This window comes from Mastigoproctus giganteus, chromosome 7 (assembly GCF_048544385.1).
Source record: "Mastigoproctus giganteus isolate SK-2022 chromosome 7, ASM4854438v1, whole genome shotgun sequence".
Lineage (NCBI taxonomy): Eukaryota > Metazoa > Arthropoda > Arachnida > Uropygi > Thelyphonidae > Mastigoproctus > Mastigoproctus giganteus.
This window is the reverse complement of record NC_143581.1, coordinates 41991725-43145157: the sequence shown is the minus strand read 5'-3', so window position 1 is coordinate 43145157 and position 1153433 is coordinate 41991725. Positions and strand designations below refer to the sequence as shown.

The 1153433-nt window shown below is 37.6% G+C and overlaps 6 protein-coding genes across 10 annotated transcripts in view; 2 read left to right on the top strand and 4 right to left on the bottom strand.

Annotated features, from left to right (window-relative positions):
- Positions 1–173342, bottom strand: part of LOC150082851 (protein BANP-like) — a 175395-nt gene extending 2053 nt beyond the window's left edge. Inside the window, exons 1-10 of the mRNA XM_090378299.1 lie at positions 173264–173342; positions 161330–161403; positions 155057–155358; positions 140607–140782; positions 115315–115358; positions 103666–103740; positions 87145–87220; positions 59579–59742; positions 49447–49582; positions 30233–30473 (exon numbers count right to left, since the gene is read on the bottom strand). Coding sequence (XP_090234425.1) covers positions 30233–30473; positions 49447–49582; positions 59579–59742; positions 87145–87220; positions 103666–103740; positions 115315–115358; positions 140607–140782; positions 155057–155358; positions 161330–161396 — 1281 coding nt within the window. The 5' untranslated portion in view covers positions 161397–161403; positions 173264–173342. The remainder of the gene's footprint in view (positions 1–30232; positions 30474–49446; positions 49583–59578; positions 59743–87144; positions 87221–103665; positions 103741–115314; positions 115359–140606; positions 140783–155056; positions 155359–161329; positions 161404–173263) is intronic.
- A 345-nt stretch (positions 173343–173687) lies between these two features.
- Positions 173688–255432, top strand: Fam92 (CBY1 interacting BAR domain containing protein Fam92). The gene is made up of 8 exons (XM_090378298.1): positions 173688–173737; positions 181786–182026; positions 197047–197115; positions 201795–201896; positions 235531–235641; positions 235861–235965; positions 241972–242085; positions 255072–255432. The coding sequence occupies exons 1-8, from the start codon at positions 173721–173723 to the stop codon at positions 255390–255392; spliced, it is 1080 nt and encodes a 359-aa protein (XP_090234424.1). The 5' UTR covers positions 173688–173720; the 3' UTR covers positions 255393–255432.
- Positions 255433–261377: 5945 nt separating this feature from the next.
- On the bottom strand, positions 261378–455845 carry LOC150082849 (sodium-coupled neutral amino acid transporter 7-like). Of its 2 annotated transcripts, none has more exons than XM_090376871.1 (9): positions 455789–455845; positions 372879–373000; positions 356161–356359; positions 337861–337996; positions 322467–322559; positions 305160–305217; positions 286560–286822; positions 280788–280987; positions 261378–261600 (listed from the first exon to the last, which is right to left on the bottom strand). In XM_090376871.1, exons 1-9 carry the CDS (start codon positions 455835–455837, stop codon positions 261422–261424), a joined length of 1299 nt encoding a protein of 432 aa, XP_090232997.1. In that variant the 5' UTR covers positions 455838–455845; the 3' UTR covers positions 261378–261421. The 2 variants fall into 2 exon arrangements, with proteins under 2 accessions (XP_090232997.1, XP_090232996.1); XM_090376870.1 differs by lacking the exon at positions 455789–455845 and adding an exon at positions 388006–388566.
- A 34485-nt stretch (positions 455846–490330) lies between these two features.
- On the bottom strand, positions 490331–563193 carry LOC150082848 (aurora kinase C-like). Its single transcript, XM_090378296.1, has 9 exons — positions 563125–563193; positions 552983–553015; positions 541633–541715; positions 522523–522634; positions 520544–520623; positions 518706–518844; positions 503690–503838; positions 492936–493167; positions 490331–490522 (listed from the first exon to the last, which is right to left on the bottom strand). The coding sequence occupies exons 2-9, from the start codon at positions 553007–553009 to the stop codon at positions 490331–490333; spliced, it is 1014 nt and encodes a 337-aa protein (XP_090234422.1). The 5' UTR covers positions 553010–553015; positions 563125–563193.
- A 15076-nt stretch (positions 563194–578269) lies between these two features.
- Positions 578270–641145, top strand: SmB (small ribonucleoprotein particle protein SmB). Its single transcript, XM_090376869.1, has 5 exons — positions 578270–578374; positions 610576–610839; positions 628226–628331; positions 634358–634741; positions 640962–641145. Exons 1-5 carry the CDS (start codon positions 578372–578374, stop codon positions 641006–641008), a joined length of 804 nt encoding a protein of 267 aa, XP_090232995.1. The 5' UTR covers positions 578270–578371; the 3' UTR covers positions 641009–641145.
- Positions 641146–649839: 8694 nt separating this feature from the next.
- SPoCk (secretory pathway calcium atpase) lies at positions 649840–1111165 on the bottom strand. Of its 4 annotated transcripts, none has more exons than XM_090376865.1 (24): positions 1110735–1111165; positions 970406–970612; positions 951636–951725; positions 942038–942073; positions 939298–939359; positions 907119–907227; positions 873919–874068; positions 856775–856843; positions 844161–844303; positions 835701–835825; positions 806425–806522; positions 783061–783156; positions 765736–765825; positions 759279–759383; positions 748993–749146; positions 729539–729709; positions 723083–723231; positions 709330–709496; positions 701020–701088; positions 669929–670045; positions 665128–665275; positions 657932–658027; positions 653210–653351; positions 649840–650198 (listed from the first exon to the last, which is right to left on the bottom strand). In XM_090376865.1, the coding sequence occupies exons 1-24, from the start codon at positions 1110816–1110818 to the stop codon at positions 650074–650076; spliced, it is 2802 nt and encodes a 933-aa protein (XP_090232991.1). In that variant the 5' UTR covers positions 1110819–1111165; the 3' UTR covers positions 649840–650073. The 4 variants fall into 4 exon arrangements, with proteins under 4 accessions (XP_090232991.1, XP_090232994.1, XP_090232992.1 ...); XM_090376868.1 differs by lacking the exon at positions 1110735–1111165 and adding an exon at positions 996911–996982; XM_090376866.1 differs by lacking the exon at positions 1110735–1111165 and adding an exon at positions 982180–982286.
- Between the last annotated feature and the right edge of the window lie 42268 nt (positions 1111166–1153433).

The following is a 1153433-nucleotide window of genomic DNA, read 5'->3' as shown; positions in this document are numbered from 1 at the left end:
CTTTCTAGTGATACCTCTAAGCAGTAACCTAAATAAGAAATTTATACATAAGATGAACAAATATACATTTCCATAAACACACAAATTCATTGTTTCTGATTAAATCAAAATACTTGTTAAGATTTGATGTGTTTTTTCTTCATTAATAAATTATTGGAAAGAAAATTTTTCTTAGTACTTCAAATAATGGATGTGGGAAAATGCACATTATATATATATATATATACAATGTCAAGCTGACTTGGCCATTTGCTACTCTAGTTTAACTCTTTTTACTTCAGAAGTCATTTGTTTTCTGTTTTTGTGGGAAATTATAAAATCAAAAGTGAGTGCTTCTTTAAGCAAGAGATGGCAAGAGTCAACTAAATGAGCTTTTTAACTCCATGGAAAGTTTTCCAAAAGAAATTAGTGAGGTTAGTGAGTCAGCCAACAATCCAACTACAGCAGACTCTCAATTTTTCGGGATAGATGGTAAAAAAAAAATTCCCGGATAATCGATTTCCTGGTTAATCCAAAAAGATAGTAAGTGCCCGACATATGTAAGAGATACATTCCAGGCCTTATTATGTAAGTCGAGTTTTATATAACTGGCAAGTGATTAATAAAATATTGCTACTATATCCCTGATATGCCAAAATTACAAAAAACCACATAATATCCATCATTTTCAGAAGAATGAAGAAAAATTGTTATATATTTTTAATTAGTTCAATTAAAAACACTTTATCTAGGGACAGTGATGAAGTAGCTTGAGTGGCAGATAAGAAAAGAAAACATAAAAGGAAGATAAAAGCATGTTATTGTACTATAAAAACTGATATGTATTTGGTAGCCTTGGTTATTATAGTTGACTTCATTGGTGCTGATCACTTCATCACTTCTCATATGTTGTCTTTCTACTTTATTGTGTTCACCGTTGCCACTGACAAATCTGAATTCCGCACGATACTTGTTAATGTTTGGCCATTTTCATACGTCCTTATTATTTTAATTTTTTGATCCAACTCGATCACTTTCCTTTTCTTGATAGATTTACTAGTACCGCTGTCACTTATTCTCTTAGTTGGCACCATGATAACAGTCAAAATTAAATTTTCTGGAAAGAACTTCACAGGGTTAAGGCAAAAACTCACCATTATCACCCGACACGAGCTCACATTTCTGGTGGTCACTGCCATAAAACAATTTGCACTTTCTGGATTACTGGGCTTTTCTGTTAGCGCAATTCATTATAAACGGGTAGAAAACTCGATCTTATTGCATTTGCGATAATACCGATAGGTGGAATTCTGTGGGTTTTTAAGTTATGTAACTGGCAAGTTATGTCCCCATCATTGAAATCTTCAGTCATATAAAAAAATATAAATAATGTAATGTAAGTCCTAAGCTACGTAAGTCGGCAACTTACTGTATTGAAAATTGTTCAGCAACCTATGTAAAAAGTATGACAATACATAAAAAATGAAAAAAAAAAAAAAAAAAAAACTTACCACGCACTACTTGCGTGTCCAATACGATGCTTCCCTTTATTTTTTATGATGTCGATTTTAAATCTAATAGCTTCCCTTTATTTTTTCTAAACAAAAAAAAAAAAAAAGTTAATGTAAAAAAAAAATTCCTACATCCCTGACATAATGAAACAAAATTTGCCCTTTTGCGGTGTAACCGAACACAACAATCGATGACGCAATAAAACAAACAAAACATTTGGTCTCTCTTTTTTTTTTTTTGAGCGGTGGGTGTGAAGACAGTGGGGGGTTGCAAGATAATAGGTACACTAATCTCCCAATGACGACTTCTTATGCCGCTTCTTGTCGCCTATTTACAATCTGTAAAACATCTGTTTATACCTTTATATTTATTACCTGAATTTTATATAAGATTTCTGGTTGATTTTTTTTAAATTTGGAGTCTTGAAGTGTCCTAGTTCATCGAGAGTCTGCTGTATATGACATTTTTTGCATTTTAGGTCTCACTGGTTTTTTGTACTGATGATTAAAGGATGATTTAAGGTATTCTTGTTTTTTGAGGTGGTCTCCAGGGTTTCCCCTATATACTGCAGTAGCATTTGAAAAGCAAATTTGTCAAAGCCGGAAAGTGGGAATAAGTGTTGGTGTGTGTTATGTTGAGTGCCGGCGCCTGGCAACTTTGCAGCCAGAGGGCAGTGAACACCTGGTCCGCTGCCCCCTGACTCCCATCCCATGGCACGCGGAGGCATGCCAGGGACCGCAAACAGGTAAAGACTCTTAGTGGGATAACAAGAAAACTTGTTATCCCAATAAATAATGAAAAATGAAAAGGAAGAAACATAGCATGAGAAGTAGGGGTAAGGAAATGGATGGGAAAGAAAAGGAAAGGAAAACAAGGGGATGAAAGAAATAGGTATCCCCAGAAGAGGGAGACAGCAAGTGATTAAAGATTAAAAGATACTAGTGGACAAAGCTTACACAGTTCAGCAAGGTCACACAGCCAAATTAAAAGTAAAACTAATATACACATTATTTACAAAGCCAACAATTTAACATTTCTCTCAACTGGAGAAGAATAGACAAATCACTATTTACAGCAATAAATAAATACCAAATTTGGTTATCAAAACTACAATCACTTTTGGAGATTAATTTAATTTAACCCTTGTAGGAAAGGTACTTTCACTCCTGCATTTATGTGAAGAAATCAGAACACTCATAATTAGTAAATAAATTTGATGAATTTGAGGTATTGCTCAAAACATCAAAGGCAGATATTGTTGGGATATCAGAGACGTGGTGTCACACAGATATAAGGGATGCAGAACTGCAATTTGGGGAGTACAATGTCTACAGAAAGGATAGACAGGATAGGAAGGGGGGAGGGGTTATGCTATTAGTTAAGAAACACATAAAAACCAAGGAAGTGAAGCCAGTCGACATCGCTGGACAGTGCAGTGTTGAGTCAGTTTGGTGTGACATAAGCATTAGGAGATCAAAATTGAGAGTAGGAATGTGCTATAGGCCTAATGACTCTGATGAGTATAATAAGGAACTGTACAGGGAAATAGAGTGGGCCAGTAAATCAGAGAGTCTTATAATGGGAGATTTTAATTTCCCAGATATCGACTGGAATTTGTGGGTTGGTCACTCACACACTAGCAAGGCTTTTGTGGATTTATTAGATGATTATTTTCTACATAAGCATCTTCGGGAGGCAACTAGAGGGAGTAATACTCTTGATCTGATTATCAGTGGTGATTCTTCATGCATTAAGAATCTGCAGATAGAGGAACCACTAGGTGGCAGTGATCACAGTGTGCTGAAGAGGGATTTACTCAAAGAGGTAACTACCATCAGGGGTAAAGGGAAGGGTTATTGCTTTTGTAAAAGCGACTATGATGGTCTGAGACAGTATTTAAATTCTATACAGTGGGACCAACTGATGATGTTACCAACAGCAAATTCAAAATGGGAAGCATTCAAAGAACTTATCTTGGAAGCTACTAGGCTTTACATACCAACTAAGAAATATTGTTCAAGGTTTAGGCCTAAATGGATGTCAGATGAACTAATGAGACATATGGCAGAGAAGAAAAATTCATGGGATACATATAAATTAACACGTGTCACAGAAGCCTATGATAGATATAAGTTAGATCAGTCCAAGTTGCAAAGGAGGTTAGACAGGCGAAGGCAGATTACGAGAAATCTTTGGCAAGGGATGCAAAGAGAAACAGCAAAGAGTTCTTTACTTATGTAAACTCTAGAAGGAAGGGGATGAATCAGATTGGTCCACTTGATATTGATGGGTCAACTGTTGATGATCCTGCTCAGGTAGCTAACAAACTAAATGAATATTTTGCATCGACATTCACACATGAGGAGTTATTCAGCAAGGGGAATGCCAGAGGTATATTCAACTCCAGCAGTAAGCTACAGAATCTTGAAATAACTGGGAGAAAAGTGGAGGAGAAACTGTTGAAGATAAACACAAGAAAGGCACCCGGGGTGGATGGGATCTATCCAGTTATATTAAAGGAGGCAGCAAAGGAAGTAAGCAAACCCTTAGCCATAATTATGAGAGCTTCCTTGGACTCAGGGGAGGTACCCATAGACTGGAAATGTGCAAATTTGACCCCAATTCACAAAGGAGGATCAAAGGCTGACACAAGTAATTATAGACCTGTGAGCTTAACTTCTGTTCCAGGAAAATTAATGGAGGCACTGGTTAAAGAAGCACTGCAGGATCATTTAGACAAGACTTCAGTTATAGCTCAGACACAGCATGGTTTTGTTAAGGGGAAGTCTTGCCTGACCAACTTGATTGGATACTATGATGCAGTCCCAAAAGAACTGGATGCAGGGAATAACTTTGATATTATATACTTGGATCTTAGAAAGGCTTTTGATACTGTTGCACATGGAAGACTGCTACACAAATTGGAGCAGTGTGACACTGGAGGCAAATTGCTGCTATGGATAAAGGGGTGGTTGAGGGGGAGAAGACAGAGAGTGGTAATCAATGGACACTGCTCATCGTGGACTAATGTTATTAGTGGAGTTCCTAAGGGCTCAGTGTTGGGTCCATTATTGTTTTCTGTATTTATAAATGATATTGATGATGGTATATCAAGCTTAATGTCCAAGTTTGCAGACGATACAAAGGTTGGCAGGGTTGTCAAGGACACTACTGACACTATGCTGCTGCAACAGGATCTGGAAAGGTTGAGCAGATGGGCTGAGAGGTGGCAAATGAAGTTTAACATTGACAAATGTAAAGTACTACACATGGGAAACAGCAACCCCAGAGCAACGTATCAACTCTGTGGTACTACACTGACAGTGGTAAAGAATGAAAGGGACTTGGGGGTGGTTGTGCAGGCAGATATGAAGTTTTCTGAGCAGTGCAGACGGGCTGCAAGAGTAGCTCATGGAGTATTATCAATGATATACAGGAATTTTTCCAGGAGGGATAAGGAGGTGATTATTCCATTGTATAAGGCAATGGTCAGGCCACACCTAGAGTACTGTATACAGGTCTGGAGGCCTCATTTCAAGAAGGATGTAGAGCTGCTGGAACGAGTACAGAGAAGGGCAACAAGATTAGTGAATGGAACAAAGGGGTGCTCTTACGAAGAAAGGCTTAAGTTTTGCAAATTACAGTGTCTGGAGACTAGGCACCAGCGAGGTGATCTAATAGAGGTGTATAAAGCCTTGAATGGTTTAAGCATGCTCAATGCTGATGGGATTCTTCCTCTAGCTCAGAAAAATCACCTGAGAGGGCATAAATTCAAATTGAGGAAAGACAGATGTAGGATAGACGTGCGGAAATTTGCCTTTAGCCAGTGGGTGGTTGGTTGGTGGAACAGACTTCCATCCCTTGTGGTGGAGGTTGATAGCCTAAATAAGTTTAAGGCTCAGCTGGACAGGTATTTTGAACGAACAGAGGGGTGAAGTGGAAGTGGGTTTTTTATTTTTTTTTTTGGCTGATGCTGCATAAGCTTGCTTTCTTGCATCAAATGCCTCTACTAATGCTAATGCTAAAAAAAGACAGTAAAGAAAACTCTAACATCCTACAACGAAGCAATAATGATGAAATCAGCTTTAGCATGTAAACTCCATCCATTTTAGAGGATACACTTTCATTAACCCTATCAAATAGGTTAATCAACACACATACACCTAAAAGAGAACAAACATACAGCATGTATCCTTTCCATGCTTAAATCGGCAAGTTTCACAAACTGTCCAACAAAACAACAATAAAAAAAAACAAATCAGGGACCAAGGATTGTAAGGACCAATACATAAAAAATGAAAAAAAAAAAAAAAAAAAAAAACTTACCACGCACTACTTGCGTGTCCAATAATCAACTCAAGACCAAAACAGAAAAAACATTTATTACTCACACTAAGCTAGATACAGAGACCTAAGGATCTTGTCTCATCCACAAATGCCATACCTACAGTTTGGACAAACCAATCATCAGTTCCCACAATACTTCTGTGAGCCAATGTCGCATACATGGAAGAGAAATCCAACCACGTACAAACCAAGTCTCGTATAGAGTGGCAAGTATCAGCAGTGCAAACCAAGTTCAATAAACATAATACTCAATAACATATCACTATTAAAAACAATAAAACCAATCATCTGTCTGATTCAGTTCTAATATTTTTAAGACCATAGTTTAATGTTTTGCAATACAGCAAAATACATTTAATACTCTTTAATAAATACATTTAATAATCTTTCCAAGTTTTATTCCAGAATCATTAATCTGGACAGAAACATGGACCCTTAATTTCGGTCCAAAGATTATTTACAACTATGTACAATGCTCCATTCATGAAACAACCAGCTCATATCCAATCATTGTCTACTATTAATCTTAGAATCCAAATACATACTAATAGAGTAATAGTGGCATAGTTTTTAGGATTAGGTGCCACATGTGGTTTCCCACATCTGCGCCGTATGTACTCAGTGATGGAATGCAGAACTACTGCATAAGCCAGAAAAAAAAATGTAGTGCTGGTTTATGCAGAATTGTGTTATGTTCTGTTGTTGTGTCTCTGGCTACTTGGCTGCAGGGTTGCTAGTGGAACCCTACGTTGCCCCCCACCACCACCACTGGGAGGTGAGCCAGGCTGCCTTCATACTCTAACTGATTTCCACTAGGGTCGCCTCAGCTTTCTGGACGGAGATAAAGGGGGGGGGAAGAGAGTGGGGATGATAGTACAAGTGGTGCAGTCAAAGTAGGTAAAAGGAGGAGGATGAGGAAAGAAGGCATTCTCCAGCGGAAAGATGAGGTGGGAAGGGAGAAGTAGGAATCACCCCTGGTCTGGGAGCCCACCGAAGGCCAGGGAAAGGAAGACAACTTGCAGAACAATGGAGATCTGCAAAGTTAGGTAGGTGCAATGGGAAGTGTCTGAGTTTTATTGCTATCAGTTCACTGCCACCATTCCAATGAGGAAGATGTCCAGTTGGGTGTTCATTCAGTTCTGATAGTGACTGGTGACGAGGGAACAGCAGGTACGAGAAGAGATCATAGCGGTTTCAGGAATGTCTGGTCTGGGTGTCTATATTGTGGAATCACATGTGGAGAGATGATACCAATGCCTTTTGAAGACTGCTGAGGCATATCTGCTAAAAGCTAAAAAGGTTTCTTTTGATTTTAACAGGTTGCTTTCCAGACTAAGTGTGGTTAAATTTATATCCAGTAACAGTTGATTACGTAGATCCAGGTAGATGTTACACAAGTGCATTGTGTGGTTCCAGTTCTCCACAAACACAATGAGTATCGTTTACAAGCCCAAAGTCCTGAAGTCGCTTTTTGAATGACCCATGTGCTATCAGAAGAACGGTAGTGTGTAAATTAGCATTAGTAGAGGCATTTGATGCAAGAAAGCAAGCTTATGCAGCATCAGCCAAAAAAAAAAAAAAAAAAAAAAAACACCCCACTTCCACTTCACCCCTCTGTTCGTTCGAAATACCTGTCCAGCTGAGCCTTAAATTTATTTAGGCTATCAACTTCCATGACAAGGGATGGAAGTCTGTTCCACCAACCAACTACCCGCTGGCTAAAGGCAAATTTCCGCACGTCTATCCTACATCTGCCTTTTCTCAATTTGAATTTATGCCCTCTCAGGTGATTATTCTGAGCAAGAGGCAGTATCCCATCAGCATTGAGCATGCTCAAACCATTCAAGGCTTTATACACCTCTATCAGATCACCTCGCTGGTGACTAGTCTCCAGACACTGTAATTTGCAAAATTTAAGCCTTTCTTCATAACAGCACCCCTTTGTTCCATTCACTAATCTTGTTGCCCTTCTCAGTACTCGTTCCAGCAGCTCTACATCCTTCTTGAAATGAGGCTTCCAGACCTGTATACAGTACTCTAGGTGTGGCCTGACCATTGCCTTATACAAGGGAATAATCACCTCCTTATCCCTGCTAGAAAAATCCCTGTATATCATTGACAAGACACCATGAGCTACTCTTGCAGACTGTTTGCACTGCTCAGAAACCTTCATATTAGCCTGCACAATTACCCCCAGGTCCTTTTCATTCTCTACCACTGTCAGTGTAGTATCACACAATTGACACGTTACTCTGGGGTTACTGCTTCCCATATGCAGTACTTTACATTTGTCAATGTTAAACTTCAGTTACCACCTCTAACTCAGCCGATCTGCTCAGCTTTTCTAGATCCTGTTGCAGCAGCAGCAGCAGCATACTGCCACTAGTGTCATCAACAACCCTGCCAACCTTCATATTGTCTACAAACTTGGACATTAAGCCTGATATACCATCATCAATATCATTAATAAATACAGAAAACAATAATGGACCCAACACTGAACCCTGAGGGACTCCACTAATAACATTATTCCATGATGAGCAGTGTCCATTGATTACCACTCTCTGTCTTCTCCCACTCAACCATCCCTTTATCCAAAGCAACAATTTGCCTCCAATGCCACACTGCTCCAATTTGTGCAGCAGTCTTCCATGTGCAACAGTATAAAAAGCCTTTCTAAGCAGGGTGGATTTAGCACTTGAGAGGCCCCAGGTGCAATTCAATTTTGAGGCCCCCCTCTAAATATTTTCGGTACTACTACAGAGTGCATTCTACGCGCATGTTTTTACTATAGCACGCGCTCTAGATTTGGTGTTGCGGTTTTAATCATTTTGGTTGCGCAATTCTTGCATACATATTTTAACTAAAGTTTAAATGAAAAAATGGCACAACTAAGCATTAATGATAATACGTATTCTACTTCAGATTCACTTAGTTCGCATAGATATTTTATATAATATGTAGGGATATTCGCATAAGAGTTTAATAACTTCTCATATTAAATTATAGTTTTATTCAGTAACGGTAATAATGATGAGTGTAAAAATTAAAAATGAAACAATTTTATTTTTTTTTGAGACCTGAGATTTGAGGCCCCCTCTATTTAAGAGGCCCCAGGCGTGCGCCTGTGCGGAAATCTGCCACTGTTTCTAAGATCCAAATATATGATATCAAAGTTATTCCCTGCACACAGTTCCTTTATGACCACATCATAGTATCCAATCAAATTGGTCAGACAAGACTTCCCCTTAACAAAACCATGCAGTGTTCTAGCTATAACTGAAGCCTTGTCTAGATGATCCTGCAGCGTTTCTTTAACCAGTGCCTCCATTAATTTCCCTGGAGCAGAAGTTAAACTAACAGGTTTATAATTACTTGTGCCACCCTTTGATCCTCTTTTATGAATTGGGGTCACATTTGCACATCTCCAGTCCATGGGTACTACCCCTGAGTCCAAGGAAGCTCTCATAATTATGGCTAAGGGTTTGCTTCCTTCCTTTGCTCTCTCCTTTAATATAACTGGATAGATCCCATCCACCCCAGGTGCCTTTCTTATGTTTATCTTCAACAATTTCTCTTCCCCTTTGCTGTCAGTTATTATAAAATCATCTAGCTCACTGCCAGAGTTTAACTCACCTCTGGCATTCCCCTCCCTGAATAACTCCTCATGTGTGAATGTAGATGCAGAATATTCATTTAGTTTGTTAGCTACCTGAGCAGGATCATCAACAGTTGAACCATCAATATCCAGTGGACCAATCTGATTTATTCCCTTCCTTCTAGAGTTTACATAAGTAAAGAACTGTTTGCTAATTTTCTTTGCATCCTTTGCCACAGATTTCTTGTAATCTGCCTTTTCCTGCCTAACCTCCTTTATGACTTGGTTACAGACCAGCTTATATCTATCATAGGCTTCTGTGTCACCCATTAATTTATATGTATCCCATGCATTTTTCTTCTATGTCACATGTCTATTTAGTTCATGTGACATCCATTTAGGCCTAAACCTTGAGCAATATTTCTTAGTTGGTATGAAACGCTAGTAACTTCCAAGATTAATTCTTTGAATGCTTCCCACTTTGAATTTGCTGTTGGTAACATCATCAGTTGGTCCCACCGTATAGAATTTTGTCTCAGACCTGCCTTTACGAAAGCAAAAACACTTCCCTTTACCCATGATGGTAGTTTCCTCTTTGAATAAATCCCACTTCAGCACATTGTAATCACTGCTACCTAGTGGTTCCTTTATTTGTAGATTCTTAATGCATGAGGAATCACTACTGATAATCATATCAAGAGTATTACTCCTTCTAATTGCCTTCCGAACATGCTGCTGTAGAAAACAATCATCCAATAAATCCACAAAAGCCTTGCTAGTGTGTGAGTGACCAACCCACAAATTCCAGTCAATATCGGTGAAATTAAAATCCCTCATTATAAGACACTCTGATTTACTGGCCCACTCTATTTCCCCGTACAGCCGTTTATTATACTCATTAGAGTCATTAGGCCTATAACACACTCCTACTGTCAATTTTGATTTCCCAGTGCTTATGTCACAACAAACTGGCTCGATACTGCACTGTCCAGCCATGTTGATTGGCTGTACTTCCTTGGATTTTATGTGTTTCATAACTAATAGCATAGCCACTCCTACCTTCCTATCTTTCTTGTATACATTGTACTCCCCAAATTCCATTTCTGCATTCCTTCATGTGACATCCATCTACATTCACACATGTTTCCAATATCCCAACAATATCTGCCTTTGATGTTTTGACCAACGCCTCAAATTCATCTAATTTATTTATCAAACTCCTAGCATTAGTGTACACACAAGTATACATGCACCTGTTCCTATTTTTAGCTACCCTAACACTGCCCATGTGTTTACTTGTACTGCAATGAGTCTCAGCAGTCTGAAATCCCCTGCATCTTGTTTTTCCAGGCTGCTTCTCATTCCAATAGAAGCAGTGCAAGAATCACTTTCCCTCTGCCAGCGGCTACTATTAATCTATTAGTCCATGTATTCCCCCAAGCTAGTTTCCCGACCCACCTAACAATGCCCCGATAGCATCAGCAAATATTCTTGCACCCTTTCTATTTAAGTGTATTCCATCCCTGTAGAAGCAGTCTCTCCTGTTAACAAGCACAGACCAGGCCTAGAAAAATTCTACCCCTTGAGCCTTGCACAATCTCTCTCTCTCTCTCTCCAGGGCTGGAGAGAGAGAGAGAGAGAGATATGATATGATATGATATCATATCATATCCAGACACGATATACATCATATATCGTGTCTGGGCAGAACTGCAGACTCTTTCAAATCCGACCCTAATTTACGGCTTTTTTTCAATAGTGACCTGTACTTGTTAAGTAATTCCATCGGTCTCCTACTCTTAATATCATTAGTGCCAATGTGTACAACAATATCACCTTTTTTGTCCTTAAAAGATGATATCTGCTCTACAACTTCATCAACCTTTGCCCCTGGCAGACATACCATGGTCCTGTTCCACCTATCTTTTTGCACAATATGTTCCCCATTTTTCTGACAATAGAGTCACTGACAACTACTAGTTCCTGTGGGAAAATACCTGGATACTGCAGGTACTGAAAAATTACCTCGTATTGTACTGGTATCCTACAACAGAGAACCTGCAGAGCCATGGTTGAAACTGTTCTGCAGGCCTTAGACACAGCCAAAAGAAAAAAGTGCTGTGCCTGCAAAAAGTAGTTTCTAACTGAGCAAATGATTAACTCTGTAGTCCCAGGCACCAGAGTATAGCAAGTTATTGGTAAAAATAAACAAGTATAATACAATTTGAGAGTAGCGGGCTTAAGGCCAAAGACATTTTTGGTGATTCTCATAATTTTACCTGTCAACACCTTGATCTTATGTAATACATATTTAGCATGATTAACAAAATTAAAGCAGTCATCCAACATAATTCCTAAATATTTATAAGTATGAGTAATTTTAATTGCTTCACTATGAAACTTAATATTGGGGGGGGGGGGGTCGATTTAAATTTAACTAGCCTTTTAACAACATCTGATTAGTTTCAGGGATTGAAATTTAAAGGGTGATATCACATCACAAGGTATTAGCATAATTTATGCATACAGATAGCAGCCATCATAATTCTTAGCAGCAGACTGCTGGCATTACTTCAGCAAATTCACGGGTTCTCCTTATGACAGAGAAATTGTTTAGAATTTTGAACAAAGGGGAGACAAAATTTTTATTTTTAAGTAAGGCAAGGTGCTGCATTAAGAGTATAATATTTCACAGAGTGGGAAGCAAAATAAAATTTTACTTCTAAAGTAACGCACTACAATCATAATGTTTTGCACAACAGTTAACTGCAACTGTACTGTGCTTTGGCTTTGTTCTGCAAGAATTTGAGTTGTGGGCTTCTCCTTTTGCAAATTTCAGTAACCTAACCTTATTATAACAACAAAGTATGAAACGAGGATAAATTGAAGCTTAATTTGTAAACAACAGACTATAATCTCATGCAAGCATAATGTCTATAAGACTCACACTTGTGCATAGGGCAACACAGTAGCACTCTCCAAACTAAGAATGCACTGGTCCCAAAGGAGGTGATTATTGTCGGTGTTCTATTGTCAAGAAAATATGTTGTGCAAGAAGGATAGGTGAAATAGGACAAGGGTATGTCAGCCAGGGGCAAAAGTATATGATGTTCTAGAGCAGATATCATTTTTAAGGGCCCAAAAGGTGATATCGTTGTACACATTGGCACTAGAGATATTAAGAGTAGAAAATCTGAGGATTTATTTAACAAGTACAGGGCAACATTGGGAAAAAAGTCACAAGTTAGGATTAAATTTGAACGTGTCTGCAGTTCTGCCTACACACCATTGGAAGGAACATGTTGAGAGCCTTGTCAATAAATTCACCCCTGGAGAGAATGTGCAAGACTCATAGGGTGGAATTTTTCTCAGATTGGTCTGTGTTTGTTAACAGTAGAGATTGTTTCTACAGGGATGGGACACACTTAAATAGAAGGGGTGCAAGAATATTTGCTGATGCTATTGAGGCAGTAATAAGTGGATCAGAAAACAGCTAACTTAGAGGGATACATAAACTAATAGCTTAACTAGAGCTACAGGGAAAGGTGAAAGTGATTCTTGCATTGCTACTATTTGGTACATACAGCAGCCTAGAAAGTGTCCGGGATTTCAGGCCCTGCTGTGGGTCATCATGGAACAAATTAATACATGGGCTGTGTTAGGGTAACTAAGAGTACGAACATGTGCATGTATACTTGCAAGTACACTAATGCTAGGAGCACTGTAAATAAATTTGACGAATTTGAATATGGGGAGTACAATGTATACAGGAAGGACAGTTCTCCTTCCTGTATACATTGTACTCTTATTAGTTAAAATAGAGAAATTAGTTAAAATACAGTGGGCTAGCAAATCAGAATGTTTCATAATGGGGGATTTTAACTTTCCAGATGTTGACTGGAATTTGCGGATTGGTCACATCTTTTTGTGGATTGCTTGGATGACTGTTTTCTACAGCAGCATGCTAGAGGATCAACAAGAGGAAGCAATACTCTTGATCTGGTTATCAGCAGTGATTCTTCATGTATTAAGAATCTGCAGGTAAAAGACCTTCTGGGTGGCAGCTATCAACAGTATACTAATGTGGAATTTAATGAAAGACAACTACTGTTAAGGGTTGGTTGATTTGGTTTTTAATGGCACATTGGCAGCTAAGGCCATAATGCGCAAAGTCAAATTTAAAGAGATACTGAACATTTTGGTAGCCTAGGCTGCCACGTCAAGCAATTAACCATTATGTAAAAAAAGGTCTACGAAGGGTAAAGGGTAAAGGGAAAGGCTTTTGCTTTCAAAAGGGAGACTATAGGGTCTCAGATAGTTTTAAAATAATGTGCAGTGGGACCAACTGATAACGTTACTAACAGCAAATTCTAAATGGGAAGCTTTTCATACCAACGAAGAAATACTGTTCAAAGCTTTGACCTAAATGGATGTCAGATGAACTATTGAGACGTGGCGTAGAAGCAAAGTGTATGGGATGCATATAAATTATCTGGTAATATAGAAGCCTATGACAGAAATAAATTTGTCTGTAATCCAGTCATAAAGGAGGTTATGCAGGCTAAGGCAGATTATGAGAAATCTCTGGCAAAGAATGCAAAGAAAAGCAACAAAGACTTCTTTAATTATATTAATAGTAGAAGGGATTCAATCACATTGGGCCTGATGTCAATAGGTTAAATTTTGATAACTCTCCTCAGGTTTGCTGACAAATTGAATAGGTATTTTGCATCTACAATCACACATAAGGAATTCTTTAGGGAAGGGGATGTCAGAAGTTTATCAAACTCTAATGAGGAGCTAAATGACTTTGTGATAACTAAAAGGAAAGTAGAGGAGAAATTGTTGAAGATGGACATAAAAAGGCGGTAAAACTCCAGAACTCGGTTCCGCTTTGAAAATCATGTCGAGAAGAAGAGGGGGAAGGCAGTGACGTACGGTTCATAACTCCGCCCACTCACTGCATTCCCCCCTCTTCTTCTCAATGACTGCATGTGGCAAATGTCATGCAATATAACAGTATGGCAAAGCTGAAAAACAACGAAATTAACAGCAATACGACAATTTTTTTTGGAGCAGCAACTAAAATAATTATACATAAAAATAATACAGTAATCTTTTTTTCAAAACGAAAAAAACTAATGAGACACAGTAAACGACCAATTTTCACTAAATAGCCTAACCATTTTTCACTAAACACAAATGAAAGTCGATGAAAAACATGACTCCCATTATAATTTTTTTTTCGTCCAACGACTGGTTTTTGTTTGAATTCCTCCCAAAGTTGCGTAAAAAGGTAACCTAAAATCCTAACCATTTTTCACTAAACACAAATGAAAGTCAATGAAAAATGACACACATTGTAAATTATTTTTAGTCCAACGACCGATTTTCGCTTGAATCCCTCCCAAAGTCGCATAAAAACCTAACCTAAAAACATAACCATTTTTCTAAACACAAATGAAAGTCGATTAAAAACATTTTAAATGACGCCTGCTATAATTGTTTCTCATCCAACGACCAATTTTAGCTTGAATCCCTGCCGAAGTCATAAAAACCTAACCTTTTTTCACTAAACAGAAACGAAAGTCAATTAACACATGCAATGAACAATAAAACTGCTCTTTGCATAACCACAAAACAGCAACAGAATTTTTTTTTGCAAAATACTAGGTTAATATGCAACATTCTCGCTCCCTTGGGACTGAACAAAGGCAAAAAAAAAAAAAAAAAAACCCACAAGACACAAAAAGAACATAAGAAATAAAAAAAATGTGACGGCAACACACGGCAGCAAAAAACAAAGAAACAGTTTACCTGAAGGATGGAACGGGATAACGACAGAGGAACTCAGGACCACGTGGAAAGTAACATTAACACCAGCAAATGAACAGCAGAGCACCGAACAGAACAGAAACCAGCATTCAAATGAAAGTACAGTATATGCAACGAATTTCGCATTCAGTGCTCCAGTGATGTCATGTCACGCGACGTCCGCCTGAAATGAAGAGGGGGATGCAGTTAGCGGGTGGAGTCACACCCTGTCAATCACTTCTTTCCCCTGTTCTGACAGCCAATTACAAAGGTGCATCGTATATTGGAGTATAGCGAAAAAGGGACCTGGGGTGGATGGAATCTATCCAATTATATTAAAGGAAGTAAGCAAACCCATAGCAATAATTACGAGAGCATTCTTGGATTCAGAGGAGGTACCTATGAACTGCTGGAGATGTGTGAATGTATCCCCAATTCATAAAGGGGGATCAAAAGGCGACACGAATAATTACAGACCTGTTAGCTTAACCTCTGTTCCAGAGAAACTAATGGAATCTCTGGTTAAAGAAGTAATGTAGGAGATGGAGAGGCATGCAATTATACTGCAACTACAGTATGGATTTGTTAAGGGGTGGTCTTGTCCAGCCAATCTGATAAGTTACTATGATTAAAGGAACTGGACGCAAAAAATAATTTTGACATCATAAATTTGGATTTCAGGAAGGCTTTTGATACTGTTGCACATAAAAGATTGCTGTAAAAACTGGAGAAATGTGACATCAAGGCCTGTTTACTTCTATGGATAAAGGAATGGGTAAATGGAAGAAGACAGAAAGTGGTTGTCAATAGGCACTGCTCTTTGTGGATTAATGTTATTAGTGGAGTTCCCCAGGGTTCAGTGCTAGGTTCATTGTTGTTTCCAATATTTATAAATGATATTGATGAAGGTATATCAGGCTTAATGTCTAAGTTTGTATATGATACAAAGGTTGGCAGGGTGGTTAACGACAGTCATCAGGATGAGCTACTGCAACAAGGCCTAGGAAAATTGGATCAATGGGCTGAGAAACGGCAGTTGAAGTTTAATATTGACAAATGAAAGATAATGCAGATGGGTAGTAGTAACTCCAGAGTAACTTATTAACTGTGTGGTATTACACTCAGGGTAGTGGAGGGTAATTGTGCATAAAATTCTCTGAGCAGTGTAGACATGCTACCAGGATAGCTCATGGGGTTTTGCCAATGATATACAGAAAATTTGTTAGCAGGGATAAGGAGGTGATTATTCCTTTGTTTAAGGTCATGGTTAGGCTGCATCCTGAGTACTGTACACAGGTCTGGAGGCCTCACTTTAGGAAGAATGTAGATCTGCTGGAAGGGATGCAGAAAAGGGCAACCAGACTGGTGAAGGGAACAAAAGTGTGCTCTTACCTAGAGAGGCTTCAGTTCTGCAAATTGCAGCGTCTCAAGACTAGACATCAGATTGAGGAGTTTAAAGCCTAGAATGGATTGAGTAAGGTGAATGTTAATGGCATTCTTCCACTTGCTGAGACCACACACACACACACACACACACACACACACACACACACACACACACACACAGGGACATAAATTCAAGTTGAGGAAGTTAGGTTGCTGGACAGATGTGCAGAAGTTTGATTTCAGCCAGTAGGTGGTTGATTGTTGGAATAGGCTTCCATTTATTCCAACAATCAAGTAGTTGGGGAAGTGGATGGTTTGAATAAATTCAAGGAAGAACTAGACAAATTCTTGGAGGATACTGATGCTATATTGATTGATTTTTTGAACCATTTGCCATTAGTTCTACTACTACTACTACAATCAAGTGCTGTTGCACCTCAATTTTTTTACTTTTTCAGTATTCACTTCTCGATTGTGGCAGAACCTAACTTAATACAACAGTTAGGCTATGTGTATTTATGTTAGCTAAGGTTAAGGTGCGGTTATGTCGCAGAAATTGACCACACTACCAAACAGTAACAAAATAAAAATTTTATTTTATGTCCATGTAATATGTCTCTTTTCTTTGGTTTGCTCAGACACAACTTTTGGGGCATTAGTCAATTGAGAGGTCTGCTAGAAGTTATGGAAAATGTTTTCACATCTTATGGATAATAGTTCAGCTGCTTAGAAATCACACTGCATGAGACTTTTTCAGTAGTCAAACATATTAAATAAAGGTAGGATGCCAGAAAAATTTGTTTCTTAGCAGTCTCAAGAAAGCAGAGCATATTTTGTTTACTATTTATTGCAATGGCCAATTTCCATAACATAACTGCATCCAATAGTATTGTTGTATTAAGCTTGGCTTACATAAATTTGCAAAAGAAGAAGGCTGCAATCTATAAATGGATGCCAATGAAAGTATGAAAAGTGACCAAAACACTAATTCCTTCTAAATATTCACTGATTTAATCACATGCAAGTAATAGATGAACACTAAAACATACTGAAGCACATCACATATGCATATTGTCATCCCAGGCATACATAATCACTAGCGAAAATCAATGAGAGCTAAAATGAGACAAACATCATGGAATCTGGAATTAGATTTTCAGCTAATAGACCAATCACAGCAATTTCTTGGGAATGTTTTCCGTGGCATTAAAAAGATTCTTTAATTTAATAATTTAATAATACAGTGTAATTTTGTCACATGTGCATAATCTTTTTATTATATTACTAGTGAAATAATTTTAATTATTTGACATAGCTGTCATACACTAAGTCACAGACAATCTAGTTAAATGTGTTCTGAGCAAAACCTATGCATATAAGAATATATATTATACATCTAGCAGTTTATAATTCTAGTAATGATATTTTAAAATTATTTTGTTCATTAAAAATTGATAAAAATATATATCTAAAATATTTTATTTAATATTTTGTAAAGTCACATGAAGAAACATGTCCATTCATCACAAGGTTGTTAAAAACATGATAATTTAAGGAAGCCGTACGTTTCCTGCTTCAGTTTTAGGTTTACTGCTGTACTATGGATGTCAAAATGATGCCAATCATCATAATACAGTATTAAAATAAACTTTTTAAAAATGTTGTTTATGTAATTTAATAATAATTATTATTAATATCAACAACATATTATTAATATCTGACCCTGCCAGATAGCCAATAAGAAGTACTTTGATTACCAACATTATGAACTTCTAGATACAAAGCAACTGCAACTTGGAAGAATGGTGAAAAGAAAACATGCCTATTTGCTATGTACTCTGCAACTTCCAGCAAACAATCACAGTTTTCATTTCATTTATGCCAAGCTTCTGTTGATGCATCATGGCATAGTTTACCAATGTGCCATAAAACATCAAATTATAATCATCAGCATCACTGATGCTGAAATTTCCACTTCAGAAATTGGAAACACCTCTTTGAAGGGTTTTTTTTGATGAAATTTGTCCACTGTGGAGGAAAGATTTTCTTCCTTTTTTTTTTTTTTTTTTTTTTTTTTCTGATGTATTTTGACCCTACAGTGAGATTTGGTGTGAGTTCTGAGAGCACTAGCCAACAAAAAATATTTTTTGTCATACCTCCACAATGAAAATATGTGATTCTGGAGGAAATAAATGTGCCGATTCCAAAAATCACCATAAAAAGTCTCTATCACATCTACATCAAAAAATCTACCAACGTTTAATGTTAAAATAAAGGGATATATACGTATAATTCAAGTTCCTAATACAAGTGTACAAAATATTATATGTTCTCTATAACTCATTTAACTTCGTAAAAATTATCATAAATCATAGCAAAATAGTTTTATTTCAATAATATATAATTAGCATACCTGTATCCTTAAAAATGTTTGCTACTAATGGATTTTCTCTTGTATTCCTGCTTACTCTCCCTTACAAGGAACCAGCAGTAATCCCCCATCATTACATGATCACAGCGACCTTGGTGTTGCTTTTTCATCATGGAAATATCTTGATGAAACTGCTTCCCTTGCTCATTACTCACGTCTCCCAGATTTTCGGGGAAAAATTCAAGATGGGAATGAAGAAAATTAATTTTCAACAACATTCGACAGCCCATGGTTTTGGAGCACTCCAGTAAATTAGATACCAACATTTTATAGTTTTCTTCTCTTCTATTACCCAAAAAACCATGTACTACTGCCTTAAATGATTGCCAAGATGCCAATTAAACCTCCTTTAACTGGGTTTCAAACACCTAGACTTTCAGGAGTTTCCAGATTTGGGGGTCCTATGAAAATTCCTTTTTTTAAGTTTGGCATATGTTAAAGGAGGTGTTAGGAAACACACTTCTCAAGTATGCAAATCCATTACCTTCTTTATCTAGTCCCTTCATGAAATTTTACATCAATCCAAGTTTCATGTGCAGAGATGGAAAAAGAACCTTGTTTGATTGCACTAAAGGAATATATTTTACATTACATTGTCCTGGTATGAACTCGTCCTGCTTGTCTCAATGTTGCACAACATAATGTTCTTCTGTTGTATGGCTGTCCCACAAACACAGAAAGCAAAATTTTGTGACCCCCCCCCCCTGCAAACCAATAACCTTAAGATCACTGCATATGTTCCAACCATAATCCTGGTATTTTATAGCATGTAGAACCTTAGACATGCTTTCATGATTTTCTTTAAGTCCAACTGAATGAAACACAGGAACTAATGGAAATTTGTAAACTTATTTTTGAGACATCTATGAATAAACACCATTCATCTGACTTATGCATGACACCTAGTTCTTTCAGAAGTCCAATAATGTATTTGCAAAAACACATACTGTCCTCCGCAGCAAATTATTTTGAAAATTTTTCATGTCTTTTTCAAAACACTGAAATCTTTGTTCCTGATGCAAGTATATTTCACTGCTGTAACCTAGAACCTAACAGTTCAGTCTCGAACCAAATCATTCAACTCATCTTGTTTGATTAAATGTACCTCACTACCTGAACTTACTAGCTGATAGTTGACTTCTTGTGAAGTGGTGGCTTCCAGGGAATCCTCAACTTGAACTTGATCATTATTACCTTCCCCACTACTGTTTGGAGGATAGATTTACAACCCTCAGAACATGTCACGATCAGTTAATTCTTGGAAAACCTTGGCAGAGTCTACAAAAATCCTCACTAAAAATGCTAAGTGTGCTCTCTTCAAATTGTAAATTGTTGCATTGAAATTTTAACCTAAGAACAACAGGGAGAAGTCTGATTGTTTATCACAAGAAAACTGATGCCAGAATCGATTGCTAAAATTAAGATAATTAGCTTATATCTCTTAAAATAAATCAGTATGTCATATATTACTGGCTGGATTATGCGAAATTGTCATATTTTGTAAAACATAACTCCTTCTATATTTAATAACTGTGACATGATGTGAAACTATGATGGTGATTTATGAAATCTACAAATAAAAATTGGTTAAAAACAGCATTTAAGTTCTTGGAGGTAAAAACCGTGTTGTCTAGAGTAATTAGAGCTAATTTCTACGCTAAAAAAGGATTAATTATAGGACCCTGTAGTGGGTCACTCATCCAGATAAACTACGACGAATTTAATAGACACTGCGATTTACTGGTGTTCATGAATGCTTTATGTAATTTCTTCCATGATCATTTCCCTCACATTGCTTGGTAAGTAAAAGGATATCAGAGAAGACCATGTGTTTTTTAATGTATAGTAACAAATAATCAGAGATAATTTCAGTCAAAAATTGCAGCAATCCATTGATGAATTGCTCTGCCTGAGGTTATTGATATAAATAAGAGAATGACTGCTCTGGAACAATTCTTTTTCTTTATTTAACAGGAAATAAAAAAATCAGATTTTTTAAAAATAATATAAATAAATCATAAATAATTCATAATAATATAAATAAATTTTTAATAACGTAATTGTTTAGTGATAAATTTTTTAGTATATTATTAAATATACTGTGATTGAAGTATGAATTAAGAGGCAAATGCATCAACCATATCAACATGAATTTCTATAGTTTGAAGGATTTAGCAACCTACCAGTGGGTTTCTTTGCCTGGCAGTTAGTTAGTTATTTACAAAGAAAGGCATGCTAGTTTTGTAATAAAAAATTTAAATACTGTCTGTAAGGTGGGACATCAGCAAAGCAGCAAAAAAATACATCATAGCACTTGGCAATCCACCAGTAGGTTTTGCCCTGTCTGCAGAACTTGACAAGTGGTGACCCATAAGTGGGTTGCCATGGCATGATTATGCCAAGAAGAAAAAAATATCTGTTATGTTCATATTTTGCAGATAACTAAAGGCAAAGCTGCTAGATAAAAATATTTGGATTACTGCTGATTTCAATGTTGTGCAAAGATATACTGTATTTCCAAAGTTATTGATGGAATTGTGAAGACTAATAAGCCCTCAAACTGAATTTCGTTGCATTTGAAGAAAAGGCAAATGTTTCTCAAATTTTTAAAAATGCTCTTTCTATGCTTTGGTCAGATGGAATTAAGCAGGATCATGTCCTGCTGTTCCTAACTGGCACAGCTTCTTACATGAAGAAAGCAGCAAGAGCATGTATAAATGTATAAAATTCTTTCTCCTTCATTGCTTCTCATGATTTCTTTAGTGCATGAACTCCCCACAGTTGTAGATGAAGTATGTGTAATTCATTTCCTGATGTTGACCTACTGATGTTTTTTTTTTTTTTTTTTTTATGTGAACCCCAAACACGAGAGGTATTAGAACCTATAGTACTTAGTACCATGCTTGGGTTTGAGGTTAAGACGACGAAAGAAGATATTTGTTGACATTGGACTTGAACTTCTGTAGATTGTAATTTTCAGGAAATACGTATGAAGGAAGGTTGTTCCAGAAAACGGCAGTTGAATGAATAAATGAGGAAGATGAAAAGTTGGTTCTGTGGGTTTGAAGTTGGACAGTAAATGGATGTTGGCTAGTGGCGGCACGTGTTTGGACTGTTTTGAAAGAGAGAGCGGAAATTATAGAAGCCAATTCAGAAGAACAGTGCCCATGGAAGTATCTGTAGAAGAGGCATGCAGCAGAAACAGTGCGTCTATGAGAAAGCGAGTGGAGAGACTCTGTTAGAGATGAATCATTAATTAACCTAACTGCACTCTTCTGAATGGAATCAAGAAGCCTGAGAGAGGTTTTGGGGGCACCACCCCAGATGTCGGAACAATATTCCATGGCAGGGCGGATTTGCGATTTATACAGAGTGAGCAGCTGTTTGGAAGAAAAGTAACACCGAGAGCGAAAGAGAAAACCAAGTTTTTTAGATGCAGAGGAAGCAATATTTGTAATGTGCTTGTGCCAAGAGAGATTAGAAGTAAGGGTAATCCCCAAAAGAGATATATCATTTTGCCTAGAAATTGGAGTGTCACTAAAGATAAGCATAGGAGCAGAAGAATCCTTTTTGCGAGATATAAGACAAGACTCAGTTTTAGAAGGGTTGAAATCAACTAAGTTGTCTTTGCCCCACTGGAGAATTAACTGAAGATCGGCATTTAAGGAATTGGTAGCAGATTTTCGAGAAGTTGAAGCTGATTGAACAGGGCAAGGTTTCTTAAAATGGAAAGTGGAATGCAATGTGCTATCATCGGCAAAACTATGGATAGGATTTCCAGTCAATGGAAGAAGGTCATTAATATACAAGAGGAAAAGAGTGGGGGAAAGAACTGAACCTTGGGGGACACCGGCATTAGTGGAGAAGTTAGAAGACAGAGAGCCATCTACCATCACCCTCAGTGAGCGATCAGAGAGAAAACCGGATAACCAATTACTAAAAACAGTTGGCAAACCATAAGATGGAAGCTTGTTTAGAAGACCTTTATGCCAACCACGATCGAAAGCCTTTGAGATGTCAAGAGCAACTACTTGTGTTTCACCGAACCTTTCCATTGAATTAGTCCATAAATGGGTAACATAAGCCAGAACATCACCAGTGGATCGACACTGATGGAATCCATACTGGCAATTGTTGATCAGACGGAAGGTTTCTAGGTAGTTTAAGAGTTGGTGGTTAATTGATTTCTCCATTACTTTAGAAAGAGTAGAAGTAATTGCAATGGGACGATAATTGGATGGGAGGGATTTGTCACCCTTTTTAGGAACTGGCTGGATATGAGCAAATTTCCAAGCAGAAGGAAAAACACCTTTGGAATAAGAAAGTGAAAAAAGGCGGCAAAGAATAGGAGTAAGTTCAGGAGCACAGGTTTTGAGAACAAGTGGAGAAATACCATCAGGATCTGGAGCTTTCTTAGCATCAAGATTCATCAAAATCCTATAACAAGTCCAATAACAAGATTTTTGTGAAACTGTTCCATCATGTCTTCAGACACTCCAGGAGCTGCAGTACCTCCTCAAACCATTCTCAATAAGTGGAAGACATGGATCTCTACTGCATTTTACTATACAAAAAATTTGATAAAATTTTGTTAAAAAGTTTGACAAGGCGTTGTAAAAATTTGAATGTAGAGAGTGAAAAGAAGATCTCCAATATGCATTATAAAAGAAGGAATCAACTGCAATCATTTCTCATTTGTTTATTTGCTCATTTTTCAAACTTAGCAAATGTCATCATATTACTCTAGAAAAGAGATGAGACCTTGGTGAAATCTTTGCAAGTAGTTAACTGATATTGTGATTGAAATTATGTTCCAGGTGATAAGTCATGCTATTTATGAAAAATGTGAGACTTTCTTCTAATCAAGAATAGAGAAGAAAAATAGCCAAGGTTACTGAAGGCTATTCTGTTGAAATTGGTGGGGATCGCACAAATGCATAATATTTTAAGTATGCTCCAGTTACCTCAGTTGAAGAATACAGAATATTCCTTCTCATGAAACATGTTTTCTGATAGAAGAAGTAGTTTCAGTTTTGAAAATTTTAAGAAAATTCTTGTTATTATTATGTATAAATAATAACAATTATCTAATACAGGAATTTTGCTAGTAGGAAAAAGGAGGTGATTATCCCTTTGTTTAAGGCAACAGGTCTGGAGGCCTCATTTTGGGAAGGATGTAGAGTTGCTTGAATGAGTACAGAGAAGGACAACAAGATTGGTGAGGGGAACGAAGGGGTGGTCTTACCAAGAAAAGCTTATGTTCTGCAAATTGAAGCATCTGGAGACTAGGCACCTGCAAGGTGATCTGATTGAGGTGTATAAGGCCTTGAACGGGTTGTGCAGGCTCGATTCTGATGGGATTCTTCCTCTTGCTCAGATTACAAACCTGAGGGGGCATAAATTCAAATCGAGGAAAGACAGTTATAGAATAGATGTGTACGGAAATTTGCCTTTAGCCAGCGGGTTGTTGATTGCTGGAACAAACGTCCATCTGTCATTGTGGAAGTGATAGCTTAAATAAATTCAAAGAGGAACTGGACAAATGTTTAGAAGGAATGAATGTGTGAAATGGGGTTTTTTTTTTTTTTGACTGATGCTACATAAGCCTCTACTAATGCTAATGCTAATTAAAGTCTGCTCTTATAGTATATTGTGCATAAATTGAAATTTTCCAGTATTAACAAGATTGATTTTCCCATTTTCCTAAACATAGTCAAAAAATGGATGAATCTAGAAAAACCATTGAAGAATCAGCAATTTTAATTTTTGGACTGGTCATTCACCAAAGCGTACCATCAAGTGCACAATTTTACTTCAGAGCCATAAAAAGTTTTCACTGTGCTCCAATGGCATTAAGAAATTTGTCAGGTCATGGAATTGTTTATTTGCTATTTATGAACAAGCTTAGTGATTCAGTGATAATAAGCAATAGATTATTCAATTTCTGAGTTTCAGTTTGTACATGAAGCATTACACCAGTGATCTCCAAACCTTTTTTGGTTGTGCACCCTTATTTTACTTAAAAGGACTAGTGCGCAGCCCGGAATAAAAAATTAAATATATAAGTTTAATATTTTATTTATTTATAAATCATTTACATGGAAGGCATTATATCTAAAATCACATATAAAAGATCACAAATAAAAAAAAACAAAAACAAAATTAAACTGAAGTTCAAGCACAAAATGATATGAAATCATTAAAGTAACAAGTGTAGTAAATGTAATGGTATACTATTTGTTTTATTTATAAATAATTTACATGGTATGCATTATATCTAGAATCACATATATAAAATCGCGTATAATTTGAAAATATCACGATCTAATTCGATACAAAATAAAATGAAATCAAAGTACAAAGTGGTATAAATCAAATCAACAGTATGTTTTAGCGGGAACAATGTGCTTGAATATTTTTCATTATTGCTGTGTATCTTGGTTTCATATTTTGGGGACACAGCTACCCAAAGATGCATTATATCTAATTATTATTAATATTCCGAGTTAAGTTTATTTTTAAACATGGTTTAAATAATAGTCATTGCAGAGAAAGTCACCTTACATAGGTACGCTGATCCAAATGGAAGGATTGCATTGCTCGCTTTGCTTACCAAATCACCCCATGGATCATCTCGTGCACGCCACTTTGGACACCACTGCATTACACCAAGGTAACAATTTGCTAACCAGGTTTGCTGTTTAGTGAATGTTAATAAAAGTTTTGATTTTTGTTTTTAAACAATACGAACACAGCAACTTTTTTTTATTGCCTCCAAGGAAATTAAGTTTCTCAGAGGACTGTAGTAATTCAAAATGCATATACAGGTAAAGAGTGTATTGCCACAAATGCCTGATATTGGGATTTCATGAAGTTACTGTATACAACTTTTTGCATTTTTTTAATTAATTTATTTCTGGTAGCAAAATATCCTATAGACAGTAATTTAGAAGGAGAAAGGCAAAAAGTTTTATTGTACTAATGAAAGGTAAAGGCACATTTCTGTCACTGTGTATGGACAAGTGATAATTATTTTCCCTTCAAAACATGTATATTTTGATAGGGGAATAATTAATTTTATTTTAATTGTACTGTAAAATATGTGTTGTGCAAATTTACTATGCTTTTCCATGTAACATGCATTATCTTCCTTAAAAAAAAGTTGCATTTGTGTACTGCTATGTACAGTATATTAAGTTTCAGTATAGAAATGCAGTATTTTTTTTAATGTCTATAATATGATCACCTGAAACCTGAAAAAATTCCAAGAACCAGCAAGGATCTGGTTCCGAGTTTGCCAGATTTGGGAGGTTCAACTGTATTAGATATACTTAGAAATCCAGTAACAGAAATGTTTTATCCTTCCTTTTTTTTTTTTTTTTTTTTTCAGTTATCCTTTTTATATTTAATTTGACATTTTATATTCATAACAACTTCATTAAAGTTGATGGATTAGTTGGCTTTTTTTTTTTTTTTTTGATTTGGTAGTTGTTGGCGCATCGGCTTCTGTGGCCATATTGCACCTCCCAAGGTTTTTGCAGTACTTTGATCCAAGCCCGAGGCGGGAATCGAACCCGCGACCTTTGGATTAGTCGGCTGAAAATTTAAACAATTCTACTATGAGAAATTGTCCTGAGCAATAGAATAATCTAATTTATTAGTCATTGAAACTAACACTGGAAATGTCCGACACTACCATTAACTCATTATTAGTTGTGTACGTGTGGGTCATTTTAACCATAATTTTGTTTTTCCATTTACTGTTTCACTCTGACTTCTCTTGAAAGTCATTCTTTGATGCCTGTTTAGTATTATGCTGTGAAATCATTTCTCTATAAAAATTGCCTCAATACAGAAGCATGTTAGAGATAAAAATCTGACAATCTCAAAAGTTTACTTTTCAAGAACTCAAAATATAAACCTAAAAACATAAATCCTATAAAATTCTATGAACTTTTTAAAAATCTGATGGAGAAGTAAATAAATTTTTGGCTTTTAAAAGGTCGATGGCAATGTTGACTTGTTTAAAAAATATATGAGGTGTGGAAATACACTTCCCAGACTAGTGTTGTTGCAATCATGTTTGACGAGTCTGAAAATAAACGGAAGTGGAAGTGTAGTTCAAATTCTTCCAACAGATGGTTGTACAGAGACTGTGTTCAGTAGGTTGACAGGTAGCAAGTGACAACCAGTTTCATTGGTAGTATTAATGTTCCATGTCATGATTTTGCAATGGAGCAACAAACAAATACGAAATATTGCTTTAAAATGGGAAAATCTGCTACAGAAATGTATGAAATGTTAAAAACTGTCTGTGGTGATGAAACATTAAGTCGCACCAGTGTGTATGAATCGTATACGTGATTCAAAGACAGACGTAAGGATGTTCACAATGACCAAAGAAGTGGGCATCCCTCAACCTCTCAAAATGAGGACAGAGTTGCAAAAGTTCAGGAAATTGTGGCAAGAGATTGTCGTTTCGCCCTCATATGATATCAATCTGATATGGCTGATGGGTTGATATGAGTAAGGAGATGATTTGTCAAATTCTGCCTGAAGATTTAAGGAAAAGAAAAGTCTGTGCAAAATTTGTGGTACACAGCCTTGTGGATGAGTAGAAGCAATGAGGAGTGTCATCATGTAAAGATTTCATCCACATTTGTTAAGACAATCCTAATTTCCTTGACTGTATTGGTCACTGGAGATGATTGTCGGGTGTTTCTGTATGACCCATAGATGAAGCATCAGAGCATATGGCAGACTTCCAAATCATCACCAAGGCCCAAAAAGTTTAGTTTACAGAAGTCTAGGATCACGATGATGCTGATCATGTTTTTTGACAAACAGGGAATTTAATTTGTACCCTTTTCAGGTACAAATTCACAAGGAATTTGTACCTGAAGGGGGAGAAAGCAATGCTGCATTCTACATACAGGTGCTTCAAAGACTATTGAACTATATTTCCTGGGTCAGGCCACAATTTCAAGAGAAAGGCAGTTGTTCTTGTTGCACAACAATGCCCTGCCCATTCCACACTTGTGAAGACATTTCTAATGAAACACGGTATCATACAGATCAACCATCTACCCTACTCTCCCGAAATAGCACTAATGGAGTTCTTCCTCTTTCCCAAGGTGAAAACTACCGTTAAAGGAGAGAGATTTGAGGGTGTTGAGGACATTAAGAAAAATGTAACCATCAAAACTGAACACCATCTCTCTGGATGCCTTCAGTGAATCTTTTTAGAAACTTTTAAAATGGTGTAATAAATGGATTCAATCAAGTGGTGACCACTTTGAATAAAAATAGAACTATTTCTGAGCTCCTTAACTCTTGCAGTCTTTTTCACTAGTCTGGGAACTTTATTGCCACATCTCGTATATATATCGTATTTCCCCACGTATAAGACGCACCTTAATTTTGGGGCCTGAAATTTGAAAAAAAAAAAAAAAAAGTATTACAAAGTTATTGAACTCAAGTTTTATTCATCATAAAATTCATACAACTCATCACTGTCAAAACTCCCATCCATTAGTTTGTCCTCATCTGTGTCTGATGACGAATCACTGTCTTCATATATTGCCTTGTCCTCAGTTCCATCTATGGCATTTGAAATGCCACACTTCTTAAATGACTTGACAACGATCTCAATCTTGATATAATCCCAGGATCTTTTCACCCAGGTACAAACTTCTCCTATAGTTGGTTTCTTCACTCTTCCTGCTGGTGTCAAATTGCCTCCAGAAGACTTTATCCATTGGTTCCATTTGTCTCTCATGTCAGCTTTGAAGGGTTTGTTAATGCTGACATCAAGTGGTTGGAGCTGGGATGTCAAGCCTCCAGGTATGACGGCAAGTTTTGTTTTTTTGCTCTGCAGCAATCTTCTTTATATTTTTTATGTGTGCCCTGAACTGATCAAGCACCAATAGGGCAGGTTTGCGTAAGAGCCCACCTGGTCTCCTGTCTCCTGCTCCAAACTTTTTCAAGCCAGATCTTCATCCCATCCCGATCCATCCAACCCTTGTCATGAATGTGGACAATCACTCCTCGAGGAATGTCTTCTTTTGCGTTTGAAAATCAGCATAGGAGGCAGCTTGGTTCCGTAGGCACAACAAGCTAGAACAACTGTATAATGGCTCTTTTCATGTCCATTTGTCTTCACAGTTACAGTTTTCACCCCCTTCTTATCAACAGTTCTGTTACTTGGGACATCAAATTGAAGGGGGACTTTGTCCATATTTTCAATCTGTCCCAACTCAAACTGATGTGTCTTCCGACATTGAATGACAAAACGATGAAATTCAAGGACCTTCTGCTCATAGCTTTCAGGCATCTTTTGGGCAAGTCTGGTGCGTGTACGCATGCTTAGTCCATTCCGTTTCATGAACCTGAAGCACCAATTGTGTTCTCCTTTGAAATCAGTAACTTCTTTTTCATCAGCAATTCTTCTTGCCTCATGCTGAACCATCTTTGTGGACACAGAAATTCCAATTGCCCTTTGCTCCTCAATCTATATCTTTAATTCCCTCTCTAAACCAGGCCATTTTGCTGACTTGCCTCTCATGGCCTTCTTCTTCCCGTAGCCAGTCTCGGATTGTTTTCTAAGTTGGAGGAGGACCAAACTTACATTCAGCAGCACGATTTCCATTCACTTTTACAAACTGGATCACTTTTAACTTGAATTCAGCACTGTACGAAAATCTTTTCTGAGCCATTTCTGGGCAGAATGTGGCAAAGCATAACCTAATATACCGGTAACAAGTGCAAAACAATGAGCGCAAAGACAACAAGTGCGAAAAAGCGGGAAATGCAAGTAAAAAAAATCTACAACCACTGTATAAGATGCACCCAGTTTTTAGATCCCAAATTTTTCGAAAAAATGTGCATCTTATACATGGGGAAATACGGTAATAAATTGTAAATATTATGGTATTAATTCATGTCTTCTTAACCCTAAGCAGGTACCTTTAATTCAAGTTTGGGATTTCCCATTCAGTGAAAAGTTGACGTAAAATTTTATATGATTTTTTAGTGCATGTTAAAGGTTGGCATATACACCAGAATACAAAGTATGTATCCTTTATGAAAATCCTAGAATTATTCATATTTACAAAAAAAACAGTTCAATATATTATAGTAATACCATTCCAGACAAGATTAGTTACCTGTGGCTCTCCTGTTAGATTTTGCAATGGAAGTGATAGTGAGGATCCCTCACCAATGCTGTGAATGGCTACTGGTATTGAATGATTTAGACCTATATCAGGATCAATATTCAGTTCTCCTGTCTCAGACACTGGAATGTGCAGTTCTTTATGAGAGTGACCACTGAGACTGGTGACTGGAGAGGAAGGCTGGGAATCCTGATCCTCCGTTACTAGTTGAAAGTAAGTAGTTGGTGTTAATCTAAGAAAAATATGTGATAAAAATATTAATAGACATTTGTAAACTTACTAATTGAATTAATAAATAACAATGGAAACAGAAATCAATTTAATATATATAATTATCCTTTGTTTATAATGATTACTCATAAAGTAAAAAAATTATATACTTTTAATCATATGAGTAAAGTATCATAAGTGTAAATAGCTTTAAAATAAAAAGAATCAAATTTTTTAACAGTCAGTTTTTCTTATCTTTTTGATACTGATATTTTGATATATTTAGCACTATTGTTGATAACTTTTTTATATCTTACTCAGTAAGTGATGATATGAATATTTTATATAGTCCAAATTCAGAAACAGAACTTATATAAGTGTGCTTTCTAAGTGTTTTCTCTCCAATTGTGAACATTAAATTTCAGTAACTGTTCTCAAATGTAATGTTCTTTTACTATTAAGTGCTTTCATTTTGTCATCATGGAAAGGTTTCACGTATTTAACACTTAAGTTTAGTCTTCATTTATAAGTAATGCTGGTCCTCAGTATTAGTTTGCCCTACAACTTAGTAACCTGACACTTTTTAGTTTATAAGGTACTTGTCTATTATCCTCCCATTAGGGTACGGTAGTTAGCATTAGCATTAGTAGAGGCATTTGATGCAAGAAAGCAAGCTTATGCAGCATCAGCCAAAAAAAAAAAAAAAAAAAAAAACCACTTCCACTTCACCCCTCTGTTTGTTCAAAATACCTGTCCAGCTGAGCCTTAAACTTATTTAGGCTATCAACCTCCACCACAAGGGATGGAAGTCTGTTCCACCAACCAACCACCCGCTGGCTAAAGGCAAATTTTCGCACGTCTATCCTACATCTGTCTTTCCTCAATTTGAATTTATGCCCTCTCAGGTGATTTTTCTGAGCTAGAGGAAGAATCCCATCAGCATTGAGCATGCTTAAACCATTCAAGGCTTTATACACCTCTATCAGATCACCTCGCTGGTGCCTAGTCTCCAGACACTGTAATTTGCAAAACTTAAGCCTTTCTTCATAAGAGCACCCCTTTGTTCCATTCACTAATCTTGTTGCCCTTCTCTGTACTCGTTCCAGCAGCTCTACATCCTTCTTGAAATGAGGCCTCCAGACCTGTATACAGTACTCTAGGTGTGGCCTGACCATCGCCTTATACAATGGAATAATCACCTCCTTATCCCTGCTGGAAAAATTCCTGTATATCATTGACAATACTCCATGAGCTACTCTTGCAGCCCGTCTGCACTGCTCAGAGAACTTCATATCTGCCTGCACAACCACCCCCAAGTCCCTTTCATTCTCTACCACTGTCAGTGTTGTACCACAGAGTTGATACGTTGCTCTGGGGTTGCTGTTTCCCATGTGTAGTACTTTACATTTGTCAATGTTAAACTTCATTTGTCACCTCTCAGCCCATCTGCTCAACCTTTCCAGATCCTGTTGCAGCAGCATAGTGTCAGTAGTGTCCTTGACAACCCTGCCAACCTTTGTATCGTCTGCAAACTTGGACATTAAGCTCGATATACCATCATCAATATCATTTATAAATACAGAAAACAATAATGGACCCAACACTGAGCCCTGAGGGACTCCACTAATAACATCAGTCCACGATGAGCAGTGTCCATTGATTACCACTCTCTGTCTTCTCCCCCTCAACCACCCCTTTATCCATAGCAGCAATTTGCCTCCAATGTCACACTGCTCCAATTTGTGTAGCAGTCTTCCATGTGCAACAGTATCAAAAGCCTTTCTAAGATCTAAGTATATAATATCAAAGTTATTCCCTGCATCCAGTTCTTTTGTGACTGCATCATAGTATCCAATCAAGTTGGTCAGGCAAGACTTCCCCTTAACAAAACCATGCTGTGTCTGAGCTATAACTGAAGTCTAAATTTAGTTAGTTAGTTAGTTATCTTCGTGCCATGTATATTTATTTGTGTTTATATTTATATACAGTCGGACCTCTCTTTAACAAACTTCCATATAGCGAAATTTTCTATGTAGCAAACTTTTTTGATTTCCCCTTGGTCATTACATTGAAAATAGTTTCTGTATAACAAAGAAAATTTCCATATAATGAACTGATTTCCAGGGACCCAGGTATGCATTGTTTGCACCTCTGGCCTTTAGGCAATAAAGCTGATGCTGTAGAAAGCATGAATTAAGAACTAAAAGGATTAAGCATTCATCCCTTTAGCTTTTAATAGCTAAAGGCTTTAATTCCAAGAATAAAGAGCTAAAACATTTTACAATTTAATGGTGCCTGTAAAACCCTGCAGGAGGAAACCGGCCAACCATCGTGTGGGATAGAAAAAGATGGAAAAGTTTGGGAGAGGCCCAACAGTGGGTCAGCAATGGCTAAAAAGAAGTAAAATCTATACAACTTATACACTACTATGCTGAGAAGTCCCACTGGTCAGCTGTCCACAGTCATTGGCAAAGATTAAGGCATATTCTCGATGCAGGAACTGGCTCTGGTCAACCTATTTTCTACTGTAAGCATCCTATTAGAGAATTAGAAGAAAGTGATTTTCCTTTATCTCTGAAATTCATCTGTTGTTTAGAAGAAATGAGTCATCCACACTTTCACTAAATTTCACTTGTCTCTGTTTACATGGTAACTACAAGTGATCCCTAATTTCAGCTTTGTTTTAACTGCTGTGCAAGTAACCTTACAGTGTCTAAGAGAAAATCCTTGAGCGTAGTGTGAAAAAGTGGAAGTGCTTAATAGCGTAGATCACAGGGTTAAAAAAACAAGAAATTGCTTTAAAATTTGATGTCCCTGCCACTACTGGCAGGGACATCAATTATAGATTTGTGGATGTGCATATCGGAGTTGGCAAAAATGTGGAGTAAAGATGTGGCGGAAACAAAGATTAAGAATTGTTTCGCAAAAAGCTTGCTAAAATGCTAATTAACAGAGATGAGAGGGATGAACTACTAGAAGACATTGATCAATCTTGGGAAGAGTTCCAAGCGAGGTTTGATCAGTGGAGAAATTGTTCCTGACGAATTTTTAGGAGTTGATAATGATGTCATAGTAGCTGAATATCTGAGTGAGTCCAACATTTTGGAGCGTATTTAAAGAACTAGTGAAAATATCGACAATGAATTGGATGAAAATGAGGGCAATATTATTAGCCATATGGTGCAAGGAAGCCTGAGGCTTATGCTGTACCAGCCAAAAAAAATTCCCAAGCTACCCTGAGAGAGAGAGAGAGAGAGAGAGAGAGAGAGAGAGAGAGAGAGAGAGAGAGAAATCACCAAGAAAGAGAAGAATGATGATATTAAACTTTCCAAACAAATGTTGGCAGTATTTGAAACTTTGCATCGAAGCCTTCAGTGGGAAGAAAATGTAGCAGAAAATATATCTGAGTGTTTAAAGTTTAAACAAATGCGAACATTTTTATGAATGGTGTACAGTAGAATCAAGCATACAACAAAAAAAAACAAATATTTTACTACATAATTCTTAAGTGTCCTAATAAATTGTGGGCATCATGTAAGTAGTCATTTCTTAATATGTATGTATTAATAAATTGTTTTAAAATGTTAGAAAATTTATTCATTCCAACTTTTTTCCCATCTTATACTATATTTCTGAATTTACAGCATTTTTTATTGTTGAAAAGGTCAAATTTATTTATAACGAAATTTCTGTATAATGAATTTTTTCAAGGGAATGATCGATTTTGTTATATAGAGGTCCGACTGTATATGTATATTTACCTTCTGTAGTCCATACACACAGTTTAAGTTTAAAAGTTTCATTTTGAGAGTGGTGGCATCATAACTACTGGTGGGATGATAACAAACAAGTATAATTTATTATCCTACCCCCTATTTCTGAACCCTAAAAACATTCACTTCTGGATTATTCTTGGTGTCTGTTTGCAGTAACATAGCCCAGACGAATATTAGTAACCATTATAAACAATCAAAGAAATCTGCACAAATATATAATTTAAACATAAGCATTTTTTCAACTCATTTCTAATAAAGAGAACAATATTGAGAAATCTTATAGCCACCAACTGCACAGAACAAAAAAAAAATTAAAAATTAGAAATATATTAACATATAATAAAATAATTGAAGAGTATAGATTATAGTGGGCGATGATAAAACAAAATAAATATATGACAGGTTTGAAGATTAGTCGGTCTGTCTTCTTAAGCAAAAACTCAGGTTGTGGATATGTATAAAGGCTCCAAAAATAAACATAACCACAGAGCACATGTCAGCATATGCATGTTGCAGCCAGAGGCATTAAGAGCTAGCAGGGGACTGCTTCCCTCTCCATTCCTCTTTTATAAAGTTCTCAAGATCCAGGCATCCCCGCACAATATCTAAGCCAGTGACAACTGAGCTAGCTGCTCCTCACCCCTGATGACAGCTAAAATAATATGTTTGGCAGCATAAAAATGCAAGTCTTTCTCAACAATTAGTCTTCAAGACAAGGAAAATTGCTATGATTTAGAGCTGAAGATGTTGCAGGACAAATGTATATCCTTTGTGGCAATTTACAGTTGAAGATAGTTGGCCTAATTTTAAATTAAGGGCAACCAACCACTTTTTCTGGTACAGTGATGTGTTGGGTTTAAGATCCTGACTACCTGGATCAGGTCATTGTTGCATCTGCCAACAGTGTTGTTGTTGTTGGAGTGGGGTTTATTGGCACGTGGGCTACTATAGCCAAACTGTACCTGTTTTTATTGTTTTTAGATAAGTAAAAATCTCATAAATTACATCATCTCCAAGTATATGAGTTAACTGTAGAGGTTTTCGTAAGTTAAGCAGCAATCCGAGACATGCAATTCTAGTCGAATGGTAATGTGCACACTCAATCAGAATATGCTTAATGGCAAGCAGGGAACTGCAGTGTAAGCAAAGAGGGGGATCCTCTTCTAGAAGTAAAAAGAGGTGTGTTAGAAGCATGTAGCCAATTTGCACTCTCGCAAGCATAACCTCTTCATGCCCATTCAATCAGAAACTGGATCTGCACGGCTGTGGATTCTGATTTATTTCAAGAAGCTTGTTACCTGTCTGGGTATGCCATATTTCAGACTACATATTAGTACATATCCATTGCATGATTGGTTTGTAATCAGAATAAAGAACTGGGATGGAATCAAAGCAAGCGGGGTGTTTTGGTGCTTTGTCTGCATGCTCATTTCCCAGTATTCCTACCTGGCTGAGTATCCAGTAAAACTCAACACCCAGTTTATTTTCACTGAGGTGACATAACTAAGATCTGATCTGTCAGAAGCGGATGGAAATTTTGTGATTTTTTCTGTAGGGCAAACACTACATTTAAAGAGTCTGTATACATTATGACTTGTGAATTTCAAAGATCATTAAGGTTAGATCTGTTTTTGAGTTGTCTGTGCATGTACAAAGTGTCTATGCATTGGCCAGGGCGTGAACTGCATGTAACTGTCTAAGACTGGTTCAATAGGGAGTGTTTTCCCACTAACAAAAGTAGTTATCACAAAGAGGTATATACATTCCCATGGTTGTTGTACTGCATTTGCGGCTTGAGAGATATTTCCAAGACTGATATTCCAGTGTAGTGTTAGCTCTTGTAAGCGGATACCGGCAGATTTGTTTCATTAGGTTTATTTCTATATATGTTTACCCAGTGAGGTTCAAAGAGATATGGCCAGATGTGATGAGGAGGGAGGCTACATAATTTGGCTGCATAGTTAAGAAACAATACTTTTCTCCTAAGATGTAGGGGAAGTTCATTGGCATCTATATACAAGCTTTGCACTAGGGGACATCTTAAAAGCATCTAAGGCAAACCTGAGAGCACTATGCTGGACTGGACTGAGCCAAGCCAATGTGGACTTACATGCAGAATCATAAACTGGGGCTCTGTATTCTAAATGGGATCTTATTAAGGTTCGATATAAGTGTAGCAGTGTGAAATGATCAGCTCCCCGTGTCATACAAGAAATAACTTTAAGTATATTCATCTTTTTCTTATGGGTTTAGGTAATTAAGTATATAATATCAGTGTAGATACCAGGGCAGCGAACTGTAATTTTTTTCGTTCTGGTTTTCGCTCCGGTTCAATAAAAACGCAAAATTTCGGTTCAGTTCCGGTTTTGCTCCTTCAGCCACCACTTAACCAGTTCGAACTGGTTTTTTTCGCTCCGAGCATAAAATATTATAATCCTTCTGAAAATTTTTTATTATGTATACCTTTTTTAATTACATTAAATTAAAATTCAATTTAATTATAAAATAAAACTTGTGATATTAAAGAAATAATAATCAAAATACAAGATCAATTATTTAAATGTAAATATTAAGCATTTATTTTAGTTAGTTGCAAGTCACTGTTACACATAATTAGTAAAACTTTCTCCATTTCCACTTGAGTAAAATTGAATTGTTATTTAGGTACACTTTTAAAATAATAGATGAATTTTTTCGCGATGTACTGGTTTTTAATAATTACACCAACATATATCTTTTATACTTATATTATGCAACAAAACTTTATGTACATTATAAAACAGTTCCAATATTTTGTCACAAACTGCTGAATAATCAACGTTAAAATAAGTGACAAAATTAATTTTTAAAACATGAGTTACAGGTCATTACTACAGGCAACCATAATTGCTTCTTATTAGCAGAATATCTTCCAGCTTGGTTTCACTCAGGCTATCCCTGTTATTTCACAAGTTAAACTGTAATCCTGAAAATGCCCTCTCTACACTAACTTGCGTGGCTGGAGTCCCTAAAATAACTATAGCTATTTCATAGAGCTGTGAATATTTACAACGGTTTTCTTCCCAAAATTCCAAAACACCTTTTTTTCTTTCTACTCTTTTCGCCCCTTCGAAACAAGACAAAATCTTTTCAATATCAATATCGGCTGAATTAGAACGCTCTCTAATATCTTTCTCCTTTTCTTTGAGAAAATTTTCCATGTCATCAAATTCTTCTGAAATTACCTCTTCTCCCGACTTTCTAATATTTTGTCTTGTTTTTTCACATTTTAAATTTTCCACCATTTCCCAAACAATCTTTAAATGCTGCACAGCCTTTGCCTTTTGTTGACAATCCAATAATATTTGATATCGTGGATCGAGATAAACTGCGCTTATGATGCTCTCATTTTCCATTATTAATTTTTATCTTACATGCAAATTTTCTATTAAAACGGAAACACATGGATTTGTTATATTTTTCAATTTATGTTTAGTTTCCACCCAAATACCATAAAAATAACTTAGAGTTAGCTGTTCTGTTTGTAATTTCAAGGTAACTTCCTTCAAAGGTTTTAAAGCTTCCAAAATACATTCAACTTTAGCCCACTGATCATAAGAAAAATAGTGATTCAAATCATTCTGAGATAATTCATTACAAAAATGTTTGTACTCTAACAGTGTCTCCAGCATTACATATGTGCTGTTCCATCTTGTTGTACAATCCAATACAGGTTTCTTTAAAATGCTTTTGTATAATTTGGAGGCTAAATTTGGAATTCGTAGTTTTCGGACAAGTTCCCAACAATCACTAAAAAAATTTTCCTAATTCAGCGTTCTTAACTGCGTCTTGGATTGCCAATTGAAGTACATGTGCTGCACACTTTATTCCAACAATTCTAAAGGAAAGGCTGTTTTCCTCAAAGAAAGAGATTTCATCAAGGTAATCTTTTTCGCTGGTAGCTTCAATATCGCATTCATCATCGTTGCCTAGCAAATTAACAAAATTAATCATGTTTGATATTTTCTCCAAGCTGATTTTTTTCTAAAACTTGGTGAACTACATTTTTTATATACATTCCTGTATGTCTTTCTTTCAGTTCTTTCATACTTAAAGTAAAAAGGTGTATTTTACCCTGTTTTACAAATTGAGCATTTATTCCAAGGACTGATCGGCTTAATCTAGTGGCAATATCTACTTTTAATGAAATCATTCTCTTTCCCATTTCAGTCCGCATTAGTGAGACAATCTTAGAGGACATCTCCGGCAAAATCGGTTTAATATTCCCTGCATTGATCGAAAAATTTTTACCAATTGCTGCAATAATAGGATTAATAATTTTTTGGAATCCTGAGAATTCCATTAACTCAAATGCGCAGCCGTTAATAGTAATGAGCTCTACACAAGCGTCAACAATCGTTTGCTTATCTAATTTTACTTTAAGATACTCTGACGTAACGAATTTTTTTATAGTCTGCTGAGGTTTATTTTGAACTTTTATATCAATTTCTTCCATCTTCTTCATCCTCTTCTTTTGTACCATATCGAATTCTTCTTTAGGATGCCGTTTCAAGTGCCTCTCTAAATTGGCGGCATGATCTCCAACCATGATAAAGTTGCACACTTTGCATTTGCTTTTATTATCCAGCTTTTCGAATACGAAGAATTCTCTACATGGATTTACTCTATCTCGTCCCATACTATAACGTAAGGAATAGAAATTATATTATAATTTTAAAATGATAAATAAATGAATAAATAAAATTAATATTAAAAGACTAGAAATGAGTCGAAATAATTCTAACAGTTTAGTAAAAAATGTTAAAATAAGCATGATGCGATATAAAATTCTTAAGTTATAGTACAGTGCATTCCGGTTATTTGGGCCACCGATTAATCGGGCCAGCCGTTTATTTGGGGCAAATCTTAAAAAACAGAAACCAATCGAGAAAATAGCCAGGGTTTACTTTGCTTAATTGGGACAAAATGCCGTTTAATCGGGGCAGGAGACTGCAGCACTAGAGATTACCCTGCGATTGTCTCCAACAGTACCACGTAGTTCGGTCGAAATTCTGGGTCACAACCATAAAACAATAAAAACAATTAGCAGTCACCTGCTTATTGGGCTTTTCTGTTAGTGAAATCTATGATAAACGGACAGTAAACTCGATCTTACTGAATTTGCGATAATACCGACAGCTGGAATTCTGTAAGTTATTATGGTGAAATGTGTTTTACACTTCCATGAAATCTTCAATCATATAAAAAAAATTAATTTTCAGATCTTCTCTTCATTCCTATTTTTAAAGCTTTGTAACTCGTTACTCCGTTTTCACTTGCGCGTATCATGTTACTTGCAATTTGTGTGTGCCGTGTTCTTTGTTATTGATTGCTATCTTTTTACTGTTTTAAATTTTAACCCACCACTCAAAAAAAAAATGTCACTAAACAGAAATGTCAACTAGTTAGTATGTACATATTACAGTACATATTAATTATTCCGATTACCATGTATATTCTTCTGATTTTCACGTATCATTTAATTTTTTAATTGGTAAGGTAATAAAGGGTAAATTTGTGCTTAATATATCTTTGCTTTTATAGCCTGTGGATAATATTCTTCCTATTTTCGCTAATTAGAATCGCTGTTTAATAGAATTAAAATTCAATTCACAAACGTGATCACAATGACCGGCGCTTACTGCACATCGTATAGTGAACGGTACTTTACTACGTTGAGTTCGTCGTAACGTGATTTGATTGTACAGTGAACCAACTATAAAAAAAGGAGGAGTACATTGTATTTTTAACTATTTAAGTGAAACTTCGGATAATTGGGGCAGCCACTTAATCGGGCCAAAATGCACTAGTCCCGATGTGTCCCAAATAACCGGAATGGACTGTACTAGTAAAACGTTGTATTTTCTAATCCACTATGCTTTTTGCAATCGGATTGAATTGCTGATAGACTGATTTTAAAGGTAAAATGCTTAGTAAAGAAGCATTAACTTTAAATTCATAAATTGTGCAATAAAATGCAAGAACATTATTTAAATAATACCTCTAATTTGAAGATAAATGGGTTACGAGGTTATTTGTCTGATAAAGGACAAGTTTGAAAGTCGTGAAACTTCTGGTTTGAATTTAAGACGAACGTATATACACACACTTTATATAATAGATTTACAGATCGACACTTCATCTTAAAAATCCAATTTATAAAAAAACTGAAAACTTCATGGAACGATGAACAGTGTCCGTCAAAACAATTTAACTTATATCCATATCTATATCTGATGCAAATTATACTAATACGAAAAAATACACAGGTAACAAAAGTTCTTTTGTATATACATCTACATCAATACCCTGCTATTATTATCCCATATGGTTCACGTTAATATGGAGTTCTTTGGTCTTGTCAGTAAAAAGCACAGATTATGATCGAAAAAATATAGAAAATAGCGATGAAGAGTAAAAATACAGCAGGAAATGCTAAATGAATTAACATAAAAAAACTTATGCTGTAACCAGTGGAAGATCATTAAAAATAGATTGAACAAAATCAACCAATTCATTACTTGCTTAAATATCATTCCACGAAGTACGGTCAGACAATATCGAATACAGTTCATTAGACGACCTTACTACAATTCGATATAATCAGGTTACTCATATTTTTAATCTTAATAGTGTTTTCCATTGCAACTAAATGAATAATGCATTGAGATATCCGAACGATCGATTACCATAAATGTAGTAAAATGTATTACATTTTTAATGCCATTAATTACCCAAGTCGATTGCTAGTGTTTATATTATGCCCGTGGAACCGTTGCTATGAATCCCTAATTTTAGTTAAATTTCTAAAAATATGTTATTCAATATATATTTTCAAAATTCAAAGCGTTACATAACAGAAATGATACTCTAACTTAATTCCAGTATAAGTTATTCGAGCAAAAATCTTATTTCTATTTCACAAAAATCTTTTTTAATTTAAAATGATATTATATGTTGCAAAACGCCAACAAGGTATCAAATTAATATTGAAAAAACATGAAGGAATCACAAATTGAATGAATATTGGGAAACTTAAAAAATTTGTTGGCATAAAATACTCATTTCCGCTTTTATTGATAAACTGCTCCCGGATGAATTCCTTGACCACCATGTTTTTAAACAGAAACACCATAAAACAAAACATACTTAAACATAGTAACTGAATTATATATCTTCACTAATTTACATCTTAGCAAAATATGAAATTAAACAAAGGGCAATTTGTATCTTGTGATCGGTTGTATCCTATATTGCGAACTGCAGGATTTCAGGAAAAAAAAAAACGGTTAAAAATTGGTTATTCGCAGATTTTACATGTAAACAATAAATAATTATTGCTTATGGCTTTCCACGAAGTCACGCCTTCTCGCATAGATCACAAAGTTTTACACCTATTCTTTTCCTTATAATACATACCTTTTCAAAAGCAATAATCTGCATCAACTGACAACTGAATATACTTAAACACAGGGCGATCTTTCTTCTAAAGGGAGCAATGTTAGACTGATTGATGCTATTCTATGCATGGATGAAGCAGGTCATGGGAAAAAATTTTCTTACCCCAACTAGGTAATCAGGAACTTCTCAAACATAGCTAACCAAGGAATAAGAGAAGGGTGAGGGTTCTAAAGACTTCATGGAAAATCCAAGTTGAGATTCTTAAAATATTTTTACCAAGAAAATATTCCATCTCTGAGAAAGGATACAATTAGCAGCTCTCGATGGCTCTGAGAGGCGTGTAGGATAAATGATTGAACTTCTTTCTTTCTTTCTTCCCTCGTAAACGCCACCCATAGAGTCAACCATTATTATCGCAACAACGCATCTGCTCGGAAAACCCTTTGCCCCTTTAAGGTTCTTGCAGGTTTTGAAAGGCGATTTCTTCAGCAATGAGAATTCTCCAACATGTATGTGAACCGACAATCAGAACGGAATAAATAACAGTTTTCGGTTTCGATTCAGGTTCAAGAATTATAATTTTTCGGTACAGGTTTAGTTTTCACTCCGGCAAAAATAACGGTTATATTCAGTTTCGGTTCGATGCCCTGGTAGATACACCATAGTTTATCCCATATTTATGGGTAAACTATGGTGTATCTACACTGATATTATATAGTTAACTACCTACACCCATAAGATAATTACCTAAACCCATGCCTTGTGTATTTCATCTTCTAATACATTATTATTTATACACCATTTGGCATCTCTCATATTGTGGAAATAACTTTGCAACTGTGATGGCATGTTGCATTACCAGGGTACCTGCCCACTCACTGATGATGAAGCCAACTAGCTTCGAAATGATCATCTGGGTGGCGGTATCCAATGAAAATAAATAAAAGTAGTCTTCTCTACTAGAGAAGCATTATTTATTTGAAGTAGTGCAATACCAGCTATCTTGTTGTGAAGGCACCCACAATATGATATACAATTAAAACGATGCCTTTTACACTACAGACGTAGTTCAAATTTATGGGTAAACTATGGTGTATCTACACCAATATTATATAATTCATCTTTTTCATACACTGAGTTCATATTTGCATAATATGCTTCTGGAAGGAAAGTTGTGTCAATTACTAGGCCCAAGAACTGGATATTGTTGCTAAGTGGTATTGGTTGGATTCTTAACCTTAACTCAGGATCTGGATGGAGTTGACGGTTTTCACAAAAGTGGATAACAGTTGATTTCGTTGCAGAGAGATGATAGTCATTGTGAGGTGCCCACGACTCTATTTTGTTTACTGAAAGCTGCAGTTGTCACTCAATGGAGCATATATTTTGTGAGTGGCAGTATATTGTAAGGTCATCAGCATATTGATAGGTGTCAACATTAGTTGAAATAGTCTCAGTTGCAGAAAAAAGAGGTGTTCAACGTCTCTTCTTACTGCAACAGAGTGCAATAAGTGCAACTCTCTTGCAGTTAGGCTAAACTGCAAAGTTTAGCCTAATTGCAAAGAGCATTGCACTAAGAACTAATCCCTGTGGGACCTCTTCTTCTTGGAAAACTGTTCAGGATAGTGAATTGCAGTAACGCACTTGAAAAGTTCTGTTTTGGAGAAAGCTCTATGTGATTACTGGTAGTTGACCTCGGAGTCCTGTCACATACAGAGATTTTGAGGAATGCCATAGCACCAGTTGTTATCAAAAGCTTTTCAATGTCCAGGCAGGCCATGACAAGGTGTTCTTTTCTGATAAAAGCATTCTATATGTTGGATTTTGCCTTGAATAGCAAGGCAACTGTCAAAGATACTGGCTAACAGTTTCATGAATCTGAATGATCCTTTCCAAGTTTAGGAAAGGCTAAAACTATTGAGTGGTGCCAAGAGTGACAGTAGTAGCCTTCTAAGAATATTCAGTTGAAATATGTCAGCAATGAATTCAGAGCTTTCTTGTTTAGGTGTTTAAACATGTAATAGTATATCCCATCAGGCCCTGGTGCACTATTTGCTGACCTATTTAGGGAGCTCTCTAGTTCAAGTATCATAAAAGGTCAGTTGTATGAAAGAGATGCTGTTGCATTGAAATTCAGCTTATACTTTTCTACCTTAGCTTTTTCTTGTTTAAAGGTTTAAAAGCCACATCATCATATGCTGATGTGGCTGAGATTTGAGAAAAGCATTCTGTTAGAGTATTTGCAATTTGCACTGGAGAGAAAACATCTTTACCTTTCCAACTTAGAATAGGAGAGTTGATGCTGAGAGGGATTTACCTACCATTCAGTTTTTGATTTTGTTCCAGAATTTTTCTGCTGTTTGTATTTTTTGTAATAGTGGAAGCAAGTCGGATCAAAGAGTCCTTTTTTGCCTGTTTCTGCACGTAATGTGCCTTAGCTTTAAGTTTCTTAAAACTAATCAGGTTGTCAGTTGTTGGGAACTTGTGAAACAGATTCCATACTTTATTTTGTTCTCTTTTAATATAATGGCATGCATTGTTCCACCACATATTGGCATGTCTCAGAGGACCAACTGAGGTTTGGGGTAGAGCACAGGTTGCAGCTGTTATTATCTGTTATAATGTGGTCAGTAACATCATCAATAAGCTGGCTTTTGATGATTTGATCATCAAAGGAAATTGCATCAGCAAGCATATTTGAATTTGCCTTGTAGAATTTCCATTTTATGCAGTTGGCTATGGGTGAGGTTCTTTTGTTTGCAATTTCAAAATAATTGGGTAATAGTCACTGATTACTTAAAACTAACCACTAAATAATTGGGAAGAGTTTTGGGGAACATATTAGCATTAGTACTAGCTGAGGCATATGATGCAAGAAAGCAAGCTTATAGAGCATCAGCCAAAAAAAAAAAAAAAAAACTTCCCATTTCACCCATCTGGTCACTCCAAATGTTTGTCTAGTTCAGCCAGATGGAAGTCAATCTTGAGTCAGTCAGCTGAGGCAGTCTTGTATTCTTCCACCCTGTCTTTTAAATGATTTTTTGCCTTGCCTATGTTTGGATATGTTAGTGTGGTATGCTGGCCCATACAAAGACTTCCATATATAAAAGGCCTATGTATATTGCATAGTTCACCTCATACTATTATTTGTAGACAGTGTGATCACAGTAACTTGAAATTGAGAAGGGGAGAGAAGTTAAGAATAGCATTACTGCTAATCTAGTAAGGGACTCCCCTACTAGATAAGTAATCACACATTTTCTACAGCAAAATTGATAGTCTAGAAGCTGTTATTGCCAACTGCTTTCATAATTATCAGATGTGATATGTACAGATTCATGGCCATAAGTTGCATTCTGTATCATGAATGCTTCTGCTCCTAAAAATATCCAATTTAGTTAAAAAGAAATAAAAATATTTTATTTTTTTAAATTAAAACCTTCCATATCTGTATTTACATGAATACATTTAATGGTGGCAAATGATGCAAGAAAACAAGCTTATAAAGTATCAGCCAAAAAAAAAAGATAGAAAATCCTATTTCCCTTATCCATTCTCTCCAATAGTTTGTCCAGTTCTTCCTTGAATTTATTCAAGCTATCAACTTCCTCCACAACTTCAGAGAGAAGTTTGTTTCAGCAATCAACCACCTATTGGCTAAATGCAAAATTCCGCACATCTATTCTGCAACCATCCTTCCTCAATTTGAATTTATGTCCCCTCGTGTGTGTGTGTAGTCTGAACAAGAGAAAGAATCCATCAGCATTGAGCTTGCTCAATCCATGCAAGGCCTTAAACACCTCAATCAGATTACCTAGCAAGCGCCTAGTCTCCAGACACTGCAATTTGCAGAACTGAAGCCTTTCTTGGTAAAAGCACCCCTTTGTTCCCCTCACCAATCTCACTGCCCTTCTCTGTACCTGCTCTAGCAGCTCAATATCCTTCCTAAAATGAGGCCTCCAGACCTGTATGCAGTTCTCAAGGTGTGACCTGATCATTTCCTTATACAATGGAATCAACTCAACTTACAATAATCAACTCCTTATTCCTGCTAGAAAAATTCCTGTATATTACACATAAAACCCCCATGGGCTGTCCTGACTGCATTGCCTAGAGAACTTCATATCTGACTGCAGAATAATCCCCTAGGACTTTTTTGTATATCACTACCCTAAGTATAGTACAACACAGTTGGTACATTAAAATTGGGACTACTGCTACCCATACAAAGTATGTTGCATTTGTCAATGTTAAACCTCAATTGCCATTTCTGAGCCCAACTGCCTAATTTTTCTAGATCTTGTTGCAGTAGCATTCCATCATTACTGTCATTAACCCACCTTTGTATCATCTTCAAAATTAGTTATTAAGCCTGATATACCTTCATCAGTATCATTAATAAATATAGAAAACAAGAACAGGACCAGCACCGAACACTTGGGGAAGAGATCAATGAAAACATTAGTCCATTAAAAGAAGTGTCTATTGATAACAACTCTGTCTTCTCCTACTCAACCATCCCTTTATCCATAGCAGTAACTTGCCCTTAATGCTGCACAGCTCCAATTTGTACAGCAGTCTATTATGTGTAAAAGTATCAAAAGCTTTCCAGCAATCCAAGTATATGACATCAGAATTATTTTTTGCATCCAGTTCCTTTGTTATTGGATCATAGTATCCAATCAAATTGGTCAGACAAGGTCTCCCCTTAACAAACTCATGCTGTGACTGAAGTATAACTGCACTCTTGTCTAGATGGTCCTCCATTTCTTCTTTAACCAGTGACTCCATTATTTTCCCCTGGAACAGAAGTTAAGCTAACAGGTCTGTAATTACTCATGTCACTGTTTGATCACCCTTTGGGGATACATTTGCACATCTTCAGTCCAGAGGGACTTCCTCTGAATCTAAAGATGCTCTCATAATTATGTCTAAGGGTTTGCTTACTGCTTTTGATGCCTTGCTCACAATATTTGGATAGATCCTATCCAATCCTGGTGCCTTTCTTATTCACAATATCATTTGTAATTTTTATTTAGGTTAAACTGATATATTTTAAGCATAGGTGGACTTTGAAAATAATTTGTTATGAAATTTTTCATCAGCTGATTTTGCTCGATTGACATTTACAAAGCATTATTAAATTAAGTCAGCCAGGAGTTGAAATATTTTTCTTATAGTGAAATTTCATTAAAATGGTATTTGTTGTAATATTTTCTCTAATTACTTTAGCTGCTGATTTAACAAGTGTTTCGACTTCCAGTATTAAAACAACTAAGGGTGAAATACAGCAAAAGTAGTAATTTTTAATCTCTGAGAAGCAGCAGCAGCTGGTACAATGAGTTGTAATAGCTGCTAAGTTGTATGATGAGTTGTCTCTACCCATCACATATTTTAATTCAAAATTCTTTCTTAACAAATAAGTATATATAGGAAGAAAGAATAATAGGTAAAATATGCACTTAAAAACAATAAGGGACCCAAAACCAACCCCTGTGGTACCCCACTCATAACTAGTCCATGACAAGCAGTGTCTGTTTATAACTACTCTTTGTCTCCTACTACCACCATCCCTTTATCCATAGTTAGTAACTTACCCCTAATCACACCGTTCCAATTTATACAACAATCGTCTGTGTGGAATACTGCCAAAGGCTTCACTGAAATCTAAGTATATGATGTTAAAATTATTTTCTGCATCCAGTTTCTTCATGAAAATCTCATAGTAGCTAATTAGGTTTGTCAGGCGTGATCTTCCTTTAACAAACCCATGCTGTGGCTGCTTTATAACTCCACTCCTATCAAGATTAGCTTGATAGGAGTGTAGCTATTAAATTACTTCTTTAGGTACTGAATCCAATTTTTCCTGGCACAGAAATCAAACTTACAGGTTTGTAGTTACCCACTTCATCCTTTGATACCTCTGTAAATTAGGAGTATGTAAATTTACGCAACTATAATTTTTAGGAACTTACCCTAAATCCAAAGATACTTTTAGTATTATAGCTACCTCTTTTGCTGTTTCCTTTAATATAACTGGATAGATTCCATCAGCCTTGGGTGTTTTACATATTGAAAGATATTTTAATTACTTCATTTTGTAAAAATGAAATGTAAACACTATTGGCAAAGTAGTAGAGGACCAAAAAAAAAAAGACAAAAAATGTGTTGGTATATAAATAATGACACGACATAACAAAAACAAAAATTTATGATTATATATATTGTTTCTTATATGTATTTTGTGTGCTGAATTCAACTGTATCATTAGTTTTTCTCTAGCGTAAAACCAGAGGGGAAAAAAATGAAAATCAAATGAATTATGAGAAAAAACAATTTTGGTTGCAACTGAGGGTTTATATTTTTGTGACATTGATATGCATTACATAAATGCATAACAATAATATCACACATAAGACCTGTGATATTTGTATAATAAGTATCTCTTATAATTTTTTTTTTTTTTTTTTTTTTTTTTTTGTGGTTTGCTGTGACTACCAAATGAAAGTGTAAGTTATTTCCAGATTGTTCTGCAGAAAATTCCCATTTTCATCTGGTAATTTGTTCATGTCTGTGGCTATTTTATATAAGTTCAAAGCACATGAAGCATAACATCACTGGTGGAATCAAGTTTTACAGTGCATATGGAGCTTAATTTGGAATGGCTATAGGTGATCAAGATAAGCTATAAAGCACCTCATGTCTGTTGTGTAGTTACAAGTAAACATTACAGGAATGATTTCATGGTAGTTGGAAGTGTAAGCCTTTTGCTATACCCTGAATATAGAGAAAGCTCAGAAGTCTATTGAAGTAAATAACCACATTTTCACTTATCAGCAAGAACTGGATGACAGAGTGAGTGAGGTAGATTGGTCAAACCAAATCTGATCATAGCTTCTGACATCTCATTTATTAGTCATATCTGTAATGCAAATGTTTGGTCTTGACCATCATGAAATAGGGTTCATACATAAAATTATTGTTACCACCGATTAAACAGATTAAAAATAAAATAAAACATTGAATAAATGTATAAAACAGAAAGTATAAAACTCATAAAATAGTAAAAATACAATCAGTTAATGATTGATAAAATATACAGGTTAAAAGCATTAAAAATACACCAATGAGAAACTTTCAAAGTAAGGTGCTTCTTCATCAGCTTGATATGTATGGCACACTAAAGGTATAAATAGCAGATGATCACATGACAATAAAAGACAGCATTCCAGTTGCAAAACAGCAACTGGAATGTTGCTACTTTGCATTGTCATGCAAACTCTGGCAGTAATTGAATGTGTCGAATGGGCACACCACTGAAAATGCAGTTCCATATGGCCAACTATAAAATGTACTTGCATCAGAAAAGAAATAAAACAGTCCTTGAGTTGTACTATAAGTAGAATGCAAGCAGCAGAAGTGAAACATGTTTATACAAATCTATTTCATGGTACTCATTTATCTTTGAAAAATGTGTACTTGCCAAAAGAGGAAAAACTACATTATCACTGTGGTTATAAGGTGCAGTGATAGTGTAAGTAAAGTGCTAATTACAGTGAAAGATTTACATATTTATATATAGTTAACTTGTTATTACCACACAGTTTCCCATTGTTTAATGTTATAAATTGATGGTATATTAAATAATGCTCATTATAGCAGACTTTGCATTACAGACTGTTGTCATAATAATGACAACAGTCCGTAACGATTTTAACTGCATTTAATTTACTATCATTTGATTTTTTAGATAAACTGTGATTAAACAATTTTTCTTACCTGTCACGAAAAGCTTTAACAGTAAGTGGCATACCCTTCTGCTTTCTCCTAAATGCTGTTCTACATTTTGAATCAAGATTCTGTTTAATTCGATGCCAGTCCTTTTCTGTAATTCCAAATTTATATATCAGATGGCCTGGGAACAATAATAATAAAAAAAAAAAAATCCACTGTGAAATATGGATTTTGAAAGGTATAGACATAGGAATTATTAATATTCTTTCAATGTGAATATTTCTGACAAAATTTTCCCAAATTTCCACTAAAGCTTGTAGGAATGCAGTTAAAGCTGTAAAACCATTTGCAACCAAATGTCAGGTATAAGGTTTGCATAAATTTGGAATTACATTTTTTTGTTAACTGCACACTTATAAGATTCTTTCGCAAACCGCACTTGTATGCTTGCTAAGAAAGAACTGATGCTCATGTCTAGACCTTTAAGGAATCTCTCTCTATGATTCATAGAATGATAAAATGCTTAAAATTACAGTTACGAAAATAACTGCAAGAAAACGTCAAGATTTGCATAGATTCAAATTTTTGCTATAGTTCATTCATTGTATACTGGACATGATTCCCTAGTCAAATGCACTTTCTTGCTATGAAAAACTATGGCTGAATATTTGTTTGAGCTTTTGGTGACCTTTTGATGGGGCTTCTGTAATGACTTAGCCAATTTCCAGACCCGTGGCATTATATTTCCCTGTGGGTAATCCATTTTGCCTTCTGCAACTGGCAAATAGATATTTACATGTGCAATTTATATACCCATTATATATGAAAATTATGTCCGGTTAAGCTAGCCATTTAAAGTACAGTTTGGATCTTAGCGACATAAAATGCCTTTATCTCCCCTCTATCTACAAAGAAATATTAGAAAACAAAAAAACCATGAAATAAATAAGAAAAAAGAACCATTGCTTAATCAGACCATGATTATATACCAAAAGATAGTAAATTCCTGCCACAACTCATAACTATTATTGCAAGATTTTAATTTCTAGTTCCGATTATCACAGATTTCTCTCCTTTTCTATACAGAAAAGGAGAGAAATCTTTGAATTAAAATATTTGAAATCTTTAACATGTTTGACATGAAATCACAGCATATTTTCACATTTTATTATGTCAAAATATACTGCAATTTCACTTGCATTGCCAAACATCGCTTCATTCAATTCCAATGAGCACTTTACTGAGATTAAAAAGTAACTCTCCACTATCTATCAGTTTTCGAGAAAATACAGCTTGCAGGGATAAGTGAATTCACTGCATGACTCATGCAATCCAAGAAGCACTAACTCAATAGCACTACCTTGCTATTGAGTAGAGGTTCCCAAACTTTTATAACTTACACCCCCTATAAAATATTTCATAAATTTTATGCCCCCTTCCAGAACAGGTGCAAATAAACAGATCTGAGATAAAACTTAGCGACAAATATCCATACTTTCATACTGACCTTTAAAGCACTTGGCTGCTCAACTCAATCCTGGCACCCATGCTCCAACGGGGGGACGTCTTTGTGTTATCCAGCATCAGACAACACAAAGACATCCTCCACAGCAGAGATCCTTGGTTTCTACAGGAAGTAGCTACAGTTGATGACTTGACTGTTAGGGAAAGGACAGGTAGAATAGGACTGGGGATACATCTGCCAGGAGCTAAAGTAATTGACTTACAGAAGCAAACATCTTTTAAGGCCACAAAAGGTGATATTGTTGTACACGTTGGCACTAATGATTTTGAGAGAAAGAGATCTGAGGATTCAATTAACAAGTACAGAGAAATGCTGAGAAAAAGTCATGAGTTAGGATTGAAACTGAAAGTGTCTGCAATCTTGCTCAAAAACAATGGAGGGAGTAGAGGACAAGAGCCTTGTCAATAATTTCAGCCCTGGAAACACTGTGCAAAGCTCATGGGGTAGAATTTTTCTCAGCATTGTCAGTGCTTGATAATAGAAGAGACCATTTCTACAGGGATGGGAAACACTTAAATAGCATTTGTGCAAGAATATTTGCTGATACCATTAAGGCAGTATTGGGTGAGTTGGAAAACTACTAGCTTGGAGAATACACAGATCTAACAGATTTACAATAGCTGCAGGCAGAAGTAAAGGTGATTCTTGCACTCTTCTATAAGAACATGCAAATTCATGGGCTATGTTAGGGTTACTAACAGTAAAAACAGTTGCAGGTATACTTGTATGAACACTAATGCTAGAAGCATAAATAAATTTGATGAATTTGAAGTACTGTTCAAATCATTAAATGCAAACGTTGTGAGGATATCAGAGGCATGGTCAGTGTCACTCAGATAATAAGGGATTTAGAATTTGAATATGAAGAGTACAGTGTGTACAAAAAGGACGGCGTCTCCGCAGCCAGGTAGGCAGGAGCAGCAGTGCGAAGCACATGCTTCTTGATCAGACCGGGGTTCAAGCCCGTGATGCACCAAATACAGAGGACGCGGAAAGGTCAGGGAATGACCACCGCATATCCCCGGAGCAATATGGCCTTAGTTGCTAATGCTCCTTAAAACCAAGTAACATAACAAACAGAAAAGACAGGCAGGGGAAGGTTATGCTCTTAGTTAAGAAGCACATAAAATCTAAGGCAGTGCATCTGGTGGACATGGGTGGCCAGTGTAATGGTGAGTTAGTTTAGTGTGACATAAGCACTAGGAAAACAAAAATGAGGTTAGAAGTGTGTTACAGGTCTAATGAATGTGATGAATACATAACGAAAAACTGTACAGACATATAGAATGGGGCAAAAAACCAGAATGTATTATAATGGCAGACTAACTTTCCACATACTGACTGGATGTCGTGGGTTTGTCACTCACATAGTAGCAAGACTTTTGTTGATTTATTGAATGATTGTTTTCTGCACCAGCATGGTAAAGAGACAACACAAGAAAGTAAAACCCTTGATCTGATTATCAGCAGTGACCTTTATGCATTCAGAATCTGCATATAAACACCCAACCAGGTTGCAGTAATCACAATGTATTGATGTGGGATTTACTTAAATATGTAACTACTGTCAAAGGCAATAAAAAGGGTTTTTGCTTTCATAAAGCAGTTATGGCAGTCTCAAACAGTTTTTAAATTCTATGCAGTGAGACAACAATAAATTCTAATTGGTAAACATTCAGATATATTATCATAAAAGCTATTAGGGTTTTTAAATTAAGAGATACTATTCAAGGTATAGACCTCAATGGATGTCAAATGAAATGATGAGACTCATGGCAGAGAAGAAAAATGCATGGGGTGAATATAAATTATCAGGTGATACAGATGTCTACAGTAGATATAAACTAGTCTGCAATCAATAAACAAAAGAGGTTAGGCAAGCTAAAGAAAATTATGAGAGAAAAGCAGAAAAGAACTTCTTTAGTTAAATAGTAGAAGAAAGGAACCGAATCACATTGGTCCACTAGATATGAATGGATTAACTGTTGATGATCTTGCTCAGGTTGCAGAAAAACTGAATGAGCATTCTGCATATACATTCACACATCAGGAATTTTTAGGGATGAGGATCACAGAAGTGAGTGAAATTCTGGCAGGGAGCTGAATAACTTTGTGATAACTGAGAGGAAAATGGAGAAAAAAAATTGTTGAAGCTAAACAAAAAAGGTACCTTGGGTAGATGAGATCTATCTAGTTATATCAAAGGAGGCAGCAAAAGAGGTAGCAAAACCTTTATCCACGATTATGAGAATCTCCCTAGATTCAGGGAAGTCCCTATGGACTCAAGATATGCAAACGTATTTCCATTTCACAAAGGGGGATAGAAAGGAGACAAGGGTAATTACAGATGTGTTAGCCTGACTTCTGTTCCAGTGAAAATATTGAAGTCACTGGTTAAAGAAGTAATGCAGGACTATCTAGATAGGAATGCAGTTATATTGCAGTCACAGCATGGATTTTTAAGGAGAGATCTTGTTACTGTGTCGTAGTATCCAATCTGACTGGATACTACGACACAGTAACAAAGGAACTGGATGCAAAGAATAATTTTGACATCGTATTTTGGTCCTTGAGGCTGTCACAGATATTCTCTCAGATATGTCAAGCTGGGTTTGCTACTTGGGAGTCTAAAACAATGATGGAACTGATATTCAAGTGACACTTGAGTCAAGTGAATCTAATTTCGGTGCACTCCATCGGTCTGTGACAGCCAAATCTTCTGTTTGCAACCTTAAAAACGGTTGGTTAGATCTACCTACACTCCAGGATGGTTCCTGTGATGAATAGGATTTGTAAAATGGATCATTTTTTTGTGAAATGCAATAAAATTAATGGTCTGTTACTGGATCTGGCAATATGGTCTAAGGATACTTAGTAATTTATATTAATTAATACTTAGTAATTTATAATAATATTTATAATATTTAATAACAATTAATAATTAAATAATAATTTTTATAATAATTATTATTATCCTTTATTTCCTAATAAAGGATATATATATATAGCATGACAAAAATGGCAGGAGTGTATGGGTAAGCATATTATTGTCTGTTAGAATCAATAGTGTGTCACACTGGGTGACACACACACACATATATATATATATATATATGTAAAGTTGATCATACCACTGGGTATTATATATGCCTTAGAAATGTTATACCCATATTGCTATGGTCATGTCCAGTTTTTTAAACTTATTTTTAAGCTTAATTTTGACTTCCTTAACATATATTTTAACTTTCGATCATATTTTGCTTAATTTAATGTACATTATCAGTTACTGATGTACAATTTATTCAGCATAAATATCATCAAAATCATATCAGGAAAATCATATAAAAGTGTTTCAAACTATCATTTATTAAAATAAGCACGGAGTGCATAAGTGCTTCAATTCATACATTTGGTCATTTTTCTCGCAGAGACAAATTTGTTGTGGTTTGTTTGGTTTTTAGGAGCATTAGCAACTAAGGCCATATTGCTCCGGGATATGCGGTGGTGCTCATATCCGGGATATGAGCAGCAGTGCGTAGCACACGCTTCTTGATTAGACCGGGGTTCGAGCCCGTCACCACCAAATATGGAGGATGCGGAAAGGTCAGGGAATGACCACCGCATATCCCGGTGGTCATTCTAATGCTCCTAAAAACCAAATAACAATAACAAAACAAACATAACTAACAAAGCTACGGAGGCACCTAGAGAGACAAAGTAAGCATATATGTTACGATGTTATTTGTATAAACCACTTTACTATCTATTGGACCAAGAGACCCTCTATGCCAAAATATAGCAAAATCAGTCCCTTCCAAATGTTTAAAATATTTTTATTAATCATAATATATATATATATTACTACACTTAAATAAGCTGTTATTCAAAGCTTTTATAATTAGGACTATGTAATGCTGGTATGAGGTGCAAGAAACAGATAGTGAAGGTAGTAGTTTGAATAATTACTTATTATATACTGATGAGTGTTGGTCCCTGTTGAGGTGCATATCAGTGTGCAAATACAGTAATTAATTTTATACTTTTTTGTTTGATTATTCAATTATTTGGCTTATTTAGTAAGCACAGATTTCTGTTTTTACATATTGCCTTAATACCACCATTTTTGACACTTTATTACTACTAGCTGATGATATTTTGAATATTATAGACTTGTTCATGCTCCAGCATAACCACTGGATCAGAAGAGTTTAGATTAATCATTTTGATAATAAATACAATCATTAACTATATTTAGCAGTCACATGAGTATCTCTGCATCCTCATGCTTGATCACTTGGTTACATTGAGCCAATTTAAGATCAAAATACAATTTGCTACATTTGCATTCAAATATGCACATCGATTATATAATGTTTAATTTTAATAATAGCATTAGGGATCAAAAATAGAATATTTTTGCCTTTACACATATTTTGCACATTAGATAATAGTTAAAAGTTTAACAAAGGGTTCTAATAGAGTTACATTTAATAGCTACATAAATAAGAAACTTTTGGAAATGTAAATCATATATTTCTTTGGCGGATAAAGTATACTCCTCAGCGTCAGGAATTCATGTACTTTATGAATTGGAATATACCAATCAACTAAATTGCAAATGTCCAGACACTAATAAATAATTTTACAGCAAGTTTGATGGCATTAAACATCCACTGGTGTTAGCATTAACATTAGTAGAGGCATACAATGCAAGAAAGCAAGCTTATGCAGCATCAGCCAAAAAAAAAAAAAAAAAAAAACACATGCTCCCATTTCACCCCTCCGTTTGTTCCATATATCTGTCCAGCTCAGCCTTAAATTTATTTAGGCTATCAACTTCCATAACAAAAGATGGAAGTCTGTTCCAACAATCAACTACCTGCTGACTGAAGGCAAACTTCACACATCTATCCTACAACTGTGTTTCCTCAATTTGAATTTATGCCCTCTCAGATGATTATTCTGAGCAAGAGGAAGAATCCCATCAGCATTGAGCATGCTCAAACCATTCAAGGCTTTATACCTCTATCAGATCACCTCGCAGGTGCCTACTCTCCAGACACTGTAATCTACAAAACGTAAGCCTTTCTTGGTAAGAACAACCCTTCATTCCATTCACTATCTTGTTGCTCTTCTCTGTACTCATTCCAACAGCTCTACAATCCTTCTTAAAATGAGGCCTCCAGACCTGTATACAGTACTCAAGGTGTGGCCTGACCATTGCCTTATACAAGGGAATAATCACCTCCTTATACCTGCTAGAAAAATTCCTGTATATCATTGACAAGACACCATGAGCTACACTTGCAGACCGTCTGGCTCAAAAACCTTCATATCTGCACAATTATCCCCAGGTGCTTTTCATTCTCTACCACTGTCAGTGTAGTACCACAGAGTTGATATGTTACTCTGGGGTTACTGCTTCCCATATGTAGTACTTCACATTTGTCAATGTTAAATTTCATTTGCCACCTCTCAGCCCATCAGCTCAACTTTTCTAGATCCTGTTGCAGTAGCATACTGTCATTAACAACCCTGCCTAATTTCATATCTGCAAACTTGAACATTAAGCCTGATATATCATCATCAATATCATTTATAAATACAGAAAACAATGGACCCAACACTGAACGCTGAGGGAATCCACTAATAACATTAGTCCATGAAGAGCAGTGTCCATTGATTACTACTCTCTGTCTTCTCCCACTCAACCATCCCTTTATCCGTAGCAGCAATTTGCCTCCAATGCCACACTGCTACAATTTGTGCAGCAGTCTTCCATGTGCAACAGTATCAAAAGCCTTTCTAAGATCCAAATATATGATATCAAAGTTATTAGCATTAGCATTAGTTATTCCCTGCATCCAGTTCCTCTGTGACCACATCATAGTATCCAATAAAATTGGTCAGATAAGACTTCCCCTTAACAAAACTATGCTGTGTCCGAGCTATAACTAAAGCCTAGATGATCCTGCAGTGCTTCTTTAACCAGTGCCTCCATTAATTTACCTGGAACAGAAGTTAAACTAACAGGTCTATAATTACTTGTGTCGCCTTTTGATCCTCCTTTGTGAATTGGGGTCACATTTGCACATCTCCAGTCTGTGGGTACTCCCCTGAGTCCAAGGAAGTTCTCATAATTGTGGCCAAGGGTTTGCTTACTTCCTTTGCTGTCTCCTTTAATATAACTGGATAGATCCCATCCACCCCAGGTGCCTTTCTTATGTTTATCTTCAACAATTTCTCCTCCACTTTCCTCTCAGTTATTACAAAATCATTGAACTCACTGCCAGAGTTCAATTCACCTCTGGGATTCCCCTCACTGAATAACTCCTCATGTGTGAATGTAGATGCAAAATACTCATTTAGTTTGTTAGCAACCTGAGCAGGATCATCAACAGTTGAACCATCGATATCCAGTGGACCAATCTGATTCATCCCTTTCCTTCTAGAGTTTACATAGATAAAGAACTCTTTGCTGCTTTTCTTAGCATCCTTTGCCAAAGAATTCTCATAATCTGCCTTTGCCTGCCTAATCTCCTTTGTGACTTAATCACAGACTAGCTTATATCTATTATAGGCTTTCCATGTCACCCATTAATTTATATGTATCCCATGCATTTTTCTTCTCTGCCACATGTCTCATTAGTTCAACTGACATCCATTTATGCCTAAACCTTGAACAATATTTCTTAGTTGGTGTGAAAAGCCTAGTAGCTTCATAAAACACATACCCAAGATTAATTCAAAGAATTAATCTTGGATATGTGTTTTATGGGTATGTATGTACCAAAGTTGGATAATAAGCTTGTGTCTAGAATCAGCCTTGGGCAATTTAGCTTGATAACTAGCCAATTTTAATATCTGATATTCAATACCCAAGACCAGTTGTCAACCAAGCTCCTCTCCAATGCACACATATTACTATTTGGTTTGTTTCACAAAAAATTTCATAACTGGTTCATTCTTTTTTAAGGCAGTTTGAGCGCATGGTCCCAAAATATATATATTTCTAAGAGTGAACATTATTATGATCTTCTCTGGCATCATGTGATTATTGCCCTTCCAAAGGGAGAGAATGTTTGAACATAACTATTTTTATGTAGGATATAACTCTTTCTTACATTGCTTGACTATACAGTTGCTTTAGTATTAACGCTATTACTATTGGTAAAGACCAAAAGATATAAGGAAACTAGGCTTTTGCTGAATGAGTAAAAGAAATAAAACCGCCTATACAACCTTTATCTTTCATATCATACTATTACTGTTGCTGGAAAATACCAATTCAGCTGCCCCTCAAATTTCATCAGATTGTCAACTTCAATCACCCAGGATGACAGTTCATTCCAGTGGTAAACACCATACTGACCAAATATGAATTTTTTTAGGTTCAGTTTATCAGTTCCCCTAATATTTTGTACAATGATTATTTTAATTCCATTTCGATTGAAAATTCTACCATCATTAAACTGCCCCCCCCCCAGGTGCCTTATATACCTCAATCAGGCATTCGTTCCCCCAAGATGCCCACTTTCCAATCTCTGTAATTCATACATTTATAGTCTGTCCTTTTTTGGAAATACCATTGTTATTCTTACTAAATGAATCACCTGTGTTCCGATCCACCATGTCTTTTACCTCTAGATGCAAAGTTATAGTGAATCATTAAAAACACACACACATGCTGTTTGCCTTGCCTAGCATCTGTTTACACTGCATGTTTACCCTTTTGTTGACTTATATAAAAACATTAAAGTCTCTTTCTTTATTTAAAATCTTCAGCTCCACTCCCCCTGGTGTATAAGTTATTCTTGGGTTTATTACTTTCCAAAGGTAGAACTTATTTTGGAAAATAATAACCCTTTGCACATGTCAAATCATACATATTGGAAATATGCTGCCATTTCTCTGACCATCCATGTAGCTAGTCCAGATCATTCTGAAGAAGCTCTATCTGACTTTCCCTACCCTCCTGACCTTCACATCACCTGAAAATTGTTCTGGACTATATATAACATTTGAGGTGGCCAAGCATTCCACCACTGCTTTGACAGCCTTTTCACACCTTAATCCTTATAACTTCTGGTTAAGGGTTTCAATATTCTGTTTCAATATTCTATTTCTGGCTGACCTGAAGGAAAACACACATGGAGCACTGTAAAAATTTCTTATGGCATGCTTCTTGAAACAGTTGACCATTCATGATAGCTATTTGTTATTCATATGACTATCACATTGAGCAATTTTATCTCTGCATTCTGCAACTTCAAGTACTGTACCACAACAACAAATAAAATATACTGTGTCAGTTGCATGCAGCATCAAATCCACCCTGGTGTCATTTGGATGGCAACAGAATGTATTCAGTGAACTTTTTTTGTGCTTTTCATTTACACATGGTCCAGACCACTGTCTACTTTAAATTTCATCACTGGGTGATTCATGGTTTACAACCCATAGGCAGCTAAAATGATGCACTTTACCTGTAACCACCCTGTACACACACACACACACACACACACACACACACACACACACACACACACACACACACACACACACCAGTTAAAAAAAGTTAATGTCACAGAGTAAAAACTTGATGAAACTGAAATAAAAAATAAAATAAAATAAATATACAATAATACATACAACGTATTCCATATATCTTTAAAGGATCAAGTTGTTTTTTTCCATGCTTTCCTGTACCAGAAATATTAGAACATGCTTGAGTTTCACGATCAAAAAGATAATCAAGAAGTGTTAATGCCATCTTTTCAGGAGTTGTACATGACTCATTTATAACATCCAAGTCCCTAAACACATCAAAAAAAAAAAAAAAAAAAGAAGGTGCTATATTAAAAGATAATCAAGTAGCATTAAGTAGTATTTAACATGACATCTTTAAATTCAAATTTTTGGTAACTCAGAGTCAAATAGTAATATACAAATGCAGTATTTCCATTTTGTGTACTCAATATTATTAAACTATTTGAATTCCAGTTGACATGCTGAAGTTCAAAAGCAGACCATGTTGACTGAAAAAATACATACTGTTTATGTATACCATAAACATTCACTAATCTGGTCACTGGGAAGGATGAGCAGATTAGTGACAAGAGCAAATTGATGTACATATGGAGAATGGTTTAGAAGGTGTGAACTGCAAAGTTTGACAACTAGACATCTAACGGGAGATCTAATTGAAGGTGTATGATGCACTGAAGAGATTAACCAAAATGAATGAGGAAGGTCTACTCTCCGAAGCCATAAACAGGGGACACAAATATAAAATCTCGGGGAATAACATAAGATTGGATCTCATGAAGTTTGCCTGCAGGTGGTTGAATATTGCAGTAAACTGCTTCCCAATGAGGTAGAGGCAATGAGTCTAAGTTTAAAGAACTGTATGATTACCTTGTGGGAATAATATGAATATTCTGGTTTGTTGATATTTTTTTTATTATTATTTTTATTTATTTATTTTTGGCTGATGCAAATGAAGTTCGCTTTCTTGCATCAATTTCCCTTAATAATACTACTAAAATACTAAAAAAAACTGTTCTGGCTGCACAGAGAATGCTCAGTCATTTCCCAATATAGTTTCTGAATAATTGCATGGTGTGTTGAGCCATGTGTGATAGCACATTACCATGTGACAAAATAGCATAATTAGTCAAATACAGAGGTCTTTTGTTTTTGATGGCATGTCATAGACCAAATATGAGGATTTGGGTGCAGTTTTATAAGTTTGCTGTTTCACCTGTTCACGAAATGATGGCAATTCTCTGCGAGTCAAACAACAGCACAAAACTGACCTTCCCAGTGTTTTTAAATTCTTGAATTTCATTGGCCATAGCGATACTGATGTTTTCACTACATGCTGCATTTCTCTCTCTCTCAAAACTGCGAGGAAAACAAAAATATGAGAGTAGGCATACTTTAGCGTGTAAATAAGCGAGATAACAAGAGAAAGCAATACTCATGATCTAATTATCAGCAGGCAGTAATTCTTTGTGCAGTAGAAATCTCCTAATGCATAATGAGTCACAATAGTCTTGGATTTTAAAATTTTAGGAGTTGATGTTAACAACTACAAATTCTATATGGGAATTGCTAACAGAAGTAACCATAGAAGCTACTAAGTTTTATACCAAGAGATCTTAATCTTAATTATTATACTTCTTATGTAGCTGTTCCTTTTTCTCCTGCCGAATTATCTTCTGCCATTGCCAGAATTAAATCTAATCAGTGTCCTGGTGAAGATTTTACCTAACTAGTTGTGTAACACATAACTAGTAGTGCAATGGAATAGTAGGTTTAATTGCAATAAATAAGTAACTGAATGGTTCTAATTACATGTTAGGCATGTATTTTTTGTTTTTAGCTAAAAAAAGTTTACTTTTTAGTAAGGATATAACTAATTTAAAACTGCGATTGTAACAGTATAGCATAACATTATCTTGATAGTGTAATACATATCACTGCTATTTGTTTGTTATTTGGTTTTTAAGAGAATTAGCAACTAAGGCCATATTGCTCTGGGGATATGCGGTGGTCATTCTCTGACCTTTCCGCATCCTCCGTATTTGGTGGGCACAGGCTCGAACCCCGGTCTAATCAAGAAGCATGTGCTACGCACTGCTGCTCCTGCCCACCTGGCTAAGGAGGCACCCATATTACAGCATTTAGGAATCTATTAGCTTAGTGTAGTATTGACAATTAATCAATTAACTTGATTAATTTTCATTATTGATCAATTAAATTGTATTTAAAAGGAAATCATGCCCCAGACTAGAGCAGCAAAGCAAAGTAGAGGAAATGCTGTGGCTCAGTGAAGAACCAAAGGGGACAATTCTTCTATGAATGACAGCCTAACAAAATGTGCAACTTGTGCAATGTTTGCCAATCTTTCTGGAACAGGACACGGTACAGCCAAGGGGTATGTCTTTGTATGCATTCAGTACAGAGTGTGTGTGTGTGAAGAAATTAGGCACCAACTCAGCATTCCATGGGCATTTATGAGAGTTTGAAGAGTAGAGCAGATTCCTTCAAAGGAATAAGAATGGGGGCCTATCACTTTCTCAACTGTCCAACTTAATGCCAGAGCTCACACTTGTGCATCAGGCAACACAGCAGCAGTAATCTCCAAAGAAGAATGCACTAGTCCCATAGGAGGTGGTTATTGTCAGTGACTCTACTGTCAGGGAAACAGGAAATATGCTGTGCAAGAAGGACAGGTGGAATAGAACTAAGGTATATCTTACAGGGGCAAATACAGATGACATTGTAGAGCAAATATCTTTTAAGGGCCCAAAAGGTGATACTGTTGTACATGTTGGCACTAATGATATTAAGATAGGAGATCAGAGGACTTACTTAACAAGTACAGGGAAAAGGTCATGAGTTAGGATTGAATTTGAAAGTGTCTGCAATTCTGCCCACACACAATAGGAATAGGAAGGAGTGCACGTTAAGAGCCTTGTTAATCAATTCAACCCTGGAGAGAATGTGCAAGGCTCATAAGGTAGAATTTTCCCAGCATGGTTTGTGCTTGTTAACAGGAGAGGCTGTTTTTACAGGGATGGGATACAGTTAAATACAAGGGGTGCTGATGCTACTGAGACAGTGATAGGTGGGCGGGAAAACTACTAGCTTGGGAGGATTCACAGACTAATAGATTAACTAGAGCTACACGCAGAGATGAAGGAGGTAGTTGTGGTTCTCTTTCCATAATATTATTACATTATATTTTATTTTCAGATTCAATCAATTTTTGAAAAGAATGGTTAAACTTTGTTGACATATGCCTAGTAAGAATTTAAAACATGTCTTCAATTGTTAGTGAAGTACTTGCTGTTCAAAGCAATTTGCAACAGAAGCAATAAAATGGGATTTTTGAAACAGAAGATTTATACTATCTTATTCATCTTCAGTAAATTTTAATTCCTTTATTTCATATTGATGTTATCTTTTTTTACTATTTGTTTTGTAATGAAAAACAAACCATATGGGTTTGTTTTTCTGGGTTGTCAGGGCTTTCACTAACTGTGCCAGGTTTCACTGATCACTGCCAATAAACATCAAAATGGTTGTCTTGGTGATGATGCATAATTCAAATAAACAGCAACCATTTGCTTTAAAACATTGAAGCAATCAGCTACTTTCCTTTGGGAGCAGCATTTTTCATTTGAAATGCAAGTGTAGGATTGAGATAATTTGTGATAATATGCAGAGGTGTAACTAGGGTATGGAAAGGGTGGCCTCAGCCACAGGTACTGATTCATCTTAGGCACCAAATGGAGTTAAAGATGAAGAATAACTGGAGGTATAATTTATCGATGTTGAAGACATCTTTAGTGGAGTTAGTTGAATTTTTGTGTTAAGAAAAAAAAAAGGTTGGAATAATGTAACATATAATAATGTTACATCATATAATATTCCACTACATTATTATATGGTGTAACATATAATAATGTTATGCTATATGATATTCTCCAAATGAATCAAATTTCAACACAGAAGAAGTCCACATGCACATATATTATTATGGTTAAACAAGTCACCTAACTGTTTAATTATAAATACTTGGTATACATTCTGTAATGGTATAAAAGTGTATAATTTGATAGTATGAACCAGAGCTATAAAATTACATTAGATTAACAATAGATACTCGGCCCAAACCACCATATTTCTTTTCTAAAGTATTGCCTTCAAAACAACATCATTCCGAAGTTTTCCAGGGTTAATTTAAATCATAAAATTTCGGGCGTTAAGCAACTAGCACTTGACACATTGCATAATATAGTTAAGCTTGCCTTAAGATCTCAGTATTCTGATAAAAAAAAATACCTTTCACAAGTTAGGAAACTTTGCGACAAATTAAAAAAATTATCTGCATCCTAACGATTGGTCTGAATTGAAAACCTCCATAAATTTGCAATGTGGAGCCCTGCCCTCAGAAATAAAAAACAGACACGTTAACATATTGAATAGTTTTATCGGGAGAGTCAAGACACATTCATACGAGTTCTAATACATTGTTGTGAGCTTGCGACCAAATGCATATGAGTTGTGTGACGACCCCCCCACCACATACGCACAACAGTCAACTGCAGAATACTTCAGCTAGTTCGCGAACACCCCCTCGCCCTACATTCAATGAACCGACATATCAACAGGTTACAAATCTTTCCTCGTATACGCTATTGCAGGACCAGATTTCACTTTTATCCAAAGGGTTAAATTAAAATTTACCACCTCAAAAACTACCTAAAAAACAGTGTGTAATTGATATTGAATTTGGACTTCGCAATGTTCCACAAAAATATTTATTTATTCAACAAGTTAACCAGGTGCTGAATAACATAAAAGAAACACGACTGCCTAAATTGAATATATATTACAGTTTAGCTGTACGTGAACTTTGGGAAAATAAAGACATTATTATTCAGAGAACTGACAAAGGAGATACAGTGGTAATACTCAATAAACGTGATTATATTAATAAGTTAGTGTCAGTTGTATCAGATACCTCCACTTATCTTGAAGTAGACCCGGCACTATTTACCAATTTAGTCAACCAATACAATAAAATGTTAACCATGTATCGAAAAAATGACTACATTACTATGGCTCAGTTAAAGGAATTGAAGGCCAGAACCTACAATATCCCTGCACTTTTCTGTCAGGTAAAATTACATAAGACTGGCTTTCCTATTTGGCCTATTGTTTCCTACAGAAACTTGGCATTTTCATCCTTGGCCACATGTATATAGCATTATAAAACCCTTTAGACAGGCAATACAATTTGGGATTAAGAACTACAATACACTATTTAATAACCTTAAGGACTGTAGACTTGGCAGTAATGATAATTTATTCTCACTAGATGTTACCTTGTTATATACGAATGTAAACGCTGAATACACATTAGATATTCTTTGGGATATGTTAAATAATAACTCGATACCGATTAATTATACGAAGCTTCTTATTAAGGGAATTTTTCACTTAATTAAACTCTTAGTTGAAGCCAACTATAGCACCTTTCGAGACAAAGTATACAAACAAATTTTTGGTTTGCCAATAGGATTAAGCCTCAGTGGCCTAATATCAGAGATCTACCGATATATATGTGAATGTACAGCGTTTACATATGAATGTAAATGCTGAATACACATTAGATATTCTTTGGGATATGTTAAATAATAACTCGATACCGATTAATTATACGAAGCTTCCTATTAAGGAAATTTTTCACTTAATTAAACTCTTAGTTGAAGCCAACAATATCACTTCGAGACAAAGTATACAAACAAATTTTTGGTTTGCCAACGGGATTAAGCCTCAGTGGCCTAATATCGGAGATCTACAACTCAACGATTGAATGTATACACTTGACACCTTTTCTACCCCATATCACATACTATGGGAGGTATTTAGACGATGTTCTAGTCGTTACCGATAGTAGCACTATCCAAGACATTTTACATTCATTTAATAATATTCATTCTAGACTCAAATTTACATTGGAGAGTGAGAATACGGATACTAAGTCATTAAATTTTCTAAATTTCACGCTTACTTGGGACGGAAATAAAATCCAATTTAACATCTATCGTAAACCTACAAACACCGGTATGATTCTACATTATAACAGCTATCACCCATTCACCTACAAAAGATCGATTATCTTTAATCAATTTCTCAATGCACATAAATAAATATGCAACGACAGAATCTGCTTTGGGCTCAGAAATACAAATATTAACCAGCAGATTCTTAAACGGGGTTACCCACTTGCTACAATAGACAGAATTAGGGTACAAGCTAAGGATAGAATACAAAAAATACACCAATCAACAATAGTAATATCAAAAAATACTTTATTTCTGTCCTATATGTTGAACGGTGGCACATACAACTTAACAGATTCTTTAAAGATAACGAATTTAAAATCGTAGCCAGGCCAATACGGAAATTACACACTATACTAAACAATCGCTCAGTCCTTTCCTCATTTGCAACACAAATAAATGACCTAGTATACAACATTTCTTGTGGTGATTGCGACTCGTCTTATCAGGGTTCTACGCAGCTTCCTCTGAATTTTCGTGTTAATCAACATGCAGCCTCAGTACGTGAGGCTGCGTGCTGCTTCTCATTCAGCAGCATCAGAACTAGCCTTTCATGCCGTTAATGAAAAACATACTTTTTTATTTAACAAGGCCAAAATACTTAGAGTCCAATGTAATTATACAAGACTATTAATTGCAGAAACCAATGAAATAAAATTGCACGAGAATTCTGTTAATGTTCGTCGGCCATCGTGGTCCTACAGGCACATGTGCGAAGACAAATAATCTCTATATTCATCTTTTAAGGGCACAAAAGGTGATATAGTTGTACACGTTGGCACTAATGATATTAGGAGTATGAGACCGGCAGAATTACTTAATAAGTACAGGTCACTGTTGAACAAAAGCCGAGAATTAGGGTTGAATTTGAAAGTGTCTGCAATTCTGCCCAGACACGATAGAAGGGAGTATATGATGAGAGCCTTGTCGATCAATTCGGCCCTGGAAAGAATGTGCAAGGCTCAAGGGGTAGAATTTTTTTCAGCCTGGACTGTACTTGTTAACAGGAGAGACTGCTTCTATAGGGATGGGATACACTTAAATAGGAAGGGTGCAAGAATATTTGCTGATGCTATCAGGCAGTGTTAGGTGGGTCGGAAAACTGCTAGCTTGGGGGGATACAAGGACTAATAGTTTAACAGTAGCCGTAGGCAGAGGTGAAGGTGATTCTTGCACAACTTCTATTAGAATAAGTAGTGACCTGGAGCGTGGGGTGTTGGGGGTTTCAGGGATGGATGGCAGTCATCCTGAAATAGGTGGGTATATGGGATGCATTAGGGTAACTAAGAATAGGAGTAGGAGCATGTATACCAATGCTAGAAGTATAGTAAATAAATTTGATGAATTTGAAGTGTTGGTCAAGACATCAAAGGCGGATATTGTTGGGATAGCAGAGACATTGTGTCACACAGATATAAGGAATGCTGAACTGGAATTTGGGGAGTACAATGTGTACAGAAAGGATAGACAGGATAGAAAGGGAGGAGGTGTTATGCTGTTAATTAAGAAAAACATAAAATCAAAAGAAGTGCATCCAGTTGATATAGATGAACAGTGCACTGTTGAGTCAGTTTAGCGTGACATAAGCACTGCGAAAGCAAAAATAAGAGTAGGAGTGTGTTATAGGCCTAATGACTCGAATGAGTACAATGAATAATTGTACAGAGAAATAGTGGGCTAGTAAATTGGAATGTCTTATAATGGGGGATTTTAACTTCCCAGATATTGACTGGAACTTGTGGTCACTCACACACTAGTCAGGCTTTTGTGGATATATTGGATGATTGTTTTCTGCAGCAGCATGTTCGAGAGGCAACCAGAGAAAGTAATACTCTTGATCTGGTTATCAGCAGTGATCATTCGTGTATTAAGAATTTGCAGATAAAGGAACCACTAGGTGGCAGTGATCACAGTGTACTGATGTGGGATTTACTTAAAGATTTAATTACCATCAGGGGTAAAGGAAAGGGTTTTTGCTTCCGTAAAGGTGAGTACAGTGGTCTCCGACAGTTTTTAAATTCTGTACAGTGGGATAAACTGACGATGTTACCAACAGTAAATTCTAAGTGGGAAGCATTCAAGGAATTAATCGTGGAAGCTACTAAAAGTTTCATACCTATTAAGAAATATTGTTCGAGGTTTAGGCCTAAATGGTTATCTAATGAACTAATGAGACTCGTTTTTTTTTTTTTTTTTTGATTTGGTAGTTGTTGGCGCATCGGCTTCTGTGGCCATATTGCACCTCCCATGGTTTTTGCAGTACTTTGATCCAGCCCGAGGCGGGAATCGAACCCGCGACCTTTGGGTTGCCGGGCAGGTACTTTACCCACTCGGCTAGCCCGGTCGGCAATGAGACTCGTAATAGAGAAGAAAAATGCATGGGATGCATATAAATTATCAAGCGACTCAGAAGCCTATGGCAGATATAAGCTAGTCTGTAATCAGGTGACAAAGGAGGTTAGGCAGGCGAAGGCAGATTATGAGAAATCCTTGGCAAAAGATGCAAAGAAAAACAGCAAGGATTTCTTTACTTATATAAACTCTAAAAGGAAGGGGATGAATCTGATTGATCCACTTGACATCGATGGTTCGACTGTTGATGATCCTGCTCAGATAGCAAACAAACTGAATGAGTATTTTGCATCTACATTCACACATGAGGAATTAAGGTTTGAAAATGGCAGAAGGTTATCAAATTGTAGCAGGATATTTAATGATTTTGTAATAACTGAAAGCAAAGTGGAGGAGAAATTGTTGAAGTTAAACATAAGAAAAGCACCTGGGGTGGATGGGATCTATCCAGTTATATTAAAGGAGGTGGCAAAGCAACTAAGCAAACCCTTAGCCATAATTATGAGAGCATCATTGGACTCAGGGAAGGTTCCCACGGACTGGAGATGTGCAAATGTATCCCCAATTCACAAAGGGGGATCGAAGGGTGACACGAGTAATTACAGACCAGTTAGTTTAACTTCTGTTCCCGGTAAAATAATGGAGTCACTGGTTAAAGATGCATTGCAGGATCATCTAGACAAGACTGCAGCAATAATTCAGACACAGCATGGGTTTGTTAAGGGAAAGTCTTGTCTGACAAATTTGATAGGATATTATGATGTGGTTACAAAGGAACTGGATGCAAAAAATAATTTTGATATCATATATTTGGATTTCAGGAAAGCTTTTGACACTGTTGCGCATGGAAGACTATTGTACAAATTGGAGCAGAATGGTATTAAGGGTAAGTTGCTACAATGGATAAAAGGATGGTTAAGTGGGAGAAGACAGAGGATGGTAATCAATGGGTGCTGCTCTTCTTGCACTAATGTTATTAGTGGAGTCCCACAGGGTTCGGTGTTAGGTCCACTGTTGTTTTGTATATTTATCAATGATATTGATGAAGGTATATCAGGCTTAATGTCGAAGTTTGCAGATGATACAAAGGTTGGCAGGGTTGTTAATGACAGTAATGGCAGTGTGCTACTGCAACAGGATCTAGATAATTTTGGGAGATGGGCTAAGCAGTGGCAACTGAAGTTTAACCTTGACAAATGCAAAGTACTGCATATGGGTAGAAGTAACCCCAGAGAAACGTACCAACTGTGTGGTACTACACTTAAGGTGGTAGAAAATGAAAAAGACCTGGGAGTAATTGTGCAGTCAGATATGAAGTTTTCTGAGCAATGCAGACAGGCTGCCAGGGCAGGTCATAGGGTTTTGTCAATGATATATAGGAATTTTGCTAGCAGGGAAAAGGAGGTGATTATCCCTCTGTATAAGGCAATGGTCAGGCCACGCCTTGAGTACTGCGTACAGGTCTGGAGGCCTCATTTTAGGAAGGATGTAGATTTGCTTGAGCTTGTACAGAGAAGGGCAACAAGATGTTGTAGGAAATGGAGGGATCCTCTTACCAAGTGAAGCTTAAATTCCTCAAATTGCAGTGGCTGGAGACTAGGCACCTGCGCGGTGATCTGATTGAGGTATATAAGGCCTTGAATGGGTTGAGCACGCTGAATTCTGATGGGATCCTTCCACTTGTTCAGATTACAAACCTAAGAGGGCATAAATTCAAATTAAGAAAAGACAGATGTAGAATAGATGTGCGGAAATTTGCCTTTAGCCAGCGGGTGGTTAATTGCTGGAACAAACTTCCATCTGTCATTGTGGAAGTTGATAGGTTGAATAAATTTAAGGAGGAACTGGACAGGCATTTGAAGGGAATGGTGTGTTTTTTTTTTTTTTTTTTTGGCTGATGCTGCATAAGCACATACACTTGCTTTCTTGCATCACATGCCACTGCTACTACTACTACTACTATTTAAGTTCCATGCTCACCCCCATTCGGTAATTTTCATTCCTGTAATCACAACATATGGTCGAAAAGCATGGTCAGCCTCCGGAAGGAAAATCGTTATGCATTTTTTTCGTTAAATTAATTTTTTACTTAATTTTTAATTATTGTTAATTATTTCTTACTATAATGTAAGACTTTCGATTTTTTTAAAAATTGTTTTTGTTTTAATTTCTGGAGAGTATCATACAGAAGTGTTTTACATATCACGTTGAGGTAAACTGCTGTTATTCTTTTACAGAAGTGTATAATATAAGAGACTTATAGTGTGAGTTCCATCGTTATGGAAAAAAAATTTCCTATTGAAAGTATATATGAAAAAGTAAATGATCCAGTGTGTCAAATAACTCGCCACTTGCTAATAAAACCCTGCAAAAATAAAGTACCTTTTGACATGTGTGATTTTAGTTGAAGAAGTTAGTATGATAAGAGCAAAATTGTTACTGATTATTATGCAGATAGAAATTAAAGATATGTGTCTATAGCAGATAACAGGAATTCATGAACTCTCAGTCAGAGGTATGAACATATATTTTATAGGAGATTTATGCCAATTACCTCCTGTGTGTGTGTGACAGCTATATATAAACCTTTAAAGAATTTGTTGGTCGGTCTGATATTATGGCGCTCATTACAGTTTCATGTACTTGGACAAGTTGTATGACAGTCTGATAGTACATTCTCGGCTTACTTATGAAAATAGGTAATGGAGAAGCATTAACTTCTGAAGAACTTAAAATTATTGAATCGAGATTTGTTCCTAAAGAAGATGCATGTTATGTTCTCATGGTATTTGGTTTTTTTCTAGAGAATAATGATGTTAATGACTATAACAATTATGTTTTTTCTCAGGAAGGAATGCACAAAGTTGTTCCTCAGGATGTGTATCAAGGATATAATTCTGAAGAACAATTGAGGAGTATGAGAAATAAAATTCATAAAATGACAATGACCAAAACAGTGGATCCTCCATATATGCTTTCATTGTTTAAGGGAAAACCATATATGATTACCACAAATATAGATGTTGTAGATGGAATGGTAAATGGTGTGACTGGAACATCAGAGTATATCAAGTACAAAGGAGATGAAACTGTCAAACGAGTATGGATGAAATTGCCAAGAACAAAATAGGGCATAATCTTCAATCATAACATAAACAAAATATGAAAGATAAATCTATACCCAATGGTAATGGATAAATTATTAAAAAATTAAAAAAAAACTATATTTTTATTTATTACAACAATCAGTGTCACAATCTAAAAACATTTTCAATGCCTGCCAGATTACTTACCTGATACATAATTATTGTTATTTTATTTTTAAAATATGACAGTTGTTACTAAAATCAATTATTATAAAATCTGTTGCTTTTACATAAAAAATATAATTTTATGGACAATAACTTAATAATTTTAAATTATAATTATAATTTAATTACACCTATGAAAAAAAGGCATATTTCTGATATTGTAGGAATTTTGCCAATAGGAGTCAAAATTCTCAGTTATGCTTCTTCTCATTATTGTAATTTGTTTTACAATAATGAGATTTATGCATTCTGTAGCAAACATGGCTTGCTTTCTGTTACATGTATAACTGAGATTTTGCCAGGCTATGTAACTGCTGTTAAAGGAAGACCTGCAACTAGGTGGAAGGATGAGATCAGTGAACTTTTGGGCGTGACATTTTGTGATACAGCTCATATAGCACATGATTTATGCAGTTGGAGGAATTTGTTGGTGGCCACAACCGCTCCTCAAGGAACTATGTGATTGGAAGAAGATGTACAAAATACTAGCTACCTACCTCATAGAAATGTTTAACTCATATACACGGGCATCTAAATGCACAACTATTGATCTCTCATTCCAAATACAGTAGACTCTCAATTTTCCAGGATAGATGGTAAAAAAAAAGTTCCTGGATAATCGATTTCCCGGTTAATCCAAAAATACAGCAAGTCCCCGACATACGTAAGAGATACGTTCCAGGACTTCTTATGTAAGTTGAGTTTTACGTAACTAACTCGGAAATGACTAATAAAATATTGCTACTATATTCTTGATATGCCAAAATTACAAAAACCACATAATATGCTCAGAAGAATGAAGAAAAATAGTTATATATTTTTAATTAGTTCAATTAAAAACTTTATCTGGGGACAGCAGTGAAGTAGCCAGAGTGGCACATAAGAAAAGAAAACATAAAAGGATGAAAAAAAACGCATGTTATTGTACTGTAAAAACTGATTTTTATTTCGTAGCCTTGGTTATTATAGTTAACTTCCTTGCTGTCGATCGCTTCACCACTTCTCGTATTCTGTCTTTCTACTTTATTATTGTGTTCATCACTGACAAATCTGAATTCCGTGCGATACTTGTTAATGTTTGCCTTTTTCATACATTTTTATTATTTTAATTTTCTAATCGTAAACGATTGCTTTCCTTTTCTTGGTAGATTTACTAGTAGTGCTGTCACTTATTCTCTTAGTCGGCACCATGATAACAGTGAAAATTAAATTTTCTGAAAAGAACTTCACAGGGTTAAGGTGAAAACTCACTATTATCACCCCAAGCGAGCTCACATTTCTGGTGGTCACTGCTATAAAACAATAAAAACAATTTGCACTTTCCGGGTTACTGGGCTTTTCTGTTAGCACAATCTATTATAAACGGGTAGTAAACTCGATCTTATTGCATTTGCAATAATACCGATAGCTGGAATTCTATGGGTTTTTAAGTTATTATGGTGAAACATGTTCCTCTTCAGTCATATAAAAAAATATAAATCACATAACATAAGTCCGAAGCTACATAAGTCGGGGACTTACTGTATCGAAAAATGTCCGGCAACCTACATAAAAAGTATGGTGATAGATAAAAAACAAAAAAACGTACCATGCACTACTCGTGTGTCCAAAACGCGAGTAGTGCGCATTGGACATGCATTTATTTTTTATGATGTCGATTTTAAATCTAATAGCTACCCTCTATTTTTTACAATGTCGCATATGATTTAGTCACCAAGATTATTTGGTTCATTAGAGATTTAACAGATGCACCATTTTCAAACTTTTGAATAATTTCAAGTTTTTGTTTAATTGAAAGCACAACCTTGCATTTGCCCATCATTTTTGCGATTTCAAACAAAGAAAAAAAAAAAAAAAAATTCCAACATCCCTGACATAAATAATGAAACAAAATTTGTCCTTTAGCGGTGCGACGGAACACAACAATCGACGCAACGCACTTAAAAAACTAAACATTTGGTCTCGTTTTTTTTTTTTTTTTTTGAGTTGCAGGTGTGAAAACAGCGGGGATTGCAAGATAATCTCCCAATGACAACTTATAACGCCACTTCTTGTCGCCTATTTATGACTTGCAAAACATCTGTTTATACTTATTCTAGTTATTACTTGAATTTTATGATTTCTTGTTGATTTTTTTTTTTTATTTGGAGTCGAAGTGTCCCAGTTAATCCGATCACGGTAAATCGAGAGTCTGCTGTATTGAATACATTTTTTGAATGGAATTGTGTAATTTACTCAGTAGTTTGCCTGCATATTTTTCAAATTCATCTTATTCAGCTTTAATGTTTTTATATTTTTCAATGGTTTTATAAACATTTTCATTATGTTTTAATATTGAATGACTGCTAATATTTTCAACAACATTTTTTTACTTTAAAAATGCATTTTTACTTTTAATTTTAAACAAGTGAAGATAGAAAAAAATTTGAAGGAAGTGACCATTACCTTGTATTGAAAAAATTAAAAATGATAATTAGTGCCAAAAATTAGCAGTATAAAAAATTAAAACAATCAAAAATGAAAAAGTTCTAATATCTTCCAACAACCATTAACCTGGTCAGGAATAAGTATGAAAATTTATATTTTGTATATACACCTAATTCTGTTTTTGCACGAACTTTTTTTACACGAATTTGATTTAACACGAATTCAAAATAAATATTTCAATCTCTTTTTACACGAGTCATTTTGATTTAACACGATTTCTATGAATTTTTTTTGCCTAAATTCTAAGAATTTTTTTTTTATTTGTGGCATATTAGTATCATTTCTATATTACACGCACCAATAGATTAGTGTGATTATCAGCTATTTATTAGTGTGATGGATTAGCTAGTGTGTGCGTTTTGAAATGCGTGCTTTTGGTTACCAATGTGTATGTCTAGGTATCTATGAATCATCAACGTTTTTATTGTATTTGGTGCACATCTACGGTATTCGTGCATTGTATCTTCGAAAGATATTTAGTAATAAGCTCTATTTCAAAGTGAAAGAATCTTTAGTGAAATTTGTGCACATATAAATTTATTAATTTTGCCTATAGTCAATAAATTGTAAGTTTACAAATTTTTCATACTTTTTTTATTAACTATAACTGAGATATTTTTCGGTAGCCCTTATATAATGTCGAATAATTCGCCTATTACCAAAATGAAAAGGAAAGCGAGTTCTTTGGAACTTAAAATTCAAATTTTAGATCGTCTTGCAACTGGACAAGGGGCTACGTCTGTAGGAAAGCATTTTGGTGTACATGAAGCTACCGTAAGAACTATTAAGAAAAATGAAGCTGCAATTAGGAAGTCGGTATGTTCTGGAACAAAAGTAAGTGTTAATTCATCATCATATACAAGAGATATTGTCAAGGAAAAAATGGAAAAGGCTCTGGTAATATGGATAGAAGATCAGTCACAAAAAAAGAGTACCAGTAGATGGAAATGCCATCAAGCAAACAGCACTAAGAATTTACAGACAGATTAAAGAAAAGAAGCCAAGCACTTCATCTCAAACAAAAAACAGAAAGTTAAACAGAAAGTATGAATTTTCTGTGAGTACAGGTTGGATGATAGGGTTTCTTAAAAGGAATGCTCTTCCCAATATAAAAATTAAAGGTGAAACTGCATCTGCAGATGAACCGGCCACTAGTATTCCCGCAGGAACTTGCAAAAATTATTGAAGACGGAGGATACACTCCTGATCAAGTGTGGAATGCAGATGAAACTGGTTTCTTCTGGAAACGAATGCCGAACAGAACGTATGTAGCCAAATCGCAGAAAACTGCTGGTGGTTTTAAGGTAGCTAAGGATCGTGTGACCTTGTTATTTTCCTCCAACGCTTCAGGAGATCGTATGTTGAAACCACTGCTGGTAAATCGAGCCCTAAACCCACGTTCAATGAAAGGTGTAGATATCAATAAACTGCCTGTTCACTGGATGTCAAACAAGAAGACCTGGGTGACAACTGCTATCTTTACAGAATGGTTCAACAAATGTTTCATCCCAGAAGTCAGATGTTATATGAATTTGAAAGGTCTCGAATTTAAAGTTCTTCTGATTTCTTGACAATGCACCCGGCCATCCTGTCTTGGAACACCCAAACATACAAATTTTATTTCTGCCACCTAATACTACATCTTTGATACAACCGCTAGACTAAGGTATAATTGCGACAATTAAAACATACTACGTAAAACGAACATTCCAACACGTTTTGGACAAACTGAATGATGAAACACTAACAGTCATTAATGTGTGGAAGAAATTCTCAATTATGGATTGTATCAATCAAGTTGGATTAGCGCTAACTGAATTAAAACCAGCAACTTTAAATGCGTGTTGGAAAGCGGTTTGGCCACAATGTGTAAAAAGCAAAGATCCCATCATCCCTAATACGACCGAATTTCCCAACATCATTACAATGGCACACAAAATTGGTGGAGAAGGATTCGATGATCTATCGTTTGAAGATATTGATGAATTGTTAACCGACAAAGCCCTAAGCGAAGATGAAATATTAGAGGTTGTCCTTGGGACTCCTTATCCCACAGAACGTAGTGATAATGAAGGAAATGATTCTGTTCTAAATGCAGATTTAATAAAAGAAGGTCTGGAACTGGCCAGAAAATTAGGTAATCATTTTGTCAAACATGACCCTAATGAAGAACGCGCTGGGAAGTTTCAACGTGAACTGAAGTTGTTGACAGCCTCTTACAGAGAATTATATAACGGCCTAACCAAAACACGAACACAACGATTAATAACTGAATTCGTTCGTAAAAACCGGTGAAACGTCAGCACCAGAGGAGACTCGTGCTGATTTTTCTCAAGAGATCACAGATAGAATTTCATAATAGAGGAAGAAGACCATGTCCACAACATTTCTAGTGATATTCCAGTCGTACGCAAATGTATGCGCCGTTTATTATCAGAAAGTGAAAATGAATAAAATCTTGTTATGTGTAAAACAGATTTTTTTTGTTCATGAAGAATTTTTTTCATTTCATATGCATACAAATTTACTTTAATACATTTTCATTACATATTATTACATGTGTATTTTGTTGAAATAAAATAATAAGCTTAAAAAGAATATTTTTATGTGTTTTTTTTTAATTATTTTTACTGATTTTTTTAGATCCGGAACCAATCGTCTTTCCTTCCATAAATACAATGTCTTTTTTTACACGAATTTTTTTTACACGTATTTTTCAGGAACGTATCTATCGTGTAAAAACAGAATTAGGTGTATATGTGTGGGAGAACATATGTAATTTCTACATATGAAATTGTGCAAAAATTCCAAATGATTTTCAAATTCTGAATGTAATGATGAAGCCATAATTTTACTGTGTTCTTGTGAAAAAGACAGTGAAAAACTGTTAGGAGGGTGAGTAGGAGAAGGTATAAAAAAAATGGTGTCTCTATAATAAATCGAGGAATACTATATCATTTTGCATATTCCACAGACATGCACACCTGACAGAGTTCATTAAGTAGAGGTGAAGAAAGAAATTATGCAGGAATTTACAGAACTGTTTTAAAAATTCAGAATTTAGTAGTCAAACCAAAATTTTAATGTTTTTTGTGAAAAAGACTGCAAAAACTGTTAGAATGGTAAGCAGGAGAAGGAGTCAAAAAATGGAGGTTCCAACATAAATCTGAGAAGTTCATAACTACGTATATTATATGAAGTGTGGCAGTAAAGTTTCTGGGCTGGTTCTGTTGCTGTCATGTTCAATGAGTTTGAAAATAAATGGAATTGGTATGTTGTAGTCCAAACTTTCTCCAACAGATAGAGGTTGCAGGTAATAACAAATTTCATTAATAGTGTTAACATTCTGTGTCACAATTTTGCAATGGAGCAACGAACAAATATCAAATTGTACTTTAAACTGGAAAATTCTGCAACAGAAACATATGAAACGTTAAAAACTGTTTATTAGAGAAAAGGCCTTGAACATTGGGGTTAAAACATACTAAAATAATATTGCTTCCACTGGCAACTGATAAAAAATAAAAGGCTTATTGAAAAAAAATATATAATTAAAAATTAAAAACAGACTGGATTAAAAATAAAATAAAACAAATTAATTTAAAAAATTAAAATACAAAGTTAATACAAAGATCAAAAACATTAGCTTGATTTTATGTTTTTAATCTAATTTTGTATTTTAATGTTTTTAATTAATTTGTTTTAGTTTATTTTTAAACAAGTTTTATTTTTAATCCAGTCTATTTTTAACTTTTAGTTATATATTTTTGTTTCAATAAACCTTTTATTTTTATCTGTTGAGGCAATATTATTTTAATATAAAACTGGTGATGAAACACTAATTTATATCAGTGTGTTTGAATGGTATAAGCAGTTCAAAGACAGATGTGAGGATGTTTGCAATGACTCAAAAATTAATGTCTGTCAACCTCTCAAAATGAGGTTGTGTACCAAAAGTTCAGGAAATTGTGGCAAGAGATTGTCTGATGAGTTGGTTATGAATAAGGAGATGATTTGTCAAATTCTGCATGAAGATTTAGGAAAAAGGAAGGTTTGTGCCACACAGTCTCATGGATGAGCAGAAGCAACGAGGAGTGTCTCACGTGAAGACTTCATCCAGATTTGTCAAGACAATCCTAATTTCCCTAACCCTTCCCTATCTCTTCCATCATGCAGTATGATTGATGACTTTTGAGGTTGTGATGAACGTCGTGGCGAGATCCAATATTCCTTACATTTCGAGGCTACAGCTCTAAAATGGTGTTTGCAGGCTGGCCACTAGATAGTACACTGGACCGAACCTATTGGTAACTCTCTAGGAGGCTTCCGGATCAGCTAGTGTATAATCCTGCTACCTCTACTCTGCCAGATAGTGACTGGAGGGAGTCCGAGTAGCGTGTATGCGGGGAGCATTGTCGAGGCCACGTTATGTCAAGGATCTGGGTATATTCTTACCATGTGTACGCCATATCCAAAAATTTCATTACTTCATACAGCATGTCCCACCCACTTTTTCTTACTATTGAATACACTATGAATTGTCAAACTAATAGAGCAAGCTTATCTGCGAAAAGATCTAAACCTCCCAAGCACTTCCTAATTCATTTCACAAATATACGTGGTCTCAATTCTAATCTCAACGATGTCCATTTCCACTTGCAGTCTGCCAAATCCCATGTACTTTTTCTGACAGAATCTCAGTTATCGGTTGATTCAACTACTACTCATCTCAGATGCCCAAATTATTCGTTGTATGATTCCTTTCGCCTCAAAGGAGGTACTTGTGCATATGTCCGTTCTGATATTCCCTGTCAGAGACTTGACAATTTGGAATCTCCTCTCTTTGATCTTCTCTGGCACTAAATCTCTCTACCTCATTGTGTCAAATTCATCTGTTGTCTCTACCATTCTCCTAACTCCACTAATCACTTGGAGCTCTTTGACTTCCTCTCTTTGCAACTTGACTTTCTCCAGTCCAACTTTCCTAACAGTGAGGTAATTTTCCTTGGTGATTTTAATGTTCACAACTCCAGCTGGCTTCTGTTTTCTAGTCACACCGATCCAGCAGGTCGAGATGCTGAGGTTTTGCAATTACTAATGACCTAGCACAGATTGTTCATTTATCTACAAGAATACTGGACAATCCTATTCATACAGCCAATACGCTTGATCTTTTTCTCACAAACAACCCTTCCACGTACACGGTCGAAGTGAGAGGTCCTTTAGGCACTTCAGATCACAACTTAGTGATTGTCTCTTCTCCAACGGAACTTTTATCTCATGGATATTCCCAACCTCGTGTTGTTTGGCATTACAAGAATGCAAAATAGGATGACCTGCGATACTTCTTTTCTTCTTTTCCATGGTCGGATTACTGTTTAAAAACTTCTGATGTCAACGTTTGCTCAGATCGTGTCAGTGAAATTATTCTTGCAGGAATGGAATCCTATATCCCACACTCCACTTTAAAATCTCGTCCTTTATCTAAACCTTGGTTTTCCAATAAATGTGCTAAGGCTGTTCAAGAGAAGAACGTTGCATATCGTAATTGGCTTGTTTATAATTCTTCAGTTTCATTTTCTGCCTACACCAAAGCTCGCAACAATTGCAAGGCAGTTATTAATCAGTCCAAACTAGAGTTTGAACAGGCTGAGAGTAGAAAACTTGGTTCTTGCCCTAATGGTAGCTGAGCATTCTGGTCTCTTGCCAAAGCTATTGGCAGCAACGTTTGCCCATCTCTGCTCCCACCTCTGTCCAAACCAGATGGTTCTGTTGTCACTTCAGCCAAGGATAAAGCTGACCTGCTAGCATCCCATTTTTCTTCCAACTCATGTATTAATGATCTTGGTAAAACACCTCCCACCATTCCCAATACGCTCCATTCAATGCCTCCTGTGGTCTTCCGTCAAAAGGATATCAGAAGGATTTTGATGAATCTTGATGCTAAGAAAGCTCCAGGTCCTGATGGTATTTCTCCACTTGTTCTCAAAACCTGTGCTCCTGAACCTACTCCTATTCTTTGCCGCTTTTTTCACTTTCTTATTCTAAAGGTGTTTTTCCTTCTGCTTGGAAATTTGCTCATATCCAGCCAGTTCCTAAAAAGGGTGACAAATCCCTCCCATCCAATTATCGTCCCATTGCAATTACTTCTACTCTTTCTAAAGTAATGGGGAAATCAATTAACCGCCAACTCTTAAACTACCTAGAAACCTTCCATCTGATCAACGATCACCAGTATGGATTCCGTCAATGTCAATCCACTGGTGATATTCTGGCTTATGTTACCCATTTATGGACTAATTCAATGGAAAGGTTTGGTGAAACACAAGGAGTTGCTCTTGACATCTCAAAGGATTTTGATCGTGTTTGGCATACAGGTCTTCTAAACAAGCTTCCATCTTATAGTTTGCCAACTGTTTTTAGTAATTGGTTATCCAGTTTTCTCTCTTATCGCTCACTGAGGGTGATGGTAGATGGCTGTTGTTTTGGTTTGGTTTTTTTTTTTTAGGAGCATTAGCAACTAAGGCCATATTGCTCCAGGATATGCGGTGGTCATTCCTTAACCTTTCCGCATCCTCCGTATTTGGTGGTGACGGGCTCGAACCCCGGTCTAATCAAGAAGCGTGTGCTACGCACTGCTGCTCCTTCCCACCTGGCTACGGAGGCGCTGGTAGATGGCTCTCTGTCTTCTAACTTCTCCACTAATGCCGGTGTCCCCCAGGTTCAGTTCTTTCCCCCACTCTTTTCCTCTTGTATATTAATGACCTTCTTCCATTGACTGGAAATCCTATCCATAGGTTTGCCGATGATAGCACAATGCATTCCACTTTCCATTTTGAGAAACCTTGTCCTGCTCAATCAGCTTCAACTTCCCGAAAATCTGCTACCAATTCCTTAAATGCCGATCTTCATGTAATTGTCTAGTGGGGCAAAGACAACTTAGTTGATTTCAACCCTTCTAAAACTCAGTCTTGTCTTATATCTCGCAAAAAGGATTCTTCTGCTCCTATGCTTTTCTTTAGTGACACTACGATTTCTAGGCAAAATGATATACAGTGAAACTTCCCTTTAATGGACAGCCATGGGGAACGAAAATGTGTCCGTTAGAGAGAAGTGTCCGCTAACAAGAAGTCTGAGGGAGAAAAAAAAAAGAAAGAAAGAAAAATCGTTAAACGTTTAGTGTAAAATTAAATTAAAACATATACAGATTTTAACAATATTTTTGTAAATAATATACAATTACATACACAAGAGATAAAGAAAAATTGTTAAACGTTTAATGTAAAATTAAATTAAATTATATACAGATTTTGCACAATATTTTTGTAAATAATATACATACAATTGTGCTATGCATATTATGACTTTATCTTAAGAAAAATACATACAGTAATCACTTATTTTCTTCTGCACCTTCTTCTGGCTGATAATTTTGTTTTCAACATTTGTTTGGAGTGAAGAAACCATCGAAAGTCCTTCAGTATCTTCTTCAGCGGCGAAAAACATTTTTAAACGATTGATTTGTATGAGCGCTTCTTCTATTTTCATCGGTGGTTCGCCATTAATATGTTCTTCGACAGAATGACCTCCTTCCATTTCTTCATCCTCATGAGGAACTTCTTGAAAAATATCGATGATAATGTCGTTGATATCTAGAGCACCATCTTCTGTAGTGAGGTTCGAGTCTATATCTTTGTAGCCAGGGTCACTTGTAGCGGAAGTATCGTACATTATCAATAGATGTTGAAGTTCTTGTTCTTCTTGGTGCTCCACATTGCTGTTCACAACTTCAATTTTTCCGTTTGAGAAGCCAGACTTTACAAAACAGTTCACGACAGTTTGTTTTCTAATTGCATTTACTGAAGAGGAAATCCATTGAATCGCATCTAGGATGCTGAGTTTATTTGCGAAGTCACTCGCACATGTTACATCATTCATGTTTGCAATGAGATGTCTTAAAACACGTTTTCTGTAGGGAAGTTTAAAACTTTTTATTATCCCTTGATCCAAGGGCTGACACTCTGGAGATGTGTTTGGTGGCAGAAAAACGATTTGAATGTTGGACAATTCAATGTGCGGGTGAGATGCAGCATTATCCATGAAAAGAATAATTTTTCTGTTTTGACAAATCATGTTTTGGTTAAAGTGACTTATCCATTTGCTCATGATATCTCGTGTCATCCACGCTTTTTTATTAGACTTCCAGTCAACATTCAAAAGATTCAACTTTATGCCCTTGAAACAACGAGGATTTTGTGGTTTTCCTATAACAAGAGGTTGTTCAAAGTCTCCCAGCATATTTGTACACAATAGTACAGTCAAGCGTTCCTTAGAAATTTTTCCGCACTGGCACTTTTCGTTTTTTAGACTCGTTTTTTCAGGAAGAGCTTTAAAAAACAACCCTGGTTCGTCACAGTTGTAAATATCCTTAGCTTCAAAATCACGACACGAATCTTCCAATTTGATGGTCCACTCTGTTACAATCCCAGTATCAACAGATCCACCTTCACCACTTACGGTTTTCCAAGAAATTTTATGCCGAGTTTTGAACTTGTGAACCTGATCATTTCTGTGTTGCCAAAATTGGTTGAGCAGTTCATTTTTTTCCCTTTAGGATGTCGCTTACCTGCGTCTTCCCGATTTTGAATTTTGCAGCGAGATTGCGAACACTATTTTTTTGCCGATCATACGCATTAATGAGTTCGACTTTATCTTTTAAAGTTAAATGTTTACGAGAAGACATTGTGCACTTCACACGACACTGAACAAAACTGAAAACTGAAACTGAAAAGACGAAAGGCCGACCAAATCCCCCACCTGCACACACCGAATTCATCAGAAGTTTTACATGTGCCTTAAAATTCTTGAAAAAGGGTTTAGAACCGTGACGTAAACCTTGATAAAATTCAGAGAATCGGAAATAGAAAATAAACACACGACTGAGGCAATACGTGGAAGAAAAGTTCCTAGAAAAAAAGGACCGTGAGCTTGCCCGCTGTCCGTTATGGGGAGATCAAATTAAATGCTAATCTAAACGAAACAGTGCAGATTGCCTGTCCACGTCCGTTACAGAGAATGTCTGCTAGACAGAAGCTGCAAACACGTTAAAACCAATAGAGGTGAGTTGGGGAATTTGAAAATGTCCGTTGTAGACAGATGTCCGTTAACGAGAGGTGTCCATTAGGAGAAGTTTCACTGTATCTCTTTTGGGGATTACCCTGACTTCTAATCTCTCTTGGCACAAGCACATTACAAATATTGCTTCCTCTGCATCTAAAAAACTTGGTTTTCTCTTTCGCTCTCGGTGTTACTTTTCTTCCAAACAGCTGCTCACTCTGTATAAATCGCAAATCCGCCCTGCCATGGAATATTGTTCCCACATCTGGGGTGGTGCCCCCAAAACCTCTCTCAGGCTTCTTGACTTGATTCCATTCAGAGGAGGGCAGTTAGGTTAATTAATGATTCATCTCTAACAGTCTCTCCACTCGCTTTCTCATAGACATACTGTTTCTGCTGCATGCCTCTTCTACAGATACTTCCATGGGCACTGTTCTTCTGAATTGGCTTCTATAATTCCTGCTCTCTCTTTCAAAACAGTCCGAACACGTGCCGCCACCAGCCAACATCCATTTATTGTCCAACTTCAAACCCACAGAACCAACTTTTCATCTTCCTCATTTATTCATTCAACTGCCGTTTTCTGGAACAACCTTCCTTCATACGTATTTCCTGAAAATTACAATCTACAGAAGTTGAAGTCCAATGTAAACAAATATCTTCTTTAGTCTTCTCAACCTCCAACCCAAGCACGGTACTAAGTACTATAGGTTCTAATACCTCTCGTGTTTGGGGTTCACATAAAAAAAAAAAAAAAATTTCCTTGACTGTATTGTCAATGGAGTGTTGGGTGTTTCAGTATGACCCAGGGACGAAACATCAGAGTATACAGCGGACTTCAAAATTATCACCAAGGCCCAAAAAATTCAGTTTACAGAAGTCCAGGATCAAGACAATATTGATCATGTTTTTTGACACACAGGGTGTGATCCACATGTAATTTGTATCTGAAGGAAAGAGAGTCAATGCTGTGTTCTATGTGCAGGTGCTTCAAAGACAACTGAAGCACATTTCCTGGAGAAAAACAGCTGGTTCTTGTTGCACGATAATGCTCTCACCCATTCCACAGTTGTTGTGAAGACGTTTCTGATGAAATATGGCATTGCACAGATCAACCATTCATCCTACTTTTCCAATCTAGAATCACCGGATTTCTTCCTCTTTCTTAAGGCCAAAATTGCCCTCAAAGGAAAGAGATTTTAGAATGTTGAGGACAGAAAGAAAAACATAACTGCTGAACTGAAAGTCATATCTTTGGACTAGGGATTGTCTTTTTCCCGAATTTCGATAATCCCGGGATCCGGGGATAAAAATGTTCTTTTCCTGGGATCCCGGGTGGAATTAAAACTGAAAATTTCACAGCATTTTATTTATTTATATATATATATATAAACTACAAATTGAAACGAATTCAAAACTTATTTTTCAGAAACTTAACATGTTCTTTTTAAACCTTGACAGACTAGTGACTACATTGTTAAACAAAAATTTATTTCACTTTAGTTTATTTTGAAACTGATTTGGCAATTGACATGTAATACGAACGTAAGAAACACAGGCAATTTACACTTTTATCACTGAGTCTAGTTCTAAGTTTGGTTATAAATAGTCCTGCAGCCGAAAAGGACCTTTCAGCTTCTACACGTGTTGGTGGTATGGATTCGAGAACGTCCATTAATTTTAATACATTAGTTGTTTTTTTCACCAGTTGCCTCAAAGGTTTCGAACTCCTTGGATATATTCTTTGCAAGTGATTGACCTTCAGCTTCATGTTGAGGATCTTTAGAAACACATTCAGTTTGTTTTTTGATTTGACGCGCCAATTTCTCACAAAGCGTCTGCTGTCTTTCACTCTCACTGTCACACTCTTTCTCGGACTCGGAATGTGACAAATCAGATTGCGATGATTCAGAAGAGGAAAACCCAAGACGAGTTATTCTGTAACCAACAAGGCTGACTTGCTTGGAAATGGTTGCAACTCGGTTTCTACTATTTTTCTATTTCTTTTATAATACGTTTTTCCAGTTTTTATGTACTTCAATAATCCAACCAAAGCTTTTTGCCTTCTCTCGTTTATCCTTAAAATTAGTGCTTCCTGAACTTTTCTCGAAAAGATAGAATTTTGCTCAGAAAGTTTTTGTATGATGAAAGAAAAACTTCCTCTGCAGTAATAAGTGTCGCATCATGACTGCAAAGGTTTTGTGATCCGATTTTGACGGGTTTCAACGCACGCACAAGGTCATTAAGAGCTGTATACTCTGCTTAACGTATTGGATTTTTAATGTTATAGTCAATCATTGTTTTTTCAATTTGTGATTTTAACTGTAAGAATCGTTCTAACATGGCTACCGAACTGTTCCATCTAGTTTTAGACTCTAGTACTAGGCTTAAATTTTCTTGCTTGAATGAAGATTTAATATAATTCTGAAGAGTATCATTTTTCAAGGGAGATTTTCGAACCATTTGCACAATCGTTTTAACTTTATTAATGATATTAACTATGTTTAATGCACCAGAGAATAGGTCATCTCTGAAATCACATTTTTGTTCCTTATCAGGATTGTTTTAGAAGCTTAGATTTGAATCGTAATTTTCCGTTTCATCCTCTTCTAAATCTTCCTCGCTGTCTTCAGTTGTTTCTATCTCAATTACATCTTCCGAATCATTCCGTTTCTTGTATAGAATGTCGCATATTGCAAGGTGTATATCGTGGGCATAGCAAAGCTGATGTTCACAATCTATCAACTGTCCGAATTTCACCATAACACTCGCCCCATCCGTTACACACGCAACTATATGATGCTCTATTGATAATTTAAACTCCAATAACTTCTGTTTTACTTCTTCAACCATTTCTTCGGCGTTTATGCTATCATTAATAGCAATAATTCCTAGATTCCAAAATTTGTCTTTATCTTGATGAACATTGATATTTAAATAACGTTTGTTTTTAAGTGACGAATATTCGTCTAGAGAAAGGCTGAATCTCTTACCATTTTTTAATGATTGTCCAATTTCTTTTATTATATTTTCTTTCATAATATTATACTGCTTATACACTATTTGCATAACATGATTGGGATTTTTAGGAAGAAGCAAACCTTTTTCACTGAATGCTTGCTGAATAAATTCACTTTTACATATGGCACTGATAGGAAATTCATCTTCAGCTACAAGCTTTGCAATGATTTCTTCTTTTGTGTCTTTCTTTAAAAAACTAAACAATGCTGGCTGAGAATGAACACTTTTTAAATATTTCAAAGAGCTTTCTACAGATTCATCCCCTGCAGAACGTTTGAGGTTACAATCATTTGCCGATGTAGGCTTCTCAATAGAATGTTTAGTTTTTAAATGCTGAAGCAAGCCACATGTACAAAAACCTCTACATTTCAGTACTGCACACAATGACTACACTTTGCTTCTTCATTATTATTACATTTAATGAAGTACTGCCAGACGAATGTTTTTGATCTCTCCGTCGTCACAAAATATTAAAACAATAAAATATATGTATAAAGCGGCTTAACTGCAAGAGGATCTTTCTAGGACAAATGACATGTATAATCGAGAAGAGTTGAGAAATGACGAAGATGACATTACAGATATGTAAGAAAGTGCTGGCCTTTCGCTTTCTGCTTTTTATATATATATATTGCAAATGTAATGTATGAAAATAAATATTTTTCTAAATGAAAATAATACACATCTTTATTGCTGACGATATCTCATATTATGAAGAAACTATTTATCTTGCCAGCGCACGATAATTGATCGTGTATATATATATAATGTGTGTGTAAGACTGTTAGTATTGATTATTAAAGTTAGTAATTCAGACCAGGAAATCCCAGGATAAATCCCACAGCAAGAATCAACAGCGATCCCGGGATTCTGAAATCCTGGGAAACAATCCCTACTTTGGACTCCTTTTTTGACTCTTTACAGAAACTTTTAGAGTACATAATAAGTGCATTCAAACTGGTGGTGATTACTTTGAATAAAAATAAAACAGTTTTTGAGCTCTTTCACTTTGTGTTCTTTTTATTGCACCATTCTGGGAACTTTAGTGCCACACATCATATCCAGTAGGTGTATAAGTCACTGTGGAAGTGCAAATATTAGTCCTTCTGGATTAACAGCTATCTACTCCTTTGTTCCATTTTCTGTTAGATCTCTAGCCCTAGTTACAGTAAAACCTGTTTCCTCTAATACTTGCTTGATGCCATCATCCTTTTTGCACATATTTAATTAGATTATATATAAAAAGTAATTAGGAAAACATTGGAAACTAAAGCAGCAAATAACTTACTGTTGAGTAATATGACATCTTACTCTTAATTCTGTATCACTGATATCTCCAAGCCATGATCCATTTGGGTAGTCACCTAATAAAGGGAAGGTATAGAAAAAAAAGAAAATATAAACTATATATATAAGTGCATGCGCACACGCACGCGCACACACACACACACACACACACACACACACACACACACACACACACACACACACACACACACTCACTCACTCACTCACTCACTCACTCCATTAGAATATAAAATATGAGGGCATGTTAGATGGTAAGGCATCTACAAATCCTTTCTGTGTTTATTAATTAATTATACAGAATACAAAGTGAATATGGATATCTGTTGCAAAGAAATCTTAGTTGAGTGACAGTAGCAAGGGTTTGCATGATATCTTCATTAGTTGCCAATTTCAATATCCAACACATTTCATGATGGTTATCTGAGATAGGGAGCTGGACTATGTAGTGAAGCTTGTTAGTTTGTTATTTGGTTTTTAGGAGCATTAGCAACTAAGGCCATATTGCTCCGGGATATGCAGTGGTCATTCCCTGACCTTTCCGCATCCTCCGTATTTGGTGGTGACGGGCTCGAACCCCGATCTAATCAAGAAGCGTGTGCTACGCACTGCTGCTCCTTCCCACCTGGCTACAGAGGTGCCTATGCAGTGAAGCTAAAATCTCCCATCATTACTGCTTGAACCACTACTGGATTAACATGGCTGTGCATGTACAAGGGGGTGGGGGGTGGGTTCAAAAAAGATTTGTATTCACCCAGGGGTAGTTGTGATAGAAAGATGAAAATATTTTGTTTGTTACCTTGATATCTCTATAGCAAACACACACACTTTGGTTACAATCTGACAATTGATTTTTTTTTTCCCCCCTTTGCAGTGCTGAATGAAGTGTCGCAATGGATAAAGTGGAATTCATTTTAGTGGTTTGATTCCTCTTTCTGCAGGGAAAACACCCAAAACAATCTGGGAAGAAATGGTAACTGTTTATGAAGAAGAATGCCCGGGTTATATGTTATTGCAAATTGATATAAACAATTTAAATGTGGAAGAACCTCAGTGTGTGTGATGAAGAAATCCAAGGACACCCAGAAACTGCCATAACAGAAGAGACCATTGCAAAAATTGAAACATTAATCCTGAAAGATCGCTGTATTAGTGCCAAAGAACTAGCTGCAGAGTACCAAATTAGTGTAGGATCTGTGGAGTGTGTGTGTGTGTGTGTGTTTAGTGGTGCATAAGTTGCACTGGCTATAGTGCACTTATCCATAGGGATGTGTTAGAAATAATTCATTGAAGCCACTTTAATTTCCTTTTGGAAAACTATTCAGAATCGATGATATATTCCATTTTGTTTTCAGAAAGAAGAAAAGTTCATTATTTTCCTGATCACCAATAATATGCTCTAGTGATAATGGTTCTTGTAGATTAGTCAGAGAAAGCAGGACTGACTTTCTGTCCTGGTGATAGTGAGGACAGTCAATAAGAATATGTTTGACTGTTAGATGTGCTGAGCAGTATGGACACTGAGGAGGATCATCACCTACGAGCAGATGGACGTGGGTCAGATGAGTACATCCTTTCTTGCCCATGTAAGTACCACTTCTTCTCTTCTAGTTGTCTGAATGCTTGAGTGTCAAAATTTTGGTTCCTGTTTCAACTGGAAAAGTTTATTATTAGCCTGGGTGTGCCATAGCTCTTTAAACTGTTCAAGTCTGTGGAAAACATCATCCATTAACAGTTACATATGAGTAAAGTATCTGCTAGATGGAATCCCGGCATTCTGACGCCTTATCAGATTTGCACATGAAATAATGAAACAATGTGCATATAAAATGTTGATGTTCCAGAAAAAGCAAGAGGAGTTTTTTCACGGCTAGTCACCATGGACAAAACTTGGATCCATCACTATGATTCTGAATCTAAACAAATGTCAAAACAATGGAAACATGCAGAATCATCCCCCCCCCCCCCCCCGCAAAAGGCAAAGTTGCAAACAAGTGCTCGCAAGGTGATGCTGTCAGTTTTTTAGGATCAGCATGGTAATGCTAACAGATTACCTTCAAAAGGGCTGTACTGTGATGGGAAAGTATAACAAACACTTCCTAGTTCATTACACAAATATACACGGTCTCAATTCTAATCTCAACGATGTTCATTTCCACTTGCAGTCTGCCAAACCCCATGTACTTTTTCTGACAGAATCTCAGTTATCGGTTGATTCAACCACTACTCATCTCAGTTGCCCAAATTATTTGCTATATGATTCCTTTCGCCTCAAAGGTGGTACTCGTGCATATGTCCATTCCAATATTTCCCGTCAGAGACTTGGTAATTTGGAATCTCCTCTTTTCGATCTTCTCTGGATTAAAATCTCTCTACCTCATTCTGTCAAATTCATCTGTTGTCTCTACTGTTCTCTCAACTCCGCTAATCACTTGGAGCTCTTTGACTTCCTCTCTTTGCAACTTGACTTTCTCCAGTCCAACTTTCGTAACAATGAGGTAATTTTTCTTGGTGATTTTAATGTTCACAACTCCAGCTGGCTTCCATTTTCTAGTCACACCGACCTAGCTGGTTGAGATGCTGAGGCTTTTGCAATTACTAAGGACCTTGCACAGATTGTTCATTTACCTACAAGAATACCGGACAATCCTAACCATACAGCCAACACGCTTGATCTTTTTTCTCACAAACAACCCTTCTACGTACACGGTCAAGTGAGTGGTCCTTTAAGCACCTCAGATCACAACTTAGTGATCGTCTCTTCTCCAATGGAGCCTTTATCTCATGACTATTTCTAACCTCGTACTGTTTGGCATTACAAGAATGTAAAATGGGATTACCTGCGAGATTTCTTTTCTTCTTTTCCTTGGTCAGATTACTGTTTTAAAACTTCTGATGTCAACATTTGCTCAGATCGTGTCAGTGAAATTATTCTTGTAGGAATGGAAACCTTTGTTCCACACTCCACTTTAAAATCTTGTCCTTTATCTAAACCTTGATTTTCCGATAAATGTGCTAAGGCTGTTCAAGAGAAGAACGTTGCATATCGTAATTGGCTTGTTTCCAAATCTTCAGATTCATTTTCTGCCTATACCAAAGCTTGCAACAATTGTAAAGCAGTTATTAATCAGTCCAAACTAGATTTTGAATAGGCTAAGAGTAGAAAACTTGTTTCTTGCCCTAACGGTAGCCGAGCATTCTGGTCTCTTGCCAAAGATATTGGCCGCAACTTTTGCACAACTCTGCTCCCACCTCTGTCAAAACTAGTTGGTTCTGTTGTCACTTCAGATAAGGATAAAGCTGACCTGCTAGCATCCCATTTTTCTTCCAACTCATGTATTAATGATCTTGGTAAAACACCTCCCACTATTCCCAACACGCTCCATTCAATGCCTCCTGTGGTCTTCCTTCAAAAGAATGTCAGAAGGATTTTGATGAATCTTGATGCTAAGAAAGCTCCAGGTCCTGATGGTATTTCTCCAATTGTTCTCAAAACCTGTGCTCCTGAACTTACTCCTGTTCTTCGCTGCCTTTTTTCACTTTCTTATTCCAAATGTGTTTTTCCTTCTGCTTGGAAAGTGGCTCATATCCAGCCAGTTCCTAAAAAGGGTGACAAATCCCTCCCATCCAATTATCGTCCCATTGCAATTACTTCTATTCTTTCTAAAGTAATGGGGAAATCAATTAACCGCCAACTCTTAAACTACCTAGAAACCTTCCATCTGATCAACGATCACCAGTATGGATTCCGTCAATGTCAATCCACTGGTGATATTCTGGCTTATGTTACCCATTTATGGACTAATTCAATGGAAAGGTTTGGTGAAACACAAGGAGTTGCTCTTGACATCTCAAAGGATTTTGATCGTGTTTGGCATACAGGTCTTCTAAACAAGCTTCCATCTTATGGTTTGCCAACTGTTTTTAGTAATTGGTTATCCAGTTTTCTCTCTTATCGCTCACTGAGGGTGATGGTAGATGGCTCTCTGTCTTCTAACTTCTCCACTAATGCCGGTGTCCCCCGGGTTCAGTTCTTTCCCCCACTCTTTTCCTCTTGTTCAGTTCTTTCCCCCACTCTTTTCCTCTTGTTCAGTTCTTTCCCCCACTCTTTCCAATTCTCCAGTGAGGCAAAGATGTACAGTGAAACTTCCCTTTAATGGACAGCCATGGGGAACGATGGCTGTCCGTCAGTGTTGGTGATATTCTAGCTCATGTTATCCATTTATGAACAAATTCAATGGAAAAGTTTGGGGAAACACAAGCAGTTGCTCTTGATATCTTAAAAGCTTTCGATTGTGTTTAGCATAATGGTCTCCTAAACAAGCTTCCATCTTATGGTTTGCCAACTGTTTTTTGTAATTGGTTATCCAGTTCTCTCTCTGATCACTCACTGAGGTTTGTTTTTGGTTTTTTTTTTTAGGAGCATTAGCAACTGAGGATATATTGCTCCGGGATTTTGCGATGGTCATTCCCTGACCTTTCTGCATTCTCCGTATTTGGTGGTGACGGGCTCGAACCCCGGTCTAATCAGGACGCGTGTGCTACGCACTGCTGCTCCTGCCCACCTGGCTACAGAGGCGCCACTCACTGAGGTATATGGCTCTCCGTCTTCTGACTTTTCCACTAATGCTGGCATCCCCCCAAGGTTCAGTTCTTTCCTCCACTCTTTTCCTCTTGTATATTAATGACTTTCTTCCACTGACTGGAAATCCTATCCATAGTTTTGGCGATGATAGCACATTGCATTCCACTTCCCATTTTGAGAAACCTTGCTCTGCTTAATCAGCTTAAACTTCTCGAATATCCGCTCCCAATTCCTTAAATGCTGATCTTCAGGTAATTCTCCAGTGAGGCAAAGACAACTTAGTTGATTTCAATTTTTCTAAAACTCAGTCTTGTCTTATATCTCGCAAAATAGATTCTTCTGCTCCCATGCTTATCTTTGGTGACACTCCAATTCTAGGCAAAATGATATATCTCTTTTGGGTGTTACCCTGGATATTTCAACTTTTCAGTGTCACTATCCACAAACCAGTCCTGTATTACCCCTGCTGTTTCTACAATACTGCCAGCATTGATAGCACATAACTGACTTCTAATCTCTCTCTCTTTCTCTCTCTCTTTTTTTTTTTTTTTTTTTTTGGTAGTTTTTGGCGCATCGGCTTCTGTGGCCATAATGCACTTCCCAAGGTTTTTGCAGTACTTTGATCCAAGCCCGAGGCGGGATTCGAACCCGTGACATTTGGGTTGCCAGGTAGGCACTTTACCCACCCGGCTAACCCGGTCGGCCTAATCTCTCTTGGCACAAGCACATTACAAATTCCTCTCCATCAAAAAAACTTGGTTTACTCTTTCGCTCTCGGTGTTGCTTTTCTTCCAAACAGCTGTTCACTCTGTACAAATCGCAAATCTGCCCTACCATGGAATATTGTTCCCACATCTGGGGTGGTGTCCCCAAAACCTCTCTCAGGCTTATAGATTCCATTCAGAAGAGGGCAGTTAGGTTAATTAATGACTCGTCTCTAACAGAGTCTCTCCACTCTCTGTCTCATAGACGTACTGTTTCTGCTGCATGCCTTTTCTACAGATACTTCCATGGGCACTGTTCTCCTGAATTGGCTTCTATAATTCCCGCTCTCTCTTTTAAAACAGTCCGAACACGTGCCGCCAGCAGCCAACATCCATTTACTGTCCAACTTCAAAGCTGCCAGGGCTGGTTCAAGAAAGCCATTTTGCTTGCATCCCAAATTGGTGCTCTAATTCAATAGGGGATGTTCAATAGGGTTAAGGTTTAGGCTCTAAGCCTGGATATTTCAACTTTTCAGTGTCCCTATCCACAAACCAGTCCTGTATTACCCCTGCTCTTTCTTCCTATAGAAAAAAATATATACTGCCAGCATTGATAGCACATAATTGTCCAAAATGTCCAAACTGGTCATGGACTTTGCCATTTCAACTACCAAAGTACCAAATGCAAACCAACTTAAAAAGTTCCATACTATCAGACTGCTTCCACCAATCTTTGTTATTGTTATTTGGTTTTTAGGAGCATTGGCAACTAAGGCCATATTGCTCCCGGATATGCGGTGGTCATTCCCTGACCTTCCGCATCCTCCGTATTTGGTGGTGACAGGCTCGAGCCCCGGTCTAATCAAGATGCTACGCACTGCTGCTCCTTCCCACCTGGCTACGGAGGCGCCACCAATCTTTGTGGCAAAGATGATACATGAAAGGAAGGGAAATACTTTTCAAGCAATTCTGCATGTAAACATGTCTAGAATGAAACAGCGTGTAATGAAATTTGTCACTCCATAGCACCTTCTCTCACTGTTCTCGAGTCCATGAGTATTGGAAATGGCACTGCTCAAAATGCCATTTCACAATTGGGACCATGATGATGGGCTTATGCACAGCTGCATAGGATTAAACTCAAGAGCATGGATATTCTGGTGGCCTTTTGGATCTGTTCCATGATGTATGAGGTGCAAGCTGCCCTCTTTATGGTTTGATAAACAAGTTCCTGGAGCTTGTGAGCCCATCCAAACCTTTTCTCACTGGGGCATCACCTATAGCCTTCCTTCTTTCAATAACATCTGCCACAGTAGATTTTGGGAGATTCAGATGAGTTGCAATTGTGCACTCAGAAAGGCTGCTGATGTGGTATCCAACTTCCAAACCTATGTTGAAAGTCCAAGTTCTGATCCATTACCCACACTGGCTTCTAATGTACTGCTACTGCATAGGTCAGTGTTTCTCAATCTTTTCATTGCTGAGGCATGCTTTTTAAAGACACAAAAATTTTGTGGCACACTACTATACTCATATATTCATAAACGGGAAGTTATTTCTGTTAGGTATATTTAATAATACACTTATTATTTATTTTAAATGCTTTTAATATCTCTTTTTTGAACATAGATGAATTACATGAAATTTAAAAGAAATTTGTTGTAAGAATAGGTGAACTAAGAATCAAAACGCAACGTCACATTGACTGCTGTTAGCTTCAATGTAAATAAACTAATTGTTTGTTTTAATTAATTTTTATTATAAAACTTGGATTTATTAATTTTTTTATTTGCATTTTCTGCGGCACACTTGAGGCATTAGGTAGACCGACAGGTATGGCTAAGCTGACGTGTATATGAAACTTCTTGCACAATAAAACTATTGGTATCCTGCTTGGCAGGGCTGAATAAATACGCATGACCAACCAATTGAAGTTGTACTGTAGGATTATTTCAAAACAAGATGTACCCTTCTGATGTAATTTTAACAGATAAACATTGAATGAACTTGAATTTTTTTTTGAATATTGTCTTCATTAAAAAAAAAAAAAAAAAAAAAAAAAAAAAAACACTACAATTTTTCCCAGCCAAAAAAGAAAAATGGCTTATGAAGCTGAATACTATGAAAGCAAGCTATATATTTTATGTGCAAGTTCACTGAAGTTATAAGTTGTACATTACATCTTGTACAAATTGACAAAGTAATCCTCCTGTCTGTTATCACATTGAAATATTTCGGTGTGCAACTTGGCAGAGGACTGAATTTTGTATCCCATATTAATCATGTATCAGAAAAAATAACACAATTGAGAGGCACGGATTCAAGAATCATTAGAGTGAAATGAGGAATTAAGGGGGAAGCATTGAGGCTGCTATATAATTGCATTTTTCTCTGGATAGTGACCTATGATGTCCTAGCGTGGTTATCGTGGTTACTCCACAAAACAATATTAGGAAATTGTTTTCAATCTGATGATGATGCTTTTCAAAGTGATGTACAGTTTCAACTGAAGCCCTGCAGTGCCAATTGGCTTACACTTAGTATACAAAACCACATGTTTTCAATCGTGGCAGGGACATCTGTATAAGATACTTGGAATTGTAATTAATTTGTTAAATGATTTCCACTTAAAGAAAAAGATAGTTTAAGACAAAATAATGACCACGCAGCAAGAACACTGGGGGTAAGTCACTGAAAAGGTCAGTGACAGAGATTCTCAACTGGTATTAGAGAGGTACCATATCAGAGGAAAGAATGGTTTGCACCAAATCTCCAGTGTAAATCTTTACTAATTGAATGAACTTAGTATCTCAGAAAGGTCCAATTGCTATTGTGGAACTAAGGAAACATCAGAGTATGTCTTTTATTAGTGCCAAGTATATGAGGATCCCCGTTATGAATTTGTCCAGAGTGCTTCTTAGATGGGGCACTTAGGCAAATGGGTAGGCAACAGCTGGTTAAAACACGTGAGAACTTTACGGATACAAAAATTTGCACTGGAAGTGTTTCACAGAAGGCATGTGCTCTTAAATTATGAGATCAAAGCATCAACTTGATCAATTTCAATGGATGGTATTGGTGGTTTGCTTGCTCTATACTAAGGATGGTCATTAAACATTATTATTCACATATTTAGATTTGTTCACATGTGGTTCATGCATAGTGAAGTACCACCACATTTAGGTGATTAATAGAGTCTTAAAGTACCATATATGAATTAGACTAAATGGGGATGATAGCATAAAGGCTTAATTTCCGGTACCACCACATTTCAATTGGTATGTTTGCAGAAAAGCGCTGGCTTAAAACTTTCCTGCAAATAGTTCAAATGGAATTTTCTTTGGGGGGGAGATTTTAACATTCCCATATCCAGCCGTAGTTGATAGATTCATCAGATTTGGACCTTATAACATCTGCCTCTGATGTCACTGTAATGGAAAAGGAAATGCAGAGTAGTAGCTCACAGATTCTGCATACCATGTGAATATCCAGCATTTTATCCCATACTCATAACATCTAATGAGAACAAAGAGTAAGTAAACACCTCTACTTGTGCCCTTTTGTTAACTGTATTCTGTGTTTGGTGACATTACCTTTGCTACAGCTCTATGCACGTCAAAGCAGTTCACATGAAGGACTGCTGGGAGTGAGTGCAGGAGTTCTATTTATCAGATACAAGAGAATTAAAGCAGGTGTGAGTCTCTCCTCTACAATGTGCTGATGGATGTCTGAGTGGTGATTAGCATTAGTAGAGACATATGTTTGGTGACATTACCTTTGCTACAGCTCTATGCATGCCAAAGCAGTACACATGAAATGGACCAGTGTGAGTGAGAGGAGTTCTATTTATCAGATAAAAGAGAATTAAAGCAGGCGTGAGTCTCTCCTCTACAATGTGCTGATGGATGTTTGAGTAGTGATTACCATTAGTAGGGACATATGATGCAAGAAAGCAAGCTTCTGCAGCATAAGCCAAAAAAAAAAAAAAAACTGTCCCATTTCATCCACCCATTCGCTCCAAAAGTTTGACTAGTTCAGCCTTGAATTTATTTAAGCTGTCAACTTCCACAAAGGCAGATAGAACTTCTACCAACAATCAACTACCCGCTGGCTAAGACAAATTTGCACACATCCATTCTACAACTGTCTTTCCTCAATTTGAATTTATGCACCCTCAGGTGCATAATCTGAGCAAGCGGAAGAATTCCATCAGCACTGAGCTCACTTATACCATTCAAGGCCTTATACATCTCAATTCTCAATCAGATCACCTCTCAGGTGCCTAGTCACAAGGCACTGCAATTTGTAAAGCTTAAGCCTTTCTTGGAATGAGAAACTCTTTGTTACATTCAACAATCTTGTTGCCATCCTCTGTACTCATTCCAGCAGCTTTACATCTTTTCTAAATTGACACTTCCAGATCTGTATGCAGTACTCAAGGTGTAGACTGACCATTGCCATATGCAAGGGGATAATCACCTCCTGATACCTGCTAGCAAAATTCCTGTATATCACTGACAAGACTCCATGAGCTACTCTTGCAGCTTGTCTGCACTGCCCAGAAAACTGCATATCTGACTGCAAAATTATCCCCAGATCTTCTACATTCTTCGCTTCCCTTGAGTGCAGTACCGCCCAATTGGTATGTTACTCTGGAGTTACTGCTACCGATATGAAGTACTTTGCATTTGTCAAGGTTAAACTTCAGTTGCCACCTCTCAGTCCATCTGCTCAACTTTTCTAGATCCTGTTGCAGTAGCATACTGTCATTATTGTCATCAACAACCCTGCCTAACTTCATATAATCTGCAAACTTGGACGTTAAGCCTGACATACCTTCATCAGTATCACTGATAAATACAGAAAACAACAACAATGGGGCCAACACCAAATGGTGGGGAACTCCACTAATAATATTAGTTCACAAAGAGCAGTGTCCATTGATTACCACTCTCTGTCTTCTTCCACTCAACCATCCCTTTATCCATAGCAGCAACTTGCCCTTAATGCCATACTGCTCCAATTCGTACAGTAGTCTTCCATGTGCAATAGTATCAAAAGCTTTCCTAAAATCCAAGTACAGTGGAACTTCTCTATTACGAACTTCTATTTAACGAATTTCTCTATATTACGAATTGTTTCGCGAAACATTGCACCTTGAAACAAAATTACATGTAAAATTAACCCCATATAGCGAAGTGTTAGTCTCTATATAACGAATTTTTAAAAAAATTAGTAAAAGCATTTTTGAAGATTTTTAAGCATTTACTGCTAAACAGCCACTCCTTCCGAAATTGCGCATTAGCATCTGGAATTAAATAATCATCCTTTTACCGAACATATAACTGAGGTCCATAGGAGGGTCTTTATTTCATTTTTGTTACAGTTATTAAATCAAATGGGTTTTCTTAAAAGGGGTCGTAAACTTTACAATAAATAGGGTAGATTTGTAAATTGATGTTGGCTCAGGGGAAAACGAAATTCACTGCGGTAAACTTTAGCATGATGCGGCGGCAATACATAGAATGCTACCATAGTCGGTTTTTAGTAATGCCTACTGCGTGACATTCGCTTCTCACCTCAACTGTACCACATGACCTTCCTCTCAATCATTATATATGTCCGTTCTCATCTAACTGGACTCCCAATAGATGGTTCTTATTAATTTTTTTTTTTTTAATTTCGTTCGTCATCAATCACATAGGCTATATGTGATTGATGTATTTTTTAATTGTATAATTGTATACAATTATACAATTAAAAATACAAAAATAATTGTATTTTTTATTTTTTTTCTGAAAAGTAACATACATTAACCATAAATTTTCTTTCGTGTATATATGAATGAAAGCAGAATAAAAGAAATTCACAGTTGCATATTTCTTCAAAGTGATGATAGGAAAGGTCATGTGATACTGTTGAATTGGCAAGCGAACGTCATTGAGTAGGCGGTACTAACAATTCACTACATGGCCAGCGCAGTGAAGTTGGTGATGTATGTATCGGCAGGAGTGGCCGAAGAGTAATTTTTACAATTGCAGAAACATTGTCGAAGAGAAAGTGTTTAAAGTATTAACGATAAAGCAAAGATTGTTATGATATTGACCAGGGTTTTAAGAAAAAAGATGTTGCGGAGAAATGTGGCATACCTGTAAGCAGTTTATCTACGATTTTAAAAAATCGAGAATCAATTTTAAATGCAATTGAAGGAGGAGCAGACAAGAAACGAATTAAGTTGTGTATATACAAAGACGTTGATAAAGCTGTTCTAAAATGGGTGCAAATGATACATGAAAAGAATATACCAATATCGGGCATAATATTTAAGCAACAAGCTCTGAAATTTGCACAGTTACATTTTTGTTACAGAAAAAAGGGACTGTGCAAATACAAAATTTAATGCGAGCACTGGGAAGCTAGATAAATTTAAGAAGTGCCACTGAATTGTGGAGAAAGTGTTAATGTAAGCGAAGAAGATTGCAACAGTTAGAAGAACAATACCTTAAAGAAGATTTTGGAAGAATGAGCGTAAAGATGTTTTTAATGCTGACGAAATGGGTTTATTCTTTAATGTTTACCGAACATTTGCTTCTAAAGATGATAAATGTTTTGGCAAAAAACAAAGCAAAGAAAGAATCACTGTGCTAGTTGGAGCAAATATGACAGGAAGTGAAAAATTAAGGATTTTAATCATCGGAATATCAAAAAACCCAAGATGTTTTAGAGGCACAAAATCTTTGGAAGTTGACTACACCTAATAAAAAAGCATGGATGACAAGTGATATTTTTGAAGAATGGATATTAAAACTAGACAAGCGTATAACAAAAAAATTAAAAAGGAAAATCATGTTGGTAACTGACAACTGTCCGGCACATCCTGCCAAACTTAAAAGTGCGAAGTTGTTGTTTTTACCACCAAACAATGGACCAAGGCATTATTAAAAATTTTAAATTTCTTTATCGAAAGAGAATAATAATGAAGATTGTCAATGCATCATCAAAAAATAGAAACTTGGAGGTTACAATAACCTTAGAGATTGCATCTCTGAACTGGAAAAAGTTTGGACAAACGATGTCACTGAATACACTATTCAAAATTGTTTTTCAAAAGCAGGATTTGCATTGAATACAGAAGTCGAACAATGACTGGATGCACAAGATGAACCGCCCCTTTCACAACTGAAAAACTTTTGGACATTATTAGAATTGTCCGGAAACATCGAAAATGAAATAACACTGGATAGTTATGTTTATGTAGATCACAGCAGAACATCCAAATGAAGATGAAATACTGCTGAACAGTGTTAGGCACAACTATGATCATGAAGAAATTAACGATGACGCTGAAGACGCATCAGAACAACCTGTTGAAAAGCCAACTCGCGAAGAAATGATTAACACTTTTAAAACGGTTCGTATGGGTCTACATTTTGTGAAAATGTTCCTGATAATGTTTTTAATGCTCTGAACAAATGTGAGGTTTTCTTTGAGAATCAGACAATTTTTTAATTCTACTGTGCAAATGAAAATTACAGATTTTTTTAAATTTGTGATACTTACCGGCGAAAATCATGTAAACATGATTTAAATAAGTATGTTTTTGAAATAAAATACATTAAAAATAAATGTAGATTCGTTTCATTTCTAATTAGATAACAATTTCTAATAAAAAATATATTCTCTGTACAACGAAATTTCTCTATAATGAATTTTTTCGCTGGATTTATCGAATTCGTTATAGGGAAGTTCGACTGTATGATATCAAAATTATTTTTTGCATCCAGTTCCTTTGTGACCACATCATAGTATACAATCAAACTGGTCAGACAAGACTTCACCTTAACAAGCCCACGTTGTGTCTGAACTCTAACTGTGGTCTTGTCTAGATGATGCTGGACTGCATATTTCAAAAGTGAGTCCATTATTTATCCCAGGACAGAAGTTAAACTAACAGGTCTGTAATAACTTGTGTCACCCCTTCATCCCCTTCTTTTGTGAATTGTGGGATACATTTGCTCATCTCCAGTCCATGGGTTTCTCCCCTGAATCCAAGGATGCTCTCATAATAATGGTTAGGGTTTGCTTACTTCCTTTGCTGCCTCCTATAAGATAACTGGATAGATCCCATCCATCCCAGGTGCCTTTCTTATGTTTAACTTCGACAATTTCTCCTCCACTTTGCTCTCAGTTATTACAAATCATTTAGCTCCTTGGTAGAGTTTGATAATCTTCTGGCCTGCACTTCCCTAAAGAATTCCTCATGTGTGAATGTAGATGCAAAATACTCATTCAGTTTGTCAGCTACCTGAGCATGATCATCAACAGTCAAACCATCGATATCAAGTGGACCAATCTGATTCATCCTCTTCCTTCTAGAGTTTACAGTAGTAAACAAGTCTTTGCTGTACCTCTTTGCATCCTTTACCAAAGGTTTCTCAAAATCTGCTTTCACTTGCCTGACCTTCTTTGTGCCTCGATTACAAACTAGCTTATATCTACCATAGGCTTCTGTGTCTCCTGATAATTTATATGCATCCCATGCACTTTCTTTCTCTGCCACAATTCTCATTAGTTCATCTGACATCCATTTAGGCCTAAACCTTGAACAGTATTTCTTAATCGGTACGAAAACCCTAGTAGCTTCCAAGATTAATTCTCTGAATGCTTCCCATTTAGAATTTGCTGTTGTAACACCATCAGTTGGTCCCACTGTATAGAATTTAAAAACTGTCTGAATTACATGAAATTTAAAAGAAATTTGTTGTAAGAATAGATGTAGTGATGTCACCTTTACAAAAGCAAAACCCCTTTCCTTTACCCCTGATGTAGTACATCTTTGAGTTACATCTTGTTACACTGTCATCACTGCCATGGTTCCTTTATCTGCAGTTTCTTAATGCATGAATAATCACTGCTGATAATTAGAACAGGAGTATTGCTCCCTCGGTTGCCTCCCGAACATGCTGCTGTAAAAAAACAATCATCCAATAAATCCACAAAAGCCTTGCTAGTGTGCAAGTGACCAATCTACAAGTTCCAGTCAATATGTGGGAAGTTAAAATCCCCCATTATTAGACAATGATTTATTGTCCTACTCTATTTCTCTGTACAGTTGTTCATTGTACTCATTAGGCCTATAACACATTTCTACTTTCAATTTTGCTTTCCTAGTGCTTTTATCACACCAAACTGACTCAACATTGCACTGTCCAGCCACGTCAACTGGATGCACTTCCTTAGATTTTATGTTTCTTAACTAACAGCATAACCCCACGTTCCTTTCTATCCTTTCTGTACACATTGTACTCCCCAAATTCCAATTCTGCATTCCTTATATCTCTGTGACACCATGTCTCTGATATCCCAAAAAAATATCTGCCTTTGATGCCTTGAACAGCACTTCAAATTCATCAATTTACTATATTCTTAGCATTGGTGTACATGCAAGTATACATGCACCTGTTCTTACTCTTAGTTACGCTAATACAGCCCATGCATTTATTTGTTCCATGATGACTCCCAGCAGTCTTTGAAATTCTCAGCACCTGCTTTCCAGGCTGCTGCTCATTCCAGTAGAAGCAGTGCAAGAATCAATGACATGAATCAAGAATCAATCAAGTGATGATAGTCACTTTGAACAATTTTTACAGAAATCTGAATATCACAAAAGGTATCCTATCTTTCTTCATGTATTCTAACTACGTGTGAAATGCAATTTGTGCCACTAACACAAAAATGATACATTTGAGAACCATGTTTGGCAGATATTTTAAACTCAGATATACTCTCTGATGCTCTCCCCGAAAATAATTAATATAAATATATCTAAATAAAAATACAACTAGTCCTCTGTTTACAGCAGGGATGCATTTTTAGAAGGTATGACTGAAATCCAAACATATTTCCATTGAAATAATTGGTAGAGAGAAAGAATTATCGTGAGATGCTATTTGTCTATAATTTGACATACTTTCAGCTTATTTTTGCCAGAGCTGGCAAAAATAAACTAAAAGTATGGAGGTGTGGATGGCAAAGTGTAACAGTTTGGAGGTGTATATGGCAAAATGCCAGAAACCAAGAGATTCTGAGTTTTTCCCACCCTTTATATTTGTTTAGATGTGGGACCTGTCAGTGAAATTTTGCCATGGGCCATTCTACTTTTAGCTATGACACTCTCTGTGCCAGTATTCAGTTGATTATGGTACAATAGCAGCAGTAATCTTTAAATTTAGCAATCATATCTTGGTCCATCAGCTGTAATTATAAAATCACTCGGTGAAAAAAACACACAAACATTATCAACTGAATCTTCCAAATTAACTGCAACTATATATCCATGTATTATCCTGGATGAGTATGGCTTTGTAAAGAAATATTTAATAAACATGTAATTAATCAATTTTGAAATTAAGCCATTGTCATCCATGATTTTTATCTTTGATTAACACTCATAATAATTTCTCCACTGTCCACAATTAGATAGATCCTTTCCTTTCATAATTTTGGAAGCCACATAATGGTGCCACATTACAGAATTTTTTTTTAAAATTCTTGTTTATACTGAAAATGAATCATAATCATAGTCATTTATAGTGAATTAATTACTCAAATTGCATCCATCAGGCATTCCCCTACATCCAACTGTTTTAGCACTTTTAACTTCATTAAAGATATTGCTAAAGATATTTCTTTCTGTGATTTTTTTCACTAGAATTATATGAGAATGTAACTGTATCTGCTGGCCTTTTTCGTCACATACTTGCAGGGTTTCAAGTGATTTGGATCAATTTATATACTAATAATGCATAACATAATGAGAGAGAATTAGTACACAATTACTCTGTATTTTGTACTACCTGGCAGCACAACAAACTGATATATTGTCACACTGCATAGATAACAGTAATTCTGACACACCTTCAATTTTAATGATGTCATTATAGTAGAAACTTGCAACTCATAAAACATTTATGCCATTTTTTGAAAAACAATGTAATAAAAATGTCATGAAGAGAGGACTAACTGTATTTTAATATATGAATAGGTTAAAGATTTTATATCAAAATATACTATTAATACAAACACAGCTCATTTTCCAAATACATAATTTTTGGTTGTTCCCAGAGATACGCCTTAATATTATAACACAAAGTTTAGTGAATAAAAGATAATAATAATTATACTCTATAATGAAGAATGTTTTAAGATTACATACCTTCTGAGTTTAATGGGATAAGGTGCATACTAGCACTACTATTAACACCTTGTGGGGTATCACTACAAGCATTTCCTATAAAAGAAACTGCTATGAACTCCCAAATTTCAATACAACTGATTTAAGCAATGAAAGAAACTCACCGTAAATCTTTATATTTTTGAAATAATTTATCTGTTTCTTATTTATTTTCTTATTACACTGAAAATGAATCACCATCACAGTGGTTCACGATGAATTAAGTCATCAACTTACATCTACGTCCTCATCTATCCCACATTTATGTCCTATGTACATGTGCATATACTCCACTTGTGCATGCAGCACCGGCCACAAGCATGTTCAACCAGTTTTGTTGAACAGAGTCCTCTCAAATGGTCCAAATAATAATATCATCATCCGCATCTTTTATGTATTTCTATCAATGAGCCTACCACCATCTTAATGTCTAGTTACTTATATATTCGTCAATTCAAGAGTGCTTGCACAAGTCAGCTTGAAAATTGCTAGAAGTAGAGCGTATACTTCATTCTCAATGTGTATGCTTCATTTTATATCGAACATAGGACTTTATTTAAAAATATATTTTTTGCACAGGACCCCAGGGTCTGCAAGTAATTCTTGAACCACAAATTTTGGGGCCCGCCCTGTGTGCATGTACATATCCTTTTGGCAAACTTCTAATATATACAATTCCAACTTTTTTGTAATGAAAAGTTAATTAAAGAAAAGTTGGAATGGTATATTATCAGAAATTAATTTTTTAACCTAATAAACTATATCTGTTCATCCTAAAAATCTTGTACTAAACCCCACTATAAAATGAGGTTCCCCTTAAAAACTTAAATGTGGTTGTGCAATTTTGTGTTAAATTTAACATAAAAAAGTTCTTTGTGCATAATCATAACTAAAGATTTCATTTATATCCAAGCTAAGGATTATCTGAATGAGTGCCTATTTGAACTCGTTCCTTAAATAACATATTTCTAGACATTGCTTTCAGTTGGTTGGCTGTTTGTTCTGGAGTTTCTTGCTGCACTGGCTATTTTGATCATAATGTACTGATTCTGTGACATTAGATGTGATCATTATTGTATATCATATCTGTATAAGTTTGCATTTTCATGAGGAAATTTCTTTGTTGAAATAGTTTAAAAACCCCCCAATAACTGAAGTCTTTAATGAGCTAGACTAAAGCTAAGGGGAATAGATCATGCAGAAAATACAGAAAACAGTTGCAATAATAAATACGAAATAAATGAGAAATATAAGCTTAAGAAACTTCATACCTTAAAATTTATTAGCTATGCACTTTATCATAATACATGATATAACCTGAGCTGCCACAAAGGAATGAATTTATCCTATTTCTCTTAAAATTTATAGAACATCTAGTCCTTCAAATCATTTCAAATATTCTTTCCCTGATATATCAAAAGATGCAAGAAAAAATAAAAAGATAAAAATCTGGTCACTTCTTTATGAACTTTTCCTTTGTTACAAGGATATTCAGATCCCAAGGATCGTTGTCTTTCAGAACTAATACTTACTAATATGTGCTGAAAAAATGCTGCAAGTTAGGTCAGAATTTGTACGTGTCTGCGATTCTGCCCAGACAAGATTGGAGGGATTATGTTCTGAAAGCCTTATGGATTAACCCAACACTTGAGGGAATCAGCAAGGCTCTGGGGGAAATTTTTATCTGTGTGGCCAAACACATATAAAAATTAGCATTTTTTAGCATTAGCATTAGTAGAGGCATTTGATGCAAGAAAGCAAGCTTATGCAGCATCAGCCAAAAAAAAAAAATAAAGTAAAATAAATAAATAAAAAATAATCACTTCCACTTCACCCCTCTGTTCTTTCGAAATACCTGTCCAGCTGAGCCTTCAACTTATTTAGGGTATGAACTTCTACGACAAGGGATGGAAGTCTGTTCCACCTACCAACCGCCCGCTGGCTAAAGGCAAATTTCCGCACATCTATCCTACATCTGTCTTTCCTCAATTTGAATTTATTACGAAATAAATTGCCCTCTCAGGTGATTATTCTGAGCAAGAGGAAGAATCCCATCAGCATTGAGCATGCTCAAACCATTCAAGGCTTTGTACACCTCTATCAGATCACCTCGCTGGTGCCTAGTTTCCAGACACTGTAATTCGCAAAACTTAAGCCTTTCTTCGTAAGAGCACCCCTTTGTTCCATTCACTAATCTTGTTGCCTTTCTCTGTACTCGTTCCAGCAGCTCTACATCCTTCTTGAAATGAGGCCTCCAGGCCTGTATACAGTACTCTAGGTGTGGCCTGACCATTGCCTTATACAAGGGAATGATCACCTCCTTATCCCTGCTAGAAAAATTCCTATATATCATTGACAATACACCATGAGCTACTCTTGCAGCCCGTCTGCACTGCTCAGAGAACTTCATATCTGCCTGCACAACCACCCCCAGGTCCCTTTCATTCTCTACCACTGTCAGTGTAGTACCACAGATTTGATACGTTGCTCTGGGGTTGCTGTTTCCCATATGTAGTACTTTACATTTGTCAATGTTAAACTTCATTTGCCACCTCTCAGCCCATCTGCTCAACCTTTCCAGATCCTGTTGCAGCAGCATAGTGTCAGTAGTGTCCTTGACAACCCTGCCAACCTTCGTATCGTCTGCAAACTTGGACATTAAGCTTGATATACCACCATCAATAACATTTATAAATACAGAAAACAATAAAGGACCCAATACTGAACCCTGAGGGACTCCACTAATAACATTAGTCCATGTTGAGCAGTGTCCATTGATTACCACTCTCTGTCTTCTCCCCCAATTTGTGCAGCAGTCTTCCATGTGCAACAGTATCAAAAGCCTTTCTAAGATCCAAGTATATAATATCAAAGTTATTCCCTGCATCCAGTTCTTTTGTGACTGCATCATAGTATCCAATCAAATTGGTCAGGCAAGACTTCCCCTTAACAAAACCATGCTGTGTCCGAGCTATAACTGAAGTCTTGTCTAGATGATCCTGCAGTGCTTCTTTAACCGGTGCCTCCATTAATTTTCCGGGAACAGAAGTTAAACTCACAGGTCTATAATTACTTGTGTCAGCCTTTGATCCTCCCTTGTGAATTGGGGTGACATTTGCACATCTCCAGTCCATGGGTACCTCCCCTGAGTCCACGGAAGCTCTCATAATTATGGCTAAGGGTTTGCTTACTTCCTTTGCTGCCTCCTTTAATATAACTGGATAGATCCCATCCACCCCAGGTGCCTTTCTTGTGTTTATCTTCAACAATTTCTCCTCCACTTTACTCTCAGTTATTACAAGATTCTCTAGCTTACTGCTAGAGTTGAATACACCTCTGGCATTCCCCTCGCTGAATAACTCTTCATGTGTGAATGTCGATGCAAAATATTCATTTAGTTTGTTAGCTACCCGAGCAGGGTCATCAACAGTTGACCCATCGATATCACGTGGACCAATCTGATTCATCCTCTTCCTTCTAGAGTTTACATAAGTAAAGAACTCTTTGCTGTTTTTCTTCGCATCCCTTGCCAAGGATCTCTCGTAATCTGCCTTCGCCTGCCTAACCTCCTTTGTAACTTGGTTACAGATCAACTTGTATCTATCATAGGCTTCTGTGTCATGTGATAATTTGTATGTATCCCATGCATTTTTCTTCTCTGCCATATGCCTCATTAGTTCATCTGACATCCATTTAGGCCTAAACCTTGAACAATATTTCTTAGTTGGTATGTAAAGCCTAGTAGCTTCCAAGATAAGTTCTTTGAATGCTTCCCATTTTGAATTTGCTGTTGGTAACATAATCAGTTGATCCCACTGTATAGAATTTAAATACTGTCTCAGTCCATCGTAGTTGCCTTTACGAAAGCAATACCCCTTCCCTTTAACCCTAATGGTAGTTACCTCTTTGAGTAACTCCCACTTCAGAACACTGTGATCACTGCCACCTAGTGGTTCATTTATCTGCAGATTCTTAATGCATGAAGAATCACTACTGATAATCAAATCAAGAGTATTACTCCCTCCCGAACATGCTGATGTAGAAAACAATCATCCAATAAATTCACAAAAGCCTTGCTAGTGTGTGAGTGACCAGCCCCCAAATTCCAGTCAATATCTGGGAAATTAAAATCCCCCATTATAAGACTCTCTGATTTACTGGCCCACTCTATTTCTCTGTACTGTTTCTTATTATACTCATCAGAGTCATTAGGCCTATAGCACACTCCTACTCTCAATTTTGATCTCCCAATGCTTATGTCACACCAAACTGACTCGACACTGCACTGTCCAGCGATGTCGACTGGCTTCACTTCCTTGGATTTTAAGTGTTTCTTAACTAATAGCATAACCCCTCCTAAAAATGCTAGGTAGAAGGAATCTATTTTGTAGAGATGGTATTTGTTTAAACAAAGGTGGTGCAAAGGTTTTTGCTAGTATCATTGAGGTTCAGAGAATCTGCTAGTTAGAAAGGGGGTGGGGTAATATAGACGTATTTATCTGATGATGTTGGTCGAGGTAATGTTTGAATACATCTCATCAACCACATCTGCCACAACAACCAATTTTGTTAAGTTTTTCTGAGGGTGGTAACATTTTGAATGAGGAGAAAGATAAAACTAGGAAAACAAGCCTGAATAACTTCAAGAAGTGTGTCAGTATAGCAAATTGTAGAACATTTAGTCTTAACTGTGTCCAAGTTAATGTCAGAATTGTTGTCAATAAAATGAGCAAATCCAAACTCCTGGCATAACAGAGCTAACAAAAACATAATATCACCCAAAAATTGGGCATAACGAGTTCCACTGTGGTGTGTATAATGTGCTTAGGAATGAGCAGCAATATAGAAATGGTGATGGGACCATGCTTCTTATCAAAGGCACAAAAAGAGATTTTGCTCAGTCAGAAGTTACACCTGTCGGCACACAATCTGGGTGGTTCCTTAGTTGGAAGTAAAGGTGTGTTAGTTGGAAGCAAATGTGGGAATAATCTAAAGGCTAGATGACTACATAGTATATACACTGAAAGGGCAGAATTCATGGAGTACCTGGTTCCTGGGCAGAGCGACGCTGTCATCCCTCTCGCTAGTGGACGAACCCACCGCTTGGCAGGTATATAGGTACACTGCATCACTGTATTCATGTAGACAGTAATTCAATATCAGTATGGATAAATGTCATGGGTTAACCGACTTTGAAAGATAAATATGTGACCCATGCATCGGGCACCCATGATAATGGGTGCCTAATGCATGGGTCACTATCGCAGAGGTGGTGCAGAAATTGCACTATCCCCGTTTGACAGTATCAAGAGTGTATCTGGAATATGCCCTTTCCAGAATAACATCTCATGGTGGACAGCACTGTGGGCAGAGAAAGGTGGTGGATGAACGTGGCCATCAATGTCTGTCTTGCATTGTTTCAGCTGACCAGAGAGCGACAGTGGCACAAATCACAACCAACTTCAGCTAGGGAGGTGCCACAAACATCTCCACCAAGACCATCAGGGATCATTAGCTGCAATAGGTTATGGGAGCCACTAACCCATCAGAGCCCCATTACTAACACCACAATGCAGGATTCTACGCCTCAACTAGGTGAAAGAACATCAGCACTGTACCTTGATTGATTAGAAACGGGTCTGGTCTCCTGGTCCGTGATCCTGTTTCCAGTTATTTCGATTGGACGGGAGGGTGCACATCTGGTGGAAACCGCACGAAGCTATGCACCCTTCATGTCAACAAGAAACTATTTGGGCAGGTGGACGGTCGGTAATGGTCTGGAGCATGTTCAACTGGCACACATTGCGACCTCTGAATGGTGCATCCTTGCAGACGATCTGCATCCTTCACGGTCATTGTGCACCCACAGGGCGATGGACTCTTCCAGCAGGACAATGCACCTCTTCACAGAGTCATGATGACTAGAACATGGTTCAAAGAGCATTCCACAGATTTTACCACCAGAATGGCCTCCCTGTTCACCAGACATGAACCCTGAGGAGCATCTTTGGGGAATGCTGTGGAAAGATCCATTCGAGCTTTGGATTCTCCATCCAGGAATGCAATGAAATTACGGACAGTGGTGCAGCAAGCATAGATGGAAATACCTGTGGAACACTTTCGTGAACTAGTGGACTCAATGCCTTGCTGTGTGACTGCCCTTATCCGGATGAAAGGTGGGTCTATCCATTGAGTTTGAGTTTGATTTTGAGTTTATTGGCGCAAAAACAACTATGGTCATACTGCACCAAGAAACGATTAAAATAACAATAAAGATAAATTCTGGTAACCTTTAAAAAGGTTACCCCGTCAAATTGTTATTTATATATGTGGGTATATATTAATAGCTTTTAAAAATTTAAAAACTGCCGACACATGGTCGTTGTCTGATAAAATCTGACTGAGTGTATAAGGCACAGTCAGATGAGTAAAAGCGGTAGTCTATCCATTACTAAGTAGGTATCCCATGATTTCTGTTCACTCAGTGTAGTGTATAGTGTTAATTATAATGGAGCTCCGGGAGTTTTCCCCAACTCCGTGTCAGGCAATGTGATGAATACAAAACTCTGTAAAGGCCAGATTTATGTAGGTTAGTGAGTGTTCGTATAGTATTAGTGCGGGTTGTGTTGTTCATCCGGCCTCTTAGCTCATGGCCCTGTGTTTTCACACAAAAGCCTCTAGTTTACCGTCCAATGCTATGAGGAAGCAGGCAGTTGGGAGTATGAAAGCTACAGACAGGGAGAGTCCAGTAAAAAAAAAAAGTGAAGGTAAGAAGGTGCTAGTGGGGAGACAGGAAGTGGGAAGAGGTAAAAGTGGCAGGAAAATATAGGGGGGCAGTAGTGAGAGTGCCTGCCTCAGTGATGGTGGGCACCTTCACTACTGCCCCCTAGTGGATGGGCATCCTGAACTGGGGATACCCTTCTGTCCCCCTTTCAGGGGAACAGAAGGTGGATCTGCTCAGGGCATGAGAGTTGACAGATGGCAGCAGTGGGGTTACCCACCAAGTGAAAGGAGATAGGGGAAGTGAGAGAGAAACCAACCCAGGTGGTAGGAGTGAATGTTCATAGGGAAAAGATCACTATGTTAGAGCGGTTGTTTGGTGGTCGTTCCCACAATGGCCAGAGGTTAAGCCCAACTTACCAGTGTCTGTATCATACCACACTGACTAAGTAGCATCTAGTTCCTTTGTTACTGCATCATAGTATCCAATCAGATTAGTCAGACAAGTAAAAAAAAAAAAAAAAGTAAAGTGCAGCCATTATCAACCCACTGCAGGATGGAAGCCTCCTCAACAATTCATGCTGAGGGAATTGGACCATAATCTGCCACGCTGGTCCAGTTCGGGTTGGCAGATCAACCGTATTCAGCAGTCAGGGGCTTGAACCCCGGTCTACTCAAAGAGCGTGTGCTACTGCACTCCCACTCCTGCCCACTCGGCTACGGAGGCCTAAGATTGCCTCTTAACAAATCCATGCTGTGATTGCACTAAAACTGTATTCCTGTCAAAATGCCCCTGAATTACTTCTTTAACCAGAGACTCCATTTCCTTGGAACAGAAGTTAAGCTAAGAGGTCTATAATTACTCATGTTACTCCTTTGTGAATTGGAGATACATTTGCATCTCCAGTCCATAGGGACCTCTCCAGAATTAAAAGATATTCTCATAATAATGGCTAAGGGGTTGCTTACCTCTTTTGCTGCTTCCCTTAATATAATTAGATAGAACCCATCCACCCTAGGCACCTTTTTTATGTTAAGCTTCAATAATTTCTCTTCCCCTTTCCTCTCCATTATCACAAAATCATTTAGCTCTCATTAGATTTTGACAAACTTCTGGAATTCCTCTCCTTAAAAACTCTTCATGTGTGAATGTAGATGCAAAATACCTATTCAGTCTGTTATCAACCTGAACAGGATCATTAACATTTAAACCATCAACATAAAGTGGACCAATGTAATTCAATCCCTTCCTTCTAATGTTTAAGTAAAGTCGTTGTCGCTGTTTTTTTGGCATTCTTTGCTAGAGACTTATCGCAATCTGCTGTAGCTTGCCTAACGTCCTTCGTGACTTGATTACAAAGTAGTTTATACCTACCATAGACTCCTGTGTCATCTGATAATTTATATTCATCCCATGCACTTTTCTTCTCTGTCACATGTCTGAATAGTTCATCTGACATCCATTTATGTCTAAGACTTGAACAGTATTTCTTCATTGGTATGAAAAGCCTAGTAGTTTCTATGATTACTTCTCTGAATGCTTCCTATTTAGAATTTGCTGTCGGGAACATCATCAGATAGTCCATCCCACTGTATAGAATTTAAAAGCTGTCTGAGACTACTGTAGTCTCCCTTAAGAAAGCAAAAGCCCTTACCTTTACGCTTGACAGTAACTGTCTTTATGTAAATCCCACATCAGCACACCATGTTTGATGCCACACAGAGCATATTTTACCTGCAGTTTCTTAATGCATGAAGAATCGTTGCTGATAACCATATCAAGAGTATTGCCTCTTCATGTTGCTTCTCTAAAATGCTTCTGTAAAAAAAAGTCATCCAATAAACTGAAAAACGATTTGCTAGTGTGTGAGTGACCAACCCACCAGTTCCAATTCAATATGTGGAAATTTAAAATCTCCCACCAGTTCCAATTCGATGTGTGGAAAGTTAAAATTTGCCATTATAAGACAGCTACATTTATTCATAGTCAATAGGCTTATAACACACTCCTACTCTTATTTTTGTTTTCCCAGTGTTCATGTCACACCAAACTGACTCAACATTGCACTGGCCATCCATGTTAATTGGATGCACTGCTGTTGTTGTTGTTGTTGTTGTTGTTTTGGTTTTTAGGAGCATTAGCAACTAAGGCCATATTGCTCCAGGGATATGCGGTGGTCATTCCCTGACCTTTCCGCATCCTCGTATTTGGTGGTGACGGGCTCGAACCCCGGTCTAATCAAGAAGCATGTGATACGCACTGCTGCTCCTTCCCACCTGGCTACGGAGGCGCCTGGATGCACTGCCTCAGATTTAATATGCTTCTTAACTAAGAGCATAACCCCCCCCCCCCTGCTGTCCTTTCTAAACACATTTTACTGCCCATATTCAAATTCTGCTTACCTTATGTCTGAGTCAAACCATGTCTCTATTATCCCCTCACTGTCTGCATTTAATGACTTAATCAGTATTTCAAATTCATTAAATTTATTTACTATGCTCCTAGCATTAGTGTGCTAGGAGCATAATAAATAAATTTTACATAATACACGTACCTGTTCTTACTCTTTGTTATCCTAACACAGCACATGTATTTGCTTGTTTCATGATCATCCACAGCAGGGCCAAAATTCCCTCAATACTTTGCTTTTCAGATTGCTGCATGTTCCAACAAAAGCAGTGCAAGAATCACTTTCACCTCTGCCTGTGGCTCTAGTTAAAATAAGAGTAGGAGTGTGTTATAAGCCTATTGACTGTGAATAAATGCAGCTGTCTTATAATGGTAAATTTTAACTTTCCAAACATTGGATTAAGAAGGATATTAAATCTAAGGCAAGTGCATCCAACTGACATGGATGGCCAGTGCAAAGTTGTGTCAGTTTGGTGTGACATAAACACTGAAAACAAAAATAAGAGTAGGAGTGTGTTATAAACCTATTGAGTGAATAAATGAGACTGTCTTATATTAGTCCGTGTATCCCCCCAAGTTATCACTTTTCTAACCCACCTTACAATGCTCAATAGCATCAATGAATATTCTTGCACTCCATCTATTTAAGTATATCCCATCCCTATAAAAACAGTCTGTCCTCTTAACAAGCACAGACCACACTGAGAAACAAGAATGCATAATATACCATTAAGAAAATATAGCAAGAGGAGGATGCTGAGATGGATGAATACAGAGCTGGCCAGTCTAATAGATCAAAAAAAAAAAAAAAATAGCATGGGAAAGTTACAGAGTGAGGAAAAATACCAAATCCTACAACAGCTCAAGATGATCTCAAAATTATCACATATAAGTTGAGAGAGGCCAGGGCTGAGTATGAGAAAACATGGCTAAAGGAACAAAGAATTTTTTCATGTTTGTGAATACAAAGAAGAAAATTAATCAGATTGGACTCGTGTACTGGGTGTGGAAAAGTCTTAGATAATCCAGCTGATGTTGCTGATGAATTGAACAGGTACTTCACATTGGTCTTTAATGGTGAAGGACCCTTTATGCCAAGGAGAGGCTGTGCGAGCGTGTTTGAGACATATGAAATTAGAAATTTCAAAATCATATGTGACTGTTTATTAGAAAATTTGATGACATATACTCAGTAATTTTGCGGGAAGCGGCCAGAGAGTACTGATCCATTGAAAATAATAATGAGGACATCATTGGACTCAGGAAAGATTCTCTTAGAATGAAGATGTGCAAATACATTGAAGCAGTTCTAAAAGAAAAGTTAGTAACAACAGACTGGTTAGTCTGACTTCAGTGGTAAGGAAATTCTTGGAGGCAATGATTAGGAGTGCAATACAGGAACATTTAGGACAATCAGGTTAACTGCAGCACCATCCTCTCAGAACATACAGACCAGGCAACTGTAAAACTAAAACTGAACAACTTCCAACAAATGGACAGACTATTTCCTAACTCTGCACTTCAACTAATTAATCAACTCAGAACTCATTGTCATAAGTTTGTTTCTAACAAATCCTATAGAAAAGAGATAGTGAAATTGATTAAAAAGCACTGAAAGCTTCAACACTCCAAAAAATACCAGAGGAGCATTTCCTTAATATTGTCTGCAAATACAGCTCAGGACTGCATGCCAAAGTTTCTCCATTTGTAATTCTTCTATTTCTATAGAATCTGCAAATTTAGGGGACAATTTTGACATAGTTTATATGAATATTAGCAAGGCATCTGACTCAGTCCCTCACAAGAGGTTAATGTAGAAGCTGAAATATACTGCGATTACTGGAAAAATTCTAAGATGGATTGCAGGGTGGCTGCAGGACAGAAGGCAGAGGGTTGTGATTAATGGATATTCTTCAGATTGGTGTAACTGCAATGGGGTCATGCAAGGATCAGTTTTTGGACCACTGTTGTTTCTGATTTTTATAAAACACATCTACGAAGGGATAGAGGGCATGATATCAAAATTTGTAGACAATGTAAATATTGGGAGAGCCATTAATGATCAGTGCTAAGCAGCACTCATTTAGGATGGCTTGAACAGTCTTCAAGAATGGTCAGAAAAGTGTTGGCTAAGTTTTAATGCAGCCAAGTATATCTTTGCTTAAGGTCAGTATGAGATTTAAGAGAAGAGTTTCCCTTCCCCCTCCTTTCCTCTCCTCTCCCTGAAGCAACACAAGTGAGTGATGGGAGAAAGCCTATCAATTCACCCAGGGGGTAAGTGAAAGCTTCCTATGCTAGAAGGTGTGAAGCCTGACCTCTCATTTTCTGAAATTTAAAGGTACTCCCTCGGAAAAGGTTTGTGGAATGATTTTGGCACATTTTTAAAACTCCTCCAGATGTTGACTAGGTTATAAAATTATGATTAATTCATAAAATGAGACTTGACTAGAACTTGCTGGTAAATTATTTTTACTAGTTAAAAATAATTCATTTCTACTTGCCTGTCTGTGTAGAAGGAGGAAGACCTACTATAATTGTTCCATTTCTGAAATTAATGAGAAATATATTATTTAAAACATACAAATAGATTGTGCTTTAAAACAGCAAGTAATGTAATTAGCATGAATAAGATTAAAATACCACTATTTTTTTCATATTTTTTGTGCTTATGCTATGTAATTTACACAAATACCATATATTTAACTAAACCTATTTTATGTTCATTGAAGGGCATATCAATGCAGGATATTGATCTTTTATAAGCTATTCTTCTACCTGTCAGAGGTAAAAATAGCAAGTAATTGAAACCTAGTTTGTTATTGTTACATATTTAGGTAACAATAACAAATAAAATAAACAAAAACAAGAGGGAAAAAAATACTCAAATTTCATATTACATCAAAGCACATGTGTCACGCAAAGGAGAGCAAAATAAAATACATTATAAACAGAAAAATTCAAGAAGGCAGTTTCAATATAAAGTAACCACATGCTTGAAAAAGTAGTAGTACAAAATTAAGATACACTTCTTAAATGCGGCTGTAATATTTCTTTATATTAAGGTAAACTTCTCTTATTCTTTTACAAATATTTGTTTCATACGTGCATATGATTCTGATAACATCATTTTATACAATATTAGTGGATACAAAAAATTATTTTCACTTCCTCTTTTTATTTTCTTCTCCCTTAATTTTTTTCCTTCTATTTTAACTTAATATTGATTGCACTAATGATCTATGAGAAGACAAAGTTCTTATAGACGTAAAATAGGCACAGGAAACTAGTGAAAAAATAATCATATTTGCCATACTTTTGATAAAACTGATCAGAATCATTATTGCATTAATGTTTCATGAATTGGAAGGCTGATAGTTCAGAAGACCTGTACATCCACTTGATATAGCAAATTTGGATGATGATGATTACATTACATAAATTTGTAATGCAATGCATAAAACATTTGTGCAATAAAAATTCTTATCAATTTATGTTCAAAATAATGAATGTCGATTTTTTTGATCATAGTACGAGAACTGTTTCATTAAAAAATTCGTTGAATATAAATATTACAATTTTTTGAAAATTCACGATTTAATCAAAATAATTTGAAAGCACATTAAAAAACTCATTGGAAATTCTTTTTTAATTGAAAAAAAAAAAAAAAAAAAAACAGCTCTTTTTTTCACCAAAATCATACTGAGGAAACTATAAAATTTTTTTAGGTGCCTCCGTAGCCAGGTGGGCAGGAGCAGCAGTGCATAGCACACGCTTCTTGATTAGACTGGGGTTCGAGCCTGTGCCCACCAAATACGGAGGATGCGGAAAGGTCAGGGAATGACCACCGCATATCCCCGGAGCAATATGGCCTTAGTTGCTAATGCTCCTAAAAGCCAAATAACAAACAACAAAACAATAATAAAATTTTTGTGCCTGTTCAATAAACTTCTTTTGTACAGAATAATTTATTTATAACACAGTGTTACTGCAAACTGGCTATGAAGTCTATTTCCAGATGGAATGTCTCATCCAGAAATAGGATTTATAACCAAATTTGTAAGAAGCTAACACGATAAAACTAAAAATATGGATATGTGTAATATCTATATGAATTTGTATCTATAATCTGTTTAATGTTATTCTGGTAAATAGATGAGCGAAAATTTGCCTTGAGTGGGTAGTTGATTGGTGGAACAGACTTCCATCTTTTGTTGTGGAAGTTGATAGCCTAAATAAATTGAAGGCTGAGCTGGACAGGCATTTGGAACGAATAGAGGGGTGAAATGGAGGGGTTTTTTTTTTTTTTGACTAAGCTTGCTTTCTTGCATTGTATGCCTCTACTAATGCTAAATAGTCTCTCTCTAGGCAATGCCTTTTAAAGCTCATGTCATAAAAATTTGTGAACATCAAATAGTATAAAAAAAGCTTTTTTTAATAATATGCAATATAAATTCTTTATTTTTACTTTAAATATATACAAATAAAAAGTAAATACATTAATAAACATAAACTAAAATTCTTAAATGATGGATCAGTAATCAAACTGCATTTATAATGAGTGATAGCGAACAGAATAACAGTAAAAATATTCTCTGGATAGATTTTCACTCCATGTTCTTGCTTGGTAAACTTTTGTGAACAGAACTTGGGATGCTTCTCATCCCAAATGCAGCAAATCATGCAGCATATCACTTATGCCACTGACACTCATCACTTCCCACAGCAACAGGGATCATGTGCAGAATGAAGAAGACATAAAACGCTATAAGTTTCATGTCTCTGGTGAAACTGAAATACTAAATTTTGCAATTAGTAGAATTAATTTTCTCTTTTTATTGCTATGATGATGTGGAGCTATCATGAACGGGACATGATATTGTCAAGGGAAATGCCTTTGTGTGTGCTCGATGTAAGGAGTGTGAGGAAATCAGGTGCCAACTCAGCGTTGTTATGGGCCTTGATGAGAGTGTGAAGAACAGTGTAGATGTGCTCAAAGGATTTAAATCAAGAGGCCCAACAAGCTCTCAGCTGCCAACATCAAAGACAGAGCTTAAACTTAAGCATCAGGCAACACAGAAGCAATCCCCAAGGCAGAATGTGCTTGTCCCACACAGAGGTGTATTGCTAAAAAAAAGATAGTTCCAGATCGCTCGTTCTCCAGAAGACTATATGATAATGCCACATCGATTGTACGGTAACTGAATCAGACTTCAGACTCATGGTTCATAGAACAACCAGTTCTAGCATTCAGCTCATGGCGAATCAAAATGCAGCATTTGCACACATCACAGTATATCTCATCTGTTGGATCTCTCTATCTAACACATTGTACTTTAGTAAGAAGCGTTCAAGTTTCATTGTGAAATTTATATTTTTGTTTTTAAATAAATTTTCAAAGAAATCTATTAATTTTAAAGATTACTATTAATATATATTTTTAGTAGCAATGGTTAAAATAGATATTTCTCCCTCCCCTTTGATTATGCCATTGTTTCATAATATTAATTGTAGAAATTTAATGATTTTCTATTATGACATTTAGAAAAAAGTACCGGAACTTTGCTCTGGTGCATTCCGACCCGAATACACAAGTGATCCCACAGGAACTAGTTGTTTTTGGTGACTCTATTTTCAGGAAAATGGGGAATATACAGTGCAAAAAGGATAGGTGGAACAGGACCAGGGTATGCCTGCCCGGTGAAAAAGTTGATGACGTTATAGAGCAAATATCATCTTTTAAGGGCACAAAAGGTGATACTGTTGTACACTTTGGCACTAATGATATCAAGAGTAAAAGATTTGCAGTTTTACTTAAAAAGTACAGGTCAACGTTGAAAAAAAGCTGCGAGTTAGGGGTGAATTTGAAAGTGTCAGAAATTCTGCCCAGACACGATAGGAGGGAGCGATATGATCAGAGAATTGTCAATTAATTCGGTCCTGGAGGGATTGTGCAAAGGCTCATGGGGTACAATTTTTCTCAGTCTGGTCTGTGCTTGTAAACAGGAGAGACTGCTTCTACAGGGATGGGATAAACTTAAATAGAAAAAGTGCAACAATATTTTTTGATGCTATCGAGGCAGTATTAGATGGGTCGGAAAACTACTAGCTTGGGAGGACACACAGACTATTAGATTAACGTTAGTTGCTGGCATAGGTGAAAGTGATTCTTGTACTGATTCTATTGGAATGAGCAACAGCGTGGAAAACAAGGTGCAAGGGATTTCAGAGACTGCTGGGAATCATCACACAACAAGTAAATACATGGGCTGTGTAAGGGTAGCTAAGATCAAGAACAGGTGCATGTATAATTGCGTATACACCAATGCTAGGAGTTTAGTAAATAAATTTGTGAATTTGAGGTGTTGGTCAAAACATCAAAGGCAGATATTATTGGGATATCAGAGAAGTGGTGTCACATAGATATAAAGAATGCAGAATTGGAATTAGGGGAGTACAATGTGTACAGAAAGGATAGATAGGATAGGAGGGGATGGGCAGTTGTGCTATCAGTTAAGAAGCACAAAATCTAAGGAAGTGCACCCAGTTGACATGAGCGGACAGGGCAGTGTTGAGCCAGTTTGGTGTGACATAAGCACTGGGAAAAAAAATTGAGAGTAGGAGTATTTTATAGGCCTAAAGACTCTGATGAGTATAATGAACAACTGTACAGAGAAATAAAGTGGGGGATTTTAATTTCCCAGAAATTGACTGAAACTTGTGGGTTGGTCACTCACACATTAGCAGGTATTTTGTGAATTAATTGGACAATTGTTTTCTACAGCAGCATGTTTGGGAGGCAACCAGAGGGAGTAATACTCTTGATCTGAATATCAGTAATAGTTCTTCATGCATTAAAGGAAACACTATGTGGCAGTGATCACAGTATGCTGATGTGTGATTTACTCAGAGGTAACAACCACCAGGGGTAAAGGGAAGGGTTTTTACTTTCGTAAGGGTGACTACGGTGGTCTGAGACAGTTTTTAAATTCTAAACAGTGAGACTAACTGATGATGTTACAAACAGCAAATTCTAAATGGGAAGCATTCAAATAATTAATCTTGGAAGCTACTAGGCTTTTCATACCAACTAAGAAATACTGTTCAAGGTTTAGGCCTAAATGGATGTCAGATGAACTAATGAGACATGTGGCAGAGAAGAAAAATACATGGGATACACATAAATTAATAGGTGGTACAGAAGCCTATGGTAGATATAAGCTGGTCTGTAATAAAGTCACAAAGGAGGGTAGGCAGGCAAAGGCAGATTACGAGAAATCTCTGGCAAAGGATGCAAAGAAAAACAGCACATGGAAGACTGCTGTACAAATTTGAGCAGTGTCGCATTAAGGGCAAGCTGCTGCTATGGATAAATGGATGGTTGAGTGGGAGAAGACAGAGAGTGGTAATCAATGGGCACTACTCTTGTGGACTAATATTATTAGTGGAGTCCCCCAGAGTTCAGCGTTGGTCCATTATTTTCTCTATTCATTAATGAAGGTATATCAGTCTTAATAGCTAAGTTTGCAGATGATAAGAAGGTCGGCAGGGTTGTTAATGACACTAATGACAGTATGCTACTGCAACAGGATCTAGAAAAGTTGAGCAGATGGGATGAGAGGTGGCAACTGAAATTTAACATTGACAAATGTAAAGTACTATATATGGGTAGCAGTAACCCCAGAGTATCATATCAACTGTGTGGTACTACACTCAGTAGTACCACACAGTTGATAGTAGGGTAGTAGAGAATGAAAAGGACCTGGGGGTAATTGTGCAGTTTGATATGAAGTTTTCTGAGCAGTGCAGATAGTCTGCAAGAGTAGCTCATGGTGTCTTGACAGTGATATACAGGAATATTTCTAGCAGGGATTATCCCCTTGTATAAGGCAACGGTCAGACCACACCTTGAGTACTGTATACAGGTCTGGAGGCCTCATTTTAGGAAAAATGTAGAGCTGCTGAAAAGAGTACAGAGAATGGCAACAAGATGTTTGTTTGTTTGTTGTTTGGTTTTTAGGAGCATTAGCAACTAAGGCCATATTCCTGCGGGAATATGCAGTGGTCATTCCCTAACTTTTCCACATCCTCTGTATTTGGTGGCGACGGGCTCAAACCCTGGTCTAATAAAGAAGTGCATGCTATGCACTGTTGCTCCTTCCCACCTGGCTACGGAGGCGCTATGGCAACAAGATTAGTGAATGGAAAATGTAGAGCTGCTGAAAGAGCTGGTGGAACAAAGGGTTGCTATTATCAAGAAAGGCTTAAGTTTTGCAAATTACAGTGTCTGGAGACTAGGCACCTGCAAGGTGATCTGATTGAGGAGTATACAGCCTTGAATGGTTTGAGCGAGCTCAATGCTGATGAGATTCTTCCTCTTGCCCAGATTAATCGCCTGAGGGGACATAAATTCAAATTGAGGAAAGACAGTAGAATAGATGTGTAGAAATTTGCCTTTAGCCAGCGGATGGTTGATTGCTGGAACTTCCATCTGTTGTTGTAGAAATTAACAGCTTAAATAAATTGAAGGCAGAACTAGACAAACAGAACTAGACAAACAGAAAAAGGAGCGAATGGATGGGTGAAATGGGAAGTTTTTTTTTTTGGCTGATGCTGTATAAGCTTGTTTTCTTGCATCATATGCCTCTACTAATGTTAATGCTATTAGAGAAGGTGGTACGTGTGTGCTGCTGCTTACTTTAAAAATTTTAAAGTTTAAAACAAAATAAACAAACAAATAAATAAAATATTCTTATTTAAAAGTTTTAGGAAAGTAATTAGAGTAGGAAAATTACAAAAATACAATTTAAGTGTTTATAAATAATTAAATACTGTAACTGTGAACATACAACTTATACTTAAAATAGACATAACACTAATGATTAGAAAAAATTCTTCATTTAGAGAAATTCACATGTGGAAACATTATAAGGTGATATATGAAAATAAGAACTCACAATAACTGCAACATAAATTAAAAAAGAATAATAATAAACGAAGGCATTGTTTAAGTATATCTTATATTGTATTAGTATTAGCAATGGCCACATGGTGCAAGGAAGCCTATGGCTTATGCTGCATCAGCAAAAAAAAAAAAAATAAAAAAATAAATAAAATAACAATAATAAAAAGAAAATTTTAAAAAATAATAAAAATTAATAAGAGAAAAGGAAATAGACAATCCATGTGTTTCCCCTCCTCCCGTAGGTAATAACCCAACTGACTTTTGAATTTCCCCACACTGTCAGCCTCTACCACCCATGTAGATAATTTATTCCAGTAATTTATAACTCACTGGCTAAAATAAAACTTCCTGCAATCCAATCTAAGCATTTGCCACCCTTAACTTGAAATTATGGCAACCACAGAATCATTTATAACCGTGAAAATTTCATCCTCATTCATTTTACTTATGCCTCTCAGAGCCTTAAACACCTCAATCAAGTCTTCTCTAAGATACCTAGTTTCCAAGCTCTGCAATTCACATATTCGAAGTCTTTCCTCATATGAACGTCCTTTTGGCGATCTCACCAGGCGAGTTACCCGTCTTTGGGTCCTTTCAAGAAGCACAATGTCTTTCTTTAGGTGTAATCTCCATACTTGAACACAGTATTCCCAGTGTGGTCTAACAATAGCCTTATATAATGGTATTATGATGTCCTTATCTCAACTAGCAATTGTTTGATAAATCATCGATAGAACACCATGGGCCTTCCTTGCAACCTGTCTGCAATGCTCAGAGAACTTCATGTCTGACCATATAGTAACACCCAAGTCCCTTTCCTCCACTATCGGCTTTAGTTCAACTCCACCAAGTGCATAAGTTATTTTGGGGTTACTGTTCCCCAGGTGTAATTTTTTTTTTTTTTTTAAGTGAACCCCAAACACGAGAGGTATTAGAACCTATAGTACTTAGTACTGTGCTTGGGTTGGAGGTTGAGAAGACGAAAGAAGATATTTGTTGACATTGGACTTGAACTTCTGTAGATTGTAATTTTCAGGAAATGGCAGTTGAATGAATAAATGAGGAAGATGAAAAGTTTGTTCTATGGGTTTGAAGTTGGACAGTAAATGGATGTTCACTGGTGGCAGCGTGTGTTCGGACTGTTTTGAAAGAGAGAGCGGGAATTATAGAAGCCAATTCAGAAGAACAGTGCCCATGGAAATATCTGTAGAAGAGGCATGCAGCAGAAACAGTATGTCTATGAGAAAGTGAATGGAGAGACTCTGTTAGAGATGATTCATTAATTAGCCTAACTGTCCTCTTCTGAATGGAATCAAGAAGCCTGAGAGAGGTTTTGGGGGCACTACCCCAGATGTGGGAACAATATTCCATGGTAGGGCGGATTTGCGATTAATACAGAGTGAGCAGCTCTTTGGAAGAAAAGTAACGCCGAGAGTGAAAGAGAAAACCAAGTTTTTTAGATGCAGAAGAAGCAATATTTGTAATATGCTTGTGCCAAGAGAGATTAGAAGTCAGGGTAATCCCCAAAAGAGATATATCATTTTGCCTAGAAATCGGGATGTCACTAAAGATAAGCATAGGAGCAGAAGAATCCTTTTTGCGAGATATAAGACAAGACTGAGTTTTAGAAGGGTTGAAATCAACTAAGTTGTCTTTGCCCCACTGGAGAATTACCTGAAGATCGGCATTTAAGGAATTGGTAGCAGATTTTCGAGAAGTTGAAGCTGATTGAGCAGGACAAGGTTTCTCAAAATGGAAAGTTGAATACAATGTGCTATCATCGGCAAAACTATGGATAGGATTTCCAGTCAATGGAAGAAGGTCATTAATATACAAGAGGAAAAGAGTGTGGGAAAGAACTGAACCTTGGGGGACACCGGCATTAGTGGAGAAGTTAGAAGACAGAGAGCCATCTACCATCACCCTCAGCGAGCGATAAGAGAGAAAACTGGATAACCAATTACTAAAAACAGTTGGCAAACCATAAGATGGAAGCTTGTTTAGAAGACCTGTATGCCAAACACGATCAAAAGCCTTTGAGATGTCAAGAGCAACTACTTGTGTTTCACCATACCTTTCCATTGAATTAGTCCATAAATGGGTAACATAAGCCAGAATATCACAAGTGGATCGACACTGACGGAATCCATACTGGCGATCGTTGATCAGACGGAAGGTTTCTAGGTAGTTTAAGAGTTGGCGGTTAATTGATTTCTCCATTACTTTAGAAAGAGTAGAAGTAATTGCAATGGGACGATAATTGGATGGGAGGGATTTGTCACCCTTTTTAGGAACTGGCTGGATATGAGCAAATTTCCAAGCAGAAGGAAAAACACCTTTGGAATAAGAAAGTGAAAAAAGCGGCAAAGAATAGGAGTAAGTTCAGGAGCACAGGTTTTGAGAACAAGTGGAGAAATACCATCAGGACCTGGAGCTTTCTTAGCATCAAGATTCATCAAAATCCTTCTGATATCCTTTTGACGGAAGACCACAGGAGGCATTGAATGGAGCGTATTGGGAATGGTGGGAGGTGTTTTACCAAGATCATTAATACATGAGCTGGAAGAAAAATGGGATGCTAGCAGGTCAGCTTGATCCTTGGCTGAAGTGACAACAGAACCATCTGGTTTGGACAGAGGTGGGAGCAGAGATGGGCAAAAGTTGCAGCCAATAGCTTTGGCAAGAGACCAGAATGCTCGACTACTGTTAGGGCAAGAAGCAAGTTTTCTACTCTTAGCCTGTTCAAACTCTAGTTTGGACTGATTAATAACTGCTTTACAATTGTTGCGAGCTTTGGTGTAGGCAGAAAATGAAACTGAAGAATTAGAAACAAGCCAATTACGATATGCATCATTCTTCTCTTGAACAGCCTTAGCACATTTATTGGAAAACCAAGGTTTACATAAAGGACGAGATTTTAAAGTGGAGTGTGGGATAAAGGATTCCATTCCTGCAAGAATAATTTCACTGACACGATCTGAGCAAATGTTGACATCAGAAGTTTTGAAACAGTAATCCGGCCAAGGAAAAGAAGAAAAGAAGTCTCGCAGGTCATCCCATTTTGCATTCTTGTAATGCCAAACAACACGAGGTTGGGAACAGCCATGAGATAAAGGTTCCGTTGGAGAAGAGACAATCACTGAGTTGTGATCTGAAGTGCCTAAAGGACCTCTCACTTCGACCGTGTACGTTGAAGGGTTTTTTGCGAGAGAAAGATCAAGCGTATTGGCTCTATGATTATTATTGTCAGGTATTCTTGTAGGTAAATGATTGATTGATTGATTGGTTTGGTTTTTTATGGCGCATTGGCAGGTAGGTAAATGAACAATTTGTGCTAGGTCATTAGTAATTGCAAAAGCCTCAGCATCTTGACCTGCTGGGTCGGTGTGACTAGAAAACGGAAGCCAGCTGGAGTTGTGAACATTAAAATCACCAAGGAAAATTACCTCACTGTTAGGAAAGTTGGACTGGAGAAAGTCAAGTTGCAAAGAGAGGAAGTCAAAGAGCTCCAAGTGATTAGTGGAGTTAGGAGAACGGTAGAGACAACAGATGAATTTGACACAATGAGGTAGAGAGATTTAGTGCCAGAGAAGATCAAAGAGAGGAGATTCCAAATTGTCAAGTCTCTGACAGGGAATATCAGAACGGACATATGCACATGTAACTCCTTTGAGGTCAAAGGAATCATACAGCGAATAATTTGGGCATCTGAGATGAGTAGTAGTTGAATCAACCGATAACTGAGATTCTGTCAGAAAAAGTACATGGGGTTTGGCAGACTGCAAGTGGAAATGAACATCGTTGAGATTAGAATTGAGACCACGTATATTTGTGAAATGAATTAGGAAGTGCTTGGGAGGTTTAGATCTTTTCGCAGATAAGCTTGCTCTATTAGTTTGACAATTCATAGTGTATTCAATAGTAAGAAAAAGTGGGTGGGACATGCTGTATGAAGTAATGAAATTTTTGGATATGGCGTACACATGGTAAGAATATACCCAGATCCTTGACATAACGTGGCCTCGACAATGCTCCCAGCATACACGCTACTCGGACTCCCTCCAGTCACTATCTGGCAGAGTAGAGGTAGCAGGATTATACACTAGCTGATCCGGAAGCCTCCTAGAGAGTTACCAATAGGTTCGGTCCAGTGTACTATCTAGTGGCCGGCCTGCAAACACCATTTTAGAGCTGTAGCCTCGAAATGTAAGGAATATTGGATCTCGCCACGACGTTCATCACAACCTCAAAAGTCATCAATCATACTGCATGATGGAAGAGATAGGGAAGGGTTAGGGAAATTAGGATTGTCTTGACAAATCTGGATGAAGTCTTCACGTGAGACACTCCTCGTTGCTTCTGCTCATCCATGAGACTGTGTGGCACAAACCTTCCTTTTTCCTAAATCTTCATGCAGAATTTGACAAATCATTGCAGAATTTGACAATCATGATATTCATGACAAATCATCTCCTTATTCTTGCCACGACGTTCATCATAACCTCAAAAGTCATCAATCATACTGCATGATGGAAGAGATAGGGAAGGGTTGACCGGAACTTAGCTCTAGAGACTAAACATGGGTTCCACCACTTCAAGCCTCCAATAAGCAAAGTGGTGGTATTTCACCGGTTGATGAGAGTCATCTACCACCTAGTACTGCCTGGTAACATAGAGGGGCGGCATCCCTCCATGTGGTTTTGGCGCCACACCTTGACCCCTGCTTACGTTGGTTCACACCTGGGTGGTCACCCACTATGTACTTGTGCATGGAGGTTATACCCAGGATTCTTAACAGTCCCACCATCGTGAAGGTGCAAGCAGAGGATTTGGCTGTCACAGACCGTCCGGACTTCGCCGAAATTGGGTCCACTTGACTTGAATGTCACCCGAATATCAGTTCCATCAGCATTTTAGACTCCCAGGTAGCAAGTACAGCTTGTCTGGCATATCTTAGAGAATGTCTGTGACAACCTCAAGGACCATAATACTTATACTTATACTTTGCTGGATTAAAGCATAGCTGCCATTTTTCTGACCATCCTGAAGTCTGTCTAGGTCACTTTGGAGAAGTTCTGCTTGATGGTGATCATTAACTACTCTACCAATCTTTACATTATCTGCAAATTTAGACATCACGCCCTCTTTTCCTTCATTGATGTCATTTATGAAAATCAAAAACAACAGTGGACCTAATACTGATCCTTGGGGAACCCCACTTCTTACATCAACCCAATCTGAGAGATAACCATTTATCATAGCTCTCTGCCTCCTGCCCTGAAGCCATCCAACTATCCATCTAAGGATTTTCCTTGCGACTGAAACCTGTTCCAGCTTATAAAGTAACCGCCATGTGGGACTGAGTGAAATGCTTTGCTGAAATCCAAATAAACTACGTCACTATTATTCCCTAAGTCCAGCTCTTGAGTGATCCTGTCAAAATAGATAACCAGATTAGTTAAACATGATTTTCCCTTTACAAAACCATGCTGAGTATCTTTCAGAATTCCATTTCTATCTAAATGATCCTGAATTCCACCTTTGATTATTGTCTCCAGGATTTTCCCTACTACTGAAGTTAGACTGACCGGTCAGTAATTTTCCATTTAACTCTTAGAACCCCCCCTTATGTATTAGAGATACCTTGGAGCTTTTCCAATCCAACAGAATTACTCCTAAGTCCAGTGATGCTTTCATAATTAGCCTCAATGGTTCAATGCATTCATTTGCTACCTCCCTTAAGATTATAGGGTATATGCCATCAACCCCAGGAACCTTACTGGCCTGTAGGCTCAAAAGTTTTTTCATTAAATAAACATGTGAAATTTCAACATTAATTACATTTTTTTTCAACTTTCCTCCCAAAATTTTTCACTGACACAAAGGGTTTTTCTTCTGTAAATACTGATGCAAAGTAACTGTTGAGTTCATCTGCACCTTCAGCTGGGGTATCTAATACTATCCCACGTCCATTACACTACTCTATTGGTCCAATCTGGTTTGTCCTTCTCTTCTTTGCATTTATATATGTGAAGAATTCCTTACCCTCATTCTTCACTCTCTCTCTCTTTGCCAGCAATTTCTCAAAATCTACCTTTGCTAGCCTAACCTTTTCTACGGCACTATTACAGATCAATTTGTAGCTGTTAGGGGCTTCAGTACTTTTTATTGCTATCTAACTTTTCCATGCCTTCTTTTTCTGCTCAAGTAATCTGGCAACTTCCTTATTCATTCAACTTGGAGTCTTCCTCATGGATCCTTCCTTGTCTTCCTTGTGAAGACCTTCACAATGAGTTACCATTGTGACCATTATATTGCACTACCTCGAATAAGTAACACTTCACCATAGGATACCAGCACCCAAATGGCACTGTTTTGGAGCTTACTCGCTCCTCATCAGTGGGTGGGCAGTTACACTGGTGCAATGATGACAACACAGTTGTGAAGTATAACTACACAATATGAGAGATGCCTGATGGGGTAAAGTAATTTAAATTACAATGCAATTTTAGGGCTATAGGCCTCAGGTTGCAAAAGAAGTTAACTTACGTACAAGTTAGTGTAATTACATCATTTCTGCATGAAGCCAACTACTAAGTAGTCATATTGTGGAGTTATACTTCACGACTGGGTTGTCATCTGTTATCGTTGCAACACCAGGATACCTGCCCACCTACCGATGAGGAGACAATAAGCTCTAAAACAGTGCCATGTGGGTGGTGGTATCCTCCGAGAATAAATAACAATAGTCTTCTCCATAACAACAGTGAAGGTATATTCACAATATGAGATATACTTAAATGATGCCAATTTTTAACTACTTAATAGTTGGCTGCATGCAGAAATGATGTAGTTACACTAACTTGTACTTAACTGTTAATTTCTTTCACAACCTGAGGCTATAGCCCTAAAATTGCATTGCAAAACTTGATTGTCACGATACATCCTTAAATAACATCAGCAAGATTACAGCTCACAAATGTGTTACTATAGGAGCATGGCTATTATCCTCCACATGTGCACGGAGACTAGAAATGACAGGAGCATGCCAGGCAGAACCATTCATCCCATCCAAGAATTATGGTTTCAAGGCAGGGATGAATACAGACTCCTCTATCTCTATTGATGGTATTATGTTCTGAAGAACAAATCCCAAGCTCTCAAGCCATTTCTAGTTCCAATACCTATGTGAATGATCAATGATGACGGCACTGACTGGAGAAATTTGGTGGTTCTCCTCCCAGAAGTGTTCAGCCACAGCAGATTCCCCATAGACTGCGATCTTTATTGTGCTGATATGTAATCATTTTATTGCTTTTAGCTCTACAATTGTCAGTGTATTTTATTTTTACAACAAAATTTTATCCTGTCTTATTTTATTATTATTCTATTTTAATTTCTGTTAATAAAGTTTCAGCCATACACGGTTGGTGTATTCCATTGCAGTTATTATGAATCAGAACTTTCCTAATTCCCAGAAGCCTATTTGAAGAATTGAAAATAAGAATTTTCAGCCCATTAGATAACAAAACAAAAGAAAGAGAAGAGAAAAGAAAAGCTCCTGCCCTCACAATTGTATTATTTTAAAGCAAAAAAGATTTGTATTAAACAAAGAAAAAAATTTCAATATAAAGGTTTCATAATTTCCCATTTTATAAACATTTTAAGATAGGATGGATTTCCACTCCAAACTTACACTCATATCATGTTGGGTGGTAAGAACATATTAAATTGTGTCATTTGGCCAAATTAAGCCCACATTCCATTCATTAAACTCCCCCGTCATGATACGAAAGTGAAAGAAACATTGTGACTCAAAAGAAACAGAAAAAGGCTGTTGAAAGCATCAACTCTCAACTTGCTTTGGTAATGAAATCAGGCAAATTTGTATTAGCAAACCAGCAGATTTCTCATTATGGGTGGGAAGTATCACTAAATTTCAGAATTTATAAATGAATCACCCCACAACAACATACAACTTTAATTCGAGAGGTAATAAGCATCCAAAGAGAAATGTTTTCATCAGCTGTTTCACTGGTGGTCAAGCACGTGCAATGTGTTGCAGATAGAAGTGATGGTTGTCAGGCCTGATGTAACCACGTGGGTAAGCACAATAGTGCACACATTTGAATGGACCATGGTTCAAGCTCACATGACTATTAAATGATAAAGTAAATGACTGTCTCCATTGAAATGATTAATCAAAATGATTAATTGAAAATGCTTTGACCTAGTGGTCATGCAGGAGCACAAACAGAGCATTTTTTTTAGACCCAATGAAGCTGAATGGTCAAGTTTAAAGGTGCAGTAATGCACATTTGAGTGAAACATAGTTTAAGCCTACATGACTACTAAATACAGTTAATGATTGTATTCATTGACAAAAATAATTAATTCTTGTCTCTTCTGACTTACTAGTCATATCAGAGTATAAACAGAATGTTTAATGTACTAAAACAGTTTTCTATCAGTCATTTTTGTGTCAGTTTATTTATCTGTGCTAATGGTAGTTGTCCATCTAGTAGCACAAACTGAAACTGTGCAATTGTTAAAAAATGAATCAGTGCCTGAATTCATTTTTCGATAATTCATTCATTTTTCAATTTGCAACTGTAGATGCTGAAGTTGTAATAGTGGACAAAAAAAAAGGCTGACTCCAGTGTGACAAGAATGAATCACTTCCACTTCACACTCATGAGTCAAACATTTTATGATTACCCAACTCTTCATGAGTGGGTGCATCCCAAAGCACCTAGGATTGACATCACAGACAAGAACATCATATATAGTGACAGATGGGGTAGTCCCGACAGTTCATCAGTACGAGGCCCATGCAATAGGGTAAGAGATGAAGTTTGAACAGGGAATGATTTGTAGCACCAGGAAGGGAAGTGCAGCCAGCATCTCAGCACCTGCAGGCATTGTCAGCTGTTTGAGGGCCATTGTAGTGAAGATGTGACAAGAATGGTCCGAAACGGGTCACACAACCACCCAATATGCCCAGGACAGGGAGAACATTACTGGTTGACAGTCAAGGTGAACAGTAGTCGGCTGTCCAGGACAACAGATGATGAGCCCTCAATTAAAGACAGACTACAACCAAGCACAAGATCCAGCAGATGATCTTGCAGATAGGCCTACAGAGTAGACAACCTGCTCATGTACCCATGCTAACTGACCGTCATCAATAACTCGATCTGCAGTAGGGCATGGGAACCACATTCCTGAACAATGAATGACTGGAAAAGAGCCACTTGGTCTGATGAATCAAAGTTCCAGCTCCATCATGCCAGTGGATGGATGCATATTCAACAGCAAGCAGGTGAACAGCTGCAACCAGACTGCACAGTTGGACAAAAACAAGCCAGCAGCAGTAGTATCATAGTTGGGAGACGTTTTCATGGGCACCATCGGGTTCCCTCATCCCCATTGAACACACCCTCACTGCCAGATTTTACCTTGACATTGTTTTGGACCAAGCTTTGCCAAGTTTTGTGAGATGCAGTGGAATACCACTTTTGCCAGTTCACCCCAGAGCCTTGTTCCGTTGCTGAACTCTGGGATGTCCTTCTGTCCAGCTAGTCTAGGATACCTGAGGGCACCTAATGTAGTCGATTCCAAGTGCATACAAGCAGTTATAAAGATGAAGGATGGCCGAACACACTATTCGGGAGGTAGTCAATAATGTTTAGCTCATGAGTGTATATTTGTTTTGGTATACCTTCTGTTGTCAGTCTGTTAGTATCAGCATTGGCATGATGCAAGGAAGTAAAGTTTATATACAGGCACTAACCAAGAAAAAAAAAAATTTAATCACCTCATTTGCACATTCCTGCAAATAATTCTTCTAAACCTTCTTTAAATTTATTCACACTATTCACTTCCACAACACTAGGCGATAAAGTCCATTCACAATCAATTATCTTTGGCTGAATGCAAATTTCGGTACAACTATTCTGCAATCATCATTTGCAATTTAACTTAATGTCTCATTGTGTGTCATCTGAGAAAGAATAACAATCTCATCATCATTTAGTTTACTTTACGCTTTTAAATCTTTATACACTTCAGTTAGTTTGCCACACAGATGCCTAGTTTCCAGAGATTGCAACTTTCAGAACTCCAGTCTTTCTTGACAAGAATGTCCTTTTGTATCCACAACTAATCTTGGACTCAGGGAGGTACCCATGGACTGGAGATGTGCAAATGTGACTGCAATTCACAAAGAGGGATCAAAGGGCGACACAAGTAATTATAGACCTATTAGTTTAACTTTTGTTCCAGGAAAATTAATGGAGGCAGTGGTTAAAGAAGCACTGCAGGATCATCTAAGCAAGACTTCAGTTATAGCTCAGACACAGTATGGTTTTGTAGCCAAGTGGGCAGGAGCGGGAGTGCAGTAGCACATGCTCTTTGAGTAGACCGGGGTTCAAGCCCCTGACTGCTGAATACGGTCAATCTGCCAACCCGCACTGGACCAGCGTGGCAGATTACTGTCCATTTCCCTCAGCATGAATTGTTGAGGAGGCTTCCAACCTGCAGTGGGTTGATAATGGCTGCACTTTACTTTACTTTAACTTTACTTGCCTGACCGATTTGATTGGATACTATGATGTCGTCACAAAGGAACTGGATGCAGGGAATAATTTCGATATCATATATTTGGATCTTAGAAAGGCTTTTGATATTGTTGCACATGGAAAACTGCTGCCCAAATTGGAGCAGTGTGGCATTTGAGGCAAATTGCTGCTATGGATAAAGGGATGGTTGAGTGGGAGAAGACAGAGAGTGGTAATCAATGGACACTGCTCATCGTGGACTAATGTTATTAGTGGAGTCCCTCAGGGTTCAGTGTTGGGTTCATTATTGTTTTCTGTATTTATTAATGATATTGATGATGGTATATGAAGCTTAATGTCCAAGTTTGCAGACGATACGAAGGTTGGCAGGGTTGTTAAGGACTTTTTTTTTTTTTTTGATTTGGTAGTTGTTGGCGCATCGGCTTCTGTGGCCATATTGCACCTCCCAAGGGTTTTTGCAGTACTTTGATCCAAGCCCGAGGCGGGAATCGAACCCGCGACCTTTGGGTTGCCGGGCAGGTACTTTACCCACTCGGCTAGCCCGGTCGGCTGTTGTTGTTAAGGACACTACTGACACTATGCTGCTGCAACAGGATCTAGAAAGTTGAGCAGATGGGCTGAGAGGTGGCAAATGAAGTTTAACATTGACAAATGTAAAGTACTACATATGGGAAGAAGTAACCCCCAGATAACATATCAACTCTGTGGTCCTTTCATTCTCTACCACTGACAGTGGTAGAGAATGAAAAGGACCTGGTGGTAATTGTGCAGGCAGATATGAAGTTTTCTGAGCAGTACAGAAGGTCTGCAAGAGTAGCTCATGGTGTCTTGTCAATGATATACAGGAATTTTTCTAGCAGGGATAAGGGGGTGATTATCCCCTTATATAAGGCAATGGTCAGGCCACACCTTGAGTACTGTATACATGGAGGCCTCATTTTAAGAAGGATGTAGAGCTGTTGGAATGAGTACAGAGAAGGGCAACAAGATTAGTGAATGGAACGAAGGGTTGTTCTTCCGAAGAAAGGCTTCAGTTTTGCAGATTGCAGTGTCTGGAGACTAGGCACCTGCAAGGTGATCTGATTGAGGTGTATAAAGCCTTGAATGGTTTGAGCATGTTCAATGCTGATGGGATTCTTCCTCTTGCTCAGAATAATCACCTGAGAGGGCACAAATTCAAACTGAGGAAATACAGTTGTAGGATAGATGTGCGGAAGTTCGCCTTTAGCCAGCGTGTAGTTGGTTGGTGGAACAGACTTCCATCTTTTGTTGTGGAAGTTGGTAGCCTAAATAAATTTAAGGTTGAGCTGGACAGGTATTTGGAATGAATGGAGGGGTAGAAATGGGAGCGATTTTTTTTTTTTTGACTGATGCTGCATAAGCTTGCTTTCTTGTATCGTATGCCTCTACTAATGCTAATGCTCTTCTCTGCACCCTTTCTAACAAATCTATGTTCTCCTAAAATGAGGTTTCCAAATCTATATGCAGTATTCAAGATGTGGCCTAACTGCAGTCTTATACAATGGGATAATCACTTATTTGTCCCTGCTGGCAAAGTTTCTGTATGTAGCTGATAGAACCACATAAGTTGTTCTAGCAGCCTATTTGCATTGTCCAGAGAAAATTTCATGTTGAACTGTACAATTACCCATAGGTCTTTTCTAGGATTTCCACTACCCAAATGCATTTACTGATATTACCTTGCATCTATCAATGTTAACCTTTAGTTGTCATGCTTCAGTCCATCTACTTATTTTATTTAGATCTCCTTGAAGTAGCATACTCCAACTACTGTTATCAATTACTGTGCCCACCTTTGTATCATCAGCAAACTGGACATCAGAAATGAAATACATAAATCAAAATCATTACTAAATATCGAAAATAGTAAGAGGCACAACATCAACCATGGTACCTTTGTTCTCTGAGACCTCTTGTTAATACATGAATAAAACATATGTAATATTTTTCATTTTATATGGAATGCTTTTATTAAATCAGTACAATTACTGACTCAAAATAAGTACAATAAATAGAAGTTTCAAAATAATACATATAGCTAATGAGGCTGGATTTAACAGGAAGCAGTGGAGAAATTGCAGCATAACCCTGAAACCTTAAGGGTCCTAGTGAAACAAAAATGTTCGGGCAATTAAATCAGGGCCTGGAAAAATTTGTGCCAGGACCCTTGGGATTTATTCCAGCATTGAGCTAGGAATATATGTGAAAAATAACTGATAAATCATCTGACTCAAAATAAGTAAAACATAAAAAAATAAATCCACATCCATACAAAGAAAAGATTCAAAATAATACAAGTTAGCAAGGCTGTATTTAACAGGAAGTAGCAGAACAGAGCAATTGTGCCAGGGACCTGAATTCTCGAGGGTCCCAGTGAAATGAAAATGTTCAGGCAAATAAATATATCTTTTGCTATTATAAATGCACGCCAGAGTCTCAAATCTGAATTTCATCTATTCCTTGCCTTCAGTTCTGTTTATTTTATATTTTTAATCAGTACCCATGCTCGTTATACTTCCCATACTGGGCTGTTACCTGCTATTTATGCAAAAATGGCATACATTACCAAAATCTTTAAAAAATTTTGGTAATATACATGCTAACAAAAATTAATAATGAAAACTCTTAACATATTAATTTGCTTATTTATAAATTATTATTAGTATTCCACATAGTTCAAAAAAAGGCTTTTTCTGTACCAGACAAAAAAATAAATATATACACTCAGTTATCAGTGAATTATGATCACCTACCTAATAATGTGTTGGGCCACCATTTGCAATGGATAACAGCTGCTATTTGTCTAGGCACTAACGCCACTAGATGTATGAAGATGTACATAGGGATCTGCGGCCATGCTGCCTGCAAGGCTTTCTACAGTGTCGGAATAGATGATGAATGCATGTCTACACGCCTTACTTCCCATTCTAAAACATTCCACAAGTGTTCAATTGGATTGAGGTCAATCAAGATGGGTGATATCTTCACTGTGCTCCTAGAACCACTCGTGTACAGTGTGGGTCCAATGACATGGCACATTATCATCTTGGATGATCCCATTTCTGTCCAGGAAAAAATGCAACATGGCAGGGTGCACACAGTCACCTAAGAGTTGCCGGTAGACCTCACCACTGAAACAGTCCATATGCACCAGGGGTCTTAGTTCTCTTGTCAACAAAACATGCCCCATATTAAGCAACCACCACCACCTGCTGGATAGTGGGCACCATGTACGATGGGTCTTGCACTCATGATGCTCTTGCTTGTGCCACACATGAAGGCATGTTGCACCAGGTACTGGGACTTGTCTGACCAGTACACTCATTTCCAGTCCTCCATGTCCAACAAGCATGTTGACACCCCAGCACACCTTCAACGATGATTCAACAGGAGGAGAGGGTGTTTCTTGGGCCATCTTCTGTGGACTCCCATACACCTGAGTGTGTGGTGCATTGTCATTTTGAATATTGTTCTTGCATTCCCCACACTGTATTGCAATGCTCAGTGACCTGCCATTTGGCCCATACAACATGCTGCACCCTTGCTCAACACAAGCATCCATTTTGCCTAATCCTTTAGAGTTCTGTCAGCAGGCAGTGGTTTGACCCATTTGACACCATTCTTTGTACACCTTAACCATTGTGGACCATAAGCAACCAATAAGATGTGCCATTTCAGATATGGAAGCATCCAACACAAGAGCTCCCACTATGCTCTTTTGAAACTCTATAATATCTTTACTACTTCCCATTACTACTACTTTATCACTTTGACTTGCATGATCAGATGCAAATTACCACTGCTTTATTGTACAAAGCTATTCAGCTTTTATACTGTGAAATATGTAACATAGGTCATTACAGATGAGGTGATCATAATTCAGTGATCACAGAGTATATACAGAGTGTATTATAAAATGTGGAACCCACTTCAGGGATGGATTTAGGACTTAAAAACAATAAAAAATTTTAATATAAACATAGGTCTCATTTCACTTTGTTTCTAAGTTACAGTCATTTTTTTTCCCTCACAATTCTTTCCAGAGTTAGCAGCACAGCTGGCCCCATTCAACTGTTTACAAACAATGCTCAATATTTCATAGAGGGCCTTGATATAGTCATATAAACAAGATCCCATAATGTTCTTTGGGTGATTTCAGTTAGTTATCCTGATGAGGGAGAACTACCTGACATTTGGAGCTTGTTATTAACATTCTGATACTGTGCATTTGCTGTGATAATGGAGGCACATTCAAATTGAGAGGTGGCAGATGTGCATCTCATGTATAGACTTACTAGATGCACTGGAGTCAAGGCAAGTCACTTCATGGGAGAAATAAGACCTTTCAGAGAATACATGAATGTCCTGCAGAAACTGATTCATTTAGAAAATGAGTTTCAGATGGTGGTAGATCATCAGCATCCGAACAGCAAATCTGACAGACATCTGCAACTTTCTGAGAGGCTTGTTTGTTTGTTATTTGGATTTTAGACTTTTTGAGAGGGCGAAGAGGTCTATGATGAAGTGTTTGCAGGCTTATATTCAGATGCATGGTGGTCATTTTGAACATTTCCTGTAAATATAAGCAGAACAAAAAAATGGCTGTAACTCGCAAACACGGCGAAATCAGACCTATGGTTGCATGAACTTTTTTTTATTGTTTTTAGGTCCTAAATCTATCCTTGAAGTGGGTCCCACATGTTCTGATACACCCATGTATATATTATATATACTTTATTCCTTATTTTATTTTTTCTATTACTACAGGGCGGCCACTGAAAGACTGAATGATATAAAACAAAAATAACTTTTACAAACACGTTTTTTTAATTTTTTATTATTTTATTTGGAAATATAATTAATGGATTTTTTTAAGTATTATGTGTGAAAAACAACATCCCTCAAATGACCACCATTTTCCTGCTCACAAATACAGGCTCTTTCCACAGCATTTTCCATGACCTTAAACGTCAGATTTCGGCTCGAATGTTCTTCTTAAGTTCTTGAATTGTTCAAGGTTTATTTACATAAACCTGTTCTTTCAAGTAGCCCCACAAAAAAGAAGTCTGGAGCTGTCAAATGAGGTGAACGCGGAGGCCAGACAAATTCAGCATTTTTTGAAATTATTTGTTCACCGAAAATTTCTCGCAGGAGGTCAATTGTCGTCCTGGAAGTGTGCGCAGTAGCTCCATCCTGTTGGAACCATACCTCCTGATTATCTTCGACCGCTGGGCGTAAAAAATTTATTTTCAAGCATTGTCCTATACAGGGCCCCGTTGATTCTTTCTGGCTGACCTTTCTCATTTTCAAAGAAATAGGGGCCGATAACTCTTTCAGCCATAACACTGCACCAAACAGTGTATTTTTGGGGATGCAATTGATGTTGATGTAATTCCCTGGGATTCCCAGTACCCCAAAATCTGCAGTTTTGTTTGTTGATGTACCTGTTTAAATAAAAATGGGCCTCATCACTCATTATCAAGTTGTTCAAAAAGTTTTTGTTATCTCTGGCTAGGTGTTGAAATCAAATGGCGTACTGCAGAGTATCTTGGGGTAGTAAAGCTTGGACCATTTGGATCTTGTATGGAAACATTTTTAAATCCAGTTTCAGAATCTTCTGAAGTGATGTTCTGGCGATGCCTAGTTGAGCAGAGCGACGACGGGTAGAGGCAGATGGATCCTCAAGGACACTCTGCCGTACAGCTTCCACCGCTGCATCAGTGCGCTTAGGACCTCTTCCCGGAAGATTGCCGACTGATCCAGTTCTTTCAAACCGGGTGATTAGGTTCCGAATCATGTTCCGAATTTGCTCTCTTAGTGGTTAATACCATAACCTTTTCTGTGGTACTATTACAGATCAACTTGTATCTGTTGTGGGTGTTAGCACTTTTCATCTTTTCAATTACAGGCATACCTCGGTTAACGTTACCTCTGATAACGAAGCTTCGATATAACAAAGTCGGCAATTTCAAGCCCCATTTAACATAAAAAAATATTCCAGTTTAATCACCTGAAATCTAAACAAACTGAAGAAATTACGGAAACCTTTGGGGCTTCTCGTGGTTGGTTTGAGAAATTTAAAAAAACCGGCCAGGATTCATAGTGTAAAATTAACAGGAGAAGCTGCAAATAAGTTTCCAGAAAAAACTAAAGGAAATAATTGAACGTGAAAATTTTCCAAATTTGGTGTTCAATGTTGACGAAAGCGGTTTGTTCTGGAAACGGCTACCAACAAAAAGCTTCATTTCTATTGAAGAAAAATCAGCTGCTGGGTTCAAAGCAGCCAAAGACCGTTTAACATTACTCTTTGGATCAAATGCCTCTGGCGATTATAAATTAAAATTGTTATTAGTTTACCATTCAGAAAATCCGAGGGCGTTAAAAGGTAACATAAAAATGAATTTACCTGTAATATGGAAAGCAAACAGAAAAGCGTGGGTTACCAAGGAGTTATTTACTGATTGGTTTGTTAACCACTTTTGTCCTGAAGTAAAACGGTATTGTCAAAAAAAAACAACTTTGAAGAAAAAGCTCTTTTGTTGTTAGACAATGCTCCGGGACATCCTACTGATCATAACATGTTGGACACATGCATTCCTGTCAAAGTTGTGTTTCTTCCAGCAAACACAACTTCCCTGATTCAACCATTGGATCAGGGAGTAATAGCATCATTTAAAGCTTATAATCTGCGTTGAACATTAAGCAGTTTAACTGAACTACAGGATAAAGAGGAAATGACAGTTAAAACTTTTTGGAAAAACTAAACCATTAAAAACGCAATTGAAAGCATTGATAGTTCTTGGAAAGAAGTCACTAAGAAATGCTTAAATGGAGTTTGGCGCAAAATATGGCCAGAAGTTGTACTAGAAGAAGAAAATAACATCCAAGAAATTAGAAATGAAGTTATCCAGATGGCTCAATCAATAGGTTTCGAAAATGTCGATGAAGAGGATGTTAGAAATTTATTGAATGCAGAAGATTATGGTTTTTCAGTGGAAGATTTAGAAAACCTTGTTAGCAACGAAGACAAAGATAATGAAGACGAAGTTAAAGTTCCTGCCGAAAAAGTGTTAACAACCAAAGATTTAAAAAGGTGCTTAAATGACATTGAAAACGTTTTAAATTTTTTTAGTGAAAATGATCCTGATTTAGGAAGAAGTGTTATTGTTAAGCGATCAGTGTTAAATGCAATAACTCCGTATAGGCAATTGTTAAATGAAAGAGAAAAAAAAGCATAAGCAATCAATTTTAAAATGTGATTTCACTTTGTATGTAAGTTGACTGTTTATTTAATAAAACTTTTCTTTGTTCGAAAAAAAAGCTTTTCATTTTCTTTACGTAGGAACGTATCCCTATTCTGGCCATAGTATTTTTACCTCTGAAAACGAAGTTTCGCTTAACGAAGTAATTTCGTGGAACGCATCCTATTCGTTATTCGAGGTATGCCTGTATATAATAATGTGTCTAAATAAGAATATTTTATTATTTTAATATTAATTTCATTGGTACATAGCATGTATTTTATTATACTGGTGCCTGAAATTTGTTTAAACAAGCTATTCTAGCTTTCATCCTTCTAAGAAAACAATTCTGGAATGGCATTCCAGCACATTTATTCTCCAAATATAAATGTGCCCAGTGAAGCAAAGTATCAATTTCAAAACAATTTTATATAATTACTTATTCTATAAGACTAAAAGAACTTTTATGCAAATTAGTTCCTCAAATATTTATAATTTTTTTTAATGTGTATCATAATTTTTATTTATTTGTGATAAATAAAATTGAAGGCAAGCAGGTATAAACAGTTTGGAGAAAGAGATGCTTTACTGCATGAGTAGCAAACCAAAAAAAAATTTATTAAGGTTAAAAGAATAATTACTCTGATGAGCAAACAGTTATACATGAAGTTTGAATTTTAAGGTTGAGGTAAAAATATAAAACAACTCAAAAAGTGACTGTAATACAAGTATTACAGTCTGCCTTTCAGAAGATTTCCTTCTAGTGATTAACACACAAAAAAAAATTTTTTAACAAAAAACTCTGCAGTTCTTACATAGTCTGAATTCTTTCTAATCTGGTGCAGTGACATATCTATTTTCAAATTCTTTATTTATTTTAGTTCCTTAAGGAGTTACTAATAAAAATCAATTTTTATTAGTAATTCCATAATGAGTTAAAATAAATAACTTTTATTCAACACCATATAATAAAACAACACATTAGCTACCTGTTTTTTCCAGATGAATAAGTCAATCTACTGGTTAATCCCCCAACTTTTAACCTGCAAACTAAATTTTCAACCTTTTCTTCCAGACAGTGACAACGGAGATTAATTGTTTTAACTTTCTTTTCAATAGTATCCAGCCTCTGAAGAATTGCTTCCTGTAACATCTCCAGTATTTGCTAGCAATTAAAAATAACCATATATATTTCAATTATAATAAGTAATGACAAAATGGTAAACAAAATTATTCATATATACTAACAAGTAGAGAGAATTCTTAACAGGACGGCTGGTTATTAGAATGTAAGCAAAACTTCAAACAAACTCAGTCTATCATTTTTGAAATAATTTATTTTCATTTTTTTTAAGAAAAAAGCTATTTAATCCATAAATTCTATTCCCAGTAATAAGCTTTCTCATTTATGTTTATAACATTGTCATTTCATAAGAATTTCTTTTTTTATTTTTTTTAATAAAAAACTTGAAAAAAAAAAAAAAAAAAACCCTAAATGTTCACCATTAGATTTCATTCTATATAATAACAGATGCAATTCTGAGACTGAACTCATTCATCCACTCAATGCATGATATAATTTATTACTATACAGGTTAAAACAATCATTGAAATCTATTGCCACACTATTACTCAAATGGCTGAATTGAAACTGTCTTAAGTTAGACGAAAAAATGACCCTATCTCATTCAGTTACATAATTTCATAATTAAAAACTCATTACAGTGGATTCCGGTTATTTGGGATAGCTGTTTATTTGGGGCAAATCTTAAAATACAGAACCCAATCGAGAAAATAGCCAGAGTTTACTTCGCTTAGTTGGGACAACATGCTGTTTAATCGGGGCAGGAGACCGCAGCACTGGAGATTACCCTATGATTGTCTCCAGCCGTACCACGTGGTTCGATCGGATTTCTGGAGGTCACTACCATAAAACAATTAGCAGTCACCTGTTTATTGGGCTTTTCTGTTAGTGTAATCTATCATAAATGGATAGTAAACTCGATCTTATTGAATTTGTGATAATGCCAACAGTTGGAATTCTGTGGGTTATTATGGTGAAATGTGTTTACACTTCCATGGAATCTTCAATCATATAAAAAAAATTAATTTTCCGAATCTTCTCTTCATTCCTATTTTCTCACTTGTGCATATCGTGTTACTTGCAATTTGTGTGTGCCGTGTTCTTTGTTATTGATGGCTTATTTTTTTACTGTTTTAAATTTTAACCACCACCCACAAATGTCAGTGAACAGAAATGTCAACTAGTTAGTATGTACATATTAATTATTCCGATTATCACGTATCATTTAATTTTTTAATTGGTAAGATAATAAAGGGTAAATTTGTGCTTAATATATCTTTACTTTTATAGCCTGTGGATAATATTCCTTCTGTTTTTGCTAATTAGAATCACTGTTTAATAGAATTAAAATTCAATTCACAAACATGATCACAATGACCAGTGCTTACTACACATTGTATAGTGAATGGTACTTTACTATGGTGACTCCATCGTAATGTGATTTGATTGTATAGTGAACCAATTGTAAAGCGGTGGTCCATTGTATTTTTAACTTTTTTTTACGTGAAACTTCGGATAATTGGGGCAGCCACTTAATTGGGCCAAAATGCACTAGTCCCAAAGTGTCCCAAATAACCGGAATCGAATGTACTTTAATTTTAGCTACTATCAAATTTTGTTACTCACCAAGTTCTTTCAATTGATATATCTTTTTGTACATGCTAAACTTAAAGGCAAGACCATGGAAAATTATGTTCAAGAATCATTTTGATAATATATATATATAATAGTATTGATTAAGTACTAAAGTAAATACAATTCACTTGATCATTACGCAACACAACAGCAACCCTCAAGGCAGAATGTGCTGGTCCCACAGGAACTAGTAGTTGTTGGTGACTCTATTGTCAGGGAAACGGGGAACATGCTTTGTAAAAAGGATAGGTGGAACAGGACCAGGGTATGTCTGCCAGGGGCAAAGGTTGAAGCGTTGTAGAGCAGATATCATCTTTTAAGGGCACAAAAGGTGATATTGTTGTACACGTTGACACTAATAATATTAAGAGTAGGAGACCGGTGTAATTACTTAACAACTACAGGTCACTGTTGAAAAAAAGCCGTGAATTAGGATTGAATTTGAAAGTGTCTGCAGTTCTGGCCAGACACGATAGGAGGGAGTATATGATGACAGCCTTGTCGAGCAATTCGGCCCTGGAGAGAGAGAGATCGTGCAAGGCTCAAGGGGTAGAATTTTTCTAGGCCTGGTCTGTGCTTGTTAACAGGAGAGACTGCTTCTACGGGGATGGGATATACTTAAATAGAAAGGGTGCAAGAATATTTGCTGATGCTATCGAGGCAGTATTAGGTGGGTCGGAAAACTGCTAGCTTGGGGGATTCAAGGACTAATAGATTAACAGTAGCCACTGACAGAGGTGAAAGTGATACTTGCACTGCTTCTATTAGAATGAGCAGCAGCCTGAAAAAAAAAAAGATGCATGGTATTTCAGAGACTGCTGTGTGTCATTGTGGTATAAGTAAACACGTGGGTTGGGTTAGGGTAGCTAAGAATAGCAACAGGTGCATGTATACTTGCATATACACCAATGCTAGGAGTTTAGTAAACAAATTTGATGAATTTGAGGTATTGCTCAAAACATCAAAGGCAGATATTGTTGGGATATCAGAGACGTGGTCACATACACAGATATAAGGAATGCAGAACTGGAATTTGGGGAGTACAATGTGAACAGGAAGGATAGACATGATAGGAACGCAGAAGGGGTTATGCTACTAGTTAAGAAACACATAAAATCCAAGGAAGTGAAGCCAGTCAACATCGCTGGACAGTGCAATGTCGAGTCAGTTTGGTGGACATAAGCATTGGGAGATCAAAATTGAGAGTAGGAGTGTGTTATAGGCCTAATGACTCTGGTTAGTATAATAAGAAAGTGTACAGGGAAATAGAGTGAGCCAGTAAATCAGAGAGTCTTATAATGGAAGATTTTAATTTCCCAGATATTGACTGGAATTTGGGGGTTCACTCACACACTAGCAAGGCTTTTGTGGATTTTTTGGATGATTGTTTTCTACATCAGCATGTTTGGGAGGCAACTAGAGGGAGTAATACTCTTGATCGGATTATCAGTAGTGATTCTTCATGTATTAAGAATCTGCAGATAAAGGAACCACTAGGTGGCAGTGATCACAGTGTGCTGAAGTGGGATTTACTCAAAGAGGTAACTACCTTCATGGGTAAAGGGAAGTGTTTTTGCTTTCGTAAAGGCAACTACGGTGGTCTGAGACAGTATTTAAATTCTATACGGTGGGACCAACTGATGATGTTACCAACTCCAAATTCAAAATGGGAAGCATTCAAAGAACTTATCTTGGAAGCTACTAGGCTTTACATACCAACTAAGAAATATTGCTCAAGGTTTAGGCCTAAATGCATGTCAGATAAACTAATGAGATATATGGTAGAGAAGAAAAATGTATGGGATACATAAAAATCAATGGGTGACATGGAAGCCTATGATAGATATAAGCTGGTGTGTAACTAAGTCACAAAGGAGATTAGGCAGGCAAAGCCAAATTATGAGAATTTTTTGGCAAAGGATGCTAAGAAAAGCAGCAAAGAGTTCTTTCCCTACGTAAACTCTAGAAGGAAAGTGATGAATCAGATTGGTCCACTGGATATTGATGGTTCAACTGTTTATGATCCTGCTCAGGTGGCTAACAAAACTAAATGAGTATTTTGCTTCTACATTCACACATGAGGAGTTATTCAGGAAGGGGAATGCCATAGATGGAGTAAACACTGGCAGTGAGCTAGATGATCTTGTAATAATTGAGAGTAAAGTGGAGGAGAAATTGTTGAAGATAAATACAAGAAAGGCACCTGGGGTGGATGAGATCTATCCAGTTATATTAAAGGAGGCAGCAAAAGAAGTAAGCAATCTGTTAGCCATAATTATGAGAGCTTCCATGGACTCAGGGGAGGTACCCATGGACTGGAGATGTGCAAATGTGACCCCAATTCACAAAGGAGAATCAAAGGGCAACACAAATAATTATAGACCTGTTAGTTTAACTTCGATTCCAGGAAAATTAATGGAGGCACTGGTTAAAGAAATGCTGCAGGATCATTTAGGCAAGACTTCATTTATAGCTCAGACACAGCATGGTTTTATTAAGGGAAAGTCTTGCCTGACCAATTTGATTGGATACTATGATGTGGTCAGAAAGGAGCTGGATGCAGGGAATAACTTTGATATATATTTGGATCTTAGAAAGGCTGTTGATACTGTTGCACATGGAAGACTGCTGCACAAATTGGAGAAGTGTGACATTTGAGGCAAATTGCTGCTATGGATAAAAGGATGGTTGAGTGGGAGAAGACAGAGAGTGGTAATCAATGGACACTGCTCATCGTGGACTAATGTTATTAGTGGAGTCCCTCAGGGTTCAGTATTGGGTCCATTGTTGTTTCCTGTATTTATAAATGATATTGATGATGGTATATCAGGCTTAATGTCCAGGTTTGCAGATGATATGAAGTTAGGCAGGGTTGTTAATGACACTAATGACAGAAAGCTGCTGCAACAGGATCTAGAAAAGTTGAGCAGATGGGCTAAGAGGTGGCAATTGAAGTTTAACATTGACAAATTTAAAGTACTACATATGGGAAGCTGTTGTTGTTGTTATTTGGTTTTTAGGAGCATTAGCAACTAAGGCCATATTGCTCCGGGGATATGCGATGGTCATTCCCTGACCTTTCCGCATTATCCGTATTTGGTGGTCACGGGCTCAAACCCCGGGCTAATCAAGAAGTGTGTGCTATGGAATCACCATATGGAAAGCAGGAACCCCAGAGTAACATATCAACTCTGTGGTTCTACAGTGACAGTGGTAGAGAATGAAAAGGACCTGGGGGTAATTGTGCAGGCAGATATGAAGTTTTCTGAGCAGTGCAGATGGTCTGCAAGAGTAGCTCATGGTGTCTTGTCAATGATATACCGGAATTTTTCTAGCAGGGATAAGGAGGTGATTAACCCCTTGTATAAGGCAATAGTCAGTCCACACCTTGAGTACTGTATACAGGTCTGAAGGCCTCATTTTAAGAAGGATGTAGAGCTGTTGGAACGAGTAGAGAGAAGGGCAACAAGAATAGTGAATGGAACAAAGCATTGCTCTTACGAAGAAAGGCTTAAGCTTTGCAAATTACAGTGTCTGGAGACTAGGCACCTGTCAGGTGATCTGATTGAGGTGTATGAAGCCTTGAATGGTTTTGAGCATGCTCAATACTGATGGGATTCTTCCTCTTGATCAGAATAATCATTTGAGAGGGCATAAATTCAAATTGAGGAAAGACAGATGCAGGACAGATGTGCGGAAGTTTGCCTTTAGCCAGCAGGGTAGTTGGTTGGTGGAACAGACTTCCATCCTTTGTGTGGTAGTTGATAGCCTAAATAAATTTAAGTCTGAGCTGGGCAGGTATTTGGAACAAACGGAGGGGTGAAATGGGAGCGTTTTTTTTTTTTTTTTTTGGCTGATGCTGCATAAGCTTATTAGCAAGCTTATACAGCATCAGACAAAAAAAAAAAAAAAAAAAAAAAACCCCACCCCATTTCACCTATCCATTCACTCCAAATGGTTGTAGACCAGTTCTTCCTCAAATTTATTTAAGTTATCAACTTCCACAACATCAGTAAAAAGACTTCTTTAACCAGTGATTTGTTCCAGCATTCAGCTACCCACTGGCAAATTTCCTCACTACTATTCATCTATTCTATAATTGTCCTTCCTCAATTTAGGTTTATAATCTGAGCAAGAGGAAGAATCCCATCAGCACTGAGCCTGCTCAAACCAATCAAGGCCTTATACACCTCAATCAGATCGCCTCGCAGGTGCTTAGTCTTCAAATGTTGCAATCTGCAAAACTTAAGCCTTACTTGGTAAGAACACCCCTTTGTTCCCCTCACCAATCTCGTTGCCCTTCTCTGTACTTGTTCTGGCAATCCACATCTTCCCTAAAATGAGGAGACAAGACATGCATGCATGCAGTACTCAAGGTGTGGGCTGACCATTGCCTTATACAAAAGGATCATCGCTTCCTTATCACTGCTAGAAAAATTCTAGTATATCATTGACAAGACCCCATGAGCTCCTCTGGCAGCCTGTCTGCACTGCTTACAAAACTTCATATCTGACTGTGCAATTACCCCCAGGTCTTTTTCATTCTCCACTACCCTGAGTGTATTACCACACGGTATGTTACTCTGGGATTACTGCTACCTATATGCAGTACTTTGCATTTGTAAATGATAAACTTCAGCTGCTAATTCACAGCCCATCTCCCCAACTTTTCTAGATCCTGTTGCAGTAACAAACTGCCATTATGTAATTAACAAACAGCAGTTTCCACTGATTATCATTCTCTGTCGTCTCACACTCAACCATCCTTTTATCCATTGTAACAAGCTACCCTTATTGCCATATAGTGCTCTAATTTATACAGTAGTTTTCTATGTGCAACAGTATCAAAAGTTTTCCTGAAATACATGTATATGATATCACTGGATGCAATTATTTTTTGCATCCAGTTCCTTTTTGACTAGATCACAGTATCCAATCATATTAGTCAAACAAGATTCCCCTTAATAAACCCATGCTTTTTCTGAATTATTATTGCAGTCTTGTCAAGATGATCCTGCAATGCTTCTTTAACCAGTGACTCTATTATTTTCCCCAGAACGGAAGCTAAACTAACAGGTCTGTAATTACTCCTGTCACCCTTTGATTCCAATTTGTGAATTGGGGTTACATTTGCACATCTCCAGTGCATTGGGACCTTCCCCGAGTCCAAGCAAACTCTCATAATTATGGTTAAGAGTTTGCTTACTTCTGTTGCCGTCTCCTTTAATATAACTAGATAGATTCCATCCACCCCATTAATTTCAATAATTTCTTCTCCACTATACTTTCAGTTTTTACCAAATTATTTAGCTCACTGTTTGTGTTTAAAAAGCTTTTGTCCTCTATTTCCCTACAGAATTCCTCATGTGTGAACGTAGATGCAAAATACTCATTCAATTTATCAGCTATCTGAGCAGGATCGTCAACAGTCAAACCATCAATATCAAGTGGACCAATCCGATTCATTCCCCTCCTTCTAGAGTTTACATAAGTAAATACATGTTTGCTGTTTTGATTTGCATCCCTTGCCAAAGATTCCTTTTAATCTGCCTTCAATTGCCTAACCTCCTGTGCAACTTGACTACCGACTAATTTATATCTACCATAGGGTTCTGTATTGCCAGATAATTTTTATGCATCCCATGCATTTTTCTTTGGTGTCTCGAGTCTCATTAGTTCATCTGCCATCCATTTGTGCCTAAATCTATACTGTAATGTTGAACAGCATTTCTTAGGTCATATGAAAAGCCTAGTAGCTTTCAAGATTACTTCTTTGAATGATTCTAATTTAGAATCTGCTGTTGGTAACATCATCAGTGGGTCTCAGAGTATAGAATTTAAAAACTGTATGAGACCACCACTGTCACCTTTATGAAAGCAAAACCCCCTTCCCTTTACCCCTGATCGTAGTTTCATCTTTAAGTAAATCCCACATCAGTACACTGTGATCACTGCCACCTAGTGGCAGTGACCCTGGCATGCCCTGTACACCCTGGAGCACCTCCTCGTGGCTAGGGACAGGAGGCAGGGGGCAGTGAACAAACTCGTTTTATGCCCCATGCCTGCAAAGATGCCAGGAGTTGGCAAACAACACTCAACAGAACAAACACACCACTCTACCCACACTGCCGGCATTGGCACATGCCTCATACACTACAGTGGCAAATGGGAGAACCCCCACTGACCACCATGAAATATAAACACATTTTTATTTTGTCCTTTCTGTACACATTGTACTCCCCAAATTCAAATTCTGCATTCTTTATATCTGTGTGGTACCACATCTCTGATATCACAACAATATCTGCCTTTGATGTCTTGACCAGCACTTTATTCATTATATTTATTTACTATACATATACATATGTGATAATGCCAATATTTAATTCCAATTAAAGAGTGAAAGAGTCATTATTGCGCCTGCATCCAAGTTATTAGATGCTTCCACTTCAAATAATTGTTGTGAAATACCTTGTATGCATTTACTAAAATTAATAGTTAAATTGAGGGAAAACTTCTATTCCATAACAGTTTTCCTCAAAATTTCAGGCATCCCTGAACTTGAATGCAGGCTTCACAGCTTAATATGATATAGACTTTTGAGAACAATTTCAAATTTCTGCAGTGGTCTAAAACAGTTTTATAGCTTTGGCTTATTTTTGGTTCTGAGGTCTGGAATGGCTAACATGGAACACTGTTTTCACATCTGGTATAGTTTTCCTAAAACTTCTCTTAAATTCCCATACTCTATTCAAAAGAGGGCAGTCAAGTTAATTAATGATTCCTCAATCGACTCTCTATCACCAAGACCTTCAGTTTCAGCAATGTAGCTTTTCCTATAGATATTTCCACGGACACTGTTCTTCTAAATCAGCATCTATAATTCCATATCTATCTTCCAAACCAGTCTGAACATGTGCCTGAACTAGTCAACATTCAATTACAATTCAACTAAAAATCCACTGAAACAACTTTTTCTCTTCATCATTTTCCCTTCTACTTCTGTTGTTTGGAACAACCTTCATTTGTATTTACTGAAAATTACAATACAAAGAAATTCAATACCAATATAAGTGTCTTTTTCCTTCTCAACCTTTAAAACAAAACTAGAATATTAGGTTCTAATACCTAGTAATTGGGGTCACCATTAAAAAAAAAAAAGTTTGAATTGTCAGAAGAAGCTAATGGGGCATCTGTACCATTAAAGATACGAATTTTCAAGTGGTGCAAACAATTTCCTGAAGGAAGAGACATTCACAAAGATTCTTGATTCAGCAAACTGACAATAATGAAAACTGTTGAAAATGTGTGAGCACTTGTTTATACCAGTTATTTCAGTTTTTTTGCAATTACCTGCACTGAAGTAGCACCTTTATTTCTTAATTATGTTGCAAAAACAACAATTACCTGAAATGGTGGTTGCTGAAATGGAATAGACATGACTAGAGAATCCACACTGAATGAAACCATAACTTCATTTTTGGCAATATACAAATCCGAACGATCTCGATCATCAAGGATTTTAAACAGCTTATCATCTATTATGCCTGGATTTTAGGGTGTACTATATGTATTTGTGTCTTTTGCCTAGAGGATTCCTAAGGGTTCCCTCATATTGCACTACTATGTCACTGTAATGATTAGCATCTCGGCTTAGCTTAACCAGATGTGTGTCATGTCATGTTGCTAGTGTTGTGTCTGACCACTTTATAGCCAGGAATTTGTCATCACCTGGATTGGTAGCTTTCTGATTCTCATTCCAGATGTGAGATGCCAGGCCAGGTATGTCCTTAATCTTGCCCTCAGTCCACCTACTGGAATGGAAGGAAGGCCAGGTATATCCTTAATCTTGCTCTCAGTCCACCTACTGGAATGGAAGGAAGGCCAGCTTAGAAAGAAAGGGAAAAAAGATGTTTTATGTGTAAACGTATTTGACGACACCTACTAAATTTCGAACAGCTAGAACCGAAATCACGAACAATGTAATTTATGCTAACACCTGCTGCTTACTCTACCGAATCAACGTTTAGAAGAGGTTAGGCCAATAGCCTAATTACCCATTTGATTGTAGCAATTTGCAGAATAGTATGATTGCAACAATACAGGTATTTATACTATTACTGTTGGATCATGTTACTCTCTCATGTTCTGTCGCAAATTACACATGCAGTGCTATGAGATCTGCAAGAAACGATGTGCATAATACGCTATCGAAACTATGACTTGGCTCAGGATCTCAACGAGTACAAGCGCGAGATGGTAACGCACATCCCATTTTGCAATGAGGAAACAGAGATACTGTCAGAGATGAAATATGTCAAGATCTATGATGACAATGAAGAGCTCATACTAGATTGTAAATTGTATGAATTGGACTTCGACATTCGCAAAATGATTGAAATATGTAAGACGATGTGTCAAGACAAGAACGACGTTTACCCCTACAAAGCATGCAGTAATGACCTGCATAGCCTTGTAACATGACTGTGAGAAGAAGACCCATTTCAAAAATTTTACAATTTTTGCAGTCACAGCACAATTGCAAAGAAATGCGAAAACTTGATGACCAACGAGGACTTCTGCAACTTCAATGAAAATGGCCAATGACAAGCAAAAGATTCTATTCATACACATAATTTGGAGTATGTTATCTCCCAGTTGTGAACCAATTCAAATATTCTTGACCGGCCCAGCTGGTTGCAGAAAAACATTTATGATTTGCCTCTTGATGGAAATATACAACCGCTTCAGTAATACAGATGGGTACTGTAATGCCTGCATTACATGCGCTTAAGGCTGAAGCGCATGTAATGTAATGGTCTTGGATGTGCTCAGAGCTGGCATAAACCAGCTCTGAGCACATCCAAGATCACAACCCTCAAAATATCCATTTCTCTAGTTACCAAAAGGTTTCTGTGAGAGGTGGCAATGGTTAGTCCAAAGCCACCTAAGTGGTATGCCCCGAATCATAAATGTTTTTCTGCAACCAGCTGGTTTATGCCAGCTCTGTGCACATCCAAGATCAACTCTCAGGATCCTTTGCTTTAAATGCTTTACTTTACTTTAAATTTTGCAAGGTATCCATTTCTCTGGTTGCCAAAACGTTTCTACCATGGGTGGCAATGGTTGGTCCAATGCCACCTAAGTGGTATGCCCAAAATCAAAAACGTTTTTCTGCCACCAGCTGGTTTATGCCAGCTCTGAGCACATCAAAGATCACCTCCCATGATCCTTTGCACGATCTCCTCTCCCAACTCCATTTTTCTTTGTTATGAAACAGAGAAATTTCCACGTCATAAAATTGTGACAAACTGATTTTACTTTTCCAAAATTTAGTGCCACCAAAGATATTTACACATAAAAAAAAAAAAAAAAAAAAAAAAAAAAAAAAAAAAATGGTTTTAAAAGTTGAAATGGGAATAATACAAACAGGTGGGTCCTGGGGTTTATAGTGCAAATAAGTAGGAGATTGAACATGAAGTAGTTGGGTAGAAAGTTTGAGGCACACCCCAAAGAACATCATACATGCCTGGAACTGTATGTTAGCTGGGCACCTACTTCTAGTGAAGAGACAGATGGGAAGAGGGTAGTACCAGCCCAAACACCTATCCAGGTAGATGGAGGATTAACCCATCCTTATTAAGTATATTGAGGGGAATGGAGTAGTACCAATGCATTTCATATTGTGAGTGTAGTGTGTGTTCTGTATTGTATGCATGTGTGTTCTGGCATGGATTCAGGTATACTCACATAACCAAAGAACTTGTGGCCAGACAAGGATGCATAGAGATGGGTAGAGGATAGAACAGGGGAAATATCTCCATGGAAGTGGGTAGAGCATGAAATGCAATGATATCCCACATCCAAGTACAGGTGTCGATGACAGAGGAGGAGGGCCATGGTGATGGAAGCCTCCTCAACAATTTATGTTGAGGGAAATGGACCATAATCTGCCATGCTGGTCCAGTGCGGATTGGCAGATCGACCATATTTAGCAGCCAGGAGCTTGAACCCTGGTCTACTCAAAGAGTGTGTGCCACTGCACTCCTGCTATGACCACTCAGCTACAGAGGACTACTCAATCTAACTGTTACATAGGACTGGACCTGGTAGCCAGATGTCACACTGGCTTCACAGTTGAAGTTAAGTAGTGCTCTGTCCTGCTGAAAATAAAACTGACTGCAACTAAACATGATTCCAACATAATGCAGCAACTGAAAATATCATTTAGCATTCATTATTCTTTCCGGGACTATTATCCACAAAATAGTTTCCATGCATTACTGCACCACACTGTTTCTCTCTCTCTCTTTCATGCTAGTTTGGTCACATGCTTTAACAGTGACACCCTGTGCAAAGTGCACTAGCAGTTTACATATCCATCCAGGTGGAAAACTGTCTAATCACTTAACACAGTATTATCTGCTAGGTTTATTTTGGAATAAAACCATTCACAAAACTGATGTTGTAATCCGTTCATACCTACGCAATTATTATAGAAAATGTACGAATTCACTACTCGCGTGGTTTTCTATAATTGCAAAATAATAGCTGCTTTTAACTCAGTTTTTTTATGGTGACTTCAGAAATGTTATTTTTTTCCTATCACATACCGTTTTTCATAAATCACTTAAATTGACTTCATGAGTTATGTTATTGAATGTATTAAGTTAGGAGTAAATGTTTGTGTAATCCTCAAGCAAAGACAAGATATTACAGAATTTGTAAAAAATGTGTATTGTGCTTATTTTGGAGTGAAACTCAGTGACCAAGATAAACAATGGGCTCCACATAAAGTTTGCCATTTGTGTTCAAGCATTGAGATTGTAGAAAAATGGCAAAAGGAAAGCTATGCCATTTGCAAGTCCCATGATTCAGAGGGAGCCTACAAACCACTGTGATGACTGTTACATTTGCTAGTTAATGTACAGGGATACAAGGCAAAGAGTAAGAAGGGCATCATATATCCTAATATTCCATCTGCCATTAGACCATTCCCACATGGAGATAGCCTGGTGATTCCATGTCCTCCACTTATATTGGAGAATGTTCTATCCTCTACACATCTGTAGCAGCAGAGAGTGCTGAAAATAAAGCTTCTGAAGTCTACATGCCCAGAGGCATTGATCCAGCCCTCAACTGTTTTCACAGTATGAATTCAATAATTTGGTGAGAGATTTAAATTTACCAAAGGAATCTGCAGAACTCTTTGGTTCTAGACTTAAGTCAAAAAATCTTCTAGCACAATGGGATGTTTTTCTCACAGTACTGACACAGAGAACAAGAAATAGTCCCCTACTTTTCTGAGAACAATTCTATGGTTTTTTGCAGTAATATAAATGACTTAATGAACTATTTATGAATTAGTTACATCCTACACAGTGGAGACTTTTTATTGTCTCATCAAAGAGGAGTCTATAAGGCATGTGTTGCCACAACGGAAATAAATATGGGTCAATTCCAGTAGCTCACTCTATGCATTTGAAAGAAACATATGAGAACTTGAAGGAGTTGTTGACAAATGTTAAGTATGAAGAACATGGTTGGTTGGCCTGTGCTGATTAAAGTGACAGGCATATTACTTGTGCAACAATCTGGCTACACAAAAATGCCTTACTTTTTTACAAGTGGGACAGTTTGGCAAAGAGTAAGCATTGGGACATCAAGATTTGGCCAAAGAGGAGCAGTCTGTTGCTTAGATCAAAGAACACAGTTCATAAACCACTGGTAGACCCCCAAAACTCCTCCTTGCACATGAAACTGGTTTTATGAAATAGTTTATGAAAGTTTTACCTCAGGAATGTCCCAAGAGAAGCTAAAACAAGGTATTTTCGTTGGACCTCAAATTCACAAACTGACGAGGGACCAAGATTTTGTGGGAACTATGAATAAAAGAGAAAAACAGGCAAGGATTAACTTTAGGTCTGTTTTTGAGAACTTCTTAGGGAACAAGGATCCAGTTTACAAGAATATAGTTGAAAATATGCTGGAAAATTTCAAGAAGCGGACTGCAACATGCATGTCAAGGTACATTTTTTTACACTTTCACATCGACTACGTCCCAGAAAATCTAGGAAGTGTTAGTGAAGAACAGGGTGTGAGGTTTCACCAAGACATTAAAGACATGGAGATGAGGTACCAGGGGAGATGGAAAGTCAACGTGTTGGCTGACTATTGCTGGATGCTGAAGAGGGATTGTGAAATAGAAGGATCTACAAGAAAATCAAAGAAATGAAATCTGACCCGTCACAGATCAGTTTTTAAAATGAGAGGAGTGTTTAGTGGACTTTTTACCACACTGTCCTTTTTAAGTGTTTTCAATATGTATTAAATATAAAAGTCTGGTAAAAGTAGCATTTTGACAATATAAAAGATTAGAAATCTTATAATACCGTATTGGTGGACTAATAATAGAATAGCAATTGCTTAAAAAACTGTACTCACCTTGAATAAATCTGCAGTGGTATATTGAGAAGAGGTAGTTAGTATTTAGGTTGAATTATTAGCTAAGAAACTAAGGGGGGAAATGAAGAAAAACAGAATTTAAAATAAGCGCAAGGAGGTAGAAGTGTACACATCCGATCCTTGGTTGTCATTGAAGAGGGAAGAAGTAATTTGAAAGCTTGAATAAAATAATACGATGAGGCCAATAGTCATTACGAAGGAAAATAAATTTGAACAGTTTTAAATAATGTTTAATGTTGCTAATCATTATAATACCTTTAAGTTCTCTCCTTCTATTGTGGAAGAATCAATTTTTCTCCGTTTAGGTTTTAGTTTATCATCAAACGATGGATTATCAAGCTCATCAGACCTTGGAGTTGCTAACTTCAGCAGAGCTTTATTACTTGTATTACACTTGTTTGTAAATTGAGCCACAATATAGTTTCCGTCTACTGTTAGTACTTCCACTGGTTGATCACCATAAATATTATTTGAACCAAGAATTCCACATGGCTGGCGAACAACTAAGACTTCTGTTGGGACCAGAACATCAGATGGAGCGGTAAGAACATTACTTCCTGCATAAATATGGAAAACAAATGAATAACTTTGAAAACTATGTAAGTAAAACAATTTTAAAATTGTTTTAAAATAAAAGCGCTTAAAAGCTTCAATAATGGGAAAGTTATCAAGATATTACTAATAACAGTAGAATATATGTTCCTTTACTCAACAAGGCTTAAAAATTCAAGAAGTTATTAAAAAATATATAAAAAATAAAATAATGACATCATCAAAACTGAAAGAGTTGCTAAGACTTAACTTATACCATGACATAACTTATGCCATGAACTTTGAATACAGTTATGTGGAACTTCAAGCCATGCAGCATCAATGAATTTTAAAGCACCTTCTATATTGAAGGCTTGCCAATATTACTGCACACTCATCTGTTCATGGTCTGTCTTGTCAATTAGATCAGCCAGAATGCACTTTAAATACTGAGCCTTAAAAGATTTAATCACATGTTGGTCCATAGGCTAGAGTATTGAGGTTGTATTTGCGAGGAAAAAATATATATATATATTGATATTGGAACAGATGTCAACAATACTGGGTGGAATGGCTTGTGGCATTATCAAGAATGAGTAAGATGTTGAACGGAATTCCTTCTGCCTTGCAATACACATCCAATTCTGGTTGTAACTGAGATCCAAGATAACAGCAGCCATCAAACCTTTTAGGGTTTGAATACCAGTAGACAGGACAGTATCAAAACCTAGTGACCTTTAAGGGCACTAGGGTTTTGATAGTGGTAAATAAACACAGGTTTCAGTTTAGGACCCTTCATATTAGAACCAAACAGAAGTGTTCGCCGATCTTTCACAGACTTAAAGCCAAAAGTCTTTTCAGCAATGGAAATATAAGTGCGATCAGGTATTCCCCTCCCCGATATAAACCTGGTTCGTCGAGGTTATGGTCAAGGCCATAAGGGTAATAATAAAAACAAAATAATTAAAAATAAGCACAAAAGAAAAAAAAATATATATATGCACTTCCAATAGACAATCTTCATCAAAACAAAATGAGAAAATGGCATGCTATCGCGCTAGCTTCTCGTGGCCCTTTCCGTAAATTTAGATGTCGTGCATTATTTTAAATTCACGTAATTTAAACATGCATAAAGTAAGAAGTCAGTACATAGACTTCAGTTGAAAGTCTAACATAATAAAAGTATGTGTGTGTGTGTGTGTCTTCACTATTATTAATTAGTGCCAGTATTGTCAAAATGATGCAAGGAAGCAAATTATATCTAAAGTGATGAAATATACACCATATACAATTTCTAATTCCAAGAAATTCATAGCCCTTTGGAATATGCAGTGCAGCCTCCAAGTGAATTCCACTACTAAAAATTAAAAATATTAAATTCTAAAACAATAATATTTACAAATAATTTTAAAATTAACAATAATTTTATTTAAAGAAACTGCTTCCTTTCTGTTTTGTGAAAAACAGAATAAATAAAAAATAATTCTTTGCTTATGTTAACACTAAAAGGAAAGAGGTGAACAACATTGGCCAGTAGACATGACTACAGATGATCCCAAACAGATTGCTGACAAACTGAATAAACATATTGCATCTACATTCATACATGAAAATTTTTTTAGGAATGAGAATGCCAGAATTATATCCAGTTATAACTAGTAGCTAAATTATTTTGTGATAACAGAGAAGAAATTGGAAGAGAAATCGGTTAAGCTAAAAGTAAATAAGGCATCTGGGGCTGATAGAATCTATCTGATTATATTAAAAGTAGCAGCAAAAAAAGAGGTAAACAAACCTTTGGTAATAACTATGACAGCATCCTTGCATTCAAGGGAAGTCCCTAAGATTGGAGATATGCAATGTCTCTCCCATTCGCAAAGGATGATCAAAGGGTGAAGTGAGTAATCAGAGACCTAAGATTGACTTCTGTTCCAGGGAAAATAATGGAATAGATGACTAAAGACTATTGCATGATTATCTATACAGGAATGTCTAAAATCATAGCACGGACTTGCACAGCAAGGTGAGATCTTGCCTGACCAATCTGATTAGCCACTATGATGCAGTAACAAAGAAACTGGATGCAAAAATAATTCAGCATCATATACTTAGATTTCAGTAATGCCTTTGACACTGCTTCACATGAAAGACTGCTGTACAAATTGGAGCAGTGTTGCATTGGGGGAAAGTTATTGTCATGGATAAGGGGATGGTTGAGTGGCAAAAGACAGCAGGTGATTACATATGGGCAATGCTCTTCTTGGATTAATGTTATTAGTGGAATTTCTTTGGGTTCAGTGCAGGGTCCCCTTACTGTTTTTCAATATTTATTAATGATAAAGGCATATCAAGCTTATTGTCTTATGTTTGCAGATACAAAGGTTGGCAGGGTAGTCAAGGATAGGAATAAAGGGCTACTACTGAAACAAGATCAAGAAAAATCAGAAAGATGAGCTGAAAAGTGGCAACTGAGGTTTAATATTGATAAAGAAAGGTACTGCATATTGGAAACAGTAATCCTAAAATAACCTGCCAGTTGGGTGGTACCTCATTTAAAGTGGTGGAAAATGAATGAGACCAAGGGTAACTAAATAGGCTGACATGAAATTTTCTGAACAGTACAGCAGAGAGGTTGCTAGGACAGCTCATGGAGTTCTGTCAATGATATACAGGGATTTTGCCAGCAGGTGATTCCATTGTATAAGGTAATGATTAAGCCACATCTTGAGTACCACATACAAGTCTGGAAGCCTTATTTTAAGAAGACTGTGAATTTGTTAGAATGAGTGCAGAGAAGAGAGTGAGATCAGTCAAGGACAGAAAAGGAGTGAGATTAGTCAAGGACAAAAAATCTTACAATGAAAGACTTCATTTCTGCAAATTGCAGTACTTAGAAATTAGGCACCTGCAAGGAGACCTAAACTGAAGTGTTTAGGGTATTAAAAGGATTGAGCACACTAAATACTGATAGCATCCTTACTCTTTCTCAGACAATACATAAGAATACATACTTAAATTTGAAAAGGATGGTTGCAGGGTAGATGTGCAAAAATTTGCTTTCAGCCAGAGGGTGATTGATCATTGGAACAAAAAATTACCTGGTGTGGCAAAGTGGGTAGTTTAAATAGATTTAAAGAAGAATTAGGCAAATTACCAGAGGGGATAGCCATATGAGACTGGTAAGTTCCCCCCACCTTTGACTGATGTACCAGCTTGCTTTCTCACATCATTTGCCATTACTAATACAAATACAGTGAAATTTCTATAGAACAGACACCACTGGGTCAGAAGAAAGTGTCCACTATACAGAGGTGTTTGCTATGCAGAGGCTGATGTATCCAGTTTCAATAATTCAGAAAAATGAAATTTACTATTAATAGTTGCGTATTCATTCTTTATTAATTATCATTGTACATGCTTATCAACTAACTTTTAATAATGAAACTAAAATTACTGTAACACAGAGCAAAAACGGATACAAAAATACATTTTGACAAGTTTAATAATGGGAAATATACATATATTAGATTAGATACATGCAAACAAAAAGCTTTCGATTGTTTTGTCAACCTTCCTCAGTTAAACTGACAGTTAAGAATGAAGCATGAGGACGTGTATTGCCAATGTACGTGAAGTGCATAATTAACTGTTGGTTGTTGAAGCCTGTGGCTGTAATGCGTGCGGACGTTGCCAGCGTTTGTCAATAGTCAGGATTGCTGTTTCGATGATAGGGTGGACTTGACATCCACTGTTCCTGTTGACTGAGGTATTGGAGCATTTGATGTTCAACGATTCCAACCAGGCGTGTCGGTGATAGTGGCGGGACTTATCCACAATCACGACATCGCGATGTGGGTCAATGTCGTGGTGGGTTGCCCAAACATGTTCAGCAATAGCTGAGTGCTCCACATCCGCTAAGCGGATTGCTCTTTTGTGTTCGGAAAAGCGTTTTTCGAGCCGTCTCCCAGTTTCCCCCGATGTAGCAGCTAGTGCAGTCACGGCAAGAGATGCGGTAGACCAATCCGCTTTGTAGTAAGGTGGGGACAGGTGTTTTTACCTTAGAGATGAGGGATCCAGAATGAATCCAGAGCGCACAGCCTCTTTAATCATAACTTTTAATAAATAACACAAATTTTAGTAAACATGTAGCTTCTAGAAAACAATTTACATTCATTTTTATTAAAAATTATTATAAATTGCTTTGTTCAGAGTACATAGTTCTTTTTACAAATTCATTTTCTTATGGATAATTAGATCACTTACTAGTCTTAGTCGATATTCATTGTTTTAGCTAGTATAGAATTCTTTTAATGGATGGCATCCAGCCTTTCCGCTACCTTTAATGGGTCAAAATTCCTCTCTTTGTTGGCACATTCTCCTATATATACATGTATATATGCCCCTCATGTGTAGTCTGAGCAAGAAGAAGAATTCCATCAGCACTGAGCTTACTCAATCCATTCAAAGCCTTAAACACCTCAATACAGATGTTGCAGGAACCTAGTCTTCAGATGCTGCAATTTGCAGTATCACAGATTCAAAAAACACAGTTCTAAAGATGCAGCCCTTAATTTTGCTACTTGGAAAAGTTGTGCAATCAGTCACAATTTTCCACAAGATGTGTTTCCAACAAATGGAACTATGCATCACTTATCTCTTCTGTCTCACAAGCAAGCATCCCCTAGACAATGAAGAGAAGTCATTCCCAGGAGGAATGCATGCCTGCACAACACAAAAAAGGAAGTTATAAAGAAGCAGAGTCCACTCTCAAAGCTAGCCACAAGGCTCCATAATCACACCCTTTCATCTATAATCATTAGCTAAGTTTTTTAAGTTTATGTTTTCTCATTCTATGATAATTTTATATTTAATGTAAATGGTGCATGTGTAATATTTTTATGAGTTGCCCAAGAATATTTCTGATCTAAAATATCAAACCAAAATAAAACTATTCTGTTTCCTTACATCTAGTTTGCACTTACAATTTATTTAGTAAAATGTAAGTTCAAATATTTTTTAGCTAGTCTACACCCCTAAACATTGTGTATCATCTATTCTAATTTTCAATGGCTTATGTCATACCTTATACATGGCCATATACAAGGGGATAATCACCTCCTTATCCCTGCTAGGAAAGTTTCTGATTATCATTGATTTTCCACAAGATGTATTTCCAACAAATGGAACCATGCATCACTTATTTCTTCTTCCTCACAAGCAAGCATCCCCTAGACAATGAAGAGAAGTCGTTCCAAGGAGGAGTTCATGCCTGCACAACACAAAAAGGAAGAAGTTCCCCATGAGCTGTCCTGGCAACATGTCTGCACTGCTCAGAGAATTTCATGTCTGACTGCACAATTATCCCTAGGTCATTTTCATTCTCCACTACCGAGTGTAGTACCACACAGTTGATAAGTTACTGCTACTCATATGCAGTACCTTGAATTTGTCAATGTTAAAATTCAACTGCCATTTCTCAGCCCATAAACACAATTTTCCTAGAACTTGTTGCAGAAGCTCACCCTGATGACTGCTGTTAACCACCCTGCCAACGTTTGTATCATCTACAAACCAGTGTTCAAATATAATATGTATAAGCTATTTATATTTGGCAGTTATTTCAATTGCTCAACTATAAGTTATGCAGGTTTTGCTTCAAAAATCTAACAAACTACCAAGCATGAAAATTCTGACCCTACATTTACCATGATATGGTGGTATAGAATAATATTTTCCATATACGACAGTTTTTTGAAGCACAACCTGATGAAATAAGAGCAGTTTTCCAGTCTCTTTGATGAATGGGGCAGAAACATTACCAAAACACCACAGAAAATACTGTTTTAAGTAATTTTATTGTTAACAATTTAGCTTTAATACTATCAGATTATATGTGAAAAGTGCCAGCAACAAAAAATTAAATGTTACTTTAGTATAGCATAGTATTACTGAGCTTAAAATTAATTAATTACTAACTTAGACACATACTCTACTCACCTTCAATAACATGATTTTCTGGTACATGAATAGTAGTTAAGTGCTCATTTGAAGACACATCTGACATTCTGAAACTGATATAAATAAATTGATTAATAATAACAACACTAATAGAATTTTTTATGCTACAGAGTGGGCGTATCAAGTAGAAATAAAGTACACATGAAAAAATTCCCTTTTGACAAAATTCTGCACAAATTATGGCTAGTTTCATGGTAGCATACACTGCCATCAAGGAGTCACCATCACCAAGAATATGCTTCTAAAAGGTTGTGATTCAATTTGAGAAGCCATCTGAAATTGCATGTCTAGAATTCTGGAAAAATGAAAGAAATAAAATAAAATGACATAGTCAATCACTTCATTTTCCTTCAATTTAATATAAAATCCATTTACCATAGCTGAGTTGAATTTATCAACTGGTGAGTAAAACTTCTCAGAAGTTATTGATATATGATCTATTTAACGGCTAGATCCAAGGCAGTGAGGAATTTCCAAATATTTACAAAAAATTATACACTATTGAACTTAGAGGGCGAAGCCACATTTCGTACACAGTACTAAGCAAACTAAGTTTGCAGCTTAGTAGACCTATCTCACATTGTGGAGGCACTCTGTTAGAGCTTCCTTGGTATTGCACTACTATTCAAAATAAAAGCACTGTTCTAATGGAGAAGTGCTGTTTTACTAAAACTGATTACCACTACTACCCACACTCTAGTTTCAATCCTATTTGGAATTTCAGTGGTGGGCAGGTAGGCAATGTAAGGCCCATATGCTTTTCCCTCCAAGTATAGTAGTGTTATATAGCACTCATAGCATAAGCTTTGGCCATAAACTCAAGCAGCAAACACTTTAAATAAAACAGCAATATACTTCTCCATTAGAGCAGTGCATTTTACTTACAGTAGTGCAATTATCATGTAAGTAATTTCAGCTACCCCCATCTCTCCCATCTTCAGTTGTATAATATATAGCACACATTTAGCTATTTTTATTATAATTTTATTATGAATGAACTTTTTTAATATGTTGTAATTATAAAAGTATTCATGTACATTTGTTAATGGGTGCACACAGGGTGATAGGGTGATTCAAGAAGATATAGCATAACTTTAGGGGCTGGTTTCTGAGGTAATTTTGAGTAACAAAATTTTTGTGAATGTGGATCTGATTCTGAATAATTATGGAAAAGTATTCATGTACATTTGTTAATGGGTGCACACAGGGTGATTCAAGAAGATATAGCATAACTTTAGGGGCTGGTTTCTGAGGTAATTTTGAGTAACAAAATTTGTGTGAATGTGGATCTGATTCTGAATAATTATGGAGTTAGGTAATGTTTCCAAATTCCTAGCAACTCAAATCACGCTCATAATTCCTAAATTTGCACGACCTCCAATAAACATATCCTGATGAAATGTGCAAATCAGTGTTACATTGTTACTTTAAAGATGCCTTTTACAAGTGCTGAATATAGTGCATGTTTATGAATTTTGAGATGAAAGCAATGTTGCTGAATACCATTAACATTTTCTGACCTGCAAAGTTCCAATCGACAAGTTATTATCTGAGTTTATCAAACATTGTGAGATACAGGCTCACTTCCAGCTTTCACATCCCACAGATGCTGTTCAATAAGATGTGGTTGAAGAGAACATCATCGAGGCAGTATAGTGTGGTCCTCATGCTAGTATGTGAAGGATAGCCATGTGTCTCAGTATTTACCAATCAAGAGTACGGAGAACATTGTTTAAAGAAGGCATGTATTCATATCTTGTGCAGTGTGTTCAACACCTAACACTTGGAGAGCCTGAGAAATTAACCTCTGTGCCAATCAATGACTTTTCTACAACAGCATGTTAGAGAAACAAGAGAGAGAGAGAGAGAGCAATACTCTTGACCTGATTATCAGCAGTGATTCTTCATGCAGTATGAATCTGCAAATAAAAAAGTCCACTAAGTAGAAGTCATTACAGCACACTGTGGAATTTACTTAAAGAAGTAACTACCATCAAGGGTAAAGAAAAGGATGGATTTTTGCTTTTGGAAAGGAGACAATAGTTTCACTGATTTTTGAAATCTATACAGTGGGACCAACTAATGATGTTACCAACATTTTCTAAATGGGAAGCAATCAAGGAAATAATTGTAGAAGCTACTAGGCTTTTCATAGCAATTAAGAAATGCTGTTTGGGGCTTAGACCTCAAAGATGAACCAATGCGACACATGGCAAAGAAGAAAAATGCATGGATTGAATACAAATTATCATGTGCTACAGAAAGCCTATGGTAGATATAAACCAGTCGACAATCAAGTCACAAAGGAGGTTAGGCAAGCCAAGGCAGATTGCGAAAAATCTTTGGCAAAGAATGCAAAGGAAAACAACAAAAACTTCTTTACTTATGTAAACACTAGAAGGGGATGAATCACATTGGTCCACTTGACACTGATGGTTCAACTTTTGATGATCCTGCTCAGTTGGTGAAAAACTGAATAAGTATTTTGCGCTTACATACGCATGAAGAATAATTTTGGGAAGTGAATGCTAGATTTTAGTGAATGTTAGTGAATGCTTAGAGTTTATCAAACTCTAACAGGGAGCTAAATGATTTTGTAATAACTGAGAGCAAAGTGGAAGAGAAATTGTTGAAGTTAAACATAAGAAAGGCACTTGGGGTAGATGGGATCCATCCAATTATATTAAGGGAGACAGCAAAGGAGGTAAGCAAAACCCCTACCTATAATTATGAGAGCATCTTTGGATTCAGGGCAAATCCCTGCAGGCATCTAAATGCATCCCTAATTCACAAAGGGGAATCAGAGGATAACAAGTAATTACAGACTTGTTAGCTTAACTTCTGTTCCAGGGAAAATAATGGAGTCACTGGTTAAAGAAGTAATGCAGGACCATCTAGACAGGACTGTAATTACAGTGTATACTTCACAAACAGCTTGGGTTTGATAAGGGGAAGAAATCTTGGCTCGCCAATTTGAGTAGATACTGCAATGCAGTCACAAAGGAACTGAGTGTAAAAATTAATTTTCATATTATATACAAAGGGTACTAGGAAAGTTTTGCAATACAGCTTTGTTTATTTAATTTTTTCAAAGTAATTTCCTCTACATTCAATACACCTCTCCATCCTCCGAAACCAGTTCTGCCAAGTTTCACTAGGGAGTAAAGCACACTCGTTGTCCCAAGCCCGTAGAAGGTCCTCATTACTGGAAAACCGCCTCCCTTTTAGCTTCATTTTCACATGCGGGAACAGTGCAAAGTCGCAGGGAGCAAGGTCTGGACTGTAGGGAGGGTGCTCGAGAAAGTTTCAGTCCTGTCGTGGTCAAATATTCAGTGCAGGCTTTGGCGCGGTGAGCTGCAGCATTATCGTGATGGAGGTACCAGGTGTCCGTTCTTGACTTTGGCCGCAGGTTCTTCATAGATCCAATGACTTTAGGCAGGCATTGTTCAGTATACCACTTAGCTGTGACTGTCTTCTGCGTGTCCAAAACGACACGTTCCACAATTCCACTCGATTTGAAAAATACAGCTATCATTTTCTTCTTTACAGATCGGGATTTTCTGACAATTACGGGTGTGTCGTCATCATCAAAGACCCAAACTTTGTTTTGAGCCTTGGTCGGCAGATCGTAATAGTACAGCCAAGTTTCGTCACCTGTCACGATGTTGTTCACATACCGAGATTGTCCCTTATCAAACTTTTTTAACATCTCCCGGCACCAAGTCACACGTTGTGTCATCTGCTCTTCAGTCAGTTGATGCGGCACCCAGAGAGAACAAAGTTTCTTCACGTGCAAATGATCTTGCAGAATTGAACGAATTGCTGGTGCATTTAGGCCCAAAGTATCCTCTATCTGTTGGTAGGTCACTCGCCTGTTTTCGTCAAGCATTTTCCTCACAGCAGTAACGTTTTCCTCCGTAACTGACGTTCGTGGCCTTCCCGGCCTCTCCGAATCCTCCAGAGTGAAATTTCCCCTTTGGAATTCTCTATACCACCTGAATATCGTTGTACGATGTGGACAATCATCATCTAGTGCAAGAGTCATTTCTTCTAAGCACTGGTCTATGGTTAAACCACGCACGAAATTATACCGCAAAACTGTCCTTATCTCATTTCTTGACCACGATGCCATCGCAAGCACTTTACACTCTCACTACTAATGAATAACTGAGCCCATCGACTTGGCGCGGCGGCTACTATGCACGTATGAACATGTCTCAACATGCAGCTTCCTGTGATTCATTGTTGCGTCATATTGCAAAACTTTCCTAGTACCCTTTGTACTGTGCTTGCATTTTAGGAAATGCGTCTGATACTGTTGCACATAAAAGACTGCTGCACAAATTGGAATAGTGGCATTAAGGGAAAGTTACTGCTACGCATAAAGGGATCTTTGAGTAGGAGAAGACAAAGAATGGTTATCAATGACACTGCTCTTGGTAGATTAATGTTATTAGTGGAGTTACCCCAAGGTTTAGGGATGGACCCATTGTTGTTCTCTATACTTATTAACGATATTGATTAAGCATATCAGGCTTATTGTCCAAGTTTGCAGATGATCCTAAGGTTGGCAGGGTGGTCAATGATAGTAATGATGGTATGCTACTACAACAGGATCTGATAAAGTTAGGCAGATGAGCTGAGAAATAGCAATTTAATTTTAACTTTGACAAATGCAAAGTACAAGGAGGTGATCATTTAATTCACGGACCAGTGCAAATCTTATCTTAATTTTTATCATCTGAATCTTCTGTGGATTTCTCCTTTTCAAAATACACTCCCTTGAACTTTACACACTTTCACCACCATCATTACCCACGCATTAAATGCTTCTTACAAACCATTTTTTTGAAAGACTGTGAAGTGCTTCCATTGTGGCTCTGCGAGCATCATTGTAGGATGCAAAATGCTTCCCTTTCAGAGCTTTCTTCAGAAGTGGCAATAGGAAGAAATCACACGGGGCTAAGTTTGGTAAATAAGGGGGATGTGGCAGAACCTTGGCACTTATATCAGTGATCACTGGCTGTACATTACTAGCCATATGGGGCCTGGCACTGTCTTGATGGAGAAACCACTTCACACCGGAAAGTTCTTGACATTTCTCACAAATAGCGCAGCGAAGTTTGACTCCCAGAACCTGAGAGTATGCTTCCTTATTCATAGTTGTTCCATAAGGCACAAAATGTGCAACAAGAATGCCTTTCATGTCAAAAAACACAAGAACCATTTGTTTATCAGCCAAACGAGAAGCTTGAAATTTCTTAGATCTTGGTGAATCAGAATGCTTCCACTCACTCAACTGTTGTTTTGTCTCTGGATCGTAGTGAAAAATCCAAGTTTCGTCACTATTCAATTTAAGAAGTCTTGTGCCATTTAAAAAAGGCTGTCCTACCAATTTAATTACAGACTGAGAAAGAATGATTGCAGAATAGATGCACAGAATTTGCCTTTAGTCAGCCAGTGGTTGATTGCTGGAACAAACTTTTGTGTGTCATTCTGGATACCATATGCTTCATTCATCTCTTTCCGATGCATTTAAACCCTGTCTGACACAATAACAAATCACTATTCAATCTGTATGACCGACGATGCTTCAAAACGATCATCAATGACATGTGGTGAAAAAACTCTCTACACGCAACACAAGCTCGATAACTACTGGCATGCGCACACAGTCTGCTCAGTAGTGATCGGGGAGAGTGCCTCTTGCAGCAGTTATGGAAGGTTTCGGTGGTAAACATCAAATCTTGCAGTAGTCCATGAATTAAATGATCACCCTTCATATTATATATGGGTAGCAATAACCCCAGAGTAATGCACTGGCTGTGTGATACTAAACTCAGGGTAATGGAAAATGACTTGGAAGTGATTGTGCAGTCCGATATGAAGTTCTCTGAGCAGTGCAGCTCATGGAGTTTTGTCAATGATATCCTTGAATTTCGCCAGAAGGGACAGTGTTCTACCCAGAAAATTTTTCCAGCATGGTGGCATTACGAAGTAGCCAGGTGGGGGGGAGTGTAATATTTTGCAATATCATAAAATTTTCTGTTATTTATAAATGTGACTTAAGCGATCCAAAGCAAAAATTAATTGCATAATAATTAGCATTACATGCTCATGTCACATTGATCTTGATCACATAGTATGTTCGAATTAATATTGATTGTGATCACTGAGTAGTACTATATGGTACCACGAGAATTGCTTAAATTTTAGGTGGGGGGGTCAGTTAAATTCACCAGGCGGTGCAGGGAGAACACTGAGGGATAAGGAGGTGATTATCCTATTGTATAGGGTGATGGTCAGGCCACATCTTGAGTACTGCCTACAGGTCTGGAAGCCTCATTTTAGGAAGGATGTAGAGCTGCTGAAAGGAGCACAGAGAAGAGCAACAAGATTGGCGAGGGGCACAAGGGGGTGCTGTTACCACGAAAGGTTTCAGTTCTGCAGATTACAGCATCTGGATACTAGGCACCTGTGAGGTGATCTGATTTAGGTGTTTAAGGCCTTGAATGGAGTGAGTAAGCTCCATACTGATGGGATTCTTCCACTTTCTCAGATTATGCATGTGAGAGGGCATAAATTCAAACTGAGAAAGAATGATTGCAGAACAGATGTGCAGAATTTGCCTTTAGTCAGCCAGTGGTTGATTGCCGGAACAAACTTTCGTGTGTCATTGTGGAAGTGGATAGCTTAAATAAATTCAAGAAAGAACTAGACAAACTATTGGGGGGAATGGACAGGCGACATGGCAAGGCTTTTTTTTTGGCTGATGCTGTATAAGCTTACATCATTTGCAAGCTAATGCCAATAGTAAGACTCCAGATACATATTGAATTGTATTTCATTATAAATGACTTAAAACACCAGTGTTTTGAGGCCTAAAAATCTACATATAATTAACATATCCTAACTATAACTGGCAGATAGTGAAATATCTAGTTTGTTAGGATGATATCTATGGCAGTACTCTGAATCTGACAAAACAAAAGACCATTAAATACAGTGGCGCCACCCAATGGATATTAACCCCGGGGGCTCACATCTGGTGAGTATGGGCTTGGCACACCCAGGGTCCTGAGCTGGATATCATTATTCTTCTCTTTCTTGGTGATTCCCTTCTACTTTTGACTCTCTCTCTCTCTCTCAGGGTTACTTGGGAACTTTTTTTTTTCCTGGTGCTGCATAAGCCTCAGGCTTCCTTGCATCATATGGATATTAATAATAAGCCCATATTTAAGTCTTTTATTTTGGGAAATTTAAGCTGCAGCTATTGCTAACTTTGCCTAGGTGCTCTGGCTTCACTGGGCAATACTGGTGGCAGCAGTACTATTGACTACTTCATCCATGCAAAGTTGAAATTGTTTACCATGCTTGAATTTATTTGCTGCACCGAGATCCTCCATTTTTTACATCAGGTCTGAATGTTAATGAGGATATGTTATCTGTTTTTTTTTTTTTTTTTTTTTTTTTTAGGAGCATTAGCAACTAAGGCCATATTGCTCCGGGGATATGCGGTGGTCATTCCCTGAGCTTTCCGCATCCTCCGTATTTGGTGGTCACAGGTTCGAATCCCGGTCTAATCAAGAAGCGTGTGCTACGCATTGCTGCTCCTGCCTACAGGGGTGCCCTGAGGATATGTATGTTCCCCCTCACAATGAGGGAGCACATACATATCCTATTATGAAGTCTATTTTTACGCATAACAATGATAGCTGTCATGGCATCTACAATACATTAACTGCTGAATCATTCCAAGAGCACAACTAACTTCTCTTCACCCCTATTTCTCTTTTTCCATTTTGTTTCTTTTTTAGCTCTCTCGTCTTTCCTTTTCCAGTGTTGAGTATGATGTGCTGTGTTTTTACAATCCCTGGTTACACTTGTATTTTAATGGCATTGAGTTGTTTTAAGTTGACAAAGAGACACACAGCTCCTGTATTAGTGTATAGTTTTGTGAACTTCGTTGATTTGCATTGTGCTGTACACATTTACTTTCTCTGCCAGAGGGAAATTTTGTTTAATAGACTCTCCTCTTAAAGAGAAGATCCCACAGGCTTACTGAAGTGTCACTTCTTTTCTATAACATTTCATGAGATTCTGTAGTAGTGAAAAGTGAAACAGAAGGCCCTAATTTCAAATTAATTTTGATGCAAATTCATTACTCAGTAAAATTACTCATTTTAAAATGCGAGGAAATACAAAATACATTAGTAGTAGTAGTAGTGGCATGTGATGCAAGAAAGCAAATGTATGAGCTTATGCAGCATCAGCCAAAAAAAAAAAAAAAAAAATCACACCATTCCCTCCAAATGCCTGTCCAATTCCTCCTTAAATTTATTCAACCTATCAACTTCCACAACAACAGATGGAAGTTTGTTCCAGCAATTAACCACCCGCTGGCTAAAGGCAAATTTCCGCACATCTATTCTACATCTGTCTTTTCTTAATTTGAATTTATGCCCTCTTAGGTTCGTAATCTGAACAAGTGGAAGGATCCCATCAGAATTCAGCGTGCTCAACCCATTCAAGGCCTTATATACCTCAATCAGATCACCGCACAGGTGCCTAGTCTCCAGCCACTGCAATTTGCAGAACTTAAGCCTCTCTTGGTAAGAGGATCCCTTCATTCCCCTCACCAATCTTGTTGCCCACACGCTCAAGTAAATCTACATCTTTCCTAAAATGAGGCCTCCAGACCTGTACGCAGTACTCAAGGCGTGGCCTGACAATTGTCTTATACAGAGGGATAATCACCTTTTCCCTGCTAGAAAAATTCCTATATATCATTGACAAAACCCCATGACCTGCCCTGGCAGCCTGTCTGCATTGCTCAGAGAACTTCATATCTGACTGCACAATTACTCCCAGGTCTTTTTCATTTTCTACCACCTTTAAGTGTAGTACCACACAGTTGGTACGTTTCTCTGGGTTACTTCTACCCATATGCAGTACTTTGCATTTGTCAAGGTTAAACTTCAGTTGCCACTTCTTAGCCCATCTGCCCAAATTATCTAGATCCTGTTGCAGTAGCACACTGCCATTACTGTCATTAACAACCCTGCCAACCTTTGTATCATCTGCAAACTTCGACATTAAGCCTGATATACCTTCATCAATATCATTGATAAATATACAAAACAACAGTGGACCTAACACCGAACCCTGTGGGACTCCACTAATAACATTAGTCCAAGAAGAGCAGCACCCATTGATTACCACCCTCTGTCTTCTCGCACTTAACCATTGTAGCAACTTACCCTTAATACCATTCTGCTCCAATTTGTACAATAGTCTTCCATGCGCAACAGTGTCAAAAGCTTTCCTGAAATCCAAATATATGATATCAAAATTATTTTTTGCATCCAGTTCCTTTGTAACCACATCATAATATCCTATCAAATTTGTCAGACAAGACTTTCCCTTAACAAACCCATGTTGTGTCTGAATTATTGCTGCAGTCTTGTCTAGATGATCCTGCAATGCATCTTTAACCAGCGACTCCATTATTTTACCCGGAACAGAAGTTAAACTAACTGGTCTGTAATTACTCCTGTCACCCTTCGATCCCCCTTTGTGAATTGGGGATACATTTGCACATCTCTAGTCCGTGGGAACCTCCCCTGAGTCCAAGGATGCTCTCATAATTATGGCTAAGGGTTTGCTTAGTTGCTTTGCTGCCTCCTTTAATATAACTGGATAGATCCCATCCACCCCAGGTGCTTTTCTTACGTTTAACTTCAACAATCTCTTCCACTTTGCTCTCAGTTATTACAAGATCATTAAGCACCCTGCTACAATTTGATAACCTTCTGCCATTTTCAAACCTTAATAATTCCTCACATGTGAATGTAGATGCAAAATACTCATTCAGTTTGTTTGCTATCTGAGCAGGATCATCAACAGTCGAACCATCGATGTCAAGTGGACCAATCAGATTCATCCCCTTCCTTTTAGAGTTTATATAAGTAAAGAAATCCTTGCTGTTTTTCTTAGCATCTATTGCCAAGGATTTCTTGTAATCTGCCTTCGCCTGCCGAACCTCCTTTGTGACCTGATTACAGATTAACTTATATCTGCCATAGGCTTCTGAGTCGCTTGATAATTTATATGCATTTTTCTTCTCTGTTACGAGTCTCATTAGTTCATTTGACAACCATTTAGGCCTAAACCTTGAACAATATTTCTTAATAGGTATGAAACTTTTAGTAGCTTCCACGATTGATGCAAACCAATTCAGAATGACTGCAGTTTATTCATTCATTACTATATCTAGACGAGTTGCCAAACAAGTTGTGACAAGGTGCAACAAGCTATCACATCACAATTACAAAATATAAAGTTATTCCAGAATATACTGATCATACCTTGTAGTAGTAGTGGCATGTGATGCAAGAAAGCAAGTGTATGAGCTTATGCAGCATCAGCCAAAAAATAAAAAACCACACAACCATTTTCTCCAAATGCCTGCCCAGTTCCTCCTTAAATTTATTTAACCTATCAACTTCCTTGTATACACACCTATGAGAGTCCTTTTAAACCTATTTGAATAGGGTCTCAAATTCTTAATCACAAAGTTTTGGAAAAAACTTATCTTGAAAATTACTGATTTACAATTAGGTACAAAGGATGGTTTTAGAGTGAAAAGAACCTAAAATAATGTAGAAGTGCCTACATCCGGGTTTGGGTTATCCATTAGGCACTCTCAAAAACCACTAGGAGATTAGTATTACCAAATGATGAAAGAAAGTTTATACAATGCGAGCAAAAAAAAAAAAAAAAAAAAGACTGTTTCCTCTAATAATTTGTGTAATTCCTCCTTAAATATATTGGAGTGTTAACACTACCTATGAAGCTCCCAAGGGCATACTAAAAATTTTAGGCCTAAATCTTATATGCTGATTCAAAATTGAGAAACTAACTGAATTACTTCATAATGCCATTTTATTATAATAATATATCTACAAATGTTGAAAACTTGTTTTATATCTTGGGACCAATACATTTTATATGGCAAATATTTCTCTCTCTCTATCCTGCTGGTCTGATTTGTTTCCATGGTCTCTAAGGAGTTTAATGTTTATCTTGACCCAGTCCAACGTATACAAATGAGAAGAACTGTACTGGATGTAGCAGGGCAAGAGATATTAGTACAGTGTAGTTAAATTGCACGTATTCTAGGCTAGTTTAGATGTATATTCCTCATCCTGAAAACAGCTGGGAATATTTCCATTCGGAATTCATCATCTAGGCTGCTGCAGAAAAACGTTGGTGATGGTAGCCCGCGCCTATGCACTGAGTTTGTCAAGGGTAGTACCAAAATTGCACTGCGCGGAATACAGGCAGTATTTTTGAGCCACAGCATGGTTTTGGGAATGTATGTTATAGAAGGGAAATCATAAAACTTAACCAAGATTTAAGCCAAGAATAATGATCTTCGTCGTCATATCTATGATACTTTGGTAACCAACTTGGCAACTACTAAGCTACTCACTGCCCCATCAGTCTCTTCATTAAAAAGAAAAAAAAAAAAAAACATTCATCCACTTTTATTTCTTGTCCTGTATACTTTACAAACATTTCTACAACTCTGAAATGTACACAGCTAATTGTTATATACCGAAAATGGTAAAAACAAAATTAAATAAAACGAAATCAAAAATATAAACGTATTGTCTTTCAGTAATGCTTCAGTTCACAAAATCCTTTTTTTCTTTCGGTCAACAATGGCTACAGCCTGTAAAATCAAACAGGAAATACATAGCCTGGCACGAATACAACATCACCTAACATTTAATTATTTGGTTTTCATAAACATTACAACATTTATTCCTGAAGACACAAAACACGCTCTTTTCTCATTGCCAACCACACTAACCGCCTGAAAATTGAAAATTGAACGAAATCACGTACCTTCCCGATATCGCGATAATGGCGTCCCTTCTCGTCCTTACGAGAAACGTGGCTGTTGTGTTTATTACTTGTACCCTTTTTTGACTCTCATAAAGGATATTCATAGTCCGTTATAGCCGTTTTCTTTTACTATTTATACAGCTGAAATAATTCATATAAAAGTTTATTTTATATGAATTATTCTTAAAACAACATGCTAAATAAGCAATGCATTTTTTTAAAAATTATAGTTGTTTATATACAAAATTTATTCTTTCCTAATAGGTGGCACAATTGAGCTGGTTAAAAAAAAAAAAAAAAAAAAATTAGCGATATTGCTGTGTTAGAGATATTTTTTATAAGAAATTGGATTTAATTTGAAAGTGAAGCAATGTTGTGCATCATTCTATACATTTATAGGTAGTTGCCCAGAAATACTGTAAAGATAAATGTAATATATTCACCCGATTGAAGAACAATGGATGTGAGGGCAAGGTATGACTATAAGGCGGGTATTACAAATTCCAAAATAAACAGAACAAATAAAACGAACAAGAATTTAATATATGGTATACAAAATAAGTGTAGTCGGTAATTCTTTTAGATACGAAGTCCCATTATTATATCTAGTTCATTCTGTTACATTGCGTTCTGAGTTCACCTTTAATTCAGGCTTAATTTGTTTTCCAGGAAAATATGGGAAATGGGACACCAATCGAACTACAACATTGAAAATCGAATAGTAGTATGCCCGGGTTTATAAAATGAGGACTTTTAAAAAAACAAGACTTTTTAATTCACCTCGTATATTAGAGATAACATGAAAATGTGTCGTCTTTTCCTGCTGCAGCGTACATGACAGGAATTGGAATCTGGATATTTTGCTCCTGACTAACTGCGCCCATGTTGAGTGTTTGTGACTTTCAGGAAAAAAAAACTTTGAAAATTTCTCTATTAGATGTTGCCTGAACGGTAATTCTAAATCTTTCAATAAAGTTATTTCGAAGTAAAGTTGTAAAAATAATTCTCACACCCTGCATTAACCTTTTTCCATTAGCTGGAATCCAGCCCAGCAAGGGTAATCCTAGGACTCGAGGTCTAAAGCAGTGTTCCTGAGAATCATTAAAATTCATCATGTAGCAGTAAAATAAATTCCAAGATATTTTGATAATTGGGGTGGGCTATAGCCCCTACCTGGGGCCACCCATGCAGCCCGTAGTTTTGCTAGTGATAGTACATTTTATTCCAGTTTGGCAAATACATCTTTTCACAAACAGCCATAATTTCTCAAATATTCACTACGACTTCCTTAAATTCTGATCTTTGGGAGATGAAAGCTTAGCATTAATATAAGCAATACGGCGAAAGGACACTGAAAAAAAAAAAAACACTAACCTGTTTGTTACCCCATAGACACTGATCCAACAGACTGAATTTCCTCAAACTGTCAGCCTTGATCACCTGTGAATGCATAATGTTCAAATGATTAACAGCTCACTGGCTAAAGGGAAATGTCTTACACTCCAGTTCATAATTCTTCCTCTTAGTTTGAATTTATGCCTCCTGATTCTAACAGTATTTAATATTGTGAACATTTCCCTTTTGTTCATTTTATTGTTCACTTTCAGAGCTATTATAAATTTCAAAGATCCTGTCAAATGTACCTAAATTACTAAGCCTGAACACCACATATTTGAATTCTTATGGGCATCACTTTGCCAGTCTTATGAGTGCATTGCCCACTTTTGAACCATTTCAAGATTCACAAAAGTCTTCTGTTTTTTATTTTGTAGACATGGTTTTACTTGAATCCATTAATGAAAGTATGCTTTCAGTTGCCTTATACGGTGGAATTATAAACTCCCTATCTCTAAAAGCAATTATCAAAATAGCTTATGACTAGGAACCCTCCTTTCCACCTGTCATTGTAATCACCAAATACCTTTCATCCTCTACTATTTTTATTCAAACCCACTCAGTTTGAATAAAAAATAGTAGGTTTGTTATTTTTGGGATATTTCCCAGGTTAATTGTAATTTACTTAGAGAATATATTTCTCTAAGTAAATAATATTATTGAAAATTTGTTTCAATCTTAAACCACAGTTCTATTTTATTTCTTGCAGAAAACTGACTGCAGATCCTGTATTTATTTTCAACAACAGGTTTCTAGACAAGATCACATCTTTACTGGACATCAATGGCAGTCACAGGTAGGGATTACAGCTCCCCCTCATTAAAATAATGCAGATTTTTTTTACTGCAGCTTGATTAAAGCTTAATGATTCCATGAACACTGCTTTAGCCTCCCCCCCTCCCTTAGAAAATCCTAGGACCACCACTGCTGGGGATAAGCCCGACTTCTAACCTTTCCTGTCATTAGCATATACTAATACAACAACATTTACAGTATTGAGAAGGAGAGACTATTAAAGTAGTCTAATGCAGATTATTTTATTTCCATTGCTGTCTAGAAACAAGATGGCTGCCACCCAAATTATAAACACTTTCTGTTCAGAATGCACATGTTGACAGTCTTATTCAAGCCAACACAGTATTTTTTAAATGATACAGTTCTGTTCTTTTATAATAATCGTTTCAGAATCACTTTGTGAAAAAAATAAAATCATTTAAATGAAAAATTAAATGCCAATTTAGGTATTAAGGCATTGTTAGATGATGTACATATACATCCTTTCACTGAAATTTTATTCAGCAGCAATAGCAAAGTCAAGTGCCTTTTTTCTTATCTCTCGGCACCACAACCCCTATTTTCAGCTGTAAGCATCTATCTGTATTGATGCAAACAGTTGAGGAGTGGGTTTTTTTTTTTTATTATTATTGTGACAGCAACAAGGGCACAACAGGAAAAAAAACAGGCCATGGCCAATATTAAAAATTATAAAAAGTGTATTTGAAAACAGCTGTGAGTTCGAATTTAATAAAGTAGAGTACAATAGTAATTGCATGAAAAAGCTATTAAGCTAAACTATAACAATGTTCTTATTGGCATAGATAGAATCAAAGATGAAGGCATCAAAATATATTTTGCAGCAGTGATGAAAAGGGATATTAATTTTGTGAGGTAAGAACATGGCTAAAAGATGAGACAGGATATAATATGGTGAAAGAAAAAAAATAAATAACAGCAATTGAAGGAAAAGAAGAGTGGGAAGGAGAAAGTAAAGAAGAAAGAGTTATGGTGAGGAAGTCAAAAATTAGTTTTATGCTCCAGGATAGATAAATTTTAAAAAATTGGTGTTGCAGACATTTGTTTGAAAGCTTTGTTAAACATTAAAATTTTTTATTATGTTTAAAAATCGTGTTCTATTTGATTTGAACTTTCTGTATTCAATTTTGTTTGGAATTTAAACATTTTCATAAAGTTTTCTCTTTCTTTTCATCATATATGTGTATCACAGTCCTCAGTGATTATTTTATGAACTAAGACTTTAAAATATTTATATATCATTATATTCTGTAATTCGGACTACTCCTTTCCCCTGGTCAGTCCTAATTACTGAGGTTATGTTAAGGGAACCAACATACCCTAGACTGTCCATGCATTCTAATATTTTTTATGCCATTTATTATCATATTTATTAAAATTTCAGTATGTATAACCTCCATTCCTCTTTAAATTTGTGGGTGCTGGACAATATCTAGCTTCAAATTTGGATTCAGCTCATCAAAATCCATGAGATGTACTATATTTTGAGAGCTAAAAAATCCTGAGCTTAAAATTTGTTGTCCAGTATTATTCTAAGGTATTATGACAGTTATTTTTATTATGATTTGCTATCTTGGAACAGGATGGCCACAATTCAGGTTTCAGCACCATCCAACCATTTAAAACTCTTGCATCTTTCTCAAACAAATTCCTCACTTTAATGGACTTCAGAAATAGTTTGGCCACTGGTTTGGGCATTTCACCTGCTGATGTAACTATCTCAGTCAATGGTTTATAAAAACTTAAAATATTTCCACAATAAAGCAGGGAGCCAGAATTTTTTTTCATCATTACTTTTCTTCAGCCTGCTGAGCATGACAGCCATCAGTAGGAGTCGTCTTAAACTCCAGCAAGGGTACCCTAGAGCTCTTTCAACTGAATAAACTTTAGTTGGTGTTTTTTATTACCACTATATTACAGCAAAATTTCAAGCTCTTCTACTCCACACAATAAGTGCAGCAAATCACAGTATCATATTTAATTTTTTTTTTCTTTCATAGCAATTTTTCATAACATTCTAGCAACTTTGGTGACTGTAGGTATTTCAAGTTTAATTACTTTACCCCCTCCCTCATCCATTAAAGCAATATTTTACTATATATAGGAGAGAGACCTAAAATTTTCTGACAGAGAGATTTTGTGTTACCATCTTGAAAAAATATTGAAATAACCTCCTTTACTTGCCACGTTGAGGAATTGAAAAGTGGGTTCTTTACAAAATAAGGATTTATCCTCTGTATGACAAATAAAAAATTTATTAAATTTAGACTAACTGCAGTACTTCATTCGTGTTGCTACAGTGGATAAAAGGATGGTTGAATGGGAGAAGACAGAGGGTTGTAATTAATGGGTGCTGCTCTTTGTGGACTAATGTTATTAGTGGAGTCCCACAGGGTTCAATGTTGGGTCCTCTGTTGTTTTGTATATTTATCAATGATATTGATGAAGGTATGTCAGGCTTAGTGTCGAAGTTTGCAGATGATACAAAGGTTGGCAGGGTTGTTAATGATAGTAATGGCAGTGTGCTACTGCAACAGGATCTAGATAATTTGGGGAGATGGGCTAAGAAGTGGAAACTGAAGTTTAACCTTGACAAATGCAAAGTACTGCATATGGGTAGAAGTAACCCCAGAGAAACGTACTAACTGTGTGGTACTTAGGGCCAATATTATTCTTATATTGGCCCGAAATTACCTGGGAATAATTGTGCAGTCAGATATGAAGTTCTCTGAGCAATGCAGACAGGCTGCCAGGGCAGGTCATGGGGTTTGTCAATGATATATAGGAATTTTGCTAGCAGGGAAAAGGAGGTGATTGTCCCTCTGTATAAGGCAATGGTCAGGCCACACCTTGAGTACTGCGTACAGGTCTGGAGGCCTCATTTTAGGAAGGATGTAGATTTGCTTGAGCATGTACACAGAAGGGCAACAAGATTGGTGAGGGGATCTTCTTACCAAGAGAGGCTTAAGTTCTACAAATTGCAATGTCTGGAGACTAGGCACCTGCACGGTGATATGATTGAGGTGTATAAGGCCTTGAATGGGTTGAGCACGCTGAATTCTGTTGGGATCCTTCCACTTGTTTTCTGATTACGAACCTAAGGGGGCATAAATTCAAATTAAGAAAAGACAGATATAGAATAGATGTGCGGAAATTTGCTTTTAGCCAGCGGGTGGATAATTGCTGGAACAAACTTCCATCTGTTGTTGTGGAAGTTGATAGGTTAAATAAATTTAAGGAGGAACTGGACAGGCATATGGAGGGAATGGTGTGATTTTTTTTTTTTTTTTTTTTGGCTGATGCTGCATAAGCTCATACACTTGCTTTCTTGCCACGACTACTACTACTACTACTTCAGATTACAGTAATAAATAGTTTGGAACCAACTTTGATTCCAAAATGATGGGTGGTTAATTAACAAGCACTAATTAACTGCTTTAAAAATTATGTACTTAGACATGTAAGCTAACTACAAAATTTGATGTCAGATGAGCTGGATTCCTTCTTGGGTGCTGGATGACAAAGAATATCCCTTCAACCTTCATATTAAAGCAGGCTCCTTTAGTTTTACTTAGAACTTGTGATAATTACTTCACAATATGTAAGATATAAAATGTCAGTATCATTTGGCATAAATTGTGCATGAATGTACATGTTTTTCTATACCCATATTTAACATTTTGTTTCAATGAAAGATGACTTAACAAGAATTTTCTCAAACTTTTTAATGTTTTCTGAATGCATTTAATAAGATAAATCAACTCAAAATTACTTCTTGTTTAACTGCTTGATCACAATTGACTGATCGATACCCCTGTTTTAATCTTTGTGATACAAATAATTAGTTTCTTTTATCATAAATGAAGTCACCTGTGCTATTTCATTTGCTATATCAGTGAAAACGTAATGCATAAATAGATGGCATTATAATATAAATATTTGATGACCTGTGAAATATATATATACAGGGTGATTCACTACCAGTGCGACAAACTTGCAGGAGGTGTAGGGGGCACAAAGACGAATCGGAATCACATAGCATTGCAAGGTCCGAAATGTCTTCATCATGCGGTAGAGGACGTTGAACAGGACGTCGCGTGAACAGCGATCCCGCTGGAAGTCAGCATTTGCGAACCGTTTCTGTTGAAGAAACCAAGTAGCAAAAGTCCTCCGGAGTGGATAATCCACAGGCTCCAATGATTGGATGTTGCAGATGGTATGAACTCATTTCGTTTGTTGACAGTATCCTCCGTACAGTGGATTGGGAAATACCCAATCGTTGGCCTATCGCTTGAGTACTCATACTCGGATTACCTTCTGCAAGACGTAGAACATTCTCCTCATTGTCTGGCATCCTCTTCGTTCGCTTTCAATTCATGGTACCTCTTGTGAAACAACCAGTCTCACATAACCTTCTGTGTGCATGTGCGAAAATCATATGATGAGGAGCACGCCTGTGCGGGAAACGTTCCTGGTACAAGCGCAGAGCGGCGTGCACGTTAGAGTCCGTAGTTCCATATGCCAGGTGCATGTTGGCCAGTTCAACGTTTGAATACTCGTCCATCCTACTGCCTCGGGAACCGGTTTGCAAATGCTGACTTCCAGCGGGATCACTGTTCACGCGACCTTCCGTTCAACGTCCTCTACCGCATGACGAAGGCATTTCGGACCCTGCAATGCTATGTGATTCTGATTCATCTTTGTACCCCCTACACCTCCTGCAAGTTTGTCGCACTGTTAGTGAATCACCCTGTATAAAGTGAAAAAAAAAGAAACAAGAGAGTGATAGAAGGAGGACAGGTCACAAAAAAAAATATATATATAATAAGAGATAAATAATTACAAAATTGACAAAAAAAATTATATATATTTTTTATTATTTATTTGATATATATATACACACACACACACAGTAGAGCATCAGTTATCCGGAATAATTGATGTCAGATCTCTTCCGGAAAATTTTCCAGTAAGATTAAATAAATTTAATATAATTATTTAATTAAATAAGATTAAATCAAAAAATATATATAAACTAATTTCGGAAAACAGAAACATTCATCCAGGCATTTTTATGATTTTTATACAAAACAGGAAAATTAGAAAGGTTTTTAATGCTCTTGGTTTTTTCGACTTACTAGTAACAAGCATGGACAATCTGTGCATCCCATTTGCACACGTAGAAACTGTAACGTGCTCTTTTCTCATCTTAAAACCTTGTGCAGGCATTTCTCTTTTAGTGACTAGGGTTTTTCTTGGTAATGTTTTCCATAATAAGCACATCTCATGAACATTATAAATGTTTTTTTTCTCGCAATTTGCTTAACTGAAGCGAACTTAATTTTAAAGGATTCCGCTGCCGATTTGTATAAAGTTTCTTGCCTTGTATATCTAGTTCAGGTATACTGTGTCTCAGTTTAAAAATTTTCAGCCAACCTGTGCTTGCCTTGAAATCTTCATTACCTCTTAATTTTTTATTAAAATCCAATGCTTTTCACACAACATTGGGCCAGACACTGGTTCGCCTAAACTTTGCTTCTGAAGAAATCAAAAAAAATAAAGTGCACTCTCTAAAGTGGCATTTTCAGGTTTTGACATTGTCTTTTTCCTGCTAGATCTTCCTTCACTGTCCATAATCAATACAAATTCTGTTATAGCATTAGAATTTTTCTTGATGTCATAAATTGCTGAAGTTTCTGCATTAAACTCTTTGGAGAGATTTCTAAATTTTCACCTTTTCTAATTCTATTAATAATTTCATTTTTTGTTGCAATGTTAAAACTACACATTTTCTTTTCATTCACATTTTACCATAAATAATTGAGAAAAATAATAAATCGTACAGTTTTGGGCCAATATTATTCTTACCGAATCTGTAGCTAAACTAATCTAAAATTCACTCATGGTTTCTGAGAAAACCCAGTAATTTCTGTGATATTTTTCTAAAGCACATTTCTGAAAGTCACATAGAATTCTAGAGGTCACAACCATAAAACAATTTGCAGTTTTCGGTTTATTGGGCTTTTTATTTGTACAATCTGTTATAAGTGGGTAGTAAACTCGCTCTTTCACTTATAGTAATCAAAAGTCAATTTGCAAACATGATCACTATAACCAACGCTTACTGTACTACTGTTAATAAAAAAAAATAAGAAAAATAAGATCAGCCTTTCAAATTATTCTGTGTAACCGACATTCTACTGTATATCAAAAATGTAGGATAGCTGTATTACAAGCTTTATTTCAATAATTAAAAAAAAATATATATATAAAGTTTATTCTGTTTCTTATACATTTTTACCTCTTTCTTCCAGTGAACTTCAAGCAAATTTTATTCAGGATAGAATTGAATGTGTAGAAAAGCACTTTGCTGAACTTTGCATTCGGTTTGGTGCTTACACAAGGAAAATTGCACGCTTGAGAGATAAGGGAGATGAATTATCGCAAGCTGTTCTTAACTCTGCAGTAAAGGAAAATTTGAATCAATCTCTTAGGTTAGCTCTTAATCAGCTTGCCGATTATCTTTCTGGAGTACAAGATTACAGGGATGCACAGGTAATTTAAAAATCATGCTTTAAGTTTTAATATTTTTTTATAAAATTTTTTTAATTTAAAAAAAATTAAAAACTGTTAAATTTCAATTTTAAAAGAAGTTTATACTTAGTTGACTTTATAGGAATGGACTGTTCTGTGATGCTAGTGAAGGCTCAGTTGGGAATGGCTGATTAAGATTGTAGTTTGCACACATGGCAATCAGTTTTTGAGTGTCTGTGAGGAAGAACGAGTTGGCATCAAGACCTTTCTGACTTCAAATGATAACAGTTAGCATGGTTGTTAAGTGCTCCCATTCTGCTGTGTCATGAGTCTGCCATGACTAGTTCAGTAGTGGTCCACCAACCAGCCAAAGGTCAAATTTCAAAGAGCCATCATCATCATCAGCCATTTTCGATCCACTGCAGGATGAAGGCCTCTCCAGCAACTTTCCAGTTCCTTCTGTTTTGAGCACTGGCTATCCATTTACTACCCATAAACTCATGAATTTCATCTGTCCATCTCCGCCTTTGTCTTCCAGGTTTTCTTCTAGCTCCTCTTGGATACCATTCTGTTATTTTCTTAGTCCATGTGTCATCATGTCTTCGAGCTGTGTCCTGCCCAAGACCATTTTAGTTCTTTAGTTTTGATAAGAATGTCCTTTACTTGAGTTGCTGCCTAATCCATGTGTTTCTCTTCTTATCTAACAGTCTGATTCCCAGTATAATTCGTTCCATTTTTCGCTGTGTAGTTCTCAGCTTCTCTTCCATTCTTTTGGTGAGTGCCCAAGTTTCACTTCCATAAGTCATGGTGGGGTATACATTGGTTCATTATTTTACGTTTCAGACAAACTAGGATATTGCTCTTCAGTATGTGACTATATTTCCTGAATGCTATCCTTCCAAAATTTATTCTTCTCTTGACTTCCAGCCATTTATCATTATTACAGCTAATAACTTGTCCCAGATAAGTATATGACTCCACCTTTTCAATTACTGCTCCTTCAATCATTATTTCCCTTTCTGTGGCATACTTGTTCATCATTACTTTTGTTTTAGCCATATTCATCTTTAGTCCAAAATCCTTACTAACTGTGCATAACTGATTAAGATTTTCCTCTAATTCTTTGGGATCGTGGCTTATGACCACAATGTCATCTGCAAATCGTAAATGGTTTAGGTACTCTCCGTTCACATTGACTCCTTTCTGCGACCAGTCTAATCTTCTGAAAGCTTCCTCAAGGGCAGCAGTAAACAGCTTCGGGGATATTGTGTCTCCTTGTACGAACTCCTTTCTCAATTTTAAATTTCCTACTGTCTTTGTCTAGTCTAATAAAGGAGGTTGCACTCTCATATATTTTCTTCAAAATCATAATATATTGGGTATCTGTGCCTTGTCTTTGCAGTGCCCGAAACATTGCCTTATGCTGTATGGAGTCAAATGCTTTTTCATAATCCACAAATGCCAGGCATAATGGTGTTTTATATTCATTTTCTTTCTCCATTAGCTGTGATATTACATGAAGGTGATCCATAGTTGAGAATCCTGTCCTAAAGCCAGCTTGCTCTTTCGGTTGATTTGCATCAAGTATTCTTTCTAATCTGTTAGTAATGACCCTTGTGAACAACTTGTAGATGTGGGGTAACAAGCTAATTGGTCTATAATTTCCAATTTCTGATTTAGCTCCTTTCTTATGCAGCAAAACTATGATTGCATTATTCCACTGCTTAGGTGTCACACCTTTTCTAATGCACTTTGTGAAGAGCCTTGCCAGCTTTTGTGTTATGTCTCTTCCTCCCAATTTTAACAACTCTACAGTGAATTCATCTTCCCTCGGCACTTTCTGATTCTTCATTTCTTCAATGCATGTTCTACCTCATCAGGAAGAATATCGGGTATGTCGTATGTGTTGCTACTTTGCAATCCATCTTCCCCACTGTTGTCATCATTCCCCTGCTCCTTGTATAATTCTCTATAGTAGTCTTCTGCTATTTGAATTATGCCTTCTCTGCTGTTTATAAGTACACCATCGCTATTCTTCAGTTTCAGTATCATTTGTCTTTCTGTATTACTGCTCATGGCTGCTGATTTAAATCCTTTGTTTTCCCTTAATGCTTGTTCTACTTTTCTTGTGTTAAATCTTCTTATGTCCTCTCTGAGTCTCTTCCTAATGGCTTTACATAACTCAGTATACTCAATTTTCTCCCTGTCAGTGTTTTTCTTGCTTTTCATTTGTCGTCTTCGGTTCATCATGACAAGTGTTTCTTAACTAATTTTTTCTTCTTTGGATTTCTTTTTCCCTATAGATTTCTTGGGCTTTATCGCTTTCAGAAAGTTGTAATATTCCTCGTCGATATCTTGGTTCTGAGCAGTCTGGAGAAGCTCAAACTTGTTCTTAAGTTCCAGTACATACTGCTTTTTCTCCTCTTCTGTTATCTCAAAGACCTTTGTATTATTTACTCAAGTCAGTTTTTTTCCTTTCCTCCCCTACATCTATATCAAACGTACATCTTACCATTCTGTGATCACTTCCAACATTTACCTTATTCAGGACGGTAACATCATTCACAATATATCTTCTGTTAGTGAGGATGTAGTTAATCCATTTGGACTCTTTCCATGTCCACTTTCTGTTCACCCTTTTCTTGAAAAAAGTGTTCATTACTGACAGTCCTTGAGATTCTGCAAATTCCACAAGTCTGTCACCTCTTTCATTTCTTTCACCAATTCCAAAATTTCCTACAGTTCCCCTCTCTGCACTCTTTTGTCTTTTTCCAACCTTAGCATTGAAGTCCCCCATAATAATAGTGTGGTGGGTTTTCTGCTCATCAAGAAGACGCAATTTCGGTGTACATTTCTTCAACCTCTTCATCATCATGGCTCGATGTTGGTGCATAAATCATTGTAACCTTTAGCTTGTACCTCTTAGAAATCTTGAGTATTAGTCTTGACACCCTTGGTGATGTACTTTTGAATTCCAAAATGTTGTTTTTAAAATCTTTATAGACCAGAAACACAACTCCACCTTCACTCCTTTCACTGTTTCCATTGGTGTACAGCAGATTTCCACTTGATAAACTTATAAGTGATTCATTTCTTCTTCTTGTTTCAGCCAAACCGATGATATTCCAATTCACATTTTCTAATTCCTTTTCCAGCTCTAATATCCTGTCATCACTGATGAGTGATCTTACGTTATAACAGGCCAAGTTCAGTTTCCGTGCATGGCAGCCTGGTCGTACCTCGAGATCAGGGTGGAAGCACTCTCTGCTTCCACCCTGATCCTCTCGCTGCTTTAAGAGGGAGAGTGAAAGTCTGCTGCGGACTGAGGGCCATTTGTTTTGTCGTGCTGTCATATGCTGGAGGGTTCGGTCTTTTCCTCTTCACGCTGACCAGGCGTCTTGAAGAGAACCACTCTACACGTTCGTTGCCACCTAAGTGACGTAACAGGGCTTACCATCGAGAAGGTGTGCATGAGTGGATTTTAGGGAGGCAGGCCAACCAGACTTCTTCTAAATCTTCCGTAATATAGAGATAATGGATCCATCAGTGTTTTAGGCTGAGTGTCTGATAACACACAGGATACCTGTTCCCCTCTAAGCCCCGAAGTTTATACTTAGTTGACTTTATAGGAATGGATTGTTCTGTGATGCTAGTGAAGGCTCAGTTGGGAATGGCTGATTAAGATTGTAGTTTGCATACATGGCAATCAGTTTTTGAGTGTCTGTGAGGAAGAACGAGTTGGCGTCAAGACCTTTCTGTCTTCGAATGATAACAGTTAGCATGGTTGTTAAGTGCTCCCATTCTGCTGTGTCATGAGTCTGCCATGACTAGTTCAATGGTGGTCCACCAACCAGCCAAAGGTCAAATTTCAAAGAGCCACATGTAGTCAACCCATGATGAGCATTGTGTGTCTCATCTTGTAACACAGCAGTAATGCAGCACATTGGCCCAACTAACCACCCAGTACAGCATGGGAATAGCAAGACCAATATCCACATGGACTATGCACTGGACGTTAGTTTATATAGGCTATGGCAGTCGATGGGCATCATGGGTACCCATGCTCACAGCAAGACATAAGAAATTGCACCTTGCATGGGTGCAATTTCAGTTCAAAGAATAGTTGAACATTACCACCCTCTTTACTATTACTGATCTGCAAACCTAAGTTTGCATTTAAATTACAAACTATTATTTAAAGTATTTTAATCTTATTCCAAAACTTATTTCTCAGATACTAAATCCACAGCATTTCAGTAAATTACCCAGTTTTGCTTTATTTTTGGACAAGCAGTATTTCCCAAAATACTTATTTCAGTATTATTAGTGGTAAGCAGTGTGCAAGGAAGCAAGCTTATACAGCATCAGCCAGAAAAACACTTCCTGTATCACCTGTCCATCCCCTCTATAATTTTTTTAGTTCTTCCTTAAATTTATTTAAACCACCCACTTTCACAACACCAGATGTAATTCAACTGCCCGCTATCTGAAAGAAAATTTCTTCACATCTATTCTGCAACAATCCTTCTTCAAGTTAAAAATATGCCCCCTAGTGTGTGTTGTCTGAGCAAGAGTTGTTGTTATTTGGTTTTTAGGAGCATTAGCAACTAAGGCCATATGGCTCCGAGGATATGTGGTGGTCATTCCTCTGACCTTTCCACATCCTTTGTATTTGGTGGTCACTGGCTCGAACCCCAGTCTAATCAAGAAGCGTGTGCTATGCACTGCTGCTCCTGCCCACCTGGCTACGGAGGCACCCTGAGCAAGAGTAAGAATGCCATTAGCACTGAGCTTACTCAATCCCTTCAAAGCGTTAAACGGCCCCGAGTGCCAAGCGATATTTTATGCGATATGTAGAGTGCTCTTTCTCAGCCGATTAATTATATTTATTTTCCAGTGTCTCTATTCTTCCTGTTTTTCATATGTGATTCTTTACTTAAAAGCTTTGAAGTAGAATACAGAAAGGAAATACGCCATTCTTTCCTTGTATATATATTTATATAATCCTTACTAACCTAACTAACTTTCTAAACTGCTTGGTCACTGGTGGCACTGCTTCTGCCTCCACGTGGCAGGACTGGTAACCTGGGAGAAGAAAACCACTCTCCCAGGGCAAAAAGGAGCAAAGATGGACATAAATAGACATGCCACTTACAGATCTCATGATCCAGATCTCTCAGACAGAGATGACTTAAATGCATGTAATGCAAAATGGCAGAAAAAAGAAGGAACAGAAACCACTGCTCCTCTTTTTCTGATACTGCATTCCTTAACTGATGATCCTTTGAGTAAGCTCTCCCCATTCTTAATACAGAAATGTCTTGAAAATGTGGCGGGCCCCTCCAAAAATGGTTCAGAGATTAAAATCTGGAGACCTAGTGGAGATGAGTGAGAATAAGCACTCGGAAAGACTATTAAAAACATCGACTTTTGGTGGAATTCCCACAAAGGGTACCCTGCATGCCGCCCTAAACTCTTCTAAAGGGGTAATGGCTGAGTGGGATCTCCTTAATGTATCTGAGGAGGAGATCGTTCAGGAATTAGGTGATCAAAATGTAATAAATGCCAAAAGGATATTCATTAAGAAAGATGTAAGTGATTGGTGTTTTAAATGTAAGCTTTCTTACATTTAAAACACCAATTTTAATAACAACTGTTAAAGCTGGATATTTAAGGTGAAAAATTCGACCTTATATTCCAAACCCAGTCCGGTGTTTTAAATGCCAAAAATTTGGTCACTCGCAAGCAGTCTGCCGGGGTGTAACCACCTGTGCCTCCTGTAGTTTGAAAGAGCATGTTCACACAGACTGCACCACTGAAATGCAATACTGCCCAAACTGTAAGAGAAATCATTCAGCATTTCCAAAGGAGTGTATCCAGTGGCAGACAGAAAAGAATATACAAAAGTACAAAGTGGAACACAAGGTGCCATACCAAGAAGCAAAAAGACATTTTTCAATTTCTAATAAATTGCCATCTTATTCTTCAGTTGTAAAAAAGCAATGATCCATAACAGTACAAACAGATTGTTCAGTTCCACCAAGCATCTCAATTTCTGATTGGGTAAGGTTGGTCCTCTCTATACTAAAAGAACAGCTTACCCAACAGCAATCAACTCATTCGGTAAATACACCATTGACAATACCGCCAGATAAAAATGCCGTACAACAGCCAGTTAATCAAACAAGCTCTGAAAGAAATAATCAGAAATCGAGTACTTGATACCATGGACATAGATAGAAATTCACACTGAGATGAACCACTTCTTGAAATTCATGCAGAAGAGGAGGAGGACATGGACGTAACTAGACCAAATTTCCCAAAAAGGGAAAAAGCAAGACTAGACAGGTGCAAACAAACCACATCTCATAAGCAAGCAGACATAACCGATAATCCTCAATAATGTGTAGAATTATTCAATGGAATTGTTGCGGACTCCGAGCTAACTTAGATGATGTTTATGACTTAATTACCGAATATAAGCGTGCTGTTCTTTGTCTACAGGAAACAAACCTGACCCCTAAAATATCTATGAGCATAATAAAACATCATATAATGCTTAGAAAGGATAGGAACGACTCTAATACAGCACATGGAGGTGTAGCATTGCTAGTAAACTCCAGAACTCAGGGGAGGTACCCATAGACTGGAGATGTGCAAATGTAACCCCAATTCACAAAGTAGGATCAAAAGCTGACACAAGTAATTATAGACCTGTTAGTTTAACTTCTGTTCCAGGTAAATTAATGGAGGCACTGGTTAAAGAAGCACTGCAGGATCATCTAGACAAGAATTCAGTTATAGCTCAGACGCAGCATGGTTTTGTTAAGGGCAGGTCTTGCCTGACCAATTTGATTGGATACTATGATGTAGTCACAAAAGAACTGGATGCAGGGAATAACTTTGATATTATATATTTGGATCTTAGAAAGGCTTTTGATACTGTTGCACATGGAAGACTGCTGCACAAATTGGAGCAGTGTGGCATTGGAGGCAAATTGCTGCTATGGATAAGGGGATGGTTGAGTGGCAGAAGACAGAGAGTGGTAATCAATGGACACTGCTCAACGTGGACTAATGTTATTAGTGGAGTTCCTCAGGGTTCAGTGTTGGGTCCGTTGTTGTTTTCGGTGTTTATGAATGATATTGATGATGGGATATCAAGTTTAATGTCCAAGTTTGCAGATGATACAAAGGTTGGCAGGGTTGTTAAGGACACTACTGACGCTATGCTGCTGCAACAGGATCTGGAAAGGTTGAACAGATGGGCTGAGAGGTGGCAAATGAAGTTTAACATTGACAAATGTAAAGTACTACATATGGGAAACAGTAACCCCAGAGCAACGTATCAACTCTGCGGTACTACACTGACAGTGGTGGAGAATGAAAAGGACCTGGGGGTAATTGTGCAGGCAGATATGAAGTTCTCTGAGCAGTGCAGACGAGCTGCAAGAATAGCTCATGGTGTCTTGTCAATGATATACAGGAATTTTTCTAGCAGGGATAAGGAGGTGATTATTCCCTTGTATAAGGCAATGGTTAGGCCACATCTTGAGTACTGTATTCAGGTCTGGAGGCCTCATTTCAAGAAGGATGTAGAGCTGCTGGAACGGGTACAGAGAAGGGCAACAAGATTAGTGAATGGAACAAAGGGTTGCTCTTACGAAGAAAGGCTTAAGTTTTGCAAATTACAGAGTCTGGAGACTAGGCAACGGCGAGGTGATCTGATAGAGGTGTATAAGGCTTTGAATGGTTTGAGCATGCTCAATGCCAATGGCATTCATCTTGCTCAGAATAATCACCTCAGAGGGCATAAATTTAAATTGAGGAAGGACGGATGTCAGATAGATGTGCGGAAATTTGCCTTTGGCCAGCGGGTAGTTGGTTGGTGGAACCGACTTCCATCACTTGTTGTTGAAGTTGGTAGCCTAAACAAATTTAAAGCTCAACTGGACAGGTATTTCGAACGAACGGAGGGGTGAAATGGGAGTGGTGTGTGTGTTTTTTTTTTTTTTTGGCTGATGCTGAATAAGCTTGCTTTCTTGCATCATATGCCTCTACTAATGCTAATGCTAATGCTAAAACTCCTCTCAGACCTGTCCGACTGTAAACAACTTTAGAAGCAATCGCTGCTAGAGTTGTGGTTCAGATAGCGGTAACAGTTGTTTCTTTATACCTTTTGCCCAATTATTCATACACTTTAGCAGATTTGGATGATTTAATTACCCAGCTGCCATCATCTTTCTGGATCTTGGGTGACTGGAATGGGCTTATGGGGTTCCTCGCACCTTGATAAGAGAGGTCAGTTAATTGAAAAATTTTTTGAAAGCCACAACTTAACATTATTAAACAATGGGACTCACATGTACATGCATCTTTTCTCAAGGTCAACTTCTGCAATTGATCTTTCAATATGCTTGCCAAACCTCTTTCTGCTTATTGATTGGATGGTCACTGATAACCTTTGTAATAGTGACCACTTCCAGTAATATGCACACTGTCAACTAACTCTCCTCGTCAAACTGAAATAAAAACCATTTGGAAATTCGACAAACCTAACTGGAAGAAATATCAAAAACTGGCACATCTAGATATTCAGACCATTGAGCCTCTTACCATTGACTCTGCTGTAACTTATATAACTCAGCAAATAATAGCAGTTGCTGAAACCGGTATGCTCGGATCATCCATGAAAACCCACTCACACCCAAAAATATGGTGGAATGAAGCCTGTAGCAATACCAAAAAAGAGAATAGATACTGGTACAGAACAGTGATCACAATGTACTGATGTGGGAATTACTTAAAGATGTAACTACCATCAATGCTAAAGGAAAGGGCTTTTGCTTTCGTAAAGGTGACTACAGAGGTCTCAGACAGTTTTTAAATTCTGCACAGTGGGATCAACTGATGATGTTATCAATGTTGAATTCTAAATGGGAAGCCCTCAGGGACTTAATTTTGGAGGCTACTAGGCTTTTCATTCCAACTAAGAAATACTGTTCAAGGTGTCAGATGAATTAATGAGGCTTGTGGCAGAGAACAAGAATTTGTGGGACTCACATGTACATGCAAAGGAAGTATCAGGTGACACAGAAGCCTATGGCAGGTATAAACTAGTCTGTAATGAACTCACAAAGGAGGTTATGCAGGTGAAGGCAGATTACGAGAAATCTTTGGCAAAGGATGCAAAGAGTTCTTTACTTATGTAAACTCTAGAAGGAAAGGGATGAATCAGATTGGACCACTTAATATAGATGGATTGACTATTGATGATCATGCTCAGGTAGCTGATAAACTGAATGAGTATTTTGCATCTACATTCACACGAGGAGTTATTCAATGAGGGGCAGTGCCAGAAGTTTATCAACTGGTAACAGGGAGCTAAGTGATTTTGTAATAACTGAGAGCAAAGTGGAGGAGAAATTGTTGAAGTTAAACATAAGGAAGGTAGCAGGGGTGGATGGGATCTATCCAGTTATATTAAAAGAAGTAAGCAAACTCTTAGCCATAATTATGAGAGCTTCCTTGGACTCAGGGGAGGTCCCCATGGACTGGAGATGTGCAAATGGAGGTGTATCACCAATTCACAAAGGGGGTTCAAAAGGTGGCACAAGTAACTACAGACCTGTTAGTTTAACTTGTGTTCTAAGGAAAATAATGGACTCACTGGTTAAAGAAGCATTGCAGAATCATCTAGACAAGATTGCAGTAATAATTAAGACAGCATGGGTTTGTTAAGGGGAGGTGGGGTCTGACCAATTTGATTGGATGCTATGATGTGGTCACAAAGGAACTGAATGCCAAAAATAATTTTGATATTATATACTTGGATTTCAGGAAAGCTTTTGATACTGTTGCACATGGAAGACTGCTGTACAAATTGGAGTGGTATGCATTAAGGGTAAGTTGCTACAATGGATAAAGGGATGGTTGAGTGGGGGACGACAGAGGGTGGTAATCAATGGACACTGCTCTTGTTGGACAAATGTTATTAGTGGAGTTCCTCAGGGTTCAGTGTCGGGCCCATTGTTTTGTATATTTATCAGTGATATTGATGAAGGTATATCAGGTTTAATGTCCAAGTTGATGATACAAAGGTTGGCAGGGTTGTTAACGACATTAAAGACAGCATGCTACTCCAACTGGATCTAGATAAGTTGGGAAAATGGGCTGAGAAGTAGCAACTGAAGTTTAACATTGACAAATGCAAATTACTGCATATGGGTAGCAATAACCGAAGAGAAACGTACCAACTGTGTGGTACTACACTCAGGGAAGTGGAAAGTGAAAAAGACCTAGGGGTAATTGTGCAGTCAAATATGAAGTTTGTTGAGCAGTGCAGACAGGCTGCCAGGGCAGGTCATGGAGTCTTGTCAATCATATATAGGAATTTTGCTATCAGGGACAGGGAAGTAATTATCCCGTTATTCAAGGCAACGGTCAGGTCACACCTAGAGTATTGTGTACAGATCTAGAGGACTCATTTTAGGAAGGATGTACAGTTGCTAGAACGAGTACAAAGAAGGGCAACAAGATTGGTGAGGGGAACAAAAGGGTGCTCTTACCAAAAAAGGCTTAAGTTCTGCAAATTGTGGCGCCTGGAGAGTAGGCACCTGCGAGATGATCTGATTGAGGTGTATAAGGCCTTGAATAGGTTGAGCAAGCTGAATGCTGATGGGATTCTTCCTCCTTCTCAAACTAAGAACCTGAGGGGGCACAGTTTCAAATTGAGGAAAGATAGTTGTAGAATAGATATGTGGAAATTTGCCTTTAGCGAGTGGGTAGTTGATTGGTGGAACAGGCTTCCATCTTTTGTTGTGGAAGCTAATAGTCTAAATAAATTTAAGGCTGAGCTGGACAGGCATTTGGAACAAATGGAAGGGTGAAATGGGAGATGTTTTTTTTTGTTTGTTTATTTTGGCTGATGCTGCATAAGCTTGCTTTCTTGCATCGTATGCCTCTACTAATGCTAATTTAATTAAAATTACTCTGTTTTAACACATGAATATGTTTGCTGAAATTGCCACAAGTAGTGCATTTGCTAGTAACTACTCTTACCTGTATGCACACAAAAAAAAATGAAAATGAAACTTATAATTAATTAATTATTAACAAAAAAGAATAAAACAGAAAATTAGATAGCGTACCCTCACCACAGGATGTATCCCACAGAGTTACTTATTTGTTTGAATACAGGTAACTGTAGTTCCTGGCAAATATAATGCCTGCTATAGTTTCATCAGTACATTCACATGATGAAATAGGAAATAATTTTAACTTAATTATTTTGTAATAACACCAAATATGTTTCCTTTCTTTTTTTTTCTTATCTTTGATGTAATATAAGTGGATGTTATTGTTTTAGGAGAGGGATTAGAAGAGTGAGAAAATTACCAAAAGCATTTCATTAACTTAAAAAAAAAAAATTATTTTTGAAATTGCCACAATACTAATAATTATGATAAATACCTTATTTTTGTTTTGAAGCCCGATTTACCAAGAAAATACAATATCCAGAAACAATGCAGCATTATAAGCTTCTGAAGAGTGATATTTAAAACTCAAAATGCAAGGCTCAGTTCTGAAAATCAGCACTTAGATTATGAAATTAAGAAAGAAAAGCCACCAATGTTATAATTATAATATTTTAATATTACAGGAATAAGTGTTACATTGACTAGGAAAAAAATTCGACAAGAAATAAGAAATATTCAAAACTGGCTGCACGATAAGTATTTTAAAATAGAAGAGAGATATTTACCAGCATCCATCTCAGGCTGATGGGTTAATAGGCTATTGGTTAATATTAACCCTTTCAGCACTGAGTCTCCCACAGTGAATTTTCTGTTATACCTAAATGCTATCCAAATTGGACAAATGAAGTCAATGTGTGCAATCATCTCCAATTTTCAGTCATATTTTCTTGCTTCCATCTATTATAAACTGTGTTTAAAATTAATTGGAAACACAGATAAGAGGTGGCAGCACACACTAGGAAAAATTTGAATATCACATATGGGCTCATTGAAACATTATCTGTGCATATATTTCCCAGAGCCCATATGTGAAAAATGCAGATCTGTATACACTCATGAGCCAAAACGTTATGACCACCACTGTCTCCACGAGTGAACTCATCCCACAGCATCTAGGAGTGATATCACCAACAGCATATATGATGACAGCAAGGGTAGCACCAGTCAGTTTGTTAGTACAAAGCACATGCAGTGGGGAAGGACCTGATGGAGTTTGAACAGGAAATGATTTGTGGTACTGAGAATGCAGAGGCTGGCATCTCAGCAACTGCAGACATTGTTGGCTGTTCGAAGGCACCATAGTGAAGGTATGGTGTGAATGGTCCAAAGAGGGACACACAACCACCCTAGGATGAGGAGACCACCACTGGTCGACAGTTGAGGTGACAGTGGGTGGCATGTGCTGTCCGGGACAATAGATGACATAGTCTCTCAATTCGTGGAAGACTACAACCAGGGCATGCAGAGAAATGTTTCTGAGCACATCATACATTCAACGCTCTTGAGGATAAGCATATGGAATAGGTGACCTGTTCATGTGCCCATGTTGACTGACCATCATCAACACTTTTTCCTGCTACGGGCACAGGAGCACTGTTCCTGGACATTGGGTAACTGGAAAAGAGTTGCCTGGTCTGATGAACCAAGGTTCCAGCTCCATCAGCCAATGGATGAGTGTGTATTTGATGGCGAGCAGGTGAACAGCTGTAACAGACTGCATGGTTGGACAAACACTAGCTGGTGGTGGTTGTATCATGGTTTGGGAGATGTTTTGTGGACATCATTGGATCCCTCATCCCCATTGAACACGCCCTCACTGCCAGATCCTACCTTGATATCATTGTTTTGGACCAAATTTATTTGTTTTGCCCTACATAGTGACTTTGTATCCAGATGGCACCAGACTCTTTCATCAAGACAATCATCTCCCCTACCCCATAGTCTCAAACCATTCCTACACATTGTGTAGGAATGATTTGAGGATCATGTCCCAGCATTTTATGTGTTCCTGTGGCCACCAAATTCCCCCAACAATCAATTCCATCAACCATTTGTGTGATGTAGTGGAACACGTCATTCACCAGTACAAGCCAGCACATCGCTCCATTACTGAACACCAGGATGTCCTTCCATCCAGCTGGTCCAAGATACCTATGGGATGCCTTCCATGGTCTCATGGAGTCAATGTCATGCCACATGCAAATGACATATGCACGTGTTATCAAGGCGCCTCCATAGCCAGGTAGGCAGGAGCAGCACACGCTTCTTGATTAGACCGGAGTTTGAGCCCGTGACCACCAAATACGGAGGATGCGGAAAGTCAGGGATTGACCACTGCATATCCCTGGAGCAACATGGCCTTAGTTGCTAATGCTCCTAAAAACTAAATAACAAACAAAGGGGGATCAAAGGGTGACACGAGTAATTACAAACCAGTTAGTTTAACTTCTGTTCCAGGCAAAATAATGGAGTCACTGGACATGCACAACTCCACATACTGGAAGGCGGTACTGTAACTGGTGCACGCTACTGTACTGAGGTAATCCTTCCCCATGTGCGTCTGTTCCGAGGTGCCATTGCCCTGAGTTCATGTTTAATGATAATAACGCCACACCCCATCACACTGCAGCTGTTGATATGCTTTTGGAAAGTGAGGACATTGTTCGTATGGATTGGCTTGCCCGTTCTGTTGATCTAAATCCCATCGAACACATATGGGATGCTCTGGGGAGACGCCTAGTGGCACATTCACACCCACCAGAAAATGTTCACTAGCTGAAGATGGCGCTGACAGAGGAATGGAAGATGTTACCGCAAGAACTTATCAACAACATTGTTCTAAGTATGGACAGGCGGTGGAAACCCCTGCATCGATATTAGGGATGGCCATATCTCCTACTGTGGACCACCTCTTTCCTTTATTCCATGTTTGGCAGTGGTGCATCTGTATCACGGCAGCCAGTGCTATGTTGCCATTTTTGAATAAAATCCCTCTGTACCGTTTAGTTTCCGTTGTTGTGTTAGTGTTGTTTCCTTCATCATTTCTGTACCTCACGAGGTTCCTGTGATATGCTTTTCCTGTATACAGGCCACTCCTATGAGAAGCTACAGGTGAAAACCTGACTGGTCCTTAAATTTTGCACACCAGTGTAGTATCCAATCAAATTGGTCAGACGAGACTTCCCCTTAACAAATCCATGCTATGTCCTTAGCTAAATACAAAAGATATATGCCCAAAAAGTGATTAAAACTTTCAAATTATTTATTACAATTACTACTGTTCTTCTGCGTACTGGTTACGTGCTGCGATATTCGCACCCGAAACTCTGATACAATAGCCATATGAGTAGCGAGTTGTAACTTACAAAATCACTAGCTAAATTTAAAAAATAAGCTAATGTACTCTACTATGCCTATTTAATCTGTTTGATAAACACAAATTAATATGTTAATTAATCAAAAATACAATAAAATGTGTAAGAAAAGCTTATTGTTTGCAGGATAATATTATGCATATTATGATATGCATAATATTTTCTAAATATCACTTCTTTTCTTGATCTTTGAAAATATTAAAATGAAATGCATATTTGCCAGCTTAGTTAGCTGGAAGCTCCAGTCAAACAGATAATCATTTGACTTGCCAGTGTGCCCTTCTTTGGTTTTGTGAGAAATGAGACCACATTTTAGAAGACTTATTTTTTCAGTGAATGCATTGGCTTTCGTGCCGAGAATGGTAAAATGGTACCGTTTAACTATTTTTAGTGCAGTCTTTCACTAGGCCTATATCTGTATTCTTATGTTGCATGAAAAGTATGATTATTGAAATAAATTCTAGATACATACATGATTATTCTTTTAGTGGAAAAAATTTTATTTCTCCAAAGAGTTGAACATCATTTTTAATATAAGTTATTGTTTGTTTAATGTAAAATAAATTTTCAGATAGTTAAAATAATTCTTAAAACAGAAGATATAGATTTTTGTTTTTGTTGACAATAGGTACAGAGGCTAGAAGCTAAAGTAATACAAGAAATTGCAACATATGAAAACATATGCAAGCAAGCTAAGGTAAGTTTTATACAATAAACTATATATATATCAGATGCAAATTTTTCTAATAATTTAGACTAACTCACTTATTTTTTAAAATTGCATTATGGTGAGCAGCTATGTAGAATGGATGCAATTGAATCTAATCACTATTAGTTTTAGTATTTCCACAGAAATTAATTACTTTTCAATGGCAAGGTGGTTTAAAGACAAAAAAGCAAGGAAACCGTCAGAAATGGAAATAAGATATATATGTGCATAAAGACATAACAGTGATCCTACCCTTTTGTTCTCTTCCCCAGTCAATTTATTATTTTTTCATATTATGAAGGAATGTTTCTATTTGAGAAAGGGGATTGAGATTTTAAGTTATGCTTCTATGTGTGGATGTTCTTTATTATTTAAATCCTGATTCTTATGTTACATTCTGTTGTTTCTAATCTCAGTGGTTCCATAATTTTCCATAATATTCTTCATTTTTGTACTGCATTATCAAAAAAATAATTCCAAGTTTTTAAAATTACAGGAAACAAATAACATATGATGTGAAATTCTTAGGGTAAAATTTTGAATGAGTGTGATAACTAACACTCAATGTGGGTGTCTAAATTTGTATATATATGAAGATCAAAGTAATAAAAAGAAGAGTGGAAAAGAAAAAAAATATATAAGAAATAGGTAGTAGAGGAAACTCATCAACCGGTGCAATTCCACCACTTTGCTTATTGGCGGCTTCAGGTGGTGGAACCCATTTTAGTAAAATTACAGATTTTTCTAATATTGGAACTTATAGTAATCCGCTAAGGCTACCACGTAGCTGAGTGGTCAGGAGCACGAGTGCAATGGCATGTGTTCTTTGAGTGCACCAGTGTTCAAGCCCATGACTACTAAATACTATAAACGTTTGCATTGACTTTGGGTGAAGGAAACACCAAAATAAAACCAAGAGCTTCAGGCTTGGCCAGCAGGGTTGTAAAACTTTGGCTGGACATATCAACATGTAGGAACGACAAGTGTTCCATCCATGTTGCTGACCCCTAACTGGGACAAACAGTGCGGATAAATTTTTTCTTTTTTCTTTTTTTTTTTTTTTTTTTGGAACTTAGTAATCTGCCTGGTATTTTTTTTCTGTTTCTAACTGTTGTTCAAAATTTTGAATTTGAATTCTGTTAAATATTGTAAACAGATATTGGTTTCATTTATAAGCAGTTTCCTATTTTTGTATATTTGTATCAGTTACTTTAAAGTATATATTTTCAAAGTTAAAAGCAAATATTACTTTAAACTTTGAAAACATCTAACTTCATAAATGAGCATCAAGTTACAAACCTTTTTACCAGTCTCATGTTCACATGCACAATGGGTCAGAACAAGGATTACACATTTGCTTTTCTCAAACTGCTGATTTCATTTCAAAAAAGGCATCTCTAATCCACTTAGTGTACTCATAGCCTTTTGTTTTCTCACACCCTCCCATTCTCCATTAATCCCTACTTAATTTTATTTTTGAAAAGCTCATTCCATAATTCACCTTATTTCTGTTTAAAGCAACCTGGCTAAATTTCTTGATTTAAAAAGCTTATTTTATTTTTCTTTTTTCAGTCTCTTTCCCCTGCCACCTATTACTGCAAAGTTTCTATCACTATATGTGTGAGCATGCTCCAACCTGCCGACCGGGCTAGCCGAGTGGGTAAAGTACCTGCCCGGCAACCCAAAGGTCGCGGGTTCGATTCCTGCCTCGGGCTTGGATCAAAGTACTGCAAAAACCTTGGGAGGTGCAATATGGCCACAGAAGCCGATGCATCAACAACTACCAAATCAAAAAAAAAAAAAAAAAGCTCCAACCTATGCTCTGCTTTATTGTTCCCTTAGACACATATTTGTTCTGTTCATCTAAGTGCATTTCAGATTTTAGCATTAGCATTAGTAGAGGCATATGATGCAAGAAAGTAAGCTTATGCAGCATCAGCCAAAAAAAAAAAAAAAACTTCCAATTCACCCCTCCATTCGTTCGAAATACCTGCCCAACTGAGCCTTAAATTTATTTAGGCTATCAACTTCCACAACAAGGGATGGAAGTCTGTTCCACCAACCAACTACCCGCTGGCTAAAGGCAAATTTACTCACATCTATCCTACATCTGTCTTTCCTCAATTTGAATTTATGCCCTCTCAGGTGATTATTCTGAGCAAGAGGCAGTAAGGCAGTATCCCATCAGCATTGAGCATGCTCAAGCCAATCAAGGCTTTGTACACCTCTATCAGATCACTTCACCAGTGCCTAGTCTCCAGACACTGTAATTTGCAAAACTTAAGCCTTTCTTTGTAAGAGCAACCCTTCGTTCCATTCACTAACCTTGTTGCCCTTCTCTGTACTCGTTCCAGCAGCTCTACATCCTTCTTGAAATGAGGCCTCCAGACCTGTATACAGTACTCAAGGCGCGGCCTGACCATTGCCTTATACAAGGGAATAATCACCTCCTTATCCCTGCTAGAAAAATTCCTGTATATCATTGATAAGACACCATGAGCTACTCTTGCAGCCCATCTGCACTGCTCAGAGAACTTCATATCCGCCTGCACAATTACCCCCCAGGTCCTTTTCATTCTCTACTACTGTCAGTGTAGTACCACAGAATTGATACATTGCTCTGGGGTTGCTGTTTCCCATATGTAGTATTTTACATTTGTCAATGTTAAACTTCATTTGCCACCTCTCAGCCCATCTGCTCAACCTTTCCAGATCCTGTTGCAGCAGCATAGTGTCAGTAGTGTCCTTAACAACCCTGCCAACCTTCGTATCGTCTGCAAACTTGGACATTAAGCTTGATATACCATCATCAATGTTATTTATAAATACAGAAAACAATAATGGACCCAACACTGAGGTTCTGTGATTCCACAGAACCCTGAGGGATTCCACTAATAACATTAGTCCACGATGAGCAGTGTCCATTGATTACCACTCTCTGTCTTCTGCCACTCAACCATCCCTTCAGTCATAGCAGCAATTTGCCTCCAATGCCACATTGTTCAAATTTGTGCAGCAGTCTTCCATGTGCAAGAGTATCAAAAGTCTTTCTAAGATCCAATTATATAATATCAAATTTATTCCCTACATCCAGTTCCTTTGTGACTACATCATAGTATCCAATCAAATTGGTCAGGCAAGACTTTCCCTTAACAAAACCATGCTGTGTCCGAGCTATAACTGAAGTCTTGTCTAGATGATCCTGCAGTGCTTCTTTAACCAGCGCCTCCATTAATTTACCTGGAACAGAAGTTAAACTCACAGGTCTATAATTACTTGTGTCAGCCTTTGATCTTCCTTTGATTTTCTTCCTGTCTTGCCTATGTATCAGCTGGAAATAGTTATTCAAAGAATATCTAAACAACATTAATCAGACCATTCAGTTTAAACTCTATATTGAAGCCAGTAACAGCATGCCTTTCTTGAATATCCTACTTATTTTTGTTAACTAACAGGGAAGACAGGCTAAGTTTGTAGGTAGTGTAGGAAGCTGATGGATTCAAGTCAATATATAAACTTTGTCTGATCACAATTTATATATTGCAAGAAATTAAACAAGTATTATCAAAACTTTAACAAGTAGATGTGTGTGAAAAGTTTTGATAATGAAAGAGTATTATCAAAACTTTTACAAGTAGATGTGTGTGAAAATTTGTGATAATGAAAAAAAAAAATAGAAATGAAAAATATAAATTGTTTAATAGTGCTGATTTCATTGCTGATGAAATCAGCACTACTAAACGATTATTATTAAATAATGGGTACCCAAGGCATTTAATCAACAAGACCATAAAAAAATATTCAAATAACATAAACAATAACATATCACAGAATATGTCTTACAGAAAAGGGGTAGTGATTCCATACATAAAAGACATCGGCAAAAAACAAAACAAAAAAAATCTGTAAGAAGTATAGTCTTCAGGTGATCCTTAAGCTGATTAATAAGATGGGAAGTTTGTTCATAGATCCTCCACTACATTAAGATAGAAGGCATAATATATAAAAATAAGTGTGTAAATTTGGAAGGGTATACATAGGTGAGACAGAAAGAAGATTTGAAATGTGCACAAAAAACATGTGGTTGAAGGAAACACCAAAGAATCTGAATTGGCACAGCATACGTTGTACTCTCAGTGCACTCAGGCATATAGTAATAGAAACTTTGTGGTAATGTAGAAGGCGGAGACTGAAAAAAGAAAAATAAAAGCTTTTTACATCAAGAAATTTAATCAGGTTATTTTAAACAGAAATAAAGGAAGAAATATATAAGAGAATTATGGAATGGATTCTTCAGAAATGAATTTAAATAGGGATTAATGAAGTATGTGGGTGCACTAGAGAACAGTAGGCTGCAAGAATGTTCGGGCAGTTTGAGGAAAGAAAATTTGAACAAAAACCTGGTAAAGTGTTTATAATGTAGTTCTCATTTATTAAAATTATTTCTTGTGGTGAATGACATGTTTATTTCTTAATTATGTTTCTATTTACATATTTTGGTGACAATTTTACTTAAAAATCATAGTCTTATTCTGCTGTATCTTTTGAGAATCTTACAAAACTAGATATAATGTAATCACTATCACTACCCACTTGGAGAAAAAATGTGCATCACATTAAATTGGAAAAGTGCATTTTATTTTTTTTTATGTTTTGTTTTCCTATAGGAAGAACTAAAGTCCAATTTAGCTGCAAGAACACGAGAACTAAATAAAAAAAGGCAGTTAGAAAAGATTCGGGGAAAGCAGCCAACAAACTGGCAACAAATTGTATCCCTTTTTTTCTCATATATAATTTCCTTCATAAATAATCATATCATAATGCATCTATTCTAAAAAAAGTGTGATTAATTTTTTTTTTTTTAATTTACCTGATAGAACCCATATATTCTGACTCTTTGCCACTTCAACCAGGTTGTTGACAAACCTTTAAATTGCAATTCTTTTCAAAGATAGTCCAATCTGCAGCTTTCCTAATAAAAATTAGTCAACTAACTGATGATTAAAGGCATTAGCAGTGGCAAATGATGCAAGAAAGCAAGCTTATATGGAAGCAGCCAAAAAAAAAAAAAAAAGACACACACACACACACACACACACACACACACACACACACACACACACACACACCCCTACCATTTCACCTATTTATTCCCTCCAATAATTTGTCTAGTTCTTCCTTGAATTTATTTAAACCAACAACTTCCACAACAACAAATGAAAATTTGTTCCAACAATCAACCACTTGTTGGCTAAAGGCAAACTTCAGCACATCCATTCTGCAACTGTCCTTCCTCAATTTGAATTTATGCCCCATCGTGTGTGGTCTGAGCAAGAGGAAGAATCCCATCAGCATTGACCTTGCTCAAACCATTCAACACCTTAAACACCTCAATCAGGTCACCTTGCAGATGCCTAGTCTCCAGATGCTGCAATTTGCAGAACTGAAGCCTTTCTTGGTAAGTGTACCATTTTGTTCCCCTCACCAATCTCATTGCCCATCTCTATACTCGTTCCAGCAGCTCTACATCCTTTCTAAAATGTGGCCTCCAGATAATCAGCCTAAAGAAATGTGCGATTTGTGAAATGTTTGCAGACTTTCTGGAACACAAAATCTAAGGAAGTCAACCAGTTGACATAGATGGACAGTGCAATGTTGAGTCAGTTTGGTGTGACATAAACACTGGGAAAGCAAAAATGAGAGTTGGATTGTGTTATAAGCCTAATGACTCTAATGAGTACGATGAACAATTGTACAGAGAAATAGAGTGGGCCAGTAAATCAGAATGCCTTGAAATGGTGGATTTTAACTTCCCAAATATTGACTGGAATTTGTGGATTTTTCCCTCACATACTAGCAAGACTTTTGTGGATTTATTGTTTTCTGCAGCAGCAGCAGCATGTTCAAGAGGCAACCAGAGAGAGTAATACTCTTGATCTGGTTATCAGCAGTGATTATTTGTGCATTAAGAATCTGCAGATAAAGGAACCACTATGTGGCAGTGATCACAGTGTACTGAGGTGAGATTTACTCAAGGATGTAACCACCATTACGGGTAAAGGGAAGTGTTTTTGCTTTTGTATAGGTGATTACGGTGGTTTCAGATAGTTTTTAAATTCTATGCAGTAGGACCAACTGATGATGTTGCCAAAAGCAAACTTTAAATGGGAAGCATTCAATGAATTAATCTTGGAAGCTACTAGGCTTTTCATGCCAACTAAGAAATATTGTTCAAGGTTTAGGCCTAAATGAATGTCAGTTGAGTTAATGTGACTCATGTCAGAGAAGAAAAATGCATGGGATGCATATAAATTATCAGGTGATAACCGGTCAGTCTATAATCAAGTCACAAAGGAGTTTAGGCAAGCAAACGAGAAATCTTTGGCAAAGGATGCTAAGAAAAACAGCAAGGACTTCTTTACTTATATAAACTCTATAAGGAAGAGGTTGAATCAGATTGTTCCACTTGATATCGATGGATCAACTGGTGATGATCCTGCTCAGATAGCTGACAAACTGAATGGGTATTTTGCATCTACATTCACACATGAGGAATTCTTTAGGGAAGTGGAGGACAGAAGCTTATTAAACTCTAACAGGGAGCTTAATGATTTTGTAATAACTGAGAGCAAAGTGGAAGAGAAATTGTTGAAGTTAAACATAAGAAATGCACTTTGGGTGGATGGGATCTATCCAGTTATATTAAAGGAGGCTGCAGAGGAAATAAGCAAAACCTTAGCCTTAATTATGAGTACTTCCTTGGACTCAGGGGAAGTCTCCACAGACTGGAGATGTGCAAATGTATCCCCAATCAACAAAAGGGAATCAAAGGGTGACAGGAATAATTACAGACCTGTTAGTTTAATTTCTGTTCCAGGGAAAATAATGGAGTCACTGGTTAAAGAAGCATTGCAGGATCATCTAGAAAAGACTGCAGTAATAATTCAGACACAGCATGGGTTTGTTAAGGGAAAGTCTTGTCTGACAAATTTGATTGGATACTATGATGTGGTTACAAAGGAACTAATTCAAAAAACAATTTTGATATCATATACTTGGATTTCAGGAAAGCTTTTGCACATGGAAGACTACTGTACAAATTGGAGCAGTATGGTATTAAGGGCAAGTTGCTACAGTGGATAAAAGGATGGATGAGTGGGAGAAGACAGAGAGTGGTAATCATGGATGCTCTTCATGGACTAGGCACCTCCGTAGCTAGGTGGGAAGGAGCAGCAGTGCGTAGCACACGCTTCTTGATTAGACTGGGGTTCGAGCCCATCACCACCAAATACAGAGGATGCGGAAAGGTCAGGGAATGACCACCGCATATCCCGGAGCAATATGGCCTTAGTTGCCAATGTTCCTAAAAAAAAAAACCAAACCAAATCTTCATGGACTAATGTTATTAGTAGAGTCCCCCACGGTTCTGTGTTGGGCCCACTGTTGTTTCATATATTTATCAATGATATTGATGAGGGTATATCGGGCTTAATGTCCAAGTATGCAGATGATACAAAGGTTGGCACCGTTGTTAATGACAATAATGGTAGTGTGCTACTGCAACAGGATCTAGAAAAGTTGGGCAGATGGGCTGAGAAGTGACAACTGAAGTTTAACATTGACAAATGCAAAGTACTGCATATGGCTAGAAGTAACCCCAGAGAAATGTACCAACTGTGCAATACTAAACTTAGGGTGGTAAAAAATGAAAAAGTCCTGGGAGTAATTGTGCACTCAGATATGAAGTTTTCTGAGCAGTGCAGAGAGGCTGCCAGAGCATGCCATGGGGTATTGTCAATGATATACAGGAATTTTGCTAGTAGGGAAAAGGAGGTGATTATGTCTTTGTATAAGGCAATGGTCAAGCCACACCTTGAGCACTGCATACAGGTCTGGAGGTCTCATTTTAGGAAGGATGTAAAGTTGCTTGGATGGGTACAGAGAAGGGCAACAAGATTGGTAAGGGGAACGAAGGGGTTTTCTTAACAAGAAAGACTTAACTTCTGCAAATTGCAGTGTCTGGAGACTTAGCACCTGTGAGGTGATCTGATTGAGGTGTATAAGGCCTTGAATGGGTTGAGCAATAAAAACTTCCACTTAAAATAAAAACTTCCACTTCCACTTCTTCCACTTGCCCAAATTGCATACATGAGAGGGCATAAATTCAAATTCAGGAAAGACAGTTGTGGAATAGATGCGCAGAAATTTGCCTTTAGCCAGCAGATAGTTGATTGCTGGAACAAACTTCCATTTGTCATTGTGGAAGTTGATAGCTTAAATAAATTCAAGGAGTAACTGGGCAAACGTTTAGAGAAAATGGATGTGTGAATTTTTTTTTTTTTTTTTAGGCTAATGCTAACTAAGCTCATATGCTTGCTTTCTTGCATCTCAAGCCTCTACTACTACAACTACTACCACTATTACCTCCTCCTTATCCCTCTTAGCAAAAGCAAGCTTCCTGCATATCATTGATAAAACCCCATGAGCTGTGCTGGCACCTTTGTGCATTTCTCAGAGAACTTCATACGTGACTGCACAATTGTCTCCAAATCTTTTTCATTCTCCACTACTCTGAGTGTAGTACCACCCAGTTGTTGCATTATCTGGGTTACTGCTACCCATATGCAGTACCTTGCATTTGTCATTGTTAAACTTCAGTTGCTTAAAATGTTAATCTTCAGCCCATGTGCCTAATTTTTCTGGATTCTGTTGCAGTAGCATACTGTCATTAACAACCCTGTCAACCTCTGTATCATCTACATACTTGGACTTTAAGCCTGATATACTTTCATTAGTATCATTTGATAAATACAGAAAACAACAGTGGGCCCAACTGAACCATAGGGACTTCACTAATAATATTAGTCCACGAAAAGCAGTGTCCAGTGATTACCACTCTCTGTCTTCTCACACTCAACCATTCATTTATCCATAGCAGCAACTTGCCCTTAATGCATTAACTCTCCAATTTGTACAGCAGTCTTTTATGTGAAGCAGTATGAAAAGCGTTCCTGAAATCCAAGTATATGATATCAAAAATGTTTTTTGAATTAGTTCTTTTGTGACCATATCGTAGTATCCAATCAGATTGGTCACACAAGATTTTCCCTTAACAAACCCATGCTGTGTCTGAATTATAACTGCAGTCTTGTCTAGATGATCCTGCATTACTTCCTTAACCAGTGACTCCATTATTTTCCCTGGAACAGAAGTTCAGCTAACACGTCTCTAATTACTTGTGTCACCCTTTGATCCCCCCTATTTGTGAATTGGGGACACCTCAGTAACTCTAGGTTAGGGATATCCAAGAACTTATTCTTCAAAAGAACTGTGGGTATTATGAACAAGTATGATCTGGATATGGCTGTGGACAGTAAAGAGTTTAACAGAACTATCTGGAGCAACTTGGCTGCAGATAGTTCGGCGCCTCCGTAGCCAGCTGGGAAAGAGCAGCAATGCGTAGCACACACTTCTTGATTAGACCGGGGTTCGAGCCCGTCACCACCAAATACGGAGTATGCGGAAAGGTCAGGGAATGACCACTGCATATCCCGGAGCAATATGGCCTTAGTTGCTAATGCTCCTAAAATCAGATAACGAATAACAAGCAGATAGTTCCATGAAAGTTGGTTGACCGTTGGGTTCAAAGTAAGAGTTATGATTAAATAGTATGTATTCTTTTATTTGTTTACATGTTAATGTACAATCATTGTATCTTCATGTATTATCTGCTATTATACACTTTAACTGGGCGTATGCTTGTTGTGTATATTATATGTTAATCATAAATAAATTTGCACATCTCCACTTTCCTCTCAGTTATTACAAAATCATTTAGCATCCTTTTAGAGTTTGATAAACTTCTGGCATCCATTTCCCTCAAGAATTCCTCATGTGTGAATGTAAATGCAAAATAATTCAGTTTGTCAGCTATGTAAGAAGGATCATCATCATTCGAACTATCGATATCAACTGGACCTATCTGATTTCCCCTTCCTTCTAGAGTTCACATAAGTAAAGATGTCTTTGCTGCTTTTCTTTGCATCCTTTGCCAAATATTTCTCGGAATTTGCCTTTGCTTGCCTACCCTCTGTGACTTGTTACAGACTAACTAATATCTACCACTAGCATCTGTGTCGCCTGATAATTTATATGCATCCCATGCATTTTCTTCTGTGCCATGATTTGCATGACTGATACTCCAAGTTCCCATAACCTATTTGCTACAAAAGTGATAATGTGAATCATTTGTCTCAAGACTCCATTGTTCCCACTCTTTCAGTATCCTTGTCTTCTGTTAGAAATGACATCATAGTTGCTACAAAAGTGATCATGTGAATCATATGTCTCAAGATTCCATTGTTTCCACTCTTTCAGTATCCTTGTCTTCTGTTAGAAATGGCATCATATAGTGCCAATTCAAATTCATTTTTTATAGTTTTCTCTACATTAACATTTTAATATAAATTTATGTGTTATCCACGTTAAGGGAGGTAAAGTTCCCCGAAATATCTGGTTTTATTTATTAATGTTAATTTAATTAAATTTTCAAATTATTATGCTCGTTCAAGACTTTAAATATGGCCCTGTATAAGGTTTTAAAAGGAAAGTATGTTATTCTGAACAAACTTCATAAAGGGGGAAAAAAAACAACAGAATTTTCATCCTAAATTTCCTTATTTTGTTCAGTAGTCAAGTATGCAGTACCTCCAAAATTGAAAAATAAATACAGCAACAGCCCACATAGCACTGATAATTGATACCGAAACTGTTCTGTGTTGTGAGAAACCCTGCTGATTGAGCTATAATTATAATGGGTTTTAATTGAATGCATACCTGATAAACAGTCTATAAACAAATTATAATAAATGTATAAACAATTTGTGCTTGATAGCCAATAAAAAGGATTTGAAATAAAAAATATTGCAAAATTTTATTAATGAAAAGGCAACATCATGAAAGATGAGAAGAAAGCTTTATTGTTTATTTTGATATTTCAGTAATGAAGTCTGAAGTTGCCTCTTCTTTTTCTCGGTGTACAAGTCTTTGTAGCATTGAATCCCATCTTGTGTAAAATTTGCTATATCTTGATGCTACATTCAGCATTTGGATCTCCATTCATAATCGCCTTGCAGGCCATGTCACCCTCTCGAAAAACTTTCTCCAATTCTGTTGAAAATTCTTTTGGTGCCACTTCAGTGTTATCCACTTCAAAATTGTTTTCCTCTTCATATGTAGTGTGCTCGCCAATTTCAAGGAGAGTTGCATCATCTAAGTCATTTGCATGTGAGTCACTGCAGTCACATACATTGACAGTGTCCAAAGTTTTGAATCCCAAGTCTTTTCCGATTTTCACTGTCTTCGGCAATTGTCTAAACTTGCGATACAAAACTAGTGAAATCATTTGCCAAATCCAGCAAAACATGCTGCCAAACAGAATGCATGTTGTTGGCAGTGATTTCTAGCCAAGATGCAGATATATTTTCAATCGTATTTAAAGGGGTAAAAAATAAATTGTGAAATGAAAAGTTCGAAAAGCTATTGTGTCAGGATGGGATTAAGATTACTGAACACTGTTGCACATTGCTGCTGACTGCCTGAGGGGAGCTATTGGCACATGTGCATGTGAGATAATAGAGTTAGCCCCACAGCATATATTTATCGTACTTAGGCTATGACAACATAGCATATGTGTAGAGTACGTGTCTAGGCTATTGAATTAGTTTTAATATGTAGTAAATTTTCGACTTGAACTTATTTGAAAACTGTGTTATAGCGAAACCCGTGCTGTTTGAAGCCGTGCTAAGCGAGGTATTGTTGTACTAGTCAATAAAATAATTGTGCTATGTTGTCCAAACATACCTTGAACTTAAAAAAAATTAAAAACTAACAGAGATAAGTTACTTCTATTATTGAAAATGCATAATTCTTCCCAAGTTAAAAAAAAAAAATGCCATTACTGGCAGCTGTCATCATATCTCACAGTGTTGACCAGCAACAATACCGTTGCAAGGTTTATATGTGGACAGGTGGATTCAGTTAGGTGACATATAGATTTTAATTTTATTTCTGGATCCCTGTTTACTATTAATATTATTTTTTATGATGTGTATCGTATTTTTCATCATTAAAAATTTCAATTAGAAATATATATTTGTGACCACATTATATTCAAAATATATGCTTCTGAATGTTAGGGTGTGAAAAGTAGCCCTTCAGTTATGAAATTTTTTCATAACTGAAGGGCTACTTTAATAATCACATCTGTTTAAAATATGATATTTTAATTTTGTAATGTGATAGTATTATTAACTATGAAAGAATTAATGATAAATATTCATAAAATGACCTTCAATTTAAATAAGAATTTAAATTTAAGATAAACTGCAAAACCACATCTCTGCTTGCATTATAAATGCTATGTGCCTTCTGATTTTGCTAAACTTCTAAATCAACCAAATGTTTACTACTTTTTGTTCATCATTAAAATTGTAAGCTGAATTAAAGATCACTATTTGTTTATAGTTAGACTTAATTTTATAATTTCTTTAAAAAACTTACCTATGTTTACAGTGCAGATTTCAATAATTTTTAAAATTTTTATTTTAAATAGTGCATTACATGCATGATAACAACTTGCCAACCCATAATATAACTTACAGGTTTATAGCATTTAACAGCAATTTTTATTTGATTTTTATTTTACATATTTCTTTTATAGTTTTGTTCCTTAATTTTCATATTCAGGCTCAGGTTTAGTATACTTTGGCTTCTAAATAAAATATAAGTAGCTTGAAATCAATAAGGAGTTTTCATAGAGTTGTATAAACCAAGTTAAAGAAGCTACCAGAAGGAAGTTTTATTTTTTCCTTGAGTTATTTTCTACTTTATTTATTTTATTTTATTTTATTTAATTTATCTTTTTTTGCTCTGTAAGTTCATTTATATAAAATATGAGGTGATTAAAAAAGTCTTTGCAAATGATTTATTGAAGTAAAAATAAAACTATACATGGGATGTTTGTGTCTTGAGTATGAGGGGTTAATTTGGGGAGTCTGATAACATTACTTTTCAGCATAGTTCCCTTGGGAGCCAGTATGCTTTTGCCACTGATAATGCAGTATGTTGATTCCAGCTGCAAAGGAAATAGGTGAAAGACTGATTGTGCTAGATCTGATAAATATGGGGGGGGGGCAAAATTTCAAAGCCGCACTCATGCAGTTCAGTTTTGACATTGACAGACTTGTCAGCAAGTGCATTGGTCTGGGGGAACAAGACACCTTTGCTGAGGTTTCCTTGGCATTTGTCTTTGATGTTTTAATGCAAACACCTCACAATGTCTGCATAATATGCTCCTCTTACTGTCTGGCCTTTCTGAAAGTAATCCACTAGCAACACCATCAGCATCGCAAAAAACCAATGTCATCATCGTGCCAGCAGAAGGAATAGACTTGGCCTTCTGTGGAGGGGAGAAGAGCTGTGTTTCTGCTGTTTGGGCTGCTGCTTTGTCTCTGGCTGAAAGTGATGGACCCATATGTCATCCATCATGAACCTTCTAAGGAAATTGGCTGGATCTGCTTGAAAACAGTGCAAATGTTCTCTTGTGTGTTTTTGACCTGCAATGAATTACTTTGGAATCCATCAGTGCTGACACCTTTTTCATAGCGAGAACCTTTGTTATTATGTGGTACACACATTCATATGAGATTCCCAAGACTGGCAACATATCAAACTGTCACCCATCTATCATTCATCACCAGATCATGCACACTGTCAACAACTTCTGGAGTGACAGATGTTGCAGGTCTTCCACAGCATGGGTCATCTTCCATGCCCTCCCTCCCTCATTTAACTTCTACCATCCACTTCTTAACCATGGAATAGGAAGGGACTTCCTCCCTCACCATTGTAACCATATCCTCATGAGTTGCCTTTGGCATTAGTTCCTATTTTCCTAAATATTGGAAGACTGCACATGGTGACTGATTTTTTTCCCATCTTTTCTCATTCACCAGCTTTCTTGACTTCAGGACCTGTAATTAAAAAAGACAAAGACATTACTGAAACTCAAGAAACTTGATGGTTTACTATTTGAAGTGTTATACATTAAGTACAGAAATTTTTAATACTGTACCACTACCATTTCAGACTCGGGCCACAATCTTTTCAAACCCCACCCCTTGTATAACTCCCCTTAATATTATGTTATATACAAATGAAAGATTGACTATGTTTTCAATATAAGCATTAAAGCAATTAAACAGTTTGTCCCAACTTGACACAGGTTTCTGAATTCCACTATCATAGATGCTGTCATATTGCATGTTCTGGCCAGTGCTGTACAGCAGTTTTGGCACTATCATGAGTTTGGAAGTGCTAGCCAGCAAATCTCTTCTTCAGTAGATAGAGTCATCATCAGAGATAAAACTTGGGTTCATCATTTCATACCCAAGACAAATCAGCATAGCAGGGTATGGCAACATGTTTGAGTTGTCAATAAGTTCTGCACAATCCCTCAGTATTTCCTATAATATAAGTAGGTACATTGTGGTTATAAGCTTTTTTTTTTTGTTTAAAATTAGTGAATGGGCACCTACAAACTCATTGATATCACTTTCTCTGTTTCAATTTACGAATGATAAATGTGAAACCATTAAATATGATTATGGCCAATGCTCAATAATGGCTAATGCTCAACCCAAGGAGCCAACCTATTTAGCAGGATTGAAATTCAATTGCCATCTTTCAGATTGGAAATGTAACTGATATTGTCATTCTGAAGCAGCATAGCCTGGTCCCAATTATTGTTAACCATCCTACCTACCTTCAAATCATCAACAAACATTTTTCTGTATGCCCTAATCAGTATTATAATATTGAGAAAAATCAGAAACATGAGGGTCCCTACACTGAACCCAGAGGAACCCTAATTACTAAATTAGTCCAGTCTGAAGAATGCCCATCCTCTGTCTCCTTTCACTTAGCCAGCCCCTAAACCACTTGAGAATCTTCTTGGTAATTGCAGCACACACCTTTTTTTTTTTTGTACAGAAGCTTTTCATGTGAGAACTGAATCAGAAGCTCACTGAAATCTGCAATATCATAATTGTTCACTAAAATTGGTCACTACAATATACAGTATCGAAATTCCAGCATCTGAATACGTTATGATTTCATCACAGTAAATACCCATGTTTGTGGACTGCACTGTATGAGCATTCACTATGAAAGGAATAATTGCTTGGTGTTTCCCAACAAATTAAATATGTATTACAATCAAATCAAATTCATCTGTTTGATTTTAGGTCATGTACTATAATCCAATGTTACTTGTACAAGGGCCAGTCAAAAAGCCCTTCGTGAATGTTTATAAATAATATATTTTATTACAAAGTACAATTATAAACATTAAATATAGTCCCCCCCCTGCTTGTCAATAACAGTTTTTCATCATTGGAGAGGATGGGTAACTGTTATTGATAAGTAGGAAGAGACTATATTGAAGGTATATAACTGTATATCTATGCCAAACTTATTGATTGGCCTTCATATGAGTGACATTTTATTATAGAATATGACCTACTTTTTTAATTTGTTGAAATGAATAACATGGAGTATGTGTGTTTGTATATATATATATATATATGGGCATAACTTGTACAGAATGTGATCTTTCATGTCTTGCTTCAGTCACCACTGTTTCAGATAATTGTCTAAAACTGTGATGGAGGAAGGTAAAATAAAATTATTTTTGACTTTTTAATATATATACAACAGATAATGTCAAACCAGTTTTCACACTTGGGAAGATAAAACAAAATTGTTGACAGCTATTTAATGTATTTTTAATTCAATTATAGTCATTCCTCTGCCTCTTAACACTTGGTTAACCAAGCATCAACTGCTTTACTTACATTTAATTCACTCAGCTGATCCATTGTAATCATTTGCAAACTTATTTGTTCATTTCACTTTTTTTTTCTTTTTTTTTTTTTTTTCTTTTTTCTTGAGGAGCTGTTTTGATATGCCTCTTCTAGTATTCTTTTTAAAATTTATATTTTAAATTGTGACTGATTTTACACACAGTAATGATCACTAAGTTTAAGTAGAATGAACCCTATCAGCAGGGTTTCAACAGACCAGCTAATAAAATATTCTTGGAGGAAAGACTGCTTATGTAAGTAAAGAAAATTAATGTTTTTCAGCTTAATTTGGAAAAAGTTGTTGTTTACTTAAATTGCCATGCAAGTAAAGCATAACTTATAAGAGTGAACTAGATAGTATGAATCAGAGCTGTACTACTCAATATGTTCTACGTTGATAATAATATTAGTAAATAATAAGAGGAGTTTACCTCAATATAGTGCATAGAACACTTCCGTATGATACCCTCCAGAAATTAAAACGGAAAAACCGAAAAAATCGACAACTTACCGGTACATTAGAGTAAAATATAAATAATTAAATAATCAATTTAACACAATTCAAATCAGTTTAAAACAATTAAAAATAAAATTAACGCAATTAAAAGAATCTAAGAAAATATTCAAAACGATTTTCCTTCCTGAAGCTGACAACGCTTTTCGACCGTATGTCGTGATCACAGGAATGAAAATTACCGAATCGGGTTAAACCTGGTACTTCAATAGAGATTGTTTGTCTTCGCGCATGCGCGTAAAGGCCCACGCATCAGAGATCAAATATGGCCACCGAACATTAACAGAATTCTTGTGTAATTTAATTTCAACGGTTTCTGCAATTAATAGTCGCGTATAATTACGTTGAACGTTAAGTATTTTGGCTTCGTTAAATAAAAAAGTATGTTTTTCGTTAATGGCATGAAAGGCTAATTCTGACGCTGCTGAACGAGAAGCATGAACTGAGGCTTCATGTTGATTTACACGAATATTAAAAGAAAATCGGGTCGAACCCTGATAAGACGAGTCGCAATCACCGCAAGAAATGTTGTATACCAGATCATTAATTTGTGTTGCGAACGCTGAAAGAACCGAGCGATTGTTCAGTATAGTGTGTAACTTCCGTATTGGCCTAGCTACAATTTTAAATTCGGTATCTTTAAAGAATCTGTTAAGCTGTTTGTGCCACTGTTCAACATATGGGACAGAAATAAAGTATTTTTTGATATTACTATTGTTGATTGGTGTAGTATTTTGTATCCTATCCTTAGCTTGTACCCTAATTCGGTTTATTGTGGTAATGGAATAACCCCTGTTTAAGAATCTGCTAGTTAATATTTGTATTTCTGAGTCCAAAGCAGATTCCGTTGTTGAATATTTATAGGCATTAAGAAATTGATTAAAGATAATCGATCTTTTGTAGGTGAACGGGTGATAGCTGTTATAATGTAGAAGCATACCAGTGTTTGTAGGTTTTCGATAGATGTTAAATTGTATTTTATTCGAGTCCCGGGTAAGCGTGAAATTTAGAAAGTTTAATGACTTAGTATCCATATCCTCCCTTTCCAATGTAAATTTGAGTCTAGAATGAATATTATTAAACGAATGTAAAATGGCTTGGATAGTATTACTATCGGTAATAACTAGAACATCATCTAAATACCTCCCATAGTATGTGATACGGGTTCGAAAAGGTGTCAGATGTATCTGCTCAATCGTTGAGAGATAGATCTCTGACATTAAGCCACTCGGGCTCAAACCCATGCGTAATCCAAAAATTTGTTTGTATACTTTGTCTCGAAAGGTGATGTAGTTAGCCTCAACTAACAGTTTAATTAAGTGAAAAATTTCCTTAATAGGTAGCTTCGTATAATTAATCGGTGTCGAGTTTTTATTTAACATATCCCAAATAATATGTAATGTGTATTCAACGTTTACATTCGTATATAATGAGGTAACATCTAGTGAGAATAAATTGTCATTGTCGCCGAGTCTACAGTCTTTAAGTTTATTAAATAATGTGTCGTAGTTCTTAATCCCAAATTGTATTACCTGTCTAAAGGGTTTTATAATGTTATATACATGTGTGGCTAAGGATGAAAATGCCGAGTTCCTGTAGGAAACAATAGGTCGAATAGGAAACCCAGTCTTGTGTAATTTTACCTGACCGAAAAGTGCAGGAATATTGTATGTTCTGGACTTCAATTCCTTTAACTGAACCATAGTAATGTAATCGTTTTTTCAATACCTGGTTAACGTTTTATTGTATTGATTGACCAAATTGGTAAACAGTGTCGGGTCTACTTCACAATAAGTGGAGGTATCTGACACAACTGAATCTAACTTATTAATATAATCATGTTTATCTAGTATTACCACTGTATCTCCTTTATCTGCCCTCTGTATGTTGAATTGTGTTAAATTGATTATTTAATTATTTATATTTTACTCTAATGTACCGGTAAGTTGTCGATTTTTTCGTTTTAATTTCTGGAGGGTATCATACGGAAGTGTTCTACGCAGTATATTGAGGTAAACTCTTCTTATTATTTACTAATAAGAGTGAACTAGAATTCTTAGTAATATAAAGTTGAAATTTTGCCAATTTATTGTTCGTTTTCTATGTATCCACCAGCCAGAAAGATACATTTCTGCAACCAATGATACACTTCAGGAACCAGTTTTGTAGAATACTCCTGGTTGCCTTTGAAACCATGACTGAGTTGCAGAAATCATTGCGTTATCCTCATCATCAGGGCGCCTCCGTAGCCAGGTGGGAAGGAGCAGCAGCAGCAGTGCGTAGCACACGCTTCTTGATTAGACCGGGGTTCGAGCCCGTCACCACCAAATACGGTGGATGCGGAAAGGTCAGGGACTGACCACCGCATGTCCCGGAGCAATATGGCCTTAGTTGCTAATGCTCCTAAAAACCAAACAACAACAACAACAACAACCTCATCATCAGAAGAATTCTTGATGCACAAAAAGGACTTCAGGGATGGAAAGAGAAAGAAATATGGAGGGGGCAGTGTTGGGTAGATATAGTAGACATTGGTAGATATAGCAAAATTTCAGACCCATGTTGGCTTGCCATGCATGTGGCAGTGTGTGAATAATACAGCTCATCCTGATATGACATGCCATCTTATAATGTGCATTTCAAGTTACATGCATATTTAATTGACACCTTTAATTGACACCATTACATGCAGGAAAATTTTAAGTTATGCATGTGAAACCAACATACCGCTATGTTACACTCTTTCTCACTAATGTCATTTCAATTTATGGTTCTCCATTGAGCATACATTGCCTATTTTGATTTATTATATATTTTGTGTGTAAAAATTTATGTACAGGTCCTATATACGAGGTGCTACCTAAAAGTTCCCGAAATTTGAATGTTGTGTGGGAACTACATCTAGTATGGACTTGTGGTGCTAGGTAACACTGCATGCATCCTTTGTGAATCAGTGTAGCATTGGGCTGGATAGAGTCATTGAATATTTATGCGTAGTTCTTTGGTGGTGTGTTTCACATAGTTTGCGATGGCTGATGTGAGAGAGCAACATGCTTGCATCAAGTTTTGTTTCCTTCTTAACAATACAACAACAAAAACCCATATGAAGTTCAAACAAGCTTTTGGTGACAATGCTTTAGGCCAGATGCAGGCTTACTACTGGTTTAACCATTTTAAAAATGGTTGAATGTTGGTTGACAATAATTACTCTTGGCATCCATCATTGAGTACCACCCTGGAAAATGTCCCAAAAGTTCAGGCAGCGGCAATCCATGAAGACCACAGATGGACCATCCACGACATTTGTGGCATTGTGGGACTATCGTATGGCACATGTCAGCGGATTTTGTCAGACAAGTTGAACATGAGAAGGATTGCGGCCAAGTTTGTGCCATAGTTACTGAGTAAAGACCAAAAGCAGCATCACATAGAAGTTAGCAGAGATCTTCAAGAACGGGCAGGTGTGATCAAAACTTCCTTTCTACGGTCGTCACTGGTGACAACAATTGGGTATAATCCAGAAACCAAGCAACAATCATCCCAGTGGAAGAGTTTGCCCCGACTGAAGAAAGCCTGACAAGTGAAGAGCAATGTGAACTCCATGCTGATCTGTTTTTTGGACATTGACTGGTTTATCCATAAGGAATTCGTCCCTCCTGGCCAGACCCTCAATGCAAAGTTCTGCAATATTCTGAGGCAGTTAAGAGAAGCCATCAGGAGGAAACGTCCAGTGAAGTGGTGCATAAAGAACTGGGTCCTTCATCATGACAATGCACTGGCCCACACATCTCTCACTGTTGTGCAGTTTTTGGCATCCAGCAACATGACAATTGTCCCCACCTCCCCTTATTCCCCAGACTTAGCCTCCTGCGACTTCTTCCTCTTCCCAAGAATGAAAATCAAGCTGAAGGGTCGAAGATTTGACAGCATAGAGGATATCCAAACCAAATCGCAGGCTGTGCTGAACACTACGACGAAGAAGGACTTTCAGGATGCATTCAAACCATGGGAGAAGCACTGGGATTGGTGTTTATGCTGTCAAGGGGACTACTTCAAAGATGTCGGTGGCAAATAAGACCCAGAGTGAGTCTGATTTATTTTATAAATACATTTTGGGAACTTTTGGGTAGCACCTCGTATATGTATATTCTTACTACCCATACTGTAAATAATGAGTGCAAAAAAAAAAATTATTCTGTCAACCCTTCATTCATTCTTTAAATAAATTTGACCAGTACATGAAGATCCCCACTCCTCCAGTTGAAAAATTAGCCATTAAAAATGAAACAGTATTAGTTGTGTCTGTTTTATTTATAGCAGGATGAGCTGTGTTTTGGAAGCATCATCCTTGAGTAACTGCGACTTTGACCAACACACTCCTTGTCTTTTTTCCTTGGCAGCTGCAGGAAAATGTCACTCCAACAGAAGGTCGAATGATATGTTGTAGCAATGGCAAATGATGCAAGAAAGCAAGCTTATGTAGCATCAGCCAAAAAAAAAAAAAAAAAAAAAAAACATTTCACTCATCCGTAACCTCCAAGAATTTGTCTAGTTCCCCCTTGAATTTATTCAACTCATCCACTTCCACAACAACAGGTGTAAGCCTTTTCCAACAATCAACCACCTGCTGGCTGAAGGTAAACTTCCACACATCTGTCCTGCAAAATGTCCTGGTAATGCAAGTTCCTTTTAAAGATAATCAGGATCCCACTATGCTAATCCAGAAAATCAGCAACAACAGCTTTCTAGCTAATGTCCATCCTTGCCATCTTTGAGACTGATGACTGAGAATTTTTCTACTGTTTGGAATATTCTTTAGTTTCGTGGCTGAAATGATGAATTCAGACCTCATCTATAATCACCACTTGGGAAAAAGAAATTATTCTGGTCATTGTTTCAGATGGTCAAAAGCTACTTTGCATATTATGGAAAGGTGACAATAGTTGAGAGATCCATTGAAAAAAAGGCTTATGCATGTGCATGTGCAATTGGTGTTTCAAGATATTTTCCATGGCCAATACTGACAATAACTTCATGAAATAGTTTTCAGATTGTCTCAGGGTTTCATGGTAATTTCCTCCACTTTCTTCACATTCCCTACCTTGATAACAGTATTGGTTGGTATCCTAGAATTATTGAATTAATTCATCCATTTGAACTGCTTATACCACTGTGTGATAACACTATAGGATGAGCAGTCTTTCCTCTTATACGACACTGACCACTTTATGCATTGTTTTAAGTTTTTTCTTTGAAAAAACAGGAGCAGGTGATGGATCTGTACTCCACTTTTCCATGTTGACATTTCTTCCTGATGAAGGCTCAGTAATGATATGACAAAAAATTATAGAATTATTAAAATTTGCACTACTCCTGTATAGATTATGAATTATCTCACAAAGAAAGAAACATTTCTGTAATTATTTTTTTTTTTGGGGGGCGAATATGTATCTTTGTTGAACAACTCTCATATTAGACTTATTTTACAAATCAATAACAATTTTCTAATAAGCAATATATATCTATGCCACAGAAATACCATTAATCTTTTATTAAACTTCAGATGCACATTATATGGAAAATACTACTAAGTAGGTTTAATAAAGACACTTTACCATATGAGGTATTTAATTAGTTTATTGGAACAAGAGGACAATTATGATATGTTAAATGTCAAACTTTTCTTTGCATTTTTGAATTTGTGAACTATCAATATAATATAATGACCTTTTGCTATAATGACCATTTTTCATAACCCTGGGGAATTGCAATAAAGATATATATGCAGCATGTTATTTTAAAAGAATAAACATATTATTGAAATGATAACTATAAAAAAAAAAATTAGGAATAGGTAAGTTATTATTCTATTAAGTTTTGTAAGAGTTCATATAAAGGCATTAGCCATTTATAATTATCTGAATCTTTCCTGTAGTGTGACTGCCAATTATAAATGCTGTTCTCTGTATATGTATTAGAGTAGGTACACTACTGAATATGATTGGTTGGTTGATTTGGATTTTATTGGCGCATTAACTGAATACGATGAATGTTCTTGTGAAAAAGCAACAAAATATTCTTTGTATTTCGTTCCTGACTTCTGAAAAGGGCTATTATGAATGAAATGAGTATTTAAATCTGTCAATTTGATGTTTTCATCTTATGCTGAGAAGTTACTATAGTTGTTGGAGATGTTTAAGCAAATAAATTACTGTAAATTTCAGTTGGGGAAAGAAAGATTAATGGTTTAATAAAGACACTTTACAAAGTGAAGTATTTAATTGGTTTATTGGAATGAGAGAATTATTACAATAGACCTGAACACTCCCAACAAACTAATAAATTGGCTACCTTTTGGATTTCTGTGTTGAAATCTGTGTTTGTTCATGAATATTTGGTTTTGGATAAGTTTGTAACTCTACCATGAAAGACCGACCTGTGCTGCAGTGGATACCAAGCTATGCCACCAGAGAGACGCCATTGTACTACACAAACGTACAACTACCTCTGCAAAAGATTCCAGGCAGTGTCACTAGAATGACCCTGTTGTACCACACAAACCTACAACTACCTTGTGTTGTTTGTTTGGGTCATTTATGCAATGATGTGCATCCTCAAAAATTTCTTCTGTTATTGGACTATTTTCTAGGATTAATAGAAAAAGAAACATGCAAAGCTTCATTTGTTGCATCATTCAAGGTGACAAATCCAGCATGTTTGAAGCATTTGGTGATCACTTTTTTTGTCAATCTCATCCCATACTGAAATGCATAATTACATTGTCTGCAGCACATTGATTTTGCATTGTGTTTTGTTTTAGAGACACAGCCCAATTTTGTTCAGTAACATTCTTTGACAGTATTTCTTCAAAGCACTTGATTGCACCTTCATCAAGTGACTGAGCAACTGATGTCATATTAGGTGGTAGGTACTCCACAGTGATTGCATGTAGGCCATTCACTTAGCAATCAGGAGTGCAGTCATATACAGACAGCATAATTTTTCTCTTCTCTCTGAAATCTCTAATTCGCTCATCATAGATTCTTGATGACATCCAAGAGCCTTTTGATTTGCTCGATACATATTCGGCAACATATTCAAACCTTTAAAGCATTGAGCTTTTGGGCTTTCCCAGAAATTCAAAATAATTTCTCTGTACCACACATATTTACTGTTAGAATGATAATCCCTGATTTGCCCTCCCCTCTCCCCCAATTGCTACACTGTTGTTATGAGAGTTTTTGGTGTAAGGGCTGCCTAGGCCACCCCACAACTACATATCTCGCCTTTAAATGTAAATGTTTTATTTGGTGACAATTAAAAAAAAAAAAAAAAAGTCCAGTTTTGTCAGCATTGAAGATGTCATTCTTGTTGTATGTAAACAAGCATTTTTTAAATGATTCATCATCCATTTTTTTCATATCTTCAGTGTCAATGGCTGCACTTTTTGCCACATACTTTTTGAAACAGCTCATGATCAGTTAAATTTTTGGAACCATCCATTGGAAGACTTGAAATCTTCAAATTCATCCAAATCGCAACAGATTCATTCTTAAGTTTTTAAAAGATTTCTGTTTACAAGAACATTTTTCGCATGCATCGTCATTAGCCATTCCAAGCTAATGACGTACATTAACTTGGAATGTACATTTTCAGGATCTGGTTACTACATCTTTCATGTTATGGTTGTATGGTGAACACTACTTTTAAGAATGCCAAACTGTTTAGTGATGTTGGTCTTAGAATGCATGCCATTATCTACAGCTTGTGAAATCTTAATTTGTCTGTAGTTGCCATATCAATAAACGTTCGTATTGATAAACATAGTCTATACATACTGTATAATAAAATGAATTTCTATTGAAGTGAAGTTCGTTATGCCAACAAGTGTGAGAATTGCCACTTGTTGTAGAAAATCAGTGTAGAAAATTGCCACAGAGTGATTTCTCATGCCCTGCAAGCTCATCATTAGCTTCAGTAGTTTAGCATTTTTTCATTTTGAAATGCAAATACAGCAGACTCTCGATTTACCGGGATCGGATTAACTGGGAAGCGGATTAACAGGGATCGGATTAACCGGGATTAACAGAGAAGGGCAACAAGATTGGTGAGGGGAATGAAGGGATCCTCTTACCAAGAGAGGCTTAAGTACTGCAAATTGCAGTGGCTGGAGACTAGGCACCTGCGCGGTGATCTGATTGAGGTGTATAAGGCCTAGAATGGGTTGAGCACGCTTGTTCAGATTATGAACCTAAGGGGGCATAAATTCAAATTAAGGAAAGACAGATGTAGAATAGATTGTGTTCTAATATTCCCTGTCAGAGACTTGGCAATTTGGAATCTCCTCTCTTTGATCTTCTCTGGCTTAAAATCTCTCTACCTCATTGTGTCAAATTCATCTGTTGTGTCTACCGTTCTACCAACTCCAATAATCACTTGGAGCTCTTTCACTTCCTCTCTTTGCAAATTGACTTTCTCCAGTCCAACTTTCCTAACAGTGAGGTAATTTTCCTTGGTGATTTTAATGTTCACAACTCCAGCTGGCTTCTGTTTTCTAGTCACACCGACCCAGCTGGTCGAGATGCTGAGGCTTTCGCAATTACTAATGACCTTGCACAGATTGTTCATTTACCTACAAGAATACCGGACAATCCTAATCATACAGCCAATACGCTTGATCTTTTTCTCACAAACAACCCTTCTAAGTACACAGTCGAAGTGAGAGGTCCTTTAGGCACTTCAGATCACAAATTGGTGATTGTCTCTTCTCCAATGGAACCTTTATCTCATGGGTATTCCCAACCTCGTGTTGTTTGGTATTACAAGAATGCAAAATGGGATGACCTGCGAGACTTCTTTTCTTCTTTTCCTTGGTCGGATTACTGTTTCAAAACTTCTGATGTCAACATTTGCTCAGATTGTGTCAGTGAAATTATTCTTGCCGGAATGGAATCCTTTATCCCACACTCCACTTTAAAATCTCGTCCTTATCTAAACCTTGGTTTTCCAATAAGGAGGAAGTTAGGTTAATTAATGATTCATCTCTAACAGAGTCTCCACTTGCTTTCTCATAGATGTACTGTTTCTGCTGCATGCTTCTTCTACAGATACTTCCACGGGCACTGTTTTTCTGAATTGGCTTCTATAATTCCCACTCTCTCTTTAAAAACAGTCCGAACACGTGCCGCCACCAGCCAACATCCATTTACTGGCCAACTTCAAACTCGCAGAACCAACTTTTCATCTTCCTCGTTTATTCATTCAACTGCCGTTTTCTGGAACAACCTTCCTTCATACGTATTTCCTGAAAATTACAGTCTACAGAAGTTCAAGTCCAATGTCAACAAATATCTTCTTTCATCTTCTCAACCTCCAACCCAAGCACAGTACTAAGTACTATAGGTTCTAACACCTCTCGTGTTATGGTTTACGTAAAAAAAAAAATGAAAAAAAAGAACAATAAAAAAAAAAGAACAAGCATTAAGGGAAAACAAAGGATTTAAATCAGCAGCCATGAGCAGTAATACAGAAAGACAAATGATACTGAAACTGAAGAATAGCGATGGTGTACTTATAAACAGCAGAGAAGGCATAATTCAAATAGCAGAAGACTACTACAGAGAATTATACAAGGAGCGAGGGAATGATGCCAGCAGTGGGGAAGATGGATTGCAAATTAGCAACACATACGACATACCCGATTTTCTTCCTGATGAGGTAGAACATGCATTGAAGAAAATGAAGAATCAGAAAGCCCCGGGGGAAGATGAAGTTACTGTAGAGTTGTTAAAATTGGGAGGAAGAGACATAACATAAAAACTGACAAGTCTCTTAACAAAGTGCATTAGAAAAGGTGTGACGCCTAAGCAGTGGAATAATGCAATCATAGTTTTGCTGCATAAGAAAGGAGATAAATCAGAAATTGGAAATTATAGACTAGTTAGCTTGTTATTCCACATCTACAAGTTGTTCACAAGGATCATTACTAACAGATTAGAAAGAATACTTGATGAGAATCAACCGAAAGAGCAAGCTGGCTTTCGGACAGGATTCTCAACTATGGATCACCTTCATGTAATATCATAGCTAATGGAGAAAGCAAATAAATATAAAACACCATTATGCCTGGCATTTGTGGATTGTGAAAAGGCATTTGACTCCATACAGCATAAGGCAATGTTTCGGGCACTGGAAAGACAAGGCATAGATACCCCACATATTATGATTTTGAAGAAAATATATGAGAATGCTACCTCCATTATTAGACTAGACAAAGACAGTAGGAAATTTAAAATCAAGAAATCAGTTCGACAAGGAGACACAATATCTCCGAAGTTGTTTACTGCTGCCCTTGAGGAAGCTTTCAGAAGATTAGACTGGTCGCAGAAAGGAGTCAATGTGAACGGATAGTACCTAAACTATTTAAGATTTGCAGATGACATTGTGGTCATAAGCCACGATCCCAAAGAATTAGAGGAAAATCTTAATCAGTTATGCACAGTTAATAAGGATTTTGGACTAAAGATGAATATGGCTAAAGCAAAAGTAATGATGAGCAAGTATGCCACAGAAAGGGAAATAATGATTGAAGGAGCAGTGATTGAATAGGTGGAGTCATATATTTATCTGGGACAAGTTATTAGCAGTAATAAAGATAAATGGCTGGAAGTCAAGAGAAGAATAAATTTTGGATGGATAGCATTCAGGAAGTATAGTCACATGCCTCTTCTACAGATACTTTCATGGACACTGTTCTTCTGAATTGGCTTCTATAATTCCCACTCTCTCTTTCAAAACAATCCGAACACGTGCCGCCACCAGCCAACATCCATTTACTGTCCAACTTCAAACCCACAGAACCAACTTTTCATCTTCCTCATTTATTCATTCAACTGCTGTTTTCTGGAACAACCTTCCTTCATACGTATTTCCTGAAAATTACAATCTGCAGAAGTTAAAGTCCATTGTCAACAAATATCTTCTTTCGTCTTCTCAACCTCCAACCCAAGCACGGTACTAAGTACTATAGGTTCTTAAACCTCTCGTGTTTGGGGTTCACATAAAAAAAAAAAAAAAAAAAAACATTCTATAGAGCAATATTTCAGTTTGTCTGAAACGTTAAATAATGAACCAATGTATACTCTCCACCATGACTTATGGAAGTGAAACTTGGGCACTCACCAAAAGAATGGAAGAGAAGCTGAGAACTACACAGTGAAGAATGGAACGAATTATATTGGGAATCGGACTGTTAGATAAGAAGAGAAACACATGGATTAGGCAGCAAACTCAAGTAAAGGACATTCTTATCAAAACTAAAGAACTAAAATGGTCTTGGGCAGGACACACATAGCTCGAAGACATGATGACAGATGGACTAAGAAAATAACAGAATGGTACCCAAGAGGAGCTAGAAGAAAACCTGGAAGATAAAGGTGGAGATGGATAGATGAAATTCATGAGTTTGTGGGTAGTAAATGGATGGCCAGTGCTCAAAACAGAAGGAACTGGAAAGTTGGTGGAGAGGCCTTCATCCTGCCGTTGATTGAAAATGGCTGATGATGAAGTGACAAGATTCAACCACTAACAAGTGTTTAGAAAGTTGTTGTGTAAATCTCATCTCAAGGACATTTGATGTGATTGTGGCTGTGCAAAAGAAGGTTAGGTTAAAATATCAGCTGCAGAAATTTCTTCCAAATTGAAACTTGTGCCTATATCATGAACAGCTTAACCCAACAATGATTACATTCCAGTTTAGAACAAACAGGGTCACCTTATTTCTGGAAAACGTGTTTGGTTTTTTAAAATTCTGCTTGAAGTTCACCAATTCTTGTTCTTTTGATAATGGATTGCAGTACTTATTAAATGTGATTTTTATTTTTTAAAGAAAAATTTAAGTGTTTTTGTATGTTATTTTCAATTAAACAAAATTCCTTTTATGAGGGGCATTCAATAAATTATCTACCAACCTGTGAAAGAAATGAGATAGAGGCAAAAATCTTTTTTTATTTTTCATTGTAACTCCCCTGAACTTCAATACACTTGTTCCATTTTGTTGGAAATGGGGAAATACCACACCAATAAAAGTGTTTGTTCTGTCCATCAAAGAACACAGAAACAGCAGACTTCAGTCCATAATTAGTATCATCATCAAAGTGACATCTATGTACATTTTTTCTTGAGGTGTTGAAACAGGAAATAGTCATTGGGGGTGAGATCTGAGCTATAAGGTTGATGGGTAAATTCTGTAAAGTCACAGTCTCTCAAAGCAGCAGCAACAGCATGTGACCTGTGCACTGGTGCATTGTCCTGAAGAAGCAGCATACCTCTGGAAAGTTTCCCATTGCGTTTTTCCTTTATGATATCCCTTATGGATGGCACCTCCATATCCAGGTGAGCAGGAGCAGCAGTGCGTAGCACATGCTTCTTGATTAGACCGGGGTTCGAGCCCATTACCATCAAATACGGAGGATGCTGAAAGGTCATGGAGTGACCACCGCATATCCCCGGAGCAATATGGCCTTAGTTGCTAATGCTCCTAAAAACCAAACAACAACAACAACAACCCTTATGGATGCATATGACTCTTCAGTGACTGTCTAATTGTGTTCCAAGTAGTTTATATAAAAATTCCCTCAGCATCCAAAAAAATGGTGGCCATAATCTTGCCAGCTGAAGGTTGTGTCCGAAATTTTTTGGGTGGGTAAGAACCCTTGTGCTTCCATTGCATTGATTCTTGCTTGGTCTCAGGATCCCAGTGATGAACTCATGTTTCATCACCTGTAACAATTTTGGAGTTGAAAGTTTCAGGATCCCTTCCATAAAGCTCTAAATTTTCTTCACAGCACCATACTCTGAATTGCTTCTGCACAAGGGTCAGAAATCTGGGGACCCACCTTGCACTGACCTTAGTCATTCCCAAATATTCATGGAGGATGGTTATAACCGTTCCCTCAGATATGTCACATTCCCTAGAGATTTGGGACACCTTTAAATGTCTGTCATTCAGCACAAGGATTTCCACATTTCTAGAGTGGTTGCTGTCACAGGCTTTTCTGGACATGGATCTTCTCAATTGACATTCTATCCCACTTGCATTGTTTTGACCAGAATTTCACCTTGTACTCTGAAGGTTCACTGTTGCCATACGCAGCCACCATCCTTTCATGAATAGCCTTTCGCCCATTTCCTTCTTTGGTGAGAAACTTGATGACTGAATGATGCTCCAATTTCTACAGATCCTTAATTTGATACAGATGTCTTCCTTCTTTCTATTACAGCAGCACAACCTAAAAACATAGTGGGATCAAAATTAGTATGCAAGTATACTCATTTTGTAGTATTTCCCACAGTTATTGAAATATAACTGTGGGAAATACCTTAGGTAGATAATTTATTGAATGCCCCTCATAGTTGTTCCGAATATGAAAAAAAAAATAAAGTTTCAAAAAATATAAAATATAAAGATGAAACTAATTGTCACTTTCAGTACAGAAAATAGAAGCTTTTGCCTCATGTGCAAAAATTCAAACTTGTGCATGCACATATGTTTTGTCCAATAAATGAAGGAATAAACAGATAAATAATAATAAATATTCAAAACCAGAAATTTTCACATCAGTAATAATAACGGAGATAAAAACACATTTTGTACAACAATGAACATTAAAATTAAGAGTATCTCATTTCTGTATGTTAAAGCAAGAATTGTTTATTTACACTGTAAAAAAACTAGCACATTGAAGCATATGGCAAGAATAGTAAATGCACAAGGGCCTGACAGGTGCTTTTCACATATAATTCAGACTAAACAATAATTGTTCACTTCCCAAACTGCTGAAATAATATTTTCATTATATTTAGGAGGGTAGAAAATTTTTCGATTTTAATCATTAATTAATTAAATAAGTTGTTACTCAACCAATAATTTTTCAGGATATTTTTTGCATAATTTGAATGTGATTTAAAACATAATTGATAATTATGATGTATGAAAATAGGTCCAAATTTTTATATTTGATCTGTTTTTAAACTATTAGTATTAATAGTGACAAATGACACAAAAAAGCAAGCTTATGCAGCATCAGCCAAAAAAAGAAAAATTCCCATTTCACCTATCCATCCCCACCAATAGTGATCTAGTTCTTCCTTGAATTTATTCAAACTATCTACTTGCATAACAATGGATGGTACCTTTTTCCAGCAATCAACCACCCATTGGCTGAAGGTAAACTTCAGCACATCTATTCTGCAACCATTCTTCCTTGGTTTGAATTTATGTCCCCTCATGTGCATAGTCTGAGCAAGAGGAAGAATCCCAGCAGCATTGACTTTGCACAACCCATTCAAAGCCTTAAGCACTTCAATCAGATCACCTCACAGGTGCCCTGGCGCCTCCGTAGCCAGGTGGGAAGGAGCAGCAGCAGCAGTGCATAGCACACTCTTGATTAGACCGGGGTTTGAGCCCGTCACCACCAAATACGGAGGATGCGGAAAGGTCAGGGAATGACCACTGCATATTCCCGGAACAATATGGCCTTAGTTGCTAATGCTCCTAAAAAAAAAAAAAACCCACAGGTGCCTAGTCTCCAGATGCTGCAGTTTGCAGAATAAGTCTTTCATGGTAAGAGCATCTCCTTGTTGCCCTTCTCTGTACCTGTTCCAGCAGCTCTACATCTTTCCTAAAATGAGGCCTCCAGAGCTGTAGTCAAGGTCAAGATGTGACCTATCCACTGCCTTACAATGGTATAATCACCTCCTTATCCCTGCTAGCAAAATTCCTGTATATCATTGACAAAACCCTACTATCTCTCCTGATAGCCTGTCTGCACTACTCAGAGAAATTCATATCAGACTGCACTATTACCTCCAGGTCCCTTTCATTTTCCACCACCCTGACTGTAGTACCACACAGTTGATAAGTTACTCTGAAGTTACTGCTAACCATGCAGTACATTGCATTTCTCAATGTTAAACTTCAGTTGCCGTTTTTCACCCAATCTGCCTAAATTTCTGGATCTTGTTTCAGCAGCATACCTTTATTACTGTCATTAACCATCCCCAACCTATATATCATCTGCAAACTTAGACATTAAGCCTGATATACCCTCATCAATATCGTTAACAAATACAGAAAACAACAATTGACCCAACAACCTGTGGAACTCAGTTATTAAGATTAGTCCACAAAGACCAGTGTCCATTGATAACCACTTTCTGTCTTCTCCCATTTAACCATCCCTTTATACATAACAGTAACTTTCCCTTAATGCCACACTGCTGCAGTTTGTATAGGAATCTTTTGTGTGACAGTATCAAAAGCTTTCCTGAAATCCAAGTATATGATATCAAAATTATTTTTTGATTCCTGTTCCTTTGTCACAGCATCATAGTATTTAATCAGATTGATAGACAAGATCTCCCTCTTAACAAAACCAGGTGCCTCCGTTGCCAGGTGGGCAGGAGCAGTAGCGTGTAGCACACGCTTCTTGATTAGACCGGGGTTCGAGCCCATGCCCACCAAATATGGAGATTGCAGAAAGGTCAGGGGATGACCACCACATATCCCCATAGCAATATGGCCTTAGTTGCTAATGCTCCTAAAAACCAAACAACAACAACTTAACAAAACCATGCTGTGACTGAAGTATAATTGTCCTCCGGTCTAGATGGTCCTGCATTACTTTAACCAGGGACTCCATTATTTTTCCTGGAACAGAAGTTATGCTAACAGGTCTGTAATTACTCATATTGCCCTTTTACTCCCCTTTATGAATTGGTGATACATTTGCAAATCTCCAGTCCACAAAGACGTTCCCTGATTCCAAGAATGCTCTCATATTTATGCCTAAGAGTTTGCTGCTTCCCTTAATATAATTTTATAAGAGTCCATGCAGCCCAGGTGCTTCTTTTATGTTTAGTTTATATTTTTATGTTTATGTTTTTTTATATTTTATGTTTATTTTTACATAGTTTCAACAGCTTCTCTTCCACTTTCATCTCAGTTATTACAAAATCAAACAGCTGTGTGTTAGAGTTTGATAAACTTCTGACATCCCCTCCTTAAAGAATTCTTCATTTATCAATATAGATGCAGAATACATATTCAGTCTGCCAGCTACCTCAGCAGGATCATCAACAGTAAATTTCCCAGATATTGACTGGAACTTGTGGGTTGGTCACTTGCATACTATAACAAGGCTTTTGTGGATTTATTGGATGATTGTTTTCTACAACAGCATGTTCGAGAGGCAACTAGAGGGAGTAATACTCTTGATCTGATTATCAGTAGTGATTCTTATGCATTAAGAATCTGCAGATAAAGGAACCACTAGGTGGCCGTGATCACAGTGTGCTGAAGTGGGATTTACTCAAAGAGGTAACTACCATCATGGGTAAAGGGAAGGGTTTTTGCTTTCGTAAAAGTGACTACAGTTGTCTGAGACAGTATTTAAATTCTATATGGTGGGACCAACTGATGATGTTACCAACAGCAAACTCAAAATTGGAAGCAGTCAAAGAAATAATCTTGGAAGCTACTAGGCTTTTCATACCAACTAAGAAATATTGTTCAAGGTTTAGGCCTATTTGGATGTTAGATGAACTAATGAGACATATGGCAGAGAAGAAAAATGCATGCAATACATATAAATTAACAGGTGACACGGAAGCCCATGATAGATATAAGCTGGTCTGTAACCAAGGCACAAAGGAGTTTAGGCAGGCAATAGCAGATTACGAGAATTCTTTTCAAAGGATGGAAAGAAAAGCAGTAAAGAGTTGTTTACTTATGTAAACTCTAGAAGGAAGGGCATGAATCAGATTGGTCCACTTGATATCGATGGTTCAACTATTGATGATCTTGCTCAGGTAGCTAACAAACTAAATGAGTATTTTGCATCTACATTCACACATGAGGAGTTATTCAGGAAGGGAAATGCCAGAGGTGAATTAAACTCTGGCAGTGAGCTAGATGATTTTGTAATAACTGAGAGGAAAGTGGGGGAGAAATTGTTGAAGTTAACATAAGAAAGGTAGCTGGGGTGGATGGGATCTATCCAGTTCTATTAAAGGAGGCAGCAAATGAAGTAAGCAAACCCTTAGCCATAATTATGAGAGCTTCCTTGGACTCAGGGGAGGTACCCATGGACTGGAGAAGTGCAAATGTGACTCCAATTCACAAAGAAGGATCAAAGGGTGACACAAGTAATTACAGACCTGTTAGTTTGACTTCTGTTAAAGGGAAATTAATGGAGGCACTGGTTAAAGAAGCACTGCAGGATCATCAAGACAAGACTTCAGTTGTAGCTTGGACACAGCATGGATTTGTTAAGGGGAAGTCTTGTCTAACCAGTTTGATTGAATACTATGATGTGGTCACAAAGGAACTGGATGCAAAGAATAATTTTGATATCATATATTTGGATCTTAGAAACGCTTTTGATACTGTTGCACATGGAAGACTGCTGCACAAATTGGAGCAGTGTGGCATTGGAGGCAAATTGCTGCTATGGATAAATAGATGGTTGAGTGGGAGAAGACAGAGAGTGGTAATCAATGGACACTGCTCTTTGTGGACTAATGTTATTAGTGGAGTCCCACAGGGTTCAGTGTTGGGTCCATTGTTGGTTTCTGTATTTATTAATGATATTGATGATGGTATATCAGACTTAATGTCCGAGTTTTCAGATGATACAAAGGTTGGCAAGGTTGTTAATGATACTAATGACAGTACACTGTCAACACTGACAGTGTACTGTCAGTGTTGACAGTGTACACTGACAGTACAACAACTAATGACAACAGGATCTAGAAAAGTAGAGCAGATGTGCTGGGAGGTGGCAACTAAAGTTTAACATTGACAAATGTATAGTACTACATATGGGAAGTTGTAACCCCAGAATAACATATCAACTATGTGGTACTACACTGACAGTGGTAGAGAATGAAAAGGACCTGGGGGTAATTGTGCAGGCAGATATGAAGTTTTCTGAGCAGTGCAGATGGTCTGCAAGAGTAGCTCATGGTATCTTGTCAATGATATGCCAGAATTTTTCTAGTAGGGATAAGGAAGTGATTATCCCCTTGTATAAGGAAATGGTCAGGTCACACCTTGAGTACTGTATACAGGTCTGGAGGCCTCGTTTTAAGAGGGATGGAGAACTGCTGGTATGAGTACAGAGAAGGCCCACAAAATTAGTGAATGGAACAAAGGGTTGCTCATATGAAGAAAGGCTTAAGTTTTGCAAATTACAGCGTGTGGAAACTAGGCACCTGTGTTATTATTATTATTATTATTATTATTATTATTATTATTAGCTATATGGTGCAAGGAAGCCTGAGACTTATACTGCACCAGCCAAAAAAAAATTCCAGAGTTACCCTGAGAGAGAAGAGTGTCAAAAGTAGAAGGGAATCACCAAGAAAGAGAAGAATGATGATATCCAGCTCAGGACCCTGGGTGTGCCAAGCCCATACTCACCAGATGTGAGCCCCTGTGTTGTTATCTGATTGAGGTGTATAAAGCCTTGAATGGTTTCAGCATGCTCAATGCTGAGGGGATTCTACCTCTTGCTCAGAATAATCGCCTGAGAGAGCATAAATTCAAATTGAGGAAAGGCAGTTGTAGTTTAGATGTGTGGAAGTTTGCCTTTAGCCAGTGTATGGTTGATTGCTGGAACAAACTTCCATAGGTCATTTTAGAGGTTGATAGCTTGAATAGATTCAAGGCAGAACTAGACAATCATTTGGAGCGAGTGGAAGGGTCAAATATGAGAAGGTGTTTTTTTTTTTTTTTTTTTTGGCTATATAAGCTTGCTTTCTTGCATCATGTGCCTTTGCTAATGCTAGTTAAACCATCGACATCGAGTGGATAAATGTGATTCAACCCTTTCCTTCTATTGTTAACATAAGTAAAGAAGTCTGCTTTTCTTGGCATTCTTTCTCCTAATCTGCATTGCCTTACCTCCTTTGTAAATTGATTGCTAACTAGTTCATATCTACTGTAGACTTCTGTATCATCTTAAAATCAATATGCATCCCATACATTTTCTTCCCTGCCATGTGTCTCAATAATTCATGTGACATCCATTTCGGTGTAAGCTTAGAACAGTATTTCTTAGTTGGCATGAAAAGCCTAGTAGCTTCTATGATTATTTCCCTGAATGCTTCCCATTTAGAATTTGTATTTGATTGGTAACTTCATTAGTTAATCCTGTGTACAGAATTTAAAAACTGTCTGAGACCAATGTAATCTCCTTTACAAAAGGAGAAAACATACAATATCTATGTAGTGTGTGTGTGTGTAAGTCAATAACCATCTGTTCAAAATGGCCACAGCAATTTCCAAACATTTTGGAAAATGATACAGAATGTTTCTATGAATATTTTCTAGCATTTCAGCATTGATAGCTGCACGTGTCTGTCTCATTCTATCCTTTGGATGATGGAAGCTTGTAATTTATACAGAATAAATTTTCACCTTTATGTGACACCCCCAAAGAAAATTCATGAGAGTTAAATCAGGTAATCACAGTGTTCATGCCACTAATCCTCTTTGATCAATCCATTAAAAAAAATTTCTGTCCACCCAGTATTGAATGGTAAGTGAATAATGCAATAGTGTGCCATCTTGTATAAACCAGTCAGGTGCCTCTAGCCTGAGGCATTAGGCATATTAGGAATTTAGGTTGAGGCATTAACTCAATACCAAGCATATTTAACTAATCCTCTCCAGTTAACAACATGATTATTATGTATGGACAACAAAAATAAAAATATATTTTTTTATATAAAATCAGTTTATATTAATTCCAGACTTTATGCACAATCTGTATACAAATGAAAGTATGTTTCAGATGTTCAGGCATTATTCAATAGGAAAACTAGGAGCAACACTAAAGTTTTGGTAAAAAAAACTACTTACATTACTCACCATCCTCTCTAATAATTTATCTAATACTTTCTGAAATTTTTTCAAACTGTCTGCAGCATCAGGTGGAACTTTGTTCCAACGATCACTCCCTAGCTGAAAGCAAATTCCCATACATCTATCCTACAGCCATAATTTTTCAGCTTAAATTTGTGTCTCCTTATATGTGTCATCTGAGCACGAGTAAGGATGTCATCAGAATTTAGTTTATTCATTCCATTTAAGTCTTTAAATGGAATGAATAAAGGCTTTACTGGGCTCAGGCTTTACTGAGCAAGGAAACCTTACTGAAGTAATTCTTTCTTGAAGAACAAATTACTTCAGTGAGGTTTCCTTGCAGGTGACTAGTTTTTTGTGTCCCTGACTAATCCTGTTGCTCTTTCTGCACCCATTCCAACAGATATCTTTCCCAAAATGAGGCTTTGAGACTTGTATACAGTACTCAAGATGCAACCTGACCATTGTCTTGTACAATGGGATAGTCATCTCCTTATCTCTCTTGGAAAGATTTCTATATATTATTGATTATTGACGGAACACCATATGACGGAACAACGTCTGGCCATTCAGCAAACTTCATGTCAGACTACATTCATTCTTAGGTCTCTTTTGTTCTCCACCAGTTTGAGGGTGGAACTCCCTAATTATATGTTATTCTCGGATTACTGCTGTCCACATGCAGTATATCTTGCATTTATCAATGTTACACTTCAATTGTTACTTCTCAGCCTACCTGCATACTTTTTCTTAGGTTCTGTTGTAGTAATACACCTTGATTCTTGTCATTAACCCTGTCAACCTTTATATCATCTGGAAACTTAGACTCCAGTCTATAAGCTTGATATACCTTCATCAATATTATTAATAAATATTGAAAACATAAATAAGGGAGGTCCAGTACTGAATAATGAGGGACTCCACTAATAGCATTAGTCCAACAAGAACAGTGCTCATTTATAACCATCCTCTGTCTTTTACCACTCAACCATCCCTTTATCCCTAGCAGTAACCTGTCCCTAATGTTATCCTACTCCAGTTTGTACAGTCTTTAATATATAATGGTATCAAAAGCTTTACTGAAATCTAGGTATAGGATATCAGAATTATTTTTTGCATCATAGTAACCATTTAGATTTCTCATACAAGATCGTTCTTTAAGAAATGCATGCTGTGATTGCTGTATAGCTACATTCCTGTCAAGGTGACCCTGCATTATTTCTTTAACTGCTGACTCCATTATTTTCCTTGGAGCAGAAGTTGGGCTCACAGGTCTGTAATTACTCACTTTGCCCTTATAATAGGGGAGAGACATTTGCACTTCTCCAGTCTATAAGAACCTCCCCTTCACCAAGGATGTTCTCATAATGCTAAAGGTTTTTCCATCTCTTTTGTTACTTCTTTTAATATAATTGGATAAATTCCATCAGCTCCAAGTACCTTATTTATTTTTAGCTTTGACAATTTCCCTTCCACTTTCTTCTCACTTATCACAAAATTATTTAACACCTAGTTATAATTTGACATACATCTGGTATCTCCATACCTAAAATCTCATTTTAAGTTTTGTTATTTGAGAAGGAAAGGTGAGATTGACACCAGATTTTCAGCATAAGTTTTGCTTTTTCCTGTCAAATATATTAAAGTTCCATACACTTCTGATTTCATAATGCCCCTTCCCTTCACAGTTTCTTCCAAAAATCTATATATATATAAATGAAAGTATATTTCAGTGGTTAGCTTTTACAACCACAAGTAGGAAGGTTATGGGTTTGAACTCAGAGGACACAAATGATGCATGACTCCATGTGACTGGCACCAAAAATCAGTACCTTTAGTAATTTTACCCCAGGGGATCACATCTGGTGAGTATGGGCTTGGCACACCCAGGGTCCTGAGCTGGATATCATTATTCTTCTCTTTCTTGGTGATTCCCTTCTGCTTCGCTCGCTCTCTCTCTCTTCTCTCTCTCTGTGGGTAACTCAGAAAATAATAATTCAATATGTATACAGTCATGATTAATTTTTAATCTCTTCCAGTTAGTCCCAGGAAAGGTTGGAATCAAAGTTGATTCCATATCCCTTGCTCCCACAGAAATATTATTTGGAACAGCAGCTCCAAATAATACAGTTTTACGGATATTCCTGTTAGTATATTCTATTTATATATTATTATTACAAATGCAAAGTTATGTACAGTCATAATATGAATTCATGATCTAGTTAATTCTGGCATTTGTTATTCAAGAGTAACTTATTTTGTTCTAATAACACCCATTACGATTGAAGCATATGTAAACACATATTAAAATATATATTCATAGTGTTAGAAATGTGATTAGAAAACAATGACATTTCTTCTTATTGTAGGCTGAAAATGAACTTCATAGGGCCACTGCTGAAGCAACCCGAGCAACCAAACTTCTTGAAGAACAAATTGATGCTTTTGAAAAAAGGAAAATTTATGACCTAAAAGTATATAATGAAAAATATATTATATTTAGAGCAGGCCATGTATCAGTTTACCAAGAAATAATTTATATAGTATAAATCTTGAAATCAATCTCATGTTCATGTTACTTTGTTAATATTAACATTATGATATTCTTCAAACTGTTTTAATTTACTTCTTGGTAAATTTCATCTCTTCTTGATAAACTGATATGACATATTTAAAAAAGCTCCTAGAAATAGATATATCCCAAATATCTGAAACTAATATATGCCACATTCTTTGCCATACTTGTGATATGAAATGTTTGTTATATTAATTAATATAACATAAATAATGACAATAATATAGCATATATAATCACAATAATATAACATATACAGGGTGATTCAGGAGAAATAGTAAATATTTTGGGAGGTTTTAGTATTGATTATTCTGAGTAAACAATTTCACATAAACGTGTCCAATTCTCAATGGATACGGAGATGCAGCTGTTTGAAACTGGTGCACACAGCTCCCTGACTCAGATGTGACCAAGGAGCAGTTATAACCTGATGCTGTTTGGTGTTAGAAGTGTTGTTAAGAATGCCACACGTCTTCACACATGCTGAATATGCCGAAATGGTGTTTGTCTATGGTTTTTGTGGTGGAAGTGCTACTGCTGCTTGTAGAGGATACTGTCGACGGTTTCCTAACCGCAGAATACCAGATTCAAGAGCGTTTACTAGTGTTTACACCAAGCTGCATGAGACTAGCACAGTTCCCAGTGCTCATATTTCTTCTAAATGTGCAAATGAATAAAATGTGGATGAGATAGAACACATTCTCCAGTTGGTAGAACGTAATCTGACTATTAGCACTGGAAGAATTTCTATGCGTATTGGTGTTCCACAGATAAGAGTATGGCGAACATTAAGGCTTGTATCCATTTCACATACAGCGGGTGCAACACCTTCCACCAGGAGACGACGCCCAGCGATTGGAATTTTGTCGGTGGGTAAATACTAATCGCCAATTAATTCCATTAATACTCTTCAGGGATGGAGCTACTTTCACCCTTGACAGTATCAACAACACCTGTAACTCTCATAGGTGGGCAGACAAAAATCCACATGCTACTGTAGAAACAAATTTTCAACATTGCTTCCCTGTAAATGTGTGGTGTGGTAACATCGACAGTCAGTTGATTGGGCCTGTTGTGTTACAAAATCGTCTTGCATTGCTCATTTACCTAGAATTTCTGCAAAGCAAAACTCCACTACTATTGGAGGATGCTCCTTTGGCTACAAGGATTGGTATGTACTTTCAGTGTGACAGAGCTCCTGCACATTATACCCATCTGGTGATACAATATCTAAATTGAACTTTCCCTAAGCGATGGATCCGCCGTGATTGTACCGTTCATTGGCCACCAAGGTCTTCAGACGTCACTTCTGTAGTATACAAAGAAAAGGTGAATACAAGAGACAAATTGCTCGCTCGCATTTTGGATACTACTGCTCTCATAAAGGAACACCAAGACGACCTCAGAAGAACACATCATATTACCACAAGAGTTGCAAAGTGCATTGAGGTTGGCAGTGGGATTTTCGAACATTTATTGCGAACTGTAAAAAATTTGTCAATTATTTGTTTTTTATCTCATTCAAAAAGTCAATAAATACAAACAATAAGTCATTTATCGTTCTTTAATACCTCTCATAATGGCTTTGTGTGTGCCAGTTTCAAACAGCTTTATCTCCATATCCGTTGAGAATTGGACACATGTTTATAAAGGACTTTTTTGCTCAGAATAATCGATATTATAACCTCCCAAAATATTTTCTATTCCTCCTGAATCACCCTGCATAATCAATTTATTGTTTGGAATTGTGAATTCATAATGCTGCCTAAAAGGCAAAGTTTTTAGCTATCTTCATAGTTTTTGGGCACTTTCAAACCTCAGACTTTTGGTGTATACATTATAGAAATAATCTGTAAATGGCATATTGATTCATAAAAAATATATATTTCAATATACAGGAAGTTCTGCTTATTGTGATCACTTCGGGTTTACTTACAAAAATTAAAAATTGTTAACATTAAGTGGCTGATAACATTAAATGGAAGGAGTTCTTTTTATTGAAGTATAAAAAGTTGTTTATCATACCACTTAAATCTGTTAAAACTGCTCACTCTCACAACACCAGATGGAAGTTTGTTCCAAAAATCATAATAAGCTCTTTCAAATAAAACCAGATCCACAGCTATGGGCCTCTAGCTTCTGGGAAAACAGAAAGGAGGAAGTAATCCTAGCCAGAGCAAGAATTTGTCACAGTCACATTACTCATGTATTTCTCCTCACAGGCAATGATCCTCCACAGCGTACACACTGCAACTCTCAGCTCACAATGAAGCACATTCTTGTTGAATGCACCTTGTACTCGCATGCCTGGCAACTCTCATTCAGTTTTCTTTCCAATCTTAAAGAATTGTAGGGGCACACTTTTTTTCTCTGTACTATATATATATATATATATATATATATATATATAATTATTTAATTAATTTATATATATATTTTTACCACATATATATATATATATATATATATAATTATTTAATTAATTTATATATATATTTTTACCACCTACTGTTAATTTATTATTTCGGTAACTATATGTTACCCTTGGGCCTCTGACTGCGTATACAGGTCCAGGGATTTTGGGTTAGCTAGAATAGAGTGAGACAAACTGACAAATACACATAGTTAATTGCAACATGTTTAATATAAGGGTTCAACTTATGTACATCCATTACTGTAATTTCACAACTAATTGTCCAAAACAAATAAATTCCTCAGGGATGCACAGATACCAAAGTTTTTTTACTAAATCTCATTACTACGAAGAATAATTACAGTTCTTTTAAGACATCAGTTGGGTTTTATCCTTGCACCATACAAGTTAATCATGTCATTTGCAGATAGGAATACAGAATGCCTTATTATTTTGCCATTCTCTTCTTCCCAGGACTATATCTTGGCTAGGTATAATAATGATAAACATTACTTACAATTAATTGTCCCCTTCTCCAGGTTGGGCCAGCTCTTTGGTTTTAGGATGACTTTCCATTATAGTCTTGATTTTTGGGATTCCTTTGTTCTGTACTTCCTCAAAAAAAACTCACTGTCCAACTCGCCCCTTAAACGACCTACTTACTCTGTACAAGATCAATTTACTCTCTCTCTCTCATTTTCCGCCAAACAAATCCTTATATATCCCATTTGATCCTAAATTTTTCCCCCCTTTTATTTTAATATAATTCCTTCATCCTTGACCTTCTCCGTTTCTTCGTATACTTCTCCTGGCTCAGTCCTTTTCGCAGAATTCTGACCTGACCTTCTGTAGGTCGAAGTTCGCCATCCTTCTGAGAAATTTGCTTTGCCCTTAAGCACTTCCTAAACCATTAATACTTGATCCTGTTTTAATCATTTGTTGGCATGTTTAATTAAATGTTTACTAAAAAAATCTAATTTGTAAGAATATATTCCAATGTTAAATGTATATATTATTTTTTTTATTTATTTATTTTTTTTGTTACTAGTAAGCCAAAGCTAACAGAATCTTTGAAGCTCTGTCATATCATAGGTAACGATGCCAACCAGAATTTTTCTCCTTTCTCAAACGGATAAATTATATGATCGTCTCTGACTGTTTCCATAACAGTCATTATGAGTAACTTTTACATCTAATAGGTATGGCCTGAGCAGCCCTTGTGCCATAAATAGCAATAACAATCCAACAATCAGTTACTCTCTGTCTGAAAGGAAATTTTCTCACATCTATCCCTACAACCATTCTTTTTCAATTTATGTCCTTATTGTGTGTTGTCTGAAAAGGGTAAGGATCAACGTTAGTTTACTGAATCCATTTAAAGCCTTAAACACTGCAATTTGTAGAACTGAAATCTTTCATGCTGAGTATACTTCCCCTTTGTGTTCTTGACTAATCTTGTTAAATTTGACATGGAATTATACTAGACACAGCAAAAAAGCCTACTCAAAGCACATGGAACAGAGGTATTGCATGGTCTTGGAGATCACAGAGCGTTAACACCTTACAGTAGCTGTCACTTAATACAGCAGTATGTGGTAAGATTCTTTCTCCCAAACAGTATTTAACACTTTGAAATTTATGCATTACGTGAGAAAAATCCTAGCAGTTTATCAATTTTTAAAAATAAGCGATAAAGTTTATAAATTGGTTTCAAACAAATTCAAGGCATAAAATTATAGTTTGAACATTTTTCTGCTTATAGTTTCAGATTATTTTGATGCCTATGTTGAAATATAACTCTGCAACCATTATTACGAGGAGTGATCATTTAATTTGTAGACTGGTACAAGATTTTATGTTTACCGCGCAAACCTTCCATCACTGCTGCTAGAGGTGCTTTCCCTGATCACTACTGAGCAGACTCTGTGTGCATGCCAATACTTGTCGAGCCAGTGTTGCGTGAAGAGGCCTTTTTTTTACCCGTGTGTCACTGGTGATCATTTTGAAGCAAGTATCATGTTGGGCGAAGCATCTGGTATTGAGTGTCTTGGTAGGATGGCCATATTTAAATGGCACGAGTGATTCAGTGAAGGCTGTGAGTCTGTTGCAGATGACCCTAGACCAGGTCAGCCTTTCTCCTCAACAACTGAGCAAAGCGCAAAAGCTCAGGAAAGCTTGGATGAAGACAGGCGAGTTATACTTGCTTAATTAGCTGTAGAATGTCTATTTCATATGGTAGCGCTCACAATATTGTTAAGGATCACCTGAAAATGTTGCAAATCTGTGCCCGCTGGATTCCACACAGTTTGACTCCAGAACAAAAACAGCAAAGAGTAGACTTGTGCAAAGAAATGCTTGATTGTTTTGAAACACATAATCAAAACGTTTTAAATTGAATAGTGACATGATGAAACTTGGATTTTTCACTATGATCCAGAGACAAAACAATAATTGAGTGAGTGGAAGCATTCTAATTCACCAAGACTTAAGAAATTTTGAGTTTCTCGTTCGGCTGACAAACAAATGGTTCTTGTGTTTTTTGATATAAAAGGCATTCTTGTTACACATTTTGCGCCTCATGGAACAACTATGAATAAGGAATACTCTGAGGTTCTCAGAGTCAAACGTCATTCGCACGCCATTCTGAGAAAGGTCAAGAACTTTCTGGTGTGACATAGTGTCTCCATCAAGACAATACCAGTCCCCATATGGCTAATATTTTGGAGCCAGTGATCAGTGAGATAGGTGCCAAAGTTCTGCACATTCCTCTTACTTACTGAACTTAGCCCCATGTGATTTCTTCTGTTTCCATGTCTGAAGATCTCTCTGAAAGGCAAGCATTTCACATCCAACAACGATGCTCACATAGCCACAATGGATGCACTTCACATTCTTTCAAAAAATGGCTTGCAAGAAGCATTTAATGTGTGGATACAGTGGTGATGAAAGTGTGTAAAGTTCAAGGGAGAGTATTTCAAGAAGGAGAGAGAGAGATATTGGAACTGTTTGAAGCATTAGCAACTAAGGCCATATTGCTCCGGGATATGTGGTGGTTATTCCCTGACCTTTCCGCATCCTCCGTATTTGGTGGTGACGGGCTCGAACCCCGGTCTAAACAAGAAGCGTGTGCTATGCACTGCTGCTCCTTCCCACCTGGCTACGGAGGCGCCATTTCAAGAAGGAGAAATCCACAGAAGATTCAGATGATGACAAGATAAGATCTTTCACCAGTCTGTGAATTAAATGATCATCCCTCCTACATTGCTAAAAAAATATATTAAATTTTCCAATATGAATTAAATTGTTTAAATTTAATAATTTGCTGAATCACTATAGGAGCATTTTGTTTTTTTTTTTTTATGTGCAGTATGGCTAAATTTTTTGTTTACTACAATATACTGTATATTTTCTGCACAAATGTTTGTATAGTTTATTCAGAGATGAACATTTAAAATAGTTTTAACTCTTGAATTATTTTTTTTTATATTGCAGAAAATATTTTTAGAATTCATCAATATTGAAATGCTCTTCCATGCAAAAGCCTTGGAGTTATATACAAAAGCATATAGTTCTGTTGATGCCATTAATGAAGAGGATGATTTAGAGGTTTGATTGCTTTATTTAACATTTTAAGAATTTTAAAAGAAGCTTGCCTATCATGAACCATTGACTATAACGTTAGATCATTTACATTTGATAAAATTTCCCATAAATCAGTGATTGACAACTTTTTCGAATGCAGGTCAACATATGACACTGTTTACATGATGTTAATTATGGATGGCACTTCAAAATAGCTTCCAGTTTTTTTATTATTACAGTTGTACACACAATATTAAGTCTTATTTGAACATTAATTAAAACATTAACACAAATATGAAAATGAATCCTTGAATAATTCTTTACAAAACATGCACTGCATATCCACTTGTGTAACTGAGTTGCATGAAATGTTGAAAAATGTTTTATACTTGCATTGAGATATGCAAGTATAAAACTTCTGAGAAAGAACTCTTCACTGTGTGGCTGTAATATGAAAACAAAATTTTATAAAATAGCAAAGATAGCTGCTCTGAAGAGTTAACATTTATTATACTGCATCAGGTTTAGAATTTGGAAAGAGCTAGAGTGAGAAACCAAATACCAGTCTAATCTGTTAACAGTGGCAATAGCTCACTTTCCAACCAAAAGACTTGGCTTACACAAATATATAGTTAGACTGATCCCATTTCAATAACCATTTGATTCTTTTCTAAGTAGTAACCATTTTCCTGTTTGTGACAGTGAGTAGCAGTTTGCACTAATGTATCCAGAAGGAAAAAAGCAAGTCATGTATTTCAACTTCAAGCCAAAAAGGGAAAGGTTTGGAAAACTGGGCTGTATAGTATGACCACTGTTAATATATATTAAATTATTATTTAATTTTTTTACTCCAGTAGTGCCAAATTCTAACCTGATGCAGTATCGTAAGCATATGTTTCTATATTATTCATTTTTATTCTCAGCTGTTTATTTAAAATGACGCCCATGGAAAATTATTTTGTGTTTTTAGGTGTATTCTTATATATATACAGGGTGATGCATTCAAAATGTCATAAAAGTATGATGATGTTATATCACTACACCACTCATTTTTATTATTTGTTTTGTTACACATATGAAAAGAAATGTTGGGAGTTTACTGATACTACTTTACTACTAAATACGACCAATAGAGGATGCTGCTGTAACAGACATTTCAAAGTGGCTCCAACTACCACACAAATGAACAAAGTGTGTTCAATGGTATGCACAGTTTCAAAGTGTTACACATGTACAGCATGAATGCAAATGAGTTACGGTGTTTGCGAAGCTCTTTCATATTGAAACATCAAGAGGTGGTGTAAAATGTTTGAGGAACCCAACTCAAAGTGTGTTCAATGGTATGCACAGTTTCAAAGTGTTACACATGTACAGCATGAATGCAGATAAGTTACGGTGTTTGCGAAGCTCCTTCATATTGAAACATCAAGAGGTGGTGTCAAATGTTTGAGGAACTCTGTTGTAAGATCACATTGTGGAGGAAGACAGCACCATGAACCCCTGTACGGCCTATACTACAAGTTATCTTTGCAAGTCCCAGTAAGTCTTTCAAGACAAACTGGTGTGTCTTATACCACCTGCCAATGCATAGTGTGACGTCATCTGAAAATGTATCCGTATTGCATGCAGCATGTGCAGGCTCTACAACATCAAGATCATGTGTCCCGTTTAGCCTTCACAAATTTGTGTGTGAAAAGTTAGAGGCAGATGAACACTTTTTCAACAGATGGGTGTTTACAATAATTTTGGCCATGGATATAGTAGTAGTAGTAGTGGCATGTGATGCAAGAAAGCAAATGTATGAGCTTATGCAGCATCAACCAAAAAAAAAAAAAAAATCACACCATTCCCTCCAAATGCCTGTCCAGTTCCTCCTTAAATTTATTCAACCTATCAACTTCCACAACGACAGATGGAAGTTTGTTCCAGCAATTAACCACCCGCTGGCTAAAGGCAAATTTCCGCACATCTATTCTATATCTGTCTTTTCTTAATTTGAATTTTATGCCCCCTTAGGTTCTTAATCTGAACAAGTGGAAGGATTCCATCAGAATTCAGTGTGCTCAACCCATTCAAGGCCTTATATACCTCAATCAGATCACCGCGCAGGTGCCTAGTCTCCAGCCACTGCAATTTGCAGACCTTAAGCCTCTCTTGATAAGAGGATCCCTTCATTCCCCTCACCAATCTTGTTGCCCTTCTCTGTACACGCTCAAGTAAATCTACATCCTTCCTAAAATGAGGCCTCCAGACCTGTACGCAGTACTCAAGGCGTGGCCTGACCATTGCCTTATATAGAGGGATAATCACCTCCTTTTCCCTTCTAGCAAAATTCCTATATATCATTGACAAAACCCCATGACCTGCCCTGGCAGCCTGTCTGCATTACTCAGAAAACTTCATATCTGACTGCACAATTACTCCCAGGTCTTTTTCATTTTCTACCACCTTAAGTGTAGTACTACACAGTTGATACGTTTCTCTGGGGTTACTTCTACCCATATGCAGTACTTTGCATTTGTCAAGGTTAAACTTCAGTTGCCACTTCTTAGTGGCAACTGCCCAAATTATCTAGATCCTGTTGCAGTAGCACACTGCCATTACTGTCATTAACAACCCTGCCAACCTTTGTATCATCTGCAAACTTCGACACTAAGCCTGATATAGAAGAAGTAATATTTGTAATGTGCTTATGCAAAGAGAGATTAGAAGTCAGGTTAATCCCTAATAGAAATATATAATCTTGCCTAGTAATCAGAGTGTCATAGAAGATAAGCACAGGAGCAGAAGAACCCTTTTTGTGAGGGTTCAGTAAGACAGGTCAATATTAGAATTGAAATCAACTAAGTTATTATTTGCTACATTGGAGAATTACCTGGATATCAGCCTTTAAGGAACTGGTAGTAGATATTCAAGAAGTTGAAGCTGTTTGTGCAGGGAAAGGTTTCTCAAACTTCAAGGTGGAATACATTGTGCTGTCATCAACAAACTATAGATAGGATTTCTGGTCAGTGGAAAAAGGTTATTAATACACAAGCGGAAAAGAGCGAGAGAAAGAACTGAACTTTGGAAAGCACTGGCATTAGTGGAGAAGTTAGAAGACAGAGAGCCATTTACCACAGTGAGTGGTCACACAGAAAACTGGATACCCCAATTACAAAAAACAGTTGGCAAACCATAAGATGGAAGCTTATTTAGAAGACTTTATGCCAAACACGATCAAAAGCCTTTGAAATATCAAGAGCATCTGCTTGAGTTTCACCAAACTTTTCCATTGAATTTTTCCATCAATGGGCAACATAAGCCAGTATATCATGAGTGGATTGACATTGACAGAATCTATACTGGTGATCATTCGTTAGTTGGAAGGTTTCTAGATAGTTTAGGAGTTGATTTCTCCTTAATAGATTTCTCCATTACTTAGGAAAGAGTAACAGTAGGTGCAATGGGATGATAAATGGATGGAAGGGATTTATCACCCTTTTTAATATCTGACTGGATATGAACAAATTTCCAAGCAGAAGGCAAAGCACCTTTGGAATGACAAAGTGTAAAAAGCGACATTGAACAGGAGTAAGCTGAGGAGCACAAGTGTTGAGAGCAAGTGGAGAAATACCATCAGGTCCTGGTGTTTTCTTGGCATCAAAGCTGTTAAAAATTCTTCTGACAAAACATTTGATGGAAGACTACAGGATGCACTGAATGCAGTGTACTGGGAAGTAGTTTACCAAGATCATCAGTACACAAGTTGAAAGAAAAGTAGGATGCTAGCAGCTTTATGTTTAGCTGAGGTGGCAATAGAACCATCCGGTTTTGATAGAGGTAGAAACAGAGATGGATAAACGTTGTGACTAATAGCTTTGGCAAGCAACCAGAATGCTCAACTACCATTTGGACAAGAAACTATTTTTCTACTCTCAGCCTGTTCAAAATATAGTTTGGACTGATTAATAACTACTTTACAACTGTTGTGAGCTTTCTTGGAAGCGGAAAGTGAATCTGGAGATTTGGATGTAAGCCAGTGGCAGTATGCAGCATTCTTATCCTGAACAGCCTCAACACATTTATTGGAAAACCAAGGAAATTCCAAATTACAATAAATAAAGGATGAGATTTTAAGGTAGGGTGAGGAACAAAAGATTTCAACCCTACAAGAGTAATTTAACTGACACAATCCGAGCAATATTGACATCAGAAAATTTGAAACAATAATTCACCCAAGGAATAGAAGAAAAGAAATATCGCAGATCATCCCATTTTACATTCTTGTAATGCCAAACAAAAGGAGGTTGAGAATGTCCATGAAAGAAAGGCTCCATTGGAGAAGAGACAATCACCATTGCAAGAATGTAACCAACTCCTTTACGTAATGTACCCTCTTCAACAATGCCACCCACAAACATACACTCGCACTCCCTCCTGTCACTATCTGACAGAGTAGAGACAGCAAGATTATACACTTTAAAATTGGACAAATAGAAATCTGTCAATCATTATTTCTTTTTTCTTGACAGCCTGTATGGAAAAAATAAATTCATAGATGAAGTTTGAATGCAGTATTGTTAGCTTTAGACAGTTCATGCACGCTTCACATGTATTATTATGTAAGACTCATTAAGGTGTATATATATATCCACAACTAATGTTGTGGATATATATATATATACAGGGTTAGTCAAAATGTTGAACAACTTTGACAGTTTATTTGAAAGTAACTACATATTTTTCTGTAAAAAAAAAGCTATGAAATGAAAGCATAAATATCAAAGTTTTCAACAGTTACCTAACAGTCTTTCAATATGGGTCCTAAGTGTGACTCTGCACATGTCAATGTGGTAATCAAATTCATGCCACACTTCTCCAGCATATTATTTGCCAATCTGAGCGATAGCTGCAGAGATACGTCCTCTCAACTCTTGCAAAGTGGCAGGTAACAGGGGGGCACAAACACCAAATCTTTCACAAAAGATTTGGTGTTTATGAAAGACATAGTCCATTGGACTAAACCTATTGGTAACTCTCTAGGAGGCTTCTGTTTCAACTAGTGTATAATCTCACTGCCTTTACTCTGCCAGATAGTGACTAGAGGGAGTCAGAGTAGTGTGTATGCAGGGGTATTGTTGGGGCCACATTATGTCAAAGAGCTAGATGGGTATATTCTTATCATGCGTATGCATATCCAAAAGTAATTTGGAATCTCCTCTTTTTGATCTTCTTTGGCTTAAAATCTCTCTGCCCCATTCTGTCAAATTCATTTGTTGCCTCTGCTGTTCTCCGAAATCCACTACTCACTTGAAACTCTTTGACTTCCTCTCTTTGAAACTTTACTTTCTCTAGTCCAACTTTCTAACAGTGAGGTAATTTTCCTTTGCGATTTTAATGTTCATAACTCCTTTTGGCTTCCATTTTCTAGTCACACAAACCCAGCTGGTTAAGATGCTGAGGCTTTTGCAATTATGAATGACCTCGCAGATATTGTTCATTTACCTAGCAGAATACCAGACAATCCTAAACACACAGCAAACTCTCTTGATCTTTTTCTAACAAAACAACCCGTTGAGGTGATTGGTCCTCTAGGTACTTCAGATCACGACTTGGTTGATGGTCTCTTCTGCAGTGGAGCCTTTCTCTCTCAGCATTCTCAAATTCATGTTGTTTGGCATTACAAGAATGCAAAATGGGATGATCTGCAAGATTTCTTTTCCTTGATCAGAGTACTGTTTCAACCCTTCTGACGTCAACATTGCTCAGATCGTGAGCGAAATTATTCTTGTAGGGATGAAAACTTTTATTCCACACTCCAACCTAAAATCTCTTCCTTTATCTCTTCCTAAACCTTGATTTTCCAATAAATGTGCTAAGATAAGAACGTTGCATATTGCATTTGAGTTGCATCCAAATCTCCAGATTCATTTTCTGCTTCCAAGAAAGCTCACAACAGTTGCAAGCAACTAGAATGCACAGAACCGTCGAGCATTCTAGTTGCTTGCCAAAGCTATTTGTCCATCTCTGGTTCCACCTCTGTCAAAACTGGATGGTTCTGTTGCCACCTCAGCTGAAAATAAACCTGATGGCATCCCCTACTTTTCTTCCAACTGATGTACTGATGATCTTGGTAAATCACCTCCTACCATTCCCAGAACACTCCATTCAGTGCATCCTGTGGTTTTCCATCATTGGTTCTTGAGGTTGTCACGGACATTCTCTCAGATATGCCAGACAAGCTGTACTTGCTACTTGGGAGTCTAAAACGCTGATGGAACTGATATTCGGGTGACATTCATGTCAAGTGGACCCAATTTCGGCAAAGTCTGGACGGTCTGTGACAGCCAAATCCTCTGCTTGCACCTTCATGATGGTGGGACTGTTAGTAATCCTGGGTATAACCTCTGTGTACAATCACACTGCGGGTGACCACCCAGGTGTGAACCAATGTAAGCAGGGGTCGAAGTGTGGCATCCACACCACATGGAGTAATGCCGCCCCTCTGTGTTACTAAGCATTACTAGGTGGTAGATGACTCACATCAACCAGAGCAATACCACCACTTTGCTTACTAGAGGCTTGAAGTGGTGGAACCCATGTTTAGTCTCTAGAGCTAAGTTCCGGTCAACCCTTCCCCATCTCTTCCATCATGCAGTATGACTGATGACTTTTGAGGTTATGATGAACATAATGCCGAGATCCAATCTTCCTTACATTTCAAGGGTACAGTTCTAAAACGGTGTTCACAGGCCGGCCACTAGTTAGTACACCGGACCGAACCTATTAGTAACTCTTTAGGAAGCTTCCGGATCAGCTAGTGTATAATCTTGCTACCTCTACTCTGCCAGATAGTGACTGGAAGGAGTCCGAGTAGTGTGTATGCAGGGGGCATTGTTGAGGCCATGTTATGTCAAGGATCTGGGTATATTCCTACCATGTGTACACCATATCCATATGGAACCACCTTTTGCCCTAGAAGAACTACAACAGGCAGCACAACAAATAAGGAATAAAAAATGCCCAGGCCCAGACCTTCTGGAGCCGGAAATTATTAAAAAAGTAGTAGACATCTCTCCGCAGACTTTACTAAACCTCTTCAACACATGCCTGAAGACCGGAGTCTTTCCAACCGACTGGAAAATGGCCAACGTGAAATTAATTCTAAAAACCCTATGAAGTCACCCAAACAACCCGAATCATACCGGCCAATTGCCCTGCTTCCAGTTGCTAGTAAACTCCTTGAAAAGATGCTTCACAAACGACTCCTGCACCACTATGAAGCTGCAGATCTTGTGATGCCCACACAGTTTGGGTTCAAACCCGGAACCTCAACAGTGGATGCTCTCGACAGCCTCCTGAGTTTGGCTGCTGCCTGTGATAGGAAGTACTTCTTGGTTATTTCTCTCGATTTTGCTGGGGCGTTCGACACCATCTGGTGGCCGAGCGTCCTGGCTAGACTGCGGAAGGCAAAAACACCCATCAACCTATACAAAATAATGAAGTCATATTTATCCCAGAGAAAAATACAAGTAGTGACTCCATACAAGAAGCTGACCAGGCTTGTTTACAAGGGCTGCTCCCAGGGCTCGGTACTGGGACCGCTACTCTGGAGTATGGTATTGGATGAGTTTCTGGCCTTCGACCTGGGGGAAGTCCACTCACAGGCATTCGCAGATTACCTGATACTGACTGTTGCCACAGACAACCAACTTCAATTGGAAACCCAGGCAAATCGAGCAATTCAAATTCTACAAGACTGGATGAAGATCCATTTTCTTAAGATCTCACCGGGAAAAACCTCCTCAATGCTACTGAAAGGAACATTAAATCTCCATAGACCACCGCAAATTAAAGTAGAAAATAAAACTATCAAACTACTCAGTGAGATGAAATACCTAGGAGTCATACTGGATAGGAACTAATCTTTCAACCCACACTTGAAACATATCCGAGAGAAAATCAGGAGATATTCTGCCCTCATTGCAAGAATAACTAAAAGGGATTGGGACTCAAGAGGCACACCTTGGGACTATATTACAAAACGACATTTATACCAACCATAACTTACGTTACCCGTCTGGTTCCAGAAAGCAACTACTGCAGTTAACAGACGGACACTAGATTCCATTCAGCAGACAATACTCCTCTCTATTACACGGGCCTGCGGCACTGTGAGTACACATGCTCTGCAAGTTTTGGCAGGAGCACTCCCCCTTGACCTTGAGGTGGTGCGTTGGAGACATGGTCTCACATAATGTACAACTGTGAAAACTATGAGGATCTCTGCTGCCTCCTGACGACAAAACTGACTTATTTCCCTCGCGACAGGGAATCAAACCTGTTGGACTCGCAAGAGGAGTATAAGGAGTTGACAAAATTCGCCCAGAGACTGTTCACCTGAAGGAGGGCACTTATTGCTATCTACAGGGATCAAGAACAGGCACCACAACAAAACTAACCATCGTTCGACCCAACCAAACTGGCTCTCATCCAGATACAAGACTTTCCTTTGGGACTGAACTAGCATAATAAAGGACTCGCAGGACCCGACCCATCCCAAGGTAACGAAGGAACGCACTCAAGATTAATACCACGAACCTGACAAACCACAGATGGACTCCAAACACCGGACTGCACGGATGGGATTTATCCCACAAATGACCTTATAATTTGTCTGATCCCTGCTGGGATCAGACTGGGACAACCAGACAGATTGCACCTCTGCTGCCAAATGCTATTGGGCGATCTGAATAGCGTGCTCTAACCCTATTCACTTTTAATTACTAAACCCCTGGCAGGGAGGAGGAGAAGGAGGAGACTTTTTTTTTTTTCTTCCCTTCCCTGCTGTGTTTTTTTTTTTTTTTTTTCCCCTCCTTAGCCACACTCCTTTGCGTGGCCCTTTGCTTCCACTCCCTGGGTGGGAGGGGTAGGTGACTTCTGGGCTCATCCCCCCCCACTCGCCACCCTTCTCTTCCCTCTGGTAGGGCATGGGCCTGCTCCACTGATTTGAGGGTTATCTTCTCTATGGACCCCTTATTTCTGTCTTTCCCCCCAGCCTTCAGTCTCCCCACCCCTCTCTCTAACTTATAATTACTAGTATCTGAACCATTGTTAAATTGCTTTAGCCCTACACTCCAAAACTTAATAACATCTATTCGCATAAATAGTACTCCTTTTCGCTGACCCCTATCTATAACGTTTTTTTTTTATTATTATTATTTTATTTTTTTATTTTATTTTATTTATTTTATTTTTTATTTATTTTTATTTATTATTATTTTTTTTAAAGTCCTAGCCACTGAAATCTCAGGAAATTAAGTGGCAGGACCTGCCAGAGTAAATAACTATAATAGTGGTGCACCTGATCTGCCTCCACGAGGCAGAGTGTGGAGAACGTTGGGTCCCAGCGGCTAAATGACCAGAGGAACTACGGTATACGAGACTACACATGTACAAAATCCATACACTTTTAAACCTCTGGCATTGACAGTGTTCTGTTTCACACCCACAATGTACAGCACACGGAGATGGGGAAACCCCTGGTGAATCCACACCATACTGTAACGCAGCATTTCCCAAACTTTTTTAGTCATGGAACACTTTTCATCTCACAATATATTTAGGGAACACTTATGAAACACAAGTTTAACAGAAGCCAAAGAACTATTTGCTAATATTTTATTACATACGATGCACTATGCATCAGGAGCATCTTTATTTCCAACATATATAAAGCCGAAATTCAAATAACTGTCATCATACTTTCGTTTTGGTCTTTTATTAGTTGGCTCCTGTTTTTTCACTTCAGATTTTTGGGGAACAAAAGGCTGTGATTGTTCATTTTCACTTTGAAGTGTGACAGTATTGTGTTTGGTTTCATCGACTACAGTTGCAATACTACAAGTACTTGCTTTGTGTTTTAAATTTCCTTTTTACAACCACAAATCCGTCATTTATTTTAATAATAATATTTTGAAATACTGATTATCAAAAAATACTGAAATTATCAAAAAAAATTTATACAAGGAAGTGAGTTTAGTTGATATCGGTTTGCTTCCCTCCTCTCCTTCAACCTGTGTATTAAATCGCATATGAATGGTATATTAGACCACTACATTGCTACTTTTTCATAAATGGCATTACCTCTACGCATAGTTTTCTATGCAAAGCCTGCCAAAATAGTGTTCATCAGTTTATTTGATTATTAGTCTATTCCAGTATATTAATAACGGAAAAAAAATAATGTTAAAAATTATAATGATACAAAAGTGGTGTATGCTACAAATATGCAAAATTTATTTATTTTATTTTTTTAATTATTAATTACGAATTTTTGTGGAACACTTGTTTACATCTCACGGAACATTAGTGTTCTGCAGAACAACACATTTTGGGAAATGCTGCTGTAACGTATGGTCTTTTTAGTGGTCTTTCATGCATAGCAGATGGGCGAGAAGTTCCCCATATTTGGCAGTTTTGTGCATTTACAGCCCCACAGAGTGAAATGTGCCTCGTCAGACCACAAGATCATTTGAGCCCATGTATCATCAAGTTCCATACGAGTCAAAAATTGTAGAGCAAAGTCTATTTATTGTTGCTGATCACAAGACTTTAGTTCTTGCACTACGTGAATCTTGTATGGGAACCAGCGTAAAATTATTCAGAGCACTTTATGTACAGTAGACCAAGGAAGATTGAAGTCTCTTGGCACACCTCTGGCACTACTGACTGGTAGTGTTTGGCATTCTGACCTGGAGGCCATTGCAACCGCCACTTCATCCACTACCTCCATTCTGATGGTTGTCCCCTGCCTGGAATCACACCTAACTCCCTGGTCGCTTCAAATTTCTTTATTAGTTTTCGAAGCCCCACTGACGTCAAAGGTCCTTTATGCAAACCTTTAAGTTTCCGTTATTCACGCAGTGCTGCATTAGCGTTACTATTATTCTGATAGAACAGTTTACTAAAAGAGCACGTTCCTCTTTTGTAAGAGCTATAATGGTTATTGACAGTGGCGCTGGTCTTTCTGCTTTTATCTAACAGGATTTCGTTTGTGTAAGCAGCATGTCTTGAAGTAAATGACAAATTTTACATATGTGCAGTGCCGTTTTTTCCCCTGGTGGCAGAAATTTGAACTATATTTTTTTCTTCTTCTGCAAATCGCTTTCCCAAACTCTAAATGACATATCCACTGATTCTCACAGTGCTAACTCTAACCGTTTTCACACTAGGGTCTCCTGAATATGGAAACTTATTTTATAACCACCTGGTACATACCTCATGATATAGTTGAAGCTGTATTCTAATTAATGTATGCCAAAAAAAAGATTCATAGCAACTTCAGAGTGAGCAATAATTGCAGTTTTATTGGAACTTGTAAGCTTCTAGGAACAGTTTTTGTCATCAGTGTGTATGGCTTATGCATTTAAAATAGTGTTAACATTTACTAACGGCTTCTGTAACTGAGTGGTCAGGAGTGGAAGTGCAGTAACACACGCGCTGAATAGACTGGGGTTCAAGCCCCTGACTACTAAATACGGTCGATCTGCCAACCCGCACTGGACTAGCGTGGCAGATTATGGTCCATTTCCCTCAACATGAATCGTTGAGGAGGTTTCCATCCTGCAGTGGATTGATGATGGCTGCTACTTACCTTTTGACATTTACTATGGTGCAGGCCCCCAGCAACCACCAGATGTGTTTCAAACGATTGATAAAATCAACGTATCAACGAGTTATTGAAGAACCAGTTGCCACCTTTGTGTAAATGCTGTTTCCAGCTGATTAAGTGTCACTGAACAGTCTGGACAAGCTGCATTGTCTTTAAAGTTCATCCCAGATGTGCCCAGTGATGTTCAGGTCAGTGAGCAGGCAAGCTAGTTCTTATGGTTGATATTCTTATCTTCCAACATATTTTTGACTACCCATACCCTTTGGAATTGAGCAGTGTTGTCCATCAGGAGAAACTTTTCATCTACAGCACCAGCATGAGAGGAAGGACTGGGTTTCAGGATCTTACCTCTATACTTGCATGTAGCTAGGGTTCTGCTCCTGATGATCTAGCACTCTGCATTACCAGAGACTGATGCCATCCTATCCACTTCCACTGAATTAACTGCATTCTTGTATTTACACTGGGTTGTTCTGGGCTCCACTTTCATACCACTAAGACTCAATAAGAATCTTGCTGCAAGCTGTATCTGAACTCATCTGTGAAGAGCATATGCTAACATTGCCCATCAGTCCAATTACAATTTTTGAGTGCCATATTCTCTAAAGCACTTAATGTACAGTATTGTGTCCCTATTTTCAGATATGTAACTGCTGCACTTGTTATGCAAAATTGGCATAACAAATGCAGCAGTTACATGTATAAATATGATGATCAATTTTTTAACTTTTTTACGTCTAGAATCATTTTTTATTAGCTGAGGCCATCTCAATTTTGCAAGGTTTTGATGGTTAGGAAGTTTCCTTCCAGCTAGTCTCTCTCAAGGCACTAAGGAGTGATTGAAGAACTTGCGAGCAGAGTGAAAGTTCTCCTCATTGGAGTAGGGAATAGCCTAACTACTCATTCCTGAAAATTAAGCTGTGAACTAATATGATACTCTTATATCATGATTTTTCACATTTTATAAATTTGATGGTAGATACAGAATGCACAAAAGCTGAACTGTAAACTTCCAAAATTTTCTTTTAAAACTTAATAAATAATTTATTAATTTATTTTTTTATTTCTTTCAATTATATTGATACAAACTCTCTCCAGGATAGCAAAATACTAGTAAGATTTAATATTTCAAAATTGCAATTTCATAATAAAAATTACTGTAGATAAACTGAAAAGTATATATATTTAAAATTGTCAATTTTTTAGTTTATAATTGCTTACATTTAACGGTTAGTATTTTGTTGGTATACTATAATGATTCTGATATATTCGAGAGAATTTCAAGATTGGGAGAAAAAATATAAAATTAAAATTTTTTTTTTTTTTTGCTTAGTGTATTTTTTTTTTCTTTTAGGTATTTCGGAATTGCCTACGTACACCATCAGTATCGAGTAGGTTAGATACTGTACGGTCAGCAATGGTGTTATCTACTAGTCTAGGAGATTCAGCACATTCCATTTCTACACAGACTCCACCAACAAAAAAGGTTAATAATTATATTCACATTCCAAAAGTAAGAACTCTTTCATATCAGTGTAGCAATGATTATGAAATCACTCATAATTTTAGTGGAACAGATATCACAAAAGGAAAGGAAACAATACAAAAAGACATAGAAGAAAATGAAGTTACAGAAGATAAAGGTACACCTGTTAGTATATTCAGAAGGAAATGATTATTTCAAATTTTATTTCTTTTAATTTATAAATGTATATAGGTTGTGCATAAAGTAAATGAAATTCTCCCTCCTCTTCTACCCCTACATGGGACCTTTTTTTTAAGGATAATAATTTTATTTTGTTAAACCCATATCAGTTGGCTGCTTTTCAGCATGAATAAAGGAATTCTAATGATTTTTTTTTTTTTTTCTAGTATTAATAGCAACTATAAAATATATTTCTAATCTGTGATGTGAGTTATATAATGAAATTTGTAAAAATTATATTTTTAAATAAATAAAGAATTGTCAGTTTTGTAAAAGGTAAATTAAAAAGCCTGAGCCTTTACAGATATTATTTATGCTTTCAGAGAATGTTTAAACCAATCCTTGTAAAGTCAGGAATTTACAAGGGTTAATCCATAAGTAATGCTTCATGAACAACAAATTTTTTTGTAATTGAATTAGCATCATGAAATTTTATCTATTGCTAATATAGATATTAAGACATGAACTTGCTGAAGTAAAAGTTTCTGTCTATTATGGATCTGTGCAGGTATGAACAGTCAAACTGATGTCTGTTTCTGCCAGTGGTTGGCCATTCAGTTCCTCCTCAGGTCAGCAGAAAACAGAGCTTTTTGGATTTATGAAAAATTGAAGAAAGTTTACCAACAAGGCACTGTTGTTGGTAATGTTTATAGATGATGTTTGTAGATGGCTTGCGTGTTTTTAAGGAATTATTGACATATGTGACCAGCCAAGGAGTGAAGGATGGAAATTTGAGTATATTGAAGAAAACTAAGATTTTGGATGCAATTATGCAACCACTGTGTGTTCAAAAATAAGTGTATTAATCATTTTAGACACATTACATTATAGGAAATTATGCTGCAAATGAGTACCCGAACTGTTAACAAAAAAAAATAAAATTCTCTATGCAGGAGATCTGTCAAGACCTGCTGCAGGAGTGCAATAACTTTTAAGGAGATTTTTTAAAAGCCTGATAACAGGTGATGTGACATATATCTTCCATTATGAACCTTATTTTAAATGCCAGCCTATGGAATGGACATATATGGCCATCTTCAGTGAAAAGAGTTCCCTAGTCATCATGAAAAATGATGGCCACAGTATTTTGGGACAGAGAAGACACAGTTTTGGTTAATTTTTTAGAAAAAGGTTACTATAAATAAGGAAAGATATTGCAAAGCACTTGATAAACTTGTGAGGGCTATAAAACAAAAAAAGATGGCTCTAAGAGGAAACTAAATCACATCATACTATGAGCAATCAACTACCCAGCAGGTAGTTGAAGCAAGTGAGCAAGCAAGAAAGCAAGTGTATGAGCTTATGCAGCATCAGCCAAAAAAAAAAAAAAAAATCACACCATTCCCTCCAAATGCCTGTCCAGTTCCTCCTTAAATTTATTTAACCTATCAACTTCCACAACAACAGATGGAAGTTTGTTCCAGCAATTATCCACCTGCTGGCTAAAGGCAAATTTCCGCACATCTATTCTATATCTGTCTTTTCTTAATTTGAATTTATGCCCCCTTAGGTTCGTAATCTGAAAACAAGTGGAAGGATCCCATCAGAATTCAGTGTGCTCAATCCATTCAAGGCCTTATACACCTCAATCAGATCACCGCGCAGGTGCCTAGTCTCCAGCCACTGCAATTTGCAGAACTTAAGCCTCTCTTGATAAGAGGATCCCTTCATTCCCCTCACCAACCTTGTTACCCTTCTCTGTACACGCTCAAGCAAATCTACATCCTTCCTAAAATGAGGCCTCCAGACTTGTACGCAGTACTCAAGGCGTGGCCTGACCATTGCCTTATACAGAGGGACAATCACCTCCTTTTCCCTGCTAGCAAAATTCCTATATATCATTGACAATACCCCATGACCTGCCCTGGCAGCCTGTCTGCATTGCTCAGAAAACTTCATATCTGACTGCACAATTACTCCCAGGTCTTTTTCATTTTCTACCACCTTAAGTGTAGTATCACACAGTTGGTACGTTTCTCTGGGGTTACTTCTACCCATATGCAGCACTTTTCATTTGTCAAGGTTAAACTTCAGTTGCCACTTCTTAGCCCATCTGCCCAAATTATCTAGATCCTGTTGCAGTAGCACACTGCCATTAACAACCCTGCCAACCTTTGTATAATCTGAAAACTTCGACACTAAGCCTGATATACCTTCATCAATATCATTGATAAATATACAAAACAGCAGAGGACCCAACACCGAACCCTGTGGGACTCCACTAATAACATTAGTCCACGAAGAGCAGCACCCATTAATTACCACCTTCTGTCTTCTCCCACTCAACCAGGCGCCTCCATAGCCAGGTGGGAAGGAACAGCAGTGCGTAGCACACGCTTCTTGATTAGACCAGGGTTCGAGCCCCATCACCATCAAATACAGAGGATGCGGAAAGGTCAGGGAATGACCACCGCATATCCCAGAGCAATATGGCCTTAGTTGCTAATGCTCCTAAAAACTAAATAACAAAACCATCCTTTTATCCATTGTAGCAACTTACCCTTAATACTATTCTGCTCCAATTTGTACAATAGTCTTCCATGTTCAACAGTGTCAAAAGCTTACCTGAAATCCAAATATATGATATCAAAATTATGTTTTGCATCCAGTTCCTTTGTAACCACATCATATCAACTGCGGAAGTTGATAGCTTAAATAAATTTAAGGCTGAACTAGACAAACATTTGGAGTGACTAGGTGGGTGAAATGGGAAGGTTTTTTTTTTTTTTTTTTTTTTTGGCTGATGCTATATAAACTTGCTTTCTTGTATCATATGCCTCAACTAATGCTAATAATGCCAGGCCACACACTATGACCCAGATGAAAATATCACCTAGGGTGGAGAGTTTTGCGTCATCTTGCACATAGCTTGGACTTGGCTTCATATTTTTATAGAGCAAGCAGGCGTGTTTTATTATGTTTGGCTTCATATTATTTTTATTTTTTTTTTTTATGTTAATTTTTCGAGTGATGAGATGAAAAAGACAGTAAGAGGTTGGTTTCAGCAGCAAAGTCCATCCTTTTACCACAGTGTGTATGTGAGTTGGAAAGAATGATAGCAAAAATTTATTGATAAACAAGTTGGATACATAGAATAATGTGTTTGTTTAGTTAGTTTGTTTATTTCCTAGGAATTAAAAAAATTATTAAATATCTGTTATTTAATAAATTGATATAAATTTCAACTTTATATCTGTTGTCTTTATACTTTTAAGGTCAAAGAGGCATTACTTATGAATCACCTCCTTGTAAGATACAAAATACAGAAATACTCTTCTATAAGAATACTCTGAGAAAAAAATTGGCTCTAAAATAACAAGGACAGAGAAAGGTTGTTACTCAATTTTTGGGCAATAGCTGTTAGTATTAATATACATAAAAGCAAATTTATGCAAGGAAGCCAGGCTTATTTTACATAAGCTATCTAGTTCTACAAGATTATATGGTAATTTATTAGAACTGTTGATAATCCCTTCCTCAAAAGAGAATTTTCTAGTAGCCACTATGTTATTCTGTTTGCAGAAATTATATTTTAAGCACATGTTCTCTGATTTGTGCCACCTACAAAATAAAAGAGATATTCCTGTTATTTAATTTATTCAGACCTTTTGAAGTTTTAAATACCTTTATCAGGTCCCCATCAGGCCTCAAGATTTTGCAACACACACACACACACACACTTTCTGAGATGAGAGCTCCAAACTTGTATAGTATACAATACTCAGAATATGGCCTTACCAAGACTGTGTAATGGAATAATTATTCCTTTGTCCCTACCAAAAAAAAAATCATGTATATCATAACACTGCATGTTGTCTTGGCAGCTTGTCTGCACTAATGAGAGAAATTCCTATAAGATTGCACAATTACTTCTAGGTCCTTATGAATTATGAACTTCCTTAAGTTTTTTGCTTTCCATGTAATCCTTTTACTTGTAGCTTATACAAGCTTCTAGTTAAGTATAATATAATTCTAAATAAGATAGTTAAACTAATTTTTTAAGTAACAGATAAATTTCTTAAAAATAAATTTAACTAGATTATTTAGAAAGGCAGGATATGGTGACTAGAAGCTTGTTAAACTATAAGTAAAAGGATTAGGAGGTGAGTTACTTAAAAAACCAGAAGTTTAACTAACTTTGTTTTCTATCATTTAATCAGCCTTTTATCCACAGTAGTTTCTTTTCACTTGTGGCCTCATGTTAAAATTTATACAAAAGGCATATGGAACAGAATTAAAATCTCTAGTAAAGTCTAAATATACTATGTCAAAATTACTGTTGCTTTTTTTTTTTTTTTTTTTGATACCAAAAGAACTGGAGTAATATACCTGTGCTGTGTATTTCTTATATAATTCTATTTCTGTTCAGTTGATTCTGCAAGACAATCTTTACTGCAGATTCCATATTTTTCCTACTACAGTATGAAAAGTCAGCAGAAAAAATTACAGTGCTGTAAATTAAACTTACAGGTTTATTAATTTACAAAGAGTATTTACTCTTGGAATAACCATTGTAAATTGGAGAGATATTTGTACATCTTCAATCTGCTATACATCCCGTCAGTGCAGTCAAAATCAAATGCTTTAGTGTATTCAATTTCAATGAAAGAGATTTTTCTGCTTCCAGCCGGTGATATAGATGGATAGTATCACTTCTCAGGGTATGATGAACATCTTGGCTCAAATGAATGGTTAGTGTCTTGATCTGTCTTTTGCTCCTTTTAGCTGTGGAGCAGCAGTTGGCAACCAATTTATATGGCAGGTCACATCTTTCTTTTTGAATTTTTTTTTTGATGGGTCATGACAATTGATCGGTAATGAAAACTATATAGTGTAGATATGTAGAATGTAATTAATAAATAAAAAAAATCATTAAACACGGGACCATGTCATTTTAAAGTTTGGAATCTTTTTTTCAAATTCTATTTCTATGTTACCGATATAATTGTTCAAAAAGTTCAAGCCCTCTATGTATGTCTGCATATCTGGATGAGGAAAAACAATCCATACCTCACTAACCTGCCCCACCCCTCCTCAAAATACACACATATAAATGCACATGAAATGTATATTTATACGTTCATGAGTTCAGTATGAATTTCATATGTATATATGCATGAGTGAATGGTATGCAAGAATGAGTGGCTGCAGCAAACTGTCTTTGTAGCCAAGAGAGCTTCACAGTGCTCTAGCTTTCCTGGTAATCATTAGGCATCTCTCATTAAGCTGTTCAATCAGAGTTGAGGACTTCAGAATCTCATGGCTCCTTTGTTGGAAGCAAAGCTGCCAGGAGATTCTCCTTATTATTTGTTATTATTTTTGTCTTTTCTTTGTGGATGGCAGAATAACATAATGTTTGCATATCTGTTTAATTTTTATAAAATACCTCTGACAGGAAAACCAAAGAGTTCTGCAACATTTGGCTTTACTTATCTAAGTTTTTAATTAAAATTCTCTGAACTCTCCTTTCAGTGGAGTGCAACATGTTTAACTTACATATTGTTAATTTTTTTCCTTTTTACTGATGTATCCTTCAACTGTTTCATATTGGATTAAATTTTAAAATAATTGCATTATTTAAAAATAAAATCCTGACATAGTATTATTCAAAAATTTACATGTCTTATTCTTCATGTGCATAAAACCATGTAATCTGGTAATAATCTTTGTGTAATACATAGGCAGAATCATGAAAAGCTGCTGTTTAAATTAAAAAGAAAAACAAAAGACAAAGCACTTTCACACTTAATTTATTGTTTGATGATTTCTCATTATATGACAGTCAACCATGCTTCTAATACATTTGCAGTATGTGCAAGAGAAAATCAGCACTGAAAAAAACATGAAAGAAAATTCCGTTTTTCATCCATTTGATGAGTGAACTATATGATTTTAGAAATGAAAGAAAAAGTTAAGAATATTTCAGATGAGATTTCCACTGATGTGATCTGCATTCACTGAACTTCAAAATGTTTTACAAGAAGAAAGTTTATTAAATACTAACACAACTCAACTTGATCACTGGAACCTCCTGCAATATCATGCATAATTGCTTGCACAAAGACGGTACCAAAACAGAAAGCACCAAAACTTGTAATGATGCAGCCTAATATTAAAAGCAATCGAGTTTTCCAGGTTGCTACATCCTTTTTCATAACAGAAGTGACAAGACAAACACCTGAAAAGGTTATAGTATTAATAAGCAAAATGATGTTTGATATATATACTTATTACATGAAATAGAACCTTATAAATATGACAGCATTGGGACTTAGCCCCTTGCCAGATTTTTGAAACCTAATATTTTATGGAATTGCTAGTAGCAAAGTGTGAAGATCATCAACTACTGTAGAAAGGTTATGCAATACTTCAGTGGATTACAAAGCAGCATAGCAACAATAGTAATTATAACAATTTCCCACCATTAAAAAGTTTTTCAAATATCGAATTCTAAGCTTTAGTTAAATATAAAGTAAAATAAAAACTGATACAGTGATAGTAGTTGTAAATTACCATGTGAAACTCTGCCAGCTCCACAAAGAAATGTGATTTCTCATGTCAATAAAACTCATACTAAGATATAAATGGTTCACTGAGAAACTCCATGATGTCCATTTCTCATTGGGAAACATCCTTATGAATAATATAACTACTATCATTAAAAATTCAAACTGTACATGATATAAACTTGAAAAGAGAGTAGGTCCCCATAACTTTAGGATGTGATATTTAGAAAAGTAACAAGGTGAATGATACACAAGGCCTTGCAATTCAAAAATTTGTGCGCAACAAAGTTAGTTGTTGAGGTGATTTCTGGTATTGCATTCGAGTTACCTCAGCCTTAAGTTTAATGAAAGATATGCATCATGGAGTTTGCTTACGAAACCATTCATATCGATATCAATTTGAATTTGATTACATCATAGAAACACCCTTCTTCAGTAATATATAGTAAAGTAAATCAAGGTCATATTTCTGAATGATGGTACTCCACCAAAAAATGTTATTTTTTGGTGGAGTAACATCAGATCAACTTTTATCTATCATAGGCTTCTGTGTCACATGTTAATTTATGCATTTTTCTTCTCTGCCATATGTCTCATTAGTTCATCTGACATCCATTTAGGCCTGATCCTTGAACAATATTTCTTAGTTGGTATGTAAAGCCTAGTAGCTTCCAAGATAAGTTCTTTGAATGCCTCCCATTTTGAGTTTGCTGTTGGTAACATCATCAGTTGGTCCCACTGTATAGAATTTAAATACTGTCTCAGACCATCGTAGTCGCCTTTACAAATGCAATAACCCTTCCCTTTACCCCTGATGGTAGTTACCTCCTTGAGTAAATCCCACTTCTGCAGATTCTTAATGCATGAAGAATCACTACTGATAATCAAATCAAGAGTATTGCTCCCTCTAGTTGCCTCCCAAACATGCTGATTTAGAAAACAATCATCCAATAAATCCACAAAACCCTTGCTAGTGTGAAAAGGCAAAACTCCTTTATCAACACTTTAGCGAAACTGGTGATAGCACTGGCGGGATAAGTTTTTTTAGCTATAGCAAAGGCGCTGGTTTGAAAGATTTGTTTGAAATTTCTAATAAATATTACATTTAATATTAAATTGTTTCTTATTTTCATTTCGATGCCATATGCTTGCATTTCACTATGTACTGTCTATGTACATAGTCATATTATGAAGGTACATATAATACATACATAGACAAAAATTTAGACTAGTTTTTCTTATATATTTCATACTTTGGAACGGAACCCCTTTATTACTATGGGAGCCATAACTCAGTATTCGCGTTTTCGGCATTCACGGCATTTCTCAGGAACGTAACCCCCACGAATAGCAGAGGTTTACTGTATACTCATCAGAGTCATTAGGCCTATAGCACACTCCTACTCTTAATTTTGATCTCCCAATGCTTACGTCACACCAAACTGACTCTACACTGCACTGTCCAGCGATGTCGACTGGCTTCACTTCCTTGGATTTTATGTGTTTCTTAACTTCCTATCCTGTCTATCCTTTCTGTAGACGTTGTACTCCCCAAATTCCAGTTCTGCATTACTTATATCTGTGTGACACCACGTCTCTGATATCCCAACAATATCCGCCTTTGATGCTTTGAGCAATACCTCAAATTCATCAAATTTATTTACCAAACTCCTAGCATTGGTGTACACGCAAGTATACATGCACCTGTTCTTTTTCTTAGCTACCCTAACACAACCCATGTGTTTACTTGTACCCCAATGACTCCCAGCAGTCTCTGAAATATCCTGCATCTTATTTTCCAAGCTGCTGCTCATTCCAATAGAAGCAGTGAAAGAATCACTTTCACCTCTGCCAGTGGCTACTGTTAATCTATTAGTCCTTGTATCCCCCCAATCTAGCAGTTTTCTGACCCACCTAACACTGCCTCGATAGCATCAGCAAACATTCTTGCACCCTATCTATTTAAGTGTATCCCATCCCTGTAGAAGCAGTCTCTCCTGTTAACAAGTACAGACCAGGCTGAAAAAAAATTTTACCCCTTGAGCCTTGCACAATCTTTCCAGGGCCGAATTGATCGACAGGGCTTCCATCATATACTCCCTCCTATTGTGTCTGGGCAGAATTGCAGACACTTTCAAATTCAACCCTAATTCATGGCTTTTTTTCAACCGTGACCTGTACTTGTTAAATAATTCCGCCGGTCTCCTACTCTTAATATCATTAGTGCCAACGTGTACAGCTATATCACCATTTGTGCCCTTAAAAGATGATATCTGCTCTACAACGTCATCAACCTTTGCCCCTGTCAGACATACCCCGGTCCTGGTCCACCTATCCTTTTTACAAAGCATGTTTCCCGTTTCCCTGACAATAGAATCATCAACAACTACTAGTTCCTTTGGGACTAGCGCATTCTGCCTTGGGGGCTGCCGCTGTGTTGCGTGATGCCCAAGTGCAAGCTCTGCCGTTGGTGTGGGCAGCTGAGAGCTTGATGGGCCTCTCACTTTTAATCCTTTGAGGGCATCCATCCTGTCCTTCAAGCTCTCATATAGGCCTATAACAACGCTGAGTTGTCGCCTGATTTCCTTATACTCCTTGCATCGCACACATACAAAGACATCCCCCATGGCAGTATCATGTCCTGTACCTGACTGCTCCACAAGCATCAAGCAAATAGTGCATTTTAAAAGGCTGTGATTCAGAGGGCAACTGCCCCCCTCAGTTCTCCCCTGAGCCACAGCACTCCCATTAGCTTGAGCCTTTTGCTTTGCTGCTCTGGTCTGAGTCATGATTTCGATTTAATTTCAATAAAATTTCAATTTCAGTACAAAATTAAAACCCTAAACTTGTATCCCAACACAGTTATAATGCTATATTTATGTTTCAGTATCGAGTGTTATCTACGAAATCCCTTTATATAACTTCCGTATCAAGTTAAGTATTAATTATTTATTTTTGCTAATTATTTATGTTACGTAATCTAAGTCGTTATTGTATATAGTTAAAAGTACAATTTAACTGACAATGAAGTTCAACAAGATTAATAGATTTACTGATTAATTGACAATATTATATTATGTACTATACTATACTAAGCTTATGCTATCTAGTTCGAGATATTTTGTATCACGTAACAATGGCGGCAATTTACGAATGGTAAATCTACGGACACTTAAGTATCGATTAACTTCCAAATCTCGCTGTCTCAATTCAGAATAAACTAAGGATCCTGACTAGCTACTTACAGAAAATAATTTGATATAACAATTGGTTAATAAATCGGCTAAATATGGTTTAAAAAAAAACTCTCGTTCAACGGAGCTGCAACTTGTAACACGTGGATTTGATACCCTTACCGATACTAAGTAATACCTACAAAATCTCTGTCTAAGTTGAACTTTAAACTAGGTATCGTAACTAGGAATATAAAGCTACTCTAGAAAATAAGTTAATATGCCAATTTAAGCTAATAAAACAGAAAACAGAAAAAAAATCAGAAAAAAACTTCTCTGTTCCAGGAGCGGCATACAAAGACATCCCCCACGTCCGCACAGGCGACCCTCATTCTCAAACTCCCAAGTTTGAGAGTTTGTTTGGTATTGGGTATAGTTTGTTTGGTATTGGGAAACATGATGTTTTGACAAGTTTCTAATGATTTTATGTAATTTAAAATGTATATTTTAAATAACGACACAGCACTTGATGAAGGGCAGACTTGCTGAAACAGAGTGGCTTTGCTCCAATACCTGTAAGCACCAAACCACTATACATTTAATGTGACATTTCGGGCATATTACTGATACCCATCATCAGACCATGCTGCTGGCATACTCCATGAATGAAGAACATGTCAAATCTATACAGTGAACTGGATACTGAAGACTCTCGAGTAAGTTGAAACATGCCAACACCCCAGTCCTAAGAGTCATAAAACAGAAAGTAACACATCTAAAATGTGAAAACTCTAGCTTCTATATAAGATGGGGTCTCTGAGATAGAGATAGTGTTCCAAACTGATTTCCAGTTATCCTTAGTTAGTATCCAGTTGGAGCTGGATACTAACTAAGGATAGCTTTCAGCCGGATTTGATTCTTGATATACCAGAGCTCTTTTTAAGTCCACTCTCCTCTTAGTAAATTAGTTATGAAGCATTAAAATATGGGAACAGGCACTAGCTGCCTTTAATTGGTCAGTATGGTTTCAAACTAAGAACTCTTAATGGTAACATCTTAAAAAATTGAATGTTATTGTATGAAAGTGTGAAATAAGTGAAATAAATGTTTTTCTTTCCAGAAAGCATTGTCTCTAGATTAATCTCTCATCTAAGTTAGTTCTATTTCCTATACCATAATTTGGAAAATCTAGAATTGGAGTTTTGCTATTGATATTTCTGAATACTGCCAATATGGTTTGCTCTTGTGAATACTAGTTTCCTAATTAGAGAAAAGACCACAGTATGATGTAAAACAAAATGCATTGCAGAGGAAGATAACTTCTTTCCTTTGATGGGGATAACCGAAAATGTATTAGCAATACAATTCTAATTCCTTCCCCCCATGTTATCCTCTGTCTGAGCACAGATAATTGTCACAATAATAAATGGCAGTAGTGTAGCAAAAGATCATAAAAGATTTTATGATCCTTTGCTATGCAGCTGCTATCAGTGCCATTTGAGTGTTTATTTTTAACCTTCAATTCATTAATTAGTTTCCATTGTTTCAAAGTTGTTGAGACAATTCCCTTATTTACTAATAGCTAGGATACAGGGATTCAAATTATGCTGAGCTGAGCATAATACAGCAGACTCTCGATTAACCGGGACACTTAAAGACTCCAAATTAAAAAAAAAAAAAAAAAAAAAATCAACCAGAAATCAAAAAATTCAGGTAATAACTAGAATATTTATAAACAGATATTTTGCAAGTTGTAAATAAGTGACAAGCAGCATTATAAGTCGTCGTTGGGAGATTAGTGTACCTATTATCAGCAATCCCCGCTGTCTTCACTTCACTTCCACCGCTCAAAAAAGAAAAAAGAAAAAAGAAAGAAAAAAAAAAAGGACCAAATTTTTAGTTTGTTTTAGTGTGTTGCATCGATTGTTGTGTTCCATTGCAGCGCAAAAAGACAAATTTTGTTTCGTTTTTTATGTCAGAATTTTTTTTATAGTGTTTTTTTTTTGTTTAGAAATCGCGAAAATGATGGGTAAACGCAAAAGGAATCCCAGAAAAAATATCCCATTTTCTTGTTAAGATAGGTAAATGTTTGATTATAAATTGTATGATTTTGTATGTAACTCAATTACCGATTTTAAAACAGCTGGATAGGGGGAGGAAGCACCCTACCTCAGCTAAGACCCCCCCCCCTCAACGACACAAATCAATCAGAAAGAAAACACTCTCGCCTTCACCGAATCACAAAATTCGACTGTACAATCAATTTCAGAGTTTGCTAATTATAGACAATTCACAACATAGAACTGACAGTTGCAGCCTGGAGCTAACAATGAAGGCTTCATCTTTAGGGGAAAATAAACCCCAGGGGTTCATATCTGGTGAGTATGGGCTTGCCACACCCAGGGTCCTGAGCTGGATATCATCATTATTCTCTTTCTTGGTGATTCCCCTTTACTTCTGACTCTCTCTCTGTCTTGGGGTAATTCAGAAATTTTTTTTTTTTGGCTGGTGCAGCATAAGCCTCAGGCTTCCTTGCACCATATGGTTAATAATAATAATCATCATCAATAATGGTAAAATCAAATAAGATTAGCAATGACTTAGTTTAAAAATATTTTGAAGAGCTATATTCAAAGATGTAGCAAGAGATGAAGACTTCATCAAAATATAGGTAAACAGAAAATAATCATCATATACAATATTAGTAAAACAGTAAAAAGTTTAAATATATTAAGAATAGCTGACTCAAAAGAAATCAGTTAAGTAGTCAGCTGATGATAAGCTAACACTAGAGAACAATCTATGATCTCCAAAGGTACAATAATTTCATAGAGATTAACCGTAGTCCATAGGTGAGTTCTGTAACATTGTCCAACAGTCAGCTGATAGAAGAAGACTATTATGGCCTTTAACAGTACAGTAAGTTCATTGAGATATCCATAGTCCAAAGTTAAATTCAGTTGAATCAGAAAATTTAACAGTATACATTCTGAATATAAAGAATTAAATATGATAGTGCACAAAATTAATGTGCAATAGAGAATTGGTTGTGCAAGGTAACCTTTTTATAAAGATAATTCTGGTATGCATTGAAAATACTATACATGAAAAACAAAATATGGGTAAGGTGAGCAATAGAACAACAAATACAACAAAACTTAAGCAAAAATTGGATTTTGTCTGGGGGGGGGGGAAATCTGATATTATCACCAAGATAATATCTGATAGGTATGATAATATTGGTATGCATTGAAAATACTATACATAAAAAACAAAATATGGGTAAGGTGAGCAATAGAAAAACAAAACTTAAGTGAAAATTGGATTTTGTCTGGGGGAAAAAAAAAAAATCTGATATTATCACCAAGATATCTGTTAGAGTAGCTCTAGCAAGTGAGGATCACTAAATGTGAAAAAAACTAGATCACCAATATTTTCTAAGCTCAGAATCATCAGTCCAGGTGGCACATCTTTTTCACTGAGTCAGATCTGTTTGTTAATTTAGTTTTAAATATAAAAAGCTAAGTGATCAGAGCCAAAAAGACATTGTTCTCCAAACATAGCTACCATTTTTTTCAAACTACATTGATAAATAATTTGAAATCACATACATTTATGCATTCACTTTCTTTCCTGGTGACACTTTCTTTCCTGGTGACACTTTTAGCCTTTGAAGCTTGGGCTTATATGCATGTTACAGATGACACAATTATCGATAAGTCAACCTAAATTGCCAGTACCAGTTTAATGTAAATAACATCATCAAAAGCATGGATCTGCTATTTATTTAAAACTCAAGACACTGTTGTGACATCAGTTTTCAGACTTAATGGTCCATTAGACAAAGTGCATCTCTGCCTGGAGAGACCAAAGTATCCTCATGACAGAAATTGAATGACAAATTGTATACAATTTTCAAATTACTTCAATGTCTGTATTGAATATAATACCACAATATTTACTATTATATTAGAAAAGAAAGCAATTGTTACAAAATTGCTTTCTTGCACCTTTCTAATTGGAAAAACAACTGCTTAGGTAGGCATAAAAAATCAAATAAATAATCAACTTTGTTTTTCTCAATGGTGAAGTTGTCCCCCTCTCTCAGTTTAGTCTAAAAACATCATTTATATACTTCTGAAACAAGCTTTAAACAATTTTATGTGAATAAAAAATAAGTAAATAATAATAATGACAATAATAACAAGGAAGTGATCATCACATACAACTGTTGTGTTTTTGTTTTTTCTTCAAATATAATCAGCACATGTCAGAAATACAGTAGTAATGTTTTTAGACTAAACTGAACACAGGAGAAAAATGTAGTTGATTAGTTATTATATTTAATAACCACTCTTATACCACGTGAAATTAATAATATAGTTTATTAAGCTTAAGCACCAAACCACTATACATTTAATGTGACATTTCGGGCATCTTACTGATACCCATCATCAGACCATGCTGCTGGCATACTCCATGAATGAAGAACATGGCATGTATAGTATGCACATCAGGTTCTCGTAGCATCGGCAAGCAGGGGTATGTCATTAGAAAACAGGCCTTGAGCGTCTCGGTGCATCACTACATATTTCTAGTAATGACCAACAAACTGGTTTAAGTTAAACTTTATTAAAATAAATAAAGGGCCATATATACTCAGTGTACTTAGTATATTAAAATATTAAATTACTAAATATAAACTTAGTATATTAAACTTTATTAAAATAAATAAAGGGCCATATATACTCAGTGTACTTAGTATATAAATAAATAAAATACTAAAACAGATATAAAATAAAAATGTTGAAAGCATTAAAATACAAGCATTAAAAAAAATATATAAATATAAATAAAACGCAGTAAAATAAGCTTTCGGGGTGAGGTGTCCCTTCATCAGCTGCTCGGTGTACTGGTGCCTCCGTAGCCAGGTGGGCAGGAGCAGCAGTGCGTAGCACATGCTTCTTGATTAGACCGGGGTTCGAGCCCGTGAGCCACCAAATACGGAGGATGCGGAAAGGTCAGGGAATGACCACTGCATATCCCTGGAGCAATATGGCCTTAGTTGCTAATGCTCCTAAAAACCAAATAACAACAGCTCAGTGTACTTAGTATATACAGGGTTGTTAAAATTAAAGTATCCCTATGTAGAGGACTCTGTAGTGAGTTCTAAGGCTCGTACTGAAAGAAATTTGGGTAACAGGTACGATAAAGAATGTGCTCGCCATTTATTGGGGAAAAAAAATTAGTTACAAAATTTGTCACTGTATGACGCGTAACTATCTTTGTTACGATTATGCAAATAACTTTAATTTGCATAATCGTAAGTTATTGCCACAATGCCACTACTCAGCTGTGCTGTATAAAAGCAAAGCAGTCTCTTCAAAATCATACAGTAGATGTTTGCCTGCACTACAGCAGCAAGGCCAACAACTTTGCAGGAAAAGGCACTATTAGTGGAGCTGTACTATCAGAACAGCAACAATGCAGGTGCGGCTGTCAGAGAATTCCGGTGTCAGAAGTGCATAAGGCAAAATGAAAGTGCAAAATGATTACAAAATTTGAAGCGATAGGACATCTTGGTGTTGATCCAGGTAGAGGTCGAAAATGAGTGGACTCTCGTGTTGAAGATGTGGCTATGGCCGTCGTGGATTTATCAAGTCAATTGTGGTAGTGCAAGTGAGCCAGCCATATTCCACTGTAATGCTAGTAATGTGTCAAGTGTTGCGGTACTATCCTTACAAGATGCACATGCTACAGCAGCTAAAACATGGCGATGCAGATATTCGTTTCATATATGCACTTCAGTTTTTGGCACGAATGAGAGTGGATATCACTTGGCCATGGAACATCCTTTGGAGTGATGAATCCCACTTCTGCTTAAATGGACAAGTGAATATACACAACTGTTGCATTTGGGCAACAGAAAACCCTCGAGTTATCCAAGCGGTCCCGTTGCATTCTCCAAAAGTGACAGTGTGGTGTGGATTTACAGCCACATTCATGATTGGGCCATATTTTTTTGAACAGGTAACACCGACTAGACTCCGCACCTGTTCTGTCACTGGACAGCGATATTATAAAATGTTAGCAAATTTTGCAATACCAGAGCTGCAACAATGTGGGTGCCTTCAGGATACCATATTCATGCAAGATGGTGTGCCACCCACCCCACATCCGCCATTGTGTCTAAAGATTGCTAAGGCAACACTTTACAGATGAACAGGTCATCAGCCGTTGTTTCCAGACATCTTGGCCACCCCGATCACCGGACCTCATCCCATGCGACTTCTGGTTGTGGGGTTTTTTGAAGAACCAGATGTATCTGGAAGGATATCAAACTCTGGCAGATCTGAAAGACAGCATTAGATTAGACGTGCTGACTATTCCAGTTGACATGTTACATTCTGCTGTTCTTCGAATGGAAACTGTTGTTGACCAAAATGGAGGACATACTGAACAATTGTAGTGCTGTTCAAGTGATTTGTATTGCCACAGTGCCGTATAGTGAAATATTTTGTAACTAATTTTTTTTTTCCAATAAATGGTGAGCGCATTCTTTATTTTACCTGTTGTCCAAATTTCTCTTCAGTACAACCCTTAGAACTTGCTCCAAAGCCCTTACATAGAGATACTTTAATTTTAACAACCCTGTATATGTGTAGGGTAAATAAAACAACAGAAGACAACTGGGCATGATCGCAAATCACAACTCCCCTGCTGGCAATGCAGTATTATACGTGCATAAGGAACGCCAGTGCTCATGACACTAATATGGCAAACTCCATAATGGGGTGCATATGCATGCACTCCTCTATTACGATTCATAGTACTGTTACAGCTGACTGTGTGGAGTGTCTCAAGCCATGAGCACTGTTGGTTATCACTTGAATAGTCAATGGTTACAACATTTCATTGGGGATCAAGTATATCCTTCTCAACCCAATAATGTACAGTAGTAGCAGAGCGATCAAAGTTAGTGATGTGGAGAGCCACCTCATGCTCTGAAAGATGATCTTTTAACCTCCTGGCAGTCTCACCAACATAACACTCCCCACAATCCAGACATGTAATATGGTAAATGGAACCGCTCCGTAAAAGAGGAGGAATAGGTGTTTTCACTCTGGAAATAATGGAATACAATTCCCTAGTAGGAAATTGCATTCAGGCATCTTACCATATAAGGTAAGATGCCTGAATACAAGATGTCTCAATGTATATGGTAAGAGTGTAAAATTCTCTGGTAGGAAATTGCATTCCATTATTTCCAGAGTGAAAACACCTATTCATCCTCTTTTATGGAGCGGTTCCATTTACCGTATTACGTGTCCGGATTGCGGGATGTGTTATGTTGGTGAGACTGCCAGGAGGTTAATAGATCATGTAGTGACTCTCCGTATACTGCTAACTTTGAACGCTCTGCTGTTGCTGAATATTATTGGGTCAAGCAGCATAAACTTGATCCCCAACAAGACATTGTTACCATTGACTATTCACGTGATTACGCAAGTGCTCATGGCTTGAGGCATTCCACACAGTCAGCTGTACTAGTACTATGAATCATAATATGGGAGTACATACGCACCCCATTATGGAGTCTGTCATATTACAGTGCAATGAGTGCTAGCGTTCCTTACACACATAATACTGTGCTACAGGCACTGGAGTTGTGATTTGCAATCATGTCAGTCATCTTCTATTATTTTTCCCTATGCGTATATATACTCAGTACATCGTACACAGAGCAGCTGATGAAGGGACACCTCACCCCGAAAGCTTCTATTTTATTGCTTTTTAATTATATATATATATATATATATATATATATATTTTTAATGCTTGTATTTTAACACTTATTTTATATCTGTTTTAGTATTTTATTTATGTATATATCTTAGTATTTTTTCTTAGTTTTAGTATTTTATTTATGTGTATTTTAATAAAGTTTAACTTTTAGCATTAGTAGAGGCATTTGATGCAAGAAAGCAAGCTTATGCAGCATCAGCCAAAAAAAAAAAAAAAAAAAACCCACTTCCACTTCACCCCTCTGTTCGTTCAAAATACCTGTCCAGCTGAGCCTTAAACCTCTTTAGGCTATCAACCTCCACAACAAGGGATGGAAGTCTGTTCCACCAACCAACCACCCGCTGGCTAAAGGCAAATTTCCGCACGTCTATCCTACATCTGTCTTTCCTCAATTTGAATTTATGCCCTCTCAGGTGATTATTCTGAGCTAGAGGAAGAATCCCATCAGCATTGAGCATGCTCAAACCATTCAAGGCTTTATACACCTCTATCAGATCACCTCGCTAGTCTCCAGACACTGTAATTTGCAAAACTTAAGCCTTTCTTCTTAAGAGCACCCCTTTGTTCCATTCACTAATCTTGTTGCCCTTCTCTGTACTTGTTCCAGCAGCTCTACATACTTCTTGAAATGAGGCCCCCAGACCTGTATACAGTACTCTAGGTGTGGCCTGACCATTGCCTTATACAAGGGAATAATCACCTCCTTATCTCTGCTGGAAAAATTCCTGTATATCATTGACAATACTCCATGAGCTACTCTTGCAGCCCGTCTGCACTGCTCAGAGAACTTCGTATCTGCCTGCACAACCACCCCCAAGTCCCTTTCATTCTCTACCACTGTCAGTGTAGGATCACAGAGTTGATACGTTGCTCTGGGGTTGCTGTTTCCCATGTGTAGTACTTTACATTTGTCAATGTTAAACTTCATTTGCCACCTCTCAGCCCATCTGCTCAACCTTTCCAGATCCTGTTGCAGCAGCATAGTGTCAGTAGTGTCCTTGACAACCCTGCCAACCTTTGTATCGTCTGCAAACTTGGACATTAAGCTTGATATACCATCATCAATATCATTTATAAATACAGAAAACAATAATGGACCCAACACTGAGCCCTGAGGGACTCCACTAATAACATTAGTCCACGATGAGCAGTGTCCATTGATTACCACTCTCTGTCTTCTCCCCCTCAACCACCCCTTTATCCATAGCAGCAATTTGCCTCCAATGTCACACTGCTCCAATTTGTGTAGCAGTCTTCCATGTGCAACAGTATCAAAAGCCTTTCTAAGATCCAAGTATATAATATCAAAGTTATTCCCTGCATCCAGTTCTTTTGTGACTGCATCATAGTATCCAATCAAATTGGTCAGGCAAGACTTCCCCTTAACAAAACCATGCTGTGTCCGAGCTATAACTGAGGTCTTGTCTAAATGATCCTGCAGTGCTTCTTTAACCAGTGCCTCCATTAATTTTCCCGGAACAGAAGTTAAGCTCACAGGTCTATAATTACTTGTGTCAGCCTTTGATCCTCCTTTGTGAATTGGGGTCACATTTTCACATTTCCAGTCTATGGGTACCTCCCCTGAGTCCAAGGAAGCTCTCATAATTATGGCTAAGGGTTTGCTTACTTCCTTTGCTGCCTCCTTTAATATAACTGAATAGATCCCATCCACCCCAGGTGCCTTTCTTGTGTTTATCGTCAACAGTTTCTCCTCCACCTTACTCTCAGTTATTTCAAGATTCTGGAACTTACTGCTAGAGTTGAATACACCTCTGGCATTCCTCTCGCTGAATAACTCCTCATGTGTGAATGTCGATGCAAAATATTCATTTAGTTTGTTAGCAACCTGAGCAGGATCATCAACAGTTGACCCATCAATATCAAGTGGACCAATCTGATTCATCCCCTTCCTTCTAGAGTTTACATAAGTAAAGAACTCTTTGCTGTTTTTCTTTGCATTCCTTGCCAAGGATTTCTCGTAATCTGCCTTCGCCTGCCTAACCTCCTTTGTAACTTTGTTGCATATCAACTTGTATCTATCATAGGCTTCTGTGTCATGTGTTAATTTGTAAGTATCCCAAGCATTTTTCTTCTCTGCCATATGCCTCATTAGTTCATCTGACATCCATTTTGGCCTAAAATTCTAAACTTAAACCAGTTTATCAGTCATTATAGAAAAGATATCAGGCAACCTCTGTATAACACGATACTTCCACAAAATGGTTTCACTCTAACACAATTGATAAATTGTGGCAATCCTTGCACAACGTGGTACTTATATAACATGGTTATATAAGTACCTAACACAGGAGAATTTCGGTAAACCTTGCATAATGGTATTTTTGAGCTTTTGTGCTGGGGAAACACTGCTATTATGTTGGATGTAATTTTTCAACATTTCAAAAAGAGCTTCCACTCTTTTTGAATCTCCTTTGACTCGCTAGTCAAAAAAAATTGAGAAATCCCTGCATTTTATTTTGTTTGGAAATCCTCGCGTTACGTTCTGTGCTATTGAACTTGTGCTTGTTGAACTTGTGGAAAAATATAGATTTCAAAGTTTTATTACTATTGAATAGCACACCATGCCATCCAAAAGAATTAAGTCATCCAAACGTTGAAGTTATTTTCCTACCATCAGAGTTGTAGTAGGGTTAATACAACTTCTTTCATTCAGTTATTAGATCAAGGCGTTATATCCAACTTTAGAACTCATTACTTCAGAAAATTGTTACAATGGATTTTGGAAAAAAAAAATTGATTCAAAATCTATTGAAGTAATCGAAACATGGAAACATTTCTCAATTTTTTTTTTTTTTTTTTTTATGTGAACCCCAAACACGAGAGGTATTAGAACCTATAGTACTTAGTACCGTGCTGGGGTTGGAGGTTGAGAAGACGAAAGAAGATATTTGTTGACATTGGACTTGAACTTCTATAGATTGCAATTTTCAGGAAATATGTATGAAGGAAGGTTGTTCCAGAAATCGGCAGTTGAATGAATAAACGAGGAAGATGAAAAGTTGGTTCTGTGAGTTTGGAGTTGGACAGTAAATGGATGTTGGCTGGTGGCGGCATGTGTTCGGACTGTTTTGAAAGAGTGAGCGGGAATTAGAGAAGCCAATTCAGAAGAACAGTCCCCTTGGAAGTATCTGTAGAAGAGACATAAGCCAGAAACAGTACGTCTATGAGACAGCGAGTGGAGAGACTCTGTTAGAGATAAATCATTAATTAACCTAACTGCCCTCTTCTGAATGGAATCAAGAAGCCTGAGAGAGGTTTTGGAGGCACCACCCACATGTGGGAACAATATTCCATGGAAGGCAGATTTGCGATTTATACAGAGTGAGTAGCTGTTTGGAAGAAATGTAACGCTGAGAGCGAAAGAGAAAACCAAGTTTTTTAGATGCCGAGGAAGCAATATTTGTAATGTGCTTGTGCCAGGAGAGATTAGAAGTCAGGGTAATCCCTAAAAGAGATATATCATTTTGCCTAGAAATCAGAGTGTCACTAAAGATAAGAATAGGAGCAGAAGAATCCTTTTTGCGAGATATAAGACAAGACTTGAGTTTTAGAAGGGTTGAAATCAACTAAGTTGTCATTGCGCCACTGGAGAATTACCTGAAGATTGCCATTTAAGGAATTGGTAGCAGATTTTTGAGAAGTTGAAGCTTTTTGAGCAGGACAAGGATTCTCAAAATGGAAAGTGGAATGCAATGTGCTATCATCGGCAAAACTATAGATAGGATTTCCAGTCAATGGAAGAAGGTGATTAATATACAAGGGGGAAAGAACTGAACCTTGGGGTACACCAGTATTAGTGGAGAAGTTAGAAGACAGAGAGCCATCTACCATCACCCTCAGTGAGCGATCAGAGAGAAAACTGGATAACCAATTACTAAAAACAGTTGGCAAACCATAAGATGGAAGCTTGTTTAGAAGACCTTTAGGCCAAACACGATCAAAAGCCTTTGAGATGTCAAGAGCAACTACTTGTGTTTCACTGAATCTTTCAATTGAATTAGTCCCTAAATGGGTAACATAAGCCAGAATATCACCAGTGAATCGACACTGACGGAATCCATACTGGCGATCGTTGATCAGACGGAAGGTTTCTAGGTAGATTAAGAGTTGGTGGTTAATTGATTTCTCCATTACTTTAGAAAGAGTAGAAGTAATTGCAATGGGACGATAATTGGATGGGAGAGATTTGTCACCCTTTGTAGGAACTGGCTGGATATGAGCAAATTTGCAAGCAGAAGGAAAACCACCTTTGGAATAAGAAAGTGAAAAAAGGCGGCAAAAAATAGGAGTAAGTTCAGGAGCACAGGTTTTGAGAACAAGTGGAGAAATACCATCAGGACCTGGAGCTTTCTTAGCATCAAGATTCATCAAAATCCTTCTGATATCCTTTTGATGGAAGAGCACAGGAAGCATTGAATGGAGCGTGTTGGGAATGGTGGGTGGTGTTTTACCAAGATCATTAATACATGAGCTGGAAGAAAAATGGGATGCTAGCAGGTCAGCTTTATCCTTGGCTGAAGTGACAACAGAACCATCGGGTTTGGACAGAGGTAGGAGCAGAGATGGGCAAAAGCTGCAGCCAATAGCTTTAGCAAGCGACCAGAATGCTTGGCTACCATTAGGGCAAGAAGCAAGTTTTCTACTCTTAGCCTGTTCAAACTCTAGTTTGGACTGATTAATAACTGCTTTACAATTGTTGCGAGCTTTAGTGTAGGCAGAAAATGAAACTGAAGAATTAGAAACAAGCCTATTACAATACGCAACATTCTTCTCTTGAACAGCCTTAGCACATTTATTGGAAAACCAAGGCTTAGATAAAGGACAACATTTTAAAGTGGAGTGTGGGATAAAGGATTCCATTCCTGCAAGAATAATTTCACTGACACGATCTGAGCAAACGTTGACATCAGAAGTTTTGAAACAGTAATCCGACCAAGGAAAAGAAGACTCGCAGGTCATCCCATTTTGCATTCTTGTAATGCCAAACAGCACGAGGTTGGGAATAGCCATGAGATAACGGTTCCATTGGAGAAGAGACAGTCACCAAGTTGTGATCTGAAGTGCCTAAAGGACCTCTCACTTCGACTGTGTACTTAGAAGGGTTTTTTGTGAGAAAAGATCAAGCGTATTGGCTCTATGATTAGGATTGTCCGGTATTCTTGTAGGTAAATGAACAATCTGTGCTAGGTCATTAGTAATTGCAAAAGCCTGAGCATCTCGACCTGCTGGGTCGGTGTGACTAGAAAACGGAAGCCAGCTGGAGTTGTGAACATTAAAATCACCAAAGAAAATTACCTCACTGTTAGGAAAGTTGGACTGGAGAAAGTAAAGTTGCAAAGAGAGGAAGTCAAAGAGCTCCAAGTGATTAGTGGAGTTGGGAGAATGGTAGAGGCAACAGATGAATTTGACACAATGAGGTAGAGAGATTTTAAGCCAGAGAAGATCAAAGAGAGGAGATTCCAAATTGCCAAGTCTCTGACAGGGAATATCAGAACGGACATATGCACAAGTACCACCTTTGAGGCGAAAGGAATCATACAGCGAATAATTTGGGCATCTGAGATGAGCAGTAGTTGAATCAACCGATAACGTAGATTCTGTCAGAAAAAGTACATAGGGTTTGGTAGACTGCAAGTGGAAATAGACATCGTTGAGATTAGAATTGAGACCACGTATATTTGTGAAATGAATTAGGAAGTGCTTGGGAGGTTTAGATCTTTTCGCAGATAAACTTGCTCTATTAGTTCGACATTTCATGGTACATTCAATAGTAAGAAAAAGTGGGTGGGACATGCCATATGAAGCAATGAAATTCTTGGACATGGCGCACACGTGGCAAGGACACACCCAGATCCCTGACACAATGTGGCCTCGGCAACGCTCTCTGCACACCCACCACTAGGACTCCCTCCAGTCACTATCTGGCAGAGCAGAGGCAGCAAGATTATACACTAGCTGATCTGGAAGCCTCCCAGAGAGTTACCAATAGGTTCGATCCGGTGTACCAACCAGCAGCCGGCCTGTGAACACCCCTTCAGAGCTGCACCCCCGAAATGTAAGGAATACTAGACCTCACCACGACGCTCATCACAACCTCAAAAGTCATCAATCACACTGCATGATGGAAGAGATAGGGAACGGTTGACCGGAACTTAGCTCTAGAGACTAAACATGGGTTCCACCACTTCAAGCCTCCAATAAGCAAAGTGGTGGTATTTCACCGGTTGATGAGAGTCATCTACCACCTGTATCAGAATCATAGCTTTATCGCTGAAAGAAGTAAAACCGTTAATGTTAAATCCATGTGAAAAAATGTATGGCCAGAGTCAGTTCATTCAGGAAATATGGTTGAATAGCAGAAAACGGAATTGGTGCGATAGTAGAACTAGCTACATCGGTAGGAGTCGAAAGTTTTGATGATATGACTACTGAAGTCCTCGTGGGTAGAACAGTTGATAGAACTGCCCTCTTCCCCACACCAGGTGGAAAAGATCTGCGTTTGAACCCCGTTGATGATGATGGGAGGAATTTTTATGGGTCTTTTTCACAACGTGGCTGAGTTAGGCAGGCGAGGGTAGCATGGTTTTTTTCTCCTGGAATCTCGGCTTTTTCGTCCAATAAAACAGAAAATCGACCTCAGGACTCATGCAGTTTATAGACAATATACACAGAGCAACATGGCCTTAGTTGCCTATGCTCCTAAAAAAATTAAAAAAAGATATGATTACTGAAGATATTCAAGAATTAGATATAAAAAGAGGCTGGCAAAGGGGATTTGGTGGAAATGGCATCAGAGGTAAAACCAAATCAATTCAGAGGATGATAGCGCGGATGAAAATTCTAAACTTCCAAATTTTACACTAAAAAGCATACGGGAAGGTATAAAGTTAGCCGAGCAATTAAATTCTTATTTTTTTTAATGCTGATTTCTTGAATGAAAGGAGCCCAAAGTTCAAAAGGGAGCTTTAAAAATGCTTAGTGCCATACGATGAAATTCACAAAGATTTATCAAGCAAACAAATCCAGATTACTGATTTTTTAAAGAGATTAGAAGATACACAAAATCTAGAATGATGTATTTTTATTAGCTTTTGGAATGTAATCCCCTTTTTGTACTTTTTCTTAGTCCCGTATAACACTGTTTCACACAACACAGCATTTTACAGGAACCTAACTACCCTGTTATATGAGGGTTACCTGTACTTCTAGAAATAAGAGTCTGTCAGCAGCATGGTCTAATGATGGTTATCGGTAAGATGCTTGAAACATCACCTTAAATGTATAGTGGTTTGGGCATTAAGCTTAATAAATTATATTATTAATTTCACATGGTATAAGAGTGGTTATTAAATATAATAATTAATCTTCATGGAAAAACAACCACGTAATGTCTTTCCCTAGCTATAGTAGTTAATAAGGCAAAATTTTAATTTAGAAATCATAAAATCTAAATGGGGGAATACTTAGTACAATTTTAACATACATCAAATTTAAATTTCAGCCCAAATATGATAAAAAATGTCCATCTTTTTAACAAAAAAGGTCCAGGTGAACTTTTTTTTTTGTCATTACATATCATATAACATCCATACCGTACTCATGACTGGCTTAGCAATGTATTTGCCCTTCAAACAGTTATAATGTGAATATGAGGTAGCATTAACTCATATAGCCCATACCTCAACAACTTGAATCTGTTCTTAAAGCCAAAGAAGATATAGGAGCTGTAGTGTGAACATTAAAAGTGTATTTAGTCTAGTACAATTAAATTTTCAAAACTATTTTCTGTATAGGCAAATAAATAATCTAAAGTTCCTGAAGGACATGAATATTTCCTCTTCGAATAAAAGGATACTTACCAGGAAATACAAAAATATTAATAGATGCTACACAGCCCAATAGTTCTATTATTACTCCAATGCTTGGCGTGAAGATAGCAATGATTAAGGAACTGAAAAACCATGTAGTTGCTATTATCACTCTCCTTCGCTTTTGGCCATTCACAAAATCAATGGTTGTCATTCCCGTGAGCTCTGCATATAGTCCATCCACAGCACCCCTGTGAATGTAATAATTCATTTAATTTTTGTTTTAATATAATTCATTTAATTTAAGTTTTGTGAGCCTGATTGCTAATCAGGCTCACAAAAATCTCTCATATTTCTGAGAATGTTCTAAAGAACACTAAAATAATAGACCCATCCACTAAAATAATTATACATTTCAATTAAATATCATCTATTTCTCTAAAATATCCTAATTTTGTATGTATCTATAGGAGCTTATTAATTCAAGAAAAATAATTAATGGACAGTGCTTTTCATGGATTAATGTTTTTAGCGGAATCCCCAGGGTTCATTGCCAAGCCCATTGTTTTATATTATTTATTAATGTTATTGATGAAGGCATATCAGGCTCTAAGAGTGCAGATGATACAAATGTTGGCAGTTTGGTTAATGACAGTAATCAAATTATGTTACCACAACAAAATCTAGAAAAATTAGGCAGATAGTTGAGAAATGGCAATTGAAATTTAACATTGAAAAATGAAAGGTACTTTATATGGGTATCAGTAATTGCAAATTAATGTACCATTATGTGGTACCACATTCAGTGTAGTAGAAAATGAAAAAGATCTGGGAGTAATTGTTTACAGTCAGATGTGAAATTCTGAGCAGTGCAGACAGGCTGGCAGGGCAGCTCATGGAGTTTTGTCAATGATATACAAGAATTTTTCTAGCAGGGATAAGGAGGAAATGCAGCCTAAACCATTGTGCAAAGCAATGGTTTAGGCTGCATCTTGAGCACTGCATTCAGATCTGGAGGCCTCATTTTAGTCAGGATGTAGATTGCTGGAACAGATGCAGAGAAAGGCAACAAGGGTAAGGGAAACAAAAAGGTGCACTTAACAAGAAAGGTTTCAGTCCTGCAAATTGCAGCATTTAGAGACTAGCTAGGCACCAATGAGGTGATCTGATTGAGGTGTTTAAGGCTTTGAATGGATTGAGATTGAGCACAGTGCTGATGGCATTCTTCCTCCTTGCTTAGACTATACATGTGAAGGAGTATACATTCAAATTGAGGAAGGCTGGTTGCAGGATAGACGTGTGGAGGTTTGGCTTCAGCCAGCAGGTAGTTGATTGTTGGAACAAACTTCCATCTGATGTGAATGTTAGCAGTTTGAATAAATTTGAGGAAGAACTAGACAAATTATTAGAGTGGATGGACAGGTGATGGAGAAGGGATTTTTTTTTTGATTGATGTTGTATAAGCTTGTTTGCTTCCTTTCTTGCATCATTTGCCACTACTAATACTAGTATATCTGAATTTTCTTCAAAGTAAAAATATTCCTTACATTATCTAAACTTTCTGTCTGCTATTCACTCACTGTCTCGTGATGGAGGTAGTGGTTGAATAGCCTGTTCAACCTACCAGTACCTCAACGACCTGAAGGAAACTGAAGGAATAATAATCAAGCAGTGGCTCAGGCATTGCAATGATTGCATCATTTCAATTTATAGATTTGCCATCTACACCAGTCCTTGATTTCACAATCAGAATTAAATGATCTTATTAGACACCTAAATTTATTAGAAGTTTGGGCCAAGCCCTAGGTTCCACTTACATGGTAGAACCATTTAGAAAAGGTAACAAGATAACTTTGTTTTGTAAATGAGAAGCGACTTAATATTTTGCAATGTCAGCTGCTGAAAGGCTTGCTAAGCATATGGGCCTAAAATTTCAGGGCTGTTGCTTTTTCGAAAGCACCATGGCATTGTTAATAAAAGAATGTGGTGAATCTTTGGGTGCAGATGAAGAAGAAGTTGAGGCTTTCAGAAAATATCTTAATGACCTCATTAAAAATGAGGGCCTCATTTTATTATAGCTTTATAATGGGCTTTTTTATCATGCTGTTCCTGAAAATACCCAGGCTTACAAGCATGAAACAAGCACCCCTGGTCATAAGCTAAATAAGGAGCGAATTTCAGTTTTATTTTGTGCAAGTGCTGATGGCTTGGATCGGCATAAGCCTATGGTAGTTGGTAAGGCAAAAAAAACTCATGCTTTAAAGGATTTAATGAACCAGTTACAGGTGATATATTCCCACTCAAAAAATGCCTGGTTTAAATGGATATTTTCAGTGACTGGTTCTTTAATCATTTTATTCCTGATGTGCTGAAAATTCCTTCTCATGAAATAAAGGCTGTTTTACTGCTAGATAATGCACCCTAATGCTGAGAGGATAATTAGCAGGGATAGGAGAATTAAATGTGTTTTTCTGCCTCCTAATGCTACTTCACTGATACAGCCGATGGATCAGGGTGTAATCATTACATGTAAGAGGTTGTATAAAAAGTTTTTGGAAGAGGTGATGGTTGTTTTGAAAGAAACAGAAGATGCAGAAGAAGATACAAGAGGCACCAAGACACTGCAAAATTTACTGCAAAATTTACACGCATGCAACATCTGATCTGCTATCTTCGACTTAGCAGCTGTGTGGAAAGACATGAAGATTACTACCTTGGTCAATGCTTGGAAGAAGTTGTTGTATGACGTAGAACCTAAAATGGACTTTGAGGGAGCTGAGGCATCTAATTTTTGGGACACTCTTCTGGGAGCCGGCAACAAAAATGAAACTGAAAATGATGTGGAACAGTGGCTCGAAAATGATGGAGGTGATCTGCACTGTCAAATTTTTTCTGAGGTAGAGATTGTGGAAAATGTTCTTCATGGAGAACAAGAGGACGATGGTGATGACAAAGATGAAGAATCAATTGCACCTCATCCTAAATTGTCTGTTATAAGACAACATATGGATGACATCATACATTATATTGAATCATCATCAGACCCTGATGTGCTTCCTTATTATAAACATTTTAGAGAATTTCAATCTACAGTAATAAGGAAGCAGCACCAAGGTGTAAGGCAACTGAAGCTTGATGATTTCTTCAAGACCACCTCATCAACTAGACCTGTTTCACCAGAACCCTCTACCAGCAAGGAATTAACACCTCTCCCTCCATATGACAGTTGTTTCTGACTCTGAAAATTGTGATTCTTTCAATTAAGTTAATACTATACTAATAATGAATATTATTTATCTTTTTTAACGTTTTTTTGACTGTTTTTATTCAATGGAGTTTAAGAATTTTAAAGTATTTTTTCCCTCTGTAAAATCGATTTAAATGAAAAAAACTAATGTTCAAACAACTGTGTGAGCTTTAAGAAAAAATAAAATAATAAAATAAAAGTAGTGGAAACACTCCATTAGTTACATTGTATAGTTTTCGACGTGTTTAATTAAAATAAAGTTTGGTTCCTGTCGTAAATTTATTTTTATATTTTTAACAGATGTTTTAGTGGCGGGTATAAATTACTCAATGTACATTATAATAATATTTTATTCATACTTATACATTATAATAATATTTTAATATATCCTGTACATTGTAAGTTCGTTATTAATATGTTTTTAAAATACATTCGATTTAACAGAAGGGGTGTCGGCAACAGCAGACACCCCTTCCCCCCCAATTAGTCTGTTAAATCGAGTGCCTACTGTGTATATATATATATATATATATATATATGTGTGTGTGTGTGTGTGTGTGTGTGTGTGTGTGTGTGTATGCATATATACAGAGTCTAGTCACAATATTATGACAACCCCCCCCCCCAATGCAGACATCACACATGCCTAATGAATCATACGGCGCATGTGTCAAGTTCACACATCGCAAGCATATAAGGCTTGATGTTCAGCATCCATGAACACAGTAATGGAATCTGTTGTGGGGAAAGCACGCGACCTATCAGACCTGGAAAAGGCATGATGTCAGCTATCAAGCCAGGGGTGCCACCAGCATTTCCAAAACCGGACTTTGTGAAATGCTCAATTGCTGCAGTGGTGAAAGTGTATCAAGACTGGATGAATGGGACAGTTTTGACGATCTGACGTGCCAATTGTGGAGCCCCATGCCCCATTAATCCCAAAGGTGAACATTGGCTGAAACGGTTGGTCAGGACCGATCAGCATGCTACTGTTGCTCAACTGGCCATCCAAATTAACTGTGGGCCACCAGAAATGTCTCCAACATGACAGTCCAGAGAACCCTGTTGCACATTGGGCTCCAGAGCAGACGCTTGGTGACTGCACCCATGCTGATGGCCATTCATCGCAAACAACGCCATCAGTTTGCACAGCAATACCGACACTGGACCCTGCCCAAGTGGCAACGATGGCCTTCTCCGATGAGCCACGGTTTCTGCTCCACCGAGTGGATGGATGGTGGTGTATTAGGCGTTAAACCTCCGAGAACAGACACCTGGACACGATTGGCAGAAGGCAGGCTGGTGGGGGGGGTGGCGTTATGGTCTGGGGAATGTTTTCATGGCATGGCTTGGGTTTGCTGATACCTCTGGAGGGCACCCTGAATGCAAATGGTTACCTATCGATCGTCACTGATCAGGTACACCCATACATGTTGAACATGTTTCCTGGGGGCAATGATATCTATCAGCAAGACAGTGTATCATGCCATGTTGCCAGAATTGTCCGTGACTGGTTTGAGGAGCACGACGAAGACTTCAAGCTACTCCCTTGGCCACCGAATTCTGCGGATCTTAACCCAATTGAAACTCTATGGGTTCTTGATCGACACATCAGATGGATGGATCCTCCACCAAGGAACCTACAGGAACTCAGGGATGCACTGCAGTCTGCATGGTCACAGATACCCGCAGCAACCTTTTATGGACTTACTGAGTCCCTCCCACGGTGGCTGGCTGCGGTGTATGCTGCAAAAGGTGCATATTCTGGATACTAGGTAGGTGGTCATAATAATGTGACTGGACTGTGTATATATATATATGTGTGTGTATATATACACACTTACACACATAGAATCAGATCTAACAAGCAGAAATTTGAGTAGGAGTGCCACAAAATAAAATAAATTACTTAAGTGGTGCCATTATCAAAAAGTTTGAAAACCACTGATGTAGACAATAAAGACATTATCCAGCCCAATTATCCAGGAACAACGAGTTTAATATGGGTTAAGATGGCTGGTGTGGAGGTCACATAAGAACCAGGGCCATTTGCAAAATTTATTGTTTCTATAAATATTTATTATGTCAGCAGCAAGACCCTAAATTTATTATCCTTTATGGTTTTTAAACATATCCCAACTTATAAACAGTAGATTTTCCTAATACATCTATCTATTCAGAATGCTACATAAAAGTAATTATAAAAAATTAATTTATGTGAAGAATGAAGAATGCAATGAAGAATTTATGAAGAATGCAATATGTACGTTACTAACCTGTTAGGTGTACAGATATTTTGCAGACCATAAAAGGATGCTATCATATAATCTCATTTATTATAGAACTGCTATATAGCCAAAAAAGTAACTAAAATTATATAACTTTAGTTATTTTTGTTGCAACTTCACTCTGATGGACCAACCTCTGAGAACCATCAGAGCAAGGTCAAAATATATAGTTTTAGAATAAAAACTGCCCTTTAAGCAGCAAAGTATCTATTTATTTATTGTTATATCATGTGTAATGTAACCAGACCCTTTAACCAAATATTCATGAGTTTTTAAATCATTACTTACCTTCCACAAAGTGCCAAAGAAGGGTATGTGACAATCATTTTAATTATTAGTGCAGCTACACCTACAAGAACCACTGGATCCCTGGCATCATACATTATCATGATGTCTGATACAACATTTTCTCCAAATGTCAAGTAACCAAAAGTACCAATTGTACAGTACATAACCATAAGACATCCCATAGCTAGGCATGTGGATTTTGTAAAATTCATCAGTGTGCGGTTCTTCAAACATGAATATACAGGCACTACTACCTCATGACACTAAAATACAAAATAAAACAAAATCCTGTGTTGTAATTTAATATTCTGCCCATAATTTTAATCTAATATTTTAAGTTTAAAGATTTTAAAATTTTAAATAGCAGAATTTTAGAAATAAAATTCTACCAGTAATTTTATTTCTGTTCCTATACAGAAAATAGAAGAGTTTTAACTACTTTGTCATTGATTTCTGTGATTGCTTTGTAGTAGTCTGTTTTATGCAGCAATGCTTAGCTCTCAGTATTCTTATCCATAAAAGAAAAATTGGTAACTCTTGAAGGGAGAAGGAAAGGGGAAGAGAGAGAGCTGAGAATATTTCAGTTGTTTCAGACATCCAAAAAATATTGCATAGAAAAACTCTTCTTTAGATTTGCAGATTTATTTCCATTTTCTATGGATGGTAAAGGAACTGCTAATAAACCAGAACCTGACTTATCTCAAAGAGATACCATCGTTTAGGTCTTTTTTGACAGTTGCTCTTTGAATACACCAAACTTTAGATAATAAATTAATTTATGAGATTGATATTTAACTTCCAGGACTGAGAGCCATTTATAGAAACCATATGCTAGAATGAAAAAAGCTTTTAATATTTTTAAAAGTAAATATCATGACCAACTACATACTTGCAAATTGCTCATGGAGTGTTGGAAGTGTTTTTAAATGCATTTGAATTGATAACCATGAATTCCCTTGCTACATTTCTTTTTAATATCCTCTAGACCAGTTTCCCAACCTGTAGTCTACTAACTGTGATGTAAAATACTGGTATACCTATAACAACCTAATGTATACTACATATGCTAAGTGTGATTGCATATTGTATTTAAAAATAGTTATTAATATATTTTTATATAAAGATAATATATATATATATATATATTTTTTTTTTTTTTTTTGGCTTCTACTTTAAATATAAAAGTGGTCCTGTGTTTGAAAAGGTTGGGAAACACTGTTCTAGACATCAAATCATCATCTTTTTACCATGTTTAAAAGATGATGATTTGATATTGTTTCTACAGGGAGATGGGATACACTTAAATAGAAAGGGTGCAAGAATATTTGCTGATGCTGTCGAAGCAGTGTTAGGTGGGTCGGAAAACTGCTAGCTTGGGGGGGGGGGGGAGATTCACAGAGCAATAGATTAATAGTAGCCACAGGCAGAGGTGAAAGTGATTCTCGCACAGCTTCTATTGGAATGAGTAACAGCCTGGAAAGCGAGATGCTGGGGATTTCAAGGACTGCTGGGAGTCATCATGGAACAAGTAAATAAATGGGCTGTGTTAGGGTAACTAAGAGTAAGAATAGGTGCATGTATACTTCCACGTACACCAATGCTAGTAGTATAATAAATAAATTTGATGAATTTGAGGTGGTGGCCAAGACAACAAAGGCAGATATTGTTGGGATATCAGAGACGTGATGTCACACAGATATAAGGAATGCAGAATTGGAATTTGGAAAGTACAATGTGTATAGAAAGGGAGAAGGAATCATGCTGTTAGTTAAGAAACACATAAAATTAAAGGAAGTGCATCCAGTCAACATGGGTGGACAGTGCAGCGTTCAGTTAGTTTGGTGTGACATGAGCACCGGGAAAGCAGAATTGAGAGTAGGAGTGTGTTATAAGCCTAATGACTCTGATGAGTACAATGAACAGATGTACAGAGAAATAGAATGGGCCAGTAAATCAGATTGTCTTATGATGAGGGATTTTACTTCCCAAATATAAACTGGAACTTGTGGATTGGTCACTCACACACTAGCAACACTTTTGTGGATTTATTGGATGATTGTTTTGTATAGCAGCATGTTTGAGAGGCAACCAGCCTATCAAACAGTGATTATTCATGCATTAAGAATCTACAGTGATTATTCATGCATTAAGAATCTGCAGATAAAGGAACCACTAGGTGGCAGTGATCACAGTGTACTGATGTGGGATTTACTCAAGGATGTAACTACCATCAGGGGTAAAGGGAAGGGTTTTTGCTTTTGTAAAGGTGACTATGGTGGTCTCAGACAGTTTTTAAATTCTGTGCAGTAGGACCAACTGATGATGTTACCAACAGCAAATTCTAAATGGGAAGCATTCAAGGAATTAATCTTGGAAGCTACTAGACTTTTCTTGCCAACTAAGAAATACTGTTCAAGGTTTGGGCCTAAATGGATGTCAGATGAACTAATGGAGACTTGTAGCAGAGAAGAAAAATGCATAAGATGCATATAAATTGTCAGGTGATATAGAAGCCTATGGTAGATATAAGATAGTCTGTAATCAAGTCACAAATGAGGTTAGGCAAGCAAAGGCAGATTACGAGAAATCTTTAGCAAAGGATGCAAAGAAAAACAGTAAAGACTTCTTTACTTATATAAACTCTAGAAGGAAGGAGATGAATCAGATTGGTCCACTTGCCATCAATGGTTTTGATTGTTGATTCTGCTCAGGTAGCTGACAAACTGAATGAATATTTTGCATCTATATTCACATGTGAGGAATTCTATAGGGAAGTGAAAGCAGAAGCTTATCAAACTCTAACAGGACGTTAAATGATTTTGTAATAACTGAAATCAATGTGGAGGAGAAATTGTTGAAGTTAAACATAAGGAAGGCACCTGGGTGGAGAGAATCTTTCCAGTTATATTAAAGGAGGCAGCAAAGGAAGTAATCTGGTCATTAGCCATGACTATGAAGGCATCCTTGGACTCGAGGGAAGTCCCATGGACTGGAGATGTGCAAATGTATCCCCAATTCACAAAGGGGAATCAAAATGTGAAAAGAGTAATTACAGAACTGTCAGTTAACCTCTGTTCAGAAAAAATAATGGAGTCACTGGTTAAAGAACTGCAGAATTATCTAGACAAGACTGCAATTATAGTTCAGACACAGCATGGGTTTGTTAAGGAGAAGTCTTGTCTGACCAATCTGATTGGATACTATGATGTGGTCACAAAGCAACTAGATGCAAAAAATAATTTTGATATCATATACTTGAATTTTGGGAAAGCTTTTGATACTGTTGCAAATGGAAGACTACTGTACAATTTGGAGAAGTATGGCATTAAGGGGAATTTGCTGTTATGGATAAAGGGATGGTCGAGTGGGAGAAGATAAGAGAGTGGTAATCAATGGACACTGCCCTTCATGGATTAATGGTATTAGCGGAGTCCCTTGTGGGGTCTGTGTTGGGCTTGTTGTTTTCTATATTTATCAATGATATTGATGAATTATATCAGGTTAATGCTAAGTTTGCAGATGATATGAAGGTGGGTAGGGTTATTAATGACAGTAATGACAGTACGCTACTGTAACATGATCTAGAAAAGATGAGCTGAGAGATGGCAACTGAAGTTTAACTTTGACAAATACAAAGTACTGCATATGGGTAAGAGTAACTCCAGAGTAACATACCAACTGTGTGCTACTACACTCAGGGTAGTGGAGAATGAAAAAGGCCTGGGGATAATTGTGCAGTCATATGAAGTTTTATGAGCAATGCAGACAGGCTGAAAGAATATCTCATGGGGTCTTCCTATGCATCACTGACATATCTCATGTCAGTGATGCATAGGAATTTTGTTAGCAGGGATAAGAAGGTGATTATCCTTTTGTATAAAGCAGTTGTGAGGCCACGCATTGAGTACTGCATACATGTCTGGAGTCCTCATTTTAGGGAAGATTTAGAACTGCTGGAATGAGTACAGAGAAGTGCAAAGAGAATGGTGAGGGGAATAAAGGGTTGTCTCACCAAGAAAGGCTTAATTTCTACAAATTGCAGTGTCTGGAGACTAGGCACTTGTGAGGTGATCTGATTGAGGTGTATAAGGCCTTGAATGGTTTGAACAAGCTCAATGCTGATGGGGCTCCCCATCTTGCTCAAATTCTGCACCTGAGGAGACAAATTCAACTTGAGGAAAGACAGTTGTAGAATAGATGTGTGGAAATTTGCCTTATACTTTGGCTATCTTCTAGGTGACCATAATAAGTGGACACCACAATGTTTGTACTGCTTCTTCAAACAGATTACATGATTGGTTGAACGAAAGAAAAACATCAGTGTCATTTGTCATACTCATGAAATGCAGGAAGCCGAAAAAAACCATGATATTGATTTTTACTTTTGTAATGCGAATATAACTGTTAACTAAAGAAATTCTCTGTGAAAAATAAGCACAGGATTGTTTATCCTAACCTTGATTCAGAGTATACCATCTCACCCCAGTTGGAAGTATCTATAATACTCTGTGGGATTTGTTCTACGAGAGCAAACCAAATGAAAACAGACCTACTTCACTCAGAATTAAAGAGCTTGTTCAGAATTTGAATATTGATTGAAGTGATATCTTTCAGGACACAACTGCTCCTGTTCCACCTCGGACATACGTTTCTGCATCTTACGATGTACATTTTCTTCAGTGGGGGAAAAATGTCATACCACCTTGTAATATCAGGCAGTTGCACTCATCTCAAGCTACTCTGAACTCCCGTGCCTGTAAAATCTATACTGACAGATCGAAAACTGCAAGTACAGTAGGTGCTCTGCTGTTTTTCCTTCATTTACAGCTACATCCTCACTACCATTAGCCTGCAGCATCTTCACTGCTGAATTATATGCTATCAAATTAGCACTTGGTAAAATTATTGAGTTATCCATCTCACCTGCCATAATTTACACAGATTCCCTCAGTGCTGTGTCTGCCATAAGAAAGAACTTCTCATCTTCCCATCCAGTCTTGAAATACATTCATTCCCAGTTAATCTCCTGCAATGTGTCCAATCAGTCAATCAGTTTTTGCTGGATACCTGGTCATTCTGGCATTCCAGGAAATAAAAGTGCTTACTTTGCCGCTAAACATCCTCAACCCTCTCTCTCACAACACCCTCAAGTTCCTTACAGCGACTATAAGCCTATCATTCACAAAGCATGCTATGACAACTGGTCACAGATCTGGAAAAGTAACACCAACAATAAACTTTACCAGATAAAACAAGATCCAAAGCTGTGGCTCTCTAGCTTCCGACCAAACAGAAGAGAGGAAGTGGTATTGGCATGACTCAGAATTGGACACACTCATTGTACACATCTCTTCCTGCTATTGGGAGAAAATGCACCTCAGTGTTCATCCTGTCAGATGCAATTTACGGTCTGTCATTTTCTGGTTGATTGTCCCTTACATTCAACCATCCGCTCTAACACTTTCAAATCTCTCTCCATATTGAACATCTCTCATGATTTAATCACACTTCATAGGAAATGAAGCAAATGTAGAACTTTTGATGTTCCTAAAATATATTGACCTGTACATGAGCATATAATTTATCATCTATAAATATATGTTGCCTGTAAATAAACAGGAACAGACACAATTTGGCCTCGGTAGCCTTTGTGTCGTTAAGCTCTATACCAACAACAACAACAACAAATGACCTGTTTTTTGACATATATTTACTTATTCTGCACATAACTTTTTTACGATCTGTAATTTAAGTTTTTAAATTTTTCATATTGTAGCATTTAAATTTTTTTTTGTTTCAATAAGTGAAAGTAACATCAAGTTACTTCAAAACTGAGAAAATTGGGATCAGTTGTACTATGGAAACAATTCCTTCTTATATTGTGTCTTGATTGCACAAGTAGGAGTAGCCTCAGCCTTATGTTATAGAAGCACTTCATCATGAGTTGAAGGTATTGCTACACACTTAAAAAGCACTGTTGCAAAGGAGAAGTGCATTGCTATTTATTTAAAATGTGTGCCATTACCCATACCTAGGGTTTAAGCTCTTTTTATTTTCAAGCCTCATCAGTGGGGAAGAAAGCATAAATGAATGACCTGACAGCCAACATGATAAGAAATATAATTAAAGTGCATAGTGCAGTACGATGGCAATTCATGATGAAGTACCTCTACAAAATGACACGGCACCTCCTTATCCAGGTGGGCAGGAGCGGAGGTGTGTAGCACATACTTCTTGATTAGACCGGGGTTCGACCCGTGACCACCAAATACGGAGGATGTGAAAAGGTCAGGGAATGACCACCACATATCCCCGGAGCAATATGGCCTTAGTTGCTAATGCTCCTAAAAAACCAAATAACAAATAACAAAGAATCTGCAGATAAATGAACCACTAGGTGGCAGTGATCACAGTGTGTTTCAGTGGGATTTACTCAAGGAGGTAACTACCATCAGAGGTAAAGGGAAGGGTTTTTGTTTTCGTAAAGGCGACTATGATGGTCTGAGACAGTATTTAAATTCTGTACAGTGGGACCAACTGATGATGTTACCAACAGCAAAGGAACTAATCTTGGAAGCTACCAGGCTTTACATACCAACTAAGAAATATTGTTCAAGATTTAGGCCTAAATGGTTGTCAGATGAACTAATGAGACATGTGGCAGAGAAGAAAAATGCATGGAATACATACAAATTAATGGGCGACATGGAAGCCTATGATAGATATAAGTTGGTCTGTAACCAAGTCACAAAGAAGATTAGGCAGGCAAAGGCAGACTACGAAAAATCTTTGGCAAAGGATGCAAAGAAAAACAGAAAAGAGTTCTTTACCTATTTAAACTCAAGAAGGAAAGGGATGAATCAGATTGGTCCACTGGATATTGATGGTTCAACAGTTGAGGATCCTGCTCAGGTGGCTAACAATCTAAATGAGTATTTTGCATCTACATTCACGCATGAGGAGTTATTCAGGAAGGAGAATGACGTAGGTAAAGTAGACATTGGCAGTGAGCTAGATGATTTTGTAATAACTGAGAGGAAAGTGGAGGAGAGATTGTTGAGGATAAACATAAAAAAGGCACCTGGGGTGGATGGAATCTATCCAGTTATATTAAAGGAGGCAGCAAAGGAAGTAAGCAAACCCCTAGCCATAATTATGAGAGCTTCTTTGGACTCAGGGGAGGTACCCATAGACCGGAGATGTGCAAATGTAACCCCAATTCACAAAGGAGGATCAAAGGCTGACACAAGTAATTATAGACCTGTTAGTTTAACTTCTGTTCCAGGAAAATTAATGGAGGCACTGGTTAAAGAAGCACTGCAGGATCATCTAGACAAGAAGTCAGTTATAGCTCAGATGCAGCATGGTTTTGTTAAGGGCAGGTCTTGCCTGACCAATTTGATTGGATACTATGATGTAGTCACAAAAGAACTGGATGCAGGGAATAACTTTGATATTATATATTTGGATCTTAGAAAGGCTTTTGATACTGTTGCACATGGAAGACTGCTGCACAAATTGGAGCAGTGCGGCATTGGAGGCAAATTGCTGCTATGGATAAGGGGATGGTTGAGTGGCAGAAGACAGAGAGTGGTAATCAATGGACACTGCTCAATGTGGACTAATGTTATTAGTGGAGTTCCTCAGGGTTCAGTGTTGGGTCCGTTGTTGTTTTCGGTGTTTATGAATGATATTGATGATGGTATATCAAGTTTAATGTCCAAGTTTGCAGATGATACAAAGGTTGGCAGGGTTGTTAAGGACACTACTGACGCTATGCTGCTGCAACAGGATCTGGAAAAGTTGAACAGATGGGCTGAGAGGTGGCAAATGAAGTTTAACATTGACAAATGTAAAGTACTACATATGGGAAACAGTAACTCCAGAGCAACGTATCAACTCTGCGGTACTACACTGACAGTGGTGGAGAATGAAAAGGACCTGGGGGTAATTGTGCAGGCAGATATGAAGTTCTCTGAGCAGTGCAGATGGGCTGCAAGAGTAGCTCATGGTGTCTTGTCAATGATATACAGGAATTTTTCTAGCAGGGATAAGGAGGTGATTATTCCCTTGTATAAGGCAATGGTTAGGCCACATCTTGAGTACTGTATACAGGTCTGGAAGCCTCATTTCAAGAAGGATGTAGAGCTGCTGGAACGGGTATACAGAGAAGGGCAACAAGATTAGTGAATGGAACAAAGGGTTGCTCTTACGAAGAAAGGCTTAAGTTTTGCAAATTACAGAGTCTGGAGACTAGGCACCGGCGAGGTGATCTGATAGAGGTGTATAAGGCTTTGAATGGTTTGAGCATGCTCAATGCTAATGGGATTCTTCCTCTTGCTCATAATAATCACCTCAGAGGGCATAAATTCAAATTGAGGAAGGACGGATGTCGGATAGATGTGCGGAAATTTGCCTTTGGCCAGCGGGTGGTTGGTTGGTTGGTGGAACCGACTTCCATCATTTGTTGTTGAAGTTGATAGCCTAAACAAATTTAAGGCTCAACTGGACAGGTATTTCGAACGAACGGAGGGGTGAAATGGGAGTGGTGTGTTTTTTTTTTTTTTTTGGCTGATGCTGAATAAGCTTGCTTTCTTGCATCATATGCCTCTACTAATGGTAATACTAATGCTAACAACAAGAAAATGACACTCGTGTACTTAGTAGTAAATCCAGTTTGCCCAGTGCTACATTGAAACAGAAAATATGCCCTAAATTCATTTGCTATAAACCTTGATAAAAGTAAACAGATTCACTCTTCCATAATATATTTCATGAATTTGATTTTGTTCATCCCAGTTTTCACTTCTTTAAACTATTTTCAATTATTTTCATTTATTTATTTTTTTTGAAAACCACAGACACAAGAGGCATTAGAACCCAATAGTGCTTAGTACCATGCATGGGCTGAAGATTGAGAAGATGAAAGAAGATACTTGTTGATATTAGACATGAACTTCAGTAGACTGTAATTTTCAGGAAATATGTGTGAAGGTAGGTTGTTCCAGAAAACGGAAGTTGAATGAATAAATGAGGAAGGATAACAGTTGGTTCTCTGAGTTTGAAGTTGGACAGTAAAAGGATGTTGACTGATTGCAGTACCTGTCTGGAAGTGAGAGCAGGAATTATAGAAACCAATTTGGATGAAAAGTGCCCATGGAAGCATCTATAGAAAAGTCATATAGCAGAAACAGAATGTCTATGAGATAGAGTGGAGAGACTGTTAATTAGAGATGAGTCACTAATTAATCTAACTGGCCTCTTTTGAATGGAATTTAGAAGCCTGAGAAAGGTTTGGGGGGCACCACCCCAAATAATTTAAGAATAATTTCACTCACACGATCTGAGCAAACGTTGACATCAGAAGATTTAAAACAGTAATCCAACCAAGGAAAAGAAGAGAAGACATCTCGCAGATCATTCCATTTTGCATTCTTGTAATGCCAAACAGCATGAAGTTGAAAATGGCAAGAGATAAAGGTTCCATTGGAGAAGAGACCATCACTAAGTTGTGATCTGAGGTTCCTAGAGGACTTCTCATCTTGATCATCTACTTAGAAGGGTGGTTTATGAGAAAAAGATCAAGCATGGTTAAAGATTTTCTGGTATCCTGGTAGGTAAATGAACAGTCTGTGCGAAGTAATTAATAACTGCAAAAGCCTCAGCATCTCAATCAGCTGAGTTCATGTGACAAGAAAACAGAAAACATTAAAATCACCAAGGAAATTACCTAATTGCTAATAAAGTTGGCCTGGAGAAAGTAAAGTTTCAAAGAGAGGAATTCAAAAGGTTCCAAGTGATTAGTGGAGTTGGGAGAACAATAGAGGCAACATATGAATTTGACAGAATGTGGTAAAGAGATTTTAAGCCAAAGAAGATTGAAAAGTGGAGATTCCAAATGATTAAGTCTGTGACCGGGAATATCGGAATAGATAAATGTGGGAATACCTCTTTGATATGAAAGGAATCATACAGCGAATAATTCGAACAACTGAGAGGATCAGTGGTTGAATCAACCGATAACTGGGATTCTGTCAGAAAAAGTACATGGGGTTTCGCAGACTTGAAATGGAAATGGACATCATTGAGATTAGAACTGAGACCAGTATATCTGTGAAATGAATGAGGAAGAGTTTAGGAGGTTTATATCTTTTCGCAGATAAGTTTGTTCTATTAGTTTGAAATCCTATGGTGTATTCGGTAGTAAGAAAATGTGGGGAGCACATGCTGTAAGAAATAGTGAATTTTTGGATATGGCATACACATGGCAAGAATATACCCATTTCCTTGACATAATGTGGCCTTGACAATGCTACCCCTGCATAAACACTACTCGAGCTCTCTTCAGTCACTATCTGGCAGAGTAGAGGCAGTAAGATTATATACTAGTTGATCATCCGGAAGCCTCCTAGAGAGTTACCAATAGGTTCAGTCCAGTGGACTATATCTAGCGGTCGGCCTGCAAACACCATTTTAGAGCTGTACCCTCAAAATGTAAGAAAGATTGGATCTCGCCGTGATGTCCATCATAACCTCAAAAGAATCAATCACACTGCATGATAGAAGAAATGGGGAGGGGGGGTTGCCAGAGCTTTGCTGTGGAGACTAAACATGGGTTCCACCACTTCAAGTCTCCAATAAGCAAAGTGGTGGTATCGTACTGGTTGATGAGAGTCACCTACCACCTAGTAACACAGGCAGCATTCCTGCATGTTGTGTGGGGCCACACCTCAACCTCTGCTTACGTTGCTTTGCATCTTGGTGGTCACCTTTAGTATGCTAGGTGCCGTATTTCAGGACTTACACATGGGAGTTATATACCCAGGGTTAATAACAGTCGTACCATCGTGAAGGTGCAGGCAGATGATATAGCTTACACAGACTGACTGGACTTTGCTGAAATTAGGTCCACTTGACTTGAGTGTCACCTGAATATCAATTTCAACAGCATTGTAGACTCCCAGGTAGCAAGCTGAGCTTGGCATACCCAAGAGAATGTCTGCAACAGCCTCAAGGACCAATGCTATACATCTCCCTTTACTGAAACTGCTTGAACATCTATTTAGTAATCACTATTTATCAGTTGTTGAAAGGAATGCATTTGTTCCTTTTACTGTATTATATAGTGTTCCATGAGGTTCTCCTTTGTCAGTGTAATTTAGCATTAGCATTAGTAGAGGCATATGATGCAAGAAAGCAAGCTTATACAGCCATCAATTAAAAAAAAAAAAAAACTTCCTATTTCACCCATCCATTCGCTCTAAAAGTTTGTCCAGTTCTTCCTTGAATTTATTCAAGCTATCAACTGCCACAATGACAGATGGAAATTTGTTCCAGCAATCAACCACCAGCTGGCTAAAGGCAAATCTCCACACATCTATTCTACAACTGTCTTCCCTCAATTTGAATTTATGCCCTCTCAGGTGCGTAATCTGAGCGAGAGGAAGAATCCCATTAGCATTGCACTTGCTGAAACCATTCAAGAAATCATTCAATACTCCTCGTACACCCCAATCAGATCACCTCACAGGTGTCTAGTCTCCAGATGCTGCAATTTGCAGAACTTAAGCCTTTCTTGGTAAGAGCAACCCTTTGTTCCCCTCAACAATCTGGTTGCCCTTCTCTGTACTTATTCCAGCAGCTCTACATCCTCCCTAAAATGAGACATGTATGCAGTACTCAAGGTGTAGCCTAATCATTGCCTTATACAAAAGGATAATCACTTCCTTATTCCTGCTACCAAATTTCCTGTATATTATTGACTAGATCCCTTGAGCTGCTCTGGTATCCTGTCTGCACTGCTCACAAAACTTCACATCTGACTGCACAATTACCCCCAGGTCTTTTTCATTCTCCACTACCCTGAGTGTAGTACCGCACAGTTGATATGTTACTCTGAGGTTACTGCTACCCATATGCAGTACTTTGCATTTGTCAATGTTAAACTGCATTTGCCAACTCTCAGCCCATCAACCAACTGAACTTTTCTAGATCCTATTGCAGTAGTAATAGTATCATTAACAACCCTGCCAACCTTCATATCATCTGCAAACTTGGACATTAAACTCACATGCTGATCTCCTTCCAACTAATTGCCAAAATGTCCAAATCAAAGCTAGATACAGATATACTAAACTATTTGGACTTGTTGCCTGTAATAACAGATCCATTGCTACCAATATGGATAAATTTGTACCAGATGCCAACAATACCTACATCAATATCATTGATAAATATAGAAAACAAAAATGGGCCCAACACCGTACCCAGGGGCCTCCACTAATAACATTAGTCCACAAAGAGCAGTGTCCATTGATTACCACTCTCTGTTTTCTCCCACTCAACCATCGCTTTATCAATAGGGATTGATTAGCCTTTAATGCCATACTGCTCCAATTTGTACAGTAGTCTTTCATGTGCAACAATATCAAAAGCTTTCCTGAAATTCAAATATATTTAAAAATTATTTTTTACATCTAGTTGCTCTGTGACCACATCATACTATCCAATCAAATTGGTCAGACAAGACTTCCCCTTAACAAATCCATGCTGTGTCTAAACAGTATCTCCATTTGAAGTGTTACAACTATCACCATAAAACTGATAATATATTCCATATTTAAACCACAAAATTAACTAGTTTAAATGATAAGGGTTAAAATAGAAATAAAACATTTCGATGCAGTCTTGTCTAGATAATCCTGCAATGCTTCTTTAACCAGTGACTCCATTATTTTTTCCTGGAACAGGAGTTAAACTAACAGGTCTGTAATTACTTGTGTCACTCTTTGATCTTCCTTTGTGAATTGGGGAAATATTTGCACATCTCCATCTTGAGATTTGTGAAATCTTCACTTTATGAAAAAGTGATTTGCCATCCATATTTTAGTCTACTGACATCAAGTGTATCTACTAAGGTATAGATTCTCTTGAAGCTTTAAGAAGTCATTGATTCATCCTCGAGCAGCACTGAACCTTAATCATGTATCAGGTATCTCTTTTTCTTTGAAGTTTTTTCTCAAATTTAGATAAAAAATCTTACACACATCAGCCTATACAATATGAATGAGTTTCCGAAGGTGGCATAATTGTAAAATATTACAAACAGTATCTCCATTTGAAGTGTTACAACTATCACCATAAAACTGATAATATATTCCATATTTAAACCACAAAATTAACTAGTTTAAATTGCTAAGGATTCAAATAGAAATAAAACATTTTAATATTATTATTTTAATTTATTACTAGGGGCTCTGCCCCCTGCTCGATCCTGCTCACACACTTTTCTACATATGTAGAGGAATGACGGAGTAAGTGAACTATTTTCTACATAAAAGACACACCTCTCGAAACGCACTGATCGATATCTAATCAGGAAATGACCTATGTAATTATTTACCTGTGCATTTTTAGTGCGTGGAATTCTCAAGGTAAAATAAATATCACTATGTAATTATCTGCCTGTATGTACATAGGTCACTTAAGAAGAGGCCTGATAAAAATTCAGATCTTGGATACTACTCCACACTTCGACTAAAAGTCAGGAAGAAGGCAGTGATTGGCAGGCGCCATTCACTGTTTAGCCCCGCTCCTTTCCTCTAGGATGACATCCCTAGGGTGTTTATCCCCCACTTTCCACTGTTTTAAAATCAGGAACTCATTTTCCAATTTTAAAACAGCGGGAAGGGGGTAAAACACCCTACCTAAGCTAAGTACCCCCTCCTCAACGACACAAAACAATCAAAAACAAAATGCATTCACAATAATCACCCAATCACGGAACTCAACCGTACAATCGCTCCGTTCTACGACAATGCCCATTGCGTGGAGACAAGTGGTACCCAAATAATAGATTTTAGCCAAAGGCCTTTTGCTTCGGGTTCCATAATGCATGAGGAATATTGTTGCATCCAAAAGAGCAAGACTAAAATATTTAACTGAAATATTTACAAACTATACAAAAATTGAAAAGATTTACAAAATACTAAACTGTTTACAAATATACAAAAAAAAAAAAAAAAAAAAAAAGTTACAATAGAACATCAAATGTTAGACAGTGAAGCACATTCACGAGGTTGGTGAATGTTATGGAAGCAGTTGTCAATAATTAATTGCATTTGTATTGGTGTAGTTGCCTCGCCCTCTTCTCCCATTGGCTCGAATAAATATCACTAGAAGGAAAACTTTTTTAATGTATAGAGAGGTTATATAATAAAATAGAAATAAATAAACTATTTTAATGTTATTGATAATATTAAATTGACTTGATCTGCAGTACATCAACAAAAAAAGGTCGAAAAAACAATGTTATTTTGTTGTTGAAAAAAAACATAATCTCCAACAACACACAATACATGGCAACTGAAAGCAAAATCCCTGTATTATTATTATTAGCCATATTAGCATTAGCATTAGTAGAGGCATATGATGCAAGAAAGCAAGCTTATGCAGCATCAGCAAAAAAAAAAAAAAAAAAAAAAACACTTCCACCTCACCCCTCCGTTCGTTCGAAATACCTATCCAGCTGAGCCTTAAATTTATTTAGGCTATCAACTTCCACAACAATGAATGGATGGAAGTCTGTTCCACCAACCAACTACCCGCTGGCTAAAGGCAAATTTCCGCACATCTATCCTACATCTGTCTTTCCTCAATTTGAATTTAGGCCCTCTCAGGTGATTATTCTGAGCAAGAGGCAGTATCCCATCAGCATTGAGCATGCTCAAACCATTCAAGGCTTTGTACACCTCTATCAGATCACCTCGCCAGTGCCTAGTCTCCAGACACTGTAATTTGCAAAACTTAAGCCTTTCTTCGTAAAAGCAACCCTTCGTTCCGTTCACTAACCTTGTTGCCCTTCTCTGTACTCGTTCCAGCAGCTCTACATCCTTCTTGAAATGAGGCCTCCAGAGCTGTATACAGTACTCAAGGTGCCTTCACCATTGCCTTATACAAGGGAATAATCACCTCCCTATCCCTGCTAGAAACATTCCTGTATATCATTGAAAAGACACCATGAGCTACTCTTGCAGCTCGTCTGCACTGCTCAGAGAACTTCATATCTGCCTTCACAACCACCCCCAGGTCCCTTTCATTCTCTACCACTGTCAGTGTAGTACCACAGAGTTGATACGTTGCTCTGGGGTTGCTGTTTCCCATATGTAGTACTTTACATTTGTCAACGTTAAACTTCATTTGCCACCTCTCAGCCCATCTGCTCAACCTTTCCAGATCCTGTTGCAGCAGCATAGTGTCAGTAGTGTCCTTAACAACCCTGCCAACCTTTGTATCATCTGAAAACTTGGACATTAAGCTTGATATACCATCATCAATATTATTTATAAATACAGAAAACAATAATGGACCCAATGCTGAACCCTGAGGGACTCCACTAATAACATTAGTCCACGATGAGCAGTGTCCATTGATTACCACTCTCTGTCTTCTCCCCTCAACCACCCCTTTATCCATAGCAGCAATTTGCCTCCAATGTCACACTGCTCCAATTTGTGCAGTAGTCTTCCATGTGCAACAGTATCAAAAGCCTTTCTAAGATCCAAATATATAATATCAAATTTATTCCCTGCATCCAATTCTTTTGTGACTACATCATAGTAACCAATCAAATTGGTCAGGCAAGACTTTCCCTTAACAAAACCATGCTGTGTCTGAGCTATAACTGAATTCTTGTCAAGATGTTCCTGCAGTACTTCCATTAATTTTCCTGGAACAGAAGTTAAACTCACAGGTCTATAATTACTTGTGTCAGCCTTTGATCCCCTTTGTGAATTGGGGTTACATTTGCACATCTCCAGTCTGTGGGTACCTCCCCTGAGTCCAAGGAAGCTCTCATAACTATGGCTAATGTATTGCTTACTTCCTTTGCTGCCTCCTTTAATATAACTGGATAGATCCCATCCACCCCAGGTGCCTTTCTTGTATTTATCTTCAACAATTTCTCCTCCACTTTACTCTCAATTATTACAAGATCATCTAGCTCACTGCCAGTGTTTACTTCATCTATGGCATTCCCCTTCCTGAATAACTCCTCATGTGTGAATGTAGATGCAAATATTGATTTAGTTTGTTAGATACCTGAGCAGGATCATGAACAGTTGAACCATCAATAACAAGTGGACCAATCTGATTCATCCCATTCCTTCTAGAGTTTACATAAGTAAAGAATTCCTTGCTGTTTTTCTTTGCATCCCTTGCCAAAGATTTCTCGTAATCTGCCTTCGCCTGCCTAACCTCCTTTGTAACTTGGTTACAGATCAACTTATATCTATCATAGGCTTCTGTGTCACATGTTAATTTATATGTATCCCATGCATTTTTCTTCTCTGCCATATGTCTCATTAGTTCATCTGACATCCATTTAGGCCCGAACCTTGAACAATATTTCTTAGTTGGTATATAAAGCCTAGTAGCTTCCAAGATAAGTTCTTTGAATGCTGCCCATTTTGAGTTTGCTGTTGGCAACATCATCAGTTGGTCCTACTGTATAGAATTTAAATACTGTCTCAGACCATCGTAGTCACCTTTACGAAAGCAATAACCCTTCCTTTACCCCTGATGGTAGTTACCTCCTTGAGTAAATCCCACTTCAGCACACTGTGATCACTGCCACCTAGTGGTTCCTGTATCTGCAGATTCTTAATGCATGAAGAATCACTACTGGTAATCATATCAAGAGTATTGTTCCCTCTAGTTGCCTCCCAAACATGCTGATTTAGAAAACAATCATCCAATAAATCCACAAAAGCCTTGCTAGTGTGTGAGTGACCAACCTACAAATTCCAGTCAAATCCCCCATTATAAGACTCTCTGATTTACTGGCCTACTCTATTTCCCTGTACAGTTTCTTATTATACTCATCAGAGTCATTAGGCCTATAGCCCACTCCTACTCTCAATTTTGATCTCCCAATGCTTATGTCACACCAAACTGACTCGACATTGCACTGTCCAGCGATGTCGACTGGCTTCACTTCCTTGGATTTTATGTGTTTCTTAACTAATAGCATAACCCCTCCTCCGTTCCAATCCTGTCTGTAGACGTTGTACTCCCCAAATTCCAGTTCTGCATTACTTATATCTGTATGACACCAAGTCTCTGATATCCCAACAATATCTGCCTTTGATGCTTTGAGCAATACCTCAAATTCATCAAATTTATTTACCAAACTCCTAGCATTGGTGTACACGCAAGTATACATGCACCTGTTCTTTTTCTTAGCTACCCTAACACAACCCATGTGTTTACTTGTACCCCAATGACTCCCAGCAGTCTCTGAAATATCCTGCATCTTATTTTCCAGGCTGCTGCTCATTCCAATAGAAGCAGTGCAAGAATCACTTTCACCTCTACCAGTGGCTACTGTTAATCTATTAGTCCTTGTATCCCCCCAATCTAGCAGTTTTCCGACCCACCTAACACTGCCTCGATAGCATCAACAAACATTCTTGCACCCTTTCTATTTAAGTATATCCCATCCCTGTAGAAGCAATCTCTCCTGTTAACAAGTACAGACCAGTCTGAAAAAAATTCTACCCCTTGAGCCTTGCACAGTCTTTCCAGGGCCGAATTGATCGACAGGGCTCTCATCATATACTCCTTCCTATCGTGTCTGGGCGGAATTGCAGACACTTTCAAATTCAACCCTAATTCATGGCTTTTTTTCAACCGTGACCTGTAATTGTTAAGTAATTCCGCCAGTCTCCTACTCTTAATATCATTAATGCCGACGTGTACAACTATATCACCTTTTGTGCCCTTAAAAGATGATATCTGCTCTACAACATCATCAACCTTTGCCCCTGGCAGACATACCCTGGTCCTGTTCCACCTATCCATTTTACAAAGCATGTTTCCCTGACAATAGAGTCACCAACAACTACTAGTTCCTTTGGGACCAGCACATTCTGCCTTCGGGGTTGCCGCTGTGTTGCGTGATGCCCAAGTGCAAGCCCTGGTGTTGGTGTGGGCAGCTGAGAGCTTGATGGGCCCTCACTTTTAATCCTTTGAGGGTATCCACCCTGTCCTTCAAGCTCTCGTATAGGCCCATAACAACGCTGAGTTGTCGCCTGATTTCCTTACACTCTTTGCATCACGCAAAGGTGCAAGGAAGCCTGAGGCTTATGCTACACCAGCCAAAAAAAATTTCTGAGTTACCCTGAGAGAGAGAGAGAAAAAACAAAAGTCGAAAGTAGAAAGGAATTACCAAGAAAGAGAAGAATGATGATATCCAGTTCAGGACCCTGGGTGTGCCAAGCCCATACTCACCAGATGTAAATCCCTGGGATTATTTCATGGTTCATAACATAATGGTACACTGTTCAGACATATCTTGACTATAGCAACCAAAGCTGGTGAGAAATTTGAAGTATTACAATTGAGTCCAGTCTCCCCTGCTATATATTTATATTTTACACTGCTTTATATAAGATTTGTTTTATTTTTTATTTGTTTTTTTATTCCATTGGTTTATTTCCAAATTTGTTCAAATTTATTCAATTCACAGCAACACATAATTGTTCTTACAACACACTATATTTGATATTTAAAGATTATACAAATAATAATAATAATACAAACCTGATATGCAAGGCAAATGACAGGAATTACTACAAAAACATCTACAACAGAATCTGGCCTACAGAAAATGAAAAGTGTTTTAAGGCACTCTTTTTAAATATACTACAAACTAACCTTTATTTTACTTTTAAAATGTTAAAATTAAAATCTCATAAACTTTAGTATTAATACTAAAATGATAGAATAATGGCAGAAATACGTCTTTCAGATATTCTTCTAGTCCAGTGGTTTTCAACCTTTTTTTAATAACGGCGCCCCTAAGTAATTTATTTTATTTTGCGGCAGCCCTACTCAATTTTCTGTCTGTTAGATCCGATTCTTTCTCTGTTTATATCCGTGTGTATACATATATATATATATAAAATTTTAAAAATATGTTATATGATATTTATTACAATAATATAATTATAAAAATTACATTTCATAATACAAATTATATATATACAGTATATAATTTTATTCTTTATATAGAGGTACTAAGTAAACATCAATTATAGATCACCAAAAAATTAAAAAGAAACTGTACACCTTTTTATAATGAAATAAACATATAAATTAAAAAATAGTAATAAGTTTAAGTAACTTAAACCCAAATTTCGTGGCACCCCTGGAATGTTGTTGCTGCACCCCGGTTGAAAACCACTGTTCTAGTCCTTTAAATATGTAATAAGCTCTCTGACAGTATAAGGCTGGGTAGTTACTTCTTTCAACAATTGAAAGAAAAAAAATTCCCCATCCTTAAAGCTTTTAAGGTCTTAAGCACCAGTATCAGATCCCACCGTGCATGTGCCTAGTATCTATACTTGCATCTGACAAATTAACTAAAACTAGTTGTGTTGCCGTCCTTTGTACCCTTTCAAACAATTTTAAAATAGTATTGGTATTTGCAGATGTGCAAGAAAGCAAGCTTATAGAGTATCAGTCAAAAAAAAAAAAAAAAACTACCCCTCATCCATTCATACCCTCTAAGAATTTAACTAGTTCTCTGAATTTATTCAAACTACTCACTTCACAACAACAGATACAAGTTTGTCTCAACAATCAACCACCCACTGGCTGAAGGCAAACGTTCACACATCTATCCTGCAAAACCATCATTCCTCAATTTGAATTTTTGTCTCCTTGTGAGTGTAGTCTCAGCAGGAGGAAGAATGCCATCAACAATGAGCTTACTTGATCCATTTGAGGCCTTAAGTACCTCCTTGCAGGTACCTAATCTCTAGACCAGAGATTCTCAAAGTGGGTGCTGCAGCACCCTAGGATGCTGCTTACTCTTTATAGGGGTGCCGCAACGTCAAATTTAGCATCAGCTTACATTGTGGCCATTCCTACAAAAGGTCATTGATTTTCATGCAACTGTGTAAATTAGAAGTCATCATGAAATAGCGCCTCCGTAGCCAGGTGGGAAGGAGCCGCAGTGCGTAGCACACGCTTCTTGATTAGACCGGGGGTTCGAGCCCGTCACCACCAAATACGGAGGATGCGGAAAGGTCAAGGGAATGACCACCGCATATTCCCGGAGCAATATGGCCTTAGTTGCTAATGCTCCTAAAAACCAAACAACAACAACATCATGAAATAATTGCTGACCGCATCGCAGTGTTTATGTACATACACCTACATATATGGAACAGCCAAGCCGTCTATCACGTACACTGTATTTGAAACAGCACAGCGTCACTGCGAACGCTCATGCTCGCTTAGTGGATCTTAACTTGCATTCCTCCTTGGCCATATCAGTGTGCCTAGTTGTGCATATAGTTGAGCATGTTTTGCACGTTAAAGTTTTAGTTAATATTTTTATTTCAAATACTTTAAAATAATGGCCATGAAAAAACTTGGAGAAAAAATCAAGATAGTAATGAACATTTGAATCAAGAAATAGTGGAATACAACAGAGATACTTCAAAGAGCAGCAAAAAAACTGAAGTAAGCACAAGTTCAACTATAAAAAAGAAAAAAACTCATATGTATCAAGACAGTTACTTAGCCGACCGGGCTAGCCAGATGGGTAAAGTGCCTGCCTGGCAACCCAAAGGTTGCGGGTTTGAATTCTGCCTCGGGCTTGGATCAGAGTAAAAAATGCAAAAAACTTTGGGAGGTGCATTATGGTCACAGAAGCCAATGTGCCAACAACTAATAAAAAAAACCAAAAAAAAAACAGGTACTTAGAAATGGGGTTTACATGGTGTGGTGATAGTTTGCACCTAATCCTATGTGTATTGTTTATGGAGTAATATTAGCAAATGACCAAGCAAGTTATCGTGACATTTCACTACAAAACATAGTAACCTTTCTAATCAGATGCCAGATTACTTCAAAAGATTATTAAAATTGCAAGAAAAACAAAGTGATAGTTTTATAAAAAAAATTTAAAGTTGCTGAGCGAGCATAAGAAGCCAGTTATTTAGTGGCAGAAAGAAATGATACTATTGCAGAGAAACTAATTCTCCCCGCCTGTGCAGCAATTTGTAAAACAATGTTTGGGATAGAAGAAGAATTAAAGAAAATTCCTTTCTCTGATGATACGATTCGCAGACGTATTTGCAATAAGTCAGATAATATTGAAAAAATTGTTTCTTATAAAATTAAAAAATCTATATTTGCATTACAAGTAGATGAATCTACAGATATTGGAGGTAAAGCTCAACTACAGGCATTTGTTTGTATTATTCAAAATGATAAAATAATAGAACAATTTTTATGTTGCAAAGAATTAGAACAAACCACGACAGGTAAAGATGTTTTTAACGTTTTGAATGAATATTTAAAATCTATAGATGTATCATGGGAATCGTGTGGGAATATGCACAGATGGGGCACCATCCATGGTTGGGTCATTAAAGGATTTTCTATCACAAACCAAAAATGAAAATAAGAATATTATATCTACTCATTGTTTTTTTACATCGACAAGCTTTAATTACAAAAACAATAGGAGAGGATTTACTAACTGTCCTGAATGAAATAATTAAGATGGTTAATAATATTAAGAGCAGGCCTCTCAAATCACAGTTGTTTGCAAAACTGTGTGAAGAACTTGGATCTGCACATTTGAACCTTCTTCATGCTGATGTCAGATGGCTGTCCAAATGACGAGTATTGAGTCGTGTTTACGAATTAAAAGTAGAACTACTCACTTTTTTTGAACAAGAAAACAAGCATGAATTTTGTCAATTGTTGAAAAATGATTTTTGGTGTACAAAATTTGCTTATACAGGGTGATTCACTACCAGTGCGACAAACTTGCAGGAGGTGTAGGGGCACAAAGACGAATCGGAATCACATAGCATTGCAGGGTCCGAAATGCCTTCATGTGGTACAGGACATTGAATGGGAGGTCGCATGAACAGCGATCCCGCTGGAAGTCAGCATTTGCGAACCGGTTCCCGAGGCAGTAGGATGGACGAGTATTCAAATGTTGAACTGGCCGACATGCACCTCGCGTATGGAACTGCAGACTGTAATGGGCACACCGCTCTGCGCTTGTACCAGGAAAGTTTCCCGCACAGGCGTGCTCCTCATCATACGATTTTCGCACGTGTGCACAGAAGGTTACGTGAGACTGGTTGTTTCACGAGAGGTACCATGAATCGAGAGCGAACAATGAAGAGAATGTCCTACATCTTGCAGAAGGCAATCTGAATACGAGTATTCGAGCGATAGGCCAACGATTGGGTATTTCCCAATCCACTGTATGGAAGATACTGTCAACAAACAAAATGAGTTCATACCATCTGCAACGTGTCCAATCATTGGAGCCTGCGGATTATCCACTCCGGAGGACTTTTGCTACTTGGTTTCTTCAACAGAAATGGTTCGCAAATGCTGACTTCCAGCGGGATCGCTGTTCACGCGACCTCCCGTTCAACATCCTCTACCACATGACGAAGGCATTTCGGACCCTGCAATGCTATGTGATTCCGATTCATCTTTGTGCCCCCTACACCTCCTGCAAGTTTGTCGCACTGGTAGTGAATCACCCTGTATACAGGTATATTTGAACAATTGAATAATGTAAATTCCAGTATGCAAAGAGATGAAAATTTATTAAAATCTTCATAAAATTGCCACTTTTAAAGACGGTAAAATTTTGGAAAATTAACGAAGCCAACGTGGAAATGTTTTCAAAGACAGCTGCAACAAAAAATAAAAATATAAAGAAGTTAATTTCTGAACACTTAACATCACTAGAAGACCAGATTTGTCATTATTTTCCTGATGTATTTATCGACAGTTTTGACTGGATACGAAATCTGTTTGTTGAATTGACATCTAATAAAATGGAATTAAGCCTTAAAGAAGAAGAGGAATTAATATAAATTTGCAATGACCATACATTGCGATTAAAATACACTGAAATTTGACTCGAATCCTTTTGGATATTAATTAAGAAGGAATATCCCAACATAGGAGCCAGAGCACTTCAAGTTTTGGTACAATTTTCTACCTCGTACTTGTCTGAACTCAGGTTTTCTATGCTCGTTAATATCAAAACTAAGAAGAAGGATAGACTGAAGTCGGTTGAAAATGAAATGTAAGTTTGTTGAAAATATGCCCAGATATAAATGAACTATGTAAATCGCATCAAGCACATGATTCATATTAATTGTTTTATGTTTTTTTCTCTTTTTAAGAATATATTTTTATTGTAATAAGCATTTTTCCTAAAATTAATAAAATTTCAATATAATTTTGTATTGTTTTTTTTTTTTTTTAATTTTGAATTATTTTAGTTTCTGGATATAAATTAGAAAATGTACTTATTGTTCTAAAAACATTAAAATAAGTATGAAAAAACAAATCGCATATTATTTCTTTAATTTAGATTTTTTCATACAATTTATTATTCTTAGAGATATAGAAATTGTGCATAAAATGCAGTATGAGGCCAATTTTTAAATAAAAAAAAATTTTGTTTAAAAATCCTGTACCAAAAGCCAAATGTTTTTTTCATGCATTTTTCAAAAAAAAATTCCCTCATTGCCCTTCCACATGCACTTCCTTACGAAATATTCTTCCAGCACTCGTGCACCCGACACTGGGGGTGCCAGGAATTTTTCTTAATGGATTTAGGGTGTCTTCACCTTAAAAAGTTTGAGAACCACTGCTCTAGACACTGCAATTTGTGGAACTGAAGCCTTTCTTGGTAAGAGCACCCTTTTGTTCCCCTCAACAGTCTCGCCCTTCTCTGCACTCATTCCAACATATCTACATCCTTCCTAAAAGGAGGCCTCCAAACCTGTATACAGTACTCAAGATGCAGGGCTAACCATAGCCTTATACAAAGGGATAATCTGCTCATCCCTGCTAGTGATAATTGTGCAGTCAGTCCACTGACTGACTGCACAATTATCCCTAATTCTTTTTCATTTTACACTAAGCTGAATGTAGTACCACACATTTGGTATGTTAATCTAGGATTACTGCTACATATATGCAATGCCTTGCATTTGTCAATTTTAAATTTCAATTGCCATTTCTTAGCCCATCAGCCTGATTTTTTTAGATCTTTCTGCAGTAGCTTATATTGATTACTGTTATTAACCACCTTGCCAACCCTTTTATCATCTGAAAACTTAGAAATCAAGCATTATGTACTTCATATCATTAGTATCATTAATAAGTATTGAACACAACAATAGACCAGCACTGAACCCTTGGGGGATCCACTAATAACATTAGTCCACAACAAACAGTTGTAAACCATTGATAACCACTCTCAGTCTTCTCTCACTCAACCATACCTTTATCCATAACAGCAACTTTCCATTAACGCCATATTGCCCTGGTTTGTACAGCAATCTTTTATATGCAGCAGTAGCCTTTCCTGAAATCCAAGTATATGATATCAAAAGTATTTTTTTGCATCCAGTTCCTTTGTTACTGCATCAGAGTATCCAATCAGATTGGTCAGACAAGGTCATCCCTTAACAAATCCATGCTGTGACTGTAGTGTAATTGCATTCCTGTCTAGATGGTAATGCATTACTTCTTTAACCAGTGACCATTATTTTCCCTGGAAGACATTAAGTTAACAGGTCTGTAATTACTCATTCGCACATCTCCAGTCCCTTGAATCAAAGGATGCTCTCATAATTATGGCTAAAGTTTTGCTTACCTCCTTTGCTACCTCCCTTAATATAATTGGACAGATCCCATCCTCCCCAGGTGCATTTTTTAAGTTTAGCTTCAACAATTTCTCTTATACTTTCCTTTCAGTTATCACAAAATCATTTAGCTTCCTGTTGGAGTTTGATAAACTTCTGTCATACCTTTCCTAAAGAATTCCTCATGTGTGAATGTAAATGCAAAATACGTATTCATTTTTTCAACTTGAGCAGGGTCATCAACAATTAAACCATTGATACCATTGATTAATATAAGCATAGAGGCTTTGCTGCTGTTCTTTGCATTCTTTGTCGGAATCTTCTCATAATCTGCCTTAGCTTGCCTAACCTCCTTTGTGACTTGATTACAGACTGGTTTATATTTACTATAGGCCTCTGTATCACCTGATAATTTATATGCATCCCATGCATTTTTCTTTCTGCTATAAGTCTTATCAGTTCATCTGAAATCCATTTAGGTCTGAGCTTTGAGTATTTCTTAGTTGGTATGAAAAGCCTAGTAGCTTCTATGATTATTTCTCTGAATGCTTCCTATTCAGAATTCACTGTTGGTAACATCATCAGTTGGTCCCACTGCATAGAATTTAAAAAGTTCCTGAGACTACTGTAGTACCTTCTGAAAGCAAAAGCCTTTCCCTTTATCCTTGACAGTAGTTATGTCTTTAAGTAAATTCCGCTCAGTGGGACTTTTTATCTGTAGATTCTTAATTCATGAAGTATCACTGCTGATAACCAGATCAAGAGTACTACTTCCTCTTGTTGCCTCTCTAACATGTTGGTGTAGAAAAGTCTTCCAGTAAATCCATAAATCTTGCTTGTGTGTGTGTGTGTGTGTGTGTGTGTGTGTGTGTGTGTGTGTGTGTGTGTGTGTGTGTGTGTGTGTGTGTGAGTGAGTGAGTGAGTGAGTGATCAACCCATAAATTTCAGTCAACATCTGGAAAGTTAAAATTCCCCATTATAAGACATTCTAATTTACTGGCCATCTCTGTTTCTCTATAATACAGATCATTAACATTTTTTGTGATAAACTCATCACAAAATGTTAAATGTTCTTTATTTTGCTGCACCAGTTGTGTGGGAAATTTGCTATATTATATAGTGGCAATAGAAACTAATTCAAGAGCTCTTTAGGTTCTGAATAAATTTCACTCAGTTTCTGTTGCCACCATATAACAGAAAAATTTGAAGCTCATTTACTCCACACAACTGGTGCAGTAAAATAATGATAAATAAATATTACAATTTTATTTGTCATTATTAAGTTTTGCAATATTTAATGTTATATTTCATAGTATGTGTTGGTATTATCAAACCTCCAACATGCACTCATTAATGTACATTTATGATCTGATTTGCATGCTATGCAAGCTGAAAAACAGTATATTTCATGTGATAAAACCTTACACTTTCACTGCAGCATGACAGGCCTGTAAGCCTTTGCTTGATCACTTCACATCTTTTAACAGCAGTGTTTTACCAGGTAAAAGGCAAAGGTGATAGCAACTTCAATCCTAGCACATACACCATGCACACAGTGGTACACAAGATTGTGTCTCTTAAATCTTTTTGTCCAGCCATTAAGCCGACCGGGCTAGCCGGGTGAGTAAAGTGCCTGCCTGGCAACACAAAGGTCGCGGGTTCGAATCCCGCCTCGGGCTTGGATCAAAGTACTGCAAAAACCTTGGGAGGTGCATTATGGCCACAGAAGCTGATGCGCCAACAACTACCAAATAAAAATTTAAAAAATCAAAAAAAAAAAAAAAAAAAAAAAAAAAATCCAGCCATTAACAGCTTAAAATCATCTAGCTCCTTCTTTTAAGATAAATTTGCTGCCTTTGACTGAACCATGCTTTAATCCACTGGTATGTTCTATGCACATGCCTGCTTGAACCGTGTCAGCAACACCTCCTTGAGTTCTGGGTGTTATCCTTCACACACGTTTTCTCTTCCTACTTATTCCATTTTTGAACACAGTTTCAATTTTCACCCATTTTGACACTGTTGTGTTAAGTGCAGATTAGAAGAATGTTCAGTATCTGCACAATATCCACATGCTTCATGTGAGGATTGCAGTTCACTTCTTTTATGATTTTCTGTTTTTCAGCATTTGTAATTTACCTTGCTTCTTCTCCATTATGAAAACTGCACAGCTAAGTTGGCACAAACACTTCACAACACACTTCACACAGATCGCACAAAACCACATGGCACAATTCTGGAAACTAGATTAGAACAAACAGAGATGACAGGTCACATTCTCATCTTTCAGTGCATTCATTTGAAAAAGAAATCTTAGCACACCAGGCTTATTTCTTACAATTGCTGCCAGTTTCCAGGCAAGCAATAGCTGGCTGCTCAGCCCACCAGATGTTGGCGTGGCTGTCGAGAATCGCTGCCCATGGGCTTTAGCAAGAGGGCATTATTAACCTATAGACAACATGGATGGTTAAAATGAAATCCCATAACCTGGGGAAATTTAAGCATTCTAAGCAGGAATCATAAACATAGTAAACAGGATCTCTGTGTGGTGTCCTGAGATGAATTGTAATGAATTCAAATAAGTTTATGAGGAGATCACAACAGTGGAACAAGTTGCAGTAATTTCCATCACAAAGTTCATCCATATAAGATTCATCCTGTACAAGGGGCTTCCTGGTGATGACATGAATCATAGGACACAGTTCTGTGAATGGTTTCTGTAAAATGAACATTGTTTACTATTGTTTAGTGATGTAGCCTTGTTTTTTGTTAACAACACACATAACTTAGGCTACTGGGCCAATGAAAAACCAGTATGGGCCAAAGCATTGAATGTGATCTTCAAGTAATGGTATGGGCAGTCCTCATGCCTTTCCTTATGATATGGCATTACTGAAATATGTGGCTGTATTTTCAGTAGGACGTTGCACCACCACACTATGCACTCGGCATCCAGTGGTTCCTTGATGAAAAGTTTCTTAACAAATGGAACCATTGGACACTAAGGGCGATGGTTCTTTGATGAAACGTTTCCTAATAAATGGATTGGAATATGAGAGACAATCAGACGCCCACCATAATCACTGGAATTGATACTGCTCAATTTCTTCTGCAGACATTTGAAATATTTTGTATATCAGTTGCACATCAGTATATCTTGTATATACTGATATGTATATATGATCTTTTGTATATCAGTTTGCAATTATCCAAGAAAAATTGCAAAACTACAGCAAAAAAATCTTATCTGAATGTTCAGTGAAGAATGTTATTGATTATGAGAAGTAAATGGTAGAATGTGAACATGACCTGAACCAACACAAACTTTATTCGGCAAGTTATATTTTACCTGTGGTGAGCAACTTTTGAGACACCCTGTATACCAGTGGACTTAATTCTAAAAAAAAAAAGTGTATGAATATTTTTTTCCAGAATTTTAAAAAGTAAACAGAAAAAACAGTATTTACCGCCTTCATTTGGAAATCACAGTTATTTTTATTTTGAAATAATAATATATTTCAAAGATATGTCAAATTGACATATCTGTTTTTTAAAATAACTTAAAAACAAGACTAGAGTAAAAAATACATTTATTAAAAAACAAATGGGGAAAATTGTAAAATCTTCTAAGCCAGTAATTGCTATTAAATAAATCAACAAATACTGCTATGTAATATATAAGAAAATGAACTGCTAACCATATGGCTTAATATGTCGGAAAGATTAAATTAAATTAAAATAAAACGAACAGAAAGGCATGAAATTAAAAGAACTTAGAAGAAACTTAAAACTGTGAATTCCCTGGAAAAAAGTTCACCTTCCTCCCAAAGGTTTGTCATTATAAAAAAAAAAAAAAAAAAATTGGAATATACGAAAACCTGAAGGATTTCCTGATTCATCTACAATAAATAAAGAAATCCTTCACTTTGAGTCTCAGTGAACTGATGTAATTCTTCAAAGTCAGCAATTAAGTATAAAACTTTATATTAATATTTTGTTTTGAAGCCTTTTTTGCTTTAAAACAGTTTCAATCCATCTGGACATAGAATTACTAAGAGTAATTCTTCAGGTATAATGTAATGACCCTGAACCAAACCTGATGAGGCTTTGATCTGTTCCCTTTTATTGTTAGGATTTTAGTGGAGGAACAGTAACCTTCATCTGTGACCATGTGGTGGACATTCAATCAGATTTATAATATGGTCCATCAGATCCAGTCTGGTTCTGGCTTTGTGACAGGTTGCCTTCTGTGGCAGTTGAGTCAGCATGATACATCACTGTCTGCCACCCATCATTAACTGGAGGAATTTCACAAGTCCTCTTCAGTCAAGGCTAATTAGCTGATCTCAGCAGGTATTAGGGTGGCTAAGGTAAAGAAAGAAAGCCAATACAAGAACTTCTGGAAACGTTTACCGGTCGAAAGCATTTCCCTGTACCGCATTCTCCCTGCATTCTCAGTAAACAGATGGTGCACGTTATCGGTGCTGGCAGTAGAAGTCGATAATGATGTATTGTTTAGTTTTTCTTATTATTAAAAGTAGATTATCGAAGTTCATGAGTGAGCTGAAATTTACTTGTGGGTACACCCTCCAGACTTCCTCAGTCTTAGGGTGTTTATCCCCCCTTCCCGCTGTTTTAACCTGATAAGAAAACTACTTCTATTGACAGTGCATGTTATTGGTAGTGGCAGGAGAAGTCGTTTCCTTTCGGGTTAAACCAGTGGGGGGGGATAAACACCTTAAGACTGAGGCAGTCTGGAGGATGTACCTGTAAGTAAATTTCAGCCGTGAAGGCATTACACTCATGAAATCCAATAATCTGCTTTTAATAATGAGAAAAAACTAATCAATACATTGTTATCGACTTCTACTGCCATTAACAATAACATGCACCACCCGTTTACCGAGAATGCAGGGAGAAGTTGAGATACGGAAAAGTGTTTGACCGCTAAAAGTTTCCCAAAGTTTCCCGTGGTTCTCGTGTTGGCTTTCTTTACCTTCACCATTAGGGTTTTTCCTTTTGAGTTATTCCATGTTTTTTCAGCCCTCACAACATCCAAGTTGGCCTATGAATGCACACTTCTACAAAAAAATACACAATGCAGATATAAGTAGCAAGCTCTGTTGCTAATAATTTTTAATTTTTGAGGGAGAGTGGACACCACAGCAGTTTAATTGGCATGATACATCACCATCTGTTAGTCATTCGGAGAAGACTGGGTTCAATTCCAGTCAATGATGGGAATAATTTCTGAAGTCTTCTTTCATCGAAGCTATAGTTAGCTGATTTCAGGTGAAGGCAGTAAGGTCCCTTACCCCATGAGTTATTCCAGATTTTTCAGCCTACACTACATTCAAGGCAGCCTGTGAACACACACTTGTACTTACAATATACACTTGTAATAATTTTTGTGTATGGCAAAGTGCACCATCCTCCTGAAACTGTACATGCACCTTGTATACTAGTATATATAGATCACTGATTGATGATGGAAACTTCCATTCAAGAATCTGTTAAATTATTGCCATATATGGTGTTGTATAATTGCATGTTATTCACAGTGCATTAAATGCAAAAGCCTGGATGGCCTTTGCATTTATGTACTATCAACAACATGCAATCATCTGACACCATCCCATGACAATAAATAACTAGATGCTTCATTCTCTTGTGCATTCCAGTAACAAGTCTTTAGGTTGTTGACACACATATCTGATACCATCACTGCTGCATATGGAAATATGTCCTGTCACTTCACACACTTTTTCCCAATTATCTGTCATCCAAGACTTATGCTCCTTTGTCTGTCCACTTTAAATGTTGATGCCTTTGCTTTTGAGAACAGCCGTCTTTCCAGGTTTTCTTGCCTGTAAACCCATTTTGCATTTTTTTTTTCCCTAATTGTTCTGTCAGTAACATTTCTCCAAGCTTTTCTAAAATTCCCTTTATATTTTTAAAATTCTGCAATCTTACAGGGCAGTCAGCAATTTTTTCTTTTATTTCAAAGTTATTTTAGCCTTTTTCATTTCAGTATACTATTACTATTATGAGACTTTAATTTTTTGTTTGGCATTTAACAAACACCAGGTGAGCAGAACATTTATCTTTCTTCTAGGCAATTCCCACTCAGTAGTGTCTATGAGACACCAGTGATAGGTGTCTAATCTTGTCATAGAACTTGGTTTCGCCAGGTAAACACAAACAGCTTACAAAAATATAGACATTCAGATTGTGTCTGAAGATTGTGTCAAGCATCTTTGTTTCAGACATGTAACACAGATGAGTAAAATTTTTAAAAATATGATAAAATCTTTCATTATTTATCATTATTGGTTTCTCTCATTCATTTTAATCTGATATTTTTAATTCATTTTAGCAAATCATAATAGAACACTGCTTTCAATTCAGTAAAAATGCTAAAAATTAATTTTTCATAATTAAAACAAAAAAGGGTATCTCACAGACACCACAAGAGCACCTACATTATGTATCATATAAATGTAAACAATACATCATTGAGCACATGGACTGACATGGCACAAACAGGCAATAATCATGTGTTATGAGCAGCAATTCAAATGCATACATGAAATGGAACAAAATATTGCAAATTGACACATGTTGACCCAAAATCATGCATATTTAATTAAATAGCAATTATTATTATTATTTATTATTTTTTTTAATAACAGCTGTAAATATAAACCTCCTTAAACATAATATCAGATATCAAACATGAAACAAACCAAAAATCAGAATGTTTAAATTTGGAATAAAATATGAAGTGCCCATAGGTGAATCCGCTACTATATACAGGGGATTAAAAGAAAAAAAAGATCTGTGGTCTCTGCACAAGTGATGGTAACAGTTCAGGCATTAACAGGAATGGCTGTAAGTGCATTTGCTGTCTATAGGAAGCACCTATAAAACTCAAATAGCACCACCAGGATTTGTGCAAGGATATTAGGCATCCTAGGCAATTAGCCAAAGCTAGTGAAATTTTTCTGGTATTAGCTGTGTGTCTCTCTCTCCTCCACAATTTGAGAGAAGGGAGAAGAACAAAAATTAATGCACCAAAAATTTATATTGGGAATTAATATGAATAAAAATTATATATTCATAAATAAAGACTTAATGATATGTTATGTGAAATGATAATATAATAACGGCTGTGCATTATGATGTTCAGTTTGTTTTACACATTTTATTGGATATGTACAAGAAGAAATGTATGTTACTATTTTTCTTCTCTGCTTTCAGTTTAGAATGTGTAAAAAAGTCTTGAGGTTACTATCAGTTAGTAGCATCTGTTTTCATGTGTATTCTGAGTATATTGACCTCTCAACTCTTACATGTGTATTGAGATATATACCAGGCCTATGATGACTCCTAGGCTCCTAACCTATCTCCACCTAATGCCACTATGAAGGAATACAGAATCTCTGTAAAACGGGCCGACATAATATTAATGTATGAGTTAGTGTGTGTTGTTTGTGTTAGGCCACTTTACCACCAAGGAGCAGCTAGCACCTGGATAGCTGATTCCTGGTGCCCATCCATTGGCACGTGGAGCTGGGCCTGTACCAGTAGTCTGTGCTATATCACACAAAATCCAGCATTGACCGGTGGGTGTGGCATACCAGTGGATGCCAGAAATCCCATACTCAAGGTGCACAATCTTGAGAACAGGCAAAAAAAAAGAAGTTTACCAGTGTTAACTGTGTCTATGAATTAACTGTCTCCTTATGGTAAAAGCATGTATGTAAAACTGCTGAAATATATTAAAATTAGAACTGTTATAAACCAATTCTGTTAACTGAGGATCCTCATTTAAACTCATTATTTGCAACAGCTCAGTTTGTAACTCATCATACAAATCACAATCTACCAAAATATGCTTCCACGTTTCTTCTGCACCACATAAGTGTTTGTAATCATCTTCTAAACCTAACTGGAATAATTTATTTTAAAGCTCCATGACCAGTCAGAATAAAGGATGTAAACATAGATGGATAGAACCGCTTCAATCTATTTTTAGTTAACATAAATTTAACATCAGGGTTAAATAGCCTGGTAACTGAACCAGTAAGCTATTATTCCACCTATCATGCCAAATATCATATAATTCCTCTAAAAGCGTAGTTTTTTCTGTTTTTGTACTATTCTCTAATTGAGTTTGCACTCCCATAACTTTAATTTCTCTGCCTTTTTTGAGATGATACATACCAGCTCTAAAAATAATGTGTAAATCTAAAGGTAGAGCTCCATCAATAACTTGTAAAGCATTGGTGGATACAGCTCTACAAACTATTAATTGTTAACATAATTCTTTGAATGGTCTGTAACGTTTTCCAAAATTGTACAGTATCTACCCCCTATACCAACTACACAACTACAAAAAAACATTAGTTACAAAATTTGTCACTATATGGTGCTGTGGCAATACAAATAACTTGAACAGCACTACAATTGTTCACTGTGTCCTCCATTTTGGTCAGCAACAGTTCCCATTCCAAGAACAGCATTTTCTACGCAGAACGTAACATGTCAACTGGAATAGCCAGCACATGACATCTAATGCTGTCCTTCAGATCTTCCAGAGTTTGGCATCCTTCTCAAAATACTTGGTTCTTCAAAAAACCCCACAACTAGAAGTCGCATGGGGTGAGGTCCGGTGATCGGGGTGGCCAAGATGTCTGGAAACAACGGCTGATAACCCGTTCGTCTGTAAAGTGTTGCCTTAGCAATCTTTTGACACAACGGTGGATGTGGGGTGATGCACCATCTTGCATGCATATAGTATCCTGAAGGCATCCACGTTGTTGCAGCTCTGGTATTGCAAAATTTGCCAACATTTCATAATATCGCTGTCCAGTGGCGGAACAGGTGCAGGGTCCAGTCGGTGTTACCTTCAAAAAAATATGGCTCAATCATGAATGTGGCCATAAATCCACACCACACTGTCACTTTTGGAGAATGCAACAGGATCTCTTGGATAACTCGAGGGTTTTCTGTTGCCCAAATGCGACAGTTATGTGTATTCACTTGTCCATTTAAGCAGAAGTGGGCTTCATCACTCCAAAAGATGTTCCATGACCAAGTGATATCCACTGTCATTCACGCCAGAAATTGTTTGAAGTACAAATGAGAAATGAATATCTATTCATGAGAAACAGCTGGCTCACTTGCACTACCACATGGAGATTGACTTGATAAATCCACGACAGCCACAGTCACATCTTCACCATTAAATTCAGGGAATGAGAGGAGTCCACTCATTTTCAACCTCTGCCTGGTTGAACACCAAGATGTCCTATCGTGTCAAATTTTGCAACCATTTTTCAGTCAGCACAAATAGTCATAGGTTCACACCTTATGCGCTTCTGACACCGGAATTCTCTGATTGCCGCAGCTGCATTGTTGCTGTTCTGATAGTACAGCTTCAATAATAGCGCCTTTTCCTGCAACGTTGTTGGCATTGCTGCTGTAGTGTAGGCAAACATCTACTGTATGATTTTGATGAGACTGCTTTGCTTTTATACAGTACAGTAGAGCTGAGTAGTGGCACTGTGGCAATAACTTACGTTTATGCAAATAACATATGTTATTTGCATAATTGTAACTAAGATAGTTACGTGCCATATGGTGACAAATTTTGTAACTAATTTGTCTTTTTCCAATAGATGGCAAGCTCATTGTTTATTGTACCTGTTGTCCAAATTTCTCTTCAGTATGAGCCTTAGAACTTGCTCCAGAGCCCTCTACATAGGGATACTTTAATTTTAACAACCCTGTAGATTGAGTAGTTGGTAAAAAAAGTAATTGATATACATATATACAGTAGACTGTCGAAATAACGGCACACCAAATAACAGAACGTTCAAGCTAACGGCACATTGAGAACAGATGTTTACATACAGTGCACATCTTGCAGTGCCGAAAAAAGAAAACAAGTAACGTGATTACTGTATTTGTTTATGTTTGCCATTTTTAAAATGAATTCTGTACCGATATCACAAATTATACTGCTGTTTAACATTTTTAAATTAAAAACCACTCACTGTGGCTCCTAAAGTTAATAAACCTCATACAGAGAAGAAAAGAACAACAACATTAAAGCTTAGTGACAAACTTGATATAATCCAAACTATTACATTAGGGTCACCCAGAAAGTTAATTCATATACACGTGTGTATTGTGTCTGTAAATTGCATGTGTTCTCTGGTTGATTTGCCTGTTTTGCTGGACAAAAACCACTGTTTCTTGCGGGGAAAACCTTGCTATCTATGTCTGAGACTGACTAACTCAGCCATGGAGTGAAAAAGGCCTATAAAAGTGCCTCACTTCATCGACAGGATTCGAACCAGGGTTTTTCTGCCAGGTGTGGGGAGGAAAGTGACAATGCAAACTAAACTTGATATAATAAAGAAAATAGAACAGGGCATAGGTAGGAGTGTATTAATGACAGAATGTAACATTGGATCGTCAACATGTTTATGTTTTTTTATGTGCAGTTAATAAAACTGCAATCTTAATCTCTATTTTTTATTTAGTCTCATTATTTCTGCATTAAATATATTAAAAATAAAACTTTCTAGATAACGGAAAAATCGAAATAATGGCACCTTGAATCCCCGAAGGTGCCATTATTCCAAAAGTCTTCTGTATATATATAAATAGAATAATATTTCTTCAAAAAAAAAGTAACAGAGTTTTTTTATGATTTCTTTTTAAATTTTTATTTTTATTTTTTAATTCTAGTTTCATTTTTGTGGAAAGGGATCTGCTGGAGGTAGGCCATTTGTTCCTTTAACTGTACAGCTGATAACTGTGCTTATGGAGGAGAGAAAAATATATGTTCCCAGAAAGACAATAATTAATAATGTATACACCAAAGGTGGGCTTGCACATTATTAATTTCCAGAGAAATATCCATTCTCTTCAGAAGCATTAGTTATGTGAATATTGTTTTTATATTACAGTACATCCATCAAAGATAATTATGTCTGTGAAGCTCTATTTTGCTTTGATAATTCCACATATTTTCATTTCAGCTTTAATTTAATTTTAACAGATTTAATCATCATTAACTAAAAATTGCAAAAACTTAAAGAAAGGAAGAAAAAAGATTTTATATATTAATACATGGATAGACAGCATTTTCTTGCTGAGATATAAAATGAGTGTGAGTTCTTACTTAGTTTTAATTCTTCCTGGATGTATTTCTTTTGCATAGTATTCATATACTGTCAGGAGAATGGGATACAGCATCGCAAAAATGCCTAAATACCTAGAAATAAGAACAATGCAAATTATCTTATTACCAAGTGTCAGTTTACAATAATTTAAAATGGTTCACTGAATCATTTACTTAATACTAAAAAATGGAATGAAGGTATATATGCTAATTAATATACTTCCATAAATATGAACATTAAGCTTTCAAATAATGTTCATCATTATTTTTGAAACCTGTACATGGCCTTTTTAAAGTCCTTTCATGCAGTTGGAACATAATTTCCAACTGTATGAAAAATTTTAAAGAAACCAGATCCATGACAGAAAAACATAATCTGGCAGGTTTTTGGGAGTGTGAGTGAGATTTCAGAGATGTCTACAAAAGTCATTGAAGTTTGCAACTGTTAAACTAAGTATCCCACAGTCAAAACTGCATGAGTCTTTCAGGATTCAAGAACTTTGCATGTTACGGGATAAGGAATACTATGCAGGCTTACATTTCTATCAATAGTTCATATCAATATTAAAAATTCCCTGAATTTAATGGTGAGTTGATATTTTCTGATAGCTTATAAGCTATCCCATTACTGACAGAAATAGTAATATTATCTTGTCCAAATGTGAAAATTATGTCACATTTGGAGGGGAGAGAAGCAACATGACAGGCTCTCCTAAAATCAATCAGTTCTCATTAGGTCACACATACTGATTCTTTTATATTTTGAAGAAGCAAAACAGTGATGAACTGATTAAGTGTTAATTCAACTTTCTTTTGGTTAAAACAGTTTTAATCCACTAGCTTGGATTTCCCACAGTTCTAGACCACTTGGTCTGATTATTTATTAGCTTCCTTGTGAGATAAAAAAAGATCTTACCATTAAGATGATAAATATTGATTAAATTTAGGGTAATATGTGTTAAAAAGAAACAATACACACATTTTCAAAGTTCACTATAAATAAGTATAAGATCTATCACACAATTCTGAGCAGAATTTTGAGCTCCTAGAAATGGATAAGTTTTTTGAAAATTTTTACTATCTTTTTGATTAATTAACATATTAAATTGTTTTACACATAGTTTAAATAGTCTTAATCACATTCATTAGCTTATTTTTAAATTTAGCTAGTGATTTTGTAAGTTACTGCCTACTATTCGTACCACTATTGTATCGGTTTTTTGTTGCGAATATCGCAGCACATAGCGAGTAGTGCAGAGGAATAGTAGGGTTTTAATTTTGATAAATAAGTAGCTCAAAGGTTCTGATCACTTGTTGGGCATATATCTTTTAAGTGTTTAGCTAAGGAATTTTTACTTTTTAGCAAGGATATAACTAATTTAACATTGCAATCATCGCAGTATAATGTAATGTATATCTTGAACTTGATAGTGTAAGGTATAATGTAAAACTGGATAGCGTAATTCATATCACTGCATTTAGGAATCTGTTAGCTTAGTGTAGTATTGTCAATTAATTGACAATTAAATTGTATTTAAATAGAAATCATGTCCCAGACTAGAGTAGCAAAGCAATGGGCACAAATTAGTGGGAGTGCTGTGACTCAGGGGAGAACCAAAGGGGATGATTCTCCACTGCATCATAGCCTAAAAAAATGTGCAACTCGCGAAATGTTTGCAGTCCTTTCTGGAACAGGACATGATCCAGCCAAGGAGGATGTCTTTTTGTGTGCGCTAGGCACAGAAAGTGTGAAGAAATTAGGTGCCAACTCAGCATTCTGATGGACATTTTTGATAGTTTGAAGAATAGAGTAGAGTAGATGCCCTTGAAGGAAATAAAATGGGAGACCCATCAAGCTCTTAGCTGTCCAACTCAGTGCCACAGCTCACTCTTGTGCATCAGACAACATAGTAGCAATCTTCAAGTCCGAATGCGCTGGTCCCACAGGAACTAGTCATTGTCCGTGACTGTATTGTCAGGGAAACAGGAAATATGTTGTGCTAGAAGGATGGGTGGAATGATACTGTTGCACACAATGGCACTAATGATATTAGTGCCAACTAATAGTAGAAAATCTGTGGACATTCAGAGACGGTCGTGTTCAAAGCCGCTAAGTGGATTTTTCTTATTTATTGAATGGAATGAAGGTATATATGCTAATTTGAAATTATTGTTTTTCTAAAACTTTTAATTTAAATTTAGTAGTATAACATTATTTTGTGATTTTCTGATTAATTTAGTGTATTTATTCTTTACTCGGCCTTGTAATTGCATAAAAGTATCGGTAAGGGTTTCCACGTGTTTCAACTCCGCTACCGTTCGTAAATTTCCCGCCATTGTGATACGATAGTTATATACCGTACTAGATAGCGCTAGTTGAACTTCGTTAGCAGTTAAATTGTACGTTTAAATAAATACATATAACAACTTAGATTACAAACGTAATATAATTAATTATATTTAACATAATTAATAACATAACATAATTAATTATAATTAATTAATAAATTAATAGAATCATGACTCAGACCAGAGCAGCAAAGCAAAAGGCTCAAGCTAATGGAAGTGCTGTGGCTCAGAGCAGAACTGAGGGGGGCAGTTGTCCTCTGACTCACAGCCTTATAAAATGCACTGTTTGCTTGATGTTTGCAGAGCAATCGGGTACGGGACATGATACTGCCATGGGGGATGTCTTTGTGTGTGCGCGATGCAAGGAGTGTATCGATATCAGGCAACAACTCGGCGTTCTTGTGGGCCTATATGAGAGCTTGAAGGACAGGGTGGATGCCCTCGAAGAAACTAAATTGAGGGGCCCATCAAGCTCTCAGCTGCCCATATCAACGCCAGAGCTTGCACTTGGGCATCGCGTGACACAGAGGCAGCCCCCAAGGCAGAATGCGCTGGTCCCGAAGGAACTAGTAGTTGTTGGTGACTCTATTGTCAGGGAAACGGGGAACATGCTTTGTTAAAAAGATAGGTGAAACAGGACCAGGGTATGTCTGCCAGGGGTAAAGGTTGATGACGTTGTAGAGCAAATATCATCTTTTAAGGGCACAAAAGGTGATATAGTTGTACACGTTGGCACTAATAATATTAAGAGTAGGAGACCGGCAGAATTACTTAACAAGTACAGGTCACTGCTGAACAAAAGCCGAGAATTAGGGTTGAATTTGAAAGTGTCTGCAATTCTGCCCAGACACGATAGGAGGGAGTATATGATGAGAGCCTTGTCGATCAATTCGACCCTGGAAAGAATGTGCAAGGCTCAAGGGGTAGAATTTTTTTCAGCCTGGACTGTACTTGTTAACAGGAGAGATTGCTTCTACAGGGATGGGATACACTTAAATAGAAAGGGTGCAAGAATATTTGCTGATGCTATTGAGGCAGCGTTAGGTGGGTCGGAAAACTGCTAGCTTGGGGGGAGACAAAGACCAATAGATTGACAGTAGCCACTGGCAGAGGTGAAAGAGATTCTTGCACTGCTTCTATTAGAATGAGCAGAAGCCTGAAAAACAAGATGCATGGTATTTCAGAGACTGCTGGGAGCCATTGCGGTACAAGTAAACACATGGGTTGTGTTAGGGTAGCTAAGAATAGAAACAGGTGCAGGTATACTTGCGTGTACACCAATGCTAGGAGTTTAGTAAATAAATTTGATGAATTTGAGGTATTGCCCAAAACATCAAAGGCAGATATTGTTGGGATATCAGAGACGTGGTGTCACACAGATATAAGGGATGCAGAACTGCAATTTGGGGAGTACAACGTCTACAGAAAGGACAGACAGGATAGGAAGGAGGGAGGGGTTATGCTATTCGTTAAGGAACACATAAAACAAAGGAAGTGAAGCTAGTCGACATCGCTGGACAGTGCAGTGTTGAGTCAGTTTGGTGTGACATAAGCATTGGTAGATCAAAATTGAGAGTAGGAGTGTGCTTTAGGCCTAATGACTCTGATGAGTATAATAAGGAACTGTACAGGGAAATAGAGTGGGCCAGTAAATCAGAGAGTCTTATAATGGGAGATTTTAATTTCCCAGATATTGACTGGAAATTGGGGGCTGGCTACTCACGCACTAGCAGGGCTTTTGTGGATTTATTGGATGATTGTTTTCTACATCAGCATGTTCGGGAGGCAACTAGAGGGAGTAATACTCTTGATTTGATTATCAGCAGTGATTCTTCATGCATTAAGAATCTGCAGATAAATGAACCACTAGGTGGCAGTGATCACACTGTGCTGAAGTGGGATTTACTCAAAGAGGTAACTACCATTAGGGGTAAAGGGAAGGGTTATTGCTTGCGTAAAGGCGACTATGATGGACTGAGACAGTATTTAAATTCTATACAGTGGGACCAACTGATGATGTTACCAACATCAAATTCAAAATGGGAAGCATTCAAAGAACTTATCTTGGAAGCTACTAGGCTTTACATACCAACTAAGAAATATTGTTCAAGGTTTAGGCCAAAATGGATGTGAGATGAACTAATGAGGCATATGGCAAAGAAGAAAAATGCATGGGATACTTACAAATTTAACACATGACACAGAAGCCTATGATAGATACAAGTTGATATGCAACCAAGTTACAAAGGAGGTTAGGCAGGCGAAGGCAGATTACGAGAAATCCTTGGCAAGGGATGCAAAGAAAAACAGCAAAGAGTTCTTTACTTATGTAAACTCTAGAAGGAAGGGGATGAATCAGATTGGTCCACTTGATATTGATGGGTCAACTGTTGATGATCCTGCTCAGGTAGCTAACAAACTAAATGAATATTTTGCATCGACATTCACACATGAGGAGTTATTCAGCAAGGGGAATGCCAGAGGTGTATTCAACTCTAGCAGTAAGCTACAAAATCTTGAAATAACTGGGAGTAAAGTGGAGGAGAAACTGTTGAAGATAAACACAAGAAAGGCACCCGGGGTGGATGGGATCTATCCAGTTATATTAAAGGAGGCAGCAAAGGAAGTAAGCAAACCCTTAGCCATAATTATGAGAGCTTCCTTGGACTCAGGGGAGGTACCCATAGACTGGAAATGTGCAAATGTGACCCCAATTCACAAAGGAGGATCAAAGGCTGACACAAGTAATTATAGACCTGTGAGCTTAACTTCTGTTCCAGGAAAATTAATGGAGGCACTGGTTAAAGAAGCACTGCAGGATCATTTAGACAAGACTTCAGTTATAGCTCAGACACAGCATGGTTTTGTTAAGGGGAAGTCTTGCCTGACCAACTTGATTGGATACTATGATGCAGTCACAAAAGAACTGGATGCAGGGAATAACTTTGATATTATATACTTGGATCTTAGAAAGGCTTTTGATACTGTTGCACATCAAAAGTCTGGGTGCGAGCCTGGGTGCGAGGTTAGCCTGTGCAGACATTGCTCCTTAAAGCTCTTCAAACAGAGAAGTTTTTCCTGATTTATTTTCTGCTTTATTAGTTTAAATTGTCATATTAACTTATTTTCTAGAGTAGCTTTATATTCCTAGTTACGATACTTAGTTTAAAGTTTAACTTAGACATAGATTTCGTAGATATTACTTTGTATCGGTAACGGTATCAAATCCACGTGTCACAAATTGAACGAGAGGTCTTTTAACCAAATTTAGTCGATTTATTAACCAATTGTTATATCAAATTATCTTCTATAAGTAGATTATAGACCTTGTCAGGATCCTTAGTTTATTCTAAATTGAGATAGCGAGATTTCGAAGCTAATGAATACTTACGAGTCCATAGAAATACCGTTCGTGAATTCCCGCCATTTTTACACGATAGCATAAGCTTAGTGTAGTATACTGCATAATATAATATTGTCAATTAATCAGTAAATCTATTAATCTTGATAAACTTTATTGTCAATTAAATTGTATTTTTAACTCTATAAATATATATAACGACTTAATCGTAACAAATAATTAATACATAACTATAGTGGTACACGTGATACGGAAGTTGTATAAAGGGAACACTAGATACCGAAAAAAAAAATATATATATATATATATATATAACATAACTGTTTTGGGATATAACTTAAGGATTTAATTTTTGTTTTAAATTTTATTGAATTAAATTGGAATCATGACTCTGACCAGAGCAGCAAAGCAAAAGGCTCAAGCTAATGGGAGTGCTGTGGTTCAGGGGAGAACTGAGGGGGGCAGTTGCCCTCTGAATCACAGTCTATTAAAATGCACTGTTTGCTTGATGTTTGCGGAGCAGTCAGGTACGGGACATGATACTGCCAAGGGGGATGTCTTTGTGTGTGCACGATGTAAGGAGTGCAAGGAAATCAGGCGACAACTCAGCGTTGTTATGGGCCTTTATGAGACCTTGAAGGACAGGGTGGATGCCCTCGAAGAAAATAAATTGAGGGGCCCATCAAGCTCTCAGCTGCCCACATTAACGCTAGAGCTTGCACTTGGTCATCAGGCAACACAGGGGCAGCCCCCTAGGCAGAATGCGCTGGTCCCACAGGAACTAGTAGTTGTTGGTGACTCTATTGTCAGGGAAACGGGGAACATGCTTTGTAAAAAGGATAGGTGGAATAGGACCAGGGTATGTCTGCCAGGGGCAAAGGTTGATGACGTTGTAGAGCGGATATCATCTTTTAAGGGCACAAAAGGTGATATAGTTGTACACGTTGGCACTAATGATATTAAGAGTAGGAGACCGGCGGAATTACTTAGCAAGTACAGGTCACTGTTGAAAAAAAGCCGTGAATTAGGGTTGAACTTGAAAGTGTCTGCAATTCTGCCCAGACACGATAGGAGGGAGTATATGATGAGAGCCTTGTCGATCAATTCGGCCCTGGAGGGATTGTGCAAGGCTCAAGGGGTAGAATTTTTTTCAGCCTGGACTGTACTTGTTAACAGGAGAGATTGCTTCTACAGGGATGGGATACACTTAAATAGAAAGGGTGCAAGAATTTTTGCTGATGCTGTCGAGGCAGTGTTAGGTGGGTCGGAAAACTGCTAGTTGGGGGGGATACAAGGACTAATAGATTAACAGTAGCCACTGGCAGAGGTGGAAGTGATCCTTGCACTGCTTCTATTCAAATGAGCAGAAGTCTGAAAAACAAGATGCAGGATATTTCAGAGACTGCTGGTAGTCATTGCGTTACAAGTAAACACATGGGTTGTATTAGGGTAGCTAAGAATAGAAACAGGTGCATGTATACCTGCGTGTACACCAATGCTAGGAGTTTGGTAAACAAATTTGATGAATTTGAGGTATTGCTCAAAACATCAAAGGCAGATATTGTTGGGATATCAGAGACGTGGTGTCACACAGATATAAGTAATGCGGAACTGGAATTTGGGAAATACAATGTATATAGAAAGGATAGACAGAACAGGAGGGGAGGAGGGGTTATGCTATTAATTAAGAAACACATAAAGTCAAAGGAAGTGAAGCCAGTTGACATCGATGGACAGGGCAGTGTCGAGTCAGTTTGGTGTGACATAAGCATAGGGAGATCAAAATTGAGAGTAGGAGTGTGCTATAGGCCTAATGACTCTGATGAGTATAATAATATATTGTACAGGGAAATAGAGTGGGCCAGTAAATCAGAGAGTCTTATAATGGGGGATTTTAATTTCCCAGATATTGACTGGAATTTGTGCGTTGGTCACTCGCACACTAGCAAGGCTTTTGTGGATTTATTGGATGATTGTTTTCTACATCAGCATGTTCGTGAGGCAACAAGAGGGAGCAATACTCTTGATCTGATTATCAGTAGTGATTCTTCATGCATTAAGAACCTGCAGATAAATGAACCACTAGGTGGCAGTGATCACAGTGTGTTGAAGTGGGATTTACTCAAGGAGGTAACTACCATCAGAGGTAAAGGGAAGGGTTTTTGTTTTCGTAAAGGCGACTATGATGGTCTGAGACAGTATTTAAATTCTATACAGTGGGACCAACTGATGTTGTTACCAACAGCAAACTCAAAATGGGAAGCATTCAAGGAACTAATCTTGGAAGCTACCAGGCTTTACATACCAACTAAGAAATATTGTTCAAGGTTTAGGCCTAAATGGTTGTCAGATGGACTAATGAGACATGTGGCAGAGAAGAAAAATGCATGGGATACATACAAATTAATGGGTAACATGGAAGCCTATGATAGATATAAGTTGGTCTGTAACCAAGTCACAAAGGAGATTAGGCAGGCAAAGGCAGACTACGAAAAATCCTTGGCAAAGGATGCAAAGAAAAACAGAAAGGAGTTCTTTACATACTTGAACTCGAGAAGGAAAGGGATGAATCAGATTGGTCCACTGGATATTGATGGTTCAACAGTTGAGGATCCTGCTCAGGTGGCTAACAATCTAAACGAGTATTTTGCATCTACATTCATGCATGAGGAGTTATTCAGGAAGGAGAATGATGTAGGTAAAGTAAACATTGGCAGTGAGCTGGATGATTTTGTAATAACTGAGAGGAAAGTGGAGGAGAAATTGTTGAGGATAAACATAAAAAAGGCACCTGCGGTGGATGGGATCTATCCAGTTATATTAAAGGAGGCAGCAAAGGAAGTATGCAAACCCCTAGCCATAATTATGAGAGCTTCTTTGGACTCAGGGGAGGTACCCATAGACTGGAGATGTGCAAATGTAACCCCAATTCACAAAGGAGGATCAAAGGCTGACACAAGTAATTATAGACCTGTTAGTTTAACTTCTGTTCCAGGTAAATTAATGGAGGCATTCTCTGAGCAGTGCAGACGAGCTGCAAGAGTAGCTCATGGTGTCTTGTCAATGATATACAGGAATTTTTCTAGCAGGGATAAGGAGGTGATTATTCCCTTGTATAAGGCAATGGTTAGGCCACATCTTGAGTACTGTATACAGGTCTGGAGGCCTCATTTCAAGAAGGATGTAGAGCTGCTGGAACGGGTACAGAGAAGGGCAACAAGATTAGTAAATGGAACAAAGGGTTGCTCTTACGAAGAAAGGCTTAAGTTTTGCAAATTACAGAGTCTGGAGACTAGGCACCGGCGAGGTGATCTGATAGAGGTGTATAAGGCTTTGAATGGTTTGAGCATGCTCAATGCCAATGGGATTCTTCATCTTTCTCAGAATAATCACCTCAGAGGGCATAAATTCAAATTGAGGAAGGACGGATGTCGGATAGATGTGCGGAAATTTGCCTTTGGCCAGCGGGTGGTTGGTTGGTGGAACCGACTTCCATCACTTGTTGTTGAAGTTGATAGCCTAAACAAATTTAAAGCTCAACTGGACAGGTATTTCGAACGAACGGAGGGGTGAAATGGGAGAGGGTTTTTTTTTTTTTTTTTGGCTGATGCTGAATAAGCTTGCTTTCTTGCATCATATGCCTCTACTAATGCTAATGCTAATGCTAACATGGAAGACTGCTACACAAATTGGAGCAGTGTGACATTGGAGGCAAATTGCTGCTATGGATAAAGGGGTGTTTGAGGGGGAGAAGACAGAGAGTGGTAATCAATGGACACTGCTCATCGTGGACTAATGTTATTAGTGGAGTCCCTCAGGGCTCAGTGTTGGGTCCATTATTGTTTTCTGTATTTATAAATGATATTGATGATAGTATATCAAGCTTAATGTCCAAGTTTGCAGACGATACAAAGGTTGGCAGGGTTGTCAAGGACACTACTGACACTATGCTGCTGCAACAGGATCTGGAAAGGTTGAGCAGATGGGCTGAGAGGTGGCAAATGAAGTTTAACATTGACAAATGTAAAGTACTACACATGGGAAACAGCAACCCCAGAGCAACGTATCAACTCTGTGGTACTACACTGACAGTGGTAGAGAATGAAAGGGACTTGGGGGTGGTTGTGCAGGCAGATATGAAGTTCTCTGAGCAGTGCAGACGGGTTACAAGAGTAGCTCATGGTGTATTGTCAATGATATACAGGAATTTTTCCAGCAGGGATAAGGAGGTGATTATTCCATTGTATAAGGCAATGGTCAGGCCACACCTAGAGTACTGTATACAGGTCTGGAGGATGTAGGATGTAGAGAAGGATGTAGAGCTGCTGGAACGAGTACAGAGAAGGGCAACAAGATTAGTGAATGGAACAAAGGGGTACTCTTACGAAGAAAGGCTTAAGTTTTGCAAATTACAGTGTCTGGAGACTAGGCACCAGCGAGGTGATCTGATAGAGGTGTATAAAGCCTTGAATGGTTTAAGCATGCTCAATGCTGATGGGATTCTTACTCTAGCTCAGAAAAATCACCTGAGAGGGCATAAATTCAAATTGAGGAAAGACAGATGTAGGATAGACATGCGGAAATTTGCCTTTAGCCAGCAGGTGGTTGGTTGGTGGAACAGACTTCCATCCCTTGTGGTGGAGGTTGATAGCCTAAATAAGTTTAAGGCTCAGCTGGACAGGTATTTTGAACGAACAGAGGGGTGAAGTGGAAGTGGGTTTTTTTTTTTTTTTTTTTTTTCCTGGCTGATGCTGCATAAGCTTGCTTTCTTGCATCAAATGCCTCTACTAATGCTAATGCTAAAACCCACTTGGCCATTGTAAGAAACAGGAATAAATTAGAATTGATACAAAGGACAATACTTCTCACCATTACCAGAGCATGTCGCACAATGAACACACCTGCACTACAGTTGCTGGCTAGAGCTTTCCTGCTTTACCTGGAAGTAGCCAAAAGAGGCTTGTATTATAGACTTAAAAAAGGGCATACCCACAGAATTTCTGGGGATAGCCCTTGATACAGCCAGCACCTTCAATGTTGAAAGAAAAAGAATAGCCACAAAGCTCCATGAGCTATGGGAAACAAAATGGGAGCAGGAAACCAGAGGTCTAGTTACCAAAACTTTTCTGCCACAGGTGGCAATGGTCAGCCCAAAGCTGCCTAAGTGGTATGTCCCTGGACTTTTTACAACATTCATATTGACGGGTCACGGCTCCCTAAAGACAAAACTAACCTCCCTAGGGCTGACTGATGACCCAAATTGCACCTGTGGTGAGAGTGAAGACCGGGCACACATTCTATATGAATGTATAATTTATGACATCCCCAGAACACATCTAATAGCACAGATTGGCCCCCCTTCCAAGGGGAGAAGAACATCTATTCATTATAGAAGACGAAAATTATAAAGCCCTTACAACCTTCACACACAAAGTATTTGAAATGTGCAGAAATATCCAAAGAATGGGAATTCAGCTCCCCGGAAATTAAATAATAATCAATAGTTAAAATTGCCATGTCCAGACAATGACCTAATAACTGTCAGGACAGCAGTATTCTGAACTAAAATATGGAATTAAATGACAAGACCAGATTGACCTGGGTAGCCCCTAGGATTACCCTGCCATGTGTAGGAACCGGGGGCCCCCACACCAAATAAGTAACCATATTGGGGAGAGATGTACAGGTAGCGAGGGAAGCAAATTAGCTGAAAAATATCAGTAAGCTGGTAGCAAGGAGATGCAGATAGAATGAAAGACAGAATGAATAGGCTGGTTACTGAGTGAAAGAGTGAATTAGGAATTATGGTAAAAGGGAATAAATGTCAGTTTTGATGAAAGAAAGATGGACCCAGCACAAGGGAAAGAGAGTGAATGAGTGTTATGGTGAATGGGAATAAGCGGAGGAGCAATTGTAATTGGCTGAAAGAATACAAAGCTAATAATAACTTACACTACTTTATATATACTAAAAAACATTTACTAACAACACTATGACTGCATTCTCCCCTGGCCTGCAAAAAAATTGTGGCTAGGCCTGCACCACAACTGAAGAATAATAGTAAGTTGAAGTGCCCAGAGAATGCAGTGCAGAAAACAAGAGTTGAACAAATGAAATGAAAGCCAGAAGAATGAATAAGAGTGTAAATGTGTGAGAAAAAGAACACAAACCATAAATGTTAAAGTTAAGTTCACACTAACCGTAGTTTTAATCTTTTATATTCTTTCTTATTTAGCTTAATTATTAAGCATCAGTATTTAAATTACATTACACACCATTGCATCCCCCCCCTAGTGTGTGAGAAAGAGGTGAATGAGTGAGTGAAAAAAAAAAAAAAAAAAAAAGATATATATATATAACCTAACAGAAAAAAAAAATTATTATAAACTATAAAAAAAAAGTATAAAAATAGACTTTGCACTGCCAGCTAACATGTCCCAGGGCAGTTTGACCTTCCTACTGGATTTGACAAGACATGGGCCAGACAACCATCACCAATGAAGACACTGCAGCTTTGCTGCCAATATGGCATTTGGCAAACCAAGCTGGGTACTCTAACCCCATCCCCAGGCAGGGGAGGGAGGAGATGTGTCTATGTCTCCTCCCCTCCACTACCCCATACTTTGCCTGGTGGGGCTCGTCTCCACTGACCTCTTTGGGGATGCCTACTTTATCATCCCCATCCTTCTACTGTTTCCCCTCAATCTCCAGTCTCCCCCTCCCACACTAACTAAACTGACTGGGTACACCCCCTAACAATGCTACCAAATTCTAATCAGCGTCAAAAAAATTCAATCGCTTTCTCGTAAACCTCTTTCGGCCTTTCGAAATTCTAGTGTTCACCCCCCCCCCTTTTTTAGGCCTTGCCACTGAAATCCTCAGAAAATAGGTGGCAGGACCTGCCAAAGTACTTAAATAATCTATTGGGTGCCTGGCCTGCCTCCTCATGGCAAAGTGTGGGCAGCGGGGGTCCCAATAGGGGCCCAATGGCTAAATGGTCAGAGAAGCAACAGAACATAACACTACACAACAAACTACTCCCCACACACTTTTTAAATCTGTGGCCTCCACAGAGTTCTGTGTCACTTACAAAGAATACAATGCGAAGATAGGGGAAACCCCAGTGCCGTCACATAACTAACACACTTAACACTTTACTTTACTTATTTATTTCTCTTTAGTGGCAAATAACATAAATTATTGCAAAAATTACTACTTTATGTTGGTCATATAAGGGAACTGACTGGGACAGGCTTTTAGACTGGCAAGACTTATAATTGGTTGTGTGCAATTTCCAGTTGCTCTGTCTTAGAAGGAAGTAAGGAAAACTGGATGCTCTATTGTATGGTGGCTGAATTTGGTGTTTGCTGTTGGGAGGAAAAACCGTTAGTTGAGAACTGTCTAAAGAAAGAATAATCTTTGTGTAGAATTTTTTCCCTTTTTTTTGGCTGAATCAGCAAAAGCCTAAGTTTTTGCTTCTTATGGCCTATACTAAGAAATAGATTTACCACCTATTCTGCTTATGTCTAGGTGGTAAGAAAGATAAGGTAAATTAGGACTGGTCTAAAGATACTTCATCAGCTTATTTGCCACCCATTTAAAATCATTAATAATGTTAACTGCTATCCCACAGTGGCTCAATATAGCTCAGTCCTTTCCTCCCCACTAGTTTTTATGTATGTATACAAAGAATTCTAATAATTAATTGCAATTGTTATTCTATATTTTTGCTAAACAGGTTTCTCACGATATACTTTAACATGCCAAATCTTGTTATTTACAAACTAATTTATACTTATTGTATCATTTAAGATCTTCTGACAGTTTTAGTTATTCTCAGCATCTTTCTTTGCTACTAATTTCACATGTTCTTTGGTCATCCATTTTAGTCCTTGAACAATAATTTTTTAATGATATAAAAATGGCTGGAGCCTCTAGAATTGCTTACCTGAATATTTTCCATTTGGCATTTGTATTTGTCATACTCGTATTTGTAAATTAGTTCCATACCACAAAATTGAAATGATACTGACGCCACTGTAATTGAAACAATGAACCTCCTTTTTACTCTTGAGCATAGCCATTGCTTTGGCTAAAACTCATGTTAATAAACTATGATTAATGCTTGCTAGTTGTTCCTTTACATGGAGGCTTTCTTAAGTATAATGAATCTTCATAATAAATCAGGTCAAGAATATCATATTTCCTTGTGCTACCTCTAACATGTATTACTGAGATATAGCTAGTCCACAGAAATATACTGCTACTGGGTGAGTAACCAACCACATTTTCCCATTAATATTCAGGAAGGTAAAATCACTTTAATAAAAATTTGTTAAAATTATTTATAATATTGCTTTTAGTTTTCTCTTTCCTGCAGGAAAGAGAAAACTAAAAATCTAGGACACTACTGACACTATGCTGCTGCAACAGCATCTGGAAAGGTTGAGCAGATGGGCTGAGAGGTGGCAAATGAAGTTTAACATTGACAAATGTAAAGTACTATATATGGGAAACAGCAACCCCAGAGCAACATATCAACTCTATGGTACTACGCTGACAGTGGTAGAGAATGAAAAGGACCCGGGGGTAATTGTGCAGGCAGGTATGAAGTTCTCTGAGCAGTACAGACGGGCTACAAGAGTAGCTCATGGTGTCTTGTCAATGATATACAGGAATTTTTCTAGCAGGGATAAGGAGGTGATTATACCCTTGTATAAGGCAGTGGTCAGGCCACACCTAGAGTACTGTATACAGGTCTGGAGGCCTCATTTCAAGAAGGATGTAGAGCTGCTGGAACAAGTACAGAGAAGAGCAACAAGGTTAGTGAACGGAACGAAAGGTTACTCTTATGAAGAAAGGCTTAAGTTTTGCAAATTACAGTGTCTGGAGACTAGGCATCGGCGAGGTGATTGGCAGTATCCCATCAGCATGCTCAATGCTGATGGGATACTGCCTCTTGCTCAGAATAATCACCTGAGAGGGCATAAATTCAAATTGAGGAAAGACAGATGTAGGATAGATGTGTAGAAATTTGCCTTTAGCCAGCGGGTAGTTGGTTGGTGGAACAGACTTCCATCCCTTGTTGTGGAAGTTGATAGCCTAAATAAATTTAAGGCTCAGCTGGACAGGTATTTTGAACGAACGGAGGGGTGAAGTGGAAGGGTTTTTTTTTTTTTTTTTGGCTGATGCTGCATAAGCTTGCTTTCTTGCATCATATGCCTCTACTAATGCTAAACATCACAATCACAAACTAAACAATCACAAATGAACAGTCTTCAAACAAGTAGATAAATGCCATTGACAGTTTAGTGACTGTAATTTGAAAGTTATCCAATCCTTGGCAAGATAAAGAGCACAGAGATCAAAAAAAAAAAAAAAGAACTTGTAATTCAATCTTAGGATTGTTGCTAGGTTGACCTGTAAAATACTAGCCACCAGGCTGAATTTCTTCATCACCAAGAGCAGCCATGCAACCAAATCTGTCAGGCTTGTACACAAGAAACAATCTATATACCATGTATTCTACATTTAGAGATCTGATTTTAATTCATATACTTCATTTTTGTTACTGCTTGTATAAATCTGTAATCTGTACAGATTTCTTGCAGTAGTATTACTTTCGATAATTCCGCAAATTGGATATCAGTCCAGCAAAATTATAATTTCTTTAATCTTACTTACCCAGCATATTTCAGAAAATCTAACCTCTGGAAGTAGCACATAGGAAGTATTAGCACTATTCCTGTCGCAATAATTGTGTATCGTCGTTGTAGGAACCATTCTTGACAAAAAGTATCCCCAAGAGCAGAAAATAAAACTGTAAAAGAACACCTATTTTTTTACCTTATGCTAATTCCCAAAAAGTGTTTTTAAATTATTAAATAAAAAAGAGAATATTTTAAAATTCATTTAGTTAAAAATGCTATTTTTAACTCAATGAACTGAAGAGTGCTTTATTAAAACAATTACAACACTGCAAAAAAAAATTAATGAAGATGTCTTAATTTTATTATGAAGATAAACTAATAAATATATGACATATAAGTTTTATATATTTAAGATAAAGTAATCTTATACAGTAGAAAAATACCATAAAACACATTATGAATACTTATGCAGTGTTTCTAAATTACAGCAAAAAAATTTATAGTCTACATTCCAAAACAAGTAAAAAGTTTATATAAATGTGTACATCTGTTTGTATTTTATAAAATGGCTACAAAGTTATGAATGGTAAAAACTGTCCAACAATCCTGAGTTGTGCCCAGAAGAATAAATCTCTAAGCTGCCAAGGGATATTCCTTTAGGATAAAATTATCTGCTCTATAAAACAAAGCACTAGTAAAAAATAAATGCTCCTCTAGATACCATCCAAGATATTTAACTGAGGTAACATTTCAGGGAGACACTCCCATGACTCCTCACAACAAGAAAGTGATTTCTGCTTAGTCTATCTTCAGCGGCACATGTACTGTTATCTTCCTGTAAATTTCAAGTTTATAAACCCTATTCAAGACATCAGTTTCTCAAGAATAAAAGATAGCCAGGTCATCTGCATATACCACTGATTCTTCTTGTTTGAAATCCGTTTAAAGGAGTTCAACTAGAATTATATTCCATGCAAAGAGACCCCCAGGATGGAACATTGAGGACATCCCCATTGCATGGGTCTTACCTGATCCATATACTTGATTCTAACATGTACCTTTCTGTTGTTAAAATAGCTTCTAAATACAGAAAATAAATCCCTTGTACAAGTTGCAGTTCTCATGTGCTTAGAATCCACTCCCATCACAATATGTTGAAAGCACCTTTCAAGTCCACAAACAGGCCAAGTACCAACCCGCATACTCCTCAACATATTTTAGAACTCTATACATGGCACCCTCAGCCAATTTACCTTTCTTTAAACCAAATTGTTTTCCTGACAACATATTCCATTCTTTGTATCTATTCATAAGCCTTTCTATATGTAAGCTTTCATAAATTTTAATCATAATATGGAGAAGTGCAATAGGCCAATACAACCTGTATTGGCCTATTGTACTTCTCACCATAAGATCTATAAAACATGACTCTTTAAAACAGGAATGAATTGTATATATCTAATAAGATGTCAAGCTTCAATTTATAGAATCCTTTTATTATCTGTCATTCCAAGAGATCTAACCCTGTAGCTTATCATCCTTAACCCAGTTCCACAGTCCCAGAGAGCTCAGATGGAAGTCAGTCTCGTGCTCATCTGGAGCATCACACAGATTCTCACAATTAGTTTGTCCAGAACCTGTTTTTATTGTTCTGTTAATACTATTGACTTATAACTTTAAAAATTGTTCCAAGGCTCCCTGCATTCACGAGTACTCTTGCCAGGCCTTTTTCTTTGCCCAGTTAAGTGAGTGGACATAACACATTTCTTAACACCCTATAAAAGTCTGTATAGTCCTCGGCCAGATCACTCAATCCAGCCTCTTACACTCATGGAGTTTCTTTCTTACCTTTCTTACCCTTTCCTTTTATTGGTTAATTCTTCTAACCACCAAAATACAGACCTAACTACTGTAGCCCTCTTAAAAGTCTTGACTGGAAACACACAACAACACATTTTGCAATGCAGAGGAAAGGTTCAAATTGATCTGTTCCTTCTGCATCCATTCAACTAATTCAAATTTCCTATTTCTTATGAGTCTGTGGTCAAAACTGTCCCATCTGGCAAACTTTAAGACAGGTCTCACAGTTTTAAAGACTGAGGGTTCTCAGTTTTGAAACTGAGATCAATCTCAAAGTAGGTGATTTACAGTCACTAGTGTTTATTTTATTTTATTTTCTTTATTTTACTTATCATAGGCAATGATATGAATGTAAGATTGACATAATTCCCATGAACAGAGGAGTAGGCAGGATGATAGTCTGACACATTTTTCACATCTAGCCCAGAGGCAGATAGAGGACATCACATTGGAGTCTACCTCTATAATGATGTTATAAGATCAAAGAACTTTGCACATTTTTTCCAAATAACTAATGTATGGCTTAATTGGTTTGTCAAACTGGCAGTACAGAGCTGTAAAATAAATTATACCAAATGCAACTAAAATCTCACAGCAAATGGCATGTTCATTGCAGAAAGTCATTAACTTTGTAACCATCAAGTCACAGTTCCTTATAATAATTGTAGATTGGGGATTAACCAAATAACCTACAAGTGTATCCCTTTATTTGATTGTCTCATATATGTTCCTATATGAGGGCCACATCAATTCCATGCAATATGGCCTAAGCAGCCCTTGCACCAGAAAATACCACAACAACATCAATTCCATACTCCTCCATAATGTGATTCAGGTGAAGGCCATACCGTTAACATGTGCATTATTCTGCAAAACTTAATGTTGTTATTCATAGTAAATTTATTTCTTCATGAATTCAAGTGCTTTATATATTCTGAGCATCAAGTGCTACTCATTTTGCAATATAAGACAAACTGTCAACTCATTTCTAGATGGACAATTCCTTTGGAATCTTCAGTGATAAAATAGTGACCACAGGTATCCTACATTTATAGTATTTAGCTATATGACCATAACCCATGTACTAAAAGCACTGGGTTACAGTAAGTACTTCTCTGATCTTATGAACAGATCAATCCAAAAATACTCTATTAGCCTCTTAAAGTAATGACAAGTGGAACCTCTGACCTCAAGAATCCAATTACAGTTATCACTATTTTTAACTCTTTTTTTTTTACAGACAACTTAAATATTTCCATGTACTATATCTTAATCGAATAGTTTAAATCTTTTAAATTCGTAATGCACAGTTGATCAAGAAGCTCATCATTCTGCGTATCTTTATCTGTATCATAAATACAGATAAAGCACATTCAGGAATTGAGAAATAGTGTATTTTTAAATTTTTTAGACTTTAGAGAGATATACCTAGCAGTTACACAGTTTTAATGGAGACTTTAAAATTTGCACATCTCCAGTCCATGGAGACTTCCCCTGAGTCTAAGGATGGTCTCATAATTATGGCTTAGGGTTTGCTTACTTCCTTTTTCGCCTCCTTTAATATAACTGGATAGATCCCATCTGCCCCAGGTGCCTTTCTTATGTTTAACTTCAACAATTTCTCCTCTACTTTGCTCTCAGTTATTACAAAATCATTAAGCACACTGTTACAGTCTTATACTCTTCTGGCATTTTTCTTCCTTAATAACTCCTCATTTGTGAATGTAGATGCAAAATACTCATATCTTGATATCGACAGTCAAACTGTCGATATCAAGTGGAGCAATATGATTCACCCTCTTCCTTCTAGAGTTCATAAAAATAAAGAAGTCCTTGCTGTTTTTCTTAGCATCTTTTGTCAAAGCTTTCTTGTAATCTGCCTTCGCTTGCCTAACTTCCTTTGTGACTTGATCACAGATATGATGGCAGATATGATTATATCTGCCATTGGCTTCTGTGTCATCTGATAATTTATATGCATACCATGCATTTTTCTTCTCTGCCACGAGTCCCATTAGTTCATCTGACATCCATTTAGGCCTAAACTTCGAACAATATTTCTTAATCGGTATGGAAAGCCTAGTAGCTTCCATGATTAGTTCCTTGAATGCTTTCCACTTAGAATTTGCTATTGGTAACATGATCTTTCTACACAAATAATCACTGCTGATAACCAGATTAAGAGTAATACCCTCTCTGGTTGTCTCTTGAACATGCTGCTGCAGAAAACAATCATCCAATAAATCCACAAAAGTCTTGCTAGTGTGCAAGTAGCCAATCCACAAGTTTCACTCAATATCTGAGAAGTTAAAACCCCCATTATAACACAATCTTATTTACTGGCCCATTCTATATCTCTGTACAATTGTTCATTGTACTCATTAGAGTCATTAGGCCTATAACACACTCCTACTCTCATTTTTGCTTTTGCAGTGCTTATGTCACACCAAACTGACTCATCATTGCACTGTTCACTGGATGCACTTCCTTAGATTTTATGTTTTTCTTAATTAACAGTGTAACCCCTCCTCCCTTCCTATCCTTTCTGTACAATGTGTACAGAAAGGATAGAGATAGTCCCAAATTCCAATTCCGCATTGCTTATATCTGTGTGACACCATGTCTCTGATATCTCAACAATATCTGCCTTTGATGCCTTGACCAGCACTTCAAATTCATCTACTATACTTCTAGCATTGGTGTACATGCACGTATACATGCACCTATTCTTATTCTTAGTTACTCTAACACAGCCAATGTATTTATTTGTTTCATGATGACTCCCACCAGTCCCTGAAACCCCAGCACCCTGCCTTCCCTGGCCACTGCTCATTCTAATAGAAGCAGTGCAAGAATCACTTTCTCCTCTGCCTGTGGCTACTATTACCATTTTAGTCTGTGAATCCACAGACTAAAAGGTTAATAGTGTGATGACATCTTCACAGACTAAAAAGTCTGTGAAAATGTCAACCCAGTTGGTTCTGAAGCAACATTACTGGAGTATCTCAATTCATTGTCAGTGTTCACCCAGTTCACTTTAGAGTTAGAAGTAGATGGGTCCCTTCCATTCTTAGATGTCCTGGTAAAACGTGTGGGCCCACACTTGGAAACCTCAGTATACCATAAGCCAATGTGGTGCGGGCAGTTTGCCAACTACAGATCAGGCCATGCCCACTCCCTATTCTCCCGTGCTTAGAGCCATTCCAGCTCAGATGAAGCAGGGTGCACCGAGATTTCCAGAGTGAGAATAGACCTGGTGAATTGTGGCTATCCAGCCCACATATTAGACAAGTGCGTATTGCAAGCACAAGAGCTCACAATCCACACAAGACTCTCATCAACGCATGATAATATGCCTACCGCCTACATTCCCTACTATCCAGGCATGTTGGGCCAAATTTCAAAAATCCTCCAGGAATACAGCATAAAATTGCTGCAACTACCCGGTAAGAGCTTGCGTTCTCTGGTTTCTAATGTGAAGACTCCGGTCATCCCTCTTTTGAGTAGCGGTGCAGATTATGCATAATTATGCAGTAATTTGCAAATTATGCAAATTACTGCATAATTTGCAAAGATTATAGCAGCTGCTACATAGGGGAGAGCTCGACACTCCTTCAAGACTGCTTTGCAGAGCACGACAGGTCAATTCACCTTGATGAGACTGACCAATCCACAACTGCGGGACACTTCTGGTTGACCCACCATGACCTTAACCCCAAGTGCTATTACAAAGTGATTGACCAATCCTGACACTTTTGTCACCGCCTCTGGCTAGAGTCTCTTAACATATCATGCAATTCAAGAACTATGAACTGCTGCAAGGACACGAGGCTACACCCTATCTTGAAATTGGATAAACGCTAGCAGCAAATCCACACACGTCCATGCAACAACAGTGAGCAGCAATCTAGTAGTTGAATGTTTAATCTCATGACAGTGCACAACTCTGTATCTGTTAAATTTTGTCTCTAACGTCTTTATCCCATTAGAATTTTCTGATGAAGGGGCCCATTTAACCCTGAAAGCTTCACGCCATTTGTTATTAAAAGTTTTTCATTGGATTATACAGTAAAATATCACCTTATCGGAAAAGATATAGATTTTTAAAGACTTTGAGTTTTAATTAGTAAAGGCCTATACAGCCATATAATAGTGCCACCGCTGGAGAAAGACTTGGTGACCTACTCCAGTATTTCTCACCAGAAAACTAGCTCAAGAATAAATCAATAATGCTAGGAAAGGTCAGTGAAGTGAGGAGAAGAGGTCGACAAAGAACATGCTGGCTCAACGCCATCAAGAGCGACACTGGCATGAGCATGTAGGACTTGGAAGAAGCTGTTGAAGACTGGACAGCATGGAGGCAGATCGCCCATAGTCTCTGAAAATCAGCTGTGACTGAACGGATGAAAACAACTGCAAGGAAGCATTAGGTAAATTATAAGAAAAGGTGGAAAAATAAGGTAGTATTGTTTTTTTTTTTTGGCTGATACTATATAAGTTTACTTCCTTGCATCATTTGCTTCTATGAATACTAATACTATTTACAAATATACAATGTTAGTAACATTTTCTTTATATATAGGTATATAGGTTGCTTGAAACCTTAAAAGAGAACAACTTTCAAATAAGAATTCAAAATAAATCACATCAAATCAGATTTGAAACCACCTATTTTAAGAATACCTCTTTTGCCAGCCGAGAAACTCCCTATCCAAACCAGCCAGACCTCACAGAGGTAACACTGCTAGACTGGTTCTGGAAAAATCAGAAAAAATACAAGTAAAATTAATTCAAAGCATACTTGTATCTCTCAGACCTCATGGAGTTAGGGCTGCTAGACTGGTTCTAGGAAAAAAAAAAAATAAAAAAAATAAGAAAAATCAAAACACACTTTTATATTAAAGTGAACTGTTTGCCACCAAAAATCTGTCTGATCTGTCCCAGAATAGCCCTTGGAGAGAAATATGTTTGTCAATATCCCTAACATTATTCTTCGATATTCTTCCAACTTCCTGATTTCATCAATGAAACATGGATGTTAAATCTGGGCCAGAGCCTCTACGTAACAAAAAAAAAAAAAAGAAAAAAAGACTATTCACTGTTGAGTAATAACCTCTGAAAATGAATGAACTTAAAATCAAGTTATCAACAATAGCCTATTCAGATCTCAAATCTACCTCAATCTGGCTGCTCTTCCCTTGAATGAATCATTCAGTTAAAATCCCTTCTTACCTGTAGCAAACAGTACAGCAATATCTGTTCCTCACTCTTAATTTGGACCAAATTATATGGCATATTCTGCCTAGAAATGAAAGAATGAAACTATTCATTCCTATTGAAATTATAAGAATACCGACAAGTTCTCCCCAATCTCTCTCAGTTAATCAAACAGTTAAATACTGATTTTAACCTGCTTTCTCTGGATAAATAATATCTTGAAGGTATTATTAATAAAGTTCCTTATACTGATTTTAAATACTTTCCAACTGTTATTTTAACATAGAACATTTAATCTCTCCATTTTGCAGCTACACTCTAATTGAATTCTTCTGAAATGCTATCTTATACAAGATGTAACAATAAAGTTCCCAGACTGATGCTGTTGTGGTTACATTCAGTGAGTTTGAAAATAAATGGAAGTGGTATGTTGTAGTTTTAACTTCCTACAACAGATGGTAGTACAGAGATAGTCCAGTAGGCTGACAGGTTGCAAGTGACAGCTTCATTACTAGTGTTAACGTTCTGTGTCATGATTTTGCAATGGAGCAATAAACGAATATAAAAATTTGCCTTAAACAGGAAAAATATATAATAGAAACATACAAAATGTTAAAAACTGTATATGGTGACGTTAAATCATACCAGTGTATTTGAATGATATAAGTGGTTCAAAGATGGACGTGAGGATGTTCGCGATGACCCAAGAAGTGGGTCTCCATCAACTCCTCAAAATAAGGGAAGAGTTGCAAAAGTTCAGGAAATTGTGACAAGTGATCATCGTTTGACACTCAGAATGATGGCTGATATGTTGAATATGAATAATGTGGCAATTCTTCAAATTCTGCATGATTTAGGGAAAAGGAAAGCCTGTGCAAAATTTGTGTTACACGGCCTCACAGATGAGCAAAAGCAATGAAGAGTGTCACATGTGAAGACTCCATCTAGACTTTAAGACAGGTTATTTGGTTTTTTTTTTTTTTTAGGAACATTAGCAACTAAGGCCATATTACTCTGGGATATGCAGTGGTCATTCCCCGACCGTTCCGCATCCTCCATATTTGGGTGATGGGTCTAATCAAGAAGTGTGTGCTACGCACTGCTGCTCCTTCCCACCTGGCTACGGAGACGCCACATTTCAAGGCAGTCCTAACATCCTCATCTGTATTGTCACTGGAGATGAGTGTTGAGTGTTTCAGTACAACCCAGAGACAAAGCATCAGAACATGCAGTGGACTTCAAAATCATCACTAAAACCCAAACAGTTTCATTTACAGTAGTCCAGGATCAAGACAATGCTGATCATGTTTTTCAACAAATAGTATAATTCACAAGGAATTTGTATACCTGAAGGGGGTGGTAGAGAGAGAGAGAGAGAGAGAGTCAATGCTGTGTTTTATACAGGTGCTTCAAAGACCATTGAAGCACATTTCCCAAGTAAGGCCACAATTTCAAGAGAAAGATAGCTAGTTCTTCTTGCAGGGAAAGACCCCCACCCATTCTGCACTTGTTGTGAAGACATTTCTGATGAAAATGGCATTATACAAGTCAACCATCCACCCTACCCTCTGATCTAACACCAGCAGATTCCTTCCTCTTCTCCAAGTTGAAAATCGCCCTCAAAGGAAAGAAATTTCAGGATTATAAGGACAAAGAAAACCGTAACCGCCAAACAGAACATCATCTTTGGACACCTTCACCGACTCTTTTCAGAAACTTTTAGGATGGTGTCATAAGTGCATTCAGTCGGGTGGTGATTACTTTGAATAAAAATAAAACCATTTTTGAGCTCCTTCACTGTGTTTTGTTTTTTTTTTTATTGCACCAGTCTGGGAACTTTATTGCCACACCTCGTATATATATATATATATATCCATTTGATATGAAATTTCTAGTTATTTGAATTTTTACTTTTTTTAGTTTATTTACATTTTTTTATTTATTTTTTTATTTTATTTTATTTCACTACATGTTATCAATTTTTCAGATGTAATTTCCTCTGGCCTCTTGCTCTTCAACAATATTCTTCTCAGAAAGAAACTATTTTTTAATTTCCCTTTTCCTATAGGCCCTTGACATCACCATCAACAGATTTCAGTTCACAGGCATCTTTGGAAATGTAATCCTGCGAGCAGTGAGATTCTACAGTACTAAGATATTAAAATACAGAAGTAGAAACCAGTCTTCCTCAGAAGTAGAAACCAACAGGTCTGTCAAAAATTTTAAACTTTATTAATACATTTCCTGTTTTTAACATATAACATTATTTTTTGTACACTCTACTCAAATTTAGTGTAATCTAAAATCACAAATTTTAGATTATACCAGAACTGAAATTTAGGAAAAACACTTTGATTTGAACAGGAACATGTTTCAATCAAATCAAATAAAAGATAGACGATGTGTGGGTCTGATGTAAAATTCCTTTGTTGCTTCTCCTCTTTACCCATTAGAATCTACAGTTTTCAAGCTTTTCAACTGTTTCTTGAAGTAACAATTTTGGTCATCTATTCCTTTGTTAGCTACATTTACAATATGGAATGTACACTGAAAGGATAGAATTCATGGGATAGCTGGTTCCTGGGCAATGTGATGCTGTCACCCCTCTCGCTAGTGGATGAACCCACTACTTGGCAGGTATATAGGTACACTGCATCACTGCATTCACATAGACAGTAATTCGATGTCAGTATGGATAAATGTTGTGAGTTAACCAACTTTGAAAGAGGGATAATAGTGGGTACTGACACATGGGTCACTCTATTGCAGAGGCAGTACAGAAATTGCACTATCCCCATTCTACAGTATCAAGAGTGTATCAGGAATATGCCATTTCCAGAATAACATCTCATCGTGGGCAGAAAAAGATGGTGAATGAACGTGGCTGTTAACATCTGTCTCTCGTTATTCCAGCCAACTGAAGAGTAACAGTGGCACAACTCACCACCAACTTCAATAAGGGAGGTGCCAGAAACATCTCCACCAAGACCATCAGGCAATGATTAGCTGTAATAGGTTATGGGAGCCGCTGAGCTACCAGAGTCCCACAGGAACTGTTCAGGCAGATGGACGGTTGGTAATGGGCTGGGGTGTGTTCAACTGGCACATGTTGGGACCTCTGGTACGTCTAGATGCATCTCTCAATGGTCTAGATTATGTGTCCATCCTTGCAGACCATCTGCATACCTTCATGGTCATCGTGCACCCACAGGGAAATGGACTCTTCCAGCAGGACAATGTGCCTCCCCCACAGAGGTGACTAGAACATGGTTCAAAGGGCATTCTGCAGATTTTACCACCATGGAATGGCCTCCCCTCTCACCAAACATGAACTCTGTGGAGCATTTTTGGGATGCTGTGGAAAGGTCCATTCAAGCTTTGGATCCTCCACCTAGGAATGTGACGTAATTATGGACAGGGATGCTGCAAGCATGGATGGAAATAATTATTATTATTATTACCCACATGGTAGAAGGAAGCCTGAGGCTTATGCTGCACCAGCCAAAAAAATTTGAGTACTGAGAGAGACAGAGGGAATCACCAAAAAAGAGAATAATGATGATCCAGCTCAGGACCATGGGTGTGCCAAGCCCATACTCACCAGATGTGAGCCTCTGGAAGTTATTCGCTTTTTGCAAGCAAAAGGGTCTTCATCAAGTGACTGACATTCACCGTGAACTGGTTGCTGTGTATGGCGAAAAGGTAATGACAAAGAAGCAGGTGTGTTTTTGGTGCAATGAATTTAAAGCGGGCCGTGTTGACATTGAAGATCGACATCAGGCGGGCACCCCTTCATCGAGCAAGACAGAAGACAACATTTTGCGCATTAAGGGCGAGTGAAACTGTGTGAAATTGCACAAATAGTGAACGCGAGTAAGTCGACTTTTCGCGAAATTGTTCACGATGTTCTTGGCTTTCGAAAGGTGTGCTGCTTTTGGGTGTTCCGACAATTGTCAGAGGAGGACAAAGCAAAACGCATGGGGATGTGTCTGGAGAACCTGTTGCGATACAGTGACGAAGGAGAGGGTTTTCTCGCTCGCATAGTCACAGCAGACGAAACGTGGTTTCAACACTTTATCCCGGAGAGCAAACAAGACTCCATGACTTGGAAACATCCACAATCTCCTGTGCGCAAAAAAATTCAAAACTGTTCCAAGCGTCCGAAAAGTCATGGCCACAGTGTTTTGAGATCGCCAAGGCGTTCTGTTGGTGGATTTCTTGCCGTTGCACAGTAAAGCTGTGCAACCTTGGAAAAACTGAAAGCCAACATTCAACGCAAACGACCAGGACTCCTGACAAGCGGCGCAATTTTGTTGCACGACAACGCAACTCCACAACGCAACACTGCCCACACCACTCGTGAGTGATTATGCGTAATCGTTGGGAAACTCTGTCATATTTCCCCTGCAGGCCAGACAGCGCCTTCAGACTTCCATTTGTTTGGCCCTCTGAAAAAACACCTTTCAGGAAAGCATTTCACTACGGATGAGGAAGTTCATCAGGCGGTGCGATGTTGGTTACTGCGTGTGGGCACGGACTTCTTCAGCACTGGTATTGATAAACTGATCCATCGTTGGGACAAGCGCATCAATAAAACTGGAGACTTTGTGGGGTTGTTGTTGAAGGAGTGCATGTTCACTTATTTCTTGGTGTATAATTTGAACTTCGTATAGTAAAACATCATGTTACCTTACTTTTTGGAAACCCCTCGTATTACGTTTTAGCATGTGGACTGTGAATTGCACTTTTTTCCCGATCTCCCACCCTTTATTTTTATTTGTTTATTATTTTTTTTATTTATTTATTTTTCTCGTTCAAGGCCTATTCTACCTATTGTGAAAATCATAGCCTCGAATGGGGAAGCTCCTTTCGATCAAAACATCCTATGAACATTCTCCGTTAGCACTATGATCCGTTAGGTTTCGCCAGTTACCGAATATATTACAGGCAGGCCAAGTCCATCTTAATACATTTTCTCTCCCCCACCCTACTGGTTTGAATTTAAATAATTAATCTATTCAGAGCACTACTGCCCGTATAAAGCCACTTAATTTGATGTTGACTTGTCATATTAATTAATTTTACACAGATAAACTTGATCTGTATAGGTTCGGTGACCATATTTTCTTGGAGAAAATAAAGGACAAACCTGAAAAAATAAAGGGCAAATTTGAAATAGACATCTGGTTAGTATGGGCTTGGCACACCCAGTGTCCTGAGCTGGACATCATCATTCTTTTCTCTCTCTCTCTCTCTCTCTCTCTCTCTCTCTCTCTCTCTCTCTCTCTGAGGGTAACTCGGGAATTGTTTTTGGCTGGTGCAGCATAAGCCTCAGGCTTCCTTGCACCATATGGCTAATAATAATCGGGAGTTTTAATTCCCTTTCTATAAATTAAGGATAAAGCTACATCTTTATTCTTATTTTATAGAAACTTAATGTATAGCCCAGAAGTTCATAAAGTGTGGCCCGCGGCCGGTTTTATATCGAAATATATTGAGAAGTGTTGTTTTCTAATATGTCAGTTGTGCAATGCACAACTTACATATTAGAAAACAACACTTCTCAATATATCAATGATATCATAGCATTAACCAGATATACGGCCCACCCACAATTTCTGTCTTTGTATTTTCATTACTGGCCCGCTGACTAAGACAAAAAAATTTAAAAAAATAATGAAATATATATATATATATATATATATATATATATATATAAAATGTTGGTTTATAGATTAATATTACGTTTAGATGTATGTATTCTTTTGTATTTTAATCTTTCATTGCTACAGATAAAAATTTTCATCAATAATTTGTCATGAAAATTCATTATCATTAAGCATTAAACTTCTAAACCTAATATGTATAGGCAATGCGGAATTAAGATGACCTAAATAAGGCTAGCTTAATGACCAGAATTGTATGAACACTAATGCCTATATGTAAAAACCACCAATAATAGGTAACAATCAAAAATTGGAACAATTAGAAACGTATATATATAATAGGAGCAATATATGAAAATATTTTATAAAGTAATATAATATAATGCAATATTTTCCGGCAATATTATTATAGATTTATATAATATTGCAATATTATATAAATCTATAATAATATATTTTCGACCTTTACCAACATAGCTAATTTAAAATCCGATTAAATAGCAAGTTACCTATTTTTACTAAATCTATAATATTATATATATATATATATATATATATATATATATATATATATATATATTTTTTTTTTTTTTTTTATTATTATTATTATTATTTTTTTTTTTTTCGTATTTCTCAAGCCTGAATAGAGAGCGAGATTGGAATGTGCCTACTCTACTACGTTTTTCCATAGTGTAAATCATCGAACTTCTAATGTTTTCGCGTAATATTAAATAAATTTCCGTTTATACCTTTCATAGCTACTGTGGCCAGAGGTGTAAAAGGTGTAAGTTATTTTTTAGAATGTCTATTTCAATGTTACTATTTGCTGGCTTTTCAGCCGGTTTCAAGGTCCCTGTGAGGCCTTCCTTGGATAAGGAGAAGTCCGACAGCATTCTAGGACCCACCTTACTTTGCTCTAACTAGTTATCTATCCTCTGGATATCGTTTATCTTCTAAGGCACATGAGCACAGCTGAATTTTTGGTTTAGATCGTTATCACTGTTATTAACAGTTTGAAGGAAATACATTTCAATTCAGTCCATGAACGTGTAATTTACCGATCATAAATAAAATCCTTTTAGATATACAGTATTTTAATCCCTTTCAAATAGCTTCCGTTCAGAATGTATGTTCATCAACTTTTTTTTAAATAAAAATTAGCATCTCAAGATATAAGTACATGTAATTACTAATTTTCCTATTTTTACTCTGTTGGCCACCCCAGTGAATGTTTTTTCAACGAAAAACACTCAGCGAGAGAGAGAAATTAGTCTTCTGTAAAATTCTTGATTATTTCAGTTATGTAATTTAATATTAGTTATAGATGAAATTAACATTTTCATTATTTTTCATTCATTCAGTAATTGCTTGCTTACTAATATCAGGTTTTAAGATGTTGGTATCAAGATCATAGAGAGTTAATTTTGTTCTCCTTCCCTTATTTCTAAATGGACATTTAATGCAAAAGGGAATTTTGTGCCCCCATACAAATCAACCAGAGGAGGCTGTCCTTCTATGAACCAGAATCGCTGCTTCCCCGAGACATACCTTTTATTCAGAAATAAAAGATGCTAGCTTAAATTGTAAAAAAAAGAAAGAAAAAAGAATTAGGTGCGTTCTCATATATCTGTGAGAACGCGCCTAATTCCGTCCGCTCGCTCGCTCGCTCGTCCACAGGCTTGTAAAAACTCGACTCCAATAGACGGATTGTTATGAAATTTTATATTTGGGCCCTTCCAAATTTAATTAAAATCGGACCAATTGATATCCATCAATTATAATTTCCTATTCCATATATGCTGCTTCTCGCGTACGTAAGAGTACGTATATGGAGAGAAAAGAGACAAAAAAAAAAAAGGTGACAACCCTAGGTGGGGCCCGAAATGAGAATCCTGCCTAGGGCCCGATTTTTCCTTAGTCCGCCACTGATGCAAGATAATGAGAATATTGAGATTTCGTAACTTTTTTAACATGTCTAAGGTAAGAGAAGGAAAAATAGCTAAAGTTAGTTTTAAGTTTTAAATACCTTTTGTGGAGGTAATTTTTGCGACGAATTAAATACACAAGCTTGTTGACATCCAGTGAGGGCAGGTTGGCGGTAGTAAATTTGATGGAAACGAACTCACAAATTGCAGAATGGAGGATTAAGTACAGATAATCAATGTAATGATTAATCGATTCAAAATTTTGGATGGGAATCCAATCAACATTGTCCAGAAGCGGATTCAGTCAGGAAGTTCAGTCAGTTTGCCTAAAGCTAAAAAAAAAGTAACTGTCGGTGCAAGGGCCAGAAAGAGAAAAAAAAAAGACATCAGTGACAATGGGGAAGTGATCTGATCGGATGAAATTATCACCCTTAGAAATTGTGAAAAGTTGATTTGGCGGTGATTTGGATTATGTACGGTTTGGCGGACGGCAATTCTCTGGAGGCTCGTCGTTTGTATCACGAAAGGTTCCCAGAACGAAGATGTCCAGACAGGAAAACAACATGCGTGTGCTGATTCCAGGAGTGGCATGCACAACATCCAAAATCTCCTCTACGAGATGTAAAGGTCCCATGGTCACAAAGGCGGCGATGGATATCTTCAAACGTTTTCCTGTCTGGACATCTTCGTTCTGGGAACTTTTCGTGGTACAAACGACGAGCCTTCAGAGAACTGCCGTCCGCCAAACCGTACATAAAGTGCATATCCGCTTGCTCTTGATTTGAGTACATGGTCGGAATGGAAAACCACTAGATTCTGTCAGTACCTTGTGATGAAGGAAATCACCTGCGGGAGATAAGACATTCCGGTTAATAACTCGGGAACCAAGCATTTCCGGAACTATGTTGATATAAAATATTTTTATTGTCTACATATGAGGAACTCATTCCTGAAGTTATGCTGTGTATTTTTGAGACACTGTATATTCGGCCAATTCATGACATCACTGAAAGAAACCTGCTTAGGATGTAAGACGGGAGGAACTAGAATAAGTACTGTGCAATCAATCTGGATAGACTCTTTCACATTCAGAAGAATCAGCAACGGATGATTGATAGTATTTTTTAGTGAGGCTTAGGATTTTCGGTAGCCACACATTTGAAGGATGTGAAGAATGAGCTTGGAATGCTACTCGTACATCATGAACTGGAGAAAGGCTTTGTGATTTCCCAGTGGGTTTAGTATTAGACTGTAGCATAGAAAAGTTTGAAGGGTGTACAGGAAGAGGATGAGACTGAAGGTTGAATAATTTTTGGATTGGTCGCTGATCCATTGCTGGGAGTCCTGGAAAGAAGAATTTTACAGAGGTGTACTCAACTCAATTCTGTTCATCTGGGGTGAGACAGATGAGATTGTATAGGCAGGAGACCCATTAAAAATTGATACAGATTGAAGATTAGACGACGATTGGTATTGAATGGGATACATTGAAAATGTTGACAAGTACAAAGTATGTTGAGGGTCAAACGGCACCAGGAATTTCTCCCATCTCCGCGAAAATGTTGACAGTACACAAAAGCAAGGAAGCACTGAGGCAGATGTGAGAACCAGGGTTCTGGTGCGTACAAACATCAGGCAGAAAGTTGAGGCAACGCTGACATAGTTTTTACAGAGTGTACACTGAACTGCAGTAAATACATTATTAGAACAGCAAGCACAAACACAAACACAAGATGAAATGACAGATCTACAATCTTCAGTTATGGTAGGAATGGAAATAAGTTCTGGGTAAGTCGAAGTGTAAATGCTTAGAATCTTGACTGTACATTTGAAGTCGGTTTTCTACTTTGATAAGCAGTGGCGCATTTACGCATAGGGAAGAAAAAATCTTTATTGCAACATTAAGATAAAGTAGAACTACATACAATTTAAGTTACAACCTGTTGACCGCAGACCACGGGTAAAAACGTAAAAGGCGCTCCTAAGACCACGAATATTTTGGTGTGCAAAAATTTGGAAAGTTGTTCGTCGAAATACACTAAATTTTGTAGGTTTGGGCTCCCAAAAAACCACAACGACTTATGGCTCCAACTCGTCTAAACATACCAGTGATGATAGACTCCATCACATTAAATGAACGGTTTTATGTAGGAATCCGTAATTTTTTTTAACCGGAATTTCAAGGGGTTCCTGAATTTGTTGTAGCCGCTTACAAAGAATTCAAGACTAAATCTATACTCGTAGTTGAAGGTACTCGTAAAATCTACTTTCACGATGCTGCCATTAAGTCACTTGTGGACAGGTACACTGCAGAAGTGAATAGTAATGAAGAACTGTTTTTCAACCGTCCTTGAGTAATGGAACATTTTGGAATGGTAAGAAAATTGGTGGAACACCTAAATCTATATACTCTATTTCGCTCATTCAACTTTAAAGGGAAAAAAATTATTATTATCTTGGTGACTATAAACAAATACATTAAACTCTAAAATTCAGCACCCTTGGGGATTTGTGAGGAACGGTCAATAAGTATTTACCCCTACCTAGAAACATATCAGTTAAGGATTTGAAACTTAGTTGGCAATTTCATCTTTCTTTGAGTAGCTGCTCTCTAGAGCTGTCTGCGCAGTAGCATAGTGGTATTGCCACAGTCCTCCCGATACCACGCGGAAAATGCCCGGTTCGAATCCCGTCGATAACGCGAGGAACTTTTATGGGCTTTATTTTCACTCCGTGGCTGAGTTAATTGGTATCAGGCGTAGATAGCAAGGTAGTTCCCCTGGAACCTGGAGTTTTTCGTCCAGCAAAGCAGCAAATCGACCAGAGAACAGACGCAATTTACAGACACAATACACATGGGTAGATGAAATAACTTTCCGGGTGCCCCTAATAAATAGTTTTTTTTTTCTCTCTCTCTCTAGAGCTACCCATATTTTATGTTTGTGCAGGATAAGCTCCTTCAGGCCTTTTGAAAGAACTCTTCGCTTGAGCAGAAACCCGATTTCCACTTCATTAATTATTCTCTCATCAGTCTGAAATATCTTTTTCCTTAATGGTTTCTTCATTTTAGCGAGGAGGAAGAAGAATGAAGGTGAGAGGTCAGGAGAATAAAGTGTGTGCTGCAGATTTTCAAAGCCACGCCTGATTACAAAATCCACAGTGAAAGCAGTCTTGTGAGCAGGAACACTGTCGGCTAGAAGGTGAACAACTATGAATAGCTCCTAGCGTCTCTTCATCAACTTGATGGACTCTCTTAACTTCCTCACCCTCGTGGGTAGCACAGTTAGTAGAATCGCCGTCCTTCCCACACCAGGTGGAAACGACTGAGTCCCGTCAAAGACGTGAGGAATTTTTATGGGCCTTTTTCACAATGTAACTGAGCTATTTGATCTTAGGCGAGGAGGGCATGGTTTTTTCTCTCGGGTTTTTCGTCCAGCAAACAGGCAAATCGACCACAGAACACACGCAATTTACAGACATAATATATGTGGCTCAATATGATCTAAGTCGCTGATGCGATGTGACCAATGAAAACCACTAAAAAAAACTAGAGGGTTCTTTGAGTAATATCCTTAAATTTATTTCAAACATTTAGTCTCTTAAACTTTACTAAAAATAGTTTGTAAATTAATAACTTTTTATATTACAAGAAAAAATGCAACTTACGCCTGTCATACTGGTCCCCGATGATTACTAGAACAGCAACAGAAACTCCATAGCAGGTCATAGTTATTGTTACAGCAGAAAGTTGCTGAGCTCTCTTTCCACAGGTGGAGTAAAGAACATCGTGGTATGTAGTATCTCCATTGAGATCAGAACAGTACGCCAACACCAGCATCGTGGTAATCAGAAACGTCATCATCAACTACAAAATAATAGTCAGCATCACAGACTGCCTGAAAAAATATTTAAAATTTTTGCTTTATAATTTTCACAAGTTAAAAGTGAATTAAAGTTTTTCTACTTGGGCATGGGCTTCCGCAGGTAGGAACATGTGGAAGCTGTAAGGAATTCTTTCAATAGTTTGCATAGGTTATACAACTTTCATTAATACAGTAACTAGAAAATTATGTTTTCTCTCTTATCTTAGTTTCGTTTCGGATACTTTATATTTCTTTTGCATTTGTGTTTTACTTGTGTACCTGGCAGCAGAATCTTTCTTTTGGAATCCAACGCCTTGATCTCTGCAGCGCTGGAATGCTCTAGTTATGAAATGGCAATCATGGTACATAGGTTTCGTGGTACTTGGCCGTGATTTGAGTCTGGTAGACAGGGACTTCGAGAAGTGGGGGGAAGGAACAGGAGGAGGATGAGTACCTCACTTCTCGAAGCCCACATGTAGGCCCACTGTAGAAAAGGTGGGCTGTCCATAAGGCCGTTCGTCCCAGATGCCCATGCTGGCTCTCTACGTCCCTGTTGGCAGATGCCCGGAGAACGTTATTTACTAAAGTGTCGTCCAACTGTGAAGTTTGGTGGAGGTGCTGCCACTGTGTGGGGGTTGTTTCTCGTGGCTTGCAATGGAGTTGAACTGACGTTCAGGTGTCGCCCTACATAAGATACCATGTGGCTTGCATTTGAACCATCGGTCCTCGTTTCTATAACAATGAATGCCATGGCATGCGTAAGGTCCTGGGAAATTCCGTTCTTACTACACTGTTAGAGCGTTATGGTGAGGACTTTTTTCTGTTCCAGCATGCTTTTCTGTTGTGCCATGTCATACTGCACAGCTTGTAATGACTTGGCTTGAAGGCATGGACATGCAAAAGCTACATCGACCTGTAGATACCCCAGCCTCAAGCCCTTAATACCTTTGGTATGAAGTGGAATTCCAGTTTCAGAGCAGCCGACACGCCGGTAATGAGGAATCAATTGCCCGATGTGATGAAGGAAGAATGGATTCGAATTCTGCCTTCCTGTTATCTTAAATTGGTTCGGAATCTACTACCGAGGATCCAGTGTGTAATTAAGTCTGAAGGTAGGCCGATACGTTATTAAAATATTGTACCAATAAAAGGTTCTTTGAAACAGATACCCAGTCACCTTTAACAATATAATGTATCTCAAAATAAACCAAATCTACTTATAGATCCTCGTGGACTAAGTTAGCGAAATAAAATAATTGGGGGGAGGGGGGAGTAAAAATTTTCTCTTTTCTTAACTTGCATGCTACTGTTTCGTTTGCAGTCGTTTTTGAAGGGATACTTGATGGAATTGGTACCTAAATTTTCATGAATTTTTCCCATATTCTTAATGGCTTTTATGATGGGAGGTTACAAACCTCGGTGTTATAAGAAGATATGTTGTTGGGTGGTATAAATGAATTCAGAGCACAAAACGGCTCTTTTATGTTGTTGAGGGCCATTTTATAGTCTTTGTGTACACAAGACAATATGACAAATTAGGGGGAGAGGGATGCTCCATGTTTTCTTTTCTATTTGTATTGAGGATTTCCCCTTAACTGTAAATCCTACACACAGTTTTGCTGATGATAGTGCACAGTCTGCTTTTCCGGTTTGACAGGCTTTGCTCTGTACAAACACCCAAAGCGAACCCATACCTGGTGGTTCATTTTTATGTTTGTGCAGATCAGACTGCTCCATTCATATTTGTTTCATGAAGGTCAGGGAATGACCACCGCATATCCCCGGAGCAATATTGCCTTAGTTGCTAATGTTCCTAAAAACCAAATAACAACAACAACATATTTGTTTCATGGTGAAGTTAGCAAACAGTTATTTTCAAAATCTGAAAGAGAGACATGTCTCAGTCTTACAGCACGTGGGCCATGACACGACTGACAGAACGTTGTCGTCTCGAAGACGTTCGGTTTCAATAACGATGGACTGGTTGAGGTGAATATTTTGCACTAAGGCACATTCTTAATCCTGGGAATTCTGTGGTGGTTTCCCGTTAACTTCCTATATGTGCATATCCGTATCCGTGTGTGTTCAGGGTCGATTTGCCTGTTTGTAGAGAGGAAACCCCAGACTAATTTGCTAGGAAGAAACTTCGCATCACAACTTAAGATGGGTAACTCAAACCCATGTGAAAAGGCCGTCGGAAATTCCTCCCATCTAAGACAGGACTTGAACCCAGACCTTTCCAAACAATTTCCAGCCCTGGAAATTTACTTTTTTCCCCTTTTGGGGAAGCAAAAGCCTTGATTAATTTACAGGCTCGCATTTCCATTATAATAGTACATTTTAATCGTTCTGTATAATCGAATTTACAGTTAACAGTTTGAAGCTCTTAGATTTTTTTACACTGAATAACAGTGAAATATTTTTTAACAGAAATACACTGTATTGTGGACTTGGTGTGTTCTTCGAATGTGCTGCCCGTTTTTAACTTAATCCCCGTTCACAAGTTATTTCATATTTTGGTTTTCGAGTACACGTCACCAAAGAAGGTGAAAACCCAATGTGCTTGCGGGCTATTGATGGATATTGATTGGTGAGGCTCCTTACAAAACTAAAAAGCAAGTGAAAAAATAATTCACTATATTTCGAGGGTTTAGTGTCAAACAACGTTAACTACAAAATTGCATTTTCTTTTTGTGATAACTTTAGTTTTACTTTTTTTTCTCCTTCTTGGATTTTTCCGTTGTATCAACGGTTATCCTCGACCTAACTTTTTTCTTTTTTAATTTTGTTTCTCCACTCTTTTCTTTCCGTTTCTTCAATTTTTTCTTTTCCATAGCCGTCCTCACGCCTTCCATCCATGTGCTTCTAGGTCTTCCTCTTTCTTTCCTTCTAGAGGGTATCCATTCCATTGCTTTTTTTTTTTGGTAGTCTCTCTTACCCCATTGTCATAACATGTCCATACCATTCGAGTCTTTTCTGTTCTATTCTGTCTATGATGTTTTTTTGAACGTCCATTGCTTTTCTTATATCTTCGTTCCTGACTGTTTCCAATTTAAATCTTCGGGCTGATCTTCTCCAAAAATTTATCTCGACTTTATACAAATACCACTTTTCCAATTTTACTTTATGCACAATTTTACTTTATACAAATAACAACGCATATCATGTCATAGAACTGTATCTCTCTAGAACTTTACAAGTTAGCTTAGGCTGTAAATACATTTCCGGTAAACCAAGAAAACGTCAAATGACTTATCCTTTATTTGATTATGTTAATCAGTTCTGTTAAATTTACTTTACATGATGTTCTCTTCATTTATAAATACAGTACAGTATAGTATTGTGCTTGAGATAGTATGACGTTAGTTATTAACTTTATTACGCTGAATTATGGGCTAGTGCCATTGCAGTAGCAATATGTATACTAAGACCATAATGTAATATCTTACGTTAGATTACATTTATTATTATTAGCCATAAGGTGCAAGGAAGCCTGAAGTTTATGCTGCACCAGCCAAAAAAAATTCCGCGTTACCCTGAGAGAGAGAGAGAGAAGGGAATCACCAAGAAAGAGAAGAATGATGGTATCCAGCTCAGGACTCTGAGTTTGCCAAGCCCATACTCACCAGATGTGAGCCCCTGGGGTATTATGTATTAATATTGTCTTCACCACATCCGTCCGTCCGCATGTAACAACTCGACTCCCAGTTGACGGATTTTCATGAAATTGTATGTTTAGTTCTTTCAGAAAACTTTGTAGAGGCATCCTAAATTTCATTAAACTCGGACAAATAGAAATCCGGCAATTATTTTTTCTCCCCCCCCCCTTTCAATTAGTACGTAAAAAAGAAATTCCCCGATTAAATGTATTTTAGTGCAGCATTGTCAGCTTTAGACAGTCCATGCTCACTTCACATATACTGTACAGTATTGTGTAAGGCTTGTGAGCTTGGTGTTGCTTGTTGTTTTTTGTTATTGCAGGGTTGTAGGTGCATTGGCAACTTAGGCCACACTGTGCCGCAAATTGCGTGTTCTGTGGTCGAATTGTTTGCTGAAAAAAAAAAAAAAAAAAAGAATGAGTTTCCGGAAGGAAAAACCATACTACCCTCGCCCGAGATCGACTAATTCAGCCACGTTGTGAAAAAGACCCATAAAAATTCCCCGCGTCATTAACGGGATTCGAACTCAGGTCTTTTCCACCCAGTGTGGGGAGGAGGTATAGAGAGGGTATATGTGTATAGAGAAAAAGAGAGAAACAGAGTATATGGGAGGAAAATAATAAATATTATACAGTTGTAATTAAACTGAAAGGTTAAATTTAGAAAACGTATAACTATAAGGTTTAAGTGTTCTACAAGAAAAATGGAAACCATACTTCTTGTTTACTTAGATATATTAAAGGAATTATTATGGCTGCATACTTCCCACCTAACCTAAGCACGGTACTAAGTACTATAGGTTCTAATACCTCTCGTGTTTGGGGTTCACATAAAAAAAAAAAAAAAAAAATCAAACATACTACATTGAAGTTCTGACAAGGCAGTATAGAAAAAATCGAAGGAAGAGACCTAAATTGTGGAGGAGAGTTGGATGCTCCATCAAGACAATACTCCAGCCCACAACACGCACTATGTTCGCCAATTTCTGGCCAAAAAATAAATCCCTGAGTGTGAACATGCACCCTACTCGCCAGACCTAGCCCCTTGTGACTTTTTTTCTCTTCCCTAAACTGAAAAGAGGACCCATTTTCAGATCACTAAAGACATTCAGAAAAAAAAAAACGACCGAAGTGTTAAAGGGGGCTTACAGAAATGGCTTCTACGAATGTTTCTCAGCTTGGAATAAATGGAACAGTATGTGCAGCCCCAGGGCTTTAATGTACGCACTGCGTACGTGCCTAATTTAAAATATTTTTTAAAAAAATTCATTAAAGATTTCAATAAGCGTAACCAGTATTACGCTCTAAATCGTGCTATGCAATATCTGACAAATTTGGATCCAGTTCATGAAATGGACTGGACCAGGTATCCAAATTTCGGGATGAAAAAAAAAAAAAAAAAAAAAAAGGCAAAAGCTTAAAATTTGTTGCTCAACGATATCAGAACAACTAGGTTTGTAAAGAAAGGGGCCGACGACTCTTCTATGATTATTGGCCACCACGTGCTGAGCCAACGAATCTTGCAGTAACTTCTTTCACATGTCTTTTCTATCCGTCAACACAGAAACATACTGAACTAAGCCTTCGATAAGTGCTATGTTCAGGAAAATTCCCCACTTAATTTTGTTCATAAGAATATAAAAAAACCAGATTCTTGTGGATTATGCAACGATACCCTGAACTCTCTGGCACGTTTCCAACTAGCGCACTAAATACAAGCTGAAGGATAAACTTTTCCCTCAGAAGTCATATCATATTGATCAAGATTATAATGTAAAGTAAGCTACACAATTTAAATTGCAACGTTGAATCATTATAACAAAAGCAAAGAAAAATTAAATATTATTATAGCAGTGGCAAAGACTAATTTGTAACGAAGTGGAACTCTTTAGAAATTGGAAGTTAGTGATACCAACATAGAATAAATAAGGAGTTTTAATTTTCGCTTGTTTATTCCTTCTATCATCAGCTGGCATCTGTTCACGTTAGGTGAGTTGGTATTCCGATAAAAGTCACATGCCCACCATACCAGCGACTGCTGTCCTTGAAAACTTTATAATGGCGTCTGCCTGCCCGGCGCAAGGTGACCAGTTACTTTATCGTCCGGCTGGCATTAATGCCATTCACAATTCGATTTACATTTTATTTTCAACTGAAATAAAACCACGAGCATAATAAATCGATTGCATTTAAAATAGAGCATAGAATAAAGATGTCAGGTATGATATACTATATAGTATATTCGGTGTTGAATCCAGAGCGTTTTCACCGAGAGGGGGGGGGAATGTAAACTTCGGGGGTACATGTAGTATATGTTATATTTTTTATTATTATTTAATATTTGCAACATATGTATATATTACAAACAAATCTGTATATTTATATTTATGCATAATATGCATATACACTAGTGCTCAAAGAAAGTGCATCACCTAGGAATTTCACATTTCTAACCCTTTTTCGCGATGGCATATTACATTAATGAGTAACATCACGAATAGAAATATAAACAAAAGATATTTATTAATAGTTAAGGCAAAGCTAAGTAATATTAGACAGGTGCTCTCAAAATATTCCAAAATGAGCATTTGCAACCTTTATACAACAGTTTTGGTAAACCCGACAATTATGGCTGAAATGTTATCAGAAGCCCTCAGTTTGCTTCAGTTTATCATTTTAAATGGAAAGTAAAATGAAAAGTTCACCACGTGCAAACTAATATTTAGTTGTTTTTTTTTTAACTGCCTCTGGCCCTGATGACAGCAGCAACACCGTCTAGGCATTGACAAGATCAATTTTTAAAGATAATCAACTGATAGTTTGTGGTTCCAAACACGAATTATAGCTTCCTGAAGTTCACGAAGGGTCTTTGGTTTCTTTCTGGCAACTGCAGATTCCACTCGATGCCAACAGTTCTCTATACGATTCAGGTCCGAGCTGTTTCCTGGCCAGCTAACAGTTGTAATGGGCCGTTCTTCCAACCATTTTTTTCACCTGTAACAATTGTAAACACATTACTGTCGAACCTCTACAGCAGAAATGAAGCTAAACTACAGAAGTGCCTACTTGCACTTTTCGCCCGATGACAAGGAGCAGAGTCGTCCTGAAAGATGCAGTTATTTGGCAGGTTGAAATGGTCTCTAATGGTTGGCAGCAATTTGCCTTCCAATATAGCCAGGTATCCATTGGTATTTACGGAACCTTTTATAAACTGCAGGTGACTTACTCCGCGATACGAAATGCACCCCCATATCATTTGGCTGGTAGGATATTTCACTGTAGACACCATACAGTCTGGATGTTATTCTTCACCACGTCTACGGCGAATCATTTGTCTCCCATCAGAGCCATGCAGGTTGAATCTCTTCTCATCCGAGAAAATAACTGACTTCCACTGCTTGGGGTCCATTTGACATGCTCCTTACACCAAATTAATCGGACCTTTTTTATTTTTTGTGTGAGGAGGGGCTTCTTAGGACGACGGGCTACAAGTCCATTTTTGAAGAGGCGTCTTCTGACTGTTACTGCACTTGTTACCACTCCTGTATATTCTTCACATTCTCTTTTCAGCTCAGACGAAGAAGCTTTATGGTTTTTAAGGCATAAGTGCTTCAAAACGCTGTCCTGTTTTGGCGTAAAGACTCGTTTGCGTCCAGTTCCTTTTTTCCTATCAACAGAACCAGTATTCTTGAGTTTGAAAATAAATCTACTCACTGTTGACTGATTACAAGACACTCTAAAAGCAACATGACGGGAAGAACATCCTTCCTCATGTAAAGCAATAATAGCACTCTTTCTTCGTGGCATCAATTGCACGTACCTCTCCATCCTGACACAAGCAAAGAATGACCGCAACTCTTGCAGAGCGTGCTTATATATCTAAAAGTAACAGCTGATGCAATATTACATCACCTACGCGTGTTAATCTTTTATGATGCAATCTGTAAGAAATATTGCCATATAGTTACGTTATTCGGACGACAATTGCAATTTTAAGGGGTGATGCACTTTCTTTGAACACCAGTGTATATATGCATAAATATAAATATACAGATTATGCATATTTATGAATGTTATAATAAGAGAATATGAGAAAACAAAAGGAAATATTTGTTATTTAACATCTAAATACTAATAGTCAGTTCACAAAAACCACATTACTGACAATAATCACAGTTTGATCATATGAAAATCACCGATTAAAATTCGCAAAGAAATCATGCAAATTATAATCAAACATGCAAGTATTATAATAATCTTATTATTCTTTGCTTTTTCTTTGCGTGTGTATCAGTCATTTCATTTATTAGTTTTTCTGATAACTCATTCGGGCCCTCTAAGCTTATCTTCATGCAATCTTGCAATACAGATACATATAATAAAAAGGTTATTAAATGTATTGTTTATAGGCTGCAACCAAACAGTCTTGTTTTTGGTATACAAAGGAAGAATTAGCCAAAAGTAGACTCTTGCTGTGAAAAAAAAAAAAACAAAGAGGATGTGAAAACCATAAAGCGAAACTGCCGACGATTCAATTAGCGGCTGCAGTAGACTCTTCTCTTTGCCCAGACATTACCTTTTCCTGAAAGCCGGGGGACACTTTATAATTATAATAGCATCCGTCACTGAGGAACCAATTCAGGCGAACGTATTCGCGGCCTGTGATCTTGTTTGCCATATATAAACAAAGACCGTGGGGTCTTATATATAAAATCGGTAGAAATAAGTTAACTCCTGGTGATATCTTTAATACAATAATCTCAAATAATACTGAAACTCTGAACTGGACGCAAATTGCCAATCAAATATTTGAGAGACTTTTTCCCAATGATGATAGAACTCTTGATTCTGCCTCCTACTCTGAAGTTAGGAAAGAAAATGAGCAATATGATTCTCCCATTTCTACTATGGAAGAGCTTAAAAATGCAGTTTCTTCTATGAGTAATAACAAATGCCCAGGAACTGATCTATTGGAAACCATTTTCATAAAAAGATTCTTCTCTATTAGACCAAACCATCTTTTGAAACTCTTCAACAAGTGTCTTGTAACTGGAAATTTCCCTGTTATTTGGAACTCTGCTCTCATTAGAATAATCCCAAAACCAGGTAAACCGAGCCTTTTTTGATTTAAGATCACCAAGTGATCCTAAATCAAAAAGGCCTATAGCTTTATTATCCCACTTAGGCAAGTTACTAGAAAAGCTCATGACATACAGATGTAATCAACTTCTTTTGGAAAGTAATCTATCTTCCTCTCTTCAGTATGGATTTAAGCCTGGTTGTAGTTGTGAAGATGCGCTTTTTGAATTGAAAAAGTTAATTTAGCTCTACTTACAAATATGCACTGACAGTTTTTATTGATTTTGAAGGCGCCTTCGACAGTGTTTGGTGGGAGAGTGACTTACGGCGCCTTAGAAGCGCTCGTTGTTCTAGACATCTCTTCCTTTTGTTCAAAAGTTACTTTGCTGAACGTATTGTCTACATCCAAACCAAACATCGGTCGGTATCCAGAGCTGTTTCTCGAGGGTGTCCCCAGGGTTCCATTCTTGGTCCTCTTGTGTGGAACCTCGTCCTTGATGATTGGCTGTCTTCTCTCTCCAACACGACCGATGTGCAAATGATTGCCTTTGCCGACGATCTCTCCATCTTAGTACATGGTAACTCCAGGTCCCAATTGGAACAACGGGCTAACTCTGTACTCGATAACTTGCTGAATTGGACTCTGAAAAATAAATTAAGAGTGTCACCCTCTAAAACCAAGATGATGATATTTCACAGAAAACTAGACCATAATAGACCTCCGGTTGTCAAGTTTATTGGAGTATCTCTGCCACTTGTTATCACTCATAAGCATCTTGGTATTATTTTTAATGAAAAATTGTCATTCTTATTACATATCCAGAATCTTTCCAAAAAAGTGAAAACTTTTACGGCCATGTTATTCAAAATCTCTCGGCAGGACTAGGAATTATAAAAGGGAACTCTCAGAATTCTATACTACGTGTTTATTCCAATCGTTACATATGCAGCCAGCATATGGTTTCAGAACCAAACTTATTACAGTTCAAACCAAACTAGACAGTGTCCAACGGACCTTTTTGCTAGCTCTCCTGAGAACTTGTAGAACGGTTTCAACCTCATCTTTGCAAGCCATCGCAGGCTTATTAGGACTCTGGATCTGTATCTTACTTACAAAGGCTTTGTTTACTATATTCGCAAAGGATATCCTCTAACTTTTTCCGATTTGACCCATGATCCCACTGCCGATCCAAATAATGAAAGAGCGAAATGTTGGACTGAGCTTCATAAAAGATGGCAAGTGAGATGGAATTCCTCGACCAAAGGCGCAGTGACCAGATATTTTTTACCTGATATTAAATTCACAACCTCAAGAAGTAATCAGTTTTAGTTCTACCCAAGCCTTGTTACATCATGCATGCTAACTGGTCACGGTTCTTTGAACGCTCGTCTTCTTCAATTCAATCTAGCAACGTCAGATACCTGTTTCTGCGGCGCCTCCGAAGACTGGAGTCATGTCTTATTCTTCTAACCAGTTTACCAAGATTTAAGACAAACTTTGTGTAGTACAGTGCATAATTTATCTCCTGGAAATGAAAGATATCTTATTGCAAATCAAAATGCCTTCTCAGCTCTACAGGAATTTGTCACACAGGTTTTCAACAGACGACGCGGATTGCTGAGCTGAGTTCTATACTCAACAAAGCTATTTTTTTAATAATTATTATTATTTTAACATTTTATCTAATTAATTTATTATTATTTTTATTTTTTTTCTTTATTTATTTATTTTTCTTAATTTTATTTATTTATTTTTTGAAACGTAATAATATTTTGTCCACTAATTTTTTTTTTTTTTTTTTTTTTTCTAGCCCCTTAGAGGGCAGGATTCGCTGGTCTCCAGTTTATTGGAGATGAGATTTTAAACTGCTTGTACCCAGATTTGGGCTTTCTGGGTACGGGAACTCCTGACATCCATTGCTATTACACTTTCTGCAGCGGATGCGGGATTCTTTGTGGTATTCACCCGTTGAATTCACCCGTACATGATTATAGGAGACTGCTGCACCCATAAGACTTGCGCTTATTCTTATGGGTGCTTGAAATATTACATTTAGTTTAGTACATGTATAGTTGGGCCCGCCTCCTCGTGGCGTGGACGGGTACTGGGAAGCAGCCTTCCTAGTGATCGCTGCTTTCTGGTAGCAAAGCAGCCAGAAACAGCTAAACAACACACACACACTGCACTCATTTCTGGCCATTTTACAGAGTCTTGCATATCATCACAGAGAACCATGGCAGAGATAAACTAACGTTTAGGGGCCGCCTTGCGTAAGACACAACACATGTCCACACACACACATACAAGCAAAGATTTAGTCGTAAGTAGACCGTTTATGTGAAACATTGTCAAGAGATGGTGTGTTTTAAAATAAAGGGAACCTGAAAACCATAAAACGAAAATGCGGCCACGTGAAATAGTGGCTGTTAGTTACAATTTGTGCAGCCAGAAATATTGCCCATTTAATTATTTCGAAAATTTCGTGTCTTTTGAATTTTAGTGATTTATATTTGCCGTGTACCCCCTAACAAGTACCACACTTAGTTGAATGTGATTTTTCGTGTTGTGTTTATTCGACAAATTTATTGAATGCGTGTTTTATAAAATAAAAATTACTATTTTTCACCGGGGGGAGGATTTTATTCCACCGTAGATTAAACTCACCCGCGATTTCCCCCCCCCCTGGATTCAACACTGTATACTGTTTTTCCTCACATGTGGGTCGATTTAGGATCAGAAACTATGAAAAAAGTTCATATAAACATATCTGACTCCGAATAGTTACGGAGCTATGGCCATTTAAATTTTATATAATGGCTATTGACTTTTCAATATTTTACTTTTTAATATTTAAAACTCAATAGATAATAAATAATTTTAAAAAATATTTATTATTGTCTGTTATTTTTAATGAGAAATAAATAGAAGTAAGCAGACAGACGCATGCCTAGAAAAATGTTTATTCATATTAGGTACGTTTGCTTATTCTCATTTATTGTTTTATTTTTTGAGATTTTACCATTGAAAAAACTCCTGAGCTATTTTATAAAATTCAAACAGCCATAACTTCGTAACTGTCTGGAATGATGCATGTTTATATGAACTTTTTTCACTGTCTTCAGGTCCTGAATCTATCCTGAAACTATGGCCCACATGTTATGAAATGTTGTTGTTGTTTGGTTTTTAGGAGCATTAGGAACTAAGCCCATATTGCTCCGGGATATGCGGTGGTCATTCCCTGACCTCTCCGCATCCTTCACATTTGGTGGTGACGGGCTCGAACCCCGGTCTAATCAAGAAGCGTGTGCTAATGTTATGAAATACCCTGTATATTATTATTATTATTGGACATATGGTGAAGTAGTAGAAGGGAATCACCTAGAAAGAGAAGAATGATGATATCATGCTCCGGACCAATCTTGGAAGCTATCAGGCAAGGATTCTAGATAAATGTTTAACCCTGATCACAGTTATTATATCTAGACCCGACATTATTGGCAACGAAATTTGTTGTTTGATGTTTAGAGTTCGACATAGGAAATGGCATTCAGACTATTTCTTACGATTTCAGACTCCTGCAGCTTTCTTTTAGGTTCTGTGTGTTCTTACGAGAACAACCGCAAGTTTGGGCATATATGTAAGAGCAAAGCAAAAAAAAAAAAATTAGGAAGCATACTGTATACATGACATTCCGGTCCATCCCGGAATGTCACGTAAATATAATAATATTGCAATAATTTTTTTCCGGGGCGATCACACTAGGTCACAGGAGTTCAAAAGATAGAGCGAAAGAACGTCACAGTTATTTAGTAGCCTCGCCAGCTTGAACCATGGTCACCCCAGCGCGTGTAACTGTGTACCCTCGCTCTTGATCACTCGGCTACAGCTTGATTACAAATAAGATATTTTATTTGAGTATTCCATTTCGTAAAATTTTCCATTTCAACCTTGGAGTTGCCCTATCATAAAAAAGATAAGTACAGTATATACGAAAAAAAAAAATAAATAAATATATATTCATAAACAAAAACTACTGTATTACCAAATATGGTATATATCCTGAAAAGGAAAAGGGGTATCATAAATAACCACAAAGAAGAAGAAATAGAGTATACATTCGGTTATACACTCGCTCGCCAAAAAATCAGAAACCTTTATTCATTATCTAGTATATAGCACGTCCGAATTATAGCACGTACACGTCGTCGCATAGATTCCGACAGGTGTCTGAGGGAGTCTAGCTCCAGATTTCACCATTTTTCCATCAGAATATTTGTTAGCTGCTGTATTATGGTCGGTAGAGAAATGCGAAGCCAAATTTCCCTATCCAACATATCCCAGACTCAGTTGGATTCAGATCTGAGAATTAGGCTGCCAGGATAGATTTTGGAAATCTTAGGAGTGTTCCTCGAACCATTCAGATACAATTTTTGCACGGTGGATGGTTTCGTCATCTTGAAAAAATCCAATCAAATTACGGGCTGAAGTTGGTCCGATACGACAGAAAAATATTCATTGGAGTTAACAACCTTCTAGCGGTATGAGCAGACCCAGTCCGTACCAAAGGAACTCACCCATACAATGATACCACCTTCATCCACTTAAGTTTCAGACACCAGACAGTCTGGATGAACGGCTTTGTGAGTTTCACGTCAAACTTTGGTGCAAAAATCAAAACTCGCCTGATCACATGATCTTTCCACTGTTCTACAGACCAGTCATGGCGTTGACGGCACCATTCCAGTCGAATACTTAGTTTTTTACAGAAGTGAGTTTGTTATATCGAATCCCCCCCCCCGCATAGTTCAATTGGAGTCTGCGAGTAGCACAGTTATTTGTTATTGTTATTTGGTTTTTTAGGAACATTAGCAACTAAGGCCATATTGCTCCGGGATATGCGGTGGTCATTCCCTGACCTTTCCGCATCCTCCGTATTTGGTGGTGACAGGGGTCGAATCCCGGTCTAATCAAGAAGCGTGTGCTACACACTGCTGCTCCTTCCCACCTGGCTACGGAGGCGGCGAGTAGAACAGTGGTATCGTCACCGTCCTCCCCACACCAGGTGGAAAAGGCCCGGGTTCGAATCCCGTCGATGACGCGAGGAACTTTAATGGGCTTTTTTCACTTCATGGCTGAACTAGTCGGTCTCAGGCGTAGATATCAAGGTTTTTTCCCCAGAAACTGGGGTTTTTTCGTCCAGCAAAACAGGCAAGTCGACCAGAGAACGTACGCAATTTACAGACGTAATACATAAACGGGTAAAAATATGTAATCTACATAAAATATATAAAAATATGTAATTTACGTGGGACCCTAATATAATAATTTTATTTTTGAGTTCGGTTGGAAATGGAATTGAATTTTTCAGTCGTTTTCTGCACGCTGGACCTACAATTCTGACGCACAATTCTCTTTAAATTTCTGCAGTTTCGTTCTGGAAATACCGGCTTTCTGCCGCATTTCTTTCCTTTAGACCCGCATTCCCCTTTCATTTTTCATTCATTGTGTTTTGATGGTTGCTTGCGAAACACCAGTGGTTTCCTTTGTTTTCTCAATTGTGGCTCGTGCTAAACGTGCTCCAACAATAGCACCTTTCTGAAAATTGGAAAGATTACTTGTCTTCCCCATGATCGGATCGACTGAGAATACCCAGGAAAGCGTACAGTGTTTATCTGATAGCAAGAAACACGTGACGATTGAAACTGAACAATTCGGCGAGATTGCAAAATCTGGAATTTGGTAGTCGTGTGATATAAAAGCCATTTCTTTCTTTTAAAAAATCGAAAGATTCGACTGGAGTGGTGCCGCCAATGCCAAGACTGGACTATGGAACAGTGGAAAACGCGCATGTGGTTTTATGAGACAAGTTTCACACTTTTTTGCATCGATGGTAGGGTGAAAGCGTGGCGTGAATCTTAGAAGCCATGCATCCAGACAATCTCCTGTCTGTCACTCAAGCGGATTGAGATGATATCATGGTATGGGGTAAGTTCTGTTGGTACGGAATGAGTCCACTCATACTTAGCAGGTCGTGTTACTTCCAATGAGTATATTTCTGTCGTATCGAGCAGCTTCAACCCGCCATGCTTCATTTTTATATGGATTAGGTTAGATTGTTTCAAAATGACAACGAAACTATCCACTATGCAAAAATTATATTTGAATGGTTAGAAAAACATTCCTAAGATTTCCAACATCTACCCTGGTCGCCTAATTCTCCAGATCTGAATCTAGTTGCGAATGTCTGGGATATGCTGGAAAGGCAGTTCGGCTTAATGTCAGATGCTGTACTGTGCCCGGTAGAGCACAGTACAGCATCTGACATTAAGTGCTCGGTACTGTGCTCTACCGAGCACTTAATGTACTGTACTGTGCTCGGTAGAGCACAGTACAGCAGCAGAAATATCCTGGAAGAATGGTCAAATCTGGCGCTAGACACCCTCAGACACCTAGTGAAATCCATGCCACGAAGTGTGCAGGCCGTAATTCGGACATAAAGCATTTTCCCAACTAGATAATAAAGTTTCTGATTTTTGGCGAGTGAGTGTATGAATACAAAAACTGAGTTAATAGATTTTACCTCTAGCTACGTTATGAAAAAGCTTTTTTTCTAAATAAAAATTGAAATCCATTATTATTATTATTTAAAAAAAAAAAAAAAAAAAAAACTGTTTTTTCTCCTTTTGGAATTTTTTTCGTCCCGTAACGGGTACTGCTACCAAGTACATGGGATTGTTGGTTGTGTCCAGTTACTGTTATTATTACTGTTGGTCGAGGAACTCTCTTACTGTTCTACAGGTGTTCAAGATCGCGGCTTTCTGGATTTCCATGTAAGTATTCTCTGGCCACTATTGTATCCAGCTATCATCTTAAGGGGGACATGACGACCAGGTTTGTGAGTATTTTTTTTTTTTTTTTTTTTTTTTTAGAATGACCTGGGAACACTTATATGTATGGTTAAGGGGGGCATATGTCCCCTCTTCCCCTCACTGTGTACGCTGTTGTCGCTTGGAGGCCTATTGCTGCTAGGTTCTTATGAAGGCTCTTTGGCACCATGCCAGTGGTTGACACGATGATCAGGATGGTCAATATTTGTTCCATCTGCCACATATTATTATTATTATTAGCCATATGGTGCAAGGAAGCCTGAGGCTTGTGCTGCACCAGCCAAAAAAAAAAAAAAAAAAAATTCTGAATTACCCAGAGAGAGAGAAGTACAAGGGAATCACAAAGGAAAAGAAGAATGATGATATCCAGCTCAGAACCCTGGGTGTGCCAAGCCCATACTCACCAGATGTGAGCCCCTGGGGTAATTGACTTCCTCTCTTAGGTTGAGTACTTCCTGATTTTTAGGTTGCTGGAGTTGGGTACCACTATATCGATCAGGTAGGTAGCCATTTCCGTCTTGTCGATGAGGGTTATGTGTGGTCTGTTGTGTGCGATCGTCTTGTTCATTATTATGGCACGGTCCCAGTATAGTCTGTGAGTAGAGATCTCTAGTATGGCCTGAGTCTCGTACTTATAATACAGTAAAGTTTCTTTAATCAGCCGGTATTTTTGCAATAATTATTATTATTGGAATTTTGAACAGTTCAGAACTCCAGAAATTAACCATGATACTTAAATATGAAAGTTTCTAATGTTTCTGCCGCTGAACAGAAATAATCTACTGAATCGATAATATTAAGAATATCAGAAATTTGCATCAAAATGATATCAAGTTAGTTTTTTGATAAACTTTCATCTAAACTTGGAACAAAGTAATTATAATCGGAGAGCTTACTGCTTGTAGTAAAGTTGCCATGAAGACGCCTCCTGCTTTATTGTATGCATTTGGATAGTTGAGAATACCAGTACCGAGCGCTGTATTGAGAAGAAGAAATGCTGCCACTGGCCACCTGACCCCTGCAAAGAAGCCATAAACAAATAAATAAATATATATATATATATATATATATATATATATATATATATATATATATAATCAGCCTGGTTGCATGGAATCAGTTAGGTGAAATCAGTTAGTCATTCCCTGTGTGGAAAACTGGGTTTCCTGGTGAATTATCCTACAACCTCGAGAATTTCTTAAATTATTTGTGAGCCGGATTAAGAGAGTCACTGGACCCACATACAGCTCTTTTAGCCCCAATCCAAATCGTAAATGTCAAAGGAAGTGTTAGGAAATTATCATTTAACTTATTGCGTTCTACTTTTAAAACTAAATTATGACTCATAAAACAATATATTAAAGAAGAACATTTCTTGTAAAGAAAGAAATGTTTATAAATACATTTCTTGTATTTATTTGCTCGTGAATCTGAGTTTGAAGACACTCTAACCTTGAGCCGAATATCAGTCAAGGTAATATATGCACCATTTGAAACCTTGCCATTACCGAAAGAAACAATTGCTAATTTAGATCATTATGGCTTTAAATATGATAGAATTTCTAAATCTTTTTTTTTTTTTTTTTTTTTTTGCGTATAAGCCCCTTTCAATTAAAATGCATTTTGCTTAAATATGATATTACTGATCTAACTTGTGCACTTTTTCTTTTTTTGGAATAAATTTGCAAAGCTATTATTTTTCATAATAACTCTGTAATAAACACTAAATGTTCCATTATGCTGAGGATGGCACTTCGAACCTTTTGTGGACAGTTTAGTATGATTCTAATAGAAATTTTATTTTTCTGGGAACAGCGCGAGACTTGTGGTATCTTTGTGCAATTTCGCTATTCTGTTTAAAATATGCAGTTGCACTGAAGGAAATATAAATAATGCGGTCACTTTACATTTCGTAATGAATTTTTATATTATAAAAGCTTAATTGCGTACGTTTCTTCAAAAAGTAACAATATGTCATTCAAGAAGTTTGTGGGAAATGACGTTCGTATTCATTTGATGCTAATTACTTTTTAATAGGTTGCATGTTACTTGACACCGAGTAGTGCGATATTAGGACAGCAAAAAATACGTACTTTTAATTTTTTATATTTTATTAATTATGGAATCAAGAACTTCTGTAACTGGAGTGGAACTGAATTTTCTTGTGAACACTCCAAATGGGGTTGCCAACGTCCTCCTTTCGGTTATACTGTCCTCACTAACTAAAAAATATCTCATTTTTTTCTGTCTTAAAGTAATAAATTATATTATCTGTGCAACTGCTACTATACTTTTTTTTTAATTATTAAAGTAGTTTTAAGTTTTTTTTTTTTTTGTTGTTTTTTTTCATACTGTGTTGGTAGGTGTTTTTATTATTAAACCAGTAGGATAAGCCTCCTTTGCACTTTTTCGTGTCAAACGAGATCCTTCTCTAAAATTTTGAAAAGTTAGCGAAGGTCTCCTTACATAATATGAAAAGTTGGCAACCTTAGTGAGCTTTCAGTTGCTTCTTGAAAGAAAAGAGGTTAACCATTCTGAATTTCGGAAGGTATAGTCTACAGAGTAGTGTGTGTGTGTTATGGAGGTTTAATGGCGCATAAGCTGCTGAGGCTATAGTGCGCCTTACAGAGTAGTGATCCGCACTTTTGCTGCTTGTAGCACCCTTGAAAACCCTGTAATCACATCACGCCTAAGGAGTAATTTCTATTTTCATCACGCCCAAACCGCAATTTCTAGCGCCACCTGAAAGTGTCGTGTGGCATCTCGGCGCTACTATATAAAGAATGACTACTGAGAATTATTATTATATAAAGAATGTATTTTTATTTTATCTCTTTTCTTGATGAGTCGAAGAGAAAGATAACATGGTTCTTTAGTAAACATTCTGCGTCCTAAGGCAATATCACATCATGGCATCCATCGCTAATTTCGACTCTGCGCATGGTCTTAGATGCCAATGCGCCATAAAACAACAACAACAGCCATTGCTAATAAATAACATGGCAACGCGTAATGTTAAGAATAATATATGTACATAAGAATTTGGCTAGCAAGTACCGTTTTGGCCAGTTTTCAAACAATATATATCTGTCGAAAAAGCTGTGTAGAAGAGCAACAAGATTTAGTTGGGAATAAAGACAAACGTTCTATCCGCGATGAGATTTGTGAAGTGTATAACGCTTAAAGGGGTTAAGTAAAATAAATGTTGATTGCACCTTTACTCTTTCTGAAATGATGCAGATGAGGGAAGACATAAACTTAAGTTGAAAAGGCTGGTTGGAGAAGAGATGTGTGGAAATTTGCCTTCGGCGAGAGAGTAATTGACTGTTGGAATAAATTTCTGCTTGATGTTGTTGTAAGTGGGCAGTTTAAGTAAGATTTGGACAAAGTATTAGAAGGAATGAACAAATGAAATAGGTTATATGTGTATATATATATATATATATATATATATATATATATATATATATATATTTTTTTTTTATGTTGTTGTATAAACTTTATAGCGACTGTTTCATCGAAATCTTATATTCAGTTCAGAACAACTTAAAAGAAATGTCTAGATTGTTAGATAGCATTGCAGGGAATATTAACGCAGAAATGAAATGTAGGCAAATTTTAAGCGCATTAATGCGTTAGGCCGATCACAAGGAACATTTTGTTCCTTCTACATCCACGCGGTGTATCGAAGAAAAAAATAAAAGCCGTGCACCGCTCTGGCTGTTCACTTTAATAATGCTAAATTTGAAACTTTTATGTAACAGAATGCTCGTTAATAAATTATCTTATTTTTAATAATCAATACATGACATTGAAAGAGGGTGTTTATGGCACTTCCATCATGTCTACTACCCAGATAGTATGAATGCATCGTTTATTCAGAGTATACCGGTGCGGTGCTCCGATATACTCTTGTCCGTTCCGAGTCCTGCTAACGTTGACTATCTGCAATTGATAAATTCATCATTTAATAATATTATTTGTATCTCCGACTAACTCTCTCGTACTTGGGTTAGATTTGCAGTGTTATTTTGGTTCAATAAAGACTCGGATTGTTTTTTTAACAGAAAATGAGAGAGAGAGAGAGAGAGAGAGAGAGAGAGAGAGAGGATCCATTAGAGAAATTTTTTTCCCTAATAGACAAACTTCAATCACAAATAACAGATGACTGTTTATGTGTTCAGCCAGTACAATCTATGAGACAGAGGATGTTGTAAGGATGCAGAATAAAATTTAAAAAAAATGCAAAATCGTGATTCATGGTATAAGTATGGAGGCTACATATCCAATTCGAGATATTGGACTGTCCCGCATAATCTGGGACGTCTGGTCACTGTATATATGAGGCTTTTTATGTGAAGAATTAATTTTTTTTAGGCGCCATTGTTTGATGATTATTATTATTTTTAATTTATTTTACAACTTACTAGGTCTGCTGTTTTTGTGCCATATATAAATATTCCTCCCGCCCAGATAATAAATCCAGAGGAATGAGTAATTGTATAAATATCAGCACACCAAACATTTTAAAGCATTTCAGTGATGTACTTAAATACTTTTTACTTATTCTGTTGTGATGATAACTTAAAATATACAGGTTTATTTAAATATTTGACTACTTGGGCCCTCGCTTGCATTGTTTCCTACATTAATGCTATTCAGTATATCTAATGCATTTAAAGTGATTAGTTTTATTACTTTATGCATTATATTAATGCTTAATTAATAAAATGCAAAATGCTTAATACTATATTAAGCATTTTGCTACCACTTTTTTTTTTCTGTTAAAAAAAAGCGCTTTTAATATTATTTAAGCATTTCGACCTTACGCATTTTTATTAATATTATTTAAGTATTTGTCACTATGTACCTCTCAGGATGCTTATATATATTTAGCTATTTAACATATTTAAATATAACATATTTTTAATAACATATACAGGGTGTCTCAAAAATACACGGCATAACTTCAGGAATCAGTTCCTCATATGTAGACAATAAAAATATTTTATATCAACATATTTTCCGGAAATGCTTGGTTCCGAGTTTTGAAGGTCTGTCTATGACACTTAACTGTTCACATCACCTTATAGTAATTTTCAAAATGTCCACCTTCTGCCTGAATACAGGCCTCACATCTACGTCTCGTGGACTCGCGAAGACGATGCCAAATTCCTGGCATGTTTCGTATTGTCTCAGAACCTGCCACAATTCGATTGCGGAGAGTTTCCACATCAGCTACCGGAGTCGAATACACCAATGACTTTAAATGGCCCCACAAGAAGAAATCTAGTAGGTTTAAATCAGTGAGCGTGGAGGCCAGACAGTTGGTCCACCCCTCTACTTCAAGAATCGTAGACCTTGGTCGTCCTCTGTCGGCAGCACGAGGTGTAAAAAGTCCCATGTTCTCAAAGGCGGCGATGGATACCTTCAAACGTTTTCCTGTCTGGACATCTTCGTTCTGGGAACCTTTCGTGGTACAAACGACGAGCCTCCAGAGCATTGCCATTCACCAAACCGTACATAAAGTGCATATCCGCTTGCTCCTGATTTGAGTACATGGTCGGAATGGAAAACCACCAGATTCTGTCAGTACCTTGTGATGAAGGAAATAACCTGCGGGAGATAAGACATTCCGGTTAATAACTCGGGAACCAAGCATTTCTGGAACTATGTTGATATAAAATATTTTTATTGTCTACATATGAGGAACTCATTCCTGAAGTTATACCGTGTATTTTTGAGACACCCTGTATAAAAATGCATTGTTGCACAATTACAGCTTGGGTTGTGACTCCCATTTTTTTCGCTTAAAAATAACATCGGAGCTCCATTTACCACACAGAATTAGTAATGCGTTCTTTGGTAATAATAATCAACTGATTATTATTACCAAAGAACCGAAAATTAACAAAGGGTGGACGAGGGAAAATAGGAAAGTGAGAAATGCGTAGGTAATTCCTAATCCTTTTTTTTTTTTTTTATAACTCTCGAAGAGTTTGTAATATATTCTTTAATTCTCTAATGGAATTTTATTTATTACATGGTGCCTCCATGTCAGTATACTGGCTATCCCAGTGACTACCTTTCTGGAACCGTCCAGATCATATTCCCATCATCGATCGCACGAATTTTCAAATTTTTCATCAGTAAAACTAACTTGTGAATACGCACAATAACCGGATATTACGATTAAGCTCATTCGAAAGGGCATCATTGTGAGACTCATTGTGGGATTCCTCCCTTCCTTCCTTCCAGCCCTAGTAGACCGTTAAAACCTTCGAACAATTGTTATTTTATAATATTTTTATTTGTTTTAATTCACGACCTTTATTGTTTAACACGCACGCTCAGTTAAGAGCCGAAGTTCCAGTAAGTCTGAGACTTTAGCTCCCTGTTTACAGCAACCAGTTAAGCAAGTGTTTAATGAGACTGATTACCCATATTACTGATTACTCTTTTTTAAGTTCACCTTTGAAAATTGTTCACAGAATTTTATAAAATAGTACTGATAAACAGAAGTTCAGTAGCTAATAACAGTTATGCCATTATGGAAATACGAATATAATATTAGCAATCTGTTTTACTAGTAATTTGCATAATTTGCAAGTTAGTCCATAGGAATATATATGCGAATAATCTGACCTTCACCAAAATATAAAAAAAAAAAAATACAATAAGAAAGAACGTACATGGATAAAAATAAAATGAAAAAATAAAATTTAAATGAACTGAACCTTGTCTGTCCTGATAAGGTAAAGTTTCAACATGATAAAAAGAAAGGCGAGAGAGAGAGAGATCTTACGAAATATGTATCCAAAGCGGAAAACAATTAAGCAAACACATGAAGGACGAAGTTCGTCGACTCAAATGTGTTTACTCCTTTCCTCTGCGGCCTATAAAAAAAGCAAAAAAGAGGTAAAAAAAAAAAAAAATTGATGAAATTTAAAATGAACTAGATCATTTCAAATATTTAAAGTAAAGCGCTTTATTTTGAGAACTGTATAGGGTGATAACAAAGAGACTTTAGTTTGAATTGCTAGAAATTTATTGAACGTATTTCATTTCAAGGGAGACTGAATTCATACTGCATTTTCCATATGCGCATTTAATAGTACACTGCTCGACAAAATTAACAGAACAAAATGTGTTTCATGAATATTTTATTGTGATCAGTGTCGCTAAAGTCTAACATTTGATATAATAGGCATCCTAGCATGCAAATTCCGAGAATTCCATAGAAATCGATCTGCCACCTTAGTTCGATTTCTAAGGTGGTATAATGAAGTGATGTGGTCAAGTTGCGACCACATCACTTCATTCCCATTTTTTTTTTTTTTTTTTTTTTTTGGAGTGTTCATTGGGAGAGCCATATCTTCAGCACTCAGATGGCAAATCATCGTTGTTTAGATGATTTTTTGAGATGGTAGGCCATTGGATGACTTGTAGCCGGGCAGTTGCAGGTGGAGGTGGCACTATGGAAGCAGTTTCAGGAGACAGGAGCCATTACAAGAACCATTACTGTTAATGAGATAATCATCAGATGCATGGATTATTCCTGTGGACTGGAGAAGTGTCAGTTCTCTCCACTCCAAATGGTAGTACCTAGAGAAAGGCCAATTATAGACTGGTGAATTTGATTTCTCTGGTCGGTAACATTATGGAATCTGTTATTTAAAGACGCAGTACAGGATCAACTCCACAAGAATGGTATACTAAACGGACCTCTCCATGGTTTCGGAAAGTCTTGCCAATAAATTTGGTAAATTACTATGACGAGGTTCTTGGGAAAAAAAAAAAAAAAAACTTTGACATTATACACTATACATAGTAATCACTTTATTAGGTATGCCTACCCTATTCCTGAAATGGAGTGTTTCTTCAGTAACAGCATCACATGTTCGTACCATGTATAAAGCAAGTTGGCAGATATATAGAAATAACGTGTGCAATTCAGTGCGAGAATGGGTAATTTAAATGATTTTGAACGTGGCATAGTAATTGGCACCATTCGTGCCGGTTTCTGATTATCTTGGAAACTGCAACCTTTCTGAGGTTTTCCTGTACGACTATGTCTCAGTGAATCGAGATTGGTCCAATAAATAAATAATATCCAGCCAATGGTGGACGTTATTTGGTCATTGGACCAAGTAACGCAATCCCGTTGCTGGAAACAACTTCTTGATGAGAGAGGCTGACAAGACTTGTGCAGGGTAGAAAGAATATAGTGAGTCAACTAACAACCCAACACAACAGTGGTAACCAAAGAGGTATTTCAGAACGCACAACTCGTACTTTGTCGCCGATGAGATATCGTAACTGACGATTAAATCGGGTTCCGCTTCTTTCAGCAAAAAATAATGAAGTACAGGAATGCCAACGCAAAACAGCGGAGGATAAAAACCGTGCCTGTCTGACGAATCCCTGTTTCTGCTGTCTGATGAGAGGAGCCGAATATGGTGAAAGCGCCATGAGACCATAGACTAGGGTCGGCAATCTGCGGCTCTTTAACTTTTAGCCCACTTGAAGCACAATTTGAAATGGAGTTAGTGGACTTAAAAATAAAGGACATGTAGAGTGCAAGACTAAAATGCCTTAAAACTGAAATTGAGGATTTCGAGAGGTAAAAGGCTGTCCTTGCGCGATTCTACACAAATGGACGGTGATAGATGAGTTGAAAAAACAAGAGCAAATTGTATACGATGCGTGGAGTAGCTTACTAGACAGTTATATATATTTATTTATAATTTTTGGGTTTGGACTCCTCTCAGTTTTTGGTTCGACGAATTTCTGCGGGAAAATATTTTCGAACATGAACTATATTAAAAATAAATCAAGAAACCGTCTGAAAAATGCGAATCTCTCAGCATGTTTAAAGATGAAAATTACTGCATACTCGCCTGATGTTGCGAGACAGCAGCAAAAGTCAATTAATTCGTACCTAATTGGATGTTTGTTACGTTTTTTCAGTATTAATAAATAATATTTAAAAAAATATATATTTTTTTAATAAACCACCTTCCCACTCTATTCCATTTCTTAAAAAACTCTCCCACCCCTACCAGATTGAGCTGGGGTGCGGCTCTTCGGATTCTCTCTTTTTTTTTTAATTAGATCAAAAATCCTGGACTACATTTTGATCAATGCCAGATTTCGCTCATCACTCATGGACGTTCGTGCCATGAGGGGACCTGATTGCGGATCTGATCACTACCTCATCCGGGCTAAGGTGCAGCTCAAATTACGGCATGCAAAAAAATCATCTCGGTCAGCCAAGCTGGACTGGAGGCAGCTAATGAATGCTGCCAACAAACAGGCATATCAGATCGCCCTATCCAACCGCTTCGAGATGCTGGCTGTGCCCGAGGATATAAATGAAGAAGAAAAGCAGATCTCTGATGCCATCCTGGAATGTGCCAAGCCCCTATGTCCACCTGCCCGACGTCGAACGCAACCATGGATATCAGACGAGTGCCTCGACCTCGTGGACAAACGGAAACAGGCAAAGTTGGTCGACTTTGAACGGTACCGGCAGCTAAACCGAGAAGTCCGACAAAGAATGACAGCAGAAAGAGAAGCATACTGGAACCAAGTGGCAGACGATCTTGAAGTGGCGGCATCCAAAAACGAGTACCGCACTCTCTACCGCACCCTCAGATGTCTGAGTGGAAAGACCAAATTGACTAGTGACAACATCAAGAATGCTGATGGGACCTTCGTGCGATCACCATCCGAACGACTGCAACGGTGGAGTGAATTCTTCAAAGCTTTGTATAATCACGACCCACCTCAGGGACCGCCAGCAACAGCACTCTCGATCGACCCCCCTGAGGTCTCCATGGTCGATGTTGAGCCTACAGTAGAAGAAGTGAAAGCAGCCATACAATCCCTGAAGAATGGCAGGACACCAGGAGTGGACCAAGTCACCACAGAAGCGATCAAAGCCGGGGGAGATGTACTGCTTCGCCGACTACACTCACTCCTCAAAACCATCTGGTGCACTGAACAAATTCCGTTAACATGGAGGAAAGCCATTATCGTACCGATCCACAAGAAAGGTGATAACCGGGACTGCAAGAACTACCGTGGCATCAGCCTCCTTTCCATCATCGGAAAGGTCTTTATGAAGATCATCCAGTCAAGACTGCAAAAACATCGCGAGCAAACCAGTCGAGAAGAACAGGCAGGATTTAGACCCGGGCGAGGATGCTGTGATCAAATCTTTGCCATTCGTCAGCCGATGGAGGAGAGGATCCGGTGTGGACAGCGAACCGTCATTGTTTTCATTGACTTTAAGTCTGCTTTCGACTGTGTCCACCGGCCTGCCTTATGGAAACTACTAGAGGTTGAACATGTACCTCGAAAAGTCATCACACTCCTCCAAACTGCATACAACGGTTTAACCAGCCAGGTGCGCATCCAGAACGATTTATCTGAGGAATTTACCATCCAAACTGGAGTCCGCCAAGGGGATGTAGCCTCCCCGTTGCTTTTCAACATCGTGGTCGACGCCATTATGAGGCAAGCATTCAGAAACAGACAGGGCATACAATATGACAAGGATCACTATGTGACTGACCTGATGTTTGCTGATGATAGTGCTATCCTTGCCGGTAACGACGCTGAAGCCACGGACATCCTCTACGACATTGCCCGCATTGCCCGGCCATACGGTTTGAAGATCAATGCTGGTAAGACAAAGGCCCTGACAACAGATGGGTCGCAAGCCACCATCTATCTCGAAGGCGTCCAGATCGAGCAAGTGCAGGACTTTAAATACTTGGGTCGCTGGTCCAGGAGAAGAAAGTTGCATCCACCATGGAAATCCACAGCAGAATTGGACAGGCGGCCACTGCGTTCGCCTCGCTCAAATGGTGTCTGTGGAAGAGGACCAACATTTCCACAAAGACTAAAATCCGACTCTTCCGGACTTTGATCCTGCCCATTCTTCTTTACGGATCGGAAACATGGATTTGTCTCAAGTTAGATTTGAACAAACTTGAGGTATTCCAAATGCGATGCCTGCGGCAGATCTTGGGCATCTCACTTCGTGACCGCATCACTAATGATACCATCCACGCCAGATGCCAACAGCAACCAACCATTGCCGACCAAATCCAGAAGCAAAGGCTCAGATGATTTGGCCACGTATGTAGAATGGGCACGAACAGAATACCATCCACACTCCTTTGGAGACAACGACCCACCCAATGGATCATCCAACGGACCGCGCCTAGGAAAACGTGGGCCAAGCAAGTGGAAGATGACTTGAAGAGCCGATGTCTCGACCTTAACCAGGCCAGGACTGAAGCCATGGATCGTAAGGTATGGAAGAACATCACAGAGCAAGTCCGAAACCCTGCGGCACCTACAGCAGCATACTGGTTGCGTGGCCAACCGCCTCCCCCAGCTGCCAGCTAAGGACCAAAGAAGAAGAAGAAGATCAAAAATGGCTCTTTGCTCAAAAAAAGGTTGCCGACCCCTGCCATAGACCTGCCGACCCTGCCATGCCGTAGACCCATGTATTTCTTCCAAAAGTGGCTGGATCGAATCATATCATGTGGTGGACAGGGATTGTTGTATCGGAATTTTTTTAAATAAACATTTTTATGTCTTGTTGAGCAATAGTTAGGATGAATATTTGTTTTAAGCCAATCAGTTTATACCCATTTTACAAATTCCTCGGATTCGAGTGCTTGATTGGTTTCAGCATAGCACTTGACGCATGATATTGAGCCATCGCCCCCTCCCCCCCGGACGCCGAAATCTGGTATCGTGGCGCTTTTTAGTATTAGGCAATTGGCGTCTTTTTTTTTTTTTTTTTGTGAATGTACCTGCTGACAAAAAATCCTGGCTACGCCACTGTCAAAAGTATATAGAATAAATATGTAAATAAAACCAGAAATAGTAGCACTGACATAAATTGGGCTCCCAAAAGCAGGGGTTCCTGCAGTATTAAAAAAAAAAAAAAAAAATCTAATAACAATGATAATAATATCACAATAGTTAATGCAAAATGTTTTTTGAGGTGGAGGGGAGGAAACCCGGGCCTAAATACCATATAGTGAGATATACTCAGTGGAGGGATTCAACCGGTTCGGCAGAACCGATACCTAATTTTTTATTGAGTTCGGCGAACCGGTTGTTAAAATGACACTTGTGATCAGGGTTCTCTCTAAGGTGGGCCAATGTGGAAATCACAAATTTACATTCCTTACTCTTTTTTAACGTTCATCTACGCAACAGTGCATTCCGGGTGCCCGTAGTAATGTTCATTCCGTCCATAGGTGAAAAAAATTAGACGGAACTATGCTTGTAATATTTATTTATTCATTTCATAAAACTCATTATACCTTTGATGAAATACTACATTTATTCCCTCGCGTTTGTTACTTAAGTAAACAAACATAACGTAAAGAGAAAAAGTGCCAAACAACCAGGGGGTGACACGCTGTCATTTGTTTCAGCTTTGTGTTACGCCCTAAATTCACACGAGATATGAGTGCGTTGGTGTTCCCCGATCAATAAAAACAATAGGAAGCTAGGACACGACTAACCAATAGAAATATAGATTTCAAGGGTTATCTTATCGCCCATTTCGGAAGCTGTGGAAGAATGTTCTTCCATGTTGGTATCCTTATGCCAGTGTGCACGTGGTAATTAAGAAGTTTTTATCACAACTTTCCCGTGACAAACAGGTTTGTCGTACACATTATTCTATCATATTTAATCTGCATAGCCTGCCATTTATTAATTCAGCAAGAAATTTTCGTTTAGTATCGATAAAATGAAGAAAATGTACGTTCTGACTGATGTTTATCAATGGTATAAGCACAGTGCTTTGTTTATAAAAGTTTATGATATGACCACACGTGGACAGAACCAGTAAAAATATTCAAATATATAGGTACATATCCGCCCCTGCTCTATAATATATTAAAATAAAACATTTTTAATTTTTTTTGCTGTAGCCCTTAAAAGGATGAAAAGGCAACAGAGTTTGACAGATTTTTTCAATAAGAAACCAAAATCAGAATTTGTTGTATCAGAATTGGCCTTGAATGGTACAAAACACACAAGCATAACCACTCCAACTTGAAGAAAGCAGCACGTCAATTATTGAAATAAAAAACGATAACAACTCCAAAATTGAAAATAATCTTCCTGAATGCTGCTGGACAGTGCAACAATATAAAAATTTTAAAGAAAAATATGACGGACTGGTAATTTTTAACAAAAAGTTAGGTTGCGAGTATTGTGCAAAATATGACTTTATAAAAGAGAAAATTGTTCATGTGTCAAAAGAATGGAAATGTTTTCAGATTGAGGCATCGGGGAAAAATAAAGAGGTACAACAAGCTTCTCTAAGGAAAAAAATGAAAGAACATTTTTCATCAAAAGCTCATAATATTTGTAAAGATAACTTAAAACAATGTGAGCAGGATTCAATAACAAAAGTAATAGATACGATGAATGAAAAATATTTAATGCTCACTTGTAGAGTATTTAATACAGTTTACAGCCTGGCAAAAAGATGTAAACCGTTTTCAGACATAGAAGATGAGATAGAAGTGCAAATTAAAAATGGATTAGATATGGGAATAGGATCGTAAAACTGCTGTGAAAGTAGTTGATTTCATTGCAAAGGAAATTAAAAAAGAAATATTTAATAAAATTATTGAAAATATGTTTGATTATTGCCGAGGCTTCAACGATATCCTGCAAACCAGTTATTATACTTTTCTTAAAAGTTGAGGATTCAGTTACATCACCAACAATTTTCGTTGAACTAGTTGAATTGGAAAAACAAGTTGCAGAGACAATATGTTCTTCAGTTATGGAAAGTTTAAATAATGTTGGGATTACTAAGAACTACCTAGAAAAAAAATTTAATATGATTTTGCTCCGATGGTGCCAGCGTTATGCTTGGGAGAAAATCTGGAGTGAGCACTAGGATTGCACTATTTGTTTCCCAACATAATAATATGGCACTGTTTAAATCATTGCCTCCATCTTGTTTTAGATGATTCGATAAAGGAAATAAAGCAAGTAAATCATTTTAAAATATTTATTGATAAGATATATACTATTTTTCATCAATCCAATAAGAACCAAATTGAACTTTCCAAAATATCCGAACAACTTGGAATTGAAATTATAAAGATTGGTAGTTTTGGGACCAAGATGGGCTGCCTGTAGTTTAAGGTCAGCCCTAGCTGTGTGGCGCGCTTATCCAACGCTACATCACTATTTTTATTCAAATAAAAAGCACTTAGGTGTGGCTGCCCGTCTTGAAAATATATATTTTATAATGATTTGGCATTGATGATTGATATTTTAAACGAAATTTTTCTTTCAAATGCACTGCAAGCAAGAAATATAGACATAATAAAGGCTGAAAAACTCGTGATAAGATCCATCAAAGCACTTCAAATGCTTGGAAAGGAAAAGCGTCCATACGAAAAAAAAGTTGATGAATTAATTACTTCAGAAACCTTCAAAAATATAAAATTTGTAGAAAATCATCGATTTGTGGGGCTTCCTCGGGAAAGACTTTTAGAAAACATCGTAACGAATTTGAAAAAAAGACTAATGGATTGTGAACATTTAAAAGCAAGTTGTGGCCAATTTCAAGATAGGAATAAATTACAATTTCTCAATTTTTTGGAGCCAGATTACTGGAATATTGAAGAAGTACTAGTTCCATGGAAAGCAGCTGAAGAACAATTGCTCGTATTTAATGACATTTTTAAGTACCAAATTGATATTAATGATTATCGAGATTTCGTGGAAAACGTTTTAAAAAATTCCCATAATTAAGCAATTCCTGAAAGTATTCAAAGAGCTAAAAATATTGTCAGAACAATTGCTGCAAGTTCAGCAGAAGCGGAAAGGGGTTTTTCAAAGATGAACATAATATGTTCAGAGAAGAGAGTCGCCTAACTGTTTCTAATATATCAAACACAATTACCATTAGTCTAATCGGCCTACCTCTAAAGGAATGGGATCCTACTCCTACAGTGAAAAGATGGTTAAGGATAAATCACTTAGCCGATGATGCTCGGATAAAAACGAAGAAAATTGCAAGTGAGGACGCCAATCAAGAAACAATATGGAAATATCTTAAATAACAGTTTTATGTTTTTTGTCAGGTATTATTTAATCTTTTTTCATTAATATTTTAAAACTCTTTCTTATAACATAATCTAGTTTTGTGGACCTCTTTTATTGTTCTTATTTAAGTATTAACTGCATGAAATAATAAACTACCTTTCGGTATATAGTTTTTTTATACTTAGAACGGTCATTAGGGCAGCAAACCGGTTGCTAAATTATTTGAATTCCACCGCTGCATAATACTGTAGTTTCAAGCTCCAGATTCTCCTATATAAACAGCTTTTTTCTCAAACATTGGATCATACATTTTAGGAGGGGGGAAAACCCTCTGCTTTTTTCTTGGACAAATATCCTGCATGTTTGTTATATATTACCACTAGACATACGCTTACAGCAGTGCGATTTTTCGAACTTCCTTCTTCCAATTATTACTAAATTAATTTATAAATAAAGTAGGAAATATCTAAATAATAGCATTACTTAAAACATTTCTGAGTAATTAATTTATAGCAGCGAACACACTGAACTTTGGTTTATAAATTCTTTATTCTGGAAGTCAAAGCAGAATGTGAAATGAATTCTTCCATATTCAGCCATTCTCTTCGCGTAAATTTTTTGAAAATAAATCAATAAAACAAGTATGCAAGCCCAGAGGCGGGAGTGTTTTGGAATGCACTAGTTTCGCAACTTTGATAAGCGAGCAATATATTTCAAGTTCATCAATACTAAGGAACAGCTATAAGTATTGGGGAAGTTCCGCTTCTGCAACCCAGCTAAATGCTGGTCATAATTGTGAACACCAAATTAGACAATTAAGTTCATATGAAACTTAAGTTTAGAATCCCAGTGTGAAACAAGACAAGTATAATTTACAATTAATAAAGGAACAACTACAACTTTACTTGCCTGTAGGCTGAACAGTATTCCTCCTGCTGGATTTTTCCTCACTCAGCTCATCAGCAGTCCCGTTTACCAAAGGCCACCGTTCGCCTTTTTCTCCTTCTTCAAGAATCGCCGCATATTCCACTTCATTATCCCTCGTAATTCGTAAAGATCCCTGTTTTAATTTACCCGATAAGTCTGAAGAAAGCGAATGCCACGGAATGTGGCTAAGAAAGTTCAAGCTGTTTTGAACACTGTCGTGAGCGAATGAATTCGCCATGTTTTCAATCCAGCACATGAAACACTAAAGACATATGCACATACACACACTTTTCAGTCGACAACACTGAGTGACGCTTGTTACAGTCCAGTGTGTTTACTCACGTCGTAGACATCGGGTTATTACTTCGGCGAGTGACGATGTCTGCACTTTTACGCTCCTTGTCTATCGCCCCTGGGGTTGCCCTTGTCACTGCTTTTGCAATGTATAAGATATGCTTTCTTCGTACTTAAGACGGGCCTTAATAAATGTCTGAAAACCAGACAGGACCGGATCATTGTTTTGGTGGGCACACCGCACGATCTCCTCGCACTAACCCAGTGACCTTGGTCACGTGAACAAGTCTGACCTGGCGCGCGTCCTCGTTATTTGTAGGGTGAACTCTTTGAATCACTACTCATTGACCTGTTTTGTTTTTTATTAAGTTTTTTATAAACCTGAAAGTAACCCAGATATTGCAAAAATGAAAGAGTAATGAGTTTTTGCATTTAAAAAGAAAATAAAAAAATCTTTGCAAGACCTAAAAACGTCCATAATTTATCAGTTACATTGGATGCTCAATTCGTGGGCACCTTCCCTAATTCTATATTTGTAATGAAAAAAAAAAAAAAAAGTGAACGACTGAAACTTTGTTTCTTGCATGTTAAGTAACCTATGAGTCAGAAATTAATTGGCATTTGTAATTTATGCACTTCAGAGGTCGTGTTATGTCGTTTAAGAAAAATTATGTAATGAAACGTTCAGTTTGCTATATATAGTTTATAAAGAATTTGTTTTTTTAAAGTTAATCTCCCCCGTCCATTCACTGCATGTTATTCAGTCATAACTACATATTTGATTCAAGGATACTTGAATCAGATATGTAGTTATTATGGAATCCTCGGATTCAAGTGCTTCATTGGTTTTGGGATTGCACCTGACGCAGGATATTCAGCCCTTCTCCACCCCAACTGTTTTGTATCAGTCTTGCTGATATAAACCAACTGCATTTGCATATAATAAATAAATAAATTTTCTAATTATATTCCGGGATGACTACATAGAGTTAGAAGAGCTTAAGATATTTTTAAAGTCTACAAGAATAGTGCCTTATTTCATGGATTTCAATATGGGGCGTAAATCACTCTGTACTTCCAAACTGACTGCTCTGCTACAGTACACATAATTATCATTAACTTCGAGTCGAGTTATCCATTCCAAACAGTCGAATTATCCATCCCTGAGTTCGAATCAACGTACTGTATTTCGTCCATTCGAACTTCGGGCGTGGATAACATTGTACTTGGAACTGACCACTTGGATAACGTTCCCCTGCGCTTTACATCAGCACAGATCCCATTGTTATCAATTTTTGGTAGCAATTTTTAATGGTTTTTAGATTTCAACGTTGCATTCTTTTCTCATCAGTGTACCATCTCTGAATAGCTACTGATCCCATACTTCATATCTTGTTACAATCCTTGCTTTATCACTGATATTCAGTTATTTCTCACCTAAAATAAATAAAACTTAAGTAAGAATATAAAATTATGACCTTTCATTTCTATAGCAGCATTCGAAAAATATGTAGCCATTTTCCAATCACCATACTGTATCATTTGACTCTATGTACAGAAGATTCGTGATTATTCGAGGTAATTGTGAAATAAATTTACCCGAATAATCCGCAAAATGAAAGAAAAATCGTAAATATGATAAAAACGTAAATTTACTTACATATATATTCATATTTATAAAAATAAATGGCAGCGTGGAAAGATATGACATAAAATTTAATATGTACATATTATTTTTTGAAACAGAAAATTAATGAAGTTCGCTTTTGTCTTTGATTTGCCTTTCTGCGATATCAATTCTGAATTTCGAAGCATCATCTCAACGAGGGCGGCGTCTCCTTCCATGTAGTCTAGTAAGTTGACATTTTAGCACCTTTTTTTCATGTTTATTGATGGTTTGAAGTTTTGGTTCTACAGAAAAAAAACAATCCTTTTCCGTTTTAATATGATGGACACCCACACAGATGCAAATTAAAAATAATAATAAAAAATAAATAAATAACCCTCTGAGAATAATATTAAAATTAATCGTACAGTAGGAAACTTAAGAATTACTGAAATATGACTAGAGTGAGCTAACAGGTAGAAAGCAAATTTAAGGGTCCTGTCTATAGGAACATTAAAAATATAAACAAACAACACCTGTAAAGGATTCTACTTATTTCCTTTTGTATTATTATTATTATTAGCAGTAGTAGTAGTAGTAGTATATGATGCAAGAAAACAAGCCTAAAAAGCATCAGGCAAAAAAAAAAAAAAAAACCTTCCTACATCTCACCTGTTCATCCATCGCCTGTAATAATTTATCTTGTTCTTCCTTAAATTTATTCAAACTACCCACTTCTACTACAAGAGATGGAAGTTTGTTCCAACAATCAACTACCCACTGGTTAATCCGCCCGCTGGACAGCCGGCGGATTAACCAGTGGACTGTATTCTGATTCATTGAATAAACTGAAGATAAATCGATCCAACCTTGATTGAACAGATGTATTTGATTCATTATGACTTAGGTATCCTTGCTTCAGAACTATCATAACAGTAACATTGATTATATGTATATGTGGTTCTGTAAACAGAGCAGACCAAAACCTCTCATCATCATCTCAGTATTGCTATCATTATCATCATCAACAACAACTGTCATCGTTCCTCTATTCCACCGGTCGACGTATGAAGCCTCGCCACCATGCCCTGTCCGTGTACTTATCTCCGTCGTTGATTTTACTCCAGTTTCCTGCTCTTAATGACACCAGTCTTTATCATGTCCTGCCACCTTATTCTTGGTCTTCCCCTTGGTCTTTTGTCTTTTAATTGTAAATCAAACATTCTTCTTGGCAAATGCCTTTCGTTTATCCTCTTGACATGTCCAAACCATTTCAAACGGAACCTTTCAATACTATTCTGGAGTTTTTCAACCTGAAGTCTCTCCCTAATCACATCATTTCTAATTTTGTCGTGCCTTTTCGGCCATGCTCCTCACAAATCTCATTTCTGCCCCCTGCATTCTGCTTTCATCCTTTTTCCTCATAGTCCAAGTTTCAGAAGCATATGTCACAATGGTACGTAATAGGTCTGATATATAAAGTGACCAGACGTCCAAGATTTCAGTCGTTTGCCCCGCATTGCAAACTGTTCCAGAAAATGTCCCGGATTGGACATGTAGCCTCCATACTTAATGGCAAACATAATGCAAATCATTTGCATTATGTTTGCTGGGAACAAATGGTACAACGGAAAGAGTTTTTTCGGTAGTAAATAAGTTTTGGACGTCAACAAAAAAAAAAAAAAAAAAAAAAAAACTGAAAGAAGAATTAAGAAAAAATAAGTAAGAAAAATTCACTCAGCACGTAAAAATATATTTACTTATATTATTTAATTTTTTGTTTTTATTGTTAAAAGAAGTAAAAGAAGAGGTATGTAATTAAAATCATAGCCCCTCTTATAAGTGTTTTTTTTTTTTTTCTCTCTCTAATAACAACTATTTTTCTCAGTTTATGTCCTTCATGCTGTTCGTCATGTAGTGTAATACGAGGGGTACCTTTCCTGACTTAAAATACAATATTTTAAAATTTTTATTTGGTCTAAATTCAAAACATCGTTTTAAATTCAAAATGAAGACAGCTTCTTTACAAGAAAAATCACAATAAGTTAGCATTTATCCCATTTTACGAATATTAGCGGGTCTCGATCACACAAGAGGGTCCAACATGAGGGGTACCTGTGCTGAATTTCAGCCTTTCTGTAAAAAAAAAAAAAAATAAATAAAATAATAATAAATATATATATACGCATATAGGCTATATTTGTTTTTTGTTTTTTTTTTTTAAAGAAGTGTGATATTTTGCTTTATAAGTTTAGTTTAAAGAAGTATATGTATTTAATTTATATTTTGTATGTGAATTTTTTATAAATAAAAAAAAAATAATAATAATAAATGTGTGTATATTGTTTCTAGGTTGTAAAATCCCCCCCCCCCAATGTCCCGCATTGGAATACTAAGGATTTGGTCATTTTAGATATACCCTTCTTACACTTCAGTGGCATGTTTCTGTTCCAGATCAGATCTCTTGTCTGCCTATAGAAATTCCCGCCCGCTTGTATCCTACTTATTTCTTCGTCTATCACTCCAGTCTTTGTAATGGTGTTTCCTAGATACTTGAAGTTGTTAACCATTTTTAGCTCTTTCCCTACCATTGTAATGTATCCTTCAGGCTCGCCACTCCTCTTTAAAACCATTACTTCACTCTTCTCCTGACTGAAAATCAGTCCAGATTCATTGGCCATATCAGCCCACATATCAACTTGCCGTTGCACTTGTTCCCTGCTCTCTCCCCATATGCAGAGGTCATCTGCGAAGAGCATGACTTTCATCTGGTCTTATCCAAGTTGTTCCGCCACTCTACATGCACATCATTCATGACAGCTATAAATACGAGGGGTTTCCGAAACGTAAGGTAACACATTTTTTCCTTAATAATGGTGAAAGGGAACGAGATGTGTGTATATTGTTTCTAGGGAAAGATAGACCCGTTAATAACGTTCAAAAAGACCGCCAGTGCAGTGTTGCAGTACTGTTGCCTCACAGCAGATTCCAGTTGCAAAATGGCGGCTACCATGCGAGTGTGGTCCAAAACAGGTATTCGTGAAGTTATTCGCTTTTTGCAAGCAAAAGGGTCTTCACCAAGTGACTGACATTCACCATGAACTGGTTGCTGTGTATGGCGAAAAGGTGATGACAAAGAAGCAGGTGTGTTTTTTGGTGCAATGAATTTAAAGCGGGCCGTGTTGACATTGAAGGCCTTCATCGAGCAAGACAGAAGACAACATTTCGCGCATTAAGGGCATCGTTCTTTACAACAGGCGAGTGAAACTTTGTGAAATTGAACAAATAGTGAATGTGCGTAAGTCGACTGTTCACGATGTTCTTGGCTTTCGAAAGGTGTGCTGCCTCTGGGTACCCTGACAATTGTCAGAGGAGGACAAAGCAAAACGCATTAGGATGTGTCTGGGAACCTGTTGCGATACGGCGACGAAGGAGAGGATTTTCTCGATCGCATAGTCACAGCAGACGAAACGTGGGTTCATCACTTTACCCCGGAGAGCAAACAAGACTCCATGACCTGGAAACATCCACAATCTCCTGTGCGCAAAAAAATCAGAACTGTTCCCAGTGTCCGAAAAGTCATGGCCACAGTGTTCTGGGATCGCCAATGCGTTCTGTTGGTGGATTTCTTGTCGAAGGGAGGAACAATCAATGCATAGCTTTACTGTGTAACGTTGGAAAAACTGAAAGCCAACATTCGACGCAAACGACCAGGACTCCTGACAAGCGGTGTGATTTTGTTGCACGACAACGCAACTCCACACACTGTCCACACCACTCGTGAGTGGTTGCGCCGTAATTGTGGGAAACTCTGTCACATCCCCCCCCCTACAGCCCTGACTTAGCGCCTTCTGACTTCCATTTGTTCGGCCCTCTGAAAAAACACATTTCAGGAAAGCATTTCACCACAGATGAGGAAGTTCATCAGGCGGTGCGATGTTGGTCACTGCGTGTGGGCACGAACTTCTTCAGTACTGGTATTGATAAACTGATCCATCGTTGGGACAAGCGCATCAATAAAACTGGAGACTTTGTGGAGAAGTAGTGCGGTTCACTTATTTCTTGGTGTGTAATTTCAACTTCGTATTATTAAACATCATCGAGAGGAAATATGTGTTACCTTACTTTTCGGAAACCCCTCTTAGTAGTGGTGACAGGATGCCTGCTTGCCTCAAACATGATGTTATTTCGAAGCTCTCCGTCAACCCTCACTGTTCTTACTTTGCTCACTGTGTTGGTGTACATAGTCTCAATTCTCTTCACAAGATGTTCCTCTATCCACAAGTTTCTTAAAACCTCCCACACTTTCTTTCTCTTTACAGCATCAAACGCTTTCTTTATGTCCAAAAATACCATCCTTAATTCTGTATTGTGTTCATAACCTTTTTTCCATCAGTCGTCTGAAGCATAAAATTATATCCCCCGTCAATCTGCCAGGCCTAAAGCCATACTGTTCCTCAGCCACCCTACTTTCAATCGTTCCTCTTATCTTACGCTCTCTCGTACAACTTACTCACATGTGATGTCAGTGCGATGCCTCTATAATTGGAACACTTTTTCCTGTTCTCCTTCTTGAACAAGGGGATGATCAATCCTTCTTTCCAATCTTTCGGCACCTGTCTCTCATCCCAGATCTTGCGGAACCGTCTGTATGTCCACGTTATCCCTGCCTTGCCTGTAGCCTTCAGCATCTATCCGTTTATCTCATCTGTACCAGCAAATTGCTATCATACTATTATAACAATAACAATGATTAAAACCACATCTGCTCATTGTTATTGTTATGATAGTATGGACTAATTTACAGATCTTTTCCAAAGTTCGGGTTCCAGAGGCTTCGGTATGGTAAAGTGCTCATTTTGAGAAACTGGTGTTGTTGCAGACTTAAAATTTAGTATTCGGTGTTTTTTTTTTTTTTGTTTGTTTGTTGTTCTTAAAATTCAGAAACATTAGTCAACTAAAAGTAGCAGTCTCTGAGATGGAATGGCAAAAGGCATGACTTGGGTGTACTCTACAACTATGTCGTGAGATTAACACTGCATAAAATGCACAGTAAATGTGTGTAGTCAAATTTATGACATTCTGCTTTGCATGCGAAGTACACTGAGTGGACAGAAATCATGGGAATACAGTACCTACCTAGTAACGAGTAAGCCCACCTTTCGCCCGGATAAGGGCACTCACACGGCGAGACATTGAGTTCACTAGTTCACGAAAGCGTTCCACAGGTATTTCTATCCATGCTTGCTGCACCACTGTCCATAATTCCGTTGCATTCCTGTGTGGAGGATCCAAAGCTCGAACGGACCTTACCACAGCATCCCAAAGATGCTCCACAGGGTTCACGTTCGGTGAACGGGAAGGCCATTCCATGTTAGTAAAATCTGCAGAATGCTCTTTGAACCATGTTCTAGTCACCTCTGTGGGGAGGCGCATTGTCCTGCTGGAAAAGTCATTTCCATGTGGGTGCACGATGACCATGAAGGTATGCAGATGGTCTGCAAGATGCAAGAATGGACACGTAACCTGAACCATTGAGAGATGCGTCTAGACGTACCAGAGGTCCCAACGTGTGCCAGTTGAACATGCCCCAGACCATTACCGACCATCCACCTGTCTGAACAGTTCCTTATTGACATGACGGGTGCATAGCTTCGTGCGGTTCCCACCAGATGTGCCCCCTCCCATCCTCTCGAAATAACTCTCGAAAGACCCGGCCTCTCGAAAGACCCGTCTCCAATCATCCAATGTCCAGTGCCGATGTTCTTTCGCCCAGTTGAGACGTAGAGTCCTGTGCTGTATGGGTTTCTTCCACTAGCGAGAGGGATGACAGCTTCGCGTTGCCGAGTAACCAGGTATTCCATGAATTCTGTTCTTTCAATGTACAACATGTACAACATTGAAAGGACAGAATTTACAATTTGGATTAGATAAATCTTCTTTTTTTTTTTTTTTTTTCTAAGATTTAGTTCTAAATTTGCTTCCTATATGGCGCGATTAGGAAAGCACAGTGCATATGCCTGTGTGACACGATGATTACTCTGCCATATCGCCTGGATGAGTAATATTGTTTCTAGTGCTGTGTATTACCAGTACTGCCTTAGCAACAGTAAAGATAATTTATGACTTTTGATTGGATTTAATAGATCAGGACATGTCATGGACGATCGCATGAAGTTTAAGTCTGACGCTACCATCATGTTATAACAAACTTTATCCATGTTAAGAATCATTATGTATGCTAACAGAAGCGTAGCTACTACCCGCGGGGCTAGAATTAGCAAAGAATAAAGGTCCGCGAAGATGGGGCCCATGGGTCTGTCCCGATAAGGAAAAAACATGGGGATACATTAATTTTCAGTGTAATCATCTCCTTTATTACAATGACTGACAAGCTTTTTCAATTTTTAAGAGAACACAGCTTTGCTTTTTATAAAAGCACAAACAGATAGTGTACTGATATTCAGCTGTATGTAGGAGTCATGTAACATTTGGCTTTAAATAGCAAAATCAGAACTATCTTTTGATGTTTATTAGCTCTTATGCATAGATGAATTTAGGTGAACCAAGGAGGATATTCTTCAGATCATGTTGATTAATGTTCTGATTTATATTTAAAAAAAAAAAAAAAAAGTATATATTTGTAAAATTCCCTTGGTGAAGCAGATGTCCATTCAACCAATGATGCGGTTACGATTTTAGAAACCCCGCTTAAAAAAAAAATGCTTGAGCATTTTCAATTTCACATTGAGGACACTTCGTGCGACTATTTTATCAATTCATCAGTTATTACTTTTCCCATCTTTTATTCTTAAAATTGAGTTTTTCAAATTTTCATTTATGCTAATGATTGTTTAATACAGAATCCGTAAAATATGAGATATTCGTCATGCGATGCCAATTGATATTCATATTATCAAATAAATATTAAATGCAATATATTATCATAAAAGTTTGGAGTAATGCATAACGTCAACATAAGACATGTTTTTTACAGTGGTTCGATAACATCAGGCTATTCGTAATTTCTGAGTGATATGGAATTAGAAATATCTCTCTCTCTCTCTCTCTCTCTCTCTCTCTCTCTCTCTAAGGAGTGCCGACTAAATTAAATTTACTTAAATACAGCTTTAATTATATTTGGAAATTTTCAGAACGAACTCTGATATCGTGTCCAATACCACCTTTAAAGTACCCCAAGAACTATGTGTGTATATGAGGCAGAGAGGCAGAGAACGAGAGGGGGAAAGGGGAGAGAAGCAAGTTCCTGGAGCATGAGAGTGCATGTGTGTTGCATAAGAAGCAGAGAGGCCGAAGTCTCGCTACCCACTTAAACAGCACGTTTTCTTTTTCTTCTTGTTTTATGCTCATGACGGATCAAATAACTTTTTCATGTGACTATTAAGTATAATAAACACTGAATAAAGTCTGAAACTTCTGTCAGTGTTAATTTTAAGATATACCTTTTTGAGGTAGGAAGTTCATTTAAAAAAAAAAAAATTGGTTCATGGCGATTTATTTAATGAAAGATGAAATATTAACGATAAATACGTATATGAGTTCATGCGTGCAGAAATCTCAATAACGAATTCATGAAATTCCTATTTTACTTATTTTATGATATTATAATTCATTTTAACTAAATTAATTTATTTACAAATTAACTAAAAATAAATGAGTATGAAAGTAAAAATGAAAAAAAAAAAACATAATTTTGAAAATTCTGAATTTATTACCAAAACACGACACCCGTCATAATACTCTTCGATAAAACTCATTATTCATGCGAAAATATTCAGAACCTAGAATTACCGTTTCATCAACAGATGTGAGGGCGCACCGATATGTGCCGTGTTTAATTTTTTCGGATTTAACTCTAGTGCGATTTTTATTTTTATTTATTTTGTAGTTCTATAAGGAGTTTTATTCAAAACAGTGTCCATAAATCAGAGTTACGTAGCCTAAAATACGTAACCCCATACACATAGAAGTACATAAGTTTTCCTTCTCTGTATAAGGAGTTCTGATAATGTTAGTTGTGAGGCAGTAATCTGCTTGACTGCGTCATAACTGACATTATCAGACAACGGCGTCTGATAATGTTAGTTGTGACGACGGCGGAAAACAAAGTTCTCACCCCAGGGTAAAGAAGAATCGTGCACCAATCAAGATGCTATGTCCAGAGAAATTAGCTTCAAAGACTTGTATCAAAATGACATTATTGACCATTAACCTATCACTCGAAGAGACAAAAAGTAGGATAGATTTGATTGACTGCCTCTGGTCAATAAAATCTATCCTACTTTTTAGGCGCGTTCGCATATACGAGGGGGAATCAAAAGGTTCGTACCCGTACCTAGAAATAATAGCCCTAGAAAGGTGAAACTTCACAGGAACTTGAATCCTTTTCTATGTACTCTCCACGTATAGTAACACATTTCTCCCATCTATGGATCAGGTGTTCAATGCCTTGATAATAGAAGTCCGCACTTTTTGCCTGAAACCACGATTCCACTTCATTGTTGACTTCCTGAGACGAATCAAAGCGGCGTCCACCAATGCTTTAGTCTGAGAATCATACTGGTACATCCAGCATTCGTCATTTGTCAAAAAGTTCTCAACGTCTACACTACACAAATCCAACAGTTGGCGAGGACATCGCATTCGACATTGCTTCTGCAAAGGCGTCAGCAATCTTGGAACTCATCGTGCGGAGACCTTAGACATGTGTAGATGGTCATGTAAAATGTTGTGGGCAGACCCATAAATAATTCCCACTGCATTTGCGATTAAATGAATTGCCACACGTATGTCACTCAGCACCAGCTGCTCAACCTTTGCAACTGTCTCACTGTCTGTGGATGTTGATGGCCTTCCTTCTCTTGGCTCGTAAAAGATACTTGTACTGGAACTCCCGTTTCCACTTTTTTTACAGTGTCATAGGATGGACAATTCTGCCCATACACAGCTTTCATTTCTTCGTCAATTTCCTGAGCTTTCTTGCCCTGCAAATGCAGGAACTTGATCACTGCTCGATACTCCACTTTGTCAACCATAGTGTCCTTCCTCAGATTTCGGGTTCCACCTCTTGTGTACCTACCCGAATGAAATTTCACATGTTAGTTATTGAATATGACAAGGATCACTATGTGACTGACCTGATGTTTGCCAATGATAGTGCTATCTTTGCTGGTAACGACTCTGAAGCCACGGACATCCTCTACGACATTGCCCGGCCATACGGTTTGAAGATCAATGCTGATAAGACAAAGGCCCTGACAACAGATGGGTCGCAAGCCACCATCTATCTCGAAGGCGTCCAGATCGAGCAAGTGCAGGACTTTAAATACCTTGGGTCGCTGGTCCAGGAGCAGAAAGTTGCATCCACCATGGAAATCCACAGCAGAATTGGACAGGCGGCCGCTGCGTTCGCCTCGCTCAAATAGTGTCTGTGGAAGAGGACCAACATTTCCTCAAAGACTAAAATCCGACTCTTCCGGACTTTGATCCTGCCCATTCTCCTTTACGGATCAGAAACATGGATTTGTCTCAAGTTAGATTTAAACAAACTTGAGGTATTCCAAATGCGATGCCTGCGGCAGATTTTGGGCATCTCACTTCGTGACCACACCACTAATGATACCATCCGCACCAGATGCCAACAGCAACCAACCATTGCCGACCAAATCCAGAAGCAAAGGCTTAGATGGTTTGGCCACGTATGTAGAATGGGCACGAACAGAATACCATCCACACTCCTTTGGAGACAACGACCCACCCAATGGAGCATCCAACGGACCGCGCCTAGGAAAACGTGGGCCAAGCAAGTGGAAAATGACTTGAAGAGCCGACGTCTCGACCTTAACCAGGCCAGGACTGAGGCCATGGATCGTAAGGTATGGAAGAACATCACAGAGCAAGTCCGAAACCCTGCGGCACCTACAGCAGTATACTGGTTGCGTGGCCAACCGCCTCCCCCAGCTGCCAGCTAAGGACCAAGAAGAAAGAAGAAGAAGTTATTGAATACGTAGACAACTTATATTAAAAACATCATCTTCTTACTGTTTTATCTAGGTGCATATACGAGAGGGTGTCTTTGATACCCTCTCGTATATGCACCTAGCATCTAGCAACACTATATTGAGAGAGAGAGAGAGAGAGAGAGAGAGAGAGAGAGAGAGAGAGAGAGAGAGAGATAGGTAAAATAATAGTTCTAAATCTAGAAAGCTAATCTTACCTTTCAGTCAAATGTACGCAATTTATAAAGACATCAGTAGTGGAGTAGTGTTATGTATAATTTAAATTGCACAATAAAATACCGTACACATGTGACAATTTAGCAAATAATGTTACTTAGGGAAAAAAAACTGGTTAAAAAGAGTTATTGAATTAATATATTAATTTTTGATGTTATTGTATTAAATTATTTACATTGAAAACGTGGAACCGGTTCCCACCCGCCAACCGCAAAATTATTGAAGACTCAATCCGCATTGCGAGTAACCCGGGGGAAGTACTCGGTCCGATAAGAGCTGTAGACTGCTTACTCTCCAATTATAATTGGAACAGGAATGAATTCTAGTCTCCACAAGACATTGCGAACATCCTATGCATAACATTCGCTCGAGTATCAGCAGTAGCATCACTTAGTCCAACCTTGAAGAAAATCAAATCTCAAAAATGTAAAATTAATTTTCATAAGGATATCCCTTTTTCCTAAAACCAACTGTTTGAGTTATAATTGAGAAAATCCACAGGCAGAGTTTACGATTGTACAGTTTGTCCCGATGGAATTTTTAATTCGATGTTACAATATTTGAATGAGGTTCGGAAGACTTATTAATCTTCTCCAACCGTATTTTTTTTAATTTATTTATCCGAGTTTTTGAAAACCATTCAATAATTGTAGTTTTTGTAAAGCCTGGAAAAATATCTTTCGAATCTTCAGAATTATCGCTCTTCGGCTATTTTGGGAAAACTCTTGATAGAATGATTCATGACGACTTAACTTGGCTTTTAAAAACCAAAAATTTGCTAGCTGCCGATCGATTTTGTTTTTGCAAGCAGATCTTCCCCTGACCTTATAATAAAAGTAAAATCTAATATCCGTAATGTATCCATTAAAGGTTGTGGTGAGTTTTGATATAGAAAAAGCATTTGATACTACTTGGCGTTACGGAATCTTTCAAGATTTCATGAGCGGGACTTCGAGGCAACCTTCAACTTTTTGTTCAAAACTTTCAACATTGCTCCTTCCAAGTAAGCGGTGGAGATGGGGGTAACCCCTGGTGCCGTTTGACACCAAACACACTCTACACTGTAAATGATCTCTCGCAGCATTATATATAGGAAGAAAGGGCATTACAGGGATTGATACTAAGTCACACTTAATCAACTAACTAATAACGTTCCGAATTCAATGCAAACATACCAATTGCAGATGAGATGAACGTCATGTCGCTCTATATGGAAAGACAACTGCAAATCTCAATCAAAAGAGTCACTGCGTGAACAACTGTAATGGCTATCACATCTATCAAAACAAAAGCCATTAGTCACACATTTCTGCAAAACACATTATACACATTCGGACCATCAGATACGTTTACAGGACCGAAATCTCGTTTACAAGTAGTATGCGATTTATTGGACTAATTTTCATAAGGATATCCTTTTTATCATACCAGCGAAAAAAAAAAAAAAAGCTTCCGAGCACATCTGCCTTCATGGGTAGCACAAAAGACCTGGGTTCAAGTCCCGTCGATGATGGTAAGAATTTTTATGGACCTTTTTCACAACTTGGCTGAGTTAGTCGAGCTCAGACGAGGGTAGCATGGGTTTTCATCCCGGAAACTGATTTTTCGTCCAGCAAACAGAAAATCGATCTCAGAACATGCAATTTACAGACAATACAATATGGCCTTAGTCGATGACACTCTTAAAACCCTACAGCAACAACTAGCACATGTAAAGCAAATAGAATTAACTTCCTGGAAAAAAAAATTCTTCGAGCAGTATCTACCAAAATCGGGCGCTAACCTTCTCAATCTTTATCGATCCATAATCAAATCACGTCTGTACTTCGGCTTTGCCAGGAACTGTGCACTCTCGTGGCTTGAATCTATCTAGCACAACGCTTTCAGAATTGCTTAGCCTTTAGAACTTCCATAGCTCAAAGTCTGTATGTAGAAGCTCATGACCCACCATTACATCTTAGAAGGAAAATGTTGCTAGTAAACTGTTCAAAGTTTGGAGCCTGCCAACTCATCCTACTTCGAACATCAGTGGACAGTGCTATACAGAAATAAACTTCGTGCAATAAACCTGCAGATATTAGACTTCAGATTGAAATTTACAGATTTTTAAAACCTATCAAGATGTGAACTTGCCGGACCCTCCATGAACTACAATTTTAGTGAAATATGGTAATTATTTCAGCCAGTGAGAAAGATATTTCCTGACAAACCTAAACATACAAAAACTTCGCGCTGCCCCACCCAAGTTATGCACAGCATAATCAAATATACACTGATCACCAAAGTCAGACCAGGCAGTGCTATCATTACTGCTTTCACTGTTTTTCCCTCTCTCTACCAACAAATTTCTCTGTAGTATTTTTGCCATTTGTCAAGCTCTTAAGCACTTAAATTCTCAAACCAACACACAGAATGTCATCTGCTCTGACTCTTTAATTGCCATCAGCTCAGTGCAGAAAAAAAAAAAAAAAGTAAAGTACAGCCATTATCAACCCACTGCAGGATGGAAGCCTCCTCAACAATTCGTGTTGAGGGAAATGGACCATAATCTACCACGCTGGTCTAGTGCGGGTTGGCAGATCGACCGTATTCAGCAGTCAGGGGCTTGAACCCCAGTCTACTCAAAGAGCGTGTGCAATTTCACTCCCGCTCCTGACTACTCGGCTACGGAGGCCGTCCAGTGCAGAATGAAACCCTAATTACTAGCCTCTCTTGAAGTAAATGTGATCTAGGTATCGTTCCAGCTACAAGATAGACAACGTACTGTGATATTCTGCTGGATTGTAGACCACTCTGGAATATTATGGAAATAAAAATGCAGATCATGCGTGCATTTTTTCTCACTTTCTGGTGCCGGAAGGCTTTCTGGGCTTCCAACACCAGGAAGGAGGGGGGGGGGGGAGAGAGAGAGAGAGAGAGAGAGAGAGAGAGAGAGAGAAGTCATATTGGGCCACCCGAGAACGAACTTCTCAATGAATGTGTAATATGATAATATGACTATAAATTGCGTGTGTTCTCTATTTGACGTTCTGTTTTGTCGTACGAAAAACTCGAATTTCCAGAATGGAAAAAAAAAAAAAAAAAAAAATCCACTTTTCATGTTTGAGACCGACTAACTCGGCCACAGAGTGAAAAAATGCCCATAAAAGTTCCTCACGTCGTTCACGGGATTTGAATCGGACCTTTTCCAGCCGAACAAGGAAAGTAAGACGAGAAGTGGTTTTTGATAAAGCATACATCGGACGCACTCATATTGCTCATCTTTTCATTCTCAGAAGCGAAGGTCCTCCGGAGTGCACTCATTTCCATACTGTTCTTACAGTCCCTGGACATTTTTGTTTCTTAGAAGTTAACTTTTTGAGTCCTAAGATATTCTTCGGTGCTATACGCTCTCAACGTAATGGGAAATGAATGGGTATTAATAATAATCTCAACGTAATGGGTATCTTGGAAAATGACGCAAATCTAGATAAATTTTTCACCTTCCTAAGGAAGATAATTATATCTCTCGCTTCTAATTAATAATATAATGAAAGGCACAATGTGGTCATTGTAGCCCTTTTGCTAAAATAAATAAAAAACATTAATAACAACAACCAACAAACGTACTTTTTTTAGAGGGCGCAAGAGAAACAGAGAAGCTACGATTTCGTTTGATTATTATGTTTATCGGCAAAGGTTTCAGTAAGTAAGGTTTTTTTTTTTTTTTTACTTTTGCCTCACTTGTTAATATAATTAAGTTACTATGTTGGTTATTTGTTATTCTATTAATTAGTAGCTTATTATAAGAAATGGTTAATAGCAAATAATTTACAGTATTTATTTTATAATATGACTTAAGTTACGGTTGATCTTTTGGCAGGAGAAGCGCTTCGTTTGTTTGATGATACGAACACGAATAGTGAAAATAATTATAAGTATTATCCTTGAATGGTTTTTTCCCCTGTGATTCCCTGGAACACTGACTTGCATCCCCTTTCAGCAAATCTAAAGACTAACTTAATAGGACTAAAATCATTTGATAAATTTATTGTTTCTGTTGGTATTTATGGTATGAAGAATAAAAATGAGTGAAAACTAAGCAACATTAAACTAAGAGTTAATGCCTCCAAATAAAATGTGTATTTTTTTAAAATTAGTTGATGATTTAAACCTTAAGTTTTTAAATAAATAAAAAAAAAAGTTTACGTAGCCGAAACAATTAAGTTGGCTCAGGTGGGCCTATAAGGAAGACTACAGGGATAGTGGTCAGGTGCGCGGGTGCATAAGTACACGTGCCTTGAGTGACCGGGGTTCAAGCCCGTGACTACCGAATACGGTGCTGTTTCTTGTATTCTATCTACCTTGTGAACTCCTCTGACCGTTTGTCGTCCCGGAGTATAAACAGAAAATTTATTTATTTATTTATTACTACAAATAATACCTGTCACCCCTATTGGAAACAGCGATCTGCACAAAAGTTGGCTGCGTGCGTCATACGAGTTAGTTTTGTGCAAAACAACCTACATGATTACATTGTGATAGAAGTACTTAATAGCCGATTTATATTTATTTTAAAGTCCAAATTTAAGTTTTTAAGTGTGAGCATTAAACATACCGAGAGAGCTTTTATCCATTGGATATTTTTGCGTTCGTTATAAACTGACATGACCTTGTTTCTAGATGAAAAAGGTACAGTATCTGTTATATACGAAAAGAATTAAATTTAGTTTATGTTTTGAAAAGTTAATATTCAAGTTTATAATTATACCCAATATTCTTGTTCCTGTATAATATCAAATATTCTGCATAACTAGGGTTGATGGCGCCCCTTGAAAACTTTTGGAATTTTTGCATTTTTTTTAACCATAAGAAGGCGTCTCCCAAATTTTGCGCCCAGGGCACGTGCCCCACTTTTTTTTTTTTTTTTTTTTTATTTCTGCGTCCGAGGCATCTGGTTAGAAGTGCTTCCCTTTTTCTCATCTAATTGTATCGTATCAACCTACATTAAAGTGACCAAACGTCCCGAATTATGCGAGACAGTCCCGGATTTAAGTTGTTTGAATTATTAAGAAAATTTCACTCCGCGAAAAAATATATTTACTATATAGTTTGTAGTAACAACCGACAAACTGGTTTAAGTTAAAAACTTTATTAAAATAAATAAAGAGATATATACATAAATAAAATACTAATATATTTTACAGGCTGATGAAGGGACATTTCGCCCCGAAAGCTACTCTATTTTATTGCTTTTTATTATATATTTTACGCTTTTATGTATTTTATTGCTATCAACGCTTTTGTTTTATATAAAAGCTGTTTTAGTATTTTATTTATGTGTATGTCTCTTTATTTATTTTAAATAATGAGATACTAGAAGTTAATTAATTAATTTCTGTTGTTTGTATTGTTAAAAGAGGTACGTATTATTATTTCACAGAAACGCCTATATAATATAGGTATTTCTGTGAAATAAAACAAATGTATGCTGGGAGGAAATGTAAAATCGATGTCCCGCATTGGAATACCAAGGATCTGGTCCCTTTAAACTACATCATCAATTCTCTTAAGTCTTAGGCCCCTTCCAGCTTTGCACCATCTTCTGCCTCTGTTCACTTTTTTTTTCACCATTTTGCATTCCTCTATCGAATACGACCACTCAAAGACCAGTTTTTAATCAAAGTGCGATATAAATAAATAATACTGACCATCACAGGATACTGAGGTGAGGTACCATGATATTTCAATCTGATACATACCCGTAGGGCTTTGAATCTCCTATCACAGTTTGCTGTCAACGGATAGTTCGTGGTTCCAAACATGAATTATGGCTTCCTGAAGTTCACGAAGGATCTTTGGTCTCTTTCTGGCAACTGCAGATTCCACACGATGCCAACAGTTCTCTATAGGATTCAGGTCAGGGCTGTTTCTTGGCCAGTTAAGAGTTGTAATGGACCGTTCTTCCAACCATTTTTTCACCTTTAACAAATGTAAACATTACTGTTGAACCTCTAATGCCGAAATGAAGCTAAAGTAACTACAGAAGTGCCTACTTACACTTTTCGCTCGATGACAAGGAGCAGAGTCGTCCCAAAAGATGCAGTTAATAAATAAATCAATACAAATGTTAACCGTTTTTCGAAGCATCATAGCTTCGTAGTGTATATATAAACTACCTGACGTGTTTCATTCCTCATTTGGGTATCTTCAGTTGATAATTGAATTTCTCTGCGCTATCAACTTCAACTACTAATGAAAATAACTTATTCCAGCAGTTAACAATTCGCTGGCTAAACGAAAACTTCTTACAGGTTTTATAGAATAATTCTGGAATTGTTTATAACAGTGAAAATTTTGCCTTCGCTCATTTTACTGTCCTTCTTAGGCCTTATAGGTCTCAATCAGGTTCTTCCCTCTAAGGTGTTTAGTAACCAAGCTCTGTAGAACACATATTCGAAGTCTTTCTCTATATGGGTTCCCTTTTCCAGATCTTACCGAGCGGGTCGTTCATCTTTGGACCCTATCAAGAAGTTTTATGTCTTTTTATTTCTTTTTAAGTTTAATTCAAACTGAGACTGCCCACATTACACAACGTTCAGTAATGCTTAACACTATTTCTGTTATACACCTTCGTAGTGTGGTAACCCCGCAGCCCTCTTGGTTAGCACAGTTGGTAGGATGCAATATGGCCTTAGTCGCTGATGCTCCTAAAACCATATAACAACAACAACAACGTGACCCCACTATCAGCCTTAAAAAAAAATTGTTAGCACACTGAATATTGGATACACCGTTGGATGAAACAAATTGGAAGGAAACCATTCGTTAAACCATACCATGGGGAAAACAAATCTTGGCCAATAACGTTTACCTTATAGCCATGTTAATAACAAAAAGAAATAGATGTTCCAGATACGGTAGACTATCTTTTTTCCTTAATTCTCGGAAACTGTACTACATAAATTTCGAAGCATCATCTTGCCAAAAGTGGAATCGCCTTCTTGTTGAAGGTAGGCGAGTAGAGAACTCGCTAAATGTAAACAATATATACAAGGTGTCTCAAAAATATTGGTACAAACGTTTAGGGGAGGTAGGTAACATCTAAAGGAATGTGAATCGCATAGGAACCCATAACCGGAAACGTCACGGGAAGGTAGTAGCAGAGGCACAAGAAGCAGAAATGACACGAGACAGTAATTAGTGGCAAACATTTATTTGACATAATATTAACAATGGAGTACGAGATGGATGCATTTCATGATGTTACAACAGATGCTCGAAGGTTCCACCATGAGATGCAATGCATGCGTGACACCGACGCAGCATGGAATGGCGGACACGGTTGAACACACCTGGAGTTTCTTTGACAGTAGCAGCAGCGCAGACGAGTCTCGCCACGAGATCCATTTCCGTTTCCACAGGCGATTCATACACGATATATTTGAGGGCCCCCCCCCCACAGAAAGAAATCGAGGCTCGATAAATCAGGTGAGCGTGGGGGCCAGGCAACGGGTCCACCACGGCCAATCCATCGACGCCCAAAACGCATGTTCAAATGGTCACGAACACACCTTCCATAATGGGCAGGCGCCCCGTCATATTGAAACCAAATGTTGCGTCTCACATCTGCTGGAACATCGTCAAGTAACCCTGGTAGAACTTGTTCAAAAAAGATCCGGTATTTAGCGGAGTTCGTGCGGGATGGTAAAAGGTATGGGCCGACTTAAGCAGTCACCGACAATACCTGTCCACACATTTATTGCGAAGCGATGTTGTGCCGCCTCACCCAGAACCTCCACCCTGGTTTTTGCCTGGCCTCCATGTGACCTTTATCATCACCGGCCATGGATCCTTCCAACAAAAACCGACCGCCATGAGAATAGAGAATGATCCACGTGCCACTGCGGCGAAGAGGAGTCCTGGGGGCACCTCATGTATGAGTGCCCCAGCTACGACAACATTAGGCTTAAATTCCTCACTACAATACAGAGAAACCCTCGCAATCAAGAATTCACTCTTGCTACTCGAGGAAGATACCTATAAGGCATTAACCACCTACGCGCAGGAAACATTTGCACTTAGGCAAACTAAGATTGCAGAACTTAGAGCCCAAGAACTAAACCGGACCGGCGTGGGATAACTCTCCATCCCCTCCCCCGGAACAACGCAGACATAATCATGCAAACCCAAATAGGGTAGGATCTATTGCAGGCACCATCCAAGGTGCGGGATGCTGGCACTCCTCGGAGTGCAGGATTTAAAAGTCATCGCATACCCGAAATGGGCAGGATATACTGCTGGCATCGATCTAGGTGCGGGATTGCTGGCACTGACCACAGTGCGGGATCTACAGGCACTGTCCCATTGGCAGTTACACAGGAGCGCCTGTCCCCTGTGACTTTTAAACCACACCCTTTCCTATACTTCGGCTAAATTAGGGTGGATTTATTCTCCCCTGTCAACCCACCCAAATTCATTCTCCCTCTAATCCTCTCTTCTTCTATGCCCCTCTCTCTCTCTCTTTTTTTTTTTAATCTGTTACTTTATTTACTTATTTATTTTTTATTATTTTTATTTATTTATTTATTATTTTTATTTATTTATTTATTATTTTTTTTATTATTATTATTTTTTTTAATATATATATATATATATATATTTTTTTTTTTTTTTTTTTTAATTTTGGTCTCCATCAGGAAGCTCAGGCAACCCTGGCAGAGGCCAGCCAGAGTAAAATGGCAGCCTGGCTCACCTCCCAGTGATGGTGGCGGGCATGTGGGGTTCCCTTAGGGGCCCTGCGGCTAAGCAGCCAGAGACAGAACAACAGAACATAGCAGTACTCTGTCACACACCAGACACCACACTTTTTCTGGCTTTTACAGAGATTCTGCAAGTTCTTCACAAAGTACCAAGGTGCAGATGTGGGAAACCACCGGTGGCGCCTTCCACAAAACACTATGCCACTATGTGCCGCATGGGGGCACACACCGTGCGCCATAACTTACCATAACTTACAAGCAGAATAAAAATGACATCTCGATCTCTGTGAACGGGTCTAGCGTTGAAAAAGTGCACTCTCACCTGGACCTAGGTCTTAAGTGGGATGACAGACTCACCTTTGCTCAACACTTCGCCCATATGAAGACAAAAATATTCGCCGCTTTATGGGCTACTAGACAGGAATTGGTAGGAATTAGTGATCATCATCTAGCGACCAAGTACATTTTAATGTGTGTCCTGCCAATCGCAATGTATGCCTCGCAAATCTGGTCATCAGCTCCAGATTCACATTATAAGTCCGTCCTTGGGATTGAGTACTGGTTCTTGCGATGGCTTAACAGAGTTGCTGGCCACCCTTTTACTATCTCAAGGGCCATTCTCTACTCAAACCTTAACATCGTACCCTGGATGCAGCGGACAATTAACAGGAACATACACACTCTCGCACAAATGCTCACAGGCAGAGTGGATGCTCCAGTCCTGGATAATGTTCTAGTCAAACCGCGTGCCACTGCTAGACGTTGCGAGGAAGTAAATAATCCACTCCGTCCAGTCCTAAACAATCTTAGTAGCCTGCAAAGATTCTTCCCATCAAATACAGCGAAAATATTTAACTCACTACACATAGATGCTGAAAAACTGTGTGAGGATGCAACATACCGGAAAGAGATCTTCCAGAATTCGTACAGATTTACCGAAATATGAATCGGCTGCAAAGTACCAACGAATTGAGAGTAAAGGAGAAACTTTCTACTTTAAGAACAATAATAATTGTTGACCGGAAAAATACACCTTCTGTAACAGTTATGTAAATAGGTAAGTTATATGTGGAATTATTAGTGAATTGTAAATATATGAGCTGTATAATGTTTGTACACAATCATAAATGTGTAAATACTGTATGTATTAAACATAAAATGTGTACAAAATATTTTGGGACGAGACTACGTGTACAGTATATGTAACCAATTGCACGTAGTATCTCGTACCCTGATATGTACTTAGCACCCTCCTGGCACTTTGCCGTCCCGGGGTGGTTCCTTATGGAAATAAACAGATAATAATAATAATAATAATAATAATAGGTGCATATCTGCCAGCTCACAGTTCGTATATTGGTGCATGCTCTTCGTGCGGCGACTACTGCTTGAATGAGTAAACCAGAAATTTTTCCCCCTCGCGAACTGATGAACAGCGTCGTGTACCGACTTACGGTGACGTTTCCGGTTATGGGTTCACATTCCTTTAGAATGTGAATCGCATGTTACCTACCTCCCCTAAACGTTTGTACCAATATTTTTGAGACACCCTGTATAATCCATTACAGTACCTGTAATGGATTCTACATAACTCTTTTTTGTTATACAACTTTGCATACCGTTGAAACCCCCCAGTTAATTCGCAACCCGGTTAATCCACTCCCAAATAATCGAGAGAGTCTACCGTGTCGTCCAACCCATTTGCGACACCACATTGAATGAGCGGAAACAATGTGGTGTCGCAAATGTGGTGTCAACATTGAATGAGCGTAAACATCCTCGTCATGATGAGGGCCACTATGTAGCTGGGTATGCCTCGATCAGATCTTTTTTAATAACGTACAAATGTATAACCATTGGGTATTAAACGATTTTGGGTTGACAGATCTTGTCGAAACTCCTTGAAACTTTACTTTTCTCAAAATGTAGCCATAAGTTTATTGTCATCTAACTAATCATCTGAAAAGTTTGCATTACTAACAGTTGGAGTCGGTAGGAACACCGGCACTCGACAAACATGATTGGATAAATTCCGGACAGTTGTAAATCCTTTCGATGCATGAAATCGGCCACTCTAAAAAATACGATTAGTTGAATTTAGGACAGTCGTACTTTGAAGGTTCACCTCTTGTCATCTTTTGAATTAAGTTATAATACTATATCCTGTCTTGTTATAGTGCCAATATTCATGCTGTATTTTTAAATAAGGCACCTTCTATCATAGGCAAAACTTCTGATTTTGTCACCCCCCCCTTCCTGGAGATTTTGTACATACCCTCCTCGCTCTTTAATGACCATACTAAATGTGGCCATTAGGCCTCCTGATTCTACCTTCCCCCCCCCCTCTTGGCGGACCCAGAGGTAAGTTAGTTTCACTTTTCCTTTGGTTTTTTGCTATGTCCTCTAGCCGAAGGCTGTTCGGTATTGAGTTAAACTGGATAATAAATAAAGCAAAAATAAAAACATTAAAACTGATAGTGGATCCATTCCAAAAGAGGAGCAAGAGGCTAATAAAAAACATTAAACATTTCAGTAACATCTGAAATATAATTTAAAAAAAAACACAGAAAGTAGCACATTTGAATCTTTATATAGTAGGGCTACTAATATGAGCACGGGTTGGAAATTTTTTCTTATCGGCGGTGGGTCATTTTCGAAAACAAGAGTTTCGACTTTGAACGGGGATCTGTTATCAGCACAGTATATTCTTACAGAGGGAAACAGCAACCTAAATTCTCTTGTATTTTGCTCATGAACATAAATCGGGCAGTTTTCGACATTGTGAAAAACTGTGTGTCAATTAAAAAAAAAAAAAAAAAAAAATTCTTATGATCAGATTGTGCTATCAGTTGGTCTATGACCACAGACAGCGAACAGACAGTTGGAGAGGCCAGAAATCGGAAGATGCACGTTTCAATTTTTTATATATATATATATATATATATATATATATATATATATATATATATATATATATATACACACACACACACACACACACACACACACACACAGTAAATTCTCGCTAATCCGGATTAATTGGGGGGAGGTCATCTGGATTCAGCAATAATCGGATTAGTGAACCAAAAGATAGCCTTAAAAGAACAAAAACTTAGAACACAAAGAAATTGAAAATTTAATAAATATAATTAGCGCTGATAAAAATAAATAAAAAATAACTGTAGGGCTTTTATTTAAAAACTATAAAAAGACAATACATTTATCCATCGATAGATGGATAATTGTATTGTCTTTTTATACATTTATCAGGTGGCGCTGGCGTCGCATGCCAACGCCACATGATCGTTGCTGTGAATATCACTTAAATTCCAGCTTTTTCAATGACTGTCTATTTGATACACTGCTTTTATCACTTCCCACGTCAAATTATAAAGCAAATGTCTTTATAGATTATTTTTGTTTTTTTTATATCTGACACAGTCTCTGTTGGCCAATACCAAATTCTTCAGCAATTTTTTTTTCCCTGAACACCATTTAAGTTGTTCTATCACTGAGCTTGTTAATGATAGCTACGTGTTTTCTTTTTATTCTACTTTACAATTATTTAGAACCCATAATTATATAAAATATGCTAACTTATGTACATATAGACGTATAAAGAAGTGCGCAGATGAAGCGATATAAGCAATAACATCCATCCGATCAGAGTCAACAACGATAGTGAACAACACGCAAGACAATGTAATTTATGTTCCGTCTCTCTCTGCACAATCAGAGTGACTTATCTGCTTTCCAAAATCCCATGCGTCTTTCAAAGTACTCATCTGTGAACAGAATTTTTCATATTTCGATCTGGGTTATCCGACATCCGGATTAATTGTAACCGGATTAGCGAGGGTTTACTGTGTGTGTGTGTATATATATATATATATATATATATATATATATATATATAAGTAATAGGAACAATATATGAAAATATTTTATAAAGTAATATAATATAATGCAATATTTTCCCGATCGGATTAAAGCCATCTGTATTAGATTGAACCTTACATCCGTGGTAATATTTTATTATAGATTTAGTAAAATAGGTTAGGTTCCTGTAAAATGTCGTGTTGTGCGAAACCGTGTTATACGGGACTAAGAAAACATACAAAAATGGGGGGGGGGGGGTTACGTTCCAAAACCTAACAAAAATACACTATTTCGTTAACAAAATGTTAAAAAAAAAAAAACTAACAAAAATACATCATTCTAGATTTTGTGTATCTTCTGCTCTCTTTAAAAAAAAATCAGTAATCTGGGTTTGTTTTCTTTTGCTTGATAAATCTTTGTGAATTTCATCGTATGGAACTAAGCATTTTTGAAGCTCCGTTTTGAACTCTGGGCTCATTTCATTCACTCACTGAGCTTATTAGATAACCAAAAAATAAGATTCTAATTGCTCGGCTAACTTTATGCCTTTCTTCCCTTATGCTTTTTAGTGTAAAATTTGGAAGTTTAAAATTTTCATTTGCACTATCATCCTCTGAATTGATTTGGTTTTACTTCTGATGTCATTTCCACCAACTTCTCTTCGCCAACCTCTTTTTCTACCAGTAATTCTTGAACGTCTTCAGTAATCATATCTTTTTTTTAAATTTTTTTTTAGGAGCATAGGAGACTATTCTGTGTATGTTACTCTGTGTATATTGTCTATAAATTGCGTGTGTCCTGAGGTCGATTTTCTGTTTTGCTGGACGCGAGTTTGCGGGAGAAAAAACCATACTACTCTCGCCTGAGCCCGACTAACTCAGCCACGTTGTGAAAAAGACCCATAAATATTTCTCCCGTCATCGACGGGATTCGAACTCAGGTCTTTTCCACTCGGTATGGGGAGGAGGGCGATTCTACCAACTGTGCTACCCACGAGAGCTTGAGTAGTAATATCATCAAAACCTTCCCCTCCTACTGACGTAGCAAGTTCTACTATCGCACCGATTCCGTTTTCTGCCGGCTCGACCATATTTCCTGAATGAACTCACTCTGGCCATACATTTTTCCACAAGCATTTAACGGTGACGGTTTTACTTCTTTCAGCGATAAAACTGATTCGGATATAGTCCACAATTGAGAAATGTTTCCATGCCTCCATTACTTCAATAGATTCGGAATCAATTTTTTCCAAAATCCATTGTAACGATTTTCTGATGTAATCAGTTTTAAAGGTAGATATAATTTTAAAGGTGGATTAGATATTAAAAGAAGCAGCAAAATAGGTATGCAAACCTTTGGCCTTGATTATGAGAGCAACCTTTTGCAAATATCTCTCTTATTCACATTAAGAAGTGTGTGTGTGTGTTGGGGGGGGGGGCAGATCTGAGCGCCTTAATCTAATACTGAATGAAAGAAGTTGTATTAAGCTAGTACAACTGTGATAGTAAGAACATGACTTCAACGTTTGGATGACTTAAATCTTTTGGATGGCCTGGTTGTGCTATCCAATAGTAATAAAAAAAACTTTGAAATCTAGATTTTTCCACAAGTTCAACAAGTACAAGTTCAATAGCACAGAACGCAACACGGGGATTTCCCAACAAAATAAAATACAGGGATTTCTCAATTTTTTTTTCCGACTAGCAGGGATTCAAAAATATTAGAAATGTTTAAAAATTACATCCAACGTAAAAGTAGGGTTTTCCTTGCACAAAAGCTCAAAACTGCACTGTTATGCGATGTTTACCGAAATTCTCTAACCATGTTAGAGCGAAACCGTGTTATATAAGTTCCGTGTTGTGCAAGGATTGTCGCAATTTATCAGTCGTGTTAGAGCGAAACCATGTTGTAGAAGTACAGTGTTATACGGGGGTTGCCTATATATAGAGTTTTTTCCCACATTGGTTTCTTTGGCCATTATAAAAATTTCTTTAAGAGCTTTTTCTAAGAAAAAAAGACTTTTCGATGAGTCATCGTGATACAGGGTGATTCAGGAGGAATAGCAAATATTTTGGGAGGTTATAGTATCGATTATTCGGAATAAAAGAGTTCCTGTAAACATGTGTCCGATTCGCAATGGATACGGAGATACAGCTGTTTGAAACTGGCGCGCATAAAGCCATTAGGAGAGATATTAAAGACCGATAAATTACATTGTATTTATTGACTTTCTGAATGAAACAAGACACAAATAATTGACAATTTTTTTAAAGTTCACAATAAATGTTCGAAAATCCCACCGCCAACCTCAGTGCATCTCGCAACTCTTGTCGTAATATGACGTGTTCTTCTGAGGTCGTCTTGGCGTTCCTGTATGAGGGCAGCAGTATCCAAAATGCGAGCGAGCAATTCGTCTTTTGTATTCACCTTTTCTTTATATACTGTGCTTTTCATTCATCCCGACAAACAAAAATCTAACGGAGTGAGGTCTGGAGACCTTGGGGGCCAATGAACGGGACCACCGCGGCCGATCCATTGTTTCAGGGAAAGTTCGATTTAGATATTGTATCACCAGACCAGAATAATGTGCAGGAGCTCCGTCATGCTGAAAGTACATACCAATCCTTGTAGCCAAGGGAACATCCTCCAATAGTAGTGGAAGTTCGTTTTGCAGAAGTTCTAGGTAAATGGGCCCTGTAAGACGATTCCGTAACACAACAGGCCCAATCAACTGATTGTCGATGATACCGCACCACCCGTTTACAGAGAAGCGAAGTTGAAAATTTGTTTCTACAGTAGCATGACCACTTATGAGAGTTAACTGCATTGTTGATACCGTCACGGGTGAAAGTAGCTTCAACGCTGAATAGTATTAATGGAATTAATCGGCGATTAGTATTTACCCACCGACAAAATTCCAATCGCTGGGCGTCGTCTACTGGTTGAAGGTGTTGCACCCGCTGTATGTGAAATGGATACAAGCCGTAATGTTTGCCATACTCGTAGAAATGTGGAACACCGATACGCATAGAAATCCTTCGTGTGCTAATAGTAGGACTACATTCTACCGACTGAAGAATGTGTTCTGTTTCATCCATATTTTGTTCATTTGCACGTTCAGAAGAAATATGAGTGCTGGGAACTTTATCAGTCTCACGCAGTTTTGTGTAAACTATAAACGTTCTTGAATCCGGTATTCTTCGGTTAGGAAACCGTCGACGGTATTCTCTACAAGCAGCAGTAACACTTCCACCACAAAAACCGTAGACAAACACCATATTCAGCATGTGTGAAGATGTACGGCATTCTTAATAACACTTCTAACGCCAAACAGGGTCAGGTTATAACTGCTTCTTGGTCACATCTGATTCAGGGAGCTGGGTGACCCAATTTCAAACAGCTGTATCACCGTATCCATTGAGAATTGGAGACATGTTTATATGAACTTTTTTACTCAGAATAATCGATACTATAACCTCCCAAAATTAGCATTAGCATTAGTAGAGGCATTTGATGCAAGAAAGCAAGCTTATGCAGCATCAGCCAAAAAAAAAAAAAAAAAACCCCACTTCCACTTCACCCCTCTGTTCGTTCCAAATACCTGTCCAGCTGAGCCTTAAACTTATTTAGGCTATCAACCTCCACCACAAGGGATGGAAGTCTGTTCCACCAACCAACCACCCGCTGGCTAAAGGCAAATTTCCTCACGTCTATCCTACATCTGTCTTTCCTCAATTTGAATTTATGCCCTCTCAGGTGATTTTTCTGAGCTAGAGGAAGAATCCCATCAGCATTGAGCATGCTTAAACCATTCAAGGCTTTATACACCTCTATCAGATCACCTCGCTGGTGCCTAGTCTCCAGACACTGTAACTTGCAAAACTTAAGCCTTTCTTCGTAAGAGTACCCCTTTGTTCCATTCACTAATCTTGTTGCCCTTCTCTGTACTCGTTCCAGCAGCTCTACATCCTTCTTGAAATGAGGCCTCCAGACCTGTATACAGTACTCTAGGTGTGGCCTGACCATTGCCTTATACAATGGAATAATCACCTCCTTATCCCTGCTGGAAAAGTTCCTGTATATCATTGACAATACTCCATGAGCTACTCTTGCAGCCCGTCTGCACTGCTCAGAGAACTTCATATCTGCCTGCACAACCACCCCCAGGTCCCTTTCATTCTCTACCACTGTCAGTGTAGTACCACAGAGTTGATACGTTGCTCTGGGGTTGCTGTTTCCCATGTGTAGTACTTTACATTTGTCAATGTTAAACTTCATTTGCCACCTCTCAGCACATCTGCTCAACCTTTCCAGATCCTGTTGCAGCAGCATAGTGTCAGTAGTGTCCTTGACAACCCTGCCAACCTTTGTACCATCTGCAAACTTGGACATTAAGCTTGATATACCATCATCAATATCATTTATAAATACAGAAAACAATAATGGACCCAACACTGAGCCCTGAGGGACTCCACTAATAACATTAGTCCACGATGAGCAGTGTCCATTGATTACCACTCTCTGCCTTCTCCCCCTCAACCACCCCTTTATGCATAGCAGCAATTTGCCTCCAATGTCACACTGCTCCAATTTGTGTAGCAGTCTTCCATGTGCAACAGTATCAAAAGCCTTTCTAAGATCCAAGTATATAATATCAAAGTTATTCCCTGCATCCAGTTCTTTTGTGACTGCATCATAATATCCAATCAAGTTGGTCAGGCAAGACTTCCCCTTAACAAAACCATGCTGTGTCTGAGCTATAACTGAAGTCTTGTCTAAATGATCCTGCAGTGCTTCTTTAACCAGTGCCTCCATTAATTTTCCTGGAACAGAAGTTAAGCTCACAGGTCTATAATTACTTGTGTCAGCCTTTGATCCTCCTTTGTGAATTGGGGTCACATTTGCACATTTCCAGTCTATGGGTACCTCCCCTGAGTCCAAGGAAGCTCTCATAATTATGGCTAAGGGTTTGCTTACTTCCTTTGCTGCCTCCTTTAATATAACTGGATAGATCCCATCCATCCCGGGTGCCTTTCTTGTGTTTGTCTTCAACAGTTTCTCCTCCACTTTACTCCCAGTTATTTCAAGATTCTGTAGCTTACTGCTAGAGTTCAATACACCTCTGGCATTCCCCTTGCTGAATAACTCCTCATGTGTGAATGTCGATGCAAAATATTCATTTAGTTTGTTAGCTACCTGAGCAGGATCATCAACAGTTGACCCATCAATATCAAGTGGACCAATCTGATTCATCCCCTTCCTTCTAGAGTTAACATAAGTAAAGAACTCTTTGCTGTTTTTCTTTGCATCCCTTGCCAAGGATTTCTCGTAATCTGCCTTCGCCTGCCTAACCTCCTTTGTAACTTGTTTGCATATCAACTTGTATCTATCATAGGCTTCAGTGCCATGTGTTAATTTGTAAGTATCCCATGCATTTTTCTTCTCTGCCATATGCCTCATTAGTTCATCTGACATCCATTTTGGCCTAAACCTTGAACAATATTTCTTAGTTGGTATGTAAAGCCTAGTAGCTTCCAAGATAAGTTCTTTGAATGCTTCCCATTTTGAATTTGCTGTTGGTAACATCATCAGTTGGTCCCACTGTATAGAATTTAAATACTGTCTCAGTCCATCGTAGTCGCCTTTACGGAAGCAATAACCCTTCCCTTTACCCCTAATGGTAGTTACCTCTTTGAGTAAATCCCACTTCAGCACACTGTGATCACTGCCACCTAGTGGTTCGTTTATCTGCAGATTCTTAATGCATGAAGAATCACTGCTGATAATCAAATCAAGAGTATTACTCCCTCTAGTTGCCTCCCGAACATGCTGATGTAGAAAACAATCATCCAATAAATCCACAAAAGCCCTGCTAGTGTGTGAGTAACCAGCCTCCAAATTCCAGTCAATATCTGGGAAATTAAAATCTCCCATTATAAGACTCTCTGATTTACTGGCCCACTCTATTTCCCTGTACAGTTCCTTATTATACTCATCAGAGTCATTAGGCCTATAGCACACTCCTACTCTCAATTTTGATCTCCCAATGCTTATGTCACACCAAACTGACTCAACACTGCACTGTCCGGCGATGTCGACTGGCTATTGCTATTCCTCCTAAATCACCCTGTACACCTTAATATATTTTTTTTTTATTTAAAACTTATTGGTATTCCATGTTTTTTACAGGTAGCTGAGGCAACAAAAAATTAAATATATATTGGGAGCTCCGTCTTAAGAATGTTAACATTTGTTATAAATCCTATGTGATATGTATGAAGAGAAGGGGAGGGAAGAAGAAATAATAATTATTGGATTTCTGTTGGTCCGATTTGAACGGTTTTTTGAAATGCTTTTTTTGAAATGAACAAATTTTGAAATGCTCGACAAATCGTTTTAAATGAACCAAAGCTAAAATTTCGTGAAAATGTATACAATGAAACTCGAGTTATTACATGCGAAATTACGGACAAAGAAATAACAATTTGCCGGATTTCTATTAGTCTGATTTTAATGACATTTCGGGTGGCTCTACAAATTTTTCTAACATAGCCAAATATAAATTTTTTATGAGAATACATATTCTAGGAGTTGAATTATTACATGCAGACGGACGGGCAGGCAAATATAAGATTTGTCGAATTTTTAGGGCATTAGCATATGTGTATAATGCGCCTGTTGCCTTCACCATGTCCGTCCGTCTGTATGTAATAATTCGGCTTTTAGTGGATACATTTTCATGAAATTTTACAATTGATTCTTGAGCCATCTCAGTTGAGAAATCCGATAATTATTATTTTTTGTTCGTTTGTCCGCATGTAATAACTGGATTCTGATTGGATAGATTTTGATGAAATTTTATATTTCGGTCTTTTAGAACAATTTGTAGAACCTTCCCAAATTTTCGGCCATTATTAAAATCGGACAAATAGAAATCCGACAATTATTTATTTTTATTATTATTTTCATCCTGGCGGATGCATAGAATCGAAAAGTTTTCGGTTAGAGCATAAAGTCGTTGCTTTTTTGCTTTTTTTTTTTTTTTTTTTTTTTTTTTTAAGCTATAAATTCTGAATTAGTACCGGTGTATAGGGGAAACCCTGGATCCCGCCTAACAAACATTAATACTTGAATTAGTACCATTTGCTAATGCGTCTGAAATGTAACGCACTGCATACGTTAACTAACGTGTTGCTGTTTTATTGCATCGAACATACAGTTTAATTTACACATAACCCGTATGTCCACAGTATTACAAATAAATTTATAAATTTTATTCTGTGAAGAATTCGATTTTTCTGAGTTATCGGAACCAAATATACGAAACTCTTCGTCAGATATTTTCCACAAAGACATGGACTATTTAGTTGGACAACAAATCTGAACGATAGAATAAGATTTAATAAATGCATATTTTTAATCATTTTGATATTAAAATATACTCGATTTAAGCATGCTGATGTTAAAATATATCCATATTAAAATTTTTTAAACAATTTTAAAACTTTTCAGGTTCGCCTCTAACTAGTTCACGTCAAGCTGGTTAAAAAAAAAAAAAAAACGATATATAGAGCTGATTCATTTGTATTGAAAGGTTCAGAACGACAGAAGTACAATATGCAAATATGCAGCCTGTCCTTCAAGCACTCAAGCCATCTGTATTGCAAGGACATTCAGGTAACTTGGGTTATAATCATACATTGCTTACTTCACATTATGCTATTTATGCTAGAAAACAGGAGCCAGACTGTGAGCTTACAAAACTGACGATGAGATTAGTTAAAGGTGAGGAAAAGCACTGGCATCAAAATAATTTTGTTTTATTGTGCTATCAAATGACTAATAGCTAACAGATGACGTTTTTGTGTGCACTGTGGCAAATTGACATCAGACCAAGGAAAAGTATACACACAGAGGGTGGACAAAATAATGGAAACGCCTGACATTAAAGCAGTAGTTGTTTTTGTAATGGCTGTTTCATGTATTTAAGGAACATGCGGTGATGATTTCATTTTTTTTGTTTGTTTCTTATAGTTAGTTCTGTGAAGGAAATAAAATAAAAATTAAAGCTAAATGTTTATTTTAGAGGTGATATAAAAAGGTACACGAAGAAAATGACCGAACTGTGATTTCCAAAGAGGTCAAATTGCTGGTGCACACTTAGCAGAGGCATCGGTAATTAAAACTACTGATTTGTTTATGTATCCACAGAACTATCGAAACTATTATACAAAAAATTTGTATGTTAGGGTCATCTAGAAAGTCACTTCAACTACTCATTTACAGACACAATTGTGTATTGTGTCTGTAAATTGCGTGTGTTCTCCGGTCGATTTGCCTGTTTTGCTGGACGAAAAACCTCAGTTTTCCGTGGGAAAAACCTTGCTATCTACGCCAGAGACCGACTAACTCAGCCACGGTGTGAAAAAGCTGAAATTCTTCGCGTCATCGGCGTAATTCGAACCCGGGCCATTTCCACCCGGTGTGGAGAGGACGGTGACGTTACCACTGTGCTACCCGCGCAGACTTAACTCTATCGAAAGTAATGTCTACATTCATCAAGTATTTAAAAAACAAAATCTGATCGGACGAATTGTGGCAGAAAATTGAAGCTGACTGAAAGAGGCCGCCGGACACCGAAAAGGATTGTACTCTGTGAAGAGTACAATTCTTTTGAATGTTCGGCGGTCTCAGACTACTGTCCCAAAAATAATTGCAGAACTTAATGTTGAATCTCAACAATCCAGTTTCTAGCAAACAGTTCGGCGAGAACTTCATAAAGCTGATATTTATGGCTTTGCCGCTCATTACTGATGGTTAATGCTAAAAAGAGGACGCAACGGTGTAAGGAGCACAAAACTGGACACTCGATGATTGTGAACATGTCATATTTTCAGACAAGTCATCATTCCCGCTTCTTCCAACATCACGAGGAGTTTACGTTTGGCGAATGCTAAAGGCAGCGCATCATCCTGACTGTCTTATGCCAACCGTAAAACATGGAGAAGGAGGATCAACAATGGTTTGGGCAGCAGTATCTTGCTAATCTTTAGGTCCTCTCATCATCCAGAACGGGCTGATTACTGCCACTTGATATTTTAAGTGACCAGGTTCAGCACATGGTGCAAACGTTGTTTCCCACAAACGATGCCCTGTTTCAAGGTGATTATGCGCTAGTACACACGGCCAGATGTGTCCAGTCTGGTTTGAGGAGCATGAAACCGAGGTTAAGCATCTCCCATGGCCTGCACAATTACCAGACTTAAACTTTATTGAGCAAGTGTTGGGCATATTTGGAGAGGAGAGTGAGAAACAGATTTCCTGCACCTACATCACTCAAGGAGTTTGAAACGTTCCTCCATGAAGAATGGTCCAATATTCATTTTAAAACTGTTCAAGGTTTATTTGAGTCTATTCTACTTAGAATAAGCGGCATTAACAGCAAAGGTTGGCCCAACACCATATTAGTGCATACCTGTAACTCTCATTACAGGTGTTTCCATTATTTTGCCCACCCTTATACATTCTCAACCTACACTGCACTACAACTACGAGACAATTAATTGGTAGTACTAAGCTGGACAAACTTACATGCATTTACTATATTAACAATAGAAACACAAACTAAAGTAAAATTATTTTTAACGCGATGTAAAAGTGTTTTTCATCTTTAACTAACTCATCAGCTACCGCATAATATCCTTTACAGAAAATATTAAAAATGATATATATATAATTATAAAGCGAAAATATATATTCAGATATATAGTACACTAGGAATATAGTGCACTGCGTAGTCTCTAGAAATCATTGTATCGATTTTTTTTAATTCTGAAGGCATTTTTTCATCATGAAGACCCCCCCCCCCCACCATTGATTTGAATTATTAGCACGGAACCCAAACTCTGCGACCTAGAGAGCCATTCTAATCACGCAATCTTGGAGCCCAGTGTAATTAGACACTTCCATCTAGTGATTCAGATGTTGGTACTGAATAAGTTGGTAATACCGTATCTTTCTATATTATTGGTCGTATAATTTGCAATTTTAATAGGTTTTAAATTATTATCTATGATATGTAGGGACGTTGGTTTCTGTAATTGTTTGGGCACATCTCTTCTTAGTTTAGAGATAAATATCGTAATTAAGCTTAATAAAATATATTTTTTCCGAAATAAATAACAACGGGATAGTTTTGCCTAAGACTGGCCTTCAGTTGTTTAGAGGTCATTATGGAATTATTCTGCACTGAGATCTTCTTGCACTCTTCTCGGCGTCGCCTGCCCTAAAAACGTCTTATAGATTAAGACCATTCTTTCAGCGTTTTTCTTTTATGCTTTAATTATTTGATATTTGCATTCTAAGTAGATTGGCGATTTTTCTAAATGTGTTCAGAGCAGTGATTTTCGCAGTACTACAGGATGAGCACGTCGAAATCTGCATTATATTCTTAAAATTATGCAGATATCGGTGCTTTTACCCCATTCACGTGAAGGCAATTAATAATATGTAAGTTAATTTTTGGCCTTAATTGATAGTATCGATCCTACAGGAAATACTTTGGGCAGATTAAAGTTTCAAGTAGCTGATTTTTGTTACTTTCTTTCGAAGCAGTCGTCAACAACTCAGTCGAAGAGGCGTGTTGTCTGATCTAGCATTTCTGTTCATCTCAAAGACTTTCTACAAGGTTCAGGTCAGGATTCTGTGACAGCAAAACCAATTCTGCAACGCGAAACGCAAGGACAATACACCACAGTATATAGGACACGAACGGACTATGGCCAGCCAGTTCATTTTCTGAGGGCTTCTCAGCGATTTTTTTTTTTTTTTCTATTTATAAATGTGGTTTAGTGTAGTGATCTAAGGATTTTTAAAGTTGGAAAATGCAATATCCCCATGCATTACAGCCTTAAATTGCCAATGAGAATTGAATGTCAGTCGTATCGCCTCCATTTTGTTTTTGAGAAACGAACCAGCATTAAATTCTTCGTCTCATATACAGTACTGTCATTTTGTTTGTTGACTTAGCTATTCAAATTCAAATGAACTTTATTATTGTTTTAATTTACTCAGGCTCTAGGGCACAGCTGATCGTCCCACCCATCCATCACTGAAATACACTGGAATCCGGTCATTTGAGCAATTTTGACATTTAACTTGGCGGTGTGGTTCTTTAGTTCTTCAGTTGAGTGTGGATCGTTCGCAAATGCCCGTTCTTTAATAAGATCCCCACAAAAAATAAATAAATAAAACAAAATAAGGTCTGGTGATCTTGACAGCCAGAGTCGTTTAGAGATCGCGAGACCTTCGAACATACGAGGGGGTATCAAAAATTTCGTACCCTGACCTAGATAAAACATCAGTAGGAAGATGACGTTTTTAATTTAAGTTCTCTACATATTCAATATCTAGCATGTGAAATTTCATTCCCATAGGTGATCGTACACCAGAGGTGGAGCACGGAATCTGAGGAAGGACGCTATGGTTGACAAAGTGGAGTATCGAGCAGTAATCAAGTTCCTGCATTTGCAGGGCAAGAAAGCTCAGGAAATTGACGAAGAAATGAAAACTGTGTATGGGCAGAAAAGTGCCTTCCTATGATACTGTAAAAAAGTGGAAACGGGAGTTCCAATGCAAGTGTCTTTGACGAGCCAAGAGAAGGAAGGCCATCAACATCCACACACAGTGAGACGGTTGCAAAGGTTGAGTAGCTGGTGCTGAGTGACATACGTGTGACAATTAATTTCATCGCAAATGCAGTGGGAATTAGTTATAGGTCTGCCCGCAGCATTTTACATGACCAGCTGCACATGTCTAAGGTCTCCGCACGATCGGTTCCAAGATTGCTGATGCCTTTGCAGAAACTGTTGGATTTGTGTAATGCAGATGTTGAGAACTTTTTTGATCGGTTGGTGACAAATGACGAATGCTGGGTGTACCAGTATGACCCGTAGACTAAAGACATGTCAAAGCAGTGGAAGCATACCTTCTGATTCGTCTCAGGAAATCATCAACGAAGTGTAATCGTGGTTTCAGGCAAAAGGGTGCGGACTTCTGTGATCAAGGCATTAAAGAACGGATCCATTGATGGAAGAAATGTGTTACTATATATGGAGAGTACATAGATGTTGTTGTTATTGTTATTTTTGGCGCAAGGGCTGCTCAGGCCATATTGCGCCGTGGGGGTACATAGAAAAGGATTAAAGTTCCTGTGAAGTTTCACCTTTCTAGGGCTATTATTTCTAGTTAAGGGTACGAACTTTTTGATACTCCCACGTATATTTTGCTGTGTGTAATGCCACAGCACATGTCTGCAGTTGCGCTGCCCTTTTGGAAATACCGTTTCCAACATCTTTTGTAACGCATTATGACTTTAAACAAGTTTGGTTATATATAGGATGAAGCCCTAAGCCAAAGAAAGCGAAAAACGCCCATATGGTGTAATTATTGATTTATTGATAAATATTGGTGTAATTATTGATTTTTATCTTCAAAAAGGAAACGAGTACCCCGTCAAATAGTGAGATCCGCGCCCTGGCTTTATGCCAAAATTCGGCACTGAAATTTATATTCCCATTAATGTAATCAGAGACTTTTAAAACACTCAATATATTTAGAATAGTGTGCTAATAGCAAACTGCACTTTACTCGTATATGGAAACAATTAGGGATCCTGGTGTGATTCTCCAGTCGCTTCTGGCATTTGTTTCAACTGACAACATCAAGATATTTTAAGATTTCATTGCATTTTAGTACTTATTGCTCCAGTATTGTAATCAGAAGATGATGCTGAAAACTTTGTTTTCGCTCACTTCTTTTGCACACTAATTTGCGCCAGAGTGCACGGTCACCATAATAAGCTGGCAGTAACAGAAAGCAGAGCTGATATTACAATAGGAACACAAAACAGTATGCATTTATGTACTTAAACATGCGCAATATTTTTAAAATAAATGTATGATACTATATGACTTCCTTCCTTGCATCATTTTTTTAGGGGCGCTCGCATATATGCATACGTCTATTGGCTTCACCATGTCCGTCCGTCTTTCCGCATGTAACAACTCGATTACCAGTGGACGAAATTTTATATTCGGGCATTTTAAAAATATTTGTCGAAACATTCCAAATTTCATTAAAATCGGACCATTAGATATCAAAAAATTTATTTATTTATTTTATACAATTTGTATGGAAAAAGAAATTCATAAATAAAGATTTATTTATTTATTTATTTATATATTAAATGTAGTTTTAATGCAGTATTATTAGCTTTAGGCAGAACGCGCCTGAAATGTAACGCACTGCTTACGTTAACTGACTTGTTCAATACCATATGTAAAGAAGGGAAAAAAAAATGAAACGCATGTAACAGTAAAAAAAAGAAATCCGGAAACAATATATCACAAACACGGTGAAAAAAAAAAATAATAATAACAAATAAATAAAGTGTAACTCACAGCATTGGCAGAAAGAAGAATGATGAGATTTCATTGGATGTTGGTGTCATTACGTTAATCTGAATGGTGTGAAGACAAGTAGAGAGAAAAAAAAAAAAGACAAAACAGGAGGTGGGGAAAACAGTTTGTAAGATAAAATATTTCAGTGATGATAACACTTCGGCTAGCGTCCGATGTGTTGTTTATATATATTTCATGAGAGCAGGCTATAATGAGACCTGAATAGGTGGGTAGTGTATCTTGTGTACAAGCTGCCTTCTAAAGATTGAGAGGGCGCTCTACAGCGACTGGAAACGATCGCAATTCTTTTCAGCTTCGGTGAAACTAGTGAGTCTTTGCTAAATTTTTGTGGTTTTTGTCGTGACTTAAATATGATTCTACTTTACACTTTTTATCTCTCTGATCACAAATCAATACTTCAAACAAGTATTTCAGAAGATATACAGGGGTGGGCAAAATAATGGAAACTCTTGTAATAAGGGTTACAGGTACGCACTAATATGGAGTTGCATCATCCTTTGCTTTTAAAACAGCTAGCATTCTGTGTGGAATAGATTCAAATAAATCTCGAAGTGCGTTAAGAGGAATATTGAACCATTCTTCACGGAGGAACATTTCAAGTTCCTTGAGTGATGAAGGTGGAGGAAATCTGCTTCTCATTCTCCCCTCAAAATTTGCCCACAGTGGCCCAATGACGTTTAAATCTGATGATGGTGCAGGTCATTCAACCAGCCTTTTATAGTTTCAAATTATATCCCCTTGTCGTGTGAGAAAGAGTAACTACATCGTCAGCATTTAGTTTACTCGACCATTTCAAAGCCACAGAAATTAAGTTGGCACACCATTTTGTTTCCCCAAGTAATCTCGTTGCATCCGTTCCAACAGATCTGTGTCCTTCTTAAAATGTAGTTCCTAGTTTCCAGAAGCTGCAATTTACAGGACCACAGTCTTTTTTGATAAGAATATCCTTTTGTTTCCCCATTTCAAAGCCATAGAAATTTTAAGTTGGCACACAGATGCCTAGTTTTCAGAAGCTGCAATTTATAGGACCTCAGTCTTTTTGGTAAGAATATCCTTTATTTCCCCAAGTAATCTCGTTGCATCCTTTCCATCATTTCTGTGTCCTTCCTAAAATATAGTTCCAAAACCTATATTTAGTATTCACGATGTGTGGCCTAATCATTGCGTTATACAATGGAATAATCGCGTTTTTCTCCTTGCTGACCAAGTTCCTTTATGCCAGAATTCTCTAAGCTAAACAGTCTGTTTATAGTTCTCGGAAAACTTCATATCGGTCTGTACAAGTACCCCTAGTTTTTTCCATTTTAGGGAGAGCACTAAATTTGAATTTAATGCTGCTGTATTTTGCATTTATCGATTCCAAACCTCAATTCCATTTTTCAGCCCATGTAGATGTTATATAGATAGTTAAGTGGTACCATAGTAAGCTACTTCAACAAGATCAGTGTCATTAACCAATCTGTCCACCTTTGTATCAGTTTAAAAAAGGTTTTTGCTTTAGCGAATATCGCTCAAAGAAATTGTAAAATGCCTACATACAACTTCAGAATTGTGCTGGGCTTGAATATAAGTCCAGAATCTAAGATCGAGGTCATCAAAGAAAAGAACAGTGTTTGATTATGAATAAAGAAATCAAATTCATAGTGATGCAGAATAATTATTTAAAACATTATTTTCCGATTTTTTTTCGGATTTGTATACATCGTTAGTTTTAAAAATACGGATAATGCAAATCTTATCCAAGTGTAGACTAAAAGAGGGAAAAAAATGTTTAAGAACAGTTTGTCTTAACCATATAGAGCATGTATATCCAACTCTATATATATTATTAAAGTGATTGAACTTGAATTTGCGCAAACTATTATTTGCGTTAAACAAAGAGCCAGTAATAAGTTGACAGCACTCTCTAAGTACTATCTACAAAAAATTAATTCGTCAAAAGAAATAACTTTTTTAAGATATCACATAAAATATGTTCAAAAAAGTTAGGCAAGTTCTTTGATGTTTATTTGTATTTTTACATAAGATTTTGTAATCACCTGAATAATTTTAAGATATACAATCTCTTGAAAATAAAAATTTAAAAAAAATACAAATATTCGTTTAATTACGAGGGGTTGTCATTTAATTCGCGGACTTCTGGAAGATTTTATGTTTACCGCGCGAACTTTTCATAAGTGCCGCTACAGGCGCTTCCCTGATCGCTACTGAGCAGACTCTGTACGCATGCTAGTACTTGTCGAGCTAGCTTTGCGTGAAGAGTTTTTTTAGCCGCGTATCATGTCGGACATACCCGATATGTGATTCGTTATTGTGTCAGACGGGCTTAAATGCATCAGAAACAGTTAAAGAGATGAATGAAGCGTATGGTAATGAGTGTCTTGGTAGGATGGCGATATTCCGGTGTGAGGTGGTTTCTCTATCAAGACAATGCCAGGTTCCATACGACTAATATTGTGCAGGCAGTATTCCTTGCCATAGGAGACGAGGTTCTACAGCATCCCCTTATTCTTCGGACTTAGCCCCGTGTGATTTCTTTCTGTTTCCACACCTGAAGAAAGCTCTGAAAGGCAAGCGTTTCGCGTCTGACACAACGATGCTCGCAGAGCCACAGTTGAAGCAATTCGCAGTCTTTCGAAAAATGGCTTGCAAAAAGCATTTAATGCGTAGGTACGTATGACGGTGGCGTAAGTGTATAAAGTTCAAGGGAGAGCATTTTGAGAAGGAGAAATCCACAGAAGATGCAGATGATGACAGTTAAGATAAGATCTTGAACCAGTCCGCGAATTATATGATATGTATGAAAAGAAAAGAATTGATAATTTGCTGCTGGATTTTAATGAAATTTGGAAAGGCGTTTGACAAACAACAAAATTTATGAAAATTCATCCATTGAGAATCCAGGCATGGACATGCAGAAGGACAGATAAAGAAATAATAATTTCCATATTTCTATTGGTCCGATTTTAATGAAATTTGGAATACTTTGACAAATCTTTTCTAAAACAGCAAAATATAAAAATTTTTCAGAATCCATCCACTAGAAGCCAGATTATTACACGCGCTGAAAAAAACAAAACATGGAAACCGGTAGAACTTTTTGACCGGTTTATTCAAATCTGATATATTTCTTTACTAGTAGAGTATCAACATTAATAGTAGTGGCATGTGATGCAAGAAAGCAAGTGTATGAGCTTATGCAGCATCAGCAAAAAAAAAACAAAAAAAAAAAAAACAACACACCATTCCCTCCAAATGGCTGTCCAGTTCCTCCGTAAATTCATTCAACCTATCAACTTCCACAACGACAGATGGAAGTTTGTTCCAGTAATTAACCACCCGCTGGCTAAAGGCAAATTTCCTCACATCTATTCTACATCTGTCTTTTCTTAATTTGAATTTATGTCCCCTTAGGTTCGTAATCGGAACAAGTGGAAGGATCCCATCAGAATTCAGCGTGCTCAACCCATTCAAGGCCTTATACACCTCAATCAGATCACCGCGCAGGTGCCTAGTCTCCAGCCACTGCAATTTGCAGAACTTAAGCCTCTCTTGGTAAGAGGATCCCTTCATTCCCCTTACCAATCTTGTTGCCCTTCTCTGTACACGCTCAAGCAAATCTACATCCTTCCTAAAAATGAGGCCTCCAGACCTGCACGCAGTACTCAACGCGTGGCCTGACCATTGCCTTATACAGAGGGACAATCACCTCCTTTTCCCTGCTAGCGAAGTTCCTATATATCATTGACAAAACCCCCATGACCTTCTCTGGCAGCCTGTCTGCATTGATCAGAAAACTTCATATCTGACTGCACAATTACTCCCAGGTCTTTTTCATTTTCTACCACCTTAAGTGTAGTACCACACAGTTGGTACGTTTCTCTGGGGTAATAAATATATATAAATAATAATTATTTATATATATATTTATTATTTCCATATTAGGATTATTCGAAAAGACAAACTCCTCTACCCATGTGTATTATATCTGTAAATTGTGTTCTCTCGTCGGTTTTTCTATTTTTTGGACTTAAAAACCAGGATCCTGGGAGGAAAAAACTTTATCTCGCCTGAAACCGACTAAATTAACCCAGCGGGAAAAAGGCCCATAAAAGTTCTTTGAGTCATTGACGGGATTCGAACCTAGACTTTTTCCACAATTTTAGACACAAAATCATTAAAGGATAGGGAGGATTGGCTATAGGGATACTAGCTCGAACCTTTCAAGGTTAGATGAATCTGATCTTTGTTCGCTTTTTTTTTTTTTTTTTTTTTCGTGAATATGATAAATTATATATCCAAACAAAGAAAAAAAAAGTATGTAAAATGTTTTTAATACAAGTGATATAGATAAGTGGCAACAGTGTTGTTAGTATTAACACAACACAAACAACAATAACAACAGACCGGCCACTGACGGGGGTTGGCCGAGTCCTGGCACGAAGTATTTTCTTACTCTTGGCCCCTCTAAAACACTGTTTCTATGATTTCTCTTTAGTTTTTTTTTTTTTTTTTTTTCCCTATTGCCGAGGAATCAGGGTACTGAGTACAGCCCAAGTAGGAAAGGAAGTTGAGGGATTTTCAGTGGTAAAATGTTTGAATTTAACACGTATTGGCTAGTGCAAAAACATCATTTTAAGTAGTAAATTCACAAGGAACGCAAATTTTGAAAAACGGCATTTTTTTTTTTTTTTTCATCATGGTTATAACATCTCAAAATGTGAAATTTTTCACAACGTCATGAGCTTTCGAATAAACAACTCTCTGCAAACTTTGCTTGAGTTCCTTGTAAATTTACTGCGTATTAAAATTATATTTATTCAAAAGTGCATGACTGAACAATGCGTGGTGAAGGATTTCACAGTATGAGATGTTTTTATAATAATGATGCTGTTTTTGCAAACTTTGTGTTCTATGTGCTAATTTACTGTGTATTAAAATGAGGCTCTTGCTCTACCCAGTATCTGTTAGTAAATTCATACATAATTCATACACAGAAATTTATAAAGTTTAAAACGACAAGAAAATTTTAGAATTTTTTCGCATGTTTTTATTTATTTTCACTCTTTTTATGCTGTCCGTTTAGGGACGGCATAAAGAATGTAAAAAGTAAGATTTTAACCTTGCCGCTTGAGGCCAGTAGCTTACTGGTGCGCGACTTTCCGGCTTACATCCCATTTATCAGTGAGCGTTATCCAACCGGGAACAACTCACAAATGGTAATCTTCGTATCAGCCTCTGTATGGCTGGCATAACTGCAGTAACTGTACTAATCTTAAGATTAGTTCAACTGGTGACTGATGCCATCTAAAGATCGATACTGCTGAAACAGCAGTTTAACTAATAGCGTGAGTTGTTTATTCGGCAAAAACAAAAGAAAAAAAAAAATAGGTATATTGCATTTATAAGAGATTTATAATATATTGTATATATTATACTCCCAGCCTCTTTGGTGTCTTACAGTCTAGAAAACTTGTACCCACCGATTGGCTATAGAAGGATATAGACTTTTTATATAATTTTTATTTTAATTTAATCTTTTTTAGATTTAACTCTATTTACTACATAACTGATTTAAAGATATGAGGTACACTCCCAGAACTATGTTCAGGGTCCTAACTATAGGAACGGGTATTGTAATCCCGACTGCCCGAGCTTGTCTATTTCCCTCTTATTCCGCATTCATTTTAATTTCGTACTCTCCATATTTTTATTTCTCGTGAGCTATTAGTTTATCGAACGCAATATCGAGATGCTATTTTTCTGCTGTAACATACTCTTCTCGTCTACGCAAAGTTTAGCGACTGGTTACTGCTACTTTGTAAGTCTATTATTTTCCTTTCTATCCAGGGACGTCTTGCCTCATATATTTAATTCCGATTTCTCAACACATATTTTCGTAATTTACTGTCTCCGAATTTTGATAAACAGGGTCGTTATGGTATACAGCTCAGTGGTGTATTCGGGCCGGAACGCACCGGAACGACGTTTCGGTACTTTTTCTAAATGTCATAATAGAAAATCATTAAATTTATACACCTAATATTATGAAACAATGGCATAATCAAAGGGGAGGGGAAAATATCTATTTTACCCATTGCTATTAAAAATATATATTAATAGTAATCTTTAAAATTAATAGATTTCTTTAAAATTTTATTTAAAAACAAAAATATAAATTTCACAATGAAACTTGAACGTTTCTTACTAACGTACAATGTGTTAGATAAAGAGATCCAACAAATGAGATATACTGTGATGCATGCGAATGCTGCATTTTGATTTGCCATGGGCTGAATGCTAGAATTGGTTGTTCTATGAACCGTGAGTCTGATTCAGTTACTGTACAGTCGATGTGGCGTTATCATATAGTTTTCTGGAGAACGAGCGTTCCGGTACCATTTTTTTAGCAATACACCTCTGATACAGCTACTATAAATAGACATTCACTCAGCATCACAAACCCTTTGGCTTCCCACCTCTTCCGGCTTGATAATTTCCTCTGTCTGCATACCACCCCGGATTCAGTAAGTTATACGTGATTTTAACTTTCCCTTTTGATTTTTGCTTTCTGCTTCAGCCATGAAATATATGTATGCCATTCCCTTGCTTATCTCTACGTTTAGCCTAACTTTCGTTACCGCTAAATTCAAATTGCATTGACTCTACTAACACGTGCTAGCGTATATTTCATGTCAGAAACAGGGGCCCTACTTCTTGTTGTCTTTCCTGTGATTTCGATGGTTGACCCCTGACGAAGACGTTGAAATCGAGTTTTTCGACAATAAGTACTTCTTTTTATTTTCTTATATTTTTCCGTGTCTTCCGTAGTTCTTATTCTTATCCTTTCAATTAACTTATATAATTTTTTTATGAAAAGATATGATTCAGAAAAAAATCAAAAACATAATTTCATATTGTTCTTTTGGGATTTTCATTGAGATCATTAAAAATATAAATAAAATCATTTATGTAAGATCGAAGTGTCTGTGCATAAAAAAAAAAAAAAAAAAAACACAAGAGGACAACGCCACAGAAAAAAAAAATGTATAGCCGTCAGAGGTCACTGGTCTCTTGCATCACTTATTGCTGTTTGCATCAGCAGCTCTCCTCTTGAGAAACATGACTCTGCATTGCTTCAACCTAACTACTTTTAAGAATGAACAGAAAACATGTTTTTCAGATAAAATTTTGATGACGAAAATCACATTCCACGATGATCACTTTATAACGAAGTGTTTCTAGCTTACATTTAACTTTAATCGAACATATTCTCATAATTAGTAATTATCACGTTCTTAACACCAGAACAAACGTTTCAGAAACATTTCGTACACTATGCATTCCTGCAAGATTTGAAAATAACAAAATACGCAATCGTTTGTTGTGCAGTTTCTGCGAGGGCAAAAGTCAATTGTGTGGTGATTAATCTGGTCAAAAGTCTTCATTCTGCAGATCAAAAAGAATTGATGGTCATGTTTGTGTTTTACATTTTACTTGTGATTGAAAACTCCTAATGGTAGTGAATGATCTATCTACATAAAAGAATAATAACCATTTGAACCTGATATGAGATGTCGTAATAATGTCAGAGGTAGTCCACAAAATCCTTTTTTTTTGTTTTATTTATGGTCCTTTATTATTGTTATCAGTCAAATCATGCAAGTATATTTTAAATGAAAAGTTCGTTTGTGCCCTAACTACTGTAAACTATAAAATCCGGCACCAGGCAGCCGAGTTATATTTTGTTAATATATTTTGTAATAATCAATGAAAACACAACAAAATATGTTTTGTAATTAAAAAAAAAAATAAAATAAAATACTACAACTACAGTATATTCTAACACTTTACAACAAAAAAATGGCTTTTATGAGAATGTTTATCATGCAATTACATTGATGGTTAAATTATAATAGGATAATAACAATTCAGATTAATTTGCTTTAACATAACAATAAGAAAAATATATTTTGGTATAGTATACTTAATTTTGTTATATCTCTAACAATTTAAAATTACAAAAAATACAGAGTTTTTAAAATTAAAGTAGCCCTAAAACATGCCCTAAAACTCTGGGGCGAGTTTTAGGGCATGTATTGAAGAGAAATTTGGACAACAGGTACAATAAAGAATGCGCTCGCCATTTATTGGAAAAAAAAAAAAAATAGTTACAAAATTTGTAACTATATGGCGCTGTGGCAATACAAATCACTTGAACAGCGTTACAATTGTTCAATGTGTCCTCTGTTTTGGTCAACAACAGTTTCCATTTGAAGAACAGCATTTTCTACAGCAGAACGCAACATGTCAACTGGAATAGCCAGCACATGACGTCTAATGCTGTCCTTCAGATCTACCAGAGTTTGACATCCTTCCCGATACACCTGGTTCTTCAAAAAACCCCGCAACCAGAAGTCGCATGGGGTGAGGTCCGGTGATCGTATGGCCAAGATGTTGTTGTTGTTATTTGGTTTTTAGGAGCACTAGCAACTAAGGCCATATTGCTCCTGGGCGTCACGGGCTCGAACCCCTGTCTAATCAAGAAGCATATGCTACGCACTGCTGCTCCTGCCCACCTGGTTGCGGAGGCGCCAGCCAAAATGTCTTACAACGACTGATGACCTGTTGGTCTGTAAAGCATTGCCTTAGCAATCTTTGGACACAACGATAGATGTGGGGTGGCGCACCATCTTGCATGAATATGGTATCCTGAAGGCACCCACATTGTTGCCGCTCTTGTATTGCGAAATTTGCCAACATTTCATAATATTGCTGTCCAGTGACGGAACAGGTGCGGGATCCAGTCGGTGTTACCTGTTCAAAAAAATATGGCCCAATCATGAATGTGGCCGTAAATCCACACCACACACTTACACTTTTGGAGAATGCAATGGGACCTCTTGGATAACTTGATGCTTTTCTGTTGCCCAAATACGACAGTTGTGCGTATTCACTTGTCCATTTAAGCAGAAGTGGGCTTCATCACTCCAAAGGATGTTCCATGGCCAAGTGATATCCACTGTCATTCGCACCAGAAACTGAAGTGCGTTTGTGAAACGAATATCTGCATCACCATGCTTTAGCTGCTGTAGCATGTGCATCTTGTAAGGATAGTACCGCAACACCTGACGCATTACTAGCCTTACAGTGGAATACGGCATGTTCACGAGAAACAGCTGGCACACTTGCGCTACCACATGGAGATTGACTCGATAAATCCAAGACAGCCATAGCCACATCTTCAACACGAGAGAAGTCCACTCGTTTTCGACCTCTACCTGGTTGAACACCAAGATGTCTTTTCGCTTCAAATTTCGCAATCATTTTGCGGACAGCACAAACAGTCATAGGTCCACGTGGGCGTTATGCACTTCTGACGCCGGAATTCTCTGATAGCCGCAGCTGCATTGTTGCTGTTCTGATAGTACAGCTTCACAAATAGCGCCTTTTCCCTGCAACGTTGTTGACATTGCTGCTGTAGTGCAGGCAAACACCTACTGTATGATTTTGAAGAGACTGCTTTGCTTTTATACAGTACAGTAGAGCTGAGTAGTGGCGCTCTGGTAATAACTTACGATTATGCAAATAACGTAAGTTATTTGCATAATCGTAACTAAGATAGTTACGCGCCATACAGTGACAAATTTTGTAACTAATTTATTTTTTCCAATAATGGCGAGCGCATTCTTTATTGTACCTGTTGTCCAAATTTCTCTTCAATACAAGCCCTAAAACTCGCTCCAGAGCCCTCTACGTAGCGATACTTTAATTTTAACAGTGTAGTTTAAGAGTAACAAAATTCCAATTTCATTTTTAGGCACCGTTTTGTTGCACTATAAATAATCATTAATTAACCCTCGCATGTTGCTCCACTCTGCGTGGAAAAGGCATGAGTTTCGAACAATCAAAAGATGCCATGAAATTTTTTTGCTTTTTTCACAATGTAGCTCAATTAGTCCGCTTCAGGCGAGGATTTTATGATTTTTTGCAACATCCAGCAGTATTCAATCAACATACATTCATTCAGGAAACCTTGGTAGCGATTTTCCTTTGTCTTTATGAAATCATTCTTCTGCTCGTCACTCACCCTGCCAAGGTTTCTGGAGAGAAGTTTAAATGCCAATGCAAAAAACTAAGTTTGATTCAGCGACAGACGACATCCCATTTCTTTATATGCATGAGCCATTTGAAAGCCTGCCATGTTTTCAAAGCTGTCATCTTGCAGAAGCCCTCTGATTTGAGCCCCTGCAAAGATTAAACCAAATCTAATGAGAAGCGATGGCAAACATTCGTTGGACCCACTAATGGACCATACTGCACACTACTCATTTATGGCTCATATTTGCTTCTTTGAGGCTAGTCACGTTTGATGTAATGGTCTGAGGTAGAATGGCTGTCCCATAGGCATAGGAAACTATTTTAACCTTCCTTGAATCCCATCCACGTACCAACTAGGTAATCACAAATATTCCATTGTTGATTAAGTGCGCTATTGAATTGCTTTGAAGAAAGAGTACCTACTGTCACTTTGTTAATACGGGGCTCGTACCAGAAGAATTTCATCTGAGAGGCATCCCCAGTCTGTTAAATGTTATTAATCTAATTTATCAAGGGATTTGGATATCCACAAAAAAAAAAAAAAATATATATATATATATATATATAAAACAAGGTTAGTTTTTGCAATGAGAGCGATTATAACACTCACATGCCTATTCATCAAATCTACATGAATATAATTATTATTTATTTATTATTATTGTTTATGCATTCATATTTATGTACTTTTTTTTTTTTTTTTATGTAAACCCCAAACACGAGAGGTATTAGAACCTATAGTACTTAGTACCGTGCTTGGGTTGGAGGTTGAGAAGACGAAAGAAAGTATTTGTTGACATTGGACTTGAACTTCCCTAGACTGTAATTTTCACGAAATACATATGAAGGAAGGTTGTTCCAGAAAACGGCAGTTGAATTCGTCAGAATAAATAAACGAGGAAGATGAAAAGTTGGTTCTGTGAGTTTGAAGTTGGACAGTAAATGGATGTTGGCTGGTGGCGGCACGTGTTCGGACTGTTTTGAAAGACAGAGCGGGAATTATAGAAGCCAATTCAGAAGAACAGTGCCCATGGAAGTATCTGTAGAAAAGGCATGCAGCAGAAACAGTACGTCTATGAGACAGCGAATGGAGTGACTCTGTTAGAGATGAATCATTAATTAACCTAACTGTCCTCTTCTGAATGGAATCAAGAAGCCTGAGAGAGGTTTTGGTGGCACCACCCCAGATGTGGGAACAATATTCCATGACAGGGCGGATTTGCGATTTATACAGAGTGAGCAGCTGTTTGGAAGAAAAGTAATGCCGAGAGCGAAAGAGAAAACCAAATTTTTTAGATGCAGAGGAAGTAATATTTGTAATATGCTTGTGCCAAGAGAGATTAGAAGTCAGGGTAATCCCCAAAAGAGATATATCATTTTGTCTAGAAATTGGAGTGTCACTAAAGATAAGCATAGCAGCAGAAGAATCCTTTTTGCGAGTTATAAGACAAGACTGAGTTTTAGATGGGTTGAAATCAACTAAGTTGTCTTTGCCCCACTGGAGAATTACCTGAAGATCGGCATTTAAGGAATTGGTAGAAGATTTTCGAGAAGTTGAAGCTGATTGAGCAGGGCAAGATTTCTCAAAATGTAAAGTGGAATGCAATATGCTGTCATCGGCAAAATATGGATAGGATTTCCAGTCAATGGAAGAAGGTCATTAATGTACAAGAGATAAAGAGTGGGGGAAAGAGCTGCACCTTGGGGGATACTGGCATTATTGGAGAAGTTAGAAGACAGAGAGCCATCTACCATCACCCTCAGTGAGCGATCAGAGAGAAAACTGGATAACCAATTACTAAAAACAGTTGGCAAACCAAAAGGTGGAAGCCTGTTTAGAAGACATTTATGCCAAACACAATCGAAAGCCTTTGAGATGTCAAGAGCAACTACTCGTGTTTCACCGAACCCTTCCATTGAATTAGTCCATAAATGGGTAACATAAGCCAGAATATCACCAGTGGATCGACACTGACGGAATCCATACTGGCGATCGTTGATCAGACGGAAGGTTTCTAGGTAGTTTAAGAGTTGGCATTTAATTGATTTCTCCATTACTTTAGAGAGAATAGAAGTAATTGCAGTGGGACGATAATTGGATGGGAGGGATTTGTCACCCTTTTTAGGAACTGGCTGGATATGAGGAAATTTCCAAGCAGAAGGAAAAACATCTTTGGAATAAGAAAGGGAAAAAAGGCGGCAAAGAATAGGAGTAAGTTCAGGAGCACAGGTTTTGAGAACAAGTGAAGAAATACCATCAGGACCTGGAGCTTTCTTAGCATCAAGATTCGTCAAAATCCTTCTGACATCCTTTTGACGGAAGACCACAGGAGGCATTGAATGGAGCGTGTTGGCAATGGTGGAAGGTGTTTTACCAAGATCATTAATACAGGAGTTGGAAGAAAAATGGGATGCTAGCAGGTCAGCTTTATCCTTGGCTGAAGTGACAACAGAACCATCTGGTTTGGACAGAGGTGAGAACAGAGATGGGCAAAAGTTGCAGCCAATAGCTTTGACAAGAGACCAGAATGCTCGGCTACCATTAGGGAAAGAAGCAAGTTTTCTACTGTTAGCCTGTTCAAATTGTAGTTTGGATTGATTAATAACTGCTTTACAATTGTTGCGAGATTTGGTGTAGGCAGAAAATGAAACTGAAGAATTAGAAACAAGCCAATTACGATATGCAACATTCTTTTCTTCAACAGCCTTAGCACATATATTGCAAAACCAAGATTTAGATAAAGGACGAGATTTTAAACTGGAGTGTGGGATAAAGGATTCCATTCCTGCAAGAATAATTTCACTAACACGATCTGAGCAAACGTTGATATCAGATGTTTTGAAACAGTAATCAGACCAAGGGAAAGAAAAGAAATCTTGCAGGTCTGAAAAATTACCTCACTGTTAGGAAAGTTGGACTGGAGAAAGTCAAGTTGCAAAGAGAGGAAGTCAAAGAGCTCCAAATTATCAGTGGAGTTTGGAGAACAGTAGAGACAACAGATGAATTTGACACAATGGGGTAGAGAGATTTTAAGCCAGAGAAGATCAAAGAGAGGAGATTTCAAATTGCCAAGTCTCTGACAGGGAATATCAGAACGGACATATGCACAATTACCACCTTTGAGGCGAAAGGAATCATACAGCGAATAATTTGTGCATCTGAGGTGAGCAGTAGTTGAATCAACCGATAACTGAGATTCTGTCAGAAAAAGTACATGGAGTTTGGCAGACTGCAAGTGGAAATGGACATCGTTGAGATTAGAATTGAGACCACGTATATTTGTGAAATGAATTAGGAAGTGCTTGGGAGGTTTAGATCTTTTTGCAGATAAGCTTGCTCTATTAGTTTGACAATTCTTGGTGTATTCAATAGTAAGAAAAAGTGGGTGGGACATGCTGAATGAAATAATGAAATTTTTGGATATGGCGTACACATGGTAAGAATATACCCAGATCCTTGACATAACGTGGCCTCGGCAATGCTCCCCGCATACACACTACTCGGACTCCCTCCAGTCACTATCTGTCAGAGTAGAGGTAGCAAGATTATACACTAGCTGATCTGGAAGCCTCCTAGAGAGTTACCAATAGGTTCGGTCCGGTATACTAACTAGTGGCCGGCCTGCGAACACCGTTTTAGAGCTGTACCCTTGAAATGTAAGGAATATTGGATCTCGCCACGATGTTCATCATAACCTCAAAAGTCATCAATCATACTGCATGAGGGAAGAGATAGGGAAGGGCTGACCGGAACTTAGCTCTAGAGACTAAACATGGGTTCCACCACTTCAAGCCTCCAATAAGCAAAGTGGTGGTATTTCACCGGTTGATGAGAGTCATCTACCACCTAGTACTGCCTGGTAACATAGAGGGGCGGCATTCCTCCATGTGGTGTGGGCACCACACCTCGACCCCTGCTTACGTTGGTTCACACCTGGGTGGTCACCCACCATGTACTTGTGCATGGAAGTTATACCCAGGATTATTAATAGTCCCACCATCGTGAAGGTGCAAGCAGAGGATGTGGCTGTCACAGACTGTCCGGACTTTGCCGAAATTGGGTCCACTTGACTTGAATATCACCCGAATATCAGTTCCAGCAGCGTTTTAGACTCCCAGGTAGCAAGTACAGCTTGTCTGGCATATCTGAGAGAATGTCTGTGACAACCTCAAGGACCCTTGAGGAATTTAGTTAGAATAAATCTAATATCCTTGTTAATTCATAATTTAATTATTTATTATAAACTTGAAAGAGGCCTCTGTCTCCGGGGTTCATTCTAAGATAAATATATTCGATAATATATTTATCATATTGTATGTTTCCGGTGAGATCCAGTAAATTACTGAAACGAACATTCATCGTCGTGGCTCGAAAGTGTAAAAATCATCCCAACAAATTTTGCTCTGTGCGCACCTCTTTCCTAACTAAATCGCAGTGGCATACGATCATGATGGATATTCAGAAAATTTACCAGTTATATTTTGGCTGCCCTCTAGGTGACCAGAATAAGGCTCAATGTTATTTTTACCGCTTGATTGGTTGAACAAAAGGAAAAGGTTTATGTCGTTTATGCCCTATATCTATGATATAGATGGAGATAAAAGACCATGATGGTGATTGTTACTTCTGTAACGCAAATTTAACTGGAATCGCGAAGGAGAATAAGCACAAGGTTGTTTATCCGAACCTGGATTCAGCGATAAGACAAATCTCTCACGGCCGCCATCACATTATGGACCAGATTCTTTATAAGACGAAAGGGAATGCAATGAAAGCGAGTTGGCAGAGACCTAAGAACTTCAACCAATCCCGAGTACGGGGCCGACGAAAAGGCATCGGAGCCGGAGTTGTTTACCACGATTGAATGACGTCCTTTGAACTCTAGTCGTCTCCAAAGATAATGCCGAACTCCTAGTCTCGAGACTAAAGCAGAAACACTTGTTTTAAGAAGATTGTCTTTCTCTAGAAGAAGAAACTAATCTTTGGAGACATTTTTGCAGTAAACAGTCTACTCGGCTGCTGCTATGATACCAGTGGAGTTTCTAGGGAATTATGACAAGTACACATTACAATAGAATGGAGCCTCTTTATCAACTCCTTACAGTGAGGTTTGAAAGCTGTTCTCTTGCATAACGGGAACAAAAGTATCCATCACCGTTTCCCAATCTTTTCATCTAAAGGAGACATACTAGAACGTAAAGACTACCGGGGTAAGTCTCAGCCGAAATTCTTCTCGAGCGAGCCCCTTGTCGGCAGATTGACAGGATATACTGTTTTCGCTCTATACAGATCTGGTATTCCATCACACTGCAATTTTATTTTAATTAAACATGATTGTAAAAAGAACATCGACGTTATAGATTTTAAAAAAAATAATAAATTAGACAGTTGCATGTAGAAAATGGCAATCATGTAGATTTACAAATTTTGTAAATGAGAAATACACTATTGAGATTTCCGCGTGGTTTCCTAATTTTTCAACTATACAGGGTGATTCAGGAGGAATAGTAAATATTTTGGGAGGTTATATTATCGATTATTCTGAGTAAAAAAATTCATATAAACGTGTCCAATTCTGAATGGATACGGAGATACAGCTGTTTGAAACTGGCGCGCATAGCTCCCTGAATCAGATGTGACCAAGAAGCAGTTATAACCTACGCTGTTTGGTCTTAGAAATGTTGTTAAGAATGCCGCACATATTTACACATGCTCAATATGCCTATATGGTGTTTGTCTACGGTTTTAGTGGTGAAAGTGCTACTGCTGCTTGTAGAGAATACCGTCGACGGTTTCATAACCGCAGAATATCGGATTCAAGAGCGTTTACACCAAACTGCGTGAGACTGGTACAGTTCCCATATTTCTTCTGAACGTGCAAATGAACAAAATGTGGATGAAATAGAACACATTCTTCAGTCGGTAGAACGTAGTCCTACTATTAGCACACGAATTTCTACGCGTATCGGTGTTCCACCGACAAGAGTATGGCGAACATTAGGGCTTGTGAGGACACATGTGTATATGTAAGAGCGGCACGTAGAACGTTTGTTCAACTCCGCCTCTTATCTCTGTGAAGAACAGTATCACTACAAATGGACCAGGTGTATGTGACGTAGGTTTGTGTGTATTATGTGTGTTCTGTTGTGTCTGGCCGCTTGGCTACCCTGAAGCATCAGTCACCTGGACAGATGATTCTGGGTACTCGTCCACACCACGGGAAGGTGGGCCAGTCCCAGTAAAACACGTACCTCTCGAAAGAGACCCTGACCCACCTGGTGTTGTCAGCAGGTGGGCCAGTAACCTCTGGAGGCCCATTCCAGAGGGAAGAGAGGAGAGAAAAACAAAAAAAAAACTACCCGTGGTGCAGGTTGTAAAAAAATAATAATAAAATAAAAAAAAAATAATAAATATATAAAAATAGAATAAAAAAAAAACTAGTGGTGCGTGCAGGTAATATATTATAATAATAAAGTAATATATTTATATATGAAAAATAAAATAAAATAAAAATTGATACGTATGGCAAATTTAGCAAAAACAAAAAAAACCCGAAAAATTAAAATAAATAAATAATAAAATAAATAAATAATAATAATAAAATAAAATAAAAAAATAATAATAATAAAAATTAAAATAAAAAATATTAATAATAAAAATTAAAATAGATCTAAAAAAATAGAAAATAAAAAATTTGAATTTAGCCTTCCCCTTCACAAGTGTGAAATCTAGGCTGTAGAACTGTTTGCCTGGTTTTGGTTGGCATTAGCATACAATGTTTTTCGCGGAGTAAAAATGCCAGATGCAAAGGCCTGCAGGGAAGAGAGATTGTCTGGAGTCTGGATTAGTTGATCCACATGGTTTGGGGAGAAGTTCGGAATGTCTCTCCGAAGTTGATATCTGAGATCCTCGTACAAGTCACAGTCAAAAAGAATATGGTACCAGTTTTCCTTGGCTCCACAAAAGCATAGGTCGGTAGCGAGAAGCCCCAGTTGGTACAGCTTTTCATTCAGGGAGCTGTGGCCAGTCACCAAGAAGGATGTCTCAAGGCTGAGAGAAAACCAGGATCTTGCAGTTTTCGTCATTTCAAACTTTACCGCGGAGAGGAATCTTTTGGTTACTGTGTCTTGTGGCGACGTATTTCACCTGGTTTACCAGATGTTGACCAGTCCATTGTAACAACTTGTTTTTTCACGCTTGTCATCTGCAGTGAGATTAAGCTCAATATCCAGAATACAGGTTGGTATTTCCTTTCTGATTCTGAAGCAGAGCCCACGGAAGGTTGTAAACAAATCAAGCGGGAAAGTTCCCGCAATTACCTGAATAGCTGCCGTGGAGACAGTCCTGCCTATACGGTGGGTGGCCAGGATCATTCCTCTTTGAATGGAGTTCAGTTTGTTTCTCATTTTTATAATAGCTGCACGGTGGAACCACACACCGGCGGCATAAGTTACAATGGGTAGGAATACTGCTTTGTAGTATAGCGATAACGTTCTCTTCGACAAACTCCAATCACTTCGAGAGACTCTGAGGATGGAGCAGAAAAACTTTTAACTTTGGTGCTGAGGTGTTGGAGGTGTGGGAAGAAGCAGAGTTTGTGGTCTATATAGTAACCCCTAAGACCCTTGCTTGTGTAACTAAAGGCAATTGCACACCAGAGATCTTGATTTGCGGTGGTCTCCGCAGGTCAAGTTTCTTCTTGAAGATCATTTTGGATTTAGCTGGATTTATGTGGAGCTTGTTTAACCTGCTCCAGATGGAGAGATTGGACAAAACATGCTGAGCATTAGCTTCCAGAGCAGAGCGTGAGTTTCCAGCCACGATGATGGTGAGATCGTCCGCAAATGCTACAATTTTTGTGTTGTCAAAGGAGTTACCAAGCCAATTTTGGAGTACCATGTTCCAGACCAGGGGTCCCAGGATGAAGCCCTGCGGACAACCTCCGTAGACAGGCCTTGTGATCTGAAGAAATTTTGATTTTACTACTACGGAGCGCTCTGAAAAGTAGTTCTGGAACAGCTTGTATAAATTGGAAGGGCATCTGGCGGCACGGAGACGTTCAAGGGCACTTTCCCACCATACAGTGTCGAAGGCTCCTTCGAAGTCGACAAAATAGCTAATTCATATTTGGAGGTCGAGTTCTCCAGGTGCAGGACCAGATCAAATAGGTTCGCAGGAGCGGCCTGGTGTGAAGCCATACTGGGATGGGGAGATTAAATCCTGTGAAAGGAACAAAGTGGTAACATTAGTCGCTCTAATATTTTTCCAGTAGTGCAATAGGCCTGAAGGACCGTGGTTCAGTTGAAGGCTTATTTGGTTTTTTAATGAGCCGGAGCAACGCTCTTTCCAACACTTAGGGAACTGGCTGTCTCGTAGACACTTGTTAAACACAAGCAAAAAGGTGTGATGGTCTTAATTTGTAGAACCTGAGGATGAAGATATATTCAATAAGGTCCATGCCCGGACATTTCCTGGGATTGATTTCTTTCAGTACTGCATCCAGCATGGTAAAGGGGTCAGCTAAGGACTGAGAACAGTAATTAGCATTTTGTGGTAGAAAATCACCATGTTCAGGAAGATCTTCCAAGGGGTCATCAGTTGGGAAAAGATTGTCCAGAATGAGATTGACAGAGTCGTGCCAATTAGTTGATTCATTCGTTCCTACGACCACAGATGCCTGAGGTAAAAGTCTTCCCCCTTGTAATTTTGTAGAAGAGCCCCCCCAGGGATTTGCATTTTCACAGTCCTTGACAAAGTTGGTCCACGTTTCTTTTTTCCTATTTGCTTTGCTTTTGTGTACTGATTCTTTTTAGTGATGTAGTCATTATAGAGTCGGGCAACATCTGAAGGAGGCTATCCACGATGCTGCTGGTACTGTTTACGGGCAAGATGGACATCTTTACGCAGTTTGCTGAGTTCCACTGTCCACCAAGAGCAGGCCCTGGGAGTGACTTGTATCCATTTCACATACAGCGGGTGCAACACCTTCAACCAGGAGACGACGCCCAGCGATTGGAATTTTGTCGGTGGGTAAATACTAATCGCCGATTAATTCCATTAATACTGTTCAGGCTTTCCCTGACCAAGTTGCGGGATTCTCTCTTTTTATTTTTCTTTCTTTTTTTTTTTTTTTTCACGTTCTGCCCTGGGCTGGGACTCCCCAGATCAGGCCAGCTCCTCCTTCTCTCACTCTATATGTTTTTTTTTTTTTAAGTTAATTTAATTTTAATTTTTATTTTTTTGTGTTGTTCTAGCAATCCATCCTGGATTGGGGCTTCCCTGGGCAGGGGAAGTTCTCCTCCTTCCCTCTTTTCATCTTATACAAGCACATATTTCTTTCCTCTCTGGGAAACTCATTCCCCAGGGAGGAGGGCGTGCAGATAGTAAGGAAGGCCTTGCTCTACCACTGCTAGGGACGAGTACCTGGAGGAGGTCATCCAGGTGATCACTGCTTCCAGGTAGCCAAAAGGCCAAAACAACAACATCACACTACAGAACACACACATAAGCTCACAAACAGTTTTTCTTTCCTGTCACTTTCTCCCGTGCGGGATGAAAAACTTTTTTCTTTTTTTTTTCTCTCTCACCTTCCCTTTCATCTGTCTTCATCCAGCATGGGATATTCCTGTGCGGGATGAAATTTTTTTTTTGTTTTTACTGGCCTTACCTTGACAGAGTCAGTAAAAACTGAACAAATCAACGAGGCGGAGATGAACTTTTGTTCTAGGAGCCGCCCACACACACACACACACAAATACTGTTCAGCGATAAAGCTACTTTTACCCGTGACGGTATCAACAACACCTGTAACTCTTATAGGTGGTCAGACGAAAATCCACATGCCACTGTAGAAACAAAATTTTCAACATCGCTTCTCTGTAAACTCGTGGTGTGGTGATTTTCAATGAACTGATTATCATCGACAATCAGTTCATTGGGCCTGTTTTGTCATAAAATCGTCTTACAGGGGCCCATTTACCTAGAATTTCTGCAAAACGAACTTCCATTACTATTGGAGGATGTTCCCTTGGCTACAAGGATTGATATTTACTTTCAGCATGACGGACTCCTGCACATTATTCCGGTCTGGTGATACAATATCTAAATCGAACTTTCCCTGAACGATGAATCGACCGCGATGGTCCCGTTCATTGGCCATCAAGGTCTCCAGACCTCCCTCCGTTAGATTTTTGTTTGTGGGGATGGGTGGAAAGCTAGTATACAAAGAAAATGTGAATACAAGAGACGAATTGCTCGCTCGCATTTTGGATACTGCTGCCCTCATAAAGGAACGCCAAGACTACCTCAGAAGCACAACACGTCATGTTACCACAAGATTTGCAAAGTGCATTGAGGTTGGCGGTGGAATTTTCGAACATTTATTGCAAACTGTAAAAAAAATTGTCAATTATCTGTGTTTTGTATCATTCAAAAAGTCAATAAATACAAATAAGTCAAAATAAGTAATTTATCGTTCTTTAATACCTCTCATAATGGCTTTGTGCGCGAGAGTTTCAAACACCTATATCTCTGTATCCATCGAGAATTGAACACACACACATGTGTATAGGAACTTTTTTACTAAGAATAATCGATACTATAACCTCCCAAAATATTTACTATTTCTCCTGAATCACCCTGTGTGCAAAAATTCGTTAAGTAAAACTCTGTTATATAGAGGGGAAAAAAAACACTGTACAGTATATACCAAGTCCGCGATATACGAAGGGCTGTTCCAGAAGTGTGTCGGAAATGAGCTTTTCAAAACTTGGGATGCATTTTCCTATAGAAACTGTATTGTACTGTATTATTGATACAACTGTATTGTACTGTATTATTGGTACAACTGTATTGTACAATAATAAATATAAATTATTGATATTTACAGAAGTGCGTACAATAAATATAAACTTTGTTATAAAAAATTCTGTAACTCACATTGATTATTCAATCAAAGCATCGGTGGTGTGAGACCACCGATGTCTCACACCACCTCTGACCAAAATTGTATGGACCGCTGGGATAATCAGACGAAGCTCATAGCAAATAGCAACCTTTTTTTTTTTCCCCTCTCTTCCCACTTTCTCATATAACTTTACATATTAAGCTGTTGTTTAAATTTACTCATTGTCATATAATGAAACAACAACAACAAAAAAAAAAAAGAATTTGACCATTTTATTCTTTACTTGTTGATAGGTGAAGATTTCGCGTCACAGCTATAAAATTACTTAGCGTGCTAAGTAATTTTGTGAATAACATTAAAATTTTTGAATAATAATATTCAGAAGAATATTCAAAATAATTTAGAATAATATTCAAAACCAAATTTAAATGAGTTAAACAGTCAGTTTGTTTTACAATATGGAAAGGTATTTTGGGAAGTTGTAATCGATTTAAAACCGATGGGGGAATTTTTCCTGAAGAGCAAAGGACTGTGTTGCTGTTCACCAATTGGTGGCTTGGTGAATCCTTGCAGAAGTGAAATTACCGATGAAAGGTTCGCAGTCCTGTGGTTTTTCATGAACCATAAGCTTACAGTATGTAGATACTATAACCAATGCCCACACAGCTTTCATAAATTTGTAAAGACAGAAAAAAAAAAAAATCAAAGACTTAAACATAAATTTAAGCAGTGTTGTTTGTATGTAACTTGGTAAGCGTCCCTTTTTCTATTGCATAACAGGCATAAATTTGATTGCGCGAGGTCCAATTTGACTTCTCCTGTTGCACATCCTCCGACTTAAACTACAACAGTACGTGATGAAACGGGCTGGTAAATACTATATTTAATAATGTTTATATTAGGCTACAAACAAAAATGAAAATACATACTCATTCTCGTTTTTAATTTTTTGAACTTTTTATTTATTTTAACTCTCCCCTCCCCTTCCTTGATTAGGCGCCTTTGTGCAGCGCACAACCTGTACACACGCACTCGGCTGCCCTCTCTGGCACTTTATAATCCAGAATTCTTTGAAATCTGATCATGTTTTTTACAATCTGGAAATATGAAGAGAGCAATCCGGCATTCATATCAGTGATCGCATATGTGGACATCTCATTATTTATAAGATGTTTTCAGGACTATCTTGTCCTTTGTTTTATCCGTGTTTGAGGCTGGCAGGGTCTTAATCCTCACAACAGAATATAATGTTTGCCTTTGCAACCAGTTGTCCTAGTGTTTCACTACTTTCAAACAGAACCACCTGACAAAATGTTATCTGGCCATTTAATTAAAAGATGTGACTGTTTTGACAACCTGTTTCGGGACTAATTGGGCCCTTAGATAGCTGGTGATCTCTATTACCAACACACAGGCAAACAGTTATAAAGGAGTTGTTCGATGTGACCTGCCATGCGGAATCAGTTTTCAAAGTTATAATATAGCTAAAGCTACTTTTGTCTGAGTGCTGTCACAGGAGACCGCCTTCTATTAAATGAAAGACCACCGAGTCCTGTAAAAAGCTGTCATAGAAGTATCTTATTAAAAAACAAATGGCCAATTAACTTTCTCGTGAGGCCATTTGGTTGAAAGTAGTTCAATATTAGCTGCAACTGGTTACAAAGGCAAACTTTTTCTGCTATGAGAGTTAGGACCATTGTATTTTTTCTGCAGTTTAATATGCTGAAAGGACAAAATAGTCCTACAAACATTTTATAATTTATCTGAGGGCATATATGAGGGGGATATCAAAAAGTTTTTCTCTTGACCATGTTCCACGTGTCAAGGGAGGTTGAGATTTTGAACATATATTACTCTTTTTCTTTATAGTCATTACCCAAGTGACACACTTCTCCCATCTTTTACAGTACTTCCTTATGCCATTTTGTATAAGGTCTCACTTTGCTTTTGAAACCATGCTTCTGTCGCAGAAATTATCTCTTCGTTGCCAAAAAAAAAAAAAAAAAAATTGCTTTCCACGCAAAAGTGATTTCAGCTGCGGAAAGAGGAAGAAGTAAAAGGTGCCAAGTCAGAAGAATAACGCAGGTGTGGAAAGACAGGGAGTCTTAAATTCTGGGGAAGATCAGTGGTTGCGACAGCAATGTGGGCTGGTGCGTTGTCGTGAAGCAACAGCATGCCTTTTCTGAGTATTCCACTTTGCTTTTGCCACATGTACCATAATTGTTTCAGTAAGTTGCTGTAGTATTGTGTACTAATGATGGTGGTACCCTTCTTTCCCTGCAATTGGCCTTTTTGGGAATTGGTGTAATGGATGTTTCCATTGTTTTGAAATTGTTTTTTTTTTCCTGGGTCAAAGTGTATCCTCAATTCATCCATAGTCACCAGTCGTAAAAAAAAAAAAAAAAAAACAGGTCAAATTCGTTGTCACACATGGCGATCAATTCTGCAGAGCAGGCTGTCTTTTATTCCTTCTTCTTTCTGAAGACAAGTGAGCAAGCAAGGAATTCATCCTGCTGAGACCTTATTGAAATCCGTGCGTTATTATGCTCTATATTAATCCGTACCTTATCCCAGTCCCAGCAACTGTCTGTTTAACTGTTTCCGGCGGTCACCTGTTCAATTTTTGCCAAGAATTCAGCAGGGTGAGATGTGGATGGCCGCTCACTTCTTTCCTCATCATGGACACCCTCCCAGCCTCACTTGAACTGTCTCCATCAATGTTTTACAACGTCATACGATGGACAGATATCTCCATATATATATATAAAACACTTCGTGGATAGTCTTTGGCTGTTTGTCTTGCAAAACAGGTTTTTGAAAATGGATCGATATTCAATTTTATCCATGACGACACTCTATCACACATTCAGCTCTGTAACAAAAGAAACGTAAGATTTAGAGTAATGAAACTTCTGACATATATTACTAGGTAAACAGGCAACACAGTTAATAAAACATGCCGTTCATAGAATACACAGAAGGTCATGGTTAAAACATTTTGACATTCCCTCTTAGTTTTAGCTACGTTATACCTTAATTTCTCATTTTTAATGTTATCTCTCTTATTCGGTAAACTTGCAATGTAACAAGAACTGTTCTTGCAAATTACAGCTATGTGGCTAGTCATGCTGCTCTTGCATGAGCTGGTGACCAGTTTGATGCCACTTCAAAACAGCTAAGAGTAGAGAGAGAGAGAGAAAGAGAATATGCCAACGTTTTACCTTTGACTCGTTTTATCACCTCTGACAAATGCGCATTGGCAGCCTGCCAACTAAGCATAGACTCAACCACTGGGGCCAAAATGTGGAACTGGTAGGGCACAGTTCCACCTACGGTTAAACTTCAAAGTCGAAAACGATTTCGTGTTTTTATTCGTTTATTATTGAACTGATTATTAGAAATAGAGGATATGCGGGCCCTGTTGATAAAAATATTCATTGCATTGTTCTTCAAAAAATTTCATATAACTCTGTTGACTGTATATTTAGATTTGAAAAGCTGGGAGTGCTGCAGTTCCGCAGTACCTATCTGCGGAACTGCAGATAGGTACTGCCCCCGGTAGGTACATCTGGAAAAGCTATGCTTGATTAAATCTATTGTTGATCTCTTTCATTCGTGCACAAATAAAACTAAGGTTTTTTGCTGTCATTATAACTAGACATACAGCTCGTCAGGTGCACGACTAAAGAGTGGAGAAAAATAACAGACAGCTCAAGGTCACTCACTCACTTGGTTTCCTATTCTGTACTAACGCTTTGGAGGAGAAGGCCTAGTCAGTAACCTGGACCCGCCTGTTGTTTTTCTCTTTCTGCTATACTGCAATTATAATGGCAGCAAAAACGAAACTTGGCGATCTTTGTTATATACTCGTGAAATTGATTCAATTTTCCTCCAATACACTGATAAAATTAATACAATTAGTACATTAATAAAATTAATCATGTAAATTGATAAAGATTAACAATCAGCAATAATTCTCACATACCTCTACTCTACCAAGCATATAATGCAATTGACATTTAGCATTAACATTAGTTGAGGCATATGACGCAAGAAAGCAAGCTTATACAGCATCAGCCAGAAAAAAAAAAAAAACCTTCCCATTTCGCCCATCCGGTCACTCCAAATGTTTGTCTAGTTCAGCCTTAAATTTATTTAAGCTATCAACTTCCATAACATCAGATGGAAGTCTGTTCCTGCAATCAACTACCCGCTGGCTAAAGGCAAACTTCCGCACATCTATTCTACAAATGTCTCTCCTCAATTTGAATCTGTGCCCCCTCAGGTTCTTAGTCTGAGCAAGCGGAAGTAACCCGTCAGCATTGAGCCTGCTCAAACCATTCGATGGATTATACACCTCAATCAGATCACCCCGCAGGTGCCTAGTTTCCAGATGCTGCAACTTGCAGAACTTAAGCCTTTCGTTGTAAGCGCACCCCTTTGTTCCTCTCACCAATCTTGTAGCCCTTCTCTGTACTCGTTCTAGTAACTCTACATCCTTCCTAAAATGAGGCCTCCAGACCTTTACGCAGTATGGCCGCCGTATCCTAGTGGTCAGGCGCGTGGGTGCATAAGTACACGTGCCTTGAGTGACCGAAGTTCAAGCCCGTGACTGCTGAATACGGTGCTGTTTCTTGTATTCTGTCTATCTTGTGAACTCCTCTGACCGTTTGGTCGTCCCGGAGTATAAACAGAAAATTTATTTATTTATTTATTACTCAAGGTGTGGCCTGACCATTGCCTTATACAGAGGGATAATCACTTCCTTGTCTCTGCTAGCAAAATTCCTGTACAGTATATCATTGACAAAACTCCGTGACCTGCTCTGGCAGCCGGTCTGCGCTGCTCAGAAAACGTCATATCTGACTGCACAATTACCCCCAGGTCTTTTTCATTCTCCAACCTCCCTTAGTGTAGTACCAAACAGTTGGTACGTTTCTCTTGGGTTACTGCTACCCATATGCAGTACTTTGCATTTTTCAATGTTAAATTTCAGTGTTAAATTTGTAGTGACTTCGAACTACTAGCAAAACCATTTAGTCATCATAAATGCTTACTGATGTAAATAGGTTCTAGTTAGTGCTTCTCCATTGAAATGTGCTTCTGGAAACTGCTCGGGGACTGACAACCTTTGCGGTTTCATTTCATCAATAAATGGCACATATATCGATCGATAAAATAAATTAATTAACAAAACACCTAAAAATTACATTTATTTAAAAAATAACCCTATGACTTTTATATACACTGAGTGATCACTGAATTATGACCACCTACCTAATACTTCGTAGGTCCTCCTTTTGCCCTCAGTACAGCAGCTATCAGACGTGGCATCGATTCAACAAGATGTCGGAAGCGTTCGGGAGGTATGGCCAACCAAGCTGTGTGTAATGCGGTCAGCAATGCAGGTGATTGGTGTATCCAGACGCCCCATATGCCTTTCCATAGTGTCCCACAAGTGCTCTATGAGATTGATATCGGTGGAGTTCGGAGGCCAATCGATATGCTGGAAGTCAGAACTGTGTTCCTCAAACCATTCCCGCATAACAAGTGCCCGATAGCTCGGCGTATTGTCATCTTGGAAGACACCATCGTCATTCGGGAAAAAGTGTAACATAGCGGGGTGTACACAGTCAGCAAGCAGTTGACGATAGCGGAGATCACTGATACGTTGTTCTACATGCACCAGGGGTCCAAGTTCCTGTCAGTGAAACATGCCCCACACATACAACCACCTCCACCGGCCTGCACTTTTCATACCATGCATGATGGATGAAGAGCCTCATGTTGTTGACGCCAAATCCGTACACGACCATCCACGGTGTGGAGTAAATAACGTGCAGCACACCTTCTTCCAGTCTTCTAACGTCCAACTTGCATGCTCTTTGCACCAGGCGAGTCTTTTACGCCGATGAACCTTGGTTAGGAGAGGATGCCGTAGAGGTCGTCTGCTGGTATAGACCATACGTGCAAGCGTACGACGCATGGTCATGCCAGATTTTGTTCTGGGTTGGCCCATGTTGTATTGGGTAGTCAACTCTTCAACGGTGCTGCGCCTGTTCGCGTCGTCGGACCCGGCACTCACCTCTAACATGAACCTTTCGCTGACCTTTTCAGTTTTGCCGTCGAATCGTTATTTGACCATTTTGACGCCAGTCCTGGTACACTTTAAATACGTCGGCTCTCGAACACCCCACCAATTCAGCGGTTTGGGAAATCGAGGTACCAGCTCTTCGAGCACCCACAATCTGTTCTTTATCAAAGTCCGATAAATCCTTCCTTTTACCCATTACGCTCGGAATTTTACTACCTACTGAACCAGTGGCACCTTATCTATGGATCGTTATTTGACCATTTTTACGCCAGTCCTGGTACACTTTAAATACGTCGGCTCTCGAACACCCCACCAATTCAGCGGTTTGGGAAATCGAGGTACCAGCTCTTCGAGCACCCACAATCTGTTCTTTATCAAAGTCCGATAAATCCTTCCTTTTACCCATTACGCTCGGAATTTTACTACCTACTGAACCAGTGGCACCTTATCTATGGATCGTTATTTGACCATTTTGACGCCAGTCCTGGTACACTTTAAATACGTCGGCTCTCGAACACCCCACCAATTCAGCGGTTTGGGAAATCGAGGTACCAGCTCTTCGAGCACCCACAATCTGTTCTTTATCAAAGTCCGATAAATCCTTCCTTTTACCCATTACGCTCGGAATTTTACTACCTACTGAACCAGTGGCACTTTATCTATGGATCGTTATTTGACCATTTTGACGCCAGTCCTGGTACACTTTAAATACGTCGGCTCTCGAACACCCCACCAATTCAGCGGTTTGGGAAATCGAGGTACCAGCTCTTCGAGCACCCACAATCTGTTCTTTATCAAAGTCCGATAAATCCTTCCTTTTACCCATTACGCTCGGAATTTTACTACCTACTGAACCAATGACACCTTATCTATGCTAGGTGGGTCGACTAACTCTGTACTCTCGTACCTCACGTGGTCAACGGGTTGCATTCAGTTTTCATAGGGGTGGTCATAATTCAGTGATCACTCAGTGTATATAACCAAATATTTGGCTGCGAAGCTTATTTTTAATCCAAAGCTTGAGGCTTCTCCTTACCCCTACCCTAAAAGAGGCTACGGGGTAAGGAGAAGTCTCAAGTCTCAGTCACTACTAATATTTATTAAAACAAGAGTTGGAATGTTGCACTGCTTAGGAAGTTAAAAGATTCTTTCTTTCGGAATCGGAAATGAGCATTCTTGTTTCCTAGTAATGCGCGCGATTTTCATTCAAATTCCGGGATTGCGTGATTTTTACCGGAACTGAAATCGATGTTGTTTACTGCTCAGGGAAATTGAAAGGTAGTGGGTAATGAAGCACGTTCATTTAGCACCTTCTCTTCCCCATGACTGAAATCGCCTAACGAATTTCGTGCAGCTCGAGATTCTTTCAAAGTTTAGCGACCTTTACTAGTGAAGTAATCTTTTAGGTGAAGTATTGAGTATATGTTCTGCTAAATAAACTAAAGGCATGTAATTTCTGTCGTTCACGGTTTGGGAAAGTGAAAATTATTGAAGAAGCAATAAAAATCAGAAAACTCACCGTTGGTAAAAAATAAATTCACTTATTTTTTTCTTTTTCATACCTTAAAAAATGTGGCTTATTCAAGGGCTTGGAATATTCGGAAAAATATGCATTTAAAAATATCCTTATTCTGCATTTTAAAAACTGATTGATAAGTTAAGGCATTATTCATGATGCCTTTCACATTAATTTCCATGTATAAACATAAGTTGATCTTCGAATTGAAACCAGTATTTCTGTATCTACAAGTAAGTCGATAATTTGCAATGTATGGATTGTACTGAATAAATCGGAACAGTGATGATAAACCAGTATCCAAATTTGGCAGTTAGTCATTGTAACTATTTGTATTTGTATCCAAACAGTTAATGGACAATGCATTTATTGTTGAAGAGTACGGATTCGATCGCACAACATGCGTGACTACAGTGCTGTATGTTCATGTAATTTAATTTTAAAAGATAATATAGTTTCGTACAGATATTTTGGTAGTTATTTATTTCTGGTCGACCACTACAGGTAAACGCCGGAGTTAAATTTTTAAATGACTAGAAATAAAATTTTGGAAAGCTGGGAACGACAAAGAACGTTGTCAGTGCTGACAACGTTCTTTGTTGAATCGAAACTTGTGGCTAGTTCAACTTCATGTGACTACTAATTCTGTTAGTACTACAGTATCTAGTATCGGTGAAAAGTTTCCATTGATACTATTCGTTTTATCGCCTATGAGAGCTGACGGTCGAAAGTTGTTGCTTCCATCTAGTCCATCTTAACACATCGCCGGTTCAATAAATAATTCTTTCACAGTTTTAAGGACCTTGATTGTAATTATTTTATCCCTAATTGCTCATTAGAAACAAAGACACAAATGACATATTAAAAAAAAATTCAGAGACATTTCTAACCTTTCGCAATATTCTTTCCTCCTAATAAGGGGACTTTGGTGGACTTCATGATTTGAGTCTATGTCCACTTCGAGAACGCCAAACACATCCCTCGTTAATCTTCAAAGACAAAGCCACTTGACTGTAACATACTTTCACTCGAAACTAGAACAGGTCAACTTCAGCGACTTAGTAAACCTGGTTTTATGTCGTATCTTCTTATCTGTCACGGGTGATTACACTTCGATTCGTCATCGATCCTCTTGTTATTAAAATTTGGACTACGCGCTTATATTATTATTATTACAGTTATTAGTGAAACCCTCCGCTTCTCCAAATAAAACGTTTTCCTCTTTGAGAGGGCGCCTAGCAAAATGACACGATCCGCTGCTTTTTTTTTTTTTTTTTTTTTTTGAAGTAATAATTTGTACTATTGTAATGACGTAACTAGGATACGGTGAATGTGGTCCTGGCCTTCGGCGCCGATATACTGTAGATGGCAAATGGAGTTAAAGAAAGATTCAGTATAACTGAATTTGTAATTTATTTTAATTTATTCATCTAAATATAATTATTATTTAATATGGTTCTACTGTATTACAATAAATAACATAAAACTGTTTATGACATTTTTTTCATTATACACAATTTTAATAATCCTAAAAATTGTGGAAAGCTAAAAAAAAATTGGCCCGCATGTACCTCACATACATTTTATGTGGTCCGCCCTTTATAAAGGTTGCCCACCCCTGATTTAGAAGACTACTCATTCGAGCGAGTGAGACTACTCATTCGCAATACACGCGGACAGTGTATTGCCTATTAGTTGGCAAAGTGAATGTGAGAAATGATTCGCCGTTTTAAAAAGATAAATTAAAACATGTTTCTGCGTTGTTATACGATGAACTTTTGGTTATTCTTGAAGAAGAGATGAGTTAAAAAAAAATAACAAAAAAAAAAAACCGCTGGAATAGAAATGGATATTAAGATCTGTACATAGAGGTTCTGATTTGCTTCTAGAACTGTATTCAGAATCCTTATAAATGCACAATAAATAAATACATTTTCTGTTTATACTCCGGAACAACCAAACGGTCAGAGGAGTTCACAAGATACAAGAAATAACACCGTATTCAGCAGTCACGGGCTTGAACCGCGTGCTTGACAATTCGGCTATGTGCTTTAAGAATGTCTCCACGAAGTTTTGCTCACCGTGAACCTATCTACCCTTTTAGTGAACGCTCTGCCACTTTAATCAGGGATGCTTTACACCGAGAACAAAATTGTAAATAACATCGTCGTATCTTGCTGTAGGAAACAGTTATAGAGCTCTACAGCAAAGCCCGTCAGTTTGTCATTTGCTGAACAGTGTTTAATAAACACTGAGCAAACTGGCTTTAGGACAGGATTCTCAAACTATAGATCACCTTCACGTTATATCACAGCTAATGGACAAAGCAAATGAATATAAAACACCATTATGCCTGGCATTTGTGGATTATGAAAAGGCATTTGAAAAGGCATTTTCGAGCACTGGAAAGACAAGGCATAGATACCCCACATATGATTTTGAAGAAAATATATGAGAATGCTACCTCCTTTATTAGACTAGACAAAGACAGTGGGAAATTTAAAATCGACAAAGGAGTTCGACAAGGAGACTATCACCGAAGCCGTTTACTGCTGCCCTTGAGGAAGCTTTCAGAAGATTAGACTGGTCGCAGAAAGGAGTCAGTGTGAACGGAGAGTACCTAAACCATTTACGATTTGCAGATGACATTGTGGTCATAAGCCACGTTCCCAAAGAATTAGAGGAAAATCTTAATCAGTTATGCACAGTTAGTAAGGATTTTACTAAAGATGAATATAGCCAAAACAAAAGTAATGATGAACAAGTATGCCACAGAAAGGGAAATAATGATTGAAGGAGCAGTAATTGAAAACGTGGAGTCATATACTTATCTGGGACAAGTTATTAGCTGTGATAATGATAAATGGCTGGAAGTCAAGGGAAGAATAAATTTTGGATGGATAGCATTCAGGAAATATAGTCACATACTGAAGAGCAATATCCCAGTTTGTCTGAAGCGTAAAATAATGAACCAATGTAAACTCTCACCATGACTTATGGAAGTGAAACTTGGGCACTCACCAAAAGAATGGAAGAGAAGCTGAGAACTACGCAGCGAAGAATGGAACGAATTATATTGGGAATCAGACTGTTAGATAAGAGAGAAACACATGGATTAGGCAGCAAACTCAAGTAAAGGACATTCTTATCAAAACTAAAGAACTAAAATGGTCTTGGGCAGGACACATAGCTCGAAGACATGATGACAGATGGACTAAGAAAATAACAGAATGGTACCCAAGAGGAGCTAGAAGAAAATCTGGAAGACAAAGGCGGAGATGGATAGATGAAATTCATAAGTGGGTGGGTAGTAAATGGATCAAAACAGAAGTGCTCAAAATAAAAAGGAACTGTGAAGTTGCTGGAGAGGCCTTCATCCTGCAGCGGATTGAAAATGGCTGATGATGATGATGATGTTTAATAAAACCTCATCCGGGGTTTGCTTGTTTCGATGCCGTATAATTCCTTCATTCCATGACCATACATATTATTATTATTATTAGCCATATGATGTAAAGAAGCCTGAGGCTTATGCTGCACCAGCCAAAAAAAAATTCCCAAGTTATCCTGAGAGAGAGAGAGAAAGAGAGAGAGAGAGGAATCACCAAGAAAGAGAAGAGTGATGATATCCAACTGAAGACCCTGGGTTTGCCAAGCCCATACTCACCAGATGTGAGCCCCTATGGTGTGTCTTCGCCCCACTCTGACATGATTTTTAGTATTAGTATTAGTATTAGTAGAGGCATTTGATGCAAGAAAGCAAGCTTATGCAGCATCAGCCAAAAAAAAACAAAAAAAAACCCACTTCCACTTCACCCCTCTGTTCGTTCAAAATACCTGTCCAGCTGAGCCTTAAACTTATTTAGGCTATCAACCTCCACCACAAGGGATGGAAGTCTGTTCCACCAACCAACCACCCGCTGGCTAAAGGCAAATTTCCGCACGTCTTTCCTACATCTGTCTTTCCTCAATTTGAATTTATGCCCTCTCAGGTGATTTTTCTGAGCTAGAGGAAGAATCCCATCAGCATTGAGCATGCTTAAACCATTCAAGGCTTTATACACCTCTATCAGATCACCTCGCTGGTGCCTAGTCTCCAGACACTGTAATTTGCAAAACTTAAGCCTTTCTTCGTAAGAGCACCCCTTTGTTCCATTCACTAATCTTGTTGCCCTTCTCTGTACTCGTTCCAGCAGCTCTACATCCTTCTTGAAATGAGGCCTCCAGACCTGTATACAGTACTCTAGGTGTGGTCTGACCATTGCCTTATACAAGGGGATAATCACCTCCTTATCCCTGCTAGAAAAATTCCTATATATCATTGACAATACACCATGAGCTACTCTTGCAGCCCATCCGCACTGCTCAGAGAACTTCATATCTGCCTGCACAACCACCCCGAAGTCCCTTTCATTCTCTACCACTGTCAGTGTAGTACCACAGAGTTCATACGTTGCTGTTTCCCATATGTAGTACTTTACATTTGTCAATGTTAAACTTCATTTGCCACCTCTCAGCCCATCTGCTCAACCTTTCCAAATCCTGTTGCAGCAGCATAGTGTCAGTAGTGTCCTTGACAACCCTGCCAACCTTTGTATCGTCTGCAAACTTGGACATTAAGCTTGATATACCATCATCAATATCATTTATAAATACAGAAAACAATAATGGACCCAACACTGAGCCCTGAGGGACTCCACTAATAACATTAGTCCACGATGAGCAGTGTCCATTGATTACCACTCTCTGTCTTCTCCCCCTCAACCACCCCTTTATCCATAGCAGCAATTTGCCTCCAATGTCACACTGCTCCAATTTGTGTAGCAGTCTTCCATGTGCAACAGTATCAAAAGCCTTTCTAAGATCCAAGTATATAATATCAAAGTTATTCTCTGCATCCAGTTCTTTTGTGACTGCATCATAGTATCCAATCAAGTTGGTCAGGCAAGACCTGCCCTTAACAAAACCATGCTGCGTCTGAGCTATAACTGAATTCTTGTCTAGATGATCCTGCAGTGCTTCTTTAACCAGTGCCTCCATTAATTTACCTGGAACAGAAGTTAAACTAACATGTCTATAATTACTTGTGTCAGCCTTTGATCCTCCTTTGTGAATTGGAGTCACATTTGCACATTTCCAGTCTATGGGTACCTCCCATGAGTCCAAGGAAGCTCTCATAATTATGGCTAAGGGTTTGCTTACTTCCTTTGCTGCCTCCTTTAATATAACTGGATAGATCCCATCCACCCCTTGTGCCTTTCTTGTGTTTCTCTTCAACAGTTTCTCCTCCACTTTACTCCCAGTTATTTCAAGATTCTGTAGCTTACTGCTAGAGTTGAATACACCTCTGGCATTCCCCTTGCTGAATAACTCCTCATGTGTGAATGTCGATGCAAAATATTCATTTAGTTTGTTATCTACCTGAACAGGATCATCAACAGTTGACCCATCAATATCAAGTGGACCAATCTGATTCATCCCCTTCCTTCTAGAGTTTACATAAGTAAAGAACTCTTTGCTGTTTTTCTTTGCATCCCTTGCCAAGGATTTCTCGTAATCTGCCTTCGCCTGCCTAACTTCCTTTGTAACTTGGTTGCATATCAACTTGTATCTATCATAGGCTTCAGTGCCATGTGTTAATTTGTAAGTATCCCATGCATTTTTCTTCTCTGCCATATGCCTCATTAGTTCATCTGACATCCATTTAGGCCTAAACTTGAACAATATTTCTTAGTTGGTATGTAAAGCCTAGTAGCTTCCAAGATAAGTTCTTTGAACGCTTCCCATTTTGAATTTGCTGTTGGTAACATCATCAGTTGGTCCCACTGTATAGAATTTAAATACTGTCTCAGTCCATCGTAGTCGCCTTTACGGAAGCAATAACCCTTCCCTTTACCCCTAATGGTAGTTACCTCTTTGAGTAAATCCCACTTCAGCACATTGTGATCACTGCCACCTAGTGGTTCATTTATCTGCAGATTCTTAGTGCATGAAGAATCACTGCTGATAATCAAATCAAGAGTATTACTCCCTCTAGTTGCCTCCCGAACATGCTGATGTAGAAAACAATCATCCAATAAATCCACAAAAGCCCTGCTAGTGTGTGAGTAACCAGCCCCCAAATTCCAGTCAGTATCTGGGAAATTAAAATCTCCCATTATAAGACTCTCTGATTTACTGGCCCACTCTATTTCCCTGTACAGTTCCTTATTATACTCATCAGAGTCATTAGGCCTATAGCACACTCCTACTCTCAATTTTGATCTCCCAATGCTTATGTCACACCAAACTGACTCAACACTGCACTGTCCAGCGATGTCGAATGGCTTCACTTCCTTGGTTTTTATGTGTTTCTTAACTGATAGCATAACCCTTCCCCCCTTCCTATCCTGTCTATCCTTTCTGTAGACGTTGTACTCCCCAAATTGCAGTTCTGCATCCCTTATATCTGTGTGACACCACGTCTCTGATATCCCAACAATATCTGCCTTTGATGTTTTGAGCAATACCTCAAATTCATCAAATTTATTTACTAAACTCCTAGCATGGTGTACACGCAAGTATACCTGCACCTGTTTCTATTCTTAGCTACCCTAACACAACCCATGTGTTTACTTGTACCGCAATGGCTCCCAGCAGTCTTTGAAATACCATGCATCTTGTTTTTCAGGCTTCTGCTCATTCTAATAGAAGCAGTGCAAGAATCTCTTTCACCTCTGCCAGTGGCTACTGTCAATCTATTGGTCTTTGTCTCCCCCCAAGCTAGCAGTTTTCCGACCCACCTAACACTGCCTCGATAGCATCAGCAAATATTCTTGCACCCTTTCTATTTAAGTGTATCCCATCCCTGTAGAAGCAATCTCTCCTGTTAACAAGTACAGTCCAGGCTGAAAAAAATTCTACCCCTTGAGCCTTGCACAAAGGGTAGAATTTTTTTTTAACCGCAAAATCACACAAGTTACACGAATCACAAGCACTGAATGTTTTTGTGTTTAGTAGTCAGTCATGTGAGAAAATTTCATGAGGAGGTGCAAGTAGGTCAGTGAATAGAACTGTTTCTATTCACTTGACTCGCTTCGCTGTTGGAATGTAGTACAGTACCTACGATTCTAAAGCGTACATCTACATGGGCCAGTTAGTTACTAAACACTAGTAGCTTGCTCCAGCTCGAGCTCCTTGCTTATCCACTAAACCCGAGTAAACATTGCTTAATGCAGCCGTAATAGTGGCTAGTGAAAGTGTCATCGTTGATCATTTTGAGAGGGTTAATGCTGTGATGTGTGTGCAGAATATTGATGTGGAAAGAGATCTTTTGATTTTGTTGTTCTTGTGAATCATCTTTCCAGGACTCATCCTAAACATCGATTTCGTCTTTTCAGTTTGTTTTGTGATTTTCGGTTAACCATATTTAAAATATGTTTTCTGTTTGAATCTGTATATATCGCTCACGTTGGGGCACCATGGTCGTTTGCTGTCCAGTAGGATGAGTAGGCCATGGTAGAAATGCGAGTATTGGGAATTTCCACAGGACTGTTGTCTCCCTGAAGAAGTTGTCATTGTAGGCCTCCTAACCTCTCTTCGGCTAATTTTCTTCTTAGTGGGTTTCTATATTCGCCCATTAGGTTGGTGCAGTGGGGGAGGGGTTTGCTTGCACGATACCGTGCTTCTCCAGCTGAGAGCAGACCCTTGCTTGTTTATTCTGGCATTATATTTATTTACCATTTTTTTTTTTTATTAAGTACTTTGAATTTGGTTTTATTTATTTATTTATTTCCACTTGTAGGTTGACACCTATTCAGCATTATTGGTTGCAATTTATAGCACTATTTATATGTGTTACAGTAGTGTTTAATTTTGTACATCATTTAAAAACTATATGATCATTAACACTTCCTATTGGTAAATTTTTATGTCATGTTTGGCTATATCACTCTTAGAGCCAGTGTGCCTCAGAGTTGTACCACCTAGCACCTGCGCCGCAAATTTATAAATCTACGCTTGACCTCTCCAAATGTTTTCCTGTGTTGGCAAACCACAGGGAGAAAAATTTTATTGCTTGGCTTTTTAAAATCAAGAAATAAAACTTTCTGGCTTTCAAAAATAGGTTGAAGAAGTATCTGAAGTGGTTGAAGTAGTTAGGTGCCATGGTAGTTGTGATTATGGGTTCGATGCTCTCTCTATAATCAAAATAATCGAAGAAGTTCGATGATCTGTGCAAGACAGATTATGGGAATAAAAATATGTTTAAGTTTCATATTTCATTACACGAAAAATAACAAACAGGAGCATAAATTCTGTCTAAGCACTAATCGACTAGTCCGTGATGTTATCAACCTTTCCGTTTACTTAAGTAACGTTTGTATAATAATAATAATAATAATAATAATAAATTAAAATCAGAATCGCTCGCCATAATCTATCACTATAGGAGTCGTCCTGAATTCGCCGTTAACAAAATCAGGACATGCCTATCCGAAGGTCAGGGAGAAAGGCATGTTTGCATTCACCGGCTATGAGATCTAGTAGATGGTTGTTACTATTGCACTCTGTACAGAAACTTGTTGCGAATTATGACCTTGTGACTGCTGAACGACTGTCCGCTGATCAGTGGCCGTTACTGATATGAAATGCTCTGTAAGAACCAATTTGTGTGTTCAGTTGTTGCAACATAGTATCCACAAAAATATTAATGAAACTCTGAATAACGATGATGATAAAACTATGAAATCATTAAGTTCCTACGCCTAACACCACCTAATAATGATTACGTTTTAATTACTAGTGTTTTGTTAATATATATATATATATATATATATATATATATATATATATATATATATAAATTAACTGAACCTACTCCACTTCTCGTTTCTAGTGAAGCTATTGATTGTGTACCTCAACGAATTAGTGTCGCCAAAATGGTACCAAGTAAAATAGACAGGATCTGTATAGACAGGAAACAGTTATGAAGAAAGACTTCGAATATGTCGGTTGCAGAGTTTGGAAACTAGACACCTTAGAGGAGATTTGATTGAGGTGTTTAAGGCTCTGAGAGGCATCAGTAAAATGAATGAGGACGAAATTTTCAAGATTATAAATGATGCTAGAACTAAGGGACATAAATTCAAGTTACGGGGGGAGATGTTTAGATTGGACTGCAGGAAGTTTTATTTTAGCCAGCGAGTTATAAATTACTGGAATAAGTTGCCTACATGGGTGGTAGAGGCTGACAGTTTTGGGAAAATTCAAAGGTCATCTGGATAGTACCTTCGGGTGAGGGAAACGCATAGAATGATAGGTTTAATTTCCTTTTCTTTTATTAATTATTAGTTTGGTTTTTTATCATTGTTTTATTCGGTTTTTTTTTTTTTTTTGGCTGGTGCAGCATAAGCCATAGGCTTTCTTTCACCATGCGGCCATTACTAATACTAACAGACTATACACAGGATCATAAATAAGGAAAAATCACAAAAAGATCACAAATTTTTGTAATTTTTTTTCCAAGTTCCCAAGTTCATTGAATACCAGCGCAACAGGTAACAATGGGCAGGATATTGGAATGGTATATCTGGAAACCCTGGTGCTTCGTTGTTTTTGGAATCCCTTTCGATATAACTATGTCATAAACAGTTTTGGAAGGCTCCTCTTTAGTGTCCTGATGACACTGAAGGAGAGCTTCCTCATATCGGCTCGAATACCATTCATCAAGTGCACCCCCTCCTTTTAAATTGCCCTGACAATGGGATATGCATTTTTTGTGAGAGCGTACAGCTCGATCCCAGAAGTGCTTCCTAGCATCCTCGTACGTTTCTCCAGGCCCACAGCTAGTCCAATTACTCTACCCTGTAATAATAAATAATGCAGTCAGGGGTGGATCCAGGCATGGCTAATAGGGTTTCAGCCCTTGGCTCCGTCGACTCCAGGGGCCCCAAATGCCTAACATGTATTTTTTGTATTATTAGGGTATTATTTATTTAGTAATTAGCAAATTACATGCAATATTCCCAATTAAAATGTGCAAATATGTATAATCTGCGTGGTTAGAATATTCAAATAGAATTAGATGATAGTGTTAAAAATTAGTTTTAAAATTATAAACTGAATAAAATAATTAGATGATTGGATACATTAAAAAACAATAAAAGGCATTAAAATATAAGTAGAAAAATGAATAAAATTTTATTTATTTTTGAATAGATAATGATATACAGTGCTGTAGTCGTAAAATTAGCAGAAGGTGTGAATGTTATGCGGAGAGTGTACTATGCTCTTTTTTTTTGTTAGCGCAGTGGCTTCTGTGGTTATAATGCACCTCCCGAAGTTTTTTCATTTTACTCCGATCCAAGCCCGAGGCGGGATCCAAACCCGCGACCTTTAAGTTACCAGCCAGACACCTTACCCACCTGGCTAACCCGGTCGGCATACTATGCTCATTAATTGAATTCCATACGGTATATATATATATATATATGGTTTGTAAAATAAATAAAGTGTCTGTGAAAATGGAAATGAAAAGTACACACAGTGCCTGAACTAAGAGAAGTTTAAGGGATAGTCGAAAGTGGAAGTGAAGTAGTGGGTAAACAGGTGAAAGAATTTGAAAAACCTAGTACAAAAATGAACTGGGACTGAAGAAGCAAACAAAATAAAAAAATAATTGTACAAAAATAAAAATGAAAAATAATAAATAACAAAGAAATAAATAAGTAAATAACACTGTATTCAGATATGGGAGGGCAATTTTAGCAAGAGATCGAATCAGGGGATAGCAAATATGCAAAATCTGAATATAGTAGATGAAAATATGATACATAGCCAGGAAATATATGATACGAACGCTCCGTCTATCCTCAATCGTATCGCTATTTTCGCCTTCTTTTGATCATCTTTCTCTCCCCTTCCCCTCCCCAAGAATTTTACCATTCCTGTACCATTTGCTTGTTCACACTTTTTCGATCAAATTTCTGTGTTTTATATTTGAATTGTAATTTTCATGCACGTTAATTTAATTACCTTTCACCCCTTCTGCACTTCACATACATTCGTATTATATTTCACATTACACTTTTGTAAATTTGTATTTGTTTTAATTTATATTATTCACTTTATTTTTACACTGCGTGGGAACTACCTTGTCTACTAGTACTGTATTACGATAAAGACCGCATATTTGCTTCCCCCTTTTTCTAATACCACAGACAAGTTTGGAAACGCAGTGCCTGATACATGATCAGGAGTAGTCCCCTGATGTATTTCCTGGCTATGTACAGTATCTTATTTTCATATACTATATTCAGATTTTGCATATTTGCCATCCCCTGATTCGACCTCTTGCTAAAATTGCCCTCCCATATCTGAATACAGTTTTATTTATTTATTTCTTTGTTATTTATTATTTTTCATTTTTATTTTTGTACAATTTTTTTTTCTTTTGTATTTTGTTTGCTTCCTCAGTCCCAGTTCATTTTTGTACTATGTTTTTCAAATTTTTTCACCTGTTTAGCCACTACTTCACTTCCACTTTCGACTATCCCTTAAACTTCTCTTAGTTCAGACACCGTGTATACTTTTCATTTCCATTTTCAAAGACACTTTATTTATTTTACAAACCACACATTATTTATATCCTTTTGCTTCCTTTACTGCTGCACTGCGCATTTTGGAGCATTACACATACGAAAACTTTGTTATTTTCCTTTTTCTGCTTATTTTCCTTCTTAACAGTCTTATATTACTATTGTATATATATACACACACATACAGAGGCGGATTTAACGGCGGGCGCACCGGGCGCGCGCCCTGGGCCCCGACTTCTGAAGGGCCCACTCGAAACCCCAACAAATTAGTTGAACATATTAGTTCAAAACTCTGTGATTATTATTATGCTATTATTAATTATATTATACATATATTATATTCAAATTTTATTGGAAATAAAACATTAATAGTACATAATATTTTTTATTTATTTAAAAAAATGTTTAACATGTATTTTTATTTTCCCTGTCTCTCTTTTTTTAAGGGGCCCAATATTTTCTTCTGCGCCCGGGGCCTCAACCGACCTTAATCCGCTCCTGCACACATACGGCATATTTACTTACCTATACAGTACTGTATTTACAGCATATATATTAAAAATAAAACTATAAGTATTGCCCAAGAATGATATTCTAATAAATTTATTTTTTAATTTTCAGTAAATATTTTAATATTTGTGTTTTCAAGTCTTTCAAAAACCAGAAGGTATACGCTATTCACTTAAAAAAAAATCCAGAGGGTATACGGCGTATACCCTCCACTACAGCCCTGCACACACATACACACACACACACACACGCTGGCTGACAAAAAAAACTGCATCACCTTAACAAAAGTAACATTTGTAGTGAAACGTATAAGATATTGTTTGAATACAGTCATTTTGTTTGTTGCAAATCATAGCAAAGGTATTGCGTCAGATAACGCTTCTATTGTTGGCGCCTCCGTAGCCAGGTGGGAAGGAGCAGCAGTGCGTAGCACACGCTTCTTGATTAGACCGGGGTTCGAGCCCATCACCACCAAATACGGAGGATGCGGAAAGGTCAGGGAATGACCACCGCATACCCGGAGCAATATGGCCTTAGTTGCTAATGCTCCTAAAACCCAAAATAACATAACATAGCTTCTATTGCATCATACAATAATTGCAAGTTTCTATAATCATCAGCCTTTCTATAAATACGGCGTTGGAAGGGCATGTACACGCTCATTAGTATCCTGTTTTGCGGTGGTGTAACCATAGCTCCATATGTTCAGTTGACACCAAGAAACAAAATAAGTGTAGCTGTTGCTCTGTCCCAGGAAGGGCTTTCTACGCGTGCAATCGCTGATAAAATAGGCTGCCACCAGTCAACAGTACCCCGGGTGCTGAAATTAAAGCGTGAAAGCGGTGATGTGAAGAGAAGACCTGGATCAGGCCGTAAGAGAGTGACTACGCCTTCACAAGATAGATATTTGAAACTTCGTAGCTATTTAATCGCCATGCTAGTGCTCCTGAACTAAAACTGGACCTTGAGATGGACTCTGGTGTTGAAACAAGTGCACGAATCAAAGACGGCTTTCGGCACGTGGTCTGCATGTCTATCGGCCTAAGAAGAAGCCTTTGTTGACCCAACAAATGAGGATGAAGCGACTTGCTTGGGCTAAAACGCATGTTTCATGCGTTTTAATCCAAGAGCAATGGGACACCGTCATCTTTTCAGAAAAGATGACGGTGTCGAATCGAAATTCAACCTGCATGGCTCGGATGGGAAGCGATATGTCAGAAGACAAAATCGGAGGCATACCATCCTGGCTGCATATCACCGACTGTAAAGTTCTCCGCCGGTCAGATGGTCTGGGGATGCATAACAAGCAAAGGGGTGGGGCGAATTAAATTTATTAACGGAACGGTGAATGCAGACCTACACTGCTATCTTGGAGGAGTGCCTGAAATTGGGAAACCGTATATCCAGAAGTTGATTAACTCTATGCCAGATCGTTGCAAGGCTGTAATTGCAGCTCGAGGAGGAACAACAGATATTGAGGACTTATTTTGCTGATTTAAAGTACATAATATTATTACCTTAACTTGTCATTTCAGTTTGTACACGTAAATGCATTAAAATGTATGTTTGGTTGTCATGATTTCCATTTGCATGATTTCTTATATTTCCATTAATTACGTATTTTACCCTTTAGAAGATATTTATGGCAATTAGGTATATCAGGTGGAGTCTTTATTGGATTTCATTCACAGACACATATATCCCATCTAACATATGTATTTCGAACATTTCTGCAATCCACAATACAGCGAAAAACATTATTTGCAAAATTCACAAGTGATGCAGTATTTTTGTCTGCCACTGTGTATATATATATACACCGATGAGCCAAAACATTATGACCACCTACCTAATACACTGGTGTGCAAAACTTAAGGACCAACACTATTTCTTAAGGTTACAACACAAAATCTTAACTTAAGGTACTCTTTACTGATGAGAGTAGATTCAGTCTCAGCAGCGATTCTGGACACATCAGCTAATCTGGTGAGAGGTTGGCACACGGTATCATCCCACATACATCACGGAAAGGGATCGATATGGTGGTCGAGGCGTTCTTGTCTGGGGAGGCGTTATCTTGGATGGAACACAACTCCAGATACTGGAAGGCGGTACTGTAACCGGTGCACGCTACTGTACTGAGGTAATCCTTCCCCATGTGCGTCTGTTCCGAGCCCCGAGTTCGTGTTTATGGATGATAACGCCACACCCCATCACACTGCAGCTATTGATATGCTTTTGGAAAGTGAGGACATTGTTCGTATGGATTGGCCTGCCCGTTTCCGTCGATCTAAATCCCATCGAACACATATGGGACACTCTGAGGAGACGCCTAGCGGCACGTCCACACCCACCAGGAAATGTTCACCAGCTGAAGATGGCGCTGAAAGAGGAATGGACGATGTTACCGCAAGAACTTATCAACAACATTGTTCTAAGTATGGACAGGCGGTGCAAAGCCTGCACCCACATTAGGGGTGGCCATATCTCCTACTGAGGACCACCTCTTCCCTTTGTTCCATCTTTGGCAGTGATGCATCTGTATCATGGCAGCCATTTTTGAATAAAGTTCCTCTGTGCCGTTTTCTTTCCGTTGTTGTGTCGGTGTTGTTTCCTTCATCATTTCTGTACCTCACGAGGTTCCTTTGGTATGCTTTTCCCATATCCAGGCCACTCCTATGAGAAGCTACAAGTGAAAACCTGACTGGTCCTTAAATTTTGCACACCAGAATATCATGTTGGTCCTCCACGTACAGCCAAAACAGCTCATACCCGGCGAGGCATGTACGATACAAGATTTCTAAATGTATCTGGTACCAACACGTAACCAGCAGATCCTGTAAGGGCCGTGGTTGAGACGCCACAGATCGGAGTTGCTGTTCCAACGCAAACCACAGATGCTCGACGATTTTACTTCTGGGGAATTTGGAGGCCGGGCCAATACCTGGAAGTCTTCCTCATGTTCCTCGAGCCAGTCTCGAACAATCCAGGCGGTGTGGCATGGAGCTTTATCCTGTTGAAAGACGGCACCACCAGAGGGGAAGACCGTTGCCATGAAAGGGTGTACCTGGTCAGCAATGGTGTTTAGGTGTGTTTGTTTGGGTTGCCTGAGCGGAGCCCGGAGTTTCCCCCATTAGCCGCTTCATGTCTTCATGTTTATAGGACTTCTTTCTTCTTTCTAACCGGCAACTTAGCCAGTGGGGGCATAGACACGAGGTCTCCGTCCCCCCACTCCCCACCTCTGCCATGAGGAGGCGTGCCGGGTTCTACTATCATCTAGCTGAGTGTCCCTGACAGATTTAGGGGCACTCAATTTAGGGTGAAGTAAGGAAGGGTGATAGAAAGGTAACAAATCCAAGAGTATGACCGCCCTAAGAAGAAGTGATGAGAGTTTTAGTAAGGGAAAAATATCTCTCACTCAGGGTGGTGAGAGAGGGATGAAAGTTTGTTGTTTTCAGTCAGGGTCAAGGTTAGTTGTTATTTATCAAATCCGGTTTTCCTCTCTCGTAATGGCCTCTCTTCTCTTAAAGGCCTTAGTCGTGGTGTTGAATGCCTTGAAATTGTCCTCGCTTTTTGTGAGCTTTGCCTTGTCCATTGGTGGTGTTTTTTTTTTTTTTTGTTTTTTTTTATGTTCTTGAGTCAGGGTGGCACCTAGGCAAATGCCCATCTCCACCTTGAACACCTGCGACAGCACAAAACCTCTGTGAAACGGCCTGAAAAAAGTGTCAGACCTCTTCGAACTAGCGAGCAGCCAACACCTGGGCAGCTGTCGCCTTAATGCCCGTCCCAAGCTGGAGGAGCCAGGTCCGGGTCCATTATTCACTGTCAGTGTTCAGCGCACTAAAATCCCGCACCCGCCAGAGTGTGGACACCTCATCACACGAGTCCAGTTCAACCCCAAAAATCAGGAGCACTACCTACTGGAGGACGAGGGAACCTACAATGCCCTAACAAACTTTGCTCAGTGCCTCTTTGTAAGACGCCAGACTCTTCCTTTGCCGGAAAATCTAGGACAACTAGGATAAATACAACAACAATCACAACAAATGATGAACCAAGATAAAACTGGACTGTGCCTGAACTGCACTCTCCCAAATACTGACCGATGGAGGACACCGATTCCATTTGAGAACTGTTAACCTAACGCATTGACTACAATCGGACCTTCGGGAGTCCACCCTGACTGTGAATGAAGCCTATCCTACTGAATATCCACCAGTGGATGGACCTGGATCCCACGAGTAACTACTTAATAAAAGACCAAGCATGATCTGCACAAATGTCATACAGACCTGGACTGAAAACCTGGGCAGAGATATCTTCACTCCACTCCTGGGAATACCAAATGGGGCAGCCTTGACGCCTTGGCGCCCGACTGAAGCCACCCCACATGTATGCCCTGTTGGCGAATAGGCCAGCTCCCTTGCCTGGCCTACTTTCTACCCTTCCCTGGCGGGGGATGAGGGGACAACCCTGCTGTCACCTCCCCTTCTCGCCACCCCTTCTTTTCCTTCTGGTGGGGCATGGGCATGCCCCACTGTAAACTGGAGTTGTCTTCCCTATCGGCTCCATACTTCTATCTATCTCCCCCCCAGTCTTCAGTCTCCCTCCCCACTCTACCTGCACGCTAGTGAACGCCCCACACAATCTAAATTCCACAACTGAAAATCAATTTCGCCCAACATTTCTTTTGACCTCCTAGCACTTCCTCCTCAACGTGATCACATTTTTATTTATTTATTTTTTATTTATTTTTATTTATTTTATTTTATTTTATTTATTTATTATTTTTATTTTTTTATTTTATTTATTTATTTATTTTATTTATTTATTTTTTTTTATTTTTATTTTATTTTATTTATTTATTATTTTTATTTTTTTATTTTATTTATTTATTTATTTTATTTATTTATTTATTTTATTTATTTATTTTATTTTTATTTTTATTTTTATTTTATTTTTTTTTTTTAGGTCCTAGCCACTGAAATCTCAGGAAATTAGGTGGCAGGACCTGCCAGAGTGAACTATATTCAAGTGGATACCTGGTCTGCCTCCACGGGGCGAAAGTGGGGCAACGTCGGGCCTCAGTAGAGGTCTGGCGGCTAAATGACCAGATGAACACGACACTACACATATACAAAGTCCATACACTTTTAAATCTCTGGCTTTTCCAGTAAACTGGTTCACATACAATGTAACCTACGCGGAGATGGGGGAAACCCCTGGTGCCGCTTGACCCTAAACACACTTTACACTTTACACTTTACCCGCCAGAGTAGTGCAATACCGGCAGGTGCCAGCAGTCCCGCTCCCAGGTTGCCCATACCTGGGGGCCAGAAAAAAAATAAATAAATAAAATAAATAAATAAATAAAATAAAATAAAAATAATTAAAAAAATAATAATAACAAAAAACAAAAAAAAAATAAACAAATAATAATAAAAAAAATAATGATAAAAAATAGATAAAAAACTAGTGGAAAAATCACTATACAAAAGCTAATTACTTCTGAGAAAATAGTATAGTTAAGTTAAGACCATTTTGCTACCACCACTGAGGTAAATAAATGTGAACATTGTATATCAATTTTCTAACATATCAAATAGATTACATACATAAAACTTGCTCGTTTCTTAACAAAGCTGCTGTAAGTTCCCTCCTTCTGGTAAACACCAAGTAGAACTCTGGAGAACTCCAAAGCTTTTGGGATCATCAACCAAAAGGTATACATTGTTTTCATCTTGATTGGGTAGGTTGTATAGCAATGTAGCTCTAACACTGGTGTATTGTGTACAATGTAACAGCACATGCAACCATGTTTTGTCTTGTCCGCAAGTGCACAAAGGATCTGGCTCCAGCCCTCTTTCATATAACTTGGATCTAAGGGAACCATGCCCTGATAACAAGAATGAAGTAAACATTGTAGGGTAAAACCAATGAAACTCTGTTCCTTTAGCTGCAAATTCAACCCGCAGAATGAATTTTTTAGTAACTTCCCCAAATACACTTGCGTCCCATCTCTGTCATTCCTCCATAAATAAATTCCAACTCCTGGTTTTTTCCTGTTTAAAGTTAGCCGGATGAGAGACAATATCCAGACAACTCACTGAAATCCCCTTTTTTAATTTGTAAGCCATTTCTCGATATTGTATATAGAGGTCCAGAGGTATAATTCCTGCCAACACTTGCAGGGCGTTATTTGAAATTGTTCTGGGGGAATTTATGATGGTCAATAACATAGATCTCTGTAGTGATATTAATTTTCATTTTATCTTAACCTTAGACACAACCTGAAACCACACTACACATGCGTAAGCATTAATGGGAAGGAAAATTGTCTTATAAATAAATATAACACTTTTTTTACCTAAGCTCCACTCTTTACGGGAAAGCCGAATAATTGCCGCAGTAAATTTCTTAATTTTTTCCTTAAATTTATTTACGTGGACCTGGAAATCCAGCTTATCATCCAAAACGATACCCAAATAGTTAGTTTTGGAAACATAGGGTAATTGTGTGCCTTCCAATAATAGTTTAGGCGGTTGGTCGTAATCAAAATGTGATTTAAAAACTATAAAGTTGGTTTTATTTGCAGATATTTTCAAATTATTTAGTTTTGCCCAGTTTTGTAAGTCATCCAACACTGATTGAATTTTTTCCTCAAGGACCCTTCTGGAACGACCAGTTACTCTGACTACGATGTCATCGGCATAAGCCACTTTCATGTAACTTTCACTTTCCTTCTGCAGCCACTGGTCCAGAATCGCGTTCCAGAGGAGAGACCCCAGAACAGAACCCTGAGGGCATCCTCTGGACACGGAACTACTGTATGAAAGATGTTTGGCTTGAATCTTTATTGCTCTGTCCATGAAATATGATCGCAGTACTTGATAAATGTAGTTCTTACAGTGGGCCATCCTAAGGGACCCGAGGACACTCTCCCACCAAAGAGAGTCCAAAGCATCCTCAAAATCTACGAAAACCATCAATATGTACTTGCTTGGTGAGTCAGAAATATAATTTAAACTGTGATAATTGCATCCTCTGTCGAATGCCCCTTCTTAAAGCCATGCTGGCAATCCGAACAGATGTGATTTTCCATGAGCATATTAGTGGTTCTAGGGGACAAACGTCGCTCAAATAGTTTTCCCATGTTGGCCATGTAAACCCCAAACAAATCCCATGTCTATAAGACCTGGAATTTGTTTGGGGTTTACCCAGTTTATGGAGAATCTTCAATAATGCTTGTTTCCAAACTCTGGGGAAAGTTCCCTCCAGTAAAAACTTGTTGTACAGATTAAGTAATACATTTGGAAGGAATTCAAAATATTTGACTATGATTTGATTTTCTATTAAACCTTCTCCAAGGCACTTTTTCGAATTTAATTTTGAAATTGAATTGCAGCCCCTAACTCAATCATGTTGAAAAGCTCAATGTCAGTGGATCCCGTATATCTCTCATTCTTTAGATGAATTGCAGCCTGTTCAGGTGAATCCAGATCCGGAGAATTCAGAGGAAAAAGATTTCCAACAATCGATTCTACGGTTGATTTCCAGTCCATGGTTTCCTGGTTGTTATCAACAACAGTATTATGAACATCCCCACTAAGTAATTTATTTCTCATTAATTTATAAACCAGGCCCCAAGGCTCCGTATTATAGATCCTGGTAACAATGACAATCGTTCAGTATATGGTCAGCAGTTTCAGGCTCGCCGCAGTGACATTGTAGTGTCTCTGTTAGGCCCAGTTGGTATAGTTTGGCGTTTATACTGCCATGGGCCGTCATTAGGAAGGAGGCATATAGGCCTGGCGCTAGCAATAATTTTTCCTTCTTGATTAGCTCTTGCATGTTCGGGATGTATTGTCTTGTTGTTGCTCCCTTTTCCGTGGTTGTCCAGGTGTTTTGCCATTTCTCCCTCATCACATTCCTTATTCTTGCTATTGCCGTTTTCTTTTCAGCCTGCAGGTCAACAGTGATGTCATCAATAGGCATGGATATTCCTTTGTTTATTCTGTACTTCAAGTATCTGAATTGTACCTCTAGATTTGCTGGCATTTTCCCTAGTAGAGCTTGTAACGCCATTGTTGAAGTTGTTTGGCATGCCCTTGACATGGTTAAGAGTGCCAAGCTTTATGCCTGTTCCAAACGTTTGGTTGTTATCACCTTGTTTGCTCTATATCCCCATGCACCCGCTCCGTAATTAAGTATAGAAAGGAAAACACAGTTATAATATAACCTTAGCGTGTGGGGTTTTCGGCCCCATTCTCTTCTGGTTATTTGCTTGAGAGCCATCAGGAAGGTCTTGGTCTTCTCTTTTAAGTATTTTGTGTGTGTGGGAGGAAGCTGAGTGTTTCATCCATCATGACGCCAAGGTACTTGTATCTAGTTGTTTGTGTATATTTGATCCTTTGATCTTTGTACTTGATGAGTGGTGGGTGCCCTCTGTCGAGTTTTCCCTTGATCAGCATTTTGCGTCGCTTTTTTGTGGATACGTTCAATTTGTGTTTATCTGCCCATATGGCAAGCCCTTCTAGGATTTGGTTTGCATTATTTTCTCTCTCCCTCTTGGACTTGCCGGTCGTGACAATAGTGAGGTCATCTGCGTAAGCTATTAATGTTGTTGATTGGTAGGTCTTATGTAACCAGGTGTCGAAAACAAGGTTCCAACAGATTGGGTCCAAGACTGAGCCTTGTGGGCATCCCCTTGTGATTTTTCTTCTGATTTCTTGAACACCGCTCTAAACCATCACCTCCCGATTCTTTTGATTCACAGAAGTAATCAGAAAGCAAGGAGAAAAGCGGAGCAGAAATGGCGACTTCCCTGAATGTCCCGAGGGCACTCTGCCACCAGAGTGTGTCAAAGGCCCCACAAAGTCCACGAAGATGGCTAGGAGGTACTTGCTGTTAGTTATCTCTTGTGGCAATCAATTCTGAGATGGCTTCTTCTGTGCTGCGTTCGAGGGTTTGGCTGCAATGACCTTTTCCAGAACTTTGCTCATAACTGGGGGGGGGGAGCGCAATCTGACGGTATGAAATAGGATCTTGCTCAGATTTGTCGGGACGTGTCAGGATGATTTTGAGGTTTGCCACCTTCCAGGTCATGGGGAAGGTGCCAGAAAGGACACAAGAGTTTACATTTTGGATGGTGTAGGGGGCCACTTTCCACACCCTCTTCAGGACCTCCACCTCCAAGGCGTCATGCCCCTGGCATTTCCCATTCCTTGTAGTGGCTATGGCTTGGCCTGTGTCCTCCAATGTGAATGGCAGTTCATCTGGGGGTCCTTGATATGCTCTTTTTTGGTGTGGTGTGTCTTCATGTTCCAGGTCTTGATAGGTGATCGTGTTCAGGATCACATTGATGGTTTCTGCTCAGTCATTTGTGGAGGTATTTCCCTGGACGCCCATGGTAGCATATATTTCCTGTGAGGAGATCTTGCTGTTGAGCAGTTTATAGACTAGACCCCATGGGTCAGTTTTTCCTTCCGTTTGGATTAGCCTTTCCCAGGCTGCTTTTTTCTGTTGTTGCATGGTTTGATGGTTGCACATCTTACCTGTCTGTACCTGTCTTGCAAGTTATTGAGTTCGTCTTGTGGCCTAATTGGTACTCGTCGAGCTCTTCGATATTCCCTTCTTGTTGTCCTGCATTGTTGTTTCAATTAAGTGAGGGTCATCGTCCACCAAGGGACGTGATACTTTTTTCTTTTTCTCAGCTTCATTGATGCTTTGGTGATCTTGTCTTGTAATTCCAGTATGTGTTCTGTGTTTAGAATCTGTAGGGCAGCTACTTGTTCCTCTGTTAATTCCTCCTTTAGGGAGGTATCAAATTTCTCCCAGTTTACTGTTTTTTTTGAAATCTGTATTGCTCTGTGTGGTCTGTTCTTGTACACCTTGTCTGCTGAAGTACAGAGAAGGTTATAGCATTGTTGTCACTTGTTGAGATTGCCAATTGTACCTTCCAGTTTTGTACTTTCTCTCCCACAGCTGGGGTAGCTAAGGAGACAGTGTATGAAGTACCACGCAGCGTGACACAGGTTGGGGGATGTCCTTGCGCATTGAGTACCTGCAGTCTGTGTGTGAGAATAATTTCTTCTGTGGTCTGTCCCTTTTTCATCCGTTTGCGGACTGTTACAGAGGGTCGAGTTAGCGTTGACATCAGCCAGGATAAACATGCTTTTGTTCCTAAGCTTGTTAAGTGCTACCTCCAAGTAGTCAGCTTATGGCTGTATTGGATTAGCTGATTGTGAGCACTGGCAGTAGAGGGACATGACAAAGAGCTGGCCAAAACTGCCCTCCAGGCAGGCACAAGCAGCATGTGTTGTGCACAGTGAAGTAACTTTGGTTACTGTGATGGTGGGATCTGCTATGACAATGGCAGCCCAGATCCATCTTCTGGCATTGCCGCCATGTCCCATTGTTATTGGGTTTGATTGGATTAGACGATATGACAGGGGTATCTCCTTGACCAGGCCCTTGTGTGAGTATGGCTCTTGAATTGCTGCAATATGTATGGTTTGCTCTGATGGTTTTTGTTAGATCATTGGTGACAGCTATTGAGCGCTGGCAGTTTAACTGAAGAATTTTTAGGCTTTTGAGATTGCTTTGATTTCCTCTACTTGTGTTATACTTATTAATTGATGTGTTATTCATAATCGGTTTTTGATTTGATGAATTTAACTGCTTTGGTATATTCCGGACATTTGGGATCTTTAAAGTGATGGTTATTTCGTTTTCTTTTAGTGCAGCTAGGACAACTTGGTGGTTTTTCTTTGTTGGGACAATCCTGGGAGCCATGTCCCTCCTGTGCACAGTGGCCACATGTGCGGGATTCCTGAGTACTGTGCTACCTGATGACCATGTCCCAGGCAGTTAAAGCAACATGGGACTATTAGTCTTTAACCGCATGGGCTGTCCAGTCAATGTAGACCCTCTTAGCGTTTGTGAGTAGCTTTCTTTTTATTTCCCCATGTTACTTGGAGGATCCAGTAGAAAAGCGAGGTTTAATTTGCAGCGTGACTTCCTCCTCTGTGTATCCATGATCCTCTAGGTTTTTGTGGTACAGATCACTTTTTATTTGCTCATATTTTATATCTTTATGAATGTCATAGACAGCCACTGTGGGGCTAAGTTTTTTAGGGACCTCTGCTTGTAGACCTGCCTGGTGCAGCTTTGGGCATCCTTTGATCTCGTTTAACTCTTCCTTGTTAGGTGCCTCCATGATCACCCCATTCGCTCTTATTTTTCTGATGGTAGTGATTTACATGTAGTTTCATGTAGTGAGTCTCAGTACTGAGGCTAATTTAGTCTTAACTTCTTCTTTTATCTCCTCACTTGTTGCATTTCTTCCTTCCGTAGCTTTGATGATGATGACATGCTGTTTGCTTTGTCTTGGCAGGTTAATGTTAGGTCTTTGCAGCATTGTGTTTCTTTTGTATATATCAGTTATTTCGGCTGTTTCCATCTTTTTGGTTTAACTTCGGCAAGTGGTGTGCTTCCATCTCCTGTGGCAACTCCAGGAGGTTTTTTTTTTCTCTTTTTCCTCTGCTTCGTGTGTGTTGGGCAAATTGCTTAGGAGCTCTGTCAGTATATCTGTTCTTGCTTGCAGTTCAGTTTCCCATGCCTTCCAGCTCTCACTGTCCAACAGAAGAGCCGTGTTTAGGGTATCTTTCTCAGCCCATAGTGAGAGAACACTGCTTGCAGTACCATTTTGGATATGTTCATTCGTTTTGAGACATTTACACAGTACTATTTTTATGTTTTCGGTTGCATTTTGAATTTTGTTTCAGTCTGCAGTTTCATTTATGTTGACAGTATCTAGGAGTATGGCATCTTGTGTGTCTATAGTTTCCTGTCCGGTTTCTCTTGTTTGCAGGTCTTTTTTCCCTTGTTTGGCTGTGGAATCTTCCTCTTCAGGTTGTTGTTGGGTCATCGAATCTACTTAGTATTATTCTTGGGGTACTTTTCTGTCCATCTGTTGGAGTCATAGTTCCTGTTTCAGTGTCCCCCCTTTTCTGCTCAGGGTTGGATTGTGGGATATATGCATCTTTTTCTTTCTGTTGGGATTGTGTTTCTGCCCATTGCAACAAATCAGAATGGGCCCCTGTTCCAGTTAGGTGCTGTAGGGTGGATGGCGTGGAGTGTTTGCTTTCTTTTTATGGCTGTTTGCAGTTTCTTTATCATGTTTTTCTTTTCAACTAGCCTTGAGTTGATTTTTTCTGTCCAGAGTCGCTTCGTATATCAGTTTCTCCAACTGAGCCCACGTCCTTTGTACTTCGTTGAATGTTTTCTCAGTGATGTGTGCCCATTTTGAGGATTTCCAGCCGAGTGGCTTTCAAAGATTGTATAGTGTCTATAATCGATGAATCTAGTTGTTTGGTCATCTTCTTAGGTCAGATTTCTCTTGTTTGCAGGGTGTTATTAAATTATTACATTATATTAGGGTTACCTGTAATTTAATACATTAACCTATATTTGTGTCTGTAAATTGCGTGTGTTCTCTGGTCGATTTTCCTGTTTTTCTGGACGAAAATACCCGTTTCTGGGGGAAAAAACCTATCTATCTACGCCTGAGGCCGACTCTCAGCCATGGAGTAAAAAAACCCCACTAAAGTTCTTCGCATCATCAACGGGATTGGGACCCGGGCCTTTTCCTCATGGTGTCGATACCACTGTGCTACCCACGCAGACTGTAGGGAGTTGTTGGGATCTTCTGAAGAGTTCTGTTCATGGGGCATCCGTTCTGACATGAGGTCTGCAAGTTTTGCAGAGGGATCTTGTATTTCTGCCAGTGCTTCCTGTATGGCCTCTTGGGTTGTGGAGACCTCAAGGACTTCTGCCAGATGAATGTCTGGAGTGCAGACCACTTCTGGTCCCTGGTCACAATTGCTTCTGTTATTGTTCCTTTTGTTTTCATTTGCTGCCTTGCAGGCTTAGGAGCCTATAGGCAAGGGGGTCTCCACCGTGCTGGCTGGCCTCTTCTTCCAAGGCATATGTTGCATCATATTACTGGTGAGTTGTTTGGTTGTATAGTTAATGATGGTCTAATGTCAGTTTCGTTTTGTATTGTCATAGTTTCTAGTTAAGTTTAACACTCACCTTTCAGCTCACTGTGTCGTGAGGATCAAGTTAAGTTATGCTTATAATAATGCTGTAATGCTAAACTAAGTACAATTCAGTTCAATAGAAGAGGCAGTCCGCAACACTAAGGGGGTGAAAGAATTCCACAACCACCCAAAAGTGGAAAACACTTTTTTTTTTGTGAGACTTGAATATATTCAATCTCAGCCCCCCCCCCCCCACCAGCACTGCAGACTGCTGGGAAATTTTAAGCTGCCAAACTATAACAAACCACAATTCTAAAAGTTACAATAAAATCGTATATAGTGGGAGCTATAATTAAACATTTATCTAGAAGAGTAATACACTATTTGTGTATATTAACAATTGAGTATTGCAAGTATTCTACAATTCCTACTGCATTTTGGAACATAACATTTTTGTCTTATATGCCATTTCATCATTGCAATTGTCCAGTTTTCAGCAGGGCAGTGTTTATATTTCAGAGGTAAAAATAATAAATTTTATGAAACAAACAATGGAAATTTTTTTAAAGACTATAGAAATGTTGGCAAAATTTGACCTCATTATCTCACAGCATGTCAATAACATAACAGAATCTCAACCTGCTAAAAGGCATATACCTCATTACTTAGGCCATGCTTTTTGAAATGAAATATGTTTTAGCAAGTGGCATAAAATCAAAAATCAAGGAATTTGTAAAGAAAGAAAAATATTTTTCAGTACTTTTCGACTGCCCGCCAGATGCCAGTCACACTGAACAGATAGCATTTGTAGTAAGAATTGTAAATATTGACACTTCTGATGTTGCAGTTCGAGAATTATTTCTTGGGTTTTATTCAGTATCAGACACTACAGGGGAAGGTTTATGTAATTATCTTTTAAGTGAACTCTTAACAGATTATGAATTAGATATTCAAGATATGTGTGGACAAGGGTATGATAACGGGGCAAATATGCGTGGTAAGCATAGTGGCTTGCTGAACAAAATTAGGAATATAAATCCCAGAGTCTTTTTTCTACCTTGTGCATCTCATTCATTGAATTTAGTTGTAAATGATGCTGCCAAAGTAACATTTGAAAGAGTTAATTTTTTTAACATTGTTCAAGAATTGTACACGTTTTTACTGCATCTCCTTACAGATGGGATATACTAAATTGTAATATCACTAGATTGACACTGAAATCTGTAAGTGATACAAGATGGGAGAGTAGAATAAAAGCAGTGCGACCTCTCAGATTGCAATTAAATGAAGTCTTGAAAAGTTTAAATGACATAATAGATAATTCCAGAGGTTGCGTCTTTCAAGTTCATTTGCTCGGTCATTATATGAAACGATATTCTGTCAAAAATTGATGTAAGTAAAATGTTGCAGTGCCCTCAATCCAACATAAATGAATCTCTTAACGTGTTGAATGAGCTTTTTAAATTTCTAAGTGCAGCCAGATCTGATGAGGCATTTAATAAATATATTAGGGATGCAAAAGTTTTAGCTGCAGAAGTAAATGTAATGGCAGAATTTTAGTTGTAAGGAGTAGAACTAAAGTTTGCCATTTTGATTATGAAAGTGCCGATGAACAAATTATAAATCCAAAAGAATTGTTTAGAATACAATTTTATCTAACAATTGTTGATACAACCTTAAATTCCATTCAAGAATTAAATTAATGTAATAATGTATATAAATTTCTTTGTGAATTTGAGAAATGACTGAAGAGGAAATTAAAAAATCTTGTTTTGATTTATGTTTCCCTTCAAATTACGGTAATAAAGGAAGCACAAGTATTAAGGATATGATGGTCTCCAGCTGATAACATGTAGAATTCTGAGCAGTGGAATGGCAGACCCATTAAAAAACTTTACATATTTCACAAAAAATAACTTGTCATCATTTCCTAATGTTTATAGCTTTGTGAATTTTTCTGACATTAACAGTTAGTGTAGCATCAGGTGAAAGGAGTTTTTCGAAACTCAAACTTATAAAAAAATATTTAAGAACGTTAATGACTCAAGTAAGGTTTAATGATCTAGAACTTAGCTATAGAAAAGGAATTGTGTGAAAGTTTAGAATTGTCAGATCTATTGATGAATTGGCAAATAAGAAAGCAAGAAGAGTGCAGTTCTAACTTTATGGGTGCATTTCATTACTTCTGTTTGATATCTTGTACATTTTTGATTTGAATAAAATTAAAATAAATATATCAAATATTTTTATGGATTTTTTTTACCCCTGTCAACTATATGGAACTGTCATAAAAACATACTAGTAGGCTCCCATAGGTTTGGTTAGGTTATGAATCTACTGTGATCCGCATTGATAGGGGCAGCCAAATATCTCTAGCATGCAGGCGGCTAACAGTCCAAAACCGGCCCTGCTCACCAGTGCCCTCCCCTTGGACCTGGAAGTGATATGCAGTGGATTCCTCTACAGCCTTTCCCGAGACACACTGGATACCTGCCTAAATTTCACACTAAATGTAGCCAGCAACCCGAAAATAGAGAAAAGAAGACTAACTGTACATCTCCAGCAAACCTGACAAAATTCAACAAAAGGGAAAATAACGCAAAAAATTCCTCTCAACTGTCTCTGCCATATACCCAAAATACCCAAGCTGGCTTGGCTCTCCCCAGGATTGCTGGCCACACAACTCCTAACTGGCCATGGCACCATCAGATTCAAACTGATGACCTTTGGACTGAGCAACACTCCCCTCTGTCATTGTGGCTTAGTGGAAACATGGGAGCATTTAATGTACCACTGCAAGCTTTACAAAGATCTCTGATGCTGACTAATTACGGAATTACATTATATATCAGAGAATCAAGAGGAATGCTTACTGGAGGAGCACAGCTACAAAGCACTGACAAACTTTGCACAAGATCTTTTTGACAGAAGGCATACTCTTCTGTCCCCAAAGCCACAATAGCGATTCCCAGGCCCACAATAATAACTATATAAGTTGCACAGACAGTCACCATCAAGATAATCTACAAAGGGACTGCATCCGAATGGAACCTGTTAACTCAACCATAGGAATGGATAATTTGAGTAGTAATACTGTTATAAACAGAAACCATGGACAGGAAAAACACCAGCAACTAAAGACTTCGACCCAAACAAACTTAAGTAACCACGGACTGGACCAAACACCGGTATCCACAGACCTGTCCTGGTGCTAAGTGACAACTACAGACCAGACTCGACAAACTTGGATCCAACTAATGACCATGACTCCAGACAGAGACATAAGTAACCATGGACCGGACTAAATACCCACAACTACGGACTTGACTAAGGGACCTATCCTGCTGCCAAGTGACAACCACAGACAGGAATCTACACCTGGATTGGACAAACCCTGACCAAACCAAGGACCTGACCCAAGCAGACATGCAGCTGCCAGGCCATACGGCAAATGTAATGCACTGCACACATTAACTTTTTTTCCTGCTAAGGACTTCATTACTTTCTGCTAATGGTTCCTGTACTGTGGAACTATATGATATCTGGGTTGTGAGTAATTGAAGCCTAGAACATTCTTACTCCTATTTTCTCTAACGTGATGCAAAAAATAATCTAGTTTAAAAATTTGTCTCCCATGATTTTCTTTTCCACATACTCTGATAAATAAGGGGGCTAATTGAAGTCAACCATAACAAGACATTCACACTTGCTCACCCATTCCATCTGCATGTAAAGGATTTTGCCATACCCTTCTCAGGCTTCTGCTGTATAGCAGAAGCCTGAGAAGGGTATGGCAAAATTTTACCTTTGCATCCAGCTACTTCACACTACAAATTCCATTGCCCATATGCATAAGTTCTAAATTGGGGAAAGCCCTTGTTGTGCTCAAGTTGATTTTGATTTTAGTTTTCTAAATATGTTATACATACCATAGTAAAACTCATCATCCCCTGTTTCTGGATGACACCAGGTTTCTGTTAGCTCTATTATGTCAGTATCAGCTGACCTAACCAGGAGTTTGAATTCACTCGTTTATTGATGAAATTCCTGATGTTACTGTAGATACAGTTAAGTCTAAATGTCCATGTATAGTCTACTGCCCTGACACACCCATTGAAGTTATTTGGGCTAATGCTAGCATCTCTGTGTTACCCTCAGAACATGTTGCCACTATGTAGCAACAAACAAGACCTCTTGAGATATGTGTAAGCATTACTTTGACCCATATCAAATAAGTCTCTGTATTATCCCTATTCCCACCCCCCAACTAGCATTTTCCCTGAACCCTTAAGACTGGTTTTCAACCTTTTTTTAATAACAGCACCCCTAAGTAATTTATTTTATTTTGCGGCACCCCTACTCAATTTTCTGCCTGTTAGATCCGATATTCTCTCTCTCTCTCTCTGTGTGTGTGTGTGTGTATATATATATATATATATATATATATAAATAATATATAATATAATATTAAAAAAAGTTATATGATATTTATTACAATAATATAATTATAAAAATTACATTTCATAATACAAATTATATATATATACAAAGGGTACTAGGAAAGTTTTGCAATATGACGCAACAATGAATCACAGGAAGCTGCTTTTTGCTGCATGTTGAGACATGTTCATACGTGCATAGTAGCCGCCGCGCCAAGTCGATGGGCTCAGTTATTCATTAGTAGTGAGAGTGTAAAGTGCTTTCGATGGCATCCTGGTCACGAAATGAGATAAGGACAGTTTTGCGGTATAATTTCGTGCGTGGTTTAACCATAGACCAGTGCTTAGAAGAAATGACTCTTGCACTAGATGATGATTGTCCACATCGTACAACGATATTCAGGTAGTATAGAGAATTCCAAAGGGGAAATTTCACTCTGGAGGATTCTGAGAGGCCGGGAAGGCCACGAACGTCAGTTACGGAGGAAAACGTTACTGCTGTGAGGAAAATGCTTGACGAAAACAGGCGAGTGACCTACCAACAGATAGAGGATACTTTGGGCCTAAATGCACCAGCAATTCGTTCGATTCTGCAAGATCATTTGCACGTGAAGAAACTTTGTTCTCTCTGGGTGCCGCATCAGCTGACTGAAGAGCAGATGACACGACGTGTGACTTGGTGCCGGGAGATGTTAAAAAAGTTTGATAAGGGACAATCTCGGTATGTGAACAACATCGTGACAGGTGACGAGACTTGGCTGTACTATTACGATCTGCCGACCAAGGCTCAAAACAAAGTTTGGGTCTTTGATGATGACGACACACCCGTAATTGTCAGAAAATCCCGATCTGTAAAGAAGAAAATGATAGCTGTATTTTTCAAATCGAGTGGAATTGTGGAACGTGTCGTTTTGGACACGCAGAAGACAGTCACAGCTAAGTGGTATACTGAACAATGCCTGCCTAAAATCATTGGATCTATGAAGAACCTGTGGCCAAAGTCAAGAATGGACACCTGGTACCTCCATCACGAAAATGCTCCAGCTCACCGCGCCAAAGCCTGCACCGAATATTTGACCACGACAGGACTGAAACTTCTCGAGCACCCTCCCTACAGTCCAGACCTTGCTCCCTGCGACTTTGCACTGTTCCCGCATGTGAAAATGAAGCTAAAAGGGAGGCGGTTTTCCAGTGATGAGGACCTTCTACGGGCTTGGGACAACGAGTGTGCTTTACTCCCTAGTGAAACTTGGCAGAACTGGTTTAAAGATTGGTTTTGGAAGATGGAGAGGTGTATTGAATGTAGAGGAAATTACTTTGAAAAAATTAAATAAACAAAGCTGTATTGCAAAACTTTCCTAGTACCCTTTGTATATATACAGTATATAATTTTATTCTTTATACAGAGGTGATCACCACAAAATTAAAAAGATACTGTATACCTTTTTATAATGAAATAAACATATAAATTATAAAATAATAAGTTTAAGTAACTTAAACTTATTATTTTATGGGATTTTGTCAATGATATATAGGAATTTGCTAGCAGGGAAAAGGAGGTGATTATCCCTCTGTATAAGGCAATGGTCAGGCCACGCCTTGAGTACTGCGTACAGGTCTCATTTTAGAAGGATGTAGATTTACTTCAGCGTGTACAGAGAAGGGCAACAAGATTGGTGAGGGGAATGAAGGGATCCTCTTATCAAGAGAGGCTTAAGTTCTGCAAATTGCAGTGGCTGGAGACTAGGCACCTGCACGGTGATCTGATTGAGGTGTATAAGGCCTTGAATGGGTTCAGCATGCTGAATTCTGATGGGATCCTTCCACTCGTTCAGATACGAACCTAAGGGGGCATAAATTCAAATTAAGAAGGGACAGGTGTAGAATAGATGTGCGGAAATTTGCCTTTAGCCAGCGGGTGGTTAATTGCTGGAACAAACTTCCATCTGTAGTTGTGGAAGTTGATAGGTTGAATAAATTTAAGGAGGAACTGGACAGGCATTTGGAGGGAATGGTGTGATTTTTTTTTTTTTTTTTTTGGCTGATGCTGCATAAGCTCATACATTTGCTTTCTTGCATCACATGCCACTACTACTAAACCCAAATTACATGGCACCCCTGGAATGTTGTTGCTGCGCCCTGGTTGAAAACCACTGCCTTAAGATATCCTTAATGATGTTCACAAAAACCATTGAACTAAGACTCTTCAAATGTATTCTGTCTCTACAAATTCCTTCTATCTGTGGCCTAAGCTGATAAAAATTTTCCCTGAAATCCTTGCAGGTCCCTCAAATCTTGAGTTAATCCACAAAGCAATCAATTCTGACCTAACTCATGGCATTTTTTCAGCATGGTCTTATATTTATACAATAAATCACCAATTCACATGCATTTAACATCATTAACCATACATAAATAATAATGATCTCTTTACCCACCCGCCACCCAAAATCTGTTAGTGACACTAACTGTTGTTCCCTACATACACCCTCTAGTTCTGGTCTATCTGTCTATATCACAAAAAAGTTACCCATTTCTTCAACAATGGAATCACCCAATAAAACTAAATTCTCTTGAAGTAGAACAGTGTGCACTTGTCTATTCTCTTCTTGGGTTGAAATCAGAGATGCTACATTGTCATAGTAGAATAGTTTTCTCACTTTTTTGGAAGCTCTGGGGTTGTGTTCCATCAAAGGCTGGAGCAGTTTCTAAAGGTCTTTTCAGGTTGGTTGTAGTAAGTCGATCTAAGGCAAAGGGAGTAAGGGTTCTTTTTTCCCCTGTAAATTATTCCAGATTTTTCAGCCCACACAACATGCAAATCGACCAATGAACATACATTTGTATAGATATCATACACAGAGGTGTAATATGGCTTAAGTTACTGATGCACCCAAAAACTAACAATTTCTGATTCCACTACAGGGTTAAAGCATGAAATAATTTCAATGAAACAGAAACATGGGATAACAGCACTATTCTCTGTAATGTGTAATCATTTCATTATACTTGTGTGGTGCATCTTACTAAAAGGCAATTAACAATGTCTTTTAGTAAGACATAAGATTTCAAAAACCATATGTGCAAGATATAATCTGAAAAAGGTAACACATTTGCCATGTGTACTGTATGTAGATGTGATTTTTCAGTTTCAAGCAGCAGGAAATGCATTGTAATAATCAGACATCTGCAAAGATAAGCATAAGGACAGCATACACAAAAAGAAATGCAAAAAATAGATGCAGCATAAAAATGAATGTTCACCAAGAAGTCTCACTATACTTTAAACTAGATTAAAATTTTTATAATATATTAAATTCATAACTCAGTTTTAATATGATGAATTATGAAAAAATTGAACAGTACAATAAAAGGTAGGATATTTATTACTGTAAACTTCACATACAAAATTTTGCCTTTATTGACAAGTCACATTAAAAAAAACTTCAAAATACTGCCCTTCTAAAACCCACAGGACAACTCCTCACAACAAACATGCTTCCTACATTTAACATTTTGTGAAAATATGAGTTATTTCTTGTATAAATATTCTTAATTTCTAATTTGTGAAAACCATACCTCATTCTATCTTTATTTTTTTTTAAATTTAAGTGAAAAAAAAAAAAATCTGTATGCACTTCTTTTTGAATTATTTCTAAATCATGTTGCTGGACAAACTACCACATAATCATTCAGAGCTGTTTCTCATGCATTTAGTACATTCAAAGATGAGCACTAAGTTTGGCACAATCAATGACAGTACTCATTCCAAGGTAAATTTTTTTTACATAACACATATGAGATTAAGCATATTAACAAAATTTTATGCAGAATGTTATCACATGGGATAGCTTTTTTAACAATTCTGCTTACTATTACTGTTAAAGAATTATTATTACTGCTAGTAATATTACTATTACTAGTAATATTAATATTACTACTACTAACATTAATGCACATATTAATTCAAAAGGCATTAATATATGCTCATCTTTGTTACAATATTAGAGCATATATTGAAGTACTTCTTAACCTAAGTATTAGAATGAATGTCAAGTAAATGAAATGAGGTAATTTAATCTCGGGGGGGGGATTTAAATACTTCTGTACGAGCTGATACCAGACGTAGATGTAGCAGTAATAAACTTTAAATCAAGGAAACCAGTGATTATTAGATATAAGGCACAGTACATATGAATATAAAGAAATGAAAAATGAAATTCTAAAATTATAAACAAAAGGGCAAAGAACTTAGAAAGAACTTAATAAATTTTCCATCTCTAATCTGGCAATTCATTAAGATCGGGAGGGGATGAAATAACGAACAGTCTCTCTCTCGAGCAGCAGTAATAAAAGATACCATCATGAAAATAAATAAGAAAATCAAATGGCCATTCTTAGGCCTTGGGGTATTAACCTTCAAAGTAATGCAGAATAATATAGTAGAATGTATTTACCTATATATCTACATTGCCTACGAAACATGCATGCATGCCTTCTCAGTGACACTAGAAAAGAAAGTACACACATATCGGCTGACAGACATGTTGAGGAAAATGATACCCTACTAAATTATTTTCAGAGTGTTTAGAAGATATATACAAAAGCTGGAAGATAATGGATCAAATACATGGAGAATTTGTAACTGAAGATAAAACTTGGCAGTGAAATACAAAAGACCCAGAAAAAAAGAGAAAACATACAGTAAAAACAAAAATACTAGAATAAGAATCTCTGGAAGGAAAACAGTGAGAGAAAAGTGTGGGTGAAACAGCCGAGTGCATTTTTAGAATGACATAATACAAGAACAGAAAGGTAATCTTACATAAAAATCCGAGAATTGCAAATTCATTTGTCCTTATTTAAACTTATGCCATATTTTTTTATTATATTAACTAAAAACTTTTTATTCTTGTTTCAAGTAAAATGGATGTAATATAGTTCTTCCCATATTTTTAAGAACTGCTGCTTAAAAACTTGAAGTGAAAAAACAAATAAATAATACGAGAATACACATAATATGTGATGCATAACATAATGAATAAAGTTTGTTAGAACTTCCCTGAAGTTATTTCTCAAGAAGCCCATCATAAGGAAATGAAAAATTTAAAATTATTCCACTCCCCACAAGTGAAAGTTCTCTTCATTCATACTGTTCTGACTGAATGACGGACATATGTCTAAACAAACTGGGCTGTGTATTCATGCAAACACATTTAGGAAATAAATGAAAGGTCAAGTAAGTGCAGCCTTGCATTAAGATTCCCTATCTGGAAGATAAAAGATAAGTTTTTCTTATATGAGAATTTATATTTTTAACAACTCTTGATAAACAACTAAGAGTAACCATCAGCTGCACTGCACTGTCATAGGCTCTGCCTTCTGTCGATTACAATGAGTATGGCACAATTAACATTTATTTTAAACAGATAAAAATCAGCAGCAAAAACAAACCAACGTATTTGTATCTGATCACATCATATCATACCAGTCTGTGCTCTAGGTAGCTTCTGTTTTGAAAACCAGCAAAATATGAAAAATTATCAAGAAAAATCTTTTAATGTCTTCTGGCTATAAAACAATGTCAAGTTGTACTTATAAATAATAAGTTGTTAGAGAATACTAATTTTTTTTTTTATTCACTTCATATTTTACAGGATGTAACTGTTTTAAAAACGACATTCAGAACCAAGTGAATAAATGGTTATCTAGCGAAATATAGCCAAAAATATCTACTTCATTGTTTTGAAGATCACCTACATGTACACCATAAAATTAAAAAATATATTTACATAGCTAACAGACATTTTTAATGTACCAAATATACTTAAATATACTGATATTGCAAGTCTAAAAAAAAATTGAGATTATGTCCTAGTTACATCAGTATTTAGTAATGTTGAACATGTTGAATCAGCAGCAGTGGTGGGGGCGGTGATGGTGGCGGCAACAGCGGCGGTGGCGGCGGCGGCAGCAGCAGCAGCAACATTCTCTAAAATCCATGGATGATTTAAAACGCCTTCAAGGGTTAACCGTTCTATTGGTTTATACCGTAATAGCTAAATGAGAAGATAAAACATTGAACAAAGTAATTAAATATTATGAAGTTACTTATCAGAAATTAAAGCGAGTCTTGAAAAATTTCAACTTATATGGTATTCACTTAGACCAGATGTTCCCAAAGTGTGGGGAGCACTTGGTTTTTTTGGGGGAACATGTTTTTATGAAGCAGTTTTTTTAATGAAATATGGAAAAACCATCCCACTAATCCAGGTACGAAATGTATTTTATTTCAGTCTGAGATTAAATGTATTAATTTATAAAAGTATGTATGCTAATAGCTAAAGTTTATGTCAAATCTGTTTATTTGCACTTGTTCTGGAAGGTGGGGGAATTTTCCATGAAATTTAGGAAATATTTGAGGGAGCACAGGGCATAAAAGTTTGGGAACTTCTGACTTAGACACTTAAACCACATTACAGAATTGTTGGGGGGGGGGGGAGAATTGATGCAATTTCATAAATGTTCATACTCACCCACCCACAGTGCAGATAATAACCATTCCATATATTTTAGTAATACAAGCATTTTAGCTTGTAACATCTCGACTCCAAATAGTTGTATGCAAAATCATTTATATATCATGTTCAACATTCAAATATGACAATGTCCTATTCTGAGAGTGCTGCCACAATAGACTGTGGTAATAGAATGCACAATCATCTACTTTATACCACTTACACCTAACACCTTAGTAGAACACAATATAGTGGCAGTCCTGGGTTATTCCATAAAATATATTCCTCCAGTACAACTGGATGACAGATTGTCAGATAACGAACTCATTTTCACATAGAAATAATGTTATAAGTTAAAGTTAGGTTCATGTGCAAGAACCATATACACCAATTATTTTCATCTAAATAATCACTAAAATTGTATTAAACTGTTTATATCTTAGTCAACTGGTGTCAAAATATCTCAAGTATAGTACAGTACTATATTGTGATGTTGAACATGTTGAATCAGCAGCAGTGGTGGGGGCGATGATGGCAGCGGCAGCAGCAGCAGCTTACTGTGTTTACTCTTAGCCTGTTCAAAATCTAGTTTGTATTGATTAATAACTGCTGCTAATGTGGTTGTGAACTTTGGTTCAGGCAGAAAATGAACCTGCAAATTTGGATACAAGCCAATTGCAATATGCAACATTCTTATCTTGAACAGCCTTAGCACATTTATAAGAAAATCAAGATAAAGGACGAGATTTTAAGGTGGAATACAGGATTTCATCCCTACAAGAATAATTTTAACTCGTATGATCTGAGTAACATTGACATCAAAAGATTTAAAACAGTAATCTAACCAAGGAAAAGAAGAGATCTTGCAGATCGCCCTATTTTGCATTTGTATAATGCCTAACAACACGAGGTTGAGAATGGCCATGGGAGAAAGGCTCCAGTGGAGAGGAGACCATTGCCAAGTTGTGATCTCAGGCACCTAAAGGACCACTCACCTTGACCATGTACATATAGAAGGGTTGTTTGTGAGAAAAAGATCAAGTGTGTTGGCTGTGCAGTTAGGATTGTCTGGTATTCCGGTAGGTAAATGAACAATCTGTGCGCGGTCATTAGTAATTGTAAAAGCCTCAGCATCTCCGTGACTAGAAAATGGGAGACATTTTACTAAAATTCATAAAAAAGTACACAATATTTTGCAAAACATCTATATGTGGTGGAGCAAAATGCAAGTAATTTTTGAACTCAGTATACGCAAATGTCTAATGAATGCACAATTAGCTAGACCCCAAAGCCACTATAGACCCATGTAATCATTTAATTTGATATTTAACTCTGGGGCTCACGTCTGGTGAGTATGGGCTTGGCACACCCAGGATCCTGAGCTGGATGTCATCATTCTTCTCTTTCTTGGTGATTCCTCTCCTTCTCTCTCTCTCTCTCTTTCTCTCTCTCTCTCTCTCTCTCAGGGTAACTCGGGAATTTTTTTTTTTTTTTTTTTGGCTGGTGCAGCATAAGCCTCAGGCTTCCTTGTACCATGTGGCTAATAATAATAATCCTGTCCTCACATTTCAAATGTAATTTCACCAATATAATTTTCAAGAAAGCAATTACCAATAAAGAATTTTGATTTTGTCATCCATATTATCATTTTTTTTCCAGCAGTATTTTAATCATGTAATTTGTTTTTAAAGGTTAGAAACATGAAATCCTGATTATGGCAATTCTTTTAATGAAAAAATATGAATTAGAGAGTATCACTGATAATAAATATAATGTACAGCTGCTTAAGGTAAGCTGCAATGATGCAAGTAGGCAAAGTATCAACAAAAAAAAAAGTGACTAAATATTGTCATATTTTATAATTTGTATCTGTCTGCATAGATACTCTGCCCAGAAATCTTTGTGTGTGAGGTCAAGAACATTTAATTTTAGGTTTTTTTAAACAAGAACTTACTTTTCTAATTAGGTCTCTAGCACCATCAGACACATGCTTTGGAAAATGTAAATCCACTGATGCAATACGAGTATATGTCTTTTTAACATCGTCAGATTCAAATGGAGGGCTACCGACCAGAAACTCATAACAAAGCACTCCAAGACACCAAAGATCAACTTTTTCATCATAAACCTTATGTTCTATCATTTCAGGTGGAAGATAATCTAGTGTACCACACATAGTTGTTCTCCTAGAATTAAATATAAATACAGGATTATTACATATACATATGCATTTAACTTATTTTATTTTCATGATAAGAAATCTACAAAATTATCCTGAGCCTAAAGTAATACTGGATTCAGGTAGTCAGCTGGTACATAAATATTAAAAGCTAAAAACTTTACTCTTTGCACTAATTGCATTGGCCTGGGAAAATGAAATGGTTGTTTCTATTCTATCTGTCTGATTTTAATGAAATTTGGGCTGGCTTAAATAAATCTTTCTAAAAGAACTAAATATAAAATTTCATGAAAATCTGTCAACTGGGAATCAAGTTGTTATATGCAGACATGGTGAAGACAATAGGTGCTTATGCATATAAATATACAAACACACCTAATAAAAATCAGATATGCCCAATGATGTTGCTGATGGAGTAAATGGGTATGTTACAGTTGATGTACATATGAAAGGCTCAACAGAAGAAACTGGGCTAATGAAGCAGAACAATATGGAATTAGAAATTACAGAAGATTGCTTATTAGAAAAGGCCGGTGGAGTTGATGGCACATTTTCATTAATTTTGAGGGAGTTGGCTACAGTGTAACATAAGTTTAATTATGAGGGCTCCAGATTCCTTTGTCAATCTATAAAGGTAATTCTAAGAGCAAAGTAGGAAATTGTAGACCAGTCAGTCTGATTGCGGTCATAGGGAAAATCATGACTTAAGAATTAAATACATGGGAATACAGAGAGAAACAGTATTCCCAAGGATACAAAGAATGGTTTTGTAAAAGGGAAAATCTTGTTTAAAGTATCTAAAAATATTTCTTGACTAAATGTCTAAGAGTATGAAAAGGTTGTTTATGCAGCATGGGCAATGCACTTCCATCATTTCTACTACCTAGGTAGTATGCATGCATCGTTTAATTATGTTTAAAATAGTTAGCTATTTTGACAGTGTCACTCACGAGCTATATGCAGGAAATAATTTTACGTTGTTTATTTGAACTTTTGGAAAGCATTTGGCTTGTCCCTGCATAAGCTAGAACATTGAGACCATGGGTAAGATCCTTATGAATTACAAGATGGCTACAGAACAGGAGGCAAAAGGTTGTGCTTTACTGAATTTAGGTTAATTTCATCATGTAAAAATTTTCAAAAAAGTTGTTTGTCTGGACTTGTTAGCATTTTTTTATGAATTTGGGTATGCTGATTCTGAATATGACCTTAGTTTTTGTTTAGCATCAACAGCTTGCTCTGAAATGGCAGAAAAATAAATATGCAATAATATTGTATCAGATTTATTAACAATGTTTAACTCCTGTAGAGAATAGAGTACTAATCTTTGTTACAAGTAAACAAGCTAAAAAAAAGTCAACTTATAAGTAGAAACACTCCTCATGTTAATGAAAAAAAAAAATCCTGAAAAACAGGCATTTGAATTCACACCTTTTGTGGTCAGTGTGACAACCTAGAATCAAGAACCAGATATATATCTGGCTCTCTTCCCATGTTTGCCAACAATACTCAGATTTGGTCTGGGGGGGAAAAAATCCCAGGTAATGGAGCTTGACATTTTGCATCCTATTCTTCCATAATTTTCAACTTGTTAACTAGTTCTTTGTCATTTTCACTCTTAATATCACCAAGAAAGCCATTCACTATAACAATAAATGACTGCTTAGCAATTTTGCTCAATGTCAGTTATCTTCCAGCTCTTGTGAGACCAAGATCTCAACTTGTGAACCAATAAATATGCTGCCTTTCACTTTTGCATCAGACATTTTAGAAACATAGGTTGTATATGCTTGAAGGTGTCATCTTGTGGATCCAGTGTTCGGACAAACTGTTCAATCAGTCATAGCATGGCATGGGTGATGGAAGCAAGACTTTTTTTGGAACCAACAGATTGTTTACTACACTGTTTGTGCTAGGTTACAACACTATTCTGGCAGGTCCTCCTCCTCCTGTAATGCTGATCTACTACTCTGTAGTCTTAGAGGCAGAGAAAGTAAGATAATTTAGTGAAACCACCTTGCAAATCCAGAAGGAACCCCAACATCTTGAAGTCCCCCACAGATATCCCATTATACTGGTTATACTTGATCTTCTCTAACACATGCTTCACATTGCCATAGCTTTCTTCTTTAATATGAACAGAGTGCACAATAAGAATCAATGGGTGTACATTCCCATTGTGAAGCAATACATTTTAAAATTTTACTTCAAATGTCTATGAAAAGATATCAATCTTCTGGATTGTAACTGGTACCAATTTTTTTTTTTTTTTTTTTTTTTATAAAGACCATTCAAATCAAAACAGTAGAACAGGTTTTCTGCAACAGTGTAAAAACCATGTACAAGTGACTTGTCTTTTTATATATGTGGTAGGCTTGCAGTTGGGATCCAGCAGAATTCACTCTTTTAAATGAGATGTCAGAAGCTCTGCAGTGGATTTGATTAAATCCCCAAGTCTCTCATGAAGTCATCCAATTCTTGGTGATTAGGAAATTGTAGTGCTTTATATTATTGCTGACTAGGCAGTAATGTAAAGACTTCTCAGGTGTAATCTGAATTAGCCTGTTGATTAGATTCATCATCCAATTCTGAAGATTTTTTTCTGGAAATCTTCAGAATTGGATTTTGGAAATTGGCAAGGTCTTCATTTTGTGACATGGGAGAAAAAATGATAGTATGTTGGAATACACTACAGTTTTTTAATCCAAAGACCTTTTAAACTGATATATCCACCATACAAAAGTAGCAATCACCATAATGGTTTGCAAGCTCTCTCCATATTCAAGTTACAGCAAAACGTATACACTTAAGATTACCATGAAACCACCTCCTATAGTGGTTACCTGTAACTATCACAACAGAAATGAGGTGCCTATAACTTGTCTTGATCATGCATAGGCATTCCAAAGTAGGCTTCATATGCACTGCAAAACTTGATGCCACCACTGAGTTAAGCTGCACCAGCTTTGGACCTATATAATATTCACAAACATAGCAAAAAGAGTCTGGCAATAACTTTCACCTTCATTTGGTAGCCACAGCAAACTGCAAAAATCTTATATATAACACAGTATTGTACACACCTATGTTATACATATAAATGCTGCAAAACATAAACCTTCAATTTCTGTCAAAATACTTACACTAGAGAAAAACCAATTATGCTGTTTTATTCGGCACATATAATACATATAAGAAACAGTTAAATATAAACATGAACTTTTTTTTTTTTTCAGTTATTGAGGAGACTTCCATCCTGCAGTGAGTTGATAATGGCTGCAGTTTACCTTTTTTTTATTGTGCTTTAATTATTTTAATTAATATTCTTTCCTTTCTAAAAAGATAGTCTGTTTTGGGAAAGGGTATTTAGTTAACTGGAAATTTTTACCTTAGTTCCAATGGACTGTAATTTTTGCCTTATAAATGTGAAGTGCCTTGAATTAAGGAATTTCAGTATTTTTCTCAAACACAAACACGCATACATTTTCATATTTAAACTTCAGAGTACAGCAGACTCTTGACTTACCAGGACACTGACTCCAAATAATAATAATAATAATAATAAAAAAAAAAAAAAAAAAACAGAAATCATAAAATTCAAGTAATAACTAGAATCCCCACTCTTGCAACCCCCACTGTCTGCACACCCGCAGCTTAAAAACAAAAACAGAACCCAAATGTTTAATTTCTTTTAGTGCGTTGTGTCGATTGTTGTGTTCTGTCGCACCGCTAAAGGACAAATTTTGTTTCGTTATTTATGTCAGGGATGTCGGAATTTTTTTTTTCCCTTTGTTTTGTTTAGAAATTGGGAAAATGATGGGCAAACGCAAGAGCTGTGCTTTCAATTAAACAAAAACTTTAAATTATTCAAAAGTTTGAAACTGCATTCGTTAAATCTCTAATGAACCATTATAATGTCGGTGACAAAAAAACCGTACGCAACATCGTAAAAAATAGAGGGAAGCTACACTGGTTGTTGTTATTTGGTTTTTAGGAGCATTAGCAACTAAGGCCATATTGCTCCGGGATATGCGGTGGTCATTTCCTGACCTTTCCGCATCCTCCGTATTTGGTGGTGATGGACTCGAACCCCGGTCTAATCAAGAAACATGTGCTACGCACTGCTGCTCCTTCCCACCTGGCTACGGAGGCGCCGCTACACTGGTGTGCAAAATTTAAGGACCAGTCAGATTTTCACCTGTAGCTTCTCATAGGTGTGGCCTAGATATGGGAAAAGCATACCAAAGGAACCTCGTGAGGTACAGAAATGATCGAAGGAAACAATACCGACACAACAATGGAAACAAAACGGTACAGAGGGACTTTATTCAAAAATGGCAACATAGCACTGGCTGCCATGATACAGATGCATCACTGCCAAAGATAGAACAAAGGGAAGAGGTGGTCCTCAGTTGGAGATATGGCCACCCCTAATGTCGATGCAGGCTTTGCACTGCCTGTCCATACTTAGAACAATGTTGTTGATAAGTTCTTGCATTAACATCATCCATTCCTCTGTCAGCGCTATCTTCAGCTGGTGAACATTTTCTGGTGGGTGTGGACGTGCTGCTAGGCATCTCCCCAGAGCGTCCCCATATGTGTTCGATGGGATTTAGATTGGGGGGAAACGAGCAGACCAATCCATACAATGTCCTCACTTTCCAAAAGCATATTAACAGCTGCAGTGCGATGGGGTGTAGCGTTATCATCCAGAAACACAAACTCTGAGCAAATGGCACCTTGGAACAGACACACATGGGGAAGGATTGCCTCAGTACAGTAGCGTGCACTGGTTACAGTACCATCTTCCGGTATCTGGAGTTGTGTATGTCCATCCAAGATAACACCTCCCCAGATGAGAACACTTCGACTGTCATACCGATCCATTTCAGTGATGTTTGCGGAGTGATATTGTGTGCCAACCTCTCGCCAGATTAGCCAATGTCCAGAATCACTGCTGAGACTGAATCTACTCTCATCAGTAAAGAGTACCTTAAGTAAAGATTTTGTGGTTGTAATCTTTAGAAATAGTGTTGGTCCTTAAGTTTTGTACATCAGTATTAGATTTAAAATCAACACCGTAAAAAATAAATGTATGTCCAATGCGCACTACTCGCATATTGGACATGCGAGTAGTGCGTGGCAAGTTTTTTTATTTTTTATCTTCCGCCATACTTTTTACGTAGGTTGCTGAACATTTTTCAATACAGTAAGTCTCTGACTTATGTAGCTTTGGACTTGTGTTAAGTTATTTATATTTTTTTTATATGACTGAAGATTTCAGTGAAAGGGACACATTTCACCATAATAACGTAAAAATCCACAGAATTCCAGCTATCAGTATTATCACAAATGCAATAAGATCGAGTTTGCTACCCCTTTATAATAGATTGCGCTAACAGATTTGCCCAGTAACCTGGAAAGTGCAAATTGTTTTTATTGTCTTATGGCAGTTACCTCCAGAAATGTGCTTTAGTAAAATGTAAACTCATGTGGAGTGATAATAGTGCGTTTTTGCCTTAACCCTGTGAAGTTCTTTTCAGAAAATTTAATTTTGACTGTTATTATGGTGCCGACTAAGGGAATAAGTGAGAGCACCACTAATAAATCTACCAAGAAAAGGAAAGCGATCAATTTGGATTAGAAAATTAAAATAATAAGGATGTATGAAAATGGCCAAACATTAACAAGTATCGCGCAGAATTCCGATTTGTCAGTTGCAACAGTGAACACAATAATAAAGTAGAAAGATAATACGAGAAGGTGAAGTGATCGGCACCAATGAAGTTAACTATAATAACCAAGGCTACGAAATACGAATCAGTTTTTACAGTACAATAACGCATTTTTTAATTCCTTTTATGTTTTCTTTTCTTATGTGTCACTCTGGCTACTTCACCACTGTCCCCAGATAAAGTTTTTAATTGAACTAATTAAAAATATATAACTACTTTTCTTCATTCTTTTGAAGATTTTATGTGGTTTTTGTAATTTTGGCATATCAGGGATATAGTAGCAATATTTTATTAGTCATTTCCGAGTTAGTTATGTAAAACTCTACTTACATAAGAAGTCCTGGAACATACCTCTTACGTATGTTGGGGACTTACTGCATTTTTGTATTAACCGAGAAATCAATTATCTGGGAACTTTTTTTTACCATCTATCCCAGAAAATCGAGAGTCTACTGTATTTGGGTATTTACTCTGTGGTATGATAAGCTCTATATGCTGTTCTGATTTTGACAGAGGTTTTTATTTTTAAGATGAAATCAGCTTTGTATTTGTACAATGGCCTGTAAGATCATTTATAATATTTTTTGAAGTTACATTTCACTCTGTAATTCACAACTCCTCTTTTCTTTTGTGTATATTCCTTCTCCTCAATTCTTCCTTACCTTTAAAAATTTCATTGTAAAATCTAGATGTTCTATTTTGCTTACTTGTAGCTTTGTTTTCATTTATGCCATGTACAGTATATATAATTCTTTCATTTAATTTTTTTTGTCTTTTGGGAATTATATATCCTATATTTTTGTAATTTTAATTTCCAGTTTTTCCTTTATTGGAAGGAAATGGTTTATAGTCCCTTCTGCTACACATGAAATCCACTTATCTGAATACTACTTATTTGAAATCTTCATTATTCAAAACATTTTTGACACTTCCCCCTAATTTCACTCAGTGAAACTGACACATTTAATATTTAACTGTAAGAAACAAAACTCTTACATAAATATAACAAAATTATGATTCCACTTATATAAAACATCAAGAATTTATATAAATTACTGAAAGTAAAAATTTATCTATTACTCTGTAAATTTTTTTTTTTTTAGCAAAGTGTTATCTATCACATTGCATACAGGAATGGCATGGCTAATCTAGCCATGTCTACACATATCAAACTTCAGTTTTTTATGTCTAGTTCTTTAAGCTTGGATTTGGACCTTCACAAACAGGAATTTTCTCTATACAGTTCTGTAATAAACTCTTTGAACATTTTAACAGCAAGCCACAAAAAACAAGTAGAAACAGAGCATAAAAGCATTCACTGTAGGTCGTTTTTGTAATGATCTAAGTTATTTTTGACATATGAGGAAATAGTTTCACCATTAAATACTAATCTGAAGCAGATAGGAATTGGAAATGAAGAGGGGTGGGGAACATTATGATGAATATATATATATATATATCATGGAAACCAACAGCCAACAGTGTGTATAGTATAATATAGTATAATCTTGCTACCTCTACTCTGCCAGCTAGTGACTGGAGGGGGTCTGATAGTGTGTATGCGGGGAGCATTGTCGAGGCCACATTATGTCAAGGTTCTAGGTATATTCTTACCATATGTACGCCATATCCAAAAATTTCATTACTTCATACAGCATGTCCCACCCACTTTTTCTTACTATTGAATACACCATGAATTGTCAAGCTAATAGAGCAAGCTTATCTGCGAAAAGATCTAAACCTCCCAAGCACTTCCTAATTCATTTGACAAATATACGTGGTCTCAATTCTAATCTCAACGATGTCCATTTCCACTTGCAGTCTGCCAAACCCCATGTACTTTTCCTGACAGAATCTCAGTTATCGGTTGATTCAACTACTGCTCATCTCAGATGCCCAAATTATTCGCTGTATGATTCCTTTCAACCTCAAAGATGGTACTTGTGCATATGTCTGTTCCGATATTCCCTGTCAGAGACTTGGTAATTTGGAATCTCCTCTTTTCGATCTTCTCTGGCTTAAAATCTCTCTACCTCGTGTCAAATTCATCTGTTTTCTCTACCGTTCTACCGACTGCACTAATTACTTGGAGCTCTTTGACTTCCTCTCTTTGCAACTTGACTTTCTCCAGTCAAACTTTCCTAACAGTGAGGTAATTTTCCTTGGTGATTTTAATGTTCACAACTCCAGCTGGCTTCTGTTTTCTAGTCAACACTGACCCAGCTGGTTGAGATGCTGAGGCTTTTGCAATTACTAATGACCTTGCACAGATTGTTCATTTACCTACAAGAATACTGGCCAATCCTAATCATACAGCCAATACACTTGATCTTTTTCTCACAAACAACCCTTCTAAGTACACGGTCGAAGTGAGAGGTCCTTTAGGCACTTCAGATCACAACTTGGTGATTGTCTCTTCTCCAATGGAACCTTTATCTCACGGCTATTCCCAACCTTGTGTTGTTTGGCATTACAAGAATGCAAAATGGGATGACCTGCGAGACTTCTTTTCTTCTTTTCCTTGGCCGGATTACTGTTTCAAAACTTCTGATGTCAATGTTTGCTCAGATCGTGTCAGTGAAATTATTCTTGCAGGAATGGAATCCTTTATCCCACACTCCACTTTAAAATCTCGTCCTTCATCTAAACCTTGGTTTTCCAATAAATGTGCTAAGGCTGTTCAAGAGAAGAATGTTGTATATCGTAATTGGCTTGTTTCTAATTCTCCAGTTTCATTTTCTGCCTACACCAAAGTTCACAAAAATTGTAAAGCAGTTATTAATCAGTCCAAACTAGAGTTTGAACAGGCTAAGAGTAGAAAACTTGCTTCTGCTAGCCGAGCATTCTGGTTTCTTGCCAAAGCTTTTGCCCATCTCTGCTCCCACCTCTGTCAAAACCAGATGGTTCTGTTGTCACTTCAGCCAAGGATAAAGCTGACCTGCTAGCATCCCATTTTTCTTCCAACTCATGTATTAATGATCTTGGTAAAACACCTTTTTTCACTTTCTTATTCCAAAGATGTTTTTCCTTCTGCTTGGAAATTTGCTCATATCTAGCCAGTTCCTAAAAAGGGTGACAAACCCCTCCCATCCAGTTGTCCCATTGCAATTACTTCTACTCTTTCTAAAGTAATGGAGAAATCAATTAACCGCCAACTCTTAAACTACCTAGAGACCTTCCGTCTGATCAACGATCGCCAGTATGAATTCCGTCATTCGATCCACTGGTGATATTCTGGCTTGTGTTACCCATTTATGGACTAATTCAATGGAAAGGTGCGGTGATACACAAGTAGTTGCTCTTGACATCTCAAAGGCTTTCGATCGTGTTTGGCATAAAGGTCTTCTAAACAAGCTTCCATCTTATGGTTTGCCATCTGTTTTTAGTAATTGGTTATCCAGTTTTCTCTCTGATCGCTCACTGAGGGTGATGGTAGATAGCTCTATGTCTTCTAACTTCTCCACTAATACCGGTGTCCCCCCCAAGGTTCAGTTCTTTCCCCCACTCTTTTCCTCTTGTATATTAATGACCTTCTTCCATTGACTGGAAATCCTATCCATAGTTTTGCTGATGGTAGCACATTGCATTCCACTTTCCATTTTGAGAAACCTTGTCCTGCTCAATCAGCTTAAATTTCTCAAAAATCTGCTACCAATTCCTTAAACGGCAATCTTCAGGTAATTCTCTTGTGATGCAAAGACAACTTAGTTGATTTCAACCCTTCTAAAACTCAGTCTTGTCTTATATCTCGCAAAAAGGATTCTTCTGCTCCTATGCTTATCTTTAGTGACACTCCGATTTCTAGGCAAAATGATATATCTCTTTTGGGGATTACCCTGACTTCTAATCTCTCTTGGCACAAGCACATTACAAATATTGCTTCCTCTGCATCTAAAAAACTTGGTTTTCTCTTTCGCTCTCGGCATTACTTTTCTTCTAAACAGCTGCTCACTCTGTATAAATCGCACATCTGCCCTGCCATGGAATATTGTTCCCACATTTGGGGTGGTGCCCCCAAAACCTCTCTCAGGCTTCTTAATTCCATTCAGAAGAGGGCAGTTAGGTTAATTAATGATTCATCCCTAACAGTCTCTCCACTCGCTCTCCCATAGACATACTGTTTCTGCTGCATGCCTCTTCTACAGATACTTCCATGGGCACTGTTCTTCTGAATTGGCTTCTATAATTCCCGCTCTCTCTCTTCCAAAACAGTCCGAACACGAGTTGCCACCAGCCAACATCCATTTACTGTCCAACTTCAAACTCACAGAACCAACTTTTCATCTTCCTCGTTTATCCATTCAACTGTCATTTTCTGGAACAACCTTCCTTCATTCGTATTTCCTGAAAATTACAGTCTACAGAAGTTCAAGTCCAATGTCAACAAATATCTTCTTTCGTCTTCTCAACCTCCAACCCAAGCACGGTACTAAGTACTATAGGTTCTAATACCTCTCGTGTTTGGGGTTTAAATAAAAAAACTGAGAGAATCAGTATACATAACACATTTTTGGTGTTGGTGTGTTTGTATGTGATCCAAGGCTAGTTCAATTGTGTGCAGCTCAGATATTGTGCTGCACTATTCATTATTGAACCCCCTCCCATCCTTAATCATGACAGTTTGGCGTTTATTATGAAGGTTTTTTTTAGTGTTTATTTATTACAGTGGAAATAAACTTCCACTATATGAATGTACAAAGCTATTTACTTCTTTTATAGTAACTATGTACTATTATCAACTGCAGCTGGTGAATGTTTAAAGAAAAATAAAAACATTAACTCCATTTCTTTTACCTGGATGATGGAGCATGGACTGACCACCCAAAGTCTGCCATTTTTAATTCTCCATGTGAACCAAGCAATAAATTTTCAGGCTTTATGTCCCTATGAATAACTTTCTTTGCATGACAGTACTGCAAGGCATGGCAAAGTTCTTTGATATACTGAAAATAGAAATTACATATAATTTTTAATTCTCTAGATTATTTGTAAATCTACTGCATTTGGGTATTTACTCTACATTTTTTACATGCCTAAAAGATTTTACATATACTGATATTAGTTGCAAAATTGATGTGATATACCAGGGGTGGCCAACAAGTCGATCGCAGCTTTAATTTTGGTCGATCACGACAAATTTTAAATATATATAAAAAATAGATTAGTCAAAATCTAAATGTTATTATTATGTGTTTATTACAAATCCATTGAACCGTGCGACTACTGTTGTCGCCGCACAGCCACTAGACTTGTCCAGTGAAAATTCACGCAATTGCATTGTGGAGAGCATAGTGTATGTGTTGAATTCTTATTTAGCTTACTTAATATTAGTAACTGGACAGTACTTATATGCTAATTTAATACCCTTTGATTTAAAATGAATACTATGAAAAAGAGTAAAATGTATCATTTTCATCAAGAGTGGGAACTAGAATATTTTTTTGTAATAAAAGAAAAATGTTATTTGATTTGCAATGCTTCCGTGGCTATACCCAAAAGAGGAAATTTAGAAAGGCACTTCAACACACTCCATGGTAAATACCAATTGGATTTTCTGCTTAATAGTGACCTAAGAAAGAATAAATTAAAAGAACTTAAATCCAGATTATTCGCACAACAAAATTTCTTCACAACACCTAATTTACAATCTAAAGTAGTAACTGTAGCATCATTTAAAGTGAGTCATCTTGCAAAAAATGCAAACCATTTTCTGATGGTCAATTCATCAAAGACATTTTTAGAAATAAGATTCTCTTTGAAAATTTTAAGAAAAATGAAATTAAGAGTGCTCTTCAAGATCTGCAATTATCTCGAAATACTGTGATGCGATGCATCAAAAAAATGAGAGTGAACAAATTGCATGCTCATATTGCTAACTGTGTGTCATTTTCTTGACAACTGGATGAATCTACAGATGTCAGTGATACAGCTCAATCGCTCATTTTTATTTCTTATGGTTTTTGATAATTCTGCCACTAGAGAAGAACCGCTGGATATGGTTAAGTTAAAAGAAAGAACTAGTGGCCTTGATATATTTAACGCATTCAAAAATTTTATTGAAAAAATTAAATTACCACTATTTAAGCTCATATCAATAACAACAGATGGAGCTAAAGCAATGACGGGGCATCTTAACGGATTTATCGCATCGTGTCAAAAGGATGATGAATTCCCAGATTTTTTGAGTTAGCATTGTATCATCTGCCAACAAGTGTTAGCCAGCAAAAGGTTAAATACTAAAAGTATTATGGACATAGCTTTCAAAATCGTGAATTCCATCAGAGGACAATCTCTTCAAAGACTTTTCAAAATGCACCAGATCTGATATTACACACACAGATTTGAGGTGGCTGAGTCAGAGTAAGTTTCTCTACAGAGATTTCAAAATTTGCTGAATGAAATAAAACAAATTTGTTGATCAAAGGGGAGATGATTATCAGCAGCTACAAGATACAGAGTGGTTGTGTGATCTGGCTATTTTGGCAGATTTTACCAGTAAATTAAGTGACCTGAGTTTGGAATTACAAGGTATATTGGTGACATGATTCGTAGTATTTCTGCATATAAATATCAATTTTTAGCAATGGCTAAGGATCTCAAAGAGAAAAAATTTGATCATTTGCAAAAATATCCTGTTTTTGGATTTAGTAAGAATATGTTTCTGAAATTGAAAAAATTGTGGATGATTTTGAAACTAGATTTAGTGATTTTAAAACATTTGTTCAATATATTTCTTATCTATTTAATGTAAATTTCAGGGAAAAAAAAAAAAAAAAGCTGAGATTTTTTTACATGGAGAAAATATTACTTGAAAACGAAATTGTTACATTTCAAAACATTATCTTCCTAAAAGCCAGATCATCAGAAAAAGACTTTTGGAAATATGTTTTCCGAGAAAAGTACCCAAATGTAAAAAAATGCAGTGAACTTTTAAATTCTTTTTTTGGTTCCCCATATCTATGTAAATCGGCCTTTTCGTATTTGACACAAACAAATACGAAGAATTGCTCTACTCTCACGGACTTGCATACAGAAGATTTTTTACGGTTGGCCTTATCACAGTATATCCATGATTTTAAAAGCTTGGTAGATGACACGAAGACACACACTTCACATAATTTAAAAACGTATGAATTTAAAATAAGAATTTTGAATTGTATTTAATTTTAAAATTTATAAACATTTTTCAACATGTTGATTAACTTTTTTAACCATGCGCAATGCCTTTTCATAATCCACAAATGCCAGGCATAATGGCGTTTTATATTCATTTGTTTTCTTCATTAGCTGTGATATTACGTGAAGGTGATCCATAGTTGAGAATCCTGTCCTAAAGCCAGCTTGCTCTTTCGGTTGATTCTCATCAAGTATTCTTTCTAATCTGTTAGTAATGACCCTTGTGAACAACTTGTAGATATGGGATAACAAGCTAATTGGTCTATAATTTCCAATTTCTGATTTATCTCCTTTCTTATGCAGCAAAACTATGATTGCATTATTCCACTGCTTAGGCATCACACCTTTTCTAATGCACTTTGTGAAGAGCCTTGCCAGTTTTTGTGTTATGTCTCTTCCTCCCAATTTTAACAACTCTACAGTAACTTCATCTTCCCCCGGGGCTTTCCGATTCTTCATTTTCTTCAATGCATGTTCTACCTCATCAGGAAGAATATTGGGTATGTCGTATGTGTTGCTACTTTGCAATCCATGTTCCCCACTGCTGGTATCATTTCCTCGCTCCTTGTATAATTCTCTATAGTAGTCTTCTGCTATTTGAATTATGCCTTCTCTACTGTTTATAAGTACACCATTGCTATTCTTCAGTTTCAGTATCATTTGTCTTTCTGTATTATTGCTCATGGCTGCTGATTTAAATCCTTGGTTTTCCCTTAATGCTTGTTCTACTTTTCTTGTGTTAAATCTTCTTATGTCCTCTCTAAGTCTCTTTCTAATGGCTTTGCATAACTCAGTATACTCAATTTTCTCCCTGTCAGTGTTTTTCTTGCTCTTCATTTGTCTGTCGTCTTCGGTTCATCATGACAAGTGTTTCTTGACTAATTTTTTCTTTTTTGGATTTCTTTTTTCCTATAGGTTTCTTGGGCTTTATCACTTTCAGAAAGTTGTAATATTCCTCATTGATATCTTGGTCCTGAGCAGTCTGCAGAAGCTCAAACTTGTTCTTAAGTTCCAGTACATACTGCTTTTTCTCCTCCTCTGTTATCTCAAAGACCTTTGTACTATTTACTCGAGTCAGTTTTTTGCTTTCCTTTCCTACATCTATATCAAGTGTACATCTTACCATTCTGTGATCACTTCCAACATTTACCTTATTCAGGACGGTAACATCATTCACAATATATCTTCTGTTAGTGAGGATGAAGTCGATTTCATTAGTTGTTAATCCATTTGGACTCTTCCATGTCCACTTTCTGTTCACCCTTTTCTTGAAAAAAGTGTTCATTACTGACAGTCCTTGAGATTCTGCAAATTCCACAAGTCTTTCACCTCTTATTTCTTTCACCAATTCCAAAATTTCCTATAGTTCCTCTTTCTGTGCTGTTTTGCCTTTTTCCAACCTTAGCATTGAAGTCCTCCATAATAATAGTGTAGTGGGTTTTCTGCTCATCTAGAAGACTCTCAATTTCAACTTCTCATTTCTTCCACCTCTTCGTCATCATCATGACTCGATGTTGGTGCATAAATCATTATAATCTTTAGCTTGTACCTCTTAGAAATCTTGAATATTAGTCTTGACACCCTTGGTGATGTACTTTTGAATTCCAAAATGTTGTTTTTAAAATCTTTATGGACCAGAAATCCAACTCCACTTTCACTCCTTTCACTGTTTCCATTGGTGTACAGCAGATTTCCACTTGATAAACTTATAAGTGATTCATTTCTTCTTCTTCTTTCAGCCAAACCAATTCACATTTTCTAATTCCTTTTCCAGCTCTAATATCCTGTCTTCACCGATGAGTGATCGTACCCAGAGATTCTTAGCACCCTCTGCTTCCACTCTGATCCTCTCGCTGCCGTAAGAGGGAGAGTGAAAGCTGCTGGGGACTGAGGGCCATTTGTATTGTTGTGCTGTCATATGCTGGAGGGTTTGGTCTTTTCCTCTTCACGCTGACCAGGCATCTTGAAGAGAACCACTCTACATGTTCGTTGCCACCTAAGTGACATAACAGGGCTTACCATCGAGAAGGTGTGCATGAGTGGATTTTAGGGAGGCAGGCCAACCGGACTTCTCCTAAATCTTCTGTAATAGAGAGACATTGGATCCATCAGTGTTTTAGGCTGTGTGTCTGATAACACACAGGATACCTGTTCCCCTCTAAGCCCCTTTTAGGAATAAGGAAATGTAACTGAGGGGTTAGCTGGTCTGATGGTTATGACTACAACTGAAGATCTGCATGATGTATTCATCAAAATGATGCATGGGTTGAGTATTTGGGACTCTCAAGTGTCATTTTGTTAATTTAATCTAAATGTTACTTTACACCAGTATTTATTTAATGTAATTTTTATGTAACCTAATGCCATTATGGAAGTCATTGTTGTTATTGTTATTTTGGTTTTTAGGAGCATTAGCAACTAAGGCCATATTGCTCCAGGATATGCGGTGGTCATTCCCTGACCTTTCCGCATCCTCCGTATTTGGTGGTGACGGGCTCGAACCCCGGTCTAATCAAGAAGCGTGTGCTACGCACTGCTGCTCCTTCCCACCTGGCTACGGTGGCGCCGGAAGTCATTGTATTGTCTTATTAATGTCTTATGTCACTTGATGTTATTTCATTTAATTATGTCCTATTATCGCTTAAAGGCAATTTATTTATTTCTGTAATACATCTGCTTGTTATCACCTCTAAGTGTTAGCCCCTGGCCTTTTGGCCGTGAAGGGACATTGCAGCACGATCTAATCATGTAACTGTCACAATTGAAGGTGGTGCAATAAAAGATTCTCTCTCTCTATTCCAATTGAGAAATTGGTTGTAATGGATAGGACACCATCTGTGACTGGAAAAAAGACTTATTTTTGCTTATTACCAATGACATGAAAAACAAGCTGTAATGTGTGTGTACCATTGCTTGATACATCAAAAATGTGTGCTAAATCCATAAAAATGACTAAGATTGTTACAATTGTTGAAAAACTAATTAACTACATTAAATCAAAAGGACTTAACCATTGTCAATTTAAACAGTTTTTGAGTAACATGGATTCTGAGAATGGATCTCCTATACTACAACAGAAATATGCCAGTTGAGGCACAAAGTTAGAAATTGATATATTTCTGGGTATGAAGGGAAAGGCTTTTTGATAATGACAACTTACTGATAATGACTAGATGTGCGATTTTGCATTCTGTGTTGATTTCATTCAGTACTAAAACAAACTAAACAGCAGGCTGCAAGGAAAGAGCCAACTCATTAACCTTTTGCAGTCTGATGCACTGCGACATTGTAAAATTCCTTTTCCAGTCTGATGTAGAGTATAGTACACCAGTTAACATTTCCAATTATGAAATAATTTTTCTGGCTGTGTTGGCACAATTGTACTACCATCTATTTACATTTCATACAAACAATCTGAAAAGCTAAATCTGTGCTCGCATTCAATTGTTAAGCACAAGCAGCATTGCTTTCTTTTTTGTCCTCTTCCAGTCAGATGCCATGGTGGTCATGAATGTTGGTGTTTTCAATGATGAAATTTGTTTTCTGCTGTACTGACTAAATTATTGTACTGCCATTTATTTATACTTCTAAAGAATCTGAAAAACTATATCTATGTTTATATTCATTTATTAACAGTAGGCAGTTTTTTTTTCCTTCTTGAAGTCCAAATGTCTCAAGTGGCGCAACTGTTGGAATTTCCAATTAAAATTTGTTTCCCCAGTGTGTTTAAATTACTGTACCACCATAAATTTATACTTCATATTAACAATTTTAAAAAACTAAATCAATGTTAATATTCAATAGTTAACAGCAGGTGGTGTTTTTTTTTCTTCTCCACCTTGTCCTTCTAAAGTCCAATATGGAAACTGGCAGAACTGTCGGCTTTTCCAATCATAAAATTTGTTTTCCCGCTGTACTGCCATCCATTTTTTACTTCATATAAATAGTCTGAAAAACTAAATGTCTGAAAACTATGTAGAAGTCACAAAGTAACTTATACTCTGCATTAAGGAAATATTTAGACATGCCATCAAGGTCAAGTAAAGGTCTTTCTCATGGCAAAATTGAGAAATTCTTAGACTTTTCTAAAAAAAAATTGAGGAGTGGGGAGAAGAACCCATCTTACGTATAAGATATGTTTTTCAAACTGTATGGAAAAACCGGCAGATCCCATACTGGACACCAAGAATGGGATCTGCTGGCACCCTCTGTTGAAGATTCCAGATACTGTAGCCCTTTAGGGCAGCATTCCCCAAACATTTTTAGTCACGGAACACTTTATCTCACAATATATTTACGGAACACTTCCAAAACAAATGTTTAGCAGGAGCCAAAGAACTAATATTTTTTGCTAATATTTTATTACAGATGACGCACTGTGCATCAGGGGCATCTTCATTTCCAACACATGTAAAGCCGAAATTCATATAACTGTCATGCTTTCGTTTTGGTCTTTTATTAGTTGGTTCCTGTTTTTTTACTTCGGATTTTTGGGGAACAAAAGGCTGCAATTGTTCATCCTCACTTTGAAGTGTGACAATATTGTGTTCGTTTTCATCGACCACAGTTGTACTACTAGAAGTACTTGCTTCTCGTTTTAAAGTTTCTTTTTTCAACCACAAATCCATGGTCATTTATTTTAATAATATTTTGAAATACTGATAATTATCAAAACAAATTTAAACAGGAAGTGAGTTTAGTTATGATATCGATTCGCTTCCTCCTCTCCTTCAACTGTGTACTCCAGGCTAAATTGCATATGAATGGCATACTAGATCACCACATTGCTACTTTTTTCATAGGTGTCATTACCTCTATGCCTACTTCTTTATGCAAAAGCCTGCCAAAATAGCGTTCTGCGGTCTATTTGATTATTATCAGCAGTGATTCTTCATGCATTAAGAATCTGCAGATAAATGAACCACTAGGTGGCAGTGATCACAGTGTGCTGAAGTGGGATTTATTCAAAGAGGTAACTACCATTAGGGGTAAAGGGAAGGGTTATTGCTTCCGTAAAGGCGACTACGATGGACTGAGACAGTATTTAAATTCTATACAGTGGGACCAACTGATAATGTTACCAACAGCAAATTCAAAATGGGAAGCATTCAAAGAACTTATCTTGGAAGCTACTAGGCTTTACATACCAACTAAGAAATATTGTTCAAGGTTTAGGCCAAAATGGATGTCAGATGAACTAATGAGGCATATGGCAGAGAAGAAAAATGCATGGGATACTTACAAATTAACACATGACACAGAAGCCTACGATAGATACAAGTTGATATGCAACCAAGTTACAAAGGAGGTTAGGCAGGCGAAGGCAGATTACGAGAAATCCTTGGCAAGGGATGCAAAGAAAAACAGCAAAGAGTTCTTTACTTATGTAAACTCTAGAAGGAAGGGGATGAATCAGATTGGTCCACTTGATATTGATGGGTCAACTGTTGATGATCCTGCTCAGGTAGCTAACAAACTAAATGAATATTTTGCATCGACATTCACACATGAGGAGTTATTCAGCAAGGGGAATGCCAGAGGTGTATTCAACTCTAGCAGTAAGCTACAGAATCTTGAAATAACTGGGAGTAAAGTGGAGGAGAAACTGTTGAAGATAAACACAAGAAAGGCACCCGGGGTGGATGGGATCTATCCAGTTATATTAAAGGAGGCAGCAAAGGAAGTTAAGCAAACCCTTAGCCATAATTATGAGAGCTTCCTTGGACTCAGGGGAGGTACCCATAGACTGGAAATGTGCAAATGTGACCCCAATTCACAAAGGAGGATCAAAGGCTGACACAAGTAATTATAGACCTGTGAGCTTAACTTCTGTTCCAGGAAAATTAATGGAGGCACTGGTTAAAGAAGCACTGCAGGATCATTTAGACAAGACTTCAGTTATAGCTCAGACACAGCATGGTTTTGTTAAGGGGAAGTCTTGCCTGACCAACTTGATTGGATACTATGATGCAGTCACAAAAGAACTGGATGCAGGGAATAACTTTGATATTATATACTTGGATCTTAGAAAGGCTTTTGATACTGTTGCACATGGAAGACTGCTACACAAATTGGAGCAGTGTGACATTGGAGGCAAATTGCTGCTATGGATAAAGGGGTGGTTGAGGGGGAGAAGACAGAGAGTGGTAATCAATGGACACTGCTCATCGTGGACTAATGTTATTAGTGGAGTCCCTCAGGGCTCAGTGTTGGTTCCATTATTGTTTTATGTATTTATAAATGATATTGATGATGGTATATCAAGCTTAATGTCCAAGTTTGCAGACGATACAAAGGTTGGCAGGGTTGTCAAGGCCACTACTGACACTATGCTGCTGCAACAGGATCTGGAAAGGTTGAGCAGATGGGCTGAGAGGTGGCAAATGAAGTTTAACATTGACAAATGTAAAGTACTACACATGGGAAACAGCAACCCCAGAGCAACGTATCAACTCTGTGGTACTACACTGACAGTGGTAGAGAATGAAAGGGACTTGGGGGTGGTTGTGCAGGCAGATATGAAGTTCTCTGAGCAGTGCAGACGGGCTGCAAGAGTAGCTCATGGAGTATTGTCAATGATATACAGGAATTTTTCCAGCAGGGATAAGGAGGTGATTATTCCATTGTATAAGGCAATGGTCAGGCCACACCTAGAGTACTGTATACAGGTCTGGAGGCCTCATTTCAAGAAGGATGTAGAGCTGCTGGAACGAGTACAGAGAAGGGCAACAAGATTAGTGAATGGAACAAAAGGGTGCTCTTACGAAGAAAGGCTTAAGTTTTGCAAATTACAGTGTCTGGAGACTAGGCACCAGCGAGGTGATCTGATAGAGGTGTATAAAGCCTTGAATGGTTTAAGCATGCTCAATGCTGATGGGATTCTTCCTCTAGCTCAGAAAAATCACCTGAGAGGGCATAAATTCAAATTGAGGAAAGACAGATGTAGGATAGACGTGCGGAAATTTGCCTTTAGCCAGCGGGTGGTTGGTTGGTGGAACAGACTTCCATCCCTTGTGGTGGAGGTTGATAGCCTAACTAAGTTTAAGGCTCAGCTGGACAGGTATTTTGAACGAACAGAGGGGTGAAGTGGAAGTGGGTTTTTTTTTTTTTTTTTTTTTTTGGCTGGTGCTGCATAAGCTTGCTTTCTTGCATCAAATGCCTCTACTAATGCTAATTAATGTATGCTAGTATATTAATATCCGAAAAAAAAAAATTTTTAATTATAATGATACAAAAGTGGTGTATGCTATAAATATGCAAAATTTATTTTTTTTATTTTTTTAATTATTAATTACGATTTTTTACAACACACTTGTTCACATCTCACGGAACACTAGTGTTCTGTTGAACACAGTTTGGGAAATGCTGCTTTAGGGTTTCATCGCCTGTATACTAGTGGGTGAGACGGGTGCAGTTGACACCTGGATATAGATATGGGATGCCAAAATGGTGTTCTCGAATACAGGATACCCTCACCCTGTATTCTTACTCTCGTTCCCTGGACTGGGTGGACTCCCAGACTCATGGGTATTCCCCTCCTACCCCTTTACTAAAGCTGCTTTAACCCTACTATTCCCTCTTCCCTCATTCACTCCTCCCTGGTAAGTGCAGGCAAAGTCAGGGTTTGCAGAGCCAGAGAACTTAATCCCTACTACCTGGCCTGGCTTCCCATGCCCAGTACAGTAACCAGGGGCTGGTGGTTGTCCACAGGCCTCTAGGCTAAGAGGTCAGATGAACAACACAACCTTACACAACAATACACAAACCACATATACTCACACTATCTGGCCTTTACAGGGTATTGTACTCAACACAAGAGAACAACTGATTGTGGAGTTGAGAAACCACTGGTGCTGCTTGACTCTAAACACTATGTTCCATACTTTGTGACTAGGTTTAGGTTTCCCTGAATAAACTAACAGAGTTTTTTGGAGTTATTATCAACTGCACATGTCTACCCAGTTCGGCTTTAAGTCTGAGTCTTCCACAGTAGAGGCACTTAGACATCTGCTGCACTGTATGGCCAGCTCCAACAATAAATACTACCTAATCATCTCCATTGATTTTGCCAGAGTGTTCAATGCCATTTTGTGGCCGAGTGTCCTGGCAAGACTAAGGCAGGCCAACCTTCCCTGCAACTTGTATCTTACTATCAAGTCTTACCTTACCGACAGTATTAGTGTCGTGGCACCCTATGGTAGGGTAAACTGCTGTGTCTGCAGGGGTTCCATCCTGGGCCAATCCTGTGGAACATTGTTTTGGATGACTTCCTTGCCATGGATCTTGGTGACGTCCAAACCCAAGCTTTCGCAAACAACTTGATCTTGAAAATTGCTGCGGACAGTAGAGCACAGTTGGAGGTAAAAGCAAACCATGCCATCAAGATACTACAGGACTGGATCCTCTTACACTGCCTAAAAATCTCATTGACTAAGACATCCTCAATCTTACTGAAAGTCACCCTTGACCTGCGCAGGCCAACTCAATCCAAATAAAAGTGAACAACACCACAATTAAACTCCAAAGCCAGCTTAAGTACCTGGGGGTGAGATTAGATTGTAATCTTTCCTTCAAGCAGCATCTAACACATCTAAGGACAAAGATAAGGAAGTATTCTGCACTGTTAGCCTGTGTGGTCCGTTATGACCGGGGACTTAAACGTTGTGTACTCTCCTTATATTATAAAACAACATTCCTACCAGCTACAACATACGCCTCTGTAGTTTGGTATCACAAGGCATCAACTGCCGTAAATAGATGCATAATCAACTCAATCCATAGAACTATCCTGTTAACCATTACCAGAGTCTGCAGAACCACTAGCACTGTTGCCCTACAGGTCTTGGCCGGAGCCCTTCCCCTTGACATCATTATATAAGCAAATTATTACATAAAACCCTATTATATAGGCAAAGAAATGCCTTGCACCCATCTAGACTACACAGTGGATAACAGCACAACCCACAAGGCTGAAAAGAATAGGCTGCAGAAATACCTAAAACAAACTTGGCAAAACCGCTGGACAAACACAACAAAAGTATCACCAAAAAGTTCATCCCTGATGTAGACAGAGTATACCCCCATTCTCGCAACCTGGCTGCAACCCAGACTTTACATGACCTACCTCCTTATGGATCATGGGGCTTTCGATGCAAAGCTCACAGCATTGGGAATAGTGCACGCTGTACTTGCGGGGAACAAGAAAGCTGGGTGCGCATTATGTTTGAGTGTGTCCAATATGAAGAACTTAGATGCAGACTAATGACTAGAGTTCACTATCTACCGAGGGATCTTGGGTCACATAATTATATAGGTACGCAAGAGGAATACTTAGCCTTAACTGATTTTGCCCAGGGATTATTTACCAGGTGCCAGACACTAACCTCCATATACAGAAGACCTTAACAGAATGAGACAAACCAACGCTGCAAATAGCAGTGAGCCGACTATACAGACCTTGGACTGACTACAAAATGCACTGGAAAGAAACAAGTGACAACATATTGTCTGACCACAAGAGGCATAATTACCACCAGTGGAAGTGAAAAACACCTTTAAATAGCATGACATCAGAACAAAGGGACACTGACCCAAGACCTTGCAGCATAGACCCACTACATAATGACAAAAGGTAGTAAAGACTAGTAAACATCATGGAAGGGATAAATCCCCATAGTGACAGCCTTGATCAGCAAGACTTGATTATGACCCAAGATAATGACCAGGAAATAGGACAGACTATATGCAGTCTGGAAAGATGACATCCTAGATTTAACCCCCTATTAGTGTCCCACCTGGAGGAGACTCAATGGCCAGCTTTCTAACGGAGACTATATATGGTGGCACTCTCCTGCCAGGACAGCCCATTGCGACCGAAATCTGCATTCTTGAGCAGATCTTTCTTTCAAAAGTTCTGGGGAGGGAGTAGGAGAGGCTTGCCTCTCCTCCCCTCCTCAATTTTCTCATTCTGGTGGGGCATGGCCATGCCTCACTACCTGTGGGGGCCATTACTCTATCAGCCCCTTACTTCCAATTTCTGCCCCCAAACTTTTGTCTTCCACAGCGTTTAGCCCTACATGTAAAAAATTAAAAGAGAACATCAAAATTGTTGCCCACACCTATTTGACTTTCAAAACTCACTTTTACTGCACACCCACACATCGCACACTATTAATACTAACTTGTTAAGTATCACTTATTTCAACCGCGATTTTTTTCTCTTTTTTGGTCCACGGAAATCCTAGGAAAGTAAGTGGCAGGACCCGCCAGTCTCCCAGTGGCTGGTATTGGTAACGTCGGGTCTCACTAGGGGCCCGGCGGCTAACAGGCCGGACTAACAATGGGCACAACATGCTACATACCCCACACACTGAGATGGGAGAAATCCCATTTCCACGTATGTTCATCCTGTCAGACCCTCACAACATACCTAATAAGCTATGCGTTATTCAATGCTTATCAATGGAAAACTATTCCGATTTTAAATCTATCATTTACTTTGTGTTAAAATTAAAAAAACTATTTTTTATTGCACTTCATAGCGCGCTTCTTTGTACTAAGTAACTCTCCTTTTGGTGATAAAAAGGTTGCTAATTGGTTAATAATTCTATAAAGGTCATTTATAAATTTTGCGACAGGAAGTATTTCTTAACAAAGCTGGAGTTGTCCCGGCAAGGAGGTACTCAGAGAGCCAGTGTTGAGGTGGTTGTGATGGTGGTGGGAAGGTGCCTGCACGCAGTCTTGCATGGCCCTCACCTGCCAGTCACTTCTCCCCCAAGACTTTAATCGCTTCTCCAGGAAGTCAGAGTCACTTTTCCCATCCTTGTCATTCACAACAACTGGAAAGACTCAAATAGACAACGTTTTCATTAGTTCCTCAGTTTTAGGCCAAGCCGGGGTACTAGTAACTTTTTTCAGTTACCATAAAGCTCTCTATTTGCGATATTACACTAGCGACCATTTGTGACTACGGATCCCTCATCCTGAGTGCCCAGCACTCAGTAGTTAACCGATTTATTTAAATTGCCTCACCTGGAGTAATTTACATATTTAGCTAAAATCTAGATTTATGAAGAGGTAATTGCTGCTTTAGAGGCAGTTTACTCCAAAAATATAAGTAATATTGGATTTCACCATGATGCTCACCATAACCTTAACAGATAACTTGTACTGCATTACAGTAGAGATGAGATGTTGGAGCTTTGCTTCAAAAAGTCAAGCACAGTTTTTGCTATACAATCATAATATATTATTGTTTTTTTTATTTTTTTATTTTGGTTTTTTTTAGGAGCATTAGCAACTAAGGCCATATTGCTCCGGGATATGCGGTGGTCATTCCCTGACCTTTCCGCATCCTCCGTATTTGGTGGTGACAGGCTCGAACCCCGGTCTAATCAAGAAGCGTGTGCTACGCACTGCTGCTCCTTCCCACCTGGCTACGGAGGCGCCAATATATTATTGTGATATATATATAGACAAAAACAGTAATAATTCCAGAAAATCTAATGTAATATTTTATTATAACAATTATTAAACTAATACAGTCCAATAACTAAAAACAAAGAATTGTTCGAATCTCTATTAATCAAAGTGATGTGCCTTATAATCTCTTTCCTCATTCCCCTAAGCATTGCTTAATACAGTGGCATTTCACTTTTTTTGGCTAAGGGCCAAAGTTGGATGCCACTTACATTTCTTGATGTAGAATTTAATTTTTGTTATTAAGGTTTATATTTACAGTTTAACTTCTTTTTTTTTTTACATTAATAATTAAATATGAAATTCCAACAAATATTACATAACATTTTTATTATTATTATACAATGCTAATAACATCCTTGTTATATGATTACAATAATATTTGTTAATAAATAATGTACTAAGGAGTTACACAAAATGAAGCAGTATAGAAAGATTAAATATCACTAAGAATGGGTATTTTCAAAAAGTCAATCTGAACTATATTTTGTGACATGCTAATTTTAAATTCACTCTGGGGGATGGGGGGGCATAACACTTTGGGCTGACTACATGGCTGCACAATATGAAGAAATTGGTAGTAAGCAGCCTGCAGGTTGGATACCTAATATCACACCAGCTTGGCTATAGTTCTGTGTGATGTAGACACATCTATCCCTTTCTTACATTGATTCACTCCTAATAGTCAACTGTGGTATATTAGGCATTTCTAGTACCTTTAGAAGTGGAATAAACTCAGTTACTAACACACATACAACTGCAAAAAAGATGCAGTTATTGTGAAACATAAAACTGAAATTCTAGTGCTTGACTCATAAGTCAGACCTGAATACCATATGTAAATGTTTCAGATTCTCAATACTGACACCCTTAGATATCATCACAGAAAGAATGTCTATGACAATATTCAGGGATCAAATCTGAACTAATATCTTAATTACTGAAATTAATATTAATTTATTTTTTTTAAAAATTGCTTAATCTTAAAAAAGAATGAAATTATTTTGATATTTTTTGCTCCACTGGCTTTGTCGCAAATCTTAAAGATAAGATCAGTTTCTTATGTCAGTGTTATAGCAGCACTAAAACCATTAAAATTTTCATTTTTAATATTATACCAGCTTTTTAAAATAAATAAAAATATATAAACTCTTACCACAGCAGTTTTTCTATCATCAAAACATCCATCTTTTTTTAAAAGCTTATAAACTTCTCCTTTGGGTGCAAATTCAAGAATAAGATAAACTCTACTGTCATCATAAAAATACCCATACAGTCGTAATATATTATTGTGCCTAAAATTAAACAAAAACAGTAATAATTCAAGAAAATCTAATATAATATTTAATTATAAACAATCATTAAACTAGAAAAGTCCAATACCTAAAACAAAGAATTGTTCAAATTCTTTATTATCAATGAGACACTGGTATTAAAAAATGAATAAATAAAATTAAAACATGCATCATAATAAAATGAAATAACGAACGGCATATAAATAAGAAAAAAGAACTTTGGGATTAATGCTGTTGAAAACAATATAAATCACAAAGGTAAACACACACTGATAATAATAATAATGGACATATTCAAGAACTGGTATGGAATTTTTTAGTTTATGTGTAGTCCTTAAAATGTCAATGAGCAAATGTATTTTTTATGCATATTTTGCAATACAGAATTCAAAGAGGTTATATGAACTGTTAAAACAAGAAAAGATATGATTCAGAGGCAATCACAGCAGAAGTTTAGATTATTATTAACCCAGCATAGTGGTACAGGACCTGACAGAACCCTCTCAAAAATAACACTGCCACATTACTCTTTAATTAATGATTAAAAATCTGAAATTTTTTCTAGCTTCCTAATTATAGTCAAACTTTTACTCCAATAGGTCGGCAGAGATATTCCATTTGTATTCTTGATAGCATATGTTTTGCCAAAGATCCTGTAGGTTCTCGTACATTCCTTCACGTGAACTGCATGGGCCAGTGGTACAGATGGATACTTATTTCCATTATGGAGTAAAACTGCTTTCAAACTGACATTGGATGAATGAATGAAAAGCCTCCACTGCTCAGGGATGTGCTCCAGATGTTATGGACATTGTTACAATTAACCAAAGCACATTTCATGTACAGTTGAGGTATGAATAAATATGAGTTATAAATAAATAGATAAAATAGATGGAAAAGATGATTAAACCAATTACAGGTCTTGGTTTTTATATATCGTAGGTCATTAATCTACTATATATGAAAACTAAAGTTGATAAGAACTTTTTAATCACAAATCGAAGTTTTTGAACATATTTCCTACGAGAATCAGTTGAAATTATGTAAGGGAGGAAATTGATGCAGACCAGTGGTTTCCAAGCTAATTATATAGATTTCATCAAAGATGAAGGCATGAAATAAAAATGCAAGCTACTAGAAACCATATAAATTGTGTGATTACCTCAATACCTCATAAGATCATCACACAGTTTATAGGTCTTTAGTAGCTTGCATTTCCTCTTTTGATGAAATGCAAATAGTTGGCTTAAAATTAATGACTTAGTCCAGAAAAATTATTCTAAAAGCTAGTATTTGAATCTTTAAAGAGAAAATTCTAGAATGTCAATCTAGAAAAAGATTCTGCATGTACATCTAACAAAGTGCCTTAGAAAATTCCTCAGGTTTGCAATGGCACTTAAATCTTGGGCCAAAAGGGTGATGAGTGGTGTCACTTGTCACCCTTTTGGCATACGGCATCACAGAGAACTTTGTGGGGGGTATGCACACACTATAAAAGAAGTTATGTCAATTTAACTCTGACCACACATCAAATAATATTGTAAGACAGTCAACAAAATTATTTTATTAACCTCAAAGGAAACAAAATTTTAAATTAGAAGTAATTTATATAAAAAATCTCTTATAATTCACCAACAATAACTTCAACATCTATTCATATTTTAGATAAAATCCCAATGAATAAAGTTTATATATTTACCTTAGATGGGACTGGATTTCTATTTCTCTTTTGAGCTGATGTTCTACTCCATTTTTTTCCATTTGAGACTTATATAATACCTTTAATGGGAAAAGGAAAATTTACAAATACATTACAAATGAAATAGTAAGAACTATAACAACTAAAAATTTATGCAAAGGAAGTAAGAACATTTTGTACTGAAGATGCAGTCATAATTATGGGTAAGACAGAAAAGTATAAATGAAGAAAAATCAAAAAAAAAAAAAAATCTTGACGAAGGAAATTCTAAAATTGAAATGAATAATTTTAACTGTCAAATAACTGAAGGTACACTGGAAAGTTACAATTTGGAAAAACAGATTCTTCCGTAACAGCAGTGGTCACTTACTACTAGCACATTTTGGCTGATGCAACCAAAGTCATATCTATTTATCGTAACCACTTCTCCGGGGATTTTATTAAATGTATTGAGATCAGTTGAATTAGCTACAAATTGTATTTCCTATTTTGTAATGCTTAGTTTTTGACACATCAGCAACTTAGAACATATTGCACAATTGTGTATTATGTCTGTACAAGTGTGTATGTTCACAGGCATTCAGTGCATGCTGAAAAACCCAGAATAAGTAATGTTCTGTATTGAAAGTACACTTACAATTAATCAAAGGAAGCAAATATTATATCTTTCTGTGATGCAAATAGTTTGCAATGAAGCTATAAACCAAAATAAATAAATTCATAACATCCCTCTCAAAAATTTAGTACTTTTATCAATGCTCTTAAACAAAACTAAAATAAATATCATTTGTAAAAAAAATAGGCATATGAGGGTTGTTCAGTTAAATGCATTCAATGCATGGTGGTTGTGTGTTGGGGGGGGAGGGGACCAGACATATATGCTTTGTTTCATGTCTTATTATTTATTTATTATTTTTGCATGAATTTGAGATAACTAGTGTTTGTTCAAAACAGATTAGCATGTAATTCACATGATCTTGATTACTGCAAAGTTGCAAGTCAGTGGATTATATGGTTAGAAAGAGCAGAACTTGTAAATAGTATTATCGTATGAGCACCTATTATGCTACAAAAAAAAAAAAAAAAAGGATATATTGAGTAGGAGATGAATCTGGGTTCCACCATTTCAGCTGGAGTCTAAGCTTTCCAAGTATGTAAACATATCCTCATCCAAGAGAAGAAAAAATTTTTGTTGCAGTTTAACTCAAGTAAACTGCTTATTCCTCTTTGGTTCTGGGTAGGTATGTAGGTGGTGCAGTTGTCCTTTTTTAAATATATAAATTTTAAAATGTGCTGGCTCCATGAGCTGCAATCACATGGACTCAGGATAGCTAGGATTTCACTACATTTTGCTGTTATAATGATTGGCTGTTGTAAGGTTTAGCACATCAGCAACTTAGGCCACGTTATGCTACATATAATATGTCTGTAAATTGCATGTGTTCTATGGTCAGTTTGCTGGACAAAACACCCAAGTTTCCAGGGGGAAAAAACCACGCCATCCTCACCTGAGACTGACAACTCAGCCATGTTGTGAAAAAGACCCATAAAAATTCCTAATATCATTGACAGGATTCTGTTATAATTTGCACAAAAGAAACCTTAAAAAGAATGTTTTCAATCAACCATTCTTATGGTTGATTGAAAACAAATTATTCCTTGCTACAGAGGGAACTGTAAGATTATGATAATTGTCTTGAAAATTAAACAACCTCAAACTAGATTTTAAATGTGTTTTGTATGATATATTTCAAAGCATGCAAAATATCAAAATGACACGATGAGTCCAGATTAAGTAAAAGCTTCTCTTTTAGAACAGCAGCTAAGCCACTTATTTTTTAAAGTTAAAATATGCCAGTTGGTGACTCAAAAAGAATCTGTTGACTTTTTTTTTTTTGTTTTAAACCTAACTATAGAATTTTAAAGTAAAGTATAAATATGTCACAGAACATTTCCATTGTATTTATCTATCAACTTACCTTAAGTGCAACAAGAAATTTTGTTTTTTTTTCTCTAGCAAGATAAACATTACCAAATTTACCCTTTCCAAGTGGTCTGCCAATCTCAAAATCATGCAATGTCCACTTCTTCCTAGATATCATTGAAAAAAATTAAAAAAATAAATAAATTTCATTATTCCCAGAAATATAATACAGAAATAAAGTTTAAAAATCTATTACTATGCTGTTGTTGGTTTAGTTTTATTGGCGCATCAGCAACTAAGGCTATAATGCGCCAAAACCTTGTCATAAAAATGGTAAAAATCTTTCAGTGACCTAACGAATTAGGTCACTAAGTCAGGGTATAAAAGCCACGTATAAACTGTAAAGGACGAATATCAGTAAACAAGGTAAAAATAATAAATCTTAAAATAATAAGATTTTTTAAATATGATTAAAAAGGTTTACTGATTTCAGGAAACTAAAAATAGCAGACACATGGTCATTGTCGGATAAAATCTGACTGAGTGTATAAGGCTCAGTCAGATGGTTAAAAGCGATAAAACGAGCATTACTAAAGCTGGAACAGTCACATAAAATATGTTTAACGGATAAAATGGTGTCGCATTGCTCGCACATAGGAGGATCATCCGCCCTCAGCAGAAACGAATGTGTCAGATGACTGTGTCCTATGCGGAGTCGGGCAAGAACAACTTCCTCGCTCCGATTCCTGCGCAGACTGGACTGCCATGTTTGTATTAGAGGCTTTATTTGATATAATTTATTTGTTTTCTCTCTATGCCATAGTTCTTGCCATTGGGAATATATCTTTTGGTGTATTATTTGCCTGTAGTCTGTATAGGGGACTGACAGGCAACGATTGTTTGTGGGAGCTGCTGATTTGGCTGCAGTGTCAGCCAAATCATTTCCCTTTATCCCAATGTGGCTAGGAATCCAGCAGAAACGGATATCAAATTTGTATTTATGAAGAGAATATATCTTCTGCTGAACCCGAGAGAGAGAACTGGATGACAGTTGTGTCTCAAAGATAATAAAGCCTGTAATACACTCAAAGAATCAGAATATATTATTGACCTTTGGCATTGAGAAGTTCGAATGTGATCCAAGGCTAACTCTATAGCATACAGCTCTGCAGTGTATATGCTGGATTCGGGAAGAATCTGCTGAGATATTATAGTGTCCCGAAAGACAGCAGCAGATCCTACGCACGATTCAGACTTCGAGCCGTCTGTGTAGACGGGCAGGAAGTCGGAATACTCAGCTCGGTGTGCGGAAAAGAGCTGATGGTAGACAGATGATGAGGTCTCAGATTTTATCCATTTCTTAAGGGAGAAGTCGCACAATGGAGTATGAGCATGCCAGGGTGGAAGAGTCTCTTTTGGTGTTTGTGCAACTTTGTCTACCATGATGTTAAACTCTCTTAGTAGCTCTTGGACACGAATGCCAAAAGGTCGGTTGGCAGTCTGGCGGGTATTGTACAAGTTTTCCCGACGTGGCTCAAAAACGGATGTCCACGTAGGATGGTCTGGCAGGGATTTCAGCTTTAAAGCATATCTTAAAGACAACTGCTTATGTCGAAGGGATAACGGTGGTTCATTTGCTTCGACGTATAAGCTCTGGACAGGAGATGTTCGAAATGCTCCAGTAGCGAGACGGATAGCCTGATGGTGGACGGGATCCAACCATCGAAGGACACTGTCTCTAGCTGAGGAGTATACCTGGGCCCCCGTAGTCCAATTTGGATCGTACAAGTGCACGATAAATACGTAGTAGGGTGCACCTATCTGCTCCCCAACGCGTAGAGGAGAGAGAGCGAAGAATATTTAGTCCCTTCGTGCACTTTGTACGAAGTTGACGAATATGTTCAAGGAATGTCAACTTTTTGTCAAACACAAGTCCCAAGAATTTTGTGCTTGACACTACTGGAATAGCATTTTGTCCGAGCATTAATTCAGGTTCAGGATGAAGATTACGCTTACGACAAAAATGTACGCAAACGGTCTTCTCCGGCGAGAACCTGAAGCCATTAGCAAGCGCCCAGGAATTGAGTCGATCAACGGCTTTCTGCAGTTGTCTTTCAATAACCCTCATGTTGCATGACTGACAAAAAATGCTGAAGTCATCAACATAGAGGGCACTGTTTACAGTTGGAAGTTGTTCTGTGATGGAGTTTATTTTGATGGCGAAAAGCGTGACACTTAAAACTGATCCTTGTGGTACTCCCTCCTCTTGGCTAAAGGAACGAGAGAGTGAGGATCCCACACGAACTTGGAAAGACGATTGGCTAAAAAGTTTTGAATAAACACAGGAAGATGCCCTCTAAGGCCTAGGCTGTGCAAATCTTTTAATATGCCAAATCTCCAAGCTGTGTCATACGCTTTCTCCATGTCAAAGAACACCGACACCAAGTGTTCGCGTTTTAGGAAAGCATCCCGGACGGATGCTTCCAATCTAATAAGATGGTCCAAAGTGGACCGGTTTCTTCGGAAGCCGCACTGGATGCTGGAGAGAAGGTCATTTGATTCTAAATACCATATCAAACGAGAATTGACCATTCTCTCCAGGATTTTGCACAGACAGCTAGTCAGAGCAATAGGACGGTAATTGGTGGTGACTTTTGGATCCTTTCCTGGCTTAGGAAAGGCAAGAACGATTGCCTTTCGCCAGGAGTCCGGAAACTGCCCTTCAGTAAAGATTCTGTTATACAGAAGGAGCAGACAATCCATAGATTTTGGTGAAAGATGTTTAATCATTTCATAATGGATGCCATCTGGTCCAGCGGCACTTGCTTTGGAAAGAGCGAGGGCTCTTTTGAGTTCCTGAATAGTGAAATCCCCGTTGTAGGGATAGAGGCTCTTAGATTTAAAGCTAAGTGCCTGTTTTTCAATTTTATATTTCAAGACCAGGAACTCTGGGGAATACGAAGATGTTGCAGAGATGTTAGAGAATGTTTCCCCAAGACAGTTAGCTATTGCAGTTGGATCTGCAATAGCACATCCATTATAATCTAGGATTGAAGAAGGGTGGGATGTATATTTTCCCTTCATTTTCCGGATTTTATCCCAGACTACCTTAGAGTTGGTAGACTGGTTAATAGATGATGTAAAACGGATCCACGATTCCTTTTGACTCTGACGGCGGATATATCGTGCTTTGGCTCGTGCACGTTTAAAGGCTATAAGGTTGGTCGTGGTAGGATATCGGCGGAATATCCTCCATGCTTTGTTTTGAGCCTTTTTTGCTGCCGTGCATTGTGAATTCCACCAAGGTTTAGGAAATGGTGGAAACCGGGCAGATGTTTTTGGAACAGCATTCGCAGCTGCTTGGACAATATTTTCTGTGATGTACTTAACTGCATCATTGATAGACTCTTCACTGACTGTGCTAAGATCAAAATTTGCCTGATGTTGGAAGGCAGTCCAGTCAGCCTGATTAATCTTCCACCGTGGTAACCTAAAAGGAAGACATGGTCTCCCACTGTGTAACAAGGTTATCACGGGGAAGTGATCGCTTCCGTATGGATTCTCCTCCACTTCCCAAGTGAGTGAAGGGAGCAGAGAAGGGGAGCAGATAGAGAGATCAATGGCAGAAAAAGTACGGGTAGGCATGTGGAAGGTGTTTGTTCCAGTATTTAGAAGGGAAAGGTCATTGTCATTGAGCATACGCTCTATGAGTCGTCCCCTTCCGTTGATGTTAGCACTACCCCACAGGGTGTTATGTCCATTCATATCCCCGAGAAGTAAGAAAGGGGGAGGCAACTGCGTTAGAAGATCATCAAGGTCTTCCTGGGAGATGTCAGTCCCAGGTGGCAAATAGATAGAGCAGACAGTTAATAAAAATCCCACCGTAAGGCGAATTGCAACAGCTTCTATGCTAGTTGTAATTAGCAAGGGCTGCACTGGGGTCTGGTTACCCACAAGGATAGCCACTCCCCCATGTACAGAGCCATCCGCAATTCTATCCTTACGAAAAATGGTGGTGTTATGCATCGTGGGATCGTCATTTGCCTTTAGATATGTCTCCTGCAAGCAAAAGCAAACTGGCTTGTGCTTTTGCAGGAGGGCCTTGATGTCATCGATATTTTGCCGGAATCCACGACAATTCCATTGTAGGAATTTAGCCATTATTTTGGCTTGGTGGGTCCATCAGGCGGCTTCCGAGGTGCTGAGGGCTTACTTTTATCAGTCTTGGATTTATCTTTTTTGGGGAAGAATGGACGCTGTCCCGTGTCCATTTCTTCCTCCGCAAAGAGTTCCAAGACTGAATCTTCGGGTACCTCCTTCTGCTCAACATCCATCTTATCTTGGGTACTAGGGGGGACTTCCCCTTTCTTATTCTTTTCTTTCATAGTTACCTTTGTTACTTGTGGAGCGTTAGGAGGTACCGATATAGGAGTGGCAGCTGATTGGTCCTTCTGTGCAGGTTTTTGAGAACTTAGAAGATATCGCGCGATGGGAGTGAAAGACTCCTTTGGAGGAATGGTCATGTCCGTCTGAGTTCCGATGGAACATCTCCCTGCTACCTTCTGGGCGTAGGTAGGTTTCTTGATATTCAGGGGTTTGACCGATTTCCTTGCCTCCTGGTATGATATATTTAGCTCTGCCTTCAGCCGTTGAATTTCTTTTTCTTCTTTCCACCTCTGGCATGCTCGTGAATAGGCCGGGTGTTCGCCTTCACAGTTAATACAGGTGGGTTTGCGGCTGAACATGCTGTTGTTTCGTGGTCCTTTGCACCGCATCGAGCGCATGCAAGGACTCCACGGCAGGCCATTTGAGAATGTCCATACTTCTGGCATTTAAAACACCGTAAAGGGTTCGGAACGTATGAACGCACTGAACAGTTGATGTATCCAGCTTTAATCTCGTCAGGAGGTTTAGGAGAGTTAAAAGTCAGGATAACGCTCCTGGTTTTAACAATTTTTCCATCCCTTCGCGCAGTAATTCTCTTGACGGCAATGACTCCCTGTGGTTTTAATTCGGAGCAGATTTCCTCCTCGGTTACGTCGAGAAGGTCCCACTCCGAAATGACACCTCTCGATGAATTGAGTGTTCTGTGTGGTGTCACTGTTATAGGGATTCCTCCAATTGATGTTGTTCGGAGGAGATGTTCAGATTGCCTGTCATTTTTAGTTTCAATTAAAAGGTCTCCAGAACAGAGCCTCTTAACTGATTTGGGAGAACCTGCTAACCCATCTAACCCTTTTTGAATAAAAAAGGGCGACATTTTACCAATCGGTGTCTCATTGGTAGAATGCATGATTAAGAACCTTGGGACTGGCCCTGATGGTAATTCGGTTCGCTGCCTCTTTTTAGCAATAATGCTATCTGCTTCATTGTCTAAATTTTCAGATAGGAACCGGGTTGGGGCCCCTGAAGGAGTAAGTTTATCAAGATTCATAGAGATTTTTTATTTATTCAGTGCCCGGGCTCCCCACCCACCACGGAGCCCAAAGGGACGCCCACTACCCGGCATGCAATAAATGCGCTCGGGAGTGGGACGCCAGGGCTACCCAGACACTATACCCGCACCGCCGCCAGCCTGAATCCTGTCCCTCGGAACATGAGGGTAGGGGCGTGGCATTGACATGGTTGACCCTCGCAGGCGAGCCTACTAGCCGATTGATCCTAGCCAGGCCTTCCAGGACCACCCGTCTTGTCGAAGCAGGGGCCAAAGTGGTGTATTGAAGCTGGGCCCCTCAACCACCAGGATCCCCCTTTCCGAATTTCCACGGGTCACAGCGCACGGCAAACACGCCGGATTCCATTGATGTAAGCCTGGAACCTGGGCTGTGGGCGTTGGATCCCAGTGACGCTAGTCTGGAAGTCCAGCAGCGTCACTGGGAGGTCCCCTCACCACGTACAGGTGCCCACGTCGAGGGGCTATTACTATGCAAATACCATGGTAATAATCTGATTTACATGGCAGTTGTTGTTGTTATTTGATTTTTAAGAGCATTAGCAACTAAGGCCATATTGCTCTGGGGATATGCGGTGGTCATTCCCTGACCTTTCCGCATCCTCAGTATTTTATTATTATTATTAAATCCGTTTATTAATAGCAAGTGATTGCTTTTACCCCTTTTACACAGCCAACCTGCTAGAAGGGTGTACAAAAATGCAAGAGTGGCAATTTTTACAATGCAATATTTACAAATCATGTTTACAATATTTACAGAAGTGCGAATCATTTACAGTATTATTTACAGAATGTAATTATCGGCAACTTTAGAAGAGGAAATTATTCACAGTACCATTTAAAAGTAGATGTCCAACAGCTATTTTATATTTTGGTCATTCCTTCCTATTCAAGCTTCTTCTTCATACTTCTATAGTTCAAGCAAGCTGTAAGCTTCAGAGAGGCTCTTCACTCTGTACTGCTTGCCTTCACAGTATTTCACAGGATCTATTGCCAATGTATTGAAAAGGGGGACTGCGTTGTTCGGAAAGAAGTTCTTCAGCCAGCACAGGTTGGATAGTGTAGAATGCAATGGTAAGTAGGGATTGTCATTACTGTGTCCAGCACGTGGAGTAGCGATAACTCCGTGAAGACTGGGGGCGTCAATCACACCAGTTAGCATCTGAGACAGAAGAAGAATATTCCTGGATGCAATGTGAACTCTCCAGGGAGTGATATTTAAATTGGCATATAAAACAACCCTGGAGATGGTGAATGCGCTGCCCGTGACTGTTCATCCATCGCATTACCCAGTACTCGACTGCCAGGAATCTGTTTATGTATGAGGTCGGTGCAGAAGACCAGATTGGTTATGCATATAGTGCGATTGGTTGTAGGCACCGCTGGATGTATCCTCCGACTACATCGAAGTGGAGTAACCCCGTCAGCTCTTGTCAAATTGCCCACATCGCCGAAAAAGTCTTAGTTTTCATGGTCGAAAAATGGTTTTACATTTGGTGGTCACGGGTTCGAACCCTGGTCTAATCAAGAAGCATGTGCTACGCACTGCTGCTCCTGCCCACCTGGCTACGGAGGCGTCTTACATGGCAGACCAAGGATACTCCTGGTCTGCCTTGGGAAGTAAATAATAAGTGAGATATTGGTCTTATAAAATAATATTTTGTTTTGGTTATTTGGGCAAAAATGTACAAATTTGTAATAAACAAAGATGCTACTTACATGTGCTTTACCTAAATGTATTAAGATTTGCAACCCTCATGATGGCAGTTGTTTGTTCCAGATATTATAAAGTCTTGCAAGCAATAGTTAACTAGTTCACTTACAGTCTGGTAGAGAGGATAGTAATGAGCATATGAACTGTTGAAATGCCATAACAAAAATAAAAGTATATATGACTTGGTTTTTTTTATTTAATTTTTTGACAGATGCAGATAAAAGTACTTCCTTATATGATTTAGCCATTTGAATACTAATTAACACAACAATAAAAATAAACTTACCATATATTTCATTATATAAGTTGTCTTGTATTTTTTGCCTTAAAATTTTGCTGAACCACATATTCACAGTATAAGTCAACCCTCTCCCTTTTTACATTTTATTTCATCTTTTTCATCTCAGGTAATGGTATATTACTGTAAAACCTGCATTGAGAACCGTTGTAGTCCTTTTAATTGAATTACTTCAGTTCTTTTAAATTTTATAGTGTGATTTATAACATTACACAAACTGTAAAGAAAACACTATATAACTATGGGGGATTGATTCTGTAACCAAGCCATTCCTTTTTTGCCAGCTTAATACTGTACTGTGAATTGGTTTCTCTGTAAACAGTGCCTCAATACAGAAGCATGTTCACTATAAGAAATTAACAATCTCAAAAGTTCATTTTGTGAACTCTTGACGAATCTGTGGAATTTGTAGTTATTTCATTTTATTCTGACAAAGCAGATGAAAAAAATTATTGGGTTTTAAAAAAGGTGAGCAGCAGTGCATATATTTGTGTAAAAAAAAAATATATAAATATATATATATAATAAACTGCAAATATATTATTACTACTGCATGTGCCTTTAGTTCAAGCTTAGAATTTTATACCTGGAATACAAATTGATCTTAAAATTTTCCTTCCACATCATTCGATTAATTAGGTCATTATGTGTGTGTGTAGTAAGTTATTCAGCAGATACATCACTGTGCAGCCTTGTGCCTGTCCTGCCTGGCGGCACAAATTAAAATGATGCTAAGTTGAGTGATTTTAAGGTTTCTAAACAGAATGGGGAATTGAGTTCTAATTGGCACTGAATCTGACTGGCCACTGCTACTAGCCACTGATGTGGAGGAGGGCCAAGTAGTGACATCTTGTGGCAGCTGTCACTATATGCCCCAACCCACCCAAGTCTGACAGTTTTTTGACCCACCTAACACTGCCTTGAAAGCATCAGCAAATATTCTTGCACTCCTATTTAAGTGCATATCATCCCTGTAAAAACAGTATCCCCTGTTAACAAGCATAGACCATGCTGAGAAAAATTATATCCCACGAGCCTTACGCACACTCTCAGATCGGCCGGTGTGAGACTCATTAGTACCAAAGTATACAGCAATATCACCTTTTGTGCCCTCAAAAGATAACTGTTCTAAAATATCAAAATAGCATTAATTTTTGTTCCTGGCAGACATACCCTGGTCCACTTATTCCATTATAATTATTTGTTAAAATATCGAATGACCAATAAATCCTCACTATAAATGACGATTACCGGATAAGTTGAAAATAAAAGTTACCATTAATGTCCACCTCACAATACAATGAAACTTATTGATTCCAAGAAAGAACTTATTATATACTATCAGAGAATATTATTATTATTATTAGCTATATGGTGTAAGGAAGCCTGAGGCTTATGCTGCACCAGCCAAAAAAAAAAAAAAAAAAAAAAAAAAAAAAATTCCCAAGTTACCCTGAGAGAGTGTGTGTGAGAGAGAGAGAGAGAGAGAGAGAGAGAAAGGAATCACCAAGAAAGAGAAGAATGATGATATCTGGCTCAGGACCCTGGGTGTGCCAAGCCCATACTCACCAGATGTGGGCCCCCATATCTTAATTTTCCCTGCCAGACATAGGATGTGGTTGGCTCCCCTATTTGACCGACCACCAGAAAGAACTAGGACGGATTTATTCATATGATGAAATGCTATGATGTTTTAGCAAAGTAAACTTAGTTCAACAATGTTAATATCACAGATGGTAAAAATCAGGATCATAAGATGTTTTTTTTTTAAAATTATAATCAAGCCAATGAAGGCAAGCATCCATCCAGGATTTTTCTGAGGAGGGCAATAAGTCGAGGATTAGACCCACATCTTGACAGAAAAAAATTAAGTTTTTTTTCTGTTCTGCCATTTTGATCAAGTCTCTTGAGAGGAAGTAGTAAAACCTGACAGTGCCCATCCATATACCATTAGCCAACATATAGTAAAACCCTAAACTGCTTTCTTTATTTATTTTTTCCTAACTGAGAATGTAATAGTATAATTCCACTTTTCAGGATGGCTTTGAAATCATTTTGTGAAAGAAGTAAAACCATCCAAAAATAAAAAGTAAGTGCAAATGACAGCACTATGGCATTGTTAGACAATGCACTTGCACATCCTTCTGAATAAATTTTATCAAGAGACAGTGGCAATATTAAGTTCTTTTTCATCTTTCAATACCACAGTCCAAATGCAATGAATGGATCTGAGAATACACCAATAGCAAAAGTACCATACTGCCACATCTGCTACTATACTGCAAAAGTAACATAACTTTGCTGCATAACTGCAAAAGTACCATACTGCCACATTGACTGCAGAGAACCTTCAAGTTCTCTGCAGTCCATGAGCCAATCTCAGTTAGGGAGTCTGATGGCTATTATGATATAAAAAGGTTACAGAGCACATTAGAGAAAAATTAAAGAGCACAAAGGGGAGGAAGATTCAAAAATATTGCAAGGAGACCCAGAATTTATAATTTAACTCTATTGAACATTTGTATGTAAGGAAATAACTGGAGATAATTTGGTTTTCTTGACAATTCTAACAGCAAGCAGAACACAATAGGAGAAAAGATGGTGGTTAGTATTAAAACATAAGTGATATAAGTTAATGTAGGCTCCACCCAAGATTGTTCTTTGGGGTAGGGGCAGGGCACAAAAAACTCTTGGGACAATAAACAGACTCTTGCAAAGTTTCTCCTTATCATAAATAGGAAATGCTTTGCAACATTTCCAATTTGGCCAACAATTCATTGTTTTCTATCAATTGCAGTAATGGTTAAAAGTCAATTTTTGATAGCAAAATGAAAGAACACACCTTTGGAGTATAGAATGTTAGCTGGAAAATCAGATCACTGATCATTAAATTTTTCATTTTGACAGGATCTCTCAAACACCTGCTGCTAGCTAACTCCTCCAAAAGCAATTTGGAGTGAACAGTACTGTTCTTGGGGGGGAGTGAAACAGTGGGAGAGGATATCAAAACACAGAATGCTACAAAAAAACATACACTGGGTGAACTGAGGTATAGTGGAAGGCAACTATTAGTAAGGCAAATTATGCAAGGAAGCAAACTGATTTTTTTTTTTTTTTTTTTTTGCTGATATGGCATCAGCAAAAAAAAAAAAAAAAAAAACGAAACCTATAAAACCATCCACATCTAATATTGCCTCTAATAATTTGTATGCTCCTTCCTTAAATTTATTTAAACCATCCATCACTTCCATAGCACCAAACAGAAGGTTTTGCCAACAGTCACTCTCTGGCTGAAAGAAAATTTTCACATCCACCCACCCTACAACCATTCTTGAAAAAGGTTGGTTTTTTTTTTATTTGATATATAGATTAAATTTTAATTATTAAAAGTGGTATATTTATCGAAATTTTTGAGCAAGGACATACTTATGAAATAATCTTGGGGGAGGGGTATTACCTCTATTACTCATGACCATTTGTGAGCTGCTTCACAATACAAAGTGAACGTTGCTTTTATGTGCAAACTTAGGTTAGCCATTATAGAAAAACAGAATGATGCATTTGTGCTACCCGACAATAAACTTTAGTCGAACTTGATTATAACGAGTCAAGGGACCAACAAAATTTCCTCGTTATAACCATTACTCCCTATATCAGTGGAGTTAAATCTGCTTCCTATTTTTTTTAATTCTCAATAACTTGATAAAAAGATAGATTCAAAAAATAAAAGAAACATTGGAGAGAAAAAAATAATATTAGTATATACCTACATATTATTTGTATTAATATGCTTGTATTCAGTTTTCAATCGATCCAGCCAACCATTGTTACATACAAAATTGTAGAGTCCAAATTGTTTAGCAAATTTTTCTGCCAAAGCGTTCAAGATTGGACTGTCTATTGAAAATTCAGCACTTCTTTGTGTAGTGAACCATTGAAGCAATGCTTCATCAGCCTTTGTAACCTCCACTCTCTAAATTTTTTTTTTTTTTCAGTTGTTCTTTTCCAGTGCTGATATGTAAATATGTTTATTCTTCTACAATGTTGATATTGTTGAAGAGGACAAAGAAACCTTTTTACACACTTCATTTTTTGCACCACGTTCTAACTCACGAATAATTTCGACTTTTTTGCGAATCGAGAGAGACTTTCTTTTGTTAGTAGACATGTTTCCAAAGGAAGGGTTCGTTTCTAACGGACTTTGCTTTAAATACGGACTTTGCATACAAAGGTCTTAGAAGTCCCAAAATGCATACAAAGTTCTTAGAAGTTCCAAAAGAAATTTATGGTTCAGTGAATACAAGACAAGTTTGAAAACTATATACAATGATGGTACATAAAAAGACTATATACAATGATGGTACATAAAGATTATATACAATGATGGTACATAAAGATTATATACAATGATGGTACATAAAGACTATATACAATGATGATACATAAAAGACTATATACAATGATGGTACATAAATAAATACTGGGCTTCAGAGTCCAGTAGACTGATCAATACATCAGGTAAGAGTAATCCAAAGAAACAGTCTAGCATTTTACTGAACCTCAGGAGCAAGAATTCTTTTCCTCCATTTAAACAATTTCTCTGCATAGGTGGAGAAGGCAGTATAATATTCAGAACAGTTAATCAATCTTGGCAGTTCAGAGCAGTCAAATATATTTGTGAGAAGTTGAAAGTCCAGTCTTAAATCATTGTACAGGGGACAATGAAAGACGAATGCTCAACAGTTTCTTGAGCACCACAACTACAGAGAGGAGTGTTACTTAATCCTAGTGAGAACAATTTAAAGTTAAGACTTCCATGACCGGTATATAAAAACGTAATGTATAAACCAGGATTGAACCCGTCCATTTTCTTGTCGTAATCAACAACCTCGGGAAAAAACTTAAAGGTCGCCTTACCCGAAGTAGAGGTAGACAAGGTATTTTGCCACGCTCTACAACATTCATTTCTCATTCTTTTAATGTCTACATTTTCTTGCAAGTCAGTATTATATGTTATACCATTTACAATCGCAGGAACACTTTTTCTTCTACAATATAAAAGATAGCATAACATTACTTCATATTGGATTGGCAGTCGATGACTGAGGACCTGAAGAGCAGCTGTAGAGACAGTTCGACAAGCTCTGCTTACAGCAAGAAGAAAGAATCTTTGTGCTTGGGTAAGATTTTTTTTGAACAAGGGAGTTACCGATTCTGTATCCCCAGGCCCCAGCCACATAACACACAATTGGTATAAATATACAATAGTAGTATAATTTAATGGAAGATTTCTTTACACCAAAAGTACTCCTGGTAATCTTAATAATTTTATAGGTCATAGCTTTTATTTTCTGAAGTACATATTTTGCATGGTAATTAAAATAAATTCCTAAGTATTTATGCTGCCGAGTACTCCTAATCATTTCTCCATTCAACTTAATAACAGGTGGTCTATTCACATCAAGAGAGCCCTTCAGCAACATTTGTTTTGTTTTATTAGTCGAGATTTGAAGTTTATGTGTTTGACACAAGATATTCAAGTCCTCTAGAACTTCATTTGCTCTGCACTCTAGCTCCCGGTGGGAATTACCAAAAATCAGAATAGCAAGGTCGTCTGCGTAAGCTATCTGAAGGATGTTGTCTTGATCAACCGAGAGCCACCCATCAAGGACCATGTTCCAGCACACAGGGCCAAGAACAGAACCCTGAGGGCAGCCCTAGAAACAGATCTGGAGACAGAGCAGAATCCTGAGGAAACTGATGCTGCGAGAATCAAAGTAATTCAAAAGGAGATGGTAAATAGGAGCAGAGACCCCCGCCTCTCTGGACCTCGCCAGGACACTTGGCCACTTAACAGTGTCAAATGGCCCTTGGAAATCAACAAAGAGACCGAGAACATATTTAGAATTGGAATTTTGAACAGAACTCAAAACCTGACAAATAGCATCAACAGAAGACCTTCCACATGTAAAGCCAAATTGAAGTGGGGAACTTAGGTTTCTGTCTAAATAGTAATTTAGAAGACAAGAAACAGTTTTTCCAAGACTTTGCCAAGGATGGGCAGCAGTGCAATGGGCCTGTAAAAGGTCGGATCATTGGAGGGTTTGTCAAAGGACTTAAGCAGAAGTTTAAGTCTAGCCTGTTTCCAAGCCAGCGGGAATAATCCTGAAGACAGACAAGCATTTCAAAAGATTTAATATAATTAATGGACAATTTTTCCAAACTCTTAAGTACAGAAACTTCAAGGAGATCCTGTCCAGGACATTTACCATCCCTTAAGGTTGAGATAGCAGATATCCGTAAAAGGAGCTTTGGTTCGGGGGCCTTGGCAAGATAAATGATCTAATCTTGTAGTTTGGATGGTGTTTTCACAAGAGGCGGTGTCCTCGTGGAGCAAGCCGTCCAAGATAGCATTTATGGACAAACCATAAATCCAGGGTTTCGTTACCATTTACAATAATAGAAGAAAGAACATCGCCAGGATGAACCTTGTTAGTAACAAGTTTGTAGAGTAATCCCCACGGATCTTCATTTATGTTATGCTGAACAAACCTTGCCCAGGCAAGTTTCTTCTCTTGGAAAATGGTATTGAAATAACTCTTATTGGATTTATACAACTCACCAAGTCTGTCAATCTCATCTCTGAGCCTGTTAGCTCTCTGAAAATTACGAGCATTTTGTAAGTTTCTTCTGAGAATTGTGAGATTTGGGGGTTCAACCCTGAAACATTTTTCATTTTTTTCTTTTTTAGAGTGGACTCACAGACGGTGATTACAATCTCTTGAACCCTAGAAACCTGCATATCAGCAGGAAGCAAGCCAAGTTGGACGATTATTTCTTCTGAAATAAGCTCATGAACCTTTACATCAAAGATATTCCAATCAATGTGTTTTGTCTTAAACCGCGGGAAGTCACAACAGCACCTGATAACCCTAGGATTGTTGCTTAGACTGATCATAAAAGTGATGACATTGTGGTCGCTCAAGCACCGCAAAGTATGGCTAAGCCAGTTGGAAATACCATAACCAAGAGTAGAGTTTGAAAGGGTAATGTCAATATAAGACTGACCCAGAGAAGAAACAAAAGTAGGCAGACGGCCTGGGGTGTTCCACAGAGTGAGGTTATTGGACTGAATAAGCTCCTCCAAAAGCTCACCTTTAGAGTCTGTAGTAGGGCTATTCCAAAGCTGGGAGTGAGCATTAGCATCCATCATAAAAATGACGGGAAAACCAGATAAACGGATCAAAACATCTTCCATGTAATTTAGAAATGGTTCTATGGCCTGCCCAGCCTGACTACATTGAGCGTACAGAGAAACCACATAATTTTTTTCCAAAACAGACTTCCAAGCATGCACATGCGGCATGTGTGGTGCAAAGACTAGAAATTTTTGTTACAGTAATGAGGGGGTCAGCAACCACCAGGGCGGCCCAAACCCTGGTGGCATTACCCTGGTCACCGACCATAACAGGGTTTGAAGAAATAATGCGACAGCTGAGAGGGAGGCCCTTGACCACACCCTTATAAGAATACATTTCTTGTAACCCTAAAAGTTGAAATTTGTGTTGGACCATTAACTTAGAAAGATCACTTAAAACCGATAAAGATCGTTGACAATTTAACTGTAAAGTATATACACAAGACATTCCAGAGTTAGGTAAAGTCGGTCCGAATTTTTGTTGCCTCTTGGGCTTTCACAAATTCAGGGCACTTAACGTCCTTGAAGGAATGGTCCACATTCCTCTTCTTAAGCCGACAATTTGGGCAAACAACAGGTTCCTCCATTTTAGGAGGGTCTTGAATTTGATGACCCAGGTCATCGCAATGTCTGCAGGTTGGTTTGGTTTTTTTTTTTTTTTTTTAAGGAGCATTAGCAACTAAGGCCATATTGCTCCGGGATATGCAGTGGTCATTCCCTGACCTTTCCGCATCCTCCGTATTTGGTGGTGACGGGCTCGAACCTCGGTTTAATCAAGAAGCATGTGCTATGCACTGCTGCTCCTTCCCACCTTGCTACGGAGGCGCCCCTGTCTGCAGGTAAACTCTGGTGGCAGTTTTTAGCCGAGTGTCCGTAGCTAAGACATTTAAAACAGCGTGATGCTGTGAAAAAAATCATTCATACCATGGACAGACCATCCGACAAAAACCTTGCAATTTGAAGCCAAAAACACTTTCCTAATTTTATTTGGGATCTCAAGAACCCAATGTTGATTGTTTTTGTTCCGAGACCTGATTTTAAAACGAAGCTGAACAGACTCAAAATCTTCCTGGGAAATCCCATGATCCACAAGGTTTTTATTGAATAAGTCCTCCAGAAAATCAGAGTCATTGACATCTTTAGGTATGTCATATATTTTGACAGTTGGATTTAATTTTTTAAGGGAATCCACAGAAAATTAACTCCTTAAACTTAGGGCAGGATTTAAGTTTATTTAGATCCTTGCTGTTGTCAGTTTCGATTAGAACTCCCTTTTCTCTTATTTTTCTTATTGATTTAATCTTTAATTTTTTAAATTCATGTTTAAGACTTTTAGAAATTTCAGCTTTAACTTCCTCACTAGTTTTACAATTACTATCTGCATTTGCTTTAACTATGAGTACATTCTTTGTTTGAACATCCGGTAAGTTAACAATACTCTGAGATTGTTTTCCAGCACCTAAGGCAACCACACCCGCATAGGTGGGAGCCGAAACGGTTGGCAAGACATTTTGTTGTTTCCTCTCAACTTTAAGATCATTTAATTTTGTTCTCAACTTTCCAGTCTCTATAGTTAGATCTATCACTAATCTTTCCATATTGTTCCAATTTTTGGACATCTCAACAAACATAAGAGGTTTCACAATAGAGCCCTCTATAAAAACATCAAGCATGCTTCATGCTTTTAATCCAAAAAGATAGTCAAGAATAGCTGCACTACCAGTTTGTTCACAATCTTGAGAATCATTAAACGTATGAGTAGAATTTAAAGGTCCTTTTATAGGGGGAAATTTGTCTTCCAGTGTTTTTTCCATCATAGCTAGAGGTTCCTTGAAACTGGTGTCTGGAACTTCAGAGAAAGTCAATTCACCAGACAACTCAGCTATTGAAGCACTATAATCTGCCATTTTGGATGACAGAAATTTGTATGGGGGAGGGCCGTCAAAGCTTTCCAGGAACACGAAGCCGCCTTTTCCATTAGGCACTGTGCAAGGGCTTTGTGACTAACGCTGTATGTCACTTCACCCTACGGTGGGACGTCACTTTAAGAGACTTCACCTGAGGGGGGGGGGATTATCACTCCTCTCTGACCTTGACTGGGGCTGCAATTCAGTAGGCAGAAATCTGAACTGCTGAAAATGATGATCTTCCACTGCAGAACTTGCCTGGTTCGATTAAACTTACACACAATTTGAAAGCGTTAGAATAAACGGATCCAGGAGATACTCACCGTGGGAGAGGTAGAACCATTTGGCCATTGCACGGTAACATGTGAGAACCTTTAAACATCCTTATACTAGGAAAATCGAATGACAATCAGGAGCACTTAAAACAACCGCTTAATCGTGTCTGCGCCACCTACCGATCTTCAGTGAATACAAGACAATCTGTAAATAGAGTAATGCAACAAGCGGAATGCCAATGCACTATTGTATAGCCACTGTTCTCGAAAGGACAAGGTTGTAAACCAGCCACTAATCCGATGCAAGTGGTCACAAAAGCTAAGTCGCCCTTTTCATTTTTGTCTGTTCCAAGAATTGGGTTATTTCGACTACCTGAGCAATTAAGAATGTTTGCATAGTTAACAAAATTTGTAAGGTATAACCGTGTAGTATGCTCGTTATAACAGTGAGTGATTGTATGGGAATACAAGTAAATATAAAAATCATTATGACTTTTTGCTCATTACAGCTGTGATCTCGTTATTTCCATGCTCATTATAACCAAGTTCAACTGTATTAACAAATTATGATCATTTTATATGAAGGGCATAGCTATTCATTCTATACATATCATCGAGCAAATTAAGTTTTGTATTAAATGCATCAATCTCATATTGTGGAAGCACTCTACCACAAGTTGCTTTTGTATTGCACTACTCTAAATAAAAGTGGAGAAACATTGCTCTTTTATTTGAAGTGTGCCATTACCCACACACATTGATTTTAATCCTTTTTTTTTTTTTTTTTTTTGCAATCTCATCCCCAGTGAACAGCCAGGCAGAATGACCTAACGATGAGAAATATCCACAATATGTGAGATTAGTATTAATAATGGCCACATGGTGCAAGTAAGCCTATGGCTTAAGCTGCACCAGTCAAAAATAAATAAAATAATAAAATATAAATAAATAACATTAATAATAAAATAAAAAACAAATAAAATAAAATGATAAGAATAAAATGATAATAAGAAGGGGAAAAAATAATAATTAATAAATAAGAGAAAAGTAAATGGACAACCTAAGCGTTTCCCTCCTCCCGTAGCTAATTATCCAGCTGACCTCTGAATTTCCCCACACTGAGCCTCTACCACCCCCCATGTAGGCAACTTATTCCAGCAATTTAAAACTCGCTGGCTAAAATAAAACTTCCTGCAATCCAGTCTAAACATCTCCCCCCCCCCAACTTGAAATTATGGCTCCTTGTTCTAGAATAATTTATAACCGTGAAAATTTCGTCCTCATTCATTTTGCTTATGCCTCTCAGAGCCTTAAACACCTCAATCAAGTCTCCTCTAAGGTGCCAAGTCTCCAAGCTCTGCAACTCACATATTCAAAATCTTTCCTCATATGGATGCCCTTTTGCCAATCTCACCAGGCGAGTTACCGTTTCTGGAACCTTTCAAGAAGCACAATGTCTTTCTTTAGTTGCGGTCTCCATACCTGAACACAGTATTCCAAGTGTGGTCTAACAATAGCCTTATAATGCAAGAGTGCAAGTAAATAAAATGAAGTCAAAGGGGATTATGGCTAAAGCCTTATGATACATGAGCTATATAACATCATTGTACACCAAAGGCATAGTCTAATTCTGTATGTAGTGCTTAGTGCATTGATCTTGTATTGTAGAGGCACTCTGTCACGAGTTGCTACAATATAAGATCAATTGCGCTACAGTAAATAAAGCTCAAGTCTTCACTGTTCCTACCTGCCCACTGATGAGATCCTGGAAAGGATTAAAATATGGGTATAATAACACTCTAAATAAAACAACAATATCCTTCCCCACCAGTTCATTTTATTTAGAGTAGTGCAATACTAGAGCAACCATGGTGGAGCACCTCTACAATATAAGATCAATGCATTAAGGAGCAAACTTAGTTGCTCAATGCAACATACAGAATGAGGCTATACCCTTCATATACAATGACATTAAATAGCTCTCACAGCATAAGGCTTTAACCATAAACCCCTTTAACAACAAATTATGATCATTCATTTTTTTTGAACAGCCTTCATAAATGAGAAATTTGTACTCATTAAACCAACATTTCACAAAATGGGCAATGTAAATCAATATCTGAAATCCATTTTATATTGTAAACCAGGTTTAAGTGTCATACAATCTCGGTTTGCAATAGATAAAACCAAATAAAAGTATAAATGTGTTTGGGTCATTTACAAGTATGTACAAACAGAATATTTATGAGAGAAATGTACTGCTATCTGTAAACCATAAAGAATATTAACTATGCTATATATATATTTTTTAATATACTTACTTTTTTTCTTCTTTACTTCCCAAACTGTTGCTGACATTTATTACTTCATTTTTTTCCTTTAAAACAGACCTTACTCTGCTTTCCTATATAAAAAAATAGATATAACTGAAAATTTTGAAGTAGTAAAAACTGATATTTTTTAAAGAGTCCATACATGCACACATTCAAGATTTAGGAGTGATCAAATTGGGGATTATTTTTATTTTCAATAGCAACTAACATGAAATGAATTTTTATTATATATTTGTAATATTAAATTACATAGTTTAGAATACTAAACTAAACAAGTTACTTAACATATGCAGTGCATTAGTAAACAGTAATAATTCACGATTTATAACAAAATTAGTCAACCCATCAACATGAAAATTTGTTACACAGATTCCTAAAATATTCTGAGTAAGCACTGAAATTTCGAAATGGTTCAGAGCTCAGTCTCAAACTTATAGTAATATTTCTGTAGGCGCAACTGGGGAGGGAATGCTATGAAATTGTAATTGAACTTAGAATCATCCCAGGGGCCAACAGAACATAAGGTTAAAAATTTGGTGGCAATCTGTATTTTTGTAGATTGCCACCTCGATTAATGTGATAACATACTTTCATTTATGTCAATTTTTGTGGAGAAGGGTGAAAAATTCAAACAAGGGCTTTGAAATCATAACTGGACCTGAAATTTTTCCAAGGACCAACAGAACATAAGTTGAAAATTTGGCCTCGGCATGAATAATAGAATACATGAAATATACTTTCATTTTAGTGAATAAATAATTTCTGTGGTCAGGGGTATAATCTTAAAAGCTTTCCACGAACCAAAGAAACATACTGAAAATGTGATAAACATACTTCCATTAAAAGTTTGGTAATGTATGCAATGCATTACATTTCAGGTGCATTCTAATATTTTCCTTAAGATTAATTATTTTTTCTATGATTAAGCAATATAAAAAAGTAAATATAGTTATCTTATCAATTACTAAGATTATAACCTTATAGAACACTTAATATAAAAAGCAGTGCAGTGTATTCCTTCAATACACTTAAGCAGATTAAATAAAATTTCAAGTGGGTATTCATACTAGTTGCCTTTCTGTCATTACATAAATTTATATTAATAAAAATTAAAATACACCCTCCAAAAAAGGACCCGGACACATTGCTTTCATGTTTATTTCACTGCCACTGACTTCAATAGCAAGTCTGTCCCATTTTGGCTGCTTTGATATATTCCACCTTCTCGAGTAGGCCAACAAACAATAGATTGCAGTAGGTATAACCCCCTATTCCCCCTTCAGAACATACATACTGATATGGGTAAATACAAGGTGTGGCTATTAAATAACAAAATGTGCATGCAGCCACTACTTACCAAGCACTACCTGTGAAACAAAGGCATGGCAGATGACCTTAAACCTTTCCCTAGTTGTCTGCCAAGTCATTCTCCAACACACTTATTTACTTTGCAGTGAGACAGGTTACAGGTTTCTTTCTTTTAAGACAGACAAAAGTTTGCCAGAAAAATGACAGACAAAATAATCAAACAACGAATCAACCTCATATTTTCAATAAAACTAAATAGTATTAGTAACGGCCGCATGGTGCAAGAAAGCCTATGGCTTATGCTGCACCAGCCAAAAAAAAAAAAAAATCCGAACAAAACAATGATAAAAACAAAAAATAAATAAATAAATAACTAAATAATAATAATTAATAAATAAAAAAATAAAATAAAAAGGAAATTAAACCTATCATCCTATGCGCTTCCCTCACCCGAAAGTACTATCCAGATGACCTTTCAATTTCCCCAAACTGTCGGCCTCTACCACCCATGAAGGCAACTTATTCCAGTAATTTATAACTCGCTGGCTAAAATAAAACTTCCTGCAGTCCAATCTAAACATTTCCCCCCATAACTTGAATTTATGTCCCCTAGTTCTAGCATCATAAATAAAACACCAATTAAAAGTTATGAGTTGTTACATCAAGTTTAAGGAGAAGATACTATGTTGAGCTTATGTGTTTGAATGGCATAAAGGGTTTTTGGGAAGAGAGAGAGAGAGAAGAATGTGAAAGATGAATGACCAGGCCGTTCGGTGTCCATAAAAAGTGATGAAAATGTGAACAGAGTAAGGACACTGATTACAAGTGATCTTCCTTTAAGCATTAGAATGGTTGCATCGGAACTCAATATGGACAAAAAAACTTAGACAAATTTTCAGTTAAAATTTGTCTAACAGTTTTTTTGTCCATATTGAGTAACATGAGAAAAGTGTGTGCCAAGATGGTGCACAAAAAATTTTGAATGAAGATCAAAGAATGAGAACACTCCAAGTTTGTGAAGATGTTTCGGAAAAAGCTGAAGAAAATCCACACTTGCTGAATACTGTAATTACTCACAATGAAAGTTGTCTGTTCCAGTAAGACCCAGAAACTAAGGTCAGTAAATGCAATGGAAGGCAAAACAATCCCCAGGCTAAAAAAAAGCAAGAATGCCAAAATCAAAAATGAAAACCATGCTCCTTGTTTTCGACATTAAAGGAATTATTATGGCTGAATACATCCTACCAAATCAGGTTGTCAATAAAACATACTACATTGAAGTTCTGACAATGCTGTGTCAAAAAATTCAAAGGAAGAGACCTGAATGTGGAAGGATGGGTTGGATGCTCCATCAAGACAATGCTCCAGTACACAGTGCTCTCTCTGTTTGCCAATTTCTGACCAAAACAAAAATCTCTAATTGTGAACATGCACCCAAGACAATTTGAAGAGGATAACTTGTATGGTAAGAAATATTTCTTCTTTTTTTTTTTTTTATTGCAACAGCCTCATTAGTTAACAGTTATCATTTAATTAATATTTAATTTAATATTATTTAATTTAATTATATTATTTCATTTAATACCATGTGTGTATATAATGATATACAAGGTGTGTCAATAAACTTCCCAGACTGGTGCAATAAAAAAGAACACAAAGTGAAGAGTTAAAAAATGGCAGCGTTCTCCTCAGAAAACTTTGCCAGCCAGGTGGGGACGTGTAATACTTTGCAATACTATAAAATTCTGTTATTTATAAATGTGACAAGTAACCCAGAGCAAAAATTAATTGCATAATTTAACATTATATGCTCCTAATGATCTCGATTGCATAGTATGTTCGAATTCATTGAGATCAGTGAGCAGTACCATATGGTACTGCGAGAATCGCTTAAATTTACCGGGCGGTGCGCCCATTCAATAGTTCCTGGGGAGAACACCGAATGGGTTTAATTTTCATGAAAGTAATCACCACCTAACTGAATGCACTTATTTCACTGTTCTGAAAGTTTCTGAAATGAGTCAATGAAGGCATTCAAAGAGAGCATTCAGTTCAGTCCAGTAGTTGTTTTTGTTTGTATCCTGAACATCCTGAAATCTCTTTCCTTTGATGGCAGTTTTCATCTTGGGAAAGAGGAAGAAGTACACTGGTGTTAGACTGGGAAGTAGAGTGGATGTTTGATCTGTATAATGCCATGTTTTGTCAGAAATATCTTCACAATAAGTGGGGAATGGGTGGAGCCATTGTCATGCAACAAGAACCAGTTGTCTTTCTTTTGAAATAGCAGACTTACTCGGGGAAATGTGCTTCAATAGTCTTTGAAGCACCTGCAAGACTATTGAAGCACCTGCATGTAGAACACAGTATTGTCTCCCCCCCCCTTCAGATATACAAATTCCTTGGGAATCACATCCTCTGTTAAAAAACATTATCATCATCTTCTGGACCATGAACTTCTGTAAATGAAACTTTTTGTGCCTTAATGATGATTTTGAAGTTCACTGAATGCTCTGATGCTTTGTCTCTGGGTCATAAAACACCAAACACTCATCTCCAGTGACAATACAGTCAAGGAAATTAAGATTGTCTTGAAAAGTCTGGAGGAAGTCTTTGCTTTTCAAATGCCTAAGTGCTTTCAGAGGTAGCATCCCTGCAATCCTTGGCATTTGCATCTTTCCGACAGCTGCGACCTTAGTGGCAGCATGGTTTATTTATTTATTATTTTGTTTCATTGATCAATATATGAGGCATGGATGAGATGAGGAAATATTTCAGTCTATTGTTTCTACTTTCTAAGTTACAATTAGTATTGATTTATTGTTTGCTTGTGGAAGTTGTTTATTTTTGATCCACAGTGTTTTTGTGAGTGACATGGGCTATGAGAGTTAAATAAAAATAGTTTATATTTTATTATTTAACCCATCATCAATCATGTTAAGTGCTGAAAAGAAAGTGTCAACAGTATCTGAATGAATATCTAGCTTATGGTTTTACTGAAAGCCCATTCGACTCAAGACAGCCCATGTGTCTTATTAAAGAAGGTTTGTTTGTTTGTGAGCATTAGCAACTAAGGCCATATTGCTCCAGGGATATACGGTGGTCATTCCCTGACCACCGCATCCTCCGTATTTGGTGATCACGGGCTCGAACCCCGGTCTGAAATTACTCGTGTCACCCTTTGTGAAGTGGAGATACATTTGCACATCTCCAGTCCGTGGGAACCTCTCAAGTCCAAGGATGCTTATGCTCCCATATTATGGCTAAGGGTTTGTTTATTTCCTTTGCTGCCGCCTTTAATATAACTGGATGATCCCGTCCACCCCAGGTGCCTTTCTTATGTTTAACTTCAACAATTTCTCCTACACTTTGCTCTCAGTTATTACAAATTCATTTAGCTCCCTGCTAGAGTTTAATAAGCTTCTGTCCTCCACTTCCCTACAGAATTTCTCTTGTGTGAAATGAGTTTCAGGATTTCTCATGTGATTGTCCCCCCCTCATAAAATGTTACCCATTTGATTTTGTGATCAAAAATCTTAAAATTTTGTACTGACACAGAATTTAAGGGCACATTTCGAGTTATGTAAGTATTCAAATAATAAGTGAGCACACACATACCACTGTATATGGTAAAATAGTGTTATTTTTTATATAGGAACAGAGAAAATTCTTTGTAGAGGTGGATAGGATGTTGGTACTGTTTCCTTAATGGGTGGATGTCCACTTCTGCTGCCAACGCAATTGGCAAGAAGCCTTAGTTGTTGTTTTTCTTGGATTTGATCCTGCAATTACATCTTCTTGGTTTTGCTGGTTAATATGAGTAATTTCTGTTGAGCTCCCTGACTGCTGGTAGATGGCTGTTTGTTGAACTTTTTATCTTTTGGAGATTACCGGCAATGATCAGTCTCTAGGATGTGATGCTTGTGCTCATGTGTGGACAGTGTCTCTTCATCAGTTTCTGTTGTAGCCTACTTGTCCAGGTTGTTGTGCTGTAGCTCAGGGGATGACCATTGCACAGTATAGTTGATTTGCAAAGTGAATTTGTAATGTGAATGTGAAATTTGTATTGTTAATAATTGTATACTGTACTATACCATTTCTATAAGTATGGCAGATTTGCCAGATTTTTTTGGATAGGGGCCACTTTATTCAATAAATGAAAAAAAAATAGTCCCAAAAATCAGTTCACCAGCAGTGGAAAACAGAGGATCTGGCACATTTCCAAAGAGATAGAGCTGTTTTTATGCATTTAGCAGGCACTACAGCAGGGAAGACCTGCACCTGTCAAGTGTTTGAAGATCAGTGTCATTTAGGTCTTTAAGGAGTGAGAAAAAACACCTGATAAACATCCATAAACAGATGCAACAACTGCCAAAAATATAAGGTGTGCTGAAGCAAAGTGCTCAAGGAGATTGTTGAGTGTAACTGTTGGCAAAGCACCTTACAAAGGATGCACCACTACAGTAGGAGACAGTTACAGAAGCCACTGATCTCCAATATTAGCTAGAAAATAAATGACATAAGAAAGAAAAAGGATGAATGCAGGAGGACAATGAGATCCTTAGGTTGATATACAAGGTGTAATCAAAATAGTCGGGGGAACAACTATCTTGAAATTGCAGTGTTGTAGTCAGCTGTGACTTGTTGCAACATCTACAGTGGTAATCACAGATTGTGGAAAGTTCTTACATATCAAGATCAATGTGCTATTGCTAACCCATTCTTGTTTTCTTCCTTCATTACTGATAACAAGTCATGAGTGTATGGCTACAACCTGGAAACAAAGGCCCAAGTCCCACTGTCAATGGAAGACTGTCTTCTCTAAGACCCAAAAAAGCAAGATAATCTTGATCAAATGTGAAAGTCGTGCTTACTGTACTCATAGTATTCCAGGTCAGTGCACAAGGATGTACCACTACAGTAGGAGACCATCCAGAAGCCGCTGATCTCCAATATTAGCTAGAAAATAAAGCTCCAATGACATAAGGGAAAAAAAAAGATAAAAGCAGGAGGACAACGAGATCCTTAGGCCCTGTAAGATGATTTTGTACCACAACAAGCCCAATATACAAGGAGTAATCAAAATGGTTGGGGGGGAGGGAATTCATGCTTGCATCATGGCAATGTCCCTACACACGGTGCTTTCTATTCAAGAATTTCTTGCAGCACTCCTTTGCTGTGGTTTCCCCCATCAGGCATGTTTCCCAAAGTTGCAGAATTACTGGAATGGATGTATATAGTGTTAAGGAGACTACTTTGAAGGAAACCCATCCAAATTGCCAATAAGCTTAATCCATTCCCAAATATCAGTTTGGTCGCTGAACTTTGATTGCACCATATGTGCATAAATGTTTTTTCCCAAATTTTTAACATAACATATATAAATATATATACAGGGTGATTTATTATAACTTCCCAGAACAGTAAATATTCTGGGAAGTTATAATATTGATTATTCTGAGTAAAAAAATTCATATAAACATGTGTCCTATTCTCAATGGATACAGAGATACAGCTGTTTGAAGCTGGCATGTACAAAACCATTATGAGAGGTATTAAAGAACGATAAATGACTTATTGTTCGTATTTATTAACTTTTTGAATGATACAAAACACAAATAATTGACAAATTTTTTACAGTTCACAATAAATGTTCGAAAATCCCACTGCCAACCTCAATGCACTTTGCAACTCTTGTGGTAATTTGACGTGTTGTTCTTCTGAGGTCGTCTTGGCATTCCTTTATGAGGTCAGTAGTATCCTAAATGCGAGTGAGCAATTCGTCTCTTGTATTTACCTTTTCTTTGTATACTGTGCTTTTCATTCATTCCCACAAACAAAAATCTAACGGAGTGAGGTCTGGAGACCTTGGGGGGGGGGGGGCAATGAATGGGACCACCGCGGCCAATCCATCATTCAGGGAAAGTTCAATTTAGATTTTGTATCACCAGACAGGTATAATGTGCATGAGCTCTGTCATGCAGAAAGTACATATCAATCCTTGTAGCCAAGGGAACATCCTCCAATAGTAGTGAAAGTTCGTTTTGCAGAAATTCTAGGTAAATGGGCCCTGTAAGATGATTTTGTACCACAACAAGCCCAATTAACTGATTGTCGATGATACTGCACCACACATTTACAGAGAAGTTATGTTGAAAATTGTTTCTACACTGGCATGTGGATTTTCATCTGACCAACTATGAGCGTTACAGGTGTTGTTGATACTGTCATGGGTGAAAGCAGTTTCATCGCTGAACAGTATTAATGGAATTAATCAGTGATTAGCATTTACCCACTGACAAAATTCCAATCGCTGGGCATCATTTCCTGGTTAAAGGTGCTGCACTCAGTGTATGTGAAATGGATACAAGCCATGCTCACATAATGTTCACCATACTCTTGTTAGCATTAGCATTAGTAGAGGCATTTGATGCAAGAAAGCAAGCTTATGCAGCATCAGCCAAAAAAAAAAAAACCCACTTCCACTTCACCCCTCTGTTCGTTCAAAATACCTGTCCAGCTGAGCCTTAAACTTATTTAGGCTATCAACCTCCACCACAAGGGATGGAAGTCCGTTCCACCAACCAACCACCCGCTGGCTAAAGTCAAATTTCCGCACGTCTATCCTACATCTGTCTTTCCTCAATTTGAATTTATGCCCTCGCAGGTGATTTTTCTGAGCTAGAGGAAGAATCCCATCAGCATTGAGCATGCTTAAACCATTCAAGGCTTTATACACCTCTATCAGATCACCTCGCTGGTGCCTAGTCTCCAGACACTGTAATTTGCAAAACTTAAGCCTTTCTTCGTAAGAGCACCCCTTTGTTCTATTCACTAATCTTGTTGCCCTTCTCTGTACTCGTTCCAGCAGCTCTACATCCTTCTTGAAATGAGGCCTCCAGACCTGTATACAATACTCTAGGTGTGGCCTGACCTTCGCCTTATACAATGGAATAATCACCTCCTTATCCCTGCTGGAAAAATTCCTGTATATCATTGACAATACTCCATGAGCTACTCTTGCAGCCTGTCTGCACTGCTCAGAGAACTTCATATCTGCCTGCACAACCACCCCCAAGTCCCTTTCATTCTCTACCACTGTCAGTGTAGTACCACAGAGTTGATACGTTGCTCTGGGGTTGCTGTTTCCCATGTGTAGTACTTTACATTTGTCAATGTTAAACTTCATTTGCCACCTCTCAGCCCATCTGCTCAACCTTTCCAGATCCTGTTGCAGCAGCATAGTGTCAGTAGTGTCCTTGACAACCCTGCCAACCTTTGTATCGTCTGCAAACTTGGACATTAAGCTTGATATACCATCATCAATATCATTTATAAATACAGAAAACAATAATGGACCCAACACTGAGCCCTGAGGGACTCCACTAATAACATCAGTCCACGATGAGCAGTGTCCATTGATTACCACTCTTTGTCTTCTCCCCCTCAACCACCCCTTTATCCATAGCAGCAATTTGCCTCCACTGTCACACTGCTCCAATTTGTGTAGCAGTCTTCCATGTGCAACAGTATCAAAAGCCTTTCTAAGATCCAAGTATATAATATCAAAGTTATTCCCTGCATCCAGTTCTTTTGTGACTGCATCATAGTATCCAATCAAGTTGGTCAGGCAAGACTTCCCCTTAACAAAACCATGCTGTGTCTGAGCTATAACTGAAGTCTTGTCTAAATGATCCTGCAGTGCTTCTTTAACGAGTGCCTCCATTAATTTTCCTGGAACAGAAGTTAAGCTCACAGGTCTATAATTACTTGTGTCAGCCTTTGATCCTCCTTTGTGAATTGGGGTCACATTTGCACATTTCCAGTCTATGGGTACCTCCCCTGAGTCCAAGGAAGCTCTCATAATTATGGCTAAGGGTTTGCTTACTTCCTTTGCTGCCTCCTTTAATATAACTGGATAGATCCCATCCACCCCGGGTGCCTTTCTTGTGTTTATCTTCAACAGTTTCTCCTCCACTTTACTCCCAGTTATTTCAAGATTCTGTAGCTTACTGCTAGAGTTGAATACACCTCTGGCATTCCCCTCGCTGAATAACTCCTCATGTGTGAATGTCGATGCAAAATATTCATTTAGTTTGTTAGCTACCTGAGCAGGATCATCAACAGTTGACCCATCAATATCAAGTGGACCAATCTGATTCATCCCCTTCCTTCTAGAGTTTACATAAGTAAAGAACTCTTTGCTGTTTTTCTTTGCATCCCTTGCCAAGGATTTCTCGTAATCTGCCTTCGGCTGCCTAACCTCCTTTGTAACTTGGTTGCATATCAACTTGTATCTATCATAGGCTTCTGTGTCATGTGTTAATTTGTATGTATCCCATGCATTTTTCTTCTCTGCCATATGCCTCATTAGTTCATCTGACTTCCATTTTGGCCTAAACCTTGAACAATATTTCTTAGTTGGTATGTAAAGCCTAGTAGCTTCCAAGATAAGTTCTTTGAATGCTTCCCATTTTGAATTTGCTGTTGGTAACATCATCAGTTGGTCCCACTGTATAGAATTTAAATACTGTCTCAGTCCATCGTAGTCGCCTTTACGGAAGCAATAACCCTTCCCTTTACCCCTAATGGTAGTTACCTCTTTGAGTAAATCCCACTTCAGCACACTGTGATCACTGCCACCTAGTGGTTCATTTATCTGCAGATTCTTAATGCATGAAGAATCACTGCTGATAATCAAATCAAGAGTATTACTCCCTCTAGTTGCCTCCCTAGTTGTCTTGGAACATCGATACGCATAGAAATTCTTCTTGTGCTAATAGTAGGACTACGTTCTAATGACTGAAGAATGTGTTCTATTTCATCTACATTTTGTTCATTTGCACATTCAGAAGAAATATGAGCGCTGCGAACTGTACCAGTCTCATGCAGTTTGGTCTAAATGCTCTTGAATCTGGTATTCTGCAGTTAGGAAACTGTCGAAGGTATTCTCTACAAGCGACAGTAGCACTTCCACCACAAAAACGTAGACAAACACCATATCGGAATATTAAGCATGTGTGAAGATGTTGTTATTTGGTTTTTAGGAGCATTAGCAACTAAGGCCATATTGCTCCAGGGATATGCAGTGGTCATTCCCTGACCTTTCCGCATCCTCCGTATTTGGTGGTCATGGGCTCGAACCCCAGTCTAATCAAGAAGCGTGTGCTATGCACTGCTGCTCCTGCCCACCTGGCTATTCCCTGACCTTTCCGCATCCTCCGTATTTGGTGGTCATGGGCTCAAACCCCAGTCTAATCAAGAAGCGTGTGCTATGCACTGCTGCTCCTGCCCACCTGGCTATTCCCTGACCTTTCCGCATCCTCCGTATTTGGTGGTCATGGGCTCAAACCCCAGTCTAATCAAGAAGCGTGTGCTATGCACTGCTGCTCCTGCCCACCTGGCTATGGAGGCGCCTCTGTGTGAAGATGTGTGGCATTGTTAAGAACACTTCTAACACCAAACAGCATCAGGTTATAACTGCTTCTTGGTCATATCTGATTCAGGGAGCTGTGCGTGCCAGTTTCAAGCAGCTGTATCTCCGTATACATTGAGAATTGGACACGTTTATATGAACTTTTTTACTCAGAATAATTGATACTATAACCTCCCAAAATATTTACTGTCCCACCTGACTCACCCTGTATATAGTAATATGTTGAAAATGTATAAGAGAAGGTTTGTAGAGTTCGTTTGCATAAGCAGTGTCTCTGGTCCATAATACTAATTTGATTTCTTTCTTTCTTTTTTTACTTCAATTTAGTTCCCCTCATTGTTTGTTTATTTTATGTTATCGTAGTTATTATATATATATAATAACTACGCCTCATAGTTATTATAATATAAATATATAATAACTATGAGGCACTTTAATTTTTTCCATTGTAACTACACCTGACAGGTCAACACCCCTAATATATATATATAAATTGATTTTATCTGAATCAATAAAAAGCTTAAGAACATGGCTTAAGATCAAAATATAATTAACAATTTCAAAAATAAGTCTTCAAATTCTGCTATTTATACGTACCATTTTCCCTTTCAAATGCTTATTCATGTGTATCTGTAAGTATAAAAATTCAATATCATGTATAAGCTACATACATTAACAAGAAACATTAAAAATGTTATAGAATCTTATTTGGCATTTAAGACTATAATGTACGGGACATCCCAAACATATGGTAAAAATTTTAAAATGATTACAAATTTTTACAATGATACTCTATGAGAGTATAGAATTTTTTTTAAGGGATCAAAACTATTTCAGTCCAGATATCACCTGAAAGAGGGGAGAGCTGTTGTGCAAAGTTACACCACATTAAGATGGTGTAGAGATTACTTTAAAAAGGTGCATCACTCAATCATTTTCTGTTAATTTCCATGCTCTTTTCCTGACCAAGATGTGCTAATTAAACTGCATTACAAAAAATCTTCTGAGTGTGAAAACTGATTTTTGGAAGTTTCATTCAGAATGTTATTGTTGTTGTTATTTGGTTTTTAGGAGCATTAGCAACTAAGGCCATATTGCTCCGGGGATATGCAGTGGTCATTCCCTGACCTTTCTGCATCCTCCGTATTTGGTGGTCATGAGCTCAAACCCCAGTCTAATCAAGAAGTGTGTGCTACGCACTGCTGCTCCTGCCCACCTGGCTACAAAAGAGCCTATTCAGAATGATGTATGAGAGTTGAACCAGACTAATATTAACATCTGGATTATCCCATCTATTTAGAAGGCCTGGGGAAATGGACTGCTTCATAGCGCATCAAAGAAAGTGGGAGACTTAAAAATTCACTGCAGTTGTGCCTGCGACTGAAGAGCATATTAATGAACTGGCTACTTCATTGATGGACAGAACAGCAAGTGCTTGTGCAGTTTCACATCAATCATTTGTTTTAGATGTAGCAGTGGAACACTAGGGAATTTTACACTGGTATCCTTATAAAATCCAGCATATGCAGCAATTGCTATTAAAAAAGGAGATTTCCAATATGTAGCTTGTGAGCTACTTGTGGCTCAATGCTATGACACCCAGGGTCCTAGGCTGGATATCATCATTCTTCTCTTCCTTGGTGATTCCCTTCTATATTTCTCTCTCTCTCTCTCTCTCGGCTGGTGCAGCAAAAGCCTCAGGCTTCCTTGCACTATATGGCTAATGATAATAATATTGGCTTGTATGATCATAAAGCATTTCTTGACCTCTTATGTTCCCTACAGTTATTAAGAAAGGAAAGCATCTGTTGTTACTTTCAGTATAAATGAGTGGGTTGAAGTTTCTTTAGCCAGTGACTTCATTATTTTCCCTGGAACAGAAATTAAACTAACAGGTCTTAATTACTCATGTCACCCTTTGTGAAATGGGGATACATTTGCACATCTCTGGTTTGTGGAAACCTCCCAAGTCCAAGGATGCTCTCATAATTATGGCTAAGGGTTTGCTTACTTTCTTTGCTGCCTCCTTTAATATAACTGGATAGATTCCATCCACCCCAGGTGCCTTTATGTTTAACTTCAACAATTTCTCCTACACTTTGCTCATTTATTACAAAATCATTTAGCTCCCTACTAGAGTTTAATAAGCTTCTGTTCTCCACTTCCCTACGGAATTCCTATTGTGTAAAATAGTCTATGTAGATGCAAAATACTCATTCAGTTTGTCAGTTATCTGAGCAGGTTGTTGTTGTTATTTGGTTTTTAGGAGCATTAGCAACTAAGGCCATATTGCTCCAGGATATGCGGTGGTCATTCCCTGACCTTTCCGCATCCTCCATATTTGGTGGTGACGGGCTCGAACCGCTGTCTAATCAAGACGTGTGTGTGCTACGCACTGCTGCTCCTTCCCACCTGGCTGTTTTTCTTTGCATCCTTTGCTAAAAGATTTCTCGTAATCTGCCTTCGCTTGCCTAACCTCCTTTGTGGCTTGATTACAGACTAAATGATATCTACCACAGGCATCTTTGTTGCCTGATAATTTATATTTTGCATCCCATGCATTTTTCTTCTCTGCCACAAGTCTCATCAGTTCATCTGACATCCGTTTAGGCCTAAACCTTGAACAGTAAACTTGTTTCTGGAAGTTGTTAGACTAACCAGAATGGCAACAATCAGCTGGAAATTAAATGTCTCATACTAAGTGGCTTTTGGCACACCAGTTAAACAATACAGTGCATGAAAGGGAAGAAGCTTTGCGTATATTTCTGTGTGCATGTTTACCAGAACTTCAAAAATTCAGAATCAACGTTCCAGCACTTTTTGAATATTTCTCAGAGGGTAGATGACCTTGCAAGGATGAAAGGAAAATAGTCTAACTGTACTTAAAAAAAAAAAAAAAAAAAACCAGTAAGTGCCACATTTATGTTACATTAATAATTTCCAAACATCAATTTGTTTCTGTTTTTCACATTTCCTAGATTACAATACTTAAAAACATGAGCTATTAAAGATATGTTCCTCCCTCCAATGGTGACAGTGAAAGAATTACAGATTCTCAAACGTCACAACCAAACAATTACTGATACCAGCAATTCAGACTGCTTGTGCTGATCATTGCACATGTAATCTCAGTTTGTTTGTTTGTTATTTGGATTTTAGGAGCATTAGCAATTAAGGCCATATAGCTCCGGGAATATGCGGTGGTCATTCCCTGACATTTCTGCATCCTCCGTATTTGTTGGTGACGGGCTCAAACCCCAGTCTAATCAAGAAGTGTGTGTACTACGCACTGCTGCTCTTTCCCACCTGGCTACGGAGGTGCCATGTAATCTCAGCAATAAGCATGAAGGGGTATCAGTGTTTCATGTATTGAAGATAAGTAGAGCTACATGGTAATTCCTTGTAATTCTTTTCAGAAAAAGAATTCAAGAAGGGAGTAGGGTTATTTTTCCCCCCTGTGAAAGTAAAGAATGAGTTCTGGTGAGCAGTATAATACTTCACTCGAATAGGCTAAGCAATAATCAGGAGTGATCAACCTTTTCCTAGTGTGCCAAGTGAGTCCCTTCAAGTGAGTCCCTTCAAGTTGAAATGAAGCTTAGTTTTCGGCGATAAAAGTGAATTTAAACTGTATATTCATTTCTGAATTTTAAAGTTATTTTTTTTTTTTCACATCAGTAGGTGTGCCACTAACAAGAGCTGTGCATGGCATGGGTCTGCAGAGTTAGCCACCCATGTAATATACAGTCTGGTTTATGAGAGAGTGAGAGGGGAGAATTAATGCATGCACCTGATATACATTCAGAATATAAGCGGTACTGGGGAACCTTGTTCAATTTTTTTATAAAATTCCCTTACATCTTACGGTCTGAATGTAAAATACAGGAAAAAAGTGCATCTTATGATCCAGCAGGTACTGTGTATTTTATTTTAATTTTTACTTTGTAAGTGTATTTACCAATCTTATGTCATGCTTAGTTTCAAATTTTAACTGCATATACAGGATGGTGCAAAATAAGCTAAACAGTTTGTTTTCTCTGTAACTTTAGAACAAAATGTAATAAATGAACTATCTAAACGATGAATGAAACCTTTATTCTTGGAAATTTTTTACATCACATATGAAAAATAATATCAGCCAAATGACCACCCCCTTCTTGCTCGCAAACATGTGCTCTTCTCATGGCGTTTTCCATGGTATTTCTCAGAGTTTCAGGAGATATTGCAGCTATTTCATGCTGGATGTTCTCTTTTAGGGCCTCTATGGTTTAAGGGTTATTGGCATACACGTTATCCTTGAGATAGCCCCAAAGAAAAAAAGTCTAGGGCGGCCAAATCCGGTGAGCATCTCACATTATCATTTTTCGAAATAATGCGATTAGGAAAATGCTGCCTTAGGAGGTCCATTGTGGCTTGAGTGGTGTGAGCCATGGCGCCACCTTGTTGGAACCACATATTGTGGTCTTCTGGTAGCTATGGCATCAAACAATTTTCAACCATTCTCCTATAGCACTCTCTATTGATCGTTTTGTTCAGACAGTCAATGGAGATCGCTATAGGACAATGGCTGCATCATCATCTTCAAAGAAATAAGGTCCAATGATGCGTTCGGCTGTTACAGCACCCCAAACTGTTACCTTAGCTGGATACAGTGAGTTATTCTTGGGTTTGCACTGCACCAAAATTGACAGTTTTGTTTATTAACAAAGTCACTTAACTGAAAATGTGCTTCATCGCTCATCATCAAATTTGAAATAAAATTCTCATAATTTTTTACGAGGTTTATGAAGGCATGGGTGTAAATTCTCATCATTTTTTACAAGGTTTATGAAGGCATGGGTGTATTCCATACGGATTATTATTTGCTTGTCTTCGGGATGAAGGGCTAGGACTAATTGAATCTTGTACGGAAAGTGATGCAAGTCCTTTCGCAAAATTCGCTGCAGCGAGCGACGAGAGATCATCAATTGAGCAGAGCGTCTTCTGGTCGATGTTTGGGGTTGATCTGCAACACTCTCCCGTACACATCCAATGTTTTCCATTGATCGACCACTACGAGATCTTCCAGTGTGTCTGGCATCAGCAACAGTTCCCCTTTCTTCAAAATTTTGAACCGCAGTGTAAATTGTGTTCCTATTCGATGCCTTGCGAACGTTATAAAATTGTCTATATGCTCGTTGCATTAGAACTACTGACCAATTGCTTTCCAAGAACATTGTGACTATTTTGGTCCACTGAGCAATTGTGTACCTCTCCATATTTAAATTCTCCAAGGGTTACTTGTAAGATAAACACAAACCTAAAAAGAACTAAAAAAGTTATGATTTTTTTTTTAAAATGGTCAGCTTATTTTGCGCCACACTGTATATTATTTATTATTTTATACATTTTACTAGTTTGAACAAATCCCTTAAAACTTATGCATGGTCAATGCCTCAAAGAAGCTTTTGCATGTATAAAACTGTTTTAGAATTAAGACATCTTTGATTGTAATTTATGGCAGGGGAAGTTTGTTGGAAGGTAAATGCATTGTCTACTACTATTTGTGAACAAGATTATCAACTCATTGATAGAATTATATTGGCAAACTAATGCATTCACGAACATTATAAACAACTTTAGATTGCCATGTCTGCAAATAACATTCAATTTGTATTTGACATGAGGATGGACAGGGGGAGGATCATAGACTGCCTGTTCATTCCTGTGTGCCATTTTGAGGTTCTATTGTAGAGACAATATATTTAGCCTGCACTTTCTGTTAAAATATGTTGCCAAAAGAAAAGTAGCTCAGAGAATTGTGACAGTCTAAAATATAAAAATGAATCATTGTTAGTTGTGGAAAAGGTGGTACTGCCAAGAAACTCAATATTGAGTTCACAGTGAAGCAACTATGACACTTTTGGTTTTGATCTGCCACTGGTATATTCTGGGAAAAGATGTAAATTATTTTACTTTTTATCAATTTTTATTATGCTGTGCAATAAAACACTTTCAATATTAGATACGCTAAACAATAAAGTTGCAGAACAGAAATTCAGTTTTCTGTAGTTTTTAATACAACTATAAAAGTCAGAATCTAGCAAGGATAAGGTCCACAGATGTTAGATTTAGCTGGTCTAATTGTAGCAGCAAACAGAAGTGGATTTAGAATTGGCGCATGATGCAAGAAAGCGAGCTTATATAGCATCAGCCAAAAAAACACCTTATTTAACCCATCCACTCGCTCCAAATGTTTGACAAGTTCTGCCGTCTTGAATCTATTTAAGCTATCAACTTCTACGACAGATGGAAGTTTGTTAAAGCAATCAACCACCCGCTGGCTAAAGGCAAACTTCCGCACATCTATTCTATAACCGTCTTTCCTCAATTTGGATTTATGCCCTCTCAGGCGATTATTCCGAGCAAGAGGAAGAATCCCATCCGCATTGAGCATGCTCAATTCATTCAAGGCTTTATACACCTCAATCAGATCACCTCACAGGTGCCTAGTCTCCAGACACTGTAATTTGCAAAACTTAAGCCTTTCTTCGTAGGAGCAACCCTTTGTTCCATTCACTAATCTTGTTGCCCCTCTCTGTATTCGTTCCAACAGCTCTACATTCTTCTTAAAATGAGGCCTCCAGACCTTTATACAGTGCTCAAGGTGTGGCCTGACCATTGCCTTATACAAGGGGATAATCACCTCCTTATCCCTGCTAGAAAAATTCCTGTATATCATCGACAAGACACCATGAGCTACTCTTGCAGACCGTCTGCACTGCTCAGAAAACTTTATATCTGCCTGCACAATTACCCCCAGGTCCTTTTCATTCTCTATCATGGTCAGTGTGGTACGTACCACAGAGTTGATACTCTGGGATTACTGCTTCCCATATGTAGTACTTTACATTTGTCAAAGTTAAACTTCATTTGCCACCTCAGCCCATCTGCTCAACTTTTCTAGATCCTGTTGCAGCAGTGTACTGTCAGTGTCATTAACAACCCTGCCAACCTTTGTATCGTCTGCAAACTTCGACATCAAGCCTGATATACTATCATCAATATCATTTATAAATACAGAAAACAACAATGGAACCAACATTGAACCCTGAGGGACTCCACTAATAACATTAGTCCACGAAGAGCAGTGTCCATTTACCACTCTCTGTCTTCTCCCATTCAACCATCCCTTTATCCATAGCAGCAATTTGCCTCCAATGCCACACTGCTACAATTTGTGCAGTAGTCTTCCATGTGAAACAGTATCAAAGGCTTTTCTAAGATCCAAATATATGATATCAAAGTTATTCTTTGCATCCAGTTCCTTTGTGACTACATCATAGTATCCAATCAAATTAGTCAGACAAGACTTCCCCTTAACAAACCCATGCTGTGTCCGAGCTATAACTGAAGTCTTGTCTAGATGATCCTGCAATGCTTCTTTAACGATTGCCTCCATTAATTTCCCTGGAACAGACTTAGGGCCAGACAGCTAGGCAGTTAAGTGGAGCACATGCTTGAGGAGGATCCAAAGGTCTGAGTGAAGTGGCAACAGACAAGGTGAATGGTATAGGCAACAATGTTGCCATTTGCATTGTTGCAACTTGATCATTAATGTGACTCTGACAGCAACTGGTACCCCTCAAGGATACTTCTCACCCCAAGGAACATTTGGTCTACTGGTGCTCATAGTAAATGCTTTAAAAAAAAATTTAGAAAATTCAGTGGACATACCTCCCCCAACACATCAGGATGAACTAAGTACTCCAGTCCCTAAAACACAGTCAATGCCGTCACTACCTTGAAAGGTTTCTGACTGCTGTGCTACATTAATTACTCAGAGTTCTAGGAACAATTTTCATTCCTCAGATCAGTGATAGAAAACTAGGGCCACCACCCACAATGTTTCATACTGCTAACTGAAACTTGACATTAGTTATATCTTCAAGATAACTACTTCCAAGTGTAAAGTGAAAGGTTTAGCATTCATAAGGGTGACTATGGTGACCTCAGACAGTTTTTAAATTCCGTGTAGTGGAACCAGCTGCCAATGTTACTAAAGGAAAATTCTAAATGAGAAGCATTGAGGGAAGTAATCACAGACATTACTAGGCTTTTCATACCAACTGACAAATACTGTTAATGGCTTAGACCTAAAAGGATGACAGATGAAAAAATGAGACTTGTGGCAAAGAAAAATGCATGGAATGCATATAAATTATCAAGTAATACAGAAGCCTATGGTAGATATTAACCAGTCTGCAACTAAGTCACAAAGGACATTAGGCAAGGTAAGGCAGATTATGAAATGACAAAGAAAAGAAGCAGAGACTGCTTTACTTATGTTAATAGTAGAAGGTTTGTTTGTTTGTTTGTTATTTTTTTTTGGTTTTTAGGAGCATTAGCAACTAAGGCCATATTGCTCCGGGGATATGCGGTGGTCATTCTCGGACCTTTCCGTATCCTCCATATTTGGTGGTCACGGGCTCGAACCCCAGTCTAATCAAGAAGCGTGTGCTACGCACTGCTGCTCCTGCCCACCTGGCTACGGAAGTGCCAACAATAGAAGGAAGAGGTTGAATTACATTGGTCCACTTGATATTGATAGTTTAACTGTTGATGATCCTGCTCAGGATGCTGACAAACAATAGGTATTTTGCATTTACATTCACAAATCAGGAATTATTTAGGAAATGAGATGGCAGAAGTTTATCAAATTCTAATGGGGAGCTAAACGATTTTGTGATAACTCAGAGGAAAGTGGAAGAGACATTGTTTAAGCTGAACACAGAAAAGGCACCTGGAGTGAATGGGTTCTATACATTTATATTAATTAAGGGAGGCAGGAAATGAAGTAGACAAAATCTCAGCCACAATTATGAGAGTATCACTGGATTCTGTGGAGGTCCCTATGGCTTGGAGATGTGTGCATGTATCCCCCAATTCACAATCAAAAGATGACACGAGTAGCTACAGACCTGTTAGCTTAACTTGTTCCAGGAAAAATAACGGAATCACTAGTTAAAGAATAATGCAGAACCATATAGACAGGAGTGCAGCTATACTACACTCCTGTGTATATGGTTCCACAAAACACTGATGTACAAATTGATGCAGTGTGGTATTGAGGACAAATTGTTACTGCTATGGATAAAGGGTATATTGTAATATTGTTACTGCTATGGATAAAGGGTATATTGTAATATTGTTACTGCTATGGATAAAGAGTTTGTTTAGTGAGAGAGAGTGGTTATTGATGTATGCTGCTCCTCGTGGAATAATGTTACTAGTGGGGTCCTCCAGGGTTCAGGGCTCTGCTTGTTATTTTGTATGTTTACTAATGATATTTATGAAGGTATATCAATCTTAATGTCTAAGTTTGCAGATGATACAAAAGGTTGGCAGGGTGGTTAATCACAGTAATCAAGGTAAGCTGGAGGAGCCACAAGTTGTAGAAAATTAGGCAGTTGGCTGGGAAATGGCAGTTGAAGTTAAACATTGCCAAATGCAAGATACTGCATATGGATAGGAGTAGTCCCAAAATAATGTACAAACTGCATGGCACTCTCAGTGTAGTGAGAAATGAAAGAGACCTGGGGTATCTGACCTGCAGTCAGATATTAAGTTCTCTGTGCAGACAGGCTGCCAGGGCAGTTCACCGCATTTTATTTCAATGATATAAAGGAACTTTGCTAGCAGGAATAAGAAGGTGATTAACCAATTGTATAAGGCAATGGTTTGGCTGTATCTTGAGTACTGCATAGCAATGTGGAGGCCTGATTTTAGGAAGGAAGTAGATCTGCTGGAACAGATGGGGAGAAAAGAAACAAGATTGTTGAGGAGAAAAAAATAGTGGCCTTACCAAGAAAGATTTCGGTTGCAGCATCTGAAGATGAGGCACCTGCAAGGTGATCTGATTGAGGTGTTTAAGGCTTTGAATGGACTGAGCAAGCTCATTGTTGATGGAATTCTCCCTCTTGTTCAGACTACATGAGGAGGCATAAATTCAAATTGAGAAAGGATGGTTGCAGGATAAAAAGTGCAAAATTTTGTCATAAACCAGTGGGTAGCTATTTGTTGGAACATATTTCCATCTGCTGCGTAAGCAGGTACTTTCAATAAGTTGAAGGAAGAACACAGCCAAAGTACTGGAGGAGTTCCCAAGTTTTTTTTTTCCTTGGCTGATGCTTTATAATGAGCTTGCTTTCTTGCATCATTTACCACTAATAATATTAACCATTTGCCATTATATTATAAATAGAAAAGCGAATCCTTGTATTGAATAATAGGAAACGAGAGACCCCATAAAAGTTTTGCGAATTAAAATTGTTCGCTATACTCCAGAACATGGTGCACCTTCAGCCTGCCATGGTCTTGGGGTGTTTATTCCCTCCCCCCATCCCACTGTTTTAAAATTGGAAAACAAGTTCCCGATTTTAAACCAGCGGCAAGGTTGGGGTAAACACCCTAACGAACGCTAACCATAGCAGGCTTCTCGACGTGATTTTCAAAGGGGCACCGTGTTCTGTAGTTTTACCAAATTGTTGAATACAGGCTAATGCCAAACAGGAAGAGCCAAGTGATCGCATTATTTCGGTTTTTTTTTTTTTTTTTTACAGAACGTACACCATCGTACATTATTTGCATACATTTTAAAGTTTGAGATAATTATCTATAACATTTTAAACTGCATATAAATAACCGCATCACTAGAACCTTTCAAAAAATTTCCTTAATGGTCAAAAATGGTATGTACATACTTAATGGTCGAAAACCTCTTGAAGTTAGCCGTCCGCCTGCTTTAAATTACCACCAATGTTTTAAACCCCACCGTTTATGCTCTGTGTCAGTCAGAACACACACACAAAAAAAAAACACCAGCTACACAAGAAACTTACCGATTGACAAACAGAAAGCAATTCGCAAGAAAAAAACAAACAAATAATTGTTAATATACAAAAATTTAGAAAAATAAATACATTAAATTAGCTTTTAGACATGTTACCTCAAAAAATTCGTTTTAAAAATTACGCCACGATAGTAATATTAAGTTTTGGCTAGCTATTGGTCAAATTCACATACTCTCGGATAAGGACAGTCTCGATCTACATTTGTATATACAAAATTTTCAGCTGACTACAGAAATTTATTGTTAACGAATGATAAAAGTAAAGTGTAAAAATATCAAGAATTATACACTGAGTCGGCTTGGCACTAGTAACACCTATCTGATACCTCTTATGGTCAGCTTTTCCCTAACTACAACGAATGCACTTCTTGCCATGGACTCCTTCTTGCCAGGGAAAAGGAGGTGATTGTCCCTCTGTATAAGGCAATGGTCAGGCCACGCCTTGAGTACTGCGTACAGGTCTGGAGGCCTCATTTTAGGAAGGATGCAGATTTGCTTGAGCGTGTACAGAGAAGGGCAACAAGATTGGTGAGGGGAATGAAGGGATCCTCTTACAAAGAGAGGCTTAAGTTCTGCAAATTGCAGTTGCTGATTATAAGGCAAGGCCTTATAATTTGCAGTTGCAAATTATAAGGCCTTGAATGGGTTGAATACGCTGAATTCTGATGGGATCCTTCCACTTGTTCAGATTACGAACCTAAGGCGGCATAAATTCAAATTAAGAAAAGACAGATGTAGAATAGTTGTGCGGAAATTTGCATTTAGCCAGCGGGTGGTTATTTTCTGCAACAAACTTCCATCTGTCGTTGTGGAAATTGATAGGTTAAATAAATTTAAGGAGGAACTGGACAGGCATTTGTAGGGAATGGTGTGATTTTTTTTTTTTTTTGGCTGATGCTGCATAAGCTCATACACTTTCTTTCTTGCATCACATGCTATTACTACTGCTACTACTACTACTACTACTACTCTAGGAGGTGTTGCAGAGTGCCCTGTGGTAGTATTAACCAAGCGTTGTCCAATCAATATTTCCTCACATATCAGGTCTCCCTTTCTGTCCTCACATTGTTAGGAGAGAAAGGGAGGAGGGTTATGCTGTTAGTTAAGAAACATAAAATCTAAGGAAGTGCATCCAATTGAGGTTGGTTGACAATACAATGTCCAGTCTATTTGGCGTAACATAAGCACTGGGAAAGGAAAAATAGGAGTAGGTGTGTGTTATAGGCCAAATGAATCTGATGAGTATAATGAGCAATTGTGCAGAGAAATAGAGTGGGCCAGTATATCCGAGTGTCTTATAATGGGGGATTTTAATTTCCCAGAGATTGACTTGAATTTGTGGGTGGGTCACTCACACACTAGCAAGGCTTTTGTGGAATTATTCGATGATTGTTTTCTACAGCAACATGTTCGGGAGGCAACTAGAGGGAGTAATACTCTTGATCTGATTATCAGTAGTGATTCTTCATGCATCAAGGATCTACAGATAAAGGAACCACTAAGTGGCAGTGATCACAGTATGCTGAGGTGAGATTTACTCAAAGAGGTGACTACCATCAAGGGTAAAGGGAAGAGTTTTTGCTTTCGTAAAGGTGACTATGGTGGTCTGAGACAGTATTTAAATTCTATACGGTGGGACAAACTGATGATGTCACCAACAGCAAATTCAAAATGGGAAGCATTCAAAGAACTTATCTTGGAAGCTACTAGGCTTTTCATTCCAACAAAGAAAATTGTTCAAGATTTAGGCTTAAATGGATTTCAGATGAACTACTTAGACATGTGACAGAGGCAAAAAATGAATGGGATACATATAAATTAACATGTGGTACAGAAGCCTATGATAGATATAAGCTGGTCTGGAACTAAGTTACAAAGGAGGTTAGGCATTCGAAGGCAGATTACGAGAAATCTTTCGCAAAGGATGCAAAGAAAAACAGCAAAGAGTTCTTTACTTATGTAAACTCTAGAAGGAAGGGAATGAATCAGATTGGTCCACTGGATATCGATGGTTCAACTGTTGATGATCCTCCTGAGGTAGCTAACAAACTAAATGAATATTTTGCATCTACATTCACACATCAGGAGTTATTCAGGGAGGGCAATGACAGAGGTGTAATCAACTCTGGCAGTAAACTAGATAATCTTATAATAACTGAGAGTAAAGTGGAGGAGAAATTGTTGAAGATAAACATAAGAAAGGCACCTGTAGTGTATGGAATCTATCCAGTTATATTAAAGGAGGCGGCAAAGGAAGTAAGCAAACTCTTAGCCATAATTATGAGAGCTTCCCTGGACTCAGCGGTGGTACCCATGGACTGGAGATGTGCAAATGTCACCCTAATCCACAAAGAAGGATCAAAGGGAAACAGGTAATTACAAACCTGTTAGTTTAACTTCTGTTCCAGGGAAATTCATGTAGTCACTGCTTAAAGAAGCATTGCAGGATCATCTAGACAAGATTTCAGTTATAACTCGGACACAGCATGAGTTTGTTAAGAGGAAGTCTTGTCTGACTAATTTGATTGGATACTATGATGTAGTCACAAAGGAACTGGTTGCAAAGAATAACTTTGATATCATATATTTGGATCTTAGAAAGGCCTTTGATACTGTTGCACATGGAAGACTGCTGCACAAATTGGAGTAGTGTGGCATTCGAAGCAAATTGCTGCTATGGATAAAGGGGTGATTGAGAAGGAGAAGACAGAGATTTGTAATCAATGGACACTGCTCATCGTGGACTAAAATTATTAGTGGAGTCCCTCACGGTTCAGTGTTGGGTCCATTGTTGTTTTCTGTATTTATAAATGATATTTATGATGACATATAAGGCTTAATGTCCAAGTTTGCAGATGACATGATGGTTGGCAGGGTTGTTAATGACACTAAAGAGAGTACACTGCTGCACCAGGATTTGGAAATGTTGAGCAGATGGGCTGAGAGGTGGAAAATGAAGTTTAACATTGACAAATGTAAAGTGCTGCATATGGGAAGCAGTAATCCCAGAGTAACGTATCAACTCTGTGGTACCACACTGACAGTGGTTGAGAACGAAATGGACCTGGAGGTAATTATGCAGGCAGATATGAAGTGTTCTGATCAGTAGAAACGGTCTGCAAGAGTAACTCATGGTGTGTTGTCAATGATATACAGGAACGTTTTCTAGCAGGGATAAGGATGTGATTATCTCCTTGTATATGGCAATGGTCAGGTCACATCTTGAGTACTGTATATAGGTCTGGAGGCCTCATTTTAAGAAGGATGTACAGCTGTTGGAACAAGATTAGTGAATGGAACAAAAGTTTCCTCTTACGAAGAAAGGCTTAAGTTTTGCAAATTATAGTGTCTGGAGACCAGGCACCTGTGAGGTGATCTGATTGAGGTGTATAAAGCCTTGAATGGTTTCAGCCTGCTCAATGCTGATGGGATTCTTCCTCTTGCTCAGAATAATCGCCTGAGAGGGTATAAATTCAAATTGAGAAAGGACGGTTGTAGGCAGTGGTGAATTTTGCGGGCTCGCGAGAGCCCCTTGTTATTTTTTTTAAAATTTGCGAGCCCATTGTTGAGACGATCATTTATTTTACAAATGAAATCCTGGATGCAATTATTGAGAATCCACAGCGGAAACTACGGTTGGTCGAACGAGGCCCCATTCCCAGCATTTTAATGGCGCAATCGACCAAATATATATTTTAAAATTGCTTCATTTTTGATTTAATTACAGTGGGACCTCTGTTTAATGAACTTTTTATAGCGAATATTTTGATTCCCCTTAGGAATTACATTTAAAATAGTTTCCGTTGAACGAAGAAAATTTCCGTATAACGATGGATTAGGAGAGACAACTTTGTATGCATTGTTCTCACTTCTGGCCTTGAGGCAATTTAGGTAATTAGAAAGTGCGAATTAAGGGTGAAAGGAATTATCGTTCCACAATGTTAGTGGTGTCCGTAAAACCTATGCAGTCGCACTTGTCAATATGCTTTCCATATCTAGTCGGAAGGTTAAGAAGTTTCTCGACACGGATTATAGCTTCTGGCCAACCTGTGTTGTGGTTCCCCTTTACTCCGATAAACGGGCGTATGTTTTTCGGAGAAGTGAGTGATCCATGCCTTCCATTAAATTTCTCCTTTCTATGTTTTCCTACATTTTTCACTGTATTCAAAGAACTTGTGACGGTAGTAACGTAGAAGGGGGATTAAGGCAACTAAGATATTAAGTAAACTTTATTTTGATATTAAGATTAAGATTGATATTAAGAAATGTTGGCAGATTTTGAAACTTTGTCGAGCCTTTCACTGTGTAGAAAATGTTCAAAAATATAATGGCGTACAGGCAATAATTAAAAATAAAAAAAAAAAAAACTGTATTACCAATCTCCAAAAAACTAGCGCGAATTAAGGATGATTGCTAAAGAACTTTATGTGGTGTGGAAACTATAAAGATCGGTTGTGTGTTGGGCGACGATGAGCAACTTGTAACTTGCGGGCGGCAATTGTGGGTTTGGAAGAATCATCCGGCTTTGTGCAAACATTTTGAATCAGAAGTTAAATAACCCAGGATTATTAAATGGACTTTTAAATTTGGAATTTCTTAATCATTTAGCGCTAATTTATCGACATCCTGCAGGAGCTCCTTACCTTTCAGAAACTTTTCAAATCGCAGCATCACAATAGTAAAAGCATATAAATTAATTATTCAAACTATGAATGCTATTGCTAATTTGAAAAATTCTGAAGGAAATTATGAAGCTAAAATTGCGACCATGTTGAGGTGCAAACAATTTGAAGGAATCAAAATCGAAAGTAAAAAAAAATACCTCGTGACAGATTATTAAATGCATTGTTTTATCCTTAAAGGATAAGTTATTAATGCAACAGGGCGATTTTAAATTAAATAAAGAAAATAACGATACCATTGAAAGAAATTTTAAACATATGCTACTGGAAATCCTGGAATTTGAAAGAACTTTCGGTGAAAACCGAATAAGAAATTTAAGTTTTCTGATAAAATATGAAATAAAAATTAATGATTTTAGAGATTTTGTCGAAGACAATTTATCTTTAAAATCGGTTGAAATTTCCTTTTCAATTAATTAAGAAAGCCAGAAATATATTTGAAACCATTGCGATTAGCAGTGCTGAAGCTGAGTGAGCTTTCAGCGTAATGAATAATATTGTGTGTGTATAAATGAATGAATAATGTTGACAATTAAACACATTGCAGATTATGATGACCAAACATCTAAATGGAAAACCATTGCTTCAATTTGATCCGGATCGTTACGTCAAATCATCGCTCAGCTATTGAACAAAGCAGAAGATCGACAACAAATCTTAATAAAGAAGTATTGTACAAATTATATTTGTACACGGCAATTTTTAGAATAAATTTTTCTTGTAAATTAATTTTATCTTTCAAATTATTTTTATTATTTAAATTAATTAATCTTGTAAATAAATTTTTTTTCATGTAATCTGTAATTTTTTGTGTACTTTTTCTAGAAAGTTTTTTTTTTTTTTTTTTTTTTATGTAATATTTGTTTTTATATTGTGAAATGTTTTGTGATAGGTTTTATATTATTTGTGATATGGGAAATATTTCATCTTATTTTTTATTCGCAATATTAAAATTTTATCCTGAAAAATATGTATCCATTATATTTCCATAGTTGCACATAATAAAATTTAATAAAATTTGAGGAAAGACAGATGTAGGATAGACGTGCGGAAATTTGCCTTTAGCCAGCGGGTGGTTGGTTGGTGGAACAGACTTCCATCCCTTGTGGTGGAGGTTGATAGCCTAAATAAGTTTAAGGCTCAGCTGGACAGGTATTTTGAACGAAAAGAGGGGTGAAGTGGAAATGGTTTTTTTTTTTTTTTTTTTTTTTTTGGCTGATGCTGCATAAGCTTGCTTTCTTGCATCAAATGCCTCTACTAATGCTAATGCTAAAAAAATAATAAAAAAGTTGGGCGTGTGACGAGCACGGGCGGTAGGTGGTTTAGGCGAAACATCCTTCGCGTTTCTTTTAGGTATTTTGATTTGTATATATGATTACGAAATAAAAGAGCTTTTTTATTATAAATATTTTCTTGATCATTCACAGATTTTCATAATTTCTGGAAGACAAGATACAATGGATTTATGATAACTAAAGTAAGAGGTGTACTTGCGAGTGCAACGTATCTAAATATCTCTGTAAAATAGCACCGATTGATGTACCGATCTCGTATTTGAAGCGACATACGCAGCTGTTAGGGGAACCTAACAATGAAATTTAACGAAAATGCGAGACGTAAAAAGAAATTGTTGACAAATATTTGTATTGTTGTAATCATACTTACTGCAGTAGTAACTTCAGGAAGCATGATTGTGACGTCATGCTATTCAAAGATTCTAAAAAGTTAGAACTCCATACACTGTCGTATCCAGTTATCATCGTAAACAAGGTTTTTAAGATAGACCTAGGAACGTTTTCCTCATTCACTTATACGCATAGTTAAAGGGCAATAAGCCGTATCTATCCAACCCCCTAAATCAGCCCCCGTCTCAAGATGTCATACCGGTCACAAAAAAATGCGTTACGCGCTCTAATCACACTATTAGTAGTGCGAGCGCGGGAAGCGCCTGAAGCCGCTGATAACGTCATTTCCGTGACCGATCAAATTTACTCGGTAGAAAGCGGAAAAACTGCGAGCCCATTGTTAAAATATTCATAGCTCACCACTGGTTGTAGGACAGATGTGCGGAAGTTTGCCTTTAGCCAGCGAGTGGTTGATTGCGGGAACAAACTCCCACCTGTCGTTGTAGAAGTTGATAATTTAAATAGATTCAAGGCAGAACTTCACAAACATATGGAGCGAGTGGATAGGTGAAATAAGGGGGTTTTTTTGGCTAATGCTATATAAGCTTGATTTCTTGGATCATGTGCCCTTGCCAATAGCAGTAGGACTTAGCATTAGCTAATGCTAAGTCCTATAACAACTCTGGAACGGGCAGCGTTCCATAGTTGTTGTAGACGAAATTAGAATTGCCGCCGATCAAAACCATGCAGATATAGTTACAATACAGAAGCCGTATGTTGCCAATGGGCATATTGTTAAGAGTTCTTGGATTTGCTGTGTCTACTCCTGTTTTTCAGCCTGATTAGCACGACCCTAAATCTTGCATTTCAGTCATGAATGGGATTTTGAGATGTGACAGTGATTAATGGATTGTGTAATCAGTTTGCGACCTGCACTCTCATCACAGTCTCCGTCATTAGTTTATACAGTACATTGTCTTTCTTTACTGCCCACCGTCTGGTATCCTGAACTATTCATTGATTTATCTTTAGACTGTCATTAATCTTCTCGGTCCCAGTAATATTTTTAATTTCTGCAGACATAAATACAAAATCGGGTTTTGGTACAGTTCTCGAACGGACACTTGGGGTGAAATAATGGAGGAGTTTATTTTTCATAATATGAGGATCTATAACACCCCTAAAGAATTCAGTACTTCTCAAGCTCAGCTGGAGAATTGGATATCGATATTACGTTTCGAACTCTCATTGCAAACGAGATAAATCTGAAAGGACCCACCATCCCCCTTGGACGTGCAGTGATCACCTCCTGGTTACTATGTCAGCTCCTCGTTCTGTCTCTTCACTGTCTTATGAAAGTACAATACTCGAATTCACACAATTTTAATTAAATAATAATGACTGGGAAATTTTTAAATTCGCCATAGAGCCTGACTTTCATGCTTCTGTTTCTTCTCGCCTTGATACCGACGCTACATCTTATGCTGCTGACGCTATATCTTATGTTCAGAAAACACTGATAACAGCGTCGTAAAAAACGGCTAGGAAGAAGTGCGTTAATGTGAAGACTTGCTCTTTATGATCTTCGAAATTTGTCTGTTCTTAGGATACTAATTCACCAGGCGCACAGGACTACCAGAGACAAAGACACTTGTCTCCTGAAGATGTTGAGGTACTTAGTCGGTATAGTAGTCTTAAGAAGAAATATGTTAGGGCAATTGCCTCTAGGAAAAAGGAAACTTGATCTGATTTTGTTCCAAACTCTGGTAACGATAACCCGTGCGGGCTATTATACAAAATTTTGAGAAACAAACTTAAAACTAAAGTAGTCTTTGGAACCCTTGCACATAATGGTGCCGAGACTAAAAACTGGTCTGACACTGTAAGTGTTACACTTGACAACCTGTTTCCGACTGATGATTCGGGTTGTGATACCGAAATTCATAGAGGCATTCGCTCTGCAAACTCCTTGTACATATCTAATTCTTATTCGGAACCATTTACTGCTATGGATTTAGAGACTGTTGTAAAGCAGATCAATATAAGAAAATTTCCAGGTATGGATATGCTCGAGAATGTATTTATTGTGGAGACTACAAAACTTAAAACTGAAATTCTATTACAGTTATTTAACAAATTCTTGAAGGAAGGACACTTTCCGGAGCGTTGGAAAACTGTTCTTCTGGGATTGACTGAAAAGCCCAATAAACCTTCGGTCGAGCCTAGATCTTTTCGGCTAATTGCACTGCTGGCCAATTTGGGGAAATTGTTGAAAAGCCTAGTTGCCCTAAGGTTGAACTCTATTTTCCTTGAAAAAGATCTTCTTGCGTCCAACCAATATAGTTTTTTTTTTTCCAGGTCGGTCTTCCAAGGACGCCCTTGTGGATTTTATTTGTAATGTTGAAAACTCTCCGTTCAAATATACATTGGCTATATTGATAGACTTCGAGGATGCCTTTGATGGGACAGCGCCCTCGAACGTCTACGATCTGCAGAATGCCCCTCAACAGTTATATCTTATTGTCAAGAGCTACTTTACAAACCGATTCGTCACAGTCAGTTCCAAGCATAACCAGATTCTGCGTGAAATTTCTAAAAGGTGTTCTCAGGGATCCATCTTAGGATCGTCATCCTGGAATTTGGTGTTACAGGACTGGATAAAGAGAACATTTGAAAATACCAAGACCGCCTCTGGAGTAGATAGCAAGGCTGTTTCACCGGAAAAACTAGGAGTTTTCGTTCAACAAAGCAGGCAAACGATCAGAGAACACATGCAATTTACAGACACAATACACATGGGCAGTTGAAGGTTACTTTTCAGGTGACTCTAATATAATAGTTTTTTTGATCTTGCTGTTCCTACTTTATTCTTGATGGTTAGTTGGGCCAGTGTGCTGGGATACGAAATGAGACACAGGAAGCTCATGAGTGATGTCGAGTACACGTGGCTGTCCGGCGTGTGACATTTTGCTGGTTGTTCGACTGCTGTTGGGCTAGTTGCGGTAGTCTCGTAACGAAAGAGAATGGGAGTGCTTGACCATATTGGTTGTCTGAGCGGGTAAGTGGTATGGTCACCGTCCTGCCCACACTGGGTGGAAAAGTCCCAAGTTCGAAACTGGTCGACGACGTGAGAAACTTTAATGGGCTTTTTTCACTCCGTGACTGAGCTAATCTGTCTGAGGTGTAGATATTAAGGTCACCCCCCCAGGAACTGGGGTTTCACGGAATTAACAGACATAAGACACACAGCAGGCAGATAAATTTAATTTTTTCGGGTGGCCTAAAAATAATAGTTTGGTTTTTTGACCATTTTGTTTGTTATCGAGATTCTGCCATCTGCACGTCTTTCCTCCAGTCATTCTACGTTGGAAGTCGGAAATATCTGAATTTTCTTGAAAACATACAAAAGCTGACAGTACTGTGTGAAATACTGTCTTATATCAGCTGTTTCCGAAATTGAGGCATCACATGCTTCAGAAACACAAACCAATTCATTAGTACACAAGGAGTTCATTAGTTCAAACCAAACTCAGTGAAATATCAATATCTTTTTTCTTTTTTTTTTTTTTTTGCCGATGAACTTCAGTTCTTTCCAAAGAGACATGATCAATATAAAAAAAAGAGTAATTTTCTCTAGGAGGCCCTAAGGACAGTGCACATATATTCATTATTTCTTTCTGAATATTGGAACCAGCAATTCAGAGAGTCCACAGGATCTTCTCTTAGCCCGGTGATGATATAAACGAAGTTTTCCAGAAATAGCATCCCCCATAGTCAACACACAAACACTGTTCCTCATGTGTAACACTCTGTCTTAATTGGCACTTTGGACTTTCATTTCATTAGATATGGGGTGAGGGTACATGCTGCACAGTTTTACAATCGGTTGTTGTGTTAAATTTCGACAGTTCCACATTTTAACTAAGGTGTGTTTGGTCGATAGCCGTTCTATTGCGGTTTCCCTTTTTTTTATTAGTGGATTTGGTTTCTACCACTAGTTGGAAAAATGGAGTTAACGCTGTATATTGACATTGCGAAAAACTCCGCTCTTCCAACACCGAGGGAGATGTGTATGATGTGCTTCGCTGTTTCACATGGCGATGTAATGGACTATGTCACTGTGTACAGCCTGCAGTTTATTTTTATTAGTATTAACCATATGGTGCAAGGAAGCCTAAGGCTTATGCTGGACCAGCCAAAAAAAAAAAAAAAAAAATTCCCGAATTACCCTGTGAGAGAGAGAGAGAGAGAACGAGAGAGAGAGAGAGAGAGAGAGAGAGAGAGAGAGAGAGAGAGAGAGTCAAAAGTAGAAAGGAATCGCCAAGAAAGAGAAGAATGATGATATCCAGCTCAGAACCCTTGGTGCGCCAAGCTCATACTCACCAGATGTGAGCCCCTGGGGTTTGAAGATATTGCCGTGAAAAAGGTTCATTGTTCCGCCCAGAGTGACGACTTTAATCCGATTGGATATTTTTACAATGAACTTAAACGTCCGCCAGGTCAATACTCCATAAATCAGAAACCAATCTTAGAACTGTGGTGAAAAAGGCACAGACCAAAATTCTACCCTTTTTTAATCGATTTACCACCGAAGATACAATGCGAAATTTGTGCCCAAGGTGTACTTACTCGTAGTAGTAGTGGCATGTGATGCAAGAAAGGAAGCATATGAGCTTATGCAGCATCAGACAAAAAAAAAAAAAAAAATCACACCATTCCCTCCAAATGCCTGTCCAGTTCCTCCTTAAATTTATTCAACCTATCAACTTCCATAACGACAGATGGAAGTTTGTTCCAGCAATTAACCACCCGCTGGCTAAAGGCAAATTTCCGCACATCTTTTCTACATCTGTCCTTTCTTAATTTGAATTTATGCCCCCTTAGGTTGGTAATCTGAATAAGTGGAATTTTCCCATCAGAATTCAGCGTGCTCAACCCATTCAAGGCCTTATACACCTCAATCAGATCACCGCGCAGGTGCCTAGTCTCCAGCCACTGCAATTTGCAGAACTTAAGCCTCTCTTGGTAAGAGGATCCCTTCATTCCCTCACCAATCTTGTTGCCCTTCTCTGTACACGCTCAAGCAAATCTACATCCTTCCTAAAATGAGGCCTGCAGACCTGCACGCAATACTCAAGGCGTGGCCTGACCATTGCCTTATACAGAGGGACAATCACCTCCTTCTCCTTGCTAGCAAAATCACCTCCTTCTCCCTGCTATATCATTGACAAAACCCCATGACCTGACCATGCAGCCTGGCTGCATTGGTCAGAAAACTTCATATCTGACTGTACAATTACTCACAGATTTTTTTCATTTTCTACCACCTTAAGTGTAGCACCACACAGTTGGTACGTTTCTCTGGGGTTACTTCTATCCATATGCAGTACTTTGCATTTGTCAATGTTAAACTTCAGTTGCCACTTCTTAGCCCATATACCCAAATTATCTAGATCCTGTTGCAGTAGCACACTGCCATTGCTGTCATTAACAACCCTGCCAACCTTTGTATCATCTGCAAACATCGACATTAAGCCTGATATATCTTCATCAATATCATTAATAAGTATACAAACCAACAATGGACCCAACACCGACCTGTGGGACTTAACTAATAATATTAGTCCACAAAGAGCAGCGCCCATTGATTGCCAACCTCTGTCTTCTGCCACTCAACCATCCTTTTATCCATTATAGCAACTTACCCTTAATACCATTCTGTTCCATGTTTCTACAGTAGTCTTCCATGCACAATAGTGTCAAAAGCTTTCCTGAAATCCAAATATATGATATCAAAATTATTTTTTGCATCCAGTTCCTTTGTAACCACATCATAATATCCTATCAAATTTGTCAGACAAGACTTTCCTTTAACAAACCCATGCTGTGTCTGAATTATTGCTGCAGTCTTGTCTAGATGATCATGCAATGCATCTTTAACCAGTGACTCCATTATTTTACCCGGAACAGAAGTTAACAGAAGTTACAGTTACTTGCAAACTGTACACATTTTTTTCTCTACTTTTGCACAGGACACTCTTAGAAATTCAAATACTAGAAGTGTTTCTCTGATTGGGAGTGAAATAATTTAATGGTGCTGAAGAGAATTCGGAAAAGAAATTGTTGCGATTATGCTGATAGCATCTATCAAATTATAGTAATGAAACAGAAAAGAGGACATAAAACGTTTAGCCATGATAATAAATGAGAACATCCTTGGTTTCAAGGCAGTTGCTACAGAGTCGAGAATCTGAAATCTCCGGTGTTCAGGAAGTGGTTAAAAGGATGAAGTAAATGCTTCGGTTCCGACCACTGGTTGGAAAAATGTAGTTAACTCGTTGTAAGTGTGACGACTCTGCCAGAATATAATGTACTCAATACTTAAGAAATTATGCAAGATCATCTCGATATGCGTGGAAATATAAAATAATGTCCGCATTTATTTGTTAATGTAATATTCTGTCTAATTAATGAGATTAGCTGCTATTGAAATTGTTGTGGGACTGGATGCAAAAATAATTTTGAAATCATACATTCAAATTTTTGTAGCACTACTGATACTGTTCTATATGAAGGATTGCTGTACAAATTGGACCAACGTGCATTAGGGGAATGTTATTGCTGAGGGTAAATGGTCGGTTAGCTGGTAGGAGACAGCGAAGGACTATGAATGGCCACTATTCTTCATGGATTGCCCATGAAAACAGTGGTTAACACAGTTAGTGTTATCGCGGTTCTCCCGGCAGGCACTGGATGGAAAAGACCCGAGTTCGAATCTCGTCAATGATATGAGGAATTCTTATGGATCTATTTCAGGACATGACTGATTTATTTGGTTTCAGGCGAAGGTAGCATGTTTTTAACTCCTTCAGCTGGGTTTTTCGCGAAGTAGGTCAACTACAGACAACACGCAGTTTGCAGACATATATGACGCAACATGGCCCAAGTTGCTGATGTGACTGAAACACTCAATCACCCAACCTTCTTTAACGACTATTACGAGGGGTGGGTGTCCAGAGTCGTTAGTGTTGGGCATTTTACTGCTTGTAATATTTATTATTGATGTCATGTAATATTTCAATTTTAATATCCAAGTTTACTGGTCAGATCAAGGTTTGTCAATGGCATTACTCTAATCATGCTATTTCAAGTTGTAGAGATACTAGTAATGGGCTCCAAATGGCAATTGAAGTTTATCATTGATAAATGTAAGGAGTTACAGTTTGGTACCAGAATAGTCTATCATTATGGTGCATATCATTCAATGTAATTTGTAATGAAAAATATGCAGAGATAATTCTGCAGTCAGAAATTAAGTTCTGTGAGCATTGTGGATAAACTACTAGAAAAGCTCATGGAGTTCTTGTGATAATTTGCAGCCATTTTCCCTCTAGGAACAAATGAGGTAGTCCCATTGTATATATAACAATGGTTAAGCCACATCTTCTATGCTTCACAAATCATACACGATGCAAGTAATTTGGAAACCCATTAGAAATGATGCAGTTCTCTTGGATAGGAGATCCAAGGAACATAAATCGTATTGGACGTCGAGAAAAAAAGAGGGTATCTTTACTAAGGGAAACATGAATTTTGTATATTGCAACATTTACAAGATCGGCATCTGTTTGTTGACCTGATTGAAGTGGTGCTTTGATAAACTAGATATCGATGATATTTTTGTAGTTTGTGTAATGACGCTCGGAATAGGACATAAATTACAATTAAAATTGGATGGTTGTAGAACAGGAAATATTTCGTCTTCAGTCAGTGACGCCTTCTGAACAACCTTTTACAGAATTTTTATTATAGAATTTCTCAATTAATTTGAAGACTGGTGGCCAAACTGTTTGACGGAGGTATACATATTAAGTAGCTAAAAGTGTGTTTTATTTTTGCCTGATGGTATCTATCAGGGTTTCTTGGAACTGCAAGAATTTGGCGAACGCCAAATTCATGAAGTTCCAAACTGATGTTTTTCATATAAACTCTATTCGTTCATTCACCTTTAGTACAAAAATTAATTTATTCTTTATGTCTAAGAACAAAATGAGATTTATATTGGAAAAGTTAACATTGATATAGGAAGCATATTTTATTTTTGATTTAAACTGCATCAATAAGTGTAATTTTTTTTTTTTTTTTGATTATGAGAAACATTTAACCAATTATCTCATTATACCTGTTGGAAAATATTGCTTGTTTCCTTTTATTTTTATCAATACATATTCGAATAACGTGTACTAATTAATTCAAATAAATACAAACACTAATCTTTTCGTTTTGTAACGCAATGTAAAGGGGACAGTAAAGTGACATTGACCTAAGATAATCTTTGGTTTTTAAGATTTAATTTAATAAGTAATCCCTTTATGCTACGTACAAGTTAGCGCAAACGCATGATATTAGTACACAGCCAACTGTGAACTAACAAATTTTTGCAGCTTGAGCCATAAGCCCTTAATGCATCGTAATTCATTTTTATATGGGTAGAAAGAGTGAAGATAAGAATCACAGAATTTAACTTTTATACAATTGTTTTAAATTTAACTCGTATTATGCGTTTGAAAAGATATCATCAATCATAAAATGCAAAAAATCAATTTTTTATTTAATTTTTGTGAATTAGTATATTAATTATGGACGGGTTTCAAATTGTTTCCTTTCTTAAAGTTCCCAGCGTCCTCTATGTAAGCGCCTTTAGATTGTATTGTGTTGTTTATTGTGCCGGTGTTTGGTTTTCTCGTTGAAATCTGTTTTCATCAGAGTAGTTGAACATTAATTTTTAAAGATGGTAAGTGCCCATTATGAACTATTTTCAAATGATCTTATTTATATATTGTTTTTTTTTTTTTTTATGCCTGTAGTAATTGAAGAGCTTTGTTAGTCATAACCCTCTTCTGCCTCTAACTTTTGCTGCGTCGGATTTTGAAATTAAAAATGCTTTTATTATTACTGATAATGATTATTGATTAGATTAAATAACATATTGAAGAACTATAAATAATAAAGTTGTTTATTAATTACGTGTGACGTAGTTACGCGAAATTGGTACAAAGGTGATATTTCAGAACTTGCCGGGTCGTATACATTACACCAATACATAGCTGATATGATCCCCCTCACCTGGCTGTCAAACTTAAGTCAACACAAACGAAATTTAAATCATTCACGTGGTATTAAATTTTTTTGAAATCTGTGAATAATCACCACGTATCCTTTATTCCTAAATTACATAAGATTATTGAGTATTTTCCGAAACAAGTATGAATTATGCTATAACTTTTGTAGAGAATGGATGGGTGAAATTGAATTTTTTTTTTTTTTTTTTTTTTTGTCTGTTGCTGGTGCTGATAATCTTGCTTTCTTTCATCATATGTCTCTATTAGTGAGTTCCCTGCATTATCTAGATGGCTTCCTCGTGTCACTTTGTTAGATGTTTTTTACAAAAAAAATAAAATAAAATAATGTAAATAAAACCTAATCAGGATTCTTGAACAGTGTTACTTTTAACAGAATTTAATATCAATTTATTTTCCATTGATTTTGTTAAGTTATTAGTAAAGTGGAAATCAGCAGGTTAGATGAAACCTATAAGACAAGAATTCCTAAAAACATATTTGTGCGGAAAAGTGCATAGTTCAGCAAAAGCTTATGGCTTCCTTGTATTATATGGCTACTAATATAAGGGCTGTTTTAGTTACTAAGGTTAAAAAAAGGCACACATCCTAATTCTAGGTCATCAAATACTGACATAAAAATATCAGAAACTTGGTGACACTCAGATATAGGGAATGTGGAATTTGAATGCGTATGCAGAAAGGAGAACAGGCATGGCAGGAGTTATGCTTATTGGTAAGGACTTAGATTCTAAAACAGTATATCCATTTGACAGTATTACACCGACAACCCAACTGGGTTGTCGGTGTAATACTTTCAAATGGATCGGTGTAATTAATCAGGTCGGTGTAATACTGATTAATTCAGTGTTTCTCAAATTTTTCATTGCTGCAGCACTTTTAAAGATGCTAAAATTTTGCGGCACACTACGTAGTTCAATCACTACTATACTTATAATATGAGTATAGTAGTGATTGTATAACTTCCCTTATGAATAACTTCCTGTTTGTGAATATATTATATTCAAAAAAGGCAAGTTATTTTTGTTGGGCATATTTAACAGTACTTTTTTTTTTATGTAAACCCCAAACATGAGAGATATTGAGAAGACGAAAGAAGATATTTGTTGACATTGGACTTGAACTTCTGTAGACTATAATTTACAGGAAATACATATGAAGGAAGGTTGTTTCAGAAAACAGCAGTTGAATGAATAAACGAGGAAGATGAAAAGTTGGTTCTGTGAGTTTGAAGTTGTACAGTAAATGGATGTTGGCTGGTGGCGGCACGTGTGCGGACTGTTTTGAAAGAGAGAGCGGGAATTATAGAAGCCAATTCGGAAGAACAGTGCCCATGGAAGTAACTGGAGAAGAGGCATGCAGCAGAAACAGTACGTCTGTGAGACAGCGAGTGGAGAGACTGTTAGAGATGAATCATTAATTATCCTAACTGCCCTCTTCTGAATGGAATTAAGAAGCCTGAGAGGGGTTTTGGGGGCACCACCCCAGATGTGGGAACAATATTCCATGGCAGGGCGGATTTGCAATTCATACAGAGTGAGCAGCAGTTTGGAAGAAAAGTAACGCCGATAGTGAAAGAGAAAACCAAGTTTTTTAGATGCAGAGAAAGCAATATTTGTAATGTGCTTGTGCCAAGAGAGATTAGAAGTCAGGGTAATCCCCAAGAGATATATCATTTTGCCTAGAAATCGGAGTGTCACCAAAGATAAGCATAGGAGCAGAAGAATCCTTTTTGCAAGATATAAGACAAGACTGAGTTTTAGAAGGGTTGAAATCAACTAAGTTGTCTTTTCCCCACTGGAGAATTACCTGAAGATCGGCATTTAAGGAATTGGTAGCAGAGTTTCGAGAAGTTGAAGCTGATTGAGCAGGGCAAGGTTTCTCAAAATGGAAAGTAGAATGCAATGTGCTGTCATCGGCAAAACTATGGATAGGATTTCCAGTCAATGGAAGGTCATTAATATACAAGAGGAAAAGAGTTGGGGAAAGAACCGAACCTCAGGGGACACCGGCATTAGTGGAGAAGTTAGAAGACAGTGAGCCATCTACTATCACCCTCAGGGAGCGATCAGAGAGAAAACTCGTAAGAGTTGGCGGTTAATTGATTTCTCCATTACTTTAGAAAAGAGTAGAAGTAATTGCAATAGGATGATAATTAGGTGGGAGGGACTTGTCACCCTTTTTAGGAACTGGCTGGATATGAGCAAATTTCCAGGCAGAAGGAAAAACACTTTGCAATAAGAAAGTGAAAAAAGGCAGCAAAGAACAGGAGTAAGTTCAGGAGCACAGGTTTTAAGAACAAGTGGAGAAATACCATCGGGACCTGGAGCTTTCTTAGCATCAAGATTCGTCAAAATCCTTCTGACATCCTTTTGACGGAAGACCACAGGAGGCATTGAATGGAGCATGTTGGGAATGGTGGGAGGTGTTTTACTAAAATCATTAATACACGAGTTGGAGAAAAAATGGGATGCTTGCAAGTCAGCTTTATCCTTGGCTGAAGTGACAACAGAACCATCTAGTTTGGGCAGAGATGGGCAAAAGTTGCAGCCAATAGCTGTAGCAAGAGACCAGAATGCTCGGCTAGCATTCTGGTTTTCTACTCTTAGCCTGTTCCAACTCTAGGTTGGACTGATTAATAACTGTTTTACAATTGTTGCGAGCTTTGGTGTAGGCAGAAAATGAAACTGATGAATTAGAAACAAGCCAATTACGATATGCAACATTCTTCTCTTGAACAGCCTTCGCACATTTATTGGAAAACCAAGGTTTAGATAAAGGACGAGATTTTAAAATGGAGTATGGGATAAAAGATTCCATTCTTGCAAGAATAATTTCACTGACTCGATCTAAGCAAACGATTCTAATCCGACCAAGGAATAGAAATCTCGCAGGATATCCCATTTTGCATTCTTGTAATGCCAAATAATACAAGTTTGGGAATTGCCATGAGATAAAGGCTCCATTGGAGAAGAGACAATCACCAAGTTGTGATCTGAGGTGCCTAAAGGGCCTCTCATTTCAACCGTGTACTTAGAAGGGTTGTTTGTGAGAAAAAGATCAAGTGTTTCACCTGTATTATTAGGATTGTCCGGTATTCTTGTAAGTATATGAACAATCTGTGCAAGGTCATTAGTAATTGCAAAAGCCTCAGCATCCCAACCAGCTGGGTCAGTGTGACTAGAAAACGGAAGCCAGCTGAAGTTGTGAACATTAAAATCACCAAGGAAAATTACCTTGCTGTTAGGAAAGTTGGACTGGAGAAAGTCAAGTTGCAAAGAGAGGAAGTCAAAGAGCTCCAAGTGATTAGTGGAGTTGGGAGAATGATAGAGACAACAGATGAATTTGACACAATGAGGTAGAGAGATTTTAAGCCAGAGAAGATCAAAGAGAGGAGATTCCAAATTGCCAAGTTTCTGACACAGAATATCAGAACGGACATATGCACAAGTACCACCTTTGAGGTGAAAGGAATCATACAGCGAATAATTTGGCCATCTGAGATGAGCAGTAGTTGAATCAACCGATAACTGAGATGCTGTCAGAAAAAGTGCATGGGGTTTGGCAGACTGCAAGTGGAAATGGACGTCGTTGAGATTGGAATTGAGACCACGTATATTTGTGAAATGAATTAGGAAGTGCTTGGGAGGTTTAGATCTTTTCGCAGATAAGCTTGCTCTATTAGTTTGACAATGCATGGTGTATTCAATAGTAAGAAAAAGTGGGTGGGACATGCTGTATGAAGTAATGAAATTTTTGGATATGGCATACACATGGTAAGAATATACCCAGATCCTTGACATAACGTGGCCTCGACGGTGCTCCCCGCATACACACTACTCGGACTTGCGTCAGTCATTATCTGGCAGAGTAGAGGTAGCAAGATTATACACTAGTTGATCCGGAACCTCCTAGAGAGTTACCAATAGGTTCGGTCCAGTGTACTAACTAGCGGCTGGCCTGCGAACACCGTTTTAGAGCTGTACCCTTGAAATGTAAGGAATATTGGATTTCATCACAATGTTCATCATAACCTCAAAAGTCATCAATCATAGTGCATGATGTAAGAGATAGGGAATGGGTTGACCGTAACTTAGCTCTAGAGACTAAACATGGGTTCCACCACTTCAAGCTTCCAATAAGCAAAATGGTGGTATTGCACCGGTTGATGAGAGTCATCTACCACCTAGTGCTGCCTGGTAACATAGAGGGGGCGGCATTCCTCCATGTGGTGCGAATGCCACACCTCGACACTTGCTTACGTGGGTTCACACCTGGGTGGTCACCCACCATGTGCATGGAGGTTATACCCAGGTTTATTAACAGTCCCACCATTGTTAAGGTGGAAGCAGAGGATTTGGCTGTCACAGACCGTCCGGACTTCGCCAAAATTGGGTCCACTTGACTTGAGTGTCACGCGAATATCAGTTCCATCAGCGTTTTAGACTCCCTGGTAGCAAGTACAGCTTGTCTGGCATATATGAGAGAATGTCTGTGACAACCTCAAGGACTTATTGTGTAGTATAGGTGAACAGATCTAGTATTAGGAATCAAAATGTGGTGTTACATTGACTGCCATCGGCCCAGCGTAAATAAATGAATTTCTTGTTTGAATACGAAATTTTTAGAAATCTTCAAGTACCGTGTTAATGGACTAGAAAGGAATAGCGAAAGCTTAAAAAGCGGTACTCACCTTGAAATTAATCTGCGATGGTTTACTTAGGAAGCGTGGTTAATGTTTAAGTTGAATTGTTGAATTGAAAATTAAAAGGGAGGGAAGTAGATAAAAGTTGACTGAGTTAAATAGGCGCAAGGAAATAGAAGTGTACACATCCAATCCTTGGTTGTCATCGAAATAAAGAGAAGAAGGAATGATTAAAAACTATGTAAGATTCATCGGATTCACTTACATAGTTTTTAATCATTCCTTCTTCTCTTTATTTCGATGACAACCAAGGATTGGATGTGTACACTTCTATTTCCTTGCGCCTATTTAACTCAGTCAACTTTTATCTACTTCCCTCCCTTTTAATTTTCAATTCAACAATTCAACTTAAACATTAACCACGCTTCCTAAGTAAACCATCGCAGATTAATTTCAAGGTGAGTACCGCTTTTTAAGCTTTCGCTATTCCTTTCTTGTTTGAATTAATTTTTTTTTTATAAAACTTGGATTTATTATTTTTTTTTACTTGAATTATCCACTGCACACTTGAAGCATTCACATGGCACACAAGTTGAGAAACACTGGATTAATTTGGAGGACATAAGCATTTTAAAACAAAAGTGAGAGTAAGAGTACATTATAGGTTAAAGTATAATGTACAGTGATGAGTATAATGGACAGCTATATAAGACAAACAGAATATTTTACCAAATCAACATGTTGTTTTATGGGAAATTTTAATTTTCAACATATTAATTGGCCATATGATTTGGTTGCTCACTTCACAGCAGAAAATTTTGGGATATGCTGGTGTACTGCTTTTTGCAGCAATATGTTATAAAGGGTAAATGAGAAATCTGTGTATCTTGATTTGATTATTAGTGGTAGTTCATCACATATAAAGATTCTTCATGTAAAGAAACCACTTAGTGGCAGTGGGCATAGTTTATTAATATGGTATTTATTTAAAAAAATGGTTGCTTGAAGGGGTAAAGGTTGGTAGTTATGCTTTATTGGCATATCAGCTGCAATGGCTATAATGTGCCAAAGGGTAAAATAAGGACATTTTGATTTCACAAAGGTGGTATTAGATGTTTAACTGCTTTTTAGTAAGATCAGCTGTGTTTTACGAATATAAATGCCAAATGGGAAGTAATTCTGGAAACTACTAAACTATCATTTTATATTAGCATAGAGGTATTCTTCAAGATGGCTATCAAATGAACTGATGAAGAAGAGCCCAACAAGCACAATTGTTATGGCATCTAAGAAATCTGACTTGGTGATGTAGTGGCTGTGAAGTTAAATACCAGTTCTTTTTTTTTTTTTTTTTTCTTTGTTTTTCAAATGCTGTGATCTGTATCTTGCAAGGATTGCCTAACTTTCAATAAAGGCAGCACAATGGACTTAGTAGGAACACTGAAGGATCTAGAGCATTATTGGTTGATATGTGACAAAGAATAATACTCAAACAATTAATATCTGGCTTTTATTAGGATAGTGCAGAATTAATGATACACGTAGAGCAATTCATAATTATTTTTTATTCAACAGCAATACCACAAAATATTCCCTTTTAATTGACCAGGGAAAGAAATATTTGATGGTTGTGCATTTGTAGAAACACTATACTGTTTATTTTGTGAGCCTTGTTTGCTTGCATATTTTTATTGCAAGTAATCCATTATAATTTTGCATGTTTGTTTTTGCTAATGTGAATAATTGATTACCAATGGAATCTTTCTGAGCATCTTGGCTAAAATAATAAGTAATTTGTGTTAAACTTCTCTGGCTAGTGCAATAAAAAGAACACAAAGTGAAGGAGCTCAAAAATGGTTTTAATTTTTATTCAAAATAATCACCACCTGATTGAATGCACTTATTACACTGTTCTAAAAGTTTTTAAAAAGAGTCAGTGAAGGTGTATAATAAAACGTTCAATTTGCTTTGCTTGTTACGTTTTTCTTTGTACTCAGTATCCTGAAATCTCTTTCCTTTCAGTACAGTTTTCACTTTGGGAAAGAGGAAGTCTGCTGCACTGTGCTAGATTGGGAGAGTAGGGCAAATGGTTGATCTGTACAATACCATGTTTCATCAGAAATGTCTTCAGAACAAGTGTGGAATGGGTGGTGACATTGTCTTGCAGCAAGAACCAGCTGCCTTTAACTCCAAATTGTGGTCTCACCTGGTAAATGCACTTCAGTAGTCTTTGAAGCACCTGTACATAGAATGCCCCATTGACTGCCTCCTCTTCGGGTACAAATTTTTTGTGAATTGTATCCTGATGTCGAAAAACAAGATCAGCATCATCTTGATTCTGGATTTCTGTAAACCAAACTTTTTGTGCTTAGTGATGATCAGATTAGATCCTGCTCAGATAGCAAACAAACTGAATGAGTATTTTGCATCTACATTCACACGTGAGGAATCATTACAGTTTGAAAATGGAAGGTGGTTATCAAATTGTAGCAGTGTGCTTAATGATTTTGTAATAACTGAGAGCAAAGTGGAGGAGAAATTGTTGAAGTTAAACATAAGAAAGGCACCTGGGGCGGATGGGATCTATCCAGTTATATTAAAGGAGGCGGCAAAGCAACTAAGCAAACCCTTAGCCATAATTATGAGAGCATCCTTGGATTCAGGGGAGGTTCCCACGGACTGGAGATGTGCAAATGTATCCCCAATTCACAAAGGAGGTTCGAAGGGTGACACGAATAATTACAGACCAGTTAGTTTAACTTCTGTTCCGGGTAAAATAATGGAGTCACTGGTTAAAGATGCATTGCAGGATCATCTAGACAAGACTGCAGCAATAATTCAGACACAGCATGGGTTTGTTAAGGGAAAGTCTTGTCTGACAAATTTGATTGGTTATTATGATGTGGTCACAACGGAACTGGATGCAAAAAATAATTTTGATATCATATACTTGGATTTCAGGAAAGCTTTTGACACTGTTGCGCATGGAAGACTACTGTACAAATTGGAGCAGAATGGTATTAAGGGTAAGTTGCTACAATGGATAAAAGGATGGTTAAGTGGGAGAAGACAGAGGGTGGTAATCAATGGGTGCTGCTCTTCGTGGACTAATGTTATTAGTGGAGTCCCACAGGGTTCGGTGTTGGGTCCACTGTTGTTTTGTATATTTATCAATGATATTGATGAAGGTATATCAGGCTTAATGTCGAAGTTTGCAGATGACACGAAGGTTGGCAGGGTTGTTAATGACAGTAATGGCAGTGTCCTACTGCAACAGGATCTAGATAATTTGGGCAGATGGGCTAAGAAGTGGCAACTGAAGTTTAACCTTGACAAATGCAAAGTACTGCATATGGGTAGAAGTAACCCCAGAGAAACGTACCAACTGTGTGGTACTACACTTAAGGTGGTAGAAAATGAAAAAGACCTGGGAGTAATTGTGCAGTCAGATATGAAGTTTTCTGAGCAATGTAGACAGGCTGCTAGGGCAGGTCATGGGGTTTTGTCAATGATATATAGGAATTTTGCTAGCAGGGAAAAGGAGGTGATTGTCCCTCTGTATAAGGCAATGGTCAGGCCACGCCTTGAGTACTGCGTACAGGTCTGGAGGCCTCATTTTAGGAAGGATGTAGATTTGCTTGAGCGTGTACAGAGAAGAGCAACACGATTGGTGAGGGGAATGAAGGGATCCTCTTACCAAGAGAGGCTTAAGTTCTGCAAATTGCAGTGGCTGGAGACTAGGCACCTGCGCGGTGATCTGATTGAGGTCTATAAGGCCTTGAATGGGTTGAGCACGCTGAATTCTGATGGGATCCTCCCACTTGTTCAGAATACGAACCTACGGGGACATAAGTTCAAATTAAGAAAGGATAGATGTAGAATAGATGTGCGGAAATTTGCCTTTAGCCAGCGGGTGGTTAATTGCTGGAACAAACTTCCATCTGTCGTTGTGGAAGTTGATAGGTTAAATAAATTTAAGGAGGAACTGGACAGGCAATTGGAGGGTATGGTGTGATTTTTTTTTTTTTTTTGGCTGATGCTGCATAAGCTCCTACACTTGCTTTCTTGCATCAAGTGCCACTACTACTACTACTACTATCTTGAAGTCCACTGCATGCTCTCATACTTTGCCTCTGGATCATACTGAAATACCTGACACTCATCTCCAATGACAATACAGTCGAGGAAATTAGGATTACCTTGACAAGTTGGGATGAAATCTTCAAATGGTGAGATTCTTTGTTGCTTCTGCTCATCCATGATTGTGTGCGGCACAAATTTTGCACAGACCTTTCTTTTCCCTAAATCTTCATGCAGAATTTGAGAATCATCTCTGTATTCATATCCAACTCATCAGTCTGCAGGCCATACGGTGATCTCTTGCCATAATTTACAAAACTTTTGCAACTCTGGCCTCGTTTTGAGAGGGTGATGGATGCCCACTTTCTCATTTGTGTCTTTGAATGTTATACCATTCCAACACACTGATACAACTTAATGTTTCATCACCGTAAACAGTTTTTAACATTTCATTTGTTTCTGTTGCAAATTTTCCAAGTTTAAAGCTGTAGATGATTTTCATTCATTGTTCCATTGCAAAATTGTGACACAGAATGCTAATGCTATTAATGAAACTGATTGTTACTTTCAGCCTGTCAGCTTACTGGACAGTCTCTATACTACCATCTGTTGGGGGAAGTTTGAATTACAACATGCCACTTCTGTTTATTTTTTAACTCATCGAATATGAACAGCACCAGTCTGGAAACTTTATTGCCACATCTCATATAAAATTATGAATAATAAGCAATGTTAATTTATTCAAAGAATTTAAATAGACAGTAATGAGTTGGCCAATTTTGAAGTGTCATTGTTTTACATATGCTTATTCAGTTTATTTTGGAAGTTTGCATTAAACCTAATTTGTTAATGAATGTGATGTTTTCTATGGTTGAAGAAAAGTGAATAACTGAATATCATAAAAAAGGATCAGAAATATTCATTTGCGATTTTTGCTTTAAAAACAACCACAAGAGTTTACATGGTCCAGTCACATTATTATGACCACCTACCTAGTATCCAGAATATGCACCTTTTGCAGCATGCAGGAGGTTTTGCGCTTAATACGCCACCGTCCATCCACTCGGTGGAGCAGAAACCGTGACTCATTGGAGAAGGCCACCTATTGCCATTCGGCTGGGGTTCAGTGTCAGTATTGCTGTGCAAACCAACGGCGTTGTTTGCGATGAACGGCCATCAGCATGGGTGTTATCACCAAGCATCTGCTCCAGAGCCCAATGTGCAACAGGGTTCGCTGCACTGTCGTGTTGGAGATCTTTCTGGTGGCCCCGCGGTTCATTTGGATGGCCAGTTGAGCAACAGTAGTGCGTCAGTTGGTCCTGACCAACCATTTCAGCTGACATTCACCTCTGGGATCAGTGGTTCATGGGGTTCCACAATTGGCACATAGTCGTCAAAACTGTCCCATTCGTTCAGCCCTGATACACTTTCACCACTGCAGCACATGAGCATTTCACAAAGTCCGCTGTTTTGGAAATGCTTTCACCCTCTGGTCTGATAGCCGATGATCATGTCTTTTTCTAGGTCTGATAGGTTGTGTGCTTTGCCCATGATAGAGGCTGTTACTGTGTTCACGGATGCCAAACATCAAACCTTATATGCTTGCAGTGTGTGAACTTGACACATGCACTATATGATTCACTAGGCGTGTGTGATGTCTGCATTTGGGGGGAGTGGTCATAATATTGTGGCTGGACTCTGTATAATTTAATCCTTCTTAATTAAGCAATAATTATTCCTTGTTTCTTCATATGTGGAATTCATTTGGTTGTTTTAAGCAATTTTTGCTATGGAAGGAGGGAATGATACTATAAAGATAGTTAAGACTTATTGTAATGAAGTAGGCTCAACTAAAAAAAAATAAATCTGAATGTGTGTCTGTTCACTTTGCTTCTGTTGTTGGCCAATAATTTGAATGCATTTTATAGTCTGATAACACTTTTCTAACTAACATGATTCTCATTTTCATTTCTCACGTCTGTTTACTTAACTGTATATATCAACATTAGCATTAGTAGAAGCATATGATGCAAGAAAACAAGCTTATACAGCATCATCCAAAATAAAAAAAAATCCAATTTCACTCCCCTCAGGTGATTAATCTGGGCAGGAGGAAGAATCCCATTGGCATTGAGCTTGCTCAAACTATTCAAGGCCTCATACTCTGCAGTCAGATCCCCTTGTAGGTGCCTAGTCTCCAGACACTGCAGTTTGCAGGGCTTAAGCCTTTCTTGGTAAGAGCAGTCCTTTGTTCCATAGTCGAAGAAAATCTCGTCCTTCTGTGTACTCATTCCAGCAGCTCTACATCCTTCTTAAAATGAGGCCTCCAGACCTGTATATAGTACTCAAGGTGTGGCCTGACCATTGGCTTACCATTGGCCGACCATACAAGGGATAATCACCTCCTTATCCCTGCTAGAAAAATTCCTATATATCACTGACAAGACGCCATGAGCTACTCTTGCAGACAGTCTGCATTGCTCAGAAAACTTCATATCTAACTGCACAATTATCCCCAGGTCTTTTCATTCTCCACTACCTTGAGTGTATAACCACATAGTTGATATGTCACTCTAGGGTTACTGCTACACATATACAGTACTTTACATTTGTCAATGTTAAAATTCAGTTGCTGCCTCTCAGCTCATCTGCCCAATTTTTCTAGATCCTGTTGCAGTAGCGTACTGTTATTGTCATTAACAACCCTGCCAACCTTCGTATTGTTTGCAAACTTGGACAATAAATCTGATATACATTCATCAGTATCATTAATAAATATAGAAAACAACAATGGGCCTAACACCGAACCCTGGGGGATTCCGCTAATAACATTAGTCCACAAAGAGTCTGCTAATAACATTAGTCCATTGATTAACACTGTCTTCTCTCACTCCACCATCCCTTTTTCCATAGCAGTAATTTGCCATTAATGCCATACTGCTCCAATTTGTACAGTAGTCTTCCATGTGTAACAGTATCAAAAGCTTTCCTAAAATCCAAGTATATGATATCAAAGTTATTCTTTGCATCCAGTTCCTTTGTGACTGCATCATACTATCCAATCAAATTGGTCAGACAAGACTTTTGGTGCCTCCGTAGCCAGGTGGGCAGGAGCAGCAGTGCATAGCACACGCTTCTTGATTAAACTGGGGTTCGAGCCCGTGACCACCAAATACCGAGGATGTGGAAAGGTCAGGGAATAACCACTGCATATCCCCAGAGCAATATGGCCTTAGTTGCTAATGCTCCTAAAAACCAAATAACAAACAAATAACAAGACTTTCACTTAACAAACCCATGCTGTGTCTGAGTTATAACTGCAGTCTTGTCTAGATGGTCTTGCATTACTTTAATCAGACTCCGTGAATTTCTCTGGAACAGAAGTTAAACTAATTGGTCTGTAATTACATGTCACCCTTTGATCCCCCCTTTGTGAATTGGTGATGCATTTTCACATCTCCCATCCACCAAGACTTTCCCTAAGTCCAAAGAGGCTCTCATGATTATGACTAAGGGTGTGCTTACTTTCTTTGCCGCCTCCTTTAATATAACTGGGTAGATCCCATCCACCCCAGGTGCTTTTCTTATGTTTAACTTCAACAATTTCTCCTGCACTTTGCTATCAGTTATTACAAAATCATCTAGCTCACTGCCAGAGTTTAATTCACCTCTGGCATTCCCCTCCCTGAATAACTCCTCATGTGTAAATGTAGATGCAAAATACTCATTCAGTTTGACAGTTACCCGAGCAGGATCAACTGTCAAGTGGACTGATCATCAAGTGGACCAATATGATTCGCCCCCTTCCTTCTAGAGTTTACATAAGTAAAGAACTCTTTGCTGTTTTTCTTTGATCTTTTTCCAAGCATTTCTCCTAATTTGCTTTTGCCTGTCTAACCTCCTTCGTGACTTGATTGCAGACCATCTTATATCTACCATAGGCTTCTATGTTTCTTATTAGATTATATGCATCCTATGTATTTTTCTCATCAGTTGGTCTGACTATATAGAATTTAACAACTAAGATCACTGTAGCCATCTTTTTGAAAGCCCTTGCCTTTACCCCTAATGTTAGTTAAATCTACTACTACTACATCTTTGAGTAAATCCCACATCAGCATACTGTGATCAGTGCCACCTATTGGTTCCTTTATCTGCAGATTCTTAATGCATGAAGAATCATTGGTAATAATCAGGTCAAGAGTATTACTCCATCTGGTTGTCTCTTGAACATGCTGCTGCCGTAGAAAAGTCATCCAATAAGTCCATAAAAGCTTTGCTAGTATGCGAGTGACCAATCCACAAGTTCCAGTTAGTATCTGGGAAGTTAAAATCCCCTATTGTTCAGCGTACCCATCAGATTTATTAGGCTTATAACACACTCCTCTAAATTTTGCTTTCCCTTATGTCGCACAAAACTGACTCAACATCACACTGTCCACTCATGTCAAGTGGATACGCTTCCTTAAATTTTGTTTCTTAACTAAGAGCATAACCCCTCCTTCCTTTCTCTACAAACTGTACTCCCTAAATTCCAATTTCGCATTCTTTATATCTGTGTGACATCACTTCTGATATCTCAACAATTTCTGCTTTTGATGTTTTGACCAGCACTTCAAATTCATCAAATTTATTTACTAAACTTCTTGCATTGGTGTACATGCAAGTATACATGCACCTGTTCTTTTTCTTAGTTACCCTAACACAGTCTATGTATTTACTTGTTCCGTGATGACTCCCAGCAGTCCTCAGAATCCCCAGCACCTTTTTTGTAGTATGCTGCTCATTCCAATAGATGCAGTGCAAGAATCATTTTCACCTCTGCCAGTGGCTACTGTTAATCATCAGTTATTCTGTGTATTCCCCCAAGCTAGCAGTTTTCTGACCCACCTAACACTGCTTCGATAGCATCAGTCAATATTCTTGCACCATCTCTATTTAAGTGTATTCCATCCGTGTAGAAGCAGTCCTCCTGTTAACAAGCACAGACACATTGAGAAAAATTCTATCCCACGAGCCTTGCACAATCGCTCTAGGGCTGAATTGATTGACAAAGCCCTCATCACATACTCCCTCCTATTGTGTTTGGGCAGAATTGCAGACACTTTCACATTCAACTGTAACTCGACTTTTTTTCAACATTGACCTGTACTTGTTAAGTAAGTTTGTGGATCTCCTACACTTAATGTCATTTGTGCCAACGGGTACAACAATATCATCTTTTGTGCTCTTAGATGATATCTGCTCCACGTCATCAACTTTTGCACCTGGCAGACATACACTGGTCCTGTTCCACCCCTATTATTTCCCATTTCCCTGACAATAGATTCATCGACAATAACTAGCTCCTGTGGGACCAGTGTATTCTGCCCTGAAGATTGCCACTCTGTTGTCATTGATTTGGGCAACTAAGAGCTTGATGGGTACTCCCATTTTAATTCCTTTGAGGGCATCTACCCTACACCTCAAACTCTCATAGATGGCCATCAGAATGCTGAGTTGGCACCTAATTTCTTCACATTCTCTGCATCTAGCATGCACAGATATTTTCCTTGGCTATATCATGTCCTGTTCCAGAAAGATCTTCAAACATTTCACATTTTGTAAATTTTTTTTAGACTGTGATGCATTGGAGAATCATCACCTTTGGTTCTCCCCGAGCCACAGCACTTTCTCTGCTTTGATCATTGATTTGCTGCTCTAGTCTGGGTCATGATTTCTGTTTAAATACAGTTTAATTAAAATGAAAATTAATAAGATTTATAAATTTAACTGATAATTCACAATACTATAATAAGCTAACAGATTCCTAATACAGTGCTATGTATTACGCTATTCTGTATCGATCTAATATACTAGAACAATGGTGGCAAGTTTTGAACAATAGAAGATTCTACGGATACTAAATAGCAACACGAAAAACTCTGTTTAAATTCAAATTAAACTAAGTAGTATGACTAGGAGTATAAAGCTACTTCTAGAGAATAAATTAAATTAAGTCAATAAAACAGCTAAATATTTATAAAAAACTTAGCGTTTGCCGGAGCTGCAAAATATTTTTGAACACATGGATAACCTCATACCCAAAATTACCTTTGTTAATAAAAAATATTTCTCTCTCAGTATTAGGCAAACCTTAAGTGATCTGGTTTTTCCCAAATTCCTCTATGCTGATAATAATTAAAGTATAACTTATAATTAATTTTGCTTACAGATAAAAAGTTAATCACGTATAAAAGAAGTCATTCTGCTAAAGAAATTTGAAACTCTCTTTGCAGTGTAATTATTGGTAGAATTCCCAGTATCATAGCACGAGTTTGATATGTTGCCTTTTTATGTGTAGAGTTCGAAAATAATTCTTAGAATTTGACATATCCAGGAAGGACATAGTGTATAGTATTGCAGGTCAGGTGAGGGTTCTCCCCCAACTCTGTATTCGTAGCCTTTGTGACACAATCTGTAAAAGCCAGAAAGTGAGTTTTTGTGTGGTTCACATAGTGTGGTGTTGGGTTACATTAGTCTGTTGTTCAACCGCCTTCTGGGCTCTGGGAAACCAAGGACCCAATGTTGCCCGTCCAGTACCTCGAGGAAGTGGGCTAGCTACAGTAGGAACATGTGAGTTGCTGTTGGCATGAACCCTGGCATCTCTAAGGGATTGCCAGGGAGGGCCCAAAAAAAAAAGAAGTTTTTATTAGAAATAAGTGTGGGAATGACAGTTGGAGCTTGGGACAAAAGGTGAAAAGAAAGAGGGTGGATATTAGGATGTTTTTTTCCACCAGGGAATAGAAAGGGCAACCCACCCTCCACAGTGGGGACATAAGAGCAGTTGAAGGTATTTATGGTAGTAGAGTCCACCAAGCAAAGGTTCGGAGGGAGGGAAAGATGCTGGATTTTAGGGGAGGTTATAGGGCTAGGATGCCCTATGAGAGGGAAATTGTTTGGTTCACTTTAGTGGTTTTTTGTCAATTTCTAACATCCTACACTGGGTTAGACCAGCTGTATCCAATGTCAGCATCCTGTGCCATACCACCTGAGAAAAGGAAATAGCATGGTGTCAGCAAGGGAAGTAAGGGTTACAGAACGGCAGTCTCAAATTGGGGCTCGTTTCCTGTGAGCATTCATGCACACGCGTGCACACACACACACACACACACACACACACACACACACACACACACACACACACACACACACACACACACACACACACACACACACACGTGCACCTATTGCATACCATTCTCACAAATATACATACAGGATCACATATAAGGGAAGGAAAGGACACTCCATAGCATTTACACATCTTTCTGCCCAACATTTGCCCACCATAGTGGCCTGGATACCAGACAGAATTTTTTTTTTTTTTTTTTTTTTTTTTGACAATCCACATCTCAATCAGTTGGCCTCATGGTGAGATTTTTTTGTGAACATATATTCAAGGATGCACATGAATTTATTAACATTTAAGTGACATTCTCTTGCACTCCCTTTTTCAGATCTTTCGCTACAACACCTTGAAATTAGAATAGCATACTTTTTTTTTTTTTTTTGAAGGCTACGACCGCTCACTCTTAGTGGTCACATGCACAGGTTCGTGCAGGATTAAACAAGTGAGAATCACGTGTGTACCTTCCTAGCAGTTAATTTTAATTGCTCTATGTGGAATAGCACAGCTATATATTTTATTGGCAGGGTGACACAATAAAGATACCTTATTACAATTGGGGGACAGTATTTTAGGTAGTCACACAGTCTTGTACTCATTCTCACATCACAGTCACGCATTTGTTCATACCATGCCCACAAACATTCAGACACTTCCAGGCATGTACACAAATATGTGCCTGGAAGTGTGTCAAATTGTGTCAAAGAGATAGCACATTATTTTAAAATCTTGTAACATGTTTATTTAACACTCGTGAATATACACAGTTGCTCAGTCACAACCGTACACATACACATTCACACGTAAGCACATTCTTTCTCAGCCATACATGGCCTTGCACAGACACAATTCATCCAATTGCGTACACATAGACAACTGTATTCACACACATAGGGCAATCACATGACACCCACATTACAGGACCCCATGGTTAATACTGTTTTTAAGGTGCATGGGAAATTGGTATGACATTGTCTTAGGTTCTGTTGTGTGTTTGAAATATAGTTTGGACCTAATTGGTAAGGTTTACACTGTAATCATGCTCTGTAATAAAGAGATGTTTGTAATCTCTTGGTAACAGACCAATCCTTGATATTAATAGACTTGGGATTGTCATAGGTTAGGCACTCATAAAGTAGGTGCTCCCAATCTTCAAGAGTATCACAGTCACAGTGTGGGTCATCAACTAGGTCAAGCTGTTGGAGCCTGGTCTTAAAAGACTCGTGTCCTGTCATAATGATCATAAACAGCCCCAAGGAGAACAAGGGATATTGATTCAGAGAAACCAAAGCCATATTTGGAGGACAGTATTCTCCTAATCACCCCTTCCTTGATGGACTGCTGCTTCCAGTCTGTTTGCCAGCATTGGGTAAACTCTGTAGTAATTTTTTTTCTTTTTTCTAATCATGTCTTGGTCTAATGTTAATACCGAGGTGTTGGGTGGGTATGGCTTTTCTTAGCCTGTAGTACATCCTCCGCATACTATTTCCAAATCCAGGGGAGTGTACCAGCCAAGACTTGCAGTGCAGGGTACTCACTGTATAGGACAGTATCTAAAGATTCATGATGGATCTTTAGATACTGTCCAGTTTCCTTTTATTTCTTTCTGTTGTCCTATGGAACTAGATACCAGCTCTATTGGAAATAACTGGGATAAAGACTGCTTTCTATAAAAGGGTGATTTCTTGTATAGGCCCATCGGCATGGCTGGTTCTAGAGACTAGGCAGCATAGTTTTTAACTTTTTTGAATAAATATTATGAGTGGGGTAAAAGTCAGCTTGCTATTGAAGGAGATGCCAGGATATTTTAGTTCTTGGACCATTCTGATAGCAGTCCCATTAATTTTTATAAGTGGTGCTCTTCTAAGGTACCTATTAGGGAGATAGTTTTGGTTTTAACCCTAAAATGATTTTTAAGTTATAGACTTGTGTTTAATCCTGTAACCTTTGTAAAGCTATCCAGGTTTTCCAATTTTCTATGGTTGTGCTCAATATGCTGGATTACCTGGTCTGGCTGAAATTTAGTTTATGGTATTCCTCATGTTATGCTATGTGACGAACAGAAGTATATTGCGTGAAGGACGTGAACTGCGAAAAATAGTTGTAATTAGAAGTAAAAAAAAAAAAATTATAAGAGGGATCGTGTTTCAATCGGCTTTCATTTTTATTTAGTGTAAAAAGGTTAGGTTTTAACGTGACTTCAGGAGGGATTCAAAGCAAAAACAGTCATTGGCCACAGCTGGGGGGGGGGTGAATAGAGTAAACTAAAGTTTTACCCCTGATCATCATATCACTGGTCCTTGAGGTAGTCACAGACATTCTCTCATATATGCCAGACAAGCTGTACTTGCTACCTGGGAGTCTAAAACGCTGATAGAACTGATATCGGGTGACACTCAGTTCAAGTGGACCCAATTTCAGCAAAGTCCAGATGGTTTGTGACAGCCAAATCTCTGTTTGCAACTTCACGATGGTGGGACTGTTAGTAATCCTGGGTATAACCTCCATGCTCAAGCACATGGTGGGTGACCACCCAGGTGTGACCCAACGTAAGCAGGGGTCGAAGTGTGGTGCCCACACCACATGGAAGAATGCTGCCCCTCTGTGTTACCAGGCAGTACTAGGCGGTAGATGATTCAAACTGGTGCAATACCACCACTTTGCTTATTGGAGGCTTGAAGTGGTGGAACCCATGTTTAGTCGCCATCGCTAAGTTCCAGTTAACCCTTCCCCATCTCTTCCATCATGCAGTGTGATTGATGACTTTTGAGGTTATGATGAACATCGTGGCGAGATCCAATCTTCCTTACATTTCGAGGGTACAGCTCTAAAATGGTGTTCGCAGGCCGGATGCTAGTTAGTACACTGGACCGAACCTATTGGTAACTCTCTAGGAGGCTTCCGGATCAGCTAGTGTATAATCTTGCCAGATAGTGACTGGAGGGAATCCGCATAGTGTGTATGTGGGGAGCATTGTCGAGGCCCGTTATGTCAAGGATCTGGGTATATTCTTACCACGTGTACGCCATATTAAAAAATTTAATTACTTCATACAGCATGTCCCACCCACTTTTTCTTACTATTGAATACACCATGAATTGTGAAACTAATAGAGTAAGCTTATCTGCGAAACGATCTAAACCTCCCAAACACTTCCTAATTCATTTCACATATATATGTGGTCTGAATTCTAATCTCAACGATGTCCATTTCCACTTGCAATCTGCCAAACCCCATGTACTTTTTCTGACAGAATCTCAGTTATCAGTTGATTCAACTACTGCTCATCTCAGTTGCCTAAATTATTCGCTGTACGATTCCTTTCGCCTCAAAGGTGGTACTTGTGCATATGTCCATTCTGATATTACCTGTCAGAGACTTAGTAATTTGGAATCTCCTCTTTTCGATCTTCTCTGGCTTAAAATCTCTCTGCCTCATTGTGTCAAATTCATCTGTTGTCTCTACCGTTCTCCCAACTCCACTAATCACTTGGAGCTCTTTGACTTCCTCTCTCTGCAACTTGACTTTCTCCAGTCCAACTTTCCTAACAGTGAGGCAATTTTCCTTGGTGATTTTAATGTTCACAACTCCTAGCTTCCATTTTCTAGTCACACTGACCCAGCTGGTCAAGATGCTGAGGCTTTTGCAATTACTAATTACCTTTACCTACAAGAATACCGGACAATCCTAACCATACAGCTAAAACGCTTGATCTTTTTCCCACACACAACCCTTCTAAGTACACGGTCGAAGTGAGAGGCCACGTACTTAGAAGGTGCTGTCTTTAGGCACCTCAGATCAAAACTTGGTGATTGTCTCTTCTCCAATGGAGCCTTTATCTCATGGCTATTGCCAACCTCGTATTGTTTGGCATTGCAAGAATGCAAAATGGGATGAACTGCAAAATTTCTTTTCCTTGGTTGGATTACTGTTTCAAAATTTCTGATGTCAACATTTGCTCAGACTGTGTCAGTGAAATTATTCTTGCAGGAATGGAATCTTTTATCCCACACTCCACTTTAAAATCTCGTCCTTTATCTAAACCTTGGTTTTCCAGTAAATGTGCTAAGGCTGTTCAAGAGCAGAATGTTGCATATCATAATTGACAATTTTTTCTAATTCTTCAGTTTCATTTTCTGCTTACACACAGCCCTACACCAAAGCTTGCAACAATTGTAAAGCAGTTATTAATCAGTCCAAACTAGAGTTTGAACAGGCTAAGAGTAGAAAACTTGCTTCTTGCCCTAATGGTAGCCGAGCATTCTGGTCTCTTGCCAAAGCTAATGGCCACAACTTTTGCCCATCTCTGCTCTCACCTTTGTCCAAACCAGATGATTCTGTTGTCACTTCAGCCAAGGATAAAGAATGCAAAATACAGAATGCATTTTTCTTCCAACTCATGTATTAATGATCTTGGTAAAGCACCTCCCACCATTCCCAACACGCTCCATTCAAATCCTTCTGTGGTCTTATGTTAAAAGGATTTTGACGAATCTTGATGCTAAGAAAGCTCCAGGTCCCGATGGTATTTCTCCACTTGTTCTTAAAACCTGTGCTCCTGAACTTACTCCTGTTCTTTGCTGCCTTTTTTCACTTTCTTATTCCAAAGGTGTTTTTCCTTCTGCTTGGAATTTTGCTCATATCCAGCCAGTTCCTAAAAAGGGTGACAAATCCCTCCCATCCAGTTATCTTCCCATTACAATTACTTCTACTCTTTCTCAAGTAATGGAGAAATCAATTGACCGCCAACTCTTAAACTACCTAGAAATCTTCCGTTTATTCAACGATCGCCAATTTGGATTCCGTCAATGTCGCGATCCACTGGCGATATTCTGGCTTATGTTACCCATTTATGGACAAATTCAATGGAAAAGTTCGGTGAAACACAAGCAGTTGCTGTTGACATCTCAAAGGCTTTCAGTCATGTTTTGCATAAAGGTCTTCTAAACAAGCTTCCATCTTATGGTTTGCCAACTGTTTTTTGTAACTGGTTATCCAGTTTTTTCTTCGATCGCTCACTGAGGGTAATGGTAGATGGCTCTCTGTCTTCTAACTTCTCCACTAATGCCAGTGACCCCCAAGGTTCAGTTCTTTCCCCCCACTCTTTTCCTCTTATATATTAATGACCTTCTTCCATTGACTGGAAATCCTATCCATAGTTTTGCCAATGATAGCACATTGCATTTCACTTTCCATGTTGTATCTAAAAAACTTGGTTTCCATTTTGAGAAACCTTTCCCTGCTCAATCAGTTTCAACTTCTCGAATATCCGTTACCAATTTCTTAAATGCCAATCTCTAGGTAATTCTCCAGTGGGGCAAAGGCAACTTAGTTGAATTCAATCCTTCTAAAACTCAGTCTTGTCTTATATCTCACAAAAAGGATTCTGCTGCTCCTATGCTTATCTTTGGTGACACTCCGATTTCTAGGCAAAATGATATATCTCTTTTGGGGATTACCCTGACTTCTAATCTCTCTTGGCACAAGCACATTACAAATATTGCTTCCTCTGTATCTAAAAAACTTGGTTTTCTGTTTTGCTCTCGGCATTACTTTTCTTCCAAACAGCTGTTCACTCTGTACAAATCGCAAATCTGCCATAGCATGGAATATTGTTCCCACATCTGGGGTGGTGCCCCCAAAACCTCCCTCAGGCTTCTTGATTCCGTTCAGAAGAGGGCATTTAGGTTAATTAATGATTCATCTCTAACCGAGTCTCTCTACTCGCTGTCTCATAGACGTACCGTTTCTGCTGCATGCCTTTTCTACAGATACTTCCATGGGCACTGTTCTTCTGAATTGGTTTCTATAATTCTTATCACTTGCCGCCTCCCTTATAATTACTGATTTTATTGACGACACTTCTGACATTACTGTATAAACAATTAAGACCTGGTGTCCTTGTACAATTAACTACCCTGATACACCCCTTGAAGTTAATTATGCTTGCTTCCCTGGCATTAGCTGCCTGCTCATTAGAAATTTTTCTGCTTTCATAAAATCTTGGTGAATATGATTTGTTGCAGTAACAAACAAGAACTTGAACTCTTGAGAGTTCTTGAGGTATACTTGCATGTACCTCAAGAACTCAGAAGGGATATGCAAGTACCGTCTGTCCTCGTATAACACGATAGTTGTGTTCGTAGAAACCCTCGTGCAATATAAACAACAGGCCCTATGGGAAAAGTGGGGTTAGGTGTCGACCACCCAAGATGGAACACACACTTGGAACCAAAACATTACCAAACACAATAAATAATCGGGTAATTTTAATCGTTATAAAATACGTAAGTATTTTATAACGATTTAAAAAATAATATTATAATATATTTTTATTTTTATTATAATATAATAAATAATAAAAAATATTTATTTTTTATTATATTATAATAAAGTATTTTTAGTATTTTTTAATACTAAAAAAGTATTTTTTACGAATAAAATACGTATTTTATTCGTAAAAAATTTATTATATTAAATAAAATAGTCGTAATAAAATACGTATTTTATAATACGTAATTATAATACGTAAGTCGTAATAAAATGCTTACTTATTTTATTACGACTATTACGTAATAAAATATTGCTAATGCTTTTGCTTCTATCGTAAGCAAACTTGTTTTTTTGTTTGTTTTTCTGTCCCAACAGATGACAGCCGTTCCATCTCTTCCAGTTCTTGTGTCTTAATCTAATGGATTTTAATTACACTTTGAGTTGTTCCCGCTATGAAAGTTGTTTTTATTTTCTCCGCATTCTTTGTAATTCTCGGCGTTGCCTCATTTAGGTCTGTAGCACGTGCAATATCACATGGTCTTTCATTTCGCTCAAAGCGTTTCACAATTTCATATTTTTTTCTCTATCGACAGAGGCGGACTGGGCATAAGCCTTACCGGGAAAATCCCAGTGGGCCGGAGGCCGGTGTGATTTTGGCCATAAACCTTAGTATGAGGCCACTATAAATTTTCCCGGGTAAGAATTTTTGACCCAGTCCGCCTCTGTTTATCGATATTGCTTTGTTTTTTTTTCTCTCTGAATCTGCAGTGTCTTGAATCTCTCTCTCTCTCTGAATCTGCCAGGACGCTTCCTTTTCACACCTTTTAAGTATTTTACTAATTTTTAGGGAATAAAGCACGATGACAAAACGAGGAGGCACGATTAATACACAAACAAAGCTGCGCGCGTGTAGCAACTGAATAAACAACACCGTAAAGGCCGAGATACACTATTAACACCTCACATTTTACTAAAGCACATTTCTGGGGGTTACTACCATAAAACAATAAAAACAATTTCCAGTTGCGTTTCTGCTAGTGGAATCTGTTATAAACTGGTAGTAAACTCCATCTAATTGCATTTGCGATTATATCGATAGCTGGAATTGTGTTGGTTTTTACGTTATTATGGTGAAATGTGTTTCCCCTTCACTGATATAAAACACATAAATACATTTTCAGAATCTCCTCTTCATTCCTATCGTGTTGCGTTCAGTTGGGGTGATTCCGCGTTCGACTGCCATTTCTTGTAAAAGGCGAATCGTGCATAAGCGAATTCGGTTCGTGTTATATAAGATAACGTTCCCCTATTTATAAATCGTGTATGATCGAATTCGTGTAATGTAAACACGTGTTATACGAGGACCGACTGTACTGTATACAGGTCTGGAGGCCTCATATTAGGAAGGTTGTAAAGCCTCTGGAGCTGGTAGAGATTGGCAAAGGGAGCAAAGGAGTGCTCTTACCAGAAATGATTCATTTCTACAAATTGCAGAATTTGGAGACTGGGCACCTGTGAGGTGATTTGATTGAGGTGTTTATGGTTTTGAATGGATTGCACAAACTCTGCTGATGGGCTATGCACATGAGGAGGGCATAAATTCAAACTGAGGAAGGATAGTTGCAGAATATATTTGCAGAGGTTTGCTTTTAGCCAGCAGGTGATTACTGGAACCAACTTCCATCTGATGATGTGGAAGTGGATAGCTTGAATAAATTGAAGGAAGAACTAGACAAATTCTTGGAGAGAATGGATAGGTGAATAGGAAGGTGGTTTTTTTTTTTTTTTTTTTTTTGTGGCTGATACTGTATAAGATTGCTTGTTTTGCATCATTTCCCATTACAAATACTAATACCAACTCATCCAGTACAGCAATACCCCACATAAAAACTGATAATTGGTACCGGAACTGTTCCGTTTTATGTGAAACCGTGCTGATTGAGGTATAATTATAAAGGGTTTTAAATGAATGCGTACCAAAGAAACAGTCTATAAACAAATTATAATAAATCTATAAACAATTTGTGCTTGATAGCCAATTATTAATATTATTATTAGTCAGTGGATTTGAAATAAAAAAAATACTGCAAAAATTTTATTAATGAAAAGGTAACATCATGAGAGATGAGAAAAAAGCTTTATTGTTTATTTGAATATTTCAAAAATGAAGTTTGGTTAAGTTCTTTTTCTGTATACAAGTCTTTGAAGCATTGAATCCCATCTTATAAAATTTGCTGTATCTGGATGCTACATCCAACATTTGGATCTCCATTCATAATTGCATCATCTAAGTTATTTGCATGTGAGTCAATGCAGTTGTGTATATTGGCAGTGTCCAAAGTTTTGAATCCCAAGTATTTTCCGATCTTCACAATGCCTTCGGAAATTGTCTGAACTTGCGATTCAAAATCAATGAAATCATTTGCCATATGGGGCAAAACATAATGCATGTTGTTGTTGTTGTTGGCAATGATTTCTAACCAAGACGCAGATATATTTTCGATCGTATTTAGAGGGGGAAAAATAAATTGTGAAATGAAAAGTTTGAAAAGCTATCATGTCGTCTCATCAGGATGGAATTAAGAAAAGTGGACACTGTTGCCACTGACTTCCTGAGGGGACTACTGTCATGTGTGCAGCATATATGAGACAATACAGTTGGCATCGCAGCAGTATGTACCTAGGCTACGACAACACAGCATATAGAGTACGTAGAGTACGTGTCTAGGCTATTGAATGAGTTTTGATATGTAGAGTAAAATTTCAACCTAAATTTAATTGAAAACCATGTTATAGTGAAACCTGTGCTGTTTGAAGCCGTGCTAGGCGAGGTATTGCTGTACTGTGGTCCAAAAGAATGGACCCAGTACAAAGTGGTGAATATAGGTTTTTGCAATTATTATGCTTTTTTCCCTTCGAATTTGGTTCTGACAAATGCTTTTCTGTTTTCAAGGTAGCTGCAAATGATTTTGTGGAGTATTAATAGTGGCAAATAATGCAAGGGAGCAAACATACAGCATCAGCCAAAAAAAAACAAAAAAAAAAAAAAAACCGTGTACCCTGTATGCACGAAAGAAAGTTTTATGTGTAAACATCTTTGATGAAAATCAGAACCGTTTTAAAATCGAACGGCTAGAACTGAAATTGTGAAAAATGTAAGTACACAGCATTGTCGAAAGTAGTGAGCAAGCCAACCCAAGAAAATAAAGATGGAGGTGGCAATGAATGTGCGAGAATGACCAAGGGTGATGCTATCGACACATAAAAGATGCAAATGATGCATAAAAGACAAACAGAAAATTAAGCGTTGGATTTAGCAGTGCCTTCAACCAGCATTGTTGCTTCATCTAACAACAGTGTACCCGAAGTGAATATTATGTACAGCAGAACAGTTCTCCAATTGCTGAGCAGATGAGTTTAAATGATCAAGCTCCCTTTCTTTACATAGACTACTATTTACATAAGAATGCCTATCGAGAGTTCGAAAGGGTATTTATGAGAAATTATTTCTGTTCCGTATGCTACATTTGTGATCATCTATGGTTATCACAGTGTTGTTGTACAAAAACTTGATGACCAATGAGGACTTCTGCAGTTCTGCAACTTAATGAGAATGGCCAATGACAAGCAAAAGATTCTACTCATGCATGTAATTTGGTGTTATCTCCTAATTGTGAACCAATTCAAATATTCTTAACCAGCCCAGCTGGTTGTGGAAAAACATTTCTGATTTGCCTCTTGATGGAAATATACAACCACTTCAGTAATACAGATGAGTACTGTAATGCCTACATTACATGTGCTTCAACTGGTAAGGCTGCCGTTGCGATAGACGGAACTACTGTGCACACTGCACTCAAGATATCAACTGCGAGAAATCTGCCTCTGTTTGTGGAAGTTGCACAAGAATACAGATCGCTGTTTAAGTATCTCAAAGTGCTAATAATCAACAAAGCCAGTATGATCGGTGCCAAGCTGTTATCGCAAATGGACTGGAAATGTCGAAACGAGTTTCGGTAGGCAAGACATGTTCCTAATCGGGGACTTATATCAGCTGCCTTAGGTTCGAGCGACCCTGGTCCATAAACAGATAAAGATAAAACAGTGTATTGCTGGCCCCACTCTGGCATGGGCTCAAATATAGTAATACCCCGACTTACGCGGCTCGGAGTTACGCGGTTCTTGATTTTTTCATTTGGCAATACTGCCGCCCACTATCTTCAAGGTAGTTTTTCATATGCTATCGATATACAGTGCGACGGCGGAGAGTGAGAGCGAAAGATGAACAAAATTCAACTTTGCTACGCATGAGCTGCACACATATACAAGAATTTGTATTCCAACTGTCATATTTATGTGTGCATTCGAATTCGTGCTCAACATTTGTCGGAAATTACATCGTTTTCACGAAAGAAATGGATCGCGTCAGTCGAGCTGTATACAGTCAGTCCTCATATAACATGTGTTTACACTACACGAATTCGATCATACACTATTTATAAATACGGTAATGATATCTTATAATATAACACGAACCGAATTGGCTTATGCACGATTGGCCTTTGTGTTTACAAGAAATGGCAGTCGAACGCAGAGCAACACGATAGGAATGAAGAGAAGATTCTGAAAATGTATTTGTTTTAGGGGAAACACATTTCACCATAATAACGTAAAAACCAACACAATTCCAGCTATCAGTATGCAATTAGATCGAGTTTACTACCAGTTTATAACAGATTCCACTAGCAGAAACGCAACTGGATTTTTATTGTTTTATGGTAGTAACCCCTAGAAATGTGAGGTGTTAATAGTGTATCTCTGCCTTTATGGTGTTTATTCAGTTGCTACATGCGTGCAGCTTTGTTTATGCGTATCAAGCTGTCTCCTCGTTTTGTAATTGTGCTTTATTCCCTAAAAATGAGTAAAATACTTAAAAGGTGTGGAAAGGAAGCGTACTGGTGAAGACACTGCAGATTCAGAGAGGAAAAGAAAAGCAATTATCGGTAAACAGAGGCGGACTGGGTCAAAAATTTATAGTGGCCTCATACTATGGTTTATGGCCAAAATCACACAGGTCCACCGGGGTTTCCCCGGTAAGGCTTATGGCCAGTCGGCCTCTGTCGATAGAGGAAAAAAATATGAAATTGTGAAACGCTTTGAGCGAAATGAAAGACCATGTGATATTGCACGTGCTACAGGCCTAAATGAGGCAACAGCAAAAAGCACATGACAATTGCCAACTTGACAGAAGGTCTCAGCTCAATTGAAAAGGGCTTAAAAATTTTAGAAAACAGACTCCAACGAAGAACGCGTTATAGCTACAAAGCAAGGAATAAAAAAATTATTAGCTTGCTACGAAGAAATTCTGCATGAAAAAAAAAAGGCGCTGTGTCGTCAGATGAATTTGTTAGATTTTATGAAGCCATCGACATCGAAATAAATTTTTTACGTAAGTCATTTATTTTTTTAATACATATTTTGTATTAATATGTATAAAGAATTGCAATTTTATTAATATTTTTCTTTTAAACTAGTGTTTTTGTTAGTCCTTGGTCCCAATTAAACAAAATTCATATGTATTTATATGCAAAGTTGTACCCCGACTTACGCGAATTCGACTTAAGCGATTTTCGTCGGACCCACCTATCGCGTAACTTCGGGGTATTACTGTACTACGAACCCGATCAAGTTATGCGCCAATCAAACATCATGTTCTCATCTGTGTTAACCAAAATCGGTAACGGAGCTAAATTACATCAGAAGGAGCAAGAACTTATTGAGTCACATTTCTTCGCTCAAGTTGTTGTTGTTGTTGTTATTTGGTTTTTAGGAGCATTAGCAACTAAGGCCATATTGCTCCGGGGATATGCAGTGGTCATTCCCTGACCTTTCCGCATCCTCCGTATTTGGTGGCTCACGGGCTCGAACCCCAGTCTAATCAAGAAGCATGTGCTACTCACTGCTGCTCCTGCCCACCTGGCTACGGAGGCGCCCCCTTCGCTCAAGAGGAAGCCGATTGCCTCTGACTAAACGGTATACAACTCTACTTGCAAAATAATTCTGTCAGTGAGTGCAACTGCACGATCTTCAGGGCCGCAGAAGAGACAGTGTAATCAGTCACGCAAGACATATTCGTGGGTTGCAAAATGTGGAGCAAGAAGCACACGTTCACCAGAAACTATGAAATGTCGGTTATCGAAACTGGCGGATTACCCTACAAGCTCCTACTGGTCATCGGAAAGCCATATATTGTCACCACCAGCGTGGATATTACTGATGGGCTTGCTAACAACAGTGTACCCGAAGTGAGTATTATGTACAGAAGAACAGTTCTCCAATTGCGGAGCAGATATTTAAATGATCAAGCTCATTTTCTTTACATAGACTACTATTTACACAAGAACACCCATCGTGAGTTTGAAAGGATATTTATGAGAAATGATTTCTGTTCCGTATGCTATGCTACATTTGTGATCGTCTATGGTTCAGCTCATAGTGTTGAACAAGGAGCCCTTGGTAAATTATTCAAGATTGAATACAAGAAGAGCAACAGATACGATTGTGGCTCCAATTTGCCTTCAACCAGCAGTGTTGCTTCATCTAACAACAGTGTACCCGAAGTGAGTATTATGTACAGCAGAACAGTTCTCCAATTGCGGAGCAGATGAGATACCTTGGCTAAGATTGGAATGTTAGCTTGCAAAAAGGCGGCGAGATACATGAAAGCAAATAACATCAATCATGCAGCCGTGCCGCTCGCAAGATTAACCACATGTATATTGTAGATATCATAGTATTTCATTGAACCATTGAGGCTAATTATGCGAGCATCACTAGACTCTGGGGAGATTCCGTTGGATTGGAAAAGTGCCAATGTATCTCCCATATATAAGGGTAGTTCTAAGAGTGAAGTGTCAATGATATACAGGAATTTTCCTTTGTATAAGGCAATTGTCAGGCCATGCCTTGAGTACTGCGTACAGGTCTGGAGGCCTCATTTTAGGAATGATGTAGATTTTCTTGAGCATGTACAGAGAAGGGCAACAAGATTGGTGAGGGGGAATGAAGGGATCCTCTTACCAAGAGAGGCTTAAGTTCTGCAAATTTAAGCAGCTGGAGACTAGGCACCTGCGAGGTGATTGATTCATGTGTATAAGGCCTTGAATGGGTTGAGCACGCTGAATTATGAGGAAAGATAGATGTAGAATAGATGTGCGGAAATTTACTTTTAGCCAGCGGGTGGTTAATTGCTTGAACAAACGTCCATCTGTCGTTGTGGAAGTTGATAGATTAAATAAATTTTAGGAGAAACTGGACAAACGTTTAGAGGGAATGGTTGTGTGAAAATTTTTTTTTTTTTTTTTGGCTGATGCTGCATAAGCTCATATGCTTGCTTTCTTCCATTACATGCCACTCTTACTACTACTATTACAAGAATGCAAAATGGGATGACTTGCGGGGTTTCTTTTCCTTGGTCGGATTACTGTTTCATAACTTCTGATGTCAACTTTTGCTCAGATCATATCAGTGAAATTATTCTTGTAGGAATGGAATCCTTTATTCCACACTCCACTTTAAAATTTCGTCCTTTATCTAAACCTTGGTTTTCCAATAAATGTGCTAATGCTGTTCAAGAGAAGAATGTTGCATGTCTTAATTGGCTTGTTTTCAATTCTTCAGTTTCATTTTCTGCCTACTCCAAAGCTTGCAATAATTGTAAAGCAGTTATTAATCAGTCCAAACTAGATTTTGAACAGGCTAAGAGTAGAAAACCTGCTTCTTGCCCTAATGGTAGCCGAACATTCTGGTCCCTTGCCAAAGCTATTGGCCGCAACTTTTGCCCATCTCTGTTCTCACCTCTGTCCAAACCAGATGGTTCTGTTGTCACTTCAGCCAAGGATAAAGCTGACCTGCTAGCATCCCATTTTTCTTCCAACTCCTGTATGAATGATCTTGGTAAAACACCTTCCACCATTCCCAACACACTCCATTCAATGCCTTCTGTGGTCCTCTGTCAAAAGGATGTCAGAAAAATATTGACGAACCTTGATGCTAAGCAAGCTCCAGGTCCAGATGGTATTTCTCCACTTGTTCTCAAAATCTGTGCTCCTGAACTTACTCCTGTTCTTTGCCGCCTTTTCACTTTCTTATTCCAAAATGTGTTTTTCCTTCTACTTTTAAATTTGCTCATATCCAGCCAGTTCCTAAAAAAGGGTGAAAAATCCTTCCCATCCAATTATTGTCCAATTGCAATTACTTCTACTCTTTCTAAAGTAACGGAGAAATCAATTAACTGCCAACTCTTAAACTATCTAAGAAACCTTCCATCTAATCAACGATCGCCAGTATGGATTCGGTCAGTGTCGATGCACTGGTGATATTCTGGCTTGTGTTACCTGTTAATGGACAAATTTAATGGAAAAGTTGATACAATTGATAAATTGCAGAAATTCTTGCACAACATGGTACTTCTACAACTAAGTTTTGCTCTAACATGGTTTGAGAATTGCTGGAAATCTCGCATAACACGGTATTTTTGAGTTTTTGTGCTGGGAAAACCCTGCTATTATGTTAGATGTAATTTTAAACATTTCCATTCCTTTTTGTGAATCCCTGCTATTGACTCGCTAGCCGTTATCACCTTCGTAATATTTTTCTAAAGGGGTGGGGGAGATTATAATATTAATATCTGATAGAATTTTTTTTCCCTCCCCAACATCCTATTCATCAGAGATGATGGAAACAACAGATTCTAACTTCTAACACCTTTAATTTCTGCATAGCACTAAGGTACACACACACTTTTTTTTCGCACTAGTTTTATTAGGGACCGTGATGATACACTAAGTGAAGTTATAATAAAGAAATGGCATGATATGATAGCAAGCTCATTGATAAACATACTGGGAAACTTGTTATCTGCTGCTCTGACTCGAGTTCCTGGTTTTCCCTACCTTATGAATACACCATTCATATGAATATGAATGGTGCCTTTGAAATTTTTTTTTGTTAAATCCAAAGTCTATTATTTGAGGTTTATAAAGGGTTTACTGCATGCTGAAAGCTGCTTCAATTTAAAATAGTGTAACCTGTAAGCAGTTAACCACACACTGGAGAATCTAGTTGGAACTTGCTGAGCCAACTAGCAGAGGTTATGAACTAAGAGGCAATACTTTTTATCCCACCAGAATAAGAGAATTTTCCATTTTTTATTTTGTTTTATATTGATTACTTTTAGATTAAAAGTTCACTTTAATTATTTTTGTTTTTTCAATATTTATCATAATTAAATTTATGTATTATATTACAGACTATCAGCCTGGTTTTCCCTACCTTATGAATACACCATTCATATGAATATGAATGGTGCCTTTGAAATTTTTTTTTGTTAAATCCAAAGTCTATTATTTGAGGTTTATAAAGGGTTTACTGCATGCTGAAAGATGCTTCAATTTAAAATAGTGTAACCTGTAAGCAGTTAACCACACACTGGAGAATCTAGTTGGAACTTGCTGAGCCAACTAGCAGAGGTTATGAACTAAGAGGCAATACTTTTTATCCCACCAGAATAAGAGAATTTTCCCTTTTTTATTTTGTTTTATATTGATTACTTTTAGATTAAAAGTTCACTTTAATTATTTTTGTTTTTTCAATATTTATCATAATTAAATTTATGTATTATATTACAGACTATCAGCAAGAACAACAAGATGTTGCAGCACATAAATTATAGGATGAGGGTTATTCTTCAGGATAGCAGAACTTTTATTGGTACATTTAAAGCATTTGATAAACACATGAACTTGATATTAGGAGACTGTGAAGAATTTAGAAAAGTTAAGCCTAAACGGAGTAAAGAGAGTGAGAGAGAAGAAAAGCGTGTTCTTGGATTAGTGTTGCTGAGGGGAGAAAATATTGTTTCACTAACTGTCGAAGGACCTCCACCTACTGAGGTATATGTTTTTTTTATTCTTTTATTATATAGAAAACAGTTCTAATTCTAAGTATATTGAGTTACATTCTGGATAATTGTCTCTCTATATAGTGTCACAGTGCTTCAAGATACCATGCTTATTTATAGAAATCTTTTTATCAATACTGTAACTTGACTACTAATGTGTTGCATCTAAATTTATTTGGTTTATACATAAAATTACAATGCCTAATGCAAATATTTTTACATTTCAAAATTCTGGACCATTGTATATGTTATTGGGACTTTGTGTAGTTGTATTTTAACTTAATAGGAAATGGAGCCAAAAGATCCTCTTCTGTGTGTTGGGATAGTGTAGAGTAGCATTTCCCAAACTTTAGTCACGGAACACTTTTTATCTCACAACATATTCACGGAACACTAAACACAAGTTTAGCAGGAGCCAAAGAACTGTTGCTAATATTTTATTACATACAATGCACTGTGCATCAGGAGCATCCTTATTTCCAACACAGGTAAAGCTGAAATTCAAATAACTGTCATGATACTTTTGTTTTGGTCTTTTGTTAGTTGGTTCCTGTTTTTTTACTTTGGATTTTTGGGGAACATAGGCTGCGATTGTTCATCCTCACTTTGAAGTGTGACAATATTGTGTTTGTTTTCATCGACCACAGTTGCACTACTAGAAGTACTTTGCTTCTCGTTTTAAAGTTCCTTTTTTCAACCACAAATCCATGGTCACATATTTTAATAATATTTCAAAATACTATTTAATATTATTTCAATATAATTATCAAAAAAAAATTTATATAAGGAAGTGAGTTTAGTTATGATATCGGTTAGCTTCCTCCTCTCCTTCAACTCGTGTACCCCAGGCTAAATTGCATATGAATGGCATACTAGATCACCGCATTGCTACTTTTTCGTAGCTGTCATTAACTCTACGCATATTTCTCTATGCAGAGCCCGCCAAAATAAAGTGTTCTGCAGTCTATTTGATTATTAGTCTATGCCAGTATATTAATATCCGAAAAAAAAGCGTTAAATATTATAATGATACAAAAGTTGTGTACGCTACAAATATGCAAATTATTTATTTTTTAATTATTAATTACAATTTTTCGCAGAACATTTGTTCACATCTCACGGAACACAGTTTGAGAAATGCTGGTGTACAGTTTTATTGATTGTGGGAGGGTTTGAGTGTCTGAGAGATCCTATCAGTTGAATTCCAGTCAACTGTAATTCACTCTGTTTGCCTTCAAAGATGGTCTTTGATTTTACTATTAAAAATTGACTTTTTACCTATACTGTAATTAATGAGAAAATGGCTGAATTGCCAGCCAAACTGGAAATGCTGCAAAAGATTTCCCATTTATGACAAGGAGAAATTTTGAATGCTATCTGTTTATCTCTCCAGACATTATTTTTGTGCCCATGAGTAATTTATATTTGTGTTAATTTTCTGTAGCTATTTTTACTGGTATAAGTTTCCTGTGTCCATGGCTGTAAAATGCTATGTTCATTCAGTGTGGTAAGGGAGACAAAATATATTGAAGCAGTTAAAAGTTTATATTTAAAGACTTAAATGTTTCTATGGTATTTAATGTTGCTATATAGAGAAATGGTGCCTTAAAATCAGCCAGAAACACTAGTTGCGCCACCTATTTAAAATTATTTACATTACTTTTTATGGATAAATCTCTCTTGTTTAATGTGGATTCACTTAGGTTTAAAAAAAACAAAAAACCTTAAGATGTATGTGAAATATTCAACAAATTTGTTACAAAGTATTTTTATTAATATCATTTTATTTGGATATACTGGTTTAGCTAGAAGGGTGTATATTATGCAAATTCCATTTGAATGCATTCATTGGAATTGCAAGAGATCAAAACAGATTGCAAATACATAACAAGGTAAAAATCAATACATAAAATAATAAACAATAAAATAAATAAATACTAAACAATAAAAAACATAGTGGTGAATCCAGGAAAGCCTTTGCGGGGAATTCTTTTTACAAAGCGCTTATTGTTCGTGTTTATAGAGTTCTTTCAGTATGTCCTGTCTATAGTGCTTCGAGCTTCAGAAAGATGAGGCATTGATTCCCAGGGAGTTATACATTCCAAACGTATTTGCCGGGAACACCGACCTAAGGTATTGCACATTTTATAGACAAAGTGTTGAACTGCACCGGGTTCTTTGTGAGGTCCGAGGGTTTGCAGAAACATCCCAGATATCAGGTGAATCCATTTGGCAGCATAGAAGTTGTGCCAAGGTGTGTAGATTCTTCTCTTTGACTATGGTTTCCCAGGGTTTCATTCCCAGGTTTATATAGAGCACACTCCTAGAGATGGTGAAAGGGTAGCCCATCTCCCTATTTAGCCATCTCAGGAGCCAATATTCAACCCCCAGGAATCTCTTCAGTTGAGTAGAGAAAGCTCCTGACCAGAGTACCAAAGCTTAGAGCGGTACGGGTGTTAAATTTCTTTGGATGTGTTCCAAGAGGAACTCCCAAGGCCTAAGACCGACCAACTCCTGCCGGATTGCCCAGTACGCCGCAAGCGTTTTTAGCCTGGCCATCTTGAGGTGGTCTTTGAAAGTGAGCCCATAATAAGTAGAAAGTAAGTAGCAGTATTAATGTGGAAGAGTTGTAAAATTTAGTGTTAATTTTCAATGGGAAGGAAACGTTTACATCTATACAGAAAAGACACTGACAGGTTTGGCAGATTGGCAGATTAAATTTATTGTGTTCAACAGAAAAAGTAGCCTCAGAAGAATAAAATGTAATAACCCCGGACGTGACACACCCCACCTTATTGGTGATATCTATGACAGCTGCAAGCCTGATGTGTGATCATCACCAAGCAGAAGAACAACCTATATTAAACTAGCCACACTCAGCATTATGACATTGTCAGGCAAAATTGAGGAGTGGCGGACATATTAATGGACAGCAAAATAAACCTACTAGGCCTGAGTGAATCAAGATGCAAAGGAAATGGGTGTGGAGAGTTAAGAGGAGGCTATTAACTCTGTTGGTCTGGAGGTGATGTAGCGAGGAAGGGTGTACTCATCATTATAGATCATAGGATGTGAAGGAAAGGCTACTGGAGATGAATAACATCAGTGACAGACTCCTGTCAATTAAACTGCAAATGAATGGCAGTGAAACATTAAAGATAGTATAATGCTATGCATTATACTATCTTTAATGTTATTCACAACCATAATGTTATATCTTAATGTTATGTTCACAACCATTGCAAACTGATTGTGAACAGATGGAGAAGTCATGCTCTTCACAAATGACTTCTGTATATGGGGAGAGAGAGCAAGGACAAGCTCAAAGAGAACATCACATTCGGATATATGGTCATCGTGGGTGACCTAAATGCAAAAGTTGGAGTAAATGAGGACTAGAATACATTATGGGTCTGCATGGTTGGGGACCTAGGAATGATGATGGTGACAGGCTGTTGGATTTCTGTTTACGGAACAGCTTGGTCATAGGAACACCTAGTTCAAGAAGAGGAAGAATCACAAAGTGACAAGATATGGATGGGATGGCCAACATCTCTCATTTACTATATACTAGTGGATAAGGAGCAACATAGAAGACTAGTGGATGTCAAGGTCATTCCAAGTGTCTCCCTGGGTAGTGTCCATAGGTTACTTGTTGGAGTTTTAAGATTCCCTAAATTGAAGAGGATCAGAATAACAAGAGAGAGAAAACTACGGGTTCTCTCTCTCTGAAAATTAAAAGAAGAGGAAAAAGGGGTGATGTCCACAACAGTTCAGGAAGGTTGTGCCTACGATGGAGGTGAATAGCGTGGAATTAGAATAGAAAGTATTCAGAGACTGCATAGTAAGACTGACAGAGCAGGTATGCAGAAAAGCAACAGAAGGAGATGGGAAAGAAACCCTACGGTGGAATGAGAGACTTTTTGAAAAACAAGAATGCATTCAAGATCTTCTTCCAGAACAGAAGTGAGGAGAATAAAGAGAGATATAAAACCATGAAGAGAGAGGCGAAGAGGATGACTGTGGCTGGAAGAATGGAGTGAAATTAATCAAGATATCGACAATAATAAAAAGATGCCGTATGGCATGGTCAGAATAGGAGCAGAGATGGTGAACAGAGCAAATACCTGATGGATGAAAATGAGAACCTAATAACCAAGGATGAAAAGATAAGAGAAACATGGAAGAAGTATTTCGACAATCTGCTGAATGTGAAGGACAGCCAGCAAAAGAGACGAAGGCAGGTTTATCATGAAAGAGATGGTACAGAGAGAGAGACCAGACAGACCTGACGTGGAGTGATGTGGTACATGCATGGAAATACATCAAGACAGGTAATAAATATGCTACTATAGATGAGATAAACAGAGAGATATTGAGGGCTAGAGGTGAGGGAGGGATAGTGGATGTACAGACTTTCGATAAGACATCACATGTGAGTAAGCTGTACGGGAGTGTCGGAGCAGAAGATGAAAGGAACGATTGAAAACCAGATGGCTGAGTAACAGTGTGGCCTTAGGTCTGGCAGATCAACAGTGGATCTAATTTTCTGCATCAGGCAACTGATGGAAAAACATTATGAACACAACAAGGAACTATGAATGGCATTTTTGGACATAAAGAAAGCATTTGATGCCATAAAGAGAGAGAAAGTGTGGGAAGTTATTGAGAAATTTGGGGATAGAGGAATACCTTGTGGAGAGAATTGAGAATATCTACACCAACACAGTGAGCAAAGTTAAGAACAGTGGCTGGGTTAACAGAGAGCTTCAAAATAACATCAGGTTTGAGACAAGGAGGCATCTTGTCACCACTACTATTCATAGCTGTCATGAAAATGTGCAATGTAGAGTGGTAGAACAACTCAGACAAGACAAGACCAGATGAAAGTCATGCTCTTCACAAATGACTTCTGTATATGGGGAGAGAGAGCAAGGAACAAGTGCAATGGCAAATTGATGTGTGGACTACTATGGCCAAAGAATTTGGACTCTTTTACAGTCAGGAGAAGAGTGAAGCAATGGTTCTAAAGATGAGTGGCGAGCCTGACGGATATATTACAGTGGAAAGGAAAGAGCTGAAAATGGTTAACAACTTCAGTTATCTAGGAAGCATCATCACAAAGACTAGAGAGATAGACGAAAAAATAAGTAGGAGACAAGCGGGCAGGAATTTCTATAGGCAGACAAGAGATCTGATCTGGAACAGGAACATACCACTGAAGTGTAAGAAGGCTATATACCAGATCTATTATGTACCAGTTGTGACATGTATCTGAAACTTGGACTATGAGGAAAAAGGATGAAAACAGAATGCAGGGGCCAGAAATGAGGTTTGTGAGGAGCATAGCTGCAAAGATAAGATGCAACAAAATCAGGAATGGTGCAATTAGGGAGAGAATTCGGGTAGAAAAGCTCCAGAGTAGGATCGAAAGGTCCCATTTGGGATGGTTAGGACATGTCAAGAGGATGAACGAGAGACGTTTGCAAGAAGAAGGTTTGAATTGCAACTAAAGGACAAAAGACAAAGAGGAAGACCAAGAAAGAAGTGGCAAGACATGATAAAGACCGATATCATTAAGAGGAGGAGGAAACTGGAGTGAAGTCAACAACGGAGAGAAGTACATGGTGGCGAGGCTTCTTATGTCGATCTGTGGAACATTGGAACGACGACTTGTGATGTTGGTGGAAAAGACAGGAGGATGAACTGTCACAGTCCATCCTCAGACATTGTCCAGGACCACAACCATGTGCTGTGTTTTTATGCATCCAGTTAAGAGTGCTTAGTGTGGGATGTCTGTACTAGGATTTTATTAACTAAAAACACATTTTTTGGAAAACTTTTTTGATGTAATAACTTCTCTATCTGTTTAGGAAATTTATGAAAAAATTATAAAAATGTTAAAAATCCTTTGGAAAAAATGTATTACTTTTTTTTATGTAATAATATCCTCTCTATATATTTATGTAACACTTAATCAAATTCATCAACTACTGGACAGACTTCCAGAGAATTTATTCATTTTTGGCTTTTGTAAGCCCAAATTTGATAATCAAATCTAACAGGTGTGATATTCTGCTTTCAAGGCTGTTTTCATTGCGCCATCTATTATAAGCTCCACTACAATTACTTGGAAACTCATGGCTGCACCTGCTGGAAGAGTTCAAGGAAATTCACACATAGATGGGCATTATTTGAAACAGGCTTCTGTGTGTGTGTGTGTGTGTGTGTGTGCGCGCGCGCGCGCGTGCGCGCACACGTTGAGTAAATTGAGAAGTGCAAGGTGATATGAAAACCTCAACTTTACACCTTTGTTTAAAGTTGAGGTGTTCATTGTGCGAGATGCTGGCTTACAAGATGTGTAGCAATAAAGTTGAAAGTTGAAGAAGTTGAAAGATTATAAGGGGTTAGAAAACAAAAAAGAAGGTTAAAAAGAGTTCTAAGATATATATGTGAAATATTCAACAAGATGTATTAATGTGAAATTTAGTTTTAATTTTCAATGGGAAGTAAACATTTATATCCATACAGAAAAGACAGGAGGATGGACTGTGACAACAGACAATGTCAGGGACCACAACCATGACAGTCCATCCAGGACATAATGTTTCATATATCCAGGTTAGTCCAACAAAAGTATTTGGCAGTGATGACAGTAGTACTATAATAGAAAAGAATTAAAAATTGCCCAAATTTCAGTTGCCTAAATAATAGTGTGTAAATGTAAGGGAGATGAATGATAGGAAATCAAGGAGGGCAAAAGAAGTTGCAGCTAATGGGTGGTAAAAAAAGGTGAAGATTTGGGGCAAAATATTGTGGTATTATTTAGACAGAGCAGTACACTGCCAAAAGGAGTCAACTTCATTAAATTTTTTAAATATTCCAGCTTAGTGAAAGGCATCCTTTTCTACTGACTCTGAATCATTGCAGATGTCAATTTTGTTTATATTTTGGTTAAATAACATGCCATTGAATAATTCTTCAAAACGTGTCACACACAATTTCCTTTTGAAAGACAACGAACTTTGGCATGTACAAAACAAATGAACAGACTGCTCATAATTGTCATTCTTTGAATGATTTAATTGTATTTATTGAGTTCATTACAATTTTAAGTGAAGCATGTAAGCCCCATCTCTTTCAGCCCATCTCTTCCATCATGCTGTATGATTGATTACTTTTAGGTTTGACAGACCATGGCAAGATCCAATATTCTTTACGTTTTATAAAGAAACAGCTCTGAAACAGTGTTTGCAGGCTAGCCACTATAGTTCCCTGGACCAAGCCAAGTTTACTAACTTCTGGACATTAATTTGCAATCATCCATTTCTTTTCAATTTCAATTTATGTCTCTCCTTGTCATTTGAGAAAGATTAATTATGTCATCATCATTTAGTTCATTCAACCATTTCAAAGCCTTAAAACACTTTAAGTGATACACAAACATCTGTTTTTTTTTTTTTTTTTTTTTTTTTATGAAAACCCCAAACACAAAAGATGTTAGAACCTAGAGTACTTAGTGCTGTGCTTAGGTTGGGGGTTGAGAAGACGAAAGAAGATATTTGTTGACATTAGGCTTGAACTTCTGTAGACTGTAATTTTCAGGAAATATGTATGAAGGAGGGTTGTTCAAGAAAACGGCAGTTGAATGAATAAACGAGGAAGATGAAAAGTTGGTTCTGTGAGTTTGAGGTTGGACAGTAAATGGATGTTGGCTGGTGAGGCACATTCGAACTGTTTTGAAAGAGAGTGTGGGAATTAAAGAAACCAATTCAGAATAACACTACCTACGGCAGTATCTGTAGAAAAGGCATGCAGCAGAAACAGTACGTATATGAGAAAGCGAGTGGAGAGACTCTGTTAGAGATGAGTCATTAATTAACCTAACTGCCCTCTTCTGAATGGAATCAAGAAGCCTGAGAGAGGTTTTCGGGGCACCGCCCCGGATGTGAGAACAACATTCCATGGTAGGGCGGATTAGTGATTTGTACAGAATGAGCAGCTGTTTGGAAGAAAAGTAACACCGAGAGCGAAAGAGAAAACCAAGTTTTTTAGATACAACATGGAAAGTGGAATACAATGTGCTATAATTGGCAAAACTGGATAGGATTTCCAGTCAATGAAAGAAGGCCATTAATATACAAGAGGAAAAGAGTGGGGGAAAGAACTGAACCTTGGGGGACACCAGCATTAGTGCAGAAGTTAGAAGACAGAGAGCCATCTGCAATCACCCTCAGTGAGCGATCAGAGAGAAAACTGGATAACCAATTACAAAAAAACTGTTGGCAAACCATAAGATGGAAGCTTGTTTAGAAGACCTTTATGCCAAACACGATCGAAAGCCTTTGAGATGTCAACAGCAACTACTTGTGTTTCACCGAACTTTTCCATTGAATTTGTTCATAAATGGGTAACATAAGCCAGAATATCACCAGTGGATCAACATTGATGGAATCCATACTGGCGATCATTAATCAGACTGAAGGTTTCTAGGTAGTTTAAGAGTTGGCAGTTAATTGATTTCTCCATTACTTTAGAAAGAGTAGAAGTAATTGCAATGAGCAGGATTTATCACCCTTTTTTAGGAACAGGCTGGATATGAGCAAATTTCCAAGCAGAAGGAAAAACACCTTCGGAATAAGAAAGTGAAAAAATCGGCAAAGAACAGGAGTAAGTTCAGGAGCACAGGTTTTGAGAATAAGTGGAGAAATATCATCGAATGGTGGGAGGTGTTTTAACAAGATCATTAATACAGGAGTTGGAAGAAAAATGGTAGCAAGTCAGCTTTATCCTTGGCTGAAGTGAAAACAGAACCATCTGGTTTTGACCGAGGTGGAAGCAGAGATGGGCAAAAGTTGCGGCCAATAGATTTAGCAAGAGACCAGAATGCTCTGCTACCATTAGGGCAAGAAGCAAGTTTTCTACTCTTAGCCTGTTCAAAATCTAGTTTGGACTGATTAATATGTGCTTCACAATTGTTGCGAGCTTTGGTGTAGGCAGAAAATGAAACTGAAGAATTAGAAACAAGCCTATTACAATACGCAACATTCTTCTCTTGAACAGCCTTAGCACATTTATTGGAAAACAAAGGTTTAGATAAAGGACGAGATTTTAAAGTGGAGTGTGGAATAAAGGATTCCATTCCTACAAGAATTTCGCTGACACGATCTGAGCAAACGTTGACATCAGATGTTTTGAAACAGTAATCCGACCAAGTTAAAGAAATCTCGCCGGTCATCCGATTTTGCCTTCTTGTAATGCGAAATAATACAAGATTGGGAATAGCCATGAGATAAAGTCCATTGGAGAAGAGTCAATCACCAAGTTGTGATCTGAGGTGCCTAAAAGGACCACTCACTTCGACCATTTACTTAGAAGGGTTGTTTGGGAGAAAAAGATCAAGTGTGTTGGCTGTATGGTTAGGATTGTCTGGTATTCTCGTAGGTAAATGAACAATCTGTGCAAGGTCATTAGTAATTGCAAAAGCCTCAGCATCTCGACCAGCTAGGTCGGTGTGACTAGAAAATGGAAGCTAGCTGGAGTTGTGAACTTTAAAATCACCAAGGAAATTTACTTCACTCTTAGGAAAGTTGGACAGGAGAAGTCAAGTTGCAAAGGGAATAAGTCAAAGAGCTCCAAGTGATTAGTAGAGTTGGGGGAATGGTAGAGACAAGAGATGAATTTGACACAATGAGGTAGAGAGATTTTAAGCCAGAGAAGATCAAAGAGATTCCAAATTGCTAAGTCTCTGACAGGGAATATCAGAACAGACATATACACAAGTACCACCTTTGAGGCAAAAGGAATCATACAGCGAATAATTTGGGCATCTGAGATGAGCAGTAGTTGAATCAACGGATAACTGAGATTCTGTCAGAAAAAGTACATGAGGTTTGACAGACTGCAAGTGGAAATGGACATCATTGAGATTACAATTGAGACCGCATATATTTGTGAAATGAACTAGGAATTGTTTGGGAGGTTTAGATCTTTTTGCAGATAAGCTTACTCTATTAGTTTGACAATTCATGGTGTATTCAATAGTAAGAAAAGTGGGGGGGGGGCATGCTGTATGAAGCAATGAAATTTTTGGATATGACGTACACATCGTAAGAATATACCCAGATCCTTGACATAACGTGGCCTTGACAATGCCCCTGCATACACACTACTCGGACTCCCTCCAGTTACTGTCTGGCAGAGTAGAGGTAGCAAGATGATCTGGAAGCCTCCTAAAGAGTTACCAATAGGTTCGATTCGGTCCAGTGTACTAACTACCAGCCAGCCTGTGAACACCGTTTTAGAGCTGTACCCTTGAAATGTAAGGAAGATTGGATCTCTACGTGAGGGAAGAGATGGGGAAGGGTTGACCGGAACTTAGCTCTGGAGACTACACATGGGTTCCACCACTTCAAGTCTCCAATAAGCAAAATGGTGGTATTGCACTGGTTGAAGAGTCATCTACCACCTAGCATTGCCTGATAACACAGAGGGGCGGCATTTCTCCATGTGGTGTGGGCGCCACACTCCGACACCTGCTTACGTTGGTTTACACCTTGGTGGTCACCCACAGTGTGCTTATGCATGGAGGTTATACCCAGGATTACTATCAGTCCCACCATTGTGAAGGTGCAAGCAGAGGATTTGGCTGCACAGACCGTCCGGACTTTGCCGAAATTGGGTCCACTTGACTTGAATATCACCCGAATATCAGTTCCATCAGTGTTTTAGACTCCCAGGTAGCAAGTACAGCTTGTCTGGCATATCTGAGAGAATGTCTGTGACAACCTCAAGGATCAAAGTCTAGTTTCCAGATGCTGCAATTTACAGAACCATAGTCTTTCATGGTAAGAATATCCTTCTGTTCTCCCAAGTAATCTTGTTACATCCTTTCCAACAGATCTATTTCCTTCTTAAAATATCATTTTCAAATCTATACGTTGTATATAGGATGTGGTCTAACCATTGCTTTATACAATGGAATAATTGACTTTCTTCTTGCTGACTAAGTTCCTCTGTATTGACAGAATTCCATGAGCTAAGCAGCCTGTTTGCAGTCTCAGAGAACTTCATATCCGACTGTACTAACCCTGGGTTTTTCTCATTATTAACTACCTTGAGTTTGGTGCTGACTCTAAATGCAGTACTTTGCATTTATCAATTCAACTTTGCATTTATCAATTTATCAATCAATATCAAATCGACGCCTTTGTGTCAATTTAAAAGATTCTTTAGTGAATATTGCTTAAAGGAATTGTAAAATGATGGCATACAACTCAGCTGTGCAGGGGCTTGAATGTAAGTTGAGGATATAAGGTAGAGGTCATCAAGAAAAGGGCATTTGAATATGAATAAAAAAAAGTCAAGTTAATGCTGATGCACAAAAATTATTCAAAACATTTTTGTTTTTCATATTTTTATACACTGTTAGTTGTTTTAAGAATACTTAATGCAAATCTTATTGAATATTGAAAATATCTTCGTATGGATTTATGATTTTTCTAATGTTGTTATCTGCTCAAAGAATTAAAATTGTTTTGAAATATTGCTCTTTGAAACTGAAGAATAGAAGATGAAAGACATAACAGCAGTTTCTCTTAACAAAATAGTGGACGAGTATTGAAATCCATATCCAGTATTAATAAAGTGATTAAGCTTCATTAACCATTTGTATTCGACAGACAGCTAGAGCCTGGAATATTTGAAAGTACTCTCTCAGTATTGTCTACAGAACATGAGTTGCCAAAAAAAAACTGATTTCTCTCAGATATCACAAAAAATTTGTGCAAAAAAGTTGCACTAGCTACTTGATAATATTTATTTGTATTATTAGATAATCTCTTGGGATAACCTGCTACTGCAGTGATTTCTAACTGTTGAACAGTGAGCTACTACATTCCTTTCTGCAGTAAAAGTAAAGTGCAGCCATTATCAACCCACTGCAGGATGGAAGCCTCCTCAACAATTCATGTTAAGGGAAATGGACCATAATCTGTCACGCTGGTCCAATGTGGGTTGGCAGATCGACCGTATTCAGGTATTCAGCAGTGAGGGGCTTGAACCCCGGTCTACTCAAAGAGCATGTGCTACTGCACTCCCGCTCCTGCCCACTCGGCTACGGAGGCCTTCTTTTCCTTTCTGCAGTATGTTCTCCCAATTAGACAAATTTAAACAACATGGCTTAGTAAATAATAATAGCCATATAGTGTGAGGAAATGCTTATTCTGCACTGGTTGGGAACAAAAAAAAAAAAAAAAAGAAAAAGTAATAGTAATAAGAAAATACAAATAAGATAAGATATGAGTAGATAAGAAAATACAAATCTTTTTCTTCCCTCTCCACATAGGTAACTGACTATCCAGTTGACCTTTGCATTTATTCAAACTGTCATCCTCAACTACTTGTAAAGGTGACTAAAAAAAAATTCCTACAATCTAGTCTAAACCTCTTCCCCCATAATTTGAATTTATGAGTTTGAGTTTTGGAATTCTCTATAACAGTGAAAATTCTGCTTTTGTTCATTTTACTAACCCTTATGAACTTCAGTCATCATCTCTGAGTGGCCTGGTTGATAAGCCCACATATTCAGTCTTTCTTCATATTGTCGCCCTTTTTTTGATCTCATCATGTGAGGTTGCCCATCTTTTCGACCCTTTCAAGAAACTCAGTCTTTTTCAGATAACGTCATCATACTTGAACACAGTATTCCAAATGTGGTCTTACAATTGCCTTATACAGCGGGACTATGACCTCCATATCTTTACAGGATAATGTTTGATAAATCACCATGGGCTTTCCTGGCTTGCCTGTTTACACTACTCAGACAACTTCATGTCTGCCCATATTATTACTCCCAGATCACTTTCTTCCTCTATGGTTTTTAATTCAGTCCCACCAAGTGTATAATTTATTTTGAGGTTGCTATTCCCCAAGTGTTTTGCAATTTGCACCTTGCATTTTGCTGCATTAAATCCCAGCTGCCACTTTTCTGACCATTCTTGAAGTCTGTTCGTCTTTTAACCTCTCTTGTTGCTGCAGCTTGGTACTGATCATTAACGACTCTACCAGTCTTTACATCTTCTGCAAATTTTGACCTAATGCCTTCTATCTCATTGTCAGTGCCGTTTATGAAAATCAGAAACAACAGTGGTCCAAGAACTGATCCTTGGGGATCCCACTTCTGATTTAGCACCAATCTGAAGAATAACCATTAATTGCAATCCTGTCTTCTGCCCTGCAGGCACCCAGCAATTCATCTTTAATTTTTTCAGTAATCCCAACGTGTTCCAGCTTATATAGTAACCTCTCATGGGGGACAGATATTATCCGAGATTACTTTGTAGAGGTCTAATTTTTTTCATATCTCCCTTCAGTCAGAGAAAAAAAAAAAAAAAAAATACAAATTTTCTTTTCAAAGCTATGAAGTCACATGTAGAAGTAGTCATGTTTTTTCTTCAAATCTATGAAGTAGTCACATGTTTTTTCTTCAGATCTATGAAGTCACATGTAAAATGGCAAAACTACTAGAGGCATAATGCAAAGTGTACCCAGGAATACTTTAATTGCATAACTGATGGTATACTTGTTAGACAAAAACAGTTTTTTCTGAAACGTCATAGGAATATGTACTTCATTCTTTAGAAATTTGGTGTTGTAGTTGTAATTGTTGGTCTGAAAATCAACAATTCCACTTAGCGTGTCATACAAGTTGTTTATTGAAAGAAGCTTATAACACTTAGATCTTTAATATACACATAACTAACTTACGTGTATATTAAACTATGGACCCCACTACTCCAGGCCCATTCGTTACTACTTAGATCTTTCTGGAAAGACATAATTGTTATAAGCTTCTAATATTGCAGTTCTGTCTTTCTGGAAAGACAGAACTGCAATAAAATGTATCAGATTTGATACATTTTATTGCAGTTCAAATAAAATGTATCGGCATTGAATGCTGATACATTTTATTTGAATTAAGCTTTGTTAGTGTGCTGTATGAAAGGGGTTGTATTTCATGAAGCTCACTGAATTCAAAACTTTTAAGATCCCAGCTATGTGACTGTTCAGTTGATGTTACACAGTGTTGCTTACTATCTGGTCTGGACCTGGGCAGTCCAGTGTTTTGAGTTCAATATGCAGTAAACAAATTGCAAAAATACTGGACATGTAAATATATTTTATTTTTTTAATTAAGTTTTATCATTTTATAAGTTAGTTAATTTTATTTATATTTAGTCTTTATTACAGTTGTTTTCTCGAGAGTTTTAATAACCATTGCTTCCGTTTAGGTAGAAATGTGTTCTGGATGATTGTTTATTATTTTTCCCTTAATCATTTAATTGTTATTCTCATGTAGCCGGAATAATAAATGAAGCTTAATAAAAATTAGAATAAATTTATTTCAATATCCTCTTTAGCTGTTTGGATGTGAAATATATTTTCTCTAAAAAAAAAAAAAAGAAAAGTATAAAAACTTTGCAATCAAATTTGAATTATAAGTTGTATACTTCCTTTCATTATTGTCTCTTTGCAGTGGATGAGCTCTTTGCAGTAGTCATCCTACTTATCTGAAATATTAAATTCCTCTTCCTTTTGTGTAGCAGCCAAACACGTGGAGGAGTGCTACTTTCTTTTCAGCAGTGAAAGTATCATCACCACTCTGTTTGTATTGCTGTGAATGAACATTCTTAAAGGAGATTCTACAAGTGTGATCTTATTGAGATGTGTGAAAGTGTCATTTTACCAAGAGAAAAATGAGGGTGAGCTCTGTTTCAAAGAAAATCAATCTTTATCTGCAGCATACTACAGAGCAGTTGGTTCTCATGTTGCCCTGTTGCATGCTGAGTTGCTTACAGTAAAACTGTTTAATATTTCTTTCTATATGAGGACTGCAAACATAGCAAAAGCTCATGCATGCCACATATAATGATAATAATTTTTTTTATATTTTGTTTCATGAAAATAAACAAATTCATCTTTTTATTTTAGTGGTGAAAACAAGAGATAGCTACAAAAATATGAAAATGTTTAACGCACGCACCCACAGAGGGCAAAATTTTGAACCTGCCCCATACTAAGGTTTTAATATATTTTATTATATACCTTTTTTAACACTTATTTACACCTAATTTTTATATTTTGTAGTTTAGTTTGTTGACAAGGTTTGATTATAGCAGAAATAAAATTTATATTTACTAACATTTTTTGGATAAAACAAATTTTAATACAGGTAACGCTTGTGTAACATGGTAATTAGGTTCCTACAAAATCTTGTGTAGTGCTACTTTACCAGTACAAAAAGGGGGTTATGTTCCAAAAGCTAATAAAAATCCATTTTTTTAATATAACTATTGGAAACAATTTTATTAAAAATAGTAATAACTAAACAAATGCCTTACAAACTGGGATACACATATGTCAGATAATGTACGTTCATTTAATTTTTTTGTGCAGCATCTAGATTTTGTGTATCTTCTGCTCTCTTTAAAAAATCAGTATTCTAGGATTGTTTGCTTTTGCTTGATAGATCTTTGTAAATTGCATGGTATGTAGCTAAGCATTTTTGAAGTTCCCTTTTGAACTTTGTGTTCCTTTCAGTCAAAGGATCTGCATTCAAAAAATAAGATTCTAATTGCTTGGCTAAGTTTATGCCTTCCTGTTTACTTTTTAGTGTAAAATTTGGAACTTCAGAATTTTCATCTGCACTGTCATCCTCTGAATTGATTTGGTTTACCTCCAATTCCATTTCCACCAAATCTGTTTTGCCAGCCTCTTTTTCTACAGTAATTCTCAAACGTCTTCAGTAGTCACATCATCACAACTTCCTTTTACCGACTTAGCAAGTTCTGCTATCGCACGAATACTGTTTTCTGCCGGTTTGACAATATTTCCTGAACGAACTCACTCTGGCCATAATATTTATCCAATACGCATTCAATGCTGACAGTTTTACTTCTTTGAGCGATAAAGCTATGATTCCGATACTGTCTGCAATTAAAAAATGTTTCCATGCCTCCATCACTTCAATAGATTTGGAATCAATTTTTTCCAAAATTCGTTGTAATGAGTTTTATAGGTAGATACAGTATAATGACTTGATCTAATGGCTGAATTAAAGAAGTTGTATTAGGTAGTAGGAACATTACTTCAACATTTTGGCACCTCCGTAGCCAGGTGGGCAGGAGCAGCAGTGCGTAGCACATGCTTCTTGATTAGACCGGGGTTCGAGCCTGTGACCACCAAATACGGAGGATGCGGAAAGGTCAGGGAATGACCACCGCATATTCCTGGAGCGATATGGCCTTAGTTGCTAATGCTCCTAAAAACCAAATAACAACAACAACTTCAACATTTTAGATGACTTCACTCTTTTGGATGGCCTGGTGCATTATCCAATATTAATAAAACTTTGAAATCTAGATTTTTCTGCTTTAAATAGTTTTCCACAGCTGGTACAAAACAAGTTAGAAACCATTCTTTAAATAAATTGGCAGTTACCCAAATGCCAAAGTTCGTTAGGCATAATATAGGGCTGGAATTTAATTCACAACAAAAATGATTCCAATACAGTTCTTAAGAACAAAGTTAAGTAAAGTTTAGTAATACATACCTGGAAAAATTTATAAACGATCAAATAAAAACCAAAATAATCTTATAAAAACCTTAAAAAGTCACGAACTGCACGTTTTGAAGTCAGTTTTTTTATGGTTTCAAACAAGCACAAGTTCAATAGCAGAGAACCTAACACGGGGATTTCCCAACAAATTAAAATACGGGGATTTTCCAATTATTATTATTTTTTTGCATAATGACTAGTGAATCAACAGTGGAGATTCACAAAAAAGAATAGAAATGTTGAAAAATTACATCCAACAGGGTTTTCTCTGCACAAAAGCTCAAAAATACCATGTTATGCGAGGTTTGTCACAATTCTCTAACTGTGTAAGAGTAAAACATGTTATATAAGTACCGTGTTGTGCGAGGATTGCTGCAATTTATCAATCATGTTAGAGTGAAACTGTGTTGTAGAAGTACCATGTTATATGGGGGTTGTCTGTATAAGATTTTTAGTTATTTATTTTGCACGTGTTCTAATTCCTTTTGCTATTTGGGTTATGAAATCCATAACTCAAATTTTCCAGATGGTATGATTTTTTTTCATAAGGAAAAAAAATTAATTACAAATGCACAAGAACACTGATATGATTTATTACTGTGGTGATTCAATAACTTTCCAAAATTTTTAAGGGTAAGTTAACAAAAAAGGTTGAGAACCCCTGCTAGACGATAGATATATATTTTTATTTTTTATGAATTATATCCCCATAAAATAATGTTTTCAGATTATGTAATAACTTTTTAAATTATCTCAATAGGAGGGTCTTCCACGTGTTCCGATACCCGGTGCTGCACCTGGACCTGGTATTGGTCGTGCAGCTGGAAGAGGAGTACCCGCAGCTCCTGTTGGAGCAGCCCCAGCTGGTAAGCACATTGTTACATTTAGTTGTAAAACATAAGTAATGTAATATTAGGTTTCAGTGGTATTTTAACATCCAGTATGGTTTGTTGAATTAAACTCATACCACACAACCCTAGTTTTGTAAAGGGGTCTTAGGGTTCCAGAATTGTTCTGTGAATTTTTAATTAATGATTTTTTAGTGAATTTATATACAATAAGTGCCAGTTAGAGTGATCATGTTTGCAAATTGAATTTTGATTCTAATAAACGGTGATTCTAATAATGAAAATTGACAAATATTATCCAGACTGAAAATAAAGATATAAAGCACAAATTTACACTTTATCACCAAAGGTTTTTTTAACAATTAAGTGATACATTAAAATCGGAAAAAATGATACGTGAAAATTGTAAGTATAAATTTATACTTACGTACATAGCTTAATTAATATACATATTAATTAAATATAACACTTTTTAATATGATTATAATTTAAAATAGTCACTTATTTTAGATTGCTTTAAATTATCACTACAAAGTCTATTTATAGATTTTTCAATATTGTGTAACAATCTATATTCACAATCACTTGCACCAATTTCTTCCAACGCTCTCCTCAGGACGGCTATAGCTTCACGAGTTTGCTGTTTTGTAACTGGAATTTGTTTGAGTTCATTTTCCTCCTCCTCCTTGGCAAAATTATCAGTAACAGACTGGATAATTTCTTCATCTGTTAAAGCTGTAGTAATTGTAGATCACCATCTACTATGTCCACCCATCATTAAACTCCTGTTCACTCATGTCTTCATGCTTTTCAACGTGATCATTATTGTGACTTAGTTGACCATCATGAATAATTAATCCACATTTTTTGAAACAGTTGCTAATGCAGGTTTCGGAAACTTCATTCAGGCACTCATTGTCATGTGAAGTACATCTAGAACATTTATCTGCTTTGTGATATCGAACGATGTTCCCAAACCTTCATCTATAGACTGGATGATTCTTTGCCTCATATCCGATCTATAAAAGGTCTTAAAGGTTTTTATTATTCCCTGGTCAAGAGGTTGAATCAGTGATGTGTTTGAAAGTCAACTTTGGATGTTGTTGTTATTTGGTTTTTAGGAGCATTAGCAACTAAGGCCATATTGCTCCGGGAACATGTGGTGGTCATTCCCTGACCTTTCCGCATCTTCCGAATTTGGTGGTGAGGGGCTCGAACCCCGGTCTAATCAAGAAGCATGTGCTACACACTGCTGCTCCTTCCCACCTGGCTACGGAACCGCCTCAACTTTGGATGAGCCGGGCAGTTGTCCAAAACCAATGCAATTTTTTTTGTTTTTCTTATCCAATTGCAAATCCCATTTATGATGGTAAGTTTCAAATAAAGAAGCTGTCATCCAAGCGTTGAGTATTGGCATATTCAACAGGCAGCTGTTTTACTCCTTTAAAAAACATCTGGGTAATTTTACTCTTGCCGATAACTAATGGCTTCATCTTGATTGTTCCCGTCATGTTGCATGTTAAAAGAACTGTAATCCTGTCCTTTATCTTCTTTCCTGCAGACGCAGAGGAATTTTTAAAAATCATGCAGTGGTCTGGGGAAGCCCTGTTTCATCTGTATTAAAAATGTCTTCAGGATTATAAGTGCTTCACACAGTTTGCCAAGAGGTTTTTAACTAGGTGTCAGCTGCAGAGCCATCGAATTCTGTTTTTCTCCATGAAGTTTTTTGTAAACAATACCATGCCTCTCCTTCAATCTTGTCAGCCATCTGTCTGTCGCCTTAAACTCTTTGTGTAGTTTTTCAGCAAAATCATTAGCTTTTTGAAGAAGAATGCTACGATTGATTGGTGCATTAAATGAGCTGACGTGTTTGAACCAAATGAACAGAGCTTCACCTACTGTTTGGAATTTCCCTTCATGCTTCCTTTTTCTGGTTTCACTAATCACATTAGTGTTTAATGTGTGACGTGATTTTAATAATTTTGATAAAGATGACTGACGCACTCCTAATTTTACTGCTGCTTCCCTTTTTGACATATTGCCTAAGTTTAATTTATCTTATGTTTCTATAATTCGTAACTTATCTTTTACACTCAAATTCACTCTTTCTGTTCACCGACATTTTTTTTTGGTAGTAAAATTTAAAACACAATAAAAAAGATAAGCATCAACCATATAGGTCATTTATTCACAACCTTTTTAGGATGTGACCAGTGTTCAAGACAATATGATGTCCTGTAACATTAAAGAAACACTTGTCATCCTAAATAATTACCAAATATTACATAAAAACATTACTGTTTTTATGACTTTTGTAATTCACATGATGATGATGACAATTAACTATGATCTTTTTAATTGTTTGATTCATTATCACATAATCTAGTTCTCCAAGATTTTGATGGAGAACCTGTTTTTCTGACTCATGTTTACTCATTTTCTGCCTCATCATTGTAACAGTTTGTTACAGTTTTCTCTTTTTTCAATATCAGTTTTTTTTTTTTTTTTTCCTGTCTTCTTTTTGTAGAAAAATAGTAAAAATATGTTTAAATTGGAATTTTTTAAAAGGTCTGTGAAGTTCTTATTTTTGTTTGAAATGAACACCTAAAAACCAAATAGTTTGCCTGTAATTGTTCATTTAGTAATTTAAAAAAAAAAAAAAAAAAAAGAAGTAAACTTTATTCTATAGCTTTTTCATTTCTAACACAATAGATACAATTACATCCCAGGAATTATACTTTCTTTCAATTTAGAAAACAAAGATTAATAAAAGAATTTGAAGTTAATAAAAACTTAAGGCATTAAAGATTTATTTTCAAAGAAAATAAATGCACAGAATGACAATAATGACAATTCCTGACTTGTTGCTGATAATCTAGAAATAAGAGCTGAAAAACTGCTTCCCTGACAGTAGAGTAGTAAAGGTTGCCTTCCATTTCAGTCAAAATTATAAGGCACCTCTGTAGCCAGGTGGGCAGGAGCAGCAGTGCATCGCACACACTTCTTGATTAGACTGGGGTTTGAGCCCGTGACCAAATACGGAGGATGCGGAATGGTCAGGGAACGACCACCGCATTTTCCCGGAACAATATGGCCTTAGTTGCTAATGATCCATGGTGCCTCTGTAGCCAGGTGAGCAGGAGCAGCAGTGTGTAGCACATGCTTCTTGATTAGACCGGGGTTCGAGCCCATGACCACCAAATACGGAGGATGTGGAAAGGTCAGGGAATGACCACCGCATATCCCTGGAGCAATATGGCCTTAGTTGCTAATGCTCCTAAAAAAAACCAAAAAATAGCTAATACTCCTAAAAAAAAAAACCCAAAAAATAGCTAATGCTCCTAAAAACAAAATAACTAACTCACTCAAAATTATAAAAGCCCAGTGGGAGACAAGTACAGAGACATTGTCATGAATGTCAAAACAAGTTGATAGGTGATGAATTTATCAGTGTTCTGCAACAACTTTCATGGCAACTTTTCTATAAGTAAAAAGCATTAGTGAAGTTCTGATAGCATTGTGCTATCAAGGTGATATGATCTAATGAAGTGTTACAACTTCAGATATTTAATATGCTCAGAGCTGAAGCTATTTGGCTTTATGAATAAATATAGTTAATTGTGGATTTAGTTTTGTAGCTGCTAACTTTCTATCTTGAATTCCTAAGACTAGAGCATATTTTTTCATGCCAGATGCTGTTATGCAAAGAAGAAAGAATTGTTATACAGTGGCCCTCAGTGAAGTGACAAGTGAGCACTACACTATTATCTCAGCCATAAGGCTGAGAAGCGATCAAGAAAAAATAATAAATTATCCTCAAAGTCATGCTTGTCATTTTAAAAATTCGTCATAGCGCACTGCTGACCATGAGAATATTCAGCCAGGAGAAAAAAAGAAAAGCAGTTCAGATCATCTCTATCTGGAGAAGCATTTGGAAATGTTCTTGAAAGTCAAATCTAAAGAGCAGTGCCATTGTTTTAAAATAATATTGATTCAACAGTTCTGAAGAGAGCAATAGTATCTTTCTTGGTCTATCATAATACACAAAGTGGATGGTATTTGGTTTACATATCTTTATTGTAATTGGACATGGGCCCTTTAAAGCTAGATTACAGCATCTGGGTCTGTAAGAATATGGTAACTGTTTATGCAAAATGAAGCAAACTGAATTGTACCTTTTTGGCTTATGGAAATAGGTAACTTCGGGAACTCTCTGTTGGAGCTAGTGAAATATAACCTAAAACCAGGATGGTTTTTGATTATATTCAAAATGTATTTTCTAGAAGAAGACCACTGTAAGGCCAATTCTATAGATAGTAGTATCTTCCTGATGATTAGGGATGGAAACCATACATTCATGGGTGATGGTGTGGGCTAAAGTGGCAGGCCTTAGAAATTACTAATGGTAATTACCAATGATAATTTTATTGTTTTATTATGGAATTGGAGTAAATAGTTGTATGTGAAATGGAGATAAATTTATTTATTAAGTACATATTACAGCAGGAACTAAATGAGAAAGGTGCTCACCTCTGGTATACCAGGGGTGGAATTTTTGGAGAAATCTTTCTCTATCACTGTATGCTCTCATGTGCAGCACAGTTCGTATAATCACCGTTCTTCCCACACCATGTGGAAAAGACCTGAGTTCAAATCCCATTGATGATGCAAGGATTTTTTATGAGCCTTTTTCACGACATGATTGAGTTAGTTGGTCTCAAGTGAGGGTAGCACCCACCTCCCGAAAACTCTGGTTTTTCATCCAGCAAACAAATTGACCACAGAACCCACCACAATTTACAGACAATATATATACCACACAATATGGTCTTAGTCACCGATGTGCCTAAAATCCTACAACACCCAACCTCTACAACCTTTCTCTCCTTTGACTAATCGCTTCTCTTTCTTTTGGACTGCCCTTTGGTAGTCCAAACATAGGTTTGGGTTGAAGGCACCAGTCAATGTAATTTATAGTAGTGGCTCACTCCTCATGACCAGAAAGAAACTTCCTTGTGTTGATTCTTCCATTGCTAGACCACTCATGTGGCAAAAAACAGCAAAATACAATACACAACACAATGTATTTTATATTAGTGGCCCACTTCTCATGACCAGGAAGAGACTTCCTTGTATTGTCTCTTCATATTGAAACAAAGTGGCTGTTAGGGGGAAGGGGTCATCAGATATTGCACATACAGAGGATATAATACACTACAGTATAGTGGCCTATATACCCACTGGATATAATAAATTTAGGTGATGGTTAAAAAAAAAAGAAAAGGTTAAAAACTGCTATAACTATTCATTTGTCTTTTTTAATTTCTGTTTTGTCATATTTTTCTTGTATGTTTATATCACCAACACAACTGTATGTAGTGATTATGTTTGTGTGCTATTTAAATGCATGATAAGTACTTGCTTTTCTTTATATTACTGTTATAAAATATTAGACTGAGTTTTATCTATTAATTATTTTTTTTTTAGTTGCATAAAAATGCATTTATTTGTAGTGAAAGAATTCTTATATTTGTACATATCTAACATTAATAAAATATATTCAAATATTGATTTTTTTTTTTTTTTTTTGTACCAATATATATTTTAAGTTTTTCTTTGAAATTCAAAAGAAAGTTTTGGAAAACACTTTAGCACAACAAAGCTTGATGAAGCCATCTTGTCTTAGCTACCACCTACAGAGGTTGCAGAAATTAGTTTAGTAGAGTATCGTTAAAGATATATGTTTATACTTCCTCCTTATATCATCCTTAGCGTATGTATTTTATATAGGTCTAGTTATTTCAATAAATTGTATTATATTTATCTATTTCACAACATTCTTCACTAGTTGAGTGTGAGTAATATGTCATTAGGTGAATTTCTAAACATTTTTCTGAACGTTTTAGTTTAAATTAAATTTTTTCATTGAACGAAACAAGAAACTTGGTTTGGTGAATAATGTTTGCTGTTCATATTCAGAAATTTCTAGGTTTTACTGTGATGGATTTTAAAGGTGTGGGATTAAAACTCTTGTTTTCTCCTAGGTTTACAAGGTCCAGTTCGAGGTGTTGGAGGCCCATCTCAACAAGTAATGACCCCTCAAGGTAGAGGAACTTCTGTATCAGCTCCACCTCAAATTCGGCCATCAGCTCCTTCACCAGCTCCTGCAACTACTGCAGCTGCAGGTGCATCTGCACCACGAATGGGTGCACCCCCTCCAGGAGCTCCTGCAGCAATGGCTGGTAGAGGTACCACAACAGCTGCTGGAGGAACAGCACCTCCACCAGGAATGATGGCGCCTCCCCCTCCTGGCATGATGGGACGGGGTGTACCTCCAACACAGGTACCAGTAGCTCGAGGTATGCAGCCACCTCCAATGGGTCCACCACCTGGAATACGTGCTCCACCACCTGGAATGATGAGAGCTGGTAACTTATGACACTAATTTGTATTAATGACTAATACCTATTTAACATTAAGATGAGTTTATTGATTAAGTTAATTTATATATGAAAATTTTTTTTTTTGCACTGGAATACAGTTTGCATTTATTCAAATTGCTATTTTAACTTTGCATTGTTGTATCTTCAGTTTTGAACAGAATTTAGAAAAGCACAGTGTAAAGTCACTTTTTTGTTGCTTAGATTACCTTATCTCTTCCATGAGCCATGTTATTCTAAGAGTGCAAAAATTTTTTAAAATAAAACTCATTCAAAAACTAAAAATGAGCCAAATGCAGGTGTAGCAGTTTCAAGGCTATCAGTACAGCGCAATTAAATTTGAATGCTATCCATAAATTAGCTCACAAAACAATACACCCTCTAACGAAATTAAGGTGTATTGTTTAATAATTAAAGAAAGATAAAATTTGCTTACCTGATTATGGATTACGTAGGGCACTGGAAATCAAATTTCTTATAATGAATAATATTAATTATTTCTGTATTGTAAGATTGTCTTTAGAGGTGGCTTACTGTTATTTTCTCAAAAGCAGGCTACAGTGTGCGGTAATGGCCATTGTAAAGTGGTATTTTGAAAATACCACTGCATGGTTTTAACTATATTTATGTGATAATGGAGACAGAGGAAAATTAAAAAAAAGTTGGGTAGTATTTGAAATGCTTATGGCCTAGCTCATTTTAATATTTCAATATGACATGAATGTGATAAGAATGAATTGTAGACATTTATATGCATGCAGCCCAACTTATTAGAGTAATATCTTAAGCATTATTGTTTTGTTTTTTGGATGAAAGTCATCCAAAAAACAAAATATCTCAAAATAAGAGAGCCATATAGCAATGGAAACTATTTGAAAGGACTGAGAAGAAGTCACTGAGTCCTAGGTCTGGATGACCTATGACTGACAACTACAGAAAATAGTGCTGTTCATCACCTGATTTTAATAGTCACCTGGGTTGCATTACATAGCAAAACCACTAAACATCTTTTTAATGAATCCCTTGTGCTGTCCATAAAGAACTGGGCATGAAAAATTTCAGCAAAGTGAGATGAAAAGATATGAGTGTAGATCATGGAAGGAGAATTGTTGTGCAAAGATATTTCTTGTGAAATTTGTCCAGGGATTCAAATAAGTTTGTTGCTTACAACTTTCACCCTCAAGTTGGATTTATTTAGATTCAGAGATCAAACAACAGTTTATGGGATGACATTATGAAGACTCTCCTTTCCAAAAATTTCCAAGTGCACCATCGGCTACCAAGATAGTGGTATCAGTTCCTTAGGACAAAAAAGCAGTGTTCATTAATTTCCCATCAGAGGGGTGAGTCTATTGCAGATGACTTATTCATAATTTCCATTGAAATTGTGAGCAATTAAGGGCCAAACATTGTGAGAAACTCCTGAATGACACTCATCCTATTTGACAATGCTCTTATGTATGTATACTTTTTATACATATTTTATCTTAATGGATCTTAACTATGTATCAAAACGCGCGCGCGCGCGCGCGCACACACACACACACACACACACACACACTCTCTCTCTCTCTCTCTCTCTCTCTCTCTCTCTCTCTCTCTCTCTCTCTCTCTCTCTCTCTCTCTCTCTCTCTCTCTCACCCGTTGAAGTTCATGTTTTAAGTGTCAAGGGTAAATTGATACCTGAAACAAAAGAGCTGCTCTTTATGTTTTGTTTATTCACTTCATTAGCCTGTATAATTTTGGAAAAGATTTAGCTTTTTGGGGGATGATCATATTATAGGAGATACCATGGATTTTTGCTCTTTTTTTTCTTTCTTTTTTAATTAAATTGTGCATAAGAGTTTACATTTTTGCACATTGCTTTCTCTAAATTAATGCTGATGTTGTTTCTGTGAAGGAATTCATTTTGATTTCTGAACAACCAGCCTTAAATTTTTGGAACACAACCCATTTCTTCTTTGCTGTTAGCTTTTTTTCTAAATGGAGTTTGTATTTATCAGTAACTTTACAGTTATTGTGGACTTCAGTATAGGCTGGAGATTTCAGGTAAAAATCGATTGTGATATGCTATATTATTATTTTGAACAGCCTTAACACATTTATTGGGAAACCATGGTTTAGATAAAGGATGAGAGGTTAGGGTAGATTGAGTAGATTAATTCTGGAATTTATCTGTTATTTTACTCGATTGATATCGGCAAATATTAGAATCAGATTTAAATTAGGTTGAACTAAGATTTAATTTAAATTAAATCTTAGTTCAACCAAGGAAAGGAAAAATAGATAGCTTATTATACAGATCATATGATTACTATCTTATTATACAAATCATATCACATATATGATTTTGAATTGTTGTATTGCTAAGAATGATAATTGTGCAGTAGAATTTAGCCATTCCCAGTAATTTAAACATAATAGCTGCTGTATAAAATCTAATTTCATTGCCATAATAGTCAATAAAATGATGTGCCCTAACACTTGATTGACAGGGGGTTGCTATAATAAACAATAGGATTAAGAGTGGTTCAGACTAATGAAAGGTTTCCAATAGAATTTATGAAGTTTTGCTAAAAATGATTGCAGTTTCAGATTCCAGCAGACTTAATCAAAGGAGTGGTATTACCTGGATGTAGTTGTATTTGGCATACATACCTATCTTTACTTTGTTTTATGGAGATAAAATTAAAAGTAATTTTCTTTTAAGTTGACAGTCATGAGAATTTTTCTAGAGAGAAAACTTATTAGATATAGATGGTTGAGCTGTATTTACATTTTGCAAATCTTAGTGAAAAATAAATGAAAAGAGATATGTTTACTACATGTTTGTAATGTAAAACATTTCACAGCAGTTGGTGAAAGGGGGGGTGTGGAACTAATGTGATTTAATGCTCCAAGAGTGTGTTCGTCTGGTTAAACTATATCTTTAAGTATTTATTTATTTATTTATTTTTCCCTTGCAGATGATGTACATGGGACACTTTGATTACTGGTTTTGTTCTTGTTTGCCTTAAGTTTACTATTATGAGGAGGGGTTGAAAAGTTAATGTATAGCGCTTAAAATAGTAACCAACAAGTTTCATGCAGTTTCAGTAACATCTTATTTTCAATTACAGGCCGTCCTGACGTCAACAAAGTTGTGTGAATGAGGAAAGATGGACAAAATCAGTCATCCAATATTTTGGGAAAAGGAATCTAATGCCAAGGGCAATTCATGAGGATGTGGTTATAACACTGGAGGATGCCCCTTCCTATTCCATGGTTAAGGAGTGGGTTTGGGTTTTTTTAGGAGCATTAGCAACTAAGGCCATATTGCTCGGGGGATATGTAGTGGTCATTCCCTGACCTTTCTGCATCCTCCGTATTTGGTGGTCACGGGCTCGAACCCCGGTCTAATCAAGAAGTGTGTGCTACGCACTGCTGCTCCTGCCCACCTGGCTATGGAGGTGCCTAAGAAGTGGGCAGTAGAATTTAAATGGTGGAGGGAGAGCCTGGAAGATAACCCACTCTGGAAGACCTGTGTTGTTGATAGTGTATATGTTCTGGTGATGAGTGATAGTTCAGTACATTGCCAGCATCTGGACATCTCATCTTAATGTGTGTGTACCACATAATAACAGGTTCTTTTTGCCCCTCCAAAGAAAGTCAAGTCAATTCCTTCTGCTGGCAAGATAATGGCATCAGTTGGGATGCTGGAGTATTGCTGGTGGACTACCTTCAGAAAAGCCACACAGTCAGGGGCATTTGCATGAAAACATCAAAGACAAAGGCTGAGCAAAAGGAGTCTTGTTCCACCAGGCCAACATGCCTGGTGGAACAAGACTCAGGGATTCCTGCTCACAAGTCCATGGCTGCAGTGCGTGAGTGCAGGTTTGAAATCATGGACTATTCCCCATATTTATCAGCTCTAGCACCATTGGACCTTTACCTATTTCCTAATTTGAAAAATACCTGGCTACATCCATTTTCCCACCACCAGTGATGTCATTAATGCAGTGGATGCATTTCTGAAAACTTTCTTCGCAGCTGGAATCGATGCATTGCAGCATCAGTGGCAATACATTTACTGTGTTAAAGTAACATTACCAAACTCATCAGATAAAGCCTTTAAACACTCCTTGTATGTGATTTGCAGTTCAGAAGGTTAAAACTTCTTTTATGCATAACTAGCATTCTGCTTACCCCCCTTTGCATTGAGGATGGAGCAGGTGATTTCAGACAGCCAACTATAGTGCAGGAACTTGATGTCTTCAGTGATACTGTAACCATTGTTCAGCACATAGAAAATACAAGCTTAACCATTAACAAAAGTTTGCTGGATTAGTGAATCATTGTACCATATAGTCAGTTGGAATGTTATTTTTGGGAGATATGTTGTTAGGGATTCCTGGTTGACAGTGGCTAATGAGTGGATTATTTTCAGATTAAGTGTACCTATTAATGCTCTTGTTTTTCCCCTTGCTGATGACTTTTTCTGGCAACACAGTTTGTTAGAAATGTACTAATGGACCAAATGATTTTTGGACGCTTTGCCAGTCTGTTTTCTGATTTAAACCCATTCAACTATTTTAGGTAAAAAAGAGGATGAATTATATACCTGCTGCTAGCAGAAGTAATATATTTATGGGACTTTAATTTAGTACAGCAGGCTTTATCTCATCAGTTCGTGGTATTAGTCTTTCAGTGGTTTTTATGCAAACAGATCTTTCCTGATTGTTGTCAGTTTGATTTCTTTAATGATTTTGGCATGGAGTTGAATGATCAGTGTTGTGGAGTACTCACACTTTAAGAGTGGCATAGACTCATAATAATTGGAGCACATCTTGTTTTATTAACTTGCTTTTGCATTTGTTTTCTATACTGAGTGTACAAACAAATCATGGGCTACCTATCTGGTAATGGGTAGGCCCACCTTTCGCCCGGATAAGGGCAGTCACATGGCGAGGCATTGAGTCCACTAGTTCACGAAAGCATTCCACAGGTATTTCCATCCATGATTTCTGCACCGCTGTCCATAATTCTGGTGCATTCTTGGGTGGAGGATCCAAAGCCGAACGGACCTTTCCACAGCATCCCAAAGATTCTCCACAGGGTTCATGTCCAGTGAATGGGGAAGCCATTCCATAGTGGTAAAATCTGCGGAATGCCTTTTGAACCAGGTTCTAGTCACCCCGGCTCTGTGGGGAGGCACATTGTCCTGCTGGAAGAGTCCATTGCCCTGTGAATGCATGATGACCATGGAGGGATGTAGTGGTCTGCAAGGATGGACACAAAACCTGTACTGTTCAGAGATGCATCTAGATGTACCAGAGGTCCCATTTGAACATGATCCAGACCATTACCGACTATCCACCCGCCTGAACAGTTCCTTGTTGACGTGCATAGCTTTGTGCGGTTTCTGCTAGACACGCACTCTCCCGTCCACTTGAAATAACTGGAAACGGGACTCATTAGACCAGGAGACCAGTCTCCAGTCATCCAAGGTCCAGTGCCCATGTTTTTCCCAGTTGACGTGTGTAGTCCTGTGTTGTGGTTTTAGCAGTGGGACTCTGGTGAGTCGGCAGCTCCCATAACCTATTGCAGCTAATGCTCGCCTCATGGTCTTAGTGGAGACGTTTCTGGCACCTCCCTCATTGAAGTCTGCAGTGATTTGTGCCACTGTCACTCTCCTGTTGGCTGAAACAATGTGAGACAGGCGTCGACAGCCACATTCATCCACCACCTTTCTTTGCCCATAGCACTGTCCACGATGAGATGTTATTCTGGAAATGGTGTATTCCTGATATACTCTTGATACTGTCGAATGGGGAATAGTGCAATTTTTGTATCAACTCCTTGATAGTGACCCATGCATCGGGCACCCACTATCATCCCTCTTTCAAAGTCAGTGAACTCACAATGTTTATCCATACTGGCATCAAATTACTGTCTATTTGATTGCAGTTTACCTATATACTGCCAAGCAGTGGGTTCGTCCACTAGCGAGAGGGGGGTGATAGCCTCGTGTTGCCCAGGAACCAGGCATCCCACGAATTTCATCCTTTCAGTGTAAATCAGTTATATTTTTGAATTGAAGTAAATACACTGTACCACTCTGTATGTCCATCCTGTCCAATACATATGATTTGAAAAGCAGTTGCAGAATACATTGCTTATTACACACACACACACATATATATATATCTTTCTTTTTTTTTTTTCCCAGCTCCACCTCCACCTGCTATGAGGCCCCCTCCACCCAGAGGACCATGAAACCTTTTTCCCCTACAGTGCAAAGTTTGCAGATTTATTTTATTTTTTATCAAAATATTGTTCTTTACCAGCATTTACATGTATCAGTTCTTTTTTGTAGTAATGTAAGTATTCAATAAAATTGTATTTGTAGTTTATCTTAGTTTTATGAATTAAGATTAAAATAGAATGATAAACTGAAAAATATATCTAAATCTATTTGCACGTATTGTAAGGTCTAGTATTAAGAAATGGCTGAAGCTTTATAATTCTTCAATGACAAGTAGATTTTGTTGTTGACTGAAACCTATGATTATACTGTTGTATTTTGTATAAAAGGAAATAGTCATTCATTTGTTGATATTGTAAGTTGATACATTTTTTACACTACACAAAATCAAAAACAACATTTGGAGGTTGCACATGTACATAATACTTGATTATTAGTTGTTTTCCAGAGACTGAATTGGTTATTAGAAAGCTCAGCTCAGCTCAGTTCAGTTCAGTTCAGTTACAGGGTCAAGGCATTACTCCAATTTGAGATTGTTTCAGAAGCTGATGTTCTTGTAACAAAATTAAGAAGCCAGCATTGGAAAGTACAATTACTTAAGGCAGTGAGCCAAAGGTCATAGTACTGAAGAGTCCAGTGGAGGAATTTCGACAAAATCAAAGGGTGCACTATGATTTTGATTTATAATTATGGTGAAATTATGTAAAACTTTGACAGTAGCTTGGGGGGGGGGGCAGATACAGATACCAAGTTGGTTTTGTGGCAGTGCTAGTAAAAGAGAATAGTTTTCATTTTGAAATGTGTGGTTACTATAAATTCTTAATGTACATATACTGATCACTCTGATTAACACAAGACAGAGTCACAACGTTAAAAACATCTGACATCTGTGAAACTATGCTCTGCTAACATAGGTAAAGAGGCCTGTGCGCTCTGGATTCATTCTGTATAATCTATTATGTAATACAGAGCGAAACGGAAAGTAAAATAAATGACAGGTTTAATGTTAAGACAGATTTTGTTAAATACATTTTGAAACGAAAGATTTTGTTAAAAAGCTTTCGGTTATCATCGTAACCTGCATGAGTTGAACTGAGAGTTTGGGAACGTAGAACTTAGAGCGTGTAGTGCCAGTCATGCACAGTAAACTGTGTGATGTAACAACTAACTGTTTGAAGTTGAAGCCTGTGGTTGACATATGTGAACGTTGCTAACATTTGTCAGTCATAAGAATGGTTGCCTCAATAATAGGGTGGACACGACATCCACTGTTTCTGCTGACCGAAGTATTAGATCACATGATGTGCAACGACTCCAACCAGGTAATGGTGGGCCCGATCAAGAACCATGACATTGTGGCGTGGGTCAATGTCACGTCGGGTTGACCAGAAGTGCTCAGCAATGGCCAAGTGTTCTATGTCTGCTAAGCGGATGGCCCTTTCGTGTTCTGAGATACGTTTGCCAAGCCTTCTGCCGGTTTCTCCGACGTAGCAACCAGTGCAGTCACGGCAAGAAATGCGGTAGAAGACTAGTCCACTTTGTAGTAAGGTGGGAACCAGTGTTTTCACTCAGAGATGAGGGATCGCAACTTCCTGCCCGGCAACTGTACCCACTTTATTCCATGAGATTTCAAAACCCTAGAAACCTGCTGTTGATAGGTTTGGGTAGTATGGGATAAGGCACTCATGGCAGAGTCATTATCTTGAATGCTCCTGTTGGTCGCTACGTGGTTACGTGCCTGTAGGTCACACCTGTCTAGGGTACTGGTGGGATAGCAACACCTCACAAGATCTATCTTGTGCCTCTCATCCATAGAACTAGAGTGGATCCAGGCACAAGTTAGCAAGGTCCGCGCAGTGCTAAGAAGATGGCTGCACGATATACTGACCGGTAGTTGGTAAATTGGCCAGCACACATTGGCTTGCGATAGACTGTTGTCTTCAAGCGAGTGCCCTCATGTCAGACAAGGGTGTCTAAGTCTGGTAGGGTATTGTCCAACTCTAGTTCAATGATGAATTTTATGAAAGACGACAGAGATTTGAAGTGGTCTAAGAGTCAGTCACCCGAATTTCTGGGAATAACTACAAACACATCATCCATGTAGCGACACCAAAATGTAATGGGATCTGGCATACTCATAAATGCACGACTCTCCAGTTCTTCCATCGCGATGTTTGCTGTGACAACTAACTGGGGAACTCATGGCTGTGCCGTGCACCTGTTGTGAACATAATTGCACCACCAGTTAAGCACAGTCTGAGGGCAGTGGAAATATCTGATGTTAGTTTGGTGCTGTTGCCAAGGGTCTGGTCGCTATCCAAGAATTACTTAGCACGTGATGGCAAGCTCGACTGGGATGGAAGTAAAAAGGGATACCACATCAAATGATGCCATAATCTGATCTTCTGAGATGGATAGGGCTCGGATCTGTTTTATAAACTCACCATTGTTGGAAACGGTGTTGGCAGTCTTGCCTACTAGGGGAGAAAGGAGCCCCGAGACAAACTTCGCCAACTCATAACTCGGTGAGTTATGAGTTGGCGAAGTAGATTCCGCATTTCTACGCTGTCGCCGTAGAAATGCGGAATCTGGCAGCCAGAGGCATGGAGGCGACTGTGTGGATTATTTTCTCTTGCTTAAATCATAAAATTCACCATTGAACTAGAGTTGGACAATACCCTATCATACTTAAAGACACCCTTGTCCGATGTGAGGGCACACGCTTTAAGACAGTCTATCGCAAGCCAATTTACCAACTACTGGTCACCACACACGTGCAGCCATTTTCTTGACACTGAGTGGATGTTGTTAACTCATGCCTGGACCCACTCTAGTTCTACGGATGAGAGGTGCCCTGAACCTATCAACAGCAGGTTTCTATGGTCTGGAAATCTCATGGAATAAAGTGCATACAGCTCTTGGGCAGGAAATTGCGATCCCTCATCTCCAGAGTGAAAACACCGGTTCCCACCTTACTACAAAGTGATCTAGTCTACTGCATTTCTTGCCGTGACTGCACTGGTTGCTACGCTGGAGAAACTGGCAGAAGACTCGACAAATGTATCTTAGAACATGAAAGAGCCATCTGCTTAGCAGACAACTTGTTATTTATTTTATTTTACTTTATGTTTTGCTCTGTGCTACATAATAGATTATACAGTATGCTCCGCTAATGCAACTCTGAAGAGATGTGCTTAAAACAGCTATAATAATATTAGGGTATGCTCATGTAAGGCTTATATAACCTATCCTGGATTTCTGTTCTCTATCTGCAAAACCTTACATTTAGAAGCATTAAACTTCAGTTGCTATTTTTTGACCATTTATGCAACCAGTCTGCTTTTGAAGCAAAATGGCCCGGTTCTGGTCATTAACCATCCTTCCTACCTTTAAATTGTCAGCAAAACTTTGATAACTTCCCTTGGATACCTTATCAATACCATTTATGAAAATAGAAATAATCTCCCACTTGTTACACTAGTCCATCCTACAGAGTGACCATTTATGATGATCCTGTTTCCTATCTTTTAGCCAGCCTGTGATTGAAATATAGGATCTTATCGATAACTCCAACTTCTTCCAATTTATATATCAAAGGCCTTACTAAAGTCCAGATATATAATCCAAAATTGTTACCTCATCCAACTGTTTAATAAGCACATCACAGTAGTTTGCCAGATTAGTAAGTTGTAATCTCCCCTTAACAAAAATGCCGAGATCTGTTCATATCATTCTGGTTGGAATGGTCCTTAATTGCATCCTTAACCATAGGCTCCATGAGTTCCCTACCACAGAGCTATACTCACTGGCCTGTAGTTACCTAGCTCCACCTTTGTTGATTGGGGAGACATTAGCATTTCTCCAGTCTGAGGGGATCTTCCCAGAGTTTAATGATGCTCTCATTAATATTCACAATAGTTTGATACACTCACTTGCATTTTTAATTATAACTAACCATCAATCTCTGGAGCTTTGACCCCTTGCTTTTTTCAGAGATTATCTGACTACAAACAAAAATGCTTTTCAGAGAACATTATTTACAGCAGTGCACCTCCTTAACATCCCTCAGAGATTCAGTTTGCTTTCAGCTGTAAATATTGTTGGGAAGTATCAGTTCAACTCATTTGTCATTTTTGCACTTTTTCTGGACTTTTCACTGCAACCAATTAAGGGATTTGATTTAACTCTTTGTTCATATGAGAACTCTCAATGCTCTTAACTCTCCTTGTTAGTGCTTTGTTTTTTTACAACCTTTCCTGTCTTATCCCAACAGTGGTTTTGTTACATATTCTCTTATAATATTCATGCAAATCAGGGTTTGCTGGATTGGCTTACTGTCCCATGTTTATTTTTGCTCACTTAAAATCCTAACCTAATTTTAAATCCTTGGTATCTTATGTTTGATGCACTTGACCACTAGTGAAAATATATTCATGGCCTTGAGGATAAATCTTGAATATTTCCAACAACATACAGTAGTCTTTCTAGTTAAGCCAAAGAAATATCTTATTCTATTATAGTCTCATCTCTTGAAATTGAAGCTCTCACCTTTACATTTCACCACACAGGTTTCTTTAGGTACAACTCATATTTCAATATTGTGGTCACTGCTTGCTATTGGTTCCCTCCCACCCAGTCAAGTTTTTGATATTGTAAGGCTCCTTAGTGAGAACTAGATTTAGAATTTTAGAAACCTTTGTACTCTTTCAGCTATGCTGGGATAAAGAGTAGTCTCCCATAATGAGACAATTATATTTATTATCCCATTTATGGCACCTGATTTTGATAATGTTAATTTGCCCAAAGATATTTTCTGTCTTACTCCTCAGTCATTTGGCCTATGACACATATCCCCACTATTATCTTCCCTTTATTGTATGTCATTTCATATCCACATTACCTTGATCTGACTTGGGAACATTCTTGCCAATTTCGGCTGTTGTTGATCAGGAGCATTGCCCCTTCCCTCCCAGATCTCACCTGAACTCAGAATATTTGCTAAAATGAAATTCAGTTTGTGTCTCAAAAAAAAAAAAAAAAAAAAGTTTTTCAAACAAGAAAAGTAGTTTATCCTTGATCATTCTGTTCAGAGAAATGAAAACTGTCTAAATACAAGCTTTTTTTTTTTTTGGAACTTGCTTGCTATGCAAAGAGTAAAATAATAGAAGTTTCATGGATAGATTCAAATAAGACTATAAAATAAATAAGACTAAATTTATTTCCCAGAGAGGTTAGCTGTTGAGGAAGCATTTTAAATTATGCTAAGAAATTATCAGGGAAACTAAATTGATAAAAAAAAAAAATAATAAATAAATTTGAATATGAAGTGACTTCTGCTAGGACATTTAAGCAATCATCAGTGGTATAACTCATTCATATATGATATAGATTCATTTGTTTCTGAAAAACAAGTGGCAAATTTGAGTCCAAAAATTATAAAGCAAAATTGCCACCACACATCTTCACAGATGACATCTACTCATGTGCTTTTCTTTGCTGAATACAGAATTATTCTGTTGGTTAATTCTTTCTTGTTCAGGTCAGAAAGGTGAAAACTTGATTTGCCAGGTTAAAAGACATTGTTCCATCAAAAACACATTCAACTATTGAGTATATACTTCAGACAGTATATAATTATAAGAGAAAGCAGCAACTTTATTAACACCATGGAAATGCATTCTGTTTTATTACCAGTTTTGTGCTCCTTTATTCTGAAAATGTAAATATATCTTAGCAAAAATCCAGTTATGCAACTTCAATGAAGAAACTTGATTTTGATAATGTCAATATATATGCAACACATTTAACTCATTTTTAAATGGATATCATGAGAATAAAATTTTTACCTTAAGTATGTTCCATTTTTAGAAAGAAATTTCTGATCTCAATCAAATCAAAATGTAGAGTAGAATTAAAAAAAAAAAAAAACCCAAAATCTGTAAGGGACATTAGAGGTATCTCTTGTAAGGTTGGCCATTTTGTTATTATTATTTTATTTTTTATTCCAATGTTAACATACTGTATCTGAACAACACTGCTAGTAAATAAAGATTGCATTCAGTGTTAATTTTGAAGTTGACTAACTGGGAATAGGTAAGGTCAGTGGTGGGGGGAACAGTTATGTTTTTAGTACATATGTGACCATACTCCAGAAAAGGCCTTGGTCAGGAATATCAAAACTAGCCAACATTAAAAAAAAAAAAAAAAAACCCAGCAAACTATCCCACAGCACAGCAGTGCTTGCGAGTAATTTGGGGGGGGGGGGGGTGTAGAAAGAGTTCTGTTTCACAATATAATGGATCATTTCATCAGTATAAAATTTAAGCAGCAAATCAGAAACAATGCTTGATTTCCTAATTACAATTATATCATCCATGAGTTTTTAAAGGACAATGGTTTAAAATTTATTTCACACCGCAAAAACATTAATACTCAAATACCACTTGGTCTTTGGCAAACCAGGTCTGTAAATCCCATTATGGAACATGATCATTTTTCAAAATGGCATTATATTATTGATGACATATATTACAAAATAACGTATATTAATTTGCTAGACATTCAGAATGGCTTTCCTAAAAGCACCACTCGGGTGAACAGGGAAGACAAGTAAATGTTCATGGTATTTTACTTTTCTTAACCCGTCTATTATACAAATGATATTTTTTAGAACAGGACTATCCAACAATGCCCTCAGCAAGGTGTGGCACTTCTGAACCAGCAACTATATTTTCCAAGAATATGTTTGGAAGAAATAATATGTAAGTGTCAAATTAATTATTCTCAAAAACTAAAATGTTATAAGCATTTAAATTTAAATCTATCCTCCTTCCCTTGCCTTCTAAATTATCCTTTCATCAATTCAAACTATTTAAGAAATCTACATATTAATATGTGCAAGAAAACGTGACTTGGAGTTCATTTAATGAATTTATTTCTCCAGTAACATTTTTGCATGGCAAATTGTGCATATTTTGTTGTGACTAATTACAGATGATTATATAAGACTATATAATGTAAGAATTGTGTCATTAAAAATTGAATTTTTTTTTTTTTGGTGGTGCTTTCCAACTTAAAAATATAAAGATGCTTGGCCAGATTAGACAGCACTGTTTTAGAATAAGTTTTCCTATTTCTCAGCCATTGTTGATAATTGGTATGTTGTGAAAGTCATTTAAAGTGCTTTCATATGAAGAATCAAGTGACAATGTGGTATTTCAAATATTTCATATTTTCAGTTAACAATATGATTCAGTACACTGTTACCACATAGCTTTCTAATATATCAAATTTGCACAAAATGATCAACTGAGGCAGTAGTTGGAAATCATTTTCATGAATTCTGCAGTATGCGATGGGGTCAATTGAAAAATTTTAATGAAAGTCTGACTCAACTGCAGCTTCATCTAGTTAGCAGTTGACACACTTACACTCCTATGTTTATACATCTACAGTCTGGCCATGATCAGGACTAGGCATACATCATGGCTCTGATTTCAGCACCAGTTTCCATAAAATCACTAATATTTTGAAATGGGATGCCAAATATCCCCATTTTTATGAACAGCATTTTATTTGAATATTTGAAAATTAATATGAAAAATTTGTTACACACATGTAATGTCCCTGCCAAAGAGACTATTAAAACACAAAAAAAAAAAAAAAAAAAAAAAAAAACGTTAATTTTCTCTTGGTAATGTAATGGCAGAGGCTGTGACCCTCAGCTTCACACAAAGAAAAATCCTGGGTTTGCACTCCTGCAAACATAACATTTTGTAAATACTTTTTTTTTGTACTTACAAAACTTATCTATACACACAAGACTGCATTTATTTCAAAATATACATATTACATTAAACTCAGAAACTAGTTACCCTGAATAAGTTTTATTAGTTTAATGCACAACACAAAATGATTAAAACACAATTTCTTATATCTGTAATATTCAGTTAAATGAATAGTATTTAGTGATTCACTATTTGCTCCCAGCAGGCATGAGTTTTTACACACAACAGCAACGCATAGGGATAGACAGTACTGTCTCTGCTGGTTTGGCAGGTATTTCCTATTTTTTAACATCTTCCCCACCTATCGTAGCCACCACATTTTCAATGTCTGGCTTTCCTGGTGTCTATATACAGATTTTGGATCAGTGATTTCCCAACTGCTCCAAGGGAAATCCTTAGCATCGTGGTAGACTGGGTCAACACACATTTAGCCTTTATACAGGGTTTGCAGTATGTCTCTGAAATATGAGTTTAGTTTCAAATGTCAACCCCAAGTGTCAGATGCTGCTTGTAAATGGTATCAGCTGAGTTCACAGCAGCAGTCAAGGTTTAGGATATAGTTGGGTTTTTTTTAGTGCAATTGATTGGCTGTGGCTTTTGCTGTCAATAGAGAGTAACTGTTATGTGATGTCTCTGACTATTTCATTTATTGAGAACTGCAGATGTCATTCAATGGAACACATTCTGCAAGTGTGTGTGTGTGAATGGAATTTTACAATGACTGTAAAAAGCATCTAATTAATCAACTTAGTTTACACACTACACTAGACTGCATTTATTTCAAAATATACACATTACATAAAACTCAGAAATGAGTCATTCTGAACAAGTTTTGCATGGTAAAAAATAAAGAGATTTCTAACAGAAGAAATATTTAAATACAAAAAGTTTTCGTGGAAAAGGACTTTTTTTTTTTTTTTACCCGATATAATGTCACAGTACTCCAAAATCTCATTTCTAATTAAGTATTTCTTATAAATATAGCAATAGTTATGAATATATATATATGTTATGAACATATAAAATATATTACAGCTTTGTATATATCACTTTAAAAAGGCAGCAAATGGATGGTTTGTTTTCAAAGAATGTACAGTGCTTTATAGAAAAACAACACAAGTCTTAATATACAAGCAGCATAAAGATACAACACTGTATGTGTCAAATGCTCCAGAATTGCTTGATTGTGAAATTATTCACGTATTTGGGTATTTTACAAGGAATCTCAATAAAAAAGGGGGAGAGATTTACATATAAATATATACAGCATATAAACTAAGAATTTAATGTCAAACAAGATTAGAATCAAAGAATTGTTTTGCTCTTTGTCTACGAGATATCACCCTTTCTATAAGCTTTTTGATTTCTGATACGATAAATACTGAAGATGTCAGTGCCACCAGCATGAGAATATCTATTAAAAGAAAAAGAAAAATTAAATTATTTTAATAATGATTAAATTAAACGTAACTACACATTATCTTTTGATGCAATGATTCCTGCACTTTGTTGCCCATCGTTACAATTTAATATTTAGTATTCAGATTGAACTGGGGTTCCATTTTATAGCTTTACAGTTTCTTAGTTGAAAGCATTAACTCATTCTGCATGCCTATTCTCACCTAATTGTTCTTCTGAGTAGATTTCCCCATTCCTGGGGAATAATAAATAAAACCTTGGCCCTAATGACTAGGGCCCAGGTTTTATTTATTACTGTTATTTATATTTTCATGCCCTTGAACAATAGAAAAAAAAAAAAAAAAAAAAAGCCTCCAACCATCCACTTGCATTCCTTCTTTAACTTATCTTTACAAAAGTTTGATTTGCCATATCTTTGCATCTAGGGAAGAGTAAGTTACTCTTTCATTATATAAGTCAGTGATGAGACTGCATTTGGGGCTGAAGCCTGTGTTGACACTGAGCTTGAAAAGATCCAAAGCTAGTCATCTCATCTGGGAAAAGAGGAGAGACAATATGAAGTTGTGGTTTGCAGAGTTTAAATAAAAACTAGGCACAAAAATAGTAGGAGGAACACCAATAGACTGAGAATTTGAGAAATAAACTGCTTCCCTGAGTGGTTAAGGTAAAATTTAAGGGGAAACTTGACTTGTTTATGATGGAAAGAGTATAAGAGCAGGAAAGTAACAGCAAAATTCTGGCTTCCTTGCATCCTTTTGCCTTTAATAATTTATCTGAAAACTGACCTGTTTAAACATAATATGGTATTTTCATACGGACTGCCAACATTGCTGGTTGTTTTTAGGGTCTGTAGTCTAACAAAGGACCCTTATAATGTCACTCGGTTGTCCGTCTGTCCCAGCATTGTATCTCTGAAACCACTCAACTTATTGACTTGAAATTTTGCATGGGGTTGTACATCATGTGGGCCAACATAATGCCATATTAATCATTGACAAAAATTTGTCTGAGAAAAGGGGGAGAGACAAAAATGTTGACAACCTATAGCTTGGAAAGAGCTTAATGAGTAGCTTTAAAATATATTTTTAAAATTAAAAATGGTAGTGCCAGACAGGAAAATGTAATTTTTGTGTCCCCCCTCCCTCTATTTCCATCGCTAACAAAGCTAAAAATTTAAAAATCACATTAGCTATGCATTATTCAATGCTTATCAAGGGAAAACTACCATTTACCTTGTGTAAAAATTAAAAAACAATTTTTTATTGCACTTTGGTAGCGTGCTTCTTTGTACTAAGTAACTCTCCTTTTGGTGACAAAAAGGTTGCTAAATAGTTAATAATTTTAGGTCATTTATAAATTTTGTGACGAGAAGTATTTTTTAACAATTTTCAAAGCTGGAGTTGTCCCAGTAAGGAGGCACTCAGCGAGCCAGGCTGTGGTGGAAGAGGTGCCTGTGTGGAGTCCTGCATGGCTTTCACCTGCCAGTTGCTTCTCCCACCCTTGTCATTCACAACAACTGGAAAGACTCAAACGGTACTAGAAACTTTTTTTCAGTTACCATAAAGCTCTTTATTTGAGATATTACGCTAACGACCATTCGTGACTACAGACCCTTCATCCTCAGTTTAAAAAGTGGATATAGGTGTTATAAGAGAGAAGTTCTGTCTTTCAGTTATCCTTAGTGGAAGCTTAATTGGCACAACACATTGCTATCTACCATTCATTTATGGAGGCATGGTTTGATTCCTCTTATGACTGGAAGCATTTCTAGTCCTCTTCAACTGAAGTTGCAGTTAGCCAACCTTAGGTGGAGGGAGTAGATATTTTCTCTCTGGGTTAGTTGATAGTTTTCAGCTTGCAAAACCTATAAATTGGCTGGTGGGTATGAACACATTTCTACAGACAAATACACATGTAGTGGCACTATTGAAATATAATAAAAAATGTACCTTCAGTATTGATAGGTTAGAGGGGTTCATCAATCTAGTTTTTGAGGCTTCTGGTAATTTTCACAAACTGTTGTGAAATGTTTGGGATACAAAACTTCTTTAATTGATTACATAGCTATTTCCCTGGCATGATTTTTTTCAGTAAGAACAGGACCCTATTACACTGTAACTTCTTTTCCAAACTAAAATATTCTCTTTATTGGGATGCTGGGATTAACAATTATATGGCAGTCTCCTCAATGATCTTATAACTGAATGGATTCAGTAATCTCTGTGGCATTTTTCCTCAAGAGGAAAAATGCCACAGAGATTACTGAAAAACTCTTCCACAGAGATTCACTGAGATTACTGAAAAACTCTTGCTCAGGCTATACACATGGGGGGGGGAGGGCATAAATTCAAATTGAGGAGGATGGGTGTAGGATAGATGTGCCAAAGTTTCCCTTTAGTCAGAGGGTAGTTGATTGCTGGAATGGGAGTTTATTTATTTTTTTCTGATGCTGCTTTTTAAATAAGCTTACTTTTTTTTTTTTTTTTTGGTATCATTTGCCATTACTATATTATTATTAATAGTATTACTTGTTCCTTCTCCTGTCAACTACTGCCTGTTACAAAATACTATATATAAGTAATGATTTACAAAAATATCTGTGTATTAAAAATAATAAATGACAATATAAAAAGCAGCAAATTTTAGCTTTGTAAAATGAAAAATGTTTATAATCTGTTTTTCAGTTTCCCAAAGGCAAACTGAAAGACAAATTATAAACTTAAGAGTTTAACTGCTCACAGAAAAGAACAATAAACCTTTTCTCATCTCAAATCGATTAGAAATTAAAATAATATTGTCAAAAAATATTATTTAAGTATTTATACTTAAAAACTTGGGAAAGTGTTCTTGCCCAAGCAAGAACACTTTTGTCACTGCTGCTTGAGTGTACTTCTTTTTTAGTTCAATCCTCATAGTGCCCTTGCAGTGTAGTAAAAGTGAGTCACATGCTTGATTAAAATTCCACATTAACCCTTAATATTAATAATATTACAAAGTGCCACCTACCAGACACTGGCAAAGCTTCAGTCTGAAATATACTTTGCAGAGGAGGAAAATAAATAACAAGTAACTGTCCTATCACAGAGCCTGTAACTGCTAGCAGGAACATCTTGTTAGTGAAGAAGCCAATGGTAAATACAGATTTTGTCTGAAAAAGATAAAACAATCATTAAATTATTATAAATATGTAAAGAAGAAATAGAAAACAAATAATTAAACCACTAAAAAAAAGTTTATATTTAACATTTTGTTAAGTATATTTTGTGAGATGAATCCATTGGTATCAGAGTTTATCATGGGTGGCAATTGAGAGTGTCATGTTTTTTTGTAAAATTTATATGTATTATATAAGTGTGCACATCAACGCTGTGATATATACACCGATGAGGCAAAACATTGACTACCTACCTAATATGATGTTGGTCCTCTACGTGCAGCCAAAACAGCTCATACCGGGCGAGGCTACAAGATCTCTAAATGTGTCTTGTGGTATCTGGTACCAACACATAACCAGCAGATCCCTTAACCCCTGTAAGGTCCGTGTTGAGATGCCGCAGATCGGAGTTGCTGTTCCAACACAAACCACCGATTTAATGGGATTGATGTCTGGGGAATTTGGAGGCCAGTGCAATATCTGCAAGTCTTCCTTATGTTCCACGACCAGTCTCGAACAATCCGGGCACTGTGGCATGGCACATTATCCTGCTGAAAGACAACATTGCCGGAGGGGAAGACCATTGCCATGAAAGGGTGTACCTGGTCAGCAATGATGTTTAGGTAGGTGGTAGACGTCAGAGTCCCCGGCGCACAGATGACTGGACTCAGGGTATCCCAACCGAACATCACCCAAAGCACCAGCTTGTTTTCGTCCCACGGTGCATCCAAGGCACCATCACTTCCCCAGGTAAACGAACGAACACGTACCTGGTCGTCCACATGGTGCAACAGGAAGCGTGATTCACTGGACCAGACAACCTTCTTCCACTCACTCAAGGTCCAGTTTTGATGCTCTCGTGTGCCCAATGTAGGCACTGTCGCTGGTGAACTGTGGTTAGTATGAGCACTCGGAGCTGCCTGGGGCAATGCAGCCCCATTTTCAGCAGGGTTCAGTGTACTGTGTGTTGTGACATTTACTCCTGTCATCAGCATTCGAATTACCGGCGAGTTGCACCACTGTTGCCATGTACCATCCGGGAGAGCCTTCGCTCAACTCGAGCATCGATGAACCGTGGTCGTCCAACACCTCGGTTCTAACGGCAGTTCATAGGTTCCCTCCTCCTCGGACCACTTTCGGTAGGTACTAACCACAGCCGATCATGAGCACCCTACCAGCTGTGCCATTTTGGATATGCCCTGACCCAATCGTCTGGCCATTACAACTTGGCCTTTGTCAAACTTACTTAAAAGTCCACTGCCTTCCCCATCTGGTGAGAACAAGAGTAACACTCATTAAAGGTGTTTTTTATACTGTGCACGCGCTGTAGTTCACTGCAAGTTGCTTTTTTTTTTTTTTCTTTCAGTGGTTTGCAATAGTTATCAAATAAAGGTGTAAATTATCTCCAAATTTTTTGGCTATGTTTATGAATCTTAAAGCGCTGAAGCAGAATGCTGATGGTAGCATCAAGTTTTGCAATGCATATGAAGCTTATTTTGGAATGACTATGGGTAATTAAAACAAGTTGTGAGCACCTTATTTCTTCTATGGTAGTTTCAGGTCAACAATAGAGGGATGGTTTTATGGTAATAATTGTATATGCTTCTTTCTGAATATCGAGAGCCTACAAACCATCATGACAACTGCCACTTCTCTGTGATATATACATTTGTATATGCAAATTAAAAAGCTGTAACATATTCCAACCCACCATCTTCTAGTGTTACACAATGAATCTGCCTTCCAGAGAACGTATAGTGGGAAATGGCAGGACTGGATGATGAATCTGGTGAACAGCGTAATTGGGATCACACTTGAAGCCTGTTCAAGTAGAATGCTGTATTTCTCTATCCAGCAAGAATTAGGTAACATAATGAGGGACTTGGATCTAACCAAATACAGTGCAGAGCACCTGACATCTCATATGAAGGGTGGAATCTGGATCCAGCTATCAGATTTACACATAAAGAAACAGACATCACTTATACATGTTTTAAAAAACATTTGTTTCAGTTTTTAACAATTATAGCTAAAGTTTTTTGTTTTGTTATGATTCACCACTTAGCTTAAATTATAAACCAGCCATTCTCGTAATGGAAGTATCTTCTCCTCCCTTTCATTTGTGATCTTTTAAAATTTACATGTGATTCACGATTATTGCTTTAAAGACATTCCATGATTCTAACATATTCTCCCTCCCTCCCTCCACTATCCTGCCCAAACTGAAATTAAAATCAGCACCTTTAACTGCATTTAGCACCAGCTGTGGTTCCAGTGCATAAAGAAAGTGCTTCTTGTGGTGTAAAGCGCAAAAACCATACATTATCCATAACAGATAAAGTTGAACGTCTGAAAAAACTCGACAGTGTGTCTGTGAGAAGTTTAACTCTGCTTATTTGTAAATTCCAGCAATTTCTCTCAGTTTCTCGTCTTTTAGCCATTCCTTTTTAGATTTTTTTTTTAACTTGTGGAAAAACACAACACAATATGAATGATAATACAGTACGCTAATGAAATTGTTTTCACAAAATCTCTAAAAATACTGAAACTTATTGTGGCGTTTGAGAGTTTATTTTATTGCAGTGCTCACCGCACATGCAATAAACTAATCACAAATGACTTTCATATATATGCCATAATAGTATCACACGTATGTGGTCAACATGGCTTCTCAAGGAATAAAGTAACCTACTGGACCACGTATATATCGACACAAAAAAACACCTTTTCTGATATTTTAAGTGAAAAAACTACAACACTGACATTACAATATTTATTTTAGAATTACTAATCAAATTATTTGCTAAATATTTTTTGGCCCCTGGGGAATTTTTTTCTTAAACTAGCTTGGCAGTCAACGTTTTGGTAGGATGAGGTGTTAGCTGTTGGGTAAACTATGTGCTAATCTAACCACCAGTGATTTGGCAAACCCACAGGTCCCAACGCTGCCAGATTAGTGACGGTCAACCTGTATTATGATACTAGCCACTTGCTAAACAGTAGAATGCCAGACATTTCACTCAGCATCGATCTTTTCTCCTTCTGGTTCTTTTGAATCAATAAATACCGCCTTAAACTTTTGTATCAGACAGTTTTGGAAAAATAAATTGTATTCTTGAGAGTGTCACCTTTGTGGATCCATTGCTTTAACAAACTGTTTATCCAGTCTCAGCTTGATCTGGAGTAGTGGAAGGAAAACTGTTGTTTGGCACCAGGCTGAAACTCAATTATGGTACCAATTATGTTTTTTAGTGCTGATCTGTTGCCCCAGATGCAGAGTAGACAAGGGAACTTGGTGAAACCACCTTCTTGCAAGCCCAAAAGAAATTACAGCATCCTGAAGTTCCCACACACACATCTTATACTATTCATACTTGATTTACTCTAATGCATGCTTCACTTTTGTATAGTCATCTTTAATATGAACAGAGTACACAACAGGAATTGATGAGTTTATATTCCCACTGTGAACCAGAACAGTATCCAGATTTTTACATGAGCTGTTATGGAAAGACAAAACCCTTTGAACTGTGGTTAATACCAATTTTTTTTTTTTTTTTTTTTAATAAAGACCAATCAAATCAAAAGTACAGGGATTCTGCAATAATGTAAAACATACATAAGTGATCCGACATGTCTTTTTCTACATGTGCAGATGGGATCCAGTTGATTTCATATGAGTGGAACAGACTGTGCACTGGATTCAGACTAATAATCCCTCACCAAGTCATTTAATTCTTGTTGCTTAGGGAAATTCAGCATTTTACTTGAACAGGCTTCTGAAAGTGTAATCCCAGTTATTCCATTCAATTCATCATCCAATCCTGCCAATTCCCATTGTACCTTCAATGGAAGGGCTTCATCATATGACACTAGAATAAGAGTATATTGGGCTACGCTACAGCTTTTTAATTTGCAGACTTTAAAATTTGTTATGTGGACCATACAGGGTAACAGTTGTCATGCCAACAAAGACAAAGAGGTGATCATTCCAATGTATAATGCAATGTTTAGAATACTGCATTCAGGTTTGACAACCTCATTTTAGAAAGGACTACATTTGTTAGATTGCACAGAGAGAGATGCCAAGATTAGTTAGAGACACAAAAGAATATTCTTACCAGGAAGGATTAAATTCTGAAAACCAGGCATCTATGTAGTGACCCAAATGAAGTGTAAAGTGAAAGACTTTAAACAAGTTATGTAAACTAAATGCTGATAACATCTTTACTTTTTTTTAGATAGCACACATCGTGACAAATTGAAATCAAAAAAGAATAGCTGCAGCATAGATGTAACTGACTGTCAGAATGAACTTTTGTCTAGCATTGTGGAAGTGGGTAGTTTGAACAAATTTAAAAAAGGTCTGGAAAATTTGCAAGTGAAGCTTTTTTTTTTTTTGACTGGTGCTTACATCATATTGTCAATACTAACACATGCCACACATCTCTCCCCATCTGGGAAATTTCGAGTGACAAAAATATTCTGATTAGTGCTATTATTCTGGTATAAATATATTATTCTGGTTTTATAATATTAAAACTTAATTATGCAGACGAAATTTAAAAACATACCTGAGATCTGCAACTGAGAGCATTAAACATATCAAAAAATACAAAACATGTAAATGTCATGGTAGTGTCTCTCCTTGTTACAACTTGGTCACTCATCTGCAATAGAAAATAAAATGAATCATTCCTGTATAGTTGTAAACAAATATATCATTCAAGGGGAAAAGCAGCAGAGCTTTTAAACAACAAATTGCATCCAGTGATTTAGTTTAAATTTAACAAGTGGTAGTTCTGTATACTTTCATGAGCCAAAACATTATGACAACCTGTCTCCACAAGTGGATGCATCCCACAGCACCTAGGAGTAATACCACTGACTGGAACAACATATATAGTGGTGCCTGTCTGTTAGTACAAAGCTCGTGTAAAGGGGAAAGGGAAGAACCAGGCAGAGTTTGAACGGGAAATGATTTGCAGTGCTGGGAAGGCACGAGCCAACATCTCAGCAAGTGCAGGCATTGGCTGTCAAGGGCCACGATAGTGAAGGTTTTGGTGGGAATGGTCTGAAGAGGGGACACACAACCATCCACTGTGCTGGTACAAGGAGACCACCATTGGTTGACAGTCGAGATGAACTGCAGCTGGCACACTGCCTGGGACAACACAGCTCATGAGCCCTCAATTTACAGCAGACTACAACCAGGGTGCACAGAGAAACATTTCTGAGCACACAATTCAGATGTTCTTGCAAACAGAGTAGGCAACTTGTTCATGTGCCCATGTTGACTGACCATCATCAACATCTGCAGTCAACATGGGAGCACCATTCCTGGTGCTCCCATGACTGGAAAAAAGTTCCTTGGTCTAATGAACCAAAGTTTTCCAACTCCATCGTACAATGCACAGGTGGTATCATGGGTTGGAGAATGTTTTCATGGATATCACTGGGTCCCCTCATCCACATTGAATACACCCTAACTGCCAGATCCTCCCTTGACATTGTTTCAGGCCAAGTTTTGCATGTATGACTGTTTCTAACTGTCAAACAGTTTTTATATAGAAAATCAACTGATTTGGGAGGTGCAATATGGCCTAAATAGGACATGTGACAGAAAAAAGAGCAACAAGTTTTGCCCGACAGTGACTATGTATCCAGATGGCACTGGGCTGTTTCAACAAGAGAATGCCCCGTGTCACAAGGCCAACATTGTGCAGGAATGGTTTGAGGATCATGTGCAAGCATTTTGTGTGCTCCCCTAGCCAAATCAATCCCATTGAACATTTGTGGGATGTGGTAGTACACAGTATTCACCAGTGTCTCACATGGAGGCGTCTCCGTAGCCAGGTGGGAAGGAGCAGCAGTGCGTACCACACGCTTCTTGATTAGACCGGGGTTCGAGCCCGTCACCACCAAATATGGAGGATGCGGAAAGGTCAGGGAATGACCACCGCATATTCCGGAGCAATATGGCCTTAGTTGCTAATGCTCCTAAAAACCAAACAACAACAACAACCAGTGTCTCACTCATCTGAGACATCTTCCATGGTCCCACGGAGTCAGTGTCACACCAGATGCAAGATTCAACATGAAAGGCAGCCCAAAATGCTATTAGGTAGGCAGTCATAATGTTTTGGTTCATGAGTGTATGTTAGGTGTGCATGCACACTTTATACACTCCCCCTTCACTTTATCACAGCATAATTTGCTGCCATGGGAAGAAGCCTTGCACTGATAATAGTGCAGTGCAGTGCAGTTTGGTAAACAATATGAGTACCCACACTGCTATGTTTTCACAGGTGTGAAAACATAACAATTTGAATTGCTCCAAAAACATGATAATAGTATATTGAGAGAACTGGGCAGAAACACCCCATTAATTTTTTAAATTCATAATTTTGATGATGCAAATCGAAAGGAAACACAATAATTGAGAAATACTAAAAAATTTTAATTTTCATCACTCTGACAGACTTTTTTTTTTTGACAGAAAATGCATATGCCTTAACACTGCAGAGATACATGCCTGCTAATGGGTTAACTTTCTTGAGTATGTACATTTATATATTAAAAAGCTAAAATTTGCTGGCATTCAGATGACAAGTGTTTTACAATTTTTTTTTTTTAAATTCTGAAAACTACAATGAATAAAAAAGGCCCCCTTAGCTGAGTGGTCAGGAGCAGGAGTGCAGTAGCACACTCTCTTTGAGTAGACCGGGGTTCAAGCCCCTGACTGCTAAATACGGTCGATCTGCCAACCTGCAGTGGACCAGCGTGGCAGATTATGGTCCATTTCCGTCAGCATGAGTTGTTGAGAAATTCTGTGCTGCAAAGTTCACTGTAATTTTGGACAACCAAATCAAAATAAGAACAAATTAATATTTAAAAGAAATTAATATTTAAAAGCATTTCTGTGCAAAGTTTTCATTTTTACAAATTTTCAAAACTATTTACGAATTCAGCCACTAGCAGAAAAATCACTGCCCAGGGCCTGTCATGTGTATATAGGGGAGGTTGTTCAATTAGCCACTTTGCAACCAGAAAGCACCAGATATGATCCATAAGTATGGTTTTAAATTTGTTTATTACTCAGCACACACATCAGATTATTAGGAAAAATTTCTGTAGGACATGTACCAAAAAGATAAATAAATTGAGTGCAATATAGATATATAGAAAAGAATAACCTTTAATACAGATACCATCAATACTAGACTGTTATTGTTACCATTATTATCATTTATATAGCACATTAACATCTACAACTAAATTGTCCTTTGTGTATTAGTGGCAGCTAGTCAGTGACTTGTCATTTAGCAGAATGAATAACTGAAGTTACTGTTTAGGACTGTGGCCACCTCACTGTAATGTGCCAGTTACAGCAAAATAACGAGATCGATCCAACTATGTACATCCTCAAGCTTCAAAATATATGAACAAATCAGACTAGCATTGTAAACTGTCCTGTTTTTGACTGAAACTTTTTCTTCAACTGGGAAGCAGATGGTGGTAAATAGACTGCAACTTTATCTGGGAAAAAATCTAAGTCAAAACCAGACAAAGGGATGTATGTTTACTCCCTTTTCTTTCTTTTTGCATTTTTGTTTTTGGGTTGGCTGACTGATTTCCACGTGCCAATCTTGCAAAGTTACAATGCCACAATTTGCTCACCACATGCTGCATTGAGCAGTCTGTCCACTGCAAGGACTCTTTCCTCTGGTACTCCCTACAGATGGCACATCCCAAGTGCAATAAATGCTGGCAGATGCTGATATATCCCAAGATCATTAAAATCGAAAATTAAGATGTAGTATTAGAGTTTGATAAAAACTGATTTATTATTAGCATAACATTTAAGATTAAAACTTGTTAATGTTAAAATAAACACATGAACTTGAAAACAAGTTGCTTTAGTGTAAAATGACATGTGATCACTGGTGGTTGAAACTGATGTTGCTTTAAAAAATATACTTTGAAGAAACTGACATGAATACATGAAACCAGAAGTTATGGACAAATGAAATTCCTCATTTGTCCATAACTTCTGGAAATGAAATGGTATAAGTTGATTGCATGCAGTCTAGAATTACAAACAATAACAACACTAACAGACAGTAACACTGTATAGTATAAAAATGTTCATTCTGTTACTATTCCAACCTAGAAGGAATACAAAGGAAGCTTCCTTGTTCTGAACCAGCCATTTGAAACCAGTGACAGGAACCATGGGATTCTTGTCATTACAATAAATCCTGACTAGTTACAAATCTGATCATAAATGAAATTCACCTCTGTAAGATTTAAGATGCCAAAAAAATTCCATATATGCAATTTATATACTAATCCATAGGCCACAGAAGTTGTTCTCTTCCTGGCTAGCAACAAGTGGGAACACTTTTCTTTTAATGGTTCCCACAAATAGGTATTGGTAACTTCAAAGTCTAGTTTCCACAGTCCCTGTCGGGAAATGCACGGACTGAAGTTACAAGTCAGCAATCTGGTTAATAATGGGCATGTGATATACACAGTCCTACCACCAATTAATTTTAATTATTAGATATGCAAGTAGGGACACTTGCATATCTACAAATAACCTCTATTTAGAGGAAAACTAATAACTTGCTGAAATCTTTAGCCTTTACGAATCCTCTAGTCTCCATGGCACTCCCTCCACCAGTTTTTTTTTGTAAATGTCCTTTGATATTTTCTGCCTTCAAATAAGGATAGTAAAAATTATTATTTACAAGGAAAAACTTTTACTCTAAGTGAAAAAACAGTTTATTATTGTACTTAACACAAGAAGATGCAGTCAGCTCTTACACCACTATAAACATTCCCTACTTTACTTTGTGTGCATTGTTTGTGTCGGTTAGGGATCAGCGACATGGATGGAATGCTTTCACTTAGTATGGTTGGCACAGTCCGCTGGAGTGAGCTCTAGTTTCTACATATCTTTCTGCACTCTGCTCTTGATTGTTATCTTCTAATCTTCTCTTTCGGGGTTATTCCCAAACTCCACCTTAACATTCTCATTTCTGCCGACATTAAAGCTTGTTCTTCTTTTCTTCTGACAGCCCAGCACTCTGAGCATGGCCTTACCACCTGTTTGTAAATTTCTGATTTCAGTTTGGTTAGCATCCTCTTGCCTTTCACAACACTAGACAATTCCTACCACTTCGCTCATTTTATTTGACTCAGGATGTCCTGTTCACAGCTTCCATTTGTGTCTAGCACTAATCCAAGGTACTTGTAATTGTTAACCCTATTAAACTGTGCATTGCCAATGCTGAGGGAGCTGCCTCAGTTGCTGAAGCACTCCATGTATTCTGTCTTGTTGCTGATGGCCTTTAGACCTTCATGCTCTAGAACTGTTACCCATCTCTCTCTAGCTTCTCCTGTACTATCTCTCTCGAGATTTGTCACTAAGTATCATGTTATCTGCTGTCAATGTCCCTGGTTAGTGTGTCCATGATGATGATGAGCAGAAACGGACTAAGGGCAGAACCCTGGTGTTAACAGTGAAGGCATCACTAACTCTAGCTGCGCTACGTACTCTAGTTCTACTATCCTCTTCCTCAGACACTTCCCCAGAAGACTCCTAGGTACTCTGTCATTAGGCATATGAAGGTATATGCAGAGCTTGTTCTTTCTCCCTACACTTCTCTTGCAGGAACCTTGCTATAAATATTCCATCAGTGCTTTTCTCCTTCATAAAGCCAAGCTGGTTCTTGCAGTGTAACTTTCATATCTTCTTTCAACATCCACTCTCTAACCACTTCATTGTCTGGCTCATTAGTTCAATAGGCCTATAGTTGTTGCAGTCTTGTATGTCTCCTTTTCCTTTTATATATTGGTTCTATAAGATACTCCCTCCATGCATCTGGTATCTTGACTTTTCCCATTATTTTATTCATTAGCTTTGCCATAAATGGGACTCCTCTCTGTCCTAACCCCTTGAAAATTTCAATGGATATGATGTCAGACCTTGCTGCCTTCCCTGACTTCATGCTAGCAGAACCTCTTCCTCCTTAATATCCTCATCATGTCCATCTAGCTCCTGTTCTTCTCCAGCTACTGTTTCACTATTCATGATCCCTTTGAAAAACTCTTTCCATCTCCTGTTTACATTTTTCTGTTTTCGTAGGAACCTTACCAGTCTCATCTTTTACTGCTCTTATATCCTGCTGTTTGCTGAACTGTGTTCTGGCAATCTTGAATATCTTCAAGATTGCCAGAATTCCCCTTCTTTAGTGTTGATACTACAGTACCATCCTTCCATAGCTCTGTCCCTGGCTTTAGCTACTTCCTTTAAAAGCTGTCTTTTAGTCCTTCAGTGCCTTCTGAACCCCTTCACTCCATCACCAGATTTCTCTATGCATTTCTTTCCACCTTTGGTCTTCCCTAGAATTTCTTCTCTTTCCTTCATAATCTCTATCTGGGCCTTGTTCCAGATAGAGATTATGAAGGAAAGAGATCCAGATCTGGTTCACAGTCAGGTTTGGGTCCTCCTCAATTTCTTTAAAAGCCTGTAGGAGCAGCTCCTGCAGTCTCAGTTTAGGCTCATGTTCTTGTAGCTTAAACCATTTGATGCGCTCCTCAAACTTCTTGTGATAGCCTTGGCAAGTTCCTTCGATAATGAGATCACAAACCAGCAATCTGTGTTGATTGAATAGGCTTTCTTCTGGAATGACTGTAATCTTGGCACCATTTTTTATTTTTGGCTCTTAGAATCATGTAGTCGACTTGGGTACTATACCTACCACTATGGTATGTAATAAGATGTTGATCTCTCTTCTTGTACTGGGTATTAGCTATCCACAATCCATGAGCCGTAGCCATCTCCAAGATCCTTTCTCCATCTATATTGCACCCACCCCATCCAAAGCTGCCATGGACTCCAGAATAGCCTTGGGTTCTCTGACCTACATATACATTGAGGTCTGCTTTAATTATTTCTTCCTCATCAGATGTGCTGTTGATCACCTCATCCAGGTCTTCATAGAAGGCATCCTTCTCTTCTACATTGCATCCTGCCTGTGGGGCATAACCACTAATGATATTCGGCACACATTTGTCAGTTAACAGTAATTTTAATTAGCTGTCACTTTTCCTACACACTTCCACTACTGCATCCTTTAGGTTATCTTCAACCAAAACTCCTATTCCATTCCTTCTATTCTCCATGCTGCAGTATGTTAATTTGTATCCCTCAGCTAGTTCTTTACTCCTCATCCCTCTCCATTTGGTTTCCTGGATGCACAATACGTTGATTTTCCTTTTCTTCATAACTTCCACAAGTTCTTTTCCTTTCCCAGTCATTGTTCCTACATTAATCGATCCCACTCTGACCTTTGTCCTCTTATATTTCAAGGGATTAAATGTCAAACGTTAACTACAAAATTGCATTTTTGTTTTGAGAAAACTTTAATTTTACTTTATACAAATAACAGTGCATATCATGTCATAGAAGTGTATCTTTCTAGCTTGGGCTATAGGCACATTTCTAGTAAACCAAGAAAATGTAAAATGACTTTTTCTTGGTTAATTACAAAAACGTTTACTATAAAATGGTTTTTTAGTTAATGTCTGACACAACCCTCAATTTGGTTCTTCTGTTATCCTTATCGCCCTTTTTGGTTGCTCCCCACTACAGCCAGGGTCCGCTGCAGCACGTTGCTTCTGGGGTATGCCCAGAATATATAATTTTGTGAAATATATAACTGTCACATTCAAAATGTCCAACAGAATCAATAAGACATACCTCCTTTCTGAATATCCACATTGTACCACTGATGATTATCACTGCTGATAAAATAACATTAACAATGAGATCCCGTGTGATCATTGGCTGCTTAACATTCCGTGGAGGCTGTTTTAGGACATCATGATCAACAGGCTCTACACCTAAGCTAGTAAAACAATTGAAAATTTTCATCAAATTAAAACAACTAATTATAATTTAATCAAAATCATTCAATATACCTATATAAAAAAAAGGATGAAATATGGTGGATATTACCAAACAAGTTTTATACATTTCTCAAAGCATATTTTATCCAGTTTTCACAAAACTAAATGGTTTCATTTTTGAACATTTACAATACATATATTTCAATTTTCTAATTGATTTTATATATAAATTGTATTAATTGTTAACAATGCTACAATATTTAGTAACATTTCATAGTGGATGGTGGTGGAATATAGGTTTAATGGCACAAGGGCTACCAGGGCCATGTTGCATCTTTTCATATATTATATTGTATGTAATTAATGGATAACATTTATAAATCAAACAGCATAATTCTCTTTAGGTAAAGAAATAATTCCAGCAAGTCTGCATCCTCGCCTAGGAGGCAAGACAGAGTTAATGATTGCTGTAAGTTCAAAATCCTGAAGTCTTTGCATTTTAGTATAATGTACCTAAATGTGAGCAATGAGTGGCAGTACATGCATTGAGGTGAGTTACCTCTAGTGAGAAGGAAGAAATGAGTCAGATAAGTATGACCTATGCACATTCTTGTAAGTGCTACTTCTCATCTGTTTTGTCTGTAGGTGGAGTGCCACATTCGGGGTTCTTGTTTAATCCAAAGTTTATTATCTATTTGAGTTTTCCAAAACAGCATCCAATGTTGTTTACATGCCTTTTGTATGATGACTTTGTAATCAGTATATGCAGTGGCTTCATGGTATGGTAGGCATCCAGGCAAATGCCAAGGGTGCCATTTGGGTAGGAGTGCTTTGCAGTTGTGCAGGTTATTTAAAAGGGCACCAAATGCTTGATTTGCCCAGGGCACAAAAATATCTCAAGACAGCACTGAGTATATGGTGCAGGAAATTGAGTTGGATTGGTGTTGACAGGAAGCTTTAAAGTGAGTTTTGATGTTATTCATAATGGGATGAAAGGATGGAAGTTAATTTTTTAATGCAGTTACTGCATTCCTGGAATCAATATATATTATAACTTGATAGTCAGAAACAAAGTTGATGTTTTCTAAGGCTAATTTGATTGTATATAGTTCAGTTGTATAAATTTTGCATTCAACTGTAAGAGATATAAAGGTGGAAAAGCCAGATGTCACTGCTGATTATGTGAGCCATCTGTGTAGATTTGATAACACTGTGAATTGGAAAATGGGTGGGCAGCATGCAACTGTCTGTAGTTTTGACTTGATAAAGAGCACTTTCCAAAATTTTGAAAACATTCATCAGAGAAAGGTGTGTGTGTGTTTGGACCAAGGAGGTATAGGTACGTCTGTTTCCTGAAATATGTTATCTAGTTTTATACTTCAGCTGTTCATTAACTCCTGCAATCAAATTCATTTGATTTATTCATATAATGATTTGTCAACTGATTGTAAAAGAGGTATGACCAGATTAGATGTAAAAGGAGACTGAATTTTGTTTGCATAGTTGAGTAATAGCAGTAATTCTAAGGTGGAGTGGAGGTTTATCTGCCTAAACACATAGGCATTGGACCAAAAACGTTCTGAAAGCACCCATGGTGATGTTGAGGGCAATGTGATTAATTGTGCTTAACTTTATAAGAACAATTTTCCAAGCAGAGCCATAGAGAACCATAACCTAACCATATGATGCAAATGAATTAGGGTGTATCAATCAGCTAATCATGTCACAGGGGAAAATAGCTCCAAAGATATTTAATTTTTTTAAACATAAAATATGCTCCTGGAAATTTAGCTTACTGCCAAGAATTAAACCCAGAAAATGGATATTGCTAGCGAGTGGATTGTTTTTTTATTTTTCAGCCATAATTTTGGTTTCGGATGGATTGAGCATTTTTTACAGAATTGGATGACAAAAGACTTCTTGTCAGAAAGACAATATCCAACATCCAGAGTTCTATTTTGTTTACTGAGACGTGAAGATGGTTGCCTTTCAATAGTGTTTATATTATACGAATGAAAGGATATGGCAAAATCATCAGCATACAGGTATGTTTATATAGTATTTGGAATATCTTGAGAAACAATTAGTAAGAACACTTTCTTCCTAAGTGCAGGTCTAAGAAAAGACATTTCAATATGGAACGTTTTATATTGGGGAAACTCAGAATTGGAGTTGCATGTGACCTCATATGCTTAAAGGTGTGAAAGATTTAGAGATTTCATACTGCTGTGTGGTATCAAAGACTTTTTTCTATGCAGCTACAATGCATTTGTTGTAAAACGAATGCATTGTAGATGTTGGTTTCGGCTTTGACTATAAGGTCAAGTGAGCATTTTGATTTGATTTATGGTTGGGTTAAAGAACCCACATGAGTTGCTTGTGTACTATTTTTTCTAAGATTTTATTTAAACAAGTGGCAAGAGAAATAGGGCGACAGTTATGCAGGGATGACCGATCTTTCTCATTTAGGGACAGCTATAATAATTGAATGTCTCCATGATGATGGATAATTCTCAAGGAATATTCGATTGTAAAGTGTCAGAAAGGAGAACATATCTGTTTCATTTATTTTCTGTAGCATAAGGTAGTATATTCCATCTGCAACAGCGCAGCACTGTTGGATATTTTATTTCAAGATTCTTTTAACTCAGACACTGTAAAGGGTTGATTACAAGGAAGAGAGAGACAGATATTAAATTTATTTCATAATTTTATGCTGTTGCTTCAATTTATCAGAAAGATGAATCATATGAAGTAAATTACAAACACTTGCAATTGCAAGTCAATTACAAACACTTTGGAAATAGTTTCAATTACAGCATTTTGCAATCTTTCTGGGATTGAAAAGGTCTTGCCCATTCCAATTTAAAATTGGAAGAGGAAGCCAGAAAGTATTTTCCTTTAAGTTTTGGATTTTCTTCCAGATCAATCTGGCATCTGTTGCTTTCATGATGGAGGTGAATTTCATCCAAGAGCCTTTTTTGACTTGTATCTAATTTGTTGAGCCCAGCTTCAAATTTCTTGTAATTTGTGCTTATCTAATAAAGATTCACTTATTTGCCTTCTGTTGTACATGTGAGCAGATTCCTATAAGGGATGATGCTCATTAAAATCTCCTAATAAACAAAAAGGGGTTGGCAATTGCAATATAAATGGATCAAGTTCTTTAGGAGCTACTGTCAAATTTGGTGAGAGATATATTGGGGCAATAATTGAAATTTCTATTGATATTCTAACAGCTACAACTTCCAATGATGTCAGTAAGGTGATATGTTGAGAGGGAAGTTTGCTACCTACCTAGCAGAATAGCTACACCTCCATTGTAAGCAGGCAGTATTCTATCCCACCAATAACAAGTGTAGTTTTTAATGACAGTCAACACCTGCAATGTCAAATTCATTTCTGTAAGCAAATATGTTACGAAGCCTATGGGTTCGTAAAACATATGTAGGTTTATATTAAACCTACATATGTTTATACCTACATTCTTTTTTTTAGGGAGTTTGGATGAACAATATCTTTGTCTTGATGCACTTATATCATATGATGAATTTTGCATTTGTAGTTAAAGCAACTTTATAATTTTGTATTTTTCCCTATGTTTCCAATGTTTACAAGCTTTAGAGTAGGCTAGGTGGATGCCATTACAGAGGGGAGATGATGTTACAAGTGGCAAGAGATGCCACTTGTAAGATCATCTGCTTGTATATGCTCCTTTGACCAACAATTTTGACAATTGAATCACCTCAACACGTTGCCTGAGAGTGCCACTTGTAACACTGTACTGGATTTGGAATAAATGAGTAAATGTGACAATCTATGTACCCAGCTTTGTCACAGAAGTAGGCATATTTGAGGTACTGAAGGTCAATATTATTTTACAAGTTAGAACAAGCTTATCATTTTGGATCAAGATTATTTTCACATGCATGACTTTCTGATCTTTTAATTCTTAAACAATTTCATTCTCAGTTACATCAATCAGATTCTATTCTGCTATGATTCCTTTAGAAATGTTTATAGATAACTTTTTTTTTAACAGTTGAATAAATGAAAGAAAAATCTGTAATAATATTAATGCCAAGAATTAAACTGTTAAGGATGGTGAGTATATTAAACTCCCACCTCTTCAGAGCAATGAAATATCCACTGGGGAACTGATGAAGATGTCCTATGTGGTGATGTCCTGGATGCAGTCACATGGCCATTATTACTTCACAGCAAATATCCATGCACTCATCTACTGGATGAATGCACACATGAATATTTGTTGTGAAATTAATTCTTAACAGACATGTTCTTGACACCTTTATTCTACATGCACTGCTATATCCGTTTTTCAAAAAGTGAATGAATACAGCAGTTTCACGGATCTTAATTTTTATACGTCCTCATTCATTTGCTGATAAGATGCCACTGGCGTGGAAAATCCTACTATACTTGCTTGTTTTCATTATGACAGTGGTTTTTTCTGGAAAATTTTTGATAAGCCTAATCTGGTATAATTATTAAAACTGTATTTCAACAACCTTAGTTATAAAATTAAACTATGTTAACATTAATGTCACAGAGAAAACCAGGTAAATATGTAAAGTATAATTTTATTCAGATAAGTAAAAATTTTCAATAATATTATTACATGATTCACTAACCTCTGGGCAGGGGGTCCATCCATTATAATATTGATCCAAAGGATTTGCATTGCATTTAAAGGATTAGGAATGTGCATAAAAGTTGATACAGCAACTAAGGATAACGCTGCTATGCTCCTGGTAAATGAAAACAGTTTTAGTAAGAAGAAAGACTGGGAAGGAACTTATTCAGTCAGAAAGAATGACTGCAGAGACAAATTTTGCAAACCACTTCTATAACTAGTTATAGAAGTGCAAAAATAAATATTATAAATAAATAAACATATATTTATTTATTTTATATATATATTCCACAAAATCTACTGATTCTTTTGATTATTATTGACTGGAGGTGACTGCCCCAATGAGTGAAACTACTCATAAGATCTTAAACAACCTAGAGACTAGTTTAAACATTGGTTTATTCATCTGTATAATAAGGTGAGTGGAGTAATACTTATGACATGCATTAAAAAAAAGGATTTGCAGCAATTAGTTAAAAAAAAAAAATCCAAACTCAGAAGACAATTCAATCCACATAAAATATTTGTTATTAGAAAACAAGGTGAATGATGTTAAAACTATGCTAATTTAATGATTGTGTGTGTGTGTGCGTGCGTGCGCACATGTGTGTTTGTGTGAGAGAGAGAGAGTCTGAAGAGCTGTTTCATTTTAATTACCTGAAATGTTTTATCTTGAACTTTTTTGGACTTTATCTCAATTTCACACTGAATTCTTTATCTAATTGTCTGTTAATGTAAATTCTTTAATTCTTAATTTGATCATTACATCTTCTTTGAAAGAGTAAAACTATACTATACTGCTGAGTTGCAAGATTTTATTGGGTATCCTTCTTCACTTTGACAAGAGTGAAGAAGGATACACTCCTTTGCTTTTTGATGTTGTCAAAAAGCAAATAATATTAAAAAAAAAAAAATTCAAACATTTCCCTTCATTCTTTCTCAGCTGTTTCCTCTTATTAGGTAGAAGCTCACTAGTACCATAATATGCAGCAGTCAAACTATATAAACAGTTCCATGCTCATTTTAGTGTTTAGTGTAAGTGATTAATATTATGAAAGTACGTATAATGTTACCAGACATACAATGCCAGTTATTATGCATTATAATTCTACATTCTTTAAACTGATTATTTTTGCATTTGAGGTAACAAATTAAGCAGATTAAATACAATAAATAAAATATGAAAAGGTGAACATATAGAAAGGCAATCTCGTATTAATTAACTGAATAATAACCATATCTATAAAATGTATGTTTAACTTAGTAGTTTCACTTGTTAATAAACTAATATTTTTAGCCATTATAGCAATATTAGAGTTCTCAAACAACACTACAATATTTAATAACATTTCATGGTGGATGATGGCGGAATAGAGGTTTAATGGCAAAAGGGCTACCAGGGCCACATTGCACCTTTTCAAAAATTATATTGTATGTAAATTGTTGAGGTGAACGACCATTTGGTTTTTTAATCAACCTTCATATCATGATTAATCTTAATTCATTCTGGTTTTGTATACCATCTTAAAATAACATGCTCTCTAAAAATTTTGAATGAATAAATTCTGGACAAAATTCTCTTATACACAGATTTTTCCATGTATAAAAGAATTTTTTCTATAGTTAGAAAAATCTATACACCTCTACTAATATGTCAGGTCACCTAGGACCAGATAATGTCTTAACCTGACTTGGCATGGATTCAAAAAAAATGAAGGTCTAAGAAATTTTCTATTTCCTGCAGTTTGACTTGATTTGTAATGGTGCAATGACCATATTGTGCCAAGTCAAATAATAAAGTGTGTATATATATATATATATATAAAACCATACAAATAAATTAGAATGAGAGTTACAAATAAAAAATAAAATAATGCCAGCAGTATGGCAAGACAAGAGTGAAAATAGTCAAAATTAAACTTAAAAATCAAACCAACCAGGGAGGGAAAAGAGGGGTAACAAGAGTAAAAATACTGCAACAGAAAATCTCTAAGATAATTTAGAATTATATACATCTAATTATAAGAATAATAAATAATAATTCATTAAATTTTGAAAGCCAATTAAAATAGAAATTTAACAGCACCCCCCTCTGACGGGCATCAGGTCCAAATTTATGTGAAATATCACCAACTGTGATCTAGACCACTACAATAAAATAAAACAAAAATAAACCAAAAACAGACTGACCATTAACGCCCCATCTCGACAGAGGACCACAAGGCCAATAATGGTCAGGGAATCGCTGCATTTCGATTGCTACACAAATTGCCGCAAAGGCAAGTCGACTGAAAGATCAGTCCCCCACCTGATCCCCAGATCGAACCGCCAATGCAGAGGAACAGCGGTGGTCCTGATGCAGTGAAAATTAAAAATAGAACAGATACGAGTACTCCAGTGCAAAGCCACACTACTGACAAAAGTAATCTTAACCAGTTTATGTAAAAGTAAGTAAAGTAAAGTGCAGCCATTATCAACCCACTGCAGGATGGAAGCCTCCTCAACAATTCATGCTGAGGGAAATGGACCATAATCTGCCACGCTGGTCCAGTGCGGGTTGGCAGATCGACCGTATTCAGCAGTCAGGGGCTTGAACCCTGGTCTACTCAAAGAGCGTGTGCTACTGCACTCCCGCTCCTGCCCACTCGGCTACGGAGATGATTTTTATTTTTATTATGAAAGATTCAGTTTCCAACTATTTTAAACGTTATTCAAATATATGTATATCACATGACAGTAGTGGGCGAAATGCTAACGCTGCACCTGTACTGCCATCCATAGTTCATTTTTCATCTATATAAACTGGTTAAGATTACTTTTGTCAGTATTTTTATTTTTAACTCCATTCTAATTTATTTGTATGGTTATATTTCTAGCATCATGTAGAGGAATATGCTTTTTCCTGCCTCTGATGTTTGCTGTACCGTTTTATTTTTATTATGAAAGATTCAGTTTCCAACTATTTTAAACGTTATTCAAATATATATACACAGTAAGACTCCCCCATATTCGTGGGGGATACGTTCCAAGACCTACCATAGATGGCTGAAACCGCAGATATAAGCGAACACCTGCTGTCCCCATATATAATGTGATTTTCTTGTACATAAGCATAATAAAGTTTAATTGATAAATTAAACACACTGTAAGACATTACCAACATTAAATACGGTAATAATAAAGTACAGCAGACTCTCGATTTATCGGGATTGGATTAACCGGGACACTCCAAAACAAAAAAAAAAAAAAAAAAAAAAAAAACAAAAAAAAATCAACCAGAAATTATAAAATTCAAGTAATAACTAGAATAGGTATAAACAGATATTTTGCAAGTCTTAATTAAGCGACAAGAATCGGCGTTATAAGTCATCATTGGGAGATTAGCGTACCTATTATCTTGCAACCCCTGCTGTCTTCACAACCTACCTCTCAAAAGAAAAAGAAAAAAGAGACCAAATGTTTAGTTCGATTTAGTGCATCGCATTGATTGTTGTGTTCTGTCACATTGCAAAAGGACAAATTTTGTTTTGTTATTTATGTCAGTGATGTCGGAATTTTTTATAGTAACTATTTTTTTATTTTATTTTAGTTTAGAAATCGCAAAAACGATGGGCAAATGCAAGAGTTGTGTTTTCAATTTAAACAAAAACTTGAAATTATTCAAAAGTTTGAAAACGGTGCATCTGTTACACCTCTTATTATAATGTTGGTGACCAAATCATATGCAACATTGTAAAAAATAAAGGGAAGCATCATGTTGCACACGTGAGTAGTACTTTTTAATTTTTTTCCCATGGTTAACCGCGTGTAACTGAATCAGCAGATACATGGTTACAACTATATATATATATATATTTTTTTTTTATTTATACTCCAGGCCAACCACATGATCTGGTCAGTCACAAGACAGAGAGATTACAAGAAAAAGAACCATATTTAGTAGTTACGCAGGCTTAACTTATAATCACTTAAAGTGCATACATATACTTGACTATGGTAAACCATGTGTTAGGCAACCTACAAATTGTCAAAAATAAAAATAGAAAAAAGTATGTACTACATAAATACTAAAAGGCTGATTTATACACATCAATATGTATTTATAATCTGTAAAAATTTAAAAATATAAGGCACTGCCTCTATCAAATAATCTGAGTCAGTATATCAGGCTCAAGTCAGGTGATTCAATGCAGCAAAAGATAAATACCATCCATTAATGAAATTTATACATTCAATAAAAACACATCTAATAGTTAAAATGGTGTCCGAGTACTTGCATGTTTTTTTTTTTTTTTTTTGTGAAAACCCCAAACATGAAAGGTATCAAAACCTATAGTACTTAGTACCGTGCATGGGTTGAAGGAGAAGTATGGGCGGAGGGGGATGCCGGAAACTTTGTTCTAGAGACTAAACATGGGTTTCACCACTTCAAGCCTCCAATAAGCAAAGTGGTGGTATTTCACCGGTTGATGAAAGTCATCTACCAGGAGAGTCATTAGCTCTTTGCAGAAAAGAATGTGAGAATGTCCTATGTGTAGCAGTCTAGTGTGCATAGGAATTTATCACTTCTATGCACACTAGACTGCTACAGTTTTAATTAATTTAGTTAAATTACAGCCAAGTAATATGAAACTCCTTTTTATTACTTGATTATAGTCTGTAGAGGAGAATGGCAGTACACTTAACTCACAACAGTTGACAAATCTGTTGAAGAAAGGTCAACTTCTTATCAAAATTGTGTAGTATTATTGGTTGGAAAAACATTTTGTACAAGACTCGGTTCAGGTGCAGGTTCAAGATTCTACTTGTGATAAAACTATTTACTGCTCAGGACTCTGACAGACAACTTGTTGCAATTGTCCCTCAGTGACCCTCATGCTGCATGACTGGGGAAATATACTAAATTCATTAACATAGAAGGTACTATTTACAATCAGAGAATTTTCTCTGTAACTGAATCGACTTTGATGGCAAAAAAGCATAATACTTAAAATTAAACTAAGAGGTTTAAACCATTCTTCTCTCGGCAACATGATAAAGAAAGTGGATCCAACACACTAATAAAGACCTACTGGATAAACAAAATCAGAACAGCAGATGAACTATAAGACTGAGGAGATTATAAAGATTTTTTAAAATACAAAATCTCCAAGCCACATCACACACTTTCTCGATATAAAAAGAACACTGACACCAAGTGCTTGCAAGACATTCTCAGGTTATCACCAGTCTCGTCTCAATTAAGTAGTCCAATGTGGACCTGTGCTTTGGAACTACAAGGGGGTATCAAAAGGTTCGTGCCCTGACCTAGATAAAACATCAGTAGGAAGATGCCGTTTAAGTTGCCTACATATTCAATAATTAATGTGTGAAATATCATTCCTGTAGGTAATTATGCACCTGGTGGAGCTTGGAATCTGAGGAAGGGGAGCCTCTGTAGCCAGGTGGGGAGGAGCAGCAGTGTGTAGCACAGCTTCTTGATTAAACCAGGGTTCGAGCCCGTGACCACCAAATACGGAGGATGCGGAAAGGTCGGGGAATGACCACCGCATATCCCTGGAGCAATATGGCTTTAGTTGCTAATGCTCCTAAAAACCAAACAACAACAACTGAGGAAGGCATTAAGTGACATTAAGAGTAGGAGACCGGCGGAATTACTTGACAAGTACAGGTCACCGATGAAAAAAAGCCGTGAATTAGGATTGAAATTGAAAGTGTCTGCAATTCTGCCCAGACACGATAGGAGGGAGTATATGATGAGAGCCCTGTCAATCAATTTGGCCCTGGAAAGATTGTGCAGGGCTCAAGGGGTAGAATTTTTTTCAGCCTGGTCTGTACTTGTTAACAGGAGAGACTGCTTCTACAGGGATGGGATACACTTAAATAGAAAGGGTGCAAGAATGTTTGCTGATGCTAACGAGGCAATGTTAGGTGGGTCGGAAAACTGCTAGATTGGGGGGATACAAGGACTAATAGATTAACAGTAGCCACTGGCAGAGGTGAAAGTGATTCTTGCACTGCTTCTATTGGAATGAGCCGCAGCCTGGAAAATAAGATGCAGGATATTTCAGAGACTGCTGGGAATCATTGGGGTACAAGTAAACACATGGGTTGTGTTAGGGTAGCTAAGAAAAAGAACAGGTGCATGTATACTTGTGTGTACACCAATGCTAGGAGTTTAGTAAATAAATTTGATGAATTTGAGGTATTGCTCAAAACATCAAAGGCAGATATTGTGGGGATTTCAGAGACATGGTGTCACACAGATATAAGGAATGCAGAACTGGAATTTGGGGAGTACAATGTCTACAGAAAGGATAGACAGGATAGGAAGGGAGGAGGGGTTATGCTATTAGTTAAAAAACACATAAAATCCAAGGAAGTGAAGCCAGTCGACATCGCTGGACAGTGCAGTGTCGAGTCAGTTTGGTGTGACATAAGCATTGGGAGATCAAAATTGAGAGTAGGAGTGTGCTATAGGCCTAATGACTCTGATGAGTATAATAAGAAACTGTTCGGAGAAATAGAGTGGACCAGTAAATCAGAGAGTCTTATAATGGGGGATTTTAATTTCCCAGATATTGACTGGAATTTGGGGGCTGGTCACTCACACAGTAGCAAGGCTTTTGTGGATTTAATGGATGATTGTTTTCTACATCAGCATGTTTGGAGGCAACTAGAGGGAGTAATACTCTTGATTTGATTATCAGTAGTGATTCTTCATGCATTAAGAATCTGCAGATAAATGAACCGCTTGGTGGCAGTGATCACAGTGTGCTGAAGTGGGAGTTACTCAAAGAGGTAACTACCATTAGGGGTAAAGGGAAGGGGTATTGTTTTCGTAAAGGCGACTACAATGGACTGAGACAGTATTTAAATTCTATACAGTGGGATCAACTGATGATATTGCCAACAGCAAATTCAAAATGGGAAGCATTCAAAGAACTTATCGTGGAAGCTACTAGGCTTTACATACCAACTAAGAAATATTGTTCAAGGTTTAGGCCTAAATGGTTGTCAGATGAACTAATGAGGCATATGGCAGAGAAGAAAAATGCATGGGATACATACAAATTAACACGTGACACAGACGCCTATGATAGATACAAGTTGATCTGTAACCAAGTTACAAAGGAGGTTAGGCAGGCGAAGGCAGATTACGAGAGATCCTTGGCAAGGAATGCGAAGAAAAACAGCAAAGAGTTCTTTACTTATGTAAACTCTAGAAGGAAGGGGATGAATCAGATTGGTCCACTTGAGATCGATGGGTCAACTGTTGATGACCCTGCTCAGGTAGCTAACAAACTAAATGAATATTTTGCATCAACATTCACCCATGAGGAGTTATTCAGCGAGGGGAATGCCAGAGGTGTATTCAATTCTAGCAGTAAGCTACAGAATCTTGTAATAACTGAGAGCAAAGTGGAGGAGAAATTGTTGAAGATAAACACAAGAAAGGCACCTGGGGTGGATGGGATCTATCCAGTTATATTAAAGGAGGCAGCAAAGGAGGTAAGCAAACCCTTAGCCATAATTATGAGAGCTTCCTTGGACTCAGGGGAGGTACCCATGGACTGGAGATGTGCAAATGTGACCCCAATTCACAAAGGGGGATCAAAGGCTGACACAAGTAATTATAGACCTGTGAGTTTAACTTCTGTTCCCGGAAAATTAATGGAGGCACTGGTGAAAGAAGCACTGCACGCTCATCTAGACAAGACTTCAGTTATAGCTAGGACACAGCATGGTTTTGTTAAGGATAAGTCTTGCCTGACCAATTTGATTGGATACTATGATGCAGTCACAAAAGAACTGGATGCAGGGAATAACTTTGATATTATATACTTGGATCTTAGAAAGGCTTTTGATACTGTTGCACATGGAAGACTGCTGCACAAATTGGAGCAGTGTGGCATTGGAGGCAAATTGCTGCTATGGATAAAGGGGTGGTTGAGGGGGAGAAGACAGAGAGTGGTAATCAATGGACACTGCTCATCGTGGACTAATGTTATTAGTGGAGTCCCTCAGGGTTCAGTATTGGGTCCTTTATTGTTTTCTGTATTTATAAATGATATTGATGATGGTATATCAGGCTTAATGTCCAAGTTTGCAGACGATATGAAGGTTGGCAGGGTTGTCAAGGACACTACTGGCACTATGCTGCTGCAACAGGATTTGGAAAGGTTGAGCAGATGGGCTTCGAGGTGGCAAATGAAGTTTAACATTGACAAATGTAAAGTACTACATATGGGAAACAGCAACCCCAGAGCAACGTATCAACTCTGTGGTACTACACTGACAGTGGTAGAGAATGAAAGGGACCTGGGGGTGGTTGTGCAGGCAGATATGAAGTTCTCTGAGCAGTGCAGACGGGCTGCAAGAGTAGCTCATGGTGTATTGTCAATGATATATAGGAATTTTTCTAGCAGGGATAAGGAGGTGATTATTCCCTTGTATAAGGCAATGGTCAGGCCACACCTAGAGTACTGTATACAGGCCTGGAGGCCTCATTTCAAGAAGGATGTAGAGCTGCTGGAACGAGTACAGAGAAGGGCAACTAGATTGGTGAATGGGACAAAGGGGTGCTCTTACGAAGAAAGGCTTAAGTTTTGCGAATTACAGTGTCTGGAAACTAGGCACCAGCGAGGTGATCTGATAGAGGTGTACAAAGCCTTGAATGGTTTGAGCATGCTTAATGCTGATGGGATTCTTCCTCTTGCTCAGAATAATCACCTGAGAGGGCATAAATTCAAATTGAGGAAAGACAGATGTAGGATAGATGTGCGGAAATTTGCCTTTAGCCAGCGGGTGGTTGGTGGGTGGAACAGACTTCCATCCCTTGTCAGCATCATAAGCAAGCTTATGATGCTGCATAAGCTTGCTTTCTTGCATCAAATGCCTCTACTAATGCTAATGCTAATGCTAAAGGACAAGCAGTGATCAAGTTCCTGCATTTGCAGGCAAAAAAGCTCTGGAAAATGACAAAGAAATGAAAGCTGTGCATGGGCAGAACCATCCAGCCTATGATGCTGTAAAAAAAGTGGAAATGGGGGTTCCACTGTAGTTGTACAAGTGTCTTTGACGAGCCAAGAGAAGACCATCAACATCCACAGACAGTGAGATGGTTGCAAAGATTGAGGCAGCTGGTGCTGGGTGACAATTCATTTCATCGCCAATTCAGAATTTTACATGACCATCTGCACATGTCTAAGGTCTCCGCACGATGCGTTGCGTTCCAAGATTGATGATGCCTTTGCAGAAGCAATGTTCTCAATAACTGTTGGATTTGTGTAATGCAGATGTTGAGAACTTTTTTGATCGGTTAGTGACAAATGCTGGGTGTACTGGTATGTTCTGGAAATCAAAGACACGCCTCCTCCCAAAAAGGCAAAGACCACTCCACCTGCGAAGAAAGTGATGTTGTCAGTGTTTTGGGACAGAAAAGGGGTTATCCTGACAGATTATCACCAGTTCTCTGGTGATAATCTGGTAAGTGTGGTTCCACACTTACCAGAGAATACTACAGAATGCTTTGAAGGTGAAAAGGTGTGAAATGTTAACCAAAGGCCATCTTCTGTCAGACAATGCACTGGCTCACACAGCCATTGCCACCACCAAATTTGTTGCCCAGTGCAGCTTCGAATTACTGCAGCACCCACCTTATTCTCCTGAGCTAGCACCACAGACCTCTTCTTGTTTCAAGAAATGAAGAAACCATTGTGCGGACACCACTTTGATTCATCTCAGGAAGTCATCAATGAAGTAAAATTGTGGTTTCAGGCAAAAAGTGCAGACTTCTATGACGAAGGCATTAAACAACTGATCCTTAGATGGGAGAAATGTGTTACTGTACATGGAGAGTTCCTGTGAAGTTTCACCTTTCTAGGGCTATTATTTCTAGGTAAGGGTATAAAATTTTTGATATCACCCCCCCTCGTACAATGCATCCCAGAGATAAAAGGCCAGTTTCTTACAAATACTATATTTAGAAGTAAAAATCTTTTCTTGAAATGATTTTGCAAGCAAACAGTCAGAGATATAGCTCATTGGAATTTTTGTATCTCTTCCTGGCTTAGCAAAAGTAAGGATGATACCATATGCTCTCTAAGGAAGTTTCTGTTATACAAGAAGAGCAACTGATCATATTGATTTTAATGAGGTGTTTAATCATTTCATAATAGATGTCATCTGTTGCAACAGTGCTTGACTGGCAAAATGCCATTTTGAACTTATGTATTAATGGTAGGCTATATTTGGACAAATCCCTTAGAACAGAGTTTCCCAAATTAGGGCCTGTAGACCAGTTACAGGGGATCCGCAAAACAGACTCCCTGGAACTGATCAAATTATTCATTCTATATATAGCAAATTGATGATAAATAAAGTTGTTACACACACACACTATATGCATATGTTATATATATGAGTTAAATCTACTTATTTTTTTTTAATTCTCAATAACTTGATAAAACGACAGATTCAAAAAACAAAAGAAATATTAGAGAGAAAATCATCGCATCCAAATTGTTTAGCAAATTTTTTCGCTTGAGCCTTCATGATCGGACCATCTATTGAAAATCCAGCACTTCTTTCTGTAGCAAATCAGTACAGAAATGCTTCATCGACATTTGTAACCTTGCGCTTTCAAATTTAAAAAAAAAAAATTTTTTTTCGGTTATGTTCTTTTCCAGTGCCGATATGTAAACATGTTTATTCTTCCACAATGTCAATACTGTTGAAGAGGACAAAGAAAACTTTTTATACACTTCAACACTTTGAAGTATGTAAATATTGCACCACATTTTAACTCAAATAATTTCAACTTTTTTTTGCGAATTGAGAGGCACATTCTTTTGTTAGTAGACATGTTTCTGAAGGAAGGGTTCATTTCTAACTGATTTTACTTTAAAATGACAGTAAAGTTAATCCAATGGAGGTGGTCATAAAAGCTAAGTTGCCCTTTTCTTTTCATTTTTGTCTATTCCAAGGATTGCAGTTTTTTTTCACTACCCAAACAATTAAGAAAGTTTGCATAGTTACCAAAATTTGTACAGTGATCTTGTTATAACCAAGTTTGAGTGAATATATATACACTGGTGTTCAAAGAAAGTGCATCACCTAGGAATTTCACATTGCTAACCCTTTTTCACAATGGTATGTTACATTAATGACTAGCACATCACAAAGAGAAATATAAACAAAAGTATTTATTAATAGTTAAGGCAAAGCTAAGTAATGTTTGACAGGTGCTCTCAAAATATTCCAAAATTAGCATTTGCAACCTTTATACAACAATTTTGGTAACACATGACAATTATGGCTAAAATGTTATCAGAAGCCCTCAATTTGCTCATTTTATCATTTTAAATGGAAAACAAAATGAAAAGTTCACCAGGTGCAAACTAATATTTAGTTGAACCGTCTCTGGCCCTGATGACAGCAGCACACCGTCCAGGCATTGACAAGATCAATTCTGAAGATAATCAACATGACTTATGGCTTCCAACAACAAACATGAATTATGGCTTCCTGAAGTTCACGAAGAGTTTTTGGTTTTCTTTCTGGCAACTGCAGACTCCACACAATGACAACAGTTCTCTATAGGATTTAGGTCCGGACTGTTTCCTGGCCAGCTAACAGTTGTAATGGACCGTTCTTCCAACCATTTTTTCACCTGTAACAAATGTAAACACATTACTGTCATACCTCTACCGCAGAAATGAAGCTAAGGCAACTACAGAAGTGCCTATTTACACTTTTTGCCCAATGACAAGGAGCAGAGTCGTCCTGAAAGATGCAGTTGCTTGGCAGGTTGAAATGATCTCTAATGGTTGGCAGCAATTTGCCTTCCAATATAGCCTGGTATCCATTGGTATTTACGGAACCTTTTATAAACTGCAAGTGACCTACTCTGCAATACGAAATGCACTCCCATGTCATTTGGCTGGTAGGGAATTTCACTGTAGACACTATACAGTCTGGATGGTATTCTTCACCACGTCTATGGTGAATCATTTGTCTCCCATCAGAGCCATGCAGGTTGAATTTCTTCTCATCCGAGAAAATAACTGATTTCTACTGCTCACAGGTCCATTTGACATGCTCCTTACACCAAATTAATCAGGCCTTTTTAATTTTTCGTGTGAGGAGGGACTTCTTCTTAGGACGACGGGCTACAAGTCCATTTTTGAAGAGGCATCTTCTGGCTGTTACTCCACTTGTTACCACTCCTCCTGTATGTTCTTTCCATTCTCCTTTTCAGCTCAGATGAAGAAGCTTTATGGTTTTTAAGGCATAAGGGCTTCAAAACGCGGTTCAGTTTTGGAGTAGAGACTCATTTGCATCCGGTTTCTTTTTTCTTCTATCAGCAGAACCAGTATTCTTGAGTTTGAAAATAAATCTACTCACTGTTGACTGATTACAAGATACTATAAAAGCAATATGACAGAAAGAACATCCTTACGTAAAGCAATAAAGCACTCTTTCTTCGTGGCATCAATTGCACTTTACTCTCCATCCTGACACAAGCAAAGAATAACTGCAACTCTTGCAGAGTGTGCTTATATAGCTGAAAGTAACAGCTGATGCAATATCATGTCATCACCTAGAATGTCAATCTTATCTGATGCAATCTGTATGAAATATTGCCATATACTTACATTATTTAGACAATTACAATTTTAAGGGGTTTGTTTGTTTGTTTGTTTTGTTTTGATTTTATTGGCGCATCAGCTACTAAGGCTATAATGCGCCAAGACCAATTTTAAGAGGTGATGCACTTTCTTTGAACACCAGTGTGTGTGTGTGTGTGTGTGTGTATCTCATATGTAGAAAGTGTGAAGAAGAAGATTTTTGTTTATTAAACCTACTGAATCTACAGTATACACCAGAAGTGAATTCGACTAAATGGATAAGGAATGTAGGGATATATGCTAGGATGAGATAAGATATGAAAAAGAGAGATAGTTAGTTGGCAAGAAATTAAAAATAAAAATAAGAAATAAAAAGGCGACCAAAATAAGATTACATTGCAGTGTTTTTCACTATTTCGGTGCCTTCATCAGAGGCCATCCACTGAAATTATGAGAAAGATGGCAATGTTCTTGCTTCTGTTTCCGACATGTTCTGTATGCTATGGTACCATAAGATCATCCATGATCTGTATGCCCTATGTAATATAATTAGATTATATTAAATAAATAGTGTTTTTCACTATTTCAGTGCCTTTATCAGTGGCCATCCACCGAATTATGAGAAAGATGGCAATGTTCTTGCTTCTGTTTCCAACATGTTCTGTATGCTATGACCATAAGGTCATCCATTATCTGTATGCCCTATGTAATATAATTACATTTATTGGCACAATTTATTAGACTTTATTCTTGGTGCAAATTTTCAAAATTTAAAATTTCGTTCTTAACACTTGTACCAAGCATACAGAACATGTTGGAAACAGAAGCAAGAATATTGTCGTCTTTCTCATAATTTTGGTGGATGGCCTCTGACTTACCATATCTTGTAACTACAGCAGGACCTCGTTATAACGCGGTTCGCTTTATGCTGATTCATATCAGAAAACTTCATATCTGCCTGCACAATTACCCCCCAAGTCCTTTTCATTCTCCACCACTGTCAGTGTGGTACCACAGAGTTGATATATTACTCTGAGATTACTTCTACCCATATGCAGTACCTTACATTTGTCAATGATAAACTTCAGTTGCCACTTTTCAGCCCATCTGCCAAAATCTTCTAGATCTTGTTGCAGTAGCACACTCCCATTACTGTCATTAACAATCCTGCCAACCTTTGTATTATCTGCAAACTTCAACACTAAGACTGATATACCTTCATCAATATGAAGGTATATCATTGATGATATACCTTCATTGATGAATATACAAAACAACAGTGGGTCCAACACCAAACCCTGTAGAACTCCACTAATAACATTAGTCCACGAAGAGCAGTGCCTATTGATTACCACCCTCTGTCTTCTCCCATTCAACCACCCTTTTATCCATTGTAGCAACTTATCCTTAATACCAATTTGCTCTAATTTGTACAGTAGTCTTCCATGCGCAACAGTGTCAAAAGCTTTCCAGAAATCCAAGTATATATCCAAATTATTTTTTGCATCCAGTTCCATTATAACCACATTAGCATAGGCATATGATGCAAAAAAGCAAGCTTATGCAGCAACAGCCAAAAAAAAAAAAAAAAAACCCTTCCACTTCACCTCTCCGTTCGTTCGAAATACCTGTCCAGCTGAGTCATAAATTTATTTAGGCTATCAACTTCCACAACAAGGGATGGAAGTTCGTTCCACCAATCAACCGCCCGCTAGCTAATGGCAAACTTCCGCACATCTATTCTATAACAGTCTTTCCTCAGTTTGAATTTATGCCCTCTCAGGTGATGATTCTGAGCAAGAGGAAGAATCCCATCCGCATTGAGCATGCTCAATTCATTCAAGGCTTTATACACCTCAATCAGATCACCTCGCAGGTGCCTAGTCTCCAGACACTCTACTTTTGCAAAACTTAAGCCTTTCTTAGAAAGAGCAACCCTTTGTTCCATTCACTAATCTTGTTGCCCTTCTCTATACTCGTTCCAGCAGCTCTACATCCTTCTTGAAATGAGGCCTCCAGACCTGTATACAATACTGAAGGTGTGGCCTGACCATTGCCTTATACAAGGGAATAATCATCTCCTTATCCCTGCTAGAAAAATTGCTGTATATCACTGACAAGACACCATGAGCTACTCTTGCAGCCCGTCTGCACTGCTCAAAGAACTTCATATCTGCCTGCACAATTACCCCCAGGTCCTTTTCATTCTCTACTACTGTCAGTGTAGTACTACAGAGTTGATACGTTGCTCTGGGGTGCTGTTTCCCATATGTAGTATTTTACATTTGTCAATGTTAAACTTCATTTGCCACCTCTCAGTCCATCTGCTCAACCTTTCCAGATCCTGTTGCAGCAGTATAGAATATCATTTATAAATACAGAAAACAATAATGGACCCAACACTGAACCCTGAGGGACTCCACTAATAACATTAGTCCATGATGAGCAGTGTCCATTGATTACCACTCTCTGTCTTCTCCCCATCAACCACCCCTTTATCCATAGCAGCAATTTGCCTCCAATGTCACACTACTCCAATTTGTGCGGCAGTCTTCTATGTGCAACAGTATCAAAAGCCTTTCTAAGATCCAAGTATATAATATCAAAGTTATTTCCTGCATCCATTTATTTTGTGACTGCATCGTAGTATCCAATCAAACTGGTCAGGCAAGACTTCCCCTTAACAAAACCATGCTGTGTCCGATCTATAACTGGTTTTGTCTAGATGATTCTGCAGTGCTTCTTTAACCAGTGTTTCCATTAATTTTCCTGGAACAGAAGTTAAACTCACAGGTCTATAATTACTTGTGTCAGCCTTTGATCCTCCTTTGTGAATTGGGGTCACATTTGCACATCTCCAGTCTATGGGTACCTCCCCTGAGTCCAAAGAAGCTCTCATAATTATGGCTAAGGGTTTGCTTACTTCCTTTGCAGCCTCCTTTAATATAACTGGATAGATCCCATACACCCCAGGTGCCTTTCTTGTGTTTATCTTCAACAATTTCTCCTCCACTTTGCTCTCAGTTATTACAAGATTATCTAGCTTACTGCCAGAGTTGAACACACCACTGGCATTCCCCTCGCCTAATAACTCCTCACGTGTGAATGTCGATGCAAAATGTTCATTTAGTTTGTTAGCTACATGAGCAGGATCATCTACAGTCAACTTGATATCGATGGACTGTGTCAAGTGGATATCATTGATACCAAGTGGACCAATCTAATTCATCCCCTTCCTTCTAGAGTTTACATAAGTAAAGAACTCTTTGCTGTTTTTCTTTGCATCTCTTGCCAAAGATTTCTCGTAATCTGCCTTCGCCTGCCTAACCTCCTTTGTAACTTGGTTACAGATCAACTTGTATCTATCATAGGTTTTTGTGTCACATGTTAATTTATATGTATCCCATGCATTTTTCTTCTCTGCCATATGTCTCATTAGTTCATCTGACATCCATTTAGGCCTAAACCTTGAACAATATTTCTTAGTTGGTATGTAAAGCCTAGTAGCTTCCAAGATAAGTTCTTTGAATGCTTCCCATTTTGAATTTACAGTTGGTCCCACTGTATAGAATTTAAATATTGTCTCAAACCATCGTAGTCACCTTTACAAAAGCAATAACCCTTCCCTTTACCCATGATGGTAGTTACCTCTTTGAGTAAATCCCACTTCAGTTGTTGTTGTTGTGGTGTTTTCTGGCGCAAGAGCTACTTAGGCCATATTGCACCTCCTAAATTAATTGAGTTACTTATGATAACTGCACGGTGGGCAGTTAGAAACGGTCATACATTTTTATTTGTTTTATATACAAAAAGAATTCAGAGAGATTTGCTTCTTTACCTATTATGCTATTCAGAGAGAGAGGTTGCTGTAGATCTGAAATGAAACTAAAAGACATTCGTCGGGCATTGCTGAACAAGTTACATTCAAGGAGTATATGTTTTACTGTAAGTGGTTGCGAGCTGTGTGGACACTGCGGAGGATCATTTCCTGTAAACAGATAGAGATGTGTGAGGTGAGTGTGACCTATATGAGTTCTGGCTAAGATTACTTCTTCTTTTCTATTTTTCCGGAGGCTAGAAGTCCATAATTGTGGTTCAGATTTTATTTGAAATAGCTTGTTATTGGTTTGCATTTTCCACAGAAGTGTCCATTGTTCCATAGATGTTCTCCGTATGTTATGTCTATAATCAGGATATGGGACTAGGTTATTTGTTGAGGATATGATGGAAGGATACTTAGCAGCACTGTCTGCACATTCGTTTCCTGGAATACCACTGTGGCCAGGGATCCATGAAAAGATAAGTTTTCTGATGCTCATGAAGATGCATCAGCTTATGTTTTATGAACTTTAATAAAGGATTTTTAGGTGGAGAAGTCCTTTTCAAAGCTAGAATAGCACTCCGTGAATCAGTATATATTATACTTTTATTTATTGACATTAGCGAGATGTTTTCCAGAGCAAGCTTAATGGCATGGAGTTCAGCAGTGTAGCTGCTGCATTCAGTTGGAAGTGAAATTGAGACAGTTGTATTAGGGAAGACGGCAGCTGCACCCACTCGACTGTCAGACTTCGAACCATCAGTATAGATCTTGGTAAAGTGTGGGTACTTTTGTGAGTGAGCAACATGTAGTTGTTGGATGTTAATATCTGATATAGAGCCTTTACCCCATTGCTCAAAGTATTCATCAGAAGAAAGGGTGAAGTTAGTCTACGGGGGATCCGGATCTTTTTTTTCTCTGATGATATTATCAAGCTGAATATTCCAGCTTTCTGTTAGATTCTGTAGTCTGATACCAGAAGGTCGAATTGTTCTAGGTTTATTTGTATAATGGGTTTTCAATTGAGGATTATGCAACAGTGGCCAAACCGGATGAGTAGGCAGACTTTTAATTTTAGCTGAGTAGTTTATCAGCAACATCTTTCTTCGTATGCTAAGTGGAGGTTCGTGAGCCTCAACATAAAGACTTTGAACTGGTGATGTTCTGTATGCACCTAGGGCTATCCTAAGAGAAGAATGTTGGATGGGTGCAAGACGGGCCAAAGTGCTCTCTCTAGCTGAGTCATAAACAGGTGCTCCATAGTCTAACCGAGATCTAATTAGAGTTTTATATAAGTGGAGCAAGGTATAACGATCGGCGCCCCAAGATGTACCGGAGATGACCTGGAGTATATTCATTTTCTTTATGCAAGTGGTTCTTAGATACTTGATGTGCTCCTGGAAGTTTAACTTCTTATCAAAAATTAGCCCTACGAGGCGAATACTGTTCACAATTGGTAGTGGATGATCGGGCAAGTGCAACTCGGGTTCAGGATGCATTGCTCGCTTCACGCAGAAATGTATACCTGTAGATTTGTGGCTTGACAGTTTGTATCCATTTTGCGCAATCCATAATTCAATGTTATTAATGGATATTTGTAGATGCCTCTCAATATAGTTCATATTCTGGGAATGACAGGATATGGTAAGATCATCTGCATAGAGATACGAGTCAACGGTATTTGGAATGCTGTTTGTGATGTTGTTTATTCGTATTGCAAACAGAGTGGCACTAAGAACAGAGCCTTGTGGGACTCCTTCTTCTTGAATGTACGTTTGAGATAAAACCTGCTGGTACCTCAATTGGAAAGATCTGTGCTGAAGGAAGCTTTGAATAAAATATGGTAAATGGCCTCTCATATGAATAGAATGGAGATCTCTTAGGATACCGTAGCGCCACGTGGTATCAAAGGCCTTCTCTATATCAAGGCATATCATGACGAGATGTTGATTTCTGATGAATGCATTTCTTATGTTGGATTCGGCTTTGGTCATGAGGTCTAGGGAAGATCTATTCTTCCGAAAGCCAAACTGATTATTACTGATTATGTTTTCAGATTCAAGGTACCAGGTGAGTCGATGGTGAACCATTTTTTCCAAAGTCTTACTCAGGCAGCTGGTTAGAGAAATTGGTCTATAGTTGTTAGGAATCGAATGGTCTTTTCCAGGTTTAGGTATGGCTATTACATAAGAATGTCTCCAGGAAGTAGGGAAGATATGTTCTGAGAATATTCTATTGTAAAAGTTTAGCAATGAAATTAGTGATTTCTGATTGAGGTGTTGAATCATTATATTGTAGATTCCATCAGGGCCAGGAGAGCTGTTTCTTGAGGTATATATAGCTTCTTTCAGTTCAGATATTGTGAGTGGTTGGTTATAGGTAAAAGGACATGCAGTTTTGAAGTCTAGTTTCCTTTTCTCAGCTTCAGCTTTGATTTTTTGAAAAGAGGGTTGATATGCAGTTGAGGCGGACAACTCACAGAACACCGTTCCTAGGGCATTGGCAATTTCATCAACAGATGAGACCTCCTTTCCATTCCAATTAATAATAGAAGGCAACTTATGATATTTACCATTTAGTTTCTTTATTTTTTCCCAGATTATTCGGGTATCAGTATCTTTGTTGATTGAGGAGGCAAATTTTATCCACGAGTCTTTTTTCGCCTTCCGCCGGATATAACGAGCTTTGGCTCTCAGTCTCTTGAAGTTAATAAAGTTGGCAGTGGTGAGATGTTTGCGGAAGGTGTTCCATGCTTTGTTTTTTTCTCTCTTCGCTTTATTACAATCGCCATTCCACCAGTGATTGGTATGCCGATGGTTTCTTATTTGAGACTGTGGGATGGCGGCTTTTGCTGCTGTTAGTATCTGCATTGTGATATGATCGGTGACAGTGTCAATAGCAGAAGACTATTGTGTCATCATCAAAAGATACATGACTGGTAAATTTCGTCCAGTTTGCTTTGGAAAATTTCCATTTTGTTTTTGTTTCAGTTTGTTTGGAATGGGTGGTTTGAATACTACAGATCAGCGGATAGTGGTCACTATTTAGAGGATTGTCATGTACTGCCCACTCTATAGTTGGGAAGAGGATCGGAGAGCAAATTGAGAGATCTATTGCACTAGTTGACCCAGTAGGAAAATGGATATATGTCGGTAAGCCATTATTCAATAGTGTCAAATTTTCTCGGTCAAGTAACATTTCAATGAGTTCGCCATGTCCGTCTGAGACCAGAGATCCCCATAATGAATGATGCCCATTAAAATCTCCTAGTAAACAAACAGGAGGTGGTAATTGGGAAATTAGATTTAACAGTTGCTGAATTGTACATGATTGATTCGGCGGAAGATAAATTGAGGCTAGTGTCAGCGTGATACTGATTACTATACGGGTAGCAACAGCTTCTAATGGTGTTTGTAATGGAATGTGCCTTGAGGGGACTCCTGATTCCACTAGTATAGCTACTCCTCCATGGGGGCTGTTAGTTTCAGATCGATCTTTTCTGAAGATAGTATAGTTTTTGACTGAAACAGATATTTTTGTTGTTAGATTTGTCTCTTGCAAGCATATGGCAGCAGGATTGTAACGGTTAATTAGTTCATAGATATCATCAATATTGCTGCAAAAACCTCTGCAATTCCATTGTAAGATTTGTTCCATTATTTGGTTTTGTGAGCAGAAGAGGAGTCTGTTTGCTTTTTGTGAGAGGCTTGTTTATATCTCTCGTGTTTTGATTTTTCTTTTCTTGAAAAATTTGGGCGTCTTGAGTCATTGCCTTCTTCCAATATCATCATCTGCATGTATTTCAAGCAGATCTTCTGAGTTGGTGGTATCATCAGTGTCCAATGCTTGAGGGGTGAGATTGCTTCACCTCAACTGGATCTAATTTTTCCGCTGCTTGGCAATGTGGAAATCTCTGGGATGGAACTGTCAGTGGCGTATTACTGCATTGATCGACTGCCTTTGATATATTTTGGACTGAGAGGACTGATCGAGCCCAGTCTGAGATCGATGTATCTGGAGGGATGGAAACTTCTGTCTGACATGCTATTGACTGGTGACTATAAGCAGCAGAGGCATAAGTGCATTTTGGATTATTTAATCTTATTTGTTTTCTTGCCTCTTGGTAGGAAACTTTATTTTCAACTTTATACTTTTGTATCTTTTTCCCCAACTTCCAGAGGTCGCAGTCTTTGGAGTATGCCGGATGGCTGCCCTTGCAATCTGAACACTGGGGTTGGTGCTTTACATTCTGTTTGTGTGAGTTTTACACCCACAGTTTGCACATGTTGCGTCTCCACGGCATGCTGTCTGGGAATGGCCAAATTTCTGCCATTTAAAACATCTTAGGTGGTTCGGAATATATGGCCGAACGTGACAGTTTAAATATCCTGCCTTGACTGAAGCTGGTAGGTTTGGAGAACTGAAAGTTAATATTATACTCCGGGTAGGAACTAAATTGCCATCTTTTCGGATCATGATCCTCTTTGCCTGAATGACTTTTTGTTCTTTAAGTTCCTGGGCTATCTCATCTTCAGGAACGTTTAATAGATCCCATTCAGTGATCACTCCCTTTGAAGAATTGAGGGTGTTATGTGGTGTGATTCGAACTGGGATTCCACTCAAAGATGTCAAACTTAATAATAGTTCAGAGTGTCGAGGATTGGTGGTCTCTATTAATAAATCTCCTGATTGGAGACGTTTCACCATTTTTGGTGAACCTGCGGCACGTTCGAGGCATCTCTGAATGATAAAGGGGGAGAGCTTGCCCACAGGTTGTGTTGACAGAGAATGTATTATCAGGAATGCTGGTAATTCCTGTCTGCCAATGTCTTTCTTCATTCTCTTCGATAGAGAGACGTCATGGTCAGTGTCATGAATGTCATTTGCTTGAGAGCTCTTCGGCTCTAAGCATGGAAAGTCACTTGTTTCCATTTCTGCTCCTTTTAGCCGTGGGGGTTGTCTTATTCCCCAGATTACCGGCCCGGCCACGTGGAGGCAGGAGCGATGCCACCAGTGACCAAGCGGTTGTTGAAGTAAATAAAGGGTTAGTAATGAATATATAGAAAAAAAGAAAGGTAGATTTCCTCTCTCGGTTCTTACTTTTGTCCTTTAAAGTACAGAACCTCTTCAAGTAAACAAAAGAACAGGTGACGCTAGAAAAGAATCGAAACTATAACACTTTGGGAGATCACTATATATTCGCAGGAAGAAAATCGCTTGGCACTCGGGGCCTCCCACTTCAGCACACTGTGATCACTGCCACCTAGTGGTTCCTTTATCTGCAGATTCTTAATGCACGAAGAATCACTACTGATAATCAAATCAAGAGTATTACTCCCTCTAGTTGCCTCCCGAACATGCTGATGTAGAAAACAATCATCCAATAAATCCACAAAAGTCTTGCTAGTGTGTGAGTGATCAACCCACAAATTCCAGTCAATATCTGGGAAATTAAAATCCCCCATTATAAGACTCTCTGATTTACTGGCCCACTCTATTTCCCTGTACAGTTTCTTATTATACTCATCAGAGTCATTAGGCCTAGAGCACACTCCTACTCTCAATTTGGATCTCCCAATGCTTATGTCACACCCAACTGACTCGACACTGCACTGTCCAGCGATGTCGACTAGCTTCACTTCCTTGGATTTTATGTGTTTCTTAACTAATAGCATAACCCCTCCTCCCTTCCTATCCTTTCTGTAGACCACGTTTCTGATATCCCAACAATATCTGCCTTTGATGCTTTGAGCAATTCCTCAAATTTATTTACCAAACTCCTAGCATTGGTGTACATGCAAGTATACATGCACCTGTTTCTATTCTTAGCTACCCTAACACAACCCATGTGTTTACTTGTACCGCAATGACTTCCAGCAGTCTATGAAATATCCTGCATCTTGTTTTTTGGGCTGCTGCTCATTCCAATAGAAGCAGTGCAAGAATCACTTTCACCTCTGCCAGTGGCTACTGTTAATCTTTTAGTCCTTGTATCCCCCCCAACAAAGCTAGCAGTTTTCTGACCCACCTAACACTGCCTCGATAGCATCAGCAAATATTCTTGCACCCTTTCTATTTAAGTGTATCCCATCCCTGTAGAAGCAGTCTCTCCTGTTAACAAGTAACATCATAGTATCCAATCAAATTTGTCAAGACGAAGACTTCTCCTTAACAAACCCATGCTGTGTCTGAATTATTGCTGCAGTCTTGTCTAGATGGTTCTGCAATGCATCTTTAACAAATGACTCCATTATTTTACGCGGAACAGAAGTTAAACTAACTGGTCTCGTGTCACCCTTTGATCCCCTCCCCTTTGTGAATTGGGGATACATTGCACGTCTGCAGTCCGTTGGGACCTCCCCCGAGTCCAAGGATGCTCTCATAATTATGGCTAAGAGTTTGATTAGTTCCTTCTCCTCCACTTTGCTCTCAGTTATTACAAAATCATTAAGCATCCTGTACAATTTGATAAGCTTCTGGCATTTTTCTTCCTTAACAACTCCCCATGTGTGAATGTAGATACAAAATACTCATTCAGTTTGTTTGCTATCTGAGCAGGATCATCCACAGTCGAACCATTGATATCAAGTGGATCAATCTGATTCATTCCCTTTCTTTTAGAGTTTATATAAGTAAAGAAATCCTTGCTGTTTTTCTTAGCATCCTTTGCCAAAGATTTCTTGTAATCTGCCTTCGCTTGTCTAATCTCCTTTGTGACTTATTACAGACTAGCTTATATCTGCCATAGGCTTCTGTGTCGCCTGATAATATATGCATTCCATGCATTTTTCTTCTCTGCCACGAGTCTCATTAGTTCATTTGGCAACCATTTAGGCCTAAGCCTTGAACAATATTTCTTAATAGGTATGAAACGTCTAGTAGCTTCCACAATTAATTCCTTGAATGCTTCCCACTTAGAATTTGCTGTTAGTAATATCATCAGTTGGTTCCACCACAGAATTTAAAAACTGTCTGAGACCACTGTAGTCACCTTTATGGAAGCAAAAACCCTTTCCTTTACCCTCCCAATGGTAATTATAACTTTAAGTAAATCTCACATCAGTACACTGTGATCACTGCCACTTAGTGGTTCCTTTATCTGAAAATTCTTAATACACAAATGATAACTGCTGATAACCAGATCAAGAGTATTACCCTCTCTGGTTGCCTCTCGAACATGCTTACAAGATACAAACTTCCTATCTCACTAACGATTTCAACACATATACCATGAGTACAACATAACTCGTCTACTTGTGTTACCACCAGATTCTTATTTCTTACTATAATAGCAGCCTGGCTGTTCCCTTTTGATCGTATAACTTTATCATCTACTTTATAACCCTTTACAAGGTTCTCAACCACATATGGCTCCTGAAGCAGAAGGGCATCATAATTATTTTAATCCATTTTTTTGACTTAATTGTAGAGCAACATTATATGCTCTCTGCCCATTCACTTGCATTACCTTAAGCCATCCATAATCAATTTTCCTTTTATCCATAATCAATTCAATTTTTATATTGATCATAAAACTTCTTATATTCACTACCATCTCGGCTTCTTATTGAATGGCAGTAATTTTTATTCTTTTGCTTGCAATTAATGCAAATAGGATCTTCACTTTTCTTTTTGCAATCTTTATATACATGTCCTTCCCCTCCACAGTGCTTTATGTGGACAGGGGACAGCAACATCAAAGTCCTCCTGTGAATATTGAGGTTCCATGCAGAAACATTAACTGTTACACTGTTGTTAGTTAGAGCCATACTTTGGCTAATGGTGACCAGGAAAGGGAGAAATAATCTGAAAGCAATTTCTGAAAAAAATTTGTTCAGTCTGGAGTGGCCTGTTTCTTACCATAATGCTGTGACTATTATGTGCGTCTGTCTCTACATTTGATAATCTTCTGACAGAAACATGGATCTCTGTGGATCAAAATGAATTTATCATGCCAAAATTAGATACCTACAGTTAGCATACTAAAATACTATTGCCACAACCAACAACTAATAACATAAAAAGTTTAGAGACACAAATATATAATAAAAATAAAACAAAACAGACTACATTAAAATTAAGACAAATTAAAAATTAAAAACATTAAAATACAAATGTTAAATTAAAAGCTATAAAATCAAGCAGACAAGACAAGTAGCTTTCGGGGCAAAGAGCCTCTTTGTCAACATAGAGGCCTTTTCTCTAACTACAATTAAAATAATTTTGTATGCAGTATTCATAAAGACCGTGTTGGAAACTAAGAATATCAATGCTCATCAACTAATTTCAAAGTAATTCATTTGCAACTGAAATCAGCATGCATGCTTTAATGGATATCAGTGGCATCTACTTTTTTCCCCAATCTTGAAAATGAAATTTAATTGAAGTTTTTAACTTGGACATTATCACAGATATGAAGTTCTACGAGCAGTGCAGATAGGCTAACTAAGACAGCTCATGTAGTTTAGTTAACAATATACAGGAATTTTACCAGCTGGGATAAGAAAGTGATTATCCCATTGTACAGTACACTGAAAGGACAGAATTCATGGGATACCTGGTTCCTGGGCAACATGACGCTGTCACCCCCTCTTGCTAGTGGGCAAACCCACCGCTTGACAGGTATATAGGTATACTGCATTTGCATAGACGGTAATTCAATGTCAGTATGAATAAACATTGTGAGTTAACCAACTTTGAAAGATGGATGATAGTGGGTGCCTGATACATGGGGTCACTCTATCATGGAGGTGATACAGAAATTGCACTATCCCTGTTTTAGAGTATCAAGAGTGTATCGGGAATATGCCATTTCCGGAATACAGCGCTGTTGGCAGAGAAAGGTGGTGGATGAACATGGCTGTTAACATTTGTCTCACATTGTTTCAGCCAACCAGAGAGCGACAATGGTACAAATCACTGCGGACTTCAACGAGGGAGGTGCCAGAAACACCTCCACCAAGACCATCAGGCAATCATTAGCCGCCAACTCACCAGAGTCCCATTGCTAAAGCCACAACACAGGACTCTATACCTCAACTGGGAAAACCATGGGCACTGGACCTTGGGTGATTGGAGACTGGTCTCCTGGTCTGATGAGTCCCGTTTCCAGCTATTTTGAGCGGACGGGAGAGAGTGTGTGTCTGGCAGAAACCGCACGAAGCTATGCACATCAACAAGAAACTGTTCAGGCAGGTGGACAGTCGGTAATGGTCTGGGGCATGTTCAACTGGCACATGTTGGGACCTCTAGTACATCTAGATGCATCTCTGAAAGGTCCAGGTTATGTGTCCATCCTTGCAGACCATCTGCATTCCTTCATGGTCATCATGCACCCACAAGGCAATGGACCTCTCCACACAGCTGTGGTGACTAGAACATGGTTCTAAGAGCACTCCACAGATTTTACCACCATGGAATGGCCTCCCCATTCACCGAACACGAACCCCGTGGAGCATCTTTGGGATGCTGTGGAAAGGTCCATTTGAGCTTTGGATTCTCCACCCAAGAATGCAACGGAATTATGGACAGTGGTGCAGCAAGCATGGATGGAAATACCTGTGGAACGCTTTCGTGAACTAGTGGACTCAATGCCTCACCATATGACTGCCCTTATCCAGGAGAAAGGTGGGCCTACCCATTACTAGGTAGGTATCCCATGATTTCTGTCCACTCAGGGTAGACTGTGAAAATAATGGCACCCCAAATAGTGGAACATTCAAGCTAATCGCACATTGAGATTAATGTTTATATACAGCACAGATGTCTTTGCAGGGCCGAAAAAAGAAAACAGCAAGTCACGTGATTACTGTATTTGTTTATGTTTGCCATTTTGAAAGTGAATTCTGTACTGATATCACGGATTATACTGCTGTTTTACATTTATTTAAAATTAAAAGCCTCTCAATATGGTTCCTAAAGTTAATAAACCTCATACAGAGAAGGAAAAAAAGGTGACATTAAAGCTTAGTGTCGAACTTGATATAATCCAAATTATTACATTAGATTCACCCGGAAAGTTATTTCATATAACATGTGTATTGTGTCTGTAAATTGTCCATGTGTTCTCTGGTTGAAAAACCTTGTAATCTATGCCTGAAACAATTAACTCAGCCACAGAGTGGAAAAAGCCAATGAAAGTTCCTCGAGTCAACAATGACGATACCACTGTGCTACCCCACGCTGACTAAACTTGAGATATAATAAATAAAATATTACGAGGCGTAAGTAGGAGTGTATTAATGGCAGAATATAACATTAGATTGTCAACATGTTTATGTTTTTTTTTATGTGCAGTTAATAAAATTGTATTCTTAATCTATTTCTTATTTAGCCTCATTATTTCTGCATTAAATATAAAACTTTCTAGATAACAGAAAGATCGAAATAACGGCACCTCAAAACTCCTAAAGGTGCAGTTATTCTGAAAGTGTACTGTATAAGGCAATGGTTAGGCCACACCTTGCATACTGCACAGAAGTCTGAAGGCCTGATTTTAAGAAGGATATGGATCTGCTGGAACAAGTGCAGAGAAGGGCAATGAGATTAGTGTGGGGAACAAAAGGGTGCTCTTACAAGGAAAGGCTTCAGTTCTAGAAACTGCAGCATGTAGAGACTAGACACCTGTGAGGAATCTGACTGAAGGTCTCAAATGGATTGAATAAGCTGATGCTGATGGAGTTCTTCCTTTTGCTCAGACTATACGCATTAGGGGACATAAGTTCAAATTGAGGAAGGATGGTTGCAGGATAGATGCGCAGAAATTTGCCTTTTGCATCAGGTAGTTGATTGCTGGAATAAACTTTTGCCTGTGTTGCAGAAGTGGTAGTTTGAATAAATTCATGGAAGAAAGAGAGAGACAACTATTAAAGGAAATGGATAGGTAATATGAGATGGGTTTTTTTTTTTTTTTTTTTTGTTGATGCTGCTATATAAGCTGGTTTTCTTGCATTATTTGCTACTATTAATAATAATACTAACTCTCAGAGATATCTAAATAACCAAATTTTGATCATTCTGTAAAATGCTTAAAATTTTCAGTAAATTAAATAGACACTATACCATCACTTATACATACCACGTAAGTTCAGTTCACTGAGCAGTTAAAAGATACAATCACAAAAGGTCTTTTAATGAAATGTACATCAACCCAAAACTAAACTACAGGGGTGGAGTGAAAAGTAATACCTCTTATTGCATAACTTTTTATGAAATAGAGATATAAAGAGGGGGGGGGGGAACTTACTTATAAATTTTTTATTTACCTTGTCATTTCATAGTTCCTTCACCAGTCATATCCATTGTCTTATAGCTTTGAGACAAAAACAAGTTCCCTGGGGCCAACTCTGGGCTATGGAGAAGATTCAGAATAACTTTAAATCCCAGCAACAGAATTCTTCCCAATATTACAGGGATGCAGTGAAGTCATGCATTCTCATGTTGAAATTGTATACTCATTTATTTATTTTATTTTATTTATTATTTTTTCATTACGTAATACCAATTACACATAATTTACCCCTCTGTCTCTCACACACACACACACACACACACACACACGCATGCACGCATTTTTTAATATACATTTTTTTTAAAACCTAAGAATTTGTTCATCTTCATCAGACGAAAACAGTTTACAGAATTTACTGGGGAACAAAATGTTATGTTTATTGTTATGTTTACTTTTCAAATTCCCTGTATACTCCTCATGAGAATGTTTTATGTTGCAAATCGCTTATCCACAATTTCTATCTGCACTTCATTAGGTGGACTTTTTATTCTTTCTCAAAATTTGCTTGTGATAACTTTAAGCTAGTATAGCAGACAGTCTCTCACTAGCATTTTGAAGTTTTTCACTTCTGAATTCCTTCTGAATTCTATGTTCTTTATATATAGGAAGACTATTTTATTTCCTTAAAAATAGTATTACTTGTTTCAAACTCGAAGCTGACAAGGAGAGAGACATACTCAGTTGACTTTTTCTAGTTTCATTTCCCATTTGGTTGGTGTGAGGAAGAACTTTAAATTTTTGATGCCCTACATCCATTACATGGCTGACTGTTCCTCACTCTTTCAATATCAACAATCATATCCTCACCAGACTAACTTGGCAATATTTTGAAAACAATCTGTAAGAATTGCTCTTATCCCAAAAGAATTGTGGAATAACGAAGTATTATTACTATTATTATTAACTCAATTTACTGCACATGCTTCACCCAGCATGGAAGACTCTATAAAAATGTTACAGAGCAATAAAAAGTACTGAAGCTTATAGCAGCTAGAAACTGATTTGTAATAGTGCCACAGAAAAGGTTAGGCTAGCAAAGGCAGATTATGAGAAATCACTGGCAAAGAGTTCATTTTATTTTTGCCTTTCAGAGCCTTAAACACCTCAATCAAGTCTCCTCTTGAGTTTCCAAGCTGTGCAACCCACATATTTGAAGTTTTTCCTTATATGGGAGGCGCCTCTGTAGCCAGGTGGGCAGGAGCAGCAGTGCGTAGCACACGCTTCTTGATTAGACCGGGGTTCGAGCCCGTCACCACCAAATACGGAGGGTGCGGAAAGGTCAGGGAATGACCACAGCATATCCCTGGAGCAATATGGCCTTAGTTGCTAATGCTCCAAAAAACCAAATAACAACAATCCTCATATGGACACCCTTTTGCCGATCTCACCAAACAAGTTACCTGTCTCTGAACCCTTTAAAGAAGCTCTATCTTTTTTCAGGTGTGGTCTAACAATAGCCTTAAATAATGAGATTATGATCTCCTTATCTCTACTAGCAAATGTTCGATAAATCATTGATAGGACACCATGAGTCTTCTTTGCAACCTGGCTAACAATGTTCGGAGAACTTCATGTGCCGACCGGGCTAGCCGGGTTGGGTAAAGTGCTTGCCTGGCAACCCAAAGGTCGTGGGTTCAAATCCCGCCTCGGGCTTGGATCAGAGTACTGCAAAAAAAAAACCTTGGGAAGTGCGTTATGGTCACAGAAGCCGATGCGCCAAAAACTAACAAAAAAAAAAAAAAAAAAAGAACTTCATGTCTGACTATATCGTAACACACAAGTCCCCGTTCTCCACTACTGGCTTTAATTCAACTGTACCAAGTGTATAAGTTATTTTGGGGTTACTGTTCCTCAGATGTAAGACCTTGCAATTTGCTGGATTAAAGCATAGCTGCTATTTTTCTGACCATCCCTGAAGTCTATCTAGGTCACTCTGAAGAAGCTCTGCTTGGCAGTGATCATTAACTACTCTACCAATCTTTACATCATCTTCAAATTTAGACATCACACCATCTATACCTTCATTGATGTCATTTAAGAAAACAAAAAACAATGGTGGTCCCGATACTGATCTTTGGGGGACCCCATTCTTACGTTAACCCAATCTGAGGGATAACTATTTATCACAACCCTCTGCCTCATGCCCTGAAACCATCCTGCTATCCATCTAAGGATTTTTCCTGCGATTCCAACCTGTTCCAGCTTATAAAGTAACTGCTCGTGTGGGTTGTTGTTGTTATTTTGGTTTTTAGGAGCATTAGCAACTAAGGCCATATTGCTCCAGGGATATGCTGTGGTCATTCCCTGACCTTTCCGCACCCTCCGTATTTGGTGGTGACGGGCTCGAACCCCGGTCTAATCAAGAAGCGTGTGCTACGCACTGCTGCTCCTGCCCACCTGGCTACGGAGGCACCTCCCATATAAGGAAAAACTTCAAATATGTGGGTTGCACAGCTTGGAAACTCAAGAGGAGACTTGATTGAGGTGTTTAAGGCTCTGAAAGGCAAAAATAAAATGAATGAGGACAAAATTTTCACAGTTATAAATGATTCTAGAACTAGGGACCAAAAGTTACAGGGAGGAGATGTTTAGATTGGATTGCAGGAAGTTTTATTTTAGCCAGTAAGTTATAAATTATGGAATAAGTTACCTACATGGGTGGTTGAGGCTGACAGTTTGGGGAAATTCAAAGGTCAGCTGGATAGATTGTGTATTTCCTTTTATTTTATTATTATTGTTTGTTGTTTTTTTTTTTTTTTTTTTTTTTTTTTGGCTGGTGCAGCCTTAGGTTTCCTTGCACCACATGGCCATTACTAACATCCCTGAATAGCCTTCAGCTAGGGGGTAGAACTGCTGCAACCCATAAACCAGAAAAATATATTTTTGTGGACCTCTAAGTTTAAGTGCAAGTTTCTAAGATATCCGAACATTCAAAAATTTCAAGTACAAACCAAAACAATGTTATAAATGTTAATTATAATGAAACTGTCTTTTTCATATTCGATTTTATAGGAAAAATATTAAATACTGAAATTCAGCTTCAGGAATTTAAAGCAAAAAAAAAATGCTAACATCACAACATAGTTGTTGCAGGTACACAAAAGCAGATAGTGAATTAACACTACAGTAAAAAATACTTGCTAAAGGATAAAGTCTATAGAATTGAAGAATGGCTGAAACATTAATTTTAAATTTAAAGGTTTATTTTAATTTAAACTTAAACTAAGAATCATGCTCAAAAAATTAAAAAAAGAAAGTATTAAACTAATATGAATCTCAGGAATAGTAGTTATATAAATCAAATATAATTAAACAAAGAAAATGGAATAATTAGCTGACAAACTTACGTGCTGAGTTGAAAACGAACAAAGTTTCGAATATTATAAAAAATTCCTTTTCCTTCTTCTATAGCAGCCCTATAATTAACATTGTTATTAATGAAATTTTATAAGTTATCCATTTATAAACAAAAACGGATATTTTTATTGCAAATTTGTTACACTGGGTACAAGGTGGGGCTTTCCTGCTTCACTATCTTCACCATGTATTGGTGATTAGCTGCTAACTGGAAAACATCAATGTGATTTTCCATATCCTTCCAGCATGATTGTGTTTCTTTTTATAAGTATGAAGGTCACTTTAATATTAGTTGAATTAGTAACTAGTACTAGTTTAATATTAGTTAATTATTTTTATAAGATGGGGGTTTTCCAAGCTCGATCCTATCTCAATATAAGCAATCACTTCTTAAGAACAGATACTTTGCAGGAACAAAAATTCCATTAATGAAAATCATATTTTTAATTTCTATTACTGTAAAACAATTGGTCTTATTTAATCATACTCAGAGATAATTATCATTAGTATTTTAGAGGAAATGATTAAATTAGGGGGGCTAGGACATACAATTCAAATTGATGAATCATTATTAGTAAAGGAAATATAGTAAAGTACCACTGTGGAAGAAATCTCAGCAGGTAAAAGTGGATTCCTGGAGTATAACATTGAACAGAAATCTGGCTACATAAAATTCATATAAAATCGAGACCACGTCAATTTGCCACCACAATTAATAATGTTATATCTGAAGGACTGAATATTGTATCTGATAAGGGGGAGGATTATTCTAATATAAAGTAACTAGCAGATAAATATTCTGCTGCAAAAATTTCACTCATTTCACCATAAATTCACAGTAAGCTTTAGAGATTGTATTACGGGTACTGACATCAATCATATTGAGAATTACTGGAAAGCAACAGCCAGCTTCAAAGAAATGAATGGAACCTCTAAAGATATGATGCAATTACTGAATGAATTTGTGGTGGAAGAGGTGTTCAGAAAAAAATTCAGATTTAGCATTCAGTAATTTAATTCTTCACATAAGTGGAAAAAAATCCTGGTAATGCTCATTTTTCTTTTTTTATTAATACTTCAATTTTGTTTCAAGCATCATTTTTTTAACCAAGTTTTTGCTAAAAAGAAATAAATCTGCTAATTTTTGAATGTATTATTTAGTATTCAGTTTTAAAAATCAGAACTTTACTAGGTTAATTCAAAAATACAGACTGTGTTTATAATGCCAAGCATGCCTTTATTTTATAGAGAAAAGTTAGGTTGAAAGGTATAAATACTGGTATTAAACAAGATGCAAATAATATTGGCCAAGTGTTACTATCTTTTTTAGAATCATTATTATTTTAAATTATTCTATTTTAATTTGCACTGTTCAGCTCTTTTTACTTTGTTTATATTTCTCTAGGCATATTTACATCACAAATAAGATATTTTACACTACTTTATAAAGTGTTAAGCACAAATATTCTTAATTTTTAAGATGTTGAGATAAAAATATAATTTATCCTTTATTTCTGTTTGCAAATATTTATTTGGCAGAAGTCTGCGAAATACATGCAAATGAAAATTACAGTAAAATCAATTTTACCACACCCTTTTAGGTTCTCAGAATGATTTATTACAGCCCAATCCATAAAAATTCACATTTTTAAGATATGATCCAGTGCAAAAAAGGCATGTGATGTCTGAAAATCAGCCTAATCACCAGTACATTGTAGATCATGACGTTGGAAAGCTTTGTCTTGTACTCAATCTAATAAATTTTCCTTTACCACACAAAACGGATATCACAAAACATTTCTTTATTACACAATATGCAATGCCATCTGATCCTCCAAGAAAACAAAGATTTTTCTGCCTCTACAATATTACTGCCACAAATGGCAGTTATAGCAAGGAGGCAATAAAATGTTCATTATTGTTCATGTTCAATATTATCTATCTCTGTTTCCCATTTCTCTCTCTCTCTCTCTCTCTCTCTCTCTCTCTCTCTCTCTCTCTCTCTCTCTCTCTCTCTCTCTTTTACAGTAATGGAAACACAAAAACTGTTAGTGCAGCTGTTGTGTGAGTACACGTACAGTTTATCTGCAAATCTATTGCATACAGTTTGTCTCTTCTGTGTTTTGCTTAGCATTGTATTGTTAAAATGGTTAAGAAAAAGCAAAGGAAGAGTCTGAATCACCCTGACAATTTCTGCTGTATGCTTGGACAGTTTACAGCAAAAATCAGAGGAAGAAAATCTACAGTATTACCAAATGTGCATATTTATACTTTGGTTGCAAGATTGGTGATAAAGACAAAACATAGGTTCCACATAAGTGCTGCATTACTTATGCTACAAATCTGGGGATGTGGCTAACTGAGAAAATTAAAAAGTATGCCTTTTGCTGTTCCTCTGGTGTGGTGAGAACCATGCACCCACATTGGCAATTGCCATTTCTGCATGACAAAAATACCAGGGATGTCCAGCACAAGCAAGCACAGCATCAAATATCCTAATATATCCTAAATTAAGGCATGTTCCACATAACGAAGACCTACTGATTCCAGATCCCCCAAAATAATGGGATGAAAGAAGCAGTAAAGAATATAGCAAAGATTCTTGAGTTGCAGACTTTGCTGGACTATCCACTTCAGCACATCTGAACTAGCAACCACAAAATTATAACACACTGCACTTGATTAAGCAAAAAGAGTTGAATGACTTAGTTGATTATTTAAACATATCTAAAGAGCAAGCAGAACTCCTTCGTTACAGGTTACAACAGTGGAAGTTACTTGAAGCAGGAACTAAAATTATAGTACAGTAGAATGTCGGTTATCTGGAATAATTTGAAAGACTTATTTTTCTTCTTCTTCTTCTTTTCTTTTTTTTTTATTAATGGTAGTATTTGAGACAAATGTTTATTTTGTTACAAGTATTTCTGTCTGTTTTTTTTTTTGACTTATATATCTGGTGAAATGTTGGATTAGGAAACCATGAGTGATAGAGTTTAGTCATTCATATCCGTGAACCCAATTTTCCATGGCTTATTTTTTTTCTCTTCGTTTTATATTATGTTTAGTTGAGCTCCAGATTCGGTAAGACTAATATCACCCCGACTGCGTGATTTATTATTTTTCTCAGTTTTTTTACGGTAAATGTCAATGAAAATAAACAGCACTGAAATGGGCTGGAAGAATGTTATATAATCAAATTGATATTATTAACTTGAGAGATTTAGTAGCAAAAAAAAAAAAAAAAAAAAAAAAACAGGTCACAACAAATGATCGAACATTATTTTTAAAAAATACTTAAAATTTTTTTCCAGATAAAATTTGAAGTAAAATACCTACCTGAATATACATCATATGTATAAGTTATTATTATTTTTTTAAAATTAAATAAATTCGTTTTTTTTTTCACAATATTTAAAGTCTTTTTCTTTTACCTTAATACATTATAACAGAATTTATTTAATCTGACCTTACGTTTGATTATCCAGGAAATTTGGCTATCCACAAGAGGTCTGACATTAATTATTCTGGATGTCAACAATGAAGTGTTTTCTGTATATTCTGTATGTTCTGTTTCTGTAAGGATATTAGACTTCTGAACAAATTGGACATTGAACCCAATGCAAATGAATGGCATATATTTATTGATGCCTGAAAATCAAGTTTAAAAGCAGTTTTGCTGAACAGTGGAAATACACCGTGCTGCCACTTTATTAGGTACACCCCTGCTGTGCACACAAATGGTTTGTCCCACAATGTTGCAAGTTACATGACCACAGTTGTGGATATAAATGCAGCAAAACAACCTTTCTAATATCAGTTAAGCTTACAAACTTGCAAGAATGGGGAAAAGGAGTGATCTAATGGACTTTGAACGTGGCATGGTAGTAGGAGCAAGATGTGCTGGACAAAGATTCTCTGAAACGGCAGTTCTCCTGAACTTTTCACACACCACAGTTTCAAGGGTGTATCGAGAATGATGAAATGAACAGAAAACATCCTCTCAACGGCACTCCTGTGGAAGAAAATCGCTTGTTGATGAGAGAGGTCAGAGGAGGATGGCTAGAATTGTGCAAGCAAACAGACAAGCCACAATGTTGCACATCACATTAGAAACCTTGGTGCACAGAACAAAATATCACAATGGACCACTAGTCGCACTTTGTCGCGAGTGGGCTACAACAGCCAACGGCTACATCGCGAACCTTTGTTATCAATGAAGAACAAGCCAGTACACCTCCTGTGGGCACAGCAACACCAGCACTGTACTATCGAGGATTGGAAAACAATTGCTTGGTCTGACGAGTCAAAGTTCCTGGTGCATCATGTCGATGGAAGGCTCTGAATTTGGCCAAAACAACATGAATCCATGGACCCTGTCATGTCTGACGACTACTGTGGAAGGTCGTGGGGGCAGTGTTATGGTGTGGGGAATGTTTTCTTGGCACATGTTGGGTCCATTGATACCCATAAATTCATGTCTGAATGCCACATCGTACCTAAATATAGTTGCTGACCAAGTGCATCCATTCATGTTGGCAGTTTATCCTCAGTCGGATGGTTACTTCCAGCAGAATAATGCGCCAGTACACGAAGCCCAAATAACTATGGAATGGTTCCAGGAACATGACAATGACTTTTCTTTGCTGCAGTGACCCGCTCATTCCACGGATCTCAATCCTATTGAACATCTTTGGGATGAGCTGGAAAGGACTGTTCGCTGCAAGCCTACACCTCCGTCAAATCTCAAGGAACTGTACGACACACTCATGTCTGCATGGTACTCCATTCCTTCACAACGTTTTCACCATCTTGTTCAATCCATGCCTAGACGAATTCAGGTTCTTTTGAAGGATAAAGGAGGTTCAACAACATAGTACTGTAATGTACCATGACTCTGCTTTGAATGTCTGTAATGATCTTAAGGTAACTGGATTACTCACTGATCTGCAAGTTTCATATAATACTGTTGTTTTTTATGTTTCTGGGACAGTTGTGCAACATAAAAATATTCAAATGTTAGCAGTGCAAAAACAGGTAGGAATTTTTACCAGAGAGAGAGAGAGAGAGAGAGAGAAGTAATATAAAATATTTCTCGCTAGTTGAAGCAAAAAAAGATTCTTCTTCTACCTTTGCATATAAAGCTTGTATTAATGAAGAATTTTGTTAAGATTGTATAAAGAAGGAAGTGGATTCTGTACCTGAGGAAAGTGTTTCCCAATTCAACAGATGCAAAATTTAAAGAAGGAATTTTCATCTTGTTTCAAATAAAGTAACTCCTCATCATTTTGAGGAGTTTCTTTATTTGCCGAAGAAAGCTGCAGGATACTGAACTAGCAGCTTGGCAATTGTTTAAAGCAGTTGTCTGTGAATTTCCCAGAAGAAGGAAAGAAGATAATTATGAATCTCTGGTGTCAACTTTACTCCAATGTTATAAAGATATGGACTACTGAATGTCTGAAAATCGATTTTGTTCATTCTCATCTCAGCAATTTTTCTTAAAATTTGGGAGATAAAAGTGATGAGCAAGGAGAATGCTTTCATCAGGACATCCATGAAGGAAAAATGGTACCAAGGTCACTAGGATACTGCCATGATGGGAGATTACTGCCATGTCTTAAGAGAGAAAAGCAAACCAGACCAAAAGAAAAACTCTGAGTGGTAAACATTTCTAAAAAAACAGAATGTACGTCATATATTATATGTTTGATTAACATATCTTAAAATGAATAAGACTAATTTTTAAAGATAGCATATGTTTGTATGGTATTTGAAATTTGTTGTTCTTTAACTTACTAAAATTTCAGTATATCTTTCAATGGAGACATGATAGAGACAATTTAGGTACTTTTTGAAATCAGTGGATCAATTTTCTTTAAAATATGCAACTTTTGTACTAATGGCATAAAACAAGTTTTGCTTTGTTGTCCAGTGTTTTTAGAAGCAAAAGGAGTTTTATCATACCGCATTAAGTGTTCTGATGATCTCATGTAACACTCTGAGGCCCATGTGCTGCTTTCATTCATATGCTTCATTCCAGATATCAGATTCAAGTAAGAGAGTGCTTTCCCACACACTTACACAAATTTCTCAACAATGTCCCCATAATATTATCATGTTTCCATCACCCACAAGCTCATCTGATTTGTTTCTAACATTGCAACTAGAATATAATGGGAATATCTCCGCATCTCAGCTTATCATACAAACACAGAGTTGTTTCACGAGGTGACATTCGCCACCATTTTGACTAACTATTATAATATATAGCAGCCTGGATCACTGCTCACTGAGGGTCACACACACACACACACACACACAGTACTGATGTTGTCTGTTGTTGTGGTGGTGTTTTCTGGCGCAAGGGCAACTTAGGCCATATTGCACCGATGTTGTCTGAGCTCTAAGAATAAATCAGTATTTTAACTTGTGTATGTAATAATGTTTAACTTGCGTGTATACCTCTTTTTAGGGTGCTGAAATTACTTGCAAAGTATTGCTTGTATTCTTGCTAAGTATTGCTTATATTCAATATCTTATTGGTTTCAGTGCCTAAGAGGTTTTTGTAAGCATCGAAATGCTAAGAATACCACTGAATTTTAGAAAATCACAGTGAAGGGCAGCGAAATTAACTCACCCTTCTGGAAAAGCCAATTTTAATGACATAGTATATACATAGATGGTCCATATGCAAAGAAACATGATTGATTGTAAATAACAATATTTTAAATATATATTTTAATTAATGCTAGCACAATAGAAAGGGCTTATATATATTAAAAAAAAAAAAAATTTTTTTTTTTTTTTTTTTTTTTTTTTAAAATCCTGGTATTTTACAACATCTGTTCAATAAGGCCATCATTTTGGTCTTTACAAAACTGTAATCTTTTGGGCACAGAGCAACACACAGCAAGGCAATTCTTCAGAATGTTCTCAAATTCTCTAATTACTGACTGCTGAAGCTCCAACAGAAACTTGCAATTATTGCTAAATACTTCATCTTTGAAGAATCCCAAAAAAAGTAATCACAAGTTAAATCCAGGGAGCGCAGTGGTCATTCAATGGAACCCCACAATCTAATCCACTAATCTGAGAACTTTTCATCTAAGAATTCGTGAACAATTTTTTGCATAGTGAACTAGTGCTCCATCCTGCATAAATAAATAATGCTGAAAATTGATTTTGGACTGGATTAATGGAATGATATTGTCTTTTGGTGGCTTCCTCCTCCAAATTCCAGTTCTGCTGTCAAGCCAAGTGCATTTAAAAATTTGCTAAAGAATAAATGAGAGTTGTTAAAAGCGTAATAAATGCAGTTATGGCAATTAACAATTCCATTTAGTTTAAATGTTACTTCATCAGTCCACAAAACAATTGTTGATGATATCTGGGTTTGTAACACTTATGGCCAAAATATGTTCAGCAAATTCCAATCTTCTGGATCATCCTGATAGCAACAACACAGGATGATAAACCTTGTATTTAAATTATTTATGATTAGATAGTATGAATCAGAGCTGTACTACTCAATGCTCTACGTTGATAATAATATTAATAAAATAATAAGAGGAGTTTACTTCAATATAGTACGTAGAACACTTCCATATGATACCCTCCAGAAATTAAAACGGAAAAAACGAAAAAATCGACAACTTTTTTCGTTTTTTCCATTTTAATTTCTGGAGGGTATCATATGGAAGTGTTCTACGTACTATACTGAAGTAAACTCCTCTTATTATTTTACTAATATTATTTATGATTCTATTTAAGCTTGTTTTATGTATTTTAAGTTCCAAACTTCACTCTTTCAGATACAAGGTCTATCAGGTTTTGATTGATTGATTGCACACACACTTTAAACTTCTTTACAATTTTTTTTTACAGCCTTTATTGTGGTTTATGCCGTAAAAACTTCTTGAACTAGCATGCAACTTTTGCAGTATTTTCATATTTTCCACGCCTTTTTACAATTTCAATCCTTTTCTTCACCATAAGGCTTGTGGCACTTTTACTATGTTCAATTTATTTTGAAACAATAAAAAAACAGAGATTATAAACTATTTTTTCAAATAACATATACATATTTATATCAGCAATTCAAAACATTTTCCTTACTTAAGGACCACCTTGTATTTATATATATATGCTACATAGCATATATATAAAATTTCTGAAGATTAAATTAAAGAAGTAAAAGAAGCACATACAAACTGATAAAAAAGTGTACCTAAAGAAATTAGTGAGTGGATTATTTAATATTAAAAAGTTATTCTTCTATCACAAAACATTTTAATATTACTTACATTATTGTGAAGAAGTCATCATCTACTAATATCATGTCTGCAGCTTCTTTACAAACATCTGTTCCAATTTTCCCCATTGCAATACCAATATCTGCTTTCCTCAAGGCCACACCATCATTAACACCATCTCCCGTCATTCCTACAATTGATCCGTTTTCTTGTAAGGCCTATGTTTATGTGTATGTGTGTATATATTGAGAAAGAAACAATTGGAAAAAAATACATTTGTTTTTTTCAAAAAAAAAAAAAAATAAATAATAAAAAATATACATGTGTGTAAAATATACTTGTATAATGCTGGATAAAATTATGGTAACAATATTTTTCATCGGCATTTAAATTACAATAATAAATTAAAAGATAAAAATAAGTTATTTTATGTTGTTTGTTTGTTATTTGGTTTTTAGGAGCATTAGCAACTAAAGCCATATTGCTCCGGGATATGCGGTGGTAATTCCCTGACCTTTCCGCATCCTCCGTATTTGGTGGTGACGGGCTCGAACCCCGGTCTAATTATTTTATGTAGTTCTATTTACAAATTCTATATATCCAATTGAAACTGAGGTACATGCACCCTGATATGCAAATCAGTGATGCCTGGAAATTGGCCATTTCAAAAATATCACTTTGTAAGGATGCCAGCTCCATAATTTTGCCTGAAAATCATATCTTCAGATCGAAGAAGAATACTGAAGATTCTTTACAATGGATAATTAAAAAAATATTTTCAATACTTCAGGAAGTGTTCCCACCCTGCATCGTCCTACTAAACTATCCAGGCCTCAGGGATCTGTTTGTGAGAAAAGGAGGGGGAGAGGGAGGGAGGAAGGGAGCGAGGGAGGGGGAGAGAGAGAGAGAGAGAGAATGCTTCACAAGGAACTTCAAACTAAAAAGCATCCTTTGGAACTACTATTTTTACTGTTTGCAATTTTTTTTAAAAATCAAATAATGTGAATAAACAAATAATTCTCATTGAATTTTTTCCTGTTATTAAATAATAGTATAATTTTTGAGAATATTTAATATCACATTCACAGCTACACTAGTTATTTTTAATGAAATTTTTAAATGTGCAATTCTCAAAATAATGACACAGCGGCAGATACGAGGATTTATCATTGCAAACCCAGGTTTCTGAGCTGGATATCATCATTCTTCTCTTTCTTGCTTTCTTGGTAATTCCCTTCTACTTGGGTCCTTGAGGTTGTCACAGATATTCTCTCAGATATGCCAGACAAGCTGTACTTGCTACCTGGGAGTCCAAAACACTGATGGAACTGATATTCGGGTGACATTCAAGTCAAATAGACCCAATTTCAGCGAAGTCTGGACGGTCTGTGACAGCCAAATCCTCTGCTTGTACCTTCAAGATGGTGGGACTGTTAGTAATCCCGGGTATAACCTCTGTGCACAAGCACACTATGGGTGACCACCCAGGTGTGAACCAACGTAAACAAGGGACGAGGTGTGGCACCCACACCACATGGAGGAATGCAGCCTATCTGTGTTACCAGGCAATACTAGGTGGTAGATGACTCCCATCAACCGGTGCAATACCACCACTTTGTTTATTGGAGGCTTGAAGTGGTGGTGGTTGTTATTTGGTTTTTAAGAGCATTAGCAACTAAGGCCATATTGCTCTGGGGATATGCGGTGGTCATTCCCCGACCTTTCCGCATCCTCTATTTGGTGGCTCACGGGCTCGAACCCCGGTCTTTGAAGTATTTGAACCCATGTTTAGTTTCCAGAGCTAAGTTCTGGTCAACCCTTCCCTATCTCTTCCATTATGCAGTATGACTGATGACTTTTGAGGTTATGATGAACATCATGGCGAGATCCAATCTTCCCTACATTTCGAGGGTACAGCTCTAAAACGGTGTTCACAAGGCAGCCGCTAGTTAGTACACCAGACCAAACCTACTGGTAACTCTTTAGGAGGCTTCCGGATCAGCTAGTGTATAATCTTCCTACCTCTACTCTGCCAGGTAGTGACTGGAGGGAGTCCGAGTAGTGTGTATGCGGGGGGGGGGGGGGGGAGATTGTCGAGGCCATGTTATGTCAAGGATCTGGGTATATTCTTACCATGTGTATGCCATATCCAAAAATTTCGTTACTTCACACAGCACATTTTCTTACTATTGAATACACCACGAATTTTCAAACTAATAGAGTAAGCTTATCTGCGAAAAGATCTAAACCTCCCAAACACTTCCTAGTTCATTTCACAAATATACATCATCTCAATTCTAACCTCAATGATGTCCATTTCCACTTGCAGTCTGCCAAACCCCATGTACTTTTTCTGACAGAATCTCAGTTATCGATTGATTCAACTAATGCTCATCTCAGTTGCCCAAATTATTCACTGTATGATTCCTTTCGCCTCAAAGGTGGTACTTGTGCATATGTTCGTTCCAATATTCCCTGTCAGAGATTTGGTAATTTGGAATCTCCTCTTTTCGATCTCCTCTGGCTTAAAATCTCTCTACCTCATTGTGTCATATTCATCTGTTGTTTCTACCGTTCTCCCAATTCCACTAATCACTTGGAGCTCTTTGACTTCCTCTCTTTGCAACTTGACTTTCTCCAGTCCAACTTTACTAATAGTGAGGTAATTTTCCTTGGTGATTTTAATGTTCGCAACCCCAGCTGGTCGAGATGCTGAGGCTTTTGCAATTACTAATGACCTTGCACAGAATGTTCATTTACCTACAAGAATACCGGACAATCCTAACCATACAGCCAACACGCTTGATCTTTTTCTCACAAACAACTCTTCTAAGTACACGGTGGAAGTGAGTGGTCCTTTAGGTACCTCATATCACAACTTGGTGATTGTCTCTTCTCCAATGAAGCCTTTATCTCATGGCTATTCCTAACCTCGTATTGTTTGATATTACAAGAATGTAAAATAGGATGACCTTCAAGATTTCTTTTCCTTGGTTGGATTACTACTTCAAAACTTCTGATGTCAACTTTTGCTCAGATTGTGTCAGTGAAATTATTCTTGTAGGAATGGAATCCTTTATTGCATACTCCACTTTAAAATCTCGTCCTTTATCTAAACCCTGGTTTTCCAATAAATGTACTAAGCCTGTTCAAGAGAAGAACGTTGCAATTCGTAATTGGCTTGTTTCCAATTTATCAGTTCCATTTTCTGATTACTCCAAAGCTTGCAATAATTGTAAAGCAGTTATTAACCAGTCCAAACTAGATTTTGAACAGGCTAAGAGTAGAAAACCTGCTTCTTATCCTAATGGTAGCCAAGCATTCTGGTCTTTTGCCAAAGCTATTGGCCACAACTTTTGCCCATCTGAGCTCCCACCCCTGTCAAAACCAGATGGTTCTGTTGTCACTTCATTCAAGGATAAAGCTGACCTGCTAGCATCCCATTTTTCTTCTAACTCATGTATTAATGATCTTGGTAAAACACCTCCCACCGTTCCCAACATGCTTCATTCAATACCTCCTGTGGTCTTCTGTCAAAAGGATATTAAGGATATTAACGAATCTTGATGCTAAGAAAGCTCCAGATCCTGATGGTATTTCTCCACTTGTTCTCAAAATCTGTGCTTCTGAACTTACTCCTGTTCTCTGCCACTTTTTTTCACTTTCTCATTCCAAAGGTGTTTTTCCTCCTGCTTGGAAATTTGCTCATATCCAGCCAGTTCCTACAAAGTGTGACAAATCCCTCCCATCCAATTATCACCCGATTGCAATTACTTTTATTCTTTCTAAAGTAATGGAGAAATCAATTAACCACCAACTCTTAAACTACCTAGAAACCTTCAGTCTGATCAATGATCACCAGTATGGATTTCGTCAGTGTCGATCCACTGGTAATATTCTGGCTTATGTTGCCCATTTATGGACTACTCAAAGGAAAAGTTCGGTGACACACAAGCAGTTGCTCTTATCTTAAAGGCTTTTGATTTGGTTTGGCATAAAGGTCTTCTAAACAAGCTTCCATCTTATGGTTTGCCAACTGTTTTTAGTAATTGGTTAATCAGTTTTCTCTCTGATCGCTCACTGAGGGTGATGGTAGATGGCTCTCTGTTTTCTAACTTCTCCACTAATGCCGGTGTCTCCCAAGGTTCAGTTCTTTCCCCCACTTTTTTCCTCTTGTATATTAATGACCTTCTTCCATTGACTTGAAATCCTATCCATAATTTTGCTGATGATAGCACATTGAATTCACTTTCCATTTTGAGAAACCTTGTCCTGCTGAATCAGCTTCAACTTCTAGAAAATCTGCTACCAATTCTTTAAATGTCAATCTCCAGTGGGGCAAAGACAACTTAGTTGATTTCAATCCTTCTAAAACTCAGTCTTGTCTTACATCTCGCAAAAAGGATTCTTCTGCTCCTATGCTTATCTTTAGTGACACAATCCAGTTTCTAGGAAAAATTATATATCTCTTTTGGGGATTACCCTGACTTCTAATCTCTCTTGGCACAAGCACATTACAAATATTGCTTCCTCTGCAACTAAAAAACTTGGTTTTCTGTTTCGCTCTCGGTGTTACTTTTCTACCAAACAGCTGTTCACTCTGTACAAATTGTAAAACTGCCCTACCATGGAATATTGTTCTGACATCTGGGGCGGCCTCCAAAACCTTTCTCAGGCTTCTAGATTCCTTCCAGAAGAGGGCAATTAGGCTAATTAATGACTCATCTCTAAAATCTCTAACTGAGTCTCTCCACTCGCTGTCTCATAGATGTACTGTTTCTGCTGCATGCCTTTTCTACAGATACTTCCACTTCTGAATTGGCATCTATAATTCCCGCTCTCTCTTTGAAAACAGTTCGAACACGTGCTGTCACCAACCAACATCCATTTACTGTCCAACTTCAAACTCACAGAACCAACTTTACATCTTCCTCGTTTATTCATTCAACTGCTGTTTTCTGGAACGACCTTCCTTCATACGTATTTCCTGAAAAATGACAGTCTACAGAAGTTCAAGTCCAACGTCAACAAATATCTTCTTTCACCTTCTCAACCCCAGCATGGTACTACTTCAATCTAAAAATTAACCCTCTGAAGTCTGCTCAGGTTATATTCTCCCTTAAATCCATGCCGACTGTACTCAACGTTTCACTCGCAGGGGTACGAATACCAAACGTACCCTCGCACACAGACCTTGGCGTTCTGTTCGACCAAAAGATGTCCTTTGTCAACCAGATCGACAAACTCAGTACCAGATTTTCTCGTCTACGGTGGATCTCAAAGCAGCAGCTGCTACACGTCCAACATCCTGCCACTGTTAAAAGGTTCATCACCTCCACTGTCTACCCTGCCATTCTCTATGGTGCAGAAATATGGGCCTCTGCTGCACATACAAACCTTAAGCGGGTGTACACTGCTGAATACTGGCTACTGAAATGGGCGAATAACAAGCTTCGGCTACCTCCTGCTACCACAACTACCATGATGGCACAAGCACTCGACATCCCGAGGTTGAAGTTCCTGATCGTTGAAAAGAGGCTGGTCTTCACAGCCAAACTCATCTCAGGCCAAATATCATCTCCAAATATTTGGAATGCTTGCTCTTGGAGGATTCCACAGCCAAGCCTAAGGTCGGTACCAGCACTTGTGGCTCACCACAACAGGCTTGTACTCACCGAAAGATTTCTGCCCAAGCAGATGCTCGCTGCCCTCAACCGTGTGGACGCTGACATCGACACCATAATAAGTAAAAAGAAGGACAGACACAACTTTATCAAAGCTCTTGAAACCTGAATCACTGCCAAGTTGTATTTGTTTTTCTTTATTTGTGTTCAGCTCCTTGTTTTTATGATGTATTTGTATTTCTTTTTGCATTTGTAATCTGTATTTTGTAGCCTTTTGTATGTGTTCGCTATATTTTGTAGCCATTTGAATTTGTACTTATGTTATCTATATGTGAACCCCTGGCGCTCGTCGCCGTGATGGGATATTGTGCTGTAATTCTACTTCACAATAAAGATTTATTTATTTACTAATGTACTATAGGTTCTAATACCTCTTGTGTTTGGGATTTTCATAAAAAAAGAGAACCTCTTTCTCAGGGTAACGCAGAATTTTTTTTTGGCTGGTGCAGCATAAGCCTCAGGCCCAGCACCATATAATATAGCTAATAATAATATAATTTGTTTAAAAAAATTAATCTGGTACTCTTTCAATGGAATGTCTGGCAAAGGAGGGTTGTTATATAAACAAATAACAGCTCTTCTTAAGTTGTTTACAATGAGCCACCTGCTCTCTGTGGGACCATGAAAGGAGAAGATTCAAGAAAAGTAAATAAAATCAGACAGTGTTATGTGAAAAGGTAAACAATACAGATGATCCTCCAGCAAACTGATGCTAGTGAACAGCCAACTGCTTTTTACACATGGCTTGTCACAATTGTTGTAAAGCAAATAGCAAAGTAAATTGTAAGTTAGATGATTTTTGTTTATTCTGAGAGGTACTTAAGAATAAATAAAGCTCATTATGTAAAAGTGACAATAAAATAAGATATCAAATGAAATTAACAAGTTGAAGCTTTTGCATCATTATGTGGAAAGTTATAAATGTGCATACATTAGCATTTTTAGTATTAGCAAAGGCACATGATGCAAGAAAGCAAGCTTATATAACATCAGCTAAAAAAAAAAAAAAAACCCTTATTTCATTCATCCACTCGCTCCATATGTTTGTCAAGTTTTTCCGCCTTGAAACTATTTAAGCTATCAACTTCTACAATGACAGATGGAAGTTTGTTCCACCAATCAACCACCCGCTGGCTAAAGGCAAACTTCCGCACATCTATTCTATAACCGTCTTTCCTCAATTTGAATTTATGCCCTCTCAGGCGATTATTCTGAGCAAGAGGAAGAATCCCATCCGCATTGAGCATGCTCAATTCATTCAAGGCTTTATACACCTCAATCAGATCACCTTGCAGGTGCCTAGTCTCCAGACACTGTAATTTGCAAAACTTAAGCCTTTCTTCGTAAGAGCAACCTTTGTTCCATTCACTAATCTTGTTGCCCTTCTCTGTACTCGTTCCAACAGCTCTATATCCTTCTTAAAATGAGGCCTCCAGATCTGTATACAGTACTCAAGGTGTGGCCTGACCATTGCCTTATACAAGGAGGGGATAATCACCTCCTTATCCCTGCTAGAAAAATTCCTGTATATCATTGACAAGACACCATGCGCTACTCTTGCAGACCTTCTGCACTTCTCAGAAAACTTCATATCTGCCTACACAATTACCCCCAGGTCCTTTTCATTCTCTACAACTGTCAGTGTGGTACCACAGAGTTTATACGTTACTCTGGGACTACTGCTTCCCATATGTAGTACTTTACATTTGTCAATGTTAAACTTCATTTGCCACCTCTCAGCCCATCTGCTCAACTTTTCTAGATCCTGTTGCAGCAGTGTACTTTCATTAATGTCATTAACAACCCTGCCAACTTTCGTATCGTCTGCAAACTTGGACGTTAAGCCTGATATACCATAAGAGATATGGGTATATGTTTCTGTGTACCTTCCCCAAGATGTTAAGATTGTATATATTCTTTCAGCATTTTTTTTTAAATTATAAATATTGATTAGGCTTATGAGCATTAATAATCTTAATAAATAAGGTAATTTAATTATGACAATTGTCTTTTTACTTTATATTGTTTCACTGTGCCTAATTTTAGCATTTCAATCAAGAAATGATATTGATAATCAATATCATTTCTCAATATGATATTGAGAAATGATGTTGATTGTCAATCTGTCATTGTTTTGTGACAGTTTGCATCTCCTCCATCTGAACAACTTGATATCATGGGTAAAATAGGTTAAAGCATGAAATTTCTTCCATGATGTGAACTCTCTAAGTTTTGTACAGTTTCTCAATAGAACTTATTTTATTGCTTGACAACATTACTCATGAACTAATGTTTAAGTTTCTACAATAAAATGTTTACTAGAATGTCCAGTCTTGTACTACTCATATCAACCTGAAGAATTCTTCAAAGTCTCAAATAACTATAGGAATATTCTAACCCCTTCAATTACAAACCTGTGTTCAAAATTGAATACTTATATGTACTTTTAAATCTACTTCTGTTTCATTTAATTGGAAATGTTAGGTGTTTACTATGTATTGTATAAGTAAAACTAAAGCAGAAAGAATTTCTAGTCAAGTCAAGGCCATTCTCTAGCTATTCCACGAAGCACTCAATGCTGCTTATACAAGCAGTCAGTACAGATTATTATTATTAGCCATATGGTGCAAGGAAGCCTGGGGCTTATGCTGCACCAATAAAAAAAAAAAAATTCCTAAGTTACCCTGAGGGAGAGAGAGAGAGAGAGAGAGAGAGAAAGAGAGAGAGGGGGGGGTAGAAAGGAATTACCAAGAAAGAGAAGAATGATGATATGCAGCTCAGGACCCTGGGTTTGCCAAGCCCATACTCACCAAATGTTGAGCCCCTGGGGTTAATTATGGTAAGTAAAAGGTACTAATGAGTGACCTTGAGCCACTAGAATCAATCTTCTCAAGCAGGCTTATCTATTATTATAATTGCTGGCTATGTCGCTGACTTGGTTTTTTGTGCTAGTAATGGTTGCTATTATATCTGGCCACTATTGTTTTATATTACAGTAATACCCCGACCTACGCGAACTCGGAGTTACGCGGTTCTTGATTTTTTCGTTTGGTGTATATCTAAAATTAGCTTACCAGTGATTTGGAAGTCAAATCATAAAGCTTGGGTGAAAGTTTCCATTTTTGAGGACTGGTTTGGTCACCACTTCATACCTGAAGTCGAACGTTATTGCAAGTCTAAACAGATTCCATTTAAAGTGATGCTTCTTATTTGACAATGCACCCAGTCACCCTCCTGCCACCCTAATTAATTTCGACCCATGTGTGAAAGTTGTGTTTTTGCCTCCAAACACAACCAGCTTGCTTCAACCGATGGACCATGGAGTCATCAAAACATTCATGGCTTACTACACGAGGCGTTCGTTTGCACGTCTGAATGAAGCTATGAGACAAAATAGTGAGATATCTGTTAAAGACTTTTGGAAACAATTCAATGTTTTAGATGCCGTAAGAATCATTGAAAAATCTTGGGATGAAATTCACAAAAAAAAAAACAATGAATGGTGTCTGGAAGAAACTTCGTCCATTTTTTTTTTCAAAAACGAGACGAAAACAACGCCAGAAACTGATTGCGTCGCTCATGTGATAGAAGAAGTTGTTAATCTTGTCAGGCAATTAGATTTGGAGGCGCCTCCGTAGCCAGGTGGGAAGGAGCAGCAGTGCGTAGCACGCTTCTTGATTAGACTGGGGTTTGAGCCCGTCACCACCAAATACGGAAGATGCGGAAAGGTCAGGGAATGACCACCACATATTCCAGGAGCAATATGGCCTTAGTTGCTAATGCTCCTAAAAACCAAATAACTGAACTGAACTGAATTAGATTTGGAAGTCAGTGGTGATCATGTCAACGAGCTGTTGGATTCACATAGTCAGGAGCTGACAATGAATGAGCTCATAGAGATGCGTGAGCAAAATGTCACTGAAGTATCTGACACTTCAGACCCAGTTCCACCAGAAAAGCACATGACAATTGCAAGCTTGACAGGTCTCAGCTCAATTGAAAAGGGCTTAAAAATTTTAGAAAACATAGACTCCAACAAAGAACGCGTTATAGCTACAAAGCAAGGAATAAAAAAATTATTATTAGCTTGCTACGAAGAAATTCTGCATGAAAAAAAGAAGGCGCTGTGTCGTCAGACGAATTTGTTAGATTTTATGAAGCCATTGACGTCGAAATAACTTTTTTACGTAACTCATTTATTTTTTTAATACATATTTTGTATTAATATGTATAAAAAACTGCAATTTTATTAAATATTTTTCTTCTAAACTAGTGTTTTTGTTAGTCCTTGGTCCCAATTAAACAAAATTTATATGTATTTATATGCAAAGGTGTACCCCGACTTACGCGAATTCGACTTAAGCGATTTTCGTCGGACCCACCTATCGCGTAACTTCGGGGTATTACTGTATTGAACTTTATATATAGTCCTTTAATTAATAATAAATAATTAGTATAGTACCACACAGTTGTTTATTATTCCAGGAGGATTACTGCTATTCATATGCAGCACATTTGAACTTGTTGATGTTAAAAAATGATTCTTCTCAGTCCATCTGGCAGAGAAGGTTACTGCCATTAATCACCCTGCCAACCTTTATATCACCTGAAAACTTACACATTATGCCTGATAAGCCTTCATTAATATCATTATAAAATACTGTAAACAATAACAGGCCCAGCACTGAAACAATAACAGCACACTCCACTAATTCCATTAATCCAAGAGTAGTGTCCCTTGATAACTACTCTTTGTAGCAGTAACTTGAAACAATGGTACAACCTGTACTGAAGTCACTCATGTGGAACAGTATCAAATATTTTATTGAAATCTAAGTATGGCATCAAAATTATTTTTTTATGTCGTACATTTCTCTGCAACTACCTCACAGTAGCCAATTCAGATTGATAAATCTTCCTTCGCAAGATCTCCCCTCAACAAATCCATGCTGATTGCATTTCTGACAAGAACCTCCTGCATTACCTCTTTAACCACTGACTCCATCTAGGGAAGTAGCTTCCCTAGCACAAAAGTTAAACTTAAAGTTAAAGAGTAAAGAGAATAATTATAAGTCTGTAATTACGCACTTCACCCTCTGTGAACAGGAAAGACAGTTGAGACATTATGAGCAATAAACTGAATTTTACTGGTTTGCTGATATTAGTGAATAGCAGAAAATACTGTAAAAATAAAGATGTTTGTATTCATTAGCATCTGGACTTAACATCAATTCAAATAATGATGTTAAGGTAAGATGATTTTAAAAACAATGCAATGCCAATGTATTTTTACATTATATAGTTTGCATCTGAATACTGATATGATTGCTTGGCAATACAAATAAATAAACATATCCTAGATTTATAAAAACGTATTAGTTTAGTAAGTAAAATTGGTTTTAAATTACATGTTACCTGCAGTAAAGAATACAGCCACATATTCACATAAATGCATTATTCATCAATATTTCATTATAAAATAAAATAAAAAATAACAGTTCAAAACTGCATCACAGCTACAAAATAACTTAAATCAATGGGGAAAGAAATTATTTAATTTTTAAAAATAGATTACATATTTAAAATCTTCTGAACTTGCAGATGACAGTGATCCTGGATAAAAATGAAAGGAAATACAGTTGGACCTCTCTTTAATGAACTCCCATATAGCAAATTTTTCTATTTAGCGAAATGTTTTGATTTTCTCTAGTCATTACACTGAAAATAGTTTCCAAATAACAAACTGATTTCGAGACACCTGGGTACACACTGTTTGCACCTCTGGCCTTTAGGCAATAAAGCTGATGTGTAAAATCAGGAATTAAGAGCTAAAAGAATTAAAAATTAATCATGTTAGCTTTTAAGAGCTAAAGGGTTTAATTCTCAAGAACATGAATTAAGAGCTAAAACATTCCACAACTTAGTGGTGCCCGTTAAACCTATACAACTGCCTCTATTGTAATGTTGTAAAGTTGTAATCTCTATTGTAAAGTTGCACTAGGCAATTGCTATCTCTGTGTCCACAGCCATTGGCAAAGATTAAGGCATATTCCGATGCAGGCATTGGCTGTGATCGACCTGTTTTATACTTTAGCACCCCATTAGAGATTTAGGAGTGAGAGAGATTTTCCTTTATCCTGGAAATTCATGTTGTTTCTCAAAAATGAGTCATCCACACCTTCACTTAATTTCACCTGTCTCTGTTTACATGGTATGTACAAGTGATCCCTAAATCAGTTTTGTTTTATTTGTTGTGCAAGTAACCTTAAAATTTCTAAGAGGAAATCCTTGAGTGTAGTGGAAAAAGTGGAATTGTCTAATAGTGTAGATCAGGGCGATAAAAAAAGAAAAGAAATCACTTTAAAATTTGGTATCCCTGCCAGTGGTGTGTCAACCATTCTGAAAAACTGTTTCTATTCTCAAACTGTTTGAGGAAACGGGACCCAGTCAGAAGTATGTGAAATTATGCCTGTATAAAGATGTAGATGAAGCCGTCGTTAAGTAGATTTAGTTGACTTGAGACCAAAATATGCTGATATCAGGTACATTAATAAAAGAAAAGAACATGGAGTATACATCTTTTCTGAGACATAAAACATTCCAAGCCAATTTTGGTTGCTGGACAATTTTAAAAAGAGCCAATGCTAACTCTAAAAAGTTGATGTTAAATCAACTCCGGTGAAAGTGAAGTTGTAATCGAAGACTATACCCATTGGAAAGAAACAGTTTTTAAAAAAAATTATGGAGGACTGTGAGCCCAAAGACATATTCAACATTGATGAAACAGGTCTATTTTTTAAATGTTTGGAGAACAAGACACTGACTTAAAGGTGATAAAAACAGTAAGGAAAGATTTAGGCTTGGTTGGTGCAAATATGGTTGGTAATGAAAAACTGAAACTTGTGGTAATAGACAGAAGTAAACAACCCTGATGTTTAAAAGGAATAAAGTCATTAGAGTTGGACTACAACAACAACAAAAAATCTTAGACGACAAGCAAAATTTTTGAACAGTGGATTTTCAATTCCAACAGAAAGATGATGAAAGAAAACAAAAAAATTGTTGTTCGTCGACAATTGCCCTACGCTGCCCACCTTCACTTAGTAACTTTTAAACTTACAAGTGTGAAGCTTGTTTTCCTCCCTCCAAATACCTTGTCTAAACTGCAGCCGATGGACCAAAGCATTATCAAGAATTTGAAAATGCAACACCAGACATAGATACAGAAAATAATTATACTGAGAAAAGAAACCAACCAACCTATAGAAGCTGTTATAAATTTGCGGATGTGCATATAAGAGTTGCCAAAAGTGTGGAGTCAAGACATGACAGAAACAACGATTAAGAACTGTTTTGCAAAAGCAGATGAAGTCGATTAACAGTGATGAGAGGGATGAATGACTACAAGATATTGAGAAATCTTGGGAAGAACTCCAAGTGAGAGGTTTGATAAGTGGATAAATTGTTCTTGATGAATTTTTAGGAATTGATAATGATGTACAATAGCTGAATTCCAAGTAACTCCAACATTTTGGAGAGTATTCAAAGAACTAGTGACGATATCGATGATGAGTTGGATGAAAATGAGAGCCATATTAAACCTTTCAAACATGAAATGTTAGCAGCATTTGAAACTTTGTGTCGAGGTTTTCAGTGTGAAGAAAATGTGCCAGAAAATATATCTGAGTATTTAAACAAATGTGAAAATTTTTATGAATGATGTACAATAAAATCCAGTGTACAACAAAAAAAATAACCAAATATTTTATGAAATAATTCTTAAAAGTGCACTAATATAATGTGCACATCATACAAGCAGCCATTTCTTAATATTTATGTATTAAAAATTAATTGTTTTAAAATTTTAGAAAATTTATTCATTGCCATTGTATTTCTGATTTATTTCATATCTTTTACTAATTTTCTGAATGTTGAATTACAGTATTTTTCATTGTTGAAAAGGTCATATTTCTTTATAATGAAATTTCTGTTTAACAAATTTTTTCAAGCAAACGATCTATTTTGTTATATAGAGGTCCAACTGTAGAGGTACAGAAATAATTAAAAAAAATAAATAAATAAAAAAAATTAAAAAAACCACGTAAACTTTATTGTATTACCTTCACAATTCTTAACTTATGGCCAGGTCCAACTCGATAAAATACAGAAACATTCTGAATAATTCTTTTTAAAGCATCATCACTCATGCTATCCATCTGGTCACCCGACAGAGATATACTACCAACAGCATGTAATCCCAATCTAGCAGCTTAAAAAAATAAATAAATAAACTCTTATCATTATATCTTGGCAATTAGATGCCTAGAGCCAACTTTTAGTTTTATATGGATTTGTAAGATCAAATTAAATTTAAGCATCAGAAAAATAAATAAGAAATAATCAAATTTTAAAAATATTTCTAGAGTCGAATTAAAATTTCGGATTGGAAACATAAAATAACTTCAAGTATGTAATTCTACATTTAAGAATCCCCGGTGCTTTTTTTTGGGATGGTACGCAATTGTATGGCGTACCAGCACCTTTATTAACAGTGACATGTGATATTTAGATGCAGTGCACTTTGAAATTTGTAATATTCTGTACATTTTTTTCACATGTTTACCCACTATTCAAATAATCTTAAAATTATTTAACTAAATTTGCATTTTTTACTGTCTGTTGTTAAGATATTTTCTATATAAAACTATATAACCATTTTTATAATTCTAAATTACTCAGTCGGACCTCTGTTTAACAAAGTCCTTTTATAGCGAATTATTTTGAATTCCCCTTGGAAGTTACATTTAAAACAGGTTCTGTTGAGCAAAGAAAATTTTCATATAACGAACGGATTAGGAGAGAAATAACTCAGTACGCACTGTTCGCATTTCTGGTCTTTAGGCAATTAGTGCTGCTATGCAAATTAAGAGAGCTAAAGGGATTACCATTCTACAACTTAGTGGTACCTGGTAAAACCCATCCGACCACCTGTCCCACATATGGTGAAGTCGTGCTGGTCAACAGTAGGCAGATCAAGGTGTATTCCCAATGGGCTCTGGCCCACCTTCTACTCAAGCCTTACAGACCTCAATCAGGTCACCTCTAAGGTGACTAGTTACCAAGCTCAGTAGCCTGCATATTTGAAGTCTTTCCTCACATAGGCATCCTCTTGCTGATTTTACTGCCTTTAATCTAAGCATGTTGCCTGTGTTTGAACCTTTTGAAGAAAATAGATGTGTTAGTTTTAGATGTGAAAAATTTCACTCCATACTCGGATACATTATTCCAAGTGCGGTCTCATCATTACCTTACACAATGTTGTGATTATGGCCTCTCTTTCTCCACATGCAAATGTTTGGTAAATCATTAATTTAGGACCATGATATCCTTGCTAAATTGTCTAAATTGCATAGAGAACTTTGAGTCTGGCTGGGTCACAACTCTCAAATTAACCTTTATTGTAAGTAAATATACAATATTATACAATATACCCCTAAATCTCCCCCACCTCACTGTCCTTAGTTCAACTCTCCCTAATGTATAATTTATTTTAGGATTATTATTACACAAGTACAAACCTTACATTTTGCAGCATTATAATGTAGCTGCTGTTTTTCTGACCATCCTTGAAGTCATTCTGAAGGACTGCTGCTTGGCAACGGTCATTAGCCACTCTCCAAATCTTAACATCATTTGCAAATTTTGACATCACTTCTATCCCTTTGCCATTTAAGAAAATCAGACACAACAGCAGTCCCGACACAGACTTTTGAGGGATTATACTTTAACACTAAGAGTAACCATTAAACACAACTCGCTATCTCCAGTCCTGCAGCCATTCTGTGATCCATCTTCAGGTCTTATCCTTTGCTTGAACTCAGCATGTTCCAGCTTATACAATAACTTTTCATGCAAGAGAGCCAAATGATTTACTTAAAACAAACAAAAAAAAAAAGATGTCAAAATGATTACCTACAAAATGTCCAACTCATGAGCAAGGGTTTCAGATACCCAACCAGGTCAGTTAACAAACACCATGCTTTAAATATCATTTCTATCTAGATGCTCCTGCATTATATTTTTAATTGCAGCTTATGATTTTTCCCAGTGATTTTTCATAATCAGTCTTTGCCAGCCTAACCCTTTCAATAGTTCTATTACAGGCTGACTTAAAGCTGTAACTTACCCATGCCATCTTTTTCTGTTATATTAAACTGATCAGTTCTGTATTCCTCCATCTAGGCATCAGCTTTGTGCTATATTTTCTTAATGGTATACAGATGCATTTGTAACTTCTGTGACCACTTCTTCAAGAGTATTCTACAGTTTCCACTATTTGCCCTCAACTATGCCATTAGTCTAGTTAGTAGAGGCAGTGTAGCATCAAATTATCATAGTTCCCTTTCTTCAAATCAAAATCCATGCCTTTAATTTTAATAATTGCAACCTCTTCCACCAATGTCCAACTCAGAACTGCATAGTCAGTGCCAATAAAGGCTCCTCTAGTGTCAATCGTTTGATACTATTTGGATTTTCAGTGATATATTCTTAAAGTGTAATATTCTTAAATCCAGGTTTATTAAACCTGGATTTAAGAATATTACAGACTCCAGGTGATTTAAAAATATCTTAAGCATATTAGCATTCTGACATATGGGATGCAAAATTTGAATATGACAAGTTCAACGTATTAAGGAAAAGACAGTCTGACCTTTAACTGTGAACTGTCGAGATACTAAACCAGTCTGGTGTGACATAACAAGCAATGGGCAAACAAAAATAAAAATGAGATTGGGAGTGTGTAAACAGATATGACTATATTTAATGATGAACTTCAATTTTCCAGTGGGTGAACAGCTTGCTTACTAGCAGTATATTTCTTTATGCATATTAGATAACTGATCTTATATTAATGTGTCAGAGATGCTACACAGGAAAACCCATGACCTTATTATTACTATGAAACTTTATCATATTCAAGTTGTGATCATAAAATATTAACATGGGATACATCTAAACAGATATTTGTTGTTAAAGATAAGGGTGTTATTTTATATTTATTTTTATATTCAATTTCTAATAAGATAATAGTTTAATAGCCTGAAAATTGAATGAGTAAGAGAAATAATGAGTATCAACCACTATTTAATTTTAATATATATTAAAACTAAATAGTGCTGCACCACTTGGTTTTCCCCTAAAACAAAAAGAAATTCTGAAAAACAATATAAATTTAATATACAGGTAGGTCTTGACTTTATGAGTTAATTCATTCCTAGCATGTGCTTGTAAAGCGAAAACTCGTAAAGCGGGAATTTATTTCCCATAGACATAAGGCTAAAAATAGGGATTACGTTCTCAACAATGAAATTAGTTAGCTAATTAGTTTATGTTTAAACAATGATTGATTTATAGAAAAAAATGAGCGTAGCCTGTAAAATCAAGCAAATTATAATAATAGAGAAATTATTTACGACTTACAAATGTTAAAGAATGTTTATTCTTCATCATCATCAACTAAATACACACTCGTTGACCACTTCTTGGTTTGTTGCACAAAGAGTTATTTTCTTCAGAAATGTTTCAAGAGGTGTTTGTTTCCAAGATAATTTTCTCTTTTAATTATAAATTTCATGATTGCATGCATAAGCATTTTTTAACGGCACACACAAATTGCAACTAACATGATTCACGTGGAGTAATAAGTTTACGAAGCTTAAAAAAAAAAAAAAGGAATGAAGAGAAGATTCGCAAAATTTATTTATTTTTTATACGATCAAAAATTTCAGTAAAGGGGAAACACATTTCACCATAATAACGTAAAAAACCACACAATTCCAGCTATCGGTATTTTTGCAAATGCAAAAAGATCGAGTTTATAATTGCTTGCACTAACAGCAAATCCCAATAAACTGGAAAGTGCAAATTGTTTTTATTGTTTTATGGTTGTGACCTCCAGAAATGTGCTTTAGAAAAATATCACAAAGGCATTTAAAATTGATTCTTACAACGTAACATATGATAACGATGAAAGTGTAGTGCATTTTAATGATTTGAAATGGCAACTAATACAATTCACAAAGCATGCTCACGACCTTTTATATAGCCTTAAGATCACGCTCGTGACCTTAAAAATGACATTTTAGAGAGTAAATAGCTTAGTTATACAGCGAAAATTTCAACTTCCGAGATCTTGAAACAAATTACCAAAAAACAATGTGTTACTGGGTTCACATTACGATATGACGGTGTCTCTGGAACTGATTAATATTGTAAAGCGGGGTACACTGTATTGTATAGCTACACATGTGGTTTGGGGTGCGGTATTTATGAATGTTTACCATTCATTTTTTTTGCAATTAATGTTGATATTTTTGATTTTGTTGATACTTGATACTTGGGAAAAAAAGTCGTAAACCTGGGAACTCTTAAAGCAAGAACTGCCTGTATAAGTTAATTGTAGACTAATATTTTGCCGTATGTATGGCGTATACTCCCTATTTTGAAACTTAAGGAGAAAGGGATTAATTATATACTCCTATAGGAGGGTTATAGACTGATGGCTGTATGTTGTTTGTTTTTGGTTTTTAGGAGCATTAGCAACTAAGGCCATATTGCTCCGGGGATATGTGGTGGTCATTCCCTGACCTTCCCGCATCCTCCGTATTTGGTGGTCACGGGCTCGAACCCCGGTCTAATCAAGAAGTGTGTGCTACGCACTGCTGCTCCTGCCCACCTGGCTATGGAGGCGCCGGGTGATGGCTGTAATACTATAACTCATCATATGTTTTTTTTATACCATATAGACAAAGATACAATAATATATAAAGCTATACTCCCATTTATAGCTCAGAAAACATGTATTACAATAACTTAAAAGGTTTTATTTACTAGCAGCTTAATCATGAAGGTCTTTAGGCTAGAAGAGGGTTATTTAATGGCATGAAACTTGAAGTTATATATTCCTCCAGTAACAACTGCATTCCAAGGAATTTTTTCAAAAAAAAAAAAAAAAAAAAAATTAACAGAGAAACCAAGTTATGCACTTATGTCCCTTGATAAAGGTTTGGAAAAAAGAAGAAAGGTCTGAGACTCCCAGACGATATTTAGCTGCACAAGTATGATTATTCTGAATTATGTTAGTTCTTTCTATGAAAAGGTTATAGTAATAAGCAATATATCTTCTGATATATTGCTTATTCTTTCTTTCTCTTTCTCTGAAGATGAACACAATTACCAGATAATATCCATGCAATTGGAAAACTGAAAATAGTAGGTGATAGAATTTCAATAATTTTCTCTATTTTCTTTAAAATTTCAAATGACAAATTTTCTTTTACAGAGGAGCAAAAGAGTGAAAATCACTGCCCTTACCAAATAACATAAAATGCATAAAAACTTTGGACATTGCAGACTTTTATTTATAAAATAAATAAACTGAAAATTTTATTCACCTGAGCCCACAGACAGACTCCGGTGAATTCACAATAGGTATCAACCTATTAAAAAAAACTCATCAGGTGTCTAAAGAGGGTGAATATTATTTTTTACATCCAGTTCTTTCATAAGAACCTCATAACAGCTTATCATATTAATTAAGCATGGCTTCTCTTTAACAAAAAGTGTTGTTTCTCATTTAATTCCATTCTTGTTCAGATGATCCTGTAATTCATCCTTAACAAGTTTGCTAACAGCCTGACTTCAGACCTTAACACACTAAATTCAAAATCACGGGATTGAGTGAGTCTAGATTGAGAAAGGCAGAGATATTTTTGTGCTTTCTTCTCACTATGACTGAATTAGTCAGCTTCTCTCAAAGGTAGTTTCATAAAAATATTTGATTTTTCTTCCAGCAAATTGGAACAAAGTGGTTCTTAGTGGTTTCCATCCAGGTGGATTAAAAACCTCTTCAAGCACATTTGCATCAACTAACAGTGAATGTGTTAATCATAGATTCCACAGTTTACAATACCACTGTTAAACTTATGGGTTTGTAGGTACCCATTTAACCTTTAGAAATTGGAGAGACGATTGCACATCACCAATCTGCTGGAATTTCACCTGAGTCCAGAGATGCAAGCATTATAATAGACAGAGGTTTCGCAATCTGTTTGCTACTTCTTTTGATATCAAAAGAAGAACAAACCCCATCTGCTCCTCATATCTTTTTCATATTCAACCAATCAATTTCTTTATCAATCCATTTTCAGTGAAAACATAATATTGACACCCTAATAAGTGTTGTTTGGACCAGTAGCATTGTCAAGGAGACTAAAAGAATGCTCACATGTAAATATTGATGCAAAATATGTTTAGCTCATTATTAATCCATTTAGAGTTATCAGTGATGTTACCAAAGCTATCATGAAGGTGGTAAATAGAGAGAAAATTAAGTGCATCCATTTACCATCTAATAAACTACATTAAGAAAATATAAAATATTGTAAAATGGTATCAATAAAGCTGCATATTCATGTTACTAGGTAAAAACTTCATTTGAGGTTTTCTAATATAGTTACATTTATTTAGTAATAATCTTAAAGGTTTTCTCTCTTTTTTTTTTTTTTTTTTGTTACCTATAGCAATTGCAGTTTCTTCAGCATCACCAGTCAACATTTTTATAGCCACCCCACTACCATGAAGAGTCTGTATTGATTCACGGACCCCTGGACGAGGTGGATCTAATATTCCAACCATACCTACAAAGATCAGGTTATCTGGAGAACATCCATAAGCAAGTGCTAACACTGAAAATAATAAAAACACATCTTACAATTGCCAATTTTTTTTATATAAATGAGTATATATTAGTGCAAGTCTGTTATTGAGCATGGCCTATATTAAAAATTTCCCATAACAAACATACTTAATGGATCATCAGTGAACTTAGATAAGGGTATTAAAGCTCATGAATATCAAAGAAAGCTAACATAATCATTAGAGTAGCATTTATATGTGATTTTTATATAAATAAATAAATCTCTTTATTTGTTGCACCAGGTGAATACGTGCTTAATTGGAGACAACAAACTAAATATGTTGTCAAACTAGATATGTTTAACCTAAGAGAACGAGCGTAGCCTTGTGCAGGCGAAGTTTTTTACTGCTCCTGGAATAGAAAAGTTTTTTCTGGTTTATTAGCTTAAATTGGCATATTAACTTATTTTCTAGAGTAGCTTTATATTCCTAGTTACGATACTTAGTTTAAAGTTTAACCTAGATAGAGATTTTGTAGGTATTACTTAGTATCAGTAAGGGTATCAAATCCACATGTTACAAGTTGCAGCTCCACTGAACGAGAAGTTTTTTTAGCCATATTTAGCCGCTTTATTGACCAATTGTTACATCAAATTATTTTCTATAAGTGGCTTATAGACCTAGTCAGGATCCTTAGTTTATTCTGAATTGAGACAGCAAGATTTGGAAGTTAATTAATACTTAAGTGTCTGTAGATTTACCATTCGTAACTTGCCGCCATTGTTATACGATACGTTATATCCCGAATTAGATAGCGTAAGCTTATTATAGTATAGTATATAATATAATATTGTTAAACTTCATTGTCAATAAAATTGTACTTTTTAACTAAATACATGTAACAACTTAGATTACAAATGTAACATAATTAATTAATATATAACTTGATACGGAAGTTATATAAACGGAACTCGTAGATAATACTCGATACTGAAAAATATATATATAGCGTTATAACTGTGTTGGGATACAAGTTTAGGGTTATAATTTTGTACTGAAATTGAAATTTTATTGTAATTAAATCGAAATCATGACTCGGACCAGAGCAGCAAAGCAAAAGGCTCAAGCTAATGGGAGTGCTGTGGCTCAGGGGAGAACTGGGGGGGGGGGGGCAATTGCCCTCTGAATCACAGCCTTTTAAAATGCACTGCTTGCATGATGTTTGTGGAGCAATTGGGTACGGGACATGATATTGCCATGGGAAATGTCTTTCTGTGTGTGTGATGTAAGGAAATCAGGTGACAACTCAGCGTTGTTATGGGCCTATATGAGAGCTTGAAGGACAGGGTGGATGCCCTCAAAGGAGCTAAATTGAGGGGCCCATCAAGCTCTCAGCTGCCCACATCAATGCCAGAGCTTGCACTTGGTCATCACGCAACACAGCGGCAACCCCCAAGGCAGAATGCGCTGGTCCCACAGGAACTAGTAGTTTTGGTGACTCTATTGTCAGGGAAACAGGGAACATGCTTTGTAAAAAGGATAGGTGGAACAGGACCAGAGGTATGTCTGCCAGGGGCAAAGGTTGATGACGTAGAGTGGATATCATCTTTTAAGGGCACAAAAGGTGATATAGTTGTACACGTTGGCACTAATGATATTAAGAGTAGGAGACCGGCAGAATTACTTAACAAGTACAGGTCATGTTGGAAAAAAGCTGTGAATTAGGGTTGAATTTGAAAGTGTCTGCAATTCTGCCCAGACATGATAGGAGGGAGTATATAATGAGAGCCTTGTCGATCAATTCGGCCCTGGAAAGATTGTGCAAGGCTCAAGGGGTAGAATTTTTTTCAGCCTGATCTGTACTTGTTAACAGGAGAGACTGCTTCTACAGGGATTGAATACACTTAAATAGAAATGGTGCAAGAATATTTGCTGATGCCATCAAGGCAGTGTTAGGTGGGTCGGAAAACTGCTAGCTTGGAGGGGATACAAGGACTAATAGATTAACAGTAGCCACTGGTAGAGGTGAAAGTGATTCTTGCACTTCTTCTATTAGAATGAGCAGCAGCCTGGAAAACAAGATGTGGGATATTTCAGAGACTGCTGGGAGTCATTGCGGTACAAGTAAACACATGGGTTGTGTTAGGGTAGCTAAGAATAGGAACAGATGCATGTATACTTGCGTGTACACCAATGCTAGGAGTTTGGTAAATACATTTGATGAATTTGAGGTATTGCTCAAAACATCAAAGGCAGATATTGTTGGGATATCAGAGACATGGTGTCACAAAGATATAAGGAATGCAGAACTGGAATTTGGGGAGTACAATGTGTACAGAAAGGATACGAAGGGAGGAGGGGTTATGCTATTAGTTAAGAAACACATAAAATCCAAGGAAGTCAGGCCAGTCGACATCGCTGGACAGTGCAGTGTCAAGTCAGTTTGGTGGGAGATCAAAATTGAGAGTAGGAGTGTGCTATAGGCCTAATGACTCTGATGAATATAATAAGAAACTGTACAGGGAAATAGAGTGGGCCAGTAAATCAGAGTCTTATAATGGGGGATTTTAATTTCCCAGATATTGACTGGAATTTGTGGGTTGGTCACTCACACACTAGCAAGGCTTTTGTGGATTTATTGGATGATTGTTTTCTACATCAGCATGTTCGGGAGGCAACTAGAAGGAGTAATACTCTTCATCTGATTATCAGTAGTGATTCTTCATGCATTAAGAATCTGCAGATAAAAGAACCACAAGGTACTGGTAGTGATCACAGTGTGCTGAAGTGGGATTTATTCAAAGAGGTAACTACCATCAGGGGTAAAGGGAAGGGTTTTTGCTTTTGTAAAGGCGACTACGATGGTCGGAGACAGTATTTAAATTCTATACAGTGGCACCAACTGATGATGCTACCAACAGCAAATTCAAATTGGGAAGCATTCAAAGAACTTATCTTGGAAGCTACTAGGCTTTACATACCAACTAAGAAATATTGTTCAAGGTTTAGGCCTAAATGGATGTCAGATGAACTAATGAGACATATGGCAGAAAAGAAAAATGCATGGGATACATATAAATTAATTGGTGACATGGAAGCCTATGATAGATATATACTGGTCTGTAACCAAGTCATAAAGTAGGTTAGGCGGGCAAAGGCAGATTATGAGAACTCCTTGGCAAAGGATGCAAAGAAAAACAGAAAAGAGTTCTTTACCTATGTAAACTCTAGAAGTAAAGGAATGAATCCGATTGGTCCACTGGATATTGATGATTCAACAGTTGAGAATCCTGCTCAGGTGGCTAACAAACTAAATGAGTATTTTGCATATACATTCACACATGAGGAGTTATTCAGGAAAGGGAATGCCAGAGGTGAAGTAAACTCTGGCAGTGAGCTATATGATTTTGTAAAAACTGAGAGGAAAGTGGAGGAGAAATTGTTGAGGATAAACATAAAAAATGCACCCGGGGTGGATGGGATCTATCCAGTTATATTAAAGGAGGCAGCAAAGGAAGTAAGCAAAGCCTTAGCCATAATTATGAGAGCTTCCTTGGACTCAGGGGAGGTACCCAGAGACTGGAGATGTGCAAATGTGACCCCAATTCACAAAGGAGGATCAAAGGCTGACACAAGTAATTATAGACCTGTGAGTTTAACTTCTGTTCCAGGAAAATTAATGGAGACACTGGTTAAAGAAGCACTGCAGGATTATCTAGACAAGACTTCAGTTATAGCTCGGACACAGCATGGTTTTGTTAAGGGAAAGTCTTGCTTGACCAGTCTGATTGGATACTATGATGCAGTCACAAAAGAACTGGATGCAGGAAATAACTTTGATATTATATATTTGGATCTTAGAAAGGCTTTTGATACTGTTGCACATGGAAGACTGCTGCACAAATTGGAGCAGTGTGGCATTGGCGGCAAATTGCTGCTATGGATAAAGGGATGGTTGAGGGGACAAGACAGAGAGTGGTAATCAATGGACAACACTGCTCATCGTGGACTAACGTTCTTAGAGGAGTCCCTCAGGGTTCACTGTTGGGTCCATTATTGTTTTCTGTATTTATAAATGATATTGATGATGGTATATCAAGCTTAATGTACAAGTTTGCAGACGATACAAAGGTTGGCAGGGTTGTTAAGGACACTACTGACGCTATGCTGCTGCAACAGGATCTGGAAAGGTTGAACAAATGGGCTGAGAGGTGGCAAATGAAGTTTAACATTGACAAATGTAAAGTACTACATATGGGAAACAGCAATCCCAGAGCAACATATCAACCCTGTGGTACTACACTGACAGTGGTAGAGAATGAAAAGCACCTGAGGGTAATTGTGCAGGCAGATATGAAGTTCTCTGAGCAGTGCAGACGGGCTGCAAGAGTAGCTCATGGTGTCTTGTCAATGATATACAGGAATTTTTCTAGAAGGGATAAGGAAGTGATTATTCCCTTGTATAAGGTAATGGTCAGGCCACACCTTGAGTACTGTATACAGGTCTGGAGGCCTCATTTCAAGAAGGATGTAGAGCTGCTGGAACGAGTACAGAGAAGGGCAACAAGATTAGTGAATGGAACAAAACTTAAGCCTTTCTTGTTACGAAGAAAGGCTTAAGTTTTGCAAATTACAGTGTCTGGAGACTAGGCACCAGCGAGGTGATCTGATAGAGGTGTATAAAGCCTTGAATGGTTTGAGCATGCTCAATGCTGATGGGATTCTTCCTCTTGCTCAGAATAATTACCTGAGAGGGCATAAATTCAGATTGAGGAAAGACAGATGTAGGATAGATGTGCAGAAATTTGCCTTTAGCCAGCGGGTAGTTGGTTGGTGGAATAGACTTCCATCCCTTGTTGTGGAAGTTGATAGCCTAAATAAATTTAAAGCTCAGCTGGACAGGTATTTCAAACGAACGGAGAGGTGAAATGGAAGCATTTTTTTTTTTTGTTTTTGTGTGATGCTGCAAGCTTCCTTTCTTGCATCATATGCCTCTACTAATGCTAAAATAAAACCCCACTGATAAATATTTAGAGGTGTACATAAAAAATGTCTTATTACACACACACACACACACACACACACACACACACACACACACACACACACACACACACACACACACACACACACACACACACTATAGTCATTCAATAGCATGAATAAGACTATATGAGCAGTGAGCTGCTGAAAAAGTTTGAGTGATGAACATGGAAAGAAGCTCTCAGAAAAAAGATTTAATTAGTGAGAAGAATTAATGAAGGTTTCTGCCTCGTACTCCCTGGGGGGGGGGGGATATGCCAGCCAACCTTATTCCAAATAGAAAAGGCCTCCAGAGCATTTGAGAATAGTTTGGAAACAGCCTTTAAAGATTTAATGTGAAGCAACTTTTTGAGTGGAACCAAACTTAAATTTTTCTACTTTCTAGTGGAGATGGTGTGTTCATGAACATACATTCTTTTTTAGGTTTGCCCACGTTATAGTGGATATTCCACCGAGAGGAGTCTCTTGATGTGGGAGAATAAGGTGGCTGACCTTATTTCAACAATATACACTGGTGTGCAAAACTTAAGGACCAACACTATTTCTAAAGGTTACAACCACAAAATCAAACGAAACAGCCTGTGGCAATATGCATAACTGTGGTCATTCAGTAGAATGCTAGTGCACATGCAAAAATTTGAATTGTGATGAGAGGGCTCATATAAACAGATAAAATCAGTTATGTGCAAATTACCGAATGGTGAGCACGATTGTTAGAGATGTCTGATTGATTTCATACAGTGCTATAGACAATGAAATGGCCAGTAGACAACATCTGGATGGCTCTACCCAGGGTCGAATAATTGGGAAGCTCGAGGAAGGTTGAAGTGCGAGGAGTGTGGCTGCAGAGTTCGGTATCGCCCATAGCATCATCTCACGTGTGTGGTTGGCCTTCTGAGTGACGGGTATTCGAAGGACCAGTGGTGGTTGTCCATGAAAAACAACCCCCAATGATAGCTGCTATATACTCAATGTCAGTTCCATCTTGGCTACGGGCCAAGATGGAACCAACAACAACAGACAGCAGGAACTGTTGCAAACCAGCTGCACAGAACATCGAGGTTTACTGTGGTCAGGCAACTCCACAAAGGTGGACTGTTTGCACGATGGTCAGTATGCTGTGTCCCTTTAACACAGGCCTGGGCAAACTTTTGGACTGAAGGGCCACAATAAGAATTCAAAAAGAAGGCGAGCTGCAAGTAAAATACTATTTTTAGATATATATTATTTGTTATCATGAAGAAGAAATATAACATAAAAAAATTATTCTCTAACAACCAAGAATTTAATGAGATGAATGGAACTGTTTTACATCTTTTAACATTTTTAATTTCGGGTGTTAATTTTGTAGTTGAGATTCTTAAAACTGCTTGTAAATGTTCATCGGTTATGCTTGATCGTAAAGAATTTTTATTTAGATTCATGATGGAAAATGTTTGTTCACATATTCACACAAATGTTTGTTGATCCAAAAATAACCAATATTTTTCGGGCAAAATCTTTAAGTTCATCGAATTTGTCCGAATTAAGAGTATTGTAAAATTTACAGATTTCCTCATGATGGTGGAATTCCTTTAAATTGGTATCACACTGCAGATCTATAATCTGAAGCTGTAGTTCACTCGGTGCACTATCAATTTCTATCGAAAATGGGTCGTGCACTATAGCCAAACTTGTTCCAATTTTTTGGAATTTGCCAAATCTTCGTGAAAAGTTGTCATTCAAAGCATCAATAATTTCACAATATTTTTTAAATTTATTTTCTGGAATCTTCAGCAACTTCATGGTTGGTTGGAAAGTGGTCTACCTTGTTAATCAATAAATGTCGAAGGAACAACTGGAGTTTTAATTGAAATCCATTCAAACTTTTTACCATATCATGAGCGTATAAATTTTTCCCTTGTAACATGGTGTTGAAAGTATTTAAGTGTGTCATGATGTCCAGGGTAAATGCAAAATCACAAATCCAGTTATTATCAGTTAATTTGGGAAAGTCAATATTTTTTAGTTTTAAAAATAGAACGATGTCATCTTTAAGATCCCATACTCGCCAAAGAACTTTTCCTAAGCTAGCCATCGAATTTGGCTATGAAAAGGAATATCTGTGTACTCTGATTCAATATCTTGAAGAAAATTAGCAAATTAAATTTACTAGTTTAATAATACAAGGTGTGACATGTTAAACTTTTAACACATTTTTACATAATACTTGTTGATATATAATACAATGAATTGTAAATTATAATCAGGATAATTTTCACAAATTTTATCCTGAATTTTCTTTAACGCTCCAACATTTTTACCTGTCAAACTTTGTGCTCCATCAGTTGTTACGCTTCCTATTTTTTTCCATTGTAAATTATATCTTGTTAAGCATTTTTCAACTTTTTCAAATATATCAGCTCCCACTGTTTGGTCTTTAAGAGATTCCATTGAAAGAAGCTCTTCAATAATTTCAAAATTAGAGGTACATCCATGTATGAAAATTAATAACTGCGCAGTATTCTTTTGGTCGTTACTTTCGTCGAGGGCTATTGAGTACCATGTTATATGAGATTCTAATACTGATAATAATTGCTCATTCAAATTTGTATCAATACATTCAATTCTTCTTACTACGGTTCGCCGAGATAAACTTATATTCTCAAATTTGTGTTTAATGTCAGGACATATAATTCCGCAAGCTTCAGTCATACATTCTTTAATATAGTCTCCATCACAAAAAGGCTTGTTGCTTTTTGCAATTATATGAGAAATAACAAAACTTGCCTATACAGTAGTTTCTTGTTCCTTAGTTAACCGCGTAAACACATTTTGTTGTCTATATAAATTTTGAATTAATCCATCAGCAGTTTTCTTTCTCGCTTCCAGAGTTAAATTGGCAACATACTCGGGATGTTTAGTAGTGAAATGTCTTTTAATATTGTACTCTTTCAACACTGAGACACTCTCCCGGCAGATGAGACAAATAGTCTCGTTATTTACGTTAGCAAAAAAATATTTTGTGTTCCACTCTTCATTGAAGACACAATGCTCTTGTTGAATTTTTTTGTTTTTCATTCATTTTTAAAAGGGCGTAAATATTATTTTTATCGCTGCTGGCACCAAGATGATAACTGAAGATAACGCCAAAAAACTAACTGCGGGATGACCGTCAGAGAAAACAGATTGGAACTGCGGCCGGTCAGCAGTCCTATCCTATTACTCTGCCACCGCAGCAAAGCCGTTGTCGTCATCACCGGTTGTCTGTTACCATACTTTCGCGGGGTTAGTTTATAATCGCAAATTATACCGTTATAAAAGCGCTCGTTGGCTTGCTCCGGTTCGTGCACAATTTCAAATTCTATCTCAATTTGAACAATACAGAGATGATAAAAATTTAAAGTCGACAAATTCTATAATGTATTACATATACAAATTTATTTTTCAAAAGGGCGTTGCAAAAGGCATAAAATAAGTAAACTTTTTTTTCAAAAATACAATTAAAGCTTGCGGGCCATAGTTTGTCCGGGCCTGCTTTAACACCTACCCATTGGAGACACCGTTTACAGTTATGCATCGAGCACAAGGACTGGACAGCAGCGCAATGGGGTAAGGTACGCTTTACTGATGAGAGTAGATTCAGTCTCAGCAGCGATTCTGGATGTCAGCTAATCTGGCGAGAGGTTGGCACATGGTATCACCCCACAAACATCACTGAAAGGGATCGATATGGCAGTCTAGGTGTTCTCGTCTGGGGAGGCGTTATCTTAGACAGACGTACACAACTCCAGATACTGTAACCGGTTCATGCTACTGTACTGAGGTAATCCTTCCCTATGTGTGTCTGTTCTGAGGTACCACTGACCCCAAGTTTGTGTTTATGGATAAATAACGCCACACCCCATCACACTGCAGCTGTTGATATGCTTTTGGAAAGTGAGGACATTGTTTGTATGGACTGGCCTGCCCATTTCCCCCAATCTAAATCCCATCGAACACATATGGGATGCTCTGGGGAGACGCCTAGTGGCCCACACCCACCAGAAAATGTTCACCAGCTGAAGATGGCACTGACAGAGGAATGGACAATGTTGCTGCAAGAACTTATCAACAACATTGTTCTAAGTATGGAGAAGCGGTGCAAAGCCTGCATTGACATTAGGGGTGGCCATATCTCCAACCGAGGACCATCTCTTCCCTTTGTTCCATCTTTGGCAGTGATGCATCTGTATTATGGCAGCCAGTGCTATATTGCCATTTTTGAATAATCATTTCTGTACCTCACAAGGTTCCTTTGGTATGCTTTTCCCATATCCAGACCACTCCTATGAGAAGCTACAGGTGAAAACCTGACTGGTCCTTAAGTTTTGCACACCAGTGTATAAGATGGAAGAAAGAAGAAAGGTTTTAAATAGCAAAGAATGATAACTGGATTGCAGACGTGAAGGAGCTAGTGTTTCAAAAGCCACATCTTACAGAAAGGTGGAGCTTTAAGAAAGTTGATGTGAGAATTAAAAATAAGTTTAGTATTGAAGTTTACTCCCAAATCTTTATAACAGGGAACCAATAAGAAGGGTAAGACCAAATGAAGAAGTTTTCTTGGATAAAGAGATGTGTGTACATTTATCAGGATTAGTATGAAGGCCAAACAGGCTAAAATAATTGGTGACCACTGCAATAGCATTATTAATAAATAATGCTGTTTTTCTATGCCTCATGAATTAAAGTGGAGATAGCCTAGATTTTAATACAAATTTTTTGCTTGCATGAAAAAAAAAATAAAGAGAAGACAAGGGTCATTCTACATGGGATTGTTGTTCTTTCATTTGTTATTTACACAGTCCATTAGCACCTGTGGTAGGGTGGCCAGATGCTGATGGTCAGGTCACAACTGGGACAAAAATGAAATTTAAAGTCTAAAATCTGGGACAATTAAAAAAAAAAAATTGACATATTTAGCTAATACTGTCGAACCTCTCTTCAACGAATTTCCATATTGCAAATTTTATTGATTTTCTCCTGGTTTATTATAGTGAAAATAGTTTCCATATAAACAAGAAAATTTCCATATAACAAACTGATTTCGAGACACCTCAGTACACATAATTTCTCACCTCTGGCCTTTAGGGAATAAAGCTGATTCTGTAGAAAGCAAGCACAAATTAAGAGTTAAAACATTCCACAATTTAGTGGTGGATACCAGTAAAACCTATACAGCTGCCTCTACTGTACCAAGAAATCATGCTGGTCAACTGCTATCTATGTGTCCACAGCCACTGGCAAGGATTAATGCATATTCCTGATGAGGACATTTGCTCTAGTCAACCTGTTAACACCCTATTAGAGAATTAGGAAAGAGAGAGAGATTTGCCTTTATCCCGTAAATTCATCTGCTTTGCAGAAATGAGTCATCCACACCTTCACCAAATTTCGCCTGTCTCTGTTTACATGGTAGGTACAAGTGGTCCCTAATTTCAGTTTTGTTTTAGTTGCTGTGAAAGTAACCTTACGATGTCTAAGAGGAAATCCTTCAGTCTAGTTGAAAAAGAAGTGTTAAATAGTGTAGGCTGGGGTGTTAAAAAAAAAAAAAAATCACCTTAAAATTTTGGTATCCCTGCCACTAACTAACGTGTCGACCATTCTGAAAGGCTATTTGAGAAAAGGAGACCCAATGGGAAGTGTGCAAAATTATGCCTGTATGAAGATATAGATGAAACCTTTTGAAGCCGGTGAAGTTGATTTGTGACACAAACATGCCATATCATCGGCGCCATCAATAGAAGGAAAGGCTATGAAGTACAGACCTTTACGGGGGCATAAAACATTCCAAGCCAGTTCTGGTTGGCTGGATAAATTTAAAAAGCACCACGGTTTACTTGAAAAAGTTATTTCTGGTGAAAGTGGTGTTCTACTTGAAGAAGACTGTACCCATTGGAAAGAAATAGTTTTGAAAAAAATTATGGAGGACTACGAGCCCAAAAACATTCAACGTTGATGAAACAGGTCTATTTTTGCCAAACAAGATACTGACTTTTAAAGGTGATAAATGGCAAAGATGATAAATTTATCACCTTTTAAAGTTGATAAATGGTAACTGAAGTTTAACATTGACAAATGCAATGTACTGCATATGGGTAGCAGTAACCTAGAGTAACGTGCCAAATGTGTGGTACCACACTCAGGGTAGTGGAGAATTAAAAATACCTGGGAGTAATTATGTAGTCAGATATGAAGTTTTCTGAGCAGTGCTGACAGGCTGCCAGCACAGCTCATAGGATTTTGTCAATGATGTACATGAATTTTGCTAGCAAGGATAAGGAGATGATTATCCCTTTGTATAAGGCAATGTTCAGGCCACACCTTGAGTACTACACAGAGGTCTGGAGACCTCATTTTAGGAAGGATGTAGAGCTGCTGGAACAAGTATAGAGAAGGGCAAAAATGAGGTTGGTGTGGAGAAGAAAGGTTGCTCTTACCAAGAAAGGCTTAAGTTCTGCAAATTGCATCATCTGGAAACTAGGCACCAGTGAGGTGATCTGATTGAAGTATATAAGGCTTTGGATGGTTTGACCAAGCTCAATGCTGATGAGATTCTTCCTCTTGCTCAGATTATGCACTGAGGCGGCATAAATTCAAATTGAGGAAAGACAGTTGTAGAATGGATGTGCAGAAATTTGCCTTTAGCTAGCAGGTGGTTGATTGCTGGAACAAACTTTCATCTGTCGTTGTGGAAGTTGATAGCTTAAATAAATTCAAGGAAGAACTGGACAAACTTGTGGAGCGGATGGATGGATGAAATGAGAAGGGTTTTTTTTTTTTTTTTTTTTTTGCTGATAATGTATAAGCTTGCTTTCTTGCATAATATGCCTCTACTAATGCTAATGATAATGTTTAAAAATAGTAAGGAGAGAATTAGTCTTGATTGGTGCAAATATGGCTGGTAACAAAAAACTGAAGCTTTTGATAATAGGCAGAAGTAAATAACCCCGATGTTTAAAAGGAGTAAAGTCATTAAAGTTGCACTACAACTACAACAAAAAATCTTGGATGAACAAGTGAAATTTTTGTACAGTGGATTTTCAATTTTGATAGAAAGATGACGAAAGAAACAGAAAAATCGTACTGATTGTTGACAATGACTTGCCCACCTTCACTCGGTAATTTCAAAACTTACAAGTGTGAAGTTTGTTTCCTCCTCTTCAAATACCTCGTCTAAATTGCAGCCAATGGACCAAGGCATTATCAAGAATTTGAAAATGTAAAACCAGACGTGATACTGAAAAAAATTATACTGAGAATAGAAATCAACCAACCTTTAGATTCTGTTATAGATTTGCGGACGTGCATATCAGAGTTTGCAAAAGTGTGGAGTCAAGATGTGACAGAAACAACAATTAAGAATTATTTCTTAAATGTTGCTAAAACAGCTATTAATGGCAATGAGAGGGATGAATCTTGGAAAGAACTCCAAGCAAGAGGTTTGATCAGTGGAAAAATTGTTTTTGATGAATTTTTAGGAATTGATAATGATGTCACAGTAGCTGAATATTCAAGTGACTCCAACATTTTGGAGAGTATTCAAAGAACTAGTGACAATATTGACGATGAGTTGGATGAAAATGAGGGCAATATTAAACCTGGCAAACATGAAATGTTAGCAGCATTTGAAACTGTGTCGAGGTCTTCACAGTGTGAAGAAAATGTTCCAGAAAATATATTTCAGTGTTTAAACAAATGTAAAATTTCGTAAAATAACCAAATATTTTACGAAATAATTCTTAAAAGTGTACTAATATATTGTGTGAATCATGCAAGTAGCCATTTAATTAATTTTTTAAAAATGTCAGAAAATTTATTCATTCTCACTTATTTTTGATTTATCTCCCCCATCTTTTACTATATTTCTGAATGTTGAATTACAGTATTTTTCATTGTTGAAAAGGTCATATTTCTTTATAATGAAATTTCTGTTTAATGAATTTTTTAAAGTGAATGATCATAGAGGTCCACTTGCATACACTTATATAAAAGAAAAATAAAAGGCCTCTTTCGTAAAAGAGAAAGTGCAGTTTAATATATTGTAAAAATATTACAATAATATATTCACAAAATAACTGAGCTGCATTGCCGTAAAATAAATCAGAAGCCAAATATTTTATTCATTATTTTAGTGATAGATGTTAATTTTATGTTAAATTTATACATTAATGAAATAAACTGTTTGTACAACCAGTTTAATACATCTAGACATTTTCATTATGTGCAAAACGATTAAGGAAAAAAGAAATGAATAAAAAATTGCAATTTTTCAACATAACTATTTTTATAAATATATTTCGTCTCAAACTGGTGTACTTTTTAAAAGCATCCATTCTATAAATTTTGAAGAGTTGTCTGACAGGTTCAAACTCATGAATCCACATGCCCAAATGAGTGAAAATTGACAAAATCACTACATTGACCTTTCAAACTGTGACCTCATATACTATAATATCTGTGGGAGTAGAACTGAGTACACAACAGTTTCACAATTTCTTTCTTCTTCAACATTTATGCACTTTTTAAACTGCAATTTGGCTGATAAGTGAATGTTATAATTATTATTTTTCTTTAATATTTATTTTCTCAATTCTCATTAGAGCAGACTTTCACTATAAATAATGGATGAAACTTAAAAGTACAACTGAGTTTTACTCTTACCATTTTCAAACTGAACTGAACTGAAAATGAATTTCTATTCATGGTGTTTTAATATGCAAATATCAAATGAATGGTTTTTAAATAGAACAGCCTGACTGTGCATCACTCAGTTTGATTGAGCTTAGATGCCAAACACACCTGAGTACTAATATTTCAATGGCACTGAGATACCATAAGTTATTTGCTGCTGTAGTAGTAATAGTGGTATGTGATGCAAGAAAGCAAGTGTACGAGCTTATGCAGCATCAGCCAAAAAAAGAAAAAAAAAAAAAAATTTACAAAACAAATCCCTCTAAATGTTTGTCCAGTTCCTCCTTAAATTTATTTAATCTATCAACTTCCACAACGACAGATGGAAGGTTGTTCCAGCAAAATTAACCACCCACTGGCTAAATGCAAATTTCCGCACATCTATTCTACATCTGTCTTTCCTCAATTTGAATTTATGCCCCCTAAGATTCGTAATCTGAGCAAGTGGAAGAATCCCATCAGAATTCAGCATGCACAACTCATTTAAGGCCTTATCACCTCAATCAGCTCACCTTACAGGTGCCTAGTCTCCAGCCATTGCAATTTGCAGAACTTAAGCCTCTCTTGGTAAGAGGATCCCTTCATTCCCCTCACCAATCTTGTTGCCCTTCTCTGTACACGCTAAAGCAAATCTACATCCTTTCTAAAATGAGGCGTCCAGACCTGTAAGCAGTACTCAAGGTGTGGCCTGACCATTGCCTTATACAGAGGGACAATCACCTCCTTTTCTCTGCTAGCAAAATTCCTTTATATATCATTGACAAAACACCATTACCTGCCCTAGCAGCCTGTCTGCATTGCTCAGAAAACTTCATTTCTGACTGCACAATTTCTCCCAGGTCTTTTTCATTTTCTACCACCTTAAGTGTAGTACCACACGGTTGGTACGTTTCTCTGGGGTTACTTTTACCCACATGTAGTACTTTGCATTTGTCAAGGTTAAACTTCAGTAGCCACTTCTCAGCCCATCTGCCCAAATTTTCTAGATCCTGTTGCAGTAGCACACTACCATTACTGTCATTAACAACCCTGCCAACCTTTGTATTGTCTGCAAACTTCAACACTAAGCCTGATTGAATTTGTGCAGTAGACAGCCATGGTTGAATAGAACTAGGCCAATCATAGGTAGTGGTAGAAATGATTCTGAATATTCAATCAAAGGTAATAAATATCCTAATATCTCAGTTACAAAAGGAATTCCAAAAGAAAATTACTAGATGACTAATCAAGATACTTGAACCCTACTGCAGATTTCTTAAAGAAATGACAGCATAATGCAGAAAGCCTCACTTCCAAGTTTGGAACTGCTTGGGATGGAATATCTCTCACCAAACTGAAGCCTGTTAGCTGCAGATAGAGAGGTTTTATTTGATGTCAAGAATAATGTCCAACATGATGTTAGTGGAGTACAGGCTATGATTTTTTTGATTCTTGATGTATGTTTATATGGAGAGTAAAGGAAAGATGCTACTGAAAGCAACCTATAAACTTTAAGGAGAGGGACTATGATGGAGAAGATTGTCTGATGGTCTGGCAAAGCATAATGTACAATTTATAGTAAAATTCTTTCTGACACTGACTAAACAATAAAACAACTTTAATATAAAATAAAATATTGAATACAATAGAATCTCATTAATACAAAGTTCAAGGGAACCCTAAATTTTCATATTTTGTAATAATGAGATCCAGCAAAAGTGTAAAAACTTCAGTATTTTGTTTTTGTACATATCTAACAACAATAAGAAATATTAACAACAAAAATAATAAAATTTAAAAAAATACAATAAAATCATAAAAACAAAAGAAACAAAAACTTTGTCTAAGAATAATAATGATAATACAATTTTGTTTAGATTTTCTTTTATTTATAAGATTAACTAAGAAAAGAGAAACAACATAATTGATATGAAAATATAGCATGCAGTGATATTTAAAAAAATTCACTTACAAAAGTCACTGAATTTCTGTGAAATTTGGTAATATATCATATATGTTTTGTAATAACATTGCGCTATTGCATCATCCATCTCTAGCAAGCTCTCCTAGACGATATCATGTGCCCTACATGATTGAATCACCCTAGGCAGTACAAATACAGTGCATATGCCACAAGCCCAGCATTCTGTGCTATTGCAATGGCTAAGTTTTCACAATTAACACCACATAGGAAAAGTGTAGCTGTTGCATTATTCACTGTAGTCAGTCAACAGCACGACATTTTTAACAAAAATTATCAGAAAATGGCAGTCCAAACAGAAAGAAAGGAAGTGGATGTCCACCAATAGCTTCTGCAGTGCAGGACAGATTCTGGTCCATCTGTGTGTCTGAAACAGAAAATCCTCATTGACAGATCACAAAACAGCATGAGAGAAGGATACAGGATTAAGCAAGTACTGTAGCAAGTATTGCTACAGTACATAGATGCATTTTCCCATTGGGATTTGTAGCCCATTGCCCAAAAAATGAAAGTCCAATATCTAAAGTGAGCAAAAGAGCATGCTATTGGTCTGAGGACCAGTGGAAATGTGTTACTTTCTCTGATGAATCAAAATACAACTTGCATGGTTCAGACAGGCAGAAAACTATTAGACAGAGAAGAATTTCATCTCTACTGCATCATCTCCGCAGTGAAATATTCTGTATCTCAAATGATACAGGGCTGTATTTCACATAGAGAAGTTGGATGTCTTGAATTTGCGAAGGATAAGTGAATGCTGAGGTGTATAAGAATATACTTCAGACACAATCACTTTCCACAATTAGAGACTGCTATGGGGATGTTACCAATTGCATTTTTCAGGATGCCTTTGCTCCATGCCATATAGCCAAAATCATATGTCCAGTTCCTCCTTAAATTTATTCAACCTATCAACTTCCACAACGACAGATGGAAGTTTGTTCCAGCAATTAACCACCCTCTGGCTAAAGGCAAATTTCCGCACATCTATTCTACATCTGTCTTTTCTTAATTTGAATTTATGCCCCCTTAGGTTCGTAATCTGAACAGGTGGAAGGATCCCATCAGAATTCAGCGTGCTCAACCCATTCAAGGCCTTATATACCTCAATCAGATCACCGCGCAGGTGCCTAGTCTCCAGCCACTGCAATTTGCAGAACTTAAGCCTCTCTTGGTAAGAGGATCCCTTCATTCCCCTCACCAATCTTGTTGCCCTTCTCTGTACACGCTCAAGTAAATCTACATCCTTCCTAAAATGAGGCCTCGAGACCTGTATGCAGTACTCAAGGCGTGGCCTGACCATTGCCTTATACAGAGGGATAATCACCTCCTTTTCCCTGCTAGCAAAATTCCTATATATCATTGACAAAACGCCATGACCTGCCCTGGCAGCCTGTCTACATTGCTCAGAGAACTTCATATCTGACTGCACAATTACTCCCAGGTCTTTTTCATTTTCTACCACCTTAAGTGTAGTACCACACAGTTGGTACGTTTCTCTGGGGTTACTTCTACCCATATGCAGTACTTTGCATTTGTCAAGGTTAAACTTCAGTTGCCACTTCTTAGCCCATCTGCCCAAATTATCTAGATCCTGTTCCAGTAGCACACTGCCATTACTGCCATTAACAACCCTACCAACCTTTGTATCATCTGCAAACTTCGACATTAAGCCTGATATACCTTCATCAATATCACTGATAAATATACAAAACAACAGTGGACCTAACACCGAACCCTGTGGGACTCCACTAATAACATTAGTCCAAGAAGAGCAGCACCCATTGATTACCACCCTCTGTCTTCTCCCACTTAACCATCCTTTTATCCATTGTAGCAACTTACCCTTAATACCATTCTGCTCCAATTTGTACAATAGTCTTCCGTGCCCAACAGTGTCAAAAGCTTCCCTGAAATCCAAATATATGATATCAAAATTATTTTTTGCATCCAGTTCCTTTGTAACCACATCATAATATCCTATCAAATTTGTCAGACAAGACTTTCCCTTAACAAACCCATGCTGTGTCTGAATTATTGCTGCAGTCTTGTCTAGATGATCCTGCAATGCATCTTTAACCAGCGACTCCATTATTTTACCTGGAACAGAAGTTAAACTAACTGGTCTATAATTACTCGTGTCACCCTTCGATCCCCCTTTGTGAATTGGGGACACATTTGCACATCTCCAGTCTGTGGGAACCTCCCCTGAGTCCAAGGATGCTCTCATAATTATGGCTAAGGGTTTGCTTAGTTGCTTTGCCGCCTCCTTTAATATAACTGGATAGATCCCATCCACCCCAGGTGCTTTTCTTATGTTTAACTTCAACAATTTCTCTTCCACTTTGCTCTCAGTTATTACAAGATCATTAAGCACCCTGCTACAATTTGATAACCTTCTGCCATTTTCAAACCTTAATAACTCCTCATGTGTGAATGTAGATGCAAAATACTCATTCAGTTTGTTTGCTATCTGAGCAGGATCATCAACAGTTGAACCATCGATGTCAAGTGGACCAATCAGATTCACCCCCTTCCTTTTAGAGTTTATATAAGTAAAGAAATCCTTGCTGTTTTTCTTAGCATCTTTTGCCAAGAATTTCTCGTAATCTGCCTTCGCCTGCCGAACCTCCTCTGTGACCTGATTACAGATTAACTTATATCTGCCATAGGCTTCTGAGACTCTTGAAAAGTTATATGCATCCCATGCATTTTTCTTCTCTGTTACGAGTCTCATTAGTTCATTTGACAACCATTTAGGCCTAAACCTTGAACAATATTTCTTAATAGGTATGAAACTTTTAGTAGCCGCCACGATTAATTCCTTGAATGCTTCCCACTTAGAATTTACTGTTGGTAACATTGTCAGTTGATCCCACTGTACAGAATTTAAAAACTGTCGGAGACCATATGTCAACTTTTCTATTGGTACTGAAGAGTTTAAATCAGGATTCTTTAAACCACAACTTGCTTTCAGTCTCCAGAGGATTGGAAATAGGTCCATCATTTAATTCCAAGCACCAGTGCCAACACATTTTCCAGCTGGTGCTGAATTCACTGACTTTTGTGAAGGTCTTTCTAATCCTGTAGTGCATTGTTTGTAGAGTTCTTTGCATGGTGATGGTACCGATATACAATGTTAAATGCAGAGATTAACTGTTTCATCATTTAGCGATGATTATAATTGATAATTTACTACAGATATTGAGCATCTCACTTCATCACTTTACATTTTTGGCTGCAGCTGCGGCTGTTTATAGACATTTTCCATTCACTAAAGAATGAAATGACACTAGTCTGAACACTTCACAAGTGCAGCCATTCTCTTTGCTGCAGCACCTGATAAAGGCACCCCAATAATCATGTCTTTGATATCCAGTCCATTCCCTACTGCTGCAGTAGGGAATGGACTGGACCACCCTCTTTGCTGCAGCACCTGATAAAGGCACCCCAATAATCATGTCTTTGATATCCAGTCCATTCCCTACTGCCAATGAAGTGATTTCTATTTGGTTACTATTGCCATATACTAGAAAAGTTACTAATTACCATAAACTAGAACAGTTACTGGTATCAGAATACAGAAATAATTACATAAACTAATCATAATTAACTTACCCCGTAAACCTTTTCTTCCCATATACTGGGATTCTTTTATATATTGTGCTTCCCTTTCCTTTGTCATTGGCATAGAAGATCCATGAAAACTAAATGCTGAACAATATGGAAGTATTCTTTCTAAAGCCCCTTTAACATAAAACTTTTCTCCATCCTGTAATACATTTATATAATTAGAATATAAATCAAAAAATATTATTAACAGTATATGTTTACTTTTTTTTAATGAAGATTTTACTATAATAAAAATATTTCCATTTCCAGGCCACCTTCCCTTATTAATGATGCTTTGTAAACGTCATCTGAGAGAAATTAAGAGTTTAAAAGACGTGGCAAAAGAATTCAGTTTCACACCTGCTAATTAAGTTTAATATTTCTGAATGGTTATGCTCAAATCCAGGTTGGTATGCATAGGAACCCCCCAAAAACAAATGAAGTGAGATGATGCAGCCTGTGAAATGACAAATTTGTGTAACTAACTTACATTTACAGTTTCTTCACCCCCGCCCCAGTGAATAAAAAAAAAAAAAAAAAAAAACCTCAAATTGAAGAAAACTGTTTACACATCTGTGTTGAGGGGGGGTGGGGTGGGGGGGCAGAGGTAGTAATCTAATTTAACTCAGTGCAAACTGGATATGCAGATTTTTTACTACACTAAAGTGCAAAGTTATGTATACTGAACTATAATTCTAAAATTGTGGGTTATTAAATTTTATGCGATATAGCATTCCTCATATAAATACAACATGCTTTGGAAATTTTATTATTTTTTTTTCTATGTAAACCCCAAACACAAGAACCTATAGTACATAGTACCGTGCTTGGGTTGGAGGTTGAGAAGACAAAAGAAGATATTTATTGACATTGGACTTGAACTCCTGTAGACTGTAATTTTCAGGAAATACGTATGAAGGAAGGTTGTTCCAGAAAACAGCTGTTGAATGAATAAACAAGAAAGATGAAAAGTTGGTTTTGTGAGTTTGAAGGTGGACAGTAAATGGATGTTGGCTGGTGGCAGCACGTGTTCGGACTGTTTTGAAAGAGATAGTGGGAATTATAGAAGCCAATTCAGAAGAACAGTGCCCATGGAAGTATCTGTAGAAGAGGCATGCAGCAGAAATAGTACGTCTATGAGACAGTGAGTGGAGAAACTCTGTTAGAGATGACTCATTAATTAACCTAACTGCCCTCTTCTGAATGGAATCAAGAAGTCTGAGAGAGGTTTTGGGAGCACCACCCCAGATGTGGGAATAATATTCCATCGCAGGGCGGATCTGCGATTTATACAGAGTGAACAGCTGTTTGGAAGAAAAGTAACGCCAAGAGCGAAAGAGAAAACCAAGTTTTTTAGATGCAGAGGAAGCAATATTTGTAATGTGCTTGTGCCAAGAGAGATTAGAAGTCAGGGTAATCCCCAAAAGAGATATATCATTTTGCCTAGAAATCGGAGCATCACCAAAGATAAGCATAGGAGCACAAGAATCCTTTTTGCGAGACATAAGACAAGACTGAGTTTTAGAAGGATTGAAACTAAGTTGTCTTTACCCCACTGGAGAATTACCTGGAGATTGGCATTTAAGGAATTGTTAGCAGATTTTCGAGAAGTTGAAGTTGATTGAGCAGGACTAGATTTCTCAAAATGGAAAGCAATGTGCTATCATTGGCAAAACTATGGATAGGATTTCCAGTCAATGGAAGAAGGTCATTAATTTCCAAGAGGAAAAGAGTGGGGGAAAGAACTGAACCTTGGGGGACATCGGCATTAGTGGAGAAGTTAGAAGAGAGAGAGCCACCTACCATCACCCTCAGTGAGCGATCAGCGAGAAAACTGGATAACCAATTACTAAAAACAGTTGGCAAACCATAAGATGGAAGCCTGTTTAGAAGACCTTTATGTCAAACACAATCGAAAGCCTTTGAGATGTCAAGGGCAACTGCTTGTGTTTCACCAAATGTTTCCATCGAATTTGTCCATAAATGGGTAACATAAGACAGAATATCACCAGTGAATAGACACTGACGGAATCCATACTGGCGATCGTTGATCAGATGGAAGGCTTCTAGGTACTTTAAGAGTTGGCGGTTAATTGATTTCTCCATTACTTTAAAAAGAGTAGAAGTAATTGCAATGGGATGATAATTGGATGGGAGTGATTTGTCATCCTTTTTAGGAACTGGCTGGATATGAGCAAATTTCCAAGCAGAAGGAAAAATACCTTTGGAATAAGAAAGCGAAAAAAGGCAGCAAAGAATAGGAGTAAGTACAAGAGCACAGGTTTTGAGAACAAGTGGAGAAATACCATCGGGACCTGGAGCTTTCTTAGCATCAAGGTTCGTCAAAATCCTTCTGACATCCTTTTGATGGAAGACCACAGGAGGTGTTGAATGGAGTGTGTCGGGAATGGTGAGAGGTGTTTTACCAAGATCATTAATACATGAGTTGGAAGAAAAATGTATTCTGCATTTTGCATTCTTTATCCTTGGCTAAAGTGACAACAGAACCATCTGGTTTGGACAGAGGTGGGAGCAGAGATGGGCAAAAGTTGCGGCCAATAGCTTTGGCAAGAGACCAGAATGCTCAGCTACCATTAGGGCAAGAAGCAAGTTTTCTACTCTTAGCCTGTTAAAACTCTAGTTCGGACTGATTAATAACTGCTTTACAATTGTTGCAAGCTTTGGTGTAGGCAGAAAATGAAACTGAAGAATTAGAAACAAGCCAATTACGATACGCAACATTCTTCTCTTGAACAGCCTTAGCACATTTATTGGAATACCAAGGTTTAAATAAAGGATGAGATTTTAAAGTGGAGTGTGGGATAAAGGATTCCATTCCTGCAAGAATAATTCCACTGATGCAATCTGAGCAAATGTTGACATCAGAAGTTTTGAAACAGTAATCCGACCAAGGAAAAGAAGAAAAGAAATCTCGCAGGTCATCCCATTTTGCCTTCTTGTAATGCCAAATAATACAAGATTGGGAATAGCCATGAGATAAAGTCCATTGGAGAAGAGACAATCATCAAGTTGTGATCTGAAGTGCCTAAAGGACCTCTCACTTCGACTGTGCACTTAGAAGGGTTGTTTGTGAGAAAAAGATCAAGCATGTTGGCTGTATGATTAGAATTGTCCGGTATTCTTGTAGGTAAATGAACAATCTGTGCAAGGTCATTAATAATTGCAAAAGCCTCAGCATCTCGATCAGCTGGGTTGGTGTGACTAGAAAACGGAAGCCAGCTGGAGTTGTAAACATTAAAGTCACCAAGGAAAATTATCTCACTGTTAGCAAAGTTGGACAGGAGAAAGTCAAGCTGCAAAGAGAGGAAGTCAAAGAGCTCCAAGTGATCAGTGGAGTAGGGAGAACGGTAGAGACAACAGATGAATTTTACACAATGAGGTAGAGAGATTTTTTAAGCAAGAGAAGATCAAAGAGAGGAGATTCCAAATTGCCAAGTCTCTGACAGGGAACATCAGAACGGACATATGCTCAAGTACCACCTTTGAGGCGAAAGGAATCATACAACGAATAATTTGGGTATCTGAGATGAGCAGTAGTTGAATCAACCGATAACTGAGATTCTATCCAAAAAAGTACATCGGGTTTGGCAGACTGCAAGTGGAAATGGACATCGTTGAGATTAGAATTGAGACCATGTATATTTGTGAAATGAATTAGGAAGTGCTTGGGAGGTTTAGATCTTTTCGCAGATAAGCTTGTTCTATTAGTTTGACAATTCATGGTGTATTCAATAGTAAGTAAAAGTGGGTGGGACATGCTGTATGAAGTAATGAAATTTTTGGATATGGTGTATACATGGTTTGTTGTGTTGTTGTTTGTTATTTGGTTTTTAGGAGCATTAGCAACTAAGGCCATATTGCTCCGGGATATGCGGTGGTCATTCCCTGACCTTTCCGCATCCTCGGTTTTTGGTGGTGACGGGCTCGAACCCCGGTCTAATCAAGAAGCGTGTGCTACGCACTGCTGCTCCTTCCCACCTGGCTATGGAGGCGCCTGTACACATGGTAAGAATATACCCAGATCCTTGACATAACGTGGCCTTGACAATGCTCCCCGCATACACACTACTCAGACTCCCTCCAGTCACTATCTGGCAAGATTATACACTAGCTGATCCGGTTACCAAGAGAGTTACCAATAGGTTCGGTCCGGTGTACTAACTAGCGGCCAGCCTGCGAACACCGTTTTAGAGCTGTACCCTCGAAATGTAAGGAATATTGGATCTCGCCAAGATGTTCATCATAACCTCAAAAGTCATCAATCATAGTGCATAATGGAAGAGATAGGGAAGGGTTGACCAGAACGTAGCTCTAGAGACTAAAAATGGGTTCCACCACTTCAAGCCTCCAATAAGCAAAGTGGTGGCGAAAGGAATCATATGATGATGAGTCATCTATCACCTAGTACTGCCTGGTAACATAAAGGGGCGGCATTCCTCCATGTGGTGTGGTCGCCAAATGATCTCTAAACAAATAATTTTACTTCTGCAATATGTTTTTTGTCATTTTAATTTATTTATTATTGATTTTAAAGTTGATATTTAAAGAAAATAATGCAAAAACTGCTACTTCTATATATTAAAAATGTGTAGCAGAATTTATTTGAACAAATAACAGAAATAATTTTCAGCAATATTCCATAGAACTCTCAAGAAGTTCATTGTAATGGAATTTTACTATATAACAAAAACAACTGCCTCTACCTTCCCCTTGTTGCCAAAAGTGACAAATCAATTCCATATTGAACTTCAGCATCCTCTCTACCTAAGTCACCTTGGCAGGTAATTTATTCCATTGATCTACAACACACTGTTGAAGGCAACAAACTTCATGAGATCGAGTAATCTGTTGCTCCCTAAGATTTTATATTTGTGACCTCTCTTTCTTATCTCTCCTAATAATCAGAATATAACCCCTCTTGTGATGCACCTCAAATTAAGACCCCCCAGAGACATCAACTAGCTGCTAACTCTTGGTATAATTTGACCCTTTTTTTGGAATAAATGATTTTCTCTGCCTTTTAATACTGACTGATTTTCTCTGCCTTTTAATACTAGTAATACTGACACGCCCAGAACATCTGATAATATTGGTCAAAGTAACTGTCGCACATATCTCAAGAGTTCTTATCTGTTTCCCCAACTGGACATACTATCTAGATGTTCTGGGGGCAGAAACGTTTCAAGTGAGCGGGTAGCTAATGCCAGGGAAGAGACCCTAAAAAACTTCAAGGGTTGTGTTAGGATTGTTAAATATACAAGAACAGCAAGTCCTAATTATTTATATAGTAATGTTAGAAGTGTCATCAATAAAATGAGCGAATTCGAACTGCTGGTTAAAACAAGTAATGCGGACAAAATAGGGCTTACGGAAACGTGGTGCCACCCAGAAATAGGGGATGATGAGTTTCAGTATAATGTATTTAGGAAGGATAGGGTAGATAGAAGGGGTGGTGGGGTAATGCTTCTTATCAGAAGCAGCCTGTGTGTGATGATAGCTTTCCCGGATTCAGACGTTTCATGTGCTAGTATAGAATCTGTATGGTGTGAGATAGTTGGAAAAAAAGGTATAATGGGAGTAGGAGTAATCTACAGACCAGGTGATTGTGAAGATTATGACGAAAGCCTTTACATGCAAATGGAATGGGTAAGTAAGAGTCAATGTCTTATTATGGGCGATTTCAATTTGCCTCTAATTGATTGGAGAAAATGGGAAGGAAACTCGACATGGGGAACAAAATTTTTAAATCAACTAGATGACTTATTTGTATCAACATGTCAGGGAAAGTACTAGAGAAAAGAATATCCTAGACCTCATCATCACACATGAATCAGATGACATAACAGGGCTGACAGTAGAGAAACCAGTAGCAGGAAGTGATCACTGAGTTCTATGGTGGATGATGAAAAGAGAGGTAGCAGTAGTAAAAGGCAAAGGAACGGGTTATAATTTCAGAAAAGGAAATTACGATGACTTAAGGCGCTACTATTAACTGGCTTCTATTAACTGGGTAGATATCGGACAGAGAATGAATACAACTGAACTGTGGTATGCTTTTAAAACATTAATCACAGACGCCTTGAATGCGTATTTACCAATGAGGAGGTATTTACCAATGCGTATTTACCAATTAAAATACTCCATGAGGAGGGTTCCAAGTTGGATGAATAGTAAAGTTGCCACATTATTGAGCAGAAAAAGGTGGCATGGAAAAGTTACAGAGCAATAAAAAGTACTGAAGCCTATAACAGCTACAAGATAATCTGTAATAGAGTCACAGAACAGGTTCGACAGGCAAAGGCAGTTTATGAGAAATCGCTAGCAAACAAAGCAAAGAGGGGAGATAAGGAATTTTTCACATATATAAATGCTAAGAAGAGCAGGACAAACCAGACCAGACCTTTACATAAGGGAAAGGGGATAGTATTAAATACACCAGCTGCCATTGCAGATGAACTCATCAGTTATTTTGCATCGATATTTACAGAATAAAAACCTTTTGTGGCAATGGGAAATTGTGGGAGCGAAGTTGAAAAATATGTAATTAATGATATTGAAATTTCGCAAGATTATTTAATGAAAAAACTTTCGAGACTACAGGCCAGTAAGACTCCTGGAGTTGATGGATTATACCCTATAATCTTAAGGGAGGCGGCAAGTGAGTGCATTGAACCATTGAGGCTAATTATGTGAGCATCACTAGACTCTGGGGAAATTTCGTTGGATTGGAAAAGTGCCAATGTGTCTCCCATACATAAGGGTGGTTCTAAGAGTGAAGTGGGAAATTATCGACCTGTCAGTCTGACTTCAGTGGTAGGAAAAATCATGGAGGCAATGAACAAGAGTGGAATTCAAGATCATTTGGATAGAACTGAAATTCTCAAGGATACTCAGCATGGTTTTGTAAAGGGAAAATCATGTTTAACAAATCTGGTTTGCTATTTTAAAAGGGTCACTCATGAGCTGGATTTAGACAATAATTTCAACACTGTTTATTTAGATTTCAGCAAAGCTTTTGACTCAGTCCCACATGAGCAGTTGCTTTATAAGCTGGAACAGGTTGGAATCACTGGGAAAATCCTTAAATGGATAGCAGGACGGCTTCAGGGCAGGAGGCAGAGGGTTGTGATAAATGGCTATTCTTCAGATTGGGTTGATGTAAGAAGTGGGGTTCCCCAAGGATCAGTATCAGGACCACTGTTGTTTTTAATTTTCATATATGACATTCATGAAGGGATAGAGGGCGTGATGTCTAAATTTACAGATGATGTGAAATTGGTAGAGTAGTTAATGATCACTGTCAAGCTGAGCTTCTTCAGAGAGACCTAGATAGACTTCAGGAATGGTCAGAAAATGGCAGCTATGCTTTAACCAAACAAAGTGTAAGGTATTACACCTGGGAAACAGTAATCCCAAAATAATTTATTCACTTGGTGGAGTTCAACTAACCCAGTACTGGAGGAAAGGAACTTGGGTGTTATGATACAGTCAGACATGAAATTCTCTGAGCATTGTAAACAGGTTGCAAGGAAGGCCCACAGTGTCCTATCGATGATCTATCAAACTTTTGCAAGCAGGGATAGGGACGTGATAATCCCATTATATAAGGCTTTTGTTAGACCATGCTTGGAATACTGTGTTCAAGTATGAAGACCGCATCTAAAGAAAGACATCGAGCTTCTTGAAAGGGTGCAAAGACACGAAACTCGCCTGGTGAGATCGGCAAAAGGGCGTCTTTATGAAGAAAGACTTTGAATATGTGGGTTGTAGAGTATGGAAATTAGACATCTTAGAGGAGATTTGATTGAGATGTTTAAGGCTCTGAGAGGCATCAGTAAAATGAATGAGGACGAAATTTTCAAGATTATAAACGATACTAGAACTAGGGGACATAAATTCAAGTTATGGGGGGAGATGTTTAAATTGGACTGCAGGAAGTTTTATTTTAGCCAGCGAGTTATAAATTACTGGAATAAGTTGCCTACATGAGTGGTAGAGGCTGACAGTTTGGGGAAATTCAAAGGTCATCTGGATAGTACCTTCAGGTGAGGAAAATACATAGGATGATAGATTTAATTTCCTTTTCTATTATTAATTATTAGTTTTTTTTTTGTTTTTTTTTGGCTGGTGCAGCATAAGCCATAGGCTTTCTTGCACCATGCGGCCATTACTACTACTAATACTAACAAAGACACTAGAAAATTTAAAATTGAGAAAGGAGTTCGAAAAGGAGACCCAATATCTCCGAAGTGTTTACTGCTGCCCTTGAGGAAGCTTTCAGAAGATTAGACTGGTCGCAGAAAGGAGTCAATGGGAATGGAGAGTACCTAAACCATTTACGATTTGCAGATGACATTGTGGTCATAAGCCACAATCCAAAAGAATTAGAGGAAAATCTTAATCTGTTATGCAGAGTTAGTAAAGATTTTGGACTAAAGATGAATATGGCTAAAACAAAAGTAATGATGAACAAGAATGCCATAGAAAAGGATATAATGATTGAAGGAGCAGTAATTGAAAAGGTGGAGTCATATACTTATCTGGGACAAGTCATCAGCTGTAATAATGATAAATGGCTGGAAGTCAAGAGAAGAATAAATTTTGGATGGATAGCATTCAGGAAATATAGTCACATACTGAGGAGCAATATATCAATTTGTCTGAAACATAAAATAATGAACCAATGTATACTACCCATCATAACTTACGGAAGTGAAACTTGGGCACTCACTAGAAGAATGGAAGAGAAGCTGAGAACGACACAGCTAAGAATAGAATGAATTATATTGGGAATCAGACTGTTAGATAAGAAGAAAAACACATGGATTAGGCAGCAAACTCAAGGACATTCTTATCAAAACTAAAGAACTAAAATGGTCTTGGGCAGGACACATAGCTCAAAGACATGATGACAGATGGACTAAGAGAATAACAGAATGGTACCTAAGAGGAGCTAAAAGAAAACCTGGAAGACAACAATGGAGATGGACAGATGAAATTCATGAGTTTGTGGGTAGTAGATGGATGTTAATTGTCCAAAACAGAAGGAACTGGAAAGTTGCTGGAGAGGCCTTCATCCTGCAGTAGATTGAAAATGGCTGATGATGATGAAGTGATTCAAAGATGGAAGATTTTTTGTTGTTGTTATTTGGTTTTTAGGAGCATTAGCAACTAAGGCCATATTGCTCCGGGATATGCGGTGGTCATTCCCTGACCTTTCCGCATCCTCCATATTTGGTGGTGACGGGCTCGAACCCCGGTCTAATCAAGAAGCGTGTGCTACGCGCTGCTGCTCCTTCCCACCTGGCTACGGAGGCGCCCAAAGATGAAAGAACCAGCACAGAATGTGACCAATCTCAAGGCATTTCTCGTAATCAGTAACTGAAGTGAATATTGGCATAGTATCTGCTATCATCCTTGAGAATAGATGAATTACAGTTAGAAAAATTGCAAAGGCCTTAGTATTAGTTATGGTAGTGCACCAAACAATTTGAAAGAGCATTTAGTATTGACAAGGTTTGTTTGAACAAAACTTGTCAGCACTAAATGTTATTTCTCCCCCCAACTCCTTATTTTTGAACAAAGGCAGATTAAAAGTGACATTTGTGTTTGTTTCAAAAACATCTGTTAAAATCTGAAAAAAACTTTTTAAGCAGAATAATCAATGGAGGTGAGTCCTCATTCACCACTGTGACTGAAAATCAAACATCAAAACAACGAAGTCTGCAGGCAAGTGTATGAACATCATATTTTTTTATAAGAAACATATTCACACAAATTGTGGAAAACTGTTGTACTATGTCTGGACAATATTACACTGAATTTTTGAAAGAGAGAAAAAAAGATTCAGAAAGTGCACCATAAAAGAGCCAATCTGAAAATGTCCAGACAACTAAAAAAACACAACATAATTTAAGCATCACAACAGTTCAACCCTCCACATAGCCATTGTGTTTTTTCCCCCTTTTTTTCCTACTTCCTAAGCTCTTAGCGGTATATACCAGTAAGATCACAATGACTCCTTAGAAATCTTCAAATGTGAAGCAGCAAATTTATTGATCACATGACTAAGATATTTTATATGAAAACATTTTTGTAATAACCATATAAACTAAATTTATAATAACAAACTGAATTACAATTGTTATAAATTGTGCTTTGTAATCTATTTTATTGTAATCTCTCTCTCTTGGCCACGTCCAATCCTGATTCTCATGCCATAATAACAAGTTGATTATATTTATGCAACAGAAGAGAACTTATATACATACTTGTCCAAATTTTGACATGCACTTCACAGCCATGAATTTCTTTTCTGAACTAAATGGAAATTCTTGTATTCTATCGTATCTATCTCTAATTCCATACATATCCATCTGAAAAAGAAATATGACTAAATTATTTATAAAAACAAAAAATCAATAAAATGCATTTTCAGTTTAATACTCTTCTTGGTTTGAAATTTATAAATAATACATTTTATCTAAAGGAAAGAAATTAAGCATTAACACGTTTGCTGCTGGAACAGCAACTTATGTCAAAACAAACTGCAAGTGGTGTACCTTGATGCAACTATACATCTATTCATTTAAAGTCAATAAATGAGTGCTGTAAAAGGAAAGGCGTATGAAAGGAACAACTGATCAATATCAGCACACTGAATGAACTATGGGCTATTTGCATTATGGCTGAGATTTTGTTAAGCATTAATCACATTGTCTAGAGAGCACTATAAAAGCTGTATACTTGATTCATAGTTTCATATGTTCTTTTCTAATTGAAGATTTGCTTCCTAAATTTTAATTCTTTAGTTTGTGAAAAACAAAACGACATCTTTAATTCATGCCTACTGATAAAATTTTGAGTAAAAAGTGTTTTCCTATAAAATTTTGCTCGTATGGGTTGTAATAAGGATCCATAGCCTGGGACTACAGAAATGAAAAGGAACAGGGATGGACAATATGTTAAAGCTGATGAAATTAAATCAGCTCTTTATAATATATCATCTAATACTGAAATAGAATTCTTTTAAGTGATGTGAATTCTGAATCGTGTTAATATGCAAGGCACATAGAAAGGACCCTAACAAATAAAAGTGGCAGCAAACTTGTTAACATTCCATGAACTAATAAATTAGTGAATAGGAGAGTGTGGGAGTTGGAGGAAGTGGCTGTGCATGCACATGTGTGTTCTTGATACCTATCATCTTTTTTTTTGCCCCTAAGAGCAGCAAGAGAACAATTATCAGTGGTTGTTGTTATTTGGTTTTTTAGGAGCATTAGCCTTAGCAACTAAGGCCATATTGCTCCAGGGATATGCAGTGGTCATTCCCTGACCTTTCCGCATCCTCGTATTTGGTGGTCACGGGCTCGAACCCCGGTCCAATCAAGAAGCGTGTGCTACGCACTTCCGCTCCTGCCCACCTGGCTACGGAGGCGCCATTATCAGTGGTAGAAAACAGTTCTGTTACTCCTCTTCTATTAGGTGAATGTGCTACTCCAGCTTATAGTCATATACCAATGATTTTATCTATTATTAATTTAATACAGTTATCTAATTACTTTGGAATGTTTTACTACATACATAGCACCTTACATTACATTATACACATAATGTGCTTGATTGATTGATTAAAAACAAGTAAATCACAGTAAAAACATTTAAAGAAACAAAATGTATAGGATAATTATTAAAAATACAGTTAAACATAGATAAATATTTATATTGGCACATTTTTATATATTTGAAAAATATCACTTTTTTTTTTTTTTTTGTTAGTTGTTGGCGCATCAGCTTCTATGGCCATATTGCACCTCCCAAAGTTTTTGCATTTTACTGTGATCCAAGCCCGAGGCGGGAATCGAACCTGCGACCTTTGGGTTGCCAGGCAGGCACTTTACCTACCTGGCTAGCCCGGTCGGCCGAAAAATATCGCATTGTCAATTAAAATTTGAGTATATAAGGCTCAGTCAGATAGGTAAAAGCACCAAAACATAAATAGCATTCATAGATTAAATTTCTACATTCAGTAAACATGTGTTTTATGTTTAAAATGGTGTCACAGTCCCACTACATTGGAGGGTCATCAAAGCCCAACTAGAACAACAACTCTCAGATTCCTGTGCAGACCAGAATGCTAGACTTAATCTAGTATAATCTGTTTGAAGCCTACCCATGCCATGAATGTTGCCATTGGGTGACCAGTTCTTTTCATATTACTCACAAGTAATGTATAGGGGACTAACAAGCAATGGTTAATCAGGGTGATTGCTGATTTGGCTGCAATATCAGCCAACTTATTTCCTCTGATCTCAACATGGCTGGGGATCCAGCAGAATTGAATATCAAATTCAGATTCCAAAAGCTAATACAGCTTCTGCTGAACCCAGGAGAGGACTGGGTGAGGATTATACTTCATCAAAGCCTACAATGAACTTAGACAATCTGCATATATAATATATTTTTGGTGGATGTAGGTTTGTATGAAATCACTAGCCAGCCCTATAGCATGCAATTCTGCTGTAAATATGCTGCATTCAGAGGGGGAACTGCTCAGAAATCATAGTGAAGATGGCAGCAGATTCCACCGACAATTCTGACTTCAAACCATCTGTGTAAATTGGCAAGAAGACAGACTATTCAGTATGCAGAGAACAGTTGCAGGTAGACAGAAGATGGATTGTCATGTCAGCCCTCCAGTTTCAGTGGAATCTTACTTGAAGTCTTACAGTGAACGTGGACAAATTTTTGTTGACGTTCTGTGCAAAGCCGCAATTTTATCCAAAATTTCAGTACCATAATCTTTAAATATTATCCTGAAATTGGAGCTAATCTACAATATGCATGAGCTCAAATTTCAGGATAATGTAAAAAGATTATGGTATTGCAATTTTGGATAAAATTTATTTCACTGATGAAGCACGATTTCACTTTAGTGGCTATGTTATATTAAAAATCAAAATTAGAGAATACTCAGTACTGAAAACCTGTGGTTTTTATCTCTGATGTTTACCAAGGCATCATAATGCAGTTTATTGCTTTGCTACAAGAATATGAAAGAGAAGTCTGGTGCTAACCTAGTAGTAGTAGTAGTAGTAGTGGTGGTGGTGGCATGTGATGCAAGAAAGCAAATGTATGAGCTTATGCAGCATCAGCCAAAAAAAAAAAAAATAATAAAATAATCACACCATTCCCTCCAAATGCCTGTCCAGTTCCTCCTTAAATTTATTCAACCTATCAACTTCCACAACGACAGATGGAAGTTTGTTCCAGCAATTAGCCACCTGCTGGCTAAAGGAAAATTTCCGCACATCTATTCTACATCTGTCCTTTCTTAATTTGAATTTATGCCCCCTTAGGTTCGTAATCTGAACAAGTGGAAGGATCCCATCAGAATTCAGCGTGCTGAACCCATTCAAGGCCTTATACACCTCGATCAGATCACCGCACAGGTGCCTAGTCTCCAGCCACTGCAATTTGCAGAACTTAAGCCTCTCTTGATAAGAGGATCCCTTCATTCCCCTCACCAATCTTGTTGCCCTTCTCTGTACACGCTCAAGCAAATCTACATCTTTCCTAAAATGAGGCCTCCAGACCTGTACGCAGTACTCAAGGCGCGGCCTGACCATTGCCTTATACAGAGGGATAATCACCTCCTTTTCCCTGCTAGCAAAATTCCTATATATCATTGACAAAACCCCATGACCTGCCCTGGCAGCCTGTCTGCATTGCTCAGAAAACTTCATATCTGACCGCACAATTACTCCCAGGTCTTTTTCATTTTCTACCACCTTAAGGGTAGTACCACACAGTTGGTACGTTTCTCTGGGGTTACTTCTACCCATATGCAGTACTTTGCATTTGTCAAGGTTAAACTTCAGTTGCCACTTCTTAGCCCATCTGCCCAAATTATCTAGATCCTGTTCCAGTAGCACACTGCCATTACTGTCATTAACAACCCTGCCAACCTTTGTATCATCTGCAAACTTCGACATTAAGCCTGATATACCTTCATCAATATCATTGATAAATATACAAAACAACAGTGGGTCCAACACCAAACCCTGTGGGACTCCACTAATAACATTAGTCCAAGAAGAGCAGCACCCATTGATTACCACCCTCTGTCTTCTCCCACTTAACCATCCTTTTATCCATTGTAGCAACTTACCCTTAATACCATTCTGCTCCAATTTGTACAATAGTCTTCCGTGCCCAACAGTGTCAAAAGCTTCCCTGAAATCCAAATATATGATATCAAAATTATTTTTTGCATCCAGTTCCTTTGTAACCACATCATAATATCCTATCAAATTTGTCAGACAAGACTTTCCCTTAACAAACCCATGCTGTGTCTGAATTATTGCTGCAGTCTTGTCTAGATGATCCTGCAATGCATCTTTAACCAGCGACTCCATTATTTTACCCGGAACAGAAGTTAAACTAACTCGTCTGTAATTACTCGTGTCACCCTTCGATCCTCCTTTGTGAATTGGGGATACATTTGCACATCTCCAGTCCGTGGGAACCTCCCCTGAGTCCAAGGATGCTCTCATAATTATGGCTAAGAGTTTGCTTAGTTGCTTTGCCGCCTCCTTTAATATAACTGGATAGATCCCATCCACCCTAGGTGCTTTTCTTACGTTTAACTTCAACAGTTTCTCTTCCACTTTGCTCTCAGTTATTATAAAATCATTAAGTACCTTGCTACAATTTGATAACCTTCTGCCATTTTCAAACCTTAATAATTCCTCATGTGTGATGTTTGTTTGTTTGTTTTGTTATTTGGTTTTTAGGAGCATTAGCAACTAAGGCCATATTGCTCCGGGATATGCGGTGGTCATTCCCTGACCTTTCCGCATCCTCCGTATTTGGTGGTGACGGGCTCGAACCCCGGTCTAATCAAGAAGCGTGTGCTACGCACTGCTGCTCCTGCCCACCTGGCTACGGAGGTGCCCCTCATGTGTGAATGTAGATGCAAAATACTCATTCAGTTTGTTTGCTATCTGAGCAGGATCATCAACAGTCGAACCATCGATGTCAAGTGGACCAATCAGATTCATCCCCTTCCTTTTAGAGTTTATATAAGTAAAGAAATCCTTGCTGTTTTTCTTAGCATCTTTTGCCAAGTATTTCTCGTAATCTGCCTTCGTCTGCCGAACCTCCTTTGTGACCTGATTACAGATTAACTTATACCTGCCATAGGCTTCTGAGTCGCTTGATAATTTATATGCATCCCATGCATTTTTCTTCTCTGTTACGAGTCTCATTAGTTCATTTGACAACCATTTAGGCCTAAACCTTGAACAATATTTCTTAATAGGTATGAAACTTTTATTAGCATCCACGATTAATTCCTTGAATGCTTCCCACTTAGAATTTGCTGTTGGTAACATCTTCAGTTGATCCCACTGTACAGAATTTAAAAACTGTCGGAAACCACTGTACTTCCTTTATGGAAGCAAAAACCCTTTCCTTTATCCCTGATGGTAATTAAATCTTTAAGTAAATCCCACGTCAGTACACTGTGATCACTGCCACCTAGTGGTTCTTTTATCTGCAAATTGAACCTGCCATACTGTTCGCTCAATCAACAAAACGTAAGAATGTTTTGGGGAACAAATCATATCACAAGAACTCTGGCCACCTAGATCTCCTGATTTAACATCCCCAGACTTCTTTTCATGGAGGTTATTAAAACAGAAAGCTTACAAGAGCAATCCACAAAGCAGGAACTGAAAATAGTCAGGAGTGTATTGACACAAACGTTTTGTTGTGTCACTTGCAGCATAACGAAAAGAGCGTATCTATGTATTGCTAACAATGGATGACATTTCCAGCATTGTTTATAAACTATTATTTCATAATTATACAATAATATGTATTTTCCTATACTGCACAAAGTAAAACCTGCTTTAAAATTTTCTACTCTAATTGCATATGTAGAACAATCTATGTATATTTAGATATATCATACAATTTAAAATAATTAAATAAAATTTCCAATAACTTGGAATATTTGTGAAACTACTAATAAAGAAATAGTCCCAATTGTAAAAATTTTTCAGAAAACTGGAGAAGACATGAGCAACTACAATTCCTTACATTTTTCTTCTTCTCATACATTTGCTTCAATATTCACAATATAATTTATTGAAATGGGAATCATTTGTTATAGTTAATATTAAATATTATTAGTTATTTGTTTTGTTTTTTTTTAGGAGCATTAGCAAATAAGGCCATATTGCTCTGGGAATATGCGGTGGTCATTCCCTTTCCTTTCCCTGACCTTTCCGCATCCTCCATATTTAGTGGTGACGGGTTCGAACCCCGGTCTAATCAAGAAGCGTGTGCTATGCACTGCTGCTTCTTCCCACCTGGCTACGGAGGTGCCAAACATTATAAGGGAATCATTTGTTATAGTTATTATTAAATATTATAAGGGAATCATTTGTTATAGTTATTATTAAATATTATAAGGGAATCATTTGTTATAGTTATTATTAAATATTATATGGGAATCATTTGTTACAGTTATTTTGATTTTATATATCTAAAATCAGTAACTAAAAAAAAGATTGGAAAGAGAGTTTTGCATTAGATGAATATATCAAAAAAATATATGAAATATGACAAAATGAGTAGATAAGAACAAAAGTTAAAATATATTTTTCTGATATATAAATAATCTTAATGCTAGTTAACTTTAATATAAACAAAAACACTAACCTTTTGGGCAGCAGCAATAAGAGCAGCTTCTGTAGGCTGACCATGAAGCTGTCCTCCAACTATATCAGCATTATTACATATGCATCCAACCTGCAAAAATACACACAATATACACATATATACAAGATATGTACATGTATGTGTGTCTGCAAGTGGATAAGTGTGCATTTGTACGTTACAGCTAAAGATCAAATATGGATAATTTAAATATTATCTAGATAACCTAGATATTAGACAGAATCAGTAGATAAGAACAAAAGTTAAAATATATTTTTCTGAAATATAATCTTAATGCTAGTTACATGCATGTTTAACATTAAAATACAGTAGACACTCAATTTTCCGGGATAGATGATAAAAAACAAATTTCCCGGTTAATCCAAAAATACAAAAGTCCCCGACATACGTAAGAGATGCGTTCCAGAACTTCTTATTTCGTCGAGTTTTACATAACTCAGGAATGACTAATAACATATTGCAACTATATTATTATTGATAAATCTGAATTCCGCATGATACTTGTAAATGTTTGGTCATTTTCATACATCTTTATTAGTTTAATTTTCTGATTCAAATCGATGGCTTTCCTTTTTGTTGGTAGATTTACTAGTAGTGCTGTCACTTATTCTCTTAGTCAGCACCATAATAACGGTCAAAACAAAATTTTCTGAAAAGAACTTCACAGGGTTAAGGGGGTAAACACACTATTATCACCTCACGCGAACTCACATTTTACTAAAACACATTTCTGGAGGTCACTGCATTTAAACTATATGCACCTTCCGGGTTACTGGGCTTTTCTGTTCTTGCATCTAATTATAAATGGGTAGTAAACTTGATCTTATTGCATATGCAATAATACCAATAGCTGGAATTGTGTGGCTTTTTACATTATTTTGGTGAAATCTTCAGTCATATAAAAAAAAAAAAAGAAACATAAATAAATTGTAAGAACCTTCTCTTCTTTCCTATTTTTTTTGCTTGTTACTCCGTATCTCACTTTTGCAATTTCTGCATGCCGTGATCATCGTTATTGATTGCTTATTTTATTTATTTATTATTTTTGTTTTAAATTTTACAATCCTAAAAAAAAAAAAAAACTGAGTGAAAAAAAAATTTACGTAAATCCGTAGTTGAGTAAGTCGGGGACTTACTGTATTGAAAAATGTTCAGTAAGCTACGTAAAAAAATATGGTGATAGATAAAAAAATGAAAAAAACTTACCACATCCCTTTATTTTTTGTGATGTCCATTTTAAGTCTAATAGCTTTCCTATATTTTTTTTTACGATGTCGATTTTATATCTAATAGCTTCCCTTTATTTTTTACGATGTTGCGTATGGTTTGGTCACCAACATTATAATGGTTCTTTAGAGATTTAACAGATGCACAGTTTTCAAACTTTTGAATAATTTCAAGTTTTTGTCTGAAAACACAACTCTTTTGCGTTTAGCCATCATTTTCGCAATTTCTAAACAAAAAAATAAAAATTTACTATAAAAAAAATTGACATCCCTGACAAAAATAATGAAACAAAATTTGTCCTTTTGTGCTGCAATGGAACATAACAATCAACACAATGCACTAAAACAAACTAAACATTTGATCTCTTTTTTTTTTTTTGAACGGTGGGCGTGAAGACAGCGAGGATTGCAAGATAATAGGTACACTGATCTCCCAATGACAACTTATAATGCTACTTGTCGCTTATTTACTAGTAAAAATTGAAAGTAATAATATTCTAGTTATTACTTTAATTTTTTTTTTTTTTTAATTTGGAGCCTTGAAGTGTCCCAGTTAATTGAGAGTCTGCTGTATGTTGATTTAAAAAAAAAAAAAAAAAAATTAGCTATATAAGAAATTTTGAGAACTATCCTATCCTTTCATGTGTTTTTGCTGCCAGAATTTATGTATTCAATTTTATTTGATATCAACTGCTGCATTGAAATATCCTCCTCCAATGCTATAGTAATACATTTATATTTTTGTACATTCCTAAAGAAAATTATTAAAACAAATTCAAATTACTATCTACAGAAGTGTTTAATCCATTGTTACATTGCGATAATTACCTTTATAAAAATCTCACCAAGTTCTGGAACCTATACCAATCCCTTAATGTGATCAAGGGATTGGTATAAGTTCTGGAATGTGATGCTTTTTATAAAGGTAATAATCACAGAGTAACAGTAGTTTAAACTGTAGTTATCTCTCTTAATGGAAATAACTCAGGGGATATTGATTCATTTGAAGTCACAATTAGAGAAACGTATAGAAGTTTATTTCAAACAAGTCAGAAAGTCGCTTCGCTCCCTTCTGCCTTGTGTCACACAAACCTGAATTATGTTTTTATATTTTAATTTTTTAGTGGGGGGGTTCCCCCAACACCCCATTCTTCAGCATTTTTGATTTGTTTTCTGTTAATACAAAGGTTTTTAGCTGCCTTCAATTGCCCATCTGAAAAACATGATGATGTTAAGTCAACATAAACCTTAGATGATGTTTGACCTTGTTGATATTTGGCTTAACAACACAAGGGCCACTGAGGCCAAATTGTGTCTGCTCATAGTTTATTCAGTCAAAATATACTGGTGTAGATGTTAAATTAAATACTCCTGTATAGGCCAATACATTTAAAAAAGATTATAAGTTCATCTACGTTTGCATAATTTCCAAGGATATGAGTTAAATCATCACTTTCAGCCTAGAGAGCGACTGAAAAGTATTTGAATGTACGGTTGAATAAATGGGGGTTTGAAGTTGACTTTTGTTTATTGCCATACTAAAAGCCAATTTCACAGGAAACTGTCTTCACTGAAAATTGAAGTTATATTCCCCTTTGTTTGAATACATATGAATCCATGGAATATATTCTTTCGATCCAGCCCTCTCACCTGTGATGTGTTCACAAACCAAACATTTCTTCCTTATTTCCACTACACGTACTCTTGTGATATAAAAGTAGTCTTTCATTTTTTGTATCTTTCCTTTCTTCAATGTGAAGCCTTTAACTTATTATTATTTTTATATTTTTCAAGGATTGCTTTGTTTTCTTCAATATCAGGATTTTTAAGTGCTGCTTCATATTCAAGATCTTTTCTATTTCTTCTCAGCCTTTCTGAATCTTTCTCTTTTCTATTACAGCTATTATTAACAAAATTGCTAACAGCTGAAGAAACTTTTGAAAAAATTGAATCGTTGCCTTGAGACATGTAGAATTCTAAAAATTAAAAGTACTATAAATATTCTTTTATATATAGAAAAATTTAAAGACTAAAAAGTTAAGAGTTCATAAATGCCTCTTTGAGACAGACCTGTCAATCACTTTGTTGTAGTATGATGCAATAGCAGTTAGCTTCGCCTTGCGGAAAGCAAAGAGTGTGCACGTGAAAAGCAAAATTTTCTTTTATATATATAAATAAAAGATAGAGAACTTCATTTTTTTCCCTTCTCCACCTTCCAAAAGCACATTTCTTTAGATCCTTCATTAAGATACAATTTCATCATACTCCTCATGACTGGCCCAATCAATCAAAATTGTCCAATGGACTACTTTAGATAACTAATGTCATTGAAGGCTGCATAAGAAATGTAAAAATTTTGATTTCTGCCATAACCAAAATGGTTACATAACAAGAAATTTAATGTGTTTCTGTTGACTTATTTTGTTAATGTCTCTACTTTTTCTTGGCAAATTTTATCACCTCTCTCCACAAAACTTATTTTGACATCAGGAAATGTTATATTTAGTTCTTTTAGAAAGATCTGTTGAGACACCAAATTTCCTTAAAATTGGACAAATAGAAATCCAACAATTTTCATTTCTTTTTTTCCATACAGCATGTATGGGGGGGGGGGGTAATTCACAGATTAAAGGTGGTTTTTAATGCAGTATTATTAATTTAAATGGCTTGTGCATGCTTATGCATGACTCATGAATGTGGTGTCACTTGTGAAGGGATACATATACATATATTATATAATTAATAAAAATAAGTAGTACTTATATAAGGAAAGTCTAAAAAAAGAACAAAAAAATAATAACAATCTTAGAATGGAATATAGTTGTTGTTGTTGTTCTTGTTGTGTTTAACAACACATAGGCTGCTAGGGCCATATTGTGTCTTTATAATAGTGAATATAACTATATTTTGTGATATATATATTCCTATACGTTTTAGGAAAATAAATAGTTCTTTTTCATTAGAATCATCACCCAGAATCTGTAATAAATTTATTGATGACTGTGTATTAGCTATTGATTTAAAGGTGTTTAAGCAGATATTTTGAAAGTAGGGACACTCCACTAACAAATGGCAAATGGTCAGTTGTACTTGACAGAATGTACATTGTGGAGCGCTGTAATTAGTTAATAGATATAGGTGAGTGAGGTGAGTATGCCCAATCCTTAGTCTTCCTAAAATTATTTCATCTTGCCTGTTTTTTCTGAAGCTGGATTGCCATAGCTTTGGTTCCGGTTTTATTTGGTAGAGTTTATTTCCTGGATAACCTTTCCAGATTAATGACCAACTGTTATAACATGCTTTACGGATAATGTGTTTGTAATCTGTATATGGAACTTGAAAATTCTGCGAAATGGTGGTTTCTGGTTGTTTGGCTGCATGATCCGCTCTTTCATTGCCAGCTATTCCAGAATGTCCTGGGATCCAGCAGAATGTCACAGTTTGGTTTAATTCCTTACAGGCAAGTAGCTTAGAACGAATCTGTTTTATTACAGGGTGAGAAGAGTTGTTACCACTTATTATAGCAGTGACAGCACTGAGTGACTCGGTGTATATTAAAGTGGTCGTAATTAAAAATTCAGTTATCCGATCAAGAGCTAAATTAATAGCATAGAGCTCAGCAGTAAAGATACTGCATTCTGTTGGTAATGAAACAGAAATGGTGAATGAAGGGAAGATTGCTGCAGCACCTACTTGGGTCTCAGTTTTTGATCCATCTGTATAGATTTTACAGGCCTCTGAGTTAGAAGAATGAGTTTCATGTAACTGTGCGATATTGGATGGGGACAAGGCATTCTTACCCCACTGTTGAAAATAGTTGTCGTAATTAACAGAAATATTTTTCCAAGGCGGATCAGGAGGTGTCATGTCCTGAAATATATTGCTGATGTCTATATTCCATGTTTGAGTGAGTTCTTTAAGTCTAAGTGCAGCAGGTCGGTTTTCATTTGGCTTACTGTTGTAAAATGACTCCCATTCGGTATTATACAGATAGTTCCAACTAGGGTGGGAGGGAAGACTGCGAATTTTTGCGGCAAACATCAAAAGTAATGTTTTCCTCCGAAGATGTAAAGTGGCTCATGATCAAAAGTAATGTTTTCCTCCGAAGATGTAAAGGTGGCTCATGATCAAAAGTAATGTTTTCCTCCGAAGATGTAAAGGTGGCTCATGAGCTTCGATATAAAGGCTCTGAACAGGGGAGGTTCTGAAAGCCCCTAGAGAAACTCTCAGCGCACTGTGCTGGATCGTGTTTAATCGCTCTAAAGTAGTTCTTTTCGCAGAGTCATACACTGGAGAGCCATAGTCTAACCGGGATCTGATGAGGGCTCGATAAAGATGGATCAGGGTATGTCGATCAGCACCCCATGACATAGATGACGCACACCGGAGAATATTCAACTTTTTCAAGCAGATAGTTCTAAGATAAGCTACATGTGCTTGAAAGTTCAGTTTCTTATCAAGTACGAGGCCAAGAACACGGACAGTGTGAACAAGAGGAATTGAAATGTTATTAATCTTTAGCTCAGGATCGGGATGCAGTGACCGCAATTTGCAAAAATGAGTAGTGGTGGATTTCTGCTCAGCTAGGCGGTATCCATTACGTAAGGTCCACGATTCTATTCTGGAAAGAGCAATTTGTAATTGTCTTTCAAGAGTATTCATACTTTGTGACTGGCAGGATATGGTGAGGTCATCTGCATACATGTATATTTGTATGGATTTTGGAAGTTCTTCCAATATGTGGTTGACCCGAATAGCAAATAGGGTAGCACTGAGTATGGAACCCTGAGGAACACCCTCTTCTTGAATCTGAGTTGCTGATAGCATGTTTTGGTATCGGACTTGAAAGGTGCGTAACCTTAAAAAGTTCTGGATGAATTGTGGAAGGTAGCCTCTCAGCCCCAACTGATGTATATCTTTAATAATACCATGACGCCAAGTGGTATCAAATGCTTTCTAAATATCTAGGTTCACCATCACCAGATGTTGTCTCATGACAAAAGCATTACGTATGTTAGATTCAATTTTGAGTAGTAAATCTAGGGTAGGTCTGTTTTTACAGAAGCCATATTGGTGATTGGAAAGAATTTTTTGGGAGTCTAGAACCCAGATGAGCCTTTTATGCACCATCCTTTCAAATATTTTGCCCAAACAGCTTGTCAAGGATATTGGTCTGTAATTTTCAATTATGGAAGGATCTTTACTTGGTTTTAGAATAGCACAAATGTAGGAATGACGCCATGAGAGAGGATATGTATTTTCTGAGAAGATCCGATTATAAAAGAGTAATAGTATGTAGAGATCGGCTTCGCATAGATTCTTCAGCATACTGTAGTGAATGCCGTCTGGTCCTGCTGCACTATTTGGAGATTTGCTCAAGGATTCTTTGAGTTCAGCTATAGAAAAGGGTTGATTATACGGAAGTGAGAGTTTAGTTGAAAAATTAAATTTATGACGTTCCTCAACAGATTTAATGCGTTGAAAGGAGGTGACATAAGAAGAGGAGGCGGAAATGTTATAGAAAGATTCTGCTAAAGCATTTGCAATGTCAGTAGAAGAGGATAGGTCCTGCCTATTCCATTGTATTATCGGGGACTGCTGCGGAGGAAATTTTCCATTGAGAGCTTGTATTTTTTTCCCATATAATTCGAGTGTCAGTATTTTTGTTAACAGTTGATGCAAAGCTTATCCAGGAGTCACGTTTTGCTTTCTTCCTAATTTGCCTTGCTTTTGCTCTGAGTTTTTTGTATAAAATTAGGTTGGCAGTAGTTGGGAATTTGCGGAACCGGTTCCAAGCTCGGTTTTTTCCTACTTTTGCTTTAGAGCAATCCGTATTCCACCACTGGTTTTTGTGTACATGTTTGCATTGGTCTGATTTTGGGATGGAAATTTCTGCTGCATATAGGATTTGGCTGGTAATGTGGTCAGTTACGTCATCAATATGTTGATGTTGAACATATTGAGTGTCGAGAAGGACACAAGCTGAGTAGTTTACCCAGTCTGCTTTATAACCCCTCGACGTGGGCACCTGTACGTGGTGAGGGGACCTCCCAGTGATGCTGCTGGTTTTCCAGATTAGCATCACTGGGATCCAACGCCCATACCTTGGTTCCAGGGTTACATCATTGGAATCCGGCGTGTGCAGCCGTGCGCCGCGACCCGTGGAAGCGGAAAGGGGGATCCTGGTGGTTGAGGGGCCCAGCCTTAATACACCACTTTGGCCCCTGCTTCGACGAGACGGGTGGTCCCGGACCGGCTCGACTGGGATCAATCGGCGGGTGGTATTATACTGCTAGGGTCAACTGCGTTCCAATAAGTCTCCCTCCCTATGGTCCTGGGACGGGATAAAGACTTATTGGTAACGTGGGTATGGTGTTCTAAGCGAACTCGGCGTCCCATTCGTGTACGCAGTACCTGCTAGTTCACGAGTGGGCGCCCCCTCGTAGGGCTCCGTGGTGGGTGAGGTACTTAGGCATCAGACATTTTTCTTTACTCTCATGAGTAATTCAAATCCCCTTTCTTCTGGGGCCCCAACAAGGCCCCTACCTAATCGAGATGATGACGCAGATAACACCTCTGCAAAACGAGCCAGAACTGAGGATAAATCACCACCATTAGTGACACCGCTTTTCCTCATTCTCCATTCCACCGGAGAGCAGTCCATTGGAAAGATGTCACCCTTCTTCATCCAGAAAGGATTAGAAGGGTTGGCAGGTTCACCAAAATCTGTAAAAAGACTGCGTTCTGGCGACCTTTTGGTCGAAGCTTCTACCACCAAGCAAGCGGAAAAAATCATAAAGGCTACATCCATAGGGGGAATACCTATCATCGTAACCCCTCACAAAACTCTAAATTCTTCACGTGGTGTCATATCAGAGTGGGACCTTCTTCATGTTTCTGAAGAAGAGATCTGCTCTGAATTGAAAGACCAAGGAGTGACAGCTGTAAAGAGAATATCGATACGGAAGGATGGGAATCTCGTCCCTACCCGAGTTCTCATCCTCACGTTTAACACCCCACGGCCTCCAAATTCCATCAAGGCAGGTTATCTAAACTGCCCAGTGAGGATTTATATCCCAAACCCACTGCGGTGTTTTAGATGCCAAAAATACGGCCACTCACAAACATCTTGTCGTGGTAACCCTGCCTGTGCTCGATGTGGTGTTAAAGACCACGAGAGCAAGGAATGTACAGCTCCAAAACCCGCCTGTGTTAACTGCCAAGGTGAGCACCCCGCCTATTCAAGAGCATGCCAGCGGTGGAAAGACGAAAAAGAAATCCAAAAACTAAAAACAGAGCTGAATATTTCCTACCCAGAGGCCAGAAAACGTATCCAACCAGTAAATAGCGGGAAACCTTCATATGCCCAGAAGGTTTCTGCTAAGAGCACTATCGGGACACAAACTGAGATGACTATACCACCAAGAGAGTCATTCACCCCGATTGCACGCTATTTATTGAGTTCTCAAAAGCCCACCAAAAAAACACAGTCAGTTGCCACTCCTATATCCGTACCTCCTAGTGCTCCACCACTACCAAAACCAAGTGGTAAAGAGCCTGAAGTAACAACAGAAAGAATGGATGTAGAGAACAAGGAGGTACAGGATGAATCAGTCTTGGAACTCTTTGCGGAGGAAGAAATGGACACGGGACATCGTCCATTCTTCCCCAAAAAAGACAAAGCCAAGACTGATAAAAGTAAGCCCTCAGCACCTCGGAAGCCGCCTGATGGACCCACCAAGCCAAAATAATGGCTAAATTCCTACAATGGAATTGTCGTGGATTCCGGCGAAATACTGATGACATCAAGGCCCTCCTGCAAAAGCACGAGCCAGTTTGCTTTTGCTTGCAGGAGACTTATCTAAAGGCAAATGATGATCCCACCCTGCATAACATCACAATCTTTCGTAAGGATAGAATTGCGGATGGTCCTGCTCATGGAGGAGTGGCTATCCTTGTGGGTAATCAGACCCCAGTTCAGCCCTTGCTAATTACAACCAGCATAGAGGCTGTTGCAATTCGCCTTACAGTGGGATTTTTAATAACGGTCTGCTCGATTTATTTGCCACCTGGGACTGACATCTCCCAGGAAGACCTTGATGATCTTGTAACGCAGTTGCCTCCCCCTTTCTTACTTCTCGGGGATTTTAACGGACATAACACCCTGTGGGGTAGTGCTAACATCAACGGAAGGGGACGAGTCATAGAGCGTATGCTCAATGACAATGACCTTTCCCTTCTAAATACTGGAACAAACACCTTCTTCCATATGCCTACCCGTACTTTTTCTGCCATTGATCTCTCTATCTGCTCCCCTTCTCCACTCCCTTCACTCACCTGGGAAGTGGAGGAGAATCCATACGGAAGTGATCACTTCCCTGTGATAACCTTGTTACACAGTGGGAGACCGTGTCTTCCTTTTAGGTTACCACGGTGGAAGTTTGATCAGGCTGACTGGAATGCCTTCCAACATCAGGCAAATTTTGACCTCAGTACAGTCAGTCAGGAGCCTATCAATGACGCAGTAACGTACATCACAGAAATCATTGTCCACGCAGCTGCTAATGCTGTCCCAAAAACATCAGCCCGGTTTCCACCATTTCCCAAACCTTGGTGGAATTCACAATGCACAGCAGCAAAAAAGGCTCAAAACAAAGCGTGGGGGATATTTCGCCGATATCCTACCACGAACAACCTTATAGCCTTCAAACGTGCACGAGCCAAAGCACGCTACATCCGTCGTCAGAGCCAAAAGGAATCGTGGATCCGTTTTACATCATCTATTAACCAGTCTACCAACTCTAAGGTAGTCTGGGATAAAATCCGGAAAATGAAGGGAAAATATACATCCCACCCTTCTTCAATCTTAGATTATAATGGATGCGCTGTTGCAGATCCAACTGCAATAGCCAATGCTCTTGGGGAAACATTCTCTAACATCTCCGCAACATCCTCGTACTCCCCAGAGTTCCTGGTCCTGAAACATAAACTGGAAAGAGAAGCACTTAATTTTAAGTCCAAGGGCCTCTATCCCTACAACGGGGATTTTACTATTCAGGAACTGAAAAGAGCCCTCGCTCTTTCCAAAGCAAGTGCTGTTGGACCAGATGGCATCCATTATGACATGATTAAACATCTTTCACCAAAATCTATGGATTGTCTGCTCCTTCTGTATAACAGAATCTTTACTGAAGGGCAGTTTCCGGATTCCTGGAGAAAGGCAATCGTTCTTGCCTTCCCTAAGCCAGGAAAGGATCCAAAAGTCACCACCAACTATCGTCCTATTGCTCTGACTAGCTGTCTGTGCAAAATCCTGGAGAGAATGGTTAATTCTCGTTTAATGTGGTACTTAGAATCAAATGACCTTCTCTCCAACATACAGTGCGGCTTCCGAAGGAACCGGTCCACTTTGGACCATCTTATTAGATTGGAAGCATCCATCCGGGATGCTTTCCTAAAACGTGAACACTTGGTGTCGGTGTTCTTTGACATGGAGAAAGCGTATGACACAACTTGGAGATTTGGCATCTTAAAAGATCTGCATAGCCTTGGCCTTAGGGGGCAACTCCCCATTTTTATTAAAAACTTTTTAGCCAATCGATCTTTCCAAGTTCGTGTGGGATCCTCACTCTCTCGTTCCTTCAGCCAAGAGGAGGGAGTACCACAAGGATCAGTATTAAGTGTCACGCTTTTTGCCATCAAAGTGAATTCCATCACAGAACAACTTCCTCCAACTGTAAACTGTGCCCTCTATGTTGATGACTTTAGCATATTTTGTCAGTCATGCAACATGAGGGTTATTGAAAGACAACTGCAGAAAGCTATTGATCGCCTCAACTCCTGGGCTCTTGCTAATGGCTTCAGGTTCTCGCCGGAGAAGACCGTTTGCGTACACTTTTGTCGTAAGCGTAATCTTCATCCTGAGCCTGAATTAAAGCTCGGACAAAATGTAATTCCAATAGCAGCGGACACAAAATTCTTGGGACTCGTATTCGATAAAAAGCTGACCTTTCTGGATCACATCCGTCAACTCCGCACAAAGTGCACAAGAGGGCTAAATATTCTGCGCTCTCTTTCCTCAACATCTTGGGGTGCGGATCGATGCACCCTACTACGCATCTATCGTGCACTTGTACGATCCAGACTGGATTACGGGTCCCTGGTATACAATTCGGCCAGAGACAGTGTACTTCGTTGGCTCGATCCTGTCCATCATCTGGCTCTCCGTACCGCTATTGGAGCATATCGCACATCTCCTGTCCAGAGCTTATACGTCGAAGCAAACGAACCGCCATTATTGCTTCGACGTAAGCAGTTGTCTCTAAACTACGCTCTAAAACTGAAATCCCTGCCAGACCACCCTACGTGGCTAACCGTTTTTGAGCCACGATGGGAAAATTTGTACAACACCCGTAAGACTGCCAATCGTCCTTTTGGTATTCGTGTCCAAGAACTACTCAAAGAACTTAATATAAAGGTAGACAGGGTTGCCCAAACACCAAAGCAACCCCTTCCACCCTGGCATGCTCATGTCCCGGCATGTGACTTGTCCCTTCGAAATTGGGGAAAGTCGGACACTCCATCGTCTGTCTACCTGCAGCTTTTTTCAGCACACCGAGCTGAACATTCTGACTTCGCGCCAGTCTACACAGACGGGTCGAAGTCAGAATCATATGTGGGATCTGCTGCTGTCTTTACAGACAGCACTACATCGGAGCAGATTCCCTCTGAATGCAGCATATTTACTGCAGAGCTGCACGCTATAGAGTTAGCCTTGGATCACATTAGTGAATGCCAATACCAACGGTTCATTTTGTATACCGACGCTCTCAGCGTGTTACAGGCTTTAATATCTGTGAGATATAATTCTCATCCAGTTCTGTCTAGCATTCAGCAGAAGATTCACGTTCTCCATGAACGTGAATATGATATCCGCTTCTGCTGGATTCCTAGCCACATTGGGATTAGGGGAAATGATTTGGCTGACGCCGCAGCCAAATCAGCAATTCCCAATAATGACCACTGCCTGTTAGTCCCCTATACAGACTACAGGCAAATAATACATCAAAAGATACATTCCCAATGGCAGGATTCGTGGAATAGACAGACTGCGAATAAGTTATATCATATAAAACCTGTAATTGAACCGTGGCAGTCTAGTCTGCGCAGGAATCGTAAGGAGGAAGTTGTTCTTGCCCGGACCCGCATAGGACACAGTCATTTAACTCATTCGTTTTTGCTGAGGGCTGATGACCCTCCTATGTGTGTGTCCTGTGGCACAATCCTAACGATTAGACACCTTTTAATTGACTGTCCAGATTTTAGCAGCACCCGTTTTACCGCTTTTAGTCATCTGACTGAGCCTTATACACTCAGTCAGATTTTATCCGACAATGACAACGTGTCTGCTGTTTTTAGCTATTTTAAATCAATAAAAGTTTTTAATTGTATTTAAAATTTGTTATTGTTATCTCTTTATTGATTTAATTTTTATATATTTGTTATTATTTATCTGGACATGGTGACCTAACTAATTAGGTCACCGAGAATTTAAACTTTTAAATATTGCATAGTCTTGGCGCATTATGGCCACAGCTGCCAATGCGCCAATAAAAAACCAAAAACAAACAAACAAACAAACTGCTTTATAAAAATTCCAAGAAGTACAGCCTTTTGGACATGACACAGCCTGGGTTTCAATTGAATTGATAATAGGAAAATGGTCACTGTGGAATGGATCATTCAACACTAACCATTTCATGCTTGCAAAAAGAGATGCTGAACAGATGGACAAGTCTATAGCTGAGGTAGTACCTGTAGGTAGTTGTATATAAGTTGTGAGGTAGTACCTGTAGGTAGTTGTATATAAGTTGGAGAGCCAGAATTCAGCAGAGTCAGGTTATGGTTATCCAGGAATGATTCAATTAATTGGCCTCTCCTATCCATGGTGAAAGATCCCCACAATGGATGGTGGCCATTGAAATCACCAAATAAGCAGACAGGAGGCGGCAGTTGTGCGATTAGATTGTCAAGTTCAGCTAGGGAGCAAGGAGAATTGGGCGAGATATAAATGGATGCAAGCGTTAATGATATTCCCAATGCCAACCGAACTGCAACAACTTCTAAGGAGGTTTGTAGCTGGAGATGTCTTGACGGTATAGTAGATTTTACAAGAACAGCTACGCCCCCACGAGCAGGACCATCAGAATCTCTGTCTCATCTAAACATGGTGTAGTTTTTGAATCTGAGAGAGACTTTTGGTGATAGAAATGTTTCCTGTAAGCATACACCTACTGCATTTGTTTGAAAAAGTAAATCACTCAGATCATCAAAATTACTACGCAATCCTCTACAATTCCGTTGTATGAATTTATTCATTGTTTGGATTTGATTGAATAAGATTGATCTGACTGTTTTTTCTGAGAAGGCTTCAGTCTGCTTTGTTTTGATTTTTCATTCTTTGAAAAGGTTGGGCATCCTGTTTCTATGGTATCATTAGCATATAATTCTAAAACTGACTCTTCATCCTCTGGCTGAATATCAATTTCCATTTTCCTATTGCATTGTTTCTCTTTTTCTTGGTTTTCAACATTTGCTGATTTTGCTGTTTCGGGCAATGATGAGATAGCATCAGTTGGGATACTAATTGGTGTATTGTTAGTCTCATTGACTGTAAGTTTCTTTTTGGATGTTAGCAGCGCAGTTTTGGCCCAGGTGGAAAAAGAACTGCTTGGTTCTATGGAGACATCTGTTTGTGTTGCAATTGAGCGGCTACTTCTGGTTACTGATGCATATGATCTGCTAGGCATGGTTAACAGCACTTGCTTTCTTGCTTCAGGATATGTGACTTTATGCTCCACTTTATATTTCTGGATTTTTTTTCCTGTTTTCCAGAGATCACATGCTTTAGAAAATGTAGGATGGCTTCCTTTACAGTTTGGGCAAGTAGGAGTGGAAGCTGTACACTCTCCTTGGGAATGCTCCTTTGAGCTACAAATAGGACACACAGCATCGCCTCTGCATGCAGTCTGTGCATGGCCGTACTTCTGGCACTTAAAGCAGCGAATGGGATTCGGGATGTAAGGTCGAATCTTGCAGTTTAAATAACCAGCTTTGACAGAAGATGGAAAATTTGGAGTGCTGAACGTCAAAATAATGGACCTAGTTGGTAGTAGGTTTCCATCTTTTTTGGTCATTATTCTCCGTGCATGTGTCACCTTTTGTTCGCTAAGCTCTTGTACTATTTCTTCTTCAGAAACAGTTAATAGGTCCCATTCACTGATACGCCTTTAGACGTGTTCAGGGTTTTATGGGGCGTAACTGACACTGGAATATTGTTGAATGTTGTTAAATTTAACAATTTTTCTGAATGAGATGTTTTTGCTGCTTCAATTAAAAGGTCTCCTGATTGGAGACGCTTCATCATTTTAGGGGACCCAACAACCGATTCTAAACATTTCTGTATCAGAAAAGGTGATAGCTTGCCGACAGGTTGTGTGGACAATGAGTGCATTATAAGAAATGCTGGCAGATCTGAAATCTGTTTTTCCGTCCGAAGTCTCTTCGGACGATTGGACTCATGTTCTGAGACAGAGTGAACAACTTTGCCGCCTGTGGGCTCCAGAGATGGATATTCATTGCAATCCATCGTTGCTCCTTTTAGCCCTGGAAGAGGGAAATCCTTCTCCCAGATTACTGGCCCCACCACGTGGAGGCAGGAGCGGTGCCAACCAGTGACCAAGTGATCAGCACAAGAGGAGAGCAGTACGTTGCTAGCGATGGCAGTAACGTTGCAAGCGGGGTTAGCAGTAACGTTGCTAGCGTTGTAGCAGTGATGTTGCTCAGCGAGGGAAGCAGTGACGTTGCAAGCGGTCAGCAGTAACGTTGCGAGCGTTGGAGGATTTATGAAAGCACTAGTACTCGCCCTAGGAAAAACGCTAGAAAATCGCACTAGAAAGATCGCTTGGCACTCGGGGCCAATGGAATATGGATCCAGGACTCTACTAGTAATAGTAGAAATGCCCAGCAACCATAATGAAATATAGGAAAATAGATTAGACAAGTGTATGGGTAGGGGTGCTGACCTGACAGGTGTGGCAACAATGGAAAAAATGAAAAAAGCCTGAAAAATAAAAGCAGATTACATAAGAAATTTATATAATTAAATTAAATGAAAATATATAAATGGTATTTAATGCTGTATGTCCTAAGATTTTAACTACGTCATCAAGGGCTGGCAGCCAAAACAAAAGGAAGCACAACAATAAGCAAGGTCTCTGTTTCTGTTATGATGTATACGGGGCCGACAGAAAAAACAAGCATAAGTATACATCACAGCTGACCCAACAGAGACTAGACAGAAAAGGAATTAAAAACTAAACCAATATAATACTAAATTAATAAAAAGTAAAATGCAAAATTACACTAAAATTAAAACCAAATGATTCCAGTTAAAGAAAAATTGAAATGAAAAAATTATTTAATTTCATTTTTTAATGGATATATGGGTGACACCATATATCCATTAGCCTTATTATGTTGGCATTGGTTGTCTTAACCAGGATTTCAATTCACTCATTTTATTGATGACACTCCTGACATTATTGTATACATGGTTAAGACTAAGTGCACTTAGTAAACTATGTGCACTAAGTGCAAATAGTTTACTACCCTGACTCATTCCTTGGAGTTATTTAAGCTTGTTTACCTAGCATTTTCTTCCCACTTATTTGAAATGTGTGCAAGCATTACTTTGTTCCATATCATCAGTTAAATATGCATATCTATATTACCCTGTCCCACCCACCAACTAGCAGTTTCACTGAACCCTTAAGAGATATCCTCAATGACACTGGCAAAAACCCTTGCACCAATTTTGTTCCTGTATATTGCATCTCTACAAAATAGATTTCTCTACCTATAAGTGTGGACCATGCTGATAAAATTTCCCCCAAAAAAACTGCAGAGTCCCTCAAGTCATGAGTTAATCTACAAGGTTTTCAGCATCTAGTATCTCCTATCATGCTTAGGAAGAATTGCAGACATACATATTCTGCCTCACTTGCAGGATTTTTTAACATGGTCCTATAATTTTCAAACACATCAGTTCATGTGTGCTTAATATCACTAGTCCCTCCATGAATTATAATGCTCTCTTTATCTCCTTTAAAATCTGACAATCTATTAGTTACAACATTAACTGTTGCTCCTGGCAGACACATCCCAGTTCACCTATTCTTATGACAAAAATATGTTGCTTGTTTCTCTGATAATGGAATCTCCCATTAGAACTAAATCCTTTTTTAATTATTCTGTTCTGGGGACTGAATCAGGTGGACATCACTTGGCAGATTACTAGATACTTGAGTCCATGATGAGCTCTCAGTTGCATGTTGCTCCAGGGCTAAGCACCCATTTCTTCAGTGACTCAGATTCTTCTAGCAGTGAATGCATTAAGTTTTAATTTTAGATCAGTACATTCCTTGAAACAAGAAAAAGAAAGGAATCATCAGTTAAGAAAGAATCAATGATTCTCCCCACTCCAGCATAATGAAAAAGAGAAATGGCATCCTATGAGTTACTACTATGGTTAGCAACTAGAGTGACTCTTTAATATGTGCCACAGGCAGTGCAAGTGATGAAGTCGTGACTCACATGTGAATTGCCTGTACCATTTCTGCCTGAATCATGACAGCCTTTGATGAGGCAATCAAAGTTGAGCTTGTAATAACCATTGTTTAATTTTATAAATTATTGCAGAAAGTAACTTTTATAAAAATTAAATATACAAAATAAATTTACAGTATATTAAAGAAATTAAGTAAACTCAAAAATTAATCTAAATCAAAACTTAATCCAAACCACTAATCCTTCAGTCTCTAATCTACCTAGTCAGAGCCTAGAGAGAAGCAACTGCTAGTTCAAGAAGCCTTTCTTGCCTTTCTTCTACAACATCAAGTCCATAACAATATAAATAAAATAATCAAATATAATTATTAGCTAATGTGGAATAAAATTTACATGCTGTATTTTATTTTTATTAAGTAGATGAAAAGCAAGCATTAAAAATGTTGAGAATTACTTCTAAAATAAGACGAATGGCATTCTTCTGCTGGGATGGATTCCCCAATTCTGTAATATTTATATCTCCATCAGCATTATATCCCACACCAGTAACCTAGAAGTATACAAAAAAAATTTACAATTATATCAATCTACTTCTGACAAAATCAACATACATATACCCACTTTCATTCATGTGTAATGCAACACTATGCATTGACAGCTGCTACACTTAGTGATAAATATATATATAATTGCATTTGCTTACTTGATTAGGGTTTCAAATTCCCTAATTACAGATCTTTTAAGGTATTTATTTATTTTATAATATTCTTTTAAGATGTTTAGCTTTTCTAATAAATTACAAAAGTAAACAATTGATTTCTGGATAGTTCTTACCAACCTTTACATTTTTTATTGAGTTGCAGTTATTTTTTTGTTGAAGGAATCCAGAAGATAATTTAGAGAAAGACTTTATTATAGAATGTTATTTGAAATTAGAATTTCCTGTAATTCCAATATTTGTTGCAATTATACTTTTCAAAATCAAGCCTCTGCACTTAACCCCTTTTCAAGTGTTAAGGCTTTATTTTGGATAGTACTTGGATAAATCTGCATTTACATTGGCCAGTATAAAAACAGATTTGCATTATACCTGCCAAAATTGTGAACAATATTAAGGATTACATGAAAGACTTGAAAAGAAAGCAAAGGTTGTTAAGAAATAACTTGTTTCCATTATGCATCAATGTGTATAAATAAAACATGTCATAAAACTTTATAATACAGTACTAAACAATTCATGTTAGTAAATAAACATTTATGCTAACATTGTTAAATACAAACATAATTAAGAGTAAACTGACAAAAAAAATTCTTACCTTTAACTAAAAAAATTGTTGCATAACAATCTTTTTGCATAACTTTATTACATAATGATGACTTCATAACTTTAATGCCATTTTCATATTGTGATATAATTTCTTGCTTTTTTCAAAGAAGAAAGTGATTTCCTGTTTTTCTTTTCTTTTACACTCACTTTTGGGACCATGACTATTGATTTGTTTTATGAGATGGATTCTAAGCACTGATTGAAACTGCATGACTTTAGAGTATTGTGACTGCCTGAAAACTGGACTTCAGAATGCTTTGAAAGGCCAAAAATTATGGCCACATAGCTTATAAGTGTTCTTGATCAAAAATAATGCCTGAATGTTATTATACTGATATCATTAAGTGAAACATCATTAATAAAATTCATGGGATTCAATGAGAGGTGCATATTAAGATATCATTAACCAAAGGAAAACTGTATGTATGTAGTCACCAATAATTATGTACACTTTCGGCCTCAACCATCTTAGAAATAAAGCAAAATCTATTTATTTATTTATACAACTCCATACATCTAAGATGGCTTATCATAACTTATATTTGGACTCTTAATATTATAAAACACACTAAAACATGTAACTCAGTCAAACATTGGGAATTCCAGATAAACAATAACTAATTATTTGTATTCCTTTCCATCCACCAAAGTAGTTCTGATGACAATCAGTGAAAAATTTCTACCTATGCTTAGACAGGCAGTCTCCAATTATTGTTATGCCAAATTAAGATTAGTTGTCCCTAGATTGTTTTAGATGTTTTAAGTAATATGCATACTACACTGACAACTAAAATCATTCAACCATATTATAGCTTCATTTGTATTGTGAAACCATTTGTTTTATATAATTCAATTCAAATTGATTCTGAATGCTTTTCAAGCATATGAATTGGTACAGGTCTGATGTTTTATAATTTATTAGTTTTGTGTGTGCCTCCCTCCTGTGTCTGTATTTATGTATACATATACACCATGCTCCCCTTCTAATTATGTGGGGTCTTTAAATAATGAGGCTTAAACTCATGACACACAATATAAAAGGTTTATGAACTTGCATAACTACGTTCCCCTCAATGACAAGTTCAAAAAACAAATTTACATAATCTGATGGTAATGAGTAAATCTGGTTCATGTTTTGTATAGTGATTATTAATTAACTGATAAAAACATTCAAACAGAATACAGAAGTATAATTATAATTTGAGTAGATTCTAATTTACAATGGGATTAGACAAATCAAATTTATTGTTATAGGGAAATAATTATCCAGCAGCAGATTAGGGCTTGTGGGTAGGACATGCACTTAATAGTACAGACAGGCTTCAATTATTGTCATGGTAAATTGTATTGTTTTCAATTTTATATTTTCACTTTTGCATCTGCTCTCCTTTTGTTAAAAAGTTTTGTAAGGCACAAAATTTTAACAGCACAGCCTTGTTTGTTTTTCACAAATAGCTGACAATCCTGTTAACATTGCTGATATTGATGGAAACAAATATATCTTTGTTACAACTGATGGGTTCAACAATGCACTATTTGCCTGTCCTCCTAGTAATGATACACACACTAGGCAACCGACAAGTGAGTTTCTCCACCCCTCACCACTGATAGTTACCAAGTGAGATATCAGCAGTTTGATAATAAAATAATTACCTCTTCACTCTGTACATAAAAACACTCTTTTCCTGCGCATAAGGAAAGATGCACAGGAAAAGAAAGTGTTTTATGTACAAAGTTTATTTGAGTTAATAAGGAGCTATAGCAAAGATTTGTATTAAATGCAAATGGACAAAACTTCAACTGAAGCAATTAAATGTTTTGATTCCTTCTATATAGAGCAAACACTATGCATGAATTGAAGGAATCATATAGAGCAGGGCTTCTTAAACTTTTTTCATTCACGACCCCATTTATGATTGCGAGTTTCTTGGCGACCCCATATAAATATAAAAGAAAGATAAATTAATATTTTTTGATGATTTATTTATTAGGTAACAATATACATATACATATGAAAATATATAGTTTTAGAATTCGTTTTGAAACATACAAAAATCTAAAATTAAAAATTGCACAAAAAATTGTAAAATTGTATTTATTATAGTTACAAAAATTATATGCCCTATTTTTCATCAAAATTGCATTTTTTGCAAGAACATAAATAAAAGGGGATTCTGACCGTCTTAGTTCGCTCGAATATATTCGAACGCAGTCGTTGAGTGGTAAGTATTAAATTAAAATTAAAGTAAAAAATTTAATGAGATAGATGTGCCTGTTTTTTATTGCATAACAAATTAAATCTTGGTGGAATGTTTGACACTGCTGGACGTAAGACCTCTTCAACATTTTTTAGCGCTGAACGATACTGGGATTTAATATGTGTTAAAGCTGAGAAAGTAACTTCACATAAATATGTGGTGTTGAATGGCAGAAGTACATTTAACGCCATATCAGCGATTGTGGGAAATTCAGTTCTAGTTCCGATCCAGAATTCAGTCAAGGACTTTTTTTGAAATTGTAGTTTTAAGTTTGAGTCACTCGAAAGCTCAGCAAATTCCTCTTGAGCTTTAAGTGGCAGGTGATCAATCTCACTTAAGCCAATCCAAAACGGCTTTTGAATCCAAACTATTTTTTTGGAAATCAATATTTAATATAAAATATGTACGGAACTGTGTTTCCAGTGCTTTTAAGTGATCTACAATAATTTTTGCAATAAAAGTTTTACAATGAATTTTCTTGATTATAAAATTGTCGACACTGGAAAACATTTCGAACGAATTTTTTTCTACCCTACTTTTCCAAATGTTGATCTTTTTGATAAAACTTTCAATTTTATCATTCGAAGTAAATATATCGCAATTTTTTCCTTGGAGAGACAAGTTGAGATCGTTTAATTTCGCAAAAATATCTGACAAATAACACAGCTTGGATAGCCATAAGTCATTTTGAAAAAAAGCAGCAAGTTCACATTTTCGTTCGGTTAAAAATATTTCGATCTCATCCTTTAATAGCAATAATCTTCTTAAACTTTGACCTCTTGACAACCATCTTACTTCTGCATGTAATAATAAAGTTGTGTAGTTGGAATCCGTATCCTTACAGAGATTTGAAAATAAGCGGCTGTTAAGGGCATGGCTCTTAATAAAATTTATAATCTTAACAGCATCCTGAAGCACATCGTTCAATTCTGGTGCTAATTTTTTTGCTGCAAGGGCCTTTCGGTGAATAAGGCAGTGAGTAAAAGTTATATGATCATAATGAGCAGCTTGAAAAAATGATTTAAAACCAAAATTTTTGCCGGTCATCGCTATTGCACGATCTGTGCATATTCCACAGCAATTTTTCCATTCTAAACCTTCAGTTTTTAAAAATTCGTCAACTTTACAATATATGTCTTTCCCTGTATTCCATAGGTCTTCCATAAGACGTCAAAATAACAATTCTTCCTCCACACTTTCTTTATAAACGTACCTGACATATACTAACAACTGAGCCAATTTAGTAATATCAGTTGTTTCGTCCAACTGAATTGAAAATTTTGGGCTTTCTTTAATTCTTGTAATAAGTTGCACTAATTGGTCCTTGTTAGTATCAGAAATTCTATTCGAGACAGTGTCGTTCGACAAAGGAATTTTTCGAATATCATCGCCATATTTACTTCCATGTAGTATTTCTACCATTTTAATAGCAGCAGGTAATACAAGATCTTCTCCAATGGTGAACGGCTTTTTATTTTTAGCAATACAGTATGAAACTTCATATGACGCTAGTAAACATTTTTCACTAACGGTTATAAATTTTTCAAAGGATTTTTTTTCTTTATTTAAAGATTTATACAGTCTTTCAAAATATTCTTTTGGTTTATTGACATACGAAACATGCTTTGATTCAAGATGTCTTTTTAATTTTGATGGTTTCATACTCTCTGGAGCCAATAATTCATTGCAGATCAAACAAAGAGGTTGTTCATTACCCTTACAATTTTGAAATGTAAAGCCAAATTGAAGAAAAGACTCATCATATTTTCTTTTTCGCACATAAGATGCCTGTTTTTCAATATTTTGTCCTGCCTGAGAAGAGTTTGTAGCATTATTATCTGCGTCATTGCTATTCTTATTTAAGTTCAGCCATTTATCCATGGCCAAAAATTATTTTGATCCTAAAATACAATAAATATATAAAAATAACATATTGCATATAATAATTGATTTATTAATTACAGAATAAATAAAAAAAACTAAAATCTCGTTATGGCGGAACACTGACAATTGACTACACTAGAAGAGCGTCAATACTACACTAGTTCACATTACAGTCAGTGTTATTGAATCATAGTCTCGCTGCACGTGTGCGCGCGCATTCCTCCCTTTGTTTGTGTGCAGGTGTGTGAGTGTGACTCTGCACAAATACACATCTAGATGTTATAAAATCGTGTATTTAAATATTTGACATTAAAATCTCTCGCGACCCCAGAATTTTGCTACGCGACCCCAAATGGGGTCGCGACCCATAGTTTAAGAAGGCCTGATATAGAGCCAAAAGAGTAAACTTTTGTTGATGGTTTCAACATTTTTTTTTGTTTTGTAAAATATTAAATTCTACTTATTTTTATTATCAAGCCTGGTTTCATTTCACTATAATATCAAAATCGGGGTAAAGAGAATCTATACCAATTTAGATACCTGCAAATTCCTTCACCTGCTAATGACTGGTGTGCAATATCACAATGGGCTATCTTTAGAGAAATACAGATCACTGAACGTTTATTTCATTATTGAGCCAGATAAGCATTACTGTTGGTTTTGGAAAGATGGTGCACATTTCAAGACTTTCCATGGAGTTTTTATATACTTTTTTTTTTTTTTTTTTTTTTTTTTTAACAATCATCTAATTAGCAGCACACTGGGCCTCCTCACTCCCCTGATCCACTACTTATATTAAAGTAATCCACCTGATTACTTTAATATCAGTAGAGGCAAATGATGCAAGAAAGCAACTTTAAATAGCATTAGCCAAAAAAAATAAATTTATATACATGTATATGAAAAAAATATAAACTAATATATATATTAGTTTATCTTTTATCTAAAGAATTTGTCTAATGCTTCCTTCAATTTATTCAAAATATCCATTTCCACAACGTTAGATGGAAGTTTGTTCCAGCTGTCAAACTACCCAATGACTAAAAGAAACTTTCCACACATCTATCCTGCAACCATGAGGTGTTTCAGTATGACCCAAAAACGAAGCATCAGAGCATGCAGTGGACTCAATTCATCACCAAGGTCCAAAATGGTTTGTTAAAAATCCAGGATCAAGATTAAGTCATCCTTCCTTTAATTATAGTGTTGTTAAATGCCAAGGAATACATCAAAAACACTTTTTGAAAGTGCAATACCCAGTAATGACAGCACTGCCTAACAACAAAAAAAATTTTAATTTATATTCCCTAAATGCTAATGGCATCCTCATGAGGAAGTATGCCATCAGCATTTAGTTTACTCAATCCATTCAAAGACTTAAACATTTTAATTAGATCTCACGGATAGCCAGTCTCCAACCATTGTAACAATACACAGACTTCAGAATGAACAGTTAAAAAATAGAACTGTATTGCAAATATTTCTTTATAAACTATGAGACAGATTTCATCTAAAATGATAAATCTGGTAAATACAGGCCACACTAGACATTTTCAGAATCTTTCCTTTTTTTTTTAATTTCTAATTGTAACTCCCATTCAACTCTCAACTGTTTATTTGCATAATGATTTCCAGGTTCCACAACTTTGAGGACAACCTCTCTATATTAGGTTTGCAATAAAATTCCCAAAGTGGCCTGATAAAAAAGAACACACAGTGAAGATGCTTAAAAATGGTTTTATTTTTATTCAAAGTTATCACCACTTGATTGAATGCACTTATTACACTGTTCTAAAAGTTTCTGAAAACAGTTGGCAAAGACATCCAAGGAGACGATGTTCAGTTTAGCCGTTAGGTTTATCTTTATATCCCCAAAATCCTGAAATCTCTTTGCTTGGGGGGGGGGGAAGGGCAGATTTCAGCAGAGGCACTGTCATGAAACAAGAACCAGCGGCCTTTCTCTAGAAATTGTGCCCTCTCCCAGGAAACGTGCTTCAGTAGTCTTTGAAGCACCTGTATGTAGGATGCAGTACTGGCACTCTCTCCCCTTCAGGTACAAATTCACAAGGAATATGTACCTGAAGGGGAGAGAGTCAATTCCCTGTTTCTCAAAAAACAAGTTCAGCATCATTTTGATCCTGGCCTTTTTTTGGCCTTGCTGATGATTTTGAAATCCGCTGCATGCTTTGAAGCTTCATCTCTGGGTCATACTGAAACACCCAACACTCACCTCCAGTGACAATACAGTCACAAAAATGACAACTGTCTTCACAAGCCTGGATGAAGCCTTCGCACAAAGACACTTCATTGCTTCTGCTCATCCATGAGGCTGTGCAGTATGCATTTTGTGCAGACCTTCCTTTTTCCCTAAATCTTCAGGCAGAATTTGATGAATTGTCTCTTTATTCAATCCAACTCATCAACCATCTCTTGCCACAATTTCCTAAAGTTTTGCACCTCTGTCCTCTTTTCAAGAGGTTGACAATGCCCACGTCTTGGGTCACTGCAAACATCCTCATTCCGTCTTTGAGCCACTTATACCATTTAAACACACTGGTAGGACATAAAATTTCATCATAAACAGTTTTTAACATTTCTTTTGTTTCCGTTGCAGATTTTTCCAGTTTAAAGCAAATGTTGATATTCATTTGTGCTCCACTGCAAAATCACAACACAGAATGTTAATGCTACAAATGTTAATGTTTAAGGGCACAAAAGGTGATATAGTTGTACACGTTGGCACTAATGATATTAAGAGTAGGAGACCAGCAGAATTACTTAACAAGTGCAGGTCACTGTTGAAAAAAAGCCGTGAATTAGGGTTAAATTTGAAAGTGTCTCTGCCCAGACACGATAGGAGGGAGTATATGATGAGAGCCTTGTCGATCAATTCGGCCCTGGAAAGATTATGCAAGGCTCAAGGGGTAGAATTTTTTTTCAGCCTGGTCTGTACTTGTTAACAGGAGAGACTGCTTCTACAGGGATGGGATACACTTAAATCCAAGTAAGTGAAGCCAGTCGACATCGCTGGACATTGCAGTGTCGAGTCAGTTTGGTGTGACATAAGCATTGGGAGATCAAAATTGAGAGTAGGAGTGTGCTATAGGCCTAATGACTTTGATGATGATGAGTATAATAAGAAACTGTATAGGGAAATAGAATGGGCCAGTAAATCAGAGAGTCCTATAATGGGGGATTTTAATTTCCCAGATATTGACTGGAATTTGTGGGTTGGTCACTCACACACACTAGCAAGGCTTTTGTGGATTTATTGGATGATTGTTTTCTACACCAGCATGTTCGGGAGGCAATTAGAGGGAGTAATACTCTTGATCTGATTATCAGTAGTGATTCTTCATGCATTAGGAATCTGCAGATAAAGGAACCACTGGGTGGCAGTGATCACAGTGTGCTGAAGTGGGATTTACTCAAGGAGATAACTACCATCAGAGGTAAAGGGAAGGGTTTTTGCTTTCGTAAAGGCGACTATGATGGTCTGAGACAGTATTTAAATTCTATACAGTGGGACCAACTGATGATGTTACCAACAGCAAATTCAAAATGGGAAGCATTCAAGGAACCAATCTTGGAAGCTACCAGGCTTTACATACCAACCAAGAAATATTGTTCAAGGCTCAGGCCTAAATGGTTGTCAGATGAACTAATGAGACATATGGCAGAGAAGAAAAATGCATGGGATACATACAAATTAATGGGTGACATGGAAGCCTATGATAGATATAAGTTGGTCTGTAACCATGTCACAAAGGAGATTAGGCAGGCAAAGGCAGATTATGAGAAATCCTTGGCAAAGGATGCAAAGAAAAACAGAAAAGAGTTCTTTACCTATTTAAACTCAAGAAGGAAAGGGATGAATCAGATTGGTCCACTGGATGTTGATGGTTCAACAGTTGAGGATCCAGCTCAGGTGGCTAACAATCTAAATGAGTATTTTGCATCTACATTCACATATGAGGAGTTATTCAGGAAGGGGAATGTCGTAGGTGAAGTAAACATTGGCAGTGAGCTAGATTATTTTGTAATAACTGAGAGTAAAGTGGAGGAGAAATTGTTGAGGATAAACATAAAAAAAAGCACCCAGGGTGGATGGGATCTATCCAGTTATATTAAATGAGGCAGCAATGGAAGTAAGCAAACCCCTAGCCATAATTATAAGAGCTTCTTTGGACTCAGGGGAGGTACCCATAGACTGGAGATATGCAAGTGTGACCCCAATTCACAAAGGAGGATCAAAGGCTGACACATGTAATTATAGACCTGTGAGTTTAACTTCTGTTCCAGGAAAATTAATGGAGGCACTGGTTAAAGAAGCACTGCAGGATCATCTAGACAGGACTTCAGTTATAGCTCGGACACAGCATGTTTTTTTTAAGGGAAAGTCTTGCCTGACCAATTTAATTGGATATATGATGCAGTCACAAAAGAACTGGATGCAGGGAATAACTTTGATATTATATATTTGGATCTTAGAAAGGCTTTTGATACTGTTGCACATGGAAGACTGCTGCACAAATTGGAGCAGAGTGGCACTGGAAGCAAATTGCTGCTATGAATAAAGGGATGGTTGAGGGGGAGAAGACAGAGTGGTAATCAATAGACTGCTCATCATGAACTAATGTTATTAGTGGAGTCCCTCAGGGTTCAGTGTTGGGTCCATTATTGTTTTTTGTATTTATAAATGATATTGATGATGGTATATCAAGCTTAATGTCCAAGTTTGCAGATGATACAAAGGTTGGCAGGGTTGTCAAGGACACTAATGACACTATGCTGCTGCAACAGGATCTGGAAAGGTTGAGTAGATGGGCTGAGAGGTGGCAAATGAAGTTTAACATTGACAAATGTAAAGTACTACATATGGGAAACAGTAACCCCAGAGCAATGTATCAACTCTGTGGTACTACACTGACAGTGGTAGAGAATGAAAAGGACCTAGGAGTAATTGTGCAGGCAGATATGGAGTTCTCTGAGCAGTGCAGATGGGCTGCAAGAGTACCTCATGGTGTTTTGTCAATGATATACAGGAATTTTTCTAGCAGGGATAAGGAAGTGATTATTCCCTTGTATAAGGCAATGGTCAGGCCACACCTTGAGCACTGTAAACAGGTCTGGAGGTCTCATTTCAAGAAGGATGTAGAGCTGCTGGAACAAGTAGAGAGAAGTGCAACAAGATTAGTGAATGGAACAAAGGGTTGCTCTTACGAAGAAAGGCTTAAGTTTTGCAAATTACAGTGTCTTGAGACTAGGCACCGGCGAGGTGATCTGATAGAGGTGTATAAAGCCTTGAATGGTTTGAGCGTGCTCAATGCCGATAGGATTCTTCCTCTTGCTCAGAATAATCATCTGAGAGGGCATAAATTCAAATTAAGAAAGACAGATGTAGGATAGATGTGCGGAAATTTGTCTTTAGCCAGCGGGTAGTTGGTTGGTGGAACACACTTCCATCCCTTGTTGTGGAAGCTGATAGCCTAAATAAATTTAAGGCTCAGCTGGACAGGTATTTCGAATGAGCGGAGAAGTGAAATGGGAGTGGTTTTTTTTTGGTTAATGCTGCATAAGATTGCTTTCTTGCATCATAATCCAATGCTAATGCTAACAAAACCAATTGTTACTTGCAACCTGTCGGCCTAAAAGACAAACCACCATCTTTTTGGGGGAAATATGTACTACAACATACCATGACAATTTAGTTTCAAACTTATTGAATATGAATGTAACAGCACCAGTTCGGGATTTGAGTGAAAGAACATGTCCGTAAATACGGACGTATTCTTTCACTCAAAGCATTTAAATTGTTTTTAAAAGCATTTAAATTGTTTTTAAAAGCATTTAAATTGTTTTTAAAATTAAAAACAATTTAAATGCTTTGAAACCAAGTAAATACGAATCCATACTATTGACACTTTGAAAACAAATATTAAAACATAAAAAACATTATGAAACTAAAGAATTTTGTCACTTCCCTGAAGCAGATGGGGCCTTTTTGACCAGGGTCACGAATACAGGAAAGTGAAACCATGGGTACTGCGATGGAATTTTATAGCATGGAGATTAGTTGGCATCTTGGCGCATGCGTGTGAAGGACCACGAATCTGAGATGGGGTAGGGGTGACGTACATTGACTGAATTTTGATGTAATTTAATTTCGAGCATCTCTGAAAAATTAGTAGTTTGGTGTAATCACATTTGGAGATGAATGTGATTACACCAAACAACAGAAGCCTGTGGCTTTCTTGCACTATATGGCTATTACTATTACTATGATTTCAACTTTTCCCCCCTCCTCTGCATACCCACACACACAGACAGGTTGCCTTCACAGGTAGTTGAGGCTGGCGGTTTTAATAAATTCAAATGTCAACTAGATAGTTACCCCTGTGTGGGGGGAAGAGGTAAGGCAAATAATTTGTGTTTTTTTATCTACTTTTTTTTTCTGGCCAGTGCAGCAAAAGCCTGTGTCTTCCCTGTGCTATATAGCTATTATTATTACTAAAACATGGAAAGAGAAAAAAAAAAAAAAACACTTATTTAAACAAGATACACTATTACAAAATTCAGTTGCAAAGTTTTCCACTATTTCTGTAACTGTATTTATCAGACTTATGACCTTTGCAAATACTCTTGATCATAAACAATAGTGACAACCTTTTAGCACAACCATACAAAGATAATTTGTATCAGGTACATCTTGGATTTTAATTAGCTTCTATTGACAAATAATATACAAGATTTCTTGTGTACAGCTTGGTCAGCCTTCCTTGCTTGGTTCCTAACTGATTAAAATTACTGTGTTCAACAACTACAATAATGGTTAATATATTTCATGGGTTACTTGTAGGTCACTATACAATCAGAATTTTCAGCTCAAATGCAGGAGGAAACTTTTCTGTGGACATTTTTTAAATTTTTTCTGCCAATTCTTGGAGACATGCTTTTGTCATTTTTTTACATTTTGCATTATCTGTTGTTTTCTCTTGCACAGAAAGATAAGAAATTCCTGTAGATCACTTTTCTGTGTTTCCTTACTGCACTGTTGTGTTCTCTTGTTATTGTGCTTTTCTTGAGAGTTTTCTATTTCTCCATCATTATTTTTGGCTTCCACTTGTATGGTTTTCCATTTCTTTGTTATCAGCAAATGATAACAAAGGAGTACATATGGAGTACATCTGATTCTTTCATCACATACCATATATTTTGTAAGTTGTACAAAATCTTTATGCAGCTGACTTCCAATTTGCCCCATAATGAGCATAGTTCTCCACAGCTTTACTATTTCCAAGCCTCCCTGAAGCACACAAGAAGCCCCAATAATAGAAAATTTGTCCACTAAAACATGAGTGGCCTCTTTATATCATTTAATTTAAGGGACACAACTATATACACTAGTGTTCAAAGAAAGTGCATCACCCCTTAAAATTGTACTTGTCATCCGAATAACGTAAGTATACAACAATATTTCTTACAGATTGCATCAGACAAGATTGACATGCATAGGTGATGATGTAATATTGCATCAGCTGTTACTTTCAGCTATATAAGCAAGAGTTGGTCATTCCTTACTTGTGTCAGGATGGCGAGTTACATGCAGTTGACGCCACGAAGAAAGAGTGCTGTTGTTGCTTTACATGAGGAAGGATGTTCTTCCCATCATATTGCTTATAGAGGGTCTTGTAATCAGTCAGCAGTGAGTAGATTTCTTCCCAAACTCAAGAATACTGGTTCTGCTGATAGGAAAAAGGAACCGGATGCAAACAAGTCTTTACGCCAAAACAGGACCGCGTTTTGAGGGGCTTATGTCTTAAAAACCTTAAAGCTCCTTCGCCTGAGCTGAAAAGAGAATGGGAAGAACATGCAGGAGTGGTAGCAAGTACAGTAAGCCAGAAGACACCTCTTCAAAAATAGACTTGTAGCCCGACGTCCTAAGAAGAAGCCCCTCACACAAAAAACAAAAAAGGCCCGATTAATTTGGTGTAAGGAGCATTTCATTTGGACCCCCGAGCAGTGGGAGTAATTTTTTCGGATGAAAAGAAATTCAATATGGCTCTAATGGAAGACAAATGATTCGCCGTAGACGTGGTGAAGAATACAATTCAGACTGTATAGTGTCTACAGTGAAATTCCTTACTAGCCAAATGATATGGAGGTGCATTTCATATTGTGGAGTAGGTCACCTGCAGTTTATAAAAGGTTTTCTGTAAATGCCAATGGATACCTAGCTGTATTTGAAGGAAAACTGCTACCAATCATTAGAGACCATTTCAACCTGCCAAGTAACTGCATCTTTCAGGATGACTCTGCTCCTTGTCATCGGGCAAAAATTGTAAGTGGAAAAACAGTCCATTACAACCGTTAGCTGGCCAGGAAACAGCCTGGACTTGAATCCTATAGAGAACTGTTAGCATCATATGGAATCTGCAGTTGCCAGAAAAAAACCGAAGACCTTTCATGAACTTCAGGAAGCCATAATTCGTGTTCGGAACCACGAACCATCAGTTGATTATCTTCAGAAATTGATCTGGTCGATGCCTCAATGGTGTACTGCGGTCATCAGGGACAGAGGCGGTTCAACTAAATATGTTTGCACCTGGTGAACTTTTCATTTTGTTTTCTATTTAAAACGATAAACTGAAGCAAACTGAGGGCTTCTGATAACATTTCAGCCATAATTGTATTGTTTACCAAAACTGTTGTATAAAGGTTGCAAATGCTAATTTTGGAATGTTTTGAGAGCACCTGTCAAATATTACTTAGCTTTGCCTTAACTATTAATAAATATCTTTTGTTTATAATTCTATTTGTGATGCTAGTCATTAATGTAACATACCATCATGAAAAAGGTTTAGAAATGTGAAATTCCTAGGTGATGCTCTTTCTTTGAACACCGGTGTATATATATTTTGTGAATTGATCTTGGGATGAAGGTAAAGAAAGCCAACATGAGAACCACAGCAAACTTCAGGTAACTTACTGGTCAAACTTGTTTGCCGCTACCGCATTTTAATGCTGCTCGCTTGGTAAACAGACGGTGGGTGTTATCGGTCTGGAACAGAAGTCAAGAACATTATATTAATTGACAGGTAGGTGTGGCAGACGATGTACTGACTGGTGCGTGAACACAACAGACGATAAGATCGGTTTAGTCTCACTTGCCCTAATGAACGCTTTCCATAATGGTGATAAAAGGTCAGGTACCTCACTTGAATCCCGTGGGAGCTTGAACCGCTCCCAAAGTGGAGGGAGTAGCCTGACCTTTTTTCTTTAGAATCATGGGTGGACTAGCGGATAAATTGTTTATTACTGCATTTTTATTTATTTTTAAAGACACTCTCGCGGATACACACGTATCATAAAATCAATCAATACCTCAGTGGCTATTTGTAATATATATATATATATATATTATGGGGATGCTTCTGATTTGTTATTCCTGGAATTATTTCCTGGTCATTCATGTTATAGTTGATTCCTTGGAATTAACATGGACTTTGCTACACCTGTGGATCTTTAGTCACCATGTTACTTTCATTCCTGGAAGTATACCTATTCATAATTGGATTCTTAATCACACTATCATTGGTTATAGTGTCATCTAATTCTTTTTCTTAGTCTCATTCACCTTCTTTCCACAGTTAATTCACACCTGATGCTTCCTGTGGTTTCTTCTAGTTTTAAATGTTTCCATGCAATTACTACATATTCCCAGTCTTATTCCATGTTATTTATTTCCCTGGAATTTATATCACTTCAACTGGATTCTTAACTACTACCATTGAATATAATGTCTCCTGATTCTTTTTTCTTGGTTGCATTTACTTATATTTCCACAGAAAATACACACCCAATACTACCTGTGGATGTGTATATTTTATATACACTGAATTATTATCTTCTATACTTCAAATGTTTCCTCGGAATAATTTCATACTCATGGGCCTATTGCATGTTCTTTTAATATTGGATCCTTTACTACACCATTATGATCTCAAGTCACCATATGCAAATTTGAATAGATGATAAATTTATTTATATATTAAAATATTTACGATTTGTATTTCTTTCTCTGATACGTCTAATATTCAGCTTATTATATATAACGTAACCCTATCTTTTGATCTACGTGTACATGGTTTTTAACACAACATTAATGGTAATGTTTAATTGTGTATGACTATCACATTTAAAGTTATACTATTCCAATCATGTATCTCACTTTTTCCAACACTTATAATAAAATATCTCCATGCACTTGTATTCTAATACGACTATAGAGGTCACTATATTCCCGCTTTTTTGAATTTCCATGCTGCTTACTGTTAAGTCTGCTTCGCTGCTATAAATTGCTCTATCATGTAAATATATTGTTCACTTGGTTGAAACCTGCTTACATACAGCTACTCTACTGAATTGATGCACTTCAACTCCCTGCCTTTTCCCCACCAGACTGTTTTCACTTCGCATTACTTATAATATTCCAGATATCATACATGTTCACTTTCTTATTTTACTTTTAGCTTTGTTTTATCGGCATATTTGACATATATTTCTATACAAGCTTTTGGTATTAACTCCCTTTTATACTAATGCTTAAAAATGCCAAAACCCTTACTTTGGGCCTCACAACCCCAGAAAGCCTAGTGTATTTTAATTACTTTTTCTATGCTTTTTATCTTTCTGCTGTCTATTTCTAATTTCTTCCTTCATTGAACTATTAGTGCAATATGAGGGTGAAATAAACGTTCCTACTTCTATCACTATTTTTCTTCTTCATTTATTTAAAAAATACTCCTTTTTCCCATCCCCTTACTCAATTTAATACCTCATCCTTATACCATTTGCTTGTTCTAAATTGATTTCCTATCTACACAAAATTAAATCCTACAATAAAATTCTACATATTCATTTTAACGTTTTTCTATTTTAACTAAATTATTTATACCTCAATAAATTACACTGCACTGGGACTACCTTGTCCATACTGTATTAGAAAGGGCTAATTTCTTTATCATGACTTGTTTTGGCCATTCACTTTTCTTCTACTACTATGGACAAGTACAGAAATGCAGTTCCTGATACATGGTCAGGTGTAGTCCCCTGATGAAATACCTGATCATGTATCAATATTTATTTCAGCTGACATCAGATCAAGCATTTTTGCATTACCTATATTAGACCATTTACTAAAAATGTTCCTCCCTGATATCTAATGACAGCTACACCATTTTCATTTTATTTGCCTTTTATTAGTATTTTGATTTTTAATTTTATTTTACTTTACAGTTACCCCACTTTATATTGGTTTGGCAATTTAGCCCATAATTTTCTTAATTCATCATAACCTCTAGGATATTAACATTCTTTCACCTTTCATAAATCTACTACACTTCTTTTTCTACTTTCCTTAGGTGCATTTGTATATATATATATATAAAAATTGGGATAAAAGTAAAAGTTATATCATTAAAAATTATATGAAATATAATTTTTATCATTAAAATCATTAAAAATCAATCATTAAACTACCATTAAAAATTAAGATTAAAAGTTATATGGTCCACCATATACTGTTATGTTTATATACATATTCAGTATCTATATAGTACATATTATACTTTTACTATATACCGTATTTCCCCATGTATAAGACGCACCTTTTTTCGAAAAATTTGAGGTCAAAAAACTGGGTGCGTCTTATACAGTGGTTGTAGATTTTTTTACTTGCATTTCCCGCTTTTTCGCGCTCATTGTTTCGCACTTGTTACCGGTATATTAGGTTATGTTTTGCCACGTTCTGCCAGAAATGGCTCAGAAAAGATTTTTGTACAGTGCTGAATTCAAGTTATGAGGAGTTGTACGAATTTTATGATGAATAAAACTTGAGTTCAATAACTTTATGTAATACATTTTTTTTTCAAATTTCGGGCCCCAAAATTAAGGTGCGTCTTATACATGGGGAAATAAGGTAATCGATAATTAATATAAAAATAAAAATCAAATTAATACATACGCCACTAGCATGGCAAAACTGTAGAGCGAAAAATTAACATAAAAATTAAATCAGTTCTGCCATGCTACTGGCGTATGTATTAATTTTATTTTTATATTAATTATCGATTATGTACTGGGCATCATGTGGAGGATGTGCATTTTGCTGCCTCTAATGATAGCTTTATATTTATTTATTTTCTTATTTCATTTCATTCTAACTTTTAAAGCCATTATTCAAATATAAATCAGGTGGTAGTAGTGGGTTTGACATGCTAAAGCTGCGCCTATACCGCTATCTATATTTTATTTTATTTTTCTGTCTATATAAGCTGGTTAGGCTTAAATTATGTCAGTGGTGTGGCTCTGCTCTGGAGTGCTGGTCTGTTCTATAGTTTATTTCTCGCTGCATAAGGACCACCGCTATGCAAATCCTCTATATTTGTGGACTGAAATGCAGCGATTTCATGACCATTATTGGCCCCGTGGTCCTCCACTGATATGGGGCATAATGGTCTGTCTATTATTTTGTTACTTTGTTTTACTTTAGTAGTTCGTTTTAGTCCCGTTTTGGTGATATTTCATGTCTCTCGGAATTGGTACCTTACAAGGGAGGTGCTGCTAAATTATTATAGAATTGGCTTTATATTTTAAATTTAAAAAGGATTTATTATTAACTGAACTTTAAATTATTTGGGACTTTCGGCTACAGATTCAGTCTTTTTACCTTTACCTTTCCCTCTCCCTGTTGCTTTAATTTTTATGCTAATTTTTCACTCTACAGTTTTGCCATGCTACTGGCATATGTATTAATTTGATTTTTATTTTATATTAATTATTGATTATGTACTGGGCATCGTGTGAAGGATATGCATTTTGCTGCCTCTGATGATAGCTTTATATTTATTTGTTTTCTTATTTCATTGCATTCTAACTTTTAAAGCCATTATTCAAATATATATATATATATATATATATATATATAAAATCAATTTCATGAATACAAATCATATATTGCATCTCAATAGCTATTTGCAATTTGATTAATAATATTCTGAAAAGTATCTTCATGATTTTTCACATAACATATATTCTTGGAATCCATTAACATATCTCTAGCCATTTAGTCTTTTAGTCACACTTTTTAGTCTTTTCCACTGGGCTTCAATGTTATTCATATGTATTCCTCTATGTCGATCTACAAAATGTTCCTTATGTTTCACCGTTAAATGTTTGTAATTCTTTTTTTTTCTAAAACCGTAATATGCCTATATCCACCATTCATCTGTTACGATGGTAGTGTTATTTGAAAAGTAGTGAAAAAAAAATTGCACTACTTTTCAAATAATGCGTAAAAGGGTTTCTACTTTCCGATTTTTTATGAATTTCATGAACACGAATTTTGATTCTCTTTCAAATACTCCAAACACCCATTTCTTCTTAGCAGTTAAATTTAGTCCTCCGTGATGTTTTGGTTTTACCAATACAGTTTCATCTGCTTCTAAGTTTCTCCGCTCCACCCAACTTAATGGGGCTTTTAACAACTGCAATTCGCAAGTATCCCTTAGTTTCTTATAAAACTTAACTGCTGTTACTTTCAAAATTTCCAGATAGAATGTTGTTGTAGTTACTGCTGTGCACATTGACCAAAAGTATATAATATACATTATCTTTTTAATGGAAGTTTTGTATTTTCCATAAAACTATGTTTTAATAAAGAAACTTGTGCAGAACCTTTTTTCCAATGCCAGAACTTTCCATGACTCTGTTCATGATTCAATTAGTTTAAAATAATCATTGCGCTTAAAACAGTACAATTTCGGTCTTATTAATTTAGTTTTCATCAAAAAATCAAACACAGTTTAATTTTCCTTACAAATTTCATCCATCTTTAAAAGATTCATTGCTACTATTACCTGTTTACCGTTCATTAAAAAAACTATTTATGCACAATTCTTTACTTATAAATACACATAATGCCAACAAATGACTAGACAGTATCTTGTCGTCTGTCACGCCCACCACCAATCATTTCATCGCATGTTGTGCCTATGTGCCAATCAACATATCATTCTCAACTTCTGCTCCAGACTGATAACACCTACTGTCTGTTTATCAACTGAGCAACCAGGGCTAGAGTGCGATAGTAACAAATCAATCTGCGTGGTAAGTTACCTGAAGTTTGCCATGGTTCTCGTGTTGGCTTTCTTTACCTTCACCGATCTTGGTATACAAAAAAATAAACAAATATATAAAATAAATATAAAAATTTTTATATTGTATATTTTTATAAATATACAATATAAAAATAAGTATACAAATAAGAAAAAATAAATTTAAATTAAATTTTAAGTAAAGCATTGATACTCTTCTATTTTTTCTACAGCTCTTTAGTCATTCACTTTCTTTTTCTTTGTCCACAATAGCCAAATGCATTCCATGTATTATGTTCAATATTTTTTCAGTGAAATATAATAACTAGTGCTTGGGCTGCCTCCCAAAACAGCATGAATGAACTCCTTGTAATCTCCCTATCTTAAATAAGTTGCATCATTTGATTCTTTGAAGGAGATTTATCAGTGACTGGTCTTTGATTCCTTCACTTATTTAATACCTTAATGCATCTATTATCATAAATCTGTTTTTTATTTTGTTATTAAGTTCTTCAGCTAAATTCTTGTTGAAATATTCTCATTACGTGTAGGAAGCCTAACATAATTATTAGTGAACGAACCGAAAGCTGAAATTACTGCAGAAAGACTGATTGCTAACAAAACACTTACTGCATTACACAAAATATAACTAAACAGAATGCACAGATTCACAAGCATAATGTTAATTTATTATATAAACCAAGAGGTGTTACACATTATGCATAACAATCAGTAATCATAAATAATGCAGTGAATTTAATCACATTTGCTGCTTGTTTGGGAATTATATATAATTACCAGTTAATCACTCTAACCAAAACATGTACACTAGATAGCATAAATAGCATACTAATAGCATTAGTAGAGGCATATGATGCAAGAAAGCAAGCTTATGCAGCATCAGCCAAAAAAAAAAAAAAAAAAAACAAGTTCCACTTCACCCGTCGGTTCATTCGAAATACCTGTCCAGCTGAGCCTTAAATATATTTAGGCTATCAACTTCCATGGCAAGGGATGGAAGTCTGTTCCACCAACCAACTACCCGCTGGCTAAAGGCAAATTTCTGCACGTCTATCCTACATCTGTCTTTCCTAATTTGAATTTATGCCCTCTCAGGTGATTATTCTGAGCAAGAGGAAGAATCCCATCAGCATTGAGCATGCTCAAACCATTCAAGGCTTTATACACCTCTATCAGATCACCTCGCTGGTGCCTAGTCTCCAGACACTGTAATTTGCAAAATTTAAGCCTTTCTTCATAAGAGTACCCTTTTGTTCCATTTACTAATCTTGTTGCCCTTCTCTGTACTCGTTCCATCAGCTCTACATCCTTCTTGAAATGAGGTCTCCAGACCTGAATACAGTACTCAAGATGTGGCCTTACCATTGCTTTATACAAGGGAATAATCACCTCCTTATCCCTGCTAGAAACATTCCTGTATATCATTGACAAGACACCATGAGCTATTCTTGCAGCCCGTCTGCACTGCACAGAAACCTTCATATCTGCCTGCACAATTACCCCCAGGTCCCTTTCATTCTCTACCACTGTTAGTGTAGTACATCAGAGTTGATAAATTGCTCTGGGGTTGCTGTTCCCCATATGTAGTACTTTACATTTGTCAATGTTAAACTTCATTTGCCACCTCTCAGCCTATCTACACAACCTTTCCAGATCCTGTTGCAGCAGCATAGTGTCACTAGTGTCCTTGACAACCCTGCCAACCTTTGTATCATCTGCAAACTTGGACATTAAGCTTGATATACCATCATCAATATCATTTATAAATACAGAAAACAATAATGGACCCAATACTGAACCCTGAGGGACTCCACTAATAACATTAGTCCAATCAATGGACACTGACGATCAGCAGTGTCCATTGATTACCACTCTGTCTTCTCCCCCTCAACCACTCCTTTATCCATAGCAGCAATTTGTCTCCAATGCCACACTGCTCCAATTTGTGCAGCAGTCTTCCATGTGCAACAGTATGAAAAGCCTTTCTAAGATCTAAGTATATAATATCAAAGTTATTCCCTGCATCCAGTTCTTTTGTGACTGCATCATAGTATCCAATCAAATTGGTCAGGCAAGCCTTTCCCTTAACAAAACCATGCTGTGTCCGAGCTATAACTGAAGTCTTGTCTAGATGATCCTGCAGTGCTTCTTTAACCAGTGCTTCCATTAATTTTCCTGGAACAGAAGTTAAACTCACAGGTCTATAATTATTTGTGTCGGCCTTTGATCCTCTTTTATGAATTGGGGTCACATTTGCACATCTCCAGTCTGTGGATACCTCTCCTGAGTCCAAGGAAGCTCTCATAATTATGGCTAACGGATTGCTTACTTCCTTTGCTGCCTCCTTTAATATAAATGGATAGATCCCATCCACCCCAGGTGCCTTTCTTGTGTTTATCTTCAACAATTTCTCCTCCACTTCACTCTCAGTTATTACAAGATTCTCTAGCTTACTGCCAGAGTTGAATACACCTCTGGCATTCCCCTCGCTGAATAACTCCTCGTGTGAACGTCGATTCAAAATATTCATTTAGTTTGTTAGCCACCTGAGCAGGATCATCAACAGTTGACGCATCGATATCAAGTGGACCAATCTGATTCATCCCATTCCTTCTAGAGTTTACATAAGTAAAGAACTCTTTGCTGTTTTTCTTTGCATCCCTTGCCAAAGATTTCTCATAATCTGCCTTTGCCTGCCTAATCTTCTTTGTAACTTGGTTACAGATCAACTTGTATCTATCATAGACTTCTGTGTCACGTGTTAATTTATATGTATCCCATGCCTTTTTCTTCTCTGTCATATGTCTCATTAGTTCATCTGACATCCATTTAGGCCTAAACCTTGAACAATATTTCTTAGTTGGGATGTAAAGCCTAGTAGCTTCCAAGGTAAGTTCTTTGAACGCTTCCCATTTTGAATTTGCTGTTGGTAACATCTTCAGTTGGTCCCACTGTATAGAATTTAAATACAGTCTCAGACCATCGTAGTAGCCTTTACGAAAGCAATAACCCTTCCCTTTACCCATGATGGTAGTTACCTCTTTGAGTAAATCCCACTTCAGCACACTGTGATCACTGCCACCTAGTGTTCCTTTATCTGCAGATTCTTAATGCATGAAGAATCACTACTGATAATCATATCAAGAGTATTACTCCCTCTAGTTGCCTCCCGAACATGCTGATGTAGAAAACAATCATCCGATAAATCCACAAAAGCCTTGCTAGTGTGTGAGTGACCAACCCACAAATTCCAGTCAATATCTGGGAAATTAAAATCCCCCATTATAAGACTCTCTGATGTACTGGCCACTCTATTTCCCTGTACAGTTTCTTATTATACTCATCAGAGTCATTAGGCCTATAGCACACTCCTACTCTCAATTTTGAACTCCCAATGCTTATGTCATACCAAACTGACTCGACACTGCACTGTCCAGCAATGTCGACTGGCTTCACTTACTTGGATTTTGTGTTTCTTAACTAATAGCATAACCCCTCCTCCCTTCCTATCCTTTCTGTACACATTGTACTCCCCAAATTCAGTTCTGAATTCCTTATATCTGTGTGACACCACGTCTCTGATATCCCAACAATATCTGCCTTTGATGTTTTGAGCAATACCTCAAATTCATCAAATTTATTTACCAAACTCCTAGCATTGGTGTACATGCAAGTATACATGCACCTGTTCCTATTCTTAGCTACCCTAACATAACCCATGTATTTACTTGTACCGCAATGACTCCCAGCTGTCTCTGAAATATCCTACATCTTGTTTTCCAGGCTGCTGCTCATTCCAATAGAAGCAGTGCAAGAATTACTTTCACCTCTGCCTGTGGCTACTATTAATCTATTAGTCTTTGTATCCCCCCCCAAGCTAGCAGTTTTCCAACCCACCTAACACTGCCTTGATAGCACAGCAAATATTCTTGCACCCTTTCTATTTAAGTGTATCCCATCCCTGTAGAAACAGTCTCTCCTGTTAACAAGTACAGTCCAGGCTGAAAAAAATTCTACCCCTTGAGCCTTGCACAATCTTTCCAGGGCCAAATTGATCGACAAGGCTCTCATCTTATACTCCCTTCTATCGTGTCTGGGCAGAATTGCAGACACTTTCAAATTCAACCCTAATACAGGATACTACTCCAATTCTTCACACTACAATTACTCACCTCAGAATGATATAACTCTGAAGTTACTATTGTGGTCACAGTCATTTCATTTTTTGTTAGTGTGCCAGTTTTGTCCGAGCAAACCACATTGACGCATCCTGTAAAGCAACAATTTTATTATTATTATTTTTTTTTTTTGTAGATGGCTTCTAAAACAATTAAAATCATATCTTAAGACTTGAAATATATTTATTATAAAATTACAAGAAATAGAAATTCAAAGAACTAATTAATAAAAAAAAAAAACTTTGAAATCCTTAATACTGTGGTTTCAAAAAATAATGTAGTATCTCATTCCCTAACTCACTACTGTTATGACGGTGGCTCCTTCCTATTAAATAATTTTTCTAATAACAAAAGAATATTCAACATTTTATTCATCAAATTAAAATAATTTTTAATTTTTATAAAGATTATTAAAACACATTTAATCCATTAATAGGCATTTGGCAGTGTTATTCAACTATATTTTTTTAAGCTCTTTTGAGCCAGAGAAAAACCACTTTATCCATTCAGCAATAGCTCAACAGTGCCTTTTGAAGAAAGTTTTTGTCCCAATTTCTCTATTAAAAATTAAGAAATCACCTATAAGATGGTTAGAAATGATCAGACATAACTAACACCTGTTAATGAATTAGCAGAGAGGAAATAAAAAAAATTATAGAAATAAAAAGATTATTATTACAAAATGCTTAACCTCATATGGTAGAAAATATATGTATTCCAACAGTTTTACGATTATCTTTAAATTAAATTTAGTTGCACAATTTGGAATAAATATTTTAAACCTCTTTCTGTCTTTCTGGAGGTCTCTTTAAGAGGTAATTACATAATCATATAAAAATCTAAGATTCGCATATACTTAGTGCTATATGAGAAAAATACACACCACAACATGTCAAGATATGTGCACATACTGTAGAACACCAGTTATCTGGAATAATATGAAAGGTTGATTTTTCTTTTCTTTTTTTTATTAATAAAAAATTATAGTATATGAGACAAATGTTTAGTATGCTACAAGAATATTTCTGTCTGTTTTTTTACATTGTATATCTGGCAAAATGTTGGATTAGGACTAATGCGTTTTCTTGGACACCACGAGTGATAGTTTAGTCATTCACTTCCGTGAACCCAATTTTCATTACTTATTTTGCTCTCTTCATTTCATATTATGTTTACTTTAGCTCCAAATTCGGCGAGAATAATATTGGCTCAAAACTGTGCGACGAATGTCAATGAAAAGAAACAGCACTGAAATGGGCTGAAAACTAGGAAGAATGTGATATAATCAAATTGATGCTATTAAGGCATTTGAGAGATTTTGCACCAAAAAAAAAAAAAGTTCACAACAAATGAAACAAAAAACAATCAAACATTATTTTAAAATTAAGGAACTTGAGATTTCGTAGCAAAAAAAAAAGTTCATAACAAATGAAACAAAAAACAATCAAACATTATTTTAAAAAATTACTTTTAAGTTTTTTCCACATAAAATTTGTAGTAAAATACCTATCCAAATACACATATGTAATTGTGCTAATTTTTATGTATAAGTTATTACTTTTAATTAAATAAATTCATTTTTTCACATTATTTAAGGTCTTTTTCTTTTACCTTAATACATTATAACAGAATTTACTTAATTTTGCCTTACGTTTGATTATCTGGACAATTTTGCTATCCGGAAGAGATCTGGCATTAATTATTCTGAATAACTGATGCTCCACTATAGTACAAAATGGAATAATGCCTAGTTGTTGAGTTTAACAACACATAGGCTTTCTAATGGTGAATATGAAATAATAACTATGTTTTATGATATATTCCTATCTGATTTAGGAAAGTAAATACAGTGGATTCCGGTTATTTGGGCCACCAGTTAATCGGGGCAGCCGTTTATTTGGAGCAAATCTTAAAAAACAGAACCCAATTGAGAAAATAGCCAGGGTTTACTTCGCTTAATTGGGACAACATTCCGTTTAATCGGGGCAGGAGACCGCAGCACTGGAGATTACCCTACGATTGTCTCCGACCGTACCAGGTGGTTCAGTCGGATTTCTGGAGGTCACAACCATAAAACAACATAATCAATTAGCAGTCACCTGTTTATTGTGCTTTTCTGTTAGTGCAATCCATCATAACCGGATAGTAAACTCGATCTTATTGAATTTGTGATAATACAGACAGCTGGTATTCTGTAGGTTATTATGGTGAAATGTGTTTAAACTTCCATGGAATCTTTAATCATATAAAAAAATTAATTTTCAGAATCTTCTCTTCATTCCTATTTTTAAAGCTTCGTAACTCGTTACTCCGTTCTCACTTGCACATATCATGTTACTTGCAATTTGTGTGTGCCATGTTCTTTGTAATTGATTGCTTATCTTTTTACTGTTTTAAATTTTAACCCCCACCCACAAATGTCCACTAATTAGTATGTACACATATTAATTATTCCGATTATCACGTATATTTTTCCGATTTTCACATATCATTTAATTTTTTAATTGGTAAGGTAATAAAGGGTAAATTTATGCTTAATATATCTTTACTTTGATAGCCTGTGGATAATATTCCTCCTATTTTCGCTAATTAGGATCGCTGTTTAATAGAATTAAAATTCAATTCAATTCACAAACATGATCACAATGACCTGCACTTACTACATATCATATGGTGAACGGTACTTTACTATGGTGAATCCACTGTAACGTGATTTGATTGTACTGGGAACCAATTGTAAAGCGGAGGTCCATTGTATCGTGAAACTTCGGATAATTGGGGCAGCCACTTAATCGCCAAAATGTACTAGTCCCGATGTGTCCCAAATAACCGGAATCGACTGTAGTTCTTTTTTATTGGGATTATCTCCCAGAATCTGCAATAAATGTATTTTGATGACTGTGTATTAGCAACTGATTTAAAGGTGTTTAGACAGATATTTTGAAAGTGGGGACAGTCCAATAACAAATGGTGAATGGTCAGTTGTACTTGACATAATGAACATTGGAGAGCGCTGTCATTAGTTAATAGATACAGTTGAGTGAGGTGAGTATGCCCAATCCTTGGCCTTCCTAAAATTGTTTCTTCTCATCTGCTTTTCCAGAAGCTGGTGAGCCACAGCTTTGGTTCTGGTTTTATTTGGTATAGTTCTGTTTCCTGGATAACCTCTCCAGATTAGTGACCAGCTATTGTAACATGCTTTATGGATAATAAGTTTATAATCGGTATATGGAGTTTGAAAAGTCTGCAAAAGAAGTATCTGGTTGTTAGGCTGTAAGATCTGCTCTTTCATTTCCTGTAATTCCACAACGTCCTGGAATCCAGCAATATGTCACTGGTTCGATTCCTTACAAGAAAGTAATTTAGAATGGATTTGTTTTATTACAGGGAGAGAGGAGTTGGCATTACTCCTTATGGAGGAGACATCACTGAGTGAGTCAGTGTCTATCAAAGCAGGCATAATTAAAAGTTCAGTAATCTGGTTCAGAGATAGGTTTACAGCATAAAGCTCGGCAGTGAAAATACTGAATTCTAATGGTAATGACACAGAAGTAGAGAATGATGGGAAGATTGCCGCAGCACCTACTTGGGTCTCAGTTTTTGATCCATCTGTATAGATTTTACAGACCTGTGAGTTTTATGTAACTGTGCGATGTTGGAGGGGGACAAGATGTTCTTTCCCCACTGTTGAAAATATCTGGGGAGGTTCTGAAAGCCTCTAGAGAAATTCGAAGAGCACTGTGCTGGATCATGTTTAATCATTCTAAAGTACTCTTCCTCGCAGAGTCATATACTGGCGAACAGTAGTGCAAATAGGACCTGATGAGAACTCTATAAAGATGGATAAGGGTATGTCGATCAGCACCCCATGACATGGATGACACACACATACACTGGAGGATATTCAATTTCTTCAAGAAGATAGTTTGAAGACCAGCCACATGTGCTTGAAAGTTCTGTTTTCTATCTAGTATCAGACCAAGAAAACAGTGTCAGCAAGAGGAAATGGCATATTTTTTATCTTTAGCTCAGGATCAGGATGAAGTGACTGTAGTTTTCAAAAATGAGTGGTTGTGGATTTCTGTTCTGCAAGATGGTATCCATTGCGTAAGTCCAGGATTCTATTCTGTTTAGAGCAATTTTTAACTGTCTTTCATACTTTGTGACTGGCAGGATATGGTGAGGTCATCTGCATACATGCATACTTCAATAGTTTTTGGAAAATCTTCCAATATATTGTCGACCCTAATCACAAATAGGTTTGTTTGTTTGTTGTTTGGTTTTTAGGCGCATTAGCAACTAAGGCCATATTGCTCTGAGATATGCGGTGGTCATTCCCCGACCTTTCCGCATCCTCCATATTTGGTGGTGACGGGCTCGAACCCCGGTCTAATCAAGAAGCGTGTGCTACGCACTGCTGCTCCTTCCCACCTGGCTACGGAGGCGCCTCACAAATAGGGTTTGACTCTATATGGAACCCCGTGGGACACCCTCTTCTTGAATGTGAGATGCTGACAGCACGTTTTGATATCGGACTTGAAAGATACGTAACTTTAGAAAGAGATGTCTCCTGATGAAGGCATTATGTATGTTGAATTCAATTTTTTACAGGTAACTCTAGGGTGAATCTGTTTTTACGGAAGCCATATTGGTGATCAGAAAGAAGATTTTGGGAGTCTAGAATCCAGGTGAGCCTCTTATGCACCATCCTTTCGAAAATTTTTCCCAAACAGCTTGTCAATGTTATCGGTCTGTAATTCTCAACGAGAGAGGGATCTTTGACCAGTTTTGGTATAGCACAAATATAGGAATGATGCCACGAGCGAGGGTATGTGTTTTCTGAGAAGATGCAGTTATAAAATAGCAATAGTATGCATAGATCAGCTTCACACAAATGTTTCAGCATACTGTAGTGAATGCCGCCAGGTCCTGATGCACTATTCGGAGATTTGCTCAAGGATTCCTTGAGCTCAGCTATAGTAAAGGGTTGGTTATATGGAAGTGAGAGATTTATTGAAAAATTCAATTTTTGACATTCTTGATTAGTTTTAATGTGTTGAAAGGAGGTCACATAAGAGGAAGAGGCAGAAATATTATAGAAAGATTCTGCTAAAGCATTTACAATGTCAGTAAAAGAGGACAGGTTCTGCCCATTCCACTGTATTATTGGAGACCAGAACAGTATAAATTTTCCATTGAGAGCTTGTATTTTTCCCCAGATAATCCAAGTGTCAGTATTCTTGTTAATAGTAGAGGCGAGTTAATCCAGGAGTCATGTTTTGCTTTTTTCCTAATTTGTCTTGCTTTGACTCTCAGTTTTTTGAAAACAATTAGGATGGAGGTAGTGGGGAATTTGTGAAACTGGTTCCAAGCACAATTTTTTTTCTTGTTTCATTTTGGAGCAATCTTCATTCCACCACTAGTTTTGGTGTACTCGCTGATGCTGGTCAGATTTTGGAATGGAAATTTTGGCTGCTGATAATATATGGCTGGTAATGTGATTGGTTGCGTCATCAATATTTTGTTGCTCTACACATACTGGTTGTCAAGTAGGACACAATGGAGTAGTTTTTCCAGTCTGCTTTATGAAAATTCCAAGAAGTATGGCTTTTAGGACATGACATGACCTGTGTTTGAATTGAATTGATAATAGAAAAATGGTCACTGTGGAATGGAACACTCAGCACTGACCACCCTATGCTTGGAAAAAGAGATGCTGAGCACAATGAGGATAAGTCTGTGGCTGATGTAGTATCTGTAGTTAGTCTAACATGAGTTGGAGAGCCAGAATTTAACAGAGTCAAGTTATGATTATCTAGGAATGTTTCGATTAATTGGCCTCTCCTATCCATGGTGGAAGATCCCCACAGTGGATAGTGATGGTTGAAATCAGACAGGATGTGGCAGTTGTGTGATTAGATTGTCAATTCAGTATGGGAGCAAGGATAAGATATAAATGGATGTAAGGCTAGTGATATTTCCATCGCCATCCGAAGTGCTACAACTTCTAAGGAGGTTTGTAGTTGAAGATTGACAGTATGGTATTTTCGACATGAATTGCTACCCCTCCATGAGCAGGAGTGCCAGAATCCCTGTCTTACCTAAATACAGTGCAATTTTTGAATTTCAGAGAAATTTGTGGTGATAAAAATGTTTCCTGTATGCATACATCTACTGCATTAGTTTGTATGAGTAAATCATTCAGGCCATCTATATTATACGTAATCCTCTACAGCTCCATTGTAGAAATTTATTCATTGATCGGGTTTATTTGAGGAAGATTGAGCTGACTGTTTTTTCTGAGAAGGTTTCTGTCAGCTTAGTTTAGATTTTTCATTTCTGGGAAAGGTTGGGCTTCCTGTATCCATGGTATCATTGGCATGTAATTCTAGTACTGTGTCGTAATCCTCTGATTGAACATCAATTTCCATGTTGCTATTGCGTGTTTTCACTTTCTTCTGATTTTCAACAATAGTTGATTTTTTTTGTTTCTGGCAAGGTTGAGATAGCATCAGTTGGGATACCGATTGGCGTATTGCTTGTTTCATTGACTGGGTTTTTTTATTGCATATTAACACAGTTTTGGCCCAGGTGACAAAGGAAATGGTCAGTTCTATAGAGACATCTGTTTGGATTGCAGTTGAGCGGCTGTTTCTGGTAACTGATACGTATGATTGGCTAAGCATGGTTAGCAGCCCTTGCTTTCTTGCTTCAGGGTATGTGACTTTATGCTCCACTTTATATTTCTGGATTTTTTTGCCTGTTTTCCAAAGGTCACACGCTTTAGAAAATGCAGGATGGCTTCCTTTACAGTTTGGGCAAGTAAGAGTAGAAGCTGAACAGTCTCCTTCAGAGTGCTCCATTGACCACAAATAGGACACAGCATGCTGTACTTCGGGCACTTAAAGCAGCGAATGGGTTTCAGATAGATGAGTTGGAGTACAGAACATCAAAATGACGGAACTGATTGGTAGTACGTTGCCATCTTTTTTTAGTCATTATTCTCCATGCATGAGTCGTTATGTTGTTATTTGGTTTTTAGGAGCATTAGCGACTAAGGCCATATTGCTCCTGGGATATGCAGTGGTCATTCCCTGACCTTTCTGCATACTCCGTATTTGGTGGTCACGGGCTCGAACCCCGGTCTAATCAAAAAGCGTGTGCTACACACTGCTGCTCCTGCCCACCTGGCTACGGAGGTGCCTCATGCACGAGTCACTCTTTCACAGAGCTCTTGTACTATTTCTTCTTCTGAGACAGTTAGTAAGTTCCACTCGCTGATAACGCCTTTAGAGGTGTTTAGAGTATTATGGGGCATAACCAACACTGGAATATTATGAAATATTGTTAATTTTAATAATTTTTCCGAATGACTTGGAAGCTTCAATTAGATCTCCAGATTGGAGACATTTGACCATTTTAGGAGATCCAATAACTGATTCTAAACATTTCTGTATTAGAAAAGGTGATAGCTTGCCGACAGGTTGTCGGCAAGCTATCACCGTAGTCTCTTTGAACGATTTGGAGTCATGATCTGAGACATTGTTATCAAGTGGTGGATATGCATTGCATTGCAATCCATTGCTGCTCCTTTTAGCCCTGGAAGAGAGAATCCCTTCTCCCAGGTTACCAGCACCACCATATGGAGGCAGGAGTGGTGCTAACCAGTGACTAAGCAATCAGCAGAAGAGGAGAGCAGTATGGTGCTAGTGATAGCAGTAACGTTGCTATCAGTGGAGGGTTTATTAAAGCACTAGTACTCGCCCTAGGAAAATCGCGCTAGAAGATTGGTTGGCACTTGGGGCCCAATGCCTAGTGGAAGACTATTGGGAATAAAACTGGCTACACCGTAAAACCACAATAATAATAAAAACAGGCAATATTTGCAATTTCATATTTGGCAGAGCTACATGTATGTGTATGAGAAGGAAATGAATTACGTGTGTTCCTATCATGTGCACTACTACCTTTGGTTATGTGGTGGTGGGGATTACATGCCCCTGAGAGGCAAAAGAGAGCCAGAAAAAGTGCTCAAAATCCATTTAATGTGGCAGGAAAAACAAAATCCATACCAGATTAGACATTACCTAGGTCAACAAGTGCCATATCAGATATTAGAGTCCCTGGACATAAGGCAAAAAATGGCCTGCTGGTAGACAACTGAGGCAATGGCACTGTAAATGTGCTGGGAGACCAACCACAGATAATAATGGAATGTTATTATCAAGCAAATCTATCAGTTCAAGGGTATCAAAAACAAGTTTTTCCATTTGGAAAGAAAATATCCCATTTTTGATGTAATAGCTTTATGATGTATTTTTTGATGTAATAGCTAAAAATAATTTATTATGAGTAAAAAAAAATTTTCGGAATTGAACTTGAATACATGTACAAAGAAAAATAAATGAACCTGAAGTGCAAGAGAAAAATGAAGAAACTGAGGAAACAGAACAAGCTGCAATTCAAACAGTGGTAATTGAAATAGAAAAGCCAACAGGTGAACATCAAGCAAATATTCAAAATATGACTGAAGAAAAACCTGTTTTGAGAGAGGAGCAAGGAACATTTAAGAAGAAAAATCTTTGAAACAATGGATAATACAGAAGGTAAAGAATGGCTGACCAACTTCAAACTTGTCCTAAAAAATAAAGAAGTTATAAAGGTGCCAACTCTGCTATTGTAGCAATACCAACTTACAGTTCAACAAACAAACCAGCTATTATACAGCACAGCTATAGTTATAACAAGCGAACTGGTTTGTTTGTTGAACAAACAAAAGAAAATCGTGCATGAGAAAAACCCAAAATGGAAGTTTTGCCTTGAACTGAAACTTAACAAGATTCAGAACAGTGCAAGCTGCTTAAAAAATTTGAAAGATGGAAAATGAAAATATCAAGAAAACTTTACAACAAATATACCAGCTGAATACCAATTTCAGAAGCATTAGAAATATTGAAGCAGCAGATAACAGCAGTAGTGGAAAAGATAGTAATATGATGAACGTATAAACCAGTTCAGGCAAAACATTCAGTTTCAAAATAATCAATGACAATTGTACAATATTTTGATGGGAGATAGCAATAACATCACTATGCTTCCAGATAAAGAAGAAACCATCTTAATTCAGTAAGATTTATGGGTCAATCCAAAAAAAGCACATCGCATATACAGCTACAGTTCCCACCAATTTTTTTCTCTCAGTGTGCCAAATGAGTATTGCTTTGTACACTGACTGCATATGGTTGTGCAGCTGGTTGCCATAAAAAAATAATTAATGATTGTTTTTACATGATTTTGATCATTAAAGGTGAATTTAAAAATAAGCAATTTAATCACAGATATTTATAACTAATAAATTGATTTTACAAATATAAAATTAGTGGCTTTGAAACTATTTCTGAAAGTTTTAATAAATTTTATAAACTATAAAGTGAACATTCAGACTCTTTGACAGCCAAGCTTGTTGGGCTTTAAAATAAAATTAATGAAGATTCATGACCTATTAAGCACAAAATTGAGGTTTTTAATAAAAATTAAGGGATATATATATATATGACTCTTCCCTTCTGACTATTTGATAATTATTTTCACAAGTTTTATTTTAATTTGTCAATAAAAATCTTTATATTGACAATATATCATCATCATCAGCCATTTTCAATCCACTGCAGGATGAAGGCCGCTCCAGCAACTTTCCAGTTCCTTCTGGTTTGAGCACTGGCCGTCCATTTACTACCCACAAACTCATGAATTTCATCTATCCATCTCCGCCTTTATCTTCCAGGTTTTCTTCTAGCTCCTCTTGGGTACCATTCTGTTATTTTCTTAGTCCATCTGTCATCATGTCTTCGAGCTATGTGTCCTGCCCAAGACCATTTTAGTTCTTTAGTTTTGATAAGAATGTCCTTTACTTGAGTTTGCTGCCTAATCCATGTGTTTCTCTTCTTATCTAACAGTCTGATTCCCAATATAATTTGTTCCATTCTTCGCTGTGTAGTTCTCAGCTTCTCTTCCATTCTTTTGGTGAATGCCCAAGTTTCACTTCCATAAGTCATGGTGAGGAGTATACATTGGTTCATTATTTTATTTTTCATACAAACTGCGATATTGCTCTTCAGTATGTGACTATATTTCCTGAATGCTATCGATCCAAAATTTATTCTTCTCTTGACTTCCAGCCATTTTTCATTATTACAGCTAATAACTTGTCCCAGACAAGTATATGACTCCACTTTTTCAATTACTGCTCCTTCAATCATTATTTCCCTTTCTGTGGCATACTTGTTCATCTTTACTTTTGTTTTAGCCATATTCATCTTTAGTCCAAAATCCTTACTAACTGTGCATAACTGATTAAGATTTTCCTCTAATTCTTTGGGATCATGGCTTATGACCACAATGTCATCTGCAAATCGTAAATGGTTTAGGTACTCTCCGTTCACATTGACTCCTTTCTGCGATCAGTCTACTCTTCTGAAAGCTTCCTCAAGGGCAGCAGTAAACAGCTTCGGAGATATTGTGTCTCCTTGTCGAACTCCTTTCTCGATTTTAAATTTCCTATTATCTTTGTCTAGTCTAATAAAAGCGGTAGCATTCTCATATATTTTCTTCAAAATCATAATATATGGGGTATCAATGCCTTGTCTTTCCAGTGCCCGAAACATTGCCTTATGCTGTATGGAGTCAAATTCCTTTTCATAATCCACAAATGCCAGGCATAATGGTGTTTTATATTGGTTTGCTTTCTCTATTAGCTGTGATATTATGTGAAGGTGATCCACAGTAGAGAACCCTGTCCTAAAGCCAGCTTGCTCTTTCGGTTGATTCTCATCAAGTATTCTTTCTAATCTGTTAGTAATGACCCTTGTGAACAACTTGTAGATGTGGAATAACAAGCTAATTGGTCTATAATTTCCAATTTCTGATTTATCTCCTTTCTTATGCAGCAAAACTATGATTGCATTATTCCACTGCTTAGGCATCACACCTTTTCGAATGCACTTTGTGAAGAGCCTTGCCAGTTTTTGTGTTATGTTGTTGTTGTTATTATTATTTGGGTTTTAGGAGCATTAGCAACTAAGGCCATATAGCTCCGGGATATGCGGTGGTCATTCCCTGACCTTTCCGCATCCTCCGTATTTGGTGGTCACGGGCTTGAACCCCGGTCTAATCAAGAAGCATGTGCTACATTGTGTTATGTCTCTTCCTCCCAATTTTAACAACTCTACAGTAACTTCATCTTTCCTCGGGGGCTTTCTGATTCTTAATTTTCTTCAATGCATGTTCTACCTCATCAGGAAGAATATCAGGCATGTTGTATGTGTTGCTAATTTGCAATCCATCTTCCCCACTGCTGGCATCCATCACTCGCTCCTTGTATAATTCTCTATAGTAGTCTTCTGCTAATTGTATTATACCTTCTCTGCTGTTTATAAGTACACCATTGCTATTCTTCAGTTTCAGTATCATTTCTTTCTGTATTACTGCTCATGGCTGCTGATTTAAATCCTTTGTTTTCCCTTAATGCTTGTTCTACTTTTCTTGTGTTAAATCTTCTTATGTCCTCTCTGAGTCTCTTCTAATGGCTTTGCAGAACTCAGTATACTCAATTTTTTCCTTGTCAGTGTTTATCTTGCTCTTCATTTTTTGCCTTCGGTTCATCATAACAAGTGTTTCTTTACTAATTTTTTCTTCTTTGGATTTATTTTTTCCTATAGGTTTCTTGGGCTTTATCACTTTCAGAAAGTTGTAATATTCCTCGTCGATTTCTTGGTCCTGAGCAGTCTGCAGAAGTTCAAACTTGTTCTTAAGTTCCAGTACATACTGCTTTTTCTCCTCTTTTGTTATCTCAAAGACCTTTGTATTATTTACTCGAGTCAGTTTTTTCCTTTCCTTTCCTACATCTATATCAAGTGTACATCTTACCATTCTGTGATCACTTCCAACATTTACCTTATTCAGGACGGTAACATCATTCACAATATATCTTCTGTTAGTGAGGATGAAGTCGATTTCATTAGTTGTTAATCCATTTGGACTCTTCCATGTCCACTTTCTGTTCACCCTTTTCTTGAAAAAAAGTGTTCATTACTGACAATCCTTGAGATTCTGCAAATTCCACAAGTCTTTCGCCTCTTTCACCAATTCCAAACACCATTTTATCCGTTAAACATATTTTATGTGACTGTCCCAGTTTTAGTAATGCTCGTTTTATCGCTTTTAACCATCTGACTGAGCCTTATACACTCAGTCAGATTTTATCCGACAATGACCACGTGTCTGGTATTTTTAGTTTCCTGAAATCAGTAAACCTTTTTAACCATATTTAAAAAAAAAAAAATCTTTTTATTTTTACCTTGTTTACTGCTATTCGTCTTTTAAAATATATACGTGGCTTTTATACCCTGACTTAGTGACCTAATTCGTTAGGTCACTGAAAGATTTTTATCACTTTCATGACAAGGTTTTGGCGCATTATAGCCTTAGTTGCTGATGCGCCAATAAAACTAAACCAACCAACCAACCAACCAATTCCAAAATTTCCTATAGTTCCCCTTTCTGAGCTGTTTTGTCTTTTTCCAACCTTAGCATTGAAGTCCCCCATAATAACAGTGTAGTGGGTTTTCTGCTCATCTAGAAGACTCTCAATTTCGGTGTACATTTCTTCAACCTCTTCATCAGCATGGCTCGATGTTGGTGCATAAATCATTATAACCTTTAGCTTGCAACTCTTAGAAATCTTGAGTATTAGTCTTGACACCCCTGGTGATGTATTTTTGAATTCCAAAATGTTGTTTTTTAAATCTTTATGAACCAGAAACCCAACTCCACCTTCACTCCTTTCACTGTTTCCATTGGTGTACAGCAGATTTCCACTTGATAAACTTATAAGTGATTCATTTCTTCTTCTTGTTTCAGCCAAACCGATGATATTCCAATTCACATTTTCTAATTCCTTTTCCAGCTCTAATATCCTGTCTTCACCAATGACTGATCTTACGTTGTAACAGGCCAAGTTCAGTTTCTGTGCATGGCAGCCTGGTCATACCGAGATTCTTAACACCCTCTGCTTCTACTCTGATCCTGTCGCTGCCGTAAGAGGAGGAGCGAAAGCCGCTGGGGACTGAGGGCCATTTGTTTTGTCGTGAATGACAATATATTTACAATATAAAGCATGTCTAAATTATGCCAAAAAATATTTATTGGCATAATTTAGATGTTTTACACATGCACATGTGCATTAGGAAAAACAATTATATACAGAAAACTCAATACAGATAAATGAGCATTTCCACCTGCGATTTTTTTATACAAAGATTTTACAAATTTTTACAAAGAGAATTAATTTATTTGAAAATGAAAAATATGTAAATAAAAATTAAAAGCAATAATTAAAACCATAAACAAGTTACGTATGTATATGAAAGAATCATTCATTTTTAAATACAGTACTACTTGAGTAGATGATTCATGATTTAGATTTTTCAATAAGAATACATAATGTAAACTTTTACTGGTGAGGATCAGAAGGTAGTTTCCTGCAAAATAATTTATTTCAATTGTTTGTAGTTCTCCCAAGTTATCCTACACATACGTTCTTAATAGATATAAAGTACAATTTATATTCTAGAAATATGCAAAACCTTCATGAGGAGTCCCTGGCAGCCTAGGATCCATTTGTTTGTTTGTTTGTTATTTGGTTGCATTAGCAACTAAGGCCATATTGCTCAGGGATATGCGGTGGTCATTCCCTGACCTTTCCGCATCCTCCGTATTTGGTGGTGACGGGCTCGAACCCTGGTTTAATCAAGAAGCGTGTGCTACGCACTGCTGCTCCTTCCCACCTGGCTACAGAGGTGCCTAGGATCCAGTTGTAATATGTTTGGCTACATTCCAAAATGTAGTGCAAGCACAAAAAATTGTGTGTGTGGCACTTAGAGGAAACCATGCATGCGACCCGGATTAAAAATATTGAGAATGAATTGAAGCTCAGAGTCACGTAAGATCTAATAATTGCAACAAAAAAATTGCAAAAAAAACAAAAAAGTTAAGCAGCCCGAGTAAGCAGCCCAAGAAAACACTACAGGGAATACAAACCTTAAAAAAAAAAAAAAAAAAAAAAAAAAATGTTAAAAACTTCTTCTTCAGTGTATCAGTCTATCGACTGGTTTGCCCCTTTGATGAGCTGTCTCCATTTCTCCCGGCCTTGTGCTGGGTGTTTCCCTTCTGCACAGCTTCGAAGCCCAGTTTCCTTCAGAATAGTATTTATAACGGTGTTTCTTGTTAAAAACAAAAATGTTAAAACATTGTGGGATTTTAAAATCCAAACTGATAAGCAACTGGGACATAATACACAGCAGATATCACTGAGACTGAGAATAAGCAAATTACACTAAACATGACAAGCCTAGGACACAACAATTGTGGGGGGGGGAGAAAATCACAAAATATAGGAATATACACATTCAAGCCTAGCATCTATGTGAGAAGAAAGCGACTGTACCCCAGCAGTGATTGGAGCACTTGGTGCCATCCCAAGAGGTTTGAGATAACATCTGAATGAAATTGTCACAGAGAGGATAACAATATGGTTATCTCACCAACTTTCAAGATTCTTGGTTAGAGTTTTCCAGTTGTGACACTGCATGGAAAGTGATGATCAACTAATAATAAGTAAGATCTTAATCATTTGGATTTCTTTGGAGATATCTAAATGAATTGGTGAACTGTGTATGCCACAACACACAGGAGCTGTTGGCTAATGTGCCACCATCATTAAGATATACACCCTATGTTAGTATTAGTATTGGCAAATGATGTAAGGAAAGAAGCTTATATCAGCCAAATATCAGACATCAGCCAAAAAAATAATAATAATAAATAAACAAAAAAAAAAAAAAAAAATCTTCCCTTATTACTATCCATATCCTCAAATTTATTAAAACTGCCCAATTCCTCAACACCAGATGGAAGTTTGTTCCAACAATCAACTATCCTCTGGTTGAAAGCCAATTTTCACACATCTCTCCTGCAACTATCCTTCCTCATTTTAAATTTATTTCCCCTTATGTATGTTGTTTGAGAAAGAGTAATATGCCATCAACATTTAGCTTACTCAATCCATACGAAGTATTACACAACTCAATCAGATCTCCTTGCAGTTGCCTAGTTACCAGAAGCTGCCATTTTCAGAATTGAAGTCATTCTTAGTTTTGTGCCCCTTGCTAATCTTGTTGCTCTTTTCTGTAATGGTTCCAACAAGCACACATCCGTCCTAAAATGAGGCATCCAGACCTGTATACAATACTCAAGATGTGACACTACTATTATATTATACAACAGAATAATTACCTCCTTATCCCTGCTAGCAGAATTCCTATATATTACTGACAAAACCTCATTAGTTGTCCTAGCAACTTGCCTGCACTGCTCAGAAAACTTCATTTCTGACTGCACAATTAACTCTAGGTCTTTTTTGTTCTCCACTACCTTGGTAGCAGTACCAAGCAGCAACAATTTAAGTTTAACATTTGTCAATGTCAAACTTCAATTTCCACTTCTCAGCCTACCTGTCTAAATTTTCTAGACCTTGTTGCAGTAGCAAACCCTGAATACTATCATTAACTACTCTGCCAACCTTTGTATCATCTACAAACAATAGTGAAATTATAGTAATCTTATAAATACCGTGATAAATCTGACTAAAAAATGAATAGCAAATGCTTAGAATACAGTACTCACCTTGTATAAATCTGCAATAAATTTTTTGATAGATGGTGGCTAAATTTAGGTTGGAAGAAGCATTAAAAAGAACTAAGGTGGGGAATGGGGTGAAATTATTTTAAACAGATTTTAAAATGGGCGCAAGGAAGTAGAAATGCAGATCTCCAATCGCGTAAATGAAAAAAAAAATGAAGACCACCATCGGTCTTCTCTCTTTTTTTCATTTACGTCTTTTAACCTCTTTATGACAACCAAGGATTGGTGATCTGCATTTCTACTTCCTTGCGCTCATTTTAAAATCTGTTTAAAATATTTTCACCCCATTCCCCGCCTTAGTTCTTTTTAATGCTTCTTCCAACCTAAATTTAGCCACCATCTACCAAAAATTTATTGCAGATTTATACAAGGTGAGTACCGTTTTCTAAGCATTTGCTATTCATTTTTTAGTCATCTACAAACTTAAAAATTAAAAACTAAACATTAACTCCAACTAACTAAATACACCAGTAAGTCTCAGAAGAGCAGCACTTAATGATAACTACTGTATTCTTCCATTCAACAGTTCCTTTATCCACAGCAGTTACTTTCCTTTAATGTCCCACTGCTCTAATATGTACAGCAGTCCTTCATGTGGATCAGGAGCAAAAGCTTTTCTGAAATCGAAGTATATGACATCAAAAATATATTTCTGAATCCAGTTCCTTTGTGTCTAACCAATCTGTTTGTCAGATTGGTTAGATATGATGCCCGTTAACAAATACATGCTGTGACTGCCACATAATGCATTCATATCTAGAATGTCCTGTGTTACTTCTTAACCTGTGACTCTATTTATATACCTATAAACTTTACTTCTATGGAATAGAAGTAAAGTTTATAGGTGTATAATTAATCAACACTCCATGATCCTCTTGTGAATAGGGACACATTTGCACACCTTCAACTGATAAGAACCTCCTCAGAATCCAGATGTGCTCTTATTATTATGGCTAAAGGTTTGCTTATCTCTTTTGCTGCATCTTTTAATTTAATTGACTAGATACCATCAGTGCTAGGTGATTTATTTACTTTTAGTTTCAGCAATTTCTCTTCCACTTTCTTCTGTTATCACAAAAATCATTAAGTTCCTTGTTAGAACTGCTGTACTCCTATTATTCTGATCCTTGAACATGTCTTTGCAGGTGAATATAGATGCAAATTATTTAAGTTTTTTGTTAGCAACATGGACAGGTGATGTGCGATTTTTTTTTATTTTTGCTGATGCTGTATAAGCTTGCTTCCTTCCTTGCATCATTTGCCACTGCAAATACTTTATGGCTTGGAGGTGAAATTTCCATGCTAAACATTATATCAAGAAAGCTTCTTTAGTAGAGTGATTGGCAAAAATTTTGTAAAACTGACTTACTTTATAGTACTTTTGCTGAACATTGGGTGAAGTAGAGTTTGGCTTACTACTTTGTGATCCTAATATGATTATCATAGTGTTTTTACAGAAAAACATGTTCCAAATGACTGACCTAATACCTTTTGGAACATCATTACTCACAATAATATAGTAATACAGGCACTGGATCCAAAAAATAATTTTGATATCATATACTTGGATTTCAAGAAAGCTTTTGATACTGTTGCACATAAAAGACTGCTGTAGTTGGTACAGTGTGGCATTAAGGGATGGTTGAGTGGGAGAAGACAGAGTGGTTATTAACGGAAACTGCTCTTCATGGACTAACGAAGAACAGTTTCCTTTATTATTTCTCTTTCTCTCTTTATTATTTTTCTCTTTTAATTTTGGTATTTATTAACAATACTGATGATTATATATCAAGTTTAATATCTAAGTTTGCAGATGACACAAAGGTTGGCAAGGTGGTTAATGACAGAAATATGGGTATGATGCTGCAACAAAACGTAAATAAAATTAGCCAGATAGACTGAGAAGTACTGACTGAGGTTCACATTGAAAAATGCAAGATACTGCATGCGGGAAGCAGTAATCCCAGAATAACATATCAAATGCACTCAACATAGCGGAGAAAGAAAAAGACCTAACTGTACAGTCTGACATGTGAAGTTTTCTGAACAGTATAGACAAGCTGCTAGGACAACTCATGGTATTCTATCACTGATATAGAGGAATTTTGCTGGCAAGGACAAGGTGGTGCTTGTCTTGCTGTATAAGGTAATGATTAGGCCACATCTTCACAGGTCTGGAAGTCTCATTTTAGGAAGGATGTGGTTCTGTTGGAATGGATGCAGAGAAGAGCAACAAGATTAGTCAAGGACACAAAAGAATACTCTTACAATAAAAGTCTTAATTTTTGCAAATTGCAGCAAGTGGAAAATAGGCACCTGCGAGGACTCCTTGTTTAAGGCCCAACGTGGATGAAATAAAATGTGGATAGCATCCTAATGCTTGCTTGGACAAAACACATAAGGGGACATAAATTTAAACTGAAAAAGGACACTTGAAAGATAATGTGTAAAACTTTGTTTTCAGCCATACAGTGACCAATTGTTGAAACAAACCCCCCCCATCTGATTTTGTGGAGGTCAATAGTTTTAAAAAAGTTAAGAATTAGACAAATTATTAGATGAGATGGACAGATGAGGTGAATAGGATTAGAAGAGACAGACAAATGAAGTGGATATTTTTTTTTTTTTGGCTAATTACATATACTATTGCTTCCTTGCATCATTTACCATTAATAAATCTGAATGTGATTATCAATAATTATGCCATTCATGTCTATCGGGACAATATAGTTATTTTCATTCCTTCTTGTGTTACATAAGTAAAGAATTCTTTACGCTTTCCTTTGACAGAGACTTCTAACAATCTGCTATAGATTGCATAACCTCCTTTGTGACTTGATTGTAGGTATCTGTATCACCTGATAATTTATATTCATCCATTTATTTTTCTTCTCTGCTACAAGTCTGATCACAGTTCATGGGATATTCATTTAGGTCATAGCATTAAACAGTATATCTTAGTTGGTATAAAAAGCCTAGCAGCTTCTATGATTATATCCCTGAATGCTTCCCATTTAGAATTTTTTGCTGGTAATATCATTATTTGGTCCCACTGAATTCAAAAACTGCCTGAAACCACTATCGCCATTATTATTTCAAAAGCAAAAGACCTTCCCTTTGCCCTAGACAGAAGTTACACTAGTGGTTATTTTATTTGCAAATTCTTAATGCATGACAAGTTGCTGCTAATAATTAGATCAAGAGTAGTGCTTTCTCTTGCTGGCTCTCTAACATGCTGGTGTAGAAAATTTCTCAGATTTTCCCATCTCTTATCATAACACACTTTCACCATATTAGCTAATATATACAACCATTGAAAAATGGTTGTATATATTAGCTAAATGAAAGTAATTTATTGAATTAAATCATATTCAAACAAATATTTTAAAATGCCAACAGAAACAGGCCAATTATTTCCCCCACTGGATAACTAAACCCCAAGAGAAGCAACAATTCACAAAATCATTTGTTCTCCCCTCCCCTACACCCAGTTCTGTGATATCAAGTCAGAGGCCAAACCTCTGACATGATATCAAAACCTGAAAAGACTGGCCTGCATAGTGGCCAGACAACAAATGAAAAGACAAGGACCCAAAATCTTCCACATATCTATATCAATATCTAGAAGCAGAGTTCCAGCAATTGTGAGAGAATGTGAATGGCATGAGAATTACAACTTGGCCCTTAATTCCAAATAGCCTTTCCTTGCCTTCAGTAAGAACCTATGAATTAAATCTTGAATTTCAATTTAATTAGCTAATTAATTACCACTGAAGAAGACCTTGCGAGAAAGAGAGAGAGACTGTTAATGCAAGGTTTAGTCTTAATTACTCAACAGAAATTAATTTACAGACATGTGTTTTCTACTATACATGAACACAACAAAGAGTTTTGATAATAGTAAGCATAATGACTTTTGGACAAATTACAATGTTGTCCAAAGGAATTATGCTAGGCAGATGCAAGCTCAGTGAAGTTTTTAAGAGATGATTGTGAATGGCAATCCTGCTGCCTAGAGCACATCAGGTATGCTCTATTTGACTGAAGTTTGGGATTTGGATTGCTACTCCAATATGGACTACACCCCTCCCTTTAAACTGTTAAACAGTGGTTTACTATGAGAACTGTGTGAAGATATACATTATTATTCATTAAAAGAAAAACTGGAAAACTTTCTTCTGCAAAAGGACAAACAAAAAGATCACGAATCTCACCTCAACATTCAGGACCGTAACTTTCTTGCGAGAACACATCTGTATAGTAACATCAGTGATTCCGCTCAAATAAACTCCCATACACAAATGTGGTTTCTTCAGATGATGTAAGCAGGATGTAAGCAGGATGGAATCAAGTTCTATTTCCTCCAGACAAAAGTGCATTGCAGTATTAGTAGTGGCAAATGATACAAGAAAGCAAGCTTATACAGCACCACCCAAAACACTTCCAACATATCACCTGCCTATTCCCTCTAACAGTTTGTCCGGTTTTTCCTTGAATTTCAAACTACCTACTTCTCAAACACAGATAGAAGTTTGTTCCAACAATCAAATACTCGGTGGTTGAAAGCAGTGGGTAGTTGATTGTTGGAACACATTTCTGCACATGTTCCAAATCCTACCTCAATTTAAATTTATGCCCTTTCATATATGTAGTCTGAGTAAGAAAGATTCTGTCAAGGTCTACTTGAAGGTACATAGCCCCCAAATGCTGCAATCTGCAGAAATGAAGCCTTTCTTGGTAAGAGCAACCTTTTGTTCCCCTCACTAATTTGACTGCACTCTTCTCTGCACAAATTCCAACAGATTCAACTCCTTCCTACAAAGAGCTTCCAGACCTGTATGCAGTACTGAAGATGTAGCCTAACCATTGCCTTTCACAATGGGATAATTACTTCCTTATTCATGCTGGCAAAATTCCTGTATATCATTAATAAGAACACATGAGCTGTCCTGGCAGTATCTACATTGCTCAGAAAACTTCATATCAGAGTACACAATTGTGAAGAAAGTAAATCACGATGCATCAGTGAAGAGGACTGTGACATTATATTCTAGATTCTAGTAGTTTTAGAATCTATGGTCAAATAATAGAAATTAACCTTTGTTTATTATTAATTTTTTATTAAATTTATATAATTATCTTATTAAATATATAATTATCTTTTATTATATTTATATAATTATCAAATAAAGATTTAATGAAATATTAATTTTAATTTATACCACCTCACCAGAGAGAAATTTAACATAGTAAAAACTTAACTTTCATTTTATTGTACTCACCCAGAGCCTTATGAACTTCAAACAAACAAATGCTCTTTAAAGTACCAAGTTACCACACTTTGCACGCAACTTACATATTCTAAGTCTCCCCTCATATGGACATCTCTACCCCTCCAATCTCAAAACAGCATTGCCATCTTTGGACCTTTTAAAGAAGCTCACTATTTTTTAGACTGCCTTATAGTACGTAGTGGTATCTCTAAGTAATTGCTTGATAAATCATCAATTAATTTTCCATAAGATTCTTCACCATAACTGTCACTAAATTGTATATGAACTCAGTTCCTCACAAATAATCTTGAAAGAGCATTCTCATTTATTTTGTATTTTGGATCTAATATGTGTGCACAGCAAAAATGAATTCTTTAAAGTCATATTTCTCCTTTCTTCAATTTTGGTTAACAACTGTTTTCTTCTTGCATCAGAAACTGGCTTTTAGAAACTGCTTGTTCAAAGTGTGCACATATTTTTTAGAAACATTAAGCAACCACACTAATTTTTAACTAATCAGATTCCAAGATTTTAATCCACTTTATAATGAGAGTAATTAAGTCAGACAATATCTGTACATGCACCCAGAATTTATCACCATCCAGAATCAAAACAGTACTGTCCTTGCTCAAGGAAACTTATAATACCCCTTCGATCCCCCCCCCCTTTGTGAATTGGGGATACATTTGCACATCTCCAATCTGTGGAGACCTCCCCTGAGTCCAAGGATGCTCTCACAATTATGGCTAAGGGTTTTCATAGTTGGCAGGGTTGTTAATGACAGTAATGGCAGTGTGCTACTGCAACAGGATCTAGAAAATTTGGGCAGATGGGCTAAGAAGTGGCAACTGAAGTTTAACCTTGACAAATGCAAAGTACTGCATATGGGTAGAAGTAACCCCAGAGAAACATACAAACTGTGTGGTACTACACTTAAGGTGGTAGAAAATGAAAAAGACCTGGGAGTAATTGTGCAGTCAGACATGAAGTTTTCTGAGCAATGCAGACAGGCTGCCAGGGCAGGTCGTGGGGTTTTGTCAATGATATATAGGAATTTTGCTAGCAAAGAAAAGGAGGTGATTGTCCCTCTGTATATGGCAATGGTCAGGCCACACCTTGAGTACTGCGTACAGGTCTGGAGGCCTCATTTTAGAAAGGATGTAGATTTTCTTGAGCGTGTACAGAGAAGGGCAACAAGATTAGTGAGGGGAATGAAGGGATCCTCTTACCAAGAGAGGCTTAAGTTCTGCAAACTGCAGCGGCTGGAGACTAGGCACCTGTGCAGTGATCTGATTGAGGTGTATAAGGCCTTGAATGGGTTGAGCACGCTGAATTCTGATGGGATCCTTCCACTTGTTCAGATTACGAACCTAAGGGGGCATAAATTCAAATTAAGAAAAGACAGATGTAGAATAGATGTGCGGAAATTTGCCTTTAGCCAGCAGGTGGTTAATTGCTGGAACAAACTTCCATCTGTTGTTGTGGAAGTTGATAGGTTAAATAAATTTAAGGAGGAACTGGACAGGCATTTGTACAGAATGGTGTGATTTTTTTTTTTTTTTTTTGGCTGATGCTGCATAAGTTCATACACTTGCTTTCTTGCATCATATGCCACTACTACTAAATCTTCTTTCACAGCAAGAAGTTTTAAGAATGTGTTTTGAATCTAATAAGTTCTTTAAACAAAACAGAACTGAACCCTGCCTGGTATTTACTGGTAATTGAAGCATACAGTGTTGTTTCTTTTCAATCTCGACATAGCAAATGAAGAGCATAATGCCTTTGTTGTTAACCCACGAGTAGTGGTGGCTAAACTGACAGGTGACTCTTGAAAATAACATTCCAACATTAACTATTATTAATTAATGATTAAAAATCTGAAAATTTTTTTACCTTCCTAAATACTGGCACTCCCTGGCTTACGTAATACTTGACTTACGGAAATTCGACCTTACATAAGTTTTTGCCAGCTGGTGCAAACTTAAAATAATTGTGGAAACGTATTTTGCATCCTGTCTAAAAAATATATAAATTCATACACCGACCATTGAATAAAATTTAAAATTTAATATGATTATCTTTACACAAAAATATTTACAATAAACTATTGCGGAATGCTAAAAACTGTAATAAAAGATCGTTTACAATAAAATTTGCTAAAATATAAAACATTAAAAGCGCTAAAAACCTGAAGCTTTCAGGAGCGTCAGCTCCCTTCTTCAACAGTGATATGACTTCCTGCAACATCTCCTTAAGTAGCAGGCTCACGGTACCTCCACTCTAGAGGAATTGAGAAGAGACAAACGAATAGTTGTTTTACCAGCAGACAAAGGGAGATCAATGGTGGTCCTGAATACAGAAGATTATAATAAGAAGGCATTGGATCTTCTGCAAGATAATAACACTTATAAGGTGATCCAGAGGAACCCGTTGGTGGGGCTGGAACGGCGAGTCAATAAACTGGTACAATCCTGGTTGAACACGGAGAAGATTTCCAAGGAGACTTACTGGTCATTACACACTACGGTAGTCAACTCCTGCGATTCTACGGACTGCCAAAAATTCATAAGGCAGAAGTGCCCTTGAGACCTATAGTTTCACTTATAGGGAGTCCTTCCTATGCGCTATCAGGGTACTTGGCTAAATTAATTGCACCCATAGTCGGGCAGTCTGAATATGTTGTTAAAGACAGTAGAGAGTTTGTGAATTTTGTGGGGAATTTGACTATAAATGATGATGAGAGCATGATCTCTTTTGACGTTATATCTTTATTTACATGTATTCCTATTAGTCATGCAGTATATTGTGTAAAAATGGCATTGACCAGGGATGCCTCCCTTGGTAATAGATCACTTCTCAGTGTGGAATACATTTGCACCGGGGTAGAATTATGTCTAGCTAGTACTACCATGTTGTTTCAAGGAACTATGTATAAGCAGGTTCGCGGTACTGCCATGGGTTCAACCATTAGTGCCACCGTGGCCAATTTGGCCATGGAGGAGTTGGAAAGTCGAGCTTTTAGTGGGTGTTCGTTTCCTATTAGGAATTGGAGAAGATATGTTGATGATACCTTTGCCCTGGTCCAGAAGGGGAGGGAGGATGATGCCGTTTGCTGGCTTAATAGCTTCTCCCAATTTATACAATTCACCTCAGAGGTGGAAATGGGTGGTACCCTGTCATTTTTGGATGTATTGATCTTCAGGGTGGGTTTTAGACTTAAGACTCAGTTTTTAAAAAACCCATGTGTAGAGATCAATACACCCATTTCAATTCAGCACAAGCTGGACAATACAAGAATAGTGTAGCAAAAGCTTTATTTGACAGAGTAAGATCACACTGTACCACTTCTGAGGACAAAGAAAAAGAAATTAATCGTGTCACGGCAGAACTTAGAAAGTGCGGATACTCCCAGAGGATCCTGGATAGATATAGTAGAGGAGTGTCCGAACGTAGGGAGTCGTTCGTTCCGGTAGCCACCGCATACATCCCCTACTATCCGGGCCTTACTGAACATCTGGCAAGAATTTTACGGGGTTATGGGACACGCTGTGTACAGCTTCCTGGGCGGAGGCTGTGCACAGCTGTGTCTCAGGTCAAAGACCGCATACCAAAAGATCTTAGTAGTGGAGTGGTTTATAGAATAGAATGCCCGGATTGTGGGGAGTGTTATGTGGGGGAAACAAAACGACGGCTCAGGGATCGTCTGGGGGAACATTTAAATGCCATAAAAACCGCTGAATACAACAAGTCTGCTGTGGCCGAACATTTTTGGGAGAAGCAGCATCAAATCTCCCCGGAGGACGCTATTATTTTGGATCGTGCACATGGATACTGGGAGCGTAAATGGCTCGAGGGTTTACGGATTAGTTCATCCAGTAGGAATACCATGAATAGAGATAGAGGTATACGTATTAATCCTATCTTTGAAACAATTATATTAAGGTCGGATGAACGATTTTCTTTGCCACGTTCCCGAGACATTTCCGCTTCCAGTTCTGACCATGTGCCGATTGAACCACGTGGAGAAATACCGTGTGGAGGTACCGTGAGCCTGCTACTTAAGGAGATGTTGCAGGAAGTCATATCACTGTTGAAGAAGGGAGCTGATGCTCCCGAAAGCTTCAGGTTTTTAGCGCTTTTAATGTTTTATATTTTAGCAAATTTTATTGTAAACGATCTTTTATTACAGTTTTTAGCATTCTGCAATAGTTTATTGTAAATATTTTTGTGTAAAGATAATCATATTAAATTTTAAATTTTATTCAATGTCGGTGTATGAATTTATATATTTTTTAGACATGAGTTTTCCCGACCTCAGAGGCCTCTTTCAGGGTATTTTGCATCCTGTAGGAATAAATGGAGGTATTGTGAAAATATAATGTGAATCCAATAACACATTGTTTTTTTTTTTTTTTTTTGTTTTTTTTGGTAATTCGTTCCAAGACCTCGGAGGTTGAAATTTTCATTATATAACTAAGCTATTTATCTCTCTAAAAGGTCATTTTTATAATGGAAATTGCACTACACTTTCATCGTTATCATATGTTCCATTATCAGAATCAATTCTGAACGCCTTTGTGATATTTTTCTGAAACACGTTTCTGGAGGTCACTACCATAAAATAATTTGCACATTCTGGTTTACTGGCCTTTTCTGTTAGTGCAATTTATTATAAACGGCTAATAAACTCAATCTTATTGCATTTGCGATAATACTGATAACTGGAAAGAGTGGAAGTAATTGCAATGGGACGATAATTGGATGGGAGGGATTTATCACCCTTTTTAGGAACTGGCATATGAGCAAATTTCCAAGCAGAAGGAAAAACACCTTTGGAATAAGAAAGTGAAAAAAAGGCAGCGAAGAACAAGAGCAAGAGCAAGTTCAGGAGCACAGACAGGTTTTGAGAACAAGTGGAGAAATCCCATCAGGACCTGGAGCTTTCTTAGCATCAAGATTTGTCAAAATCCTTCTGACATCCTTTTGATGGAAGACCACAGGATGAAATGAATGGAGTGTGTTGAGAATGGTGGGAGGTGTTTTACCAAGATCATTAATACATGAGCTGGAAGAAAAATGGGATGCTAGCAGGTCAGCTTTATCCTTGGCTGAAGTGACAACAGAACCATCTGGTTTTGACAGAGGTGGGAGCAGTGATGGGCAAAAGTTGCAGCCAATGGCTTTGGCAAGAGACCAGAATGCTTGGCTACCATTAGGGCAAGAAGCAAGTTTTCTACTCTTAGCCTGTTCAAAATCTAGTTTGGACTGATTAATAACTGCTTTACAATTGTTGCGAGCTTTGGTGTAGGCAGAAAATGAAACTGAAGAATTGGAAACAAGCCAATTACGATATGCAACATTCTTCTCTTCAACAGCCTTAACACATTTATCGGAAAACCAAGGTTTAGATAAAAGATGAGATTTTAGAGTGGAGTGTGGAATAAAGGATTCCATTCCTACAAGAATAATTTCACTGACATGATCTGAGCAAATGTTGACATCAGAAGTTTTGAAACATTAATACGATCAAGGAAAAGAAATCTTTTGTTGGGAATAGCTATGAGATAAAGGCCCATTGGAGAAGAGATAATCACCAAGTTGCAATCTGAGGTGCCTAAAGGACCACTCACTTCGACTGTGTACTTAGAAGGGCTGTTTGTGAGAAAAAGATCAGGTGTGTTGGCCGTATGGTTAGGATTGTCCAGTATTCTGGTAGGTAAATGAACAATCTGTGCGAGGTAATTAGTAATTACCTCGCACAGATTGTTCGAGGTGCAAAAGCCTCAGCACCTCGATCAGCTGGGTCGGTGTAACTAGAAAAGGGAAGCCAGCTGGAGTTGTGAACATAAAATAGGAAAATTACTTCACTGTTAGGAAAGTTGTACTGGAGAAAGTCAAAGAGCTCCAAGTGATTAGTGGAGTTGGGAGAACGGTAGAGACAACAGATGAATTTGACACAATGAGGTAGAGAGATTTTAAGCCAGAGAAGATCAAAGAGAGGAGATTCAAAATTGCCAAGTCTCTGACAGGGAATATCAGAACGGACATATGCACAAGTACCACCTTTGAGGTGAAAGGATTCATACAGCGAATAATTTGGGCAACTAAGGTGAGCAGTTGAATCAATCGATAACTGAGATTCTGTTAGAAAAAGTACATGGGGTTTGGCAGATTGCAAGTGGAAATGGACATCGTTGAGATTAGAACTGAGAATACGTATATTTGTGAAATGAACTAGGAAGTGTTTGGGAGGTTTAGATCTTTTTGCAGGTAAAGTTTGACAATTCATGGTGATTTATTGTATAATAAGACAATGTTATCAGAGAAAATCTATCATGAAGAGCTACTGAGGCTGAGAGGGTGTAAAGCTCCAGGAGCAGCTATTCTCTTGGGCTTCAACCGGAATAGCAAGTGGGACATATAGTGTTCTATGATTTATTGTAATTTTGCAAGAAGAGAAAACATTATCTCTCTCCATGCTTGGAATATTATATGGAAGTCTGGATGTTACATCTAAAGAAACACAGAGAACTTCTAGAGAAGATGCAAAGAAGGTGATTAGATTGGTGAAGACCAATAGGTAATATTCCTATGATGAATAGCTTAAAACAGGGTTTCCCAAACCTTTTCAAGAATGGACTGGTGTTCGCGGATTTTTTTTTTTTTTTTTTGCGGCTCAACTATAGCTATAAATTAATGCATTTTCAATAATTATACTGATAGGTTCAGGAAAAAATGACACTACCATTAGGAGATTGTAATACACCAGTAATAAATGTAATTAGGCATTCATTAACATCAGATAATATAAATAAAAGATAGGTAATTCATTTCTTTGTTTATCAAAAGTTTATATAAGATTGACATATTTTTGAGTCTGATTTTGGGCAAATAAATATTTATTTAATGAGTATTTTTAGTATAACCTGGTATCTGGTATTTTATTACATTTTCATTTCTTCAGGAAATTTTCTTATAATTTTATGTCGGTATATTTCAAATAAGTTGTTCATGGACCGGTACTGGGCTGCGGATCACCCTTTGGGAAACCCTGGCTTAGAAGATATGGTTTGCAGAGCTTAGATCAAATATGCACTTAAATCAAATCACTCCCCATTTTATGGGGGGGGGGGGAATAATTTGACTGAAATGTATAAAGCCTTGAGGAGGATTACTAAAACGAATGAGGAGGAATATTTTCACTGGTGAATGAGACAAGAATGAGAGCACAACTATAAAATTTTAAGAAGTAACAGTAGACTAGATCTTATGAAATTTATCTTCAGGCAGTGTGCTACAGAAGTTTGAAATACATTGCCTGAAACAGTGGCTGAGGTATAGAGTTTAGAAAAATTCAAGGAGGAATTGGATAAGCACTTTTTGATGATGGGAATTTTTTTTTTTTTTTTCCTGGCAGATGAAGAATAAGTTTGCTTCCTTGCATCATTAAAAATATTTTAATACCAAGATTCTCTCATATTCTGTAGGACAATTTCCCACTGCAATCTGAAACCTTCCAGAATGTTCAACAACTTCCCAGAAATTTAAATTGGATCCAAAACATCTTCTAAATTAGCAAGAGTTTAATCGTTACTTTAGAAAATTTTCAAATTCGCAGGAGAATCTTGCAGAAACTAGTTTCAAAATATTTTCATTCTCCATGAATATTCTTTTGAGAATCTCCACTCACATCACTAACTATATTTTCATAAAGTTAAGGTGCCTCCGTAGCTGGGTGGGCAGGAGCAGCAGTAGTGCGTAGCACACGCTTCTTGATTAGACCGGGGTTCCAGCCTGTCACCACCAAATACGGAGGATGTGGAAAGGTCAGGGAATGACCACCACATATCCCTGGAGCAATATGGCCTTAGTTGCTAATGCTCCTAAAAACCAAACAACAACAACAACAACAACATCATCATAAAGTTAACCAAAATTTAAAAATTACTGATGTAATTCTTTATTTTCATCATGAATGTAAATAATATACATTATAATTTGCCATTACTATTTTAAAACAATGGATATAAATTCCGAAATGTAAACATTCAATAAAACTAGCATAAGGTAAAAATTCTTTAATTTCATTTTAATTGCATAAGATATATATATTTTTTTTAATTTCACTGTATACAAAAATAAGGTAATTTGCAATTATTTCAAAATGATGTACATAATTTTCAAATTTTAAATATTTAATTAGACTAATTTAGAATAGCATAAGATAAACAATTTTACCAAGGGTTTCTACTGTAGGAAGTTTCTTGATAATTGCATTTCTTTTAGCCATTCTCATTACTCCAAGTGCTAATGTTACTGTTACAACAATTGGAAGTCCTTCAGGGATGGCTGCCACAGCCAAACTAAAATATAATATAAATTATGTATAAGACTTTTTTCAAATTATATGGCTTTTAAACATCATGTCACATATTATATAAATTTGCCATTTATTAACTGGGATGGTGATGGAAAACCAATGACATTTACAACTACACACTTTACCATTAACTATACACAACACTCATGGTTGCAAGAGTCATATCTGAAGTGCCATGAAGGGTGGAACATTCACATAGAATTTATCTGCATGCTATCCACTTAGTCATAATGACTGTGATTTTACTCCAGAGCAGACATTCAAAAGTAATTTACAATTGCATTATAAGGTTCAGTAGAAACACATTTTGAAATTCAGCATTCAAGAACACTAAATCATCCCATACAATACAGCTCATCAGCTATATGGCATGAGTTTTATAGTCCTTAATTCGTTTCCTAAAAAAAAAGTAATTCACTCCATTTCATCACATAGCCATACAACTCCACCTTTACCTTTTCTAAAATTTAATTTGAAATATGCTAATAATTTGTTATTCTATTATTAGTTTTAAAAATACAGTTTAAATATTTTCTGTCGGAGTTTATTTACTTATGTTGTTTAGAGTATAGAGCTCTTTACTAAAGCAATAAAAATGTAAAAAACTGGTTAGTATATTTTGAATGGAATAACAAATATTGCATTCTATTGCAACAATCTCCCACTGTCTTTTTACTTGGTATTCCAGCATCGGTCTTATAATGCAGCCCTCCAGCATCCATATTACAACTTCTACCATTGAAAAAGTATATCATATGGACTAAATATCTGCTTTTTGTCCATGTGTTTACATGCATCTCCAAGCTACTACACTGATAAGTGTTCATTTCCTCTCAAATTGTACATTAATTCATTAACCTTCCAGATTTTTCCATTTACAAAATTACAGTAAATTATGCAATTTCAGTTATTTTATTTCTGAACAAATCACTTTAGCTTCTTCGGATTCCCTATCTTCTTTTAGTACTTATAAGAGGCAAATTTCATCAGCTTTCCATTTCCTTTCTCCTTTTACTTTAGAATTCTTGTTAATAATATTGTTTTGCTTCTCTAAACTTTCCTCATATTAGTTGTGTAGACTACATCTTTTGTAACTTAAATGTTCAATATATATGTGGCCAGGTCTAGGTAACCTAAGTTGGACTTCTTTGTCGTACCCTATAAATAAACACATATAATAAAATAAAATTAAATAGTAAAAATTAAAATGTTAATATAGCTAATTATAGATATATGGATACATTGAATGGAACGTTAACTAGGGCTAGCTCCACTCAATATATCCCATCAATAATTAGCTGAGGCTATCTGTTTCTGTTTGCCAGTTCTTCTATGTTCAAATATACTGAGAATTTACTGTGAATATATAATCAAATTGGCTTAATTACTTTAATATACCTTAAATTTAACAGAAAACTGGCAGTATCCATATATCTATAAATAGCTATATTATCATTGTAATTTTACTATTTCATTTCATTTTTAATTTTATTATATGTATTTATTTATAGGGTACAACAAAGAAGTCCAACTTAGGTTACCTAAACTTGGCCATTTGAAATGATGAGTATAGTTTTCACCCCTAATACTTTTATGCTAAATTTTCCGATTTATCTAGTTGGTATTATAATTAACAAAAAAAAATTGTTATATACAGACAGATGTAATGTACAATCATAAATTTGATGGCATTAATCTGTTCTGCCACTCTTTCTCTTTTTCTATTTCTTATATTCTTTTACATAACTTCATATATATATACAAAATCCAAATGAATTGAAAATTAGACTGCAGAAATAAGTGAAAATAAAAATGAGGATAGTAGAGCAAACATCAGTAGCAGCAAATATGCAAAAACCACAACATGTTGTGTGTATTTAACTGCAATTTTATGTTTAAATAAAAAGAAATTAAAGTATACCAGTAGCGTGGCATAAAAGTAGAGTGAAGAAGAATTTAACATGCAAAATTAAGAATAGAGTATTGTTGGGGAACATTATAAAATAATTTAGTAAAAGAGTAAAATAATTGGACAGTGAAGTAATATTCACATGGAAAAACCAAACTACTGAACAGACAAAGCAACTGCTAAATATATATACCTGGAAATAAATTAGGCTGGCTTTTCTATTCAATTTGATATTCTGGTATGTTCTACTTTTTATTTTTCCTTTTTTTCTCTATTTTTATGTATTGTTGGCTGGTTACATTTACGTATAGTGATATTTCACGCATTTTGGAAACTGGTGCTTAGCATGGGGGGGGGGGGGACCGCTAAATTTTCCTTTAATTTGGACTATTTTTCTAAATTATTTTATAATGTTCCCGACAGTACTCTATTCTTAATTTTGCATGTTAAATTCTTCTTCGCTCTACTGGTCTGCCACGCTACTGGCATACTTTCATTTCTTTTTATTGAAACATAAAATTACAGTTAAATACACACAACATGTTGTGGTTTTTGCATATTTGCTGCCATTGATGTCTGCTCTACTATCCTTATTTTCAATTAATTTTGCACTTATTTTTGCGGTCTAATTTTAGATTCATTTGGATTTAATTAGAATTATATTTACATGATAGTAGTGTGATGAACTGCTAACTATAGTAGCAATTCATTGCTGCATCCGTGGTGCCCTCTACAGCTTAATTTATTTCCAGATATATATATTTAGCAGTTGCTTTGTCTTTTCAGTAGTTTGGTTTTTCCATGTGAGTATTACTTCTCTGTCCTATTATTTTTACACTACATATGGACCACTGCTGTACAAATCTATTGCACTGGCAGTGTGATCCTAGTATCATTCTTTCGCAGCATGGATTTGTGTAGTGTTCGAAACGTAGTGGTTCCCTGACCATTATGGCCTTGTGGTCCACTGATGAGATGGGACATTATGGTCAGTCTTTTCTATTCAAATGGATATTTTGGTATGTTCTACTTTTTTTTCTATTTTTATTTTTTTCTCTATTTTTATGTATTGTTGGTGGATTACATTTACATATAGTGATATTTCACACATTTCGGAAACTGGTGCTTAGCATGAAGGGGCACCGCTAAATTTTCCTTTAATTTGGACTCTTTTTCTAAATTATTTTATAATCTCCCCAACAGTACCCTATTCTTAATTTTGCATGTTAAATTCTTCTTTGCTCTACTGGCATACTTTCATTTCTTCTTATTGAAACATAAGATTACAGTTATATATATACCCCCTACCAACAATATATCTGTTTGTTATTTGTTTTTAGGAGCATTAGCAACTAAGGCCATATTGCTCCCGGATATGCAGTGGTCATTTCCTGACCTTTCTGCATCCTCTGTATTTGGTGGTGACAGGCTCGAACCCCGGTCTAATAAAGAAGCGTGTGCTACACACTGCTGCTCCTTCATACCTGGCTACGGAGGTGCCAACAATATACCTGAAACAGCATCATAAGCCTGATATAAAACTACCAAAGACTTAAATAAATATGTCCAGTAAAAGACTTTTAATACACATTTAATTACAAATGGTTTGTAGCTTTTGAGGCTAAATGGACCTCTTCATCAACAAATACTAACAAAATGGAGACGTTAGAGACAAACTTGTGCACAATGAGGCGTGCATGGGCAGAGGTTGACCATTCAACCGCTAGATTGGTGTTCATTGTTGTTGCATGGACGTATGTGGTTATGCTTCCAGCGCTTATCAAGTCTCAAAACAGTTGCCTCCAAGACAGGGTATAGTCTCATTCCCTTGCTGTGGTTCATAGTTCTTGAATTACATGATACATTAAGTAGTCGTTGGTGAAAGTGTCGGGACTGGTCAATCACTTCATAGTCACGCTTGGGATTAAGATCATGGTGGGTTGACCAGAAGTGTTCTGTGATTGCAGATTGGTCAGTCTCAAGCAAAGCGAATCGATCTGTCGTGCTCTGCAAGGCGGTCTTGAAGGCATCTCGAGATCTCCCCTATGTAGCAGCTGTTACAATCTTCGCAGGTTATGCAGTATACTACACTGCTGCGCAAGGGAGGGGCAACTGGAGTCTTCGTGTTGGCAACTAGAGAACACAAGTTTCTACCAGGTAGCTGCATGCATTTTATGTTGTATTCTAGAAGGATTTTTGAAATTTGGCCCAATATGCCCGGATAGTAGGGAATGTTGGCAGTAGGTACATTGTCGTGAGTTGATGGTAGTCTCGGGTGCATTGCGAGCTCCTGCGCTTGCAATAAGCACTTGTCCAATATGTGGGTTGGACCGACACAATTGACCAAGTCTGTCCTCACTCTGGAAATCTCACTGCACCTAGCTTCATCTGTGCTGGAGTGGCTACAAGCCCAGGAGAACAGGTGCGGGCGGTGCTGTTGAGATGGCTAGGGGTGTGGCCAGATCTGTAGTTGGTGAACTGACTGCAGCACATTGGCTTGCAGTATACTGAGGTTTCCAGATGTGGGCCCACACATTTTACTAGGACATCCAAGAATGGAAGGGATCCGACCACTTCTAACTCTAAAGTGAACTAGATGAACACAGACATGGAATTGAGGTACTCCAGTAATGTTGTTTCAGAACCACATGGGGTGACGGTGAAGATGTCATTGACGTATCTGCACCATGTTGTAATAGGTACAGGTGGGTTCAGGAATATCTGTTCTTCCAATTCTTCCATGGCGATGTTGGCCACGGCGGAACTAACAGGAGCGCCCATGGCAGGGCCATGCACTTGCTTGTATAAGGAATCTTCAAAGGTAATGGCGCTGCCTGATAAACACAGGTTGAGGGCAGTACAGATGTCGTCAGTGGACAGTGGTGTTCTGCTCGGTAGGTTTGGATCATTCTCCAGAAGTCTCTTGGTGCAGCTTATGGCCTGTTGGACAAGAATCGATGTAAACAGGGACACTACATTAAATGATGCCATAATCTCTCTGTCAGAGATTGAGAGCTCTTTAATAAGTGAATAAACGCACTGCTGTTAGTGACAGCGTATTTCCTACAAGAGGTGTGAGGAGTCGTGCAATGTATTTAGATTGTTCATATGTAGGTGCATTGCAGGAGGACACAATGGGTCAGAGAGGAACGCTTGTCTTATGAATCTTAGGCAGGCCATAAAACTGAAGTAGTTGGCAGAAAGCAGTCGAAGAGAAATTTTCTTTGCTTTAAACCATGCATAGACAAGTTTGTTTACATCTAACTCCAGATCCAAGACTTTGATAGGTGGATCTGTCATGGTTTCATAGATGTTGGGGTTTTGTAAGAGGATGAGGGCTTTCTCTAGATAGGCCGACCAGTCCAATATGACAGTTCGACATCCATTGTCAGCGGAAAGCACGACAATGGTGTTGTCTTTTCTTATGGAGGAAAGAGCGCTGTGCTGTCAGTGATTAAGGTTGGGAGCAGGTGGGTCACGTGCATTGGAAAATGGAGGCCGTTTTGAAGTGGATTTCATTAGCAGCTTCTTCAGGGAGGTTGATAATGCTTGCTTCCACTCCCATAGCAAGTTGTGTGATCAGTGGTTTCGACGGCACGACAGCGAACTTCATTTCGGCAGTCAAAACATTGAGCTGTTCAGTGGTTAATTGTTTGCTGCTCAAATTCAAAACAAAGGAAGTGGTATTAGTTGAACGGGTCTTCGAAGAGTGGCTTCTCTGCTTAAATTCACAAATTTCCGTTGCTTTTGCGAACGGTAAGCATCAGAGATACAGTTAGCTTGGTGACAGATAGTATGAATAAGGTTAGAAAATATTGTAGGTGAGATGCTACCCCTTAGTTCCTGTAGGAGTTTAGATTTATTGTAGTTGGCTCCCTTGATTTCACAGTGGAGATTGGTAATCCACAACTTCAATGTTTGCAGGCTGACGTTGAAACAAGCACTGTCCTTGCGAGTGGTGTTAAATGGTGCTTTATATCAGAAGCCTTTAAGAATAATGTGATTGGCTTTGCACCTATGCGCAAATGTTGTCTGTTGCAGGCTATCGAATTGAAGGACTTCTGTAACTGAATGCAAGCACTGTATACATTTTGGCCATAAAAAGAATGTATGAGAGTAAATAGGCCTGTAGTACTGGGATCCATTGCTTAAATAAATACGTATGTCAAGTAAAAAAATTTTTAATACACATTTAATTACAAATGGTTTGTAGCTTTCAAGGTTAAACAGGCCTCTTTGTCAGCAAATACTAAAAGAATGGCACGAGATTGAATGGTCAACCTCGTGCCGACACATGCCTCATTGTGCATACAACTGTATCCTTTAAAATTTTGTCTCTAACATCTCCATTCTGTTAGCATTTACTGACGAAGAGGCTCGTTTAACCTCGAAAGCTACAAACCATTTGTAATTAAATGCGTATTAAAAATTTTTTACCAGACATATGTATTTATTTAAGCAATGCATCCCAGTACTACAGGCCTATTTACTCTCATACCAAAGACTTCTTTTAGGTTTTCTACCAGAATATATATATATATATATATATATATATATATATATACAGTGAAACTTCCCTTTAACGGACAGCCATGGGGAACGAAAATGTGTCCGTTAGAGAGAAGTGTCCGCTAACAAGAAGTCTGAGGGAGAAAAAAAAAAAAAAAAAAAAAAGAAAGAAAAATCGTTAAACGTTTAACGTAAAATTAAATTAAAATATATACAGATTTTGAACAATATTTTTGTAAACAATATACAATTACATACACAAGAGATAAAGAAAAATCGTTAAACATTTAATGTAAAATTAAATTAAATTATATACAGATTTTGCACAATATTTTTGTAAATAATATACATACAATTGTGCTATGCATATTATGACTTTATCTTAAGAAAAATACATACAGTAATCACTTATTTTCTTCTGCACCTTCTTCCGGCTGATAATTTTGTTTTCAACATTTGTTTGGAATGAAGAAACCATCGAAAGTCCTTCAGTATCTTCTTCAGCGGCGAAAAACATTTTTAAACGATTGATTTGTATGAGCGCTTCTTCTATTTTCATCGGTGGTTCGTCGTTAATATGTTCTCCGTTAATATTGCATGATTACTGCAATTTTTTTTTTTACAAGCAGATCTTATTGCTTCTTAGATTTGAGATGTGGTTTTTTTTTTTTTTTTTTTTTAAATATGATATGCTAGAACACTGCACCATTGCAGACCACAGTTGAACAGCTGAGAATGGGTGGGGATCGGTAGCACTGGATTTAAGCAGGGTTGCCAGGTGTCTGATATTTCAGCTTATTGTCTCCAGTAAACAAACTCAGAAAATACTGTGCAAGTAAATGTTGATATTTTCTAATTGTTTTATTACTAGTTCATAAGTTTATTAGTTAAATTTTTGTTACATTCACTTCTGATTATACTTATTTTCCCCAATTTTAATAAATTTGCAACAACCATTGCTCATTTTAGGTATACCTATATTATTTTCACATAGCTAGAATAAGGAAGTTTCATATTGTTTCAATAAAATTTTCAATTTCTATGAACAGATAAAATAAGTTTCTGCATTGAATCTGTGTGAAATAACTAAATAACATTCGTAAAACATTGCACAATCAAATTTAAAATATAAGTTGTAGATTATTATTTTGAGTAAGGCTTCAATTTAGTTTCATTATATTCAAATTAGTATTTTTTTTTTTTACTGTAATTTATTCCCTTCCAATGAGAAATCTCCCCCCCACCAGCAAACTTTGCTAGTATATGTCAAGTACTTTTATGAAAACCATCCACCATCCATGAAGTACTTGATCAAGAAACTGGAAGTTGTATATAAATGAAATTGATAGCTGTCTAGTTTTTCTAAGATTACCTAGCAACACTAACTTAAGCATCATTAACGAACATGGAAAACTTAAGATGCAATATCATATTTATTTGTCACATCTTTTAAAACTTCACTTTTTTTTTTTTTTCAAGTGAATGCACTTTGCATTTTTTTTAATACTTTTTTTAAAATTTTATTCTTTCCATGGCCACATTTACAATATGGAGTGCATCTAACACACTGTTCTAGGTTGATGAGTTTCAGACATGACTGAACAAAACCAAACTAGGTTATTTATTCATTAACCTACACTATTCATTTAAGTACCAACCATTAATAACTTTCAATAAAGCTTTTCTTTCTTTCTTTATAAATCAAATACATTTTATTAATGAGAGATTGAAAATAATTTGTATTAAAATTTTCGTGAGAACTATTTAATTTAAATGAGACTTAAAAATCACTAATAATAAGGGAAGTCCATATTCATTGTAATGGGATTTTACTATAATGCCAAAGACAAAACATAATTAATATAATTTGTTAAAATATGATTGTTTTCAACTAACACACCTTACACCAATATTGAACATCTCCAGTATGGGCCTTCCTTGTATCCAACCAACTGCCATTATTAATCCAATGATACACAATGAATATAAGGATAACTGTTTTCCAAGACTATCCATACTTTTTTGAAGAGGTGTTTTAGGTGGCTGAAATGAATATTTTTGAAAGTTATTAAAATATTAGATATATAGATATAACACCTTTCAGCAAGTAATCAAATACTACAAAAGAGAAATGAATATCCACTGTGTGCTGCCTATCCTATATACAGTATATCCTAACAACAGTGAAAATCCATGAGTACAAGTACAGTCGATAACAAGTGGTCCTTTAAATATAATTACTCTTATATTTCAAACAATACAATAAAACATGCATTAAGTAAAAAAAAAAAAAAAAAATATATATATATATATATGTGTGTGTGTGTGTATACATACACACACAGTTAGTCCCCAACTTACGTAAGCCTGAGTTACGTAACTTTGGACTTAATTTTTTTGGTAACATAAAGATCCTTGATGTATAATTTTTAAGAGTGAAGACAAATGAAGGAAAATAAGTATAAGTTTTTATTTTCATTCCTATTCAAACTATGTTGGATAATAACCTGAGGTGCACCTAGAGTTAACATTTCATTTTCTGCTTTACAAATTCTGAAGAAATATTCGACAACCTGTGTTTGAGAAAGGTGAATTACGTTGAAACAATTCAGAGAAACCCCCACAATGTTCAAGCCACGTGGACTGTGTAACGGCTATTTCTTCGGAAAACAACACTCTAGCCCTTCGTCTCTACACCCTTTCCTTCCTTTTTTTCTGGATTGTACAGTCAGTTCAGTTTTGTTTGAGAGCGAAGTGGGAGCCTTTGCTTGCATTTTGTATGTAATATCTATTACACATGTTGGATTATTGTACTGAAGTTAAAATTCATGTTGCCCTACCATTTTCAACAACTTCATGTCAAACTATCATCGTGTAGTGTGCACTTCATTCGCGTGTCGTAAGGTGTGATAGAATTTCTCGTAACTTAACCCTGTGAAGTTCTTTACAGAAAATTTCATTTTGACAGTTATCATGGTGCTGCCTGCCTAAGAGAATAAGTGACAGTGGTACTAGTAAATCTACCAAGAAAAGAAAATCGATCGATTTGGATCAGAAAATTAAAATAATAAGGATGTATGAAAATGGTCAAACATTAACAAGGTTCGGATGGAATTTAGATTTGTCAGTGTCAATAGTGAACAACCATATAAAGGACAAAGACAGAATACATGAAGTGTGAAGAGACTGGCACCAATGAAGCAACTATAATAACTAAAGCTAGAACGAGACTAATAATCAAGGTGGAAAAGTTAATTATTGTGTGGATGGAAGACCAGATCCAAAAACACATCCCCAAGCAAAGCCTTGTGCCATTTTTGAGGATCTTAAGAAGAGCTATGATACTGAAACCACCTTTGTTGTGAGTCACGGTTGGTTTGATAGGTTCTGTAAGAAAAGCAGATATCATAATATGAGAGCTTCCTTGGACTCAGGGGAGGTACCCATGGACTGGAGATGTGCAAATGTGACCCCAATTCACAAGGGAGGATCAAAGGCTGACACAAGTAATTATAGACCTGTGAGTTTAACTTCTGTTCCTGGAAAATTAATAGAGGCACTGGTTAAAGAAGCACTGCAGGATCATCTAGACAAGACTTCAGTTATAGCTCGGACACAGCATGGTTTTGTTAAGGGGAAGTCTTGCCTGACCAATTTGATTGGATACTATGATGCAGTCACAAAAGAACTGGATGCAGGGAATAACTTTGATATTATATACTTGGATCTTAGAAAGGCTTTTGATACTGTTGCACATGGAAGACTGCTGCACAAATTGGAGCAGTGTGGCATTGGAGGCAAATTGCTGCTATGGATAAAGGGGTGGTTGAGGGGGAGAAGACAGAGAGTGGTAATCAATGGACACTGCTCATCGTGGACTAATGTTATTAGTGGAGTCCCTCAGGGTTCAGTATTGGGTCCTTTATTGTTCTCTGTATTTATAAATGATATTGATGATGGTATATCAAGCTTAATGTCCAAGTTTGCAGACGATACGAAGATTGGCAGGGTTGTCAAGGACACTACTGACACTATGCTGCTGCAACAGGATCTGGAAAGGTTGAGCAGATGGGCTGAGAGGTGGCAAATGAAGTTTAACATTCACAAATGTAAAGTACTACATATGGGAAACAGCAACCCCAGAGCAACGTATCAACTCTGTGGTACTACACTGACAATGGTAGAGAATGAAAGGGACCTGGGGGTGGTTGTGCAGGCAGATATAAAGTTCTCTGAGCAGTGCAGACGAGCTGCAAGAGTAGCTCATGGTGTATTGTCAATGATATATACGAATTTTTCTAGCAGGGATAAGGAGGTGATTATTCCCTTGTATAAGGCAATGGTCAGGCCACACCTAGAGTACTGTATACAGGCCTGGAGGCCTCATTTCAAGAAGGATGTAAAGCTGCTGGAACGAGTACAGAGAAGAGCAACAAGATTAGTGAATGGAACAACGGGGTGCTCTTACGAAGAAAGGCTTAAGTTTTGCGAATTACAGTGTCTGGAGACTAGGCACCAGCGAGGTGATCTGATAGAGGTGTACAAAGCCTTCAATGGTTTGAGCATGCTCAATGCTGATGGAATTCTTCCTCTTGCTCAGAATAATCACCTGAGAGGGCATAAGTTCAAATTGAGGAAAGACAGATATAGGATAGATGTGCGGAAATTTGCCTTTAGCCAGTGGGTGGTTGGTAGGTGGAACAGACTTCCATCCCTTGTCGTGGAAGTTATTATTATTATTATTATTATTATTATTAGCTATATGGTGCAAGGAAGCCTGAGGCTTATGCTGCACCAACCAAAAAAAAAATTCCCGAGCTACCCTAAGAGAGAGAGAGAGAGAGAGAGAGAGAGAGAGAGAGAAGTAGAAGGGAATCACCAAGAAAGAGAAGAATGATGATATCCAGCTCAAGACCCTGGGTGTGCCAAGCCCATACTCACCCCACTTTTTTTTTATACCTCACTTGCCGCTGTTTAAAACAGCGGAAAGTGGGGGTATAAACACCCTAACTTAAGTTTACCCCCCCCCCCCCCCACACACACACTTTCCTCTGTTTTAAAGAAAGTTACATTAGTTTATGCCACCAATTCGGGAAGGATTCAAGCGAAAAACGGTGTGTCCATTATCTTGTATACAATAATAATGGACGAATGTATAATACAATATAATGGACGAATATAATGTATATAATTCGTTAGTCTTGGCTGTTTAAGCAGTTCAAAATTAAAATCTATTAAAAAAACTATATTTCGTTTAGTAACGAATGGGCCTGGTGCACTGGGGTCCATGGTTGAGAGAAAAATAGATACGTATAATTATAACCCAGTTCAATGTAACAACAAAATATATAACAAGTAACAGGCAGTAGCTTTCAAGACTAACGAGTCTCTTTTTCAACTGAATTCAAATTCAACGGACAAGTGCAATGAGCTGAGTGAGGCACGCTATTCATTTGCTAACGTGCCTCACCCAGCTCATTGCACCTATCCGCTGTATTTGTACTGCCTGTTACTCACTGTTATATACCCTACTATTACACCAAACTGGGTTATAATTATACGTCTATTTTTTATCTTATATTTCTTTTGCCTGAATAATCCGGAGCCAAGAGGGAGAAAAGTGTTTTCTCAATCTACTTATAAATGACACGAAATGCTAAACCTAAATTTGCAAGAATGACCCCGTATAGCCTAAATAAGTTTAAGGCTCAGCTGGACAGGTATTTCTAACGAACAGAGGGGTGAAGTGGAAGTGGTTATTTTTTATTTATTTTTTTTACTTTATTTTTTTTTGGCTGATGCTGCATAAGCTTGCTTTCTTGCATCAAATGCCTCTGCTAATGCTAATAACGTTGCCATAAGTGGTGAAGCAGCAAGCACAGATGGTGAAGCTGCCAAAAAATTCAAGGCCAAATTGGATGAGATAAGAAGTGATGGTTATTTGCCGCAACAAATATTTAATGTGGATGAGACTAGCCTTTCTTGGGGAAAAAAATGCCTAGTAGGACTTGTATTTATATTGAAGAAAAGTTGATGTCGGGATTTAAAAGCTGCCAAAGACACAGTAACCCACTTAGTGGGGGATAACATAGCAGGTTATAAACTTAAACCTTTAGTGGTTTATCACTCAGAAAACCTGCAGGCTTTTAAGGGCACTGACAAAAAAATCGCTTTCTTTACACTTTAGGGCTAACTCAAAGGCCTGGGTGACAATAACCGTGTTCAAAGAATGGTTTCTAAATGTGTTTGTCCCTAAAGTTGAAAAATATTGCTTACAAATGTCAGTGCCTTTTAAGACACTAATGCTCCTTAACAATGCTCCTGGTCATCCTAAATATCTAGATGAGCTGCACAACAACAACATCAAGGTGGTATACCACCCTCCAAATACAACAGCTTTGATTCAACCAATGGATCAGGGTGTTATCTGGACATTCAAAGCTTATTACATATGGACAACATTTTCTGAGGCTGTAAATGCAACAGAGCAAGGGAAGATGGATCTGCAGCAATTTTGGAAGACAGTTAACATCCTTGATGGAATGTGCAACATTTCAAGAGCCTGGAATAATGTGACAACTTGTATAAGCAGAATTTGGAAAAACTTCTAAAACATTTCGAGCTTAACAATGAAGGCTTCAACAAAGATGGGCTGATGTCTTCTGTTAACAAAGAAATTGTAAACTTGGCCCAGGCATTGCAGCTGGTCCTGGAGGACAAAGATGTAGACAAGCTTGTGGGTGAATGAGGTGAAGATTTAACAACAGAAGACCTAGCCCGGTTGAATGCGCAATGAGTTGAGGAGCAAGGGAGAGCAGAATCCATTGAGGAATCAAAGCAACCCAAGAAGTTCAAAGTAAAGGAAAGAAGCATTTTGTAAAATTCAGGAAAAACACCAAATGTTTCTTGAAAATAGAAAGAAAAGTTCACAATTGCTTATCGGCTTTTTTTCATGAAGAGGGGAAAAAGCATACGAAACAGATGACGATCGAAGAATTCTTATCACATACCACCTCTCTGAACTCTACTCAGCCTACAACACCATGTGATTAATGTGTCTTATTAATGTTTCAGGTTCATTTTAAGCTACCTTCAGTTCATCACCTGAAGTGTATAGACTTTGATTCATTGTGTGGTTTAGAACAATTTTTTTTTTTTTTTTTTTGTTAGTTGTTGGCGCATCGGCTTCTGTGGCCATAATGCACCTCCCAAAGTTTTTGCATTTACTCTAATCCAAGCCCGAGGCGGGATTCGAACCCGCAACCTTTGGATTGCCAGGCAGGCACTTTACCCACACAGCTAGCCCGATCGGCGGTTTAGACCAATTTTCTTAAACGTGTACACTTTGGTTTTGATTCCCTTAGTAGCCTTTAAAAAAGCCTACATGGCATACGAAATACATATCAGTTTTTACATTTGTAAAATAATAAGAGAAGTTTACCTCAATATAATATGTAGAACACTTCCGTATGATACTCTCCAGAAATTAAAACGAAAAATTTACTTTAGAGTAATAAATAGCATTAGCATTAGTAGAGGCATATGATGCAAGAAAGCAAGCTTATTCAGCATCAGCCAAAAAAGAAAAAACACACACCACTCCCATTTCACCCCTCCGTTCGTTCGAAATACCTGTCCAGTTGAGCTTTAAATTTGTTTAGGCTATCAACTTCAACAACAAGTGATGGAAGTCGGTTCCACCAACCAACCACCCGCTGGCCAAAGGCAAATTTCCGCACATCTATCCGACATCCGTCCTTCCTCAATTTGAATTTATGCCCTCTGAGGTGATTATTCTGAGCAAGATGAAGAATCCAATTGGCATTGAGCATGCTCAAACCATTCAAAGCCTTATACACCTCTATCAGATCACCTCGCCGGTGCCTAGTCTCCAGACTCTGTAATTTGCAAAACTTAAGCCTTTCTTCGTAAGAGCAACCCTTTGTTCCATTCACTAATCTTGTTGCCCTTCTCTGTACCTGTTCCAGCAGCTCTACATCCTTCTTGAAATGAGGCCTCCAGACCTATATACAGTACTCAAGATGTGGCCTAACCATTGCCTTATACAAGGGAATAATCACCTCCTTATCCCTGCTAGAAAAATTCCTGTATATCATTGCCAAGACACCATGAGCTACTCTTGCAGCTCGTCTGCACTGCACAGAGAACTTCATATCTGCCTGCATAATTACCCCCAGGTCCTTTTCATTCTCCACCACTGTCAGTGTAGTACCGCAGAGTTGATACGTTGCTCTGGGGTTACTGTTTCCCATATGTAGTACTTTACATTTGTCAATGTTAAACTTCATTTGCCACCTCTCAGCCCATCTGTTCAACCTTTCCAGATCCTGTTGCAGCAGCAGAGCATCAGTAGTGTCCTTAACAAACCTGCCAACCTTTGTATCATCTGCAAACTTGGACATTAAACTTGATATCCCATCATCAATATCATTCATAAACACCAAAAACAACAACGGACCCAACACTGAGCCCTGAGGAACTCCACTAATAACATTAGTCCACGTTGAGCAGTGTCCATTGATTACCACTCTCTGTCTTCTGCCACTCAACCATCCCCTTATGCATAGCAGCAATTTGCCTCCAATGCCACACTGCTCCAATTTGTGCAGCAGTCTTCCATGTGCAACAGTATCAAAAGCCTTTCTAAGATCCAAATATATAATATCAAAGTTATTCCCTGCATCCAGTTCTTTTGTGACTACATCATAGTATCCAATCAAACTGGTCAGGCAAGACTTCCCCTTAACAAAACCATGCTGTGTCTGAGCTATAACTGAAGTCTTGAATAGATGATCCTGCAATGCTTCTTTAACCAGTGCCTCCATTAATTTTCCGAAAACAGAAGTTAAACTAACAGGTCTATAATTACTTGTGTCAGCCTTTGATCCTCCTTTGTGAATTGGGGTTACATTTGCACATCTCCAGTCTATGGGTACCTCCCCTGAGTCCAAAGAAGCTCTCATAATTATGGCTAGGGGTTTGCTTACTTCCTTTGCTGCCTCCTTTAATATAACTGGATAGATCCCATCCACCCCAGGTGCCTTTTTTATGTTTATCCTCAACAATCTCTCCTCCACTTTCCTCTCAGTTATTACAAAATCATCCAGCTCACTGCCAATGTTTACTTTACCTACATCATTCTCCTTCCTAAATAACTCCTCATGCGTGAATGTAGATGCAAAATACTCGTTTAGATTGTTAGCCACCTGAGCAGGATCCTCAACTGTTGAACCATCAATATCCAGTGGACCAATCTGATTCATCCCTTTCCTTCTTGAGTTTAAATATGTAAAGAACTCTTTTCTGTTTTTCTTTGCATCCTTTGCCAAGGATTTTTCGTAGTCTGCCTTTGCCTGCCTAATCTCCTTTGTGACTTGGTTACAGACCAACTTATATCTATCATAGGCTTCCATGTCACCCATTAATTTGTATGTATCCCATGCATTTTTCTTCTCTGCCACATGTCTCATTAGTTCATCTGACAACCATTTAGGCCTAAACCTTGAACAATAAATAGTTTAAGAAATAATTAAAAATCAATTTAACACAATTAAAAATAAGAAAATTAATTAAAGGAATTTAACGAAAAATATTTCAAAACAATTTTCTTCGTTAATTTTTTCCGTAGGAAATTCCTTTCCTACGGAAGTGTTCTACATACTATACTGAGGTAAACTTCTCTTATCATTTTACAAATATTGATATCAACGTAGAACGTACTGAGCATCACAGCTCTCGTTCATACTATCTAGTATCAGTTTTTACAGTACAATAACACGTTTTTTCTTCCTTTTATGTTTTCTTTTCTTATGTGTCACTCCAACTACTTCACAGCTGTCCCCAGAAAAAGTTTTTAATTGTTATGGTATATAACAATTTTTCTTCATTCTTCTGAGGATATTATGTGGTTTTTGTAATTTTGGTATATCATGGATATAGTAGCAATATTTTATTAGTCATTGCCGAGTTACATAAAAATCAACTTAGTCCTGGAATGTATCTCTTACGTATGTCAGAGACAGACTGTGTATATATAGTGAATTCATGGTAATGCCCTCTCTCCCTGGGAGTTTACCATATCGGTGGAAAATACCAAGATACAAACTAAAATAAGCTTCATTTTTTTATTTATTTATCTTTTTTTTTTTAAACCCCAAACACGAAAGGTATCAAAACCTATAGTACTTAGTACCGTGCATGGGTTGAAGGAGAAGTATGGGGGGAGGGGATGCCGGAAACTTTGCTCTAGAGACTAAACATGGGTTTCACCACTTCAAGCCTCCAATAAGCAAAGTGGTGGTATTTCACTGGGTTGATGGAAGTCATCTACCACCTATATTTCTGGTGGAGAAAACAGTAAACCTTCAATTTAATGGACAGTATCCACAGAAGTAGGCTTTTTGTTTGTATGGAACTCTGTGCCAGAACTGCCTCATTTTGATGGTATTTATTAATGGTTAAAATATTTTACAATAAAGCAAATTTAACTTACAGCTAATGAGGTGGCTGGCTTTGCTGTTGTTTATCAATATAGTATCTGATAACCATATAGAAAAACCAAACTACTGTATGAAGCGTGTGTGTGTGTGTGTGTGGTATGGGAGTTTATTGGCGTATTAGCTGCTATGGCTATAGTGCGCCTATTCGTAGGAATATTAAAAAAAAATCCAGTTTAAATTAGTTTCGGTTCTGAAGCCTATTTATAAAAGATGATACACTCCAATTTGTTTTAAAAAGCAGAAAAGCTCGTTAACATTTGCGTCCTCTCCAATGATATGATGGTTCTCTATGATGGTCAATGGTTCTCAACGATTAGCCAGATTTTGAAGTATTGCAGCTCGATGTTGTTGATACTGTGGACAGTCAATCAGAATTTGTTTGACTGTTAGATATTCTAAGCAGTGTGGACACTGAGGAGGATCATCGCCCATTAGTAGATGGAGGTGAGTCAGATGGGTGTGTCCTATTCTCATTCGTGTGAGTACCACTTCTTCCCGCCGCACTGTCTGATTGCTGGAGTGCCAGAACTTGGGTATTGTTTCAGCTGGAAAAGTTTGTTATTCGTTTGGTTATGCCATAATTCTGTCCACTGTGCATGGCATGCTGCTTGAATTAAGATATTATAATCAGGCACTGGAAGAGGGACAGAAGTTAGGTCTGAACTTGGACTTTTGGCAGATATATCAGCCGCTTCATTCCCTTTTATGCCTGAATGTGCTGGAATCCAGCAAAACTTCACTAGTTGTTGACAATTATAAATCTGCAATAACAAACTCCTGATTTTCATTACAATATGGTGATTCTTTTAAGATGTATTCTGCATTGCTTTAATTGAGCTGAGAGAATCAGTATAAACTATATATTTTGCAGATGGATGTAGAGTCAAATTTTCTAGAGCTAACTGTATTGCATACAGTTCTGCTGAAAAGTTGCTATACTCAGGTGGAAGAGAAGCTGATATGATAGCAGAGGGTAACACTGCTGCTGCTGCTGCTCTAACAGTTGATAAAGATTTGGAACCATCCGTATATATCGGCAAGAAGTCAGCATAGGTTTGAATATGGCTAGCGTGGAGTTGTTGCACAGTCACTGCCGGTAGGCAATTCTTTCCCCATTGAAGAAAATAGGTATCAGAGGTCAGTTGAGGAAAGGTGGTCCATGCTGGATGAGAGTAATTCTTTATCTGTTGCCTATTGTGGAGAGGAACATTCCAGTTCTGTGATATTTTTTTTGAAGTCGAACTATCATTATTTGTAGTAGTGGCATTCACTGGTGGAGATTGAGATTTTGCTGGTATTGTGAGAGGCGTATTATTTGCTTGGTCTGAGTGCTTAACGGCACTAGACTGTTGCTGAGAGAGGACAGCCCGAGCCCAGTCAGAGATGGAAGTGTTTGAAGGAATGGTAACATCGGTTTGTGTGGCAGTGGTTTGATATTTTTTTGCAATATTGGCATAGGTACGGTTAGGTATACTGGGTGCAATTAATATTCTTGCCTCTTGATAACTAACTCTGTTTTCAACTTTATATTTTACAATTTTTTTCTCTGTTTTTCCATCTCACACATGTCTTACAGTAGGCAGGATGGTTGCCTTTGCAGTTGGGACATATCATTTATTTCGCCAAACAATCACTTTGAATGTGATCGGAGGATCCACAGTTGGGACAAACTGGGTTCCCTCTGCATGTCGTTTGAGAGTAGCCATACTTTTGACATTTATAACATCTCAACGGATTTGGTATGAAAGGACGAGTGCGGCAAAGTAGATATCCAGCTTTTACTGATGAGGGCAGGCTTGGACTGTTGAAGGTAAGAATGATATTTCTGGTAGGTGTGAGAATACTGTCTTTTTTTATTGTTATTCTTTTAACATCTATTACATTTTGTTCCTGAAGCTCTTCTTTAATTTCTTCCTCCGTCACATTCATCAGGTCCCAACTAGATATTACACCCTTTGATGTATTTAGGGTTGCATGTGGAGTTACTTTCACTGGAATACCAGAGAAAGTTGTCTTTTTTAGTAATTTCTCAGAGTGCCTGCTATTTAGAGTTTCTATAAGTCCCCTGATTGCAGTCTTTTAACTGTCTTAGGAGACCCTGCAATACTTTCCAGATGTTTTTGAATTAAAAAGGGGGATAGCTTACTGAGAGGCTGTTCAGATAGTGAGTGCATTATTAAGAATGCAGGTAAGTCTGTCGCCGAGGGATTGGTTTTCAACCTCTTTGCTTGCGATGAATCATGGTCATTTTCTGTGTCTGGCCGACAGCTTGACGGCTCTAAAGTTGGAAACATATTTTGTTCCATGTTGGCTCCTCTTAGCCCCTGGCAGATGGACTTTTCTGCCAAGGTTACCGGCCCCACCATGGGGAGGCAGGAGCAGTGCCTAGTGTGACCAAGTGAAAAGTAGTAAGTGGTTAGTAGTAAACTAGAAGAAATAAAGAAAGGTGCCTTTCCTTTCTTGCTCTGTACAAGTGTTTTTGTTACAAGAGCTGTTTTTAAATGAATAAATTTATTAACGTCAAGAACGTAAAATAACTATAAATCACTTTTGGGAAATCGCAGTAATAGCACAGAGAAATCGCTCAGTCACATTCGCTTGGCACACAGGGCCTACTGTATGAAGCATTTTTGTTCTCTTTTATGACTAGAAGTTGTTTTTACAGTTTGTGCTGTTTGTTATTTGGTTTTTAGGAGCATTAGCAACTAAGGCCATATTGCTCCGGGATATGCGGTGGTCATTCCCTCACCTTCCCGCATCCTCCGTATTTGGTGGTGACGGGCTCGAACCCCGGTCTAATCAAGAAGCGTGTGCTACACACTGTTGCTCCTTCCCACCTGGCCACGGAGACGCCAAGTTTGTGCTGTTATAAAGAAACTATAAACACACTCCTCAATTCATATACTATGGTTAGAGAGAAACCTGTGCACCAAGTGAAAAATTTTGTTCTCATATGAATTTGGATTATAATGCTGTAATTTGTTCAATATTGACAATAACTATCTTCATTATTATTAATATTGATGATACTGAAGATAATACTTGTTGGTGCAGTGTAAAGCTATCCTATTACAGTACTATTCTATAGTTTGCATTAGATGCTTAGCTGAAACATGCAAGTCTCCATTTTTTTATTTTTCATAATGGCATCCAAGAAGAGTGGCAAGAAAACAAAACACATAAATCTAAGCATTTTTGATAAATTGAAGTTTCAAAGCTTGAACATTTCTAGTAATTCTATTTCACACAACTAAGTGCAATAGAATATAGTAGGTAAGTGCAATAAAATAGAGTATTACAACATTTAATGTTTTTTTTTTTTTTTTTTTTAAATTTCATCCTAGCAACTTTAGTGCCTAAATGTATTTCATAAAATGGACAATCAGATTCAACACCCAGGCTTAGCTCTCTCTATACAGTCCATTAAATCGAGGTTTTACTGTGGCCATCTATAATAAAAATAAATAAATTGATAAATAAATATGGCAAAATTACAACAAACCCCATATTTACAAACAGCATTAATATATTATCAGTATAATAACGCTAAATTTAGAAATATTTTATAGAAATAATTTATGTACTATTTAAATTGCTGAAACTACCAAAATACAGCAGAAAACATGTGCTCACTTAAGGCGCACATAAATTATTTTATTAAATATAAATAGGAAATGAAAAGATCCTCTTTTGTAATCCTAACCAGAGTGGGAAACTTAAAAAAATAAATAAAAATAAAAAAATAAATTCAAGTTAGTAGTCACATGAAGCAGCTAAAACAAAATTTTTAAAATAAGTTTATATTATTTTCTTTTTTTGATTTTACACTATTTGCTTTACCACATCCCCATAAATCTGCACCTCTTGGTGGAGGTGGCTTTATACTTTGGGAAACATTGAATCTTTCATTTTTTCGCATTTATATAAATTCACATCTAAATTTTCATTAATTAATTGTAAGGATCTTTCACATTGACAATGCTGTGGTACTCACTTCTTCAGCTTGCATCATCTTGAAGATTTCCCCAAATTCTGATTTTTCTCCTGTACTGATTACTATACCCTAAATTATAACCACAAACAAAGAAACATATAAAAACTTATAAAGGTTTTTTACTACACATAGTTTCACTTCAGTAACAATTACAAATTGTAACTGATATTAAAATTCAGCATATGTACAGACATCAAAATGAGTTAAAATAAAATTGAGCAAACAGGCAGATTTTGTAACAAATTACATTAGATCTTCTGTTTGTGGTAGTATTTGGGAGTGGGGAGGGAAGTCTTAATGATGCCTGCAAACAGCAAATCTGTGAACAAAGAAGTTGAGAACTAATGGAAAAAAGGAGAGCATAGGTAGGTTTCCTGGCTAAAGATTTTTATATATATATATATATATATATATATATATATATATATATATATATTATGTGAGATAAAAGTTAGGCAAAAGTGATAAAAATAAATAAATATGGCTATGTAGCTATCATTAGAGGCAGCAAATGCACATCCTCCACATGATGCCTAATTATATCTGATAATTAAAATAAATATGATATTTAAAAGAAAAACATCAGCCAGTAGTACGGCAATAATGCAGAGCGAAACGAAACGTAAAATAATAAAAAATAAACAAACAGGGAAGGGAAAGTAGCGGTAGTAGGACAAAAGGTAGTCGATAATTCCCTGTATAATTTAGTCATTAAACCCAATTAATAAAACATGATATAAATTTAAAATAATGCCAATTATACATAATTTAGCGGAACCCCCTCGAAAGGTACCATTTCCAAAAGACGTGAAATATCACCAAAAAAGGGTTAAAGAAACTACCAAAAAACTAAAATATCAAAATAATAGACTGACCATCATGCCCCATATCGACAGAGGACCACGAGGCCAATAATGGTCATGGAATCGCTGCATTTCAATCGTCATACAAATCATCGCAAAGGCGGAAATATCGAAGAACCAAACCACACCTCCATTCTCCGATAGATCAACCAATGCAGAGGATTTGCATGGCGGTGGTCCTTATGCAGCGAAAAATAATCTATAGAACAGACAGCACTCTAGATCAGAGCCACACCACTGACATAATGCAAGCTTAACCAGCTTATATAATAGAAAGGAAAGAAATAGATGGCGGCACAGGCGCTGCTTATTTAGCATATCAACCCACTACTACCATTAATTTATATTATGTGAGATAAAAGTTAGGCAAAAGTGATAAAAATAAATAAATATGGCTATGTAGCTATCATTAGAGGCAGCAAATGCACATCCTCCACATGATGCCTAATTATATCTGATAACTAAAATAAATATGATATTTAAAAGAAAAACATCAGCCAGTAGTACAGCAATAATGCAGAGCGAAACGAAACGTAAAATAATAAAAAATAAACAAACAGGGAAGGGAAAGTAGCGGTAGTAGGACAAAAGGTAGTCGATAATTCCCTGTATAATTTAGTCATTAAACCCAATTAATAAAACATGATATAAATTTAAAATAATGCCAATTATACATAATTTAGCAGTACCCCCCCGAGAGGTACCAGTTCTGAAAGACGTGAAATATCACCAAAAAAGGGTTAAAGAAACTACCAAAAAACTAAAATATCAAAATAATAGACTGACCATCATGCCCCATATCGACAGAGGACCACGAGGCCAATAATGGTCATGGAATCGCTGCATTTCAATCGTCATACAAATCATCGCAAAGGCGGAAATATCGAAGAACCAAACCACACCTCTTCTCCGATAGATCAACCAATAGAGGACATATCAGCAAACAAGGCTAAAAGCCGACAGGAAAAGCAAGGTTAGGTTTGGAGAATGATTGAGCACCCCCTGATCAGGGTAAGTCAGTAGAAGTAAGCTAATTCGTAGATGCATTTCACCCATCTATACAGAAAAATAAGCAATGCTACATCTCACATTTTGTGGTACGTACATATGCCAATACAAATGACATTACTGAATACGTAACTTCAACTGGATGAAACCAATGCAGATATATATATATATATATATATATATATATATATATTTTGGCATCATATTTTTTTTTTTTATGCATACTGCCTGACTATTATTTCTGCCATGTTCACTGAACAGAACTATAGATTTGTATCTATAAGATGTCAGATACAAATTGTATGGATTGTAGTTATTTTATTATTGTTTAATATGGTTAAATGATTATACAACTCCTGATAAGTATATTAAATGTCATTACCCTCATTAATAGTGTATGAAACACACTAAATGAAATAATTAATACAAATAGTGATACAGCTATTGCATAATGCATCAAAGCAAGTGAAAAAGGGGAAGAAATCAGTCTGGTTGTGAAAAGTAGGAGTTTGATTTGGCAAGGACCCGTGAATATCATACAATAAACAACATTGTTTGAATAATTTTCAAATATATATTCTTCTGTGGTGATTTCTATCTGCATTAAAATCTGAAACTGGTATTTCCACAAATGACATATCAGCAAACAAGGCTAAAAGCCTACAGGAAAAGCAAGGTTAGGTTTGGAGAATGATTGAGCACCCCCTGATCAGGGTAAGTCAGTAGAAGTAAGCTAATTCGTAGATGCATTTCACCCATCTATACAGAAAAATAAGCAATGCTACATCTCACATTTTGTGGTACGTACATATGCCAATACAAATGACATTACTGAATACGTAACTTCAACTGGATGAAAATGTATATAAGAAAGCAAGTCTCCAAATTACTTAACAAGGGGTGGGGGAATTTTTTCTTGTTTATATTCTGGCATGGTAAGAGGAGTTTACAATTAATCATGGACACAATCATTAATCATATTTAGCAGTTATGTGGGCCTGAACCCCAGTCCACTCAAAGAGCACATGCTACTTCACTCTTGCTCCCGACCACTCAACTAAGTCAGTCCTCTAAATGTTATTTTTTATACTACGGCATGGCCACCAGGTCGGATGATTTACAACAAATCATGAATATAATCATTAACCATATTTACCAGTTGCATGGGCTTGAACCACAGTCCAGTCAAAGAACATGTACTACTCCACTTTTGACTCCTGACCACTCAGCTATAGCTTGAGTGACATAGCTGAGTGACATAGCTGACCACTCAGCTATGTCACTCAAGCTGATAAAGTATTTGATGATCTACAGTTCTATTTATACTCCAGCATGACCAACTACCATCAGAGGAATTTATAACGATTCATTTTCGATGATAATACAATCAATTAATGCAATATTTAGCCGTTATGTGGGCTTGAACCACAGTCAAATCAAACACATGCTGTGATACTTTTTCACTAACCCAGTCAGCTGTCAATAGCTTCTATTAATCCTTATATCAAGCTGATAAATATATATACATATATATTTATCAGCTATATATACATTTTTTTTGTGTTATTATATGTACATAATAACACAAAAAATGTCTTTACTTTTCATTTGGGCTATTGTGTGTATGTACATAGTTTATAATAGATAATGAGAAAACAGCTTTGAACATCACAATAAAAACTTGAACATTATTAGTGTCAGTTGTCTGATTTGAGAACACAACTTTGTCATTTGTTGATGTGCACAGCCTTCAATACCTTGCATTTAACTGATTGATACAGAGTCCATCTTTGAAACACTTGTACAATTCAATCATATTCTTTGAAAATCCTTTTTCACTGTCTGCTTCAACATTCTACAGTTGAGGTAGATTTCTTCAACAAAAAGCAAAATGTCATTGCTTTTAGATATAAGAGATAATCATAAAGATTAAGACAAATTAAATTAAAAATATAAAAAAAATTACTGTGAAAAATCAAAACAGAATTTAGAAAAAATACTAAAATTTATATAAGTACGAAAAAAAACTTAACATTATTTTTTTTTTCACGGAATAATACCTTTAATAATTATTTATTTACCACCTGATTAAATTTCTGGATCTGAATTCCAAAACTTTTTCAATATCAGAGTCAAATGTAAGTAATGATGTAAAATAATTTTGACATCATACATTTAGATATCAGTAAAGCTTTTGATACTATTGCCATATAAATTACTTCTATATAAATAGCAGCAATGTGGCATTTAGGGGCAAGTTACTAATATGGATAAAGGAATGGGTGAGCGGCAGGGAGACATTAATATTCACTGCTCTTCACAAATTAAAATTATTAGTGGAGTCCCCAGGACTCTGTGTTGGGACCCTTATTGTTTCCAATATTTAGTTTAATGTCTAAGTTTGCTGATGTAAAGGTGAGTAAGGTGGTTAATGACAGTAATCAGGGTGTACTACTCCAACAAGATCTGGATAAATTAGGCAGATGGGTTGTAAAGTGGCAATTGAGGTTCAACACTGACTGATAATTCAAAGTACTGCATTTGGCTAGCAATAATCCCATAACAGTAATTTTGTGGTATATAATACTGAAGGTAATGGAAAATGAAAAACAGCAATGGAAAATTGTATATTTCAACATGAAGTTCTCTGGATAGTGCAAACAGGTGGCTAGGATAGCTCATGGGGTTCTTTCAATGATGAACAGAAATTCTGCCAATAAGGTCAAAGAGGTGATTACCCTGTTGTACAAGGTAACGTTAGTCTTCATCTTTATTACTGTATACAAATCTTTGAAGCCTCATTTTAGGAAGATGTAGATCTGTTGGAACAGGTTCAGAAAAGAGCAACAATATTACCCAGCAGCACAAAAGGATACACTTACCATTCAAGACTTCAGTTCTACAAATTGCAGTGTTTGAAAACTATGATCTACAAGGAGACCTGATTGAAGTGTTTAAGGCTTAATGGGTTGAATAAATTAAATGATGATGGCATCCTTACTCTTTCACAGACACACACACTCAAGGGACTCGTGGGAAAATCTGTTTCTCGAATGGAACGGACTACTGAATCAGGCAGCATTAAGGCCATCTTTGCAGAAGTGCACTGCATACACCTAACTGTGAGACAGAGAAAAACCACATACCCAACCTACGCATCTTTCATCCTTGCCTGCCATCCAAAGAAGGTGAGCTTCATGCTGGATCCAAGGCTATGGCCCACTGGAACTCTCATAAAGCTCTTCCTAGATCAGATGCCAAGAACCACAATAAACCAACATAATCAAATGCAATAGTAATTAAAGCTGCCAAGTCAAACAAATATATGAGAAATCAGATAAATCCACTGAGAAAAAACTTACTATTGGAAACAAAATGTCCACATATCAGTCAATGCAATGACCAGCAGATTATAATATAAATCCCCAAGGCTGCAAACCTGTCTCGGATGTCCCTGTACACATCACAACACACAGAGTATACCAATGCTGCAGAACCAAAAAAGAGACTTCCCACCTGTACAAACTACAATTACTATGGCTACCACCATTCGAATTGCCTTTCAAAATGCAAGGAATATTTAACAGATTAGACACTGTATCACTGAAAAGTGGCGGAATTCCCTTGCCTGTGCTCAGGCTGGATACCAGATGCTCTGCTCGTCTAGAGAGGATCACAGAGGAGGCGGATTGCAATACTCTACAATACCACCCTCTTTGCATTGGTACATTCTGTGGTAACCCAATCCGTTGCATTTGAAGCTGCCATGGTGTCCCTCAAGCAAAATACCAACATGATCCTTGATGTTGTCACAGACATTCTCTCAGATATGCCAGACAAGCTGTACTTGCTACCTGGGAGTCTAAAATGCTGATCGAACTGATATTCGGGTGACACTCAAGTCAAGTGGACCCAATTTCGGCGAAGTCCGTACGGTCTGTGACAGCCAAATCCTATGCTTGCACCTTCCGGATGGTGGGACTGTTAGTAATCCTGGGTATAACCTCCATGCACAAGTACATGGTTGGTGACCACCCAGGTGTGAACCAACGTAAGCAGGAGTCGAGGTGTGGCACCCACACCACATGGAGGAACGTCGTACCTCTATGTTACCAGGCAGTACTAGGTGGTAGATGACTCTCATCAACCGGTGAAATACCACCACTTTGCTTATTGGAGGCCTGAAGTGCTGGAACCCATGTTTAGTCTCCAGAGCTAAGTTCCGGTCAATCCTTCGCTATCTCTTCCATCATGCAGTATGATTGATGACTTTTGAGGTTATGATGAACATCATGGCGAGATCCAATATTCCTTACATTCCGAGGGTACAGCTCTAAAATGGTGTTTGCAGACCGGCTGCTAGTTAGTACACTGGACCGAACCTATTGGTAACTCTCTAGGAGGCTTCTGGATCAGCTAGTGTGTAATCTTGCTACCTCTACTCTGCCAGATAGTGACTGGAGGCAGTCTGAGTAGTATGCGGGGAGCATTGTCGAGGACACATTATGTCAAGGACCTGGGTATATTCTTACCATGTGTATGCCATATCCAAAAATTTCATTACTTCATACAGCATGTCCCACCCAATTTTTCTTACTACTGAATACACCATGAATTGTCAAACTAATAGAACAAGCTTATCTGCGAAAAGATCTAAACCACCCAAGCACTTCCTAATTCATTTCACAAATATACGTGGTCTCAATTCTAATCTCAACGATGTCCATTTCCACTTGCAGTCTGCCAAACCCCATGTACTTTTTCTGACAGAATCTCAGTTATCGATTGATTCAACTACTGCTCATCTCAGCTGCCCAAATTATTTGCTGTATGATTCCTTTCGCCTCAAAGGTGGTACTTGTGCATATGTCCGTTCTAATATTCCCTGTCAGAGACAATTTGGAATCTCCTCTCTTTGATCTTCTTTGGCTTAAAATCTCTCTACCTCATTGTGTCAAATTCATCTGTTGTCTCTACCATTCTCCCAACTCCACTAATCACTTGAGCTCTTTGACTTCCTCTCTTTGCAACTTGACTTTCTCCAGTCCAACTTTCCTAACAGTGAGGTAATTTTCCTTGGTGTTTTTAATGTTCACAACTCCAGATGGCTTCCGTTTTCTAGTCACACCGACTCAGCAGGACGAGATGCTGAGACTTTTGCAATTACTAATGACCTAGCACAGATTGTTCACTTACATACAAGTATACCGGACAATCCTAATCATACAGCCAATACGCTTGATCTTTTTCCAACAAACAACCCTTCTAAGTACACGGTTGAAGTGACAGGTCCTTTAGGCACTTCAGGTCACAACTTGGTGATTGTCTCTTCTCCAATGGAACCTTTATCTCATGGCTATTCCGAACCTTGTGTTGTTTGGCATTACAAGAATGCAAAATGGGATGACCTGCAAGACTTATTTTCTTCTTTTCCTTGGTCGGATTACTGTTTCAAAACTTCTGATGTCAACGTTTCCTCAGATCGTGTCAGTGAAATTATTCTTGCAGGAATGGAATCCTTTATCCCACACTCCACTTTAAAATCTTGTCCTTTATCTAAACCTTGGTTTTCCAATATATGTGCTAAGGCTGTTCAAGAGAAGAATGTTGCATATCGTAATTGGCTTGTTTCTAATTCTTCAGTTTCATTTTCTGCCTACACCAAAGCTCGCAACAATTGTAAAGCAGTTATTAATCAGTCCAAACTAGAGTTTGAACAGGCTAAGAGTAGAAAACTTGCTTCTTGCCCTAATGGTAGCCAAGCAATCTGGTCTCTTGCCAAAGCTATTGGTCGCAACTGTTGCCCATCTCTGCTTCCACCTCTGTCAAAACCAGATGGTTCTGTTGTCACTTCAGCTAAGGATAAAGCTCACCTGCTAGCATCCCATTTTTCTTCCAGCTCATGTATTAATGATCTTGGTAAAACACCTCCCACCATTCCCAATATGCTCCATTCAATGCTCCTGTGGTCTTCCGTCAAAAGTATATCAGAAGGATTTTGATGAATCTTGATGCTAAGAAAGCTCCAGGTCCTGATGGTATTTCTCCACTTGTTCTCAAAACCTGTGCTCCTGAACTTACTCCTATTCTCTGCCACCTTTTTCGCTTTCTTATTCCAAAGGTGTTTTTCCTTCCTTGGAAATTTGCTCATATCCAGCTAGTTCCTAAAAAGGGTGACAAATCCCTCCCATCCAATTACTTTTACTCTTTCTAAAGTAATGGAGAAATCAATTAACCGCCAACTCTTAACTACCTAGAAACCTTCCATCTGATCAACGATCGCCAGTATGGATTCCGTCAGTGTCGATCCACTGGTGATATATTCTGGCTTATGTTACCCATTTATGGAATAATTCAATGGAAAGGTTCGGTGAAACACAAGTAGTTGCTCTTGACATCTCAAAGGCCTTTGAACGTGTTTAGCATAAAGGTTTTCTAAACAAGCTTCCATCTTATGGTTTGCCAACTGTTTTTAGTAATTGGTTATCCAGTTTTCTCTCTGATCACTCACTGAGGATGATGGTAGATGGCTCTCTGTTTTCTAATTTCTCCACTAATGCCTGTGTCCCCCCAAGGTTCAGTTCTTTCCCCCACTCTTTTCCTCTTGTATATTAATGACCTTCTTCCGTTACGAAATCCTATCCATAGTTTTGCCGATGATAGCATATTGCATTCCACTTTCCATTTTGAGAAACCTTGTCCTGATCAATCAGCTTCAACTTCTCGAAAATCTGCTACCAATTCCTTAAAGCCGATCTTCAGGTAATTCTCCAGTGGGGCAAAGACCACTTAGTTGATTTCAACCCTTCTAAAACTCAGTCTTGTCTTATATCTCGCAAAAAGGATACTTCTGCTCCTATGCTTATCTTTAGTGACACTCTGATTTGTGGGCAAAATGATATATCTCTTTTGGGGATTACCCTGACTTCTAATCTCTCTTGGCACAAGCACATTACAAATATTGCTTCCTCTGCATCTAAAAAACTTGGTTTTTCTCTTTCGCTCCCGGCATTACTTTTCTTCCAAACAGCTGCTCACTCTGTATAAATCGCAAATCCGCCCTGCCATGGAATATTGTTCCCACATCTGGGGTGGTGCCCCCAAAACCTCTCTCAGGCTTCTTGATTCCATTCAGAAGAGGGCAGTTAGGTTAATTAATGAGTCATCTCTAACAGAGTCTCTCCACTCGCTTTCTCATAGATATACTGTTTCTGCTGCATACCTCTTCTATAGATACTTCCATGGGCACTGTTCTTCTGAATTGGCTTCTATAATTCCCGCTCTCTCTTTCAAAACAGTCCGAACACGTGCCGCCACCAGCCAACATCCATTTACTGTCCAACTTCAAACCCACAGAACCAACTTTTCATCTTCTTCATTTATTCATTCAACTGCCGTTTTTTGGAACATCCTTCCTTCATACGTATTTCCTGAAAATTACAGTCTACAGAAGTTCAAGTCCAATGTCAACAAATATCTTCTTTCGTCTTCTCAACCTCCAACCCAAGCACGGTACTAAGTACTATAGGTTCTAATACCTCTTGTGTTTGGGATTCACATAAAAAAAAAAGGAGCCCTAGATTTAAACAGGAAAAGAATGCTTGTAGGACATAATGTGTGAAAATTTGCCTTCATCCAGAAAGTAACCAATCGTTGGTACAAACTTCCATCTGCTGTGGAAGTGGGTAATTAAAATAAATTTAAAGGACTGTGCAAATGAAGTGGGTAGAGGTTTTTTTTTTTTGTTTGCTGGTGTATAAATATGATTCAATATGTCACTGCTAATACTAACTTCGCTACATAACTGATCTCCTCCTTTCATTCTCTTTTAATGAAAAACCCCAAATATGAAAGGATGGTATCGTATTTGAACCTACAGTACTTAGTACCATACAATGAAGAATGAGAATACAGAAGATACTTGTTCACATTAGACTTGAATTTCTGTAGACTGTAATTTTTTGGGGAACTCATGTGAACGAAAGTTATTTCAGGAAACAGAAGTAGATGCAATAAATGAGGATGAGGAACAGTTGGTTCTGAGAGTCAGACAGTGAATATATGCTGACTAATTGAGGCATGTGTTTGGAAGAAAAGAGCAGTGAAATTACAGATGCCAATTTGGAAAAAGTGCGTAATGGAAGTATCTACAGAAAAGGGATGCAGCAGAAAATGTCTATGAGGCAGAGAGTGGAGACATTTCATAAGAAATAAGTCATTAATTAACCTGACTGCTCTCTTTTTAATGGTGTTCAGAAGCTTGAGAGAGGTTTTGAGAAACAATACTCCAGATGCGAGAACAATATTCCACAGAAGTGGATTTGAGATTTGTACAGAGTGAGTAGTTTTTTTAGAAGAAAGTCATGATGAGAGCAAAAAAGAAAAAAGGTTTTTTTTTGATGCAGAGGAAGCAATATTTGTGATGTGCTTACACCAAAAGAGATTAGAAGTCAAGGTAATCTGTAAGGGACTATTAACAGCCTTAGATGTGTGAAAACAGAATTTAATTAAATAAGCATCACTAAATGCAATTCCTAACAATGAGAACAAGGTAATCAAATTTTTGAAGTTGGTTACCCTGTCAAATGTCAAATTAATTTTAAAAAAAATTGTTGACCAGCACATGACAGCAGATTTACCTTTAGTATTTGCTGATTGGGAAAATAAACAATGACAAAAACTACTTTGAATACAGTAACAATTTTAATTGAATTTGTATTTCATTAATTAAAACAGCATCTACATACATCTGAAAAAAATAATAATACATATACAAGGTGTGGCAATAAAGTTCTCAGACTGGTGCAACAAAAAGAACAAAAAGTGAAGGAGCTTAAAAATGGTTTTATTTTTATTCAAAGTAATCATCACTTGATTGAATGCACTTATTACACAGTTCTAAAAGTTTCTGAAAAGAGTCAGCAAAGTTGTCCAAAGAGATGATGTTCAGTTCAGCTGTAAAGTTTATCTTATTTTTACATCTTAAACATCCTAAAGTCACTTTCCTTTGAGGGCAGTTTTCATCTCGGGAAAGAGGAAAAAGTCCCCTGGTGCTAGAATGGGAGAGTAGAATGGATGGTTGATCTGCACGATGCCATGTTTCATCAGAAATATCTTCACAACAAAGGTGGAATAGGCAGGGTCAATGTTGTGCAAAAAGAACCAGGTGTCTTTCTCTCAAAATTGTGACCTCACCCAGAAAATGCACTTCAATAGTCTTTGAAGAATGTAACATGTTCTGAAGCTTCATCTCTAGGTCAACACATCTCCAGTGACAATACAGTCGAGAAAATCAGAATTGTCTTGACAAGTCTGAATGAAGTCTTTGGATGATGATGATGATGCTGCTCTTTGTTGCTCCTGTTCATCCATGAGGCTGTACAACACAAATTTTTCACAGACCTTCCTTTTCCCTAAAATCTACATGAAGAATTTGACAACTTGTCTCTTTATTCATACCCAACTCATCAGCCATCATTCTGAGAGTCAAACAGCTATCTCCTGCCACAATTTCCCAAAGTTTTGCAATGCTATCCCCATTTTGGAAGGTTGACAGGTACCTACTTCTTGTGTTGTCACGACCATCCTCACATCAGTCTCTGCTTATACAATTCAAACACACTGGTACAGCTTAAAATTTCATCACCATAAACAGTTTTTAGCATTTCATAAGTTTCTCTTGCAGATATTTTTAGTTTAAAGCAAAATTTGTTATTAATCATTGCTCCATTGCAAAATCATGACACAGAAAGTTAATGGTACTAACAAAACTGGTTGTTACTTGTAACCTGTCAGCCTACTGGACAATTTCTGTACCATCATCTGTTGTGAGAAGTTTAACTACAACATACCACTTTTGTTTATTTCCAAACTCATCAAACAAGACTACAATAGTACCAGCCTGGGAATTTTATTGCCAGACCTGAAATGTGAAAGACATTAGTTATATCAGATATATATATGAGTATATATCTCGTACACATGAGTACAATGAACAATTGTACAGAGAAATAGAGTGGGCTAGTAAATCAGAATGTCTTATAATGGGGGATTTTAACTTCAGATAGCAGATCAGATACAGACTGGAACTTATGGATTGGTCACTTGCACACTAGTAAGACTTTTGTGGATTTATTGGATGATTGTTTTCTGTAGCAGCATGTTCGAGAGGCAACCAGAGAGGGTAATACTCTTGATCTGGTTATCAGCAGTGATCATTCGTGTATTAAGAATTTGCAGATAAAGGAACCATTAGGTGGCAGTGATCACAGTGTACTGATGATGTGGGATTTACTTAAAGATAAAATTATCATCAGGGGTAAAGGAAGGGGTTTTTGCTTCCGTTAAAGTGACTATAGTGGTCTCACAGGTTTTTAAATTCTGTACAGTGGGACCAACTGATGATGTTACCAACAGCAAATTCTAAGTGGGAAGCATTCAAGGAATTAATAGTGGAAACTACTAAACGTTTCATACCTATTAAGAAATATTGTTCAAGGTTTAGGCCTAAATGGTTGTCAAATGAACTAATGAGACTCGTGGCAGAGAAGAAAAATGCATGGGATGCATATAAATTATCAGGCGACACAGAAGCCTATGATATATATAAGCTAGTCTGTAATCAAGTCACAAAGGATGTTAGGCAGGTGAAGGCAGATTACGAGAAATCTTTGGCAAAGGATGCTAAGAAAAACAGCAAGGATTTCTTTACTTATATAAACTCTAAAAGGAAGGGGATGAATCTGATTGGTCAACTTGATATTGATGGTTTGACTGTTGATAATCCTGCTCAGATAGCAAACAAACTGAATGAGTATTTTGCATCTACATTCACACACGAGGAGTTATTAAGGTTTGAAAATCCCACAAGATTATCAAATTGTAACACGGTGCTTAATTATTTTGTAATAACTGAGAACAAAGTGGAGGAGAAATTGTTGAAGTTAAACATAAGAAAGGCACCTGGGGTGGATGGGATCTATCCAGTTATATTAAAGGTGGCGGCAAAGGAAGTAAGCAAACGCTCAGCCATAGTTATGAGAGCATCCTTGGACTCAGGGGAGGTCCACACGGACTGGAGATGTGAAAATGTGTCCCCAATTCACAAAGGGGTATCGAAGGGTGACACGAGTAATTACAGATCTGTTAGTTTAACTTCTGTCCAGGGGAAAATAATGGCGTCACTGGTTAAAGATGCAATGCAGGATCATCTAGACAAGACTGCAGTAACAATTCAGACACAGCATGGGTATGTTAAGGGAAAGTCTTGTCTGACAAATTTGATTGGTTATTATGATGTGGTTACAAAGGAACTGGATGTAAAAAATAATTTTGATATCATACACTTGGATTTCAGGAAAGCTTTTGACATTGTTATGCATGGAAGACTACTGTACAAATTGGAGCAGAATGGTATTAAGAGTAAGTTGCTACAATGGATAAAAGGATGGTTGAGTGGGAGAAGATAGAGGATGGTAATCAATGGGTATTGCTCTTCGTGGACTAATGTTATTAGTGGAGTCCCACAGGGTACGGTGTTGAGTCCACTGTTGTTTTGTATATTTATCAATGATATTGATGAAGGTATGTCAGGCTTAGTCTCGAAGTTTGCAGATGATACAAAGGTTGCCAGGGTTGTTAATGACAGTAATGCCAGTGTGTTACTGCAACAGGATCTAGAAAATTTGGGCAGAATGGCTGAGAAGTGGCAATTGAAGTTTAACATTGAAAAATGCAAAGTACTGCATATGGGTAGAAGTAACTCCAGAGAAACGTACCAACTGTGTGGTACTACACTTAAGGAGGTAGAAAATGAAAAAAGCCTAGGAGTAATTGTGCAGTCAGATATGATGTTTTCTGAGCAATGCAGACAAGCTGCCAGGGCAGGTCATGGGGTGTTGTCAATGATATACAGGAATTTTGTTAGCAGGGGAAAAGGAGGTGATTGTCCCTCTGTATAAGGCAATGGTCAGGCCATGCCTTGAGTACTGCGTGCAGGTCTGGAGGCCTCATTTTAGGAAGGATGTAGATTTGCTTCAGCATGTACAGAGAAGGGCAACAAGACTGGTGAGGGGGAATGAAGGGATCCTCTTAGCAGGAGAGGCTTAAGTTCTGCAAATTGCAGCAGCTGGAGACTAGGCACCTGCGAAGTGATCTGATTGAGGTGTATAAGGCCTTGAATGGATTGAGCACGCTGAATTCTGATGGGATTCTTCCATTTGTTCAGATTACGAACCTAAAGGGGCATAAATTGAAATTGAGGAAGGACAGACGTAGAATAGATGTGCGGAAATTTGCCTTTAGCCAGCTGGTGGTTAATTGCTGGAACAAACTGCCATCTCTTGTTGTGCAAGTTGATAGGTTAAATAAATTTAAGGAGGAACTGGACAAATATTTAGAGGGGATTGTTTTGTATTTTTTTTTTTTTTTAGCTTATGCTGCATAAGCTCATACATTTGCTTTCTTGCATCACATGCCACTACTACATATAGATTAGTGGACCCCTTGCGATAATGCTATGTAAACAGCTGATTTAGACAATTTCCATTCACTTTTTTCTATTGTTCATAAAATACTTTATGCATACATGTTCTGTCTGTTTTTGTATCCATTTTGATTACAAAGGCATAAGGCATATCTGAATTTTAACACACACTGATCATTATTAATCTTTTTAGTGAAGTAAGCAGTTCAAACCAGCAATGTGTCAATTTTCACCACAGTTAATCTTCATCTTAACCCTCAGAGTTCACTGTTTTAATTGTAGTAAAGTCAGACGATTTGTGTGGCCACACCATAATTTGCAATACCCTTCCTGTTGTTTAGTTGCTAAAAAGTCCCTGCCCAGTTTAGAGCAATTTGTGCTGCTGTCTGATTGTAATATAAAATTTCTTCAACAAAGTTCAAGTCCAGAGGATATTGTATTATGTTCAAGAATGTTTTTATAGCCTTCTTTTCTTAAAATTCCTTCAATTCTGTTGGTCACTTACTCCAGAAAAAAAAAACAGAAACAACCCCAGGTCGTGATGGAACCACCATTATCCTGCTAGACTGTAGGCACTAAACAATGTGCACCATTTTTTTTTTTTTTTTTTTTTTCAGTTAATTGTCTCACATAAACTATGCTTGGATCCAAAAACTTCAAATTTGGATTCATTTATCCACATCACAATTTTTCATTCTTCAACTGTCCATTGTTGATGGCTCTTAGATCACACCAATGGTTTCTTTCAATTTTCCAGTTTTAATAAGGGTTTTGAAGTGTCATTGTTTCTACTGAACTCAGCTCAGATTTCAGATGCAGTAAATTATTGACCGCATTTAGAAATCAGTGTTACGGTCGTATCTTGTGCTTCCATTGTTACATGGTCTTCCTGATCGTGGTTTGTCCTCTAAACTATCTAAACCATTAAATGGTGTTCAAACGGTAGTTTGAACGCCATTAAATGAAAAACCTCATTTTTTGCCAATACTTCTCATGGAATAACTTTCTTTATACAGATTTATAATAGCACTTATTTTTTCAACACACAGTTCCTTATTTCTTGCCATGTTTATCATGAAACTTACAGCAAACACTCTTTCTGAATGATGGATGTTCGATTTTATAAGTTAAAACTCTTACTACTTGATTTATATTATTGAAAAACACTCTAGAATTATCTATGATCTTCTATAATATTGAAACAATGCTCCCATTTTCTAGAATATTCTAGACTAAATGTTCTACCACATCCAGGAATCTTCTATGCCTTTCTGGAATATTCTCAAATATTCTAGAAGTTTCTTAAATATTATTTCAGTTTTTTGATTTTTATACATAATAGAAAATATTTTACTAAAATTTGGTAAACAAATTTTAGGCAGGAGTGTACCTTTGTGTGATAACTACTACTGCTAATGGGGTAAACAACCTTTATCAAGCACTAACATCAAACTACGTATAAATCATGTCTCCAAGTTATTTACATTACCTTCAAATTTAGAAAGATGAAACAAAAACAAATAAGAGCTGCCTACTAACATCACTTTAACTGAATGTAGCTCTTATACTGCAGAATTATATGCTATTGAACTAGCTTTAGGAAACATCAGTAAATTATCTTAGTTCTCTTGCCTGTATCCATTACATACAGAAACTCCTTGAGTTTGTTAACTTCATTACATAGCAAATCTCTCCCCAGATATCCCATACAGAAACATATAAAACAGCCAGTATGCCAATCTGAAGAAAATAACTAAACACTAAAATTTTGTTGGATTTTGGGGATTGGGCATGCATATTATGCTGCTAAACATCCATCTAGAGTTGTTCCACCAGTAAGTCAAATACTTGACTACAAGTCTATAATACAAAAAACATATCAGAAGCAAGGAATTGTTTCTGATATGCTTTTTATGGCAGGCTCAAGTAAGTAAAACTTCTGCAAATCAAATAAAAACGAAGACTGTGGCACTCCAGCTTTTGATTAAGTAGGCAGGAAGAAATCATTCTTACTAGATTGTGCACTGGTCACGCTCATTGAGTGTCTTTACTTACCAACAGGATATGACTGCCAGCACACTGATTATGCTGTCACTACTATCAGCATAATTACAGTCTGACACTTTAGAAAATGAAAGACTGTCCACCTTCAGTCCCCTTGCAAAAATAGCGATCAACTGACATTAAACCACATCATTAGATATGAAGAACTTTTTCTTCAGATCTAAAAAGATTATAACTATCTATTTAACTATCTATTTTTAATATTAATATATAAAGATTTGTAATGAAATTCTAGATTATATAGAATATACTGATAGGCACAAATGGCCAAAGTAGCCATTGCAATGAAGACTTCCCAACAATAACTGTTCTCACAAAATAACAGAACACAAGTCATACGTAACAAATATTAATGAGCCATTTTTGCCTCTACTTTGGTAAAACTAGTTGAGAAGTAAAAAAAAATAATAAAATAAATAAATAAATAAAATAATAATAATAATGAGAAATGTTCATAAATGGCCATACCGTAATATTTTAAATGTGGGAGACAAGTCCCACCATAAATTGCTGCTGTATTACAAAAATACATGCAGCTATCATTTACTGATGGGTTAAAATAAGATTTTAAATTATTTCAATGGAAGAAAAGTGGCATGTCACCTCATTTCCACTAAGATTTAACTAGTCATCTCAAAAATGCATTCAGCAATAATCACACTGACTAAACTTGATATTAAATGGTCAAGATCACATTAGAAAATACAGTGAAAAATATTACTTACCCTACCATTTCCACAGCGAACTAATGTTCCCATAAAAGCTACATTGTGACGACTGGTTATTCCATTTGTCTTTTCTAATGCTGTGATAATCTTAGTTGCCGGTTCTGTTTCCCCAGTAAAACTACTCTCGTCTATTGCAAGATCAACTGCCTGAAGCGGAAAAACAAAAGTAAATAAATAAAAACACTTACAGTTTAACACTTACAGAAAAAACATGAGGCAATAGCCAATTTAACAGATAATAAAATATGAGACAATAGCCAACCAATTTTTAATACAAAGGATTACATATAATATTATGAAATAAATACAGTAAGCCCCCCGCTATTTAAGGGGGTTACGTTCCTGAGAAATGCCGCGAATACCGAAAATGCGAATACTGAGTTATGGCTCCCATAGTAATAAAGGGGTTCTGTTCCAAAGTATGAAATATATAAGAAAAACTAGTCTAAAATTTTGTCTATGTATGTATTATATGTACCTTCATAATATGACTATGAAATGCAAGCATATGGCATCGAAATTAAAATAAGAAACAATTTAATATTAAATGTAATATTTATTAGAAATTTCAAACAAATCTTTCAAACCAGCGCCTTTGCTATCACCAGTTTCGCTAAAGTGTTGATAAAGGAGTTTTGCCTTTTCACGAATGATGAGTGAACTTAACGGAATTTTATTTTGAGTTTGGTCTTCCATCCACAGATTTAAAGCTTTTTCCATTTTTTCTAATTTAACATCACGAGTTACAGAGCAAATTTTTGAAGCAATTAGCACATTTTCACGGACACTACGGCGGTTTTTTCTTCCGATTTCTAGATTGATCGTACCGTTGACTCATTGATTTTATAATGTTTTGCCATTGAGGAGACACTTTTACCATTAGAAATTTTATCTAATAACTCAATTTTATTCGCTAATGTGATCACCTTTGATCTTTTCACATTTCCCTTGTTATTCGTAGCCATATTTTTGTACGGGTTAGAAAGAACTTGTCCGTAATAAAGTCACTTTCTTCCATTAACACGCTCGAAAAAGTCTGTTTTACACTTCAAAATGGTAGATTTATCATTTTTGTAAGCATATCAATTTATAAATTGATAAATTTATTCAATTTATAAGCATATAAATTAAAAGCAAACGATGAAACCTTCCATGACAAGCGCATAACACATACTGAACAAGGATTAGCGAGAAACATCCACGCTCGCGATTTTGTCACCCCTCTCTTTGACCGGGAAAGATAATTTTAGCCACGCCCATGTTTTTTTATGGCGGAAAATGTTCACGGCGCTTTAAAATTTACATTTTTTTAGGTTTAATTTTATGTTAAATCAGCGACCGCGAATACAGATACCGCAAATAGTGGGGGTTTACTGTATTTCTGTATTAACATTAACCATAAATGGAAATTAGTAAGAAAGTAAGCACTCAACCTGTGTAGAGTGCAATCTGTCTTTAATTTCTTAGAGAATTACATATTATTCTCATGTTTTCATGTACTTCCTGGACCACTTCTTCAGTGAATGCCTGAAATGCTATCCTTGTTACACCATCAGCCTCATATACCCAGACCCAAGCTTACACTCTATGCAGGTTGAAGTGCTTATTTTCTCACTAATTTCCAGTTCATGATTTACCTGCAGACCCTTCCACTAAAAGAACATCTGAGAGGTCTTAAATACATTCTCATAATGAGTCTCTTAACTTCCTTATGATTTTCATATGTACAAGGGAGGGTTGAAAAGTTTTTAGCACAAAATAGATTGCAAAGGTTTTCGTGAGACAATACTGTCAATCTGTGTTGTGACTCTTCTTGTGTGTTCACAGAAAATTTCAGGTTTGTAACTATATTCTTCTCCTTTACAGAGACATTGAAGTTGGAAGGTGAACGAAGATGCAACTGTTGAATCAAGCACAGCACAATCATTGAGCACCTTCATTTAAAGGGAATATCTCCGAAAGAAATTAATGAAGATATGCAGCAAACCATTAGGGAAATCTTGTTCATATGCCACAGTCAAAAACTGGGTCACATAAATTAAGTGAGGACAAGACAGTGTTGAACATGCACACCACAGTGGGAGGCCTGTTACCATGTCAACACTTGCAAACATGACGGCCTGACCTTCAAGACCCTGATCATGCAAGACTGCAGATTAACACTGAAACATATTGAACCATCTCCCACACGCGAGTTCTTGATATTATTGTAAATGTTTTAAGAATGAAGGTTTCTTCGAGGTAGGTCCCTAAAGAACTGAATGCAGATCAGAAGTGGGAAAGAATGAGGTGTTGTCATGAGATTGTGCAGCATTTTGAAGCTAATGAAACTAGTTTTGGGGATGTATTACTATGGATGAAACACAGGTGCACCACTTTGACCCTGAAACAAAAGAACAATCAAAACAATGGAAGCAACCCTCTTCTCTCCCTACTAAAAGGTTTTGAGTGCAGAAATCAGCTGGGAAGTCACTGCATCCATCTTCTGGGGTGCAGGAGCGACCATGATTGATTTTCTGGAACAAGGTTCCACTATCAATGATGAGTATTATTCTAACTTATTGAGACATTTCCACAAGGAGTTGAGGCTCAAGAGTCATGGAAAATTGATCAAAGAAGTCATCTTGCATCAAGACAATGTACCAGCACACATATAGCATTTGTGACTCACGCAACACTGCATGACTGCAGTGTTGCGTGAGTCACTGTATGACTGCAGGTTCAAGCTGTTACAGCATCCTCCCTACTCACAGATTTGGCTCCATCAGACTATTTTCTATTTCCAAATCTTAAAAAGGACTTGAAAGGCCAGATATTTGATAGTGCAAACGTTTCGATGGATGCAATCAACATTGGTTTGAGTTAAATCTTCTGAATTTTATTTGAGTGGATTATGAAAGCTAGTGGATCATGCCAAAATGTGTTCATAAGGGCAGAAAATGTTGAAAAATAAATGGACTTTCACAAGTTTCCAACATTTCTTCTATGAAAGGCTAGAAACTTTAATCTTTTCAGGATCAAAAAGTCCCAACACTGAATCCGTTAAAAAATATATGAACATTGAATAATAAAAAAATTCAAGTACAGTCGGTCCTCGTATAACACGTGTTTGCATTACACGAATTCGATCATACACGATTTATAAATAGGGGAACGTTATCTTATATAACACGAACCGAATTCGCTTATGCACGATTCGCCTTTTACAAGAAATGGCAGTCGAACGCGGAATCACCCCAACTGAACGCAACACGATAGGAATGAAGAGGAGATTCTGAAAATGTATTTATGTGTTTTATATCAGTGAAGGGGAAACACATTTCACCATAATAACGTAAAAACCAACACAATTCCAGCTATCGATATAATCGCAAATGCAATTAGATGGAGTTTACTACCAGTTTATAACAGATTCCACTAGCAGAAACGCAACTGGAAATTGTTTTTATTGTTTTATGGTAGTAACCCCCAGAAATGTGCTTTAGTAAAATGTGAGGTGTTAATAGTGTATCTCGGCCTTTACGGTGTTGTTTATTCAGTTGCTACACGCGCGCAGCTTTGTTTCTGTGTATCAAGCGTGCCACCTCGTTTTGTAATTGTGCTTTATTCCCTAAAAATGAGTAAAATACTTAAAAGGTGTGAAAAGGAAGCGTCCTGGCTAAGACACTGCAGATTCAGAGAAAAAAAAAAAAAAAGAAGCAATATCGATAAACAGAGGCGGACTGGGTCAAAAATTCTTACCCGGGAAAATTTATAGTGGCCTCATACTACGGTTTATGGCCAAAATCACACCGGCCTCCGGCCCACCGTGGTTTCCCCCGTAAGGCTTATGGCCAGTCCGCTTCTGTCAATAGAGAAAAAATATGAAATTGTGAAACGCTTTGAGCGAAATGAAAGACCATGTGATATTGCACGTGCTACAGACCTAAATGAGGCAACGCGGAGAATTACAAAGAATGCAGAGAAAATAAAAACAACTTTCATAGCGGGAACAACTCAAAGTGTAATTAAAATCCATTAGATTAAGACACAAAGAATTGGAAGAGATGGAACGGCTGTCATCTCTTTGGATAGAAAATCAAACAAAAAGCAAGTTTGCTTACGATATTTTATTACGACTTACGTATTATAATTTATACTTACGTATTATAAAATACGTAAGTATTTTATTACGACTATTTTATTTAATATAATAAATTTTTTACGAATAAAATACGTATTTTATCCGTAAAAAATACTTTTTTAGTATTAAAAAATACTAAAAATACTTTATTATAATATAATATTATTTTTATTACGTATTTTAATCGTTATAAAATACGTAAGTATTTTATAACGATTAAAATTACCCGATTATTTATTGTGTTTGGTAATGTTTTGGTTCCAAATGTGTGTTCAATCTTGGGTGGTCGGCACCTAACCCTACTTTTCCCATAGGGCCTGTTGTTTATATTGCACGATTTTGCATTGCACGAGGTTTTCTAGGAACGCAACTATCGTGCTATACGAGGACAGACTGTATCCTGCTAGTTACAGCTAGGCCTAAAGAATGATCCCCTTAGCCACCAGGTATAAGAGCAAATTATACTATATTTACAACAATTTATTAGCAAAATAACAACCTTAAATGGTGTGGTATGGTATGTTATCAAAGTTGTTAACCCTTTGTAAAATATCATTTGATATATTCCATTTATAACTCTGTGTACATAATTTATTGACTGTATTTTTTCTAATGCAGGGCTCTGTGTATAGTTTTAGCTCATGGCTCACATCTGGCTATTTATTGTTCAAATACACACCTACTTTTCTATTAGCTACATGTGTATTGAAGTATCCCTATTTTACAGGCAGATGTAATGTTCAATCATCATTTCAATGGCATTATGCTACTTTATGTTACTTTCCATCATGTGTCATATGCCTGTTAAAACTGGCTTGAAGGAAGAGGGAACTAATACAATGGTTGTATATAATGTTTACTGGAACAGAAGTTAAACTAACTGGTCTGTAATTACACATGTCACCCTTTGATCCCCCCCCCTTTGTGAATGTATCTCCAATTCACAAAGGGGGATTGAACAGTGACATAAGTAATTACAGCCCAGTTAGTTTAACCTCTGTTCCAGTTAAAATAATGGAGTCACTGGTTAAAGATGCATTGCAGGATCATCTAGACAAGACTGCAGCAATAATTCAGGCACAGCATGGGTTTGTTAAGAGAAAGTCTTCTCTGACAAATTTTATTGGATATTATGATATGATTACAAAGGAACTGGATGAAAAAATAATTTTGATATCATATACCTGGATTTCAGGAAAGCTTTTGACACTATTGCGCAGGGAACTACTGTACGAATTGAGCATAATGGTATTAAGGGTAAGATGCTACAATGGATAAAAGGATGGTTGAGTGGGAGAAGACAGAGGGCGGTAATCAATGGGCGCTGCTCTTTGTGGACTAATGTTATTAGTGGAGTCCCACAGGGTTCGGTGTTGGGTCCACTGTTGTTTTGTATATTTATGAATGTTATTGATGAAGGTATATCAGGTTTAATGTCGAAGTTTGCAGATGATACAAAGGTTGGCAGGGTTGTTAATGACAGTAATGGCAGTGTGCTACTGCAACAGGATCTAGAAAATTTGGGAAGATGGGCTGAGAAGTGGCAACTGAAGTTTAACATTGACAAATGCAAAGTACTGCATATGGGTAGAGTTAACCCCAGAGGAACGTACCAATTGTGGTACTACACTCAAGGTGGTAGGGTAGAAAATGAAAAAGACTCGGGAGTAATTGTGCAGTCAGATATGAAGTTTTCTGAACAATGCAGACAGGCTGCAAGAGCAGGTCATGGGGTTTTGTCAATGATATACAGAAATTTTGCTAGCAGGAAAAAGGAGGCGTTTGTCCCTCTGTATAAGGCAACAGTTGGGCCACGCCGTGAAGTACTGCGTACAGGTCTAGAAGCCTAATTTTAGTAAGGATGTAGATTTGCTTGAGCGTGTACAGAGAAGGGCAACAAGATTGGTGAGGGGTATGAAAGGATCCTCTTACCAAGAGAGGCTTAAAAGTTCTGCAATTTACAGCGGCTGGAGACTAGGCACCTGCGAGGTGATCTGATTGAGGTATATAAGGCCTTGAATGGGTTCAGCACGCTGAATTCTGACGGGATTCTTCCACTTTTTCAGATTACGTACCTAAGGGGGCATAAATTCAAACTGAGGAAAGATGGATGTAGAATAGATGTGCGGAAATTTGCCTTTAGCCAGCGGGTGGTTAATTGCTGGAACAAACTTCCATCTGTCTTTGTGGAAGTTGATAGGTTAAATAAATTTAAGGAGGAACTGGACAAGCATTTGGAGGGAATGGTCATGTAAATATTTTTTTGGCTGATGCTGCATAAGCTCATATGCTTGCTTTCTTGCATCACATGCCACTATTACTACTACTCTTCAGTATAACAACCATTGTGTTTGTTTTTTCTTCAGATCATATCAGTTTACATTTGTTTCAGAGGTACTGATGATATTTTAGACTACGTTTTCTACTGAGAAAAAAAAAAGCAGTTCATTAATCCAAATTTAAATTTAGAAATCATAAAATTTAAAGTCATACTTAGTCCAATTTTATCATCAAATTCAAAAATTTCAACTTGAAATTTTATATATACCCACAATGCTTTTTTTTGTAAAAAAACAAGTGCTGATACTCATTCTTTGCTATCAGGAAAAATTGAAAATTAAAAGGACATGAAAAGTACAGTACTCTAAAAAATTATATCCTGATTTCGTTACTTTAGTAGTAATGTTTTTGGATTAAGAACAACAAATTAAGTATATTAATTAATTAACATAATTAATACAAATTAATTTTATGTACTTAAATTTATTATTTATTATTTTATTATGAAATTATTTTAATAATTTCATAATAAAACTTTTGTAGATTATTCTAAATTTTTATTAAGTTTTCATCCAACACACTAAGCAGACTTCTTTTCATCTGTTTGTGTCGGTTGCTGAATGACATTTCCGAAGCAGCCATGAATCAATGTATTGGCTGGATTGAAGTGTGTCACCGGTGGGCCGACAATTTTAAGAAATAATAGCGAAGAAATTGTTTTTCCATCAACAAAGCTCTGGTTGGGCTGGCGATCAGATCCATTTGTGAAAATCCTTGTTCACATTCACTCGATGAAATTGGTCGTACTCAGAGTGTTCATCAAATGCTTCAATTCTTCCGAAACCGTCTTATCAATTAGGTACCCCTGAAATGTAATCTCTTTCATTTAACTGTAACCTAATTGACAATTTTCTAATTTCATTTTCACCAAATGCCAAGATTTCACATTTAGACGGTTAGAACGTTAGTTAGAATGAGGACAACCTTTGTTGTCCTCATTTACCTTCTCTCGTCATCGATACTGGTACTAGTTCTTTGAACTAGTTGTTAAATTTGAACTTTTTCGTTTCTTTTTTTTTTTTTTTTTTTGAAACTGTCCAAAATGTTGGTGTTATTCAGGTACTGTGACCATGTAAACATAGACAGAGAAAATTTATGGAAAAATGTGGTTAACGCACTTCCACGAAACAACAGATGATTATTTGTTGAGGTAAAAGAAAACCACTCTCCCCTAATTCTCGAACGGGATGCTTGCAGTTGATCCACAACAGTGTCCAACCTATGGCACGTGCAGAAAGTGAACTAAAACAGAATTTTAAAATTTGTTAATTATCAAAAAATTCTCATTAAATGTTTTGTTCGGTAAATGTAATCGTGTATGTACTGAATAAAATTTCCGAATATTTTCAATTTTTCTTTTACATGTAACAAGATAGGGAAAATGTAACACTATTTTTCTCAATTCACTCAGTGTGTCCCACAAAAGAAATCTAACTTTGAATTTTTTTGAATACAACTCCTGTACAGGAAAATTTTATTTGTGTATGGGTGGCTCCTAGAACAGAAGTTAATCTCCGCCTTGTTGCTCTGTTCAGTTTTTACAGACTCAGTCAAGGTAAGGCCAGTGTGTGTCATGTAATAAAAAAAAAATTTAAACCGGTTGAACTGAGATAGGGGGAAAAGGTAGCAGAGAGAGCAAAAAAAAAAGTTTTAATCCTGGACAGGAGAGTTTTGTCCCACACGGGAGAAAATGACAGGACAGAAAAATTTTGTCTGTTAGCTTGTGCATACCGTCCCCAAAAACAACACTGTATACAAATATACCTTATACATATAATTTACAGATGCACACTATAAACTAGTAAAATCCCAGCTATCCAGTCATTCATCCTTCTGGAAAGCTCATACAACTCCATATTTTAAAAATCAGATACTTAAAAGGAAAGATGCACCGCCTAGAGCAAAGAAACTGAATTAAATAATTAAAAATTACAAAAACACTACACAAAAATAATAATATTTATCAAGACAAAATTTTATATTAAAAATCTGCTTTAAGAAAATTTTTTAGAAAGTTGGAAAATACTGTATTTACTGTTTACATTACATCAACAGTAACCACCACAGGTACTGAAGTCAGTGCTCTACCTAGCTGCCACCAATAAAGTATCAGTTAATTAGGCACATGTTTATTGATATCTGATTGAATTTATTGATATCTGATGATATAAATCCATGGTTACAAATATATCTGATGATATAAAACATCTTTATGAATATATCTGACAGTATACTCTAAGGGTTCAAGGAGTTACAGGGGAGAAGGGTAATTTAGATCTGCATTTATCTGATGATATGGGTCAAAATAATGCATGCGCTCACTCATGATTTCTTGTTTATTGCCACAACAGCTGATGTTGATAAGATATTCTGAGGGTGGTAGTAGTAGTAGTAGTAATGGTGGCATGTCATGCAAGAAGGCAAGTGTATGAGCTTATGCAGCATCAACCAAAAAAAAAAAAAATTTTACAAAACAGTTCCCTCTAAATGTTTATCCAGTTCCTCCTTAAATTTATTTAACCTATCAACTTCCACAACAACAGATGGAAGTTTGTTCCAGCAATTAACCATCTGCTGGCTAAAGGCAAATTTCCGCACATCTATTCTACATCTGTCTTTCCTCAATTTGAATTTATGCCCACTTAGGTTTGTAATCTGAACAAGTGGAACAATCACGTCAGAATTCAGCGTGTTCAACCCATTCAAGTCCTTATACACCTCAATCAGATCACCTCGCAGGTGCCTAGTCTCCAGCCACTGCAATTTGCAGAACTTAAGCCTCTCTCGGTAAGAGGATCCCTTCATACCCCTCACCAATCTTGTTGCCCTTCTCTGTACACGCTCAAGTAAATCTACATCCTTCCTAAAATGAGGCCTCCAGACATATACAGAGGGACAATCACCTCCTTTTCCCTGCTAGCAAAATTCCTGTATATCATTGACAAAACCCCATGACCTGCCCTGGCAGCCTGTCTGAATTGCTCAGAAAACTTCATATCTGACTGCACAATTACTCCCAGATCTTTTTCATTTTCTACCACCTTAAGTGTAGTACCACACAGTTGGTACGTTTCTCTGGAGTTACTTCTACCCATATGCAGTACTTTGCATTTATCAATGTTAAACTTTAGTTGCCACTTCTCGACCCATCTGCCCAAATTTTCTAGATCCTTTTGCAGTAGCACACTGCCATTACTGTCATTAACAATCCTGCCAACTTTTGTATCATCTGCAAACTTTGATACTAAGCCTGGCTGATATACCTTCATCAATATCATTGATAAATATACAAAACAACATTGGATCCAACACCGAACCATGTGGGACTCCACTAATAACATTAGTCCACAAAGACCAGCACCCACTGATTATCACTCTCTGCAATGTTTAGCAATGCTTCAAACGAGGGGGAAGATAAAGCTTGGGATAAAAAATAAAAATAAATAAAGTACAGCCATTATCAACTCACTGCAGGATGGAAGCCTCCTCAACAATTCATGCTGAGGGAAATGGACCATAATCTGCCACGCTGGTCCAGTGCAGGTTGGCAGATAGACCATATTCAGCAGTCAGGGGCTTGAATCCCGGTCTACTCAAAGAACGTGTGCTACTGCACTCCCGCTCCTGACCGCTCGGCTACGGATTGGGAAACAGGATACAAACCTAAATAACTTCAAAGAGTGTGTCAGGGTAGTAAACTATAGAATATTACTTAGTCTCAATTGCGTCTACAGTAATGTCAAGAGCGTATGTAGGAAAGATAGGGAATACAGAAGGGGTGAAGGGATCATGCTTCTTATCAAAAGCAGTCTGTGCACAAAAAGAGCTTTTGCTGAGTCTGAAGTTATGCCTGCCTACCAGCATAGAATCTGTGCTGTGAGTTAATTGGAAGCAAAGGAACAATGAGAGTGGGAGTAATCTACAGACCAGAAGATTGTGAAGAATATGATGAGAGTCTTTAGTATTAGTATTAGTAACGGCCGCATGGTGCAAGAAAGCCTATGGCTTATGCTGCACCAGCCAAAAAAAAAAAAAAAAATCCGAAAAAAACAATGATAAAAACAAAAAATAAATAAATAACTAAATAATAATAATTAATAAATAAAAAAAAATAAAATAAAAAATAAATAAAAAGGAAATTAAACCTATCATCCTATGCGCTTCCCTTACCCGAAAGTACTATCCAGATGACCTTTGAATTTCCCCAAACTGTCGGCCTCTACCACCCATGAAGGCAACTTATTCCAGTAATTTATAACTCGCTGGCTAAAATAGAACTTCCTGCAGTCCAATCTAAACATTTCCCCCCGTAACTTGAATTTATGTCCCCTAGTTCTAGCATCATTTATAATCTTGAAAATTTTGTCCTCATTCATTTTACTGATGCCTCTCAGAGCCTTAAACACCTCAATCAAATCTCCTCTAAGGTGTCTAGTTTCCAAACTCTGCAACCCACATATTCGAAGTCTTTCTTCATAAGGACGCCCCTTTGCCGATCTCACCAGGCGAGTTACCCTTCTTTGCACCCTTTCAAGAAGCTCGATGTCTTTCTTCAGGTGCGGTCTCCATACTTGAACACAGTATTCCAAGTGTGGTCTAACATAAGCCTTATATAATGGGATTATCACGTCCCTATCTCTACTTGCAAAAGTTCGATAGATCATCGATAGGACACCATGGGCCTTCCTTGCAACCTGTTTACAATGCTCAGAGAATTTCATGTCTGACCGTATCGTAACACCCAAGTCCCTTTCCTCCAGTACTGGCTTTAGTTGAACTCCACCAAGTGAATAAGTTTTTTTGGGATTACTGTTTCCCAGGTGTAATACCTTACACTTTGTTGGATTAAAGCACAGCTGCCATTTTTCTGACCATTCCTGAAGTCTATCTAGGTCTCTCTGAAGAAGCTCAGCTTGACAGTGATCATTAACTACTCTCCCAATTTTAACATCATCTGCAAATTTAGACATCACGCCCTCTATCCCTTCATCAATGTCGTTTATGAAAATTAAAAACAACAGTGGTCCTAATACTGATCCTTGGGGAACCCCACTTCTTACATCAACCCAATCTGAGGAATAGCCATTTATCACAACCCTCTGCCTCCTGCCCTGAAGCCATCCTTCTATCCATCTAAGGATTTTCCCAGTGATTCCAACCTGTTCCAGCTTATAAAGCAACCGCTCATGTGGGACTGAGTCAAAAGCTTTGCTGAAATCTAAATAAACAATGTCGAAATTATTCCCTAAATCCAGCTCGTGAGTGACCCTTTCGAAATAGCGAACCAGATTTGTTAAACATGATTTTCCCTTTACAAAACCATGCTGAGTATCATTGAGAATTTCAATTCGATCCAAATGATCCTGAATTCCACCCTTGATCATTGCCTCCATGATTTTCCCTACTACTGAAGTCAGACTGACAGGTCGATAATTTCCAACTTCACTTTTAGAGCCACCCTTATGTATGGAAGATACATTTGCACTTTTCCAATCCAAGGGAATCTCCCCAGAGTCTAATGATGCTCGCATAATTAGCCTCAATGGTTCAATGCACTCGCTTGCCGCCTCTCTTAAGATTATAGGGTATATTCCATCAACTCCAGGAGCTTTACTGGTCTGTAGGCTCGATAGTTTTTTCATTAAATAATCTTGCGAAATTTCAATATCATTAATTACATATTTTTTAACTTCGCTCTCACAATTTCCCTTTGCCACAAAAGGCTTTTCATTTGTAAATATCGATGCAAAATAACTGTTGAGTTCATCTGCAACGGCAGCTGGTGTATTTATTACTATCCCCTTTCCTTTACGTAAAGGTCCGATCTGGTTTGTCCTGCTCTTCTTGGCATTTATATATGTGAAGAATTCTTTATCCCCCCTCTTTGCTCTGTTTGCTAGTGATTTCTCATAAACTGCCTTTGCCTGTCGAACCTTTTCTGTGGCTCTATTACAGATCACCTTGTAGCTGTTATAGGCTTCAGTACTTTTTATTGTTCTGTAACCTTTCCATGCCACCTTTTTCTGCTCAAGTAATGCGGCAACTTCACTAGTCATCCAGCTTGGAATCCTCGTCGTGGAGTATTTTTTTAATGGTATATACGCATTCAAGGCATCTGTGATTAATGTTTTAAAAGCGTACCACAGTTCAATTGTATTCATTCTCTGCGCGATATCTCCCCAGGTAATAGAGGCCATGTAGTACCTTAAGGCATCGTAATTTCCTTTTCTGAAATTAAAACCCATTCCTTTGCCTTTTACTTCTGCTACCTCTCTCGTCATCATCCACCGTAGAACTCCGTGATCACTTCCTGCTACTGGTTCCTCTACTGTCAGTCCTGTTATGTCATCCGATTCATGGGTGATGATGAGGTCTAGGATATTCTTTTCTCTAGTACTTTCCCTGACATGTTGATACAAATAACAGTCATCTAGTTGATTTAAAAATTTTGTTCCCCATGTCGAGTTTCCTTCCCATTTATTCCAATCAATTAGAGGCAAATTGAAATCACCCATAATAAGGCATTGACGCTTACTTGCCCATTCCATTTGCATGTAGAGGCTTTTGTCATAATCTTCACAATCACCTGGTCTGTAGATTACTCCTACTCGCATTATACCTTTGTTTCCAACTATCTCACACCATACAGACTCTATACTAGCATGTGAAACGTCTGAATCCGGGAAAGCTATCGTCGCACTCAGGCTGCTTCTGATAAGAAGCATTACCCCACCACCCCTTCTATCTAACCTATCCTTCCTAAATACATTATACAAGCCGTACTGAAACTCATCATCCCCAATTTCAGGGTGGCACCACGTCTCTGTAAGCCCTATTATGTCCGCGTTACTTGTTTTAACCAGCAGTTCGAATTCGCTCATTTTATTGACGACACTTCTAACGTTACTGTATAAACAATTAAGATTTACTGTTCTTGTATATTTAACAACCCTAACACAACCCTTGAAGTTTTTTAGGCTCTCTTCCCTGATATTAGCTACCCGCTCACGTGAAACGTCTTTGCCCCCAGAACATCTAGATAATACGTCCAGTTGGGGTAACAGATAAGAACCCTTAAGGTATGTGCAAGAGTTACATTGACCAATATTATCAGATAAACGCGTGTCAGTATTACCCACATCCCCCCTAACTAGCAGTTTCCCTGAACCTTTAAGGTATCCTCAATAATACTGGCAAAAACTTTTGCACCACCTTTGTTTAAGTGTATCCCGTCTCTACAAAACAAATTCCTTCTACCTACAAGTGTGGGCCATGCTGATAGAAATTTACCCCCTAAAGCCTTGCAGATTCCTTCAAGTCTTGAGTTAATCCACAAGGCTCTTAACATATAATCCCTCCTATCGTGTCTGGGCAGAATTGCAGACACATAGACATTATGGCCTAGCTCGCGACATTTCCTCAGCATGGTCCTGTATTTTTCCAACAAATCGTCAGATCGTGTACGTTTAATGTCATTTGTCCCCACATGAATAATAATATTTTCTTTACCCCCTTTAAAATCTGACAGTCTGTTGGTGACATCATCAATAGTTGCTCCCGGCAGACATACCCTGGTTCTGCTCCACCTATCTTTATTACAAAAAATATTCCCCGTTTCCCTGACAATGGAGTCTCCTAATAAAACAATGTTCTTTTTAACCAGAGTAGTTTGCACTTGGTTTTTCTGTTTTGAGGCTCGAATCGGGTGTGCATCACTTGGTAGATTGCTGGAGTTTTGAGTCCCTGACGAGCTCCCAGATGCATTATTTTCGAGGGCAAGCACTCGTTTTTTCAGGGACTCAAATTGTTCCATCAGTGCACCAAATTGTAATTTAAGATCGGTGCACTCCTTACATCGATCACAAAGAAAAGAATCCCCAGGTGAGGTAGGATTAGTCACCAGGTCGACCTTGGAAAACATTCCACAGGTTCCACAACGGATTAAATCATGACTCACCCGTAAATCGCCATCTGGTATTTCCGTGTGAGTCACGATACCCCGTGACGTGTTTAAGGCAGATCTCGTAACTACCATTATAAAATTAAATAAATATCAATGAAAGTAACTTTAAAAAATTATATCTATAATATTATTAAAATCAAACAGTTACAGGAAAACCTATAACAAAATAATCCAACAATATCTAAATAAATCAAATATTTAAAAGCACTATCCAAAAGTAAACCACTTAACTGAGGAGCCCTGTCTAAGCGCGTCCGCTCACCTCGAATGCCAACCTTATATGATGCCAACCTTTACTTGCAGATGGAATGGGTTGGTTGGTTGTTGTTGAGTTTTTTTGGCGCAAAAGCAACTTTGGCCATATTGCGCCTATCTATTAATGTTTAGTGACAAAGACATTTATATTTCTTAAAAATGATTTATATCTGGTCAAAATATCCTATTAATTTTAAATATTTAAATGTATTTTCAATGTTGGAGTTATCGCCTAGGATTTGTGATAGGGTTAGAGAATCTTGGAAATTTATAGGGAGATGGAAGGCTGATTGTCGCGCCATGTGGTATTGTGGACATTCTATAAGGAAATGTTTTACAATGAGTTGACAAGAACAGTGAGGGCATTCTGGAGGATTTGCTTTGGTGAGTAAATAATTGTGCGTAAGGTGTGTATGTCCAATGCGTAATCTGGATATAATGACTTCTTCATGCCGATTCTTGCGAAGACTCGATTTCCATGGCTGTAGCTCATGTTTTATTTGAAACAGTTTATTGTTTAATTCATTTTGCCACGTTTGTGACCACTGATTGTGGAGAAACTGTTTTATGATTGGTCTGTAATCGGTATATGGAACTTTGCAAAACCTTTGGTTTGCGTTTGTAGGATTCTTTGCTGCTCGATCAGCTCTTTCATTACCTTCAATGCCTGTATGTCCTGGGATCCAACAGAATTTTACTTGCCTCATTTTGCTTTTAAGTTTCACAAGGTGAGCTTGTATCTGACAGAGAAAGGGATGTGATGGAGTCTGTCTTTGTTGGAGAGCTTGTATTGCACTCAATGAATCTGTGTAGATGAGATGTTTTAGAAGAGGGGAAGAATCTATGTATTTTAAGGCCATTTGTAGGGCGAATAGTTCAGCGGAATAGCTACTGCATTGATTTGGAAGTTGTTGTGAGAGAACAGTGTGTGGAAGTACCACTGCAGCACCAACTTTGGTGTCTGTTTTAGAGCCGTCTGTATATATATGAAGGTATTCCGAGAACTGTGATGCGTGGGCTGCATGCATCTGTTTATGTTGACATTTGCAAGAGTGCTTTTTCCCCATTGTTGAAAATAAGTGTCACAGTTTGGCGTGAAAGTGTGCCATGGTGGAATACTAATGCTGTTATCCTCATGTACATTTTCAAAGTTTAGGCCCCATTTTGAAATTGTTTCTTTTAGTCGTATTCCGGCTGGTTTATTTACTGTGGGTTTATTGCTGTAGAGGATTTCCCACTGTGGATTGAAAAGATAGTGCCAAGTAGGATGGAGACTTCGGATTTTAATTGCATAGTTTAATAGCAGCATTTGCCTCTGGAGATATAATGAGGGCTCATGAGTCTCTGTATATAAGCTTTGTACTGGTGATGTTCTGTATGCACCTAAAGAGATTCGTAAGGCACTATGATGTATGGAATCGAGCCATTTGATGACACTTGGTCTACATGAACTGTACACAGGGGCTCCATAGTCTAGTCTTGATCTGATTATAGCATGGTATAGGTGAAGAAGTGTGAACCGATCGGCTCCCCACTTCATTGCAGAAAGAACTCTGAGAATATTTAGTTTTTTTTGACAGGTTGTTCGGAGGTATTTGATGTGTTCCAAAAAGTTAAGTTTTTTGTCAAGAATCAGGCCAAGGAAACGTATACTATTTGCTATAGGTATCAGCTGGTTTTCTAGTTTTATTTCTGGATCTAGATGCATTTTTCGTTTTCTGCAGAAGTGTACAGCTATTGTTTTTTGTTCTGATAATCTGTAGCCATTGTTTTTAGTCCACAGTTCTATTTTGTTCACTGCGCTTTGTAATTGTCTTTCTATCATGTTCATGTTTTGTGAATGGCACGAGATAGTAATATCATCGGCATAAAGGAATGTTTCAACTGTTTTTGGCAGGTCTTTTATAATAGAGTTTATTTTGATGACAAATAAGGTTGCACTCAGCACTGAGCCTTGGGGTACTCCTTCTTCCTGTGTGTACATTTTTGACAGATTGTTTTGGTATTTTACCTGGAAGGTTCTAACTTTCAGAAAATTTTTTACCAAGAGTGGTAAGTTTCCTCGCAAACCGATATTGTGGAGATCTTTAAGAATGCCGTATCGCCAGGTAGTATCAAAGGCCTTTTCTATATCAAGACTGATCATTATTAGATGCTCATTCCTTAGAAAAGCATTTCAGATATTTGCTTCTGCTTTTATCATGGGGTCCAGAGATGATCTGTTTTTACGAAATCCGTATTGAGTTATGTTAAGTACGTTATATGTTTCCAGAAACCAGGTTAATCTGCTGTTCACCATTTTTTCGAGGATTTTCCCAAGGCAACTTGTTAGCGCTATTGGTCGATAATGGTGCAGCAGGACTTGATGGAGTGAACTCCATCAAGTCCTGCTGCACTTTTCCTAGACTTAGCCAGAGCTTTCTCTAATTCTTCTATGTTGAAAGGTTGGTTATATGGGAGTTGTTGGTTGGTTTTAAAATTTAGTCTGTATTTTTCAGCTACAGTTTTAGTTTTCTGAAAAGATGGAGTATATGCCGATACTGCTGATATATTTGCAAAAGTAGTTGCCAGTAAGTTAGCGATTTCCTTGGTGTTGGTTATCTCCTGTCCATTCCAGATTATTAGTGGAGTTGGAACTGAAAGAAATTTCCCATTTAGTTTTCTGATTTTGTTCCATATGACACGGGTATCTGTATTTTTGTTAATTGTGGAGGCGAAACGTATCCATGATTCCTTTCTACTTTTACGCTGGAGATATCTAGCTTTGGCTCCGGCTTTTTTAAAATTTATGAGATTGATGAAAATGGGATATTTTCGGAAGAGATTCCAAGCTTTGTTCTTCTCTCTTTTGGCTATACTGCATTCTTCAGTCCACCATGCTGTGTTATGTTTATGGCATTTTCCAGATGACCGAGGAACTGTAGCTTCAGCTGCTATTAAAATTTGGTTTGTGACATGAGCTGTAGCATTGTCTATGGGCTGAGTGGTGATTATTTGTTCATCTATTGCTGCAATTGTTTTATATTTAGTCCAGTCAGCTTTATGGAATCCCCATCTTTTTTGGCCATCGTGATGCGCAACATCATTTGTTAGTATTTTGCAGATCACAGGAAAATGGTCACTATTCAGTGGATTCTTCAATATTGCCCATTCAATCAATGGGTATAGGACAGGTGAACATATGGATACATCAATTGCAGAAGCTGTTCCAGTGGGCAAATGGATGTATGTCTCAGTACCAGTATTAAGGAGAGAGCGATTTTGCTCTTCCAGTAATTTCTCAATCAATTTACCACGTTTGTCTTGATGACGGGATCCCCACATGGGATGGTGACTATTTAAATCTCCCATAATACAGACCGTAGGTGGAAGCTGGGCTACTAACGCTTCCAAATCTGAAAATGAAAATTCTTGATTTGGTGCAAGGTAGAGTGAGACCAGTGAGAAAGTAAAATGTATTGAGACTCGAACTGCAACTGCTTCCAAAAGAGTTTGTAGTTGGAGGCGTTTACACGGAATTTTGGAATCAATTAAGATTGCAACTCCACCATGAGCTCCTCCGGAAAATCTTCTGTCTTGTCTATAGGTACCGTAGTGGTTTACTGCTGCATTTATTTGTGGTGTGAGGTTAGTTTCTTGATGGCAGACGACTACCGGGTGATATTTATCAACTAGATTGCGAATGTCATCCAGGTTGCTGCGAAAACCTCGACAATTCCACTGTATTATTGTGCGCATTATATTGGCTTTGTATTTGTATTTGTCTCGGACTTTTTACGAGTGGGGGTCTGCTTGGATCGCTCAGGCTTTTTCTCTTTTCTGGGGAAGATTGGGCGAACTTCCATCTCTTCCTCAGCATGTATCTCTAAGATTGGTTCTTCTGGGGCTTCTTTTTCACATGTATCCATATGATCATGGGCAGGGGGTTTGTCATCTTTATCTATGTTTTTAGAATTCGTGATTGGCCGTGACATAGACGGCATTGTTGGTGGAATTGTAACAGGTGTATTTATGGCTTGATTAGAAGTTGAGGTTGAAGATGATATTGCTGATGGAGCTAGGATTGAGCGAGCCCAATCAGAAATAGAGATGTTTGGTGGGACTGTAACGTTGGTTTGAACTGAAGTGGTAACAGCAGTTATCTGTTTATGCTGTTGGACAGTTGCTGCATATGAGCGTGTTATTGTAATTGGTGATATTTGTTTCTTTGCCTCAGGGTAGGAAACTTTGTGCTCGGTTTTATACTTCTGAATCATTTTTTCTTTTTTCCATGTTTCACAGTCTTTGGAGTAAGCGGAATGGTTGCCTCTGCAGTTTGGACACTGCAAGGTTTGTGCAGAACATTCGGTATGGATATGGTCTTTAGATCCACATGAAGCACATACAGCAGTCCCTCGACATACTGTCTGTGAATGCCCAAATTTTTGACATTTATAACATCTGATTGGGTTCGGTATATACGGTCGGACATGGCAGTTCAAGTATCCGGCTTTTACAGATGTTGGTGGATTTGGCAAGTTGAAAGTTAGTATAATGTTTCTGGTTGGAAGTAGTGAACCATCCTTTTTGATTAGTATTCTTTTTACCTGAATAACATTTTGTTCTGAGAGTTCTTGTTTAATTTCTTCCTCGGATACATGTAGGAGATCCCATTCTGTTACAACTCCTTTTGAGTAATTTAAGGTGGCATGAGGTGACACTTCTATGGGAGTTCCTCCAAGTGTTTTCAATTTAAGTAGCTTGTCAGAATGTTTGGATTGTGTTGTTTCAACAAGCAGATCACCTGATTTTAGTCTGCGAACCATTTTTGGTGAGCCAGCGACATTCTCTAAACTTTTCTGGATCAGAAAAGGAGAAAGTTTGCTGACTGGCTGGTCAGTCAAAGAATGTATTAAGAGGAAATGAGGCCAGACATTCTGGTCTGTATCCTTCTTTTGTCTCTTAGCAAAGGAAGGGGTATAATCTTCCTGCTCTCTAGAATGTGATGGGGCATTGATCCCGCAAGAGTCAGTATTGGTATAGTCCATCTTTGCTCCTTTTAGCCCTTGGCAGAGAGACTTTTCTGCCAAGATTTCCGGCCCCACCACGGGGAGGCAGGAGCAGTGCCTGGTGTGACCAAGCAAAGATTAGTAGGTATTAGTAATATACTATGAGAAAAAAGAAAGGTGGCTTTCCTTCCTTGCTCTGTACAGGGACTTTTGTTACGAGAGCTGTTATAAAATGAATAGATTTTTTAACGATAAGAACAAAAAGGAACTGTAAATCGCTTTCTGGAAATCACACTGGAAGTACTGAGAGATCGCTTAGTCACAATCGCTTGGCACCCGGGGCCGATGGAATGGGCAAGCAAGGGTAATGTCTTCTTATGGGTGACTTTAATCTGCCCCAGATTGATTGGAATAAGCGGGAGGGAAACTAAACATGGGAGAAAAACTTTTTTTAAATAAACTAGATGATTATTTGTACCTGCATGTTAGAGAAAGTACTAAGGGTAAGAATATTCTTGACCTCATTGTTACTAACAAATCAGATGACGTCATAGGACCTAAAGTACAGCAGCCACTGTCAAGAAGTGAACATGCAATCGTCAGTCAGAAGATGAAGACAGATATTGCAGTAGTTAAAGGTAAAAGCATGGGTTTTAACTTCAGAAGAGGGAACTTTTGAAAGTTTAAGGCGCTATATGGCATTTGTGAATTGGGCAGATTGCCAAAGGATGGTGAATACATTTCAATTATGGAATACTTTTAAAGCAAAAATCACAGAAGCCATGAACACATACATACCTTTAAGAAAATACTGCAGGAGGATGCAGAAATGGACGACTGCAGAGCTGGCTGGTCAAATAGAGCAGAAAAAGATAGCATGAGACAGTTACAAACTGATATGTAATAGTACCACAAATAAGGTCAGGGAGGCCAAAGCTGCATATGAGAAAGCATTAGCTAAGAGAGCAAAGAATGGAGACAAGGAATCTTTCATGTATGGGAATACAAAGAAGAAAAAAAAAACAAAGAATAAAGTTAATCAGATCGGACCCTTGTGCACTAATTGTGGGAAAGTCTTAGATAACCCAGCTGATATTGCAGAGGAACTGAATAGGTACATTGCATTAGTCTTTACTGACAAAAGACCCTTCATGCTGAGAAGAGGCTGTGCGAGTGAGGCTGAACCATACAAAATTAGCGATGTGGTAATTACCGATGACTGTTTATTAGAAAAACATTTGAGCATAAAGGCAGGTTACACTACTGAAATTGATAGCATATACTCTGTAGTTTTGAGGGAGAGTGCAAGGGACTGCACTGAATCATTGAGGTTAATTATGAGGGCATCTTTCAACTCAAGGGAGATTCCTTTGGATTCGAGAAGTGCTAAATGTATTGCCAATACACAAAAGCAGTTCTAAGAGTGAAGATGGTAACTACAGACCAGTTAGTCTGACTTCAATAGTAGGAAAAATGAGGCAATGATTAAGAGTGCAATCCAGAGACATTTAGCATTAGTAGAGGCATATGATGCAAGAAAGCAAGCTTATATAGCATCAGCCAAATAAATAAACAAAAAAAAAAAAAAAACACTTCCCATTTCAACTATCCATTCACTCCAAATGCTTGCCTAGTTCTGCCTTGAACTTATTTAAGCTGTCGACCTCCAACTATGACAGATGGAAGTTTGTGGATGTTGACAACTTAAATAAGTTCAAGGCAGAACAAGACAATGCTTGTCTTGTTCAAGGCAGAACATGGCTTTGTTAAAGGAAAATTATGCTTAACTAACTTAGTAGGCTATTTAGACACAGTTACTCATGAACTGAATTTAGGAAACAATTTCAACAGTTTATCTGGATTTTAGCAAAAAATTTGACTCTGTCCCTCACGAGAGGATATTATATAAGCTTGAACAGGTCGGGACTACTAGTAAGATTCTAAGATGGATTGCAGGGCAGACGGCAGAGGACTGTGATTTATGGGCATTCTTCAGATTGGTGCAATGTCAGGAGTGGGGTCCCTCAAGGAACAGTTCTTGGACCACTGTTGTTTCTCATTTTCATAAATGACATTGACAAAGGGAGAGAAAGCGTGATGTCAAAATTTGCAGATGATATAAAGATTGGCAGAGTCGTTAATGATCAGTGTCAAGCAGCACTCCTTCGGGATGGCTTGAACAGACTTCAAAGATGGTCAGAGAAGTGGCAGATATGTTTTGATGCTGCAAAATGCAATTTCTTACAATTAGGGCATAGCAACCCACAAATAAGCTATACACTTGGTGGGATTGAATTAAAAATGGAGGAGGAACGAGATCTGGGAGTTACAATATTGGCAGAAATTAAGTGTTCTGAACAGCGAAACAGGCAGTCAGGAAAGCCCATGGTGTTCTATCAATGATTTATTGATAGAACACCATGTCATCCTGTAGAGCTAGGCAGATCATAATCCCACTGTATAAGGCAATTGTACGATCACATTTGGAATACTGTGTTCAAGTATGGAGACTTCATCTGAAAAAAGGCATTGAGCTCCTTGAAAGGGTCCAAAGACAGGCAACTCGAATAAAGAGCTCTGCAGAAGGACAACTGTAAGGAAAGATTCCGATTATGTGGGCTACAGAGCTTGGCAACCAGGCATCTCAGAGTTGACCTGATTCAAGTTTACTAGACTCTGAGAGAGATTAGTAAAATGAATGATGGCAGAATTCTCACTGTTATAAAGAATTCCAGAACTAGGGGGTCATAAATTCAAATTACAGGGGTTGAAGATTAGATTAGATTGCTGGAGGTTTTCTTTTAGCCAGTGAGTCATTTATTGCTGGAACAAATTGCCCTTGCAGGTAGTTGAGACTGACAGTTTGAATAAATTCAAAGTTCAACTAGACATTTACCTGTGTGAGGAGGGAAGCATATTATTTGCATTTTCTTATCTACTTTTTTTTTTTTTTGTCAGTGCAGTAAAAGCCTGTGGCTTTCTGCAATATATGGTGAATACTATTATTACACTGATTCACAGTGTATTGATTGCAAGCAGTGTATTGATTGCAAATTACGAGAGAATTTGAGTCAATGAAGAAACAGGTGCTTGTCCTATGAACAAATGTAACTGGGAGCCTGTCAGGGAGCTTGTCAAGTGATGATCCCCTAATTCGGGTCCTAGAAGAGAATAGTCAAGTGCAAACTGCTCTTGTTAAAGGTAATCTAATTTTATTGGGAGACTACTGTCAGGAAAATTAGCAACTTTTTGTAATTAAAATAAGTGGACCAGAACCAGGGTGTGTTTGCTGAGAGCAATAATTAATGATGTTACCAACAGCATGTCAGATTTTAAGTGCGTAAATAGAGCATTATTATTCATGCAGGGACTGACGATATTAAATAAACAAGACCTGACCATTTGTTGGATAAATATAGGACCATGCTGAAAAATTGCCACGAGTTGGATCAGAACATGTTATGTGTCTACAATTCTACCAAGACATGATAGAATGGATTAAAGGCTGAAAGCCAGGTGGATTAACTCAAGACTTGAGGGAGTCTGCAAGGCTCTCGGGTGGATTTTTATCAGCACAGCCAATACTCGTAGATAGAAGAAATCTTTTTTATAGCAACAGTATTCACTTGAATAAAGGTGGAGCGAAGGAATTTTGCCAGTATCTTTGAGGATACCCTAAGAGTTCAGAAAAACTGCTAGTGGGGGGGGGGGGGGTAATAAAGATCTGTGTTTATCTGATAATATGGTCAAAGTAATGCTTGCACTCACCTCAAGAATTCTTGTCTGTTGCTGCAACAGCCAATGTTGGCAAAATGTTCTGAGGGCAGCAACATTTCAAATGAGTGGGCAGATAAATCTAGGGAAACATGCCTAAATAATTTCAAGGGGTGTGTCAGGGTAGTCAAGTAGTAATGTCAGGAGCACTGTCAATGTATTGTTCAATGTATTAAACACTGAATTGTTAACATTAACAATAGGATATTTCAGAGACTGCTGGAAGTCATTGCGGTACAAGTAAACACATGGGTTGTGTTAGGGTAGCTAAGAATAGAAACAGGTGCATGTATACTTGCGTGTACACCAATGCTAGGAGTTTAGTAAATAAATTTGATGAATTTGAGGTATTGCTCAAAACATCAAAGGCAGATATTGTTGGGATATCAGAGACGTGGTGTCACACAGATATAAGGAATGCAGAACTGGAATTTGAGGAGTACAATGCGTATAGAAAGGATAGACAGGACAGGAGGGGAGGAGGGGTTATGCTATTAGTTAAAAAACACATAAAATCCAAGGAAGTGAAGCCAGTCGACATTGATGGACAGGGCAGTGTCGAGTCATTTTGGTGTGACATAAGCATAGGTAAATCAAAATTGAGAGCAGGAGTGTGCTATAGGCCTAATGACTCTGATGAGTATAATAAGATACTGTACAAGGAAATAGAATGGGCCAGTAAATCAGAAAGTCTTATAATGGGGGATTTTAATTTCCCAGATATTGACTGGAATTTGTGGGTTGGTCACTCACACACTAGCAAGGCTTTTGTGGATTTATAGGATGATTGTTTTCTACACCAGCATGTTCGGGAGGCAACTAGAGGGAGTAATACTCTTGATCTGATTATCAGTAGTGATTCTTCATGCATTAGGAATCTGCAGATAAAGAAACCACTGGGTGGCAGTGATCACAGTGTGCTGAAGTGGGATTTACTCAAGGAGGTAACTACCATCAGAGGTAAAGGGAAGGGTTTTTGCTTTCGTAAAGGCGACTATGATGGTCTGAGACAGTATTTAAATTCTATACAGTGGGACCAACTGATGATGTTACCAACAGCAAATTCAAAATGGGAAGCATTCAAGGAACTAATCTTGGAAGCTACCAGGCTTTACATACCAACCAAGAAATATTGTTCAAGGCTCAGGCCTAAATGGTTGTCAGATGAACTAATGAGACATATGGCAGAGAAGAAAAATGCATGGGATACATACAAATTAATGGGTGACATGGAAGCCTATGATAGATATAAGTTGGTCTGTAACCAAGTCACAAAGGAGATTAGGCAGGCAAAGGCAGATTATGAGAAATCCTTGGCAAAGGATGCAAAGAAAAACAGCAAAGAATTCTTTACCTATGTAAACTCTAGAAGGAAAGGGATGAATCAGATTGGTCCACTGAATATTGATGGTTCAACTGTTGATGATCCTGCTCAGGTGGCTAACAAACTAAATGAGTATTTTGCATCTATATTCACACATGAGGAGTTATTCAGGGAGAGGAATGCCAGAGGTGAATTAAACTCTGGCAGTGAGCTAGATGATTTTGTAATAACTGAGAGGAAAGTGGAGGAGAAATTGTTGAGGATAAACATAAAAAAGGCACCCGGGGTGGATGGGATCTATCCAGTTATATTAAAGGAGGCAGCAAAGGAAGTAAGCAAACCCCTAGCCATAATTATGAGAGCTTCTTTGGACTCAGGGGAGGTACCCATGGACTGGAGATGTGCAGATGTAACCCCAATTCACAAAGGAGGATCAAAGGCTGACACAAGTAATTATAGACCTGTTAGTTTAACTTTGGTTCCAGGAAAATTAATGGAGGCACTGGTTAAAGAAGCACTGCAGGATCATCTGGACAAGAATTCAGTTATAGCTCAGACACAGCATGGTTTTGTTAAGGGCAGGTCTTGTCTGACCAATTTGATTGGATACTATGATGTAGTCACAAAAGAACTGGATGCAGGGAATAACTTTGATATTATATATTTGGATCTTAGAAAGGCTTTTGATACTGTTGCACATGGAAGACTGCTGCACAAATTGGAGAAGTGTGGCATTGGAGGCAAATTGCTGCTATGGATAAAGGGATGGTTGAGTGGCAGAAGACAGAGAGTGGTAATCAATGGACACTGCTCAACGTGGACTAATGTTATTAGTGGAGTTCCTCAGGGTTCAGTGTTGGGTCCATTGTTGTTTTCTGTATTTATAAATGATATTGATGATGGTGTATCAGGCTTAATGTCCAAGTTTGCAGACGATACCAAGGTTGGCAGGGTTGTTAAGGACACTACTGATACTATGCTGCTGCAACAGGATCTGGAAGGGTTGAGCAGATGGGCTGAGAGGTGGCAAATGAAGTTTAACATTGACAAATGTAAAGTACTACATATGGGAAACAGTAACCCCAGATCAACGTATCAACTCTGTGGTGCTATGCTGACAGTGGTAGAGAATGAAAAGGACCTGGGGGTAATTGTGCAGGCAGATATGAAGTTCTCTGAGCAGTGCAGACGAGCTGCAAGAGTAGCTCATGGTGTCTTGTCAATGATATACAGGAATTTTTCTAGCAGGGACAGGGATGTGATTATTCCCTTCTTTATAAGGCATTGGTCAGGCCACACCTTGAGTACTGTATACGGGTCTGGAGGCCTCATTTCAAGAAGGATGTAGAGCTGCTGGAACGAGTACAGAGAAGGGCAACAAGATTAGTGAATGGAACAAAGGGTTGCTCTTACGAAGAAAGGCTTAAGTTTTGCAAATTACAGAGCCTGGAGACTAGGCATCGGCGAGGTGATCTGATAGAGGTGTATAAGGCTTTGAATGGCTTGAGCATGCTCAATGCCGATGGGATTCTTCCTTTTGCTCAGAATAATCACCTGAGAGGGCATAAATTTAAATTGAGGAAGGACGGATGTCGGATAGATGTGCGGAAATTTGCCTTTAGCCAGCGGGCAGTTGGTTTGTGGAATAGACTCCCATCGCTTGTTGTTGAAGTTGATAGCCTAAACAAATTTAAGGCTCAGCTGGACAGGTATTTCGAACGAACGGAGGGGTGAAATGGGAGTAGTGGTTGTTTTTGCTGATGCTGAATAAGCTTGCTTTCTTGCATCATATGCCTCTACTAATGCTAATGGGCTAACAGAAACATGGTGCCAACTGGAAATTGGGGATGACAAGTTCCACTACAGAATGTGTAATGTATTTAGAGAAGAGAAGGGGTGGTGGGGGATCATGCTTCTTAGCAAAAGCAGTGAGCGTGAAAAAAACTTTTTGCTGAATCAGAAGTTATGTCTGCCAGCAAAGAATCTGTGTGGTGTGAGTTAGAGGGATGCAAAGGTATAATGAGAGTGAGAGTAATCTACAGATCAGAAGATTGTGAAGAGTATGATGTGATTCTCTAATTGGGCAAGAAAGCATGAATGTCTTATTATGTGTGACTTAAATCTGCCCCTAACTGACTGGAATAAGTGGGAGGGAAACTCACCATGGAGAACAAAATTTTTAAATAAACTAGATGATTATTATTTGTACTAGAATGTCAGAGAAAATACTAGGGTGAGAATATTCTTGACCTCATCATTATTAACAAATCAGATGACATCACAGGGCTCAAAGCACAGGAACCATTGGCACATGATGTTTGCACAATCATTAGCAGATGAAGAAAGATGTTGCAGTGGTTAAAGGTAAAAGCACTGGTTTTACAGAAGGGACTATGACAGTTTAAGGCACTATATAGCATCTATTAAATCAGAAGATTGCAGAGGGAGAACAAATACATGTGAATTACGGAATAACTTTAAAGTAAAATTCACAGAAGCCATGAATGTATATATAAGATCAAGAAAGAACACTGCACGACCAGGATGCTGAAATGGATGAATACAGGTGCTGGCCAGTCTAACAGAGTAGAAAAAGATAGCATGTGAAAGTTACAGTGATGAAAAGTTGTTTTTGTTGTTGTTGTTTGGTTTTTAGGAGCATTAGCAACTAAGGCCATATTGCTCCGGGGATATGCAGTGGTCATTCCTTGACCTTTCTGCATCCTTTATATTTGGTGGTCATGGGTGATGAAAAGTACTGAAACCTATAACAGCTACAAGTTGATCAGTAACAGTACTTTTTGGGCTCTCAGGCTTGCCTGATAGCCCCATTTAGTGTCTCTGGTAGAAAGTGGACCCTGGGGTACCTCCTCGTGGTCAAGGTTGGGGGTCAGGGGGCAGGGGACCTGGCTCCCCTGCCCGCGAAGTCGCCAGGTTCCAGCACTCAACATAACAACACACATACTTGCACACCTTTTGCCTTTTCAGATGATACAGTGGTATATAGAGGAAACCGTGGAGACCACAATTAAACAAATACACCTTGACCTTGTAACAGTACCACAAATAAGGTTAGGGAGGCTGAGTATGAAAAGTACTGGCTATGAGAGCAAAGAATGAGAACAAGGAATTTTTCATGTATGTGAATACAAAGAAAAACAAATGAGATAGGATCCTTGTATATGGGAAAGTCTTAAATAACCCAGCTGATGTTGCTGATGAATTGAATAGGTACTTTGTATTGGTCTTTACTGAAGAAAGCCCCTTTGCGCTGAAGAGAGGCTGTGTGCAAGTGAGTTTGAGCCATATGAAATTAGTGATTTCAAAATTACTGATGACTGATTATTAGAAAAACTTTCAAGCAAAAAGGCAAGTAAGGCTCCAGGAGTTAGTAATAGTAATAATATTTACAATACAGTGCAAAAACATACAGGCTTTTGCTGCACTGGCAAAAAAAAAAAAAAAAAAAAAAACAACTGGATAAGAAAATGCAAATTATATGCTTCTCTCCTCCTCCTCACACAGGTAACTACCCAGTTGACCTTCAAATTTATTCAAACCATCAGCCTCAACTACCTGGGTGTGCAACTTGTTCCAGCAATCAATGACTCACTGGCTAAAAGAAAAGAGTCCATGGCATACACCCAGGAATTTTGAGGAAGATAACCAGAGAGTGTTACTGAACAAGTAAGATTAAGTATGTGAGCATCATTAAACTTGGGAGAGTTTCCTTTTGGACTGGAGAAGTGCTAACATATCCCAATACATAAAAGGCAGTTTTTAGAGCAAAGCTGATAACAACAGACTGGTTTGTCTGACTTCAGTGTTAGGGAAAATCTTAGAGGCAATGATTAAGAGTGCAATCAAGGGATTTATATAGATATGGGCATTCTGAATTGCACAAAACATGGTTTTGTTAAGGTAAAATCATATTTAACTAACTTGGTAGACTATTTTGGCACAGTTACTCATGACATGGAAGTAAGGAACAATTTCAACATGGATTTTAGCGAGGCATTTGACAGTCCTTCATGAGGGGTTACTGTATAAGCTGAATTGTTGGGTGGCTGCAGGGCAGAAGGCAGAAAAAGTGGGTGACATGCAGAGGGTTGTGATTAATTGATCTACAGATTGGTGTAAAGTCAGACCTGGAGACCCCAAGGATTGGTTCTCGTACCACTGTTCTTTCTGATTTTCATAAACAACATAGACGAAGGGATAAAGGGCATGTTGAAATTTGCAGGCAATGTAAAGATTAGAAGGGTTGCTAATGACCAGTGCCAAGCAGTACTCCTTTAGGATGACTTGAACAGGCTTCAAGAATGGTCCGAAAAGTAGCAGCTATGTTTTAATGCAGCAAAATGCAAGGTATTATACTTGGAGCATACCAACCCAAAAATAAATCATCAAATAGGCCTCTGGGGTTGGGAATATTCATGTTCATAATAACTGCACGATCCTACACCAACCGTTATAAACTTTTATTAAATAAAATAAATTAGAGTTGTGTTGTATTAAGATAATAATAATAAAAAGTTATTGCAGTTATTGTGAAGACCAAAAATAAATTATACACTTGATGGAGTTAAATTAAAAACTGTTGAAGAAGAGAAATAATATGGGAGTTATAAAATAGAAGGAAATATGGGAGTTATAAAATAGAAGGAAATATGGAAGTTATAAAATAGACTGACTTGGAAGTTTTCTGAGCGGTGTAAACAGGCAGCCAGGAAAGCCCATGGTGTCCTATCAACATTTATTGAACATTATCCTGTAAGGATAGAGGGGTCATAAACTCACTGTATAAGGTGATTGTAAGACTGCATTTGAAATACTGTGTCCAAGTGTGAAGATCTTATCTAAAAAAAGATATTGACAAATGGGCAACCATACAAGGAAAGACTTTGATTATGTGGGCTACAGAGCTTGGCAACCAGGCACCTTATAGGGGACCTGATTGAGATTTATAAGGCTCTGAGATGGGTTAGTAAAATGAATGAAGGTGGAATTTTCACTGTTATAATGAATTCTACAATGAGGGGCCATAAATTCAAATTAAAGGATATGAGGTTTAGACTAGATAGAAATTTTCTTTTAATCAGCGGGTTGTTGACTACTGGAACAAGCTGTCGCTGCAGGTAGTTGAGTCTGAAAATTCAAAGGTCAACTGGATAGTTACGTGCTTAAGGAGGGAAGTGCATAATTTGTATTTTCTTATCTACTTTTCTTTTTTTTTTTTTTGGCCAGTGCGGCAAAAGCCTGCACTATATGACTATAGTAATACTAACACTAATATATCTGAAACCCATCAGTCTGTTACAGAATAAAAAAAAATAAATAAATAAAAAAAATAAGAAATACAGTGAAATAAATACCTATGTTGTGTCAACCTGTAAACAGAAATTGGATATTTGCAAAAGATTAACAAAAAGTGAAATTCATAAAGGAGTATGAACTTGGTTTTTGACTTTTTGACAATTTATAATGCAAAAGCACAATTTCCAATAAGTTCTCAGTAATGAAGTGTTATTTTAAATTTAAGCGAAAGGAAATAAAGTATAATGCATACACTGGCGTGCCTAAAAAGTTTAATTTTGCATTATGGCATTTCATTGCATAATGCAGCCACCTGCAAGAGTACTGCTCATCTAACAGGCTCCCCCACCACCAGTTTTTCCATACATTTCAGGTGATTGCACTTTTATTGTACAATAAAATATAACATAAATAAAAATAAAAACATTGCCTTTCGTGGTGACATGCATTAATTAGTTATCAGTAATTTGAAACAAGAGTGGAAATATTATTAATCATCATTCCAGCTAAAATCTGATCTCTTCAAAAAAAAATCTTCCAAATTTTGATTTACAAAAGTTGGCAGGTATGAATATGGTAATAAGTAGTTTCATCTGAATGTGTTGCAGAGGAAATTCGTTTTCAAAAATACTATGGTAAGAACAAGTACATTTTACTAAACTGTAAGCTCTTTAGAGCAGTTATTGTTTAGTGTAGTGTTTTCTGCTAACAATACTGCATTTTAGTTATGAAATAAAATGTCATTATTTGAAACATTTTCAAGTGAATATGTCATGGCTACCAACTTACCTCAATAAGGAAACTGCAAATATACAAGCATGGACTGTTTTTGTGTGTGAATGTGGATATGGATATGCAGAGGGAGGGGGAAGGCGAAAGGATAGTAATAGCCATATAGTGCAAGGAAGCCACAGGCTTTTGGCCGAGGGGGGGGGACCCACAAGTAGATAAGAAAACACAAATTATTTTCTTCCCCCCACAACAGGTAACTATCCAGTTGACCTTTGAATTTATTCAAACTGTCAGCCTCAACTACATGTGGAGGCAACCTGTTCCAGTAATCAACGACTCGCTGGTTAAAAGAAAACTTCCTACAATCAAGTCTAAACCTCTTCCCTATAATTTGAATTTATACCACCAAGTTCTGGAATTCTCTACAACAGTGAAAATTCTGCCTTCATTCATTTTACTAAACCCTCTCAGAGCCATATAAACCTCAATCTGGTCACTGACCTCAGAATGAACTAAAAAAATATCAACCTGAATCAATGAATCCACATAATTGGAGTCTTTCCTCATATGGTCAAGCTTTTCCCAATCTCACAATGCAAGTTGCCCATCTTTGGACCCTTTCAAGATCAATGTCCTTTTTTTTGTTTTTTTTCAGATGAGGTCACCGGTATTCCAAATGTATATCCACATTTGGAATACTGGAATTGCGAATATTGAACACAGTATTCCAAATGTGGTCTTACAATTGCCTTATATAGTGGGACTATGACCTCCCCATCTCTCGAGGATAGCATTCAATAAATTATTGATAGATACCATGGACTTTCCTGGCTGCCTGTTCACATTGCTCAGAAAACTTCATATCTGTCCATATTATAATTTGCAGTTCCTCTCCTTCCACTGTTTTTAATTCAACCCCACCAAGCATATATTTTATTTCGGTGTTGCTATTCCCCAAGTGTCAGACCATGTATTTTGCTGCATTAAAACATAGCTATCACTTTTCTGACCATTCTTGTAACCTGTTCAAGTCATCCTGAAGAAGCACTGCTTCTTCAGAATGACTTGAACTGATCATTAACTACTCTACCAATCTGTCATCTGCAAATTTTGACATCAAGCCTTCTATCCCATTGTTGATGTCATTTATGGAAATCATAAACAACAGTGGTCCAAGAACCGATCCTTGAAGGACTCCAACTTCTGACTTAACACCAACTGAAGAATATCCACTAATCACAACCTTCTGACCGGCAGCCACCCAGAAATCCATCTTACAATTTTTCCAGTAATCCCAACACGTTCCAGCTTGTACACTAACCTCTCATGAGGGATTGAAGGCCGCCATAGCCTAGTGGTCAGGCGCGCGGATGCATAAGTACACGTGCCTTGAGTGACCGGAGTTCAAGTCCGTGACTGCTGAATAAGGTACTGTTTCTTGATTCTGTTATCTTGTGAACTCCTCTGACCGTTTGGTCGTCCCGGAGTATAAATAGAAAAAAATAATAATAAATTAAATAAATGCCTTGTTAAAATCCAAATAAACAATTTCAACAGTTATTTGTGAAAACAACTGTGTCAAAATAGCCTACTAAGTTAGTTAAACATAATTTTCTTTCACAAAACCATGTTGTGCTATTTAGAATACTATATCTATCTAAATGTCCCTTGATTGTACTCTTAATCACTGCCTCTAAGATTTTCCCTACCACTGAAGCCAGACTAATCAGTCTGTAGTTATTAACTTCGCTCTTAGAACTGCCTCTTATGTACTGGTCATACATTGGCACTTCTCCAATCCAAACGAATCTCTGCTGCATTCACAGATGCCCTCATAATTAATTTAATTAGTTCAATACACTCTCTAGTAGCCTCCCCCAAAAATTACTGGGTATATGGCATCAACTCCCGTAGCCTTACTTGCTTTTATGCATGAAAATTTTTCTAATAAACAATCATCTGTAATTTCAAAATTACAACTCGGCCTCATTCACACAGCCTCTTCTCAACACAAAGGGTCTTTCTTCAGTAAGGACAGATGCAAAGTACCTGTTCAATTCAACTGCAACATCAGCTGGGTTGTCTAAGGCCTTCCCCACACCCAGTGCACAAAGGTCTAATTGATTCACTTTTTTCTTCCTTGTATTCATATACAAGAAAATTCCTTATTCTCCACTCTTTGCTCTGTTGGCCAGTGGTTTCTCATATGTAGCCTTGGCCTCTCTGACCTTATCTGTGGTACTATTACAAATCAACTTGTAGCTGTTGTAGGTTTCAGTAATTTTTATTTCTCTGTAACTACCCCATATTATCTTTTTGATGATTCAACCTGGTACCATATAAAAAGCTAACTTTACTGAAATATAATAGAGAATATCTTACTTCAAATAACCGTAAATCAGCTGGTACTCTGTCACCAATATTCAATAATACAATATCTCCTGGAACTAAATTTCTTGCTAAGAATGTTTCACGATGGCCATTACGAAGGCTGTAGATAAAAATATATATCAAAAAGTTAATTAGTCATATCTGCAAAAGATTTAGAAGTTAAAATCAGGTCATATTAATAAGGGAAATAGTAATTTTTCATATTTACAACACATAATAAATGAGTACAAAATAACTTTTAAACTGCAGGGCAGTTGCAGAATTTAAAGCAAGAAGGGAAAAGCATCACAAAGCTACAAGCAAAGAAATTGTTGTGAACATAATAGTTACAGTGCTACCTCAACATATCATGCTCTGGGATACATAAAAGTGTGATCATGTGTGCCAAGAGGGGGAAAAAAATAAAAATTCAGGTTATGACATAATAAAAATTCACAATATATGCCGACAAATGCAAACTCTACCTCAGAGGTGAACCAGCTGCTGCAGTGGCTTCCAAAGTATGGTCCACTGAGCTACTGTGTTCTTCTTTTGTGGTATGTTTCCTTAATCAGACAAATTTTTATGAACAGGACTTATATGAGAGTAATCACTGTAGACATGGTTTCTTTTCAATTTCATCTCACTTTCAGAGATAAAATAAAAAATATATATCAATGAAGCATTAATTGCACACAAGGAAACTTGCAAAATTTAAATATTTTCTTCTGAGAGGAGAAATCAGTTACCATATCTGTCAGCTGCAATTCAGTTATAAAATAAATTCTGGTAAGCAACAGCACATGACATCCCTTTTCAAAGCTAAGAAATCACATTCAGAAGGGAAAAACTGCCAAAGGCAGTTTTCGCTAATCTAAATGTGATATCAGCATTCTCGGTAATTAAACTACAAAAATATGAGATTCAGTTCTGCTGTTTATAGCACCCTTGAGGAGGAGTTTGTTTGTTTGTTATTTGGAGCATTAGCAACTAAGGCCATATTGCTCCGGGGATATGCGGTGGTCATTCCCTGACCTTTCCGCAACCTCCGTATTTGGTGGTCACAGGCTAGAACCCCGGTCTAATCGAGAAGTGTGTGCTACGCACTGCTGCTCCTGCCCATCTGGCTACGAAGGCGCTCCTTGAGGAGGAAAAATAAAAGAAAAGAAGAAAAAAGGTCCACAGTCTGATTCAGAACATAACCCAGCCAAAATACACTATTATGAAGAATGATTTCTGATAATGATGATTTTTTGCTCTGCTACAATTTCCAGATCCAGGAATGCATTAATTGCCTAACTCAAGGGATACCTTTTCTTTTAGGAAAAAAATAAGTGTCCCCCCCCCTTCTTCTAAAATGGCATGGAAAAGTGTAAGTCTTTCATTTAAAGTTATAATGGTTACACAGCTCTGTGTTCCTGAGTTTTGCAAGCATTTTCAAAAGGCACCACCGCCATTCAACTTCCCTTAGCATTAACAGATAAAGGACTGCCCTGGAGTTCAGGGAACCTGGTATGAGAATTAATATTTGGTTTATCCAGTCCTTTTGCTGGACTGAACTACACTCACTTATTAAGATTCGGGACCCTTTTCAATTAGGGAGAATATATTGCAGCCACAGAGCTGCAGTATTGAATGTTGGTACATTTTCCAATTAAGCTTTATTACTTTGTAGCAGAGAATGGGGATCAAAAGAGGGAGATAGGTTTAGCTTCATTTGTTTTCACATGACATATAATCAAGTTACTGTACTCGTTCATAAAGCTTGTGGAACCAAAAACTTAACAGGACCCCAAATATGTGACATCACTGTAAATAGCTTTACATCGATATTTATGAAATGCTAATTACATAACTGAGTGGTTCCTTGGTTCCTTATTTCCTATTTATGTGCTATAGTAGTAGTAGTGGCATGTGATGCAAGAAAGCAAATGTATGAGCTTATGCAGCACCAGCCAAAAAAAATAAATAAATAAAAATAATCACACCATTCCCTCCAAATGCCTGTCCAGTTCCTCCTTAAATTTATTCAACCTATCAACTTCCACAACGACAGATGGAAGTTTGTTCCAGCAATTAACCACCCGCTGGTTAAAGGCAAATTTCCGCACATCTATTCTACATATGTCCTTTCTTAATTTGAATTTATGCCGCCTTAGGTTCGTAATCTGAACAAGTGGAAGGATCCCATCAGAATTCAGCGTGCTGAACCCATTCAAGGCCTTATACACCTCAATCAGATCACCGCACAGGTGCCTAGCTCCAGCCACTGCAATTTGCAGAACTTAAGCCTCTCTTGATAAGAGGATCCCTTCATTCCCCTCACCAATCTTGTTGCCCTTCTCTGTACACGCTCAAGTAAATCTACATCCTTCCTAAAATGAGGCTTCCAGACCTGTACGCAGTACTCAACGCGTGGCCTGACCATTGCCTTATACAGAGGGATAATCACCTCCTTTTCCCTGCTAGCAAAATTCCTATATATCATTGACAAAACCCCATGACCTGCCCTGGCAGCCTGTCTGCATTGCTCAGAAAACTTCATATCTGACTGCACAATTACTCCCAGGTCTTTTTCATTTTCTACCACCTTAAGTGTAGTACTACACAGTTGGTACGTTTCTCTGGGGTAATAGGATCACAACCAACTATGTTCTACATAGTACAATGTATGTTCTTCCTCCTGCAAGAATACTACGAATAACCATCTCTTATGCTTAACCCTATGTTTTCACTATGCATATATATGTATACCTGCCAAGGTTTAGAAACCAGATTTGTAAAATTTTTAATACAGATCTATCTTTCTATCAGAATGTTTTTCTGAAATCAATAATAATAAATAATAATTAATACAAGTTATACAGTTTACTGTGAAAATTATGATTATTATTAAATGCAATAACCATATTTTACAGCTGCTTACTTCATTTATGTGATCTAAATGTAGTTCTATTTTAATTCCAGTTTTCTTCAATTGCATAGTACTGTCTTCCACAACATTCTTTATTGTAAATGGAAAGGTACATATTAATACATGTGAAGAGGTCAAAATTAATTAATTCTACTTACAAAACCAGTCTCCAAAATTACAAGATATTATTATTTTATTATTATTATTAGCCATATGGTGCAAAGAAGACTGAGGCTTATGCTGCACCAGCCAAAAAAAAAAAAAAAAAATTCTGAATTACTGAGAGAGAGAGAGAGAGAGAGAAGTAGAAGGAAATCACCAAGAAAGAGAAGAATGATGATATCCAGCTCAGGACCCTGGGTGTACCAAGTCCATACTCACCAGATGTGAGCCCCAGGGGTTGAAAGTTTTAAAGTATTAAAAGTTAAAGTTTTAAGAAAATACAGATACTTCTCAAAACATATGAAAAATACAGTGATTACCTTTATTTTTTTGCTATAGGATGGCTTCTTTTGACCACTCTCCTAGTGCAACGTGTTAACGATTAATTTATAACAACGATATAATTATAAGATTAATTAAACGCCTTCCCCACTGTTGATGTTGAAGTCGTGTGTCATTCATCAAAAGAATGACATATGTTGGCAATGTTCACATGAGTCACAGCCACAGGCTTCAACATCCAACAATTAACCATCACATCACGCAGTTCATATAAATGACTAGCAGTACATGTTCCACACTCTTAACTCTCAGTTTGACTGATGAAGGTTAACAAACTAACTGAAAGCTTTTGTAGGTATTTAATTTAATCTATGTTGCGTTTTCCAATTAATATTAAACTTTTCATTATTTATTCTGTCTCCATTTCACTCTGCATCATGCAATAATAAGTAATTTATAGTAATTGTGTTGGATATTTATTATTTTTGTTTCATTAAAACTGAATACATATGTTGTTCATTTATTGCATGATATGACAGTTCCAATGCATTTGATCGACCTGCCCAAACAGAAGCTTTGTGTTGTTTTGCTTGACTCTAAACCACCCCCATGGTAGAACATACATAAACCGCATCGCAGTTTTTACGTGCAATACTGTATACAAGATCACGTTGTAATTGAAAAATGGTGTTTAAAGGTAGATTTCTAAAAAATGTATATAATTTATTCATAGGCTTGGCTGATTTTCATGTCATAAGGTATTGTAATAAAATGTTTTTTGTCCATGTCAAGTTTACGTACGTTATGTGTTTCTCGATTTTTATTTATTTTTTTCCATGCTAAAGTTTTAACTTTGTTTATAATGGTTAAAGAGTAACCCCTGTTTATAAATCTCTTTGTTAGCTCATTTATTTCTGTCGTTAATAAAATCTGGGAGGAAGAATATTTAAATGTGTTAATAAACTGATTCAACATGACTGATTTTTTATATGAATAAGGGTGGTAACTATGGAAATGTAAAAGTATTCCTTTATTAGTGGGTTTTCTATATATATTAATATTTAATTTATGAACTAATCTATGTATGGTAAAATTTAAGAAATTAATGGACTGTGTTTCTGCTTCTATTTCCAATGTAAATTTTAATCCTGAATGAATATTATTAAAAACATGTAATACATTATTTATGGTCAAATTATCTGTAATAATCAAAATGTCATCCAGGTATCTTCCATAATATGTAATCTGTGGCAAGAATGGGTTAAGATGCAACTTCTGTAATTTATCCAAGTATAACTCAGCAATGAGTCCACTGATGTTTAGGCCCATTGGTAGACCAAAAATCTGTCTATAAATTTTGTCTTGAAAGAGAATATAATTGACATTTACTAATAATTTTGTCAGTTCAAAGATTCTATCTTTGGGAAGTCTAAAGATTATTAATCTTTATACTGTCATCATTTAGAAGGTTCCAAACTATGTCTAAAGCATATGGAACATTTACATTTGTATATAGTGAGACCACATCCAATGAATATAGCTTATTATCCATTTTAACATGTAGGTCTTTAAGGGAATAATGCACTGTAATTTTTAATGTTTATGTTAAATGTTCTCTAAATGATTTTAGAATTGGATAAATAAACATGGCTAATGAAGCAAAGGCAGAATTCTTATATGACACAATCGGATGTACTGAGTATCCTGTTTTGTGTAATTTTACTTGGCCAAATAAGGTTGGGACATTATAAGTATGAGCTTTAATTTGTTTTCGCTGGGCCATAGTAATATGCTCATCCTTCCTATAAATCGTGAGCATTTTATTATTTTTATTAACTATACTGTTAAACACACGTGGCTCGACCTCATGATATGTCATTGTATCTGAAATGATTGTGTATAATTTGTTTATATAATCTCCTTTATCAAGAATAACTACTGTATCACCCTTATCGGCCTTCTGAATAATGATATCGCGATTTTCTCTAAGTATATGCAATGCTACGACTTCCTCTTTATTTAATTTTTGATGAACTAGAAGAGATAATTTGATTTATGATACGATTAGCCTGTTGGATCAATGTATTTTTTTGAGGTAAATCTATAGGTACGAATTCAAGATCAATAATCATTTGTTTCTTGGGAAGAATTGGTGGACGTAAATTATAATTTAAACCTTTATTTAATAAAGCTATTTGTTGAGGAGTGAGTGTACAGGATGATAAGTTCTTTACATTATTGACTTGCGGAAGGTCACTATATGAACCATTGTGTAAATAGCATTTATTAGTTTGATCGTTCACCAAGATGTCATTAGTATAAGGCATATTTTTACTGTGAAAGGTGTATGAAATTTTATCCACATTACAAGTGTTTGGGGGTTCCCCATGTTCCGCATAGTGATTATATGAGCAGCAATAACCTCTATTATAAGGAAAACCCCTAAGGGCTTGTAGTTTCAAAAAATGTCTATTTTTTAATGTAATGGCTTGAGCTTCAATCTTTAATTGAATGACAGACTTAAAATTATTCCAATCATTAATGTTTAGATGTTTTTTAAAATTATTACAATATCATTGAATATCTTTAAAATATTTTTTTTAAGGCTGAATCAAGAATTTAAAGCTAACTTAACTATGTTTCTATACTTAATACAAACTAAATTATGCATTCCAGGAATTGACAAACCTAACAGTAGTTTGGCAAATTTTGGGGTTAAATTCTCAGAAAGACATTGCTTTAAAAACCAAATATGATATTTTTGAGCCATATGTTTTAATGTAATTCTAGTATAGTCTTGTTTTAACCCTGTTAACCATTCAGTCCTTATACTCTGAAAGGATGTTTAACAAATATATATTAATGGGAAATAAGTAGCATCACTATAAAACAAATGGGCGAAATATAAATCCTAAAAAAGTAGTATTAAAATTTTGAGGAGAGGGAGAAGTGTGAGGAAAGTCAATGAAGGGGATATAATAAGTAAATTTGACAATAGAGAGCTATTAAATGCTCGATTATTCCTATATTCTATTATCTAATGAGATGCAACAGGAGTAACCTGTATTTTTTTGCTATACAATGACTTCTTTCAACCAACTCTTCTAGTCCAATGTGTTAACAATTAATTTGTAACAATTTAATTATAAGATTAATTAAACATCTTCCCCACTGTCAGAAAAGTAGCGGGTTAATAAATATAATAAAACACTTGTGATTCATAGGGATGAGCATATTACTATGGCCCAGCGAAAAACTCATACTTATAATGTCCCAACCTTATTTGGCCAAGTAAAATTACACAAAACAAGATACCCAATACATCCGATTGTCATATAATAATTCTGCCTTTGTTTCATTAGCTATGTTTATTTATCCAATTCTAAAATCATTTAGAGAACATTTAACATATAACATTAAAAATTACGATGCATTATTCATGTCCCTTAAAGACTTTCATATTAAAAAAGATAATAAGCTATTTTTCATTGGATGTGGCCTCACTATATACAAATGTAAATGTTCCATATGCTTTAGACATAGTTTGGAACCTTTTAAATGATGACAATATAAAGATTACTAGATTTTAGTATATATAGAATACCCACTAATAAAGGAATGCTTTTACATTTCCATAGTTACCACCCCTATTCATATAAAAAATCAGCCATGTTGAATCAATTTATTAATGCATTTAAATATTCTTCCTCCCAGATTTTATTAACGACAGAAATAAATGAGCTAACAAAGAGATTTATAAACAGGAGTTACCCTTTAACCGCTATAAACAAAGTTAAAACTTTAGCATGGAAAAAAAATAAATAAAAATCGAGAAACACATAACATGGACAAAAAACATTTTCCATGCTAATTTATTTCTGTCGTTAACAAAAAACATTTATTAACGACAGAAATAAATGAGCTAACAAAGAGATTTATAAACAGGAGTTACCCTTTAACCGCTATAAACAAAGTTAAAACTTTAGCATGGAAAAAAATAAATAAAAATCGAGAAACACATAACATGGACAAAAAACATTTTATTACAATACCTTATGTCGTGCAATGGTATAACAAACTTAATCAAATATGTAAAGGTACTGACATGAAAATCATAGCCAACCCTATGAATAAATTATATATGTTTTTTAGAAACCTACCTTTAAACACCATTTATCAATTGCAACATTTTAGCATTAGCAGAGGCATTTGATGCAAGAAAGCAAGCTTATGCAGCATCAGCCAAAAAAAATTAAAAAAAAAATAATAAAAAAAAAATAAATAAACACTTCCACTTCACCCCTCTGTTCGTTCGAAATACCTGTCCAGCTGAGCCTTAAACTTATTTAGGCTATCAACTTCCACGACAAGGGATGGCAGTCTGTTCCACCAACCAACCAACCAACCAACCACCCGCTTGGCTAAAGGCAAATTTCCTCACGTCTATCCTACATCAGTCTTTCCTCAATTTGAATTTATGCCCTCTCAGGTGATTATTCTGAGCAAGAGGAAGAAACCCATCAGCATTGAGCATGCTCAGACCATTCAAGGCTTTATACACCTCTATCAGATCACCTCGCTGGTGCCTAGTCTCCAAACACTGTAATTTGCAAAACTTAAGCCTTTCTTTGCACGAGCACCCCTTTGTTCCATTCACTAATCTTGTTGCCCTTCTCTGTACTCGTTCCAGCATCTCTACATCCTTCTTGAAATGAGGCCTCCAGACCTGTATACAGTACTCTAGTTGTGGCCTGACCATTGCATTATACAAGGGAATAATCACCTCCTTATCCCTGATAGAAAAATTCCTATATATCATCGATAATACACCATGAGCTACTCTTGCAGCCCGTCTGCACTGCTGAGAAAACTTCATATCTGCCTGCACGACCACCCCCAGGTTCCTTTCATTCTCTACCACTGTCAGTGTAGTACCACAGAGTTGATATGTTGCTCTGGGGTTGCTGCTTCCCATATGTAGTAGTTTACACTTGTCAATGTTAAACTTAATTTGTCAAATCTCAGCCCATCCTCATCTATTCTAGATCCCGTTGTAGCAGCGTACTGACATTAGTGTCCTTAACAGCCATGCCAACCTTCGTATCGTCTGCACACTTGGACATTAAGCTTGATATACCATCAACAATATCATTTATAAATACAGAAAACAATAATGGACCCAATACTGAACCCTGAGGGACTCCACTAATAACATTAGTCCATGATGAGCAGTGTCCATTGATTACCAGTCTCTGTCTTCTCCCCCTCAACCACCCCTTTATCCATAGCAGCAATTTGCCTCCAATGCCACACTGCTCCAATTTGTGCAGCAGTTTTCCATGTGCAACAGTATCAAAAGCCTTTCTAAGATCCTAGTATATAATATCAAAGTTATTCCCTGCATCCAATTCTTTTGTGACTGCATCATAGTATCCAATCAAACTGGTCAGGCAAGACTTCCCCTTAACAAAACCATGCTGTGTCTGAGCTATAACTGAAGTCTTGAATAGATGATCCTGCAATGCTTCTTTAACCAGTGCCTCCATTAATTTTCCGAAAACAGAAGTTAAACTAACAGGTCTATAATTACTTGTGTCGCCCTTCGATCCTCATTTGTGAATTGGGGTCACATTTGCACATCTCCAGTCCATGGGTACTTCCCCTGAGTCCAAGGAAGCTCTCATAATTATGGCTAGGGGTTTGCTTACTTCCTTTGCTGCCTCCTTTAATATAAATGGATAGATCCCATCCACCCCAGGTGCCTTTCTTGTATTTTATCTTCAACAATTTCAACTCCACTTTACTCTCAGTTATTACAAGATTCTCTAGCTTACTGCCAGAGTTGAATACACCTCTGGCATTCCCCTCGCTGAATAACTCCTCGTGTGTGAATGTCGATGCAAAATATTCATTTAGTTTGTTAGCTACCTGAGCAGGATCATCAACAGTTGACCCATCGATATCAAGTGGACCAATCTGATTCATTCCATTCCTTCTAAATTTTACATAAGTAAAGAACTCTTTGCTGTTTTTCTTTGCATCCTTTGCCAAAGATTTCTCTTTTGGCTGATGCTGCATAAGCTTGCTTTCTTGCATCAAATGCCTCTACTAATGCTAAAATACTAATAAGTTCTTTGAATGCTTCCCATTTTGAATTTGCTGTTGGTAACACCATCAGTTGGTCCCACTGTATAGAATTTTAATACTGTCCCAGTCCATCGTAGTTGCCTTTACGAAAGCAATAACCCTTCCCTTTACCCCTAATGGTAGTTACCTCTTTGAGCAAATCCCACTTCAGCACACTGTGATCACTGCCACCTATCGGTTCATTTACCTGCAGATTCTTAATGCATGAAGAATCACTACTGATAATCAAATCAAGAGTATTACTCCCTCTAGTTCCCTGCCAAACATGCTGATGTAGAAAACAATCATCCAATAAATCCACAAAAGCCTTGCTAGTGAGTGAGTGACCAATCCACAAATTCCAGTCAATATCTCGGAAATTAAAATCCCCTATTATAATACCCTCTGATTTACTGTCCCACTCTATTTATTTATTATTTCCCTGTACAGTTTCTTATTATACTTATCAGAGTCATTAGGCCTATAGCACACTCCTACTCTCAATTTTGATTTCCCAGTGCTTATGTCACACCAAACTGACTCGACACTGCACTGTCCAGCAATGTTGACTGGCTTCACTTCCTTGGATTTTATGTATTTCTTAACTAATAGCATAACCCCTCCTCCCTTCCTATCCTATCTGTAGACATTGTACTCCCCAAATTCCAGTTCTGCATTCCTTATATCTGTGTAACACCACATCTCTGAAATCCCCACAATATCTGCCTTTGATGTTTTGAGCAATACCTCAAATTCATCAAATTTATTTCCTGAACTCCTAGCATTGATGTACATGCAAGCATACATGCACCTGTTCTTTTTCTTACCTACCCTAACACAACCCATGTGTTTACTTGTACCCCAATGATTCCCAGCAGTCTCTGAAATATCCTGCATCTTATTTTCCAGGCTGCGGCTCATTCCAATAGAAGCAGTGCAAGAATCACTTTCACCTCTGCCAGTGGTTACTGTTAAATCTATTAGTCCATGTATCACTCTAAGTTAGCAGTTTTCCGACCCACCTAACTCTGCCTCGATAGCATCAGCAAATATTCTTGCACTCTTTCTATTTAAGTGTATCCCATCTCTGTAGAAGCAGTCTCTCCTGTTAACAAGTACAGACCAGGCTGAAAAAAATTCTACCCCTTGAGCCTTGCACAATCTTTCCAGGGCCGAATTGATCGACAGGGCTCTCGTCATATACTCCGTCCTATCGTGTCTGGGCAGAATTGCAGACACTTTCAGCATCACATGTAAAAACTGCAATGTGGTTTATGTATGTTCTACCATGGGGGTGGTTCAGAGTCGAGTAAAACAACACAAAGCATCAGTTCGGGCAGGATGATCAAATGCATCGGAACTGTCATTTCATGCAACAAATGAACAACAGGTATTCGGTTTTAATGAAGCAAAAATAATAACTATTCAACACAATTACTATAAATTACTTATTGCGGAAACCCTCAAGATTAATTTATGTAAAAATTCAATTAATATTCATAGATCATTCCTACTATCTGATGATTGGTCATTTATGCGCACGCATGAAGAACAAAAAAGTACAACATAAGACAAAACTTTTTTGGTTTGCTCTTCTTCCAGTGAACACGTAGTTTCGAAAAGCCTTACTCCAACTTAGCATAGCATTAGTAGAGGCATATGATGCAAGAAAGCAACCTTATGCAGTCTCAGGCAAAAAAAAAAAAAAAAAAAACCGCTTCCATTTCACCCCTCCTTTCGTTCCAAATACCTGTCCAGCTCAGCTTTAAATTTATTTAGGCTATCAACTTCCAAAACAAAAGATGGAAGTCTGTTCCACCAACCAACTACCCGCTGGCTAAAGGAACACTTCCGCACCTCTATCCTACAACTGTCTTTCCTCACTTTGAATTTATGCCCTCTCAGGTGATTATTCTGAGCAAGAGGAAGAATCCCATCAGCATTGAGCATGCTCAAACCATTCAAGGCTTTATACACCTCAATCAGATCACCTCGCAGGTGCCTAGTCTCCAAGCACTGTAATCTGCAAAACTTAAGCCTATCTTCGTAAGAGCAGCCCTTTGTTCCATTCACTAATCTTGTTGCCCTTCTCTATACTCGTTCCAACAGCTCTACATCCTTCTTAAAATGAGGCCTCCAGAACTGTATACAGTACTCAAGGTGGGGCCTTGCCATTGCCTTATACAACGGGATAATCACCTCTTTATCCCTGCCAGAAAAATTCCAGTATATCATTAACAAGACACCATGAGCTACTCTTGCAGTACCACAGAGTTGATATGTTATTCTGGGGTTACTGCTTCCCTTGTGTAGTACTTTACATTTGTCAATGTTAAAGTTCATTTTCCACCTCTCAGCCCATCTGCTCAACTTTTCTAGATCCTCTTGCAGCAGCGTACTGTCATTAGTTTCTTTAACAACCCTGCCAAACTTCGTATCATTTGCAAACTTGGACATTAAGCTTGATATACCATCTTCAATATCATTTTTGTAAACAAGGAAAACAAACTTAAGGAATGAAGAGAATATTGCTCTATATGCAGTTAAGTTTTTTATATCATTTTGATTTTAATTAAATTTAGTTTTAATGTTGTTGGACCTGATGTTTTCCTTACTAGCAGGGGGGTGGTGGTTGGAACCCTGGGTTGAGTTGAACGTCCAATATTGATACCATGGGATTGTCCCGCTACTGTTCTGACAGTGGCGAAGACGTTTAATTAATCTTATAATTATATCGTTGTTACAAATTAATTGTTAATGCACTGGACTAGGAGAGTTGGTCGAAAGAAGCCATCCTATAGCAAAAAAAAAACAAATCCCTGTTGCAGCTCATAAAATAATAGAATATAGGAATAATTGAGCATTTAATAGCTGTCTATTGTCAAAGTAAAATACAATACGTGTTTCTTCATCTAACGGCTTGCTGGTCAACACTTCAAAAGAGTAGTACAGTCTTCTTTGCTTTCATCAAGAAATTTATGCATTAAACCAATATAGTAAAGACTCAATTTTCTGAATTTTAAAACCAAAATGGAACATAACATTCTATTTGGCATAATAATCTGAATTCTGTTCTGCCCTTTGTGACAAGACTCAAAGCAGCCCTCAAATAAAAAATTAAAGAAATTAGAGTACACACTTTCTAATCATATTTTGTGGAATGATTTATTCACAGAGCACAGGAAAACAAACTAAAATGTGCAATCATGTATGTTTGGTCCACGTGATTATTAGTTTTACTTTTGGTTTCCTCCAACCAGAAGACTGTTCAGATTAACAGATTCACCTTTTGAAAATATGCACTCGAGCGTGCGTGCACACACGCACAGCAAATTTTTCTGATTTCTCCTTGGTTATTACACTGAAAATAGTTTAAATAAAACGAACCGATTTCAAAAGACCTGGGTATGCATTAATTAATAGCTAAAAGGATTCACTCTTAAGAGCATGAATTAGGAGCTAAAACATTCCACAATTTAGTGGCGCCACAAAACCTAAACAACTGCCTCTACTGTACCGAGAAGTCACGCTGGTCAATTGCTATCTTGGATGGACGTACACAACTCCAGATACTGGAAGGCAGTACTGTAACTGGTGCACGCTACTGTACTGAGGTAATCCTTCCCCATGTGCGTCTGTTCCAAGGTACCACTGGCATCGAGTTCGTGTTTATGGATGATAACGCCACACCACATCGCACTGCAGCTGTTGATATGCTTTTGGAAAGTGAGGACATTGTTTGTATGGATTGGCATGCCCGTTCCACCAATCTAAATCCCATCGAACACATATGGAATGCTCTGGGGAGACGCCTAGTGGCACGTCCACAGCCACCAGAAAATGTTCACCAGCTGAAGATGGCGCTGACAGAGGAATGGACAATGTTACCACAAGAACTTATCAACAACATTGTTCTAATTATGGACAGGCGGTGCAAATCCTGCATCAACATAGTGGCCATATCTCCTACTGAGGACCACCTCTTCCCTTTGTTCCATCTTTAGCAGTGATGCATCTGTATAATGGCAGCCAGTGCTATGTTGACATTTTTGAATAAAGTCCCTCTGTACCGTTTTGTTTCCTTCATCATTTCTGTACCTCACTAGGTTCCTTTGGTATGCTTTTCCCATATCCTGGCCACTCCTATGAGAAGCTACAGGGAAAAACCTCACTGGTCCTTAAGTTTTGCACACCAGTATAGAATTTTTGTTGCCCACTAGATTCTTCCACGATTTCTTGTATTCAGCATTATATTGAGGTCCTTGAGGTTGCCACAGACATTCTCTCAGATATACCAGACAAGCTGTACTTGCAACCTGCGAGTCTAAAACACTGATGGAATTGATATTCGGGTGACACTCAAGTCAAGTGGACCCAATTTCGGCGAAGTCTGGACGGTCTGTGACAGCCAAATCCTCTGCTTGCACCTTCATGATGGTGGAACTGTTAGTAATCCTGGGTATAACCTCCGTGCACAAGTACATGGTGGGTGACCACCCAGGTGTGAACCAACGTAAGCAGGGGTCGAGGTGTGGCGCCCACACCTCATGGAGAAATGCCGCCCCTCTATGTTACCAGGCAGTACTAGATGGTAGATGACTCTCGTCAACCGGTGCAATACCAATGTTTAGTCTCCAGAGCTAAGTTTCGGTCAACCCTTCCCTATCTCTTCCATCATGCAGTATGATCGGTGACTTTTGAGGTTATGATGAACAACGTGGTGAGATCCAATATTTCTTACATTTCGAGGGTACAGCTCTAAAACGGTGTTCGCAGGTCGGATACAAGTTAGTACAGTCGGTCCTCGTATAACACATGTTTACATTACACGAATTCGATCATACACGATTTATAAATAGGGGAACATTATCTTATATAATACGAACCGAATTCGCTTATGCATGATTCGCCTTTGTGTTTACAAGAAATGGCAGTCGAACGCGGAATTATCCCAACCGAACACAACACGATAGGGTTGAAGAAGATTCTGAAAATGTATTTATGTGTTTTATATCAGTGAAGGGGAAACACATTTCATCATAATAACGTAAAAACCAACACAATTCCAGCTATCGATATAATCGCAAATGCAATTAGATGGAGTTTACTACCAGTTTATAACAGATTCCGCTAGCAGAAACGAAACTGGAAATTGTTTTTATTCTTTTACGGTAGTAACCCCCAGAAATGTGCTTTAGTAAAATGTGGGGTGTTAATAGTGTATTTCGGCCTTTACGGTTGTTTATTCAGTTGCTATATGCGCGCAGCTTTGTTTATGTGTATTAAGCGTGCCTCCTCGTTTTGTAATTGCGCTTTATTCTCTAAAAATTAGTAAAATACTTAAAAGGTGTGAAAAGGAAGCGTCCTGGCGAAGACACTGCAGATTCAGAGAGAGAAAAAAAAAAAAAAGCAATATCAATAAACAGAGGCGGACTGGATCAAAAATTCTTACCCGGGAAAATTTATAGTGGCCTCATACTACGGTTTATGGCGAAAATCACACCGGCCTCCGGCCCACCGGGATTTCCCGGGTAAGGCTTATGGCCAGTCCGCCTCCGTCGATAGAGAAAAAAATATGAAATTGTGAAACGCTTTGGGCGAAATGAAAGACCATGTGATATTGCACGTGCTACAGACCTAAATGAGGCAACGCCGAGAATTACAAAGAATGCGGAGATAATAAAAACAACTTTCATAGCGGGAACAACTCAAAGTGTAATTAAAATCCATTAGATTAAGACACAAGAATTGGAAGAGATGGAACAGCTGTCATCTCTTTGGATAGAAAATCAAACAAAAAACAAGTTTGCTTACGATAGAAGTGTAATAGTCGTAATAAAATACGTAAGTATTTTATTACGACTATTTTATTTAATATAATAAATTTTTTACGAATAAAATACGTATTTTATTCGTAAAAAATACTTTTATAGTATTAAAAAATACTAAAAATACTTTATTATAATATAATAAAAAAATATATTATATTTTTTATTACGTATTTTATAACGATTAAAATTACCCGATTATTTATTGTGTTTGGTAATGTTTTGGTTCCAAATGTGTGTTCAATCTTGGGTGGTCGGCACCTAACCCCACTTTTCCCATAGGGCCTGTTGTTTATATTGCACGATTTTGCATTGCACGAGGGTTTCTAGGAACACAACTATCGTGCTATACGAGGACAGACTGTACACTAGACTGAACCTATTGGTAACTCTTTAGGAGGCTTCTGGATCAGCTAGTGTGTAATCTTGCTACCTCTACTCTGCCAGATAGTGACTGGAGGGAGTCCGAGTAGTGTGTATGTGGGGGAGCATCGTCGAGGACACATTATGTCAAGGACCTGGGTATATTCTTACCATGTGTATGCCATATCCAAAAATTTCATTACTTCATACAGCATGTCCCACCCAATTTTTCTTACTACTGAATACACCATGAATTGTCAAACTAATAGAACAAGCTTATCTGCGAAAAGATCTAAACCACCCAAACACTTCCTAATTCATTTCACAAATATACGTGGTCTCAATTCTAATCTCAACGATGTCCATTTCCACTTGCAGTCTGCCAAACCCCATGTACTTTTTCTGACAGAATCTCAGTTATCGATTGATCCAACTACTGCTCATCTCAGCTGCCCAAATTATTCGCTGTATGATTCCTTTCGCCTCAAAGGTGGTACTTGTGCATATGTCCGTTCTGATATTCCCTGTCAGAGACAATTTGGAATCTCCTCTCTTTGATCTTCTTTGGCTTAAAATCTCTCTACCTCATTGTGTCAAATTCATCTGTTGTCTCTACCATTCTCCCAACTCCACTAATCACTTGAGCTCTTTGACTTCCTCTCTTTGCAACTTGACTTTCTCCAATCCAACTTTCCTAACAGTGAGGTAATTTTCCTTGGTGTTTTTAATGTTCACAACTCCAGATGGCTTCCGTTTTCTAGTCACACCGACTCAGCAGGACGAGATGCTGAGACTTTTGCAATTACTAATGACCTTGCACAGATTGTTCATTTACCTACATTATACAAGAACACCGGACAATCCTAATCATACAGCCAATACGCTTGATCTTTTTCTCACAAACAACCCTTCTAAGTACGTGGTCGAAGGGAGAGGTCCTTTAGGCACTTCAGATCACAACTTGGTGATTGTCTCTTCTCCAATGGAACCTTTATCTTATGGCTATTCCCAACCTCGTGTTGTTTGGCATTACAAGAATGCAAAATGGGATGACCTGCGAGATTTCTTTTCTTCTTTTCCTTGGTCAGATTACTGTTTCAAAACTTCTGAAGTCAACGTTTGCTCAGATTGTGTCAGTGAAATTATTCTTGCAGAAATGGAATCCTTTATCCCACACTCCACTTTAAAATCTCGTCCTTTATCTAAACCTTGGTTTTCCAATAAATGTGATAAGGCTGTTCAAGAGAAGAATGTTGCATATCATAATTGGCTTGTTTCTAATTCTTCAGTTTCATTTTCTGCCTACACCAAAGCTCGCAACAATTGTAAAGCAGTTATTAATCAGCCCAAACTAGAGTTTGAACAGGCTAAGAGTAGAAAACTTGCTTCTTGCCCTAATGGTAGCTGAGCATTCTAGTCTCTTGCCAAAGCTATTGGCCGCAACTTTTTGCCCATCTCTGTTCCCACCTCTGTCAAAACCAGATGGTTCTGTTGTCACTTCAGCCAAGGATAAAGCTGACCTGCTAGCCTCCCATTTTATTTCTTCCAACTCGTGTATTAATGATCTTGGTAAAACACCTCCCACCATTCCCAACACACTCCATTCAATGCCTCCTGTGGTCTTCCATCAAAACGATGTCAGAAGGATTTTGACGAATCTCGATGTTTAAAAAGCTGCAAGTCCCGATGGTATTTCTCCACTTGTTCTCAAAGCCTGTGCTCCTGAAAGTATTCCTATTCTTTGCCGCCTTTTTTCACTTTCTTATTCCAAAGGTGTTTTTTCTTCTGCTTGGAAATTTGCTCATATCCAGCCATTTCCTAAAAAGGGTGACAATCTCTCCCATCCAATTATCGTCCCATTGCAATTACTTCTACTCTTTCTAAAGTAATGGAGAAATCAATTAACCGCCAACTCTTAAACTACCTACAAACCTTCCATCTGATCAACGATCACCAGTATGGATTCCGTCAGTGTCAATCCACTGGTGATATTCTGGCTTATGTTACCCATTTATGGACTAATTCAATGGAAAGGTTCGGTGAAACACAAAGGCTTTCGATCGTGTTTGGCATAAAGGTCTTCTAAACAAGATTCCATCTTATGGTTTGCCAACTGTTTTTAGTAATTGGTTATCGTGTTTTCCTTCTGATAGCTCACTGAGGGTGATGGTAGATGGCTCTCTGTCTTCTAACTTCTCCACTAATGCCGGTGTCCCCCAAGGTTCAGTTCTTTCCCCCACTCTTTTCCTCTTGTATATTAATGACCTTCTTCCATTGACTGGAAATGCTATCCATAGTTTTGCTGATGATAGCACATTGCATTCCACTTTCCATTTTGAGAAACCTTGTCCTGCTCAATCAGCTTCAACTTCTCGAAAACCTGCTACCAATTCCTTAAATGCCAATCTTCAGGTAATTCTCCAGTGGGACAAAAACAACTTAGTTGATTTCAACCCTTTTAAAACTCAGTCTTGTCTTATACCTGGCAAAAAGGATTCTTCTTCTCCTATGCTTATCTTTAGTGACACTCCGATTTCTAGGCAAAATGATATATCTCTTTTGGGGATTACCCCGACTTCTAATCTCTCTTGGCACAAGCACATTACAAATGTTTCTTCTTCTGCATCTAAAAAACTTTGTTTTCTCTTTCGCTCTCAGCTTTACTTTTCTTCTAAACAGCTGCTCACTCTGTATAAATCGCAAATCCGCCCTGCCATGAAATATTGTTCCCACATCTGGGGTGGTGCTCCCAAAACCTCCCTCAGGCTGCTTGATTCCATTTAGAAGAGGGCAGTTAGGTTAATTAATCATTCATTACTAACAGAGTCTCTCCATTCGCTGTCTCATAGACGTACTGTTTCTGCTGCATGCCTCTTCTACAGATACTTCCATGGGCACCGTTCTTCTGAATTGGCTTCTATAATTCCCGCTCTCTCTTTCAAAACAGTCCGAACACATGCCGCCATCAGCCAACATCCATTTAATGTCCAACTTCAAACTCCCAGAACCAACTTTTCATTTTCCTTGTTTATTCATTCAACTGACGTTTTCTGGAACAACCTTCCTTCATACGTATTTCCTGAAAATTACAATCTACAGAAGTTCAAGTCCAATGTCAACAAATATCTTCTTTCGTCTTCTATAGTACTTATAGAGATATAAGTACTATAGGTTCTAATATCTCTCGTGTTTGGGGTTTACATTAAAAAAAAAAAAAAAAAAAAAATTGACTTGTCAAGTGTTTGCTTTTGGCCTGGGAATTAAAATCATTGTAGATCGTGATGGCATAAATGGAGCTTCAGAACGCCAAACTCATAAAAAAGTAAAACTGTTTATGAGTTTTAACAGAGGCATTTGTAGTAGAAACAGACACAAGCTGATTTATCACAGCTATCATTGCGTTCATATCATTTTCCATAGGTTCTTTAGGGGCATTATTAAACCACAAAAGAATGCGAGCATGTGGACTGCCACGATGTTGAAACCTGATCTGTTGAAAATAATTGACTATGTAATTTTGCCGAAATGGACTGAAACACTTAGACTGAAGTAAAGTTAAATACAATCTACAAGTTTATTAAAATGAATTGCCCATGCTACGGCATCTTCGTTAACTAATGTCGCCTTTTCCGTAAAATGAAGAGCTTCTGCTCGCTCCTCAGGGATATCCAAACTGTTGTGTTTTAATTTGTATAAAATTTTTAGCAATTTAGGCTAACCGATTTTATTTGCATTCAAAGTTAAGAAGAATGTAGGTTTACTCAATTGTCTAATTATCCCAAACAAATCTCTTTTACATGGTGTCCAGTAATAAGTTGAATTAGGAATCGATTTCAAATACACTAAATTCTTTTCAATACAGTTATTGATATATTCTCGAGATTGGATTTGTTCTAAGGTGGGCTTAGTGTCTTTTCCAATTTATTTAAAAGCAACTGTTAACAAATCTCAAGTACTTAGTCTCATTATTTCCGTGGCCATGTAAAGAAGATTAAAAGGCGTCACTCCACACTGATCTGAATGACAGCGTTCACTCGATGCCATCATAAACAGTGTAACTTTTAAATTATCTGTAAACTCTCGATACCAACCAAGCTGGAAAACTCTTCCACAAAAACCACACCTTGTCATTGCTAGACCTACTTCCACAGAAGATCTTCACACAAGTGAGGAAGTAAAAAATATAGTGGTCGCAAATTTAGCAGAAGACCTGAAAATGGCAAAAATTAAATCTGTGCGTAAGACACGTAATATTGGTGTCATCATTGAAACTGAGATGAAAGAAGAAGCTAACAAAATCATTAGTAACCCCAAAATACAAACACTTGGCCTACAGGCTGCACCCCCGAAAAGAAAGGGGCCCAGCATAATAATTTATGACACCGAAAAGGACCTAACCCCAGCAACACTCCAGGATGAAACTATACAGAAGAAACCTCCAGCAGGACCACCCCGATGTTGAACCAAATGACCTCATTTTCCCGAAATTACAAAAAAATGCCAGAGTAGGAAATTCTACCAACTGGGTAGTGGAGCTTTCCCCTGCAGCCTGGAGAACAATAAGTCAACAAAATAGTGTTCATAAATTGGGGCAGTCACTGCTTCAAGGAGCATGTGGCTGTCCCCAAATGCTACAAGTGTTGTCGTTTTGGACAACGACACACATGTGTACCCAAGCTCAACCCACATGTGGACACTGTGCTGAGAGAGGCCACGACTTTAACTCGTACACTAAAAAAGAAAACCCACCCACTTGCGCAAACTGCAAATCAATGAAAATGCATGCAGATCATTCCATCCGGGACAATCAATGCCCTGTCACAAAAGCTAAGAGCACATGCCAACTAAGGCTCGATTATGGGAACTTACCTTAAACCATTTAATACTACCACTGTAAAATTTGCACAAATTAATGCCCAACGAGCTAAAGCAGTTGCAGTGCATTTGAGGAGAAAGGCAGATGAGGAGATCCTCGATATACTCTTTCTTCAAGAGTCATATTTGCATAGTAAGGCAGTCAGAGTGTATCCGTTGACTTATAAGATCGTTCAAGACGGGGAGACCCCATGGACGGCTATTCTGGTCAGAAACTCTGATCTTACTGTCACCAAAATACCACATTACTGCCTTCCCTGTACAGCCAGTGCCCATATCATCACCCCTTTGGGGGAATTTTATGCAGTTTCTCTTTACTCTCGGCCGGGGGAGGATATTCTCCTGATTGTTAAATACTTACAAAGCATCTCTCTGGAATTCCCAAATGGGAAAATCATCATTGCCACCAATGTAAACTGCAGGTCGCTAGCGTGGTTCAGTGAAACTCAAGATAGACGAGACACAAACAACGGACAAAGACTGGAAGAATATCTCTCAAACAGTTCGTTCTCAATTCTCAACCAACCAAATAACCTACCGACCTTCTCTAGTACAATGTGGGAAGCCACAATTGATATCACCCTGGCCACATGATCCGCTGCACGACACCTTTCATCCTGGACAGTTAGAGAAAGCTGGACCACTTAGGACCACCATGTAATAACTTTCCAACTGCACTGATCAGTAAGCCGATAACCAATTATAAGGCAAACTCTACATAGATTTGCAATTGACAAGGCAAACTGGCAGCAATTTAAGGATTCACTGATCATGGCCGCCCACTCTCTCAACACAGTTGGACTGGATGCAGACCAGCACCAAAAGGCAATTGTAAGCCTAGTCACTGAAAGCTCAATTAACTCTATTAAAAGGAAGAAACCTTCTCTTGGAGCCATACCTTGGTGGTGCCCAGAGCTCCAACAACTGCGACGGGAGGTTTGCACCCAACAGAAAAATTTTTAACGCACAAGACGGACACGGACGAAAGCGGAAGTAGAGTATCTCAAGCAGCAGTACCGAATGGCAAGAAATGAATACACAGGCCTGATTAAACAAAGGAAGAATCACTCCTGGGAGTACCTAGTCTCCACAATTGGAAATTCTGCTCCATGGAGAGTGGTCTACAGAGTAATCACAAACAAACTCTCCAGGGGAGAAGTCATCCCAGCCACCAAGATGCCACAAGGCACGTATACAAAGACCTGGTCCGAATCTATAAATAACATCCTTGATGCCACGTTCCATCAACACACGCCACCAAGCACCCCAGAGCAAATACTACTATGTGAGGAAAACAGCACATACACCACGGCCCAAGTGGAAGACAGGACACCGCTGCAGCAAAAATAAAAAACAAGAAATCTCCAGGAGAAGATATGCTGGAGCCCGAGATCGTAAAGGCTGTTGAAACCATCCCAAATGAGATCTTTTCAACCATTGCCTTGACGCAGGCCATTTCCCAGCAGTATGGAAATCTGCAAAATTAAGGCTTATTCTCAAGAATCCAGAAATTCATTACTCCAAGGCTGGCCTTCACTCTGAAAACCAATACGGCTTTAGAAGGGGATGCTCCACAATGGATGCCTTAGAGAATATCGTCAAAGCAGCTACCACTACCAGCCATAAATACTTCCTTGTCATTTCAGTAGATTTTGCCGGGGCGTTTGACTCTCTCTGGTGGCCAAGCGTTCTTGGCAGACTCCGGAAAGCAAAACTACTAGCTAATTTGTACAATTGTATAAAAACTTATCTCGCAAACAGAATAGTAACCGTCAGTGCTCCATACTGTTCAGTCACACGACCAGTCTATAGAGGATGCCCACAAGGCTCAGTACTTGGTCCACTTCTCTGGAACGTAGTGCTCGAGAGCTTTCTAAACCTCGACCTTGGTGATGTGAGGTCACAGGCCTACGCAGATGACCTGATCCTGATGTTGGTGGCAGACTCAAGAGCTCAACTAGAGATCTCTGCAAACCATGTTATAAATATCCTACAAGACTGGGCCACCCAAAACCACTTGAAGATATCCCCAACAAAAACCTGCTCTATCCTACTTAAAGGTTCTCTCAATATCAGAAGGCCTCCCCAGATAAATATTCAGGAAACAACAATTAAGCTTTCCACCAAACTTAAATATCTTGGTAATTTGCTGGATAAAAATCTGTCATTCACACCCCATCTTACTTACCTCCGAGGCAAAATCAAAAAAAAAAAAAAAATACTCCGCACTAATAGTCATCTTCTTACAGGTCCTCTTCTATAAGGCAGTCTTTTTACCAGCAATAACATACGCATCAGGAGTCTGGTTCCACTAGGCGGTAACAGCAGTAAACAAAAGGAAGCTAGAGACCATTCAACGTTCAGTCCTACTGACAATCTCAAGAGCCTGCTGTACTGTAAGCACCCACGCCCTCCAGGTCCTCTTGGGCACTCACCCACTGGACCTGGAGATCATCCACTGTGGGTTGCTTTATCAACTATCCAAAGGCAGAGCTATCACCTGCCTAGACTACACAACTGATCTGGCGAACGATCGTAAACTCTAGAAAAAAACACCTTCTCCCTCACCTACAGCAGGCCTGGAAAACCCACTGGACGACTTCAACAAAAGGGGAAGTCACCCAAAGATTCATACCAGATAATCAACCAGTGTTTCCCAAAAGCCCAAACTGGTTTTCACCGGGACTGCTGACATCTTACCTACTCACGGGACACGGCGCAATAAGAGCAAAACTCTCCAGTTTCGGTTTGAGTGACATCCCTCTCTGCCACTGTGGACAGCCAGAGATGTGGGAGCACCTCATGCCCCACTGTCAACTATACAAAGATCTCCGCTGCCTCTTAATAACCAGAATACGTTTCTCACCAATAAATCAAGAACAATATCTCCTGGAGAGCGAGGACAATTATAAAGCCTTAACGCAGTTTGCGCAGGATCTTTTTACTAGAAGAACATATCCACAACCTTAGCAGGAATTTTCCCACAAACTAACCACTCATCATCCATAATAAAGATCCTTAGACGTGTCAACCAAACAAAAACCTAACAGCTACAATCTGAAAAACTAATCATTAATTTAACCTGGATCTGACCACTGGCTTAAACTGGAGTCATTATCTGGACTTGACCACTCACAAGGACGGACAACATGTCCCAGGAATGGCATACAAAGACCCGACAAAGACATCGTGCAGTCTGCTGCCGAAGCATCATTAGGCAATCTGAACGGGGTACCCTCACTCGGTTCACTTTCCATCCCTTCCCTTGGCAGGGGAATGGTTACTCTGTACTCCCCCCCTGCCATCCCCTATCTTCATCTGGTGAGGCATGGGCCTGCCCCAACGACTTTTGGGGTTATCTTCACTATTGACCCCATATTTCTGTCTTTCACCCCACCAGTCTTCAGTCATCCTTCCCTCTCTAGCTATCTTGCGACTAGTGTTTGACCCTTGTCAAAACTATACAAGCCCCACACTAAAAAAAAAAGAAAGAAAGAAAAAATTTAACGCTATCCCGCATAACTTATATCTCTTTCGGCCTGACCCAATTTCTAGTGTTTCTCCCCCACACTTTTTTTTTTTAGGTCCTTGCCACTGAAATCTCAGGAAATTAGGTTGCAGGACCTGCCAGAGTAAATAGTAAATCTCTAAAATACTGGTGCACCTGGTCTGCCTCCATGAGTTATAGTGTGGGCAACGGTGGGTCTCATTTGAGACCAAAGAGCTAAAAGACCAGATGAACAACGGTACAAAACATTACACACCACAATATCCATACACTTTTAAACCCCTGGCCTCTACAGTGTACAATGTATACTACGCAGAGATGAGGGAAATCCTTGGTGCCGTTAGACCCTAAATACACTATACCAATGAAGCTAAATTTCAGGAAAGGACAATTCTTTGGCACGTTCATCAAAAAATAAACTTTGTGGAACATTTTGTTCACCAGGAGCTATTCGTAAATATTTGTCATCGCTTCACAAAACAGTTTGTTGTTGAGTGACTAAACTTTCTTCAATAGGTATAGCTTCACTCATTTCATCACATGTAGGGGCATCATTGTGTGTTCCATGTCTTCATCGAAGAATGCTCCTACACATTAACCCAAAAATCATCATCTAATCTCTAAGGCAAATAATTGATCAGGTGGTAGATGACTTTCATCAACCGGAAATACCACCACTTTGCTTATTGGAGGCTTGAAGTGGTGAAACCCATGTTTAATCTCTAGAGCAAAGTTTCCGGCATCCCCCTCCCCACCATACTTCTCCTTCAACCCATGCACGGTACTAAGTACTATAGGTTTTGATACCTTTCATGTTTGGGGTTTTCATAAAAAAAAAAAAAAAAAATTGAATTAACATTTACAGAAACATATATAATTTGGCCAAAAATTCCATATTGTCCAAAACCATATCTTAGTCTCCTAATTTGTATGAATGATATACGAGCAGAAATGAACCCCTCTGTCACTAAATCCAATCGAGGCAGAGGAGGTGGAATAGCAAGATAAACGAAACTGTTACTGTTCTCAAAACCCTGAGAAGCAGTTTTATTAAATCATTTTTTTTCAGGCTGAATTTTTTTCAGCCTGGACTGTAATTGTTAACAGGAGAGATTGCTTCTACAGGGATGGGATACACTTAAATAGAAAGGGTGCAAGAATATTTGCTGATGCTATCGAGGCAGTATTAGGTGGGTCGGAAAACTGCTAGCTTGGGGGGAGACAAAGACCAATAGATTGACAGTAGCCACTGGCAGAGGTGAAAGAGATTCTTGCACTGCTTCTATTAGAATGAGCAGAAGCCTGAAAAACAAGATGCATGGTATTTCAGAGACTGCTGGGAGCCATTGCGGTACAAGTAAACACATGGGTTGTGTTAGGGTAGCTAAGAATAGAAACAGGTGCAGGTATACTTGCATGTACACCAATGCTAGGAGTTTAGTAAATAAATTTGATGAATTTGAGGTATTGCTCAAAACATCGAAGGCAGATATTGTTGAGATATCAGAGACATGGTGTCACACAGATATAAGGGATGCAGAACTGCAATTTGGGGAATACAACGTCTACAGAAAGGATAGACAGGATAGGAAGGGGGGAGGGGTTATGCTATTAGTTAAGAAACACATAAAAACCAAGGAAGTGAAGCCAGTCGACATCGCTGGACAGTGCAGTGTGGAGTCAGTTTGGTGTGACATAAACATTGGAAGATCAAAATTGAGAGTAGGAGTGTGCTATAGGCCTAATGACTCTGATGAGTATAATAAGAAACTGTACAGGGAAATAGAGTGGGCCAGTAAATCAGAGTGTCTTATAATGGGAGATTTTAATTTCCCAGATATTGACTGGAATTTGGGGGCTGGTTACTCACACACTAGCAGGGCTTTTGTGGATTTATTGGATGATTGTTTTCTACATCAGCATGTTCGGAAGGCAACTAGAGGGAGTAATACTCTTGATTTGATTATCAGCAGTGATTCTTCATGCATTAAGAATCTGCAGATAAATGAACCACTAGGTGGCAGTGATCACAGTGTGCTGAAGTGGGATTTACTCAAAGAGGTAACTACCATTAGGGGTAAAGGGAAGGGTTATTGCTTCCGTAAAGGCAACTACGATGGACTGAGACAGTATTTAAATTCTATACGGTGGGACCAACTGATGATGTTACCAACAGCAAATTCAAAATGGGAAGCATTCAAAGAACTTATCTTGGAAGCTACTAGGCTTTACATACCAACTAAGAAATATTGTTCAAGGTTTAGGCCAAAATGGATGTCAGATGAACTAATGAGGCATATGGCAGAGAAGAAAAATGCATGGGATACATACAAATTAACACGACACAGAAGCCTATGACAGAACAAGTTGATATGCAACCAAATTACAAAGGAGGTTAGGCAGGCGAAGGCAGATTACGAGAAATCCTTGGCAAGGGATGCAAAGAAAAACAGCAAGGAGTTCTTTACTTATGTAAACTCTAGAAGGAAGGGGATGAATCAGATTGGTCCACTTGATATTGATGGGTCAAGTGTTGATGATCCTGCTCAGGTAGCTAACAAACTAAATGAATATTTTGCATCGACATTCACACATGAGGAGTTATTCAGCGAGGGGAATGCCAGAGGTGTATTCAACTCTAGCAGTAAGCTACAGAATCTTGAAATAACTGGGAGTAAAGTGGAGGAGAAACTGTTGAAGATAAACACAAGAAAGGCACCCGGGGTGGATGGGATCTATCCAGTTATATTAAAGGAGGCAGCAAAGGCAGTAAGCAAACCCTTAGCCATAATTATGAGAGCTTCCTTGGACTCAGGGGAGGTACCCATAGACTGGAAATGTGCAAATGTGACCCCAATTCACAAAGGAGGATCAAAGGCTGACACAAGTAATTATAGACCTGTGAGCTTAACTTCTGTTCCAGGAAAATTAATGGAGGCACTGGTTAAAGAAGCACTGCAGGATCATTTAGACAAGACTTCAGTTATAGCTCAGACACAGCATGGTTTTGTTAAGGGGAAGTCTTGCCTGACCAACTTGATTGGATACTATGATGCAGTCACAAAAGAACTGGATGCAAGGAATAACTTTGATATTATATACTTGGATCTTAGAAAGGCTTTTGATACTGTTGCACATGGAAGACTGCTACACAAATTGGAGCAGTGTGACATTGGAGGCAAATTGCTGCTATGGATAAAGGGGTGGTTGAGGGGGAGAAGACAGAGAGTGGTAATCAATGGACACTGCTCATCGTGGACTGATGTTATTAGTGGAGTCCCTCAGGGCTCAGTGTTGGGTCCATTATTGTTTTCTGTATTTATAAATGATATTGATGATGGTATAGCGGGATTAATGTCCAAGTTTGCAGTCGATACAAAGGTTGGCAGGGTTGTCAAGGACACTACTGACACTATGCTGCTGCAACAGGATCTGGAAAGGTTGAGCAGATGGGCTGAGAGGTGGCAAATGAAGTTTAACATTGACAAATGTAAAGTACTACACATGGGAAACTGCAACCCCAGAGCAACGTATCAACTCTGTGGTACAACACTGACAGTGGTAGAGAATGAAAGGGACTTGGGGGTGGTTGTGCAGGCGGATATGAAGTTCTCTGAGCAGTGCAGACGGGCTGCAAGAGTAGCTCATGGAGTATTGTCAATGATATACAGGAATTTTTCCAGCAGGGATAAGGAGGTGATTATTCCCTTGTATAAGGCGATGGTCACGCCACACCTAGAGTACTGTATACAGGTCTGGAGGCCTCATTTCAAGAAGGATGTAGAGCTGCTGGAACGAGTACAGAGAAGGGCAACAAGATTAGTGAATGGAACAAAGGGGTGCTCTTACGAAGAAAGGCTTAAGTTTTGCAAATTACAGTGTCTGGAGACTAGGCACCAGCGAGGTGATCTGATAGAGGTGTATAAAGCCTTGAATGGTTTAAGCATGCTCAATGCTGATGGGATTCTTCCTCTAGCTCAGAAAAATCACCTGAGAGGGCATAAATTCAAATTGAGGAAAGACAGATGTAGGATAGCCGTGCGGAAATTTGCCTTTAGCCAGGGGGTGGTTGGTTGGTGGAACAGACTTCCATCCCTTGTGGTGGAGGTTGATAGCCTAAATAAGTTTAAGGCTCAGCTGGACAGGTATTTTGAACGAACAGAGGGGTGAAGTGGAAGTGGGTTTTTTTTTTTTTTTTTTTGGCTGATGCTGCATAAGCTTGCTTTCTTGCATCAAATGCCTCTACTAATGCTAATGCTAAATCTGCATTTTTTCTCGTTCTCTGTGTTTTTGAACTTGTTCTTTTGTCGACGTGGGTGGCTTCTTCGGTGGCCTTGAAGCTTTTATTCTTGCATAATTCTCTCGATTTCACTCAGCTGGAGTTTTAGGCATCTTTGAAATACTCTTATAGGTTGTTAACTGAAATTAGATTTGATATTTTTACAATTCAATAGTTTGCAAAATCCATTTGTAGACTAGCATAACATCATAACCAAAAACTACTGCAAGAAGTGATTGTTATTTGTTCAAGTGATTGTTTTATTGTTGCATTCTTGAATCAAAAATGTTTAAATTTTTAAACAGTTTAATCAACACTTACTTACTTATGAAACACTACTTAGAAGGTTTATGTTGATCAAAATCTTGAGATTTTATTAAAATCTGCATTTTTTCTGTTCTTTATGTTTTTGAACTTGTTACTTTACGACACGAGAGGCTTCTTCAGTGGATTCAAAGCTAAAATTCTTGTATAATATTACTACCCGCTACTTACCCTACCGAATCAACATGACTGAGTTATCATCATTTAAGAAGTGATGCCATTTCCGTCTATTAGTATGAAAGATGCAACGTTTTATTCTCACACCTGCTACTTACTACACCAAATCAATGTTAATAACTGAGTTACCATCGTTAGCGCCATTTAGGAAGTGACATCATTTGCCTCATTCAAAATCTAACAACCACCTAATAGGAAGTGATGTCATTTGCATAATTTCTGTAAGAAAATTTTGTTACCAATTGGTTTTGCTCAAGTGCCACCACAGATATTTTCACATCAAAAATTGCAAGGTGCAAAGACAGGGCTGTAGGGCAGATGAGAAACACATTTGACATAACGCTGGGTAGCACTCAATGACAGTATGAGCAATGTGTATTGTCAAGATGCAGAATCCACCCAGATGCATGCAGTTATGGTCATTTTTGATGTATGTGATCCTGCAAAGTGTGCAGTACAGTTCTGCAGTAAGGTCCTGTAACAGTCGTATGACATACATGGCATAACATGCTGGTAAGCCATTCCTTAAATGTCAAAAGATGACCATAACCTTTCCTGCAGAAATCACAATTTTTTTTTTCGGTGTAAGCGATGACACAGACTTCCAAACAGACGTTGTTGTTTAATCTTTGGGTTGAAATGATGCAACCATGTCTCATTCGCTGCTATCACCTTGTGCAGAACTTCACCATCATCAAAAACCATTCATTGCAGCTCTTGACAAATCTCTATCCAAACTTGCTGTTGCTCTGGTGAGTAAGCCTTGGAACTCAGCATGTATAAACATGTGTCATATACAAATGGTTATGGAGAATACTGTGCATGCTTCCAACATATATTCTCAGCATTTCTGCCAGCTACTTTACTGTTACTCAGTGATCTTCTCTCACAATTACAGAAGCAGTGTTTATGGTTTCTATGGTGACAGCTGTGGTTGGAACTCCAGGACCGCCAACTTTTGATTGAATGAAGTCCATCTTCAAACATTCTAAACCACTTGTGAGCTGTGATATATGGAAGGATAAATTCACCATAAGCCTCTTTTAACATTTCATATGCTTCAGCTGATGTTTTCTTGAGACAGAAACAAAATTTGAGAGCAGCATACTATTCCTTGCATGTCATGTCCACTGTTAAGTAGGCAAAACTGAACAGGCATAAACTTGACCAACCACCGTGATCAAACTGCGCATACGAGTCAACTGCGCAGTTGCTATTTGATTTCGCCTTATATTCCACAACTCAGAAATAGCAAGCAGTACAGCCGTTCAGAAAAATTATGATCATTCTTTATTGAATAAATGGTTCAGCACAGCTTTCAAAATTTTAAATACTTCTAAATTCCTCAACCAAAAAAAACCACTCCACGTTGCGTATATATGGTACAGAACACTACTCATGAAAGAGTTAAACTACTGTTTTTTTCATAACATTTTTAGTTACCTTCAAGACTCGTAGCTATTAAAAAATGTATCAGGAAAGCTATCAATATGTGCAATCGTGAATTTATTTGTCAATATGTGATAAATGGATATATTTATTTTACTATATATATTATTTATAAATATTAATTAAAAATAACTTATCTTGTATTTGGTAGGTTGTATTTGGTCTGCATTGGGAAAACAGCAGAAATACAAACGTGGAACAAAATAACACAAATAATACTAAAATCAGTAGAAAAGAAAAGCTTGTAAAATCATGTAAGGCAGATGTCTTCCAATTTTTATGAAAAATTCTTAAAAGCAGGCAGGCACACACACACCAATCAGCCAAAACATTATGATGTTGGTCCTCCACATGCAGCCAAAACAGCTCGTGTCTAAATGTGTCTTGTGGTATCTGGTACCAACAAGTAACCAGCAGATCCTTTAACTCCTGTAAGGTCCATGGTTGAGACGCCACAGATCAGAGTTGCTGTTCCAACACAAACCACAGATGCTTGATGGAACTGATGTCTGAAGAATTTGGAGGCCAGGGCAATACCTGGAAGTCTTCCTCATGTTCTGCGAACCAGTCTCAAACAATCCGGGCAGTGTGGCATAGCACATTATCCTGCTGAAAGACTGCACCGCCAGAGGGAAAGACGGTTGCCATGAAAGGGTGTACATGGTCAGCAATGATGTTTAGGTAGGTGGTAGACATCAGAGTGCCCAACACATGGATGACTGGACACAGGGTATCCCAGCAGAACATCACCCAAAGCATGACACTGTTGCCACTGGCTTGGTGGCGACAGTGTCATGCTTTGTCCCATGCCAGTGAGTGTCCCATGGTGCATCCAAGCATCATCACTTCCCCAGGTAAATGATTCACACGTACCCAGTCATCCACATGATGCAACATGAAAATGTGATTCATTGGACCAGACGACCTTCTTCCAATCATTCAATGTCCAGTTTCGATGCTCGCGTGCCCATTGTAGGTGCTGTCGCCAGTGAACCATAGTTAGCATGGGCACTCGGAGCGGCCTGCAGCTACACAGCCCCATTTTTAGCAGGGTTCAATGTACTGTAGGTTGTGACACATTACTCCCATTGCCAGCATTCCAATTACTGGTGAGTTGCACCACAGTTGCCCTTCTGATGCCACGTACCATCCGGGAGAGCCTTTTCTCACCTCAAGCATCGATGAGCCATGGTCATTCAACACCTCACTAACGGTTCATAGGTTCCCCCCTCTTCGGACCACTTTCGGTAGGTACTGACCACGGCTGACTGTGAGCACCCCACCAGCCGTGCCGCTTCGGATATGCTCTGACACAGTCATCTGGCCATTACAATTTAGCCTTTGTCAAACTCGCTTTAAATTTTTCAGATGGGATGCCTTTCCCATCTGAAAAACAAGAGTAACACTGATTAATGGAGCTCAGTATCAGGTGTTTTTTTATACTGAGACCCGATCCACGCAACCACCGTAGTTCACCTGCAGTTGCTTCAATTTGCATAACGACTCGCTCATCATAATGTTTTGGCTCATTGGTGTATATGTATTGCTGCTGCACGCACAAGCCCACTGAGTTACAATGATTCATTAAAAAAACAAAGTTCTGGAAATTACGTTCTGTTTGTACCATACTACCTGCAAGGTTCTATTCTATTTGTGGCAATAAAGCATTTTCAAAATTAAGGACTTTTTGTTTTTCTCTAAAATAAATGTGTGTATTGAGAGAGAGAGAGAGAGAGAATCAGTTGGGTGAAAGGGTAAATAAACGGCAATTTACTGCGTGCACTAATTTTTTTAAATTAAAAAAAAAACACAAAAATCAATTAAAAACAATATATTTGTTTTATTGTAATGTAAAAAAAGTCACACCCTTTATCTAAAAAGTTAATTTTCAAACCAAACCTTACCAAGTACAAGTTGGAGGAACTAGCTTGTTTAATTCTTCTAATGATTTCTCTGATCTATATTCCTGAAATAAAATATGCAAATAACATACAATTATACTGTTTGCAATATGCAATATTTGAAAAAAAAAAAAAAAAATTATGTACCAGGTACATAATGAGTTGCTGCCACTCTACTCTGTGACTGATAAGTGTCACAGTGGCAGCCGTTAAAAACATCTTTACTGCAGGAACTCGTTATGAAACTGGTACAGTAAAATAAATAAAAGAAAAAGTATTGCTGCATTATTTTTATTGAAAAAATAATTTCAGTACAATGAAATAATTCATATAAAATATATTATAATAACACTAAAATTATTGGTCTATGGTAACTGAAATAAGATATATAATTCTGACGCTCAAATGATTTTAATTCCCAAGTGAATACTCCATTGATTGTTGTTCCATTACGTGTAGTATTTACTAAAATATTTGACTTAATATCTAAATCGAAGACATCTTTCATAAATTTACAAAACTTCTTTCCAACCTCAGAAATTAATTCTAGATTGAAATCACCAGCGAGAACTATAGGTATACGATCCAGTGACTCGTCCAATAATTTTGCACCTTCAATAGAATACGATAACAAATTCTTGTTTATGAATTTTTTAATCACATCTAACAACATCCCTGGAGTGATGTATATGGGGCAACAATGAAAATAGATTCAATATTGAATTTGCACAAAGATCCACACGTCTCCAATTTCATCTGATACCGCTGTTGCATTGCTGCTATTATGTTGTGCAAAGGTATGTGGTGTACTGATGACAGTTCAACCTTCACGTTGATATATCACAACATCACCACTACGAACATCCGATCTTTTAAATTGAGTCACACATTGGAATGGTTTAAGTAATATATGTTCATCATTATCCAACCACATTTCACTTAATATCGATATTTTGGATTGCTGTAAGATCGTGTCCATTTCAATATCTCGAACATGGGCCCATAAACTTTGTACGTTCATTGACGATATAGATATAAAACTTTGTATGAAATCTTCCAGTTCATCCTGTAGAGATGGTAGCTTATTATTTTTCAAGCGATCTAGTTCAGCACGAAGTTTATATTACTAGTAGCTTCGCCATGGTGAAATGTGAAATCATCATGGGGATTTGTAATATATAAATCCTTACAATGAAGTCACTCGAGATAACGCCACGTATACAAGTTGCTGTTGATGACCTTTCTCATAATTATATACAACTTTGTCGAAGGTCCCTCCTTGAGATTTATGCACAGTCAAAGCACAAACATATACTAAAGGAAATACGGTCAAAGCACAAACATATACTGAAGGAAATTGTGTACGCCTACATGTTAATTTCCTATTGTTCTTGAATGGAATTGTAGTTGATCGTTTTATAACAGGTACGGATTGAAGGTTATGTCCTGTTTTTGACTCAAGAAATTTCATCCATACTCGTTTAACTGCTTTGTCATCCTCAAATTCGAAATATACTAAAGTACCGATTGCACCGTTTACCAATCCATCGACCACGTTTATATTTGTAGTAATCATGTACAGTTTTCCTTTCAACAATGGTAGAATGTAAGGAAGTCCTGCAGTTTCAGTCACTGACATTTTATGAATTTTATTTCGCATACTTGCTAATTATTCTTCAGAATGATATTCATGGTATAAATCTTGTGCAACCATTTCATGAGTTTCATCTGCAAGTAAAGCATTTGTACTATAGGCATTTACATCACTATTTCTTAAAAATAGTCTAATTCCTTGCGGACATAAATTAGTAGCGTCTTCTTTGGTAGCAAATATAATTTGATTCTATAATTTTAAGTTCATCTGGTAATAATGCTTCTCCATTGCCAATGTTTGTAAGAGTTTTAGAAAATGTACTACCGGACTCTTGAACAACTTGTACTAATTCATGAAATTGTAGTGAATGCCATAATTCTGGAGCAATCTCTAATATTGGGGAGTTACTCTGCGATGATCAGATCCACGAATTTCACTAGATACCATCATAAAGGGAGTAATTTCCAATCCATTTTTAAATTTTCGTGCATGTCCCAAATACAGCTGGAAAAGAAAGTTCTTCTGCATGTATATCAAATATGAAACTTGTTGGAGATGATTTCTGACCCAGTGCTATACACAAATATTTACATCCAGACCATAATAATGTTTGTTGTTGAATTAACAATAGTTCATCATCCTTGTGACAACCCTGTTATTACTAACAGGAGTAAATCTATGGCAATGTTATGCATCCCTCTTAATTACTGCATATGTGGTTTAGTAATCTTAATTTATTCATCATTTGATTATCTGTTGGCAATAAATGAAATTCAATTTGGCTCAAAAATTAATAGGCACAGTTTCCCTTTTTTTTCATGAACATTTCCAGGAAGCCCAGGCTTTTCAAATAAGCTTATTTTAATTATAATAAAGAAGTCTTTTAGAACTTTTACCATACAGGATTGAATTTTATATTATCTGGTACTTTCTTGAGACTGCTCTGAAATTGAAAATAAGTCAACAAAAATCATATTAGTATAGAATCACTAAATTATTACATGAAAAGCAAGATCTAAACCTATATAATGCAGCACATTACCATTACCTTTTCTAATACTGTGTAATGTTAGTGTTAAGAGAAATTTCACAGAAAGGTATTTTAGCATCTTTTAGTTCTTTTAATGATAAAATGCAAGATCTACTTACTTGTACAAAAGCTACCGTAACAACAATGATAATTGCCTATAAAGAAACAGAGTTATGCCTGAAAGATGTACTTTTTTTTTATTATAAAACAAAATAAATAAATAAACTAATTTACAAAACAAATGCTCTTTGTTTAAATTAAAATTCTATTCTAAAATAAGAAACATAATAAATAAGAGAGAAAGATTAAAGGTAGTATATAGCTGCTTAAAATACATTTTAGATAATCCTGCAACAAACTGTCCAATCTTGCACTCTCTAAAATTTCAAGAACAGATCAAAAATATAGGGGATGAAGTAAGGATAAAGCCCATGTTTTTGAAAAATTGTATCCAGTCTACTTTTTTTTTGAAGCATAAAGTAATTAGATAATAGATGGACTACAGAAGGTTGATATGGTATACAGCAATCTGAGATAATGGAAATTTATTTGCAATTTAGAATAATGATAACGCTACATAAAGGGAAAAAAAATGTATACATTTATTTAACTGTTTCTTATATGTAGTTGCAAAGTTAATTTAGGAATCATTGATTTATCTCTAGCATCAATAGTTTTGGTAGCAAACGAAGGAAGGTTTTTGTTTTTCCGACATTTATATGTATTACATTAAGTGAATATGAATACTGTGATACAGAAGGGTCTATAACAGAGGTGGGGAGCCTTTTTATCAATATAAAAGGCCAATTAATCTAGGTTTCCCATCGGGCTGCAAATCATATACAGTCAGTCCTCATATAACACGTGTTTACACTACACGAATTCGATCATACACGATTTATAAACTGGGGAACAGTATCATATATAACACGTACCAAATTTGCTTATGCACGATTCGCCTTCGGGTTTAAGAGAAAAGGCAGTCAAACGTGGAATCACCCCAACTGAACGCAACACGATAGGAACGAAGAGAAGATTCTGAAAATGTATTTATGTTTTTTATATCAATGAAGGGGAAACACATTTCACCATAATAAAGTAAAAACCCACACAATTCCAGCTATCGGTATTATCGTAAATGCAATTAGATCGAGTTTACTACCTGTTTACAATACATTCTACTAGCAGAAATGCAACTGGAAATTGTTTTATGATAGTGACCTCCAGAAATGTGCTTTAGTAAAATGTGAGCTAGTGTGGTGTTAATAGTGCATCTCTGCCTTTACGGTGTTGTTTATTCAGTTGCTACACGCGCGCAGCTTTGTTTATGTGTATCAAGCATGCCTCCTCATTTTGTAATTGTGCTTTATTCCCTAAAAATGAGTTAAAATGCTTAAAAGGGAAGCATCCTGGTGAAGACACTACAGATTCAGAGAGAAAAAGAAAAGCAATATCGATAGACAAAGGCAGACTGGGTCAAATTCTTACCCGGGAAAATTTGTAGTGGCCTCATACTAGCGTTTATGGCCAAAATCACACAGGCCTCTATCGTCTTCTGGCCTCCGGCCCACCACGGTATGGCCTGGGTATTTCCCCAGTATGGCCGGTTCGCCTCTGTCGATAGAGAAAAAATATGAAATTGTGAAATGAAAACATATGATATTCCACGTGCTGCAGGCCTAAATGAGGCAACACCGAGAATTAGAAAGAATGCAGATAAAAAAAAATAACTTTCATAGCATGAACAACTCAAAATGTAACAAAATCCATTAGATCAAGACAAAGAATTGGAAGAGATGGGAACAGCTGTCATCTGTTTGGACAGAAGATCAAACATAGAACAAGTTTGCTTACGATAAAAGCAAAAGCATTGGCAATATTTTATTACGTAATAGTTAGTTGTAATAAAATACTTATGTATTTTATTACGATTATTTATTGTTTGGTAATGTTTTGGTAACAAATGTGTGTTCAATCTTGGGTGGTCGGCACCTAACCCTATTTTTCCCATAGGGCCTGTTATTTATATTGCACGATTCTCCATTGCACGAGGGTTTCTAGGAACACAACTATCGTGCTATATGAGGACTGACTGTATTTATATATACAGTCAAACTTCCCTATAACGAATTCAATAAATCCAGCAAAAAAATTGGTTATAGAGAAATTGTTATCTAATTAGAAAATGAAAATGAATCTACATTTATTTCAAAAATATAACTTATTTAAATTAAGTTTACAAAATTTTCGTCGGTATCACAAATTAAAAAAAATACTAATTTTCATTTGCATAGTATAATTAAATAATGTCTGATTCTCAAAGAAAACCTCACATTTATTCAGAGCTTTAAAAACATTAACAGGAATATTTTCACAAAACTGTAGACCCAGACGAACCATTTTAAAAGCGTAAATCATTTCTTCACGAGTTGGCTTTTCTACAGGTTGTTTTGATGCACCTTTAGCATCATTATTAATTTCTTCGTGATCACGGTCATGTCTATTAGCACTGTACAGCAGTATTTCATCTTCATTTGGATGTTCTGTCGTAGCCAGATCTGGATCTACATAACCATAACCATCCAGTGTTATTTCATTTTCAATGTTTCCAGATGATTCTAATAATGTCCAAAGGTTTTCAGTTGTGAAAGGGGGGGGCAGTTCATCTTGTTCATCTGGTTGTCATTCGACTTCTATATTCAATGCAAATCCTGATTTCGAAAAACAATTTTGAAGTGTATTCAGTGACATTGTTTGTCCAAACTTTTGCTAGTTCAGAGATGCAATCTCTAAAGTTAATTGTAACCTCCAGGTTTCTATTTTCTTGTAATGCACTGACAATCTTCATTATTATTCTGTTTCGATAATGAAATTTAAAATTTTTAATAATGCCTCGGTCCACTGGCTAGAGTTTTGACGTTACACCTGGTGGTAAAAACGACAATTCACACTTTTAAGTTTGGCAAAAATACTGGCATGATGTGCTGGACAGTTGTCAGTAATCAACACAATTTTTCTTTTGTTATATGCTTGTCTAGTTTTAATATCCATTTTTCGAAAATATCACTTGTCATTCATGCTTTTTTTATTAAAAGTGTAGTCAACTTCCAAAGATTTTGTGCCTCTAAAACAACTTGAGTTTTTTGATTTTCCGATGACTAAAAGTCTTAATTTTTCACTTCCTGTCATATTGGCTCCAACTAGCACAGTGATTCTTTCTTTGCTTTGTTTTCCACCAAAACATTTATCATCCTTAAAAGCAAGTGTTCTTTTAGGTAAACATTTAAGGAATAAACCCATTTTGTCAGCATTAAAAACATCCTTAGGTTCATATTCTTCCAAAATCTTCTTTAACGTGTTGTTCCTCCAACTGTTGCAATCTTCTTCGCTTTCATTAACACTTTCTCCACAAATAACCTTTTCCACAATTCTGTGGTGCTTCTTAAATTTATCTAATCACCCAGTGCTCGCATTAAATTCTGTATGTCCAAGGGACTGTGCAAATTTCAGAGCTTGTTGCTTAATTATTGGACCTGATATTGGTAGATTCTTTTCATGTATCATTTGCACCCATTTTAGAAGAGCTTTATCAACATCTTCGAATATATACAACTTAATTTGCTTCCTGTCTGCTCCTCCTTCAATTCCATTTATAATTGATTCTTGATTTTTTAAAATTGTAGATAAACTACTTGCAGGTATGCTATATTTCTCCGCAATATCTTTTGTCTTAAAACCCTGGTCAATATCATGAAGAATCTTGATTTTATCATTAATACTTAAACACTTTTTCTTCGACATTGTTTCTGCAACTGTAAAAATTACTTGACTGTAGCTCTTGCTAATATATATTGTGTAGCCACTGCAAACTTTGCTGCGCTGGCAGTATAGTGAATTGTTAGTACCGTCTACTTAATGATATTCGCTTGTCAATTCAACAGTATCACGTGACCTTTCCTATGAATTTCTTGTGAATTTCTTTTATTCTGCTTTCATTCATACACGAAAGAAAATTTATGGTTAATGTATGCTGTGTTACTTTTCAGAAGGAAAAAAAAAAAAAAAACAATATCATATAGCCTATGTGATTGATGACAAATCGTTCTAAAAGAATGAAATTTAAAAAAAAAAAAAATCATGAAAATCATTTAATGGGATTGTTGTTTGGTTTTTAGGAGCATTAGCAACTAAGGCCATATTGCTACGGGATATGCGGTGGTCATTCCCTGACCTTTTCGCATCCTCCGTATTTGGTGGTGACGGGCTCGAACCCCGGTCTAATCAAGAAGTGTGTGCTACGCACTGCTGCTCCTTCCCACCTGGCTACGGAGGCGCCATTTAATGGGAGTCCAGTTAGATAAGAACGGACATAAACAAAAACTATCATATAATGATTGACAGGAAGGTCACATGGTACGGTTGAGATGAGAAGTGAATGTCACTCACAGTACGTGTTACTAAAAACCAACTATGGAAACATTCTATGTGTTGCTGCCACAGTGCGCTAAAGATTAACCACAGCGAATTTCGTTTTCCCCTTAGCCAATATCAATTTACAAATCTACCCTATTTATTGCAAAGTTTATGAAACAAAAATCCTCCTACGGGCATCAATGGTCACAAGAGTTCACTAAAAGGATGATTAATTCCAGATGCTAATGAGCAATTTTGGAGGGAAGGAGGTCGTATATTTGAGTGGCTGTTTAGCAGTAAATGCTTGAAAATCTTCAAAAATGCTTTTGCTAATTTTTTTAAAAATTCGTTATAGAGACTAACACTTCACTATATGGGGTTAATTTTACATGTAATTTCGTTTCAAGGTGCAATGTTTTGCAAAAAAATTCATAATATAGAGAAATTCGTTAAATAGAAGTTTGTAATAGAGATGTTCCACTGTATATAAAGTGTAGTGAGCATGAAATTCAGTTAAAATTAAAAATCCAACAAAAATAGGCAAAGGTCAAGAATAATTTAGAATCAAAAAGGTTAAAAAATAAAGTTATTGAAGAGATTAGCTTAACATAAAATAGTATGAAATATCACATAACTCAAATGAAAACCTCATGACAAAATCACAGGAATCCCAAGTGGTAGGAAACAGACATAGCAAAGCATTATGGATTAATATTAAAATCATATCACATTTTAGCACTTTTGCAGCTAGCTTTTCAGAAGACCTTTATGACCCAAATTCGAAAATTACAGGATTGAGTCAGATTGATAGAAGAAAGCCTTATATATGCTTGAAGGTGCCACCTCAAGGTGGCACCTTCAAGCATATATAATCGCTGTTTCCAAAACTGTCTGCCACAAAAGTTAACAGCAGCATATTTACTGATCCACATGCTAAGCAGATGCTGTGTTCACAAGAACCAGAAGGCAAAATGACTGATGCTGAGAAAACCTGGCAGTCATTCTGCCTTTTAGTGAAAAATTATCTCAAGATTTTTAGTAACATTAAAAGTAAAAATTATAGAATAACAGGATTCAGAATGTCAATCAAGCTCCACTACTTGCAATCTAACCTGGATTCTTTCAGACCAAATCTGTGAAGATTAGTAAAGGAGATATTCAACAAGGACATGCAGCCAATGAAAAAGAAGTATCAAGGAAGGTCAGATAAATCTGTGATGAGTGACTACATCTAGTTCTTAGTTTGGGATGATCCCACTGACCACAAAACACAAAGACATTCAAGATTTACATTTTTAAATTTTTTTATTAACTAGAAGAAGATTTTTACTTTTGAATTTGTTATTTTTTTAGCTTGTTGTTTAGTTGTAGCAGAGATTAATACTCTATTATAAAAATTAAACACTTAATAAATCTGATATAGTATTATAGATTACTTACTTTTATTTAATTTCTAAGTAAACAATTAATGCTATATAAAAATTAAGGTCATACTTGGAATTAGCAATCCATATTCATAAAGAAACATCACAAAATCATATAAACAGAAGTTTTTTTGAAAATTTGCTAAACAATGTAATTCAGATAGAAGCTATACATTACAGGACCTACATCAACCATTTATTTTATAAGTAATATTAAACAAAAATTTAAAGAAACATATCAAAATTAAAATTTTAAGAAATCTAATAACAAAGGAAATACCACATAACACTTACTACTAGTAAAGTGGAGATTTCTCCTAGCCTGGGATATACAAATCAAATCCTTTACATTCCCTCAGACTTAATTTATTTAACAGTTTCTTCCTTTGATTCCAACTAATTGAAAAGCAATGTAATAAACTTAATGGCTCATGGGTTCTGTTCATGATCCACAAGACATTTTCCAGTAGAGGCAAAGAGATGATTATTCTATTATATAAGGCAATGATTAAATCACATCTTGAATACTGCATACAGGCTTGAAAACCACATTTTAGCAAAGATGCAGATTGATAGAAGAAAGCGAAAAAGAGTAACAACCGTTTGTAGGATTTTTCAAGCTGGAACTACTATCAACAGCAAAACTATGGACATAACTTCCAATGAATGATAAAAGGTCATTATACAGAAGAAAAAGAGTGAGTGAAAGAACAGAACCCAGGGAACTCATATGTTATGAAAGAAATTGAAGAAAGAGAGAAAACTGACTCTGAAAATTGAAAGACAAAAAGGAGAGAAAATTGACTACTTTATTGCAAACAGAAGGTAGACCACGATATGGAAGCTTTATTAAAAGACTTATGCCAAACACCATCAAAAGACTTAGAAATGTTGAGAGCAAATACTTGAATTTCTCAAAACTTTCTCACTGAATTTGTCCAAAGATGAATAACATAAGCTCAGAAATACAAGTGGACTGACATTGGCAGAATACATATTGGTGATCATTAATGAAATAGATTTCAAGATGGGGTAAGAATTGGCAGTGATGGATTTCTACAATTACTCTGAAAAGAGTTAAGGTGAGTACAATGGAATAATAACTGAAAAAGAGGGATTTTTCAACCTTTTGGAATTGACCAGATATGAGCTAATTTCTATACGGAAAGAAAACACAGTGAATAATACAATACAACAATTAGAATGAAAGAGAGTTGGAAGTATGGATGGACAAAAGTTGCAGCCAATAGCTTTAAGAAGAGACAAGAATGCCTGATACAAAAACAGGAGTTAACTCTGAAGCACAGATTTTAAAAACTGGAGGACCTAGAGACTTCCTGCCTCCGCTGTAACTTTCCCCATGAATCTGTATGCCTTTTCTATTCCATTCTTTCCTTTTTAACTTATATGTTCATGAGCACCCCTTGTTTTCTTCATTAAGTTATTCTGTCATTTGGTTTACCTTATTATAATTAAGTATTTAATTTCTTTATATTAATTCTTGTTTATCATGATTTTATTTTTAACTAAATGCAAATTTGCATATTTACATTTAGTTTAGACTTGTCAATTGGCAGAGTCAGCATAAAAACTTATTATGTTTGTTTGTTTTAAACTACAGTAATACCCCGACTTACGCGAACTCGGAGTTACGTGGTTCTTGATTTTTTCGTTTGGCAACACTTCCGCCCACTATCTTCAAGGTTGTTTTTCATATGTTATCGATATACGGTGCGACGGCGGAGAGTGAGAGCGAAAGATGAACAAAATTCAACTTTACTGCACATGAGCTGCACACATATACAAGAATTTGTATTCCAACTGTCATATTTATATGTGTGCATTCGAATTCGTGTCAACGTTTGTCGGATATTACACCGTTTTCACGAGAGAAATGGATCGCGTCGGTTGAGCCGTATACAGTCAGTCCTTGTATAACACGTGTTTACACTACACAAATTCGATCATACACTATTTATAAATACGGTAACGATATCTTATAATATAACACGAACCGAATTGGCTTATGCACGATTCGCCTTTGTGTTTACAAGAAATGGCAGTCGAACGCAGAATCACCCCAACCGAACACAACACGATAGGAATGAAGAGAAGATTCTGAAAATGTATTTGTTTTAGGGAAACACATTTCACCATAATAACATAAAAATCAACACAATTCCAGCTATCGGTATGCAATTAGATGGAGTTTACTACCAGTTTATAACAGATTCCACTAGCAGAAACGCAACTGGATTTTTATTGTTTTATGGTAGTAACCCCTAGAAATGTGAGTGTTAATAGTGTATCTCTGCCTTTATGGTGTTGTTTATTCAGTTGCTACATGCGCGCAGCTTTGTTTATGCGTATCAAGCGTGCCTCCTCGTTTTGTAATTGTGCTTTATTCCCTAAAAATGAGTAAAATACTTAAAAGGTGTAAAAAGGAAGCGTACTGGTGAAGATACTGCAGATTCAGAGAGAAAAAGAAAAGCAATTATCGATAAACAGAGGCAGACTGGGTCAAAAATTCTTACCCGGGAAAATTTATAGTGGCCTCATACTATGGTTTATGGCCAAAATCACACAGGCCCACCGGGGTTTCCCCGGTAAGGCTTATGGCCAATCCGCCTCTGTCGATAGAGAAAAAATATGAAATTGTGAAACGCTTTGAGCGAAATAAAAGACCACGTGATATTGCACGTACTACAGGCCTAAATGAGACAACGGCGAAAAGCACATGACAATTGCAAACTTGACAGAAGGTCTCAGCTCAATTGAAAAGGGATTAAAAATTTTAGAAAACATAGACTACAACGAAGAACGCGTTATAGCTACAAAGCAAGGAATAAAAAAAATTGTTAGCTTGCTACGAAGAAATTCTGCGTGAAAAAAAGAAGTCTGTGTCGTCCGACGAATTTGTTAGATTTTATGAAGCCATCGACATCGAAATAACTTTTTTACGTAAGTCATTTATTTTTTTAATACGTATTTTGTATTAATATGTATAAAGAACTGCAATTTTATTAATATTTTTCTTCTAAACTAGTGTTTTTGTTAGTCCTTAGTCCCAATTAAACAAAATTTATATGTATTTATATGCAAAGTTGTACCCCGACTTACGCGAATTCGACTTAAGCGATTTTCGTCTGACCCACCTATCGTGTAACTTTGGGATATTACTGTATATGCATTTTAAACTACAGTAGCCATGACATGCATGTTATACTTATAGTTTTGAGTTCAGTTTGTTTGTTTATCTCCATCTTGCACCAGAATTGTTTGGGGTCATCCAACGATGATTTGCCAGATAGTAGTCAATGATGGAAATATGATTCATTCTGAATTCACAAGAATTCGTGTTCCCTGTCTTTATTTTATTTATTGTGTATGTGGTAACTCTTCCTTTGTGAAGGCACATCTCCTTGGGCCAGAAGTCATGAATTTTCACTGCTAAAGATGAGTACCACTTCAGTTTGTTTTTAATTTTATGATTTTATTTTATTTCAATTGTTAAGGTTTCTTGGTATTCGGATAGCAGAATCACAACTTGCCGAGTATAATCTTAACTGATGCATTAGTACGTAGTATCAGTTTTGTGGCATAACAGTCTTCTTTTTTTTTTTTATGTGCAAGAAAGACAGTAATTGTGGAGAAGTTACCACATTCTGTCTTTGTAATTATGTTTCTTAGAATATTCTGATCAGACTTTTATATATAAATGATGTAATGATAGTAATCAACAGCAAATGATTTTGTGAAATGATTTTCAAGAATGAATTACTTATTCTAATGCAGTCTGATCATGACCAGGAACCATACAGTTAATACAAAGTCCCAGGTCAGTGTTAAGTAAACGCTAAAAAAGTATAAGTATACTTACTGCTGTGATACTAAATGCATCATCAAACTGCTGCATACAAATACTAACTATAGCTGAAGCCAAAAGAAGTACTATAAGGGGATTCTGGAACTTCAGAAAAAAACATGTCTATTAGTATTATATATAAAACCATAATTTCTTTATAATTATTATAAAAAATTGATTATTAAAATTATATGCAGTTAAATCATAATAAAATAATATAAAAATATCATAACTACTATTATATTATTTAACAATACAATATATAGTTAAATCATATTAATTAATATAGAGCCTGGAGTAATTTATTTCATATATATATATAAAAAAAATTTTTTTTATGAAAACCCCAAACACGAGAGGTATTATAACCTATAGTACTTAGCACCATGCTTGGGTTGGAGGTTAAGACGAGAGAAGATATTTGTTGACATTAGACTTGAACTTCTGTAGATTGTCATTTTCAAGAAAGACATATGAAGGAAGGTTGTTCCAGAAAACAGCAGCTGAATGAATAAATGAGGAAGATGAAAAGTTGGTTCTGTGAGATAGAAGTTGGACAGTAAACAGATGTTGGCAAGTGGCAGCACGTGTTCAGACTGTTTTGAAAGAAAGAGCAGGAATTATAGAAGCCAATTCAGAAGAACAGTGCCTATGAAAGTATCTATAGAAACGACGCAGCAGAAACAGTACGTCTATGAGACAGAGAGTGGAGAGACTCTGTTAGAGAAGAGTCATTAATTAACCTGACTGCCCTCTTCTGAATGGAATCCAGAAGCCTGAGAGAGGTTTTGGGGGCACCACCCCAGATGTGGGAACAATATTCCATAGTAGGGCGGATTTGCGATTTGTACAGAGTGAACAGATATTTGGAAGAAAAGTAATGCTGAGAGCAAAAGAGAAAACCAAGTTTTTTAGATGCAGAGGAAGCAATATTTGTAATGTGCTTGTGTCAAGAGAGATTAGAAGTCAGGGTAATCCCCAAACGAGATATATCATTTTGCCTAGAAATCGGAGTGTCACCAAAGAGAAGCACAAGAGCAGAAAAATCTTTTTTGCGAGATATAAGACAAGATTGAGTTTTAGAAGGATTGAAATCAACTAAGTTGTCTTTGCCCCACTGTAGAATTACCTGGATATCGGCATTTAAGGAATTGGTAGCAGATATTCAAGAAATTAAAGCTGATTCAACATGGCAAGGTTTTTCAAAATGGAAAGTGGAATGCAATGTGCTATCATCGGCAAAACTATGGATAGGATTTCCAGTCAATGGAAAAAGATCATTAATATACAAGAGGAAAAGAGTGGGGGCAGAACTGAACCTTGGGGTACACCAGCATTAGTGGAGAAGTTAGAAGACAGAGAGAGCCATCTACCATCACTCTCAGTGAGTGATCAGAGAGAAAACTGGATAACTAATTATAAAAAACAGTTCGCAAACCATAAGATGGAAGCTTGTTTAGAAGACTTTTATGTCAAACAATCGAAAGCCTTTGAGATGTCAAAAGCAACTGCTTGTGTTTCACCAAATGTTTCCATCGAATTTGTCCATAAATGGGTAACATAAGACAGAATATCACCAGTGAATCGACACTGACGGAATCCATACTGGCGATCGTTGATCAGACGGAAGGCTTCTAGGTACTTTAAGAGTTGGCGGTTAATTGATTTCTCCATTACTTTAGAAAGAGTAGAAGTCATTGCAGTGGGACGATAATTGGATGGGAGGGACTTGTCACCCTTTTTAGGAACCGGCTGGATATGAGCAAATTTCCAAGCAGAAGGAAAAACATCTTTGGAATAAGAAAGTGAAAAAAGGCGGCAAAGAACAGGAGTAAGTTCAGGAGCACAGGTTTTCAGAACAAGTGGAGAATTACCATCTGGACCTGGAGTTTTCTTAGCATCGAGATTCATCAAAATCCTTCTGACATCCCTTTCATGGAAGACCACAGGAGGCATTGAATGGAGCATGTTGGGAATGGTGGGAGGTGTTTTACCAAGATCATTAATACATGAGTTGGAAGAAAAATGAGATGCTAGCAGGTCAGCTTTATTCTTCGCCGAAGAGTGAGAACAGAACCATCTGGTTTTGACAGAGGTGGGAACAGAGATGGGCAAAAGTTGTGGCCAATAGCTTTAACAAGAGACCAGAATGTTCAGCTACCATTAGGGCAACAAGCAGGTTTTCTACTCTTAGCCTATTAAAAATATGGTTTGGACTGATTAATGACTGCTTTATAATTGTTGCAATCTTTGGTGTAGACAGAAAATGAGACAGAAAAATCAGAGAGAAAACTGGATAACTAATTACAAAAACCAGTTCGCAAACCATAAGATGGAAGCTTGTTTAGAAGCTTCCATCTTATGGTTTGGATGACTGCTTTATAATTGTTGCGAGCTTTGGTGTTGACAGAAAATGAAACTGAAGAAATGGAAACAAGCCAATTACGATATGCAACGTTCTTCTCTTGAACAGCCTTAGCAAATTTATTGGAAAACCAAGGTTTAGATAAAGGAGGAGATTTTAAAGTGGAATGTGGAATAAAGGACTCCATTCCTATAAGAATAATTTCACTGACACGATCTGAGCAAATTTTGACATCAGAAGTTTGGAAACAGTAATCCGACCAAAAAAAGAAGAAAAGAAATTTCGCAGGTTATCCCATTTTGCATTCTTGTAATGCCAAACAATACAAGGTTGGGAATAGCCATGAGATAATGGATCCACTGGAGAAGAGACAATCACCAAGTTGTGATTCTGAGGTACCTAAAGGACCACTCACTTCAACGGTGTACTTAAGAAGGGTTGTTTGTGAAGAGATCTTTTGAGAAAAAGATCAAGCGTGTTGGCTGTATGGTTAGGATTGTCTGGTATTCTTGTAGATAAATGGACAATCTGTGCGAGGTCATTAGTAATTGCAAAGGCGTAAGCATCTCGAACAGCTGGGTCAGTATGACTAGAAAACAGAAGCCAGCTGGAGATGTGAACATTAAAATCACCAAGGAAAATTACCTAACTGTTAGGAAAGTTGAACTGGAAAAAGTCAAGTTGCAAAGAGAGGAAGTCAAAGAGCTCCAAGTGATTAGTGGAGTTGGGAGAACAATAGAGACAACAGGTGAATTTAACACCATGAGGTAGGGAGATTTTAAGACAGAGAAGATCGAAAAGAGGAGATTCCAAATTACCAAGTCTCTAACAAGGAATATCGGAACAGACACATGCACAAGTACCATCTTTAAGGCAAAAGGAATCATACAGCAAATAATTTGGGCAACTGAGACGAGTAGTAGTTGAATCAACCGATAACTGAGATTCTGTCAGAAAAAGTACATGGGGTTTGGCAGACTGCAAGTGGAAATGGACATCGTTGAGATTAGAATTGAAACCACATATATATGTGAAATGAACTAGAAAGTGTTTGGGAGGTTTAGATCTTTTCACAGATAAGCTTACTCTATTAGTTTGACAATTCATGGTGTATTCAATAGTAAGAAAAAGTGGGGGAGACGTGCTGTATGAACTAATGAAATTTTTGGATATGGCGTACACATGTTAAGAATATACCCAGATCCATGACAGTCACTATCTGGTAGATTAGAGGTAACAAGATTATACACTAGCTGATCCGGAAGCCTCCTAAAGAGTTACCAATAGGTTCAGTCAAGTGTACTAACTAGTGGCAGGCCTGTGAACACAGTTTTAGAACTGTACCCTCAAAATGTAAGGAAGATTGGATCTCGCCATGATGTTCATCACAACCTCAAAAGCCATCAATCATACTGCATGATGAAAGAGATGGGGAAGGATTGACCGGAACTTAGCTCTGGAGACTAAACAATGGTTCCACCACTTCAAGCCTCCAATAAGCAAAGTGGTGATATTTCACCGGTTGATGAGAATCATCTACCACCTAGTATTGCCTGGTGACACAGAAGGGCTGCATTTCTCCATGTGCCGTGGTCACCACACCTCAACCCCTGCTTACGTTGGTTTATATCTGGTTGGTCACCCACCCAAATATGAACCAACCTTGTGCAAGGAGGTTATACCCAGGATTACTAACAGTCCCACCATCTTGAAGGTGCAAGCTGAGGATTTGGCTGTCATAGACCGTCTGGACTTTGCCGAAACTGGGTCTACTTGAGTTGAATGTCACCCAAATACCAGTTCCATCAGCATTTTAGACTCCCAGGTAGCAAGTACAGCTTGTCTGGTATATCTGAGATAATGTCTGTGACAACCTCAAGGACTGTTAGGAATTTCTGGAAAATTTTCCCAAACTGTCCTTCAGTTTGGTTAATTTTTGGCAATTCTGAAAAAATATCCTTCAAGAAAGAAATATTACAGTTACAAAAAAATTTTCTACTATAAGTAGATCTATTTCTCTCTCACAGAAATTACATTAAATAATTTTATGGTAAAATATTTTTATAATGAATAAAATATTTGTATGATTTAAAGGAAAATTAAAAACGCTGTTACACTATGTTACAGAGTTTTAAATGTTTATTAAGTCAATCATATCAATTTACATTTAATGCTTTGGCAAAGTTTTCAAGGCTCAACTGAACCCTATCATCAGGCCTCTAGGGGAAGTAAAAACATGAAAGAATTCAAATTAGCAATTGTAGGTAATAACAAGATTGTATTATGAAGTTACATTGATGAATTTTAATATAATATTAGCATTAAGTTATGACAAATTATTTTAATTATATTCCTTACAAAATCACAAAGAATATTTGATGAGAAATTATCCACAAGGAAATTTTAATTTAAATTTGGAAAGCACAAAGACTATCTGGCATTACAGAAAGGAAGTGCAAAAAAAAAAAAAAAAAAAAAAAAAAAAACAGAAAACTTTTTTTTTGAAAGCCTTGCTGTTAAAAATAAGGACCAATAATTACCAAACATTAAAGGGAAAAGTATATTAATAATGAAGACTAGGTTAGCCACTTAAAACACAAGTGAACAAATGGGCCATGGAATGTTACACAAACATTAAACACTTATAATGTAGCTGTTTATAAATATTTCTCATTGTCCCAACCCCACCTTTTGGTTATTTTAAAATTATTTTAAACTTAACTTTCATAACATAAGTGGACAGTAACAGTATTAGCCATATGGTACAAAGAAGATGAATGTTTTTGCTGCACCGGAGAAAAAAAAAATAATAATAAATAAATAGTAATAATAAATTAAAAACAATTATAATAAATACATGATAAAAAAAATTAGCTACCTGTTTCATTTGCTCCTTACATAGGTATCTATACAGCTGACATTTGAATTTCCCTAAACCGTCAGCCACAATCACCCATATTACAGTATTAATAACTCACTTGCTAAACGCAAATCTCCTACAATCCAGTCAATCTTTTTCCCTGTAATTTTAATTTATGACCCTAGTTCTGGAATCATAACAGTGAAAATTTCACCCTCTTTACAAACCCAAATCAAGTCTCCTCTAAGGTATTTAGTTTCCAAGTTCTGTAGCCCACATGGACATTGTGTTGCTGATCTCAGTGGGTGATTTACTTGTCTTTGAACCCTTTCAAGAAGCTTATCATCCTTCTTTAGATGCAGACTCCATACATGAATACAGAATTTCAAGTGCAGTCTTACAACTGCCTTATACAGTGGGATTATGACATCCCTGTCTCTACACGTAAATGTATGATAAATCATCAAATGGACACCATTGCCTTTCTTTGCCACCTGTTTGTACTGCTTGGAGAACTTTACGTCTAACTGTATCATAACATCCAAATCACTTCATTCCTCTACTATTTTTAATTCAACCCCAACAAGTGTATAAGTTATTTTGGGGCTGCTGTTCCCCAAAAGCAAGACCTTATATTCTGCTGCATTAAAACATAGTTACCACTTTTCTAATCGCAACCTCTGAAAATTTTGACATAACATCCTCTATACTTTTGTCAATTTCATTTATGAAAATTAAAAACAATACCAGCCTTGGAACCAATCCAAAGGACTCCTTCTAGGACGACTATTGGAGCTGCACTTCTAACATTATACCAACATGCAGAGTAAAACCATTAATCACGCCACTCTGCCACCTACCTTAGAATCTCACTCATGATTCCAATATTTTTGTATAACCACTCTAATCAAAATGTTTTGCTAAAATAAACAGTCAATTTTTACATACATCCAACCCATGAGTGACTGTCAAAATAGTTAACCAGGTTAGTCAATTGTGATTTTTTCCTTAAAACCATGTGCAGCCTTCAAAAATCCATTACTATCTAAATGTCCTAATATTGCACTATTGTTCATTCAGTGGTAGGGAAAATCACCTCTGTGATTTTCCCTACCACTAAAGTCAGACTGGCCAGTTGGGAGTTATCCATCCAACTCTTAGAACCACCATTACATGGCATGGCTATTAAATAATGGAACTGCATATGCAACAACTACATACCAAGTACCACCTGTGAAACAAAGGCACAGCAGCAGTTGACCTTGAACCTTTCCCTAGTTGTCTGCTAAGCCACATTCCAACATGCTCATTCGTTTTGCAGTAAGACAGGTTTTCATTACCTTGAGTTTTTTGCAGTTTGCCGAAAAAAATGAGAGACATAATAATTGAACAAAGAATCAACCTCAAATTTTTAACAAAACTTAACACCAACTTCAGCTGGTCTTTTTCTTTAGTTTTGTAAGTCTGTTGCACTTGACTCCTGGTTTTGTGAGTTCGTTACACTTGATGTAACAACTGAAAGTTATGAGTTGTGACATAAAATTTATGGGGAAGATACTAAGAGATTGTGTGTTTGAATGGCATAAAAGATTTTTAAAAGGAAGAGAGAATGTGGAAGATGATGAATGACCAAGATGTCCGGTAATTAAAATGTGGACCAGGTAAGGACATTAATTAGAAGTGATTGTTATTTAAGCAATAGAATGGTTGCATCAGAACTCAATATGGACAAAGGAACAGTTAGACAACTTTAACTGAAAATTTAGGTATCAGAAAAGTGTGTGCCAAGATGGCGGAAAAAATTTTGAACGAAGATCAAAGAACAAGAACACTCCAAGTTTGTGAAGATGTTTTGAAATAAACTGAAGATTCTGACTTTCTGAGTATGACCCAGTAACTAAATGACAATCAGGGTGATGGAAGACAAAATCTCCCATAACAAAAAATAAGACTGAAGTTCAGACAAGGCTGTGTGAAAAACTTGGAAGAGAGAGATCTGAACTGTGGAAGAATGGTTAGATGCTCCATTAAGACAATGCTTCAGCAAAAAACGTGCTCTATGTTTACAAGTTTATTGCCAAAAAAACAAATCCTGTGTGTGAGCATGCACCCTACTCACCAGACCTAGCCCTTGTAACTTTTTTCTCTTCCCTAAACTGAAAAATGTACTTAAGGGAACCCATTTTAAGTCAATTAAAAACATTCAGAAAAAAATGAGACCGAAATCATTTTTAATCCCAATTCACAAAGGGGAATCAAAGTGTGACACAAGAAATTACAGACCTGTTAGTTTAACTTCTGTTCCAGGAAAAATAATGGAGTCAAAGGTAAAAGAAATAGTGCTGTATCATCTAGACAAGACCACAATTATACTTCAGACAGCATGGATATTATGATGTGATCACAAAGGAACTGGATGCAAAAAATAATTGTGATAACATACACATGGATTTCAGAAAAACTTTTGATACTGCTACATATAAAAGACTGCTGTTCAAATTGGAGCAATGTGGCACTAAGGGCAAGCTGCTGCTACGGATAAAGGAATGGTCGAGAGGGAGAAAGAGCAGTAATCAATGGATATTGCTCCTCACGAAATACTGTTACTATTGGACTCCCCCAGGGTTTAGTGTTGGGCACATTGTTGTTTCCTATATTTATCAATGATACTGATGAAGGCATATCTGGCTTCATGTTCGAGTTTGCAGATGATGCAAAGGCTGGCAAGGTGGTTAATGACAGTATGCTACAGCAGCAGGATCTAGAAAAGTTGGGCAGACAGGCTGAGAAATGGCAATTGAATATTAATAAATAGAAAGTACTGCATACAGGTAGCTTGTTTGTTTGTTGTTGTTTGTTATTTGGTTTTTAGGAGCATTCGCAACTAAGGCCATATTAATGTGGGATATGCGGTAGTCATTCCCTGACCTTTCCCAATCCTCCGTATTTGGTGGTGACGGGCTCAAACCCCGGTCTAATCAGGAAGCGTATGCTACGCACTGCTGCTGCTCCTTCCCACCTGGTTACAGAGGCACCCTATACAGGTAGCAGTAACCCCAGAGTAACCTACCAACTATGTGGTCTACACTCAGAGTAGTGGAAAATGAAAAAAGACTTGTGCAGCCAGATATGAAGTTCTCCGAGCAATGCAGACAGGCTGCCAGGATGGCTCATGGGGTTTTGTCAATCATATACAGGGATTTTGCTAGCAGGGATAAGGAGGTGATTATTCCATTGTATAATGCAATAGTCAGGCTACATCTTGAGTTCTGTATACAGATCTGGAGGCTTCATTTTAGGAAGGATGTTGAACTGCCAGAAGGAGTACAAAGAAGGGCAACAAGATTGGCGAGGGGAACAAAGGGGTGCTCTTACCAAGAAAGGCTTCAGTTCTATAAACTGCAGTGCCTGGAGGCTAGGCACCTGCTAAGTAATCTGATTGAGGTGTTTAAGGCTTTGAATGGATTGAGCAGGCTCAATGCTGATGCGATTCTTCCTCTTGCTCAGACCACACACGAGGGAGCACAAATTCAAATAGAGGAAGGATGGTTGCAGAAAATAGATGTGACAGAAGTTTGCCATCAGCCAGCAGGTGGTTGATTGCTGGAACAAACTTCCATCTGTTGTTGTGGAAGTTGATAGCTTAAATAAATTCAAGAAAGAAGCAGATAAATTATTGGAGGGAAGGAATAGGTGAAATGGGAGGTTTTTTTTTTTTTTCTAATGCTGTATAAGCTTGCGTTCTCAAATCATTTGCCACATCTAATGCTAACAATAAAGTGTAAAATGGGTTACAGATGATGACTTTCAGAAATGTGTCTGTGTTTGGAAGAAATGTATGGAACAGTGCGTGCAAGCACAAGGCAATTATTTTGACAGGAATAACTTGTACAGTACAAATTATTTCATTATACAGTGGATTACGGTTATTTGGGCCACCAGTTAATCGGGGCAGCCATTTATTTGGGGCAAATACGATTGTCTCCGACGGTACCACGCGGTTTGGTTGAAATTGTGGAGGTCACAACCATAAAACAATTAGCAGTCACCTGTTTATTGGGCTTTTCTGTTAGTTATTGTTATTTGGTTTTTAGAAGCATTAGCAACTAAGGCCATATTGCTCCGGGATATGCGGTGGTCATTCCCTGACCTTTCCGCATCCTCCGTATTTGGTGGTGACGGGCTCAAACTCCGGTCTAATCAAGAAGCGTGTGCTATGCACTGCTGCTCCTTCCCACCTGGCTACGGAGGAGCCCTTTTTCTGTTAGTGAAATCTATCATAAACGGACAATAAACTCGATCTTACTGAATTTGCGATAATACCAACAGTTCGAATTCTGTGCATTATTATGGTGAAATATGTTTACACTTCCATGAAATCTTAAATCATATAAAAAAATTAATTTTCAGATCTTCTCTTCATTCCTATTTTTAAAGCTTTGTAACTTGTTACTCCGTTCTCACTTGTGCCTATCGTGTTACTTGCAATTTGTGTGTGCCGTGTTCTTTGTTATTGATTGCTTATCTTTTTACTGTTTTAAATTTTAACCCCCACCCACAAATGTCAGCGAACAGAAATGTCAACTAGTTCGTATGTACATATTACAATACGTATTAATTATTCCGATTATCACATATATTCTTCTGATTTTCAGGTATCATTTAATTTTTTAATTGGTAAGGTAATAAAGGGTAAATTTGTGCTTAATATATCTTTGCTTTTATAGCCTGTGGATAATATTCCTCCTATTTTCACTAATTAGAATCGCTGTTTAATAGAATTAAAATTCAATTCACAACGTGATCACAATGACTGGCGCTTACTACACATCGTATAGTGAACGGTACTTTACTATGTTGAGTTAGTCGTAACGTGATTTGGCTGTACAGTGAACCAATTGTAAAGGGGGGGGTTACATTGTATTTTTATCTATTTACCTGAAACTCGGATAATTGGGGCAGTCGCTTAATCGGGCCAAAATGAACGAGTCCCGATGTGTCCCAAATAACCGGAATGGACTGTATTTATTTTTTTTGCAACAGTCTTGTTATTTAATAGCCTCTTATATGTATTGGTAATATACTGACAATTCACCAATCGAAAGGAACCTATCCTGAGTCTAGTGGCACCTTCATAAATAACCTTAATGCACTCTCTTGCTACCTCCTTCAAAGTGGCAGGGTATGTGCCACTGACTCCAGGGGCCTTAATCGCTAAGGCAAGTAAGTTTGAAAGTAAGTACATAAGTAAGTACGCTTGAAAGTTTTTCTAATAAACATGGAAAGCATGAAATATGAGAAATTTCAATATCACTAATTTCATGTTTAAAACTTCACTCCCACAGTTTCTCTTCACCACAAAGGGCCTTTTTTCTGGAAAATATTGATGCAAAAGACCTGTTACACCTCATCTGCAACATTGATTGGGTTATCTACAAGGAGCAGTATGAAAGTAATGCCTCCTATATTTTCCTCAGAAAATTTAATTCCTGCAACTATGCCTTTTACAATTAATTAATCCTCAATCATTAATAAACACAGTTATTTTTCCACAAAGTAACCATCGTTTTCTATGCACGTCTGCCATCTCTAATTATACACTGTTCCAATCCTGTAAAAGTCCTTACTCTTGCTCCAGAGGGCTTCAGAAATACTGTGCTTGAGCTAGTCATCGTCCGAAAATGGGTTCCACCAAGTGCATCCTTCAGTGGGCCGACGAGGTGATAGTCGGAAGGTGGAAGATCTGGACTATGAGAGGGGTGAGAAAGAATAGGGCTCCCCAGTTTTGTAATGGCCTCAACTGTGAGCAGACTGGTGTGGGGTGCGTTGTCATGTAGAAGAAGAACTTCATTAAGGTGGTTTTGTCCGGTCAAACCCTACAGATGCGGGCTTTCAATTTTTTCAACGTTTCCACATATCGATCTGAGTTGACTAGTGCCACACTCCAAAAAGTCCACAAGCAAGATCTTTGTCCCAAAACACTGTTGCCATGACTTTACTGACAGAAGGTTGTCTTTTGAACTTCTTGAGCGGTGAATTTTGATGTGCCACTCCATCGACTGTCTCTTAGTCTCAGGGTCATAATGGTGGACCCAGGTTTCGTCACCACTCACAAATTCACCAAATTCAATCAGCACTCTTTGCTTGATACGTATATCTGTAACATCCACCATTTTGAACTATCCATGTGCTGCACTTGCAGCACCAATCACAGCGCCACTCAGTATGGTGAAAGTAGAGACCTCAAGTAACCACTCTGTGACATGCAAAATGATCTACAATGCCACATTTGAAAGCAAAAAATTAGGAGGCATTACTTTTGTACAGGTCCTCATAAGACCTTCTCACACCCATTATACTAGGGTCTGACCTGATTCATCCTTCTCTTCTTTCTATTCACATACATGAAAAATTCCTTGTCCCCTACTCTTTGCTCTCTCTCTCTTAGCTAATAATGATTTCTCATAATACAACTTTGCCAGCTTAACCTTTACTGTGGTACTATTACAGATCAATTTGTAGCTTTTATAGGCTTCAGTAGTTTTTATCAATCTAACTTCTCCATGCCATCTTTTTCTGTTAGCCAGTATGATTTTCATACTAGCCATGAAAATCATATTGGCTGATTAATCATTCTATTAAACTGGCTAGTTCATTATTCATCCAACTCAGAATCCTCCTCATGAGATATTTTCTTAATGGAGTATATGCATTTAAGGCTTCTGTGACTACAGCTTTAAAGGTTTTGAAGGCTTTAAAGCCTTCTATGACTACAGCTTTTGAATTTGTGCTCTGTGAGAAAGTTTTCAGTTGATACAGATTATGTAGCACCTTAAGCTGTTATAATTTCCTTTCCTGATGTTCTCTTCTCATGTCCAAATCAAGAGTGCATTCACTTGGCAGGTTACTAGAATCTGTAGTACCTGACAAGCTCCCTGTACTTCTTCAGTAGCTTAACTGCTTCTAATAATGCAACAAGTTTTAATTTGAGATATGTGTGATAGTTTTATACCTGAAACTGAAATGCACACGACACTGCCATATATGAAGATTTCTGAATAATTTTTGTTTTCATTGATCAATAATACTATTTGAATTCTAAAAGATAATTTTTAATTGCTAACAGTTATTAAAGTTAATAAGAAATACTTACCTAAGTGATATTATCACTAAAGTTTAGAAGGTGATTACAGAGTACTAAATATTTCCATTCTTCACTTTTCATTCAAGTCAATGATACTATGAAATTTATAAAAATGAAATATATTCAAATGGTAGTAACTTCTTTATGAAAATAGAGCTCTCATAACACTTATAATGTGCCTGTCATGTCTATAAACATTTTTAAAATATGTTCATAATAGCACTGGTTATTTTCCTGAAATTTATTTCAGAGTATCATTTAGACTTTTCTATATCACTCCCTCATGAAGAGACACCTCCTCCTCCATGGCTGCCCTCCCTGGACAAATGTTATTAGTTGATTTCCCCCCCCCATGTTGAGTGCTGGGACCACCGTTGTTTTCAATATTTATTAATGATATTGTTGAAAGCATATCAGACCTAATGTCTTAAGTTTGTAGATAATATGAAGGTTGTCAGGGTGATTAATGACAAATAATCAGGGTACACTACTGCAATAATATCTAGATAAATTAAGCAGATGGGCTGAGAAGTGGTAATTGAAGATTAACATTGACAAATACAAATGTACTTTATATGGGTAGCAGTAATCAGATTAATATCAACTGTGTGTACCACACTCAGTAGTGGAGGATGAAAAAGATCCGGGGTTATTATTGTTATTTGGTTTTTTTTAGGAGCATTAGCAACTAAGGCCATATTGCTCCAGGGATATGCGGTGATCATTCCCTGATCTTTCCGCATCCTCCGTATTTGGTGAGCACGGACTCGAACCCAGGTCTAATCAAGAAGCGTGTGCTATGCACTGCTGCTCCTGCCCACCAGTTACGGAGGCACCAGATCTGGGGTAATTAGGTAGTCATATATGAAGTCCGTGAGCAGAACAGTGCAGACAAGCTGCCAGGACAGCCCGAGATATTTTGTCGATGATATACAGGAATTTGGTTAGTAGGGATAAGGATGTGAAGATTCCATTGTATAAGGTATTGGTTAGGCCACACCTTGGGTACTGCATACAGGTGTGGAAGCTTTATTTGAGGAAGGATGTGGATCTGTTGGGGTGGGTGCTGAGAGGAGCAACAAGATTAGTAAGGGAAGGGGAACAAAAGAGCGTTATTTACCAGGAAAGGCTTCAGTTCTGCAAATTGCAGCATCTGGCGACTAGACATTTGATTGAGGTGTTTAAGGTTCTGAATGGATTGAATAAGCTCAATGCCGACGGAATCCTTCATCTTACTCAGACCAGTGGTATATTCAGGTGTCATCATAATGGGGGTCGTGGAAACCAGTTCCAGATATCATTATTTTTCTTTAATTTCAAATTTTTTGTTAAGGAGGGGGGAAATATGCCCCCTCTGCCCACCCCGACTCAGACTATGTGCATGAAATCAAATTGAGGAAGGATGGGTGTGAGACAGCCATGCAGAAATTTGTCTTCAACCAGCAGGTTTTTGATTGTTGGAACAAACCTCCCTCAAAATTATGGGTGTATGGATTGTTGGAACAAACCTCTCTCAAAATTACTGGGTGTATGGCATCAACTCTAGGAGCTTTACTTGCTTCTAGGCTCAATTCTTTCAAACAATCATATGAAATTTCAATATTGAAAATTTTGTACTGCTCAGCCTCACTCAAAGTCTTTCCTCGCTATGAAAGGTGTTTTTTCCTGTAAAGAGTGATGCAGAGTACCTGTTCAATTTACCATCAACATTGATTGGCTTATCTAAGACTTTTCCACACCCATTAACAAGGATCTGATCTGATTCATTTTCTTTTATCACATACATGAAAAATTCCTTGTCCCCATTCTTTCTTCTTTTAGTGATTTCTCATACTTTGCCTTTGTCAACTTCACCTTCTCTGTGGTACTATTACAGTTTATTAATTTTTGTAGTTGTTGTAGGCTTCAGTACTTTTCATTTCAGTAATTTATTTGTTATTGTAAATGTCATCTTCTGGCAGAACTCATCTGCAACAAGTGGGAGTTTTTATTATGATATGATGTAAGAACACACAGTTACACAAAACTTGTACAGTTCTCAATATACAGTGTCTCTCTGAAATGGTCTACAGTTCTCACTCTCAATATTTTGTCTAGTTATTCCTTGAATTTATTCAAACTACCCACTTCTACAACACCAGATACATAAAGGAAGTTCAAATAGTGAAGTGGGTAACCAGACCAGTCAGTCAGTCAGTCAGACTTCAGTGATAAGGAATGAAATACAGGGACATTTAGAAAAAAACTGAATCCTGAATGCCACATAGTTTTGTTAAGGCAAAAATCATATTTAACTAACCTAGTTACTCACAAGATCGATGCAGAAAACAGAAAATAATTTTGACATTGTTTCTTAGGTTCCCAACAAAGCATTTGATGCAATTCCTCAAGAGAGGTTACTATATAAGATGAAACACATTGGAATCACAGGTAAGATTTTCTAAGATAGATTGAAGGGTGATAAGCAGATGGTTCGATTAATGATTACTCTTCAGCCTGGTCTAATGTTAGAAGTGGGGCCACCAATATCAGTTCTGATTTCTATTGCTTCAGATTTTCATAAATAACATCGATATAGAAACTGAGGGTGTGATGTCAAAATTTACAGATGATGTGAAGATTGGGTGAGTGATTAACAATCAATGCCAAGCAGCACTCCTTCAGGGTGACTTGGATAAGCTTCAAGGATGGTCAGAAAAGTGACAGCTATGTTTTACTGGGGTAAAATGCAAGATCTTACACTTAGGGAATAGCAACCCCAAAATAACTTATATACCTAGTGAGGTTGAATTAAAAACAGTAGAGAAAGAAATGGATTCAGGAGTTACAATACAGTCAGACACAAAGTTCTCTGAGCAGTGTACACAGATGATAAGGAAAGCCCATGTTGTCTAGTGATGATTTATCAAACATTTGCTTATAAAGATAGAGAGATCACAATTCTTCTGCATAATGCAATTGTAAACCATATTCGAATACTGCTTTTTAAAGTATGGACCACACTTAAAAAAAGACACAGCTTCTTGAAAGGGTCCAAAGAGAGGTAACCATTTTGGTGAGAAATACAAAAGGGCATCCACATGAGGAAGGACTTCAAACATGTTAGCTAAAGAGGCACCTCAGAGAGAACAGCAAAATAAATGAAGATGAAATTTTCACTGCTGAGAGAGAGAGAGAGAGAGAGAGAGAGAGAGAGAGAGAGAGAGAGAGAGAGAGAGAGAGAGAGAGAGAGAGAGAAGATTGAGACTGGATTGTATGAAGTTTTCTTTTAGCCAGAAAATTGTTAATTACTGCAATATGTTTCCTCCATGGGTACTTGAGGCTGACATCCTGGGGAAATTCATATATCAGCTGGATTCCCTATGTGAGGAGGGAAATACCCACAGATGTTTTATATTATTTTTTTTATTAGCTTTTATTATTGACAATATATATTATTTATTTTATTGGCTAGTACAACAAAAACACATGGCTTCCTTGCATTGGCATACCTCAGAGGTGGAACTATAAATTCTCACTCTTCCCCATACAGTAAGAGAGATTTTCAAATGGCTCCATATGATTCCTAACAATCATACCAACCTTTCAATTTCTTTCAATAGACTTCTAACCATATCAGATTCTTAACCACTACAAATATCCTTTTCAAACGATACTGAAAACGTTCCTTCTTAAAAACATGGTGAAGGTAAAGAAAGCCAACATGAGAACCATGGCAAACTACTAGAAACTTACGGGACAAACTAGTTTGCCGCTACTGCAGTCTCCCTACATTCTTGGTAAACAGACGGTATGTGTGTGTTATTGGTATAAACAGTAGAAGTCGAGAACGATATATTGATTGACATGTAGGCGTGACAGACGATAACATCATAGCATTAAGTGATCACTAATGTTATGGTGTGTGTGTGTGTGTGTGTGTGTGTGTGTGTGTGTGTGTGTGTGTGTGTGTGTGTGTGTGTGTGTGTGTGTAAAAAGAATCTTTCTTTCTTTTCCAATTATTTACTAACCTAACCTTTAAGGTTAGGAAATATGAGGAAAATATAAACCCTAATTTCCTATATATATATATAATATAATATAATATAATATAATATAATAAATATATATATATGAATATGAGTTAAGTTGATAGTGGTAAGAGTTTTTTAAAGGTAAAATATGATATACTAGCTTATCAGACAAACCATAAACCATGGCGGGTACCCAACGTGACCTGGAAAAATTAATCTATGTAATGACATATATAAAAAAATACACCATTAAAATGTTAATTATGGCAATAAGATACATTGAAAGGGACTTTTTCGAGGGCTAACCCTTTCATATTGCCATAATTAACATTTTAATGGTGTATTTTTTTATATATGTCATAGCATAGATTAATTTTTCCAGGTCACGTTGGGTACCCGCCATGGTTTATGGTTTGTCTGATAAGCTAGTATATCATATTTTACCTTTAAAGAACTCTTACCACTATCAACTTAACTCATATTCATATTTATACAGACCGATGTAATGTTTAATCGTCCTAGATGGCATTAATTGGTTATGTGACTACATAATATTTATTATAATATTTATATTTATTATAACATTTAATATTTGCATCTTCATACTTGGAAATATATATATATATATATATATATATATATAAATCCTAATAAATCTTATAAATCCTATATAAGGTAAGGAAAACTTTTCCTAACCTAACATTTAAGGTCAGGTTATAAAATATAACAAAAAAATAAAGAAATCTTTTCCTTGTTTCCTAACCTATCCTTTAAGATCAGGTTAGCTTTGTACCTTAAAAACGTACAAATAAATCAGTAATATGGTTTTATTTAATAACAAAAACATTCATAAACTACAATAATCTGCTTTTAATAATGAGAAAAAACTAATCATTACATCGTTTGTCACACCTATATGTCAATCAATATATCATTCTCAACGTCTACTGCCACTACCAATAACACGCACCATCTGTTTACCGAGAATGCAGGGAGAAACTGCGGTAGTGGCAAGCCAGTTTTTCCTGTTAGTTTTCCAAAGTTTGCCGTGGTTCTTATGTTGGCTTTCTTTACCTTAGCCAAACACATTTATGGTTTTAAAAAGGAAAAAACAAAACATAAACACCTGAAGTAAGTTTCTTAATTTCTTTTCAAATTACAGTAAACCCTCACCAATCCGGATTAATTAGGGACAGAGGTAATCTGGAGTAAGCAATAATCCGGATTAGTGAAGCAAAAATAGCCCTAAAAGATAAAACTTAGAACACAAATAAACTGAAACTTTAATAATATAAGTAGTCCTGATAGGTAGTCAAATAAATAAAAAAATATCACTGTAGAGCCTTTATTTAAAAACTATAAAAATAATACATTTATCCATCGATAGAAGACTCCGAAGTTTTGAATGCAATAATGTAGATTTGAAGAAACTGTCAAGTTTTGTATTATTATTTTTTTCTAAATGGTTCAACACTTCAACATGACCATTTACCACAAATTTTTCTATTAGTGATATTATTGTTGATTAGTACGCACTGCTGCTCTGCCCACCTGGCTATGGAGGCACCTAGTGATATTGTGCCTTTGTCTAAATCGCCACAGCCATCCTCAACTCCAAATAAAATTGTGTAACTTCAAATGCTTTGCAAACTTTTCTGCTGCTGCCTTTAGCTCAACACCATGCACGCCAATGCCACTTGATCATTGCTGTGAATACCACTGAAAAGGTTTTAGGGCTAAAAGTCTCAGACTATGGAAACTCACTAATCAAACAAGTTAGTGCATAGCACCATGTTAGCTTGGAGAAAATCACCAAAGTTAGCTTGGAGAAAATCACCAAAGTGAGTGAAATGGCATTGTTTGTTTTTGTTATATCTCATATTATGAATGCCTTCACAAAGAAGTTGCCCTGATACTGCACTACCTCGAATAAGCAAAGCTTCCCCAGTGGAGAAGACTAGTGTTACTTATTCTCGGTGGATGTGACCCATCTGCTGAGAATAAGTATGCCAAGAAATATGTTAACTTGTGTACATATACACGTATAAAAGAGTACACAAATGAAGTGATATAAGCAATAACATCTGTCCGACTCAGAGTCAACAACGACACAATATTATACATTCTCTCTCTCTCTCTCTCTCTCTCTCTCTCTCTCTCTCTCTCTCTCTCTCTCATAATCAATCAGCGCGCAGTCAGAGTTACTCATCTGCCTTCCTAAATCCCATGTGTCTTTCAAAGTACTCAACTGTGAACAGAATTTTTTATATTTTAATCCGGATTAGCAAGAGTTTATTGTATTCCTATGTAAAACAGAATAATATTTTCAAAATTTTAGTACGATTTAAAGGAATCATAAAATAATAAAATATTACATATGATAGTTTTAATGAAAATACATACTTGTTCTATGTATTTTTTCCATAAAGGTTCTTGTTCTTTCATCTCAAATTCATTATATCCATGTACTGCTATCCTCCTATCAGCCTCTTGCCAAGAGATTCCATGATGCAGATCTGTCTTGAGTCTTTCAGCCACTGACTCAAAAGACTGCCTACAGGCTTCCTCTGTGTGTAAACTTTGCATTTCACTGTCTGCATTTGTTTCTTTCTATTTAATATACATTATAAAACATGTTTCATTTACATTAAAACCAGAATTCATTGAAAGAAGTAAGACTAATATTAATTATAAATATCTAATTATCAAATTATATAAAATTAATAAAGTTGCCTAATATAATCATGTTTCTGAAATTACCAGTTAATATTAAATTAATGCTTTTAATTAATGCTTCAATAAATTCAGTATTTCACATACTAAATTTATTTAAGACTGAAATAAATAATGAATATTTAATGCATTTTCCACCTAAACTTCAATTAATGATTCTCTAAGATTTCGATTAAAAACTTCAAATGTATCATAGTTCTCATCAACTTAACATGAACTTTGACATTTATCAGGTAACTATTGCACTATATTGTATTAAATATTGTATTATATTGTTTAAGGCTTTATAAAATTGCACAATCAGTCCTTATGATACTTTTAAACAAATTTTAAAAGTAGTAACTTTTAACTTTCAGCTTCATACGGGGCCTTTCTCAACTAAGAAAAGCATGGCTCAAATAAAGGCTATATACACTACTTTCCAAAATTATTGACACCAGAGTCTTCATAGCCAATTGGACCTTCACAGATAAAAAATGATTCAGACTGGTATATATGCAAGGCACATGACCAACACAAGCTAGTTATTTTCATAATGAAAAAGCTCAACTGATGGGACTGTATGTGCCACAAGAGGTGTTATTAGTGGGTGTCATATAGGTTAGTAGCAGGCTGCAAGACCAGCTCCTTACCAATAATTATGCTTTTTTAAATAGATTTAATTTTTGTTATTGGTGTTCATATTCACAGGGTTTTTTTTGTATTTAATTATAAAATACAAAAATCTACCAATTATTACATAACACTAATAACATTCCTATTGTATGGTTGTAATAATATTGATAAATTCTGAGGAAGATACATAAAATGTGAGAAAGCAATACAGAAAAATCAAATATTAAAAACCAATACTTTTAAAAGTCAAAATAAATTTTATTTTGTTCTTAGTTTAAATTATATTATACAGTCATCAAAATGTGAAGGAGTGGGCTGCATGTTGCCTGCAGGTTGGACACCCCAGCTGATGTCATCCGATGTCAAGCCTTGATGATGTTACCATAAAATGGAAGTACAACAATACCACTAGTATCCAGCAATACGTGGGAAGACTTCAGAAGTTCACTCAATGTGACCAGAGGATACTCAAAATGGACATCAGACATCCCTGCAGAATATCAACCAACAGTTTAAGGCTGGGGTTGAAATCTGTACAAACATGCCATGTATGGGCATGTTCATATAGATCCTGTTAAATTTGAAGCTCTACAGCCTCGGTTTTAACAGGAGACTGGTGACACATAAGCCAAATACTGCAGACTTCAATCAGCTGGCTCACTTTGCATGGTGCAACAAATGCTTTAATTGGTCCAAAGAGCAGTTAGAATCAGTTCTATGGAGTATAGAATCTTGCTAAGCCCAACCCGAATTATCGAGGTTCCCCATATATCGAGTTATATAGGGAACATGAACACTGATGCATAACTTAACATTTTGGACAATTCCAAGCTCTCTACAGCAGGGTAATGCTCTGTGCCATCCCACAGTATAGAGAATGGTTCATAAACACGCAGAAATTAAAACAGCTGGTACAGAATGCAAATTTGAACTCTAAAACACCTATTGGATGAACTGGAATATCAGGTGATAGCAGACAGACAAACACATCCCACAGCTGGTCACTGTTCGGTAGGAGAGATCACACCTTTTTCAGTCTATGGTATGGTCTCTGGTGGAAAGCCAAACCAGGAGGGTGGAGTGTGAACAAAGGCGTACTGACATGCTATTGAAGTGAATGGTAGTGATGTATCTGAATACTTTTTTTGGAGAGTTAAAAAAAAAAAAAAAAAAATCAGTGTCTGGAACATGATGAAAGATTATGAAGATAACAGATTATGTATGAAGGTTCTAAAAATCTGATGGTGGTTGGAACTGCTCACATCAGTACCAGGCAGTCCTACCATTATCTAAATAATTCCCCATTTAAAAAAATTTAAGAGATTTAAAATTAACAGGATAATGGTACTCATATACACCCTACTTTTTTTTGTGTAAGGTAGGCACATGCCCCTCCAAATTACTAATCTTCCACCTAAAAATGAAATGATAACGGAAAGAATTAACTCCTATTCACACTGTTATCCTCCTTTCACTTACCTCCTTAATCAAAGTATAATACCCCCCCCCCCCTCCCATTTTACCTCTTTTCCATCCATTTATACAGACAAATTCCTGTCCCCCAATTACAAGTAATCTATCCCGTGATATCTGCATCATCCCCTAACCACTGATGTATGCAGCCTCTACCTTAGTCAAAGTTTTTCTTAATTGAGAAAGGCTTCATATAAAAGCCAAAAGCTACTTTACATATTGCTTGTTTTTTTTTTTGTTTTTTTTAACTTGGGTATATTTTAACACTTTTAAACCAGTTTGTTTTAACTGATTTTAGCTATGTCATTATTAACTGCTTTTATCTACACTTGTCATTATTTAAATCTATACATTTTGTAGTAATGAACTTTATCATAATATTGGGTTACTGAGGAAATGAAGTTAAAAGGAATCTCATATAACAGAATAATCAGTTAATAAAGCACATTCAACTTTGCTTTAAAAATAAATGGAAAAAAAAAAATTTCATTTTTTATTCTTTAAAAAAATGGTTCATAAGTGAGTGAACTATTCCAATTATGATGAATTACTCAATTTTTATAAAGGACATTGATGGCTTTTCATTAACTAACAAACTTCCAAGTCCTAATACAATCAGTGATTATTTTAGGAATGCATACTCAGTCGACATGCAAAGACTGAGCAAAAAATGCATATATGTATGCACATGCTTTCTCTTCAATGGAATGACTAATACAGGCTAATTTTCATTTTCACTTTTTTTTTTTTTTTTCCCTTGATGAAGAGTAAATACTAATTTTCATTTTTATTTGTTGCTTTTGATAAAAAGTAAATATCAAATACCGAAAATTTTGAAATTTTGTAAGAAAGTCGTTCCCAGACATTAGATGTCTGCTGATCAAATTATATTGTTCAAGGTTACTGGTTTGAAATGCAATAACATTTTTTTAATATATAAAAATTTGTTTATTACATATAAATTTGTTTATTATGCCAGAAAACAATTATGTATATTTTTATTTATGTTTCTGCCTTCTAAAAAATAATGTAATAAGCTATTTTTAAATTTTCTAAATTTAAATAATTTACAATATTGTTAAATATATAATATCGGTGTAAATACACCATAGTTAACCCATAGATTTGAGCTACGATTGTAGCGTAGAAGGCATCGTTTTAAATGTATCTCATAATGTGGTTGCCTTCACAACAAGATAGCTACTATTGAATTACTTCAAATAAATAACGCTTCTCTAGTAGAGAAGGGGGCTTAGAGGGGAACAGGTATCCTGTGTGTTATCAGACACTCAGCCTAAAACACTGATGGATCCAATATCTCTCTATTACAGAAGATTTAGGAGAAGTCCAGTTGGCCTGCCTCCCTAAAATCCACTCATGCACACCTTCTCGATGGTAAGCCCTGCTACGTCACTTAGGTGGCAACGAACGTGTAGAGTGGTTCTCTTCAAGACGCCTGGTCAGCGTGAAGAGGAAAAGACCAAACCCTCCAGCAATGAGAGCACAACAATACAAATGGCCCTCAGTCCCCAGCAGCTTTCACAATCCCTCTTACGGCAGCGAGAGGATCAGAGTGGAAGCAGAGGGTGCAAGGAATCTCTGGGTACGACCAGGCTGCCATGCACGGAAATTGAACTTGGCCTGTTATAACGTACGATCACTCATCGGTGAAGACAGGATATTAGAGCTGGAAAAGGAATTAGAAAATGTGAATTGGAATATCATCGGTTTGGCTGAAACAAGAAGAAGAAATGAATCACTTATAAGTTTATCAAGTGGAAATCTGCTGTACACCAATGGAAACAGTGAAAGGAGTGAAGGTGGAGTTGGGTTTCTGATCCATAAAGATTTTAAAAACAACATTTTGGAATTCAAAAGTACATCACCAAGGGTGTCAAGACTAATACTCAAGATTTCTAAGAGGTACAAGCTAAAGATTATAATGATTTATGCACCAACATCGAGCCATGATGATGAAGAGGTTGAAGAAATGTACACTGAAATTGAGAGTCTTCTAGATGGGCAGAAAACCCACTCCACTATTATTACGGGAGACTTCAATGCTAAGGTTGGAAAAAGGCAAAACAGCGCAGAAAGAGGAACTATAGGAAATTTTGGAATTGGTGACAGAAATAAAAGAGGTGAAAGACTTGTGGAATTTGCAGAATCTCAAGGACTGTCAGTAATGAACACTTTTTTCAAGAAAAGGGTAAACAGAAAGTGGACATGGAAGAGTCCAAATGGATTAACAACTAATGAAATCGACTTCATCCTCACTAACAGAAGATATATTGTGAATGATGTTACCGTCCTGAATAAGGTAAATGTTGGAAGTGATCACAGAATGGTAAGATGTACACTTGATATAGATGTAGGAAAGGAAAGGAAAAAACTGACTCGAGTAAATAATACAAAGGTCGTTGAAATAACAGAGGAGGAGAAAAAGCAGTATGTACTGGAACTTAAGAACAAGTTTGAGCTTCTGCAGACTGCTCAGGACCAAGATATCGACGAGGAATATTACAACTTTCTGAAAGTGATAAAGCCCAAGAAACCTATAGGGAAACAGAAATCCAAAGAAGAAAAAATTAGTCAAGAAACACTTGTCATGATGAACCAAAGACGACAAATGAAGAGCAAGAAAAACACTGACAGGGAGAAAATTGAGTATACTGAGTTATGCAAAGCCATTAGAAAGAGACTCAGAGAGGACATAAGAAGATTTAACACAAGAAAAGTAGAACAAGCATTAAGGGAAAACAAAGGATTTAAATCAGCAGCCATGAGCAGTAATACAGAAAGACAAATGATACTGAAACTGAAGAATAGCGATGGTGTACTTATAAACAGCAGAGAAGGCATAATTCAAATAGCAGAAGACTACTATAGAGAATTATACAAGGAGCGAGGGAATGATACCAGCAGTGGGGAAGATGGATTGCAAAGTAGCAACACATACGACATACCAGATATTCTTCCTGATGAGGTAGAACATGCATTGAAGAAAATGAAGAATCAGAAAGCCCCGGGGGAAGATAAAGTTACTGTAGAGTTATTAAAATTGGGAGGAAGAGACATAACACAGAAACTGGCAAGGCTCTTCACAAAGTGCATTAGAAAAGGTGTGATGCCTAAGCAGTGGAATAATGCAATCATAGTTTTGCTGCATAAGAAAGGAGATAAATCAGAAATTGGAAATTATAGACCAATTAGCTTGTTATCCCATATCTACAAGTTGTTCACAAGGGTCATTACTAACAGATTAGAAAGAATACTTGATGAGAATCAACCGAAAGAGCAAGCTGGCTTTAGGACAGGATTCTCAACTACGGATCACCTTCACGTAATATCACAGCTAATGGAGAAAGCAAATGAATATAAAACACCATTATGCCTGGCATTTGTGGATTATGAAAAGGCATTTGACTCCATACAGCATAAGGCAATGTTTCGGGCACTGGAAAGACAAGGCATAGATACTCCATATATTATGATTTTGAAGAAAATATATGAGAGTGCTACATCCTTCATTAGACTAGACAAAGACAGTAGGAAATTTAAAATCGAGAAAGGAGTTCGACAAGGAGACACAATATCTCCGAAGCTGTTTACTGCTGCCCTTGAGGAAGCTTTCAGAAGATTAGACTGGTTGCAGAAAGGAGTCAATGTGAACGGAGAGTACCTAAACCATTTACGATTTGCAGATGACATTGTGGTCATAAGCCACGATCCCAAAGAATTAGAGGAAAATCTTAAGTTATGCACAGTTAGTAAGGATTTTGGACTAAAGATGAATATGGCTAAAACAAAAGTAATGATGAACAAGTATGCCACGGAAAGGGAAATAATGACTGAAGGAGTAGTAATTGAAAAGGTGGAGTCATATACTTATCTGGGACAAGTTATTAGCTGTAATAATGATAAATGGCTGGAAGTCAAGAGAAGAATAAATTTTGGATGGATAGCATTCAGGAAATATAGTCACATACTGAAGAGCAATATCCCAGTTTGTCTGAAACGTAAAATAATGAATCAATGTATACTCCCCACCATGACTTATGGAAGTGAAACTTGGGCACACACCAAAAGAATGGAAGAGAAGCTAAGAACTACACAGCGAAGAATGGAACGAATTATATTGGGAATCAGACTGTTAGATAAGAAGAGAAACACATGGATTAGGCAGCAAACTCAAGTAAAGGACATTCTTATCAAAACTAAAGAACTAAAATGGTCTTGGGCAGGACACATAGCTCGAAGACATGATGACAGATGGACTAAGAAAATAACAGAATGGTACCCAAGAGGAGCTAGAAGAAAACCTGGAAGACAAAGGCGGAGATGGATAGATGAAATTCATGAGTTTTTGAGTAGTAAATGGATGGCCAGTGCTCAAAACAGAAGGAACTGGAAAGTTGCTGGAGAGGCCTTCATCCTGCAGTGGATTGAAAATGGCTGATGATGATGATGATGAGTAGAGAAGACTACTGTTATTTATTTTCAGTGGTACCACCACCCAGACGATCGTTTCGAAGCTTTCTGGCTTCGTCATCAGTGGGCGGGCAGGTACCCAGGTAATACAACAAGCCATCTCAGTTGCGAAGTTATATCCACATTATGAGAGATGCCAGAAGGGTGTGTGGTGGTAATGTATTTGGAAAATTAAATGCACTAGGCATAATCCTTATGGGTTTTGATAATTAACTATATAATATCGGTGTAAATACACCATAGTTAACCCATAGATTTGAGCTACTATTGTAGCGTAGAAGGCAATAGTAGCTATCTTGTTGTGAAGGCAACCACATTATGAGATACATTTAAAACGATGCCTTCTATGCAACAATTGTAGCTCAAATCTATGGGTTAACTATGGTGTATTTACACCGATATTATATAGTTAATTATCAAAACCCATAAGGATTATGCCTAGTGCATTTAATTTTCCAAATACATTACCACCACACCCTTCTGCCCACCCACTGATGACGAAGCCAAAAAGCTTCGAAACGATCATCTGGGTGGTGGTACCGCTGAAAATAAATAACAGTAGTCTTCTCTACTAGAGAAGCATTATTTATTTGAAGTAATTCAATAGTAGCTATCTTGTTGTGAAGGCAACCACATTTGAGATACATTTAAAACGATGCCTTTTATGCTACAATCGTAGCTCAAATCTATGGGTTAACTATAGTGTATTTACACCAATATTATATAATTAATTATCAAAACCCATAAGGATTATGCCTAGTGCATTTAATTTTCCAAATATTGTTAAAAGAAATGAAAATGCAAAACTAGAAGAAAACTGATTTCAAATTGAAAGTATGATGTGTTAATTTTGTAAATCACTAAAAATTAATTTTCATTATGTAAAAGCCTATTTAAAAATGTTGTTTAATCTTTATAAACTTTGTGAGTAAACCTATTGAATATTTTATGTTTTCTGTATAATAGAAATTATTGCTCTATTCAGGCATTTAACTCCTCTTCATTTTCTTCTTTTTTTTTTTTTTCTGCATGAATCACTTTTGAATCTTTACAGTAGCCCAGCCAAATATTAAAAAGCTGCCTTTCTCTACTATATTTGCACTTACTGATAGTATATAGGCTTGCACTTAAGAGTTGTCTACATTCAAATTTCATCAAAGCCTATATGAATACTTAAAGGACCCATAAATTTGAAGAGAGGGCTGTACTTACACAATCTCATACAGAGGGAGTAGGAATTTTCTCCTTAAGTTATTTTGTTTTTTAAACCAGAAGAACATAAAGATTGACTCACAAACATATAAATAAGCCATATGAACTGGAACACTATATCCAACCAAAAAAAAAACAGTCCTTGATATACCAGTGACATGTACTTCAACTAATTGATACTGTGAATCAATGAGCTACAGATTTGCACATTAAAATAAAAACAGATTAGATGGCATATTTATGTAATTATATTCTTCTACGCAACTAATGTGTTTAACAATCAAAAATAATTTGGTTAACATAACATAAATAATGTTGCAGTTATAATAAAACTCTTATTGTAGATCTGTTATAATAAAATATTATCTCATTCTTACATGAAATGTTACTTCAGCTTCTCCATCGCCACCACCAAGTTTTTTGATGTCCTTTTAGCTGAATAATATGAAAGTAAAGCCCTTAACTAAGTAAGGCAGTATTAGTTTTCCATCTTATTTTAAACAGCCTATTTATATGATAAAATATTCACAACCAAATAAAACTAAAGACGTAAGACAAAATTGATTTTGCTCTAAAATACTATGTACTTTAGCATTAGCATTTAGCATGGGCACATGATGCAAGAAAGCAAGCTTATATAGCATCAGCAAAAAAAAAAAAAAAAAAAAAAAAACAAGCTCCACTTTCACCCCTCCATTCGTTCCAAATACCTGTCCATCTGAGCCTTAAATTTATTTAGGCTATCAACTTCCACAACAAAAGATGGAAATTTGTTCCAGCAATCAACCATCCGCTGACTAAAGGCAAACTTCCGCACATCTATCCTACAACTGTCTTTCCTCAATTTGAATTTATGCCCTCTCAGGCGATTATTCTGAGCAAGAGGAAGAATCCCATCAGCACTGAGCATGCTCAAACCATTCAAGGCTTTATAATAATTATCATTTAGATACATTAATGATTATAATAATTATTATTATACAGACAGAAATCTTGCAGATAATGGTAATTATATGATTTTACATTCAGTACAAAAGGCCATGATAAGCAAAGAGACCTGGATTTTGTTTTTCTTGATAAGCACAGAGATTAATACAAAGAATACAGTTTAAAATATGCCTTTTCTTGGAAAGTATGCCTTTTCTTGGAAAGTGAATGCTATATGACTAAACTGACAACAGTTCTTATGATATAATCTGCTTATTAGTAGAATTAACTGAGCCTACTTTTCAATTCCTTTAATGTTATTTTGAAACAAGATTGAGTTAGACTCCATTAATAAAGGAGTCTAACTCAATCTTGTTTCAAGATGGCAAATTAGAATACAAATATCCAAAACAGGGGGAACTAATGATAGCCTATTGCACACTGTGTCTAGTTCAATGTGGTTTCAAGATGGTGGATACATTTGTTTTAGTATATGCACTGAAGGGTAACTGAGGCTACAAAGTACCAATATAAACTAACTAACTCAGCCACACAGGTAAAATTCATACAATAATATGAAAAACGATTTGCTCAGCCACTGGTTAAATTCAATTCCCATTTTCATTTGAGTGAGAGAGAGCTAATCAATGTGATGCATGTAAGGATTGTAGATCAGAATAAAACTAGCAAAGGTCAACACTGCAAAAAAAAAAAAAAAAAAGTTCTCAAGTGTGGCTTTTATAATTTAAGTGACTGCCATCTTGTTATGTTTAAACAACTCTTCTTTTTCCTCTGTCAGAATACTCTCTTCACATATCACCTAACATTAATTTGGCTCAGACTGTGTACTAATATGCAACCTGATCCAAATCTCATAAGCCTTTCTTCCTTTCAGAAAGGAGGCTAATGATTCTGGAAATCTCAAATACACTTTTACATATACGAGAAAAATCTGGTTAATCTGGAAATGAAGAGTGCATATTGGTCTATTTAATTTTTACATCAAATATTCAAATGTTATGTACTGTATAGTAATGCTGAATTTTGGAGAGAACTAAGACAACTGTGGCCATGAAGCAACAATGCACTGCACATGAAAGAAAAACTCACCTCTGCCTACAACTGGCTATCATCCATCTGAATCCAAAGTTTAAATTTTGAATTATGACTTTTCATATAAGATTTATAAAGATTTCAAGAACAACTATAACAAATACTTACAAATATTTGCACACAGGTTACATGGATTATATAAAAATTTTGAAAATTAAAATAAAAAATTATGATAGATATTTTAAATAATGATCACAACAGGACACAATTGTTCCGGGGCTTCAAGATAATCTTCCCCCCTCCCCACCAACTAAGACAATCACTAATAAGTTCTCTTTATGATTACTATGCACGCCTCCGTAGCCGAGTGGGCAGGAGCGGGAGTGCAGTAGCACACGCTCTTTGAGTAGACCGGGGTTCACGCCCGTGACTGCTGAATACGGTCGATCTGCCAAACCGCACTGGACCAGCGTGGCAGATTATGGTCCATTTCCCTCAGCATGAATTGTTGAGGAGGCTTCCACCCTGCAGTGGGTTGATAATGGCTGCACTTTTATGCTGAAATCTATTCATAAATAAATCACAACAATATAATATACCATGCCAAGCACCAGCAATTAATCATACTTTGTTTGAGATAGATATATTTCAAGCATTTATGTGCACATAGGACTTTGACTACTTCAATTCAGCATTAATAAAGGGTGAAAAAAAAAAAAAAAGGGCCCAAATGAGCACATTTGAATACCGTAACTGCCACAAAAAAATGTTAGATTTTAATGTATCGGGTAAATTATGGCATGATCACACATACATTGACAAATATAGTATGTATTTGTGTTTACAATAGGTGAGAATTAGGCACATGCTGATAAGCATTCTTTTAAAAGGCTACTATAATGTTAATGGGATACACAACAGTTTAGGTTAGCAAAGTTTTGTTTACTCTATTAATGTTTGCTATGGCATCTTTCGAAGGGATGCTTACCAGTGTTCACCTTTTCTGTAATTATTTCCAAAAGAATATATGCAAACTAATTATCCCGGTAAATCCAATGGCATCACTAGCTATGGCCCTGATACAATATTACTTTTTACATTACTTCATTTTTCTGTTTTTCTTTTTCTGTAATCCAGTGGCACATCATCATGAGCTTGGGTCCCGATACAATATATATATATTTTTTTATGTAACTTACTCATTTTTCTGTTTTCCTTTTGCCCCTATCCCCAAGATGATGCAGCTGTACCACGTATGCCATAGGATAATTCACCAGGTCAAACCTTGCTTCGGGTTAATACTGTAATGTAACTGTAACAAGAAATGAAGACAACATAACAAATGAAAGTTTGGCAAGTGCAGAAATCACAATGTTTTTTATAACAAAATAAGCTGCTGTTATAATCCTATTACAGATGTAGTAAGGATGGAAGTAACACTGATTATTTACAAAAGAAATTGCCCTTCCCTCTGATTCATTTAGCCTGTCAGTCTTCATAAATTCCAATATGACTTTCTCAACCTACGGGGCAATATATGTCCTATGGATGATATATATGTATAAATGTGCAGAACAATGCATTTTTAATCAAAAGAAATAAATAAAGAAGTACATAAAATAGCAAATAAGAAAACGAAAACAAAACATCCTTGTAATTCGTAATAAACATACCTGGAAAAATTGTAAGTAGGCCTTCCATTATCTCTCCTACGCACAAAAAAAAAAAATTCATGTTCTTTTCATTTCATATATTACTATCATCATGGGCAATGATTTACACATCACATCACATCACATAGTAATGACACCTGCACAAGTTTAGAACAGTATCTCAATGGGCTTATTAAACGATAAGGAGCTGTTAATTGACATTACCTTACTGAATACATCGAGTTCCGAGCTTCTTAATTAAATATTTCCATGTCATTCACTAAGTTCCGGATACAAGAACGGTAACTCAAAGAAAAAAAGAAACTAATAGAAATAACAACCGAATCTGTGCGTTGTCGTATGCTGTGACGTGTACGGTAACCTTTAATTCTACATTCACATTTCCTGTAAAACTTCCATTTCTACTTCAGAAAATCGATAGAATCATCTATATACAGAGTATAGCTTTTTAAAAGTTTGAAAAAGAGTTTCAAAACACGAAACTTCATGAACGTAACACTATCAAAATGTAAAGGCCGACATACCTTGCCGTACTTTATGAAAGACAGCAAAAACACGTGCACAAATCCCGCAGATCACGATCGTCTAAGCACAACTTAGTTCCGTATGTACTTCAAGCGTTGCGCTACAAACGACATCGACAAACTTTTCTCTGGACGGTAGCGATGTCATTTCGCCACTTTTCTTTCTTTCTTTCTTTCTTTCTTGACCCCCCCCCCCCCCCGCTGTTGTTTTGTTTTTAATCTGCAAAAGCTTTCCTCAGTCTCTGAAATAAATAAATACATAAATAACTCTTAAAACTCTAATAATGGTATCCTACCAGAAATTACTATGTGGGTAATGCTTTCAGATCGATAAACCAAAATTCAATATAAAACGAAAGGGAGGAAATTTTTTTAAAAATGGTTCAATTTCGAATAAAGCAGCAGAGTATGCAGGAACAATAAATTAAATGCATCCCCCGGTAATGTGTTTTAATTTTTTATTTACCAAAAAAATGAAGTCCGAAAATAGGGAATACTACTGTTGCCGTGCAAGTACGGGCAACTAATGTTGCAACAAGTGTAGTAGAGAAACTTATTACAACATCCACCAATATGAATCCATAATTGCCTTATATCACAAATTCCTTCAGAAGCACCATGTCAAAAAAAAAAAAAAAAAAATTCATTAGCAAACAGTTAGCATAATGTCGAGAAATGTGAAGAGAATGATTTACTTTATTTTTATTTTCGATAAACTGGCACACAAGAGACGGTTCCCCATTTACAACTGGAGAAGGTATGAATTATTAAAAAATCAAGTTACAAAATTAAGTATACAGTACTATGATAATTAAGTATAATCTATTAACAGGGGCGGATTTCCGAAACAAGTAAATACATTTTAAAGTAGAATCAATAATTATAAAAATTTTATTTAAAAATTAAAAAAAAAAAAAGAAAGAAGGAAAGAAACCACAATTATATGTAAAATACGATAAATAGCTTGGAATCCAAAAGGGAGTTCCTTGTCAAGAAAATACTGACAGCTCTCAAGTACTGTTTATTATTATTATTGTTATTATTATTATTATCCATATGATGCAAGGAAGCCTGAGGCTTATGCTGCACCAGGAAAAAAAAAAGGTCCCGAGTAACCCTGTGTGTGTGTGTGTGTGTGTGTGAGTGAGTGAGTGAGTGAGTGAGTGAGTGAGAGAGAGAGAGAGAGAGAGAGAGAGAGAGAGAGAGAGAGAGAGAGAGAGAGAGAGAGTCAAAAGTAGAAGGAAATCACCAAGAAAGAGAAGAATGATGATATCCAGCTCAGGACCCTGGGTGTGCCAAGCCCATACTCACCAGATGTGAGCCAACGGGGTTACCGTGAACTTATAGGTTAAAATTTAGGACATTCACAAGAAAAGCTGAACTTATATAGTGCTCTTGCTGATTTCAAGGCTGGATCTGGAAGGGTGTTGCCATAAGTTTTTATTGTCTCCAAGAAAGATATATTAAGAGAATTGCCATCTTCCATATTACCACAGAATATACTGACCTAAACTGTGTAGTTACTTTTCTCTTTGGCAACTGGATATCCAAAGATGCTGAAGAACTGCTTACTGCCCCAAAAGCTTACTTTGGATATCTAATTGCTAAAGTCAAAAGTAACTACACAATTTATAGCAGTATATTATTATTATTAGCCATATGGTGCAAGTAAGCCTGGGGCTTATACTGCACTAGCCAAAAAAAAAAAAAAAAAAAAAATTCTGAATTACCTTGAGAGAGAGACAGAGAAGGGAATCACCAAGCAAGATGATATCCAGCCCAGGACCCTGGATGTGCCAAGCCCATACTCACCGGATGTGAGCCCCTGGGGTACTCTGCGGTAATACATGAAAGTTGTCTGATAAAAATTATGTGATTAATTATCAACTAACCAATTACTTGTTCGTGTCCTACGAACATGGAAGATGGCAATTCTCTTAATATATCTTTCTTGGAGACAGAATAAAAGCTTATTCTCGTTTTATAGATCTGAACCTAGCTCCAAAAAAGAGAGGTATATGCAAGAATAGTTAGTATGGTAGTCTTGAAAAAGGACAGAGAGAATTTAGGGTCTCTGTGTAGCAATATGATAGTGTTTTCTAACAAACATTTGTTTACTCACTCGGGTGATAATATTGCAAAGGGATGATCAAATTTACAATTGTGGAGATAAATAAATATCAATTCATTTCTCATGTTAACTGCAGTTATTCCATTACATTTACTAATACACGATCCAGGTTGTACCAGAGCTCGGAATGAACTATAGCACATCGGGGACGTCATTTCTAGTTTGTCATACGCATCGGAATATCACGTGCATGCTTACTTATTAAAAATAAGATATTTTATTAATCAGTGTCTCGTTTCGTAAAATTTTGGGGTTAGACCCTTAGGCTGCCCAAAATGCATCTGCATACAAGTACATCAGGAGCTCATCGAGGACGGTAGGGGGCTCTCGCGCTTCAGTCTATTCCAAAGAGGCTATATATCAAAACGAAAACATACAAACTAAAAAAAACCCACAGTAATTTTCTCTACATCAAAGCAGCAGATTTCATCCTCTGCCCTCCCTAAAGAAAAATATGGGTGCGCACCTTAAGTAGATCGAAAAATACCAGTTCAAACTTTGATTCTAATATGACTCATAGTGGCTAATTAGATTGGTCAGACAAGACGTTTCCTTAAAATCCAGTGTTTTCCAAATAACTGCATTCCTACCAAGATGATCCTACATTAATCGCAACTCTGTAAGCTGTACACCTGTTGCCAGGAAAATATTGGAGTTTATTGTTATTATTACTAGCCACATAGTGCAAGGAAGCCTAAGGCTTGTGCTGCACAGCCAAAAAAAAAATTCCGAGTTACCCTGAGAGAGAGAGAGAGAGAGAGAGAGAGAGAGAGAGAGAGAGAGAGAGAGATAAGTAAATTGGAATCACCAAGAACGAGAAAAATGATGGTATCCAGGGTCCTGGGTGGGATATCATCATTCTTCTCTTTCTTCGTGATTCCCATCTACTTTTTTCTCTCTCTCTCGGAAATATTTTTTTGGGTGGTGCAGCGTAAGCCCCAGGCTTCCTTGCACTATGTGGCTAGTAATAATAATAATACCGTAATAAACTCCATTCTCCTGGCAACAGGTGTCCAGTTACAGGTCTGTAATTTTTTTTTTTTTTTTTTTTTTAATGAAAACCCCAAACACGAGTGGTATTAGAACCTATAGTACTTAGAAACGTGCATGAGTTGAAAAGATAAAAGAAGATATTTGTTGACATTAGACTAGAAATTCTGTAGATTGTAATTATCAGGAAATACATATGAGGGAAGGTTGTTCCAGAAAACGGAAGTTGAATGAATAAATAAATGAGGAAGAAGAAAAGTTGGTTCTGTGAGTTTGATTCTGTGGGACAGTAAAAGGATGTTGAGTGGTAACGGAACATGTTCGGACTGCTTTGAAAGAGAGAGCAGGAATTATAGATGTTGTTGTTATAAGGTTTTTAGGAGCATTTGCAACTAATGCCATATTGCTCTGGGGATATGCGGTGGTCATTCCCTGACATTTCCGCATCCTCCGTATTTGGTGGTGACGGGCTCGAACCCCGGTCTAATCAAGAAGCGTGTTCTACGCACTGCTGCTCCTGTCCATCTGGCTACGGAGGCACCTGGAGGAATTATAGAAGCCAATTCAAAAGACCAGTGCCCATGGAAGAGTGTGCAGGAGAAAGAAGATATATGAGACAGAGTGGAAAGATTTTATAAGAGATGGATCATCAATTAACTTAACTGCCCCCCTTTGAAGGGAGTCTAGAAGCCTGAGAGAGAGGTTGTAGGGCACTGCCCCAGATGAGGAACAATATTCGATGGTAAGGGCGGATCTGAGATTTGTGAAGAGTGAGTAGCTGTTTAGAAGAAAAGTAATGCTGAAAGCAAAAGAGAAAACCCAGTTTATTATATGCAAAGGAAGCAATATTTGTGATGTACTTATGCCAAGAGAGATTAGACGTCAGGGTAATCCCCAATAGAAATATATCATCTTTCCCAGAAATCGGAGTATCATCCAAGAATCCTTTTTGCAAAATATAAGACAGGACTAAGTTTTAGGACTGAAATGAACTAAGTTATCTTTGCCCACTGGAGAATTACATGTTGTTCAGCATTTAAGGAATTGGTAGCGGACATTCGAAAAATTGAAGCTGTTTGAGCAGGGCAAGGTTTCTCAAATTGGAAAGTGGCCTGCGATGTGCTATTATCAGCAAAACTAAGGATAAGAATTCCAGTCAATGCAAGATCATTGATGAACAAGAGGAAAAGAGTAGGAGAAACTGAACCTTGGGTAACGCCAGCATTAGTGGAGAAGTTAGAAGACAGAGAGCCATCTACCATCACCCTCAGTGAGCGACTAGAGAGAAAACTGGATACCCAATCACTAAAAACAGTTGGCAAACCATATCAAACGTTTTTGAAATGTCAAGAGCGACTGCTTGAGTATCACCACACTTGTCCATTGATGGGTAATACAAACCAGAACATCACCAGTGGATCGACACTGACAGAATCCATACTGGCGATCGTTGATCAGATGGAAAGTTTCTAAATAACTTAAAGAGTTGGCAGTGAATTGATTTCTCCATTACTTTAGAAAGAGTAGACGTAATTGCAGTGAGGCGATAATTGGATGGGAAGGATTCAGGCCTGACGTAGCCGAGTGGTCAAGAGCGCGAGTGCAGTAGCACACGCTATTTGAGTGGACCGGGGTTCAAGCCCGTGATTACTAAATACAATTAACATTTGTATAGATTGATTTATTGTAAATTCCACTGACCTGGTCGTCGTGCCGGAGTAATAACAAGAACATCTGTCGCCCTTTTTTTAGGAACTGGCTGGATATGATCAAATTTCCAAGCAAAAGGAAAAACACCTTTGGAATAAGAAAGTGAAAAAAGGCGACACAGAACAGGAGTAAGTTCAGGAGCACAGATTTTGAGAACAAGTGGAGAAATACCCTTAGGATCTGCAGCTTCCTTAGCATCAAGATTGGTGCCTCCGTAGCCAGGTGAGAAGGAGCAACAGTGCGTAGCATACGCTTCTTGATTATACCGGGGTTCGAGCCCGTCACCACCAAATACGGAGGATGCGGAAAGGTCAGGGAATGACCAACGCATATTCTCGGAGCAATATGGCCTTAGTTGCTAATGCTCCTAAAAACCAAACAACAAACAAACAAACAAACAACAAGCATCAAGATTGTTCAAAGTCCTTCTGACATCCTTTTGGCAGAAGACCACAGGAGGCACTGAATGGAGTGTACTGGGAACGGTGGGAGGTGGTTTAACCAAGATCATTAATACACGAGTTGGAAGTAAAATAGAATGCTAGCAGGTCAGCTTTATCCTTGGCTGAAGTGGCAAAAAAAACCATCTGGTTTTGACAGAGGTGGGCAAAATTTGCGGCCAATAGCTTTGGCACGAGACCAGAATGCTCGGTTACAATTTGGACAAGAAACAAGTTTTCTACTCTTAGCCTGCTCGAGATCTAGTTTAGACGGATTAATAGCTACTTTACAATTGTAGCAAGCTATGGTGTAGGCAGAAAATGAAACTGAACAATTGGAAATAAGCCAATTACGATATGCAACATTCTTCTCTTGAACAGCCTTAGCACATTTATTGGAAAACCAAGGTTTATATAAATGGCAATATTTTATGGTTGAGTGTGGAAGGATTCCATCCCTACAAGACTAATTTCACTGGCACGATCTGAGCAAACGTTGACATCAGAAGTTTTGAAACGACAAGGTTTTTAATCCGACTAAGGAAGCGATGAAAAGAAATCTCGCAGATCATCCCAGTGTGTATTCTTGTAAGGGCAAACAACACGAGGGTGGGAATGGCCATGAGAGAAAGGCTTCATTGGAGAAGACACCATCAACAAGTTGTGATCTGAGATGCCTAGAAAACCACTCACCTCGACCGTGTACTTAGAAGGGTTGTTTGTGAGAAAAAAAGATCAAGCGTGTTGGCTGTGTGGTTAGGATTGTCTGGTATGTAAATGAATAATCTGTGTGAGATCATTTGTAAAGTACTCACCCCTTTGATTCCCACTTTGTAAATAGAAGATATTGCAAATCCTATAAGTACTAAATCCAAGGATGCACTCATAATAATAATGGTCAAAGATTTGCTTACCGTTTTTCTGGTTCTTTTAATATTACTGGGTAGATTCCACCAGCCCCATCCCATCCATTTCTTCTTAATCAACACAAAATCATTTAGTTTTCAGTTATAACTTCTGGTATTCCTGTCCCTAAAAAATTCTTCACAAGTGAATGTAGTACTTTTTCAGTTTGTCAACAATCTGAACAGTTTCTCAACAGCTTTTGGTTTCCATACACTCTATGAGCACTACTAAGCCCTCGTGAGTAGCACAGTTGATATGACCACCGTCCTCTCCACACTGGGTGGAAAAGACCTGATTTCGAAGCCCATCAACGATAAACAGTTAATAAACAGTCGTGTGTGTGATTTCGAAATCACTAATTTGATCTATCTCAGCCTCGCTTGCACAAGCTGTCCTCAGCACAAAGGCTTGTTCATCAGTAAAGACTGATGCAAAATAGCTGTTCAGTTAATCATGAGGGTTCGATCCGATTCGCTTTATTCTTCTTTGTATTCAAATACATTGAAAATTCCTTGACCCCCATCCTTTGCTCGGTTAGCCATGGTTTTCTCACACTCGGCCTTGACCTCCCTAACCTCCCTTGTCATTCTATAGAGGACCAACTTCTAGCTGCTCTAGACTTCAGTATTTTTAATTGCTCTTTAACTTGAGTTAAAGTACTCCCAGTACTGTATAAAGGTCTGGAGGCCTCATTTCAAGAAGGATGTAGAGCTGCTGGAACGACTACAGAGAAGGGCAGCAAGATTAGTGAATGGAACAAAGGGTTGCTCTTACGAAGAAAAGCTTAAGTTTTGCAAATTACAGTGTCTGGAGACTAGGTACCGGCGAGGTGATCTGATAGAGGTGTATAAAGCCTTGAATGGTTTGAGCGTGCAGAATAATCACCTGAGAGGGCATAGATTCGGTTTGAGGAGGGACGGATGTGGGATGGATGTGCGAAGGTTTGCGTTTAGCCAGCGGGTAGTTGGTTGGTGGAACAGACTTCCATCCCTTGTTGTGGAAGTTGATAGCTTAAATAAGTTTAAGGCTCAGCTGGACAAGTATTTCGAACGAACGGAGGGGTGAAATGGAAGTGTTTTTTTTTTTGGCTGATGCTGCATAAGCTTGCTTTCTTGCATCATATGCCTCTACTAATGCTAATGCTAATGACTCGAGGGATTTTTATGGGTCTTTTTATAAAATGGGTTAGTCGGCCTCAGTCGAGGATAACATCGCTTATTTCTCCTGAAAACGAGTTCATCCAGCAAACAGAAAATCGGCCACAGAACTACAGACGTATTGTAGACGGTGCAATAGGGTCTGAATCACTGATGCGCCTAAAATCTAATAACAACCAACGAACCAGCAATGCTGTTACCTATTACTCATTAGTCGGCATCAAAAGCGCTTTTATAAATTTTCAGGTCCTAGACAAAATATCCATACAGAGGCCCTAGGGGTAGCAGCAGTGAAAATTTTCAGATAATGTGCCAAAACTATATTGCAAGCATTATTCAAAAAAATGGTATAACAGTTGTAGTACAAATTTGTATTCACCATGGCCTAAAGCAATAAATTACACAAGAATAAATTTAAAAATACTGCATAATCCTGTACAATTAAGAAAACAGAACATGAACCAGTTATCATAGGCCTTAAATAATCGTTCTATCTGTCTAAGCATAAATTCGCCTGGCCGATATCATAACTAAAACCCTGTCCCCATTTTCATTTAGTATTTTTATTATTTTATAGATCATACTTTTTGACTACAAATTAGCCACTATTTACAATTTAGAACTGTTCAATGAACTTTCATATGTACTATTCATGAGTAAAATAAGAAGTGTCCCTTATACTCCATAGCAGTGGTAAATCCAGGTGGAAGATCGCCTTACCTCACCCCTCGTTTCATTTTCTATCAAGGAATGATAGACTGCAGCAACCATACTCCTTCATTCCTCTTGCTAGTAACAAGTGAGGGCCCTATCAACACGTGTGAGGCGTATTGCAGGCGCCTCCGTAGCCAAGTGGGAAGGAGCAGCAGTGCGTAGCACACGCTTCTTGGTTACACCGGGGTTCGAGCCCGTCACCACCAAATACGGAGGATGCGGAAAGATCAGGGAATGACCACCGCATATTCCTGGAGCAATATGGCCTTAGTTGTAATGCTCCAAACAACAACCAACAATCTCAGGCGTATTGCTCTGGACCTAACTCGATGTTGCAGTTGGTTCAAATCGATAGTCCTCTCCGGCCATTTCAACTTTTGTACATTCGGGTGCAAATCAATTTGGCGCCTCCTTTAAAATTTTCTTCATATGTGTATGTAAGTTACAGGTTTTCAGACTTCCCCCTGAACGTTGAGGCCCGGGTGAATTTGCATCCCCGGGACGGCTTGCTCCTGCAAACAAAACCAGTAGTATGGCATACAGAATTATTTTGTTGAAACAAACATGGCTCTTTACCAAAGAACTGGCACATTCGCAAGAATGTATAGAATTGTTCAAATTATTAATGTCGGCGTTCACTCCCCCCTAGCAACCACCAAAGGTCCTGGATATGAGAAACAACCCCACCTTTTCGAACTTCATTATTATTACAATTCCTTCGACCTTCATTATTCGCACAATACACTCCAGCAGCACACGTTCTCCAGGCATCCTTCGCACCTGCCCAATCGGAGTAGGGTATAACAAGATTCGGAACTCTTTAAAACCGATTTCAAATACTCTATGACCAATTGCGACATTCTGTAAGATGTAAAATCTTATAAGTAAATTGTATATAAGGATAACAGATCGTCGTTCCCAAACTGAGAATTTAATAAGAAAGGATATGCTAGGAATAGTTATATTGTAAACTAAAATATAACAAATCAAATAAATTGAACAAAGTGGATCGTTAAAAATATGGGGGAGATTAAATTAAGGAGGGGGCTAATCGAAGGGAGGGAGAGTCGTGAGAATTACTGCACGAAATTTCTACCAACAGATGGATAAACACTCAGCTATAAGTACCGTAAACAAATCTGAAGTTCTAAAACGGGTAGCAGAGCCATCGGTGAATAGGCGACAAAGGGTAAGGTCGCACGAAAACAAAGAAATTTGAGTCGAATTAGTCGGGACATTCCTTTGATCGGTGACACCTGGAGAAGAGACGGGTAGTAAATACGGGACAAATGCTCGGGTGAGATTTAAGACTGGCGTCTGGCTGTCGGTGATAGCAAGTTTTGGGATCTTAGGAAGAAAAAGTGTTAAGTGAAACAAAAAGATGGCGGCGAACTTCAAAGCAGTGGACTGCCTGGGAAAATTTACAAATTTCTTAAAATGAGGAGTTGGATAGAGCACTGAAGAGACAGCTTGAGAAAAATTAAAATGAGCGAATAGGACAGAGTGAAAGTTTGATAAAATAAGAAGATTGGTTAATACTGAGAACTAGGGCTGCCTGACATATAGGGGCGGTATGTAATTTAGATGAACAAAAGTGAGTGAAAGGGGGGAGACGCATGCAGTTGAGATTTTGTCGGTGTTTGTGGGAATGGGTTAAAAAAGTGACTGAGTTGAGTTTTCGTTGGTGTTTTTGTGAAGATGAGTTAGGAAAGACAGATGACAGTTGAGATTTTGTCGGTGTTTGTGGAAATGGGTTAAAATAGTCACAGAGTTGAGTTTCATGTGTAAGTATATGGAAATGAGTTAGGAGATGACAGTTGAGGGTTTTGTCGTGGTAGAAAATATGTGTTAGTAACATTAACAGTTGAGTTTTGACGTGTTAGAATATATGAAGTGTAAGGAGAATAACCCTGTCTGTCATTGGAAGGCAAGGGCAGTGGCCGTATGCAGAAGGTGTAATCCGTCATGGAGGAAGGCAAGGATAGATAGTGGCCCGTATGCAAACGAGCGCCGTGAAATATTTTTTGGTGAACGAGTTTTAATTAAAAGGTGGAGTGGAGAAGAGAGGGTAGCGCCCTGTGAAGTTTTCTTCTTGTGAAAGAGTTTCTTAAAAGGTGGAGCGGAGAAGCGAGGGTAGCGTCCTGTGAGCTTTCTCCTTGTGAATGTGTTTTTTTTTTTAAAAAGGTGGAGAGACGAAAGTAACGGAGAAAGTAAAGGAGTGGAATGATAGAAATCAGTGAAAACAAAGGTGCCTGGAAAAAGAAGAAGCCCCTTTGGATGAAGACATCGAGTTCCGATGTCCCAGACGGTAGGAAGCAGCCCCTGTATTGAAACTAACAGGTGGTGAGGGCAAAGTTCCAACCCGATCAGACGGAGTGTAGCCGCGGAATTAGTAGCCAATCAGGTGGAGGAAGGATGCCAGACCCATGCAGCCAAGAGTTCCGGAAAATTATCTGAAGCAGATTCAGGAGAAAGCAGATGAAGGAGATCCTCAGAAGGTAGCCTGAGAGCCTAAAATGGAAGCTTGAAACTTCCCCGGAAAAGAAAAGAAAAAGACAGAAGTAGGTGAGAGATATATTAAGTACTGTAAGTTAACAAGAAGGACTGTTAGTGAAACAGTATAGTAATTAATTAAAAAGGGGTAGCACTAGAAAGTAAAATGATAGATAAATTATATCTGAAGTAAATTATATATACTAACAGAGTTTATTATGTAAAAAAAGGGGGGGAGGGTTAATGTAAAATGCAAGGGAAACGAAGGAATGAGTAACAGATGAAACTGATGTACAAACAGCTATAATGTGTTAGAAGGGTAGTAAGGTTTATAAAGAGGCACTCTGAATATGTTTTAATGATAGATAATTGAGTATATGAGCAACTTTGAATATGTTTTAATGATAGATAATTGAGTTATATGAGCAACTTTGAATATGTTTTAATGATAGATAATTGAGTTATATGAGCAACTTTGAACATAGTGTTTTTATTGATCAAGATTTGTTGGTTTATCTGAAAGACTAATAACAAATAGACTTTAGGAAGGTTAAGATTGATCTACAAATATATTGTAATAGAATGGTGAGAACACAGAGCATAATGATGAAAGTAGCATATTTGATTTTTAATATATGAAACAGAATTGTATCCAGGAGTAAGTGAAATAGGTATAGTGAATGTATAAGTGTTGGGAGTTAGTTAGGGAAAGAAGAATGAATCAGGTGTTTTCATATAATGGTCAAATCAGATTAACTAGTGAAGGGAAACAGGCATAAGAATAATATATACAAGGTATCTTTGATTTAACTTTGTATGTCATATTACATGCTATCTAGTTCAGTTGTATCTCATGTTGTATATATATATATGTGTAAATAAACTATGTTATGTTATATATCAATGTGTGTTGTTTGTCATTCTTGACCACTCAGCCTTTCCGAAGGGAATTATACATAATTGAGAAGTTCCCTTGAATCTGGAATTCTCCTGTGAAGCAAAGTCAGATGTGTAAGTGGGGGTACAGTGTAAGAAAAAAGAAGTACTGTATATAGTTATAAGGGAACAAAACAAAATAAAGAATATTTAATATTAATATTAAATAAAAACAACAAAATAAGAAGTAAAGACATTCTCCTCCCCCCCCCACGTTGCACCATGAAGGATGAGACTGCTGATTGAGGTTTGCGATATTTATCTACAGAAAGTTATCTTATTAGATTATTTTCTGTTGGAAAAAAATCCTCCAAGATTATTTTATAGATTATTATTATTTTAAATATAAATTTATATAAAATCATTTTATATTAAATTATTTTTAAATTAAAATTTTTCACTTTAAAATAAAATTTGATATTAAAGTATTTTTTAAAAAAAATTAAAATATTGTCAAGTGATGGGTAGCTGTATCAAGTTACCGAAGGGAAAGTACAAGCACCCTCCTCCAAAACAAAATTTCTGGACGTCATTAACTCTAAAAGAACCACGAAAAATAAAAAAATCTGGAAAAGATATGCAAAACTGCGGAAAGATCAACCACATACCGTGAAAGAAGCGCAAATAAGTTTATAACGCAGAAAGCTCGCTCCTGTTTTGTTAGAGAGCATTCGCGATCCCAGAGCAAGCCAATGACGCATAAGCGCACACCTAAGGCTCTTAATATTTTAGGCTTGCAAAAAAAAAAAAGTTGCCTATACATCCCAATACAAAAATTTTGTAGTATTAGCGGATCCCCAGCATCACACAACGCCCTAGGTCTCCCAACTTATCTAAACCAGTAACCCCTCAATGCTTTAGCATTAGCAAAGGCACATGATGCAAGAAAGCAAGATTATATAGCATCAGCCAAAAAGGGGGGAAAAAAAAAAAACCCTTATTTCACCCATCCACTCGCTCCAAATGTTTCTCAAGTTCTGCCTTGAATCTATTTAAGCTATCAACTTCTACAACGACACATGGAAGTTTGTTCCAGCAATAAACCACCCGCTGGCTAAAGGCAAACTTCCGCACATCTATCCGACAACTGTCTTTCCTCAATTTGAATTTATGCCCTCTCAGGCGATTATTCTGAGCAAGAGGAAGAATCCCATCCGCACAGAGCATGCTCAAGCCATTCAAGGCTTTATACACCTCAATCAGATCACATAGCAGGTGCCTAGTCTCCAGACACTGTAATTTGCAAAACTTAAGCCTTTCTTCGTAAGGGCAACCCTTTGTTCCATTCACTAATCTTGTTGCCTTCTCTGTACTCGTTCCAACAGTTCTACATCCTTCTTAAAATGAGGCTTCCATACCTGTATACAGTACTCAAGGTGGGCCTTACCATTGCCTTATACAAGGGAATAATCACCTCCTTATCCCTGCTAGAAAAATTTCTGTACATCATTGACAAGAAACCATGAGCTACTCTTGCAGACCGTCTGCACTGCTCAGAAAACTTCATATCTGCCTGCACAATTACCCCCAGGTCCTTTTCATTCTCTACCACTGTCAGTGTGGTAGCACAGAGTTGATACGTTACTCTTGGATTACTGCTTCCCATATGTAGTACTTTACATTTGTAAAATGTTAAAAACTTCATTTGCCACCTCTCAGCCCATCTGCTTAACTTTTCTAGATCTTGTTGCAGCAGTGTACTGTCATTAGTGTCATCAACAACCCTGACAACCTTTCGTATCGTTTGAAAACTTGGACATTAAGCCTGATATACCATCATTAATATCATTTATATATACAGAAAACAACAATGGACCCAACGCTGAACCCCGAGGGTCTCCCTTTGATCCTCCTTTGTGAATTGGGGTAACTTTGCACATCTCCAGTCCATGGATACCTACCCTAAGTCCAGGGAAGCTCTCATAATTATGGCTAAGGGTTTGCTTATTTCCTTTGCCGCCTCCTTTAATATAACTGGATAGATTCCATCCACCCCAGGTGCCTTTCTTGTGTTTATCTTCAACAACAATTTCTCCTCCACTTTACTCTCAGTTATTACAAGATTATCTAGCTTACTGCCAGACTTGAATACGCCTCTGGCATTCCCCTCCCTGAATAACTTCTCATGTGTGAATGTCGATGCAAAATATGCATTTAGTTTGTTAGCTACCTGAGCTAACAAACTAAATGAATATTTAGTTTGTTAGCTCAGGTAGCTCACTTGATATCGATGGTTTCACTGTTGATGAACAGTTAAACCATCGATATCAAGTGGACCAATCTGATTCATCCCCTTCCTTCTAGAGTTTACATAAGTAAAGAACTCTTTGCTGTTTTTCTTTGCCAAAGATTTCTCGTAATCTGCCTTCGCCTGCCTAACTTGGTTACAGACCAGCTTATATCTATCATAGGCTTCTGTGTCACATGTTAATTTATATGTATCCCATGCATTTTTCTTCTCTGTCACATGTCTAATTAGTTCACCTGACATCCATTTAGGCCCAAATCTTGAACAATATTTCTTTGTTGGTATGAAAAGCCTAGTAGCTTCCAAGATTAATTCTTTGAATGCTTCTAATTTTGAATTTGCTGTTGGTAACGTAATCAGTTGGTTCCACCGTATAGAATTTAAATACTGTCTCAGACCACCATAGTCACCTTTACGAAAGCAAAAACCCTTCTCTTTACACAGTGCTTATATTTATAAATTATACCCTTGATGGTAGTTACCTTTTGAAGTAAATCCCACTTCAGCGCACTGTGATCACTGCCGCCTAGTGGTTCCTTTATCTGCAGATTCTTGATGCATGAAGAATCACTACTGATAATTAGATCAAGAGTATTACTCCCTCTAGTTGCCTCCCGAACATGCTGCTGTAGAAAACAATCATCCAATAAATTCACAAAAGCCTTGCTAGTGTGTGAGTGACCAATCCACAAATTCCAGTCAATATCCGGGAAATTAAAATCCCCCATTATAAGACACTCTAATTTACTGGCCCACTCTATTTCTCTGCACAATTGCTCATTATACTCATCAGATTCATTAGGTTTATAACACACACCTACTCTCATTTTTTTTTTCCAGTGCTTATATTTATAAATTATAACTTTATAACATATATTTTAAGTTAAAAGTACCTATGTTTATAAGGCGCTGTATAAACACTCTACTATGCAAAACGTCCAAACTGTGGAAGGAATTTATGCAGGCTACAGCGCCAAGTTCGTTACGCCTACCATAAGAAAGGTATACTGTACAGGGTACATGATGCGACACTTCATAGTTAATTCTCGCAACTTGCGTCACATTGAAATTGAGAATGACAGTGCAATACGCTAAAACGAAAGATTTTAGAGGTACCGAACTTTGGTCAAAATGTATTCTATTATACATTGTCAAATCCGTTCACGATATTAGCCTCGAGTTTGTTCACGATATTAGCCTCGAGTTTTGCATCTAGAAAGACATGATTATCTTTGTAGAGGCAAAACTCTCAGTATTCGAAAAATCTCAATCACTTTAGAAAGTTCACTGTTCATGATGACAGTAAACTATAAAATCCGATAGCCTCTTGAATTGATACTCGACAGTCTCTTGAATTGATACGCGATTTGAAAATTTTCAAGATTTTAGAGAGGTGTACATAGTGACTGAGCAGTTTTGAAGAAACACATTTATAATTAAATTACATCGTTTTGATTTTAATAATGCACTGTGGAAAAGAAAAATTCAACTGATTTCTCTAACGTAATTTCAAAGATCACTGCTTCGTTTTTTCCACCATAACTACAGCAGAGAAAAACAACAGGCCGCTCAATGTTACTCAAGGGGTATCCAACCCGTGACCTGTGGTCACGGTGACCTTTGAAAATATCCCGTTTTTAACAGTTGTTGTTATTTTTTTAGGAGCATTAGCAACTAAGGCCATATTTCTCCGGGGATATGCGGTGGTCATTTCCTGACCTTTCCGCATCCTCCGTATTTGGTGGTCACGAGCTCGAACCCCGGTCTAATCAAGAAGCGTGTGCTGTGCACTGCTGTTCCTGCCCATCCGGCTACGGAACCGCCTTCCGTTTTTAGCAATATTCGATTTTATTATATTGCTTTCTCATGTTTTATATAATCTTCCTCAGAATTTAGTAATATTTTCATTTCTTGGGAGAAAGATGGGAATTAACTAATTGTAGTAAGCGATTAAAATTTCCATTCTATAACAGTACAGAAAACATTCCAATTTATTTAGAGGCCAATTTTGACGGCGTTTCGAAATCTTTGTGGATATAATTTTCAAGTCTAAAGGAAGGAAAAATAAGGTGATTGTTAGAACTGGTTGTATAACGCTACACTATTTAAAAAAAAAAAAAAAGAGTGTGAATTATGAGAAAAAGATGTGAAGACGGGTTTTCAGGATTAATAGAGGCATACGATGCAAGAAAGCAAGCTTATGCATCAGCCTTTTCTTCCACAGCATTGGTACGGAGTGCCATGACCCGCCTGTTGTTTTTCTAAAGTAGTCAGGTTCATGATGTGTGGGGGGAAGTGGAGTTGAAGTGTGTTCTAAACCCCGTTATAGACAAAAGTGGGCACAGCGGATCCTAATCAGGAGACAGATGTTGCATGACATCTGCACAGAAAGATTTGCTGGACACGTGGAGCTTCCAAAACCGCAATATCCGGGCGACTACCCGAGTTAGACAATCAAGATAGGGGTCTGATGATAGGAGCATCTTCATGCTCCACGTGAAACCGCTCATTTTTCGGCATATAGCTGTAAATCAAATTTTGAGTGACCACAATCTGGTGACGACCATATTTTCTCTTTTCCCCGCAATACACTATGGGACAGGAAATCTAAATCTGGATTCTCTGTTTGAGTGGAACTCTATTTAATTCGACAACATATTAAATTTATTTATTTATTATATTCGCCATATAGTAGCTACATATGAGTTACTTTTAATACATAGACACACAATTTTTTATTTTTTTCACATTTTTTCAGCAGCTAGGTTAAACGATATCAATAAATGAAATATCTCACACTTCATTTATTGATATCGCGCATTTGTGTGAATTGCGGCGCATTTTGCGATACAGTAGGGATATGGGATGCGGATGTGTGATGTTGAGAGAGAACTGTCTGAGTGATAAAACAGACAGAGGTATCAGTTTTTCAGGTTAAAACCACGCTAGAGCAAATACGATAGGCCGAGTGTAGTTTTTATTTATTTATTTATGGGCCCGTGAATTGAAAATGTTGTGGGTAATTAAATCAATTCAACTTGGCACAACCCGTTTGGTTAGGGCTTTCATGGGTACCGACATGGGTACAGTACAGAAGTCCATGTAAAAGTCTTTTGAAATATCCTATCGCCTGTATTCTTTTCCCAGTGAACTTTTTTTTTTTCTTTCTTTCTTTCTTTTTTTTTTTTTTTTTTAGCAGCAGTAGTACCAGCGGTTTTCCTGGACACTATCTTTCTATTAAAAGGTCCCGATAATACTTGGGTTGAATAGTTAAGGCCTATGACATTGTAATATCAATTATAAAATATATGTCAAAATCTTAAAAGGTAGATTGTCAGCATACCTAAATCATGTAACCAAACATACGGAGTTCTAAAATCTATTTAATCTTCATTTTCTACGGAAATTAAGTTTTTACACTCTACACAAACAATACAGTATGGTACTAGTTCAAACTAATCTGGAAAGAGCTTCTGATCGAGCAGCACATCAAAATCTGTTCAATGTAACAGCAAAAGTTAAAACCGGATCATACTCGGCTGGAGCTGTTCGCAGGCTGTACACGGACGCTAGCACAAGTTGGATAGTTAATGGTCACTGCTCAACCCCACTGATCTTTTGCAGAGTAAGGGAGGGTTGTCCGTTGAGTCCAGCTCTCGAACCCTTACTAAGGAAATTGGATAATAACCCAAGAGCCTGGGATGCCCTCTATCGGCACCTTTTGAGGAATATAAAGTACTTGCCTACGCTGATGATGTCATTCTCAGTCACCACTGGTAGTGGTGACTGAGAATGACAGTGGCTGAGTAACAGAGGATTCTGAAATAGTTATTTTGCGTTAGCCCATAGATTTATTGTTAACCTAGCTAAAACAAAATTAAAATTAGATGGAAATTGGTTTGGTAGACGCGAGATAGTCCATTTGCAATTTGAACATGATTTTTCCCTGTATTTTTACAGGTAAAAATAAGTTCGTATCCTTTGTTAGGAAGGAGACCTGAATCTTTTTTGGTTAAAAACTTAAACCTATCACTCTTTTAGAGGTGACTTTTCAAGAACAGCGGGTTCTGTATCCGACAAAGCTCTGTAAATTATTGAAGAATAGAATGCCACAATGAAATCTTGGAATGATCTCGTTTGCAGCAAGAGAAACGGAAATGTAGGTTATTTAATTACCGGTTGTTTCATGTAATCAATATTATAGGCATAATCATATAAGGCCTTTCAGAAATTCGAAAAACTATTCTTCCGATTCTTCCGCAATTGACGAAATCGACCACAGAGATGTAATCAGTGTTGCCAACTCTTAATAATATTTCCCGCTAGCCGCATACTCAAAATCCGCTATTTTTAGCACTTGACCCGCCAAATTTTTTGAATTTTCATTTGTTTGTACTTTGTAGTGAATAAAAACAAACAAACAAATAGTATATATAAATAGTTATTTATTTTTCTGTTTTTAATATAAAATCAATATCTAAAAATCTAAATTAATTTCGAAATTCAATACCTCCTCATCATATGCTTCTTGTGTACCTATTTTGCGAAGCACTTCTTCAGGTAAAACATAATTTTTACAACACTTTTCAACTCTTTTGAGCCCATATCGTACTGATAAGATTGCATTAACCGTGCCAACACTCATTCTGTTGCGTGTTTTGTTTTTTACTAGATTTAAGTTGCTGAATATTCTTTCCACATCTGCATTGGATAATGGCAAAATTAAAATACCCAATGCAAATTCGCTAATTTCTTTAAATGGATTTTTACCGCTTGCATCTCGATATTTCGAAACTTCTGACCAAAACTTCACTGTTTTGTTGATGTTTTCCCATTGAACGAGAGTAATGTTTATATACTGTTGCTCAATTTTTTCAATTTCTACTTCAGACAATTTTAAATTTTGTAATAAATTTATCAGTGGTTCTTTTTGTTGCTTTAATATATTTTTAACTGAGATTAATGACATTTTTTCTAATTCTTTTATGTTGTCCGGAAGGCGTTGTTTTAATTTTTGATACAAATCAATCAAGAAATTACGGCATCTCTCTCTTATTGCCATTTCATCTGTTGTCGTTGTGATAAGTTTATTCATTATTAATTCATTTATTTTTCTTTCAAATTGGTAACCTAAATATTGCTTAGGGTCTAAATAATTATTAATGTCCTCTTCTATCCTTTCAATATGTGTATTTGATAAAAACATTTTATTGGCAATCATCGACAATAGCATGTTTGAATCATGTAGTGATAATGTAGGATCGGCAGTATTTGATTCAAAAGATTTGTTTACTCTTTGTACTTCAGATAAGATAGGTTTTAAAATAAAAGATATGCTAAATTACTTTCATCTTTGAACATTGAATAAAGAAGTTCTGCAGTATAACATTTGTCAGTCAAACGAGTTATTTCAAAATGAGCTTTTAATTCAATATACTGTTCTAAAATTCTTGTTATAGCAACTTCAATGGATAACCACCTTGTTTGACACGAATGAACTATCTTTTTCGGATCTGCACAATCGTTTATGGCACTGTATAAATATTTGAATTGATTTTGTCGGCTGGTGGATTTACTAAACGCACGATTTTGCATTGCAGGAGGGTTTCTAGGAATACAACTATCGTGCTATACGAGGACTGACTATACTAAGATATTATTACACTGTGGTTATTAGAAATAATTATTACTTATTACTCTTATTACTTATTGCTCTGTGGTTATTAGAAACGTTGAAAGAGATGTCGGTAATTCGGATCGCGTTTCTTGGAAGCCAAACAAATACGACGAAGAAAAATTATCCAATGCCATTCCTTCGCTGTTTCAAAAAAAGGCGTCATTAGAATTTTTTCCACATTTTTAGATTTGATTCAACAATTTAAAGCTATGACCCAATGATCAGGTCGTTTGACCGCGAGCGTAACTACGTAAAATTGTTGGGGTTCTCCTCAGGGAAATCCAGAATAATATAAAACCGATTCTTCGCTTTATAAAAAAAAAAAAACTATGAAATATGATATCCCTACTATTTCAATTATGAATTATTTTTATTGTTAATTAAATAATTAATTGAACAATTAATTTAATATTTCTTAAATTAATATTTCTTAATATAAATGTTACATTGCCAAAATACATAAAATACATTTATACTCTTCCCGCTAAAAAATCCGCTATCCGCTATTTCATATTTTTATCCGCTAAACCTGAAGCAATTCCGCTAAATCTAGCGGGAAAACCGCTAAAATGGCAACACTGGATGTAATCGATTTCGTCAAGTTCATAGTAGCGGCAAGTTTCGAAAAAGTGCTACCTTGGATACCGAGTGAGTCTCTTCGTGGTCCTGGTCCACAGTCTACAATTCTTCCGCCTTTTTATAAAAAATAAAAAAGTACTATAACAGTTTTTTATAAAAAGAAATAAGAAACTATAATATAACTTAACTGTTTAAACTTTTTTTACGAAACTGACCCGGGGTCCTGAGCTGGATATCATTATTCTTCTCTTTCTTGGTGATTCCCTTCTCTCTCTCTCTCTCTCTCTCTCTCTCTCTCTGTCAGAGGGTAATTCAGATTTTTTTTTTTTTTTTTTGGCTGGTGCAGCATAAGCCTCAAGCTTCCTTGCACCATATGGATCAGTGGTTTTCAACCTTTTTTTAATAACGGCACCCTAACTCATTTATTTTATTGTGCGGCACCCCTACTCAATTTTCTGCCTGTTAGATCCGATTCTCTCTCTCTCTCTCTCTCTCTCTCTCTCTCTCTCTATATATATATATATATATGTGTAAAATTTTATGTATAAAATATTGTAAGTAGAAAGCGAGAAGGTGATTTTATTGAATTAAATTTAATGAATGTTCGGTATATATAGGAGCGATATATGGTATGAAAAAGAGGAAGAAACAGACCGGAAATTAAAATAAAGATAAGTGAAAAAGCGACCAAGATGAAAAAACATTGCGGTGTCCCTCACAATTTCAGTGTCATCATCAGAGGTCATCCACCGAAATTATGAAAAAGACAGCAATGTGTGTGTGTGTGTGTGTGTATATATATATATATATATATATATATATATATATATAAAATTCTAATTAAATCCAAATGAATCGAAAATTAGACCGCAGAAATAAGAGCAAAATTAAGTGAAAATAAAAAAATAAAGAAAGTAGAGCAGACATCAGTGGTAGGAAAAATGCAAAAACCACAACATAGTGCATGTATTTAACTGTAATATTGTTTCAATAAAAAGAAAAAAAAAGAAATGAAAGAATACCTGTAGCGTGGCAAACCAGTAGAGCGAAGAAGAATTTAACATGCAAAATTAAGGATAGAGTAATGTTGGAGAAACATTAAATAATTTAGAAAATAGAGTCTAAATTAAAGGAAAATTTGGCGGCGCCCTTCAGATAAGCACCAGTTTCCGAAACACGTGAAATATCACTATATGTAAATATAACCGGCCAACAATACCGAAATTAGTTTAAAATAGAGAAAAAAGTAGAACAAACAATAATATCGAATTGAATAGAAAAGACTAACCATTATGCCCCATCACGAGATGGGGCATACATTTTTCTCTATTTTAAATTAATTTCGGTATTGTTGGGCGGTTACATTTACATATAGTGATATTTCACGTGTTTCGGAAACTGGTTCTTATCTGGGGGGCGCCGCCAAATTTTCCTTTAATTTTGACTCTATTTTCTAAATTATTTAATAATGTTTCTCCAACATTACTCTATCCTTAATTTTGCATGTTAAATTCTTCGCTCTACTGGTTTGCCACGTGGTATACTTTCATTTCTTTTTATTGAAACATAAATTTTATTCTTTATATAGAGCTACTAGATAAACATCAATTATAGATCGCCACAAAATTAAAAAGATACCGTACACATATTTATAATGAAATAAACATAAATTTAAAAAAAAATAATAATAAGTTTAAGCAACTTAAACACAAATTACGTGGCAACCCCTGGAACGTTGTTGCGGCACCCTAAGGTGCCATGGCCCCCGGTTGAAAACCACTGATATGGATAATAATTTTTATTATTTATTATTTTTATTTTTATTAAAACTAAAGGCGGCACCCAGAACATAAATTCAAATCCGCCTAACAACTCTCAACTGAGTATCCTACATCTTTCATAATATAAATAAATATATACAACATTGTAAAAACAAAATATATAAATTAATTTAAAAAAAACAACAACGCATAAAATTTACACTAGCAACTCATCCATATCTTAAACAATTGTGGCTATCAAGAACTCTAACATCAAAAACAGACAAACTAAGTATTGTCCAGATCTTCTTGGTGAAACGAATCTTACTGTCCAATTTTATCTTCAGATTCGATTGATTTGGGGCAGAACTGGGTTCGCCCCAGAATAAGCCTCTTCCTTCGAGCAAAAACATCTTTTGCAAAGGCCTGGAGTGCTGCAAGATTACTTGTTGTTTGAATTAGCTGTTCCACTGCAGTTGAGGAGAATCCCTGGAAGTTATTCCTCAGCTTTTCTCTGAATTCATTATATATTGCACAGTCGAAGAGCATGTGGGACCAGTTCTCCTTTACTCCACAGAAACAAAGCTCTGACTCTGAAAGTATAAATTGAAACAATTTCTCATTGAGGGCCCCATGTCCTGTGACTAGATAGGAGGTTTCCATCGTGAGAGTAAACCATTTCGTAACAGATTTTGCCATTGCAAAGGTAACATCCGATATGAAGTTTTTCGTGACTAGTCCCTTGTTGGTTGTGTCCCATCGCGTATGCCATATATGAACTAGCTCATTATAGCAGCGCAGCTTCTCTCTTTCCAATCTCTCTCTTACTAGAATTGCTGCAGGAATCCTCCTCCGTATTCTGTAGCATAGTCCCTTACAAACTACAAAGAAATCCAGTGGAAGAACCCCTGCAATGACTTGTGTTGTCGTGTAGACTGTTCTGCAGATCCGACGGGTGGCCAGGAGAAGTCCCCTTTGGGTAGTGTTCAGCTTCTCTTTAATTTTACACTTAGTGAAACCAAGTGTAAAATTACGCGAACGTGACAATGGGGAGAAACACCGCCTTGTAGTAAAGGAGTATTGTGCACTTGGAGAGCCCCAGTCACTCCTGGAGATCCTGACTATTGAGGCTGAGACGTTTCTTACTTTTATGTTGATATTCTGAAGGTGCGGGAGGAAAGTAAGTCTATGGTCAATGATGACCTCTAGGACTCGGGTTTGGGTCACAAGAGGTAACTGTGTGCCTTGGATTTTAACTTGGGGAGGCTTTCGAAGGTCGAGTTTGGCTTCAAAGATCATCATATTCGTTTTTGTTCGATTGATTCGGAGCTTATTGGTTTGAGTCCAGTCGGCAAGGTCGTCAAGAACATGATTTGCAGTGGTCTCAAGGACTTTCCAAGAGCGGCCCGAGAAGATGATGGTGAGATGGACAATAATAGTTTTCTTAGATTACGCCCCTAACAAGATATAAACTTGCGAGAGAGAGTTAAACTCAACAAAGATGGACAATAATAATAATATGCCGCATTTTGACATCAACGGATGGTCGCTGCCACACGATTCTGGAAGAGACACTATTGGATACTCTTCGAGCCCCCGCCAACTTTAATAATATTTAAATAGATCTTGGGTACCCATTAGAAGAGCTCTATCCTGGCGGATAGTGCACAGATAGGGAGAACTGTGGTGTTGGTATTGTTCCTTAGGGAAATGGTTGCTCTAATTTTTTTTTTTTTTTTTTTTTAACTCTACTGTCCGGCAGAACGTAAGGTATGGCTAAATCTACAGTTATGGACATATCGACTAACACTCGCGCCGGCTGTATACAGTACTTGTAGTTTCCTCTTCCAGTCTGCGGAGTAATAGAGTAATTCCCATTTAACTCATTAAACAGATAGTGTACCATTGAAGTACTTGGAAGATCAGAAAGAATAAAGTAACAGCAAACGTACTGACAATTCCGAGAGAAACTGCTACAGTTGCTTCGATTAAATACTTTTTATTTCTAAACTATGCCAGACTTGGAGAGAACAAGTTTGTCATGTGTTGGTGTGGTGCACACCAACACATAACAAACCTCTCCCAGCAGAAATCTGTTGCACCAACACATGTGTTGGCGCAACAGATATCTGCAGAGTAATAATTCACATATCATGCTTAATATTAAAGCTATACGTACTATACTGTACCTGTACTGTCATTAGAACTAAATTAGAGTAGAGTAGTTCAGATCATATAATGCAGGTGGAAAGCATAGCTTAATTTTAGTAAGGGCAGGGGCTAGTCGTATTCGTGCCGATCGTGGGTCGGCGGCATGAATACGACTTTGATGGATAGCCTACGATCTGTATGCTCCCAATGTATGACATTGACTAGAGCATTCCAGAACCTGAGCAGAAAACGCACTGATGTAGCCTCGGTCTAGGGCTTCTCAAACAGATCCGTCCAGCGAGTGAGGGGATAACGAAAGATGTTCAATCCAAGTAAGTGTGACAGAGTTTGTACAGCTGTCCAGTTCATTAGATGGAAGTGAAATGGATGTGGCTCCAGTTTCCTTATAGGGACATATTTTGGCCTTCTACTCCTTTTTCTTTACATTGGGTTTTAAACTATTCTTTAACTCTGTGGGCCTTGCATTTATCGCTCGAAAATCTACAGCCATGTTTTAAAATTCAAACATGCATAGCTCCATAACTATTCAAAATCGGACACATGTTTATAAGACTTTTTATTCTTACTCTGGACGAGAGAATACGTCCCAGAAGTGTATAGTGCGCTATGTTAGTATAATCCATACTGAAGTCACACAATTTTGTTACTGGCAATTTTGTAATGGGCTATACCCGTGGAAACAACCACCTTAAGCTTGTATAAATTTCCCCAGGGGCTCACATCTGTTGAGTATGGGCTTTGCACACCCAGGGTCCCCAGCTGGATATCATCATTCTTCTCTTTCTTGGTGATTCCCATTCTACTTCTCTCTCTCTCTCTCTCTCTCTCTCTCTCTCTCTCTCTCTCTCTCTCTCTCTCTCTCTCTCTCTCTCTCTCTCTCTCTCTCTCTCTCGAGGTAATTCAAAAAAAAAATTTTTTTTTTTTTTTTGGCTGGTGCAGCATAAGCTTCAGGCTTCCTTGCACCATATGGCTAATAATAATAACTTCCCTGATGCTTTTCAGAGAGCCGTGTTAACAAGGAAGTGATCGCAGCTTTTCCAGGCGATAAAATGCGCGCGCGCGCGCGCACACACTTTTCCAGGGTTAGAAAATAGAAGCCACACTGGGATATTTCGTTTTTGGAAAGGTGAAATTTTCTCGTTTGCATCCAGACATTTAATTCTTGACACGACCCTGGCCTTCTACGCTTGTGTAATATATTTTGTAGGTACAAGTGTATATATACAGGCCTATTTTCATGCTGTATAGACTATGGGGAAAAAAAACCCTCAGAATACCTCAAAAGGAAAATCCTACTCTCTCTCTCTCTCTCTCTCTCTCTCTCTTTCTGCTAAAAGCCTTTTCAATCTGGATAACTTAGCCTCAACTGAAGAGGCTTTTAAAAATTCGAACCAAGACCGCTGCAAACGAGTGATGAAACCGATGTACTGCATAGTATTAGGGTCAGGTGGCACCTGTGGTTTCCCACATCTGCACCATATGTACGCTGTGAAGAAATACAGTACTACTATAAATGCCAGAAAAGTGTTGTGTTGTATATGACATATTGCGTTAGGTTCTGTTGTGTGTTGTATATGCCATATTGCGTTAGGTTCTTTTGTGTGTCCTGGCATTTAGCCGCAGGGCCGCTGGTGGGACTTCACGTTGCCCGCACACACCACTAGGAGGTAGCTAGGCTGCCCATTATTCTCTGGCTCGTCTCCGCCAGGGTCGCCAGAGCTTCCTGGACGGAGACAAAAAAAGGTAAGGTCGAGGAAGTACAGAGCGTACGCAAGAAAGGAGGGTATAGCTAGAGAAGCAATAAGCGCCATCAGGTGAAAGGGGAACCTGGGGAGGAGGATAAATAAGACATAGCAAGAGAGCTGCGTGTAAGTTGCCACTGATGAATCAGGTGGCCCGTAGGCCAGTTGATCTTATCCAGGTTAAGATCGGTTGGCCAGTTAGGTAAGGATCAGATGTTTGGGGTGTACCTATTTTGCGTTGGCAGTAGGGTGCTCCGTCTTGTGCAAACTTGGTAAACTCATAGTAGTAGTTTTCTTCTGTGATGAATAAGTGTTCATTTCCTTGGGGGTTATCTCGTATACGAGTAAACAGAATGCTGCGGAGGTCCTCAGTGCTGACAGGTACCGGTATATACTAGATGGTTTCAGCCTTCTATTTAACCACATGCACAGTAGGGGTTGTCAATGATTCCCATGGATGTTAGTTTGTGGTTTATCGATCCACATTTGGTAATGAGGTAGGTGGTATAAAGACCAGGAGAGAACCAATTTGGAGACTTGGGAAATACAGCATTCACATAAGGTATAAATTTCTTGGTGATTGGGCCCTTGTCGGTAGCAGTCCACCTGTCCTGCCAAGTCTGAAGTAGTAGGATAGCAATTTGTTTCTTTTCCTGCCTGATTTCATTCAGGTTATTGATGGAGTGTCCAAGGATAGTTGCTGGTATGCCCCTGGATAGACAGTAGTGTAGGCCCCTTCGAATAATCTCCAGATCAGATCCAACGGAAGGACGCCCGCAAGAACCTGAAGGGCTGGGTTGCTAACTGTGCAGCATACCCTTGTAATAGTAAGAAGGATGGTGCACTGCATGGTTTCCAGTTTACGTTTGTTGTTGTAAAGAGTTGCCCAGCGAAACCAGACCGCAGATCCATACCTTATGAAGGGAAGGAAGATTGATTTGTACAGAACCTTAAGGGTGCGTTGATTCAATCCCCAATCACGATGACTGACCTGTGCAATGAAAGTAGTGTAGTTTCTCACTTTCGCGTGGAGGTGTGCAAGATGCGGTGAGAAAGTGAGCTTAGAGTCAAGTACTATTCCCAGTAGTTTTAACGTGGAAACTGGCTTGATGGTTTGGCCTTGAAGTTTGATAGTGGGGTTTCTAGTAGGCTGCAGTGATCCCTTCATGAGAATGGATTGTGTCTTTTGGGGTGAGAGTCTTAGCTTTTGTAGGGCTGCCCAGTTCGGAAGGATTTGAAGTGCCTGGTTTCCTCTGGCTTCCAAAGAAGCTCTGCTGTCAGCCTCAATGGAGATGGTGACATCATCAGCAAAGGCTTGTATAGCTACAGGACCTAGGTCCAGTCCAAGGAGCTCATCTAGGACAACGTTCCACAAAAAAGGACCTAGGTCTGCTGAAGCTCTGCTGTCAGCCTCAATGGAGATGGTGACATCATTAGCAAAGGCTTGTATAGCTACAGGACCTAGGTCCAGTCCAAGGAGCTCATCCAGCACAATGTTCCACAAAAAAAGTACCAAGGACTGAACCCTTGAGGCAACCTCTGTAGATAGACCTGGTGATTCTTCGGTATGTTGAGGAGGAGATTGTAATTTTCGTATTTGATAAGTAGTTTTGGATGCATGTGTATAAATTTAATGGAATATTTGCTTGCCGAAGTCTGCGAAGAATACTTGCACCCCAGAGCCTGTCGAAGGCTCCAGCGAAATCTATTGCTATTAGTAGGTAGTATTTCAAGGTAGAAGTTGAGATTGCAGAGATGATCCTTTGCAGTGCGACTTCTGTGCAACGCCCCGGTCGAAATCCAAACTGGAGCCCGGCTTTGGTGTAATGGTCTTAGAGCCGTACTAGGAGTAGACGTTCAAACAGTTTACTGACCATGGGTAAAAGAGCAATGGGTCGATATGAACTGGTTGTTGGAGCGGTTTAGACGGATTTTTTATGATCAGCTTTACATTGGCGTTTTTCCATTCTTCTGGGAAAAATCCTTGGGACAAGCACTTATTGAAGAGGTCGAATAGAAACTGAATGTTGATTTGGGCGGTCTTTTTAAGAACTTCGGGTTCAATCAGGTCTGGTCCAGGGCATTTCCTCTCCCTTTTGGTAAGAGCCTGCTGCAGTTCATCGGTGGTAAATTGGTCTTCTACAGCATTGTTGAAGTAGGTGTTGTTTGCCTGGCATATTTCTTGCTGTTGTATTGTCAGAGGTTCAGTATCTGTGCCAAAAAGTGTGTCCAGAATATTGGTCATAGACTGCTCCCACGATGTAGTCATAGTGCCCGGAGGTGTGAGAGTGTATTGGATAACTTCGCCCCTGGGGAGCTTGTTGGTGGTAATGTAGTACACCCCCTCCCTAGGATTCAGTATTGCCAGTCGTTTTCGCGAGTCGTTCCCAAGATGATCTTTTACACTGCCTTATAAGGGAGGTATAGTCGTTTCTAACTCTTCGATATTCTTTATGGAGGATGCTGACCTCATTTGGGGAACCAAGAGGTAAGAGCTCTCTGAAAGGCTTTTCTTTTGGAGTGTACAATTCGGCAAAGGTTCTCCAGCTCTGAGGACCACCATGGCACGGCATTAGTCTTTTCTTTCTAATTGATTGATCAGGCCTGGATGATGATTTCTGTTGTGAGCTTTTGATGTTGGTCTGGGTACAGTACTGGAAGATCAGAAGAGTTGTGGTCCTGGATCATGGTCTTCAGTGTGGAGCAAAATATTTCCCAATTGGCCTTGTTAATGGCATTGCGACTAATATTGTAGTGAGGTGGTGGAGTTGGATCAATGGATCTTGTGCGTTGAAATGTAATAGCTCTGTGATCTGAGGTGGTCCAGGTCTCATTGACGTGCCACCCAGAAATTTTGCTGGAAATGGATCATGTGGCAATGAAGATATCAATTGTGGATTCCCAGAGAGTGCTGGAATAGGTAGGCAGGTTATTGGGCTTGTTCAGAACCAGGAATGGAGAAGGGGCCAGGAAATCTTCAAGAAGCTGCCCATTGTGGCACCCAGAGCGATCAGTGGTCAGGCTTCGCAACAATAAATAATTTATTGTTAGAGTGATATCGGGGCCAGTCTGCAATAGAGGAAGATAAGGTAGAAGGCTCCCAAGAGGAAAATTACATGGGCACATGATGCCCATGCAGTGCATAGGGAGCAAATTCTTGTAACCATAATGTTAGGGTTATGGACTACTGTGGCAGCCTAGGGTGTATCTTCATTAGTATGTATGATTTTGAAAGTCTAGCTTTGAATGGGTATATGGCTCCTGTAGAATTAATATGTCAGCATTTTCCTCTTTGGCCCTGATTCTAATCTGGGCACTTACTGCACGGGCTCGCTGGGCGTTTAGTTGGATAAACTTTATGATATTGCTGTTGAATACTTTAGGGCACGCTGTCATAATCGGTCTTTATTTGTTGGTTCCTCTTAGCTTTTAGATAAACGGGACACTAACTCTCCCTGAGAGAATGTGCTGCATCAAGCTTTGCCGCTTTGCAGTTTGCGCAAACTGTATCTGGGGACCTGTTTGGGCAAGAATTATAGTCATGCCCTTTATGGGCACAATGCCCAGAGGTAGACACGGTTTGCATGAACGTGTGGGTGGGTGGTGTATCCAAAACTGCAGCATCGGAAGCACTTTGGAACAGGCAATTGCTCCTTGAAGCAGTGACTGTTCCTACCCATAAAGACTCTGTTCTGTAGTTTGAGGATGTTCCATGCCTGTGGAGAAAGCTCCACCACCCAACTGTATAGCTGGGAAGATTTGGAGATGTGTGATATTTTGGTTTGATGTGTTCCTTGGCATTACTTATGTCAGTTAATTCGTGGATGTTTCTGTTGAAGAGTTCGTCTGTGATGTTCTCTGCAGTGATATCCGTGCCCACATCAAATATACGTATGGATGGGCCTCTCTTTTTAGGAATTTCTGCTGTGAGACCTAGGGTGCTGACTGTTGGATTGGTGATGATAGAGTGAGCTTCTTGCTTGGTTGCTGTTTCAATGATTACTCCAACATTTCTTGTTTTTCGGATGGACTTTATTCTTGTGGTTTTAAAGTCCTTGGCGAATTTCTGGACAACGGTAGTTTTTACTGCTTCGCTACTGTCTATAGTCGAGTTTTTCCACTGGCTTTATTATGACCAGATGTGGCGTGCTGAATAGTGATTTCTTCTTTGTTGCTTGTGGTTATATCTGGAGTTGTCCTCAGCGCTTGGGCGTAGGATAGGGGAGGGTGTGGCATTTCTTTTCCCCTTCCTTCAAGGTAAGCATCAGCATCAGTAGAGGCATATGATGCAAGAAAGCAAGCTTATGCAGCATCAGCCAAAAAAAAAAAAAAAACCCACCCCCATTTCACCCCTCCGTTCGTTGGAAATAACTGTCCAACTAAGCCTTAAATTTATTTAGGCTATCAACTTCCACAACAAGGGATGGAAGTCTGTTCCACCAACCAACTACCCGCTGGCTAAAGGCAAACTTCCGCACATCTATCCTACATCTGTCTTTCCTCAATTTGAATTTATGCCCTCTCAGGTGATTATTCTGAGCAAAAGGAAGAATTCCATCGGCATTGAGCATACTCAAACCATTCAAGGCTTTATACACCTCTATCAGATCTCACCTCGCTGGTGCCTAGTCTCCAGACACTGTAATTTGCAAAACTTAAGCCTTTTTTCGTAGGAGCAACCCATTCACTAATCTTGTTGCCCATCTATGTACTCGTTCCAGCAGCTCTACATCCTTCTTGAAATGAGGCCTCCAGACCTGTATACAGTAATCAAGGTGCGGCCTGACCATTGCCTTATACAAGGGAATAATCATCTCCTTATCCCTGCTAGAAAAATTCCTGTATATCACTGACAAGACACCATGAGCTACTCTTGCAGCCCATCTGCACTGCACAGAAAACTTCATATCTGCCTGCACAATTACCCCCAGGTCCCTTTCATTCTCTACCACTGTCAGTATAGTACGACAGACTTTATTATTATTATTAATAATAGTCATATGGTGCAAGGAAGCCTGAGGCTTATGCTGCACCAGAAAAAAAAATTCCCAAGTTACCCTGAGAGAGAGAGAGAGAGAGAGAGAGAGAGAGAAGTAAAAGGGAATCACCAAGAAAGAGAAGAATGATGATATCCAGCTCAGGACCCTGGGTGTGCCAAGCCCATACTCACCAGATGTGAGCCCCCGGGGTTAGTTGATACGTTACTCTGGGGTTACTGTTTCCCATATGTAGTACTTTACATTTGTCAACGTTAAACTTCATTTGCCACCTCTCAGCACATCTGCTCAACCTTTCCAGATCCTGTTGCAGCAGCATAGCGTCAGTAGTGTCCTTAACAACCCTGCCAACCTTTGTATCATCTGCAAACTTGGACATTAAGCTTGATATACCATCATCAATATCATTTATAAATACAGAAAACAACAATAGACCCAACACTGAACCCTGAGGGACTCCACTAATAACATTAGTCCACGAAGACCAGTGTCCATTGATTACCACTCTCTGTCTTCTCCCCATCAACCACCCCTTTATCCATAGCAGCAATTTGCCTCTAATGCCACACTGCTCCAATTTGTGCAGCAGTCTTCCATGTGCAACAGTATCAAAAGCCTTTCTAAGATCCAAGTATATAATATCAAAGTTATTCCCTGCATCCAGTTCCTTTGTGACTGCATCATAGTATCCAATCAAATTGGTCAGGCAAGACTTCCCCTTAACAAAACAATGCTGTGTCCGAGCTATAACTGAAGTCTTGTCTAAATGATCCTGCAGTGCTTCTTTAACTAGTGCCTCCATTAATTTTCCTGGAACAGAAGTTAAACTCACAGGTCTATAATTATTTGTGTCAGCCTTTGATCCTTCTTTGTGAATTGGGGGTCACATTTGCACATCTCCAGTCAATGGTTACCTCCCTTGAGTTCAAAGAAGCTCTCATAGTTATGGCAAAGGGTTTGCTTACTTCCTTTGCTGCCTCCTTTAATATAACTGGATAGATCCCATCCACCCCGGGTGCCTTTTTTATGTTTATCCTCAACAATTTCTCCTCCACTTTCCTGTCAGTTGTTACAAAATCATCTAGCTCAATGCCAGGGTTTACTTGACCTCTTGCATTTCCCTTCGTGAATAACTCCTCATGTATGAATGTAGATGCAAAATACTCATTTAGTTTGTTAGCCACCTGAGCAGGCTCCTCAACTGTTGAACCATCAATATCCAGCGGACCAATCTGATTCATCCCTTTCCTTCTGGAGTTTACATAGGTAAAGAACTCTTTTCTGTTTTATTTGCATCCTTTGCCAAGGATTTCTCATAATCTGCCATTGCCTGCCTAATCTCCTTTGTGACTTGGTTACAGACCAGCTTCCATGTCACCCATTAATTTATATGTATTCTATGCATTTTTCTTCTCTGCCATATGTCTCATTAGTTCATCTGACATCCATTTAGGCCTAAACCTTGAACAATATTTCTTAGTTGGTATGTAAAGCTTAGTAGCTTCCAAGATAAGTTCTTTGAATGTTTTCCATTTTGAATTTGCTGTTGGTAACATCATCAGTTGGTCCCACTGTATAGAATTTAAATACTGTCTGAGACCATCGTAGTGGCCTTTACGAAAGCAAAAACTCTTCCCTTTAACCCTGATGGTAGTTACCTCTTTGAGTAAATCCCACTTCAGCACACTGTGATCACTGCCACCTAGTGGTTCCTTTATCTGCAGATTCTTAATGCATGAAGAATCACTACTGATAATCAGATCAAGGGTATTACTCCCTCTAGTTGCCTCCCGAACATGCTGATGTTGTTGTTATTTGGTTTTTTAGGAGCATTAGCAACTAAGGCCATATTGCTCCGGGATATGTGGTGGTCATTCCCTGACCTTTCCGCATCTTCCATATTTGGTGGCGTGTGCTACGCACTGCTGCTCCTTCCCACCTGGCTACGGAGGCGCCTACACATGTTGATGTAGAAAAGAATCATCCAATAAATCCACAAAAGCCTTGGTAGTGAATGAGTGAGTGAGTGAGTAACCAATCCACAAATTTCAGTCAATATCTGGGAAATTAAAATCCCCTATTATAAGACCCTCTGATTTACTGGCCCACTCTATTTCCCGGTACAGTTTCTTATTATACTCATCAGAGTCATTAGACCTATAGCACACTTCTACTCTCGATTTTGATCTCCCAATGCTTATATCACACTAAACTGCATTCCTTATATCTGTGTGACACCACGTCTCTGATATCCCAACAATATCTGCCTTTGATGTTTTGAGCAATACCTCAAATTCATCAAATTTATTTAGCCAAGGCTAAGCTTCTAGCTTATCCTTGGTTCTCTTATGTTCTACATCAAGATTTACCAGAACATGCTCCATTCGTGACCAAACTGATGTACTGTCACGGAGCGCAGAAGTGCGATGTGGAGCACTTCTGCGCTCAAATATGTGACAATACTTCATATATTCGTGCTGTCAGCGGTTAACTTATGATGGAATTAGCGCCATCAGGTAATGGATTAATGCTATTTACTTAATTTTATCCCTCTCTTTCTCAATTGTAGTATATATATAAAATCTACAGGTAAAAATAAGTTCCAGATCCTTTGCTTGGAAACAGATCTGAATCTTTTTTGGTTAAAAACTTCAAGCACCGTATACTACGACCACGTATACATTACAAAATTTTATTTTTAGGAGAGACATTTGCAAAAGAACAAAAACAGTTGGCTTTTCGTATATCTACTTGAAGATTCTTTAAAGTAAATTTTAAAAGAAGAGCAGTAATTAAGGAAAAAGTTGTTTTCATCTCACTGTGTGTGAGATGGAGTGTGACTGGAAACAATGGGGGGGGGGAAGCGGGAATTGCAAATGTCTTTAATGCATGAGTGCAACAAGAAACCTTGACTGATAAATGTTGCAGTTGCCAAGAACAGAAGGAAAACAATTCTAACAAACTACAAAACTTCAGTGGCACAATTTATGAAGCAATCTATTTATGCATTATCAAAACCATTCTTGAATATATATTTGTTCACGATAATGGCCTCGAGTTTATATTAATTAGAATTCAGTGAATTATTTTTTAAATACGAAATTAAATAAAAAGTGCATTTACACAAATAACTATATTACATTGTAAATCAATATATTAAAAACACCATAATAACAGTTAATCCAACAGTGTAATGGATAAGACAGCTTCCGTGTGATTCATTAGGTGGGTGATCAAATCCAAGCGAGACAGTTTGCTTTTCAGCCTCACAACAGAAAAATTTAAACAAAGTGGCATTAATGAGAGAGATAAATAGAAAAGCATGTCACTCGGAAGGGAATTTAAGGATTAAATAAACAAACTAATGAAGATTAAACGATAACCTTATATTTGATCTTTATATTACTCATATTTAATTTGGCAATAAAATGTTTGAAAATTTTGCTTTATGGATAAACGTATGTTGATAAATATTACGAGTTAATAGTACAGTCATAAGTTTAGTATTCTTTCAAAAAAAAAAAAAAAAAAAAAATTCCATATGAAGCAGTATTTGAAATCGTATCCGATGGTGTGCCGGGATAGGTCAACTTGTCCATCACAATGATGAAGATTCTTTACAGTGTTAAAAATAACATTGGCCAAAATAACACTGATTTCTAAAACTTTAGAATTAGCACTGTGAATTATTTTTAACTGCATTTCTGTGGCGTTTAGACTGATGAATTTTTCCTCTTCATTTTTCAGCATTCTGCTTTGAACTGCAAACACGAAGAAACGGGTCTATTAATCCGTGAAATCGAGCAGCGACATCTGCGATTTCGCGTTTAGCACTACATTTCACTTCTCAAAAAAAAAAAAAAAACACTTCATCGAGTCAGCCGCGATTGTCGGCTGATTTCTTTTCCTACTTTAATTATATTCCTTCAGTAATAGCTGACAAACCAACACGGTAGCATTACAAAACAAAAACGGAGAATTTTTGTAACCAGTAAATGACAGTGACCACACAAACACACAAAAAAAAAAAAAAAAAAAAAAAACAGAAAAAAATCGCACCACTCACTGGAACAAAAGTATCAGATTCTAAAGGAAGTAATACACTGATTCAAAAATACCAAAATTGTGTCTATCACATTTACATCGAAAGGCATACCGAAATTTTAGGAAATCAATGAACAACCAATTAAAAATAACATACAATAATGCGCATGCTATCTTAAAAATGAGTCTTACTCATTTCAAAATACTTTAATTAAAGGTATAGTGTACTACATACATTATATTTCCTTATGTTTGCCGCCGCTCAGAGAGTTTAACTTATCCTCCATTTTGCTTTTCCCTCTTAAGAAACCAGCAGTAATTTTCCATCACATCAGCATCCCTTGCACATCACTTACATCTCCCCAATTTTGAGGGGAAAAAAAACACCAAGATGGGAATAAATAAAATAAATTTCAAAAGACATTCGGCAGCCTATCTTTATAACACTACGGTAAAGTTGACACCAGAGATTTATAATTATATAATATAGTTAAGGAAGGACTTACTAAATATAGTAATAATCTTTATAATTATCTTCTTTCCTTTTTCCAAGAAATTTCTGCACAGCTAATTTATACGATCGGCAAGTTTCTAGTTCAGCATCCTGTAGCTCTTTTTCAAATACACCGTGAGGAGTTTATATGGAGCTAAACGAAAATACTTTCTTGCAGTTTTGAATCTGTTAAAATGAAACATTTTCCTTTGGTACCAGAATCTAGTTCCTTCTTTATCCAGAGCCACATCCAAATTATTCATTAATCCAAGCTTTATATGCAATGGTTTCTAGTTCAGCATCCTGTAGCTCTTTTTCAAATACACCGTGAGGAGTTTATATGGAGCTAAACGAAAATACTTTCTTGCAGTTTTGAATCTGTTAAAATGAAACATTTTCCTTTGGTACCAGAATCTAGTTCCTTCTTTATCCAGAGCCACATCCAAATTATTCATTAATCCAAGCTTTATATGTAATGGTAAGAACCTTTTTGGCTCAACTAATGGAACATATTTTATATTACTTCCCTCTTTTTCCATTGCCGCACAATATAATGTTTTTCTGTTGCCCGACTGTCCCACAAATAGAAGCCGAGTGGTCAGTAGCGCGAGGCTCACTTTGAGTGGACCGTGGTTCAAAACCCTGACTACTAAATACGATTAATGATTGTATTCATGATTTATTGTAAACCCTTCTGACTTGGTAGTCGTGCCGAAGTATAAACAAGAACAAAACAATAGTATTTTGTGAAACCTCACTGTAGAGTAATCCAATTACCTTAAGATCACCGCAGGCATTCCAAGCAAAGTCATAGCACTTTATCGCACTCAGCACCCTTGACATACTTTTATGTTTTTCTTTCAAGCCAAAAGCATGAAATAGAGGAACGGATGGGAATACATTTTCATTATGCAGTAAAATGACTTTTAAACTTAAATTTTAGGCATCAATAAATATAGTCATTCATTAGAATTTGCTTTCAGTGCTCAGTTAGTTAAAAAAAAACAAAAAAAACAACAACACCGTCTTCCATAACAATACAGTATCAATGTTTTCTGCAACTAAACAACAAGTTAAAAAAAAAAAAAAAATACCACCTTAAATATGTATAATTGAACGTCTTTGTCTTTTGTGAACTAGAAACCAAGAACCACATATTCGTCCAACGTTCCGGAAAAAATTCCAGATGAAAGTAACAGACTTGAATGACATTCTGCATATCATTTTTCCGTAATTTTCAATTAACTTTCCAACTACAGTAGTTCTTTGTAATTTTAATTCGTAAACGTTACAAAGAAAGCCATTCGCTACGCGGTGAAACGGCTGCCAGCATTTTGTTTCCCAGATCTTATGAAGCGAACATCTGCTTAACGTGTTTTTCAAGTAAATATATTACCTTTCACTTTTGCATCAGATATGTACAGAATGTTCTAAGATAAATAGAGAGAGAGAGAAAAAAAAAAAAAAAACTAACTGAAAAAAACTAAAAAAAAAAAAAAAAGAAACTTCAAGCATATACAGAATGTTTCCAAAACGACAGTTTTGGAAACATTCTGTATATGCTTGAAGGTAACAAATTGTTTGTCCAATCTCAGCTCGATATGAAGTGGTGGAAGCAAGACTGTTTCTTGGTTTTTGCTGTTGTAGGGTTTTAGGCGCACCAGAAACTTAAGCCATATTGCGTCGTATACAATATGTCTGTCTGTAAACTGCACGTGTTCTGTGATCGATTTGCTGTTTGCTGGACGAAAAACTCAAGTTTCTCGGAGGAAAAATGCACGTGAAAAGGCCCATAAAAATCCTCGCGTCATCGATGGGATTTGAATTCGTGTCTTTTCCACCCGGTGTTGGGAGGACAGTGATTATACCAACTTTGCTATCTAGAGGGGGACTGTTCCTTGGAACCAGTCAAACACAGTTTCTCTTTTCTTGCAGTACTGTTCTACTGCTCCAGAGGCAGAGAAAGTAGACAATTTAGAAAAACCATCATGCAAAACTAAAAGTAACCATAGGCTCTTCAAATCCCCCACAGACATCCCATTTATATTGGTCATACGTGACTTTCTCTAATACATGCTTCACATTTCAGCAGTCAGCTTTAATACGAACATAATGCGAAACAGGAATCGATAGATCCCAATGCTGTTTCACAATGGAAACCATTGTGAAGCAACACAGTTTTCAAACTTTTATTTGAACTGACTATGAACAGAAGCCACTCTTCTGGATTGTAATTGATACCAATTTCTTCATAAAGATCAATCAAATCTAAAAGGGGTTTTAGCTTAGAGTCATGACTGGATGTCAGATGACCTAATGAGACTCGTGGCAGAGAAGAAAAATGCATGGGACGCATATAAATTATCAGGAGACATATGCCTACGGTAGATATAAAATAGTCTGTAATGAAGTCACAGAGGATGTTAGGCAAGCAAAGGCAGATTAAGAGAAATCTTTGGCAAACAATGCAAAGAAAAACAGTAAAGACTTCTTTACTTATGAAAACTCTAGAAGGAACGAGATGAATCATAGAATCATATTGGTCCACTTGACATCGACGGTTCGATTGTTGAACCTGCTGAGGTAACTGACAAACTGAATGAGTATTTTGCATCTACAGTCACACATGAAGTCTGTAGGGAAGTGGAGGCCAGAAGCTTATCAAACTCTGGCAGGGAGCTAAATAATTTTGTAATAACGGAGAACAGTGGAGGAGAAATATTTGAAATTGAACGTAAGAAAGGCACCTGGGGTGGATGGGATCTATCCAGTTATATTAAAGGAAGTAAGTAAACTCTTAGCCATAATTATGAAAGCTTCCTTGGACTGTAGATGTGCAAATGTGTCCCCAATTCACTAAGGGGAATCAAAGGATGACACGAGTAATTACAGACCCTGTTAGTCTGACTTCTGTTCCAAGGAAAATAATGGATTCACTGGTTAAGGAAGCGATGCAGGATCATCTAGACAAAGCTGCAGTTATAGTTCAGACACAGCATGGGTTTGTTAATGGGAAGTCTTGTCTGACAAATTTTATTGGATACTATGATCTGGTCACAAAGGAACTGGATGCAAAAAAATAATTTTGATATCATAAAATTGGATTTCAGGAAAGCTTTTAATACTGTTGCACATGGAAGACTACTGTACAAATTGGAGCAGAATGGCATTAAGGGCAAGTTGCTACAATGGATAAAAGTATGGGTGAGTGAGAGAAGACAGAGTAGTTATCAATGGACACTGCTCTTCGTGGACTAATGTTATTAGTGGAGCTCCCCAAGGGTTCGGTGTTGGGACGATTGTTGTCTTCGGCATTTATCAATGATATTGATGAAGGTATATCAGAGTTATTGTATAAGTTTGCAGACGATAGGAAAGTTGGCAGGGTTGTTAATGAGAGTATTAAGAGTACGCTACTGCAATATTATCTGGAAAAGTTGAGCAGATGGGCTGAGAGGTGGCAACTGAAGTTTAACATTGGCAAATGTAAAGTACTACATATGGGTAGCAGCAACCCCAGAGTAACGTATCAACTGGGTGGCACTACACTCAGGGTAGTGGAGAATGAAAAGGACTTGGGGGTAATTGTGCAGTCAGATATGAAGTTTTCTGAGCAGTGCAGACAGGCTGCAAGAGTAGCTCATGGTGTCTTGTCAATGATAAACAGGAATGTTGCTAGCAGGGATAAGGAGCTGATTATTCCCTTGTAGAAGGCAATGGTCATGCCACAACTTGAGTACCGTATGCCACAACTTGAGTACAAGTCTGGAGGCCTCATTTTAAGAAAGATGTACAGCTGCTGGAACGAATACAGAGAAACAAGTTTGGTGAGTGAAACAAAGGGTTGGTGTTAACAAGAAAGGCTTAAGTTCTGCAAATTGCAGCTTCTGGAGACTAGGCACCTTCGAGGTAATCTAATTGAGGTGTATAAAGCCTTGAATGGATTGAAGAGGTTCAATGATGATGGAATTCTTCCTCTTGCTCAGATTACAAACTTGAGGGGACAAACTGAAATTGAAGAAAGACAGTTGTTGAATAGATGTGCGGAAACTTGTTTTTAGCCAACTGGTAGCTGATTGCTGGAACAAACTTCCATCCGTTGTAGTGGAGGTCAATAATTTAAACAAGTTGAAGGCAGAACTAGACAAAAATTTGGAGTGAATGGATGGGTGAAATCGGGTTTTTTTTTTTTTTTTTTTTTGGCTGATGCTATGAAACAAGCTTGCTTTCTTGATCATATGCCTCTACTAATGCAAACGCTTAAAAAAAAAAAAAAAAAAAAAAAAAAAAAATCGGTATAGGAACAGTTGAAAACGTGCGTAAGTGACAATGTTTTTTTTTTTTTTTTTTTTTTCTGTATGTGTAATCCTGCAGTTGGGAACAGCAGATTCAACTTATTTAATTGAACCAGATGTCAGTGGCTCTGCACTGGATTTGAGTGAGTAGACCCGACACTAAATCGTCCAATTCTTGGTGATTATAAAAATGTGGCGCCTTACTTGAACAGGCTTGTAAAAGTAAATGATGAATCTGGTGAACAGGCTTCCTCTGATTCATCGTCCAAATCTGAAGATTATTCTCCGGAAGGTGGATTGAGAATTGGCAGGACTTAATTGTGTGACACCGCAGTAATAAAGGATAGTATACCGGGATAAACTACAGATTGCAAACTTATTAAACTTTGAACATCCAGATACAAATGTAGAAGTCGTTATGATGGTTTGCGAGTCCTTTTCATAATTAGAGGTATAACAAAATGCAAATGACTACCACGAAACCATTAGTCTAACGTTGACCTGCAATCTGTCTCGATCACCCACAGGCATTCGGAAATAGGCTTCATACGCACAGCAAAACTTGGAACCACCAACGATATGCTTCATCTGCTTCGGACCTATATAATATCGGTGTAAATACACCATATATAACTCTTAAACGAAAAAACTACGACAGTAGTGTAAAAAGGGCATCATTTTATCTGTATCTCATATTGTGCACCTTCTTCACAACAAGTTGGCATGTATTGCACTACCTCGAATAAGTAACGCTTCACTAAAAGAGAAGACTATTGTTACTTATTCTCAGTGGGCATTACTACCCAGACGGCACCGTTTGAAATATGGTGGGATAAAGATCTCTGTTATCCTCATACTATCCCTATTAGACTTAGGAAAGCAAAAAAAGATGTAGGAAGGTGATAGTAGGAGAGGAAGAAATGTCGTCGAAGGAAGAGGAGGTCAGTTAATCCTTCAACTCACACTACTCAAAAGCTCATAAATTCCTCGAATAGGCAACGCTTCCCCAGTAGAGAAGATTGTTGTTACCTATTCTCGGAAACTCCGTGAATATCAGCACCCCCCCCCCCTAGTTGGCCTCTCCTCGGTAGGTACCCTGGTATTGCAGACAAGACAATCCAGTTGTGAAGATAATCCCACAATATGAGAGATGCCAAAAGGTGTACACGATAATGTTTAAATCAAACTAAAACTAAATGCAACAATGCATATGTTCAAGCCTTGAAACGGTGCCGTCTGGATGATGGTGCCACTGAGAATAAGTAACAATAGTCTTCTCTTTTAGTGAAGCGTTACTTATTCGTGGTAGTGCAACACATGGCAACTCGTTGGGAATAAGGTGCACAATATGAGATACAGATAAAATTATGTCCTTTTTACGCTACAATCGTAGTTTTTCATTTAAGAGTTATCTATGGTATATTTACACCGATATTATATAGATAATTTATACTCTTGAACATATGCCTTGTTGCATTTAGTTTGACTTAAATAATATCCATATACACTGGTGTTCAAAGAAAGTGCATCACCCAGGAATTTTACATTTCTAACCCTTTTTCGCAATGGTATGTTACATTAATAACTAGCATCACAAAAAGAAATATAAGCAAAAGATATTTATTAATAGTAAAGGAAAAGCTAAGTAATATTTGACAGGTGCTCTCAAAATATTCCAAAATTAGCATTTGCAACCTTTATACAACAGTTGTGGTAAACACTACAATTATGGCTGAAATGTTATCAGAAGCCCTCAGTTTGCTTCAGTTTATCATTTTAAATAAAAAAACCAAATGAAAAGTTCACCAGTGCAAACTAATAATTAGTTGAGCCGCCTCTGGCCCTGATGACAGCAGCACACCGTCGAGGCCTGACAAGATCAATTTCTGAAGATAATGAACTGATGGTTCCAAACACGAATTATGGCTTCCTGAAGTTCACGAAGGGTCTTTGGTTTCTTTCTGGCAACTGCAGATTCCCCCCCGATGCCGACAGTTCTCTATAGGATTCAGGTCTGTATTGACTAGAACTCCTCACTTCGAGCATAAACCAGGCTTCCAATTCATTAATTAAACCCTCGTCAGTCTAAAATCTGTGGTCTCAGTTGGTTTCTTCATTTTGGGGAAGAGAAAGGAGACAAGGTGAGAGATGGTAAGAATAAAGTGGGTGCTGTATATTTTCAAAGCCACGCTTAATTGCAAAGTTCCCCTGTCAAAGTAGCCTTATTAGCAGAAGTAATGTCAGCTAGGAGGGGGGACACCTTTGGATAGCTTCCCGCGTCTCTTCAACTTGACAGTTTCTCTTAACTTCCCAGGAGTTTTCTGTAGTACTCTCCAGTGATGTTGTTGCCTCTGGGAGGTAATCTGTAAGGATGGTACGTATAGAGCCAGAAGACTGACAACGTGACTTTGTTTCTATGGGATACAATTAAACTTTGACTTTTTGGAGGATTAGTGAAGATGAATATTACCATTGTTTAGTCACCTGTTTTGTTTCTGAGTCATAATGATGTACGCAGCATTCATCAATCATTACAATTCGGTCAAAAAAAAAAAAGTTAACGTTCTCTCTACAAAGCTCCAACAACTGAGCGGAGCACTTTCCTGTGGAGCTTCTGAGGAGGTGTCAACAATATCGGGATCCATAGGGATACCGCCTTAGACATGTGCAGGAACTCGTGAATTATAATCCAAACACACCCATTGCTAATGTTTACTTCAGTTGCTGTAAAATGTATAAGTACACGACTGCCTTCAAGAACTAGCTGTTCCGCTTTCACCACAATGGCAGAGACTGTGGATGAAATGGGTCTTTCTTCTATGGAGTCATCGCATACACTGCTTTCCTCACACGTGAAATGTTTTTTTCCAAATTTTCACAATCTCATATGATGGCCGATCCTCCCCACATGCAGCTTTCAACTCCTCATAGATTTGTTTTTTGTCTCTCTGCCTTGCAAATGAAGAAATTCTATAACGGATCCGACCTTTAAATCTTTAATATACCACCTTTTGCTGTATTCATGGCGATAGCTCAGTAATCAGTGGGTCTAGAAAAATACACATTAACTTATGAGACTTATGATTACGCGCGCGCGCACACAATATCAAGTCCCTAACTCAAATATTTATAGGTGAGGGTAAATACTTAACCCCACCCCTTCGCAATTTCGATATTCTGAACAGAGCGGTATTCATTATTAAAACTGAATTACCCAGATTTGGAAGACTAAAAATCAGACAAAATTATTAGAAAATTCAGGGCCGGGTTCAGGGGTGATCGAGAGATGCGGCCGCACATGGCGCCAAAATTTACGGGTGCAAAACCCTTGTAAATTCATTGATTTGCTGTAAATCTCAAGTCGCGATCTTCCGAAAGTCGCGATATGAAGTCAATCATACGTTCCGATTCAAGCAATTCGGAAGAGTTCGGATTTCAGTTATCGTGCATTCGAATGAATAAATAATATATTTGATTCTATCCTTCAGGGGCTCTCATACTTTGTTTCTTTTTTAAAATAAAAAAGTAAGTATTTTTCAGTTAATAGTAAAAATATAATGCATAAACTTAATAGGAAGTTGGAGAGGGTGCACCAAAAAATCTCGCATAGGGCGTGATGGACCTGGGGCCGGTTCTGAGAAAATTGTTAGACTGACAACAAAATCCCACGGGCTACCCTAGACTAGGGCTACCAACGACTGGCGACATAGGCGAACAATATGCACTCGATCTTCCCCCACAACCCTTTTGGTGATAGATGACGTGATCGCCTAGTTTGCCTATGTGGACAGCCATCCATACAGCTAAACTAGACAGTCCTGTAAAAACCACAGCTATACCAAACAAATTTATTTTAACTAATTTATAGTTAAGACTTTTAAAGCAGCTAGAGAGAAACGTTCCAAATAACAACCAAAGTTTTAATTCTTAAAAGTGTATTTATGAACAGAAGGAAATTTATTTTTTTTTTAACTACATCACGCTGTTTTAACAAAACAATCACTAAATTCTGCCCATTTATCAAGATTATATTTCACGGTTAATAGTTTATACTAACCGTGAAAACTAACTTGCAGTGGTGTTTCTAGTTCAACTTCCATTTTTAATCCAGTAAGATAAATACTTCCCCACAACCATACAAAATAGAAATCGGCCATCAGAATGAAAACGTTCGTTTCGGCAGAATGAACATTTTAGTTTTTCGAATTTCATTTCAATAACATTTACGAGTATTGAAACCGTTTGCGTTTTCTATACGATCTGTCCGTGAAGACAAATAATTTATACAAAAGATGTAAAAAAACAAACCTCATGATCTTTGTATAACACAGCCAGAAATATCAGTACGGTTTTTCAATATAATTTAAAAAAAAAAAAAAAAACCGGCCTTCTTCTAGTAGGTTCAATGTCGTGTGACATGGTATCCCTAATTATAATTGAATTCGCGATCAAGAACTAATGGCGGAACCGGATGCCCGGATGCCCAGTTTGCGATAAAATCCGTGCCAGAGCACAAACGTGTGTAGTCAATCACATGACAGAGTAGCTTAGGGAGTGTGTACTGTATGTACACGAGGGTTGGTGAAAACGTTCTAAGAACAGAGTATATAAAATATGTGAATAAATTACAGAAAATGTTATTTTGAAAGCTTAATGTCTTATAAAATAGTATAAAAAATTGTATTCCACTGTCTCATGCAGTTTCCAAAATTTTACTTTTTTTTTTTATGTTGGCAGGTGAAAGAAAAAGAATATTCAGCAAATCAAGCATCATTCGGCAAACAAATTTTTGACGAAAAAGAGGGCAGAAATGCTAAAGAAAGGCATGAAAGAATGAATAGAGTATTGCCCAGTTATTTTATTGTTACAAAATGGTCGGCAGAGTTTAAAACAGGATGCCAGTCAGTTAAGGATGATAAAAATGATAAATTTTCTGTTTATACTCCTGCACAACAACCAAGTCAGTAGAGTTTACAACAAATCGTCAATACAAATATTTATCGTATTTAGTAGTCACGGGCTTGAACCCCGGTCACTCAAGGAACGCGTGCTATGCACTCTCGCTCCTGATTAGGTGTGACGGCTACGTCACACCTAATCCAAGGTCTAGCCGGCTATCTGAAGCAACTGCTATCAACGAAGGAAAAAATTTAGAAAACTGAAGAATTTGAAGTGCCTTAACTTCAAAAAGTAATTAACATTTTCTATGGAAGCATTTTAACAATTTCCAAAGTTTTAACAAAAAGTCTTGAACACTTCAACCAGATCTCTACACAAATGCCAGGATTTCAGTTCTGCAGTTCACAGAACTCAAATCTTCTTTATGAGTACCCTCTTGTGCCCCTGGCTAATGCTGTTACTCTTCTGTGCACTCATTCCAACAGATCTACATTCTTCCTAAAAGGAGACTTTCAAACTTTTACTCACTACCATAGCGTTCTTACACAAATGTCCTTATTACCAACAGGAAATACACTTTTTATCTAGCGGAAATATACAAGAACCTAAAACAATGAAGCATGTCCTGCGAAATTAAACAAATCTTAATTCTTCTCCATTCTTTCTAAAGAAGATAGGCACGTTTTTTGAGACTCGGAATTAATCTTCTAATCAGTTGAGTCTGAAAAAACATGACTAATCAGAATTAGAAATCTTCTGATCAGTTCTGAGTCTGATTTCTTACCTGGAAACTTATCCCATAAACGATAACTTGAAAGACCCCAATATGGCCACTGTAAAACCTTGTGTCAAAATACTTTACATCAATAACAAAAACATGTGAACAAATTACACACTACAAATGTTAGGGGAAAAACCTTAAACCTTACTCGGAAAAAAATACCGAGCAAATATGAATCATATTTGCTCGGTATTTGTTATAAAAATATAACATTTGTTATATTTTTATTTTAAATTCTATGTATATACTTCCTTAGGCTATAAACAAAGTACAAATGTAAAGGCCACAAACAAAATTCTCTAGAGATTTTATTGCCAGAGAACAAGTAGGACAGTCGTGAGCAGTCACATAATGCATAAAAGTTCTCCTGATGATGTGGAAGGGCTGATAAAAGGAGTAGAAAAGAAAATTACACATACAGATGGTGGATGAGCTTGTAAGAAGACCACGAACGCAGATGTGTCAGAGACGAAGGATTAGCCTGTAAACAATGAAATGGGCTGAAGACAGAGACTGGAATTAAACAAAAGGACGGAACATCTAAAAAAGACCCATGTAACCGCAGTTAGTAGCAGACGGAACGCTAGCGGTATCGAGTCAACACAGCAGGTGATGAAAACAGTATGTTGGTATTTCCCTGAGAAATAATCGAGAAAGGGCAGATAAAGTAGCAAAAGGGGGTGAATGGATAATATTATGCGAACGAATAGAAGAGATGGAAAAATTAAAATAGGATACAAATTGGATGAATTGTAGCTACAGATGGGGTGAGGAAGGAGAGAATTCGTGAGTTTTTTTGGAAGAGGAGAGAAGAGTTGTTGACAGAGGAGCTGGGAGTGAAGAGAGTTATACTGGAAAGAGTGCGCAAAAGGATTTTTGCAATTAAAGATAAAAGCATAGGGTTTGTGAGAATTATGGAGCACTGGTGTAGCAGTGAATATATAGTAGAGAGCTGCGAAAGACAAAAAAAAAAAAAAAGGCGACACAGAATTGAAGAATATGTGTGGTGAAAGAAGATACAGCAAACAGCGAGGTAGAGTTATGCTGGAAAGAGTAAATGGAAGAAGAGATTTACAAGTGTGTGCCATAGGAGAAAAGGGAAAGGAAGCGCAGGAGGAAAGTCCTTTTTCTCTGAAATGGACTATTCCATGATGAAGCGTTGTGAAAAGCTACCGGAGTGGAACATAGCAGGACACTTGAAGATACTGGAAAAGTGTTAGTCAGGACCACAGTGAACGACCAAGCCACACTCTGGAGGGCTGAGTTAACTGAGAATGCAATGGCGGAAATCTTGTAATGGTATGGAAGGAACAAATGATGGTAATACACGTACTCACCCAGTACAGCAAACTAGCAGTTTTGATTAATGTAAATCTTGATTTTTCTAATGCTTGTTAGAGTTATACCTATGGTTGGGGGCAGGACAATAGCTTATAAAGGGCATGCGCGAGAAAAAAGTGATGGAAGTTCTGTTGTGAGCTAGAGGATTTTCTGTGAGTAGCAGACATTGATAGAAGGCATTAAAAAGGAATGAGAGTTGATAATTTGGAAGATTCCAAGGTATGAAAATTGTGAATTTATTTATTTATTTTATTATTTATTTTTTTTTATTTGGAAGCTTAGAAGGAAAATGGTGTTTGTATTTACTTTAATTATTCTGTTATACATGTACATAAAGAAATGTTAATAAATGCTTTTTTTTTTTTTTTTTAATAAAAGAAAACCTTGATAGTCAATCTACAAAGAACAGTCACTGCCATAAGTTCTAGGGGAAATTATCGTAGCCAGCAAGGTGAGAAGTGTTAAACATATAATATAATAAAAAATAATAATGAAATAAAAATCCCCACAGTTCGCATATGTATAAATTTAACGTCCATTATCTTCACCAAATTCGTCCGTAAGCATACAAAAATTCAGCTCCCAGCGGGTAAACTTTGATGAAATATTATATTTGGCTCTTTTAGAAAGATTTGATGAGGCATCCCAAATCTTATATACCAATAATAAGTAATTCGATAATTTTTTTTCATAAAATTTCGAGTGCTCTGTATATAAATCGAAGTATGTTTCAGATGTTCAAGTACTGCTCTACAAGGAGACGTCATACTGATACCATTTTCAGGAATGCGCTCTTTTTACTAAGAAAGTTTCAGAATCTATTTCGATTCGATATCTCCAATCAGTTCCCTACTCTTATCACGGCTATCCATCATGTGAAAATGACACGGTGATTTTCGCGTGATGGGTAACCATGATAAATGCTTTTTGAGTGCAATACAGAAGTTAACTCTTAACGCCTGTTTTATGATAACCGAACGACCTTAAAACGTAAACTAATGCTTATATCACCTAACTTGTTTCATGCTGATTTTAAATGCAGTATAAGAGAAAAAATTTCCAGTACCTACAGTTTTTTGTGAAATTTCTGGCTTGTTTTTCATAAAAATACAGAATTAAAAAAATTAAATACTACTATTCAAAAAAGAAAGAAGAGAGGAACATCATGTAAATACTTGAACATAAGTTCTTCCTCCGCTTATTATTTTCAAGGATTTGAAGAAAACCCGTTTAGAAGGAAATTTTTTTTTTTTTTTTTTTTGGTAGTTGTTGGCGCATCGGCTTCTGTGGCCATAATGCACCTCCCAAAGCTTTTGTAGTACTTTGATCCAAGCCCGAGGCGGGATTCGAACCCGCGACTTTTGGGTTGCCAAGCAGGCACTTTACCCACCCGGCTAGCCCGGCCAGCATTTAGAAGGGAATGATGTTGCTGTAACATACACGTGTAAAATTTTGTAAACACACTGTATTTATATTTGTTAAACAGATTTTAACGCAGTATTGATCATCATAAATTCTCTTTAGTGTGCCTTAAATTTTATTCGATTATGACTTACATTATGATTAACATATTCAAGGTTTTTATATATGTTTTTATTTTTTGCTAAAATAAAAAAAAAAGGTCTTAAGTTTCACTATAATTAAAATCTCCAATGAGCTTAACGATGGTTTTAATGGATTAACGTAACATTTCGATCATCGAAACCTCTCGATTGCTAATCATTCGATTATGCCATAACTATTTTAAAACGTCCATTTTCATGTACTTCCGAGTAATATCCGAAAGCTCCCTACGAGCATTCACATACAGATAATGCTGCACTGAGTGTGGCACAGGATAAAGTCACTCGCGTTAAGGCTTTTGGCAGAGGAGTCGGCTGAGAAGTCTCCAGAGGAAGCCAGTGGAGCAAGTGGCGCTGTGCCCTGTATGGCTACCACAAGGGAGGGGCAAGATCATCCAGCCCAACCAAATGGATGTGCTTCCTGCGAAACTGTGCTGGTGATCACCGAGAAAGGAAGAAAACGCCAACGGATGAAACAGACCATCGAAATGAATACGTTCAACATGCGAATATACTACGAAATAACCAAGCTAGAGACCAATATGACAAGGTACAGACAGAGACTACATACCAAGTGGTTGGAACAATTCCTGGATAATCAAGCCACGGAACAGCGGACCAGAAAAGAACCATCATCATGAAGAACCTGATAGCTCCAGCAATCTTGCAAAAAATCAAACAGGACGTATGTGAGTGATCAACTACAAAGAACATGGACAATATGGAACAAGAGCAGGAAGAGCAAGAAGAAATACAGCCCAGGCAGCTGAAGTTGAAAGAGACCAGGTCATGATATACAAAATAGAAAACGAGTGGAAGGCCTAACAGAATTCGAGGGAATGGATCCCACAAAGACCCACGTGATACCGAAGCAGAGACCAAATAGAATCCTATGGAGAGTTATGGACCACCTCAATCGGCAAATAATACCACATTACCTCGACAACAACCTGGAACACTGGAGGTCATCCACACAGCTATATACTGTGCTGCCACAGCAGCCACTACGATTAATGGAAGAGAAATGAGAGACCAGCAGCAGACGAGACAAAACAACAAGGAATCGCCAGCTTGCGAAAGAAAACTTCAGCAGAAGATAGAATTTAAATAAATTTATTACAGAAGTGAGAAATTGATTGGAAAAGTGAAGAGCATTCTCAAGAGAGACAACGTCCACAGCAAATACTAGACAAAGAATCAGAGAATAGAATACTCAGACACACTGAAGCAGAACCTCCCCGCATTCCGTAAAGGACTACACTGATACAAAGAGAAACTCCCAGAGGAAAATAAACAATCGAATCGTCAATGAAAATCAAAAAGCCTTCTACAGAGAGTATTGGACAAGACGGGCACGGACCATCCAAGCAGAAGACGATCGAGTAGTTCTGTGGCAACACATAGAGCAGTGCCGACCGGGCTAGCCAGGTGAGTAAAGTGCCTGCCTGGAAACCCAAAGGTCGCGGGTTCGAATCCCGCCTCGGGCTTGGATCAAAGTACTGCAAAAACCTTGGGAGGTGCACTATGGCCACAGAAGCCGATGCGCCAACAACTACCAAAAAAAAAAAAAAAACAGAGCAGTGAAGTAAGACATATCCAAACCCTCTGAAGAGAACTAGAACGGGAAAAAAAAAAAAAAAAGAAAAAACTATTTTTAGGTCATCCGAATAATTAAATTCATCTGCCGTGCTGTGTCTTATGTATGTTAATTGCGTGTGTTCTATGGTCGATTTGTCTGTTTTGCTGGAAGAAAAACCCGTTTCTGGGGGATAAACCTTGCTATCTACGCCTGAGACTGACTAACTCAGCCACGGAGTGAAAAAAGCCCATTAAAGTTCCTCGCGTCATCGACGGGATTCGAACCCAGGCCTTTTCCACCCGGTGTGGGGAGGACAGTGACGATACCACTGTGCTACACGCGCAGTAACTAGAACGAAAGAAAAGCAAAGACGTAAAAGATATGAGAGAATGGGAGATTCGGGAGGAAGAAGTACAAAAGTCGATCGAGAATTCCCACAACTGGCGAGCCCCAGGAACAGCAGTTCACCAGAATGATGAGGCACCCAGAGTTTCTTACTCAAGGAATGACAAACTCGTAACTGAAGGTTAAAGACCAAGATACAAAAAAAAACCGGCGAAATACAGGTCGATCACATGTCTCCCAAAGATGTGCAAAATCCTGACCAGGTGCATATCCAAGAAGACATCGAACCACTTGAGAGCCAGAACATCATGAAAAACAGCAGAAAGGATGCAAGCAGATGAGCAAAAGATGCAAGGAGCAATTAACCACTGATGCCACAGTTATGGAGCACACCTACAAGCAGAGCCGCAACCTGCATACAACCTACTTCAGTTACCGCAAAGCCTTTGACTCCGTGCCTCAAAGCTAACTAATAAAGACGCTGAGGATCTACAAAGTCAATCCCACAGTGAAAAACTGACTGGAATCAAACATTGCGAAATGGAGTACCATCGTCAAGGTCAAGAACATCACGACCATAACGATCCGATCCCCATCCAAGGCGAATCTTTCAGAGAGATGCCCACAGGTCACTGTGGTTCTGTCTAGCGCTCAATCCACTATCCACCATGCTCAATAGCAGCAAGTATGGATATAACATCAAAACAAGAAGGAAAAACCTGTACACCGTCTCATGACATCAAGCTCTACGCAGAAGCCGAGAAGAAACTTCAGCAACTGCTCCAGATCACCAAAGAATTCAGCAATGATATCATGATGGAATTTGGTCTAGACAAATGCAAGACCCACGGATCGGCCGAAATTACCAGCTGCAGACTGGTAAAGAGATCGAAGCCATGACAGGGGGAGAGACCTACAAATAACCGGGGATAATGAAGGCTCAGCACTTAGAACACAAGAATATCAAGGCCTGCCTAACCGAAAAATAACATCAGAGACTAAGAAGTCTGCTCAAAGCAAAGCAGAACGGAGGGAACACAGTTAAAGCCATAAACACCTGTACAGCTCCAGTGATAACATACTTCTTTGGAATCATAGATTGGACTAACACCAGGCTGGAGGATATCATGAGAAAAACAAACAATGATGACCAAGAGCCACCAGCACCACCCAAAGTCACCGAGAAGAAGCTGACAGTAGCTTCGAAAAAAGGAGAAAGGGACCTGATAGACCTCATCAAGCAACAGAAGACAGTGACAGCTAACCTGAAGGATTACTACCAGAAAAACACAGCAGCACTCTACTAGGCCATAATGAAGCTAGACAAGCAGCATACCCCACTCAATCTAAGCAAAGGACCTGCTCTGGCCTAGATGGAACGCATGTAGATAGGAAGACTGGCAAAGAAGACACTCCATAGTAGACACTACAATGACCTCCATCAAGACCACATAGATAAAATGGCTTCCAATCCATAGTTCACGAGCGGGACGCTCTTCCCCGAGACTGAAGGGTTCATGCTCATCATCCAAGGCTAGGTACTATAGAAAATAGGCCTCCAAGGAACCCAGAGTGGCATATGACATGTTGTTGCAGTAGAGTTTTAGGAGCACCAGCGACTAAGGCCTTATTGCTCGGTACATATTATCTGTAAACTGCATATGTTCTCTGGTCGATTTTCTGTTTGCTGCACAAAAAACGTGAGTTTCCGAGAGAAAAAAAATGCTACCTTTGCCTGAGACCGATTAACTCAGCCACGTTTTGAAAAGGCAATTAAAAATCTCCACATCATTGACGGGACTCGAACTCAAATCTTTACGACCCGGTGTGGGGAGGACGACGATTCAACCAACTGTACTACACACGAGCGCGTGACACATGTTGACGATGCCACCTGGCCTCAGAAACGATCCAAGCACATCATCACAGGATGCAAGGTGATCACTCAGACCGGGTGCACTCATAGACATGACCAGGTCGCGAGGATAATACATCCGAAGCTAGCGAGGAAATACCATTTGATCAGAGAAAATGTACAGTATTACAAGTACAAACCCAGACTATAACAGAGACCCAACCCACAAGCTGTACTGGAACCTCGCCGTAACAATGGACAGGACAATCCCGCATAACAGACCGAGCATAACCCTTGTCGACAAGAAGGAAAACGCTACCTATCTGATTGACATAGCGGTGCCCAATGCTGGTAACCTCCAAAACCACAAGGAAAAGATCAGGATGTACAAGGACCTAAGACAGGAGATCCAAGAGATGTGGCATATGCAACAAGTAATGACCATCCTGATCTTCGTATTAACCACAGGTATTGTGCCAAAGACCCTACATAAAAGCCCTTATAACAATAAGTCTCCCAGAGAACAGATACAAGGATCTCCAGAAAGTCTGAACATTGAACACATGTAGGATAGTCAAAGAGTTCCTCAACCAACATAGTGTGCATAGTGTAGTAAAGGCACCTCCATTGGTTCCCCACATCTGCATCATATGAATTCTGTAGAAACAAACATTATCATCATGAAAGCATTAAAAAGTGTGTTGTGTGTTTTGGCTTTTGGCCGTAAGGCTCCTGGTGGTATCCTACTTTGCCTGCACATACTGCTAGGATGTAGTCAGGCTGCCCATAATTCTCTGGCCGATCTCTATTTGGTTTCTGTCCAGGGTCGCCTGAGCTTCCTGGACAGAAACCAAGTAAAAAATTAAAATAAAATGAAAATGAAGACAGAAGTATAGAGGATGCAGAAGAAGGCATCCCTATGATGGGTGGAGATCCACCAGGAGAGGAGGGGGGGGAGCATAAAATAGTATGCCGGAAAAGGGAGCCCGATGAGATCGCCAAGAATCATGGCGGCGGATAGCTCTGCTGTAATGTCCAGGCCAGTGAGGTTTTAATTGGTCTGATGTCTGAGGGTCATGTCCAATTGTTGTCCATTTTGGCAATTTGTCAAATGCGGTAGTTGTCCAAACCTGGACAGTTGTCGCAGGTGCAGGAGGTCCTTAACACCAGACATTACCACCATATGCACTTGGTACCAATACTTGTCACAGAGCCCTCGTGGGTTTTAGCACAGTTGGTAGGATCGCCGTCCTCCCCACGCCGGGTGGAAAAGATCTAGTTCGAGTCCCGTAGACGACGAGAGGAATTTTTATGGGTCTTTTTCACAACGTGGTTGAGTTAATCGGTCTCAGGCGAGGGCAGCACGATTTTTTCTCCCGGAAACTAGGGTTTTTCGTCCAGCAAAGAGAAAATCGACCTAAGAACACATGCAATTTACAGCCAATACACATGGAGCTACATAGTCTTAGTCACCGATACTCCTAAAATCCAACAACAACAACCGCTCATGGGGTGGAAACCCCATCAGGGAGAAATAATAATAATATTTATTGCTATTGCCTAATAAACGTTTACTGTTATTTTAATTGGGTTTACTGTTTTGCATAACTTGTTCAATGAAAAAATTTTAAAGTACATGTACACTTATTATGCATTATGGTCTGCGTACTATGTGGAGGAGAAATTTGTATATAAATAAAGAATTAAATTAATTTAAAAAATAATAATTCACTAGTTCATCAGGAGGAGGGAGAACCGAAGCATTGTTAAATAAAAATTCGGGATAGGGCTATACAAAGACAATTACAGAAGCAAAAAAAATTCAAAGAAGGAAAAAATCGCTTCATTTGTCAGACAAATGGTTTAACATGAATTTATTAGGAAATTTTATTGCAGACACTAAATAAGCTGATATAATTTTCGTTTAACGGTCCATTATTCACGACACCTTATCCTTTAGGAAATATTTAAACCTTGGCTTGTCACACATAAGGAAAGGGAAGGAATGCTAGTCTGCGGGACCTGTTTTTTGAAGGTCAAACTACGCGTCATGACAAATAATACGAACGCTGTAATCAGTTTCGGAAATGGATTTATAGTGATAAGAAAAGTTTTCTGGCAAGACATAATTCTGCATGTTTAAAATATGACTCTTAACAAAGAAAATAATTGAGAAATAAACTATTCCGAAACTTTACACACCCCAATAAACAGATTTATCGTAGTGTATGAAGTGCTGGAATAATTTTTCTTCATGGATATCACCTGCGAAGAAAATGACCTAACTAAAGCCATGATTAAAGCCAAAGAAAATTACGCTGCAATTTACTGTAATTAAAAGGAAGAACAAGCCCCATACAACCCTTCTCTCCAGTGACGAAGCTACCACACGCCCATGTTCGCTACCGGGAAGAGGCCATGGCTGGTCTGCTCTGGTATGGTATGGTATGGTATGGTATGGTTGAGAAAGAGAAAAATCTTTATTACTACTATAATACAAGGTGATTGTAATAAGCTCATCATGGCCAGAAAGGTAGTTTCACAGGACAGATTGAAAAATAACGTGCACATTGTTTATTTGTATATAATCTAAAAATTAAGAAATAAAATAAGGTAGTTTTACTAGTTTATTAAGAGAAGAAAGGTTTAACTGACACTGAATAAGTTTAAAAAATGCATAACTTGACATTTTAGGCATTACATATTATAGGAAGTGGTCAAAATGACAGTTCTTTGGGAAGCGCTTGAGAATCAACCCATATGACGTTATCTGAAAATTGCATAGTTATTCATTTAAAATTATCCCTCTCATGTATACTGCAATCTACAAGGACTGGTGATACCAATTCATAACATATTGTTCTTATAATTGCAGGTAGTGGTAAACTTGCTTAGGTCCACGTCCAGGCTTTGCACAATACGCGGCATTTGATAAGGGTGATATCTGCTCTGTGAGGTTCAGGTAGGATGTAGTAGTTCCAGTTTTGGAGTTAAGCGCAAGCCTGGAGGTGGAGTCCGCCAGTAGCACGTGTCCCATATTAAGGGTGACGAGATTTGTCCTATGAGTATCTTCGCGGCAATAAAGAGTCACTGTCTATGAGTCGAAACAATTGGTGAATATCCATAGACCTTGCTAGGTCTGTAGCCTGCTGTTGTCGTGAGAACCTTGATTTTCAGTTCGCATGTCTAATATTAATGAATATTATTTTAATTAATAATGCCATCCCTTACGGCCAGCGCAGTGGTTATTGCCGACCTTACACATCATGTGGAAAAGGCCTCCCCATTCGAATCCCATACATACGGAAGTAACCTCTATGGAGCTTTTTTTCTTTTCTTTTTCCACAATGTGGCAAAGTTAGATAGTCTCCGCGAGGGCTGCATCGTTTCTTCCCCCAAAAGTTTTCATCCAGCAAACAAACCACAGAATATGCGCAATTCACAGAGAACAGAATAGTCTCACAGCGAGTCGCCTTGGAGCAAAAATCAAAGATCAACTTAATTATAATACCAATTACGTTTATGTTTGACTTTTTGCTTTCGTTTGCAGCTCGCATTGAAGAAACTACGTTTACTACTAATGTGTATCTATCTCATATTGTGCAAGAACTTCACCATGAGTTGCCTCAGTATTGCACTTTAAATAAAAAGCACTTCTAATGGGAAAACTCTAATGGGGTACACTGCTATTTATTCATAAGGTATGCTGTTCCCCATGCTGCGGTTTCGGCACTGATTGGCACCTCGTTGGTGAGAAGTACACACCATAAGTGAACGTGACTCAGGGATGAGACATTGACAGTATATCAGATACTTGATAGTGTTGAAGTTGAAAAAGCTCAACGAAGTGCAATACATCCTGAAGGGCCTCATAATATCAGATCGATCCGTTATAGTAGAACTTAGTTTGCTCAAAGCAAAGTACAAACGAAGGAAAAAAACAAATATCAACATAATTAGTATTATAATTATGTTGTTTTGAATAAAATTAATATATTATATTCCGAATAAAATGAATATTCCTCCATATGCCCTTCTTTAAAAATCGACAAAGAAATAATCGAACAGTGTGAAAAGGGAAGTAATGATAACTTCCTGCTTCATTAATTTTCAAACGATAGCAGAAGGGAGATATCTCCTATTTCCTCAAAGTTGCCTGGACTGACTATTCGGAGCACTTGATATAATTCACAATAGTTCAGTCAAAATGGAAAAGAATTCGTAAATACGATTATCAAACGGTTTTGACCAAAGTGAACTGTTAATGATAGGATTTAGTGAATCAGTGAGGTAACTGCGCGAAATAATGAGGTAAAAGTTTGTTGGTACAGACTTTATCAAGACAAACTGATAAATCCTAGCATTTAAGGAATTTCGGGCTTTTACAGTAACATGGACAAAAGCAGATACACTGAGTGCATTATTGTGAGATACACAACAGTAGATACACTGAATGGGTGTTTGTGGTTTTATGGTACAAAAGCTGCTTTGATTATATTGCACCTGCTCAATTTTTGCTATTATCGGTCACTGAGTTGGCTTTGCATTAGCAACACCTATCTAATACCTCGTGGGGCTACCTTTTGGTTGTAATACAGACTGTATACATGTTTGCATGGACCCCACAAGGTGTTCTGTGGTAGCGCTACCTATACATTGCACAGTGTGTCGAGTAATAATAAACATTGTCAGGTGGCTTGTCACAGCGCCGAATGTTCTTTTGAAGCAGGTCCCAAACGTGCTCACGTGGATTGAGATCAGCTAGTTTAGCGGCAACAGAAGGACAGAGAATTGACTATAGAGTACCTGAAATCACTTATTTATTATTATTATTTAGCCATATGGTGCAAGGAAACCTGAGGCTTATGCTGCACCAACCAAAAAAAAAAATTCCCAAGTTACCCTGAGAGAGAGAAAGAAGTAGAAGGGAATCACCAAGAAAGAGAAGAATGGTGATATCCAGCTCAGGACCCTGGGTGTGCCAAGCCCATACTCACCAAATGTGAGCCCCTGGGGTTAGTTAGCAACATGCTGGGCCTTGTGGCATGGCTGGTTGGTTGTTGTTAGGTTTTAGGAGCATCAGCGACTAAGGCCATGTTGCTCCGACTATATTGTCTATAAATTGATGTATTCAGAGGTCGACTTTCTGTTGGCTCGGCAAAAAACCCGAGTTTCCGGGAGAAAAAACCATGCTACCCTCCCTGAGACCGATTAACTCAGCCACGTTGTGAAAAATATCCATAAAAATTCCTCCCGTCATCGACGGGGTTCGAACTCAGGTCTTTTCCATCCGGTGTAGGGAGGACGGCAATCCTACCAACTGTGCTACACCCACGAGGGCTTGTGACATGGCATTTTCTTAATAGACGCTGAAGTTATCTCGATACACTGTAATTATTGAGGGTGTGTGCCTTTTCGGCAACGACAGAAAGGAAGGTAATCCCATTGAACCGTTGATTAACATGTTCCTGCGTTGTACTGGGTGGCTAGTTGGACCCTGTGCTACGCTGCTGCTGTGTTACGAGACGAGACACACGACACCACGGGCGTCCATCAAACGACGTGGCTATCCCACGTGTGACCTTCGGCTGGTTTTTCAACTGCTGTTGAACCAGCCTCGGTAGACCCGTGACACCACAGAACGGGAGCAGAACCATGTTGGCTGTTATTCGAGACACTGGCATCTGCACGTCTTGCCTCCACTATCATTCCACTTTCGAAATCGGAAAAATCCCGACATTCAAACTCGCAGACACTCAAAAACTGATAACAGTGTCTGCGAACTACAATCTTATATCACACATTCCCGACCTTGAGCCTTCACCAGCGTCTCAGTTTATTCCATTCTTACACCGAGGTGTGTGTGTGTGTGTGTGGAGGGGGTTGCTAATGCAAAGCCTACTCAGTTTAAATTCAATATATAAAAGCAATACAAAATGATGCTTCGTTACGTCATTTGGCAATTATTAAACATTAATATATATATTTTTAATCACATTATTTAAATGTTTATCTAAATATTTCTGAGTTACTGATATTAGAATTTTTGACAATTTATTTTAAGAAACAGCCATCACAGATTGTATTGCGAATACTGCAGACTACCATCCCACATCACATTATTATTATTACTACTAGCCATATGGTGCAAGGAAGCCTGAGGATTATGCTGCACCAGCTAAAAAAATATTTCCGAGTTACCGTGTTGTGTGTTTGTGTGTGTGTGTGTGTGTGTGTGTGTGAGAGAGAGAGAGAGAGAGAGAGAGAGAGAGAGAGGAATCACCAAGAAAGAGAAGAATGATGATATCCAGCTCAGGATCCTGGGTGTGCTAAGCCCATACTCACCAGACGTGAGCCCCTGTAACTGAATGGATGAAACCAGTCAAAATATTTTTTCAGTTCATTTAGGAATCAAAACGTGAACGTCAATAATTAGAAAACTGTCACCCAAACTTCTTTCAAAATATGTGATAATATACATCAAGTGCTGTTCAAAAATGAATATGGTAATATTATTCATATATTACATGAATGTATAAAAAAATTCAGAAAATATATACCATTATTTTTCCCTAAGAATTTCCTGTGCTTAGATTCTCAGTGATAGTTCATTGAGAATCTTGAAGAGAGTTGAATTGAGATACTGGAAGAAGTATTATGTCTCTTAAATCATTGATATAATTGGAGAAAATAATCACTTATACAGAAATGTTAGCAAAATTTAGATGAAAGGAGGAGGGTTTCTCCCAGAAGCACAATATGCAAATTAGCTAATGAACATTTGAACAGATAATGCATATGACAAAGATAAACATGCAGGAATACATTAATTCGGTGTGCTCCGATCAAAGTAGTCGCTGTTACAAGCAATAGCCTGAGCTTAGTGTAATCAGTTATTTGAACTCTGATGACACTGGTATTAGTATTAGTAATGGCCGCATGGTGCAAGAAAGCCTATGGCTTATGCTGCACCAGCCAAAGAGGAAAAAAAAAAAACGAATAAAACAATGATAAAAAATAATAATAATTAATAAAAGAAAAGGAAATTAAACCTATCATCCTATGCGCTTCCCTGACCCCAAGGTACTATCCAGATGACCTTTGAATTTCCCCAAACTGTCAGCCTCTACATGTAGGCAACTTATTCCAGAAATTTATAACTCGCTGGCTAAAATAAAACTTCCTGCAGTCCAATCTAAACATTTCCCCCCGTAACTTGAATTTATGTCGCTTAGTTCTAGCATCATTTATAATCTTGAAAATTTCGTCCTCATTCATTTTACTGATGCCTCTCAGAGCCTTAAACACCTCAATCAAATCTCCTCTAAGGTGTCTAGTTTCCAAACTCTGCAACCCACATATTCGAAGTCTTTCTTCATAAGGACGCCCTTTTGCAGATCTCATCAGGTGAGTTACCCATCTTTGCACCCTTTCAAGAAGCTCGATGTCTTTCTTTAGTTGCGGTCTCCATACTTGAACACAGTATTCCAAGTGTGGTCTAACAAAAGCCTTATATAATGGGATTATCACGTCCCTATCTCTACTTGCAAAAGTTCGATAGGACACCATGGGCCTTCCTTGCAACCTGTTTAAAATGCTCAGAGAATTTCATGTCTGACCGTATCGTAACACCCAAGTCCCTTTCCTCCAGTACTGGGTTTAGTTGAACTCCACCAAGTGAATAAATTATTTTGGGATTACTGTTTCCCAGGTGTAATACCTTACACTTTGTTGGATTAAAGCATAGCTGCCATTTTTCTGACCATTCCTGAAGTCTATCTAGGTCTCTCCGAAAAAGCTCAGCTTGACAGTGATCATTACTCTACCAATTTTAACATCATCTGCAAATTTAGAAATCACGCCCTCTATACCTTCATCGATGTCGTTTATGAAAATTAAAAACAGTGGTCCTGATATTGATCCTTGGGGAACCCCACTTCTTACATCAACCCAATCTGAAGAATAGCCATTTATCACAACCCTCTGCCTCCTGCCCTGAAGCCATCCTGCTATCCATCTAAGGATTTTCCCAGTGATTCCAACCTGTTCCAGCTTATAAAGCAACCGCTCATGTGGGACTGAGCCAAAAGCTTTGCTGAAATCTAAATAAACAATGTCGAAATTATTCCCTAAATCCAACTCGTGAGTGACCCTTTCAAAATAGCGAACCAGATTTGTTAAACATGATTTTCCCTTTACAAAACCATGCTGAGTATCCTTGAGAATTTCAATTCGATCCAAATGATCCTGAATTTCACCCTTCATCATTGCCTCCATGATTTTCCCTACCACTGAAGTCAGACTGACAGGTCGATAATTTCCCACTTCACTCTTAGAGCCACCCTTATGTATGGGAGATACATTGGCACTTTTCCAATCCAACGGAATCTCCCCAGAGTCTAGTGATGCTCGCATAATTAGCCTCAATGGTTCAATGCACTCACTTGCCGCCTCCCTTAAGATTATAGGGTATATTCCATCAACTCCAGGAGCCTTACTGGCTTGTAGGCTCGAAAGTTTTTTTCATTAAATATTCTTGTGAAATTTCAATATCATTAATTACATATTTTTCAACTTCGCTCCCACAATTTCCCATTGCCACAAAAATTAAAGGTTTTTCATTTGTAAATACCGATGAAAAATAACTGTTGAGTTCATCTGCAACGGAAGATGGTGTATTTTAATACTATCCCCTTTCCCTTACGTAAAGGTCCGATCTGGTTTGTCCTGTTCTTCTTGGCATTTATATATGTGAAGAATTCCTTATCCCATAAACTGCCTTTGCCTGTCGAACCTTTTCTGTGGCTCTATTACAGATCATCTTGTAGCTGTTATAGGCTTCAGTACTTTTTATTGCTCTGTAACCTTTCCATGCCACCTTTTTCTACTCAAGTAATGTGGCAATTTCACTATTCATCCAACTTGGAACCCTCCTTGTGGAGTACTTTTTTTAATGGTAAATACGCATTCAAGGCTCCTGTGATTTATGTTTTAAAGGTATACCATAATTCAACTGTATTCGCTTTCTGTGCGATATCTACCCAGTTAATAGAGGCCATGTAGTACCTTAAGGTATCGTAATTTCCTTTTCTGAAATTATAACCCATTCCTTTGCCTTTTACTACTGCTACCTCTCTCATCATAATCCACCGTAGAACTCCGTGATCACTTCCTGCTACTGGTTCCTCTACTGTCAGCCCTGTTATGTCATCTGATTCATGGGTGATGATGAGGTCTAGGATATTCTTTTCTCTAGTACTTTCCCTGACACGTTGATACAAATAACATTCATCTAGTTGATTTAAAAATTTGTTCCCCATGTCGAGTTTCCTTCCCATTTACTCCAATCAATTATAGGCAAATTGAAATCACCCATAATAAGACATTGGCGCTTACTTGCCCATTCCATTTGCATGTAGAGGCTTTCGTCACAATCTTCACAATCACCATGCTTAAATTCAGCGGGTCGTCTCGTCTGATCTGAGGTCGGCCCCGTTCAGGGGAACTTGCGACGCCGTCAGCCGACGGAACGCTCTCTCCTAAACGCCACATTTTCCAGACGCCCACAGGTGACGTGGAATTCGGCGCTGGGCTCTTCCCCGTTCGCTCGCCGTTACTAGGGGAATCCCTGTTGGTTTCTTTTCCTCCGCTTTTTTATAGTAATTTGTAGTAATGCACGAAATATTTATAGTGTTTGTAGTAATGCACGAAAATACAATGTATAGCTGACATTGAACACTTGAGATCTGCCGTGTCAGTGTAGCAATTTAATTTTTCTAATCTGATGATACTTGGAATACACAACAGTTTTCCTCCCTTATAACTACTGTATAAGCAAGATGCTTAGGGGACTGACGGGTCTGACATTCCTACTGGATGACAAACAACGTTCACACTTTACTAAATATTAGATGTAATGTGAACAGATGAAACTATTAAAAATTTCACTTTTGTATTTATATAATTTAATTTTAATTTCGCATTAAATTATTGATTCTATGCAATTTCACCATATATTAGGTAAGACGCCTTATAAAAGCCACTTGCAAAATTTTATTAAAAATACTTGTATAATAAAAAATGCATTCACTTACATTAACGTAGCTTACGTTTGTATTAAACGAAAACAAACGATTTAAAGTCTTTAAAAACATCACAGCAGCGTGCTTCAACAATTAGTATTTGACCATAAAACGAAATCGAATGAGAAATATTTTTCTACAGCAGCGATATACGAGACTAAAGATCAGAGTGCCATCAGACTTCCAATGATCATTTGCACGGTGCTACTGATATACGAATAACAGTATGATATTTTGTAACCGAATATCAAAACAAATATTATTTGATTAAAAAAAAAAAAAACTTTTTATGCTAAATGAAATAATGCTAACAACATATTAGCATTAGTAGAAACATATGATGCAAGAAAGCAAGCTTAAATAGCATCAACCAAAAAAAAACCCTTCCCATTTCACCCAACCATTCACTCCAAAACTTTTTCTAGTTCTTCCTTGAATTTATTTATGCTATCAACTTCCACAACGACAGATGGAAGTTTGTTCCAGCAATCAACTACCCGCTGGCTAAAGGCAAATTTCCGCACATCTATTCTACAACTGACTTTCCTCAATTTGAATTCATCCACCCTCAGTTTCGTAATCTTGAGCAAGACGAAGAATCCCATCAGCACTGAGCCTGCTCAAACTATTCAAGCCGTTATACACCTTAATCACATCACCTCTGATCAAGTATTAACCAAATCATCTATTAAGCCTACTTAAAAAACAATGCGGTCATTTTTCCATAATTTTTGAACAAACGAAATAATGCAAATATGAGAATCTACAATTTTGGTGCAGATACAATCTTATTTACAATAAAATAAAAAACCGGTCTAAAATTTAGTGCAAAACTAGGACGAATGAATGCTAATATCGGAATTTTTTTTTTTTTTTTTTTTTTCACAAACGTTTGTTAGCTTGAAAAGCATTCACATGGAATGCCACTAGTACATCTCTAGCCAGTGGTGCTGTTTAAAAAAAAATAATAATAAAAGAAGAAACAGAGAATAATGAAACATACAGTTGGTTAGTGGTATGGTAAAACGAGGTCAGATGAATTCTTTTCGGGAGATCAAATGAGAGGCTGCCAGAGTTCGAGGGTGAATTGTGATCTCTAAGGACAAGCAATAACTCACCAAGTAAGTTAATGGATGTGGCGGAAGCACCGTACAAGAGACTAGCGATGGCGCAAGACGCTTTAATAATATTAACGGATGTATCTGGGAAGCAAACAAGAAAATACACAAATTAAACTATAGGAATTTTAAGAGTGTCGTTAATAAAATGGACGATTTTGATTTACTGGTTAAGTCTACACATACTGATATAATATGATTAATTGAGACGATGTACACCTAATATTGATGTAAACCAGATATCCGTAAGCCCAACTAGTTGACTTGATTAAAAGCCCTAATTCATTTAATTTGTTTACAGGAGTACTGCAAACAAATTAAATTAATCAGAGCTTTTAATCAAGTCAACTAGTTAGGCTTACGGATACACGGTGCCACGAGGAAATAAGAAATGAAGAATTTCAATTTGGTGAATAAAGTGTATTAAGGAGAGACAGTGTGGGATAGCAAAATGGAGGATAATGCTTCTAATCAAAAACTACCTGAAAGTAGCAACAATGTTCCCTGAATCAACGTCAAAATGTAACGTGGTTGTTGGGTCAATGTGTTGTGAAATCTTGAAGTAAAGGGAAGATAACATTGGGGGTATGTTACATGCCAAATTATTGAGGAGTATGACAAAAATTTCTTTAGGCAATTTGAATGGGCTAGGAAGTACGCCTTTCATTATGAGAAACTTCATCCTACCTCACAGACTATAATACAGACGGAAATACACAATATGGTAGCAGTTTTGTTTTAAACAAACCTGATGATTTCTAGCTATCACAACATGTTCCAAGAGAGTGCTAGGAACTCGTAATATTCTAGATCTGGTTCTCACTTAAGGAGCATCAAAAACTTGACAGTAAAAAAACCAATAGAAAGCAGTAACCACAATACTATAAAATGAGTTGTATTTAAAGAAACCTGTGTGGTTAATGGAAAAGGCGAGAGCTTTAATTCACGGTGGGGGAGAAAAATGAATAGAGATATTCCTTGGCTCGATTAACTGGAGAGATTACTGCATGGTGCCAGATACAAATATATCACGAAAATATTCAAGTAATTTATCCTCAATGCCACACACATAATACTGGTAGTAATGGTGGAACGTGATGCAAGAAAGCAAGCGTATGAAGCATCACACGAAAAAAAAACAAAAAAAAACTAATTTCACACATCCATTCCCTCTAAAAGTTTGTCCAGTTCCTCCTTGAATTTATTTAAGCTATCAACTTCCACAACGACAGATGGAAGTTTGTTCCGGCAATTAACCACCCGTTGGCTAAAGGGAAATTTCCGCACATTTATTCTACAGCTGTCTTTCCTCAATTTGAATTTATGCCCCCTCAGGTTTGTAACATGAGCAAGCAGAAGAATCCCATCAGAATTCAGCGTGCTCAACCCAATCAAGGTTTTATACACCTCAATCACAACACCTCGGCGGTGCCTTGTCTCCAGCCGCTACAATTTGCAGAACTTAAAGCCTTTCTTGGTAAGAGGGCTCCTTCGTTCCACTCACCAACCTTGTTACCCTTCTCTAAAGACCCACAAACGGAGGAGCAGATCCAGACCTGTAGGGAAAATGATAAGTACAGAACAGATAATGCAGAACCGCGATTCACTACGGATGAGCTCATCCTGGCGGCTTCACGTATAGCAGCGAAAAAAAATGCCCAGGTCCAAACCTCCTGGAGCCGGAAATAATCAAAAAAGTCGTAGAAATAGAACCGGAACTCTTGCTCCAGCTCTTTAACCTATGCCTCACAGTGGGAGCATACCCGCAAGATTGGAAAATGGCCTATGTTAAACTAATAATTAAGAATCCAAACAAACCACCAGAACAGCCATCTTCCTACAGACCGATCACACTACTCACAGTACTAAGTAAACTTTTTGAAAGGCTACTGTTATCCAGAATAAATCACCACTACCAACAGGGAAACCTATCTTCACCAAACCAGTACGGATTCAAACCAGGTCGATCCACAGTAGATGCACTCCAAAGCCTAATTGCCCAAGCACAAGAATCTGAGAAAAAATACGTGCTAGCTATCTCAATTGATTTTGCCGGGGCGTTCGACACCCTATGGTGGCCGAGCGTCCTGGGTCGGCTCCGGGAGGCAGGGGTTCCTGGCAACCTCTTCAATGTGCTTAAAAGCTATCTCAACGACAGAGCAATCAAGATAAAAGCTCCCTACAAAGAAATAGAAAGAAAAATATATAGAGGGTGCCCACAGGGGTCAGTACTTGGACCAACAATGTGGAACCTCCTGATGGACCAGTTTCTAAACAAGGATCTGGAAGGGGTCCACTCACAAGCCTTCGCGGACGACCTCATCTTAAAACAATAGAAGCTAATTCCAGGGCACAACTGGAAATACTGGCAAACCGCGCTGTGCAAATTCTCCAAGACTGGGCCACACACCATTTACTACAAATCTCACCGACGAAGACCAACTCCATACTCTTAAAGGGAACACTGAACATCCACAGACCACCTCAAATTAAAATTGGCACTAGAACAATAAGGCTCAGCACAGAGCTCAAATATTTGGGCGTCATCTTGGATACCCGCTTATCCTTCAAACCGCACCTAAACTACGTAAGAAGAAAAATAGGAAACTGCACTGCCTTAATAAACAGAATTGCCCGAAGAGACTGGGGATTGAAACAGAGAACGATGATGTTTTATTATAAAGCAGCCTTCTTACCAATCGCAACATACGCACAGCTGGTGCCTGGTACAAAAAGGCCAGCACAGCTGCAAACCTAAGAATACTTGATTCCATACATAGAATCATGCTACTCACTGCTACTCGTGCCTGCAGCACAGTGAGCACACACGCTCTGCAAGTCATCGCAGGAACCCTCCCCTTAGACCTAGAGGTGGTGAGAAGAGGCATCCTCCATGAGCTCGCTAAAGGCAATGCTTGTACACACCTTGACTTCAACGGAGATGCAGGAAATAACCGCATTGCGGAAAAAAGAAGACTCCAGACCCACTTGCTGCAGGCATGGCAGGCACGATGGGATGTCTCCATTAAAGGTCAGATAACAAGTAAATTCTTTCCAAATATACATAGATTCCAACCTAAATTACCAACCTGGTACGCACCTGGTCTGTTTGTGACGTACCTACTCACAGGACATGGTGCCTTAAACGCCAAACTAACAACTCTGGGAATAATTGAAAATCCAAATTGCACTTGTGGCATTCCAGAAACTTGGTCGCATCTAATGGTCGCATCAAATGTATGACTGCCACCAATACGACGACATCCGCTGCCAGCTGGTGACAAGACTACAATATTCACCCAAGGATCAGGAACAATTCATTCTGGACGATAAAGGACCATACATGGCATTCACCGAATTTGCACAGAAACTGTTTAACAGACGCCGAGCCACACTAGCCCAATAAGCAAATAACAACACAACTGGAACTAAATGGGACAAGCTACTATTCCCACAACAAATTCCATACCTCCAATGAGAATAAAAGAACATAGCCTACAACTCTGCGACTGACTGAACCCTGAATCTGCAAAAGCCCACATGGACCTGAACCATGCAGCTTCACTGCCATCAAGACTCGTTGGGGACCAGAATCGAGCACCTGACTCGATTCCTTTCCAAACCTACCACGGAAGGGCGGAGACTCCTTGTGTCCCCTCGCCGAACCCCCCCTTTCCTCTCTGGCCAACTGGGGGCATCTTCTCTATCGCTCCCATATTTCTAACTTTACCCCCCAGTCTTCTGTCTCCCCTCCTACTCTATCTATATACAATGCGAACGCCCCACGCACTAAATTTAGCAACACTCAAAATAATCTTCGCCCAGTCTCGGCCTATCCATCTATGTAATATCAAACCCCCCAGCGGTGTGTATAGGCATACAACATATGGTGTATGCAGACAAGTGAAATGAGTATATACATGTGCATATACATACATATTATGATTTTTTTTTTTTTTTAAGGTCCTAGCCGCCGAAATCTCAGGAAACTAAGCGGCAGGACCTGCCAGAGTAACTAAGTCTACTGGGTTCCTGGTCTGCCTCCACGAGGCGAAGGTGGGGCAACGTTGGGCTCCAACAGGGGCCCAGCGGCTAAATGACCAGATGAACAACGGTACACGACATTACACATGTACAATACCCACACACTTTTAAATCTCTGGCATTCCCAGCAAACTGGTACACCCACATGAAAGCAACGCGGAGATGGGGGAAACCCCTGGTGCCGCATGACATCAATATACCTTACACCTTACCCTTCTCCTGTACACGAGCAAGCAACTCTACATACTTCCTAAAATGAGGCCTCCAGACCTGTACGCGGTACTCAAGGCGTGCCCTGACAATTGCCTTATACAAAGGGATAATCACCTCCTTTTACCCACTAGCAAAATTCCTGTATATCATTGACAATACTCCATGACCTGCTCTGGCAGCAGGTCTGCATTGTAGGAAAACTTCATATCTGACTGCACAATTACTCCCAGATCTTTTTCATTTTCTACCACCCTAAGTGTAGTGCCACACAGTTGGTACGTTTCTCCGGGGTTACTTCTACCCATATGCAGTACTTTGCATTTGTCAATGTTAAACTTCAGTTGCCACTTCTCAGCCCATCTGCCCAAATTTTCTAGATCCTGTTGCAGCAGCACACTGCCATTACTGTCATTAACAACCCTGCCAACCTTTGTATCATCTGCAAACTTCGACATTAAGCCTGATATACCTTTATCAATATCACTGATAAATATACAAAACAATAGTGGGCCCAGCACCGAACCCTGGGGGACTCCACTAATAACATTAGTCAACAAAGAGCAGCATTAATTGATTAAAACTCTGTCTTCCCCCACTTACCACCCTTTTATCCATTGTAGCAACTTACCCTTAATACCATACTGCTCCAATTTGTACAGTAGTCTTCCATATGCAATAGTATCAAAAGCTTTCCTGAAATCCAAGTACGTATTTGTACTAGTGGTCAATTCCATTAACTTAAGATGCCGAAACGATGACAGGTAATGTTAAGAATTTAATTGAGCAAAAGAAACAAGCATAGGTCAGTTAGAGACAATCATATGATTCCAATTACCATGAGCATTATAAAAGAAAAGGTAACAAAACTATTGATGGTATGAGACGGGCGAAAGCCCATTACGAGAAAAACATTAGCAAAGCTAAAAAAGATGACAGGAAGTTTTTCCTCATATATGGATACAAAAAAAAAAAAAAAAAAAAAAAGAAAGAAAGAAAAGAGTAAATTCAATAGGTCTTTTAATCAGTTGCAGTGAAAAGTCCACTGGAAGCCCAACAAAAATCACAGATGATAGACAAAAACAAGCTGGGCTCTCTGAAAAAAAAAAAAAAAAAAAAAAAAAAAAAATATATATATATATATATATATATATATATTAAGGAGCCAGATTGCTGTAAATTAAGTGACATAACGATCTGAGATAAGCGTTTGTTAGAAAAGCTATCGAGGTTAAAGGAGAGAGAAGCTCTAAGTATGACATAATCAATTATAATTTCAGAGGTTGTATGTTATCAAATCATTGGGAATGTTAATAAATAAATAAATTTTCTCTTTATACTCCAGGACGACCAAACGGTCAGAGGAGTTTACAAGATAGACAGAATACAAGCATGTATTTAGCAGTCACGGGCTTGAACCCCGGGCACTCAACGCACGTGTATTTATGCACCCGATCGCTTGACCACTCGGCGACAGAGTCATTAGACTCCGGGAAGATCCCCTTGGGATGGAGCAGTGCTAATGTTCCCACCATCCATATAATAAAATTCTTTATTCACAATTTTTACAAGGATACGATTCGCGTTACAGGCATCCACAGAAATCTAACAATATAATTGGAGACATTATATTTACTTACATACAAACTGCTAAAACATAGAAAAACTGCATAGAATGTAAAGAACATCCATAGAATACAGACATCATCCATACAGTATAATACATAGATCCATACAGTATAATACATAGAACAACAATTTAATACATAGAACATGCACAAAATACACAAATCTCAGCGAATTCATCGCTTTCTCCAACATAAAATTAACTTAAGCAGTTTTGAGTCATAGATAATTGCATTTGAACTGGTTCTTCTGATGATATAGGGCCGTATCGTAAAGTACGATCTGGGTATAACCCGATTGAACAGATTGAGCCAGTCTGACCATCTTTCGCTTGGAATGATGGTGACAGTTGCAGGAATGCGACGGCATGTGAATAAGGATTTTCTCTTTTTTTTTTTTTTTTTACCGTGTAGGCCGAATCACTGAACAACAGATGAAAATCAATGTCGGTGGAGCTCAGTGCGCAGATGATGCTGTTGGGAAAGTGCCGCTTGAAGGTCGAGAGCTGCTGCAGGTTTGAGCAGAGCACTGGAGGGTTTCTGAGAGCTCTGCCCGAGATTTTCCAGCACACGAATTCCCAGACGTTGATGAAGTCGTGAACTGCGGAGCACAGAATTGAGTGCCATAGTGAGCTTCCGCGTATATGCCTGTGCTGGGCTGGGGTGTAGCTTAGACTTTTACAGAGCTGTGACTTGATGTCGTATAAGGAAGGCGAGCCCAATTGTTGGCCCACGTGAGGCCAGAATTCTAGACCCCCAAAGCGTTTTCAGGCTGAACAAAGGAGCTGCGGACCAAACTTCAATACCATAACCGATGATTGAGCTGAAGTAGTAGAAGAGAAATTTCCTGACTGTTTCTTTACTATGAGACCTACGGAGATCGAGTTTCATGCCTCAAAAGATCCGTAGCGGTTTTGAGCGCAGTTGCTGGATTTGATCCTTCCAGATTATCATCCTTAAGAATTTCACTGAATGAGCGACGACGAGACGATTCCCCGCAATTGAGGGCTCCAGAGAGACTGCTGGATTGAGGTCTGCTTGTGCTCTCGGTGAAAAGATGATGCACTTTGATTTTTCCGGGTCAAGTTTTAGCCCAAAATATGACTAATCTAGAAAATTACTAAGATGTAGTCATTAAACGGTTGAACGCAGGTTACAATATTTGCATTATATACACTGCTGTGCAAAACTTAAGGACCAACACTATTTCTAAAGGTTACAACCACAAAATCAAACGAAACAGCCTGTGGAAATTTGTATAACTGTGGCCGCTCAGTAGAAATCTGTTGCACATGCAAAAATCTGAATCGTGATGAGAGGGCTCACATAAACAGATAAAAACAGCAGTTAAGGGCAAATTACCGAATGGTGAGCACGCTTGTTACAGAAGTTCGATTGCTTTCATACAGTGCTACAGACAACGAAATGGCCAGTAGACAACATCTGGATGACTTTACCCGGGATCGAATAATTGGGAAGCTCGAGGAAGGCCGAAGTGCGAGGAGTGTGACTGCAGAGTTCGGTATCGCCCATAGCATTGTCTCACGTGCGTGGTCGGCCTTCAGAATGACAGGTACAGCTGTTCAAAGGACCAGTGGTCGTCGTCCACGAAAAACAATGCCCAATGATGACCGCTATATACTCCTATAGGACAAGGGGGACCGACACTAGACAGCGGGATCCATTGCAAACTAGCTGCACAGGAGCGCAGGATATACCGTTTTAGTGTGGCCAGGCGACTCCACAAAGGTGACCTGTTTGCCCGACAGCCAATATGCTGTCTTTCTTTAACACCTGCTCATCGGAGACACCGTTTACAGTGGTGCATCGAACACAAGGACTGGACAGCAGCGCAATGGGGTAAGGTACTCTTTACTGATGAGAGTAGATTCAGTCTCAGCAGCGATTCTGGACGTCAGCTAATCTGACGAGAGGTTGGCACACGATATTATCCCGCAAACATCACTGAAAGGGATCGTTATGGCAGTCGAGGTGTTCTCGTCTGGGGAGGCGTTATCTTGGATGCACGTACACAACTGGGGAGAAGCCCAGCGGCACGTCCACACCCACCAGAAAATGTTCACCAGCTGAAGATGGCGCTGACAGAGGAATGGACGATATTACCGCAAGAACTTATCAACAACATTGTTCTAAGTATGGACAGGCGGTGCAAAGCCTGCATCGACATTAGGGATGGCCATATCTCCTACTGAGGAGGGTATGATTGATTGAGACGTATAAAGCACTGGAAGAGAAACTGATTTACAGTGGAATTTTCGGGCTGAAGTGGGACAAAAACCAATTGATATAAATATAAACTATGGAGGAAAAGTAACAGAATGGAACTCAAATTTGGGTTTGGCGAGTGTATTGTCGACCTGTGGAATAAACTGCTTTCTTAAATGATTGAGGTTGACATTTTGGTGAGGTTTAAGGAGCACATGGATCGGTTTGATAAGAGGATTTCGGCTGGTGCAACGAAAGCAGAGTCGCATTATAAGCTCCGCTTTTTTGCTGTATCAACCAATAGGCAAAGTAGGCACTGTGCCTAAGGTTAATTTTCTTAGTATGATAAGAACTGTAACAATAACACGATAATAACTCGAACAAGATCCCTTGAATTAAATTATACACAGCAAGGACAGATACTGTGTGGGGGGGGCGTTCTTAGGGTATGTGGCATCCGGGTGCCAACTGAAATTTGGCGCCCCCTTTAAAATTTTCTTCCTATGTGTAAGTTTCAAGTTTTCTGGCGCCCCTTGAACGTTGGCGACCGGGTGTAGTGCATGAGTTTTTTACATGAAGGAAAAACTCAACTCAATCCAGCAACACATCGCATCTGAACGTTTAATCAGTCTTAGAATTAATTCACTGCTTACGGAGGCAAACTTAAATTCATCCCTTCAATATGGCTTTGCACCAGGCCAGGGCTGTGAAGATGCATTGTTTCAAATGAAAAAGCTCATAGATGAATCCACATTTAAATAATTTTATTTATAGACTTCGAAGGTGCTTTCGATACACTATGGTGGGGGAGTGTCCTTCGTTGTTTTAGAGTTGCAAATTGCCCTGTTATTATACCTTCTCATAAAGGACCATTTTAGTAATCGCTCTGTCTTAATACAAACTAAACACCAGTCTATATCCAGATATATTACTCGTGGCTGGCCCCAAGGGTCTATTCTTGGACCCCTAGTGTGGAACTTAGTCCCAAATGATGACCTAACTAATATAAATACAATAGCTTACGCCGATGACTTATCCATTCTTGTCTACGGAAATTCCAGAAGGGATCTAGAAACTTCTACACATAATATTCTCTCCAGACTATCCGACTGGGTCACTCAAAACAAGCTCACCGTTTCAGTGACAAAAACAAAAATGATGATCTTTAAGGGAAGACTAAATTATGGTAGGCCTCCATTAATAAAATATCAAGGAAATTCACTTCACTCCCTCTTGTGTCCACACACACACAACCTCGGTGTTCTCCTAGATGACTGTCTAAGCCTTCTCATCACACTTACAACATCTCTCTAAAAAGATTAAGAACTTTACATCAATGCTCTTCAGAATTTCTAGGAAAGAATTGGGACTAAAAAAAAGCAATACTCTCCGTATCTTGTATCGCACCGTCTTTATCCAAGTTCTATCATATGCCTCCTGTATTTAGTTTCAAAGGGCCAGCCTTCTTACTGTAAAATCTCAACTGGATACTATACAAAGGTCTTTTCTCTTGCCGCTGCTTCGAACATGCCGTACAGTCTCCACACCGGCCCTACAAGCTATTGCAGGCACTTTACCCGCTGACCTGCATGTTATTTATAAAGGTCTCTGCAATTATATTAGGAAAGGAATGCCTATTACCCTCCTTAATATTACTGTCGATCCAACTGCTGACCCAAAGAAAGAAAAAGAGAAATGCTGGAATCTTCTAACCAACTGTTGACAATCCAGGTGGTCCTTGTGTACTAAAGGCATTGTAACCAAGTTGTTTATACTTGACATCTCATTTACCTCTTCCAACACTGTACAGAAATGTTTCTTCCCCAGTCTCTGCACAGCATACTTAATAACAGGTCATGGATCATTGAATGCGAAGCTCTTACAGTTTAATCTGACCACTACAGATCCTTGTTTATGCGGTGGCATCGAGGACTGGCAACACGTACTTTACTCTTGCCCAATTTACCAAGACCTTCGGCAACAGATCTCAACTACATCTTACCACTTTGCTCCTGGAAATGAACACGATTTAATTACAAATAAGAAAACTCTTGAAGTTTTCCAAGAATTTGCAAAAGAAATTTTTAACAGACGGCACCAGCTTACCGGTTTCCCTACTATCAGAATATTTGCCTTATAACTGAATTGTGATTTCACCTACCATCATTGACTGTATATGTTTTTCCTCTCTTCATACAATTCTGGCATCAGTTTCACTGAGTTATCTGTTCTGCCCTGGCCAAGTCTACCTGAAATTTTATTATGAAACAAGGGAACCAGACATTACCTATTGATTTCTCTAACGACTCGACTACTGCTGATCTCCACCCCATCACTTAGCTACATGGTAAAAAGGTAAAGTGCAGCCATTATCAACCCACTGCAGGATGGAAGCCTCCTAAACAATTCATGCTGAGGGAAATGGACCATAATCTGCCACGCTGGTCCAGTGCGGGTTGGCAGATCGACCGTATTCAGCAGTCAGAGGTTTGAAACCCGTTCTACTCAAAGAGCGTGTGCTACTGCACTCCGGCTCCTGACCACTCGGCTACGAGTGGTCAGGAGCCGGAGTGCAGCTGCTGTTGTCTTTGCCAGAAGGAAAGATATGCTTACAACTAATGCAGTAGCAACATAACCTCAAGCACCATTCAAGGATCAACCTATTGACCTTTTCAAGTATATTATTATTTTATTTTAAACTTTTTCCTCAGTTCATTATTCTTGGCAGTTTTTCATTTTATTTATCATTTTTTTTACTGTACGGTATTTATTTATTTGCCTACAATATTTTTTTTGAGAATTCTTAATTTTATATTATTTATTATTTTTTTTGCTTCATTCATTACTTTTTCTATTTATTTATTTATTATAATTTTATTTATTTATTTTTTATTATTATTTTATTTATTTATTTTTATCATTTATTTATTTATTATTATTATTTTTATCATTTATTTATTTATTTTTACCATTTATTTATTTATTATTATCTGCTGGTACCACCGGTTTGGGCTCCGTGCTGGCATCCACTGGAATTGATTTTTCCTTCAGTGGATGCGGGATTCTTACCATGTCACTTTCGTTTGACAGTACGCGTATTGTTGTTGCCCGCCTCATCGTGGCGTGGACGGATACTAGGGAGCAGCCGTTTTGGTGATCGCTGCTCTCTAGTAGCTCAGTGGCCGGATACAACAAAACAACAGAACAAGACACACACTTCGCAGACATAGTACCATACTTGTATCTGGCCATGTCACAGAGCTCTGTGGAACCTCCGTAGCCAGGTGGGCAAGAGCAGCAGTGCGTAGCACACGATTCTTGATTAGACCGGGGTTCGAGCCTGTGACCACTAAATACGGAGGATGCGGAAAGGTCAGGGAATGACCACCGCATATCCCTGGAGCAATATGGCCTTAGTTGCTAATGCTCCTAAAAACCAAATAATAACAACAACAACAGAACTCTGTACTCATCACGGTGTACCATGTTTAGGTGCTGCCGTGCAGTTCGGCATGGAGAACACATGTCCATGCCGAACTGTGTCCACTGCGTCAATCCAGGTTATTGCAGGGACCCTGCCGTTAGACCTATATGTAATATTTAGAGGATTATGCTTCAGGCTCAAAAAGGAATAGCTATCTCAATCATCGATATAGACCTATCGCTAAATGATGATAATAAAAGGGAGAAAACTCGATGCTTTAACGAGCTAATAAATGTCTGGCAAACAAGGTGGGCCAATTCAATTGTTGGCACTGTAACCAGAAATTTCCTACCGGATGTCTCCTTTCTGATGTCGAAGATGGTTAGCTCATGGTTTACGATTAGTCCGGAAACATCGTATCTTATTACTGGGCATGGGCCCCTTAACGAAAAACTCCACCAGCTAGGCCTGTTAAATACTGACCTCTGTTTCTGTGGAGCAAAAGAAAACTGGCAACATCTTTTCCACGAATGTGCCTGCTATGAAGGAATGAGGTGCGAAACGAAGTCCCATCCTTCAGCATAAATCAAGTTAACCAACTTGTTCTGACCACACGTCACTTGTCTGCACTCCACGCTTTTGCAGCTGCTGTCTTTGCCAGAAGGAAAGATATGCTTACAACTAATGCAGTAGCAACATAACCTCAAGCACCATTCAAGGATCAACCTATTGACCTTTTCAAGTATATTATTATTTTATTTTAAACTTTTTCCCCCCTTTCCTCGTCTCTCTTTTTTTCCCCCTTCTTCTTCTGTTTTTTTTTTTTTTTTTTTTTTTCGTTGCTGTTGTCCCTCTGGAATGGTGGGCCCCCAGAGGATCCTGGCCCAACTTCTCATGGTGTGGACGAGTACCAAGAATTATCTGTTCAGGTGATTGATGCTTCTGTGTAGCCAAGAGGCCAGAACAGAACACACACAAACCTACACCAACACATTTCTGGTCCTTTATAGTCCATTCTGCTCTTCCCAGAACACGAGGCGGAGCTGAACGAATGTTTCAGGTGCCACCCTTATACACATGTCCACCCCTTTCACCTTCGGGACGGCCCGCCCGCCCGCCCGTGTGTGTGTGTGTGTGTGTGTGTGTGTGTGTACACGCACGCACGTTCACAAATTGAGAACACCAGGTAACAAAAGGTAAGAATTACGATAAAAATATTAGCACAGTAATTAAATAAACTGCTAAGCTCTGTTTGCACACCATTCTGCTAATGGGAAAAAAAAAAAAAAAAAAAATGGTACGATAAGACCAATTTTATGATAATTATGATTACCATTTTATCCACAGAAATCGATATATTGTACCCATAAAAATGCATCCATTGGAGTCGCTAAAAAACGAGGTGCTTAGGACTTGATCTGATCCTGAGATGCAAAAGTTTAGTTTCCTTGCATCATATGGCCTACACAGGAGTGGCCAACTTAATTTATGATGCGATCTACTTTTTTCCTTCAAAATGTGCCGCGATCTACCATCTCAAAAATTTCATTGCACAAGGTGCACAAATCAAGCGATGACTCTATATTTAAAATTCGTCGTGATCGACAGAAATTAAATCCGCGATCGACTCGTTGTCCACCCCTGGCCTATAATGAACGTTCACTTATTTGTATATGAATTTTTTTTTTTTTTTTTTTGTCCTCGCTTTTTCCCATTATATATGGGGTCAGCTTTTTTATTGTTCTTGGCATGCAATTTTTATGGCCGGATGCCCTTCCTGACGCCAACCCCTTTATCCGAGCTGGGGATATGCTGTAGCCATTCCCTGACCTTCCGCATCCTCTATATTTGGTGGTCACGGGCTCGAACCCCGGTCTAATCAAGAAGCGTGTGCTACGCATTACTGCTCATGCCCACCTGGCTACAGAGGCGCCTTGTGTATGAATTTTTTTAAAATTATTAAATGAGTCTGTACTAAACTAAAGCTGAATTAAACTAAACTATAAACTGAATTAAATCTAATTTAATTTACAACAATTATCGTTTGGTTTACTAACTGAGGAAATACATCCACAAATTACACCTAAATTAATGTGTAATTAAAAGAAACTAATTTATTAAGTTTATTATTTAATAATACAAAAAAAAAACAAAAAAAACAAACAACTACGTTCCTAAGGCCTCGTGCCATGTTCATAATCTCACATAAAAGTCAAAACAACTTATAATTTACTTTTCATATCTGAAAAGTAAATTACGGCTGACTGCAATCATGCTATTATCGTGCGTGGTCACTAACACAATAACGTGCATTCGAATCTACAAGCAGCAAGAGAAAAAAAAAAAAAAAAAATACAGTTAACTGAACCGATGGTATTTCGGCTGGCATTAAAAAAAAAAAAAAAAATCAATAGACATTTAATCACATCTAGTTGGCTCTATCGGAGTAAGTACAAAAAGAAACTTGACCTAACTAACGTTCTAATTAATCATTACCATTATCAAAAATTTCTAGAAATTTTTGATAATGATAATGGTTAAAACCAATAAAACCAATGCTACAACAAAAATTCAATAAAAACTGTTAACAAGATCGATAAGGGAAGTGTGAGTCTACGTGAGCCAGGGGCGAAGTCAAGTATATTATTATATTTTATTTTTTTTATTTATTTTTTTTTTATGCTTACATTATATCACGGATTTTTTTTTAAAGCAACAAGGATACTCTGCCTCTATCTCTGTTATATTAAATAATTTAAACCAAATTATCTGCATTTTATTGCAGATAATTTGGTTTAAATGAAACCAAAAAACAGAATGAAAAATCTGGTTCCCTGCGGAATGGGAAAAAAATAGTCAGGGAACCAGATTTTTCATTCGGTATGGTTGTTAAAGAGCACGAGGTGGGAGGGGAGAATGTTCGAGTATTAATGCCTGACGTAACCGAATGGTCAACTTGAAGTACAGTAGTACATGCGTTGGAGTTCAATGTGGTTTAAGCCTTCGTGACCGATAAACATAATATTGCCGACCGGGCTAGCCGGGTAGGTAAAGTGCCTGCCTGGCAACCCAAAGGTCGCGGGTTCGATTCCCGCCTCGGGCTGAATATCACGATGGTGCCGAACCAACCGGTTGGTTGGATATCCCGGCCACGATACACGAAGGAAGCAAGAAAAAAAACTGGTTCCTTCGTGTATTGATCACATCATACGAAATAAAAAAAAAATAATAATATTTTTGCATTCTCTATATTAGAAACTCCTCTGATTCTATGTGGCCATCCCGGAGTACAAACTGAAAAGTTATTTATATTATTTGGCGGGGGGGGGAAGAATTTGTTTCTTCTGTGCCAACTTTCAAGGCTTTTTTCTTTTTTTCGTTTAACCTAGAGCTTTCCAAACTTTTTTGACAGCGACATACTATGTGCGCGCCAAAATAATTAGATATCCCATCATTTTGGTCTCTTATTTTTAAGTCCTTGGGAATGCAAATTTTTGTTTCATGCCAACATATGTAAGCCCAAAAATCCAGTAAATTTGTGTTGGCAAAATTTCGAAATCAACACATTTCACGCTTTTTTTTTTTTTTTTTTCCACACTACTATAGCTGCGATATACCAAATCCTAGTATTTTACAGTTCGAGTGACCGAAATCTCGTCTATAGAATTCTTCGCTATCCAAACCCGTACCGATAACCAACAGGAACACAAATATGTGGCTAGAACTGATAAACTTATGAAAAATGCGCTGGAATATCCACAACTGGTGCAACTACTAAACTTTTCCTCCCTGAGGTAAGCTACATTAATAAACAACATTCCACTTGGTGCTTCCCTAAGGTCTATGCTTCCTTCCTATTAACTGGCCACGGGTCTACAAGAGACGCCTTCTAGAGTTCAGCCTAGTCGAGGATGCCCTCTGTACCTGCGGAGAACCTGAAGACTGGGACCACGTGATGCACTCATGCAACGTATACTTAGATCTAAGAACCAACTATTCTTAGACCTCCACTCCACATCACTTCGGCCGGAAACCAAGTTATTGGAGTCTAACAATGCCTTCCGTGCACTGACCAGTTATGCCAACGAGGTCTTTCGTCATCGCTGGTATCACTTGCAACTTCCTAACACTACTCCTGGACAACCTCCTCCACACAGCAATGACACCCAGCACCAGAAACTCCCAGTCATGAAACTGCAAATTGGGCTCCTAACCCACTCTTACTGCTGGCCCTTGCCGGCGTGATGATCCTTAGGGGCCACCCAACTAGGTTCCCCGCCGACGCCGCTCCGTGGTTCGCGATTGTGCGATCTCCGACTCTTTAATTTGAACTTTACCTGTTCTCTTCTGCCTACCCACAGTCCTTCTCCAACGGCACCTAGCACTCTTCCTGCTTCTTTTAGCGTGGGGGATGCTTACACTCTGCCATTCTCTGCTGTCTTTCCTGTCTCTTCTCTGCTCTTTCTTTGAACCCTCCCCATTCTCGCTCCTGCAAAAGTGTGAACGGCCCGTCAGTTGTTTTTCTACTCCCTGGTCCGGTTCCTCGTGCCAGTGGAAGGATGCTAGGAGGCTCCTAGTAATGAAGAGGCCAGTCAAACAACACACTACTCACACAACCAACATCGACTGGCTTTGCAATGTTTTGTAGTATCATAGAGTACTTAACGAATTTTTGGAAAACTACAGAACCGCATAACAATAACACTATGTCCACTATAGCGAATATTCTACTCAGACAACTTTGTGGGGAGAGGAGTTATATCCCCCAATGCCCTTGTTCGAATGAAATTCGAAGGAGTGAATTAAGCATGAAATTATCATTGCTTCCTTTTCACAAGGTTCGATTATCTCTTTTCTGATTTTTAAACAAGGGCATTGGGGAAGGAACAGGGCCCGCTCAAGGGTATATGGAACCCCTAGGACACATTGACTGATAGCGCCCCCTTCCGTCGATTCGAAGGTTTTTTTTTTTTTTTTTTTTCGGAATATGAAAGTGCTACAATAAACACATGAGTAAGTAAAGAAAACAAAGATCCACAAATAAATTTCTTTGTACCTATTCAGTCTCATAAATAAATATAGCAGTAGCAAATCAAGATGATAGAAGGCCGTTTTGAAATATTGTTTAAAAATATATGAAACTAATTCCTAAACTAATCAAATGAAGTTGGGTTTTTTTTTTTTTTTTTTTTTTGGGAGGAAGGAGAGCAGAGTTGGCACCCCCTAAACCTCGGCCAGTGCCTATGCAGTATTTCCCTAAAGCTGGCCCTTTGAAAGGGATACTCGTCCACTAAAATTTGTGAAGACAACTTTCCTGAAAAATAAATAAATAACTTTCCTTATTTTGAACCTTCATCATCCTTTTACCAAAACGAACTTGCAAATGCTAGGATTTACCGTATCAGAGCGGCAAAAGTCAGAAAAAGTGAAAAGTGTTGATATTTCGGACAAACGCAAACAAACAAATCCTAGGACTTAGCGGATTTCGGACTTTTACAGTAACACAAACACACACACACACACGTGCGGCACTAAACACAAACTTACCTTTAGTCCAGGGGCTCACATCTGGTGAGTATGGCTTGGCACACCCAGAGTCCTGAGCTGGATATCACCATTCTTCTGTTTATTGGTGATTCCCTTCTACTCTCTCTCTCTCTCTCTCTCTCTCTCTCTCTGGGTAACTCGGAATTTTTTTTTTTTTTTTTAAGCTGGTGCAGCATAAGCTTCAGACTTCCTTGCACTATATGGCTAGTAATAATAATGATAATAAAGCCATTTGAAATCGATTAGATTAGTTATTAGCTTTCAAAAGAGAAAGACAGTGTAGCAAGCTACTGATGGCTGAGTAATACGAAGCAAATACCATAAATTAAACATTTAATGTATCACTCAATAAGTGTATTTTAACCAATCTGTTACATCAGATTTTACATAGAGTAAAAGGAAAGCAGAGTATAAACAATGCTAATACAGTATTATGCCGACACCCACTGTAACATGATGCGACAGTCACTCTAGTCAATCCTCACACTTTAATTAGTATTAAAATAGCAGAACGATGCAAGGGAGTAAAGCTTATAAAGCATCTTCCGTCAATAAAATGTCTTGTAATGGGGAAAATTCTATTAATGGGCAGAAGTGATTTGACAATTGGGTTGCTTACTACACAGTAATGTACTGCTATTGTTAAGCACATCAGCAAGTTACGCTGTACTGCACCATTGTGTATGTCTGTACAAGTTTGTTCACGGGCCGATTTAAATGTTGTGCGGGCTGAAAAACCAGGATTAACTCCCTCTGCCTGAGATCGGCTAATTTCAACCTCGATTGAAGAGGGATTTATAAATTCCTTCAGTCATAGATGGAATCCAATCCAGACCTCTCCAAACAAGTGACAAATTTCGAAACTACTATATTATTAAGGTCAAAGCAATTTGTGAACGCTTATTATCTATCACTCATTGTAGTTAACCTACAGTGAATGATAATAGGTTGGATAAAATTCTCATAGAAATATAGATGTCACATCTAATATTAAAAATTAACATAAATCTATTAACAAAGTAACGAATTTCTTAAAATTATTTGAATATACAGTCATATTATTTGTTATTCTTAACGCACCGGGGCTTATTACTCAGATGTGTGTTGAATGTTTTGTCTTTACAAGTGTTTACGAACCGATTTACATGTTGTGGGGATTGAAAAACCCGGCGTAACTAGGGGAGGGCCTTTACTCACTCCACTGAGATCGGCTAACCACAACCTATTTCCCAGTCTTCGACTGGATTCGAAGACAGCTGTATATGTTATTCTATAAAACCATTCAATAAAACCAGACACGATAGGAGGGAGTATATGATGAGTTTGTCGATCAATTCGGCCCTGGAGAGATTGTGCAAGGCTCAAGGGGTAGAAATGTTTTCAGCCTGGTCTGTGCTTGTTGAAAAGAGAGACTGCTTCTACAGGGATGGGGTACAAATAATAATATATCAAAAGACGAAATACACAAGGAAATAATAATACATTATTATTTATACACCATTTGGCATCTCTCATATTGTGGAAATAACTTCGCAACTGTGATGGCATGTTGCATTACCAGGGTACCTTCCCACTCGCTGATGACGAAGCCAACTAGCTTCGAAACGATCGTCTGGGTGGTGGTATCCACTGAAAACAAATACCAGTAGTCTTCTCTACTAGAGAACCGTTATTTATTTGAAATAGTGCAATACTAGCTATCTCGTTGTGAAGGCATCCACAATATGAGATACAATTAAAACGATGCCTTTTACACTACATACGTAATTCAAATTTATGGGTAAACTATGGTGTATGTATCTACACCTATATTATATAGTTAATTACCTAAACCCATAAGAATTATGCCTTGTGCATTTCGTCTTTTAATTGTAAATGAAAATACCGAATAAAATAAAACTGATTTTATTAAGTTTAAATTGTATTTTTTCATTTCACATGACGTTATTCACAGATCAACCTTCGGCTCTATGGAGCCAACGTCGATTTTTTTTTTTTTTTTTTTTTCCCCCATCAAATAAAGTTTATTATAACAACTTAATTAGTCGGTTTTTTTTTTTTTTTTTTTTAACCCACTTCACCAAAATCTGCTAAAAGTATTTACTTCTTACACACAACACAAATACACTATAGCACCGATATGTCGCACGCAATAATGTAATTTCGCACTGTTGGTACCGCTGGTTGGTACTGCAGTGAACCAGCAAATCGAGCATGGAGACCTACATTCAATGGTATTTCCATGAGCGTCTAGGAGTCTAGCCATACAACGTTATTAGAGCCAAATATAATAAGAATTATATGTAATGATAAATTTTGTAGTTTCGAAAATCGAAATGCAAGTTGTAAACATCACTTTCTTATACCACGTTTCTGATATTTCATCACTGTTTTCTTGTCTTTCCTGTTTTCAACGTCTGCTTGCAAAAGTATGCTCTTTGTCTTTATAGTAATTCTTTTAACAAAAACCGTTATCTAAACAACAAAATATCAAATAAAATAAAATACAATATAATATTTTCAACATCAGTGATCTTACAGTTTGCCGGCAAAATGACGTGCGTCAAGGGTAAGGTTCATCGCTTTATTCCAGGTGCGCCGCAGCGGCGAACTCTCGTCAGTGTGTCGGGGGAAGCATCCATCGGTGCACGTTATCGATTAAGTATTAGTATTCTAGATACGGCCGTACTTAAAATATCTGTTAGTTTCCAGATGGCAATACCGTGGGGAGTATTATCCTTGAATTTTTATTTGTTATCATTCAGTTATTATTCTTTTGTTATTTTCTCTAAATAAATTTTCCCCAGGGGTTCACATCTGGTGAGTATGGGATTGGTACACCCAGGGTCCTGAGAGCTGGATATCATCATTCTTCTCTTTCTTGGTGATTCCCCTCTATTTCTCCTCTATTTCTGATTTATTTATTCATTCATTCATTCTCTCTCTCTCTCAGGGTTTACTCAGAAAGTTTTTTTTTTTTTTTTTTTGTCTGGTACAGCATAAGCCTTAGGCTTCTTTGTACCATGTGGCTAATAATAATAATAACTTCGATCTGAAACCCTTTTGAACTAGTCTCGTCAAAGAAAAATTTGTGCGGTGTTCAAAGGAGCAAAATTAGTCAAAAAATCTGAAGCAAAATAAAAATGTTATATTAGAGTGGCTAGAAAAACATGATTAAATAACTAATCAGAATGCTTCGCTGCGAAGTTCTAAGCGAAGTTCTTTAAACTTCGCTTAGAAACTCATCCAAAATCTTTAGCAGCAGCAGCAGCTGCTAAAGATTTTGGATGAGTTTCTAAGCGAATAGCGCTAAAAATGCAGTATCGAGTCAGAAGTTATTTGTGAGAACAACGGTGATTCAATAAACAAAGAAAAAGTAATGACAGTGATGGTCAAACAGTGCCGGATTAAGGTGTAAGTATTTTCAGTGTCTAACGGCACCAGGGGTTTCCCCCATCTCCGCGTTGCTTTTATTGTGGGTGTACCAGTTCACTGGGAAGGCCAGAGATTTAAAAGTGTATGGATTATGGAAGTGCGGTGTTTTGTACCGTTGTTCCTCTGGCCAATTAGCCGCTGGACCTCTTCTGAGGCCCAATGTTGAACCACTTACGCCCCGTGGAGACAGACCAGGTACCCGATAGTCTTTAGTTCACTCTTGCAGGTCCTGCCACCCAATTTTCTGAGATTTCAGTGGCTAGGACCTTAAAAAAAAAAAAAAAAAACTTACATATATATATGTATAGATATATGTGTGATATCTCTCGATTGCGTAGGGTGATGTCGCTTGAATAAGGAAAGACCGAAATATGGGCGTAAGTTAATTTGGATTCATTGAATTTATGTGAGGGGGGGGAATTCGCTTGTGTAAAGATAGAGAGGGGGGAGACTGAAGACTGGGGGGTTAAAGGAGGAAGGATAAGGCCAATAGAATAGGAGGCCTCAATTTGGTGTCAATAGGGCATGCCCATGCCGTGCCAGAAGGAAGAATGGGGTGGCGTAGAAAGGGCCGGACAAGGGAGCCAGCACAGATCGCCAATATGGCGTGTGTGCAGAGTGGCTATATCAGCAGGTTCAGAACAGCATCACGACACTGGCCCCACTAGGAGGTACATCCAGAGACAAGGTCTCTACCGACTTGTTCACAGATCGGCTGAATGCCGGCGTTGGTCATGGGATCAAGGTCTCATCCAGTTTGGTCGTGGTCATGGTCCTTCTATTTCCATTTTGGGTGGTCATTCTTGGTATGTGGTCACTTTCACTGTTTGTTCTGTTATCTGGGCGCCGATGCAGTGTTGTCACTCCTGCATATGGTGATTGTCACATTCTAGGGTAGTTCGTTGGGTAAATTACATGCGCTGTCGGTCCAGTTGACAGGGTGTCCATGTTTGATTGTGATGTACATTCTTTATGGGCGCCAAAAACAAGAACAAAAAAAATATATCCTTAGTAAAAGGCGCCAAAAAATCATTCTGCCCGGGGCGCAGAAGTATCTTGATCCGGAACTGTAATCAAAGTTTTGGTGGTGCATGGCATAATGCAAAATAACACGAGTGATTAATGAAGACACCAATTTGGTGGAGAGCAATAACACGTTTTTCGATTTAGTACAGATAGATGATCAAGAATGGCAAGGAGCTATGATCCATTGTCGTGGGAAAATTAATTTCTAATGAAACAAGAATAAGGCTTGTGAGAAAACAGGTCTAAACAAATTATAGACTAAAATTTCTCTGTTTCAATAAAAACCTAAGGAAAGGGTAAAAGCATCGTCGTAGTTGGCTCATTTATTCTGTTTAAAGAAGATACAGTAGCGTGTTTTATTTCGAAATTTAATACATCTGGTAACCAATATCTCGATTCAGAAATGGTTATAAAATCTGGATCGATTCTTACGAAGTGTCTACATGTTTCAAAGACATTTTTATTGCATGCCTTTTCTATAGCTGCTTCTGTGGGCACTGTTTTTCCAAACTGGCACATCTGTAATTCCTGCTCTCTTTCAAACCAGTGCAGACACCTCAACCAGTTAACATCTGTTCACACTAATTCCAAACTCACAGAACTAACTACTGTATTCATCTTCCTCATTTATTTCTTCTACTTTTCTGTTCCACTGAACAACCTTTTTTCATATGTATTTCTTTGAAAATTACAATGTACAGAAATTCAAGTCTATGTAAACAAGTATATTCTGTCTGCTAAACCTTTAACCCATGTACGGTATTAGGTACTATACGTTCTAATACCCTTTCATGTTTGGGATTTTCATTAAAAAAATAATACACTACTATATTTACATAAATGCACAAGGCATAATACGATATGAGCTTAAAATTTACTATAAAGTATTGGTGTAAATACACCATAGATAGCTCATAAAAGAAAAACTACAACTGTAGTGTAAAGGCATCGATTTAATTGTACAGTATCCCATATTGTGACTACCTTTACGAGTTACTATGTATTGCACTACCTCAAATAAGCAAGGCGTCACTAACAGAGAAGACTATAGTTAATTATTCTCAGTCGGCACCATTTCAAGGCTTGTTGGCCTATCATTGGTGGGTGGACAGATACCCTGGTGTTGCAATCATGCCAACCCAGTTATGAAGTTACTTATTCGAGGTAGTGCAATACATGGCAACTCTTGTGAAGGTAGTCACAATATGGGATACAATTAAATTGATGCCTTTACACTAAAATTGTTGTTTTTCTTTTATGAGCTATCTATGGTACATTTACACCAATATTTTATATTATATTAAAAAAATTAATACATATATAGTAATAAAAACTACATCAGGTAATTGTGAGACATACACTTTGCATTTGCATATGATGCAAACTTATACTGCATCAGCCAAAAAAAAAAAAAATAACTTCCCATTTCGCCCATCCATTTGCTCCAAAAGCTTGACCACTGTTTCCTTGAATTTATTTAAGTTATCAACTTCCACAACGACAGGTGGAAGTTTGTTCCAGCAATCAACTACCCATTGGCTAAAGGCAAATTTCCACACATCTATTTGACAACTGTCTTTCCTCAATTTCAGTTTATACCCAGTCAGGTTTGTAATCTGAGCAAGAGGAAGAATCCCATCATCATCGAACCTCTTCAATCCATTCAAGGCCTTATACACCTCAATCAGATCACCTTGCAGGTGCCTAACCTCCAGATCTACAATTTGCAGAACTTAAGCCTTTGTTCCCCTCACCAGTCTTGTTGCCCCTTCTCTGTACTCATTCTAGCAACTCCACATCCTTCCTAAAATGAGGCTTCCAGGCCTGTATGCAGTACTCAAGGTGTGGCCTGACCATTGCCTAATACAAAGGGATAATCACCTCCTTATCCCTGCTAGCAAAATTCCTGTGTATTATTGACAAGACCACATGACCTGCTCTGGCAGCCTGTCTGCACTGCTCAGAAAACGTCATATCTGACTGCGCAATTACCCCACAGGTCTCTGTCTTCTCCCACTCAACCATCCTTTTATCCACTGTAGCAACTTGCCCTTAATGCCATAATGCTCCAATTTGAACAGTAGTCTAGCATGTGCAACAGTATCAAAAGCTTTCCTGAAATCCAAGTACAGTATATGATATCAAAATTATTTGTTGCATGCAGTTCCTTTGACTATATCATAGTATCCAATCAAATTGGTCAGACAAGACTTCCCCTTAACAAACCCATGCTGTGTCTGAATTATTAGTGCAGTCTTGTCTAGATGATCCTGCAGTGCTTCTTTAACCAGTGACTCCATTATTTTCTCTTGAACAGAAGTTAAACTAACAGGTCTGTAGTTACACATGTCACTCTTTGATCCCCCTTTGTGAATTGGGGTATATTTGCACATCTCCAGTCTGTGGAGTCTGTGGGGACCTCCCCTGAGTCCAATGATGCTCTCATAATTATGGCTAAGGGTTTGCTTACTTCCTTTGCCACCTCCTTTAGAATAACTGGATAGATCCCATCCACCCCAGATGCCTTGCTTATGTTTAACTTCAACTATTTCTCCTCCACTTTGCTCTCAGTTGTTATAAAATCATTTAACTCCCTGTTAGAGTTTGAAAAACATCTGGCCTTCCCCTCCCTGAGTAAGTCTTCATGTGTGAATGTAGATGCATAATACTCATTTTGTTTGGCAGCTATCTGAGAATGATTATCTACAGTTAAACCATTGATATCAAGTGGACCAATCTGATTCATCCCCTTCCTTTTACGGTTTATATAAGTAAAGTCTTTGCTGTTTTTCTTTGCATCCTTTGCCAAAGATTTCTCATAATCTGCCTTCCTTTGCCTACCCTCCTTTTGTGACTTGATTACAGAATAGCTTATATCTACCATAGGCTTCTGTGTTGCCTGATAATTTATATGCATACCATGCCTTTTTATTCTCTGCCACGCTTGATGTACTCAGAATAGTATATCTGAGTGTGACAGCCAATCATAAGAAAGGCAGGCTTCATGAAAATGTCCAAAGGCAGGATGAGAGTGGCAAAAAAAGATGACTATAGTAAGTTGAGTCTTCAAATATGTGGGCTTGTTGATATGGAGGTTTGATGGCGCATAAGCTACTTTGGCTATAATGCACCTATTCATTTATAATAAAAAGAAATGAAAAAGTTTCATAAATTCAGAATTGATTTAAAAGTTTAATTTAAGAAGTTGAAAAATTCGGAAATATCTGCGTCATCGCCAATGAAATTCTCTAAAGTTATTGGTCTACGAAGATTAACCAGTGATAGCAGGGTTGAAGTTCTGTCTTGTTCATAGTAAGGGCAGTCAATGAGAATGTGTTTAATACTCAGATTTATATTACAAAGTGGACACTGTGGCGGGTCATTCCCTGTGAGTAAATAAAGGTGGGTCAGGTAAGTATGTCCTATTCTTACCCTTGAAAGGACTACCTCTTCTCGTCTTGATGTTCGGACACTGGAGCACCAAATTTTTGGATCATGTTTAAATTGAAATAGTTTATTATTAATTTGAGAGTGCCATATTGCTGTCCATTTTGACAGTCATGCAGCCTGAATGGTTAATGCATAGTCTGATGGCGGAACAGGGATATCAGTTAAGTCAAAGCTAGCTGGATTTTTTGCAGCTTTATCAGCCAGTTCATTGCCCAAAATTCCAGAATGAGCTGGAATCCAGCAGAAGATGACCAGTTGATGGCGTTCTTCAATTTTTAGTAATATGCTTTTTATTTCGTCTAGAACAGAGTGTACTTTATTTAAGGGGTTACATAAAGCCAAGATTGAGCTGAGGGAATCAGTGTAAATAACATATTTTAAAGCACAGTCAGAAGAGAGAGATTCTGTAAAGTTAGTTTGATAGCATATAATTCAGCTGAGAAGATACTGAATTCAGATGGCAAGGATGCTGAAATAACGGTATTTGGAAACACTGCAGCTGCTCCAACATCTGAATTAGATTCAGAGCCATCTGTATAAATTGGAGAAAAGTCAAGATATCTTTGAGTGTGAGCTTTGTGAAGTTGTTTGATATTTGATGTTTGTAAAATGTTCTTTCCCCATTGAGAGAGGTAAGTGTCACAGGTCGGTATAGGAGGTGGAACCCATGGTGGTTGAGTACAAGTTGTTACCTGTTGTACGGAAAGGATGGAAACATTCCAAATTTGCATCAGTTCAAGAAGGCAAAGACCAGCTGGCTTTACTATGCTTGGTTTATTTCTGAAAAGGTTTTCTAATGGTAGATTGAACAGGTATGACTGAGTCGGATGCATGGCACAGCTTTGTATCTTGACAGCATAGTTCAATAACAGTGTTTTCCTACGTAAAGTTAGTGGGGGTTCATGGGCATCAATGTAGAGACTATGTGCTGGTGATGTTCTGAAAGCACCGAGTGAAAGTCTCAAGGCACTGTGTTGAATTGGATCAAGCCAGCACAATGCACTCAGTCTGGCTGAATCATAGATGGGAGCTCCATAATCAAGACGGGATCTGATTAATGCCCGATACAGAGGAAGGAGAGATGTACGATCTGCGCCCCGTGATTGGGAGGATAAAGCTCTGAGTATGTTTAACTTTTTTAGACAGGAAGTACGTACATTTTTTATGTGGTCTATAAAATTTAACTTATTATCAAATGTTAATCCTAGAAATCTGATGCTATTAGTGACCGGGATGGAGACATTATAAATTTGAAGTTCAGGATCCAGATGAAATTTGCGCTGTCTACAAAAATGAATGGCAACTGTTTTCTGCTGCGAGAGTCGATAGCCATTGAGGCTGGCCCACTGTTGTATTTTATTAAGTGATATCTGGAGCTGCCATTCAATAGACCTCATGTTTTGGGAATGGCAGGAGATGGAAAGATCATCTGCATAAAGGTAGGTCTCAACTGTATTTGAAAGCTGATTGGTGATGGAATCTATTCTAAGAGCAAACAAAGTGGCACTCAGTACTGATCCCTGTGGTACTCCTTCTTCCTGTATAAACTTTTTGGAGAGGGCATGTTGGTACTGAACTTGAAACGATCTAGTACGTAGGAAGTTCTGAACAAATATAGGAAGGTTGCCTCGCAGACCAAGAGAGTAAAGATCACTAAGTATGCCATGCCGCCAGGTAGTGTCAAAAGCCTTCTCGATATATATTGAAACCATTACAAGATGTTCACGTTTAACAAAGGCATTTCGAATGGCGAATTCAGCCTTGACCATAAGATCTAAGCATGACCTATTTTTACGAAAGCCATATTGGCTATGGCTCATTAGATGTTGTGACTCAATGATCCATACGAGTCTTCTGTGGACAATTTTTTCAAGGATTTTGCTCAGGCAGCTTGATAGAGAGATCGGTCTATAGCTATAGGGGTTAGTTGGATCTTTCCCAGGTTTTAGGAATGCCAAAACAGTAAAGTGATGCCAAGAAGTTGGAAAAACGTTTTCTAAAAATATACGATTGTAAAAAACCAGAAGCAGGCTTAAAGCTTTGTCATCGAGATGTTGAAGCATGACATAATAAATCCCATCTGGGCTGGCAGCACCATTGTGGGCTGTTTTAATGGCATGCAGAAGTTCAGAGTGTTGCAGAGGTTTGTTATATGGAAGAGTACGTGCGGTTTGAAATTTTTTGGCATGCTTTTTCTCTAGTGTTTTTAACTCGTTGGAATGATGTAGAATATGTTGATTCCGCTGATATTTCAGCAAAAGTATTGGCTAAAGCATTAGCAATATCTAAGGAACTGGATAGATCTCGCCCTTTCCAGGAGAGGATTGGAGAAGGTATAGTAGGAAACTTACCAGATAACTGTCTAATTTTTTTCCATATAGTTTTCGGATCAGTGTTTCTGTTAAAGGTCGATGCAAAACGGGTCCAGGATTCTTTCTTGGCTTGCCTTTGTACAAATCGTGCTTTTGCTCTTAGCTTCTTATAATTAATGAGATTGTTTGTGGTTGGACATTGCCGAAATAAATTCCAGGCTTTGATTTTTGCTTTCTTTGCTTTTGTGCATTCGTCATTCCACCAGTAATTATAATGATTGCGACCAGGGGGATTTGATAATGGTATTGTGTCCTTGGCCACTTTTAGGAGATGTGATGTGATGTAATGTAATCTGTTACATTATCAATATTCTGGAGCTGGATTTTTTCCTCATCAAGAGAGATTGATGATCGAAATTTTGCCCAGTTTGCACAAACAAATTTCCATTTCCTGCGGAGTTTGTTTGAAGGAGACTGTGATATTAAAAAATTGCATATGATTGGAAGGTGGTCACTGCCCATAGGATCATTTAAAACATACCACTCTATGGTTGGGAGGAGTATTGGAGAACAAATTGAGAGATCTATTGCTGAGGTGTGTCCAGTTGGGAGTTGTATGTGAGTGTGCGCACCAGTATTGAGTAAGGTGAGGTTTTGTGACTCTAGAAAGCTTTCAACGAGTCAACCACGTGTGTCTAGTTTAGGATCACCCCATAAGGGGTGGTGTCCATTAAAATCCCCTAAAATACAGAGAGGTGGAGGTATCTGTATGAGGAGATCTTCAAGATCTTTTAAAGAGTAAGTATGGTTTGGTGGTAGGTATATTGAGACAAGTGTTATTGAAATATGGAGAGTTATATGAACAGCAACAGCTTCTATTTCAGTTTGAAGTGGAATATGTTTAGTTGGGATCTTTGAATTTATTAGGATTGCTACACCACCATGGGCAGCATTTGCTGTATTACGATCTCTTCGATAAAGACAATAGTTCTTTATTGAAGGAGAAATTTGCGAGGTTAGGTAAGTTTCCTGAAGACAAAGGGCAACTGGAGAATATCGGTTAATTAGATCACAGATATCATCTGTGTTGCAACGAAAGCCTCTGCAATTCCATTGTAAAATACAAGGCATTAGTTGTGTTTAATTGATGGAGATGTATCTGACTGCTTTTTGAAGGTTACTGGCTTATGACGTTCTAATTTAGATTTATCTTTTTTGGAGAAAACTGGCCGACCTGTGTCCATTTCTTCTTCTGCATGGATTTCTAGAAGGGGATCTTCCTGTATGGATGTGCCATCTGTGTCCATGGTTGTATCTTGAAAATTTTTCACTACATTTGTGTTTTAACTATGAGATATGGTATCTATGACTGGAGCAGGAGATGCCACTGGTATTGTCAGAGGAGTATTATTTGCCTGGTCAGAGAACTTGGATTGTTGCTTAGAAAGAACATTTCTAGCCCAGTCAGAAATTGATTTGTTAGTGGGAACTGTTACATCAGTTTGAGTGGAGAATGTCTGAAATTTTTTTACAGCATTGGCATAGGTCATATTTTTGGTTATAGTAGGAGCAACTAATTTTCTCGCTTCTGGGTAACTTACTTTGTTCTCAACCTTGTATTTTACTTTTTTCTCGGTTTTCCACTTTTCACATGTCTTCGAATATGCAGGATGATCACCTTTGCAATTTGGGCAGGTCATTTTTGTAGCTGTACAGTTACTTTGTATGTGATCTGAGGATCCACAATTAGGGCAGACAGGAACTCCTCTGTATACAGTTTGTGAGTGGCCATACTTTTGGCATTTGTAACACCTTAAAGGGTTTGGAATGTAAGGTCGGATGTGGCAAAGTAAATAACCTGTTTTTACAGAGGAGGGCAAGTTGGGTGTATCGAAGGTGAGAATAATATTTCTTGTAGGTGTCAGTTGATTATCTTTTTTAGTCATTATTCTTTTTGCTTCAATTACATTCTGTCCCTGCAGTTCTTGGGTTATTTCTTCCTCGGTGACGTTCAGTAAGTCCCAACTGGATATCACACCCTTAGATGAATTTAGGGTTGTGTGTGGAGATATTTTAACTGGAATGCCAGCAAAGCTTGTAAGTTGTAACAGCTTCTCGGAATGTCTGTGGTTGGTGGTTTCTACTAGTAAGTCTCCTGATTGCAGTCTCTTCACCGTCTTGGGAGATCCTGCAATACCCTGCAGATGTTTTTGTATGACAAACGGTGACAATTTATTCATGGGCTGACTAGTAAGAGAGTGGATGATTAAGAACGATGGGCAAGGTTGCTCCATCCGATCAGTCTTTTGTCTCTTTGGATTATCGTTCTCAATATCCTGATGGTCTGTGTTATCCATGATTGCTCCTTTTAGCCCTTGGCAAGTGGACTTACTTGCCAAGATTTCCGGCCCCGCCACGGGGAGGCAGGAGCAGTGCTGCTAGGAGGCCAAGCGGTTAAAGTGTTAGTTGATTAGTGACCTAGGAAAATGAATAAAAAGAAAGGTGGTTTTTCTTTCTCTGTTCTAACTTGTGGCTTTTCAAGTGTAGAACGGTTTTAAAAAATAAGGCTTTAGATAAATGTATAAACTTAAAAATAACTTTAATCGCCTTTGAAGAGCACTTTATAATCTCACAAATATCGCTTGGCACCCGGGGCCATATGTGGGCTACAGAACCAGATCCGGAATATGAGACATTGCTAGAGTATTTCAATAATGAACTTGAAAGGCATGAAGGCGAAGGAAATTCTGGATTATTCAAAGTTAGATTGGCCATTTCTCTCATATGATACATGTCCATAGGAATCCCATGATGCTAAATGGGTAAAGTACCTGCCCGGCAACCCAAAGGTCGCGGGTTCGATTCCCGCCTCGGGCTTGGATCAAAGTACTGCAAAAAACCTTGGGAGGTGCAATATGGCCACAGAAGCCGATGCACCAACAACTACCAAATCAAAAAAAAAAAAAAAAAAGATGCTAAATGGTATCAAAAGCTTTCTCAATATCTAGGTTGACTATATGCCCCGACAAAAGTGTTGAGATGTATTCAACCTTTGGGAGGTTGAATACAAGGGTGGACCTGTTTATGCAGAGACCATACTGATGTTTAGTTAAAAGATTTTTGTGTATCTAGAAACCAGATAAGTCTCGTCATATGAACCATTCTTTCAAAGATTTTGCTTAAACAGCTAGTAAGTGATTGGCAAATAAAGCAGCAGTGCTAAGAGATGGGACAGGTGTTTTCTGAAAATATCCAGTTATAGGAAATCAACAAGAATTTCACATAAATGTTTAATCATGATGTAATGGTTACCATCATGCTACACTATTTTTAGATCTGTTCAATAATTCTTTGAGTTCTACCAGAATGAATGGCTGCTTATAAGGCAGAGAGAGACGTGTGAAGTTTGTTTTATACTTTTCTGCGTTGAAATGAAGACATGTATGAGTTTGAGGCAGAGATAGTAGAGAAGGAAGCTGCTAGAGCATTTGCAATTTCAGTTGGAGAGGACAGATCACATCCATTAAAACAAAATATTGAAGAAGGTGAAGTAGTAATTTCCCATTCAGTGCTTGTATTTTTTCCAGATTATTTGAAGCTCAGTATTTTTAGTAATAGTTGATGCAAAGGCAATTCAAGAGTTACTTTTGGCTTTCCAACTAAGCTGCTGAGCAAAGGCTTTTAGTTTTTTTTAAGCTATTAGATTGGTGGTAGTTGGAAATGTCTGGAAGAAGTTCCACACATAGTTCTCTCATTTGTTATTGGCACACCTGCATTCCACCAACTGTTCTAACCAGCATCGTGCAAATTGGGGGAGGGTGCATTGAATGCACTGCACCAGGACACCCGATCTAGGGCACCAATCGAGGGAGACAGACTCAACATAAATAAATGAGTCCCCTTAACCCCGTTTGCATCCAGGCCCCCAAGTACCTTTGCATGGCTCTGGTTCTAACATATACACTTGCATAGTGTGTGATTTTGAAATGGAGAAATCTGCTGTACTTAGTGACTGGTTATGTGTGCAGTTATATCCTCAACGGCGCCTCCGTAGCCAGGTGGGAAGGAGCAGTAGTGCGTAGCACACGCTTCTTGATTAGACCGGGGTTCGAGCCCGTCACCACCAAATACGGAGGATGCGGAAAGGTCAGGAAATGACCACCGCATATCCCGGAGCAATATGGCCTTAGTTGCTAATGCTCCTAAAAAAAAAAAAAAAAAAAAAACCAAATAACAAATATCCTCAACAGTGTCAAAAAGGACAATGCAGGACGGTTACACCAGTCGGCCCTGTTAAAATTCAAGGTAGTATATGTTGTTTGAGGATTATTGGCTATCTGTGTCTGAATTGAAAAGACAATAGGGAAATGATCACTGTGCAATACATCAATTAATACTGGCCAATCCATGACTGAAAACAGAGCAAAGGAGCAGATGGCAAGGTCTATTGTGGATGTGGAACCTGTAGGTAAATGAATATATGTTGGAGAGCATATGTTTAACAATATCAGTTGCCAATCATCAAGGAATTCTTCAATTAGATTCCTCTTATATCCATAGTAGGGATCCCTACATAAACAAACAGGTGAAAGTCATGCCACAAGATTGTAAGTTTTGTTCAGGATTAAGGATAAAATAAGCTGATGCAAGGTCAGAAATATTCCTATCACAACACCAGACTAACAACTTCTAAAGATGTTTGTAATGTGATGTCTCAGGTAAAGCACGGTGGATTTAACAAGGATTGCTACTCTTCCAAGAGCAGGGACTCTATTTATATAGTGCATGATTTGGAAAGTCTGGGAAAGCTTGAGGTGACAGAAAATTTGCCTAGGGACATAAGCCACTGGATTCATATGAGCATTAGCAATTAGATCTTTCATTTCACTGGAGTTACTAAGCAGGCCTCTACTGTTCCACTGTACGATTTTATACATTACTTAGACAGTTGTGGGAGATTGACCTGACCTTTTTTTTGTGAGAAGTGGACTTTTCTCAGTTTTGTTTCAATTTATCCTTTTTAGGAAAAATTGGGCCTATTGATTCCATGGTGTCATCACAGTGAAGTTCTAACACAGCATCATGGTCTGAAGTATCATTTACTTAGCATTAGTAGAGGCATTTGATGCAAGAAAGCAAGCTTATGCAGCATCAGCCAAAAAAAAAAAAAATAAAATAAATAAATAATTAAAAAATAACCACTTCCACTTCACCCCTCTGTTCATTCAAAATACCTGTCCAGCTGAGCCTTAAACTTATTTAGGCTATCAACTTCCATGACAAGGGATGGAAGTCTGTTCCACCAACCAACCACCTGCTGGCTAAAGGCAAATTTCCGCACGTCTATCCTACATCTGTCTTTCCTCAATTTGAATTTATGCCCTCTCAGGTGATTATTCTGAGCAAGAGGAATAATCCCATGAGCATTGAGCATGCTCAAACCATTCAAGGCTTTATACACCTCTATCAGATCACCTCGCTGGTGCCTAGTCTCCAGACACTGTAATTTGCAAAACTTAAGCCTTTCTTCGTAAGAGCACCCCTTTGTTCCATTCACTAATCTTGTTGCCCTTCTCTGTACTCATTCCAGCAGCTCTACATCCTTCTTGAAATGAGGCCTCCAGGCCTGTATACAGTACTCCAGGTGTGTCTTACCATTGCCTTATACAAGGGGATAATCACCTCCTTATCCCTGCTAGAAAAATTCCTATATATCATTGACAATACACCATGAGCTACTCTTGCAGCCCGTCCGCACTGCTCAGAGAACTTCATATCTGCCTGCACAACCACCCCCAGGTCCCTTTCATTCTCTACCACTGTCAGTGTAGTACCACAGAGTTGATACGTTGCTGTTTCCCATATGTAGTACTTTACATTTGTCAATGTTAAACTTCATTTGCCACCTCGAAGCCCATCTGCTCAACCTTTCCAGATCCTGTTGCAGCATAGTGTTAGTAGTGTCCTTGACAACCCTGCCAACCTTCGTATAGTCTGCAAACTTGGACAGCAAGCTTGATATACCATCATCAATATAATTTATAAATACAGAAAACAATAATGGACCTAATACTGAACCCTGAGGGACTCCACTAATAACATTAGTCCACGATGAGCAGTGTCCATTGATTACCACTCTCTGTCTTCTCCCCCTCAACCACCCCTTTATCCATAGCAGCAATTTACCTCCAATGCCACACTGCTCCAATTTGTGCAGCAGTCTTCCATGTGCAACAGTATCAAAAGCCTTTCTAAGATCCAAGTATATAATATCAAAGTTATTCCCTGCATCCAGTTCTTTTGTGACTGCATCATAGTATCCAATCAAATTGGTCAGGCAAGACCTCCCCTTAACAAAACCATGCTGTGTCCGAGCTATAACTGAAGTCTTGTCTAGATGATCCTGCAGTTCTTCTTTAACCAGTGCCTCCATTAATTTTCCAGGAACAGAAGTTAAACTCACAGGTCTATAATTACTTGTGTCAGCCTTTGATCCTCCTTTGTGAATTGGGGTCACATTTGCACATCTCCAGTCCATGTGTACCTCCCCTGAGTCCAAGGAAGCTCTCATAATTATGGCTAAGGGTTTGCTTACTTCCTTTGCTGCCTCCTTTAATATAACTGGATGGATCCCATCCACCCCAGGTGCCTTTCTTGTGTTTATCTTCAACAATTTCTACTCCACTTTACTCTCAGTTATTACAAGATTCTCTAGCTTACTGCCAGAGTTGAATACACCTCTGGCATTCCCCTCGCTGAATAACTCCTCATGTGTGTATGTCGATGCAAAATATTCATTTAGTTTGTTAGCTACCTGAGCAGGATCATCAACAGTTGACCCATCAACATCAAGTGTACCAATCTGATTCATCCCCTTCCTTCTAGAGTTTACATAAGTAAAGAACTCTTTGCTGTCTTTCTTTGCATCCCTTGCCAAAGATATCTCGTAATCTGCCTTCGCCTGCCTAACCTCCTTTGTAACTTGGTTACAGATCAACTTGTATCTATCATAGGCTTCTATGTCACGTGTTAATTTGTATGTATCCCATGCATTTTTCTTCTCTGCCATATGTCTCATTAGTTCATCTGACATCTATTTAGGCCTAAACCTTGAACAATATTTCTTAGTTGGTATGTAAAGCCTAGTAGCTTCCAAGATAAGTTCTTTGAATGCTTCCCATTTTGAATTTGCTGTTGGTAACATCATCAGTTGGTCCCACTGTATAGAATTTAAATATGGCTCAGTCCATCGTAGTCGCCTTTACGAAAGCAATAACCCTTCCCTTTACCCCTAATGGTAGTTACCTCTTTGAGTAAATCCCACTTCAGCACACCGTGATCACTGCCACCTAGTGGTTCATTTATCTGCAGATTCTTAATGCATGAAGAATCACTACTGATAATCAAATCAAGAGTATTACTCCCTCTAGTTGCCTTCCGAACATGCTCATGTAGAAAATAATCATCCAATAAATCCACAAAAGCCTTGCTAGTGTGTGAGTGACCAGCCCCCAAATTCCAGTCAATATCTGGGAAATTAAAATCACCCATTATAAGACTCTCTGATTTACTGGCCCACTCTATTTCCCTGTACATTTTCTTATTATACTCATCAGAGTCATTAGGCCTATAGCACACTCCTACTCTCAATTTTGATCTCCCAATGCTTATGTCACACCAAACTGACTCGACACTGCACTGTCCAGCGATGTTGACTGGCTTCACTTCCTTGGATTTTATGTATTTCTTAACTAATAGCATAACCCCTCCTCCCTTCCTATCCTATCTATCCTTTCTGTAGACATTGTACTTCTCAAATTCCAGCTCTGCATTCCTTATATCTGTGTGACACCACGTCTCTGAAATCCCAACAATATCTGCCTTTGATGTTTTGAGCAATACCTCAAATTCATCAAATTTATTTACTAAACTCTTAGCATTGGTGTACACGCAAGTATACATGCACCTGCTCTTTTTCTTAGCTACCCTAACACAACCCATGTGTTTACTTGTACCCCAATGATTCCCAGCAGTCTCTGAAATATCCTGCATCTTATTTTCCAGGCTGCTGCTCATTCCAATAGAAGTAGTGCAAGAATCACTTTCACCTCTGCCAGTGGCTACTGTTAATCTATTAGTCCTTGTATCCCCCCAGTCTAGCGATTTTCCAACCCACCTAACACTGCCCCGATAGCATTAGCAAACATTCTTGAACCCTTTCTATTTAAGTGTATCCCATCCCTGTAGAAGCAGTCTCTCCTGTTAACAAGTACAGACCAGGCTGAAAAAAATTCTACCCCTCGAGCCTTGCACAATCTTTCCAGGGCCGAATTGATCGACAGGGCTCTCATCATATACTCTCTCCTATCGTGTCTGGGCAGAATTGCAGACACTTTCAAATTCAACCCTAATTCACGGCTTTTTTTCAATAGTGACCTGTACTTGTTAAGTAATTCCGCCAGTCTCCTACTCTTAATATCATTAGTGCCAACGTGTACAACTATACCACCTTTTGTGCCCTTAAAAGATGATATCCGCTCTACAATGTCATCAACCTTAGCCCCTGGCAGACATAATTCCGGCATTTCCATGATTTCCATGATTCAGCACTTCCATGATCCCAGCATTTTACAGATCTCATTTTGAAGCTTCACCATTTTTTTGGTTCATGTGGAATGGAAGAACTATCAGGGGAATGCTGACTGAAGTGTTACAAGCCCCACTGACTATGTAACTTATTGTTAACATAACTTAACTTAACATAACTTATTGTTGTTGTTGTGCTGAGAATTGTTTGGCACAAGGGCCATATTGTGCCTGTTCATCATTAACTTATGATTAAATATTTTATATTATAGTTATCAGAGACAATTATATATATTTATGTGTGTCAAGTATTGAAACAGAGCTTTGAAATCTGCACAATTGCCAAGTATGTGTTGTAAAGTTAAAGATTTCTGAAAGTTAGCTAGAGAGGGAAAACTGGATTTCCGGATACTTGAATATTGAGGACACTCTATGAGAATATGTTTGGTTGTTAACTGGGATTTACAGAAGGAACACTGTGGAGGATTCTCTCTCATAAGCAAGAACAGATGAGTTATATACGAATGACCGATTTGGAGTCTTGCCAAAATGACTTCTTCTCGCCTGCTTCTCATGAAACTAGAAGTCCACAGTTGAGGTTCTTTTTTAATCTGGAATAGTTTGTTATTGACTTGAGTTTGCCACAGTTCAGCCCATTGTTCCAACATGCTGTTATAATAATGGATCTATAATCAGTGTATGACACTTTTTGATGGCAGAAAGACCCATTATCAGGATGTTTAGCAGCACGATCCGCACTTTCATTACCTGGGATGCCCACATGACCAGGGATCAAACTGAATGTGACCATCTGTTTGGATGTTTGATATAATTGAGACTGGATCTGTTTCAGAATGGGATGGTGGGAAGAAGTAGTAGATTGGATGGCAGTGACTGCACTTAAGGAGTCTGTGTATATAAGAGCTTGCTTGAATTGCTGCTTGGTTATATTATCTAGGGCCAGAACATAACTTATTTTTGTGCTTTGAGGACATGACTTTATGCTCTACTTTGTATTTCTGGATTTTTAAAACTCACATGTTTTTAAAAAAGTAAATGGTTTTCTTTACAATTCGAACTGGTAGAAGTTAAAGCTGTGGAATCTGCATGTACATGTTCTTCAGATCTGAAGATGGGATATACAGAATCTCCTCATCTGGGAGTGACCACATTTTGGTACTTAAAACAGCAAATGGAATTCAGGATGTATGGCCGAATTTTATAGTTTAAATACCTACTTTCACTGCAGGTGGAAGGATTGGCATGTTGAAAGTCAATATAATGTGACAGGTACGGATGAGGTTCCCATCTTTTTTTTTTTTTCTTTTTTAAATTATGATTTTTCACGCTTGTATTACTTTTCATTCACCAGGCTCCTGAGTTAGTTCTTCTTCAGATATAGTGAGCAAGTCCCATTTGCTGATAATGCCTTTGGAGATGTTCAGGGTGTTAAAAGGTGTAACTGATACTGGTATATCGTGGAACATTGACAGTTTTACAGTTTTGAAAACAGTTTTTCTGACTGTTTTGGTTTGGACAATTCAATCAGGCCTCTGGGCTGGAAACACTTAACCATTTTCAGTGATCCAACCAGAGCCATGCCGAGGGTGAGGCAAATGAGGCTCCTGCCTCAGGTTAAAAGCTGAAAGGGGCGCCAAAAGAAAGATTAAATAATTGCCAACATTGACATCATTAACAGTAGGGTGCAATTTTTCATTCTTGCCTCAGGTACTAAAATGGCTCAGCATGGCCCTGGATCCAACAATAGATTCCAGATTGCAATAATTAAAGACCAACACCAGCCAAGGAATTAAAAATTTTTACTATAAAAATAAAATATACAGAATATAATGAAATACTGTGATACACTATTGGAAGACTAAAATATTACAATAAATTACGATAAAACGTTAAAAAATATACCGAAGCAATAAAATTATCTGAAATAAACTGGATTAAAAACAATAAAACCTGAAGCTTTCGGAGACTGCTATCTCCTTCTTCAACACTGTTGAAGAAGGAGACAGCAGTCTCCTTCTTCAAAAAAAAAAAAATCCGAACAAAACAATGATAAAAACAAAAAAAAAATAATAATAAAAATAAATAAATAAATAAAATAATAATAATTAATAAAAAAAACAGGAAATTAAACCTATCATCCTATACGCTTCCCTTACCCGAAAGTACTATCCAGATGACCTTTGAATTTCCCCAAACTGTCGACCTCTACCACCCATGAAGACAACTTATTCCAGTAATTTATAACTCGCTGGCTAAAATAAAACTTCCTGCAGTCCAATCTAAACATTTTCCCCCTTAACTTGAATTTATGTCCCCTAGTTCTAGCATAATTTATAATCTTGAAAATTTTGTCCTCATTCATTTTACTGATGCCTCTCAGAGCCTTAAACACCTCAATCAAATCTCCTCTAAGGTGTCTAGTTTCCAAACTCTGCAACCCACATATTTGAAGCCTTTCTTCATAAGGACGCCCTTTCGCCGATCTCACCAGGCGAGTTACTCATCTTTGCACCCTTTCAAGAAGCTCGATGTCTTTCTTTAGGTGCGGTCTCCATAGTTGAACACAGTATTCCAAGTTTGGTCTAACATAAGCCTTATATAATGGGATTATCACGTCCCTATCTCTACTTGCAAAAGTTCGATAGGACACCATGGGCCTTCCTTGCAACCTGTTTACAATGCTCAGAGAATTTCATGTCTGACCATATCGTAACACCCAAGTCCCTTTCCTCCAGTACTGGGTTTGGTTGAACTCCACCAAGTGAATAAGTTATTTTGGGATTACTATTTCCCAGGTGTAATACCTTACACTTTGTTGGATTAAAGCATAGCTGCCATTTTTCTGACCATTCCTGAAGTCTATCTAGGTCTCTCACTTTTCCAATTATTATTATTATTAATATCCATATGATGCAAGGAAGCCTGAGGCTTATGCTGCACCAGGAAAAAAAAAAGTTCCCAAGTAACCCTGTGAGAGAAAGAAAGTCAAAAATAGAAGGGAATCACCAAGAAAGAGAAGAATGATGATATCCAGCTCAGGACCCTGGGTGTGCAAAGCCCATACTCACCAGATGTGAGCCCCCGGGGCTATCCAAGGGAATCTCCCCAGAGTCTAGTGATGCTCGCATAATTAGCCTCAATGGTTCAATGCACTCGCTTGCCGCCTCCCTTAAGATTATAGGGTATATTCCATCAACTCCAGGAGCCTTACTTGTCTGTAGGCTCGAAAGTTTTTTCATTAAATAATCTTGCAAAATTTCAATATCATTAATTTCATATTTTTTAACTTTATACCAAATATCATATATCTGGATTTCAGGAAAGCTTTTGACACTGTTGTACATGGAAGACTATTGTACAAATTGGAGCAGAATGGTATTAAGGGTAAGTTGCTACAATGAATAAAAGGATGGTTACGTGGGAGAAGACAGAGGGTGGTAATCAATGGGTGCTGCTCTTTGTGAACTAATATTATTAATGGAGTCCCACAGGGTTCGGTGTTGGGTCCACTGTTGTTTTGTATATTTATCAATGATATTGATGAAGGCTGCATATTGATGAAGCCTGATATATCATTTATCAATGATATATCAGGCTTAGTGTCGAAGTTTGCAGATGATACAAAGGTTGGCAGGGTTGTTAATGAGAGTAATGGCAGTGTGCTACTGCAACAGGATCTAGATAATTTGGGCAGATGGGCTAAGAAGTAGCAACTGAAGTTTAACCTTGACAAATGCAAAGAACTGCATATGGGTAGAAGTAACCCGAGAGAAAAGTACCAACTGTGTGCTACTACACTTAAGGTGGTAGAAAACGAAAAAGACCTGGGAGTAATTGTGCAGTCAGATATGAAGTTTTCTGAGCAATGCAGACAGGCATCCAGGGCAGGTCATGGGGTTTTATCAATAATATATAGGAATTTTGCTAGCAGGGAAAAGGAGGTGATTGTCCCTCTGTATAAGGCAATGGTCAGGCCATGCCTTGAGTACTGCGTACAGGCCTGGAGGCCTCATTCTAGGAAGGATGTCGATTTGCTTGAGCGTGTACAGAGAAGGGCAACAAGATTGGTGAGGGGAATGAAGGGATCCTCTTACTAAGAGAGGCTTAAGTTCTGCAAATTGCAGTGGCTGGAGACTAGGCGTGCAGTGATCTGATTGAGGTGTATAAGGCCTTAAATGGGTTGAGCACGTTGAATTCCGATGGGATCCTTCCACTTGTTCAGATTACGAACCTATGGGGGCATAAATTCAAATTAAGAAAAGACATATGTAGAATAGATATGCAGAAATTTGCCTTTAGCCAGTGGGTGGTTAACTGCTGGAACAAACTTCCATCTGTTGTTGTGGAAGTTGATAGGTTGAATAAATTTAAGGAGGAACTGGACAGGCATTTGGAGGGAATGGAGTGATTATTTTTTTTTTTTTTTGGCTGATGCTGCATAAGCTCATTCACTTGCTTTCTTGCATCACATGCCACTACTACTACATTACCTTTAAGGGGTTACATTGAATACCATTTATTTATATATATATATTTTATTATTTTTTTTTTTATATGTAATATAAAATCAAAATTTCAGTTGATGGATAAAAATAAAAAAGTAAGGTATGAAAGGTGCACCAAAACGTGCAACGCAGCAGTAAAGGATGGAAAAGTATATATAAGTATGTAAGAATAGATAAGTCTGATAAAGTTTGCACAGATGGAGGTGAAAAGTACATGAAATGCCAAGGACTAGAAGGGTAAGGATAGTAGAAAAAAAAGTATTGTTAAGTTTGTAAAGGTGAAAAAAATGTTAATATCCTAACCATTATGATGAATTAAGATAATTATGGACTGAATTGCAAAGCCAATTAGAGGTGATGGAACTGTAAAGTAAAATGATTAATACCAAATTATTAAACAAATAAAATAAAATAAAACGTCATAAAGCTGTCATCAAATATGGGTGGGCAAATTTAGTTATAGGTTGAAAACAGGGTTAGCAAAAATTCAAAATCTGATGTCAGCTGAAGTAAATTACCCCTGATGGTAGTTACATCTTTAAGTAACTCCCACATCAGTACACTGTGATCACTGCTACCTAGTGGTTCCTTTATCTTCAAATTCTTAATGCACGAATAATCACTGCTGATAATCAGATCAAGAGTGTTACTCCTTCTTGTTGCCTCTCTAACATGCTGCTGTAGAAATCGGCGACCAGGCTAGCCGGGTGGGTAAAGTGCCTGCCTGGCAACCCAAAGATCGCGGGTTCAAATCCTTACCTCGTGCTTGGATCAGAGTAAATGCAAAAACTTTGGAAGGTGCATTATGGCCACAGAAACCGATGTGCCAACAACTAACAAAAAAAAAAAAAAAAAAGTAGAAAGCAATCATTCAATAAATCCACAAAAGCCTTGCTAGTGTGCAAGTGACTAACCCACAAGTTCTAGCCTATATCTGGAGGACTTTAACTTCCCAGATATAGACTGGAACTTGTGGGTTGATCACTCGAACACTAGCAAGGCTTTAGTGGATTTATCAATGATTGTTTTCTACAGCAGCATGCTAGAGAGGCAACAAGAGGGAATAACACTCAATCTGATTATCAGCAGTGATTATTCATGCATTAAGAATTTACAGATAAAGGAACCACTAGGAAGCAGTCATCACAGTGTACTGATGTGGGATTTATTTAAAGATGTAACTACCATCAGGGGTAAAGAGAAGGGTTTTTGCTTTCATAAAGGCGACTACGATGGTATCAAGAGATTTTCCAGGTTCTATACAGTGGGACCAACTAATGATGTTACTAACAGCAAATTCTAGATGGGAAGCATTTAAGGAAGTGATCTTGGAAGCTACTAGGCTTTTTGTTCCAACTAAGAAATACTGCTATAGGTTCAGGCTCAAATGGAGGTCAGAAGAACTAATGAGACTCGTGGCAGAGACGAAAAATGCATGGGATGTACATAAATTGTCAGGCAACACAGAAGCCTGACAATTTAGTCAGGCTTCTGTGTCGCCTAGTCTGTAATCAAGCTAGTCTGTAATCAGGTCACAAGGAAGATTAGGCAAGTAAAGGCAGATTATGAAAAATCGTTGGCAAAGGATGCAAAGAAAAATAGCCACAACGTCTTGGGACTATTTTCTTATATAAACTCTAAAAGGAAGGGGATGAATCAGATTGGTCCACTTGATATCAATGGTTTGACTGAAGATGATCATTCTAAGATAGCTACTGAACTAAATAGTATTTTGCATCTACATTCACACATGAGAAGTTATTCAAGAAGGAGGAGAGGGCCAGATGTTTATCAAACTCTAACAGGGAGTTAAATGATTTTGTAATAACTGAAAGAAAAGTGGAGAAATTGTTGAAGTTAAACACAAGAAAGGCACCTAGGGTGGATGGGATCTATCCAATTATATTAAAGAAGGCAGCAAAGGAAGTAAGAAAACCATTAGCCATAATTATGAGAGCATCGTTGGACTCAGAGGAAGTCCCCATGGACTGGAGATGTGCAAATGTATCTCCCATTCATAAAGGGGGATCAAAGAGTGACACAAATAATTACAGACCTATTAGTTTCACTTCTGTTCCGTGGAAATTAAGAGAGTCACTGGTTAAAGAAGCCTTGCAGGATCATTTAGACAAGACTGCAGCAATAATTCAGACAGAGCATGGGTTTGTCAAGGGGAAGTTTTGTCTGACCAATTTGATTGGTACTATGATGTAGTCACAAAGGAACTGGATGCAAAAATAATTTTGATATCATAAAATTGGATTTCAGTAAAGCTTTTGATACTGTTGCACATGGAAGACTACTGTACAAATTTAGCAGTATAGCATTAAGGGCAAGTTGCTATGATGGATAAAATGATAGTTGAGTGGGAGAAGACAGAGTGGTGGTTAATGGGTACTGCTCTATGTGGACTAATGTTATTAGTGGTATCCCTCAGGGTTAGGTGTTGGGCCCATTGTTGTTTTGTATATTTATCAGTGACATTCATGAGGGTATATCAAGCTTAATGTCAAAGTTTGCAGATGATACAAAAGTTGGCAGGGTTGTTAATAACAGTAATGACAGTATGCTGCTGCAACAGGATCTGGAAAAGTTGGGTAGATGGGCTGAGAAATGGCAACTGAAGTTTAACATTGAAAAAATGAAAAAAGTACTGCATATGGGTAGCAGTAACCCCAGAGAAATGTACCAACTATGTGATGTTACACTCAAGGTAGTGGAGAATGAAAGAGACCTTGGGATAATTGTGAAGCAGATATGAAATTTTCTGAGCAGTGCAGACAGGGTGCCAGAGTAAGTCATGTAATCTTGTCAATGATATTCAGGAATTTTGCGAGCGGGATAAGGAGGTGATTATCCCCTTGTATAAGGCAATGGTCAGGCCACACCTTGAGTACCACGTACAGGTCTGGAACTCTCATTTTAGGAAGGATGTAGAGTTGCTAGAATGCATACAGAGAAGAGCAACGAGATTAGTGAGTAGAACAAAGGGTTGCTCTTACCAAGATAGGCTTAAGTTCTGCAAATTGCAGCATCTGGAAACTAGACACCTGCAAGGTGATATGATTGAGGTGTATAAGGCCTTGAATGGATTGAGCAGGCTTAATGCTGATGGGATTCTTCCTCTTGCTCAGAATATAAACCTGAGGAGGCATGGATTCAAACTGAGGAAAGAGTTGCAGAATAGATGTGTGGAAGTTTGCCTTTAGCCAGTGGGTAGTTAATTGCTGGAACTTCCATCTGTTGTTTTGGAAGTTAATAGCTTAAATAAATTCAAGAAAGAAGTGGACAAACTTTTGGAACAAGTAAATGGGTGAAATGGGAAGTTTTTTTGTTTGGTTTTTTTTTTGCTGATGCTGTATAAGCTTGCTTTCTTGCATCATATGCCTCTACTAATGGTAATGCTTTGTCTGTGCACATGCCCTCCACAATGATCACAAAAACTGTTCCTATAGGTTTACAGTACTTTGCTTCTTTGTCATGTTTCAATGAAATAACAATTACTGTTTACCCTAGAGGTGCTCAATGTTATTGACATATTTTTGAGACTTAGTGCAACCATTCTGTAAACCTGATCTATGTATACTGGTTTTTTTTTTTTTTTTTTGGTTTAGGACACTAACATTATGTTAAAATAGCTCACAAACTAAAGGCTACAACAATATTATACACAGTTTGTCTACAAATCTACTTTACAAAACTAAAACATGAATAAGCTACATGATATAAACCTAAAACCACTTCCAGGTGACAGAGGATCTCTTCAAGTTTTTATTCACCAACCAGAAAATGTACATGCTGCAGCATAATCGCAAAATTGTAAGCAGGGTGAAATCTGGCTTTTTTGCATGACAAGTTGTCACAAAGTATAAACTTTGTGACAACGGACCTTTCTTTTTTTGAAGAAACTACCGTCACCGGCACCATGTATCTGGACATGTTACACAATTTCCTTATGCCCCAACTGCAGGATGACAATGATGACTTGATTTTTCAACAAGACAGAACTCCACCACATTACCACAAAGAAGTTTGTGCATACCTAAACACAGTGTTTCTTGGGAAGCAGAAGAGGACTGATTTTGTGGTCCCTATGAACCCCTGATATGACTCCTTTAGATTTTTCTTTGAGTATTCATGAAAGATCAGTTGTATGTTCTACCTATGCCAGGAACCATTATGTAACTTAAAAAATGCATTTGTGAAGCAGTCACACATGTTGACAGGGATAAAAAAAAAAAAAAAAAAGTAAATTGCAGCCATTATCAACCCACTGCAGGATGGAAGCCTCCTCAACAATTCATGCTGAGGGAAATGGACCATAATCTGCCACGCTGGTCCAGTGCGGTTGGCAGTTCAATCGTATTCAGCAGTCAGGGGTTTGAACCCCGGTCTACTCAAAGAGTGCGTGCTACTGCACTCCCGCTCCTGACCACTCGGCTACTTATGGGAGAAATTGCATAATACATGGAACATTTGCAAAGTAACTAAAGGTGCCCACATCAAATACCTCTAATTAAAACTTGAATATATCCTCTATCACCTGGATGAGGTTTCAGGTTTGTATCATATACCTTATTCACACAATAACATTTAATTTTTGTAAAGGAGATTTGTGCTATCACAAAGATTCAAACATGTAGACTTCACCTTTGCAGGGTGAAGTAAAAGTGGACCATGAGCTTTACAGTTAATCAAAACAACATGTTTAAGTCACCTTTCAGTCATAACATGATAAATTGATCATAACATATTTGATCAATTTGATAAACTGATCAAATATGTCATCGTTCCATTTGTTTGTTACCAAACATTAAGAAATTTACAAAAAGATTTTGAAAAAAATTAAAACATCTAGAAACTATATATAACATTCTAGCAATCATAAACTGAACAGAATGGGGGGATAGAAATCTAAAAAAAAATTTTTTTTGTACAAATACCTCTTTCTCCAGTCACTTCATACCTTGCACCAAGTGAATGAAGTGACTGGAGAAAGAAACATAACTATAAATGGCAGTGAGACAGTAAGGCTCCTTTCACACACAAATTTATCCTAAATAAATTACATAAATGACTAGAAGAGAATATTCAGAAGTGAAAAATTTTGGGAAACAAGCAAGACAATATGGCTCCTTTAGTGGACTGGAGCTCTCACAAACTGAAAATAAATGATCTAATGGAATGAAACTATTTGATCAACTAGTAACTCCAACAAACAACAAAATGGTAACTGGATAGTTGTAAAATGTGAATTCTTTTAAATACAGAATTTTTGTCTCTAAACCCACAATAACAACAAAAGTAACATAAAAAATAGCAATAGCAACATAAATACATATAACTTGAGTTTTGTGTGATACAGTTTAAAAGTGCCAAAATGTATATAGCTTATAAATTCAAAAGGTTCAAAACTACTTACACATGAACAAATTAAAAATCTAGCCATTCCACTTTAATAGAGAATTGTGGCTCAATTTCATCAGCAAGAATATAAAACCTGTTGGAAAGTTGGTGAAAGATATGCTAAAACAGTGAGGCAAGTGGTCATCGGTCATTTTTTGAGCGAAATTTCGATTTTACAAATTTCATTCTTGAAAATGTTTGCACACATACATATGGGCTTACAAAAAACAGTCAACACATTTCAGGTCCTTTGACATTAGAAAATTTTAAATCTGAGAGACATTCATAATCTATCCGGTCATCATTAGTCTACATGTTAATGAGTTCAAGCTGATTAATTTCAAATGCTTCTATTTCAGAGGTGAAAGGGTCTTGAAAAAAACAAGTGACTATCTTTGAACTGTTATTCAAAATCATGAATCGTGCATGAAATTCAATCTGCAACAACTCTTAACCTCTGCCAAAATCTTTTGTGAGGAACTGTGCTACTTCCTTCTTGCAACAAGAGAACTGGAACAGGTGTCCTTTCTTCCTCCATTTAGCAAAAAGTCTGAATTTCAGTTGAAAAAATTTGGAAAGATATGGCATGTCCACTGAAGCAGGAAGGAGGGTGGAGAGATGGTTCAGCTAGTCAAGTCTACTATGGCAAGAAGGAGGTTGTGCTTCTTTGAATCAGTTATAGCAGAAAGTTGTTAAGTCTTGTCTGTTTGGCATGATGTTGGAGAATAAGTTGCCAAAAACTGAATTTGAATGTAATACTGGCATAAAAGATGCTAATTTATTTCAAGAAAAGGAAATTATCAAAACTTTTTTTTTCTAGTAGGTCAGATGAAACCACAGTGTGGGTCATAGTCTGCTCTAGAATATAATAAGCTAACATAAAAAGGGAGTGTTTAATAAAGCAGCCTAATTATCTGTTACACAGTTTCACAAAATTGAAGGATAAAATCAAATTTGACTTTCTCAGGCCACCTCCCTGAAATGTCAGTACAATACAATGAGAAGCATTTGCAGTCTCACAGAGTTGAATGAATTGACAGCATTTGAAGCAGCAGATAGAGCTCAATGTCTGTTAAACTGAAGATGCTGAGACAGGATGTCATGTCTCAATTCAGTTAATGTGTTAATCATGGATTCTATTAACTCATTCCTACCACAAAGTTAAACTTATACATCTGTAATTATTTAAACCTTGGAACTATCTTTAAATTGGAGAGAAACTTGCATATCTTAAAATTTTCAGGACTTCACTACAGTCCAGAGATGTGTGCATTGTAATAAATATAAGTTTGGCAATCTATCCTGCTGTTTCCTTGAACTGAATAAAATCCTTTTTCACGTTCAATCATGGCAATTTCTCTACACATCCATTTTCAGCAATCACACAATTATGTTTTATCTGAGCCAGTAGTATTGTAAAAAACTAAAAGAACGTTCACACATAAATATTGATGCAGAAAATTTACAGTAAGTCCCCAACTTACATAAGCCCGAGTTATGTAAATTCGGACTTATGTAAATTTTTTTCAATGAAATTTTTTTTAGGATTGTAAAATTTAAAACAATTAAAAAAAAAAAAAAAAAAAGCAATCAATAACGCTTCTCTACTGTTACTTATTCTCAGTGGTGCCCACTAAGAATAAGTAACAGTAGCTTCTCTGCTAGAGAAGCATTACTTATTCGAAGTAGTTACTTAGTCTACTGTTACTTAGTCTCAGCTGTCCCACTGAGAATGAGTAACAGTAGTCTTCTCTACTAGAGAAGTGTTACTTATTCAAAGTAGCACAATACTGGTATCTCACCGTAAAGGTAGCCACAATAACACTTCTCTAGTAGACAAATAAATAATGCTTCTCTAGTAGCAGAATAAGTAACTCTTCTCTACTGCTAATTATTCTCAGTGCTGCCCACTGAGAATAGGTAACAGTAGTCTAGAGAAGCGTTAGTTATTCGAAGTAGTGCAATACCTGGTATCTCATTGTGAAGGTAGCCACAATATGAGATATAATTAAGACAGTGCATTTACACTACATAAGTGGTTTAATTTTATGGGTTAACTATGGTGTATCTACACCAATATTATATATATCAGTTTTTAAGTACATGCATTCTTTCTTCCTTTTATATTTTCTTTTCTTGTGTGTCACTCCGGCTACTTCACAATTGTCCTCAGAAAAAGTTGTTAATTATTTTTAATTAAACTAATTAAAAATATATAACTAATTAATTGAAAATTACATTACAGTTTAAATCTATTTTTCTTCATTCTTCAGAGGATATTATGTGGTTTTTATAATTTTTTAGCATATAGCAGCAAATATTTTATTAGTCATTCCCAAGTTACGTAAAACTCGACTTACGCAAGAAGTCCTGGAACATATCACCTACATATGTCAGGGACTTACTGTATTAAGTTCATCATGTACCTGTTTATGGCAGAGGTTACAAAATGTGGAGCACATCCCACATTTTGATTTTTTGAGTAGGGAATGTAGTAGTAGTGGCATGTGATGCAAGAAAGCAAGTGTATGAGTTTATGCAGCATCAGCCAAAAAAAAAAAAAAAAATCACACCATTCCCTCCAAATGCCTGTCCAGTTTCTCCTTAAATTTATTCAACCTATCAACTTCCACAATGACAGATGGAAGTTTGTTCCAGCAATTAACCACCCGACGGCTAAAGGCAAATTTCCGCACATCCATTCTACATCTGTCCTTTCTTAATTTGAATTTATGCCCCCTTAGGTTCGTAATCTGAACAAGTGGAAGGATCCCATCAGAATTCAGCGTGCTGAACCCATTCAAGGCCTTTTACACCTCAATGATATATGGACAAACCATCCCACTTATCCATGTATGAAGTATATTTTATTTCAGTCTTTGAGCTTAAATGTAATGAAGTATATATTTATAAAAGTATGTGCTATAAAGGAATAAACCATTAATTTTCAACTTGGTGTTTTCAATTGTCAGATTGGTTCTATAGATATGTAGCATTAATGCTACTGTAATAGTTATCAATTAAACATTATAAATACATTGTTTTACTTGGGGCATGATCCTATTTACTTTTGGATCGATTTTGCTGATGAATTTATAACTTAGCATTAGTAGAGGCATATGATGCAAGAAAGCAAGCTTATACAGCATCAGCCAAAAAAAAAAAAAAACCTTCCCATTTCTCCCATCCATTCACTCCAAAAGTTTGTCTAGTTCTGCTATGAATTTATTAAGTTGTCAACTTCCACAACAACAGATGGAAGTTTGTTCCAGCAATCAACCACACCCTAGCTAAAGACAAATTTCCACACATCTATTCTACAATTGTCTTGCCTCAATTTGAATTTGTGTCCCCTTATGTGTGGTCTGAGAAAGAGGAAGAAATGCATCAGCATTGAGTCTGCTCAATCCATTCAAAGCCTTAAATACCTCAATCAGATTACCTCATGGGTGCCTAGTCTCCAGACATTGCAATTTGCAAAGCCTTTCTTGATAAAAGCAACCCTTTGTTCCACTCACCAATTGTGCTGCCCTTCTCTGTACTCACTCATTTTAGCAGTTCACATCCTTCCTAAAATGAAGCCTCCAGACCTGTACACAGTACTGAAGATGTGATCTGACCAATGCTTTATACAAGGGGATAATCACTTCCTTATCCCTGCTAGCAAAATTTCTGTATATCTTTGACAAGACCCCATGACCTACTCTTGCAGCTTGTCTGCATTGCTCAGAAAATTTCATAATTACCACCAAGTCTTTTTCATTAGACTTAGTAGCGGCATATGATGCAAGAAAGCAAGCTTATAGAGCATCAGCCAAAAAAAAAAAAAAAAAACCCTACTTCCCCTTCACCTCTCCAAACGTTTGTCCAGTTCTTCCTTGAATTTATTTAAGCTACCAACTTCTCCAACAACAGATGGAAGTTTATTCCAGCAATCTTCCATTCTCTACTACAGTGAGTACAGTACTGCACAATTGGTACATTACTCTGGGGTTACTGCTACCCATATGCAGTACTTTGCATTTGTCTATGTTAAACTTCAGTAGCCACTTCTCAGCCAATCTGTTCAACTTTTCTAGATCCTGTTGCAGTAGCATACTATCATTATCAACCCTGCCAACCTATGTATCAAAGAAGTGTTTACTACTGTTTTTCATAACATCCTTTGCCAAAGATTTCTCGTAATCTGTCTTTGCTTGCCTAACGTCCTTTGTGACTTGATTACACACTATCTTATATCTGTAAGCATCCGTGACTCCTGATAATTTATATGCATCCCTTGGATTTTTCTTCTCTGCCATGAGTCTCTTTAGTTCATCTGGCATCCACTTAGGCCTAAACCCTGAACTATTTCTTAGTTGGTTATCTATGTACTCCCTAAATATTTGAAACTATCCACTTCTTCTGTCTTCTTTCCCTCAATAAAGATGTTAATCCTCTCCTCTCCTTCCTTGTCATTCTCATTGCATTACTCTTGGCATCACTAAACTTTAAACTATCTCTTTTCCACATGCTCCTGTACCTCCTCCTCCAATCTCTTTACATGACCAAACCATCTCAGTCTGTTCCTCTCAATCTATTCTTGTAATTGTTCTTCTCCCATTTTTTCTTTTGTAACTCTCAAAAAATCTATTGACAAAATTTATATTTTAATCTTACAGATTTATGACTCTGTGACTGCACAATTACCTCTCATAATTTGTCTATTTCTTACTTATTCAAACTGCCCAATTCCACAGCATCAAATGGAAATTTGTTCCAACAATTAACTACCCATTCGCTGAAAGCAAATTTCCATTCACAAGGGGCAGAAATTTAAATTAAAAAAGGATGGTTGCAGGATAGACATGTGGAAATTTTCTTTTAGCCAGCAAATATTAGCATTAGAGTTGATTGTTGGAACAAACTTCCATCTAATGTTGTGGAAGTGGGTACAGTTTGAATAAATTAAGGAAGAACTAGACAAAGTACTAGTCGGACAGGTGATGTAGGAAGCTTTTTTTGCTATACTAGATAAGCTTGTTTTGTTGCATCATTTTCCACTACTGATACCAACATAATTATTAACAATAAAAGCCTCAGCAACTCTACATCTGGGTCCATACAACTCAAAAATCACCAAGGAAAATTATTTCCCCTGGTGAAGGTCAAAAAGTTCTAGGTTATTTGTCGAGTTTGGTGGGCAGGGTTGCCATCAGTTAAAAAGGAAAAAGTTTAACAGCCACACCTAAAAAAATACAAGGTGTGACTATTAAATAACGAAACTGTGCATGCAGCCACTACACATCAAACATAACCTGTGAAACAAAGGCAGCAACTGACTTTGAACCTTTCCCTAGTTGTCTGCCAGTCACATGCCAACATGTTCATTCGCTTTTCAGTGAGACAGGTTTTCATTATCTTGAGTTTAGCAGTTTGCTGGAAAAATGACAATCAAAATAATCTAACAACAAATTTTGTTACAAATTTGTAAGTGTACTGCCACTTAATGTTGTGGAGTTGCTCTCAACTTAGAGAAAATGAGTAATTTGAATTTTTTTAACTCTCAGTGTTACCATTTTCAATGAAGATTTCTATGGATAATTTTCTGTCCTGCCGAAATGTTTAAAAGACTGAATGTTTGGAAGAAAATTCATATATAGTTTTAGCATTAGCAATGTGATGCAAGGAAGCAAAGCTTATACAGCATCATCCAAAAACTTCACTTCCCCATTGCTTACAATAAATTTTCCAACCCTCCCTTAAATTTATTCAAACTGCACACCTACACAACGTTAAGTGGAAGTTTATTCAAACAGTCACTCTTTAACTAAGTGCAAATTTCCACTCATCTGTTCTGTAACATTCCTTTTCCAATTTAAATTTATGCTCCCTTGTGTGTTTCATTTCAGAAGGGGTAAAGGTTCCATCTGCATTTGATTTACCTAACCTTTTAAAGCTTTATACACTTCAATTAGGTAACCATACAGATTTCTAGTTTCTAAAGACTGGATTTAGACTGAATTTATAGAATTCTCAAATCTATCCTGGTAAAAATATCTTTTTGTGCTCCCAACTAATGTTGTTGCTCTTCGCTGTACTCTTTCCAACAGATTATATCCTTCCTAAAATGAAGTTTACAAACCAGTATTCCAGATGTAGCCTAACTATTGAATTACACAATGGCCTAACACTTCTTTATCCCTGTTGGCTAAATTCTTGCATGTCATTAACAGAACCCTGCAGGCTATTCTAGCTTTTTGATTGCACTTCTCAGAGAATTTCATGCATACTGCATAATTTCCCCTAGATTTTTTTCATACTCCACTACCTTTAGTTTAGTACTGCACAGATTTTATGTTATTCTGGGATTAATGTTACCTCTACTTCTTGTATTTATCACTGTTAAATCACAATTGCCATTTTCAGCCCATCTACTGAATATATCTAGAAGCTCTTGAAATAGCATATCCTAACTACTGTCATTTACCACTGTGCCCATTTTTGTATCATCAGCAAACTTGGACATTAAACGTGAAATGCCTACATCAATATTCTTAATAAATATCAAAAACAGTAAGGTGCCCAGCACTGACTCCAGTGAAACATACTAATCACATGGGTCCAAAATTTTTTTTTTGCCACCTACCATTTAACCATCCCTTTATCCATTGTAGTAACCTGCTCTAATGCTATGTTGTTCCATTAATATAGCCAGCTCACTGCAATCATTTCAAACTTTGCACAGTTGCACTTACACGTGCTGTAAAATTTCAAGGCTAAAGAAATTCAGCATCTCCTTCAATTTGAAAATTTGAATTATGCCATTCAAATTTTCAATGAATAGAATTTGGAATTTGTACTGGGACAGCTGGCATCTTAATTCTTCCTATCAAGGTTATTTTAAAAAGCTGTATCATATGACTTGAAAGGCTTATATTTTGTTTTATTTTTTAATAACTTGGCAAATTCTTATTATGATATAACTACTTTGTAAACCCTGCCAGATGTCTCCGCTTAGAGAGATGATAAGTAAGGGTGACAAGTAATTACAGACCTGTTAGTTTAACTTCTGTTCCAGGGAAATTAATGGAGGCACTAGTTAAAGAAGCACTGCAGAATCATCTAGACAAGACTTCAGTTATAGCTCGGACACAGCATGGATTTGTTAAGGGGAAGTCTTGGTTGTTTGTTTGTTATTTGGTTTTTAGGAGCATTAGCAACAAAGCCATATTGCTCCGGGGATATGCGGTGGTCATTCCCTGACCTTTCCGCATCCTCCGTATTTGGTGGTCACGGGCTCGAACCCCGGTCTAATCAAGAAGCATGTGCTACGCACTGGTTCTCCTGCCCACCTGGCTACGGAGGTGCTGGGAAATCTTGTCTGACCAATCTAATTGGATACTATGATGTGGTCACAAAGGAATTGGATGCAAAGAATAATTTTGATATCATATATTTGGATCTAAGAAAGGCTTTTGATACTATTGCACATGGAAGACTGCTGCACAAATTGGAACAGTGTGGCATTGGAGGCAAATTGGTGCTATGGACAAAGGGATGGTTGAGTGTGAGAAGACAGAGAGTGGTAATCAATGGACACTGCTCTTCGTGGACTAATGTTATTATCATTTTTATTGTCATTATTAGCCATACGGTGCAAGGAAGCCTGAGGCTTATGCTACACCAGCCAAAAAAAATTTCAGGTCACCCGAGAGAGAGAGAAGGGTGGAGGGGAATCACCAAGAAAGAGAAGAATGATGATATCCAGCTCAAGACCCTGGGTGTGCCAAACCCATACTCACCAGATGTGAGCCCCTGGGGGGATTTAGTGGAGTCCCCCAGAGTTCAGTGTTGGGTACATTGTTGTTTTCTGTATTTATTAATAACAGTTACGGTGATGGTATATCAGGCTTAATGTCCAAGTTTGCAGACGATACGAAGGTTGGCAGGGTTGTTAATGACACTAATGACAGTACGCTGCTACAAAGGGATCTAGAAAAGTTGAGAAGATGGGCTCGGAGGTGGAAACTGAACTTTAACATTGACAAATGTAAAGTACTGCATATGGGTAGCGGTAACCCAAGAGTAATGTATCAACTGTGTGGTACTACAGTGGTAGAGAATGAAAAGGACCTGGGAGTAATTGTGCAGGCAGGTATGAAGTTTTCTGAGCAGTGTAGATGGTCTGCAAGAGTAGCTAATGGTGTCTTGTCAATGATATACAAGATATCATGAGCTACTCTTGTATATCTTGTCAATGATATACAGGAATTTTTCTAGCAAGGATAAGGAGGTGATTATCCCTTTGTATAAGGTAATGGTCAGGCCACACCTTGAGTACTGTATACAGGTCTGGAGGCCTCGTTTTAAGAAGGATGTAGAGCTGTTGGAACGAGTACAGAGAAGGACAACAAGATTAATGAGTCTAATTAATGAACAAATGAGACTCTTAATAGAGAAGAAAAATGCATGGGATGCATATAAATTATCAAGTGACTCAGAAGCCTATGGCAGATATAAGCTACTCTGTAATCAGGTGACAAAGGAAGTTAGGCAGGCGAAGGCAGATTACGAGAAATCCTTGGCAAAAGATGCTAAGAAAAACAGCAAGGATTTCTTTACTTATATAAACTCTAAAAGGAAGGGGATGAATCTGATTGGTACACTTGACATCGATGGTTCGACTGTTGATGATCCTGCTCAGATAGCAAACAAACAATGAGTATTTTGCATCTACATTCACACATGAGGAATTATTAAGGTTTGAAAATGGCAGAAAGTTATCAAATTGTAGCAGGATACTTAACGATTTTGTAATAACTGAAAGCAAAGTTGAGGAGAAATTGTTGAAGTTAAACATAAGAAAAGCACCTGGGGTGGATGGGATCTATCCAGTTATATTAAAGGTGGCGGCAAAGGAAGTAAGCAAACGCTTAGCCATAATTATGAGAGCGTCCTTGGACTCAGGGGTGGTTCCCATGGACTGGAGATGTGCAAATGTATCCCCAATTCACAAAGGGGGATCGAAGGGTGACACGAATAATTACAGACCAGTTAGTTTAACTTCTGTTCCGGGTAAAATAATGGAGTCACTGGTTAAAGATGCATTGCAGGATCATCTAGACAAGACTGCCGCAATAATTCAGACACAGCATGGGTTTGTTAAGGGAAAGTCTTGTCTGACAAATTTGATAGGATATTATGATGTGGTTACAAAGGATGCAAAAAATAATTTTGATATCATATATTTGGATTTCAGGAAAGCTTTTGACACTGTTGCACATGGAAGACTATTGTACAAATTGGAGCAGAATGGTATTAAGGGTAAGTTGCTACAATGGATAAAAGGATGGTTAAGTGGGAGAAGACAAAGGTTGGTAATCAATGGGTGCTGCTCTTCTTGGACTAATGTTATTAGTGGAGTCGCACAGGGTTCGGTGTTAGGTCCACTGTTGTTTTGTATATTTATCAATGATATTGATGAAGGTATATCAGGCTTAATGTCGAAGTTTGCAGATCATACAAAGGTTGGCAGGGTTGTTAATGACAGTAATGGCAGTGTGCTACTGCTAGATAATTTGGGCAGATGGGCTAAGAAGTGGCAACTGAAGTTTAACCTTGACAAATGCAAAGTACTGCACCAGGTTTAAGTACAGCAGAGAAGCCTGCAGTAGGCGGAACCTAACCCCAGAGAAATGTAGCAACTGTGTGGTACTACACTTAAGGTGGTAGAAAATGAAAAAGACCTGGGAGTAATTGTGCAGTCAGATATGAAGTTTTCTGAGCAATGCAGACAGGCTGCCAGGGCAGGTCATGGGGTTTTGTCAATGATATATAGGAATTTTGCTAGCAGGGAAAAGGAGGTGATTATCCCTCTGTATAAGGCAATGGTCAGACCACACCTTGAGTACTGCGTACAGGTCTGGAGGCCTCATTTTAGGAAGGATGTAGGTTTACTTGAGCATGTACAGAGAAGGGCAACAAGATTGGTGAGGGAATGAAGGGATCCTCTTACCAAGAGAGGCTTAAGTTCTACAAATTGCAGTGGCTGGAGACTAGGCACCTGCACGGTGATCTGATTGAGGTGTATAAGGCCTTGAATGGGTTGAGCACGCTGAATTCTGATGGGATCCTTCCTCTTGTTCAGATTACGAACCTAAGGGGGCATAAATTCAAATTAAGAAAGGACAGATGTAGAATAGATGTGCGGAAATTTGCCTTTAGCCAGCGGGCGGTTAATTGCTGGAACAAACTTCCATCTGTCATTGTGGAAGTTGATAGGTTGAATAAATTTAAGGAGGAACTAGACAGGCATTTGGAGGGAATGGTGTGATTTTTTTTTTTTTTTTTGGCTGATGCTGCATAAGCTCATACACTTGCTTTCTTGCATCAAATGCCACTGCTACTACTACTACTACTACTACTACTATTAGTGAATGGAACAAAGGGTTGCTCTTACGAAGAAAGGATTAAGTTTTGCAAATTACAGTGTCTCTAGACTAGGCACCTGTAAGGTGATCTGATTCAGATGTATAAAGTATTGAATGGTTTGAGCATGCTAAATGCCGATGGAATTCTTCCTCTTGCTCAGAATAATCACCTGAGAGGGCATAAATTCAAACTGAGGAAAGGCAGTTATAGGAAAGATGTGTGGAAGTTTGCCTTTAACCAGTGGGTGGTTGATTGCTGGAACAAACTTCCATCTGTTGTTGTAGAAGTTGATAGCTTAAATAGATTCAAGGCAGAACTAGACAAACATTTGGAGTAAGTGGATAGGGGAAGTGAGGTTGTTTGTTTTTTTTTTGTTTTTTTTTGGCTAATGCTATATAAGCTAGCTTTCTTGCATCATGTTCCTTTACTAATGCCTAATTTTACTTGTTAATGTTTGTTTTAAATATATTTTTATTATTTTTTTATAGTAAAGGATTTGATATATACAGGAGTTTCTACATACACCCTGAAGATGAGTATATACAGAACCAGGGTTGATTCCTTCAGTGATTTTAAAAGAAAGTTCATATCAACATGACCCTAATTATGAACTGTAACGAACTGTTTGAATTATCAGCCAAAAAAAAAAAAAAAAAAAATCAAAAAAATCCTCCCATTTCACACATCCATTTGCTCGACAAGTTTGTCCACTTCTTCCTTGAATTTATTTAAGCTATCAACTTCCACAAAGACAGATGGAAGTTTGTTATAGCAATCAACTACCGGCTAGCTAAAGGCAAATTTCCACACATCTATTCTACAACTTACTTTCCTCAATTTGAGTTTATGTTTGTTTGTTATTTGGTTTTTAGGAGCATTAGCAATTAAGGCCATATTGCTCCGGGGATATGCAGTGGTCATTCCCTGACCTTTCCGCATCCTCGTATTTGGTGGTCACGGGCTCGAATCCCGGTCTAAACAAGAAGCATGTGCTACACACTGCTGCTCCTGCCCATATGGCTACGGAGGCACCAATTTGAGTTTATGCCCACTCAAGTGAGGAATCTGAGCAAGAGTAAGAATTCCATCAGCATTGAGCCTGCTTAAGCCATTCAAGGTCTTATACACCTTAATATATGGCCTTGCAGGTGCCTGATCTCGAGATGTTGCAATTTGTAGAACTTGAGCCTTTCTTCGTAAGAGCACCCCTTTGTTCCCCTCACCAGTCTTGCTGCCCTTCTCTGTACTCATTCTAGCAACTCTACGGCCTTCCTAAAATCAGGCCTCCAGAAGTACACAGTACTCAAGGTGTAGCTTGACCATTGCCTAATACAAAGGGATAATCACCTCCTTATCCCTGCTAGCAAAATTCGTATGTATTATTGACAAGATGCCATGACCTGCTCTGGCAGACTGACTGCACTGCTCAAAAAACTTCATATCTAACTGCACAATTACCCTGGGTCTTTTTCATTCTCTGCTACCCTGAGTGTAGTAGTACACAGTAGGTAAATTCCTCTGGGATTACTGCTACCCATATGCAGTACTTTGCATTTGTCAATGCTATACTTCAGTTGCCACAATCTGTCCACAATCTGACAGCCAATCTGCCCAACTCTTCTAGATCCTGTTGCAGTAGCACACTGTCATTACTGTCATTAACAAACCTGCCAGCCTTTGTATCATCTGCAAACGTGGACATTAAGCCTGATATACCTTCATCAATATCATTAATAAATACAGAAAACAACAATTGGGAAAAACTGAACCGGAGGGGACTTCACTAATACTTCACTAACATTAGTCCACAAAGAGCAGTGTCCATTCATTACCACTCTGTCTTCTCCCATCAACCATCCTTTTATCCATAGAAGTAACTTGCCCATAATGCCATACTGCTCCAATTTGTATAGTAGTCCTCCACGTGCAACAGTATCAAAAGCTTTCCTAAAATCCAAGTATATGATACCAAACTTATTTTTTACATCCAGTCCCTTTGTGACCACATCACAATATCCAATCAGATTGGTTAGCAATACACGGACTTAGATTGGCCATGGGATGAGAGACATTGACCATCACTTTGTCTGTTCAAAACTAAAACCATTATAACCACTAGTCCCATGGGCCATTAGGCAAGAGTTGATAGGCATTACTAACAAGCAACAACCACAGTAACCCCCATATAATATGGTACTTCTACAACACGGTTTGAGAATTGCAGCAATCCTCACACAACGTGGTACTTACATAACATGTTTTGAGAACTATGGGAAATCTCGCATAACACGGTATTTTTGAACTTTTGTGCTGATGGAAAACCCTGATATGTTAGATGTAATTTTCAAATGTTTCCATCCCTTTTTGTGAATCCCTGCTGTTGACTCACTAGTCGTTATCGCCTTCGTGATATTTTTCTAAAGCACATTTTTGGAGGTCACTACCATAAAACAAAAATAATTTGCAGTTTCCAGTTTATTGGTCAAAGGACCAATAATAAACGAGTAGATCAATTATAAACAGGTAGTAAACTTGATCTTGCATTAGCTGTAGTACCAATAACTGGAATTCTATGAGTTTTCATGTTATTAAGGTGAAATATGTTTTTCCTTCCATGAAATCTTCAATTATATAAAAAACATAAATAAATTTTCAGAAACTCATTACTCCGTTTCTCACTTGTGCGTATCGTGTTTGTTGCAACTTATGTATATCGTGTTCTTTGTTATGAATTGCTTATCTTTTTTACTGTTTTAAATTTTACAACCAAGAAAAAAAAAAAAAGGTCATTGAACAGAAATATCAATTAGTTAGTATGTACATATTACAGTACGTATTAATTAAGGTATGTACGAAAGCGTAAATTTATTTTTATTTTGCTAACTGGAAAATATTCTTCCGATTTTCACGTATCATTTAACTTTGTTAATTAATTGGTAAGGTAATAAAGTTTAATTTGTGCTTTATGTCTTTAAAGCAAGGTTCCACTGTATTTTGTTGGGAGAATCCTGGGTTATTGAACTTGTGCTTGCTTGAGACCATAAAAAACTAACTTCGAAGCATGCAGATTGTGACTTTTAAAGAGAGAGCAGAAGGTACGCAAAATCTAGATGCTGCAGAAGAGATTGTGCTTAGCAGCAATGAAGAGAAGAAAATTAAATGAACGCACATTATCTGACATATAAGTATCACAGTTTGTTCGGTTATTAGTATTTAAGTTACTACTATTATAAAAATAAAGATAAAATATTAAGTTATTACTACTATAAAAATTAAGTTTCTGATAGTTATAAAAAAAAATGGTGTATTTTTGTTAGCTTTTGGAACGTAACCACCCTTTTTGTACTGGTTTTTAGTCCCATATAACACAGTTTTCCATTACACGACATTTTGTAGGAACCAAACTATAGTGTTATATGAGGGTTACCTGTAGTAAACTACATTCAAACATGCTTGGTAGCAATATGAATATATGGTGTTATCATATGGTCACTTGCCCAAAAAAACCACATGAAGATGCATATGTGCTTCAAACACTGGAATGTGATGTAGCTTAATCATTTTACCATTTAAAAAAAAATAGTGGACCAACAAATAAGAATGTCTTATGAGTGGGATTTTAACTATCCAGATATAAACTAGAACTTATGGGTTGGCCACTGACACAGTACCAGAACTTTTATGGGTTTATTGGATGACTGTTTTCTACACCAGCATGTTAGAGAGGCAACTAGAGAAAGAAATACTCTTGATCTGATTATCATAAGCAGCTGTGATCACAGTGTACTCATGGGATTTGATTAAGAATGGAAAGAGATAACTACTGCTAAAGGTAATAATTATTGGAAGGGATTTTTTTTTTTTCCAAGGTGACTAAAATGGTCTTAAAATTTTTTGGGACCAACTGCAATGCTGAATGGAAGGCTTTCAGGAAAGTAATCAAAGAAACCACTGAGCTTTTTATATCAACTAAGAAATTCTTTTGGGATTCAGATCTAAATGGATGTTAGGTGGACTGAAGAGACTAGTGGCAGAGATGATTACAAATTGTTGACAAATACAGAAATCCATCGTAAGTACAAGCTGTAGACTACAATCAAGTCATTAAGGGGATTAAGCAAACTAAGGCAGATGAGAAATCTTTGGTTAAAAATGCAAAGAAAAGTAGCAAAGAATTATTTGCTTATGTTAATACCGCAAGGAAAAGGCAATTTATGTAATTTATATGTGGTAGACCAGATTGGCCTACCAGATATAAATTGCATAACTACCAATAATCCTTAGTTCAATAATAGTTCAAGTTGATGAAAAAATGAATATATATTTTATGCCTGCATTCATATATGATGAAGAAGAAGCAACAAGATTAGTCAAGAATACAAAATCAGTACTCACATCACTAAAAATAACAGTTCTGTAAATTGCAGTGCTTGGAAACTAAGCACCTGTGAGGAGCTCTTATTGAAATGTTTATAGCTTTAATTGGATCGATCGGCATTTAGTTTATTCGATCCGTACTCCTTCTCAGACACACACAAAGGGATGCAGAATAGATATCCAAAAATTTTCTTTCAGCCAGAGAGTGACTGTTGGAACAAACTTTCATCTGTTGTTGTTGTTGAAGTGGGTAGTTTAAATAAATTTTAAGGAAGAATTACAAAAACTGTTAGAGGGGATGGATAGATGAGGTAAAATCTTTTTTTTGACTGATGCTGCATAAGCGAGCTTCTTTGCATCATTTGCCTAATACTAATATGCAAATTATTTCCCCCGATGAAACCTTAAAACCCCTCTGTGAAGCACTGCTCATCAAGACAAACATTATAATCCTCTAATCATTATCAAACAAAGTTGATGGCTCGGCACTGAAAACATCATCAGGCAACCTAGGATTTCTACAGCCACACTACCAGAAAAATGGATACAAATGCATTCAAAACTGCATAACTAAATTGAATTAATGAGACAAATACCATTCAATTTTAACTCCTCCAAAATAAACCTCCATACAATTTGTTCTGATCAGCAATATAGGAAGAAAATGACCCAACAAAGTTATTTCTATGCTGAAATATAGGAGACTAATCAACACTAACATTTCTTAAACCTATAGCCATGCAAGATTTTTTTTTTATCCTCCAGTCCACTTCTGTATGTTTATATTTATCATTGTGTATGTGCACAATGATAAATATAAACACTTGTGTATATACACACACACACTTGTGCCCATATGTACATTTTATATTTATCACAAAGTACTTAACTAGCACCCTCTAGCACCCACACAGAGTGATCAAAACATTTGGTGAATGTTGAAAAAAATTAATTTCATTCAATGGCAGATGTTTACACTGTTAATATTTACCAGTGTAATCTTCTAAAACCATGCACTTGTTTCAGCATGCATGCCACTGACCAAAAAATTCTTTGGAGGTCTTCTTTTGTAAATACTGTGAAGTAGGCTATCATGTCTGATTGGATTTCCCAAATCAACTCAAAAAATTGTTTTCCTTGCATATCTAATTTTAATTTTGGGAATAGCCAAAAGTTGCATGGTGACAAATCAGGTAACTAATTGCCACATGGTAAGTGATGTATGATGTAAATCCACACATATTCCACTTCAGAAAGTGGAATATGTGGGATGCCAACAAAACTCAGTTAATCTTAGAGCTTTAGTTTTGACAGATATGTACACAAATAGCTGAAAAAAATATAAACATTTCCGTTGTATCTGCCAGATGCCATGTGAGCATCTACATTTCAATTAAAGGGGCGAGTGACCTTGAAATTCTAAAAAACATGATAACTTTATTATTATTATTGGTTTCTTTTATTTATTTATTTTTATTTGATATTTTGAAATTGAGTTTAGCAAATCATAATTAATAGAACACCATTTTCTATTCACTAAAAATTAACTATTTATAATTAAAACAAAATGCAACTCACAGAAGCCATGCAAGCAAGTTTAGCATTTGTGAGATGCTATGCTATTTGTTCCATTTAGGGTTGTGAGCAATAGAGGGTCAACAGTGACATAATGAATTCTAATAACTCCACCTCCTCATCTCCACACCCCCATAATTTTTGACAAAAATGAAGGATCTGACATGGCTTGCTTGAACAACTCAACTAAAATGCAGATTTGATGCTGTTTGTGGTCTGAAGTGCACAGAATAAATTTGGCAGCCACTTCCTTCATGCCAATATCCTCCATCAAAGGGACCTAAACCAAACCAAATGAAAGACACGATCTCCTCAACAATTTCTATAATATATTGATGTTATCATTGATGTTTTGATCATTTCAGGGTATTGACTGACAATCACATCCTTCTCCATTTTCAAGTTAAAAATCTCCCTCACAAAATGCATAACAAGCATTTCAGTGGCCGACTTTCCACGTTTACGAAATTTAGTATTCACAAATTGTTTACATTTCTTCATTTTCAGCATGCGTGACAAATGAAAATAACAAGTCTTCACTAAAAGCAGCTTTCTGCTAGACTAGCACATAATAACAAGTTAAAACTGTGTGTGTGTGTCAAAAGATACCAACCATCTCAATTTGAGCAGTACAAACTCAGTTTACAAATGCAAATCCTACATCCCTCAACGTTAAGTAAAAATCTCACTTTTGACTTTTTCACTGATTAATACACCATTGGCTAATTTGATTAAATTAACAGAATTATTTATATCAGTTATACATTCTAATGCTTTTAGTTTGGTAACAAATTAAAAAAAATGGCTGAACCTGGATGTGGAATTAATGTTAAAACACTTTTGATTTTACTTGTACACAGTTCAGGAAATATCTCGACACACCTGATACCCAAAAAGGGGGGGGGTTATACATGCTAAAAAACATATAATAAACAATAAGAGACAACAGGCGCCAAATATATTATACAGTATCATAAAGAATTTGTTTTTACTGCAATAACTGTTTTTCTTGAGAATTCGGGTCCGAGACTCAGTTCTCTCCAAAAAAAAAAAGAAAAAAAAAAAAAAAGGTATTTCAGTACTAATCAGCTCTCCTTTTGTGCAACATTTGTACATTTTTTTCTCTTTGGAACAGTTCTCTTTGGATTCAATGCATATGACGGAACACTGCATGTCCCATCAAGTTTGCCAGAGTTGTGCTGTGTGTCCCAAGATTTGAAAATATGATAACCCTATGTTATAAGCTCCACTCACATCTTTCAGCTATTGCTGTGTGTGTGTGTTCAAAAATTATATAAGTTCATTCAGTGAACTTTTGTTTCAACTTTGTGTATATATATTTCAAATGATATCTCTCTCTCTCTCTCTGACTACATTTCTTATTGAATTTCTGTTCTTTATGGTTTATATATAGCTTTAAAATTATTATTTTAGATTATTTTAGACTATTTTATTTTCATTAATAGTTTTGTTGGTCCAGTGTTATAATTAGTTTTTGTCTCCATTTTTAGTGATCATTTTGCATAATTTGGACCTAGTGCTAGTCAAGGAGCACTGCTAAATTTTAATTAATTGGCATATTCTAAAATATTTTTGTTAATTTGGTATCATATATATTGGCTTTTTCTAAATTGTTTTAGTAGCATTTCTTCTACAATACCCTTTATCTTGATTCTCCCCCCCCTCCCCAAAAAAACCTTTTTGTTTTTGTTTTGTCATGTATAGTTTATTTTAACTTTTGCTCTATTGGTTTGCCACCTGTTTCAATAAATGAAACAGATGCTACTGGCATCTGTTTCATTTATTACTGGCATCTGTTTCATTTATTAATATGCAGTATTACTGGCCTCCATGTTGTGGGAGCAGCAAAATAAACAGTATTACTGGGGAATTTTCATGTAGTGAAGATAAATAGCATTTTCATCTTTACATCCAGGTGATTAAAACCTTTGCCCATGGCCACACATGCAAACTTCCTGATTATCACTAAGTCTTTTTTTATGAAAAACTGTCACATTCAATTCTAAGTTATCATAATCATAAACTATAGCAACATAAACTACCTCCTTATGTGATAGAAATATCAAAAACGAACTAGAGAAACTAAAGAGACGGTCATGAATATTTTATAGTCTCAAAAGGCTCTCAAAATTCAAAAAAAAAAAAAACTTTCAGAAGTTTGATTCTGAAAGCGTGTCTGCCCGACACGGACCAAAACTTCTGTACTGGATATTAAAATTACACACAATCACTGAAATACATGCCAAATTTGTCAAGCCCAAACTGAAACTTACCCAAAGCGAATTTAAAAAATAATAATTTGTGTTGAAAAGGATACACAGCACAAGTCAATAAACATATGTCAGCGTTCTGCCAGCAATAATCTTTTGCCTATATTCTACATAATACAGGAATCTAAATGGAAAACTTTACGAAACGGAACGCCTATTTTATTTATTTACATGATATTACCAATGCATGCGAAGAATCCAAACGGCGTTCCGGTGAGATCTTATCCATTTCTAGTCCGATAACAGTTTCTGTACTCGTAATTTATGACAACATAACTCTCCACTTCCGGGATTTTAAATCTCCCAGAAAGATCCTGGTTATATCCTAGCTAAATGTGTCATTGGCATCATTTCCATTTGGAATACTAATTCACGTAAAAATGATAGCAACGTACTGATGAAGTTTATGATTTGTGAGTATTGAAAATACTAGAAAATATTTTGAAAGCTATAATAAACTGGCTAGAATGGATGTTCTAAACTACAGTGGAAAATGCAGATTCTAAACTTACAGTATCTTTCTCCTCAAATGCCGCACTGTTCTTTTCTGTAGCAAAATCGCTTGACGGCAACTGTTTGTAGGCAGTTTGCTTCATTATTTTGCTTGGGCTGTACCTTCAAATACTGTTATGATCGTCGAATTCAAAGGCCTAATGTCTGTATTGAAATAGAGTTAGCACCACCACTAATTTAAACAATACATGTGAACGTATCACAAACTGGGCGCATTTATAAATTCGTTTTAATCTTGATTCATTTTCTCAATGTGAGCGCAAACTAATCCGATTGGAACTTTTAAGTACTCACTGAGCACGAGAGCATCTCCGATAGACAACCGAAACTTCGCCGTCAAAAACAATCGCCGGCTCGGCGCTGCGGTACATTCGCAAAGTATCATTCGTTCCCGATATAAATCGAAACAAACAGTGCCAGCGCCTAAAACACATTCAGGTTGCACATGCACACACTCCAGATGAAATCATCATATGCATTATTCATATATCAGTGCTCGTTAAGTAAAACGAAGAATGGTTTATGGAAACATGATTATTTTACTCCAAGTGATGGACAGGTTTATACAGGTGAGTAAGCAGAAGGGGCTACAGGCTATTCGGACCCACCACTAGTGTAGAAAAGTTTTGTTTTTCTTGCCTAGTAAACACGGTATAATCCCCTCACTCCCTCTCTCCCCAAGATCCAAATTCCGTTAATGGATTGCATTACTTCCAACTGCTTTTGTTTCTATCGATGCGATCCAAACAACTGAAGAAACAGATAAAAACGTCGAAGGGGTGCATATCTAATCAGTGAGAATTCCGAATACCGATTCTTTCTTTCAGTGGTAGGACAGATAAGCAGGCAAAGAAACTGAAACTGAAAATAGAAAAAGGAAAAGGAAAAGGCTTGGATGAGGGGATAGTATTGGAAAATAAGAAAAGCTACTCGATATTTAAAATTTTCATCGGATGGATGTGCAGGAATATTATCTAACGATAAAAATGTGTTACTTTCATATGCATTTAATGTTTCCTTTTGAATAATTTTTACCTCTTTTACAAAGTGATTGTGAAATCGTTTTGAAAGAAGTCTGGAACTGTATCATTAGATTCCCGTTTAGGAAATATTTCTGTTCTGAATAATTAAAACTACATGCATGAAAAAAGACAGTCAGAATCAGAGAAAGTTCACTGTACTAGAAGTTTAACATGTTATTCAGAAGATGACCTTCCAAAGTGAACATCCAAACATCAAAGATTTAGTTTTGGGAAAATCGTGATGGCCCTTTCTAATTTTATCTTCAACTACTCAATAAACTGAACTTAAATGCAGACATGATATACTGTCTCATTATTTCATATATTGATTTATTATTATTATTATTATTATTATTATTATTATTATTATTATTATTATTATTTTAGCCAGAATATTGTCAAAAACAAGTGCACCCTGACCTGAACTGTGAAATCACTAACACATTATCTTCTCGAAATGTGAACAATCCTATTTTTAAACTAGTGGTGGCCATTTAGTGGACTACGGTACAGCGAGATCCACTTTCATTCTGTCCTCCAAACCATAAATTAACCCTAGAGGCTCACATCTGGTGAGTATGGGCTTGCCACACCCAGAGTCCTGAGCTGGATATCATCATTCTTCCATTTCTTGGTGATTCCTCTCTCTCTCTCTCTCTCTCTCTCTCAGGGAAACTTGGAAATTTTTTTTTGTCTGGTGCAGCGTAAGCCTCAGGCTTCCTTGCACTATATGGCTAATAATAATAATAATAATAATAATAATGCGATATCATTTGCACGGCCGTCTTTGCCATTAGGCACTATGCCTACGAAAAAATAGACATCAACAATTTTATTACAACAATAAACTATTACAAACTAATTTTAAAATACGGATTTCTAAGATAAATTCTTTCTTCGGGTTTTTCAGTTAGTAAAATCATAACATCGTCAAAATTCGTATTCCGAATAAGCTAGTGCTGGAATAAGTTTTGAGAAATAACTTCAAATCAAATTTATATAAACGCTTTCGAATTTATCTAAAAACAAAATATCATATTAAGCCCAAGGTCATTTTAACACGTTTCATATAATGCATAGGTATTTTATTCCGAGGCCTGGAAATGAAAAGTACCTATGGCCTTCGAATATTAAACGAAGAGTAAACCGCTCTTTTTTAATTTTTTTTTTTTTTTTCATGATTCTAATATCGCTCCAGTTCTGCGAATTACAGATAATTCTGGATTTATGTGATCTTGTGTCTCCGCGACCGTTTATCGTAGCTGTGATCAACAGTAATTTTGTTGGTCTCGGCTTCCGCAACCTTGGGGCTCTATCAGAAACTGTGTTCTGATAAATTGGTCCTTTGTTCGCCATCTAATTTTCGCATGTACTTAAGGCGACCATACTTCCTGCATCCACTTCAATATGAAGGGTCTTGCCTTTTAAATTCTGTGCATTCAAACTAAACTGTTTGCCTGTAACAGAAGTAGAAGCAATTTGAAGATGATGCTTTTTAACACTAGCATTAGCATTAGTAGAGGCATATGATGCAAGAAAGCAAGATTATACAGTATTAGCAAAAAAAAAAAAAAAAAAACCCTCCCATTTCACCCCTCCGTTCGTTCCAAATACCTGTCCAGCTCAGCCTTAAATTTACTTAGGCTATCAACTTTCATAACGAAGTATGGAAGTCTGTTGCACCAACCAAATACCCGCTGGCTAAAGGCAAACTTCCGCACATCTATCCTACATCTGTCTATGCCTCTCAGATGATTATTCTGAACAAAAGAAAGAATTCAATCGGCATTGAGCATACTCAAACCATTCAAGGCTTTGTACACCTCAATCAGATCACCTCGCAGGTGCCTAGTCTCCGACACTGTAATTTGCAAAATTTAAGCCTTTCTTCGTAAGAGCAACCCTTTGTTCCATTTACTAGGCTTGTTGCCCTTCTCTGTACTCGTTACAACAGCTCTGCATCCTTCTTAAAATGAGGCCTCTAGACCTGTATAAAATACTCAAGGTGTGGCCTGACCATTGCCTTATACAAGGGGATAATCACCTCCTTATTCATGCTAGAAAAATTACTGTATAACATTTACAAGACACTATGAGCTACTCTTGCAGACCGTCTGCACTGCTCAGAAAACTTCATATCTGCCTGCACGATTACCTCCAGGTTCTTTTCGTTCACTACCACTGTCAGTGTGGTACCACCGAGTTGATACGTCACACTGGGTTGTTGCTTCCCATATGTAGTACTTTACATTTGTCAACTCTCAGCTCATCTATTCTAGATCCTGTTGTAGCAGCATACTGACATTAGTATCCTTAACAGCCATGCCAACCTTCGTATCGTCTGCAAACTTGGACATTAACCTTGATATACCATCCACAATATCGTTTATAAATACAGAAAACAACAATAGACCCAACACTGAACACTGAGGGACTCCACTAATAACATTAGTTCAACGATGAGCAGTGTCCACTGATTACCACTCTCTGTATTCTCCCACTCAACCATCCCTTTATCCATAGCAGCAATTTGCCTCCAATGCCACACAATCCAATTCGTGCAGCAGTCTTCTATGTGCAACAATATCAAAAGCCTTTCTAAGATCCAAATATATAATATCAAAGTTATTCACTGCATCCAGTTCCATTGGACCACATCATAGTATCCAATCAAATTGGTCAGGCAAAACTTTCCCTTAACAAAACCATGCTGTCCGAGCTATAACAGAAGTTTTGTCTAGATGATCCTGCAGTACTTCTTTAACCAGCGCCTCCATTAATTTTCCTGGAACAGAAGTTAAACTAACAGGTCTATCATTACTTGTGTCGCCCTTTGATCCTCCTTTGTGAATTGGGGTCACATTTGCACATCTCAAGTCCATGGGTACCTCCTCTGAGTCCATAGAAGCTCTTATAATTATGGCTGGGCGTCTGCTTAATTCCTCTTTGCCTCCATTAATATAACTGGATAAATCCCGTCCACCCCGGGTGCCTTTTTTATGTTTATCTTCAACAATTTCTACTCCATTTTCCTCTCAGTTATTACAAAATCATCCCGCTCACTTCCAGAGTTTAACTCACCTCTGGCATTCTCCTCCATGAATAACTCCTCGTGTGTGAATGTAGATGCAAAATTCTCATTTAATTTGTTAGCAACCTGGGCAGGATCATCAGCAGTTGAACCATCAATATCCAATCTGATTCATCCCTTTCCTTCTAGAGTTTACATAGGTAAAGAACTCTTTGTGGTTTTTCTTTGCATCCTTTCCCAAGGATTTCTCATAATCTGCCTTTGCCTCCATAATCTCCTTTGTGACTTGATTACAGACCAACTTATCTCTATCATAGGCTTCCATGTCACCCATTAATTTATATGTATCCCATGCATTTTTCTTCTCTGCCATATGTCTCATTAGTTCATCTGAATCCATTTAGGCCTAAACCTTGAAAAATATTTCTTACTTGGTATGTAAAGCCTAGTAGCTTCCAAGATAAGTTCTTTGAATGCTTCCCATTTTGAATTTGCTGTTGGTAACATCATCAGTTAGTCCCACCGTATAGAATTTAAATACTGTCTCAGACCACCGTAGTCGCCTTTACGAAAGCAAAAACTCTTTCCTTTACCCCTGATGGTAGTTACCTCTTTGAGTAAATCCCACTTCAGCACACTGTGATCACTGCCACCTAGCGGTTCCTTTATCTGCAGATTCTTAATGCATGAAGAATCACTACTGACAATCAGATCAAGAGTATTACTCCCTCTAGTTGCCTCCCGAACATGCTGATGTAGAAAACAATCATCCAGTAAATCCACAAAAGCCTTGCTAGTGGTGAGTGACCAACTCACAAATTGCAGTCAATATCTAGGAAATTAAAATTCCCCATTATAAGACTCTCTGATTTACTGGCCCACTCTATTTCCCTGTACAGTTTCTTATTATACTCATCAGATTCAACGGGCTTCACTTCCTTGGACTTTATGTGTTTCTTAACTAATAGCATAACCCCTGCTCCCTTCCTATCCTATCTATCCTTTCTGTACACATTGTACTCCCCAAATTCCAGTTCTGAATTCCTTATATCTGTGTGACACCACGTCTCTGATATCCCAACAATATCTGCCTTTGATGTTTTGAGCAATACCTCAAATTCATCAAATTTATTTACCAAACTCCTAGCATTATTGTACATGAAAGTATACATGCACCTGTTTCTATTTTTAGCTACCCTAACAAAACCCTCCTGTTTACTTGTACCGCAATGACTCCCAGCAGTCTCTGAAATACCCTGCATCTTGTTTTTCAGGCTGCTGCTGATTCCAATAGAAGCAGTGTAGTGCAAGAACCACTTTCACCTCTGCCAGTGGCTACTGTTAATCTATTAGTCCTTGTAATCCCCCAAGCTAGCAGTTTTCTGACGCACCGAACACTGCCCCTATAGCATCAGCAAATATTCTTGCACCCTTTCTATTTAAATGTATTCCATCCCTATAAGCAGTCTCTCCTGTTAACAAATACAGACCAGGCTGAAAATAATTTACCCCTTGAGCCTTGTACAATCTTTCCAGGGTCGAATTGATCAATAAGGCTCTCATCATATACTCCCTTATATTGTGTCTGTGCAGAATTGCAGACACTTTCATTGAATTTCATTTTATTGAAGTTCATATCAATCTCCTTTTCTGCTGTATGTTTCTTGTATGTTAAAACTGTTCCTAATAAAACTGCAGAGCCAGTCCTAGATTAAGTCTTGCACAAGGATGCAAGAATTAATTTTGGAGATACTCAGTGTTCTTCTCGGAGACTGAAAGTTCCCTTTGTTTGGTTCTTGAACCCATCTACTGTTATTGTGTATAAAGGGATGGGTAAGTGGTAGGAGACAACTAGTAGTTATAAATTTACCCTTCTCTACATGGACTAATGTTATGGGTGGGAGCTCACAGAGTTTGGTTTTGGCCCCCTTATTGTTTCCAATATTCGATAATTAAATTGATATAGATATATCAAGTATAGTGTCTATGTTACAAAGATCGGCAAGCTAGTTAATAGCAGCAATCACTTTATTTTACTTCCATACTACTCAGATAAATTATTTATATGGGCTAAGAAATTACAGCTCATATGTAATACTGAAAAATGCAAGCGACAGCATATATTAAATATGCAAGGTGTACTGTTTAGACGCAATTTGGTCACAGAATTCCATGAACCAAAAAAATAATAAATAAAATAAATAAATAAAAATCACAAAACAACAACCACGTGGTACCATTTAACACATGACTGTATGAAGAAAAGGGTTTGAGAGTAATTATACAATCTGATATAAAATTTCCTCGACCGAAATTTTATATCAGAGTGTACACAGGATGCTAAGAAAGCGCATGAAGTTTTGCAACGACATAGAAATTTTATTAGTATTAGTATCAAAATCAGTATAAGTATCGGTATTAGTTTCATGAAAATTTAATCAAATTAAAATGATTTTTGATTAGATACATTATCCGTGGTCACAAAGGAACTGGATGCCAAAAATAAATTTGATATCATATCCTTCGATTTCAGAAGAGCTTTTGACACTCTTTCACATGGAAGACTACTTTACAAATTGGAATAGTATGGCAATAAGCGCGAGTTCCTACTAGATAGAAGAATGGTTGAGTGGGAGAAGACCGAGAATGGTTATCAATGGACACTGCCCTTCCTGGACTAATGTTATTAGTGGAGTTGCCCATGGTTCGGTGTTGGCCCATTGTTGTTTTGTATATTTTTTCAATGATATTGATGAAGGCTTAATGTCGAAGTTTGGAGATGATACAAAAGTTGGCAGGGTTGTTATTGACAGTATGCTGCTGAAACGGGATCTAGAAAAGTTGGGCAGATGGGCTGAGAAGTGGCAACAGAAGTTTAACAAATGCAAAGTACTACATATGGGGAGAAAGTAACCCCAGAGAAATGTATACGAAATTTGTGGTACTATACTCTGGCTCCACTTTACCTTTACCTTTACTCAGAGTAGTGGACAATGATAATGACTTGGGGTAAAGGTACGGTCAGATATGAAGTTTTCTGAGCAGTGGAGACACTGCTCAGAAAACTTCATATTAGGTTGCCAGAGCAGCCCAAGCGATTTTGTCAATGATATATAGGAACTTTGCTTGCAGGGATAACGAGGTGAATATTATCCCTTCGTATAAGGCAATGGTCAGCCGACAACTTGAGGACTGTGTACAGGTCTGGAGAACTCGTTTTAGAAAGGACGTACAGTTGTAGAAAAAGTGTACAGAAGGGCAACAAGACAAGATTGGTGAGGGAAAAAAGGGATGCGCTTAAGTTCTGCAAATTGCATCGTATGGACACTAGACACCTGCGAGGTGGTCTCATTGAGGTGTACACGGCTTACAATGGTTTAAGCAAGCTCAATGCTGATGGGATTCTTTCAGATTACGAACCTTAGGAAACATAAACTTAAATTGAGGGTAGACAGTTGTAGAATAGATGTGCGGGAATTTGCCTTTAGCGAGCGAGTAGTTGGTTGGAAGAACAAACTTCCATCTAACGTTTTGGAAGTTGATGATTTAAATAAATTCAAGAAAGAACAGGACAAACTTTTGGAGCAAAGGATTAGTGAAATGGGAAATTTTTTTTTTCTTTTTTTGCTGTTAGTGTATAAGCTTGCATTAGCATTCACATTAGCATTAGTAGAGGCATATGCAAGAAGGCAAGGTTATTCAGCATGAGCCAAAAAAAAAAAAAAATAAATAAAAAAAAAACCGCTCCCATCTCACCACTCCATTCGTTCCAAATGCCAATCCAGCCTAGCCTTAAATTTATTTAGGCTACCAACTTCCACAACAAAAGATGAAAGTCTGTTCCACCAATCAACCACCCGCTGGATAAGGGCAAACTTCCGCACATCCATTCTACAACTGCCTTTCAGATTCTTAATCTGAGCAAGAGGAAGAATTCCATCAGCATTCAGCTTGCTTAACCCATTCAAGGCCTTATACACCTCAATGAAATCACCTCGCAGATGACCACTCTCCAGGCGCTGAAATTTTCAGAATTTAAGCCTTTCTTGGTAAGAGAACCCCTTTGTTCACATCACCAATCTTCTTGCCCTTCTTTGTACTCGTTCTAGCAACTCTACATCCTTCCTAAAATGAGGACTCTAGACCTGTATACAGTACTCTAGGCGCAGCCTGACCATTGCCTTGTACAACGGGATAATCACCTCCCTTTCCCTACTAGCAAAATTCCTATATATCATTGACAAGGCTCCATGACCTGCCCTGGCAGCCCGTCTGCATTGCTCAGCAAACTTCATATTAGACTGCACAAATTCCCCCAGGTCTTTTTCACTTTCCACTTTTCTGAGTGTAGTACTACACCGTTGATACGTTTCTCTTATGTTATTGCTACCAATATGCACAAGAAGTGGCAACTGTTAAACTTCAGTTCCCACTTCTCAGCCCATTTGCCCAACTTATCTAGATCCAGTAGAGTAGCATACTGTCTTTATTGTCGTTAACAACCCTGCCAACCTTTGTATCATCTGCAAACTTGGACATTAAACCTGATATACCTTCATCAATATTATTGATGAATACACAAAACAACAATGGGCCCAGAACCAAACCCTGGGGAACTCCACTAATAACATTCGTCCACGAAGAGCAGTGTCCATTGATTACCACTGTCTGTCGTCTCCCACTCAACCATCCCTTTATCTATTGTAGCAACTTACCCTTAATACCACACCTTCCTTGCTTTCTTGCTTCATGTGCCTGTACTAATGCTAATGCTAATATTAGTATTATGTGTGTGTGTGTGTGTGTGTGTGTGTGTGTGTGTGTGTGTGTGTGTGTGTGTGTGTGTGTGTGTGTGTGTGTGTGTGTGTGTGTTATGGGGGTTTAGGGGCGCATAAGCTGCCGGGTCTTTAGTGCGCCTAATATTACTATTAGTAGAGGGGGGGGGAATGATATAAGGAGGCAAGCTTATACAATATTAACCCCTCGCCCCCACCCAAAAAGAACTCATCTGTACATCCCTTTAACAATTTGTATGATCCTTCCTTAAATTTATTCAAACTACCCAGTTCCAGAACACGAGATGGAAATAATTGATTGTTCTAACAATCAATTATTTTTGGCTAAAATAAAATTTTCTAATTTTTTCATAAAAGCAAATTTTACCCTGCGCCCATCCTTTTACAATTAAAATTTACGAAATTTGAAAATAAAATATTGTTGTTTACACTCTGGCACTGTACAACCTGGTCAGAGGACCTTACAAATCTTGATTACAGTATAATTGTTAATCGTATTTAATAGTCACGCAAGCTTGAACTCTGGTCCAATCAAATAATGCATACCAATGCACTCTTGCTCCTTCAGGGCCATTAGGCTACTTCAGGTCTATATATTATATCCACTTATATTTGTTTTTCAGTAAAGAGCAAGGATGCCATCAGCATTTAGTTTAATCAATCCAATCAAAGTCTTAAGTACTACCAGGGCTCCCCACAGGTGCCCAGTTTTCCAAACACTGCTATTTGCAGAATTAAAGTTTATTTCTTTTTTTCGGCTAGACTTTTTTTGTCTTTTCTTTTGCATTCCTCACCAATGTTGTTGCTCTTCCCTGCACCCGTTCCAGCAGATTAGCATCCTTCCAAATTTTCCAAAAGCTTCGAGGCATGCTGTACAAGCCAAAACAAAAATTCCCGAGTTACCGTGAGAGAGAGAGAGAGAGAGAGAGAGAGAGAGAGAGAGAGAGAGAGAGAGAGAAAGAGAGAGAGAGAGAGAGAGAATCAGAACGGAATCATCACGAAAGAGAAGAATGATGATATCCAGCTCAGGGCCCTGGGTGTGCCAAGCCCATACTCACCAGATTGAAATATACAATAAAATCATTAAATAGTTATTAAAAAATCATTATTATAATAGTGATTTAATAATATTACCATTAAATAAATTTCATTAATTAACTTCACTTTTCCAATAAAAAGTGAACTTTTCATTAAATAATGCAATGGTTAAACAACACTTGCATGTTGCACACGTTTTTCCAGTATTTAAACTAAAGTTAATAATGATACTAAAAAGTGAAACCACTTGAGCCAGTAGTAACAATGAAATAAAAATAAATTTCTGTTTATCCTTAGTACAATCACAGGTGTTTACAACTTCATCGTAACTTGTTTCATTTAATCTATTGAAAAACAAATGAATGAAGTGCTTTGTTTGTGAAGTATGTGTTGTTTAGTTGCTTCTGGTCACTTTGCTACCAGGAAGTAGCGGTAGTTTTTGTGGTATGGTTTTAGGAGCATCAGCTGCTAAGGCCAATTTGCCCAGTGTATATTGTCTGTAAATTGCTTGTGTTCGATGGTCGATTTTCTGTCTGTGCGGGTTGCACAGTGGTATCGTCACTGTCCTTCCCCACACAGAGTGGAAAAAGACCCCGGTTCGAATCCCGTCGATGACGCGAGGAACTTTAGTGTGCTTTTTTCACTTCGTGGCTGAGTTAGTCGGTTTCAGGCGTAAACAGCGTGGTTTTTCCCCTCAGAAACTGGGGTTAATTCGTCCAGGCAAATTGCCCAGAGGACACGCAGTTTACGGACAAAATAAATATAGGGGTAGATGTAATCATTTACAGGGAACCCTAATATCAGAATTTAGTTTTTTTTTTTTTTTTTTTTTTTTGTTGTTGATTTTTCTGTTTGCTGGACGAAAAACCTAAATTTTCTGAAAGAAAATTCTGGTTTCAAAAATTCAATCTGAGCAAAATGATCAACGGTTAACCCATTGACAATTGGTGGCCCAAAGTGATTCAACCCCTTACTTCTACTGTTAATATAAGCATAGGCGTCTTTGCTACTTTTTTTCTGATTCTTCAAGAGAGATTTCACATAATCGGCCTTAGCTTCGCTGACCTTCTTTGTGATGTGATTACACACTTTTTTTTATACACCGATAAGCCAAAACATAATGACAATTATGACATTATGATGTTGGTCCTCCATGTGCAGCCAAAACAGCTTGTACCCAGCGAGGCATGGACACTACAAGATTTCTAAATGTGTCATGTGGTATCTGGTATCAACAGTAACCAACAGATTAACTTCTGTAAGGACAATGGTTGAGACGCCACAGATCGGAGTTGCTGTTCCAACACAAACCCTAGATGCTCGATGGGATTGATGTCTGTGGAATTTGGAGGCCAGGGCAATACCTGGAAGTCTTCCTCATGTTCCGCTAACCAGTCTCGAACAATCCGGGCAGTGTAGCATGGTGCATTATCCTGCTGAAAAACGGCACCGCCAGAGGGGTTGACAGTTGCCATGAAAGGGTGTACCTGGTCAGCAATGATGTTTAGGAAGGTGGTAGACGTGAGAGTGTCCGCACATGGATGGCTGGACCTAAGGTATTGCAGCAGGACATCGCCCAAAGCATGAGACTGCTGCCACTGGCTTGTTTTTATTCCACGGTGCATCCAGGCGCCATCACTTCCTCAGGGAAATGACTCACACGTACCGGCCGCCCAAATGGTGCAACAGGAAATGTTATTTATGGACCAGACGACCTTCTTCCAATCGCTCAAGGTCCAGTTCGATGCTCGCATTGTAGGGGCTGTCGCCGGTGAACGATGGTTAGCATGAGCACTCAGAACGGCTTCCGGATACGCAGCCCCATTTTCAGCAGAGTTCGATGTACTGTGTGTTGTGACACATTACCCCCGTCACCAGCATTCCAATTACCGGCGAGTTGCGACACAGTCTCCCTTCTGTTACCACATACAAGCCGAAAGAGCCTTCGCTGACCTCTAGCATCGATGAGCCGTGGTCGTCCAACCTCTCGCCGGCGGTTCGTGGGTTTCTCCTATTCGGCCCACTTTCCGTAGGTACTAACCACGGCTGACCATGAGTATTCCACCAGCCGTGCCCTTTCGGATATGCTCTGATCCAGTCTTCTGGCCATTACAATTTGGCCTTTGTCAAACTGACTTCAGTCTGCTGCCTTTCCCATCTGCAGAACAAGAGTAACACTGATTAAAGGAGCTCAGTATCAGGTGTTTTTTTTTATACCGTGTCCCGATCCGCGCAACCGCCATAGTTCACTTGCAGTTGCTTGCAGTGGCTCAACGGTGTATATAATGATAACTAATGTGAAAGGAAAAAAATAATAATAATTGACAGATTACTATTAGTTTAAATTTAATAAAATTTCAGTAGCTCCACAAATCGTTCTAAAATATAGAAATATAAAATTTAAGAGAAAACTATCACTGAGATGTGTATGTGTACCCTGTCTATGGTGGCGCCCAGAAATAATCCATCTCCACCTTGTTTTACTGCGCAGACATTCAGAATTCTATAAAACGGGTCTGCCATGTGGGTTAATGTGGTATTTTATTTATAATTTTTTTTATGACAATCCCCAAACGCGAGAGGAATTAGAATTCAGAGAGAAGTAAGATATGTTACTACTCTGTGTTAGAACCTATAGTACTTAGTAGCGTGCACATACATGGTTTGGAGGTTGCGGAGACGAAAGAAGATATTTGTTGACATTAGACTTGAACTTCTGTAGACTGTAATTTGCAGGAAATACGTATGAAGGAAGGTTGTTCTAGAAAACAGCAGGTGAAAATAAATGAGGATGATAAAAATTGGTTCTGTGAGTTTGAAGTTGGACAGTAAATGGATGTCAGTTGGCTGGCGGCGGGACGTGATCGGACTGTTTTGAAAGAGAAAGTGGGAATTATAGAAGACAATTCAGAAGAACAGTGTTCATGGAAGTATCTGTAGAAAAGGCATGCAGCAGCAACAGTACGAAACAGAGAGTGGAGAGACTATGTTCTAACAGAGGAGTCATGAATTAACCTAACTGCCCTCTTCTGAATGGAATCTAGAAGCCTGATAGAGGTTTTGGGGGGGTACCGCCCCAATATTCAGTTGTAGGGCGGATTTGCGATTTGTACAGAGAGAACAGCTGTTTGGAAATAAAGTAACGAGAGCGAAAGAGAAAACCAAGTTTTTTAGATGCAGAGGAAGCAATATTTGTAATATGCTTGTGCCAAGAGAGATTAGAAGTCAGGGTAATCCTAGAAATCGAAGTGTCACCAAAGATAAGCATAGGAGCAGAAGAAACCTTTTTTCCGAGACATAAGAAAAGGCTGAGTTTTAGAAGGATTGAAATCAACTAAGTTATCTTTGCCCCACTGGAGAATTACCCGGAGATCGGCATTTAAGGAATTGATAGCAGATATTCGAGAAGTTGAAGCTGATTGATCAGGGAAAGGTTTCTCGAGCTGGAAAGTGAAATGCGATATGCTGTCATCGGCAAAACTATGGATAGGATTTCCAGTCAACGGAAGAAGGTCTTTAATATTCAAGAGGAAGAGAGTGGGGGGAAAGAACTGAACCTTGGGGGACACCAATATTAGTGAAGAAGTTAGAAGACAGACAGCCCTACCATCGCTCTCGGTGAGCGACCAGAGAGAAAACTGAATAATCAATTACAAAAAACAGTTGGCAAACCGTAAGATGGAATCTTGTTTAGAAGACATTTATGCCAAACACAATCGAAAGGCTTTGAGATGTCAAGAGCAACTGCTTGTGTTTCACCAGACTTTTCCGTCGAATTTGTCCATAAATGGGTAACATATCATGATTTTTCTCTTTCTTGGTGATTCCGTTCTCTCTCTCTCTCTCTCTCTCTCTCTCTCTCTCTCTCTCTCTCTCTCTCTCTCTCCCAGGGTAAGTCGGGATTTTTTTTTTTTTGGCTGGTGCAGCAAAAGCCTCGGGCTTTCTTGTACCATATAGATAATAATAATAATAATAATAATAATAATAATAATAATTTTTATTTTTTTTATTTATTTTATTTATCAAGAGAATTCGTTTACAATAAATAATAATAAATAATAATAATAATAATAATAATAATAATACAATACAATACAATAATACAATACAATACAATACAATTTTATTTATCAAGAGAATTCGTTTACAATAAATGAACTTGTTAAGAAAAGTAAATTTATTGACAACAAGTTGTAGTTCTTCCTTTACAAGTTTTGTACAAATTTGTTATCTTACAGAAAAGTCTATGAAGTCACTACACATAATATATTCCACACTGTAAACAGAGGTAGTTTATCTGCATATCAATTCTAATCTACTGTGTCATTGAGTATCAAGAATTTTCTTATTAGGAATTTTAATTTGGAGATGGGATAACTTCTCCTGAGCCCGAAATCAATGCTAGCCATAATAATAACTAGCAATAATAATAATATAATACAATACGATACAATTTATCTTTATCAAGAGAATTTGTTTACAATGAATGAACTTGTTAAGAAAAGTGAATTTCTTGACAAGTTGTAATTCTTCATTTAATACAGTTTTTGCATACAAATTTGTTATCTAACAGCAAAGATAATGAAATCACAACACATAGTACATTCCGCATTGCAAACAGAGATAGCAATTTATCTGCATAGCAATTCTAATCTACTGTATCATTGAGTATCAAAACTTTTCTTATTAATAATTTTAATTTGGAGCTAGAGTAACTACTCCTGAGCCTGAAATCTACATTAGCCAACAAGTTGTTTATTATATTCATTGTATGCCTATCTCCAAATGTATTTAGTACCCTAGGTACTAAATACATTTGCATGAGGCAAAACACTAAATAATTACATGAGGCAAAACAATTGCTTTTGGGTTCCTTAAATTGTGTGAGTCATTTCTTTGCAGATTCGACTCTTCAAAAATAGTGTTAAGATTTTTCAAGATTAAATTTAACTTCAGTTTTTGAACTGGATAAAGTATTTTATATTTCAACAAAAATTGCCTTCTCTTATTCAGGCCATTCCAAAAGTTTGTCCCCATTAAAAGTCTCAAAATCCTGTTAATTAAGTTGTTTATTACCTTTAATTCAGTTATATTTGCTCGTGCCCATACATTTACTAAATAATTGAGTTGGGAGTCCACTAATGCATAGTAGCGCATTAGTGCATAACTTTTGTTCTAAGATTTAACTTACACTTAATGTAGTAAAAAAAAGTACACGTAAAATCTCAGTTTTCTGTACAAATTTGTTATATGCATTGCCCAACTAAGTCTGTAGTCAATCCATAACCCAAGGTAACAATGATTTGAAACTTCTTCCACAGTTAGACATTTGCAATTCTGGAAATTCTGATCATGTAGGCATGATCAAAATTTCGAGAATTGTAAATTTCATCCCTCTATTAAATTACATAAACATGTAATTTAATAGAGGGATGAATGTCCAAGGTTTGATGATGAGCTCTAATTACCAAAAAAAAGGTCTAAATACCAAAGATTTTAAGGTGAAGTGTGGAATGAAGTTTTCCGTTCCTACAAGAATAATTTCACTGATATGATCCAAGCCAACGTTGATATCAGAAGTTTTGAACAGTAATTCAACCAAGGAAAAGGAGAAAAGAAGTGTCTAGTAGGTCATCCCATTTTGCATTCTTGTTATGCCAAACAACACGAGGTTGGGAATAGCCATAAGATAAAGGTTCCATTGGAGAAGAGACAATCACCAAGTTGTGATCTGAAGTGCCTAAAGGACCTCTCACTTCTACCGTGTACTTAGAAGGGTTGTTTGTGAGAAAAAGATGAAGCGTATCGGCTGTATGATTAGGATTGTCCGGTATTCTTGCAGGTAAATGAACAATCTGTGCAAGGTCATTAGTAATTGCAAAAGCCTCAGCATCTCGACCAGCTGTGTCGGTGTGGCTAGAAAGCGGAAGCCAATTGGAGTTGTAAACATTAATATCACCAAGGAAAAAGACAGGTAGCAAAGAGAGGAAGTCAAAGAGTTCCAAGTGATTAGTGGAGTTGGGAGAACGGTAGAGATAACAGATGAATTTGACAGAATGAGGTAGTGAGATTCTAAGCCAGAAAAGTTTGAAAAGGGGAGATTTCAAATTTTCAATTCTCTGATAAGGAATATCGGAATGGACATATGCACAAGTATCAGCTTTGAGGCGATAGGCATCACACAGCGAATAATTTGGGCAACCGAGTTGTTCAGTGGTAGAATCAACCGAGAACTGGGATTCTGTTAGAAAAAGTACATGGCGTTTGGCAGACTGTAATTGTAAATGGACATTAGCATTAGCATTAGCATTAGTAGAGGCATTTGATGCAAGAAAGCAAGCTTATGCAGCATCAGCCAAAAAAAAAAAAAAAAAAAAAAACAACTTCCACTTCACCCCTCTGTTCGTTCAAAATACCTGTCCAGCTGAGCCTTAAACTTATTTAGGCTATCAACCTCCACCACAAGGGATGGAAGTCTGTTCCACCAACCAACCACCCGCTGGCTAAAGGCAAATATCCGCACGTCTATCCTACATCTGTCTTTCCTCAATTTCAATTTATGCCCTCTCAGGTGATTTTTCTGGGCTAGAGGAAGAATCCCATCCGCATTGAGCATGCTTAAACCATTCAAGGCTTTATACACCTCTATCAGATCACCTCGCTGGTGCCTAGTCTCCAGACATTGTAATTTGCAAAACTTAAACCTTTCTTCGTAAGAGCACCCCTTTGTTCCATTCACTAATCTTGTTGCCCTCTCTGTACTCGTTCCAGCAGCTCTACATCCTTCTTGAAATGAGGCCTCCAGACCTGTATACAGTACTCTAGGTGTGGCCTGACCATTGCATTATACAATGGAATAATCACCTCCTTATCCCTGCTGGAAAAATTCCTGTATATCATTGACAATACTCCATGAGCTACTCTTGCAGCCCGTCTGCACTGCTCAGAGAACTTCATATCTGCCTGCACAACCACCCCCAAGTCCCTTTCATTCTCTACCACTGTCAGTGTAGTACCACAGAGTTGATACGTTGCTCTGGGGTTGCTGTTTCCCATGTGTAGTACTTTACAATTGTCAATGTTAAACTTCATTTGCCACCTCTCAGCCCATCTACTCAACCTTTCCAGATCCTGTTGCAGCAGCATAGTGTCAGTAGTGTCCTTGACAACCCTGCCAACCTTTGTATCGTCTGCAAACTTGGACATTAAGCTTGATATACCATCATCAATATCATTTATAAATACAGAAAACAATAATGTACCCAACACTGAGTCCTGAGGGACTCCACTAATAACATTAGTCCACGATGAGCAGTGTCCATTTATTACCACTTTCTGTCTTCTCCCCCTCAACCACCCCTTTATCCATAGCCGCAATTTGCCTCCAATGTCACACTGGTCCAATTTGTGTAGCAGTCTTCCATGTGCAACAGTATCAAAAGCCTTTCTAAGATCCAAGTATATAATATCAAAGTTATTCCCTGCATCCAGTTCTTTTGTGACTGCATCATAGTATCCAATCCAGTTGGTCAGGCAAGACTTCCCCTTAACAAAACCATGCTGTGTCTGAGCTATAACTGAAGTCTTGTCTAAATGATCCTGCAGTGCTTCCTTAACCAGTGCCTCCATTAATTTTCCTGGAACAGAAGTTAAGCTCACAGGTCTATAATTACTTGTGTCAGCCTTTGATCCTCCTTTGTGAATTGGGGTCACATTTACACATTTCCAGTCTATGGGTACCTCCCCTGAGTCCAGGGAAGCTCTCATAATTATGGCTAAGGGTTTGCTTACTTCCTTTCCTGCCTCCTTTAATATAACTGGATAGATCCCATCCACCCCGGGTGCCTTTCTTGTGTTTATCTTCAACAGTTTCTCCTCCACTTTACTCCCAGTTATTTCAAGATTCTGTAGCTTACTGTTAGAGTTGAATACACCTCTGGCATCCCCCTTGCTGAATAACTCCTCATGTGTGAATGTCGATGCAAAATATTCATTTAGTTTGTTAGCTACCTGAGCAGGATCATCAACAGTTGACCCATCAATATCAAGTGGACCAATCTGATTCATCCCCTTCCTTCTAGAGTTTACATAAGTAAAGAACTCTTTGCTGTTTTTCTTTGCATCCCTTGCCAAGGATTTCTCGTAATCTGCCTTCGCCTGCCTAACCTCCTTTGTAACTTGGTTGCATATCAACTTGTATCTATCATAGGCTTCTGTGTCATGTGTTAATTTGTTAGTATCCCATGCCTTTTTCTTCTCTGCCATATGCCTCATCAGTTCATCTGACATCCATTTTGGCCTAAACCTTGAACAATATTTCTTAGTTGGTATGTAGAGCCTAGTAGCTTCCAAGATAAGTTCTTTGAATGCTTCCCATTTTGAATTTGCTGTTGGTAACATCATCAGTTGGTCCCACTGTATAGAATTTAAATACTGCCTCAGTCCATCGTAGTCACCTTTACGGAAGCAATAACCCTTCCCTTTACCCCTAATGGTAGTTACCTCTTTGAGTAAATCCCACTTCAGCACACTGTGATCACTGCCACCTAGTGGTTCATTTACCTGCAGATTCTTAATGCATGAAGAATCACTGCTGATAATCAAATCAAGAGTATTACTCCCTCTAGTTGCCTCCCGAACATGCTGATGTAGAAAACAATCATCCAATAAATCCACATAAGCCCTGCTAGTGCGTGAGTAACCAGCCCCCAAATTCCAGTCAATATCTGGGAAATTAAAATCTCCCATTATAAGACTCTCTGATTTACTGGCCCACTCTATTTCCCCGTACAGTTCCTTATTATACTCATCAGAGTCATTAGGCCTATAGCACACTCCTACTCTCAATTTTGATCTCCCAATGCTTATGTCACACCAAACTGACTCAACACTGCACTGTCCAGCGATGTCGACTGGCTTCACTTCCTTGGTTTTTATGTGTTTCTTAACTAATAGCATAACCCCCCCCCTTCCTATCCTGTCTATCCTTTCTGTAGACGTTGTACTCCCCAAATTGCAGTTCTGCATCCCTTATATCTGTGTGACACCACGTCTCTGATATCCCAACAATATCTGCCTTTGATGTTTTGAGCAATACCTCAAATTCATCAAATTTATTTACTAAACTCCTAGCATTGGTGTACACGCAAGTATACCTGCACCTGTTTCTATTCTTAGCTACCCTAACACAACCCATGTGTTTACTTGTACCGCAATGGCTCCCAGCAGTCTCTGAAATACCATGCATCTTGTTTTTCAGGCTTCTGCTCATTCTAATAGAAGCGGTGCAAGAATCTTTTTCACCTCTGCCAGTGGCTACTGTCAATCTATTGGTCTTTGTCTCCCCCCAAGCTAGCAGTTTTCCGACCCACCTAACACTGCCTCGATAGCATCAGCAAATATTCTTGCACCCTTTCTATTTAAGTGTATCCCATCCCTGTAGAAGCAATCTCTCCTGTTAACAAGTACAGTCCAGGCTGAAAAAAATTCTACCCCTTGAGCCTTGTACAATCTTTCCAGGGCCGAATTGATCGACAAGGCTCTCATCATATACTCCCTCCTATCGTGTCTGGGCAGAATTGCAGACACTTTCAAATTCAACCCTAATTCACGGCTTTTGTTCAGCAGTGACCTGTACTTGTTAAGTAATTCGGTAGAATCAACCGAGAACTGGGATTCTGTTAGAAAAAGTACATGGGGTTTGGCAGAATGTAATTGTAAATGGACATTATTGAGGTTAGAACTGAGACCAAGAATATTTGCGAAATGAACCTGGAAGTGTTTGAGAGGTTTAGAGTTTAGTGTTTGAGATTTTTTTTTCGCAGTTAAATTTGCCCTATTAGTTTGGCAATTTATGGTTATTCAAAAATCGTGATTCATGATATAAGTATAAAGGCTACATGGTTTGTGAAGTGATAGTGAATGTTCTGTAGTGTGTAGGCGTGCCTCCGTAGCCAGGTGGGAAGGAGAAGCAGTGCGTAGCACACGCTTCTTGATTAGACCGGGGTTCGAGCGCGTCACCACCAAATACGGAGGATTTGGAAAAGTCAGGAAATAACCACCGCATATTCCCGGAGAAATATGACCTTAGTTGCTAATGCTCCTAAAAACCAAATAACAAACAATCTGTAGTGTGTGCGTTGTTTGTGTTAGGTCTCTTTTCCACCAGGGAGCAGACATCACTTGGACAACTGCAGCTCAGTGCCCATCCACCGGCATGAGGAGTCGAGCCTGTATCCCAATATCCAAGTAGCACCCGTTGGAGGTAGTGCTGAGCTGGTGGATACTAAATCCCTATACGCAGGCTGCCAGACCTATGTAATAAAAAAAAACAGACAAAACAAAAAGTCAATCAGAGTGTTTTTACTATAAAATAAATTATATTCACGTATCTCCATATTTAACTTAAATTATCAAGTTTTCACATTAATTGCTACATAGAGGAGTTCATGATAATTTTCCTTTTCGGAAAAACACTGGATGCAAAATTTTGCAATGCATTATAATTGTTTTGCGAGCTCAGCAGAAAAAACACATTATCTTCACATAAATCAGGTGCAGCAGTAAACAACAAAGATCTATCCACCTCATATATAGGACAATAAAGAAGAATATGCAACAGTTTTCCACTTCACTACACCTACAAAAAGGATCTGATTCTAAATTAAATTTACACAGTTTTTCTTTAAAATATCTACGTCCTGGAAATAAAAAAAGATATCAACATTCTAGAGAAAAACTATAACTTCTTATCTGCATTGAAATTTACCTTCCTAATGAAAATACTGGTAACCACATCACCAGAATCACTTGAATCCTACCTACTATGCCAAGCAGCAACAAATTTGTTCCAAATGATCACTTTACCAGTTTTAAACGGGACTAGTGGATATCCAAAGATGTCCAAAATTGATAGAGACTGTTCCTTTTTCAGCCAATACAAAATTCCTCTACAGGGTGATTTACTACCAGTGCGACAAACTTGCAGGAGGTGTAGGGAGCACAAAGACGAATCGGAATCACATAGCATTGCAGGGTCCGAAATGCCTTCGTCATGCGGTAGAGGACGTTGAACGGGAGGTCGCGTGAACAGCGATCTCCCTGGAAGTCAGCATTTGCGAACCGGTTCCCGAGGCAGTAGGATGGACGAGTATTCAAACGTTCAACTGGCCGACATGCACCTCGCGTATGGAGCTGCGGACTGTAACGGGCGCGCCGCTCTGCGCTTGTACCAGGAACGTTTCCCGCACAGGCGTGCTCCTGTGAAACAACTAGTCTCACAGGTTACGTGAGACTAGTTGTTTCACGAGAGGTACCATGAATCGAGAGCGAACGACGAGGACGCCAGACAATGAGGAGAATGTCCTACGTCTTGCAGAAGGCAATCCGAGTACGAGTACTCGAGCGATAGGCCAACGATTGGGTATTTCCCAATCCACTGTATGGAGGATACTGTCAACAAACCAAATGAGTTCTTACCATCTGCAACGCGTCCAATCATTGGAGCCTGCGGATTATCCACTCCGGAGGACTTTTGCTACTTAGTTTCTTCAACAGAAACGGTTCGAAAATGCTGACTTCCAGCGGGATCGCTGTTCAAGCGACCTCCCGTTCAACGTCCTCTACCGCATTACGAAGGCATTTCGGACCCTTCAATGCTATGTGATTCCGATTCGTCTTTGTGCCCCCTACACCTCCTGCAAGTTTGTCGCACTGGTAGTGAATCACCCCGTATATGCAATATACATATCTAAAAGAAGTGTACCGGCCAACACCTCTAATGCATTATTGGATACCGCATTTTTTTTTTTTTTTTTCTACTCTTGGTATGACCAATAACATTGACTGTTGTAAGGAAACCAGTTTGTTCCTCATTCTAATGTTAGTAACTCTGTGCGACCACTCTCCAATGCATAAGACACAATTTGTAGAAATACTGCAGAATAATATAATCATAGGTTCTTTTATTTAGTCCCCAGTCAGATATAGATACCCTGCAGAGAAAAGCCATACAATTTCTGACTTTTACAGCAAGATTATTAATATTTCAGATTTTGCACATGTGGAATCAACTTATTTTAAACAAAAACCCTAATTGTTTGGTGAATATCAAATCTTTTCTTAAAACCATTAGCTTTGTTTTGGATGTTGATATTTAAACTTATTTATTGAAGCCCACATTTTAACAGATTTTCCATTACAACTTTATCTCGTTCCTCCAAATTATTTCTAGAACCGCCTGGTATACTACCACAAGCTCATCTGCATATGCCACGCGACAAGAGATTCAAAATCTTTTACGAGCCACTGATCCAGTACAGTATTCCAAAAGAGAGGACCAAGAACTAATCCTTGAAAACTCCCCGTATAGACACATCTCCTATAAGTTAAAGTTTGAGTTTTGACCATAATATACTTATCCTTGAAATACGATGTAATAACTGATTAAACATAATTGTAACACTTAGCCAATTTAGGAACCCGAGGGCATTCTCCCACCACAAGGTGTCGAAAGCACCCTCAAAGTCCACAAAGATAACCATTTCGTACATACATTGTAAGGATCTGCAAAGATTTGTCAAACCAACTATAGCTTCTTCTGCAGAAGATCCCCTCTTAAAACCATATCGATGTGCAGAACATAAACCCTGTGTCAACAACTTGTGATATATTCTTGGAGCCAAAAGTCGCTCAAATAGTTTCCCCATATTTGATAACAATGAAATAGGACAGTGTGCCCTAGGATCAGCTACCGGCTTTCCAGATTTTCGTATAATCTTCAGTATAGCTAAATTATCTAGACATTTGGGAAAACTCCTGCCAATACACATTTGTTAAAAAAATTTAACAGAATATTAGCATAAAATCCGAAGAATTTTATAATCGCCATATGGACATTTCTTAAATCCATTACTGAGAGTCGAATTAATATTTGCGGATGGAAGGAGAAAGAAATATTAATTCCCAAATTGCTATTGTTTCTGTTTTAAATGAAATTTGGTATCGCTGAAATCGCCTTTATAAAGAAGACAGATAGCAAGTTTCATGAAAACCCATCCGCTGGAGTCGACTTATTATATGCGAACGGAGAAGGAAATAATAATTGCCAGATATCTATTGTTCTGATTATGATTATAACGAAATTTGAGATGACCCGATATATCTATCTCAAAGAGCTAAATATAAAATTTCATGAAAATCCATTCACTAGCCTGCATACGGACGGATGGACAAGGCAAAGACAGTGGGCGCTTTCTGCATATACATTGGTGTTCAAAGAAAGTACATCACCTAGGAATTTTACATTTCTAACCAATTTTTTGCGATAGTATGTTACATTAATGACTAGAATCAGAAATAGAAATATGAACAGATATTAATAGTTAAGGCAAAGCTAAGTATTATTTGAGGTGCTCTCAAAATATTCCAAAATGAGCATTTGCAACTTTTATGCAACAGTTTTGGTAGGTAAACACGACAATTATGGCTGAAATGTTATCAGAAGCCCTTAATTAGCTTTAGTTTATCATTTTAAATGGAAAACAAAATGAAAAGTTCACCAGCAAACTAATATTTAGTTGAACCGCCCTGGCCCTGATGACAGCAGCAGACACTGTTGAGGCATTGACAAGATCAATTTCTGACGATAATCAACTGATAGTTCGTGGTTGCAAACACGAATTATGGCTTTCCTAAAGTTCACGAAAGGTCTTTGGTTTCTTTCTGGATACTGCAGATTCCGCACGATACTGGCAGTTCCCTATAGCATTCAGGTCTGGGTTGTTTCCTGGCCAGCTAAGAGTTGTAATGGACTGTTCTTCCAACAATTTTTTCACCTGTAACAAATGTAAATACATTACTGTCGAACCTATACTGCAGCAATGAAGCTAAAGCAACTACAGAAGTGCCTACTTACACTTTTCGCTCGATAACAAGGAGCAGAGTCGTCCTGAAAGATGTAGTTATTTGGCAGGTGGAAATGGTCTCTAATGGTTGGCAGCAATTTGCCTTCCAGTATAGTCAGTTATCCATTGACATTTACGGAACCTTTTATAAATTGCAGGTGACCTACTGCGCGATACGAAAAGCACCCCCATATTATTTGGCTGGTAGGGAATTTCACTGTATACACCATACAATCTGGATGGTATTATTCACCACGTCTACGGCGAATCGTTTGTCTCCCATCAGAGCATGCAGTTTAAATTTCTTCTCATTCCAGAAAATAACTGACTTCCACTGCTTGGGTGTCCATTTGATATGCTCTTGACATTGATCCTCTTTTATTGTGTGCGATGGGGCTTCTTCTTCTTAGGACGACGGGCTACAAGGTCCATTTTGAGAGAGGCGTCTTCTGACTGTTAGTGCACTTGCTACCACTCCTGTATGTTCTTCCTATTCTCTTTTCCGCGCAGACCAATATGTTTTACGATTTTTAAGGCATAATTGCTTCAAAACGAAGTCCTAACTCTTTCATCGTGGCGTCAACTGCATGTAACTCGACATCCTGACACAAGCAAGCAAAGGCTTCAACTCTTGAGGAGCGTGCTTATATAGCTGAAAGTAACAGCTAACACAACATTACGCCATTACCTATGCGTGTCAATCTTATCTGATGCAATCTGTAAGAAATATTGCTATAAAATTACGTTATTCGCACGACAATTACAATTTTAAGGGGTAAAGTGTAAAGTGTAAAGCGTGTTTAGGGTCAAGCGGCACCAGGGGTTTCCCCCATCTCCGCATAGTTTACTTTGTGGGTGAACCAGTTGACTGGAAAAGCCAGAGATTCAAAAGTGTATGGACTTTGTATATGTGTGATGCCTTGTACCGTTGTTCATCTGGTCATTTTGCCGCCAGACCCCTACTGAGGCCCGACGTTGTCCCACTTTCGCCCCGTGGAGGCAGACTAGGTACTCACTAGTATATAATTCACTCTGGCAGGTCCTGCCACCTAATTTCCTGAGATTTCAGCGGCTAGGACCTAAAAAAAAAAAATCGCGTACGCGTCGCGGGGAGCGCTAGAAGTCCAAAATGTTGGGCAAAATTAATTTAGATTGGTGATTTTAGATTGTCTGGGGCATGTTCACGTTGCTGTCAGATAGAGTGGGGTGAAGGCTGAAGACTGGGGGGCAGATAGACAGAAATATGGAGCCGAAAGGAAGGCAACTCCAGTTTACAGTGGGGCATGCCCATGCCCCACCAGAGGGAAGAAATAGGGTGGCAGGGGGAAGGGGACAGCAAATTGTCCCCTCCCCGCTCTGCCAGGAATAGGTAAGACAGTGAGCCAAACAAGGGAGCTGGCTCAAGTTGCCAATGTGGCCTGCGTGCATGAGTGGGAGCAAACCAAACCGTAGAGTCAGGTCCACATCATCCAGAAAAACTTGAGGTTCAGCAGAGGCGATCCAATGTTGGTTTGGCTAATAGGTTGTGCAAAATGTCACAGTTGGGAGTCATTCATGGGACTGTTGTCCCGTCCGGTAGTCAATGTTCTGGGAAGTGGAGTTTTGTCACTTCTCATAAGAGTTCCAGTTTTGTCTTGCATGAAGGATCAAGCAGTGAAACCTGACATCTGGTTGGGGGTCTCTGAGAAGCTTTGTTTGACACATCTATTCGAAGTTTGCAGGCAGAGGAATGGTCAAGCGTCTAGCATACAGGTTCTGGGCAAACTTGGTGAATGCTATATATGAGGCTTTATCTTCCAGTAAGTAGTGTTCCCGGTTTTTAGGATTAAGGCGCACTTGGATGATTAATTCAACACGAAGATCTTCATAAAATTCGCAGTCATACATCTGGTGTCCCCAGGTCTCCTCAGAGCCACATGCACACATTGGGTTGTTTTCGAGTCCGAGAAGGTGTAATTTGTGGCGGATCGCTCCATGTCCTGTTAGGAGATACGTGCTGTACAATCCAGGGCAAAGCCATACCGGATACTGTGGGTATATTTGTTGTAGATCGGGGAGGAACCTCCGCGTGACTTCCCCTTTTGTGGAGGTCGTCCAGCGCTGCTGCCATATTGATCGCAAATAGATCTGGAGTCTTTTCTTCTCCACTGTCCGATTTGCAGTTGGGTCTGTGATGTGATCCTGGAAGGTAGTTGGATTTCCGCGTCTAAGCTGCTGTAACATGCCTAGGCGAATCACTTCAAGATCAAGAGGGAGGGTCCCAGTGAGTACTTGCAGCGCATGAGTAGATACAGTGCGGCACGCTCTGGTGAGGGTTAATAAAATCGGTCGGTGAATGATGTTGAGTAGCCGACGATTTACCGCCGTAGAGGCCTTATGGTGCCAGACACCAGAAGCATATGCAATCGCAGGGATAATGGCTGCTTTGTAGAGTATTGCTAGGGTTCTTCTTTTCAGCTCCCCCAGTCGCGGCGGGTAATCCTGGCAAGCATGGCAGCGTAGTTTTTCATTTTCTTCTGGATGTATTTTAAGTGGGGTGTAAATGATAAATTTCGGTCCAGGATCACTCCTAGGTACTTGAGTTTTGTGGCCAACTTGATCGTTCTGTTGTAGATTTTTTATCTGCGGTGGTCTGGTAGGAGTTAGATATCCCTTTAGTAGGATAGATTGGGTTTTGGTGGCAGAGATATTAAGGTGATGAGTTTCTGTCCACTCTCTTAGTGTAGAAAGTGCTGAGTTGGCAAGCGTTTCCAGTCGTGCTCTTGAATCAGGTGAGAGGATTAGGGAGAGGTCATCTGCGTATGCGAGCGCTTGCACGCCCCCCAGTTCCAGGGAGAGGAACTCATCCAGCACGTAGTTCCATAGGCGGGTACCCAGTACAGAGCCCTGAGGGCAGCCCCCTGTGTACCTGGCGTTCAACCTTGCAGTAGGGAGCCTGCACTAGGATCTTCCTATTGTTCAGGTTGCTCTGAATGCATCCATATAGGTTTGTTGGCAGGTTGGCAGCTCTTAGTCTTACGAGGATGCTCTGCCACCAGAGGGCATCGAACGCCCCTGCAAAGTCCACAGAGATGAGCAGAAGGTATTTTAGTTGGCAGTTTGACGCGGCAGTCATGATATATTCTAGTGCATCCAGAGTGGATTTCCCCGTTTTGAATCTGAATTGTTTGTCTGTTGTTAAATTTGCTGCGGTGTAATGTACTTCAAGCCTCTGTCTAAGAAGTTGTTCCAGGACCTTGCTGAGTACAGACAGAAGGGCTATAGGTCGGTAGGACTCCGGTACATGTGGCTGCTTTGATGAGTTTTTTATGATTAATTTTAGGCTGGCTACCTTCCAATCCGAGGGACCAGCCCTGACGAAGACAGTGGTTATATAAGTCTAATAGCATGTTCGGGGCATACTCGGCCACCTTTTTTACCAGTTCCGGTTCAAGCATGTCCAGTCCTGGGGTTCTTTTGTTTTTTATTTTTTGTACGGCAGTTTGTAAATCTTGCAGAGTGAATGGTTGTTCCACTCGAGCCGATTGGTAGGTTTTGTTGGCGTGGCACAGCTGATGCTGTTGAGGTGTGTTGTCCTCTTCGATGGGTTTGAAGGTGGCATTGAGAATGTTGTTGACGGTGTCGTGCCAGTTGTTGGTCATGGTGCCTTGTGGGGTGATGGTGGAGGGCGTAACCTCTCCCCTTGGTAACTTGTTTGTGGTTATTCTATATATTATTCTCCATGGGTCTGTATTGCCGACTGTGGAAACCAAATGCTCCCAGGACAGTTTCTTCGCTGCCTGATCATCGCAGTGTATTTATTCCTGGCCTCCCTGTATTGTTGTCTGAGGGGTTCAACCTCAGGAGGTGGCCAGGACCGCCTGGCTCTTTGGAAGGCACGTCTTTTCCTGTTCATATCTCTCCTAAGTAGGTCAAGTTCCTGCGACCACCACGACACAGCGCCTGGCCGGGGGACCCTTCTCCGGATCGACTGGTCCGCTGCTTGTAGGATGGCGTTAGTGACAGCACGCTGGTGTTGATCGGGGGTTTGGTTGTTGAGGTTATTGGAAAACAGGTTCTCAGTGTTCCTAATTATGGCTTCTTTAAAGTTGTTCCAGTTGGCCTTGTCAGCGGCATATCTGTTGAGTTTGTAGCTGTTTGTTGGAGCCCGGTGAAGCGATCTGCGCATCGTGAAGGTGATAGCCCTGTGGTCTGAGGAGGTTCAGTCTTCCTGCACCGTCCAATCATTCAGCTGACCAGCAAGGGATCTGGTAGCCATTGTTGCATCTATAGTGACCTCCCAGAGAGTTGAACTAAATGTGGGGAGATTGTTTGGTCGATTTAGGACAACGAAGCTGCTGTTAGCCAGGAATTCCTCCACATATTGGCCATTCCTGGTTCCTCGACGTTCAGGAGTCTCACTATGCCACAGTGGCGAACGACAGTTTAGGTCCGCAGATACGAGGATCCTTGAACCAAAAAGTTCCGTTTGTACTTGATTTAGGTATTGGATGGCTGGTTGGATGTCTGCTCCTGGGTGGCAGTAGAGAGAGATGATATATAGCTCTCCCAATGGAGTAACAATGTGAGCGCAGGCCGCCCACTCCGAGCACAGGTGTGTTATTCTTGTTACAGTTATGTCGGGATTCCTGACAGCCACCGCAGCCCAAGGGGTGGCTCCCTCAACCTGAACAATTTTGTAGCTGAGTGGGTAACCCCGGACAGCACACGCGCAGGTGTAGGGTTCCTGCAGCAGAAGGATGTCCAGGTTCTCTTCTTCAGCTTTTTGTTTAATTTGACCAGCTACGGCAATAGCCCGCTGCTCATTCAGTTGAAGAAATTTGATACAGTTGTTATTGTACCTTTTAGGGAGAGTTCCCATAATTTATTATTATTTGTTGTGCACTTCTTGCTTTTACATATACCGGGCATTTGTTGTCACGAACAGAGTGCGTATGGGGAAGCTTCTGCCACTTGCAGTTTGCGCAGGCTGGTTCTTTTCCTTTGTTCTGGCAGTTAGCATAGTTGTGCCCCTTCTCGGCACAGTGTCCGCAGGTTGGTTCCTGTTGGGCGCACGTGTGGGTGGTGTGGCCGAATCGGCAACATCGGAAGCATTTTGGCACTGTGATGTGTTCCCTAAATTGGTGGGAGCTCCAGCATATGTAGATCCTTTCTTGTTTTGTGATGACTCTCCACGCTTCAGGGGTAAATCCGACCACCCAGTTGGTCGAGTTGCCATCCCTGGTCCTGGTTTGATGTTTGGGCACTACTAAACTTTTGTAGTCTCCGTCGGGGAAGTCTTGTTGCAGATTTCGCATGACGATTTCTTTACAGATTGTCTCCGGAGTCAGATTCGGGTCTACACCAAATATGATGACTGAGGGACCTTTTTCTTTATGAGTTTCCGCCATGAGACCGAGTGTAGGGATCTTGGTGTTGTTGATAATCAATTTAGCGTCTTCTTTATTTTCCGTTTCGATTATCACACCAGTGTTTCTAGTTTTCCGTATGGAGCGGATTCTGGCTGTTTTCAATTCCTGCGTTAGCGAGTCAATAACCTTTTTTTTTTACTTCTTCACTTGTTTTCGGCGTATCTGAATTGGTCGGTTTGAGAGCACGAGATATGGGGTGGGGAGCAGCGTCTTCCTAGTTGCTGATTTTGTGGTTGTAGTGGTCATGGTATCGGCAGCAGTGGCGTCTTTATACCTCAGCGCTTCAGAATATGTCGGGCGCGCTGTGGCATTTGACTTGCCCCGCATTCTAGGTAAGCATGAAGTCGAGTGGTGGCTCGCTCACTTTCAAGGTACTGGTCATGTAGTATTGTTTCCATCTTGTGGAAAATTGTCACAATTTGAGATCTAAGTCCGGCGGACACTCTGTTTGAATTCTCCTTAAATATATTTTCTAATGCTGTTTTAAGGAAGAGGGTCTTCTCGTAAACAGGGAACTGTTTACGAGAAGGGTAGAGTCGAGGGGTGAGTCTTGCTGCTTGTCCTCATTGGTGTTCTTTTGCACCGAAGTAGCTTCTGGCTGTTCCCTATTCTCCGTCTTGGAGCGCATTTCCCGTTCAGGTATTGGGACATTTTCTTTACGGTTTTTCCGCTTCATTGGGGTGAGTCCGGATGGGATGTCCTCCCCCTCCTCCTGCAGGTAAACGATGGCCGGATCATCCTTCTTCCTCTGCAACTGGTTATCGCCGTTTTTACCTTGTTTTCCCTCCATTTTTAGTGTAATCCGGTAAATCGAGAACAGTTCGGATTATCGGGGTTACACCTCTATGCCTGGATTGGGCTTTGGGAATGTTGACGAATGGTGTTTTCCACAAGTCTGTGGTGTAATTTGGGGGTTTCTAACGAACTTTTGAAATTTTGGGCTATCCTCCACTGACAGTTTGGGAGGGGGGGGAAAGAACAGCCAAGTGCAAAAATATCCCTACAAGGTTGGGATTTTTTTCTTTAGGGTGTTCCCCTTATCTGCAAAGACAATGGTGGCATCAGATTTGCTGTAATGTGTTTCAGAGCATTGATGGGTCCTCACCATGGAAAGTCTATGGTCGGGGGGGGGGGAACCCCCAAAAATCATTTCTTTGGTTAAAATTGCACAGAGTTTGGTAGGAAAGGTTGAGACACGTTCCCTGTCCAAAGTTACTATTGCAGCACGTTGAAGCACTTCCCAAGTCAAAGGCCAGATCCTAGCGCGGCGGCCGCGTTATACCGGAGCACTTCTCTATTCTCCCTCCTCGAGCCGCATGATGACCATGCAGGTCTCGCAAACAAAGAAAAACAGAGAATAACGTTAGTATCTGGCTAATTTCCCTAAAAGCAACCAAAAATTTCTCACCTAAGCACTCCTCAGATGACTATCTTCAGGTGGAGACACAAATTGGATTTTTAGCTGCAATTTAAACACATATTTACGGAACGTAGTTACGTACGTCCGAATGTAAAGGCGGCCATATTGGCTCTCGGTTAAACGAGGCAGTCAGCGATTCCTGAGTTAGGCCTAACAATATGACAACGGTAATAAACTAATATAAACAGTTTACGAAATCTATTAAAATTGATAGCCAATTAGGGAATAATTTACTGACAATTTCTCGACAACAACTGAATTAAATAAAGCACAATAAATACATTAGGATATTAAATGAAGTGCAGCATACTAAAACGACAACCGTACTAGCAACCAATTTTAAGGGGTAATGTAGTTTCTTTGAACACCAGTGTATGCTAACACCTTAAAAAAAAAAAAAAAAAAAAAAAAAAGCGCCATTTTAGGTAGCACAGTTTGTAGAATCGCCGTCCTTCCCAACCTGTGTGGAAAAGACCTGAGTTCGAGTCCTGTCAATGACGAGTAATTTTTATGTGCCTTTTTCACAACGTAGCTGAGTCAGGTGGTCTCGTTCGAGAGTAGTATGGTTTTTTCTTCCGGAAAATCAAGCTTCACGCAATTTACAGACATTGTACATGTGGCAATATGGCCTTAGTTGCCGATGATTCCAATACCCTATTACAAAAACAACATGTGTATTGCTGTACTGCTACTTTTTTGTGTTGTATGATTGTCCAGGGAGCAACCAGAAAACGAGAAATCACTTGGAAGGCTACTTACTCCCTTGGTCTCGTCCCTAGTCACATAGAATCTAGAGATGGGGATGGGAACTCGATTGCCATCTCTGACGGTATTCACCGTTGGGCAACGGCCAGTTGGGAGAGAGTTCTTGATCACATCATTAAAAGGAGTAGGAAAATAGTGCAAGAGTAGGGTGTGTTTTGAAAGCAACCCTCAGAAGAAGAAAAGCTAGAAGATAGAAATGAACTTCAAAAATTAAAGTTGCTGGACGGACATTTTTATCCATCTAGAATTCTCTTCAGGAAGGTTGCAAGGAGCATCCCACACTGGGCTTCAGGATGAAAAATCCAGTGTCAGCAAGTTTTGTTTTCCTGAAGTGTTGGGAGAGAAAACGGAGTTGGAACTCCTTGAAATCTAACATTTATAAACTGTAGGAGTCAAGTTGTGACTAATACAGACTATAATTGTAATACGCCACCTGGAAGCCATCAGCTGAAAGGTTCCTACACTGGAAAAATGCTTGCCAATGTCAGCAGTTGTGTAGATTCCGATCCATAGGATGTAGGAGGTTATCAGGTTAATCCCAAAGATGTAGGTTAGATTACAAACGTCAGCCGGATCTGTTCATCCTATCCCTGCATCTCATTGTTTAGCAACGTCAGATTTCACTAGGAACATACAAGAAGTTAGCAGGGCACCATTAAATAGAGGTAAGTGCGCATGCACTTACCTCTCTATTTAGAGAGGTAAGAGTACTTAGCTTACTTGCCTCTCTAGCTTACTTAGCTTCTTACCTGTCTAGTGCACTTATCTAGAGGTAAGTGCTCACACATTTTAGGAATGATGTAGAGTTGCTAGAACGCCTGTAGAGAAGGGCAACAAGATTGGTGAGAGAAACAAAGGGGTTCTCTTACCAGGAGAGGCTTAAATTCTCATCTGGAGACTAGGCACCTGTGAGGTGATCTGAATGAGGTGTACAAGGTCTTGAATAGTTTGAGTAAGCTCAATGCTGATGGGTTAAATTATGGTATTAGGGTCCCCCGTAAATGATTACATCTACATATATATTTATTTTGTCTGTAAATTGCGTGTGTTCTCTGGTCGATTTGCCTGTTTACTGGACGAAAAAACCCCTAGTTTCTGGGGAATAAAAAGCTTTCTATCTACGCCTGAGACAGTGTAACTCAGCCACGGACTGAAAAAAGCCCACTTAAGTTCCTCGCTGATGGAATACTTCCACTTGCTGAGATTAAGAACCTGAGGAGGTACAGATCCAAATTGAAGAAAGACAGTTGTACAATAGATGTGCGGAAGTTCGCCTTTAACCAGTGGACAGTTGATTGCTGGAACAGAATTCTATATGCTGTTTTGGACGTTGATAGCTTAAATAAATTTAAGACTGCCAGGAAAACATTTAGATGGACCAGATGGGTGAAATGGGAAGGGTTTGTTTTTTTTTCTTGGCTGATGCTCTCTAAGCTTGCTTTCTTACTTCTCATATCTCACCTAATGCTAAACCCACATATTTGAAGTCTTTCCTCATAGAGACGCTTTTTTTCCGATCTCACCAGGCGAGTTACCGGTATTTGGACCCTTTCAAGGAGCACAATGTCTTTCTTTAGGTGCAGTATCTGTAATTAAACACAGTATTCCAAGTGGTGTCTAACAATAGTCTTATATAATGGGATTATGATGTCCTTAACTCTAGTAGCAATTGTTCAATAAATCATCGATAGGACACCATAGGCCTTCTTTGAAACCTGTCTACAATGCTCGGAGAACTTCATATTTGACTGTATCGTCACACCCAAGACCCTTTCCACCTATACCGGCTTTAGTTCAACTCTCCCAATGTATAAGTTATTTTGGGGTTACTCTTCCCCAGGTGTACTACTTTACACTTTACTGGATTAAAGCATAGCTGCAATTTTTCTAACCATCCTTGAAGTCTATCTAGGTCAGTCTGAAGGAGTTCTGTTGGTGGTTATCGTTAACTACTCTACCAATATAACTCGTGTCTGCTGTACGGTGAGCACCCATGCCCTACAGACCCTGGCAGGCGTGCTTCCCCTTGATCTAGAGGTGGTGCGTTGTGGGCTAATGTACATGCTCTCTAGAGGAATCCAAACAACCTTCATAGGGTACACAACAGATCCGGCGAATAATCGTAAACAGGAAAAAATGCAGCTGGTGCTGCACCTGCCGCAGGCATGGCAAGAGAGATGGTCAAACTTCTGTAAAGGAGAAATCACAAGAAAATTCATACCTCAAGTCAGCAGATTGTACCCCAGAACCCCACATTGGTTCTTCCCAGGATTACACACTACATACCTACTGACAGGTCATGGTACCATAAATGCCAAGCTAAATAATATCGGAATTGTAGACGACCCAAATGTGCATGCGGAGAGTTAGAGACTTGGCAACACATAATGTATGAATGAGAATATTATGAGGATCACCAAAGCATCCTGATAACTAAGACTACACACCTTCCTCGTAATCGGGAACACCTTTTACATTGATTGCGCTGCACAACAACGCAGGAAATTAACAAAGTAGACCATAGACGCGTACCAAATGAGCAAGAAAAGAGCAGCAGGGAACCTAAGAAAGGGAATGGTGTCCCTATTAACAAATCCTTACTGACTGAACACCCAGAAATAACACCTAAACTTGACGCTATTAAATAGAAAAGGCAATGAACAAAGGAGGATGCCTATGGCGACACGACACTGATGGTGGATAAGTCACAAATCAGCCTCATGTCTGATGGACCAGAACTGACTACCCACAATGCGCCAAGTAACAGTACAAGATTCCCTACTAAAGCCGAAATTAGCAAATGGAAGAACTGGAAATACAAGTGAAGTATAACAAATACCAACTAATGGAACGATCTTCTAGTCCCCCAGTCGGGGTGTTAAGAAGAGCCATATCCTAAATCTGACCTTCTGCCATTTGCCGATCTAAACCGGGTGCCCTAACCTGGTTTCTTTAAATCCCCAACCCCTGGGGGAGTGGACAGTTCCCATCTCCTCCCCTCCCTTAGGTGATATGGCCTATTGGCGACCCAAATCCACACTCCCTTGTGCGGATCTGTTTTTTCATATTTCCTGGGGAGGGGGAGGAGAATTTTCCCCCTCTCTTCTTCCCTCATCGCCTCCTCATAGTTTCACCCTTGTGGGGCATAGGCATGCCCCATTGAAAATGGGGGATAACCTTCCTATCGACCCCTCTTCTTGCTATTTCACCCCCCGTCTTCACCCCCCCTCCCAACACTTTCGCTTGTACAGTGACTGCCCCACATGTCAAAATTTAAATCACATTAAATTTTGCCCGACCTTTTAGGCTCTGTAGAAATAGTTCTTGCAGCGTAAAATCCCACGCAGCGCTTTCTAAATGCAGTTTTACCGAAATCAACCGCGATCGTTCCAAACTTTATTCTAGGTCCTAGCCACCGAAATCCCAGGAAAGTAAGTGGCAGGACCTGCCAGAGTATAATTAGTCTCTTGGTACACCCGGCCGGCGTCCCCGTCGCTAGGTATGGAAACGGCGGGTCCCACTAGGGGTCTAACAGTCAACAGGCTGGATGAACAATGGGCACAACAAACTACATACCACATGACCCATACATTACTTTTAAACCTCTGGCATAGACAGGGTACTGTCACTCGATACATAGAATATACGCGGAGATGGGAGAAATCCCCGGAGCCGTCTGACCCTCAATATACTTATACCTACCTATACCTATACCCCCAAAGGCATGCATTAGGTCTCCCTGTTCAAATCGTCTTCACAGTGGGGAATCTAGCGATGTTATTTAATCCTGTCTGGCATGCCCGGCCATCCTGAATATTCTTGGATTTGCTATCAATGCTTGGGTCAAGCATTTGCTATATCCCAAGGTGCCCAGACGGGAACTGAATCCCTTGGGCCTCTGCCAGCAAAAATATCCTACATGGAATGACCTGGCCATCGAGATTTGATGTCCAAGTTCATGCAGTAGCCTGGAAAGCAAGCCATCGGAAATTACAATGTTTGTGGTCTTCAGAGAGAGGTAGAAAATAGATTACAAAGAGAATAAAACAAGCGCACATATATTTGCTTGTACAATAACGATAGGACTATAGTTAACACATATTGAGGCTGGGGCAATGTTGAGTCGGTTTAGTGAGACATGAGCACTTGGGAAAACAGAAATGAGAGTAGCGTTATTTCTATACGCAGACCAATGGTGAGTATAATGAACAACTAAACACAGAAATAGAGTGAGTCAATAAATCAGAATATCGTAGAATGGGGGATTTTAGCTTTCCCAATATTGACTGCGCCTGATGGATTTGTTACTCACACAGTAATAAACCTGTGGATTTATTGGATGACTGTTTTCTACAGCAGCATATTGGAGAGGCAACAAGAGAGAGAAATGTTTTAGATCTGATGATCAGAAGCAATTCTTCATGCATTAAAAATCTGCGGGTAAAAGAACCACAAACAAGGTGGAAGTGATTATAGTATATTGGTGTGGAATTTAATTAAAGATGTAGCAACTATCAAGAGAAAAAGGGTAGAGCTCTTGCTTTCATCTGAAGGATGTGCCTAGCAAAAGTCTAGAACACTGCAACGTGTTCCTTCCTTCCAACCAAAATGTTCCCAAACCCTTGAATTATGGGATTCCAAATTTTTCATAGATTCCACTAGGCTCCAACTTCAATCTGAATGTTCTTGGCAAACATACAAGACGTGATCGGAAGTCTCGGTTACTACACACACATAAAGACTTCTCACTTATTCCCATCTCATTTAGTTCACCAAAAAAGTTAACCATGACCTGTCCATAGAAACATTGATTGCAAACTTGGGTTGAAACAAGACACCATACACTTTCCAGCTACATTATCCGTTGGGAAAAATCTTCTATTTATCTCTCCTTTAATCAAATTGCTCCTGCTATCCTACAAAAGGGCAACTAACAATGGCCCTATATGTTTTCTCTCACCATTTTAACTGCGATCAGGTTGGATGATAATGTTTAGCCATCATATGTCAAGCCTCATCTCTTGTAATAGCACATTTATTGATAAATGAGAAATACCTAAACACTTGTAAAGTATCAGTCCATACAATCAGTCCTGCTATACATCAGCCCTACTTGCTCACACCATTTTACCAAAATCCTTCGTTGTATTGCTCTAATTTTTTTACCATTAGCTTTTGTAATGCTGTTTCTAGCCAAATATGGACTCTATTCATAATTGACAGGAACACACAATCATAATGAAGACCTAAAGCTTTACCTTTTATATCCCACTCATTTCTCGTAATTCCGGTTATCATACTGACAAACCGTCTAGGTTTGTGACTTATATTATCAGGGACCCACTTAAAGCATAACCGCCAGTAAACACCAACTCCTAGATATTTAATGTTCCTTACCCGTTCTGAATTTTTTCCAAGAAGGAGACGCGATTGCTCCTCACTAACAGGTTTCTCTTTAACAACAAGGTTTTGGTTTTACTTTACGATACAGTAAGCCTGTACGTCCTGCACAACCTTTATAATTCTGACAGCATATATACTGGTGTGCAAAATTTAAGGACCAGTCAGGTTTGGTTTTCACCTGTAGCTACTCATAGGAATGTCCTGGATATGGGAAAAGCATACCAAAGGAACCTCGTGAGGTACAGATGTGATGAAGGAAATAACATCAACAGGACAACGGAAACAACACGGTACAAAGGGACTTTATTCAAAAATGGAAACTTAGCACTGGCTGCCATGATACAGTTGCATCACTGCCAAAGATGGAACAAAGGGAAGAGGTGGTCCTCAGTAGGAGATGTTGCCCCCCCTAATATCGATGTAGGCTTTGCACCGCCTGTCCATACTTAGAACAATGTTGTTGAGACGTTCTTGTGGTAACATCGTCCATTCCTCTGTCAGCTCCATCTTCAGCTGGTGAACATTTTCTAGTGGGTGTCGATGTGCCGCTGGGTGTCTCCCCAAAGAGTCTCATATGTGTTCGATGGAATTTAGATGGGGGAGGAGAACGGGCAGGCAAATCGATACGAACAATGTCCACACTTTCCAAAACTTTCCAAAAGCGTATCGACAGCTGCAGTGCAATGGGGTGTGGCGTTATTATCCATAAACACGAACTCGGGGCCAATGGCACCTCGAACAAAAGGGCATTGGGGAAGGATTACCTCAGTACAGTAGTGTGCAGCAGTTACAGTACCACCTTCCAGTATCTGGAGTTGTGTACGTCCATCCAAGATAACGCCTTCCCAGAGGAGAAGATCTCGACCGCCATATCGAACCCTTTCAGTGATGTTTGTGGGGTGATCCCATGTGCCAACCCTCGCCAAATTAGCTTACGTCCAGAAATGCTTCTTTGACTGAATCTACTCTCATCAGTAAAGAATATCTTAAGTAAAAATTTTGTGGTTGTAACCTTTCGAAATAGTGTTGTTCCTTAAGTTTTGCACACGTGTAATTTGAACGGTGCTCTAATTGTAGTATGGAATTTCCCATTGTCAATATCACGAGATCGTCAGCATAAACGACCAGATCTGTATATGGATAGGCCTGCATCAACCAATTATAGAGGACTAGATTCCACGTAAGAGGACTGAACCCTGATTGCTGTGGGCAGCCCCTGACCATGTTTTACGTAATGCTTCCACTTGAAGACTTTTCCATAACCTGTCTGTCTCTAAAATAATCTATAATCACAGAATATATCTGGGACGTTCAGAGTGTAGAGTGTGTTTAGTGTCAAACGGCACCATTGGTTTTCCCCATCTCCGCGTAGTATACATTGTGGGTGTGGAACAGAACACGTTAATGCCAGACGTTTAAAAGTGTATGGGTTTTTGATATGTGAAGTGTCGTGTACCGTTGTTCCTCTGTATAATGTTGTTCCTCTGTATAAATCAAGCTCTGTATACTCTACAGCAGTGGGCTATGGAGAACTTTCTACAGATCTCGCCTGCCAAAACGACTTCCATCTTGCTTAAGGGAACGTTGGACATAAGGAGGCCACCGCAAATTAAAATAAATCGCGCTACAATCAAATTCGCCCAACAAATGAAATACCTCGGGATCATTTTTGACAGCAAGCTCACATTCCAACCGCATCTCAGGCAACTCAGGACGAAGATTAGGAACTACTCAGGCCTGATTGCGCGAGTCTCACGCAAGGACTGGGGGCTGAGTAAACAAACCATGTTGCTATACTACAAGACTACTTTTCTCCCAGCGATCACATACGGTGCACCAATATGGTACCATAGAACTAGACTGACCACCAACAAAAGAATACTGGACTCAACACAACGAACAATATTGCTCAAAACAACCCGAGCCTGCAATACTGTGAGCACGGAGGCGCTCCAGGTTCTTACTGGATCCTTACCCCTGGATCTCGAAGTGATCAGATGCGGACTAGCATACTACATATCAAAAGGAATCTCTGTGACCTACTCGGGCTTTACGATTGAACCCACAAACAATATAAAAATGGAAAAGGCTCGGCTCTTGGCACACTTAAAACAGGAATGGCAAAACAGGTGGACAGACTCAACCAAAGGAGAGGTGACACGACGCTTCATACCTGATGTAGACAAGTTTTTCCCAAAACTACCTGTATGGTTCCACCCAGGCCTATATGCCACCTACTTATTGACGGGTCACGGCCCCTTCAACGAGAAACTAACATCTCTGGGCCTCCTCCAAGACCCCAACTGTTCATGTGGCGAACCGGAAAGCTGGACCCACCTCATGCACGAATGTACAAACTACGAGGACCTACGTGGAAATCTAATAACAAGATTGACCTACGTGCCGCGAGGCCAGGAGCATCATCTCTTGGACACAAGCGAAGAATATAAGAACCTCACCAGATTTGCACAGGAACTCTTTGCCAGAAGAAGAACCTGTTCTGCGATCAGGAACTAAGGGCACAGTATGCCTTGTAGCAGACATTAAACTTCCACAACACCGGACTATAAGCAGCACTAGACCACCCTTCCTGATGATGGAAACAGGATCAACTGACCAAACCCATCTGGGATGCAAAAGAGACACTCCACGAGACTAACCTGGTCGTGTATATAACCCATAAATGTGACTGACTTCAACCTACCTGGATGGACACATAGCCAATGAATGACATCGGGGAACTGGTTCCGACTGCTTCGTTGGACCCATATCTTTTTCCCCACCTTGAACAGCAGATTTGCTGCCAGTGCGCCAATTGGTGACCGAGCTGGGCACTCTTTCCTGGCTTTCTTTCTACTCCACTTCCCTGGCAGGGGGGGGGGGTAGGTGCCTGTCCTCTTGTCTCCTCCCTTCCTCGCCACCCCCAATTTTCCTTCTGGTGGGGCATGGGCATGCCCCACTGACACCTATTGGGGTCGCCTTCCCTATTGACTCCATATTTCTGTCTCTCCCCCCCAGTCTTCAGTCTCCCTCCCCTACTCTATCTGTACACAAGCGATTGCCCTACACGTCCAAATTTAATCATGTCCAAATTACTGTTTGCCAATAGTTTCGGCCTTTCAGATCCTAGCACTCTTACCCCCGCCACGCGAAAGATCAAAAAAAATTTTTTTTTTTTTTTATATTATTATTATTTATTTTTTTTTTTATAGGTCCTAGCCACTGAAATCTCAGGAAATTAGGTGGCAGGACCTGCCAGAGTAATTAATTATAATGCTGATATACCTGGCCTGCCTCCACAGGGCTGAGTGTGGACAACGTTGGGCCTCAGCAGGGGTCCAGCGGCTAAATGGCCAGAAGAACAACGGTACACGACACTACACTCATACAATATCCATACACTTTTAAATCTCTGGCCTTCCCAGTGAACTGGCACACCTACAATGAAAGCAACGCGGAGATGGGGGAAACCCCTGGTGCCGCTTGACACTAAATACACTCTACACTCTACATTCTACCGTTGTTCCTCTGGCCATTTAGCCGCTGGGCCCCTAATGGGTTCAAACGTTGTCCATACTCTGCTCCGTGGAGGCAGCCCAGGTACACCAGTATTATAGTTATTTACTCTGGCAGGTCCTGCCACCTAATTTCCTGAGATTTCAGTGGCTAGGACCTAAAAAAAAATAAAATAAAATAAAAAACGCGACAGATAGGGGTTAGCCAAAAGGATTACTGATTATGCAACTAATGTTGTTATTAAGTTTTTGGGTGTAGGGCTCAGGCAATTTAGAGATGGTTCAGACGCTGGTTATAAGTTAGAGAAGGGGGGGGAAGACTGAAGGCAGGGGGAGAAGACAGAGATAAGGGGTCCATAGAGAAGATGATCCCCAAATCAGTGGAGCAGGCCCATGCCCCACCAAAGAGGGATAAGAGGGATGGCGAGGGGGTAGGCCACCAGGGGTAACCACCCCCTTGCCTGGGTGGTGGAGAAACCAAGCCAATTGTAGTATCATTAACATATAATGCCAATGAATCGTTTCGAGCCGACTGGGCTAGCCAGGTGGGTAAAGTGCCTGCCCGGCAACCCAAAGGTCATGGGTTCGAATCTCGCTTCGGGCTTGGATCAGAGTAAAATGCAAAAACTTTTGGAGGTGCCTTATGGCCACAGAAACCAATGCGACAACAACTACCGAAAAAAAAAAAAAGAATCGTTTCGAATGCATAAGCAAAGTTAGTAAATAAATAGGCAGTACTTTGACTTATAGCTGTTTGCTCCATTCACAGACTTCAACAAAGCATTATCCCTTTCCCTGCCAAGAATAAATCCATATCGTCGCTTAGAAAATTCAGAATTATCCCACACGTGATGAATTATTCTACCGGATAGTCGTTCATGAACCTTTCCTCAGCCACTTAATAAAGCTATCGGACGGTAAGACTCCCCTCTACCGGGTGGTGGAGCTGGTCACATCGAAATCAATTTCAGCAATGCCTCTTTCCGAGGAGACGGAAATACTCCAGTCGTGAGGCAGGCGTTAAACATATTTCGTAAATGAGAGGGTACTATGTTAAAATTTCATGTATATCTGACCCTTTCACTAAATATATTCCTGGGCACCTATTCAATGTAATCCTTCTGTTTTCAGCTTCCAACTCGTCCATCTGAAATTCTTGCTCTGTTACTTTTACCGATGTAGTCATTATTTAATATTTTTATTTCGAAGTAATGAACAACTGCTGCTGTTTCACTCCCAGTACCATGACGCGCTCCAGCTAGATGTTCCAATATCAGTTTGACATTTTCTTCCTATAGGGAAGAAGTGTGACCTTCATACTGAATATTATAAATATTATAAATATTATGAATATTATAAATAACGATAGGAGGGAGTACATGATGAGAGCCTTGTAAATCAATTCGGCCCTGGAGGAAATGTGCAAGGCTCAAGGGGTAAAAGTTTTTTCAGCCTGGTGTGTGCTTGTTAACAGGAGAGACTGCTAATACAGGGATGGGATACACTTACATAGAAAGGGTGCAAGAATATTTGCTGATGCTATCGAGGCAGTGTTAGGTGGGTCAGAAAACTGCTAGTTTGTGGGGATTCACAGACTAAAAGGTTAAAAGTAGCCGCAGGTAGAGTTTAAGGTGATTCTTGCACAACTTCTCTTAAAATAAGTAACGACTTGGAGCGAGGGGTGCTGGGCGTTTCAGGGACTGATGGCAATCATGTGAAACAGGTAGGTATATGGGATATGTTAGAGTAACTAATAATAAGAATAGGAACATGTATACTTTCTTGTATACCAATGCTAGAAGTATAGTAAATAAATTTTATGAATTTGAAGTGTTGATCAACACATCAAAGGCGGTTATTGTTGGGATAGCAGAGACGTGGTGTCACAAAGATATAAGGAATGCAGAACTGGAATATGGGGAGTACAATGTGTACAGAAAGGATAGACAGGATAGGAATGGTGGAGGTGTTATGCTGTTAATTAAGAAAAACATAAAATCAAAAGAAGTGAATCCAGTTGATATAGATGAACAGTGCACTGTTGAGTCAGTTTGGTGTGACATAAGCATTGTGAAAGCGAAAATAAGAGAAGTGTGTTACAGGCCTAATGACTCGAATGAGTACAATGAACAATTGTACAGAGAAATAGAGTGGGCTAGTAAATAAGAATGTCTTATAATGGGTGATTTTAACTTCCCAGATATTGACTGGAACTTGTGGGTTGGGCACTCACACACTAGTCAGACTTTTGTGGATTTATTGGATGATTGTTTTCTGCAGTAGTATGTTCGAGAGGCAACAAGAGGGGATAATACTCTTGATCTGGTTATCAGCAGTGATCATTCGTGTATGAAGAATTTGCAGATAAAGGAACCATTAGGTGGCAGTGATCA

Bases quoted from the DNA above. Each gene is read 5' to 3' on its own strand.
- LOC150082849 (XM_090376870.1), bottom strand. From the start codon at position 388,279: ATGTGCTGGATTGAAAACATGGCGAATTCATTCGCTCACGACAGTGTT. The intron at 373,001-388,005 runs GCAAGTAAAGTT...GCTTCTTTGCAG, and splicing joins GAATACTGTTCAGCCTACAG to GGGTCAGGTGGCCAGTGGCA. The intron at 337,997-356,160 runs GTAAGTTGCATT...GTTCTTTTACAG, and splicing joins CGGGGACCAGTATGACAGGC to TTTTATTTTCTGCTCTTGGG.
- Fam92 (XM_090378298.1), top strand. The intron at 182,027-197,046 runs GTAATTTAAAAA...TGTTGACAATAG, and splicing joins AAGATTACAGGGATGCACAG to GTACAGAGGCTAGAAGCTAA. The intron at 235,642-235,860 runs GTATATTCTATT...TTCTTATTGTAG, and splicing joins TTTTACGGATATTCCTGTTA to GCTGAAAATGAACTTCATAG.
- LOC150082848 (XM_090378296.1), bottom strand. From the start codon at position 553,009: ATGAATAAGCATTTGAAAGGGAAAATG. The intron at 522,635-541,632 runs GTAAGTATATTA...AATGATATCTAG, and splicing joins GGAAGTAAAGAAGAAAAAAA to GAAGAAGTGGACATTGCATG. The intron at 503,839-518,705 runs GTAAGAGTTTAT...TTCTATTTTCAG, and splicing joins ATGATAGAAAAACTGCTGTG to TATATCAAAGAACTTTGCCA.
- SPoCk (XM_090376865.1), bottom strand. From the start codon at position 1,110,818: ATGAAGCAAACTGCCTACAAACAGTTGCCGTCAAGCGATTTTGCTACA. The intron at 856,844-873,918 runs GTAAGTAATATT...GTTATAATTTAG, and splicing joins TTCGCTGTGGAAATGGTAGG to GGTATAGTAATCAGTACAGG. The intron at 653,352-657,931 runs GTATGTTTTTAA...TATCTTTTTCAG, and splicing joins CTCTCAGTTGCAGATCTCAG to ACAAAATCTGTATTTACCAT.
- SmB (XM_090376869.1), top strand. The intron at 610,840-628,225 runs GTATATGTTTTT...TTATCTCAATAG, and splicing joins AAGGACCTCCACCTACTGAG to GAGGGTCTTCCACGTGTTCC. The intron at 634,742-640,961 runs GTAACTTATGAC...TTTTTTTCCCAG, and splicing joins ACCTGGAATGATGAGAGCTG to CTCCACCTCCACCTGCTATG.